General features: G+C 39.3%; 8 protein-coding genes, 1 long non-coding RNA gene and 1 other non-coding gene across 24 annotated transcripts; 5 read left to right on the top strand and 5 right to left on the bottom strand.

Moving 5' to 3' along the window:
• Positions 1-47,175: 47,175 nt before the first annotated feature.
• Positions 47,176-57,484, bottom strand: LOC134139804 (uncharacterized). Its single transcript, XR_009958267.1, has 4 exons — positions 56,687-57,484; positions 52,641-53,264; positions 48,225-49,700; positions 47,176-47,275 (listed from the first exon to the last, which is right to left on the bottom strand). It is a non-coding gene; the product is annotated as an uncharacterized LOC134139804 (long non-coding RNA).
• A 322-nt stretch (positions 57,485-57,806) lies between these two features.
• Positions 57,807-126,216, top strand: KIAA0232 (KIAA0232 ortholog). Of its 5 annotated transcripts, XM_062575308.1 has the most exons (10): positions 73,224-73,241; positions 73,331-73,415; positions 74,112-74,615; positions 90,706-90,843; positions 104,019-104,085; positions 106,276-106,357; positions 107,876-111,173; positions 122,378-122,489; positions 124,234-124,331; positions 125,329-126,216. In XM_062575308.1, the coding sequence occupies exons 3-10, from the start codon at positions 74,385-74,387 to the stop codon at positions 125,506-125,508; spliced, it is 4,206 nt and encodes a 1,401-aa protein (XP_062431292.1). In that variant the 5' UTR covers positions 73,224-73,241; positions 73,331-73,415; positions 74,112-74,384; the 3' UTR covers positions 125,509-126,216. The 5 variants fall into 5 exon arrangements, with proteins under 5 accessions (XP_062431291.1, XP_062431294.1, XP_062431293.1 ...); XM_062575307.1 differs by lacking the exons at positions 73,224-73,241; positions 73,331-73,415 and adding an exon at positions 57,807-57,931; XM_062575310.1 differs by lacking the exons at positions 73,224-73,241; positions 73,331-73,415 and adding an exon at positions 57,807-57,931 and having other exon boundaries at positions 125,316-125,434.
• Positions 126,217-137,969: 11,753 nt separating this feature from the next.
• TBC1D14 (TBC1 domain family member 14) lies at positions 137,970-204,180 on the top strand. Of its 3 annotated transcripts, XM_062575303.1 has the most exons (14): positions 137,970-138,079; positions 142,968-143,703; positions 157,087-157,207; positions 175,329-175,447; positions 178,044-178,126; positions 180,482-180,599; positions 182,175-182,281; positions 183,208-183,288; positions 184,240-184,334; positions 185,203-185,274; positions 186,645-186,773; positions 189,756-189,865; positions 197,836-198,094; positions 200,873-204,180. In XM_062575303.1, the coding sequence occupies exons 1-14, from the start codon at positions 138,037-138,039 to the stop codon at positions 200,936-200,938; spliced, it is 2,139 nt and encodes a 712-aa protein (XP_062431287.1). In that variant the 5' UTR covers positions 137,970-138,036; the 3' UTR covers positions 200,939-204,180. The 3 variants fall into 3 exon arrangements, with proteins under 3 accessions (XP_062431287.1, XP_062431288.1, XP_062431289.1); XM_062575304.1 differs by lacking the exons at positions 189,756-189,865; positions 197,836-198,094; positions 200,873-204,180 and adding an exon at positions 187,657-187,711; XM_062575305.1 differs by lacking the exons at positions 137,970-138,079; positions 142,968-143,703; positions 157,087-157,207 and adding an exon at positions 171,436-171,503.
• A 2,889-nt stretch (positions 204,181-207,069) lies between these two features.
• On the bottom strand, positions 207,070-208,700 carry CFAP184 (cilia and flagella associated protein 184). The gene is made up of 3 exons (XM_062574497.1): positions 207,954-208,700; positions 207,888-207,917; positions 207,070-207,653 (listed from the first exon to the last, which is right to left on the bottom strand). Exons 1-3 carry the CDS (start codon positions 208,698-208,700, stop codon positions 207,108-207,110), a joined length of 1,323 nt encoding a protein of 440 aa, XP_062430481.1. The 3' UTR covers positions 207,070-207,107.
• Positions 208,701-209,103: 403 nt separating this feature from the next.
• On the top strand, positions 209,104-213,199 carry TADA2B (transcriptional adaptor 2B). The gene is made up of 2 exons (XM_062575301.1): positions 209,104-209,373; positions 209,531-213,199. Exons 1-2 carry the CDS (start codon positions 209,104-209,106, stop codon positions 210,521-210,523), a joined length of 1,263 nt encoding a protein of 420 aa, XP_062431285.1. The 3' UTR covers positions 210,524-213,199.
• Positions 213,200-215,198: 1,999 nt separating this feature from the next.
• GRPEL1 (GrpE like 1, mitochondrial) lies at positions 215,199-221,841 on the bottom strand. Its single transcript, XM_062575302.1, has 4 exons — positions 221,760-221,841; positions 221,212-221,380; positions 219,571-219,652; positions 215,199-217,224 (listed from the first exon to the last, which is right to left on the bottom strand). Exons 1-4 carry the CDS (start codon positions 221,819-221,821, stop codon positions 216,878-216,880), a joined length of 660 nt encoding a protein of 219 aa, XP_062431286.1. The 5' UTR covers positions 221,822-221,841; the 3' UTR covers positions 215,199-216,877.
• A 49,746-nt stretch (positions 221,842-271,587) lies between these two features.
• SORCS2 (sortilin related VPS10 domain containing receptor 2) lies at positions 271,588-813,510 on the top strand. The gene is made up of 28 exons (XM_062575300.1): positions 271,588-271,652; positions 451,884-451,951; positions 583,311-583,410; positions 706,192-706,356; positions 709,813-709,886; positions 720,348-720,412; positions 722,402-722,520; positions 727,464-727,553; positions 739,437-739,616; positions 745,558-745,704; positions 747,098-747,200; positions 757,786-757,862; positions 763,966-764,057; positions 765,275-765,382; positions 776,891-777,011; positions 778,619-778,752; positions 779,351-779,479; positions 780,884-781,055; positions 784,491-784,677; positions 788,036-788,169; positions 789,312-789,435; positions 791,278-791,390; positions 793,062-793,187; positions 797,553-797,652; positions 799,859-799,961; positions 810,656-810,813; positions 813,015-813,094; positions 813,434-813,510. The coding sequence occupies exons 1-28, from the start codon at positions 271,623-271,625 to the stop codon at positions 813,455-813,457; spliced, it is 3,123 nt and encodes a 1,040-aa protein (XP_062431284.1). The 5' UTR covers positions 271,588-271,622; the 3' UTR covers positions 813,458-813,510.
• Positions 813,511-828,393: 14,883 nt separating this feature from the next.
• Positions 828,394-944,418, bottom strand: AFAP1 (actin filament associated protein 1). Of its 3 annotated transcripts, none has more exons than XM_062575296.1 (18): positions 944,342-944,418; positions 943,507-943,723; positions 893,056-893,184; positions 888,396-888,493; positions 875,580-875,688; positions 869,087-869,298; positions 865,964-866,143; positions 856,552-856,644; positions 854,816-854,900; positions 852,053-852,202; positions 848,815-849,026; positions 846,755-846,900; positions 843,119-843,236; positions 839,691-839,805; positions 837,721-837,885; positions 836,948-837,138; positions 836,261-836,422; positions 828,394-831,630 (listed from the first exon to the last, which is right to left on the bottom strand). In XM_062575296.1, exons 3-18 carry the CDS (start codon positions 893,180-893,182, stop codon positions 831,604-831,606), a joined length of 2,190 nt encoding a protein of 729 aa, XP_062431280.1. In that variant the 5' UTR covers positions 893,183-893,184; positions 943,507-943,723; positions 944,342-944,418; the 3' UTR covers positions 828,394-831,603. The 3 variants fall into 3 exon arrangements, with proteins under 3 accessions (XP_062431280.1, XP_062431282.1, XP_062431281.1); XM_062575298.1 differs by having other exon boundaries at positions 943,507-943,682; XM_062575297.1 differs by lacking the exon at positions 944,342-944,418 and having other exon boundaries at positions 943,507-943,759.
• Positions 944,419-954,659: 10,241 nt separating this feature from the next.
• ABLIM2 (actin binding LIM protein family member 2) lies at positions 954,660-1,095,439 on the bottom strand. 7 transcript variants are annotated; one of them, XM_062575291.1, is made up of 21 exons: positions 1,095,357-1,095,439; positions 1,054,799-1,054,942; positions 1,040,682-1,040,865; positions 1,032,961-1,033,076; positions 1,027,872-1,027,998; positions 1,025,881-1,025,974; positions 1,010,731-1,010,818; positions 1,007,447-1,007,505; positions 1,004,145-1,004,222; positions 999,363-999,509; positions 993,883-994,003; positions 992,069-992,167; positions 986,352-986,453; positions 985,079-985,132; positions 979,643-979,695; positions 978,924-979,071; positions 972,886-972,944; positions 971,267-971,321; positions 969,869-969,933; positions 969,617-969,697; positions 954,660-956,428 (listed from the first exon to the last, which is right to left on the bottom strand). In XM_062575291.1, the coding sequence occupies exons 1-21, from the start codon at positions 1,095,370-1,095,372 to the stop codon at positions 956,315-956,317; spliced, it is 2,004 nt and encodes a 667-aa protein (XP_062431275.1). In that variant the 5' UTR covers positions 1,095,373-1,095,439; the 3' UTR covers positions 954,660-956,314. The 7 variants fall into 7 exon arrangements, 6 of the variants coding, with proteins under 6 accessions (XP_062431275.1, XP_062431274.1, XP_062431276.1 ...); XM_062575290.1 differs by lacking the exon at positions 1,095,357-1,095,439 and adding an exon at positions 1,063,916-1,064,001; XM_062575292.1 differs by lacking the exons at positions 985,079-985,132; positions 1,095,357-1,095,439 and adding an exon at positions 1,063,916-1,064,001.
• Positions 1,071,808-1,071,878, top strand: TRNAI-UAU (transfer RNA isoleucine (anticodon UAU)). Its single transcript has one exon. It is a non-coding gene; the product is annotated as a tRNA-Ile (tRNA).
• Positions 1,095,440-1,097,262: the final 1,823 nt, after the last annotated feature.

Raw genomic sequence — 1,097,262 nt, 5'->3', positions numbered from 1 at the left:
ATAAAACTGAGGTGAAATATATGGATTTAAAAGAGAAAAATAAGTGCCTTATCAATTCACAAGTCCAGGTCTAGATTTGTATAAAAATGACATTTTATTGTAGTAATTGAATAGTGTGATAATTCAGCTACTCTGCAGTAATTTTTCCTATGTGGAGAACTATGCAAGAACAAATAAAAAGGGACTCTCCTAGAATAGCTGTTGTGAAACAGTTTTGCTGGGAGAACTACACTGGTCAATTTTTCCACGTAGACAGCTCGTGTATACTAACTGGTTACACCTCTTAATCTCCACAGAAACTGCCATTTTCACTTACTGAGTGAAGAAAGATTATTTCATGTTTTGCATTGGTTATTTTTTATCTGTAGTTGTAAATAATTAGTATTATACCCATCTACCCTGCCCTGGTGTATTGAAAGCTATTTCCTTGCAACATTAAGCTCATAAGGGAAGCATACAGCCCTGTAACTGGGACTGCTGCAGTAAAGCACAGTGAAAGCTATTTTTATTTTGTGCATGTGTCTGGAAAATGAAATGTGTTCGGCTGAGTCATGTTCCTTGCTTAAATGTCTCTTCTCATTCCCTGCCTGGATACAGCATCTTGTACAATGGATATACTGAGCAGGTTACACGGTGGTATAATTTCACTTTGTATTTCTCTGACCAAAGTGGTATTCACTAATATAAATGTTGGTAACAGTAAGTCATGCTGGTAGATTATAAAAATTGCTTCTGCATTTTTCAGTGGGCGAATTCCATGACCAACCCTGTTCGAGAAGTGCCTGCCCTGTGAGCAGTACAGTATGCCACAGCTGCTAACTCTGAGTACTGCTTTTGCAGATGTCAGGCTGATAGTTTTTGGTAGGCTATGTTAGATTGAATTCTGCAAAAACTTCCTGATTGCAGGATAATACAAGCAAGAATACCTCATTACCAGCTGGTTTATCTGATTGTGTGTGGTTTTGTTTATGTTATTTTTAACTTCAATTTACAGAGACTTTTTGATTTAAAACATATATAGGATGGAGTTATTTCAGTGCAGTTTGCCATTGGGGAATAATTTGCCAGTCAAATCTAATACTGCACCAGAGGCATCCAGGGAGGTGGTCTGTTAAAAGATGGCATTCCTGCTAGAAGATGATGTCATTGCACACTTGGGTTTGTTTATTTGTTTGTTTGTTTTTCCCTAGGAGATCTCAACCTAAGCAAATAGAAGCCTGCAGGCATTCAAATATCTGTAATTATCCTTTTTCATCCCCCATCTATATCAAGATAGGAGATATATTGCAGTGCTACATCAGAACTTTATAGATGTCGGGCCATTCTGTATCTAAGCACTACTTTGAACTGAGCATCTGGTAAGACAAAGGAGGGTGGGTGTGATGTTATAAGCTGAGGAAAAAGTCATGCATGCAAGCAGCCTATCTGTGTTATGGTAAATATATTTTGTTTTTAATTTTGGCTGAAGTTAAGGGGAATAGCAGTTGTAGACCAGAAGAGCTAGGAGGAGACAGCAGAGCGGTTGGGTGCTGAGGAAGGAGAGGATGTGAAGAGCAGTCAGGATGAAACTGCTATGGGAAGTCTGAAGTTCAGATTGCTCTGAAAACAGCTTATTTTATCCACAGCTCCTGACTGCAGAACATCCAAAATGCTTCTCTTCTGGGTCTGGCAGAAGATCAACTTATTTGGCCTGGGAAACTGAATTTATTCGTTTCTTCATTCTATGTAATTTTGAGGCACTGAATGGCCTCAAGAGCTGCAGAGGCCTAGCTGTGTTTGGGGATGAAGAGTGGCTCTCAGCCCTGTTTTACAGTCTCCTTTTCCAGTGCTCAGTGACACCTTTTGAATGTTTTCTGTGTTGGTGCTAAGTTCCGATAGCTTTAGTATTGCTCAGTATGTGATAGGGTTTGGACAGCACAAGCCCCAGTTACAAAGTAGAAGAGAGCTTCTTCCAAACGCTGGAGGGTTTTGCCCCTTTTCAGCAAATGTGCTTTTTCTCCCCATTGCCCTGTTCTATCTCAAAGACTTCTAATTATATCAACCTTGGTGAAATGTAGGTATTGGTTATTTGCACTCGCAAGAGAATTTTTTCTGTCAGTTTCTTGTTTTCTTGGAAAAGCTTGTTCATAACTTTATTTTTTGGAATGTGATACATTAAGCAATGCGCAGAGCTACTTTAAAGCTATAGAAAATAGTTTCAAGCTAGCATTTATCTTGAAAGTCCTGTTGGCAAATGTATTAATGCAAAAATACTGACTAATTGTTTTGTCTGTTACGTAAGAATTATGCATTAGTTGCTGTTTTGAAAGTAAATTTTCACAGATCATTTTTCTTTAATCACTAGATCAGGTAAAACAATTACTTTCACTCTAAAAATGCATTTGAAAATTAACTAGTATCCACATTTGTCACACTTGTTTTGTCAGTCCGTTTGCACTGTGGAGCTTTTTTTGATTATTTGTTATCAGATCAGATGTGTTTTGTATTTCAGTGCTAATAAATATATGTGCTAATAGGAGTCCTAGGACAATATCACATTAAGATTGTGGTTGTTTTGTTTGGGTCATAGCTGAACAAAATTCATAATGTATGTACCATACAAAGAAGTTGGGTATTGGATAAAAAGCCTAAGTGATAGTGTGTTTGAGCTGGAGGACAGGAGATTCATAAGTTAATCACAGTAAGTGAAATATCTCGTTTTCAAGTTAACTCTTTCGTTTAGTATATCTGCAATTTTCTGCAATATTTGTTATAATTTGAAAAAGATGTTGAAAAAGCAAATTTGAATTAAAAAACTTTTTTTTTAAAAAAACATCCAGTAAACTGTCTTTGACTTAGTACTTCAGTACTTTGAGTATGTGTCTGCTGCTGTTTCCTGAGTGTATGGAGAAAAGTTTTGGGAGATGGATTTGTGCAAAGTATCCAGAAGAGCCTCCCACTGCCTCTCCGAGGAGGGAGCCCCTCTGTGCTGAGCAGGGGCTCTGCAACCATATCTAATGCATAGGTGAGTGCAGGTGCAGGTTTACAGAATCCAGAAACATAGAATGACAGAATCATAGAGTGGTAAGGTTGGAAGGGACCTCTGGAGATCATCTAGTCCAGCCCTTAGCATGGCCCATACGGGGATTGAACCCGCCACCTTGGCATTAGCAGCACCACGCTGTAACCAGCTGAGCTAAGCCTGCCGTGATTGGTGCAATTTCAAAAGTTAATAAAGAATCACTGGAAGAAGCAGAAGAAAACCAAAGGGGAACTTTCATACAGTCATTATATGTGATATACATATAATTTATCTGGCAGCAAAGCCAGCTTAAGAAATTTTCACACTTTATTTTACAATATACTAAGATGAGAGTGTGTGGGGCTGTGCTATAAACCAGTGCAGTGAAGTAACCTAGGCTAAATATTTTTTGTGTCTATCATTTTGATGTTCTCCAATGGGGCAGGCTAGTGGGACAATTTTATCTGACCTGTTCCCTCTGCATTTGCCAGATCTTCAGCCAAGGGAATAAGACTGAGTAAGCTGGGAAAATGGAAGCAATGTTATGTCTTCCTTGTGCCTAGCCAGGCTAGGTAAGTAAATGGTTCTAGACTGGAGCCAAAAATCAGTACTGGAGAACATTAAGCAGCATACAGTTATCTATATTTGTATAAATCATTTTTAATAATTTGAGGCAAATGAGTTTCATCAAGTTGCCCCTTATACTTAATGATGTTATTCAGAATATTTGAATAGAACTTGAATATTTGGTTTAACCCATGTTTATAATCCTTCACAAACAAGCCTTAGTTAACAGGTTTTGCATTGGTATTGCAGGAGTGCAACTGCAGCAGTGATGCCAACAGTAGGATGCACCGCACGCCCAGCGTTCGGCCCGGGTTCTCTCCGAGCGGGTATTAGGTGATGCTGTGCGGGGTGTCGGTGTGGTATTCGACTCGGCCTTCCCGCGTTGCTCCTGCCAGTGGAGCCACGCCACCCTTCAGGCAACAGCAGGAAAGTTTTTCACAACAGGAAAGAACTCAGGCAAGATCTCAGGAAGGTGATAATGAAATGTGTAATGAAGATAGGTTGTGCTGATGTCAAGTATTACTCCTATGTACAATCGTTGTTTCTGGGGTTGGATAAAAATGTCAGCTTGGCTGGAAGGGGGATGCTTTACAGATAAGCATGTAAACAGAGTAGCTGAAGAAGTCTCATAAAATGCTTTTAGATGAAGGACTGAAAAAGTGCGTAGTATATTTTGAAATGAGCAGCAAAGTGTTGAAAAGCGTCTCTTTATATCGTATCAGATGAAAAAGGCTAGTTTGTTAGTATTAAAAAAAAAACGGTTAGACACAGCTAATAATATTTAAAGAAATAATGTGGGTTCTGAAACAGAAGCATCTATGATTACAGTCTTGAGTGTAGGAAAAAATTGGGGTAGCATTTAGCTTTCCAGTCACCATCACCACAAGACGGAAGAGGAAGTCAAGGTACAAATCTGACATACTTTCATTTGTTGTCTTGCTCGTCTTCAACAGAGACACCCTGATGCAAGCGCTAATCATCCTGCACGATGATCGCAATTGCACTGCAAGTTATTTTGATAATGTATTTTGACCCCTTCGGTGAGTCCTTTGGTAAGTTCTATTTATTTCCTTTGTTTTGTTTATAGCTCAGTCACCTGAAATGCTTGAGCTGGATTTAAAAAGAGGAGGGGAATGGATTTAGTATAGGTAGAACTAATTCTCAAAGTATACCTACCTCAAATAGACCTGTGCATGTGTGTGTCTGGGAGAATGTTAACTGCATTTTCACAGTACAGAGATCAAAACTAAACTATGTAGGGAAATCTAGTGCACTATGTGGTCAAGTAGAAGTTATTTTTAAAGTGTTTTTTCAAAGGGATTGCTGTAGAAAAAGTGTACAGGAACAAATCTTACTTAAAAACCCAAAATGGTGTTAGGTTTATCCAAGTGCCGTTTTGCTAGCCCCTCAAACATTTACTGTGACTAGTGCTGAATGTACAATTTTCAAATGTTGAAGAGGCTTTCTTCTACATCATGTAGATCTTTCTTCTAGGTCATAAAATACAAAGCAGATAAGGTTTTATGTTCCTTTAATACAAATTTCTTGAAAATAGTGAAGAGCATTCAGTGATGCAAAGGAAAATAGGTAATAGGAAAGATAGAGAAATTAGGTAAGGACAAAATAATATTTTTACATTTTGGTCCTTTTTCCTTGAAAGGAAGTAAAGCAGCAAAACAGAAGGGCAGCACAGCCTGTACCACAACTGTATTTTAAATGACAAAATAAAGTAACACAAAGACTGAAATTAATGATCAGTATTTTGTCACCTGATCATCTAATAACCCCATGCACCAGGACAGGCTGGGGACTGACCTGCTGGAGAGCAGCTCTGCAGAGAAGGACCTGGGAGTGCTGGTGGACAAAAAGTTGACCGTGAGCCAGCAATGTGCCCTTTTGGCCAAGAAGGCCAATGGTCTCCTGGGGTGCATTAGGAAGAGCGTTGCCAGCAGGTGGAGGGAGGTGATCCTGCCCCTCTCCTCAGCCCTGGCGAGGCCTCATCTCAAGTGCTGTGTCCATTCTGGGCTCCCCACCACAAGAGAGACATGGAGCTACTGGAGAGAGTCCAGCGCAGGGCTACAAGGATGATCCGAGGGCTGGAGCTCCTGCCCTGTGAGGAACGGCTGCGAGAGCTGGGCCTGTTCAGCCTGGGGAAGAGAAGACTGAGGGGGGATCTGATCAATGTGTACAAGTACCTGAAGGGAGGGTGTCAAGGGGATGGAGCCAGATTGTTTTCAGTGGTGCCCAGCGATAGGGCAAGAGGCAACAGGCACAAACTGAAACGCAGGCAGTTCCACCTGAATATGAGGAAAAACGTTTTTACTGTGAGAGTGACAGAGCAGTGGACCAGGTTGCCCAGAGAGGTGGTGGAGTCTCCTTCTCTGGAAATATTCAAAAGCTATCTGGACAAAAATCTGGGCAATGTGCTCTAGGTGACCCTGCTTGAGCAAGGGATTGGACTAGATGGTCTCCAGAGGTCCCTTCCAACCTCAACCATTCTTTTTAATTCTTCAATGCAACATGTGGAAGCCTCAGCAGTCAGATGGTAGATTTTATAGAAATAGCTCTTTTGTGACAGGAGTCAATGTCATTAGAATAATAAAAAAATAAAAATGTTGTGATTTGTACACAAGGTGATTACACTTCTCAAGAAAATGTTTTATACAGCATTGCACAGTATCTCATGTAGATCATCTTGCACGAGGACAGTGAGTGATGAGAAGATTCAAAACACAAAAGAGTAAAAACTTCTATTTCTTCTGATAATTGTCTGAGCAGCCTTAAATGAAAGCCAGGCAACAGACTTGATGAATCTACTTTGGTCTGAATAAAAAATTGTACACTAACTGAACTAATGAGATGAATTTCACACACCAGAAACCACTCCTTCAGCAACAACTTAAAAAGAAGCAAGTTTCAACAAAATATGAAAGAAACTCGCCTCCAAAATCTTGTACGTCTGTCACTCATTAGAAGCAGTAAGGTCAGGACAAGAACTCTAATATGGTGACAAATAACGTGGTGGGTCTTTCTTTCGTTTTGATAAATCATTCATCAATGACTCATCCCAAACGGTTCCTTTTGGAATCATTCCTTATCTGGCAGGTGCAATTCAATGTTTAATATGCTTTAAATTTAAGTCAAAATATATTCAAACTGTATTATAAAAGCTTTTTATTTTAAATAACTTTTTCTATGTAGTTATTGTTATACTTAATGTGTTACAAACAAATCATGATGAAAAGCTTTAAGGGGTCAGATTAGAAGTTTTCTTTTGCTACAAGCTAATTGCTGTTGCTTGAGGGAGAACTGTGTAATAACTAACCTTAGCAGTTGTCAGAATGATTTTTATAGTGTTAACGTTTTAAATACTGTGACTGTAGACGCTGTAGCGGTAATGTCATCTCATTGCTGTTTTCGCTTTAAAGCTACTTGTATTTCTCTACTAGCTACAGGTCCAAATACTTTAGCAGTCATCCAGACACCGACAAAAGTACACTTATCAATTGGAGACTCCACTGAAATTGCATGTATTTGGGAAAAAATCAGTTTGATTGAGAGGTACAGAGTAAGCTGGTATCTTGTCAATGAAGAGAACATCACAAAAACTGTAACATCAGACCTTGTCTACGTATCCAGTGTCACCCACAAAAACAAGGATGTGCTAGTGGTAGAAGCTGCCAGTGTAAATAACACTGGATTTTATTACTGTGAGATAATTGTTGAAATACCTTTCTGTGAAAGAGCATATGGAAACGGAACAACGCTGACCGTTGAGAAGAACGGTAAGTTAGCAACAGCACGTGCATGCCATTTAACTTGTCATCCTAATTTATATATTATATTTTATACATTTCCTCCCTCTCCCGCAGCCTTCCCTCAACACTGTAGATTTCAGGATGAGTGAGACAAGTGCAAAGAGGACCCGAATGACTCTGCAGCAATCCACTTATCCTCTCTGCCTTAATACCTCCATTGTAAAGTGTTCATTTCCATATATAAGGGTTTGCTGAGAGGAGTTATTAATGTTAGTATGTGCAAAATCTGTGTATCGGCTACGTATTTCACAGAAGACCCAAACGTCATTGCTTCCTGGAAGAGATTTAGTAGGCTAGATGTGAGGCGGTGAAGGAATCTCCTGTATATTAAGGAGTGATTAACACAATCGTATGGCCACTCTGTTTAGTAATGTGCACATCTTACTAGTCCGCGGGAAAAATTAAGGTCCCAATTCAGAACTTGGTATTAATAAGCATTAGTACAATGAGTTTGCAAACACAGCTGGTTTTAGGCAATAGGGATGACGTATGTTTCACCTGACTTTAGAGAAAGAATGTGTCATACCGAGGGGACAGTTTCCCTCACGTCCTCAACACAGCTCTCAAGATCCTGTGCATCACTTACTGAGGTTGATCATCAGTTGACCAGAGACCTAATTGGAAGAATCCCATGGGTTAAGGCCCTAGAAGGAAGGGGGGTCTGTGAGAGCTGATTCTAGTATTCAAACATCACTTCCCCCAAGCTCAAGAGCGGTGCATCCCTATGAGGAAGAAGTGCAGCAAAATGGGCAGGAGACCTGCATGGGTGAGCAAGGAGCACTCGGCCAAATTCAGACAGAGGAAGAAAGTACACAGAATGTGGAAGAGGGGACAGGCTACTTGGGAGAATTATAGGAATGCAGTCAGAGCATGTAGAGATGCTGCGAGGAAGGCTAAGGCCCAGTTGGAATTGAGTCTGGCAAGGGATGTCAAGGACAACAGGAAGGGCTTCTTCAAATACATCAGCAGCAAGAGGAGGACTAGGGAAAATGTGGGCCCACTACTGAATGGGGTGGGGGCCTGGTGACAAGGGATACAGAGAAGGCAGAGTTACTGAATGCCTTCTTTGCTTCAGTCTTCACTGCTAAGGGAGGCCCCTTTCTGCCCCAGGAATCCTGCAGCCTGGACGTGAGGGAGAAAGTCTGGAGAAGGGAAGGCTTTCCTTTGGTTGAGGAGGAAAGGATTAGAGACCTTCTGGGCAGGCTAGACATCCACAAATCCATGGGCCCGAGTGGGATGCACCCATGGGTACTGAGGGAGCTGGCGGATATTATTGCCAAGCCACTCTCCATCATCTTTGAAAGGTCCTGGAGATCTGGAGAGGTGCCTGAGGACTGGAAGAAAGCCAATCTCACTCCAGTCTTCAAGAAGGGCAAGAAGGAGGACCCAGGCAACTACAGGCCAGCCAGTCTCACATCCATCCCTGAAAAGGTGACAGAACAGCTCATTCTGGATGTCATATCCAGACATACAGAGGAGAAGAAGGTCATCAGGAGTAGCCAGCATGGATTCACCAAGGGGAAATCCTGCTTGAACAGCCTGATAGCCTTCTATGATGGAGTGACTGGCTGGGTAGATGAGGGGAGAGCAGTGGACGTTGTGTACCCTGACTTCAGCAAGGCTTTTGACATTCTCTCCCATAACAGCCTCCTAGAGAAGCTCTGGAAGTGTGGGGTAGATGAGTGGACAGTGAGGTGGACTGAGAACTGGCTGAAAGGCAGAGCTCAGAGGGTCGTCATCAGTGGCGTGGAGTCTAGTTGGAGGCCTGTGGCTAGTGGCATCCCCCAGGGCTCAGTCTTGGGTCCCATCCTGTTCAACTTCTTCATCAATGACCTGGATGAGGGGACGGAGTGCCTCCTCAGCAAGTTTGCTGATGCTACCAAGGTGGGAGGAGTGGCTGACACACCTAAGGGCTGTGCTGCCATTCAGAGAGACCTGGACAGGCTGGCTTGGGCAGAGAGGAACCTCCTGAGGTTCAACAAGGGCAAATGCAGGGACCTGCACCTAGGAAGAAATAACCCTAGGCACCAGTACAGGCTGGGGGCTGACCTTCTGGAGAGCAGCTCTGCAGAGAAAGACCTGGGAGATACTCAGGTACTCGGGTATAAGATTATCCAAAATAATGATCTGGCACTCCTGCCTTTAGAAGTCTGAGTGTAATCACTTGATAGGATATGACAGAAGCCCAAAATAGAGAAAAATACTACTTACTAGTCAAATTCTGTGAGTGGCTGATATACCTGAGGGCTGTGCTGCCATTCAGAGAGACCTGGACAGGCTGGAGAGATGAGCGGAGAGGAATCTCATGAGGTTCAACAAGGGCAAGTGCAGGGACCTGCACCTAAGGAGGAATAACCCCATGCACCAGGACAGGCTGGGGACTGACCTGCTGGAGAGCAGCTCTGCAGAGAAGGACCTGGGAGTGCTGGTGGACAAAAAGTTGACCGTGAGCCAGCAATGTGCCCTTTTGGCCAAGAAGGCCAATGGTCTCCTGGGCTGCATTAGGAAGAGTGTTGCCAACAGGTGGAGGGAGGTGATCCTGCCCCTCTCCTCAGCCCTGGGGAGGCCTCATCTCGAGTACTGTGTCCAGTTCTGGGCTCCCCACTACAAGAGAGACATGGAGCTACTGGAGAGAGTCCAGTGTAGGGCTACAAGGATGATCCAAGGGCTGGAGCACCTGCCCTATGAGGACCGGCTGCGAGAGCTGGGCCTGTTCAGCCTGGGGAAGAGAAGACTGAGGGGGGGATCTTGTCAGTGTGTACAAGCACCTGAAGGGAGGGTGTCAAGGGAACGGGGACAAATCTTTTCAGTTGCCCCGTGTGACAGGACAAGAGGCAAAGGGCACAGGACGTTCTGCCTGAACGTGACGGGGAATTTCTTCCCTGTGAGAGTGACGGAGCACTGGACCAGGTTCCAGGGAGGTGGTGGAGTCTCCTTCTCTGGAGATGTTCAAGGCCCGCCTGGATGCAACCCTGTCTAACATGCTCTAGGTGACCCTGCTGAGCAGGGAGGTAGGACTAGGTGATCTCTAGAGGTCCCTTGCAACCTTACTGATTCTATGATCTCGCTCTTCTTTTCTGTCTCTATGTCTGAGAAAGACAAAGTGACTAACTCTGACCAGAACTTTATCAAGTATTTCTCTGGTGTATAACCAAGTCAGGTGATGGGAAGTAACCTCTGTATTCATTCACTAAAGTCCAGTTTTGGACAATATTTTACACCGTTGACAACTTGTAATCCAAAAGGAGACACAAGAATGATCAAAGGCTTAGAAAACATCAGTGTCAAAGAATGAATGAAATGGTTTTGTTCCAAATGAGGGGAAATGGATGTAATAGGCTGTTAAAGAGTTAAAATGATCTGATCTCTCTCTTGATCAAGCAGTAATAGCCATAAAGTACAGTAGAAAAGATTTAGATTAGACATTGAGGGGGGAATCTAATTTCAGAAATAGTAAGCTCTAGGATGCATTGATTTTAGGGTTCATTCCTCATATCAGGTAGACATCCATAAGGAATAGCTAAAACATAGATAACCCTATACTTGGGTATGTGGATGGACTGATTGACTCCAGTTGCTTCTTGTTCTTTTTATGATGATGATGTTCTATTGTGTCCTTAAGTAGTACATTCTTTTACTTGAAAAATGTAATTGCAGAAGCTGATTCACAGGAAAAGAGAGAGATGGCAATTTTGGCCCTTATTCCTTTCTTAGTGGCAGTGGGAAGCTTGTATCTTTGCTACAAAAAGAAACAGGACTCAAAACTTTCTGGTGAGTGGCAATATTTCCGTTTACACAAACTCTCAAAATTAAACATTTGTTTTGGGATGGGTGAGGTGGTGTACTTAAAAGGCATCACTGAGAGGAGTTTCAAGATTAAACTTTTGCTCCCCTGCTCTTGATCTGCTAGGGGGACCTAGGATTGAGCCATTTGAGAGCAGCAGTTACAAGGTCGATGTGACCATTCTTGCAGCTCCTTGTTTGTATTATTTGCCTGTCTTTTAAGAGTGATCACTTTGAAGACTAAAGATCTTGGCCTAGCTAGAATATCAAAGGAGTATCAATTCTGGTAATTTCTTAACAGATTGAAAAAGTGAGGAGTCAAGACATAGCTTTGTGTAATGTTCTTGTTCCTGCTATCATCATTGACTGTTTAATATGAGACTTGGAAGAACTGGCTTTAGGGACTTTGTTGCAAGTTGTGGTTAAGCTGTAAATACTTTTTAATTAATTGTTAATTTTTGTTGCAAAGTCCTGAAATGAAGGACGTAAGTCATCACCAGAAAAAGGTGTGCTGCAGGTATGGTATAGGACAAGCGTAATACTGGGCATCTGCAGGTGGTGGGCCAGACCAGTAACACACAACCTATTATGAGAGTTGCAAAGTGAAGCTTATTCAGCTTGTGAGCTGCCAAGGATATAGAAGGGATGTGTGTGATATGAGATGCAATTCAACTTGCAAGTTTAAAAACAAAACAAAACCCCTGGGATTTAGACAAATAAAGTGCCTAAGTTCCTATTTTGGTCAATAGAGTTGATACAGACTTGGATCTTGAGGGCTACAAACTGACCAGTTGTAGTGTCTTCTGGAGGCTGAGCTGACCAGCTCTCTAGACCATTTTTTGTGGCTATAATTCTGTTGACCAGCTCCCCTCTCCTCTCACTGAAAGCAGTTGATTTCATCTGCAAGCTAAACAGCACCTGAGTACCTGTCATCGAGACTATAGCCAAACAAGGGCTCCACACTCTTCCTTGCGTTTCAGAGCTCTATAGAGCTCTTTACCAGTTTACTCGGGTAAAGGACCATTATGACTCTGGAAATGGACAATAAACAAGCGGTAACCATATCCTTTTTTTTTGACTAAGGTTCTGCCCAGCTTCCTATACCAGAAGAAAGACGTCAGGAGGAACAGATGCTTCAGATAGCTGAACCTCGTGGAAGAAGTGAATTCATCAATGAAGCAGCTGAAGAAAACTCATCATGTAATTCTGCTGAATGGGTGAGCGGCTTGTAAAATGACTCTCACTGTAAGAAACAGACTTCCAAAATGAGCACCTGGGGAGTACAAGCTGAACATAAAGCACGCAACAAGCTGTTGTTCCTAGATGGTATCCTACTACATGCTGAAAAGCTTTGAAGTAGAAAGAAATGTTTTATCACAAGAATCAACATATTAAATAAGAAAAAAAGATGTTTATATACTGGGAAACTATTGGATTCCATCGATATGTTTAGTGACACTCTAGAACTGCATGGAAAGGAGGGCAGAAAAGTGGACAACATCAATATAGAGACTGAATGAAAGGAGTAGAGAACACAACAGTAGCAATAATGCAGCTTTACATGTATTTGTATGCTTGTTGTCTTCAGCTGAGTTCAGCTCAAGTTCAGCAGGCAACACTGAGAATCACTGAGAACTGGTAGCAGACTTCAGGCTTTCATCTTTTAACTAGACTAAAAAGTAGAGTAGCCAAGGGAAAGAATCCCTAATTTAACTCTGGCAAGGATAGGTACAACTTCCATTGCAAACAATTATCTGAGTAGGCTGGGACGAGCCCCACATTTGCTCAGACAGGCAATGCAAAATACTAAGGCCATGGCAGTTGCCATGGTCAAAACTGGCGCTGAGCATAAAGATTCCCGAATTCTCCCGTCAGTGAATCTGCCTTGATTTGGCTGTATTGGTACTGAAATCACGGTGAGAAAGGATGCACGTAATAAAACAGTAGTACCTATCTTTCATCATTCAGTAGTCATAACTTGGTAAAAATATATAGTTGGGAAGATTTGTTCCCCATAATATATATATTACCATTGGAGCTGAGAAACATGTTTTTACAGGAAATATCTTTGTAGAAAAATTTTAAAGTAGTCCCTTGATATACAAAAACCTGAATAAAATGGTCTGGCCATACTAATAAAATATTATAATTACTAGCTACTTGTTAATATTTGATGAAAATGTGAGAGAAATGAGGCTGAGTATGAGAAAGCAAACATCAAAGGTGGTGCAGAGTGAAGAGTTCATTACTAGCCACTAACTGCTCTAGGTTTGTCTGGACAGCAGGAATCATGCAGAGGATGTGTGAATACAATTAGAAAAGGGTTTTTGTTGTTGCTTTGTAATTAAACAGATGTTAGCAGTGGTAATTTCTTGTGATGATATAGAATCAATGTTTTCTTTCATGTAACAGATATTTTTGCTATTTTAATTAAAGTAGAAAGAATGATTTTTGTAGTCTTATTTTAAATGTTAAAGCATACCTGGATCTCATAAATCATTCAAGAGATCCAATAGATTAGTTAAGACAACACATGCAATGTGCATATATGCTATATTCCAGCTGATTAAGCCAGTGGTGGCAAGCTGCATATACCGCACTTCAATTGCAGAACATGGTCATTTTAATGTTGCAGAACATGATCATTTTAATACAAATTGTGGTCTTTTCTGTTATTAGCTGTGGCTTTCAGTGTAAAAGTAAGTATCTGAAAAGTTTGCACCAGTTTTATAGGTTACTTCGGAATTTGCTGTACATTTCCAGGTAGATTTGGGCACCATTTCTGGAACAGTGAATGACAAGCTTCTATATGCTCTGCTAGGCTATTTGAAGTCTCTAATTTGTTTTTATAATATGAATGTTGTGCTACTCTCAGTGACAAACTTGATTTATTTAATTATTGTATGAAGTCTAGCTGTTTTCAATTCTTGAGGTTGAGAAGACAAACTTGTAGCACAGGACTTGAATCAAGGTGTGGATTTTATTTTGGTCTACTGCAACGCCCTAACAACCCTGATCAATTAGTTCAGATGACAGCACATAGATCCAAGTATCTAAATCAGCTTAACCTGAGGGTGAACATCCCCATAGCAACGCTGGCCCCTGTAATTGTGCACTTACTGTGTAATACTTGTCCCTTGTCTGGAGATTCATCCCATGGTTCCTGAGCTGAGATGCTCAAGGATTGTTTCCCAGACAGTTCTGCCGGTTGCAGGGGAATTTTCCCATAATCCTCTCAAGGAACAAAGTTGGTGGTTTTTATTGCAACGTTCTGCAAGTTCTAGCCCAAACCTAAGCACCACTGTAGCTTTAACCCAGACTTCCAGCCTCGTGGAAGCATACAAAAAGCACGCTCCTGAGGAAGGGGCTGTGGTTGCACAAAAGTATATGGAGGCATGATCCTGATTACTTAGCCATACCTACCAGCTTCCTTTCTGGCATTCAGTCAGTAGGTGCTCTGATCCTTGTTTATTAAAACAAAAATAGTAAACCACCGTAATAAATGAGTACTTTGCGTCTGGTACCTAACCAAATACAAGAACTGAATCCAAACAAAGGAAGGCTTTGCCTTTGGATCTTGCTGTTGAGACACTGTTTCCATCTAAAATGACTCCACGATTCTGTGATGAATCCAGAGTGTCTCTTCTGTTCAGGCAAGGCCTTCTGTTGTGTGTTAGGTAAAAGTTCATTTTAAATAGACTGTACTTGTAAAAGTTATTTTGACTGGAGTTTTCTTTGCTTTTTTTTTTAAGGCTGTGTCTACTCTGTATGAGTCATTTGATCTTTTTTGCAATGAACTAAAATAAAAGATGGCAAATCCGTTGTGACTACTGTATCCAGTGCAGCAGATGAGCAAATCTCATGAATGACGGCAGCTGAAGAGTAAAGAACAAAAGCGAGACAAGGATTTACTATCTGCTTTGACAATGAGAGCTAACGGATCACGTCATAAGTAACTGATATGAATGAAGAGCTATGAAACTGAGAACAAATTGCTGCTGAAATATGGATTACGTGAGTCTGCTGTCAGCAGCACATCAGTGGGACAATATGGCACAACAAACGTTGATTCAGAACAGTCTCTGGATGTTTTGTCCTTGACTTTATCATAAGGAGTCTGTGAATTTGGAGTGCTTGCAGTTTTAGAAGGCTATGTCTTCAACTCTACCCCCAATATCCAGAGTGATATATTGTCATACTTCAAAGATCTTCTAGACTGAACAGCATTTTTCAACAAAAGTGTTACTTCAGGTAGCCAGGCACTGGCTGCCTGAAATACAATAGCAATTATTCAACCAAATAGGTAGGTACTACATAGAGTATAATTCTGATCCCTGAAGCAATCATCAGTGCTGGCTACATCTTAGCACGGGTGATAGGCTGAAAGGCATTACTTTCCTGTAGAAAACGACTGTTGATGTTAGTTCGTTCACAACACTAAAAGCCCTCCAGAGAAAGTAGTCTGCTACGGACAATGAAATACTCAGTGTTAATGAAATTATATATAATAGAATTATCATTTAATTGTGGGGAGGCTTGGAGCAAATGGATGTTAACACTTACTTCACTTTTGCCCATTTTAAAACCTAGAGAATCACTGAAGAAATCACTCAAAACTAAAAACGCAAGTAAAACCTGACTTCTGAGGTCTGATCAGAGATAAGAAGAGTACTGACAACAAAGCTAATTGCAATTTTCCAACGATTACTGAATACTAACAACAGACATCTGAAATGTATATGTATTTTTGTAACCAGGATTGTTTTGTCTTCTGTTAAAGTTCTTCTGAGCCAAGCTGGAGATTAGAGCATCTCATTAGCTGTGACGGGAGAAACAACTTCATTGCTCTTAATTTTCTGTTATGACTCACATTTGGACAGTGCAGTAAACCCAGACTAGCTTCCTTAAAGCCCTTAAAAATAGCTTGTATATTTAAAATATGTGACTGGTTTGTTACTTAATAATTTGTAACGAAATCCATGGTTGTAAAGCATGGCTCTCGCTCTCTCCAGCTCGGTCTATGCCGTAGTGGCTACAGTTCACAAAGCTACGTCTTCGGTCACTGGAGCTCAGCTGTGACTCTCTGCTTGTGTGTCCAGTTTCCTGGGTTGTTCTGTAACCTCCCCTGAATGCCCTTCAGCAGTGAATGTGCTGTTATCCGTACGTACGCTGTAATTCACTGCATTGTGAATACACCTGGTACGAGAGAAACAAAACTTTCGATATTACATTTCTTAGAATGTATGTATAATTTGAATAAAACAAGAGGATTTTTGTCTTTTCTTCTTTTTGAATTTCAGTCATTTTAAAATCTTGGTGCTTTTGGTCCTGAAACTCATTATTACAAGTTTTACTTTGCTATATTGCGAAACAAGGTCATGCACCATCCTTAAATAAGATTCACAAATATGACTCAAGATTTCTACAAATGTGGTAGCTTTGTCCTAATAGTGTAAGAAGAACCCACACAGGAAAGTCCAAATCAGTAAAAGGGGAGGTGAACTTCATACCAGGTCCCTGATCAAAGAAGCCCTCTGTAAAACTTGCTTGCAGCAAGTTTTGGTCTTTGCATAATCTACTGGTTAATTCTGTATTTAAGCCTTGAGAGATGTATAGTATCTAGGGAACTGTTAAAATAAAAATACTAAAACAGAACAGAAAAATACTAACAGAGAATGAAGGTAGTCTACATTTAGTAGTCTGCAAATAATTTTTTTTATTACATAGCTGGTTCCCCCCAGCAAAAACTTCAGCCTCGTTAATAGCTGCCCACATTTTACATGTTAACATGGTCATTTCTAGGGTCTGCCTTTGAAGACTACGCCCAATTTATCATGACCTGTTTTCACCTATGGCTGAGAGTGGCTATGAGCCAGCCCACGATTGTCACAGCTCCCACTTTTTGCCCCTCTCAGCCAAGAATTTTGACGCATTCAACATTTTCCTCTCTGTTTCTGTAGCAGCTGGGAGTGGTGAGCCCCACAAGGCTTTCTGCTTTTTCTTCTTGGTGACTGTTTTGGTAGCTTTCTAGCAAAAAAGAGCTCTGTAGTTAACTCTTGCCACATTCTGGTGTCCAGCAGGACCTCAGTTTTGCCTGTCCGTTTAACTGCTTGGTATTTAACAAAGCCCATATGCCTTGTAGGGAAACTCGAGGAGATGCCTGCACTTCCACGTCAGCTGTTTGGGGGCTTCTTCCCTCTTGAACGGGCTGCTGTAAAATGGCTCCAACAGTTTAATTTGAGATTTGAAGTTAAGCACAGGCTAAAGCATGCTGATTTAGGAGCGAGACTGCCACAGTCTGTTCTAAAGCCTTGTATGTATTCTGCCGTGCTTTCAGAGTCTCTCCAGAGCAGTTTGCTTAGTCTCAGTCTTACAGATGAGGTTTTCTGTTCCTGTCACTCTCAAACCATGCTCTGCAGAGCTGTGTTTTTCAGTCTGTTCAGCCTGAGACCACGGCCCTGAACTGCCTCTATCTCCTCCTGCGTCATTGCACGATGATGCGGTAGAGTTGCAGCTTAACTAACCCACCTAGCACTTTGGCGAGCCAGTGGCGGTACGTAGGTACTGTTCGTTTCAGCCTCGCTTGAACCACGCTTACTTCCCAACCCTGGAATAGGACTCCTTCACCTCATACTGCCTGCAGGAGAGTGTGGAGCAGGTAGTCCTGTATCCATAATATCAGGGATCCTTGTGCAGGGGGGCGGGGGGATGATGAGTAGCCTCGACCAATATATTGACCAAGCAGTCATGTTTGTGTGTGACAGTATGACTAACATCCTTGTGCCTGATGTGGTGGTTTCAGAACAGTAGTGACGTCAATTCAGTTAACTAAAATTTGTTTGAAAAATGATTTTATCTAAAGTGCTGTCTCTGTCGCTGACACAGGAGCTACTACAAAACTGAATCAGTCTCATTCATGCCAGTATGCTCACAAACACAAGTGCTACAAGCCAGGCTTGAATGACTTAAGGATGTCTGCACATAGTTAAAGAACTCACTCAATTTAAAAACCTTCACTAATCAGGTGCAACTGTGGATTAGGCCTATCTGGAAAGTTTGGAAGCAGGAAGGCTTTTGTTTGAATTGTAATTTTTGTCAAGTTCTTAGCGTTGCATGGTAGATAACAGTTGAAATCAGTAATTTGTCTGAGCTAAAATGTTTTTGTTTTCTTCTGTATTAAAGACTATGATCTGAAGATAGATCATTTGGAATAGATCAGAATTAAAAGAAAAATACTACTCTGAAGTGAATCATCCAAGGAGAAATTGAAATGTGTCGTGGGGCCCACACGGTCCATGTTTCCACTGGCCTAAAGCGGTTGCGGTACTCTTTCTTTACTCTGCATTGATGAATTAGGTCGTGAAACCTAAAGGCATTTTTCTGTGCTGAATCTATTTCACTATCAGATTCCAAACCAGTGCAGACTGAGTGCAGTATTCATACTGGAAGAAAGCCTTACCCGAACTGGGGGCTGAGATCCTTTCCTTCTGCACCTCATCAGCCTGGTGGTGTCACGTGCCTTGGGCACGGGCAGCCAAGCAGACCAGGGCTAGGAGCATAAGGAGGGGTTTTGCCCCTCAGCACTGGCAAAGTATGGGTTTTTTACAGTGCTCATACTCCTCAGCAAGCTGGGTTTGCTCAAATATTATCCTGGGTCGGAGGAAAGGGGAGTATGTTTGTCACAGTACCTCCCGCCAGCGAGCAGGCTGGGCAGGGGCAGCAGTAGCACCACTTAGCACCAGAGCTGCCCTTGTCTGAGTTACGTTGTTATTTTGTCTCTGTAAGGGTCCAGCTCCATATAGGTAGAGGAGCACAGAAAGGGTCAGGGGAGATCAGAAGGGGAGTCAGTGCAGCACCTGTGTTCAGTGTTGTTAGCAAGTGCAAGGGGTAAATATGTACATTAAGCAGCATAAGACCTCAAAATGGGAACAAGGAATTGGGTCTGTGGTGTCCGACTGCTCTGAAACGCTCCGTGTTCCCTTGCCTGAAACCTGAGTTACGGGCAGCCTGCACGTCCACGTTGCATCATGTGGGCCACGATGCATAAGAGCATCGTGGTCCACGCTTAGTGCTTCTAAAACTGCTGTGAAAATAAATTAGGAAAGCCAGTAGTACATACTGCTCTCTTTTTTGACTTGAGAACATTTTAATTCCAGAAAGAGAAAAACCATAAATGTGTCTAGTGAGCACAGCAGGCAGAGGTCTGGCGGGAGGGCGACAGACGCTTCGGAAGTACCGCGGGGCTGGTGGGCTTGCTCAGGCAGAAGGCCACCGTCTTTCTCCGTTCAGCAGCTGTACCACATCAAATACACCTTGCTCTTGGGTATTTTCTTTTTAAACACGGACTAACCTCAACCTAAAAACTCTAAGTGGAAATTAAAGAGGGACTGTTATTGAGCAAGAAAGGAAATGGAAAAAGCAGCTGCCGTGTCATTCGAGCCCTGGAGGGAAAAATAAGCTGATGGCCTCCGAGTAGATAGAATAACAACTGGTTCCTTGTCCGGCCTTCAAACGTGCGGCGCGGTGAGAAAGCCATGAGAACAGCGAGCTGCGGGCAGGACGCCGCGCGGGAGGACGTTACGCGGACAGAGGCCGTTTCTGGGAGACCGTAACCTCCACTGGTTTTCTTCTGACGTCGGTTGTAGTTAGCGCCTGGCCCCAGCGCGACCGGGAGCAGTGAGGTCGTCCCTAACTACTGCTCTGAAAGCACCTCGACATTCAAAAGCAGAACTGGCATGCTGTATTTTGACTTACTAATTGATCCTGAATACTAAAAAAATATATCATTGGCTTGTTTGTAACTAAACATTTTACTAACTAACTGACTTTTACTTTTTTACCTTTTACTAACTATCATTTTTCAGACATTAACACCCTACAAGTAACAGAGATACGATAAAGTGCGTTTCAGTGGTGTGCTCTGTTTCATTTCCGTACTTAAAGCATTATGGATTGAAAACAGATTTCAAGGGAAGGCATGTAAAATAAGTTGCGCTGCCATCTTACAAAATCAGAACTTGCTTGACTTTTGGTAAAAAGCCTGAATAAAATGTTTATGGGCATCCCTTCTGCATTCGGTAACTGTCACACCAGCGGCTACCAGGAGGTAGCGTCCAGGCAGATTCAGACATACTTAAAAGGTAGATTTTAGCCAACACAACGAAACCCCGGTGCTTATTTCCATGGCCCTATTTCCTCAACACGCTCAAGCAGTCTCTGGTTTCCGATCAGATGGTTGGGATCCCTCTCCTCACCCTCCAACTCAGGGACTTTCACAGCTCTCTGCAGGTAGATTTTTATTTCCTTTTTGCTAATGGTCTTTTCTTTTTCTGATAAGCAAAACCTGAAGTTAAGCTTACTGCTACAAAAACATGCTTAATTTCCTATTTCCTACCCAACTTTGAATATTTCTGAGCCAGACGTACTCATTGCTGCCCGCTAACAACAGACTGGTACCAGCATTTGCCTGCTGCAAAAGTGCAGGTGCGCTACACCCCTGCATACAAACAAAAAATATTTCTGTGATATAATGCAAAGGTTTCCTGAGAAAATGCTTTTGTACAGTAAAGGGAAAGTAATATTGTTTAGTTCAGGAGAGCCAAACAGGGCCAAAATATTCCTCCTTGCATATGAAAGTCTCTTGAAAGCTTTTCTGCAGTGGGCTCACATCGTTCTTGCAGCTCTTCACCTCTCGCAGCGACCTGGCTGGAGGACCTGGCTGCAGGTTTCAGTCTGCTGTAAGGACTGCAAAACCATCATGCTCTCCTGCAGCTCATGTCATTTAGCTTTTGGTTTTCTGTCTGACCATGTCATGGAGCAACTTTTTAATATGCTGAGCACACTTCAGCATGGCATCTGAGTAGGGTTTTAGAAGCATTTAAGTAGTGCAAATCAAGATCAGGCTACATGTATGAGACTGGTGAAGGAAGCATGAGACTGAAAAATCACAACTGAAGTACTTCAGTAGGTGGCATCCAGGTAACTTCAGGGGGTGACCTCTCTTTCTGCCATTACAGTCAAAAACAGGAGTCGTCTCGGAAGCCTTAATGTTAAAGTTGTAGAAAACAGCACCTAGGAAATTATTCAATCAAGGAATGAAAAATTGATAAAATAAGTTATACTGTAAATATCAATATATTGGCTGTAATAAATTCATTGATTTTATAATCTCATAAATCTATGTCCAGTGCATTAATAAATACATTTAAGTAGACTCACTATTCAGTGGTAAATCAGGTTTCGCTCGGTACAGCTCTGGCAGACCACAGTGTTAGCACTCCAGCCCGGAAATCACAAATTCACACAGCTCGTTGATCTGAGTCTTCTTAATTTTACCCATCTCTAAACTTCATTTGAACAGTATGTGAGTTTATTACTTGGATTTACGAAATACATTGTAAGGCTATTTTGAGATGTAAACGATCTCAAAACAATGAAGATGTACCTATATTTGAGGAACCTTCAAAAGAATTAAGAGAACTGATGAAGTGTATCGCTGAATATCACAACATGATTATAAGAACTCTTTCCGTTTATACGTCATCACTGCCATGTTTATTTAACTTCTAGCTGAATTTTGCAAAACAATGTCATCATTTTATCATTTAATCACTAGATGTAAATAAATTTACCACAAACTGTGAAAATGAAATGATCTTTAAAAACTGCTAACCAAACTTAAAGGATGTTTTCAGAATCAGTGCAAAGGAAAACCTTGTCCTTTACTAAAGAAAGTATTTTGATACGCTAAATTCAACAAAAAAATCAGGATACTGGAAAAATTGGAGTTTTTGATAGTTTTGTCTGTGTGGGCCATGCATTGCTTATTTATACTTCAGAAGCTAGCTTCATGCTAAGATGTAAGTAAAGTGCTTTCAGTAGTGCTGCCAAGGTACAACTAAAGAAAATCAAGGAAATCAAAACTGCAAATTGTGTTTTGTTCCTTCCGTGCTTCTTACATTCATAACAGATCTGTGGGAATTGTCAAAAAGTCATTCTCATGGAAACTCCTTCAACTTTTGGAACAAGCTTCAAGTGATGATAAACTTTAATAGAAGGCCAATATTTCAGCTACCCAAGCATTGATTGCGACATAAATGCCTCCACAGAACTTCAAAGTGACGTTTTGTTTTCAGGGAAGTCAATTTTATTGCAACCTTCAGTGCTGCATGGGATCAATAACAAGTTATTTCATCACAGATCAAGATGGCTCTTGATACTGGCCCAGGATTCGGGGGGCAGATTTGTTGGTTCAGCTGAGCAAGTCCCTGCAGGCTCCCTTTATCATCACGGGAGAGGGGTTCGTTAACCAGACCTGGTTTGGACATCTGCGTTGGAGAGCTGAACTGGAAGCATCAGCTTCTCTCCACTCCCAGCACACGCCCAGGGCACTAACTCAGCCATCCGCATGGCAGATTTCTGCTTTTGATCAGGTGAATCCAACCCCGGTGTCTGTTTGGTGGCCCATCTACTCTGAGGTAGGTTCCCCCTCAGTGCAGAGAGGGAGTCCACGTCTGCCCCCAGCTCCGGGAAGGAGCGGCAATGACCGCTGCCGCCTTTGACAAGTGCGCAAGGACTCCGGGCAATACGCGGACCCTCACCAAGGCAGAACTAAAGACCCTCCTGGAAAAAGAGCCACCGAACTGCCTCCCGGTAAGGTAACAGCTCAACGGCACTTCTGTATGACAGCGAGAGCTACGTGCAGACCCAGCAGTAAGTACGCTGTAGAGGGAACTCCATCCAGAAAGCTACTGTGCTTTGCAGGAACTTTTAAGCATGTCATTTGACCAAGAAAAGGCTTTGAGCATAACGTGTAAAACTGACCATAATAGTCAGGGCCACCCCCAGCCTACCAAATTCATCGCTCAAGTCATAGGGACAATGGCTTTGAAATAGATTATTTTTCATTTTTAGAATGAAAATTTAGATTTTTCTAATTTTTTCCAGAAAAAAATCTAGAAAAATTAGATTTTTCCTCTGCTTCTGTTTATTCCTAGATTTATAATCTCAGGTGATGTCGCAACTGCTGTGAAGGTGGTTATGTTGCTGGCAATGAAGATCTTGACTGCAGATGGGGAAATCTCTCTAAATATTTATATACTTAGTCTCTCTAAGTATTTACATTACGTGCTCAGTATGCTCACCAAAATGATACATAAACAACAGCAGACTGTCTAGCAATTGTGATTAATCATAACAGAAAGACCTGTTTAATAGATTTATACGTAATTATCATGCACATTTAAATAATTTCAATATTTATACATAAATTTCTCCAGATGGGTATTAAAACCTCTTAATACATTATAGTAAAAGATAGTTACCTGGGAGACAAAATGCCTTTCATTTTCAAATGTTTTTTATTTGCTTCCCTTCACTAAAAATCTAGAAAATGGTTTAAGAGAGTCCTGTTCTTTCTACACAATGTAATGGATAGAGTAATGTTTATCTAGCTGTAAAATTATTCTCCTCAATTGCAAAAGTCCAGGACCAAATGTTCCAAATGCAGATACCACTTGTGTGTCCAGAATAACTGAATTGTCTATTTTAGAGCACTACAGCAAAGGCAGTTCATACAGTTTAGTATCTTTCCACGCAAGCATCAGAGCTCACTTGGATTTATGACTCACAAATGAAATGCAGATGCAATATTCAGAATAAGAATTTTGATGACTCTGTGTAGTTACATAAAAATGTCTCTGAAAATATTTTAGAAAATAGTGTTTGTGACTCAGAAGTGTCATGGAACGTGTCCTGCTCCTGGTCATGTTGTATGTACAGTACTTTCAATTAAAATCCAACCTCCTCTCCCTCTAAAAAAGCCCAACTAATTATGAGGATGCATAGAAACGTATGAGAAACTCTAGAAACTTCGGTCTTCTTTTTAGTCATTTGGTCTAAGAAAAATTGGGGAGCTGCTGCACAAGCCGGCTGCCAGACGGGATAACGCTCAGAGGTCGTTCCTGAACACGGTCACTGGTTGGGCACTGCTTCTGCATTTCCACGTACCTGATTTTATTGCTTCTATTTATTTCCTGAAATTGCTGGAAAGTATTGGAATTTTCCAGGGAGATAATTAGCTCAATGTCCTTTTATGTTCTCGTCTCTGCCTCCCTTTCCCATTCGACATATTCTAGAGAACAAATAACACTAAAAAACCTCTCATGTTGGTAGCTAAAATAAATTTCAAAGACCAACACCCTGTCTTGTAGGTCAATAACTACGTGCAGCAAGTAACTGAGAACACAAGTCTGACTTCAGAAAAAAACTATTTTACCTGCTTTATATGGACTTTTTTTTTTTTTTTTTTTGGCAAGAAAGTCCTGAGAAACAGGATCCTCTAAATGCTTATTTATTTATCTGTATATCTAGTCTTAGAAATAGTTATACCTGAAAAGGGCAGACTACCTGGAAGGTGCTTTATGAGCTTCAGTCAGAACCAGATTTTCCCAATTCAAGCAAGTGGAGAAATAAATCTCTCAAGAGGAGAAATAAATCCGTGCATTGGACTAAGTTACTGGAACAAGTCACAAAGTGGTTACACTAAATAATTCCCAGGTTACATTTCAGAAGCCATTCAGAAGCTAAAACTAATAAAAATAAGTGACTAAATGATTTAAAATAGGCACTTGCCACCTGAAAAGGAACAAAGCCTTTCAGCTGCATGCATCAGCCAAATCTTGGCAACTGCTTGACTTTTTAGTGCTTTTAAAGATGCATCTTTATTTATTTATTTATTTTTCCTTAAGTGAATGAAATCACAGCGCACCGAAATTTGGTTAATTAGACTGTGATCAAGCAGCGCCGTCAGATCTCCGTTCAGGCGGTCATCGCTTTAAATCCCGGGGATATTTCCCCAAATTCGTTCGATCCCTTCCCGCCGCCACAGGGTTGTTATTCCGCAGGCCCCTGCTGCCGCCCGCTGTTCCCTGGCGGAGCTGCGCTTCCCGAAACCCGCGGCGGCGGCTCCGGGGCGGCCGCCGCGGAGCCGCCGCCGCGGAGCCGCCGCCGCGGAGCCGGAGCCGCCGCCGGAGCCGGAGCCGGAGCCGCCGCCGCGGGGCTGCCCGCGCCGCGCCGCGCTCTCTCTGCCTTCGCCGCTTCTGGCACCCTGAGGTGCTGGCGAGCTGCCTCACGCTGGGCCGTGCGCTGCACCCACCTGATTTAAAGTCAGTGCAAAGCAACACACCCCAGAACGGCATCGCAGAAAACCGCGCGAGCGAGCCAAAGGGCAGCAGGGCTCGCGCCTCTGCGGTGGAGAGGCAGAGCAAATTCCTGCCTCCCTCCCTCTTTTCCTGCCTCCCTCTTTTCCTGCCTCCAGCTGTGGCCGCGCCGGGGGAGCCGGGCTGCAGGACTCTGCGTTTTGAAGCCCGTTCCAGGTGAGAAGGCCAGTGCAAAGCGCCACGCCGACTCCAGCTGCTTTGGCCGCAGCGCTCTGCCCTTTGGTGCTGCTTCCAGGCCATGCGGTGCGTCGCGAATCCCGGGAGGCGCGGGAGCGGGCGGCGCGGGAGAGCCCCAGCGCCCGCCCGTGCGGCCCAGCGACTGCCTCGCTTGTGGCGCCAGCTCTGCCTCGAGGCCACGGGAGGTCGCGCAGCAAAACAGCGACGAGCCCTCTGGAGCGGCAGAGCTGCGCTTTAGCTGCAAAAACATTTTTCTCTCCCTGCTGAGACCTGGTGTAATGAGCTAACTGCCCACCGCTGGGATCTGGAGCGGGACCAAAAACTCGGGTTTGCTGGGTTTAGTGAGTCTGAAGTTAAGTAACAAGTTTGACCCGTTCGTAACCATGTCCGTGTGTGTATCTGCATGTTTTTAAGTATTCATCGTTTTGGGAACAAGCTGAGAAACATTTGGGCCTGTAAGATTGTTTTGGATAGCGTTTGTAGGCTTGGACGCAGGGGCTGCACCTGCCTTGGCAATGGGGGTGTCCATCCCCACCACAACTTTATTATGGGGTAAAAATCTCTCCGTGTCCCATTCCCCGCTCGTGCTAACGCGCCGCAACGGTATCGATCCTCACAGGAAAAAGAAATACATTTTTTACCACTGTGTGGCACTAAACACAGCCTTTTTATTACCCACTGAGTCCGAAATTCTTGAAAAACAATTCAAAGAATTTATATTAAGATCCAAAACATTCTGGAAGTGTCCTTGACGCGGTGGCGACCTCCTCTCTGCGCAGACACCGTGTCCCGCCATCGCCGGCCCGCCTCCTCGCGGCTGCCTCCTCGCAGTTATCCAAGTCGAAACGTTCCCCCTCATTTCCGAATTGCAAATTCCTCCTAAAATTCTTGCGCAGCTCTAACCGCCATCGAGATCCCGTCTGAACGCTCCCTCGGAAGGGAGCAGCGGCGCGCGGCTCTCGCCCTGTTGGCGGTTCACCTTGCCTTGCTCCGTCCGACCCGTCGCTTTCCACGAAAGGCGCTGCGCCGCTCCGCGGGCTGCCGCCTCCTGGCGTTTCCCTCCCGCGAGAGGCTCTGGGCTCGGGGCCGAAGCGGCGCGCGGGCCCCGCCGTTGGACCCTCGCGCTTGGGCCCCAGCGCGCCACGTAGCCCGCGACAGCTTAAGAAACGGCGCAAGTCAACTTGAAAAGAGAGGAAAGGACAAGGCAAATAGCAGCTCAGGAAGCGCGAGTGAGCAGTGGTGGGCAGCGCGCGTTCGGCTTCGTTACAGTGGTAGAAAATAAAAGATACGGGAAGAGAGAGTAGCAAACGGGAAGCATCGTCCGCGAGGAGGTTTGCGCACGGCAAGGCTGTCCAAAGGCAGCGGAGCAGCAAATCAGCCGATAGACATTTTTGTTGTCTTATACAAAGTAATGTGACTCTGTATTAACAATCGATACCTTCTCAAGATTAAGGTACTCTAGTATTAAATTGTCTTAGTTCGAGCGATACAATTTTTCATTACTGATTTCTGGCGTTGAGCTCGTGCTCGTGGGGTGCTTTCCCTCTGCAAACAGCCTGAATGCTTTGAAACTCGGTCTCTGAACGCAGGTAAATTTTCTTCTCTACAGCAACCTACTCACGTTTTCTGGAGTAACAATCTGCGTTTTGAAAATGTAAACATTTGCGTTTATAGTCCTTCTCACTTTTACCAACCTAGTCATAAGCTTCATAGTTCCATATCCTTGTAACACACGTGCCCCCCATGTTGTACTCATTTTTGCACTAGTGTTTATTTATTCATTGTATTGTGTGCTGAAAATTTGAAGCAATTTTTTTTCCTACTACTGTAATTTCTCTGGAATAGATTCCCTTAGGTCCTTTAATTCTCACCTTGAGGCAAGGGTCAAACCTTTAAGGATGCTACCATCAAATTATGAAAAATATGCACAAAATGAAGCAGAAAAAAACTTTTTTCAGATCCAGGGAAGCTTATCAACTCCTACAGACATTATTGAATTGCGTTTTATTCCAAGGTTAAGTGATTTTCTTTTGGATAGGACTCTTATTTTGAAGTGTATCCGTTCTCATCTTTGAGAAATGTCTTCTCAGCATCTTGCCTATTTCTCTACTTGTCTGCTGACACCCTCTAAATTAGTTTGCACTTGATAAGTAAAAACTGAAAGTTCAATTTCAAATAAAACTAATTATTTTAGCAATTTCCCTTACTGTAGTGTCTGCCTGCTGTAATTGTCATTTTGAACATCTGGTGGGATACTGTCAAGGCTCTTCAGTTTTAAAAATAACCTACTGAACTTTCATTTCTAAACATATATGCAGGAAACAACAGGTATAATGCTGCCTAGCCCTGAAGACACCAGTGCTCCCGTACCTTGTGGTTTTACCGGACAAGCTTCTTTATTATTTTACTTTCAAGTTCATTTCTCTCCTCCAAGCATCCCGCCTAGCAAGGAGGGCTTGACCTGCACCACCAGGATGAAGCTCTTTCTTTGCAAAATCCATTTGTAGCTGCTTGTTGTCGTACAAAAGGTGGGCAGAGGAGCAGGTGAGGTACCTGGCTGTAAGGCAATGGTGTAACACCAGCCCGTGAGAGCTGGGAAACCGTGTTCAAACCTTCCCTCAGCAGCAGCCTGCAGGCCGCGGCTAGCTGCGCTGGCTGGGAGGCTCACGGCTTGCAGGAGGCTCGGGGCACTTGCCACCCGGTCCTCCCACGGCCTGGCAGGCAGGTAAAGCTGGCAGGGCCTGGAGACGAGGGGACGGGAAGTAGCGTGTCCCCATAGAGTATTTATCTGCCAGTGTAGGTCTCTGCGTCCCAGATGTGCTATAGGGGCACATTTTGGATTTTAATCAATAACTACTTAATGCAAAGCATGCGGGCAGCGTAACTGAAGTGATACTGTCTCTCCGAGGCAAGTCCCCAAACCACTGCGCTGTGGAGTTGCACTCACTTCTATATTCCTCTCTCCCTGGCCCACGATCTTTGCAACACAGTGACATGGTGTCAGCAGAGAAAGGGGAATCTCCTCCTCCTCCTCCTCCTCCTCCCCTTCCTCCTCCTCCTTCTCCTCCTCCTCCTCCTCCTCTTCCTCCTCCTCCGGAGCAGCCTGTTGCCCCAGTAAATCAGAAACCAGAGACAAGGATGCTCAGCCCAGCCCACCAAGGGCTGGGAACCCTCCCAGCTCTGCTGAGCAGCACCACCAGCTTTTCCTCCGTCAAGCTTTTACATGAAAAAAGTGGACTCCTGCTCAGAGATGTGGATGTGAGGATCCAGGCTGCTATTTTTCTGGAAGAGGCTTTGTGGCCACAGCACAGGCTCGGCTCGGCTCTGGCCAGGGTCCTGTGAGAGGCCACCGCTGCCCAAGGCAGACTCCGTGGCCAACGTCCTTTCTGGCTTAGGTCCCTTTCCGAGATGCCTTTCGCCTGTGCTGGGAGCAGAGCGCTGGTGCTCATAGGCGGGTTTCTGCACCCTGCTCTCAGAGCCACCCACCTGCAAATTAGTCGTCACAGCAGCTAATTGACTGTGCTTTTATACAGCTTTTTCAGGCCGTTTGCTTTCCTAGCAAACTTGTTCCATCTTTTTTTTTTTTTTTTTTTTTTTTTTTTTTTTCCCAATCAGCATTTTTTACTCCCTTACCAACAAGAAAGCCTTCGGGTCACAGCTCCATTCCAAAAGCCAGGCATTGTCTGAAGGGAAAGAAAACACTATTTTTTTTAAGGGCGCTGCTCTGCTACCCTCTGGCAGGTGATAAACGGGTGCATATATCATGCTGTGCTGCAGGACTAGGCAACAGAGTATTCTGCAAACACATTTGATTCTGTCTAGTGAACCTTTGCATTACATCCAAATAATTGCCTTGAATCTTTTCTTCATGATTTTATAGCCTTCTATTTAGATGCAATTGCCAATAACATTTTCTTTCATTTTATGACAGGAAAAAGTAGGTCTCTAAAGTGTCAGGTAGCTATTGCCTGTTACATTCAGAAAGAACAAAAGGTTCCTGAAAGAAATGGATGAGAAAGCTGAGCAGAGTGTGCTGAGACGGCCAGGAGCCTTCTCTCCAGGCTGCGAGCACAGGCGCAGGGGGACGGAAGCAACCTGCAGGTCACTGCCACAGTTTTAGCCTTTCCACAGAAAGGGGTTTAAATTGGTGAAACTTGAAATCCAAGGCTTGTGGGTTTGCTTCGGAAGTATTTTCATGTTCAAAATTTTATTTTCCTTTAGAGAATTATTTTCCTTGTAGTGACTCTAGTTCCCTTCCTTCTCCTTGTTTGCAGACCCTGGGATTTAAGTCCGTGATGCTTCGACCGCGCAGGACCGGACGCACGTGTTCTCGAAGCTTCGTTACGGCGCCGGCTCGCTGCTTCCTAACCCGCGCGGCCCTCGCTCGGCTTTCCCGTGCGCGCCGGGAGAGCTCGTATCCGCCGGCGTGTCTGCCGGCTCTAAAAGGCTGCGAAGCAAAACCGGCAGAAGCGGTAAAAGGCTCGAGGCTCGGGGCCTGCGCTGCTGCCTCTGCAAGCACCAGGAAATGGGTATTCAACCTGCCGCCACAAAACCCGCGTCTTCTCCCCCAGCCCGGGGTTCCCCAGGCGAAGGGGCGAGCGGGAGGCCGGGGTCGCGCCCCTGAAGCGTTCCAGATCTCGTAGAGTACCTAAGTTATTGTGAAGGTTTTCTAGAAGAGAGCAAAGCTGTCAAAAAATACCCTTCTCAGAAAGTCTGGATGACTGTTCTGTAACTATTTTGCTCCTGCCTGGAAGATGATCAGAGCCTAAAGGCAAAAATCCAAATTATTCAAGCACATTCAAGCACACAGGTGCTTGAAGGAGCATACAAGTTGGCTCTGGATTCATGGGGATATCACAGTCTCTTTTATTTGAGAACCAAATCCTTTCTGCACCAGCAATTTTAGTCATTCTCCTCCAAACCTGTTCACTTCTTCTTGACTGAAAGTAAAATCTGGTTTATTATCTTTCCTCCATGAAGTCCGGAGGAAACAGTGTGTGCTTCGCAAAATCGTGCTCAAGGCTGCAAGCCCCCAAAACAGGGAGGGGAGTCAAGCATCACCCCCCTATCTGGACAAGGGGCTGGACAGGACTATAGGAAGAAGAGGTAGCTGCACATAGGTTTCTGCTATTGCAAAACCTAATTTCAGCCACTTTAATACTTTGCCTCTCAGAGATGGAAAAATCCAATATACGTGGTTGGAAATGCTTTTTGTAGAAGGAATCACAACGATATCCTGTGCCCACTGTGGGTCTGGCACGAGGCTCGTCGCCGCTGCACGCTGTCCTGGCCACAAGCTTCTCTGTAACTCAAGAAAGTCGTCAATAAACCAAAGGTTTTGGTGGAGACACTTGCTGCTGGGCTGTGTAACTAGGGTTGTGACTGGTGCCATTTTTTAAATCTTCTTTGAAAAACTAATCTTCAAATAAATATAAAAGAAATCAAGCAATGATTAGTATATTTACTGTTCTATGGTTAGGCAGGGCTATTACTGTATTCCCTTTACATTTTTTAAGGGACTTGGGCTTCATATAGCATTGAAAAAAAAAAGCCAGAAAATTGGGGGGTTTCTACTGCCGGGGGAGGGCTAATAGGTCTAGATGCTTTGCAATAAGTACTCACTTCCCCTTGAAATTTTTCTTTTAATCTTTGAAAATGCACACAGCATTGATGCACAGCTAGAAAAGAGTATCAAAAGAAAGGAGAAAGTCCAAACCTGATAAGCATCAGGCTTTCTGACCACACGGTCTCTTCAGTCAGCACCAAATGCCAGTTATACTTGGGGATCAGAAGTGGGGGACCTCCTGCTCCCAGACTAGAGGAATGCTGATATACAGTCATCAAACAAGACACGGACCTTGGCGAACAGATATGGGGATTAAGATTCTTGCAAATTGCTTTGAAAAAGCCATAAAAACCGTTAGGGAAAAGTGCTGGCTCTCAGTTCTCGTTGATAGCAGGGAGTACTAAGCTTTATGGCCGGTCAACGATAGGGGATGACAGAGGAGGATTCATGGTAACACACAAAAGATCCATAGAGGCTTTGTTATAGGATATCATTTGTTCTGTGTTTTAATAACTCCTTTGTTTCAAAGTCCTAGTGAAGGATAACGGCAGTGAAACGGAAAGCAATAATTGACAATGAAAGCAAACAAGTCATCTGCCAGTGATCTCAAGTGAGAACAATATATTGGGCTTACGGAGCAAGAGAAGACATCAAGACAGCGGGAGAAGCAGCATATAGGAAAGAAAATACATCACTACTGCCATATTTGAAGTTGAAATTTTGAGTGCTAAGGAAATACCATTTTGCCGCATCACCTTGATGTAAGACAGAGACCACATTGAAATTCTTTTAGACCTTTTCTGCCCAGTTAGCTGGTGATGGTGCTCAGGCTGCAGTACCGCATTGCAATGGATACTCTAAGTTTTAAGTCACCTGCATGGTGTGTCTAAATTTCTTGATGTGCCTGACTTTCTGCAAAGCACTGCAGTACCCTCAGCAAAGTTCTTCTAGCTCTGCTTTTGTCTCCAAAATATCTGTCTTGCCCATGCCCTTTGCCCCCGCTCCTTCCCCAAAGAGGTTCTGCCTCACCCTTGTCACTAACTACCTGGGAGTTCGCCTGTACTGGAGAGGGCAGCGGACAGACTCAGCCAGGGCTCAGGGAGGGACAAGCGTTTCCTCGATGTCCTCCCAGGTCTGTCAGCCTGAGGAGGGTGGAGAAGTATGCCCCTACCCCAACCACCACGAGCACAGGGAGCTGAAGGTGCCCTCCCTCTGCAAGGCAAACTGCTACGCTTTGGGATCTCCTCCACTCTGACCTGCGGGCTGTCTAGGGCTCACCTGCCCTCTCCCCTGAAAAGGTCTGCAGCTGAAGCTGGGAATCACCATAGTCCACAAGCACCTGAGAAGACAGCACATTCCCAGCAGAAGGTGATGTGAAAGAAAGAACCCTTCTGGACAGTGTGGGGATGAGATGGGACTTGGGAAGATCTCCTCTCAGTCATTAAATCAAGGAGCAAACATACTTTCTGTACAGCAAAGATCAAATTACTGTTGTCCAAATAAAACCAAATTTCTTCATTTTCACAGGCCATAGGCCAAGAAGTGATAGGCATAGGCAGCAGTGAAGGCCAGAAGCCGGCAGTTTTAGTGTCCCACAGTCAACTTTGACCTGAGGCGCCAGCTAGAAGAGGTCTCTGTTTCCTAGTCCACCCTGGAAAACCCTGAAGACAAACACTGTGTGGAGTGGGACAGGGCCTGGGAGGAAGACTGAACTCCTGCAAAAGACAGGCAACGTTAACAGGTGCATTTCTGACTTTGGCCTTCCAAAAGCCCAGGAATTGAAATTATAATTAACAGTTATGTCAACAGGTTTTGGCTCTACTTAACAGAACCCCTGAAACAAAGCCTTGAACCTTCTCTTTCTTTCCATACTGATTTCTGTTGTAAGATCAAGGACTATTTGCTCCCACAGTCAGGCCACTGACCTATACAAAACAGCAAAGCTACATGCAACAAGGGCCAAAGCTGAATTTCCTTTTTTAAAAAATAATCTAAGTTTAGAAACAATTTAGATGCTGATGTAGTCATGTGATGGCAGGAGCTGTGGAGCCTAAAGCCAGCGGTTTAATCTGTACCTGACTCTTGGCAGAGCTTGTTCTACTGCTGATTTTGCATCTACAGATCTTCGTTTAAGACATTAATTGTTCTGAATGACAGAGGCATAGACAGAGACACAAGGAAATTTTATTTCTTAATATGTATCAGTCACCAAACACATGATAGTTTGCATTAATTTAAAAGAGGCCTGCCCTAATTCATGCATACTGTCCAGCCCAAAGGAGGATCAAATTCCTGATGTAGGCCTATAGATACTATGCCAAGATGAGTAAAAAATGTTAATGATATCTCTCATTATGCTTCTCTAGTTGCTTATGTGATTTTTAACAGATTTCATGACTGTGATTTTCAGAATTTCTCCATGCTGCCCTGAGTCTGACCTTGTTGCTTCCAGTGATTGAGGTATTCATTCAATATAGATCCCAATATGAATATATAATTTGGGATACAGAGATTTCTTTTTCCTAATCTAATGGAGTAAAATCTTGCTTATTAAAACACATTATCTCACTCTTATGCAAACCCTGAAATAATTTAACCTATTATATACTATACTCATCTTGCTATTATATACTATACTCATTCAGAGTGGTTTCTGTTTGAGGACCCAAGCATGTAGTCAATCTTCTGGTTTCTTAGTTTGTATCAGGAGAATTTAAAAGTGCAACTTATGTCATATTGAAGCAAAAATCCATTAAATGTGAGAAATTACTAGAGGTCCATTTTGTGATCAAATGCATGCAGCAAGATTAGTGATCATCTGTAGCTCAGCTGTTATTTTTACTGGGTTATCAAAGCCCTGGGAGGATTTTGTAAAGCTATTTAGCCTGAAGGAAGGGATTAAAGAGGTTTCTCCCAATGAAACATCTGTTGCAAATGTACTTTCTAATATTCAGAGCAGAATGTTAAAATTAATATGAAAGGGGAACAGTCTCTTTCCCTTTCAGCAGTCATATTCTCAAGGGTCAGTTGTCCTATGAGTCAGTTCACTGCTTTTTCCCTTGCCCAAATCAGAAACTTCCCCAAACAAAATACAAGAGGACTTGTTTGGATGCTGTGCACTTCAAAGTGTTGGTGGGATACTTCAGCTTTTCACAGAACCCTCAAAGATCTCTTCTTTTTCCTCAGTTATTGAGAAACTAGGACTTGAAGTGACTGTGTTAGAAAGCTCAACCATCCATGATCTCCTTTGCTCCTTTCCTTAATTCCTAGACATCTAGACTCATGGTTTTGTGGTAAATGCACATGCACACAGATTTTTTTTTCCAAGTAGTTGTCTGATGGAAGAGGTGCATAATCTTGACTACTTTGAGCAATCAAAAGCGTATTTTACCCCCAAATGGAACCCAAGTTGTCTATCTCCCCTGATCTGTGTGAGTTAAAAAAAATCTATGCCAAGTAAAAAAAAGACCAGAATACTGATAACCTTGGGTACTTGCAGGTCTGATGCTGTGGCTCAAGGTTTTTTGCTTGTAACCTTTTTCCACTCTCAGGGTGCTCTCTCAAGCCCAGTTATCCCGACCCCAGGATAAAGCTTGTGCCCCAAGGACAACGACAGCTTTCTCTAGTAGCAGGTAGGACTGGGTCATGCTGTACTTTTACAGCTTACAGCATTGCTTTCTAGAGTATTTGGGGGAAAAGGAGATAACTCTAATGAGAAAGCACATTCACTTCAGAGTAATACATGCTATGCAAGTCTGTGTGTTAAAAATGGATAAAAACATTCTCAGGTTATTGCCTTGGTTCACTCATAGATTTGCAGGGAAATTGAGAAGATCAGGCTTGATGCTTCTCTTTATTACTAGGTTTAACAAAATAGTCTGATTTTTTTTTAAGTAAAAGTAATTTAATTCTTTCCCATCTTATAAATCCTTATACATACACAGCTTATATATGCCAAGTTCACTAAACTGACGTTTCAGGAGCATGGGGGAATGCCTTCCTGGTAATATCTTAAAAAAGAGCCGTAAGTGGCACTGCTGCCGCTGTGTTTCTATCCTCAATTCCAGCACGGACAAGTCCTAAAATTCTTTAAAACACAACGTTATGGTCGTCGCTATTGACATGCTATCGAACGCAGGAGGAGGAGCGGCATGCTGCTGAATGCTTAGCAGGACACATCCGTCATCGTCCCTCCGTGCCCCAGCTCGGAGGCAGGGACAGGGGCGTCTTCTCTCCCCCGCGCCGCCTTGCAGCCTGATGGGAGGAATGGAGAAGTGAGGATGCTAAGGAGAAGCACTCCCAAAGCTGGATACTTGGAGAGCTGCCAGAAGGAGCCCTGGACGTACCCTCTACAGCCATCCAGGAATGGAGGAATTTTATTCTTGCAAATACAGTCGGTGATAGCAGAAATTAGAACAGAAAAAATTTTAAGAGTGTTTGCAGTAGATATATGGAAGAGCAGGAGATGCTACTTCTAGGGCTGAGTAAGATAAGCGCTGTAAAGGAGAGGCAGATAATAAAATAACAGTAAATGTTAGTTCCTACTAGTGTTAATTGCATCTCAAAGGGTAACTGGTATAGTTATATCAGCCAGGCTTTTCAACCTGTTGAGCTGCTTGAGATTGTACCAGAAATCCTGGTTAACAGGGCCTGAAACCTGAAAACGGATTTGGAGGCAAAATGACCAGGACTTCTTTCCGAGGGGATGAGGCGGGGGCCCCCAGCCTTCTCCCAGCGCTGGCACGCCAAGGCTGCCGGGAGCCGAGCCGGGACCCACCGCAGTGCCCGGGCACCCTCCCGCCGAGAGCAGCGGTGAGAGGCGTGAGCTCTCGCCTCCTGAAAACCAGAGGAAATCCAGAGTCCGTGCACGGAGGTCACAACGCCGCCTGTAAACAACGGCAGAAAACCCGGGCTGTGCTGAAGCCGGCGACACGTGGTTAAAGCAAGCGCCCGGCCCGGGGCCCGCAGGCGGGCGCCGCTGCCCCTCCTCGGCGGCGGCCCGCGGGAACCCTCCGAATCAGCAAGCGCTAAAAGCGTACCGACAACGCGCGCCCCGCGTCCCTCTCATGCAGGAAACCTGCTTTCGCGTGTAGAGCCCGTCCTGCTTGCGCTGGCAGGGTGCAGCGGGGGCACGGCCGGAGGGGGGGGGCCGCGCCGGCCACCAAAGCCCTCCCGCCGAGGGGAAAGCAGCGGCAGGACCGTCCCGCGTGCCGGGGCCGCGCGCGGGTCCCTCGTGGCCCGTCCCTAACAAGCGCCCGGCTACGGCTATTTGGACAGTGTCGTCTCTCGGGCTGGGGCTGGCGGCGGATGCAAGAAAGAAACCGAGACCATTTCCATATATGACGTACCCTGCTGCCGCTGGCCTTTGCGGGAGGACGTTCAGCTGGACCTTGAAAGGGGTAACCAGAAATAACTGTGGCCTTACGTGACATCCGCAGCACAGACTCAAACTTGGATGACAAGCATCTTGCCTCGAATGTAGTCTTGGGCGATGATTATAAAAATTAAAAAAAAAGTGAATAGGGGGGCCTGAGAGCTGTGTGGTGGCTGGTGGCCGCACAGCGCTGCCAAACGCAGCAGAGGCAGCATTTGCACAGGGAACGGTAGCTGCTTTTTTTGGTATAAGTGACAACTCCCTACATTCTTGCAAAATAACTCTGGGGAGGCATGCAGAGAAGCAAAGCCTCCAAAACTCATTTAATTAGATAAGTTGGATCTGCAGTGAGGAATTTGGACACTGTCCAGGTTGGGGATGGATAGTTCAGCGCTCTGGCTGGCCAGGAGCAGATTCTGCTGATTTGTGTGCGAATCAGCTGCCGCTTTTCTGGGTTTCCTCTTTCTCTGCTGCCCTGTAATCCATCTGACCACCCGTTCCCCCCTCGAAAGCCTCTGGGCTTTTCCACGGCGCAATGCCTCGCTTTTCCAGGCCGGGCTTGGCGGGGGCAGAGGCAGGCGGCGTGCACATCAGGCTGACCAGGGGCCGCGGCGAGCCTGGCCCCTGCTTCTCCGGGCCCCTGCTCCCACGGGAATGCTGCCCCGTCCCCTCCTCAGCACCTCTTGGAGGGGAGGAGCGGGCTGTGAACACCTCCTTGATTTTTATTTCCCTGGAAGCAGACAGGAAAAATGGAAGAGAAACCAAAGGGGCAGGACTAAAATGTGCAGGAGGGCTGAGGACTTCTCAACCTGCTTTTGGGGCCAACTACAGCCATCAAGATATTCTGAATTAGCAGCACTGTGGGGTCGTCCAAGAGCGTCCTGATGATGAAACACGGATTATGCTGAATGTTGGCAAAGTAAGATCAGGGACAAGCTTGAACAATAGGAGTCAAGGCACCCGTGGCCCTTGCGTCCATCAGGAAGAGTTGCACCCAAGCGGCTGCAGGCACCGGCCAAGGCTCTCTCTTCCCTGCTTTGAGTTCTTCAGTTCTCCATTACACCTGCGGTTTCACCTGGCTCTGTGCGGCGGGGCTCATTCTGCTCTGTCCTGCCTGAGTTTTCCAGACCTGTGGAAACAGAGTATCTTGGAGACATGTAACACTCAGTTCATTTTGGTTGAAAAGTTTGGGTTTGCAGTTTGAGCAAAACGTTCTGGGGGAGCTCCACTGCAGGAGGACATTAAAATACCTGAGGTCTGATGTCACTTCAATCAATCAGAGTTTCCAAAAGAGGGTATTTAACACATCAGATCGAAACAAATGTACAAATAATTCATGCTCATGTGACATACATTACCTATGCAACTCTAATATTGTTGAAGTTTCAGGGAATTTATTTCCTGGTACCTTGACCTGTTTGCTGAGAAAAAAATCTAATCAGGACTGAGTCTGATGTTCGTGACAGAGCAGGCAGCCTGAACTTGGTGCTTTACTATTTTTAAGAACAGAACAAGAAGTAACAGGGTTTTCTCTTTCCAGGGTTGTCCAAGCAAGTGTTTCACAAGCAAAATATTTTATTTTTAGCTCAAACGTATTGCTCTCTTGCTGGTTGCAAAGTGAAAGCCAAAGCGTCTCTGTCAACCTCATCCCGTCGAGCCGGAACGACCCCGCCGTGCCAAGGAGAGCGGACGGGCGACGAGCACCAGGCTTCCCGGCGCGGCGGGCGCGCGGCCCCCTCGCCCTCGCGCCCCGCCGGCCTCTCCTCCGCGGAGCCGTCGCTGCCCCGGCGGCGCGCGCGAGCCCCGGAGCGCGGCGGCCGCGACGCAGCCGGCCGAGCCGCGCGGCGCCGAGCGGAGGTGTCGCGGGGCGCCCAGAACAGCCGCGCGTGCGGTTAACAACCTCCTTCGCCAGGAGAGAGACAGTTGGGGGTTTTTTTGTGCACAGGTCCTGTCCCCACCTGGCTGCTTGCTGCGTTCGCGCGGCTCCTGGCCCCGCACATCGATTGCTACATCTGTCGCGAAAGTCAGCTGCACCGCGGACAGGAATACAGGGAGCCATGAAAACACTCGTGATCACCCACGCGGCTGCTTGGCGTGAAGAGGCGGCAGCTCGAGTGGATGCCCGGAGGTCTGAAATTCCACTGGAAAATATAAATTCCTGGAGAATCCTTGAGAAATGCTCACGTTTACTTAAAAACTATGACTCGCCTCTTTCCCTTCCTGGCTCTTGAGGAGGAAACTGAAACTGAAAAGATCATCAAAGAATCACAGAATCAGTAAGGTCGGAAGGGACCTCTGGAGATCATCTAGTCCAACCTCCCTGCTCAGCAGGGTCACCTACAGCATGGTAGACAGGGTTGCATCCAGGCAGGCCTTGAACATCTCCAGAGAAGGAGACTCCACCACCTCTCTGGGCAGCCTGGTCCAGTGCTCCGTCACTCTCACAGGGAAGAAATTCCCCCTCACGGTCAGGCGGAACTGCCTGTGCTTCAACTTCTGCCCATTGCCTGTCACACGGGAGAGCTGAAAAGAGTTTGTCCCTGTCCCCTTGACACCCTCCCTTCAGGTGCTTGTACACATTGATCAGATCCCCCCTCAGTCTCCTCTTCCCCAGGCTGAAGAGGCCCAGCTCTCGCAGCCGTTCCTCACAGGGCAGGTGCTCCAGCCCTCTGGTCATCTTCGTAGCCCTGCGCTGGACTCCCTGCAGATGAGTCTTCCAAGAGACAGTTCAAACGTGGTGACAGTCTTCAGATTTACTTTTAAAATAAATTACCTCATCCCAGGCTCGTAGTCACAAGACTCAGCACAGTGGCTGCAAAAAAGTAAACAGGCCACTGCAGGGAAGACACAGCCGTGCTCGGAAAAGAGTTAACACTTTACAAAGTCAGGAGAAAACATACTTTTCCCGTTACACCTGCAATAACCTGAACTACGGTGCCATAGCCATATTTTAGCATTACCTGGTCACCCAGGTTTAAATATACTGTTATTGCCTTAATTCTCCAAGAAGCAATTGTACAACTAAAGACATTATTTAAAAACAAAAAAGACTTTTCCTGACGAGTATAACCAGTCTAGCAGGGGGGAAACCAGTATGTGATATTATGCAGTAGCTTTGAGGTTTGCATAGAACTGAATTTCTGAAGAATTGCCTCTTTCATCTCCCCAAAAATTGACCCTGTAATTATATGATACCTCCTGACGCAGAATCAGGTTTTGTGTCATTGCTACGCGCTTCTCTATGTGCACATTAATGGGCCATTTCTTGTATTTTCAGAATTTGCGCGTCTAGATGAGTCATTCCGAGCAGAGGCAAAGGAATGTTGAAAACGGGCAAATTTTTCCCCCTCCTTTGCAGTTTTGCAGACGTGGGCTCGGCTGTGCGCACGTGCGCCTTCGCGCCGGGCCCTTTGCGGTCGAGGCGCCTGCAGAGGCGGCTCTCGGGCGGGCGCGGGAGGGGGATTCCTCGCCGCGGGGAGCCGCTCCATGGCGGCACTAACAGCGGAGCGCGTTTTCCTACCGGCTCCAGCAAAGCCCGTCCGCAGTTTGGAGTCTCTCTCGCCTCTAAGGTCTTCATGGTATTTAATTCTCCGTGGGATATTTAAACAGGGATCGGTGATTGTTGCTAGAAATTAAAGGTCTGGGCGGAAAAGAGGAAACATTTTCAAAGGAGTAGAGTACTTGGGATTTTGGCTATTCCAAAACCTGGTAAAAACAGAGGGAATTTTGGAAAAAGAAACAGAAAGTAAACGTTTTAACCTACGCCGCGTATTTTCCCACCAAACGAGGAGCGAAGCGGAGAGGCTTCTTTCAATTTCTGCGAATCTCCGGTTCAAGGCCGGACTCAAGCACCAGAGCGGCAGCTGCGGAGAGAAGCGTTCGGCTCTGGAGCGCCAGGTTTCTGCCGAGGGAAAGCGAAAGGAGAAGCTCGAGCGACGCTGGCGTCTCCGAGACGGCATCGGCACCGGCCTCGCTCCGTGCGCCTCCTTCCCCTCCTCCCGGCACGGCTCCCGGCTCGCGTCCTGCGTAGCTGCTCCGATACTTCAGGCTTTGGCCGGCGCCTTCCGGCGGTGCCCTGCCGCTGCAACGCGCAGGCAACGGGGAGCGGTGGCACGTCGCTTTCCGAGCTCTATTTTTCCAGAAATGGCAGTTTTATGTGCATTATCACATACCTGTATTTCCTGCTGCTTCGATGCCTTCTTTTTTGCTTATAAGTGACATTTTCCATTTTTCATGGCTTAAATCCTACTCACGTTTTTAGAGATTTTTGTCAACAGATTAAAAAAAATGCACGTAAGCACCTAAATGTTGACCAGCCCCTTAGGCCCCTCACCTGGGCCCACGGCGGCCAGCCGCACCAGGAGGGGTCTGGGTGACCAGCCAGCCACAGGCAGTGACCAGCTATCGCCAGCGCTGGCCCCCAGCGGGACACGTTTTTCTGGAGCCACTGATATTCCTGCCGGGGAGACCTGATTTCGGACTAGAGCCTTTAGGAGCCCCTGCAATGCACAGGATTAATTTGGCAGCAATAGTTAGAGCAGAGGAGCACACAGCTGTTAACTTTCACGGAGGATCTTTCTGCAAGCACCTCTGTGCATACAGAAATAAACTACGGTCACATTTCCTGGTTTTGGATGTTCAAAGCTGTGAGTACAAATGTTTTTGCATCTGTATAAAAATGCTCTAAAAATGCTCCTACTACGATATTAGCGAAACAGGTGCAAATATATAGCTGCATATAAAAATAGGAGAGAAATGGGTCTCTGCTGCTAGCAGTCCCAGCGCTTGCAGGGGGAGCATTTTCAAGCTCTCTCAGTTATTCGTTTCGAGTTATTTGTTTGCTGGACGAAGAGGAGGAGCGGCGGTGCGGGGCCGGTGCCGCGGCGCCCCGGGCGCCCCTGGAGCGTCGTCGTGCCCGGGATCAGCAGCGCCTGGGGAGGATGGAAAGCAGCACGCTGACTCGAGGGGTGCAGGGCGCGCTGCTCTGCAGGGCACCTTCCCCGGTAAGGTTTTGAAAACGGTGGTGATTCCCAAGCACAAGCGAACATCCGACTGCCACGCAGTCGGAATCGGTTCGTTTGCTCTCCGTTTTTGCACAGTAAATGCTCAGCCCGCGTTTTGATGAGCTGGCAGCGCTGCATTTCATGGCCCAAGGGTTTGGCTGCAAGCGACAAAACTATCAGGAAATTTCTAAGCCTTGGGAGAAGTGAATGCAAATGAAGTTTGCTAAACTTTGACAATAAACATGAGAGAAAAAAAGGAACTTGTTTTCAGTCAGAGACGGCCGTGTCATCCCCTTTTTCCCTTATAAGGAACGGCAGCGAAGCACTTCTGTTCTTGCTAAGCATGTTCTTTGCAGTTGTGAACACAGTTAGTTTCAAAAGTGTATTATTTTTTAAAAAAATCTTTAACTCCGGCTACATAACAAATTTTGATGATAAAAAGATCCTCTGGATCTGTTCTCAGTCAGATGAATTTCCAGCTCTGGCTTCATACTTTATTCCATTTCTTCCTAATGCTCATTCTGTCCTTACTAAGGGTACTGAATTAAGGGAAGTGAAACGTTTCTTTTGCTGCAAAGCCCTCTCCTTATTAAAGCACCAAAGCTCTTTTTCCCTCATCCTTAATTCTCTGGACACTTGGCACACTGAAGGGGATGCCGCACACCCAAGAGCTGTTTGCTAAAATTCACGTCTCGGATGTTCCCATTTACTCGGGATAATTTGTCTGCCCGTGAAAGAAAGTCATCCCCTCTCTGCTTGTAGCAGCATCTGAAGTCTCACGCACACTTAGGCACATAAGGTGGATGAGAACACGCACACAGTGAATTTCTCTATAGCATCTCAGCAGCTTTGGCCCTGGGCACTTCGGAAAGGCAATCCATCCTGCGGCTCATCTTTGGACTCCTGCTCTAACTGGTCCACACTGTCCACTGGACACTAGTAGATGTTATGTTCAGATGTTAAAAGTGCTAAGTAATGCAGCAGGACTGCTTGGTCTCTTTACATGCACAGTTCCTCTCCCTCGCTCCCCAGAAGCTGCTTGCTTTTGTGCAAACAGCTGTTGGTGACGCGTGTGTTTTTTTTTTCTCCAGTCTCCAAATTATTTTCTACTAAACTGCTGCTAGTAAGCAGTTGCCATTTGCAATTATACGTATATTTATTGGTGCTTAAATGCACCTCAGTTATGAAAAATGCCATGTGAAGTATTATCGAAGGCTTCATTAACCTCATCATATATAATACTAATAGCATCTCCTTATACTCTTATTTATGTGCATATAAAGTGAAGGGACTGGCAGCACATATTGATTGTGTTGAGGATTAGCTTTTGATGATTACAATTGGTAGAATAAATATATAATTAAGTTAATGTAATTCACCACTGCTGCAGGATAACTTTGCCTTCTTGGAAACATTTTCTGGAAAACTGGTTCTTTACAAAGTGATTCTGTTTTTAGTATCACTGCCAAAATATAAAATTGTGAGCCAAGTGCTGTACACCAACTACATTCTCATTCTGGAGGTCTCCAGACCTCTTACGGAGAGGTGGAGCTCAGGTATGGACAAGGCTATCATCCGCATTTGAATTTCTCATCTGTGGAGGCTGCTGTCAAGTGTCAGATGAATCTGAGGTGCACTGGCAGGTAGGATTTGGGGACGAGGGAAGATGAGAAGCAGGTGCAAAATTCACAGCAGCTCATTGGGACAGCAGAGACATGCTATTTATTTTCTTGGAGCTCGGTGGAGGTGGCTCCAGGAAAGGCAGCAGATGCCTTCAAAGGCATTTCCTCTTACCAGGCAGAGCATGTAAGCTTCATAGCTAAACTCCTTAATGATCTGTAAAGGTTTAAGCATGGGGGGGGTGGACATTAAGAGCCGAAGTCCTGTAGCTGACTTGTGATGGAGAGAGGCACTCAACAAACCACACCGATTTGGCTGTAACAGGCAAAACTTGGATCTAGTGCTGCATAAAGGGGTGTAGACAACAAAAGATGACGGCAAGGGGACAGTGCGGAAACAGAGAAGAAGAGCAGGCTGCATGTAAAGAGAAAGAAAGAAAACAAGGCAAAGGTTATTTGTGTCAACACTTTTTCCATAGAAGTCCTATTTTCTACAGGATTTTTCTCCATTCTGTCTTAGTTTTTGACATCAGTGAATGCTGTCTACTCATTCTAGCAGTAAATGTAACCCCTAGTTTCTAGATCACACTATATAACAAGATTTGAGAACTTTGTTACTTCATTATTGGTACAGTTCTGTTGATGTTTTTGGGTGTGTGACATTCTGACCACTACATCCATCATAAAGCGCCGTAACACACCTTGGAGTAAGCGTAACAGCGGGTTTTTGCTTGTCTGAGCTTTTTAAAAACTGAAACGCAATGCATTTTCAAGAGAGGCGCTAACCTGCCTGTGCAGAATCATGAGACCCGTGTAGCACCCTGCAGGCACGTTCGGAGAGAGCAGGGTTAACCACGCAGGCATGCTGACCGAGGCATCGATTCTGCAAACACTTTCTGCCCAGCACAACCCCTTTAAAACCAGGGACGCTATTCACAGCCACAGAAGCTGCACCTGGGAGGAAGCATTTGCCTCACTGAGCCCTGGAAAGAGACTGCAGACGGTACTTTTCTTCTGGATGACAGCGCTTACTTGTCTGCAGCCCACAACTATGAAATGACATATATGATAATTGCCAAAATTACCTCGAACTGGCCCTAATGACACTCCGCAGCTCGTAATGGGCTCCGCAGGGTGATCAGCAGCGCTTAGTCACTCTCTGGGAGGAACACAGGAAATGCCAAGGTGAACAACTGTAATTAGATACCTTTACCATTATTATTTATTAAAACATAACTAGTTACACTGGTTGTGCATATTCTGTAGGCAGAGCTTTTGGAAAACAGAGTCAACCTAACCACAGCTCTGAAATATGGGCCTTTTTTACAGTAGAAAGTTGTGCTGACCTTAATATACTACTATAGTTAAAGCTGTATAACATCTCCAGTTTAGATGGAGTTATGTCAGAATAGCTTATTTTCCTTACCAGAAGGAAAATCAGCAATACTAGTGTAAAACACCTTTGGACCAATAAAGCTGTTCATCAGTTTAAGCAGTACAAGCAAGTGGGTTGTAAAAATTCAGACAGCTCAGATAGCATTGGTACGTGACCTGCACAGATAACGTAATTAAATTGGTACATGATTTGTGGAGACCAGATTCTCTGTTTCAGAAATAAATGTTAAGGAATGAATCTTACCCCTAGTGCATGCAAGAAGAAGGAGGGGAAGGGAGAAGCGAAATGCATGGACCCTTGTTTAGGATAGAGCCTTTTATGTATGAGCATCTTATGACTTAACTAGCATTTGCAGTCAAATGCAATGTATTCATTTATCTGCTGCCTGCAAAAGTACTTGGATCAGTCTGAACTGATTCTCTGAACGTGAACAAAAAGGGAATCATTAAGGCTGGAGGGAGAGACGCTGAACATTTAAGAACACAGGAAAAGGTCACAGAGGGATAAACACTTCTGCCAAGCACTAATTTTACCGTAATGTTCCAGTTTCTCATTTCAAAAAATGAAGGATTTTTTTTTTTCAATCAGAGGAAGTAAGGGAATATGCAAGCGTATGTGGAAGGCGCACGGGGCATTGCAGTGGAAACTCGCTCCTACTCGCCGAAGGAGGCGATCGCGGCGGAGCCCCGTGGCGCTGGCGCACGGACCGCTGGAGCAGGCAGAAGAGACCAGGCTTCTGCTTGTAACCCTGCCTCTGGCCTGCGGTGAAACCTTTGCTAAATCACTTTATCTCCTTGTCTCACCATTTCTTCCTTCATAAAATGAGATAAGACCAATTTGTAAAGCGCTTTGAGGGTGCTTTCTATTAATCTTTTTCTTTTCTTGGACAATAGCCCCCATCAAAGGGAGGAATTTCAGGTCTGTATGCTTATTCGATCATTTACTAATTTTGTCTCCAAATCTGAGTTCGGATCTCAAATCAAGTTCAAAGCTCCAAATTCCTGAATGTGATACTACAGTTTGGGGTATTAATTTTTTTAAAATCCACATTAAAGAAAATGCAATTTTTTATACAGAATACATCAATAAAACGCATTTCAGTCCTATTTATATCTTGAATATCCAAATGGATCTGCTCAACAACATTACCTCTTTTCAAAGATTCCCCTCATTATGTATTTATATAGAAATTGCTACAAGTAATTCCATTACCAATTGCTACCAGTAATTCACTAGGCTGAATCACTGAGTAACCTTGTTTCTGACACTATAACTAGATTCATCAAATGAAACAGTGAACTGAATGCATTGTGCACTGGGTGGCTGCAATATACTGAAACTTAGGAAAAATAGTATGTAGACATGGGATCTAACCATCCGAGCCAGGATTTGAAGCCCATTGTATCTTGCTGTGCCTTCCTAGTAAATTTATTACAATTAAAGTGAAAAAAAGAATTAAAGTTTTGCTTTTCAGAAATATCTAGCACATGATGCATCCTTTATGTAAAGTGTCAAGCACAGAAATAAAATTGTTCACATGTGAAAATACTGTTCTGCCACAGAAAGATCATATTTGGTCTCTGTTATACTTCTTTAGATCTGTAATGTGTCAAATATGAGTAAACTGGAATGAAAGAAACAGAATTTAGTCCCAGGTATTTGTATATTAAGTGTGAGACATTAACTTCTCTTGCTTAATTAAAATCAGGATACAAATTAATCAAAGTGGGAATTGTCTCTATTTCTGTCTTACGGTTGTCTCTATTTTTGTATATTCTGGCTAAATTTATGCATATTAATTACATATTGTTTCATATTTGAGCTGTTTGTATTACCACATTTTTGTTGATACAGCATAGAAAAGAAACTAAAGGCTACATTTCAATAACGCTCTTCCCTGCTGAATTACTTAATTTCAAAATGGACTGCTCCTTTCTTTTTTCTGTATTTCCTACACCTTTTTCTCTTGTTAAATGTAAGAAAATCTTCTTACATAGCACCAAAACTTTGATTTGTAATAATACATTATTTTCTACAAGATAGAAACTTTTTAAGTCAAGAAACAGTTCCTTCTGCAAGTCCTGGTAACTCCTTCCAGTATTTAAAGGTCTCATTTGCTGTTTTACTGTGCTGTTTGCAGTATGCATGTCATGAAATATCTGGTTTTTTTTGTTTGTTTTATTATCATTTGGACATCGCCCCAGCATCTTCTGATCATTTCAGATCATGTTTGCTGAAGAGGTGGATTTGAATTAGTTCTCCAAATTCAATGACTTCTCAGTTCAAGGATGTTCAGATGCAGCCTCTGATGTACTCCCCTCTTTCTCTTAGAAATTCCCTTAATCTCAGGCTCTGCTGTTATCTGAAAACCCTTTGCAAATTACGAAGTATTTTTAGAAATCTCTAATTTTGCCCATATCTATATGAAAATGATATTGCCAATGTATATATGGTTCACAGGAGCGGACTGAGTTCTTAATGAGCAGTGTTCCTCCTGTTCAATTAGTTTCAAGTTTTGTATCTTTCTGGCCCTAATTCAGGAAGCAACTTTAACCTGTGATAAAATCCCAAGGGAATCAAGGAGATCTAAGCACACATTTAAAGCTTAATGTACATGTAAGTTTTTAAAAAGGAGCAGCTTAACAACATGCATTCCTGATGCGATATTTATTATGATAAACCCGTATTTCATAACAACTGGGACACAGCCTCCAGGGAATTCACAAAAAGAGATCTGCGAGGTCTTGAGACTCTGAAAAATGTATTAAATAACATTGAGACAACTTAAATATTCAACATTTGTGACACAGTAAGTTCAGTAGCTCCACCCTTTCCATACCCTGCAGATGACTCCGCATTATCTTAGTGCCCCACAACCCACACTCCCTTATCATTCAACTTCAAGAACTCGGGCAGCCTCCCAGAACACATGGAAATGGTGTCTGCTTACATGGAGAAATGCTGAAACCTGCCATCCGACACTCCTATCCAAAATACCAGTTTAATTTATAGACATCAATATATACCAACCCTCTCTGCAGAGCATCATCTCTGACACTTTACCACATCACTGAAAAAATGGCTATACTGTCATTATTCTGTGCGTTCTTGATGTCCACGAAAAAATGTTAAAATGCTGGAGACTGGAAGCTATTAAAACCTTATATGCATGTCCTCCTCGGTCAGAGTGGGGCAGAGCTCACATGGTCCTTCCCCCAGCACCCTTCTAGGCATTGGGCCTCACAGTGTATGTGTTCTTCAGGAAAAATAAATATAGAACATACTGTGTTTTGTCATCTTCAGAAGCAAGATTTTCAATACAATATAATTATTCTGCTATGACCTCTTGTGGACTCCCTCCTATTTTAGTGTACAAATGGCTTTTTGATAAGCTGATGTCACATGGAAAAAAGACTAAAACTGAAACAAGCCTTATGCAAGAAGAAAGGAGTATTCATAGTTGTGTGTGATAAAACTTTCCCAAATAGATATCTTAAATTATGAAACTTATTTCTTTGATTAGGTTCATCTCTTCCTGAGCAAACAGTAACTGATATTGTCTGCAAATATGATACACTACTGTGGGTGTTGTGCAAGCCAGATACAGCCCACAGGACAATTCCTCTCATACTATCATTAGCATCTTATACAATCTTGGACTGGAGATGAAAGGAAATGACTAACTCGGGAGGTGCACGAACCTCAGCAGAAGTTGCTGCTTCCATGTGAAGGAGCAGTTTGCCATCACTTGGCAATCGCACTGACGTATTTGGCCAGCAGCAGCTCCAGGGTGAAAATGCGGCGATTGCAGGTGTGTGAACCTCTGATGAACCTTCACACCTCCTTCTGAGAATGGGTGGCTGCTGCAGTAAGACTGTCTGGAGAGGGTTCTCCAGCTCTTGCATGCGAGTGCAGAAACACATCAATACAACCCTCTCTATTCAGCCCTGGGAAGTTAGTAAGATCCATGAAATGATGAGCTTCTACTTAATAAAGCAGTCCCATACTGTTCACTATGCCTGTGATGACATACTTTCCAGGTGATAAATCATGTTAACCTACCTACTTGCTTTTATGTTTCCGTTGCGATTGTATCTATGTATCTGTTTATTATGACGTTTTATCTTGCAGATTTTAACGATGATGAATTAAAACATAGTACAGTGTAATCCAAATGCAATGAGGCAAGTAACTGTGAAAGCCAAAATTAGAATACAGAGAACAATGTATCTCAAATTAAGTAGGAACAAGATTACTTGTTAGCTGAAAATAATGAGCACCTTCAGTGCTTTATGTGCATGCAAATGATAGGTGTGCCAAAGGAATATAATATCAGCTGATATTACAAAACCTACCACCATGGAAAATAAGAGAAATGCATTGGAGAACATAAGTATTACAGAATTAAAAAAAAAATCCCCCAACATTAACATCAGAAGCAAAGAAGTATACTGATTTAACCTGCCACTGCATAAACTGAAAACCTGGCTACCTGCCATGAGAGCTGCTTCAAATGAACCCTTGAAATGGGATGGTGAGCCAGAAAAATGTGTGCAGTTAAAATGACCTCTGCACCTAGGGATATAAAAAACTGCAAGAAATCACTGAAGCTTGTTATCAGCTCATGTAACTATAGCAAGCAGAATAGTTGACACAGAGTGTCATGCTCTCAAAATCTGCAAAAAATCACCAAAAAAAAAAGCACTTTTCACTCACTTTGGATGAGAACATTGATACCAGTAAAATTAGGCAGTTATTAAATTTCAGCTGAGCTATTGCTAAGGTTTTCTTTGTAAAACAAATGGGGCAGTGCTCTCAGAGTAGGAAGTACTTCTTTCTGCCATTAGTTCATACAACAGTTTTCAAATTTCTGTTGTCACAAGTAATGACAAGCAGCGATGAGTACATCCAAAGAAACTGCAGCTGAATGCCTTACTTTCACTGCACAATACATTAGCACACAGTTGGTGGTAAATCTATAAAACAAGTAACATGAAGACCAGTAAAATATAAATGGTCAACCTCATTTGCAGACAAAAAAGTAGCACATAAGCATGGAAAATCTATCAAGTATTTTCAGAAGTTGAATGCAAAATACGGGAATTTACTTCCTCATTCAGACGCTGAGTGACTATATGCAGGGAAGATGCCTTCTGTATTTTTCCAAATGCACAAACCTTTAACAAGAGAGAGCAAATAAGGCATTTCAGTTATAAAAACCTTCCTCTGCCCATTAGTCCTCCTGTCAGCTATAGTAGCTCCAGTCTGCACGATGACTAAAACTCAAGAGAGCTATTCAGGCCTGTCCCTGGAAGAGCTTAAAATTCACTAGAGTTCCTATGCTGGATTGCAAAATTTTCTACAAAGACTCCCACTTACATTTAAAAATATCCCAAACTGAACTCTTAAGGTTGTAATTGAGAAAGAAGTGCCTAAATTCATCCCTAGAGAACCCATTCCCACACCTATCATTCATGAATAGCACAGAATTTAGCCCCAAATTCATTTTAGCACTCCCCTTTGACATTAGCACTCTTATTCCACCTGTGGAGAGAGCTCTTCCAGAAGACTGCCCTAACCAACAGCCCTATAAAATAGCTTAGAATGAAGTTCGTATTTTCCCTCCTGCTAGCACTCAGTAACTCACTCATGAGATGATAGCATTTATATTTTGCATTAAAGAGTTGGATAAATCACACACACATAACTGGAAATGAGGCTGAACTCCAAGACTTTTCATTTCAAAGGACTTTTCATTTCAGCAACAAGATAGACACTTTGAGTTTGTTTTCTTTACATTCTTGTTAGTCCTCTCTTAGACCTGGTTGCAACAAGAAGGATGGAGAGCAGCCTCTCTCCTGGGATATTCTACCATTTGCTCATTCCCTTGGAAAATCAGAGTCAGTGGGTTCAACTTACGCAAGACTGCTAAGGTCCTAGAACAGATGTCTCTGCCTTCCAAGGCAAATACACTAATCAGCAGCTTACTGTGCAAAGTGCTGTCACAGCCACAGCCTCCACTGGTAGCTGCCGGTTCCAAAGACACACAATACTATTCTGAACTTGTCTACTGTGCTAAATAAAACAAGAGCAAGGTACGGACTGAACACGGGACTACACAGAACTTAACTATTTGCGCAGTCTTTGCCAGTAAATGCCACCTGGCATCGTTCGGGGACAGCACACGCCAAGAACCATCCCTGCTAGAAAGCCTGGATGCAGCCACATTGTCTTTTGGAAGTGAGGAGAGCAGAAAGTGTAGCCACACAGATGTGAAGAGTTCTGTGCCTCTGCCCCTCAGCGCCCCTATTTACTAGTAAAAAATACCTTGGTGGCCAGAGACGTTGTTGGCAAAGCAACTGTTCAGATGATTCTCAATAGTGTTTTCAGTGGGCTCGTTCTTCGTAGTTCGCCATTTCAGTATGTGGGAGCACTAAATCATCTGGCAAGCCTCAGTAGTTGGGACAGAGAAGTGGGTGCCTTACATTGGCACCCTGAATTACTTTTTAGGGAGGCTTACATCTTTCACTGACTGTGGAAGAAAGCTTGCCAAATAATATTTTGACATAAGAATGCTTCAATTTCAGATATGGAAACCCATTTTACGCATAACAGTGATGCAAGGAGTTTTCAGCTTGTTTTTTAAGGATTTCATTTCCCTCATGAAAAACTTTGCAATGCAGTACTGTTTCATGTACAGAAGCATGCACATTTGTAAAGGTGTGTTCCCAGTAATAAAAATCTGTAAAATCAAAACACTGCAACAAGCCAGAAAGCAATGCCCTTGTCTGCCAACTCTGATTCACCACTATGAATACTGACATCGACTTTTAGGAAAAAAACCTGCTTCTTTGTTCTGATAAATAAGCTATTCCCTTATTTAATGATATTGCAGTCATTATACCCCTTTAAAAAATAAAACCTAAGTGATCTGTCTTCTAGGATTATTTTTATCTGTGATATGCAGTTGTACCCCAATCTGACATCTAATATTCTTCTTTGGTACACATCTACCACATTATCTTGGTCTATGCCTCCTCCTAATGTTATCTGATCATGGTACGTTCATGATCTATCTGGGCCTACAATCAGTCTCAAAGAAAAAAAATGTTAGGGAGAAAGATCTCAGCTTTTGCTATACCTGGAAAGACTGGCTGGATCTAGACATTTAACTATTCCTTTATTTAATGACCTCTTCATCTGCAAAAACATGTGCTTTTTTAAAATATCAAGATAGCTATTTTCATTCGGCCAGCTAAAGCAAAAGCTATTCCTGTTTTTTTATCTCTTGGGATTTGATATTGAAGTAGTATCATACACAAAAAAAACACATCCATCTGTAATATAAAATCCTAATGAAATCAGAAAACAAGGAGTTTTCATCTCAACGGAGAGAGCTCTCATTAGGAAGCACCCTTATAATATAAATACAAAATCTAACTTGCCTTTGGAAAGTCAAATAATTTTGCTCTTTTCCAACAAGTTCCAGTGGGTAACTCTTGAAATTAGTACCTAAATATAATTCAGTTAGAATTACAAGGCAAACTATCACAAAAGACATTTTGGAGAGGGCATCAATGTAGTTGCAAAGTATGGAAATACTAGTTACTTCTTGACAGAAAAATATCCTTTCTTTCTCTCACGTTGCTCAGTTCTTTCTACTTCAGCATACCAGCCCTGCAGTCAATCACACAGGCTAGAAGACTCTCCTTAGTGTGGTTATAGTTTTGGAAATTCAAGTGTTAGATCTCAGCATGTAATTCAAAATGATTTTTTTCCAAGATCAAAACAATAATTTCTTTTGATGGGATTCAATACTGCTTTTCAAACACTGCTTTTGTCAAACTTAGCTTTTTTCCTATCCTACCTGAACCCTCTGTAAGGACTTCTGACATTAATGTTAATCAGTCACTCTTAATGGTTCTTCAACATCTATGAAATAAATTGTTATACTGACAGTCCTTCCTAAGGTACCAGTTCTATCAGAAAGCTGCAATGACCATTCTCCTTCCTGCTCCCACACCAATAAAACACAGTTGGTTCACACAAAAAATATACCAAAATATATAAACATCAGTTTATTACAGCCTACAAATCACACATAGAGATTCACTTACCTGCCACAGCTTTCAAGAAATGTATTTCATTTTTTTTAAAGTGAAAAGTCTGAAAACATGCATTATTTTTGTTTTGCAGTTCTTTAGCACAGGATCAGATAAAAAGCTTTTTGATCAGCCAAAACATAATGTCAGAATGCCAGTACAATAAGCCATTAAGATATAAAAGATCTTTTCTTTTACTACGGTCTGCAATAGGAACTCGTGTTAAGAAAATGCTGATGCATTAGATGAAAAGAATGATACTTTAAATGCAATTACTTTAAGAACTCAATACATTTTTGTTTGTGGGGTTTTTTTCAGTTTTGATTTCATATAAAACATTAATAAAGATGGAATTACTATCTCACTACAGTCATCCCAAAAGCTGTGGCCAGATCGTTAGCTAGTATAATGTGAAAAACTCCATTTTCAGTATTTTCACTGTCTGAGAGTAAGGCCAGTATCTCAAAAAATGTTTGGTGGAATTACTGTGGAAGAATAATTATATTTCTGACGAGTAAGGCAAGGATTGGATGCTGCTGCTGCAGGCTACTCAAGGATGGTTAATTGTATTCATGAACTATTTGTAATACAGCAAGCTGCCAAAACCTCAGATATTTCCAACATGGTAATTCTGGAATGCTGTAGTAAACAGAAAAAAAACCAGATGTCATAATGTGCTTCATCTCATTTAAAACTTAACATGTAATTAACTTAATGGCTTGACAATAGCTGATGTAGCAACAAATATAATGCAATTAAATTAGTTCCTCATTATGACATCACATTCTTCTACATATGCCTTACAAATAAAATGATAAGATTTTGAGACATCAGTACATTTTTCGGTAACTAATTATCCTTAAAATGCAATCAGAGGTTAACACTTGCTTTATATTTCATCACCTGTGGAAACCATTTCATTTTTATAACTTTGTACATTCTGTACTCTTTTTCATTGCATTACTAGTGAAAGCTGTTCCTTGGTTTATTGTTACAAATGTTTGTATTTACATATTTGGAGTTTTACATTCATTATGCAGTACAAAGCTTTCATTATCTTTTGTACTACTTGGCTGTTTGTCCAAAGTACTGTAAGTAATTATTAAAGTTCTTCCTATCTCCTATGAATATTTCTTAAGGTAGACTTCAGGTGGTTTAGTTTATATACCTAGCAGCATGTTGTGACACAGTCCTGTGCATGCATTATTTTGGACTTCCCAAAATAATCTCAGGGTATTATTATGGTTTCCCAATTGTTAATGCTGCAGGGCAGGGGGGGGGGAGTATATTTAAGCATATTAAATTAAAAAAAATTGTAGACTCCCAAAGAAATACATCACCAAAAACAGACATTTCTTATTACAGAACAGCACTGCCTAATCTGAAATTTTGTTCAAATAGAGCAAAAATACACACTTTGACGTTAAATTGATGAGGTCTTCTTGAATAGAAAAAAAAACCATTCCTTTGAATTACGTAACTGATTTTTTCAGGTGACCCTAGGTCTTCCAAACTCATCACAACAGTATGTTCCTATTAATGACTTTGAAACCTGTCCTAGCAAAGTCTGAAAGGAAAAAGGTCTAACTGTAGCCTGAAACAGATCCTACTAAAATTTAAAGTTACTTTCCATTCACTGCAGTAGATGTGGTCCTCCATGCTAACTACAAAGTGGCCCTCTGACACAGTGGGTATCTACAGTACAGCTGGCTTTTTCACTGAGCAGTGATATTATTAGGAAAGAGGGATCAGTAAAAAGGAATCTGAAACTTGATCTATTGCTGAGGAATGCCTTTTGAATGTGTCATTTGAACCTAGTTATTACTTCTGGGAGGTGTGAATGTTTTGCATGAGGCATAGCTCAAAACCTGAAATCCACTGTAAGAAGTAGTAAAAGGGTTATGCAAGCTTTCATGCAATGAAGCAAAGTAGTTTCAAAAAGATAATTACATACCTCTGAAACCATAAATCATGATGTCCAATAAAATATATTGTATATCAGTTGGATGTGCCACCTTATTACCTTAAGGACTTTTTCTGGATTTTAGAAATAACTATAAATTAATGTACATATTTGGATTTAGATTCTGCACACTTAGAAGATCTTTTCTGTTCTTAAAGCACATTTATTCCCTCATGAATGTTGCTCTATCTTCATTTCTAAAATGCTGAATGGGCAGATTGTTTCTATCAAGCATTTTATGTGAACAGTTTATGAAGTGTGAACAACAGCAGACTGTCTAATGATTGCTTAACATGAATTTCAAAATTAACTGATATAGAACCTCTGCTCAGAAAAAATCAGCTTTTTATTGCACATAGCAGGAAATTTTAGGGAATATTATAAACTGACCAATTTCAAGGAACTAAGATGTATAGCTGGCAGTAAAATGCTTACAAGCCATGAATATGTAATGCTGAACTGCTGTGCATGTTAGCCTTCCTCCTTTGGCATGTTTCTTAATAGAAAAAATATTATATGATAAAGATCACTTTATGACAAAATTCATTATTATGACAATGAATATGGAATTCATTTGAGACCCTTTCCAGCAGGGGTCAGAATGAAAAAGGGAGAAAGTGCCACTTGCTGAGGCTGACAACAGCTAAAACCACAAATCAACCAGTCACTAAAACTTGTTTTAGCATTCTTTACAATGCAGATCATTTGATCTTGATTTTCTAAATAAATGCAGCTACGTACAAAGCATGCCCACGTAGTTCCTCTCTCTGTGCGTAGATTGTCTCAGATGGACAATAAATAAAGATCCCTTAGAGAACTTCCATCTTTGGTAGCAGATAAAGAATTAAGAAAGGAAAAGTCAGGTTTGTAAGTTATCATGCTCTATCCCTATGGTTTTGGGGAGGAAAAGTTCATTAGCTGCTTCACATGCCAAGGGACCAGCTGTCCTTCAGCACGTGGAGCAGCTTTGATTGACCAGGAGGACAAATGGGAAATAAGCTCACAGCAGTGCCAGCATGGCATATGGTCCTGTACCAGCTGTTTCTGAAATTCTTGCCAGAGGAAACCTGGTTGGTTTTTAGGAAAACAAAAACAAACAAAAACAAGCAAACAAAAAAAATCCACTATCTGTATTCCTGAGATCTGACCAAGAAACTAGAACTTTTGATTTGAAATGTCACATAGCAGCTATGTGGATACTCATAAAAATCTGATTTGTCTGCATGCTCTGGCTTCCTCCATCAGGAGGCTTGGTATCTTCCCAAGCACCTGTCCCTTCACATGACTTCTGAAGCAAGCAGATCATATAAAGGGTTAAATAAAGACAAGTGGATTTGTGTTAGTGATATACATCACCTTGTGAAGACTGAATGGAAACTGATTTAAATGGGTGCCAGGTTTTATTAAAGATAAATCCCAAGTGCGCCACATTTTACTATATTTTATTTCTATCTTGAAAAGGGGAATTTAGGTTCGGAGCACGCGAACAAAGGGGGATTTGATCCTGATGGGCGCGAGTCGCGTTACAGCACTGGTGAAAGGCTTTCGATAAGCCAGCGGAATGACTCAGCAGAAAACAGCCTGCAGGATTTCTCCCCCAAGCTTTTCTGTTCATAGCAGGAAAGTAAAATAACTTAATCAGTAATTAAATAGCTCAGAGTACAACTCTGCCCTCCTATCACAGGTTTTAAAGCACTACTTTCCCTCTAGACCTTTCCCATAATACTCGTTCAAGGTTTTGGAGGAAGCCGAACAGATCAACTGCCTGTCCATATGACATCAATTACTGCCTAGGCAGCATTTAACAGACGATGTCGGTAGCTAACGTTGCTACAGAATCCTGCATACTGGAAAAAAGTGAGTTTATTTGGTTAGTCTAAATCAAATTTAGTACTAAATTAGGTGTACAATAAAAAGCATATTTAAAAAAGACAAACCCTAGCTAAAACAAAAAGGGAAATAGAGTAAGGCTATGCTTGTATCAAAAAATTAGCAGGTGGGAAGGGAGGCAGCGGTTACTATTCTGGCTCAGACTCATGTTTTAAGTTATTTTAATATACAGGCATAACTTGTTGAGGAAGCCTAAGAGGGACCATACCTTGGAGGAGGGGGGGGAACCATCTCTTCAGAGGTGAGCGTGGCTCCAGGATGGTGTTTGACCGAAGACTTGGCACAGAAGAAACCGAGCGAGCCAAGTGAGAGGCCGCACGGCGCCGCGGAACCCCCGAAACCACACACCTAGCTGCGGGCAGAGGGGAAAAACCCTTAGGACACGCACAGAGAGCACTAACTTTGGCATCTTACATAGTATTGACTGTCCTGACACCTATACGTGTTCACGTATCTGAGCAACGTGAGGAGTTAACATACACCCGAGAAAGACATTATTTTTCCCAATTAAGAAGCTTAATTAGTACTTTGGTGCCTTATTTCCAGTCTTAAGAGTGGCCTATTTTCGCACATGCACTAGGCTAAAAACGTTGCTCTCTCATTATTCCACGGTTGTGTAAACAGTTCTGACGACGCTGGCATTTAATCAATCGGAATAAAAGTTTCGCAGCTCCCGAGCAACTCGCCTACTTTATATATATATATATATATATATATATATATATAAAAGACTTTTAAGTGAATGAATCTTCTTTTAAAAGGAAACTTTTCCTTCTCTCCCCCTCCAGACGGGTTTTCATCGAGCGCCAATGCGCTTCGCTCGCCCCCCAGGCTGAGGGATTCCCAGCGCCCTCACGGCGGCGGCCCCGCGCCCGCCGCGCCGTTCCCCGCCCCGGCGGTGACTGCGCAGCGCCCGCCCTGTTCTCCTCAGGCGCCTGGCGCAGCCGCGCAACCGGGGCAAAGGGGCGCCCCCCGCCCTTCCTGCGCCGCGGCCCCGCCACGCCGCCGCCCGGGCCCAGCGGACGCGGCACGACGCGCCCGCGGGGAGCGCAGCGCCCGCCCGCCCGGCCGCCGCCAGCGCCCCCCGCCGCCAGCGCCCCCCGCCGCCAGCGCCCCCCGCCGCCAGCGCCCCCCGCCGCGGCCCCGCGCGCTCTGGCGGCGGGATCCGGGCCGCCCTCTGGCGGAAGGATACGGGGCGGAGCCTGCGGCGCGGTCCGCCGGGGCGCTGAGTCCTGTTGCCGGGTGACGGAGCGGCCGGCCCCCTCCCTCCCCCCCCCCCCCCCGCCGTGGCGCGGGAGCCGCCGCCGCCGCCGCCGGTTTACGTAACGCCTCCCAGGGCAGGTCCCGGCTCCGTCCCGCCCGCCTCACTCGGGGACGGCAGCAGCGGGACGGAGTCCGCCGCCTCCTCCGGCTGCCAGAGGCCCCGGGGCCCCGCTCCGCGCCGCCACGGCAGGTAAATGCCCGCCGCGGGCCCGGGCAGCGCTGCGGGCGGGGCGGCCGCCGCCTGCCCCGCGGCAAGGCGGGGAGGGAGCCGGGTGGCGGCGGCCGGCGCCGCGCTGCGCTCCCGGCGGGGCCGGGCGGGCCGGGCCCTCGGCGGCCCGCGAAGTGGCGGGGCCGGCGCCGGGAGGCCGGGGCGGCGTGCGCCGCCACGCCGCTCGGCCCGGCCCGGCCCGGCCTGCCGCAGCGCCGCGGGAGCGTGCCGGGGAGGCCGGCGCGGGGCGAGGGGAGGAAGCGCGGCGAGGGGCCGCGGAGGGGGCGGCCGGGAGCGCCGGGGGCCGGGCGGGGGGCCGGCGGGCGGCGAGGCAGGGCCGGGGGCGGGGCCGGGGGCCCGGCCGGGGCGCCCCGGTGCCAGCGGCGCCTGCGGGGGCCCGGCGCGGCCCTGCCCGCGGCACCGCGCGGCGCGGCGCGGCGCCGCCTGCGGGGGCTCGGCGGCAGGTGAGCGGCCGGCGGCGGGAGGCTGCGGGGCGCTGGGCGAGCGGGCAGAGCCGCGGGCTGCCGGCCCGGCCGCGCGCAGGCCCCCGCCCCCGTGACCTTCCGTCCTGCGCGGAGCGCGGGCGGCGGCGGCGGCTGCCGCGCGGCCGCAGCCCCGCGCCGGGGCCGCACTGGGGCTGCCGTGGGGGGCGCGTCGGGGGGGCCCGGCCCGGCCCGGCCCCCCGTCTGCCCCCGGGCAGCATTGTCCTTCGGGGGCCTGGGGAAGGCGGGAGGCGGCCGGAGCGCCTGGGGCCGCTGCCGGCGGGGGAGGAGCTCGGCTGACGGCGGAGTGACGGGAGCCGCGGCCTATGGCAGCGCGGCGCCGCCGGGGCGGGCCCGGGCGGGCCGCAGCCTCTCGGAGGCAGCGGGCGGGGGGGGACGGCAAGGTTTGGCGAAGGTTACAGCTGAATGCAGAAGTGACACGAGCTGGCGCTTCGTTCCAGCGAGCTCCTTTCCATCTTCCGCTCGCGCTGTTTCGATTAAAAGTGTGTGTATGTGTGAAGGCATGTTGTGAAACTTTGGGAAAAGTGAAACTGCGGTGCTCTTCTCTACGGTGTCTTTGTTTTAATTACTCATTGCAGTACCTGGTACTCCTCTGAAGGGTGAAAGCAGTACGATTGACTTGTCCTTATTAAGAAATACTCCTATAGTCCAATGTTTTTTGCATTATAGATGTCTCGGCTTTCAGTTTATAGATCCGGAGGTCAGGGGATACTGTGGTAGGGATCGTTGATTTTCCTCACGTAAACCCTTTCAGACATTTGCTCTTCTGTTGCACACTGCATATCCCTTCTGTTTTCTTGGGATGATGTGGGAATTGCAGATCAAAATTGGTTTCTTAGCTGTCAAAAGTGAGCTCATCATGATTCAGTAGATAATTATTTAAAACAAGCTATTTCGCTGCAGTGCTTAAAACCCAAGTATTGCAAGCTTCTGAAAAGCCATGGAAATCTGAAAATGAAATGGATCCTTTTTTTCATTTCTTTCTTTAAGACAAAAATATGCCTTATAAAAGTAAATTAAATGGAACTTGATTATATCTCTACAGATTTTATTTTGTACTAATCCTCCATCTGCTCTCTCTTGGCAGTATAGATATGCTAAAATGGTAGTGTACAACTGCTCCCTTCCAATCAATAAAGCATACTGTATATTTATTTTTAAAAGCTTTCATTTCAAACATTGAGGCACAACGAAGGGGTGCAGGTAAATGAAATTGCACTTTGTGCATTTATAATAGCCCGAATTTTCAGAGGCTAAGTATGATAGGGGAAATCGTGACTTGCACACTTCATTGAAAGCATCGGCAGTTTATATCTGCGCCATGTTCCGCTTAGCAGATATTCCCACACTAACGCTCACAGAACTTTATCGCAGTTCATTTGTTTTGTGCACCAGTGAAGGTAATGATTCTTTCAGACCCCATTCTGCAATTTTGCCTCTTGGTTGGATATACGACCTCTTTATAGCTTTTCTGCTCATTGGCAGGTGAATCAGAGAGCGAAAGGAAGGGGAAAAGGGATTTATGTGTAATTCAGGAGGAAAAATAGGAGGCCTTGAACTTCTCTTGTTATCTTAATACACTGATTTCATGGCCTGCGCTCCCTGCTGTGCTTGTTGTTGTTGCTATTCTTTATTCTTCCAAGGAGGAGAAATTCCGTAGGGGTGTAAAATGATGTCAGCATTTTCCTTTGCTAGTTTGCTGTGTATTCTAGCAGGATTAGAGACAGAGGAAGATCTAAATTCTGTTCCTAACTTAGTATCGACTTCTTACCTGTCCTGCCTCAGCATCTTGTTCCTGGGTGAATGAACGAAACCAAGAGATTGGCTTTTTTTATTACTATTTTATTATTAGCAGCACTGTTGAATTTTATGTGAAATTTTGTTGGGTTTTTGGAAGGATACTAGAGTCAGAATAGACTTTCTATCTGTTTATGTGGATGACTTAGCTAGGATCTATCATTTCAGATTCTTTTCTACTGACAGAAATAAACACATATAAAAACCATAATGATGAATGTTGAGAAGTACTCAGGTATTAAGTATTTCCTTTAAATCATCTAAATTTTAGAATTCCTCTAAATGTTAATAGGAACTAGTTAAAAATATTTTTACCATAAAGCATCTTGTCATACCTTCCCTAAAGCACCATTTATAATGGATTTGGAGAGGTTAAATGCACATTTTATCATGCCACATTTTTTTAATAGTTTGAAAATTCAATAGGGGTTATCATTTCACAAAATTCATATTACAAATATTTCTCTAGCTTTAGTGGAAGTTACCAAATATTTTTAATTTTTAATCTACAACTTCTTTCATCATTTTCACATACAAGTATCTGGATTTACCTGTTCACCAGTTTAAAACTATTCTTTTGTTACAGAGGATTTAAATGCTTTTCTACTGTTGTGATATTGCATGTAATAGGTAAATTGTAGCCTACTAAGTCTGTGCATAGTGTATGTTCTATAACTTTCTATAACTAGTTTCAATTTTAATGTAATTTGAGGAACGTTTAGGGTTCTCTTTTTTTACTGTGTTGAGGAGGAAGTTTCAAATATTCAGTGAATGCTAGTTTTACTCACATCTCTAGCTTTCTAAGCCCTCCTCTAGAGAGGATAGCATGAGAAAACTTGTACTGAGTTAAAAAAAAAAAAAAAGCTTGTTAATAAATGGAAATAAATAAATGTTGTAACAGGAGTAAGATCTGAATACTGTTTTTTTATGCTTTTTGTAACTTTTAAAAATCTGCTCCTAGTTATGAATAAATTTGGGTAAGAATACCAAGGGTGCATGATCTCCTTTGTAGGACACTGAACTGGAACTGAAGAGACCTGCATTTTACTATCAGCTGTCATTGAGTGAATTTGAGCGAGTTGTTTCATCTTACTGTGTCTGTCTTTTCTCTGCCTATAGACTGGAGATAATATCAGCTTCCTTTGAAAAATATTTGACGTATATAGATAAAAGACACTATGGAGAGGAGGAGCTGTTATGTCATCTGTATATTAATGGATTGCGGGTTTTGTTTAAGATTTGGTTAGAAGAGCTAGCTAGGTTGTTGAAGGATTCTGAAGGGAAGCATAGGTGCATTGCAGAAAAGGTTTTGTATGTGTAGACCGTGGAAGAATGTGTAGAGATAAAAGACTAGGGGTTAGCTGAAGATCAGGAAGGGAAAAAAAAAAAAAAAAGCCAAACCCAGGTTTCCATAAGATTGAACAGCTTTAACATCAACACAGCAGAGATGAGTTCTGAGATATACCCTACAAGGTTATTCCAGGTGGTGTTAGCTTAGTCAAGACTTAGATTGAGATAAATCTTTTAACTCTGAAGTGGCAAAGCACACTGAAACATGCATCAAATGTTTTTAAAAAATATTTTGGTAGGTTAGTGTTGTATATGCTTTTAAAGAAAATATGGTCTTTTATTAGTCTAAAGGAAAGAGGCAGCTTGAAGCATCAGTAATGAAGAAATCAGTAATGCATACTCCTGCCATTGAATGAGTAATTAATTCTCACTAAATCCTGGTGACACTATAATCTGTTATTACAAGCTTGAAACAAATTTGAAGACTGTGTCTGAGTGGGAGTATAACATTCAAACAGTACATTGAATTTGGGATATTGGAGTATCTTAAAGGAGTACAGCCAGTTTCTAGTCATTTCTGTAGCTTTATTTATGAATCTTTTCTTTGTTAACTTCACTTACGAATCTCAAGGTATAACTTTTACTTTTTCATGATATTTAAATCTGCTAGTTGAAGATCTTGAGCTAACCACTGTTACTAATTAGCTGAAGGTTGCTGTTGAGTGACTTCTGTTCCCCTGGGTTCTGTCTTCAGGGGTAGAAGTTCACTCTGCGGCTTTATTTGACCATTGCTCTCAACAGTGAAACAGGATTACATATAGGAGTTTTTAGATTTGTTTTTATTGAAGTTTCTCTAATTGCTTTTTTGGAAGTCATGTTGAATTACATGTGGGGTTGCTAGCACAAGAGTTTTAAAATGTTCCGCTAAGTCCAGATATTAGTTTCATTTTTATGTTTCTATTGAAATTTATTTTGCCAGCTTTTCTGAAACTTACCAGCTTGAGAGAAATCTCAGAGTTTCAGTTTTTAGTAACTTTATTCTTGAGAGGTGAAAGAAATACCTTGATTAGCAGTAAAGTAACTGCCTTGAAGAGAAGTAATATAACGCTAAGCTGCTATTTTGTAAGGGTTTTTCTGGCAGTGATAGTTAAATATTTCGCATTGTAATAAAATAAGATTTCCAGCTGTCATTTGAAGTAGAAAATGCCAAATTTATTATTTTAAAAGCAATATTAACCTGTCCTACCTGTTTAGTTTGTGAATTTTATTTTTCAAATAAGCAATAGCATTTTTGAGCCATATACTTGATCATAAAAATTGAGATCGACAACAAATGTCACAACTTTTTTTTTCTTTCTTTCTATAAAACTGAGATTTTCTTGAAGGTCTTATAGCCTAAACTGAACAACTGCAAACAGTTCATATGCAAAATGCACTTGAATGCTAAAGTATATAGTAATTCTTTCAAGTGATTTATTACTATGTTCAGCACTACAGATTTTCCTAGTTCTATACTCAGTTTCATAAATATGTGGGATATTATTTACTAACACTCTATATTAGAAAAATACAGGTTATAGAAGTGCAGAAGAAATGCATTTGGAATGGCTTCCTTTGTAGGGCTGCCATATTTTCTTTGCTTCAAAGTTAGTATCTTCTCTGCCAGTAAATTCATGGAGCTTGCAAATTCAAGTTTTCAGAACTATTTGATATTATCGAGCCTCTTATGGCTGACATATATTGTATATTTTTTACATAATTAATGAAAACAGTATCTGTGCATGGCTTTCAACTTAATTTATGATAAGTCACTTTATTTTGTTAAAGGAGCTGTTGAAAAGGCTGTGTAGTCAGGCAAGTATAATGTTTGTTTTTAAACCCTTTAGTAGACTATTTTTAAAATCTTTAAAAAAGATAACAACCCTTTGGATCACAGACCAAGTGTAGAAGAATTCAACCAAATATAGAAGAATTCAATACTAAACATTCAGAGAAGTCCCACATACAAATTAATGAAGTTAATATCAGAAAAACCTAATAAAGACCACACTATATATAAGTGTATACAGCTGGATTATTACCTTTTGAAGTATAAATAGCTGGGAAATGCCTTAGCCTTTATGTAGGAAACAGCTACTGGATCTCTGGAATTCATAATTTGTTCTCTTTTTCCTTCCCCAACTGAAAGATGCAAAGGGTGTCTTCATATTAATTGAATTAAATGACAAGTATCATATTAGAAGAGTGGCCACAGAGCTACTTAGTGCTGCATTAGGGTAATTTAAGTGAATACAGAGAAACACAAGTAATAGGAAGCGTACAGATTTTGCATGCTGAAAGTCCTGAAAATAAAGGCCCCAGTAAATTTGAAACACATGCATCCATTGTGATCTTAGTTATGTTTGTCTTTATGTTTTGTATTAACTCCAAGTATGTTTCCTTAAGCCATAGCTTGAGAAGGAGTTATTGAAGAATGATAATAGTAATCAACAGTGTGGAGTCTGTTGCTTTGGTGTATGTGTATAGTAAAAAGTACAGCTTCTGGTAAGAGGTTCCTTTGTGAAGATTTTAATGGTACTGAACAGAAAGACTGTAATTGTGTCTCCTCCTTGCAGTTACTGCTAGATAGATATTTCTCTCCAAGACCTATCAGGCTTTGCAGCATTTCATCCAGGTATTCCCTTTGTGAGATAGTCTGAGGCACGTGGGCAGGAGTGAGATGTTTGTCACTGGCAGTGCTCCTGCCTGCTGAGCGCTCCACTGTGCTGATAAGATCGGCAGTTTTAAACTGAAACACTTAAATCATACTGATACTTTCAGTGATAGAAAGAAATGAAAGAGAACAGTCTGAAACCTGATGCTCATGATACTGAAATGATGGTTGGGGAATACCATAAAGTGTAAGCTGAGGCAGTGTCTGCACTGTTTGAGGTGTACACATACCTTCTGCTGGATAGGATCCACTGTTTCTCTCAAGTCCTCTGCACTGGTGAGCTGTAATACGTTTCTCTCAAGTCCTCTGCACTGGTGAGCTTTAATACTCTAGGCTAGTTACAATGCAGTGCTCCTTCACTCCTACTAAAACTTGCAGCAGTCAATAAATTTGTTGTCATCTCTAGGCTATCGGTGCAATAGGGTTCTGCTTCTTTTAAGGCTGTCCTACAATCTGCTGAATTATCTGACAGATAAAGGACACAGTTTCACAGCAGACTAATGGGAATTTCTATGAATATGTTGAATGTATTGTCTCTACTGAAGTACCTGGACTAGATGCCACACTTAATATTCGAAAGAAAAAAAAGATGGTGCTCTGGACTTGCATCTAAATTATCTAAAATGCAGTTTCTGAACTCCACCTTCCTTCCTGGTGTTCAGGATACTGTTGTTGTTGTTGTTGTTCTTGAGTATATCTAGCTGTGGGCTGCTGCTGATGGAGGCAACCCTACTTCCTCTGTTACGCTAGATCTAGAGCTTTGTGGTGGCAGGATGAGTTGATCGGTTATTTGCATTTGTTGAAAACTGACCCACCAGAAATTAATTTCCTTCAGAATGAACTGATCCAATCCAGCGCTGCCACCACAGAGCATATATAGGCTTAGTGCAATGCTGGAAGGGTGAGAACAGCTGAAAGGGGCGGTGGGAGAAACGGTGGAACGTGCCCTTTTGGTGAGGGGAAACAATTGGGTTGCAGTTTGTGTTACACTGGTTAGCCTTTGAGTCAGCCGCAGATTTCTCAGTGAAGCTGCTTCTGGTGTCTTCCTTCTCTTGGAGGTCTGCCACTGCTGTACAAAAAACATTACTTCTAATTCTTAGCAACTGGTAACTGACTTGCCAGCAGTAGCACTAACTACTTCAGATGATGTCAGTTATATGCAGCATCATTTTAAGTTCACTTTTACTGTGGAAAATGAATACTGAGATTCCTTCTCAGTGCATGCCGATTTGTGTTTTTAAACTTACTAGAAGTTACCTTATTAAGTTAGGTCATACATGTACATCTATTTTCTTTTTTTAGTTTAGGTAGGATTTAAGAGCCCTATAGCTTTGTTTAAGCAAAGCAGTAAAACTATATTTAGTTCAAATACCAGTTTCTAAGCAAAACTGAAATTTAATTCAAAATCCAATCTGTACAAGATATTTGAGTGACAAACTAAGTTAGAAAAATAGTCACTCTTATGTAGCAGTTTGTTTTTCAGTTTTTGTTAATAGACTGGAGCCATTGAGATTGGTAGGTGGGTAACCTTGTTTGCACAAACTCTGGTGGAAATAATGTGAATGTCATTATTAATGATGGCTGAGTGTTAGAAATTAGTGAAGTTGTATCTCACTTCTTAGATTCAGACTGTTCATAAATATCTTTCAATTTATTATGTTCAATAGACATTTCAAGGTGTTTTTAACAACTGTAAGCCCTTTTTAAAATGAATACTGAAATCTTGTTGACAGTGGTTCAGGGAAGGAATACAAGTGTGCTGTACTTACACGTGCCGAGCGCAACTACACGGCAAAACTGGTACCAGAAGACGTGTTATTTGTTCAGATGCCTTTGTCGGGGTGCATGGTGTGTCGGTAGTGCTCTGAGCTCCCTGAAGTGTATGGAAATGGAGGTGGTGGCTGTGCGCTGCGTAATGATGCGCTTACTTCTGGTATTTTTTTTAATGCATCGTATTTCATAGTGAGTTTTGATCTTCTGAAAAAGTTTCCTGAGTGATGCTATGAAATCACAATATTTTGTCTGAGGATAAAATCTTCACGCTAAATTGTCAAGATACCTATTGAACCATGTTCTGCAAATCTTGCCAGTTGTTATGGCTTACTAATAAAAGTCCTCGTGCGTAGTGGAGAAACACTTCCTATGTCCTCACTATGGAGAGACGCTTCCTGTGTCTCCACTGTATGTAACAGAATCCTTTCCGAAAGAGTCTTTTTGTAGAGCAACTTTCAGGCTTTCTTGTAATTCTATAGGGTGGTGGACTTTCAACATATGGTGGATGTAGTATAATATGACTACTGTTTTTCACAGTGCTTGTAGATTTTGCTGCTAGACCCTGCTGCTGCTTCTTTCCATCTTGCTTTTTATTTCTAATTTATGGATTGTACATTTTCTGGCTTATATTGCACGCTTGTTTTGAGGAAGTGGAGAATACGCTTGGTGTACCAGAGTCTTGGGTCTACAGCTGAACCTCTTGTGCAGTGCCTGATTGTGGTCCATTAAGAGTTATTTCACACAGTTCTGGTCTTTGCTCTCTGACAGGATTTATGTTCTGACAACTGGTAGCAAAGTTTGTACATGTTAGTAACGTGCAGCCCTGTGAGCAGCTCAGCTAATTGAACTGCAGCTACTTTTTTGGAGTGTTGCACTACGCCGAACATGAATGTTTTATAGGAACAACTGTACTGGTTCAGACAAAGGCTTTGTCAAGTCTGGGGCTTGTCTGCAGCAGCATCCCTAAGTAAGCTCTTAGGGAAGAGAGAGAAAGGGAGAATATATGTGATACTTCTCCTCAATATTCCCTCACCCTGTCACTATTTTCAGCCTAGGGGATTCCCTGAGCTTGATGTGGTTTTTCTGGTTGGAAATTTTCAGAGTCTCTCTCTTGTTCAATGATTCTTGAAACCCATCTAATTTTTTTTTGTCCTTAGAATCTTTTGACAAGGAATTTTTAGTACCTATTGTGTTGTTTTGTACCTAGCTCTTATTAATTTGGTAATACTCTTTATGGAAAAATATATTGAACAGTAAATCTCTATACATGGTGAGTCATGTCATTCATGATTTTATAAATAATGTTATCTGTCTTATTTTCTCTTCTTTCCTTTCTGTCTCTTTTTTTTTTTCTTCAGACTGAAGAATATTAGCTCACTTGTGGTATAGAAGCTGTTTCATATCTTTGATCATCCTGGATATAGGTCTGTCTAGTTCCAATATATCATCTTTGCTATTACAGGACCAAAGTTATATAAAAGTGTACAATATGTGCAAAACATAGATTCATACAGTGACAGAAATATGACCAGTTTTGTTTTGTGATGTGCTCCTCTGACTGCTGTTGGGTATGGAGTTTATCATTTCATGAATTCTGTATCATACTACTCTGGAGCTAGATCCTGGGATTAACAGTAAGCTCAGAACTCATTGTTTCATGTAAGGAGTTTATTAATAGCATGAGGTTATTTTTCCTGAAGAGTCTTGCTACATGTTTTTCTGCACTGAACTTCATTTGCCTTTTCATTGCCCAGTCACTCAATTTTGTAAGATCCTTCTGCAGTTTTTCAGTTTATGTCATCTTCGCTATCCTTAATAGCTTGGTATCATTCGTGAGCATCTTACCTTGTTGCTCATCTATTTTCCAGTTCATTTGTGAAAAAGTATATAAATGAATATATACACAGGTGAATTCACAGGTCCCAGCACAGAATCCTACAGAATGGTGCTGATGACCTCCCTCCTTGTTTCATCTTAGTTATGTCTGTGCTTTTCTTAGTTAACCTAAGTAAATGAGGCTTATATGGTCGCTCTGACAGCATCAGCCATTAGCTCTTGAATTCTTTGAATAATTCCATTAAGCTTTTATACAGGATTAGAAGCTTTAGATTTTTTCATTTGGTAAGTGTTATGCAAGTAAGTTTGCAGATTTACAATAAAAAAAAAAAATCCTGTAGTTATGCCTGCATGCTGATTCTCTCCCCAGCGTGGGTTCTCTGGCTCAGCTGAGTTACATTAGAACTGCAGCAGGAGCCCAGCCTTGCTAGGCATCAGTCAACCATAAAACATACGTATACTAGACTATGTCACTCTTGCACTTCCTGGCAATACTTTATTTTTTTAAAAAAAGACTGTATTCTGTTTAGATCTAAAAGGTAACTCACAGAGCTACTTTCATGCTTTTGACCACTTTCAGTGTTCCTTGCTTTGATACGAGTCAGGTGTTTTACGCTGTCCATCATGATACATCAATGCTTTTGAAAATTTGTGGCAGAAATTGTCTGAATTGGGATGGAGGGAGAGGTTTGTTTATAGCATAGGCATTATCAGTTTTTGTTTTACAATAGTGTTTCAGTCATGAATCAAATCCTTGCTCTGCTGTGTGTTACACAGTAACATTGTGTACTATGATCACGTAAGAAAAGCTGTTCTTGCTCCGAAGACTGTATAGCCTGGTTTCTTAGATTATATGATTAAAAAAAAAAAACTTCTTTTACTTCTGGATTCGCATGTCTTGAATGCCATGTGAAATTTGTTAAGGACACAGATCCCATTGTTCTCTGGATTTTTAAATAGGCTTTGTTTGGGGCTGTGACAGGGTCCTCCCTGGCGTGGGACAGTTTGGGTTGTATTTTAAGGATTTGTAGAAATTTTTCACTAAAAGAAACAAAACAAATGATGGTATAATTGCCGATTCTTCCATAATGCGTAAGAAAAAAATTGGAGCTCTCTTAGTATCAGGTGATGTGCCTGTGCTTTTGCTCATCTTCTAGATGAGACTGAAATTTAGTTAAGCAAAGATGGGATTTTAATATGTTACTGACTCAACTTGATAAAATTTTTGTTTCTAATTTATACTAATTTGGATCTGCAGTTTTTTTTTTCCCCCTCTCTTCAACATGTAATTGTCAGGAGGAGGAGTTGTGTGCTTTTAATACAACCTTTCTGGGGAAAGTACTATTTTTAGTACTTGTTTGGTTTTCATGCATTGCGAGAACGTTATCAAAGAGCGCAGAGGAAAAAACTTCAAGACGTAAACTGTTATTTGTAGATTGTGCAATATATTAGTATATTTCATAGAACAATAGAAGGATTTTTGTATAAAAGTGTAGTTTGAAGTTTAACATTATTGTGAGAGAATGTTTGTTTTCATGTGTCAACAGTTGGACCAGGTTGACTGAAGCCTAGAAACACAGATGTGGTAGTTAATCCCTTTTGGGATGGAAAGAAAGGAAAAAGGTAGCTTTGTAGCTTTATTTAATAGACTGACTTCTCTATAAATATAAATAAATATATAGTAGTTTGTATAGAGTAACTTTTGAGGCTTGATAGATCTTACAGTTTAGGCAAAAAATACGTATTAGCTTTCAGTTTTCTTTAACGTATATATTCCCTACGTTTTTTTTTTCCATTGAGAGTGCAGACTCCTATATAGTGAATTTAACCCTGCAGACAATTTGATTCCTGAGTTTCCTTTTTATGATCTCAGAAATGGTCTGTGGACCTCTAATATATCTGGGGCCGAAGCAACAGATGTTTTTACTCTTTTATTCCAGTGTATTGTTGCTTTAAAATATGATAGTAGGCATATCTGTAAGAGTCTAAGCCTGTTAAAGCATGAAGTCTTTTTTTTCCTTCATTTAAAAGAAAATTTTTGTACAGAACCTTGCCTTATGGATGCATAATTTTCAGGGGCCTCTTGGTGCTAATAAAGTACAGATGAGGCTACCTTATAGTAATTCAATGGGTTTTGTGGTTTTCCTTTGTTTACCTTTTTCCAAGATTAGAAAAAATTGAAAACAGAACTTACTTTCTGTAAGCTCCTCAAAAGAACTTCTCTTTTTGTGTGAAAGGCAATTATGGAGAAAGTAGCTGGTGAAGACACAGAAATATCTTGCCTGGCTTGAGGTTTTTAGGCAATTTATTCTTCCTGTGGACAGTCTGATAAGAACAGTTATGTATGCTAGCACTTCTGAGGTAGGCCTGCATCATCAAATAAAGAGTGGATGAATTGCACCTCTTTCACTACACTTCTGATAACTTCAGGGTAATTTTATACTGTAGTGCTGTATGCTGTGGACATGACTGTCACAGGAAAAAGGAAGTATTTGTGTGGCTGTAGTTTAGTACCAGTACTAGTAGTACACTTGAGATTTTTTTTTTTTTTTTTTAGTTTTTAGTTTTAATGCATTTGTCATGGTGGTACCCTTAATGCATTTGTCATGATGGTACCCATACTCCGTTTCCCATACAGATAAGACAGGATGTGAAGACTAGTTTACCATGCAAAGACTCTGTTGTAGGGAACTTACCGAAATGTGCCAGCTTCAGTTTCCATATCATTCATCCTCCTTTGTGTTTCTTACTAAGCATACTAAAACTCAGTTATTGTCTTCTGCGTCTATTCTAGAGCAAAGAAAATGTAATATTTATCTCACAAACTAGGATTTTAAGGAAGAGTATCTAATCTAAGATACTCTGAATTGTAAAATCAGTGCGTTTGTTTATACAATATAATAGTCTCATTCCTTTGCAAAACATTTCATAAATTGGCTGTTGTGCCTGTAGTTGTTAAGTTCTTTAACTGTTAAGCTTGTTTGTTTGTTAGTATTCAAAGCCTGAAGGTTTGCTAAAAGGAAAAGTTGGACTAGGAAGCGGAATAAGAAAAAATTCTTTTGAAAGAATGGAATTATGTATTTTGGCTTTGTGATTTGTGAGTAATGTTTGTGAGAACTGTATAATAGATATGTGATAATTTTTATTTGGTAATTCTCATCATAAGGCATATCCCTCCATTGTACTTCGTAGTTGGAAACTGAGAATTCTTTCCGTCTTGGTAGTTAAAATAATTACTTAAGCTATATTGCAGTCTCCCTCTTCAGGTTAGCCATGACCGCTGTGATCTGGGGTGGGGAGTGGAGGAAGTTATTTTTAAAAAGGCTATGAGAAAAAGACAAACTTTACTTAAAAGGGGATAATAACTTATGTGTCAGAAATGGCATTTCTGAAGTTAAGCTTCACATCTGTTAGCAGAAATAGTTGCTCTTTGAGTGACTTGTTGTATTAATTTGATTTGGAAAACTTCTGTCTAGCATTGGGAGCAGTATTTCCTAATTTTGCAAGGAATTTCATTAGTTCTTCTCCAAAACATAAAAGAAACATACATTTAACATTTTCTGTAAAGCAAAGTAGTCAAGGCAATTGTAAAATGAGATGTCTCAAAAATATAAAACCTAGAAATTTGAATAAAATTCAAAGAAAATCATGTATATTTGGAAAATTGTAACAGAATAATTTTAAAATAGACAATTGAAATATCTTCGTAAAAGCTTCGCTGTCATGTTTCAACATCATGGGAATGTTGTTGTTGCTGTTATATCACTTCTTAATTCTTGTAGTTTGTTTCTCTTTAACTAGTTAGAGACACATTTTAACTAGTTAGCAAGGTCAATCAGATTTTACCTGCCCTCATCTCAGCTATGTGAAGTTCTGAAATACTTCCTGAAAATAATTGTCAGATAGAAAGGTGAGAGCATGTTAACGTGTCATTCAGGGAAAAGCTAAAACATAAATTCATTTCTTAGTAGATAAGTCTTTAATGTTATATGTTGCATAGGAGATAATATTTCATTACTCTGTGGGTCACAGTTGATTCCCTTTTAAATAATTTTTAATTGAAGTAACTCATTTTGCAGAAACCTTTTGCTTTAGTATAGATACTCAAAACAGTCTTTGAAATATGTGATTGACTTAACTCCCTGCCCCATCCCTCCCCCTGCGCTGCTATTCATAGTATCTAGAGCTGAGCCCCTGCAATCAAAGACTACCTGGAACATGGGCCTTTTGTCCCTCCCCATTTGCTGCAGTCTCTGAGAAAGAAAAGATTTTGGGTTGATGAGAGACCACCAAGATTGCAGTAAATTAATTTCTGGTTTTGTTATTTTATTACTTTTTAGGGGCTTGTTGGTTGGTTGGTTTTTTTGGTCCTCCCTTCATAATTCCACTTCCCAGCTGAACTTTATCAGCTCCTTCAAAGTTGTTGAGTTCCTGAACGTTCAGTTAGTTCTGCTCCGTGACTCAAAAAGCCCGTGCAAAAGTGTCAGCTTTCCCAGCACTCCCAAACGTGGGGCTTGGGGAATCAGTTGCGTTGTGGTGTTGACTTAGGGAGAGGATTCATGACATGCTCTGATGTGGAGTAATTGGGGTAGAAGGAAACTGGGGTAGAAGGAAATGAGATACCTGAGTGAAATTCTGTTCTTCAAGCTCTTAATTCTGAGTACACGGTACTGGACTTCTGGCATACTTTCTATTCTGTAAATACCTGATGTAACAGTAACCACCTAGCCTTTTGTAAGAAGTTTCTATGTACTGTTACTTGGACTTGGTTATGAGATTCTGTCCAGTACAAACTTGTTAACTGACAAAGATTTAATACTATTGCATCAGTCTTTCTGTCAAAATGAACCTTGCCATTGGAGCTGTATGGCTGGTGGGGTATTGACAGCTGTCCAGCGTCTGATAGCTTCCTTTCTGATGATATTGTAATTGACTCAGCAAAGATTTGGAATATACAGTAGTATCTGTGAAGTGATGCAAAGAAAGCTCCTGAAAAACCTACAATCCTCTGTTGCGAGGACTTTGGTATCAACTGTGAGGGCATCCATTCATTTAGTTTGGGCACAAAATATATGCTGCCCACATGAGATGCTACATACAGTATATTGTTTAGACACTCGTATTAGGTGATGCCTGTTTTGAGCAGGTTGGTCTCAATTATGTTGTAGTGAGGTTTAAAAAAATGGGTTTGTGCTATTTTGCTTTAATTCTTTACCCTTTGTATCCTTTCAGCGAAGATACGTTTTGTGCTAGGATTTGATCTTTGTTTTTTCTTGCTGAGAATTTTAGGGCCGAGGAGGAGGAAGAAAGCCTACATAAATACCAAATTTGGCCTTTTTTTGACCTGACTTCTGGGGTTAGAGGGCAGAAATGCCTGCATGTGTGTTGCTTGCTCCTTCTGCCAGTTACTTACCAAGACTGATTCGGGATTGCAGATGTTCTAAGTCTAGGCTTATTTGTCTGATTTAGGATATGGTTTACAGTGTGAGCTCTTCCAAGCAAGATTAAAGTATGCTTTCCATAAAGAAGATTAAATGATAATTCAGACATGGAGGTATCAACACATTTCTTAAGTTATTCCTTTTTTTTTTTTTTTTTTTTTTTTTTTTTTTTTTTTTTTATGAGGACAGATTTTGGATGATGAAATGCTTTGTTGGCCTATGGCAAGGAAATAGTGAACCTACAAAAAAATCCCAACACCTAGAATGGCAACTATTTAATGGTTGGATTTGGGGAACGGTTTTATGAATGTGCAAAAACTGTCCAAATAAATTTCATGAATTCAGTGTTTTATAAATGACCTTTTTCCTATACCATAAATAGAAATCACTGCAAAATAGTAAGACTAAACTGTCTTCCAGTGATGCAAAACATACAGTCAGTCTTTATGCTAGCTTGAATAGATTGGGGTTTTTTGATCATAGTGTCTTTTTCAGCTAATAATGAAAGTAATAAAATCTCATCTTTCCCGTAGAGCTAGGTCAAGCAAAAATATTTCAATCAGTGAATTTGCTGTGAAGTGTCTGATTGGAGAGTCTCTTTGTATTAAAAAGTGCCTACCTGAAAAGTCACCTATAAACTTGGAATAGTTCCTTTATTTTTCCAATTGACACCCAATAGGTATACAGTATGTGTGGAATAGGCACTATGTAAAGGACTGCATTCTACTTTGCTTTTTTTTTTTCACTGTTTAATATTATTCTTGTATGGATGCATATTATCACAACTTACCATTTTTTCCTCTTTATAGGTCCTGCTGGGGACTTGCATCTGGCCTCAATGTGAAATTAAGGTAGAAAAACACATCTACATATGTGTTTGCTATTAGGATTTAGTTTATTCACTGGTCATGCCTGAAGAGTGATGTTCGTCTCTAGACGGCTAACTGCCAGAAAATATAAATGATTGTCCTAGAAGTCAAGCCTCCCTCCTATTTACTGGAGTGAAAATCACCTCCAGATATCGACGGAATATCAACTACAGAAAATGCTTCACGTTATAAGGATGTCAACCACCTAGATTCATGCGCCCTATCTGTACAGTTGTTGTGGATGGTTTGCCATCTGAAAGCTCCTCAAGCTCTTATCCAGGCCCTGTATCTGTTTCTGAAATGTCTCTGCTACATGCTTTGGGCCCAGTGCAGACCTGGCTGGGACAAGAGCTAGAGAAGTGTGGCATTGATGCCATGATTTATACTCGGTATGTCCTCAGTCTTCTGCTGCATGATAGCTATGACTACGACCTGCAGGAACAGGTATTTACACGTTTTAGATGTTGTCCAGTGAAATTGAGTTCTTATGTATCACTTAACGCTTTGTGTATTATACGTGGGTACAGCTCAGATAGGGTGTGTCTGTATGTGTGTGTGTGCGGGGGGGGGGTGTCTTTCATTTTGGGGGTAGAAGGGGGATATAAACCACAGTGAGATCAAATCTGGTTGCTAAACTAAGTGTCTGCAGTATAAGTATTTATTAAATAAAATTTTAGCATTGCTACATTTTGATACCAGATTTATTAGCACTGGGGTGCCATATATCATGATGTGATACAGTACTGATGGTTTAAAAACAAATTTAATTCTGAAACATTAGTAAACTGATGTAATCCTTGCAAGCTGTTTGTCAGATTTGTCTGGTTTACAGTAGTTTATCACTTTTCCTGATGGATTTCATCTTGTGCTATGTTCAATAGAGAATAAGAACATATTCCTTTTTAGTATTTAGATATTTAAAATACATTACTGCACATATCTTACTGATGTATTTTGAAAGAATGTTAATGCTGAATCTTGCTAAAAGGCATGAAAAAGTTGTGGGCAGTGAGTTGTTGTACATGGCTGTAATTCACCAAAGCAAGGAAAGGAGAAGTGAGGCTGTATAATATAGACATGAATCTATTACTATTCCCATGTGTCTTTATTGCTAAAGATTTTGTATGATTCTGGAACATTTCCTTCCTCCTTCGCTGCTAATTTCACCTTTAAATTTCTTCGTTGCTTAATCTCTGCATTCTCAGACTATCTCAAAATGCTGTTAATAGTGGAGTATTTTTGGATATACTCAGGAAGTATAAGACTGTGGTATTTCCAAGGAATGGTGAGGCTGTTGATCGTAGACTTCGTTTTATAAGGTAGTTATTAGGGTACAACAGACGGGAGGAAAGCAAATATATATATGTGATGGCTTAGTTATTAGCTCTTTTTTGTTGCTATTGTTATAGTGATACTTTGTGTATTGCAACCTAACTAGATCAGAAATTTTTCTTTTTTTTCTTTCCCCCTCTTTTTTGTTTTTGAGGTTATTTATTTGTTTACCTTTTTAAAAATCCAGCAGGAGCAGGGCAGGGTGTTGTAGAATAGATGTAAACGCAACTGAAGCAGAAGAAAACTGTGCGCCAGATACTGCTGTTTGTGAACTGTTAGGTATTGTTAATGTGCATAAAAATGTTCATACTTCCAATGTGCAAAAGTAACTTTTTTGCTAAAGTTTATCTGTTTACCAGTTGAAGTGGCCAGGAAAAATCTCATGACCAAGTTTTTTTTAAAACAACAACAACAACAAACAACAACACCCCCCCATTCCTGAATTTTAGAAGGGGCCAGAATAAAGTTCCAAGATCTACTTAATGTGGAGGAAGGGCAGAAAAGAGAAAGCAAATGAAATCACACCAGAATTTGACAAATTTTAAATATAGCTCTGTGGCCTTGGGGAAAAATGAAGACTTGTTTCCTCTCAATCCGTTTTAGAGCATATTCATAAGTATAAAGTCACCACTGTGGTCGTTTAAAAAGACCAAAGTGCCAAAATGAGTTTTCTTATTATCAAGCTTTGCAAGAAGCAGGATAACTATATTACAAAAAATTCAGTTTATTTCTCATTTTGATATCATAACAGGATGTTTTCTGGCTTGATAGAGTATAAAGGAATGTGTTCTTTTTCCAAATTGATTATCTGAACCTACTGAGTCGAACAGAGGATACCCCACTCTGGCAGGATAGCCACAACCTGTGTTACTGAGTGGTACTGCAGTACAAAAATGCAAGGTGTCTTTTAAATGACATCTAGATCTCAAGAAATTGAAAGTTTCTTTTCCACCTCCTCCAATATAATTCCTGCTTGTAAAAAGTCCTTCTTATGTTTCCTCTCTCAAATAACTGTTTTCTAAGTTATAAGATCTAATATTAATTAGATTTTGGAATGATATTCTGTAATAATGATTGGATACAAATATTGTGAAAATATTTTGCTAATTTCTTTCTCAAGTGGCTTAGTCTTAAAAACTGCAAATATAAATTTATTCTGCAGAGAATTGGGGAAACCTTGAAACACGCATGTTTGATCATAGAAGCATAGAGTCATAGAATCAGTAAGATTGGAAGGGACCTCTGGAGATCATCTAGTCCAACCTCCCCGCTCAGCAGGGTTACCTAGAGCATGGTAGACAGGGTTGCATCCAGGCGGGCCTTGCAGATCTCCAGAGAAGGAGACTCCACCACCTCTCTGGGCAACCTGCTCCAGTGCTCTGTCACTCTCACAGGGAAGAAATTCCCCCTCATGGTCAGGCAGAACTGCCTGTGCTTCGGTTTCTGCCCATGGCCTCTTGTCCTGTCACACGGGGCAACTGAAAAGAGTTTGTCCCCGTCCCCTTGACACCCTCGCTTCAGGTACCTGTACACATTGATAAGATCCCCCCTCAGACTTCTCTTCCCCAGGCTGAAGAGGCCCAGCTCTCGCAGCTGTTCCTCGTAGGGCAGGTGCTCCAGCCCTCTGATCATCCTCGTAGCCCTCCGCTGGACTCTCTCCAGTAGCTCCACATCTCTCTTCGACTGGGGGGCCCAGAACTGGACACAGTATTCCAGACGAGGCCTCCCCAGGGCTGAGGAGAGGGGCAGGATCACCTCCCTCCACCTGCTGGCAACACTCTTCCCAATGCACCCCAGGAGACCATTGGCCTTCTTGGCCACAAGGGCACATTGCTGGCTCATGGTCAATCTATCATCCACCAGCACTGCCAGGTCCTTCTCTGCAGAGCTTCTCTCCAGAAGGTCAGCCCCCAGCTTGTACTGGTGCCTAGGGTTATTCCTCCCTAGGTGCAGGACCCTGCATTTGCCCTTGTTGAACCTCAAGAGGTTCCTCTCCGCTCATCTCTCCAGCCTGTCCAGGTCTCTCTGAATGGCAGTACGGCCCTCGGGTGTGTCAGCCACTCCTCCCACCTTGGTAGCATCAGCAAACTTGCTGAGGAGGCACTCTGCCCCCTCCTCCAGGTCATTGACGAAGAAGCTGAACAGGATGGGACCCAGTACTGAGCCCTGGGGGATGCCACTAGCCAGAGGCCTCCAACTAGACTCCACGCCACTGATGATGACCCTCTGAGATCTGCCTTTCAGCCAGTTCTCAGTCCACCTCACTGTCCACTCATCTACCCCACACTTCCTGAGCTTCTCTAGGAGGCTGTTATGGGAGAGAATGTCAAAAGCCTTGCTGAAGTCAGGGTACACAACGTCCACTGCTCTCCCCTCATCTACGCAGCCAGTCATTCCACCAGAGAAGGCTATCAGATTGGTTAAGCAGGATTTCCCCTTGGTGAATCCATGTTGGCTACTCCTGATGACCTTCTTTTCCTCCATATGTCTGGATATGACATCCAGAATGAGCTGTTCTGTCACCTTTTCAGGGATGGATGTGAGGCTGGCTGGCCTGTAGTTGCCTGGGTCCTCCTTCTTGCCCTTCTTGAAGACTTGATCTTTTTTGTGTGTGTGTTTTACTTATCTACTGGTTTGTTGTGTGAACTGAACAGAACTTCACTTTAAAAAGCAAGATAAATTAAGTCATTCAGAAACATTAGAATCTCTAATCTGAAGCATATATTTATATTTAAACAGTTTTAATCAAATTTTGAAGATGGGTACAGCATTAAGACAAATGAGGAAAATATCAACATTTTTTACTAATAGACTTCAAAGAAGAGTGCAGCCATTAAATATCTAAAAGAGGTAGAAATATGTTAGGAATAAAATATTGAGAGAAACTGAGCTTCTTTAATTCCCCTTGATTCCATGGAGTAGTTGGATCTTGGCAGCTCAGAAGTCATTTCTCCTGTATGATTCCTTTGATTTTTTGAGAAGGGCAACAAAATTTTCAGGGAAGAAATGTTCTGAATTTTTAATTAATTTTAGTGATGCCTCTTTGCTTTTAGAACTCTGTTTCTGTGCAGAATGATTACCATCACTTCATTCCCCAAAACGTGGCAATGACTTTTGTATTGAGCAGGGTAAAAGGGAATATATGATGTCTACCAACCAAAAACTGCAAATGCGAGCAATCCATTCCAGTGCTTTTTTGGAGGGTTGGTAGGGGTGAACTGTTCAGAATCTTCACCTTAAGGATAGCTGCATAAATCATCTTTATCAGAAAAATCTTAAGCTGAAGTTATGATATTTGCCTCTGAATGTTGCTGACATCATTAGCGCTGTTTCAGTCACTTCAGGGAGTCTCCTTGCATGCTGCCTTTGTAGTGTTCTGGTGTCAGCAACTGTAGCAGGGAAGCAGAATGCAGACCTGGACTGAGGTTCTGGCGGGTGAGAAAGGCTTAAACCAAAATGAACAAAAAAACCTCCCAGACTAGACCACACCGCTATATGAGATACCAGTGTTCTTGGGTTATGTCACCTTGTTTATTTTTAAAATAGATATTTCAAAAGGCTAGGCATTCCTAATTGACCAATCTTCAGGTTTTAGTCTTGAGAATAAGCAAGGTTTTCCATTTTGCTCTGTTAATAAAATATCGTATGTGGATTCTGCTCGTGATTCTGCTGCAGACATCTATGATTTTGCCACATTGCTTTTCCTCCATTTCTCCCCTTGCTCATTTCTTCCAATACTGTTCTGCTCTATGCAGTGAGATAGTTTGATATGTGGGTAGAGAATAGGATATATTTAAGAATTCGATGTGTGTTAGTTTGTTTTTAATGATCACTGTTAAATCTATGACACGTCCGTATAGAATGACTTTTGTTAGGTATCCTTATATGTTTGCAGGTTTGATATTGCAGGATATAGCTCCATTTAAGTTGCAAGTTTTCAGAGAGTTGCTATCAGTTTTTTCAAAGTGCAGGAATGTAGTGAGAGGCACTATACAAAAAACAAAATTAAGTGAAGGTAAAACAGTAAGTATATTGCAACCAGATTTTATTGGAAGATTTGCCATTTTTATTCTGACTCATTGGCTTGAACGGAAATATTGTCAAGTTTCCATAAGACTCTTGGGAGAATTGAAAGATAAGCAAGAATGTTTTGCCCAACTGCATTTCAAAGGCCAGGTAGTGTGGGAATCTTTTTTTTTTTTTTTTTTATGTTGAACAGCATTGCAATTTCAAAATGCTCTGAGCTACTATGGTTACACATGAGTATATCAAAAATTACAATAACACTTGCTAAATATAGACACTCTAAAATTAAGAAAAACTTAATTTATATTAAGAAAAGTATTCAAGTACTGAAGTTAATCATCATAGACATTTACACTGTAGTTCGTATTCAAGCCAGTTGCGTCTGTGGATACTTGCTACTCTTGGAAATGAGTCCAAAAGCTGAAGATTTAGAAGTTCTTAAGCACTTATTTATTGTATGAGGCAATAATATTGCTGGTGGGGAGTTTAGGATGGAGGAAGGGAGAGAATTTGGGGGCTTTTTTCCATAGCGTTAGCTCATGGAAGAGAGAATATTAAAAAAACAAAACAAAAAGAACATGATGTGGATTTACATGTTTTCCTTGGTCACTGTTGCTCAGGAAGATGTTCACAGAAACAGTTTTAAGTGGCTTGTTAAAGTCTCCCATATCAGAGGATAGGTAGGGACTTTAGTGGTATATATTTTTTTTTTTCCTAGAAACTGATGTGTTTCTTGCTTGTGGACTTTCCAGAGAAGATGATTCTCAAATTGAATCACGTAATTCACGTAAACACAATTCACGTAAAGTAGATGTCTACATGGTCAAAATCCGTAGTAGAAACTGTTGAGCCATGTTATATCATCAAATATATACATTGTTTATTTATTTATTTTTAAGATTTCAAGCTTTCAATGGTCTCTTGGTTAAAAATGTTTGGAAAACTCTGGTAAATTATTTATTTATTTTTTCTTCTCTTTTCCTTCATACTTTTGATCAGTTAGGGAAAACTTAATAAAAATTGGTCTGGACTTAAGGCGTAGACTATGGGATGTTTCTGAAGCAGAATGTTTCTGTTAAGTATATGTGCTTTGATCATTTGTATTTTCTTGATGATTTTTCTTTTGGAATAAAGGATTAATTGTGGAGAGAAAGGACAAATTAAGGAAAAGTAACATGTGTATTACTGAGAGACTTTAACTTCTGGAGATCCACAGAAATACTGTTGGAGGAGGGCGTTCTGAAGCAGCCTTTTGACTTCAAGTCAGATTGACTTTCAATCAGAATATCTTACTCGTAGTGTTTCCTAATGTTAAACTACCTAGGTGTTTTTAAAGGTTTTAACTTGATTATGCTATTTAGATGTGAAATAAAAGTATATTTGCAGGTAGATATATGTCTTCTCAAATCAGCTTATGATGCTGTACATATTGCATTCATGTACTATACTTTGTGAAGCAGTGAGCATTGCATTAAAATAGTATGTTTTGTGTGAAAAATTATTCTACTGATCTTTATGCAATATTGAAATCTGTGCTCTGTGGTTATATCTTTTATGTAGTATTTGTAAGCAAAGCTGTTTCCAAATACGACAGGTTCATGGTTTTTGCTTGCAGAATATTCTCCCTTCTGACAGGGTGGAGCCGTTACGAAAAGCAACGCCGAAAGGCAGAGACGTTCTGAAAGACGAAGGCGTCATTTGGTCGTGCGGCATGAAGGTGTAAATGCATATGTTGAATATGCTTTTCATATTATGTTTCTTCTGTTGCTTTTTAATCTACTTCTTTTAATTCATTTATTTAGGAAGCTGACATATTTTTCTGATTCTAATAAGCAGAAACCCCCCCCCAAAAAAAATTTTTTTAAAGATAATGCTTTCCTAACTCTCAGAATTCAGTAGCTGTTGGACTACAAACTATACTCCTATGTGACTGACATGAAATTATGTGTAGAGGATTTTTTTTTTCATGAAAAATACCTAGTACTGGAATGATTTGAAATAGTTTAGTTTAAGTAATAGTTTACTATATTATTGCTGTTTAGCTGAATAACTATTGTACTTCTGCTGACTGATTGTGGATTTTATTCTTGCTTTTTTGTCTTTGTACATATATAAATATATATTTTAAGCCCAAAATGTAGGATGAGTTTTTTTTTTTTGTTGTTGTTGTTTTCTTGTTTAAGGTAAAAGGAAGAATAGGGTGGTGGAAAGGGGAATTGCATGACCAAGCTGTCAGCCCACATGTAGTGATAAATCAGAAGTCCATGTTCAGTGGTCTTATCCCTGTAAAGGCTTTTGGCTCTTCATTCTGAGCAGGAATGGGGGAGCAGAGGGAAGGTCGTTGCCAGCTATTCTGCGTTTGGCTAGCGTGTGCCGCTGACGTGAGACGCTCCTTGCTGACGGCGCTTGCGAGGCCCCACTAGGTTCCAAGATCCAGTCGTATGTGGGGCATAGGTTCTCCCTGCCATCATACATTAACCCAGTAGAGGGACCTGATGCCTAGATTTATATTCCAACAACAGATAGTTAGTGTGTGTGAGGGGGGAGGTTGTTTGTTTTTAGGGGGATGGAGTTTTGTTTTGTTTGTTTTGAAGTGAAAATTTCGCTCATAACATGAAAGTATGAGGAGAAATGAGGACTTTATCCTTTCTGCTAAAATAAGCCTATATTAAAGGTTAATCTGGTTGGTATGCCAGTTTAACAGGAGATGACAATGCACGTTGCAGTATAGTTGTAACTGCTCTTTTATCATCCCTGAGAAATAATGGTAGCTCATTCAGAAACTAGTTTGTTAATGAATTAAAACATGCAGAAGATAGTTTGGTTATAGTATGGTAATGCTACATGGCAGTTTTAGGCAAGTGTTATAAACTTCACACTTCACCAGCAATATGTTAATTTCTTGGATGCAAAACATTTTCATTTACTCTGTGTTTGTGATACTGTTTATTAAACTGTGTAGCATTAACTTTTTAATTCTCTGTCCATAGCTTTTTAATCACTATCCTAAAATTTCCACAGCTTGAATTTCACATTGTCATTATAAGAAGAGAAGAATACTTAGGTAGGAAATCAAACTGTGAAACCAAGACTTCCTCCTGTGTGTTTTTATATGATTATTTTGAAGTCCTTAGAGTATTCAAGTGTGTATGTTTGCAAGGACCAAAAAGACTTTCCTATATACAAACATGTAAACTGAAACTGAAGAAAGACAGCAGATTTATCATGCTTAGCAAACAGTCCTATATCCTTAAAGTTAATAGGCCCATAAGGTTGTTAATTAGTAGAGAATAATTTAACTCTTTTAAAAGCTCAGATAAGAAATTCTTACAGGAAAATTTAGCTATACATACCCCCCCCCCTTTCAAGGGTGACCAGCTGAGGATGATATTACATAAATGTGACAACATTGTCATATTTAATCTTAGGGAAATAAGTCTTTTACATATAATTAACTTAGTGAGAAAGATTTGGGGGATGTGGATATTTCTTCAACAGATAATTAAGCTGTGGAAGACAACTGAAATATTTTTACTCTAAATATATGTGCCTCAGAAAACTCACAGTTATTCTCTTTGAACTGCTACATGTGCAGCTGGGTAGGACCTCCTGTTTTCAGTTTTAGAATAGTCTTATAATTGCCCTAGCTCAAGGGACTTTGTCCTGTGCAAGCCTCTGTAGATCAATTTGTAAAGAACTGCTGTACCAATAGTTGTTTTGCAGGTCCTCAAATTGTTTTATTTGGGTTTCTTTGAGATTGCTGTCAGCACTAGAGCTTCCAGCAGAAGCTTCCTTAACAGTACTGATCAATGGAGCCAAAATTTTCACTGGTGCAGTGCCTCTAAGGGACTTAGCTTTTTTGATTCCTTTTTAGTTGATGTTTGTTTTGTTAATGATTGCTATCTGTTCTGTAATTCTGTCTTGATAACCACAACATATGCAGTAGAGTTGGTTTATCACGGACCATGCAGTTGTCACCTTTGTTTTGTTTCAGGGACGGGAATTGCAGTTGCAGGGGTGGGAGCTCAGCAGTGGGCTGTCAGTCTTACTGTGTTTGTGCAAACTGTACTGGTTTCAGAGTAGTGTGCTTCAGCTGAGGGTAGTTCAGGAGAATACTGGAAGGCATTGTTCTCAAGAACTGTGGTTATCAAAGCAATTTTTCTTTGAAGCTGACTTCTGACTCTGCCTCACACTGATGGGTGAGATCATATTGAAATAATGCTTTTGCCAACGTGTTTGTTCCATTGTGTGGATATCGTCCATCTCAGAACATCATACCTCCCTTAGCTCTGTGGCACCTATCTTATGTGCTGTCCCATTGGAGTAGGTGCATCCATGTGATATGATTAGAATGTTATCATTAGCTTCTGCTCCAAATGATCAAAGCTGCCTTTGGAGTAGGTGCTATATTACCTCTTTCTGGCCTATGCAATAACTGAGTGTGGGATACTGCTGAGAATCTCTTGAAAAACATGCAAAAGAATAATAGAGTCACTTTTTTGTTACAATAGTTACACTACTGAGATACTCTCACAAAGGTTTCTGGCATGCAAAACAGAGGTGCTAGTGCAAGTGCCGGGTTGGTTAGCCTTCCAAAGAGTCAGGATTTATTAGCAGTTCCCTCCATGCTGATGTGATTATGCTGCTTCTGATTCTGGGGCCAACCTAGATACCTTCCTTAGCGTTTCTTGTACTGCACGCAGTTGCATGGTGGTACCTTCCGGACGTGTCTGCAAACATAGGGGTATGCTGCCTTTTATTCTCTGAAATCAGATGACTGTCTGCAGTGACTGCCCTGCAACTTTTTTCCTAAGTCCAAGAGAGCAGCCATGAGATGCTTTGTAAAATAACTTCTGCAGTCACAACATACCCTTATCGCACCTTCATACTCTGTAGCGAAAGTTCCTGTTGAATTCTTGACTGTCTTTTCTGCCTTGCAAGTAAGACATCCAAGTGGAATGATCTCCTTATTGCTACGTTTTCTTCTTCTCTGCGTTAACTTTAATGGGAGAACTCTATAGGCAGCCTTCTCAACAAACACAGGATTTCAACATACGCAGCAATTGCATGTTCTCTTGCTCTTGGGAGTGGGTGTGATCAAATTTCTTTCTGTTTGGTTTCAGCCTAGAATAACCCCTAATTAGTGAACCACACATAGGCGGCCCTTCCAAGTTAGTAGGATTGTAGGTAAGGGTTTATAATTGACAGAAACTCAAATTGCAGTATATAATAAACAGTACTATCAGCTGTTCTATTACAATCCAACTAAGTAGAAATAGTAATATTGCACTTGCTCTGGTAACAGCAATCAGGAAGGAGATTTCTGTAGTGGCTAGGTGCTTTAACATACTAAGCTTGTAACATAATTCTGTTTCACAAAAAGGCATTTTTTTCTATTAAGAACTGGATTTTGAATAACTATTTAACAATTAAGAATATTATTTCAGGTGTTCTCCGTTCTGTGGCTAGCATGGCTTCTGACATGGTGAAAACTTGTGGTGCTGCCTCTCTGAGAGTGTACTTCTCTGCTATTTTTCTGCTGGACTTCCTTGCATGTCTTAGAGTGTATAAACTGAGCTTGTGCCACAGCTTTCAAGCATGTCCTGGGAATTGTCTTCTGTGTGTAGTATCTTATCTCTGTCTCAGACTGAGTCAACCTGTCAGGAATATCTGAGTCAGTCCTGGCCCATCAGACCTTTCTGTTTCATTCTAATTAGATGTGATGTGTCTTAACTCTTCAACAAAAGCCACTATGAAAAAGTGCACATCTGTGTGGCTGTCAGCAATCTGTGAAAGTTCGTCCTGAATCTTAGTCTCATGGAAGTATTTTTTTTCAGGGAAGATCACTTTATCTATCTATGGAGTCTGCTTCCTGAGTAACTGTAAAGGTGAAATACATCTGGGGTATGTTGCAGTCTTCGTCTCAAACTGAAATCCTTCTAGAGGTAGTGAAGATCTTGTTCCGTTTTGAACATCATTTGTGGCTATTTTCTTCCATTGCCTGTCTGTCTAAACATCTCAGAGTTTATTTTTGCTGTTCTTTGAGTATGTTTTTTGGAAAAGTTTTCCTGCAGTGCACAGTGGTTCATAGCTGTCTACTGAATCCTTGGATATAGTTAAGTATCAGTGCTTTAGAAACTGGTGTTGCCAGAAGAGACCAGGACTACTGGATTACTTAGCTTGTCATTATGTCAGATTGTAGTCTAGGATTCTTTTTTTTTTTTTTTTCCATCTGTTTACTATAAGCTCAGATAGCTGTTACTGCCTTAAAATGGAATGATGGTTGAAGCTTCATGGGCTGCATGTTGATACTCAGGAATTATTTGGAATGTGTTTATGGAGTAAGTATATGAGTGTCTTTGGAGAAAGCTGTTGACCTGAATTTGGAGTATTCAGTCTCATAGGCAGAATAAATATTTGCAAATTCTGTAGATCTTTTATTGAAATATTTTAGGATTTGGGATGTCTTATAAAATTGTTGACCTAGATACAGCAATTATTTTGGGTGACCTCTCTGTCTTTTCCCTCTTCTCATTCTTGTTTCTAAGGAAATAAGGCTTACACATCCAGTCTGTCCATATGTGCGTTTGTTCCTTTCCTTCTCTTTGTCCTATCCCGTGATTTGTTCTATTTGATCTACTTTAATTCCATTTGAAAGTCTTTACAAGTTTTAAAGGAAGGTTTATCCCACAGCTTAGTAGAGGAGAGTCCAGAGTAGGGCACAAGTCTGGGACCAGCACACAAAACTTAATCATTACATATTACGTTTGGCAGGAACTGGCCAGCTATTAAGTAGACATATGCCTTCAAACAGTTCATGGTGAAAGTATCAGTCGTCTTATTGATTCTTTGGCAAATGCCCGTTTCTCTAAATAACTATGCATGATTTCTTCTCCCTTCCTGGGAGACATCTCTTAATCTGTTAACTAGTTAAGAATTATAAGAAGAAAAAGTTGTTCCCGTATCTTACTCAATCTTACAGGACTCTACTTGCATACCTTAAAAGCCTTGGGAATTCTTTTTCACATTAGAAGTTAGATGACTGGCTGGTTAGTTGTCTGACTGTCTGCGTAACTTATTTTAAGTGTAGTTCTTTTTTTCTTTTCGTTGGAATCTTGAAAGGGGAGACTTTGTGTGTGTATTTATATTTGAGAAGTTATGACACAGAATACTTCCTATTTTTTGTATTAACTTGTTACTAGTGAATGCTTGTTGAAGCAGCATGTTTTGGCTGGCCAGCAACAACCTTTAGGGAACAAAGAATAACAGGTCAGGAATATGCTTGAATCGCACACAGTTTGTGCTGAAATTAAAATGCTCAAAAAAGAGGAGCTCTTTAAAATGTTGTCTAAGTCAGATTTTTTTTTAAACCGAGGGTTTTCTTTTCCCTTTTAAGAGAATTGAAAATTTTGCCCTAAAATGTTCCATGAACATAAAATGTTCCATGAACAATTCAAAACAGGATTCTTGAGTGAATAGATAACCGTGATTACTCAACTCATTACCGGAAAAATTGATAAACATTATATTTGTTCATCATCTTACTGTATATCTAATTCAATAAGGAGTGCATTTTTGGGGAGAGAATCTCAGGGAATCATGTTTTTCTGAAATTATTTTAAAAAAATATTAAAATGTCTTAAATGTGTTTTTTGTTGATTTGATTTCCCCACTGGGGAAACATGTTGATCAAGTTATTAAATCTGATTACTTTCCTGTGTGTTCTGCTGATGAGGCAAAACTTTAGCTTGTTCCATTTACCTAAGTAGAAAAAGGATCCATGAGCCCTTTAGTGTTTCTACCTCACTGAAATTGAATCCAGCTTTTATAAAATATAGTAATTCCTCCAAGATTCCTGGGATAAGTTTTTGTTTGTTTTAAATCTCTAAATTTCCTATTATGGAGACTCTGAGCTTCAAAACAATTTTCTTCGTATCACAAGGTGTTACGTTTGTTCCCTTCCTGAGAGCAGAAATTTCTCTTTAGTCTCCAAAACAAAGGAGCTGGAAGAGAACCACTGCAAAGGTGCTTGGGTCTTGCTTCCCCAAATTCTTGGCATTGTGGGGAAATGTGGGGAGATTGCTGCTTTTGCATAATAGATTTCTGAACCGGTTCTCCCAGTCAGTTTCTAAAATTTGCATCTGTGTATTAATTCAGGACTGAATTAACTATTTCAGATATTGTTGTTGTTGACTTTTTTTTTAAAGGTGATATTAACATAAAGAATATAGGTATTTCACCAAAATTCCTTTAGCCACGTTTATAAATTCTTCTCTAATTTTCATAACAAAATTGTCGACTTTCAGTATCTTTCCAAATTCAAATGTTTTTTCCAATATTCAGATTGTCTCTGTTTCCTGTTGATACTTATTTAATATTGGATGGCTACCCTCCAAAATTCAAGTAATATTTTCCAATCTAAGGAGTAAACCTCTTTACGGACTTCTTGGCATTGAAAAAGTGGAAGAGATTAGTTACAGACATTTGAAAATACTGGATTATCTTTTTATCACTTTAGTCATAAAAAAGCAGAGGGCTGTTTAGTTTCTATTTCACTTGCATCTCAAGTTCTAAAACCTCAGTCTTTATAGGGTATGTGAAACTGTCTTAGCCTTACTGTAATGTCTTTTTTAATTGATTCAGAATAGTTCAGATGTATTACAACAGAAGAGTTCTATATAAGATTTTTTTTGTTGTTTTGTAGTATTTTATGGATGTGGTGTTTGAATTATGTGCAGAAAATGCAAGTTCTTTGCTAACCTTTGGCTATGTGTACTGATAAATATTGTAATTTACCTGGGAATTTTAAACTTCAAAATTTTATTTGAAATAGATGTAATGTGTAGTGTTTACTGATGTTGTAGAATGTGAAGCTAAGAATTAATGAGCTTGTCCAGAAAAAGAAAGAAAAGAATGAAAACTCAAGTTTTCAACAGTAGTGCTATGAAAATTGAAATGGTAGTGTGAAGCCATGGCAGTCAGATGTAATTGAAAACTGTATGGTCAGAAACAAACTTGCTATGTGATTTCTAAAGTGGTAGAGAGGAGGTCAGGATTCTCCAGGAGCTCTGTCCTCAATCACTGCATCTTACAAGATGAGTCATGTTGTTCCCAAAACAGACAAAGAAAGCACTTGCTCTGCTAGGAGGGATAGGATGGTGATGGACAGATTAAAAACAGCTCAGTGTTGGATATTTGAAAGAATAGTTAAGTCTCGTCTCCTTTCTCCCATTAAAAGTGAATATTTTTATTGCAGAGATTAAATACTTAAAAATTGGAACATGCCAAAGCTAACAGGCAAGTGTTAGTGCCACATATTATTTTATTTATTTTATTTACAAGTGGGTATTTAATTTTGTTTTCTTTGTAATTGTGCCTGCATGTGGAGCAATGGGAGAGGCCTTGGAAGCTGGTGGGGACTAGGTGGATCTCAGCAAGTCAGATACTGATTCAGTACCATAACTTTTCTCAATATTCACCTGAAAGTAAAATTTATGTTGCATCTTACATGCAAAGCAGAGATTGTCTCTTCTTGTGTATGAAGAAATACATAAACCAAAGTTTTGCAAAATGTTATATAAAGGTATATGTGTATAGTTTATTAAACCTATTTTCTGAGAACTTTCTGACTTTTTTTCTATTTGTAAGTATCTTTTTATTACTGTTCTTAGTAACAGAACAGCAGACTATTTGGATTTCTTGCTTTAAATGGCCTATTGAAATCATGCACATAAACAAGAAAAAAGTGACTGGTAACTTTGACTTTTTTTTTCAGCAAATTGCTCTACTCTTTCTTGAAGGACTCAGTCATATTAAAAAATAAGTAATTAAAAACCCAAAACACCCAGCCGGCAACAGCAGCCAAGTAAAGTGTTTTTTCCAAGATGATTTCCATTACAACCTCCCTTCTTCCCCCCCGACTTTCATTCTATTTTCTGATTACACACTAGCAACTAGCTGCACTAACAACTTGATTTTACTTCATTTTGAAACCATAGGCAATTGGCAGCTGTTTGAAATGAGGCTAGACATTAGCATTGATTTTATTAGGAGCTGTAATAGATTATAGGAACATTGAAAGGCATCAGGTTTTTGTGATTCTCTCTGAAGGAGATGATTTAGACTAGCATGCATTAAATGAGTTAAAGATTATTTTCCTGGTAATCAAAATTCTCGTTTGATCGGATGAACACAGGAAATCATGTGTATATATGTGAATGGACAGTGATGAATAAGCAAGTCTCAGTGTATTTCAGGAAAGAGAAGAGTATTTAGCAGACTATGGGGACATGAATAGGGGAGGCAGGCAACTTTGCAGAGGAGTTGGAAAAAATTATACGTATTTTTGGGGGGCAGTTTTTTTTTGTGCGTGTGCATGTGTTTTGGGGTGTGTGTTTTGCCAGTTTGATTTGACTTCTCCAGTATGGTATAAAATACTCGGTGTATGCTGCACTGATCAATGTTAGGAGGTAAATTTTGAAAAATGCAAACCTGTAATGTGATGTAAACCAGATGCTACCTATCTTCTCATGATTATATATAATACAATAACATTCTTTTTTTATTTTGTTGTTCTTAATTAAATGTTCTTATATATATGGGAATTTTCCTTCCCCAGAAGCATCTTAACTTGTTTTAAAAAAAATCAGTTTATGTCCTTTGGAAGGTAAGTACTACCGTTTCTAGTCATAGTGGAGCTCACTGTGAAAGAGAGTTGAAGAGTTTGGGATCTAACATGGCATTTTCTTCTTTGATCTATTTAGCTTTTTCTTATGTTTGATCCTAACTCTTTGAACTTCTTGCATTTATCATTATTATTTCAGAGTTCAGTGAAATTCTCCAAGTTATGGTTGAATATGTTACTGTAACTTATACAAAATAAGTTGACCATAAAATGATCTTGAGGGATATGTCTTGCAACTGGAAAATACTGGAAAGTGTGAGTAGCCTCCATGTCCTGTGAAAAGTATGTGCACTTTTCTGAAAAGTGCAATAGTTTTTTGCAATCATTGGTTTTAATCAAACTAATTTTTAATTTGGCAAATAGCAATTTTTAGTAGATTGGATGATGTCACTCTTGTTTTAACAGTATGTTGGTTTGTAGTCCCATTCTGTTGTATTACTGAGATATTCATGTGCTTTAATATTAATGTAGTTTTCTTTCCTTTGATTTCAGGAAAATGACATCTTCCTGGGCTGGGAAAAGGGAGCTTACAAAAAATGGGGAAAGAGTAAGAAAAAGTGCTCTGATCTAACACTAGAGGAAATGAAAAAACAGGCTGCTGTCCAGTGTCTTCGCTCTGCTTCTGATGAAGTAAGCTTGGATTATTTAATAGATAAGAAGAATTTACGCCATTCTTTTTAAGTTAGTTATATTTAGCTTATGATGCTTAATCTTTTAATCTGTACCTTCTTAAAATGCAAGTTCCCCAAGAGTTCTCTGAGAGTTCTTTTTCTTCTTCTTTAGGAAATTATGAAACCTGTATATGGCAGCAGGATTTCACAAAAGTTTTTGCACTATGTAGTGTAATGCTTTCTTTCTGCAAGCCTTCACCTACTCTTGTCAAGGACAATTGCAATACACCGGTTTCTGTTGAAATTACCACAAAGCTTTGCATAAGGACATTTATTAAAATTTCAATTTACTTTATGTTGAAGTGTGCATGAGTAGCAGAGAATGGAATATTTGGGTAGAAAGCCATCATGTTTTGTGCATACTGGATGTGTAATACAGAATTGTTAAATAAAATGCAGTACTGTAGCAAGCATTTATTTTTTAGATTACATAATTAAGTGGGAGCTGAGCTAATGCACACTGTTTGGAGAAAGGGAGGAGAGGTGAAAGCAACAGGTTGAAGGAGGATACCAGAAGCAGTAGGTAACTTGTAGCTCTATTTTTTATAATTGTGTTTTATTTTTTAAGTGTAGCCTATCTTTTAGTTGACAGAAATAATTACTAATATACAAGTACTTTGATCTATCACTACTGCAAGAAGAAACTTTCTCTGCCTCCGCAGCCTGGTTGCCTGTTCTTGCTCCATATAACTTCCTGGTCACAGATGTGCTTGCACAAGTATTTGTGTGGTTGTGCAGTGATGAACTGGATTGGGAAACTGAATCAGTTTCCTGAAATTAACCTGGCTGGGGTAGAGGAAGTCTTAAACCAGAGGTTTCCTAGTCAGATTTGTAGCAGAGACACATGTACCAGCTGGAGCAGGGAAGGCATGTGGCCAAGAATAATAAAGGAAGCAGAATTGATATATATTTCTTTTCCCCACTCCTTGCCCCCATTCGCACTCTTCAGCAGAACCAAAGCTACCTTGTGCTGGCTTATTGTTTATGAAGCTGCTAGAGCATTAGTTCAGTTATTAAAGTGTTAATTGGCTAATTGGGAACTTACCTGAACTCCTATTTGCCCATTACTTGTGATACTAGCAAAGTGAGGCAAAGTATAATTTTGCTGGCAAGTTGCTCTGCTCTCATATAGTAGAGCACTGATGGCAGCACTCTGACTACTCTTTGAGTTAATGCAGATACAACGAAATAATTGCAAGAAATAATTTCTGAGGTATGATGCCTTTCATTGCTCATAAAAAGAGTTTAGAAAAATAGTAGTCTTGTACATAGACCACAGCAATACTGGCGATCTATTTTTGGCTTTAGAAATAACTTTCTAGCTGTATCTTCACATAACTGAAGATCAAGGAAGCATTGGTTAGAGCTAAATTTATATCAAATAGAGAAAAACAGTTGAAAAGGAAAAGGGAGAAGATGAATTTGTTAGTAATCTCAAGACTGACTCCACTTGAAAGTTTGTATAATCTAGAGTAGAGTGAGGCGGGGAAAAGAAACCTTTCAGTGGAGTCTTGAAAGAGTGAAAAGATGTGTGATCTGGAAGTTTGAATAAGTAACTTCCTCTTCTGACACCTGCAACCTCATTAAACTTTATTGTTCAACAAGCTCTTGTATTATTTTGAGACTATTTTAACTCCTGTATTGTGTGTTCAGACAGTTAAGCTGACACATTTATCTTTAAAGAAATTGTAGGTTACAGAGTTTTTTTTCTGTTTTCAAATAGAAAACCTTTAAATCTGCTCTTTATCTGTTTCGAAGTCATTTCTTAAAGCTTGTTTGTAGATAATATACATTGTATAAAAGAGAGGAATTAATTTTATACCCTGGAGTTGGTTGGAAGGGAACTGGTCCAATATTAGTGATATTTTAAAGTAACTTAGAGGTATGTTTTTTTTTCTGTTCTCACACAGATTTACTTTGTTAGCTGGCTTCTATACTAAATTTGTGTGCTAATCTCATAGGAATAATCAGTAGTTCTCATACTTCAAAACTTAACATTGTGGTGCTGTTTCTGCTGAGGCATTCAAGCTGCTCCATGCAATGTCTGTAACTTCACTCTGCAAGAAGATAAAAATACCCTGGTAACAGTAGCCAAATTTGATGATTAGTGGTGTATGATTGAGAAGTGCTTAAATATACCGTTAAAATACAAATAGACTTCTTTCTTTTCAATGCTACTTGAAATTTTTTTTAACTTTTTTTTTGAATCATGTGAAAATGTTTACCTGTAAAGGTGATTTATTAAGTTGTTCCACCCCCCCCCCCCCCCCAAAAAAAAAAAAAAAAAAAAAAAGCAAAAGAAAATCTCTGATAGGAAGAGTTTGGATGTGTGTGTTAGGAACTTCATAAATGTGATAACTAACAACTCTCAAAGTTCTGTCTTAGAGTAGGCTAGACTTGGTATTCTCAGTCAGGTAACACGTTAAAATTGCCATTTATTGCGAATTGCATTTATGACAAATGTATATGCACACACATAAAACAAAAATGAGTAAGCATTATTTTGTTGGTCTTTTATTTAATGTTTGAAATATTTTGAAAACTTTTTGTGGATTTTCACTTTCATAAAATTAATTCTGTGGAATGCTTTATTTGTTTGAATTCTGCTAGTAATAAAACTAAATAAAAACTAAACTTATTAAAAAGAGTAGTGTAAAATTTTAGTGTGAGACAGGAACCCAATATTCTAGTTATCATTTTGTGCTGCAGGAAACAAAGGTTTGACCTCAAAAAGCTGATAGCTTGGTATTTATTTCTAAAACTCTTACAAAGTTGCAGAATGTGACAAATCTAGGTAGGCTAAAGTCTTCTGACCATTCTGCATCTCTGTATCTTGCTGTGGCTAAGCATGTTGCAAATTTAGCATCTGTCAAAATCAGATCTCCTCTCAAAAAGTATGTCTAAGAATGTGTGTCTAAGAATGCAAACCATTTACATAAGTATGTTCTGAGAACAGTATATATGTGTGCCAAACATTTTGATGTCTCAAGCTGTCCATATTCATGTGAATATTTGACTGCAGATGCTCATGATGCAGTCGGAAGTAGAGAAAATCCAAATACGTTGCTACATACCTGAAAAAGGAGACAGAATGATGGTGAGAAGAACTTCTAGGACAAGTGCTTAAATGTAATATTCAATTGCTATTATTTATAGTGCGACTCTAAAGTTTATCTTTTCAAATATTTGAATATAAATAGTTGTTCAAAGAGATGTGCTGAAGAATTGTTCACATTAAACTCATAATTATTGACCTTGAGTAGAGATCTAATATTTATTATCCTGCTGAAATGTAGAAGAAATCTGAAAATTTGGGTTTGCAATTAGATGACAAAATAGAGTTAATCATTTTAGTGAAATGTTGGGGGAAGAAAGCTGTTTAGGAGTATGAATTGTTCCTGTAAATATCCTCTAGGGAAAATAACCAAGAGGAGACTTACCTGTCTGGTACACTGGAAGAATAGTCAGTCAGTTCACATACAGTTTGAGATGCCTTTCTTAGGACTCCTAATTCTGAAAGTCTGTAAATTATTTTGGATTATAATAATGAAACTTAACAGGACAGAAAGCAATATCATTGAGACTCAGAAGCTTAGCATAAAAAGTAAGAATTAAGAAATAGATCTGTACACATTTTGCAAGGTGGATACTATCTGAGCAGGACTGAATTATAGGTTACTTGTTGAAACTGATACATTTAAGACTTTTAGTTCAGTCAGGATCGATGTGTGTACTTTTCCTACTAATAATATTGAAATTTGTCTTGATGTCTGACCATTGGTGGTAAAATCCAAACTTCACTAGGGAATGTTTTATTTGTTAAGTTATGTTTTAGCTAGTTTTCTGCGAAGGGTTGTTTTGGTCAACAGAGTGAGCAGGTTTGCAGTTGTGCTGGTGCAGTTCCTATACTGCTTGTTCAATGAACACTTGGAGTACTGCTTGTGAAATTCCACCCCAAGATGGTGCTAGAGTTTCAATTAAAGCAATCGATGTATCTTTATTCTGCTAAAATCTTTGAGGGCACTTCAAGAATGAGCAAAGGAGACTACTTCAGATATATCTTATTTTCTACACTGATGAAACCTAATCTGTCAGACTCTTTCCTTTGCTCCCAGTAAGTGGCCACTTAACTTAAGCTGTTCCGTTGCACATACTAGGAGATTGTGCTAGTGTCTGACCAATGTTGCTGATCACTCAAGACTTATCCTAATGGAGTTCAGGCAATGTGGCCCGTGGTTATTCTGAAATAACCGGGTTCTCAACATTTGCTAACAGAGACAAGGAATTGTCTGTAAGCAGTTAAAGAATTAGTCTTGGTTAATAGGAGATGGTGAAGAACCCTTTGAAAGAGCACAGCTCTGTTGTATTTGACAAATGCAAAGAGTGTCTTTACTTCATAGCAGTAATTTGTTTGAAACGTAGTGAAGTGTGGGCATGCTGTTAGTTGACGCATTGGCTTTTGCTAGCTTTGAGTTACGAGGGAGGAATATGACCATCCTGCCGTCTGTATTCTCCTGTGGGAGGCACAAGCATGACCCTAGTGAACAGTGTCAAATATATCTTGCTTTCAGAGTATGAATTTGAGATGTGATTAAAACACAGTTCTATTAAAAATATCTTAGCATTTATTAACTTTCCGTTGTAGTCTCAGTGCAGAATCATCAAACTTTCCATGAAGCTACTAGTTTTGGCCGTGAAACTGATTTTGCAGCCATGGGCTCCTAATCAGGCCAAATTAGTAGAATCTATCAAATTCTTTTTTTTTTTTAATTGAACACCTAAGACTTTTCTTGGCTAATCCATTTCCACTATTCTTTACTTCTCTAAGGTAATATGAATTAGATCACATGTTTTGACTGCTATGCTGTGCCAGTGAACTGTACCAGTGAATCAGCTAGTAAATGTCAGATGGTTTAAGTGATTTCACTTCAAATCTTCCTGCAACTAGAAGTGACACGAGCAGGAGATATGTGAAGAAAGTGCCCAATATTCCTTTGATCCTTTTTTTAAAAAGAAACAAAAGCTGTAGTTGAAAAGCCCTCAAAAGAGGGAGACGCAGTGCTCAGATGAACACTATTAATGTAAAGATAAAAGATAGTATAAGAATGAAGCAAGTCTCTTAAAAGCTGTCTTAACGAATCAGAAAAATGAAATGCTGAAGTTGTAATTCAAGATTCCAGAATTACTAAAGCAAAAACCCAGAGTTAAGATTCCCAAACAACCTTAATGTTTCTTGAAGTATTATCATCTAATCATCCAAATAACCAATTTTGATGTTGGGGGGGAAATGGGGTCAGACTACTTTTTTATTTTTTTTAATTTAAATTATGTTACGTTATTTTCCACCATCCTTTCTGTAAGTTCTCTGCTGGACAAAATTATATCTATTTGGCTCTTTCTGTCTTCACTTATTTGAGTTTATTAACTCTGAATATTCTTTATTTTTAAAAACTTGATATTTGGGAAGCTTTTTTCTAAATCCATTTTCCTGATCTATCTCGACTAGCTCAGTAGTAAACATTTCTATGTGTCTGACAAGGATGGTTGATTTGGGAACACTTTTTTTTTTTTTTTTTTTTTTTTTTCCCCAGGGAATCCCAAAGTACTTCACAAAATCAGTGAATGTAAGCTTCCTTCTGACATGTATCTAGCTGGCCTTCTGGAAAGGAATATACTATGTGTCTTTAAAATAAACAGCAGGAAAGGATTTTGAAACTAGTCAAAATGCTAGTAAGAATTTGGAAGGGATATATGTATTAAAAAATAAAATTGAGTTAGACCTGGTATCACTGAGCTTTTTCTATGAGAAAGCACCATAGGTTTTTATTATCTCCCAGCAGTTGCTATTCTTTCACTATAATTTAATTAATATTGACTTAAGAGAATTGGCTCTGTATTATCAAATCCATTGGTTTCAAATGTTTCCTTTTTTTCCCTCCATTCATATACTAAGCTGTATTGTGTTTGACAGACTTTTACTATATATTTATAACTCTAGATACCACATGGAAAATTGCAGTGAATTTGTCTTGCCAAGATAACAATCATAGAATAAAATAATTACAATAATAATTGACTTCCATTTTCCTTAAGATTTTTGCATTGAAATAGATATTCATGGTACCATATATTTTCAAGTTACTAAGGCATGGTAAAAGTTTTGATTATTCCAATTCTTATGTTAGTTCCCTTGATACTGAATGAGTAGTTACCATTAATCAATACAAAAATTGTTTCATAATATTTGTTCGGGCACAAAAACTTTCTCTGTTTTTATCAAACCAGCAAAAGTAAACAGATGCTTTATATCTTGTGTCCCTTGTATTTAAATATCCCACATAGTATAGATCACTTTGCCTTGAAGGCTGAAGTTAGGCCTATTCTGTTTCTTTGAAAGTTATTTTATCTTGTGTGTGCGCCCAAGAATAGTGCGAGCTAAACTGTTACTTTCTGGGGGGAAGAGAATTTTTCTTTTGACAGCAACTTTTCTGGTGAGTCTCAGCACAGAAAGGAAGTTTGCATATATACATGTACATGGGGAGGGAAGTTAGTCTTTCAGGTGCACACCTGTGGTCAAGAGTGCCAGAGAAGTCACTTAGTGAGCTGAATTGTCACTTGTGTTTCATCACAGAAGGATACTGTTAGACAGTAATTTTCCTTGATGTGGAACATTTTTTTTTCATAAAAAGTGAATTGTATCCCTCTACACTTCATACTCGGCAGAGAATAATTTTTGCATGGTTGGTGAAAATAATTTCTTACAGCTCTCTTCCTTTTCATTGATAAAGAAAACATTTTCAGATCTGCCAGCTGATAGAGTGAATCTCACAGCAGCATTTCTTGCAAGGATAAGTCTGTTCTGGCTTTGAAGTCAGCATGTTTGTTTATAAGGGATTAATAATCATCAGAAAGAATAGTTTCCAAAGAGGAATTACCCTTTCTTGAGGGGAATAACTTCTTATCTCACTGTTGACCTCTATGGGAAGGAGCTCCTAAAGTTAAGTTTTAAATACAGAAGTCAAATTAGATACTGTAGTAACCTACGTTTAGGGATAGCTTGTTCATTTTGTTACTTTAAACTGATGACCTGTTCCATCTGGACTTGGCAAATAACACTTGCTGTGGTCTATGTCTGTTAAAATCTGGTGTGAGAAGTGATGAATGACAGCTCTGAAATCTGAGTCTGATCTTAGATGTGAGTTTTACCTTTTCTAGTGCTCTTTTAGTGCGAAAGACAGGACTAAGAGTAGCAAGGATGTATTTCTTATGTTCTCTTTGCTGGAGAGCTATTGCTCTCCGATGGTTTGATGTTGGATATTTTTTTTTAATATTGTATCTGTCTGCTAAAGGATATCTATTATTCCAAGGTCACACTTCTATTGGAATTTATTATTTGGATGAGCTATTCATGAGCCCCAAAAAGAAGCTAATAAACACAACTTATTTTTCTGAATGATCCAGTGGCTTTATTATAAATAATAACATATTCAGGTGAACAGGTAAAGATACAGTGTTCATACTAGAACACTAAAAAAAGACTTTTACAAATGTATGCTCTAAATGCTTTCTTAGTGTCATTCACCTCATTATAATTGAGGAAAATCATTAAACACAAACTGAAACATTGTGTTACTCCTTAAAACTCTACAGAAATTGAGCCACCCAGGAAAGCCACATTGTTTTGATTGTGGTGGCTTTATTTGTGGCAGGGTTGCAGGGTTTAATTTTTTTTATTTAGTCCTTTCTACCTGTTGCGTATGTCTCTTGACAGTTACTCAGCACTGAAGATTCTTGAATTTATTTTGAAATTGGACACTTTCTCTAACAGATTAAGTATTATACCTGTTAATTCTCTATGCAAGCTCAAATAATAATTTTCATGTTGAGCCTTAAAACCTGGTCCAGGTAACAGTGACCGTCTTGGGCTGAGTGATCATGCGCTTGTGCTTCCAGGCAGCACTAAATTGGCCAGATTCATTTTTCTCTTACTACTCACTAACTTGGGGGAGATGCTTGGTGCTTGTTCATTACTTGTTTGGGGTTTTGATTTTGCAAAACAACTCTCCATGCTTTATAGTGCTCAGCTCATTCTGAGTGCCTGTATTCAGAGGATTATTCTGCTTCTCAGTACAGGTACATTGCTGTGAAGATTGACTGAAGCTGATGCATGACATTGTCACACGAAAAGAAAAAAAAAATCTAAATTTACTTGAAAATCTTATGTCTTGAGTGATAGGCTTGAACGTATGTCTTACAGTGAAGGCAAGTGGGAGATTCAGAATACAGATTAATACTACATCCAAGAATTGGAGTTTGATTGGAAATTCCTCTAGTTAGCAAGGGAAACAGACAGTAACTTCTCATTCCAAGTGTATGTAGTAATATTTGTAACTTCAAGAAAGCTTTGCAATAACTGGCAGTTACTGGAAATAAATACCTGGAAGTTGGGAGGCAGTGGGGATATATTTGTTCCCTCTCTCTTCCCCATCCTCTTGGTTAGCGATAGTTGAGTTTCAATCCGCTCTCACCCAGCAAGTACACTGGGGTGCTTACTGAAGCTCTTCTGAGTGTCTGTCAATTTAAGAAAGGAAAATTGGTGACTTTTTCCCCAAACCTCTGAAAAATTAAAAAATCCAAGACACTTGTACTTGTTACCACATAAATTACACTATGTCAGAATTTTAGAAACTGAAAACACAGACTTTTTATCTAGTTCCCTTCATTCTAAAAATACAGAAATAGATGTGTGATTGCAATGAATCACTCTTTGTGCCTTGTTCAGTTCACACGGCTTAACAGCTGATTCGAATAGAACAGCTCCCTAATCCTTCTCTTGGTGACAGGCAACTTGCCAAGAAAACAGCCTGGTGCACTGCAGTTAGAGCACCGTCTCTGTCTGGAGCGTCCTGCAAGCTGTTAAATGGATGCTATAAACCTATGAATATATTGATTGACCTTAATTTCTAGATTGTTCAAAGTTGCATTCTGTGAAAGTGAAATGACGATTTGCTTTAGAGGTGTAAGCTAGAATGTTCTCAAAATTCAAAAAGGAAATAATTGCTTATTTTAAACATTAAACTAAAGTGTAATAGTTCAGTCTTTTGAGAAAGCTTGAAGAGGAACAAGGAAACTTCCCCATACCTTATCAGCTTCAAGTAAAAAGCCTTATTTAACAAATAATATGCAGGATGTGGTTCAAAGCATCTGGAAAAAGACATTAAGTTATGTCAGGCTAGAAGCAAAAAAACCAAACATAAGTACTTTTCAGTTGTCTAATGTGATGGAATTTTTCCAATTCTGCAGATATGATCTGTCAGATTTGGAAAGCTGAGTCCAAAAACCGGCTACTACAGCTCTGTTTCTTCCTTTTCTTGACATGTTTTCTTTTTCTTTTTTTTTTTTTTTTTTTTTTTTTTGGTCAAGAATTTTTGCCTGTTGCATATGTGCAGGTAGGCTCTGCAGAACCATATACATATTTACTTGGCATTTTTGGATGGAAGTGTGAGAGCTGTAACTCTAGCTCACTGGGGGAGGGGAGGAGTTGAAAATCAGTGAAAATGAACAATTTTCCTGATCTGTGCTATCTTCAGCTCCACATAATAACTTTGTGAAAAGACAGTAATGTAAAATTACGATTTTACTAAAATTTCAGAAGTAGCTAACTTTATAGATTTAGAATTTTCTGAGAAAATTTTCTGAAACTGCAAGGATTTGAACGCATGATCGAAAGCAATTGGGTTGCTGTGAGCTAATGTTACCGTCTGTCAGTTCCCAGACAGCAGCGCATGTTAAAAAGGTCCTTGATTTAAGCTTTGACTTATTTTATATCTGTGTATGTTGTGCATGTGCCCACATGCAGACGTGCGCACATGCACACACATGCACTAGTGTGACCTTCGCCTTTTTCATGCTCTCATTTTTTGTTACGTAAAAGTATGATAATTCAGTTCTGAATAAAGTCATGCTGGTCAGTGAGCAAGACAGTGGCTATTAGAGACAGTCCTATAACTCTACAGTCAGACTGACTTTTCTTTCATGTTGGATGAGTTCAGAAGCTTAATTTATCTATTAGCATAGTCATCCCCATGCCAGTAACGTGACACCTATCCTTTATATAATCCCTTCCTTGCTTCAGCCAGCTGATCAAAAGCCAAAAAGAACAACTTTTAATGGAACTGGGTGTAAGTTAAAGCAGGGGAAGGAAATATAAGCATATTGGAAGCATTAGAGAGAATAAAATGTTTGGTATGGAGAAAGGTGTAAAATACAATATGAAAATATGAATTAAAGTGATGTGCTGCCCTGTGTAGTCTGAATGAGAGAAAAGGAATAATAGAAATCTGGGTCAATAGTTAAATAATCTTGTAGATGATCTTGAATTTTAAACCTTTTTTGTTGGACTTAGCAGTTAATCTTGATGGCTTTTATAAGAATTTTATGCTAAAAAAAAAAAAAAACACTTTGTGGGTACTCCAGTACTCATACTGTTTTGTAACTTTTTGTAAATCCTAATATCAGGAAAGCACTTCAGACAGATCATCCTTTTTTTTTTTTTTTTTTTTTTTTTTTTTTTTTTTTAATTCATTTTTGTCTTATTTAGCCAAGCCAATACCTGGAATGCCCTGCTTTCTGGATGTGGCGATGTTGTAACTACAGTGTGTTAATTTAAACAATGAAAATTTACTGTAAATATATTGCACATTCAGAAAAGAACACTGTCATATATAGAGCAGTTGCTGAGAAATTCATTACATTAAGTCTGCAGCCTGTTTCTGCATGCTGCAGGAAGAGGTTGAGTAAGTGGTCTCTAGAGACTTGGCATTCTGCACAGTGGCTTTTTTTTTTTTTTTTTTTTTTTTTTTTTTTTTTTTTTTTTCCCCAACTAGTGCTAGCTTCATAGGAGTGCTGTGCAGGACAGCATGCAGTGTGTCAGCTGACTCAAGTATTAGTTTCATGGTACAAGAGGAAATGAAGTGTTTGATTCCAAAAGTTTTCACTTCTCCGGTATAATGGTGAGCATATTGATCATATTGCTGTTGCTCTTGCTTGCTATTTTTTTAATATATTTTCTGTACATGATGTTATAATTAAGGAAGTGAACATGGCTTAGATTTTGAGTATTTGTAGACAGCTGTCTACTGAATTAGCCAGTTCAGAGAGCTGAGCAAAAACAATGCCAGCTCCTCCTCTTTTGCCCATTTGTGGGGACAGAGGGGGAAAAAGTCATAAGTAGGATGTGCATAAACTGCTAATTAGTACAGCTACATGGAATTGTCCGTATTACTGTGCTGCTTAGTTCTTTCTAAACAACTTACATTAGTAAATTTACTAGTGTACAAACTCCTCCTAACATTTAATACTGCTAAGTCATCCTCAGTTGACTGTGGCATAAAGTTTTATATTTAGCACTTCAGCAGTGCAGCAATGCAGTTAGGAATAGAAAATTGTTTTTTCACTTGACTGCAAATAATTAAAATTTAGAGGTTAGCATATAAATCAATTGTTCCAGTGTATGACTTTCCAAATGCATGTTTCTGACAGAATTAACAAGCTAGTTTCACTATATAATTTAGTATTTCCTTTTTGTATAAATTTTACTTATGCTTTAACATGTTGTATCTGCATTTCTCAGCAATTTCTGGCTAGCAAGCAGGAGAGAGGAGAAACTCTTGCATCTTGGAAAAAACAAAATCTTTATGCTACCATAGTGACACAGCAAATCTTGCACTTTTTTTGTATGTGTTTTTTTTCTGTAACATCTTGATTTGTGATCTGTTACCTTTAGAGAAAATGCATATTCCATGATTGTATACAAACAAGATTATGTCAAATTCAGAAAGTAAGATAATTTTATAGGAAGTTTGTATCAGTCTCAAAATCTGCAAGTATGATGGAGACAAGATTTTGGAGTTGTCATTGGGGAAGCTATAGAAAAGATATAAGAGGCTGCAAAATTCTTACATAGTTACTGTTCTTATGCTTATAGTAATGTGAAGGGGGTGTCTTGCGTCCTTCTTGGTCGTGTCAGGTTGCTTCTTTATACTGATTCCTGCCTTCTGTTTCCAGTTATGGAACAGTGTCATCTCTAAATCTGACTACAGAGTATCCAAATAATTAAAACCTACTTAATACCTTGCCTATTTTTGTTTTCAAAAGGAATGGGCCTTTCAGGTTGTAGGTTGATGTTTATTTTATTGGCTGACACACAAGTTCTATCGCATTAGAATAACACAGTATTTTCCACTATGGGACAGTTGGTAATCCGTTGTTGCACTTGATGTGTGTGTTGTCTTTTAGCATTTTGCTGTTTTGGTAGTGATGTTTTTATCTAGGACTATTTGCAATTCTGGGCAGATAGGAAAAGCAGAAAAAACAGTGTTCAAGGATAGCATAGAAAATGTACTGAAAAGGAAGCTAGAGTTGTGATGGGGAGGAAATACTGGCATAAAGAGGAGATGAAACTGTCTGCTTTTCTCTCTACTCTCCTCAGCATTCAACGTAAAGTTTAAAATGAAAAAAAAATGGGCTTTGTAAGTAGCAGAACTGGGATAGGTTTTGCACGAAGACACTTTGAAAACTTTCCTCTCCCTCCTTTCTTCCCGCACATACATCTCTTCATACTGTTCTCCTTCTCTCCTCCCCTCCTGAATCTTCTGTGTCCTGGAACAGTTCCCTTTGCAAAATCGGAATTATGCAAGAAAAAGGTTCAGGCTTACCTTCTTAAAATTCATCTTAGAGATTAGTTAGTATTTGAACTTTTAGCCTGAGACATTCAAAAAAATCCTAAGTGATACAGTACATTAAATGTGATAATGCATAATTTCCAAAATCTTTGGCATACAGTAATAATGTATGTGACTTTATGATTTGAAATCTTAATGTGAATGTATTTAGTTATTTTATGTAATCATTTTGGCATCTGATTTAAGTTATTTATGGAAATGGATTTATACCTAGTAAAAAATTTTGTTGTGTTCTAATGGTTGCCATGCAAAAAGAAAATACATGGCTACTGAGATATTTTTACTGTAGTAATGTCATTGTATAAATGTAAAAAATGAATATTCTTTTTATTAAATTGCATTTTGTGGGTTTTTTCCCCATTTTGTTTTCTTTTGTAATATTGCTGTACAGAGCTCTGGGATTGAAACTTTAGTGGAGGAGCTTTGCTCCAGATTGAAAGACCTTCAGAGTAAGCAAGGTAAGTTACAATACTTTATTCTTTTGAGATTGTATATTTATCAAGTACATACTGTTCTGAGATGGGGGAAGGGCTATTAATTCAGTAGCTTTTCATGTAGGCAATGCAAGATACACTTGAATAGTTTCGTTCAAATAGTTTGAACAGTTATTTAACAGTATGTGTTGTTTACCTAAGAAAGAGTCATTCACAAATGGGATTTTCCATATGAAAAGATAAAATTATTCATGTCCAGCTATGCATACTTTTTTTAGTAAATATTTTCTATTCAATATTCCTGTAAAAAGTAGGTTTGATTCTATTCCTTTTGTATATAGATATTTGAAAAGAACAGATGTCCTCAAAACCGGTGTGTATTAGCTATTTCTGTGAAAATTATCTATGAGTAGCAGTCACACAGAAAGGCATGGTTAAAATTTGCAGGCTTTAGGGAGAACTGTGATGGAGGCTTCGTATTCTTAAACTTAGGGCAGGGAGCCTAATACAGAATTGTGGCGTCCTCAATGAAAGTTCACTACATAGGAATGTTTATTCAGGCACATAACAGCAGCTTTTGACACAATATAAACAAATTAATATACTTATGGTGTTGTATAAATAGCAATAAATAAAAGGTAAATAAAATTTCTTTCTTTTCTGAGGTGTTGGCTAACCCCTGAAAATAGGAATAAAACAAATCAGGAAACCTTGACTAAACAGCTTTGATGTTGAGTACCATTCCCCTCGCCTCCAAAAAAGCTCATTTTCTTTTTTTTTTTTTTCTTTTTTTTTTTTAAGAGTTAAAAAAATTGAAATAGACTGACTAAATGTACTTCTCTTCTGTGCATAAATGTGCAACTTCTAACTTTTGCTTCTTTTTCAGAATAAATATTTACCTGCTTAAAGTCTTTTAAATAGCAGAAGTATCATTAACCAGCTCTAAGTGTATTATATCGTTTAGCAGTGACACCTTCTCACTGAGCAATAGCAATGCTGACTGTTTATTTTGAAAAAAAGTGAACTTGGTGTGTATCTTGCTACTTTTGCCTAGTCCCCTGCCATCTTACAGATTTTAATAAAAAGATTTAAAAGTCTTTAAAGTCAGCTCTTGCTCAGGAAATTTGCCTTATTATGTATTCACCCAGAAGACGGCAACTACTGCAAGGATACTTTCTTTTACTGCAATACATGAGAAATTAGATGCTACCATATGATTAAAAATGAAATGTTTAACTAAACGTTTTTGTTTAACAATGTAAGAATGAGATAAGGATTTTATAGAATCACAGAATCAGTAAGGTTGGAAGGGACCTCTGGAGATCATCTAGTCCAACCTCCCCACTCAGCAGGGTCACCTAGAGCATGGCAGACACGGTTGTATCCAGGTGAGCCTTGAACATCTCCACAAAAGGAGATTCCACAACCTCCCTGGGCAACCTGCTCCAGTGCTCTGTCACTCTCACAGGGAAGAAATTCCCCCTCACAGTCAGGCAGAACTTCCTGTGCTTCAATTTCTGCCCATGGCCTCTTGTCCTGTCACATGGGACAACTGAAAAGAGTTTGTCCCCATCCCCTTGACACTCTCCCTTCAAGTACTTATACACATTGGTAAGATTCCCCCCCCCCAGTCTTCTCTTCCCCAGGCTGAAGAGGCCCAGCTCTCACAGCCGTTCCTCAGAGGGCAGGTGCTCCAGCCCTCGGATCATCTTCATGGCCCTGCACTGGACTCTCTCCAGTAGCTCCATGTCCCTCTTGGACTGGGGGGCCCAGAACTGGACACAGTACTCCAGATGAGGCCTCGCCAGGGCGGAGTAGAGGGGCAGGATCACCTCCCTCGGCCTGCTGGCAACACTCTGCCCAATGCACCCCAGAATATATTTGGATATGAAATAACTAAAAGCTCAATAAGAAGCCTCATAGTGAGGGCACTGTTAACCCCAGTATGGCCTGCAGTTGCTGGCTGGTCATATTTGGTGAAATTTGTGGGCTTTAACAAGACAACTGTAGAAAATTTGGATCTTGAGTGATACTTTGTTTTTTTAATGCATAATAATAGACTATAAGTGGTTTGTTCAGTTATTTGCAATAATATATGGAAATATATTACTACTTATAGGTGTAAACCCTGGTGCATTTTTCTGAAATATTGTTACAAAATACATCGGCTTCTTGAATTTTCTCTTAAACATTTGCAATTTTTTTCCAAAACAGAGGAGAAGATTCACAAAAAGTTAGAAGGCTCGTTGTCTCCTGAGACTGATTTATCTCCCACAGCAAAGGATCAAGTAGAAATGTATTGGTTTTTTTTATTATTTGAGACTGTTTTCTATTTTCTGTCTTTACTCCCGTATTTTAAAATAGTGAAGTTAACTTAATGTAAAATCTAGAATTCTGTGAATGCTGGGAAGTAAAATCTTTTTTTCCTGCCATCTTCTTTTGCATGTCCTAAATATTTAAATAGGGCCAATTGATACCACAGGCTGATTTAACTTATGGAAAAGTCCTGACTGTTTTCCTTTGACTATATGCAGACCTGAATTCTAAGTACTGTGTTTTAGCTTTCTTAAGACTAAGTCAGCTAGGCAAATTAAAAGCCCTTAAAATAGCATTAATTGACCCATGGCAGACATGGTTTCCTGCCTTCAGAGCTCTTTGTCTTCTGTTGCAGAAATGGGAAACTGAAGCTGTTGATAAACAGAGGGGTCTTATACTAACTGAGCTGGGTGTCACTGAAGTACCAAGAAGTTTTGTCTTTGACTGCAGTTGGAGAGATGACTGTTGCTGGTTTATTTGGTTGTTGTTCGTGGTGTTTTTAGTAATGGCCATTATTATTAGCAGCAGCACTCTAGTAGAAGCATTGCTAAATGGATAACAAATCTTCTAAAAACAAGTGAGAGAGCTGGTTGTCTTGCTGTGCATTTAAGTGAGCAAAATGTCATTCAAATCAACATACTAGTGACTCTAGTATCGCTCAAAACAACACTCTTAAAATTATAACAAGGAAACTGTCATAAATCTACACACTGGTAATAGTTACTTACTTACCTGACTTTGAGTGTTTTTTAGTAGGTTTTCACTGAAATACATGTATTTAGTATAAAATTCTTGACTATCAATTCTGTTACTTTGAACATCACAGGAAACCATATTTTAGCCTTGTTCTTATCGGTTAAAGTTCCGACTGCATCTTAAGCTGTTGTAGAAATTAACAACCTTCTTCCATGCCCCCAATAACATAAGGCATCTTTAAAAATTGGAGCTTGGTGAGTCTCTTTGGAAACCTTGTCGATGATGATGTTTCATTCTTGCATTAAAAAAAAAAAAAAAAGGAAGAACAAACTATGTAGAGGCTAACAAAATGTCTCACTTCACAAAGAAGAATCAACAACTGATAAACTGCAGTTCAGGACTTCATTATTGATACCTTAAATCAAACATGATTAAGTAAGAAATCCTGAGTGACTTGCTACATTATGTGATAAACTAGGGGTCAGATCTTCACTATTATAAGCATCCACAATTTCTGTCTAAAACAGGAGAAAGTTTAGTACTCCCTGAAAATCAGAGTGTTTATTTTGAAGTCTGTTTTTAAACATGCATTAATATAAGCATTAATATAAACACAAAGTTTTTCCTCATCTCCTCTTTGTTAAGATTCAAATAGAGCTATGAGCGGCATGTGGATATGTAGAACAAACTAGATTTCTTGGTATTAGGGATAGCAAAATTGTGGGTTTTAGTAATGCTTTCTCATTCTAATGCCTATCTGAAGTTCTAAGATCTGAATGTCTCCTTTTTGTTTTGTTTTCAGGTACTATGAAGCATTTCCTCCTCTTTCTGAAAAGCCAGTTTGCCTGCAGGAAATCATGACTGTATGGAATAAATCCAAAGTATGCTCTTACTCTAGCTCCTCATCTTCATCCACTGCTCCACCAACTAGCACAGATACATCTTCTCCAAAGGACTGCAATAGTGAAAGTGAAGTAACTAAAGAGAGAAGTAATAAAGTATCTGCCACTGTACATGAAAGAACTCAGCAGAAGAAAAGCAAAAATGAAAAAGAAAACAAGTTTAGTAACAACAGTGTTGAAGATAAGCCTGTTTTATACAAAAAGCAAGTCCGACATAAATCTGAGGGAAAGATGCGTCCTCGCTCCTGGTCATCTGGTTCCAGTGAGGCTGGTTCAAGTTCTAGTGGTAATCAAGGTGAATACAAGGCATCAATGAAATGTATTAAAGTAAGACACAAAACAAGAGAGGTTCGAAATAAAAAAGGGCGTAATGGGCAAAACAGGCTTTCAGTGAAGTCTGGTGAAAAGGTTGATAGAAAAATCCACAGTGGAAGCAGTAGCAGCAGCAGTAGTGGGTCCATCAAACAGCTGTGTAAAAGAGGTAAAAGGCCATTAAAAGAAATTGGAAGAAAAGAAGCAGGCGGTAATGATGGAAAAGATCTGTATTTAGACAGCAGAAATGAAAAGGAGTACAAAGAAGAACCCTTGTGGTATACTGAGCCGATTACAGAGTACTTTGTTCCTCTAAGCAGAAAGAGCAAGCTTGAGACTACATACCGCAACAGAGAAGATATATGTGGTGTGACATCAGAGGCTGTAGAAGAATTATCTGAATCAGTGCATGGTCTTTGTATTAGCAACAATAATATTCATAAAACATACCTCGCAGCAGGTACTTTCATCGATGGTCACTTTGTAGAAATGTCTGCAGTTCTAAATGAGGATATTGACCTCGCTGGGACCTCAATATGTTCTCAACCAGAGGACGACAAATATTTAGATGATGTTCATCTGTCAGAATTAACGCACTTCTATGAAGTGGATATTGATCAATCCATGTTGGATCCTGGTGCCTCAGATACGATGCAAGGGGAGAGTCGGATTTTAAATATGATTCGACAAAAGAGTAAAGAAAAAAATGATTTTGAGGCAGAATGTTGCATAGTGTTAGATGGAATGGAGTTGCAAGGGGAAAGTGCAATATGGACAGATTCAACCAGCTCTGTTGGTGCTGAAGGGTGGTTCTTGCAAGACCTTAGTAATTTAGCTCAATTTTGGGAGTGCTGTTCATCTTCTAGTTCTGGTGATGCAGATGGGGAAAGTTTTGGAGGGGATTCTCCTATTAGATTCTCCCCCATCTTAGACAGCACAGTGCTTAATTCACACATGCTTGCTGGCAATCAAGAGCTCTTTTCAGATATTAATGAAGGGTCTGGTATAAACTCTTGTTTTTCAGTGTTTGAAGTGCAATGCAGTAACTCTGTTTTACCATTTTCTTTTGAAACACTCAATTTGGGAAATGAAAACGCAGATTCTAGTAGCACTGCTAATATTCTTGGGAAAACACAGTCTAGATTACTAATATGGACCAAAAATAGTGCCTTTGATGAAAATGAACACTGTTCCAATCTTTCAACAAGAACCTGTAGTCCATGGTCACACTCGGAAGAAACACGTTCAGACAATGAGACTATAAATATTCCATATGAAGAATCCACACAATTTAATGCAGAAGACATGAATTATGTAGTTCCTAGAGTGTCTTCAAGTTATGTAGATGAAGAAATTCTAGATTTTTTGCCAGAAGAAGCCTGCCAGCAACAAGCTAGAACTTTAGGAGAAATGCCCACTTTAATTTTCAAAAAAAAATCTAAACTAGAATCTGTCTGTGGTATTCAGCTAGAACAAAAAGCAGAAAGTAAAGACTATGAAACTACACAGGGGTGTAGTGAAAACAGTCCACATGGAGAAGGCTACAGCTCAGGGGTTATTAAAGATATCTGGACAAATATGACGGACAGAAATTCTGCAGCAATGGTAGAAATAGAAGGAATAGAAGATGAATTGTTTTCAACTGATGTAAATAACTATTGCCGCTGTTTGGATACAGAAGCGAAAGGTGAAACCCTCCAGGAGCCCAATAAAGCAGTGCAAAGATCAGAATATCACCTTTGGGAAGGTCAAAAGGAGAATTTAGAGAAGAGAGCATTTGTTTCAAATGATTTGTCAAAAGTAGATGGTGGTGACTATACTACACCATCAAAACCTTGGGATGTAAACCAGGAAAAGGAAAACTCATTTATACTTGGTGGTGTGTATGGGGAGCTCAAATCATTTAACAGTGATGGAGAATGGGCAGTGGTGCCACCTAGTCACTCAAAAGGGAGCTTATTACAATGTGCAGCTTCTGATGTAGTGACAATAGCTGGTACAGATGTCTTTATGACTCCAGGTAACAGCTTTGCCCCTGGTCACAGGCAGTTATGGAGGCCATTTGTGTCATTTGAACAGAATGAGCAATCAAAGAGTGGAGATAATGGATTAAATAAAGGTTTTTCTTTTATCTTCCATGAAGACTTACTGGGAGCTTGTGGTAACTTTCAAGTTGAAGAACCAGGGCTTGAATACTCATTCTCTTCTTTTGACCTGAACAATCCATTTTCACAAGTTCTTCATGTAGAGTGTTCATTTGAGCCAGAAGGAATTGCATCTTTCAGCCCTAGTTTTAAACCTAAGTCAATTCTGTGCTCTGATTCAGACAGTGAGGTTTTACACCCCAGAATATGTGGTGTTGATCGAACGCAGTACAGGGCTATACGAATTTCTCCAAGGACTCACTTTCGCCCAATTTCTGCATCTGAACTTTCCCCAGGTGGTGGAAGTGAGTCAGAATTTGAGTCAGAAAAAGATGAGGGAAATATTGCTGTCCCTTCTCAAGTAGATGTGTTTGAGGATCCACAAGCAGATCTCAAACCTCTGGAAGAAGATGCAGAAAAGGAAGGGCATTATTATGGAAAATCAGAGCTTGAATCCGGAAAATTCCTTCCCAGATTAAAAAAGTCTGGAATGGAGAAGAGCGCGCAGACGTCATTGGATTCCCAGGAAGAATCGGCTGGGATGTTGCCAGTAGGAAACCAAGATCCATGTTTAGAGTGTAGTATGAAAGAATCTCTAGATGGGAGGGCAATGGAGAGCTCTAAAGTAAACTGCAGAATAGTGGAGCCACTTGAGGAAACTAACAAGTTTTGCGGTTGTAAAGCAGGGTGCCACTTCCCTACATACGAGGATACTCCTGTCTCTTCAGGAGAACTTGAACAGGTATGTAGATATGTAAAAGTATAGAGTTTGCAGTTAGCAGCTGATTATCAATAGTTCAAGTCATATGGCAGTTTAGAAATATATGACATTTATAGTGTATGCTCACATGGCTCTAAAACCTGTCTACCTTAGGTTTTTAGCTTACCTGATTGATATATAATATGTTAAAGTGCACATAATTTTTGAGTGAATTTTGATTCAAGCCTTTATTTAAAAATTAGAAGAGGAAAATCTGAAATCAGTCTTCTCCATATGAATTCCAACTTGAACTATTATTACATCCAAATAGAAGAGTATAGGCTTGAATTATTGGATATAAACTTCATCAATGAAAGGTCTGTAGAAAGGCTTTATGTTATGGAAATTAATTTTTTTTTTGTCAGGGAAAATATGAATACAAAAAGAAATAAAATATGGGTACAAAATGTACTCCACAATAGTGTAAGGAGGCCTCAGTATAACTAAGAATTAAACTCAGTTGTTTTTTTTCCAGGTAATTATTACAGTAAATTAAGTCATAATCAAGAGTAAGAAGTCCTTCCAGCCAAAAATATTCAAGTACTTATTTATAAGGTTGCATTTCTTTATTGCCATCAACTCCCTCTGCTCTTGAGGAAAAATGTTTGACTAGCAAAATCATTTCAAGTTGTGCACCCAACTTAAAGAAATTATCTGGATAGTTAATTTGCATTTTATGTTTACTTTTCCTCTTCAGTCTCACCTTCCATGTACTCAGCAGTTGTAGCATCTTCATTGGGAGGCAATTTTCTGCCTTTTCAACTGAAGAATTGCAACCAGCTTGTGTTGTACTGATTGTATACTCCTGAATTGTAACTTTGAAAAAGTAGTTCACTTATGGGAAAGCTAACATTTTTCTTGCTAAAACTAACGTTAAACTTTCTGTTGAACAAAATCAAAATCTTTACTTTTTTCTTCCTAATCTATTTTTACTCTCATGCTCCTTCAAATTACGTACTGTTGTTGCTACTCCTTGGCCATGCTGGTCAGCTGATGTCTGCTGCTTGTACAAGAGAATCAAATCTGTTGGTTTTCCAGGCTGTTTCTAGAGATCTTTCCTGCTGCTCTGCTAAATTTTTAGAGGTGAAGTGTCTCCAAAAATTTTTTTTGGAGTGTTAGAAATTGCTGTGTTTGTCCTAGGCCTTGCAAAAAGAGTAACTGGAATTTTAATAAACTTAAGCTGTAGGTCAGAGGAGATTCTGGAATTACATTTTACCAAGAATAAAGTGGAATCTTCATTGTACAACAGGACAAAATAAATGAACCGATGGTATCATACAGGTGTCTATGATAGTGAGAGACTAGGTTCCTTCGAATCTCTTTCCAGAGCTTTCTGGATCCGAAGTGTTCCATGAGGATGCTTATCTAAATTTATCTAGAGATAAAGAGAAATGAGGTTTAATTTGAGTAGAGGTTGTAGAATTAATTGATTCATTGTATAGACCAATATTTTTCTAATTTTTTTAATGAAACCTCTATGCTTTATTTTATTGATTATAGACAAAATTTAAGCATATTATGTTACCTTACTGTTGGATCAACATTAGTATTCTAGTCATGTTATGTGATACGGGCACCTCCAACGTTTTTACATAAATAATGAACTTGAAAATAATACTGTATAATTGGAAATAATTCTCTTTTGTATCACGTAAACTCTAATTAATATGCAGACTGTACAAACATATCTGTGAAACACCTCCTATTTATAACAATGTAAGAGAATATGTTTCAATTCCTTCCCTTTTCGTCTTCCTCATTAGTGCACTCCCTTTAGAATTATAATATATTTTGGGTATGAATCTGACAATAGCTCCTGCAGGAGCTCTTCAAAATTGAACAGATATTTACATATCTAACCTTAAGTCTTTAGAAAAGTTTTTTTAAAAAATAATTACTGTAGATCAGTTTTTTCCTTTCAAGTAAATGCTCCTTTTACCACTTGGCTGTGGAGTTGTGGGTAAACATGCATGAACTTTCTGGTCTGGTTAATGGTCATTGAATATACTATTGCTGAAATATCAACAGATCTGTAGTATATAGACTCTGATCTAGTGGATGTGCTCTAAAAATTCTTATACTATTGAGTTGTTGACACAAATAAATGAATATCTAACTTGTGGGTTCTGTTGGGACTGTTACCAAACTTCTCAGATCTGAACACACCTGGAGCAATGCCTCTGGGGACTAGGGAATTTGCCTGGCAAAACATAAATATTTACGGATCTCGTGACTTATCTGAGTTATTAGATTTGATGAGGTACTTCACCTGACTGGAAGAATACGTTGCAAGTATATAGCTTGTATAGGAAGACTGGCAAGAGGGGAAGGGAACGGGGTGCCTTACACATGAAAGCTATATACAGTGGTTCTGAGGTCCATAATCCAGGAAATAACTTGCTGTAAACCCCTTGGCTAGTAATAAGAGGGAGACAAAATGCAAAAGGTCTACTTTAGGTCATAAAACCAGGAGAATAAAGTGGAAAAAACATTTAAGGTCACTTAGCAGAACTAGCCACATACAAAGCAAAGGTCTTTGTGGTAAAAAGGATGAAGGCTGCTGGGACATCTAAGAAAGATTTGATCCAGGTTGTTCTTGATACATGTGGCACGTGACAGACCATGAAAGCAGCTACAAAACTCTCAGCTCTAACTTCCTAATAGATAAGATGTAATTTGCTGAGATGTTTGAAAGCTTTCTGTGTAAGAAGGACTTTAAAATAATGGAGCATTACGACAGCATAAAAATTGAGGGGGAAAAAACAAGGTATAAAGCAAGACAATAAGATAAATATTTGGTATAACTAGAAGTCCTAGAAGTAAATCAGAAACAGAAAGAAGGCTAAAGAAGAATTTTCAGGGAGACAGAATGAGCAAGCATGGGAAACTCTGAAAAGATAAGTCAAGATGTTATTTTAAGCATTTTTTCAATTTTTCAATTCTTGTTGAAAAGACAGCTAACTGAACAAGGGAAAAGTACAGATAAATTATACAGCTCGTTACAGGAATATTCAACTGATTATCATTCTATGATTCTGCGAGGAGCAGCTGATTTGAACTCAACCTAGGAGAATACTTTATTGAAAACACACAGAAAACAACCTTTAAAAAAGGAAAACATACTCTTTTAGAAGAGGAAAAGGGAAGCAGGGTATTATCTCTCTCAAACTTTCTGAACAAGTATTTTCACTTGGATATACCAGAAAGTGAAAAAGTTACTAAGTTTTGGGTTGAGAAGATGAAATTGCATACTCAAAAGTGCTGATGGCTTTCTGTCAAAATGGAAGTATTACTGGAGAGCAAGGGAGATCATTGATTATCTGGTCTGGGAAGTAAAAGGGGAAAGGTGGCGGGGAAAAAAAAGCATATTAGTAAAAATTCATGATGATACCAAACTGGGGAAGTCTGCAGTGACACTGAAAGACAGAGTTAGCATCAAAAATTTCTTAAGCTAGAAAAATGGTCTGAAAAATAAAATGTAATTCAGCAAGGACAAATACAAACTCCTAAAGAAAAATAATTCTCTACACAAACACAGTTTAAGGAGTGACTGGCTAGGAAATCACGTGAAACAGAAAAGCATCTTCATGTAGATCATAAGCTGAGCATAAATCCGCAATGACACACATTACAGAAGAAGGCAACATTGTGATATGTAAATAAGAATGCCGTTCTGGAAGAAGGGAAGTAATTGCTCCTCTGTGCTTGGAACTGGTAAGCCCTCTGCTGAAGTACCCTGTTCGATTTTGATTATCTTGTTTCAAGAAAGATGTCCTGAAGAGAACAACCCAAGGACTGGGCATCATTGCTTTTGAAAAGAGATGGAAGGAACTGAGGTTGTTGTATATCAAAAAGAAGAAACTGAAGAAGAAACCAGTAGTATTGCAGAAGCCACTTAAAAAGTTATAGGAGATAAGCAAGAGGCTGTCTCATTCTGTAAGCTCTGTTATGTGCAATGGGTGTGGATGTGATGACTCTAAACCGCAGTGAGGAAGAAAGTTCTAACAATAAAATCAATTTACTCTAAGACTTAATTATTTTTAGGGAAGCAGTGGAAATTCTGTCTTGGGAGACATTCAATGTGAGGAGGCGTCTGTTAAGAATGAAGCTTTATAGTTGATTCTGTCTTAGTGCAAGAGTAGACTAGATGGCCTCCCAGAGACCCTTACATGTGTGTTTTCAGTGAAATTCCACAATTAGATGACTGCCAAATGAGTTTTTAAAATAGAGTTTTGACTTTGCTTCCTGTGCTTGTCTGTGACTAGCTTTTTGAGCTAGATGGATCTTCCTTGAATAACTGCTGAACTAAAATTTGGATCTGTTCTTTTGGAATGGAACTCACTGAAGCTTACTGCTGCTTTGACTTCCAAATTATGCATGTGCATCTTTACATTCTTACAGATAGTAAAGGACTTGCAGAGCAGGTTCAAGAAAACTTTTTTACTTAGAGATTAATATGACTTTTACTTTTCCAGTGATTGGTTAAGAAACTGACAGTCATAATGCTTCAAATAATATTCAGATCATAATGCGACCTTAGTGCTTTTTCTGTTCAGATTGTGCAAAGCTCTTGTCATTGCCTTGATATTTGTCAATACGCAGTCTGAAAGTAGAGATACTTAATGCTGATGTTTTTGAATTAGTGGCTGAAGCTCAAGTAGTCTATCCTGAAAGGCCCATCAGTCTACATGGGAAATATATTTTCTTTATTTTTCTGACATAGGAGAGCTCCAAAAAGTGAACTGGGATTGTAGTGCTCATGACGTATGAAGAGGGAGGGGGAGAGAAGAGGAATCAATAGGAGTCTTGAGGTGCTTATGAGAGCTGGAAAGAAGAGAATTTTACTCTTCAGTAGCAGAGTTTTGCCCAAAAACCTTAGCAAGAACAGTGGAAAAGCTCATGCTTCTGTATACTGTGTTTTTAGTTAGTTGTCAGATGATTATTGAAGCAAGCTAAATAATCTCAGTTGTCTTATTTTGACACTTAACATGGGAGCCAAGTCTAAGGTCTGCTCTTTCACAGTCAGTCCAGTGTTAGTGTATCAGTTTTGGGTACAAATCATAAATACTTTTCTATATAGTGAACTGCCTTTTATATATATATATATATGTGTATTAAAGCTACTGAAAAGCTAACTTTCCTCAAGCCTCTGTTCTCATCTGTGTAGCATTTGTGCTTTTAAAATAATGCAAGTATTACAAATGGTGACATAACGTAGACTGTAAGATGTAGGTTTAAGAAAAATAATGTCAAGTGGCTTGAGGGGTTTTATAATCTTATAGCAAGAGGTTGGGGACTGGAAGACAAAGTGTTATGTGAATCGGCTGCAGAGTAAGTATTGTTACATGGTCTGCTCCTTGGCAACGTGAGATAGAGGATATCTTGAAGGTGCAAAATCTTTAAATATTTTTGCAAGGTATTCCTTCCATGAAAATGCACCAAAGTTTTGTCGATTTTTTTTCATTAATATTAGAAAAGCCACAGATATCTTACAGAACTTTTTAGAAATCTCAGTCTGCTAGCTAACTTTGGTTTCAGAATCTGTTCCTTTAACAGATTGTGTATGTTTTTATAAATCAATATATGTGTTTACATGTATTAAAAAAATTCCGTGAACACAGGACAGTTCATAGGTTTGGACTTTGCAAACCTCAGTTTACTAAAAGTCTTGAGGGTGGGTAGGCCGAGAATGGGAGGAATTTCCAGAGTTACGGTTTTGCATGGATGAATGCATGCGATGAATTTATAAAGAGTAGATGGATTAAATCACAGAAGAGAGAAGGATGCAAAAGGAGAGCTCATAAAGGCATGCAGTATTGATGCTTATATTTGTGACAGCAGAATAAATAATATGTAAGTGTACTTCGACACCTGTATTTATGTAAAAGGAAAAATCTGACTAGAAGAGTCTAGCTAGCAATCCTTTTCCTCCTTCCTTCATAGCAGTTTTTAAAAAGAATTTGAGTTCATTAGCAGTAAGGTTTCTGCATTAGGCAGGAGATTTATGTGGCATCAAACACTATTGAAGTACTGTTAGAATTGCTCTTTTATTAACTTGAAACTTTTACAGCCCCTACCCAGAAATACAGAAATAATTAGCAGAACTTAAATGTAATCAGCTCAGAAAGGGTGAAGACCAACAAAAAAAATCATCAAGTATATTCTCTCCTGTCTTGGTTGCAGTCTTGCTATTTGGTTTGGAAAGACCCTTTGTGTTGTTTCTTCCATCTATAAATAGAGGAAGCAACTATGCAGGGGTTTGGCACTATAGGAGAAATATCTGTTGAAGTATAGGAGAGGGGATTTTAGTATTTGTTTAAGGTTGCATGAAATAGATTTTTCAGTCTCTTCTATATTTTGTGTAGAGAATCAGCCTAGTAAAGTAGGCAAAACAATTTAGCAAAGCTTTCTCTTTTAAGAAGCACTGAAGCTTTAAAATGTCATTGAACAGTAAAACAGGGTAGCTAGCTTTTATTTTTCTCTAATTCCTTGAGCCAGATGGCCTTTAAAACTCTTTAAATTTGTAAACCCCAGCTCTGAGAAGATGTCCTTTGTTCTGTACGCAAAAAAGGAAAAGCTGGAAGAGCGGGACAGTGAAGAGATTGACAGAAAGGCAGGTGTGGATGGGCAGAGCAATTGTTATTTGATGCTTCGCATAAGTTTTGCTTTAAGAAGAGTGTTCTGTCCAATATAACTATTCTAGCTAGCAAAAAGCAGTCTGCCATATGGCCTCATAGTTCTTGCTGGGGAGATCTATCTGTAACTGTAGGAAAAAGGTTATGTTGGAAGCAAGGAGATCAACAGAAAATACGGATGCCTCATACAAAATTAAGTGTTCAGGAGCAGAAAAAAATATTTCTGCTCATGCAGGCTGTAGATGAAAACATATAAGTTGAAAAACAAATCCTAAATCAGTTGTTGGGGGAAAAATATATTTCATAGTCTTAAATGGTCTCTTTAACAAATTTCTCTGAGTATGCAAATAAAACTTCCTATCTTAATTTTTTGTTCCTGGCAGAAGATAACACAGTAAATTATTACTAGATTATCTGTATGAGCAAGCAAACTCGTACTTGAGGGGAAATATTTTACAAGAAGATTGTGGGGGGGGTTGGGTTTTTTGGGTTTTTTTTTTTTTTGTTTGTTTTTTTTTAATTTTCAGTATGCACTTCTGTTTTAGTACTTCTGTATAAATAACCAAATAGAGGAGAAAGAGGAAGGAGAAGATAAATTAACCCCCCCTCCTCGACCCCAAGTTTCTCCTGCCCTTCTTCCTGGTCTTTTCCATCTACATGTTCAAATCTAGTATTTCAGAGGTGACAGTACCAGGTTTATTGATGGAACATCAATAGGTCTCTTTTCTGGAACTCCACTTCTGTGCTTTTAGACCTAGTCTTTCTCAATTTTGTTAGTTGTTGTTCTCTCATCTGCCTAAATGTCCCCGTCAAAGATGTTTTCTACAAGTTGGCTTAGTATCGTATCATACAGAAATTGCAGTTAGATTTCCTGTATGCCTGCAAACCAATGGTACTACTCACATGTGCTGTTTATCAGGGTGCCAGTTGGTCAGAGCTGAAAAATGTTGAGTTGGATACATTCCTTACTGTAGTCAGTATGGAACGTTTTATGCAAGCAAAAATGGTAAAAGACTAAAATGTTCCTCCCAGATGGTAATCCTGGTAGGTCCAGCTCTACAATTTGAAGCGTTAACCATAGCTGAACAGCTTTTCCTTTCCCTAGATCAATCTAATACAATATTCTGCTATATACTTGCACTACAGTTTGATCAGCTAATGAATTATTTACTGCTCTCTGTAGCAGTCGTGCAAACAAAGCAGCAATATGATAAAACTGTGTAGAACAGTAATCTTCCTTGGTTGTCTTCAAACGTGTGTGTGAGTGGGAGAGGTGAGGAAAAATCTCGTCTGTTACAGGAAATGGCACTGATATTGAAGGAAACAGTCTTTCTTTTCCCTGCCTATTTTTCCTTGTGTTTCCTTGTTTCTGGCTGATGCCAGAAGTGCCAGAACTTTCCTGTTAGCCCCTTTGTTTCAGCTAGATTCCAGAGCTCTTTTACTGTAATTTGATTTCTGAAACTGCAGTAGAATTTCTAGTTGAAGAAACAACTGTTTGCTTGTGTTCCTTTAAAAAGTGTTTGTACTGATGTTTCCAAAGAATGATTGCTCTCCAGTACACCACAGGTTCCATCTGAAGCTTTGGATCAAAGATCCAGATGGACAAGCCCTGTTGTCCTACGAGGTTCTTACGAGTTTGTTTGAGAAACAAGACACAGAATGATACTGGAAGGAACAAAAGTCATCTAGATGCCAACAAAAGGCGCATAACTGCTATTTAAAGTTTCAAAACTATTTCACTCTACTTTCAAATTTATACACACACACTGCCAAATATAAAACAGTTTTCTCTGCTTTGGCTTAACTAAGAGGTATGGAGAGGTGAATGAGGGACAGAAACAGTAATACAGGTGAAAAAAGAACTGAAGTTTTTGTTTCTGCATATAACTGCACAGCTCTAGCCCTAATCCACTGAAAATTACTAAAGAATTACGATTGAAGTCAGCCAGGATTTGAGGGTAGGAGAATCTTGCATAACTACAAAATTATACCAGTTTTTGTGTTTCTGAATGCTGAGATTCTCAAGTAATTCTAGAGCCTCCAGTTAAAGATAGGTAAGAAAAGCTTTGATTATCGTATGTCTAGCTGTAAAACACAAGAAAGGAAACTTTCAGTATTCTCTCTGGCATGCAGCAAGACTGGGAGGGGAACCATTATAGCAATTGCTCTTGTCTTGTCTTTGAGCTCTACTTTAGAGGAAAATACAGTTTTGGAGAGGAAAGACTTGCTCTTGCAATTTCTAATACCAGTAGAATTGAGAATTGCAATTTAGATGGGTAGATGAAAAAAATAATAAAGCTTCTCATAAACCACTGGAAGTGTGTGTGTGAGAGAGAGAAGAGGAAATATAAATAGAAAATACAGTTTTAAAAGGGAAAGAGTTGGTATTCCATATTTATTGGTTAAGGATAGTTCTTTAATTCAGATTTTCTTCATGATGACAGACTGTGCAATTGTAGTAAACATCTAAGCAGCCATAGGAAAAGATGTTTTTATTCAATGAGTGTTTAAAATGGATTTCAGTTCCCTCACAAACACCATCCTCTCCCTCCCCTTCATTTTCAAAGTGAATTGAAACTGCCACACACTCTTGGAATAAAAACTTTGTGTAAAACTACTTGAGAGTGTTTCTCTGTTAGTCATTTAGTTTGGATTAGAAGCGCAATTTTGAAGCAGATCTCCTAATTCAGCTATTCAGTGTACTTCAGCTCTCATTTTTGGACCAGTTTTATACTGGAATTTATAACTGGATTCTTTTTGGAAGAAAATAACCCTAAGAAATGCTGCTTGTGGGTGTACAATCCACAGTTGGATTTGACTGATGCTGGTCCAAAGTATGAACTTTCAAAATGCATTTAGTATGGGTAACAGGTCATCTGCATCAATCACTGCTTTACAGATCTGCTCTGAATCTAGTTTAGACGTGGCATTAGTTGTTCCATGCGAACCAGTGTGGGTCCAGAAGGGCCCAAAGCCCTGCTGTGCTGCTTCTGCAGGCAGCCACCTGAGTGTCTCTGACCTCTGTACAACTGCTGCTTTTGAGGCAGCGATGGAGGGACACCTGAGCTGAGTCAGGCTGAAGCCAGCGTGTCAGTTCAATCACCAGGCCACCCTGAAGCAGACGTACAGGTTCTGATTGCAGCTCGGGGCAGGAAGCAACGCAGCTGTAGCTCGTAGGCCCTGCCGGACCCAAGCTGGCTCTGCGTGGAACCTGCCAGCCCGGAAACCCTGGTTCATCCAGCAGATCACGTGTGCAGACAGGAGTGCAGGTGTGACAGCAGCTTTGTGAGAAATCTTGGAAGTTAATAAAGCAAATTGTCTGTGGAGTTAGATGCCCTTACATATAGCCAGCAGCTGAGCAAGTCTTCCATGATTTAATTTATATGCAAATACCAAGATTTAATGCCAGTGCCAAGTCGTGCTGTAAGAACACTGGGGCTTTGTTGTTGCTAATACAGTTTTAATTCTCCTTTTTCTGGAGTTAGAGTTTGGGCTTTTAGAGGGCAGTTTTGAAGAGGTTGTCCTTTGGTGTCGGAGGAATATTACAATAGGAAACCAACATAGATAATTTCAATACTCATTATAGCAGAATTTTTTTTGGGGGGAGGGGGGGAATTGAATATGGTAGATGCTTCTGAGTACAGCACTCAAGAATTGCTCATTTGATTTGGATATAAACTCGGTGTTGAAATTTCTTTGTTAATGCTTTATAATAGCTAGTTGCAACATAGTTTGTATATGAATCATTCTGGTTGTATCTACAGAGGATGTTACAAGACTACGTATTTTGAAGATCAATGGGGTTGTCACAGACACAGTCATAAAACTAGGCACATACCTGTCTTGACAAACTCAGTATTTTAGTCACGTCCATTAATTTCACAAGAACAAGGTTGTGGTAAACTTAAATTAGCATTAAAATATGAAAGTATTGAGGCATTTTTAGTGAGTGGATTATTTTTTGCATAAACTCTTAATTGACTTTATAACGACTTTTTTCCTTGCTTTGATGCATCAATTCTCTAAATTTTTACTATAATGTCAAATTAGTGTTGCTATTACTAAGTTACTCTTCCAGAATTTAAACATTAAATTTTGTTGTTGTTTGTTTGCTGCCATTTTTTTTTTGTTGCTGTTGTTTTACACTGACTGTTTATCATGTTGACTAACTCTGCTTCACTGTTTCTGTGTATTTTTCATCTCCTGGGTAGCTTGTTTTCTCTTGTGAAAAAAAGATTAGATTACTCAGATTATAAAGTATAATCTCTGTAATATTAGATTATAATCTAAAGTGCTGGAATTTGTCTTTACACTGCATTTGTACTATACAGCATGAGTAAAGCATGAGCCAAGTAGGGTTCGAACTGGTTGTAGTAAATAGCTCAAGTAATGAGTGTTCCACTGTAGTTTGGCAGTCCTTTCCCATTAGTATTAAAAATTGAACAGTGTGACTTCTGGGACCTAGCAAATTGGTTATATTCCCAGACTTTCCTCCTTAACATGTAAGTATATTATTTATGGTATAATGAAGTGTGATTATTGTCTAAACAGTTTCGTACATTGAATACTGCTGATCTGCAGAGAATGAGTGGCAGCCAGGAAAAACAAAGCTGGTGGGAAAAGGCACTCTATTCCCCCCTCTTCCCCACATCACAGTGTGAAGGTAAGAAGCTATGCGTGTCTGAACTAACTTGCTGTTGTGCTCCAGTAGAATTAAGCACATTTTATTACGGGTTTGAATTGTTACAGGTGAATTAGAATTAGCATCTTATTTTAAAGCAGTAAACTTCTGTAAGGTTTTTTTGTTTGTTTGTTTGTTTAATCCAAGAGAGACCTGAGATGGGTAAGCTACAAATGTAATAAATCTCTAGCATGATTCTAAATAGTTTTTAAATGAACATACTTTTAAAAATAGTCTGTTTATGCAAATTTCCTTATGCCAGAGCTTTGCTTTACAAAGGGAATATGAACGTCTGATTCTGGAAATATTTTATTAACTTTGGGAATATTTTTCAATGTGAATAATAATTATTAGGTAGCTAATTTTGTAAGAACGCAGAAATTGCTTTTTATGTGTTTGCATAAACAACATGCAATGATTCAGTGAACATGTGGAAGTTCCTCAGGTTGGGAAGCAGAGGGCCCTGCCTCTCAGCTGCTCCTGCCCAGTGACAGCCTGCAAAAATTTCAGTCTGTTCAGTTAGAGATCTGTTTCCCTAATAACCCAGAAGCAGGTTAGCAACCAACTAGTAATTATTACTGTTTTTTGAGTGCGTCTTAAACAGCAAACATTTAGACTGTGTTCCTGGTACCTAAATATTCCTCCTTCAGTGGTTAGGACAATTCAGGTTACTTTCAAGGACATCTTTGCTTATTTTACTCACAGCTATAGAAATATGCTTGCACTATGTAACGGACAAATCTCTGTTTACAGGACTTTGATCTGCACCGTTCTCCAGGACAGGTTGCATAGCCTCCTGTAGAACAATCCACAATATTTACCGAATAAAAATGTTTAGTATCCCCTTGTAAAGTGCCATTCCCCCCTCCCCTTGATAATAGCAGCAGTGTTGTTAGTGTAATAGCAAATACTCCGACTGGGCAATCTTGAATATGTATTTTACACAGAATAATCCTTTAATTCCTGTGAGTCAGTTGTGTAATCTTTTTACTGACATCTGCTGGTGAGCTCACATAACTATCTGTGTTTCACCATCTCCCTTTATCAGAGGAAGATACAGAATGTACAGTACAAAATAGCATGAGATCCAGAACTTAGTACAATGGCAAAACTTGTGTTGAGTAGCTCCAGAATTTCAGCTATCTTTGACTAGATTTAACAAAACCAGAATTTTTTCCTCAGAGCTAATGTTATTCTTTCACAAATCTTTAATTGTATCCAGTTTTCTTTATGGATACTGATATGTGTGATCCATACTTATATATGGATATGATATTACTATATACTGAAGGTTTATTCTGGTAGAAGCAGAAACCATAGCAGTTCACATTATTGTTTTGCACTTCAGTCAGGATCAGGCTGCTGTTGCAGTAGATTTTAGATAAGTATAGAAATGTGAGTGATCTAAAACAGCATGTGGTATCCGAATTAAAAAATTTACTGAGCTCCTTCTAATAAAAAAGGTAAATCTTGCTCTTGCTTTTTTCTGGTCATCCAGGTAAGATTGATGATATTTTAGTAAGATACTTACTATGCTTAGTTTTTTAAAAATGTAAAACTTGAATGTCTAATGAGCAGAGAGTTTATGTGACTTAGAATGTGAATTTTAAGACTGCTGTTCTAGGTTTTGTTTTGGTTTGGTTTTTTTGCTAAACATAAATGATGATGTTTCTGAATTCTTTTTTTTCTCTTCCTCCTCTGAAACAATCAAACAAAAAACACTAAGAGTGTTATACAAATGCCAAGGGAGAGAATGGTGTAGGAGAATTTGCAGATGTAAAGGAAACACCCAATGGTGATGAACATCTTTTAGATTTTAATATGGTAAGTTTGTCATTGGTTTGGGGTAGGAGTTTTGTGTTTATTTTATAAGGGAACGCCACCACATCTTTCATCACAATTTTCAGTATTAAAAAAAGAAATGAAAATGGCCTTAAATTAAATCCCTAACAAAAATCCTTCAAAACTTTTCTCTCATCGCTTTTTTTAATCTCTTCTTTGTCTTGGATATTCTTCTGAAAACTCCTCACAGCACTCAGGTTTGTACTTTTAGTAGTTATGCAAATTCAGTTCCTTTGGGAATACTTGTTTTTTGCTTGCAAAGCATGTTAAAAATATTTATCTTATTTTCCTCAGTTTCTAACTTCACTAAATTCAGGGTGTGTGCTGATGGGCACTGTAGAAGGCAGAAGGGGCCAGTAACCAAAAGGAGCGAACATAATGTATGCTCACTTCTCTCCTGTCAAGCAAAAAGCTGATGTACCTAGTGGGGTGGATTTTTGGTGTTTTGTTTTGTTTTGCTGAAGGGAAAATATTCATGCGCACGTGCAGTTACTGATAATGCTTTTAAACTTTATACTGATGACAAGACTTAAGTCTTACACTGTGACATGCTTTCTGTAACTTTACTGATTCAGTTGACAGTGTACTGGTTTTGCCAGAAGTTCAGGCAGATTTAGTGATGCATTTCCATAATATTTATTCCCAAAATTTGGAGATAATTTCAGGAATAATTTTCTAAATTATCAATGATGATATTGCATTCTAATTTAGTTCACCCTTGTTTCTCTTGCTGTTTTGTGCAAACCCTATAATTAAGGAATAGGGGGAGAAAATACTCTTATTTTATTTTTTTTTTCTTGCTGTTCTCTAGTCCTTTATACATAATGGACTAAGTCAGAGAAGAGAAAAGCTTGCACTGTGACTGTGCCATCTCTTCTGAACATGTGTAAAAATGCTGTAATACGTACCAGCCCAGAAGCAAACAAACAGGTTGAGTTTTTTATTGTTCCCAATCAACACTATCAGTTTACATCCTTAGGTTTCTTCTGTTTATGAAGCAAGATGTGCAGATGATATAAATTCTGAGGCAAAACCAAATGGCTTCAGGAAGAACATCTACTCCAGTGATAGCTCCAGCTCTGAAGACACAGCTTCAGAAGGTGGAAGTGAATGGGCTGATCCTTGTGAGGAGGAGCTTTTTTCTCGAACTCAACTATAAAAACTGCAGAGTAGAACAGATGATTTAAAAGTAACATGAGATGGAAAACTATTCTTGAGGGTCTGTAGCTCTAAAACAACAACTTGAGTTTCCTCTTCAGTTAATGGATTCAGATGTGTATTTATCTTTCTCTTCTTGCTTATTTTATAGATGAGGACACAGCTGTCCTGTTGAAGATTTTTTTCCCCCCAAAACTGTTAAATTCTTGGCTATTTGAACTAGACTAGATTGTGTTGTCAAATCAAGAACGGATGTGCATGTGCTTGTCTTAGTAGTACCACTGCTTTTTTGCATCTTAATTGCAGTTATTTTCATTCGTAACTGTAGCCATACCACTATTACTATCTTAGCATCGCAGTGTCTACTTCTGCTATTCAGAGACTTTAGCTTTTGGCACATTACGCTTTGCTCTTTAAGAACTGGGAGATAAATACTTAACACTGTAATCTATCAGTGCCTTTCTGAATGCAGGAGAAAAGCATGAATGACTTGTCCAGTCTTCATTCAGTAAATCTCATAACTTTGAAGTAGGAACAACAGGGTTGTGCTTTAGAGACTTACAGAAACTGTGTTTTCTATCCTATGATTCCCCCTCTCCCCTTCCTGCAAACCAACACTGAGGATACCATGGTTTGTATTTTTGCTAACTGGAGAAGCCAAGGATTTTTTTGTAGGTATGGAGGCAATGTGGTTTTTTTTTTTTTTTTTTTTTTTTTTTTTTTTTTTTTTTTTTGTCCTTTTTAGCAAGTTGCCGATACAGGGCAGAAGTTTAAAAAGAAGGAGCACCAAAAAGTAATAAACCACTGGGGTGATGTGTGGATTGTTGTGAATTTTGTAACAAGTAATGAGAATGTTGTCTTGTTGCAAATGATGGCATTCATGTAACCTGCAAAAGCATCCTATACTGAATTTGAGCCTGAATGACTGAAACTGTCTAAAATGCTCAGAGTGTTCAATGTTTTATATGCAAAGGGTCAGTGCTTCACTTGAAAGAAATCCTGTGGCTGCTGCAGTTAGCTGCTGTTGTGGCTGTAATTTAGTATATCTCGTAGTTCATTTTGTGTTTCTGAGAGAATGTGTGGGGCAAGTTACGTGTGTGGTGGGTGGGGGTAGGGAAAGTGATGACTTACAACATACATGTGTGATTGCAGTAGTGATTGTTGCTTTATGTGACTTGCTTTTTAAATTTTATTTTGTTAACTTAGAAAGTCAATACATTGTCAAGTTGCATCTGTACAAGACTATCAACTCCTTGTGCTTTTAACACATTATGCAAAATGTATAAGCCAGGAGGAGCAATATTTGCAAAACTAAACATTCTAAGTTTTTACCGACTCATAGTTTAAAGAACAACAACAAACTAACTAATCTATACAATAGCAGCATGTTTATAACATCAGGAAGTGCAGAAAGTCCAATACTGACTTGAAAAGCTTAACCATTAATTTTGACAGGCAATAAACCTCATGAGAGCTAGTTGTTTGAAATGTGAGCTGAACTGGCTTTGAAATATCTTCTATGCTAGGAAGGTTTTCATAATAACTGGGTTTTGTTGCCGTTATTCAATTGATAGTATAAGAATTGAAATACGTGGTTTAAAAAACCATGCCATTCTTTGTGCAACACTTCTATTGAAATCCTTACTTAAAATTGGCTTGGTTTGTCCTTACCCAGGGACTTTTTTTTTTTTTTCGTCCTCCTATTAAACTGTATGTTTTAAGGTTTGTATTCATACAAAAAATCTTTTGACACTTTACAGGTTTTTTTCTTAATTTATTTGCAGACTTTGGATAGATTTTTATATATTTTACTTTCTTCTGGAGCTTCCTTGAGAGGTTGTTTAGCACCTGCACTGAGAACTATTTAACTGTAAACATGAAAGTAAAAAAAAAAAGAACTTTACACACAAATTCTTCTAATCACTACAGTGAAGAATGGAATAGAACTTCATTCTAGAATAAGAAATGACCAAATGGATATATTTCAAACACAAACTTCAGCTCAGTTTATTTTGGAGAGAGCTGCTTCTTTGGCAAGAAAGGGCTCAAAAATAGCAAAGGTGTTGCTTATAGTTACATTATGGCATGTAATATTCCAGCACCTTTGGGGAAAATAAAATGGTATATTGAGCTTGGGCAATAACAAATTGTCTTTACTTGTTTTCATAGTTTAATGGCTAAAGCTCTAAGGCTTTCAGTGAGAGTTGAAGTGTGGTTTTTAGTTTTTCTGTACGGATAGAGACACACACAACAACAACAACAAAAGCATTAAAGGTTGGCAAACGCTGAACCGCACTGTGGTATGAAGCGCATTGCATATCCATAGCACTGAAGTATCAGTTTTCCATTCCTGGGCTGAAATTTGTTTCTACTTTTTGCTTCAAGTGGTTGTATTGTTCTGATCTCACGTACACCAGAGTAACTGATTTTGTTTTCTTGTGGAGTTACTTAACACCAAATAAAAATATAAAAGGACAATTGGATGGTGTGTGAGTGTGTGTTTTTTTTAGCTAAATTACATAATTTTGATAGAAAACAGTAATTAAGAAATAAACATTCTTAAGTAAGAGCTACTATGAGACTTCCAATTTGGGAGTCTTTTTCCTAACTATAAACTCTTAGCATCTACTTCTATGCTTTTTCCATACAAGACAAAAAACAATTAAGTACACTGCATGTGTCCTTAAAAAAAGGGGGGGAGAGAGGGGAAGAGACAACCAAAACAAGTGTTAACAAGCTGAATCCCCACTTTATTTATATTTATAAAAAATGTGATGATCTCAGTCCTAAAATTATAATATCATCATGTTTAGAGAACACATTAATTCTTTTTCCAAAATACAAAAAGAATTAGAAAACAAATAAACTCAGACCCTCTGACATGGCTGTATAAGGGTTTGTTTGTTTGTTTTTGTTTTTTTAACCTACTAGTGGATCTGAAGTAGTAGCAGATCTTGTTTCTGCTTTCAGCCTGTGCTTGGCCATTACACAGGCAATGGCTGATTTCTGCTTTTTTTGGAAGAGCTATTGCACATATGACAGCAAAATGCAGCTGCTACCAAATCCAAAATCCATAGCTAGGCACCTTCAAACAAACAAAGATTCATTTTCTCAACAGCTCACATTCAGTTTAGTGTAAACATTCATTATGTGGGTGTAAGGTTGCAACCATAATGAATGAAATATAATGAAAAGTAGGACTTGGGCTTCAATGTGGAATGATTCTGACTCCTTTGAATTAGAACTGCAATAGAAACAGTACATAAATACATAGTTGGAACCCTCTATGCTCCATGAGGAAATAATAGAAAATATTTATTCTGTAAGGTCTTTGGGTCAGTACTTTTGTTCATGAGTAGCTAGCAACCTTTCCTGTGTTTAAAACTTCCAAACTCATTCAAGTACCCTAAGGCATAAATGATTTCAAAGTATTCTTTTATTATGTAGCATAATTAAAGGAGTGCATTTTCATTGTTAATAAAAGATGTTAATAAGAGATTTGATCAACCATGCCTTTCAATTGTGTCTCAATAGAAACTAATTCTTTAGGATATCTGGAATTAGTATTAGACACAAACACTGCTTTTATCATGTGAAAACAGAAGCAATTACTGCCCAAAGGTACTCACTGTCAGTGGCAGGGCAGGCTTTAAATGCATGTCAAAATATGACTTCAGGAGACTTCCAGGATTGCTTCACAGTTAGTAACTCATTCTCTTCATGGCACTTCCTGCATATTTAAATATTACTCCAATGAATTCATCATCTACTTGCCACACACAGTATTTGATAATACTTGTCATATACGATATATATATGATAATACTTGTCAACATTTGTCAACTGTAAAGACTCTGTAAAGAGCAACAAGACTCCAAAGATTTGGGGCATGTGAAACCTAATTAATGCATTAAACTTTCTTCAGTAGGATCCTTTTTTCCTATGTTTGAATTGTTCTTAAAATACAGTTTTAACATGTGAGTGTGTATAAATATAATGAGTTACCTATATGCCTAATATGGTAATAACAGGGCTTCTGAGAAGCTTAAATCTGGCAGATCTGCCATGGGTCTGATGATAGACTTCCAGGTATAGTGGCTTTTGCTACCTAACAGCCTTCCCGTAGGGCAAGTGCTTCTGTAAAAACTACATCTGTTACTGCAATGTACTGGCTGTTGTGCAACAAAACTACACCTCGGTCATGGGGAGGTACAAAAGCAATAAAAAATTTTCCCCAGTCACTGAAGTTAAAAATACAGTCACTCTTTTTGATAATAATAGTAGCTATATAATATTGTTGAGGGTGACTCCCTGCTGGAGAGCAGAAAGGCATCTATCTGCCCACTTGACCTCTTGTCTAGAGAGGTTTGCTGGCTGCCAGGGGCTCAAATACAAGATGTCATGGAAAAACTAGGCTTGTTGACATGTCAGACTATTACCCTCTGCTGCTCTTCCATGTGGGCACTAATGATACCAAGAGCAAATCAGAAACCATCCAACAGGACCATCCAAGGGACAGACTTTCCCTTGGTCGAGGAGAATCGGGTTAGAGAACATTTAGGCAAACCTGACACCCACAAATCCATGGGCCCCGATGGGATCCATCCACAAGTGCTGAGGAAGCTGGTGGATGTTACTGCTGGGCCACTCTCCATCATCTTTGAAAGGCCATGGAGAACAGGAGGTACCTGAGGACTGAAAGAAAGTCAATGTTACTCCAGTTTTCAAAAAGGGCAAGGAGGACGACCCAGAAAACTACAGGTCAGCCAGCCTCACTTCCATCCCTGGGAAGGTGATGGAACAGCTTGTCCCGGATGTCATCTCTAAGCACATGGAAAAGAAGGTGATCAGGAGTAGTCAGCATGGATTCACCAAGGGGAAATCGTGCCTAACCACTCTGATCATCTTCTATGATGGAATGACTGGCTGGATAGATAATGGGGGAGCAGTGGATGAGAAAGGTAGCAAGAGCTACCTTGACTTTAGCAAGGTTTTTGACAGTCTCCCATAACACCCTCATAGGCAAGCTGAGGAAGAGAGGGTTAGTACTCGGTCTAGCCTTGTTCAACTTCATCAATGACCTGGATAAGGACACAGAGTCCCTCCTCAGCAAGTTTGCAGATGATACCAAGCTGGGAAGCGTGGCTGATACACCTGAGGGCTGTGCTGCCATTCAGGGAGACCTGGACAGGCTGGAGAGCTGGGCAGAGGGGAACCTCCTGAGGTTCAACAAGGGCAAGCACACAGTCCTGCGCTTATGGAGGAATAACCCCATGCACGAGGACAGGCTGGGGGCTGACCTGCTGGAAAGCAGCTCTGCCAAGAAGGACCTGAGAGTGCTGGTGGACACCAAGTTAACTATGAGCCAGCAATGTGCCCTTGTGGCCAAGAAGGCCAATGGTCTCCTGGGGTGCATTGGGCAGAGTGTTGCCAGCAGGTGGAGGGAGGTGATCCTGCCCCTCTACTCCGCCCTGGTGAGGCCACACCTGGAGTACTGTATGCAATACTGGGCTCCCCAGTACAACAGACATGACGCTACTGGAGAGAGTCCAGCATAGAGCTACGAAGACGATTAGTGGGCTGGAACATCTCTCTTACGAGGAAAGGCTGCAAGAGTTGGGCCTGTTTAGCCTTGAGAAGACTGAGATGGGATCTTACCAATGTTTTACAGGGGGGTTGTCAAGAGGATGGGGCCAGACCCTTCTCAGTGATAGGACAAGTAGCAACAGGCACAAACTGAAACACAGGAAGTTCCGCCTGAATATGAGGAAAAATTTCTTTATTGTGAGCATTACCGAGCACTGGACCAGGTTGCCCAGAGAGGTAGTGGAATCTCTTTCTCTGGAGATACTCAAAACCTGCCTGAACATGACCCTGTGCAACATGCTCTAGGTGACCCTGCTTTAGCAGTGGGGTGGACTAGATGATCTCCAGACATCCCTGCCAACATCAACCATTCTGTGATTCTGTAATACTGCCACAATTGCCTTTTATATAAGGATCTTAGAAATCTTTACCATTATCATAAGGAAAGCTTAACTGCCCATCATCTCTGTGCAGACCTTATTTCCTGCAATACAAGAAAACAGAGACATGGTGAGATTTAGCAAGTTTCCTTATATCACAGATTAGTCTCAAATTCTTGAATTTCTTTCTTCTAAAATCAATCTGGACAATCAAATTTGTTTTCAAAAAAAGTATTTTTATAATCATTTTAATGCTTTTTGTGCTAATAGCCAAAGGAAATGGTTAGTAAATTAGAGAATACCACAGCTGAAAATAGTGCTAAAGTAGTATAGTAAAAGAAATTGGACTAGAATGGGACTACTGAAGGTAAGCTGTCTAAAATAGTGATGTCATCTCCACCATTAGAGATGTTTTAGGAACAAATCAGAAGAAATAATGTTGGTATATTTGATCCTACCTTGGGGAAAGAGGATGAACTCAGTGATCTCCGGATCACTTCATATCCTGTTTTCCATTATTCATAATACAGGAAGAGCTTATTGATTTATACAGTTTAAAGAAAAAATGAACCATTAGGTTGCCCGTAGGCCATTAAATCTTTTACAATTTTTCCTTTCTGGATCCCAGTAGCTGGTCTTAGAAAAAAATACAACTTGTGTTTGGTTAAAGATCATCTTCCAAAGAATAATTTGTCTTACCATCCTTATCTGCTATTGTATGCAACCCTAGTCCCTTCCATATACAAGATAGAAATAGGTATTGAACATTTATTTTTTCGATTGTTATTCAAGCAATAGTGAATTTTAAAGATTATTAGTATTCTTTTTGTAATACCCTTTCAAAAAGATTTTTCCCTTTTTCCTCTTACATTTTTTCTATATAACTTCTCATTTTTATATTGATCTTTTTAAAATTGTCTTCACATTGTGATGGATTTTTAGCCCATATTTTATTGACTGTGAAACTTTCTTCAAGAAGTCTGTTTTCATTCATGCTTTTAAAAATTTTCCCCTCCATTTTTTCCTATAATTTTCTTCAAAGTGGAAATACTAACTCCTTTGAAGTGCTATGGATATATACAGAGAAATATCAATTACTTGTGTTCTCTGCCCAAATTTAATGTTACTGGGTTTCATCCATTCACCATCACAAATCCTACAAAAAAACAATCTAGTACTCATTCTTTTCTTCCTTAGAAAGCTCCAATAGAAGTTGCCAGATCTTGGGTGAAGTATTTTTTGTGTTACAGAAGTAATATATTTGTTTTTAGAAACATAATCTAAATTCTGCCTGCTTAACAGCACAGATCTCCTATAACATCCCAATTTTTCATTATACAGATGTACGTAAGTAGGTAGTTTCCTTCTCTGGTGGGATTTAGCAAAGAGTTAAGGTCTGAGAAAGAACTACCACAGAGATGTTGATAGCAATCATTCATGTGCACTTAAGATTCCATAATGCAATATTAATACCAATATTTGTAGTATGTACATTATTCCTTCACATCTTTTTTACTCATTTTGTCTTTTCTAAATAGGTTGTAGACAGTAATATAAACATTCCAAACACATGCATCAGGTTTCAGTAATATCAATTTAAATGTGCTGGCAAGTCTTCCTTTACCATTTCCCATTCTTCATTTTCTTGCAGCCCATATGAGGGAAAACATCGAAGCTTCCTTAAGCCATTTAAGTCAATTTTTATCCCATGATAACAGAAGTTAGCAGTAATTATAGTTATCAACCTGATTTCACTTTCCTCATCTTTTTGTGTTTATCAGGATTAAGTTTTGGCTGACCTTCTGTATTCTACTGAATAAGGCAGCCTTTTGGGAGAATGAAATGAAATGTTATTTTCTCCAGCCATTCCTGATTCATCCCAAACCTATTAAAATGGTCTGGTGCACAGACTTTCCACTGCTAGTAGGTAAGCCTGTGCTAATGATGACTGTGCAGGAAACATCTGTCCAAAAAACAGACAAACACTAGTTTTGAAAACAAAGTTACTGGTCATGAAATGAAGTAGGCAAGCATAACTATTCTCCATTTGTCAAAAACACCTCCTTTTGCTTGACAGGTATTGATATTTTTTCATCAAATCATGATTTTGCTCATTGTTACAAATTAGTAGCACTCCCTTCCTCTGTACCAATGGGCACTAGTTACTTTCTCATAAGTAATTCTGTAAAGCAAGTAGGAAAATATCAATGTCTGATCTCTAACACTTAGCTTCAAGAGTAAACTTTTCTGTCTCTCAGCATGATGGACTGGAACACAGATTATCCATCTTTTGTTATATTCAGCACACTCAGTCCCCTGCCTGCCTGAGCTAAAACTACTTTTAAATGTCAGTTATAGGAAATCCAGACAGGAGATACTGATAGGCTAGTTATAGTATTCAGTGATGTGTGACTACTGTCTGTTCATAATATGCAAATATTCACTTATCTATATAAAAAGATATTATACTTAAGTGTCTTCTAGTTTATGACAGAGAATTACTGATCTAAAGGTAAACAGGGAACTGTAAAGCTGATTCAAATCAAGCTCAGTCTGGCTGTCTCTGAAAGCTGCCTGCATCATACTTGTTTTGTGATAAATAAAAATTCAATCTAGATGTTTTCATCCAGCCCTTAAAAAAATTAAAACGCCACCTGCAAAACTGTTGTAGCTTAAAAAGAAGTAAAGGACTAAGCAGAAAATGGATTTCACACATTTAGACACAAGAAGCATGAAGGAAGCTTGCATTTCTGTTCCTGAACTCCTGTTTTTCCTATAGCAAAAAAATAAGGACTGTCATTTCATGTACTTTTTTCATATGCATGCATATTTTGCAAAAATGAGTGAGACAGAACAGAGCATATCAAACTCTTCAAGCATTCCTAGAAAGAGTAACCATAAAACTGGTGTCTTGAATTCTACTAGCACGAATATGAGTTTGTATGATAAAAAGACATTGAAAAATACATTTTGGGGAAATCAAATTCTCTAGCATTGATCTATTATTAGATCACTTAGACTTTTTTACCCAGCAGGTGAGCTTCACCTGCCACGTTCAGACAGCTGTATGTACTGATTCATTTCTGCAGAACAGCCATGGGCAAGACACTCTTGAAGACATCAAGATTTAGCCCCAGAAGTTTTTTAAAAATTTGCTACTTATTTTACAGGTTTACCTGACTCTAAATCAGCAGCAGAGCACTAATGATAACTGCACCGAGTAAGCATTACTATAAATGTTTCTCAGGGATTTTTTATTTCATTTTTGTCCATTTTGCAAACTGCACTGCTCCAGATTAAGGTGACTGCTGAATAACATTTTGTGTTTATTTTTCATATCATCTTTCACTGTTTAAGAAGCATTTAGCAGATTCTAAAGAACTCAGAAGAGAAAGGATATATCTCACGTGGTACCAAAGAAGCTCAAGTATTGCAAATTTTTTTTTCCCCTGTAAATATTCTGTAAACATTTACTCTTCATGCTAAGGAAAAAATATGACACAAACCCAACCTTTTAATCATATCTTTGAAGATTTGCTGATTTGTATAGGCAGTATGTCATAACAGGAATGCTTGATTTTTCAGCATGCCCTTCTGTATCAACAACTCCTTTAAATTTTGCACAGCTGGGAAACAAATGCTCTAAAAGCACCCCTGTGCATTTAGTTATATATTTATACTTCCCATAGCTGTTATATTTTCTTTTTATTTAGCAATTAGGAGATTCCACACTTTCACAAGGATAAAAATGTGAAGCTGTATTTAGTTATATAATTTCAGCCCCTCAGTATTTATCAATACAGAGGAATGATAACAAATATTCAATTTTTATAGATAGACTCTATGTTATCTCTGATGGAGGTGCCTTTAACAGAACTAATGCTAGTTACTGCTGCAAAAAGTCAACTTTTGCTAATAGCAGAAGTAGTATTACTCTTTTCAACTACATACACTGTCATTCACATGCAACTAAGAGTGTATTTTGTATTGACTAAGCCATGATTTTCTGTAAACATTTGAGGCTGACGCTGGTATTTGTACACTACCTAGCACTGTGGCATCCTAGTTGTTCTTATGTTTCCTCAGTAGGAAGAATAGTAGGAATTTTGCTGTGAGCTAGCATCAAAGAGCTTAACTGCAGAATAGGAAGGGTCATCTGTGGATTGGAAATGGAAAACAAACTACTTAGGATGGGATCCCAAAGGCAGTATGAGTATTAGGCATAAATCTATCCCTAAATAACTACTGTCCGAAAGGTGTTTAAGTGCCCTTGGTTGATTTGAAACTTTTAGCTGTACTCTGCACCCTGCTGAATGATTTCCCATGGCAGATTTTTCTAATAGTTTCTTCACACTAAGTAAAATTACAAAGATAGGAGCATCACTGTTTTCTTTGGGGAAGCTCTACAGAATCACAAAATTCATTCACTATGTATTTTCATCCTGTTATTTATCATAGGAACCTAACAACTCTGACATAAGCTTGATGATACCATGACAATGATACAAGGTTCTAGTTGCTCCAACAGAGGAATTAATTCCTACTCTCAAAAGCCAAAGGAAAATGTTAATACTGAAAAAATAAATTACAGTGAATGCTCGAAAATAGCATTTGTCTCTTGCATATGAGCAAGCTTATAATGTTTTAGAGCTGCTGTGCTTTTATTCACCCTCTTTTAATAATAATATGCCAGCTGTCTAACAGAGTAGAAGTGACTTGAAAAGAATTTGCTGAATAGAAAAAAAAATGGGGAAATTTGTGCCAGCCTTAATTATTTTATGTTCTTTTTGATACCCACCATTTAAATTCATTGAGACAGAAGCTTAAACTTATGTCTCTGAACCAGAGAGAAAATCTGCAGAGGTGTAATTTTTGGTTGACAGTAGATTTGCCATGTCTATTTTTAACTAAACTAGTAATATTACAACTCCGTATATGGATTTAATTATATCATATAAACATTTATCAATATAGACCAGTGTGCTGAACTACCAAGAGGAAGTAAAAATTGTATTTATGTTGTATGGTGATATTTCAGTCAGCATCTTTAAACCAACAAATTTAGAGCCAATGAAAAAAAACTTTTAGATGAGATGTTTGTGACCCCGTAACCTATAAATATACACGAGTGGTGTGATTACTACATGAATAGATATATTTAATTCTTACATTGCTAACAGGGAAACAGTATTAATGAGGTCATGGTGGCATGTACTTCATTTAAGTTTACCCCAGCCTCTTCCAATTTGTGTAATTTGCCCATATCAAAGCATGGCTTTGCTCTTTTTGATATCAGAAAGTATATTACTACACGCTTTGATATTCCAAGATTTGCTACACTCACACTCCCACCTTCCAGGCAAAGGCAACTTGCATGAAATTGCAACAAGCAGTAACTACTTACACACTCATCAAGTTTGGAAAGCAGTTTCATTTTTATACCTCAGTATATTCTAGAGACATGATCACTAGGCTTGGGAAGCAAAACATTTTTATCTTTAAAGAAAAAGCAAGGATGAATTTCAAAGGTGAGAGCTCTGCTCCGGTGATGGGCTGACTCCTTAGATTTCAATGTGAGCGTGGACAGAAGGGATGTGCCTATGCTGAGGAGGGAAAAAATCAAGAGAGAACATTTCTGAAGAGATAAAAGTAGGCAAAGATAAGAGAATGGAAAGGTAAAAATCGAGAAGAGAGAAGAGGCACACCAGAAGAGCACTGATCCTTCTAGAGCCTCTACTATGGGCATTAATGTTCTAACCAATGGGGTAGAAGTCCATGAAAATATGGATACATCTTCAGCTGATGCCCCAGACTGAGACCTCGCACAGCCTGAACATGCTTAAAATTCTGTATTTTTCAACATAAAATAAAACCATCCCGGGGACTGGGCAAGGGCCCGCTCTGCCAGGGGCCGCCGGCCCGGCACGCTGGGGCCTCCGAGGGGTCGGGGGGAGGTGCAGCCGCCCCATAACGGGGGCCAAGTACCGCCCGGCGAGACGCCCCGCTCCAGCCCGCAGCCCCGTCACCGACGCCCCCTCAGCGCGGCTCCGCGCCGCAACCGGGCAAGCGCAGCCCACCCCACCCGCCGCCCACGGTGCGCGCTGAGGCGATCCAAAATGGCGGCCGGCGCCCAACGGCCGCCTCCGCCGCGCGCCACCCCGCCCCCCGCCGCGCAGGCGTTTCTTCCGCGGCAGGCGGGGCTTCCGACGGCCGCGCCGCGGACGGGGAGCGGCGGCGGCGGCGGCGCTGGGAAGCAGGGAGCGAGGCGAGGCACGGCGAGGCGGCCGAGCAGCGGGCACCGGAGCGTGGCGAGGCGAGCTCGGCACCTGCGCCGCCGGCAGAGCCCGCCGGCAGGTGTGCGGCGCGCCTGCGGCGGGGGCGGGCGCCATGGGAGGCCCTGCGCGGCGCGGGGAGGGCGCCCGGCGGGCGGGGGCTGCGCCGCCTCACCTCCGCTGAACCCGCGGCCTCGCCGCTCCTCCCCGGGCACCTGAGCGCGACATGGACCGCCCGCCGCCCGCCGCCGCGTAGCGCCGCGGGAGCAGCCGCCGCGGGGAGCGTTGGGCATGGCCCAGCACGAGGAGAGCCGCGGAGGGCAGCGCTGCCCCGGTGAGGCGTCCGGGTTCCTGTTGGGCTCTTTCGTCCCCCCACTCCGTGCCGGGGGCGGTCGGAGCCCCGCTGGGGCGGCGGGGGCGGGCGGCGGGGGGACGGCAGCTGCCCCCGGCGCCTCGGCCGCTCCTGCTCAGACCTGCCGCGACCATCTTAAAAAAGTTAGAAGAGCCGCTCGGCCCCGCTGGGGTGTTGCGGAGACCGCAGGCGAGCGTGAGCGCTGCTTCCTGATCGGCCTTCTGAGGAGGCACTGGTCGGTTTTTGCCTTTGTTAAATAATATTTTTCGTTTTTTATAATTAAGGCTACCAGGTAAGCTTGGTTGAACATTGTGAAGGCTTCCTGCCTACAGCCTGCGTGAAGGAAACAACTTTCATCCCTCTCGCAGTCTCTCTTCTTAATCCACATCCTTTTAGGTGATTCCCAAAGACTGAATAAAACTTCAGCGGAAACTTCATGAAAATAGCATGAATTCAGTTTCTTATGATACTGCACCCAGTTTGACGTGATCTCGCATTTTTCTGAGCCCTTGGTAGGGGAAAAAGAAGCTCTTTAAACTGCTTCCAGAACAGAGGCTTAGCAGAACACTGTGACTCATTTATACTGCCTGACATAGCAAAAAAGTGGAAAACCCGTGAATAGTTCACTTATGATCACTTTCCAAATTTTCTGCTCGACAGCTAGGTTTGTAAAGCAAATGCTTTATGAAGACAGCTGGTTAGGAGTTAGATAGACGATTTCTTAATGAAAAAATCCCAAGTATTTCTTGTTTGCTAATAAGGTTTTGGCTGTGATCACATACATAGTGTTAATCACAGTATCTCGTGCTTTGCTTTCTAACCTAGGGAAATTTTCTTTGTTGAAAATGCTGTGACTGTTAGCATGTGACCTGTAAACAATTTGAAATAAGAACTGCTTTAATAAATTGAACTGTTTTTGATGCATGCTCATGTATGCCGAGGTCACCTGCAGTTGCACTTGGTAGTAGTATTGTACTCAGTTTCTTGCCACATGCAATAAAAAATACTGTTAAGTGCATGAGGAGTTTAAACCCTTCACTTTCTTCTTCAATGCATATTTTCTTCTTGATGAGAAAAAAATCTTAAAACATCGTAATTAAGAAATTCCTTGTTCTAAAAATCATAAATTATTTTTCTGCAAGCAGAAATAGCAGTGTCGAAGAGACAAGATGATAAAAATTCTGCCTGTAAATAATCATCTAAACCTTCCTTCTAAATAAGTCACTTGCCTAAGTTGCAATGCAAGCCACAGTAAATTTAGAAGAATGTGACTTTTGTTGACTTCTTCCTGATCTTTGTTCTAATAGTTTTAAATTTACAGTAAAATGTGTATTTTTTTAAAAAAGTCACTTTATTCTTTATATTAGAAACTATGATTGTGTATCACTTCTTCCTTCTGCATGGTTGGGTCACATAAAAAGTCCAAATCTGTCTTAGCTGCTCTGGTATTGTCGGGACATGCCTTCGTACAAGCCATGATCAGGCCCTCAGGAATGCAAAACTCTATGGGCAGCTGTACTGGATGAGACCAAAATTCCTCCTTACAGACAAGAAGGAGATGCTTAAAATCAGAAATAATGTATATTCTTATTTCCCTGAGGCTCTAACATTTGCAGTTCTGGGACTTCCTGAGTTATATGTGGTTTTTTTGCACTTGAAAATACTCGGTGAATTTTCCTTCTGTGAACTTAAGATCATGTAAACTTCTGGTATCCACCATGTACTGTGGCAAGGAGTTCCACAGCTTGACTGCCGTTGTGTGAATAACTATATCCTGACGTTAGTTCTGAACCTGGCTACAACTACCTTTATATGGTGCCCCTTAGCTCTTATGTTGGAAGAGATAATGAGTAAATGATCCCATCTCCTTGGCTTTGATGACCTCTGTTTTATTCTTATATCTCCTTTCCTATTGCCATCTTCCCCCCCCCCCCCAGTAGTTCTTATCAGATAATGGTTCTAATAAGACATAGGATATTCTGGATGATATTACAAATCTCATTTAAATATATTCCCATTTAAACAGGTTGTGGGGATTATGAATGCTGTGCAGACCAAATTGCTTATTTTTGCTCAATAGTTTGTTATGCTAATGTGTCTGTAATGATGTTACAACAGTATTATGCTAATAAATGATTTATGGAAAGAAGTTAGTATTACAGTATGTTAACACTTAAGTAGACTTCAGAATTATGTCAAATATCAGTGAGGCAGCTAAAATAAGTCCAGGAAGATAAGTAACACTTTTCTGTCTTTAAAGAACAATCCTACAACAGCCTCATGCAAAATGAATGAAGTAGTTTAAAGAATGTTTTTGGCAGCTGATGACTTCTCGAGCTTTCATTTAAAGCTCTTGATGGTATACTTCAAAGTATACCCATGATTTCGCTAAACTGTGTAAAATCTCTGTAGTTTGTTATTGCACAATTTATTCCAACAGACTATAGCTGTTACATACTTCTGCCTTTGCTGACTGCCCATTTAAAAGAACTCTTCCTGTTAAATTTCCTGCTTAAAAAATTACCAAGCCAAGTCCAAAGTTTCACAGCACTGCATGGGAATTTATTTTTATTTCTCTGAGCTCTCTTGTTTACAGAATTGTTTGACATTTTGAGCTACTGTATCTGCTCGCTCTTCCCAAGGCCACTTGAATGCTTAGAATTTGTAAGCTTAGGCAAGAAGAGCCATGTGATTAAGCTAAGGACTGGCTACTGCTTAGGAAAATCATTGACCAGAAATGAAGGCAGCCAATAAAGCAACTGATTATGTCTGTGCTGTTTACTGAAACACCATCGAAGTTGTTCTTGGCTTTTTAAATCTATGAATTTGATTTTCTGGACTGTATTTTCTAGATATGTTAGTAAGTGTGAATTGTGGTCAAGCAAACACCTGCACTCATGTTTTAAAATTCTGTAGGCTGTGTATATGCTTTAGAGAAACATTGGAGCTGGATGGGCTGTTCATTTAAAGTGCAATGTAATGTGTATGAAAGGGTGGAGAAGAGAGCAGTCAGACTTTATAGAAAAATAAGGAAATCCAAAGAGGAAGGTCAAAGAGCAAGAGATGCAAATGTTTGCAACAATAAGTATATTTCATGCTTCCTGTTACATCATATTTATACACTTTAACTCTCATAATCAGTTTGATGAAGTAGAATAATTTGTTGCTTGTGTTCCAGAAGTGTTATGTAGTTTTTTCTGTTTGTTTTTTGCTGACCGTTGTAGTTTTAATGCACTGAACAAAGAGGTTGCTAATATATGAAATCTGTATGATAACTATCTAAAGAAATCATTCTTTATATTACAGAGCACGTAAGCTTTTCAAACCATGGTAATGCGGAAAAAAAAAGTTGCTATAGCAACTCTATAAGAAAAGTGTGCATATTCACAAATGTTTTAGTGAAAAGAGAATACATTTAAAACCTTGTTTATCCAAAGGACTAGACGATTGATGCAGTAATTGATTTGTGTGGGTAATACCTAGTTAGCCCTTAAAGTTCTTAATTGACTAAAAGATGAAATAACTTGAGGTGTTTTTACTTTTTCCTAAACTTAAAGTGGATTGAACTGGCATGATTGATCAAATAGGCCTGCTTTATGTAGTAAGCCAATGAGTTGGCATAGCATATGAAGTCCGTTTGGATTTGTGACCTTCTCATATGACTAGAAGCTTATCAAAAAAATTTTTAAGATTCACACAAATAGAACATGTTTGAAATGTGTCTTCTGTGTCTTAGCTCCTGCCTGTGTTACAGTTCCAAAATATATTGGCTCTGGACTGAGAATGGATAGTGTGTGAACCTCCTAGTGGAGAACTGGCACCTTTTAATTAAGTGTTGTACTTTAGTGAGAATAGGAGACCAGAAAGCTGGCCTCAAGAGTTGGAAGTAAATGTTTAGAAAGAAAGCCATTTGCAAGAAGGGAAGAGTATTTTTCATTCCTTCATACTTAGCACAGGAAGTGTTTCAGAATGAAGAAAACGAACCAGTATGTGTGTATTTCTTCTGCCAACTGCAATAATTTCATTGAAAACTTCAGCTGAGTAGAAGGTAATTTAACCATTTTGTTTGTATGAAGCTGTATGGAAAGAGCGATGTATGTAGTGTCATAATAATAATCATTTACTGTCTTAAAGGGTCAGTAGCAGTTGTGGGAGCCAGGGCAGCAGTCCCAGTGATAATCCAGTTTTATGTCAGGTGGAAGTTTACTCAGCAGGACAGTGCATTTAATGTGCAGCTCTTTGAAGGTCACTCAGATGTAGGCTAGAAGGGGGACATTGCTTGGGTTAACTGTCCCGTTGGCAGCTCTTGAAGGGAGGATGTAAATGTGTATTGCGTATGAGCATAAAGTATGGCATATTTTTAAGTGTCAGTTTTAACCTTGCATGCACTGATCAAGTGCATCGTGTGTATTGTCAAAAAGTTGGCTGTATGAATTTAATTGCTGTTTGAATGAATCCTTTTAAATTTTAGCCTAAATTTAAAGTATGTAGAGACAAGCTTTATGGTCTCCCCAATGTCACTATGTATGCATTCAAAGTTATATAAAAAATCAACTTCAAATCTTTATCTTAATATTGGCATGTAACACTAAAATACAGCAGTTTTAAGTAATTTTGCCTTCGAGAGAGGCTTATGAAACAAACGAACGGCTTAAGAAAAGACTTTCCATGCTTGCCATTTTCTGGAAGCTGAAATTAAGTTGCCATTGTTCTGTGTGCTGAAAGCGAGAGAAAGGCTCTTCAATTAAAACTATTAATCTTATCTTGCAGATGATTTCTAATTTATGATACAACTGAGTGTGTGTGCATAAAATATTTTAAAAAGTCTCCTCACAAGCTCATAATACTGTCTGTTCTTTCTTTTAACCAGTTACTACTTGGTCCAAGACAGCTGATGTAAATTTATCCAACTCTTTAAATGGTTTGAGCTTGATGGGAATTCTGGATGCAAGAGTGGGCAGCAGTATCCAGAGTCTTCAAAACTTCAATTCAAGGGCCCCAAGATCTCTCTCGTTGCCTGAGTATGGGCCTAGCCAACACTGCAGTACTTCAGAAGATTGTCATAGCCTTAAATCTGTGGATTCTGGTATTCCAACTCTAGAAATAGGAAATCCAGAGCCTGTTCATTGCAGTGTGTTAAATGTGAAGAGAAAGCAGTCAGAACCTGAAATTGTGCCTGACAGAGCTTTTCAGAGTGCATGCACACTGCCATCTTACGTGCCTCCACATTCTTTGACTTCTGAACATGACCATCCTGTGCGAAAATCCTCAACTTTTCCTAGAACGGGGTATGACAGCGTCAAACTTTATAGTCCAACTACCAAAGCTCTGAATCGAAGTGATGATATCTCGGTCTGCAGTGTTTCTAGTCTTAGCACAGAATTGTCAACAACTTTATCGGTTAGCAACGAGGACATTTTGGACTTTGTGGTCACAAGCAGTTCAAGTGCAATTGTGAATCTCGAGACTGATGAAGCGCACTTCTCAGATGTAACCCTGAATTCCACTAAAGAGACCAATGATCAAAGCCAGCAGGAGTGTTGTCAGGAGACAGATGTGGACAATAAACTAAAAATATTGGGACCTTTTACTAACTTCTTTGCCAGGTAATGTTTCTATAAAATATATTTTAACAATGAGAGTAAAACCATAGGAGAAAGATGTGGTGTGATATTTCACTCTGGAAGAGATAATAGCTTATCGTAATTTGAGCGGGTATTAACACAATTTGTTCCAAGTAAGTAGGCAAATATTGCTAGAGACTAAGGCTTTGAATGCTGCACTGTATTATCTTTAGGATATATGGAAACTTCTTAAAACTTTTCTTCTATATTAGCATAGAAGGAATCCTGGACAAGGGTTTTCTTCCTGACTTCTTGAGTGGTGCTTTTTGTCATTTTGGCCAAGATCCTTAATCTTATGTGTTGTAAATAGGTAAATATAGGTAGAATACATACTGAAGAGTTTTGACACGTAAAAATTAAGAAGTGTTCTAGTGGTGCTGGAATATTTTATTAATTAATACAAACATATTATTTCTGTAATACAAATGCTTGGCAAACACTTACCTGACTACTGTGATTTTTCCAGATCTCAGTGATAATTTTGTTAATACTTTGCTGCTTTGATTTTTGTGTGGTATTAGAACATAGAATTTTATCACTCTGAAATGAAAACATTTACCACTCAAAGCAGTTACGTGACTTCTCTAAACATAGCTTTTGATAATGTGTTTTAGATGCAGATACCAATTAGATAAATGTAAGTTGTAAATGAGGAACAGAATTAATCTATTTTCTTCATTTAAGGCCTTGCTAATGCCTCTTATTTTTAGGGTATAATGTCTAAGGTATCATAGAGTTAGAAAAGAATATAGAATATATTTCTGTAGTATAGAAAAGGATCTAGGAATAAACTAAAACATCAAGTGGCATTGGCTATAGCTAACCTGTTCTGTGCATGTAATTACTTCAGCTAAGCTCTTCTTTCGATTGCAAAATCTTCTTTGCATGAGGTGAACAGACTGATTAAAAATACCTAGGGAAGTGGCAAACACTATTCTTTGAAATGCAGTGCTAATTGCAAAGCTGCAGAGAAACTGCTGCTTTAAATATTCTAAACTGGCTGAAGCCTTTATTTTTCTTTTTTTCTTTTCTTTTTTTTTATGATTTCTTATTCTTAGGTTCAAGTTGCAGTAGAGAATACTGCGCAGTGGACTTAATTCATCAGTCATGTTTGAGCTGTTAAAGCTTTTGTGGCCCTCTGTCTGTTTGTTGTCATGGAACCAGACTTAATTCTGAAGCAGGAGGCTTCTTAGCACTTCAAAGCCTGCAGAACGTGAACTTTTGTTTCCTACTTTGCTAGCACAAATGGTAACTCAGGCAGATGCTGTCCTGCAGTCTGGGGACAGCACAGTAGAACAGACATGTTAAGACCCCACTCAGAGTAGAATAATTAACCACTCCTCAACTTTTCCCATTTAACAAAATAAAACCATCTGTCCAAGTTCTGTTCTAGCATAGTCACTGGGTGTTTTGCTGATGTTACAGAAACTGAGGTACTTATTAGATGGAGCTTTTTAACCTGAATATTTGCAGATACTCTGCATTCAGTTCAAACTAGGTTGTCAGCTTTAAAGTTTGAACTGCTCTCTCTATAACCTGGCCTTTACCATCCTTCCCTTTAACTTCCACTTTCTGATCTCTGTTTTGGAAACAATGGAGCTACTCACTTTTTGTCTGTACCCACATTCTATACATCCATTCTCTTATCTCATATAAACTGGGTGTGAGTTTCACAAGAATTAAACAAGCAGAGAACTCCTGAATTTCTTTCTGTTCCATGGGGAATACTGTGTACTACTTAATCTGTGGATGTTTCGAGGATCAAAACACACAGTTGCCTGTCTGGTTGATATTTGAAATCTGTTCTTCATGCCGTTGTTTGCTTCCTCTGTTGTTCCTATATAGTCCCTTTTCTGTTGAGTTCCTCTGGCTTTATGGTGCTCCTCAGATTCCCAGGGCTAAATGAATAGTTCAGAAATGAACTTGGGCCCTGCAGTGTTTTTTTTTTTTTTTTTTTTGAAAGTTACTGACTTCTAAGGGCCTTCCCACCCATCTGGACCTGACTTGAGTGTTCAGGTTTTGTGTACAGTGCTGGAAGAGAACAAGGTATTTAGAATAGTGTCTTTGAAAGCTGGGGAGTTTCTTAAAGTAGCTTGTGGTGACAGATGAAAACAGAATACCAGGAGGGAGCATGTTTTTAGCACTTTGTGCAGAAGAGTTTCCGTTGAGATTCATGGATGTGCTGGTTAAATGTGTAAACCTTCCCTTTCAGAAGCTAAGGATGAAGTCAATCCTTTCATCAGAACTATGGCAGAAGAAATTAATGGTACCAAATTAGTAGGTTGTTGGCTGGAATGATTGTGTACACCCTGAAAGTGCCAGCATCTGAGGGATTTGGATGCAATCTTGCCACCCTCTGTCAGTCTGATGGTTGTGTGGCAAGGCTGCAATGCAGGTGGTCTTAGCCTTGATCTGCAGGCTCAACTCTGTGGGGTTTCTTCAAGTAAAGGGATGCACTTTGAGCTTAGATGAATCTGCTCAGTTCTTGCTTCAGCTGTGGATACTTGGTACAAGGAGAAACCTTGTTCTTGATCTGATGTCTGGGCTGGTATTGAACCCCATCCATCATCAGAGAATTTGTTAGTTTCTCTGAACTTGTCAAGACTAGGCTTGTTCTGCATTGTCAGTTAAGAATTGTTGCTGCCCGTGGATGTAATACTGCTAAAAATCAGATGCTTGCAGTGGTTGGTAAGAATTAGGGAGAAATCTGGAGTATCACAGGGACACTTAGATAATAGTTAAGACTGAATCTTTCATAATGTTAAGAAAATGCTTAGAGAAGTCTTTGTTTTGGAATGTAAAATGATTTCTTAGCACTTCGTAGATTTATTTTTCCTTGTGAGAGAGTGTGCATGCACAGCCAATGCATATGGTGTTTTGTGTTCTGTGTCAGTTATAGTTACGTTTGTAACTTGTTACAAAATGTTTGTGTGTTTGAGGCTGCAGCTGAAAATTGAATTAAGTAGAGATTGAAGAAAGAACTCTGTTAGTTGCCCATCAGTCTCTGACACCTTCAGGGGTGCTTAGGAATGCAGTGTTCCTGCCCTACCTTCTCAGACACTATGATGAAGTTTTCCTGGACTACTTTTCTGACTCAGTTGCTGTCTGTTCAGCAGCTTGAGACTTTGAAAGGTTTGGTTGTTCCCTCAGGTTGTTTCATGCCTCTTTGGGTGTGGCAGGAAGATTCAAAGTGAAAAAAAGAGGCTGCTCCTGCTTGTTTACATGTAGCTTTCTCCTTGAAGAGCTTAAGACATCACATGTACCAGCTAGGTGTAGTATTTGTGTTTTATCGTTAGGCTCCAAGTTAATACATGAAAAAGGAATATTGCTTCTGAAAGCAGCCAAAGTGCTGACAAAGCTAACTGACTACTTGGTAGTTTATATGTCAAGTGTACCTGAATCAGCTTTAAAAGGCCAGATTTTTTCCACCTGGAGTGTGAGTTTGAATTAATTTTCTTCTTTATGTATAAGTAGGAGCTTGGTTTGAGGGGAAAAAAAAGCATTAAGAAGTTATTGGCTTGGAGACTGAAGAATCAATGGCTTTTCTCTCTCTTTATGCTAGTGATCCACAGTGGCGTGGGTTAATGAATTCTAGCTTTGGACTTTGCTTCTGGGCATTACTGCTGAAACATAAACTTTTAAAATGCCCACCTCCCCTTTTTTTAAACAACTTTGCTGAGTCAGGAGCATTATGAGCTTACTAAGTTGTGTGTTTTACTGTTTCAGAAAGTGAAGGTGATGCTTCTTATAGCCCCACAGATTTTGTAGGACTGTGTTTGATTAAATAGTAAGCAGTGTAGTTGTACAGTTTTCCTTTTTAATGGAAAACAAGAATCTGAAGTCTTTACTTAGTCCATTGGTGTAGGTATGATTTGTTCAGGAATCTAGATCTTTGTCTTTCCAAACTACTCCTAAAACTTTTAATCCAGATGTTCTAAATAGTAGCACCTTAAGAAATTTTGCAGAGAGTGAGACTATACATTATAGAAACGACTTTAAGAGGGATGGTATGTTTTACTCTTTAAAAAGAACCTTTATATTTCTGAAGGAAAACTTCTGACACAGGATTGGCATCCCATACATTAAAAAAAAAAAAAAAAAAAAAAACACTACTATACTCCAACCTAGTGAAGGCTGTGGCCCAGGGATTAAAGTTTAAAATTAATATTCACTGGTTTCAGTGCTAAGTCTGAAATCATGTGATATATACATGTGTGTTTTGAGGTAAGTGTTCACATAACGTGGAGTTCTGAACTTAATTCCTTAAGTTCCCTGTGTTAATGAGTGGAAACTATTCATAATGTCCTTTATCTCTTTTAATGAGAGAACAGCATATTTTTATTCTCTTAATTTTGATGTTAAAAAGAAGGCAGAATAACCAAGAATATTATAGTGTTGATTTACCATTTTCATCTCTCTAGAAAGGGAATTCAGTTACTATGAAAGGAAAGATAAAGTCTGCAAATAGTTATGATTGAGAGTTTCATGATTTTAAACTGCTTATGTATGATGTCTCTTCTATGCATGTTTTATGTTAAATGAAGTATAGACTGGGGAGGAGGCAATCTGAGGACAGGACTGAAGTGTGTAGGAGGAAGGACAGAAAGAGCTGGATACAGTGCGGGGGACAATATTTGTACACTGTTTTCTAAACACAAATGAACAAAAAATAGCTGAACTGCAGATGGAGCTATCAAAAATTTGAAAGAAGGAACTCGGGAAATCCAACCTCTCAATGAGGAAAACTATAAAGCTACCTTGGGCTGCTTCACTGACCTGCAGGAGGGCTAGGGCTGACTCTACAGTGTTACTTACTGACTGCAGTTGCATCCAGAGCTTTCCTCTTTCTCTCTCCTGTCAGAGGGATTAGAGGAATTGAGTTGCAGTTCTCCTCCTGCCCCTTAACATGCGTACATACATGTTTCTGGGTGTCTTTTGAGCTGTCTATTGTCAGTAATGAGGATTTAAAACATTTGCAAAGAGGTTAGGGGGAGAGAGGAAAGCAAATAAGCTTATGTTTCTGTGGTACAGGGAGCATAAATAGGCCATGAAGATCCACGTTAGCAGATCATGCTGGGAACAAAATTTCAGCAGCTGATGGGGTGCTCAGGTATACTCATCTGACAAGTGTTTCAGTCCTTACAATCAGGTTTTGGTGACGGCTTACTTAGAAGCCGTCTTCCGTCTGCTGTTAACAATAAGACTAGTGCTCCACTGTGGCCTGTGCTTGTAATTGTATGTCTGTGTAGAACAAAAGTTATGGAAAAGTCCCAGATTGAGGGAGTCAGTGAGATTTTTATTGCAGGTGGATGTTGCGTATTGCTTGAAACATTCAGCTATAATGAGTGTGTTTTTACTCATTTTACATTACATCTTCTCTACCTTCTGTGTGAGGCTGAAAACTTGCAGGATTTCAGTTCTAAGCGTTCTACATCTTGGGTTTGGAATAGAAAGAATAAAGATTGTATACATTTTAACAGATGTCTACAAGACTTCAGGAACTAATTCAGATGAATGAAATTAAGGCTGTCTTCATTTTGATTCATTGTCTATATGAATGTGCAATGAATGAGTGGATTAGTTGGACTTCATATCTTCTGTTAATTCATATGAACTCTCCTGATGTTTCCTTGCATTACAAAGAAGCTGTGAGCAGAAGTGGGTGGGAGTTGGGGAAGAGGAAGAATAACACTATCAGTGCAATCACTGCTATGTGACAGTTTCTAGATAATCAAAATGCCATTTAATCTTCAGCTGACTCTCTCCTGTGTCAGTAATGTCAACTGTTGTAAGTTATTGCAAATACAGAAATCATAAAAAGAGCATTATTCTGACCTTTAAGAGTACTTAATTCAGAGTAGAAATTGTGAAAGAATGTTATGTACACTTAGTGATTCTGGAAAATGGTGTGAACAAGCTGAAGTGATACAGAACAGATTCCTATTGGATTTTCATCTCAAAATTAGTAGTTATACAACTCTGACTCATCTTGATTCTTGAGTGCTACCTTCCTTCCATTACCTCTCTTATGTAATCTGTGGGGAAGTTGAAGTCAAAATTAGCTCCTATTTTTTAAATGTCTTTATAAAGGCTGAAATGAGGAATAGTCTGTTAATAAAATTCTATACCATGAGAATATGGGGAATAGATAAGACTTACTTGATAGTACGTGGAGACTGTAGGTTTTCTGAGGAATAAATATATATCTTTTTATACCTTACTTTAGATATTCTGCATGCTTTTAAATGTTGAGTTTGTGGGCATGGCAAACAAAGAAAAAAATATGAATACTTCTTTATGAGCTATTAATCTCAATTTGGATATTAATTGTATTGCTGTTTTAAGAAGATATCCATATTAAGTATCTCTGCAGGAAGAGAATAGCAAAAGTTTTCAAAGCATATAATAAGAATAATTAAAAAAATTTTAAGAACCCATTCACTCAACATTCACAACTGACAGGATACATACAAGAACATGGTAACAAATGTGAGGTGAGACGAGGTATTTGCTTAGTGCTTAGACTCCCGTTTGTGAGCCATAGTGTTTCCTAAGTATAGAATCACAGAATAACTTAGGTTGGAAAGGACTTCTGGAGCCATCTGGTGCACTGTCCTTCTTACTCAAAGCAGGGCTGACTTCAGCATTAGATTGTGTTACTCCGGGCCTCATCCAGTCAGATGCGAGTGTATCCAAAGATTGTCACAACCCCTCTAGGCATATGTGGTCGGGGATTTAGCCTCTACCACTGTGGGGTTTTTTGTTTGTTTGGGATTTTTTTGCTTTTGTCCAGTTGACATTAACCTTGCAGCAATTTGTTGCTTTCCTCTTGTTCTTCCCACATGCATTCCTGAGAATGGTCTAGCTCTGTTTTCTGTATAGTGCTGTAGTGCTTCTCTTCCCCCCCCCCCTTTTTTTAAACTGTCCGTTATCCAGGCTTAACAAAACCAGCTCTCTCAGCCCCTCTTTGTATGTCCTAGATTTCAGCACCCAGCCATCTTAGCAGCCATCTGCTGGACTGCATCTGATTTTTTTGGTATCTCCCTCCAGAGACTCAAAGTTGGACACAGATATAGTCTCACAGGTACCATGTTGAGCTTGTAATCATTTTCCTTTGTCCTGCTGGCTATACTGTTCCTAATAAATAACAACATAGTTTGTGTGTAGTCTTTGTTGCTGCAATGTCTTACTGCTGACTGAGATTCATCTTTTTGTTCATGGTGAGATTCCGTCTATTTGTTCTGTTTTTGATTTGTGTGATTGTAGCACTTCAGATCAAGGAATAAATCTGCTTTTGGTCTTTGGACTAGAATTTATGGTTATTCTGGTAACACTGGCTACTACTGGGAATTTTGCTGACTAGAAAAGGACTATGATGTGTGGTTTATTCTAATACTTTGCACTTGAAATGTTGCTTCTATATGGAGTCCTAATTTGCAGAAACTCTGAGGATGGCAAAGTGGCACTGTGTATCATCTATATGCAAAATAGTTCTTGATTTGCTGTGACCAGTCTTAACTGCTAAATATGCAGGCTGTCTTCAAGTCTTTGACACTTCAGCATAGACAACTCCACCTTGCTCTTTTCTGAACTGAAGGGCTCCTGTAAGAAAAAGGATGAACATTTTTTGATAATGAATATGTGAAACCCTGCCTTTTTCCCCCTGAAACTGAAAGAGAGAATTCCAAGTTAGCTAATTGTAAGCTTTCAGGTATCCTGCACTACAAAGGATTTATTGAATTGTATTGTTGTGCCCCTCAACTACTGTGGCAATCTATTTTTGGGCTCACAAGCTGTTGCATTGTGAGAAGTGAAGTGTTGTTATCCTCGGTTCTTACCGAATGTACTGAGTGTGCTGAAATGCATGTTGTTGGAAAACTTCAGTTATAAAATGTGATAGGGATTTATGTAATGTGATTTGTCATTAGTTACTTCTTCCATAGGCAGGTCTACTTCAGCTAAGCCTGGCTCTACTTCTGTTGGCTTTTTTTAATCCATAAACCAGTCATTGTTCATTCTTTACTTTGATGCTTGGCAATCTTCTTGAGATAAAAATCTGCAAGTCTTGCTTTTGGCTTTGTTTTGTATGTGGCTTTGGAATCTTATTCAAAGCCTAGTTTTTAGTGTTTGCTGAAGCCGAATATCTGGACTTCTTGGTGTTCTGTTTTATTTTATTTTATTTTATTTTTTCTGTTATTGTGTGCTTTTCACCCCGGCTTCCATTTGACTGAAGGGGCAAAGGGAACATTTTTTTCTTAAAAATGTCTGCTCCTCTAGTTAAGTCTCTGAGGAGAATGTGTGGGACAGTCAAAATATAAAATTTGTGTGCCTGTAGATGTAGCCTTCTCTGCATGTTCATAATTACTTAAAGCAACCAAAACATGAGCAGGACATGGTGGGGACATAGAATTTCTACTCTCCTTTGTGTTTAAGTTGGATTAAAGTGGCTGTAGAAGTTTGTTTGTTTGTTTCTTTTTCTTTAGTAGGTGTCTTTCTAACAGTAGGGAACTCATTTAAATTCCAGTATATTTGCAAAAATAATCTAGTGTTAAATTAGTCTGCCACAGTGTAGGTTGTACCATCTCTTTTCTTTAGTTCATAACTACCATTCCATACTGCATGCCAGTAGTTCATGTGGAGTGGTCTGTAGAGTGCTGTCTAAGGAGCTTTTTATTTTTTTTAATTTTTTTTATTTTTTTAAAGAATAGGATTTCCAACCTGAATTTGGAACTCTAATCATGAAACCTTGAATGTTGGTAGTTATTGCTAATGAAAACAATGAATGTCATCCTATGATCTCTGGGGTTTTTTTGCATGTTTTTCCTGACTTGTAAAAGTTCTCAATGTACCACTACCTTCAGTAGTTAAGTTTATAAATAGCCAAAGAAATTATAAATATTGTTGGGTGGGTATTTCCCCAAATGAAACATGGTTCCAAATTTCATGACTAATTCCACTTCCTGTGTTGGAGAAGGCAGCTGTCAGAAGAAGATAAGCTAGCGGGGAGATAAAATAAGAATGGTTATAGGCAGGAGTTTGCCTATCTGGTACACTTCCATTAATACAGTAGGCAGTGGTGTGACGGCAGCAATTAAGACGAGAAGGAACCTGCCAAGTCTGAAGTTGCCATGTCCTTTATCGCAGGCAAACAATTTGTCTTGGGAATTCTGAAAGGAATACTGTGCATGTGCCTGGAAGGCCACGCGCAGGGCGCGAGTGCGCCCCAACGGGTTCCAGTGGCTGTGTGCCTGCCTCTGTTGACTCCACCTTCTGACAGCTGCTGTGCTGGAGCCCATCCTTTTTCCTGTTGTGTGAGTGACATTTGGCAGAGAAACAGTTCCTCGACTCTGGTGGCACTGAGCTTCAGAGGTGTCTGAAGGGCCACAGTACCGAAGGGGTCTGTCTGGCTACCTTTGTGGTTTTGACTTAGAAGATCTTGAGACTTTTCAAGGAGGTTTACAGCTGACTTCAAGATCTGGACTAAACTGGCAATAGAGCCCATGGCAGCACTGTGTATGCTCCTTTCAGTGGATAGGTTTGTATACAAAACTTGGATGGACAGGAAGGAGGTAATTTCACATAACTGGTTAACCTTGCTTTAAGATAAGCTACAACTGAAATGTGGAAAAATTGGGTACCTTAAATCTTTTGGAACAGCAACATAAACTCTTCAAGTGGCAGTGTTGCTGGCAGTTTTGTTACAGGCTTCCTGTCTTTACAGAAGGAGAATTGAACAGAACTAAATAAACTTTCTGCTTTGATGGTGGAGATTGTTTAAAAATGTTAAGCTTGAGAAAGATACAATGTGCATAGATTTGACTTGGTTACTTCTTGTTGATCTGGCTCGAGTATTTTTGTTTTTTTTAATCTGATTGAAGCTTCAGCATGACCATGAGAGCACACAGGGCTACATAAATACTGCAAATATATGAACATGTAGCATGTGTATATTGCAGCTGTTCAGTAACTTAACTTTTTATCTTAACTTTGCTTATGGAACCAAAATGAAGGGGTTCTTAAATTTCATTCAGAAATAAGATTTTCCTGACACTACCAAGCTTAGATGTTGGTGATACCTTCCCCACAAATGGGGAAGTTGGGCAGATTGGCATACAGTAATGGTGCAGCATCAAGTGAAAGACTATTTGTTGTGTCTCTTATATACTGTTTGTGTGTATGTAAACATTAACTCTGGCATTAGACTTAAATTCTAATCATGTAGGTAATTTCTCTCCACAGCTTCATTAAAATAATACAGTTAAATGGCCCTTTGGTACCAAATCTTGTTTTTAGGGGACTGTGCAAAATCACCATTTGAAGTGCGATCTCAACTTAACTTTTGTGCTTCGTTTTCCTAAAATAAGCAGCTGGAGGTAGTTAGCATAAAATATTTCACACATTTAATAGGAATGTAAATGAAACCCAAGACACTTTAATGGTTCCGCACTAATGATACAGCAGACATGATGTATCATGTCAGATATTCCTGTTAATCTCTGTATTGTAATCAGGATGATATGCTGTAATGGTTTGAAAAAGATGAGACTGAGGTAATGATTAGCATGTGATTTTCGCTTTCCAGGTGTGTCAGCCTTTTTTATATTTGAGAACTCTGTTTCTGTATCTTAAAACTGTTGTAGTTAAACTTTAAGATTTTTTTTTCTAGGATTTCTGAGCTGGACTTTGCAAAAATATAGATTTTTTCACTCTAAACAGACAATTTTTGTTCCTTGCATCAGCTAAGATCTCCTTAAACAAATTACCTTTTGAAACGATTTTTTTTTCGGTGTGCATTGTTTGCTCAGAAGTAAGGGTGCTTAGTACTGTTTTTGAAAACCGTAGGGAGCTGTCTAAACATGGAGGAGGAATTTTGTTTTATTTTTTTAGTGGTAGTTTTTTTGTTTCCATATTACAGTTTTAGTATCCTGTGGTGCTGGGGAAAGACCTTGGAAACCTTTCATTTACAAAACAAAATTTGAATGTGCACAGATTTTAGATGTGTTTTAAGACATGTGTAAAACCTATACAGCTTAAATCAATTGAACATAAAAATAACATCTAGTGTTTGTCTGTCTTTAATTTCCTGGATAGCTGTTTCAGTCCTGTAAATTGATGATCTCATCTATACATATGTTATCTTCTTACCCCCACACCCCAAGTCTATATTCACATGCATATGCCCTTCAGAATATTAAAATCTCAGATAAAATAGATTCTTTATATTAAACATTGCCTAGCTGAAGAAATTACTGGTGAAAAGAAAACAAATCCAACTGAAATAATGTTATTGGAAGTTTTTAATATTTATTTAAATTTTATTTAATATTCCAATAACAATAATGTTATTGGAAGGCCTTTTGTAGTAGTAACAGTTGTAGCAGTGTAGTCAAATTTGTTGATTAATACTCTGGCTTGTGAATCTTTAAGTAGTTTTTATAGCTGTAACAATGAACTATTGGAGAGTTTCCTGTTGGTGAAACTGAATATGTTTTTTGTAGAGACAGAGCAAACCTTTTTGGTGTTGATCTGATTGTTTCCATGTGGAATGTATGATCTCATACTTTGAAAAAGAAACAGTGGAAATAAGGGGAAAATGGCAGTAGATTTCTACATTTTCTTTGCTGTTTTTCTTTAGTGCTATCCCTACAATTATTTCTCCCACTCCTTTATCTTACATTTTTATGCTGGGAGTTGGGGATGTGTGTACTGAAATGGGTTTGTAGAAGTATACTTACTCTCTTTCTTACTCCTTAGCCTGAGCATGAGCTGTTTTTTACTTTACTGATTTCTGTACTTTACTGATTTCTGTACTTCAACTCATTGATCTTATCTCTTAATATGATAATCTGGTTTTGGTTTCAAGGTAACTGTGCCCTTGTGATATTGAAGTATGTAATCTTTTGTGTAAATATATGCCTTTTTTAAGGGTGGCAGTTTACCCTGTCAACTTCAAAATACATTCCAGTGCACTCTGAGGTTTCTGTCCTGGTTGTTTTCCTCGTATTAAACATTTCTACTGCATTCCAATATTAATATCATCTCTGCTGATTTTGTGTGTGTGTGTGTGTGTATATATATATATATATATATAAAAAATGTATGTATGTATAATATTGTTCATGTTAGTTGATTTAAAGCATGTGCATGTCTGTCTTGTTGAAGGTAGGTATTCAGACCATTTAGAACATGAAGTTCAATATAGTTTTACTTTCCAAATCACCACACTTCATAAGTAAGAAACAGTCTATACTTGATGAGGTAATTCCTTTGGGTGTTAAGGTAGTAATTGTAAGTAAGATAAAACAGTAGTACTAGACTGGAAGCATCTGCAGTATGAATGTGCTATAGGTGATTGCAGATTGAAGTAGTGAAAAAGCTTTTGTGTCAGTGAAACTGGTTTTTTCCCTTTAAATGAGGGAATGAAATTGCGTATTCAAGTTGTCAAATGGCTACCAGAAGATATGGGAGTAAATTATCTAATGTGGATATATCTGAATAGTCTCTGAACTAGTTAGCAGGACAAAGGAAAATCTGCTATTTTAATGATCCAGACGTGCTGTAGATGTAGGGTGTCTATTGTGCTCTAGGAGGAGCTGAGTAATACCAAGAGCTAAACTTTGGTCTGTACCATATGTCCAGTTTTGGAAAAACACAGTTGTTTGAAGATAGAAGTTTGGCACATTGCTTTATGATTTAAAAACTAGCAACTTGAGTATAATTAAGTTGATTTTTTTCAGTGGCTTGCAGTTTTATTTTATCTAAAATCTAGCCATGTCTACTTTGCTAGGACCTCAGCAGCTCATACTGTGTAGTTGCTTAAGAAAGTTGTTTTAAGACTGTTACTACAGTGTATAAGTGGGTTAATTTGAGACATTTAAGAAAGACTTCAAAATTCATGCATCTTAACAGCTGCTTTAAAGGTTATTCAGGAAAAACAATTTTTTATATGAGCAGATCAAATATATGAAAAAATGCTATGTCTGCAGTAGCTATTTTTTCTTTTTTTTTTTGGTAGTGTTCTTGTCACAGCAAGACAAGCAGAAAATGTTTACACAGTAAGTGATTTAGTTCAACAGTCATTTCTGTAAGAGGTTGAATGATCAAGAGAGAAGAAATAGAAGGTTACTTTTGAGAAGTTACAAATATTTTTTTTTTTTTATCTGCTAGAAATTCTTGTTTCTCTGTTGCCTGTTGGTGGTAACACTGCATAATACATCTTCTGAGGATGGAAATCAGTTCCTGCCAGCACACTGCAAAAGCAACTGGAATATGTGGCTGGAAGGATGGGTTGGCAAACTGTCTGTCCTTCTCTTTTAGAACTAAGTAAATCTTTTTCTTATTATATAATTGTTATTTTATTTGTAGGAACTTGTTTACCAGAAAGCCAAATGCAAGATTTGAAAAACAAAATGATGTGGGATGGAAGTTGTTTGGAAAAGTACCCCTCAGAGAAAACTCACAGAAAGATCCAAAGAGGATGCAAAAGGTATTTACTGAAGTCTGTTTTAAGATTAATGGTAAATACAGAATCTAGTTAAATTTATGATCTGTGTATTTGACTGCAAAGCCCATTTGTTTGAGGATTTTTGCACATTTTCTCAGACAGTATCAAAGATGGGTTTTGTTAATTTTTTCTGCTTCCTTTGCGATATAGAGTGCCATTCAAAAGTATGTATTCTACAAAATCATAGAATACTTCACAAAAAGACATACTACCTGGGTATAAAGCATTTGATGTGAAGATTCAAAGTATATGAATGCATGTTTATTTTTTATAGTCAAACTTGGTATCTATTTTGAATATCTTTCAATTTTCTTTGTTTCTATCTTATTCTAGTATAATAATAGTTTATAGCCATTGAATCATATGCCCATATATTGCATACTGTTTGAAGGGGAATTGTGTTCTGCTGCTGGGCCTTACATAGTAATTTAAAATATGCAGAATCAGTGTAGCTTCAATGTGATAAAGTGCCAGAGATTTCTGCTGTTAACGTCTGGTTTCAGATATTCTATGCTTTCTGGAGTGTTTGCTGTTTGGGGTTGAAATTTTTCTTGTGTAGGCCACAAGTTTGGTTGCTGACTTGAAATGTTGAATTAATGTAATATATTTCAGGGGAGAATAAGTGGGATAGGTTTTTCTTTTTTCCTGGAAAAGCGTATTTTAAAAGAGGGTATATATTGAAATTGTTTATTAAAGTGGTTTCCTGAATAGGAAAAAACTTTAAGGAGCATCAGAACCCCTCCCCCCTACATTTAGATTTCTCCTTTTCTTTGTTGCAGGTTAACTAGGTTTGGTGCTGATTTGTATGTGTGCATGATACTTATGTTTGCCAGTAGTGAGTTTCTTAAATCCATGATTTGTTCTGTTTTAAATAGGCTGCTTATTCTGGTAGGAGTACACAGAATCTTTTCAGGCTTTTCTTTAGTTGGTTGTAAGCAAATAAAAATAAAGTGAAATCCCTTTTTCTCTGCATATAACTTCTAAAGCTATAGAATTATAATGTTATTGAAAATATAACAAAATGTTATGTAAATGTTAGCTCTATTCCAGACAAACCCAAGTACCTATCCAGTGAATGAAATTGTCTTCCCAATGAGGAAGAAAATTGTGACATCAAAGTATGTGATCAATAGCGTGTAAGCTATTCTTCTGTACGAAGAAAACATCCTCTCTCCAGCTATGTCACTTTATCTGGAATATTTGGATTATATGTTGGCTCATACTTTGTGTTTGGAGTTTTGTTGTATTTCATTCAGTTCTTAGGAGTATTTTAAGCTTAATGTTCTCCCTTTGTTCAGACCACTGTAGGAATAAGCAGGTTTACAGGGAGAGAGACCATGTAGGTAGAACTTTAAAAACAGCTGCTATTTGTGAAATCAGAATTCTTATTTGAAAGGCACTGCTGCTTAATTTGGAGTGAAGTGCTCTGGAAATCCAAGTGGCTCATGTGACTGTTCTTAACTGTAGCTGGGCTGTTAATTTAAATTAAGAATAGCACCTTTATTAAGTTTTCTTTATGATTAACTGTTAAGACCCTTATCTATAGTTTGTCTTGAGACAACAAACAGTTCTGAAGTGTTCACCAGAGATCTTTTGATGACAAATTTGAAGAGGCTTGATAACTGCAGTGCTTTGACACTAAACAATGTGTCTCGTGGTAGTGACCTTTTCTTTGAAGAGTTGATGGTTATTAAGTTGTTAATGTTTTGTGGTAGTTTCTGTTACTGTGGGTATTTTTCCAGTAGGATCTGAACTATCTTACATTTTGGGTATATAGTGTTCCTAAAACATTGGGGGGAAGGGAAGTGGTTATTAAAGAATTATGTGCTATGGCATTCAACCATTAGTGAGTTTTTGGCAAGATTGTAAGTATTAAACAATTCTTCTAATCCCTCTTGGATTATGATAGCCCGTCCGTTGCGGCTTTCCTGAAGCTGTTTTTGAAATGTAAAACTTTTTAGATTTGAATAATGCTGTAAATGACTGAATCAATCTCACCGACACCCAAAACGACATCCCAGCTTAGGCTACCCCATATAAGTCACTCTGGCAATCACAAAATGGCACCGAAGCTGCAGAGGTTTTTGCCCACCTGGAGGCATGCTTTTTGCCCTATGCTTTGATCTCTTTTGAGCACAGGACTTGGACCCGAAGAACTCGAGTGGAGAAAATGAGTGTGTGTGTGTGGCTATTAGGATGTCACACAAGGGCTGTAAGTGATTCTGGTGTATGCAGTTGCCACACAGTTCCTATGGGGCATGAAACAAGATGCCTAAGTTGCATTTTTTTTTTATAGGGCACTATTAATTGTTGGTGCTGTGTGCTTTACTTGAAACTGAACTTGATTTTTGGAGATGCTGGGGCTCCCTTGCAGCTGAATGCAATGAGAGTTATACTTGGACTGTATGAAATCTTCTATATGCCAGGTGTCCTGAGAACTGGATCCTTTGTGGATGCAAAGTTGTCAGCTGTTTTGAAGGCTGAGGCTCGATACCTTCATCACATGGTTCATCACTTGACTGCCGTGCTGTCATAGGAGGTGTTAGGGTAAACATCTGTGGAACACTTGCAAAAACTTGTGAGAGCTGGGGCTGTGTGCTGTGCTGTCAGTGAGTTATAAGGCTATGGACAGTGACAACATCGTCATAACTGTTACTTGAACGCTGTCAATTCTGTGTATTGAGTGAAGTATAGTCCATGTGGAAAATAGCACCTAGACATTCATTGGCATGTTTGTGGTTCCATCTTTTTGATACACTTACTATATGGCTTTTCTTTTTTTTTGAAAATTAGAAAACTAGATGAACTATGGTGAACTGCAGATGTAAACAGTCTTTTGAAAGAGGATGATGATTGTGCACACTTGTATACAAGGAATATTGTTTTTAAAAACATTATTGTACATAGTTCTGATATTCTCTCCATAATAATCTCATTTAGGACTAAAAAAACCTTACACGAATGAGCGTGATTGAGAGAAGTATTTGTTTTGCAATATGAGAGAGGAAAAAGAAGTAGCTGAACTGTGAAGTGGTTAAAATTGTTTTTAGAATTAACGGGTCTTCCTGCCTGCCTTGCTCTGATAAATAGCTAACCCTTGGTTCCCTCAAACTTTAGTTGCAGTTCACAAGTTGAATGCTATTCAATATACTGCAGCTAAAGATGATTGTACATCTACAAGTAAGTTGGGCACAATTTGTGAGGAGAAGCAGCTTTTCTTTTTTCTCTGACCTCAACTGGGAAAAAGAATGGTCAGACAGGTTATGAGCATTTAAACCCTTTCTCAAGTCCTATAAAATACTGTTTTAACATCGCTCGTTCAACTTGTGTGTGTAAGACTTGGCAGCATACTGCGTTTTTAACAATGTGGGAATTAAATGCTGCAGCTGGGTTGGCGTACAGCCAACTTTTGAATAACAGAAGTCCTTCTAGGATTCTTGCTGACAATACACAGAGATAGGACTCCTGATAGAGTCAATATTCCTGTAGGCTAGAGTTGGCTGCTCTGCTTAATCACCAAGAGATTGTGTACAGTGTGTATCCAGCTAAGTGTTTTAAAGCTTAAAACTCTCCAGAACAAGTAATACTGTCTGAGAAGTTGTCAGTGCATTCAAAAAGTAGACCTTGGTGATTATATATATATATATATATATATATAATATATATATATATATATATATATGTATATGTATATATTTGTTGGGGGGAAGGATAACAATTACCTTCAGGAATCTTGCTTGAGCAGAACTGGTTATGCTAGTTGCTTTTGTAATTGATGTGTCAAAATGCACTAAAAGTCAGATGACAGTACTTAACTGAGAATAATAATAAAAGTAAAATCCTCTTGCCCTCTAAATAGACTATAAAACCAGAAATAGGCTTTATGGTCAGTATTTATTTCAGGAGCTCCTCAGGACTGATGAGAATGGTAAATGTAAATACCACATATTCACAGGTTTTTTTGAGTGATTTGGCTAATGAATACTCTTGGCAAAAATAAATACCTTTAAAATTTCAAGATGAGATAACACTCTGTATCATTTAGTTGTCTCACAAGGTCAGTCTTCAGAGAATCTCTTTAACTAGCCAGATGAGCTCTTAAGTATAATAATAATAAAAAATAATAAAAGGTAGCTAGGACTTTTAGCCCAGGGACTATAATCTTTCCAAACCTAGAAGGGTTTCTATTTTGAAAGCCATAGTATTTGTGTGTGCTGTGTTGTGTGCTTTAAATATGTATGTATTTATAATTTTAATAGAGGAGGGATTGCATTAGATGAATTTTGCTGGGGGGTTGTTTTCTTACTGTGAAGCTACTAATGATAAAAAGCAGTCGGTCCACTTCAGATGCAGTGGAAAACTACAGCAGCTTATGTATGAGTGTGAACAACAAGTCTGTTCGTGCAAGGAGCATATTGCAGGTATACTGTAGGTACAGTGATAACATAAGGGCGATAGCCAGGCTTTTCAGTTCACCTTGTTTGTTTTACCTTTACTGGTGCCGCAGTCATTTGAATCAGTGTGTTCAGCCATGCTAAACATGTCAGTACCATATTGCTTTTGCCATACAAGCTTCAAGCAGAGTGTTCCCACCTCCTAACAAACTTTTATTTTCCTCATTGCTGTATTTGTTTCTTTCAAAACATCTGGTTCGTTTTTGGCATTGATGATAAAATGTTCCATCTGGGCTGTTTCTAGAAGTGATACAGTAAAAGAAGATAAATCATCATGATTTATCAAGTACATTTTTCTGTACTAATTAGATCATGTTCTTAAGTAAGATCAACATTCCTTTCAATTAAAATCAGTCGTGCAAAATAGGTTTCTTCTACATGCAGCATATGATAATGTGAAAATGACCTCTTGAAACAGCTGAACACAGTGCTTGGCTTGTAGGTGATGCTTCTCTATGAGATGAATAGTTTATAAACACTACTTGAGGAAAAAATGTTAAAATGTTTGGGTCCATTAGTTTCAAGTCAGTCTTGATTTAATTTGATCCCCTTAAAAAATATAATCCTTGTTAATAATCACTTAAATGTTATTTTTGGCTTGAATATAAGAGTTGTAGAAAAGAGTGGCAGAACACCACCAACCAGCAGGAATTATTCGAAGAGGTTACTATAACCCATGCTCTTGGCAGCCAGTGACAGGAGCTCCTGTTGAGACTGGTGTGTTTTATTTAGAAAGAACCCGAGAAAACTCCACAGAGTGGTCTGAATTCTGATCTGTTGAGGTTCTCATGGTGCTCTTGCAGTTATTTAAAAATATTTAGCTTTTTCTAAAGGTTTGTCTTAAACATGCTTTACTCTGTATTTAGATACTCCATTCAGTGCCTGTGGAAAAGGAAGTGGTTAGTTCAGGTTGGCTGCTAACTCCTGCAGGGGCAAGTTCTACAGTTTTGGATGAAAGCCTTGTCCTCTGCTCATACTGTTTATCTTCCATAGATCTTTGGGTAGATCATTGTGTCTGATGGCTAAAGCTGTTGATGGGTTTTTTTGTGTGTTTAGACTTCATTTGCATTTGAAAGTGTCCTAGGCGTTAAACTAGGCATTTTTTTTCCTGTTCCACAGTAGAAGTCAGAGGGTGTAAATGAGTCATTTCCTGTGTTCTCCTCTGAGTGCATTTCTATTTGTTGTACTTCAAGAAGCAGGAGTTAGATCTGTGACTGAAGGGGTGTGTGTGTGTGTTGGGGGGGGGTGCAATTGCAGTGCCTAGGCATAGCTGTCTTAATCTAAAACTAACCTATGCTCACTCCTGTTGCAATATGTGAAAATAAAGGCGTAACTCTTAGTTAAGAATCAAACCCCAAAACTTGAAATAGCAGTGCACTGATACACTTACGTGTGTCTTTCCTTTTAATTCTGTTCAAAATATTTGTATTTTATTTGTAATAGTACTTGAAGGGAATCTAGTATTTCTTGTGTTTTGGGGAGGGGGAGAGAAGTAAGTAAAATGGGAGAAAAGAAATCCATAAAAAAACTTTAGGTCCTAAAAAATAAAAATAAATAAATAAAAATAACCCCCCCCAGTTCCACTAGAAGCATGTAAAAATGTGCTAAAAGGATCATTCAGAGTTTCCAGTAGACTGTATTACTCTACAAAGAGTGTGTTGCCCTTGTCCTGACTTAAGAATTACCTGCCTCAAACAAATCTACGATCTTATTTAAACAGAAAATGCAAGACTAACAGTTTCTGTCCACACTAAATGAAAGGGTAATGTAATACAATAGCAGAAGGATTGTTACTGTATATTTTAGTAATAAAAGAATTTAATATGACCCACCCAGATATCATAATCTAGCAAACAGTAGCTGCCGAAGCAGTGCTTTTGATGTCCTTTTCTTATTCACAGAATTTCTTGCTGTATGGTATGAACACTTGGAAGGACAGAGCACATATTGAGAATATTTGGCTAATAGAAAATAATATGTTTTGTATATTAGTTTTAACAGTTCTGACAAGCTATGAAGTATTTTGAAAGAAAGCTTTTTTCCATTTTTCATTTTTAAAGTTTTTATTTTATTTGTACTGCTCTCTAAAATTCTTCAATAATTATCTTGGTTAAAAGCTCTGGAAGCTTGAGGAACCAAACAAGAGTAAGAGATGGTGTGTGAAGATAGGTTTTTAGCTTTCTGGAAGAAATAATACTGAATAGTTGTATGAGCTGTGTTTAATACTAGTGATAAATCTTTAGGGAAATGCACTGTGTTTAAAATTGTCTGGTGAGGTTATAGAGTTTGTTTGCATTAACAGAAACAAGCACTTTACAACCTAAGCTGATGCTTAGCATTGATAGAATATAAATTCACACTGCACAAGATCATCTTTAAATACAGAAAAGTACAAACTCATGGAAAAATGACTGACTTTAAAAGAGGAATTACATAACACTTCTTACTTCTAAGATTTTAAGACAGGGAAGACAACTTTCCAGAAAACCTGATCTGTGTGCATAAATTTGCATTTGTTGTTAAAGTCCAGTGTAGGGCTTCAAAGATGATCCGAGGGCTGGAACGGCTGCGAGAGCTGGGCCTCTTCAGCCTGGGGAAGAGAAGACTGAGAGTCTATATGTAATATAGACTATATATTTATATATCTGTAAGTGTCTGAAGGAAGGGTGTCAAGGGGATGGGGCTGAACTCTTTTCAGTTGCCCTGTGTGACAGGACAAGAGGCAACAGGCACAGACTGAACCACAGGAAGTTCTGCCTGAATATGAGGAACAACTTCTTCCCTGTGAGAGTGGCAGAGCACTGGAGCAGGTTGCCCAGAGAGGTGGTGGAGTCTCCTTCTCTGGAGATACTCAAAACCCTCCTGGACATGATCCTGTGTAACATGCTGTAGGTGACCCTGCTGCAGCAGGAGGATTGGACTAGATGATCTCCAGAGGTCCCTTCCAGCCTCAACCATTCTGTTTTTCTGTAAATGAGAATCCAGCATGTAGTTGGCATTTGTGTGTGTCTAGTATTTTTTACAGAAAGATGTAGGTGTTTGTGTATCTATCTATAGCCTGTGTTTTCTGCAGTGTAGTAATCTTCCACCATGCCTGCTGGTAAGCAAGACACAGGAACCTGCCCCTCGCACCACGCCATGGGCTTTAGAATGAAAATAAAAATGTGTAAAGAGCTTAGAAATAGTGACACGTGTATTTGAATGTTGCATTGTACACCTACATTTGGCAAAACTTACCTTGAAGCAGCATAGGAGATAAAATTCTAAAAGCAGGTGTGTCAACTTGTAAATATTGTGGGAGAAGTGCTTATCCTAGCAGAAGACTAGAACTTGCATTGTTAAAAAAAACAATATTAATTGGGAAAGCTTTGCTGGGACTTCCGCATGTTATTTCTGTATTAACTGATGCAAGCTCCCAAGAAACCTGATCCAAAGCTTTTCTTTGTTTGTCTTCCACATTATACATCTCAAACGTCATCTAAAATTAAAGAATGGGGGGGGGGGGAGGTGAAGGTTTTGAAAGGCTGACTCTTACCATGCTCACCATCAGCGGAAAATAAAAAAAAAAAAAAACCCACCTGATGTTCTCTACAAAATGAATAGCGTTACTGTGTGTGTGTTACTGGAAACCCCAAGGATACAGATATAAAGATTTTTTTTAACCTCAATTTTTTTCCTTAATTGTCTTTCTGAAGAAAGACTATGAAAATAATTCTTTGAGTTTTAAGTTCTCTCATGTTTAGAACAAAGAAATATTTATATATATATGCACACCAGCAACCAGAGGACACCTGACCCGTTTTTCTACATGGAAATTTACACAATTTTTCTCCCCGTTAGTAATTTCTGCATTAGAAAAAATGTTTTGTTGTATTGTGAAGTTCTCTCTGACATGAAAAAGTTCATTGGAAACTAGTTCAAGAGTATTGAAGCCTGGAAGAAATGGTCACCACTTGAAGTTAGGCCATGAAGGTATGCTGCCTTCATTTATGTTTTATTTATATTTATGTGTGTATCTTTTAAAAGGCATGATTTCATATTTAGACTGAAGTTTAAGTTATACAGATGACTATTCAGGAAGATTTTAACTTTACATAAAGCTGTATCAACATGTAAATGTGGAATATGCAGGATCCTGTAGTCTGAACAGTTGATGAGGTGCATTAGGGGTGGATTAGGAAGAGTGTTGCCAGCAGGCCGAGGGAGGTGATCCTGCCCCTCTACTCAGCTCTGGGGAGGCCTCATCTCGAGTGCTGTGTCCAGTTCTGGGCTCCCCTGTCCAAGAGGGACGTGGAGCTACTGGAGAGAGTCCAGCGTAGGGCTACGAGGATGATCAGAGGGCTGGAGCATCTGCCCTGTGAGGAATGGCTGCAAGAGCTGGGCCTCTTCAGCCTGGGGAAGAGAAGACTGAGGGGGGATCTGATCAATGTGTATAAAAGTAGCTGAAGGGAGGGTGTCAAGGGGACGGGGTCAAACTTTTCAGTTGTCCCATGTGACAGGACAAGAGGCAACGGGCAGAAATTGAAGCACAGGAAGTTCCGCCTGACCATGAGGGGGAATTCCTTCCCTGGGAGAGTGAGTGACGGAGCACTGGAGCAGGTTGCCCAGGGAGGTGGTGGAGTCTCCTTCTCTGGAGATCTTCAAGGCCTGCCTGGATGCAACCCTGTCTAATATGCTCTAGGTGACCCTGCTGAGCGGGGAGGTTGGACTAAATGTTCTCCAGAGGTCCCTTCCAACCTTACTGAATCTGTGATGAGGGAGAATGTGGACTGCGCCATCTGTAGGAGAATTATAGAAATTGTATAAATATAGACATATGAAAGTGGCACTGGTTACAGTTAAAGGATAATCTCAGGAATCAGAGCATCAAGTATAAATGTAATAAACCACTTGAAACTTTAGTGCAGTAGATCTATTGCCTTGCTTTTTTATCATTGCTAAGGGCAGACCCAAGCGTAAAGCTTGAAAAGGTCAGAGATCCACATCAGTATTCAGTTACTATTTTTGTTTGCCATTAGATGTCTATATGTGGGCTTGTATTTGACTTCAGCATATATACCAAATTAGTGTGAGAAAAAAGTAATTTGCTTGATACTCTTACTGTATTCCACTTTTTTCCTCTTAAAATCTGCTTGCTAATTTCTATTCTGCTTCCTCATTGAAGTGTGCCTATCTGAGCAGTATGATATTTGAGTTGCTGTGATTTGCAAAGTAGATGGCATTCCTTGGTGGCTTTTATGCTATTTTTAAGATTACAAGTGTTCAAGGCCGTATTTGCAACTGATTAGAGATCTGCAAGATAAAAAGTCATATTCTTGTGATTCCTTTTCTATAGCCTAGAGTTACAGTGGTGCATTGGCTGTTTCAGAACTGCGTCAGCATGAAACATGGAAGAATATGTATGTTTATGTCTTGCTCAGATTGAAGGGGGCAGTTTATAAGTAGCCAGGCTGAAGAGCATGTTATTTGAGATTAGATAGTGAAGATGAGTTTTCTTATTAGGTATGTGCTTTGCAGGAAGCCTTTCCTGTAGATGTTTCCGCTTGTGTGATATTGCAATGTATCAGACGGTATCAGTGCATAGTGAAACTGTGCGGGTTTGTATACTGCAGATTAAATTACATCCTTTTCATTATTCTAAGTACTAGGTGTTTTTTTGGTTCCTGCGACTCTCATTGGAGTTGCTTCTACGAGCGTGCTGCACAATCTGGTTAGTTATGTTTGACAATAAAAAAAACCTGTTCTTCAACCACATGGTTCATTGTCACTTTTGTCATGTATATTAAATATACAGACCTGCTGTAGCTTCTCTGCCTTTTTTTATGAAGCATGTCTGATGCTATATGACCCCCAAAAGCGCTTTAATTATTTACATGTAGTGCAAAGGGAAAGATGAACCCTGAGGGTAAGAACCATCTGCCGCACATCACGTGATTAGATGAGAGAGATTCCAGAACATCAAACTGTTGTTTGTTCTTGAAAGAACTAAATAGGTCTTATCTAGGCTTAACTTCTAAATGTTATTTAACTCTATTCCTCTGTTTAAAATACAATACTATAAAACACATAAATGTAGAAGTTGTTAAAGTGGAGCACAGGGGCTGCAAAGTATAGTATTTGGCTTCTTGTAGCCTCTTTACTGTTAACTTTTTATGCATGCTACTTCCATCTAACTTAAGTGTGATTTAATGAGATGGAATTTGCAAGCTGAAGGTTCCCAAAACTTTATAAAGAGCTCTGTCAATTTCTCTCTCACACGCACTCACTTTTAATATTAAAACTTTTCAAACAACTCACTGAATTCAGTAATTTGTGCTATCTTTTTTTGTGAGCTTTTGGAAGATATTCTCCTAATTAATTTTTAGTCTGCAGTGTTAGTCTCCCTAAACTTCTTCTATTTCATTATATTCTCCTCTAAGAGCAGTTAGGTTGGAGCATCACCTACAGTAGCTTCCTGTCTGAACTGCTTTCTAAAGTAGGTGTCCCAAAATGCCCCTGGACATCAATTGTTAAGTAAATAATTAAAATAACATCACTAGAAATAAAATAATTTGATTTTTTTTTATTGAAATCAGTCCTTCCTCCTTATTGATACTGTAGCAGCATTTCTGTCTGTGTGATTTTTTTCTAACATCTTCTTAATCACTAAATTTTGACACAAACTTGTACTCAAAAGCTTGCAAACCCAGATTGTTCTTTAAATTATCAGAAAGAATTTTGCACTAATGACTGGCTAGTAAGTCTTATTTGACACCCTTTAGAAAGAGGCAAAATCAACCTGTTTGAAACCTTAACATAAAAATTCTGCATCTTAAGGAAAAATGTAAAAATACTGAAAGTATATTAAAAGCTTTCTGCAGCGCATCTGTGCTTAGATTTTTATATTGCACTAAACTACGAGTGCTTGAGTTTGCCATCTTAATTCTGACTGTGAAGATATTAAGAATCTGAAAGTTTATGAAGGTTTGTATATGTATCTGAACCTGTTCCTGAATCACTTAGAGCAATAATACCACCCTGCTCAGACTCTGAGTTGTATTGAGAAGTGTTTTAGAATTGTGTTTTGTTCTGTTACAATGCATCTTTTCAAAAAAGCGGGGTGGCTGTACTGTAACTTTTTGGTTGGACAATTAATGTGTTTTTATTTCCAGTGGCTGAAGGTTTTTCTGTTGTTGATAATGTATCTTCAACATTTCCTGTGATAGTGAAGACACACAATGATCTTTTTTCCATTCACTCTGATTGCTGTGGTGATATTATATACATAAGAGCATCCATTGCAATTTTTTTTTTAAGTATCTTGTTTAGAATCAGATCTCAGTTTGCTAACCTAAAAACTACCATCATAGTTTCATAATCAGCTGACTTCAACTGGTCTACTGCAATAAATAGTCCTGTTGCTTGCTTCTTTTCCTATGTAGTCTTTTCTTTTGTATCAGCACATGTATTCATATTGCCTCACAGCAAACCAGTTTCAGGAATTATCAGAGTTGAAACTAATACAACAAAAGGGAAAATTCATTTTTCAGCAGGATCACTTTCCCCAATTTAGTTAATCATACAGTCGCACAACTACTTATTGTGGTACAAGGGAATGGTGCCAAGGGCCGGAAGTAAGGGTGGGGAGACTGCATGGAGAACAGTTAAATGCTGGATGTGTGTCAGCTTAAATTTTTCTGATAAATGAAAGATGAGAGATTGCAAATGGATATATAGTAGAAAGCTGTGAAGCAACATTTAAGTTACAGCCAGACTCAAAAGCCAGGAAATGATAATTTTCAGTTTACTTGTGCAATCCTAGTCTGGTTCCTATCGTGTGTGCTGAATGGGGCAGTAATTCTAGTGAAGAAAAAAATGACACAATTAAAGCTAGTGCATAACTTGTTTGAGTAGCCTCAAGTGCTCTTATAATTGAAGGCAACTTAAAAATAGAGACAACTAATAAGTGTCTCTGTAACTTTGTAGAGATTGTGTAGTTTGAAGTACAAAATGCAACTTGCTTTCTTTTTAATCCAGAGAAGTATTTTCTAGTTTCACCAGCTCTCGGTTTCTCCTCGCAAAATTCTTGCAGATTGCATAGTTGTCTGAGTTCCTCTTTTTTTGTGAACTAATGAAGGACTGCTTCCTGTATCTGGAAGATGTGCAGTGTTGCTCTGCTTTCCTTATGTGAAACCACAAAGGTTACCACAGGAATACTACTGTCCACATAATGTTACTTGCTCTTGTGATCTGAAGTTTTATTTTCTCTGTTAATAGCTGTAACTTAACATGTATTATTTGACATGTGTGATAACTTACTGCTTCGGTTATGAAAAAATGTTTGCATTTGAGACTGGTGCTTTTCATGAGCAACACTGATACACCGTGGCAAATTGTGGCAAATACTAGTGCTCTGCTACTAGATGCTTGGATGGCGGATGGGTGTGCAATTAATTGGTGGTAGGATTTTTTTTTTTTATGAGCGGTTGCTAGTGAATTAGATAAAAGTAATATGTTAAAATATTAGTTGATATAGCAGCTAACAACTTTGAGACAAATAACTTACCTCAGCTTTTGCAAAGCCATCTCAGGGGAATAGAATACCTAGATGACTTCCGTTGTAGTCAGGTCAGTCCTTGCTGTTCACTTTGTGATTTGGGATATGGCCTTGGTAAGGCCATGAGCTGTACAGCCTGGCAGCAGCAGACCTTAGTCAGTCAGATTAGTCATACAACATACTGAGGAAAGGACAACTAAAGGTTGCAGATGAATAGATAATCAGATAAAATGTGGGTCTGCCAAAGATGGTGCCAGATCAATGTGAGTATCTCCCCAGAGTAAGACAGTGGGATTTTTGGACAGAAGAAAAAGGGTAAACTTAATTTGTCTGGGTTTAAGTGAAATATTTAATGAGATGTAATTTGGAAGCTGTCTGAACTGCAGAAGATGGAGATCTAGTTCTTTTAGAGCGGCCGGAAGAGGATAGAATAGTGAGCTGTATTGAAAAGATAATGGTGCTGGAAGAAGTATTTCTGCATAATACTTGTGCTGTTTCTCCAGGACTGATTTAAGGACTGAATTTTAGCTGCTCTTGCACTGCGCTATTGAAATGGACTGTCCCAAGCGTGGGGGGCCATCTCAGTGAGGCAGAGTGTGTGCACTCCCCGCAGACAGAGCGGTGTGACTCGAAGCCGGGGAAGTGGGATGGAAACGAAGAGGCAGCGCAGGGTAGTGAGCGTACTGTCAGAAATCTCCTTGTAAACTGGGAGCTGAAAACTAGTGAGGAGAGAGGCTGGTGTACTCTTAACCGAAAACGTGGCGAGGCTGTGGGAGGGCGTGTGCGGTTCTGGGCAGTGTTGGGCAGAGGTAAGGGGAATGATTGGTGCTGTTGTGGAAGGTTTCAGGCGTCCGTATGTAACAAATCCTCGGTTACACCCGAAGCGGACTCGGAGGGGCGCCTGGGCAGCCGCCGGGCAGCGGGAGACCTGGGCGAGGAGGGACGAGGACGGCGGGCACGTGCTGGGCGCGCGGGGCCGGGCGGCGGCGGCGGCGGGCGCGCGCGGCGGCGCGGAGGATGCTCGCGGCGGCGGCGGGCGCGGCGCGGGGCCGAGGGCGGCGGCGGCGGCGGGCGCGCCGATTGGCCGCCGCGCCTCTGCAGCTGACCGCGGGGGCGGGCCGGCGGCGCGGCGCGGCGCCCGCGGGGGCCGGCCCGGCGGGCGGGCGGGCGCGCGCGCGCGGGCGGCCCGCGGGCCCGGGCGGCGCCGCAGCGGCGAGCGAGGCCCGCGGTGCGCGGCGGCGGGCATGGGGCTGCGGGGCCGCCGGCCGTGAACAGCGCAGCTTTCATGGTGAGCGGGGCCGCTGCGGCGCGGGGCGGTGGGAGCGAGGGAAGCGGCGCCGCGGCCGCGCCGCGGAGCGCGCCGACGAACGCAGCCTCTGCCGCCGGCGGAGCTGCCGCTGGAGTAAGATGGAGAACCAACTTCGCGGGAAGAGCGCGTCCCTTTGTGTGGAGCGCGGCGGCTCGTGGCGGCGAAATGCTGATGCGGGTGGAACGGAACGGCTTGCGCTTCTGAGCTGAGCCCAGCTGCTGCCTTTATTTGCTATAAACGCTATTATGCTAAGAGCTTACGCGTGTGTTTACTGTGAATAATTTCAGCTCTGATGCATGCTTAAAAGGCTGCTGGTGGTGGAAAAAGATGTTGAGCAATCTTATTTTTTTGTCGTTGCCACATCATCTGGCATTAATATTTTATGTTCAGCCTCATTTGGGGGTGGTTACCTTTAAACAAATGGAACAAGACGCAGATGACCTTGATATAACAGTTTGTGTATTGCTGACTCAGTTGTGTTGTACTACTGGTCCCCAGGAGGGCTCGGTGTGTGTGAGAAGTCACCGAGCCCTCTCCGGGTTACTGTAACTGCTCTTTTGGCACTCGCCCTGTGTTCTGGAGGGTTATCTGTGTTTCTCCTTAGAGATAGTCTAGGATCCCCTTGCAAGTTAGCTTATCATCCTTGAAGAACTGCAGGGAGTGATTGAAGGAGCACCCAAATTTGAGCTATTTTGTGTCCCTACTGCAAAGCTTTCCAGTTCCACCTGGAGTTCAATCTACAGCCCCCTCTCTCAGAATGTCTTCAAGTCCTCGTTCAGCTCTTGTGGCTGGTGGTGGAAAAGGTTAAGGCAAAGCCTGGAACAGCATAAGTGATCTCGGTGATAAGGATATAGTCTAAATCATAAACGATCATTTCATCTTAAGTTGTTTTGGAACCACAGTAGGTTAGTACGCCTTAACTGCAAAATAACATTTAAATAGGTGATTATTTGTCACTTTTATGTGAGTCTAGTTAAAAAAAAAAAAAAAAAAACTTGAGCTATCATGTGGTTCAGTCTATTGCAGTATGCCTATGTGTGTTAAGGACTACTATTTGTTCACTCAGCAGATATTCTTAACATGAGTTTGTGGAGGCTTCAGTCTACTTCACTTCTGTATTGTATATTATGCTTTGTTCAAAGCTGCAGTCTCTTCGTCTTGGAGTAAAATGTTATTTTAAAGAGCTTTTGTCTCCTATTTTTTTAATTAACTCAAAAACAATCCTGTAGATAAGGCCTGTCAGCAACTGGCTTTTTCTTTTTGGCTACCACTGAAATGGATGAATTTACTACAAAGGACTCATACATCTAATCTCATAAAACGTGCCACTCACATTTTACTCAGCATTATCCCACAGCAAAGAAGCCAGAGCAGCAAGCAAAATGGATCAGTGATCACTTTCTGAAATGCAGGGTGAGCTTTTGCACTTTTAAAGGTTAGAATAGCTGTCCTTACATGCCAACACTGTAACTAACTACTCCTATTCTGAAGTATATCAAAATAAGACCCTTTTCATCAAGAAATTCATGGAATAATGCTATGCTTTTAGTGCTGGACTGTAGAACTTTGGGTTTTACTGTGTTCTTACATGCGGTTTATTATCAGGTTCTTTGATGCTTTAGGGTGTTTTCTGTGTATTAGTAGTTCCTTGTGGATGTCAGCAGGTTTTCTTCCCTTTTCCCACAAGTTGTATCTCAAAGGAGTAAAACCATTAAATTTAGGGACAAGGTTCACCTTGTCTGTGAAAGCAATAATATGGGTTAATATTTGACTGTGTTAATTTGTAAAAATAGCTAGAGAAGTGTCCCAAAAGAAATTGGGAGAAGGAATAACCACTGACTTCATTGCTCGAAGGACAAGGTAATACACCCCGCAGTTCGTGGTGCAACTGAAGCATATTACAGTGGTACACTCTTAGGCTGCTCACTGTCAGCTGCTTTCAAGGAGTTGCTAATGTAAGAATATCAGCTTAGCTTTTACTGTATTTCTTTGCATGATTTTCTCTGGATGCATTTTTTTCCCCCTATTTAAATTAAGAGCTTTGTCAGTATGAGCTTTTTCCTTTCAATAGTTGGAGTTAGGTGCTGTTCAGTAGTTTAAATAAGCTTCCCTCAGTTCTTCTGGTTGTTTTCAAACTGGTATTGGGTTTAAGTGTTGACTGATGTTGATGAGCTTGACTTTCCAAATTCATGACAGTGTTTCCCATCACAGATGCAGGCATCATAGAATTGATCTCTGAGCCAGTGCCCAGTTAATAAACCAGGAAAAAATTCTCTCTCCGAAGAGCTTAGCGTAATTGCTTCTGTTCCAGAAACTGGCTTGAACTGGAAACAAATTGGGCTACATAGTGTAAAAAAGTAGCACTGTCATGTTACTCTGCATTCCTCTGTGTGTTTTTTTTTTTCCCTCCCTCCCCACTGTATTTCCTTTTTTTTTTTTTTTTAAGTTGGAGATGAAGGGAAGTACCTTTCTGTAAATGATAGGGATCTTGTTTTAGTTTCTAGGTGATCCAGGCTATTTTGATTGTTTTAGAGGTTCAGCTCTACTGATTACTTCATAGTGGTCATCTATAATGCTTAGCTTTTACTTATATGTGTATATATATATATATATATATATATATATATGTATATCAGAAGTGGTATAAACAAGCAATGCATAAGAACAGGTGTTCTTTGAAAGTGGCAAAATTCATGATAAAGTGGAATATGAAAATATCTGTAACATGGATTTTATATTCCAGTAGGGTCATTTGACTATGCTTTTTGTTTGTATATAGCTGGTACTTTGAGTATCAAATGCTCTGTCCAGTATTTCACATCTGTGTGTAGATCAGAGTTGTGTATAGATTGTTTTACCCCATTAGGTTGTGTTTAGTGTTTCCTACAAACATTGTTTTGGAAGAAAATACACAGAAATTGTATGGTGTCTGTTATACTTTGTCCTCAAATTTAACATTAATCATAGAGTATTTCAAGATGGAAAGATCTCTGAGAGTCCAACACCCCTCTCAGAGCAGGGCCTACTTAAATCAGATCCTCAGAACCCTGTGCACTTCAAGGCTGGGGATGCCACAATGTCTCAAGCAACTTACTCCATTTTTTTTTTTTTTGGCGGTTGTTTACCTGATAATAAAATTTCCCTTGTGGCAATTTTTGTCCATTTTTGTCTTATTTTTTGCATGTGCACCTCAGAGAAGACAAAGCTTGGGCTTTACTACCCTGTTACTACTCTCTATATCTACCCCACATCCCTCCAAACCTGGCTGCTCTTATGGCTGAGCAAGGTTCTTGCAGCGTCTGTACACCATGTGCTCCGGTGCCTTGTTGTCTTGGTGGCTCTTTACTGGGCTTGTTCCAGTGTGTTTACATTATAAAAGCAAGATAATATGTTATACTCCATTATGATGTAGTACTGTCACAGTTCAAGACCTCTTAAGAAGCATGGGGTTTCTGTCTAACCATGATTTTTTTTGCCCTTCATTGAATTTTATTGTATCTACGAGTGTCTTGAGTAGGAGAAATCTTACAATGAGATTTTAAGATGAGAGGCCTGTGGTAGTTTTTGGTTTCAGTTACAAAGCTATGTAAATCAAAAACCAAAACCCCAAAACTCTGTAATTAGTCTTATTTTATACCTCAGATAGTATCTTCTGTTTCAAAGCTCATTCTTAGCAATATTTTGCGAGAAGCACACTTACAGCCAGAATAATTTTATCTATTTCTACAATAGGGTTAATGTGAAAAACAATCTAAGCTTGACGTTCTCCATTGATGTAACCAGTCCTATCTTTTCCTTGAATAGGAATGTGAAGAAAAAACTGGACGAGCTCACAGGCCACTTTCTCCCAAACAGAATGTGAGGAAGAATCTTGATTTTGAACCGCTTTCCACTACAGCACTTATTTTAGAGGACAGACCAGCGTAAGTTCTGGGAAGTACCCCAGTAAGGGTCTCTTTAAACTTTGACTAGCAGATCTTTTCTTAATATGTGCCTTTGATCACTCTAACTTAATTAAACAGATGACTTAAAATGTAAAATATTTTTTCAGACTACTGAATATGCAAGTGAGATGATTATGAGGAAAATTATTTTAAAAGATAGCCATTGCTTTTATTATAAAATTAGCTTATGTACAAAAGGAGATAATTAGGAGAGCAGAACTCTGGTTGTGAGTAAATCTAGCTTGTAAGTATGAGCAAGTGATTTTTGTCACCTGAGAGAATGCAGGGATAAAAAGCTGGCATATGCCTAAGAGATTGAGAAGCAAGGATACTGTGTCCTGCTTACACAGAGAAAGTCCAAACTGCCATAAATAGTGAAACACTGCAATGATTGATCTGTAGTGGGTTCAGTATCACCTTGTCAAAGTTGTAAAGCACTTGATTAGTTGTTTCATTCCCCTGTCACTGCAGGCAGATTCTTGCATGTACAGGCTAACCCCAGAGAGATTCACTGGCAGCTTTACCATGGTTTACTCCTGAACTTCACAAATTCGGTCATGCTTAAGCAATTTACGATTGGTACCCAGTTTTACAGGCATGGACAGAAAACACTGTTTTGATATAGCTGTGTACAAGAAGCTGGCATAATGTAGGTGTGTGTTTTCACTAGTGAAGCTGTATGAAGAATGCTCATATCAAGTTGATTTAGTTGCAGGGTCACTTAAGATGCTTTTTCGTTGACTTTTTTTTTTAAGTGACAAGATTTCCCAGAATATATGGAGCACCAAACTATAACTACTTGCAATAGCAGTTACTTGTGTACAGCTAGAAACAATGTATGTTCGCTTATCTGTTGTATTTCAAACCTATCCGTTAAAAGTAATCTTTTATTGTAAGATACTCTGAAAAATAGAGCACTTAGATTGAATTGATGATACACCACAGGATAACATTCATTTTTTTCCCTAATATTGACAGACTAAAGAACTCCTAGCAAAAACTGGATATTTTTAATATTCTAGACAATTGAATTATTATTTTGTCTAATGGAGGAAACTGTTCTGAAGAACAGTGTTGTCATCAAATGAATGTCTCTAAAAGATTTTAAAAATATATTATTTACTTTGAGTTTACAGGGTTTTTTTTCTCATGATTTAAGAAATGACTTCCATTATCAGAAAGACTTAAGACTTTGTAAAAATCTAGAGAGATGTTTTCAAAATGACTGCTTTTGATTTTTGCACTCACTTGCTGGGCTTATGTAAAACTTTTTCTAGAAAAAAGTTCTGTAGTTTTTTTTTTAGCTTTAGCTGGAAAAGGTGTTAGTTAAATCTTAATAGATACTAAATGTCATCTCAAGTATATGATGATATCATTAAGAGATAGGACAAATCATTTAAGTAGTGGAACTTAAGAGAATGTTTCATCTAGTTTTTCCATTCTAAACTTTCCACAGTTTATGCCATTTCTGACAATCCTGGTTTTACAAAAAGAAGAATCTAGTTAACTTACATAAAAAATGAAAGAGTAGATTATTCTCTGTGGTTAAAGATGACATTAATATGAAAATCCATTCTCCTCATTCTTGTAACAGCCTTGATTTTTAAAAATATTCATAGGCATATCATAGGGCTATCAGTGCTTTGCAGATAATATGATTATGTAAATAGTAAAGCATACCTACTGTTAATGATGACTGTGCTGACAACTAGGAGCTGCCTCGTGTGAGGCCTTACAGGAATGTGGTTAATAATAATAATAAAAAAAAAATGCAAAGCTTCACTTGCAAAGATCTAAGGTGTTTTAGAACACCTTAGGTGTTTTAGAGACAACTCTTAGTTGCTTTCCATTTTGGTAATCCTACAGTTGTGTGAGATGTGTAGTGGTTATGTTAATAACAGACTTGCTGTGGTCTGATGTATGAGCATGTTTATTTGTATGGTAGAGGTGTGGCTGGTCCAGGCTTTAATCCCCCATCTCAAACCAAAAGGGTTGTATTTGGCTTGGTAAATGGAGAATACAGAAGATGACTGCAGAGCTGCTTGTTGCTGTAGAAGTGAGTGGAAGGAGTTAAGCCCTCTAAATTGGGAACAGAGTCTTGAAGTGCAGGAAGGAAAAGGAAGCTGGTGTAGTGAGTCATTACTGCCTGAGTAAAGACAGTTGTAGGTACAATTCATTTTGGGGTGCACAGCAAGAGAGCTCTTGTATTCTTAGCTGTAGAAGGTAGTCTAAATCAAAACTACCAACTTGGTATGTACCACTGTATTCAGATTATTTATAAAGGTTAGTATGTGGGTTCAGTTGGTTTCATTAAAATAAAAATGCTGAAATTACCAAACAAAAGGAAATTACTCAGCATATTCTGTGTATAAAAGTAGGCATAGCTGGTCAGTGTTTTTTCCTTCTTGTCTGCTGACACTGGCAAAAAAAATCTTTCCAAGAATCTGTTGCACCATGCTTTGATCAAACATTTTGACAAGAAGCAATATTATGTTTTTCTTTTAGAAGTGTCTAGAATTTTCTTTACACAAATACGCCAAACTTTAAATACAATTTTTTTTTCTTTTGATTTAAGGAACCTCCCTGCAAAACCAGCAGAAGAAGCTCAGAAACATAGACAGCAGTACGAAGAAATGGTGGTTCAAGCGAAAAAAAGAGGTGATGGAATTTCTTGTTTTCAGAGGAAAGTCAAGTTACGGCGTATTTTTGAGCCTCTAATGTGCTTGTAAATTTTTTGCCCTGTTACATGAGAGGCTTGTACTGCCCTTCACAGGGTCAATCCAGGAAGAAGAGGAGGACAAAGGTAGTTCTATTAAAAAAAAAATAAAAAAGTCCCTATATTTTATTTATTTACTTATATATTAATGGTTCTCAAAATAATTAAGTGGTATATGTCTGTGGGTTTAGAAGCTTGCTGATGTATTGAAGTAGATGTGAGTCCAATTAGTTAAGACTTTTTTTTGATAACTGCAGGATATTTGATAGTTTTATTTCAGGCATGACCTCCTGAGGCTGTAATTCCAGGGAGGAAAATGTATGTAATTACACTCATATGATGATCTGTCTTCCCCTTACAATTTACAGCTTTCCTAAGACTTTGCTAGTGATTTATTGTCTGACGTTGTTCACAGAACTGTTTCAGTAACACTGCTATGCACATCAGGTGGAGCTGGCAGTAAGTAGTGGATTCCTTCTGCAGATGTTTTTGACCATCTGGATTTTCTAATGAAAACAGGCGTTGTAGTAAGAGGAAATTTGGACTCATGAAAGTTTTGTGTCCAGTGAGAGCTTCCGGAAATAAATGTTTTTCCAGCTGGCCAGACCCCTGAGCCATATAAGATGGTGAAAAGGTGATATGAACAGAGGATTTGCTTTCTTTCTGTAGCTAATGTTTTAATAAAAGTATCATATTGTGGTTTTGAACATGATATGCCTACTGGTAAAGTTTATTGTCCCGCTTCATGTGATTCCCCTCTCAGTACACCCATGTAACAGGCAGTAGTTCAAAGGAGATTCTCTGTTCTCCCCTTGCCTGTAGGATAGATAGTTTGAGAGAAATGGAATGATGCTCAGGTTTAGGCAGTGGGCCAAGATTTTGTTCTGACTCCACTGTATTGGAATATGTCATTCTCTCCAGATAAATACTCTGACAAATCCATTTCCCCTAAAGCCACTCCAGATGAACTATTTTGCAGAGTGATGTATTGTGCAGAGGGCAGGAAAGCAGGGAGTGTAAACATTTCTTTTGTTTAGAGAAAAATGCAAAGCATATGTTTAGGCAGGCTCACAAAGAGCTGGTGTCAAAGCTGACAAATGCTAGGAGGCAGCTGGTATGATTCTGCTCAGGCATAGCTTCTGTAGGGCTTTAAAGTGGAACCATCAGGTTGTACGTGTTTGTTCCGAAGACCTCGTTCATGGTTCTGCTGTCTTTCCAGCCATTTTCTCTGCCACGTTGTTGTCTTTCTGCGTCGTAGAGTGTGTGATTGTCCTTCACTTTCTCTGTGCTGCTGTAAGGAGTGTCTGCCTATGTTTGTTAAATTGCGTAGTAACATGTTTAACAAATTTACCTGTGGAAAAAATAGTAGTTGAGGATGTGAGAGGACATACAGAAACGTAATGTAAAAACTTAAATCATATTTAAACTAAATATATTATGAAAAGGTATATAACTCTTTTAGTGAAATGAAAGTTTCCAGTATATGTTTTCTTGATGTTTGGCATGTTTATATTAACAATATGCTAAGTTTAGCATCAAAACCATGATTCTTGTGATTTTCTTGACAATATGCATAAATGATAATTTACAAAGACATATGTAAAAACGGGAAGCAAAATTTGTGTTGTTTTAGTCTGTATTTTTGAGATCCTCTTGAAAAAGGCCTGGGGAATTACTGGGGAGTACTGTCACCTGCTCTACTAGGTCACTGATTTGTTCTGTATTGGCTTTCAGATAGACAATAATTGAAAGTTACTACTATGGTTAGATTCAAAGGGTAAAAGGAGCCACATATTATTAACTCCTCTTTTGTCCTGTCCCATCCAAAATGAGCATAATGCATAGTTCCACTTTGTTTTTTGTTCGCATTTGGCATCAGTGCTGAGCTTGTTGTATATTATTTAAACGTCTGGAGAAGTTTTAGCATTTGGACAGGCCACTGTAAATGTAGGTGTGTATAATGTGATTTTTATCATAGAATCATAGAATCATAGAATCAGTAAGGCTGGAAGGGACCTCTGGAGATCATCTAGTCCAACCCCTGTGCTCAGCAGGGTCACCTACAGCATGGTAGACAGGGTTGCATCCAGGTGGGCCTTGAAGATCTCCAGAGAAGGAGACTCCACCACCTCTCTGGGCAACCTGTTCCAGTGCTCCGTCACTCTCACAGGGAAGAAATTCCCCCTCACGGTCAGGCGGAACTTCCTGTGGTTATATGGCTATGTAGTCATAAATAGCTTGCTCTGAAGCACTTGATTTCTGGCTTTATCAACTTAAAGGAAATTATTTTTCTGCAGAGCTTAAAGAAGCCCAGAAGAGAAAGAAACAACTGGAAGAACGCTGTAAAGTGGAAGACAATATTGGCAATGCTGTTTTAACTTGGAACAATGAAATCTTGCCCAACTGGGAAACTATGTAAGACAGTATGTTATACTGTGTTTTAATTGAAAATGCAGAGTCTATAACCTACAGAAAAGTTACAAAGTTATGAAGTGTTATTTTAAGGAGAAACTTGCAGTTGAAAATCAACTTTAGACGCGATAAAGGAAATAGCCTCCTTGCAGAAAGAAGGAAGCTTATACTGCTCAAAGTGATGCAGTTTTATTTTTTTTTTTTTTTGTTTGTCTTTAATGGGAGTTCAGGATACTTGGACACTATTAAACATCAAAAAGTGGTCTGTGGTAGAAAACTTAAAAACAGAAAGTGTAGTGCTCAAATACCATATGTTTATCCAAAATCAACTTTTTTGACTATTTGAGCTGTTGATAATATAATATCAGATGTAGATTGAGGTACATGCCTGCTATTTTTAAGCCTCTCTAATTATAGAGTGGTATGTTACCTGCTGGGATAATCAAATGATGGAAAATAAAAGTAGAGAAGGAGAGGTTTTTCTTAAAAAGAAAATCTTGAATTCTAAAAGACTTCCTGTGAAGATATAGCACAGGTGATTAGTAAGATACCTTCACTGTCCAGTTTTTCATGGACATTGCTAGTCATCTTAAAGAAAACAAAAAGGCCCCCTAAATCCAAAGCAAATAATACCACCACTAAAAAGCTTGTCAGCACTCGAAACTGCATTTTTCTTAATGATGAAATTCAGTTTTCCTGAGGATATATGTTAAAAATGTGGACAGAATTTGTTGGAAAATGCATATCTGGAAAATTGAAAGTTTTTTTTTTTATAAAAAGTAATTTGTAGTTCTACATGTCTGGTTTTAGTATTTGAAGATGCATCTGTTACATCTGTTATAAAAATAAGCGTGTTTTTTCCTTTGTAAGTCTATAAATTCAGAAATTCTCCACTATATTCAATATTACATTTTTGGTTCAGAATCTGCTTTTAGATACACAGATTACTGCCTTTTTTTGTCACTGCCACAAGCTTTCATTGGTGGTCAGGTGCTATCTTACTCCTTCCTTTGGAGCTCTCAGATTGATAAACATCAACCTAAGCTATTTCAGGATCTGTATTGTGTTAGTAACTTTCATACTCCCACTGAAAATTGTACTAATCTTGCAGCTTCATGCATTTTGCTTGAGAGATAGAACTGCAAAGCTGAGCAGGAAACTGCATGTCTCATTTGCACAGAAGGGTGTTGAGTGAGAGGAGAGAATAGACTTTTCTAACCTGTTCCAGTATTTTATTTGGAGTATTGAGTCTGTCCAGCTGTTAGCTTATGCAGTGGTGTAGACATGGATCTCTTTCACTCGTTTATTTCTGTCCCCCACGATTCCTTCTGATGGTGTGTGGTGGCAGCTTATGGTTGCTGTGACTGCAGTGCTCCCGTTCAAGTCATTAACTGTGGAAAGAAGGCAACTTTGCTCTACAGTTAAAAGCAAAATAGTACTAAAGAATGGATATGTGCAAGCCTTCTGTGACCTCTTGACTGCATTTGGGTCTGAATCCCTTCAGCTCTGTAGGAAGGAAGGTTGGCAATTCAGTTGGCAATAAAATATTTCTTAGAAGAGCGTCTCTTATTTAAACAGGTGGTGTTCCCGGAAAGTTCGAGAGTTATGGTGGCAAGGCATTCCCCCAAGTGTGAGAGGCAAAGTCTGGAGCTTGGCGATTGGCAATGAGTTAAACATCACCCATGGTGAGAGGACTTTCATTTTGGTTATAGCATGTTACAAAAAGTAGTAATAAGGGGAGAGTCTTGTATTTGTTATGGGATCTCAGAACCTGGGATGTGAGTGGGAAGAGATGGTATCTGGTTACGTTTTCTTTGTAGTGTTTTTGTGTTCAAAAATATTTAATATCTTTTAATCTTGTAGATGTTCTAGGACTGGTGCTTTATATTGTTAATGATTCTGTATCTTTGTGTCTTGCTTTTGATGTTAAATGGAGATTGTCAGAATTAATAATTTAAATAAGACGATATAAGTTTTTTTTTTTGCTTAGAATTACTGTTAATTTTTTAATGCTTATGGGTATGTACATGTTATTTTCCTTTATTTTAAGTGAGGTGTTTGTTTTGTGAGAGACTAAAAGACTCCTGGGAAAACTTGTCCTTTTGCTTGTATGTATGCTAGTGAAAATAGAAATAGTGTACTACTTCAGACTGCAGAAAAATACAACTCTGAAAGAGTACTGTGATGTGTAACTAATTTCAAAGTGGAAATTGAATAGATTGCCTGTACTCCTGCTGTATTGTGCTGCTTTTGTGTGCTTATTTTAGTTACTTTAGGTGTAGTGCTTCCATGCAGTTTGATAGACTTACCCAGTTCTCCATTCAGAAAATATTTTTGAATGCAAGTGTTATGTAAGAAAAATAAATACTTGATTGTGCTGTGTTAACTTGTGCCTAGATTGCCGTTCCTTTTCATCCCATCTTAAGTTAGAGTTCAGTGCAGCAGGTTTTTCAGAACCATAACCTACTTAAAGTTCAACTGGTATCTCTAAGATCCAGTTGTTTGTAATGATTGGAGCAGCATTGCTGGTGTGGTACGTAGATAGTAACTGACAATGGGCTTGTGCATATGCAAATTATGGACTTTCTCTGTTTTTCTTTTCTTTTTCCAGAACTCTATGATATTTGCCTGGCTCGTGCCAAAGAGAAATGGCGATCACTTAGCACGGGAGGGACTGAAATAGAGTGTGAAGGTATGCTTCTAATGAATGAATTATGCTGTGTTACAAAATTAGAGAATTTGGAAAGTTGTCCCTCAAAATGTAAAGATCAGTTCAGTTAAAAAAAAAAAAAATCCTGGGAAGCAGGAAATAATTGTCCTCTTATTTTGTGATGAAACTACAATCTATTGTACACCACACTTCTTAATTTTTCTTAAGAACTGTACACAGATAGTCTATAAATTTGATGCTAATTTATAGGAAAATTAGTATAGTTTGGGGGATTATAGTTTGAGTTGTAACACTAAGATATTTTGCTCTATCTGTAGTTCTGGAATTAAAACTCTCAAATCTTAGCAGTTAATTGTGCTTCAGTGCTGCTTTGAATCTATCTCTGTAGTGTGTCTCAGCAGCAGTTTATTGTTGCAGACAAAGCAGTTCATTATTTTTTATTTGATTGGAAGAGTTGTCTCAGATATAACACTACATATAGATGCTTGCATTTGCCTTTGGTAAGTAATTATGCTTTGCAGAAAAGGGGGAACATATATACTGGCATTTATCAACAAAGAAAAATGATTTTGATTGGAAAACCAGTACTTTGTTCTCTTAAGATTCTCTGCATCTTAAATGAGATGCAACTTCTGATATGTTTTTACATTCCCCTTTTACTTTCTTTTCTAGAGTGTGTATCCTTATGTGATTGGTATAAGCATCTGCTAATGACAACTCTTGTCGCTCTTTCCCTCTCACTGCATAATCTGTGGAGGGGCAGTGTGCACTGCAGGACTGCTGTGGGCGAGAACACAGTTGCTTCTTACCCTGTGTGCTGAATTCAGGGAATTGTTGCACTCCCTAGCATTTGCTTGGAAATAAGTGAACTGTGCAAAAGCTAACACTCATTTCATTTTCTGTCCCTCCCCCTCCCCCTTTTTAATTCGTGTTTGATCCTTTTAGTAAATGTAGTAACTTTGACTTTTGTAGATGCTGGGTTTTCTGCAGCTGACAGAGAAGCAAGTTTAGAGTTGATAAAACTGGATATCTCAAGAACGTTCCCTAATCTCTGTATTTTCCAGCAGGTAAGCAATGTTAACTTTGTCTTAAATTCTTAGCGAAATTAGGTTTACTTTATCTCGTCTGTCTCTTGGTTGAAACAGCCTGTTAAGTTCAAATCTGAAGGAAGTAGATGTCTTCCGAAAGTTCCTAAAATTTCTGGAAAATTGTAAATCAGCTAGAAAATAGAGACCCCAAGGTACTAGACATGTGGTAGAGGCAGAAGACAGTCTTTTGGCAGATCAGCACGAGCTGATCCATCTAGCTTAGTTCTTGCTGGTTTTTGTCTGAGGAAGCGATACAGGGCAGTGTTTCGAAGTCAATGAATCAGTGTTGGTGAGCAGCAAGTACGCTGTAAGTGAAAGAGAATGCGGCCCAAGTAAGCACTGCTGACCTCTTTTTGGTTCCGTGCAAGACCAACTTAACTTGTATATCTTTGTTATGCTTTAATAACATTCTCATTTTACTTGTTTTAATCCAACATTTTGTCCTCCTATACATAGAGTTTGGCATGCCTGTAAAAAGTTTAGATTGTGATGAATCAGCGTTTCTAGGTGAAAACCTTTTCCCTTTGGAAGTTCTCAACCAGTTGTAGTACTCGCTGTAAGATAAGACATCTTTTAACAGTCAACAGTGTGAATTCTTTTTAGCTGTGTAGATACATTTGATGTGTGTGTATGTATGTGTTGACATTTTCTTATAATTTCATATTTTCTTCATGACTGAATTTGTTTTTTTTCATGCTTTTTAAGCTATTTTTAAGAATTGGAGGTGTTCAAAGCTGTGCAGGGAAATAACATGTTTTGTTAACGCTGCAGACCATATCTGTTACTTCTGAAGGGGGTTTTGTGTGTTATGCTCAAATACATTGTCTTGTTTTTTGTTCAATTGTAGGGTGGTCCTTATCATGACATGCTGCACAGTATTTTAGGAGCCTATACTTGTTACAGACCTGATGTAGGCTATGTAAGTCAAGAGTTTTTTTCTGAGAGTGGGAGGGGAGAAAGAGGAGGGTGGAAGATTATGTTAATCTGTCCTTTGTAGACCAGTATAAAATGATTTAGTGAATACTTGCGGGTTTTTAGGTGGGTTTCTTCTATCCCAGTACATGCTTCAGAGGTGTATCCAATTATGTATTCTATTGCTAGATTTAAGCTTTTTAACAGGTTAAGATTTTGGACAACTCTAAAGCATACATTTGTTCTGCCTGAAAATTGGAATTGAAGAGAAAATGTTATTAAATTGGTGAAGCATGCACTGTTCTTGATGGTAGTCTTACTGAAACTGTACTATTAAATTGAGTATCTTCTTCCTCTTGATAAGCATGTCTGTGCCTTAGCAGTCTGAACTTTGGAACTGTAAAATAATGTCCATTAAGGCTATGCAAGGTCCCTCAAAGTAGTAATGTGAAAGGACTGAGTGGGTTCTGGATGCTTTTAGTCTTTCTACTGTTGCAGGCATGTATAGAGGACCTTGTTTTTTGTTTTGGAGCAGTTACTAGAAAAATACTATTTAATACTAAAAATACTGCTCACTATTCTGAAGTGATGTTTGATGCTTGGCAAAAACTTCTGAATGTGACTGCCAAGAAAGCAGGGAAATGGCAGATCAGATGGTGTGCTCGACTGTGGCATGGAGACCCTTGTGTTATGGCAGTGTGTGTTCTTCAGGCCATGGGAAGAACTGTCACAGCTTAGTCTGCATGACTAGGGGATGGCAGCCCTACATGCTTTGAACATGCTTGGTCTTGCCAAGATTCAGTGTCAAATCCATGGCCTGCTGTGTGGAAAAAGATGTATCAATACATTGGGCTTATGGTAAATGAAGCATGAGCTTCATTATCTTAAACAGTTACGGCTTGTCGTATGAGTCATTGCAGTTGTTTATAACTGCCAGGTAAGTGATTGGAAGAGGAGGGAACAGGCCTTGTCTCTAGTGTCCTGGTTCAGCTTTCCACAAACAAGGGTGCATGAGCCATATTTAGGAAGAGGGAGATTACTTGTTTGCAAATAACTACTTATTTATATAGTTTGTTTTTAAAAGAAAAAAAAGGAAAGCTCTATTCTGAATATTGGAAAGTGCTGTCATCCTGGCCTTTCCTAGGAGTTCTAATGTAAGCCTTTGAAAGGAGTTAACATGCGGATTGTTAGCCTCCATGTTCTGAATATTCAGTGTCGAAAGGTCATGTGGTTTAAAAAAATCACACCTTTCTGAAAGATTCACAAAATTTGGCAGCACCAGTGAGTAGTTTAAACACTAGTTATTACAGAGACAAAATGAAGTGGTGCTCTTGGAGTACAGTTCTTGCTGAAAGGTAACACCACTTCTTTCTTCAGGTGCAAGGCATGTCATTCATAGCAGCAGTATTGATCTTGAACTTGGATACTGCAGATGCCTTCATCGCTTTTTCTAACCTTTTAAATAAACCCTGCCAGCTGGCATTTTTCCGTGTGGACCATGGCCTTGTAAGTATGCAAGAAAACTATAATTTATATATTGTAGATTGGTGTACTTAAAGTTTAAAAAATTTCATGGGCTCAGTAGCCTGGAAAATAAGTCAGAATTTATTTTAAAGCATCACTTTTTTTTTTTTTTTTAAAAGCTCCCAACACCAAACTCACAAGTCTTTTTGAACACGCAGATGAACAAAATTGTTCAGCTGCTGAGTGTTTTATGATGCTCAGAGAAGTTACAAGAATATTTATTGTGTAGTTCAAAGGTTTAAACAGCTTAATAGTCACTTAAAAAGTGATTTGAAGGCACTTTTTGTCCCAAACTGTTTAGTTGCTAAAAATAGACTGTTGCAGGAAGAACCAAGTTTTCCATCTCTTACTGTAGCATCTGTGTTTTAAAGGAGGGTGGGAATTAAGGGGGTGGGGGGATGAGATGAGCAGACCAGTGGGAGCTGGGTACCTGATTCTCTCTGGATTCTCTGAAATGCCTTGTTGGCACGGTCAGTGAACTACTTGTTTGTCATTGCAAAATAAGTCATCTCCTGAAATATGTTTTAATTTATTTTTAATTGTTACAACTTAGTTTTATTTTTACTTACACATTTATATAAATACATATATGTATGTAATTATTATATAATATACATATTATAATTTAATTTATAATTAAGAAAATATTTTTAAAATTAAAATGCCTAGCATTCTCTATTTATTTTTCTTATACTTACCTTATAGCACTAGGAAAATAACTGTTTTTTCAAGAGTTCAAATGGGAGAAATAAAGCAGAGGAATAGATAATATCAGCAATGATTACTTGTGTTGCTTAAACAGTAGGGTATTAGGGATCCTATCAGTATTCCTGATGGAAAACCAGTATGTAATTCCTCATTGCAGTCCTTGAAAACTCATCAGTGGTGAAAGCTGAGGGGGAGTACCACAGCTCTGGCAGCATTGCTAGAAGCAGAATCAGTCATCTCTGCTATTGAGCTTGGAAAAAGAGCACTGCTCATGCATTCAGAGTGTAAATACTGTTCCTGCGAGGATGGTTTCGGAATTAATGAATACTTACAAAGAATAGAAGTGATATATGAAGGAGTATGAACATTACAGAGTTGTGATTCTCATCACAAGGAAAACTTTGTGCCTAGTATTTCAGATAGAATTTTCTCACTTTGTCTCACCACTCTTAAGTTTTCATGATTTATAAAACTGATCTACTGTGTACGCTGTTCTTTTTTTGTGTCAGTTTTACAGCTTATAATCAGATACTGATTTGCTGTAAGGCAAAGTAGATAATCCAAAAGGTAAAAGCAATAGAAGAGTTGCTGAAATGATAGTAATATATACTGATTTCTCTTGATTTCTTTTGTTGGTCACATTATTAGGCTAGAAAAAATTGTAATTACTACTAAATAAATGCCTTTTTGAATGTTGATCAAAATAAATATCTGAAGCGCTCTTGCGTTTTTAATAGAGCTGCCTGCATCACTTTTAACAGATGTGACTGGAGCAGAGTGATATGTAAAATTCCTTCTCTAAAGTAGCTTTGAAAAGCTTTAGTAGAAATTTCTTACTGTGGTATTAGCATCCAAACATTGAGTTTATGTAGAAAATAGGACTATCTTTTGCATTACCTGCTTCCTTTATCCTTACAGATCTCATATGGTGCTGGATTTCATGTATTTAAAAATATGTACTAAGAAGTTTTCAGTTGTACAGTTCTCTAAAGCGAGTTTCTAGGTTTCTGGATTTGTTTGTTATGAAGCTGTTTCTCAGTAACTGACAGTTCAGAAATTTTATATAACTTTGATTATTTCTATAGCATAGACCCATCTGGTTGGCTTCTAAGTCTTCTACTCATACAGACTACTATTTTATTATTATTTTTATTTATTTGCTGTTGTTTATGAAGATAGTCTACCACCTGTCACTTCATTTGGACGAAATAGGGAAAAGCCCTTTAAGGACATAGGAAAAAGCAAAGGAGACAAATGTCGTCTATTAGAAAGACTTCAAGCAAAACTGATTTTCCTTCCAGCCTGCTCTTCTCCCTTTGTTCTCCTGGAGTTTTGGGGAGAAGCATACTGATAAAACTCCTACTTGGAGAAAATCACTACCATTCTTTATTGCCTTAATCAGGGTATTGTAATTAAAAATACTGAGTCATTCAAGGATTTTGCTGAACTTTCCTCCCTTTAGGGAGGACTGGGAGGAAAAAGCCAAAAAGCCTTTTGTTCTTAACTCTCAAAAAAATTCTGCTCTTAGTTGGATAGGATGATTTCTTTTCCTGTCTACCTTCTATTCCGGAATTTGACCTAAACACTCTGATTTTAAAATAACTTGAAGGTCTTCATGCTAAAAACAGTCTGCTTCAGGGGTTAAGGTATCAGATTGGAGTCAGCATCTATTTGTCTCGCATAGTTGATTTGTCCCAATCTTTGGCTTTTCTGCGTGCACTTTGTCTCTCTTTGCAATAGAAAAGACTGTTACCTCTTTGTCAGACTTTTTGTGTAATAGAAGCTTCATCATTTGAATATGATTTATGATCAGTAACTAAGTAACAACTCAGCACTTCTCTTGCTGTGGACTGTAAAATTATTTTCACTTCAAATTTCATTTTATAATCCTTTGAGTCTTGGATTTTATTCAGCATAGTATTAGGTTACTGCCGCAAACATAAAGCACCATTTTGTTATTATAATTATCTTGAGTAATCAGCAAAGACCTTCTCTCCTACTGATATTTTTTTCTTTCCAGAGGAAGCTGCCCAAGACCCAAAACAATTATTCTATTGTTTAATATGAGAAGGATATAATAAAGTGAATCTTAAACACTTGTGTGCATGCAGATGCTGTCCTTTATATAAACATTTAGTTCTGTATTGTATCATATAATTCATATGTTCCTATTTTTGAAGAACATTAATCCAACAACAAATAATATTTTAAGCCTATTAATAGAGCTGACTGCTTTTTCCTATTGTATTTTCACAGATGTTGACTTACTTTGCCGCATTTGAGGTATTCTTTGAAGAAAATCTGCCAAAGTTATTTGCTCACTTCAAAAAAAATAACCTAACTCCAGACATCTACCTTATTGATTGGTAAGACTTTCAGAGTGTAATTACCAAGGCATGTACTGGCTTATAGCCCCGTGTTCATATTCATAACATAAGTTAGAGTGCTATTAGCTGTTTTAGTATTATTCTAAGAAAGTGTTTGTCTTCTGCTCAGTAATTGTGGTTTTTATGTCAATCCAAATAATCCCTACAGCAGTACTTTTGTGATCTGTTTAACATTTACCTAACCTTGCATTTGAAGCTGCTTTTGAAACATAGCTGTATATCAGTTCATTCCATATTTACTATGTATTTAAATTGATCTGAGAATCTGTTAGCTTATCTACTGTTACCTTCTAGTGCAGGTGTGTACCAGGACATGTATTCAAACAATAATGCTAGACTTGCATTAAATACATATCGTATATCCTTCTGCAGAAGGAGTAGTTAAAACATAGTGTTTCTGTCCACACACAAAAAAAGAAAGCCTCATACTTGCAGAAGGGCAAACATCTAGGCTTTTGGCAGGATGAATTAAAATTCTTGGCTAGTGTCTTACTCATATTTGATAAGGTCTCAGTTCCTATTTAGAAGATCTCAGCACAGGCTTTTGAGAAACTATCTTGACACAATTCATTGCAGCAGCAAAAGGGTGTTAAGTGGTTTTGAATAACTGTGGCTGCTCCATGTAGAGGGCAGGTTAATTTTATTTTTTTAACTTACAAAGCTTCCTTCTTTTTCAAATTCTAATGACAGTGGAACCTCTTTCGTTAGAGAGGAGAAAATAGCTAAGGATCTCATTTGCAGCTTTGTCAAATTTCAGTAAGATATAAAGCACTCCAAATCAAATAACTGCGTTTATGCCTATCAGGTCTTGATTTGATGGCAGCTAAAATGTCTATCCTCAGCAAGCAAGACTTCAACAGTTCATGTCTATCAGTTTTTAGGGGATCATACAGTGTCTTTTTTTGTAAAAACTGATTTACCTTTAAACTGGAAAAAATGTTTAGTTTTACGTATCTGACTGCCTCCAGTAAAAACTAGAATTTTCAATAGTGACAGCATTTTTTTCTGAAATTCATAAGCTACTATTTTTGAAAACACACTGTTCATGCAGTCCTATCTGAACCAACCTCTCAATACCTGGTGACTTTTAAGAAGAGTATTTTTAGTTGTTAGCACTGAGGGTGTGCTGATCTGCTACATGGAATTCTGTTTAATAGTCATTCAGTCTGATCCAGCATCTAGAAATCTGAATGCATGAGTTTGCATAACATCATAGAATGGCTGAAGTTGTAAGGGACCTCTGGAGATTGTCTAGTCTAACTCCCCTGTTCAAATCAGAGTCAACTAGAGTAGGTTGCTCTAGACCATGTTCAGTTTGGTTTTTAACATCTCCAAGGGTGGAGTGTCCACAATGTTTCTGGGCAACCTCTTCCAGTATTCGATCACCCTCAGAGTAAAAAATAGTCATTTCTTACGCTTAAGAAATGGAATTTTCTGTGTTTAAGCTTATACCCATTGATCTTGTCCTGTCACTAGATACATGCTTCCTAATGCAGGCCAGGATGCTGTTGGCCTTCTCTGCCACAAGGACATAGTGCTGACTCATGTTTAACTTGTCCGTTAGGACCCCCACATCCTTTTCTCCAGAGCTGCTTTCCAGCTGGTTGGCCTCCAACCTGTACCAGTGCATGGAATTATTACTACTCAGATGCAGGACTTTCCACTTCCCCTTTATTAAGCTTCATGAGATTCCTTTGGCTCATTTCTCCAGCCTGTCAAGGTCCCTTTGAATCACCTAGCTGTTTGGTGCATCAGCCACTCCTCCTGGTTTTGTATCATCTGCAGCCTTGCTGAGGCTGCATTCTATCCCATCATCCAGACCTTTAAGGAGGATGTTAACGCAGCACTGGTCCTAGTAGGGACTCCACTAGTGCCTGGCCTCCAGCACAACTCTGTGCCACTGATGACAAGGTGTGCCTTTGAGCTCACCAGTTCAGCCAGTTTTCAATTCATCTCATTTATCTAATCCTTACTTCATCAGTTTGTGAGAATGTTATGGGAGGTGGTGTTAAAAGCCTCATTAAAACTGAGGTAAACAGTATCTACTGCTCTCTGTTCATTCACCAAACCAGCCTTCTCATTGTAGAAGGCTGTCAGGTTGGTCAGGAAAGATGTCCCCTTCATAAATCCATAACTACTCCCAATCACATTGTCCTTCATTTGTCTGAAAATAGTTTCCAGGAGGATTTGCTCCATCGACTTCCTAGGGAAGAGAGTGAGTCTGTAGTTCGCCAGATCTTTCCTAAACCTGGCCCTTCATGCTAAACAGTATTTCTATATTCCTTCTAGTCATCTGGTCCTACTTTTACCTCTTGTGTGCTGCTTTTCTGTATTTGAGTTCTGTCAGAAGCTGCTTGTTTATTCATGCAGGCCTCTTGCAGGCTTTGCTTAATGACTTTGATTGTCTTCTGTTCAAGACACCCGTGAAAATGTAACACAGATTTTGTTTGACTTTGCTTTTACACTCTGGATTAAATTTTAATGTGATATGAGTAGAGATATGAGGGGAAGTGTGATGGATAGACTCATTACTCCCAACATTCATTTTTTTTTTTTTTAAAAAAAGACTGAATGCTGAGAAAATTAAGATAAACTAGATCTCTATAATGCACAGACCAGGAATATACTGGAAAAATACTGGAATGGGATAGGAGCGAAGGAAGAGGGTGAGAGGCTGGTGTATCTAGTGATAAGAGGAAAGATGTTGAAGTTGTATTAAGCCTCAGTGTTGCTAATAGCCTCTGTATGAAGCAAACACTTGAATTAAAGGGATATCGGAATAAGAAGACTGTAAACGTGCAGGAGAATAACCGATGAGACAACATTAAAATCACTAGGTCGTTTTCTGCCTTAATGGATTACTAGCTATTGCAAATAAAGTGATTTTTAACATAGGTTAGACTGAAAACGTGCGACTTCATGGTGGAGGAGGAGTTGATATCACTCTAAGTTTGAGCTTTGCATTTGAAACGAGATCGTGAAGAGAACAGCAGAAATTGGGGGTTTGGAAAAACAAAGTCTTGCGGAAATAATGAAGACTTGCATTTCCTCAGGATTTTTGCTTTGATAGACTAGTCTTTGTTACTTGAATGAAATTTTATTTGATCAGTTGTTCTTTCTGACCACATTTGTAGCTAGAAGAAAAAATAGACTTATTTAGGAGCAAAGAACTGAAATGCTAAAGTCTGAGTTGTGGGACACAATGGACCTCCTTCTCTTTTGTTGCTTCTTCGGGTGGTGTTAAGAATACTTGAAAAACTTCTGTCAGAAGTGATTGTGGATGGTGATTTTCAAGCTTTTTGAATCAATGGACCAGCAACCCTCAGCATTTCTTGCTAACTACTTGCATTAGAAGAGTGTATTTTAGTCCCAGGGACTACTGCCTGTTTTCCCTCCTACCCCCATAGTATCACAACACTAAGATGATTTTGCTCAGAAATGTAGACTAGCTGAGGTAGGTCTCCAGCTCCTATCCAGTCCTTATTATTAAGGACTTTTTATACTGCTTATTAGAGCAATATTAAACTTTTTTATGCTTGTCTGTGCTAGACAGCTTGTCCCATTCTGTCTTTAATTTTGCTAGCTGGTGGGGTTGGTATTTAGCTGCATGATATTTAGGTTCAATATCTAGATATAGATACTTTTTCCTTTCAAATTCTTTAATCCCATAGAAGACAAATTTAGAATGGCTTTCTTGTGGCCACGAGTACCTGAAAAAGAATTGAAGTTTATATGCCTGCTCTCCTACGTTACAATTAGTAGGAAACTGGAGAAAAAACAATGTAGAAAAGATGCAAAGAAAAAGTCAGGTGGATCTGTGTTCTTAGAAATGACTAACTGTTAAGGCAAAGCAGTTCTGAAAATTTTGTTTGAGGTAGCCTGTGGTTCATGAGTGGCAGCCATTTAAGTTTGAGACTGAGTTTACTGTAGTAAAAGTATCACTCCATGAAAAACAGCCATTCTGGAAAGATGCAAATGAGATTTCCTTATTTTTTAAAGTTAGTGAAGAAGACTGCGCAGTATTGCATGTACAACTTTGCACCCAGTGAATTCTGAGTAGACAAGCCTTTTTTTGCTTGTAGATAAAAATCTCTGTGAAGCAGCCTTGCTCTAACATCACTTTTTTTAAAAAAATGCTTATTTGTTCTGAGCTCCAAAGGGGGGACGCCTGCTGCTATTCTGGTGGCTGGCATGGTTACTGTGCAAGCATGTATGCAGTAAATCTCAGTTGGTGCCAGCTCTGGAAGGGTTCCAGTAGCCAGTGTTGCACAGACCAGTTGCTGGGAAACCTTCCTGCTCCTGCTGCAATTACAGTTGAATTAACTAGTTTCTCCTCTGTGCTGCTCTGTGCAACTTCAGTGCCACAGGGAATAGTGATAAAATTGTTGTGCTGAATTCATTTGCTGAAGAGATATGTTCCAGGAAAAAGGAAGGCCGGGCGTATAGAGGGATCCAGATATGCAAATGGTGCAACACTGCTTGCACTCTCTATGTTTGGTAGAGGTTTTAGGAACTCTCCTGTCAGCCAGTTTCCATTACTTTGTTCTGTGATAGGAAGACTTAAAGGATTTAAGAATTTAATTAAAAGGTACAGTGTAATGATTTTCAGTGGATACCTGCCAGGAATAAGGCATCTCTTTTTGTAAAGCGTGTGTTTGCTTCAAGCCAGAATTCTGAGTGTTAAACCTCATAGTAAAAATTCAAAGGTCAGACAGGTTTTTACTTCTTGGGGGAGTATAAAGTGAATCAAACAGGAGAGGGCTGTAAAAAGCAATGTGCAGTCAGGTTCACAAAGAACAGAGGGGAAATACTGTGTCTGAATAGCCTGTTCTTGGCCATCTCAAGTAGAATCCTGTGAAGAAGCAAACTTGGCTCTGTCAGCTGATTTATCACAAGCTCTTTTGGTTGGATTTGGGAAGGACACGTGGCCTGCTGCTGCTATACAAATCTCTTTATCTCCCTACTCAAAAATGGTTTTGGCAGTAATGATAGCCAAAGGCTTTGTTTGTGCTGATTGGTTTATCAGTGGTTCTTTAATATTGCATTGACTGCGATTATGCTCTGTAAACACGGACTTTCTGTTGACACAACGTGCTTGTTACGATAAAACTCCAAGCCACTTTGTTTATGTGGATGTTTGTAGTGGGCGCCTCTTTGGAAGTGTTTATAATCTTGCTATGTGTTACAGTAAGAAAAACTTAGTCCATGACGTTGTAGTAATACTATACCCCCCTTAGACCCCTTCCCTTCCCCCACTGACACTTAAAATGATAGTTTAAATGCATGTCTCCCTCTCAAAGGAAAAATTAAGTAGAAACATAGACTGTAAATCTATCCAGGATTTTGGTGACATTCTCCTTTTTGTAAATCAGAGTTGATACTGCACTTTCTTGACAAAATTAGGGTCTTCAGCCCAATTTACACTGTGCTGATGAATAATTACTCCCGTAGTTATGATGGAATCAATTGAAACACTGTGTTATTATATAGTAGTACTATACTGAGAACAGGGCTTGTTGGGTACTTACGATTTGATGAAAGTTTTTGATTAAAAGAAAGTACAACATTTGTTATTAGTAGATTTTTAGAATGCAGTCAGAGTTTTACTGAATGATTAAAAAGTTGCTCTGTTGCAGTCAGTACTGTATAGTACATAATTAAGTTTTTCTTTCCCCTCCACCAGTTGTAGTGAGTTGGCTAAAACTATGAAAAGAAAACGGTTACCAAAATGCTCATTCCAGTACCACTAAAGTTGCTAATGAGAAAAGAGATGTCACTATACACTAAAGTAATGCACGAACACTTAAAGATGCAATCTTTTTCCCAAAGCAGATGTAATTGATACAAAATATAAGTGAGAACTAGTACCAGGATGAAGGAGAGGCGATCTGGGAAATAAGATCCTAAGCTGAACTAGTTCAGCAGCTCACACAACTGAACTCAGCTGTAGAAATATTTCTGTGCTGTTGAAGACATGGCAAAAGAATGTGTAGTGCAAGAATATTTGAGATCAGATCTGCATCAGAGTTGGTGTGTATGAGCTGCTGGTCCACAATCTGGCGTAACTGTTTTCAGCTCTGCTGCTAATGATGTCTTATGAAGATGCTTTGATTTAAAAATAAACAAACAAACCTCAAAAAGCTGCCAGAGTGCAGGTGATTATCATGGTAGGAGTGCTGTCTTTGTAAGATTCTGGTCATACACTTTTCCTATTAGTGCTGAACCAGCCAGGACTTCATGCCTCTAGCTCAAAGCGTGCTTTCCTCGTAAGCAGGCCGGGGAAGAGCAGGAGCATCTGATACTTGTTTCCTTATCTGAACAGATGTCAGCCAGTAACCTGCATTTATGCTACTTCAGTACTGGACATCTCTGTACTAGTTAACTTTTGTCCGTACCTGGGACTCTTAATGAGCTGCAAGAGAATTGCAGCTCACTCCTGCAGGAAAGTTAAAGCAGACTATGTGCAAGTAGTGTGCTAGGAGTGCAGCTGTTTTTATTACTTGTAATAGTCGTCAGCTGGGGTTCTGTATAGTAGCTCAGATGTGTAATAAAAATATCTTTCAGCAGAAAATACTTTAAAGGAGCATGTGCTGCATCTCTTCTTACCACCAATGATTCTTACTGTTTCATTCCTTATTCTGGGGGACACAGTCTCCATTCCTAGGGCTTGATGCATTTAATTCCACACTAGTATTAATGGAAATTAATTGCCTTGCAAATTCCTTGCAAATTACACTTCCTTGGAAATTATAAAAAGATCAATTTAAAGTGACAGGGTTTTTGATGTGAATAAATCTCTTCCTACAAAGAAGAGTAGAGTAGAACTCTAATAAATTGCACTTCCTTGGAAATTATAAAAAGATCAATTGAAGTGACAGGGCTTTTGATATGAATAAATCTTTTCCTACAAAGGAGAATAGAACTCTAATAAATAATGTCAATGTTTCTTCTGACAGTTTATTTTCTGTATAGTTGCAGGTTTAATACACATGGGTTATTCAGGTTAGGTCTGAATCATCCCCTCAAAAAAGTTTTTGTAAATAAAAGCAGATTTTTTTTTTTTTAAAAAATGTTACTCGTCTTCAACCAGGATTAGTCTCATGAGTAAAACACCCTGTTACCTGGTGACTAGGAAAGGACTTGGTTGAATTGCTTCCTATTACATTGTTCTGTTGAAATAGAAAACCTGTTATTGCTTCCTGTGTGCGTGTATGTAGTCAACAAGTCTTAATTCTGCTGTGTTAGTGTTCTATAGCAAAGCATTTTTGTATGGAATGTGACTATACAAAAAAGCTGAAAGTGTAAATATTAAAAAAGTAAAATAACAGAAGTTCCTAAACCTGTGATTTTTTTGTCATCTGATTTTGTGCAAATAGTTTAATCTCACATTGTGACTTGTAAAATGAGGATAATATTTTTCTCATATTTTAAGGTATGTTGATTTACCAAAAAGCCTGATGCATGATGACACATCATTCAAATAATCTTATATAGTAAACAGCAGATACTGCATAAGACCTTTGGTTAATAGAACTTGGTGTGAAAATACAGGTGTAGAATATGGAGTGGGGAATATGTATGTGCATATACAAAAATATTCTGATGTTTCATTGTAATTTTTTTGTGTTAAGCCCAGTTTCCTAAATCAGGAATTCTTCAGGGGGAAGAGACGGCAAGGGAAGAAAAATCTTAAACACAAGAGAACAACTGTTACGTTCAGCGTACTTTAAAACACATTTACGTGTTAAAGATGTGAGAAAATTTTATTTATGATAGAGGTTTTGCTGACCTCTGCTGGAGCAAGAATTATTTGCAGGTTTTCATAGGGCCAGAAAATGTTTCTCTATACGTTGTAGCTGTGGGAATGTTGTATCTTTAACTTCTAAAGTATTGTGGTTATTAAACAAATTTACTTATGCAATAACTCTGAAGTTTTTACTGTTTTTCAGGATATTCACATTGTACAGCAAATCTTTGCCACTAGACTTGGCATGTCGTGTCTGGGATGTGTTTTGCCGTGATGGAGAAGAGTTCTTATTCCGTACAGCTTTGGGAATATTAAAACTTTTTGAAGATATTTTGACCAAAATGGACTTCATTCATATAGCCCAGTTTCTAACAAAGCTACCAGAAGATTTGCCTTCAGAAGAATTCTTCACATCTATTGCTGCCATTCAGATGCAAAGTAGAAACAAAAAATGGGCTCAGGTAAAAAGGGTGTGGGCAAATATTTGACAAAGTGATTGTTGTAGTATACTCAAGAAAATGGAGTTTAGCAACACCTGGAAGAATATTTTAGCAAAGCTAGAGTTTGATTTTGCTGTTGGGTAGGACTGTGTAGCTTGCTCCGTGCTTTTAGTACACATTCAAGAGGATTGCCTGAGTTTTTCTCTCTGGAAAGGGAGAGCTCAGCCACTATTCTAAATGGAAATGTTGGAATGAGCTGATGAAGTATCATACAGTTTTTTAATTTATTAATTACAAAGAATGCTGGTAGCGGTAAAACTTGATATTTAAAAGCAGAAACGGTGACAATTTGTCAAGGCAGATCACCAGATACAAAGTCATTATCTTAATATTCTTGGGGACATAGTTTGCGTAACTAAAGAAAAAATGCTGCTGAACTGTGGTGCAAAGAGATCTCGAGCTGAAGCAGCTTGCTGTAGGGTTAGTACTGCCTGAGATCTCACAAACCTTGCCGATTTCTGCACCAACTGTCTTTTGTCATCGTAGTTGCATTATTGAAGGAGTTCCCATCAGGAAAGCCTTTTCTTACCCTTCAACCTGCTGTTTTTTTTTCCAAGCCAGAACTAGTTAAGGGCTAAGGATTTACTTGCCAGCTGTATGCACTAGTATTTCTCAGTTGCTGAGACACCGCTACTGAACCAGCTTAGAAACAACGAGAAGACAAAGAGCGTATGAGAATTTTTCTTTTCTAAGATGCTGATAGTATTGGCCTCGTTCTTTTCAGTCTTCAAAGTTCACCAGGATGAACTTTGAATGAGGAGTCTGAACTTTGTCTTCCAGGATGGACAGGCTTTAGGCAGTGTGCGACATGATTGCTCAGGTGGACTCATAGCAGTAGGGTGGGGGAAGTAGTATCTGGCAGTGCTGGGGCCTGTGGCAGAAGGCACCCACACATACGAGAAGCATAGCTGCAGTTGGTGTGCTTCCTAGCCATGTAAGTAGTTCTGACACTGACTGTTGCTCTAGAATTCAGATGTTGTGTTGTAGTATCTGCCTGTTCTCCTTAGGGAAATACCTCTTTGTGTTACCAAAATCAAGGTCAAGCATGATGGGTGTACTGCTTTTAAGGTAAACTCTGAGGTGGACTGACTGCCCAGAGGCACTAGTTCCCAGAGAAATAAAATGCTTCTTGAGTATAGAAGAGTGGGCTTTGTGTTCCCATCTCTGGCATCATCTTGTTCAGTTGCAGTGACTGTACCCCATAAACAAGCAGCCATATTTTGGGATGATGCTGTCTAGAGATAATATATGCAGGACCTTATTTAAAATGGTTTGGACTGCTTATGAATTGAAATACAGTTCCCAAAATCCTGATTCCCTCTTCAGACAGGCTGATGTATACTTTCCTTCTCACTGCATTTTCCCTTGTTCACTCTGATAATTTGATAGGGAAGACTGAGAGGAGTCCTGGTAAATTATGGCCACAGTGCTTCTAGTAGCAAGGGCTTCAGTGATCAACAGGAAGTCTGCAGGCTCTGGTCTTCTGCTGAAGTTATCAACAAAGAACTCCATGGTCTTGTACCAACACAATCTTAGGTTGAGATGTGAATGGCTGTTGTCATATCCACTGCTTCCTCTTCACATTCATTGAGAAATACAGATGGTAAAACAGATAACGCTCTTGGCTTAGCATTTCTATGATCTGTATGCTTCAAATCTTAGCTCCAATAAGTTTTACAGATAACTGAGGAATGTGAGCTTTCTCTTAGCTTGCTTAAGGTCTATATCTTATGCTTTCCTAGATGGGTATTTCGATGACATTCGAAAGCTCTTGAAAATGCTTTTTTTTCCATTCAAGAACATTGTCACTACAGCACTTAAAATGTTCATGAACTCGTTTGATTGAGTAGCCATTGATTTACTCTGAGCCTTTTTGAAGAGTGTCAGGGTGAAAAATCTCTTGAATTCTAGAAATTGAATGGCCAGCGGCTGCAGCTCTGTTCATACCTTCATTGAACTCTTGTTGCAGCAGCTGTGGGTGTTTTTGCAGTAGGATAGGCAGTAGCTGCGTGATTGCTCTATGGATGATTTAGGCCCACCTCCTGTTCATTCTGATGGTGCAGAAGTTTGAAGTTGCCCATAATGTAAATGTAAACTAGACTGTTGATCAGAGAAAGGAAAGAAGGTTGCTTACCTGTAACTGCAGTTCTCTGAGATGAAATGTCTGTAAATACATTCAATTCCAGGCTGATTCTTGGTGATGCTGCTGTACCTTTTCAGTGGAAGAGTAACCAGATAGCCGGGAACGCGTTCCACTTAACATAAGAAACTGAGTGTCAACGTGCTCTCTAATAGGTCATGAGGGCTAAGGAAACGAAGTTATGCATCTGATAATAGGGAACACAGATTTCAAATCTGAATGTAAACGAATCTTTTTGATTACGTAAAGCTTACATAAAGAGATCTGAAACAAAATGATGTGATCCGGACAAGCACCAATCAGTGCTACGGTAATTCTGTCCTGAACTCTTGGATAGTGTTATACTGTTTAGGCTGCTCGGTTGCTCTGTGTTTGGACAGTTTGTTTACCCTGATAATTATCAAACTTCTCTTCAGGCAGCTTCTTTTAATAGTGATAGACTTCCGGGTAGGAAATTAAGGCGACTTTCTAAATTTATTTATTTTTAATAGTTAAAATGGTATTGTTTATAGGCAATTAAATACATTCTTCAAACAGTGATTTGTTGAGTCACTTTTTAAATCTTTTTTTTTCTCTCTCTCACTGCCTGAAACGTATAGGTATTGGCTGCTCTGCAGAAAGATAACCGGGAAATGGAAAAAGGAAGTCCTTCGCTCAAACGTTAAAGCTATGGTTGCATCAAGTGAATCACTGGAAAAAGATCTGAAATGGGAAAAGTATTGAGTATAATTTGACATACATGAGCCTGCAAATCAAAGTGTTATTTCAGAGTTTTGTTTAGCAGTAGGTTAGCCTTAAAAGGGAGAGAGGGAGGAAAAAGGAAACCTAGGCTTAGCCTTAAACTTCTAGTAGAATGAGCATTTGCAGTGGACAGCATCCTGTTCTGTACTTCTGATGAGTACAGTGAAACAAAACAATATTTTTTTTTTTTTTAGTTTTCTATCGTATTTTAAAATACTGGGCATTCAGCAATGTTGATTGCTTTGAAAGCTGTTTCCCAGTTTAATTTTTAGGCAGCATATGCTTCCCATACACATAGCAGTAGCTGGATCTGGATTTTAAATAACTGGTGCTGGAGTTTATAGTTAAATGATGTTAAGGACCATTTATTTAGAAAAGCTTCTTGTGTGCTTTGTTTCTTATAGGCTGTAGGTCCCATTTACCAAAGAAAACAAATGCACACAGTACTACATTCCATTCTTTAACAAAACAAAAAATAGAAAATAAGCTTGGAAGAGAAATCACACTAGCATTTCAAAGCTTTTTTTTTTTTTTCTCCAAGCTGCATCTGTGTTTTCAATCTGGATGCATATGAAAAATGTTCTATTAATCCAATTAGATTCAAACATGCCAGGAGGGTTTCTAGTATTAAGCTGCCACTATTTCCCAGTTATACTCTTGCTTTCCTCTATGTAAAAATAGGTCATATACTACTAAACGTATACTTCCATCTATCTCTCTTCTGGGGCAGTGCCGTTTCAGGGTGCCTTGGCCTACCAGCTACTTATATGCCATCTCTCAATTACGCTAATAAATTTTTTTGTGGGCTGAACAAACATCTGAAAACGATTGAACACAACTTTTATAGTAGCTTTTAACCCAGCTGTGGTCTGGCAAAACTGAGGAGGCTGGTATGTGGGAGAACTTGCATGACCAGCTTTGCTGCTGTTGCCACGGTAGAAGTGGGTATGTGGAGCTGAACTCTGCGGTGACAAGTGAGAGAAGTTTATCAAGGAATGTGCCAGACAAATTCTAGCAGGATAAGTAAAAGCTGTCATTTCCTAGTTCCTTTTTAGGATTGTTTTACCCAACTGATAATATGTGTGAGCATGTTACAGAGACGGCAAACTGCAGTTGCATATTTGTTACACAGCTTAAATTCTCTCTGCATTCAGCTGAATGTCTGAGTGTAAATCATGAGTGCCTGTGATTTACAAGAATGTTTATCACATAATGTATAGCGTAAAATCTATTTTATAAATAATGACTGTCACTGAAAAGGGAAACTAACTGAAGCAATATGTGTATTTAGCTGTAAACAGGAATTACTAAATCTTCTTGCTCTACAATCTTAGATTTCCCATTGCCCTTCAGTCTGTTTTGTGCTGTTTTTAGTATTGTCTGAAATGTAAATGTACAAAAATTGAATAACTTAAAATGGGAATAATAGTTGCAAATTGCTCAACTCCAAATACAAAACAAAAAAAAATATAAAAACTGTGGGACATATGCAAAATACTGTCGTTTAGTACAAGAACATAATATCTGCAAATGATACTTGGACTGTAATATCAAAAAGACTGAAATGCAAAAAATCCTTCAAGTGTTGGAGGATACCTAATCACTTTGAAAGATCTGTAATGCAAATGCAGCTTGCAAGTCTGTTACCTCATTGGCCTCTTTTCATGTCTACTTTGTGTACTGAGTGTAATGGGTTTTTTTGTGTTAGCTATCTTAATTTCTCCAGAAGACTTTTTTTAGGCCTCACTTACTGAAAAGAGACTTCAAAATGTTGCTGTGAATACATCTTAATTCTAGAATTTGCATAGCTCTCGTTCTTCAGTGACTAGTACTTGTATGCTACATGCTTTGAAGTTCAATAGAAAGCTGGAAGGTCAGTAGATGTTTTGTTTTTTTAGTTTATTTTTAATACTACATTTTCTATTACTACAGCAAACATGCCTTTTTGTGAAGGGTGTGAGAGGCCTAACATCTGAAACATTTGCACTATACTTTTAAATGGTTTGTTAAGCATAGAGACAGCTTTTTCCTCAGTGTACATTTGTTAGGTGGTACTGAAACTGGCTTTGTAATTTAAGTCTTCATTGCAGCTAGATGTGTGTTTCCTTTTAAACCAAGTCTCCAACAAGTGTGGCTCACTTGTCTTGCTAAAATGCATTCTTTAGCCACTATGTATTTTTGCAGCTGTCTCCAGCCAGTTCTCCTTTTTCTCTACTCAACAAAATGCTGAATGTAACACTGAAAATGGGCTTAATTGTGGAAAAAGGCCTGCTGCAGCACTTGTGCACTGTTGTTACTTGCAAATTTGATTATTTTTGTTCCGTGATTTGATCTTTCTGTTCCTAGAAGATGTATATATTTTCTAAATGATTTCTTTGTGTATATAAGGTATGTTCTTTAATGAAGAAAAGCAATGCAATAAGGAGCTTTGCACATTTTTTTTTCAAATGCATTTTGTTTGAAAACAAATTCACCTGCCTAAAGGTGCAATTGTTTCGACTTCAGTAACTTGATTTGAAGATAAGCTGGAATTTTGATAAGAACAGAGATGCGTAGTAATGGCATAGAATTACTTGCCACTAAGCTTTTTAAGTTTCTCACAGCGTACCAAATCTATTAATTAGCTATTAAAAGTTTCTGTGACAAATTCAGGGATTGCATAAAAGATTTTGACAATTTTATTGTTCAGGTGCTTGAGAGTATCTGTAACATGATGCATGAGATTTTCCCTCATTTAGCAAGTGTCTCCATCAAGCAAATTTTTATTATGGATTTAAAGAAAAATAAAAATGCTGCAATACATCAGAAATCTGCAACTATTACTGCACATGCAGCAGATCAGAGAAACCAGAAAACTTCAACCAGGTTTGGAATTCTGTGCAACTTGCACTTTATAATAAAGCTGTTCTGCAACTTCAGTCAGTAATCAATCATTAAAATGTCATTTCGTAAAGAATTTCATTTTAAAAGGTACTTTATAACAGCTTATTTTTGAATGTTTTAAAAACTAGAATGACGTGTAGAGAACTGTTGTACATCCCCTGTACATCATGTTTAAATTGTTTTTATGTAGTTATTGATTTGTTTTGTTTAGATATGTGTATCAAACTGGAACTTTTTTCAACTGTAAATATATGGGTTTATTAAATAAAGTCATGTAAAGTTATCTTAATTGTCTGTTATCAGTGTAATTCAAAAATTAAAACTTTAAGTAAATCAGTGTGTCTATTCACAGGCTTCTTAATTTTTGTCTGCCCAAAGTCCTGGGCTTTCAAGGCATTGATACGTTGTAAATGAGAGGATTTTCTTTTGGTGACACTTCCCAGTAAAACACATTTTATCATGTATAAAGGTGATACTTAGAAAATTTGCCCATTATTGAGCCCATGGTCTAATCCATTTCATGTGCCTTTCTCTGGACTAGGTTTGAATCTTAGTGATAAGATTATGAAAAAATAATTCAAATATAATAATAATACACACTACTGTGTATTGAGTAGTTGTGACACGCTCATAACTTTTGAATAGCAGAATACCTTTTGTTTCCAGGAAGAAATCTTTGTTTATACTAGGTCTCATAATTACAAGGTATTGTTGTGCTCACTCTCTAAGGCAATATTAATTGTTATGTAGGTGTACAACTCCAGAGATTAAATGGATAAGCTTCCTGCCTTTTAATTAACTGAAGAGGGGTTAAAATATAAAATAGAAATGGAAACTAGATACACTGCTGCTGTCTCCTTGTCCCCAGCTTTTAACAGAACTGCGTGGGGAAAGCAGTCGAAGGCATGTCTGATACTGTTCTAGTTCCTGCAGTAAACACTATCTCACTTCCTTGTACTGAAGTGTCTGTTTGATTTGCTTGGTTAGAACATAAAATCAGAATTGCTTTATATAAGGCTATACCAACTTCATTGATATTTATATTGCATATATTACAGAAGTTGCATAAATTGTCTAAAACTAGGTTTACTTTTCTGTATCTATTGTCTCTGTACTAATTCCAGTCTGCTTGAAGACAAGTGAGGTATTTTCCTGCAGTGCTAGTGGATGAGGTTGGTAAATAGAAGGACATTTATCCTTACTTCCTGATGAAATGTCTTCCTATATTTATAGGTAGAAAATGGAGAAATCTGTGATCCTTCCATCTATGGGAAGTTTTTGAGGGCCAGAATAACAACAGGTTGTCTCAGCAGCTCGCTTCTGGGAAAAGTAGTCTGGAAGCAGTGTATTGAGTAAACAAATTCCTCCGTAGTATTTGTTTCAGTAGCAATATTTGGGTCAGGGACAGGGAAACAGAAATCGGCAACTGGAAGTCTTACCTTTTCCAGATGTCAAAAATGCAGCACTGAAAAGCATCTAAGATTTACTTTGCCTGCTTCTCACTCCCTTTACCCTTTAGCATTTGTTGCTTAATAATGTTTAAGAAGTTGAGGCAAGATTTCTGTACCTTAACCCAAAAGCAGCAGGAAATGTAAAGAAAATATCCCTGGTAGGAATTTATAGTAGAAGTCAAAGTAGATAAATAGATAAGAGTAAATGATTATATATACATATACATATATATATATATATATATATATATATATATATATATTTTTTAAGGGAGATGACTGCTAGTCATCCTTAATTATTATCAAAGCAGCAGAATGGCAAGAGACTGCTCAACTTGCACCCTAGCTGCTCTTAGGAGAAAAGCTCACATTTGGTAACTAGGCTTAAAGTGAAAGATACTGCTTTATAATGTTCTCAGGTAAAACAGTTTGCAGTTGTACTTCTGGCAGAGAAAACCAAAAGATTTAAATTTCTGCTCTTGCCAGTGGGACCTGTGTACATGGGCTATTTTCCTGCAAAATTTGTAACACTTAAGTATGGGTCCTCAGTATTTAACTACCAAAAATGAGGCTAAAAATTCACAGTCTGTCTAAAGTAAGTAGTGGTATATTTTTGTTAGAAAATCACAGAAACCAACAATTAACTAGGTAGGATTTATTCAATAATTTAGCATGTCAGCTAGTGGCAGCCTGTAAGAAGCCTAGTAAGACTGAATTTCCCTCGGTAATGAGAACATACTTAAATCAGAGTGCCAACAGCTGCTGGCTTTTCTAAGGTACCAAGAGCTGCAGGGCGCAGAGCAGCCCTGCGGTCGTTGTCTGCCACGAGCCACGGGGGATCTGGTGGTCGAGGAACAGTTACGCTGTTTTGGAAGGGGAGCTGTGCCCTGGAACTGAAGTTGCGTGAGCGGCAGTCAGCAACGCGTTTGCTTTTGCTGCCTCTTCAGCCTTGCTTCTGGAATTGCGATACGCTGCGCTTGGGGAGTGCTGAAAGAGCTTACGCCACTTTGTACGTCTTCACACATGGGAACGAGGAGGACAGGGCCGACCACTCCCTAAAGCTGCAGAATTTGAGAGACAAACCTAGTTTTGAGTGATAAAAATATATGTCTATATGTATGTATTTGGCCTAAAGAATAGCAATTCTGAAGGTAACAACTTTGTGTACCAACAGTTTTTTCAGCCAGTTATTTTTAACAAATGGGTATGTAACTTAGTGCTTTAGTTTATTAGCTCTATGCAAATCATGTTAAGTTTTAATAATAAACTTATCTCCAGTTCTAAGCCACATCCATAAAATCTAAACCTTACAATGTGCGTAGAAGGCAAATATGTTTATTTTACAGACAGAGTTGATACTGAATTCTTAAAGCCAGATAGAGGTTGCCAGAATGAAGATTTGAACTAGAGTATGATTGGTAAATGTTCTGCTTAGACAATATTTCCAGGGGTTTAGAGGACTGAATGCTAAAAATGTATTGTTAGAAGTGTAAGCTTTTGAATGTGTGTGTGTTTTTTTTTTAATGACTTTAGCAAGGTAAAAGTATATGGGGTTTTATTCAAAATGAGTAACTCCACTGAAATCTCTGCTGCATGCATAATGCTAACACAGAATTTAGGAAAGGCTTTCTGGGAGTACATGTAACATCTTCCCCAAGACTGTTCTTTTTTTTTTTTTTTTTTTTTTTTTTTTTTTTTTTTAAAAAAAAGAAAAACTCCCTGGTTTCTCTCTTTCATGCTTTGTTTTCCTCAGTCAGTCTCAGCAAGGTAAAAAGGACTTTGCTTCCTTTATTTTTTTCTTAATCCCCTTGCAGGTAAGGATCAGACCAGCATGGTGACGTTTCAGGATTTCTAATCGTTGACTTAAGAACTTTGCAGCGTCCACCTTCTCCTCAAAGTCCCGAAGCAAAGTCTCATTTCCGAGCAGCCCACACTTCTGCTGCAGCTCCAAGTTGTTTAGCCGCAGCCTGTCTCTGGTCTGCTTCGTTTTGGTCAGGATGTCTCTCTTCTGGGACAGGATGGCCTCGATGTCCATCAGTTCAGCCTTTCTCGCTTGGTTCTCTGCTTCCACAAACTGCAGCTTCTCCTTGAACTGGCTGAGAATTTGCACTGTGTTCGAGATCTTCTTTTGCAGCTTCAGCAGTTCCTCACTGAGGTCGTCAATCTTATCGCTGTATTTCTGGTTCTCCTTCTTCAGCTGCTCGAAGTCTATGAAACGCACTCCCTCTGCCCCCTCGCCCCGGGCTTTCAGGACCGCTTCCAGCTTCTCGATTTCGTGCTTCAGCTTGATGTTTTCCACGCGGGCCTAGAGGACCAGGGAGAAAAGTGAAGACCGTTTGTTTTACCCCCCCCGCCAAGGAACGCGGTGAAGTAAGTAACGACAATAGAAAAGCCTCAAAGGGAGGAAGGTATCGGGCATCTTCTGCTGTTTCTTCGGGCTCGAGTACGGGTACCGGTATAACGCACAGCGGCACCCACCCGCCTCCGCGCGCGGGGCCGGCTCTGCCCGCGGCGCCGGCTCTGCCCGCGGCGCGCTCACCTCGCTCACTTCCTCCTCCTTGCGGCGCCCCCGCGCCGCCGCGCGCTCCACCGCCTCCCGCGCCGCCGCGCGCCCGCCGCCGCGCCGCCCCAGCGCGCGCGCGGCCGCCTCGCGCTCGCGGGCCTGCAGCGCCGCCCAGGCGGCCGCCGCGCGGGCGCGCCGCTCGCCGCAGCCGCGCCGCCGCGCCGACAGCCGCCGCTGGCAGCCCGCGGCCGCCTCCCGCTGCCGCTCCCGCAGCGCCCGCAGCTCCCGCAGCCGCTCGGCGTAGCGCTGCTCGCCGCCCGCCGCCGCCGCCCGCCGCGGCTCCTCGCCCTTCCGCAGCCGCAGCAGCTGGCCCAGCCGCAGCTGCAGGCGGCAGCTGGCCTGCCGCAGCCGCTCCCGCTCGCTCGCCAGCCCGCGCTGCTCCTCCAGCAGCGCCGCCCGCTCCTCCGGGTCCTCCTCGTCCTCCGCCTCGTCCTCGTCCTCCTCGTCCTCCGCCTCCTCCTCCTCGCTGCCCCCCGCCGGCTCCACGGGCGCCGCCTCCGGCCCCACGTCCTCCGCTCCCGCCGGCCGCGGCTCCTCGGGCCCCGCCGGCTCCCCCGGGGGCTCCGGCCGCGGCTCCCCCGGGGGCTCCGGCCGTGGCTCCCCCGTTCCCGGCGGCTCCGGCCGCGGCTCCTCCGGCTGCGGCTCCCCCGTTCCCGGCGGCTCCGGCCGCGGCTCCTCCGGCTGCGGCTCCCCCGTTCCCGGCGGCTCCTCCGGGGGCTCCGGCCGCGGCTCCTCGGGCCCCGCCGGCTCCCCCGGGGGCGCGGCCCGCTGCCCGCCGCTCGCCGCCATGCCGCCGCCGCCGCCGCCCGCCCGCTGTTTACCCGCGTTCCCCGTTGCCCGGGCAACAAGACTCGGCTCCGCCGGTCGGCCCCGCCCCGCCCCCGCGCCGCTCTGCCACGCCCCCCGCCTTGGGCGGCCACTCCGCGGCGGGGTCACTCGGGGCCGCTCTCCCGATTGGCCGCAGGAAAGGATGACGGATTCCTCTCGGCCAATCCCCGCCGCTCCACCTTTTTGATACCCCCCGCGCCCAGGAACACGAGTCCCATTGGCCAGCGGGTTGAGGGGCGGGCTGAGCCCGCCAGCGCTATTGGCCGCCGGGCGCGCGGCACCGCCCTCCGGGCGCGCCGCATTGGCGACGGCGGGGCGGGGGCGGGGCGGCGCGTGCGCGCGGCGGGGCGGCGGGCGGGGTAAGATGGCGGAACTGGGGAAGAAGTACTGCGTGTACTGCCTGGCCGAGGTGAGCTCGCTGCGCTTCCGCTGCACGGAGTGCGCCGACATCGAGCTCTGCCCCGACTGCTTCTCGGCGGGCGCCGAGATCGGGCCGCACCGCCGATGGCACGGCTACCAGCTCGTCGACGGCGGCCGCTTCACGCTGTGGGGCGCCGAGGCCGAGGGCGGCTGGAGCAGCCGCGAGGAGCAGCTGCTGCTGGACGCCATCGAGCAGTTCGGCTTCGGCAACTGGGTAAGGGCGGCCGCGGGCCGGGCCGCGCCGCGCCGCGCCGCGCCGCCGGCGGCTCCGCGCAGCCCCGCAGGGTGGGCGGGAGCCGCGCTGCCGCCTGCGCGCAGCCTGCCCGGGGCCGCCGCGGGAGTCACTCTCGCTCCTCCTTGTTTCCCTTCAGGAGGACATGGCCGCTCACGTGGGCGCCTCGCGCACGCCGCAGGAGGTGATGGAGCACTACGTGAGCATGTACATCCACGGCAACCTCGGCAAAGCCTGCATCCCCGACGCCATCCCCAACAGAGTAACGGACCACACGTGCCCGAGCGGCGGGCCCCTCTCTCCCAGCCTGACCACGCCGCTGCCCCCGCTGGACATATCGGTGGCGGAACAGCAGCAGCTGGGGTACATGCCGCTGCGGGATGACTATGAGATTGAGTACGATCAGGACGCTGAGACGCTGATCAGTGGCCTTTCGGTGAACTACGACGACGACGACGTGGAAATAGAGTTAAAAAGAGCTCACGTAGACATGTACGTAAGAAAACTCAAGGAGAGGCAGCGGCGGAAGAACATTGCCCGTGATTATAACTTGGTGCCTGCCTTTCTGGGAAAGGATAAAAAGGACAAGGAGAAAGCTCCCAAACGAAAGATCACAAAAGAAGAGAAGGAGCTGAGGCTAAAGTTGAGGCCTCTCTATCAGTTCATGTCTTGTAAGGAGTTTGAAGACTTCTTTGAGAACATGCACAAAGAGAGGATACTCCGAGCAAAGATTCGGGAACTGCAGCGGTATCGTCGAAATGGGATCACCAAAATGGAAGAGTCTGCAGAGTACGAGGCAGCGAGACATAAGCGGGAAAAGAGAAAGGAAAACAAAAACATAGCTAGCTCCAAGAGAGGGAAGGAGGATGGTAAAGAGGGTGAATTTGCTGCCATTGAAAACCTTCCTGGCTTTGAACTCTTATCGGACAGAGAAAAGGTGCTCTGCAGCTCTCTAAATCTGAGTCCTGCACGTTATGTAACTGTGAAAACTATAATCATTAAAGACCATCTCCAAAAAAGACAAGGAATTCCTTCAAAGAGTCGCCTTCCCAGTTACTTAGATAAGGTACTGAAGAAAAGGATTTTAAACTTTCTAACAGAAAGTGGTTGGATATCTAGGGATGCTTCATGAAATTCAGCTGATCTGAAAAAACACATCAAAGGCGCATTTTGGCCTCAAGGACTCTGTTATTTTTTTTCCTTCCCTCCCCAAAGATTCAGAAATCCTCCTGCTTAAAACAAAAAAGGCAAAACAAACCCACAGTATTCATGATCCGTGGTTCAAATGGATTCTTCATTTGGATTACGGCAAATACTGAACAATACTTATTCATTGGTTTTCATTGGTTTTGGTACATTATTATAACAGATCTCTTCCTCATGGAAACTTACTCAAGGCCAGTAGGCCAAGGGTAGTTACTTTAGTCCTGTTGGACAAATGAATATCCATGTAATCCTTGATTTTTTTTTTGAAGGTGGGCGACAGTTTTCAGCAAGCAAAACTTTAATCTCCTTTTGTTTTGTTCTTGACATAATACTGGTGGCAAAGTAAAGCTCACAAAAATCCTGCGCACTCGAGCAATAAGAAGCAGGGATTTTTGAGAGCATTGCTAAGCATTCAGAACACTTTCCGTAGTAACTACAGCCAAGGCGTTCGCAGAACGGTGTGAGAGGCTCTGTAGAGCGTGCAGCAGGGATGAGCCGTGACAGGGAGTGGAAGCCAACAAATGTGGTGGATCAGATGCCCTCAGGTACTGATGCTGTGGAAAGGCTCTTAGAGAGCTACCTTCACACCCAGCTGATCCTGAGGTAGCTTTGACTCGAGTTTTTCCTGATACAGGCCCCCACTGGAAGTTTCAGTGTTAACTAAGTAGTAGCAAGTTGCAGAAGCGCAAAGCAACTGTGGTGCTCTGTTTTGGAGGTGGGATTTTTAGGGGGTCAGTACTACTATAAAGTGGGTAATTCTGGCCAGACATGGGGTTTGGGCAAGGATGCAATGAGCTGTTTGCAGCAGCTGGGAGCCTTAGGCAGCAAAGTCACTGTCTCCTGTTATTACCTCTGGTTGAGGGGAGTCTTTTCCTCCTCCTTTCCTATCTGTAACTTCTGAGCTCAGATGGTGCAAGGAGGTGTAGCTGCCACCTTCTGAGTTTGTTTGGGAGGGACAGAGAAATTAAGCTAGATTCTCAAACTGATAGTGATCAGTAAGATTTTTTTTTTTTAAAAAAAATGGGTTAAAACAGCTGTTAAAGTACAGAACTATTAATGAAACCATTACAGGGTTTTAATTGCACATACCTTGTTTAAATATTTGAAACTGAGATGGTAGCAAAACTGTGAACTAAAAGTCCTCTATGGTGTGCATTGTGCACCTTGACAGATAACTCTGTCAGAGGACTACAGACTGAATTAGATTTTTTTTACAGACTGAATTAGCCTGCAGCAGACAAACTTTTAAGTGGAGCAGATAATAAAATGCCTGATCTATACATCCTTTTGGTAATATCTACTGATTAAGAGAATGAAGCTGAAGAGGTAGAAATAATTTACATTCATTTCATTCTTCAATTCCTATGCTGGAATTGAACCAAAAGAATTAAAAAAAAAAAAAAAAACAAAAAAAAAAAACCACACCACAAATAAATGCATGTGGCAGAGGGCACAGGGTTATTTATAACATTTTTTGGGGGGGGGGGGTCTAAGACCGCCCCCCCCACAGTTTCTTCTGGAGCAGGCAAGTTGGTGGCTACTTGGGTGGGTTTTCTGTAGGACAGATATGCTGAAATATGGAACTTGACTGATTTGAATGAATGCAAGCAATGGAAATGTAATCCTGTTTTGATGCTTTGGACTGCAGTCAGTGAGGAACCCACCAAATCTTAAAACAGTATTAATTCTGCAACTTGACAAGAGGTATACTGATGAGAGCTGAATAGTTTTTTTTTAGTTAATATACATCAAGCATTACCAAAATAGTGTTACCAGTGAGTTTAGCATAAAAAGAGTACAATTATAAAGCCAGCATTTCTGAGGAAAAAAACTCTAGTGCCTTTTTCTTTTGAGCTTGTGTTATTACATCCCGTCAAAAAAAAAAAAAAAAAAAAAAAAAAAAAAAAAAAAAAGGAAAGGGCAATGGCCTCTCTTATGTGACATGTTGTTTGGCTTACTTGTAAGTAAGTAAGTGGCTTGTTGTGGAATACCTGAAACAAAACTCTCTCGCCTTGGCAGCAATGTAACTAACTGCAACATGCTGAGCTGCTTAAAGAACCACTTCCATCCTGTGTGCATGTACAAGGCGCACAAAGGCAAGTCCCTAAGATACAAACCAGTGACTTCCCCCCCCCCCACTCTGCCCTGCTCTGGTGGAAAGGAATTTCAGCCTTTCTTTTTTTCCAGTATTGTGGTTAAGCAATTTGGTTCTTTCTATAACCTGTTATTCAACTGCCATAAACATAGCATTGCTGAGAGTGTTCTGAAGCCTCAACTATGCGTGTACCTGAGAGTTTAAAAGAATTGTGGGTGTCTTTTTTTTTTCTCCCTCCCCCCCCAAATCTGTGATTTTTATATTTCTATGATGCTTTGGCACACTGAAGTCTAACTGAAGCAATAGTCTAAAGCCCATTGAAACAATAACTTAAAAATCCTAGGCACCAATAAGTCAGTCAGTCATTTAAATGCTGTAGAAATGAATTCTGCATTACACTTTGTAGTTTCTTAATTCCTCAGCCCCTCCAAGATGTTTCCTTGGTGCTAGACGTAACTTATTGAACATCAAAATGAATGTAAAATAAAGTATTTTTAATGTATGAAATATGGATATCAATATTTATTTAATCCTTGCAAACAAATTCAAGGTAGTAAATGTTTGCTTTAGCAAATACTAATCCCTTGGAAAGGGCTTCCCTAGAAGCAATGTCTCATTGTCAGCTGTGCTTTTAACTTTAAAGATGACTTGCACTAGAGGATGCTGTTGTTCCATATTTTCTGATGGAACTGATTTAGTCCAAGCATTCCTTTGAGTGAGCTGCTGATTATTATTATTATTATTATTTTAAACTGAGATGCAGTTATCTTAATTCTGCAGTTTACTACAGCTGTACTGCTTCTCATCTGTGGTGAAAGGGCTGAAAATAACATGGCAAAAGAGTTCTTCAAATTCTATCTTGTGTTTTTCAGGAAGTGCTTCCTGTACTGTACAAATACCATAGCCTTCATGTTGCTAATGAACAGGTGTTTTATGTGCTTAATGCTCTTGGCTCTTTTTTCTAATTAAAGATCTTACTAATGATAGTGTCAGCATTGATGTAAACCTAAGAAATGTGATGCTCTATCAGCTGTTCAAAATACCAAGCTTCTGCTACTGATTGAGGCGCAGTAAATCTGCTTTAAGGGTGCAAATTTACTTCAATCAGTCCAGTCTCAGAGAAGCGTTGCAGTAATTCTTGCTCACTAGGTAACAAGGGCACGTTGGTCTGCACTCTGTGCATGCTACCCACTGCAGGAGAGCGGGTTACGGGCTCTCCGGGATGCAGCCCCTCCTGCCTGTTGTTCTGCTGCAGCTCCAGCGAGCAGTCAGAGCAGTGTAAGGGGGTCTGCATGAGCCTTTGACCATAAGCTGCCTTGTAAATCACATGAAGCAAGTGCTCTGTCATGATTCTCTTGTGCAGTGGCTGCAACAAACTTCTTTGCAACTGTAACTGACTTCATTAGTTTTTTGTTTTTTTTTTTTTTTTGGTTTAATAACTTTTCTTGCAAAGTGTTTTTGCATGTGCGCCTGTTGCTCTTAAGCTATGACAAATTAAATACTGTGAAGGAAGTGACCTGGTGAGCATGTTAAGTTCATCAGCTTCTTCCTTAAAGGGAATGTTGCACTCATTTGAAATGTACTGGTATAGCTGTGCCAGACACACAGATGCCTGTGCTGAATCATGTAAAATCTAACTAATAATGATGTGCACACTCAGCATTTTGCTGGGGTTTTTTTGCATTGTATATTGATAAATAAACTTGCATTAAAGTTTCTTTCCATAATTGATTAATTGGTAATATAGCTTATGTAATGAGGAAAATGACTAAAGCCTTTGCAAAACAAAAGGCAATTAATTTTAGCTAAATTATGACTGATAGAGCTTTTAATGAGAATAGCTAAACCAGAGGTATTAGTGGTAGCTTTGTTGGCTGCTCTTAAGCTTAAAACTTCACCACCATCTTCCTTTAATTTCCTCTATGCTTCTTGCTTTTAGGTATGGCAGAATATACAGGTGTTTTGAGCTCTCAGTAAAGGCTAAAGCACTCCATGCTGGAAGACTTTCTGAACAGGCAAGCCTAGGAGAAGGAACTGAAATGAGGCATTCAGTTACCTGCTCAATTTTAAAGATAATAGTTTGAGTCTTGCGCTGAAGCAGTAACTTGAAAGAAGGGCAATTTCTACAAAAGAAAGGTCTGATTAGTAGCATCTGGCAGTGTTTAGCTACATTCTGAATGAACTAATACAATCTAAAAAAGATAACTCAGGTAAGGCACTGGGAAGCTAAGAACAAATCTTGATCTGTTGTGGCTGAAGCTGGCCATTATTCCCAATTGCCCTGCAGGAAAAAAATCAGTACTAATGGAGTTGTTAGTGAGTTTAGTTTAAATCAGATTTTTTTAAAGGGGCATTTTTTACAAGGCAAAGGTCTATTAATGATATAGCATAACATTAAAGCAGTGGTCCCAACAAAAACAAAAACATATGCTCAGTCCTATTTCACACACCCACAGCATGCTGTAATACAGACAGGAAGAAGTTGCTTCCAAATTCAACTTACAGATTAAGTGGAATCCTTTTCCTCTAGCTTTATTTATACCAGTCTTTGCATTTTCTTCATCTCTGTACTTGATAAACCACTTCTTATTTTGCAAGAAGGTAACATTGCTGAGTTGTCATCACACAGATTTCAAGACTATTCTCCCTCCTCTGCCTAGTCCTAGTCAAAGCATTGATTTTGCTGCTTAGAGTTGAGAAAGAATAAAACCTCAAAATACATTAAGCCCCAAAAGAGAAAGCAGTAAGCGCTTACTTAACTTGTTCTTAACTGATTGATTGCCAGGGGGCAAACCAACATGAAAAAAGGCTTAAAGAACAAGTAATCACTTCCCATCACGAGTGGGTACTGGTAATTTTGCACATGGTTTTTCAAAAGCAATACTCAAGCTTAAAGAAGTACCTTAATCCAAGACAATCAGGAAATGGTGGGCAGATGGAAATTCAGATGTACTTCACTATTAGTTTACCAGGTCCTAATAACATGCAGAAGTTTGAAGTTCCTATCCTGTCTTAAATGGATGAGCTTTGAAGATGTAGGACAGGTGCTATGTCAGTTGTATGATTTGCCAAGCTCCATCGTCTCCTACCACGGTGACCGCACAAATGTAGTGTAATACATTCAACTAATAAAGTATTTGTATTTTAGCCTGATTCTGTAGAAGCGGGAACAGCAGATAGAATTAAACATGGCAAAAGCTGCATCTAGGAAAAGTTATGTTGAAACTTAAGATCCTAGAAGAGTAAACCCATGAAATAGAGACGAAATTGAGTTCACACTTTCATTTGAGCCACTTACTTACTTAAAATTATTTATGTAGTTCCAGAAGATAATAGGTACCAAACACTCAGCTATTCATTTGCTCGTCTATTCTGATTTTCAGCAGGGCTGTAACTACAGTTTGCATAACAAACTGATTGTAAAGCTTGGAAGTTACAAGACTACCAAAATTGTTTAAACCAATTTATACAGTATTAAATTAAAAATCCAGAGATAGGATAAGTTGTGTAGATTCTTCAATGCCATACAAGTATTAGATGGTTTTCTCAAGACAACTTTAATATAGAACAAGAAGGACTGAACAATTACAAAGAGATGTCTACTCCCCATTGCCTTTTTCCTACAGGTCAGAATTCACAAAGGTTGCAATTTCAGTTGTTGAGAGAGGGTCTACTTCTAGATAGACATATTACTAAAACAAAAACAACAAAGGCAATTATCACATCAGCAAATGAAAGCTGGTGGACACTTGCAGAGAACTGGTTATTTGTACTACTTCACCCACTTCTGCAATACTAGATCCTACAAAACAAAAGGAAGCGTTTGAACAACTGTTTGGATTTTCACTCTGGATAGTGACAAACACAAGATGTAAAAATTCTCATGAAGATTTTGTTCCTCTCAATTTAATGCACCTTCAGCTGCAATGACTCTGTTAAATGTAATCCAAAGCATCAGAGGGCTTAATGGCTTCTTTTATTTCACACTTAATAACAGAGCTTATAGAACACTCATGTTGAAGGCCACTAAGCAGCACAAATTCATTGTTTGCTTCATTTTCATTGGAAAGATCTCAACTGGGGATATCGCTCAGGGGCTAGAGGAAGGAAGAAAGCATGATGCAAGAGAAAAACCATCCAGCTGTTAAATAGTTGTATGGCATTTTATATTCTCTAATTAAGCAGCTAAGCGTCTTTTACAACACCCACCAAGGCAGGCCGCAGTGTACGCCCGTGCAGCTTATAGCCAATCTTTGATACTAATGCAATAGTGCCAGGCTCCTTTCCTTCCATGGGAGCATGGAACAACGCTTCGTGTTCGTAGGGATCAAATTTGGCTCCGACAGGATTCAGTCTGAGCAGGCCATGTTTTTTGAACACTTTTTGAATCTGTAATTCTGTCATGACAAGACCTTCATATAAGCTCTTCAGATGAGGATTTTCATCCTTAATTTCTTCCTTTGGAACACTTTCTGTTGCTTTCTCCAAAATGTCAGCAACTTCTAATAAGTCCTTACAGAAGCTCTGAATTCCTGTAAAGAAATAAAAGACAGAATGGGATCCATCCAGTGAAGAAAACAAATGTTCAAAAAAAAAAAAAAAAAGCTTCAATAATCTGCATATGTTTAGATTTTAAATAAAAAAAAGCTTCAATAATCTGCATATGTTTAGATTTTAAATAAGGTATGATATTATTTAGACAGCTGAGGTAAAATGTCCTTCCGGATTTTACTTATTATATTTGACTTTACTATTACAGATTCCTTACAGGCCACATCCCTCCCCATAGTCTATGGGAAAAAAAAAATCAACTTATTACTCAGAAGAGCTGAAGCTGTGCTGGTGAGCTCACCTTAACAGTTATATTTATAACCCAAAGTTAACAAAACCTTCAGATGGCTTAATGTCATTCCCTCATGTTAAGGAATATGTTTTCCGTCTTTTCTCATCCTGGGATTTTCCCAAAATCCAAAGCATTATGTTGCCCTATTCCTACATTTTCATCTGATGCGCTTAAAAAAATGTAGAAGAAAAAGCACATAATCAGACTAATGAGGACTCTAAAGTTGAATAGAGATTCTTTCCTAATGAAAGGAAGTCACAACTCTTCCCCTCCCACTACAAGGAGTTTTACAGAGCTGGATTCTGAAGCCACACTTTGTAGGAACTGAGTAATTCCTAAACTAGGTCTGTGTTCTTTCAGTATGAGCTAGAGGACAGCTTCAGAATATGGATTAATCTCATTCAAGGCAAACTGTTTCTAGAAATAATGAAATGCTAAAAATATGTAAGAATAACACATTTCTACATGGAGGTAAGCCAGTGACAAGGTACACCGCATTTTGGTTAGCTTTACTCATTCCTTTTAGCCACAGTCATCCTTTTTCATTCCAGCTCACATTTTAAATGTATTTTTCCTAGCAAGAAGTGATATGAGGGTTACCAAAGGACATAAGTTTTCTTTTGTGTAAACTGAAGGTAAGGGAACTAAACTGCAAGATTTATAAGGACCAACAAGTTCTCAGAAAAAAGAGTCACTTCAACATTTCTTAGAGGCTCAAGCTCTTCATAAAACAGTAACTGACAGTGCCCAAGTAGTTCTAAAAACGTTAACTAATTAATCAGACTTTTAAATTAAACCTAAAACCACGGTTAGGACTCAAGCATCTCTGCCGGCCACAGATTAACCAGTTATCATCTGAATCAAACCAAATAGCCAAATTCTTCAGATAACTTAAGCAGAAAAAACAAACAAACAAAAAAAAAAAAAAAAAAAAGAGAAAAAAAAAGAAAAAAGCTATCTCTGCAGACTTTGCATCTCTGTGGATCTATGGAAGTCTGAGAATTCAGTTTCTCTTCCTTTATAGGAAAAACCTGTCACATATGAATGATGAAATTTACAGTCATGATGATGATCTGAGATGTAGTTCCATAAGAAATGTATTTATTTCTATTGTAGCCTCTCTGACCTAGACATGGCTCAAAGCTCTTCTGTGCTAAGCATCACATTATTAAAAAAAAAAAAGGTCATTGAAAATGAACTTCAAGATGAAGCATTGAAACATCCATGAAAACTGTGTTAGAATATTATGCATCTGAGAAAAGCTTTTTCCTCACAGTAGACAATAACTGATGACTTTGTATTAAGAAATTGAACTCCTGTATTCAGAATTAAACTATGTAACTGTTTGTAGTGTGTAGCCAAAGAGGCCAATTCATTTTTCAAGTCAGTGTGACAGTCAAACACTGAGATGATACAGCACTCTCTCTGCTACAAAATTTACATACAATGTTTTACACCTTCATGGCTGAACCATAAAAAAAAGCTACCTCAGATGTTTAAATTGGTGGCCTGGCTCTTGAAGAAAGATGTACTTTCAGCACTCCTCAAAGCCTATCACTGAAAAAATCCAGCCACTTAGATGTATTACCTCTGAAAGTTACAGCCTTCAACAGAACAGAAAAGTCATTAAGATGTAGAAGGCGTATAAGGGAAAGAAAGGGGGTGGGGTAGGCAGAAGAAAAGCTCAAAATTTGAGACAGACTGTGTGAAAAAGGCAAACTTCAGGCTAAAAATCTTACTGAAAAATTCACTAGTGTGGTAGATATTATAAGAAATTAAATACCAAATTCAATCAAAATTTCAAGTTGTTGACTTCAACAGACCAAGTATCTCCCTTGTCTAGTGAGATGATTATAATCCTGAGACAAAATCAGTTTAAACAAACAAGGCGCTTCTTAAAGCCTTCTGCCTCAATTTTTAATCAAGTAACCATGATATCCAGAAAGTTAAAGCTGTGGGCTAGTCAGCTCAGTTTCCATGCTTTGCATTCCATACTAGTATTCCCAGCTCTTAAGAGTACACACACTCCACTGACCATATAACTTTGCCTCTTCTACCAGTTTCTGGCTTCTTTGCCTCACGTTTTCTGCATCTGCCAAGGCTCGTTTGTACTTGTCCTTAAGAAGAAAAAAGAATTACAGAAGTGACTTCATTACAGGTGTTAGGGTACTCGTCAATAATTTAAACAAGCACATTCAGTATAAAACAGTATTTTATACAACAATATGGCCTAAATCTACAGTCTAAAGATTAATTTGAAGACCACATGCCAAATGTCACAGCATCATTGCTACACAGGCAAATCTTGGCTTCATTTCAGTATGCAGATAAGCAAAGGAAAGGAAGCAAGATAGGTTTCCAAACTCTCAGTATTTGGCAACAAATTAGCCTGGCAGGAATTTTCAGCACTAGAGATTCATAAAACCTTATGTATCAAGGATTTTTGTTTTTTCTGATGTGTGTTTAGAGAAAGCCTTTGTAAATCATTAGATATTCTGAAATTGTGTCAAACAAGATTCAATCCAACTACTCCTTTCAAGCCATCTCTCTCCTCTCTATACCAGTGTTCTCCATTTTTTTCAAGTCTTCTGAACTATGAAGTTTAACTCTTCTGTTAATCAAGTTAAGTTTATGTGTGTTTCCAGCAAGATGGCTATAAAGCAGCATATATACAAAGGCCTAAATCCAGTAAAGTTAAGCACTTTGAGTGTTTCACGACCTAACCCAGAACTCTATGTTGGACTTCCACATTCAGTATGCTTCACTTCCACAAGCTAATGACCTCAGAATTTAATTAAAATGGTCATAAATTGTCTAAAAAGCCAACAGAAAATCCCATCCATAGAAACGTTAAACAACACTTGAGTTTTTTGTCCATCAGTGCTTTGGTAAGGACATCAGAAGGGAATCTCAATCCACTTTTGATCCATAGGCACCGATTCTAGAAAAGATTCTGGGTTACTTCTCTATGTCTTAAGCGCTCTAAAAGGACATTCTGCATAGTGTACTCATCCAGAAAATCAATACCTTTAGTTTAATCCACACCTTCCATTTCTTAGGGCATTCTTCACCCTCTGCTGAACTCACGCATGGGAGAGAATGCAACATTCATTAGGGCAGAAGGAGGGAGCATGACTTTAGTCTTGTGTTTAAAGGACTCTCCAACAAAAAAAGAGTTGAAACTCCCACTTTCTAAGCACTTTAATAAATACTCTATCACATAGAAGCTAAGCATCATTAACCTCAACCTTTGGAAAAGTCAGCAGCTATGCTTTCAGAAACCTTATTCTCAGTGCACACAAACACATACCCAAAGATGCACTCAAGTCTTTCAAAAGCCTTCCAAAAAATATTTCTCCAGTGAGCAAAAAACTGAGGTGAACTGAAGTCAGTGAAGCTAAATTAACAAACTTGCAGGCTGGAGGAAGTTGAATTCCATCCAAAAATCCAAATGAAACTAACTGAGTAAAAATATTCTCTATTCATTTTGGATACATCACAGGTACTGCAGTACATTTAGTCTTAAGCTTAATGAAATTATCACATCCAAACTTTTTATTCATGAACTAAACAGCAGCCACACATCCCTACTCAGGCACACACAGAGAACTGTCATCAACACACTCAGACATGCAGGTGGTAAGGTATGCACACTGATTGACTGAAAGAAACTTACAGTGACTTCTTTCAGTTGTTCTTCCAGTTTTGCCTTTTCTTCAGCTAGCCTTTTCTCAGCAGAGCTCGGTTCAGCCTTCTGTTCATTTTGACTCTGACTCTGGTCCTCTTCCAAGTTCTGGCCGGTATTTTTCTGTTGTGTTGCTACACAAAGCAGTCGCGGCGAAGTCCTAAGGCCAGAAAGAAAAAAAAAAAGGGACTTTACCCAGTTGTTTACATTGGAGAATACCAGTATTTCTGGACATACTGATGCTGCAACGTCTACTCAACCCTCACATTAAAGAAGAGCTGATGCAGCAGTTCTAGGCCCGTGAACACTGCCCCAGAACCTGTGCTCCGGCGGCCACAGGGCGCCCCGCGGGCCTGAGCGCCGCCGGGACCCCTTCGGGGGCAGCGGCAGCAGCGGCCCCGGAGCGCGGCGGGGGCCGGGCCCGAGGCCTCCCCGCGGCTGCGGGGGGAAGGGGAGGCCTGAGGGGCAGCTCGCAGCGCGGGGAAGGTAGAGGGGGAGGATTGGGGCGGGGCGGGGCGGAGCGGCCGCGGGACCCTCACCTCAGCGAGAGGCTCAGCAGCGGGTAGCGCGAGCGCAGCACGCGCTGGGCCACGGCCGCCATGCTTCCTCCCCGCCCGGGCCGCCGCAACCGACGGCCGCGCGCCCCGCCCGCCAATCGGCGAGCGGCCGCGCTGCGAGCGGCGGGGCAGACGGCCAATGACCGGGGCAGGAGCGAGCGCGCGGGGGCAGGGCGGAGGGCGGGACTTGCAGCTCTTCCGGAGCCCTGCCGCAAGCTTGGGTGAGGGGAAGTGCTCGCCCCCCTGGCGGAAGGGGCCGGCGGGGGCGGGGCCGCGCCGCGCCGTCGCTTCGCCGTCGCTTCGCCGTCGCTTCGCGCTGGCGGCCATTTTGTCCCGTGCGGGGAGCGCGCGGTCGGGGGTTGTGAGGGTCGGGTATAATGTGGGAACTGGCAGTCTGCGAGAGATTTCATTTTTTTTCCCTGTTGGCACAAGCAGAAGCAGTTTGGCAGCTGCTAGTGTTTCAATCTAAGCATCTGTATCTTTCTTCTGGGAGTCCTGACGGGAACAGTTCTGAGTTGGAAAGCGTGGCTCACTCTTTAAAAAACTTACGAGTAAGCTTGTTATAAAGAATACTTGCTTAGGAGGTTAAGCTGTGGGAGATGTCTTTCCCCGTTGTCAGCACTGGGTATGGTTCGTCATAGGCCTCTGCATGAAGGTTTTCATCATGGACAGTTACATGGCTATATGTGCTGACTAACTACTGAATACATCACTCTGGAGATTCCTGTGCAAAAGACTTAAGCTTTTATAAAAAAGGATAAAATTCCTAACCCAATGGTTCCAAACGTGGCCTTCCGTTGGAGTGTGCGTCCTACGTGAGTGTAGGCTGCAGGAATCCTGCTCAGTGACACTTCATTGCCTTTCTAACTTTGTCAGTACTGTCAATTACTTTGTCATTATCATTTTAAAAGGAAAAAATGAAGGTCACACAGGATACAGGACTCTGTTCTACAGTCCCAGAGTGATTTTTTTTTCCACAGATGTCTAAACACCAGTTGTTACTGGATTTTTGTGTGCACTTGTGGTCTTTCCAAATGGAAATCTGAAGAATTGTGAAGATGTAGATTCAACAATGCAAATTGAGTAAACTGTGTTATTTTCAAGTGCACAATTAAGTTATTTTAACAACAAAAAGAATGAAGTTGCAGAAGAAATACCTAGCTTCCCACATGAGAATCCTGCAAAATCTAGGACCTTGCTAATTGAAATGAAACTTGTGCAGAGTGCATGTAGTTTTCAGCATGGCCTTTATTTGGCAGGGTTTGTCTATGATGTGTCTCTTCACACAGGATAAATACTGTAATGGGCCAGTGGCCTCATAGCATGTCAACTGTTACATTCCAGGGAATCACCCTGTCACTTCCCAGTTACGTGGATATGGATTTCTCCGTTTAGCTTGTGAGAAGATCTAGAAGAACCAGAACTGTACCAGTATACACTATTGGGTTACAACAGGCAATACCTTTAAGATCAGAATGAGCAAATGTTTTTGCAGTTTGTGGGTTTTTTCATGTCACCGATCATTGCTTGGTGGTACAACACTGATACTGGCAAAGTGCTTGCCTGTGCAGCACAAAGCAAACAAAAAGAGTAAATGCCACATGATAGTGTGGCTATACTGTTCTCATTATCCACCTGCTGCTTTCTGGCAAGTAGGTAAGCCAGAATTTCCAAGCTTGTCCTTATAATACTTTTAAAAAAACCCAACAACAACAAGAAGCCCTGTGCAGAATCCGTTAAAGATGCAGATAATATTGTGGCAGAATCAGAGAGAACAAGGAGAAAAATGAGGAAAGTCATAAAGGCAAAGCCCAGCAGAAGCCACGAAGAAATGAGACAGAGAAGGAAAACAGGTCTTCACATATGATGTTTTTAAAATGTTTCCTGGGGGAGATTATTATTTCCTTACAAAACAGAGCCGGGCAGTCTGTCTGTCATTTTTTTTTCTTTTTTTTTTCCTTTGCCTGACACCCTTTGCATGGAGGTTTTCTTCACTCCCTCCTGCTGCCATCTCTGGAAGTTGTGCTTGATTAATGACTGATAACAGAAGGCTGAGAAGAACCCATTGCCACTAAGTTTGACTAATGATTGAATAAAATATATTGGACTCATAACTTGTGAAACACATGCATTCCTGTGCCCATTTACCCCAAATGAGAGCTGAGGAGCTTTTTGCATGCAAATTTTCAAGTCACTCCATCCTGAAAGTGACTTTTGGTGTGATTTTCTCAACTTCAACAGCTGTCAGGAAAAACCTGCAGTTGGCACAGGTACTGATGGATCAAGACTAAAAAAGCAGATGCAGCAAGAGAAAAAAAGGGCATGCAAGATTACATGCAGCTTTGTTGCTTCATGGCTGGTGGTGTCTGTAAGTACCTTCCCACCCTCACAGGCGTCATCATTGTATTAAGGCAGTACTGAGAGGTCTGGGAGCTGAAAGCCCCATATCGCTGGGCATTGCACAGTGCAAGTGAGGCAAATCCACCCTCCAGTAGTTTACATTTGCGCTTAAAATACAAAACTGCCTGACTTAAGAGGGCTGTCAGCTTGGTCCCGATTTTTGCAGCCTGTTTTGCTTTACTTGTAGTGCCACCTAGTGGGTTGATCTTTTTATACTTAACTACTGAGCATTCAGTGTCTGTTGCCCGACCTGGTTCGCAGTCCCAGGTGTTGGTAATGAGCGTAGTTGTGTTCTTGAATAGTCCTCTCACTATCAAGTGGTCTTTTGCTCTTCATGTAATTGCCAGATTTGAGTAATACTTGACAATAAGTAATATTCATCCTAAATCCTAACATGTAAACCAGGTGCTGCTTTTCAACTTGATGTTGTTAAAAATGACTCTAACTTCTAATTAGTATGATAGAGTCAAGAATTCTGGATATAAGTTCCTGTTCCTCCAGTGATTCCCTCTGTGGCCTTATGCAATTACTTAACCTCGTTTTCACGTTTCTACAACTACAAATAAGGGTAGCAGTCTTTCAGTACTTTACAAGGAAGTTGTTTAGAGAGCACAAGGGAATTTCTGTGATATTTTGAAAATTCAAAATGTCAGATGAATAATAAGTCTCTTTTTATTATTAATATTGCACTTGTAGTAAAGAAACTTGTACTCCTTTGAGGTAAAAAATGCCATATGTGCAAGATTTGTGCTTGAAAAGTTTAAATGAAAATTTAAGATATTTCCATTTCTCTGGTAGAAACACTAGTTCTGTCTCCTAATGCTACAATATAGTCCATTGATACTCAACCAGCAAACAGAATGCCATTACATTTGTGTTTCAAACATGAACTGCAACAGTATTATTAATGTTTTGAGGGTTAAAGCAAAAGCGTACCATATCTTCTCTCATTGGATATGTTATATGTCATTTTAATCAAAACCAAATATTGAACTATAGTGGGTGCAAGTGGAAAGATAAATACCAGAATATCTTTGTAAATATTCTGGCTGTGACCTTTCAAGTGATCAGGAAATAACCAAATCAAATTAAAAAATGTTAATTTAGCAGCAAGAATGTTACTGAACTGTTCAGCAATGAAGAGGAACTTACTATGCACACTTGTGCCCTTTAGAAAAAATCTCAGATAAGACTGCTTACCTTTAATATGCTATAGTCTGTTGCAGGAGAATGTCTGTTGTAAAATTAGGGACTGATCCTTGTGTATAGAAAAATAAAAATTATTTCCTCTAGAAGGATTATTGAGACTGAGAGCCAGCTACACCCTGGATCCACTGTAGACTGAAGACAAAAAAGACTGTAAATAATGACTTGAATCCAGAAATGTTAAATCCCATCTAGTGAAATGTAAGGGTGCAGGGGGAGGGTGGAGTGGCACACAGATTCTTACTTTCCTTTAATTTAATCACTACTAAGACGGTGAATCTGTACATTCAGAATTTTAGTGCAAACTTCTTAAGAAATATCTTCCAAGAGAGAATTTGTAGTGTCTGCTTTCTGCCTAGTTTATCCATAAATCTGGCAGAAAATCAGAATGCAAAATATGATTCAGTATTATAAAGAGGACTATCTGATTCTCATAGCTTTTTGCTAACTAATTTGGAAGATACGTTTTGTAACCATTTTGTGGCCCGAAGTATATTGTCTCTGTGTTGGAAATGTAATAGTTATAGCCACAGGGCTCTGAAGAGAGCTAATTAGAACAATTTAGAATAACAAACGCTCTGTTCCTAGGAGGACACGGAAGAGATCCTGCAGCATGCCACAATTTCAGAGAAAATTTATTATAATGTTCTTTTATAAGTCATCTGATGTCCCAAGTATTTACAAATCTGGCTGTCTATTATGATTTGCTCTCTTAGTCCTTGTGTTATCAGAGGTACTCATGAATGTACTGTAACATTCCTGGGGATATAAAGATGGAAAAAATTATGTCAGTCAAGCATCTTCTATCTTATCTTAAGGGAAGCTACTCGTTCCCAGTCAGAAGCAAGTTGTTCAAGGCACAGAAACAATCTTCTGTTGTGCTAATGTGGCTTTGTGCCTCGAGACAGTGTTACTGACCCTGGAGGGAGGGGTTTTCAAATCAACTGTGATTCTCATGAACTCTTAGTATGGCGCCATTGAATTCTTAATATTTTTCTTAAAAATAATTTATCGTCTTTCAGTTTACCAGAACGACTTTGTTGGAATTGGATGTCGGCTGTATTGGCTGGGTCTCCTCCCTCTCCTCTTCGTCGCATTTACCAGGAAGACAGCAGTTGTTCCTGTCCTCCATTTTGTACAAAGGCTAGCAATGGAAGTACTATTATAGGAATGATATTATGACATTCAGGGCTACATTTTTCTTTCTTTCCTAATTTTCTTTAGAATTTGATGAATTAGTAGCTGTGGGTCCATTCCTGCTGCTGTTGTGCACAAGCAATTCCTATTAGTCGAAGGGAGTGTTGTATGGTGAAAGACTGCAGGCCAGGTGCTAGGCAAATGGGCTGCCAGTAGCACTGTAAAAGCCTGAGGCCTGGCTATTTATTGTTCAAGTGTGACTTGTGCAAATGTTTTTCCCTTGCTTTTTACATATTTCTTCTGATGACTTGACAGGATGTTGAGCTGCACGGTTGGTTGGGCTGATCCACAGAACTCTGTTTAGGCAGGATGTTTTAGTGCTCTAATTCATAGTTCAGCTTTATAAGCGTGCTGTTCTTTGTGCACTAAATGGTCTAGCAAAGGGGGGGATGTTCACACAGCTGATTTTATGCAAGGATATTGAAAAGTTATGAATACAAGAAGCATAAAGCAAAATTTAAAACGGTTAGCTTCTGCTTTTATTTAGCTCCCATAGAAACCACACTGGGGCTTTTAACTGTGCTTCTGTGCTTTCTTAAATGAGTGGGTGAACATTCCTCTGGGACCCTTGCTGTGCTCCATTCCATCCTAATCTAGCTAGATGGGACCAGTTTTGTGGGTCTGGCCAAAATGGAGACAAAGAGTCCAGCTAAGTAGAGCTGGAATGGGAGAGAATGAATGGCTTCCAAAAACCTAGTTGCCGCTTAGATAAAATCTACCTAATGTCCTTTTGGTGCTTTAGGTAGAAGTCACAGTCCCTGAAACAGAACTTAAACCTGTCCTTAAATGAGTGCTTCACACTTTATTCCCTTGCTACAAATTTCTGTGAGGTCCTGACTTCAACCCTCTGATAAGAGCTTGTATCATCCTTAAAGTTAGACGGGAAACCTGGAGGGTTTCAGATTTTCCTCAAAATTGATTGAGTTCTGCCAGTGATAGTTGTGTTATATCCCCAGGTTTTGGAGTTTATCTGAATGCAAAACCTGTGCCAGACATGTACAGACAGATCTGAATGAAAACCATTGTTTTACATCCACAGTTCTTGATAATGATATAATTATTGTTAGATTTATTGCAAATTTCAGTGATCTAATGAGGCTGCATCTCAGAAACACAAGTGTTCTATTTTTCTTCACTAGCAGCAAATTATGTAAGTTCACAATAGCGATGTGTGCCCTCATCATCTACTTCATGACTGTCATTATCTGGCAGGTCATCTTCACTGCTTGCAGCTTTTTTTGGAAAGTAAGAGCATGGCTGCTCTAAGCTTGCAGTACTAATCACTCAAAATATTTTCTCTGCTGTTTAAAAAGTCATCTCAGATTTATGAATCACCTCAAATTGATGTATTGTTAATCATTCCAAAACTGTTGAGTATTGTTGGTTCAGTACTGTGAATGCTCTGGTGCTAGATGTTTAGAAATTGAAGTATGAGGAAGGGATTCAGTACTTCCATGCTATCTGCTAAGTAGGAATGTTGTTCCTTAAACTATATTATCTTTCCACTGATTCCAGCTCCCACTGCCATTCTCTGCATTGTCTTGCTCTGATCTGTCTGGACAAGCTACTTCTCATTACCCTGAGAACCCACTTTTGGTCTTTTGAATTTGCCTAGGCTTATGCTATCCCTTCTTCCTCTATTTTCTGCTCTGCACTGTCTATCATCATGTCTGCTCCTGTCTGGAGTGGAATAGCCTCTTTAGTGCATTTTTTCAATCTCTGTTTACTTAGACTCTCAGGTTTTGCTCAAGCTATCCTTGGTTAGACCTTATCGTTCTTTGTGATCAAGGACATCTTTACCTTTTTGATATTAAACCCTCCTTCAAGGGCACTGTATACATTTCTGGAGATGCATATGCTCATGATAATAATGACAGTGGATAATTATGCATGAGCTGGAGTGAAATACTAAGGTGGAGAACTGGCCCTTCGTGGCTTCTTTTTCAATTCATCTGTATCACTGAACCAAGCAGATACTTACATTTCAAAGAGCTGATAGTTTTTGTCTGACAGGTACTATTCTGTAGTTTATTAGGCCTGCTTTCTTTGCTTGCTTAATTTGTATTTTAAAATGTTTTTAAAATGGCATTTCCATTTTGTCTCTTTAAATACATGTTTATTACTTTTGTATGGCTCTTCAGGTGCCCTCTCTGGCAAAGTCTTAATAAATAAAATTATTGTCATGCTATAGCTGTTAAAATCCACTCCTGGCTGGAGAATGAAGCTTGCAAGTTTGAAAGAGCTGAGGAATATGAAAATAATAGTTATCCTGGAGTAATTTTAAGGGAAATGGAATAAAGACATAGATTTTTTTTATTTAAGATTCTGTTGCAATTATAAGCTGTTAATGTTTTAATCTTTCAAATTATGTAATGTTAAATGTGTAAACAAGGGCTATATCTCTACTATTGTTATGATAACGTTTGCTTTGTTGGACTGATCTACTCTAGTTGACTTTGAAAAAGTTGGACGCTGATATTAGTGTGGAAGCAGCCAAGAATTCTGAGTATGCTATAAACCCTGCTTGAGTGTCATGGTAAATTAACTAATTACTAATTAGTAAAATTACTAAATTAACTAATGCTAATTACCTCTGAGCTGTTTGTGGTTCTGGAAAGCAACTAGTATCTGAGGCAGCATATACCTCATGCAGCTCTGTACTGCTCTGCAGACGCTAACATGATTGTTATTGATTCTACAACTTTTCTGTTACTTTGAAAGGAAGGAATTATTCTGGACTGTTGACTGTTGTCTTTTGATAGCAATTGTAAAAACATTTGTACAATACCAGATGCATAAAAGATGTACAAATGAGAACCTGAGACTTCAGAGCTCACTTTGAGAGCCGAAAAGTAGATGCTGTACTTTCTGACAGGGGAGCATTTAACAAGACTCCTAAGGCTCTGTTCTCATGCTTCTCATGCTGCTTCATGTTACAAATAACTTTCAGAGACAGCATTTCTGTAAACACTGACTAAACTAGGTAGTCTTGCAAGCAATTGGCCAGCACAGCTTCAAGCAATGTTAAGCAAGAGTACAGCACAGGAATTAGCTACATGTTAATGGCAAAATCCATGTTATTCCTCCTGGTTTCTAAGGAACACATTCCTAATTGAGAGCAATTCTTAAGCAGCAAACAAATATACTCAAGTTTTTATTTTTCAGATACTGCTTGCCTTTGTTAAGGGCTCTGTAGATCATTAAGTAAGAGCAAAGTACTGATAAACTTAGGTGATGACTTAATGCAGTCTCAGCTTTTCAGGCAGAGTGACTAAAGGTGAGGAGAGGAAGAATGCATCATCCTCTGTCCATTGGCACAATGCTAGATAAGCTCTACATTGGGTTAAATGCTCTGCAAACTGTAAATCCACTCTGACTGCATTTGCATCTTCTCTTCATCATTTTCTCCATTTCATGTTATAGTATACACACTATTGACGTAGAGAAACACCAGTATTTTAAGCTCTAAATAGATGTTATGAAAGTCATGAGCAAAAATTTTCATATGGAGTAGTTGAAATTGTGAATCTAATCTGTATTTATGCACATAAATGTTTTGGTCTTGAGACACGCTGTTCACTTGCAGTTTCAGAAAATCTGTAGCTGTCTGATCACTACATTTCACAAGGGGGTTTTGTATTCATCATTTTTTGCTTGATGTATTTCATTTTTTGTTTAGATGAAATTCTGTAGATACCAATTAAATCTGTAGATAAATCTGTAACCTAGATAAATCTAAACCTCTGGTTTAGATAAGCTTGTTTCTGCAGAATTGGCTAAGTGCAGAGGCTGTCAGCATTATGTGTTCTAGAAAATTTGGTGCCCCACTGTGAAATTCCACTCTGTTTAGGGACTTTCTGGAGCATCATTTCTAGCATTTCTGTTTGCCTTGTAAGTGCTCCTACTTTATTTGAAGCCCTGTTTTATGTGCAATTTATTGTATTTCTTTCTGGAAGAGAAATGATTTGGAGTAGAGGAGTTGAAATGGCATGCAATTTGAGACAGAAGTAGCATTAGTCTGGAAACAGCAATATCATGTTAAAATTAAATGGTATTTTAATTTACAAAATGTCAAGAGACAAGTTGAGTGTCAGGCTTCATTTTGTTCAGCCAGTGATGCCACTGTGGAATTTCTGTATATGCTGTTTGGGATCTCAGTGGTGGGTTTTTTGTTTTTTTGGTTTTTTTTGCATAAAGTGAGCTATTCAGATACTAAACATATGTAGCCCATTTGTAGACACCTTGCATAACCCACTTGGCCTCCACCAGCTGCTCCAGAAGAACATAGATCTTACCTGTTTTGCATGGTTTCCACCAGTCCCATGCTGATGTCTTATTTAAAATGCTTTAGATATCTATTTTTAGGCACCTGAATCACTTGTAAAACATCAATTCTAGGAAATATTTCTCCAAAAATGCTGGAAACCACAGTTTCACACCATGTACTTCGGCTATACCACTGCAACTCCTCTGAATATGTCAGAAGAGCCTTCAGTAGTAGCTAGGACACAGAAAGTAGCTCTCTATTCTGCAGTCAGTATCCAGTTCTACATCATTGGACCTTGTCTGCTTGTGCAGACAGTGTCTGTGTGTCCGCTCTTGGCAAAATTGCTTATGCCCTTTCCAGTGTACCTTCCAGACTCATCATGAGGCCTTTGGCTCACTGTCCTGGTTTTCAGTCTGTTTTCCCTGACTGCTTTCATCTGCTTCGCTCAGCATTTGTGACGATGATTCTTGCCTGCAGTTTAACCTGCTGTTTCTGGAGATATCCTGTCTTCTGACCCTTCTGTTTTGTGCTCTATCTTCTGAGCTGGGTAGAAATTTGAGAGCCACATAAGCTTTATTTTGGTCATTTGAGTGCATCCTTGTAGTCCCCGTTGAATTTCTGTTGACTGGAATGATGTTCTTGCTCTGAACCCAAAGAAAACATCAGAAACAGGATTGCTCAGTCTAAGAAGATTTGGGATGCTTCTTAAGGGTCTCCTTGTATAGCTTGTTTGGACAACCAGTTACTTATAAGTGGATAAGAAGTAAAGTAGACTATTTGGGATGAGTGGAAAGGAAGAAGTCCTCAGCGAAGACTCACTTAGCAGAAGTTCAGTGTGGCTATTCCCAGATCAGCTATTCCTTCTCCAGCAAGATTTGTGATCTGCCAAATGCTTATTGCTTATCCTTGATATTTCTTGGGCTCTCTAATGTACATTGGTGACCTAGATGAAAGTATATGGTACCCACACAAATGCTTATAATAGTCATGTTAACCCACTGTCAGGATACTAGCATATCTGTTTAACTTGCATATCAGAGTGCGTGACAGTCTGAACTGAACACTTAAAATATATTTCATTATTTATAAAGCACATAGTACTAGAAATGGCATTACAAAGATCTAGTATTATCCCCATATTATAGTTTATATCTCTTTTCAGTCACGTGAAGATTTGTGTGTTTGTTCTCACTTGTTAAAAAAAAGCTAATGTTGTTTTATATAATTAAACTGTAAATGCTCACCAGGTGCTTTGACACACTGGAAATAAAACTCATTGTATTTGACAGTCAGTGTTACCTTATGCCATATAGAAGTGGCAGAGAGTGAACAGCAGATAGGAGAGATCTGTTATTTTTCTAAAGACCTACGGTGAAAGGAACTTACTTGTGAAAATATTTGAGTAATATATTCCTCTTATACTCTAGCTTGTGTTCTGTAACTGCCCTTGAAAATCAGTAAAAACAAATTGTATGTTATATATTCTGTTCTTTTTGGGAAGAGGCTTGCCATCCTAGCAATTTATTCATGTTGGGAAAAAAAGTCATTGCTGATAAAGAGTCGTATATAAAACATAACTCATGACGTTTTGAAAACTTTCTTCTCTAATTAAAGAAGAGCAGGAAATATAGGAATGATTGTTTTTTACTGCTCTGAGAATATTTCTATTTTTTGTCACTAACTGGCATCAAGAGTAATATATATAAATGTGTATACGCACATATATATTAATAAGTGTGTGTGTATATATATATACACCATACTGAATATTCCTCCTCTGGTGTTTTATTTTTATTCACAGGAGGTAGACTACAAGTGAAATTGTTTAACTGCAATGAAGTTCTCATTTTTATTGTACAGAGCTAAATTTATCCTTGCTGTAATTTTCCTGAAATCAGCAATGCTAGGCATGAGAGTGTTCTGCTTCTGATTACATTGCTGTTCTAGGAGAAACTACATTCAGAGTTTCTTTCTTTCGAGCTGAATACACGCGCGCGCACACACACACGCACTCCTTGAATGATCAGATAAAACTGCCCTTCTGTGACCCATTATCTCCGAAACATTAACAGTTTATGGCATTGTGCTAGAGGTAACTGCTTGTGGTATGTGGCAGAGGGTTATAGTAATGATCTTTTTATGTACAGCTAGATAGCAACAGTGAGCGTTTCCTCTTGATGAACTAATTAGTAGGGAGCATTGGTAGAGAGATGTTGGTCCAAACCACTCTGATTTTATGTGCTAGTGGGAAGCTTCAGGAGGAGAAAACATTTCTCGCATGGTATCACAGAATGGTTGGAGTTGGAGGGCACCTCTGGAGATCATCTAGTCCAACTCCCCTGCTCAAACAGGGTCACCTGCATGTTGCCCAGGATTGCATCCAGGTGGGTTTTGAAGATCTCCAGAGAAGGAGACTCCACAACCTCTCTGAGCAACCTGTTCCAGTGCTCTGTCACCCTCACAGTAAAGAAGTTTTTCCTCATGTACAGGAAGAGCTCCTTATATTTTGGTTTGTGCCTGTTGCCTCTTGTCCCATCACTTCGCACCACTGAAAAGAGCCCGGCCCCATCCTCTTGACACTCTGTTAAGGTATTTGTAGACATTGATAAGATCATTGATAAGAGCAATATTGGATAGAGAAGCAAAATAATTTGAATCTCAGGCTTTTAGGTGGCCGAGATAAGCTTAAGTGTAAATCTTGCTTCAGAGGAAGATTTCTGGGTACCTATGAGATGTAAAAGTTTGGTATCTCCTAGAGAGGGTCCAGGAATCACAGGGTTCTTTGTTTTTTACTAAGTTCTATTACTGTATCAAAATATTTCTGTAGTTATAAAAAAAACCCAGTGGTACAAAATAAAATTGGCTGATGGAAGTTTTTCCAAAGTTTCTATTGTAATGAAATAGGATTGTCAGAAAGAAGCATAGGAAGATAAGGTTTACAGAGAAATAGGACCAAATGGAAATTCGACACACAGCTTATATTTTGATGATTATCTGTTTTCTCCCTGTTAGGTTGTGTAGCTCCAGATTAAGTCCTCTGTCTGCTGATTATTCATATTTCATATTTATGTTCAAACCTACCTTGTATTGGCATGCAAATCTGGATTTTTAATAAGCTGATTCTTTTTTTTTTTCTCTTTCCTTGGAAATGTCTTATGTCCAGAAATGTGTATGCTTTATTTTTGTATCTAGTTTTTATTTATTTTTAATGGATGCTCTCATCAGTAGCATATGTGTGATACAGGTTGCCATGGTAAGTATGAATTTTTTATTAACATTGTAAATATTAATTTAAAACATGGGAAGCTGGTAGCTGAGATGCTAACATTGCTTGGGAGATTTTCCTGCTCCTAAGGTGATAGAAATTATATAGAGGGCATAAAAGTGTGAGAAGCAACTTACTTTGGAAAGAAGGAACTGTAGAGATAATTCAGCAGCCTAAGGACATTGAAATGGAGGGTACTGGGACTACGAAGCAAAGGCAATAGAAGGTCAGACATAAGCTGCTGAAAGTTAGTACTAGAGATGACATTAATCCAAAGTTCAAATTTTAAACTCTTTAAATTTCAGAACCTTTTGCAGTCAATATTTTAGATTAGAGTATGACCAATTTGCTCAGCTGAATCCAATATGAAAAAGAGAGTGTAAAGAGACATTTATCAGCTTCGGGATGGGGAGGGTACTTTTATTCCTAAGGCACAGGGCTGGGCCCCCAAAGTTTTATTTATGACTTTAAAATCATGAGTTTATGATACAACTTACTGTGCTAATGAAAATAAGTCATTTTAGGCAGATTTTTGAAAACCGGAGTCCCCAACTTATCACTGAGCTCAATGGAAGTTACCTGCCTGGAAGCTCTTCAAAACATGCCTCTTTAGACATCTAATATTGCTAAAATTCTTGACTTTCAGTCTTTCTTAGTTTGTTTGTAAAATGAAATGGATGCTTCTTTCTTTCTTTGGGGATGAAGAAAAAAGTATTTTTGGATTGGGGGTGGTCGGCTGAGTTTTGTCAAACTGGTTATTTTCCTACTGTTGAGTTGCACATGTATTGTTAATGGAGCTTTTGGCACCCAAAGGCAGAATTACTGAACTGTATGAATCTCTGGCATATTTTCAGGACTTAATTATGAGTAACTTTGTATCTCCAAAGTATTTCAGAAGCATGAATTATGTTATTTCCTCATGTCTTGCAGTGAGAGCTAAAAATAATCCTTCAGTGGCTTTGATCCTACATTCATATGAAACTTCAGCAACCCTAAAGTATGTTTGGACGAAACTAACTGTTCTGCTAGCAGGCTCATATATGTATTGGTTTTAAGTGCATTAGTCACCAGAACTACAGCCTTGTAGCCAAAGTTTGAGGTGAGTTATTTCAAATACCACTAGAGAGCATATGTGTAAAAGCAATTCAAATCATAATTTAAACTGGGATACCTGTTGATAAACTGTACAGAAAAAGTGCACTTCTCCTTCTCTCCCTTCACTCTCCTCTGCAAGTTGCTTATTTAGCAGTATTTATATGCAGGTCATATAGTCCAGTAAATATCATGAGACTGGGCAGCAGAAAAGGTGGTTCTCAAAGTCAAGCTGTTTTAGCTTGAGTATTCCCTGTTGTATCAGAGTCATGCAGCACAACATGCATTCTCCAAGAAAGCATGCTCCTTAGTATGGAGAGAAACAAGTTTTCTGTTTTGTCCCAGGAAGAGAACTTGGGAGAGTGAAGTAGGATGTAGGATAGAGCATAGAAGAGAGAAAAGCTCTGTTTAAGCAAGTGAGCAAGCCTAAAGCCTGCTTTGAAATGGCTTAAATATGCCAAACCCTAGGACTTGCATTATCCACATTGCTGTTAGTTCATCTATATTATAGCTTGAGCAAAATTTCTCTATACTGTGCTTAAGAACAGCCAAGGCTCAGATATTTGCGCAAAGCTGAGTCAGCCCTATCAGTATCTGATCTGACCAGAGCACATAAACATCACTCTGCCCAATGAGACGTGGATCTTCCATGTCACAGTGCTCTCGTGCCTTTTCAGCTTGGATGTGTATTAATGTGTCAAAAATATATATGCTAAGTGAATCTGTTTTTGAGAAGAGCCTTAGTTAGACTGCTGGTGGTGTTTAATTATCCCCATGTAAGATTCTTGAATGGGTCACATTTCCTTGAAGAGCCCTAGAAGCTAGAAATGCATGGAAGATCTGCTTTCTCCTGAATTTACATCAGTGTTGTGCTGCCTTTTATCTGTGGAAAGCCAAACACAAACAGGTGAGTTTTAGAAATACCTCTCTTCTGTTGGAGATTTAGGATGATGGTTTGTAAGAAGCAATCAAAGCAACGAAATGGGACTGGAACAGTCTTTTAACTCCTTCAACCCTGTCCTACACTTTGGAGGTGCCTTTAGATGAGGGTCTGTAGTATGAAGAACTTTGGGTTTAATCTCGGTAATACTTGCAGACTAGTTTTGAAAATTTCTAAATAGGAGGACCCTTTAGTAAGGGTCCTTGGCATAAGTCCGTATATGTACATTATACTGTATTTCATTACTCTTAAAGCATTGGAAGGAAATTCAGGCAGTGACTCTGTTTACCTGATTTGTTTGCTTAAACAACCTGTAAGTAAAGTTAACCCACTTGAAGAGTTTTCTCTGCATAACCTGTAATTTTTGATGAGTTTCTGTTCTTTCATGAAGTCCATGGTGTTACCACAGGGCATTAGTTGTCACTATGGATTCACTTTTGGAGCAGAAAGTTATGAGGTTGTTTGTAGTCTTGACCTAGGACTTTGACTCGTATTTGATGCTGTCACTGAAGAGTGATTTTAAAAGAAGTTACTTGATGAGAGGTACTATCATTCAGCTGATATGTTAAATTGAGGTCAAATCTGTCAATGGCCCTCTTAGAAATCACTTCCGTGTCTTGTCAAATGTTCCATTTCCCAGTGAAATTAATTCTAAAAATCAAGGACTGTGTCTGAAATATTGCCAAGAGCATAATGGTGGCTCTGTTTGCCCCATATTCATTGAACTACTGGTATTTCACTTGCTATTTTTGTCAGGGCTTATATTATAAAACTCAATTTTACTCCGTTCTGTATCACAAAGCAGCATATGTCATGCTAACTCCACTGAGCAGAGTAAGATTACTACATGAAATCGTGTAGCATCTTGTGATATATGTACACACAAGATTACTCAGAAAATAACTTGTCACCACTGTAGACACTTCATGGTTGCTGGAAAAAGCACTCCACTGAAGGTCACATGTATATATACACCGTTTTAACAGCTCTATTCACCCTTTGCTAGAACAGTGCTCCTAGAAAAATGACAGGAGACTACTAATGTTTCATGCTTTGAAGGAAAGCTTTCTGATCCCTTCTGTTTAAAGGACTGAAGTTCCTCATATTAGAAGGAAATAGAGCTTTGTTACTACAGTATTTCATTAAAATAAAAGCACTTCTCAGCTCCTTTTGTTCTCTGACACTAGTAAGGCTCTGAATGTGTCACAAGTGTTGCAATATAGCACACCTTAGTCATTGCAGCATTGTATTTGACACTTTCAGATTCTTAATTCTTTGGTTTAAATCCTGTTGGGGATATTTTAATAGAGATAAACAGTTTAAGTAGTTCAATGTCTCTGAGTCTTTCAGCTGAGATTTTTAAAAAGCAGTTTGTTTGTCTAGACTGAAGATTTTATAACACAACAAGACTTAGGAAAGCTGGTTTTGAGTGCATTTCACTCCTTCATTGTGCCACATGCCACAGGTATCTGCTTTTGTCGTTGAGAAGAGATGCATTTCATAGCGATTTCTGAGGGAAGAAGGTTTTCTTTCTGATATTCTAATGAAAATCCACTTAGATTTTTCTGAGTTATAATCTTTTGAAATATAACCTTTACTGTTAGTGTCCTGTGCACTTGTGCTTATGTCTGATAGCCCAGGTCTTTTTGTTGATTCTCTGCATTTAGAACTAAAATGGTTAAAGTTGCAGACTTCTTCCCCACCCCTCTTTTGTGTTTTCTGACTCACTCTATATCTAGAATTAAAGTTTGTTTTGGCTGTGTAGGGCTGGTTGATTTCTTGTCTTAAAAAGTTTCACAAAGCCATTAGGTGTCTTATCTCTATAAGATGTATTTAATAAGCTACAACATTGTACTCTTCTACTGACAGTACACAAAAATTATGTCATAAGTGAATTAACATCTAAGAGAGCCGCATTCAGCATTTCACAAGATTCTATTCTGACTTTGTGTTAATTGATTTCTTTAATAGTTCCAGCAATATCCTAGCATATAAAAATGTTATACAGGACTCAGTTGTGCTGTCCTGTTTGTAGTCCACAGATCAATAAATGGTCTTAAACAAACTATGCTTGAACAACATTATAGATACAGGAGAAGGTCACTCTCTCTATCAAATTCTTCTCCCTATCCTATTTCTAAATGAAAAAAACAAACAACAACAACAACAACAAAAAAAAACACAGCAGCATAGAATTTGTGAGGTCTAGTGACAGTGGTTTGCCTAAAAGGGCAGTATTGAAGCAATGTCTTTGAATCAGTGGTAAAGGACGTACAGACTGACAGAATATGGATAGGCGTGCTGTTCAGAAGGTGGGTTAAGTGAGAGAAGCTTTTTGGCTGGAGGTTAGCATGCCTGCTGCAGGGCATCATATTGTGCTGTTAACCGATGTAGTACAAAATCAGCCAGTGAAGCTGCAGCCACCACTGACGTGGTTTAGGCGAGCTTTGACTTTGCCCTGAAGCAGATCAGGAAGAGTCACACATTTTGGTTGTTGGCCCTGATGCAGGGGTAGTAACTTTCAGTCAAGAGATGGCAACAAGCGGCTTTAGGGCAGTTACACCTTAAGCTGCTCCAGACAACTGATAAACATCTAGTTTTATGTGTTAGTTTTGTACCATTAAATATAGATATAAAGTCAAATAAGCAGATGCAAAATACACAGATCTAAGCCAGATTAGATATAAAGGAAGAATGTCATAATACTGATGCATAATACTTCAAAATACCATTTATTAAGCCCATGCAAGGCACAGAGAGACTAGTGGGGAAGGAAAGGGTTCTATGTTAGAAAAATGACTAAGTTCCACATTCTAAGTCATCTTAGGCATTGTAAAAAATAAATACCATGGAAAGTCAATAAGACTTGGCTCCTGGAGAACCCATATATTTTTAAGTATCATGCTCTGTCCTAGATAGTGACTCATCTTGTGCATATTACTGAATCTTCTTGTGAAATGATCTAGATTAAACTAACACCTGTGAAAGGAGCAGTCACTTACTATATAGGCCATCAATTTCTGTTTTTTTTTTTTTTTTTTTTATTCTTTAGATATAGATACCCTGAAGAAGTGACTAAGATAATAAAGTATAACAAACTAAAGGTGACCAGAATGCCTAGTAAAGACCTATGCCAAAGAAACTAAGGGTGTCAAATGCCATATGGATATTGAGAGAGGAATGTTACATACAGAGACCAACACCCCTGCAGCTCTTAAGTGCAGTGGATTCTGAAAGAGTTCACTAAACTTCACTAAAGTTGTATTTATGTTAAAATAACATCTTGTTTAATTCATTGGGCTGAATAGTATAGTGTTTTCCAATTTTTCTCCTCTCTGCAAACTCTACTTAACTGTCCTTGAAGTAACACAGATGGTTTTGGTTGTCAAATTTTTAGTTGTTAACTGTGAATTCCAGGATGTTTTCTAGAGGAAAGTTGGTTTTATGATTCTATCAGAAGTAATAACATCAGATTGTAATGGTAATTTTGTATTTGCTGATAAATTTGTATTTGCAGACAGCTGTATTTGCTGTCTTCCTTCATTTTACTCCTGTACTGAGTACAACCAATGGCTCAGTGTGACACATATTGAAAGCCATAGGAGGTACTCTATACTCTATTGGCAGATAGGAATTGGAGTTCTTGGAGTTCTCAAAAAATAACCCCAAAACATAAAACAGCCTTTGTCTGAGGTCAGAATCGGTGTCTAGTTTCCTTCTACCATTTTAAATATCTTTCTTGGCTTTCTTTGTGAACATGAGAAATATTTTAGAGAGAACCATCCTTCAGTCTACAACAGGAGGTAGAGAGCAGAAATAGTTTTTCCTGTTTCTGTTCTAACCAGAAAAATGCTTGATTATTGTATTCTTTTATGTGGTGCCATATAAAAGATCTGGCACTTAATAACCCATTTTCCAAAGCTATATACTTTGGCTGTAAATAGCATTCCAGGCTGAAAATTGGCATAGGCAGTGTCAGCTCAGGATACTCTGAATTCTTCCTTTCTCTACTGCTGAATAAAGTAAAAGAAACATTTTAAGGATTTTGTGGTTTCATGTGCCACTAGGCTTTTTTTTTTATTATTTTATTTTTTTTATTTTGTTATTCTCATTTTCTCTTCCATTCAGCCTTCTGCAAGTTTCTTAAATAATGGATGTCTACAAAAATGCAGAAAGGAGGACTCAGTGAGCTACAAGCTGGGCAGCATTGTCTCAATACCTGAGGGAGATTATGGAGTGAGTCCTGCTGAAAGCTGCTTTCCAGGCATATGAAGAGGAAAAGGTAACTGGAAACAGTCAGCATGGGTTTACCAGGACAATTTACTCCTGGCTAGTTCATTGCGTTCTAGAATGAAATGACTGGCTTTGTGGACATAGCTTCCCATACTATCCTTGTAGCTAAATTGAGGAGATAGGGACTGGATAGTGGATCAGACACTGGACTGTCGGACTCAAAGTGTAGCGCTCAATGGTTTGACATAAAATTGGCAGTCAGCTACAAGTGATGTTCCTTGAGGTCAGTAGTGGGGCTGATATTGTTGAATATCTTCATCAGGATGGAAGAGCAACATGCACCCTCAGCAAGTTCATGGATGACACCAAACTGAGGAGCTAGAGGAGAAGCAGTTGATATGTTGGATTGGAACAAAGCTTGCATTTCAGAGGAACCTCAGGAAGTGGGAGGAATTGGCTGGCAGAAGCCGCATGATGTTCAGTGAGACAAATGCAATGTTCTGCAAGGAGAATAGTACAGACTAGGGACCAACTGGCTAGAAAGCAGCTCTGCAGAAAGACCTGGGCTCCTGGTGGACAGCAAAGCGAACGTGAGTCAGCAGGAACACCTGTAGAGCAATGGAAGCCAACTGTGTGCTGGGCTGCCTTATCACGGCTGTAGCCAGCAGGTCAAGGGAAGTGGTTATTCCCCTCTTTTCAGCACTTGTGAGACCTGGTTTGGAATAGTGTGTCTAATTTTGACATTCTGTGCAAGAGAGAGATGAATAAACTGAAGCAAATCCAACAGAGTTAGATAGTTAGGGAGCTGTAGTACAGGATGTACAAGGAAAAGCTGAGAGCTGTGTTTGTTCACACCAGACAAGTAAAGGCTAAGGGAGGATCTGTTTGCAATCTTCCAGTACCTAAAGGAGGTATATAGAGAGGATGGAGCCAGGCTTTTCTCGGTAGTGCACGTCAAAAAGATAAGATGCAGTGAATACAGGTTGCTGCATAGGAAATTCCAAGGAATCAGGAAAATTTAATAGCTATATACATACATACATACATACTATATATATATATATATATATATTCTTTTCAGTGAGAGAGGTTAAGAAGTGGAACAGATTTCCCAGAGAACTTATGGAGTATTCTTGCAGATACTGAAACTTATTAAGTCCCTGGGCAACCTGATTTTACTTTGGAACTGACCATGCTTGGAAGAGGGGTTGGACTTGATGGCCTCCAGAGGTCTCTTTCAATCTAAATTGTTCTGTAATTTTCACAGTCTGTAATATGCCTTTACCTGTGGACATCACATCCATCTGAGGAGTAGGAGAGATGTAGAGAGATCGGAGGGGAGCATGCGGTCTGGAAGTTATTCTACAAACCTTCGCAAAACATTCCTTAGATCTTAGGTGAGTACATAAGTCATCTCTCCTCCTGATTTCCACGAGTGTATCAATCCTTAGAAGTATCACAGAGCTCAGTTAATGTCTCAAGAGCAGCATAGTCCAGTATATGGGACTCTGAACTGCCCTCTAAACTGGCTTCTGGACTTAATCATGCTCTTAACTTGCTAATCTACATGTCGCTGTAGCTTGTTTTCTCCTCTCATCCCTTCCCTAATCAGACTGTAAATTTTTTGGATCAGGAAGTGGCTTTTTACTGATTGTTTAGCATCCAGCATGCCTGGACCTCATATTGGCTAAGCCTTTAAGTACTATATTTTGTAATGCACCATCTGAGATGACCAACGCTGTAGAAATGTGCAAGTGTTAACAGAGTTTCTCAGACAATAATAGCTGTGTAATACTTAGAGAAAATGAATACTTCAATTTCTCAAAGCTGTACTGCTTCCAGTAAGAGACTTAAATAAACTGGTATTATAAATTGAAGTTTAGCAATGGTGGCTGAAGACTGGGACGGAACTAGAGTAATTTGGTGGGAGGGAGTCTGAGGAGACTTACTGCAGTTAATATAGTGAGATGAGGGAGAAGAGTCTGGATTTGCATGTGAGACTGATTCTCTCCTGTCTCCCTTCCCCCTCCCGCTGAGAAAAATAAACTGAAAAGGTGTATTTGGGGCTGAAATCCTTCTACAGCTTGGTGCAAGACTTCGTGTTGATTCTGTAGTGTTAATTCCTATAGGGTACTGTGAACCACTGATGTAAAGTGCTGTCAGGATTTACGTGCTAGAATTAAAAACAAAACAAAACCAATAAACTATGATGTAGACTGCTGCCACAGGCTCTTGAGATTTTCTTTTAACCAACTTTGCTGCCACCAGAATTGTTTCTGACAAAGTACTGCAGCTTGCTTTTTTCTGTTTTCCAAAGTGGAAGGAAATGTCTGATCGCATTGTGCGCATGTATCTTCTGCAACTTGTTACAGAGGCAACTCGGGTAAATGTTGGACTTAACAGTTCAGAGACCCAGCAACTAGTTCTCATTACATTGCTACCCTTGATGCAATAGAAAAGCAACCATAAAACTCACTCCATGGCTAGGAGTGGCTTCTTCACTTGTGGAAGAGAATCCCCAGGTGCCACACACGTGATTTGGTAACTCTGTGCTATTGTTTCTTCTGGTGCCATGTAGGTAGGACATGATACAGGTGCTTCAGCAAACCTCAGTGCCTGAATAGCCCGCTTTGCATGGGTTTGCTCTCACACACAGTAGGAGCCAAGCTAATTTCTGACCGTTGGTTGGATAAGGGAACTGTGAACCATGTTTGCTGATTTCTTTTTCCTTCCCAAACTGCACAAAGCCTAGATCTGAGAAAGCCCAGGGTAGGGCTGAGATTGTTTTGAACATACGCATTTGTTCTTAGCAATTATTTCTCAGAATTGTCCCTTTCTTAAGAAAAAAGAAGTGTCCTTACCTAGTGAGGGTATAAAACTGATCTAAACCACTCTCTAAGGGGTATTTATAAAGGAAACATTAGTCTTAGGTTTGTATCAACTTGTCCTTTGCTCATCTTCTCCTCTGAAGTGCCACTCTGGTAGGGATACTATGAATATACAGCAGGTGACTCAGAAAGCTTTGTTACTGCCTCTGCTTGCCTGATTATTCCTCACAAAATTCCAAGATGTAATCCATAAGTGATTTGTAATAACATGTACTTAGAAAGGTGAATGCTAGTCTTGATGCTGATCTTATAGATAAAACACACGACTTGATGGCAAGAGATGTAGATTTTCTTTGCCTCATTTACTCTGTGGCCTGCAGATCTCAAAGCACCAATCTGCTCAAGTGGGCTCAGAAGACCCATGAAATACAGCAGGGACTCAAACATTTGTACAGATTTTGCGAATTTTTAATAGACTGCTGTGTGGAAATTCATTATATGATTTTTTAAATCTCAGACAACTCTAGAGCTCATCCATGGAGCCAATTTCTGCTGAAAACAGTGTTGCTGTTATTTCTGTGATGTGTAAACTGGATCAAGGTGCTTGCAGGAGAGAGAAAACAGCAGCAATGCCTGAAGTCTATTAAGAGATACTGCATAATGCAGCTTCTGACTATGTGCTGTGGCAACTTTGTTATTTATAGCAAAATACTGAATGAATGTAAAGTAATTGATCGGGAGAGAAATAAAGAAAATGCTGGAATGTTCTCAAGATGTGAACTGTTTTTATGATGGTCAGTATTATGGTGTGATTTCAGAAGGGGAACTTAAGTCCTTTTGAAATTAACGGGTTATCATTTTAGTACCTTGAATGAATACATAAAAAGGTCTCTTTCAATAGCAAAATTTCAGATGGATAATTCTTGACCAGTAATAGCCTGGGGAAAACTGATGTACAGCTTAATCCTGCATGGAAAATAGATTCATAGATTTTTGTGGCCAGAAGTAACTTGACCTCTTTATCAAAGAAAACAATCCTATTGATTAACCATTTTTTTGGTTGGTTTAGTCTATTTTGGAATATGTGACCTGTTCTGCAAAGTGACAAATGGAAAACTGTTAAGCAAGGAGAGACTTATATATAACATAATCTGTGGAATTTCCTCTTTTATTGAAGCACTCTAGTGGTAATATAGGTTATTGTTATGTTGACTGAAAAAGAAATAGCTATGCACAATAATACACTTCTATAACATTTAGCTAGAATTTTATGAGTAGTATTTTGTGTGATAAAGAGAGGGAGTTCGCATATGTGTGTTCTGCCCCAGGACTTGTGAGCTAGTTTTTCCCATGGAAGGCACATTTCAGTGAAACACACAGAGGAAAATTTTGAGGGAAATGCTCTGAAATCTTCCTCCTTTTCTGCAAGTTATTCTGCAACAGTAGTGATCCAGAACACTGTAACTCTGTGCCAGTGTGATAGCAATGTAAGCTGGAAAGATCAGCCTGAGCTCCAGCTATCTCAAACATATACTGGCATGACAGTTCCATTTAACTGTAGTATAGAGAATTCTGAGTCCTGAACACTTTTTTTTTTTATTTTGGTATGATGATTTTTAAACAAGACTGTAAAGTTTATGCATTTTTAAGGATTTTTTTATAAATATAAGGGTTTAGGGTTAATGAATTGACCTGTCGCGTAAAAACATGGAGTAAAAATATTTTTTTTAAGTTTATGGTTCAGGTTCCTTCAGATGTCTGTCCTTCTAGTTCATTGAAATTTGTGTTGATAAAAGTTGGATTTGAAAACAGATGTTGACTCCAGTGTTGTCAACACACTCATGCTCTGCGAGGATAACTTCTTACCCCTCATTTTCACAAGTGAGCTAATTTCAGTGTGACATTACACAAGACTGAAGACTTTTGATGGATTTACGAGCTTTGAGATTGATTCTAAACTACTGCACTTGACTTAACTTCCTCATGCAGTTTTACATGAATCCAGTCCTTTGTAGGACTGTAACTTTGATATAGAATAGCATAGCTTTGTCCTGTTAATCAGCTGCCGAGTCCCACTCCATTTGTTTGCTTATGATTTCTGTGCATCCTTTAATTGTTTGACTAAGTAACGGGAGGTGTTATTGGTGTTTGTAAAGTGGTTTGAAATCCACACATGAATGGTATAAGAAAAGAGAAAAACTGTGAAAAGGAAAAACAGGCACTGAACTTTGAGGGTGGCCTATGGAGTTATCCTCAGTGGCTCCCTTATCATTAATCAGCTTTATAAAAAAATAAATAAAATAATGGGGTATGACTGGACTCATTAAAAACATATTTTGTTATTAAGCATCATATAAAGAACATACTGTAATATCAATTACTAGCTTCAGTGGTTTTGGGAAATGGGAGCTTCAGAATACATGAAAGCTAATGTGCACGAGTGGTATAGTCATTGATTTTCATAAGACTATAGGAATCAAAGATGGAAATTGATATTGCAGTGATGTGCTGGGTAATTGACCGTTTAAGTGCTTCAGTAGTATTCCTAAAGGTAAGAGAAGAGGTACCTCTCTTTGGTGGCTTTTCCATGTTAATGGGTTTAGTACTTCCTCCTTTATGCTTTTTTCTTGTATAGTAGAGCTCTAAGTACCTGATCTTGGCTTGAGAGTACTTGGCATCTTGCAGGATCAGGAGTTGTGCCTGCCCAGGCTTGCTGCATTTAATTTAATTTTATCATTTTCTTCACTATTACTCACTCCATGTATCTCAAGGGGAACATAGTGAAAGGAAAAGAGAAGAGAGAGAGTGCCAGTAGACTATAATAGCAGAGAAGAGGAACTAATTTAAACTGCTTTGAAACATGCTTTCTGTAAGCAATCCTTTCCTCCCAAGTGGCAAAGAGCTTAACTATTGAAAAGAACTGCAATAAGCTTAGGTTTTCTTGCAGCTGTGTAACGTGTATTGATAATGCACAGTTCAAGTACTGTCTAAAATGGATTTTGTAACCTAGGGAAATTGTCAAGTGGATAGGGCCCAAAAACCAGAATGCCTTATTACCATTGGAATTTATAGTGAAGGCCATACATAGGGTTAATAAAGTAGTTAATAGCTATTTGAGTAAAGGCAAATCAGGTATTACAGTCTAATAGGTTGCTTATAATCATTGCCTTTTAACTATCCATTAAACCCTCTAATGATATCATCAGCTGTAATATGTAAGTCTTATGACTATACCATTCTTCTAACATGATATAGTCATTGAACCTTTATAAAATATTTATAAATGGAACTTTATTGTAAGTGTAGCCCATATTTTGTGCCTTTGGTTCCTATGATGCAGTGTGCTGCCTTTTGGGCAGATCTCTATTATCTTACTGTTTTCATATATTGCCCCATCTACCTGTATGTGGGAAAACAGGATTTTCTTTAGATCAATATGCCTCCATGCTAAAGTGGAATTGTGAAAATGTATTTAATTTTGTAAAAATTATATACATACATATATATATATATATATATATATATATATGAAGTTTATCAATTTGTTGTCAATATTTTCAAGCAGCAAATCACTAAACTTATGGAAGTCACTGTGTGTGTATCTGAATCTCTAGATTACTGATGCTCTAGGATTTGGCAACTTCTGCAAGCGCAAATATTTCCTTTATTTAGGCTTTTACAAATAGTTCAGTTCAATGATTATTTAACTATGAGCTGAGAAACTGATTTGTACCAAAAAAGTATAACAGCTTACTTTTCTCTTCCAAGCTATTTGTGGAAGGATGAGATCTACCAATTAAAATTTGGAGACAATGGCTTTAAGAAGTAGTCAGTTTAATTTGCTAATTTTAGATTAGTAAATTTTAAACAGAAAATGTGATTTGCTAAAAATATTTCTTCCGTTATACAGTAGATTTAAGATTTTTATTTTACTTATAAATTAGCTTCAAATGCTATGTTATGCAGGTAAAATTATGATTTTTATTCTAATTCAATTTAACATAAATTCCAAAAAATTAGTCATTTAATAAGCAGGAAAGATGTTATTCACAAGGAGCCTGATTCTAAGAGTCTGAAGAATGAAAGTAATTGTATGTTGACCAAATAAGTTCTTTATTTTGGTTAGCAAAGAGAAAATAACAATGTATACCACCAAGGAAAACAAACTAATTAAAGAATACAAATGCAGAACAAAAGTAATAATTATTTAAATTAATGTTTTTGACTTGGTAATTCAAATTATTATCAAAATCTGTCATTACCAGCATAGCTGCTAAAGGTGAAAAAAAGATTTTCAGTCATTCAAAGCCAGTGGCCTGTCTTTGTTTACTTCTTGGACAATCTCTGTGTTCCAGGACAGACATTTCTGTGGCTGGAGAGGAAACAGAAGGAAGATTTTGAAGGAGGAGACTAACGATCATGCTTTTAGTAATTTTTTGGTAATATAAGGCTGATTCAACAGTTAAAGCTGAATTTAAATGTTCTTACGTATACTGAAGTGCTAACTTTGCAGGAGATCAAATTTATTTCAGCATCTTGTGCAATAATGTAATGTTTAGTCTGTCTACGACTACAGATGGTCTTTTGCCTATCTAGTTTCTTCCTTCTTAATACTGATATATTTTTCTCCATATTTATAACTATGAGTAGATAAAATGACCACCCTAAAGAAATTGAGTCCACAAAAGCAGTTTACTTTTGGATATGAGCTTAATGCAGAAATAGCAACAACCAGAACTCTCAGAAGACAATTAATTTATACTGAAAAGGCAGAGCTGTGTTATAGTTGCAACACTTCTAAATCCTGTGTTATTACTTCAGGTTATTCTCAATGGACTTAAATGGTATGTGATAAATAAAATATTGATTGGTGGTTTCAGATGACAGATAACTTCAATCTGAACAAACATAACTAATATGAAATTCAGATTATGATCAAACAAAAAATTAATATGAATTTCTTATTTTGTTGCTTTTAATAAGCACAGATGTCTTGCCACTGGCTCTGACTCTGTCAAGCATCACTGCACCATTTTTTATGGACTCAGACATAAAGCTATAGAGTTATTTCTATATATGTGTTTTGCATGCACGATCAAACATTGAGATTAGGCATCACTGATGTTGATTTTCTTGAATGGCAGTTGTTCTAATGTTAAAAACTTTGAGCTCTTTGCTTTGCTAGTACAATATGCATTTGATAATTTAGGACCAGAAGGGACTTCTAGCTCACCAGTGAATCATGCCCCCTGCTACTGCAGGCAATTTAATTATAGAATCCCCTTCACAGATTGATTCAGCTCTGTACCTCCTACTGCTTTACAGTGGATAAAAAAGAAAATTGCTGATACTGTAGGTTATCTTCTACCATGTTACTGAAGATAAATAATGACCTAACCTAAATGAAGAATCAGCTAGGAAGCAATGAAATGTATGAATACAAGAATTGCAATGTAAGTCAAAATATTGTTTATCTAGTCCAGTATCCTGGTTTTGACAATGTCCCATTCTAGAGTAAGGTTCAAGAAACTTTTGTGGATCATGTCACAGTGACCTTTCTGTAGGGGAGTCAGTTTTGTAATGGCTGCCAGTGAGTAGTCTACCCAAGCATGAGGTTTAATGTCTTTCCTAAAGTCTTTTTTACTCTGGGCATATAATTTGTGAGTTGTCCTTGTCTATAAACATTCAGTCTTTGCTCCCAGTGCCTTATAGTGATGAATTTTGGGAGTTAGGCTTTGCTCTCAGTGCTTTATAGTGATGTTTCTGCTTTTTACTTTCACTGTTTTAATCAGCAAAGATTCACTATAATCCTGACTGACTGTGGCTGTCCCATTGATTATTTTATATGTCTCCATCATAGTTCTTCTTGTTGGCATTGTGCTGAAATGCTTAGTTTCCTCCATTATCTTTGAAAATAGGATGTCCAAAACTAAATGCTGTTATTTTGGCTGAAGGGATGCTAATGACTGGAATAAAATGGCATTCTAATGTCATTTTTATTCTTTTCTGTATTACTGCAGCATAGAAAATAAGTCCAATGTGAATCTTGAGAAATAATCTTTTCCTCTCCTTCTCCCATAATCCTAACATGCTGTTTGCGTCTTTATTTGCAGCTGTATGCTGATCAGAAGCTACATATTTGATCTATTTACATTAATACTCCTTTCTCTTTTCTGAATGGTTCTAATTTAGAATTTATCAGTGTATATAATTAATTCATACTGAATTATCATATAGTGAACTCTAGATTAAAATCATTGTATATTGGACTGGTGAAAGCATGTAATGCCTTTCAAGGCTAGAGTGGTCATTTGACACAGTAGTCACCAAAACTGTCACCAACATGGAGGAGGTTTGTGGTGGTATCATCTTGGTTCCCGTTAGAACAAAAAAGACCATTTTTTCCTTAAGTGCCTGTTTTTAGGAAACCTTCACTGAGAGACCAAGGCTGGCATGAAGTACAGCCTGTTCAGGTGTCTGAGTGGTGGGACAGGGTGAAGAAGCTGACACTGCTGCTCACTCTGCATTATTTACTCTAAATAACCCCTAGGGAAGAGGGGGGAAGAGTAGTTTTGGTTGTATGTCAATCAGGGACTTAAGTGATATTTCTCCTCTCCCCAAAGTCATTTCCTGAGTGTTTTTTGCTCCTTGGGTCAATGAGTTACACAACCATGTTATATCATTCCTTTAATAACCTAACCAAACTCAGTCTAAGGATGTGCTAGTAACTGTGATATTAGCCAAAGAATCCAACATTAATAATACATTCTGATTAGGAAGCACCTATGCCTGAGGGTGGTTGCTTCATTAACTACAATTAGCATGAGTAAGCAACAACTTGAAATGTGCACAAGATGAGAATCTGAGAATGCACATGAGAATGTGCACTTTCAGAATGTGAATATTTAATACAGTCTTCTTCCAGGAGATGGAACGATATCGATCCTGTTTTCTTAATCTTTACAATTTTATCATTTATCTGAGTGCATTTGGAAGTTACCCTTTGTGGCTTTTAGAGTTCCCTTTCTATTTATAATGTGTGATCTGACTAAACTCCAGATCACTCGCACAGTGATTTACATAACTCAGTTTCTCAGCCTCTTTCTAACTAGTCATTGAAACAATGTATAGTTTGCTGTATTATTTAAACACACTGCTCTCCATAACTTATTGTTCAGTCTTTCAACAAGTAAGTTAACGTTTTAAATGTGAAGGGGAAAATTCCAAACTTCAGAGTAGTTAAAATTTTTACAAGAAAGGAGATGTTTTCCAGAACATTTAATAAGGAATAGTCATTAAATAGAGTAAAATCAAAATTTCCAATACTTTTCCTGTGTTGAAGTTGTGAATTATGATAGTAAAAGCTTCAGTAATGAAGCTCAGCTGAATGAAGTCATATGCAGACCTTAAGTAACAGAGCATTCACCACCGTTCAAATGAGAGGGCCCTGTGATTTTAGTAAACTGTGCCTTCTTTCTATTAAATGAATTATACATGTTTTTGATGTTTTAGATCTATGATTTTTTAACTACTACTGGCTACGCATTGTTTCCTTTCAGGTGGGTATTAATTATATAGTAGAAACCATGATTTCTGATAGTATCAGTTGATGACAATACTTCTCCCAGATGAATTTTTGTCAGACTTTGCACCTTATTGTAAAGCAAAGAAGTGGGTAGGGGCCATATGATGTTTTTAGAATGGTAGGCAATGTATGGAAGATCTGTGTTTAAGAAAAAATCTAAAACTGGAGCTGCCACCTGCATGGCGCTATAACAGATTATTTAGAAAGTTAATAGTTTTCAGGTCCTTTTTCCTGGTGAACATTACTAGAAGTTTATCAGTTACCAGTATGTACTAGTAAGAGTGTGATACATTTTAGCCCAAAATCGTTGCTGAAAATGTTGAGTAAGACTAACAGTAATCTATCTAACAGAGAGACTTTCCTCTTGCAGTTCCATTTATGCCGTTCTGTCTTTCATCCTCGCTCCAGTCCATTCTCACAGTTTTCAGAGACCCTGAGTCATTTAATTTCACTGAATTCCACCTTAAAATCTCCGATTGCCCTTAGCTTATGTTTGTCACATGCTGCTAGTGGCAAAGATATAGTCTAAGAGTAAGTATTATTATATTGTACATTGAGCTGCTATTCTGTGTTCTTCACATCATAGATTGTGAATTCTTTCAACTGAATAATCTTGCTCCTTCTGTTTCCCTCACTGAAGTAACTTATGCATTAAGGAGGAGACTACAACTAAGCTTGATACATCTGCCTTTCATACTATAATTTCTAGAGACTCAGATACTCATGTGGCTGACTTGTTTAATGTCTTGCAGAAGCAGATTCTATTTTGTGAAGTTCATGGTAACAGGACATTATTCTGGTAGTTGTTTGGCTGGTTTGAAATGCCATCTGAAAGTAATAGAAAATGACATGTAAATAATTTAATTTCACATGCCTGTGTTGTTATTTTGTTAGTATTGTTCCATTTCTGAATATAACTTTGTAGAGACAGAAAAGTGTGCTTGCTGCTGCTATCTCCTTTTATAATTAAGCTACTTTTTAAATGAAAAGTTAAAAAGGTAATACAAACAGAGCAAGAAGATATAAATAGAGTACTCCGTCTCAATAGCCAGTAACAGATGCTTAGGGAAAAATAAAAGAAACAGAGCAAGTAAAGAATATTCTTTTCTGGTACCATCTGACCTTTCTGTAAATGGCAGTTTAGGGACTTGGATACCTGGATATTGCATCTATACTGTGATGTTCAAAAGCTTCAATGCACTATTACCTCTCTCTAATTTCTCTCTATGCTTCTGGCTTCCACCACATCTCATGTGGAATTTAATTATGTTAATAGGTGTTTCATTTTCTGTGTTTCAGAACTGCTGCATGCTGAATCCATCAGCTACTCTCTTATCAAAAACTGTCCATATTTACTTTGTCCGTACCGATTATTTCATACAACTATACTGTACTTCATATATACTTTACATATATATGTATATGTATATGTAAATGTCATCCTTTTTCCAAGCCCAAGAGTCTTAACTAGTGTCTTCTCATACAGATGTTGGTCAGTCATACTTCTGATCATCATTGTTGCCCTTTTCCGTCTTACAGTTATTCCGTCTTTCTGAGATGAGAGGATCAGTTCTTCACACAGCATTTAATGTTTAGATTCATGATAGATTTGTACAATATCACCATGGATTTGTACAATAGCAAAAACTGTCTTTTGTTTTTCTCAGTTTCTGTTCTAATCATTCTACCATTCTGAGGGAGAGAGTTTATTTTATCCAACCTTATCATGCCATTTACAAGGTCAAAAGCCCTTCTGCAATGTCTTTATCAGCTGTGCAGTACATCCAGAAAGATGACACCTTATCCTTTTGGTCTCTTCTAATGCAGTCTTTATTCAGCTTAAAGAGTTTCCATGCTCCATTTAGATACTCTTCACAGGATATGACTGGCTTTACTCTGGGGCAGGTTTTTCTTTGACCAGTACTTTCTCTAGCCCTTTCACTTCAATGTGTCACAAACACCTAGTGCTCTCTGCATGCTTGGTGGAAGTGCTGCTCCCCATATTTGGTATGCAGATGTGCTTCCCAGCCTATACGTGCCTGTAGGTTCTCCTTCTCCACTGCTGTGTTTGTCAGGCTCCTCCTACTTTCTTCGCATTCAGGGAGTGCCATGCTCTTCCTTCACTTCCTACTCTCTTTCTGGGTCTTCCGTTCCCAAATTACTTTACCATTATTTTCCCCTCCACTTCTTTCTAGAAATCGGTGGTAAAATGTTTAATGCAATGGGAGACTGGGAGAAAAGGAAGCTTGTAAGAGCTTACTATATAAGTTAAAGGTAATGGGGGCCCTATGGCAAGAGAAATGGAGTAGAACTGTGAATTGTAAAAAGTGGTTGCAGTCACAACGACATTAAAAGTAGAGAGAAGTCTGAGTCTAAGCCTAAGACCTAAAGTACTGAAATGTGGTATGGAAGAAAAAGTCCCTATGTTTATAATAGGTAGAATCAAACCTTTGATTTGGATACCACTGAGAGCAATGTTTAAGTGAAGATGTTAAAAAAAAAGTTTGATTACAGCTGCAGCATAAAAAAACTAAATACATTCTAACATTTATAACAAGCACTCCTTATCATAATGTTGCATTCATGTTTTATTGTGCAGGAAGTCTTATCTGTGACATAGTAAAAAGTTATAAATGATAACTGAATCAGCTGCTTAAAAAAAAAAGCTACAAAATATTCCACCATCACCAAACTTTTACCTTTCTCCTCATAATTTTTTATAGTGTTGTAACATACGGCGTTATCTTTGATTTGTATGTACAACATGTAAAGGCTTCAGAGAATAATTTGGAGAGAAAGTAGCTATAGAAATAATACAAGAATACTTAAGAATGTCTTTTAAATGGTTCAGTGAAGTAGATACTGGAACAGTAGTCTGAATTCTATCAGACAGGGTAATGGAGGGTAAAGAAACCGGCAAGCAGAGTGACTGAAAAACTAAGTGATTATGTAAGACTAAAAGATAGAAGAACTTTGAAAAAAACCTGTGCAAGTGGAGCAGGAAATAATAATGTATACATGAAGGACTGTAACTTGAAATGAGTAAATGGACTATGTGGTTGAAAAAGGGTCATGGAAGAGCTGAGCCAAATGTTGTACTAAGTGCTTTTGCTCTGGATGTGTGGCATCTAGGTAGCTAAGGACCCATTTGTTGTTTTGATTTAAAATAAGGCCAATAGCCATACAAAATAGGGCTAGTGAGGGTCATCTGTTACATTCTATGGCTACAAACCAGAATCAGCTGTACCTAAACCATTCTTGACAAAGCAGTGTTCAGCTAGTCCCAAAAAACCTGCATGTGGATCTGCACTCAGCAGAGCTACTCTGTTCCAAATGGTGGCTATTCTGGTTAGAAAACATTTTCTGATGCCTCAGCTTAATATTTTTTTCTGTACTTCGGATTCTTTATTTGCTTCCTATCCTCAATTGACATAAATGAGATCTTGCTGTCATATCAGCTTAAATCTCAAGCTTCCCTTTTCTGCTCCCACAATCATCCCTAATGTCTATATGACTCACCATTGGGCTTTAGTCTGGACTGACCTGCTTACCTCTGCAGAGAGGGAACTCAGGTCAGCCACAAACTAGGGACTGCCTCACACTTGAGCTCTGTACCCGTAGCTCCTTCAATCAGGTGATACAGCCTCCTTGCCTTGCTTTGCAAACTTGACATGGGGTACAGCACAAAATGAATTTAAGGCTGTTATGAGGCATCAGATTTGCTATACAAGTGTTAAATCTAAATTCATTAATAAACATCATAGACTGTGTTCTAGAACTCCATTGAAATTACTTTAGATACTAATTTTGCCATGGAGAAAACAGATATTGTCAATGTTTGCATGTAAAAAACTGTGTCTGAATGAATGCCTCTGCAGAAGGATACATATGAGAAGCTCATGTATGGGCAGTTTTCTCAACTCCACAGGGCAGAACTGAAGGCATGAAAGAGAAGCTGGAGGAAACTACAGTGGAAACAAGAGTAGAACTTGTAGGCAGATTTTCCAAAGTCTGGAGGAATTGAAACATACAGGTGCCATATTTCTGTCCAGGGTTTCTTACACAGAACTATTTGTGTGTTGGGCTTTCTATACAGTGGTATCTTGGATATCCAGAAACCAGTCACAAATGTATGAATCTTCCATATTAAGCCTAGAAGAAAATCCCTGGCTTGAAAAAGAGAACACATCCTAGATTAATTTGCACATGCTTTACCTAATGATACAGATGAGAAGAGTGCCATTCTCAAAGCCATCCCGTTGTTTCCAATGACAGCATTGTTTTTGATCTGACCTATTTAAATGGTTTTGTAAATGTTACCAAAATAGCATGAAAACCTGAGCCAAAATTTTTTGATATGATGAGGAAGGAGTTGTTTCAAGAAATAAATCTGATTCATAACTGCAAATCCAGCTAAAATCCCTGCAAGAACCTATCCTACTGGTCCATGCTCACATGCTCTCCTCCAAACTCTTTGTATCCAATCAATTCAAAATCTGGTTGCCCAAAATTGTTTCCCCATCCCAGTTAAATTTACATTATTTCCTTTCTCATATTCTAGATTTTACCTTTGTCTTTTGTAATGATTGCAGTGGAGTTGTCAGGGTTCTGCAAGATTGCATCTGATCATGCATCTCAAACATTGAGAGTTGTCAACAGAGCAGGGGAGGAGGAGGGAAGAGCATTGTGGGGAAGGTGGAGAAAGCTGGGAAGGGGAGGAAGAGGGTGGGAGTTGAGGGTGGTGATGGGGATTGGCAAGTGTTAAGAATACTGCCAAGATTATGAACTTAACTTGTCTATTGGGAAGAACAAACTGAACATGGATTGTGAATGTGAAAATAAGAAGGCCTGGTTTTGGACAAGGTTGACACTGTAGACAATTAATCAGTGACAGTAAATCAGAGTAAGTCTAGAAAGGTTGAGTTGGGAGCAAAACCAGAGATTTTTGGTTTGTGAAATGGAGATTCTGCTCTTTGTTATGGAAATGCAGCCCTGCTGATAACAATTGCATTGCATAAATGCAAATGTGGGAATACAACTTGGAGGAGGAACATTCGTTGTTGGTGAATTCTAGTTTGAATGTGTTTAGTGTAAGGTGTTCTGACAATGGAGTGCTTGCTGTTAGTTATTTCAGAGTTATGTGATAAAAATAGCAGAGAGGCAATTTCAGTTCTTATCGGGAACAATTGCCAGGAAAGCTGTTTTTCTAGAACTGGACAGGTAATCATGGGTTTCTTTACCAATAAAAAATGCTCTAAAAAGAAAGCTTAACACTACAATCTAGCCATATGAGAAAGTATCCTGGGTGCATCAGTACATCCCATGCATACTACCAGAGACTCTTGCAGGATTTATTTTAGATTTTATATGTATTGATGAACTGGGTGCTATGTCAAAATTTGACTTGAGGAAAAGTTTTTAAGTATCTCATTCAACATTGTTCCTTGAAGATCTGGAAGGAAGGATGTTCAGACAACGTGGTAGATGAATGCCTTTTCTATGCTCATCAGTGTTACAGCTGTGCTTGATCTATAAGCAGGCATGAGCTCCTCAACACATGTGGTATTTGGAATAAGTAACTATTGACTTCAAAAGGGATATGAAATTTGGTGTGATCTGCTATATTTTTAGACAGTTGGAAGTACCACATATTATTTAGTTTTGATTAGCTCAAATAATGCACAGAGCTAGTAAATGTTAAACATTAATATTAATCATACAGTAGTGCCGCTTAAAGGCCCTCTGCTTTCTGATCTTCAGCCAGAAGTGCAGGTGTGCTAATGAGGAATATTTTGGCAGTAAAAGCTAAGCTTTTCTTCCTCTCACACCTGCATATATTTGGAAAATAAATATATACAGCAAAAGCTCTTCAAAAATATGTTGTCCAAGTATTCCCTGAGCAAACACTTGAGAGACATGCACAAGTACATAAAAGAAGCAGTTACTATTTTGAGAAGTTTTGGTATTGCACAGGAGTTGATGTGATCTATTCATGCTCATCAGAACATAAACTCATAGGAGGTTTTTGATAACCTACAGAATTTGGCCCTTGCTCAATGGACTGTTGGTGTATGATTATCTACAAAACCTCATCTAGCCCCACTAAAGTCCATGACAGTGTTCTCATCTCATCTTTTATGGGCCTCTTGGCAACATTTCATTAGATTGTGATTCACGGATATGAATTTCCAATTCAAATCTTTGCAAATATCTGGGGATTTTATTGTTTTTTTAAGAGAGACATTCAAATATTTAGTTCCATCTATCTTCTGCAAGCAGTTTTCTTGTTATTTTATTGTGTGTTGGTAGTTTTTTAACACTCAAAATTATGGGGTCAGAGTATTACAGGAGTAAGTTATATCTCACTCTGTTTATTTCAGTGAGGTTATAATTGCATAGTTTATAATCTACATGGCCTTGTGTCTTCAAATGCAAAATCTGGCATTAATAATCTCAGTTTTTCTGGGAATCCCTACTTTGTTGCAGTATATCCTTGAAGATATTAGTCTAGAATGAAACAAGAATTTGAGAAATGTATGTGTGAAAAGAATCAAGTCACACAGGGTATAACATTCTTTGAAAGTTGCACAGAGCCTGCTGGAAGCTCTGCTGTTGAAAAGGAAGAGGCTCTTGTATCGTAGGATACGCTGGATACAATATGTCTCTTCAGGAGGCCAGGAGGAGACAAGAGGATCAGAAGTGGCTCAGAACATTCCCAGGACAGCCATAGTCAATAAACCTTTTAGAAAGAGAGGCTGAATCTTGACTTGTCCCCCAGGAGCTCCTCAGGATAAAGCAAGTGTGGGCATGCATCTTTTCCTGGTGCCTGGTGAGCCAAGTGATGCAGGAAGGAGTTGCTGTAGTTACCAATAGAGTTTCAGCTGTGTAAATCAAAATGAGCAGAGCACCTTGGTAACATAACTGGGCAAGGCATGACTGAGCTTGTTTAGAGCTAGAGTGGTTTTCTCTTTTAATGGTAGGAGTGAATCTGTTTTAATGTGTAAAGCTTGGTGAAACCACAAATACAGGATGATGATGGGGAATATTTGCAGCAGTATTTAAAAGGAATAATCAAGAAGGGAAAGAATTAAACTGCTCAGAGGGATTGCAGTATTTTCCATTTGAAAATAATGGAACTGAGTTGAAAACTACCTATTAGGAAACATTGTCATTTGCATTGTGACTCTAATGGAATCATATCTTTCACATTATAACTAGAGAACTTAAGCTGATTTAAGGCATACATCTGTCTGAAAAAGATCACTCTAAGCTTGGTTTGCCTACATTTTTAGTAAGTCTATCCAGTGTTCAGAAACAGCCATTTATAATAGGAGAAAATAGGTGACTGGCAGTAGCTGTTAGGGTATGATCAAATTTGGTGTATGTCAGAGGTGGTTAACTTCTGAATGCCTAGAAGCTACTTTTATTCTTCACGAGGTGTTTGGTGACCAGAACTAACAGCTGTATTTCTGTGGCACTGCATGACCTGTGGCAGTGCTAGATTAGCATCCTCTATATAACCTATACACAGCAGTGCCCTTTAATTTGGCTTCTCTGTTGACCTGGTGGTATCCTGGAATCCACATAGTGTCAGGGTTTCAGCCCTGCAAGCTGCCCATTTTAACAGTGCTGCAACTGGACTTCCAAGCGAGGTTAGGGTTATAGCATAGATAAACCTTTATGGTAAGCTGGAAGTAAAAAGTCCAAATGACAAATAGGACTGCCTTCACTGGGGCATCAGGAGGAAAAACTGTTATGGAGTCAATTCTTCTCCTTTGAATTGCTAATACTCAGTGAATGCAAAGGACATGAAGTCAGCATGTTCATCATATTTGACCCTTTTAAATACACAAAAGTGTTTTGTTTCAGTGGATGCAAACGAAGCTTCCTAATGAAATCAGTGAATCTACTTGCATGCTTTAAGTTAAATGTATGCTCAAGAGCTCTGCTGAATTGTGAGCCTTGGCACAGGACCTTCCTGTATTTCTCTTTCTTGTCATTGCAAAGTCAGTAATGTATTCAACATATTTTCCATAATTTATAACCCAGCTGTGACAAGCACTGTATCAAATGCTGCTGTAGTGACTAGTGATTGATTGAGCTAATGAAGTCCAGAGGCCATGTGCCATATACACAGACTTGCACAGAATTTGACAGTGTGTTTTCAGAGATCAGAGGGTGACTAAGTTAACCAGTTTAAAAAAATCAAGTATACCCAATTCACAGTAATACTTACACCTGAAGGAATAGCCATTATTCCTTCCAAGGTGGAGAACCTAGAAAATGAAGGTGCTTTAAAGATGGAGTGGTAGGAATAAACTGAGGACAAGAAAATTCTGCATCAAGCCAGCTGCAACTGAATATCTTCCGTAATATTTTTCTGCTGACAACAGAGACCCCTTGAGAAGTATTTTTTTTCCCTCCCAAAACAGAAGATTTGTGTCCTGTGATGCGGTTCCATGCAGGCTGAAACTATAAGAGCACTGCTGGAAAATTGCAGGAACAATGATTTATTCCTAGGTTGAAAGCTGAACAAGGGAAAACACATAAACACTGCACTATAGGCACAAAGGGTGATTATTTTTGCCACATGAAACAGCTTTAAAATTCATGGGAAAAAAAGTAATTTTTGACAGTATGGTGCAGGTATTCTAGGTTTTATAAAAATAGCCATGGAAAGGATGTTTGTTTGTCAACGACTGCTATCTTTGCTGTGTCATTCAGGCTTCTTTTATAGCTTTTCTTGAAAAAGAGTGGTTATGTTTACTGATGGATGAATTTATATTATTATAGTGGACTGAAATTGCAGAATGTTTACAATAGCTGAAACAAATCTATGACCTACTGTACTTTCTTAAACAAGTTGTCTGGGGAAAAAGATCTGCTGATTTATTGTTTCATTTATTTGATTGGATGTTTTTTTAACCAGTTGTATTTATTTTAAATATTTTGGAGTATAACTCCAACACTGCTTTTCTGGGTGCTAGACTCTGAATTTTTTATGCAATTAAAAGGAAGAGTGAGATTCAAGCAATAGCTTTCCCACTAAAATATATAAAAGTAATCTTCCATTTCTTTGACACTTTTTACAATTTAGATGATGCAAATTCAGATTCTTCATGCTCTTTCACAAGCTCTAAGCAGTCTTGTTTTGTTAGGGTTTTCTAATATCCATCTCTCCAGATTTTTGCTTACATCTTCTGTAGATCAGGGTGCAGACTTACCACTTAAACATGAAAAAAAATCTCAGTTCAAGGTCTCTTCATGCTCTTTTCTTAAAAATTATCTCTGAACTGACAAATAAAAACCAGAGGAAATCAACTCAGATCCTATAGTGTTATAACTACCAGGAGGTTTTCAACTTTAGGTGGTGACACGCTGCAGAGCACGTTCCCCGATAGCTGTTGGAGTCGCTGCAGCAGCTGTGTCAGAGGCTTCGACCCAGACAGACCCTCTGGCAGCAGATGCAGCTCTGCAGGTCTCGGGCGCAGTGCTGGGGCCTCTCCGTGAGGCCTGGGCTCCCAGGCAGCTCTCCTGCGGAAGGTGTGCTCTTGTTGACGGGTTGTTGGTCAGGTAAAGGAGGTATGGGAGGAACTCCTTTACAGCTGCGTAGCATCCGCAAAAAGGAGCGGGAGACAGACAGGGTATTCTCGGACACCAGAGAGCTCCAGGAGTCCCAACCCCGCACAGCAGCGGGCTCTGTGCCGAGCGAAACGGCACCTCCTAACACTGCAGAAGGCGGCTGGAAGCCGGTCACTTCTCACGGGAGGAGAAAGGCCCTTACTCCTCCTGAAGACCTGCACTTGAGGAACAGGTTTAGGACCCTCCAGGCTGAGGAGGCGCTGGGCATGGCTTCGAGGGAAGCAGCTGGGCTGACAGAGCCTGTGCCTTGCAGGAACAGCCACAAGAAGCGGCAGGTGATTGTCGAGGGTGACTCCATGCTGCAGGGGACGGAGGCGCCTATCTGCCGACCTGGCCTCTCGTCTAGAGCGGCTTGCTGCCTGCCCGGGGCTCAAATACGAGACGTCGTGGAAAGATGGGCAAGGCTTGTCCACACGTTGGACTGTTACCCTCTGCAGCTCTTCCGTGTGGGCACTAAAGGCACCAGGGGCAAAGCGGACACCATCCAACAGGATTTCAGAGCTCTGGGGATGGTGCTCAAGGATCTGGGAGCCGAGGTGATTTCCTCCTCAATCCTGTCAGTGAGGGGAAGGATGGGAGGAGGGTAGACAGATTTTCCAAGTTAACAGCTGGCTGCACTGCTGGTGTTGGCAACAGGGTTCTGGTTCCTACGACCATGGGACCTTGTTTGAAGGTCCACAACCGATGGGGAGAGACGGGATCCACCTCACCAAGCAGGCCACACGCCTGTCTGTGCCCACAGGTTGGCCAGCCTGGTAAAGAGGGCTTTAAACTAGGACAGATGGGGGAAGGGGGGAGTTATACAGACTGGGTAGTCACCAAAACGCAGCTCAAGTCGCGATGCCTCCGGGGGGTGCACACAGCCAGGGAAGAGCGCACGGGACCGGACTATGGGGGATCCTCTTGCACCCCTCCTGGGAAACCTGCATGCTCGATTCCCTCTCTGAATGCTTCTGCGCCAATACACGCAGCATGGGGAATAAACAGGAAGAATTGGAGATCCGTGTGCAGTTACAGGGCCGTGATCTCATTGCAACTACAGAGACACGGTGGGAGAGCTCGCGTGACTGGAACGCTCTCATGGATGGCTACGTGCTTTTAGGGAAAGACGGGCCAGGAAGGCGAGTTGCTGGAATTGCTCTTTCTGTGAGAGAGCAACTGGAATGTATCGAGCTGTGCCTAGGGGTGGATGAAGAGCAAGTGGAGAGCTTATGGGTAAGGATTAAAGGTCAGGCTAAGATGGGTGCCACTGTTGTGGGTGTTTACTACAGGCCACCTGATGAGGAAGTCTCTGAGGCCTTCTACAGACAGCTGGAAGTAGCCTCACGATCCCAGGCCCTGGTTCTAACCGGAGACTTCAACCACCCTGACATCTGCTGGAAAGACAACGCAGCTAGGCACAGCCAGTTCAGGAGGCTCCTGCAATGCACTGATGATAACTTTTTGACACAGGTGGTGGAGGAGCCAAGGAGGAGAGGTGCTATTGGAGCTTCTATTAAGCAACAAAGAGATGGTGGAGTTCAGGATCCTGCGAGGAAGAAATAGGGCAATAAGTAGGATCGCAACTCTGGAGTTCAGGAGAGCCAACTTTGGCCTCTCCAGGGACCTACCTGTAGGAATCGCATGAGTTGAGGCCCTAGAAGGAAGGGGGTATCCAAGAGAGCTGGTTAATCTCCAAGCATCATTTCCTCCAAGCTCATAAGCAGTGCATCCCTATGAGTAAGAAGTCCAGCATAGGAGGCGGGAGACCTGCATGGATGAGCAAGGAGCTCCTGGCAAAACTCGAACAGAAAAAGAAAGTGTACACAGAATGTGGGGAAAGGACAGACCGCTTGGGAGGAATATCGGAACATTGTTAGTGTCTGCAGGGATGCAATGAGGAAGGGTAAGGCTCATTTGGAACTAAATCTGTCAAGGGATGTCAAGGACAACAAGAAGGGCTTCTTCCAATACATCAGTTGCAAAAGGGAGACTAGAGAAAATGTGGGCCTGCTGCTGAATGGGGTGGGTGCCCTGGTAACAAAGCATACAGAGAAGGTAAAGTTACTAAATGCCACCTTTGCTTCAGTCTTTACTGCTAAGGTCAGCCCTCAGGAATCCCATACCCTAGAGACAACAGGGAAAATCTGGAAAAAGGAAGGCTTTCCTGTGGTCAAGGAGGATCGAGTTAGAGAACATTTAGGGAAACCTGACACCCACAAATCCATGGGCCCCGATGGGATCCATTCACAAGTGCTGAGGGAGCTGGTAGATGTTTTTAGGCTGCTCTCCATCATCTTTGAAAGGTCGTGGAGAACAGGAGAGGTATCTGAAGAATGGAAGAAAGTCAGTGTTACTCCAGTCTTCAAAAAGGGCAAAGAGGAGGACCCAGAAAACTACAGGCCAGTCAGCCTCACTTCCATCCCTGGGAAGGTGATGGAACAGCTCATTCTGGATGTCATCTCCAGACATATGGAGGAAAAGAAGGTGATCAGGAGTAGTAAGCATGGATTCACCAAGGGGAAATCCTGCTTAACCAACCTGATAGCCTTCTATGATGGAATGACTGGTTGGGTAGATGAGGGGAGAGCAGTGGATGTTGTCTACTTTGGCTTCAGCAAGGCTTTTGATGCTGTCTCCCATAACCCTCATAAGTAATCTCAGGAAGTGTGGGTTAGCTGAGTGGACAGTGAGGTAGATTGAGAACTGGCTGAATGGTAGAGTTCAGAGGGTTGTGATCAGCGACACAGAGTCTAGTTGGAAGCCTGTAGCTAGCAGTGTCCCCCAGGGGTCTGTACTGGGTCCAGACTTGTTCAACTTCTTCATCAGTGACCTGGATGAAGGGACAGAGTGCCTCCTCAGCAGGTTTGCTGATGCTACCAAGGTGGGAGGAGTGGCTGACACACCCGAGGGCTGTGCTGCCATTCAGAGAGACCTGGATAGGCTGGACGGTTGGGCGGAGGGGAACCTCCTGAGGTTCAACAAGGGCAAGTGCAGGGTCCTGCACCTAGGGAGGTATAACCCCATGCACGAGGACAGGCTGGAGATGACCTGCTGGAAAGCAGTTCTGCAGAGAAGGACCTGGTAGTGCTGGTGGATGCCAAGTTAACCATGAGCCAGCAATGTGCCTTGTGGCCAAGAAGGTCAGTGGTCTCCTGGGGTGCATTGGGAAGAGTGTTGCCAGCAGGTCAAGTGGGGTGATCCTACCCCTCTATTCAGCCCTAGTGAGGCCACATCTTGAGTACTGTATGTAATACTGGGCTCCCCAGTACAAGAGAGCCATGGAGCTACTGGAGAGAGTCCAGCATAGGACTACGAAGATGATTAGAGGACCAGAGCATTTCTTATGAGGAAAGGCTCCAAGAGCCTGGAGAAGAGAAGACTGAAGAGATTTTATCGATGTCTACAAATACTGTAAGAGAGGGTGTCAAGAGGTTGGGGCCATACTCTTTTCAGTGGTGCCCAGTGACAGGACAAGAAGCAACAGGCACAAATTGAACCACAGGAATTTCCATCTGAATATGAGGAAAAACCTCTTCACTGTGAGAGTGACAGAGCACTGGAACAGGTTGCCGAGAGAGGTCATGGACTCTCTTCTCTGGAGATACTTGAAACCCGCCTGGATGTGATCCTGTCTAACATACTGTAGGTATTGAGCAGGAGGGTTGCACTAGATACCTCCAGAGGTCTCTTCCAATCCCAGGCATTCTGTGATTCTATAAAACAAAATTTAGCAAAGCCACTGGAAAACTTGTAGCAAAATCCTTCCTTACTCCTTTAAACATGCACACAAGATCACAGTTAGTACCCAGTCCCACACCAACCTAAACTTGATTATTTGAAATATAAAATATTTGCTCTATTAGTGAAAACTTGTTAATCTTATGATTGCAGGTTAATTGCAGCCCATTCACATTTGCATTCCTAGCTAAGCCCTGTATTTGAAGAGCTCAAGAGGATGGAGGTAGCTGTGAACATGTCATACCCATCTTCCTATAAATGTTCAACAGCTTGGAAGATCTCTTATTAGCAAAATAGTATCTTCAGGGATCCTTTGTGAACAACCAAACGCCGATTTAGAATGACTTGCTTCTAATTGAGCTTAATATTTATTTATCTTTTGAATATAATTTTGTCAGAAATGCAACCATATTAGAAAACTGATTAATAAAGAGAGACTGATTAAAAATACTGTCAATCAGAATGTATGTCATTGGTAAGAGATTAACAATATTTTAGAAATAAAAGGAACTGCCCACTAAGGAACCAGTTATATGAAGCAGAATAGCAACCCGAGATTGACATCCTTCACGCCACATTTTACTTACCTAAATACCCAGATCTGCTCCCATGTTCCATATTTTCTGAAATCGGCCTCATGAAATTGTAGGGTTGAAAAAGCACAATGAGTGCAAAGCTCTTCTACGAAAAACGAGCTCCCACAGTCTAGCTAGCCCCGTGAAAGAAAGGGCACCTCTTGTTCTGTTGTGGGCTCCCTAGGTGTAGACAGCTAATCCAACTCTCTCATGTTTTTAGAATCTCCTCATTAATCGTTAGTGAGCAATTATGAAGGCTGCAGACAGATGATCTTATAATAGCTACCACAATATTATGTTTCATTTTATGTTTTCTGTTCCAGACTAAACCACTGCTTTAGGCTCTGTGGCATAACTAATTTATACTGGTTAGTTGTGGTTTTGTTTTTTGAACTGATGGAAGATACAATTTAAGAGGCTCTAGGCAGCTTGTATTTATTGTCAGCCTGTTTTGTAAGTGACAATAGTTTTGCTACCTCTTTTTTCTTTTAGTTTATGAGCTAGAACTGGAGAAAATTGTAGTGTATATTTACTTATTTGCTAATAAAACCTGTGAAGTGCTGAGTTGTTCATATTAAGTACCAGTTACTTTTACTGAATTAGATGAGAGCTGAAGATGCTCAAAGAATTAGGTTTTAGCCTGCCTAAGTGACTCCTTGTTTATGGGCTGCTGCCTTTATGGAGGTGGGGTTGTATCAGTTTTTCTGCATACGTGCAATTTACTGGCTTGATACTGATAAAATTATAATCTGTTCAGTTTTCCCTCAAATCATTTACAGCTCATAGGTGTACACTCATACCTGAACACAATGCTCAGTGATAATCAGTGATAATACAATATCTGTGATAACACAATATACTGAAAACTGCTGTATTTGTTTATTGTTCAGATCTGAATAGGACAGTTGAAAGTGTACTTTAGTCAGTCCTTCGTAGAACACACGCAGCCACTCACTTCTTTGACTTCAGAACTACCTACAGAAGTCAAGTTTTGTTTTCCTAGTGACAAGTGTTTCTCCCCTTTAATTAGGCTTTCTTCTGTGGGTATCAGAGATAGCTGCTGTCACTGACATATCAGTCAACTAATGAAGAACAAATCAATCTAACACCTGCTTGAATTTACTACTGTGTCAAATGAAACAGCTATTGAGAAAAGTGTTAAGGCAACTAGATTTGTTGACTACAAAAAGTTTTTTTTTGGTAATTGTATTAATACAGATAGAAATTATTTCGGATCCTGAGAGGCTTAGCTAAATAGCAACTTTGCTGCTTGGCATAATGGAAATCAGGGTATGATATTATGTATAATAATTTACATTTAACACTGAAGAAAGCATTTGTTTTTTGTTAATTAGGTAATAAGGCAATAAAGCTTTGCCATTTATTAATTTGTTAGCTTGAAATGTGGTCAGAGTGAGTAATAAGGCTGTTTTAGAGCAAGGCATTTTGATAAGACCTTTGTGAGATTAAGCTGGTTTCATGCATAAGCATTTTATCAAAAACCCTGCAGGTCCCTATGCTCTTAATGATGTTGCTAATATAAGCACAATAAAAATGGAAATTATTTTGTATATCTAACACATAGAACAAGATATCCTAAATGCATCTTGATACTTTTTTTTTTAAATCAAAGTTTAAAAAGATCTATGGGAGACCGACTTGAAAGTTATTTTTTTGTGATATTTTGCAGTGTTTTGCATTTGTAGCCATCTTGTTCTGTCAAGCTAGGAAGGCTATGAGTATAAAACATAGAGAAATCTGTTACCAGTGTTTGTAGTGGGAAAAGTACTTTAATTCCAGTAAAAAAGGAATATTGACATTGTCTTCTGATTTCTGCTTGAGCAGATTTGCAACTTTCTGTAATACATTAACAGATCAGAAACAAAACCGGTAAAAGTAAAGTGGTTAATTGAAGCCTATCTAATCTTAATCTAATTTGACAGTCAATAAAAATGTGGATAGACTTTATTGGTATAGCACTAATAATTTTGCCATTAACAGGAAGAAAGTCATCTTGGAGTTACAAGGCACTAACTCCTTTTCAGGCTTTTTCTATGCTCGTTCTGGGACTTGAGCTCAGATACTAGGTCTGATACTAGGTTATTTGTCTTTCTGTGTGTATGTATTTACTGAGACAGAGTTTATAGGCAAGATGATACAAATTTAGGAAAACTTCTTTGTTTTAGGAATCCTTAAACTCAGTCTAAGCTAGTTTTTGGGCAATCCTTAAGAAGTCCCAATCACACAGCTTTAACACCAGGAAAACTGTTGGCCTGTCAGAGTTGGTCTCATATCTTGCTTAGCTTGCTTGGGCTTTTGAGACAAAATGGTACGCACTGGTCTGTTAACTAGCTTCCTTCCTTTGCCAACATACTTCATTTTAACCAACCTGAAAAGCATCAGTAGCAATCTGTTCTCTTCTACCATTTGAGTTTCAGCTGGAATAACCACAATAACAAAACCTGTAATTAAATTGTCTGGTCATGTTTGAACTAATAGTACGATATTTTGATTATCCGTTGTATACTGGACATTTCTGTGAAGCTAGGTCAGCCTTCCTTTTCTTCTTTTGTACAGTACGGCTTCATCCTGATCTGTGATGTGCTCTCCTGAGTTTGAACAAAACAAAAATATGGTAAGAGGTGATTAGCTATAGGACTTTGAATGAAATTTATGGGAATTAGATGATGAAATTTTCTTTCTAATTTTGCAAACCTCAGCCTTCTTTTCCAATTTAATTGATATCCATATTTTTAAACTATACTGTCATTAGACATACAGAGTAGCTGTATAATGCAATACAAGTATTGTTGCTATCCGATTTCTAGTGTATAGTTACAACATTTTATTATTGTGAATTGCTGATATATTAAGTATACATTATTTTTTTAGCTTAGAAGGTTCCATAAGTGCGTGTTAATGTGACTGCTGTAAAAATAGTTTGAACAGACCCTGGAGAAAGGGCACAGCTGGCCGCTTTCATCTAATGGTAAAAGTTCTCCCTATTTGCCCTAGTCCTAGTATCTTTTGCATGGACAGAGATCATGCAGATATTCTCATAACATGGCCCACACATCTATCTCGGTTATAAATTACAGAAATAGAAAAGTTACATTCATTTCCATTTAATCTTTGGCCTTTGAAAAGCCTGGGACTAAGGGATTCAATTAGTGACAAGTGAAATGGTAGGTTTAGTGCAGCTCCATGTGCTCAAAGCTCACAAATGACACAGAGAGGTAAGAATTACTTTTATTTCACTCTGCTTTAGCGTCCTTCAGGTGAGAATTTTTAAATTTACTTTCTTAAAGATATAAGGCCTGTGCAATTACTCTTTGTCAGTGAGCCATCTGTTGGTCAGTCTGTCTGTCCCTCTTGGCATTTTTTGAACCATTAAGACAATTTCAACTAAATTGGCAAACAGAGGAGGTCACAAAAATAAATATCAAGTCATGTGATTGGGCAGATAGGGAAGATCTTATTAGTGGATTTGTTAGGTTCCTCTGAGGATACATGGGAAAGATACTCCAACAGTGGGAAAAGATTCAAGCAGATGTTGCAGCTGACCATAAGACACAAAGCTGGAGGAGACCAGGCTTCATTAGTTCTAGTACTCCTGGCTCTTTTTTTTTTCAGTTTCATTGTGGGAATTGTCAGTTATTGACAGATTTAAAGAGCTTGACTTTGGGGAATTTGGATGTTATCATCTCTTCTCTTATCTGCTGCTCACTGAGAACCCTGGTACTCACGTCTGTACCACTGCATTACTCTAGTATGCCTGTCAAACACAGGAGTGGATACAAAATGGGTAAGCAGGCCAAAGGTCTAACTGGGTTAATTTAGGTGAAGTATTAGTTTTTGTGCACCATTTTAATCTGTAGAGACTCAGGCTTTTCCATCTGTTCTGAGTATTTTTAGGTTGTTAAACAAATGTTGAGTACATCGTCACGATTTCATGGGATATAGGCCATGATTTCAGAATCAAAATTATTCACTTCCTAATAACTGACAGATAACCCTTCATACTGGTTGATAGGATTGTGGCAGAGCAGGGTTTTCTTAACAATTCAGCATTACATTTTTTCCTTTGTTCCCTTTTGCACAGAGGCACAAAAGATGAAAGGTAACAAGCACAAGATGCAAGTGTTTCCCAGGCAGGGAACTGTGTCACTCTGTTTTCTGTGAGCAGTTGAATCTCTGCCTAATTTCTGCACTGCTGAAGAACAAGTCCAAACAGTAATGATTCAAATAAGCATTTTTAACACCATGTGTCACTGATACCAGTTTGCAAGAGTCAAGGGGTTTTGTCTGGAAAAATAACTTTCTGCCCACAGAAAACCAGGTGTTTTTTCTCTTATAAGGCTAGTGTTTCAGAGGGATAAAACACAGTATGTGAGGAAAGTAACTGCATGCAAAGATCATTCTCTTAAACTTGGGTTTTAACTTCTTTAGACAGCTTCTTACAGCTTCTCCTAGATCTTTTAAACTTTGAATTTTGTCTCCAGAAATCAAGATTTGAAAAACAAAAATCTATCTTTTTTTATACGCATGTATAGTACTTTGGGAATGAGTTTAATATGCAGCCCCTTAAAGAGCCGCAGTGGCATCTTCAAGTGATCTGAGCCAGGCGGTGCTGCTTTCTTGTCTTCCTGCTGACTGCCGTGGGTCCCGTTGGCAGGTTTTTCTGGGCAGAAACTCCAAAAGTGACAGTCACTACCTGCAGTGAGTATTATTACTTCCCTCCTTGGTCTTTCAAACACTTGTTTTCTAACGTTCACTTCATGAGCAACCTTGTCTTATTCTGAAGCTGGATATAGCTTCAAAGTTGGCCCTGGTCTGTGTGGGGGCTCAGACCAGAAAACCTGCAGAGCTCCAAAGGTCCCTGCCAACCTAAACTATTCTCTGATTCTAACATGCTTCTTGTCACAGATCAAAACGTTTCACCAACACTATTTTATTCACAATTACACAGCACACTGCAGTGAGGCAGGAAGAGCATCCAATGATGCCTAAAGCTTCTTCCACCGCTTTCGCTGGCTATTGTGAGCATAAATACAGTCATTGCCCTTGCAGCTATGACTGCAGCTGCAGTTAGGATTTTTTGGTGCTTCCAAAAACTTCGTGACAGCTTGTCTTGATTTGGTGACAACTTACAAGTCACGCAGCCCCAAAGTGGGCCACACTGGATTAGCAACAGTCTGTGGAAAATTCAGGAGATGAGTTTGGTGCCTCATAGGAGTTGAGGGGCAGAAGGAAGGACAGTCTCCAGTTATTGATTGAAGCACTCCTTGTGTTAATCCCAAGAATCTTCTTTTCCTGTTTCATTTGCTCCTCAGCTTCCAGCTTCTGCAGCAAAGAAGGGCTGTGACAAACAGACTTCTCCACAGCAGCCCCCAGGGACTCGTGGCCAGAACAGGAGCATCTTCTGCGCTGAGGGAGCCAGGGTTTGCATGCTAGCTGAGCCTGCGACCAGCGATCATCTGTGCCTAACGCATCTGCACCAAGGGGCTGGATGAGTACTGCCCTGACTACTTGAAAACAGTCTTTTCCTGACCCTTGTGCTCAGTGTGAAACCGTACGACCAGCCCTTTAACGCAGGGGGTCTGCCCGTGCTCATCCCTGCTGCTTAGCAGTGTTATGTGCCCGGTGCTGCTGCTTCTGGAGCGATGGGCGCAAGAAAGCACCAAAGCCACCATGCCTGTGGGGCCGGGGCCCAGGCCTGTGCTGTGGGTTGGAGAGAAGAGAGCGGGAGCCCGCGATGCCCTGGCTGGCGGGGGCGCACCAGCCCGTGGCAGCGTGCCGAGCGCAAGTGCATGCGTGGAGGGGTGTGTGTGTGCCTGTGTGGCTGAGCGTGGCTGCGAGCCCGTGGCTCTACGTGTGTGACGGTGTCTGCGACCCCACGCGAGAGACCCAGTGTGAGAGCGTCCTGTGCGACTGCGTTTGCGACCCGGTGCGCGTGCAGGTGACCTGGCGCATGGCTGGCCGCGACCCTGCGGTGACTGTCTGCGCCCGTGCGGGTGCGTGCGTGGGACCTGGTGTGCGAGCACCTGTGCCTTGCGCAGCACTGCGTGAGTGCCGCTAGCCAGCCCAGAGTTTCGGTGCTCCGGCGTTTCGGCGCTCCGGCGTTTCGGTGCTCTGGCGTTTCGGCACCCGGTGTTTTGGCGCCCGGCGTTCAGCATTTTGGCGTTTTGGCGCCCGGCGTTTTGGCATTTTGGTGTTCTGGTGCCCAGTGTTTCGGAGTTCCGGCGTTTCAGCGCCCGGTGTTTTGGGCACCTGGCGTTTTGATGTCCGGTCTCTCGGCGTTTCGGCGCCCGCTGTTGCGGCGTTTGGGCGCCCCGGCGTTTCAGCCCCGGGCGTTTCGGCGCTGCGGCGCTGCGGCGCGGGCCAGCAGATGGCGGCGCCGCCCCGGCTGGGCGCGCAGCCCCGCGCCCGGCGCTGCCGCGCGCGCCCCGCTCCGGTTACAACCCTCCCCCGCCCCCGCCCCTCCGCGGCGGTGTCTCCCTCCCCGCCACATCCCCGCCTGTCACTACCACGCCGGAGAGCCACCATGGCGCACGGCGGGCCACGCGTGTCCCCCGCCGCCGCCGCCGCCGCTCCGCGCGGGGCCCCCCGCCTGCCGCCGCCGCTGCCGCCGCTGCTGCTGCTGCTGCTGCTGCTGCCGCCGCTGCTGGGCGCCGCGGCGGCGCTGCGCTGCGCGGAGCCCTGCGGCCGCCCGCGCCCCGGCGCCCTGACCCGCGGGGCGCGCAGCCCGCCGGAGCCGCGGCGCGGCGGGGCGGCGGCGGCGAGCCGCCCGCGGAGAGCATCCTCGGCGGCGGCGGCGGCGGCGGCGGGCCGGCAGCAGGTCTCGCTCGTCAGCACCTCCTTCGTGCTCAAGGGGGACGCGTCTCACAACCAGGCGATGGTGCACTGGACGGGCGAGAACAGCAGCGTGAGTGCCGGGGCCGCGGGGCGCGGGCGGCTCCCGCCGGGCGGCCGCCACCGCCGGGCCCGCGCCACTTCGCCCAACTTCGGAAAGTTTGGGAGCGCGCGGGGCGCGGCGCGGCGCGGCGCGGCGGGGCGCGGAGCGGGGCGGAGCGGGGCGGGCGGCGGCGGCGGCGGCGGGGCAGCGGCGGCGCGGCGCGGGCCGGGCTCCCGCAGCGCCTCTCACAGTCCCGCACGAGATCGCCGCGGCTTCACCCTGCGGCGGGGTCTCCGCGCAGCCTTCCCCGCGCCGCGCCGCGCCGCGCCGGGGGTGGCGGGGTGGGTGGGTGGGTAGGGGGGGCACGGGCGAACCGCGCTGTGCCGCGCCGGGGCCGGGCGCGGGGCTGGGCGCGGGCGCGGGGCGGACGAGCCCCCGCAGGCGGCCGGGGCAGCGGGGGCTCCCGGCGCGCTCGCTGCCCGGCCCGAGCGTGCGAGCGGGGCGGGCAGGTCGGCGGCTCCCCGCGGGTTTTCCCAGTGCCGTCCGTGTACAGAAACCGCTCGCGGGGACCCGTGTGCCTCCGGCAGCGCGTCGGTGTTGGCCGCTTCTTTTCTCCCCGTTCCAAGTGCGCCTTTCTTTTATTACCTAATGCTCGATTTTGGCCCGAAACTATCGCGGTGAGCCCCTAATCTATTTTAAACTCATTTTCAATTTCAGCTGGTCTTTATTTCCACATGTGTTGACCCACTGATAGTTGTGTATTTGCACAGATGGGATTTGCTGCTTCTGAATTTATCCTTCACTGAGACATTGTATCATAACAGTATGCATCGTAGGTAAATATTACACAGCACCTTGCCCTCTCTGTCTGACTTCGTAGACAGGGAAATAGCGTTATGAAAGCTCAAGATCAACTTTCTCCTGGAGGATTTTAGTGTTTCTGGAAAACTCTGTGTGATTTTACTGCAGTTCAATTAAGCTCCTACTCTGCTTGAACTTTGTGAATTTAGCATAAAGTTTGTTTAAACTTGGCTCAGTTCAGAGAGCTTATGTTGTACTTCTCATTCGTATATGAATCGTCATCCCCCTCTCTGCTTTCTTGAGCTCTGGTTTCTGCCTGTTTTGCCCGGGAGTCACCCAAGATGTGGAGCTCTTAAGGCTCCACTGGTGCGGATGCAAGTGATTCCCGTGAGCAGGCTGACTGTGGTAATGCTCTTGTATAATGAGATATTTTCACGTGTCAGAGCTGGAGTCGGCATCAGAAAGCTTGACACTTTCAAAGGCAGTGTCTGATTTGCTCAGGAAGCGAATGAAAGATGATGCCTGTTTTCTTTTCACAGAAAATGTTGCAAATCAGCAGTATCAGCTATTCTGATTCTGTCCTTTCTCCATTTCTCTGCCACTGTTTCTTTTCTGTGGACAGTGCTTGCAAACTGTTAGGGCTTCCTTGAAGAATCTGATGTTAAAAAGTTGGCGTAAGTTCAGTTTTTGACATAAAAGGCAAACAACAGCTTTCATGCAAAGCACTCTCTACTCTAAAATGAATATAGTTGAGCCTTGCTAATCCACATTTATGACTAGTGGTCTCTCCTCACCTCTCTGCAAAGATTTAATAACAGATGCTGCAGTGAGGGCTTGTATTGTTAAAATGTCATTATTTTTTGCAGTATGCTACAGTTCATTTACTAGTATACTATGAAATAGTCTTTTCAAAAGCAGAGATAAATGGGAACTGTCAAAATAAATGAAACTAGTACAGTGTTTGATGCAACTTATTTTTTTGTTTGCTCAGTTACTAATCTACTAATTTAGTATTGCAGGATGGCACTCCCATCATGAATGCCAGTAGATGTTCTTTACTGTATTTACACATTCAGTACAAATACTCTTGCTGAATTATTTAAAAAATATATTGCTTACCATCTCTACTATCAGATGATTGTTGTTGAGCAAGACTGGCTTTGAACTAGTGAACTGGTAATGAAAGGCTCTTTGCTTTAATCTGAGCAGCCAATCTTTTTGCATTGGATGATTTAAAGTATTATTGCCAGCATTTTTTGCTCCTTCTTTCCTTGTTGGCTTTTTTTTTTAATACATGCTTCCAGTATAAGAGTTGATTTTAACAAAGGCTTCCAGAGGGAGAAAAAAGATTTTTCAGAGATTTTAAAGAGAGTGTGTGTGCATATATATATGTGTGTGCGTGTATATATATATATATATATATATATATATATATATACATTTAAGTGAAATAAATGCATTAAGATCAATGGAAAGAGGATTAGCTCAAAGAGTTTGGAGAGTATTTTGCTGCCTATGTGTATGTGAGATTAAAACTGTTGAAAATAAGTACTTGATCCAAAACATATTGAAGAATAGTCTTGAATTTTTTGTAGTTATTTTTTTAGACTGGATTAAGTGTTTGGAAGTAGGAATACTGAGATGCAGTGGTTTTCACACCTGGTAACTTATCCTGCAGCCTTGAATTCTGTACCAAATCTCCTCTGGCCTCAGAAATGCAGGCCTGTGTCGTGAAGTGCTGCTCTGTCCCAAGCGCACTGCAGTCAGTGGAAGGACTGTCATTGATAACGGTGGGATTTGGGACCCGGCCCTGTGCGCTTCATGAGGCACTAAGCAACCTTAAAGTGTCACCAAAGACATTTGGCACCTCATTGGAGGTACTCAGCACTTTGTAAACCAAGGAACTAGGCTAGTTCCTTTACAGCTGCATGGTTGAAAATTTGACAGTGATGAGCTCCAGATGACCACATTTCCTCTTAAACACCTCACCTAGTAAAATAAATAAAGAAGAAATATGCAGTAGGATTATTCCTTTGAGTTCCCTGATGGAGATACAAATAACCATAAAAGATGAGGGGCAACTGCTTCTCTGAGAGATGTTCACTTGCATGAATGCAGTTCATTGAAAGCATCGCTGTGGAGCGGTGTGCATCAGAGGCGCATCTACGTATGGAACTTTAAAAAAATTATTTATATCTCATAAATCGTTGGTAATCAACTGTGTGATTTCTTGTTGCGTGAGGTGTCCTGACAGAAAAGTAAGAGGCTATAAACTAAATTGTTCCTCTCCCCGACACCGTTATTTTTCATACTTAAAAAGTCTGGTGTGTCTTTTATTATCTGCTTTTAATGCTGTTTTGCAAATTATGGAAATGGTGGAATTGGTAGCGCAAAGGAGAATATGGTTGCACTGGGTGTAAAGTGAGCTTGAATGACTAGGAAAATAGTTTCTTCATTTTATCAGTAGAGAGCTGTGCAGGGAGGCGTGTAAACTCCTTCCCGTTTTGTGTCCTGATTACTTTTATTTTGTATTCTGATAATTAATTATTTATAAATTCCATAAACAGTAAGGCTGTCCCTGACCTTTCCTGACAGTGGGCTGCATAGTTAAAACCACTGCTGGTGATGCAAGTTTTGCAGAGCTACTCCTTGTAACATTAACAGTGTATCTGGTTAGTGAATTCCTACAATTAGTATTTCTGCTCTCTGTCATGGAATCACAGAATCACGAAAGAGTTGAGGTTGGAAGGGACCTCTGGAGATCATCTGCTATCCCCTATGGCTCTGAGTGTCCACAGAAATGTATTGTGCACTATTACTTTCAAACAAAGGTTCATGCAAGTGGAAATAATTTCCTTTCCAGTCTTAAAATGTCCTAAACTGAAGACTTGACAGGTGGGTGGTGCAGCACAACATTTACTCTGGTAAAGGCTAGTGATTGACTTTTGCTTAACAAACAACATGGAGCTGTGCATCAGAATACGTGCAGATGGCATGCTTACAGTGTTGAGTTGTATGGGAACTTATGTATGTTCCCAGATTCAGTAAAAATATATTACCCTTTCTGATTTGGGAGAAGATAATTTATTAATGACAGTTTTAAGAACTCTAACTGTCTTTAGAAGAGGACACCTTGTAGTTACTTATAGTTTTTGTTCTAGGTAAGCAACATTTTTGGGAAAATCGTATTCCTTTTAAACCTCCTGGAGAATTCCCATTGTGCATTAATATTACCTGATTAAAAGAAAATCAAAGCCAAAATAGAAATATTGGAAATATAAGACTCGTAATCTCAGCTGACTTTAATTCATAATATGTTCTTTGTGCTGTATGCTTGTATTGTGTACAAGACTTCTGCCAACTAGTTCTTACTTCAGTTTCTTAGTTCAGAAACTAGTTCTGGTTCAGTTTCATAGTGCCAGTATTTCCCATTTTTTTTCCCCCTGTTTGTTGTCACAATATTAAGTCCATGAAGGCACTGATCTGTCCAGTAAGTTGATGTCATGATCTCTCATAAGTATGTAGCTCTGTGGTATGAGAAATAAAGGCAAACATGCACACAATCTTTACAAGACTCAGTATGAAGCCACAGCTTATCAGAAAGGAAGGTTTACTGCACATCTACAGAAATTGCTACACACATAAATTTATTCAGTTGGTCCAAACCTTTCTGTATTTGATATATAGATATTTTGTTTAATTTAAAAAATATTATTCTTTGTAATTCACTTCCACCATATATGATTTGCAGAATCCAGTGATGGCTAAATGTACTCTTCTGACAGATATTTTATTTAATTGGTTTCTGTTTTGTTCAGTTTACAATAAATTGTGCTGCAGGAATCTATAAAGAAGATTGGCTTCAGTACTGCTGTAGCAGTATCTATGGCAGTAAATGTAATTATTTATCCAAACTGGGCAGAAGTCCATTTGTGGTGAGGTTTTGGTGCTATTTCTCAAGAGTAGCTGGACTACTTTTTATGAAATGAAAAGGAGCATGAGGTCAAAAATCCTGATGTCTCAGACCTTTGATAAATGGCAGATATATTGCAGAGTGAAAGGCAGGTTTCCCATAGGGAAATTTTTTTAAAAAAAAATCCTTGAGATGATAGTGCAATAAAAAACAAACAGAAACCGAACCCAGTAATCATATTTGAATGGAACAGAAAAATCCCACACTGAAAGCAGAGTGATTTTAAACTGACTGAAATAACTGATGAGTTTAACATCTTTTTGTATTTTTCATTATATGAATTTTATGGTTTACTTCATGTACTCACTCTGCCAGCCTCGGCGTTGCCTCTCCCCCACAGCCTGCTAAGCATGTCCCCCTTGCTGATCTCTCCTGCCCCACATTTCTGCAAATTCCACCTGAAAAAGCCAGGAGAGAGCACCTTCAGGTCCCGGAGCAAGTAGCTGATTTAGTTAGCATGTGTTTGTCTTAAACATGCTCAAAGGTCCTCCTCCTTCATGCGCACTCGTGCACACCTGGAATCAGACCTGGTTTGACCTGGTTTGCTGGTTTAACTGGCATTACCTGGTTTGCTTAGGAGCAAGTTACTAGCAGCTGTAGTGTGAGAAGGAGCTGCTGTGGCAATGTGGGAAGGTGCCAAACGTGGCAGGGGGTTTTAAATGTGGGAGGGAAATTTAGCAGTGAACAGTAAAGACCAGCACAAGATTGAAACCATATCTTTGATATGCTGGTATATAATATGTGCATGATAAACCAAACCTGCCTTAATAACAATCGTTAGAAATGTGTTTAGGCCTTTGATAGCAGGGTCGCATCTCACAGTGGGAATTAGCAATTGCGTTCCCCCCAGGCTTGACAGTGTTAGAAATCTGCTGATAGAGATTTTTGGACAAAGAAATGAGGACAATCCTTTTGATTTTACTAAAACTCAATAGACGAGTAGATTGGTTGGGAAAAACAGATGGGGAATATTATGAAGTTTTCAGGAAAGCAATAATTGTTCTTCTAAAATGGGAAGTTCCATCAGATGTGTATCTATTTACGAAGTACAACACATGAAGCTGCCCAGAGTATGGAAGTTCTTTATGTCAAGCCCTTTGTCCAGATAAAATGTTTTATCATCATGTCAGTTAAGACTGAAGGATATTAGCATAAGGAAAGATAATCTGTGATATAACACAGATATAACACTGGTAGGATCCCTCTAGTTCCTTCAAGCAGAATTTCATTTAAGTAAAATATAAAAGCATGGGTCGCAGGTAGTCTGCAAGTAGTCTGGAATATATGACTGCTTGCAGTAGCTAGGATGAAACTTGATGACCTGCAGCATTCCTTCAGCATTTATGTTCCCATGATTTGACATTCTTTACCAAAAATCCCCACCCCCAACTCTCTGCCCCTGCAATAATAATTTAAAACCCTAATAAAACAGCAATGACAAAAACATTTTGGAAACAAATAACGGGTGGGATCCTTTGTCATGCCTAACTTCAGTCTTCAAGACTAAGCTTGGACTCTTGTGGTAGGAAGGGGACAGAGACGGTCTCTGGATTAATCTCTTCTCTGGCAGTCTTAACGTGCAGAAGAAAGGTTGGATGAGTTGTCTTCTGAAAACACAGGCTCTCTCCTTTTATTATAGGGGGAGACTAACTCAGACAGAACACATAATTTATTTAAAGTTATGTCCAACTCAAATATCTTGTATTTATAGCTAAGAGATGCAGTTATTTCCTTCCTTACTTATTGTATTACAGTTGTTGGAGTTTCACTTAGGGAGTGAGACTGTTGTGGTAGGTACTGCACAAGCTCGAAGCAAAAATACAGTTGCAGCTCTAAAGATTTTATGATTACAGTTAACCTATTTGTATCTATGAGAAGGAGAACTGTATGTATAAAGGATATACATGGACAGAGATTACACAGATGTCTAAGTTTCAGTCTAAGGGCTGCTCCAACAGCTGTTTAAGTTTTGTTTTTTTCTATTAACTTTGAATATTCATGCATAAACAGTCATTGGAGCAAGGCCTGAAATTTCCCTTCCGAACTGAGAGTTTAACCAGGAGTTTAGAGTCAGGAGTTCAGAGTCGTGCCCCCACTGTGTGCGTGTGTGTGTATGCGCGTGCGTGTGTGCATGCACACACGTGTATTCCTCTCTCGTGCACTTTTCCAGACCAGTCTATCCGTACTGCAGCTCTAAAAAGTGGAACAGCTTGAACAGGAGGGGTGGTGCGTCGGTAGCCCGGTATCCTCTGGGCCGGTGGGAGATGCGCCTTTGCACCCTCAGTGCAGAAGCAGGTGTTAAACCCTCCTCCTGGGCGGGTGCTCTGAGCAGCGGCCCTGCTGTGCGGCAGGATGCGGAGGGCAGTGCCCTGCTCCGTGAGAAGCTGCAGCGCGGAAGGGAGATGCCAGCGTGCACTGTGAAACGCTCGGGGCTGCAGGTGCGTGGTGACCCGTCTGCCGGGCTCACCGGACCACGTCGGCTCAGCGAAGTGCTGTGTCCGTGGATCGCATTGAACTGGGCGCACCTGGGAGCGGGTGCCGCGGAAGGAGAGGGGAGGCGCGGCGAGGCGGCCGTGTCGCAGGACCGAGAGCGCGCGCACCGCGCGTGGCGGAGGGGAGGCTGCTCTCGGCAGCCCCGTCGCCAGGTCCCTGCGCGCTCAGGCGCTGCTCCGATGGTCGTGGTCGTACAGCAGGGCAGACTGGAGCTTGGCCAGAGGCAGAACTTAAGGTTCCAGATGAGTGGCTTTTGGGTTAAATTGCAGCTGAATAGCAGTATTCAGCAGCTTTACCAATTGCTTTGCCAGTTTGCTTTGAAACACCATTTGTGGTTATTTTGTGCCTCAGTTTCCCAGCTGCAGTGTAAGAACAGTGGTACTTCCCTGTCTCGTAGGATTGTTGTTATTATAAATAACCAGGACACTTAGATATTAATGATTAGCATCTAAATACATAAAAGAGGCAGGACCATAGAAAACCTAATCTGTGGTTTCACTGTTCCTTTGACTGTTTCACAGGATGGTCTAGGCATTAGAGAAAAGACCCTCACAGGTCATGGAAACTTCCCTGGTTTTTTTGATGTTCGTGTGGATCAGGGCACCTTTTGCTGTGTATTCCAGTTCAGTTTAAATGCCTAGACTCATGTCGCTTGTGTTGGCAGACCCTTGAATAGTCTTAAGATTATATGACTAAAAACATTTTCACTGAAATTTAACCTACATTTGCCTTACTTTTTTTTCCCCTCTCATTTTCTGGTATACTGGCTAAAATAATTGTGCTTATTTCTCAGGCTTTGAACCTTTGCTATCCTTGCAGACTAGTTATTGTTTCTCTGAATAATATTTGTTTTTGCCCTTTTAATTTTCTTCTATAGCTCACTTTTGCTAGTTCTGTAATTGCACCATCTGGATGCAATGGTATCTTCATATAATAGTACCTACCTACAATGTATTTCATTGGAACATTTTTAGAAATGCACATACAGAGATTATTGTTCATTTCTGGCTTCCCTCTAATCTCTCTAATGTCCTCCTGATTATTACCTGAGTTCTCCAGAAAGAATACTGTAGAACAGTAAATAGAGTTTGTTTGTTTGTTTTTGTATGAGAAGTCATAAAAACACTAATAGAGTTTGGTCATTAGGTACAAAGCTAATTTCTGAGGTTTTGTGCAGTAAGATTGTTTCCTCTATAATGTAGCTATATTTAATATAGTAGATAGATTTAGTATTTACTATTTCCCAGCCACTCTATGAAGTTTGTCTCTATCATGGTGCTTGGAAACTTCTTGGGGGTAAAATTGTGAGAAAAGTGGCAAAGAAGTGTATTTCCAGACTCCAGCTACCAGTGGAGTGTCCTTGTTACTACTGAACTGTATGCCCATGTTTTCTGGCCAGCATGTTGCATTTTGGCAGATGGCAATTTACAGTCTATTAAAAAGTGCTTTTTATTTCTGCTGTAGTCTCTCCTCTGTTCCCCAGACTGCAAGTGTCACTGAGCAGTCCTCTTCCCCACCTCTGAGGTGTATGAACAGGTTGTGGACTGTGCTCTGGGTTGGTGGCCTTTTGCTTGGTAGTTTCTGTAATACTAACAAATAATAATGATGGTGACTGAGAATCGAGCTACCTGGAAGCCGTAGCTGTGGGTAGCCTCCATCTCCCTAGACTCTCTAACTAAGCTACTGCGGATAAAAGTTGTTTTTCTCAGGTACTGGAGAACAACCTGTTTATGGTTAATGCATTCCCACGCTTGCCTCCAACAGCAATTGTCACTGCAAGATAGGTGCCCAAGGGGATGGAGCTAGAGGCTAGGAGGAATGAATACATTGGAATCACCCTGAACTTCGGGCAGTGTTTCACAATGTTTAGTGTGACTGATTCTAAAGAAATAGTTGTTTCTTCCTTGAAATCCAATTGTATCAGGGGATGGTAGGTTACCATAAAATGCTCATGGGTCTAAGTTCAATAAAATATTTTTCCTGTGTAAGCTAACTGCAAATAGCTTATAACTTGCTCTTTTCAGTGGACTGGAACTGCCTGTGAGTCTGAGAGATCTAAATCTGCAACAGTACTAGTTAAATCTTGCCATTTATGGAAAACAGAATATTCTTCTCTCAGGTCTTCTTTTACGCTGTAAGGGATTGTGTTGGGCATTCAGCATACGTAGGCCCCCGTGTTAGCAGAGGCAGAGATAAGTGAATAACCTTGAGTGAACTTTTAAACCCCTTTTGCATATATTTTTTTAATGCATGGTTGTTGAGGGGCTAACTTCTGGATGAGGCATAGTAACAGCAATAAATCAAACAAAACCAATCATGTGCCAGCAACGGGGCAGTTACTTTCAGGGCATGTGGAGACAAGATCACAAATACTTATGGCCATAAGGTGCTTGGGACCCATCAGGACAAACTGCATGTATATAGTGCTCCATCATTCAGCCCATATGCTTAGATACATTCTTCTGTGTCTGAAGTTCCTGGCTGGTTTGTAGAGCAGTCTCACTCTGTTTATTCCGAGAGCTTTATGGGGCATGTTGAGGCTAGTTGGGCTAAAATTAGACATGGCTACTGCATACTGGTTTGTGGATATGCACGTGAATGTCATCCCTCCTGTCTTCTCTCATTTTAATCTTGTAAACAGCACAAGTTTAAATAAGATATATAGGGCTACAGTGTCTTGGGTATTGTAGTATTTCATGTGGTTAGAGGATAGAAGCAAGCAGACATAGGAATTAAGAGACTTCTCCCTGGCCCAGATGCACCACACAGGCACTGGGACTTATCAGAGTTACAGCTTTTGATTTAGAGGACTGTTTCCTTTGTTGTTAATTTATTTAGCTTTTAGCCAGTGGTTTCCCATGTTTCCCTGCCTGTTATCCAACTACATAATGGCAAGCATGGCAGGAGGTCTCAGCTCCCATGAGAGAGGCTTGAAGCATGCTCCTTGCCCAGAATGAGAAGTATAAAAGGACCAGAAACTACGCAAAACATCTGTGCTGGGAGCAGAGTGGCTTCAGGGTGGGACCTGTGTCCTGAGCACCAGTGACAGACTAGAGAGAGCTGGCAGTGGGCGCTCTAATTGCTGCTGGCTGTGCTGGTGCTGGAGGCAGAGACTTGGGAAGCTGTGTCTATTGCTGGTTCTGAGCTTTTCATTCCCCTGGGATGACGGGGGGCAGCTGAGACCTGATCTTGTTCTTTTTGAAGTCCTCCAAACTGATAGGAAAAAGAAATATAAAAGAACCCAGTGTTATTTTTTCCTCTCTTTGATGTGACAGCAACTGAGGTGCTACTGAGAACATGCAGGAGGGAGGAGGGTGTGTGGATGGAGCAAAGATGCCCATATTTTTGAAGCAAGCAGGCCACTATCAGTGTTTTGTATTTCTCTTGGGTTAAAACTATTATTGTTAAACTCTGATTGAAACTGCTGTAAAGAAGAGAAGCAGCAGCATATGTTGTGTGTCAGCTGTAGAGCACTTTTGTAGCTCTGTGAAATCCAGTTTGTGAATCACTGACTTAGCTGTTGGCTCTCACCAGCTCCTGCAAAGGAAGTTGCAGAAGGAATCCTTTCCTCCGCGTCTAGGATAAATCAGGCACTTCTCCTTAAAACTTGCTAGATGTAGCTCAGGGAACACATTTCCAGTTCATAATGAAATACATATGTTCTTCTTCATGTAGCATCTCTCCAGGGCTACTATGCAGAGCACTGAGGGCCACTAGCTAGATTCTCTTTTTCCTTCCTTCCTCCTCCTACAACTCTTTAAAACAGATGGTTTATTATGAAGTGGGCTGCATTTGGAGGGTTTTGAACCTTGGTGGGTTTTTTAATAATCTCATTGCTTCTGGAGAACATTAAGAGACATCTTTTTTTTTTTTTCATTAATTGTATAAGCACTTCATGTCCAGTGTTCCTTTTGTGCCAGACTCCCCCCTTGGGGGGCTGAGGAGAGGACTTACCAGCCATGGGAGATTGATGGTGCAGTATCAGGCTGCCATAGGTAGTCACTGTGTTCCTAACTGGAAAATTATCAATACAAAATGACTTTTTAGCTTAGTTCAGCTAACATCACAAAAGCCACTTCTTAAACTGGTACAAACTGGTACAACTTAAGGATTGAAGGAAATGTCAACTTCCTCGGCTGGTGGCAGTGGTTTATCTTGGTCAATCTGCAAGCATACAGGCATGTTTGAGCGGCTTTTGTGTATGTAAGAGAGGTTTTATGAACAGTAGAGCTGCATGAGAAGAAGACCCTCTACTTCTTGTTTGAATCCATGTCTATGAGGGATACATTTTGGCTGCAATGTTCCTGACTGAAGAGACTGTTCCTGAAGATGGAAATGTAGGATTAAAGAAGGAAATACTGTATTCTTTATCTTGTTAGCAGAAACTGCCAACTGGTCTGGTTATTGCACTGCAGTATTTTGTGAAGTATATCAAAGTTCCCTAAGGGAGCAGGATTCAGTCCACCGTGACGTTTCACATGGGTTGGTAGCTTGGAAGTCAGACCCACTGAGATGAGAGCGCTGCCATTCACATGTAGGCATAGCCTGTGTGCCAGAGAAAAATTTAAGAAGTTCATAGTCTTTGATCCACTGTCTGTTGTGTGTGGAAGGTTTGCACGAAATGTGCAAGCTTTTTATTTCTGTAGCAACTCAGCAGACTTGTATTTATTTACTGAACCTGACTGTCACAGTCACTGTCAGTCAGTGAGAAGCTCTGCTCCCCTTTAGGCTGCTGTTACGTCTGTCCTTCGTTGCTCATGCTTTTCCCTCTGGTGTTATACATTTCTTCTTCCTCTCTGAGAGAGTCTCCTTTGTTCTTCTCTCTTCATCGCCTTCTCTGTATGAAATCACCTTTTTCACCCCTGAGGGCTTAAATAGCGTCATCTTCCCTGTTCCATCTCGAAAAAAGATCTTCAAAGGCATAGCTAGTAATGACACGGATACGTCATCAGTAGATTTGGGAGTTGCCATTCCAGTGCATATACACTTGGTCACATGCTGTCTGCAGGCTTGGGCAGACGTAGCGGCGTAGCTTGAGGAAATCTTGTGTTTGTGATGGTATCTGTAGCTCTAGAGGCTAGCTACAGCAGATGTTTAAAAGAAGGTTGTCCCCCAGATATATCATCTAAATTGAAACTGTCCCAGGAGCAGTTTCACCTTGTGCCCCTGCCCTAAAGCTCTAAAGTGATCTCTTGAACTCACCTAGGTTAGTTTTAGGCTGGGGATGTGAATGAAATATATTGCTTCTGTGTCAAACTCCTAGGTAAGTTTATATAATCATAACTAGAAATGAAAGACTCAAAATCCCATTTCCAGTCATCCAATTCTGTAATCTGTGCATACTATCTAATAAGAATTTATATATTACCCATCACTGGAATTACTCTGCTGAAAAATAGTCATAGTCTATTCAGTGTTAGATTTAATGCATAACTGCAGTCTTGTGAGCAAAATACTTCTGAAATGTCTATTACAATGGATTTCGGTGTCCTTATTTAGTTCAGATATTAGTGGATGCTTACAATTTGAATGATCTCATTCTTATACATGACTTTGCCAAGTGCACCTCGTTATTACTTTTGCAACCTATATGCAATGAATTCTTTTTTCCTTTAAATGAAATAAAATATTTGCCAGCTGTTGCTTATTGAAGGAATTAAAATGAAGAACACATTATTTAAAAACAAATGCAAGCTGAGGAGAGTCAAGACAGCAAATGCATGTGAAGCTGTCATTGAAGGGAGACTCTGTGGCTTGTACATGCGAGCTCTGAGAGCTTTCTCTGAGTCTGGTAAAGATGAGAGTTAAAAGCCACAAAGTGCTACCGTCTTGGTTTCTAGCATAGCTTGTTTCACCAATAGCACTGTACTTGCTGTGCAGTCACTATAGTTCACAGACTGAAAGGAGATGAACAGATCTAGATTGCTTTTATCTGACATGAAATTGATATTGTCTTATGGGAATGACTTAAAAGAAGAACATAAGAATGGCATTAGTAGGTTAGACCTGTTGATACCTAGGGAAAAGCATCAGAATAGAATGAACATTTTGTTGTCTTCACTAAACAGGTCTCCTGGCCTACAGCAATTTGTCGCTCAGGACTAACTAAAAAACCTTTCTGGTGCAGAAAGCATATAGTTTGTTTTATAAATGTAAAATTCAAAGGGAAGATGAGCATATATACTTAAATGAGGCAGTTAACCGAAGTCGACAGTACTGAATTTCTCTTGATGATGTCATCCTTTCCTCATATTTAAATGGCTTGAAATTTTGGATTTTGGTTTCAGAGTAATATAAGTATTGTGGATCTGTGGATCTTTAAAATTTCAGAATTTGAAAATGATTGCTTACTATATTGATTTTAATATTAGTTCAGTTGCAGCAAGACATATAAAATAAGAAGTAGACCTGACAAGGTATTAATTACAAAGTACGTTAGCACTTACATGATTCTTTAATATAAGTTTCTCATCAATTTGGGAAATTAAAATGATATGATTGAATTTGAGTAAATATTCTCTCTGCAGTCTCTTTGGGTTGGAATTAATTTGTATTTGAGTCATTATTCTCTTGATACATAACCAATACAGTATATGTTCTTATCAAAAAGTGAGCCTCATTCTTAATTTATGAATGTTTACATGAGAGTATTCAAATATCTAACCCTTTCCAAGTATTAAAAAAGCCTTTGATGTCTTTGTGTTGACTTTAAACAATTGATCTTCTGGTGTGCTGTGTAAGAAAGTTGTTTTCACAGAATCACAGAATGGTTGAGGTTGGAAGGCATCTCTGGAGATAATCTGGTCCAACCCCTATGCTCCAGCAGGGTCACCTACAGCACATTGCACAAAATTGCATCCAGGCAGATGGCAAAACCTCTCCTCCTTGGCTCCTCCACCACCTGTGTCAAAAAGTTATCATCAGTGCATTGCAGGAGCCTCCTGAACTGGCTGTGCCTAGCTGCGTTGTCTTTCCAGCAGATGTCAGGGTGGTTGAAGTCTCCCGTTAGAACCAGGGCCTGGGATCGTGAGGCTACTTCCAGCTGTCTGTAGAAGGCCTCAGAGACTTCCTCATCAGGTGGCCTGTAGTAAACACCCACAACAGTGGCACCCATCTTAGCCTGACCTTTAATCCTTACCCATAAGCTCTCCACTTGCTCTTCATCCACCCCTAGGCAGAGCTCGATACATTCCAGTTGCTCTCTCACAGAAAGAGCAACTCCAGCAACTCGCCTTCCTGGCCCGTCTTTCCCTAAAAGCACGTAGCCATCCATGAGAGCGTTCCAGTCACGCGAGCTCTCCCACCGTGTCTCTGTAGTTGCAATGAGATCACGGCCCTGTAACTGCACACGGATCTCCAATTCTTCCTGTTTATTCCCCATGCTGCGTGTATTGGCGCAGAAGCATTCAGAGAGGGAATCGAGCATGCAGGTTTCCCAGGAGGGGTGCAAGAGGATCCCCCATAGTCCGGTCCCGTGCGCTCTTCCCTGGCTGTGTGCACCCCCCGGAGGCATCGCGACTTGAGCTGCGTTTTGGTGACTACCCAGTCTGTATAACTCCCCCCTTCCCCCATCTTTCCTAGTTTAAAGCCCTCTTTACCAGGCTGGCCAACCTGTGGGCACAGACAGGCGTGTGGCCTGCTTGGTGAGGTGGATCCCGTCTCTCCCCATCGGTTGTGGACCTTCAAACAAGGTCCCATGGTCGTAGGAACCAGAACCCTGTTGCCAACACCAGCGGTGCAGCCAGCTGTTAACTTGGAAAATCTGTCTACCCTCCTCCCATCCTTCCCCTCACTGACAGGATTGAGGAGGAAATCACCTCGGCTCCCAGATCCTTGAGCACCATCCCCAGAGCTCTGAAATCCTGTTGGATGGTGTCCGCTTTGCCCCTGGTGCCTTTAGTGCCCACACGGAAGAGCTGCAGAGGGTAACAGTCCAACGTGTGGACAAGCCTTGCCCATCTTTCCACGACGTCTCGTATTTGAGCCCCGGGCAGGCAGCAAGCCGCTCTAGACGAGAGGCCAGGTCGGCAGATAGGCGCCTCCGTCCCCTGCAGCATGGAGTCACCCTCGACAATCACCTGCCGCTTCTTGTGGCTGTTCCTGCAAGGCACAGGCTCTGTCAGCCCAGCTGCTTCCCTCGAAGCCATGCCCAGCGCCTCCTCAGCCTGGAGGGTCCTAAACCTGTTCCTCAAGTGCAGGTCTTCAGGAGGAGTAAGGGCCTTTCTCCTCCCGTGAGAAGTGACCGGCTTCCAGCCGCCTTCTGCAGTGTTAGGAGGTGCCGTTTCGCTCGGCACAGAGCCCGCTGCTGTGCGGGGTTGGGACTCCTGGAGCTCTCTGGTGTCCGAGAATACCCTGTCTGTCTCCCGCTCCTTTTTGCGGATGCTACGCAGCTGTAAAGGAGTTCCTCCCATACCTCCTTTACCTGACCAACAACCCGTCAACAAGAGCACACCTTCCGCAGGAGAGCTGCCTGGGAGCCCAGGCCTCACGGAGAGGCCCCAGCACTGCGCCCGAGACCTGCGGAGCTGCATCTGCTGCCAGAGGGTCTGTCTGGGTCGAAGCCTCTGACACAGCTGCTGCAGCGACTCCAACAGCTACCGGGGAACGTGCTCTGCAGCGTGTCATGACCATATCTGCAGAAGTGTGCACCGCCAGGCCTGGAAGGTGCCTGCTTGCGCCCTGCTGCACACACTGTTGTGCAAACTGCATGTCTGCTCGCTGGCTCTGTTAGCTGCGCTCCGTTTTGATATAGACTAGATTTGCTGCTTGTTAGTTCCCAGTTTGCACAGCATAATTTACCAAAGTTTTTATGCAGTAAAAATCTGTGGTTCTTTTAAAATAAAAATCAAACTTTATCTCTCTCAATTTCTTTTTTCTATTGAAGTTATAATGATTTAAAGGCCAGTTTTTAAAAAGGCATGATCTTATTTCTAGATTTTAGGAAATACTGAAGGTGAATGTTGTTGAGAATCTTGCTCATTCTTATTCACAAATTATTCATGGTTTTTTAATAGAGATGTATAGTGCTCTCTTTACCTTGTCAATATTAGATTGAAGGATATCAATAAAAACGTCCGATTAGAGTGAACTGTCTGTGGGCTGCCTGGGAACCCATGCCTTGTTCAGATTTCTAAAATAGTTTAAAGCAGTGTCATTCCATTAACTTAAATTTCATCCTCTATGGAATGATTCTTAACTTTGATTTATCTCATAGTTATCATTGTAATGGAAAAGAAAAGGTGTAGAAAGTGGGGAAAAAATAAGCAGAAACAAGGTAATATCTCCAGAATTGCATCATATGTATGAATTCTGCACTGTCCTTTTTCTCCTCCTATATTTTTCCTTTTCTTCAGTGTATTTTCTGTTAACATCTATACGTTATTGAATTTTTCTAGGAAGAACAAGCTTGTTAGCTCAAGCAGAGGTTGTTTTTTGTTTTCTTTCTTTGTGTTCTCACTCTCTTAGTTTTCTACCTTCCTTTCTGTGGATTGATTGATTTCTTTTTTTAGCTGCTTTTCTTCTGTATTGGTTTTGTTTAGCATCACTAAGGTCAGCATGTTACATATGGAAGGCACATGAGCTGAAGGAAACCAGTAGCTTGATCAACTTACCATCAGTGACTGCAGATAGAGAGAAACCAGCTGGCATGAGTGAATTGATTTCTGCATCAGTCTCCTTGCATAGGCAGTCAATTTAACAGTGAGAAACCAGACTTGAGTCTTCACTGATTTCCTGCTGTAAAAGGCTCCCTATATTGTAGTTTAATTCTTCAGAATTCACTGAGGCACTGTAATGTCACTTGTCTGGGAGAGCAATGGTACTTGGCCCTTTTAAAACCAAACCATGCAATATTACTGAACTCAAGGCCCATAAAGGTCAACAGCAGGCTTCAGTGTGTTTTGGATCAGATCCCTTGAATGGTACTTCAACTTTTTGACCATATACTAGTTCAGAGATATTTAAACCCCAGAAGCATTAACAGGAATCTGTCATTGCTAGCAGCATGAGGCTAATCTTGATGACAAAGCAGGATTGATTCTTTTTTGTTTGGTTGTTTTAATATATCCAGCCTCTTGCTGGAGTTTCTGTACCACATCTAAGTTAATATTTATTGAGAATGAAATACTGTTTTCTAAGTAGCCTTATTTTATTCAATGTGAGGAAAACTCATGATGTTTTCACTCTTCTCCATCACTCTTTTGGTGGAGGAACAAGTATGCAGCAAAGTAGGTCTGTTCTTTAATAAAAATTTTCAGGGCACAATACTGTGTAACTTAGGTAATGGTTTAAATATTCAAGCTAAAGAGGATATAATTAGTAGGCTAATTTGGATTCACTCTTCTCTATTACCGTTTAAAGAAGTCAGATGTAGAGCTCTGTTACTGCTTCATTTAGTTTTACTATTGCAATGACCTAACTCCTTGTGAATCAGACTGTTCTTGTTCTGATATGAAATAGGTTTTTTGTGTCACTGGATCAGAGCATGTAGTGCTTGAGGCTCTTCTGATACCGTAGATTTAGAAGCAAAATAAGCTGACATAGTAGCTCTCATAAGGGTTTAGACTTGCTCTGCTTTGGTCCCAAAGGTGTCATTGGTCCTATTTGCATTACACAGTCAAATACTTGTATGTTGTATCATTGGGGCTAACAAAAAGGTTGTCATAGGGCAGTGTTTATGCCACAGATTGTGGCGTTTACTTGTTGATGGGATAGTGTAATGTCAGCATGTCATGGTGCAAATGTCATTATTTTGTGATGTGACAAATTGTCCCCCAGGATAAACTTTTTAAAAGATCTTAACTGATGTTGGAAAAATGAATTGGTTTAGACTGATTTTATTTGTGTCATATTTAGGAACAATCAGAAGTTTAAAAAGCAAAAGCTTGAAGCAATATGTATTGCTTTTCATTCTTGAAGGGTCTTTGCCAGTGTCACAAACTTTAGTCATTATATCCATGATGCTTTGTTAGCAGACACATTTGTTGACTCATCATGCTCAAAGGCAGCTCCAGAGCTGACGATTCCTCAGTAGTTAATGTGCTTAATTGGAATGTTCTCCATCTGTGGCATAACTGGGTTTTCCTATTTCAACAACAAAATAGTAGGAAAATTTTGTACATTGCCAATCTGACAAAATTTAAATGAAATAGGAGGATGAGTAAGAATAACTTTGTTTGCATCTATTCTGTTTATTCAAAACTTATTAGAGGAAATTCTGAATCATACTAAGCAACATTTATTATGCCTTATGTACAGGGCAATTCAGCGATGATGGCTTTGCTTAGTTAGAATAACTAAACTGATGGAGAAGTGTGTTTGATATTCAAGTGTATTCCTAGGAAGTTCCAAGTGTATGCCTGCCTGAGACATACAGTACGTTCAGTATTCTCCAGATGTCTTTTGACATTTAAGACATTTTAAAGAAAATTAAGACATGTAACTTGCACTAAAATTAAAACTGTAAAGACAGTATTCCAGGGAGACCTGAAGGCAGCAAGTGTTGCTTAGGGCAACTCAATGGAAAATTTCTGTGTCCAATCACAGAATAATTAAATCATAGATTTACTCTTCAAGCAAAATGTTAATGGTGAAATTTGATCTTAGGGCTAGGTCTGGTCATACTTTTAGGTGGTGGCCACTTACAGGCTTTCTCTGTCAAAATTGGGTCAGAAAAGGAACATACAATAACATTAGTAAGTAGTATCCTATCCTGTATTACTGAATCTGTATATATTCATTCTAAGCTGAACCTTAGATTAGTGATTTTGTATGAAACTACTTTCCACTAGCTTTGGAAGAAGTTCTTCTGAAGTTTGGGCTTTCTAAGTCTGTGTTTTCTCAGCTTTGTGTTTACACCGAAATTCCATTTTGTATGGGTGCTCTCTGTGAAACTGCACATGCAGATGCCTTTGGTCGCTTACTCTGCATGCAGATTTTAGATTTGAAGCAAAAGCTTGGACTTCTGTTCTTTGAGAACACAAAGAGCTGAAGTTGTAACCTTAAAATACAGTGTGCTCTCTTGTAAAACGTTGCTTACTGTACTCAGCCAATTTGAGCTAATGCTTCATGATTACACCTGACTGTAATCTGCTGCTGTAACCCACTGCTGTGGAGGAGAGATTGATTGAAGAAAAACAATAGTATTGGATGGAAATGAGCAGACTTTTAACAGCTTCTTAGTCAGGATATTTGGACGTTGGATACTTTGTTCAAACCATTTTGTTCTGAACCTGATTCAAAACCAGTCTTTCTTCTCAGTGAATCCCTACAGTATAAAGCAGTATCATAAACCTCTATTTTTGTTGTTTTTTTGTCAAAGATAGACTTCAGGTGAGTTGTGCTTTTTCTGCAGAGAACTTGCAACATGATGACAATGTCTGCAGAAATGACAGAAAAGGAGGGTCCAGTCTCTGCACTCATTTGGGCTTCCGGAAAAACAGTTTCCTGTGAGGAGGACCAGTTCCTTGGTCTGCCAGAGGCTTTCTGTTTAACCTTGAGCAGGTAACTTGAACAGTTCTATAGCTAAATTCCACATACGCAAGTTTTGTTCTGCCCCTTTGGTGTACTATAAGGGCAACATCAAAGTTTATGAAGTGTTTGGATACTTCGGTAATTTTATGTGATCATGTTACTATAGATAAACAGAAGGGTGAAGAGAGGCAGTCTACACCAGAAAGTTATTTTTCTGATGTTAATCTTATATAAGGGAATCTCATTTTACAGTCTCTAATCTAGAGCTTTCATATGGCTTTACATCCTACATTATACCACTTCTTAACTGCCTATATCAGCAGTACAGCCTTATGAATGTTTTTTCATTTATAAGTATTTTTAATGGCTGGTAACTGCATCAGTGAAACATGCCTCCTTCTAAGCTACTTTCTATGTTGAAGTATGTGATTTTCTTTCATAATAACACCTATGTTAAAAATCAATAGGAGATTTTACCTTCCTTAAATAAAGTTCAGTACTAGTTCGGTACTTTTATTCTTTTTCTCAACTCTATATTTTTAACTTTATTTTGGTAAGAGTTATACGTTTCATATAAGAATCATTGTATATGTAATAATTTGAAATGTATCTGACATTAGTTCTGTAAAAACAATCTGGATGGTCTCTGATCTGGATCTACAGAGCCATAAAATATATAGGGCACTGTATTAAGTTTTATAATACTCATTACTTCAATGTTGTACCTGTTGGGTAGAAAATCATTGAAGCAGATGAAGGGTACTGCTCTTTGACAGCAGAATTATTAGAAGTGCTTTTACGTGGCCTCTTCTAGATACGTGTTTCACTGCAGGGTTCAGCAAAGAAATAATTACTATTTAAACTGCTTGCTAAGTAGTATGACTATTCTACCAAAGCGGAAGAATTACAAATCAATGAAGTGCAGAATTTTCCTTTGGGCTAAAAAATTTGCCATATGAGGTCTTCAGGATGTAATGAGGGATACCTGTGGTCTACTAAAGCAAGCTTAAAACTCAATATAGTAGACCTTTTTAAATTCATGGATCTTTCACATGACTGTCATTGTAATTTTGGGCAATGCTGTTTGTTCCCGTTTCAGCTGCTAGAGCTGTATTAGCAGCTTCCTCTGTGTGTCTTTAAGTCTCCCTTCATATTTAGCTACTTTTAGGGTCAATTCCTCAGCCACAAATTCACTTACGTGCTTTGTAATGGTTGTAATCAGCAGTCTGGAAGGCCTGAGGCTTCCGTGTGTGTGTGCAGCACTGGCCATTCTGCTGCAGCAGTGAGCTCTGAACAGTTAAATATTTAGATGGGTTAGTGTGAGGTAACCTGTTGTTTGTAACTATATACCTAATAAACCTCAATATTTATCTTGATACCTCTCTATTCTGTTGAAAGGGATTTTTATTTGTGATCTGTAGAGAATATGTTTATTTAATGAACTTCTCATTAACATTGCCAGTGTTCACAGTAATGCATTTAGTTTCAAAACATACCTGTTTGAAGTTTACTGCAGAACCGTGCATGTGCCACCATTTGCTCAAGAGTGTCCAGGAGAAACTCGTGGAAATGTTGTAGGTTTAGAGTATTTTACTGTACCATTCCATTTCCGTTACCAAAGTGCTAGTTGTTTGGTCTAAGTAGCAATGTACAGGGCGGGATGTGTATTTCTCAGAAACTGCTATTGAAAGTGTCCTGTAAATGTCAGGGTACAGAGCCATAAAAAAGCCCAGAAATCTTTGGTGGGTGTTTAATCGCCAGCTCTATTCTGCATGATGATAGTCTGTTGGCTTTGTTATGAACGTATACAACTTTTGGGTGTAAAAAGTGGTGTGCATGCCCCATTCACGGGAGTGACAGAAGTTCACTTGCCTATTTTGTGGGTTTAGATGTTTTGCAATACGTTGTTTTTACATTCTCCCAGGTTGTTGCCTCTTGAAACTAACGCTCCAAAGAGAGGGTTCAGGCTGGCTCGCTTCACACCACAACCGTCAGTGCTTCACCGCTGTCGCACGCCCCCTCACTTAGGCCCGTGGCAAACGGGGGAGACCAAGTAGCCAGAGGAGTAGGGAGGTGGGGACTCCGGAAAGTGGCTTCTCCGCTCAGTCAGCATGTTGGGAAACAGGTTGCTTAAAGCGTAGTTTGCTGCCTGTTTCTCTGAGCAGCTGTGCTCTTCAGAGCAGCCGCAGAGGATTCCCAGGCCCCTGCAAGCCCCCTCCGCCGGTGACAGGATAGTTGTTTGTGGCATTGGGCAGGGAACTGAGCTGAGGAACTGATCAGTGAAGAGAACCTGGACAGCGGGGTTATGCCTTGCTTCGGTTTACTCTTTCCCTATCCACTATGGATATAGAGAAAAGTTTATTCCCTATCTCTTCTCATCAAGCTTTAATATATATGAAAACCTTTATTATGCCTCTCCCCTGTCTTCTGTTCTTTCGATTTAATAACCTCAGCTTCTTCATGCCTGCTTTGTTACTCACTTAGTGTTGCTTTTCTAGACCTCTCATCATTTTTATTACATTCCTCCAGGCTCTCTCTAATTAATCTGTATTAGTTTGGTGATGCTCCAGCGTGAACACACTGTGCTAGCTGAGGTCTTCAGGCTGGAGTGGAAGTTCATTTACAGAGTCTTGCAGTCTGGATATGGATCTTGCAATCTTTTTATCCATTACCTTTTATTCATTACCATGATGTTGTGCTACCATGAAAAAGGCAAACATTATCTCATCATTCATTAGCAGTCGTACCTTTTCTTTTATCTTTGCTGTTGCTGTTCTTGCTATGTGCACTTCGGTATTTATGCCTGTTGATTATCATCGTTCTTGCTGAATGGCACGCAGTCATTCTCGTTCATTTTTCTGGTCTGTGAAGATCACTTTCAATTCTAATCCTGCTCCTCAGTCTACATGTTGCACCTTTCAGCTTGGTGTCATCCTCTGATTTTATAAGCATTGCCTCTTCATGCAGATATCAAATAATAGCAGACTATAGACATACTCCTTGCAAACCCATATCCAGGAGGATATCTGTTGTGTTTCTTTTATCTATAAGGGCTGTTACTCTACCCTATAATGAAATTAGACAATTTTAATAGTATTTGTCTTGAGACTTTCAAATTGGACTTTACTCATTGCTTACACCCAGTTTATTTAGAATGTTTCTGGGAATTGAAGCTACTCTGACTGTTTGCTGATTTCTAGACTCCTCTTTCCCCTCGACCTCTCTTCTTTTTATAAAGATAGGCCCAATGTCTGTCCTTTTCTGGTCAGCTGGTATGCATACCATTTTACATTAATTCTTTAAGAGCTGGGCAATTTTGAGAATCCAAGGATGACGTTCAGCTCCATTTTATCTAATAGAATGCTTCTGTTGTGTTGCTGTTAGTAAAAATATGACTTAAATCCTTCTTTCACTCTTCTCCATCCCCAGCCACTTATTCCTTTCCAAACGCGTTTCATTTAGTTTTGCTACCGCAGCTGTTTGTGGGACCTTGTGATAAGGCAGATCAATGAACAGATCTGGGTTAAGAGTAGCTCTATAGTCATTCTCTCCCCAAATTTTTCTCTTATTCATACTTCACATTAGCCCCCCCCTTGATACTGGGGTCTCATCTAGAGAAGTTGATACCCAGAAATGAGTAACAGAATGTTCTGTTAGAGGCTCTGTGCTGCTGCATATGTTTTTCCAAAATGCGCCTGGGTAGTTTACCTTATAGTAAAATGCCATGCTTTGAATTCTTCTTCTTCTTCCTTAAAACAGGTACAGATTCGGGACTGTCATAAATATGAGCTTTTATGTCTCTGTTGTTTTTACCTCACATGGCAAACACTGCTTTGAACTAGTGCATCTACTTCCAAGACCTGCATGGTGTCATCAGATTTTCCATGGTATTGCCTGGACGTTTTTTCACACTGGTATATGGACACACAGCATACCTCCTCCCCTCTCTATTTCGCTGTGCTTTCACTACTGGGCAGTCTCTTGTTCTTCCATAATTTCTTGTTTATTCCTTTTCTTTTTTTAAAAAAATTTCCTGACACTGCTGACTTTTTCTTTCTCTCTCCCTCTGCATCCTTAATTCTTCACCCTGCAGGAGCTCCATAATACATTTATGGATTTATGGATTATAGACATTTACAGGTAAATTTTTTATAAACAAAGCACGCAGCTGGTAAAAAAAAAAGTGTAGTTCTACTAAAGTCAGTGAAGTACCTGAATCTCCTCCTGTGTGTGTGTGTGTGTGTGTGTGTGTGTGTGTGTGTGTGTGTGTATACATACATATATATATCTCCCATAAAATGCTTGGTAATTAACCTCTCATTTCTCTTCTTCCAGAAAATCATTAAAATGTTTGAAAATAATGACTTCCCTTGCCTTGCTTGTTTGTTGTTTACTTTTCCCTGTCCTTTTGCCTGTGTGGCTGATGTGAAATTTGTGTTTCTAGAACAGTAGCTTATGTCACTTAGTATATTATGGATGTAGGGGTAGGGTGTATAGGTCCTACTGTAAAACAGTCAGCAGATGCTAATGCATTACACATAGCAGAAGTTTAGAGACAGGCATCTCACATTCATTATTATTATTACTGCATACTTGCAGCTTTCCAGTCAGATATCTGGAATTTATTGAATGGAGTAAATCCTTTCTAGGTGTTTACAGCAAGAAGTGACAAACATGATTTGATAACATTGACATTTACACAGTTCCCTTTCTGCTGGTGAATCCAAAACAACTTTTGAGAGCAAAAGAAAATTAAGTTATGATCATGCCCAACCAATGTGAGTTGCAATGAAACCAAGCCTTCGATTAGAATCTTAGAGCAGCAGAATTTCTTACAGAGCCATTTAGACGATGTAGGAGAAAGTCAAAATGTTAAAGAACTTTATGCCTAAAAGTATTAAACTGTTTTTTCGCATGAGCAGAAGTGTATAATTTGCCAAAGAAACCCTGCAGGTGCTCATAGCAAGCCCTCGCTACTGCCAGTATGACAAAGCAGTTGGAGAGAATGTTTTGAGCAGTAACCAGCAGTACAGCAGATGCCAGTGGCACGATGTGTTTGCTGTGCATGCTTAATGTTGTGGTAATCACACAACCCTGGATGACTGTTCCAGGGGCAGTTCATGTGTAACAAAATCCTTCCTGTCTCGCATGTTCTACACTGTGAGTTGAACAGTCTGAGTTTTATGGGCTAGTAATGGCATTCATATAGATAGCAGAGGACTGCAAATGGTTGGAACTTGGCACTAAGCATGAGGAAGGTATGAAACTATGCATTTGCACAGAGATCAGTGAAGCTTTAGAAAAAGGTGTGTACGCTGTCCTGGGGACCTATATTTTAATGAGGCATCAAGAGCTGTAATAGGAGAATTACTACAAGTAGAGTCCAGAGACTTTACCAGTTAAGGGCTGAGCAAAGCCCATGTTCTTCAAGAGTGCTGAATAAAGGCTTGACCTATTAGAATAGTGAGGGTCTGAGCTTTTAAAGACATCGTAAAATACTTGGCATTAGATAGTTTCACTCAATATTAAAGAGGGCTCTGAATTTGACATTGTTACTGCTTGAATTGCTTTTTAATACGTTCATTGAGTTTTTGAGTTTTTGGAGTTCATGCCTTTCCTTGCTGTAGATAGAGACAAAACTTGTATAAAAAGAAGGCTCTGAAATTTGTTTAGGAGACCTTTGAAAACAGAGAACAGAAGAGAGTGTGCCAGTTGGGATTGCTATTTTAAGTATAAATCTCTCACTGCTCTGAGAGCAAAGAAGTTGAGCCCTGAAATGGTAGCGGGTCATTTTGAAAGTGTGGGTATGTTTAGAAAGCTGGGAACATTTAGAAAGCTAGGGAATGGTCTGATAGGGAAAGATGGTCTTGTGTTATGACCATCAGACCCAAATTTTTCTTTGGCTTTATTAGAGCTAGATTTTGATTTTTGAACAGGTCGTGTAATTTCTGTCTTTCTTGACCTTGCTAATTCGCTTTTTATTTCTTTCTTGATACTTTTTGTCTATTTAGACAAACCTCAGGGGAAATGCAGTCTCCTACTGTGTGTTTTTGTATCACAAAGCCCAGTGCAACCCCAAATTTGAACAGAGATTTCCAGTTCTACAGAGAGAGGAGTTTACCAAAAGTAGAGTTGGTACAAATGATTTTATTGGCTATGTAGCTGTAGCAGATCTTTAGGAAAATTTTACAGAGAGAGTGTTGGCTCTACATTTCTGATAATCTATGCTTCGGTAGTTCATGATCTCATGTACCTCTGCTTCAGGCTAGATAACAGGTATTGCCAGTGGTTATCATTTTCTGTTTAAGAGCTTGTATCTAGGCTAGACTGGAGGATGATAAGCTTTTGTTCCATCTAAAAGGGTTGCTGTGCATCCTCCTGCCACTGTGTATACTGCTATTAAAGTGAACTAAACTGTCTCTGAACTTTGTTGCTCTGGCTCTTCTCTGACAGTGAGCCCAGGGTTCGAGAGAGTTGTTGGGTAGATGACACATTTCACTGGGGAATGAAGACTGTTAAGAGGAGGTGATGTTCTATCATGCTGCAGTATTTCTTAATCTTTAACTTGGGCAGACAGAACTTCCTGTCATCTAGGGAGCACATTTTAAAAGTCTAGGGTGGAAAAGATGCCTGTGCCTCTGCTTGCTGAATTAGAGCCATGTCATACACGGCAATGCAGCATATACAGAGCTCAGCAGGGCTGTTGAGCCGGGAGCCCATGCTGGTGTGCAGGACATCAACCTGGAGAGTTTCTGGTGGTTTGATGGTGATTTGCACGGAGCTTTTTTTAAGATGGAGCACTCTGCGTCTGGACAGCAGCGGTGGCTCTAGGGGGGCAGTTAGGGCTCCATGCTCCCAGTATCTGTGGGAGGAATATTTACTGTCACAGTGTCGTGTTGTGACTGACAAGAGTAGAGGGTACAAGTGGGGAGGAGAAGGCTTTCATAACCATTTTTAATTGTTAATACTCCTTCACTTTGTCTTTGTTCTATTCCTGAAAGACTGATTCTGAGGCAATGAGGAATAAACAGTGAGGAATAAGCAGAAGCTGTGAGTAAGATGTACAATACAACTGAGCCTCAAAATGTTTACAAGATCACACTTTGATGTTAAAACAATTTCTTAAACAAATAGTTTGTTGACAGAAAGACATTTCTTAGGTTTGAAAATGATTTAAGATTTGTACAGTAATTGAAGTGGCAGTTGCTTCATCACACTTAAGTTTATTGATCCCATTAGTACATTGACCTTCTTTCTGCTGAACCACCAGTTTGAATGTCTGTGCTGCTTGGGATAAACGAAAAGGAAAAGATGCCATTTTCCTAACTGTGCAGGTCTCAGTTTTCTGCAACAAATAAGTAAATGAAAGGAGACAAAATAGTAGAAAAAGAAAAATCGCATGAGAAATGATGCTTTGAATCTCTTTAGATTTTTGATGGATTTTTTAAAGCAACTTTGTGTTTATCAGAGGATTGCTTTTCTGCAGGTCACTGATGGATGCTGTGTTTGCTGGCCCAGTTAAAGTGGCAGCATCCATATTTCAGTAGTTTGAATAAGCAGAAATCCTCAAAGATATGCAAACTATCATATGAGTGGGAGAAGAAAGCCAGCTGGCAAGTGGTGTCTGTATGATTCGGTTTTGTCTATTTTACATTTTAAATATTAGTTTTGGTATTTATATTTTCCCCAAGAAAGATGGCTTGTAATTTGGCAATGCTCGAGGATGCAAAATAAAAAAGGTGAAGCATTGGCATATGAACTGAGTGGGAGCTGGGAATTGCTGCCTTGCAGAAAGACACAAATCTCGTCTGCTTATGTTCTGCTGGGCCAGCAGCTCCCTCCTCCTGCCTCTGGCCTCTTCAGAGCAAGCTGCCTTGTGCTACAGCAAGTTACTTCGCTCAGTGTTATCTCACCTTCATGTAAGATAGCGACTTCCAAGCCAAACAACGCTGGTGTGAGCAAGAGCTGCTGCCTTGCCAGGAGCAGGTGATCCTCTGTCTCGTTCTGCCCTTGCTCCGTTCCCAGCGCTGTTCAGCCCGCAGCAGCTCCCCTGGACAGAGTGGTGTATAAAAGCTGGTGGCCTGACATAACACGGAGCGCTCTTCCACTCGGAGTGTGGCAACACCGAGGAATGAGCACTTCAGCTTTTGCTGCCTCTCTGTCAGATTTGATAGTTTTTTGCTTTCTCCCCTTAATCTCTGACACAGCTCAGCCAGACTGAACGGACATGTTTTGCTCTTTGTAGCTGGGAAACAGAACAAAACAAAATAAAGATTTGGCCCTTGGGATAATTGAAGTGAGTATAACCCATCATTTGGTGGTTTTTGGAAGGACAGTTGGTATTTTTAGCATTGATAATATATGCTGGGCTAATGGATGTAAAGCATCAAAAGCACATGTGTGATATTCTGACCATTTTGTCATGTAATTCTGAGCACTCTGTTGAGATAAAGTACTTTGCTTATAACCAAGACTCAGTGTGACTGTATCAAGCTAATATTCAAGGTCCCATAGCAGTACTTGCATACTGGTAGAAGGGACATTTAGCTAAGTCGTCTCAGGAGTACCATATTTTTTAACAGCCTGATTTGTGCCTGGATTACTGCAGAGTGACTTTTGACAGGGTTCCAAGAGCACCTTTGCAAGGGATTTGGCCCAGGCATGCTGTACTTTCCCTGACGTCAGCCTAGACAAGTAGAGTGGGAGAAATAAAAATTAGGAACTGTCATGTTCTTTCCGAAAGGTTTTCCAAACAGATTTGTTTTCTTCCTATTGCAAGATGGAAATTTTTGGATGCAGAACCTGATTCAGAGACCAAAGGGATGAAATAGTCTGCATTTACTGAACTGTGATGTGAGTTGGGCCATATGGCAGAGAGGTGAAACAGAGGTATTACGAAGGTTTTTCTCCAGGGATGCAGCTCTCCTTCTGTGGCTTCATTTAAGTTACTACCATTTCATTGTGTCGAAATGCTCAGATGATATTTTGAGAAGTTCAGTGCAGTAATCTGAACTGAATTGAATTAAATTCAGTCTTCTGTATGAGAACAACTTCTAACTATATTACGAGGCTGGTCACTTGTCATCTTTTTTGATTGTGCTGCTCTAAATTTGGACCATCTGTGTGGGGTTATATTAGTGTTGTTGCTCAGACATTTACAAGCTTTCTAACAGCCAAGTGGAAAGGGCATTTCTCATCACTGTGCTGATGGCTGAGACACTAAATACATGTTGTTATGTTCACAGATGAGTATACAGATTTTTGGCAAAAACAAGGAGCCAGATTCATTCATTCAGATTAAGGTCTTGTTACAGTATGTCTAAGGGGGCTACATGCACCCACGTTGAACTCTTGGGTCTTTCATGTGAAATGAGGGTAGGTTTTTGATAAATGATGGCATTGTCATAATACTGTATCAGTCCTATTCTTTTTCTTTTTTTTTAATTGACTTGATTAGAGAAGAAAACAGAATCTGATTTAATTTCCATTCCTCCTCCCTAAAAAATCTGTTTTACTGGCAGATTACAGTGATGAGAATTTCTGAAAATTTTATCAAGCAAATACTTTCCATCTGACAAGACTGAAACTCCAAAGTTGCCAGGAAACTAGAAAGCTAGTGTGATGTTAGAGGAGATGGTCTGGCTCTTGCTTTTGCCATCTAACTCCATTCTGCTACCGTTACATCACTGCACAGAGAAAGCCCAGCAGTGATTCTGGATTCAATAGCCGGGTAATTGTCTTGTCTTTTATATTGCATAATATGAACAAAAAGGAGTTTATTTGCAGAAGTATGACGAAATCTTTGTCTGTGTTATATATGAAAATATAGTAAAATGTATAGACCTGTGGCCTGACCTTTGCTGGAAGTTAAGAGGAGGGATGGGGACCAAAAGAGTGTCCGAGCAGCTAGAAAGTGCAAGAGATACCAGGAACAAATTTCACTGTTATTATTTTATTAGCATGATGATCAGGAAGCAGTATGAATACTTTGAATACAGAGAGGGTTGTGCTTCCCACCTCCTGACTTAAGGAGATGCATAAAGATTAAAGTAAACATGCCTGTAATTTACTGTACAGGGTACATTCAGCGCTCTTGCTCTTTGACAAGTATCCAGCTTCTTTCAATGCCAGCTACTTCCTAATCAAGTAATAGAAAAGACTGAAAAGAGGCTGTTCACCATCCTCCAGTTGTGGTTTTGCTGCTGGGTAAAGAGGAATATAAGGTTTCAGGGGGCCAGATGCAGCAGAAGCCAGAGGAGGCAGGATGCTAGAGCAGCAGTGAGGGAGCTCATCTTGGAGGGTGGCAGAGTGCTTTTGGTGCTTCCTGTAGGAATTATTTATGCCTTTTTCGTTAAAGGTTCATTGGTTAGAATGCATAAACAGTGATTAAGGCAGTGGATTTAGAGTCCATAGCTGGGTATTGATACTTGTCTCAGGTGAAGTGATCTGCTATCTCCTTGGCTAGGACTTGCAGGATAGAGTTTTTAAAAGTGGTTGTTCCAGATACATCCGTGTTGAATGAGTTGCTGTCCTGAATATTAGTTAGCTTTTTGGTTGACTACTGCTGCAGTGGATTCCTGTCTTGTGTGGTCTGCTATCAAATAAACAAATCAGTCCAACATGAAAATAAGCATGAATATAAGCTCAAGCTTCTTTAGTCCTGGGGTCACATTGTCCTAGTGACCGCATTTATTGATCCACAGTGCGCAAGGTACATTGGCTTTCAGAGTATACATTGCAGTGGGTGTGCCAGGACCTCATCTTCTGCAGGAAGAATTAACCTGGATAGTAGGGATGAGTTTAACCATCCTGTGGAACCGCTGCACAACATTTCAAGTGTCGAGAGTGCCACAGACTGTATCCATTTTTTCCTTCTGTAATTACAGGAGGAAATTCTTATTTCTTGAGACACTTCACAGATGTTGATACTTTAGAGAATAAGAATTCTCATTTCTTGAAGGAATGAAGAAGGAATTCTCATTTCTTTAGAATTTTGGTTAGAAGCATGACTTGAATGGAATCCTTGAAGTCATCGTAATAACAATCCTCTGTACATCATGACAGCTACCATATTTTTAGGTCAACAGAACTCCAAATGGAAGTGGCTGGTTTCAGGGATATTGAGTTTCTGCTCTGTATCTGTAAAATAGGAATAATGATAGTTCTTTACCTTTGTATTGTTATGCTGAGAATTAATTCATTAACATTTAGCTACTGGTGGCTGGAGGCCTACAAATATATAGTGGGATTGTTAGTATCTAGTATGTTTTTCAGATTTGATTACATCGAATAGGTAGCAATATTTTTCAAATTTGTCAAGTTTGCTACTAGGAGATTTGGGCAAAAGTGGAATTTGATTTTTTTTTTCTTAAGACTGTCAGTTTGCATCACTCTTCCTTTGGAATCGGAAAACTTATTCTTTTCAATCCTGGTCCAGATTAAAACAAAAATTAATTAATTTCTTCCGTTATCTCCCAGTAGGCATCAGACACACAGAGCTACGTACCTATGCCTCGATTACACTGCGGAACGCATGTAATGTCAGTAGTTGTGGTTTGGGGCAGAGAGCCCTGCCCTGGGGTGGGCCTGCAGAGTTCTTGGCCCTAGCCGTGGATCAGAGCGTGCTGAGTGTTTCCCTTAGGACTATGCAATCATGCTGAAATACATTGCAGTGTTCAATATTTGTATTTTTGTTATATTTTTTTCTTTCCCTCTCTTTTCCTTTGTTAACTGTTCCCTTCCTATGGCTTGGGCGCTGAATATTCCCAGGTCCATGCCTCGCTGCAGGTTGGTAATGAAGTTTTCCACCACCTTTCTCCTTAGCATGCACTATTGTGAACTGCTTTGTGTAGGAGTAGTTTGAATTTGTGAAAATCCAGTGGGCCAATAGGTCTTCTCCGAGCCAAATTAATTTTTAATGGCGCATTGATTCAGTGTCTCTCAGCTTATATGTCATAGTATTTAAGACTTACCCTTTGTCCCATCCCTAATGTGTTTCCCTTTATCAGCCACTGTTCGTGTCTTTTTTTGATTTAGGGCTTTGAAATGCACTGCTGCTCCTTCATTAGGTTTTCTCTATGAATTGTTGGGTTTAGTAAGAATGGATCACGCTGGTGATCAGTTAAGTGTTGAGTGTTGACACTTCGGTGGAACAGAGTCCATCTTCGGTGGGCCATCACGTGCTCCTGATGCTGCTGTCTGCCTGCTGATTTACACAAAATCAGAAGCAGTTTGAAGAAAGTGCCATACCTAAATTAACTTTTAAATTTAGCGTGGAATAATTTAAAGCATCCTATTGATTGGAATGGGGGTGGGTGCGAGCACTCCTGGGTTCTGTTTTCAAGGCAGATTTATAAGACCTGTGGCGAAGGGATTTTGGGATTCTGCTGCTGGCTGTCCTGCTGATTTGTGGTTGCTCTTTCCTGTTTGGGTTACCATAGCATTTGGACATCTCAATCAGGTGTCCGAGCCTCATTGTGCTAAGTGCTGTACACACACACTGAGCACAAAAGAATAGTTTTGGGAACATTTGACAAACTTGTATGAATAAAACAAAGTTTCTAAAATTTATACTTGTGCATAAATGTGGCTGCTTTTTCCCAGAAGTGCCATGATGCTTTTTTGCTGTTATTAAGATCAAAGGCCTAGTAAATGAAGATACAAAAGAAAAGTTTTCAAAATGATTACTTATTATAATTTATTTCACCGTAGTTATTTAATTATTTCAAATATTTCAGGTTTTTGGATACCCACTTTGAGGATTGTTTTTGTTTGAAAAGACTGAGAGCACAGTACTTTCTGAAAATCAAGTCTAGTTAAGGTGGTCTAAAATGGCAGCAAGTAAGAGTCATTTAACTAGTCACTTTTGAAAATCTAGGCCTATTTAAATATTGAGTAAATATTGACCCTAATTTGTAGTCCTTATTTGGAAACACTAATGTTTTATGTTTTTCTTGCTTCATTTAATCTCTCTGTAAAAGGGCCCAGAAGATATATATCTCAACATCTCTTATCAGAGTTAATATTTTTAAAAGAGTCTGGATACGTTACACTTCTAAAATATTAATTAAGTTATTACTCTTGCCTGTGGTGAAGAAATACTTAGCCTTTCCATGTCTGCATCTCTCTAAAATGAGCATGTTATTATTATTTGGTATTAATCTAAATTCATCCTGTGGGGAATGTATACTGACAGATGGAGGCAGGAAATTCTGGTAGCTTTTGCAGGTTTTGTAGCTTAACATTTCCCTCTGCCCTAACTGGTAGAAACATCTCTGTCATGTAAAGCTGAAATTTTAAGCCGTGTCCTTCTCTTATTTTGATGCCTACTTCATAAAATATTCCTCTTAACATCACATTTGTGTCCTGCATTGTATCTGATGCTGTTGTGTAGTTGAGAGGTACTGGCGTTTCAGCCCAGAGCGAGTCTGTGCCTTGTATTCATATTCAAATCCCAGTATCATCTATCTATGAAATTATTCATCAGATTCATGTGTGAATGCTTTTAATGGTTTAATGTGTTCAGCTGATAACAAACTGCATGCTCAAACGTAATGTTGCTCTTTTTAGACTTGATTAGACGCTATCCTTGATTGTGATTTAATGGCTGTTCACAAGCTTGTTCGCTCTTGCTGTTGCATATTAAGTACCAAAGTATCCAGCCAGGTCTGCCAAAGTCTTTCAAGGGACCGTGGTTTCTCAAGGGAGATGAAAAGCCCTAAGTAGGCTAGCGTTTTGATTCAGGCCTTGGATTGTGTTTGATTGCTCTTGAGCACCAAGGATTGTGTCCGTAAATCCCTGCGGAAATGTTCAAGAGCTCAAAGACCTATCTCAGTACAGAATTTTACTCTCCTAAAATCTTATCTAAACAATCAAACAAAATCCTTTTTAAAGCAATTAGCGCAAGCAATAGCAGCCAAAACAGTTCCAAATGTAAGTTTTATTCACCCTCTCCTTTTGATTTCCCAGATGCCTATCATCTGAGCTACTTTGCTAGGAAAAGCAGTGTATGATTGGAAGCAGACTGTTTTTCATATGCCATGTAACATCTCATATTTGTCTGTCATGGGTACCTATGATAGATACGGCTAACCTACCCAGTTACCATAATCTCAACTTTTTAACATATGCTATGTTTTACTGTGACCTTACAGAAGTACTAATAGCCCCAATTCATGAACAGGAAGATGCAGGTGAAGCTAATGGGCCTATCGGGGATTTTCACAAGAAATCTGTAGAAAAAAAGGACTTGATCTGGAGCCCTAGGTGAATGCCATTACCGAAGAATCATTCCTTGCTTAAGTGTCTAGTTAGCTCTATTTTAATTGTGAGAGGATTAAAAAAAATGCAGTAGGGCTGCACTAATTGGAAGTTGTTTAAAGCTAAGCCAGATATTGCCCAGTTTACCAGGTGCCTGAACCGCACAGTGATAGATGAGATGTCCTCAGCAGTTTTCTTGACAAGGAGACAAGGAAAAGATGCATGCTGGCCAGTAGAAATACGGGACCAGAGAAGTACAGTGATGTCTTCTAGTGATGTGCTCCTCACCTTTGCCGAGTGTGTCTTTCATAAGCCCTATAGTGATCCCTAAGAAAATATTTGTAAAAATAAACTGACTTTACAAGTGTAAGTTGATTACACCTCATCCTCAGGTCATGTTGAAAATAGCACGTCAGGAATGGCATGTCAAAGTTTTACATCAGGGCTGATTTCCACAGCCTTACTAATGAAATGAGTAGTTTAAAGATTTGTAAGCCTTTTCTCAAGTCAGTTAATCTATATTGACTTCAGTGAAATTGTTTCTGGTGCACTCCTGGTAACTGAAGGGAGTCTTGTTGTTTGTGCCTCTCTTCTTTCCTTTCTCATGTCTCACCATGTCCACTGTAAGATAATCTTGCAACCTAAAATACTTAATTTTAGCTGAAATATGAATGTGAACTGGGTGCATTTGAATTGCATTTTTATATACTAAGTAAGATATGCTGATTATTTAAAAAAACAGAGCAAAAGAGACTTATTGCCAGTGCTTGGCAAAGATATGGAACTCACTAGCCTCTTGGTAGTTATCTAGAGATTAAATGCAGAAAGCTCTATATGAAGGAATGATTTTGCTATTATAAATAGCCTATTAAATACTCTGTAGCAGACGAAAGCCATAAACAAGACAAAATTTTGACTTCTGGTGAGGAGGTGCAGTTGACTTGTTTTGAAAGTAGTCATACAAGGAGACAGTTTCTTGTACCCTGCTTTAAAACACTTGCAAAGATTAAAACCTCCAACATGCCTATTCCAGTGGAAGTGGCTCCTTTGTGCTTGCGCTCAGTCCCATGCCTTCATCACTGCCTACTAGAAATCCTTCATGTTTCCATGGGGAAATAATCATCCAGCTGACGTGGATCGTGAAATACGTTTACATGGATCATACTCAACAACAAGTTTAATTACAACTGAAGTGGCAGATACACCCCTTGTGACACAACCTCCCTTTACTGGCACCAGGAGAAACATTTAGCAGTGGAGAAACTACTGAACTATCGGGAAAATATTCTGCTTTTCTACTGCTCTGAACAGGTGAACAGGTGACTGTTATGGTAGCCTAGCTGCACCTTTCATCTCCCTTTCAGGAGAAAAGGAATATATATCTTTTGTTTTTAATGAATATCCAGCACAAGGACCTTGCTTTTAAATTTGACAAAAAACTCTGCAAGCATTAATTGCATGGTAGCGTTTTATTAAGGCTGCAATTCTGAATTTTGTTAAGATCTAATGTAGGCATTTTTATTGATTATTAATCAGATCCCAGATATTGCTGGAACAAGATTTAGTTCCTATTTAATAATGCTGTAAATGCAAATATTGGAGCTCTTTTAAATAAGCCACATATTTTTTCACTTAAGCTTGATGAAACTAGTTAGAAATTACCTGCAGTAAGTGGGCGTTTTAGCTACAGTGTAGCCTATCTGTTTAATAAAATACATTATCACATCAAGGGAGTGTAGAGAGAAATACTGGAACATATTAAGGGTGAGATTTTCAGAAGCACTTTGCAGTGCATTAACTCTGCTCTGTGTTGTGAATTTTACCGTTCACTTCAAATGGAGCAAGGTGAGAGAAACACCCAGTGTCCATCTTGGATAAATGGTGCACAGAGAACGCAGAAGCATTTTTTTCTTTGTGTTCTCTCTAACATGTTGGTTCAATGTTGCTATGAAATCCTAGTTGTCCTGCTAAAATCAAAAGTCTTCTGCCAAAGGCAAGGACAGGTTAAAAGTAAGTGAGCTGAAAAACAGCTGTTAAACTTGCCGGCAGTACTTTATTGTCTATATCTTGTTAGCTTTTTGTTGGATTTGGCTCAGCTCCTTGAGAAACAGTCCTCTGTCTTGAAGAAATAAGCCTCACCTGAAAATAAAACAAAAAGTGCTTGGTTCTTCTTGCTACATTCCTCCCATCTTCTTCCCTCCTTAAACTGTGTTGTTTGGCCATTTCTTTTTTGGCCCCTTTTTGTACTGAACCCGATAGCTGGAATGCTTCTCATTGACTTATCCCCTAAAAACCCAAGTGTACCGTGATGCTCGCCAGAAGTCATTCAAGCAAAACATTGCTAGTTTATGAAATAATTAATATGCGTATACTTATAAGAAACAGGCCGTGTTAAAGTTTGTTCAGCCAAACTAAGCTTTGTGCTGTTGTTTTTACCCACAGATCTCCTCTCCTTCCTTTGCCTGAATCTCCATTAAATTGTAAAGCGAAGCTGCAAGTCCTGCCGAGCGCGGGGTGGGCTCGTGCAGTTTGCCGGCGGCTGGGCCCCACCCGGCCTTCTGGAGCCTGGGCAGGAACAGACTGCGCTGAGGAAGCAGCGTGGGTCTCGTTTGAAGTTAGAGCAGCCAGGAAGTTGTGTGGCGTATCAGAATCGCCTGGCTCTTCACGCGCTTTCTTGTGCTGGCTCTTGCTGGTATTGCTGAGAGCGCTGCGATGGAGTGTGTCGCGTCGCACGCGCTGCGTCGGCCAAGCCCCGGCGCGAGGGCCAGGCAGAGTTCTGGCCTCAAACTGGAATTTTCCATGGTTTTGTGATAGTCGGAGCGTGCCTCTGGGTTGGGGTTGATTCACAAGTGTGTATCTGGGTTGCTTGGAGGGGATGTGCCCTCGCAGCCCCTCGCAGCGCCTGCGTCCTGGGGAGCGGAACGGGGCCGCGAGCCAGCCGCGCTTTGCGAGCTTACGTCCACCAGCTGTTCAGTGTCTCCTCTCCTGGCCAGAGCACCCAGGCCACAGTGAATTAGTCGTTATTAGTTGTCTTTCTGGATTTTGATAAAATGCAGAGTGAAAAATATGCTGAATGTGCTATGGTATATTTTTTTGGAATTGAGCTGGAATTGGGAATGTCTCTTAATCTGAGAGCAACAAGTTGCAGGAGCTTAAGTGAGGAAAGTGTCTTCTGAAAATTCAGTACTAGAGAAGCTGAAAGCAATTGCTGTTGAGAAATGGCCATATTCATTTCAGGACCCTGCTTATTAAGCATCCTTATGGAAGGAGAGAGAGTTTTCCATGGATAATGTATTTCATACAGAACGAAAAATTTCTCTCCACAGCTATCTTTCTTTTCTAACTATTGATTCTGCGTTGGAGGGTCACCAAAAATTGTACATTTGCATGTTAGGAAGGCTTTGGTTAGGCAGAAGGACCATGAGCAAGGTTACCTGTTTTTTTGTGTCCAGTCCTTATCCAGGACTGTCCTTGCAACCTTAAAGGAATTCCTTGAGCCATTTTTTTTGAAGGTGGATGTCTGAAGTTAGACATCCAAATCTATAGTTAAACACGTAAGTAGGACTGATCTGATTTTTATAGACACTGACTCCCACGGTGTCTTTATGTGCTACCTCGTGTGGGGGTTTGCAGCAGTACTGAAAACTAAATGTGGATACAGGAACATAAGTTAAGGTATCCAAGTTTGAGAATGTCAGCCTTGACCTCCACAAGCTTTTTTTTTTTTGCTCCTCTGTCAAGCTAACATAATATTGCTTACCTGGCTCAGGAGGACATCAGGAGGACTGATGAACTGTGAGATTTCTCATTATGAAAGTATTATTTGATCAACCAGTAGCTGATGTTTTCCAGTTTATGAATAAAGAGTTATTGTTACACTATAAGGAGGGAGGTTACTTTGGACCCGTTGTCCAAACACAGTGCTGTTGTCTTGTGGAAATATAGCTATCTACTATATTTCTGAATGTCAGGACTGTGGTGCTAAACACGGCCTGGTTTGAGCCACCCTGCACCACAACAGATGAATCGCAGTTTCTCAAGAAGCAGTTAGATAGCTTCTTAGTGACATGTGCAATATCATACTGATGAGATAAGGGCTCCTTTGTGGTACTCTGGATTCATAAATATTCTGGCTGCATGGTCAGGGTTAGACAGTTTGAGCATTTTATTAAAAAAAACCCTACTGTTTTGGTAAACGTCTGGGCCAAATTCCAATCTCATTTTCATCATAAATGTGCATATTCCTGACAAAGAGAACAGAGGAGCTGAGTGTAGCTTATAGCTACATTGGTGACCAACTTCCTTTTGATTACGTGTGGACCAAAATGTAGAGCTCTGCATTGAAAATTTCTCTTGTCTGGATTTACAGTGAGAGAAGTGCGTCATTATCAGGGAGGTCGGGGACATACACTGAAGGACTGGATTTGATGATAGTAAGTGCAATTGCAGCAGCTTCCAGCTGTTACGGAGTTAAGCTCCAGAGTGTACATGTTGAAAGAGAGGTTCCCAGAGAATATAATACTATTTGCAGACAGAAATGTTTCAGATCTAGTATCCCTGTCCCTTCCATTTTGTGGGTGCTGTGCAAACATTGTCCCTTTTGGGGACTGACCAAAGTCTGCTGCAGCTTTAGGGAACTTGTCTCACAGCCTACTTTTGTCTTGCTGAATTCAATGGGAATTTTGTCTTTAAATGTAGTGGCAGCCCTGCTGGATTCCTGCTGTTACAGCTTACACTTTAAGGAGTTTATGTCCAGGAGTACTGAATGCCTGTTGTTTCCAATGACTTAAACATGAGCTGACTGCTTACCACCCTTGGAAGGTGTGGTTCTTCGTTGCAGAAGATTCCAGTTTAAACAGACAGACATAATTGTTCAGAAACAAATTTTCCCTTGGCTCCTGATGAGCCTGTCTTAAGTTAACTTTGGTTTGGTTGGGTATGCTTTGATAAAGAGGTGTGACAGTGCTTTTCACGTAATTGGGTTAACACTGAAAGCACTGTCTATTTTGATTAACATGGTGCAGCTTGTCTTTAACAGGTGGAGAACCACTGCTGACCCAGAATCGTTCTGACTACCAGAAGAACGTTCTTCAAGCAAATGAGTTTACCGTATACTTGATCAACCTTTCAAAATCCAGTTGTTGAGCAGAATCACTGTAAGCAATTGCACTCTCTGTATTTCTAAATAATTTATCCAAAAGGATAGTGTTTTTAAGATGCACGCTGCCTGTGTTGTTTTTTTTTACTCCCAAGTCGTGAGGCTGCTTTGCTTCAGTTTGGATTAGAGTGTCTCAGGCAGCATGGGCCTGTGTGTGGTACACAACTGCTGGAATTGTTTCTTTTTTTAACCAAGAGATTGGCAGCCACTTGGATGAGTCACACTCAGGAGCCTAATTTTAGCTGGTATGTATGTATTGGGAGAATCTACCAGAGAAAGTTGCATCTTAGAGGTTGAGAGAGGTGAATTGAATTTCATTTCTGGGCTTTTTAGAAGCCAGCATTTGTGCCTGAATTTGGTTTTTCCTCTTGTGGTTTTGTACATTCTGACTTATAATAAACACAGTATTTATGACCTTTCTGTCAGGATTAACTGAATTCTTTTGCCTTCGAAGAGCTTACCAGAAGGAGACAGTCTAGAATGACAGCATCAATACTTTGATTGATGTTTGTTTGGTATGTGTTTGACTTGTGTTCAGCTGTGTTTTGAACATAATGAAGTCCAAAGTTTAAACTATCTTTAGTGTCCCAGTTCATTTGTTAATTCATGCGTATGTGGCCTGTGCTAGTTTCCTCTAGTAAGCACAGGCGATGGTACCTGTGAAGATGTAGGTAGTGTGCAGTTTAAGAGGAGGCAGTAGATATAGTCAGAGCATTCCAGTCATTCTGGTCACATAATCTGGCCAGCACTTATGTCACTGTTTAGTGGCTGCTCCTGTTGTCTTCTTTATTGGCTTAAGTAGACACTCATATTCTACTAAGTGTCTTTCATTGGGCCATGTTGGTCTGCCCATAGCAAAGGGCCCAGCTTCTGCTGGAGGTGGCAATACTGTTTCTCGCATCCCAGTAGGAACCCAAATGACTAGGACAGTGGTGCCTGGCTCTAAATGCTTGGTTATATACAAGAGAAAGAAAAGGCACATGGCTTTTATGGCACTGTGCTGTTCCCTAATGCATTATCCCCGTTTCCTGTAAGGCAAAGGAGTCAGAGTGGGTTGTTCAAGCAAACGCAGTCCAAGTTGTCATTTACTGCCTGGGTTCAGAAAGCAGTTGTTACAGTACCCAAGTCTCTCTGCTTTGGGTTGTGATGCTTCTGCCCAGCCTTCATATGCACCTACGTAGTAAACTACCATATGTTGTTTGTAGAAAATGCAAAGGCAGTGTATCATTTTCCACTTAATCAGGATGTTCCTAATCGGGGAATTGCCCAGAGAACTAATTAAAGCCAAATGTACTCAATAACTACTGTTTAAGAGACACAATTATTCTGCTTAGCAGTAGCATCCTTTAGGTGATTTATGGGTACCTGGGCCACGTTCCATTTTCACGCTGAATGCGGTCTGGTTTTCTCCTAGGAGAGGAGTTATGAAGCAGAGGATGTTTGTACAAATGACTTTCTCACTGTCTGATCTGTATTGAAGCTGTGTCCTTTCTAGATCAGATATGCTGACTGCCCTGCCGGTCTTTGCTGTGGCTGGGGAGGGTAGCAGGCTCTGTTCCTACTCTGTGTAGAGCTGTAGAGCTGTTTCTTCCATTAGGAGTCCCAGGCCGTGCTTTGGCATTGGTGACAGTGCTGCTTAAGCCTTGCTTATGCTTAGCATAAACACCTCCTGGCTCTGGACACGTGTTCCTGATTTGTGTTGCTTCTTGTGTTGTCCTGGTAAACTGTTTGTTCAGCTGTGCAGCAGCTAAATCAGGATACTGATCTGGCTGGAAAATAACCCAGAGAAAGAAAGAAAAAAAAGAAAAGAAGAAGAAAAGAAGGATGTCTCATCCAAATCAGTTTTCAAGTCTAGTTCACCATGTGGCTGTACAAACAGCTGTGAAAGCACAGAGAAAGGAGTGGTGGGAATAAGTGGGTGAGGTCAGGGAGAAGGGAGGCTGTTTAAGCCAGCACTGCTGCCAAAATATTACTTGCCAAATTACTTCTCAGCCCTTCTGTTTTCTTGAACATTTCTTCACATCTGCTCTGTCACAGTAAACTCTTATGGATGTTACCACTTCTGCTTAATAACATAAGAACAGCTGTACTGCTTCAGACAAAGACTTCATCTAGCCCAATATCCTGTCTCCAGCAGTGGCCATAAGTAGACCCCAGGGAGTGTAAGAATAGGACAAGCAAGTATGGTACTTCCATGAGTGTTTCCTCAGCCTCAAACAATTTCCAGCTCTGGGGATTTCTTGAACCTGATATGGTTCATCTATTTAGTAACCAGCCCTCAGGGAATCTCTCAACTACTTGGCTAAGTCAAGTACTCCCCTAAAAGCCATGTAAAATCCTTATGTCCATAACATCCTTCGGCAAGCAGTCCCCCAGTTTTCCTACTTGAGATAATCAAGAACTACATAGAGGAGATTGCCTACTAACCAAAATGGGCACAGGGTGATGGCAGTGGGATTAGCCCACATCTGCATGGTCCCACCTGTATCAGACTCATGTACCTCCAAAGCACCAACTGGTCTTCCTCTTTCAAGTGGTTCCTGGTCCTGGCAGCATAGGCAAGTGAATACCAGCACTCAGGGATATTCCCTGCACCGTTTCATTCATGGATGCCTTCGGTGACATATATATGGATTACTATCTTTGGGATATTCATAGATCAACATTGTCTAACCTGAGGATTTCAGGAAGGTGATAATTTCCTGAGGGTGATGGTAATGCTTACTTAGTATGTTTAAATTGATAATTCCTTTGAGTCAGGTTTAATACCTAATTCAGTCATTCATGACCTATTGGCATTACTTTTGTGAACGCTTCTTTCTACATAATGCTGACTCACTTGTGCCAAAGGTAAGCGTACCGGAGAATACATTTCCTTAGAGGACTGGAGGTATCATAAAGTTGGTAACAGCTCTTAGTTACTGCTCAATTAAGATGAAATGTTTTGATTGTCTTAGTCCAGTAGGTGAAAGAAAGATGTCAGAGGACTCTTTCTAGAACCCAGTGAAGGGTGGTGGAGTTCCCTGTTGGTGTACTTGGCTGAGAAGCTGAGGAAGGAACAGTCAAGACCTGCAATGTATGTTCTTCTCTTTGGTCAGCAGGTTGGGTTCAGGTTTCACCACTCTACTGGCTCACCAGCCAGTAGAAAAACCTACTGTGGTTGGGTACAGCCTGTATCAGTTTAGAGGCTAAAGGAGAGCTTGCTTTTTTTTTTTTAATGTCCTAGTGCTTGTCTAATTCCATTGGGATTCATGCCAGATTATGAACTGGATAAATCTGCATAACATCTTTTCCAAGCACATTTGTGCTTTGTGACCAAGTCAGTGAATTGCACTGATGTTCGGGAAAACTGAATCCACTGAGACTAGGCCATGTTGACAAACTAGGGCAAAATTTAAATGTTTGTCTAGCAGTGTGTTTGATATAGATTGTAATTGTTGCTAGTATGTCTGTATCAGTTTACTGTGATGAGAGGGAAAATTCTCTGTCTCTTTTCACCTAATATATAAGTGTTTTTCATGGTAATCTATGCTTAGGCTTTGAGCCCTCCTGTTCAGTGTGACTCTGCCTGACCTACCAGAGTTGCTTTATCAATGAGGGACAAACATGTAGTCTCTTGGGCAGAGAATGAAATTACCTGGTATTTATTTATGTGCACATTAAAATCTTCTTATGAATAGGCTGTACATTCCTCTCCTGCACCCCCTTGGGATGTGATTTCCCCTTTGTAAGATATTCACAATTTATGTAAATGGTTGTGATTGCCAAAACTAATCAAACCAAGGACAAAAGCAATCACAGACTCTCATCTAGCATCTAGCTTCCTGACTCCACTTCAGCCTCCACATTACCTTCTACTTCATTAAAATATATATGACCCAATTCAAGAGCTAATTTGGGCAAAACCATTAGGCTTCTGTCCTCATCACCAGTAGAGGTTTGAAGTTCATTTTCACACACGAGTGAGCAGTTGCAGCTTTAACATGCATGAAGGTTATTGCTGTGTGTGTGCACGTGAAAGGGAGAGGGAGAGAGAAGGTGGCAGGCGGTGGTCTGTCGTGACCTGCTCTAATTACTTCTCTAACTGCTGCATTTTATAATGTCCTGTTTGGGCTCCACCTGTGGAGCGCTAGGCAGCCTGCGAACTGCATGAATCAGTTAAAACACGTGAAGGGATCCGGAGCCGTGGAGGACGGAGAGGGGGCGATGCTGGGGTTGCCTCCTGGCTGTTGGGTGGCTAATTGCTGGCTGTCAGTCAAGTCCCTAGTGGAAAATGTCTGGTCACATCTCCAACATCTCTTGTTTGGACCAAGCCCAGGGAATCTCTATTCAGCCTGCAGGGTTTCCTCTTCGTATCGGATGGTTGTTTTAACTGCCTTTGCTTCAAAAGAAGCTCTTAACTGGCAGAGTTTGCAGAAATACTCGGAGGATGTACAGATTCAGAATCTCAAGATATTTTTTAATCCTCCAAATCTGAGTAATTTCCCAGTGTTGGGAAAGATGCCATGACTAAATTGTGTCAGTAATATCTACCAGGATGCACAGCTGGCAGGGGTTTCTTCCCTGGAGCCACTGTCTGGGGTATCAAATTACTCTCCGGACTGACGGATGAGTCACTAGAATCTGTGTTTTGTTTGTGCGTTTTATCAGAGATCATCAGGCAGCCGTCAGTGTGATTGACTAACTCAGCGCGAAGTGTCAGGCAGAAGTAACTGAAGTGAAGTAACACGAGTGACAGCTAAAGAATAAGCAACAATCTGTCTTTTCAAATGAGTTGTTCTGCTGGCAATTTGACAAATTGCACGGTGTAACTGAAAGTTCTAGCTAATGTGTTATATTACTTTATTTCAAAATACTCTATTATGAATTGCTTAGATTTAAATCGTGCAGGATGGAATGCTTAATGATAGCAATACAAATACAATAAGATTGATATAAAGATGCTGAGACACTGCAGATCTTCTGAGATTTATTCCTAAATATATGTGCAAAATCCTGTTTCAACATTTTTAAAAATAATTTGACATTTTTGTTTTGAACAAAATAAAATGTAACAACAGGAGAGTTCTCAATATAAATGGACAAGAAGGAGAAAGGTTGGGACTGGAAGCAATTTGCTTGCCTGTAGCAAACCTCCTGCAAACTTTTCCTCAGTAAATTTTTTGGGGTAAAACACCATCTGATTGATCTAATTTTTCTGTCTTATTTAGTAATTCAAGTTTTTCCTGTCCTAAGAAAACTTGTCTTTTTTTTTTTCTTTATGAGTTTTCTCAGATTTACTTTGGTTCCATGATATTAGGATGACATTTTGAGGGGACATGTAAATGAGAAATATCTCCACTAATTCCAGTTTTGTTGCACAAATATGTGCCAGGAATGTTGGAAGAACTTTCTTCCAAATGGTTGTTTTTCCTGGCTGGTGTATGCCTTTGGAAGGAGCCAAGCTCATAGCTTTTGTGGTTGTTGGTATTTCCCCGTGTTTTTTGAAATGACTCTCGTTCTATAAGAAAATATCAATCATGGTTTCTTGAGCAGTGGCCATACTAATTTATTTTGACCATATTTCAAGGTGTTATGATTTGTTTCTTGCAGTCTGGCCAGTCAGTGTCCTGTATACAGCAAGCTAATGATAAAGCTTGTAAAAAGCTGTACTGGAAAAACTAACGGGTGATTTTAGACATTTGCAGTTTTGCTGGTATATATCCCTATGGAGACACTCTTATTCTTGAATGAGTGGATTTTTTTTCTTTTTTTTCCCAGACTGACAAATCAAATTTGTAACTAAATTGAAATATTCTGCTCCTATTCCAGAGTAAGTATATCCATATGAAGAGCTATTTGCAAGCAATCAAGCTGGCTCATTTTAAGAACTTGCTGTGTAGGTGCTTTAAATGTGCTTGTTGTATTTTGCATTGCGAAGGACTAGGAGTGTGTGCCATGCTTAACTGAGAGTGCTAAGTCAATCACATTTGCTCATTAAAAATATTCACTGTCCATTAGATCGCTAATACTGTATCTTGGGTTAAGATTGTTTTGATGATTGCAGCAGCTTACAGTATCTAAGTGCTTTAGTTTTCCTTTCATGCTCATTGGTCTGATACAGTGCGAAGACACAGTGTATTGTCAGGTACGCATTGCAGATTAGGTACAACAGCTACGACACTAAATCCTGTCTTCATCCCTGCTGCCGGTTACATAAGGGTGTAGATTTGTCCAGGAGTCTCACCGAGAATGAGAACAAAGATCAGGAACAGCTTTTCATAACTTTAATTTCTTTAAGGAGACCTTGCAAACATCGAAGGTGTTTTGCACGTGAAGTTCTTCAAGATTTAATCTTGTCCCTCTTGATGATGACTGCATGGTTATTAGGAAGAACGCAGAGGAGACTGCAGTTATCATCATCATGTTGAGGCTTGGGGCTGAAGTAGGGGGCACAGGAGATACAGAAAGCTGCTTGCTACTTGCCTTGCCGAAAGCAAGGCAGTGTCTTCTCAGTGTCCCGTTGGCTGTGCTGGTACTCTTCCTGCTTGCCACCAAGGCTCTCCCTCTTTTTTCAGTCTGATTTAAGCACTGTTGGCATAAAGATGTGACTTTTTCTCTTCTGGCATAGCTGATTTGACCGAGTTTCTTCCACCAAAAAGGTTGATGTTGGAGTTCAGATGAAGGCTAGCTGGTTATGGCCTAACACAGATGAGAAGAAGCAGACAATACTTACTAAAATAAGGAAGATCACCCGCAATTTATGGTGGAGGTTAGAGCCACTGCTTGCCCTGAAGATATTTATCTGTTCCTGAATAGCTGAATTTTCAATGACATCTTAGTGCCTGTGCCAAGTAGTGCTGTAACAACTTTTTCTTTCCGATAAAAGCTGTGTACCTTTTGGAAGGAGTGACCCAGCGCTAAGGGGAGCAGACCCGGCTGCAGCAGTGGTGCGGCTGGTCAGTGCCTGCGTCCTCTGACTTGCAGGAGCTACAGCACAGTCAGCAAGGAGATGTCAGAGGGGAAGGGAAGGGGGCTGCGATCTCTTCCCTCTCCCGTACACCCCCGTGGGCCCATCCTGTGGGGGTGCTGTGCCCACGATAACCTGTTGGTTTCCTGGAGAAGATATCCCTGCAGGCTGTGTTCCAGAAGGCATTTGGTACGATAGTGCTTTGCAGATCAGTGATGGAGAGCTGAAGGTGGGATCTGTTTGCAAGGGTTTTTTAAAAAAGGACAATTGCTAAAATCTTGTGTATTTTTCCCCAATTTAAAACAATTTGAGTGTTGGCATTTTTTCTTCCATTTTCAGAAGGATGAACACTAATCCAGTGGGGATGATATAACATTTATGGGTTTAGTTTTGCTATGTAGTGAGTGTAGTATTATCCTTTTATTCTGTGATTTACGGTTTAAAATAAAAATGCTGACAGTTCCAAGAATGTAGGAGAGGCATTTCTAACATATATATAGAAATAAAAAATAAAGAGAGGAAAGAAAATTTACATTCTTTGTTAGTGAATTTGTTTCTTGCAGGCTATTTTTTCCTAAGGCAAGTATTGAAATTATGATAGTTAGATTCAAACAACTATATTTAAAATATTTTACTACTTTACAGTTTTCTCACTTTCTTACTGTATAACCCCAGATTTTTGAAACTCACAGATGATCTTAAAGAATCCCACAGTAGCCTTAGACTGCAGATTAGTATCAGCTGTACATATTTTGCATTAAATAAATTAATTTATTAAGGAAGATAGAAATTGATTATTCAATTACAGTGGATCAGGCACCAAGCGGCCTGGTGTGTGTGATGAAGCATAAAGTAGATCAATAAAAATCTATTTCATAGCATTTCTTAGCAGTGAGTTGGCTGCTTAGAAACAAACCAAAGTACATACATACAAACTTATAGCTACTCTAAATGTTTTTCAGATGATGTGATTGAAACACAAATGTCTTGTGCATTAAGTTTTTGTATGATCAAGGAATTTGCATTATGTATGAAATGCAATTTGCATTTAATTCCTGGAAAAAGCTATGATATACATGTTTGTTTATATTAGGTATCTTTGAATGAGGTAGGATCCTCTGAATAAGAAACATGTCATAAAATTGATATACCAAAAAATTCTATGACTCTTACATTAAGGTTATGCTTTAACACTAGACCAGTCCTGAATCAAGACTGTCGTGGTTTGTATGCATCTCTGTGTTTCCTTCTTCTTAAAGATCCCTTAAGGCAAAAACCTTTGAATGCTACCCCAGCAATAAACTTCTGCTGTCCCAGCAGAACATCCTTCCTACCAGTATTTTTGATACTAAACATTTGGCAAGGTTTCCAGCAAAAAATTTTTTTTTATGAAATTGTATCATGTGCATTCAGATGACTGTAATATTGGATTTTTTTAAATTTTTTTGGCTATTTGATTTCTTACTGTACTGTGCTAAATGAAACTTAGAGTAGTGGAACAGAGGTAGAAGAGGGATCATAATAAGTGGAAGTCTGGTTCCTATGAACTAAGCAATAGCTTGCAGAATGAGAGACAAATTACTGTCTAAAAAGTTACTCAAAACCTATTGAAACTTAGGAGAGGCCTCCTCCAGTTCCAGTGGGTTTTGGATCAGGTGTGACAAATACCTTTTACTGAAATTTTCAAGCTTATTGTTCTCAAAATTTGGTATCTGTAGCTTAGTATAAACATTTTTCAAAGGCGATGAGCAGATCACGTCCTTTGACTCCAGTAGAAGCTGTCTGCTCAGCACTTTATGCAGGTGCTTAATTGCAGAGCTGGAAACTGTGTGCTTGAGAGCAGAATATCCCTGACAGTTTATAGAGGGTGCTGCCAAACTCTTTGTACTGTTGTTATGGATGTTTTAGAGCACAAGCAGAAGAGAACAAGTGTTTTCACTGGGAATTTGTGTGCAGAATGACTGCTGACCAATGTGCCCACATTTTTTTTCCAAATCTAAAAATGTTTCTATTGCAGGTGATAAAATAGATCAGACTCTGAAGTGTTTGACTTATCTCCTGAAAATATTGATTTACTATATGTTATATAGGAAGAACAAACATACGTCTATTTTGGGATATGAGCAATATGATATGACGATAATGTTGCATTAACATTAGCTTTCTTATTGTTGCTCCATTTGGATTCTAAATAGGAAATCATCAGGCTATTGCTTGCCATTATACCTGTCTACAAAATAATGATTGGACCAGGCAGCAGTGTAATTGTTGCGCTTTTGCTTGCATATTTGTTAAATAATCATGAATTTGTATTTTCCAGGCCTATCAAACAGTTCTATACCATCCTAGATAAGTATTGCACCTTCTGTCTTTGTCAAATAGGGAAGGTTGTTTGCACAGTATACTGTGACCAAGGAGATAAGTGTTTTCACTTTAGTGCCTTTGTGAAGATCCTTTCCATTTACAGCTGGATAAGTATGATCAGAAGCTGGTCACTCTTGTTTAGAGCCCTATTTTTCTTTTTGCTCTAATAAGAATCCATCTAATGATAGTCAGCTATTTGAAGAATTTTGACAGAGCTGGTGCAAGCATTGCTTGGTGGTTTGGGAGTCTTTCCTGTCTTTGAACAGTTTTGTTTTGAGAAAAAAAAATGTGTGTGCAAGCTAATTTTCATGCATTTTGCAAAACTCTGCTTATGATCTATGGTTTGTGTTCTCGGTACACGCTTTCAGCAGCAGATCCCTCCGCCACTCCTGGGACATGTCATAACAAGAGAGAAATCTTTATCCCTCTGTGAACCTATAAAGTGTTTCACTCTTCTGTGTAGATGGAGGAAGCAAAACAACTTAAACTCAAGGCAGATTTATGGCCCACTTCAGCCAAACACTTAAGCATGCTTCAACTACCGACATAGGTTTAATCCATTTTTAGTCAACAAGTCACTTCAGCGCGTGACTGAGGCCTGCTGCCGTACCATTAAAGGTGAGTGCGTGCGTACGTGCCTTGCTGCCGTGGAGCCTATTGCACCCGTCGTGCCAGAATCCCCTTGTGTCGTGTGTGCCCTGGTAGCTCAGCATAAAGCCACAGACCAAGGGTGAATCATCAGCATCACCACAGCAACAAATTTCTCCTTAATGCTCAAACCCTGTGTCTCCCGCGAGACAGACTCTCTTGCTGTATGACGCTGGGAGAGCAGGAGGAAGGTTTTTAAGTAGTGGCATGACCGGAGCGGTGGGACTCGGCCCCGCTGTCGTCGCCCCGCCGTCCCCCGGTGCTTGGCGCAGCAGACTGCGGGGGGCTGGAAGGGCTGCGGCCGCCGCGGCGCTCCCCCGCGCCCGTCCCCGCGCCGCTGCGCTTGCGGGCGCCCGGCCCGGCGCTCCGCAGCTCCCTGGCCCCCGCGGCCCCCCGAACGAGCAGCCTTTGTGCAGCCCACAGACGTTTGCGTATCAGCAGGAGCTGTATCTAACTACACCATGTGGGGCCATCCATGAAATTAAATTACTTGATACACCAGATTCTCAACTGGTGGGATTCGGTACCTGAATTAATCACAGTGATGTAAACGAGCCAAGGGGAGGACCGTCTTTTTGTATGTTTTCCATTCTGAGAGTTTGCTCACTGAAGCAGACGTTCAAAGCACTTTTTTTACAATAACATAAGATGATTAATTTGAGAGAATGCAAATGTTCATAATGAACTTTTTTTGGACCTATTTTGGGATTTGAGTTATTGTTCCAGAAACTGAAGCTGGTATCTCTTCCAAACTCCAGCAGGGCAAGGAACTTCCTAGAATGAATTTTGTGTTGTCTTGTTCTTCTCATTAGCATGGATGCAAATGTTTCTGTGAGGACTTTGAAAAGAGAAGATTCTTTTTGATTCTTTGCATAGTGGTTTCTACTCAGACTGAGATTCCTTATGGGATAGAGTTCGTCAAACACCTGTCAGTCATGTAATACTCGCTGCTTTGTTGAATTCTCAGAAAAGGCATAGGGCTCTGTTTTCAACTTGATGGTTTAAAATGATTTAATAACCACGATGGGTGGAATTTTTTATGAGGCTTTTTGGCTTGTGTAGGCTTTTCATGATATGGCTGAAGGCACTTCAAGCTGAACTTAGAGCAAGGGTCAGAAAAGAGGTTAAGATGAGACAACCATCATGGGAGTCTTTTTCCCCTGTGGTATTTATTTTGATAATAAAGCTCTTGATGACTGCAGAGAACAGATTTGCAGCTGCTTGCAAGAAGGGAGTCTCACAGGTGTGGCAGGGTTGGGTGCCCATATCGAACGCTTGACCAATATTTTTTTGATTGTTATGTCAATTAAGATTTGTACTTTTTTCTATTTCTGAAAAACAGCAGGAAGAAGATAAACTCAGTATTAAAACCTTCACTGAGAAAATGCTGCAGTGACAGCACCTCAGTTATTGGGTTTTACGACAAAACACCAAGTGTTGCTTTCCACCTCAAAATGTTTATTTTGCTCTAGAGATAGTAGAGACAATAAATTAAATTAACACAAAATATTGAGAGAAAGGATTTGTTCTTGAATTGAAGGAGAGGGAGGACAAATGTCTGGCCAGCTACACCTCTGTTCTTCCCTTTACAACACTCTTTGTCCTGGCAGTTATCTTGTGGATCTGACTAGGCTCATTCCCCCAAATTTATATGCATCTATAATCATAAGCTAACATCGTAGAGTAATTCCTGTTCTGATTTTGTGTGCTCTCTGATAATTAAGTTGCTTGAGCCAGTTTAGGCTGAATAAAGGCAGTGCTATCCAGAAGTCATAACGTTCTGCCTGCCTTGCAAGAAATAAGTGCCATTTCGTGGGTTCACTCATCAAGAATAAGATGTTTCCTTCCAGGACAGGTACCGTTCAGGTGAATGGTGTGTGTTTGCATCAGCTCTGAACATACTCAGGTGTTAAATTTAGATTTTGTGCCAGCTGATGCCAAGAAGCCTTTCCAAATGCTCTGCCCACTCTTTTAGCCACACACAGTCTTTAATATCATACAATCTATAGATTCTACTAGCTTAACAGGCACCCGCTGACTTTGGCCAATCTATACTTCTGCAGTATAAATGTTAAAACATACATCAGCTCTCTTCTCAGTTCCAGGAAAGAGATTGTATCCCACTTGCAAATTCTTCATATTTACTTGCTGGCTATATTTATAGCTGATATTTTGAATTTTTAAGTCTTGAATGTGTTACACAATATATTTGCACTCCATGACTAAATATTGGTAAAATTTGATATCTATCATAGCTATTCTTCAGTGAGTTAAAAAAGGAACACTTTCATTTCTGAAAATATTCTCTTCTGTGTTAATGGATGAGAAATAAAAGGTGAAAAAATCTTCAAGGTACAAATCTATTAATACAAAAAAGCACAGGAGAATTACAGAACATATAAGAGGATATTTTCCCCAGGTAGTATTGCCTGTAGCTTTGTTACTCTGCAAAACATATGATGTGTTATAGTTCAGCTCAAAAGAAACACCTCAGTTACAGTTTCTAATCATTTGAGCTAGTCAAGACCCTTGTGACTGCTGGGTCTTCAAGAAATGTATGCATTTTTTTGTCCTGAATTAATCATTAAATTTGTAGTTCAACAATATTTAAATACCATATAAACTCTCACAGCTTTAAAATTCTGTTTTGGTATAACATTTTAGTCATTTTTTGATGTTGAGTAGTCCTTTTCAGTCACAAAATAAGGATTGCTGAATATTTCACACTTAATTCCTGAAAAGTATATTTCTAGATGTATTCCTGGAGATGAGGCAAATGTAATATAGCATTATGATTTCCTTTTCAGTCTGAATGATTAATTTTTTTTCATGATATGGATAAAGATTTATCAGTTTCACTAGGTCAGGAATGACCTTCTCTCCAGACGTAATGTATCGATCTTGACAGACAGCAGCCTTTTAACTTTTCTCTTTACTAAATTATCGTTTACTTGGAGAAGACCAGTCTGTGGAATCAGTCAGATTCAGATGTTCCCGGGTCTTCAGTGTGCTAGACAGAAGGGTAAAATAAACTTCTAAATGTCTTCTGGGTCTAACCTGCTGAGGTGGGTTATTCGCTGTCTTCTCTAGTATATCGTAAGATATTTCTTGCTATCCAGAGGCTAACAGGTTGTACTGCGTGCTATCGGAAGAGTGTAAAAAAACACCTCAAGAATTCGATATCCTTTTGTATTGAGGGTATTATATGAGTTCTTTATTTATTGTGAGGATTCAGAAGTAATTGCATATTTAATGGTACTTAGTATTTTTTTTAATTACAGTCTCAGAGGCTGGAAAAGGGGGCCCTTTTGCTTATGCATAAAATAACAGCAAACAGAAGCTATTTGCAAAGATTTCAAATCCCAAGTAGGTCTAATGGTATGTCCCTAAATCAGTATAATCCAACTGGTAGTCTTTGGGATTTTTCTACTGCCTTCCTCTCAGAGGAGGTGGGAATTACTCCTCCTGTACATGGAAAGGCACTCAGATCTTTCTGTCACTCCCATGCCAGTGTAGCCCAAACCTGGATATGTAGTCTCCCTTGCTTCTGAGGTTTGATCACTCCCTCTTAAGTAACTAAGTGACCTGATTTATATCAGTGCTAAGCACCTGCAGCTTCTGATAACTTTTGTAAGCTTTATGGAGTTCATAACTTGGAAACAAGATACTGAGATAAATGTGGATTTAGTTCCCTGGCTTTATGGTAGAGCTTTCAAGATTTTAGCCTTTATTTCAATGGCTGTGGTTCATAGGCATCAGTGCAGTTTTCTGAAATACAGTCTTTTAGCACCATAATCTCTTCAACCCCTCTTACTTTCCCTCCCTCCTCTTGCTTTCCATCTCATCTACAGTCCCCTGAGCAGATACAGCTGCTGTTCGTGCACTCTTCTGAGCTGGCCATCCTGAATCTCGCAGGAGGACGATCCACTGTGATTTTGCACTGCCTCTGCAAGGTTCAGCTCTCTTAGCCGATCGGCGGCAGCCTGCATTCCTGCTGCGGCACGGGTGGCTGCGGCTCCCACAGCTCCGCACTCCGCCTGGGTTTGGAAGGCACAACTTTATATTCAAATAATGTTCATCTTTAGCCTTCATCAGGATACACTGATGTCTTGGTTGTTTACTTTTGCACCTTACAACATATATGACTTGCATTAATAACAGAACTTCTAATACCACAGGACGTTCTGTTTGCAAGGATGGATCTTTCCATCAAAAATCCAAAAGTTGCTCATTCTTTGAGGTGGAGAACGGAAGGTTTTTATATGTAAATGTCCTGATGCAAAATTAGTGTTGTACAGGTAATAATGTGCTGCTAGCCTGATGCATTGAAATAACATTTCATGTGCTCTTTGTGTGTTCTAATGCCAAATGCTGCCTACTTCTTTATCTTTTTATGTGTTGATTTGTAAGATGACACAAAGTAAGTGGAAAAAATTGAACTGACATAAAATATTAATTGTTTGTGCAAATAATTTAGAGGGCTCTTTCATGCTCTTTGCCAAAAAAGAACTATTTAAAACAGTCTTCAAATTCTGTAGGACCTTTGCAAAACAGTTGAATTTCTTTCTGTGAATGTTGATGGTTTTCTCTAACTTATACATTACAAAACAGATCCTTTCAATGAATCTGAACTGTAAAAGCCTCACTGGGAATTTGGTCCATTTATACAAGACCTTTTTAATTTACTAGGCAGCCTGGCATATTCTTAGAAGGAAGACTTAACTTTAAGGTGTCTATGAAGGATTTGATACGTATTGAATGAGTATGTGATTTGTTTACTGTAGAAAGATAGGAGCTGATTTATCTTGTGATCTTGCCCATACAAAAAAAATGGCAGTATGTTAACAAGACTGGGATATTGTTGCTAGCACATACTGGAGGACAGCCAAGCTCTGTTCATATTTGTCCTCAATTCTGGTAAGTCATTCTAGATTATTTTGGTTAAAACATTTGGTTTATGTAGTTCTGTAATGCCTTGGTAGCACAGAGGTTTATATTGAACACCTGCAATGACAGCTTCTCATCACAGTTAATGTTTGGGAGGAATGTGGCAGAAAATAGTAGAATTAAAAGTTATCAGTTCCACCATGTCTCACCTGGTAGGTGCACCAAGTTCCACACTGCACTCGTTCTCTTCCTAATACGTTCTTGTGTATGCATTTGAAGTGCCACCGCCCTCAAATTGACCTATTAATCCTTTGGCACAATAAATATTTCATTTCTACCATGATAGCTCTCAGGGACTTCTCATGTTCCCAGACCGCATGCTGGGGGTGCCGGCTGCACGCGAGGCAAGCCTGCCGCTGCTCGCCGCAGCGTTTCAGGTCTGTGGTTTGTGGTACTCGGGATCTGACACTATTTAAGGGCAAGGCATATGGGCCAGGATGAAGCAAGAATTAGGGTACCAGTTGCAGAGCCATTCCTTTTCCTTTTTCTTTGGTAACATGGAAGTCTCTTGGCAGTGCCTCTTTGTTCAAAATTACCCTTTTCTCCTTCAAGGAATAGAATTATGCAACTGCCGTAATGCTCCTGCTGGGTTTATTTTCAAGGCAATGGTGTATCTATGGGGGTTGCAGGTAGAAAGAAACGCATCTTCTTCACTGTCTTTAAAAATCAGAGAAAATTATTCTTCAGAGGAGATAGTGCATAGCTGGTCAGAATGGAGTTTTTGAAGGGAGAATTTTACAGTGAAATGCAGATCTTGAGGTAGATTCTGATGTGTTTCTGGCCGTCTCTACTAACTATTGGATTAATAGGGAACTAAGCAATCAAAAGGCTCCGCAGTTGCTTTCTAAGCTCAAGACTTTTTCATTATATTCAATATACTTAGATTGTTGGAATCTAAGTGTAAGGCAGCAATCGGGAAGATGATCAGTTTTCTGCAAGCAAAGGGAGCGGCGTGGTGTAGTAATAATCACTTCATGTGTTCTGTTGAAGTGATTAGAAAAATGACGGCATCAGCCTTTTGATTATAGCAGTTGGATTAGTTAGGGCTTTGGCTTGCAATATTATCTCAGAGACAGCAGATAGAACAGCTGTTAGGGAAGCTTTGCTTGTTCCTATTTACAAGGAGCTTGCACCTGTACTTGTTTATTTTTCAGTGGGTGGGGAGAGGTTGGGAAAGCAAAGCCACTAAGTGGCTAGAAATGATACTCATCCATTATAGTTTTCATGGTTCATATTTTTTTACTGTGCTATATAAATAGTTACTCTGAGGCACTCATAGGAACAAGCATAAAGCACACTGCCTCCCATGCCACAGTGGATGATACTGTTTGCCTTCATCTTTCCTGAATGCTTTACTTAGGTCCTAATTCCACAGCCTTGTCTCACATTAAATGCTGCTTGCTTGTGTATTATCCCAACTCAACAGGAACACTTTTGGAGGTGCTGCTTGGTGTGAGGAAAAAGTGCAGAATCAGGTTGCTATTCCTGTTTCAAATTCAAGCTGCATAGAAATCTACTGTTTGTTGACCAAAGGCAAAGCAAATAAATGTCCTCATGAGAAGATTAAATGATACAGACACCATGCGACTCTTGTATTGGGCATACCTGATTTTAAGGGTAGATTTGCAATTTCTTTTTTTTTTTTTTTTAATGTACGTTCCTAAATCCTCTCTGGGCTTTGAAATACATGTAGTTTCATTTTCAAAGGCACTGAATATTAGATTTCCTGACATCAGACACTTAGTACTTTCACAGATTTATAGATACAGATTTAGAAATCCAATTTCATTTCTGACTAGCTATGAAGCCTAAGATGTTTATTAAGTTTTATTAAAAAAAAAGTAAGAGAAGCAGTGTGCATTCCCATCAAGACTGTTATTTCTTTGCATTCACAAGCATACAAACGAAGCATTCCTCTTTTCACTTGTAGTGATGATTTTTATTGGTACTTCACCTAGATAAAGTTTCCACAAAATATAGTTGTGTTTGGAGTTAAACAGCAGGCTTTGGCAAGTTTCTTTTGACAAGGACTTTCATCGCTGGCATCCAGCCATTGAAAATACGCCGTCCTTGTTGCTTCTCTCAAAGCTGCATTGTTCCTCGAGAGCTGAGCTATCTTGCAGGATCATGGAAAATGAGGGGATTGTTGAGGCAGCTTGGTTAAAGGCTCAGTAAATTTAAGATAAGGCTTTGAAATATTTTTGAAATGAAAAAGCAGCATTCATGTGCTAATGAGAGGCATTTTTGTAGATTTCCAGTTTACCCTGCATGTCTTCATAGCCATACACCTTGTGCTAAAGGCAGGCAGATAGGGCTCTCTCTGATCAATACAGGAACAACAGTCCACTGCCAACTTTGCATTCAATAAAAATGTTTTGCTCCTGGCATTATTAATTAAAACTAGGAGGCTTTCCTTAACGGTTGTGTACTTAGAGGAAGGAAGGTAATCTTGAAAATAGCTTAGACCTAAACAGTATAAAGACTTTCATAGCTCAGCATCAACATCTTGAACTGTATTAGGGTTAACAGAACAGTCATATGGTCTCTGAAAAATTGTTAGGATGTGTTCTTTATAGATAGATGCTTTCCAATTGCTTGTAACTCTTAACAATGTTCCACAGCTGCTCCATGTAAAAATCAATAGAATAATCCAGTCTGGAGGTCCTAAGGTGTAGCACCAGTGCCAGTTATGCTTTGACAATAGACTTCTAAAGCGTGTGCTATAGCTTCATTACAGTGAATAACTTTAAATATGCTGCCAGTTTTCTGAGGCTCATCTGATCAGGGCCAAGCTGGAGAAGAGATCTTAAATCAAGGCAACTGTTGTATCTTAGCAGTCCAAGCAAATTAGTCTTAATGGTGGTGGCTAGTATGGTAGTGAAAATCTGTTACACCTATTGCTTGACATTGCAGAGCTTTGGATACCACAAAAGGTTGTTTTCAGAGATGGGGGATTAGGATTAGTTTAAGGTGGACAGAGCAGATGGTTAAAGAAAATTAGCCACTTTGTATTTCAAGGGAACAGCAGAGATTTCAGATTAATTTATGCTGCCTTTGTTGCTTTTTCATTGTAGGCATTTACAGAGATTACTTTGGATGTGTGAATGCCAATAAAGAAAATAGTGGTTTATGCAAACAAGGAATCTAGCTTGTACACATACCTGAGATAAAGAAGATAGTTAAGCTGTTAAGGAAATGAAAATACAGTGATAAAATAAGGCCATATAGGTATAGTATTATGATACTTGGTCTTCTGCCAGTTACAGCCCCTGGAGTTTTTGGAGTTTAGTATTTTGCTGCCTTTAATGTAGAGATATGGCTGCTGAGCGGTTGGTCCAAGTTGGAAGCTTTTTAAATCAGCATGAAGAATTGCGTGCTGTGACTTGCCGTCGTAGGGGTCTGTACCGTCGCTGATCGAATCAAGGTGGACGGCTGCGGTAGTTGGAGCTGTCGCCTCCCTGAGCCATGCTCCAGTGTGAAAGATCCTGGCAGTGGAGTGATGTGCCAGTTCAGCACTATTGCTTCTGCTGTCACCTGCAGGCTGCTCCCACCGTTGTGGCATTGCCTTCCTTTGGCCAGCGTCTTCCTGCCTCTTCCTTAAAGATTTTAAGAGAAAAGAATGTGCATTTTAGTCTCTGAAGAAAAAAAGTGTTTCCAGCTGTAAGTGCTAGGTAGGTAGGAGACCTTTTCTGCTGGAAGTAGGTTTTAGGTTCATATGGGAATCAAAAAGGTCAATCTCTAGCAAAGTGATTGACAACAAGAAAGTAAGTTGCTCAAACAGGTACCCCTCCAGTTCTCTAATGTGTACTCTATCAATCATTTTTCAGTCCTTTTCTTTTCTGACATGAGATGATAGCAAATTAATTGTGGATGTGTACATCAAACGTGTGTGTGCCCACGTGCTCTACAAAAACAGATTTCTAATGACTTGCAAATTACAATTCTAGCAAGCACACTCCTTCCCCCTTAAAACTTGGTGTCTTTATAAAGTCATGAGCAAGAATTTAACATGTTTTTAAAAATTAACATTTGTCAATAGAAAAGGATGGCTAGGCATCTCTGGAAAATACAACAAACAGACAAAAAAGACTTTGTCCGCATTAACCTCTTCATTACCAAGGTTTCCCTAGCAAGCTGCCCCTCTCAATCAGAAGAAGATCTATGTAAGTGATTCACTCAACGATATAGCAGGTGTGTCCAGACGGCATCAAAATTATGCTGCCACACCATACCATTCACACTTTGTGAAAGGGCAGGAGGCTTCTGTGATTCCCTGTGTACCTTCACGTAGGGCTGCTCCTGCTGCAGTGAATGCAGGTCTTGACTGCAGCTGCTGTTGGATTGACCTACAGTGGCCCATAACTGGGCATGGTTGTAGTCTTGCAACAAAGTGAGCCTTAAAAATCCTCCTCATTATTTGTTAAAATGATGAGAAGAGCAGCGTATTTTGTGGAGGTTTTTGTAAATCCATTTTGCTGAAGACAAGTTCCTAGGTCAGAAGCTAGAGTTGCTGTCAACCTGTTTTTTTCAAAACTATGACATGTTTGAAATCTCTTAATAAGTTGGAGTGCCATAAGAAATGCAGTGGAGTTCCGAAATAGTCGCTGAGTTTAACCTGAAAAACTTGACTTCCAGCAGGTTAACTGAGGCTTACCAGCTTGTGAGTTAGTTTTGACACAACTATCTTGAGAAAAATCTCAGAAAATACTCTCTTTATCCTCTTCACATGCCTTTTGAGCTCTTATCATTTACTTCCCTTCCTTCATTACGTTGCAAAATAGAGCTTAACTTTCTGTCATTTAGTAGCACAAGGTACCTGGCCATGTGGCCTCCTTCTACTGTTAATGAGGGTGTTGACTGTGGCGCTGCTGAAACAGGGGCATCCAGCAGAGCGGCAGACCGCTGGTAGCAAGGACGGGAGCAAAAGCAGCGAGGTCAGAAGCAACGTTAACATAGGGGAGCAGAGCCTCGAGGACAGTGGCTTTGCCTGGGGTTGTATGGAAGCAGGATGGAAAATGGCTTTTCCAGCAAAAACGTTGTCCTCCTTGAAAGGAACTGCTTTCCACAGAAGGAGTCTGTGGGAGTATGCATACTTTGACAATATATATTTTTGCTATGTATTTTTGCTGTCTTGAAGTTATGTTTGTTGTCTTGGATGTCACTCTAATAAACCGGCTGTCCCTACCGCTCTTCAGAAGACCTGTCATGCTGATACCGGAACACAAGTTCTAACTTGCATTTAGATGCTTTTTCTCTGGCTCCAAGAAAAGAAGATTTTTAAAGGGTGTGCAGACACTTAAATATTCAGATAAAGACCTTGTGAGATTTTTAAAAAGAACCTTCTGTTAGCCTGTTGTTCCTATCTGTATCTTTAGATACCTAAGTGCCTTTCAGATATGCCCTGTGGCCTCTCTACTCTCAATTTTCCTTCTGTAAAATGAAAATGAAAAGATAATCAGGATTAATTCACTAATGGAAAATGTGTGGCAGTTGGACAGTGCCCTGAGGATAAAAGTATCTCCTGTTCTGAATCCAAGAGCTATGCAATTCTCGTAATGCTTTTATAACACCAATGTGAAATACATAGAGCTGATGTGGTGGAGATGGTGGTGATGAAGAAGTGGTTGCTCCCTACACCTTCTGAAGAACTAACATCCCGTTTACTGGCAGAGCTCTAGGATCTTTCTTTGCAGGAAGCAAACTGACAAGTATTTGTAGGTTAAATGAAATGAATTAGCAAACAAGTAATTATATTTGCATGTAACCTTGTTAAGATAATATCCTGTCCATCTTAAACCTGTCATATTACATATTTAATCTTTGCGATGCATGGAGCAGTATATTATGTTTGACAGTTTCTAAAGGAAGAAGGACGAGGGGCTGTAGTTGAACTGCTGACGTTAGATAATAATGATGAGCGCTTCTCATCTTCGAAGGGTTTTCAACGTTGCGAGCTAAGGCACGCATCTGCTGCGTGAGGAAGGTAAGTTTTATCCGTGTTCTATAGACGGGGAAACTTAGATGGAGGAAGAATCACCGGCTTAAAACTTGAAGTTCTTACTTCCTCGTAGTGCTATGTAAAAACAAAATTAATTTCATGTATTTATTCTAAACAAAATAAGTGTAAGATTTAGATTAGATAGGTTACATACATCATTCTGGTATTTGACCCTTCAAATTTAAAGTCAGTTTCCTGCACTACTATTGTAACAAGTTCTTCAGTAATCATATTACTACTGTGTTCAATACTCTTTGCAAGTAAATTAAAACGTGAAGAGTTTCTGAATGTTCTCCCATAGGAATAAAGTTCTGATCCTGAAGCCTTTAGAGTATAGAACTTCTTTTGAAATTAGTGGAATTGCAAACTCAGAAAGCTGAGAGAATATGATCCGTTACATGGGCAGAACTCTCACTGGAGTGTGTGGCTGGACAGCACCATAGCTTTTCTTGCTGGATTGGCATGTTAAGGTAAATTGAGTTTATTGATAACTCAAATGGCAAAACGAAGCAGCTGCTGACGTGGACATCCTCCTCTCCCTTTCCTGTTCTCCCATTCTACCAGGAGTGATTGCTTGACTGTTAAATAGATACTGGGGGGTTAGAAATAACACTTTATTTTGATTTAAAATCTGTAAATTGTACTACTAAGCTAGGAAGTGTTTTTAAAAAATCAGTTTACCTTTTACTGTTCATACTTCATATTAGAATTTCTTTTATATTGACAGCAAAAGGTGGGTCAAGTGTTACTCATTATTCATGCCTCAGTGTGATGCTGGTGTCCCAAGGCTAGGGAGTTGCAAATCTATACCTTTATTAAAAGTCTGTTTTTCATGAATAAGTAAGTATTATACTCTTTTTCTCTTCTTCATAAATTTAGTAAGCTTCCCAATGTCGCCAAATTTTAATATACAGACCAGCTATAAACTGAATCATATTACAGTGTTGCATGAGAACCTAATGGATAAATAATTTGCAGATAGGCGAACAATCATGAAAATATTTTGATTGTTGGCTTTTTTTAGTTAGTATCAGGAAAATGTTTTATATATGCAAAAAAGACAAGCAAAAATCACTAAAATCTTATTAATAAAAGCAAGAAATATTTCCTTTTCATGTTCCCCTCCACTATGTTTATTCCCTTACTTCTTATTCCCTGCCCAATAATTTTTGGATTTTTTGTTTTCTTCATTGTATTTTCTGGGGAAGTTCCTACATGCGTTTATTAGTTCCCCAATAAAAGAAAACATTTCTGCTTAGTCTTTACCTGGGCTTTATTGGCTGAAATGACATGGCTGCTGAAAATCAATATGCAGAAAGCTAGATCATTTAGAGGTTTTCTCATGAACAGTTCATATAGACAGCAAGCTCAAGAAAGCAGCCTGAGTAAACTGCATCATGATTGATTTCAAGTACATCTGATGGAGTATAATTGTCTTCCCATTTGTTTCCTTTCATTCTGCTCTCTACATGCGTCGTCTTTTGGAATCAAATAATCACTAGCAATAGCATAAGCAGCAAGAATAAGAAAAAAATACACATAAATGAGATCCCCTTCTCTTTGATTTCAAAGAAAATAGCAGTAACTTTATGCTTTGTTTATGAATTCCTATATTCCGCTGGCATGACTAACATATCTGCAGAATCTTTGAGTAAGCCCTGACTCCACTTTATATTCATTTCATAAAAATATACAGTTTGGTTTATGTTAAGGGTTTTGCTATTACTGTCATTGAGACTGGATTTTCACCATGTCACAACATCATTATCAACATCTCCAAGTTGATTTCTTTTAAAATGTGACAAGAGACTCAATACTGCAACGTATTAGCGATGCTGTTAGGTCCAACATTTCTAGCATTTGTGGTACTCAAAAGGGAGACTCTCAGTTCTCAATTGAGAAGATGCCACTCTAACTGGAAGCAGAGCATTAATTGTGGATGGTGTTCTGATATCTTACTTGATATAAATACAGAATATTTAATTGATATTAATATTCTTATCTGAGATTCCTATCCAAAGAAAAGAAATTCAGCTTTTACTCATATTCTCTACCTTGTAAATTTACATTAAAACAAATATTCCAATAACTCTGCTTTTGCTATGCTGTATGAGAAGAAGTGGTTCTTACATGACTATCTGCCACAGGCCATAAATCTGTTTTGTAAAATCATATTCCACTTAAAATATTATTCTAAGAATAATTTAATACCTTGGAATTTTTGGTCTCAGGCACAAACTTGTATCTTAACATTACCTAAGCAAATGGTTTTTAAAGAATGTATATCGTAACACTGTCAGCTCACCTGTGTATAGTTACAGCATGCCTGCGAATTTTTGTTGCTGTGCTGAACATAAAGCCTGCATAGTTTTGGGTTTTTTAATGCAACTTTAAAGTAACTTGTGTCAAGAATGAGGATATTTTTTCGGTTTATCATATCCTCTATACTGTAACTACTTTTATACCATTGATATCACCAGAGCAATATGATTTCTTGTGAACGGTTGCTCTAACATGGTATTCTACTTTTGATGTTTTGTTTAGTTCTAAAGTTCTCTGTGAAATAATGTTTTTGTAAATATGTCCTAGCATTCGGCATTTATAATTTAATAAAAATAAATGTATTTTAAGTATCAAATTTTCTAGTGAAAAACTATGACCCCCCCAGCTCTATAAAGTCAATTTGAAATGTGATAATTAAGCTACAGTCTTGCCTTTTTTTCATAAATTATCTCCCAAAAGAGAGAAATTTCTTCAGGCAAAAAGGCTCATTGACTACCCTCAGAAAAAACCCTCTACTTTTTTTCAAATTGCGCCTTTAGTGACCTAAGCCACTGACAGTGATGAGAACGTGCTGGGAGAGCAAAGCCATGAGCGACGACAGCAATAACGTTTCGTTTTCTTCAGATACATCTCTGTAATGAGCACATGCCTTGGAAGAGAGGGCATCATTTGATACTGAAGTGCTTCAGAACAGAGAAGTAGTTTTGAGTATCTAAGAAGTCATGTCTGCTGTCATGTATGTAGGAAGATCGCTCTACACTTCCTAGCTACTCAGCTGCTCCCTTTGCAGTTGATTTCAGGTGTGTTAAATCCTTCCCTTCTTTCCTTTCTACTTTTCACCTAGTTAATCATCAGCTGTGTTCACGTTGCCTCCTCGTTCCTTGAGCATAACCCTCATAGATCCAGCTATCTTTGTTATTTCACCGTGGCGAGTCGCTGCCGCCCTGCTCCCGTTTTGTTGCTCTCTTGGGGCGCTCCCCCGTATCTCGCTCTCTTTCACATGACGGCCGCAGGGGATTAGCCACCCGGATCTGTGTTGGTATGGTCAAGAAAAGTGAGTTAAGTGTTCTCAGTTGTATCAGTATGTTTATACAGGTAAACTTTATTAGTAGTGTTTTGGGAAATACGTTTCTGTGTTGCACACACTTGTGCATATTCTCTTCCTGTTTGTTTCAGCTGTCTTGCCTCTGCCATTCCAGATGAATTTCTAAGTCCGTTCCAGAAAAGCACATGAGGATTTGTTGGTAGGGAGGGCCCAAGCCTGCATCTTTTAAACCGTTGGAAATTTTGGCATGGTCTTAGGTGGAATCAGGTCATTACAAATATATAATTACTGTGTGCTCCTCTTACGGAGGTCCTTCATAGGAATGCGTGTTACTTCATCATTTTTTAACGAGCAGTAAAGTAGATGAAAGATGCTTTGGAAATCATTTCTTAAAAAGTTTTGTCGACATGATCGCTGTGAAATGATTTTTTTTTTAAAAAAAATAGCAGGGTCACTTTAAAATGATGAAGTCCTGAGACAATGCTATGAAACAGATGATTCTTCTCTCTCTTCCTGGTGGTGTTACTGAAAGAACTGATTTGAATGTAGCGAGTGAGTCAGATGATAAAGATACACCGTCCTAACACGGAAACCTTCACAGACAGTCAAGTTTTATGGGAAATGATAATGATGCTGATTTCTGATGAGCATTATAACTGCATTAATTAATTACTTACTTACAGTAATCTTTAATAGAAAGTGATATTTCGGGTCCTTTATTTGACTTAAAATGTATTTTTGTTAATTAAGCAATATAGTATATGACATAATGCATAACTCAGTTCTGGTTTAAAATAAAGTAAAATATTTGAGTCTGATGCGTGAATTTGAGAGTCATGTCTACGCTGTCCTGGTATTTCCTCTGGTCTTTCAGGGAAGTTTGTTTGTTTTGGTGTTTTGGTTTAGTCCGTGAAACTGTAGAGCAAGGAAGAACTGTGGAATTTGACTCTGAATCCAGGACAGAATTCCAGACACCCTTCTTTCCCTATGCTTAACGATGTTGAGCTTATTTTTCCTTATATTTTGTTCATTATTACTACAGTGTTTCTACAAAGTAAGTCTCTTGGGATTAACCCTTCTTTTTAAGGTGTCAGTATGTCAGAAGTAAACCTTCTGGCATTGAGAAGAGGAGGCTTTGAGGTGTGGGTACTCAAAGTCGAGATTTTTGCCGATGATAAAATCCCTTTTAGTTACACTTCCATAATCAAATACCCAGTTGAACTCCCGGGAGAAAGACTCCTAGGACAGATGTAACAGCTGATGCTGCGTTATGTGTGCCTGACTCACAGGTCTGTTTCAGTTGCCCGGGAGAGCGCAGGAGGAGGTACTTTGGTGTTTTTCTGCTTCTAAGCACAAAATTACATATTGTTCCTCATTGCTAATGTGCTTTTAAAAATAGTACAGGGATGAAGAGAAATCCTGCCTAATGCTTATCTCGTATAATAATACCCTGGAGCATTAGATATACTACAAGTTTCTGATCTTGGTGTGAAAATAGTGAACAACTGGAAAATGCCTGTATAGCACAAAGCCAGTGAAGTCTTGCTGAATACTTGCATACATTCGCTCTTTGTTTTGATAGATCTGGGGCTACACCACTGTGTTTTAACTCCTATCCAACATCATACGTTAGTTTCTAATTATACTTTTTTAAGCCAGAGATGTATGCTTCTTGCTGTTTAGCCCAGTGTAGGTCTCCAGGCTGTTTTTAGACGTGATAGCATAACGTATCTACACAGAATATCAATTGCAAATGATGTTTGTTGCTGAAAATACATAATCCATGCTGTTCGTAGAAGGGAAAGACTACCTTATGCCTAAAGCACTGACGAGAAACTTGAGAGATTGGGACTCGGTTTCTTTCTCTTCCATAGATTATCTGTGCAGGTGTGGGCAAGTCTGTCAGGCTCATAAAAGGATTTGGGTCATAGTCCTTATTTCCTGTGCCATTTATACTCTTTTTCCCCTGTAATGATTTTTATTGTAAAATGCTTAAGTGGTCCTTTGCATAGGCACTGGAAGCGTTGGAGAGTACTCTGTTACTGACCTGATGGTTAGAAAACCCTCTGCAAAAGTGAGAGGTGCATGTTTGATCATAGGACCACTGTTTACTGGATGTTTTCATCTTTATATTGTTAATACAAAGAATTGTGAATAGATGAGACTAGTAATAGCAGTAGAAAATTTGAGAACAGTGAATATAAATACATAACTGAAAGCAGAATTAACTCCTCTGCTAGGAAGCTTTGTGTTTTCCTTGTTGCTTTCAGTTATTTAACTTTCCAGATGAAAATTGCTCCATACAACTTCTAGTGAAAAGATGAAGAGAAGCAGATTTGAATCTGAGCCTTTGCAAGTGTGATGGAAGGTTCTCCCTCGAGTGCTTGGGACAGTCCTTTCGGGGAATCTACCTAATGAGGGAGCCAGAGAGGAACTGTACCGGGGTCCTAATGACAGCAGGAATGGTAGAAGAGGTTGCAGGAAGGTAATGCAGAAGGACTGAAGTGTGATATACCACAGCTTTCTTACAGCCTGTCAGAAGAACTGTTCTCTTACTGCCACAATAATCATCTATATATACACCAGACAAAGAGATGAAAGATTAAAACTAACTGACCTGTGATAAAGACACAATGGCATAAATCTCGCAAAGACATGTCTGATATTTCTAAATTTGGATGCTAAAGCAATATTGTAGGAATGTGAGGGGAGGGGAAGCTCGGTATATGTGGTGATTGGTCTTAAGCTGCTGCGTAGTGACAGAGTAGAGATGTCTTTGGGTGGAAAGGACCTAGGAACTTTCCTGCTACCCAGAGTCCTGGATTTTAGGTTAGTTCCAGGGCAGTTGTGGTGCAGCTTGAGGTGCCATTCCCATTTAGTGGGTGCATGCGTGCACCCGCGCGTCCTGGGCTCCTCAGCTCTGAGCCACGCAGAGCTGTTGAAGAGCTGGGCAGGGAATGGGTAAGACCGATTTTTATTGAGGAGATAAATGTTTTGTACTTTGGAGACTATTGCTGTCAAAAATACCCTCAAAAAGGGGGCATCCGTACTACAAAGCTACCCTTGCCACTGGTTTTAAAGACACTGCTCAAACCCCCCAGATTTCCTCTTCAGTTCGCTTTCAGGTACTTTGTGGTTTTGCACTTCTCTGGCGAGATGGTTTATGTTTCATTGCTGTATGTTGCTTGTAGGATATTTAGTCTCCATAAAGGAGCAGAAAGAAGTCTAATAATGTGAGATGTTTGGTTATCTGTGGACATCTGTGGGATCCTTTGCTCTTATCTTGAAGAAGAGGACTGATGGGAGCACTGGGCTTTGGATTTCTCAGAGTCCACAGAATAGATTATCTGTTGCTTTTTAAGGAAGAAGTTACAGTAATTGTATTGATTGTTTTTCATTTGACTCTTGACTGAGAGAAATAAAAAGCTTCAGGATTATTGATTTAGTTTTGCAGTCAAGTATTTTACTTCTGTTTTTGCTTCCCATGGGACCTAATCTCAAGACCATTTAGACAGTTGTGCAAGGTCCTAATGCAGTAGAGATAATGCAGTTTTACTCTTTGGGAGCCTGATTCAGCAGAGAGCCTATGCATCTATCTCCATGCTCAGGCATTTATAATTCTGTCATCTGAGAATAATCCTAAAATGATTTAAGAGAATGCTAAACAAGTGGACTAGTTTATCCTGCTTTTTAGGAGACTCCTGAAATGCTATATTCTCTTATGTACCCAAATGACTTCTACATAGATCCTTGCTGTACCTATCCGTTACCTGACCCGGACCTTGAGCAAAGTGAGAGAGGCTATTTTGGCCTTAAACTTGCCCCAGGGGGATGAGAATTTAGGACTGAAGATATTCAGAAGTGGCAGGCATGCCCCTGATCTTCAGGTATTGAAATTTTGTATCTGCTTAAGTAGAAGTGGTCAGTGCTATGTGCTTTTGAACATCCCTGAGTAAGAGTTAGGCAATGTTGTGTGGTAGTCAGCACTTCAACTGTAGCATTTAAATTTGAGTGTCTTCTCCTTACACCCTGTTCTGCGTCCCCAAATAGAGTGGAGTTTGGATAACACAGATCCAACAACTTCTGAAAGAAAGGCTTGTGAACTTCCACGCTAACTGCAGGGGTGATGATGCCTAGTTCAGTGGTTGGAATTGGGAATCCCTTTTTCAGTCTATCTGTGCTGCAGTGTTCATGGCAAGTAGTCTTCTTTAAATGTGTTGAATCTTATGTTTAATACTGATTTCCCTGATTCCTTCACTGTACCAAATAAAGCTCCAAAAGGTAAATGAAATTCAGTTGAGCAGAAATATTTAGGTACAGAACATGGTAAAACAAACATACAATACCAGGTAGACAGAGAAACATGCCATTAAATAAACAAGGAAAATTTATTTTGTAGGTTAGGGGCTGTCAGATTTAAAGGCCTTGTGGTTCCAGGACCCCACAGAGAATCAAGAGAACTTCCATCTCCGGTGGCATAGGCACTGAGCATGTGTGTGTATTGCCAGTGGGTGTGGGAGGAAAGAAGGGTGGGGTGTGATTTGATTATTTGTATAACACAAATACCAATTCTCCTGAGCCTTCTGTACCATTATTAAAATCACATGGTTCTGTAATAATGTAAGTTTTGTTTTCCTTCATTTTCATTTCCAGATGTTTTTCTTCATTTTCAATTTTTTTTGACATAGTTACAATTTCACTATATCCCTCCGTCATCTAGTTTTCTTCCTGTTGCATGTAAGGCAAGTAAAAAGCAAGGAGATTCTTTGCGATTAAAAGGCATGTACATTTAAAATTATTTTACTGTGCTAAATGGAGTGCTTCTAGAAGTTACAACTTTCACACCCCTCTCCAATAGTGTCTTGCACACAGCGAGGTACAAATGATTCTAGGAAGGCAGTTAAACGCACGTAAGTCCGGGTTTGTTATTGTAGACAAGGTTGTTTTTCGGAGAATGGCTGGTAGCCAGGATGATCCTCTGGTGTTCCAGACCCGGTTTTGATTACTGAGTGACCTTAGCTAATCTTCTCTGTCTCTTGTTGTCCTCATTTGTATAAGAAAGATAAGGAGGCAGAGATCCATTGCACGATACCTTGACGTTTCTTGATGAAAAATGTTTTGCTATTTCTAAGTATTTGTAATTTTCGAAGAAGTAGGGCCTTCTGTATAGTGCTTTGTTGAGGAGCACAAAGCCTTTCTCAAACCCTTTCTCTGTTCCTCCCCCCCCCCCCCAAATGTTTTTGCCATACATCTAGGAACCTTCTAGCATTTTATAAAGATCAATGATAACATTATCTCTATTTTACAGATGCAGCAACTGAGAATGTGTGGAGTAAACCTTCTCAAAGGTTATACATCTTACGTGATGGCCCAGGTTGCTGTCTCCCGGTAGCTTTAATCGCTAGACAACCTTGCTACCCTGAGTAAGAGGGGCACTGATGAAAAAGCCATCTGCTCCTTGCGGTTGCTAGGTAATCGTACGCTGCCCTCAGGTTAGGCTGATCCACTCTCTCTCACATTTGCACTTGTTTGTAGCACAGCACTGTACCATACTGAGCCAAAGTTGATGCTATTTTTTTTTCCTCCCCCTCTCAGTAATATGGCAGCTGGACAGTTCAAGATTGTGTGAATTTAAATGTGTAGCCTCTTAATACAGGCGTGCAGAAAGGGAGAAAGCGCCGGTAGCTTTTGAAAAGCATTGCTCATCCGAAGCTTGCAACACGGACGAGGAAGAGAACTGCGTTTAGTGGAGAGCGCTCACACGCGAGACCCTACAGAGTGCTGCGCTTTACATAAGTCTTTTCATTATGGCTCTGCGGGGAGTTTCCAAATGTATTAGCATTTTTAGGTCCTCTTATCAGCACTTCAGAGATAAAGTGGTGCGAGATGAACGCTGCTCCCTTAGCACTCCGAGTTTCACATACACTCTGCACCCAAAATAGGTAGGGAAGTCTAAAAGGGGCTTTACAAGTGGGTGTTTAAAAATGCCATGAATGATTTACATATGATTTTTAATTATGATTTGTCAGATGGCTTCTCAGAGGAATGTACTTGCAAACCAGATAATTGCTGAAGACTTATGTTTTAAAAAAGGAAGAAAAGGCAGTCTGGGTAGTGCTTTCTGGAGGTGCTGTTTGTGGGGGCTCTGCATGTCTTGGGCACGTTTATCTCGCTGTTCGCTGTCGTCATGGAAGCTCCAAGCCAACTGGGAGATCCTGCTCAGCACAGGACTGGATTACTGACCCTAATGCATGGAAAATTGAATGTATTAAGCAGCAGCCGCATTTTCAACCCCGAGGACTTCACAAGGAATTTGAAACAAAAGGCCATAGCCCTCTGAGGAGATTTTCATCCCAGGGGGGAGTCTCATTTCTGAAAAACAAATTAGCATCACCATAGAGAAGCAGCTTCTAATGACCAAAAATTAGATTACAAAATGAGAGATTTTTAGTCCTGCTTGGTGCCGCTTTCCATCTTTTTTTTTGCCAATCTAAGGAGCGCTCTTGTCTTAGATGTAGCTGAGGTGAGCTAAGCTCTGACCTCAATGCATTTGGTCGTAATCGCACTGGAACTGGGAAAACTAGAGACATCTGAATGTCTTGCCAATCCATGGATGAAAGATAAAAGAGTGTCATTCTTTTATAGAGGGTTAACAGCAGCGGTCTCTTGATTTATACATATATAAATTCACTAAAGGTCCTTGAAAGGGGGAGTCTGCAGGAGTTAGTCTAACAGGACAGATAAGGGATTTTTTCTCCTTTTCTTCCTGGAGGCAAACAAAGCATCCTGGCCAAAATCCAGTTTGAGTAATATCTCAACCTAAATTTCCTATGTAGTTCTGGGGGAGTTGTCTTGTTCTCAAATCAAAAGTAGTAAATGCATTAAAAATGAGATATCTAAGCTACTTGGAATGCAGGTACAATGCAGGTAATGCTGCATTATATATTTTTATGTGCACGTATATCTAAATAGCTAAACGATTTGGGAACTGTGGGGTGAAAGTCTTTTTCTAATTTGCAAATATCTTGAAAGGCCTTATAAAGGACTTTGGAAGCTGCTGTCCTAAACAGGACACTGCTGCCTTTTACATCTCTGTCGATGCCAGCCTGGATCGCTGCGCAAGGACCTGCGTTCTGTGTTCCAAGTTCAGCCGACATCTTTTGAACTCCTCTGAGGACTTGTTTTAGCCTCATAGCAAACAGTAGCAGATTTATAAGCTAACAAGCTTGTACTGATGAGTTTTTTTTCTCCTTAAGCCCAGCTATCCAAACGTAATAATACTTTGCAGATTTTTCCCTGAAGGGTGTCTATGTAGTCTGTCGCTTTGGAGGATATGCAGTAGGACTGAAACAACACTTTATTATGAAGAATAAGCAGATTTTAATGATAGTTGTTGCCGTATGAGATATTGCAAGCGAAGCGTGCATTTTTTATTAAAATGCAGCAAAACAGACCCAACAGTACTGTCATTGCTTTTTTACTTTTTGCTGTAGAAAAATAATAAAAATATCTATAATTACATATTTTTGTCTGCAAAACACTTTACCAATTTTAGAAAATTAATCCTCACGAAATATCCATTCAAAAGCAAACCTGTCCTTTTATCTCTCCTCAGCTTTCAGGATATTTCTCAGCTCCTGTCATTCTAAAGTAATTCATGCTGATTAGGTTTTGGTGGTAAAGGACCTGATGAAAATTTAGGATAAGAATGAAATAGGTAGTTTATTACCTGCCTAATTTATTTAAAAGAATACATGCTACATCATATTTTTTAATGTATATGTGTCTATATGTGTATGTGTTTGTATAATTAATAATACTAGCATAGCAGTTTCACCAGGGGAAGCTGTATGGTTTTGGACTCCCTCTGTAGAATATAGTAGGAGGATTTTTTATTGTCAAGGTGGGGGCCAAATATGCTTTTTTGCCCTGTACCTTGAATACTTAAAGGTCATGTTCGTTGGTACCAGCAGCTTTATTTTTGCCGAGCGAGGGAAAGTTTTGGCCTGGGTTTTGCAGGAGAGTCCGAGCAGCGAGTTGTGGTGCTCACGATGCGACCCTGCCCGGTATGAACTCAGCGAGCCCCGTGTGGCGTACGCTGCAGCAGACAGTGCTTCAGGCTGAGGCGCAAGGCACTCTGGTGTGCTTTTGCTGAAGAAAGCTGCTGAATCACTGAATCTGCCCCGAAGAAATTCCCTCCAGAGGTTATACAACACAGTTAGTTCTGCTTTAAAAGCCAGTGACTTCTCAGTGGCCAAATCTGGTGCCTGCGGTCATAAGCGTACAGTAGTGGTGGCAAGCAGGATAGCCGAAACCCCACGTAGAGTATGAGAATGGTTGTAAATCATGACAGGAGAGAGAATGAAACAGAGATGCTTTCTCCTCCCTTGTCAAAACTACAGGGGAGCATACAGAAAAAATGAACGTTTTAACCAAGGCGATGAGGGGAGCGCTGCGATTAACACGGCCGAGCAGCGGGGATGCTAGCGGTGAGGACAGCTGGACCTGCGACAACCCCCCCCGCCCCACCAGACTTCTGCAGCTGGTTAGCAGCAGCCCAGACGAGCAGCCCCCGTGCCACTGAAATACTGTGGCACTGCAAGGAACTTAGAGCTGCCGAGGGCCCCCCGGTACCTCTCTCCTGTCCCTGCTGCGCCAGGCTCCTGCTCTTGGCCTGGTCGGTGAGCTTCTCTGTCTCTCTGCATGCATCCCGTTTATTTAGGTTCCCTTTAAATCAAAGCGGGGCTCGGTTCCTGCCAGCCTCTGTTTTATACAGCAGAGAGGTGTAGAGCAGCGGGCTTGTGGTCCTCTCGGAGCACAGCTGAGATCGGGGAGGGGCTGATCAGCTAAGTGGTACAAATGTTTGCTGAGCAGTGATCTTGACCTCAAAAACTTCTGGTATCTCCTTTTTTCTGGTTTGTACTCTCTGTCTCACCTTCCTTTTTCATGCTGTTTTTTTCCTCTGGCCTTTTATAGAAATCTTGTTAATATTTTGTTCAGCTATCAGCTAACAGTAAGGTTACAAATAATGGAAATACTTCTCCTGAAATAGACATATTCTTAAATATGTATACCTGTATCCTTAAAGTGGTGTATACATAAATTGGTATAACACGTGAAAGTTATATTTGCAAATCATTTAGTTCAAGCCATGGTGTGAAAGGTAATTCTAGTTGCCTGCTGGGAAATAGGAAGTGTAGCCTCTCATTTTCTGCTTTCAGTTCTGAACTACTCATGGAATTTGCAACTTTTATTTCTTTTGCATCTTTTATTTCTTTTGCATCTCCATTATTTTCCATTATTCCATTATTTCCAATGGAAAATATTTTCCATTATTTCCAATATTCTCTGAATATTTCCATTATTCTCTGTTTCTAAATCCAAACCAATACTCTGGATTTAAAATATTGCCTCCAGGAGCAGAAAGTCTGTTTTCCTGTAGGATGGATGTTTTGCTCTTGAGTCTATTAATTATGGCCCTTTCTTTCAACAGAAATAATTGTGTTATTAATAGTCTTTTCATGAACAGAAGAAAGGCCTCTTTGGAAGGAGAATGCTCTTGCTTCACAGAAGGTTTCTGATAGCCTTAAGGTGGATTTATCTGGTGGAGCCTTGGCTAACCTTCATATTAAACAGACAGAAGCAGTTTAGGGAATTTGGGGATGTGAAGCAAATTAGAAAATAAATTAAAAGCATTATAGCTCAATAGTATAAATTAATGCAGCTGCCGTACGCTTCATCCTGAGAGAGTTGTCAATATCTGCAAAGCTCGTGCTATGGGGAGGAAAATTAATGTATACTTTAACATTTGTGTTTCGCCCCACAAGAAGCAATTTCAAGGCGTCCCCTGTAGCTTTGATGGCTTTCCTTATGTTAACTCCTTGTGCACCAGTGCCCTGGTTGTCCTCTGGGGATGACGGAGGCAAGGGGGTAACCGCCCACCTCTGGCAGAGCGCGTCGCGAGCGAAAGCTGTGCAGAGCAGATGCTGATGACAGCTCTGATGCCCAGACTTCCTTCTGCAGCTGCTGCTCTGAGCTCCTGGCTGTCCCGGGTGTGGCAGACTTTTCTCAGCAGCTTCTCTCTCGCAGATGTGTGGTTTGGGGATGGAGGCGTCAGCTGAGCCTGTGTCCCTGGAACAAAAGTCTCTTCTGTTCGTCCAGGTTCTGTTGGTGCTAGTGGGAGAAGGGCGCTGACCTCTCCCCGCTGCAGCCGTGCTGTGGTGCCGTTCCTCCTGCTGCAGCTGATTGTGTCTGCTCTTAACAGCGGAGATTTTAGTGTTGTCTCCTTCCTCCCCTGATGTCTGGGTGGAAGCTGTATCAATCCTGTGGGAGATCAGGGAGGGCAATGGGATGTCCCTTTGTGCTTATGGAGCAAAGAGAGGAGTTCTGCCGCCCTAAAGAAGCCCAGAGAGCAAACTTCACAAAACAGGAAAGACTTGAGCACGGATTCAGTCATCAGCATGGACTGAGTCACGCAGAGTGGTTACACAAGGAGTTAGGGTAACAGAAAAAACACATTCCTTTGCAGATTCAAAAGAAGGCTCTGTATGCCATTTCTGCTTCTCTTGTGCTCTTAACATAAACAGGAATTGCAAACTACGCTGAACGGTCTCAGTCAAATCAGGTCCATGGTGTTCTGGGAACTGTGCAAACACATAATAAATGAGAAATTATGTTCAGAAAGTGTGTGGCCTTGATGAAGATAAGGTGTTTGAAAGGGTACGAAGGGAGGGGAAAGTAGGAGGGTAACCATGATGTGGCCCATGGGTGGGTAGGTAAATACCAGTCTTCACAAAGTTAATCAATAGTTGGTTTCTGGCCATAAGTAACTTAACCTCTGAGAAAACTAGATTTTAAAGAAGAATAATTTCTTCGTGTCCTCAGATGGCATTACAAGATTTAGACATGTCAGGGAGGCTGTTTGGGGTGCTAAATGACAAATGACCATTAAAGATTACCATTCCCGGTATATTGGAACATACAGGAGTGAGACCAGCAGTGAAAAGGTAGGTTGTACAGATGCTTAATGCAAAGGGGCAGGAGAATTTCTTTGAATGAGAGCCAGTGGAGATACTTTAGAGGATGAGCATGGTGAGTCACGGTTTTTGATGGTCCTCAGGAAGATGAGCTGGGTGTTATGAAGATGATGAATGCTGGGTAGTATGATGAGGGGGATGATAAAATCTGTGCAGAATATGGCAAAAAAAGATCTGGAAAAAAATTTATGATGTTTAACTAATTGGATGACATCTATGGAGAGATGTCATGGAGATGTAGTTTCATGATTCTGGACAAGAAAGGAGGTATTTTTCTAACTCCCAGTTTGCTAGCTGGTTTTACAGGAGATTGTCTGTCTTTGTTTCTAATAGAATCATAGAATCAGTAAGATTGGAAGGGACCTCTGGAGATCATCTAGTCCAACCTCCCCGCTCAGCAGGGTCACCTAGAGCATGTTAGACAGGGTTGTGTCCAGGCGGGCCTTGAAGATCTCCAGAGAAGGAGACTCCACAACCTCTCTGGGCAAGAGAAAGTTGCCCAGATGGGCAGAAAGTTGCCCGTCTTTCAATAGGAAGAGCTACTTGTGGTTTTAATACATGCTGCTGCTTTTCAAACATGAATTCTAATTCATGGGTTAAGGTTAGGACCCTGTGAAATAAATTACAGCACGCTTCTGGCTGAACATGACTTGCCTCCAGAACAAACAAGGAAACTCATGATCTTGAAACTTGAATGATAGCTTTGTGTTTGTGCTTTCTTTAAGGTATTCAGCAAACTTTAGGTGCCTTGTAATTGACTGCATAAGGAGAAGGGTACGGGCAAGAATGAGGGGGGAATGCATGTGTGTGGAGAAAGGTGGAATGAAGAAGCTGAAACAAAGTTGATAGCACGAAAAATTTTTATCAGATGAAAGCTTGCTTAGGTGAACGTCCCGCAGAACATGTGGAGCATACCGTATCTGGTGCGTGGCCTGAACTTCTTGCAGGCTTTGCTACAAGACTGAAGTAAAATTTTATCTGGGCAAATGTTTGAGCTCCAAACATTACAGATGGAGTGAAGACGCCTAACATGTGACGGGGGGTGCTGATATCTCCATTCTGCTGCACCTGAGACCCTGACATTCCCCTTCGAGCACTGCTGAAAATGCAGGTCAATTAGTAGGAGCAGAGTTCTCATTTTTTGATCCTGTATTTAATTCCCTGAAGCTATTATCGCCTTGAGGGAGTGGGGGAGGAAAGCGGAGAGGATAATTAGACTTGACCTTGTGCTATGGACTTGTGCAAACTGTTGGATTAGCAATGAACACTGTCAAGGCTTGGTTAGAAAGGAGGGGGGCATTGCAAAACATGCTGTTGAATATGCAAAAGACTGAAAACTGAAATTGAAGGGACAGGAGGGAAGCTGAAAACAAATATTGAAGCCAGCTCTGTAAGTGCAATGCTGTCAGGACTTAATGTCTTTTTTTTTTTTTTTTTTTTTTTTGGTGGTTGTTGTCAGAACAACATCAATGATAATCAGACTAAATGGTACTTACTGCAGAGGAATAATTAAGTTAGGCCTTCACAGCCTAAATGATTAAAAAGAAAAAAAACATTGGAATTAGACTAAGGGAGTATGTTATAATAAAGCTTGTGGTGGGTGAGCAGCGGCCGCACATCAAATAGATGGAGCAGAGCAACTGCTTCTGATCAGCTCTGCTTTATCTTTCCCGTTTCTCTCATTGAAGGATCTCTCGCATTATCCTACTATTAGCATTCCTGGCTTCCATTTTGGTATGGATTACAATGGCTTGGAAATGTCTTTTTTGGAAACCATCTGGCCTTAAACATCAAAGAACAGCTGTAGATGGAGCTGGCTTTTAATGTAGCTAAAGTTCACATGTCTGTGTAAAATGAAATGGAGCAGTGCACACATTGGTGCTGACATGGTGACACTGAGCCTTGGGGAATTCAGTTTCTCATTTTCAGTTTCATTGCTTTCAATCTCTCTCCTCACCAGGGATTCTGGGCCAAATCTTGTTCACCTTCCTCGTATGAAAACAGTTTTTGATATCAGTAGGACTCTTTGCTTGTATCTTTAGGCCATGCAAGCCCGTGCCTTAAACATAGGCTTTGTTAAACAAGTAGGGGTGAAAGGAAAAGAAGGTGAAACAAAACCCAAGATAATTTGAAATTTTGTTGTGATTTTAGTTTCAGTAAAGGCTTTCGCTGGTGTTTTTTGTTTGTTTAAGTAGGTTCTTGTGGCACTGGAAATCCAAAATCCAAAACAATTCAGCAAAATGAAACACGTAGAAAACGCTGGAAAGCGAGCCTGGGGGGCTTGGATTCTGCCCGTGCTTATAGCAGTGTAAGTGCAGAGTGACCTGGACGTCTTCCAGATTCCTGTAGCTGTCAGAAGGAACGGTACTGAACCTAGAAAAGGGATCTTAGCATTGTTTTCCAGACCGGGCTGAGTGGAGGAGAATTTCAAAGACTGACATGATTTATGAAAATGTATTCGTTTTCTGAATTCCTAGGACTTAGCAGTAGCATTATAGCCCAGCCGGAGCTGCAATGTGGAGTTGGAAAATTTCAAAGACGGCATTAACAACAGGCACGGTGATCCCCCAAACAGACACGAGGTAGCTGCGTTGCCTGTGTGTAGGTGCACAGAAAAGACAGCAGTGCAGCCGTCCTTGCCTTGCCTTTCGTTTCCCTGCTGCCCCGAGACGTTCAGCACCGGGGCAATACTGACCGGGCAGAGCTCCCCCGTGCAGAGCAGTGGAATGACGCAGTGGGGTGGTATCTGGAGAGATCTGTGATCTTCATACACTCTTCTTACTCTGGAGGGTCCGAGCAGAAGTGGGGTATAACCAGGCTTGTTGAGCATCCTTTTCGACAGCGGTGTCTGTAAGTAAAAGCACCTCACAGCACGCAGGGGCCACGTGAACCTGTGTTTGTGTTACTGCTTTAGTCGTAGGCTGTGCTGTCAAAACAGAGCGAATAGGGGGTGAGCAATGAGAGGGGCAACTAATCCCTTGTTTATACCGAATCGTCGTCCGTAGATTTCTCTGAGAGAAACAAAGAGGAAAGTAAAGGCAAGGGAAGAGTGTGCTGCAAAACTATGTTTCAGTTACTTTATGAAGAAATAACTGTAAATGTTCCTCTTCAAAATTTGCTAGGCTTCATTGATTTAACATTGCACTCAACAAGGGAATTTTCCTCCTGAGCAGTTAGGTTACATTACACCTGACCTCTTTCCTGCTCTTTCTTTTATTTTTCAAGAGCGACTTTTTAATGACAGCTTGCAAAACAAAATTAGATTTGCTTTTATAAATGCTGTCTCTCCTGTATTTTTTGACCGTTGGAGTAATTGGTGGTAGGACAAGTATGTTAATGTTGAGGAAGAATCTATAAATACAGTGTATCCAAATGCATGTCCTTATTCTGAGCAGATTTATTTTTAAGATAAAGTGCCCTTGCATACAGTCTCATGTTTAACAAAATCCTGTGACCCATAAATATTCCAGTGAATGTTAAATGAAACAGGTATTAGGCTAGATGAGTTTGGGTATTTTGAACTTCCTCCAGTGAGCTTCTGAAAGTTAATCCAGACCTGACCTCCCTTGGGCTGCCAAGGCACTGGGGAGTGAAAAAAATAATAATAATAAAAAAAGAAAAACACCTCCCCCCACAACAAACTGTAGAGCTGTAGAGTAAAAGATTAATATAGGAGGAAATGGAATACCAAAAAGAGAGGTTAAAACGACAGACCAGCTATGCTGGAGGTTTGTACTGGGATTATCTAGTGAAAGCTCAAGGACAGATATATATATATATATATGATGAATGTAAGTGTGATGTAAATGTAAATCATGTGATGACACCTTCTTCTACATCTGAAGAGATAAAAGTGCTTTAGAAAAATTAATTAAGCAGTATATGCAAGGTAGATATTTTTTATTATGAACATTGCATAGATGGTAATCTGAATCACAGGGAGGTTCAGTGACATGCTGTGGCTGCTGAGCCAGTTTCACAGCTGGGAATGACTTCCAGTAACCTCAAAGAACTGGACTACGGGATTGTGCTGCCTTAAGTAACAGAGCTAGGAATAGAGGGTCCATACACAAAACATTTATCAAGGTAAATGATCACATGCAGTGGGCTGGTCAATTGAAGTTGAAAACAATCTTCTTGCTGCTGAATATTTTTTCAATCTTTTCTTTTCAAATTGTTCCAGCACCTAACTGAAGTGTAGGTTGTCTGAAGAGGCAACGCTCTGGCCTCCTGAGTGTGAGTGACATCGGTGATACTGTGACATCTTTTCCAAGCAGAAGTCTTGCACTTGGCTGTCAGTGGCCCTGCATTTAGATAGCAGGCATCAAATGGCTTTAAAGGGGTATTCATGAGTTAACTTGATCCTGAAGAGGCCAGATTTCATAGTCATTGACCTCTTTTGGAAAGAAATAGGCTGTGGTTCTGAATTACCAGCTGGAGACTTAATTTGTCCATCAACCATAGATGGTTTCACAGTTAACTTGTCTCCCAAGGCTACCATTTGCCGTGTGAATGTCTCCCCAGGAGTCTCCTTTCCGAAAGTGTGGCAGGCACGGACACCTGCCCTAGCTAGTCAGGCTCTTTTGCTGATATTTAGCTGATGCCTAATCGGATGTGGGTGTCCTGGGAAGTGACTCGCATTTCTCTCACGCCGTGGTTCTGCAGAGTACTGAAGACTGGAAGCCAGCACAGGCAGCATTGCTCGATTGGTTATGGTACGTCTGCAGGGCCGCGGTGAGGCATGTCTACCTGGTCAGGAGTCTCAGGCCCCGAGTATGGGCTAATTGCTTCACAGAGATCCCGGTCAGATCTCAGCGAGTTAACGCACTGCATTAGCTTGCTATCTGCTCCCTTTTTCTTCCAATGATTTATTAGGACTACAAAGTCAGAAATATGCTTGAAATTTTAAGTCAGTTGCTGGTCCCGGAGAAACCTTGTCTTTTGTTCATCTCTGTTTTCAAAAAATATCAGAATGTATATTACTTGATAATTTGATCAATGCTGCAGCGACAAAGGTCAGCCAGTGCCTCATTGCCTGTTGTGCCCTCTGGTTTGAATAGCAACAGCACATTTTCCTGCTGAGTTTAGATGAATTGGCTCCTGCCTGTGTGTGCTGGGTAATGTCCTTTCATATTCTTGGCATTGGCAACGAATAGGATTTTGAACACAGCTTGCAGATGTTAAGGCTTATTGTAGGAAAAACCCTCACAAAAACTTTAAGCTTCTAATATGTGTCTAAAAGCCAAAGAGGGTATTGGAATTACTGTACTAATTTAGTTGCTGTAGGTTGCTTGCTAGGTCTCTAATTGCCTATACAAGCACTTAAATGTGTTTGGTGATAGGTGGCTTGACTTTGTAGTTCCCAGAATTTTTGCCTGTCTGTTTGTCACGCTGTAAGAGAAGTTTGGCAGCCCGATAGCTGTTAGACCTAAATTCTGCTATTAAATCCTGATTATCTTCTTTGATTTTATTGGTGTTTTTGCATCTTAATTAAGATCAAAGTTTGACCTGTTTTTTTTTTTTTTTTTTTTTTTTTTTTTTTTTTTTTTCCTAAATAGCAAAATAGCTTTTACTGATAGGGTGACTTACCATGGAAAATCTTAAAAAAAAAAAAAAAAAAAAAATGAAAGAAAGAAAAGAGCACTAGAGCACTGCTGAAATGTCTGGCATATGTAGGTCACTGTGTTTGGCACCCTGTGATTTACTATTTGTTTGCGCACCCAGAAACTAAAAAAACCTTTCCGATGTCAAAATTGTCAACTTATTTTGATGGAGTATTTGTGAATAGTAACACAAGTCATAAACAACTAACAAACAGCAAATCTCCTTTTCTGAGGAATTGCTGTGATTTGCAGATCTTACGTGATTTTACAGCAGAGAATAATGCTATTGAAAAGCCGGATTTAACATGGATAGTTAAGAGGGATTCTGTGGACTTTTTTTTTCTTTTTTTTTTTTTTCCCTGAGAGCAATGTTTATTTCAGCTGGGTTTTAATCCTTTCTTCAAAGAGAACAGAAGGATAAAGTGAATGCCAGGAAAGCACGGCAGGTTTCTACTGTACTTCTGCTCTTTCTTGCTGCAATGCTGAGCAAAATCCTGTTAATGTGGTGGTGCAGGTGAAAATGCTTGGACTTCATTAACAGTCCTGTTGATGATGTGTGAACTAGAATAAATCCAGCTCCTTCTTCATTAGCTGTGCTAAATTTGCAGGACTAGCAGAAGGAAGGTAGCTTGTGTTATTCCATTGAACAGATTTGGCTCGGCTTGTGCATGGGCAGTAGAGTAGAAAGAAAAAGAGCAGAAAAAATATGAAATCTTTATGCAGTCACACTTTTGAGTAAAACCAAACTTCTGAGACTTTCAAAGCAAGGCTTTGGAGAAGAACTACAATGAGTTATTTGTGTTGTAGCCAAATATGGAGAAAAATAACTGGAGAATGATCCATGTGAGCAAGGAAAGCATTAGGAAATGAATACATCATTTTACCTTGGAGTTTATGGAATTCAGCACAATGTCAGAGAGTGGAGCTGGACTTGGATGCGGTCACATGTGGTAGGACTGGTGCCTGGTTTGCTTCCTGCTTAACTCCAACATGCAGAAGAAAGATGGCCTTGTGGCCAAAGACCTGGTCTAGGTCTTATGAGAAAATCTGAATGAATATTAGTGATTTCTCCAATGTCTTCACTGAAACATATTAAAAAACTGGGGGTCCAATAAAATGTTTTAAACCAGGTTTAAAACCATGTATTTCTTCTGCCCTTTGCTCCCCAGCTTCTCCTGAGGGTGAATTCAGTGATGTTCAGGTACTGTTGCAGGAGAATTATATGAATAGATTGACAGTGACCACGCAGGCCCATTGGATTAAAAACAAACCAACTCTTGGAAGCGTTACAGTACACCCACACCCACACCTCTTTATTCTGCTTTTCATAAGCTCTTTGGTAGACCTCTTTTCTAAACAGCCTTTTACATCAACCAATTTAACTTGTAGTAAAAACAGTGCTTCAGCATCTTTTTTAAGAGATGGACAAATAAAACTGTTTTAAACAACAGGAAATGCTTCTAACACTTCACTGTTCCTAAGTACCACAACACACAGGAAAGTAGAAAACAGAAAAAAAAATCACAGTTAGATGAAGATGGTAACAGCAGAAGAGTCTTTAAAAGCCACGGTTTCTTGTTTCTTGGTCATACAATCAACATATTCTCTAAAAAGCTGTAAGGCAGTAAGAGTTTCTTTAAATAGTACTTTGAAATTTACTTTCATAGCAGAGCAGAGCAACATCAGATCAAGGGCCAGCGTTGTCAGACTTGCTTTGACTGATGAGAGAAAAGGGACTGCTGCCTGAGCCCAATCCTTCTTCTCGGGGAGATCTGACTAGCTGCAAATCGTTCCTGACTAAAATCAGATTCTGCACCATTACCACCTTCCGAGAGAAAGCTTTGCAGACATGAGCTACCACTTCTCCCCTTTTCTTAGGATGCCCTTACTGTTTCTTACTCAATATTACATTGAGTAAGAGTGCTGGATATTTTGCTTGATTTCCCAGGGCACTTCCCAGAATGGGCATGAAGCATAAAACTCAGGTCATGAAGCCTTATGGTAATTAAAGATCCCTGGTATGTATGTTCTAGGTTGTTAACTTGGGGATCTTGGCGTGGTTCCAGCTTGGGTAGTTAGATTCTCTCTGCTGAATTCCATCTGCAGTTTCAGCTGAATATGGTATTTTGTTCAAGTCTTTTGCTGAATTATTACATAATATTAGTTGCCTGGTCTGCTGGGCTTGGGATTCTAGGAGTAGGTCTCTGATTTATCTTCTGAAAAATAGAAAGGTTTAATTCCAAGAAAGCAGAACCTTTACCAGTCCTTCCAATGTCTTTTGTTATATTAGGCATTTGAAATCACCAATTTTTTTGTAAAGGTTTAAGCTTTCAGCAGAAAATAAACTCTGAGCCAGTTTGATTCACTGATAAATTTCTAGGATAAGAATAATTTTCCATTTGAACTTCAATGCATAAAAAAAAGAGTTCCCTTTTAGGCAAAAAAAAAAAAAAAAAAAAAAAAAACCACAAACCTCCCCCCCCCAAATGTGCTGAATTTGCCAGAAAATATATGCTTCTTTCTGTATAGGGTCAGAAAAGAATCAGAGCAGGACAGATAGCATAAACTGTAGTCCTCCTAGGTAAGACTGTATTAGAAAGAAATCAATTAGGAAAGATTTATGGTTGCTATTGTTTTAATGTATTCATATATTTGTAAATATTAACATGTTCTGCTACATTACCTGAGTTAATCTAAAGGTTTTCAGTATCCAAATCTTTAAATATGGTAACTGAGCCTACAGCAGAAGCCGTAGAGGAAAATGATTCTGCCCTTTATTCCGACTGATGCTTTGTGAGAACTGTATTTTGTTGTAGTCCAAAATCATGTGGTCTGTTGTGTGTTACTACTAATTACTGAATTCCTGAAGACATCAGAGGCATAGCTCTAATAGCATCTTAAACTACCCACCTAGAACAGAGGACTAAATTCAGCTCTGGTCATTTTTGTTTTAAAATTTGAATTTTATAGTAAGAACACATTCCAGTAAAGTATCCCAGGGGGCAACTGTGGTGAGTAATAATAATCTGCAATATAGAAGAGATTTATGTCTTGTAATATCACCTGCGGCAAACTATGTAGTCACAAAAACCATGCTGCCATTGGGGAAATAACCTCTTCAGGCATAATTTCTCTGGTTTCTTGAGTGACAGCAGTGGAACTTCAGATGAAAGTTTCTGAAAACATAGCCGTACATAGGATAGATGTTAATGGGATTAGAGGTAGATAACATGCTTCTGAGGAGAGGATACTTAGGAATAGCTTCTCCATTTGTAAAGCCGATGCTGGTATTGTTGACTGCTTACACAGACTTTGCTTTCTGGTGCCAGGAAGAATCACAGCAATTAATTTAATGAATTCTGAGATGCCAAGTAAACAGATTCCTTTCCCCTTTCTGCTTGTATTTTCTTCCATTAAAGAGGAAGGAGGAGAGAAAAAAAGGGAAGATACAGGTTGTCATTAGATTTGATCAAGAAACCTCTGTGCTCTCTAGGTGGGAATAGCATCAATTCAGGGACATTTTTGATCCTTTTCTGCACACAGAGGTATCAAAAATGCCATTCAAGGTCATGTCAGTGGTTTGTCAAGTCTCAGGCAATGGCAATAGGAGGCATTATTTAGGGAGAGCACTACCTACATTCTTCACTCTCATTCCCTTGTACTCCTCCAAAATCTACTATCATTAAATTAAGGGTGGTAGAGGTTCGTCCCTGCCTGTTCCTTCTGGTATTGCTAAATCCTTTTGAACTTCATGATACTATCTACCTTCAGACTTCATTGCTCTGCAAAGAAGTACCTCCTACCATATGTTTTAAACCCGTCTCCTGCTGATTTCTTTGGATGTTTCCCTCAGAACTAGTAGGAGCTGGTAAGTAACATTCATCTTACATGCTGCTTTTACATTGACAATCATATCTCCTTTTTGCCTTCTCCTTGCCAAATTAAAGAGTCCTAGAGTGTCTGGCCTGTTTTAGAAAGGCAAGAGGGATCTTAGCCAACAATGCTGAAGGGTATGCTAGACCAACTCTTGGGGCTTCGTCTGGATACAAGTTGCAACAAAGGAAAATCCAATTAGGTATCAGTAAAAATTTTTCACTGTGAAAAACATTGCTGCTTAGACACTAGAACAGGCATCCAGACAAGCTGTGGAATCCCCTGTCTTGGAGATAGTCAGAATTTGACTATCAAATTTGAGGTACATCCCTCAGAAGCCTGCTTTCATTTTGAATTTGATCATGCTTTGAGAAGGGTGTTGCACCAGATGACCTCCAAAGGTCCTTTCCATTTCACTGCGTGATTCTAAATATCTGCATCCAGATATTTGTAGACAACCTATGTAATTCCACCAGCCTCACTAAACTGTATCTAAAAGATCTGTCCCATTACAGGGAGAGCTGTTCAGTTTGACTTCAGCTGGAATTAGGACAAGTTCTAAGTCACTATAGACCTGTTCCAGTGCCCATTAAATCAGACCTTATGTAATCCATTTCTCTAATTTCTCTAATCTGTGACATCTGTAACAGCGTGCAGGAGTGAGTTCCACAATATCATTGTATGAAAAAAAATCCTTCTGTAGCCTAAAAGCTCAGGCTACTTTTTTATTTATATTCCTTCCCACTCCCTTTCCTCTGTGATTTGATAGAAGTTCATCAAACTTTTTATATGAAGCAGAACAGTGGGGAAACCAGTAAAAGATGTCTGGAATAAAAGAGCTTAGTACGTAATACTGTGCTGGGAACTGTCAACCATGGCAGAAGATGAAAACATTGTGATTTAAATAAATGTACTGGGGCAGCATATTCCTACCTCATTCTCAGTGTTAATATGTCTTGGTTGTGACAATAAGAAAATCCGCATGCAAAAGTTACTGCATCTTCTAAGAGTAGGACTCGTGTGAGAAGGGTTATATGTCAAAGATTGCTGACGAGCCTTCCAGCGATAGGAAGGCTGCTCCTCAGCTGGAGGAGGATAGCCTTTCACCCAGCTGAGGATCCTGCCCGGCAGTTTGGTGGTGAGGAGCCAGATCTGAGCTGGTGACCCAGAGGTGAAAAGCTTTGTATCCCATTACCTGTGCCCTAGGGACATCCAGTCTTTGCAGTTTTCACTGTTCACGTGCTTTTTCTGTGATGGTTGCGTTTGGCAGAAGTGAGTGAACAGTTCCTGAGAAAAGGCTGTTCCCTGTAACAGTTTCCTGGCCTCCTTCCCCCCTCCCCCTCCACTTACAGCTTGACTGTTTGGATAGCTAAGAAATAAGTTATTTACTAACATTTACAATAGTTGAGCAAAAAAATGTCATAGCATTTCTCTAGTACAATCTTTAGCTCCAAAGCATGCAAGGCACTGCTTTGAAATGGGAGGAAATACGCACAGCTCCGCAGCAAGCGGAAAATGGTAGCCAGCAACTTCACAATTAAGTCGAAGTGGCATAAACACACTGTATATGAATATTTCTTAACATTTTCACCTCTTCTTTGTGAAATAATGTCTCTGTTACATTCATGTAGGCCAAATTCTTCTTTCAGCTTTCTTGGTGTGAGGAAGAAAATTTGGCCACTTGCGTGTAACCTTTGCAGTTCTCAGTGTTTTCCAAACTCTAATTCTCTAACTCCTTCTATTACTGGAAGATGCTGCTGAGATTTGTAACTACAGAGGTTAGTGGGACTAAGTTCTGAAATGGCTGTAGCAGCGAGAACACTGATCAGTTAGAAGCTGGGTAATTACCTTTATCTTAGGATTTTCTGCGCTGAGACAATGGCTGTTTCCAGTGCTTTGCCAAAGGCATCCCAGAAGCTGCTCTTAAAACCCAGCTTGTAGGCAGTGCGAGCAGCAGGGCACGGGTCTCTTCAGAGCCCATCTCCTGGCACCTGCAGGCTGCACAGCCTGCACCGACTTGCCTGCAAGACAATTTGCAGGTGGGAATGGAGTGTATTTTGTTTTTAGCCGCTTCAGATAGTGCTCTTTAGAGCAGTATAGAGCTAGCCAGTGGTGTGAACTCTCATCGATGAGTCTATGCAGGAGACTATTTGTTTTAATAAAAATAGTGTTGGCTGTAGTAATTAAATAGTGGACTTTCCCATGAGACTAGTTCTTTTTTCCCAGAGGCTATGTAGTATGGGAAATTACTTTTATTCCAGGCTTTTGTGCTTTTAATGATGAGTGTGAATGGATGATTCTAATTCGGAGTGCATAAGATTAAAAAATGAACAGGAATATTGATAATTTCTTACATGTAACAGGTAAACCACATTGTGTTCAGGTGCTTCTGAGTGTGGCCATCTTCAGCAGCCTGTTGGAAGGAAACCAAGCAAGACATCTCTTACTAGGTGTGCAAAAAGTTGGAAAGGAGAGCCTGCAATGTGGGCATCTGACATGAAAAGCCACCAGTGGAGCCCCATCACACTCCTTGGGGAGCCTGGTAGGACGCCTCAGTGCAGTCCTGTCACCAGCTGTCTCTCTTCCTTGCACTGTAGCACAGTCCCTTTACATTCAATTTTAGTTGTGTTCTTTGATGAGTGTTTAATAACCATTTCCAAATTCCTGCACGGGTTGGGCAGTGACATTGTCAAAAACAGGTGCAGCCATCTGAAAATTTGTGGTAACACTTGTTGTAACAGTAGCGGGAAGAGGTTAAGCAGAAGGGTTTGATTTCCCTCAGGGCAGAATTGAATAAACTTAATTAAGATATCCTGAGATAAAATAATTATCCTTTTGGTTTTGGTCCATTTTCTGTTGTGAGAGAAACAAAATGGTGTTTTGGGCTGGGAATAAAAAGACATCTATTGTAATCCCAGTCTTGATATCAGCTCACCGTATGACCTTTGAGTCCCTTGGACAAAATTTTGAGTTTACTTGTACTACAATCAGATGTTTATGTAAGCCACCTCCTTTCTTGAGGTAGACTCCCAACTTGGTAATCTGTGCTGGATACCTAGCTTTCTCTAGCACTTTCTGTCTGGGTAACAATATATTGATGTATGCACTTGGGACTGAGCATTTCAACTTTATTTTTGCAGTGCTGAACTCTCTGGGTTGCAGGGAAAATTAGTGGAAACTAGAGGCATGCAGCCTCTTTTGAAATAATTTATTTCTTGATTTATCCTTGGTTAAATTGGAGGTAATAATTCTTATCTCATCAAGTTGTTTTGAGGCTTTTAATCAATTAGAGTTTGGTACTGCAAGATATTGAACATTGTCAGCTCGATGGATATTAATAGAAGAGCACACAGAGCACCTGGAGCAAGCAGGGATCTTAATATTTGTGATTGCTTTGAGGTCTTTGCTTTGAGATGCTATTAAATTGCTAAGGCTTATTAAGCTCTATCTTAATGTTAGCAACCTACAGCACTGTCAGTGGCAACTATGTGTTTGTGGCAATGTTCTTTTATTCATGATATATTTTACTGCATTTTCTCTGGTCTTTTCCATTAACTGCTTCATGTAAATATTTTGATGAACTCTTTTCTTTAAAGAGAATACTGTGGTCACTGAACGTTCAAAATTCTCCCTTTCTTTTGCAGATTTTTCACTATCCCTTTCTCTGTTTTCTTTTTCTGTTATTTCACCTTTTCCCTTTGCTGCTTCAGTGTGGCAAAATAGCAAACACAGCAATCTGTGTCCTTCAGAGCAAAAGGATTACAGGGGTCAGATGGTGTAAAAGTATATATTGAATGAATAATTCCCATTAGAAAATCAGTTTGTTGACTAAGGGAAAGTAGCTGGGGAGAAAGAGCAGAGAAGAAAAAGGTTTACTTAAAACTGTTGTTCTCATGGTTTCCCTTTGAATCTTTGTGCGAACAGCTGATATCTGTGGTAACTCTCTAACCTCCTTTCCTCAACCATGAACCTCCTCTTCATTTCTTAGCTCCCTTTTTTGCTAATAGAGGGGATAACTCAGTAGATGGCACTCTCTTTCCTCTGAGTCAGCGTAGGGAGGCAGCGAGCGGGAACCGCCGGGAGGTTCTGCAGATGCCCTCTTTTGGAGAAGATATAAAGCCCACACCACAGTCAACTGGGGTCGGTCAGGACTGCTGAACAGATTTCATGAAGGTAGATGTGTTCTGCCTGAGTAGGCTCTAACTCTCGTAATTACACGCCATTTTTCCAAGTTAACAGTTGCTATTTTTATTATACTGTAAAGTTGCAGGGAACAAGAGATCCACGTCTTGTTTCACTTAAGCAAGCTTTGCCTTACTGCTGATCAGTGGAGTTACTCTTCATCCACGTATGGAGGTGGAATGGAGATCAATCTCAACATTTTAACTTTAGTAGGATATTTGTCCACAATACAGTAAAAGGCTCAGGAAGGTAAGTAATATGGGTAAAACCCATAAGGCCAAATGAAATGAAGGTATGCCGCTCCTGAGTGCCGCTTCTCACACAGAAACTGAGTTCCTTGTAGAATAGAAATTTGCTTTTTGTTAGTCATTTGCATAGCAATAACCACAGCAAAAAACTGTGTTTTGTTTACTATAGTAATAAAAATAATTTACTTTGTGTTTTGTTATTCATTAATACAAAATTTAGTGTTTAATATTCAATTAAAATATTTAGGCAGAAATTAATTTTTAATGTACTGCCAGATTTTGTGTTACAGTATTGAACATTTTCAGTCTTAAATTCGTGAGTTGGGCTTAAAAATCAATCATGAGACTTGAAAAGAGCCCAGATTTTATTTGAAGTTGAGATTTTTTGCTTCCTGAGAGAGGTTCTTTGTGGTTTGATTTACTCGAAGAGAAATCAACGGTACTCGCTCATAAATGTGGCTCTTGGTTGTGTGCATGCTGTCTTGAGGAGGTAAGTCAACTTCCAGCCCCAGGCAACATCACGTGGAGACAAAAGCTCAATACTGCAGTTTCCAGTTGAGGGCAGCTGCGAAATAGTGGGCTCGATTTGAACATTAGAACTTCAATTCTTCTTCCTAGCGTATTCTTGGCAGCCCGTTCAGTGACCAGAACATTGAGGGGCTTGTGAGAGCGTGTATTTATTAATAATTGGACAGCTGCATATTACATCACCTGGAGTTTGCTCAGACTTCCATCCTTCAGTCCCATGCATGGTTCATTACTTCAGTCAACCTTGAAGGTCATATGAATGTGGATGACCACAACTTTTCTTCCATTAATGCAAAAGAACATATAGGTCTGAAAGGGTTACTTATATAAATTTACCCTAAAATGCCCTTTGTCTGTTACTGTTTTTGTCCTCCCAGCTAAAAATACATAATAGATTCAGCTACTAACAGCTCTAGGGTTGATGTCTCTGAATACATTTTTGTTAAGTATTTGGCACCCTGGATTTTGACATACTGTACACTGCCACAGCATACTACAACACCTGCTTCGAGTTCTTCTCTCTCCTACCTGTCAGTGCATCATTTCATGCTCCACTAAGTGGTGCAAAATAGCAAAACCATCTGTTCATTACTCATGTAGCCATTGTGTGAAATATGAATGAAACATCTCATGTCTGAAAGAGTCATTGTCAACTGAACCCAGCTGGTATGGCTGCATTGTGCTTGGCATCCAGAGTCCAGTTGCTTCCTTCAGTCATTGTGCTTAGTCTCAGTGCAGTATTTGTTCAAGTAAATGTCTAGTTTGTGATTTGAAATCTTCTATTTATTCACTTTTTCTCCCCCTTTATTTGTACTTCAGGATCGAGTTCCATTCTAGGATGTTAACTGTGGCACAAGGTCATTGTTTGACTTTATTTTTGTGGGCGCAGATAGATGAGTAATATATGCATGCATACCTACAAATGAGGGAGAGTAACTTATTATGTATTACAGGAAGTTAGTAAATATTTAAAAATATCATCATTTTTTTCCACTGCCCTTACTGAAGTAACTTTAATCAAAATTTTTCTCCTCCAGGACTAGATTCCATCTCCACCAAAGCTATTTGTATAGTTCTTTCTTTTGGCAGTGGGAATTGTTCCTTTGGAAGCCATCATTGTCAGCATTGCACAGATCAGATGGCAATGGCTTCTAAAATAGCAGGTTAATATCCCTGTCTGACAGGATTAAATGCTCAACAGTGATTCTTGCTTTTACAGCTATCAGGGTAAGTGATGCCATATGCAATGATAAAGATGTGACATTGTTCAGCTTGCATTTTGGAGAAAGATTAAATGACATGCTTAAATCCTTTGTGGCTTCACAAATTCAATGGTACTGAATGATTCAGTAGAACAGAAGAGCTATATCTTAAGTGAGGTGCAAAGGCTAACTTGTATCTGGAACTCAGTTTATACTTATTAGTTGCAGGCAAAACGAATAGCAAGCAATATTTTCATTTGTACCTAACAAACCAGATGTATTATAAAATCTCTCTCAGGTATAGACTTTCTCACTCCTCATGAATGCCCTCATTCCCTTGGGGTGGAAAAGTCAGAATGACGAATATATTCAGTAAAACCTACATCCTCTCTTTAGACTGGGGTTAAGATTCAGTTTGTAAATTTAAATATCTAAATAGTTGTCTGCTTGTGAAGCAGGAGTCTAAGCTTCTGATGGTCAGTAAAGATCTCATTAGTATGATCAATGGAGTCTAGAGCTGTTCAGCTAACCAAATATAAGTGCCTAATTTAGGATGAGCTGAGCAGTTATTTTAGACTACATTGACTGTAATGAGTGCTCGGATGCCTTCTTCACATGTGAACACCTGTGTGTGACAACTGCACTCGGATGTCCGTCTGTAAGCTGAATCTCAGCCTCTCTGTGCAATTTGCAGCAAGATGCTTATGCTGTCTCATGGTCTGTAAAGTGAACTGGACTATTCTAGCACAACAGATTAGAAAGATCTGGCTTATTGTGATAGGGCTTTGAGCATCTTACCAGCTCAGGGTCAAAGTTGGGTTGTTTTCAGACTTGTGCAGACTTCAATACTTGTCCACTTAAGGGGCTGAAGGAGAAATTGAGCTATAAGATTTTGAGGATGTTATAGAACAGAAATTATAGAACTATAGAACAGGAACTTTTTATTGCTACCTACAGCAATAAATGTAGGTAGTGAAACAGGTAAGTTGGTGTCTGAATACCTTTGAGAATTTGGGTCTTCATTATTGACATCATATTTAAAACAGCCTATGGAGAGCTCCATTTCTGGACCATTTGGTCCATTTCTGTATTTGTCTTGCTAGCTTAGAATTAAATAGTTGTGTTGTACAATATTAACTGTCCATACTGAATATTACTGAAGACATTGCTGGGAAAGAGCTCAAGTGCTGACACGGCCATCCTGACCCCCTGTCAGGATCAGCTGTACCAGTACATTTGGAGAAGGCCTTGGAAAGATGGAGCTTGACTGGAAGGTGCTTGATGGCCTGCTTATCTGTGTCCTGCAGATAGTCCACTGATCTGCTCTCTGTTACGGGGGGTTAGGGAGAATCTGTTTATGCATATGTTTTTCTTCAGTATGAAGGTGGTAAAAGAATGCTTACTTTCATTTTGTTGTGTCCAGTCTTACAGCTGATTATCTGTTGCCCCTTAACATTTTCCTTTGGAGTATCGTGTATTATTTCACATGCAGAAACAACATCTTTATCCACAAGTACCAGAAACATGAGTACTCTTAGACTAGATTTTAATATAACCTATATTTCTTTTAAAATTAAAAGTTGTAACCATCTGGCTGTAAAGAGCAAAGACAGTGACTAGTCTGCATGTTGTGTAGCTTTAAGAGCTCCTCAAAACTGGAAATTAACCCTTCTATCATCAGGCATCTAACCCTTTACAATCGGATAAAATACTAGCCTTAGGTTTATATTAAGTGCAGTTTCCAAGCTTGTGGCGTGTGAATAGGTCTGGGTCAGCTCTAACACTACAAAATGACTCAAAGTTCAGAAATCTAGAAAGCTGCCGGTGTTTGCTTTGCTTAATAAAGCAAACTGCAAGTCAAACATTTAATCACAGCATTCTGGTAACAGGGGGCCTGTTTTAATACAGCTCTTTTATTGGCCTCTTTGTAGTTCAGAAGTAATAAAGGCGATCCTGGTGGATAAGGTGTTTTCAATGCAGGTCTCATGTGGAAACTCTATTTTCATACACAGGCCTTGTATTACAATATGAATCACCAGCATGAGAGCTATTCTATCTACGGTGTTTTTTCCAGTAGGGAAATAACCTGCTGAGTTTATTAATGTTTGTCTAATTTACATCATTAAGGTCACTTTTTTTAAATAGCCTTGTCTGTTTTCTTTATTGCTTGAGTGAGTGAGGGATGCTAGAGCGCGAGCTGTCCATTTCTTGGAGGACGGGAGAGCTGAGCCCGTGTCCTCTGTGGTGGTCCCCGAGCCGGTGGGAGAAGCGTCTGGGCTTCAAGCACTCAAGGCACGTGCCTGCGCACGCTGCAGGTGTAGGGTTTTAGCGTGGCTTTTCTAGCTCCCCAGGAGACCTCTGAGAGGAGAGGACAGGAGCGGGGCGGGAGGAGGTGGAGCGGTGCCTGTGTGTTTGGCCGGGCGAGGACGTGACACCCCGTTTCGCAGGCGGCGAGGGGAGCCTATTCCAATGCCTCTCCTTACGGGTGTTCTGCCGGGCCGTTAGGGAAAGGCGATTTTTATGCTTTGATCGTTTGGCAGCGCCTGCAGACCTCACCAGACCCGTCTTTGCGTTGTCGCTGGGATGGGCAGGGCAGGCGCGCTGGAGGCTCTGACAGCGTGTTTTCACACAGCGATCCTGGTGGCGTGTCTCCGAAAGGCTCGTCTAGCTCCCCCGAGGCAGAGCGTCGGGAGGTTCTTTTTTTCTGTGCTATTGCAGGAGTCAGTCTCCTGCTGCCTTTATTAATAGTAACACAGTTGAGACTATTGAGATGAGGAGCGTGATCTGCAGATCAGACCAGAATTCCTTTGTTTTTCACCTTTCATTCTCAAAGGGAAATAAATAGAAGTGCAATATTACGATTTAAATCCTGCAGATCAAGTCTTTTTCCTCCTGTGAAAGTCTGAAACATCTCTTTAGTTTGCTAGTTATTCTACAGTTGTGATGAAAATGGAATCTAATCAAGCTGCTATAGTTTTTGTGGCCTGCATTTAGTTGGAGTGTGTGTGTGTGTGTGTGTGTGTGTGTGTGTGCACGTGTATGTGCGCCCACACATACACGATACGTAGACATGTGCATGCAAATTACACAAATTAAAATTAAACTTCGTTGCTTTAGTGGCAGAACTCATTCAGTCTCCTAGTTTCCACAACAAATTTTTTTTACATGCGTGAGAATACTCCAAGGACTTGTCCATGCTGTTGGGTGCCTGTCAAGGCTGCCGACAAGAGGAGCTGCTGTACTGGAGATGCTCTTCCCCCTAGTGCATCCAGCCAGGCAGGTAAAGCCGAGGTGGAGACCTGATCTTTACAATTTCTTAGTCTATGCCATGATTTCTGCCATTTAAACTTAACTCTCTCACTAGTAAAGCGTTATACAGATTCACTGAATGGCTGATTCTCTTTGTGGAAATACATTGCAGAATTCAAGTGTTTGAGGTTATTTGGCTTTTGGATAAAAACGTGCTCTGAAAGGGCTGTTTGCTGTGGGTATGCTGACTGTGGTTGCTCCTGGTTTAAACTATGAGGAAGAAATTAAAGGCAACATACTTTTTTTCTTTTTCCTGAGTAGGATTTTTTTTTCTCTTTGTGTGGACAGCTGCTCAGCTTCAGGTAAAAAATGTTATAGTTTATGGGACTGCCAGCTGGAGCCAATTAAAATCCAGTGGACCAGAGCTGGCATTAAAATATCTTTTTCTGCCCTAGCAGTGTAGAGTTTTTGTTCTGCTGCTTATGCAAGATTTAAAAAGTTTACTACGTTGTTAAGAAACAAATTTATTTACCATTTTTGCAAACCAAGACGTGTTTGAATTTAAAATCTGACACAGAAAAGGTACAGTTGGTTCCTTTAAAGAAGTTGTTGTTCCACTGAGTGCAAAGGGCTACGGCATAGGGATTTTCTCTGCCTGAACATGTTCCTCCCTGAATATATAAGACAGAAGCAGAGACCTGAATAACTTGCTTTGGTCTCACCAAGCATCTGCTGTATCACTAGGAAAAATATCAGGCCTTAAGACAGGTGATCTGTCTTTTGGTCCTGACTGCCAGAAGCCAAAAAACCTAGGACTAACCAAGGAGCCTGCCTTACCTTACTGGAGAGTGAAAAGCAGTATTAGTGAGAGTAAAATGTGCGAAGGCAGACTTGGATGAGATGTGCTAGAGGGATAGGACAAGAGTCCCTGTAGGGTAGGAGCTCAGCAAAAAGAATCGATGTATTTTCAAAATGAGTGCAGTTCATTTGAACTGAAATGAGTTGTTGTTTGTTCTTGAGAAGTGTCATTCATATTAGTCTTTATGCAAACTTAAAGGCTTAAAAAGCATTTTTGGCATTTCTGAAATGAACTATTTTAAAAGTTTGATTTGAGATATTTTGACTTTTTTAGAAGGTAAGGGAGAGAATTTCCAAAAAATACAAATTTCACCAACACTGTGTGAAACATGGCTGGTGTAAGAAATCTTTCTATTTCTTCACTTTGTGGTAGTTTAGGTGCATTTTACTTCGTGTTTTCAATGAGAACGTTTGATTACTTGCTGACTGAGGTTCATGTGATGAATGGGAAGGAACTCAACTGTTCGCCTGTCTGCATTCATAAGGATTGCTCCGGGCATACTGGTTACCCTGATAACAGGAACAAAGGTATTGCTGTAGATACATGAAGAAGAAAAGTCATAAAAAATTCTTAAGGCATAAGCCTGAAGCATATTATCCTGTGGTTTCCACAAACAAGCAGACTGCATTTGAAAGAGTGAGAAATGGGAAGGCTGTAAATGGTGGGCATTTGAAAATTATAAAATATGATAGAGCTAGCTGTTTTTAGGTATTTTGCCATTTATTCAGAGATTCGTGTATTCTAAGATTGTTCAAAGAGACTAATTTTAACCCTGAACTGACCACTTTTAACCTAGAAATGGGTTGATCCATACGTGTTACCATAGCTTTTGAGGGTGGTAGAGGTGTGTTAGAGGGCAGGAAGAAAAGAGAACTGGAAGAACAATAAACAAGCATGAAAAATAATTGAATTTAGAGGTATTTGTATGGACAAGATTATACAAAGTCTGAAAACTTTGTTTGGATGAGGTGCTTCATAGTTTAAAAGGAGGGTCACAAACTCTGGGGCACAACCAGTGTAACGACGACTGCAGACGGTTGATGTTTGTCCCGTTTTGACTTCCCGCAGCGTTCTCTGCATGATGGATCTGCGCGGGGATAGAGCACATTCCAGGACTGTCAGGAACTACATATTCACTTGGTGTCTTGACTGAGTGCTGGCCCCGGGTCTGTTTGTGCTGAGGAGGATTTACTGCAGACCGCGGTGATTTGAAGATGCGGGACTGCAAGAGAACTGTCTTGTGAGGAATGAGACTGAGGCCAGACCTTTTAAAATGGATTCTGCCCCAATTTTTATTTTTCTTTGATTTTCCTTTCTTAAAGCCCTCAGGAATCATTTCTGTCTGCTTTTTGTGAAAATAAACTAATCAAATTATCAGTAATTCCTTAGAGCTTAACGTAGTTGAAACTGTGTAGTTCTCCTTACAATATATTCAGCTCCCCTCAATGGTGAAACCAAGGATTAAAATAGAAATGGAGATCAGGCAGCCTCAGGGCGGTCCTCTGGCACAGGACTGAGATACGCTCTCAGGAAAACTCTCAGCAATGCTGCATAGGTGTTGTTCTTGCTATGCCTCTCTCACAGCCAGAGGACTTCCTTCTCTGAATTTGTCTATGTGTCTGTTCTAATAAGTATTACATTTAACGTTTGGAGAGGCATACAACTTCATAATATTAATAGCAGCTTCATAATGTTGAAGAGAAAGATATAACCTAATTGGAGAATGAATGTAGACTTTTCTGGCTACTGTTCAGGCAGGAGATTTCTTAGAAGCACTGTAGTACTCCTAATGCCTAATCAAAGTCCTTTCCCCAGTTTACAGCAAGTTTCTCCATTTGCCTTTCTCTCTGAGGAGAGGAGTGCTCTTGAAATGGGATCTTTTTTATGTACCCTTTTTAGAGAACGTTATGGAGGGAAAAGAAAACGAAACCAACCCAAAACAGAGTATGAATGATTCACGAAAGCCACCGCTGGTAAGAATTCTGACGAGCTGGCGTATCTCCTTCCACATCTATAAACCTGTCACTGGTGAAAGTTTTTTTCCTTCACAGTTGTACAATTTATGCTAGACCTTTTGTACTGGATATGTCGACTCATAGCTCATCCTCAAACAGTAGAAGATGAACTCTGACTAATAGATCTCAGTTGCTATCCTGCAATTTATGCAGGATTAGTATTTTAGAAGGGTAGTGTGCATGATTTAAGGAGGATTTTAGTACATAGCCGTGGTTTGTCCTTTGCTGTCAGCAAAGCCATCCTAAGTTCATTTCTTTAAAGAAGCTCCAGGCCAAATGTCAGGAAAAATTAAATCAAGCAGTGATGTAGTCCCGTAGGGAAAATGTATTTCAATTGTGAAGTATTCATGGATATAATATGCTATCCTGTAGTCTGTGGCTGTTGGGTGCACTTACAGGCAGTGCGACGCGGTGACTGCTACTTGTTCAGAAATGTGACTATGATGAAAATGGTCTGCCAGAGGAAGAGACAGTTTCGTTAATTTTATTTAAGAGACTTTCATGAAAATTAGAAGGATGTGTGTACTTGTCAGCAAATCCTCTGTGATATAGCATATGTAGTAGAAGAACATTATTTTTCTCTTCCAGCAAGGAGATACCAGAATCTTTTAGAGTTTTGGCTTTTGGAGTGTGAGAAACAAGTTGGATGAATCTAATTGGAAACTGGATTATTTCTTCTAGGAAATACAAGTGTGAATGACAGCTAACTATAGTAAACAAGGACAGAACAGTAAGAAGGTGCCCACTTAGCTTTTGAGGATCTTATGCAAAATTTCTGCTTTCTGAAAGAATTGGGTCTCTTGATTTGCTCAGCCAGTAATGTTTTGCTACCAAATTCTGCCTTCTCGAGGCAAATATAAGCAAGTTGTCCATCTTTCCAACAGAGCTGGACTTGTCAGATCTGCCTGGATCCAAACCTGGAAAAAATTAACTCCACCCTCTGTAGTTTTGTCTTCATCGAGTGTTTCTTTTTCTGGCATATTCCAAAAAAATAAATCCAGATCTTTAGAGTTCAGATTATTCATTATTAGGGATACCTGAGCCAGTAACAAGATCATGTTTAGAGGCCTAGCGTGCCTCGAGAGAGCTGCAAAGAGCCTTTCTGCGAGATCCTGCCCATTCTGCTATCTTGTTCTGTGCACTTTGCTTCAAGCACAGGTTTGGATGCAGTGTTTTTTTCTAGCTTTTAATTACACATGTGTTAAACTTGTGGTATCACTAGCATTAATGTGTATCGTTCAAATATCTGTGTCATACTCAGACGCATTATTTGATTGTTGCAAAATGTAACACTTGGAGCACAGGTGCAATTCGGGAAGGATGTCTCTTCACATGCAGACAATAGATGTTTAAATCCTTGTGCACATTTGATAGCATGATCCTTCCAGAATGAAAAGATTTATCACCAATTGAGTTTTTCCCCCAAAATATACTTGCTCCATCATCTGGTCAAACCCGCTGCGTAGCTTTGGATTTCAGTCACCCTATGGCATTGATGATCTAGCCCAGTATTGTTCCTATATCTGAGGATAAGAGCCACAGTGAAGCCACATTTTAAGGATTTATTTTGAGGATCTGAGAGACAGAAGGGGCTAGATTCTGCTTCATTTGTGCCACTGTGCATCCATAAAGAGTTGAATGAAAAATCCCAAGTAATTTTAAGAGGAATGCTTGTGTTATTCCACAGTAACATATCTCTAGCAGAAGCTTTAAACCAAGAGCAGGGAAAGACTGAATCTTCACAATTTCTGAAGAGTTTCAGTGTGCGCTCGCACAATTCTTGTAATGATCTGGGTAAGGAAATAGGTTGCACTGAGTTCTGAACAGGAGGAAAAAAGGTTTAATTTTTCTTGGTCCATATGCAAAATAGTTTTTGTAGGTCAGATTCAGATTTGTTTTTACTTTTTGTGTGGGTGTGTTGAATTAAAAGACCTCTTTTATGAAAAAGAGTTTTTCTTCTGCCCTTAGTATTTTTTCTTCGTGCTTATCTTAGCAGAATTGTGAAGTACTTGGGTGCTGTTAGGACTGAAGTACTTTGGGACACAGTTGAACAATAATTCTTCCCTAGAAAGGATGTTGGTTGAGAGATACAAATGTGTCTTTCCCGTAATACTGTGTAGAAGGTTTTACTGAGCTATTCGTATGACTGTAGAGAGCTGTCTCTTTTCCCGAGGAGTTGAATTTAATTTTGAATGAATTTGCTCTTTCCAAAGTGCATTTTTTACAGTGGCTTTCCTTTGTTATGCTGCTGAAATACTTTGTTTTTAACAGTTTTCCCCAATTCCTTACAGAGTCCCACCTAAATATTGTTGTGCAAAGAGCAGGGGTGCCCCTATTTGTTTTTTCCCCCAAGGTGAAATGTGAAGGCAAGAGTTGCAAAGTATTAACATCACTGGATGGTGACAGACTGTCAGCTCTGGCTGAGGCTGTGAGAGATGGGATCTCTCCTTGAAGATGTTAACAAAAGGTTATTTAAAAGAAAAAAAAAAGCATTCTGCAAACAGTAAAAAAAAAATAGTTACCTTTTCTGAAGAAGATGGAAGGCAGTACCGTTGTTAGAGTTTTGATTGCTATCCACTCTGCTTTGTCAAAGCAATTTATGCAGATGCTCTTAAATGGCATTCCAGGTACTCTGGCTTTCTCAGACTTGCAGAGCCATCAAAGTGTTGGCTGCCGCTGGCCCAGGTTGGCTTCTGGGGTGTGAGGAGGTCCCAGCCCAAAGCCAACGGGCTGCACCATGCAGGAGGCTCTTCCACTGCAGGTGGCAGTGGAAACCCAACCAGCTTCTCTCCCTTCCATGCGAACTAGCTGTTGAGGAGCGTGACTGTCTATTTATTCACATTCATCCTTTGAAAGGTGCAATTTAAATTTTCAGACTCATTTATGTAGTGTGGAGCCTGATGATAAACTAGGAGCAAATGTGACTTTTTTTGTGAAGCCATTTGAAGCACAATGGTTATGTTGCACGTCTATTTATAAGGATTTCAAAGATTCTTTCCGGGCCATATGACTCACAACTTTGAAGTCAGTGAGCAAAGGGTCAAGCCCTTCTTCACTCAATAGATGCTTTCAGCTCAGAGTGCTGCTAGTACATTCAAGGCTAAAATCTTGTCTATTGAAACAGCTGTAGCTTCAAAATGTCGTGAAGCTGCATTAACGCTTCATTTCCTGCACTGAATCATTTTGTCTGTGAAAGTATAAGAGCTAGGGACATTTCAAAAAAACAGAGAGTGAGAGAAATAGAAGGAAATAAAACCTCTGTACTCTAGAATGGATCTTTCTTTTCCTTTTTTTCTCTCCTCCCCCCCCCCCATTGGATAACTTTACCCCATCACAGCAGTAAAATGCAATGATACGGAATAATTATGTGTTCCTAAGCCTTTCCAATTGATATACTGTTGTGAAAATATATTCAGTGAATTCACCTGAGTGACTTTGGACAGCAAAAATGCAAGGACATTATGAATAAAAGAAGGACTCCTTCGTTGGGTATAATGGGGTGTTGTGACCACATTAACATCACTGTCAACCTTAGCTCAAGATTAAAGTGGGTTTGCTGTCAGAAAAATGGGTGTGTGGGCCTGAAGGTGACTGCAAAAATAACTTGCTGGACTTCTTATTTCTTATTCTTATTTATCTACTTTCTGATCTTGAAATTTATTTCTGGATTAGCAAATCAAGCTTTTTTCTTCCTGTTACACTTAGCAGGAAGAAGAATTTTTCTGACAAACTAAGTCACAGTTTCGGTAGCTGAGGAAACAGCAAAAATAAAGCCTAGCTTTATTTTCTTGTTTGGCTTTCCTGTATTGCCCATATTAAAAACATAATTTAGTTTAAACAATATTCAGATCTAAGGGAGCAGATACTTGGATAAAGAAGGTGCCATTACTAGCAAGTGATTTTCTCCTGTCTCTGGCTGCATTTTGAAGCAATGTTGTCTTCTGTGCACTGTATTAGCATTGTGAACAGTGAAAACAGAAAAATGTAATGTCGTAGATAAAATGTATATCCATTTTTTTTTTCTTGCATGTATTCATCTTTGCATCTGTCAAGCATACTTTAAAATGTAAGGTAAAAATTTTTCTAATGTTTTTGAAATGGGGATGTAGGAGTTAGAAAATCCGTACTGAGAAGTTACTGTGATATATGGGATAATATATATGGTATGCAATACACACAGTTTAATATTATTAAGACCATTATTGCAGAATTAACAGATTTCAAAAAGGCACTATGTAACATTCAACTAATATAATATATTGCAAATAAGATCCTCTTATTGTACATCTAGAAATAATAAATTTACACTGTTCATGCTTGGTTTTGTATATCCATTTAACCTTCTGTGGCATTTGAATTTTTTCCTTTGTATCTTAAAGCAGTAAAAGAACTTGCTGTAAAGATTCAGAAACAATCCAATAGAAAGAGGGAAAGTCCAAGGAAAGAGATGGCAAAGAGCATTGCAGAGGATGGATAACAGGAAAAATGCTCCTTCAAGAATATAATTTTGCGAGAGAGCAAACTGGGAGAATATGATCTGCCAAGATACACATCAAGTTACATCAGAATTGCCTAAACAAAGAGAAAAAGAACAGAAACTTTTTGCATTATCAGTTTCTGATTTTCTACGTTGAATTTTCCAAACAGTTTTAAATTTTGTGGTTCTTTTGAGTGTATTTGAATTTTTGAGATTTTTTTTTTCCATCTGGCTGACTCTCTCTTTTCCATTTAACTATTGAAAAATGAGAGTTTGTGGAAATATTTGGGAAAAAGGGAAAAAAAAACAGTGAAAAAATTGAGTCTTACGCATTTTGTTGAAATAATTGAACAAAATCGCCAAACCTCTCTTCCAAAATGTTGAGTTTTTTTCCCTATTTTTAATTCTGAAAATGCCTGACTTTCTGCAAACTAGAAATGTATAGACAAAGTTGACTGGTTTTACTTTTTAAATTATTATGATAGAACTGAGAACATCTAGCATGTTCTTGAATGGTGTGACAACTATAATTACCCACACAAGGAGTAATTTTTGAGAGTAGAGGACTCTTCAACCCAGGTGTCAAAGACATAGCAATCAGATGGCTAGAAATTGAAGCTAGATGAACTCAAACTGGAAGTAAAACTGCATTTATTTAACAGAGAAAAAGAAATTATCCATATGACCCCCTCAACAAGGGATGCAGATGCACCTCCATCACTTGGTATCTTATGTTGGTAGGAGGGCTTTCTAAAAGATTGGAAGTATTGGAAGGGATTGAAACATTTCTGGGATTTATACGCTTATTCTGTCAGATGAGAAGACAGATGAGGTATCACAGCAGTCCTTCTGGTCTTAAAGTGAGAATCTGTGAAACTCAGTTTTAGGAAGCTTTGTAAGATTCTCCACTATGGCTGAGAGATTGCTACACGCTGAGCGTGAGCAACCAGAGAGCATTATGGAGAAAAGGTTATCTGGTTATTTCAGGGAGACGGTTCAGACCACCTGCATGATCCAGTGTGGAATGTGGCATCGTCAGAATTGTCACATAATCTTGTGTGAGCCACTTGTTGGCTAGGACCACCAAGTAACTGTAACACCCCCATCAGTTCTCTGATGCATGTCTCTCCTCTCTGGTCTAATTCTCACCTCGCCTGTAACCAACTGGTAAACGCACAACAGTGAGTTGATGGTGGCCTGTCTCTGGCAGTGTATTCAAGAAGGACATCTGTGCACAAGGATTCTTCAGGGCTAGTTCTGCTAACTCTGAGGTCTCCAGTGTTCCCTCTGTTATATTGCTGCAGTCCATTTCTTGAAGAAACCTTCATTTGGGAAGATGATTTTCTGAGCCCAACAGTACCTACTGTCTTTTTAAGTGCTTTTTAAGAGGGATGCTGAGTGCTGAAACAAAGTGAGAAGGAGGAAGGTAATTTCTGTGAGGTGGGCAGGTCTCTACTGATGAGTAAAAGGTATCCTGCTGAGAGCAGAGGTGTGGTGGAGCAGGAGGTATGTTTTTCACCTAGTTTTAGTGTTATGTGAAGTTAGATGAGATGTTGCTAGCACTTCTGTCCCTACAGCAATGAGCTGTGCAGGTCACATCCTGCCATTTCAGACAGAAGCTGATGGAAGATTCAGACTTGGCTGCCACCATTAATTACTGGTTATAAGGAGCATGGAAATAAAGATGAGTAGAGAGTAAATATCTTCTCAGTGAAAGAGGCTGTTGTATGTGAACAAGAAAGTTTTACTTTAATCATGTGAAGATGACTGAAGATCTAAAAATGTTTTTTAGGGATGTGCAGGGCTAATATTCACAGTGGCAGAAGAAATGCAAGTGGGAGAAGGGTTTTACTCAGCTTTTTCTATCACTTTGAATGCAGGAACAGGAACCATGGTAATACTAAACATTTGAAGGGTAGGAGATGAAAGTCTATCCAATAAGTAATAACTTCGTACTGGTCAGGTGAAGAGAAGTAAGATTAGCCTCGCATTGCGAGGGGAGAAGCTGAAATGAACAACATTTAGCTGAGTTTTGCTCCATACGTTAGTTGACAGAGAGAGGAGCCTCTCCTACTCTAGGGTCAACTGCGTGTTGCTTTGGCTTCTGGTTCAGGAGCTCTGGTTTGCCTGGAGTTGTTTGTGAGTGATGGAGCAGCCAGGAACACATGGTCTGTCCTGGTGCAGAGCTCCCCAAGGTCGGGGGAGGGACGTGCGCAGAGCAGAGATGACACCTTTGCACCAGCGCAAGATTCTCTCCTACAGCAGAGCTTTTAGTGACTGAATTTTTGCTGTCCCACTGGGCAGGGGGAAGGTGGCAGCATGTTTAATTCCATGCTCCAAAATCATTCTTCAGTTAAATCTTGATGTTGAAAAAGAGGTTTTGTGTGGGATGAGTCAGCATTAACTCCAGGCCATTAGGGGTTAAATTATTTTTCCAGAATCTCAGAAGGAAGTGGAATGAGAGCCAAGATTTGAAGCCAGAATTTAAAGCCAGGTCCTGTGGTTGGACAATGAGGCTAGGCTCTCTTTTTACCGTGTATGGAGCAGCTGGATAGAAACATCTATTATTTGTGATATACGTATTCAGAGTATCTGCACAATAAATTGTAGCATAGCTACTTCAGCAGTTACATTTGAAACCTCCGTTGATGAAAAGATTCAGACCTTAGCAGATTTTGTTTCCTAAATTGAGTTTGTAATTGTGTTTTCAATATTTCGCTTTTTCCCTCTTAAGTACAGACACCCGATATACTTTCTCCATCTGTCTTTGTCCAAATTAGAATGGTTTAAGAGGTAAATTTAGTCTCGTTACTGCGTCACTAGATTGACCAGCTTGTCAGCATTTTCATTCTAAGCTATGTTGTGGAGGTCTTTATAACTCATCTGTATACTAGTGAAATTTGGGTTTAAATGACTTGAATATTAGTGGTTTCCCCCCTGTTGCTTATGGGTAATTAGAATAAATTGGTAAGGAATCCATTTTTAAGTTCAAGGAGGACTATATGTTTAGACAGGGAATTGTTCTGAAACTTGTTTTTTGCTCCTTACACTTAGAGAAAGTCTACATCATCAGTACAGTTCACAGTTATTGTTAATTGCTCCGTGCAAGCAATTTTTTTTGCTTAATTCTCTTCTAATTCTCACCTTTTTAAAAATGATATTGTTCTAGTGTTTTGAATAGAATTACGGTAGATTTGCACTTAATGACTGCCATGACATGCTGAATAATACTCTTCAAACCAAATGTGTTCCTTACTTGGTAAAATCTGAACTTGACTATCTTCAGTTGTATTGAATAGCATCTCAAGTCAAACGATAGAAGAGCTCATTCCTTATGAGTACATTAGGCACCTCTAATGTCTTCCAGATGTTTACTGCTGTAACCACTGTATACCCAGAGGGAGCAGATTTCCACAGCTCTGTGTCCTCTTACTTGCGATTCGTTTAAGCCATTGGCTGCACTAAGGAATAGTGAGGCAAAGCATTGACCCAGGAGCTTCTGGCTGAACTTTGTACTTGCACCTAACTTCTGATATCCTCATTTGGAATACTTTCCGACTTTTGCTAATACAAGGGGAATTGGATTCATGATTGACCTTATTTGTGCCATGTCGTTCCTCTTCTCAAATCTAGGTGTGCAAAGTGATTATGTTAAGGAAATTAAATCAGCTGTCCAGGTCTCAGCCTAGAAATTCTGTCTTATTTGTGTAGTTCCATGCATGTCCAAAGAGCCAGATATATGGTTAGTCAAGATGAGATTAATTCACCAGGCATGGGTAGGATATAGGTAAAGGTGCCGAAAACAAGCAAATATACATGGTCTCTTAACATGTTGTAGTGGTCAGGCTGATGCACAGTTACTCTAGATGTCACAGATGTATTTAATAATTTCTCAGCAAAATAAATTGCCACATGTGCTGGATCTGTGATGTGTTGAGATAGGCAGAGCCTTGGTACATTGGTGCAGATTGCACAGTGTCTTTTACTAGGACTCACATCCAAGTGGCAATTCATGACAATATGAGATTAAAAGTGAAGGTAAAACTTTGCATATGCATACATTAAAAATGTAGACATTAGAGAAGTAATAGGATGTCTCCCTGTATTTCCCCAAGGGATTTAAAGTGAGGATCGCATTAACAAGGGTTAAAAAAATTGAAACTTGCTGTACAGAAAATTGAAGCTGGCCTGTAATGTGAGCGCAGTTCTGCTGAAACCAATGTCTCTGTCCACTGCCTGGTGAGTGTCAGCAGTGTAGCTGCTGCCCGCTAGGAGTAAGGATTTTCAGTCTCTTTCCTTCTTCACCGTTTGCTAACAATCTGATGCAGCCCAGCTGAGATCCCTTGTAGCTGGCTGTAACTGTTGGTGAGTTGTAGCAGTGTGTATTCTCATTAATGCTCCTGCCAGTTTTCCTGGGCCACATGTCACTGAGAAGCGGCCTGTGTTACACTAGTGGGACAAGCAGGGCAGTCTGGGATCCCTTGTACAAGGTGCTGGATGATCAAGGGTGAAACAACTTCAGACTCGAGGGTCCTGCAGACGCAGGTGACAGCTTATCAGTAATCACATGCTGAATCTGTGTTTCTTTACTATTTGCTGTTCCTTCCTTTTGTTTATTTTACAAAATAAATCTTGCATATTCAGTGTCAGACAGATGAAATGCTTACTTACTTGAAATCATCTGAGGCCAGCATTTCACTTCAGGTCTTCCAAGCCTCATGCTTTCCTCTGCTCTGAAAATGCTCACGAATTGTTACTAGCCTCTGTAAAAGACCTCAAGATGAGTTCTCCCTTTCCACTCCAATTCCATGGTATTTTTATTCAGGAATAGTCATAATCTTATCATAAACACTTACTATATGTCCTTTTTGTCTTACTGAAGCATGAGTAATGCTCTGTTTGCTGCCATTAGGGGTCAGTTGTATGCACATAGCTTGTTCACGATATTCAAAGAAGAAAGAAGACTATCCAAAGTACTTCTGTCTTTTTAAGAATTTTAAGCTTTGTAAACTCACATACTTTCTGATAGAAGTCCAATGTGAAGAATCTTAACAGAAAATAACAATAATTACTACGTATCTACTCTCATTGTTTATGTGTTTGCTCATGATTAGTTTGACAGTAAGTAATATGCTGGGATTTATTATTTTTTATTTATTACCTCATACAGAATAATTGCAAAAGTACTCTTGACTTTTATGTCAATGGAGATCTTGCTGTTTTGGCAAGATGAGAAACTTTCCAAAATAAGAAACTCAAAATTTGTGTAGAATGAGACTACAGACCCAGTGTTCATCTTGCTTATATTGCTTTGCCCATTTTTCATGTCTTTCTTAAGCTTGTGCAAATCTACTGAATCAGTGAAGTTGCATTAGGCTACAGGGCTGGTGCATTGGTGTAGAAAAAAGGGGCGCTGACTTCAGTAGTGTTCTTGCAGGTTTGCAGAGGTAGATTTGATTGATAGTCCTATTGTCAGACTTAGTGGATTTACAGGTGATCATGCACCCAAACCTCAGGCTATCAAATATCAGCTTTGCTTTTGGCTCATTCTGTTTTATAGGGTAGTAAACAGATTGTGATTAAATTAAAACAATCAAATCCCTGAAGAGCCCTTTAGTAACTAATACCAAAATCAGTAAACTTGTAGTGCAAGCCTGCCCTATCACATGTACATATTTCATTACAATGAGCAGCATCTTAGCATGACATTTAAGAGGTAGACCATATGAGAGAAAATCCTGCCTTAAAGTATGAAGCAGAGATGCAGAAGATTATATTGGTGCTGTTGTCTCCATTCAGCTACAATTTCTCAATCCCTACAGATCTAAAATTATCAACATGTGACTTTCTGATGAGAGTGGTTATCATTAAAATAACTAATTTCAATAAGCCTCAAAACAAGCTAAAGAGTTTCTATGCAGAAGTGACACAGAGGGTACCTGCTGCTGGTGTAAGTATTTGCCACTTCATAGCTTTATTTTTTAGATCACAACAAATGCAACAGCTCTGATCACAAAATGTTCTACAAATAATTACACAAACTCTGTGCATATGACATAATAAAAGTGGCCAACATCTTGTATTTAAGTAAGAAAAGTACAGCTTGTATGCATATGGAACAAATTGGTGCCAAAGAAAACAAAGCTGCACAAGACATATCTTAATTTCTTACTTAAGGGTGCTTACCGCCCCCCCTTTTTTTTCTTGAAGATTGACATATTTTTATCATCAAAATCCCTGTAGTACCAAAATAATTCAGATAATAGGTCCAAGCTTGATTTTTGCAACTTAACCATGTGTACCTTTGGCTTTGCCACTTTGGGTGAACTGTGTCCTTTTAAATCAAAACTGCAGATAGGTTGAAAATCAATGCAATTAACTTGCCATTAATATTGTCTTTGCATATGGATAGCTGGAAGTGAGTTGACAGTCCCGGCTCCTGGTGCTATTCATGGAATATGAAACTCAAAACATTAGATGCTTAGGTTGGCTTAGCCAGGCTAGGTCAGAGGGGAGTACCATTTCTGGGGTCTGCTGGAAAATTGGGCTCCGTGCAGTGTCAGGGGGGTGAAAGGCATTATCATCAAAATCTTCATCATACACATAGGATAGGATTGAAAGAGTCCAGAGATTAACGCAGAGATTGACTTGGAAAAGGATTTATCAGTGGGGCAGTTTGGGGAATATTGTGCTTTCTCTGTATGCTTGTTAATTTGTCCCACTTCATAACCATATAAGGTTACATGTATTTTGCATTTGATATGATTGGGGAATACTTTTCAGCATTTTAAGTAAGACATTGTTCAGCTTTCTCTAGGCGTTTTACTTTATTACTAAATGTCTATTGTCTTTCCATTACAAACAGCAAGAATTGTCAGCCTATGGAGAGAGAGTTAGTAAGCAATGGGGGAGATAGGTAAAGAAGAAACAAGAGTTTGCCTTCAGTGTGGAGAAGATCAATAGCACCTTTGATCATACCATTTTTGTAAATGGCTTGACACAGATCGTTGGTGACTCGGGCATGCTAAAACCATGTTGTCACTTCCCACAGAAGATCAACAGATAAATCTAAGACAGACAAGAAAGGCAGAAATCACTCTTATTCTTGGCTGGTTTGTGCTAAGTGGAGTTATAGGTAGCTTTTATGGACTGATGGATGAATACAATTTTTGTGGTCTCGTATGTCAGAGCTTAAGCTACAATGATAAAAATCCAGTCTAATCATTTTTCTCCAGTGTAGTCTATGCATGGTATCAAGGTCAGCTTTACTAGCAAGTAACACCTGTAATATCACCAGGGCTGGGTAGACTTCTGTCTCATCAGTGGTGAGAGTTAGGAGGATAGATTGAGTTCACTCTTATCAGTGCTTTTTGACCCTCCCCATTAGGTTTCTCTTGCATGTAATGATCTGTGAATGCCCTCCTTGCCACTTGTCCTGTGTGCATGTATGGTTGAGTAGTGCTGAGAGGTGAGCTTTTTCCCCACATATGCACTTTCTTTTACCTCTCTTCTATTTTTAATCTAGTTTGCTTTTATTAATTCATCTATTTTGCTTTTATCAACTCTCCATTCATTGCTCTTTGATGCCAGAGAGTGGCAGTTACACTGAAAGCTTCCAGGAATTTGGATAAGGAGGTAGAGAGTCTGACATGATGAATATGTACACAGAATACCTTTCTGGCACACATTTGCTGGTGAGCCCAGTTCCTGAGCTTTTGTGTGTATCAGAAACCCAAACTCAGCTCTGACTTGGCAAAGAGCCCCTAGCTCTGGAATAGGGTGGCTCAAAATCTCAGGACAGAAAGCTTTCTGATTTTCGCTTACATAGGTTATGGATCTAGATTCCGAAACCTTTCCTCTCAGCTACAGGTTTGAAATGTGAATGGGTTATTACTGCTTTTATGCGTGGATGTGTGGATGTGCACATACACGCATACCTACTTCCCACCCTCCCCCAACCAAGTATGGTGAAATTCTGTTTTCCGGAATTCTTCTTTCCTCCGTTTCCATCCGAGGCCTTTCTGCCATTTCAAATGAGTACAAGATGTGATGGAGTTACGTGGAGTTAAGCCTGTTAGACCGTCAGTCTGCTGTGTGCCTGCTGCGTGGGCAGGCAGGCACACCATTTGAAGCTACTCTGGTTTGAGGAGGAAGCTAGCTTCAGAGGAAAGGCAGCGTTTGAGAGAGAAAGCTCAAGTTTTTAATGATTGGGGCAGAGGTTGGATGCCATTGGATTTTTTCTTAAGCTTATCTTTCTAAAATTACAAATTTTAGGTCAAAACCATGTTTCTTCCAGAAGCCCAGCTGCTTCAAAGTCATTCTGCCTGCAAAAGTTTCACAGTTTGTACTGAAGTTGCTGGTGTGATGCAAGCTGCTGGGGGCTTTGAGATCCTGTAGCCTGTTCTAGCCAAAAGGCACTTGTTCGTTAAATTGGAGAGTTAAAAGCAAGCCGGGGAAAAAGTGTGTATTTTTTTTCCTTTAATCTAACCATTTCTTACTTACTGAATTTTTTAAATTAGTGCATTTCATTGTGTTTTCATTATATTTAAAATTACATGTAGCATGCAGAAGAACCTATCTTACTATTTTTGTATTTAGTTATTTTTATGATTTGGTTATTTTTAGTATATTTTATGATGGGACATATATTTATGTCCCACTGGAGGTTAGTACCTAGTTCTGTTCTAAAAATGAAGTAAGAATCCATGCTGATCCCATAGGTTTGCAACCTAAAAAGATAAGACAAACGGAAGTGGGTAAAGGAGGTACTACTATCTCCCTTTTGCAAATGGGGATATAGGCAGGGGAATATTCAGTGATTTGAACTTCCTCATTCTGGGTCTGCTCAAAGCCTTGGTTTGCAGGAATAGAGCCCACATCTTGCAAAATCTCTCAAAATATAAATCTGTTCCATCCGATGGGTCTCCCATTTGAACAGGTCAGAATTATTTAAAAATATTCTGATAATAATGCCCAGTGTAGTCTCACAAAGTACCTGGCATGTAAGTTAATGAGAAGTATTTTAACACACATTTTACTGAAAGGAGAGCTGAAGTGCCAGAGTGAATCATGCTTTCTGTGCCGTTCCCAAACCTGACACCCCGAAGAGCGCTTTTAATGCTAGCATAGGAGTCTCTTGCTTTCATAGTAATTTTTTTCTCTTCTTCTTCTTACCTTCTCTACAGAGGCAAGATCAGAATCACTGTCCGCAACATCAAATGCCACTGCTTAGTTAGAAGGCAGGTGTGTGAAAGACGGCAAGCTGCAACGTGCTTACACATAATCGAAGCAGCTGTAAAATGTCACAACTGTGCTAAATAGAAATGAAGGTTTATTTATTTTGTTGAGTTTGTCCAGGTTCAGGCTGAAAGCAGTGGAGTTTGAGTCCTGCATAGCGTTAGAACTAAACTGTATGATGTTGTAGTCTGGTAAATGTTATATTTTCCTTTTCTAATTTATTTTTCTATTTAATTCTGTTTGTATTTATTTCTATCTATATACAGAACGTAATCCTTTATAAATGGTGACATCATCATTTGTTATTACTTTAATTACTCGCAAAGTCAGATTTTAATACAACAGCTTCTGCTTGTTAAAATTCCACTGAGCTGATTTTAAAGTGAATGAAATCTTCCTGTTTGAGAGCAATTTTCCTTTTCAGTTAATCATCTTTGAATATATAACAAGAATTGTCTGAATACCTCTCCAAGCTCTAAACATGTAGTTCATGTCCTTTCTTGTAATAAACCACTTTTTTTAACAGTATTGCTATTTATTTCAAGAGTAAAAAATACTCTGTATCATTATTAAAGTAACCACCCGGAGTGCTGTAAGTAATGTACACACATGGAACAGACCCCTGCTCTTTATTACGTATTTCTAAATGCAAAGTAGCTACATGTCAATTTAAAATAATCGTTGACTTCAGTAGAGTGGCTCAAGATTTATGCTTGTGTAATTGGAGCAAAATGTACCTTCATGTATACATCTTCTAATAATGCAGCAGTATTGCATGAGAAGTAAGTCTAAACTTTATTGCTGTCTAATAAATTATCTTGTAAGCACTGTAATTAAAGTACAAACCAGTTCATTAGATGCAAGTGGTATTACTAGATTGGTTCTAATGTAAGCTAGGTAGTTGCAGAACGCGAGTGGCTGATTGTGAATATTATTGCTGTGACAGCAACAATTAATTCAAATAATGATGGAACTTTAATGGATGAGGTTGTGTGGCAGAATTAGCAAAAGCAGATTTGCTGAATAATTGGTTCTTTCTTGGTACAGTAAGTCATTGATTTCCATTCTCTTCCTTCCCCTCCTTCCTCTCCAAGCTGTAGTCATCAATCTCATAGTGAATATTGTCTGCAGACTCTAACGCTACCTGTAGCAAAAGTTCAGTGCCGATCAGAACAAAGCAAGATTGGCAGATGAAATGCCAAATCAAACAGCTCACCAAGCCTGCGGGCGCATGGTGCAGGAGATGCGGGCTGTGACACAAAGCGAGGGAGCGCGTTCGTCTGAGAGCAGCAAGCCGCGGCACGGCGCTGGAGCGAGGCTCGGGCGGCGGGGGGCATGCCTCCAGCCTGCTGAGCCGCCCTGCCTGCTCCTGATCTTTTGGGGAAGTGAAGTTGCTGCCTAGTACAGGGCTTTCCAAGAGAAAAAGGACTGTGTGTCTGTATTGCACGTATTTTATAATTGTTCTTTTTCCATTCACTTTTCCGTGGCTTGATCTGCTGTTAAAAACCTTACCAGTCACACCATTTTTTCTTTGACACGCTTGCAGATCCTTTGCTCTTGCAGTGCAAACACTAGTACATTTGTATATACCTGAGCCATTGCAAAGTGTGTGCATGTGTGTGAGCTCATGAATGTATGTGTGTGTGAGAATGCACATAAATCTCATGCTACAGTGCGTTCAAAGCTATAATGTCATAGATTCTCAGCAAAGGCTCTCAGAGTTACGTAGCCTAATCTAATAGAGATAACTGTGTAATATATTTTTTAATAGCACCAGACAGTGTGGACTGTTCTGCCAGTTTCAAATTGATAGGGTGGTTGTAATATCCATTTTAAGGAGAAATGAAAGACTGAAGTAAAACACTGGAGACACATATTTAAAAGTTTGACTTGACAGGCAGGTGCCCAAAGATCACATGTGGCTCCTGTCTCTGTATTAGGATAAATCAATTTTGTTATATAGTAACATTTCTGAGAAGGCTTGGGGCTGGAGCTACATTTAGTACTCCAAGGGCCCTGCTTTGATTTTATTTTTGCATACTGAAAGCCTTGATTGGACCTGTGTTAACTTGCCATCACTTCAAGGAAGTGCTAGATTCATCAATACTCATTTTCGTGTGCCTTGACTACCTGACTTCTGCAGCAGATGAGGTGCGTAAGAGCTCCCTGCTGCTGGTGCCATTCCAGTCTCCGTACTGACACTCTTCCAATTTTATTTTTGATGCTATATAACCACATTTAAGAGTTCACTAATTTGAGATATGGCATTTAAGAGTTCAGTAATTTGGGATATCTACTTTGCAAACTCTCATAGTTAAGAAAAAAAGCTCCTGAATAAATTTTAAAGTTAACGTTTTTTGTAGGTCTGCAGACACTGGCGTGGCAGATGCGGACTGCGCGGGTGCAAAGGGAAGTGCTGCCTTTCCATGTGCTCTGGGTCACCCCCGTGCAGTTTCCTCCCTGCAGCAGCTGTGTTCAAATCCTGCCCGTTGTGTTTTGTGCATTGTACCGTTTTCGCAATAGATGAGTTTTTTTTGTGTGTGTGCTGTACCATTTTCACAATAGATTTTCATTGTGTCTCCTTTCATCTTTCCTTCGTCTCCGGTCCATGCCATCTTTCCTTTTGTCTGTGTGTTGCCAAGTTTAACACTGATGCTCTCACTTCTAATAGCAGAAGCGTGGTATGCTCTCTTGAGTCTCCTTGCTCTGTTTCTTGGTACGTACCTTTAAGCACCTTTTGCATGGGGCATCACCAATCACACTGGATTATTGCAATCAAGAACATTTTTACAAACCTATTTTTGTGTCTTAGTGTTTCCTCCGTGATTCAGCCTGGACTCCAGAATTCCTCAGAATTTGGAGAATTAACCTTTTTGGGTTCCAATTTAGGAGAGTAACGAAGTTCTGACCCAAACTGCGGAGTCAAATATCCGCAGAGCTTGGGAGTAGAGAGAAGTGGTTCAGATAATGTATGTGTTTTGGTTTCTGTTCTAGTTGCATGCAATTTTGTACTGGCTTCTGGAGAGCTGAGGAAGTCAGGCTCTTTCATTTGCAGTCTGTAGGATTCTTGCAGATTCTTTGCAAATAATTTTATATTCCAACAGCTCTGGACTGAGAGCTGAGAGACTGATCTGCCAAAATCCAGAAGACGATAGTCTGCTTTTTCTGATGAAGGTTCGAATGGTGCAGCAGGCAGTTTGCAGTAGCGTTATGAAATACGTGCTGCTCTGTTGCGATCTTCAGTGACTGGGTAACGTTCATAGTAAGGTCCAAGTGCTAAGACCAATTTCCTATTATAGTCCTTGCCTTACAGAGAGGCAAGATTAGGTGCTACAGGTGAACAGCTCAAAACTTGTTTAAATCTTCTGAAAAGCCTTACACTTCCGTTGTGCTGTGCGCAGATCTCGGTCACTCAAACTGCGGAGGTTAGCCAAATCCAGCGACGAATGCTTTCGGCTGACAAGGCTTTGTTGGTTCGTAATAGTCGGTAAAACGCATGCAACGATCAGATTTTTATCCTTATGAAGCGTTTGGGTGCTACTAGAGAAATTCAACTTGACTGTGGACATTTTTGCTGATAGAGCATCGGTTGCTGTTTATGCGAGTGCTAAATAAATAGCGGATGTTTCCTTTTCCAGCGTTCCCTAATGGAACTTTTCCTGCCACTGTTGAGGGCAATGTGAAGTCGACGAATGCTGCCAGGTGCCACTGGCACGGTGTTTTGATAGTTTACCTGGAAATGTTATAGAGTTCTTGGTTCCAAATTCTCTTCACATTTTCAGTTCTACAGCTGATAAAAGCAGTATAGAAAAGAACAGATGTTCCCCTCTCTTGCGAGAGTGACGGATTTGTCAACAGTTTCTCTACTTTTAGTCTTTACATTTGTTATCATTCCAGAAGGCAAATTCACTGACAAGGGGGTCTGACACCAAATCACTTTCTACTGAGCTGTCTGTATTTGTGGACCAAAAGTACTCAGGATCTTATAAAAAATGTAGCTTTCGTGGTTTGTTTGCAGTAAAATTGTAGGTTTACTACTTGTACTGTAGAAAATAGTGGAACAGAGCATTATATGGTCACATTATAGGAAATCACTAGCAGTCAGTTCCTGAGGGGTTTAGGTACAATTCAACATTTCGGGCATGGATTCGCTTTCAAAGGTCTCCTATCTTAGTGTAATGAAGATTGCCCTATAAAGTTTTATATAAAATAATACAATTTAAAGGTTAGCATGGATAATTGTTTTTGTACTCTCTAATAATTATGATAGTTGTTAATCGTTAAAGATCCAAGTAGATATATGAAATTAATTTGGTATTTTTAGAATTCTGCTATGTTCATCTAATAGTTTAAATACTGCTAAATTTAGTTTGAAATTTTCTCTCATTTAAGAATAGGTAAAAAAAAAAAAAAAAAAAAAGAGTGGTAACAGTCTGGTATATGGAACAAAGAATTATGAATTGGCTGTCCTAATTTTATTATCATGTTTCATAGTCTATTGCTTCTTCATCTCCAAAACAGGCATAATACTGAAGACTGTAGAAAGAGGACAACCTCTATTTTTCGCAGAGCTTTGTGCGTTCAAATTGCAATGTTTTAAGTAAAATTGATGTGGAAACTGATGGATTTAAATGGATACATATTCTTTCACTCACATCCATGTATTGTTTTAAAACCAGTTACATCAATTTAATTTATATTTGAATATTTACTGATGGAAATTAAATTTGTCTTTAGTCATTTATGTTTTGAGGACAATCATATTGAATCAATTAATGCAGTGTTAACTTAATGGTATGGACACAACTGAATATGGAATGACTCTAATTGTAAGGTAAAACAAATCAATGTAAGCCACCTGCACGAAGGCTTAATAAAAATACGCACACAGCACAGCTTGTAAGTGATAACTTCTTAAGTGGTAGTGACTCTGTGCCTTTCAATGAAGCGCCAATATTTTTAGGACAGCCTCAGGGCTCAGGTTTGTAATCAATTTATTGCTGCTTAATAAATTACTATGTATCATGTGAGGAACAGTAGTGAAAGCCCAGCAATGTAATCTAACTTAAATCTCTATGCAAGTGTTTTGTGTTACATGGGATTACCTGGCTGTGGGATAACAGTATGCGTAAGGAGAGCTGAGATGTGGAAATGTGAGTCTGGGGCTATGATGAATAGTGTGTGGGGGTAAGTGTCTCTGCATTTTTCCTAGTGTATTAAAAAAACCTGGTGGATTAAAACTATGAACTTTGTAAATGATGAATATATATAGTAGAATTCCTGTGGTATTTTCCAAAGACCATGAATTAATTAAATATGAAATTTTCTTTGCACATTTCATATTAAATCTTTAACTAGGAGTTGAAATTGTGTGCTTTGATGTTTTACAAATTGTTCGAACGTTCAAAAATGTTGAACTTCCTGGGAGTTCAAATCACTGTATTCAAATCATTGGAAGCTGCTGAAAGTTACACTTTTTTAAAACAACACTTTTAAAAAATGTGTTTTAAAACCACATTTAAAAAATGTGTTTAGGCTCTCAATAAAAAAATTGTGGGCCTATTTTTGCACCCTCAGGCTATGCTCCAAAATCTATTGCATTAATGGTATACCTTGCATTCATTTACCTTAAAGATACTATTTCAGTCAATAGCTGCAAATCAATAAAAACGTGTATTTTCAAACACTTGATACTGGAATGGAAGGGCTTCTAGAAAGATACTAAAGCAGAATGGTTGGCTGTGTGTCCATGAACAAAACAAAGCGTTGAAGCACATTAGAAAGGGTTATTCAGAGAATGATGTTCCTATGATACACATCAAAGGTGGAAATGGGAACTCTGCGTAATTGGTAGCATTTCTGTTATTTACAGATGCAGCATCTCATCCGAATTCCTCAAAAAGATAGAGATGTTCAATATTTTGATTCAGGTTCATCTCGTAGAGATGAAGCAGTGCTCTCCGCTCATGTAGTTTCCCAGCAACATCTCAAAGAGCAGTCTAAACTACATTCACCTAGTGCTTAGATTGAGAAAAGACAGCAGGAATTGAGGACTATGGGTGTATTCCCACTGACTTCAGTCCAGCCATTCTGGTTCGATACAGCCCAGCTTGCTTACAGAGCATTGTTGCTTGCCCAGCTGTCCAGGCGGTGTGAAGTAAGCATCAAGACCTTGGTGTAATTCTTCACACGCTTAGGTTACCGTTGGCCAGTTGAAGAGCATCCTAATGGTGAGCTGAGTCTCATGTCCATGTGTGTAGAGCACAGCACTTGGGCATGTCGAGCTTGCTATGTTGCTAACCCAAAGATGTCAGAATTCACACCTCTGTCATCTCGCTCCATCTGGTTCACTGTTTTCCTACCATCAATGTACATGGGGAAGCAAATAAGTAGAAATCTAGAGTATGCTTTTGAGATGTCAACAATTTAGGGCAATGTTCCTGTTCTCCACTTCCAATGTTAAATTTCTTTCTGAAGCAAAGTACCATGTGTTTAAAATTAAGATTATGTAAAACTAAGAGGAAGAAGTGAGGTGGAACTACATTGTTTGGAAAATTAACCATGATAGGATCTTTAATGTCATGTAATAGAATATTTTTTTTATTAATACATCCTGATTGTCAGGATCAGATACAATCATGCAGTTGATGAGATTGCATTTGATCTAAGTTCAATTGATTCTTACTAGCGCTGTGTTCGTAGGCTCTCTAACAAGGTCTGCAAGCCACGCTGGTTCAAAGAGCAGCTCTGCCTTGGGGTATATTAAAGGAGTTGATAGGGTCAGCAGATGTCTTGAAATAGGTCAGAATATGTATTTAATATTGAAAGATTGCTGTGCTACTGTAGTGATCTGAGGATATTAAGACTGAAACAGAAGTGAATTAAAACAACCCTCTGTCTTCTGAGCAGTAGTTTAAATAACAGTCCCAGCTTATGTAAAAGAGTTTTCTTTTTTCTCTAAATGCTCTTTATCTCAAGATTTCATTTGCTTCCACTAATTCTTAAGCAGAAATACCTCAGTGACCAAGATTTGTTAAACTTAAGGGGTGAATCCCATCTCAGGGAGAAAATACATAACCAATAGAACATGTTCTTCCTGAAAGGCTAACAAATAATGAAGAGGTGAAAAGGCATAAAACAGATGGTTTCTAATCAATCCTTTACTCGTTTTTTCTCTCTACACTTACAAAAATAACTTCAACTTGAAAAGCCTCCTTATGTATTTCATTTAGGGTCTTCTGTGGACATATTTTGTAAGACAATGTGCACGCGTTTTTATTTTGGCCTCATCTGTTTTATTCTTCTTGCAAGAGATACTTTTTATATTAGCCTTACAGTCTAGCGGAGAAAGGATGCAAGTCATTCTCCAAATGCATGGTTTTATGAGTGTGTGCTGCAAATGCCATTATGTGTTTCTGTTTTGTGGGGGACATACTCTTTGTGTTCTTTCCAAAAGGCAGATGGACATATTTTGGTACTCTTTGAAACCAAATTAAAGATAAAATAGGAAATGGGTGTTGGAATTAGAGGTATAGAAGAGCACTTTCGGGCCAGCATCTGTGAATACTGTGACAGCAATGTGAGGAGAAGAGGGGCTGCACCTCGCTACTTTTCCTTTCACTGCTCTTGTCTCGTGTTTTCACAGCAAGTTGGAGGCTGAAGCCTCTTGGTGGTGCTGGCCTGTGCTGGGGCTGGCTTGGCAGCCCTGTTCCAGGTCTTCCACATATGAGAAAACCTTTGAAACATTTATTAGATGTGGCTGAGAGTCACTCTTGCTGGTAATTCTTTCCATATTTTTATTTCGAAAGGGTGACAACAGTCTTTTTCCCAGAATCTGAAGTTTGAACTTGAGTAGCTTTCGTAGCTGTCTTTCATCATTTTACTAGGAGAGAGAGAGGTCAGGCCGCTTGAAAATGCTGAAAACTGAAGAATCACAGAAAGGATCAGAAACAGAATTTGCTTCATTCTCATAGAATTTTGTTAAATCTTGAAGAGCTGATTTTCACTCTTGAGTTCTACTCTGTAGGCAATATTTTCAGCTGACTATCAGGCAGCAGTGCGCAGGAACCGACTACTGTCAAGCTGATCAAAATCTTTTTTTAAAAAAAGCCCCAACACTTAATTGCTGATTATATAAATCTTTTCTTTTTCTCACCTATCATCACTGCATGAATAACTATCTTACATTTCCCATCTTCAGAGTTTTAATTTTCTTTTCAGTTCCCTTTAGTTACTTAGTTGCATAAAGAGACTTACTATTAGTCGAAGGAGGATTTATCATAAAACTCCAGTGCAGGGCTGTCCTACAGTATAGCACGTGTCCAGGCAGAGCTAATTTCAGGTAATGCAGCTATGTGAAGTATATGAAGTCTTTGCAGACAAGTTTGTCAACAGGCATTTCCTTTTCTGATACTGCAGCAAAAGGTGTAAATACAGAGTAGTGAGAGTGGCTGGCAAGGTGAGGGTCAGGTAGGCAGTGTGGAGCCTCCTGTTGCCAAATGCTTGGCCAAACCCTGTTTCCAGTGAATCTTCAAAGTTTCAAAAGGTTGCTGCCATATGGTACCTGAGCAGAGACCTGTATTATTGCTTAGTGTTTGCCTGACAAGTTACAGGCAGCATTTTGAAGCCAATGCCTTAAAAAGATATTCATATCCAAGGCAAGGTTAAGACATGTGGCTGCTCTGATGTGGAAGAGCTGGCATTGCTACTGCTCTTTCTGTACCAATTCCATGGCTATTAAGGCACTGTTGAACTCTGGTGCTGTTAATGTGTCATGTTTAATGAAAAAGTGACTTCTATTCTAGTTTAATGTCTTGACCCAGTTCTGACAATTTGAGCATCATCTGTCTCACAGGAGTTTCCCATCTCCTCCTGTAGGCACATTTGGCACCTTTGCTCCAGATGGAGTTGTGCTCTCATCTGGTGCAAATGTACAGCCACTTCCTAGATAGTATCTCTATCTCATTAAAAAAAAAAAAAAAAAAGAGAGAAAGAAAATATTTTACTTATTCCAGGAGTTCCTTTCCAAATTTAATTAGTGACTCTACAGTTTTGTACTGGTATGATTTTTCTTATCCATTTACTCCTAAAAAGCTCATAAACCAACAGTGTTGTTGGTATTGAGGGTGAACATATACGCAGATGAGCTGATGCCATTCCAGTGCGCTCGGAGTTCACAGTAGTGGCAGAGTGTTCTTGTTACAAAGGTTTGGTTGTTGCTGAAACCCAGTAAATGAAATTGGAGCTTTTGAACTAAATGTGGCTTCTGCCTAGAATAATTTAATCCTTTGCTTCCCCAATATGATAGTGGAAACAGTACAGAAGGCTCCCCCATCATGTTCATATTTGCTGGTTCATAATGAACAGCAGTGCAACACAGTTTAGGATTTGAACTGCGGGGGTAATTTTCCTGACTGCTGGTCATTATTATATCAGAGATTCTGTCTCAGTAGGAATATGGAAATTGTTTGTTAATCCTTCTATATATATGGTATGGATTTTCAAAAATGTGTAATACTGTCTGCTCCCATTGGGGCATTAAAGGTGTTTTGCCCCCTGACTTCGATGGGAATAGATTTGTGGGCAAACTCTGTGCTTTTAACATTATGGTCCTAGATTATATTAATATAAAATAATACTAGATTATTTTAAATCTGGATGCTCAGTTCCCTGACGAAGGCACTTAGCTTAATATAGTTCCCTGTGGACTTTGTCCTTGACCATATCCCTTGACTGGTAGGTATGTCCTTGATAGTAAGAAATACTAAAGTATTTAAATCAGAACTAACTTTCCAAGGCAATGCCTTTATACACCCGCTGTTACTTTTTGTTAACATTTTCCATTACTTGACCAAATACTGTTTTAAAACAATTCAAGTCTTAAAGGAAATTCGGCATTAAAAGAAATTTGGAAAAAAAAATCTTTTCAAACATCCCATTAACCAAGAATGCATAGAGGGAATAGTTGTGGTAACATGAGGCGTTGCATGAGAGTAACTGAATAGATGGTACTATTTTAATGGCAAGATTTATGCCAGATCAAAGACTTGGCTGAGTATCATCCTGCACTGAATAAACCAGTAGGTGAGATCATCATTTAGGAAGTCACAGAAATGGCTGGACGTGTCTGTCTGCCTCCTTGTTTCTCTCCCCTTCGTTCTCTTTCTTTTCTTGTAGGTCTTTCTATTTAAATTCACCATGCAGAACCGCTACCCTTAGCCAGCTCCTGCTGAGCCACGCTGATCCAAAAGGGCAGATTTTTGTTGCTTTTTTGTAATAGCTTGTGAGTGAATGTTGGACATAATGAACCCAGACTAAAAAAAAAAAAAAATCTTGTATTAAAAATAAGAAGAGCATGAGCACTTTTGGGGAGGGTGGAGGGTGTTCTGGGAAAAGTCGTGTGCTGCCCGGTCCATCTGTGCCGAGCGGTTATTAGTGCAGGACGGAGAGCATCACACCTGCAGGCCAGTCTCTGCGGGATCAGTAATTACGTGTTAATTAACAAGTCTGGAATGAGTGAGAGTTTGCATGTCAGCAGATAATCTGTATAGTGACTAATAAGCTGCAGAATGTTTTCAATTAGCAGGCTGGAAAAGGAAATCCCAGCGAGTGTTTGCTTGGTTGGTAAAGGGCAGGATGAATGCGCTCCGTTGTTAGGACTCTCAAAATGGGAAAGTGGCAAATTTAAGAACTACATTGTAAAGATTGAGATCTGCGAAACACCTGTATTTAAGTTGCTTGCTAAGTTGCTGCGCACTGATGAAATCATACAAAACAAGCTTCAGTAAATGATTAAGTATGAGAAAACATGGAGAAGTTCCACTTTTGCATAGATTTGTTAAGCTATTTTAGTAAGCTAAAATACACTTTTATTACGGGATTTTTAAGGACCAAAATAGGGACAAGTCAAGGATCTGCTCACTTGGAATCATTGCATTCTTTCTTTGACACAAATTCTGGAAATCACTGACTGTTTTCAACCTCTGCTCAGCTTTCACTGTGATCTCCACATATTAGATTACCTCCACTACATGTTTACATAGTAATGTAAGTAGAAAAGTTATTTCCCAGTGACCTGGCTCCTGGCTCGTCTGTTATGACTTCACTATATTTCTGTGCTGTCCATATTTGCACTCAAGGGCAACATTTGGAGATGTAAGTGTTAAGCAATTCCATCATTCCTTTTTTTTCCCCCCCTGAGATGGTATTACAGTGTCAGGCAATCTGGAATGACTTTTTTTTTTTTTTTTTTTTTTTAATTAAGTACAAGTAAGGAGGACTCATACAAGGGAAGAATAATTGCAATTTGTTTGGGATGTTACACTGTATTAAAGTGGGCTATAAAACTTTTGCATTAATTGGAATACCTAAGGGCTTCAAGATAAACAGTGTATTGCTTTGAATGTCTTTCAGGCACTAAAGATAGGTCAAAACTGGTCAAACCAACCTAGAGGCACAGTTTTCAAGTTAATTCAAGTACTCAAAATTGAGTTGGATAGAAGACAAACACAGTGATAGCCCTGGCAGACTGAGAATTGCCCGCATGGAGCTATGCTCAAAGTATGAGCCGTTTCCAGACTTAGGGAAATCCACAGCTCCCTAGCCTGCGCTCCACGCTGTGCAGTGTCTTCATATTGCTGCTGCTCTTACGATCTCCTCCTAGTGAGGAGGCTTTTGGAGAAGAAAGGCCGAGGCACGCCTGCTTCGCCCATTGCCCGGCTTGGCCCGGCGCTTCTCCGGTTCCTCCCGTGGAAGAGAGGAGCCACGGCTGGGCCGCGGGAGCGGTCAGACCCTTAACACCGGCACGGACAACCTCTTCCGTAGTGCTCTTGCCACGTCTTGGGTCTGTGGCTGTGGACGTACTGCAGCAAGGGGGGGTTCCTCACAATCTTGTTGCGAGCGCAGCTTGGGTATGAATGCTAGCAGGAAGCGTGGCTTTTCTTCTTAACAGGTGCTGGGCTTCGTGTTGGCAGTGAGCTATTGGCATGGCTCGATTGCAGAACACAGATTCCCTCCCTTTCCTGCAGGTGGTACCTCTTAGTGCGCAGAGACCACTTCGTTTTTGCCAATTACCTGTGATGTTTGGAGCTTGCGTTGCCTTCTCTGGGCAACTTCAGAGGCTGCTGTGTTGACTGTGTTGGGATGCTGGGTGCAAGAGATTTTGATACCGCCAAGACATCTCCTTTTTCATGACCTAAAACTTTCATCATCTTGGAATTAATTTGCAAGGTTCTCAGTGGTCCTTGTATGGAAATGGAATTGGATTTACAGAGGATATGCCAGGCTCTTTCTAAAGCAGGCAGGCATTCTGCCACGACAGATAAACTGTTATGCTTGACTTTAAACCTTTTTAATTCTCTTGGGTCTTATTATTGGTCACCTCTATCAATTGCACACAAGCAGGTTGCTTTTTAATTAAATTCATTTTTCATTAAATTCAAGATCTTCCCCTCCTCCCACCAATTTCTGAGGATACCTGAGCTTGCGTATATTGCTCAGATCAGCTCGCAGATTTTTTTAGCCCTCTGTCATGGTAAAAGTAGGATCGATCAGAGCCGAAGAAATGCAATAATTCTTCACTCTGAAGACAGCATGTATCCAGAATTGTGTCCTCACGAGTAATTGAAGTTGGCTGACCTCAGCAAGATTGAGTTTCCTTGTGGATTAGAATAAAGCTGTTTCCACTAGTGGGGCTGCTATACCAGCCACTACTTTTTACACTGACAGGGACAGACTGAATCTTCATATCCTTAGCTCATTGTTGAGAATGTTTATAAAGTGATGACAATTCATATTATTCCTCCCATTAAGTGCCTTGTTCCAGACTGAATTAATCTAATATAATTATTTGTTAAGTAGTTTTCCCTCCTACTTTTGGATACACATTGAAATAATTTAATTACTTGCAATTCCTCTTATGAAGTACAGAATACATTCCTGCCTCCCCAGCACTTTGGCATGTTATGCCATACAAAAATGCTAAAATAAAAATGCCAGTGAAACAACTGGAGCAGTTCCCAGCACCTAGTGTTTGACATTATGGTACACACAGTGTACTGTGGAGGACTTCTAAATTACTATAAAACAAAAACACAGGAAAGTGAAGGGTAGAGGTCTTGACTTAGACTTTCAGATGTTCAACCAACCTCTGGGAAGTCATTTAACTTCTCTGTACCTCTTTGTCTCCATTTGCCATCCTGTATGATATACAGTTCCTAGAAATTCCACTCGTGAATGTCTCTTAAATGCCGTTAAAGACCTGGATGCCAAAGAACTATAAATATTCGTAAATACTCTTCGCACAATGCTTAGAGTGTTAGCAGTGCTGTCTGAAATGGGATCACCTTCACAGCTTTAAAAACAGAGTCTCAAACTGTGATACCTCAAATGAGAAGTAGTTTTAAAAAAGCTCCTCTCTTCCAAAAGTTTCTAAAACCAGGTAATCCCCCCAAAAAGCTGATGTCCTTAATTCATCTTCCTGTAATTTCTGCTATGTCAATGCCTTTTGTCATGGTTATCAGTGTGGCTCCATAGCGAATCCACAGGTATAATTTTTACAGGGTCTGGTTGAAATGATACACGATTACTGAGTTGAGGTGGTTGGGCAAAACCCCATCTTGCACTCTGCTTCTCAAGAGTGAATTAGCCTAGGAATGGTGGTGTGGCATGGTAAACCTGGCGTTTTTTAGCTAGGCATTATGATTCGGACCCTTACTGTTAAAAGTCTGGAGTTTGGGGTTTTTAATTATTTATTAGCCATAAGAATTTGAGGTTTTGTGAACTATCTCTTTTGAGGAACACAGTGATTTCATAGCAGGGCTACTGTAGTAGCCAAGCACATTAGAAAAATATTCTTTCCTTTGAGATATCTGCTTAAATATATTCATCTGAAAACCACTTTGTCTTTTGTCTAGTTCTAAGCACCTCTTCTGTCAACATCAGATAGAATTGTAAAAAAAGCACCTATTCAGTGGATGCCTTTTTTGTGAAATGTGTCAGATAAGTAGACTAAAACTGACTATTTATTTTGCTTTTCATGTGCCCTGCAAACAGTAGAAGGGAGATAGAGTAGCAACAGTCTGATTAGGCTGGCTTTTTCCTTTTTACCTGCTTTCTGCTTACACTGCCTCTGAGTGAAAGCTGAGCTAGAGACCAAAAATCTTAAGTCATGTAGAAGATATCAGAGCTGCTGGGAATAAAAGAAGCAACTGGTGCAAAAAGAAGCAACTCCTTGATTACAAGATCTGTAGGTAAATGCTAACTTTCCATTAATTGCTGTTTCCCTTCCGTCCCCACCACCGTACATTCTGTACCAGTCGGTACTAACAGTGCCAAACAAACAATAACAGCAAAAATAAGGACTGTTTTTTACACTGGTTATTTTTTCTCTCCTTACTGAAAAGGACACATAATGGAATGAATCTGGCTTCCCATCTGTTGCTAGGTGCAATTCAAAGTGGCAGTTTTGACCTATAAAGATTTGACTGGTTTGCGTCACGCTTACCCTAGAGACAGACGCTCTCCTTTAATTTCTGTGTCTCCATTTTCCATCTGTGAAAAATCAGGATAACACTACTTTTCTACTTCACAGGGATATTGCAAGGACACATTTATTAACAGGCACATAGCATAGGCTCTGTATTAGACTTCACACAAATATCTGTGTGTAAAAGCTTGCTGCCACCCTCAGTCCTACAGGACCTGAGTCGGTTGACCTTCATAACACCCCAGAAGGTGATTCATTGTCCTGGGCTGTAGTATGGTTTGCCGGACCCTGATTCTGTAGGTTTTTAAACTTCATATTTGAAAGTTACCCAACTGAATTTTGTGTTTCCCGTTAAATTGAATGGGACAACTCATGAGCATGAAGTTATCAATGTATTTACCTGTTGCAGTTTTGGATCCCAAATAAAATAAGGGGCAATGAGAACCATGCACTCCTTTGTGTTAGCTGGGTTGGAGAAGGTGTTTGTGAGATACTTACTTGTTTGAGAATGGTTTTCTCAGAACACACAGATCTAGAGTTGTGGTTCCCTGGGGTGTTAGAAATAGAATAGTCCTACAGTTAACTTCACAAATCAGTAGTTCTCAAGTATATTTTTGCAGCTACATGGGGTTTGAGTTTAAGTAATTCAGCATGCCTATTTGAGAGAAAACCTCTCTAGGGCACATTAGGTGTCCGGGCAGTGTTTTGGAACTGTGCTATGTTATGGACTCAGCTCTACTAGAGGTCAGGGATGGGCAAAGGGCATTTGAAGTGGCCTTGGCTTTACCGCAGCAGCCCTTCAGTCTCAGTTTATGGTATTTCATCACCGTCCTTTTCCCTTCGTGACTGGTGGAACCACCAAGCTCAAGCTCTGCCATGGTAACAGCTCTGCACAGAATGGGGGACAAGGTGCTTGTGTTTCTTGTGGATGATTACAAGATACAGTCCATCAAGCTTGATGGATTGTCTTTTATCCTGGAAAAAATTGGGTCTTTCCCACTAGACCCTTTGTAAAATCTTTGAGTCTTATTTCCCTGCTGTGCTGAGTATGGCTGGCACATGTGCTACCACTGTGCTAGCCCTTGGTGGGGATTTTGCTGGCTATCCCCAGCTCACAGAAACAGGGGTGGGAGTGGGTGTTGGGAGTGAGGTGACTTGGGCCAAGTGGCCACGTAGCACATAGGAAAAATTTTTTTTTTTTTAAACATAATGTAAACTGCCCTTGTTTTGTATGATACTGTTCTCTTAAACCTCTATTGCATGTCATCTGTGTGCATATCCATATACACATATGTATGTACACCCCCCAACACATCTCCAAGATCTCTGTAAGGCACTCCACCAAAAAACAAATAAAGCTATCACTCCTTAACTGAGCAATGGCTGTGATCGTCTTCTCTTCTTTGTACTTAGCTAAGTGTAGGATTTTACCCTTTTCAGGCCTAGTTACCCTTTCTAATCTTGTTGAGAGGATTAAAAAAAAAATTAAATTGCAGCAGATCTTTTTTTCAACCTGCATTTAGGAACATGTAACAGACTGCAAATAAGTGGCAAATTAAAATTTAACTTGAAAACTGTATTCATTTTAGTTAATTAAAAAAAACACAAACCCCTTCATTTGAAAGTAAATGATGTGCTAGCTGCAATTTTGAGGTTTGGCAGCAATACAGGAAAGCTGCCAACTTCTGAGAACTAGAAATAAGAATATCAGGGAAAGGAGCAGACAGGGCCTCATCCTGCAAAGCTTTGCTCATTTGAAGAGCTTTTCTTATTTCTTAGGGCATATTTGCCTATGGCACTACTTTCCACTGGAAAGCCTCTTAATTTTGCTCAGAAAAACACTGCAGTAGAAGAGATTATACAGGGTCAGGAGAAGGTCCCTGCTTCCTATGTGTGAGTGAGCGCGTGATGGGACAGGTTGAGCTGAGTTGTCGGTCTCGGTGCTCAGCCTGCGGAGTGCAGCTTCCGGGTGACCATGGGAGCTATCTTAAGACACCTCATTAGCATAGGATGATAAGTTCTTGGGGGAACAAGTAATAAAAAAAAAGCTTCTTTTGGTTAAAAATGAGCTGTTTAATTTTAGTGTGATGACAGCCTGATACTGAGGATTAAGTTTGCATTAAAGCCATTTCTGTGTGTATGCAGGGAAGAGAAGAGGCCTATGGACATGCACACATAGAAAGCAGCCTTGGCAGGGGGGTAACTCAAAAGATAGAAAACCTCCTGTGACTTTATTTATTTATTTATTTATTTAAGCTTCTGAGAACTTCTGAGGTTTTAGCTCTCCTGTCAATTCAATGTGCATCTTTTAAGTAGGAATCCCCCCTATATGGAATTCCTATCTCTGCATCTCTTTTTTTGTGGTTGTAAGTAATCATCATTCGAAACTGTAGATAAGCAAAGTACCAAGGAAGAAGTTTTGTTTTTTTCTTTCTTTCTTTCTTTCTTTCTGGTAGTCATAAAGCAAACATTTCATGAATGTACTGCATAGTCCTGTATCCCTGTCATCATGGAAACTGTCAACAGAAAGTTTCCATCCTGTCTGTTCTGATGGAAAGTCTTAATGTGGAAAAATGCATCAAAAATAAAAAGATAGTGTAACACTAGTCTTTAAAAATCCATGTTCACCTTTCATGTGAACATCCCAAAGTGCTTTTCAGACAGGGAAACTAGGACACAGATTAATGACTTGGTATTTCTGCCTCTCTTTTATGATATATTTCCTCTTTCTTTCATATTGTGTCACGTAGGAAGACTAAGCTGGTTGAAATAAAGCTTGTCTTTTTCACTACGTTTGTACCATCTAGATGTGACCCCACCTTGCCCCATTCCTGAGGCTGCTAAATGCCACTGTAATATAAATAATGTGCAATAACAGCAAGTCACCTGGTGAGGCAGAGGGGAGCAGAACCCAGGCTCCGGGGCATTTTTTCCTGACCACTAGACTGTACTGCTTCCCTATTGTTGTTTTTCATTATTGACTTTATATTGATTTCCAGTGAAAATGCCACAAAGAAGCAACCATGCATTTGCTGAAACACAGGACCAACATGATAGTGTTATATTTAGAAGCATAGTGCATGCATATCTCGCTCCAAAAAGCATGTAATCATCTATGGTCGATCACAGGCTAATATGTCTGTCAGTAGATAACCACAGATATTCCCCAGGAAGAATAATATTTAAATTCTTAAATACTAAAATGACAGACTTCTACGTGACAAATCGGCATAAACTAATATATATGGGAAGGGATCTGACATAACCTCTTTATTAATTACTGCTTATTTTTTTTTTAATGATACCATCCAGTAGAGGGCACTGGTACATATCTGTATGATACAGAACTGTGCATTCAAATTCCACAAGTACCCAAATAAACCCAGGTAGCTTGGTGTGACCTGCTGCCAAGAGTGGGACACGTTTCTCTCCAAAGTGCTTTACCCACCAAGGTACTTGAGCTCCAGCAGGCAGATCTTGTCCTCCAGCACATGCTGTAGACCTCATGCTTTAGGTCAGGAGGTCTTAATCTAACTCCAGAGACAACCAGCATGATAGTTGCTGTGGTAGAGAATTTTCTATTGAAAGAGCAAATGATATTTGCAGTGAGTGCATTGGGATGTGCATGAGGATAATTAAAGATTAGAGCAGGAAGTGGGGGGGGGGGGAAAGTGTTCTGACAGTATATAGCTCAGCCACTCCGGCTGGAAGTGGACCTAACTGGAAATACTGTACTTCTGTCCTCTTTGATGCCATTTGTTAAGCACAACTATTATCTGTAACATCCCTACTTGTTTACATGGTGTCATGTACTGCTAACACAGAGATATCCTACCTGCAAAGGAGGAATTAATTAATCTGAACGGGGCAGTTTGGTGTGGTGTGCGTGTTAGCAAATTCATTGATCTGTTTGGACCCAGATTCTCATCTAAGACATTGAGGCCCTGGCCTATCCTCTGCTATCTGTTTATCTCCTATATTTTTGCATGATGGTTCTGCTCATGTCCTGTTCTTTGTAAAGCCACTGGCTCCTGGTGCCCTGGTGGAGAGCGGATCCCCTAGACAGTATCCGGGGTGAATAACAGTAGTGTCCTTTCTACCTTTAATGCCTGTGATGACCTCGGTGTACTCTTCTATGAAATACCTGTCTTTTAAAAGCAGCTGATTGTTACTACGCATAAAGAAAGCAGAGAGAACACTGTCTTGCTACTGAGAATGTTGAATCCTAGAGCAAACGGATCCGTTATGGCTGTTTGGGGGAGTTTTGGTGCCTCTGTGTTCTTCAAGTTAAAGTACTGTTTATTCTTAGTACTGTTGACCTGATTTTAATCCTAACTATGTTAATGCCTTACAGCCATTGACTAGATAATATTGAACAGAAAAAAATTTGGTCTTACGGAATGATGCTGTAAGTAAAGAGCAGTTTAAGCAAGACAAAGGTGGGATTTATTTTCTCAATGTTATTGGAACTTCTCTGTTAGAGTGTTTGGAAACTTGATATGCCTTGATAGCAAGTGAATATTCAAAGAAAGCTAGAGCCTCGTATTGGCAGTTCCTGAATACCTCACTGAGTAGCTTCTCCTTGGAAGTAAAACAATGAGAGTTATAAGGTGTTGAATATCCTCAGACATTTGAGGATGTAGCAGGGATCAGAACAGACCAGAATAGAATCTGTTCATGAATTAAGTCAACACAAATATTTTCAAGTCAGTGCTCAGTTTCTGCACATACTAGAATAATAAAGAATTGAGGGTGGCCGTAGCAAAGGTCATAAGGAAAATCCAAGTGTTTTAAATGATCGTGTGTCAGTCCTGGTCTTTTTGGAGTATGTGGAAAATAGCTGAAGAAATCATGCTGTGTGTCACAAATTACATGCGGTTTGGGAAGTCTACAGTGATGTTATCTGATTCTGAATATACACTATTCTTTCTTGTCAATCATCAAATTGGCATTCTTACTGAAGGATTACCAAGCTCTTGTAAAATGCACAGAACCCTCTCGACGAGATAAGGCTCTATCTAAGTGCAAGTCACAGTTACCTGCATCAAATATTTGTTAAACACTGCAAATTCATACCACTGTTTTCTTCTGATGATACTCAAGGACAGGTACATTTAACATACTGATCAATTGGCAGTTTGTAATTAAAATGGGAGTAATAGAGGGTCTAGAGGGCTTCATGTTTCAAACATGAAATTGTTCTATGAAACATAAGTCAGGTGTATGTAGATCATTCACTTGGTGAGTAAGATGTGCTGCATACTTACCTTGCCATTCTCTTGACTTCATACTGCCCATGTTGCTACTCCTGCAGAAGACATGAAGTGGCTTCCAAGTTGATAAGATACAATTTGTTAAAAAGATATTGGTGGTTATATTAATTTCTTGACAAGTGCTTTCAAATATACCAAAGCACCTGATTCACTTGTGGGTTTAAATAAAACGTTGGTGACTGCTGATAGGTACTTACCTTGCTTCAGAAACTTTAAAGAATGTAGGTTTAGTCTAATCTGACTGTGATTTCCATTGACTTTGTTGGATTAGGTCCAGAAAATGTCTCGTGATTTAGGTGAAAGGATACTTTCTCTTTTTTTTCAAAGCTTATGATACTCAAGTTGTTAGAAATAATTTTGCTTTTCACTTTTTCTCCTGTGTATTGTTTATCTTGTGTCATTTTCCCCCTCAAAGCAGATGGAGTTTTGGTTTTGTTCTCTGAAGAGTCTTCCTTCCTGTTCTTCAGGGTAGTGCTTTACTTTAAATATGATATTTTTCATTAAACTTCAAAAATAATTCAAAATATTTATACTAACTTTGAAAATACTTATTCTTTGTTTCTTAAATGCTATGTCTACTGTTCAGGTTTGTGACACCCACCACTTCTGAAAGTGGGATATTGAGATGAAGAAGACAGAGAAATGATTTGAAGTATTCATTCAGTTTCTATATCAGTGGATCAAGATGTTTCTAATTTAGGATATTTTGATATTCAATGAATAATTAAGAAGGGTCTGGATTACGATGAATACCTTTAATAAATGTTTTTAAAATTAAATAGGATTGAAATACTCCTTTTTTTTTCTGCTCAGCTCCAAGTTGCCCAGCAAGTAGTATTTTTTTTTGTTAGCTCCAGATTCTTCCCTGGTGTAAATTCATGGGGGATCATGGAAACTTTTTTGCCCAATGTCATTTTGGTAACTTTATTTATGCTTAATAGTGCAATGTAATTGCAAAGCGTAGTGAGGGTTAATGAGAAATGGTGTCAATGAACCGTTGCTAGCGCAATGACTCCATAAATGAAATGTTGTATCACAGCCTGCTAGTTCTGGCATCCGTTTTTCTTTTTGTTAAGTAAATAAAAGAGATAATATGAATAGATTTGGTGCTGAGCTCAGCCTGTGAAAAGGAATAATTTCCTGCATGCCACCTCTGGATTTCTTGCTCCTCATAGCATGTCACTGCACTGAGTGCAAGCAGACACTGTACAAACCTTCTCCGTGGCAGAGAGACCAGCTTCTCAGATGCATTACTGGTTCTTTCTTCGCTGTTTGGTATCTGCGGCATATGGATGGACTGTAATAATGGTGTAGCATTGGGTTATATAGAGTAATATAAGCTTGGCTATACTCTTAAGCCTGCTGCTTAAGAGTAGCATTTTTATAGTGTTGGGGGCTGGAGGGGAACTGTATGGAATAACTTGTGTGCCAGCATTTAGACCTCCAGACTAGGTTTTTTAAAACAAATATTGTAATTCAAGCTCTCTGGAGAATGATACTGCCAACAGGCATGGGGCTCCGTAAGAAACGGCCTTCATGCTTTTGTTAAAAATAACAAAACAAAATCTGTCATTGAGTGCTAATGAACAAGATTGTTGCTTTAATGCAGATAATGCAGAGAGGATGATTTTATTTTATATATATATATGTTTATATATATATGTGTGTATATATATATTGTGTGTGTGTGTGTGTGGACCATTTCAGATCCCTAAGGTAACGTTCCCCTGCAGCCATGGTACTGGTCTCAGGTACTGGTGTCATGTTCCTTTTCTGCAGCACTGAGTAGCTACTTTGTTTAATAGAGAATAAAGTTGATCAAAGTCAGCACTGGTCCTTTGCTGTTAGTGAAAGAGATGTGATGCAAAATAAATATTTTAAAATATTCACATGTAATGATAGTAAATAGTCATGTGACAAAAACAACAAGAATAATTCATACCTGCTCCATAGATTATCTGGAAACATACCTGTCAGTTAGGATGTAGATTTACAGCAGAGTTATATTTTCTTGTCTTTGGCTGGTAACAACATTCCTATTTAGTTCTCTGCGTTACACACAGATTTTGAGGTCTCTCTCAGGCTATTTCGTTAGATATTTGAGCTACATGAACTTAACCTGTGTAAATACTAGGGCAAGACTGGGGCAAGATTTTTATCTGTTTTCACGTGTCAAACACCTGAGTAACTCTGCCGAGGTGGGCTATCTGAGATTTGTGCTGTAATGAAGGTGAGTCTGGTCCGTAAAGGTAAACGGGAATCGTGGTCTCCCGTTCGATTCGGGTGCATCGCGCTCGTTATCCCTAATGGATGTTGCACACACATATTAGAAGAATAGACACTATTAGGAACTGTCTAAGAAGCCAAGTGAAAATGATAATCACTTTGTCTTGGATGAGGTATTGTATTTATTCTATGGGATTTTAAAGGCTATTTTAGTGTTTAAATTATCTGCTGCATTAGAGAATGGTTTAGATAGGCTTTGGTTGACTGACAGTGGTGGGTATATTTTAGAAAATTATTATACGCATTGGGACTTTAATTTTGCTGTGAATTACATTATTTTTGGAGATGTAAATTGCTGTTTCTCCCAGGAGACAGAAATAGTGCGCTGCTTGTTTGATTTGAGCAATAATTAAAATGCCGTGTTAGATTAGGCTCAGGTAGCGCCATGAAACGGGAGGGCCTCTCTGCTCGCGGTCCTTGCCAGAGCTGAGGACTTTGGCAGTAAAGTGGACGGGGTTCGCCGTGGCTCCCGTCCTGCGGGTCGGCCTGCGCCGCGTGGGCCGGCTCGACGGCGGCGAGGAGGCCAAGCGGCCTGGCGGCGGGGCCGGAGGAGCACGCGGTGGGCTGGGGGAGCACGTGGCAGGCCGGGGGTGCGCAGCGGGCCGGGGGAGCGCAGCGGGCCGGAGAGTGCACAGCGGGCCGGGGGGTGCGCAGCGGGCCGGGGGGAGCGCGCGGCGGGCTGGGGGAGCACGCAGCAGGCCAGGGAGTGCGTGAGCGGGCCGGGGGGGGAGCACGCAGCGGGCTGGGGGAGCACGCAGCGGGCCGGGGAGTGCGCGAGCGGGCCGGGGGAGCGTGCAGCGGGCCGGGGGGTGCGCAGCGGGCTGGGGGAGCGCACGGCGGGCCAGGGGGCGCGCGATGGGCCAGGGAGCGTGCAGCGGGCCGGGGAGCGTGCAGCGGGCCGGGGAGCGTGCAGCGGGCCAGGGGAGCGTGCGGCAGGCTGGGTGAGCACGTGGCGGGCCGGGGGAGCGTGCGGCAGGCCAGGGGAGCGTGCGGCAGGCTGGGTGAGCGCGCGGCGGGCCGGGGGAGCGCGCGGCAGGCTGGGTGAGCGCGCGGCGGGCCGGGGGAGCGTGCGGCAGGCCAGGGTAGCGTGCAGCAGGCTGGGTGAGCGTGCGGCGGGCCGGGGAGCACGTGAGCGGGCTCCGGCCGCTGCCTGCAGCGCTCCACGCGAAGGCGGGCGGCGGCAGCGGTGGTGAATGGAATTAGTTTTGAATGCTGCGGATCCTCTCTTCTCGATCTGCCGCCGCTCGAAGCGGACGGGGCTGCGACAGAAGAAGCGAGGAGCGCAGAAGGGGTTTTTAAGGGCGAGCTGTCAGCTGTGTCGCGCGGAGAGCTGCGGTTTACAGCTTTTACTTTTCAGATCAGCAGGCTTCGTGGAAGGGCTATGGCAGGGAATAAGGTTAAAAAGAAAGATCACTGAGTCTCTCTGTTGTTTGGACTTCATGGCTTCCTACGAGCAGTCTCAATTTAGTTAGGGTTGTTGTTTTCTTCCCTAGAGAAGAGAAATCACAAGAAAAATAAAGTGACATTTGTTACAGCTGACGGGAATCAAATCGAGTGCAGCGGAGTGGGTGATGGGCAGGGAGCGCGAGGCGGCAGCGTCGCACGCCACCCTCCGCGCTGAGCGCGGCGCCTGCGGAGTTCCTCGTCCCGCCCTGCCGTCGCCGGAGCCGCTCCGGCGGACGAGGAGGCAGAGCGGTCTCCTACGGCGGTCACGGAGGAGCGGCGGCGTTAACCTGGTCGCCTCCGAGGCACAGCAAGGGAAGTTGTATCGGTCAGGCAGCTGCCGGCGTGGCGCCGAGGAAGGAGAAGGCTGAGTGTGGGTTCTGCCAGGCTGGAGTAACTTGTTTCTAAATACGGATGGGGTTGTTTGTGCCTGCACCTCCTTAAGTGCTTTATTAACAAGCATTTGCCCAAAGCAACGAGTTGGGATTTGGAATAGCGCTCAAATTTTGCTCATAAAGTCCAACAATGATGGTAAAAATGAAAGGGCTTTACAGTTTAGCCATGCTGCTCGTCACTGAGATCTTCTGGTGACCACTTAGTGTCCAAGCACTGGAAGGAGTGTCAAGAATGGATCCCTAGCATAGATTTTTCCATTTTTTAACTACAATAGACTTGTATTGAACTAATTTGATTACAAATGATTTATGTATTTTTTAATCCTTTTAGTTACAATGTGTAATCTTAGTTTAGAATGCTGCAGTTCAACTGTGCTGGAAATTACAATCTCGGGCTCCTCAGATTATAATTTACTTGGGACAGGGACCCTCATTTTAATATACTTACACCTCTCTGTATAGCAGGGAACTGGAATGACTTCCAAATACTTTCATAGGATCAAAGAAATAATATCGGAAGAGATAATAATTGTAGAGCAATATGTTTACCATAAAGCTCCGTATTGTGAGAGTGTACAAAAATTTAGCATATTCTGGGGAACCAGACACTACCTGTCTAGGCAAAACTCTGAGCCTGACTGTAAACAGAATGCTGGCGTAGAGAACACAAAACTTGCAATGCTGCATCAAACCAACTATCTAGTTACTATAGGCTCTATTGCCAACGGTGGGTAGCACTTGATTTTTCAAAAGCAGGGATAGAAAATGGCCCATAATGGGTCACTGCCAAATAAGCATAAATTTCAACATTATTGAGGCTTACCATATAAAAACTGGAAGAAAATACATTAGCTGGTATTTTGACTTGATATTCCCTCAACTAATATTTTTACTGACTTCACATTTTTAACTGTTCATCATAGTATTTATTCTTTTCCTTAATCCTTTTGTTTTTTATATTTTGAATGAAGATGTCCTTTCATCCCAGTAACAACAGGACATGATCATTTTCCCACTCATGAAAACTGAAAGAGCCTGAGAAATTTCCCCAAACCTTCCACATTCTCAATTTGCATTTTTCTTTTATCCTTCCCCCAGCTCTTGTGCCTGCATCTCGATTCCCTGTGACATCAAAAAGTCTCTTTGCTCTTGGAGAATCTCCTCATCTCAGCTTCTGTTTTTTTTTGGAACAGCTTCTTCACATCTCTGCCTTGTCAGCTTACTTACTGTCCGTTGTGCTTCACGTTTCATCTAGGAACATACCTTTCTCCCTTGTCTCTGTGTGTATCTCTTAATGTCTTTCTCCTCCTGCTCCATCTTGACACTATAACCATAAATTGTATAATTTGTAACTATGAAACAGTGGGGACACACTTTGAAAAACTCCATGTGAGATGAAGTTGTACAGTCTTTGCTTGATTATGTTAATTTTTCCAGCTGCACATCTCTGTGCAGCAATGAGATCCGCTGTCTGGAAGCCTTCCATATCACCTCCAATCTCTGCGTTGCAAAACTGCACAATCAGGTCGGCTTAGCTGTGTTGGTTATATGCTTGGGTGTGTGGAGGGGGAGGGGGAGCAGGATTAATTTCCTACTGCTTCTGTTAAAGCAAATGAGAATCATTTGTTATCAAAAACATTTGGAAGTATAATGCTGCCACCCACATTTGCTATCGAGCACTTGTAAGGAAAAGTCATCACAGAAAAATGCTTTGATAAGGAAATACCGATAAAAATTTTTCAGCAGCTGAAACTGGTATCTCTTACCACAACAGTGCTGTTGACTCCAGTTTCACTTCTGTTCATTCAAAGTCATTGGAAATACTCTCAGAATTGAATCTGGGTGGCATGAATTTCAGTGCGTATTGTGATTATTGTCTGTTTCCCCAATACAGAATAATAAAGCATGTGAACAGTGAGTATGACCCAGTGGATAGGACTTTTATGTCCACTTTGGACAACCTGTGACCATCTACAGTGCATCCACAGGCTATGTCTTGATGACAAAGTGATACTGTGAGGAGGTATGATGTGAAACTGCTGTGGTTGTGCAGTACCGACAGTTATACTGAGCTTATGCCAGAAGAACCAATGCAGTGTTGAGGGGAAGCTTGAGCTGGAATAAGCTCTGCTGACAAAAAACCCATGGACTGGTCCCTGTGAACTATGTCTTCCCTGTGAGCAATTTTCTGCCGTAATATAGCAGTAGAGCATAGGTGGTGAAACCTTCCCTGTACAGATGTGGCCAAAGAGGCCAGAGACGATGGCAAACCTGCATAAGCTTGCTAGGGTCTGCAAACCCTTCTGTAAACAAGAGTGTTGCTTTTCTGTCGTGTGATGTAGTTCCATGTTAAGGAATGGTGCTGTCACGTGGGCTTTTCCAGACAGTATCTTGGCACAGAGAGGCTGTCCGGTCTCTGAGAGTGATGTTTTCTTCTGCTTTGGAGTGTATCATGTTTTCCACAAATGAATTTCCTAGTCTGAATGTGATGCCATGGTGCATGGATCAGTACTGTTCCTCTGTGGCAAGGTGGACTGAATGCCAAATGTATTTGGCAGTCTGTTATTACAAGACAACTTAAGCACGGCCAAGAAGCCTGCAACCACCACTTTCATTAACGGTAATTATCCTTGAGCAGCTGTGATAGGAGCAGGAGCTTGAATGGTAATTAGCTCCAATTGCTATGAGATGCATTTTCAGGTTCCTGTACCGTTTTTCTCTCTCTTTAAAGAACAGACTGAAGGAACTGTGATAAATCCTGAGTCCTTGCTGTTACAGAACAGCTAGCTGCCTGCTGATCTGTTCAAATTAGGATGTTCTTCACATGTCCATGTGGTCTTGCTGCAGTCAGAGACCATTCTGCATTTACATGGTTTGGAGTCTTTGCAGCAACATTAACATTTTACTATCCATTTTCTCAACAGATGTGTTGTTCTGTTGTTTAGTTTTATGTTACAATAAATTAAAGGGACAGCTCCTGTAGACCTGCTTCAGGTCAGTTTTGCTATATTGTTAGAGATCTGTATGTATGCCACTAATGAACAGAATTACCAGACTGGTAGAAGTATAGAAGTACCACAGATACAACCTTGTCACAGATAAAATTCATATGTTTGTATCAGTCAAGTAATACACATTTTCAGTAGAAATTGTGCTAGATTTAAATGAAAGAATAACTTTTCTATTTTTCTAACATTTTATTTTTATAGAATATTGTGATCTAATGTTTTGGTCTCAATATATAGCATCTGAAGAGCCTACCAAGTGTTACCTCATTGCTGCATCATCTTTTTGGGAAGTGAAACTGAGATTGATAGAATTAGTAAAATTCTTGTCATGCAACACAAACCCACTAGGCACTTGATCACCCCTGCTCTGTCCTTGGATAATAACAGTCATTCTTATCTGGTACTGTTCATCTTCAAAACTTTGTACAAGCATTAGTCAATGAACTCTTGGAGTGCTATTTGACCACTAGAGGTGCAAGATGGAAAAGATGTTAAGCAGTGCACATTTTTTTTTCTATTTGGTACTTCTATCTAGGAAACAGTTGTTATTTTGAAAGAATAAATAAAGATTTGATACTTGCTCCTGTGCTTTGCTAAGAACCCTTGAGAGATTACCTCAGTGACAACTGAGGGCATTCAGCGTTCCTGTGTTAGATACTGGGCCCTAGTAGGATTTGTCCTGGATGTGCAGTTGTCTTTTCTGGTTTCTAAATCATATTTTCCATGTCTGGCATTTATTGTGCACTATGTAGAGTGATTATTGACTTCTTTCCAAATTCCATGAGAGTATGATAAAAATGTCTGTATAGCAAGCATAAATTTCATAAAACAGATTTGGCTGTAGAATACATCACATCCTTAAAAATGCCTTTGTTCTTCTAGTTAAAGCCTTTTTTCCTGCCAGTTAAGGTTTTTCCACTTAAAAAAAAAATCTAAATAAAAAGTTTCAACCCCTCTTCCAGTTCTAGCATGATTTCGACATATATTATTTATGAAAGTACCAAGAGAAGCATTGAGGCTTTGCATAGATGGGCGAGGAGACAACTCCAGCAGAGGGTCAAGTGTTTGAGGAGCCAAGTGCAGGTTTAATTTGCATTAATGCATACATTTCTTTGACACCTTTCCCTGGGTTGCTCCAAGTACAGCAGTTTATGTCATGCTGTAGGTGGGTTTTGGCTGTCTGCTTCTTTATATAGAGAAGAGCCTGTAAGAAAGCAAAGTGCAGCAAAGCCTGACAGAGGAGAGCTCAGAGGATGGAGTAGAGATGTCCTGAGCTTAATGTAATCATTCATTTATAAATAACCAAATCCATACAAATTCTTTTCTTCACAACAACTATTTTCCCTGCCCTCTTCCTTTTCGGGCTCATCTTCCTGTCCAGCAGCTGTTTGCGTATAGGCTGTTAAGTTATGAGTTAATAAGCGAAAGCCCCTTCTTCCTTGGCTACATATAGGTCCCTGGTGTCTTGTTAAGTGTTCTCTTACTAGTGAATGTTCTTAATTATTTTTTGGAAGACATTGTTCCAGTCACAAGTCATTTACTCGAGGTTTGGGCCCAGCAGGTAAACCTTTCGAATCAGTTTAGGTTGCTGAACAGAAACTGCTTAGTTCTCTTGAATGCTGATAACTTGCACTTCCTATTAAATTCAGTGGGAGAAGATATTATTCACTACATTTTGAAATGAAGCTGACTTGGCTAAATAACAAGACAGGATTTTGGTAGTCTCCTGGATTGGTATATGTAGACTGTAATTCCCCAAGTGTACGTACTTAGCGTGATCTTGAATCATTGCAGCATCCTTTCACAGTGGGCAAAGCAAGGATAATGACTATATGTAGGGGGAGCTTCTGTCTATAGAGTATCTGGCATGCCCTTTTAGAAGGGACACGAGGCACATGCCAATGAAAACCATGGACTATAAATTACTAGCAAGAACATCTGACTGTAAATGCCTAAACATGAAGATTTATTGTTCTCTATAATCTTGCCAGCTTTACATGAGGTAAAACAGTTAAAGCTGTCCAAGAATCTCCATTATTCCCATGTGCCTACAGTTATTTATTATAGCAAATACTCTAAATATGGTAGATATTGAAGGTGTCCAAAGCTGAATAATTACTCTTTTAATTAAGGTAACAACTGTGGTTTTGTGGGCCTTCACCTCATGTAAACCTTTTTTTTCTCCCCTCATCAAAAGTGAGAGAATATTAATTTCTTTCCTGTCATTATCATCATCTTTGTCCCTGTGCCCTTATTAATAAATGACAGTCATTAAAAACCCAGGGCCTTCAAAATTCATGTTTACCAGAGCTGCATGTACTGGAGCAGAGGCAACAGTGAGGACAGGGCTCATGGCTTTCTTGGGGAGGATCCCAGAACTTCCCATGGGCCGTTTACGTTGTGCACTGGCTGCGCTGCGGATGGACCCAAACCTTTGCTACACCAGATTTATTTGTCAACAGTCAAGATTTATCGGGGAAAGTGTCCCATTCGCCCTCCCCTCTCCTGTATCCAGTTGCAAATAAATAAATAAATAAATGAAGCTAGAAAACAAGCAAACCAAAAAAACCTCTACACAGATATAAATCTCCTTGAGCCTGGCCTAAATGAGACTCTTAACCTTTGGTGAGGACAGCGTGCCCGCTTCCCGCTCACTGGCAACTAATAGGAGGTGGTGAGTTTGCCAGAAACACGTCCTCCGTTTCTAGTGCAAACGCTCATGTTTGTGATCATAAACGAATTTCCAGAATCTTCAAATTCAGCAGCGTCTGTTGGCACAAACATAGCCAGTATCAGAAATGGTTATGGCGCCTGTAGCAAACTTTAACGTAGGCATGTGTTTGTGTAGCTGGAACTGGGGACTCCTGCTATTTTATCTTGAAGTGCGTATGGTTGTTCTGCTTCGTATTCCCTTGGTAACCTGCCTACCTTTGGGAAAGCACATTAGCTGTTTTAATCTGAGCCTATTAGTTGTGAATATTGATACTTTTTAGTGCTGTACTTTGGTTTTCATCTGTGATTTTGTTAGTATAGAACTTCTGACTTCAGCACAGCTGTCTTTATTACAGAAATCATGGAGCTTGCAGAGAAACTCTGTCAACAGTAGGATTTTATAAATAGATATAATTCTGTGCCTGTTAAGATTTCATCAGACAGAAATCACTTCAACATACATTCACACCCACCCACAAATGAAAAGTTGACTTTGCAGCTAGGTGAAGTAAGAAAAAAAATACTGTCAAAAATTATACAGGTTGTTCTGGCACAGTTTATGAGGTTAAATCTATCTAGTCATAAGTTGAATTTACATTAAAAATCCAGCCTTTCATAATGAATTTTACTTAAATACTATCCATGTAGGGGAGAGATTAGATTTATTGGGCACTATAAAAGCATACAAAAAGCCACAACCTGTGAGCGTGACTTAGAGTCACCAGGAGCTGCATAGTGCTAACAGTGGATATTTGATGCTATTTGTGAATACTGAGGTCATACAGGTTCCTTAGGTATTTGGCAACTGGGTGTTCATGGCAAATGATGGGCTCCTTTTGAATGAATACCTAAATAATGGTCTCAGAAGCTGCTGACATTGTGGATGTAGTAGTTGAAGCAGTTACCAAAGTAGAAACTACGCCTGTTCTGTCTTAGTCTGTAAGAGAGTTTTTAATATCTGAAATACCATCTTCAATTTCATTCCTGTATTTAAAAATAGAGATGATACTTGTCTCAGTCAGATTCTTCTCCCGTTCCCCAAGTTCAATATAGATCTAGATTTACTTCTGCTTTCCCAGCTGCTGCTGAAATCTGGTTTGTAAATAGTTCTTGAGTCTTTCCCCTGGCATCTAATATTTCATTTGCTTCTGGATGACCATAATGCAGCTACATCCCTGGTGCCAGATGATTTTCTCTTTTTCTCTCTCTCTTTTTTCTTTTTTTTATTTCCATAGAGTTTCCACTCCTTCTCCTAACTTGACTGGAAGTTGAGGATGTAACTCTGAGTTTCCTAAGCAACCCGGATCAAAAGGGAGGGAGCTGACAAGAGTTACGGTAGTTTCCTGTTCAGGCTATTCATCATAGTTGCCTGTTGATCTCCACATGCTTTCCATTTTGGTCTCGTAATACAAACCTCTTTGGCCAGTCATTTTAGTCACTTCAATTGGAATGTGTTTCCCATAATATACATACATACATATCAAAGGATTTATTGGAATTCAGGAATTCAGCTGCTATGTATACCTGCCCACTGCAGTATTGGGAAGAATAACAGAAACGTGATTAGGCAATGGAGAGGCTTTTCGAAGGCTTCAGTGAACTGAGCTTCTGGGTTTATTCTGCCACATCATCTTCAGCACTCAGTAACCCACTGCTGGGTATTGAAGCATGCTCCAGTGTTAGGATGCTTTTTCTTCCTTAATCCTATGAGATGGTGGATCTCTTCAGTCCTTATCTTCTTCTTCCTTTCAGAGAATCCAGATACAATTTCTGATGTAGGAACAATCCAGTTTTTTTAGTCACCAAGAATAATCCAACTAGTTTCTTAATAACTTCATGAAAGCTTTCTCCATCCTCACCTCTCAAGGAGTACATGTTTTATTTTCCTGGTTAGTTGCAGTCTTCTGCAGTTGCAGGGCCCCCTTTTCTCCCTGGTAAAGTATGCATTTTCTCCTTTTCCCTAACATCCCTATTTTTTTTACGTTCAGGACTGCTGTCCTTAAATCATAAAGCACCGTTATATTATTCACCTGTAACCACAAGGGATCTTGACTGCTTTTGCTGCCTAAGTAGTTAGATCACAGCAGAAAAATGCATTTGTAGAGGTCAAAAATAATCTATGAGGTAGAGGGGCAGATTGTGCTTTGCTGGCTGGCGTTTGGAAGAGATGACAACAGTCTTTATTTTAACATCCTATCGATATTCTTCACACTCGAAGCATGGGATAAATGCATTATGATCTCTGAGCCCAAACCACATGCACTAAGGGCAGTTCTAGTCCTAACACTGCTTGTTTGATGGGCACTCCCTGGGTAGGAGTCTGAATTCCTCTTCATTTATTGTCTGAAACTTAATGGCCCAGTCTTAAGTATTACATGCTTCAGTGCTGTATCCGTAGCTGTTTCAGTCCATTTATTCTTCTGTGGCCGTCCACTGCATACTTGGAGAAGATAGCAGGCCTTTCAGACCAGTTTGTATGAACTGATAGGATTTCAGAAAACTTACCTCCCTTAGAGAAATCCTTTCTCTTGGCAACCATGTGCAGCTATCTGCAGATACAGAGATCTGCTCTAAATATCTGCATGTCACCCTCCTGAACCAAAAACCTCCAACATGTTATGGAGACTTTCTGGCGCTGCTTTGGGTGACCTTCCTGAGCATGCAGTCCTGTGCAGCTTGCATACAGAAGCAAATCGTTACTAAAACAGGAGACTAAACTGGTCTTGAACTGCTCCAATCTTAATTTCCTTCAGTGAGGTGAGCTAACCCTAGTTCTTTAAGCTGATCATGCTTCATGTTGCCAGAAGACCAATGTCATGCTTTTTCATTCCTTTCAGATGGCTGAGGGAATCCCAAACTACATTTTTCTTTCCAGATTAGCAGTGCACTGAACAACGTGTACTCAGCTAGTTTCTGTCACTGTCTTAGTGTTTTGATCCCCCCTCCATACCTCTACCTGCTGCTCACTTGCGCTGTTTTACCTTTCCCAGCCTTTTTGTTTGCCCAGCTAGCATCAAGAATTGGTATAAACAGCAGTCTCAACTGGAGATTTTTAGCTTAAAAACACTCTTTCATATTCACTGCAAATATATCATTAGGCATGTTACGATATGGTGACCTGATTGCACTACTGAGCTTGTCTGAGTCACCAAAAAGAGCAGTCGAACACTTGGTAAGCATGGCAAAAAGTCCTGAGAATGAGAGAGGACAGCTTTCCAGGGAATCGCCTTCCTCTCAGCTCTAAGTGTTTTGGTTTTTTGTTCTTGTTTTTCTCTGTAAATACACTAGGAATTCTTGCAGTGCTCTCATTAAGGGGTGGACAATATCCAGCCCCTTTTGGTACAACAGCATTAAAAGTATTGATTCTTAAACGCAGTGTGCAGAGTCTTCTCATTCCCCTGGAACCAAATCTCTCCTGCTTACTTCTGAGGCTGGTGATCAGTTTTTGCTAATTTACTCTTGGAAAAGTAGAAGAAAACATTCTGCTTTCATTACTAGTTTGGGACTTTTTACCCCATGAGTGAGACCTGCTTCGGAGCCTCGTCTCTGAGCACGCAGTGGTTCTGCAGCCCTTGCTGTCTCCCTTGTTTAATAGCAGGCGTCTGGGTGACTCTTCACGCAGGCTGCTCGATTAATTGCTGCTGGTTACGCGACCACGTCAGCGACTTCTCGATTCCCTGGTGTGATCTGCAGTTCGATCTCCAGTGGTCTTTGACTTCACGTTATCTGTAAATATCAGCTAGTTGGGAACTTGCTTTGGAGATGCTCTCTCTCGTCTGATCCCCAGGATACCAGCGAACAGCTTGCACGTGGACCTTTTCCAATTTTTTAATGCGCTTCCCTAGCAATCATTTCCTGAATTGTTGCATCTGGTGTGAGGTAGTTGCCCTGGGGCTGAGAATTGTAGCCAGTATCTTTAAGAAAATGTCAGTTTATGCTCCCGCTTTGTAACTCTGTGTATAACCTCGTCCATAGGTTTATGCATTAGTATGTTTGCGTTGTTCACCGGTGCGCTGGGAAGGTCCCTTCCTAAGTGTTGGCCAGCCGTCTTTGCGCAGACGGTCTCTCCTGTCTCACACCCGGGCACAGAGCTCGCTCTGGGTTGCCCTCGCCAGATCTGGCGCAGCTGGCTTTGCTTCAGCTGAGCTGTCTCGTTAGGAGACTGGCACGAGGAAAACTGCCTGGACGTATCCGCAGTGCCTACGGACGGGCATACCGGCTCGCTCCTCCGTGGGGCCTTCTGGCTTGCCGTTCCTGTCTGCGTTTTGGGCAGCTCATCCATCCCGCCGCCTCCCCCTGCTTGCGGGCGCTGTAAGTTTGCGAAGCTGCCGCCTAAGACCCACACTGAGAAACTGCCAGCAAAAGGTTTTGGTGTCGCTATTGAAAAGTCTCACGCATACAGTACAGCTTTTGCCTTAGTATGTGGAAAGCAGTAATGCCGAATCTGCTGTGGTCTGATCTGCATCATTGGTACAGTTAACCTCAAGTAGAAATTACTGAAACTGTTGCACCCATAATTATTATTAAGAAAAAGCAGAATTTTGGAATACAAAAATCTACAACATCAGCAGATACAGGCAGGGCTTTTGAGCCCTTCTTCCTATTCCGCTTTAACAGGTAGGGTAGCCTGGGAAAATCACGTCCCTTTTAGGCTGCCAGAGCTTAGTGCATGCACAAGGAAGGGACTTGGTCGTGTCATGAGATGCTGGAGCCCGGGACTGTGTCTGAGCAGCCCCTGCTTGCTCATGGAGCTGAGCAGCTGATCGGTTTTTTCTCCTCCCATGCTGCAAGTCCTAATTATATTTTATTCATTAAAACAACATACTTAAACACATTTCTTAATAGTGTATTGCCTGGAGCTGTTAGATGCTATTACTGAGTAATTAGGTAGTTCAGACACTGTTAAAGCATGTGTAGAATTTGGAAGACTTTTTTTCTTGTTGGGCTTTTAAAATTTTTTTATGCTACTGAAGGAAAAAATCCCAGAAAACAAAAATGAAATTTCACTAAGGAGCAGAAACCAAGATTAAGCAATAGTGAAGAGTCTGGCTTGCATTCAAAAATTCAAGGAAGTTCAGAGTTAAAGCTGAAAATCCATGTTGACAGTTAGCCCTGATGAACATCGCTGTGCTGTGTGGGTGGTTCCCCCCACCCCCCCTTTTTTTAAATATAATGAGAGCGGAGGGTAGAGTGTCAGTCTGGATTTTCAGCTTTGGCTCAGAATCCAACTCCAAATCAGCTACTTAATACCATAAAAACTTTCAGGTTCTTGTAGATTAATTTTTATTTTAATAATGCTGCATACTCTTTCTATAGGAAGGAGAAAATCTTAAAGGAAGCTGTTCTTCCAGGTAAGGACACCTGGAGCTTGGCATGTTGAAATGCAAGCCTGAGTGTGGTCTCCCAGCAGCAGAAAACAGTCGTAGGGAGTACAGCAGATCAGCCTGTAGGTAGAGGAGAAGTAACCTGAAAGCAAAGAGATTGCAGTATTCTGCAATCTCTTGCAGAACTGTAGGGGGTCAAAATCGTGATACTAAACTCATTTGGGAATCAGTAGGCATCTTTCTGAGTGTACACATATGCGTATATATTCTTTCTGCAGGTATGATCAGTGTGTATATATATATATATATAGTCAATGTAAATATAAACATATAATCAGTATATATGATACATATTTATATCAGTGCTTACTTCCTTGCCCTTGAACGGCTAGAGTTTACTTGCTGAACTTTTTTCAGCTTTCCACTTAAATGCTGTAGCACAACTGACTGGAATTTTAAAAAACAAATTAAGAGCAACTAAACCATTTTCTGTAATAACAAATTAAGTGCAGTAAAATATTAGATAAGAAACTATTGAGGCTGTTTCCTTTGGATTTGCAAAGGTTGTTTAAAACTTTTCTCTGATTTGCATTTCACTGATGTGGAGCTGTAATATTTACAGGAGCTTAAGTGATGCAGGAAATGGGAGGCAGAGAGGAAAAAGCTCACATATTCTGCTAACTTGCTTTCCTCTGTCTTGCTGCTTGGCTGGGCAGTATTTTCTGCTGATGCAATGAGTCTTCCTCCTGTTGTTTTGTTTTATTTAGACACTGAGTACAGGTCTATGAGAGGGATAAAAGTCTCAAACCCTTTGAATGAAGAGCACTTGAAATGATCACAAAGCAGCTGGTGCGTGCTGACCTCTCATCCCATCCCAAGTGCCCAGGATCAAACCCCTACTCCCAGGAGAGACAACAATTCCTAGCATACCCTGGTGCTTCCATTTGATTTGCAAAATAAAAGGTTTGTGCTCTGATGGGAACACCTTTAACACAAGTTCCTCTCCAGTCCTCATTGACTGCAGTCAAGGTTATTGGCATCCCGTGCCTTTGAGATGGAAAATAACCCTCGCAATCTGCAAGTCGGACTATTCCAAGTTCCTTGGAATTCCCTTGAGAGCACTAGTTCCCATTTTGAATTAGAAGACAAAACTTTAAAAAGAGGATTTCATTAGGCCTTGTGTTGGTTGCGTGAAGTAGTAAGAGCAAGCTTTGTATTCCTGTGATTTTGAAAGAAATGCGAAATGCTTGGAATGGGCATAAACTTGCGTAGTGATTCATTTGAAGTATGTTAAACATCTTTACATCTTTTAGGAAAATGTTGCTGACATGCTTTTTTCTTTCTTTCTTTTTTTTTTTAAATGTACACATCCCTCTAAAGAAAGAATATGCTATAATAAGAAGAAAAGAAGATACTAGATATATCACTGAGTGAGCTATAACCTGTTGCAGGCTTCTTCCAATCGCTATATAAAACCATAGAGCTTTCATATTTGGAGCCTATCTCAGGAAATTGCCAAGCAGTTCAGAGTAATTTCAGGACGTTTGGCTTTTAAATTCACTATATGATCCAGCATGTTTTTTTTTGACAAACAATGTTAATATGTTTCATTGGGAGAGAAATGTCAGAAACGTCGGTGTTTCTGTTGACGTTAACATCCCTGTGTGATGGTATCAAAAAACCGATACCCGGGTTTTTGTTGTTAGACTGAGTTCTCTGAAATAAAGCTGCTCCGGCAGCTCGTGCTTTACAGCCCGTCAGAGGTGATGCTCTGTATGTCTGCCTAGCTGCAGAGAGCTGGGTTCAGGCAAGCTGGATTTGTGGCCACAAACATGCTCAGATTTTATTGTTTTATTTATTATTTTTAATGTAGAAGGCTAACTTCTTTTGAGGATTTTTGTGGGGGGAAAGAAAAAGCTCAGCTGCTGGAAAATGAAGGATGGTTGTGCCAAGGACAAACCAAAGTAGTTTTGTCATCTTACGGCATGGAGCTTTTTATCTGCAGAGGAAAATGCTGTACTGTGGTTTTGGTTAGTCTAGATCTGCGGGTTGGAAGGATCTCTTGAACTTCTCGGAGTCCTGCTGTGAATAAATACCCTGCTCGCTTTTTTCCTAATTCTCCGTTTGAATGCAGTTGTAGCAAATTCTTACTTTGGAGCTGGCAGTCTTTCTGGCAAACTTGTTGTATAGGCGGTGAACTTTCTGCTGTAAAATTTTGAGCATTGCGCACAAAATACTAAGCTATTTTCCCCTCATTTCTTTCCTCCCCCGTAAGAGAGCATGAACGGCTTTCCTTACCGCATCTCTAATGGCAGCGTCTGCACCCCTCCAACACAGCCTAAGCTTTCACTACTGATTTTACTTTAACAACAAATATCTATATTTCAGAGACAAAGAGATTCCTAAATTTACTTGAAGTCCTTAGCAGCTTTAAGTAGTCTAAGACATACTGCCTCCCACATAGGGAGTATATCCTTATTCCCTGACCATATATCAGCAGAATATATTCAAATATTATGAAGAAGTGTAGATTTGAATGAGGGTTTGGCCTGTATGTAATCCCTAATAAAGTGTCATTACAATTGATGTTAGTCATTGCAATTAGTAACAATACTAATCAGACAGAAACAAAATAGCAACCTTCTTACAATTCTCATTTCAGTAGTGTGATGTGATTCAGACATTTGGAGTAAAAGGGGATGCACGTTCATTAAATCTGAAAAATTATTTGTAGGCATCTTTTTTTTCAAAACCTCCTTATATCTTGATTTGTCAGTAAGGTACAGAATTACTTTTAGTGGAAATGCAGAGTTCATTTTAAATAAATGGAGATGAGGGAAGGAACAGCTGGAAGGTCTAGTCTTCTAGCAGACTCCTACTGGAGCAGCATTGGTTATAATTTATCGCTTTATCGTTGGGGTTGCGTGTCTTGCAATTTAAATATCATGTTGCATAAACTAAACCCATTGGTGATTTAGGAATATGTACGGTAACTGCAGAATGTGTGATGATACTATCAAACGTTGTATTCATAGCATCAGGAGCAGTAAATATGTAGTTATTGAAACACTGAGTTTTCAGGTACTTCCCTACTTTTCTAATCAAAACAGCATTGTAAAATGGAAGCACTTAACTTGCTATTGATGATATTATCTTTCTGCTACCTCAAAGAGTAAAGCAGTAAAGATACCCTTCAGCCCAACTCGCCCAAGAAAAGCACATTTGAAAATGGGTTCTTAGTAGTTTCTGCAGCGTTCTGTATTCTCCTGCCAGAAATTCTCTGTTCTGCTGCTGATCGTTTTCAAGTCGCAGTCACGTGAGCCATAATGGCAATGAAAGATACTCGGTACTCTAGGAAATATTATAATCCAGAGACCAGAAACCAGTTTCAGTGCTGTCCTGAGCTTTGCAAGCTTAACGACGGGAACAGTCTCATGGCTGAAATATTTGCAAAAACACTTTGTCTCACAGATTCTTTTCTAGCTTTTTATCTTAAAGAGTCTCTCTTCCCCCTTTCCCTTCCCTTGCTCCCTTCTCTTCCTTTCCCTTCCCTTGCTCCCTTCCTTCCCTCCCGTTTCAGACCTCCTTAATTACTGCAAGTCCTACAGCACAAGTCTTGTCTGAACGGATCATCCAGAATCTTGCTGGCTATAGCAAAAATGTCTGTCTTGTTTAAGGAAAAACAAAACAAAACAAAACAAAACCCCCACCCCTCCTCATGTTATTAAGGGCTCTTTTCCATTTTTATCTTAGGACTCGAGTACAGAGAAATTAGTCAGCTTCTGTCTGTCAGTTGTAAATCTCTTTTTTCTGTTACGTAAAGCGTATTTTTTTGTAGCAGAGAATGCTGCAGATGCCTCTTTCTGTCGGCTGTCTTCCTTTGGTGGGCATGGAGGAGTACAACTGCAAAATTCTAGGTGAAATGGGATTTTTAAGCCATGGCCATAGGTTGTTTTGTGCCAGGAATTTCCATTGCCCCTCGCTTTCCCCTCCAGCTCCCCGTTCGGGTGCTTATGGTGCTCAGTTTTAGAGGCTTTTGCTTTTTTTCTCTGCAGTTATGCACCCTCTTTGGCTAGTCAGACCTCATTATTAACATTATTAAATGTGCTGTACATGTGGTTTAGGTAGCGTTACGCAGACTTGCGAGTTCTTTGGGGCAGGGCCGTTGTGCTGGGTCTGTGTTTGTGCAGCACCTAGCACAGTGAGCAGTGCCCTCTAATTAGGGACTGAATGTGCATTGATTACACTGAAATGATTTGTCAAAAGGCAGAATGACTTGTTAAGTGAAAAAAAAGGGGGGGAGAGATCTTTTTTGTTACCCACCTTGTAGCTAACTTTGGAAGGTTCCCTGTCTTCTCATAAAATCTTGGTGTTTAAACAGATCCAGATAAATCAAAAACAGAAAAGAGGAGACAAGGGGCTCCATACTATTCACCAGACTAACCGTCCTCCCTGTCATTCCTGTTTATTTTCACATGCTTCCACATCTGTTTCATCCCTCCCGCTCAATTTGAAACTCAGTTATTTCCATCTTTTCTTCAGAACGCTTCTGAACTCCCACCCTGTTGTGTTAGGTCCATCATTGCTTTCCTGGTTTTAGAACAGTTTTTCTTGCCCTAATTGGACTTTCATCACTAACTTGGAATTTGACTGGCAGGAGAAACTGTAAAAATGACTAGACCTGAAATGTTGTCAAATCTGAAAGTTAAAAAAGATAGAGGAAATGAGGATGGAGGTAGTTGAAAGGCTAAAGAAACTGTGTATTTCTTTTCCAGTGGTCTTTGGTATTTTTCATAACAATAGACCAAGAATGTTTCAGTTGGAAACACCATCTTTAAGGGCCAAATTATGATCCATCACTTTCTTGCCTCTTTGCCAGTGGTTTGGAAGAGAAATTTTCAGCCCATTGCCTAAGGTTGATTCCCATTGGACCCTCATGTTGTTGGCCCATATAAATTTAGTCAGATTATTACAAGCTTTCATTCCCTAGTCACTTCTGCAACTTCTTCCTTCATGGAAGATGTTTTGATACCTTTATTTACATCTGGATATTGTACATGAAGATTTACCAAAGTAAGATGCTGCATGATTAAAAATAGTCTTTTTGTATTCCAGTTGAAGAATCCACCATCTGGGATGTTAGTAATTAGACTTCGCACTAATTAGGTATAACAAAGCAGCATAATGCCAACGGTTTGATGGAATATTTATTAAAAATATGATGTAATATATAGCTGATTATTTTTCGTTGCTTAACTGTAAATAAAATGTTTCTCGTGTCCTGGGCATCTATGATTTCCTACCCCTGTAGGTTTAAACAAAAATCCTTCTCAGTCATTCATGATACTGCTTTGGTTGCTATAGTGATACCAATTTCCTGTTTTAAATTATTGTACTTCAGAGGTACAGGCGGCTTTTTAATCTTTTTTTTTCTCTTTCCATTTCAGTCTTTGATTTTACAGATGCTGCTGCTGCACTCCAGCACTGGAATTCCTATATCTTTGGTCTATTTAGTTCGTTATCTGATGGGAAACAGAATACCTGCATACCTTTCCCCCTCCCAGGATTAATGAAGATTCCTGCTGCTTTATTGTTACCCTCCCTGAATGTTGCTGCACGATATCAAAGCCTTGCAAAACTTGCGTTTAGTTTGTCACGTGTCACTTTGCTGGAGAAGCACAGACTGTTCACCTTGACCAAATCACGAGCAGCTGCACCCAGCAAACAGAATTTACGTACATATGGAAAGCAGCTTGTCCGTCGTGACAGACGTTAGGTTGGGTGAGATGGTACTAAAATCCAGTGCTACAAGTCCAGTTGGACTAAGCCTCTATAACACAACGTAGTGGTGATTGAATCCAGACTGGAAGAGCTCGGTTTCTGTGATGTGCACTGCAGAAGAGTATTAGCAGATCAATTTTCCTCTTGTTTCTGTACGTGTGACAAAGTCCATGTGGTATTTCACTTTGCTGCAAGGATCGAGCTCTTTCCATGGAGATGTCACTGCGCTCTGCTTCTCTGCACTGCGCCCTGCTCATTTTTACCTCCCTTCGAATGCTGCTCTGATTGGATATTTGTGTGTTTGGCAAGTTCGTCTTCTGATGTAATATTGCCGTTGATTTGTATGGTACAACTCACTCTGCATTTTGTTCTCCTTCTCCTAGTACAGCATTGCTGTGATTACCTTCATCATCAGCGTATGTGGAATTTAGTATGTTATGTAACATATATAGCCCTAAGCAGCCTCAGTTCAAAGGTTTGTGTTGCTAATGCCTTCCTATTGAGAAATCTTTCATACAGATGCTCTGTAAACTGTTTTTAATATACATCACATCCTGAAAACAGTGTGGATTCAGATACATTGCTAGAGTTTCTAAGCAATAGAAAAAGCTCCTTGCTAAATATAAGTAAGGTAAAAAGAAAAAATTCCAGGTGGTATTACAGAATTTCTGTATGGGCAGCAAATGCACAGAAGAAGGCACATGCAGAAGCTCAAAAAGAAAGGGATTAGTGTGGCAGGAAACAAGTAACGTGTGTAAAACTGAAGGAGAAATGGGAACTGAAGAAGAGAGATTTGTGTAGGTCCTGGAATGAATTCGTATCTCATGGAGTTATGCAAGGAATTAAGCAGGGTGCCAATACTCTCTTGTGTAACTGAGAAGGAACTGAGAATTAATGTCATTCTCATCTATACATAATATTCTGCCTTATTTTCTTTTCAGTTTAGGCTCTTTCCTGATTTTTTCCCCCTTGATTGACTGTCTAGCATGGTGGATTTTATGCTGTTAGTTCAACAACATTCCTGCTTTTCTGAATCCTGCCCCACATCTGTTTAGCATAATCTTCATTTGCGCTTTCACTTGCTGGCTGCTTGTTTAGCTTTTCCTCTTGGGCCATTAGTTCAGTTGTATTTTCTTGTGGGAAAGAATTTCTTCTTGCTATAAAAGTAATTAAGTTTCCTGTGCTAAAAGCTGGGTTCTCAAGGTTCCTCCAGTTTTACTCTATTATCATTCCCTTGAAATCCATATTTAATGCTGTGGATTGGTAGTAAGGAAAAAATGGGAATCTCATGCTCCTTTTTTGGACAAGTAAAGTTTCTATGCTGAAGTGGTTGGCAGCAGTTAGGTCCCAAAGAACTACCTGCAGTACTTCCTCTCTGCCAGAAGCCTACCCTATGGTGTTGTCTTTGTATTTGTACTACTGTTTTTGGGTAGCAGTTGCTCACTTAGCTGTGTGTTTTTTAGATGCCTGTGTGTGGGCATAAAACGCAGGCGAGAATCACTCTGCTGTGGTTATAATAGTAGAAAATAGGTATATTTTTGTGTCTCACTTGATTCTTCAGATCTTTTCAAAGAGAACTGAACTGTGATTGTGCTGGGTGAAAAGGGTCTCGTGCTTTTTAACTTTTATATGATAACACAAGGGACAACTTCATTTCTTTCTTCTTCTTCAATTGCTTTCATTGACGCTGCGAATTCAAGCCTTGCCTCGCTCAGGGGATTCCACGGGATTTATCCTGTTTCTCGCTTTCTTTTGTACTTATTTGGCTTCATGCTGATGACTGACTGATTTTTATTAGCTTTTTAACTCAAGTTGAGTTGTGGTGCTTTCTCTCTACTTCAGCTGCCAGCGTGTGCAGTAGCCACCTCTCCCCAAGGATTATTTTAGACCAACCTAGGAAGACCAGGTCAGCCAGTCTCTGCCTATTTCTAAACTTTAAATTTTTCTTGTGTTTTAAATTTGATTTAGGAACAGGAAACGTAAAAGACAATGTATAATTAATATTTTTCTAGTTGCAGAATATATAGCATTCTCAGGCAATAATAATTTAGTTCAGATATGAGCCATTCCATTATGCAAGAAGACTAGAAATTCCTTGAGAAGGCCTGCTTGGCTTAATTAAAGGGGGAGGGGGAGATGGAAGCAAGGACAGGCAATGGAGTAGCATAAAAGCCTTACTTGGGTACTGAGAGACAAAGTAAGGAAGTCCAAAGCACAGCTGAAGTTAAGAAAGCCAAGGAAATTAAGAGTAAAGAGGAGCAGAAGGGATTCTACAATTATACTAGTTACTGGAGGACATTCAGGAAAACTGTAGGTCTATTGATGAACGAGGGAGATATCCCTGATCAGTGATAAAAAGCAAGAGGGAAGCTCTGAGTAATGACAGGCTGGTCTCCCTTACCTTGATTCATGGGAAAACCATGGAGAATGTGTCCTCTTAAAATCCATTTTCAAGCACATTTGTTTAAAATGTTGCAAAGCACTCACCAAGATGAACTGTATCGATGGCCAGTCAATTCTAAACACCCAAGCTGGGCAACCACAGTAGGACTGTGTCCCATTGACAGTCCAACAGTTATCAGACAACGTAACCAGTCAAGTCCAAGGTCAATTCAGGAAATACCCACATTTCAGGGACATTGGGGAACCAGAGTGGGAACACATTTGACAGCTCAGCCAGGACTCCCAGGCCTGAGCCTGAAGGGAGCTCCTGAGCAGAAGGTGTGCAAGGTGGGGTTCCAGGTGAGGCTGGTCAAGGCAATTAAGGCAATTGGTGCGCTCAGTGCCCTGACAAATTCAACTTTCTGAAGGCTTTTGCTGAGAGAATCTTATATTCAAAGTGGCTGTGACAAATTAAAAGTCCACAAGGGCTTAAAGGTAGGATGATGCTGACTCTGTTAAGAATGAGTCTGAGGAGCTGAGAATAGGTGAATACTGGCTTTCAAATGGACTAATTATGAGAAAAGATGAGGAGGAAGTAATATCATTGCAACAGTTGGGCTGGATGAAGAAACTGGCAGTGACCTATGATACAAGCTGGTGATCTCTTTTAGCAAGACCCTCCTACATTAGAGAAGCAGAGCCTGGTAAGAGGAAAAGACAAGTGTAGTTCTTAGGAAAAGTAAAAACGATCATAACTGTAACTGAATTACTCTGGAAAATAATCAAATGACTTATATTACACTTTCTACAAAAGCCTGATGTTCCAAAATCTGGGCCTTCACTTCTGCTTTTGATCTGTGAAAGTAACTGCAGGTGAAATTCAGGTCATACTTACGTCAGAGTACCCAATTTCAGACACAAATCAAGTGCTTAAAATATAAGCAATTGAATTGCTGGTATAGTCATTTCCATAAAAGATACAGACACAAAAGAGAACAACAGTTAAGACTCAAGGTCAAAAATCAGATTCTTAGTACAAACTGACTATTACTAAAAATATTTAGTTTCCTGAAAGTCATTTTTTTTTCCAAGTAGAAGACTCTTGTGGTAAGGGTATTTTTCACCCAATGCGCTTGGCCTTCTGCCAACAGATGAGAGCTCCAGACTGATACTAATGAAAGAAATATTAATGCACCGTAGCATGTCAATTATCTTGAAAAGGTCTCCAGCAGCCATTTATCACTTAAATTTCACATCTTATAGCTGGGGACCAAATTGTGTTACATGTTAGAATAGTTCTGCCAAATTTGATCCATCATTAACTTTCATTTGTTGATAATTTGGACATGAATTTTTATTTAAGTTATGCATCTTTGTCAATTCGATGAAAACATCCTGAATTGTCATGTTGTAATAGATGAGTGATGATGTTCTCTAGTTGAGACTGAACTGTATTCTGAAATAACTACAAGGATATGTTCCCTAGGAAAAGAATCCCAAGGCCAGGGACTTCATTTGTTTCATTACAAAAAAATAAGGAATCTTGTGACCTAAACTAGACTCTCTACTGCTGAATCATGCAGAAGAACTACTTAGCTGGGTTTCTTTTCCGCTCATAGTACCTTTCATTCCTAGGGTAACGAGGCTTCCAAGCAAAGCAGAGATATGAAGGGGAAAGGTAACACAGTACAATTTTCTTTACATGTTAGAGTGATTTGGGTAATTTATCTTAAGTCTAAAAAACCATGTGTCTATTGTAGATGCCGTAATGCAGTCACAGGTTTCAGCATGGAGGAAAGCTCATTAGCTCAGACTTCAGATAAAAGCAACCTCCAGCAAGGTTTGCCAAGGAAGGTCAACAAAGAAGCATCCACCATCATAAGATTGAGGGAAATCCTTTGGCCAGAGGAGTTAGTTGGACTTTGGAGTGCAGAATGTGATGGCTATGCTGTTGACCAGTAAGGGGAACAGGTGGTACATTGTGGAAATGTGTGGTACAAAAATCCCATGTTGGCTCAAACAAAAGGTACTTAAGTAGCCAGGAGATAATTTGACAGGCTTGGGTGGCTCCCTCAGGTGATATTAATTAAAACTGGAAGAAAAAAAATAAGTATGGTAATTATGGATTGTAGCTATGTCTTGCTATTGGGAAGACAAATTTGTTTTCTTTTGGACTACTTGTGCTACGTCGGATTAGTAGTCTCATCTAGGCTTACGTGGACAGTGTAAGTAAATTTTTCATGCAAAGGGCAGGATTTTGATATATACAGTTTCATTGCCTGTATTTGATTTAATAGCATTTTCTGAGGACCTCTGTCAGTACAGAGTACACATAAAGGCCTTAAATACCCTTTCTCATCACTTAGTCTACTGATTAGATCCTAACATTATAAGCCAAGAGATGATAGTTGCAGTCATCTCTCCATTATCCAGAGTATTGGAAGGTTGGTGCAGACTTTGGATAATGTACCTAATACAGGATATACTTGGAGTGCAGTTTAAAGACACTTGAGCCACTGAGCTCCTCAGGTTTCTGGAAAAGACTGATTAGCTCAGGTTGTGAACATGAAATACCTCTGATCTGCTTCTGGACAAAAGCTGGGGAAGAAGAAGCAAAGATGAGCTGTTGCTGCACCAGAACTAATAAACTTTAGCGTACTCTTCACTGTGCTAGATCTGTAATCTGGTACAGTTAATTGGTGGCTTGAATAATCTGGCCATGTCTGGGTATAATTTTCAGTGTTTCCAGTGTTTTGCTCCTCTGTCGCATTCTCCACGGCTTTCAGTGACCAGTAGTTAGTTATCTCTTATAAATCTCCTTATAAATTGTTCTGACCTCACTGAAATTGTTCTCGTGCTTCAGGTTATTTGTTGCCGCAGTGTTTTAAGTCCTGGTGTCTGTGTAAGGCTCTGGTTGTGCTGGGTACAGCGTGGAGCCAGTTAAGTTTCTCGAGTACCACGGTGAACCAAGATCTGTGCGTTTGTCTCTTGATAGTGGTATCTCTTTAGAGAACCCATGTACTTCAAGAGGGGAGTTCTTTATTCCTTCCTCAGTTTCTAAAACAGAGGCGCAGTGGTATTATGGCAGGCTGCTTTTCGAGAGAGCGCTGCTCAGACGTTGACGCACTTACGGTGCTGTCACGAACACAGTAAGGTCAGCTTGCCTGCAGTACCTGGTATAAACACCCATGGACACTTAGGCATCTGTTCCTAATTTTACATTACGTTAAAAACACCCTGAATCATTAGGCATACATGGAGAAAACCACAGCAAGAAATACGTTAATTTGCTTGTTTTGCCACAACTTGTGTAATGCTCTGACAGCGAACGTAAGGATGACTCTCCTTATCTAACAGTGCTATGAAGAATTCTGGTGTGTACGTCTCTCAATAGATAATATGAAAAACTTTCAATTTTTCCTAATAGTGTGCAGTTTCCTGAGCTGTGTCCAAATGATTCTAGAGCCTATCTTCGGTTTTGTTTTGTATTTTGTACCTCTTTGTGGATCTCTTGATATTCTAAAGTTTATTAGTTTTTATTTTAGTATCTCATCTATCTAATTACAGTTTGAAATAGCGTTTAGATTTGTGTTTTGTGATGCTGTGAGTCAGAGAAATAAATGTACACATCATAAAAAAATGGTAAAAAAAACATTTTTCCCTTTTTGCATGAATTAAGAAATATAAACATCAGACTGTGTATGTGTATTGCAGGGCTTTGTAATACACAGTGGATGGCTCAGGGCACTGTTCAGGGGTTGCATTGAGGATGGAGAGGTTCTTCATTTCATGTGTGTCTTTGAAACAGGGATGATTAAAAACAACAGCCACTATTTCAGGAAAAATTGCAGGATTTTTTCTAACGATGATGCTTGTATTTCATTTAAAGTAGCCACAGAAGGTTTTGGTGAAGCTTAATTACTTAGTGGCAAAAAAAATCATGCAATACTAACTAAAATTCCATAATAGGAGTAAGATTATTTTAATAAGCCACTTGCGTGGCTGATTAACAGATTGACTGATGTGACTCAGTCACCTTCATTTTTGCTGTATCATGAAAAACAACTGTGTGTAGAAACTTGTGTTTCTGAGGACAAGTCACAGTCCATCACCTTAGTGAGCAGTAAGGTTTCAGGAAAACACTCTGCAGTTGGTTTTACTCAAAATATTCCATAAAAAAAAAAAAAACAGCTGTTAGGAACTTTTTGCTTATTTGTAAAATATAAAATGAATTTTGTAAAGGAAGTGGTGCTCAGGGAAAACAGTGAGTTACACCAAACCTAGTTACCCTAGGCACGTGTTTGGGCTGCTGTGCCGTTAGGCGCTGAAAGAAAGCGAGCGGCCGGGTCCCCGGGGCTGCCTTGAGACCTTACCCCGTGCAAGGGGTGTTTGGGCTGCGTGAGCACCGGAGGTCTTCTGAGCTGCCGCCGGACTCGGCCCTTCCTCGTCTGGGAACACCTGAGCGCCCGGGAGCGACGGGCACGTGGGGCTCCGCTCGGCACAGCCTTCAGGACCCTGTTTCTCTTCCTTAGCGTTAAAACTTCTAAAGGAAATTTAGCTATTATCCCTGTAAGTATGTTTATTTTTTCTTTTCCACCACGAGAGAGGGAGGTTGAACGCCTTTTTCCCTTCGTGTTACCAGCAACACCACTTTAAGGGCTGTGTTTGTACACCTGTCAGTTCTCAGATGTGTTTATAAGTGGAAAACAATGCTTGGAAATACGGCTTTCCACAAGAGCAAAAGAAAACTAAGCAGCGATATGTGTTGTACTGAATTCTATGAGAAAAACCGATTGTAAATTGCTGCAAATAATACTCTATCTTTAGAGCTTTTTAATACTTTGTAGTTAGCTAATACTTTATGGAAATTTCAAATCCCAATCAGCTGCAAGGAAGCATCGTGTGAACAGATTATAATTTTACAGTCTACAGGAGAGGTTGATAGAAGGTCATCCCTGCCATTCAAGCCACCAATGCTTTCCTTTTCAAATGAAATGATCTGGTTTAGGAAAGGAGATGCAGCTTTGACAGGATTTACTTCAGACCAGCTAATTTTGGTTTTATGAGAAGTTTATCCTATCTGCAGCTGCCAGTCTTATTCTTGTACACTGAGACATTCTTAAAAGAAGAAGTTCACTGGAATAAGGAACATATAGTCAGCCTTCTGTGGGAGAAAATGCGAAGCTGAAGTATAGTGCCTGCTTTTTTTAAAAAAAACTTGTACCATGCCCATGACACTTCTGATGTTTACAGAAGTGTGACGGAAACAGTGTTGCAGCTTATCCAATTTTTTTTAATACTATAAATCAATCTTAAATAATCAGCCCTTTGAAAGTGTTGCAAGAATTTAGAAGATAATTTGCAAAAAACTCGTGTTACAAAAGAAATCTTGGTTCAGCATCAATTAAATGTCACTCTTTCCTATTACATTAACATTCACTCACGTTTGAATAACGTGCAGTAGGAGTACCAGAGAGAAAAGGCAGACTGATCAGAAAAAACATTGTTGAAATGCTTTCTTAAATTTGATTCTAAATTGCAGGTGATCGGCGGTGTTCGCTAGCCCGTGGTGTATACGCAGCAAAGGTTGGTTTGGGACTGGCTGCTGCTCTCTGGGCTAGCACCGCCGACGGGGCCTGCCTGCGCGGCCGTGCCTGAGCGCGTTGCTGAGTCGTGGCGGTGCGTTGGCCGTGCGGGGCTGGCTCCTGCCACGGGCTCCTGCCGGCATCTTTACGGTGTTGCCTGTTCCTGGGAATCCTGCATACTCAAACTGAGCTTTTTTTTTTTTTTTTCAATTTTTTATTTTATTTATTGAGGGAACGTGTTGTGCAGTGGAGAACTATGTGAACTTGCCTGACCTGTGCCTTTGGCACAACTAATACATTAAGCCCCTTTTGTTCAATAGAAGCCTGTGTCTCTGCGCTTCCTAAAGGTCACGATTCCCTTCCGAGCACCCTGTGCAATATGGATGGGAAGGGTCATTTTAAGTTTATGGTGAGAATTTGAAAAAGTCAGCATTCAGCCTTGGAAAATGTCACTGACACTGATGAACAGGTCTGTGCTTGTTGCAGTGAGCTGTGGCCACTGGCTGCAGCAGCGTGGCTGGGTTTTTTCCCCTTAAGCTGTGGTCCTTTTGCTTTGAAAGGCCTGGAGGTCTTCTGTGTGTTTGTGTGCACTTTAACAATAAAAATGTTTGTCCGTGGCCTTTTGTTTTTTTGATTAGCCGTGTTGATTGAGACAGTGATTCATGATTTTTTTTTGCCTTTGGCCTCTACTGTGGTTTTAACAAAGCGCCCTTATTTGCCCCCTTCCCCTCAGCGGGCGGCTGTCCCAGCTCCAGGCAGTTCTGCGCAGCAGCGGCATGGATTTAATGGGGAGATGGCTCTTAGGTGGGAGAAAAGTGACTCATCTCCTCTTGCTCACCCAATCATATGCACATCGTAATAAAAATATTTGCTTTATCATTTTATTAAGAGACAAATCTAGGTGGCATTATCTGAATGCAGGGTATAGAATCCATCCTCTCTTTGCACTCTGTTAAATTTTTTTCTTAAGCTAATGTAATCAAAAGAGTTAACATTATTTTAGAGGTGAGTGAGAGCTCCAAGCGCATACCTACCGCTCAGTCACACATTTGTTTACTCACCCTATTGTAGCTCTGCTGCCTGCTCTGGCTGCTCCATCTCATTGCGGCAGGAGGTGTGAAATATTCTTTGCAGGTGTAGCTCCTGGTCTCTGGAAAACCAGGCACGCTATCTAAAAGTAGTCTCTTCTGAGTTAGTAGCTTTGCTCATGAGCACACAGCCATAAGGACTTGGATAGTAAGAGATTCCTTATGGTAAGCTGAAAACAGTGGTATCTGGGGAGAGAAGACAGGAGGAGGAGAGATACGACCATGACCTGGTGGTTTTAGTTGTGGCAGTACTTGTCTGTTGAGTGCTCGATGTTGCGTCCTTTAATTTTCTAGCAACTGTGTAGTGCCTTAAGGCCTCAGTCAAGGTCAGAATTTCATTCCACTACGTGCTGAACACATGCGCCAGAGAGAGCTTCTCTGATCAGTTTTAGCAAGCCAAAGACTGTGTCAGGAAAAGCAAGAATTACTGTATCCTTGCTCTGCACATAGCGAGCTAAGGTGAAAAAGAGGACTTAGCTTAAGAGGATGAAAATTTACAGTCAAACAGAGGAATTTGATCTGAGTTTTCTGACTTCCAGACCACTTCCCTTCTTTGTGTCCCCTCTGACCTGGCCTCTTGCCTCACCCTCTGCAAAGCTGTGTGTAATCCTGCTTCCCTTAACTTGTGCAACTGAACTGAACTAATCCTGCTGCCAAGGGAAATTCCTCAGCTGTGGGGTGAAGCTGTACTCTTAAGTGTTTTATTCTCTGGTGGAACAAGCTCATTTTGTCAGCTATGGAAGATTCCCAGCCAGATCATCTGTGTTACAAAGAAGAGAATAAAGATGAAGTTGAGAAAGGCAATAGATACAGGCTTAAGTGGTCAGAATTTAAATCTTAAATTGCCAATTGCGTGGCTGACTAGAAGAAGAAAATGTGGAAAGAAAAAGGAGGCAGTAAACATGATGATTAAGTGGATCTTACTCAGAGTAAATTATAGCATTCCTGAATGAAAGTCTTCTCTTTAACAGAGAAATCATTAAATGTTAAACTCACACTATTATTTGCGTTTCATTGGGTAGACTTGCATGTGCAGAAATATCCATTTTAATTAGTGTTGAAAAGAAGTCTCGTGTACAGAGCACTGCCTGGTAGGTATTTTTATACTCTCTCGCTGTGAACTCATTTTATATGATGATGATTTCCTCTAATTTTTAATTAACATCTCTAAGTTAGAGCTGGGGAAAATGATCAGTGTTTCATTAACTGTCTCCACTTGGAGATCTGTGCAATCCTAACTGATATGGTTGCTATAGGGTACTTTGTCAAAATGAGCCACCCTGCCACTACCTTCCTTTCCTTACTTTTCATTCGTATGAATCTCAGTGAAAGACACACTACAACAGCATATAGTTTTTCCTCTCAAATGACAGCATATTGTATGGTATTATGTTTCAAAGCAGTATTTCATCCTGAATATTGCAATTTATAAATTACACGTTGGAAGGTCATTTGTTTATCACTGGTGTAGAGTGGTCACCCAATGCAAAGAATAAGCACAACAGTGCTTAGGAAAAGAAATGAGAATATTTCTTGCTGCTTCTCTGGATAAAATTAATGGCTCAATTCTAAGCAATACAATTAAAAATATATTTGCTAGTCTGTAACAAATACCCCTAAATTCATAATGTTTAAGATCACAAATGGCTAGAGACCTAATATTCATATTTGTTTATTTAATCATATGTGGAAATGAATTATAGTATCTTCCTGAGGAAAGTGATTCAGAAATATGAAGGCAGAACAGTCTAGTGGTGAAGGTGCTGTACTCATGAGATCTCGGCTCTAGCCCCAGCTCTGCCACTAACCTGCTCAATGACTGTGGCCAAATCACAGGGTAAAACTATTGATCTACTGACAAAAGGTATTTTCTGAGAGGAAGGAACTATTACTAATTATATTCACTAGTAAATGAATATATTCATACTACATGTTTTTCAAGAGGTCTAATTGAAGCTATGGTTGTTGTACCTATAGGGTTTCTGTTGGCATACTGTGATAATGAGAAAGGATATGAAAACAGTAAATTTAAAAAGAGATCTGAAACCTTGAAATATACCCTGTACTCTGCCCATGAATTATGTCATGAAACTGAATTTGAGATTGTTAAGGTTGAGTATAAATGCTGTTCTCAGAACTTGCTAAAGCACAGGAAAAACAAGGCCTTTACTGTTCTCTTATCATACTGGAAAAGCTGACTGCAATGGCAGTAGTAGAGTTGATATAAATTATTCAATTATATTTTTATGAAACCATTCTTAAAGGATAATAAAAGCTTTACTTTCTTTACAAAGTAGTGAAAACAGTTGTGTTAATAAAATATACTTGGTTTCCTCCAAAGTTTTGGACTTAGCATCTTGATCAAGAAATCCGGTGTGCTACAATTTGAAATTCATATGAGACATTAGGGCTCATGAGATTAATTTAAAAGCAGTTCATGGATACACAGAATTAAAGAGTCATGGAAAAAATGAAGTTGGAAGGGACTTCTGGAGGTCATCTAGCCCAGCATCCAAGTAGGGCTTGCTTCAGAAATTGTACCTTGTGCAGGCAGATTTTGAGAGCTCCAAGGATAGATATTTAACAGCTTTGCTGGATGACCTGTCCTAGACCTTAACGACTCTCAAGATGAAAACTTTCTTCCCTTATGTCCCACTGGAATTTCCATTTCTTCAGCTTGTGACTTTTTTTTTTTTCATTCTTTTGCTGTGTAGCTCTGAGATGAGAAGAGTCTGTCTCTCTCTGCTCCTTAGGTAGTGGAAGATACCTCCTTAGGCTTCCACTGGGCAAATGGGGCTCCTTTATGTTTTCTTACCTGTCATATGTTCCAGCTCTCTAGTAATAGTCTTCCCTAGACCTACGTCGGTCTGTCAGTCATCCTGTTCTGGTAGAGTCCCTAAAGTGGGCACAGTATTCCAGATTTTATATGGAGATGTTAAAGGATAAATATCAATTGTGAGAGTCCCCGAAACTACCAAGAGGTGAGGGGACTTACTATATGTGGCAAATTGGTCATCTAATATGAGAAGCTGAATGCTAGAACTGTAAGTTTCATAAAACTTTGCCCTTGCGCCTTGTATTCCAGTTCCGAGAAAAATCAGATGGGAGAAAAGCCCAGTGCCAGAGAAGAGAGGAGGGTAGGGATGGGTTAGCAATAATAATAGTGCTCAGTATAGGTTCTGAAGCTTCATTTTCCTGGAGAGGTGACAAGGAAGCAAGTTAGAGAGAGATGAGCGAGAGAATATCTTCTGCTTGGGGCAAGTACATTGCAAGCCCTCAAGCTGGGTGAAATACTGGAGCCACTTGAGTGTTAAGTGTGATTTACTGCAGTGAGCATTTTCTTTAACTGTTTCCAGTTCTGTAATTAGGAAGGTAACCCCTTGCTTTATGAGAATAAAATTTATTGTTCATGGTAGGCTTTTTAGTGTTGGGTAAATATGACAGTCAAAACACATGTTGTTTTCTTAAAAGCTGTGAATTCAAATGATGGGTTGGTGTTGAAAAAAAAATCTTGAATGTTTCCAATCCAAGGCAGGTCTGTCAGCTGCAGAAGTAGGAACATGTTTTGCACCAATCTTGAAGAGTCAATTTGGGGAAAGTGCCAGAAATAAACCTCCTTGGGGAAGGCAGTGAGGCATAATTTACAATTTTGAGAGAACTCGCTACCTTTGTTCTGAGGCTTTGGTGCTGGATCTGGTACATGTCAGTATTTCAGTATTTTCAGTAAGGACACTGGAATGAATCTTTGCTTTTAAGTTTGTAGATGCACAGAGATTGCTGAAATAATGAAGATCTTCGTGAGGATAGTCTGAAATGGCTGATTAGACGATGAAGTTCCAGCAAAATTGATTTTAATATAGCCAGATGCAGAGCAGTACATCAGGAAATAATAAAAAAAGGAGATAAGACACCCAGGATGGAAGGCTGCTTTGGAAGCAGCAACGCAGAAGTGGACATAACGTTAGTGTGAATAACTTGCACAGCATTTATTTTAATGGAATTATTATGGCAAAGAGTGTTCAGGAAGTTTCTTGTTGCCAAAATGATTCTTATCTGTACTTGTGAATGGACCTTGCAAGATTATTCTGCCTTTCCTTTTATCTTTTTTTTTCCTTGTCTCTGGCTACAGACTTTCTCTGACAAAATTTCTTCTGCAGAAAGTCAGTTGAATTCTTCTGGCAATTAGCCCAGGGAAGCAGAGGCTAATTAGAATGATTATTGCTACAGGCTTAGGTGGCGATCTATAAAGCCTAAGGCTAAATGAGAGGAGATAGATTAGAGACAGCTCTTTGGTGTTTGAGAGGTGAATAATGTCTGGGTTTGGAACACCCTTGGATGCTGGGAAAACCTGGTGGTATTGTGGATAAAAAAATGCTGATTATTTTTATACATATCTGCATTTACTTATTTCCCCACTCCATGTAGACCAACTTTATGGGACATATTTGCTAAGTGATCCTTCCTTATTAGGAGAGAAAAACAAGATGTTTAACATAGCCCTACAAACAAAGCATTATGATGGATTATCCCAGAATAACTACTTGCAGAAGCCTGTAATGAGGCTAATGTAAGCTGTTTGTGGGCCATCAGAAAAGGATATGGCATGTACAAGTGAAAAAATGGACTTCCTCTGCCTCTAACTTTGGTAGCTCTAGAGGCGTCCTCACTTTTAGGGGGACATACCCTAAAGACAAGGAGTTGGGGGGAGAAGGAGCCACAAAAAAGGTGAATTTTAAGGTCAGTCATTAATTTTATCAAAGAAAAAAACTTGAGAGGTGATATGATTGCTGTATGTAAGTACTTATACATGGAGAGTATGTTTGTTAGCGGAGGGCTTTTAATCTTATAGACACAGACACAAGAGCTAATAGCCGAAGACTGTAGTTAGACTAATTTAGTGTAGAGGTAAGTCATCATTACCTGGCTGTCAACAGAAATAAATGCTGGAACTGTTTACTAGAGGAAGAAGTAGGTGCTGTATGGCTTGGGGTTTCCGAAGTGTAGGTAGTTGTATTTCGAGTGATGTGCTTTAAGCATGTTTCTAAGAGTGTATATGTCTAGGTTTGGGTTGGGGGGTACAGGAAGGACCTGGTGACCTAAAGGAGCGAGTCTAATGAAACCAAGGCAATGATTAAAGGATTGCAATGTCTCTGCTATGAGGAGAGGCTGAGAGAGCTGGGACTCTTCAACCTGAAGAAGAGAAGGCTTAGGGGGACTTTTATCCATAGCTGAGGGGAGGGTGTCAAGAGCATGGGGCCAGACTCTTCTCAGTAGTGCCCAGTGACAGGACAAGAAGCAACAGGTACAAACTGAAACCTGGCCAATTCCACCTGAACATAAGAAAAAAATTCTTCATTGTGAGAGTGGTTGAGCACTGGAATAGGTTGCCAAGAGGGGTTGTCCCTGTCTTTGAAGACACTCAAAACCAAACTGGACGTGGTCCTGGGCAACCTCCTCTACTGACCCTGCTTGAGCAGGGGATTGGACAAGATGATCACCAGAGTTGCCTTCCAACTCCAACTATTCTGCAATCCTTTCTAGTTTGGACTTTGTCTTCAGTTTATTCCTTTCATATGAGAGCCATTTGAGTGTTGCTGTTTGAGTGTTCATAAAGCTTGAAATTCTCAAGCAAGATGATACTTATCAAATCTGACACCTCAGAGCATCAAGCTGTAGGTGGTCAGGAGAGATCTCTGTTTCTTATGGATGTGTTCCAGCTGTAGTTGCACTTCCATCATTGCTTGTGCACCATCCACAAGCATATGTTCCTTGAGAACATCATGGACAACCACAGCCTGAAGTGAGAAAGGACCTGAGATAATGAGTGCAAAGAACATAGATCTTCAGCTTGCCACCTCTTCAGAAACAGAGCCTTACTAGGAGAGATGGTTGTGTTTTGTGCCTCTCTTGGGCCATTTCCTCTTCCCAGAATTTTTGCTGCCTCATTGCTCCTTTGAGAGGCCATCTTCTCATTATCCCTCTCAGCTTGCACATAGATTTGTAAGCCAGAACTAGTTTTCATCCAAACTTCTTGCATCATGCTACTTTAAGGATACTGGAGGCCCCTTTTGTGTGTGGTGACTTGGAGAGCCTAAGGACACTGAACTTGCTGTGCGCTTGTTGCAAAGCCCGTGTTGTACAGGCCTAGCTTATCTGTCACCAGCCCAACTACTCTGACCATAGCCATAGGGACCTTTTCCAGTGAGGGGCTTTTCCTTGTACGCCTATCACTGAAGATGGAACTGGCTCAGCTGTGTCTTCTCCAGTTTACTCATTATGCTCAATTCTAGGGTTGTGGTGTGGAGATGTCCTTAAGAAGCCAACCCTGTTCTAATAGAGGCTATCACATTACTGCTTCCCAGATAAATAAAAGGACGTTTCCTCACTGCTTAATAGTTTCTTGAAGAGGATTTATTTTTCTCCTTCTTTTGGTTTATAAAAATCAACCAACTTGTTTTTTTAAAAAATATCAGCCCTTATGTGATTCAGAAGCGAGTCTTTCAGTGGCTCTTGGCCCTTAAAAAAGTTCTCCCTGTTAGATCTTACTCAACTTTCTCTGGAGGAGCCCGGTTCTCCTCTTCCTCTGAATGGGACCTTCCTGGCTTGGGCACAGATGGTTTCCTGATTTCACATAATCTCCCTGTAGTAAATTGTTTTGTCTCTAGATATGCTTTAGTCTAGACTGAATTTCTTTGCTTGGTCAACTTCATTGATTAGGGAATGCTTGATACAGGGAGTAAAATGAGATGCTCTGATGGTATTTTTCTAGCTTGATTTTTTTTCTTCAAACGTAAGAATAAAATACCAAATTAAAGATTTAGAGTAAGTTAGAATATCATACATTTTTTTTTCCTTGAAGCCTAAACCTTCAGGAACAATCATAGAGCTCTCATACAAAATAAAACTAATGCTAGGTAAGTTAGGCTGCAAGTATATATATTAGGAATAAGAGCTTACGTTATTGTGAAGTGTCTTTCATCCAAAAGCTAGACTCTAAAGTGCATTACAAGCTGTCTGAGATGCCTACATACAGAAATCAGTAACTTCACCCTAAAATGGAGCCACTGCTGGGAAACAAAATGTTATGTTTCTGAAAGAACAGGTATTCTTCCTTCATGCTTTCAGTGTTCTTCAATTTTCTTTTTAGTTCAGGAGAGAATTACCTTGTCTACATCCCTAGTAAACATTTATCTCATAGCCTTTATCACTTGGGTTCATGGTGAATTTAGGCAGAAAAACATTTAACTGTTGCAATTATTATTTGCCATTATCTGCTGTAAGGACTTTCATACTTCACTATGTTGCGCATTGCTAGAATTAAGATTTTAGTTGCAATACTATTAAAAGTATATAACTAAAATATCTTATTTCCGTGGGTTTGCAGCTCAATTCTAAACAATCTGGAAAAGAAGCATTTAGCTACAGGCAGTAATTTAATTTTTTATTTCTGTCCTTTTCTTTGGTGCTGAAAATACAATTTTAAACAGCATAATCTTCTGAACCTACAAAATAAAAAGACTGTCTTGGAGACTTACAGATTCCCTTCCTCCTCTTTTTACTTCTCTCTTCTTCTCCCATGCCCCCCATGCCCTTCCTAGCAGAAGTGAGATGGACCCTTCTCTTTAGTTTGTCAGTGTGAAATAACTGTGAGAGTCTCTGCAAAGCCTAATGGTACTTAATAAATAGATTCAGAGGAATGTATCTATAATACATTGATTTGTCCAGGGAGGAGTGTGTAAGTTGCTTTAAAACAAACAAACAAATAAAACAAGCTCAGCAGCTATTCTCGACTTCAGATGCAACCACTTTTTGCCTATAGACAAAGCTTCTTATTAATCATAAAACTATCTCTAGATACAATGAATCAGATGCTCAGTTTGCAGATCTGACAGTTAATATTAGCTGGTAATGCACAACCATAGACCCTTGGTAGTATTTGCTATGAGAGAATGAAAAAGGGGAAGGACAAAATGCATATCCTAGGTACCAGGAGATCAAAAACAAAACCAAGATCTGCCTAATCAATGATCAGAGACAGAAGATAGGTTGTTTTTTTTTTCCTCCTCTAAACTATTTTTCTTAAGGCACTGAGGAATGAATGTTTTTGAGAAACCGACTGTTCTGCGAATAGCTGATCCCACTGAGGAGACGAACAGTACTTGAGTTGGAGAGGACCCAAGGAACTGAACTGGCTTGTTTGAGCACCTATTTTGCCTTTCCTGGTCGATGCATTTCACTGCTAGTACACATACTGCCTTTTTATTTTATTCATGAGGAATTCCCATTATTTCCAGATATCTGATGATACCCTTTTTATCACTCAGTCCTCTGACCTCCTTGACATCCTTACTCTGTACCTCTTTTTTTTTTTTCTTAATCCAAAAGTTATTTGATCCTCTCACTGCTGTACCTTTGTTAATTAGTGCAAGTGATTATGGGTGGTATGTGTTATATCTCCTCCTGGAGGAAAAACACTGCAGGCTGCCCACATCATGATTTGGGGAGGGGAAAGGGAAGCCACAAAAGAAAATCACTCCAGGAATTGATGTCTGTAGGTTGTTGCAGATATTAGAGGAAGCTTTCACCTGCTGTGGACCAATGAATACAAACGTGACTTGATTTCTTTCTCTGGTGATAGAGAATCAACGTCTTTTAAATTGCGTAGATTTCTGCAAGTAAATCTCTGAACTGAGTAGTTTGTAAATATAGATGAGAAATCTATGGACTGAGTTATTGCCGTTACCAATGTTTTTTCAATTAAATCTCCCTCCCCCCCAGCATTGAACTTAAAACATTTAAAGATCTTTTTTCATATAAGCATCACAGCTTTACTATATTAATTAATTAGTATTGTTATATACAGTCTTTGCTCGTTTTAAGTATTTGAAAGAAAACCTAAGCTGTTTTGATAAGTATTTTTCCCATATTGGCCACAGAGGAGGCTTTTTTTGGGGGGGATACTATCCACATGTTTGACTCCTGAAGGTAAAATTGTAGCTCAACTGAACAACATTGCATTTTTCATGGAATTCTTGGTGAAGAAAGAGTTTGATGACAAATTGGCAGAGAAAATTGGGAATATAGAATGAGTGTGTGTGTGTGTATGTATTTAACCTTTATTAGCTTTTGACATACTTACATCTTCAGGAGGTGGCCGAATAATGGATATTTTACTCATGATGTCTCCAAAATAAGCTTCTCCATGCTACTCCATTGGCTGGACAGAAAGTATCTTTCTTTGTTTTTGCTTTTGAAAAACTGAGGCCTACTACCCCATTGGAGAAGAAAATAACATTGGGAGAGGTCTTAATACTCTTCCTGTGCTGAGGAAAAGATGTTTAGTATTCTGAAGTGGGGAAATTAAGTCAAACGTAGTTGTAGATGTGTGGGCGGTATATTTTTTCTGTGTCATTTAATCTAGAAAAGTCTTTTTTCACAAATATAGCTAGATAATCATGGACTAACATAGTAGATCTGAGATGGTTTCCAGTAGTCTACCTCTGCCCACTTTCTGTGATAAATTGTAACTGAACTTTTACTTTGATTTACGAATGCCTTTTGAGAGAGCTCTTCGGACAGGAGTGTAAGTTCCCTCTGCAGGATAAAACTGCTTGCACTGCTAAGTGTAACCTTCCCTGTTCTTTTTGAGTAGTCTTATCTCCCTTATTTGATACAGAAACTCAAAAATTTGTGAAGCCGTATGCATTTGTGGTTGCTTTTTCTTCATGGAGGATGTATGAGACTTTTGCAAGGATTGTTTTTATCAAAATTGGAAATGTGCTTTTCATGAAAGAACCCTCAGGATCAGACTTATTTTTAGTCTATTTGGAATGGACTTAACCTAGATTCCCATTAGTTTAAATAGACTTTGGTCGGACTCGGAATAAATATATGGGTGGAAGGTTAAGGAGGAGGGAGGAAAAACACCCAAATGGTAACAATATCAAGCTGAAAATTTGCTGTTGGGTTTAGGGTATATCCTTTGCACTCTCACACTCTCAGCTCTAGTTCCTGTTTGTCAGGACATCAATTAAACTCTAAACTAAAGAAATACAACTTGCAAGAATTTGAAGGTTCTTTTTTTTTTTTCTCTCTCTGTATTTTGGGATAAGGTAATTATTTTGATTTAAAAAAAGACTTGAATTGTAAACAACAGAGGCTATACTATAAAATATTAATAGAAACAGGCATTTATAATAGAAATATAGAAAAAGTTTGTTAGATAAGAGATTGGAAAATAAATGGCAGTTGCAGAGAGATATTTACTTAATGAAGAACAACAGTAAATGTCATGTACACTGTGTAGACGATTTAAGTGTTTAATGTTAATATATGTAATATATAATATATATAATGTTAAGATATATAAAATATATAATAATACTGTTAAGTCCAGAAACAGGGAGCTTGATATGAAAATATATGTTACATAGCCATTTTGAAGAATTGAAATGTGTCTGTGACAGTTACAAAATACAGGTGATTTCTGCCATTTCTGAGATGAAATATAGTTGCTTAGGTTTCTTTTAATGCTTCCGTCCAGTTTCCAGTTTTTCACTGACTGCCAGGTGAGGGAGGGGAAAAGGATTTTGCCCGTATTGAAAAACCTGCCTTTTTGCCCTGTTCGTATCACGTACCGGTTAGGAGGTCTGTGATACAGAAGCAGCTAACTGTGCTTCAGACCTCCGAACTCTGCCGAGCGCGCTAGGGGAGAAGATCCTTGGTTTAGCGGGACAGCGGGTTTCTGTGCTGCCTGGCGCTCGGGTTCCTCCGTTTGCCCTCCTCTTGCATGTCGCCTTGTGCTCTGCCCCGGCTGCTGCCACGCTACGCAGCCTGAAGCTATTGCATTACTGCAGAAAAGAGCCACGAGAAGGGAAAAGTGCTACAGATACTCAGTTCCTGAGAAGTGTTTTAGGGGTGAGTTTAAAAATGTTTGCCTTCTGTGTCTTGTGGTATTACTGTTGTACCTCTCCGTGTATCTGTGAAGACAGAAAAGTGAAGCTCTCATAACATGAAAAAAAAAATCTCTTTAACATATATTTCTAAAGCAGCCTGCGAACACGGAGGGAGAGACCAAGCATGAACATATCAGTCTCCAAGGGGAAAATTTCCATTAAGCCATTTTATTGAAGCTGCTTTGCAACTGTAACTATAGCCTGCTTCAACACAGAAAAACTGCCTCCAAAGAATCTGTTGAATACCTAATTCTTTGCTGAAGTCAAATAAAAACACGTAGATCTCATTTATCAGGGCCTACAATCTTTTCCTGCTCGTATCTGGTCGATCTGGAGGCCATTTAAAGTGCGTTAGAGCTGTAAGGTTGGAACGTGAGGCTGGGCTGGATCTCGGCTCTGAGACGACCGGTGGAGTTGACAGCGGCTGTCGGAGCGGCGGGACGGGGTCCGCCGGGGAGCCAGCACGGCACGGCGCTCCCTGCTGAAATTGCGCTTTCTTTCCTCGGATAATGCCGTATAATTCCACTTAGCCCCTGTGATGCCCCCGGGCTTGTAAAGTAATGAACCCCTAAGACTGAGCTGGGTGAGGAGAAGTGTGAGGAAGTACAGCGAGCTGGCAAAAACTCGGCGCTCGCAGGCTGGAAACCTTCTGCCTTGGCTTTGGCCTGAACGCGGAGACGTCTGCAGCACTCCCCAGCCCCCTCCAGTATTTTCGCTGACATATTTGGCCTCTGACCAGTTTTCCCAACTGCTCCCCAGCCCCTTGTTGTAGTCTCCTAATCCAGTTGGATGTTCCCTCGGCTCCTCTGCGCTCTTTCCATTGGCACGGATATGAAGTTCTGCTGCTTCAGGAGTACAGCCTAAGACACACGTACTTGCGTCCTTCTTCCCCTCAAAGGGGGACGTCCCCACATCTTGCAGTAGCTGAATTCTATTAATTTCATTTGGGTTGGTTTGAATGTGGCCACAGAGATACAGACACTTGGAATCTGAGTGGTAATGGTCCCTTTTCAGCCTGTACTGGGGGCAGCATATTGGTACCTCTGCTAAAATTAATTATTCTCATCTGGAGAGTATGAATGATGATACAGTTAAAATGAAAGGCAAAGCGACGCCTAGTAAAAGGCAGAACAACGAGGTGATGCTGGGCCTGTCCCTATGAGAAACCACAGATCAAGTGGTTCCTGTTCCGAGTGGCATCAGGGCATGGATATTTTTCATTTATTTATTTATTTACTTATTTATTTTTAATATTCAGCACTTGAAGCAACTGGCCCAGATGCGTTTTGTGTTATTCTTGTTTTCCCAGAGAGCTCCCGACTTTGTTTTCCGTTCTGGTTCTGTGTCAGTGGCCAGGCCTGATGTTATCTTTCGAGTAAGGGATGCTTTAACAGCCCAGCCAGTCCGTGCAGCACGCACGCCGCACAGTGCAGGAGGAGCCTTGCGTCTGCCTCCGCTCCCTCTCAGGTCTTCTGACTCAAATACTAATGAGCATCGCGGTATCGCTGTAACATCGCTGCGGCGGTCGTTAGCACGTCTGTCCTTGCAGTGCACCTTCCGGGTGGGAAGGTGCTGTTCTCCCCTTCTACATCCTATGCAACCGTGATTAGCCTTCTGATTTATAAAGAACAAATTCAGGTGCCTACAAGATCCAGGAAATATAAGGTTCAGGCATCACGGATGATTTGAAGGTTTTTAAGTGTTGTGACTCTTTTGGCTCATCTTGATACGACATCAAAGTCCTTGCTCCCATATGCAATCCTGTAAATCCAGTTTATGATAGGCAATTAGGTTTTGTTTGAACACCACCATAAGTCGTTCTCAGAAATAATTTAATGTAATTTTGAGGTCTGTAGGTGGATGCAGCCTATGATAAATATGATGTTATCAGGTCACAATGATATTTAATCTTGTGGCCCTGGTGAAGACAGCAGCTGTGAGGGAGAGTTACCAATATGAACATACCTGCCAACATCTCTGAGTCAAACAAGCATTCTTCCCAGCTTGTGGTAACTTCCACAGATGTTTCCATATGTCCTGCATAATATTTTCTTTTTCTGAAATTAAGAGCATTGTTGTAGTTATATGATAATGTAAAAAAACTAGCTCTGGCTTCAAAAAAGAATTCAGTGATGCAGACTGGAAGCTCAATTTTACATTTTATATTTTATGATTGGACAGTAATACTGCATGACAGACTGAGAATATTTGATAAATAGCACTTAAGATTTGATCTTTCTTCTCTGGTAGTGAGTAACTATATAACATTGATGACCTGCGTGAATTGCCTGTCCATAATATTGGATTCCTGAAATGTCCGGAAGAAAGAAAAGATATTTTTACATGTCTCCTCACTGGATGTCAATTTTGCTTCCTCTTGAATTTTCATGGGAACGAAAAAAAGTATTCAGTCAGTTTGCTTCCACAGAGCGGACTGTTAATCCATTCTAGAATACATTATTAGAGGAGAAAAGTAAAGCTAGTCTGTATTTCAAAAAATGTTGCAATTAGGAGTCAAGCCAAACTCTTAAAAACTAGAAAAAATATTCTTGCTTCATGCCTTGGAAATTTATTCTCTTGGCATGTTCGTAGATGTGGTTTTAGGAACTTATAAAATGCTATGTTAAATATTTAAACCTACACACACACCTTCCACAGTTTTTTGGAAAAAGGCAGTGGTAAAGAGTAGGATATTTTTGTGGCAGAGGTGACATTGTTTGCAACTCTTTGAAGAAAAGAGGGTGAAATAGAACAAGTAGTTGAAATGTTAGGCACCGTCTTCTGAGTATTTGGCCTTCAGAAGGCATTCCCATTTGCTTGAGTGAGCTCTGCGTCTCCAGCTTGCAGAGCAGTCTTGAACTGTGTCTGATGATTATACAAATGAGCAGTGACATTATTAGAGTAGCAACAGTCAAGATTGGTCACTACCATTTTGAATTTACATCTATGCCTTGATTTTTGAGAGCTAAACAAGAAAAAGGTAGAACCACAATATTCTCTTTTGTTAGATCAGGCAGTAACTTCCAAAAGCTTGTGCTTGACCAGGCAACCAACTGATAAAAACTGAAGTAACAACCTAACTGCCTGAGGCGCAAATTGCTGAAGGCTGGAAAAAATACTTGGAAAGTATCTTTATATGCTTCCGCTATTCTTATGGGGATATTCCCTATTTAATATTTGCCGTTGCTGGAGACAGGATGCTAATCTAGATAGTCCTGTGGGACGAACCAGTATGGCCATCTGAAGCTCTTGAATCTGAGGGGTCTCCTTTTCCATTTAAAGATGATGATTCTCCAGATTACGTATTTAAATGTGAAGATGTGAAGGCATCCTCTTTTTTTTAAGTTTGGACCGTAAGCTTGTGCAAGCAGTACCTTGTCTTTTTTTTCTATGTTTGTATAGTGCTAACACAATATAATCCTATTCTCTGCTAGATACTGGATTAAATGCATGAGATGTCTTTAAGTTATTCTTTTTATAAATGTTTGCAGGGTCAATGTGTGAAGTGCTCTATTTAATATGGTTTTGAATGCAGAAGTAATCACAACCATCACTTTCAAGAATATGCACTTATTGAGCTCTTGTGGATAGAAATACCTCTTAGAGAATAGGAATTGAGTCATTATTGTGTCTTGCCTTGAATTATGAATAAATTCACTGTACAATATTATTAGTAATGCTTAAGACAAATGCACTGGTCCAGTCAGTGACTTCACACACAGCAAGTTCTGTCTTCTCCCAATACAATTTAGCTAAAAGAACTATAAATCTAATCTTCTTTAAGTCCTTCATGTTAAATTATCTGTTGCTTTTATGAACTTTATTACCAGAGAGGAGTAGAAGCTTATGCAGTGAAATCTTAACAGCTTTAATGATGGCCTGAATATCTCCTTTTTTTTACCTTTCATTGCACCACTGCACAAGTAAACTATAATGCTCTCTTCAATTTGTAATTCTTCCAGCTCAGTCAAATTACTATGAAATTATTAATAGTATTATGGCAATTGGTCCATATAGTAGACTTGTAATAATATATTTTGTGTTATTAATCTCTTGTTTTTTACTTTTCTTGTGTCTACATTTTAAGTAATGAATGTAAAGACTCATGTTAGACCTTAGCCTGATGATCAAAGAGTCTGCCTGCTGCAGAACTGGGAATGGCTTGAGGGGTGGGAGCAATAGGCAGTTACCTATAATTTGTTATGGCATTTTTTTTATCCTCAGTTGTCAAGAAAGTTCTTAGAGTACAAGAAGTGTTGCTGAGGAATTAATAGGTTGTGCTTGATCTCCCTGAAGTAGTTACACATGCTAAAAAAGGTGAGTTAGGCCATATTCTCAGGCAGCAGCTTATGTTCCAGTCATGCAGAATATCAAGTGCCTGCTTAACTAGACTCTCATATGCTCTTCTGTTGATTTCAGGAGGTTCATTCACATAAATTAAATTATTCAGAAGCTAAAAGGTTTGCAGGAGCTTGAGTCTTTCTGAGCAGTATATTTTTCTGGAAGTACTGGGTGCTCAGGTATATTTACAGTGGGCTCTCATCTTCTAATGAACTTATAAAAACATGAAAAATTCGTACTTGCAATTATATATATGAAAATATGAATGTTTATGTATTAAGCCTCTGAATGGATTCCATAAAAAAGAACACTACTTCAAATAAAAAGTGGCAGGGGTCAAATTTAGCTCAGTTGGTTAGAGCGTGGTGCTGCTAATGCCAAGGTCATGGGTTCAATCCCCATATGGGGCTATGCTGAGGGTTGGATTAGATGATCTCCGAGGTCCCTTCCAACCTTACCATTCTATGATTCTATGAAATAAAGCTTATTCCATAAAAATTTCCATGTAGATAGAAAAGAGATATACCTGGTAAGAATGGTCCATGAAGGGAAGCATCATGGGGAGAACATGGAAAATACATATTTTTTTCTGTAAGCCTATGTTTGTCAAAAAGGGTAGGATCTTAGCAAATACTTCACAGAAAAGAAAAAAAAAAAGAAAGGTAATATATAAACAAACACTATGGAAAATGATTGATCTAGAATGCCTCCCTTTTTCCTTTCTCTCCCTCTGAGGTTGCATCATGATGAAAAGAGGGGATTAAAATCAGCCTCTTTAAATCCAAAAAATGATTAGGAGATGATTAAAAGCACATTATATCCCTTAAAGAGAATATTTCCTCCTTCTGAAAGGATTTTCAGGAGAGAACAGGAGGAAAGGAGAGAAGAAAGGAGATAATTCTAATTTTAGTTATGTGTAGATAGTAGTATCTGTGGAATTTTCCATTTGTTCTCCCTGTCTATCTTGCATTGATGACTCAGTGCAGTCATGAAGATGGGTCTATTTCTAGTAAGGATTTTGGGGACAGAAGCAGCTATGACTCTTTTGATTGGAGAACAGTTATAGGTACTATGAACAGTGAGAGTCAATCTAGACAGTTGTAAGAAAGTAGTGAAAGCAGGGGAATGTCACTGGAGCAAATCAAAAGTCTTTCTGTCTCTCTGTCGCTTTTTTTTTATCCTCCGAAAAAAGGAAGGAGGAAAAAGTCGAGGTGGAGTAATTTCTAAAGCTGAAGTTCTCCCAGCCTGCACAAATTGACCAGTTTTACTTGTATTGAAAGCTTATTTCCAGTGCACTCTCATATGACTTCAGGAATCTTAAGGAACTGATCCTTCACGCCTTGGCCAATATGAATAAATACTGGACAACTATAGGTGTATGGATGGGGTCAAGGGCTCTTGTGAAGAGGGAGGTAAAAGTGCTGTTTTTGTGACATGGCATATAGCTTCAAAATAAAACTGAATTTCCTAGAAAAGAAGGGGTGCAAACATAGTCACTTGAATTCCATGCAAGGAACCTGACAGGAAACTGGAGAGGCTTCATTCTTGCTTCTGCTTTTCTAACTGTTCTTGAAAGGGAGAGAAACTGCCGTGATCTGCCACATTGCTGTAAAGTAGCAGAAAGCGCTAAGAGTAGTGCAAGAGTAGAAATGTAGTCAGAAAGCTATAAAATGCAGCAAGCACTGTTACTAAAAGTTGTCTGCAGCCCACAAATACTGTGCAAGAAATGAGATCTGTACCAGAGATCCATGGCTTTATTTTGGATCTATCTATCTATCTATCTATCTATTTATTATCTATATTTTTACTTGCATTTGCCTAAACCCCTCAAACAACTGAATTTCCAATTCTAGAGTTCCATTAAAATCTTTCTTTTTTAGGTATTGCAGAGTACGATGGCCATGGTGTTAGTATTGATAACAACCACTTTCTGAGGAATCTGGGAAGTCAGTGAAGAAAGAATGCTCGGGGATGTTTGTGTCAGGGCAATGAAAGTGAATGACATACATTTCTTAGGTATATTTGACCAGCACCGTTATCAGATGTTCATAAATTTCTAGCACACCACTGTGAAGTACTTTTGCCATCTCCATTGACATATTTTGGGGACTAGCTCAAGGTACTGTGGGAGAATTTAAGATGAAATAGATTAAAATGACTAAAACAGTAGGAGGATGGACTAGGACATCTATAGGTGGCTCTATAAATCTGTCTTTAAATAGAAAAATCTGGTGAATCTAATTCACTTCCATTGCCATTTAACTACGTTTGGTGTCCCTGACCAACAGTGTGAGCTGTGCAAGAATCAGACCCTTGATCTTTTCTCTATTGCTGTTGTGCTTCAAGCATCTCTTCATTTATAGGCAACCTGAGCACTTTCACTAGGGCAGCACCATGTATGAACTATTGGCTACTGTCCAACCTGTAAAACACTTGTTAATTATGGAGTCCCATTGAAATGAAATGTCTGCTCGGTGAAACAGAGCTCTGCTCTTATAAACGTTGCACAGAGTAGAGAGACCCAAAACCAGCTTTTAATTTTCTGTGGAATGATTCCTCTAGTTCTTTTGATCAGTTCATTAATGGTGATGAGATGAAGTACAGTTCTGGTTAGCAGGATTGCTATTTAGTTTGAAAAGATCTTGTAAACCATAGGACAGTGCTGTAGAATCTGTAAAATAAATAGCTGACCTATATTTTTTCAGATACTGAGTTAAAATTCACTGGTATAATTGAAATAGTCATCAGCCCTGCTGGCAGCTTTCTTAGATTGCAATACGAATCTGCTAATACTGTTTAAGAATTCAAACATGGCTGATTATGGCTTTGTTTTGCCTACTAAGCCATTTTCTGAAATGCAAAATAGGGTATTTAAATTAATTTAGCACTCAGATTGGAGAAGAGAATATTCAAATCTGTTTCTCAGAGCTATAACTCAGAGTAAGAGACCAATCCTGCAGTGTAATTGAGGTATCTTGCTACATATGACTGATACCCAATGCAGTTTGCAATTACCTGACAGCTATTCATTTGAGGTATGCTGGATAAAAAGTAGCTTTTGGATTTGGTGGCTGCATGCCCTAGATGAACTACTACTAGCAAACAGTATTGTGAGTGCACTCTTCATTTCTTAAAAGTCTTTAACATTGAGGACAGATGATGAGGAACAGATATAGCTTATTTGGAAGGTGCTTCGTAGATCCTTCAGTAGAGATTAAGTTCAAAGCTGGGCGGTTGAGAGTAACTCAAAATGATATTTATTACAATAACTGGTTTTAAATCAAGAATGAAACATCTGGCATCTCCCCTGGCAGAGAGTGGCTCCGATGGACATCACTGAAAATCATTTGAATTAAAAATGGTGGAGTTAGAGGATGTACAGGGATGAGAAATGTCGACTTAATAAATTCAGGATTCATTCCTAGGTACTGCATGGATTTACGGAAATAGCAAATAATATAGGAGTATTATCCTTTGATATTTTATTTTTCAGTTTGATGGGCCAAATATTCATTCTTGTGTCTCAAAAGAAAACTGCTTGGTTCAATTTTGTGGCCTAAGAATTTCTGTTGCTTCAAAAACCACTGGCCGAAATTTTTTCCCTAATAATTGAAGCCAATAGAGGCTTGCTCCCAGGAGTGAAGTTTCTTTCTTTTTCCTCTCTAATTGCAAGCACCAACAAAAAAATGTAGTAGGACACTAACAATAGAATAAATAGCTGACCTGATGGAGCATGCTTGGGCTGCAGCCAGGAATCTCATCAGCAGAGAACTCTCTCCTTTGGGAAATGGTTCTTTCTCTTGCCTTTGTAGTCCTGTAGTAATCTATTTAAAAGTAAGAGATTTCATTAGTTTTTTCTGTGTTTTAAACCAAGCCTTAGTTTTTATAGCATTTTCTCATCAAACTCCAACAAAGTGCAATAAGGAAGAGTGGCCTGGTAGGTTATGGCTCTTTTGAGAACAGGAGAGAGTAATACTATTTATGAATTATGGATTATTATTTATGTGACTCATTGGTTTTGCTTTTTCTTATATCAGTATAAATCCAGGAACGAATGTCATGAATTTATTTGGCTTAGATCACTCTTGTGAGACTGATATCATAGCTCACTTTTGCAAAAAGTGTTATATCTCAGACAGCGTGTAGAGAACACACATGGCCAGGAATTTGGTGCTTGCATGATCTCCAGGGTACAAAGATCCAAACTCTGAACTATTACTTTAATGTAGAATCAGCAGATTAATTATCTGGATAATCAAAGTGAATGCCTACAACTGCTGTTTGCTAAGGATTTCATCTGGTGGTCAGGAGCAGAGGAAGTGCTAGCTAAATAAAAGCAGGCTCCAAACTGTTGGAGACTGATGTTGACCCTGCCTTAAAGAAAGCTAACAGCTGTGCAAGGAACCAGAGGTTCTTCCAAGGACAGCCCTCCCTAGGGCTCCTATGGTGACTGGGGTACAGGAGGGACTAATGTGGACTGGCAGAAAGTGAAGGAAGTCTGTTTCAAGTGATCTAAATATAAAACACGGTAGTAAGCTCAGTACACAAGTTGTGGACTAAAGCTTTACATCAGATAACCACTGAATTTGTCAGATGTTGAACTTAGAGCATGTGTTTCTTACTGACTCTTCTGTTAGATTAAAGATGTTTGGTGGATTAAATTTAGTTATGTGTATTTTGTTGCTTTTCGGTACCTAGATGAATAACTTGCACAGCACAGGGCTGATTCTTGAAGAAAAAAATGTGGTGTTTCTAGGAATGAAATATGACAGACGTTGAAGTTGCTTTTCTGATCTTGCAGAGAAGGTCACAGCTCCTTTTCTGTCTGGAATTGCTATTTGGGTAATGACATTCACTTGTCATGGTTTAACACTTTGGATTAAAAAAAAAAAAAGAAAAATTTGTGTCAGTAGATGTCAGATTCCTAAATTTAAATTGGGAAACTGGCTTCTTCTGCTGAGGAAGTCATTCAAACGGCTTGGGGGCTGTCATTTGGTAGGTGGCTTTACGTAACTGTTCCAACTCCAGAGTTCCTGTGAAGCAGGCAAGCTTTTACATAGTCACCAGGTTTACAGAAAACTTTGAGTGCTGTAACCACTGTCTTCAGAAAAAGGGGAAAAAAGAGAATCAGTCTAAAAATAAATAAAAGTTTTCTGCTAAGAAGTGAAAATGATTTGGAATGCATTTCCTCAGATGTTCACAAAAGTCACATCTGCAGTCACCAGAATAGTGCTGCCCATGAGCTACTTCTATTTCTTATATTAGTTTATGTGTATAAATATATTTATTGTCATTGTCTTTTTAGGTGATCCTGATCCTTACCAAGTATTATCATACCGACATGGGAAAAGTGCTGGAAAGCTCATTGTGGAGGTAGGTTCTCTGCTTTTTCTTATGTCTTGCTTTTTTAGTGTCCCTGTTGCCTGAATGGATCTGTTTCTTTTCCCTTTTGAGACTGCTCCTGAGCTGAGCTGATAGCTTATTGGTGCTAATGTAGCAAGGTTAGCCTGATTCTCATCAGTTCTTGCTCTTTTTCTTCCTTAGATGAGCTACAGTTGAATAAGAAAGATCTTGAAAAGAGATTTAATGTTTTATGCTGTAGAAACAAACAGTAATAGAGCACGAAGTATCTTTCTGATCCCACGTTACAGGAAGCTGTTTCCTTTCTTGGAATTTTTTCATTGAAAGTTACTTAAAGACTTTGAAATATTAACTGTGTTGGGCTGTGTCTGTTGGGAGTTTTTGCTGCTGTTGTGTTCTATATTGAAGTTAGTAAATAATCCTGATCTGGAAGGAGTCGTGATTTTCTGGATGAAATACAATGCCAGTGCAGGTTATATTTTGTCTTATGATAACTGGGAACATGCAGTAATTCAAATCAGATTTTGAAATTGTTTTTCATTTCCTCAGGATTCATGAATAAGGATATCAATATGCTATGGCCTGTGTGTATACAAATTGCATGCTTAGATGTCTATCAGCACAAAAACAGAGCTGATGTAAGCCTATGTTATACTGGTTCAGTGTCATGGATCAGGATGAATGTTTTCCCATCACATTCTTTTTCTACACAAATATACATATTTTAAGCTTGTCAATAGGAGACATATTACTATAATTACTATCTGCTGTTGGCCTGTTGAGAATGTCATGTTTTTCAAGGTAAATGATTAAAAGACACCTAGTTTGCAAAGATGTCTGTGCTTGAATGCATACAGAATTATATATGTGAACCTATTTGAAGTTGTTTTAAGTGCTTCAGTATTGAATGACAGTTTGTAAATCAGACACCTAAAATCTTTGTCCTTTGATGTGTTCATTTTGTTTTGCTAGATAGACTTTGTGTGCTCTAATTTTCTGTATATCTGTATAAATCTTCCTCCACAACTTTTGCTAGACCTAGTATGTACGCTTTAAACGTGAAAATATTTCATGAATATCAGTGCTGTTGCTCTGATGTTCGTTATGCCAGTTTTACTTGGTTATCTGTAGCAGTAGAAGTATTCTTGAAACGTTCTGCCTCAGCATCTAAATAGTCAGCACCTAAATTTAATGAGTCTGTGTAAATTTATTATGTAGCACATAAGCTTCGGGTCTAGAAACAAATGGGTTGTATGATGTCTCGTGGCCTAGATACTTGTGACCTCCATAGTTTCCCAAAAGCTTATAAGGGGATCCAGCCTTCAGCTGTACATGCCAGAACTTACGCAGAGACCGCCCGAGAGAAGGGGCGGGTGGCAGAACAGGGAGTGAGAGATGGCTGTGCCCGGGACGCGCTGCACAGCTGCCTGGTTCCTTGCGTTGCCTTGGGCTTGTTGGGCTTCGCATAGCACCAGCGTATCTTTGCAGTACCTTGTGCTGCTGTAGCAACTTGTGGTTGCTACAGCCTAGCCAAGTAGAGCGCTTCATGCAGCTCAAGGATATTTTTGAATAAAAAACGTTGAGTCATAAAAAGGGGTTGTGTGTAAGAGAGACCAGCATCAAATACAGTGCTTAGTACTGGTTCAGATCGGCCTTTAGGGCTATGACAGTTCGTTTGTAATTTTCCTTTAAACTTACAGGATGGGAAAATAATTGCACATTTGTTTCTACTTTAAGTTTTGCCCAACATCTTGTGCAAAGAAGACAACCAAATGGAAATTTGGATACTCTCATAATTGCGGAAGCACACATTGCCTTCCTGTTATATGCTCCTGGCCTGTACAGCATATGCAATGTGTTACAAGTTTTGCTAACCACACTTCAATGTAATCCCTCATAGAAATGTTTTAAGCTTACGCAGTTGGACTCTGTTCTTTCAAAATGAACATAAAACAGGCTTTGGATAATACTGCTTTCTTTTGAGAACGTAAACACTTTAAGCAAGGTCATTCAGACCTTGCTGACAGCTGGTGTGAATAAGCACTAATGTGAACTGCATTTGAATAAAATTGGTGCTAGTGTGTGTGCATAGGAAAACAAGGCTCTTTTACCCACAGATAATAGATTTACCAGGTGCTTTGGCTGTTTAGAAAATGAGGATGAAAAACTTGGAAAAAAACCCCAAATGCTTAAAAGCACTTGGACCAGGGGTTGTTCTTGCTCCATGCCGAGATATCTTCTGCTTCCTCCGTCTTCCTCCATTCCTAATTAAAAGCTGCACGTGCAGTTGTTGAATTGGAGGAGGCCTCTCTCTGCATGGTAGTTAGAAGGATTGGTGGTGAGCAGGTAGGGAAGCTGCATGGGTCTGGGTAAAATAATTCGGTGTAATTTGGTGAAGATGCACCAAAAGATGCATTTGTTATGAAGCCATGTTGTTTTGCTCACGTTGGCAGCACACCCGGAAGATAAAATGCATATTTTATTTTTTCTGACTTATTCTTTCTTTTTTGCATTCCTCATTTGCATCGGAACGAATACACAATAAAACAGATGCGGAAAATTTTATGGGAGAGTTTGTCAGCAGATGAAAGGCATGAATCTCTGCGAGGTTTCTGTGCCCTGACGGGAATGGATGCTGTCCTGCTACTTCCTGAATGAGTCCAATGTTTTCCTCTTCCTCGCTTGCCTGCTCTCTAAATGAGCATAAACATGCTTTATAACCCAATCTGTGTCCACCAGGTTAATTTTTCGGTGTTGTTATTCTCCTGCTTTTATTTTGCCAATCAAGAAGTATTACCACAGCGTGGCACTTATTTATATATTTATTTATTTATAAGCTTTTGCTTCTTGAAAAGCCATCTTTCCTTTCTTCCTCTGAAATGTTTCCTCTTCATCTTTCTCTCTCTTTTTCTCCCATCACTCAAATTAGTTACTTTTCCCTTGCCTTTCCTGGCTTAGTGGAGCAGGGGATGAGAAGGGAGAGGTGGCTCGCTGGTCGGACGATGGCTAGTTGTGCTGCAGGGCCTTGGAGTTGCAGCCCTGCCTTAGAGAGTGTTGGGGTGGAGCGGGGCAGAAAAACTGCAGTTTGTGGTAAAGTTACAGCACTGGAATGGGGGTTCATACAAAGCCAGATTTTACAGATAGATCTAGGTGATGATCTGTGCCTTTATAGAGCTTTTTAAATTTATGTAAGTAATTTAAGCCTGCCCACATGGGCGAGGGTACAGAGTTGGGAAACCTAAGTTTTAATTACCTTGGAATCTTACCATTGTCTAATAAACACCGAAAATGGTGCGAGATAGTGACCGTGTTAGCAACCTTTTACTAGTAGCAGTCATTTCTGGTTCCACTGAAGAGTTGGAGGTATAAGTGAAAGTGTGCAAGTAGTTAGGAAATGCCAATGTGTGTTTGTGTAGTGAGCTCCTTCTGATACTTTGTTAATGTAGTTAACAAATTAGTTAAGGAATTGTTAAGGTAAGGGTAAAAAAAGTGCCTGTTCGCATACATTTTATGGACCAGTTTGTGCATAAATAGTTGCACGTATTTTACATTGTATACATGCATACATTGTGTGCATGCAGGTTTAGATAAATGTATATGAACCTTAGAATCAAATATTCTAGCTCTGAATTGGTAGCTTCTAAGAAATTAATACTAATACTTGTCTGCAGATCTGTGTTAATTAATCATAATAATATGTCTTGGAAATAGGTAAATATTATTATCACCATCTTATAAATGGGATAAATGAGATGTTAAATGATTGCTGAATCCAATAACTCGGTACTGTACAGCCATGGAAATGACTTCCAGCCCTGTGCTTGCGCTGGCTGAGAGTCCTGTTTCTGACATGAATGTAGCCTTTCCCTTCTTAACTTGATCTAGGCAATAAATAATAGATGCTGCTGCTGATTGCTAATAAAGTTTTGATTGCCTATTATCAAGTTGTAATGATAGGGTAGTGCTGACGCCACTTGCTGTGTAATTGCCGTTGTTCCCGATGGCATCCCCGTGTTGCTGCAGCTTTGCCACAGCAAAACAAGCTGCATTATTTTCTGTTAACTCCTCTCAGCACTGCATGCCGAGCCCTAGGTAGGCCAGTTTCCGGAGATGTTGGGATACTCTCCTATATCCCGCATGCTGTCAATGAGTAACGGCTGAATGAAGGAACAGACTGCTTGGCCTACTTGAATGTGGTTGAATATACTACCTGAATATAGTGAGACTCCTTATTCCAAAGGCAGCCCAGAGAGGCAGGGAAATCGCCATGCTGGGCTGGGAACCTGGGAGATCCGAGGACAGTGCTGGGCAGCTCGAGGTGAGAGCGCGCGTGTGTGTCTCACTGCCAGCGTGGGACGTGGCAGATCTCGGTGAGTCAGAAAACTCCCTTGCTTTGGAGGCACAGCTGCTTGTATTTGCATCCACAAAAAGCCACGGATTCTGGGCAGGACCCAGTTGTGTCAACCCCTTGACTGTCAGTAGTGATCAATGCACAGTGACTGCGGTGGTGCTTTGGACGTTTACAGAAAGGTGTATGCCTACACTAAGGTTGAAATTCAGACCGTAAAGAGCAGAAGATTCTTAAAGTTGTGCAATGAATGAAATAATGCTCAGGAAAGCAAGATTTCCAACTGCACCTGCCCCGTGTGACTCACAGCGAGTGAAAAAAAGTATGGGCATTTGCTTCCAAAGTGTTTGAGTTTATGGGTGAAAATTAATTTGGAAAGCAAAGCAAAAAGACTAATATAGTCTGGTGCCCAGTGAAATACTTTCTGACGGTGAAGTGCTTCCTAATAAGCGAGCAGCAGTATTTTGCAAGGTCCTGCACTTCCAGATGGTCTTACATTGTGGTTCTGCTTTGAAAAGTGACTTTGTAGAAATGGCCCCAAGGGATCAAGTTACTGAGTCTGTGATTTCCATATCAAATTTGCTCTTTTTCCAAGTAAAAACAAAAAGAAGTGGCTTTCTAATTAGTAGCCCAGCAAACTCAGCTTGGGAGCTAATGTCTAACTGTGCTGTGTCTGGCTAATGCATCATTCCCAGTAATACGGATTCTGCAATCAAAATACTGCCCACCTGTGCAATGCTTTTGTCATCCTGTTATAGTCTTGTTTACACGTGTTCCACTGTGAAATGGGTTTGGGCGATAGAGTTAAAAAGGCAGTCCTACAATTACAATATTTTTTTTTATTATTGAACAACAGATCTTTATGAACTCTTTGATCATATTTCCATATTCATCTAATAGCATTAAAAAGACTGTCATTATCTTTGCTGCAATTTCTGTCTTGCTAATGCTCTACAGTTTGTCATTATGTATCAAATAGTGCAGGAGAGCTACTATTTTAAATTTATTTGGGGTATTCAAAATTGGGTTGTGAAGCTCCTGTTAGAAACCAAATGTAGTAGATTTCCATCTACAGGTAATATTTTATTATGGTTGTTTGGTTAAAAAAAGTACATTAAAGCCTAAAGAGGAGAAGAGAACGTATCTTGACTGCCTTTGAATGTGCAAGATATTAGAGAAATGATTATTGATGCCTTTAGTAGGCAGCTGTATTGATCTGGAGCTGCAAAGGGTGCTCATGGCTCTGTTACAATGTTCTTCTGTGGTGGGTACTCTACTGGACATGTGACCCATTTCTTCCCATGGCAAAGACGTAGAAATGCCTACTGTCCATAGACCCCTCTGAACAAGGTAGCCTTTAAAGGGCTGTCCATGGGGGCCTGGGCTCTCTGCATAAGGAGACCCTTTCAAATCTTGCGTTACCAGAATGTGCACAGCTCTGAACTGAAATAAAAACGTCCCATAAACAGCTTAAAGCTACCAAAGAAATCTGTCCAAAATTCTTTACCAAACAATTATCATTCATAGATGAGAGTGTTATTTCGTAACCGCTCTTCCCAGTCATTGACAGCTTGGAGCAGTGATGATGGTGGCAGCTATGTCCAATGTTTACTTGTTTCTACACTGCAGTTTGTGAATGCACAAAGAGCGGATGACATACAGATTGAGATCCATTTGGAAAGCTATGATTTATATGTTAGGAAAAGGCTCTTGCTTGCAGTGTACTTGTGCTTACACTTGTGCTCCTGCTGGTTGCAGCACTGCTGCTGAGCGTGTTAAATGGATCTTGCCACATACGGTTGTTATTCCTTTACAGGGTGAATTTTTTGTTTTTGTTTTTGTTTCCTCCCCTTTGCTTCTGGAGAAGATGTTAAATCATTGTGAGACTTCATTGTTGAGTCAGTGTCTTAAGAAAGTACTCGCATGTTTAAACTGCTGTGTGACTCCTGCTGCATTGGTCGAGCCCTTTGAACCTAAGAATTTCAGTTTGCTTTAATTAGAGCTGATACCTTAAAAAAATTGCATAGGCCCTGGGCTGTGTGGGAATTGGCCCATGGTGCCAGCAGGCAGGTGCTTGCTTTGAGTGGATTCCACATGGCTGGGACAGATGATAATAGGCTGTGTGATCTTTCTGCCCCAAAGCTGGTCCAGGTCAGCAGTGACGGTAAGTTCAGAAAAGCCACTTTGCTGCCTTTTCCTCAGCTGTATTGTAGAACGGTATCTTATTTCACAAGCCTCCCTGTAAGAAATTATCATCTTTTTCGCTAGCCTCAGCAGACAAGTTTAAGATGAGGAGCAGAGAAAAAATGTCCTTCTATGCATTAAGGATCTATGAGGTTTGTGAATTTTGTGTGGGGGGGTGTTTTCTCTCCCTACCAGTGTTCTCAAAATAAGACTGGGAAGCTTGCACTGGCACTGTCCACAGTCCAACTCCTGTATGGTCAAACTGACAACAGCAATCTTAGGGCTCTCACTGTGGCATGATTCCTCTAGACTAAATTCGTGTAAGAAATAGCTGAGCTATCATTTGTTAGCAAATCGGAAGTTCTTTGCTGCACTGGCATCCATTAACTCCCACTGTCCGCAGGCCAGCTCGGCAGGGGGGTGTTGGGCCCGTAACCTAGGGGCGGGTGGACTGACACTATATATATAAAGCAATGGGGTTTTTTTCCCCCACTCTACAAAACAGAGTAAAGAAGAAACCACAGACGAAAGCAGCTAGTTTCATTGCTTTCACATTTTTGTGGTGATGATGAACTATAAAAACCTGAACAGACTATATTTTAACAAGCTGATAAAGGGCAGAGGCCTTGTCATAGGGGAGCATCTAGGCAGGTGGATAGGAGACTGTGATCAGAAACTAGCGATGTTGCTGGCTCCACCTTCAGCTGACTGCAGGACCTTGCTTGCAGAACCTGCTCTTTCCCTGCTGGCGTCCTTGCGGTCTTTGCTTGGCATGTGCATTGCAAGAGAAATCATTGGGAGAAGTGATTGTACAAGAGCAACAGGACGCCAGCCGGCGCTGGGGCCGTAGCGCTGCTATAACGCAGAGCGTGAAGGAGCTGTGAAGCTTAGGGACATCTTGTGCTTTGTCTCCTTAGAGCTCTTGGCTTGAGCCTGAGGAAGAAAGTCCATCAGAGAGCACTGACACAGTGAGACCCACCTGAAAACACTTACTGTAGTCTCACTGCGGGGCAGCTGGTGACTGTGCAGAGGGCAGCAACGTGCCTTTTCTCAGCTGCTGTTTGAAAATGCTGTTTTGCAAACCCCCATTGCTCCTCTTAGTGTTGGGCACCTTGTGTCCTTCCTGTGGTACGTGGCAGGCGAGCGGCTTTGCTTACCTCTGTAGGACGTGCAGTCCACTCTACTGTATCCCTTGCTAGCTGACGGCAAATTAATGTGGTTGTTGGAGCTGAATGAGTGAACAGCTACATAGGTAATTATGCAGAATGGTATAGAAAAATGTACTGTTAATGTTTTATTCACTTATTATCCCTGCAGTACAGAATGTATTTTTCAACATGAAAATAACTAAAGTGATATTTCCCACATAACTTGTTTATTAGAGACTTTGTAACATCAGACAGCTTTTTCTGCTTTAATTTTGATAGGAATTGGAAAAATTAAAGCTACGTACAGGCCAGTTTTTAACAAGTAAATATAATCCTATGTGCAAAAGAGTTTGCAGAGGGATATACACTGATTAAACATATCTTACAGCAAGATTTAAATGTCTTGATACTTTTTGATGTTCCTTGATATGGAAGTTTAGTCAAGACAAAGTTTTTTCTTTCCTTTCTCTGCCCTCTCGTGTTGACAAGATGAGTGGTTGGTCAACTGGCACTCTGTTCCAAACACTTTTTTTCTTTTTTGTTTTTATTCATACGTATTTTTTTTTATCCCCTCCGTTTTTCTTCTGGTCCCCTTCTTTCCACTTTAGCATCATTTCCTTCTATCCCATATTGAGCAGGGGTAGTAACTGATTTTGCTTTAGCAAATAGCAATTCTTGAGCTAAATCTCAAAAAGACATTCCAGACTGTCACCAGACCTCCCTCCTACTGACCTTTTCTCGCAAGTTCTTGTCCTGCCTCTTCCATGGGGCTTTCTGGCTCATGCGGTCTTGATTTTTCCAGTCAAGACTGAAGAAGCTGCTCATGGGTGAGGTGTAAGTGCTTACAAAACCTTTCTGTATTTTTGCCTAACCTGTCAGCTGCAGCTGTGTCAGGTTGTCTCGTGGAGATGTTCCAGGGCCGATGTCCTTCCGATGACGGCGCTCCTCCCTGTCCAGTGCTTTGGCAGACTGAAGGTTGTTCTGCTGCCTATGAGCAGGTTTAATCCCAATTTTGTGCCATAGGATCAGAAATTATGACTGCAGTTTGAGAAAAAGCCCTTGATACTGACTGTTTGTTGAAAAGCATGCTAGCATTAGTGTTTTTTTTTTTTTTTTTTTTTTTTTTCCCCAAATCTGGCGTGTATTTTCTTTGCCAAGTGGATATTGTTTTCCTTGAAGAAGGTGTGTGCAGGTCAAATGACACCCTGTGATAAAAAGACATTGCCTCACCAGTGACATACAGCTTACCTCTGGGCAAAAGCTGGGGGAACAAACAGAGCAGATCTACAATGAAACGTGCTTTCTTAATGTCAAAAGGACTAACAGTTCAGTCAGCCTCTCTCAAAAAGAGTCTACATAGTTAAACGTTTTGATAGCAAGTCTTTCAAGCTCTCCCTTCTGGCAGGCAGAGGAAGTATAGTCGTGCTTTCCGTAGGATTCAGATAGTATCCTGTAACACCGATCCATGGGATTGCTGTGCTGAACGCTTCGACCTAAAATGTTAACACGTGGGAGAGAAAATGGTTTTAAATTCTACTCTCTTCCCAGAATTTTGGAGACTTATCACTGTTTTATCTTAATTCTTACCATATGTGGTCCATGAATTAATTTCATAATGTCTCCATGGGATACAGTATATATTGGAAAATGTGATTAAAAAATGAAATTGTACTGTAGTGAAGTAAATTGTCTAGTCTGAGGTTTTTCTACCTTGCCTTTACCCCTAGGCAGTGTCTATGCTAAATACTGGTCTTGTATTGCAGTATTTTTTTAATTTGCTTCTTCTTCAACCTGCCTTATAAAAGCAGAATAACAGTAATATTTTACTTTCTATCCATATTTAAAAATAATAAAAAGCAAAATATACAGTTGGTGAGGTTTTTTTGTGTGTGATGATTTCGGGTGTGTAACATTTAAACTCTCGGTGCCATTTTGGTGCATTTTGCAGCTCAGCTCAGACCACAGCTCGCTGTGTGCCCTGCTCGCTGCTGGTGGGAGGCACACGCTGGCAAAATACGCGTCTGCACTGTGAGAGGGCAGCGCTTCCTGGCAAAGGGCAGAAGCCTACAGTGAAAAATCTCAAGCCTTGGCTATCTATAGGGCCTCAGGTGAATTTGTAAATTTGTCTGTGTTCCAGAGAGTAAAGCATCCCAGAAGCACATTTAAATAAAATAAAAGAAGGAATGAAAGTTAATCAGTTAAAGATCAGAAAAGTGTGTTGCAAGCGTGTTGTATAAAGCACGCTTCCTTTGTTCCTGTCCCAGTGTTTCCTTAGTAGGTCACAATTAGAGAAGACCTTGACTGCTTGCGTCAATGTGCTTCTGGTACGCCGTCTCTTGCTGTGCACTGACATGGGAAACACCGAGCCGAGTTTCCAAAAACTTTACAGTGATTGTTGGACTGAGCATCTCAAAAGGCACGTTAACATTTGTAAAATACTTTAATAAGTATGTTTGAGTAAATCTTTTTTCCTCCTGGTTTCTGTGTTATGTGGAAGTCTTCACTTTGGTACTTCCAGATGCTTAAGCTTTAATGAAGATTTTAACATTCCATCTTGGGAATGAATACAAATTGATATTATTGTAATAATCATTATTATTTCTTTTTTCTGTAGCATATTTGGTAGGGCTGTGAATAGGGGACACATGCATAGATTCAGGGAATAATTTAGGTTGTAAGAAAGTTTTGGAGGTCATCTAGCCCATCCTCCTGCTCAAGCAGGGCTCCAGCTTCAGAAGACCATCAAGTTTTAAAAATCTCTGAGGCTGGAAATCCCACAGATTTGCTGGGTGACCTGTGCTCATGCTTCTCCACTCTTTGTGCAGGGTTATGTCAACTGGAATACTCCATCCTGCAACGTGTGCCTGTTGTCTTTTCATCATGTGCCCTGAGATGAACCTGGTCCTGCCTTATTTATAAATCCCCTTTAGGAACTGGAGGACTGAAATTAGATCTCCCAGTAGCCCCCCTTCCCTGGGAAAGCCAACTAACCAAAGCCAGCTCTTTCAACCTTTCCTGGCATGTCCGTTGCTTCAGATGCTTCACCAGGCTAGTGACCCTCCATTGGACTTGCTCCTGGTTGCTGATCTCTCTCTTCTACTACGTGACACAAAATGGGGCACACTTAGTCTACCCCATTTGTGGAAGTGGGGTAATGCATGTGGAGTTCTCTCCCTCTCCCCCCCTTAAAATAGACTGTGCCTGCATATAGGTACCTAGATAATCTGAATATGCAGATAAGTGTGAAAAATCCCTTAATGTCCATATTATTGACACAGGAGATTTAGTTCTGTCAAAATTACTTTGGAAGCTAAGGCACTTCCTTACCTCTGGAAGAAGATAACATTGGTCTTGTTTGCATTGAACCTCTAAGCATAAGGGCAGTGGGGACGCCAGCATTAACTGTTTGTCCTCACTTCTGTTATGCAATATAAATTCTTGATGGCTTTTGATTTAGTTGCTTGTGCATTATTTATGACATCTCTTGGCTGCAACTACTGTAATCCACGAAGCAAAGCCAAGCCTATTGTTCCTACTCATAGAACTGTAGTTTGTCATGGAGCAGCTCCCAGGAAATCAGACACTATGTGCTGGAATTGGTTGTAAGATGGGCTTTTCCAAGTAAAGTGTTAGACTGAATGACAGGTTTAAATATGTTTTTTTTTTCCTTCTGAAGACTTGTCTACCACAGATACACATTATTGTGTCCACAAATGTTAGGAAGATTAATTTTGCCAAGAAAGAAAGGAAAAAGATATGCTTTTCACGGTCCTTCATTTAGAAGAGAGTTCTTTTAAGTCAGAATATTGAAATATGCAAAGCAGACTTTTTAGAAGAAGATTTCATGTAGTAATCCCAGGATACAGGTAAGCTACAGTCTTATTCTGGGAATGGACTTCATACAGCAGTTTTCACGACTATTGGATTTGCAGAGTTTTGGACAATTTGGGATCATCTTTAACTTTACTCCAGAAAAAATTGCTGATTGCTTTAATAAATACTCGATTATGCAAGAAGAGGTGCAGCATTAATTTGGTGAATTTCTTACCTGTTAGTATCTTCCTGTCGAGGCTGGACTCTTTGTGGAATACTTGACAGATACAAGTTAACTGGGAACAATGCAAAGGAAATGGGATGAAATTCAGCATTGCGTTGGAAGTTGTAGTATACAATAGCTACCCCCAAATCTATGGATTTACCGCGAGAGCGCTCTTCTCGCTGGGACATTGTACGACTAGAGATGGGAAAGAAGATTGATTTGTTCCATCAAAGATTGTTCCCTGAAACATGTTACTTTGCCTTAGTGTTTTAGTAAGAGAAAAGTTAAAGAATGAAGATTCAAACCTTTTATCTCTTACGGCTTTGTTCTGTTTTAAATCTGTATGTTCTCTTTGACTGGCTAATTTGGAGGGGTGATTATTAGGAGACTCTAGTCTACTGTCTTTTGCAGGTGGAAAAGCAAAGTGAATTACTATGTATTACACATTTAAAAAGTAGGTGTCTGGATGATACTAAAGCAGATCCGAGACCAGACAAGGGTTCTTCTGATTTTTGTTCTGCTCTATGAATTGCTTCACATTCAATATTTAATTTTCCTTTGCACTCTCTCTGTAAAATTCATATGAAAATTTACATGAAAAGTGCCAGCTGTTCTTGCTGTCTTTTTCATACTGAGGAAGATTTCCCAGTCAGCAAATCATTAAATGTTTTCACTACAACAGTTGCTCCAAAGGAAGCAACTGCACATTGTCACCCCTGGGGATGTGCTAACCTACTTGGCCCTTGACACGATTTCCTTAAAAAAAACCCAGAACTTGGAGGCACAAAACAACATTTTACTGGGGAAGGGAGCAATAAATTAGGTTTATTGGTGTAAACAGACTTTGCTTTTGGAAGCAATGGAGCAGTAATGATTCATACAGATTACAAGTCAGTTCTTACAACTTAACGATAGACTGCAACTGCAGTTTTTCTCAATTGTGGATTTTTTTAGGACAAACATTTGTAGAATACAATGCTATTTGTTATGAAAGTGGTAATTATCTCTTCCCACGCTTTTTTCACTCTGATGGTAGCCTTTAATTTTTAGCAAGCACTCCTTTGATTACTGGAGTAGCTGTTCCACCAGAGAAGCCCTGCAGCAGAGAAGGGGTTAAGCTTTTGCTCAACGTCAGACATTTTTTTCTCTTGACATTTTGCAAAGCATTTTCTTTGTGCATCACAAAGCATGTTTATCCAGGCAGAAACTGGCTGATCTTACTTCAGGTTGGAGGGTGGGAGGAAAGGGATGTTGACTGTGTACTGGTTAAATTGTTTTGAGTACAAAACTTGGAGGTTTGAAAGGTCTTGAAAGGCTTTTCTCTATGCCTCTGAGGGTGATTGTTTAAATTAAGACAATAAAGTGGAGAGAATTGATATATTAGAATTAAGCACTGCATCCATTTGTTCTCAGCTTTCTAACCTATTCTTTACTCTTTCACAAGCTAGGATCTTCACTTAGCCTCGTTCCTTTTCAGTCAGTATTTTTGTCACTTAGTGTAGTGGGCAGAAGATTTCAGCAAGGCACACTGGAGGGCAAAGTGACTCTGGAGTAGATTCCTGGCTGCTGATTTCCTTTTGCATTTGATGGCAAATGGCAATAATCCCAGTGTTAAACTGAGTCCTTCCCCCCGTCCAGACTTAGTCCTACCCAGGACAGCTGAATGACAGTAAGACTCTTGGTTGCATGAAGGCAATAGTTATATCTGCCACAGTTTGCCCACAGCACCCAGCGTGGTTCTGTACTGAGAACAAGCAAATGGGTCAGTCCCACCTCTGTGTAAGTACACAATTGTTAAAATGTAAGCTTAAGAGATCTCGTTATCTGCAGCTATTTGATGACACTGCTCAGAATTTGGTCTGTTCTAGAGTGCACGCTGGCATAGCATTGGGCTCTCTTATTTTGTTTTAAAATTGGCACATGACTTACTGGAACTAAGGAGCTGTTGAAGTAAGACTGTACTGTTAAGGTCTCATGTAAGGCTCACTGAAACTTGTATCGATACTCCCTTTGAGGTATACCTGCCCTGAACTGGTCACTCTGCTTGTGTCACTCTATTTGTTCACACGCTAAACATATTAACCCTGTATTTCCACAAACGGCAAGTACTTACAGTTAACCAGTCTGATTTTCAGAGGGTAGATGTTTGGTACTTTGCAGTTATCCGGTACCCTTTAAAGTTCTTGAAGCTGAATTGTCCAGAATAAAGATTTTTCAAAATTATCATCGTCTTTAAAACTGTAGATCTGAATGGGCATTATATATAGCCGTAAAGAAAAACTAACATTGACAAGCTTGGGAACTACTGGAGGAGATGATCTATTTTGTGAATGTCCTACTGCAGAATCGAGTACCAGAGCCTAGCTGGAATGCCCTTCCATAATGCATAACCTCTTGCAAGGAGAGAAGGTCCATGGTTAAGAGACCACGGTGAATTACACAAACAAAAATGGATTGTTCACCAAATTGTGTATTTTAGATATTGAGCACCCTTGGCTTCTGGTAAAGGTGACAACTGTTCTGTTTATGCAGTAGAACAGGAAGCATCACAAAAAAGAAAAATAAAAGGTCATGAGGCTCAACAAGTTGAATTGGTTTGGTTGATTGTTGCCTCTTATTTCCACATCTTTATCAGAATTCGACTTAAGCTTTTTTTTTTTTTTTTTTTTTTTTTTTTTTTTAGAAATTATTTGGGGAGTTTTTGAATTTATATACTCTTCTTAACTGATTCTTTTCTGTATAATTTTCTGTGAGTTTACTATCTTTTTACATTGAAATTTCATGGCATTCATTCTCTATTTGATAAAAATAGTGCTATGAAATATCAATAAGGCACAGGTTAAATATATTAAAAGCTGGTGAGTTCACAGATTTTTAAATTTAATTAATTAGCATTGAGTGAGTAGTCATACTTTCCTGGAGTTTAGGAGAAATCAGTAGCAGCCTATACAACATTTTAACCACTTGGCAGTAAATGCAAGTTACTGATGATGACGTCTATGGGAGAAGAAAAAGAATTTGCAAAATTCTGGGGACTGAACTTTCAGAAAAGCTTTAAGTTGCTCCATTAAAATCAAGTTCAGCCTAATGGAATGGTACTTACCTGGGAGCAAGAAATGTGGGATCTAGTATACAAAATACGGTGGTGTATGGTAGAAAGATGTGCCTGTAACAAGGATGAGGAGATCAGAGTAGTAACCTTCACGGCTATATCATGGGTGAACTGGCGCTTACGGACTTCATGGAAATCGCAGTAGTGGGGAGGGGGAAGAGCAGTAACTTGCTTTCTGCGCGTGTCCCTGGGAGGGTAATGCTGCAATGCCTTGTCTAGGCCTCCTGTCCACACATTTAAAAGCGTATCGAAAGAAGAGTGAGTAAAACGAGTCACGAAAAGCATTTGAGAGCTGGTGAAAGTGGCATGCTGTGAGCGGTGTAGAGTTCAGTCTTTTCGCTTATCACAAGGAAGTAAATGGCTTTTTAATCTAACAGTTTAGTTTAGAAGAGGCTTGAAGGAGGGCTTGAAGTTCGGTGTGCTCTATTCCAGGTGACTGCTGTACCAGAAGGCTGCTGGGAAATTAAGGCAATTTTTATTCATGTGTTTTTTATTTCCAATGTTCTCCATCTTGTCTGTCTTGACCAAAAGTACCTTTTCTGCCTCTTGGCTCCCTAGCTAAACAGATTTTGATGTAAACTATTTTTTAATAGTTTTCATTACAAAATGATAGTTTTCATTAAAAAGGAAACTAATTAGCTCTATTTAATGCTAGTTTGAACAATTCATGATGGATCTAGTTACTTGTTTACAAGCATTCATTCGTCTATTTTGTATGACTCTGCAGAGTGTTAACGCTTTACAAATCATGCCAGATTTTTCCAGGTGGGGAGGAAGAAAATTGATGAGCTTTGCTGATCAATTCCTGCAAGCCAGGAGTCTGTTCTGGAAGGCCAGGTGGGTCAGGGAAGGTGCAGATGCTTTAGTCTGGGGGCTTTATCAACCTTCTGAATGACACTGATGTCGCTGAATGAGTTAACTTTGTTCCTTAGCAGTAGCAATTCATGGGTTTTGCAAGGACAGTGATCACTGTTGACTGTTTTTTTTTTAACAGCTGGTAAGCACTGTCTCATAACCAAGGCTACAAATGAGTTGGGAGCAGAAGTCACTTCCCATGACCTATTAATGTACATAAATACGAAGTGTTTTTACAGAGAAGTTATATGTTATACAGAGAGGCTGTGAACAGGGACCCTGACATTGACTCAAGCTTCTTTCCACTTGGAAAGCTACCAGCGATAACTGTTTCATCTCTCTGTTCAGTTAGTTCCAGAATGCAGGAGGACTCATCTTCCAGCCTAACTCTTTGTATTTTGTTTGCAATTTATAACCTTTAATTCCTAAGTCTTCTAATTTGTTCTTGAATCAAAAATATTTCTGTGGATCTAAGCTCTCTGTTGTTCTCTGTGTATCCGTTAGCAATAAATCCCTTAAGCATACTGTCCCTTTCATATACTCTTAATCAAATGCTTGCTTTCTGGATATTCTATCTGTCATAATATAAATGATGTAAATCTTCTGACATTACCTGAGGATTATTATTGATACAATGGCATTTTTATTCTTGTGAAGTCCTTCAAATTCATACTGAGAATTCTTTGTATCCAGAATTTATAAAATTCTTAGCATCTTCTGGTGTCCTGTCTTTGAGAAAATTGCTGAAAAAATTAAGTCTAGAAAACCTAAAACTTTTTGCTGCATTCCTTCAGCTAAAAAGGACTAATACCTGCTTCTGATTCACTTTTTTTTCTTGCTTAATTCATGAATTTGCATGGGTTTGCACAATCTGCTTTGCATGAAGGCAGGGAAAGGTCTAGGTGGTAATTTTTCTGTTGCATGAGTATGTTTATTATCTGATTGGTCTTTATGCAGCGGGTAGGTAAAAGGAAGAGTTAAAGCATAGTAAGAGAGAAGAAAGAAATTAGTGGAAAAGGTCATTATTGTACTTGAAAAAAGACTTTAAAATTTTGATAAAAATGCTTTTTAAACAAGGTTAACTTAGTTTATAAATTTAATTCCATTTAAAAATTAACAGTACATACCATCAAATGTGTGTTGAAAGAGTTAGTAATATCAGTCTGATTGCTCATAGCAAAGTTGTTAAAATAATTAGAAGGCCCACCACAGTCGGTGCTAGTATATCTTTCTTCAGGCAGTTTCAACAGAAGGGCCAGGGAACTATTATGAATATAGTGGTGAAATACGGTTGATCATTTTGGATGTGAACAATTCAGGTCAGAGCTTAGGCCGTTAGCAGGGTGATCAGTTTAAGAGAAACTTGTGTTGAAATTAGCTGCCAATGGAGAATTTTATTTTCATAGAGTCATAGAATTGGTAAGGCTGGAAGGGACCTCTGGAGATCATCTAGTCCAACCCTCAAACGAGCGGCCCTTACAGGAGTTGAACCCACGACCTTGGCATTATTAGCACCACACTCTAACCAGCTGAGCTAAACCTAACCCCTCACATCTGTTTAATTTCACTAATGTTTGGTTTTAAACTTTTTAGTTGGTCCTTCTAAGAGTATATGAAGTAAGAAAGTATGATCTCTTCTATGCAGTAGAGGGACAGCAAGAAATCCGGACTCAAGCATGGGCAATGCTGATTTGCTTCCTAATTTTAACCAGCACTCTCTTGAGAAAACATTGCCATTTGAAGTGAGAGGATAAGGATACATGGATAAGTAGTAAACACAACAGGAATAATATCCTTGCTTCGGACTGTTCTCAGAGCCAAATCCTGAAGTTTCAGAGGTTAGTAGGCACTCAAAAGGCATAAAGAAGTGGCCTGTACCTGCTGCGCTTTGTTTTAGCACCTGACCTTACCTACTTAGGCTCCCAGGAAGCAAATATTTCAAACTGAAAGGTTATCAGTGAATGTTTATATGCATAAAAACATTACATGAATGAAGACATGAATCTTCCTCATGTCTCCTGTGTCACAGCTGCTTATAGAAGAATCCTAGTAAAGGGATGAAGCACCCAATGGCTTAGATGTGCAGCAAGTAACAATTTGAAATAGTCTTAACTATCCGAGGACATAATAAGAGAACAAGTTGGTGCTGGAAGGAGAGCAGATGTCACTACTAAACTAATAAATGTGGATTTTGTTTAGATTTAAATAGAGATATTATAAAGTTACAGTGGACAGCTTTGATTTATTGGGCTTCTCTGTGTGGTGAGCGCATGTGTTCAGTACACTTTAATCATTTTCAGTAACACCATAACTGTGCTGTTTAAGCAGTTTATAACGTATTTCTCTAATTCAAAAAATTACTCAGGTTTTGTTCTGAACTGCATTGTTGCTGCACTGCTAAATTATTATAATTTAAAATACATGTACTGGAAGGAAAAAAATAAGATGAATTATGTATCAGAGGATATGATTTTGAAAACTCCAGCTATAAATACCCTTCTAAACAGGCAGAAAGAACAGGCAGAGAGAACATTTTGGGAGGTTACTCTTTTAGGAAAATATTTCTTTAGAATTTTCCCTTTCTTGCAATTCATTTTTTCCTTTCTCCTTCTAGACAAGGAGAGAGGGAGGGTGAAAATAAAGGTACTGGGTAAGGTGAGAGTCAGAATGCCATAGAGCAAAGCAGTCTTAGAGACCCTCTCAATTACATGTACATCATTTTCAGTGCCTGTATTCCTAGGATCAGGACAAGGAGGCACTGGATCTTTATGGATTTGCTTTGAGCAACTCCTTTTTAGGAGTCTTCCATTTAGGAGGAAAAGGAGGAAAAATAGATTCTTTGAATAATACAAGCTTTATTTAAATCCTCTGGAAGTTTTATGAAAAGGAGAATCACTTCTTGGAAAGCTTTTGCAATTTGAGAATTGAATTTAAGAGGCTAAGCCTTCTGTGATAATAATTGCACAGCTAAGGATGATGCAAATTTAATGACTCTAATCAAATGAGATGAAAGAAAGCAAACATTAAGTTTATGCTTTGATTTTTGATTTGCTCTGCAGTTGATTTGGTGCAGGAAGAAATGTGTTGGGTAGGATTTTTTTTAATGTAAAAGGTTTTGGAAAATATTAATCAAATTGAATGCTCTGCATTGAAGTAATTAATTCCTGCTAAAATGATACATTTTATAGCATTTAAATTAAAATAGTTTACTGTAAATAATTCTTTAGAAAATAAGAATAACTACACCAAAGGGCTGTGCAGCTTGATGTTGTATCTCTGCCCAGAAGGCAATTCTATAAGGATGGTCCACAGAATCACAGAATTGTTGAGGTTGAAGTGGGCCTGTGGAGATGGCCTCGGCAAACCTCCCTGCTCAAGCAGGGTCACCTAGAGCAAGTTGCTCAGGGCTGTGCCCAGTTGGTTTTTAAATATCCCCAAAGATGGAGCCTCCACTACCTCTCTGGGCAAACCGTTCCACTGTTTGATCATGCTCACCTTAAAGAAGTTTTTCCTATGTTTAAATGGTATTTCTTGCATATCACTTAGTGCCTATTGCCTCCTGTCTTGTCACTGGGTATCGCTAAGGAGAGCGTGGGTGAGTTTTCTTTACTGTCCCCATGAGGTATTTATACCCATTGATAGGATCTCCCTCAGTCTTCTCTTTTCCAGGCTGAACAGTCCCAGCCCTCTCAGGCTTTCCTGCTATGTCAGATGCTCCAAGCCTTTACTCATGTTTGTGGCCCTTCACTGGACCTGCTCCAGTGTATCCCATCTCACTGTTTTATTGGGGGAGCCCAGAATTGGACACAGTCCTTCAAATGTGTCTCACTAGTGCTAAGTAAGGAGGAAGGATCACCTCCCTCAACCTACTGGAGATATTAATGCAGCTCGGGATGCTGTTTTTCTTTGCGATCAGGGCACACTGCTGGCTCATATTCAACTTGTTGTCCTGTAGGACCCCCATGTCTTTTTCTGCAAAGCTGCTTTCCAGTCTGTTAGCACCTGACATGTACTCGTGCCTCCCCATGTGCAGGATTTTGCATTTCTCCTTGTTGAACTTCATGGCGTTCCTGTTTGCCCCTTTCTCCAGTCTGTTGAGGTCCTTCTGTATGTCAGTACAACTATTTGGTGTATCAGCCACTCCTCCCCTTTTGTACCATTTGCAAGATGATGCAAGAGATGATGGAGATAATCTGCTATGGATACATTTGGTCCCATCATGCAGGTCACTAATGAAGATGTTAAGCAGTATTGGCCTGATTTTTTGATCCCTAGGGTAGGCAGCTAGTGAATGGCCTCCAGCTGGACTTCATACAACTTATTACAATCCTCTGAGTCTGGCAGTTCAGTCAGTTTTCACTGCTTCACTATCCACTTACTTAGTGTGTACTTCAACAACATGTCTATGAGGATGTTGTAGGAGACAGTGTTGAAAGCATTACTAAAGTTGAGATAACATCCACTGCTCTGGCCTCATCTCCACTGAGTTAATTTTTCTCATCACAGAAGGCTTTTCAGGTTGATTAAGCAAAATTTCCCCTTCGTAAATCCATGCTGAATACTCCCAAACACCTCCTTGTCCTTCATATGTTTTGGAAAGACTTCCAGGATTTTTTGCTCCATCACCTTCCAGGGATGGAGCTGAGGCGAAGCAGCCTGCAGTTCCTCACACCTCCTTCTTCTTCTTCTTGAAGACAGGAGTGACATTTCCTGTTTTTTTGCATGAATATTTTCTCAGTGTGAAAACAGTTTGTGACTCAGGGACTTCCTGAGCCAGAGGTGCAGTTTCTGTATTTAATATTTCGTGATAGATTTTCCCCCCCTTTTATTTGTCTGGGATTTCTATTTTGGGGGATTTGGACACATTTTTAATTACAGTTGCAGGCTGTAATAAAACAAATCTTTCTCTTTATCCTGAATTCTTCTGATTTTGTGGACAACATAAATCAGTTGTCCTTGAACAGAAATAATTTGTTTGCTTACCCTTATTTTCTGGGTATTTCCTGTGGTTGCGTTGTATCCTGTCTGAGATAGGTAGAGTAGTACCACACTCCATGGTAAAGATGAGGGCACCATAAATTGGCTAATACAGTGCCTCTTTTATCCTCTGTTACCTGCCTACAAAATTTCTCACTTGATTTTTTTTAATGCTGTTGAATGGTAGATTGACATTTTTTGTGCATCATACCATTCAGATACCTCTACTATATGATAGTAGTTTGTTCGTAACTCTTCATTTTGCTTGTAATATTAGAACCATTTTCCCATGAACATCCCTTTACATTTATCTACACTGAATTTCTTTTGTCATTTTAATGACAAGTCAGTCAGTATCATAGGGTTCTTCTGTAACTTTTCAAATTTGGACTTTGTTTTATTACTTTGAATAGGATAGTGTTAGCAGCAGACCTCTGTCACAGTTTGCCCCCATTTCTGGAATTATGTTAAGCAGCACTGACCATAGCACATGGTCCCTTCTGGGACTGCCCTGATGACTTTTCTTCAATAGCAAAAATGAATCAAACCTGTATTTCTTTCTTGTTTTTAGAGCAGTTATTCCACCATATGGACACCTGTCCTATTCTCCAGTAGCAGTTTAGTTTCTTGAGAACATTTCATTGGAGATCTTGTCTACAGACTTGTAGAGTAGGCTATTCACTATGATTTTCCTTTTCATGTGTTCATTGATTCTGTCAAAAAACTAGTAGATTAATGAGTCATGAATTTCTTCTGCAAAAGTCATGTGGACTCTTGCAACAGAAAGAATTAGAGTAGTTTTTACTAGTTTGCATAGTGCCTATCAGACTTTTTGCCCTGTAGCTCTCTAAATTGCTCTTGGACTCCTTTAAAAAAAATTGATATCCATGTTTGCAATGTCCATTGCTCTAATACAAATGTTATTTTAAGTGAGAAGCTATTTGCTGCAATTAATGGCGTAATGATTTCATCCTTGAGTTCCTTTAGAACATTTGGATGACTACCATCTGGTTTGGGCAGATGAGTAGTGTTGAATTGTGTAAAACATCTTTTACTGACACTTTAATATAAGACATATCCTAATGCAGCCCTTGTAAAGAAGAGTTGTGACGTGGGAACCTTTCAAAGCAGTTCCAGAGTGAATAAGGATGCAAAACATCCCTTTGGCTTCTCTGGCCTCATCTTCTCTAGATGCTCTTTTCTGACCTTGCTCATACATTGGCTCCACAGACTTCTGTAACAGGCTTCCCATTTTTTGGTAGGCTTGACAGAATATTCATTATTACAGTGTAAACTTTTTCAAGCTGTTTTTCAAGAGTTTTTATTTTGGCCTACTTTCTACTTTACCCTTCTAAGGATTTTTTTTTTTCATCCTGTTTTCTTCAGCTGGACAAAAATTCAGCTTTCTAAAGTTTTCCTTCTATTTTCCGATGGCCTTTCTTTTTAATCATGCTCATTTTTTGCTCTTTTTTTGGTCTACATTAGGTAGTATGCACTTGCACTGAATTTTCAGTATCTTGTCCTTAAAGATCTGTTGGACATTTTACCTGTTTCATAGCTGCTTTTTTTAGGTTTCGTTTTTAAACAAGCATCCTTATTTTTATGCAAGAATCCTGTTGAATCCACCTCTGTTGTGGATATTTTGGCTTCCTTGCCTATGCACAGATGTTGAACCTACGTGCGCGGTGATCACTATTACAGCGTGACTCATTGACAGCCCTGCTGAGACCCAGTGAAGAGTTGCTTCCCCTCCAAGTTTCCTGGCTAGCTGCTCATGAAGCAGTGTCTGAAAATTTAGTCTTGGCATCATGCCCTGATACAACATTTAAGCAACCTACATGGGGTCATCGAAGTCTCCCATTGTGAGCATGTTTCCTGATCTTTCAGCCTTTGAGTTCACGGAGGAAATCGCAGTCACTGTTCCCATCCAGACCGGCCAGTTCCCATCTGACCTGGTGGTATGCTAAATACTGTACTTGCCCTATGTAGGACTGAAATTCCAGTCCACAGAGATTATATGTTTCTTGATACAGTTACCTTATTTATCAGATTTAATTTTAAGCTTTTCTGGATGGATGGCACCCTTGGAAGTTGCTCTGTTCTTTCTATATTTTTTCCCTTGGTATTACAGCAGCCCCCTCATTCCTTAGATATCTAGCACTTATAGAGAAGCACATTTGTTTACTTTATCCTCTGGTCTAGTTTTCTATTTTATTCATGCTTGTTTAAAGAGAACTTTTTTTTATGTGACTGCTTTTAATCATTTCCTATTTCAAATTTGCCGACTTTTCTCTTGCTCTTTGCTTGAGACTCCAGAGTTAGACTCCTGTCTTAAAAAGATGTCTTGTCCCAAACTGCATGCCCTTCTCTATTTTGAATGTTCCTTTTCTATATGAGTTTTCTTAATTTGCGTTCTAATCACGTGGCTATTAACGTTACTGACTTCAAATCAACTGTTAAATAGAATGATGAGAATGAGCAGATTGCATTATTTTTTTCTTTGTTTAAAAAAAAGTGAGTGCTAATTATTGTCACATACATTACATTATTTTACTATCAGTATATTTGTTTTTTTTAATTTTTTTCCTCTTTTTGCTCTGATTGTGAGTTTACACATTGAAGATGTCAGCAATGAGGTAGCCCTACAGCTCTGTGAGGGGAAGACGCTGCCTGACTCGAGAGCATTCCTTTCTCCCTCTCTCCAGCATCTTCCCTGGGAAAATTCTCACTAAGAGTGAGGAACTCTTTGTAAAGGACTTGGCCATGTGTTTTCTGTACATTTGTCATCTGGCCTTTTTCTTTCCTTTTTTTCCTGTTAGTTATACATATTTGGTATAAAAGCATGTTGACACTAACCAGAATTCAGTGGCTTTGACTTCTCTGGTGACTAAAACCGAAGATAGCGCACATCACTGAAACGGCCTGCGGCAGCTTCCCGCCCTCCCTCCGTGTAGCAGCGGCTCAGTTAGAGCTCTGGGCCCGCCGATGTGCTTGCAACATTTAGAATTGCACCACTGTTCAGTCTCTCACATACATTAACTCCAGAACATTATTAGTTGTTAATTTTTAAGGCTATCAGCAATTTAGTCGTCCGGATTGTAGCTTATGTCACTACCACTTGGGTTTATAATAGCATCCCTGCCATCTTCCACTACATACAGCTGTCTGCGATTTGTGCAGCAACGTCTCTGCTAGTCATCTCATCTGCATCTGTGCCTCTGTGGCATCTGCCTTCCCTTTATAAGAAGATACTTCTTATCTTCTTTCACCTGAGAAGACATCTCTCTGCATACGCCCTCCATGCTTTTCTTCAGGCTGTTTTACAATATAAGCAGAAATATTAATAACAAAAATCAACATTTCTAGGAATAAATACACATAGTTGTTTCTAAGGGGGACTTGCACACCACATTTCCTACAAATTTCAGAAAGTTTTCATGCATTTCCAAACAAGTGTTGTTAAGAAAGGAGGTTTTGTTTGGTTTTGTAGTCAAACTCTGTGACCTTCCTGTACAGCAGAAGTTATTTTTTTTCTCTTCCTAATGAGTCTATTACAAGGACAGATCTGTGTATTGGACCTGTCATTAAAAAAAAAAAAAAAAAAAAAAAGCGTAAGTCTTGTCCCCTCATACCTGCATATTTTTCCTGAAATATCTTCTATATCTAAAGAAGAAGGGAGGATGGTAAGAGGGAGAAACCGCTGAATAAATGAGAGGTGGGAGGAATTCCTAGGAGACTTATTTCGTACTTTCTGCAGAAAATACCAATGCACAAAAAATAAATAAATACTGCATGTCAACTAAACCCCATATCAACGTTTCCGTAATCATTAGCTTGTTAGCTTGTCTGTGTCGGCTCAGCTGTGTGCGTCTTGTGGTGTACGGCTGCACGAGCAGGGAGTGCTTTATAAGCCGGGGCTGATTGTCCTTCCTCTGGGATTTCCCAGTATTCCTCAGGATCAGGACCAAACGAGGCCCAAGCACTGAGGAGTGCTGTTTAATTGGCTTTTACTGCCAACATCAGCAGTTTGTGATGGGGCTTCAGGAAGTGTCAGGTATATACAATCAATGAAGTTGTCTGCTGTGAGGTGCGAATCTGTCCTGTCATCCAGCAGTGCAGCTGGGATCACTTCAAGCTGGGATCTTGTCAGCACGTGAGCAGGGGCCGACCAGGCTGATACTGCTATTTCCAATGCTTAGCTGCAGCCCAGGAGGAAGAAGAGATGGCCACCACGTAGCTTATGTTGCTCTTCTGCGTGAAGAAAATTGATGCCATTGCTGTCTCTTTGATAAGTTGCTAGATGGAATTATTGTCTTTAGCTACAAGCAACTTTGTCTTTATACAAGGAGAGTACTAAGCCTGTTACCCTAGGTACGCTTAAGCTGTGACATACTCATTTTTCAGATCTGTAGAGGTGCTGATCACCGGTAGTGGCGATCGGATACTCTGTGTATGTTCGTGTGCGTGCATGTTTGTATTCACGGACACATGTGTTTCATTTGGAAGAAAGTCACTGTGCGCTCACAGCGAGGAGGTGCTGAGCACTGAGCAGCTCTGTGCTAACAGAAACAGGCATGAACAGAAGCAATGGCCGTGAACTGAAGCAAAACAAATTTAAATTAGAAATCAGGCACACATTTTTAATTGGAAGCATAATTACATACTGAAACAAACCAACCAACGTAAGTGATAGATTCTTCTAGTGAAGGCTGAGTGGCTTTTGGAGAGACCTGCATTGGTCAGGTATGATTTGCTATGCTCTGGTACAGCTGCACTTGAGCAAAATGCTTTGACCAGTATTTGCAGCAGGTCAGATTAGATAATCTAATGATTCTTTCCAGGTTAAAACTTAAGTGAATCTAAATGCTAACATTATTGCTATGAGACAGATGTATCTAAGACTGGAAAACAGCAACCTTGTTAAAAGGTAAAGGGGCAGATGTTGAAGGAAGGCTCATTTATCAGTCTTTGTGAGCTTAAATTCCTGGTCTGTAACTAGCTTGCTAGTGTGATTTTTTTTTTCCTCTCCCTCTCCCCATGGACATGCTTTTGTACCTGTGTTGGCAAAGAATTTAAATGCGGATGAGCCTTACAGTGGGGGATCTAAGTGGACGGAATACTGTACTTTGTCATTTGTTGGGCTGGGGAATACTAAGATCATACTACTTCCACTTTTCTAGGTGTGAAGAGCAGAGAACAGCAATTCCAAATAGAATTTCTTTTCCTACTTTTTTTTTTTTTTTTGGCAGGTTTGACTCTCTTCTAACACAGGCACATGAATCTTTTTCTTGGTGCTTTATCTACTGCATTCTAAGGGCTGTATCCTCTGATCTGTAATTATTTCACTGCTAAGGGCAGCCCCCGGGAATCCTGTAGCCTGGACATGAGGGAGAAAGTCTGGAGAAGGGAAGACTTTGGTTCCAACTTTGGTTGAGGAAGATAGAATTAGAGACCTTCTGGGCAGGCTAGACACGCACAAATCCTTGGGCCCAGATGGGATGCACCCACGGGTACTGAGGGAGCTGGCAGATGTTGTTGCCAGGCCACTCTCCATCATCTTTGAAAGGTCCTGGAGATCTGGAGAGGTGCCTGAGGACTGGAAGAAAGCCAGTGTCACTCAATGTCACTTCAAGAAGGGCAGGAACGAAGACCCAGGCAACTGTAGGCCAGTCAGCCTCACCTCCATCCCTGGAAAGGTGATGGAACAGCTCATTCTGGATGTCATCTCCAGACAGATGGAGGAAAAGAAGGTGATCAGGAGTAGCCAGCATGGATTCACCAAGGGGAAATCCTGCTTGACCAACCTGATAGCCTTCTCTGGTGGAATGACTGGCTGCATAGATGAAGGGAGAGCAGTGGATGTTGTGTACCCTGACTTCAGCAAGGCTTTTGACACTGTCTCCCAGAACATCCTCCTAGAGAAGGTCAGGAAGTGTGGGTTAGCTGAGTGGACAGTGAGGTGGACTGAGAACTGGCTGAAAGGCAGAGCTCAGAGGGTCGTCATCAGTGGCGTGGAGTCCAGTTGGAGGCCTCTGGCTAGTGGCATCTCCCAGGGCTCAGTCCTGGGTCCCATCCTGTTTAACTTCTTTGTCAATGACCTGGATGAGGGGGCAGAGTACCTCCTCAGCAAGTTTGCTGATGCTACCAAGGTGGAAGGAGTGGCTGACAGACCTGAGGGCTGTGCTGCCATTCAGAGAGACCTGGACAGGCTGGAGAGCTGGGCGGAGAGGAACCTCTTGAGGTTCAACAAGGGCAAGTGCAGAGTCCTGCACCTAGGGAGGAATAACCCCACGCACCAGTACAAGCTGGGGGCTGACCTGCTGGAGAGCAGCTCTGCAGAGAAGGACCCGGGAGTGCTGGTGGATGACAGATTGACCATGAGCCAGCAATGTGCCCTTGTGGCCAAGAAGGCCAATGGTCTCCTGGGGTGCATTGGGCAGAGTGTTGCCAGCAGGTGGAGGGAGGTGATCCTGCCCCTCTCCTCAGCCCTGGGGAGGCCTCATCTGGAGTGCTGTGTCCAGTTCTGTGCTCCCCAGTACAAGAGACACATGGAGCTACTGGAGAGAGAGAATCCAGCGTAGGACTATGAGGATGATCCAAGGGCTGGAGCACCTGCCCTACGAGGAACGGCTGTGAGAGCTGGGCCTGTTCAGCCTGGGGAAGAGAAGACTGAGGGGGGATCTTATCAATGTGTAGACGTACCTGATGGGAGGGTGTCAGGGGGCCGGGGCCAAACTCTTTTCAGTTGTCCCATGTGACAGGACAAGAGGCCATGGGCAGAAATTGAAGCACATGAAGTTCTGCCTGACCGTGAAGGGGAATTTCTTCCCTGTGAGAGTGACAGAGCAGTGGACCAGGTTGCCCAGAGAGGTGGTGGAGTCTCCTTCTCTGGAGATCTCCAAGGTCCACCTGGATGCAACCCTGTCTACCATGCTGTAGGTGACCCTGCTGAGCGGGGAGGTTGGACTAGATGATCTCCAGAGGTCCCTTCCAACCTTGCTGATTCTGTGATTCTATTTTGGTGGCTTTTACATCATCCAAAATCTTGGAGTAGAAAATGGCCTTACACTGGAGAAGGCAACTTCTCTATTTCCTACGCTGGCTGCTTCACCTCCCATAACGTGAGGAGGAAGAGGCAATGTGCCAGCAAAGCTGGGATGGAGGTTGCTGGAAGACCTGAAGTATGGTGCTGTGCAGGAAACTAATGATCGTCATCATGTTCCAGTGAACTCGAACACACCGAGAGTCAGCCTCTCCCATGCTGTCTGTGTGTCTTTGGGGAAGGAAGGGAAATAAAGTTTCAACAGACGGTTTAACTGTGTTTCTCTTGCTTCTCATATCACTCAGCGTGCTGCCTGACAGCATTTTGGCAGCCAGGGACTGCTGGCACCCCCTGGAGAGGGGAAAGGAGTCTTCCCTTGAGATACATGGACGCGATCAAATTTCAGTGGTTGTAGGATGTCAGGCATCCAAAACTGCTGGTGCCATCCATCTTTGTTTCAATAATTTGTGAATATGCATATCTTTAAAACATATCACAGCAAGACGTTCTATAGCTGTTAGTAGAAGAGTGTGTACTCTTGGTACTCTGGGAGACTGTGAAATGTGTAGGATCTCTTGGGAGGTATCTGTTTCTCTTTTTTTTGTCTTTTTTTTTTTTGTGTGTGTCTGTGTGTGTGATATGCAGATTACACAGGAAGTAAAAATCTCTTTCCAGTTATTTCCCCAAATTTTATATAGATTTAGAAGCTTCTTTGGAGTCATCAGTCACCAAGTTACTGTACATAAATATATTCCTAAATGTAACAGGTTTCAGATTTCTGGATAAATTCCTCTTTGCGTGTGTCAGAGAAGCCCACAAACTATAGACAGCTGGAGCTAAACAGAAATAATCATTCTGTAAAAATGCCTTTACAGCATATGGCAAATGGATCCCAGTTATTTCATTGCTTTTTAGCTGTGTATATCTGCATTTTTGTGAAGACTGTGCACAATATTAATTGCCCGTTTTGCTACTTTTCTTACAGTCGAAGAGTAATTTGGATTTGGGGAATTTATTAGTAGATGCTTGAATACATTTTTTATGCCCAGCAGTAAATATTTAAAATATGTCATAATGTTACAAGAAACAAAGAAGAAAGCAAGGGAAGTAAAGATACTAAATCTTTAATGAACAAGAGCATTAACAAACTTCATTTCCATATTATCCTATCCGTATAGATTTTTATTTTTTAAAGGAAGAGCTTTTCTGTAAATATATCAAGTGACTCTGAGGCCTAGACATTTCTGTGCCTAAATTAGCTATGTAGTTGCCTGAGGTTACATATATAGCTAATGGAGATAAGCAGAGGCCTCTGGAGGATGACTGTGAATGAAGAGGTGCTGAGCTGACTGCTGGCATTGCTGTTCTGGGTCCAGCACCTCCTGCAAGGCGCATACTAAGTGGGATGAATCTGGGTCATGAGAGTCCCACTGGGAAAGGAGGAGTCAGTAGGTACCAGCTCTCCTGCTCTGTTGTTTTAGAATCAGAGTTGAAAATCTAAGATAAATGTCGGTAACATGAGGAAAAAAAAGTAATACAGGGAAATACGATGAGTAAAGATAAGCTTAGTGCCCTCTTAGGTGAGGAGAAGGGGTGAAGGGGGTGGGAGGAATGTGATAGATGGGAGAAAGACTTGGTCCCAGCAGGAGAGAGCCATAGCAGGGCTGAACACCTCTTGGATAACATTTGTGTCTGTTCACTGCCTTTGCCTGGTTCGATTAGTAGAACATTTCTGGGTCAGGGAAAGATGTACTGACTGTAGATTATATACTCAGAGGTCTGGCTATATGGTAGACGATAACCACAGTCATGGTGCTTTTTGATGTAACAGGGATGTTGCTGCCATCACTTCCTGCTTTGTTGAGTAAGTTGCCAGATTTATCATCCCAAGAAGAAATATCCCGAAGAAATGGACACTGTAGTCCTGCCCCAACAAATTTCTGGTTATCTGGGTAGGGCAGCTTCCTTTTCCATAAAGGCAGGAAACAGCTTAGTGTGCCATCTTCATCCTCTGGCTGAGCAAATTAGCAACCTAAGAGTCTGGACTGACTTCAGAAGAAAAAGGATCAACAATTAGGAAAACGTTCCTCTCTTAGCTGTAATTAGGAACATAGAAAACATAATACAAACTTTATCACTTACTGAAAAATAGAATGTATTCTGAAAGCGAGAACAGTTGAGTTAATTAGACATAAAATAATATTTTATATATATCCCCCAGATGTTAAGAATAAGTCTTTCCTCTGGATGATTTAAATGATCTTTAATGATCATTTCATGTTAGGGGTATAATTACAAATTGCTAGATTAATTACATAAGATATTACTGTGGAATATAACTTCACTGATATATGTATATGAGAGTATTCATCCTACTGAAAATGTGGTAAAATAAGCACTCTATTTGGAGTAGGTATAATAATTTGTTTTTAAAATTCAGCCATGTGTAAAGCAATTACATCAATTGTATATTTTACAAGATCTGTGCTTTTAGTTTCTGACAATATATTTGATAATTTCATTGTTATCCTTATGGATGTAAAATTACTTAATTGCTAAGGAAAATGCTCAGCCCACCTGAAAAAATTTATTACCTAAGTATGCATGTCAAATAATTCCTGTTTTGTACAGAACAGAGGAAGTTCTCATTTTTAAACTGGTTCTCACTGAAGTTTTCACTGACTGTTGCTATGCTTCATCATTCAAAATATGTTTAAAGACTTGTGAAACATATTTCCTTTTCAGAGTTTAAATAAAAGAACCATCTGAGTGGCATGCTGATAACCTTCAGGGCAAAGGGATTTCTTCTGTGCTGGACTAATGGAGATGTGCATTTAGGGCTTTCCTGGAGCAAACTAGAAACTTTAAAAAGGAGAGGTGAACCCTACCAGCTGGCAAGCTTGCTTGGCAGGTTGACTTCATTGACATAGTATATTAGTCAAGTTTTGACCTGTAACTTGGATTTTGATCATGGCAAGATGCATATTTATGTATTTCTGAATTTTTATAACTGTGTGCATGTATTGCAAGTATGTTCCTGAGGTGTAGCATTTGAGTAGTTGGCGTAACATATTGGTGTAGTTTCCCTAGTGATGTTTGTAGTTTATGTTTAAAGCAAAAATAGATGGAGCTTCTATAAGCACCATCCTTTCCTTATCTTCAGAAGATGTGATTACCTTAATATTGATATCTGTCCCTGTATTCAAATGGTATGTGTGTGTTTGTGGGTATGTGTACGTGGAGAGTAGAGAGAAGCATTAATTTCTCAGCTGCACATTTCAGTGAAAAGAAAACTGAAGTGATATAAGAGCAATTACTGCCATCTAACTTCTAACTTTTCTATCTTAGGTCATAGTTTGCATTTGGATATCATAGTGACTTTTTGATGAAAAAAGAGTGTGGCTTCATCTTTACTGAATCTATTGATTTCCAAACAGTAGGAAAGCAGCTGGTTCCAAGAACAGGCAATGTATATAAACCATACAGTTGAGGACAGAATTAATACAATTCTATTCTTTTTTAACTAGAAGATTTTTTTTCTTTCCTTAAGAGGTGGTTATTTTTAGGAAAGTTCTTCTGTCTGATCTTTGCCAATTCGTATGCTCTGGCAAGAATGTACTTCCAATATCAAAAGGAATTGCACCTTTCATGAAGTCTCATAGAGGTGGTTGTCTGATACAAATCCTTTCATCTCATTTGCGTTTCCTCCTGCAAGAGAAAGAGTTTCAACTTCATGACAAACATAGTCTCTCAGTCTTAAGCGCACATTTCACTGAAAACCATTTTTTAAGAGTCTGTCTTACAAAAATTCAGCCCAAGGGAGTTTGAATAGCCTGCAGCAGCTGACAGCATTTCCATTTAACCTTATTAGCATATGCAGTGTGTACCCTGGTACTGCAAGCAACAGAATAGTGCATAAGGGTGTACTGAAGAGTAATAGGAGTCAGCCCTTTCATATAGCAGTTGATTATAGATTCCCCAATAACATATCACTGCTAAGAACATCAAAAACTGTTATTTGTTACTAACTGGGTTGGTTGAAAATTTTTAAACATTTTGATAAAGCCTGTGAGCGTTACTTGGAAGGCTGGGTCAATGGGGCCGTTAGTGGGGCATTGTGCTAGCTCCCACTTCAGAAGAATTCACTGGTATTCAACCTTGCCTACAGGAAACTTAATTAAAAATGATAGCTTGTTTTATTCCTTCAAGATCTCAAATCCAAAGAGAAGAAAATACACTCAAAGGGATCTGAAGGGATATGCTGCTATGCCTGTCACAGAAATGTCTGGTTTTGATGTCTTCCCTGGAATGTGAAATTCATTCCTGCACTACCCTCCGGCTTCTGAACTCTTAAACCGTTCTTCAGCCCTCAGATTACTTGAACAAATGACCCATATCTCTCTAGCGAGTCCTTCCTACGAGGTTGATATAGCACTGAATATTTTTTTTCCTTTATCTTGTGTTTATTTCATGTGCGAATACAGATTGCTGATGATGTTTAAAAAAATATTTCAGATTTAAAGGAGAGTGCTTTTTGTTAAGTCCTTTGGAGAGGATAGTCTTACATGGAAGACTGCCTACTCGAAATCAGATTGCAGCTGGAGTTGCCCAGTTGCTTGATACCTGGAGTAGCCTTGGATCGGCAAGCCGAGGGCAGGGCTCCTGCTGTTTGAATAGGGACTGGAGTCAAACTTCAGCTCTGGGAATGAGAAGTCACCACGGGATGACTCTGCTACCCGGCTTAATTGTGGAGTTGTCATAAATAAAAGGATGAAAGGAAGGGAAAGGAGAGTTCCCAAGTCTCCTGCGCACTGTGTGCTGCTGACTTTCTTCCTCCATGACAGAACAATGCTGAGATTGCTCTTTCTGTTGCTGTCACCCCCTGGAAAAAGTATGTTTAAAGCTGTTGTCATTATACCTATAGCCGGTGAGTCTTGGGGACCTAGGTCTTCTACCACGTGAGAGAGGCTTCTGTATCCACATGCTACAGAGCACATTGAAAAACATGGGGTGTCAAGATGAGGCCGGGTTAAAGGCAGGCATATCCAAACTTCCCCTGGTCTAGCAATACTGGTTTAAGGCGCAACAACATGGCACAGGTATGGTGAAAGTAGCCTTTTGATGGAAGATGAAGATGAATTCCCTCTGTAGGGAGCAGAGGTGGATTTGTTGGGCTGTGTTCTTACCTCTGGAGCTTCATTAACCACTGCTGAAAGCTCACAGTAAGGTGTAAGTGTGCTATAAAAGCGAGATTATAGCAGCACAGACATATTGACTGGAAGTGACTTTGGAAGGCTGTGTAGTCTAAGCTCCTGAGAGCTATCCACTGGGCATGTCACCATTGGCAGCTCTGCAAACTGAGGTGAGGTATTATTGCCGGAGTATTTGTGGGGCTGGATATTTAACTTATTCATACACATATATTTTAGTGCTTTCTTAATTCAGTAGTGTTGCTTTTCCTTGTAATATATCTATTGTTTTAACTAGGGCTTGTGAGAGAGAACGAACATCCTACTGGATATGGTCAAATAATAAATTTTTTCCCAAGTGAGGAAAGTGAGGGAATTTATGTGAGGGATCAAGCTATTGATGTGTATTTATGTAAGAAAGAGCCCTGGGATGTTTGTGTCCTTCCCCTTTTGTTGCTTATAACATTGCTCTGTGCAAGAATTGGACTTAGCTCCAAACATTTAACTTTGAAGGAAACTGGATTTTTTGGATTGTTTTTTAAGTAGGGTCAATAGCAATATTCAGCCAAATGTTGTGAAGACAGACTAGTTATAGTCAGTCCATGTAAACAACAGAAGTACGTATCTGAAGTGATATGTCAGATTATGTGGAAGTGGAGAATATATACTTGCTAGGCACTCCAGGATTTATTAGGTATTATGTGTTTATCCCTTAATGTTTTTCTGAAGATAGGCAATAGCTGAGAACTCCCTCTTGTCCTATTTCCTAAATACCTGAAATATTTCCCCTTCAGCTATCTTTAGAAAAACCTAACTATTTTGAAATATGATAGAGTCATAGTGCTGGGAAATGAAGATCTCCTTTTATCTACAAAATTGGTTCAGCCAAGGGTCGTGGTAGAGACCGTGCCTCAGCTCAGCACAGTTTGGAAAGACCACCTCTGGCCCCAGGAGGGTGCTGCCTCCACGGCCCATCGACCCGCCGACATCCAGCGTGAGATTGCAGAGGGCTGTCAGTCAGTCCTAATTGTGTTGGTAGTTTTTTTTTTGTGAGTCTAATTACTTTAAAAATCCATTCATAGTGCTTTCCTTGCCGTTGTTAGTTTATTTAATGTTACCCAGCGTCTGTGTGAAGATGGTTGTGCTTATGTTGCGTTGGTATTCATCTTTCTGTACATGCCAACATCGGGGACTAGGGCTGAGAATTTTAGGAATATGGAAGTGAGATCTCTGGGGGCAAAGCGTGTTAGTGTCCGGGTTGAATCACAGCTTCTTTATATAGTTCAAGGTTTTTCTTGGTTATTGGAGGGATTACCACTTGGACAGGAGTGCTCCGCTGAATGCTCTGGTGTATTGCCAATTACTAACCTTCTGAGTCTAATCTGCAAAGTAATATCAATTTTTCAAATAAATGTTTAAAGGCTTCAGGGTATTCCCACATGCTTTGCTATGTTTTATCCAGAAGAAATCCCTGAGGTCACCTATTTCCTCTTGTTCCTAATTCAGATGGGGAGATCATTTCTACCTCTTTCTTTTAATACTATTTTTTTTCAATAGTGCTTGTTGTCCCAAGCCACACAGTAACCTAAGATTGCAGCACTGCAAGTCACAAGCACAGTAAAATATTTTCCACCTTTTATTTGGCTATAAGATATTTTGATGGTAAAAAGAAAAAAGTTACTGTGCTTTAGGAAGCAGGGAACCTTTGTGCTCTGTAGATTAACTGGCTGTATATTCAGAACTTGATATGGTCTGGCTCTCTATCCTTTATAGAATCAAATAAAAATTCTTGTTCCATAGAAAGTTGTTACAGTGAGAGTCAAAAAGCCTGTCTGTTAAACTGGTCCTTGAGAAAAGGTATCATAGAAATACAAATATCCATGTGGAGTTTTTACCTGTATACAATTCAAAAGTGAATAAAAGAATGAGATAACATAAAGTTATGTGGTTAAATATATTTTTTATATGAACTAAAAGTTCCTGTTTAATTTGTTCTTTCTAAGTAGTGATCAATTCTAGATGAAAAATTTAACCCTGGATCCAAATGCAGATTTTAAATATCATTTCTTACTGCAAAAACCCTCTGGGCTTCCCTCTGAGTCATTACCATTAGTGAGTAAGGGCCAGGGGCAATTCAGAATCCAGGCTTGAGTCTGGAGATCTATTTTTCGTTAACCAGAGTTCAGAACCCTGAAAACTGTTGGGGTTTCGCCTTGGCCTCAGCAGTTCTTTCATTCCTTAGGTTTATTTTGTGGAAATGTGTCAGCTGGATAAATTTTCTTTGTTTTTTTTTTTTCCTTTTATGAATACTCTTTTTACTGTCAGGGCACAAGAGGGTTTCTTTTAAGAAAATTTATTGCTGAAATAAAGGAAGAAAATGAAATTCTGCTGGCTGCTGCTTAAGACTTATGGACAAAGAACACCCGGACAATAATTACTTTTAAAGCCTCACTGGAAAATAGAAAATCTATTGTTATTAACTAAAGTGCCTTTAAAACTATAGGCTCATGGAAGGCCTGTGCAATTATTTTGTGTGTGTCTATGCCTATGTCTTCACCGCTTTTTCATTTCATGTCTACGTTTGCCATACGTTTGTTCATATAATAGTTCTCTTTTTCTTTTTTCTTTCCTTTCACTCCTTAAGAGAAGTTCCAGTGCTTGGTTAGATCCCCTCCCGGACACCACAGTGATGCTGCGCTGGCTTGTTTGCCTGTGTGCGCTTTCAGACTTCCACTACTAAGTTAGTTTAGTTTTTCATTCGTTTATTATGTTTTACTATAATATTGCATAGAGATCTTTGATAGCTATATAGGTATATATTTACCTGTGTGTACGTATATGTATATATACATAACATACACGTGTATATATACATGTATGTATGTATGTGTGTGTGTGTGTGTGTGTGCATTGATCTGATTCATTTACCCCTGAACCCTGTGACTTTTCCAATATAATCATTCCTTTGCAATGGCTTTTCTGGCAGATTGCAGTTTTCCTGCACTTTTTCCAGTAATATTTTCCAGAGGTGGGGTTTAAGGAGGGAAATGGAGCAAATCTAGAATCAGAATTTTGGGGGTTTTGGACTTTCTCTCTCTAGAGGGTCAGAACAAATCCTTGAATGTAATGACACATTTGAAGATAATGAATATATAGGTATCAGTCATCACTGGTAACTTGGGTTCTGTCCTCATTAAACAGCGAATTTTGGTGGGTGCTGCACATTCACTTATGAGATACTGCTATTTCTACAAAGCTGGTAGACACCAAGCAACATCAGAGCATAATGCACATTTCCATTGAGGTAGAGCACTGCATATTGCGTTACTTTTCATTGAAACCTCAGATTCCACTTACATGGATGTAACTTTAATATCATAAATATGCAAAACTGTACTTTAAAATATATAAACCTGGATTCTCATCTCTTTCCTTAGTGAAAGTCTGGACTATTTAAAAAGACCAGCTGCTATAGTGTTCATGTGAATTAAATTGAAAAACAAATTTCAAGAGTGAAGAATAATAATTCAAGTGGCATTAGAAGTAAGTGGCGCATGAAATATTTCCTGACTTACTGGTGAAATACGTCTTTTTTTGAATGACATACATGTATACAAAGATGCAAGATGAACCTAAATTTTGGGGGTCATACAGGACCCTCAGCAGTGTTGTCTTTCCTGTGCATTCAAAAGTCATGAACAAGCTTGACTTAATCAACTGTGAATCCTTTTTGTTTGTCTTCTGCCGTTTGTGCCTTTAGGAGGCATATTTTGAAGTTTTTCCTCCATTTACAAAGAAGAAAAATTTCCTTTTGCAATATTGATGTTAAAATATATACAAATACATACATACATACATACATATATATATATATATATATATTTACACACATATATACGGGCTTCTTGTGTCTGCTGCCTTTGTATCTGCTGCAGAGCTCTCCCATGCACAGAGAGAGTAAAAACACGGGATTTTCCAATGGCGAGGGTTGCGCGTTGGCTCTGTCGCTGATTATTTCTGCAGAAGTACAGTACAAGGGTGATGGCTGTGCGTGGAAGTCCGGCTCTTCTGTATTTCGTGTGGGCACATGGCATTCCTTCGGAGTTACTGTTTGGTTTGTGCCACAGGAAGCAACTGAGTGACTGAAAAATCGTTCAGGATCCACGTGTTGTATCACAAGGGAAAACCTAGGGATTTTTCTGGATAATCAATAAAGGGCAGTTAGGAGCAAAGCAAATATCAGAGCAAGTTTAAATTGTCTCTTTTCAAACTGCTTTTAACTTGAGATAGCAATATCTAGGCCAGTCTGTAATGATGTAACTGCAGCTGTGTAACATTTGAAAATATTGATTGCTGGAGATAAACTGCTTTTCAGAATGCAAGTGTTAAATTAAAAATGCCTACATTTTTAAACATGCAGAAAACTAGACTAGGATCAAGCAATTGGATTCATGCTGTTGGATTCCCTGTAAATTTTGCTAACTATCATAAGGAAAGGCTTTTGTCCAGATTGAGCTAATAGTTGAATCTGGGCCTAAATTTTATTTTCCTTCATTCATCTGGCAGATCTGAAGTTCCAGGTTCATGATACTACAGCTCCCTGCAATACGAACACATTGGGAATCACGTTCACATAAAGCTTGGAATCCCAAACCCAGAACTCAGATGTAAAAGGAGAATATTTTTAGATGCATCCCCCTATTTATATGTGTACATCTATGTGTTTGTAGACACAGGTATTTCCAAATATGAACAAAACAGAAAAATACATATCCTTTTTATTATGTAATCTTTGTCTGCCAATGTTCTTTTAAAACAGCTTAAAAACATGTACTTTATATAATAGGCATGTTCTTTTCCCTTTAGAGGACAAAATCAAGTTTAAAACTAATTAGTTTTTAAAGACATGACATTTATTTTACATTGTACATGAAAGCACTGTGTATTAATACATTGTTTGTTAGATAATAAAATGGAAGTGTATGAAGAAGATTGTAAGTTGCTTCTCTTTGCTTTTTAATGATCTTATACAGCAGTATTTGAGTATACTTGCATCTGAATGCTGAATGGGAAGTGATAAAGGAATACTTTTGATTCACTGATAGCATTTTCTAATTAGTTATGTCCTTTGTTTCTTTAAATAAAAAGAAGCAATGTTTGTACTGGAAGTACTAGCTGCATTTTTATGTTTGTGCTACATGCTGAGCAGCCCTCCTTCCAAGACTGGACTAAGCATAGGAAACTGTCTATGGACTCTTATATTAATCAACTTAGTGTTAGATTTTATATAATCTGTTTTTATAGAGATTACAGTTGGAACAATTTATTGACAATATCCCTCTAAATCTCTTCTCTTCTGTAGTTTCATACTAATCTGTGTGATTTACAGTAAATCAGTATCTGCAATTGCTTGCTCGGTTTGGATTCCTTCCTACATGCCATCCTCTGGTTTGTTTTATATGCACTAGGGATTTGGGGAGATGGTGGCATTATTTATTCTGATATTATAAAAACACGGTTTACTTGTGTACATCAGCAAATGTATGTTCCATTGGTATAAAAGGAAGAGAATAAAACCTCCCTTGGCTGAGTTGATTTAGTTGACTCTAGTTTTTAAGAAAAAGAGTAAACCAATTTGTCCATAATTTACTAACAATTAAAGGTGGTTATTTGCGTGTCCTTTCTGTACCATGATGGATGACTGGTTTGAATTTCGTGAGTAAATGAATTTCAGAGCAATGGTTTGTTCCATTCTGGCTTTAAAGCTTAATGAGAGTGTAATGTATCCAGTCTGAGGTTCCCGTTTGATCTCACGGTAGTAGGCAACAGGCAAGCAGATTGCACTAAGCATTAGCAATTGTTAATGCATTTGTTTCTCTCTATTCTGCCTGAGAATGACTGTCTAACGCCTGCTTTGGAGCAGGGCACATGGTGGAGCCAGAAGGGTTATATTATCTTACTTATGTAATATCACAGGCAAAAATACGTAGCTGATTAGAGAAGGTTGGCTGTATTTCAGACCTTGCTTTTTAGGGGCTGGTGATGGAAGGGTCAGTGCTGTTTAGCAGGATGTTTTCATTGGGAATCTCCTCCTGCGAGCTGCTCTGCAGCCGTCACAGAGCTGATCCTGCAGGCACCGAAGGAAGCAGGATCCTTCCCATTGACTTCCAGGATCTTTCAGTCCTGCTCCATGTGAATTAATAAACCAGACCATTTTCTCTGAGCTGATAGGTTTTTTCTCTGTGGATCATTTTGTGAAAGTAAGAGATCACCTTTAATGTAGTCGATCTCTCTTCTGTGCTGTCTGAATTCATTCCTGAACCTGAGCCCTTTAGTTCTGTTGGAGGTGTTGGAATGAATTATCTGTCCTGCCAGAACAGGCTGAAATGAATATGCCTCTTTTAGAAAAACTGCAAAATTAAACTAAACTTTAAAGAAACCACAGCATCCCTTCTGAATTTTTAACTTAAACCTTGCCCCCCCCACGCCTTCTCTTGGTCTGATGTTGGATAGAATCAAAATTGAAGAGTGGAAGCAAGGCAGTATGGCAGCTAGGAGCTAGAATTTGCTTTTTGGGATTGTGGCCAGTCCTGGGAGGCAGCCAAACTGGAGAATGTGCAGAAATGCTAAAGGCCCAGTCTCTGAGCTAGATCTCAGCTAGAAAAACCTGCAGATCCGAAACGGTAACAGAGTGTCTCCTAAAACGTCAAGACAAGGACGCAACAGATGTGGTGAAATAGGAAGCAGTGTTGGACTTCTAAAAACATCTGGATGTTCTGGGGTGTCTTTGTTGTTTTTTCAGTTAAGTAGGACTTAAAAAATCTGCTGCATGTGGGAGTTGCGGATTCCCACCATGTGTTGTTGCTAGGTGTAAGGATGTATGGTTTGTGCAGCAAGTGTTACTGTTTTTAAAGTGTCCTTGTGATTTAGTGGCTTGCTTTGATTTGTTTCTGTTTCCCCCCAGTGAGGCAAGTCTGTTGTCTTGAGGACAGATAGATCACGAGATCTGCTACAGATGATATCGTGGTGATCTGGAGGTGGCAGCAGATCCCTTAAGAAACAGGCACTGGGATCCTGAAGCTTCCCATGTACTTTCAGTGTCCAGCTCACTTTCCACAGACCCTGTCAGCAACACTTAACTATAACAGAGACGAGCACTATTAAAGTGTCTTGGATGTAGTCTAGAGCCAAATCACGATGGCCTTGTGCTGGGATCATGGGAATATGCATTCCCTTAGACTGACAGTAATCTTTGCTGCACCAACATTTGACCGTAAGCTACATAGACACTTCCCTGTAACAACACAACCAAATTTATTCACTTTTGGGAGGCTTTGCTGTTTGAGTTCATGCTCCATCCCTGCCCTTCTCCACCCTATTTTATTTTGAGAACAGGGCTAGATAAGGCACACTGGTTTTTGCAAGAAACCTTTTGTGATAAAATGGATGAGTCAACTGACTTTTCCCAGCATACAAACGTTTATCGACTGGAAGTCAATATGTCAGAAGAATCCAAACATTTACAGAGAGAAGAATGTCTCTGGCAGCTGCACGGTATTATATAGGACAAAATCACTCTGGATCTTTTTTTTATACCTAAGGAAATTATTTAACTAAAAAGAAAGGACATTTTCCAGTGTATTTGAGTGAACTCACATGAATGGTACACTTATATTTCAGTGCAACAATTTCAGCAAGTTGAAGAGCTGGGATTGTTTTTCTTGTGCTGTGAATTTTCCTGGGATCACATAGGGCAGAGCCTCATCTTGCAGACAAGGTGTAGCACGTTCTCTGGGCTCGTTACAGCTAGTAAAGATAGTCTTATCATTATTTTTTCTCTTCCTATTTCTATCAGTGTGTACTCTTTTAATGCAATACTTGTCTTCTTTTAAGAGAGTTTAAGATTAGGTGATCTGATTGTTGGCTGTGAATGCTTAGCAATAGATTAGCTCCTTTCTTGGAAACCTTGTGGATATTTGAAACACTGGGGTAATTTCATGCCTTCAAAGTGTGTGATGTGCATCTTGGCTGTGTGGTTAAATAGTAAAAGGCACCAGATGGGGGATACGATATTGTAGGCAGCCCACACGGATGATAAGTAAGGATTGTGGAGGTCTAGCCGTAACGGAGTCCTTTAATAACAGATGCTGTATAATTTTCTTGTGCAAAGGCAAGAAAAAGTATGTCCGTGTAACCTGGAGTGTTAGCATCCTGCTACATAGGATAGTTTTCAAGGGATTTTCAAAGTTATCAAAGATTTCAGAGTTTTTAAAGGATTTTGAAAACCACCGGATGAAGACATTAACTGCCTGTTGTATATACTACTCTTTGCAAGTAATATTGGTTTATAAGCAGCAAGGCACACATTTTCTCTTTGTTGTTTCTTTTGAAAGACATTTTTGTGAGTGATGACTAATGTTTTCTTTGCTTGAAGATTCCGTTGAGCATGCTTTTTTGAACTACTTTTAAAGATACTAAAGGTTACTAACTAGCCTGCAAAAACAGCGTGCTAGGAGATGTTTTGCAGGAGTATGTACAAAATTCACAGTCTATCTTTGCCTTGAATTTTGGTAAATAAAATAGGTAGATAATCTTCTAATTGAGACAAAAGTCTTGTGTATGGCTCTACTATAACATAGTACTCTTGGAAGTTATTTGAAAAGCTTTCCCGAAGCACTCACAAAGAATCTCAGTGGCCAATTTTGTGTATTTTAGGAAACACAAGTCTTCAAGGTCAGTCATGGCCATGGATAAGTGGTTCTCTGGTCTGGGCAAACAGCTCTCATCAATGGCAGCTTGACTGATACACAAACATTGCATTTCTCTCATATTGTGCAGCTTTTTTTAACAGCCTTATCTTTCTGGACACTACTCTTCTCTGTTTATAATTGTAGTAGCCTCAGTATCCTTACAGACCCCACCTAGGGCTACTCAGAACATTTTCCCCATCTTTCATAGGATATTTTTGACCTGGTGAAACTTGATGCGAAACCCACATAATAACCAGATTTGCTAGAAAAACTTGTTACAGAGATATAAACTACTTCACAGGGTTTCAGGAGCAAAGGAACCACTACAGGATCTAATTCTAATTTTTTTAGTAGAACATTTTGTTAAGCCCAACTATTTATTTTTTCAGACTAAGACAATTTTTGTCTTCTGGAGGTTGTTTGTGCCAGAGAATAGGAGAGATCAAGAAACCTCCAATACTTGATACCCTTGGAATGGCAGAGAATTTATTAGATCTGATTATGTGATCGCACATAATCAGATCTAATAAATAAATAATCTCAAAAAAGAGTTTGTAGCACCATTTTTCTGCTTTCATCCTTTACTTGTGCTTAATCTCTGATGCTGTAGAAGAAGATAAATACAGTTCCTTCCTCTTGTGCCTTAAGAGTAAGTCTAGATAGCAGTACAGGAGGGAGAAGGTGTTGTTTCTGACCCCAGTGGGTGATTTTGGAAGCCCTGAAAGATGAGATTTCATTAAAATGATTTTCTTAATGGAGAACAGAAGTCATTCTGACTCTTCTGGGGGAGAGGCAAGAAACAGTGTTTTCCTGTGACCTGTGAAGGAAAAGAGATGAGCAGGCAGCTCAATCTGGTTGTTTCATAGTACCCCTGCCCCTGAAAGTCAAATTACTTTCTTGCCCACACCAGTGACATATGTTGACTGTAAAGAGTAGCTCCAAGAATCTACAGGGAAAAGTATGGAAAAAGAAGATCTATTTTCTAGAAGAATAGCATCCTTTTCCTTTAAAGACTTTGAGCAGTGCTTAGTCCCCTGGTAAGATATTTCAATTTGATTTTCCCAGCTGTGAAGGTAATCAAAAGCTTCTTTCAAGGTTTAACTTGCTAATGAGATCGAGTGGCTGGAAGTTAGTTATGCCATTGTCTACATGATTAACTATTTCCATCCTATTATCAGATAACTTTTATGTGTGAAAACACCTGTATGTGATGATGAAGTCAGCCCTTAACTTTCTCTTTGATGATCTGAATATGTTGAGCTGCTTAAGGCTCACATCATAAATATTGTTTTCTAGGCTTGAGTCATTTTTGTGGCCCTCCTTTGAATGCTTTCTAGTATTTCCACATGTTTCTTAAATTTTGGACACACTAAAGGTGTGTCGAGCACACAGATAGTATACAAAAATGAGGTGCTGTCCATTTGCCTAACCTCTGTTCAGTTTTTATCTGAGAATGTCACAGATGCTTTTCACTAAGAAATTCTATGGAGAGTTCATCCGGAAGTCCTCCTCCTCCTGCTCTTTTTCCCCATCCTCTCTTTTTCCATCACTTCCACTGATGTCCTTCCCTGAGTTTCCAAGGTGGGTGGCTATGAGGGCAGTGACCAAATCATGGCCCTCAGGCATCCAGCTCTGGATTACATATTTGATTTTCCCTAGTTCTGTAGGAAATTTAAGTTCTTACTTTTAAAGCTTTGTCATCTAAACTAAATTCCTTAAGTGGATGATTCAAGTACCATCCTAAAGTTCCCACTAGACACACAAAACCGCCATTCTTAATTGCTCTTATGTTACTTTGTGTTTGGCTCTATTAAAATGAATTTTGTTAGCTTGTCTCCTTCTAACCAGCAATTCAGATCTCAAACATTAGATTTGTTGTTTTAGTTATCCAGACCTCGCTAACCTCTGAAGTGCATGTCTCACCTACCCCTATTACCTGAGGAGATTTTGCGTCTTTGATAAAAATATCTTTAGACCAAGAATCAATTCCTAATGGTTCCACTAAATGAGGAGTTGTCAGTGTCAAGTACATTTTGGGAACTGTGAGCATACTGCAATTTAATCCATCTGCAGTGCATGGTGTTAATTCCACATCATCATTTGCTAATTGAGATGTCATGTTGTACTAAGCTAAATGCCATGGAGAAATCAAGTATACTATAGCATACAATTGCCTTTGTCAACCAGGCCTGTTATCTCTTCAAAAAAAGACAACAGGTTTGTTTTACAAGACTAACCTTCCATTAAACTGGCTGATTGACATTAATTAGATTTTTAGCCTCTAATTCTTTGTTGATGAAATTCCAAATTAATCACTCCATTAACAGAACACGGAATAACAGGGGTCTGTGGCCCATCCCTTTTATCCTTATTTAAATACTGGATCTCCTTTGGCAGTCCTCTATTCCTTTGGAATTTCCCCAGTTTTCAAAGGTTTGTTTAAAAATGAGTATTAGCAATTCAGGGAAGCTCCTCAGCATGCCCTTTTAACACTGAGGGTATATGTTATCCAGGCTGCGAATTTGAACACTGTTTAATTTTAGCAGATGTTGCCTAACATCCTTCTTTATCGCATATAGCAAACTTTCTGTTCTGTCCACAACTTTGCATGAGGTAATTCATCCTCTTACTTCATTCTGAATACAGAACAGAAAAATCCGTCTGAGCATTTCTTCAAACATCACCCTTTACAGTTTTACCCCTTGCCTTCTGCAGAACACCTGTATCTTTTCTTCCCACGATTCTTTTACACCGCCATTCATTTGCCTTTCTTCAGCCTTATACATCCACATACTCACTGTCTTTCTTCCTGTCTGTTTTATATATACATATATATATGGCTTTGTCACTAATTTTGTGCTTTATTTTAACCAAGTTACTTTCTTGGCCTTTTTTTTTGCACATCTGGGTAATGATGACTTCTTGTGAGTTTAGAAGTATACTTACAAGACACCTTCAGTTTTTGTTAAAACTTACAATCTAAATGTATTTTGTTGCTATTTAGTCTTTATGCTAACTATTGCTTTAAACTTTGAGGAAATAATCCTCCAGAATTTTCAGTTTGCCTGTAGAACGTGTGTTTATGTTTTTAGATGACATTATATGTTTGCACTTAAAAAAATTATTTTTTATATATTGCTAAATAAAAGTGTGTTGCCTGTGGTAAGCACAGAGAGGTCACGATCCTGTGTATCATAGCCTGACGGGGATTGTATATTTTTTAAACTACGTTTTGCATTCAGATGTCTGAAGCAGGTTGTCATTGATGGACCTGGAGTTTTAGGGGTTTCGATATGTTGCTGGAATTTTAGGGGTTTCGACATGTTGATTTTGGCTGTGGCTGAAAGGAAATATTAGTCTCTGCTAGCATTTGCTTTACTTTTCTCGGCGGAGCTAAGCAAGTGAACTCGTGCGGAGCCTGCGGAGGGTTGTGCTGGGCGGCCAGCTTGGCGGCTCGGTGCCATCAACGAATGCCAGCAGCTGGTAGCTGCAAATACGACCTGCCTCTAACGATGCTCGGCGGTACGCACACGCCGTTTCAGGGCGAAAGCGTTCATTCGGGCCCTCTCGCGCGTGAGCCGTTGAAGGACCGTGCCGCATCTCCTGCTTGACGTCCTGGCCGTGTTACAGCTGCGCGCCACCGCGTTAATAACACCAGCGCAGCACCTGAGGAGGTGTATTGCTGAGGCTTACTATGCTGTATTGCCTCCCCTGGCATCTTCTGCACCATCTCTGGAGCCCATTGCAAATGCAGGATCTTCCTGGAGCTGTCACTGGCTTGCTTTGAGAGCTGAGTGACGGGTGCTTATTTCTGCTGCCTATTTTGTGGAGAAGTGGCTCAGGTGTCTCCAAGTCCTCCAAGCCTGAAGAGCAAGGCTGGGGACTCAGCCCAGAATTTGGAAGACATATGAACCGGAAACTGAGGGGCAGCGCAGGGCAGACTTGATGTCCTACATGTTAACCGTCTCCATCAAAATTGGAGGCATTTATCAGAATGTTTTCCACGTGTCCCTCCACCTCTTCTGATTCCTGCCGGAGTCCTCTGCTTCCCTCCCTGTCTCATTAGTATTCCTGCAGATATCCGTGCATCCTGTGCTGCTCTGAGTGCTGTAGTAAAGATGACTTTATTATGAATACAACTACAAATGTTCTTTATGGTTTGTTTGACCCTTTTTTTAATCACTTCCCTTCCACGAGCTGTTGCCTGCTGACAGACGGACTTTGTTTTCTATCTGTCACCGAAAGTGTGGAGACTAAATAACCTTGTGCTTCGACCACATGTCCAATGCTTATGTCTTTAATAGCAAATTGATTGATCAACTAATTGATGAAATCAGACTAAAACTTTATTAAAATGCCTGTGGGCACCAAACAGATGAGGGAAAAAATGGAAAACCTATTTATTTTAATTTACTCAGTAAAAACAAATCTAGGAAACGATGCCAGCCACATGGTGTGGAAGCCTACAGAAAGAGGCAAAATATCTTGATTACCATATTCCTCATTTTTTTTAAGAAGGAGCTTGTGATTTGTCAAAGGGGCTCATTTTGTAGAGCATTTTTGCTGTACAAGTCTTTGTTCTTGCACTGTTTCCTGCTAGAGTAAAAATTATCAGAACAAATAAGGCAGAAAAAGAAAATTTAAAAGTAGGAATCCTGGCAGCTTCAGCGTATGCTCACCGCAGAGATCTCTTCTGCAGCCCTAAGGAAACTTCCCGTCGCCGCCGCCGGCGCCTGCTCCGCTGGCTGAGCTGGGCCTAACGAAACCGGCTCCAGCTCTTCCTTCTTCACTGAAAGGTTCCATCTTTAAAAGTGTAAACTAGCAAATCCTTGCCTGCCTGGCTGTAGGAATGGTCTTTAAGGGGTGTAAACGTTTATTTTGCTGAGATGTCAACCTTTAAAAAATTATTGAATGGTGCTGCTGTGAGTAGTGGCTCTTTCAGGTTTAGCTAATTATTTCATTGCCTAGATTAGGCAGTCAAATCATTAGTTAAATAGCATGCTTGTCTTCCAAACTCCAACTGCTTCCTCAGGTATCAAAATCGCACAGTATTTCCTCTCCGGCTGTCAAATTTCTGCTCTCTTGATATCCTTTCCTGACAGGTTTTATAAAGTTCATGTGTATTTTCAGTGCAAAACTTCCTCTGTGTTGCCAGTTAAATCTTCAAAGCTGCCGCAGTTAATCATTTGTAATGTAAAATTAAATACAGGGGTAAATACTGACCTGATTATTTAATATTTAACCTACTAAGAAATGTTCAGAGTGCTACCGAATTTTCCTTGCGTTGCAGAAAATACTAGATTCTTCTGGTAGAGTTTAGGTATTTCCACACCGTGCCGGGCTTGCTTGTAGCGAGATCGTCCGCCGCGCGGGGTTGTGATGGCGGCGGTGGGAACTCACCCCCCGGCTCTGTGATCGCCTCTAGCCCTCCGCGGGGTTATCGCGCTCTTACTTCGCAGTCGTTGGATGTGCTGCTCTGCCCTCCTGTATCTTTGAGGGGCAAAGCTCTATTACAAGTATGCAAATGGACAATTTTTAGTGTAGAAAGATTCCCTTTCACAGAGGTTGTTTAGTTATGCTTCTGGGTACCATGAACCATGTATTGTCAGTCTGAAGTAACTCACAAGTTCAGTTCAGAGTGACTTAGCTCAAATTGCCAGAAACTTAATAGTTCTGGTTCAAGGATCTTATAAGCTCCTCTAATCTGACTCTTCTAGCTCAGGATATTTACGACTTTTGCTAGGGAAGACCAGGCTAGTTTGTTTGTTCTGCAAGAGCAGCTTTAAACCTCTTTTCTTGTTTTCCGTGTATTTCTTAATTTATTTGCTTGTTTGTTCTAAGTTTTTCTGCTCCTGAGCACTTATAATACTGTTAAATAGGGCCGTCACACACTCTTGATATATGTTAACTAAGGTTGCAAAAGAACATGCACAAATGTCAAGAAGCTGAAACTAAAGCTTGAGCAGTCAACCCTAATTCAGCCCATGTATCTGCATTAAGATGATGCATCTTCTTGTAGCACTGCCTATTTGCCATGCAATAAGATTGATCATATAATAAAAAGTTAAAATGGTCAGACATATCGTACACATTTATCACAGGCATTGAAGGCAATGTGAAATTTCATTTATAAACAAAAGAAAACTAGTCAATGTGTTTATTAAATTTTTACATGATTTAAAGTGGAATGCGTGCTTGAGAACCCTGTAGACTAAAGGCCTTTGAAACATAATATTTAAAATAGTATTTATTTTTATAGTTAAAATGTTATATGAATAGTATATGAAGCAATAGTTAATGTTCGAAATGCATTAGCAGTTGCTAATTATTTTAATGTAAACACTGAAAGCGATGTTTGGGTTAGCTTTTGAGGATAGGTACGAGGTGCCGGGCTCGGGCGCAGGAGGACGCGGGAGGGTCGGCTCTGCGAGGCTGCAGAACAGCACAGCACGTCCGTGCAAGCGGGGCTCCGGGGCGCTGACGGCAGGGCACGCGGGCACGCGGGTGGCGCGGGAAACTTCTTCCTCAAACATCGTCCTTTTCTACCATGCGTGCTTGGCTCCCACATGGCTCTGGTTTCCTGGGAAAAATCTGGCTTTTCCATTTAAACAGAGTCTTGTTTGAGTTTTCTATCTCGTTTCATTTGCCTGAGATTTCCGCCCCCCTTTTTTTTTTTGATGCTTACCCTGCTTATGCTGAGGAAGAGCTTAATATTCATTTATTTTCCGTGCATGGGGTCACAGATAATTACCATTAACAGGTAATGTACCTGTTTCTGCAGCTTGTGTACTTAAGGCAGCAACAATGGTAAAAAAAAGAAATGATCTTCTACATTTATAATTTTGGTCTAAGCAAATTCTTGCCATAAGTATGCCTTTCACAGCTCAGCATTTTTTGTCTTTACTTGTTAAGGCATTATTGTATAACAGTATTTGCCTATTTCTATGTAATTAAGTCTGCTGATTAAAACAACATAAATTTTCTCTCATTAGTTTTTTGATACTGCCTTCCTTCCTTTCTACCTTCATCTGTTAATAAAATGAAAATCATGTTCTCAGAATTCAGACCTTAAAGGTGAAGATAATATCATACCCTTGCACATTATCATTATGTATATCCAGATATAGATATAGATACACTTAGATATAGATACAATTTTTTACTGTGGATATGTCCTTCTGATGTTCCAGAATCATCAGTGAGACCTTTTGGTTAAAAAGGAAATACAAGTAAAGATGAAAATAGGAAGACAAAATTGGACTTTGTCCTTGGATATTTTACAAATGTGAGGTTTATATCTGGAAAATCACAGCCTGCTAAGGCCTCCTACTGTTTCAACTAATCTTTTTAAATTGATGCTTTACTCACTTTGCTCAAATCCAGGAATAAACTGTGTTCTAAAGACGACCTGCGAGTTACTTCTGTTTTTTTCTGCTTTTTCAGCTGTTTTTTTTCTCCACCTCCTCCCTTCACATGAAGCCTACTTATACTGGAAACAAAATGGCCAACAGGCTATACACATACAGTTTAAAAAAATGCAACCCTATGAAGATAAATTCACTTTGACTAACATATTGTTAAATTCTGGTAATTTTCTATTAGCTCTATATCAACATCTTATATGCAGGCTCCTTATCTAGCTGGTTCAGGCACTAATTTTTTTGATCTTAGGTTTGGAAAGATGTGGAAGATATAGTATATAAATGTATGAACCATATTGAAATGTGAATTGGACACAGAATAAGTACGAATTTGTGAATTTGAACTGAGCAGAATTCTCAAGTGCACACACTTGTGGGCAATCACGGGCTCTGAACTGTATTTCTGAGTCACTTTGATTTCTTGGAAGTCTAATAATAGGATTTCAAATGCTTTAGTTGACAAAGAAGAAAAATAGTTGCTATATAATTCAATTGATGAAGGGATCAGTATTATTCTTTCAGTAAGTATCTTAGTAAATAGACTTTACAAAGATTAAAAATACCCTCCGGTATACTGCACAATCTGCATGTAAGTGGTGGTGAATGATTCCCTTTTACTGGGTTATCTAAAGTCTAACCAAACTTATACTGAAGTAAGCCAAACATTTAATGGAAAATACTGAGTGTTAAGATACAGCTAAGACATAAAGGACATTTTATACTTCATAAATTTAACACATCCCATTGTCCAAATGTTGTCTGGATGCAAATAATGATATCCATGGAGCAAATAGTTCCTATGCTGCAGCAATCCCTCTTACCTCTCAAAAAACCATGATTCTCCAGGAGTAAGAAATTTCATACTCGGGAGATGAATCTGTCTCAAATAGAGTCACTTAGCTGTATATATGGTGTTACTTTTGTAGAAGGTAATGTTGAATACCTTTCATTGTGATTGCACCCCTCTCACTTTTGACATTGAAAGGTGACTTCAGTTCTTCTCAGCTGTTTTTCCTGACTGTGCTGTTGTCCAATATAACAACACTGCTGTCCTCATGACATGTTCCATAAATGGTCCTGATAACTAAATGGGATTATATTGCAGAAATTGAGATGGGTGCACTTTAATGTCAACAGTGTGTGAGATAATTACAATCTTTGCATCATATCCAGTTTTTGTAAGAAGTTCATAGGGAAATTTTACAGAAGATCTTCAGAACTAAGATAATGCAATTGTAAGTGATTTAAGAAACCTAAATCCTTGCAATAACTGTAAAATGTTCAGAGTGTTTTTGAAGCCCAGTGTCCTCCCCGTGACCACCATAGATGCTTAGTATCAATATAAAAACAAGCCTCGATTATGCCTTTATTGAGAGAGCTGCCTCTGCTGGCAGTCAGCATTTTAGAGTCACTGAATGAGGGTTTGCATCAGGATTATTACAGCCTCTGGTAGGGTCATGAATCTTCCTTTCCTGCTGCGATGCAAAAGAAAAGGCCAGGGAAGGAGTTGATAAAGTCGAAGTCTGTCCTGTGCGCTGTGTACCATAGACATAGAAGTCTGCTGCTTCTCCTGTTACCATGTTGCCTTTTGGAAAGCTGTCCACCTTCTTCTGTCACCTGCTTTGTTATCAGGTCTCTTTTGCGCACATGGATTAACCTATGCTACCTCTATAAAACCTCATCTTACAAACCATATTTTTCGAGAGGAAATACCTTTTCTTTAAAGAAGACTTTTTCTTAAAAGTCTGACTTGTGCACTGCTTGTCCCAAATGCTTCATTCCCAACTCTGCTAATAATTTACTATGTTGTTTTGGACAAGACTGTTTATCCACTTTGTGAAGCAGGTATAATATTATTTTCTTATAGATGAGTTTAAAGTTTATTAATGTTTGAAGGTACTGTACTACTAGGGGCACATTATATCATAGCATCTTATTTGTGGACTGGACAGTGAGTAAAGCATATAGTGCAGTGTGAACATGAGAAACTCTTTGGGAGCCAGCTTACATTTACTTACTGGTGAAAATTTGATGTACAGTTGAATAGCCCTATCCAGCATATCACAAAAGTACATCTGAAATAGATTGGACTCTTTCTTTAAACACTTCATTATGGATAACTTTTTAGTAGATGTAATTTCTGTTGTTTAGATCATATCTGTGCTTACAAAGAACATGGTTCCTATGGAATAATGGTTAAATAGGCTCTAAATTTTCTTATGAGGTATTAAACCCATTTTATTTCAGGCTTCACTCCCATTTGTGAAATGTAAAAAGCCCTTTGGTTCTGCCAGTTTGCAGAGTCCCTATTTGGCAGTTTACCTAATCTGACATGCCTAAGTCTGTGTGCTGCTTCCAGCTCTTTCTAGAAACCATAGAAAGAGCCAAGCTGTATTTTTTCCTTTGTAACACATCAGAGAAATAGTGATTTATTGCACTTATTTCCAACTGGAAGTACTGTGCAAGAGCCTGGTTCTCATCATGTTTTCTTCTGGTCTAAAGCACACACTGAAATGGGTGTGGGCTTGCTACCTGCAGAGGAAATCATTCCCATTAACTGGCACAAGTGGCTACTTGTAAGAGAGTGATGCAGAGCAAACACTTCTAAAATTAAATACTGAAATGTAATAAGAATGAAAATCTCTTTCGTGCTAGAAGGTTCGCATAGAAATCTAATACTCCCTGGATTAAAATGTGGAAAGGATGTTACCTGCTTATAGATTCTGTTGCTTCCTCCTCCTATCTCACTGACTGGGAACATTTTTAGAAGTTCAAGAAAAAAATAAAACATTACATCAGAAAGAAATATCATTGATTTGGCTATTTTTAAATTGATTTTTTTCCCCCGTAGTGGTATAAATTAACTGAAAAACAGCTGTACTAAAAATAAATGAACAATTGTTTTAAATGAGTCAAATCTGTATGTCCTCTTATTCATTGCATTGTTCTAACTGATGCATCCTGTCCTGTCCTGCCCTGTCCTTTCCTATCCTATCCTGTCTTTTGGAGTGACACCAAATTCCTTAAATGATAATTATTGAGTTTAAATGCAGCAAACAATGTAGCTGAGAATTGCGCGAAGATGCTGCTGTGCCATTTTCTCTGTGCCAGTTCTCAAGTTCTCCGTGAACAAAATGAGAAATAGGTCAAATAGACAAGATTTAACTTTTGGCATTCAGAGTATAAAAGCTGGTACATTAACTTACAATGTCCCTGACTATACTCTGCTACTTGATTCATGGAGCCAGAAGTATAGATAATAACAAGCTGATGTTCTGTAATAGCAATTTATTATAATAACTAGTCATGACTCTTTGATGGTACCTTTTCTCCTCTTTTTTCTTTCCCTCCTGCAATACCATCTCATGTACTGTACCTTTTCCTCATCTCCAAGGACCTCTTTATTACTGTCTGTCTAATGCAAGGAAAATGGATTTTTAATCCTTTTTAAGATAATGAAAGAATTTTGTATGAACCAGGACAAAACCCAGATATTCATAATAACATACTTGCAATTCTTCTCTCGGTCAAGTTCAATAGGAAAAGCAACATATTTACTGGAGACTTAATTTTAAAAGTTGCTTTATATCTTCAGCCTAGTGCAAATGCTGTTTCGCTCGTAACTGAATAAAAGAGCAGTCTGCAGGCTGGCGCGTGTTTGTGCTGAACGGCGTGTCCAGAGCGGAGCTGGCGACCAGACGTACGCCAGAAGTCGTGGTTAGGGCTTATGGATACACTTGTTCGGAAATGGTGCAAAACTGTAAGGCCGCCGTCAGCTGCCTGCTTCTGTCCAGCTGTGATAAAGCTTTAAAGCTGGGAAGAAAAACAGTTTTGTGTTGCTGAGAGGAGCTTTGCAGTTTCTCTGTTGCTTGATCTCTTCCTTTCCTGGGTCCAGTAAGCAGCGTGGCCGCTCGCTAAAGATAGGCTGGTTCTGCTGCTGGCCTTACTCTGATCAGCGCTGCTCCTCATAAAAAAAAGGAGAAAGAAAACCCTAACATCCCAACAGCCAGCCCTTAAGCTGGCAACGGCTCCTTTGGTCAGCGATGTTAACATTTAAAACTGGAACTGCATGTAGACCATCTCTTACCATGCTAAAGGATCCCAATTTCGAGCAGTAAGTCCAAATTTGGGGCATATCATCCGATAGGCAAATTGCCTGTACCACTCTTTCTCCTTTTCTCTTCTTCCTTTTTTGCATCTTTGCTCCTGCCTTGATCTTGGTAGGCTGAGCAGCAGGGAAGACTTCTGAATGCTTTACAAAACCTCAGTAAATTAGGTGGTAAGTTACATCAAAGTAACATTTGATCTCATTATTTAGAAAAAGCATGTCGTGCTGCAGAATTTAATGGTGATTGCTGAATTGGGTGATTTTTTTGCCGGTGCTGGTTACTATAATTTCTGATGATATGGGTGGATAAGCAGTTATGCAACTGGACATGAAGTTAATGGAGAAGTACGGTAAATAGTTCAAGCCAGGACAGAAAAGCGCTGAACACGTTAGAAAAGAAAGCTATTGTCCGATAGATATTTGTTCTTGACGCAGTTAATCGTTCTCATAATACACACAGTAATAAGTGGATCTGACAGGTTTTATTCTACAGTTACAATGCTTAAAGAGGCGAATGCCTAGTTCATTTAAGTATGAATGATCCGAATTCTCACCCACAGGAAATAGGGATGCTTGTGTCTGGTAAAAGCTAAAACCTTGAAGACAAATGCTGTGACAGGGAGTGACTGTAGCTGACTAAGCCACAGGAGGGAACTACTAAAATTGTTTGATTTTATCATCTCTATTAATTCTTGAGTATTTCCAACAAATGATCGCACTATGTTTTTAAGTCATTTTTTTTCCAGTGTGGAGGAGTGTTTCCTTGTTTGCATTTGAAGTCAAGGCAGGAGGATCACTTATTACAATAGAGATTTTCAATTGACTAATTATCAATTGTTACGAAAAATGCAAATAATTCTTCCCTTCATTTCCTTTCTTTTATGGGAAAAGATAAGGCAAAAAGCTTCTTTAGCCCTGATAGACTGGGAGTGGATTTTTAAAGTAATTTAAGGAAAAGGTGGTAAAATACATGTGTTTTCCCAGAAAACATGTCTTTCTGTATGCTTAATTTTTAGGCAGAATTTGACATGTGACCTTGGTAACTGGACATCAGCGTGTAGTGATAGATTGAAGCAGAACTTAATCCAGATACTAAAGAAAGCATTAGCCCGTGAGTTGCTCGATTGTTTTTATTCTGTAGTTACTCATCAGATTTCTCTGAAGCTCTGCAGTGAAGCGAATGAAAGCAGAATTTGTTGGTGAACTATGACCGTATGTGACTTCCTGCGTGCCCAGGGTTGAGGTCAGCCTGTAGCACTCCTAATGAATATACTGTACCCCCAGAGGGTGGTAAAGGTCTCTGTAGACATACCCTTGCCCATCCCCTGGAACGGCTCTGCAGAAATCTCACCAACAGTACAGCAGTATATGGGTTGTATTTCTCGTGCTGTATGTAGCATGATTCTGAATTAATTTATCATGGGCCTGTATGATTTGTTAGGCTTCTTGCTATCGTGCCAGGTACTGAGGGACTCTGATAGGCCTTCAAGATCAGTTATTTTCCAGATTCCACATCAGTATCAGCTTTCAAGCCATGCAGTGCACTGACTGAACCGCCTGCGGAAGAGCTCAGTTTTCCATGCATTACTGAAAGCAAAGATAACGTTTTAGTGCAGGTGCGCTACCTACTAAATCCCTTGATGGAAGAGTTAAAATAATTATGCCTAGAACAGAGCAGAAACTTCTAATAATGGTTGCAAAGCATTTATATTCTGATTCCCCCGTTTAGCTTTCCAAGACTTACTCTACAAAGGCTGTAATTGTCCGTGCTTGGTCTCTGCCCAAGAACAAGAGCTTTGTTTGTATGCGTGTTTTTTGTCTGCTTTGTTTTTAAATTCAAGCTGAAATGGTTTAGTCATTATGTGGAGACATGAGAAAACTAAATAAAACTATTGTCTCTGCTGTCATTATACAGAATTAGAAAAATTCGAAAAGCCTAAATAAGAAGTGATAGAAAGCTGAAATTTGGAATGGAAAAAATCTTCTCTGAGAAGGACAGTGAGGTGTTTTGATTAGATTTAACAGTCAGAAAATGTTGATTTTTCTGTTGACTAATACACAATGACATACTAATGACTCTTTGGACCCTCACATGCGATGTATGAAATGTGGCTGAAGTATGCAGGCTGCAGCATCACTCTCTGTGAGTCGTGAAGCGTGCATGGAAGCCCGCCTGTTTTGTCTTGTACTTACCATTAGTCATTTTGTTTGTTACACCTCTAGAGGGTTTTTTTTTCTCAGACAGGGACAGAAAAAATTAAAACTTCTGCGTGCTTCTTTGCCTGAGTGCTGGGCATTCTGCGCAGCTGGTGGTGTATTCTCCATCCGTACCTTTTGCTCTGGATCCAGTTGCATTTCTACTTCCTCCATCCTTCAAAATGTTCCTGGGGCACACTCACAGGGCTGCTATCGCTGAGCGACTCCCAGGACATGGGGCCATGGACCAGCCCATCCTGAGAACCATGCTGGCCACAGGAGTTGGCCATGCGTAGGAGGACAGGAGGATATTATGACTGAGAAGGATGGATGAAGCATTGTGGCTCTGGTCTGACAGATTTTCTAGATGTTTTTCTTAAGCTTTACAAAACTTCCCAAGCATGGTGGTTTCATGGTGGTAGGTTAAACCCTACTGCTCTCCATAGCAATTTGCTCGTCAGATGATATGCCCCAAAGAAGCGCAAAAGAGAAGGATGCTTTGCCCTGGCCTAATATGTGTCTTCACAGTATAGAGCTTCAGTTTTGGTTGGCACTGGGGGAGGGGATGCTGACTGTTTTCATTCTGTGTACTTGGTTTGAAAACAGTATAAATTATTGACAAATTATTTAAGACAGTTTAGTCTTAAAGCAACCTAAGAAGCCAAGTGATCATAAAGAACTGTTGCCTAGCTTCTTAAATAAAGCTATTCACAAAGCTCTTTTAAAGATGTAATTTGCATCTTCATGGTATTATACTTATTAGTTCTCAAAATAATAATAATTTGCATTTATAATACTACTGTGCAATCCTTATACTGTAACACTATGCTTTGGGTAATATTTATTCAATGTTTTTAATTGGAAGAACTTAAAGCATTTCACAAGCCATTAATAATCCTTGCAGTTGCCCTCTTAAAGGCAGTATTAATAGCCCCAGTTTACATATAAAAGAAGACGTGGAGACATTGAGTTGTTTGTCCTAGGTTACAGAACAAGCCAGTGGCAGAGAAAAAACACAACCTGTGGGTCCTGGTCTCTGAAAGACAGAATAAATCTTCTAACATAGTCAAATATTTTTGACTGCTTTAATGCTGCTTGGAATTCTTTTATATGAACAGGGGGCATAGGATAGACTAACAGTTTGATGAGTAAATGCTTATGAAATTATGTGCTAATTTTCTCAAACTAAATTGCATACTTTTTTTTAGTTATTTTTGAAAGACTGACCAGAAATAAAATTTGCTAACAGGCCTATATGCGAATAGTCTTCATCTGTATTGGTTTTTTTCACTACGGTATTACAAATAATAAAAGTACATGCAGTGCTTTTGTGTGGATTTGAATTGTAGATTAGTACTTAGCTGTTCAACTGCAATGATATCAAGCAGCGCCAACCAGGGTTGACACAAGTGATATGGAAATACAGAACAATGCAATTTTTGCATCTCTAAGGAGATTCAAATCATTAGCCTGTGTGGAATAAAGTATATTTGAACAGATATCAGCCATATGAGAATAGACACTTTTAATTGAGTCAAGCTTAGACCTTGAATATAAAAGTGCTTTGCTTCCATAAGCAAAATTATACTACTGTGACACTTTTTTTTTCCTTTTTTTTTCTGTGTCGGGGGATTTTTCTCTGTTTAGGGCTATAACATGTAAAAGTTCAAGTTAGTGTTATGATTTTAATCATTCCCATTCTGCTGCAAATTAAGTGTATAGATGTTCGGTGTTTTTATATCAGTTTCTCGAGAAGTATAGTAACTTAAAAAATAAGCTCAATATCTCAAAAAGCAATGCCGTATTTAATAGAAATACCTCTCTGATGATAAGATGATGTATCTGAATCCAGTTTCCCTTCCTCATTTAGCTCAGTGCATTTTATCTCAGTTTCTACGCAACAAAGGGAGGCGATTCCTGCACTGCCCATGGTCTGTACATTACTGGTGGTATTTGCATTTAGGAAGATAAGAAAGATGTAACCTGACTGCACTTACCACCTTCTGCCTTTACTGTTGAAGAGAAGGTTCATGGTGCTGCAGAGGTTTCCCACGTAAATCTTGCACAAGTTCCTTGCATTGTACTGCGGTGGTCACACAGCAGGCCCTGAAGACTATTTTATAGCCCCCGAGGAGAAAATAGCCTAGTAGTGCACTTTATTTCTAGGGTCCTCCAACCTGTGTAACACTAATCTTGTTTCTGCTGTTAGTGATTTGGGGAAAATGCTATTACTTGGCCATGCCTAGTGTGATGTTTCATAAAAGTAAAAATACCGAGCTTTAAAAGTATATTCAGTGATGGTTTTGGTGATTTTCAGAGGGGCTGGGCATCTGACTCAAAAGAACCTCTCTTTCTCTGAAACACAGAAAATAACTGGTTCTTTGCTGACTCTGGTTATGAGGAATTAGTTGTTGCTATTCAGATTGTCAAAATCAGTGTTCAGCTGCAGTTCTATCACACTGCAGATAGAAAAGACTAAGGCTAGAGCTATCAGATCCACTTCAGGAGAAATAATTAATGCTAGTTTTAAGGCACGACAATGTCAGGACAAAATGCAAATTTTAAGTTGAATATACTGGTCTAGTGACCACTGATCTTTTCAACCATTTCATCTGGCACTTCTTGGGGACTAAATTTTGTGCTTTCAGCCTGTGTCCAAATACCAGTTACTCTTCTTCAGTCAAAAGAGCAAAACATCAAAAAACATTTCCTTTTTAGATATATACCCTGGGAAAAAAACTAAGTGCTTAGGAGTGACAGAAAAGAAAAGGAGGATAGACATAAGAAGAGAAAGGGAGGAAAAGGAGAACCTTACAACAGTGGAAGTCCCAGTTGCAGATGCCCTCGCTACTTCCTCTGCGTTACTGATACAAGAAAACGCGGGTGTGTAAACGTCACGTTTTCTAGGTGATGAATGATCCAGCCAGTTCACTATATAACGTCTGAGACCAACCAGCGCTAGATGCCTAAGGAAAAGTGCAGAACGTGTTAGAGGCTTCTTTGGTGTTTAAACTGGATAACTCCCCCGAAGAATTAGATTTAGTAAGGTTTCCCAAATGCGCGGGAGCGCGTGACGACGACTCGAAGGATGGTTGCTTCTCTGCGTGGCGCGCCGTGCTCTCAGCATCGCTCCTCGTCCTTCTCCGCGCGGCTTCTCTGCTGCGTGCGGTGGCACCCGCGAGTCTCGGCGTGGCAGAGGCTGGGCTGCGTCCCCGGGTTTGCGGCGGTGGCGTCCGTGTTTCGCTGCGTGGAAACTGCAGGGGCGGCTTGGCCCCGGTGGCCGGTGCTTTTGTTACCCAGCACGCTTATCGTTTTCCTTCAAGTTTTATCTTTGCGGAATGAACTACTTCAGGCTTTTAAATCACCCTTTTTGAACGACTACTGCTATCACTCTGCAATTAATCTTATAACCCCCCCCCCTTTGGCTCTTCATTCAAAGGACTTGGTGATTTGTATTAAGCATAAAGCACGCTAATTCTGCAGCTAGAAAGAGGTTTAAGCTTGGGCTTTAATGTTTCGCTGAGCCTTGGCCTAAATGAATACATTGGCTGAAACATAAGTGTTTCTTAGTTAATATGCAGACAGTGGTGAATGAATTTTGTTAATTTTTTATTAGTTATTTTTGGATTTAGTCAACTAAAGAACTGAACATATCATAAAGGATGGTATTTTATAATACTTTCCCCTTCTGCGCTCCCATTTAAGTATGTTACTTTTTTTCAGATTTAAGTTTTCTTTTGTTTCTTAGTGGCTCAGCACCACATTTTAGAAACAAGCTGAGTTTATGTATGTCTTAAATCACACACTGCTAAATGCTGGTGTATAAAGAGTATGAGAAAATAAATCTTCCATTTATCAAGGGTTATAAATGAAACCTTGACTGACCTTTAACTCTAATGTTATAATGATGACTATATAATGTAAAACACCATATAGGATTTCAGCTGAAATAATTTATTTTAAAGCAGTTTAAGACATTGGAACAAATCTGTTCCCTTTGGTTCCAACAAGCCTTGTGCTGTAATAGCCTTGTTAATCTTCCAGTACATGTAAGGCACACCGCGTTTGAAATCTTTGCAAGGGATAGGTACGCGTACACAAACAATAAAATGATTGTATGAATTATGTGAAAAAAAGTTTTATAATGTGGATTTGTTAGGATTACCTGCTTCCAAGGGCTGAGCCGTTTGCGAAGGGGGAGCGCGGGGGCGAAACGCAATACGCTGCGGCTGGTGCCTCTGCTTCTCTCCCCCCTCTCCTCCCCTCTGCTCCTCAGTTCCCAGCCCGAAACCTGAAGCTCTCCCAAAGCCGCTCGCAGTCCGCAGGGGCAGGTTTGGGGTAGTCAGTTAGGCTCGAGTCAAATGTGCCTGTTCTGACATCTGTGCCCGTGACCTTCCTATGAACTTGCCAAGTCTCGTGCAGTTTTTCTGCATTTCATTCGATGTATGTGGCAAAGATTCGCTAATTAAATTTGCTGCGCTGTGCTACCTTAAAACATTGCTGCTACAGTGTTCTTGCTCCTCATCCACTACTTTTCCCTGTTTTCTGCAGGGTCTGGAGAGTATCAAACTGATAGTTGCAAGCTGCGTATGGGCTTTTGAAGTCCAGACACTTGGAATATTGCTTGGCTTTAATGGTGAGAATAAGTATGTTATCGAGCGATATTAAAGACAACTGGAGTTCTAATGACGTCAGGCCTGAAAAAATGATTATTCTATCAGCGGAACATTTAATTTCCAAAAATTAAATTATGCATAATTTCCAGACTTGTAATAAAATAATTACTGTCTGCACTTTCTCATTACCAACTGGTTTGCTCCGATTTCTGTATATGAAAGGAGCTCTGTTGTTCAGTGAGGAGTCATATTGTAGTCAAGTTTTACACATTTTATTGTCTCAACTTCAGCTCTGAGAATTACCCGTCTACTCGGGAAACGAATTCACAGGACCACAGAGCCTGGCAAGCTTCCAGATTTTAATTGCTTACCAGGGAGGTTCAGGACAGACTGTTCTTCCTAGGATGGGAAAACTGAAAAGAAACAACCCCCAGCTGTGCTAAATAGAAGGAAAAACACCTTCTTGAAAAGAGTATTCCGTGGTACGTGGAACAACTGCAATACAGTTAGCATTGCACGTTGGGCTCTGTGGCTGAATTAACACTGGGGAAGTAAGCGAAGTAGAAGCTGTGGGGTATCAGCCCGGTCTTCCAGCTCTGGCAAGGGGAGAATGGAGTTAAGATCAAAATGCATGAAAAAAATTGAGAGGAAGGGTAGGCTAAAAAGCTCAGAAGTAACAAAACAGAATAGCCCAAAACACATCAACTGCAACGTAAAGGTACCATGCAGGGAGGTTGAGTGATGAGCTGCTGTCACTGAAAGCCAAGAACTGTCGATTTCTGGCTCTGGCTCCACAAGAGGTTCCTCTCAGGACCTGCCGGGCCTTGTTTCTGGTATTCACTATCTGCAAATAGGGAATGCTTTTTTCCCACCTTTTGCCTGAAGGTCTCTCTCTCTTGCTCTCTCTCTCTCTCTCTCTTTTTTTTTTTTAAAGCAGTATTTGCCTTTTTGTAACTTCACAGTATTGCTTCTGTGTCTCCATCTTGTGCACAGCTATCCTGATGCTAAAAAAGCTGTGAGAATAAGAGAGAATAAAGGACTGCTGAAGGGTAAAGATCTGAAGTGAAGTAGTAACTGCTGGTATAGGAACTTCTCTGCAATTTATTGCAATCAGGCAGTCTAGAAGACATGTTATTTAGTCAATGCAGCTTTTCAAAAGGGATCACTAGTGTTTCAGGAAGGAGAAGGACCTTATGTTTCACCTGCTGGACAGGACAAAAAGGAGGGAGGGCACAATGTGCTGTAGAGGATTGAGTCTGGGCTCTTCTACACAGCGTGACACAGCAAAGTTAGGTGGTTAATAGATGGTAACAAAGGGAATTTGTGTTTGTTACAAAAGGGAGTGGACAACTAGCAGAGCTCCACTAGGAAGGACCAGTACCGTCCCCTGTTTAACTGCAACATAACATGCTTAAATTTAGAGTTAACCGGGTGGGAGGTTGGGGAGGAGGTGAGATGCGGTAATCAGCCACTGTGGGTGAGTTTGGCAGCCAGAGGGTGGTCAGATTGATGCTGGGGTCTCCACTCCAAGACATCTTTACTTGGAGCGTGGCGTGACAGCTGGTTGTCTGCCAGCGCAAGGTGGATTCTCAGCTGCGTTGCTCTCTTGAGCTTTGCTTTCACACCTGTTAATCAGCTTGTGCTAACATTTGAGCAGCCGCAGTGATTTTAGTGTTCTCATTGCCGCTGTGGTGAATGACAGGGAACAGAGCAGTTATGGCTTAGCCAGGGCAAAATATTTCGGTGGAGTGCAACACGGGCACTAAAATACATTCACCAACCAACAGGAAACATAGTGGCTTATGTTCTCCTTATCTGTTAACAATTACATGCTCCAATAGGTGCTGTTTAATCTCAAGACAGTAATAATACACATGCTAAAAAGGACTCTAGTTAGATTTGTCAGATCCAAAACTTCCTAAGCCTTGCTATTCAGTCACGGGTCTTCACACTCACTAACGTTCATGCTCGTTAAATGTAACACTCATTAAAAATATATAATCCATATTCATCATTTTACTTATCCATCGCTAAATCAGATTAATAGATCACCATACATTTTTACATTCTTTTTACAGCTTAATGGAAATGCTACATTATTCAAATACTGAGCATTGCCCATGTGCGCACTTTTTTTTTCCCCAGTAGTCTCCCATTAATGAATGACAAAAAAGAATAATGCTGAAAAATGTATTTGGAGATCTTCAAGACATGGTTGCCAAGACCCCTCATGGGCCTTGGTCAGCCTTCTGCATCATTATTCTGTGCTTTTGGCTTCTTGTGCATCCCCAGATGGGGTAATCCTGTTTTGGCAGTGCCTCTGAAGGACTGGATTTCTATAGCTGGATTAATGGCTTCTCTTATTATATCTGATGGCTTTTCATATTTCCCATTTTAATCCCTTTTTTGTTGTTGTTGAAAAGGCCTCATGTGTTAGTAGCCTCTTTGCAATGAGAGGAGGTCTGTTTTGATTAAAACATTTTATTATTGAGAATTTTTAGTAAATACACTTTTTGCCAATACTGCTACCATACAAATACCGTATAGCATTCTGTCATGTATTTTAAAATGACATGTGTCTGATATAGGCAGGGCATCAGTATGTATGCCTAGTCCAGCTGGTGGTTTCAAAGCACAGTAAGATATCATGATTAACTTCTATACAAAGCAAAACAATAAATAAGTATAAGCATATCCCTCACTGATTTCTTTCATCCAGTTTAGCTCAAGAAAAGCCTTCAGTCTAGCAGATTTCTCCCTTAGGATTTCCCTACCTGTCTCTGTTATTCATTCAAATTGTTTTTATCTTCAACAGTGTCTCCAGCAGAGATGGTTGCTGGAAACCCTTGAGCAGCAGTTGGTCCTTGAAGGATTGGCTCTTCCCTGCCTCACTCCGCAGACCTGTCACCATGGCGGCTCAGGAACCTGCTCGGAAACCTGGAAGTTTCAGCAGGCTCTCAGCCACTATAGATGCTGAAAGATGCAATTATAAGAAAAATCTTCACAAGCTGTTCTCATATTCATACTCGGTAGTGAACTAGCAGATGTACAGGGTGCTTATGCTACTGGTCTCTCTGTGTCATTTGGTGCACAGGGATGCAAAATGCTCTCCCAATCTAAGCATTTCACAAGAGATGCTGAGGGAGAGGGGGGAAAAGAGCACAAGAGAGGTAGGCCTGGGTCTGCTCGTTGCAAATAAGAGCTGTTAGCACCAGGGAAGGCTCACACAACTCATGAGGAATTCCCTCAGTCTGTATGCGTGCGTGTGTATATTTTTAAAAGTACCTTTTAGTAAATCCAACATGTTCCCTCTTACTCTTTTGTCCTCCTTAACCTTTCATTTTGCCCCTGCACTTCATCCTAATTAGACTTCCCAAAGATGTATTAGTCAGGGCTGATGCTGGCCAGGTGAGGTGATGCTGGGCCAGCAGCGGCAGCTGTTGCTCCTGCACGTTCCTGCGCTCAGCAAGCGCCCGGGAATGCTCCCGGAGGTAACTGCGGGATGCAGCGCCGTGCCCCTTCGCACCCGCTGCCCGTTGGGTCGACAGGCTCCGCTGGCTGCGCACCGAGCCAGGTCTGCAGGGTTTTGAACCTGCTTTTGTCCTCCCGATTTTCCTTTTTGTTTTTACCTTGTTTCTGTCTTTCGCTTTCGCTCACGAGATGCCGCCGAGCGCTGCCGGCGGAGGGTAGGCGCTGGCTCGCTCGCTGTGGAAGGTTTGCTCGGTCACAGAGGGGCCGTGTAGGAGGCTGAAAGGTGAGAATTTTCTGTTTCCTCAGTAAACGCTTGAAAAAAGCATCTTTGACAATGAAACAAACCTTCAGAAGTGATCCTCGAAATAAAAATGAAAATTCTCCACAGTGCAGAAAATGTATTTTAATTGCAGTTATAGGAAAACAAACACAGAAACCCCTGAAGTCCCACGGTATTAAGATTCAGTAATAGCAGCTGTGTGAATTGCTCAGAAAGAAGTGTTTCCTTGCTGGGAAATCATCACATTCCCCCATGCTTGCCCTATATCTGTAGGGCAAAAACAAATCCACTTTATGTATTTATCTAAGGCTCAGTCTCCACTCCTGTAAGCTTCACCGTAGCGCAGGAGTGGAACTGATTTATCTGTCACTCAGAAGTAAGATACCTTAATAACAACAACAACAACAACAACAACAAGGCAGTAGATCCCATATCAGTATTTTAAAAACTAAGCAAGCCGGTGGTGCTTTATTTGATACACCATCAGGCAGTGGTTTCCTAGTGATGTGTTTAATGGCAGAGTTATTCCACACAGCCCTGTTTGCACACTCCGTTGGGCTTGTTCACATGTTGTACAACTCTGGTTTCATCTGCAAGTTTCCAGCTCAGGAAAGGTGATCCAGTAACCTGTACAGACAGGCTATGAGCTTTGTCCTGTATCCTATCCAAAACATGATGAACCAATGCGTATTGACCTTTCGAAGTGTTTGGACAAGCTATTAAATTGCAAATAGCTCATTTTGACTTGCAGTGGTTTGTTAATATTGCTGTTTGCATTTCGTATTCTTTTCCCTGCCTGATCTCCCTTCACACTTCCTTCCCAAACTTATTATCTTTCTTGTATGTGCCTTTGCATCATTTTCTATAGCTTTTGCCCCCCATCATTTCTGATTTGAATTGTTTTGTTCTCCTTTAGCACCAAGTAACCTCTCCTGCATCCTTCCCCTGGCTCTATAAAGTCTTTCAGAAGCAATCCTCCTCCAGGAGTCCCTAAAGTCAGAAATGAGACAAAGCAACAGAAGAAAAAGGCCAACTCGATGACAGATACATCCTTTGGAGTTCAGTGTTCAGCCGTCATTGTTTTGGTGGGGTTGTGCACTATGCGTGCCGAGGACCGAGACACTTGGAGAATTTGCAGGCTGGGAGGTGCCAGTGGAGGAAGTTGTCAGTCACAGAGGGTGGCCAGTATGTTGCATGGAAAATACCCCACTAGTGAGGAATGATTTCTTATGGCTTAAATGTCAGTAGCAAGTCCTTAAGAGGGATGGGAACCATGAGGAATCTGTAGAGGAACCATTTGCTGAGGAGACCGTCTCATGTGTGAGGGGCACTGGAGGGCAGGGGAGGCAGGGGCCAAAGTCCAAGCGTGAACCCACCCCAGGGAGGTTTCGCAACTGTTTCTATTCAAAGTTCACTGGAGCTTCCAACTGGAACCAAGCGTTTGGAATGACAGTCTGGCCTTTTTGAAGGATTAAGGGGTTTCTTTTCTCCTTCGATTTTTAAAGAACACAGAGTGCTGTGAAAAGATGAACACATTGAACCAGGCAATTAAAAGAGAGCAGATTCTGTTGAGCTCATATTTTTTAGGACGTATCAGAGGGCTAAAAGAGCAGGCTGGTCCAAGTGGTTAGTATGCACGAGACACCAGGCAGTAATTGTTTAAGCAAATGTGTGTCATAAAAAAGTGGACATTGCAGGAAAAAAGTCTGTGTTCCCAAATTGCTGCTGAGACCTGAGTGCCCCTGTGCATGTTTGCATTAGAAATACATGCACTTGCCTGGCAGTGTGTGATACACCTTTGTACTACTGAATTTAGAAGCATTCCAGCATAATTCTGTTCGGATAAAATGATTTCATTTAGCTTGTGCCCATTCTGTTGTCAAGAATTGATGAGAGACCCAGGATTTATTGCATGCTGTGGGTTTTCAAAACTCACAATTTTTTTTCAGAGCCAAAAGACCACTTCACAGGAGTTAATCATAAGATTTATGGGTCATCATCAACCCCCACCCTGGCCAACACGAGGATTTTTGTCCTGCATTAAGAGATTTTTGAAATAGCTAGTAGTACCTGCAGTGTGCTTCAGAGAAGCATAAATGGGAAAGGCATAGGTCATTCAGCAGTGGATATTCACAGTTGAAAGAAGTCTAGAAAAATAATTGGCTTCAGAAAACTTTTGATTTGTGGTTAATTATTCACAGCACAATTTTGCTAGCCCATCTTGGTCTTACACTTTAATCTCTTCAATTTGTCTAGCCGTCGTTGGTTTTATTTGTAAGTTCATTAAAATTAATCTTTTTGAAAAAGAAGTCTGACTTTGAATATAATCTTGCTTGTGTGATGAATGTGGACATTTTGCTTTGTTATGTGCATATATATCTGGGGGAGCTGCCTATGAAAGACTAGTCATGTGGATTAGATGAATGTGCAATCAATCAGTTATCTCCGAGTGTAGTATGTTACAGGGCTTCCCTTTTGCAAGAAAAGGGAGCATCCGTGTAGGCATGATCCACACAGCAGTTGTAAATTAAAAAAAAAAAAAAAAAAAAAAAAAAGAGAGAGAGACAGAGAAAAGCACTTCTATGAGTAACTTCAAATTATTTTTAAATACTGTGCAAGTGCAAAGCTGGGTTATGCTTTAGGTACTTTATCTGGTTTCATAGTACTCCTGCATCCTGCGTGCTTTCTGCTGGCTTTAGCCTCTGTGGTTGCACAGGCCATTTAGTGGTCAGCAGTTCCTGCGGCGCAGGAAGAGGGCAGCTCCTTTCTCGCGCCTTCCCCGGCTCCCGGCCACGCGTCCCGGCATCGCCCGCTGTGCCAGTGCTTGGCGGCGTGCAGCCGTGCGGGGAGCAGGACGCTGCACTGCGCCGGCTTTGGCGAGGGGGTTGGTTTGCAGCCAGGTAGTTTCTTGCTCTGGCTCACTTGCCTTGCAGCTAGCGTTGGTTCAAAGGAGGGAGCAGCGGCTCGTGGCGGGAGAGCGCAGCCGAGGCAGCCTGCTTCTCCGCTTCCGAAGTGTCAGCAAGCACTGCTTTATTTACAGAACTGGGTTAGCCTTGTGGTTCATCAAGGGTAGCTGAGAGGATTGGTCGGATAGGATGTTTAGGACAGTATTAGCACTGGCAAAGTTAGGTACTAATCAAGGCTGACGCATGGTTTGATGGAGTGGTATTTTAATAAATATGTTGGTTTATTGATGGAAATAATTAAAATATTATTTTGGCAATTTATATTCTTCTTTCTCTATCTCCTCCTGTGTATGTGAGCGGATAGTGGAGTAAGATTCCTGATTTGCAGTTTACCAGGTGCTCTTTTATATAGGTCTTTGTTTGAGTTTAATGCACTTTCTTTTGATCTCTTTAGAAATATTTCTGTACCTATCTGCAAATACATTCCTGATCAGATCTCAGTGTTTCATCTGAGCGTTTTTGGAAATTAAAATTAAGATGATGCCCTGCCAGTTAATATTCCAGGAGGAGTAAGTACCACCTTGTTTTAGTTAATCTGTAGTTGTTACTTTGTTTTCTTCCCCTGTATAGATTTTATGTGCTTTATGACTCAATTCAATAAAGCTGAATTTGCATATTCCTATTTGTGCACAAAGTAGTAAACCTGAATTAGGATTTCTTAATTAGTAATTGCTAGTCTTTGCTAGTAGAAGTCACTTTGAGAGTGAATTCAACCAAGGTTGCTCTAGTGCCAGAAGTACTCATTAGATGTTTCTGTAGGTAAGACTGTTCCAGCTGTACCCCAAGTTTTAGTGCTGCTACCTGAAATAACTGACAGTGGATATGAGAGAAGTTTGGTGCTTCAGTCCTCAAAACAATTTTGCAGTTGGCCACTAAGGAGCAGGAGCAAGAGAAAACAGGGTGGCAGTTTGGAGCCAGTAAGAAGGCAGAGACGCCCCCCTCATGGTCGAGTTTAGCTCCCCGTTCACAGCAGTCCTGAGTCAGTTTGTATTCTCCTGCTGCTTCCAGACCGCATTTTGCACGAAGGAAGCAGGGGGACCGCAGCGCTTCCAGGGCCTGGCTGGAGAGCGCCCTGCTTTCCATCCCTCGCGCGTCCCAGGGAAGTGTTTCCCAGGTGCACGCGGACGGTCTCTTCGTCTCAGGTGCTAAAGTCTGAAGGGGCTGGTCAAAGCCCTGCCCCTCGGAGGTGAGGAAATGTAAAATGTGTGTATAAAAGGAAGTGGGTGTAAGCACCTGGTCATATGATTACATCTTTGGAGCCTTCGATGATCTTATACCTTCTGTCTTCATGAGATGCAGGTGCTACCTGGCAAGAGTTTGAAATAGTGACTTTTCTTGTCAGGGATAAGTGCCGTAGAAATCTGAGCTAAAATCGAGATCTCTTCCCAGAGGAACTGTTCATTAATTTTGGCTAGTAAATAACATTCTGATGTTTTATTTATAGTATGTAGCACGTACTTCGCTCTTCTTCCTGATGTTAATATTTTTAAGAACTGAGGAGGAGGGAAACTCTAAACCCTCTTGAATTAGTCCAGTATATATCTCAATATTCATCTCTTAGGAGTTACCACTATCTCCATGATGATATGGGACCACAGGTTAATCCTAAACATCTGAATTTTGGAGTTTAATAAGATTCAGTACCCAGTATATTGATACCTAAGTGGCTCTTAGTGTATTCTGTTCTGACATGGTTTTTACACATTTATAACCAATTACTTGATGAAGAATGTTTGAACAGATACGGAGCACCTAATTGACTTGTTGTTTCAGCTTAATGAGAGCTGATCTGATTTGGCATGTGCTGTTCTCACATTGCAGATTTTGAAACATGGCGTTAGCGACAGGAAATGCCAAATCTGCTGCTCAGTTCGGATACGTTTCATTGAGAATTAATTTCATCGTCACTTGAATATTCATTCTTAGGTAATCAGGTGGAACTTGTTTTCAGATTAAGTTTCCAGAAGGTACAGTCTGCACCCAAAAATAGGCTAGTGGAGATTACTATGATAGAGTAGCAGGTTTGCGGAATATAAAGTTGAGAACTGCTTTTAGTTTGAAGGCTAACTGTGCAAAATTCTCTAAAAAGTATATGAGTATTTGATTTTTGATGTATTTTCAGGGAGATGTATGGATATAGAACTAATACAACTAATTAGGGATTTTTAAAGAAGGGATCTCAGGAATACTCACCTTAATGGATGATGCTAAGTCAGTTTATTTCCTTCTAAATTCCTGAACAGATGAGATTGTGAAAATGCGTTTTTGATTTGATTGGATTCCTAATGCTCTGAATGACCTGTTGTCATTTCTGGCCAAGCCTGTATATAACCCACAGAAGCTATGTGGAATTATAATTAAAATGCTATTCAATATGGAATTTGAGCTCTCTGGGTATTTCTGATTATGGGTTTTAAAACCAAAGGTTTTACACTATTCATGACAGAATTACTCATTCTGTTTAATTGAATTGATTCAAATACTTCTCGCATGTTAGTTTTCATGTAGGTTTTAGCTGAAGTCATTGCTGAACCTTTCCTAAACCTACAATCTTCTGGTTTCATACCAACCATAATGAAATCAGAAATAAAAGCAAACACATCTTGTTATAGTCTGCTTTTCTCAAAGCATTTTTGTCAAAGGGAAAGTTGAATACAGTAGAAAATTCAGAACATGCTTGCTCCTTTGGTGAACTCCAGGATCAGTATAGTGGCTCGCCTTGTTCACTGCAGTGATCTTAGATTGCTCTGTATTTTCATTACTTCATTGCCAATCTACTCCAGTTTGTCCTAGTACACTGAATATAGCTGGAATACTGGCAGATTATTCCCATTAGTGATTCTACTCTAATGGGAATAGAATTCAATTTTTCAGAAGCTTTTCTTAACCCTTAATTTTCTACCTTCAAAAAGCTGTGCTGAACTTGAGATTTGGCGAGGAGGCACAATATTATCAGGCAACCCTAATGAATTGTTTTGTTACAGAATATTATTTTCAGCTCAGCAATTTACATATTACCAGTATAGAGTTACCAAATAATTAATTGTAAGTGTATTTGCCTTTACAAATAACAGGAAAAAATTTTCAGGAGGTGTATTCAGAGTTTCCTAAATTTAAAGACTGACTAACAGCCAGTTGAAGAGGGTTTTAACTTTTGTGTTGCTTGCACAAATATATTTCAGGCTTGTAGAGACTGAAGGTTGCATTTAACAACCTTCAGGAGCCTCTGCCTAGAGAGATAAATCTGCTTTGTTTGTGAAGAAGTTATCAGAAATCTTTATCATAATATGATGTATTTGAAAAAACTTTACCTTGGTAGTCTTGAATAGCCATGGATTAATATTCTTTGCGCAGTGTCCGAATGCCGCTTTGGCCTTCAGCGAATATGTGGCAGAAGGTTGGAGATTGTTATTATCCCTGTCTATGGCTTCATCTTTATTCACTGAATTTCTCTCACCACAGACACAGCACATGTGAATTCCTACTTGCTGTTTGTCCCAACTGATCTAGCCAATATTGTCTCCTTTCTCCAAATGCACTCAAATTGGGCAGTCAAATGGAAACTGGAACACTAAACTCCTCTTCACAGTTTTCAGTGAAAAACATAATGAAATGCTCCATTAATCATTTAGCTTGACCTTCATTCCCAGTGTAATGAAGACTGAGAGACAGCATTAGCCCGTCTGAAAGGTTTAGGCATGTGGGATTGGTCTTGAATAGGATAAGGCCATCAGTGATATGATAAAAAATTACTAAAAGCTTGCATAAATAACTCATGTCTTATTACTGTGTTGACATAGTAAACAGTGTATGCTCAACAGAAGAGCTTGACAGAGAACATGCTTGAGGAAAATACAAGATCTTCTAAAATTTATTCATTTTCTCTCCACTGATTTCTAGTTCTTCCTTCTAGTCTTAATCTTCAATCTCACATTTGGAAAAAAGCAAATAGAAGTGAAGAGTTCATTATGGTATAAGAAAGCACATATAGTTTTATATATTTGATCTATTGCACTTCTAGGTATCATATTAAAAAATCGTTATTGAAATGCCATTAATTACTGGGAGTTTTGTCCATTTGCTGCAAAATTTGGGAAGGCTGCTTGCTTCGACAGCCCAATGTTTTGTTGCACTGCTAATAATGCTGTGAACGTTAACAATATTAAGTGAGACAAGAATTTCTTTTTAAAAAACTGTAAAACAAAAATACTGCTGCTTTGTGCAGCGTTTCATTAGTCAGTGTCAGCAGCATTCTTGTCTTTGGGCCAGATGATCTCGGATGCATATTTGAGTCTCGGAGACCTGGACACAGTCTATCAATGGTTACAACATCTCACCATGGTGTCTGATGTCTCGGGTGACATGTAGAACCACCTACATGCTTGAAGTGTGAATTCTGAAATTTCAGGCACAATGGATGAAGAAACATAAAGGCATTTACCAAGCAGTATAATTTATATTTTTCTTTTGTATCATTTACCTCACAACCTTTATTATCACGACAGAGCCTCTATGGAAGCAAGCATTGGTATTCAAAGTGCTTTCCTTTTTAAGTGTTTCCGTTAAGTAAATAGATATACGAGTCATAGCAAAGCAATTTGTTATTTAGCTGTAGAAAACAGCAGTGATTTGTGCTTATTGAATTTTAAAATAACGAGCAAAAAAGTTAGAACAGAATTTAGGAAATCACTATGCAGTTCTTGTTCACTGCTACAAAAGTTGAGTGATGCATACAAATAGCACTAATTAATTTTTCAGTAGGGAACCAACACATCATGCATACTGATTCTTCCAAGACTTGCATGAAATTATTTACACTGTTGCTATATGTAGAAAATTATAATGTGTTCAGAAAGGTGTTATGTAATCAGTGGTATTCGAATCTACAGGCTCCTTGATGAAAAAGCATTAAAAATGGAAAAATGTGTCATTCTCCTTTTGCCTGTTAGTTGCTTTGAAAATGTGGGAAATTGAAATGAAATTTCAGGATTTTTACTTTAGGCAAATTAAACTATGATCAGTCTGTAACAAATGCTTATTGTAGTGCTTGAATCAGGGTAAACAGCAAACTATAGGCAAGGATAGACTTTAAATGGGATGAACTTGTTGCTTGTCAAACCATGTTTATCAGCAGAGCAAGTTTAATACTAGATTTTCATTCACTTTGTGGTTCTGTAAAGTTCCATTCAGAGATCTGTAAAGTTCTTTCCTCCCAGTTAATGAATAATGGCTCAAAAGACTTTTTAAAATTTATTTTATTTTATCAGATCAAAGTATTCACCATAGTAAGACTTTAAAAAAACCCCTGGGAGGTAGGTAAGAGCCGCACCTGACAATGCATTGATTGCTCCTTGCATTCTATTTTTTTCAAATGCAGTGGAAAACTGAAAAGTAATGAACTTTCTGCACAGCGGGAAACTGAGCTGGTCTTTCTGACAAATGGAGAGTAAATTTTCTGTAATGTTTTTACAATGTTCGAGAATAATTAAAGTGTCGTGATAGTTAAAACTTAAGATCACTGAAGCAATGTCTTTCTGCGCCCACTGTATCTTTAGCCCATTAGGTACTTTCTACCTTTGCATGAGAAAGCATGGAAAAGTGCAAAAGCACCATTGCATCTAGAGGAAGGATATAAAAATAGGAGTACAAGAGTTCTCACAGCCCCTGTCACTTCACACTCTTCTTTGAAATAGTTCTGCATACTTTTTCTGGGGTAAAAGTTCAGATGCTACCAAATTAAGAGTTGACATCTTTTAAATACTGGTCTCCAAATAAAACCTTTGTATAGCTCTTGTGTTGAAATAACTTGGAACTAATTTAGAGCAACTGTGTTTGTGGCTTTATGAACTGACCAAACTGTGTTTATATCTTTGAAAAATGTCTAAATTATGGTCCATGACTTGACTGCAGCCTCAGGAATGATTTGTGCAGTCTCTGAATGATTTGAAAGTCATTCCTTTTCCCTGGACCGTGTCAAAGTGCTCATGTTGCAAGCTGCTACTGTAATCTTGTGTTTACCGAGAATGAGGGACTGGCTATTGATACATGCCAAAGTAGACCTATGGCTCAAAGATCTGAGGAGGTAGGACAGCCCAGCCACAGAACATAACTATAAAGCACAGCATGTCAGCAGATTAGAAAAATAATTACTGTTGATTTCATTGGATGTCAACATGTAGAGCATGATACAAATTTCAGTGTTAGCCGCATCTTCTAAGAGCAGAATGATTTCTCCCTCATTCACAGCTTTTCACTGGGCCTTCTTCAGAAAGTTCCTCTGTTACTTAATTTGCAATATTTGGAACATTTCTGAAATTTCTTTCCTAATTTCTCTCTGGCAACAGCAATTCATCCTGCCAGTTGAAGTGCTCAAACAGTTTTCACTGAGCTGATGTACCAGGACTGTATTAAGTCCCAGCATATGGTGCTGCTGTGCCAAGCTGGAGGCACCTCAGAGAACTGCATTTCACAACCCTCGTGTCCTAGTGCATAGCCACGGCCTTCCTAACAGGCCACAACCTTTCCCCAACTGGGAAATTTGAACCAAACTGAGGACGAGCTAAGTGTTTCTAATGACTTTTCTGTCTGTTTTTGTAACAAAACACCCAGTGGAGCAGACCTGCCGTGTAAGATCCGTTTCTCTGTGTGTGCTGTTGACTTCTGGGTGCGCTAGAACGAGACGTTGGTGCTTGCACTTCTCGCGGTGCGTCCTGCTCCGTAGCGCGGTGCAGGATCTCCCCTGGTGCAACTTAGCTGCGTGCGAAGAACAGGATTCAAATCCAGCCCTTTGCACAGACAGCCGACCATCGCTGTTGCGTTTCAGTTGGGCTGTATCGATACTAGAGTGATACAAGCTCGGGATAGAGCAACTTCTGTGTGAAGGAGGGAAAGGAAGTCTCTGGCCACCCCAAATAAAAACTGGCTGCGAGATGGTAAGCGTGGGGTAAGGGGACATTGCTGAAAGCGGTATGTAAAGACACTAGTAAAGCACTGGTAAAGACACTGCGCTTACGCACAAGGAGCGGTTATCTGAAGATTTCAAATGGGTTTATATATAGAATCTGAATAGCATCCCGGTACTTCAGATGAAGATAATTCGCAGTCAGTGTGGGGTGCCAAGGCTGTTAATGCAGAGGCGCTGCCGTTACCGCTGGAGGAGAGGCGGCGCGGCCGCGTCGTTCCCTGCTCCGTTCGCTGCCGTGCCGCCTGCAAAAGTGCACGGAGCGAAGGTTCACGGAAGAGGCGGATCTGCAGCTTGGCAAAGTTTGCTCCCTCCCCCACTTAGTGTTGAGCTATTACCACAGTATCCTTTCTCTGGTGCTGTATTTTAAACCCCTGTATGAGATGTGATAGCTGCCTGACAGTCTCTTCTATATACCGCATAGACAAATCTTTGTGTGGAATGAGTCTCCCTCAATTCCTTTGCGGCAAGGTTTTTCCCCACTTTGAGACAGTCTCCCCTTACTGAGTGTGACACTGAATCAAACTGTTTGAGCTGTTTCTTTCAGAATTTTGTCTTTCTGTAGATTTTTCTTTTCAATATATTGTGGCAGATTATTACTAAGGTTATATTCTTTTCCAAGTCTTTTTTTTAAATTTTAATCTAATCTCTATAATTTACATATCTCTGTAGAATATTGTTTGAACAACTTGTCTGTTCATCTCTGTATGTTTCTAAGTCATTAAAAATTTTATTACTGCTTCTTTTTGTATTAACTATAGGTTTATATTATCAGTAAATTTTGTTATCTGTTACTGAACTACTTCTGGGTCTTTGCTCTTTAGTGGAACTAGAATCAGTTTTAATGTAGATTGCTTTTAGATTCAAGTGATTACTCTTTTCTGTGTTCTCTTCTACCGTTGTAAATAATCCCTTACAGGAAGGGATTACTCTTAAGTGGTGTACTGCCCCCTTTTCTGCAGGCATACACAAAGCATTTTCATTCCCTCTCCTCTGGGTTGTATCTTTACAACCTTTTCACTGTTTTGCTTGCCGCCTTTAGGTCGTCTCTAACTTATTAATGTCTTTTTTGTAATAAGTGTCCAAAATGGCATATAGTTCTTTTCAAGTACGTGTGATAAATAATTTATTTTGTCATGAATAATTCAGTACAAATTCTGTTAATAAACTGATCCTGTCCCAGAAAAGCATCTATTATTCTTAAGTGTATGCCAAATAGTTTATACAAAGAAACTTCAGGTGAAGTGGTCTAGTTCAGCTAATTGCGGTTTTGGCAGTATATGCCTATTAGAACAAGGTCTTGTCTTATCACAGACTTATTAAGTTAAATTAGTGCAAAGAACTTGCGTCTTAATAGGACTTTGGCATGCTATTGAATTTTGATATTGTTACAAGTACTGCTCACCCCCTCACCTTTGGCAGTTGTATCCATGCTCTTAGTCCATCACAAATGTGAGGTGTGATTTTGCCTGCCTTTCGGATAAACAGGTTTAACCTAAGACCCTGAATATAGATATTACTGCTCGTTACCTGAGCTCAACACATCTGTATTCTTGGTTTTGTGTATAAAACCTAATTAGCAGAGTGACATGCAGTGAAAACAAGCCAAGTCAGGGCTGCAGCAACCAGCAAGCAGGGGAGCTAGTCCCAGCGCCCTTCATTCATTCCAACAGCCGTAATCTGCATCCTGGTCTGAGAATTAGCGTGGAAGAAATACAACATCTAATAGCATAAGCACTGTCAAAGTGCACCCTTCCGTTCGCTGAAGTGTCAGGAATAAAATTTGTAGTGGTTTCGTTCATAATTATATCATTTTTAAAATATAAGATTTTAAAAAGCATGACATCATTTGTCAGCTAATCAGGAGAGGAAAATGTTTTACATTTTCTACTGTGTTATTAATCTACTTGCCATAGTGTGTGGGACCAGAGACATTGAATCCTGACAGGGATACTGAATGTTATAACAAGGTGTTAAAGAATGTTCTAAGAGAAGTATCACTTAAAATTATTGAACAAGCAATTTATATCTTCACTTCATATTCCATGGCACGATTACCTAGACTGTGAGAACGTTGTCTCAAGGCCATCTTTCTGTTCAGTGTTTTGCTGTCTGTCTCGGGTTGGGCAATACAGCTGGTGTAGCCATACTGATAATGTACTAATACTGAAATTCTGAATTAGTTTACTCCTATTGACCAAGTTTGCAGGGGTTTTTTTGTTGTTGTTGTTCAGCCAATGTAAATAGTCAGAGGCTGCTTCCTCTTCGAGATATCAAACCACAGGCTCAAAACAGTCTTACAGCATGTATATCTGAATTTAGAGATAAAATAATATTGTATTTTGAGGTGAGAGTTTGACAGACTTTGGTCCTGAACATTAGATCTCAACTAGGCAAATTAGTTCTAATTCCTCTTCCCTTTCTGCTGTTTATCTATAAAGAAAATGGGAAAGCGAAAAGCGTTTTGGATCTTGGTTGCTACCCCTGATTTTAGGATTTCTCAAGAAAGGCAGCCATTTTATAATGTATTTCAAAAATATGAGAAAAATTCTATCCCATCCCTACATCTTACCAGCGGTACTGAGGATGGTATTTCTTTGGCTGATCGGCTGATTTTGACTCCTAGTGAAAGAATGAGTCGTAGCCGTAACTATGAAACTATTTCCAATTCCCGTAAGTGTTCTTTTATTGTATATTAAGGACTGCATATCTGAAAGAGGGTATAGTAGGGAAGCCTGTAATTCAAAATTAATAGACTATCCAGATTTAAATCAATGTATTTGGTTGGCCAGTATGCAGCATATTACTTCTTTGAATCCATTTAAAACACACTGCTTCAAAACAGCCGTAAGTCCATCACTTTTTTTTTTTTTTTTTTTTTTTTTTTTTTTAACAGCAATAAAATCAGTACAGGTCATTTCCATGGAATTGATTGTTAGCAAAGTTTAAATGTCCCAAGAAGCAAGTTGTACCTCAGTCATCGTGGCTGAAAAAAGTGTGAACAGCTTAAAGCTTAGGAAACCATTGGCAAATACATAAAAGTCTGTTCTAAGGCATAAAGGTGAGAATATTAAAAGGAAGATATGAGATGGAGTAAAAAGAGATACTTGCATCAGGACAAAGGGGAATAAAACAACTGAGAAGTCTACACTACAATTTTCCTAAGAAACTTTACTTCATTGTAATTAAAGCCAAGCATTTCACCCTGAATTTTAGTACAAATGTGTAGCTTAACTTTATTAACTTTATTATGATTTGACAAATAGAGAAAAAGCAAATAACATTACAGGAGAAAAAAAAAAGTGGAACTTGAAAGTAATCAGAAATGGCAAAAGTTAAACAGAGTAACACTTGGATCCTTGTATAAAATTATCTGAGCTTAAAAAACCCACCAAACCTCCGAGATTTGTTTAAAAAATATCTGTGGTGGTATGCAGTTCCCAGCACATTGAACTCAGCCCGTTGGAATTCCTTGGGTTTTATGGTAAGAAACATGTTCACTGTTAATGCATAGATATGTGAGCGAGATTCTTCTGCGGGTTGGTACAAGGAGGCGGCGGGAGGTCGGCTGAGGTACTTCTGGCAAAGACGTTTTCCGCTTTCTGCCCACAGGGGCGGTTCCGTATTCCCTGCAAGGCATTACGAATTCAGCGTCATTTGGAGAGTCTTCTAATAACAATTAAACACTGAATTTCAAATCGAGAAGGGCAATTATGCAGGGCTCCCCCTAATTAAAGAGAATATTTGGTTAATACCCCATGATCATCTTTTAAGGACGCCTGGTGTTACGTGGGTTATGTTCACAACAAAGTCTTCAAAATGTTGTGGTAGGTATGTCAGAAATGGAAAATTATAAGCAGTACATCTTTTAGAGGAAAACACATTCCATCATTTCTAAAATATAATAATTTAATATAAAGACCAAACAAATTGAACCCCCTGGACTGGCTGTAGGGGAGCCCGAGCACCATCAGTTTTCAGGGGTTTTAAAAACAAGATCAAAACAGCAGAAAAAGCCATTTAGTTCTGGAGAAAATAGCAAACCCGGAGAGGCCGCTGTTAGGAGAGGAAAGCAAATGGTTAAGCCGTTTGGTGAAGATAGCCAGCACTTTGGTAGTGACTATTTAAGCTAATTTATACCAGAAGAAAGTTACTGCGTGCTGTCTAATCTAGATAAATATTAATGCATTCTCAGCCGTGTGCATGGAGATTTGGATAGGTGAACATGCAAAGAGCGATGCACCGACCTGCAGGCATCTCCCGTGCGTTACTTGTTTTTGCTCTTTGGCCTTGGGTTGCCGTTAAAACAAGCGCAGGAAATTCTGCGTCCAGGAGGCCGGCAGCCGGCGTGCCGTGGCCACGGAGCTGAGGAGCATCTTGGTGGCGGCTTCTCAGGCTTCTCCTTGCTGCTGTCCCTGCGCTGGCGCTGCCCTGCAGAGGAGGGTTGTTGTTGTTTCTGTAACGGGGTTGTGTCCAGCTCGACGGCTGCCCCGTCCTGTTTGCCGGCGGCACAAGCGCCTGCTGGAGCGCGGGGCCGTGAGCGGCGGGAGGGCGGCAGCAAGCGGCCGGCGCTGAGGTGGTGGTTGCTGCAGGCGCCGCGAGCCCTCCGCACCGCGTGGGCGTCCTTGCAGCCTCGCGGCCGTGGACTTGCGGCCTCTGTCGCTCGTGCTCACGGAAACCTGAATGCTGCGTGTGACCCAGCGTATTTGATCTGACTGTGAGGCGTTTTCTGACCGAAATACTTAGCTCTTGCAACCGCTGCTTAGCTCCTCAGTCTTTGCATGACCTCCAGCGGAGGCAACGGCTCGTTTGCTCTCGAGTGGGAAGACTGAGATGTGCCTGTGGTTACTGGCCCGCTCAAGCATCGTGGAGGATGCGAGCTGCTGTGAACAGCTGCCATCGCTGAGCACTTCCCCTGCGAGTGAAACCACTTGCAGTCGCTTGTCACGACCTCCTCTCCCTCTCCCACCTTGAAAGAACATTTTTTTCAGACTCCTTCTGCTTAACAATTCTCAATCATCTTTAAGCTTTTTGCCCTCTGCCCAGACGAGCCAAGGTTCACAGTGTAAGACCGTCTTCATATCCGTAAGATAAATGAATGAGAAGTCTAACTTCAAGTGGAATTGAGTGGTATGCATTTTGGAAGAAGGAAAAAAAATGCTTTCAAAACGTTTAATCACCTTACGAGCTTTGTCGTAATAAAAGAATACGTAAAGGAATATATGTCCTTCATTGACCTGCAGACTGTGTTACTTGCTCCTAGTGTTAAGTCATCCTGACGCTTTCATTGGGGCTATTTGAGACAGTAGGACATGAGTCCGTTTAAGGTTGTTAGAATCTGGCTGTAAGGAGTGTTTGAAATTATGCTTTCAAAGTGTTTTCCTTTTCATCTTACTTGGGCTGCCTTACAATCATTTTTTTTTAAGTTGGAGATCGCTATTAATATGGTTTCCTCAACCAGCTATGGAAGCTTATCATGGTTGTGTGAACCAGAAGTAGGCTGGAGACTGCAATCTGGGAGCCTATGGCTTATGATCAGGATGATATTCCTAAGAGTTTGAAAATAGCTTTTCGCGATATGTTCTGAAATTTATGCTATGAATAGATTACATAGTCTAGATAACAGTATTTTGATTTGCTTTATGATCAGAGCCAGTTAAGAAGCAATATGGCAGTTTTATGAACCAAAGATAGAATGTATTTATAATCTAGAATGTATATATAAAATATATAGAATTTATCCAATAGAATGTATTTAAACCAGTTCAGAATTTGTATTTCTTAATCTCTGGAATGTTCCCCCTCAGTCTCACCCCAGGGTGCTAGCTTATATCAGCAAGTGCCAATTAGCTCTCGACTTCTGCTAGTTCAATGTACTTTGTGTTCAAGGTGAATAATGCTCTGATTCTTCTCTCCCAAACTATTTTGTTAATTGTAAAATCAGATGGAAAAAAAAACTTTGTCCAGAGATGTCTGGACTAAGGCATCCATGCAGTTTGTCCAGTTTGTATTATAAGATCTTTCATTATAGTTTATATCACTGAGATACATCATCTGTCAAGCCTTATGTTTTGATCTCTTTTAAATCTACAGTTACACTTCTGAATATAGCATGTGGAGTTTGTTATGAGCCTAATCTAACTGTGATGCCTCCTTGTTGGCTAGTGCAAGAGATAATAATGGAAAATTCACACTTTCCTCTGAGCTTTGGGCCAAGGTCTTCAACCATAATGCTTAAGGACTGGGCACAGAGAGAGACATGCAATCCTTGCTGACCAGTGGTTAAATGAGCCCTATAAAAGTTGATAAAGAATCTTTCCAAAAATTCTGTAAGGGTTTGGACTCAATCCTAAAAAAGCTTTAAAACTTTTGAAAGGAACGTAATCCCAAGATGTATGTTATATTTATGAGCTATGGGTTTTCACATGGTGGTACTGGATTAGGAATGGGTTCTGATGAGTGAAAACAGCAGGAGTTTGACCGGCACTGCTAAGAAACATGTTTATTGCATATAAGCAAATAGAGATGTGACTAACGTGTGTTTTAGTGACCACATACTGTCATTCCGTTTGAAAGATTAATTTATTGATACTGAAATGTTTCATGCCTCCTGTACATTTTAGTACTTCAAATGGAGATATGTTGTATTTGCTTTACTTGTGATCTAGACACTAGCTCTGCTGAAGTTAGCACATATATTTTGCAGTTTTGAGAGGACAAAATGTGTGTGCAGAGAAAACATATTGCTTCACTGTAGTAGAGAGATAGCTGAATTCTTTAACTTTCATTTCTAGAGGAAATATATTAGGGGGTTTACAGCTGAAAACTAGTCTCAACTGTTACTGTGGAGTGATGGTTGCTCTATAATAAACTTATGATGCTATCATAAGATGGAATATATAGTTATAGGCACACACTTGAGTTATAAATATTTGATTCTGTTTTTTTTCAGACTCACAGCTTGAGTCATGGGCTTTTTTTGGTTTCCTTAATAGATTTTATGAGAGTAAGTTGATTCTCTATTGTACAAAAATATCTTTGGAGAAGAAGAGAAAGATATTAAATACCAAGCACGTAGAGGTTTGTAAAAAAACAGTAAAAGGTAGACAAGCAGGAAAAAAGAAAAATTAAGATACAGAGCTTGTGAGAGTCACTCCATCAAGCAGCAAAATAGAATTTTCTCCTTCCTTCAATGTGCCATGCTTCGCCGACACTGTTTCAGGCTGCTGCCTACTGTAGTCTGTCATCCTTCCCTGGTCTTTGGCTCATCTCGTGTTGTTGTTCACAGCAGAGGAAGGCTTCTCAAGAGGACTGTAATGATAAATGAATAGAAACCAGGACATCCATCTTAGTTACAGTTATGACCTTGCAACTTTTAAGGAGGGCTTTCTTGCACAGAAATTCTCTAGAACCTGCTCACTCATCATAACGGTGTTCCCAATGAAACTGGCAGTGAACCTTGAACCTTTCTTAAGACGAGGTCACTGAATCACCTAATGCTAGGTAACCGTAGAAAAAGGTATTTTTTTGATACAGATACTGTTAGCATTGTAATAGTATATATTTTCAAGCATGGCATTGACTATCCATTTTCCTCTGTGAATTATTATATATGTTAGAGAAAACATGCATGAAAAACAAATCTTGCATCTAATTCATTTTCATGTCTTCAGATTAGTCACGGGGAACAGGGTAGGTCAGCGTACCTGGAACCTCAGTCAGCTGTTCAGTTTTGGAAGACAGTACATCCTTCAGTAGTGCCTATGGCTGCATAAAATTTTTGCCTTAAAGTATGTGGTATCACTTCTACAGCAGGAAGCATTTGTACATGCGGATTGCGTCTTGTCTGCTGCACGAGAGCAGCCTCAAGGCCAGACCGGAGGCTAGATTCACTCCCTATAGGCTTTGCTTTCCAGAAACGTGCCGGGTTGCCTCTGAGGCAACTGACTGAGGTTTCGGGGACCTCCTAGGTTTCAGCACCCGCTCAAGCACATATTTAATTGTATGCAGCCTGGCAGCCTCGAGTGGCACTGGCACATGTGTAACAGGCACTCATGCAGTGCTTCCTAAATAACCATAAAGTTCTCTGCAAAAAAGGTAGATAGATTTTTTGTAGGTAACAGGAGTTCAGGCTGCCCACAAATAAAATGTGGACAGACAGTGGAAGTCTAAAGTGGCCTGCACGTGGCCAGGGCACCTGTAGGGGGACCACACTCTTTAGCCCTTTATTTCTGATGAAATAGAAACAGCAGTAATAAAGTAGGAACGGGGGCTGGGAGGCTGTGGGCCAGCTAGGCCTTGGGGTATAGAAAGGAATACAAAAAGGCTCAAGCTAGGCTATTGCTTCTTACTCCTCATCTCTCTTTTTTTTTTTTTTTTATTTTCAATATGGTATCTCCTGTGGATTTCCACGTCCACCATCTCTCTGCCTTTGTAGAGCCTCCCCAGGGATATTCTCTCCAATATTTTTGATCTGTAGGCTCTCCCATAGCTTTCCTTGCTGCTTTTATTATTTGAGCTACATCTGGGCAAATATATCAGTTCAGATATGGGAATTACTTCATGCCTCAAGAAACCCTAAAATAGTAATAAAAAAGGAGTACTGGAGAGGGAAATCAATCTTTGTTTTCCCTTAATCATATCTGTTACTCTTCTCCCAACTCTTTGGTCTTTAGGCACAGCCCTGCATTGGAGTTACTATCAACACGAAAAAAAATCCATAAAATTCCTAAAATTAAAAAAAAAAAAACACCTCTTATGATAAAATTGCCTCTAAATAAATGACACGTGTCTGCCTAAGCAGTACAGTATAAATAGCAGCACAAGAGTAACACAGCAAAATGTTGCAGCAGCAGTATCTTTCACCGAAGCAGCCAAGGGTCGCGTTACGTTCCCTGCAACGGTATGGTAGCAGGAGGACTGGCTTGGTTAGTCAGGCAGCCGTCCCTAAGTATGAGAAATGAGACAAGGCGACAGAGAGGAAAACAGCATGAGAAGAAAACACATTTCTTAATTGAGCTGGGACTGAAAGTGAGGGTGCCTTTAGGAGAACACCTTTTATTGGCTCTGTCTGCATCCAGGTACAGGAAGTGACCTGGAACAGTTCGTGTTAGAAATATTTTTCACTGTTAGCATAAGCATAGCAAACAACATAGCACAGCGGTAAAGATGCTAATATGCATTGACAGTATACGCATATGCTCTAAAAAGAAATTTTCATCTAATATATATTCTAGTATAGATGCAGCTGGAATTGAAAAGAATGGCATGTCTGAGTTGTTTAGTTGTTTCCAGAAAAAGCAGAAAGTGCCAAGCATAAGAACCAGATAGTATATAGTCTTTTTTACATGGGACCATTTAAAAATTGTTTTTATATATTATTGTGTTCTAGAAGGTGCTTTACAGCTGAAGAGACTTTGTCTCTTCTCTGAAGAATTGCCTTGCTAAATGAAGTTCTGTTTATTTGGGGTTTTATCATATTTCTGCTAGCAAATAGGAAGCTCCTTTTGTGGCTACTTGGAAGTGTATTCTCCGAGAAAAGGTGTCTATTACTCAGGCTAGTTGTCCTGATTCCAGTACTGTCCTTTTAATCTGAGAACAAGTCTTGAATTTGCAGGCCAGAAAAAAGGGAGGAGGATTGATGTAACTCAAGCTAGACAAGAAGAAATTAAAGCTTGACTGCTTTGAAAGATGGATGCCTCCCAGCAGGAGCTCAGAGAAGAACTGCATGTAAGAATAGAAAGTGGGGACAGGTTGCTGGGAAACGGATTAATGAGCTGGAAGATAAATTGAGAGGAAAAATTAAACAGCAGATAGACCCTGCCTTTAGTGTCACAAAGACTGATGTCCATTCCCCTGTAAGTGAAGAAGCTGTGAGTAAAACTTCCATTTTAAATCCTCCTGCTCCTGATTTTCAGCCCAAAGTGTGTTCCATGATCACATCTGGTGGCAGGCCATCGGTTGGTGTACTTCACATTGAGCACACATGATCCTGTGTGCTCAGGGTTGTACCAAAAGGTACCATAGTGCATGGCTAATGGCGCACTGGTGATATTGCACAGAAGAAAGGCAGAACTGGGCCCCATACTTACCAGACTAGCAACCAATAATATACTATGGTACAGCATATACCTTATGTACCTTATATACCTTAGTTGAATTAAGTGGATGGCAAACTGTAATGTTTTCTGACATGATTTCGGGAAAAAAATTCGTAATTGATTGCAAAGTTTATCTCTAAAGAGGAATGTAATACTTAAGAGATTGTTTTAGAAAACAGACTATTAAGATGCCATACATGATGTACATGCATTGGATCAAAACCAATTTACAAACTCTACAGATTTGAGAGTAAGGTTATGTCAGCCTTGTATCACTAGGGAAACCTTTGACTGTCACCTAAGTCCTTCCGTTTGTTGGAATAATGGTGCTAGTGCACCGCTGCAAGTGAGACAGTGATGAAACTTGTAAGCAAGAGGACCATTTTGGATCTACATGTGGGACCTACTGCAGATTCCAAGGGTAAAGGAGAACATATTGATCCTTTCCTCTTCCATTCTCCCTTTGGAGATACAGCTGTGGAAAAGGCAGATTATGGAAATGTGTCATGCTTACAGCAATATGTAGTGCCTGAGGAAGTATCGAAAGCGGTCCTAGTGTTGGAAATGTAATGCCATGGTTATAGATGGATCAGCACCACTCATCCATTAAAGTGGAAAGCAAATACATCACTTTCATGAACGAGAGAAGACACATGCAACAAGAAGTGAAGAGTTACGTAGTGTGCAAAGATCTTGTGCAGTAAGGCCTTGACCATATATATCTAGGCCACAGGGGCCTAGAGAAGGAAACGTGAAAGGTTTAGGCAAAGCTAGGTGGCAGAGCAGTTAGGTGGGAAACCATTTAGGCCATATGGATCTAGTAGGAACAGAAGGAAGAAAAATAGAAGGATATTTGGGGAGGAACACGTAAAGAACAGTAGTTTAAAACAGGTTTTGATTGTTTTATTACTCTGTTTGCTCACTGTCCAGATGGGAGAATGAGGGAAGATATGGGGAGTTTTTTGGTTTAAACATTCTACTTGCAAAGGTGACTTGATTATTTTTAGTTCTCATGCCATTTTGCACTTGTCAAAATATGCAAATGTGCCTCTTGCTGATAACTGAAATAGTACACAATTGCAGCCGGAGTTGGAAGAAGCTAAAGAGGTCGATTTTAAGAATACAAACAAGCTCTTCACTGTATTGTCTCCTATAGTCTAGGTCTAACTTTTACTGGCTGCTCTCAGATTTCTGCTTTCTTTTATTATCTGTTAACTTATGAACAATCGTGTGCCTAGTGAAGCACCTAGTTAATCTTTAATTCTATAGTGAATAAATTCTCCTGCCTCCAGCACTGATGTGAAATAATGGGCCTGACCTTTAATTTCAGACCCTAGTCTTGTGGGATAAAATGAAGCATAATGCTTTTTTCCCTGCTCCAGGAGGTTCTCTTCTTAATATTGGCAAACGTGCAATAGGATCTCGTGTCTCATTATCACGGGGCAGTTTTAGGGATTTCATTAGAAGTATTTAGAACAATAACAAGAGATGCCCTTTGTAGAAGCTCATATGTAGCACCCTGATGAAGTTGTCAACAGAGACTTACTAAGCAACATCTCAAGGCCTACTATTGAGAAGACAACTGTGTCTTGCAAGGGAGTTGCACCACTTTGTCCTCATTCTGTGACACGTAAAGTTTCTAAGAACCATTCCTGTCCTTCTACTGATTTTTTTCAATTTCTTTATCCAATATATATTTCTATGATTAATAAGATATTCCCCTTGAACGTTACAAAAAAACAAAAGCTAAAGTGAAGTAAAGTTTCCAGGCATATTTCACAGTTTTGAATTTTCTGATCTCTGATTATGAAAATGAAATTCTCCCAGTGCAGACAGTTGGAAATGTATTATTAAGAATAACTTTAATGTATTATTAAGAATAACTTTACTGGAAGAATATTAGTGAAATGCTAAAATGAAGTACCATTATTTTAGGATATTGTGAGAAACATTATCAAATGACCAGAAACATGCATCAGTAGTTTGCTTTTGAACTCACAGTTATCCTAACAAGCTTCAGAAATGTGGGGTGGTTAGAGAGTACTTTGAAAAATGGTCTTGAAATTGAAATTGCAGAGGATTTAGTTATGAAATCATTGTGTTTTCATGGTATTGTTAAGCAGAAATTTTCCAGGCCCACTAATCAGGACAAAAAGCTTTCTGATTTTCTCTTCGCACTGATTTGTTTATGCTTCACATTTGTATTAATGTATACTTTATTACCTGTAGAAAAACAGATACCTCCCTTACTGGGACAGTAAATCTCACCTGTGTAATCTGATGTAGAGGGGATGCATCTTAATCTTCAGGTCTCTGCTGTTAAGAAGTCACATTATAATTATGTCAGTGCCTAATAATGCTTCTGAAGGTTCCTTTTTCTTGTGAAATACATTATCAGGCATCAAATTAAACCATATATGACAGCATACAGCCATGAAGGCTTTGCATTCAGCATTCTAAATATGGTGATTGTGGAAGACAACCAGTTCTTTCTTGTAATTTTTAAGGATAACTTCACTTATTTTTGTCTTCAACCCTTCAACCAGTTTAAATTTTACTTGGCATTGTCAGTTATATTTTATTTAGATATATGTCAGACTAAGACATATAGTTCCTTTTCTGTTTTGCTTGGATTTGGATTTTGCTGTGGAAGGTGATATCATTGCAAAAGCTCCTATTGTTTTCAGAGAGGCCAGAATTTCCAATGTTTATGGAAACTTATTGAGGCCAACAGAGAAAGTCATCATAAAATAATTTTCTCCCTTTTTTCAAATTTGAATGACTGTTTAATAGAAATTTCCAGTTTCAACTTAAAAAAAAAAATTAAAAAAAGGGAAAAAAAGGTAAGAGGAGTGAAAATCTGAGAAGAAAATAAACTAGTGCACACATTCCTGCAAACCAGTTCTAGTGTCTTGAATCCACCGGCCTGGGCAGGGAAGTGTGTGGCTCTTGATCACAGTCCCCAGGAATTCCCATCAGGAGAGAAAGTTTCAAAGATGCGACTATTATAATTTAGTAAGAAACATTAGTTAATGGGAAATGTCAACAAAATTTGAATTGAAGTTCAAAAGAGAGCAAGTTTCCATTAGCTGGTGTATTGCTGAGACATTGATAATTGATTAATTTGTTTCCAGTTAGAATAGTTCTCCTTTATGGGTGTTTCCACTTATTTTACTGCCAGAAATGTGGTGAGATTTAATTTGTTTCTAAAATGCCATGAAGGACGTCTGTCGTCTAAGGCTGAGAGTGGAGACATTCATCAATAATTTTGATGAATAGGGACTGGATCGAAGCAAAAAATATTTGGCTTTAGAGCTTATTTCCACATTCTTTTAATCTGCATGTAATGTGGGTTGCACACTTCTTTTCCATACTTTTCACTTGCTAAAAAATAAGTTATTGGAAGAGAGAAACTTCAAGCATTGTATGGCTGGGGGAGAGGAACTCTGCTTTCCACCTCTTAATAAGAATTTATTTCTCTCTAAGGAGTTTCATTTGTCACCTATAAAGACATTTCAACTTTGTCTTGGTCAACAGTTGCAATTAATATTGTCCATTCTGATTAATCTTTATTTCTTTTGAAGTAAGAAAAGATAACAGTGGGATTTCTAGAACTGAGAAGGAAAACAAAGAATTGTGAAGACAAATGGAGAGGATTAGGGAGGAGTTATCATTTGGGTCCTTTTTAAAATTATTAAACAGAGTACTGACTTCTGCCATTTACAGTTGTGCTCTACAGGAGTTGGCTTGCTTAATCTACACGATAGCTCAATTAGTCACAACACTCGTTTAAAATTAACCCATAAATTGAACTGAAATCATATCTAGCTTTTAAATAATTAAAGTTGAAATTACATTTGCTGTCTTGGAGAGAAGGGAGAAGTCCATGAAATGTGCGTGGTCCAAAGTCTTCGCAACAACTGAGAGCTCTGACTTATACAGGGGTCGTGGTCTTAGGGGATAAATGTTTACAGTCCCAAATGGGAGAAGGGCTTAGGAAATAATTCTACAGTCACGAGATTGTTGCTCAGAGAAGAGTTAGCTGCTTTTGAACATACCTTCAGTTGTAATTTGGTTAAACCAAGTATGTGTATGGATTCTGGTAGTAATTTAATACCTTCCTTCTGTTCTGTCTTATTGTGCTGAAGGAGGGCTTTAATTCTTCCGTGAACCCTGTGTTTCTATGTTTTTCCACTTCCATTGGTTCTTCCAGATGTCCATAATAGATGAAATGGGATTCAGCTGCATGAAAATTTTACTGCAGTTGAAATTTCCAAAGTGAAGAACTACATTGTAGGTAAAAGCCAGATACTGATGTGATTCTGGATGACCTTTATAAAGTAAATTCTTGACAGAATTTCCTTGCTTTACTACAACCAATTAATCATATACCGTCAGTTGCTATATTCTATACCTAGACTCCATCTTACTTTTTCTTAAAACCAATAAATTCCTCACTTGAGGCATCTCAAGTCAGTCAGTGGTACATTTTCATCCTTTGTTTTAAAATTCAAGTGAAATCACTATCCTGTCAGCTACATAAAATTCTCTCCACCATTATTAATGAACATCAGCCTGGCTTTGTATTGGGCAGGTTGGCTTTTTCTAATCTAAGCTGACTGTTCAATATCTTTTTCTAGCCCTAGGATTCTAATCAGAAGGCTGTATTCACATTTTAGGCTTTAAGATACCTTTCATTCATGGTACACAGAATACCTCTTTCCCATAATTAAGAAAATAGGGCTTTGGGCTTGGATTCATATACGCAGCCCGTGGGTAACTGTCAAAACCAATCTGTAGCTTTTGTAATCCTTTCCCTTTGGGAAGAGAAAAAAAGTTTAAAATATTCCCGTTCAGGTCTTCTGTTCATCACTTCAATAGTTCCTTTAGTCTCAGTGCTTAATGGTGGTACCAAAGGGAAGGCATAGACCTGGACCAGGACATGTTAATAATTTGAGTTTGCATTAACCTTGAGATATCAGAAAACATATTTTATAAAACTACTCTATACTGGAAATATGAATATAAATGGCTTCATAATTTGAGATTTTTTTTTCCATTTCTAGCTCATATGATGCCGTAGCACGTACTGGTCATTTTCTCTAGCTCCCTTTTATGGCTGGAACATTTGTTTGCACTTTCTAACAGTAAGCTGGAATAGAACTTGGTATCAAATTCTCTTGGCCTTAAGTCTGCTTTCTTTGGAATTACCTTTACCTAAGATCTAGAAATATCAATAAAACTGCAAGACTGCTAGCACAGGCATTGTCAGGTTCCTCCTTCCCGTTATAGTGAGTCTGAGCTTTAACAGCCTCTAACTAGCCTTTCTCTCCAAAATGTGTTATCTTTTTTTGCTTGGGATCTGCTGTTTCTGTTCTGGAAAGAACATTGAAAGTGCCATTCTGGTCAAATGAAAGGTCCGTCCAGTCCAGTTTCCTTTTCCGGGAAATACCAATAACAGATACTTAGGGAGGAATAGAAAAATTGTTGAATTTATTTTAGTCATTGATCCAAACAATATAATTTTACTTTACTGAATAGCACTCATATACCAAAGAGTGTTTTGCATAGCAGCCTTACACAGTACTTGCTTCCATTTTATGCTAAATTATAATAGGATCTTACTAATTCTCTCTAGACTCATACAAAATCCTATCAGAAATATAAATTGACAGATGCAAATATGGCACATGCATACTTCTCTGGTTATGGTAGAAAATTTTTAACATATTAAGTCCATGTAGAATAAATCTGTTTGTGCTAGTATTTGCTACATACTGAAGCTGTTCTCCAACCGTTGAAAAAAAAAAGTATAGAGAATGTTGGAGAAAGCAGAAGCTGAGATGGATTAAGTGACCTTTTAATATAAAGGGAAAATGATTATGAATTAAGGTTTCAACTACCCAACATAATAAATCAGTATTTGCAGATAAGACATCTGTTGTATAAATAAATGCTAAGGGGAAGCTAGTAATCCTACAAACGAGAAGACTTTCTTTTAAAGTTTTCTTCTTTGAGTCTGTTGGATTTTTTTTCTTTTCTTTTTTTTTACATTTTTCCACTGTGATGTCTTGTATTGGAGTTCTGTCTCTGTTTCTACAGAACTAGACTCCCCTCCTTATCTGTATTTTTATTGATTTATATTGGTCTCTCTCCATTCTCATTCTTCTCCCTTCCCTTACAAGTGCTCACTTCGTTTTTCCCTGGCTCTCGCCAGGCTTAGCTCTTGCTAGCAGCACTGACATAATCCATTTATATTCTGCTCTCTGCCTCTCTTTACATTTCTGATTTTCTGATTTTCTATTTACACAGCATGCTCTTCCTACTGAATCATCTCTTTCTGTTTTCTTTTTCCACTCCGAAATTTGATTTCTTATTTACACTTGAAAGTGTAAATAAGAATTTTCCCCATTCACTGGGGAAATACGTTCTCTTCATTGCTACCCTTTCAGAGAACTTTTGTCTCCTGTGTATGCTGATACAGATATGTCATGCAAATTATTTTGGGTATTCTTAAAATGATTTACATATTGAGATAAAGTCATCATCAGCTCTGGAAGGTCTTTGTGTCTGTTTTGTATTGTTCACCTCACCTGAGTTTTGCCTCCGTGGGACAGGGCTCCTGTCTTCATTTCTTTTGTTGGCAGCACTGAGCATGCGATCATCACTGAACAAATAGTGCTATTATTGAGCAATATGTGGAGTATTTTGGTGCTTTTATTCTTAACTTGAAGTTGAGGGAAAGGTGATTCACATTTTAGCTATTTAAAATTTATCTCACTGCTATTTTTATTCTTGGCTTAACATAAACAAATAAGGTGTTTTATCATCAGAGGCATTCTCGGCAAAATGTACTATTAGGATGACTTCTGAATCATGATTTAGAAGATTTAGAAAGAGTCATTTAGAATGATTTCTAAATGAAATGCAGTGAATGATATGTTGTGTTCCATTCAGAGAACGACTGTCTTGTAATCAAGAATTTCTTCACAGTTACATAGTTATTACTTTTAATTCCAATATGAAATTCAAGCCACCACTATCTATTTGATTAACAAGTTAATAAAACTTATGACATTAAAGAAGGTTAAATGTTGATAAAGATAGCATTTGCCTAGGAAGCTGAAAATACATTGCAAATATAGATGAAGAGTTATGAAGTCTGGCTTGCTGAAAATGTTAGCGTGATTTTTAATATTACAGCTTTAAATAATGCTTGTCATCTGAATGTGCAGTTCTCTGTTCCATAACCTTAACTGTGAAATCTTAATCTATACAAGGGTAAAGAACTTTGTTATATAAACTAATTGGTTGTGAAGAAAGGAAAAGGGCATAAAACTGATACAAGAATAAACACAAATGCCACTCTCTTTGAAATCCACTGATTAAAATAGTTCTGAAAAAGTTAGGTCTGTGATCTGAATATGCAGAAAAACATATTGGCCTTTTAAATTTCAACATTTCATTTTCTTTTTGTGTACAATATGTAATATTTTGTATTATATTTGACTGTTGTGGTAGAACAAAATACCATCCATTTGTAAGCAAACACAGTTTCCTGTATGGCTAAAATAAGGCAATTACAAACAGAGACAGCAACACTCGATACAAAGAATAGTTTAATATGCATGCTATTCCAAGAAATGAAAGTCTTTCAACTGTGCAGATGATACACAGAAAAGGAAAGAAGATTTAGGAGGAGATTAATGCTAAAGGGTAGGTGAAAATAGGGTATGTAAGAAGAAAGGGAGAACTGTACCCTTCAATATCTTTTAGGTTTAGGCATTTGCCTTTTTCTAGAGATGGAGCTAATAGTACCAGTGGAGAGCCCTCCTTGGTCATACAGTCTTTCCATTGTTCTTCTTTTCTGTAAATATTCTCTTAAATATTCTATGAGTGTCCTCTTTAAATACAGCCTCTCTTCCTTCCTCGACAGATCTTTCTGTCTATCATTACATTGTAGCCATCCAAAGTAGCGTACTTTCATAGATAAGGAAAAGCAGTACTGGAGGTAAGGGAAAATCCATCACCAAAGTACATCCTCATCAGTATTATTCCTACCTTTCCTGCAGCTCTGTGAAGACTGAGAGGGGATCTTATCAATGTCTACAAATACCTTAAGGGAGGGTGTCAAGAAGATGGGGCTAGATTCTTTTCAGTGGTGCCAAGCGACAGGACAAGAGGCAACGGGCACAAGCTGAAACCCAGGAAGTTACACCTGAATGTAAGAAAAAACTTCTTTACTATGAGAATGACCCAGCACTGGAACAGGTTGCCCAGAGAGGTTGTGGAGTCTCCTTCTCTGGAGATATTCAAAATCTGCCTGGTGCGATCCTGTCTACCATGGTCTAGGTGACCCTGCTGAGCAGGGGGTTGGACTAGATGATCTCCAGAGGTCCCTTCCAACCTCGACCATTCTGTGAGACTGTGCGAGTCTGTGATTCTGTTCCAGAGTTATAAGCCTTGGATTGATCTTGTCCAGGAAGTGCATGCTACAGAGCTCTTTATGTTCATAACATGAAGTACGTCAACTTTCAGGAAACTACATCATCCTCAGCCTCATTTCTGCAGTGGCTTGATTAATCTAAAGTTGTCTTTAATGTAAGCTGGGCACTCCTTTGTGTTCTTAATTACTCTCGGTTTAACAAAAATAGGCTTATTGTTTCTGTGTTCATGTAAATTCTTTATGGAAAACAATGAGCCTCAGATGGCCAAAATGCATGTTTTAATGTCAGTTTTCTCTAAATCAATTGACATTTTTTAAAGATTTAAATAGTTATAGCCCTACCATCAGTGAAGGGTATGAGCAAGCCCAATGGGATTCATGACTATATTTGAATAATAAGATATTGCAAAGAATGAATAAGAGTAGCAAATGCCAGCCCTGTGCTGTTTCTAAAATGTTGAGGCACAAAGGCATATAAAGTTATAACTGAAAAGCAGGCTCTGAAATGAAAATATAATATAGACAATATGCATGAAGTTTTACAAATGCAGAGATTACGTGAAAGTATAATAGATCTAAAGTACATCCTGCAGAATGAAAATTGCATCCCTTTCCTCCCCACAGATATTTTGTTCATGTGCTTTTAAAAAACAAGTTAAATGACAAGCTAATGTTTTACACCAATTAACATTTTCTCTATGGTAGTCTTCAAATTTTCTGCATTCCTGAAAAAAATTTACCTGCATGGTAATATATTAAAATACAATTGTTTAAATTCTGTCATCTCATGCTTGTAACAAACAAGAATCCATTTGCCTCTGTATTTTCACTCATTTTATTGAGTGGTTGCTACAATGTTGACTTTAGGTTTCCATGCCCAGAAGACCAGAGGGCTTTGATACGACTTTTGAATATGCACTGGTACTGTCAGGCCGTAAAACCAAAATATTTTTAAACTTCGATGTACAGATGTTACATTGGTGTCACTGAATTTTTACCTCTTCTGTACAAATACAATCCAGAGACCCGTGGAGTGGATTTCCATCCTTTTGGTTCTGTATAAGAATTTCTCTTAAACTACTGAATATACTATCTGGCTCAGATCAAAACCCATTCTTCAGAAAAATTGTCAGTGTGCTAGCACTGAATTGGCTGATCCCATCTGTATGTGGATTCTCACATGCTGTATGTGCTTATGCCCTGAAATATGAAAGTTTTCTTTATTATGTAGATAAAATCAGGAGGAGAGATATGTGGAATTATATTGCTTTTCTTGGCATTTAGTATTCAAGTGTAATGATTTTATTTTTTGGTTTGTAATCACTGGTTACTGGTATGGTGAACTCAAAAATAAAGTAGTGCATTAAAATGTTTTAATGTTGTAGTGCATCAGGATTTGCTATTGTATTTTTATATCTAAATGATACCTTCATATTTTTGTCAATAGTGTACATTTTTATGTCTAGATGAAGCATTTTTATGGGTGAGAGGCTTTTTTATTTTCTAAGCAAATGATGAATGCAGCTTTGTACATGAAATTTAATGTAACAGATGCATTCACTTATAATAGACCCTCAAATATTCTTTGAGAGCAAATGAAAATATATTATTTTGTCATTAAAGGAATTGTGAATTTGTACTAACTTAGATAAATTCAACAAAGTATACTTTTGATGTCTCATTAGTTAAGTTGATTCCAACAGAGTTGTACATTGGTGAATATTATAAAACATAACACTAGACCTTTGACAGTAAGAGATAACTGGAAAATACAGTGCCAAGCAAACTGGAATTGATTTAAGATATTTTTTGCTGCAGTTGTATGTTTTATGTAGGGTCAACATGATTGTGTGTGAATTAACTTAAAATCTTACATAGTTCATTACACAAATATGATTTTAGCTCAAAGGTTTTTCTTTTAAGTGCAAATACGACTGTGAGATCTAAATACAAAGGTTTGTGTTTTAGTCTTTTAGTGAGAAATGGAGATTCACACCGAGACCGGAACGTAAGGAGACAGTGTGTAACTGGCACAAATCGTTCTCATTAGCTGGTGGTCACGCTCAACCTGCAGTGACCACGTCACCAAGCCAGCAGACAGCCACCAAGTGCACAGTAACATTTAAGATTTTCTAAGAGTATTTTTAGCACCAAGGTATCTGTCCTATTTCATGTTCCTGCCTCCTTTTGGTTCATCTGTGCTCCTTACTTTTTGGTCTTGCTGGATTTTGTTTTCCATTGAGCATATCCCAACACTGATCTTTCTTTAGTTTTTCTTTTTCTTTTTCTTTCTTCTTTTTTTTTTTTTTTTTTTTTTTTTCCCCAGAAATTGTATTTTCTGTTTGAATTCATTAGGATCCCAAACTTACATGTGAGGTCTGATCTTATACCTCTTATATCGTCCCTTGAGCTAGTGAGCATATGACTTCTCTGTTTTTGATATTGGTTTCCCATGCCTTCTGACTTAACTATAACACATCATAATTAAAAAATATCGGGAACAAAAATATAACAAACGATACTAGCGTGTCATTCTTTAAAATGTCCTTGCAGAAAACTCAGGGGAAGAAGAATGATAAAGTGAATTAACTGTACATATTGTGCAGTGAGCTGTTATAATTGGCATTAGATTCTAGCTGTCTCTGCTTCAAGGTTATAACACTGAGCCTGAGAACCAGGAATCCTGAATATTGATTATAAGGAGGTGGTATTGTAACTAGGTGGTAACAGTAGTAAAATTTTGTCTGATAGCCAAAAAATATTAATACACGCAGACAGGTAACTTTCAGCTAGAAGGAAGGCTAATAGGAACAGCATGAACCCCAAAACCCTATTTATTCACTTATTTCGTTTTTGAACCTACTACATTGACCAATATTTTTAACCTTCACCCACTGTTACGTTTTGGAGACTACTTTACATGGCTGCATATGCTTTTTGACTTGCATCCTTTGATAGCAGTGTCCAGTCAGCCCTCTGTAGAACAGGTAGATTCATCATAAGGACCTAAGAAAAGCTTAGAAATTTCAAGGTTTCTTGAAAAAGATGTGCGTTGTTTATTTTGAAACTAGGTCAGTTTCTGTTGATAAACAAGGAGAGCTACAATTTTAACTTGTTTGGGAACATCCAAACACACTGAAAATTGTTGTTATATATTGCTATTGATATTTTACATGATGATAAGCCTTATGGATTGCATAAAAATATGATATTTAACATAAAGATAAGCCTTATGGCTTATCTTGCTAAGGCAAATTGGGAATAGGTCCAGACTGGACCTGACTCAAGTTAGCAAAATATTGTTTGTGCTAATGAAAATATTCTGTTGACCACCTGATGACTGGACATGCCTAGATTTTTCCATGCTGCTTTCTGGTTGTGCAGCAGAAGAAGAGACTGGCCATCATTATTCATTTGTCTTCAGTAATTAATAATTGCTGGCAATGTGGTCCCCCAAACATCTTTTTCTTCGTTCATTAAATAGAGGTAGTTAGGGAAAAGGTACATATTTACGCTCTTTCGCATGTGGCCCGTACAACCGGGATGACTGAACATACTGCTGTCTGAAAGCCAGCGATCTGTTTGGCAGTCGGTGCAAACTCATGGGAACTCGCTTGCCATAGGTGTTGGAGAACAGGTTCATTTTGAGCATCTACAAACTCACAGTGTAGAGAGTCTTTCAAAGGCAATAAAGTTTAAATGGTTATTGGTGCTGGTAGTTATTCTCTTTTGTCATATTTTCCTTTTCAACCTTGAAAGGTGGGGAACAGGGCTCAAGGAAGATTTTGTTGTGTGTATGTTCAGAGACATCCCGTGTTTGCTGCTGTTAAGAGTATCTGGGGGGCATCATTACAAAATGTAGTGCTGTGACATTATGTGACAATATTCAGTGTTTCCAGTGCAGAGAGGATTGAATGGTGCTTCAGGTATGTTGCTAAGTCTTTCCATGGTAATCTTATCTGTTCTTTAGACGGAAGAAGATGGAAAAGGTACAGAATTACTGAAATGTTCATTGCTGAACATAAAGCATCGCTCGGGGTGAAATATTCTTTGCTGAACATAAAGCATCGGTCAGGGGCTTAGATAAAATGCAGATCAGTGCAAACTACACAAAAAATGTTAATTTGTTTTTAGCTTTTGCTGTGGTCCCACAGTGGTGTTAATAATGTGTACAGGAGCTTCAGTGTAGCTCCCTATAATATGATTTAATTATTACCTAGAGCAGTTTTATCATTTCTGTATCTACATGTTTCTACAAACAGGTGAGAAATCAAGACATTAAAAATGGTTTTGTCAAAAAACTGAGGAACAGGTGTTGGCTGAAAGAAAGGAAGAAATTTAAAAAGATAGAGATGCACAGTGTGTTCACAATGCTGCAGAAAGACAGAGTGGACAGCATTATAGGAGGGACCAGTTTATGGCAAGAGAAGTAATGAGCAGGAAATGAGGCAGCATAATGATAAGCTAAAAAGAGTAGGTATAAAAAGAATGATGCAAAAAAGTAAGAATGCTGTTTGGAGAGAGAGAAATTACATGATGATCTATGAAATTACAGAGGAAAGATATATGATGAAGTGAAATTGGATTTAATGATGTAGAAGAAAGGTGATTAGGGACAGAAGAAAAATAGAATTTAGTGATGAGAAAATCCTATTAAATTGTGCAATAAATCTTCTTGCCACTTCAGATTTCCTTTCTTTCTCCTCCTCCTTCCCAGGATATTTTCCAGTGTAGTGGTCTCATTATTTAACCATACAGGAACCCCAATTTCCTTACAAAGCACTTCCCCATCTCTCAGAGGGACTAGGAAAATGATAGAAGGATTTTGAACTCCTGATGCAGGGTTATGGCCTTCAGACCTGCAGTCTATAAAATGTGATAAGACTATGTTTAAAAAACTGAGGTGATTTTTTCTTTTAGGGCTTTTTTTTGGTCCTGCAACGAGGTAGTTATATTGGCTATTCCGTATGAAACAACTGTCTTTCCAAATTTCCAGTAATCTCCACTGCTTAAGTAAAATCTCTGGACTTTGTACAGTTTACTTGCTTTTAACATTATTTAGTTTCATATTACACCTTTTATAAATCCAAGCAAAGTAGATAGACGTAGTAATATAGCAAGCGTAGCAGATGGCATTCCATTAGGAAATGATCATTTTAGCCTGCTGTATTTTTGTCTGCATTATACTAAAAAAGGCAAAGTGTGCACATAGTATTTGTGCTGCCATTCCTACCTCTTCACTATTTTTTTTTTTTTTTTTTTTTGATGGACTGGTCAGAGAATACAGCTCTTTATGCCTTGACAAAACTATTCATAAGACAGTTTATCAAAACAACAATTACAGTGCAGCTGCTATCGTGCTCTTGATAGCGGCCTTAGTGTCACATTATTGAGACCTAATTTGGCAAGAATTTGCCTTTCAGTTAAAATGTGATTTGTCTGGACCATAGGATGGACATGCCGACAGAATTACGTGTTGGAACTCCCTCTGATTTTCTCCAGAAACTGATATAGCAAAACAAGTCTGGAAAAACTTCAGGACATTTAAGTGGTTTGAAACAGGGTGTTCTCACAGCGAGTTAGACAACAGAGGTGGAAGAGTGCCCCCAAAAAGCAGTACAAGTAAACTGTCCCGAAAAAGCAGTGCGAGTAAACTGCGAAGTTTCGCTGTAGTTTAAATTGCATTTGGAGAGCTTTCCTTGCAGCAGAGCTGATTTATCACCTGATGCCGCGGTCTTTAAGCGGTGTGTTGTGCAGCATGGAAGGCAGCTAGTGACCTGCCACTGTTTCTGGAGCTCTCCTGATGTTTTAGTTCTGACTAGTTACCATTTTTGTAGCTTTTTTTCTTTGACAGTGGTTTAAAATCTTCCCAAAGCCTTTAGCATTTTGCAGGAAAGAAGAAATCCAGGACTTAAGTTTTTGTGATTCTCATGAGAGGAAATATATTGGTTCAGTGAAATCAGAATTTTTTGGAATATACTGTTACACTTATCCTACAAACTGGGAATACCGAACAGCAGTGTGTGTATCCTAACGAGGTCTTCCACCTCTGTGTCCTTCATGGAAAAACGCTTTGAGAGTTGCAGTTCCACAAGTCTATTAGATCAGCTTGAAGCACATTTCAAAACTGTTTTGGTCAATTAGATAAGCAGAATCCTTGAATTACTCTACCAGGAGAATAAAGCCTATATCTCAAGATTTTTCAAAATACAAAGGAAGTGCCTTCATAATGACTGTGAAAAAGAAAAAAATGCTGAAGTAATATTGCTATTAGAGAGGAGAAATAAACATACACTTTTAGGTGTATGATATATCTGTTGAACACTTGGTATTTAAATTAAAGACTCTGCATTTTATTCCTAAAAACCTGTCTCCACTAAGAAGATGATGTACACAGAGCCTGTCATGCCAGCTGTTTTTCCAGGAATATGAGTATAATCTATGTTATTAGTGATTGATCAAACTCTCATTATTTTATCTGGGCTTCTTGCTTCAGGTTCCGGGCAGGTTCCAACTGTGTGTATGTATCAAGGAGTCAAATTGTATGTGAAGTGAAGTTTGAAAAGAAGACAGCAAGAAAGAATTTTTTGAAGAATGTAAAATAAAACATAATAGCAGTAGAAAGTTAAAGGAAGCTTGAAGTGGCAAGAAGAGAGGAAGTATTCTAAATTTATAATGAAAATTAATTATGCATTCATTGCATCTGAAGAGGTCAGACATGATGAATTTAAATAATACATGAGAATGAAGACCATCTTTTACATTAAAGGCATTACAACAGGGTGATGTGAGGAGAGGCAGAGAAATAAAGGAAGCAACGCAGGGAAATTGCAATATTGAGGCAATAAGTAACAAGAACATTAAATCGAACAGATCTGCTTTGTGACTAAATTGATTCATGATTTTCAGGCAATTCAAAATAATGACAATTTATTAGCCATAAAAATTACATTGTGAAATGTTTAAAGCTTCTGAGGAAGTTAATAACAGAAGGAATTTCATAGTGGATTCTCCCTGGCTTACAGCAATAGAGAAACCATTAGAAGTCTTGTACAGTGTAAAAACTCCTTAAAATTTTATTCCTTTCTTACATAGAGTTCCTATATGTTACTTGCTTTTATGGGGAAAAATGCTGGGTGTTTTCCTTTCCCCCCCATGATCTCTTGTCAAATCTGTCCTGTCTCTACTACCCCATTTCATTTGTGAATATAATGTATGAGCAAAAAAGATTAAACACAAGCCCGTGGAAATGTTGTGTGTGACATCTAAATATAGAGCTAAAATAGAGTATCTTGCTCTAATTTCTGGAATACTGGAGCTCAGAGCTATTATGTTGATAGGGGTAGACTCTGCTGAGTGACGCCAGTGAAAATACAGCCTGGCCTCTCTCCTTAACACTGTGTTAACCTCTGTCGACTGGGAAGGATGAAGATACCGTGTTGCTCAGGTCCTTTGGAGACAGGAACTCTGTACTGTCCATGTGGAGTTGCGCAGTACTTACTGCAATGTCTCAACTCTGCTGTCAGACCCAATAGCTTGTTCTGATTTCCATATTGCTAAGGAATTTAAGGAGACGCAAGGAACAGGAGGGTGAGCAGAAAGTCAGAAACTCCCAGTGACTTTCCTAGCAAAGGCATACATTTAATTATGGAAATTCCAGCGTGGAGGGAGCCCTTCAAGAATATCATTTCTGTGACCCTGAGCTAAGTATTGTCAACAGAAAACTGAAATAGAGAGGCTTAGTGGTTAAGAAGGGAAATAAAATGTGTAACAGCAAATAGCAAATTGTTACCTCAGGCTTTTACAAAATAGCACATGAGCGAAACAAAGAGTTTTTTTCCCTGAGGGGTGGTTTCCAGTACCAAGTTGTCCATGGGGTGCAAGGCCATGAGAACAAGCTGCTGTACCAGATAATTCCCCTATGGCAGCTGTTATGATTCACTGGGTTTAATATTATCCCCAGCTTCACTTGAGGGAATTCTTCAGGCAAGCTTCTAAAGTGTAGCATGTAACCTAATAGTGTTTTGTTTTTATTTTTTTATCACAGACAATGTTCTTTATTTACTTAGGATCAATCTCTGCAGTGAAAACAGCACTGTAATTCCCATAGCTGCAATCAGACAACCACAGTTAGATTGAATCGATACCCATTTTTTTGTGGAGAATATTATACTGAAATTATGGAGCATGGATCTCCTCCTTGTCCTGACAAATACAATTAGCATTGGAAACCTGGTCCAAAGTCCACCTAATTAGTTATTTGCTAATTAAATAGGACATTCATAATGGATACACTGCTAATAAATAATACATTTATGCTGCCCTCTCCTCTTAGAGTGGAAGTGTTCAGCATGGCTTTCTGTCTATGGCCAGTTATTGCGCTGTGTTTGATGAAAGTCCCGGCAGGTTTAACAGCTGAGAAGGGGTCATTGGGTGTTAAATTACATCAGGTACATGGGATTTTGGCACCTGATAAGGAGGAGAGGCTCAGACCTTGGACAACCTGCAGCAGTGATTCTAGCATTTCAGACAGTCATTTCAACCCTGATTTACGTGTTTTCACCATTGGAAAGTTTTCCTTCACATGACGCTTCGGCACAGCGACGTGTTAGCCTCCTAAAACCTCTTTAGGCTCCTAATTTACCACTGCTTTCACAGAGCCTAATCTGTCGCCGTTACTGCGCACACCTTTGCAGTCCAGTTCAGTTACGTTAGCGGCTTTGCGACATCGGAGGCAGGTCCGTCAGCTTTTGGCTTGCCCCATAAGCGAAGTCCCATGCGTGGGGTGACAAGGCTCTCCATCCTCCCAAAAGCTTCAGCGAGGGATGGCAGGCACGGTGCATCTCCCCAGCTGCGGCTTCTCCGTGGTGGCTCCAACGTGCCACAGGCCATCCAACGGCCCCGGTGCTGTCTTGCACGTGGGCGGGTGTGCGGGGACACTGCTGTGCCAGGAGCCGCTGCGCCGGTGGTGGTGTGGGCCAGTGGAGCGGGGCTCCAGCAAGGCTGCGTGTTGGGTAGCCCTGCGAAGAGGTTATGGCTGCCGCAAGGGGGAGAGAAATTTGTTTCTTGGAGAGGCAGTGTGCAAACTGGGACAATAAACTCCTTTTTTTCTCTCTCTGTTTGACTTGGCATTTTAACACAGAGCGTGTGATTTAATTTAAATTACCACTTGAATTGACTTAAGCTTGACTCTTAAATTAAAATCCTATCCTTTTTCAATTGTTTTGCTTTTAAAAATGCTTTAAAATTGTTTTCTGTCATTTCAGTGCCTCTGCCTTCAACTATATGTATATGTTTTTCTTTTAAAAAGGCACAACAGGCAAAATCTTTCCCTGCTAGGACCCAATCAAATTTTGCTCATCAGTCAGGCTGACAGTAGGTTTAACATATTTATTAATTATGAGTGCAACTTGTTCAAACAAACAAGATCCCCAAACTTTAGGAGGTCTGGCCTGCTTATAAATAAATAAAAAACCTTGAAAAATGCTGCAGGGCAAGCACTCAGCAAAGAACAGAAGGAAATCTTCTTTGAGATTGTGCCACTAAATGTGGGGAGAACCTTTCTCTTCACTTCTTGAAGAACTGGGTGGGGTATGATAACAATACAGAAATAGTGTACACATATAGACATAGCTTTTTCGGTTGCTGGAGCATCAGAGCAAAAGGTCTTATGAACTTGTGTTTGAATCTTCTTGTAAGCATCTTTTGCCTTCAAGACTGGCAGTAGCTCTGCCCCTTTTATTACGTGTCATATATTTCCAGCCTTGGGGCACTGTCTGTGTCGTTCGCTGGATGAATTTCTGCAGCAGCGGTGGTGGTACTGGAAAGTTGGTTCTGGATTGCTGCAGGTCTTTCTTCTTTTCTGGGGGAATGCATGCTCCCTGGGCCCATACAGGGACCTCTGGAGGACATCTAACTGGTCACCCCTCAGCTTAAAAAGTTTAACTATCTTCTCCAAAATTATCATCCCATGCTAATGCAAAGCAGGAGGTTCACTTGAAGATGTTGTCTTTCATGTTGCGTGTGTTACCTAACAGTATGCATTTTGAACAGAACCAAAATACTGATGCTGGGGACATCGGTTGTCATGAATAACTATAGAACTGCTTTTTGTGTGCCAACAAATGTAAGAAGTTTGAGTGCTAATCACATGGCATGGTCAACTGCTATATTTAGAGAACCTTAACTATTCCATGTTACAGGCAGAGATTGTGGCCATTTAGTTGGACTGCAGTAAGATTATTGATTTCAGATCTTGAGAGGCTTGTTAAATGTATCATTAAGGCCAGTATTCATTTGTTTATTTTTTGCTATGAAAGGTATTTACACTGAGACTATGAAAGTGAAATGTGCAGTGGTGGTATGGGGAAACTTTATGTCAATATGTTCAGAGAAAGCAAATACCTGTAAAAGGTATCTTAAAATTTTAAAATTTCAAAACAAATACAACCATATGTCCTACAGACCTGCTCTGTGTCTCCATATTCACAAACTTTTATGATTTCTATTTTTATATACTTTACTCTGTAACAATATGCCTTTCTGTGCTGTAGCTCTTCCTTCATTAGAATCATAGAAACAGTAAGATTGGAAGGGACCTCTGGAGATCATCTAGTCCAACCTCCCTGCTCAGCAGGGTCACCTACAGCATGGTAGACAGGGTTGCGTCCAGGCAGGCCTTGAACATCTCCAGAGAAGGAGACTCCACTGCCTCTCTGGGCAACCTGTCCCTGTGCTCCGTCACTCTCACAGGGAAGAAATTCCCCCTCACGGTCAAGCAGAACTTCCTGTGCTTCAATTTCTGCCCATTGCCTCTTGTCCTGTCACACGGGACAGCTGAAAAGAGTTTGGCTCCGTCACCCTGACACCCTCCCATCAGGTACTTGTACACATTGATCAGATCCCCCCTCAGTCTTCTCTTCCCCAGGCTGAAGAGGCCCAGCTCTCACAGCCGTTCCTCGTAGGGCAGGTGCTCCAGCCCTCGGATCATCTTTGTAGCCCTCTGCTGGACTCTCTCCAGTAGCTCCATGTCTCTCTTGTAGTGGGGAGCCCAGAACTGGACACAGGACTCCAGATGAGGCCTCCCCAGGGCTGAGGAGAGGGGCGGGATCACCTCCCTCCACCTGCTGGCAACACTCTTCCCAGTGCACCCCAGGAAACCATTGGCCTTCCTGGCCACAAGGGCACATTGCTGGCTCATGGTCAACCTGTTATCCACCAGCACTCCCAGGTCCTTCTCTGCAGAGCTGCTCTCCAGGAGGTCAGCCCCCAGCTTGTACTGGTGCCTAGGGTTATTCCTCCCTAGGTGCAGGACTCTGCACTTGCCCTTGTTGAACCTCATGAGGTTCCTCTCCGCCCAACTCTCCAGCTTTTGGTGATACAAAACCAGTATGAACAGTTGTGTCTTGTCTTAATGTCTCAGGATTAGCATATCTGTGTTTTTTGGTATTGCAGGGTTTTTGCACCCAGTAGTTGCCACACCTCTATCCTTTTGCCGTACCTTCTACTGTGGAAAGCAGAGAACGTGCATGCAACTGAATAACCTGCTCATCGCTTACAGTAAAACTTCAGAAATAAGAATACTGTTTTCCATGGCTTACCTAAATAGTCCTTTCTGAAGGAAATTTCAGAGCATGTGTACAATGAATTAGATTCACCTCTTTGTTACACAGATGTTAATAGGGACTCTGTGGTTGCATTTCTGGGGCAGTCCCAAACTTCAGGTTTTGGACAGTAAATATCTGAACTGTTCCTCTTTGCCTATATCTGAACTTACTACCTTGGCCCAAAAGTCTGTGAGATCAGTTGAAAGGCTGATATTTGTTTCCATGGTTTTGAAAAAGTCCTAAATGCTCTGTGCACCACATGATTTTTAGTAAGATATATTCTCTTTTTGGATGTTTATATTGAGGTTCCTGAAACACCAGATGATGGTGGTCTCCTGCATGATTCATTCAATGACTGACCTTCCAGGTCACGATGGACTTTATCGTTTGTGTTTTCAGTACTGTTATTTTTAGCTGTAAATGTTTTTGACCTTATTAAGGAAGAAGAGTTTAAATATGCTTCAGATTTGTAGTCTACATTGTTCTTGAGAAATTTAAGACATGAAGTAGATATCATATAGTGAGCATAGACATAAACCTAATTGCTGGTACTTGAAAAACTCTTCTCTAAATAGGCTGAGGTTGGAAGTGAACTGTTAGCTATTTTAAATACATATCTTTAATTTTCAAGTATTCAGAAAGCTGTCCTGTTGCATTAGGTATTCTAGAGATTGTGTTGTATTATATAGTATTGAGTCTATATATGAGATATATTCTGAAGATAACTGTGTTATGATGACAAGCATCCAATGAAAGAGAAGGTCTTCAGAAAGTTGGATCTTTATCCCAAAACTTTGCAGTCTGCCTCATATTTATCCTATGGAATCCTCTTCCTTTGTAGACCTTTCTTTTCGCTGTCCTAGGTCACGCTGTCCTCCTCTAGCTTTCCCCAGTTGTCTCTTTTTCTCCTCAACGCTGATAAAGCTTGAGTTGGGGGGGAGACTTTTCTGCATTTGGATCCTTACTTGGTGATGCTTCTCTGTTGCAGATCATTCATCCCTCTTCCCCCTCTGCCATCGGCCACATGCATGTAGCCTGTGCTGCAGGACAACTCTTCAGTTCTGTACTGAGAACTGATCTGTGTCATTATCTGGGTGGCTCTTGTTTACCTTGAAGCCAGAAAGCCATCATCTCAGACAGCTGCCAGTTCCCGTGGTTCAGGCAATACAGGACCAGGAAGTCTTTACAGGACGGTTTGTGGACAGCTGTGTTGAATAATACTCCTTTGTGAAATTTGGAAGGTACTGTAGATAAATGATGATAATTCAATCTTTACAAATGTTTTTGTGAGCATTTCAGAGCCATGCCCAAGCCATTCTCCATGTTTTGTGCACAGAAGGCAAGATGATTTCAAAGAAAACATTTTATGCCTTTCTTGGTGACATCCTGCTGCTTCCCAACCATTTTTTGTTTGTTTTTTTTTCTCCATCATATATTAATTCTGTCTCTTCCTCCTTCAGAGACAGATGGTGAGCTGGTGCTACTAATGAGCTCCCTGCTGCGCAGAGGAGGCAGCCTGGAATGGGTTGTGCTCTGAGAACTAACAGCCTGAGCACCCTCACCAAGGGTGTAGCAGGCGATGAAAGGTTCGATGCACAAATACTGCAACAGACTTTCTTCCCATGCTCCTATGAGCCATTTTCCCCAAGGGAACAACTCCCTGAAACAGTCTAGCTATTAGTTCAATCCTTACTGTGTTTTGGGGGAGACTGCTACAAATACAGCAGTCTCTCCCTTTTTTTGGAGATGGAGAGAGCATTAGGTTGTGGACACATGGTGATTGAATGCCCTGCTTCTCTGGCATTAGCACAGTGAGAAATAAAAACAAAGAGTACCTGCTGTTCCTCAGAATCATTCTTTGAACATTATAAGCACTTTTTTGGGCAGAACGCCATTCTTCCCAGTTTCTGGACTAACTTTAAAAGAATGCAATTAATTATAAGAACCACAGACTTCTAAGGTAACAAAATGCCATTACTCAGTTATATCTTGTTCAAAATATAATAGGATTGTCAAAGCTGACTTGTATAAAGTATGCTATTAAAGGTGGGTCCAGTTGGCCTGGAAGTCTAGCAGTTGCAATTTTGTGGCCAGTTCAAGGCTGACTGTGAATTTTCCATATGGTGGTACTTATGTGGATTCAGTATGATCATGAGGAATTTTTCAAAACCTAATTTGTTGGTTATAATTTTGAGAACTTTCTCAGTAGATTCATTAAATGTTCTTTTGAGTCTCCAGCAGAGACCACAAAGAGAAATGTATCCATTTCCCCCAGTCAGCAGAAAAACTGCAGTGACACAAGATTTCTAGTTGAGTGAATGCAAACCATCAATTTATTGTGTTTAAAAACAAATAAATAGTAGTATCAGAATAACTGTCCTTTAAAATGAGGTCTCTTGCTCAAAATACAGCATTTTGCCGCTGGAATGGAGATCATTAAAAAAACCCCAAACATTTGCTTTCAGTTATCACACAGAGATACATCACATCAGTTTAGGGGATGGGGAGTAAATCTAACTCTAACTTGAGTAACTGTTGCAGCTGATATAGAGGTGTCAGTCCCTTATGAAAGCAGATGCTTTGATATCTGTACTCAGTGCACATTTACGTTAATTACTGTATACGAGGGAGTAACAGATGTGCTGCAGATGGTTAGCGTGACTAAAATAAAAAACTTCACCAAGAAGATTTTACAGTTTTGGAAGCTAACAATAAATAAAAGGGTTAAAGAGCACTATTAAAAAAAAACTCAAATATTTTAGTAATTGAACTAATCACATATTTATTTGCTTATTATCAGTCAGTTTCTGTGATTAGGTTCTAAAAAAATAATGAGTCACTTAAACAGAGATGTTTTGTCCTATTTGAATTTACTAGTGTTATGCCAATAGTTATTTTGGAAAAATGTGCATATACTCTCTTCTTTGTCTGTGCTTTCACTAGCTTTCAGTAAGAACATAAAATGAGGATCAGTATAAATGTGGCTGACAGTTTTTTTTTTAATGTACAGGCCTTTTATAGAGATGTACTGGTTTCACTAAAAATGCTTTTAAAAGCATTTTTTGGAAATTAATTATTGAAAGCAGAGTGAGTGAGACATACAGACAAGCAAGCAGCTATCTCAGAAAAGACAGTGTTGTCCTGTAGGCAATGTAAGACCTGGAAGCTGAACCAGACATTCCCACAGGTTGAATATCTTCACTGTAATGATGTAAGGATGTTATTCCTTCTCCTTTTTCTTTTCTTTTTTTTTTTTTTTTTTTTTTTTTTTTGTGTGTGTGTGTGAAAAAACCTTGCAGGTCTTATTTTCATCCTAACTTAAACCATGGTGATTAATGGAGTCTCAAAACTTCCATCTAAGAAGAAAGTGGTTTCCTGGCTAGGTCTAAGAGGCATCACTGTAAGGTTAGAAAGAAGATTATGAAAGGCTAGTAAAGGAAATGATACAATCTCAATAATTTAATCATGTACTGATAGGCTGACCCAGTTTCCAAACTAGTAATAAAAATGTAGACCACCTTGCCATGAAATCTGGTCAAGAAGAACCACTTAAATAAATATATGGTGTGACACTGATTTACCCTAAAGAAGCTTAGTTTATACTGTACTAGGTAACAGGTACAGAAGGCTTGTCATACTTTGGGACATTGGATGCAAAAGGCAAATTAATTTTTTAGAAATTGTTCTTAAGTAAGGTTTTGTTTGTTTTTTCTGCGTGAGATTGCTAACGGTGCTTAATCAGCAAAATAGCATTTGGCTGTTTGTGGTTTAAGAAGGTATTTTTAATGTTAGGTGAAATACTACTTTTTGAAGGACAGATTATTAAACACAGGTGAATTGCTTACTTCTGGCTTTTGCTGTAGCTATTTTTGCAACTAATTCTTAAGGAGGAGATCATCAACAAAGAAGAAAACAAAAGTACTCAGGTCGGTTGTTGTAGACTGATCTGTGTAAACAGAACGCCTGATCACCCTCATCCAAGGTCAGGGCCCTTTTCTTGTAGTCACTGTACAGAAAGGCCATGGAAATGTGCTTCTTATTCCAATAAACCTCTGTGCTGTGCGGGTCGTTTACACCGTATTCATGTAAAAGCTGTGGTGGTAGAGTTATGGGACACCTGGCTTAGGGATTTTTCTTCTTTGTCACCCTATCCACTGTGATAACATTGACTTTCTTGTTACGCTCCCCAGACCTATCTCTTTGACTCCTGCTCTGCCCTGTTGGTCATCTACATATCTTTTTTTGCAAGGGCGAGAGACAGTCCTAGCTGGGGCCACTGGAGCTATGGGACAGCTGGTCGGCTACCTGGCTGCAGCGTGCCGGACCTCCAAACACCAGTTCCACTTGGCTCCCCCTCAGCGGAGGTGCTAAATGTGGCTGCATCTTTTGTCCAGCTATTGCTATTCCTAGAACTTGTTGGAATTTAGGGTTTTGGAGGGGAAAAGGAACTGAAAGAGAAACCGAATGGTCACGTAAGTCTTGTTTCCTTAGGAAGCCAGACTAAAAATACACACTAAGACCTGTCTCACACATTATGTATCAAGCAGAATGCATCCTCCGGTGGCACTGCTGTCGTGGGGAAGCTTAATTACAGGCATGATCAAAAACTGAAAAAATCCACTAAAGACACAGTGCCTCAATTGCCTAGTGACAGCTCTGGGATTGTATTATTTCACAAATGAGATTGTCATTTATTCACTGTATATCACCACCCTGACTTTACAGCATTATGTTTTTCCTTTAACGTATGTTCTAGATAGTTATTGTCTGTTTCCAAACATTTCTGCTCAGATCACAGCCAGAGATGACATAATTACATACATTAAAATATATATAAATTTTGTTTGCCAAAAATTTTGTATTTTGCAATGGTCTGTCCTACAAGAAGGTAAGACACTAGGTATGCTACAGAAATATTTCATGGCTTTGCAGTATTCTTGCATTCTTTTAGTTTGCTTTCGTTAATGGTTTCTGTTAGTTCGTATTTCTGGATATAGTGGAATGTTATAACTTGTAACTCAGTTGTGATTAGTTCTAGGTTTACCTCATCACGGACACCACCTTAAAGAATTAGAGAGCAAGGAAAAGAGGAACATTACCTTTTTTCTGAATTTAGATCATGAAGTACCTTCTTAGAAATAATTTTGAATTTCCCTCATATCACACAAAAAAGTACTTCCCTTTCCTTTAGTTGTAAGAAAAATATCCCCCCCTCAAGTTGTTGAGAATTATGTAGTCTGAAGAAGTATTTAAAAGTGTTCAAGCTTTCCAGTTCAGACATATGCTGTGGATACCGGGGAAATTGTGTCCCAGTAAAAATAGAGTGAGCAAAGATGCCTTTTCAGTGCTGAATGCATTGCTTCTGGTTTAGATATGGAGAAACTTTGGTATTTTGGATTTAATGAGGCCTAAATATGTCAACATTGGAGGCTGTTTGGTTCTATTAAATAGCTGGTGCTATTTATACGCTGTGAGCTGGCATTGCTGTATTCACTCAGCCAACTCATTGTTTGCTAAGCTTTATGGATTTAGTTCTTTGGGCCTGGTCTTAATTTGAGGGTTTTTTTTTTTTTTTTTTTTTTTTTTTTTTTGTAGTTTTTAGTTTTAGGATGAACTACATCCTCTCTGGTTTTTTCCAAATGTCTTGCTATTTTTTCTGTTATGCATACCACAAGCATAGAGATGAATAAATATAAATAATTATTCTGAACAAAGCCAGCACAAGGAAAGGTAGGTGATACATTTGAAATGTTAGCTTGGAGGTCTAGCTCCTGTAGCTGTTCTCATGTAGCCTTCATATTCAAAAGTGGTTTCTGAATGTCCAAAGACTTTAAAACTCTTCTGGCCAGTGGCACAACTCCCTCTTGCCTCTGGAGCTGGATTGATTGCAGTCCAGAAGTCTGAAATCACATCAGCTTTCACTTTAAGTAATTATAGGACATTAAGAACTTTAAAGGACATGTTAAAAATGACAAGTCTAATCTCATACCAGATTTCAGTACCAAAAATAATTCTAGTCACTAGGCTTGCTTAGGTTAATGTCTAGAAGTCATTGCTTATCTGCTGTTGCTACAGTTTTTTCTTTTTCTCCCTTTAGTAAGTGTGGAAGGGACTGTAATAAATGTGTAATGCTGCAGCACTGAAGTCAGTGGAAGGTTGGTGTATTATGAAATAGGACAATGGGATTATCAGTACACGTTCAGTAGAAGACATGCAAATTTTGTTTTTTGCACAGTCATTTTCCATGAAGTAGTTTTGGAGTATCCGATTCTTTATTGTTGTCTAAAGATTTTGATGGTCTCCTTAAAAAAAAAGAAAAAAAAAACTAAGGAATGATAATCAAGTGAAACTACTACAGAGGGGGTATACAGCTGTTCTGAAAACTTTCTCAGAAATCTCATTACTCATTCACTGTAAAAATAGAAGGTTGAATGGATAAGATTCTGTATAGATCAGTTTAGACTGGAGGCTGTTAATTTTTGCTATTAGTGACCTGGTTGATGGAATAGACAGTCTGTTTATTAAATCTGTAGATGTCGTGGAGCCTGGAGAAGTTTTAGCAACGTCGAAGGTCAAGGTCAGAATTCAAAATGATCTTGATAAATTGGGGAAATGGTCTGGAAAAAGAAAGGGGATTAATTAATAGTGCTAAGTGCAAAATAGTGCATTTGAACAGAAATTGCCAGCTTCACAAATACTGAAATAGAATTTGAGCATTAAAGCAGATCACAAGTTGAATTGTTGTCTGCGTCTTAGTGGGGCAGAAAAGGCAAACTTCAAAGCACAATATGTATCTGAGTTTACCTAAAAAGATGTGAAATAATCCTTTTGGTCTATTAAACTTTGTAAGACATCAGACAAGGGTTTCTTTCTTAGTTTTTGAGAACTGTGGACCAAACTGAGAGAGCTTAGAGAAGAGCATCAGGGATGAAGAAAGATCTAAAATATAATTTATGACAAAGACTGGAAGAATGTGAGTCATTCATTTTAGAAAAGAGTAGTCAATGGGAGATAAGGCAACAGTTTTCAAATACCTAAAAAAGAAAGAGTATCAGCAGAGAGGATAGTGTCTCCAAATGCACAGTGCTAGAATATGAAAAACAGGTGTAAGTTTTAGCAACAGGTTAGAAATTAGGCAAGACTTTATAAAATGTTATACCACTGCAATTGTTTGCCTGAGGAGGTTATAAAATTTCCATTACCGGAAATTAGCAGATAAATAAATAAACATTTGTTAGGAATGGCAGAGGTATATTTCACTAGATTTGGCAACAGAGGGAAATGGAGTAATTGGGCTTTTCAAGAGACTTACAGCCCTGGTTTTTGTTTCCTATGTGAGTTTCTTTGTTTATTTATTTTTATAATTCTACTGATAAATTGATATTATCAGAAAATAAAGTTTGATAGTTAGGACTACTTACTGTTTTACATACTTAACCAAACTTGAAAATTTTCACACCGATAGGTAGTACTGTTGATGTTTAAGTGATAGGAACATTTCTTAAATTAGGCAGATCGGTATTGGTACACTGATTCATAATTATTTAATATATCTGCACTAGATTAAAGTCAGATATTATTATGTTTCAGTATACGGTCACTTGTATCTTTCCTCTGGAGGTTCTCCTTTTATGCCTAAAATAAACACTTTTTATTTGCTCTGACATCTTGATGGTAAATAAAATATATTGTTAGCATTACAGAGCTTTTTTTTTTAAGTGTCAGATTTATTCTGATTACTACTGTGACCTCCTAAAAGCAGTAATTTGAAAAACGCGGTGAGAATGCTAACAGGCTCCACAGGCACATTAGCCTATGTGGCACCAGGCTTTATCTCTGACTTCAGTGGAAGTGCTCATAATAGAGCAGAATTTTGCTCTCTGTCTTCAGTCTCTTTCATACTGACGTGCTGTTTATGTGGCATGGCATTTATGTGTCAACTAGCGTAAACCAAGTGAGGAAACTGAAGTAACATCCTTATCCCGTTGGGTTTCTTCTGCTGTCGCACCTGCCTCACCGTCGTGGAGACAGGCAGACCAGCGCGGGTGGAGCTCCCTTGTTTAACTTGGGACACCTGAATTAAGCCTTGTAGAGCTGAGGGGTTCACCACTAATCCCACAAATTGGCAGCCATCCCACCTGTGTCCAATACCTTTCGTGTTGATGAGCTTTTAGAGAAAAACTGTACGTAATTTTAAGTAAAGGTAGGTGTACATAGAATAGCATCAGCCCTGGGGAGCAGACTTAGTCAAAATTGATGCCATATGGCCAACGGGGAATAAATTCCTGAAACATGGTTGAATACCATATTTCCAGGGGAAGTGAATTGTACCTAGGAAGTGAGCACAAGTCTTTTTCTGCATCCGTGTATCGGTAAGCACACAGGAAAAAGCAAGTGCAGCTGAACAGAGATGCTAGTTCATTGCAAAAGAAAGCAAAATTTTGTCCCTGTGAAGTGCCTCCTTCATTGTGGATTGCACGTATGTGGTAGCTGTGTGTTTTGGAGCCTAAAATAGATCTACAATTCACTAACAGAAGGATTAAGCACTAAAAAACTTACACTGAGAAGAGTTATGTTAGTTGTATACGAGAAAAATATTTATAGGCATTAGAATCCTGACTGCTAACAGCAATTTATACTTGCACCAAAGATCTTCTTTTACATTTTCCATGTTTTGTAGATGTTTGTTTTTCTGTCCTAATGAATTTTCATCTTCTTGTTACCTTAAATATCCTGTATCTTTTAGATTTAGAAGAATGGGTGATTTTCACTTTTTGTATTTAGTTAAGTTATAACTTCATGGTTTTATCATGCTGATTAACAGTAAAATGCTTAGATAGCTTAGATCACTGAGGAAAGTTACAAGTGAATTTCGTATTGGTATCATTTTTAAAAAAGAAAAGCTATCAGTGGCTTAGTAGTAGCAGTAGCAATTGCTCAGTTATGGATGGCAGTACTTGCAGGATGGGACCTGGAATTTGGCTTATGTGACTCTTATATTGTACTGTTATTACCACCTGAAAACAAAACATTTTCAAACAAATATGAACACTCTCCAAACGTATGTGAAAAAGAGGAGCTAAGAAGCAGTCCTGATTGATTGCATTTACAATCTTTGTAATGACATCAAAGCTTTACGAAAGCTGGCGTATTCCAAAATAGATTAGAACGAGAAATTCTGAGGTTAAGATGGAATTCAGGGCATTTCCAAGTGGCAAAACATTGCTGAAAAGGCACAAGTGTGCATCAGAGGAGCAAGCAATTATTTTATAATTATGATTCTTAGGACAGGTGCTGTGACAGTTTTGCATGTCTGATAAATGCAGCACAAATCACTTGTGTGTCTTCTAGTTCTGCTCAATCATTTTATGTCTTATATTTATGTTCAGTCGTTACTAGTTTCAGACAGAGTAGTGTCTTTGGGGAGTACCTGTTCAGTAGAAGGGCATATGTTATTTAGTGCATATGGAGTGCACAAAGATTAATTGAGAGTTCTGGTTAAGAAAAGAAAGCTCTGCTGGAAGTGGTTCATCAGGTGAACTAAGAAATGTTTTGAACTGCTTTCCCAGCCCTCTTCTGTTGAGTTTGACTCAAATTGTTAGGTAGAAGAAACAAATAGGCTATGAATTTTAGAAATGTGCTTTGGTTGGGAATATATTCTCAATTGGAATGATTCTTAATTACTTGGATATACAGATTTTGGCATGAAATATATAATTATAAATATTGCTATATATTTAATGATAGGAGAAGAAGGTTTACTAGATGTATTTTTTTGAAGTACTCTTTAGAGAAACAGTTTTTAGGTCAAAAGTGCTGTTTCATTTCAGCAGGGGTAGTAGTAACTGGTAATGGAAATGGAAGGGTGAATCTGGGATGTTTCCTTGGCTCTGAGGGACTGAGGGGCTTTGCTCTGGAGCACAGAGTGACAAGTGGCTCTGGCTCATGGCATAAACTTCTGGATTCAGAAGAGCTGCTGTCAATAGACCTTTTGCAAATTCTTCCATTTCCTATATATATTTAGGATTGTGTAACATTTACCAGAACTCATCTTGCCACTAGTGGTTACTAGATACTCTATGGCATGTAGTGCAAATTCTGTTTTTCATATCACTCATTTTTGACACTCTGAAGAATCTGTTTACTATGAGCAGATTGGACCAAATGTTGATGCTCTGCTTTTGTTTGCAGGTGCTTATTTGGAGAGTACGAGCTAGTGTCATTCTGTTCTGTGGATGCTATGGTTTGATGGACAGTGTTCCTTGCGACCCAGAACACATTAGCCAGAGAAGGCAGTATTCTTCTCACATTGAGGTTTAAACAAAAAGCCAAATAATGCCACTGTGGAGGCAGTGAGGGTGAAAGCCAGAGGAGTGACTGCGACCATTAATTTTCCCTTGGAATTTCTTCCTATATTTCAGTGTGTTTGAGCTTGCAGTTGAATGTGGTTGCAGACAGAAAGCATATGGCAGTAGGCTGGGGAGCCTGACTTCGCTGAGCTACAGAACACACAAAAGGAACTGCATGAGTAATTGAATCACTTGTTCTGGTTGAGTAGAGCAGCAGAGTATTGCGAGGTTTTTCTGAATATTAACTTGTATTAGGGAATTAATTTATTTCTGTTCTGTCTAGACACCTCTTTTATGTTCATTTTTCTCAAGCAGACTTCAGCAAATGGCAGGATTTGCCAAATCAATATGCTTTAAGTATACATTACAGAATACTCGAGGATAGCAATTGGAATTTATAGTGATCAAGGCTCAAGACAGAAGCCTGATTCTAGAAGTCATAGGTGATCAGGCAAAGACTAATTTCACATGTAAGCTTACGTCCAGTCGGAGCACAGCTGTTGTCAGCAAACATAGCCAGCGAGCCTCAGATGAAGAATGACTCTATGAACAATGTCACACAAGTACTGTTGATTTTTCAGATAATTTACAAGTAGAAGAGACACTGTTTGAAAAATATGATAATGCAGCATTCTCTAATATTCTCCTGTACAGAGATGGATTTAGCACTGATATGCGTAGGAAGCACAGGGTTTGATTCCAAGTGATTTACCTAGGTACCTTTTCGTTAGGGCTGTAGAGGATGGATCGTTCCCCGCCTCTCAGCACCTGTCCCTTCCCTGCGTACATCTTTTTAGAATATGTATCATATTTGGGAAATGCAGTTTGGCTGGTGGTTCTCAGAACACCACCTTTTCTCTATTACGGTAGAAACTAGGGTAGTGATAATGTCAAGTGCATACAGAGAGAATAGGCTAAATGCAGAGTAAGTAAGTGGAGATGATGCAGTAAAATAAGCAGACTACTACTTAGATGAGCAATTTTCCAACCATGTGTCATATTTTTCTCTCCAGAATTGATGGCAGGGTATCAAAAGCTGTTGAATACTTAGTGATAGCTGTTAAAGGTTATCTTCAGGCTGCCTATATAGTGCTTCACAAATAGTGAGTGTAGCTCACTGGTGATCTGCGAGTTCGTGGGGAATACTTCACAGCCCATCTGTGGAAGTATGTTGCAGGTATGTTGTTTTCAGTTGAAAGTGTAATGTGTAGTGATACTTGAAATATTCTGACAGTGATCCACTTACCTAAAATTTTTGGAACTACTACCTAAAGATATGCCCAATGTTTAAGACATTTGTTTCCTGTCTCTGAGATGAGAAAGTAAATTGATACCAAACATCAGTATGCTCTAAGAGGACAAAACAGACCATTCTCAAGCAAATTTATAGTATATTTGTATATGCTTTCTCTTCTGTGTGCCAAGGATACTTGACTTTGCTATAGGTACTGCTAGTGACACTCTACCTGCAATTTAGATGAAATTGGTGCCTCGCACCAATTATTTCAAAATAAGGAACAACACATTTCTTTTTCCTTGCTGGTGTTAAATGCAGACTCTTGTGTAATCACTGCCAAAAGATAAGCATGAAATGAGGGTTGAAAAAAAAAGCCCCCTCAAGAAGAAACAATGCTGTTCTGATGGGGAAAAGGAGAAAAAAAGATAGGTAGAAAGGAGAGATTTTATGTACCATTGATACTGTGATACGAATTTGAAATGCCATTACTAAAGGTCAGCAGTCTCCAAAGGCAAACTTTGCTCTCTTGCTGGTAGTTTTGGAAGAAGGTGGAGAACAGAGGGGACAGAAAGCAGGAGGTTCCAACAAAGTAACAAGTAGGAATGGGATAGGCAGCAGAGTATGTGGTATGAAATCGCAACTAGTTATGCAGTGGAACTAATTCCTTCCCACATTATCCTATGGCATTTGGCACATTTACTGATAAAGGACAATTATATTTTTTCTTTAAAATCTGTATCTGAAAACATGAAGAGGCAATTTTAAAGCATAAATTGAAGCCTGAAGATTTATCTCCAATATGCATAGTGAAAATTATGTTTTAGGATACTTCATTGAAAATATGTCATAAATGTTCTTCTTTTGTTTCCTCTTGTTCAGTACAGTAGGTCCATGAAGATCTCAGAGTCTGAATGTGGTGTTACTTATTGTAATTGTTGTTATTTAGTAAAGCCACAGAGCTGAAATTATAAGTAACCCAAGACTCATAATAATAAGTAGGCATGACTCATGGGTTGCTCATAAAGTATTTTCTCCATTAATCCGACTCTATCATGTGGTTAGAAAGTAATTACGTTTTGAATATCAGTGTGAATAACTTAATGGTTTGGAATCACTTGAAATTTCTTATCAATCCATCAGCTAATATCCCTTACTTATAATTTGCACTCTTAACAGAATAAGTGACTCAAAGGTACTTGTTATTTTATTTCTTTTTAAAATGATCTACAACTTCCTATTATCATATGGTAATAACCTTCAGTTTTACATTCTTCAATATCTCAAAAGCAACAAGTATCAACTGTATTAAATTTTTATGCTTCTGGTTTTTGAAACCAAAATTTTCTCTGACTTCATACAGTGAGGAATCTGAAGCTCAGTTGTGCTGAATGTTGATTTAGTCCTCTGTGTAAAATATGTGAAGTGTTAGAAGAACCTAAGACAGACGCAGGAAGTAAAACTGAAAAAATATTTACAAGCTTTCAAAATGCTTTCAAAAGTGCTGATCAAAATGCTGTCCACACTTAGCTGCTGAATAGGCCATATGTGGCTAATGCAAGTACAGGTGTGACGTGCCTATTCGCTGTTCTGTTAAATCAGTCCATTCCTGAAAATATAACATTAATGTTAGAAGACAATCTCTCTGGGATTTGATGGGTCACCTGATTATCATGTATTGTATTATTCTTACTAATATCATACTGTAGAGTAGATGAAATTTTGAAAAGCTTAATAAGAGAGTCCAACTGTATTGGAAACGGATGGGACAAAAGATCACTGTTCCTCCTGAGACATGGCTACGCAGCAAAACAAGGGGTCTTCTACAAACATAAGAGAAAATTATTGCTGTATGTGATTTTTTTATGTAGTATTGGTTATGAAGGAGCAAAATTATTACCACTGAGAACGACATCTTCCCCCTGATCCCCCTCCCCAAATCTGGATGGTTTACTTTCATGAGTGTGAAGCACAGGAATGCAGACTCCATGTTAGTGACAGAGAAACAAATAGCCTCCTTTTTTTTTACATGGTATATGATGATAAAAGAGTGAAGTGAGACAGGGTGCTTCTCAAACTTAATGAAACTTATTCAGATAAAAATTGACACAACTTTTTAGGTTTTTTTAGCTGTTTCAGGAATAAATGTTGCGCCTGTTAAGTCATTTATTTGACAGTATAGGTAGGGGATTTTTTTTCTCTTGCTCACATAACGTGGTCTATATAGGCCTCAAAAATACAGAATATTCTCCAATAAAAAACTCCAAAGAATAAAAAACGGTTTAAGAATTGTCATACTTGTCCTTAATCATAAGGTAGAATAATGAAGTTTGTCTCTCTCACTTAAAGTGCATTGCAGAATGACCCTACTGTCCAAACTCATTTACTATTATTAGATCTTTCCCAACCTGAAAAGTGCTGACAACCTGTCATTAATACTCTTGTAAATTCTGAAGTAAACAGATTTCAAAGACACTTGACTGTTAGTGTGAAGGCAAGGTCAAAGAGTTGAATGACAAGTCCTCCTGGTACAATAAGACCACCCATCAATCAGGTTTAATAGCAACATCTTAAAAAAAGAAAAGAGAACAGAACATGACAAAATAGTAGCTTGAAAAATGTATGTGCATGATGTTTATTTTGCTATCTTTGGACAAGTAGTTCATAGCAAACAGCTACTGTCTATGGTCTGGAAATATGGTAGTCTTTTGCAGAAGAACCTCTTTTGCAATTTAAAGTTGCTCAAAGGGATTTTGTCCTTGTTTGAGTCTTAAAGTGAAGTTCAGAAATTGGAAAAATCTGTTATACCAGAGCTTTCTTTTCTGTTTTATTGCTACCAGAAGAAGGTGAATTAAAGTAACTAAAATAAGATGAGTGAATTTCATCTGAAAGTTATGAAGTTTTCGTGATGATGACTCAATGGTGATCATCTATAGCCTTTAAAAACAAGTTACTAAGTCTTCTTCAGTATAAGTGTGCAAGTTTCACTGTCACTAAGTTTGGCAAATCCATAGTTCACAAGCCAGCTCATTTTCATCCAACTTTTTACTGAAAGTTTTTGGAACTTCATAGGCTGCCCTGTGGTGCCTCTCCATTTAATTTCCTTGAATCTTCTATGGCATTTATTCTGCTGAGTTAGATGTTAGAGATAAGGTAATCAGTGATAATGTTGAATACAACCAGTCTGTAATAAATTAAATATAGTTTAATAATAGGACAAAGACTGAATTTAGACAGATGGCTCTAGAAGAAGGAATTTCCTTTATCAGCTAAATTAATGTATAGGAATAGCTAACATTTATTAGCATATGATATTAAAAACAGTGAAAAATGTAGTACCTACGTTTGGAAGGACTTCAGAAGCATAGACAAGATTTTACATGTATTTTTAAGCTATTTTGTAAGGCTTGTCCCCTTCACTGTTATCTCAGTGCTGATAATATGAGTTTGCCTCAGTAAATGCAAAAGTGATGTGTGTCTGGAGATCAGTCTAATTCAGTGTAGTCAGAAGAAGAGAAAAAATTTGCCCCCTTGAAAATAAGCACTGGAAGAAATCTTCAGAAGACATGGGCTCAATGCTGTGTGTATGCCACAAATTTCCTGCATGACCTTATTAAATTTTTCTGATATTAAACACTATTCTGCTTCCCTACCCTTACCTCCAGCTACTTTACAGAATTTAACTTTTGTCAGATTATTTCTTGGGCTTCTCAAGGTATAGCTTAGTCCTTTCCATATCTGTGCAGGGTCTACCAACAGAGAACCTGTAGTAAGTTTAAACTTACAGGAATCCTAGACAGTGATTTTTTTATTTCTTATTAAAACAAAATTGAAATATTTGCTCTCTGAAAGGGAGAAATGAATATATAAGGCTGATGCAGAAAGACAGTTTTTTTCCAGTTTCATTTTCATATTCTGTAGCTTTGCAGTTTTGGTTCTGATGTACATGTAGGCCAATGCCTGTCTTCCTCGCTACCCACCTTTCATGTCTTTTAATTAACTGGAAGGCTCAATGGATGAAGCATACTTTTAATTAGCTCAAGAGCTGATGTTTCACTTAGTGCCTCGAAAAACCATGAAGAGTGGGAACGGACATGTGAACAGATTAATTGCACAAGTTAAAATGCTTCTCAGGCGTTTTCCTCACATAAAAGATTGAGTGGAGTAATTGTCATGAAGACGTGGTGGGTGCTTTTGGAAAGAACTGTAGAATCTGGATGGGAAAGATGTCTCTTGTTTCCACGAACTGACATCTGCTGAAATTTTCATATTGGTAAACTGAATTGGTGAGGCAGATTTGTTTTAATAATAGATTGCAAGTCAAAAAAGAGAACTGCATTTTTTTTCTGTGCATAATGCTCATAGCATTTCTCTTATCTCAAAAAAAGTAAAGGAAAATGCTTCAGTCCAGAGGGAGTTCTCACCTAAGTATCTGTTTTATTTCCTGTAGGGCTTCAATAACATTCACTACAAGTGTTACATAGATCTACAAAGCTGTCAAAGCATGGGCCAGAATATTTTTGAGGGCCAGTCTTCATCTTTCTTCAGTCTTTGAATGACTCTCTGATTTCCCTCTGTGACAGCTTCCAAACACAGTTCCATAAGTGAAAATCTGAGACTTTGGTAGAAAGTTTTATCTAATTTGCACTACAGTATCACAGGCTACTTACAAATAATGTTAATGGTAATGTTGCTCACTTATACTGTGTCAAGACCCAAGCTGCTGCTTCCTTTGCAGACACAAACATACAGTCTTTGCCTGAGGTCTTCTGCTCTGAAGTGGGAGGTTGATTCTCTTGCTAGAAAAGGAATTCAGCAAATTCGATGGATCTCCAAGCAGAACGAAAGACATTTCCTCCATTAAAATGGAAGAGTTGGTTCCCAACATTATTTAAGATGAGATAAATTTGGATGTAAATATACATTTATATTATGAAGCTGACTGAAGGAGGACAGTCTGCTGACTTCCATGGGATTATGCCCAATAGGGCACAGTGGGCACAGTATCCCGTGATTCCTCCTCACTATCCACCTTTTGCTTTTTCCCAGTGAGATAACTGGGACTCAAATTTCTTTTGAAAAAATTGCCTTGGAGTGGATGTGATTTGGAAGCAAGAACAGCAGATGTATCTTAATCTCCCTGAATATTGTCATGCTGGTTTTCATTTTACTGGTATAAGAGTGAGTGAGCCTGTTTCCGAGTCATGTATCAGAAGTACTTAATAAAATATGCCTGTTGAGACTAGTGGCTAACGTACAGGATCTGTGCATTTATTTGTAGAATAGCGATATTGTACTGTGCTTTCACTGTGAACCTGAGGTTTGACCGCGTACACCAAAAGGTTTTGCCAAAGCTTCTGTAGGTTAAATTCCTTGGAGTGGTGGTTTTGAGTGGAATCAAAAACAGCAGCCAAAAAAAAAAAAAAAAAAAAAAAAAGAAAGAAAGAAAGAAAGTCTTTTAAGTCCTGACTGCTTTGGGCATTTGAACACAACTTTGTATGACTGCAAAAAGAAGAAATGTAGACATAATGCTTTTATGCTGCCTTTCACACTGCAAATGTGTAGTTTGGGATGGGACTCTGATTTCAGATTCAGATTACTTCCTCGTTGGTGTGCATGCACATGGAGTGGGCTCCCTTCTGCTCTGTTTTGTGGATTACAAAGTCTCATTTCATCCACACACGCTTTTCTTGCCAACCTGGTCCACCATTTCCTTATGTCATTGTGGATAGTCATCTCCCCCCTTGTCATTCCTGGAGTAAAGCTTTCTGCACCAGGTGGGCCAGCCTGTGGGCATAGATGCTCTGATCCATTTCGTTAGGTGGATGCTGTCTTGCCTGAAGGATCCAAAGAGGATCCCATGGTTCTAAAAAAAACCTGTTGCCTACACCGGCTGTGCAGCCAGGCATAGACCTGCGGGATCTGTCCGCTCTTCCTCAAGCCCTTTCCCCTCACCAGCAGGATTGAGGAGACACCACCTGAGCTCCCATGCCCTCGTCCCCTGCCACTGAGGCACTCTTGATACACTCCAGGTCTCCACTGGCAGTATCGTTGGTGCCTGCGTGGAAGAGCACCAGTGGGTAACAGCCCAAGGGCTGGAAACAACTTGGCAGTCTCTCAGCAGCGTCCTGGATCTGAGGCCCTGGCAAGCAGCAAGGCTCCCTAGACAGCAGGCCAGGTTGGCAGCCAGGGGCCTCCATCCCCGCAGCTGAGAGGCTCCCACTGTGGACACTCGCCGCTTCGGCTCGGTGCTTCCTTGGCCGGAGGTCCCCTCCTCTGCTGCCAGGCCACTGAGCTTGCCCTGCAGCTGCAGCTCTGCGGGGGGCAGCAGGAGCTGTCTTTCCAGTGCCAGAAGTCACCAGCTTCCTACAACAAGAATTCCTCCTTTTGTGAAGCTGGTTGCTTTTTCTCTTCCTAGTTTCCCTTGACGGTAGACAGGAGTGTGACTGAAGCTTTCAGTTCCTTGAGTGCTTTGTGTTGTTACGAACGTAGTGAGCTAACCTGAGTCTGTGGGGGTTGTTTCCACTCATGTTTGAAGCTACACGGCAACAATTTCTGGTGGACTGAGCTTCAGTAAGAGCAGTTAGTCATCATCAAGTGAACAAATGTATTAGTGTGTCACCCGGGCATATATCAACCCTCTCTCCTTTAAAGCACAGTGTCAGCTGTGAATGTGCGCTTCATGTGATTTTCCTTTCACAGAATAGATCCAGCATGGCAGGTATTCAGAAATACTTCTTCTGCCAAGGATCGTCTCTCTTCTGTTTAATTTTTAGAACATTCATTCCCATGGTGCGGAAGTACTGCAGATCCCTGTGAAAGTGTTAATGGCCATAAAATAGCCCATTTCCTGTACTTGTTGCTATGAAATATAATGTTCTCAGTTTGGAAACGCCCACGTAAATGCATGTATTTGTCTTTGGATTCTGTTTCCTAGCAAACTGGAATGCAGTGCGAAATGTATAGCGTTTGCTGTGGCTAGCCCCTGTAGTCTGCCTGCATAATTTATAGGAGCACTTCACTGCACCTTCTGCTGCTAATGGGCTATCTGAGTCCTGCAGAAAAGGTTCGTTCTGCCTTCTAATTTTAAGAGCTGTGGTGTGGCACTGTTTGTCTCTTTCTGGATCTCTTTTGAATTTATGTCTGGCCAAGGGTTTGGTAGAGCTGCTATAAAGGCAGAAACATCTGCTGGGGTTTTATGTGCTGCTCACTTGCCAAGTTCAACAGCAGGCCACACTACAGCTGATGGGCTCTGCCTTCCCCAGGTGTCACTGCAGTTACTGGGAATGACTGCAGGGGAAATTTGGCTGCAGAAAGTTCTAAGCAAAACACATTAAAAAAAAAAAAAAAAAAAAAAAAAAAAAAAAAAAAAAGCTCCAGCAATTGTGGATTGTTAACAAATAACAGAAACAAATTCTGCTGAAGAGGTTCTGAGCTATTTGAATTCCCCCAGTCGCCTCAACTACTTCAGCTTCCTACCTTATGCCTCCTCCCATCATTAACCACACACTTAACCACTGTGTTTTGCAAAGTGTCAGTTCAGGTGGCCCAGAAGCACTGTGATTTTTATGGCTGTTAAGAAAATCTGATCTTGTTGAACTCTGAACATTGCCATGACCTCAGATATGGCATGGCAGCCTGGTTCATGGATAGACACGTAGGAGGTAGGTGGGGTTGTACAACACAGCTAACGAGCTGGTGGTGCGGGAGAGGAATTCAGAATGATGCCTATAAAGGTCTGGTGACTGAAGCAGTTGCGATAATTTTGCATAATCACTTCTTTAATGCTGGGAGCGTAGGAACTGGTGTGCTGGATGAGCTTGAGCTCCACTGGGGCACTGCCCAGCCCTGACCCATGAAGTATACTAGCAGTTTCAGAGAGTGACTCCAGAAAACCCAAAACAGACTGCTGTGGGAGAGCTGGTAGGTCTCTAATACATTCAGCACAAAGCTTTTATACCTTCCAATGCCTATTTCTTTGTGCTTACTTACTGTTTGGGGATATTTTCATTCTTTATAAAAGTGTCCAGCTAGTGTCCCTTAGTTCTAGCAAGTGTTTGGCTTCAGTGGCAGAGTACCACAGTCAAATTACTGACAAAACATTGACTTCATTTACCATTTTTATAAAGTGCTACAACCTGGCCATATAATTTTCTCCCCTTCCCTGGTCCTCCCAGAGCAATCATAAAATTGAGGTCAGCACTTCTCTGGTAAAAGCAAAAATATCCACAAATTGAGTAAAAGAAGAGCTCCATTTATTGAGGAGTAAGTAGGTGACTATTACAGTTAGCAGAGCCAATTACTAGAGGTATACATAATCATATGTGAATGTGCACATATAATTTATTAAAAGATTATCAGTTCTTTTTTAATTTCCTAAGAGTTCTTGTTGCAGCCAGATCTATTCAGCAATCACAGGAGACCGCGCTGCTCTGTTCAGAGAGCCCAGGGCCAATTCTCTCTTCTCATGCATCTCAGCATCCTTACTGCCTTCCAAGGAGCTGCCTGACTCTTAATAGGAGAACACAGTTGTTTTAGAAATATTTCAGCTGTGCATAGTGGCTTAAGTAAAAAGGCAATGGGAAATAGTTAGCATTTTTCCGTGGTGAAGAATTTTACTGCTCCTTGCAAGCCTCAAGAAAATGCTCTTAAACCATCCCCCTTCCCCAAAGAAGGGGCAGCACGTTGGATGAGAAGTTTTCCTCTGTTAATTGCTTATTTCCAGTTACAGCACCCACAAAAAAGGAAACATACTGGAAGTGATACAAGGATGTTTCCACTTTAGGCAACCTGATTAATAAATGTAATTTGGAAAAATCACATTTTAGCCCCAGAGGCTTGCTTTCTTTTTCTTTTCCCTGAATTTTTAGCAAATAATACTTTTCTCAAAATTGAAGGTAGGTATTTTATAAAGAAAGTGAAGTGTTCATTTCTTTCATAGTTAGTGATTAAATAGTTAAGAGAATAAGTTAAATATTAAATAGTTAAGAGAAGCCACCTTTTTGTTTTCAAAACTGTGTTTTCAGAAATAATAAAGCTCTGCTTCACAAGGTCAATTTTCTATTAAAAATGTACACCTAACAGTCAAATTCTTCCTATACTATTTAATCCAGCTAGCATTTTTATGGTACCAAAGAAAACAAATTAATATTAATCATTTTTGCAGCAGTGTATGAGTTATCAGGAGTGGTGTTTTATTTATGCCTCTAATATGCCGGAGCTGTCTCTCAGTAACACTGCGTTATGTACTCCCTTCCTTATTGAGACTTACTAATGCAATGCTGGATTTGCAGCTACTGAAACTAAATCTGGACAGGATTGTTTCTCAGGATAAATGCTTGTACACTAAGGCAATAGTTACATGCTATACTCAATTAATTCAGTGAAGAAGGTGGTGTAAGAAACTCCTCTTTCCCTATTTTTCACCATTGTATTCTGGTTTTCTACACATTTATTTAGGGCATTACAGCTGTTGATATGACTAAGTTTTAAGCAGGATTACTGAAATAATCAATGTTAAAAAATAAGTCCTCAGAAATAGTATTTTGACCATGGATCATTTCAGTTGTTTTGTTTTTAACTGGGACAAGTAGTTGAGGGGAGTTTTCAGGTGGCCTCCCAGGCACAGCCAGGTGTCCTACAGCCCCGGGGACAGCACGGTCCACAGCCTGCCGCCGTCCGGTGAGGCTTGCCAATGCGACACGTAAGAAGTAACGTGGAGCTTGAACTTCTGTGATAACGTATCCCCATCTTTCTGTGCCCTGTCTCCTGTGTCACTGAGACACTGCTACCCTATGGCTGAGAGGATTCATCGCAAATATTAAGCATGGCTACAGTCTGTGCCCTCTGCTGCGTGCCATCGCCATCAACGAGTTCTGTGTACTGATGATTGAATTAATACTCCAAGGCAGTTGTTTCCAAATAGACGTCCTACCTAAACTAACAATTTCTGGGAGAAGGTGATAATTATAGCTAACAGAAGCTACAGCAACGCTTTACAGGCAGCTAGAATATGAAGTCAAATGATCGGAGCTGTGCAGGAAAGTAATGAGGAGCTTGATAATTTAACTGATAAGCAGCTCGATAATGGGCTAATGAGCAGGATATTTGCAGTATATTGAAGGACTAATGAAGGACTGTGCAAGGTAACTGTGGAACTGTGCAATGAGACTACGCAGAGTAGGAATGTGTGAATATAGGATTGGAAGATATGTGGCATATACTGAATATGTGGTGCTGCTAACTGTTGAAATTTAAGTGTGTGAATGTGTGGTCATTGTACAAATAAAGTAATTAACCAAAAAACTGCATGATAAATTCATGACAGAAGATAACCAGTAAGAGAATGTGTGATACAGTATGTGAGATACATATTATGTAAAAAGAGCCAGATTTGAGCCAAATAACTCACACATACACAGAGCTATATTTGCCACCCTCTATTTGTCCTTATAAGGAAACATAAATTATTCCAGTTCTGTGCTAAGCTTTGTGTCTGGGCAAATCTGAGTGTGGGTAGATCCTGCACAAGATTTGTTAGAAACTTTTTCTAGAGAGGTAACGTGGATAAAAAGTTGTAGTCTGGCATGCCAGTAGTGGGTCCGACCAGGCACTATGGAGAATCAGAATTCAGAACATGTTGATCCTCTTTGAGTTCTTACAGGATACAAATGCAGCTGTTCAGTGGGTTTTTTTGTTTTGTTTTTGTTTTGTTTCTTTCCTGTGGGTATTTGGAGTCAGTATTTCACACTCAAATGTGAATATATATTTATAGGTGACAGAAGTGCTGCTAGGAATGGCAGCTTGTCCTTCCTTCACTGGGCTTCCAGGAAGAGATGGAAACTGCAAACTCTACATGTACTCTCTACAATATCTGCTGTAATGGGATGAAATCTTTAGAATCGTATAAATGCAGAGCTGTTCCATGTTTTGTGCTCATCAGAGCATTACAGAGCAGTTCACTTTAACCAAAAAGGCTGTTTTGATAGACTAATCTAACAGTTCTTAAAAATACAGATAATGTTATGAGTAATGGGTTGGTAAACAAAAACAGGATAAATTCACCTTCTTGGTGCGTATGAGAAAAAAGATGAACTCTGTATTACTTAAACTTGAAGTTGGTAAACTGTTTAGCTGTTAGATCTTGCCTACACTATTGACTATTTACAGTAAAACAGGAAGGAAACAAGCAGGAAGCATTTCTATAATATTTCTATTTTTGAAAGCAAAAATATCACTGACATTGAAAAAGGTTCAACTTTTCTGGAAAGCAGAGGGAGGTATTTTTAGAAAGAACTTCAGCAGAGCTGATAGCTGATAGGTAATGAGCTAATTGGATTGCTAGGTGTCATACATTTCTACAGCTACCGAAGAAACATTCATCTGCACAAATTCCGAAACTGAGCATCAGGTACTGCAATGCAGCCATCACAGTGTGTTTCTGCTCTGAAGAAAGGCTTTGGATTTGGGGGGATTTTTGTTGGTGGTGGTGTTTAAAAAGGTTTTGTAAGGCTAACCAATGTCTTTGCAATTTCCATGTTGTACATACAAGGATCTTTGAAGTCCTCTGTGCTCGTTGAGTGATGAAGATACATTAGTGTACAGTTTTTTAAATGATAGTCCTCAGGTTACTTCCTTTGCAGTAGGTTTGTAGTTGGAACTTTGTGATATATCTATTTTAGATATCTCATCAGTCAATCCTTCATTATCCTTCATATACTGTCTTATAGATACCTATGTGTTTTCCTTGTAACAGAATATTTTGCGATGTTGGAGGTAGTATTTTCTCTGCTTTTTTTGTAGAAGAGAGACCAGAAAGCAGAGGAAACCCATCTTAGACATGAATTTGTGATGTAGTGAGAACTTGGCTTCATTTCTTCTGCACTTTAAGGTTAATGATGTAGCTATTGGATTAATCTTCTGACAAAAAGATGGAGGAGGAGAGAAGAAAATATTTACAATACAATATAAATAAGATTTAGATGGGAAGAAGTCCAAATGTTGTGCATAGATCCATGCTTCTTCAATACTGTAATGTGCATCTCAGTTGAATCATTAATTCTTTTCACTAATCCGAAACAGCAGATCACCTCTGTCTCTTTTCCAAGTGCCTTTCTTTGGCTAATTAAGTAATCCTTGTGTCATCTGAAACCTCTTCATTGTTGTCTTCAGGATTTTTGGTTAATTGGAGAAAATGTACAGTAGCGCTTATGTTGCTAGCATGGAGATTGAGTTAGTCTTCAAGGCCAAAAAAAATCTAATCACCATATATGTATTTAAATGTCCCAACCATTGTCTTTCTAGTCAGTCTCTTCAATTAACTGAGAATTAATGAAAATAAAAAGGGAAGCATTTGCAGTTGACGTTTTGTTTTCTTATTAAATTTGAGATGGGAATGCAATGTCGATCTCTTTCAAAAAATATCCATAAAATCTTACTATCTACATTTTAATATGTTTGTTTGATATACATTTTAATTTATATTTGTAAATGTCATCTTGGAAAGCACCTGACTGAGCCATATTGAATTATAGGTGTGAGTCTTCAGTGGAGAGCAATATAATGATACTGAAGTTTAGATAGGTAAACATTTGGTTAATGTTTCTTTCAGTACATCTTAAATTTCTTTTCTTTCTCAACATTTCTGTTGAAAGACTCAAGAGTTTAGGTACAGTTCCAAATTATATTAGGCATAATTTTATTTTAGCTCAAATATAATAAAAGTAACATTTTAAAGGGACAGATCCACCTTTCCCCAGAGTTTAGGGGTTTTTTAAAGCTTTGATTTCATCAGGGTACATCTCTGTGCCACTTGGATGTTTTCCCAAGTATAATTTGAGCTCACAGTATTAAAACAAATAAGAAATACACAATTCTGTCCTTACTGTAGTTATAATCGTACATTGGACAATTTTGGCAATTGTTTTTCAACATACTATTATTGCAGTGACAGGTGATTTTTCCGTAAAGAAAAAAAATTGAAGAATTACAGTTCATCTTTCAGCAGATATACATACTTTCAAAGAAGCTATTACTTAACAGGAAGGCCTGTCAGAAACGGGTTGTGCGGCGTCTGCATCCGCACATGAGTAATCACGTAGCCCTAGCATCGACGGCTCGACCTGTCCTGAACGGCTCATCGCTTGAATACTGAAAGGTTTATTCCTTTGAGTCCTCCACTTTGCTGAGCTTTGCTATGCTAAGAAACATCCATACGTGCTATAGCCTTTAGTACAGATGGATGAGCAGCAGCAAGTAACAACGTGTGCAGAGCTTGCTGCATCCACGAGGATGTCTCACAGAGGGCAAAAAGCGTACCTAACTGCAGGCCCTTCAGAAGTGCGTGTCAGGCTCATCTTTGAGAAATCAATCTTTACACTTCACCCTTTGGTTTACAGAGTACCAGGACTGTGCTTCTACTACAAATAAACCATGCTCTCTGAGGCCCCTTCTAAAGGCCCCTTCTGCTCTTCCTATCACCTCCCTGTTGCAGCCTCTTTCCATTTTTACCTTGAAATGCTTTTTCATGAATTTTTAGGAAGGAAGAAGAATGTATTTATCCTACTAAACACAACTGTTGGGGGTTTTTTGGTTTTGTTTTTTTCCTCTCCTTAGGGCTTTTGACACAGTACAAGCATGGTTTTCAACACAGGAAAAAACACCCTTTTGTTACCGGAGCAGCCTAAGTGCTGCTTCTTAGCCTATTCCTGAAGTAGCACACTCCCCCGGGGATGGCAGAATTCCTAGCTCTTCCTCCCCAGCCCTGTAACCCCATAGTGTTGTTACAGGACATGGAATACTGTCCTAGCCGCGTGCCACCGCAGGGTCACTCTGTGCGTATGCAGAGTCACCGAGGAGCTCGCATCTCTAGCAGAAAAGTTGTCGTGACTTGTCTCTGGCTTATAGCACGTTTTGAAAATCAATTGTTTTGGACACCTTTTCCCTTGAACAATTACTTGAACTCTGCCCTCTTGCATATATATGTCTCAAAGAGCAGCTCGCATTGCTGGATTTTCTGGGTTTTAGTAACACAGATTTTAGAGTCTGAAGAAATTTCTCCAGAGATCCACAGATGTCCTGCCAGGTCCTTCCTGCTTGGGTGTAGTGCACCATTATGCACATGCATTAGCATGTGGTGTCAAGTTGGAATTGAATTTCTTCTTTTTTTCTCCAACTTTTCTTTTGTTGAGATAACTAGTATGTGCCAGAAACTAAAAGATGTTGGCCATATAAATTTTCTACATTTTGTTTGCAAATACCTCAGTTGCCCTAGCATACTCTTTTTTTGTTACAATTTTATTCTGGCCTTTTAATACTTTTTGTAAGTCATGAAGGTTAGAGCAGGAACTTTTAGAGTGGAACTTTCTGTATTATTTTATTCTCTTTGGGCTTATTGTCTGTACTCTTTTCTTAGCTTGACACAGTTGCCATCACCGTTACTCCTGTGGAGTTTCTCTCTAGTGAACCCATTGTATTAATCCTGTAACTGCCTTTTCAAAGTAAATTGGATCATCTTTAAGATTCAGAGAATTATTTCAGGATTTTATTACTGGGCAAGCCACTGGCCTGATATTTATTTTCTTACAGAGACTGTACTAGGTTCTTGTTTCTAACGTACTTACTTGTTCTGCATGATTTCAGTACATCTGGCTGGTCAGTATTTTAGTGTTTGCTTTAATTTCTTCTCTGTCAAGCCCTTCCAGCAAATTAGCTTTAGCACTGTCCATCATTTCCCCCCTTTGAAAATTAATCAGCTTCTTACTGATGACCCAATGTAGTGGAATTGCATATATTTGATTTCTGCGTAATTATTTGTCAAAACTGAATTGCTATGATTGCATTAATTTTTGTAATGCATTGTATATCTGCAGGCCAGGCAACATTATGGGGGGAAAAAATGATCAAACCTGCTCAGATGTCACTATAATATAGACAACCTTGCAGCCTTAGACTCAAGTGACGTCTGTGGCAGGACTTGGCGATGGTGAGGCTGGGAGCAGGGTGCAGGGTAGACGGCAGGCCGTGCTCGGGGCAGCTCATCCCCTAGAGGTCCAGTGTCACTCCAGCGGAAGACAAGGATGTAGTTTAGTGTCATGTAAAAGAAGTTCACCCACAACTATCTGTTCTAGAGAGGGCTTCATGGTGATGAAGGGACAGATGCTTTCAGTGTGTCTCAGTCCCCTTCCAAATAAGAGGGGAAAACTTGTTTTTATGGAGAGACCATCTGGTGCATTTAGATCCTGTATAACACGAATAAGGTTTCATCCAAAGTGATTTAAGTTCAGATTTGACTTGCTTTGAGTTTCGCTGAACCTTAACTAACATCTTACCTGTGCATTCTTCTTGTGCTACGTATTTCCGATACAGATGCCTAAAAAAAATGCTGTTTTATACTGCAGGTTTTTCAGATAAATAAAGCTATATTTCTACATAGTGCCCACAATTACAGTATTCATAGGTTTGTGTGTAATGCACGGTGATAGTCTGGTGCTTTCTTTGCTTTTATTTATTCACAGCTATAGTGATCATCTGAAAAAGAGCTGGAGGAGGCTGATACTTTTATCATGTACAGATTCTTGTAGAGGTCCATTGCGACTCTTCCAGATCTCAGGCCAAATTGTTCTCTTATGCAGCCCTAGACTCTGCATAGATAAGTAGGTGTTGTTAGTACTCAGACACAAGCCTTTGCTGTGATTAGCTCTTTTTTTCACGACTCATGGGTAATGATGGGAAGGTATACATTTTGTGATTCTTTCACTGCAGTATAGTGTCGTCATGAAAACTAACACTTCATAAAATTCTCAAACCTGCAAAAATACGCTTAAGAGTGGCACGTTTCTTTTAGTTGCGTATGAGCAAGGAAAAGAACAAAAGAATGGCAGAGAAGCATTGAGAATGGATAGTTAGTGTTACAACGTGTTTTTCTGCTGAGGCCTTTAGAAGAAAGCACTTACAGATGTTTGATTTCTTTCAGGTCATCAGATTTTGGGACTTTGTACACAAAGCTGAATCTACAGCCTGGGATTGCCACTGTTATTGACAATTTCTACATTTGCCCCACCAACAAGAAAAAGGTATGTGACAAAAAAATGGCTTCTTACAGTGCAATCAAGACTCTACTACTGTGTTTAAAAACTGTGTTGTTTTAAAGGTTTTTTATAATAGAGAGAAGTGTTTTTCATGGAGTTGCTAGTCACTACAGGTACAATTGTGACATATAGAAAAGTGGGTTATTTATTCTTGTTGAGCAGTACAGTAGGGGAAAAATGCCTTGCTGAACTTCTGAGGATGCTGACTCTTGGAAATTGTAGGTTTTCACAGATCCATGCAAATTCTGAGATTAATATTCAACCTCCTTATCTGTTATACAGAAGTTCAAAGTCCTTTGGAGGTTGCTTGGTATAAAGTGTAGGAATTGGACAATCTATCTTTGAGAATGATTTTTACTCTGTTTAAAACCTTAATTAAAAAAAATCAAAAGACCCTCTCCTTGAAACTCTTTCTTAAAAAATGTTACTGCATTGTTACTGAACCAAAAAGCCTTTCACGGAGTCCAGGAAGATTAAGTGAACTTTAAAAGTGAGAGTGAAATCAACCCATTGAATGTATTTACAGTGGATGTTATATTAGAAGCAAGCAAGAAGAGTGATTATGAGAGAAAACAATAACAACCCTTTTATGTCTGCAAAATGTCCATGATCCAAACTGCAGGAATTGTGAAATATATTGTGAACATATTACTGTGGGTAATACAAGCACAGTAGGCCTTTCATGAAGTAAGAATTTTCTCTTGATAGAGACCTTTTTTAACTGCAGTGTAATGCAGAAGAATTGATTTCATGTAGAGGCTGCTGATTGAGAGAATAATGCTGGTTGTGTTGGTCTGTCTGTTCTGCCTAAACAAAAATCAGGATAACTCGGAGAGCCTCGTGGATGATTAACTACATTTTTTATGTCTCTTGCAATTGTGACTGGAGTTTTTGTGACTGAGCTATGCTATGCCTGAATTAGATAATACATTTTTAATCTGCTGTGAAGTCAGTAATGATTTTTCATTTCTTGAAGTGGGACTACCACCAAGTGCAGAATTTCTGAGCACTCTGTATCTCAGAGCTAAGATTTCAAGCACAAAAAGGATCCCCCCAAAAATCTTTACTCATGTCAGTTTGTGGCATGAAGGCTAGATGGAGGAGAAATCTAGGGAGAGCTTTGCCCAGCTCCTCCAGCTGCAATTTAAAAACCTCCAAAAGCATGTGGGGGTCAGTGATAGTGTAAATATGCCTATTGTCTGGCAAAATAAACAGTGGTAAGATCACTGCTGAATTTCAAGACTGAAGGACACTCTGATGTTTACAAAAACATCATTTTAACCGAATCTCAGAAAACTGTAATTTCTCCTTAAGGCAACTTGAAGTCCGTAGACATACAAACCGTGCTTAATAAACTAACGTCATGTTGGAATTCACTTGTTAAATTTTGGTAGTCATTAAATATGCTATTTTTATGCTCAGTTTTGCTTTCAACAAGATGTTCTATAATATAAAAACAACAAAAAAGAAAAAAAAAACAGAAGAGCAAAAAGGATTTCTAGGGCTTGTAAATGAAGCCAGATGGAGATATATTTATACATATGAAGGTGCATACATACACACACATGGTACAGGAATGGTGAGAGCAGTGCAGTTAAATTGTTTAGCCAGTGTTTTCAGATCTGCCTTGAGGGTATTGCAATCACACATGGGGGTGAGGGAGAAGTTCCCATGTCACAAGATCCGGTAAGAACATTGTCAGTCGTAATGGCAACTTTTCTGATGTTGGACATTTATTAAGGCACTAAGATGACCTGATGATTTCACAAAAGCTACTTTAAAAGATGGAAAATGTCTCCTATCTGTCCATTTCAGCATGGTTGTGCTGGGATGGAAGAGATGATGAGAGCTCTGACTCCCTTTTGAGCTGAGCAAACGTCTCAGGGTTTCACTCTTTCTATTTACTCAGCGTAGACATCATCTACAGAAGAATTCTTCCTGCAGATACAATTCATTTCCACCTCAATGTCACAGAGAATTGACTTTGCTTGATTTTAGGTATGTAGAGTTTAGGTGTCTACTCTAAGCTTGCTCTCTCGCCCGCTGAAGTCAGTGGAGAAACTTGGGCATCTCCACAGACACTTCATCCTATCAAAATCGTAGGTAATCCTATTTATAAGAGTAAGATGGAATGATTTGGCCGAGTTTGCTGTAAGTGACTTTATGACTGTGGGTCTGAACAGAGTCTAACTGCAGCTGCCTACAGAGGCGTATAAAGAGTTGGGAAGTGGCTTTCATTTTGCAATGCAGTTAGATAAAATTTTTGTTAGAAGGCTCCAGTCTAGCTCTTGAATTGAGATTATTTTCTCAGTTTATCTCTACCAATATACCAGCTCCTGGAGTGAATTAAGAGTTTTACTGAATATACCTGTAATCTGTGAGTTGTAATTGTACCATGTAAACCAATGGACTTAAAAGTATGGTTTATAGTGCAAATCTGAAATTATACTGAAAATGTTCACTCCCTGTGGATTCCTCTAGTTTGCACTTTCTTAAGAAGACCAGCTAAAAAGAAAATGTTGATCCTTCTTATCTTTCCTACCCTCTTGTTAAAGACATTAAAATTCCACAGAATTATGCTTTTTATTATGAACTGCATTAGCAAATGCAGAGGTTAAAACCGTATCATTTTCACCTAGTTCTCCATGGAAAAGGATTATATATGAAAGAATCAATTACAAGGTTAACTGTAGGAATGCTGGGGACTTTGAACTAGCTGGTGGAAGGAGATTAATCCATTCATAAACCCCACTGAATCCATGCAAAGAAGTGACACATTCTTTTTCTATCTTACCGTTCTATGAACAAGTTGTGATGATTGTTCCTGGAGACCTATGAACAGCAATCAGAAAGGAGTTATATCAAGGTCATGTCTCCATAATCTTTTGTAGATTGAGATAAATTCACTATGCCTCGGTCTTGCGCCAGCTGAATGTAACAAAACTCTGATATAAAAATTGTGTTGCTGCAGTAACCATGGGACTCAAGCTAACAAACCCAGTTGTGACAAGAAATGATGGCAGAGCTCAGAGGGTAAAGCTTTAGAGCCCTTTGTGTGTTGCTCTGACCGACCTTTCTGATGAAATCATGGTGTGAGCTATGACTGTATTGTTTCTGATTCAGAGCTGAACTGCAGTCAGGCAGCAGCAAAAGTAGAAGACATTTGCACCTAGCTGCAAAAGACCATGTAGGTCCTTTCATAGCATTATCCTAAATGCTATGAAACAAGAGAGTAATGGAAGATATAACAGTGTAATTAGGATTCAACATTTCCTGAAAATTCATTAGTGTTTGCTGTGCATTATGGCTCTTTCAGTGCAGCATAAACCAGCATCCAAAGACAGCAAAACAATTAATCACGTTGCTCTGACATGGGTTGGGAAAGTTGTAGGGTAATGAGGGTGAGTTCTCCTATGCAACATCTCTGATATTTTCCATTGATCCATGACATAACACGGTCGTACTCTATACCACAGGCCATGTTGCAGTCCTTGAAGTGTCATGCACCAATAAGGAATATTCTTACACTATAAAAAACAGAACTTAATCTCCTTTTCAGTAATGACTCTGTACTAGTATTATCAGTAGTGTCAAACTGTTGCAGGCATCCTAGAATGGATCATAGGGGAAAAATAATTTGATCTGGGTCCTCTGTTTTCCAAAGCCACATTGCAGTTGTGATTTGGAAGTGGTGCATGCTCATGGAATAAGGAATTGTGCTTTCCACAGTCTGTATCTGGAGCTAGCCAAAGTAAATCCTTTCTACGGAGGACAAAAGTTATCAAATTCAGTTTCACTAAGATAAATTATCAATGAAATGTATAACATATGGAATATATGCTATGCTGTTTGATGTATATATTAAATATTTATTTTATTACTGCTTGTATAATGTTGCTGGGAAGCAGTTGAGTGAAAACTGTTTTTGTTCTATGTTCAGCAAATATTTTAATCTTCATTGGCGCAAATGCAAATGAAGCATACATCCTTCGGTTTATCCTTTCCTGCAAAAGAGGCAGCTTAGCAGTATACATTCAAAGTTTTTGTATTAATAGAAAATAGATGTCGATTGTGCGTATGCTGACTTATTAGTTAAATGAGTTGAAGATTTATGCTTCCCAGCTGTCACAATAACCAATAGCTGCATGTTTTTCCAAACTAAGTGGAAAGATAACAAGTATGCGTTCTTGCTTGACAAGCCATGCAGTACACTTATGTGTAAGATAATCATAAAGAAATAAGCAATCCTGTATAGTATTTAAATGCCTGGTACTTTAAGAATAGTAACAGTATGAATTGCACATGATAGCAAAAGGGTGTTTGCCATGGATCTAAAAGCCTTTCCCAAGAAGCAACTGGGTTGAGCAGTGTTTATCAACACTTACAGTTAAATACATACCTATTGCATGTTATTTGTCTTTCAGAGCAAAACAATTAGTGGTGGAGCTTGTAAATGGCACTTCCTTTTCCTTAAGTATCATTTTTCCTTAGACGTTACCTCTATCTTCAAACATACCGAGTAGAATTGTCTTCCAATCTTTGTAGTAGAAATTGTCAATTTAGGAATAATTCCTTTCCGTAACTTGAGTACTTGAGTAGTTAGTTACTTCAGGAAGGTTTCCCAATGAAAGTGCAGAATACAAGTCTGTATGTATGCGCCCATCATCCTTCTATAACGATGTGTTCTTTCTGCATAAACAGTGTCACTGTTCGATAATACTCTAGTGATGCAGCTTCCAAGTACTGGTGTAACCTGACTGCATCATGTTGCTTAAGACTTCTAGGACTGTTCAGCTCATCTTCACATTTTCCTGAGGCCTCCAGAAGTAGGCCCAGTAGTCAAGAATTTACTTCTCCCACAGTATGCTGCTTAAGTGGATCATTATCAGAGGCAGTGCTGTGCAGAAGCCCACACGTTATTCACACGTGGCTGATGAACTGGTGCCTAATTGTTAGCGTATCTGGACAAGAACTGGTGTCTCTGAAATGCTAGGAAGTTCTGTGCTCTCTGCTCTGGTATCTGCGTTTGTAAAATACTTACGCAGAGTTGGGAGACGTTGGAATGAAAATCACTGTAAAGTGCAAAATCTTACTGTGCCAACATCAGAACAAATGAAGACCAAAACCACTCATGGTCTATCTGTTGTCTTTTATTGACAGCCAATCTAGGGAGCTATTAAACACAAATGGAAATGAATATGTTAAAACAGTCAGAGTCTCCACTGAGATATCACCAGCCACTGTACAGGTTTATGCAGCACCTCTGAAACCAACCCTTATGGCAAGATTTGATGGGGTGGGAATATGTATGACATTTGATGGGGTGGGAATATGTATGACATACATATATGTATGACAAAGCTTAGAGAAAGCAGAGAGTTGAAGAGTTACAAATTAAAAAAAATATATATAAGGAACAGTCACTAGGAATTTGGCTATTAGAAAAGTATTTGAGCTAAGTGCTAGCTAAACCAAGGCTGGGAAATGCTACTTTCTCCCTCTGACTGATTCCTACTACTTTTAAGAAAGTAGGGTTTTTTCACACTTCATAGGTAAACAGGACTGATTTTCACATCCTAACTCGTCACACCTTCTGAATGAGTCAAAGGGAATAGCAGTATTATGGTGTTATTTAAATAAGCCGTCTTTCTTAAACTGTAAACTCTGAATGCATTTTTTCTATATAGTGTGATGGAGAAAAGTGTTTTTTTTTTTTTTTTTTTTTTTTTTTTTTTTTATAAAGATTAATTTACACACATTTTCTGTGCATTTCTCCATCCCAGTCTTCTACATAGTGAGCTTGAAAAGAATCCACTGCTCTGGTTGTTCAGATGCATTATTGTCTTTGAATAATTTTCTCCATGCATTTCTACCAGAACACCAAACCATGCAGTTTAAAGCTGTCTTCAAACTTTCTTATTTATTTTTTACTCCCTTTGACATCTTAATGTTTTATAGTCCAGCACGTGCAGAAGATGATGGTCAAAGGCTGTACCTAATTAAAAAATACAAATCTGGCTGACACTATGAACAGCAGATTGTCGTGACTGGTGTCTACGATTTCCCATAGCATGTAGGATAATTACTCCTTAAGTCAGAGGGTGTGTGGGCTAAATGGATTAATGCTTGAACAGACATTCTGTGTTATTATTGTATCCTGTGATTTGTTTCACATTTAATGTAGAGATCTCAGCTGAAGTTTTTGAGGTTGACCTTTCACTGTGATTTTTGTAATCAAATGTGTAACTTTTCTTTTTTAATTTGTAATCAGATCTAGTGTATAACTTTTGCATTTTCCTATGCTCATTCATGCAATTTTTTAAGCAAGAGTAGTCTTGTCATAACTGCATGCTTGTTATAGATTCGTTTTATTTTTATGAGTTTCCTGTCTAAATCTCATTAATCACAAATGCAGACTAACAACAACAAAAAGCCCTAATGGTAAATTAAGCTTACTGTAGTGAAGCCAAAAGTAAAAAGACTAGTTTGTGGGAGTACAACATAAAAAAGATTTATGTGAAAATGGAAAAGACCTGCGAGCAAGTGTTAAGAGACCATTGTACACATGATTCTGCACTGGAGAGACATCCATTTTCCTCCTGGTAATTCTGGGAGGAGAAGGAATCCAAACATCATGTTTTCAGCAAAGTTTTATTTCCTATTAGGGTGAGCACAGGGTTGTTGCTCTGAGGAATAGAAATAGTCAGGAACATAGAGCAGAAAGCATGTCTGGAGCTACCCTCTGCATCTATGGTAATTGTGCTGCTGCGGGGTATCTGGCCAGAGGCAAGCCCTGAACTGGAAAGCATAGCGATCCATACCAGAGGGGTTCTAAGGTCTGGGAGTATGATTTTGATATGCCCTAAAAATAAGGGCAATTTTACAAAATTTGACCAGGCTGTCATTTCCAAGCTTTTTATTTTAAAATGTGGATTTTTAGTTCTAGGCTCAAGTCTAAATCTAAGCAGTACGCCAAAGACAAATCTAAGACTATGCAAGCAGTGTATTTCTGTTGTCTTGGCTGTCAGTTAACCAACTGACCTGAACAGACTTCTTAATTCCATCACTGCTTGAGAGAGGAGCTGGGAGGGGACCCAAAATCAGCTAACCAGTCAAAACTGTGAAGGGTAGTAGTTCATGGCTATGAGGGACCTCTAGTCTGGAGGGAGATCTCAGCTTTTCTCTGGCACACAGGTCAGAGACTTTCTGGTGTCGTAGCTGGGGCTGTAACTGCGGTCTTCTGCTCAGGAACTATTGAAGTTCATGCACTTTTTTTTTGAAGGTTATACATTCCTGTGAGAATATGGTCTTGGTGGATTTTCTCATGCAGTGTGGAGTTAGCAGAATTAAATATAGCAAAGAGGCAAGAGGCAAATCATAATATGTAGCAGAGCATAGGACTGTATCCAAAAGAGAAGGTGAAGACTGTGTAGAGTTACTGATTCAGGTTTGCTATATATATATATATGTATATTTATATATATATATAAATATAAATATATAAATATAAATTTATATATTTATATAAATATATTAAAAAAAAAAGGAAGAAGCTCTTATATCAACAATGATGAATCTTTGCAAAGGGAAAGAAGAAAAGAGAGAGAACCTAACTGTAATGAGGAAATGGTAAAGAATTAGTAACAAGCATTTTACAATACAGTATATTTAACTGATTGTTCAGTGTGGTAGCTTGAAATGGGTACAGTTAGGTCCATAAACAGTCAGATTTCCACTAAAACTCCTGGCAAGTGCAAGATAAGGTTTTTCTATGATGAATTTAGACTATCTATATTTATTGAACTTAAAATGTGTGTTTAGATGACTTTCATCTAATTATTTACTGAGCATCACAACATGCCCAGGTGCATGTATCAAGATTCCCACTTTACAGGAGGTAGGAAATTGGGAGCTCTTTCATCTTAACTCAGAGTCTAACCGCAAAGATGACTAACGACCAGGATAATGTTAAGGAGGGGTATGTGAGAACTTCTAAACAGTATTTGAAAAAAGATGATAAATACTGTTCAGGAGGTCTGCAAGGACAATATAGAGTATGCATATTCCCCAGACAGACAGAAAATAGCTTAGTAGTGTGTTTAAAAGATTCATCGTGCTTGCTCGTAGGTCTCCTGCGTCTCCAGGAGACCTGTGTCTTTCCTCCTCATTTCCCTGGTGATCGAACGGCCGCACGCATCACAAGTTCCCATGCTTCATGCCCTGCTAGCATTTTCCAATCTACTGATGTGTCAAATTCTGCTTCTCTTGACTGCAGCTGTTCAACTTTCCTCTGCTCGCGCTGACCACACAAACTCACTCCTCTTGCTCTCTCGGGAGCATGGGTGCAGCAGGATGTTTTCCCCAGGGGCTAGCAAGGGAGCACAGTGGAAATGAGCAGGGTTTAAGTTGCTGACGCTAACGTTTTTGCAGGGCTGGTGGCATGCTCGTCCCGCTGAGAATCCTCCTAAAACGGAGCAGGACTCCTAAAGCACTGTGAATCTCACAGTGAAATATTCCAGTGATTTTGTATATTCCAACCTCTGCAACCATGCTCTGAGGCGCTAGCTATAAGGCATGAACATAGCTTTTGGTCTGCCAGTTTCTAGTTCTGAAATTAGCCCTGATTCCTGGTAGCAGTCACTCTGTAGCAGCAAACTCCTACGGAAAAGACAAGACAAGTGTGAAAAATACATTTTAATCATGTCTTTCTCAAACAGCCTTTTCCATTTATTTGAATATGGTCATCAAAAATTCATGCAAACATAAAACAAGTTTTTTTTTTTTGTTTTGTTTTGTTTTTCTTTTTCATTTCACACTGTATGCCCCTGTCAGGCAGAGAAAGATTCTTGCTCATGGAACCTGAAATCTCGTAATTTTAAGTAAGCCATCTCTGAAGCCTTCATGACGGTGGTCTCTTTCACAGTCTAGCAGTAGGGACAGATTTTTTCCATTTGTTACAGTAAAACACTAAGTTGCTATAGTTCCTTCATACCAGAAGATTACTATCAAATGAATGGTGGATTCTTCATAGTTTCTAATTTGTTTTTGAACTGGGATCTTCTACAAGCTTTTTTTGTTTTATGTCTAACCAGTATTTCCCTCTCCCTATTCTTAATGACTTTCTGCAGTCTTTCATTGCCTCTTTCTGTCCATCCATCTCTTAATCTCTTTCCAGCTCTTTTTTGCTTTCCTCCTGTTCTTTGTTCCATTTCTAAGCATTACTGCTTTCTTTATACTTCCCAAGCAGTCTCTGGAGCAAATTAAACCTTTTTATTTCACAGTTACAATTATTAATAAAACCTATTATTTAGAAAAATGTAATTAATGTTCTATCTTTCTGTTCAAAATCATAATTTTATTGGAAGAATAATAAAACTGCTGAGACCTCCCTAACTATAATTCAGAAAATGAATCTCTTCAGTAGGGATGGAATGGTGATTAGATCAGGGAGATGTTAGTCAAGAGACCTGACTTCCAATTTCTATGACCTTCAGCAAGCCTGAACCTCTCTGAAGCGCAACTTCTCATTGCTTTGTACCTTGTAATATCATTTGCCTTGTGCAAAAACACTATGACATGATGTGATTTGACAGTCTACCTTGAAGAACAGTTTTGCTGAAAGTGCAGGATTAGTCCCTTTTATTTTTCTTATTCATAAAGTTAAAAGAATGATACTTGAGTTTGCAAAGCACCTGTGGTCCTTAAATTAACGGTGTGTATTTTTGTGATTCCATTCTGAGAGGTATGCATATTTATAATGTATTTCTTCATGCCACTTTCCTGCATTGCTGTGGGATTTACAACACACTGAAAATAATTGTTAAAAGTATGATCTCATGTTTTGCAAGACTGATTAGCATTTTTCTGGCATGGCCATTTCAGGACATAGCTAATACTTTGCATATGAGGGTAGCATTTCTCTTCTCATTTAAATGGGGAAATTTAAACAACTTTCTCCAAATGGAACAGAATTAATTTCAGTAACAGCTGCTGGAATTAGAACTCATGGGCTTACAGTCCTATTCTGAGTCCCCTAAACAGCATTGCCACTCTGGACATTGAAATGGCATTCAGACTGGACATAACGCTCTCCTTTTGCAGAAGACACTAAGCCTCTGCTAGAGGAGACGGTGGAGCGGTCTGGCAGGAGCGGTGCCTCAGGTAGCACTGAGGGATCCTGGAGTGTTTATCTTGTAAAGCTCACTGCCAAAACCTGACGATTGCTAGTTGCATAAAAAGCTGTGCTTTCAGCGTAGCTATGACTACAGGAATCGGACCTGCATCTTTGGGAATAAGCAAACATCTCATGTCAATTTAAGATGTCAAATGCACTGGATTTCTTTTTCTCTATTGCTAACGTGTGTGCTGTTTATTTAATTCAGTCATACCTGGAAACTAATTTTTTTCCACATTGAATCACTTCATGTGACTTTTGGGGGGTTAAAACACTTTAATAGTTTGTGATGCAGTACAGACAGGAATAAATTCGTGTACTTTGGCTAAAAGGTAGAGTCTGTCCCTGAGACCAACATTGTGCAGCCCCTTGTTCTTTCTGTGGGTTCCACTGGAGACAAACGTATTGCAGCTGCACAGACAAATGATTTCCTTTCCGGCATTGCAAGATGCTGTAAAGCTGGAGCAGGAGATCTGGGCCTCCATTAGAGTCCGGGAATTTGAGGGTTTCTGCTCTTCTTTGCAATTGCAAAGCAGAAAGGCTCCTCTGATACTCTCCCATACTGGATGTTATTGCAAGGTCCAGGCATAATTTTTCAGTTGACGTAGGCAGACACAGTCTATAAAACTGTCATTTCTGGAATAAAATGCCATTCAGAAGGTACTAGCATTCCAGTCTAATATTGTTTGGTATACTGTAAGACTATATTAAAACCGCTTGTGAGTTGTACTCTATCACAAGCTCTCAGAACTTTATATGCATGTAGATGATTTTGTGCCTCCTGTTAATAGCTCTGGGAATTCTGGAGATTGGATTTCTGCAGATGTGGAAACACAAAGATGTAAATGACTTGCTTGGGAAATAAATGAGAGAGGTTTAATAATATGCCAGGTGTCTGTGCCAGCCTCTGTGCTTCAAGCACGAGACTACCCTTTTGCCCCTCTCAGAATAATAGGTAAATTAATCTGAATGCATCTCAACCAGTTCAAAGGAGAGGCTTGTGGAAGCACTATTGACACCATAAATATTGCCAGCAGCCAAATATATGAAAGCTTGTTTTCCAAATAATAAGGAAAAGCTAATATTTTTAGAATGTAGGACTGCAGTATGAGAAGTATTTTTCAATGGTAAAATCATAAACAGCCTTAAACAAGGAGACTAGTTAGGGCTTTTTTTTTTTGTTATTCTGGAAGACTGAATAGATAAATATATAGAATTTGATAAATTATTCAGTAATATCTCTTTCAAGACTGAAGATGTGACTCTTGAGCCAAATTTCTTATATAGAAAGCTTGTTCTTGATATGGGTGAAATGGAAGTTAGAAGAGCTTTTCTAAATGATTAGAGGCAATTAGAACTGCACCTTTAAAAGTTACATTGAGGAACAGAGAAAGAAGCTTATTACATGTAGGAGCCCGTGTTTGAAAGCATTGGTCCTGTGGCTCTGCACAGTTTGTAGAATTCACTCTTAATATTTATCTACTATAAATCAATTACCCTGTAAAACACGACTAGGTTGGGATACGGCCACAAATCTTTTTCAATCCCTTGAAATTTTCCAAAAACATTTATATACTGATTTATAGATGAAAATAAAAATATTGGAAAAGAGTTGATGGATTCAAGATAAGGAAAAGTAGTTTAGATTAGCTGAAATATTTTATTTCAACTGTGATCTTTTTCAATGCAGTGTATTAAAGGTATTTTGTTGGAAAACACTGACTTTGCCAGTCCAGCATTTTCTACCCAAATTTATTTTTTCTGAAAATTCCCTTTTGAACATTTTGATAGCACATTATTTGGGGAAGGTTCTCTTTTTTGGTAAAACATTTGTTTGGGGTGGATCCCCCCCCCCTTGTCTGCCTCCTCCAGAGAAGTTAATGCAGCTTTTAAGTGTCTGAGGGTGTATGCTTTGCTGTTCCTTAATACAGCTGTGTTACCTGCCCCTGCGTTTAAACCGTGTTCACAAATATAAGCTAAATATTACCCAGTTATATCCCAGAAAGAAGCTGGATCTCTAAGTGGTCATGATTGCAGATAAGTTTATTTAAAAAGCACCACGTGATGCAGTGGTGGAACCCAAGAGTCCTCCTTTTTGCCTTCTTTGCAGATTAATCTATATGCTTCAGCTACCAAATATCCACAGTGAACGCCAAGATTGTAAACTGGCAACAACGCCTACCTTGGGAGGGGGCAATGGGCAGTGTTCAGAAATCTTAAAAAAGACCCCAGCTATTAAGGCTATTCTCAAGACTTTAACCATTTTTACTAGTTCATAGAAGGGTGAAGGATAACATAAGAATGCACAATGTATTTTCAGTCCACTTTTTAATCCAATAATTATATGTTGATAGCTGGACTATAAGATACCGTTGTGCTTTTTCCCTGCAGGGTTTGAGTTTCCAGCTTACTTTGATTTCTTAGGAAACTACAGCGATCAACAGAAGACCTCCAATTTAGGCTTGCAGAGCTCCATTATGCTATGTGGTATGGTAATCAGGGCCACTCCAGATTGATGACCTTTCATCTAGGGCTGTTGTTTAACAGCGTACAGTGCTGCAATCTGGGCTTTCATGTGGTTTGAGTATTGATTTTCTAGATGGAGAGAACTGCAGTAATAACCTGGGGAGGCCTGGCATCGCTGCGACCTGCTTTGCTTGTGTTCCTGTCAGCTCTAGGCAAAGCAAGTGGTTCCCTGGGACCACAGCTAGCTGGGGACAGCAGGTCTGTCCCTGCTTTGCCTGTGTGCACACCCTCAAAGGTTGTCCAGTTTCTCCAGCATAACTGGCCCTCCCTCCAGCTCTTCATTCCACTGTTCTTCCCTTCCCCTTCTCTTTTTCTGCTCCCTCCTTTCCCGCTGCAGATCAGCCTGGCCCGGGCTCTTCCCAGCGCCCTTGTCCTCAGAGCAGCAGTGTTCACCCCAGCCGGTATCGCAGGGAAGCCTTGTGCTGGCACTGCGAATGCGGCCAGCCAAAGCTGGGAGAATATTCCTGTTAGACGCAATTTTGGTCACGAATCACCTCAAAGCAGTACTCTGCTTTGATAATATCTTTTGCTTTCCTTCAGACAAAGAATAGTCTTATTCAAAACTCTATGTAAATTTGCTTCTTCTCTTTCTAAAGCTAGGGTATGAATCCCCTTTACACTAGGATACCATGGTGATGAGTGACTTAGAAATACCAAAGACAGGGAGTGTGATGATGGTTGCTGTGGTATTCTTAATCCCCTCCTGATCCTCTTTATATGAGACTAATTCTAAGTGAAGAAGCTGTAGTCCAACCTAAATTCTCTCCCAGCTAGAAGAATGATAACTGGGGAGCAGTGCTGCCTCGTGGGGTTGAGCTCGTGACTGATGTCAGTGCTTGGGGTTTCCATCCGTTATGTCACCAGATGTTTTTGAAATCTTTGATACGTTTACTTGATCTAAAGGACTCTTCTGTAAATGGAGTTCTCTCACGTGAATGAGGTTGCTTACAGATTGCTTCAGGATATTGTCGATATTTGTGCATCACAAGTAATGGCAGATATGTAATATTTATAGACTCTTTCCATAAAGATTTCCACTGGGAAAAGTGGGATCACAAACAATTGCTACAGCTGCATCTTATAAAAGCCAGCTCAGTTACCATGCCTAGGCTGGAATGATCTATCCCTATATTACCCAATAAATACACTGCAGTTGATACCTATTTGAAGAGACCTCACTCATTTCACAGTCTCTGGAGACAAAGTAAGCTGTGTGGCTGAAGCGTTGAACAAAAGAGAAGCAGTCCACAATCTGCAGGAATAGGACAGCATATGTTTCGCTGCAGTGTGACTGGCAGTCTAGAGGCTTGAAAAATATGTTCTTGTCTTCAGGGGAGCATAGATATCAACTTCCAACATCTCAAGAGGCGTCAAAAGAACATCTGATGAGTCAAATTGCAATCAAATTAGCCTTGCTGGGGAAAAGCAAGCAACGTTCGAAATTTTGGCAATTGCCATTTTACCTTTGCCTTTCTTAATTATAAAAAATCCACTGCGATTTCTCGCAAATTTTCTTGAGCTTTACAAGAAAGCAAGCTGCTCTGAGCTATTACCCCTCTGTCTCATGCAGCCATCTGGAAATTTTAACCTTAGAAGTGAAAATAAAGTAAAAAATTAAAAGACAGTTTTTATTTCTGCTTCTGTTCTCATACCTGTTAAAAATTACTGAGTTTGTCACTTAAGATTTACTGGGTTAGTCACCAGAGGGGAGAGCTATGGGATTTGTATTTATTCTGGAAAGAATGAATTGACAGTTCTTATTTTTTATCATTTCGGATAATGCTTTGACTGCCAAAGAAATACTCTGAATACCCAGTTCTGCAAATGTATTTAGTCCTAAGTTTGTCACGTCTGTGTTCAGATATCCATGCCATCTGTCTTCACGACTTTAAGAAATCTGTTACTTGTAACATTGGGGTAGTTTAGAATTTGTATTTTGTGGTAGAAGATATCCAGGATATCTGGTCCTTGAGGACCTTGAGGACCCTCACAACCCTCACTGGCAGAGAATAGGAGGTGCTTTGGAGTCCAGCAGCTTGCAAACACTGGGGGGGTTAAACAGTCCTTGTACAAGATAAAGACAGAAGGTGTTTGAAATGGTTTTCAAAGTCCGTATGCTTTTTATAAAGTGGAGCCGCTTCATCACCAGGACTAGGCAAAGATGAGGGACTTTAGTTCACTGATGATCAAAACATCCCATTCAGAAGAGGTGTTAGCCTTGTATGAAGAAGGGTTATTTGTTTGGCTGGATCTGTAATTCCATTATGCTGCTGAGTAAAAGATGTGTCTTAAAGGAGTTTTACAGCAGAGTCTGAACCACCAATTCTTCTCTTGCAGTCCAAAGAACTGAAACCATATTCTGCCCAAACAGCTGCTGAGGTTGAAAGCAGAGGTTGGTTACATGACACCTAACTGTAGCTGATTCCCTGGAAGAGGCTTAGCTGGTGCTGTGATACATCCATTAATGGAGAAATCCATAACCATTGTAATATCAAATAGGCAGACTGTTCCAATTTCTGGAGTAGCTTCATTGCTTGAATGTGTCCACCTCTCAGTTTTGTGGACCAATGAGTCGTTTCATTACCCCATCCCTTATATTGATTCATCAGTACTAGTGCTAGACAAATAGAGATGCCTTAGATGTGAGGTTCTCATTTCTGATAATTTTTCACTTCAGAATTCCTTTTTCCTCATGGAAGTCATGTTTGTTATAGAAATTTAAAAGGAATTAAAAACCCCTTTCATCTTCTGTTGTCTTGCTGGGTTGAGAAATTATCACCAAAATGGAAAACTGACCATTCCAGAAAGATGAAACTAATTCAGAAATAATACAGAAAATTAAAAAAATCAATGTAGATTCTTTCAGTACATGTTGGACAGAATTGATTAGTTGTTCCATGACTATTACATCATGGCGGAATTGTTACACTGGGATGGCTAATAAATGACTCAAGAGGTGATCCCATATTTTATGGCATACCTCATGCTGTTGCATGTTGATTGCAGTTATTGAGATAGCTGAGTGGTTTGCACACGTGACATTGCCTTCTTTTGACATCTTTGGAACAATACTTTCTCACGTTCTCAAGAATAGTGATCCCCAGCTGATCCTGGGTGACAGTCCTGAGTAGGAGGGAGAGCACAGAAAACTCTTCTCAATAGTTTTTTCTTTTTCGACATTTCCATGGCTGTGAACAACATGGAAGAGCATCATAGGCAATATATTGTTTCCAGTACTACTTTAAGAGCTAACCTGAAGACCAGTAATAAGTTGAATACTGAAAAAAAATTAAGATGCAAATTAGATGGATTTACTCTTCAGGATCTAAGCGAAGAGGCATTTAGGAAAATATTGTACAAAACTTTTACTGTTTTTACTTATCTCACTATCACTTCATTCACACTTCATCACCCATCCTGCAGTCTACAGCCTTGTGTCTGCCACAGCTTGAGTGTTGAAAATAGATTCTTAATTTTTGTATGTACTCTGAATAACTTTTATTATCAGATTATATCCCTATGGTACAGAGTATAGCTTAAGATCTATATAGCATGCTATCTAAATATGATAAGAAGTGTCACTAGAGCTCATCCTTGATTAAGAATTTATTTCATTGTCCTCTTAACAAGGATTGACTGGATCACAGGCCATTTCATTTAGAAGCCTGTATGTGAGAGCTTTGTTGATTTTTAATTTTCTTCCATTGATTTTCAGCATCCAGAGAGCACTTGTTCTCTAATGGCTCTCTGTGTTGGTGTTTGCTTCCAAACTGAAGTAAAAGATAAATGGCTTTCAGGATAATACCTCTCCAAGGGCTCTCAGTTGAGGGCTGGTGACTGTTAGCAGAGCTGCAGAGTGTTTAGAAAAGTTCTGTGCTCAAACAAAAGCATTCCTGAGCCTCTAAACAGGACAGAATTGGTTTATTCCTTGGTCTGGCATCACAACAATCTCCAGTCAACTGGGAATTCTTTGCAGGGAATAGCCCAATTTGTCCCCATTTTTCTGTAAAAGTGAAATGCTCTGCAATTTTCCTAATAGAGATTCAGACATTTTTCTCATACATGTCATGTTGCTTTTCCTCAACAAGTAATTGATGTTTCAGTAAAAGCAGGGAGGAAGAGCTGCTAGTATTTGGTTAGTTGTGAACAAGTATTTGTACTAAGATGCAGTATGCTTGTGCTGAGACTGAGAAGTTTTATCCTATCTATTGGAAAACATTTTTTTTGGAACTGGCTACAAATTCAATTGTCAAACGCTCTGCTAGCTTATGAATCCGAAGCTCATATGTAAATATGAACTCAGTGGGCATTTGGGTATTTCAGGCCTGCTTGTGCACTGTGGCTGTGATACATCACTGCGATGGGTGATCGCGTCCTGTTGTGCAGCCCCTGCCGCTGAAAGGGGCCTCTCCAGTGCTCCTTATTCACTACCTACTCAGGCCAGGCTTCACAGTTTGAAAAAGATGTGTTCATTCTCATTCAAGGCTTGCAATAGGAAACCATGGGAAAGGGGAGTGAGGCTCTCCAAGCTCCAGGGAGCAGGTCCCGTAGATAGGAAGCCTCATCTTGCATCTGCTCCCGGGGGCTCCTCTGGAAATGGTTGCTGTTCATTACCCCAGTAAATCCTATTTGTGTTTCACATATTTTATATGGCACATATATGCAGACTGCGTGATATATTTTCATACATTTGAATTCCAAAATCGGGCTAGTATAAATTTTTAAGAGAGTTCAGTTATTAAACATATATAGCATCCATTTATGTCTTTTCTTAATTTTGTTTTCAGTTTTTCAAGTGTCCTGTAAAAGAACATGTGGTACATTCTGGTTACTCTGCGTTTCCTGATCCTCTTACATCCAGGGTAACTCAAGCAGCCTCAGCAAAGGGCTGGGGCAAGACATGCACTCAGATGTCTGCATCGGTAGTGAGGTTAACAAACTACTTCATTATCATATAGGTCTAAGAAGTTAAAGACTCAGTATAAACTGAAGAGAAGCTACGAACCCTGGGCTCCTTTCTCAGGAGCCGCTGCATCATTTTCCGTCCCTCAGATGGATATTCAGGACAGCAGAGGACAGACACACTGTATTCTGTTACAAAACAGCGACTTTATTTCCTTCACTGTAGATAGATAGTTCTCATTTATAAATTGAGATATGGAGAGGTTATGCCCAGCTAGTAAGCACTGATTTTTGTGCCTTCCATTTTATTGCCAGGTTCCCAAACGCAGCTGTGCAAGTGCTTAACCTCATGCATGGAACTGAAGTCCATGGCGCCATCCATGCCCCTCACACCAAACACAAACGGTTCAAACTTTTTGCAGAACCAGAACACAGAAAACAACCTGACATGAGTTGGTAGAATGCCTCAGAGATGCCAGGTATCTCTGCTCTTCAATTTTTGCATCAAATTGCTACAGATGGGCACTGCACAATTAGAGGACTCTAAATTTACCCAGGTGGTGGATTTATATGAGGGCTTAAAGAAACTGTTCTCAGAAAAGCAGAAGAGAAAGATCCAGCCCCAAAATGACCAAAGGGAAAAGCTGTTGATCCGAAGGAAGTTCAGCAGCGTGAGTTCTGTTATTGCTTCTGCTTTTGGTTCAAATTAAAGGCTGGTCCAGCAGCTTGCAAGCTGGGCAAGCGATGGTGGCGTTGGTGGCTTGCATGGTGGAGCTGAGGCTAGCTGTGGTGCGTGAGCTCGCCAGACATCTAGCACTGTCTGTGAAGCGAGAGCGTAGGTGGTGGGTGTTCGGCTTCACATAGCTGTGAAAGACTAAATTGGAAATAAGGGAGTAGAGAAGGGAAATCTTCATCTTCTGTGGAAGTGGCAAATAATTGCTTGTTTTGTGAAGGTAACTTTTTGTTTATTTTCATTGCAGTAGAGGGTAGGAGATTTTGTAAGCAAAAAATAATAAACTGAAAATTATAAATTATACCATTTCACAGCCCATACGTCATTCTTTGAAATTAGGAGGGAGAGAGGGATTGTGTTTGTTTGCAATGCATTAGGACTATTTCCTGGAAAACAAGCAGGACTTATACAGGGAATAGTCTTGCAATAAGACCTAGATGGACGAAACAGTGAACGTTTTCCATAATAATTCTTTTTAATAAGATGCATAACAAAGGAGTTGAGGGAGGACATTGGAATGGTTTGAAGCTGCAAATCGAGTGTTTTTATGGAAAGCTGCTTGTTATAGAAGTGTAACTATTTTTTTATCAGCATGATGTTCATGCAATAATTGAAATATGGTTCTTAAAAAGAAAGGTATGCCGTCAGTTTTGTAATTTATAAATGCCATTTATAAGTGGGCTAGATACATGGGCCCAGAAAGCCTGAAACACATCATGCCTGCTTTGTGCTAGTTTGGTAACCAACCCACAAAATAAAAGTTTATTTTATGAACTTTGGGCAAATTACTAATATGAATCAGTAAATGGAGATGCGGGTCTGCACCACATCATTTATTTTGTGATGTTGATGAACCAGTCTCAAGCTGCTTTGAGTTCTTTATATTACTCAAAAGACCTTATGTGAACTAATGACTTATTTTACAATATACCTTTAAAATTATTTTAAAGAAATAATTCAATTTCAGGCTCTTCTAGATCTTAATCAACAGATCTTGCCATTGCCTTTGCCCACAGAGTTGGAGAAGTCAGTTGATTACTCACTGCGGTTACACCACCATCTTTTTCACCCTCGTAATAATATTTAAATCTCACAGTGTACTGCTGAGTTCCTATTTGCACAGCACAAGGTGACCGAGGGAACTCTCAGAAATTTACTGCAATTTTTGTGTTCGGTGCCTGGGCGCAGCGAGAGCCAGCTGCTCCCTGCGGGATGGGGAGCTGGGAGCCCAGGGGAACCCAGGGCCGGCTGTGTGCCCCAGCACCCAAACTCCCAGAGGGAGGTGGAGGCTCTCCAGGCCATTACTTTCACCTTTCACTCCAAATTTTCAGAAATATTTTGAACCTGAATTAGCTAATCTTTTTAGTTAATCGGATGAGTTAATTGCTGACCTGGTTTGCTTGAGGAGGAGGCGACTGGAGATCTGCTGTGATCCTGTGGTTATTGAATAATGACTAAACACATTCACAGTTCAGTTTCAGCTGTTTGTGCCTATCTTTTGTATTGTGGTTCTTCCAGTCAGAGGTCATGATTTATTTCATATGGTTTTTATTTTAGATGTCTATTTGTTTAACTTAAATTCAAATCTGCTAAGGATTCTTTTTTGCAAATAAGACAAGCTTTATGAATTGTGCCATTTATGTATACCATCTGGTTATAAATTGCAGAGTTAAAATACTGTGAGAAGGGAAAATGTTATGAAGCATACAGGATAAATCCTTGAAATATATCCGCTGAGTTTTGAAGTCTCCTTTTGCTCACTGCTCACAGTATGAAAATATGTTGGTTCAATCCTCCAGTTGGCCCACAGACCCTATTTTAAACATTTATTTCCCATTCATTTGCTTGATATCCATTCCCCTTTGTAAGTAGCTCAACTAGAGTTTTGCAGGAGTGTAGCAGTTCCTGCCTCCCCCTTTCTCCTGCCATGGCCCCAATGCCCGAGCCAGACAAGAATTGGTGTCTTGTTAGACTGAGAGCATCCGCAGTTCTCAGGGCATGCAAACTTGGGCTGTTGTAAGTCAGATGACCCAGGTTCACTTGGTTTTGTTGCATTATGTATGTTGATATTGGTTCTTTTGTCACTTGGCTGACTTGTCACTTAACAACCTCCCTGTTTTGAAGTCTAAGTGTCACGCTGAAGACCAGTGGAACCAGAGAGGTGCTGGTGGTCCATTGTGAGGGAGCTAAAGATGTATGAAGCTGTGGCTGGAAATCAGTGAATGCTGCTCAGTTCTTGTGGCAGATACCATTAGTTATGGTTTTCCTCCAAGCAAAAGGTTTGCAAATTCCTTTGTAGTTTTTTTGTTGGTAAAATGAAAGCTGTTTTGTGGGATTGGAGCATTCATTGTATTCCAGAGCAGTATACTCTTCTGTTTTCTTTTTCTATTCATGGCATATTTTACTGTTTATTGGCAGAATTGTTTCACCTTCTCCCCATAATTTTTTGTTCAGAATACGGACAGCTGGCTAAATTGGATCATACTTTTCTCTTTAGGATGTGCATCCCAACAGCTCCAAGGGTACTGCAGATTTGTGTCTAGTCCTTGGCAAGACTACAGGTGAGGTGCTGGGATGCAGTTTTCCGTGGGAAAGGAGACAGTAAGGTCGAGTGCGTGGAGGCAGGTGGTGCAACAAGTGCACGGCAGGAGCAGGGCCAGGCTGCAGGTGCGGACCGCGTTCCTGTGAACAGTGTGAGGCTGCCACCACTCACTGTGGAGACACGTGCTTGCCTGTGCAGTGTTCGAGCTGCTGGGTCCTGGGCTGCTCACACAGGGAAGGTAGGCTTAGGACTTTCTTTTTTCTTCCCCTGAAGTCTTTTTTAAAAAGGCAAGCTGTGAGAGTCTGGAAGGTACCTATGGGCGAAGCACATTCTGTGCAGCGCATTTGGTGACCTCTTTCAGCTCTACTGGTAAACAGCGGAGCACGGATTGATGGACTTTGTTTCATGTTGGCACTTCCATCGGATTTCTGAAGAGGCAACGCTGCTGTCCAGATCAATAAAACTCAGTTAGATTTAGTGATTACACAGTTCTCTTTTCCCAAGACAGACAGCAAGTTAATAATTGCATGGTGTACTATATTTTCTACCAGCTCCATCCAACCACACCTGTCAGTTTGCATGTGCTATAAGACTGGATTCAGGTTGCTTCAGATCTCTTTCTTCTCTTCCATTGCTGTGTGTTGGTGGGCTTTCCGTGGTGGAGAAGGAGAAATGCGCTTTTCACAGTCTGAGCCTGTCACTGCAGAGTCTTCAGAGCAATGACTGTATTTTGAAACAAATGTTTTGAGATTTAAAAAGAGTAGACTGTGACAGCTCAGTATCCACCCTTAAAAAAGAGAGATGCTATAATATGTTTAATTAACCTAAACTGTCAATGATTTCATTTTTGAATACAAACATAATTTTGATAGTTTTCAGGAATATGCAAGGAACTTTGAAGTGCATTGCCTGTTGTTAGTGCAATGGTATACCTGCTCCCTCTTGTACGCTGACAGACGTATCAGCCCTAAGTGTTGGAAGTCTTCAGTAAACAGGAAAACTCTGGGCTGTGTATAAAAGTTGGGCCTTCTGTGCAAACTAAGTGCCAGTCAAGAAGAACTGATAGTTAAAGGCTTTGAGCTGAGAGTAATTAATGCATTTAATCAGGCCTATCTGGATGTCTGCAAACCACTGTGCTACATGTTAATGGCAAGTCTCTCAGACTTTCTCTCCCAGGGTTTGGTAAAGCAGGCGCTGCTCCTCTTTGAAAATGCAGGTCATGTATGACTTTGGATGAAAATATATGCTAAATAGTAACAAATAGTAAGATGTTTCCATTTCTATAATCACATTTTTCCTGGAATTGCTCTTTCTTTTTAATAATCTGTTTACTGGACTAAAGTAAACTTACTGAAGTACTTTGTAAGTAGTTCTGTTTGAGGTATGTCCCTTTTTAATTGGATTGCGTAGTAGGGAATTACAGTTTCCTCCCTACTTCCTCCTTCTGGAGCACCAAGTCTCTGCTGCCACGAGCAGAGGGAGCCGTGCCGGAGGCAGCAGCAGGTTTTGAGCCCTGCCTTTGCTGCACTCTTCCCACACTTCAGTTGTTACTGCTGCAAGACGCTCATCTCATCAGCTTGCATTAATTTATCTTGGTAGATGGCAATTTACCCTCCCTATTGCATGTGTGCACAAACCTCATCTCCAAAACCCAGGGAAGAAGAGGGGAAGGATTTGGTGAGGCTGAAGGGCTGGCAGTGCCCTCCCCCAGGGCTTATGGCTTGGGAAGCGGGAATGAGGCAAGGGTGCGGTGGGATACAGCGAGAGAGGCACTTCTGTTTCTCTCGGTTGAAAATAGATATAAAAAGATTTTTCATACTCCTGGGGTTTGTTTCTCCACTGTCCTTAAACCTATTTAGTGGCTTCTAAAACTGGGAGATTATGTTTCAAACACACGCTTTTTTCCTCACAACTTGGTGACAGTACCAAACAGAGGCAGCAGAGGAACGGGGCTGTTCTTACGTTGCAGACAGAAAGGAGTTGACTGTCTTAATACAAGGGTTAATACATGTTCTCAAGGATAAAAACAGACAAAGTTCCCTAATGGGTATTTTACTGCATTTCAGGCCATCATTTCACCAAAATTACAATCTTTGCTTTCTTTGAAAGAGAGTGACCCGCAGCTGAACTGCGCTAAGGCACAGTTTTAACAGAATTATTCTAGCTGTTAATAGTGAATTTGAAAAAAAACATGTCCTAGATTTGCAGCTGGTATAAATTGATGCAATTGCAGAGTGTTCAGGGCAGCTCTGCTCATTACAGAAACCTGAAGTGGTGGGATTTTGGCTTCTGCCAGGCTGAGCTGTAGCACGTGGTCAGCTGCTCCACTTAGTATGCCATGGGGGCAATAGCCAATACTGCAGTCTTAGGAGCATCTTCTCGTGGATTTTGAAATCTTTTGAATTTGACCTTTTGGGGCAGTGTAACACTTAGCAGCTCTCAAGTGTGCGCTACGCTAGCCCTTGCCAACCAGTGGAGAGTAAAACAGCCCATCACAGATACCGAACCTCCCTGAGGGTCCTGCAACTACTCCGGATTTGTATTTGCACTCAAAAGGAAGTCCTATGCTTGAGGAGGAGCTGTGCTGTAACGGGCAGAAGGTATTTGCATGTGAGCATTAGCTTGGTGTCTGCATGATGGCCTTAGTGGGTTTGCAGGTAGGTGGAAATAATGGTAAGGGAATTGGAAGCTCATCTTCTCCCATTAACTGCTGCCTAAGAAACTATACATGTGGCTTTCTCCTTGAGAAAAATTCTTCTTTTTTAGGAATTAGTTCAGTTCTGTTTTAATATCAGATAGATATTGTTAATGAATAATTTAAGCACTTCTACGAGAAAATTACAAAATTACCTGTGCCCTTAAATTATAAAATTCCTAGGAGATGGGTTCTATAGAAAAGAGTCACTACCCAAGTCTAGGTGGAATGGAAGAAGTGCCAGGCTACTTCTGTCCAGTACTCTATTTCGGTATTTACCTATGATACTGTAACATCTGTAACAGAAGTTGGGTTTTTTTCTTTCTTGCAGTGAGACTGTGAAATAGCAGCTGTATGTCATAGGCATTGTTTTTTAGTAGCTCTTACTTACTCCTCCATGTAGAACTAAACTCTTCAAAAGAGAAGTGAATAAATATATGCTAAAGACATTTTGAACATCTCTGTTTTTTTGGACACTTAAACTGAAACTAATCCCCCCCCCCCCCCCCGATGATTGCTGCTTACGGTTTCCTAAAGTAGTACTATTGTCTCCCAGTGGGTATACTGGAATGAGATTTTAAGTAGGCAGCTAAAATTTTATATTTGCTCCTTAGGCTGTCCCTTACAGCTAGGGGGAAAGGCAACCAAATGTTCAGTAATCTGTCTCAGGCCATAGATTGGTTTCAGAGACAGGATTAAAATACAGGAAAAGACAGTACTCTTCCTTGGACTGATCCCTTTCAGCAAAAAAATTCTTGGATTTGTTTTTATTGTTATTATTGCAATGGTTTTATATATTTTAGGTTTTTTTTTCTATGTGTGTACCTCCTTTAAATTTATTGCCTAAGTTACTTCTCTCTCCCAATCCATAGCATGCCTTGTGATCAATTGCAGCAACAGCCTATGTATAAGATAAGAGTATATTTATTTCTAGCCTATTTTAGTACAGCTTAGCAGGTGAGACAGGGAGCAGAATTAACTTCAGGTGGTCAGGTAGCCATCTGTGTGACACCGGGAGGTGAACTGCTGGCCTCTAGTGGTAAATGGGAAGTAATTTGGGAGTTACGGCTGTTCATCACAGTAACCGAGTTTGTTTTGCTCAGGGACTGTGTCTTATGATGTTTCTTCATGTAAGTTATGCTAAAAATCGAAGTATGAGTGAGACTATGGCTGTGATTTTGCTTCAGTTTTATGAATTATTTTCAGTATAATTCAGACAATCTTAAAATGAAACACTACATTTTTTCCCCTGCTCTAAATAAAGCTCAGGTTGTACGTGAGCACTGGACGAATGGGATTCCTCTAGTGAAAGCCAAGTGTAGAATTATTTTAAGGTAATAGGCAAACAGCATTTTATAAGCTCTGTAAAGAGGAGAAACCTCTATAAGGCTGCTTCTGAGAGAGAAATAGGTGTCATTGTAACATGTAATTCTCTAAAAACCCTTACGTTCTTTTTTTTTTCCAAGTGGATCTATCAGGAGAGGTGGTTCTCCCTGGGCTTAGCACTATATGGGCAGCTCCCTCACTGTAAAGTTAGTGAGGAAAATAATGTACAGGTCAGTCTGGTGGCCTGCAGTAGGTGCTGTGTGTCTGGGACTAGCTGTCTGAGCCCTGGACAGGTATGTGTGTGGGGGGGGAAGCTCCTTCATTAACTCCAGGAGAAATTAGCATGTGAAGCAAAAAATGAGTTATTCTTACACTTTTAATTTGCATATCCTCAGATGTTTCTTACATTGCTTTAATTTACTTTGATAAACTCAATTGAGTTAAAACTTACCTGTTGTCTGACCTGTAGTAGTATCCAAGTATACTTACTTTCAGTTTAGTTTAGTGCTTTCTAAGAGGACAGAAATAAGGGTCCTGACTCCTGCTCACTGTGGTGACATGAAGGTAACTATACGAGATCCAAAGGATTTGCACTGAGGTGAAATCAAAATGCAGTCAGATTTGGTTGCTTGGGCTTGAGCCAGTTGAATTAGGAGTTCGACTGCCTTTGAGCTCCGTCTAGTTGCCATTCCTGCAAGAAGCCTTCCCCCTTCTGTAAGACCTACTTCATCTCCTTTTTCCTCCCTCTCCTTAGTCTTTGGAGTGGCAGAAAGAATCTGCTTACGCTTTTGTGCACCTCAATAACAGTACTTGCCAAACAATCTTTGGCAGGACATTCTGTGGTGAGTGAAAGTTTCTCTTTTTGTATCAATTTACTCCCCTTTTTTGTATGTTTGAGGACATCTAGGATATCTGCTGGGTTTTTGGATGCTTTTTATCCAGCAGAAGAGGGCATAATGTGCTGAGAAATCTCAAATGCAATTTACTTCTCTTAATAAAAGATAATTTTCAGCCCAGACATTTCCCCCTGCAGACCAGGAGCCAAATTCTGCAGCCTTGGATTCTTCCAGCCCACTCAGCCGTGGGCAGCTGGAGAGGAATTGTTAAGCTCTGAAGGTAGAAAATGGCAAAAGCAAACTAAAAAGCCAAAAATTGCAAACTGTTGTTTACCTAGTATAGTTTCTGTGAGTCCATTTATCACTGTAGAAGTTTTAATGTAAGCTTCCTTCATTTCAGCAGTTTCCAAGTCTTTTAAAGTTTTTCCCGGGGTGTCCCTGCATTTGAGGTGTGGGTGGCTTTCCCGGGGCTGTTGGCAAGCAGGCTTTGTGCTTGCTTCTTAGTGCTGCTCCCCTCATTCATAAGGAGCAGTGGCTTGGAAGAAAGGACTGATGCCCCTCCTGGCATGCATAATAGGATTTCCTTCCATTTATAGGCCCTTAACAGGACTTACTCAGCTGTACAGGGGTTGATGTCATTTGAATGGCTGGCTGAGTCATTTTTTGAGTTATTTAACATGTTGAGAACAAGCCTGCAGCTGTCAAACAAGTAACGTCTACATAGGCATTTTTTCCTACCTCCAGCTATTCTTAATTTCTGTGCTATATTAAAGCTAAGCTAATAATAGTACTTTGGGTGATACTTTGATGTGAAGCTTTGTTTTTGCATTTGTGAGGACTAAAGAGGTCAGTTAATTCACTAGTCGAAATGTTAGAGTGGCAGTGATGCCAGCCTGGAGATTGAATGAATAGATGGAGCAGCTAGTTCTTCTTGCTAAAGAAGATAAAATATCTGTATATATGTCTTTTTCAACATATCTGGTGAATGGGCACAATAGCTGCATTGTCTTAGCTGGTTTCGTTTTCTCTTTTCTTTAACAATTTCCTAGCTTTTTCAAGTAGAAACTGGATTGAAAGTGGGACTGATTTTGAGAATATGGCTAAAGATGCACAGTTCCTTATTATATATAATTGGTCATTCCAAGACTGGCTTTTTTTTTTTTTTTTTTTTTTCTTCTTTTTTCCCAGAAAAAAACCTAAGGTTTAGCCCAATTTAAGCAGAAAGAGGGGTGGTGGCACATCTGTTTTGAGGTGCTGGCAGATAGTACACAAGCAGCACTCACAGCTGGGCTACCTTGCAGCAAAATAAAGTAGTGCCACCTCTGAGCTGTTTTGGTAACATGAGATGCTTAAGAGAAGAATGAAGGGCAGTCTGAGGAGACCAGGTGAGGCGGGTGAGCATGGGGAAGCATAATAAAGAGCTCGATAAGGCCTCTGTGGCAGCAGAGCTGTCTGTCAAGTACTTCTACTTTTTGGAGAACCAGATCCCTTTCTGCATTAATGGAGTTAGTGGAGCTGTGGTGACTTCCCACATCTAAGAATTTGTCTCCAGTGATCTGTTGCTTTAAGACTTTTGGTTCACGGATATGGACTGTCTGACATGGATCACTAACTGATGTGTGAGATAACTCATGATTAGGAAAATAGGACTGGGGAGTCTAATCTGTATGATTTAGACTTTGCAAAGCTGATTCATCCCAAGCAAATAAGCCCAGGAGTCCCTGTGAGACTCTAATCCTGGAGAGACCGTATTCGTTGGCTTAAAATTAGCTACAGTTAGATATTATTCAGTCATTAAAGGGAAACTTAGAGGTGCATGCTTTCTTAAAATGACTAATTCTAGTCATTTTAAGTCTATTAATATCAATAAGCTGCTGATGGATTTTATATGGTATGTGCTGACTTCTGTTGCAGTCCTTTTGTGTGTGGAAAGAATTGCAGGGTCAGATCTAAACATATCTTAAAATATCCCCTGGCATGATACTACATTTGTTTTCTTGCTTTTTCTTGTCCTTTGGTCTCCCTCTATGGAAAAGTGCCACTGTTCTACATAAAAATTGTATTTCTTACATAAAATTGTACAGATAAACTTGAAAAATAGTTTGGAAACAAAACTCCTCTACTCGCATGTGCATGCTACAGGCAACAATCTGGGGATTAGATTTTATTTCCCTTACTTAGATTGAATAGAGATTGAATTATTATGTATTATGGTATTGTTTAGTATGTTTGAGTGATTTCCTCAGCTAAAACTGTGAAAGCATCAAAGGCAACACAAAGAAAGGCCAAGCTAAGAGTGAAAGAATTAAATGCTTTGGACCACGGAAAAAGATGATAAAAATGAAAAAAAATATATCAGTGGAAAGACACTAAGCTTAGGCCTTTTACTGCCTCCTCCATAGACCTCAGCAAAGGGCAAAGGGTTGAGTTAGCATTTGAAGTCGTGTCAGCATACCTGATGCATATCTACTTGTTATTGAACACCATCAACTTGTCTGTAGCAATTTTTATCTGAGCATTTTGGTACAATTTCCAAGCGCTGTGTGAGTTGATCAAGGGTGTCTCCATTTTTTTTTTTTCCTTCTAATATATTGAAATTTTAGCCAAGACATGTTAAGTGACTTTTCTAGAGCTTACCAGGGATATGAGACAGGTGTATATAACCCAGCCTTTGCAAAGCCTGCTTCTCTCTTAAACCACATGCTTCGGTGTGCCGAATTTGTTGAGGAAACTGAGCGGGTTTTTTTGCTTTGTTTTGTTTTCTCCTGTGATTTGCTTATATTCTTTAGATTATAGACTACTGGTCAGTGTAGAGTTGTGTATCCTTTAAGTTGCTTCTGCACAAGAGGCGTTGCACAAGAGGCGTTGCACCACAGCATGTGTTACCCAGCCGGAGATACTGTCTATAATCAACAGCGTGCGAAGGGAGGGTGGGCAGATCTCCCCCCTCTCTCCCCCAACAGTGGCGATTCTTTCTGTAGATTTATCCCTTTTTGGTGCGAGGAAGCTGATGGGGTCAATGCCCTGGATTCTGTGCACCCCCCCCCCCTTTGCTCTGCTTACGCAGTTTGCTCACAGAGCGTGTAAAAGGATCAGCTCCTCATAGACTCCTCCTTGTTTCCTTGTGTTTTGCTTCTTTATTTCTATCTGTGCATGAGCCAAGCAGTAAACTCTGAAACCAAATGTGCAAGAGTACACAGGCTGTCCACTTTTTGTATCCCTTAAAGGCAATACAGACTTTGAAATGTTTTTAGTTCTTCTGGCCAAAAATGTCAAAATGGTCAGTGACTGGAAAGCTACTGCTTTGTATTAAAGGAAAATGTTGACACAATTTTTATGAGCATCAAGGCTTTTAACTGTCAGGGAACAGAGGACCTTAAGATAAGTAATTTTATCGTTCTTTGGGGTTATGCTGTCAGCTATAGTCTTCCTTTTCTGAAAAGCAGAACAATGTTTTTATGATAGTTAGAAATATAAGATGCACTGAGGACTAAGATTCTCCTTCCACACCTAAAACGTGGGGTTTCCAATCATTTGGAAAAATTGAACAACCGTTTCTGCTGCTGCGTGGAGAGCAGACTCGCAGATGTGATGCAGGACCATTAATGAGTCGATGGTGGCTCCGTATCACCTACAGTGACAGCGTTGGGGTCTGCAGATGATGCCACCGTACCTCTTGTGGCGATTTCTCAAGCTAGAATAGCTGTAGTCTTTTGTCCAGTGTAGTCAGTCTTCCAGTGGCAGTGAAATGGGGACATTTTTAGCAGATAAATCAGTGCATAATGGGAATTAAGGGATAGAGCCTCACTTCTTTGAAGGATTTAAGGATGTGAAGCACATTAAAACCAATGGTAGTAACGCTTTCAAATTTCTGTAGCCTTCAAATGCAGAAATAGGCAAGTGGATCCAAAATTAGTATCTTTTTTTTGGCCAGGGTTGCTTGACACTGCTGGTCGAGACTTGACTAAGATGTTTTTCATTTTTATGAAGAAACTAGACAGATAAGGGATGATGCAAATTTAGTGAAGCTTGTGACTGGGGCGTGTGCAGTGTGTAGCCGTGGTGCTTTGCGCTTCCCCTGCCATTTGGTAGGGGATCTCTGCAGGGTATGGTGTGTGTGGGGGGGGTTGTTTAAGCAAGCTATGTGTGAGAATTGGTTTAATATTATTGGAGCCCAATCAGAAGAGAACTCCGAAGATAAAAAATTTAGTAACTGAACTAAGTTAAAGATGTCCTTATTTCGCTGGGGGGGGGGGAGGGGGGGGATTGTCCTGTCTATTTAGCAGTAATATTTATAGATTAGTCTAGAAGCAGTTTTCTGTGTTGCAACTAGTGCTAATAATATTTTTAGCAACATGTAGAAAAAATCTAGCATGTCATGAGACTGAATTAAAAAAAAATTACTTTTTTGTCTATTTTCAAAGTGATATTTCATACTTAATTTCCTGATTACATAATGATTTTAAAGAACTGTCAGCTTGAGAAAGGTTTAGAAATTGTATCTGCCTGTACATACTTAGAATATTTAGATTTTTTTCTGTTAAAGTTTTTGCATTTATTTTATTTTGTCTTTATATTATTGCTAATGGCCTAATTCTAATTACTTGTTTTTTATTGGAGCTTCACCTCTGGAAATTAGATCAGATTCAGACCTCAGAGCAGTAATAAGGACTGACTTGTTTGCCACTGAATTCATCGGTTGTACGTCCTCATCTCTCAAAAGGTCGCGTGTTCTGGCTGTCCCTCAGGTTTTGAAAGAAATGAGATCCTTTAGATGTATTTTGTATTTCAACCTAACAAATAACATTTGGTTATGTACTTAATGAAAAAGATTGCTTGTGGATGCTCTTGCTCTACTTTCAGGTGCTATCTGTGCTCACTGATCCATGAGAGCAGTTTAAAAATGAATATCTATGGATTTAGAAAGAAATAAATCTTCTAAATCTGTATAATATACTTCACTGGAACAAACTAGTTATCGCCCTTCCAAAGACTACCTTTAAGGAAGGTTTCAATGGAGATATAACGTGCCGTGTGCCTGCATCGTTCAGCACTTGCGTTTAACTCATCTGCCACTAATGTTAAAATAGAGAGTGGGGACAAGGAGTTGGTTTGTAGATGAGAGTTTGTAGGCTTCAGGCAGCCTGTCTTTATGTGATATCTCAAGTTTCTATCACTTTGATTTGCCATGGATTTATTTTAGATGCACTTAAAGCATGAGAATTAGCTATGAAAGGGTAGAAAATGGGCTTTACTGTTACCCTCATAACGTACCAAAAAGAGTTATTGACAGAGCTTATCGCTGTCTCTTAGCTACCTATTTGGCGACATTTTGGTTGAGTGGAGAATGAAGACTTCATTCTGTTTTGCTGGAAGGGAGTGAATTCTCGTGGCCTTTCTTGATGCAATGTGTTGTTCAGCCATGGGAATCACCAGCTGCGTTTTCCAAACTGTGGAATTCAAGACATTTACTTGTATGTGTGCGAGGCAGAAGGGTAATTGATGTTTAGGTCAGTACCTTGAATGGTTGCTCAGAATAATATAGTAATAGCGTGATCAGATTGCTGCTAATCTCATTTCCTGGTCTAGAAAATGTTTGAGCTATTTGGCTGCGTTTTCTGGCAGTCTGTTGAAATTGCTGGGTGAAAATACAGTAATTTGGAACAACTTGCATTTCTTTTAACTCCTTTTTGTAAGTGAATTTCTCAAGAGGTTTGATAAAGCCTTTAATTACAGAGTAGCAGTGGAATAAGTATCCACAGGACAATGCAGATACCATTTAAAGCTGGACTACATCACCTTTATGGCGACCATGCTTAATGTCAGCAAATGAGTGCGCTGCTCAGGAGAGAGTAGCAATTGGCAGGATAATGCAGCCATTGCTGTGACTATAAACCATCACCGGCTTTTTAAGTTTTCAGTGAGCAAACACCTACTTAAATGGACAGGAACTATGACCAGAACAGTGACTGATGTTTCAGCCATTATCAGTGTAAAGTCACTTGGATATCTATATACAAGGTTCACCTGTCTCTTCATAAAACAAATTCTATTGACAGTAATCAAACTTTTTTTTTTTTTTTTTTTTTTTTTTTTAAGATGATTTTTGGCCCACTCTCTAAATGTTAGGATGTTTACTTTTGAAGCGGTAATTGAAGTGATCCTGACGTCAGGCAGGAGCTGGGTTGCAGAGCCAGGAATTATAACTTGGGTCTCATGGTGTCAGTTTGATGTCTTGTCACTGGACTGTGCTGTCTTCATTGCTTAGTCTTAACTGTCCATAATGTATATCCAATGTCTTCAGCTTGATCTCAATTTTGTGTTTTACAGCCAAAATAATGAGTGTTGCTCATCTTGTTCTTTTCCTCTTAGACCATTTATTGTATTCAAATCTGTTTGCTATGTTCTACTCAAGTTCAACCTGAGAGTTAGTGCATTACAGTTTAGTGTTTCTGGCTCATATAACTTTACCATATTTAAATGCAGTTTTTGATACTCCTCTGAACTTCATTTTTTTTAATCACTGAAAGGATTCAGTGGGCCTGTCTGATCAAGCATATCAGACAGAGAAGTAGGATACAAAATACTAAAGAAAAGATGAACCAGAAGGAGGAAAAATTGCTAGTAAAAGCACACTTCTAGTTTCCCCATAACTTAGGATCTGAAAAAATTCTTAAACTGTATAAGATTGTTTTAAATAATCGCATTTTCCTTATAATTCTTTGATTCAGTGACTTGTGTAAAATGGAAAAAATAAAAATATTGCTATTATAGTTCTGTAATCTTGTAGACAGTAGGCTAGATCCAGAAGATAAACATTAAATAGTATATAAACATTATATATTGTATTATATCTATTTATTATATGAATATATAAAAATATATCATAAACATGATATAAACATTAGTATTAACTACATGCTGGTAATCTAGGAAAGCAGGGGGATTCACTTCCCTCAACCGTAAGCTAACTTCAAAGATTTGCATGCTTATCTTGGAAGGACTCTATTAAAGTACAGTCTGTTACTTTTATCAACACCGCAGGGGTGGTATTATTAAGAAGGTATTCCTGCAGATATGGCAAATTGAAGACAGTAACTGTTTTGTCTGATGTTAACCAGATAAAGATGTTAAAAATGAATAGGGAGTAGGTCTCTTGACATCTTTGTAACTGCGTATTTGTAGATCCATAACACTTGCAGATCATTGTAAGCTAGGTAGAATTTGCAGGGGGGCTTGTTTTAATACACAGTAAGCAGTATGTGGTCTGAGAAAGGTGGTAGTTCTTATAAGAAACTACAGTCAATAAGATATGATTGAAGTGATTAACTTCCTTTAGAATTAACTTTCAATGGAAACCTCAAAATGTTTAATGACGAAAGGAGTTCCTTCACAAATGGTATATATTAATACTATTAACACAGATGTACCGAAAAATAGCTCGATATATTGTGGAACTAGTATATATAATGGATAGTAATGCATAGTTTCTGAATCACATCATTGGATTAGTTTAGTGTGGTGCACAGCAGATTTGGCAGCAGGTGTGATCATCATCTTTCAGAAGCAAGACAGTTGTTAGCTAGTAAATTCAACACAAAAGCGTCTTCCACTGAAGGTGGAACACCTTGGTGCCACCTGCTAGATAGCAGTATTTAGATACCATAGCTCCTCTTAACAAAGATGAAGGATTTTTTGTTTGTTTGTTTTGTGTCATTAAGACCTGCTGAGGTCTGCAATTGTTAGACACATTTTTAGCTGTCAGCTATCTCTTGCAGAAACTGTAGCTTTCATTGATACTTCACATAACTTTGAAGTCTTTCAGGGTGAACAGAACTGCTGGGCAAAGTACTACTTTAAAAAAAAGTGTAAATACAAAGATTCATTATTCAGGGAAATTCAAATCTACAGAATGTGCAGGTCTGCCCTGTGCTGCAAACTTTTGTGAGGAACAGCAGAAATAAGAGATTTGGGTACTGAGATGAGCAGTGTTTGGCTTTTGACTCCTCAAAGTGTCACAGATGGCAGGGAGGCAAATTAGCAGTTCTTTGAGAAAACAGTTGTGTGTGCTACCAGGCTTTTGACAGATGGGTTTCTGCAATAAAGCCTGCAAGCCATAGTTTCCGCTGCTGTTGTTGACTTATGAATTCAGGGGAGTTAGCACTGGATCAATAGGGATTTCAGAGGCTTCCAGGCTTATATTGGGAGGTGAGTGAGTGATATCCTTGGACATTCAAGAGGTTACTCAGTAATAAATCAGATAAAGATATGAATTTATACCATAACAATGATATTAAAAAGAGATCTGTGTAGTTTGAAAGACATTAATTTTCCTCTAACAAACGCATATATGACTGAGATTCAGTTAACTCAGCTTGGTAATTGTATCAGCAGTTTCCGTGGGAAGACTTGACTGCTGGTAGTACTGACAGATCAGTGTTTCTGTTATTGTTCCTCTTAAGAGTTGAAAGGCTCCTTTCAGTCCTGCATGCTGTTAGTGCCATTTTCAGGGAGGCGACAGAGCCGAAGGGAGCTCTCTAATGTGCCTCTGGTTGTGTGGGATACCCTATAGTGTATGAGCCACATTTTGGACCACTGATGTTCCTACTGAGAAAAGGAGAAAAGGCTATAAGAAGAAGATGGGTACCCCAAATTGCTATTGACTGATCACAAAAGAATTTGGAAAGGATCTAAATCTTTTTCTAAGACTTGATAAAAACTAGAGAGGAACCAGGATAGGGTCTTAGCTGTATGCATGGGCTCATATTGCAAGAAGGAGGTGGCAAGGGGGAAGAGAAGACAAGCGTTCTCATTCTGATGCTCTGTTTCCCAAAACAGTCATGTATTTGACAAAGTACTGGATTAAACTGATGTCAGATCTGTTACAGCAAGTTGTATCCAGCGTGGAGGGAAAGAACCTGTTATGAGAATTGTGAGTTGGACTAGATGATCTCCAGAGATGCCTTCTAACCTCAACCCCTCTAACCCCTGTGATTCAACCATTCTGTGAGCGTCTGTCTGAATGGTTGCAGAATTGTTTGCATATGCGCAGAAATGAAGGAGCAGGAAGCAAGAAAAAAGTCAAATGTGTGCAAGAGAACCAGCATCTATTGGTGTCAGAAAAGTCATTAAAAGGCTAGTGCAACTTCAGGAGGAGTTGGGAGTGTTTTGTGGTGGGGTATTTGGTGGGCATCTCCTTTTGCATTAAAAATTGGATATGGAATACAAGCTAACCTACTGAAGTTCCTACCCACAGAAAAACATCCTTTTGCTGAGCCAAAAGGAGCATTTGAGGGTAGAGCAGACCACATCATGTACCTCTCTTGCCACAGTCTGTGGTCTAGGGCAGCTTTCCATGCTACCTGGAAGTGGCTGGAACATCTCAAGAAAGATGGACACATCTCTAGTGTGTCCCTTGTTCAGAAAATGTGACTCGCACTTCTGCAGATATTAGAAGGGAAAGCAAATCTATGGGAAAGTAGTAATTTTGTACATTAATGCATGCAGCAGTTACATTCAGTGGTCCCAAATGTCGAATTTTTACCGAATGCCTACCAGAAGGGAAAACTGATTGCATCTGGGCTGCTGTGTACTAAAATATAAATTTATAAATTGCAATTCTAATAAAAGCAGCAACACTACTGATGACATTAACACCTTTACAGGAAACTTTAAAAGTTTACTGGAGATTTTTTAGGTAATTCCATTGCTGAACATTTGTAACTCTTGCGCTGTGTCATTCGGGAGAACATCCAATGCCAGGATGGGAATAGTTCATGCTGACAGTGTAAAGGGGGAAGGGAAATTGAAAGTCATCACTGAAATTAGAAATGAGACTATTTATTTGCTGTTGGTATTTTAGGAAATGTTACAAACAACCTGTCAGGTGCATTGGTGAGAACATCTGGGTATGCTGGTAGACCAGGCTAATAAAGCCAGGGCTAAGGAACTGGAAGCGAGTGCTTGGTGGAAAGCCATAGGCAAAATGTTCAGCTCAGGATTTAGAAATGAATAAAACTGCAATGGAAAGGAGGTAGAAAAAACTGAGCTAGATGGTAGGAGAGGTAACAGAGCAGTGATGCTTGTAGCAGAGGGAGCACAGCGCTGCATGTCACATGGAGTCCCGTCATGACTGACTCTTGTTCCAGAGAGCTCGAGACCAGAAGAGGGACAATGAGATGTGTCAGACTGGCTGTTAAATTTTACTGGGTACTGTTGGACTGAGCCCAAGACACTTGCTGAAGCCAGTTCTACCCCACAGCACTGCATACTGCAAACAAATGGGGAACGTTCGGGCATAGTCAGTGCCAGAAGCCTCAGCAAGGGCAGAAAATGGCATCTTCTCCTAGTCGGCACTGCACGCCATGGCTGAAAAGGCACTTGTCTGCCAGCATTGGGTGGCAGTCCTAAATATAATTCAAACAAGTAGAAGATGAAACTGAACTTTTCTTTTAAGTTCATTTGCACTGCCAGGACATTGTGTCATGTTATTTTTGCTTTCAGCTATCACATTCTGATGTACATGTATTGGCAAAACCGAGCATTTCTCTTCTATTACAATCCTTTTCCCTGTGTGAGTACTAACAGTGAGCTCTTGACCTTTTTCTTTTGAAAGATGAACAGATTTTGCTCTGGAAGCCTTACATTGTAAGGCTGACTTTCCAGCCCTTTGAGCAGTTCTGTGGCAGGTTTTTTCGTGGTTTTATTGTTGTTGTTTGGTGGGTTTTTTAAGTTCCTGTGGTATTTCCAAGTTTTCATTTGACTGCATAGATTGTTGGCCCAATCTAGCAGTACCCTGCCCTCCTGATTATTTAATATTCTACCTGTCCTCCTGTGTCACCTACAAGCTGTACTAGCAAAGAACCTATATGGTCATTGATGATGACTGGTTAGCAGGAGAAAAACATCTCTGAATGCTCCTTAACTGTCTATACTGTAACTAGGGCAGCAGAGTATTTCCCAAGCTCATTACAAAATATGTTATTGTGAGTTTGGATTTTTCAAAGGCTTTCTTTGCTGGCCAACTTCTGCTCCTACTGGAGACCGTAGTAAAATTCTTTTCTGCTCCAGTGGGAACAAAGTTAGACAGGCAATGAGAGCTTTGGAAAATCCCACCCTACAATTATGACCAAAAATAATTTTATAGAAAATGATTGTCTTTGGTTTCTTTTTTTTAAAGCTGAGCCACCCACTGGGAGTTTGATTCTATAGGACTGTGAAGATGATTTAAGAGGAGAAAAAAAAATCTAAGAATAACTTAGAGGAGGTCTTTTATGCCTCAACGAAGGCACAGTTACAGGCCTGTCACTTACTTCTCAGTCCTGGAGGTCCAGTAATGGAGGATGCTGTTGGAGAGAATCCGTGTGCATGTGTATGCACACATGCCTGTGTGCTGTGGATATATGCACAGAAACGTTGTCAATTTTTGACGTAGTTGGGATGAATTAGGAATATTTATTCAAAAATCTGGATTATTCTCTTCTTCAGTATCCTTACATTTGTTACGGGGAGTACCCAAAGGATGGTAACACTGCATTAAGACTCGATTATCAGCTAAGCTGTGGGAAATATTTTAGGTGTGGTTTATCTAATAGTGAGGCTGTTGCTATAGGGGTGTCAGTCATTGTCAGCTGAACTGCAGAAAAACTAGATTTTCATTTTTTTTTTTCCTATTTTGTAAGTAGAACAGTAGGCATCCAAGGGGACTGAGGAAAATGTCACTTGGGAGAGAAGTGGCTGAGTTCCTGGGCATAAAAAGCATCTACCTTTTTCTCCTCCTAGGAGACCGAGCATGTCACCTCTTGGTTGCGTTCAGTTTTCAGAGCCGATCTGGCAGGTGGACAGGGAAGTTTTTCCTCTTGTGTATTTGATTTGGAAGACTTGGGAATACAGTCTTTCAGCTTTTCAAGATGGATATCGTTTGGTCTTGCAATGCAAATGCATGAGGATTGATACAGTTGATACTGCTTGGATTCTGTAGTTTTTCTGCAAAGAATGAATATTCTTCCATTTGTTTTAATGTGAATTTATTTATTTATTTTTATTGCATTTATTTTACTTTGGGGCTCCAGTAACACGCATTAGCCTGATAAATGAAGTGTTTGCGATCAGATGCTACTCAGGGAGAATTAAGGGTGAAAATATTGCTGCTAGCTTCATAAAGAAGCATATTAATCTCACTCTACCAGGCCTTTGTAAACCTTTGCAGGGGATAAATGATATTACAATTCTTCAAGCATGAGGAGAAGGGAAAGCTGGTTACTTGACTTGTGCTGTCAGCTATCATTGGCAACATAAAGTCTGTATTCCTACAGCTGCTGACAGTTTGTAGAAGTCATGAATATAAATACGCATTTTTAGTCAAATTGTGCTGCCTAACCCCAGTGCGCTGCTAGCGTGATATCCTATTTCTGGGTGGAATATAATAGATTGAATAATTCTGTCTTGAGTTTAGTACTTTGTCTTTCTGCCTATATTCTCAAGGCTATAAATATTTTGTAAGGTAATGTCAAAATGATCACGTGAATAAGAAGCTCTGATAATTCTTGAATAAGACAATAAGAATTCATTTTCAATTTGGATCAAACATTAAATGTATACCTACATATATTTATTATTATGTAATATAATGTTTTTGTCACTATATTCCAAAACCTTATAATTGCACTGATGAGACTGTGATTAATTTCCATAAAAATTCTTTGAGGTAATGAAGTGTTGCCTGGTGATTAGACAAGGTAGATGGCAAAAAGGATTCCATTCTTGCTTTGTGCTGGCCATAAATAAAATCATAAATATACCACAATAATATGAATTCTAATTGTCATGTAATTGGAGAAAATGTGGATGGTTATTTGTCCCCTGTAATTTGTTGGCTATATTTCTTGTAAATGCCAGCTGTACCATTTTTATATATATTTTCATTTCCTTAGCTGAAGGAAAATGTCATTTCCCAATAGACCAAACCCTCTGTAAATAAAGTAAAAACGAAATGTAAAATGTCACCAACTGTTTCATTTTAAAGAAGGCCATGTTTGTGTGTGTGCACTCAGTGCATAGGAAAAGGGAGTTGCTTTTCTCCCCCTCCATTATTGCTGATAAGGATGGTATTTCAAGCAGCATTTTTAATTTATTCTTCTCCAGGGGTTGACTGGTATAAGGTAGTGATAATGAATTATTAACAATTTTAACAGAGATGCTGCCAATTTACAGCGTGCCTTTAATCTGTAGTTGGGTCCTGTCCTCCTCAGAGGTGTAGTACTTTATTGTGTAAAATCAGTGGGTTTTAGGCTATGGTCAGCTGATCCTTTCGAAACAGCTGTGGGATCTGAGGTGTCGTCAGCCCCACGGAGTGTGATCCCGGGACGAGCTGGGAAACAGTTCCGCTGGCAGAACAAATTATCTAAGTGCTGTTCAACTGCTTTGACGCAAAACCAGCTATCTTTATTTAATCAGGTCTCGCTGGTAATCTAAATTAAACCGTCTGACCTTTGGCTGAAGAAGAGGAGATGTTTATTCAGTTAGGTCCTCAATGAACGGTAGCAGGAGTAGCCTGCAGCTGCGGAGAGTTAGTGAAGGGCTTAGGCCAGGGAAGATCTGACCCCTTGTAGAAACACGCGGCTCGTTGTAAATCTCAGGACCTGATGCCATCTTATGCACACAGGTTAAGTTACCTTATTGCCTACCATGTCGGGGGATGAATTTGGTGTTAAGAGCACAAACATCCTATCAAGGTATTGTGCTAAGAAGTTTCCTCCGACAAAGTCCCAGGAGTCGTGTTTAACCACCTCTCATTGTGTTTTGAGGTGTAGAGCATTAATTTGCAGTTGTTATTGTGGAGGAGGAGGAGGAGTGTCTTTCTTTCCAGCTATTGAGCTTTATCAGTGTTTTGTGCGTTAAGAAACCAAGAATTGCATTAATAGAGCTGATGTAAAGCCTGTGTAGTCTGGTATCCTAACTCCAAGAGAAATTTGTTTAAGGGGAAAACATAAACATCTTGTGACAAGGAATGGTGAGGAGAGAGCTGCGTGCGTATGTGTGTGGTTTTCCCTTTTTTCTTTTTTCCTTTTCCCCAATATGCCACTACTCAGTTTCACTGAATGACTCCCACTCTTGTGTTAGGAGACAAACGAATATGACTCATTATTTTAAATGCATTAATTACGCATCGTCTTGTTTATTTCCCTTCTGGGATAAACGCTGTCAATATTTTCAAATCCTACTTCAAAGGAAGAAAGCTCTATCTGTAAAGAATTCCTGGAAATATGGTTAATCTTGAAAGTATGTTTCAGGCACAAACTTTCCTTAATAAATGTAAAATTTTTGTTACATCAAAGCATTGTGGAAAAAGATGGACGTGAGAAATAATGACCTATTTGTTCATGAGTCTGGTGCTGCAACACTTAGACTGAGGATAACTGATATTAGGGTGAGCAAATGTATCTTGTTATGTTTTGGAGGATAGGGAAAGAGTAACATATTTCTCATAAAACCCACCATTACTGATTCAGTTTTTGAGTGAAATTGCTGAACTGCCCTGTTCCTCAGCAATGTACTAGAATCAGTAACACAGAAGTATAAACCAGGCAACACAGTCACTGGAGAAACACAGAAAATATACATATTTATGAGAATAAACAAGGACAACATTTAGTCTGCTTCTCTTTGCTGTCTCAGTTACTTCTTCCAATTATAGTTTCCCTATTTTATCTTTTTCTCCTTTTTCTTAATTAATATTGCTAAAGTCATCCTTTTTAATACTTAACCTTTTCAATGTTTCTATATTTACGCTGTCTGGTGGCAGTAACATACTCTGCCTTGACAGAGTGTGAATCATGGTGCCAGCATACCCTATCTTGACAGGGTGTGAATCATGACCAAGAGAGAGGGTATGAATACCCCTAGTAGTGTTCTGTTTTAGGCTACTTTTATGGTATATTTAGCACCGTTAAACTAGGTATGAATCAGAGCACTGGAGTTACAGCCCACATGCTCTATATAATTAGAGGTGAGATGTATGTGACTTTGAGGGCAGGTGAGGGTATATATATATATGTATCAGGGACTTAAAGAGAAAAGTGGCTCCTCTGTGAAAACAGACTTTTTTCATATCTCAGAACTTTAATATTTCAATTAGAAGTTTCTGATCCCAGTGCTCGTCTTTTAGATATGGTTCTTTACCTGAGCACTGATGCTCAGCTGATTATGGATCAGAAAGGGTGTATATATAGAAGAGCGTTAGAATGCATAGCAGGATGTGCTTCAAATTACAAGATTTGTTTGGTTTGCTGTTGCTCAGGCACAATGATGTCCTGAAAGGACCAAGATAGTAGAGTCACTTTAAATTAGGTTTTTAAAGCTCAATATATTTCTTGCATAATGATAGATGGCTGGGTTTACAATACAAATAAAGTCACTAGAATTAATTATGGGGGATAAAATTAAACATGAACTCGCTGAGTCCTTGCGGAATTGTGATCTAACAGTTATTACATCCTGAAAAGTTATTAGGTTTAAGTATATCTCAGAACATGGCTTTCAGTCTGGAAGATAGATCTGAGCTGTCTGAGTATTTGAAACATGTTTTACATGAAAACTGAGAAAACAAGTTTTATGCGCGCAATTGATTCCATATATCAGTGTCCACTTTTGAAAAATTGCTTCTGATTGTCAAATTCTGTGCAACTGAATCTTAGTCAAAACCTGGTAACTGTTATGAAAAGGTAGGTCAGAAAGAGGCATCTCATGTGATGGGCCCAAGGGCAAGTCTAAAGTTGTTGGAACATCTGCCTATATACTGCTTTTTCCTATTTGTCAAGGAATTGGAAGATGCCACAAGGGCAGTATCTTTTGTAACTAGTATCTGTGCTGGCTAACTGTGAATGCACACAACACGGACTGTACATTGCTTCAACCATATAAAGACTCCTTAAACAAGAAGGCAAAGAGGGACTTAATCTTTAGTAATTATGTCTTAGAGCATACATTCTCATCTTAATCTTGTATGGATTGTTGTTACTGCCGTTCTACAGCAGTGACGGCTGCTTGGATTTTGTATGAAGTCGGGGAGTCAGGTAAAATGGCTGCAAATTAGAGGATGTTCAGATCCATGTTCTATAAACATTATTTAATCCTGCAGTATGCATTTGTGTAAACTTCTCAGCATGGTTGTATTAATCAGTCTTACTTAGCTGCAGGAAAATAGCTCTTGAAGTATAGTTAGATGCTTTTTCTGTTTGTCAGTGAAAATAAAAACTTAGCCAAAGTTAATTTGATGAGAAGATGCAAAATGGGTCTATTCCATTTTGTATAGAAAGACTGCATAAATTTTTGGTTTTTTTCTGTCATTAATTTAATGTAAGCAAGATTCTTTAACTAAATCTTGCTCTTTGTTGCTTGTTGATATTAAATAAAACACCTGTTTTGTTCAGTCTGCATACCTGAACGCATGAATTAATAATCCCTGATCATAGTGCAGCAACTGTCCTTTATTTGGAAAAGAAATCGGGTCAGTCAGCTTCAGTATTAGTCCATGTATTTGGGCATAGGACCTAGGATAAAGTAGCTGGCATCTGACTACCTTAGAGACTGATGGATGAGGGTTTTTCCACTAGCTAATGATTTGAGTCTTAATTAAAGTCCCCAACAATGATACTGGTGCCTCTCATGGGCCCTATTGCCTTTTATTGTTGCAAGAGTCATTGCAACTTCAAATGTTTCCCCAGATAGTCTGAGATTTTGAATGGTTCTAGCAATTGTTAAGTTACTTAATGATTTAAAAGATGCATGGAAATGCACAAGGAGTTTCGTAACACTGATAGTGGGATGGATTTTTAGTAGTTTTTTTTTTAAATAGAGGTAAATCGGTGTTGCAGTTGTTTTCTTATAAGTAATTGAAATATCTAAGAAAATAGTTCTCAGATACTCTTTTTTAAAATCTATCTAGCTATCTATCTATATACACTCCTCAACTGCTAGCTAGCAGCTGCAGGAATTGATTTTCAGCAATAAAGTTTGAGACAATAGAAAGAAAAACTTCCCTCCCCCCAACAGGCAACAGCAATTAATGAAGTTGGGACACTTTTCTCTATAGCTGGGTAATTTTAAAGTGACTAAATCCGTTCCACTTGGCAGAGGTCAAACCAGGCGAGATTTGATGGTGAGGTTAGTATAGTATGAGAAGCAAAGGTCCAAAATCAGAGTTTAAAGTGAAGAGTATTTCCCAACTGCAACAAGCTACTTTTGTTGCAGCAGTGTTGCTCATATAATCATTCCACTAATATATCATTTATATGAAGTATTGATTTCTTTGTCAAGAATCTCTCAAAGAAGACCAAATATACTTAAATCAGTGTTGATAAAAAATGAGGATTTGCCTTTCCTCCTTCTGTTCTTTTTGTAATTCCTTTTTCGTGCCATAGACATATGCTTCTGATGATCAAACTGATTCACTTGAAGGCTCCCCTGCTGCTGAACGTAGATAACAAGCTATTCATGACTGCAGCAGATGTTTGTGCTGTTTGAGTCAACAGCATTTTTCTGAGCGTGTTTTGCTCTTTATTCTACTCCAGAAGTAAACGTTGGTAAGGACCCTCTGAAGTCACCGTTTGGCAACAAGGGCAACTTCCAGGACCAACTTCTTGGGTTCTGAACGGAGATGGCCTTCCAGCCATCTCCTTGCTGATGGCTGAGGCAGACTTTTGCGGTAAATAGCTCTGTCTGTTATGACGAGTCCTTGATTGAGGGCTGCTTTTTAAATCTAGAAACTTGAATGGGCCGTGTGGTGCCTTGCACTTTCACATATCTAAAGGTGTTATATTACAAACTGTAAATCTGACCGTTCGCTGTACATCACAATTATGTCCTATAAGTGCAGCTGGAAGAACATTTGTCTGTCATTAAACCAAACAGCTCAACTGCTTAAGACAGCAGCACACATACAACAGTTTCAGATCATTCATCCATCTAGACTTTGATCTACTGTGAAAAGCAATGCCAAGATTTATGTACTCAGTCACATTGCTGACAGATTCCTCAGGATGTTTTGAAGGAATCTGACAGCTCCAATTTAAATTTACTAATGTGATAAAGAGCTTTTTTTTCTTCTTTTTTTAAGAGAATAAATGTTTTACTTGTGGAACAGCAGTCTTGTCATGAAAAGTGTTTGGTTTTACAAAAACACATAAAGTAAACAACCTTCCCAGCCCGTAAAATAACAGGGCTTTACAGTAGTATTAATAGAGAAATTTAGATAGTTAAATTTGCAGAAAGCTTGCTGAAGAAACTAAAAGATTCTGTAGGCCATTGGAATCCTGGGGGGAAAATTCTGAAAATTCAGAAGTATTCTAATAAAAGTTAAACTATTTGATTTCAAAAAAAAACTTTTTAGTTTTTCAAAGTTTTTTTTTTTTAATTAACTATGATATATTGGCCTAAGTGTGATTCTTTATAGAAATAGCTTTACAGATGTCAAATCTAGATATTTGATATTTTTAGACGGTGCTTATTGTTTTCAAGGGCTGATACGAAATTTTGTATTTAAACCGTCAAATCTAATGTCTAATCCAAACAAAACTACCTGATTTGGGACCGTCTCCAGGCTTACATCAGAGCTTTAAGGTCTTTTGTCAAACACTTTGAATATATGGAAACAGAGTAAGAGTGCAGTTAGTGTAATTGCTTTTATCCAAATATACACAGCAAATACACTGTTCAGGAGAGAGAGCTGCTACCACACATCTATGGACATTGTAGTATCTCTTATATTTCCTGACAACAAGGAGTAAGAAAACTGATCTTCTCCCCTCACATTGCCATTGGACCAATTTCCTTAGTGGTTTTACTGTAAGATGGGTGAAGAGGGGATTTTAACCTGAGCTTTTGGAAGGACTTGATTAGTATTCAGGATATTTCTGCTGTACTGCATGTATTACAATACATGATGTTCTTTTTGCAGTAAAATAGCTTGTTTCATCTCTAGAAAATGCTTAATACCAATTACTTTGGTGTTAAATTATAAACACCTATGGGAAGATTAAAGAAAAGAAAAAACATGTTATTTCCCCTGTCACAGATGCACAGTGAAAATAATCAAGTGGTTTGGCTGGGTCGGCTGTGGCAGGGTCAGCTTTGAAGCTTCCCCGATGAGAGGGAAGGGGTCCTTCTGCCAGCACCCTTTTTCACAGGGGCATCTAAGGGGATCCGTCTGAAACAGAAGCGTCAAAAAAGAAGTTGTAATATAAGTTGCTAGGATCTGATAGTATTCACCCAGGAGGTGAAAGGAACTTAAGGATAAAATAGCTAAATTAACTGTGCCTTGCAACCTGTTGCTTAAGTTTGCTATGTAATATGGACCTTTTATCTGCTCCATTGTGGGGTTAGGTTTAGCTCTGTTGGTTAGAGTGTGGTGCTAATAATGCCAAGTTCTGGGTTCGATTCCCATATGGGCTGCTCATTTGAGGGTTGCACTAGATGATCTCCAGAGGTCCCTTCCAACCTTACCAAGTCTATGATTCTAAGTCTTAAATATTTGAAGATCATAAGACTGTAAAAATTCCTGTGTAGCATCTTCATCTTTTAATAGCCAGTGCCCACTGTAGTTGTATTGTTTTTATTTAAAATAATAATAAAAATATCTGTAAGTCAAGTGCAATAGTTGATCTTTGAATAGATTAAGAGATTGATACTCTAAAATATAATTGAAAATGTTTATTTAATTTAAAACTGTTCCAGTAGCATAAAAGATAGATCACACACTATGTGATTGTTCAGAAGCATTTGCTAAAAGATAGATTGGATCTTATAAATGTGAAATGGCTCAGCATATTCTTTCTTGTCATTCTGTATGGAATTCCCTGATAGCTTTACCATGTGATACTTTTGTATATTATCTTTGTTAAATGATGGATACACTGGATGAACATGATATCAAGTGTTCAGCTTTCTCAGAGCTTTCTAAATCTTCTCATTTCTTTTAGGCGCTAGATATGGATACAGTCTTCTGTGCAAATATGAGCACACAGGTGTCCCCAGTTATTTATGTCTTTGCTTCTTATACCACATGTCTTTCTCTTAAGCCTCACTCAAAATTTAGCATCTAAATACAATTTAGGTGGAATTGAGGTGCAGGAGGATAATCCAGAGCATAGTCACTGGGTGAGTTACAATCCCTGGAAGTTCAACTTTCTGCACTAATGGATTTATTTAGACTTTCAGTGCTGTGCATACCTAGAGGTGCCTCCGTCATCCTGGTGGAGCTGAATGTTTTGGCACCTTGCTCATGCTGGAGGCAGCACGCAAGTCGCAAAGCAGCATCTCATTGCTTAATGAGCAAACTAGCAGGGATGTTTAGAACATGTTTTACTTGCACTGAAAGCCTTGCACGGCCAAGCTATGGCCACTGTAATTGCTGCAAGCAGTGGTTGTATGCTGGTAGCTTTGTGGTACAGGAATCTGTCCAAGGAGTGGAAAACTTGGATGCTAGGACTTCTTTAGCTAGGTTGAATTCAAGCCAGAGCTTGTATTTTTTTTCCAGAAGTGTTCCCTAAGTACCAGTCCTCCTAGGAGAGGTTCTGTGTTTTGTATTAAGTGATCAGTGAATAAAATATACTCTTGTGAGCAAGGGCCAGATCCCAGAGACTGCCTTCCCAGATGATTCTCCAGGAATCAGGATCCCTTTTCTGCTCCCTCTTGCGGGCACAGTGGCAGAGCGCTAAGAGGTGAGCTGGGCCGTGCCCTTGTCCCAGCTGGCTGAGAGCTTGGCAGTGGCGTGCTTCTAGAGCGAGGCTGTTAATTCTCCTGTGGCAGCTTTGCCCTCCTTGTGCACATGACCAAAGGACCATGTTAGATACCTATGTTGTATAACTCATCACATTTTTCATCTACTTCTGTATTTTTTAAATATTTCTGTGTGTTTCCCGTGAGGGAAGTGACTAAAGCTGTAGAAATTTTATAAGTAATTTTGTTGAAAATGCCACACAGTACAAGGCAAATTTGAAGATCTGGTTCAATATTTTGTTCTGAATAGATGTGTAATTAATTACATGTGGGGCTGCTTTGCTTCCACAGTCCCGAATGGGTCAGAAGCAGGAGAATGACAGTATGAGTGGGAGTATTGATTATATGTAACTAGACTATTAAATGAAGGCAAAAAATGCATCACTCAGTAATACCACTAAGGATGATCTCACGTTTGTCTGTCACTGTGGAATGAAAAGAAATTTTAGAATAAAACCTCAGTTTCTGATATAGATTTTTATGGATTTTTTTTCTCTTTTATAGTTGGATTGGAATTGTTGCACTTGTAACCTTTTTAGTAACTACTTACTCAAGTATTGACAGTTGTGTGTGTTTTATTAGCATCACCCTTGTTATGTGAGAATCTGGGCTACAAACAAATGGGTGTCTGGATCCCTAGAAATGTCTCTCAATGACCAAATATTTCAAGAAAGCATATAATTTATTATAATATTGATTTCTTTTTGATGTTTTCCCTTTACTTGAATTTAGCAACATCTATTCAGATTGACAGTGTGCGCTGTTAAAAAATCATCCGTTCAGCTTCAGATGCAACTAGAGCTCACGCAGTCTCCCTGTAAGCTTCATAAATCACTTCAGCCCCTCTGAAAGGTCTCCCCTGCCTGTTCGGTAGAGTTGGGAGGCATTGTGTTGCCTATAACGGTTGTGTTCAGTGGAAAATGCAAAACTGTACTGGATAAAACTACCCTTTGAATTTGTGTTGAATTAATAGCTTTATTAATTTTAAACACAGAACATTGAAAAATGTGATTATGATATTGTGACATACTGATTTATGTTTTTAAATAGTTGCATTTTTAATGTATTTTTTTGAGTTGGGACAATTAAATGTAGGTGATTAGATTATAAACTGACTTTTAATCCTTTTTGACTTTAAGTATCTGGGAATAAAGTAAATGTGCCTTAGAAGCATTTTTTTTCATAGCAGTTTCTAAATCTCTCTAAGATAGGGAGTTAGAAATTCATGGGCAGGAAATAGGAGTTAATAGCATCACATAGGCAAATCCCAGACACATTAGAATTGGAAAGCAGACACATTATCATATTTTGTATGGAAATGTAATGACAAAGTATACCTAAATGGAAGCTCAGAGTGCCAGTATGTATTTGAGTTGGTGAAGAATTACTTCTCAAAAGCAAGTGTGTATGTTTTATCCAAAATGAAGACAGGTATCACAGTAGTGCTGGTCCAATGAGGGCCTGTGATCTCATTGTGTAATTTATTATGTATATGCAAGGTGAAATGTTCTGAATTTGTTTATGTCCAAAAGAGCCATGTCGTTGTTCTGTATTATTGCATCCTGAGGCATGATGTTTAATGGACCTTAGTCCTGCTGTCACTGCTTGGAGCTTCATAGAAGACGATTCAACTCCTTCCTAAAACAGAGAAATAGGTGGTTTCCAAAAAGAGTGTATGAAGGCCTCATGCTTAACTCGACTCACCTGATTTGTCTCAAGTAGGAATATTTGTATAGAAAAGTGTAATAACAATAATTTCCAGTTCACTTTTTCCTAAATATAGACATCAGGAGTTAGATTATGAGAAACACCTACGATATGAAAGCGTTGAACTAAAGAACAATTTTTACATTTCTTTTAAATAAAACTTTACACATTCCTCCCAACTGTATTTTTCTGTAGGTTTTTCTGAAAACACCTGAGCTCAGCTGGGCAAACCATACCCACCTAAATAGTCCTATTAATACCAGGGGTGGTGGCTAGGTATGGTGTAACCAAACAGTGGGACAGGCGAAGCGAGAAGAGCCTCATGTTGTCATGGGGTTTCTTTCAGAGATAGCAAGTTTTCTACCTCTGCCAGTATGTAAGCGTTTTCTCTATCAGCCTGTAAGCTTTGAATCTACATTCGCTTTAATGTAGCTGGTAAGTTTTTATGCACGTGAGTAATTTTTTTGTATTCAGTGGGGACCTCCTGTGAGTTTAAGACTTTGCACATCATCTTTCGAGGACAGTAGTTTCTTTGGGGCAGGATTTCTTCTCATCTTTTGCAGTGCAGAGCACACTGTCGGGACTGTAAGCTAATAAGTAGATAATAACTGTAATAAAATATCAGGCTTAGATTTATCAGTATGCAAAAAAGTAAAGAATTTTTTTTAAGAAAACTGCATTCTCCCTTGTGCTTGAATAATGCAAAACTGGCAACATGATCTTGTATTAACCTTTCCAGAATATTTTCTTTTGGAACCAAGATGAGGCATCCTAGATGTATGCTTTCTGAGGAGGTAGTCAAGATGGAAAAGACCCAGTTAGAAGTGAAAAATACTATCTCAAATTGACCTTTAGCATCCATCCCCTGATGATGATGCTCTGTGAATAGCTTCAGTGATTTTTTCACTCTGGGCACTTTTATTTAAAAGAAACTGTTTAAACTAATGCCTCATACGCCAGTGCCTCCACAATCTGGGTCTCAGTCTCTCTGGTACATCTCTGATAATTCAGGCTTAGGTGAGGAACGTACTCACAGAGGCTGTGTTGGTGAAGGTGATGATCTTTCTTTGTGCTGATGAGAGCTGGGTAGTGGTTGTCCTACACCTGGGGAACATGGATGAGGTGTGGCCATAGTCTCCTCCCCACCCTGCTTTTCTTCTTATACGTTGCAAGCATCTATTAGCACAAACAATCTGCTTTTGATTCAGTCAAAGGTTATTTCTATCTCTAGAGTACTCACAATTTTTATAACTTAGAAATGCTATTTTAAACAAGTCGGGCAGGAAGCAGTTAATTTCTGGATCATTATGCATTATCTTCCCTGCCCTCTCCTCTTTGCAGTTTGCTTAATCAGCTACAACATAGCATTGTGAACTTGCAGCTATTACTTTGGGACCTTGCTGTTAGGAACTAGCTTGTATTTTGTAGCATATGGTAAGAGTGGCAACAAGCACCACCAGGATGACCTTTCCTTCCCTTCTGGTGGCATTTGTTAACCACATAGAGCAGCAGGCTTGGCAGCATCCTCTGAAGCATCTCAGGCTAATAATCTGGGTCACTAAAGATTTTTTTTTTTTAATCTTTCCAGTAAATTTATTTTCAAATTACGGAAGGTTGCAGCAGGAGGAGAATGTGGGGTTCAATCAGAACAGTACCAAATGCTGCCTAATATAAAAGGCAGTTGGGGGTGACTTTGAGGACACTAAATATGGATAAAGAGAGAAATAAGCTACAAGTCCATTTTTAAAAGCTTTGAAGCCATAATCCATCTCTGTTTTAGGATCTTGTTTTGTTTAGAAATGCATATGAGAGAACTTATTCAGCTTCAGGTACTGGTGGTGGCATAAAATAAAATCAAAAAAGAAATGGTGTGAAGTTGTAGTAACTCTTAATATCAGAAAAAGCAGAAGCCACAGGGGTGAACAACAGCTGATATGTCAAAGTGTGAAGTATGTTTTTCCTTGGTTCTCAGTCCTTTTGTAAGATGTTAATGGTTTATTTGAAATGCAAATGAGAGAGGACTGAATTTTATTACAAAACCATATTCCGCATCTGAAATCAAACTTTCAAGTTTGATTATACAGAAGGAATGTCAAAATTTTTTCTGTAATTTTAAAATCAGCTCAACATATTCTTAAAGGGCCTATGTTTAAGATAAAAGACCTGATAAGCAAACAGCAGCTGTTTTAAGCGCAATTTCCTTTTTTTCCAAAGCATCAAGCAGAATAATCATTAAATCTCCTTTGTTTAATTCAAGTGGAAAAAGAGAATAGGAGGAAGGGTAAAGTCATTTTCCTTACAGAGACTATTTTATACAGCCCCTTTGTACCACCTGACTGTAGATCAATACTGCTTTATTGGAAAACAAACAAGCAGAATGGAAACCCAAGAAGGCTCATGAGCCCAGCTGCCTGCATTGCCCCTGGGAAAGGAGACCCTCCTCCAGCTTCCTGCGTTTGCACAAAAGTGAGGCACTGCTGTTGGGCTTTACGTTATATTTGACTTCTTTTTAGGACCTCTCTAATACCTTTTTCTACAAAAAACGTATCTTTCTATTTTTTTGGCATATAGACCACATACTGCAATGTGCTGTACAAAACAGTGATTTCTCCTTGAAAGGGTTTAACTTTTTTTAAAATTCAACTCTACATGCTGATTCCTTCTCCCCTTTTGCCCACTTCCTTACAAAAGTGCAAATGACAACCAAACTGTTAACTGAGTGGAGAAATGCTCTTAAATGATATGGCCTAGAAAAACTCTTGCTCTCTTTGGTTTGGTCTTGGGGTCTCTTATCTGTATAAGAAAGTAAAAGAGGGAGAAGAAAACTGTGAAATTCAAACTGAAAATTGCCAAAATGAAATGGAAACTTTTTGTTAAGTCAAATGAAGAATTGTTTGAACACAGAACACAGTTTTTTTCTTTTTTTTCTTTATTGGAAAAAAATGTCAAGAAGTCACAAATTTGTGATTTTTTTTTTTTTTTTAACATTAAAGTAAAGACTGCTGGCCCATTCAGACAATCCTCTTTTTTGCTTTTGTAATCACCTCTTCGCAAAGCCATGGCTTGAGCCTAGGGGGAAACCCCCCCAAAAAAATTATTAATTTTTGTCTTTTGCTTACTATTTTTTTTTTTTTTTTGAAATAGTAATGGTTGGAATTGCAAAAATAGGGGTAGGATTCCACTGACCTAATATAGATGTCAACATCCAAGTTAGTTATAAACACCTTCAGCTGGTGGAAGGAATTGCACTTCTCAGATGCAATTCTGTTCATTGAATGGCTATCTGAATTTGTACCCTAAAAGTTCCTACATCTCTTCATTTTTTAGAGAAGCTTGAATAACTAACTCAGTTCTATGTCTTTATGTAAATAGCTAAATTTAGAAGCTAATTTTATGATCTGAATTGACAGTGTCCAGTCAAAAATAGACCTTGGCATCAGTGTAGATAGAGGAAATCAGACTTCAGTTTAATATGCAACAGCAACCAAAGAATAAACAAATGTTGAAATGTTAAAGGAGGGAGAAAACTGCCGAAAACTCTGCTGCTACTATTTTATTTTTAAAAAAATTGCTATGCCCTCACCTAGGATATTGTGATTGGTTCTGATTGATGTATCAGAAAGACATACTGGAGAAATAGAGTAGCTGAGAGAGATGAGAATAGTAGGAATATGGAGAGAATGTGCTCATATGAAAAGAGATTGAAAAGACTTGGACTATTTAGGGAGAGATAAATAAGAGGGAAAAAGTGGAACTACCCAAAGGAATAATTACAGTAAAGAAAAGCAGGATGGGAACTTGTATTATATTTTTAAAGCATGAACAAGGAAACACTGATTGGAACTGGAAGGGGAAAATTGAAAACTGATGAAAGAAAAGACTTTATTCACACACTGTGTAATTAACCCATGGCATTCATTTCCCCAGGATAGCACTGAGGCCAGTGTTTTAGCAGCCTTTGAAAGAGGACTGGAAATAGATATGGGAACAAGCTGAACATCTAAAGCAATGATAAGATGCGATATCCCCACTCAGACAGAGGAGAGGAGCTTGAATGTTTTCAAAGTGCTTCAGTGTTCCTTGAATAGTTTGACTTTGGGATGATTTTCAGCTTTCTCTACTTCTGAACCAAGTAGAAAGCAAATAGCTTTGAGGAAATCTTTTTCAGTGGTGAATTTGTTTATGTAAAATAAATGTACTCTTTGAAACCATCAGATCCGGTATTGCTTGGTTATCATCTGTTCTCATTTATTTAACTTTATGCAAATTCATTGTGGCCCTCTATCAGTATGAATGCATATTTTTGTTCATGATATATTAAGGGCAAAATAGCAGCAATATTTCAGAAAGAGTGGGCTATATCAGTTTCGGTACATTGTCTGGCTAGGAGATGAGCTCAAAGCAATTTAAGCAGGTTGCAGCCTTCAAATGCTAATTGGGTTTGTGTGCAATGCTGTTGATAGGGCCTCTATGGAAGAGAATAAGAATTCATTATTCCTCATATGAATAACTGAAGGGAGAGGAAGTGAATTAAAAGGAGGTGTGCTTTTTCTTTCTAAAGTCCAGATTTATCAAACTGTCTTCATTCATTTGACTCCTGTATCTAGCACTCACTGTGATGTTTTGTATTTTGTTCTTTTTGAAGGTTGCTACGTATCTGTTGCAAGTATTGGTATTTTTTGACTTAAACAGTTAGCAAAAATGTGGTCTACCTGTTGATCGTTCCAGTTGGGATTAAAAATGGCAGTGCAGTCCATTTTCATTTTCTCTTCAATCTGTTCCACAAGGTGAAGATGAAATTCTGTTTCTTTGAGTTGAGACACCAAGACTGGACAACATTTTCCAGAAAGCCTAAAGATTGTTTCAGCCGGGAGCTGCTACCAAGGGCCTCTTTGAATCCCCTCTTATAGTCCCCATGTCTTATTTGGGCAAGGAGATCAGGAGCTTCTGTCCTCATCCCTTACCGCCTGCTCCCCTACACGCTCTTGTGTTGTGCTGGGCAATTCCCTGGTTCTCCAGCTGTAGCTGGCAGAGCTGTGAGAAGCCTGTGGCTGGCTCTGGCGCTGTAGAGGATCGGCATGAGATGGCACACAGCAGCATCTCACGTTATTCTGTGGTCCACGGGGAAAAAAATAAAAGGGACACTGCTTGCTGAAGGGTATGACAGATATGTATGAAGTAGCACATTGGCTGGAGATGGTAGGAAGTAACAAGAGGGGAGCTGCCTGATACGCAGTGCGTTTTGCTTGCTAAGGTACAATCGTGTTCTTGCTGTGTGCGCTTCTCTCCCTTTTCTCTCGCAGTACACTTTGCTGTGGTCTAACCCTAACGCTTTTCTTAACCACAGATTTCTAGTAAGCTGCTGCTATGAGGTTAGAACTGGGTTAGAACATAGCTTTGAATGAGCAAGAATTGAGTAAGGAGCTTCAAACTGGGAGCAATGGGTTATATTCCTTAGTGCATACCAACGGTTCTGTTTTGATGTAATTGATATGGAAACATGATCAAACCAGGAGCTTAAACTAGCTTTATGGCTATTTTATGTTACTTACGAAGGGGTTGCTGTACTGCACTGGTGAATCTGTCCCTATAATCTTGAGACTGGCTTGGAGGAAGATGGCTGTTGATCTTTTAGGCTTATTTTGTTAAAACCAGGGAAAATGGATGTCATTGCATTATTATTTTTCATGGATTTTTAATGAGAAGTAGTGCCTGTGAAGATTGTGCTGGATACTGTACATGCACACTGTAGGTAGCCCTGCCCCAAACATTTTAAGATCATTTTCTGAAAGTGTTTTTTTTTCTATTTCAGTGATCATGTCTTTATTCACTTCTTTTTTCATTTATATATGAAAGAGATTTAAAACAAAGAGCTTGCAAGCTCTGATATTTACTGACAGAGTGTTAATTTCTTTTTAGCATTCTTTTTAGTTATGGCAATGACTAGTACAACAGTATAATCATGCTGTTTTAAATCAACCCTAAGAGCATTTCTGTGTGGCTGGGCAAAAGTTAGTGCGCTTCTCCATATAACTGTGGACCAGAGCTCAAATACATTTCTTGGCATTCTCTCAATCTTAAATGTAAAACAGAAGAACACCAACATAAGTTGTGGTAATACAGAATTTGGCCTGAATTTATTCTGGGTTTTTTTCTCCTTGTAAAAGCAGCTCTAAGTGGCTATTACGATGAATCTCCAGCCACTCTGACTGTATTTCTTTCTCATGTGTCTTCATACAGTTGGTATTAAAATAATGACACCTCTTGAGGCAAAATGATTCACCAAAATAGCTCTTTGTATTTATGCATCATGAACCTGTCTTGGGGCATTACATTAAATCTCTTAAATCCCTTTTGCGGTGTAGGGGACAGTTTTAAATAATGCCCAGATTTTGCAAAGGTCCTGAAGAGATCTTGTTTCTTATGACTTCTGTGGGACATAATGCTTGTTATTTCTCCTGAAAATCAGTCTGGATATTTTAAAGCCTTAATGTAAATGTGTTAGACTTGATGGAAGACTCTGCTTGAAGTTTTTTTTTTTTTTTTTTTTTTTTTTTTTAACCTTTTTGCTGCCAAATGTGTCACTTCTAAAACGAAAATATTAATTTTCTTATGAACTTTTTCATTCTCATGGAAAATGTTACTTAATAATGGAGCATAGTAGACAAAAGCCCAGTAAGTATATTTATGTCATTATTAAGTGAATAATAATAATAATGTAAGTATAAAAAGTGCAAAAATTGTAAGTTCTCCTGTGTTCAGGACATAAATGGTGGAGATTTAAATAAAACCACCACCTAGGATATTGCATTTACTTGGTAGCAGCCAAACAAAAGAAGAGTGGATACATATTCAGATTTAACTTGTTTCGAATTCTGCAAGCACTTAATACAGATAGCTAAATTCACTGCAGCTCTTTATGTTACAGTTCTTGAGGAGAAAGTGTGTTTAAATGAAGGGGGGGATTTTGTAGAGTTATAACTCTCAGCGTGAAATTTGAACTGTTAAGCTAATGAGGATACTTGTCAAAGTTTTTCCAGTTATAATTTATTATATGCATATATTAGTCATAACAAAAAAAGTACTGCCTAACAAACAACCAGAAACTCTTTAAAATTGGTATATGTGTGTGTGTGTGCGCGTGTATTAAGCTTTAAAATCTGTAGCAAAAAGAAATGTTTTAGAACACAGATTTAGAAAATATGCATTTGAAGAGGAGAGTGGAGTTAGAGGAATGCAAGACTGATGTGCGTAATACCCTGTGCTGGGCACCCACGTGGAGACTGAGAGACAAGAATGTCATGTCAAGTGTTAAGTATGAGCAGATGATGAGCAGAATGGTTATCTCTAATCATTAGCGCTCCCTCAGCATTTCATAGATGACTGGTGGGCCACAGAGCACTTCCAGTTGGTCTGTTGAGCCAGGGAAGCATCTGTCTGTCTTTTAAAAGGATGCTTGTTGCTAATTGCAGCTGCAAAAAACCCTAGCGTAAAATTTTCAGAGGTCCACAGAGTGGTTTGATCCACTTAAAATAATTTGGAAGTTTTTTGGTATCAGCTGTATGGCTGCTTCTTGACTCTGTCAAGTAGTTGTCAAGTAGTATTTTAGTGCCAGTTCAGCTATGGTCAGATTTGGAGAGTACCCAGAAACTGATCCAAGCCATGGGGGGGGGGGGGGGGGAATGTCAGTTTGACTCAAAGTAAAAGTTTAAGCAATAAAAATATGTAACTAGTGGGGAATGAAAACCAAATAGCTGGACTGACAGCACTGAAGTTGATTTAACTCTGTTTAAATTTTTTTGCATTGCTGTCAAATGGGAACTATATTAGTGTAAAATTGACAAGGAAGCAGAATAATGCTTTATCCTCTTAATGTGTGGTATGCTCCAATGGTGCAAAACAAATGGAAGTTTGTTGTAAAGTGTGTTTAAAGTAGAATGAATCCTATCCCTATGCCATTGGTATCACTAGCAGTGTACCAGTGAGTATAGTCCCAAACCTGTATTCATTTCCTAAAAAGATTTTAGGATTGGGCTTTGGAAAGGAGGTATCATCAATAAATTTGATTTCTTAAATGAGCAGTCTTAAGAACCAGGGGAAATAGGGCAGGCTTGGAAGGCGGGAGTGAAATTCATCCTTTACATGAGAGATCAGTGCGATGTGTGGAGTTCTGCTTGGGATGGGTGTTTAAAAATAAATAAATAAATAAATACAAGATGGGGTATGAGGTAGACAGGTGGAGAGAAAACTGGCTGAGCTGCTGGGCTCAGGGGGCTGTGACCAGCAGCACAAAGCCTCGCTGAAGGTCAGGCACTAGTGGTGTGCCCTAGGGGTTGATATTCAGGCTGATATTGTTTAGCATCTTCATTAATGAATCTGTCCCATCGGACAGAGTGGAACCTCAGCAAGTTTACAGATGATACAAAACTGGGAGGAGGGGCTGATAAATGGTAATGAAACCATCTGATGTATTTTGCTACCTTGACAGGCTAGAGAAATGGGCAGAGAGGAACATTATGAAGTTCAACAAAGGGAAGTGCAAGGTCCTGAACCTGGGGAGAAATAACCCCATGCACTCAGACATGACTGGCTGGAGAGCAGCTTTACAGAGAGGGACCTGGGAGTTCTGGTGAACAACAGGTTGACCAAGAACCAGCAGCATGCCCTTGTGGCAAAGAAAACATCCTCGGCTGCATTAGGAAGCATGTTGTCAGGAGACTGAGGCAGGTGATCTTTCCCCTCTACTCAACATTGGTGAGACACATGTGGAGTGTCGTGTCCAGCTCTGGGCTCTGCAGTGTAAGACAGAGACAGACATCCTGGAGCAAGTCTAGCAAAGGGTCACAGTGATGATGAAGGAACTGGAGCATCTGCCATGAAAGGAAAGGCTGAAAGAGCTGGGTCTGTTCTGCTTGGAGCAGAGAAGGCTCAGGGGGGATTTTAACAATGTTTGTAAGTGTCTTATGGGAGGATGTAAAGAAGATTGCAGATTGCATGAGGCTGTCTCCAGAGGTGGCCAGTGACAGGGTGAAAGGCAAAGGGCACAAACTGAAACCCAAGCAGTTCCATCTGAACATAAGAAAAAACTCTTTTACTGTGAGCATAGTCAATATTGGAACAGGTTGCCCAGAGAGGTGATGGCATTTCCATCCTTGGAGATAATCATACCGTAACTGGACATGTTCTTGGGCAATGTACTGTAAATGACAGCTGAGCTGGGGGTTGTTGATCTCCAGAGATCCCTTCTACCCTCAACGATTCTATGAAATAATTGGTCATAAATGCACTAATTTGTTTTTCTGCATAATCTTGGTGACACTAATGAAAGTTTCAAAATTATTGTCTACTTCTTTTGAAATGCTGCCCAGAGTTTTTCTTGAATACCTTTGTCTTTGCCTGCAAGTGTGATGATTTTCTTTCATTGCTTTTTCAAAGGGAGCAACTAGGCAGCCAGCAAACAGGCAGCATTAGGAGAAAGGTTCATTAAATGAAAATACAATAGTGGTTCAAGGTATTTTAATATTAGCATTACATCCGTAGAGAGGCTGTCTGCTTTCCATTATGAACCATATACAGCAATTAATTGGTCTGCCTTTGAGAATTTTTGAAGCCATCTGGATACCTACAGAAATGAAGGTAGAGCATTATCTCTTCAGATGTAGAAAAAAGCACCGCGAAAGTGTAGCCTTAACTACTGTCATTCATGTCAATTCAAGCTTTAACATCTATTAATAGAATTAATAGCCCATACACATCAGAATTCTCAACAACAAAAGTTTAGAGGCTGGAGAATGTCTGACTTAACCTTAGAAGTCTAAACATTATGCATCTGGCCTGAGCTAAAGACCTAGCATTTCTTTCTGGTCAATGGATAGAAGTGGAGGCTGATTTGTTCTGTCCTAAAATAGATGTTCAAGATGATTACCATGAGTCACATTTTCAAGGTGTCTACCACTCTGCCATGACTTTAGAGATTAGATGTTTATCCTTTTAGATGTCTAGGGTAAATCAGAGTCATTACTACCTAAGAACCAAACGGCAGTTAAAGAAAAAAAAAAAAGTGTAAAGTGGTGATGGATGTGATGTAGCAGCTGTAAATTAAGTGGCACATTGGGAATCTTTTAAATCACTCTGGCTTTGAAAATAGTGGTATGTGGTGGTGAGGAGACTAGTTGAAAGTAGTTAAATAAGACATGCTATTGTAGCTGGGATACAATTTTTTTCTTCCCTTACTCCGCTTGGATCAGAACCCCCAAACAGGACAGTGCATTCTGCACTGTAAATGTAATTACCATTTTCCACCTTAACAGAACTTTTTCTAGAGAAATTAGAGCTCTCCTATCTCTGTGTTTCTTTCTCAGTGATTTAGCATATCCCCAGTGTATTTGAATTGTTCATTAACCAGATGCTACCTACGTTAGAAAGAAAAAAGTAACCTACCATGCAGCATGACCCAATACTCACTAAAAAAAAATGAACTAAATTCATTCCAAACGATAGCAAATAACATGGGTTTGTCTCTTGGGCTTTCTACTTAAAATTTCTGCAGAGCTTATAAATGTCATGTCTATGTGCCTGTGTTCATATGCAATTTTTACACATGTCATTTTGTATAATGAGGTGACTTGTCAGTTTTGGGCAGGGCTGGAATGGTGTTGTAGGGACAAACCACAAGCCTTTAGTTTTTCTTATTTTTTTTGTCTCTCGCTCTCACTTTTTTTTTTCTTTTTTTTTCTTTTTTTTTTTTTTTTTTTTTACCATCTAGAGAGAATCAAATAAACAGTAAAATAAAAGCAAAAAATAACCATACTTCTCTTTTGAATTATATTTATAAAAGCTTCTGGTGAAGTTAGTGGAAGCACAGTTCCGGATCCTAGAATTAGATCTGTCTCCGTTTTGCCTAGATCTCTTGGTTTGTTTAGGACTTTGTGAAATTGTAAGGTCATATGAATGGAACTAGAAACTCTAGTCAAGGTTCATAAAGAGACTGAGGGACCCCTGGAAATCAGACTGGCTTCTTGGAGAATTTACATAAATGTCTAAACAATTTTGTGATTAAAAACAAAGTGTAGCTAAATCATTGTGCATGCTATTGTAGATTATTCTAAGCACATATTTATATCTGAGTGCCTTAAATATCTTCATAAACCTGATTACAAGAGCTATACCCTCCAATAAATTTATACTCTTAGGTTTTCTTCTTCCCATTTACAGTCCACAGCTGCATGTTGATCACTGGAAATCTTCAGAAAATACTGAGTGCTAGAGGAGCATTTCTTTCCGCATTTCAACTTGTATTAGAGTTTTAATTTCTTAAAGTACTAGCCATGCCTTTAAACTTTATGCCACACGAGACACAGGAAAAAGAACAGTGTCCTTAGCTGAGGAATTTATAGCTGTGGCACAGAATTTTCAAAAGCTATCTATCTGATTTGTTTTTCCTCCTCAAAACTAACTGAGAATCATCTGATCTTCTTCTTCCTTCCTTCCCATGGCCTGAATGCCTTATCCCACTGACTCCTATTTAAAGCTGGTAGGTGTTTAGTATGTCTGAAAATCAGAAATGAGGGCAAACCACAAATTAGAAGGTGCTTGTGAAAAGTGTACATTTGAGCGGGAGGCAACAATAAAATGAAATATATTGGAAAATGCAAGTTTAGTATAATTAGGATAGCTTTTGTATTATGACAATATAGTATCATAATATAGACCCAGGATAGCCTCCTCATCTACTTACTATTATAAGAAAGTGTATAGTTTGCTGGTTTACTTTACTGGTAACCTACCTAGAAGAATGGCATTTAACTCCCTTTTTTTTTATGTTAACTTTTCTTTCCTATCCGGTTTTACTCTTTAATTTTTCAGATATTTCCTTTCCTCTTTCCTCCTTTCTCTTGAAGAGCAGGTAAATGCTGTGCTATTCAAGATCAATTCATGATGATAGAGTTCAAATTTGGTGAATTTGCTCATTTTAGATAATGATAAAACTGGTAGCTGTGATTTTTAAAACTGTTTCAATGATGCTACATTATATATTGGAAAAACTGAATTACTCCTTGTTCTTATGAATGTTAGGCATTAAAAAGCAGTGCTTTTCTTCTTCATATAGTTCTAATGTCAGCTCTCTGTGACAATGGTTTAAGTGTACATTTTTTTCTGTAGCCAGTCTAACAAACGTGTATATGTCCAATCTTTTTTGTCCAGCTTTCTAAAGCACCTTTGGCCTGCAAGCTCATTAGAGTTGAGCTAAACCAATGTGAATGACAGTGCTTTTATTCACAGAGGTGTTCAATAATTCATATGTTACTTTGCATCCAATTCGAAAACTCCTCAATGATCAAATTAAAGCTTAAGAAGGCTGCTGGGTTTGTGGAACAGAGTTCTGTTCAGCATTGCAATTCTTTTATCTTTAGCCTCTCTGATTCTTCAGTCTGTACTTACTCATGCTTCTTCTCTTTTGTGTTGCATGCATACCTTCCAACTATTAGCTATTGTTCTCCACTATTCATCTTTTTTTCTGTCTACAGAATTGGCATTTCTATAAAATGACCCTATTTTATTTTATTTTTTAAATATTTATGTGACTTCAGGCTCTCTTCTTTTCTTCCATCCCTCCTTTTCCATAGCATTCCTTGACTGGAACGAAGAGTATCTGGAAATTGGCATTCACTGTAATTGTATTCAGGGTAGGAATAACAACTAAAGGTTAAGGAATGCAGCAAAATCAGTGGCACTGTTCTTCAGCTAAAGAAAAACTGTGATGTAGTAAAAAAAATTTTTTTCTAATCATTGCATCTAATTTCAAAGGAGAGTTAAATCATTAACAAGCTCTCTGAGATGCGAACCACAAGGAGTGATGTAGGAAGCAGCCATGTGGACACCTTAATGTCATAGTTTGAGGCTCAAAGGATAGCTTTTGAACCCACCGCGCTGGAGGGAGGTAGAAGTATAATCCCTGATCTCTGCTTAACATACTGGGAAATACTCCCTCTTTAAAAGATCTTGATCCATCCACTTAGTTGGATGTTCGGCCTTGTATTCTCTTTTTAAAGACTGTTTCTTTTCTGCTCGTGGCTTCAATCAAAGCTCTTTAACCCTACTTGCATGAATCTACAAATGAAATAGTTCTATTAGAATAAAAAAGGTAAATGATTGATTAATTTTTGTATTATTTATTTTCTCTCCATTTGATAAATCGACTCGTTGGAGTTCATAATTAAGAAATAAGCATCATAGAAAGCTCTGACTTCAGAATTAATGAAGTAAAGACCATAGGGTTTATTGGAGATAATCGCATGTCAGTGAACAAGCAAGTTGTGAAATATGCCTGGTCTGAGGACAGTGAAAATATCTGAAAAGCATCTAAGGAAAATTCAGTACTGTAATTTCTTTCTCAAAGCAATGAAATGGTGTACTGCAATAGTCTGTAGCAATGTCCACTGCATTTAGTGCATGTACTTTTTCTCCCAGCTACAATACATGAAAGAAAGAAGGGGAAGTCATCCTTACTACAGACAATATTTCACTATGTTGAAGTATTAATAAATATAATTTACTTCTAGTTAAACTGTGAAAGTTGGGAAGATTCTGTTCATGGATGATTTCATGCTAAAATGTATGAGCTTACTAATGCTAATCTTCTTTTAAATGCGTTAAATACATGTGAGACACTCCACTATATCTCAAAGCTGTTGGAGATAATTTCAATAAGGTCCCATTGAAATTCTGTCAAGTTTTACTAGTAATCAATAGCAAAGGTTGGCAGCAATGTCAATTATGTTAGCAGACTGTTTTGCTTTGCGTTTCAGCACCAGATATATTGAGAACACAGGTAATTCAAACTTTGATCTAAAATCCAAAAACCTGAAATTGTTGACAGCTCCTGAGCATTCTTATGACTAGCAATAAAATAATCAAGGTAAGTCTTGTCAGATTAGTATTACCAGTTAAAATCCTTTTCAGATGGTTACAGTGATTTGATTTACAAAGACATTTACAAGTGAGGTTAAGCTAATTGGAACTGGGAGTACACGTCTTGGCAGTCATTGAATGGTCAAAGGTAAGGTAAAGGTTTGAAAAGAAAAGTCTTGAAAGCGAAGATAGGGATGCCGTATTTGATAAGTACAGGGAAAAAAAGCCAGAGAGAAGGAAAGAGGATGATAAGAAAGATGTTTGGATGAGTATCAGCGGGACAAGATTGCATTTGTCAAGGCTAGGAAAAATGAATTTGCAGTAATGGTTTGACAATGTAATATATTGAATAAGACTGGATAATTTGAAAGCAAAAGTTGTATCTTAGAGTTGATACATACAGTGCCTGAAAAATGTAGATGCATGAAAAAAGATGCCTGAGTAGAGAAGTCTGGATCTGGACTTGGATAAAACTGTGTCATCTCCTAACTTAAAAGCTCTTAAATTGGCTGAACTGAAGCATGTTTTGCTTAATAAAACATATGTTTTACCAAATAAGCCTAACTCTTATTTAAAAGTGGGTTTTGCTGGTTTGGGAATGTGTACAATAGAGATTTATAACAGATTAATAAGATCAATTTAAAATCAATTTAAGTTAAACCACTTGAATTTCTCATGACGATTAAATTACAGAGGAGGCAACTACTGGAGCAAGAGATTAGGGCAAAGTTTTTTCCATAAGGAGAATTTCTAGATAGCTGGCCGTTAGGAAGATCAAACTTCTTAGTGAGTGGCTAAATCAAACGTAGGAACTTAACGCCGATTGCTTTTCTTCCCTCGCCCTTAGTGACGGGCCCAGGGTCACTTGGCGAGTCAATGGCAGAGCTGGAAACACAACCGAAGAATTATTACTCGCGCACACAGGCACTAACCGCAAGACGATCTTTCACCTCATTTCCCTTTTAATGGGCTACACTTGCATTTAGCTTTCCACCTCAGTCAACAGGGTAAAATTATTGGCTGCGGTTAGTGAGAAGTACTAAAGAGTACCCCAGAGTTTATGGATGGAAACAGATGTAAAAATGCTCAGTTTTATTATTATTATTTATTGTTTGCAAACATGGAAGTTCAATAAAAGTTTACAGATAAAGGAGGCCCCAACACAGGACTTAAGTTTCCCATTATTTCTTTTCTGTTCCAAAGCAATATGCGTTACTTAAAATATTTAGCTGAAAGCAGAAGTTGACACTTTTTTGGTATTTATTCATGGAAAAAGACATTAAAATATGAAGAATTCATTACGAAAAATTCTTTTAAATTATCCTGCTTCGATTCTTACTGTCTCTTCTTCCCCTAGTAACTGTTGTACAGCTCTTTTGCAACTAACATAAAGCAGTATCTATTAGTGATATCAAGAGCGTCTAGAGTCTGGAGGAATTTATGAAGGATTTTCTTTCATTGTCAGATCTTTTTCACTTATCTGAATGTCAGCTCAGTTCTCTACACTGCGGTCAGTCTCCAATTCTTTTTTAGTTCATTTGTCTTCCTGTTGTTGCCTATCAATATGAGTGAACGGCAGGAATGAGTTGTATTGTCAAGTACCATTAATGTACTCACTCATGTGAGCAACCCATATAAATTAAGGCCTATATTTTTCATTTGGGAATTCTGTTAAATTAAATGTGAGCCTTCTTTGACAGCAAACATTTACACCATGAATTAAAATAGAGTGGAGATGAAAAGCTAAGTTTGGAAGGTTGTGAAGCTTCAGACATTCTGGCTGCACACATTTGGCAAAAACATCAGAGCATGACCAGTAATGGATAAGACACAAGATAAAGACGTTGTCTTTTGGGAAACCTTTTATTCCCAAAATAAAGCAAATAAATCTGCATATCTGGCAGACCAGTCAGTGGCTGTAGGGCTGCCGGAGCATCAACAGGGAACTGCTCCCAGGGCAGTGAGCAGTGTTTGCATGGGATGTCAGCTGCCAATGAGTTGTGCAGTGCAGCTCCTTGTAGAGAGGTGAGAGTAACCTTCAGGACATCGCAGGGAAAACCTTCAGGACATGCAGGTGTGAGGCCTGAGGGTAGCATTCCATCATGTTTAAGACCTGCAAATTATTTACCTGGCCAGAAGACCGATCCCTATGCAGTCAGTCTACTAGAGGGCATTATCTAGTCACAGGGCAAGACGTGGTGGCACAGGGGTATCATAGAATCAGTAAGGTTGGAAGGGACCTCTGGAGAACATTTAGTCCAACCTCCCCGCTCAGCAGGGTCACCTGGAGCATATTAGACAGGGTTGCATCCAGGCAGGCCTTGAAGATCTCCAGAGAAGGAGACTCCACCACCTCCCTGGGCAACCTGTTACAGTGCTCCGTCACTCTCACAGGGAAGAAGTTTTTCCTTATGTTCAGGCGGAACTTCCTGTAGTTCAATTTCTGCCCATTGCCTTTTGTCCTGTCACATGCGACAACTGAAAAGAGTTTGTCCCCGTCCCCCTGACACCCTCCCTTCAGGGACTCATACACATTGGTAAGATCCCCCCTCAGTCTTCTCTTCCCCAGGCTGAACAGGCCCAGCTCTCGCAGCCGTTCCTCATAGGGCAGGTGCTCCAGCCCTCGGATCATCCTCGTCGCCCTACACTGGACTCTCTCCAGTAGCTCCATGTCTCTCTGGTACTGGGGAGCCCAGAACTGGACACAGGACTCCAGACGAGGCCTCCCCAGGGCTGAGGAGAGGGGCAGGATCACCTCCCTCCACCTGCTGGCAACACTCTGCCCAATGCACCCCAGGAGACCATTGGCCTTCTTGGCTATGAGGGCACATTGCTGGCCCATGGTCAATCTGTCATCCACCAGCACTCCCAGGTCCTTCTTGGCAGAGCTGCTCTCCAGGAGGTCAGCCCCCAGCTTGTACTGGTGCCTAGGGTTATTTCTCCCTAGATGCAGGACCCTGTGCTTCCCTTGTTGAACCTCAGGAGTTTCCTCTCCACCCAACTCTCCAGCCTGTCCAGGTCTCTGAATGGCAGCACAGCCATCGGGGGTGTCAGCCACTCCTCCCACCTTGGTATCACCAGCAGACACGCTGAGAAGGCACCTCGTCCCCTCATCCAGGTCATTGACGAAGAAGTTGAACAGGTTTGGACCCAGGACTGAGCCCTGGGGGACGCCAGTAGCCACAGGCCTCCAACTAGACTACACGCCACTGATGACGACCCTCTGAGCTCTGCCTTTCAGCCAGTTCTCAATCCACCTGACTGTCCACTCAGCTGACCCACACTTCCTGACCTTCTCTAGGAGGATGTTCTGGGAGACAGTGTCAAAAGCCTTGCTGAAGTCAGGGTACACAACGTCCACTGCTCTCCGCTCATCTACCCAGCCAGTCATTCCACCAGAGAAGGCTATCAGATTGGTTAAGCAGGATTTCCCCTTGGTGAATCTGTGCTGGCTATTCCTGATCACCTTTTCCTCCATCTGTCTGGAGATGACATCCAGAATGAGCTGTTCCATCACCTTTCCAGGGATGGAGGTGAGGCTGACTGGCCTACAGTTGCCTGGGTCCTCCTTCTTGCCCCTTTTCAAGACTGGAGTGACATTGGCTTTCTTCCAGTCCTCAGGCACCTCTCCAGTTCTCCAGGACCTTTCAAAGATGATGGAGAGTGGCCTGGCACAACATCCACCAGCTCCCTCAGTACCCGTGGGTGCATCCCATCTGGGCCCAAGGATTTGTGCGTGTCTAGCCTGCCCAGAAGGTCTCTAATCCTTTCCTCCTCAACCGAAGGAAAGTCTTCCCTTCTCCAGACTTTCTCCCTCACGTCCTGGTTCCGGGATTCTTGGGGGCTGCCCTTAGCAGTGGAGACTGAAGCAAAGATGGCATTCTGTAATTCAGTGTTTGTTTCTGATGCTTCCAAGGGCCACCAAGGCCCTGGAGTTACTGGTCATATGTTTTTGAATTTGGAGTCACCAATACCTTATGGGCATGGAATAAGCATATGTGAAAGAGCGACATGGCTCACAAAGGGAATTAGTGCTGATACTGCTAAGAAAGGGTAAATAAATGAGCATGTAGTCTAGCAACCAGATAACTGTGGTTGAGCGAGTAGTCCAGTAGTGCCACTGCAAAAAATGAGACAGGTACTTTTGTATAATACTTGGCAAGTGAAGTCATATACAGAAGCATAAAATATGCAGGGCTGATATTGCTGGCTATACTGTTATGTTTACCTTGAAAAATGTGACAAAAAGTTAGTTTTGTGAGGAATTGTGGACAAATGTCTTTTTGTGCCTGGTACTTCTTTGCTGTTCATCATATCTACCCTGTGCTTGTTTGTTCTTAGTATCTTATTGGGCTTTGCCTTTACCAAAGGATTAGGAGTAAAATCAACTTCGGTTGACCGAGGAACAGCAATCTTATAGCTTCCTCCTCCCTTGTCATTTGTGTAGTTCGTGTATTTAAACTTTTTTTTTATTATATGGTACTAAACCCTAACAGGGAGGGGCTGGCAAAAAAAAAAGGAAGAAAGCCTCAAAACTAAACACAACCCACAGTAAACAAGTAGCAGAAACTAACAGCAAATTTCAAGCTTCTCTTGACTGCAAAATTAATTCTGCATTCTAACTTTGCTTTTTGGTTCATTAAGATTCCAGTTTCTTCTGTATTTTCTTAGGACTGCATTTAAGCCTAAAATGTCCCAGTTTGCTTTTGCATAACTTCATTTCAACATGACATTCCAGTGGTGGGCACCATGCTCAGAGAAATGTGTCTTTTTCTTTTACTTAACTCCTTAACGTTTTTCTCATAAAAGAAGTTTTGCCATCAGCTTCAGTAAGGCAAGACTGCAGCCTGTTTCCATTAAGAATGATGAGGAAGCACATGCCAGTACATTGGTACAATATCTTTCCCTTTTCCCTTGTCTTCATTTAAATCTTTCCAAGCTCTTTTAAAACTCATTAACATTATTGTGGTGTTCTCCAGTCTCAGTATAGAGACTTAACCTCTTACATAAACTCAGGAGGGACTCCACATCAGCAGCAATACTAGACTCATTTGCAAGATTCTTCCTGTGCCCACCTCCAAATTTCATTTGTAACTAGTAATCTAAAAATAACATGAACAATTTCTTAAATTCAAAAATGAATATAATTAAATTTAGTGAATGTGAAACCACCATATATTCTAGTTAAGATAAAGTAAAAATGACATAAGTTGTCAAGCATTGGTTTTACAAGCTGATCAGCTTCAATAAAAGAAATCTCCTGATTCCCAGGTGCATGAGGTTTCATGCATTCCTCTGAAACATTAGACCACAGCTGGAAACCGATGAGGATGATCTGTGGCACTTAGTGTAACAATTCCCAGAAAAATATGCATTAACAGTTGGAGCCATGAAATGAGTATGCTTTCTTAATGTTTTTCTGTTTTTTCCTTGGGCAAGTGATATTCCAAAAATGAAACATTTGGCAAACTACTATACAAAGTGTGAGACAGAGATTTGTTTCTTTATCCTATAATCTAATGCAAGAGCTGGAGTATAATTGTTTCACTCTGTTCTGATTCATGCATTGCAGTCACTAATACTTAATAGAACTGTGGTGCAACTATATCATCTTTGCAGGCTGCTCCATATTTTAATGTTCGGAGGTTTAGACTGAGTACTGAGCTCTTCTGCTGGGATTAGGTATGTTTTTCATGCAGTGGCTGTGTAAGGTACTGTGCATAAACAGCCCAGTTTCTCCCCTTTCTCACTGAGTACCCTGAGTATGGAGCCGTAGGTGCAGATCTCCCTCTGTCTCTAGGTGTCTTCATGGCTGTGTACAGGAGGAGTGAGATGCACCTTCCACCAGGCTCTCCTGTAGCATGGTGGACAGGCACTCTGACTTGTGTTCCTCCTACCAAATTTCAGACACTTAATAAAATGTTAAAGGGAGCCCAGACTCTTACCTCAATAGTGAATGGAAAACAAAAAGTAGTTTTTTCCGTGGATCATATTTATAGTCAAATTGTTCTTGGGATGCACTTCTTCTCTGTTGGCCATAGAGATCCAGCATCATTTTTTTCCAAATTTAGGTAAGCACCTAAAGTTAGGTAGATGTAGTCATGCCACTGAGATGCACAATGGGTAGATTTGATTTTCTTCTATCAATGGGAAAGCACAGAAGTCACCTCTTCCATTCGTGGTTACATATGGAAAGCTATATGACACTATGCAAGCAATTAATTGTCAGGCGCTATTGGACATGGTTTTAGGTGTGAGTCCTACCTGCTGATGTGGAAACTGGGCCTCAGGTGGAGGCATCGCTCAGCCTGTTCTCAGATGCCTTTGCTTCAGAATGTGGTGGGAATTTGGACACCATGCTTTGGTCCCATTGCAAGATCTATTTTGCCGTGAAAAGGAATATGTGTTCTTCTAATGTTCTTAGTCTGGGACACACAGTTTAGTTATGAGTTGGGATATTTCTATTAGAACTATAATCTCTTGTCTCTAACTTTGCGCTGAAGATAGTCACTTTTTATTTGTGGTTGTGTTACTATTTCATATGCTTAAGTCATGGTTGACTGAAAACTTGTCAAATTTCTGTATACATAAAGAAGTTACTTAGGTGAACTAATATTTCAGTAAAATACAGTTGGAAATATGTAGCTATGCCATTTTAATATGATTAAAACTTGCCATTTTTAGTAAACAATTTAACTAGTACAAGTTCTCACGCATTTTATTTATTTATTTATTTATTCACCTAGAGAAGTAACAGAGGACATAACAGTAACCATAACAGCAACATGAAGGGCCTTGCTGTAAAATATAGGATGTGTTTAAGTTCCACTCTTAAGTATATGCCCTGTTGAGCATACAGTTCAAAAACTCGCTGAACGAGGGAGTCCTGAAGGAGGAATGAAAATTTGTTTGTTCCTTCTAGTGATGCATTTAGTTACTTACTAGTTAATAGGAATATTTCAGAATAACAAAATTCTTCTATCATCTTAGTAACATGGATTTTTATAGATCATATAAATAAGGTGAGGTGAACATAGTCTTTCTCACAAAAGGTTAGTGGTTACAACTGACAAGAGTATTGCCTGAACTACATATTGCTCAAAGCCACTGTGTGGTAACAGCTCTTTGGTCTGCAGTCTTTAGAAATAGTACTGTCAAAGGCCATCTTGAGTTTAATAAAAATCGTAATAATTTAGAGCTCAATAAAATTACACCATTAAAAAGTTCAATAGAAAACTGACTACTGCTTACTGAAACTCATGTTGCTGAAAATATTTTTTTCTTGAGTTGCATTTCAAGGGTTATGTTTTTATTATTATTAAACGTATGAAATATGTGAATAATGTTACAACTTCTTTCATATGGGGGAGGAAAAAAAACAATGGTTGATGGGATTGAGAAGCCCAATTTGGGTTGCACATAGATTGAATTGGGTAAACATTTAAAAACATTCTTCACTTTAAATTTATGGCTATTATTTCCATTTTACCAAGGACTTTAACATTTCATTGAGATTTATTACATACATGTCTTAAATTCCCGGAAAAATACTGGAGGAAGCCACTAAAAGTATCTATAAGTACCTAGAAAAGTAAAGGAGTTGAGGGATGGTAAACATACATTTTCCAAGAACAAAATGTGTCAAAGCGATTTAATTTTCATCTCTCTCAGAGTAGCAGGCCTTATGGGTAAAGGACAGGCAGTAGATGTCATATATTTTCACTTCAGTGGAAGAAATTCTTGTAGGTGGATAGAACACTGTTCAAAAAGCTATAATAGGAGAGCATTATTAATGTTTCATTGTCAAAAGGAAACATGCATCAAGAATATGCGTAAAAAAAACTGTGGATAGCACGAATCTGAGAAATACTGTAAGTACTTGGGGAAAAAAGTGAAGAGAAAGATCAGGGAAAAATGTTATAGTGAAATTAAATAGGGAGAGGTGCATAGAAAATGTAAAGATGTAACAGTAAGACAGAAAATACCACCATTTTGTTGAAGTTTAAAATAAATTGAGGCTGACTAAAAAGCATGACAGATCATTAAGTTTGCAACTTAAGTTTTTTTTTTTTTTTTTTTTTGAGGAATGCATTTAAAAAAAGACCTGATCTGTATCCATTTTAGCAGTGGTAAGATGTGGTATTTCTGTTTAATCATTTGGGTGAAAGAGTCCATTCAAATAGAAAGGGAAATAATGCCTATTTGTAAAAAGTTACATAAAGTTTGCAAAGCTTTCACATAAAACTTTAAAGTCGTTTTAAATCACTATTGACTAAATCCTGTACTTTCAGCATTGCAACTGAGTTCCACTTGGCTGTGAGCTTTTCTCGTATTAAGTGATGTTTTTCATTTAAGTGAGGAAAGTACATGACTTGATCATTTGAAAATAACAGAATAGAAGTTCTGTAACGAAGCAATTTTCATCTCTATGTAACAATGAGAAAGCAAATATTCTTGTTAAAAATAGTTTGGCATTATACTTGAATGTTGTTCTTAAGAAGATATTATCTACTTTTTCTTTTTTGTCTTTATACCATAGATTGCTTCTGATAGAAATGTATTAACATCGCTGTATTTGTGTATATAATTATAGCCTAGGGCCTCACAGCTTGCCAAAGTCTATCCTCAAACCCTTCTTTATGAAGCTATTGTTATTTTAAGAAAATTATTTACTTACATTCATGCAAGAAATATGAAAGGACTGGAATTTAATCCTAGTTGCCTTAGTAACATTATATTAACTTCATTAAAGAAATTCTGTTAAGTCTAGGAACACTGTGGGGTTAAGTCAAATATTGATGAACAGTTCCTTTCACTGTATTTCAAAAATTTTTTTTACTTTGATGCAACTACGAAGAGTGCTTTTTACATAAACTTACTGTTTAGTCACTGTGTTAACATTTAGTTTGTATTTCTAGTCAATGCATTTTAATATTAATCCCGTTAATATCTGTTTTACCATATTTTGGTAAAATAATGTAAAACATTTATCTTCACTGAAATCATTATATTTTCTTTAATACGATGAACATTGAATGTGCTCTTGCCATGAATTAATTTTTAATAAAACATAAGTCAGTTCTCTGTGGATTTCTTTCCCCTAAAAATCAAGCCTCTTCCACCAAGGACTTTTTGATAGATCCCAGCATTTGAATCTATTGAATTTATTTCAACTTTATTCATAACAATAAGAGAGGAAACATTTTTGCTTAATCACACTGTGAGTGATATTTTTTCCTTTGATACATGTACAAGACAGTGTAAAACCTGTATTGTTAGGTAAAGCGATTCTTTAAAGTATGGTGAAGTCTGGGTTATTGTGCCTTGTATTCTAATTTCCTTGCAGGGAAAAATAGCTACAAATTAACCTTGTTTATCCACCTGTCAGAATGCATGTTTTGTACTTGACTTTTTTTTGCATGCATATTGTTTTTCATAAACTGGTTCACTATTCAGCTGATTGATGAACTACATTGATAGTTTTTGTTGGTTAAGAGATCTAAGCCAGGTAATAATACCTGGACCAAAACTACCATGGCCCAGGTGTGGAAAGAAGAATACTTAGAACATAACACCTTAGCTTGGTAGCCCTTGTAAACTTACAGATTCAGCCTAGGGAGGGCATAGAACAACTGGCAGGCTTCTGTTTGTTCTGTTTAAGACTTATGATGGAGGTAATAGGACTATATTGGTGGTTGATTAAATAACTTGAGTGATCAGCCTTCAAAATGGTAAGTTAAACGTGCACTGAGTTTACAAACTAACCCATGAAATAGCTGTGCTTTCCCGTTCTCACTGAGGTGTGTAGGTGCTTGATGAAAAGTGTATCTGAGGGTAGTTTTTGTTGGTCTGACTATAGAGCTGGAAGAAGTAGACAACCTTTTGGGCCTTTCTGTCTCAAACAGAAGCGGCAAATTCAAAGGGGAGTGTGGTTGCTCAGAAGTTAACTAGGCTGATACCAATTAGACCATATGGTGGAGAAGGTAGTTCAGTACCTGTGAGTTCAAATGAAAGAGAAGTTTTCTCCACAGTGAGAAGGAGATCAAGGCCACAACAATTTAAACCAACCTTTTAAAAGAAAAGAACTGCTATGCTAATTGTTCTGGGCAAGTTTAGGAAAATCTGAGAGTGGGTTATAGCTGCTCACGGAGCTGGAATTAGGACTGTATTACCTCTTGTACCTGACCTCTTGTGAGTAGCTTTTCTGTTAGATAAGAGTGTAAGGTCCTCTAGTGGAAAGCTTCTCTGGTATCATTGTGTGTATCTGCAGTTTTGTTTGAATATAAAGTGGTTGTAGATCTTGCAGATGTTTGCTTAAAACTTACAGAAAAATTCGATTGCTCTGCTCTTTCGGATGCTTTTATATCAAAGACTATAGTGAGAGAATTGGTTACCAAACCACTTGGTGAGGATTTACTCTTATACTTTAAGACAGGCAAGAGCTACTTTTGCAACATGATTTATTTTAATGGCATTTGGAGAGACTAAGGCCCAAGTCCAGCAATAGCACCTAATCATCAGCTCAACGTCAACTTTGTTAGCAGTTCCCTTGGGTTGAATGGGACTTCTCCCATCCTTTCCACTGGGGCACTCAGTGTGCTGTGTGGCGCTGAATAAGACATACATTATGATTTGCTGGCTTTACTGATTGATGAGACCTAAGCTTGTCCAAGATTTTTTTCCAAAGAACTGTGCTTTATTAATGAAAAATATTATTAACTTCAGCATTTTCAAGGAGCTATGGCAAAGCAAAGGATAGAACACGCCTATATTAGAGTATAGGCATTGCTGTTTCCTGCAGAGTAGATGTGGTACTTTCCTCCATGGAGACGACTTTGAGCTTACTTTGGGGATTTTCTCCCTACACTGAGAAGTGTTTGCTTTTGTGTGGTATTTAAAGGAAAACACACTTTTGTGATGTTGCTCACTTTGGTTATGTGTTGAGGATGTTTACAATTGGAGCCATTAATTTAAGAGGAAACTTGTATTTATTTTGATTAACTTGAAACTAAAGGTTTTTAGAGTAGACTTCAAAGAGAAATAGATAAAACAGCCTGAAGAACTTATATTTAGCTATGTAGTTTCTAAATCCAGGCCAATGATATCTCATGTATGTGGCTACTTCTGAGCAGCCTGTCAGCTTCTTGCTTCAAAGGTGCTGACAATTTCTACTGTGGTACAGTTTGAATAAGCATGCAAACGTACAGCAAGTATAAACCAAGATAACCTTTCATTAACACTAACAGCCAACTGATTAGGTTGAGTGACAGGGAAGGCCGTGCAGGGCTAAACTAAAGTCTGAAGGGAATGCTTATTACTTTCTTCGTATTCATTTTCATTGCTTTTAAATCACAGCAGTATATGAAGTGGATCACCCATAGGTATTTCCTCATAATATGATTTTGTGACCATCTGTATTACTGATCACTGATGTTTTTTGTAAGCATCTTTGGTAACTAATTATTGATGCTTTGTAAATCATGATATACAAATTTTATTTTTTTTTAATATGCAGGCTATGCTTGTTGAATGCGAACATGTGAACACTTCTTTGTGTTTATGAGTGTATTGAATCAGATATTTTCAAGTATGTATGTAAAACCCATTAGGAAAATAATATAGTTTTTTTTTTTCCTGAGGTTTATCTAAGGAATGAGTAAGCATTCTTGCAACAGTATTTTTAGGCACATAGGGTAAATTTTATTTTATTAAAAAAAAGTCAACTATAATCTAATAATATCAAAGGACCACACAGCATGTGTGTGAAACTATCAAATACCTACTCTGGCTCTAAGTACCTGATCTCCATAACTGTAAATGAATGACCTGTCATTAACTGGGAAATCATAGCAGGATTGTTAAGAAATTAAGCAAGCTACCATATCTTGCAGTATTTATATGTATTGAATTCAGTATACTATAATGTATATAGTATACTATAATAACTAGTTAACTAGATACATGAGGCTTTCTTTTTCCCCTCCTTGAAGAAACACTTCTGTAGTTGTTGTAGCAGCCTTCTAAGTGGCAATAGGGCCAGGCCTAGAAAGGATGAGATGGAAAAGAGAAAGGTGGTGAGAGAAAACACAAGAATGGTTTGAATCCATGTAACTCTGCTTCTATGCCAAACAAAGGCTTTTTAATATAAAATGCAAGAGCGGTTGGAAGCAGGAATGCAAGGCTTTGGAAGCTCTGTTACGTGAGAGCTATAACTGCGGGGCTGCGGAGTCCCTTCAGGCTCTGGGTCTGTGCCTGGCCAAAGGGAACTTGGCTTCGTTCCTGGTAAGCCTGGCGGATGAAGTGGGAGACACGGGGAGCCTTCCTCCCTACTCCGTCCCTCTCCGAAGGCAATCTGACAGTTACAGCTATTTCTAGACCATACAAGAATTTGAACCCTTTGAGATAGAGGAAGAAGCTGAACTTTGATGTCCTACTCCATTGCAGCTGCAGTTTGTTTAGTTTGTAACACAGAGTGGTATGTGTTAGATGTACTTTGAGAACATCTACCAGACTGAGGCTACTAGGGCACATAGACTGAAAACATATTTTTTTGGAAAGTGGTTGGCCTTAGTTGCCAAGCTAGCAAAGCTTGGCAAAGGTTTATTCAGCAAAGCCTGAGTGGAAGGGGCAAACATAATACCATCTTTAAACAAGAGAAGGATCCTAGTGTTACAAGACTGCATATTTAAGTCATTTTTCAGAAAAGCTTTGAAACAAATAATAAAAAAATTCTTTGTAAGCAGCCAGAAAATGACAAGGCTCCATAACAAATGTAATCAAGAAATCAGGATTAATCAAGAAACTGTCATGATAGTTTAATTCTCTATTCTGACAGTTTATCAGTTCTGGTAGATAGAGGAGAAGTAGTAGATGTCTCTATACATATACATTAGAAAATCTGTCAAAGTGGACAGATACTGCAAATGACACTCCTCAGGAGGCTGACCTCAGTCCAGTTATTCTGTATTTTCTTTAAATACTTTGGATGCAGGATAGGAACTATGCTTTTTCAATTTTCAGGTGACAACTTGGGAACATGTATGAGGATCTTTGGAAGAGAAGGTTAAATCTTGTGACTATAAAGTCATTCTGGTCATTCTATTTCTAAAAACCATGATAAAAATGAAATGAACTCAACAGGGTGCTGTTTAGAAAGGTCAGATTTAACATTCTCTATGTAGATAGGAGTAATTAACTGTACAAACACAGGATGGGTAATTACTTGTTCGACATAAGCAATACAGGAAAAAATGTGGGTTAATAGTCAATCTCAGCTTGAACTTGGGTAAACAATATCATATCAGTGATGTCAAAGACCATCTGGAGTGTATGAAAGGAACATTGTATTATATATTAGGAGAAATTCTGCAGTCTCTTTGAGTCTAGTAAGGTCTCAACCAGAGTAGTATGTCCATTTTGGGGTGATTAATCTTGAAAGGGATATGCACCAATTAAGGAGAGTTCAGAGAAGAGTGATGAGAATGCTTGGAGTCTGTAAAACATGACTGACAAGAAAAGGTTGAAAGAACTGAAGTATTTGAGTACAGCAAAAATAAGACTAAGGCAAGTCATGATAACAGCTTTCAAATACATAAAGGCTATTGCAAAGAGGTAGAGAATAAATTAATGGTCTTTCATAGGGAGAGCAAGGAGAAGCAGGCTTAAATTACAGCAAGGAAGATTTAGGTTATATAGCTGAAAAAAACCTTCCAACAGTAAGGATGGAGGTGTTTTTGAACATGTAGCCAAGGGAGAATGCGAAGTTTCTGTTTTTTGAGGTATAAGAACAAGTATCTGAACTTGGTATTGGGGGAATTCAGCAGGCACATGGGGAGCTCTGACCTAATGTAATGAATGCACAAGAATCTCATGCTTAACATCAAGTAAAGCAATCTACTGCCTTTTTGTTGGATTCTTGGAGACAGCACGTTCATAACTGTATGTTTGCTGTATGAATCAGCTATCTGAAAAGCCCAGTTAAATGTATATTGAATCTAATAGAGAAGCTTAACTTGTTCCCTTGCTCTTTCATTCTACTGTGCAAGGGGATTTCTATCATCTGTTAGTCTTTTAAAGGTGAAGCTGGAATCAGTCTGAACTGCTGTCCTTGCATGTTGTTCAGCACTTGGGCTCCTCAGCAGCCGTTTGCACTGGAGAGCTGTTGTCCCAAGCTGGCCCATCTCCATGGCCCACAGGGCCAGATGCTTCCTGGCTAGCGCTTTGATTTTGCAAAACCTGACAGTGGAGGTCTTGCAAATTCCAGCCGTGCTGCATATTTGTTTTTGTGCCTTGTAGCTTCTTTAGTGGGCCCTGATCTGCTTTTTCTTCTCTGGTTTGTGTAATTCTAGTAGGGATCATGTCAAAAGATGCTCTGAAATATTGGATCCAAAGCCATTTCTCTTCTTGGGCCTGCTTTTGTTGGGAAAACAGATCCCTTTTGGTTTTGTTTTTAAACAGCAAAGGGCTTCACTTCAGGTCAGACTGTTTATCTGAGAGGCACTTCAGCGATAAAAAGAAGAATGCAGTATTTATCTTGCAGTCACAGCAACAGCCGGCAAATAATGCAGCCGTCTCCCTGGGCTCCGGTGTCTGAGAGACAAACTAACTGGCTGCAGAGAGCAGTTCTTGTTGCTATAGACTCTCAATTTAAGCACTGAATATTAGAGGGTATCTACATGGCCTATTTTTCCTTGTTTTCCTCCCTTAGGAGGAAAACAAACTCAGCTCTTCTGTGGTCACAAAGGTTCTCGTTCCCCCCGGGTGGAAGAGCCTTCATCTTTCTCTTCCTTCAGAGGGAAAAAGGATTTTCAGCACTTGCGATTGGGAGCAAAAAACAATATTTCCTATGTTGTTAAAGCAGTTCAAAACAGAAGCTTCAGTATATTTGTAAAACAGCCTAGCACTGTGAATATAAACAAAGCATCATAACAGGAAAACCTCACTAATTCCAATATTTACCAGAATATTCACTATTAGCTTATTTAAATAAATAAAAATTTAAATAAAAGTTTTGATGCCTTTTCAGTCCAGCACAGGATTAAGTTTTAAACCAAGAATGTATTTCTCACACTTCTTATCTTCTAAATACTTACTTTTCTCAAAATTCAATTTGTCACTAGCTTAGCTAATGCTGTGTGTGTTGTAAGTTATGACAGGTAAGAATTGTTTGTGCAAGCTGGACTGTTCAGAAATGCCACCAAGGCAAGAAGCCTGATGGGGGCCGCTTCACTGAGTTTCTGATTTCGATCTGATCTGCACTATGTTGCTGAACCTCTTGTGCTGTATCATCCAGTGGTGACATGTAAGAATACCAGAAATAGTCTAGGATAAACACGTCCAGTCTTTTGATGTATATAAGCTTTCTTTGTTCAGGGAGGGTTGGATGATGAGTGGAAAAAATGTTCTGTAATTAACATTGACTTTTTCACTTAACTTGGCCTGTGAGTTTTCAGAATATATGGCACACTTCAATTCCTGATGTTGGTATTCATCTAGCGACCGTCAGTGACTTGCTTTAGTTTTTCTAAATTCAGAAATAAATACTGCTTTTAAAGATCCCTTCAACATATAGTCTTAATGCTTAGGATTTTTCATCTCTATACAAAACTCTGTTTAATTCTGAAAGCTCCCATTCATTTAATAATGAGATCTGGGATTATGCCATACTGGGTCAATAGCCTTTAACGCAAATGTATTTCACGTGTCATTTAGGATAAAGCTTATTTTTAAAGTGAAGTTGGAATGTAGGTAATCTGTGAGAGACTGAGATCGAAGTTCTTTGTCCGCCAACAGAACTGAAATGTGAATCCTGAGCTGCCATATGGCAGGTGAGTGCCTTAATCTCTGTGTCCTGGGTGTTGTGTCTTGGTGTGGCTTTTACTTTGGGGAAGATCTTGGGTAGGCAGGTATGTAATGAAAAGCATCGTGCCTAGCACTAATTCAGTGTCATATCTCGGTAGTGATGAACTTTACATTTTTACTATATTTTACTACAGTTCATGCAACTTTGTAATGTTTCTGCTTATATGTCAGTCAGATTATTTACTGACTTGAATAGGCAGATGGCACCTATGAAAATCCATTCAAAGCAGTTGGTTTGACATGTCAATTAAGACAAGGTTGAGTACTGTATTTAACTAAGTATAATAGGCATTATTAAACATACGAAGCTGTGTTTGTGGAGACGACAAACTTCTAAGCAATTCAGCTTGACTTTGAGATCCCAGACTGAGTTTGGAGTAGAGGAGAAGTACAAAGATGTGCAACTCTTTGAAAGAGAATATATTCTGTTATGAAATTTTGCAATCATATTTATAAGGAGAATTTCAGTAAATACCTCTAGTTCGTGACAAGTGCATGACAAGTGGAAAATGTTCTTCTCTTGTTCAGATAGGCTTATCCTACATTAAGGGCAAATCTCTTTATCCTATCACAGATTTTCTTCTGTGGTAGCAAGGTGTTACCAATCACCTATGTGATACAGTGACATCAGATTTTTTTTTTTTTTTTTTTTCTGGAGAAGCAATACCTTTGCTGTAGGAAATCCATTTTGTGTATTGTCTTCAAAGTTAAGCCTTGAGATATCCTCCTCTTAATGAGAAAACTTGTTGATTTGTTAGATCTCATCATTGCTTAGGTTCTGAGGAAGTTGTGTTAAAATTCGGTTGTGTTAATAAAGGTGAATCTCTAAAATGGTATCTTTTTTGGTTCTGACTTTAAAGGATTAAAGGTGACTTAGGGCGTTCTTAGAAGTGTATTTCACTGAAAGCTTTGAAGAAAATTCTGGACTAGTATTCAAAGAAGATACAAAGCTGTAATTCTTTCTTTGATGAAGTCCACCACTGTGAGATTTGACACTTGAGTCTCCATTGTATTCTGTACACGCATGATGGATTTCTGATAAAAGTATGTGCTGCTTTCTCATCTGGCTTTGTGTGTGTTTGTGTGGCTATTTTGGAAGGTGTGTAACATCTCTATCCTCTCTTGCTGTCTACCCGGTTCTCAGGATAGATAATAGAAAATCTTCTAAAAGTCTTATTGTATAAATCCAATTGCACATAAAGCAGAGCTTAGCAGCTCATTACTACTGAAGAAAATATTTCTTTTTAATTGTCAATAGCATTGAGAAATATATATGGCTATGTTTTTGGAGAATTTTATGAAGTTGTGCAGTGTTTAATGTAGTGTTTCCTCTTTTTTAAAATAATTTCTAATAAAGATGAGAATTCAGCTTTAAGTACTTGGTATGTGCCAGTTAAACATAACAATTATCTAAGTCTAACTTGATAGGATTTTTGATAAGAACACTTAGGAAAATTTTCTGTGGATTGGAGAGCAACAGATTATCAGTACTCTTATCCCGAGTTTGCTCTACATGCCTGAAATAACTGATGAGAAGATATAACCTCTCCAACCTGCAATACTTCTACTAAGACTTGTGCTGCTTCTTCTTTTTAAAAAATGAGTATCAAAATAAAAAAGGCAGAGTTCTGAAAAGAGCATATCTGGTATGATCCTATATGATATGTGGTCAACAAAAATGCCAGGGTGTAGTCTTGTGCTTCTGGTTTGTTTTGACATTTTCTTCTGTCAAACATATTGGCAGGTATTTTATTTCTTTAACAACTATTTGCTCCTGACCCAGGATAGAGGTTGTTCGAAGGGGTATGTTTGAGAGGAATCAAAGCAGCGGCGATTCCTTGCGGCCAAGAGAGTGTCACCACTTGAATGACATCACGTTTGCAGAATGTGGGATTTGGGGGACCTGAGTGCGTGATGACGGACTTAGAACTTAAGCTGGATTCAAGGCACATGACACTGAACGTTGGTCGTCTTGAGAGCTGGCTGCCGAGCAGGGTTTAGTGCTGCTGCTGGGTGGGTATTTTCCACCCAGCTGGTGGGTTTTCTGCTGGGCGTTTGGCAAGGCAGAATCGCAGAGAGGTGATAGAGGAGGCAGATGGGGACTGCAGGAGGCTCCTAACCCTGAGCACAGCCAACTCGCTTGCCTAATACGAAGGGATTAGGCAGGTGGGCAGTGCAGCTGGACGTGATGACGGTGGTAGGGAGGGGCGGTGCGCCTGCTCGCGGCGTCCGGCCGCAGTCCTGCCAGGTTAACACCGAACGTGCAGTGTTTGTCCTCAGGTGGGGCTGTGTGTCCTTATCTGGGTCTCTAGGTGTCCGTCCTCGCGCTGTCTCTCGTGGTGGCCGTTATTCATCCTAGTGATGACTTCTCAGGCTTTCAAGTAATGGCAGTGTATTGAAACTTTGTTGACGTTTAGTCTTGGTGATTAAATAAGAGGCAGTACCCCGGTATTTCCTCCTACTCTACACTGACTGAACTCATTCCCTTTTCCTGTGCGTTGGAGAAAGATTGCACCTCTTTGTTTTATCAGTGGCCTAGTTCAGAAAAATCACTAGAAACCTCCATTACTATTCAGTGGACATAGGAATTAGAGTTCAGTTACCTATGGTTTTCCTTTGCAGTTCATGAGTTCATGCAGAGCTGGAATGTTTCGCAGCGTTATGTAGATAGTTACAAACTAGGTGACTTTTTCTGCTAGAAAGCTGCATGTTTGGAGGCGGAGTTGACTTTTAAAACACTTATTTTTTCAAATACTGCAGGCTCATTAGTTTATCAAAAGGACTATCAAGACATGACATGATAGTGATTTACGAGTCTGATAATGGCAGGCAGTTTTCAAGAAACTTAAGCCAGACTATTTAAACTGCATACTGTATGCAAATCTAACTGTGGCTCTACCGCCTGAGATTTCTGGCTTGAAACTGGTGCATTTTTTTGTAACACTAAATGTGCTGTAAGAAAATACCGATTGAATTTGAGATGAATAAGGAGCATTCCTCAGACATTACTGCATTGATTTCGAACTAGATGTTCTAATGATCCCTTCTGACTTAGGAATCTATGAATCTGTGATTCTCAAGTACCAAAAAGAAAGGAAGAAAAAAAACAACTCTGGCAAAGCTAAACCCAACTTGACCTCTCAAATGCTTATTAAAAATAAATAGGCAAAGTTGGTCAAAAAAATGGAAACTAAGTTTCATTTGCATACTGAAAACTTTTCTTTAGTAGATCTGGAAAAATGTGCGAATCAAAAATGTGGGAATCCCTTTTCATGAGATCTTGGCAGTTGCATCTGGCTTGTCCATGCTGCTATTTCCCAAATGAAATGGGCCATTGCCGCATAATCTTTGTTACAGTAAATGGAGCAGCCTGTGTTACCACTGATGAACTCTATTCCAAGCTTTGCCGAGTTATTTTAGAGCCGACTGAACATTTAATTTTTGATTTTAAAGGTGAGCTATCCCTTATCTCTCATTTGTTTTGGACTGGACTTGACCAGTTCTTACTCAAACAGATGGATGCAGATTTGCCAAGGTTCTCTCCTCTGGAAATGTTATTCTTCTGAATCTTTTCTCATAGTGTTAAGGCTTGATCCTTTAATGGCATGGCTGTCACTGTCATCACTAGAAGTTGGAAGTGTGTTATTCCGTAGAGGTTTAATGCTTTTCCTTTCTTATTCATGCAAAGATGTTACCAACTTTTGGGGGGCGATACTGCATGAGTTGCAGCTGCTAGAACATACCTGATGATCTGTCATGTTTTGAGTAGTTTCTGACATTCATTGGTGTTTCGTAGTATCGACTACTCTAAACAGAAATATTTCTCCTGCTAACTGGTTTGTTGCAATTATGCCGTTATTCATTAGTAACCTGCTAATTCGTGAGTAATATTGAACATACTGAAAACCAATCATCTGTCCTGTAATGCCCATCTCCTGCTCTTCATGCAGTTGGCAGAATTTTGTGGATCTGCAGAGGTTAGGGAAAGTGCTATCAAGTGAATGGTTAGAGCAGAATATCCCAGGAGATAACAGACACAAAGACTATTTCATAAGAAGATGATCATACATTACAGAAAAAGCCGTCCAGAAAAATCCAAGAAATGAAATGAGGGAACTGCAGTGCAATGAGGACGTCAAAAGAATGAGAATGGAGTTTGCCATTCTCATGGTGTCCATCAAAAACCAATGAAGTATTATTTGGTGTAATATGCAAGTCAGTGTAGCAAACCATTATATCTATATTTCCAAACTTAAAAAATATCGGCAGACTTGTTATATGTCAAAATTCTTACTTGTTTCCTATCTAGATTTGGTGGATTCAACAGGGCTGTCTTTAGGCATGACAAAAAATATGCCCTCGGGTCTGGAAACAGCTAAAGGACTTTACTTGTGACCTTCTCCTGTGCCAGAACCAACCCTCTTTTTGCCGTGGGGGCTCAGGACACATGGGACAGTTTGTGCCATCAAGTAGCAGCAGCAACTCGGGAAGGATCTTCTCCATGTTCTCCCTTCATTTTTGCTTCTTTTTTAGAGGTTCTTTTCAACCACTAAATTTTTAGCTGCTTTTTAACCCCTATGTTTTTAACCACTAAAATTCATTAAGTTACCTGGCCAAACCTGGACCTTGTGAGGGTAGAATGGAGCTAGGTCAAAAAAAAAAAAAAAAAAAAAAAAAAAAAAAAAAAAGAGAGAGAGAGAGAGAGAGAGAGAGAGAGAGAGAGACCTGAAATAGTCTATGTGGCTTTTCAAGGGAGATGTATAGATTCATTGATCTTAGGCCTGAATTTGTTTGACATTTTTGCATAATGCAGATTGGAGAATGTCACCAGGCTACTTGTGTAAAGAGCTGAATACCTTGTATTTGACTGAAGTCTGTAGGGAAAGCAGTTTGTTCCAGAGATGCCTTGATTATTATTAAAATACTATATTATTCAATCAGAAAACTTACTAAAATGTCATGATTTATGAGGCCTGTAATAACAAAATGCAGAAGTATGTTGGATAATATACATAAAGATTATAAAATGTCTGCTATGCAGTGAAACAATAATAATTGCTATTCTTCAGGAAGGGAGATTTGCTGCTTGTTGCAGCCATTTGCTTAGGCTTTAAAATAACTTATTTTTATATTTAAATCTAATTTTATTACAGAGTTTCCTGTAACTCAGAACATCCGTAATTTCAATAGGAGGGAAAAAAAAAAAAAAAAAACTCAGTAATAATCAAAACAGAAAGTTCTCATAAAAGTGATTTCCTGGTGCTGCCAGGATATTATATCTGGAAATCATCTGTTTTAAGAATCTAGCACTGAACGATACAGCTGTATAAAGATATTTTCTTTTGTGTTTTGTTTGTTTACTTTTTTAAAAATTTATATTGAATCACTGCAGCTCACTCAGGTCCCTGGCAACTTCTTGATCTTTCTTTTTTCCCTTCATCATTTGCAGAGTGACATGTTCACTCCCATTTTGAGCAAAGGGATTCAGTCTGATCTTTTATCAGAAAGCTTTCTTTCCAACTGCTTGTCATTCTCGACAAGGCTGAGTCTGTTCTTAGCTGACTTCAGATGCTTTTGTCAATGAGCTCCATCATTTTTATGCAGCAGTAGAACCCAGAATTCCTTCACGTTGTATTTTCTTTTTCTTTGTAAATTAAGGCAAACAGATGAACTGTGAAGCTTCAATGCTGTGTACTTATAGTGAGATATTCTAAAATACAATATCAAAATATTCCTTTTGCAACTGTGTTGTGCTTCAAGGGTAAATAATTTTACAGGAAACACTGTAAATCAGTTTGCTGAAGTATGTCATCCATGATTCCTAAATTCCTCGTTCTCAGCTGGGAACAGGATTTTATTAATCATGACTCACTTGGGAGGTTAACAATAATCTGTTGTTGTCTCTCTTCTCCCCACCTGTCCTGTCTGACCCTGTTCTCCTGCTAATCAGTGACTGAGATGCTTTTATTTCCTTGAGTTTTATCATCTTGATGACTCCTCTGGAGGTAGTGCTGAGTTCAGAAAATCCATTTCAACTTAGAGCTTCAGACAAGTGCAGAGGAAGACAGCAGGGAGTGATAGAAAATGGCATTTGGAGGAATGCAGCAGAAGCAATAAATTTTTAAAACCCAAGTGGTGTTGAAGTAGGGTAACACAGGGAAAGAAATAGCAAGAAAAGTATTTCCAGAAATAGGACATCTTTCAAGTCATAGTGTGGAAACAGTGGGTCATGTTATGATGTCCTAAATCCTTCCTGGATTTTTTAAAAGATGCTACACACATTGCTTGAAAGCAAACCACTTTTATGTTAGCTGAGTAAATTCTTCATTGGATTGATTTCTCTGTGATAGGCACCTACATCCACTGCTACAGCATTATTTGTGTTTCTTTGGCAAGTTCACAAATTTATTACATCAAGATTGTGAACTAGACGGATGTTTACTTGTGCTTGGCTTTTTGGTGCACCATAGATTCCACTAATTGAAATTCTGCCTGTGATTTCCAAATTCAGAATATATGTTTAAAGAAACAGTGATTTAGTAAGTTGGCACTGCTGACTTGTATCTTCTTGTGTTTAACGGCACCCATAATTTAAAAGCCCAGGCATGTGCTCAGCCCCACAATAGGATGGCACTGGAAGATGAGCACAGCTGTGAAGTCTGTCACCTCCAATTTTCTGCAAGGCCTGAGAGTTTTTACCCATTTCCCCCGCATCCCCTCCCCCATATAAAGTGGATGAATCACAAGGAAAAGTTGTCTAAAGTCATCCAGCGAAATTTGTGGATCAATGCCTAATTTTCCCCAGGTGTTTTAACCTCTGATTTATGTGCCAGATTACGTGGTCTCGTTAAAAATGAACTGGAAGCAGGAACATCTCCATTCAAAAACAATTGCTGCAATTTGGAAAGTTATGCTAGACAAATGGTATGCCTTAATGTTGATCAGTGATACAGTGCTTACCAGTACTTTTGTTTCAGGATAATGTAGTCGATTAGTCAAAAAATGAGTCAGTACTGGAAACTGTTAAAAGCATGATGTAGATGAGCATCTTTAAAGCAGTGATTTAGCACAGAGTAGATGAAGTAAGTTTGCTCTGCCTCCCCTTTTTGATTACCATTAGAGCACTGCCTTAAAGAAAACAAAAGCGTAGTATGGTGTTTGATCTTCATCTGAAGAAGTTATTTATTTGGTAATATTTATTTAGTAATAGAAGTTACTTATTTAGTAATAGAGCGTATTAATGATGCCTCATATGTAAATACCATGAATCCTTTCAACTGTGAGGGCTATCGGTTGCATTTGTACTCAAGCCTTAAAGAAGGCATGAATATAACTATGCATGAAGGATACCTTTTAGTAATAACAGTGGTAGGACTGCTTTGATATCTTCTATGTACTGACAACAGCAACTGTGCAGAAAAGGCAAAAAATCATCAAGGGAGTTTTGAATCTGAACCAGTCAGCCTTTGAGGAGAATGGACTTTGAAAAACCTGGAAATGGCTGGTTTGTTGCTCAGTTGCTTCTTGTGAGTCAATAATCTAGATTATCAAATAGTAAATTCTGCTAATATGCAAATGATTATCAATGTCTTCTTTTTAAATGTTCAATAGTTGTATGTTTTTGATTGTTACATGTATTTGTGAAGTAATGAAAGCACTAAAATTCTTTCCATTCAGTTTTGTTTTGGCACTGAAAGCGAGCCAAACCCTTTGTTGTGGTTGTTATTCTAGTTTGCTCTGAAGAGCAAAAATGGATGAAAAAAGGCCGGATCCCTCCACTGTTGAGGCCAATAGTAAATAGTCTGCTCAGTGTAACTGTTGTTACTGCATTGGCCTCTGAGTTTTGGACCAGCTCTATGAGAATGGGAGCAGGTCCCTAGCAGAAGAAAAGCAGAAAGGGCAGAAAAGCAATTTTCATATCAACTTAAACAAATTAGAATAAAGGTCTTGAACTCTTGCATCCCTTAAAGTGACAGTGAGGCAACATCACCTTCATTCCCTGACAGCATCTCATATCAGCCAGGAGGTCTGCAAACCCAGACCTTGAAAGAACTTACCTATTGCTGACATATGTTGCTGAACATCATCACAGTTGTCTTTCAAATGTCCTCATAAGCCCATTTTTCAGCACCTGTCTTTTATAAAATATGTGAGGAGAGTCAAATGTTCAAGTATATGAACTATGCAGGTAAGCTAGTTCAAAGTTGTGGATAGTGGCCTGGGGCTGCAGTAGGTAACACAAACATGTTGGTTCAGCTGCAACTGTAGATGGAGCAACTGTAGCATGAGGAAATGAGGGGAAAGAGGGAGATCTCAGAAGAGAGATGGTCTGGGGGAAGAGAAAGAGAGGCATCTGCACCCATTTGCTACTTGAAGAGCTATGGCCTTGGCCCCTCAAGCCCTATCACCTGAAACCTTGCCAATCCCAGTACAGTATTCTTCCTGCCTCCCCCCTCAACCTTGCCCATGCAAGCCACACCAGCTCCTTCTAACCCTCTAGCCCTTGAAATCCCAATGACTGCTTCTGGCCCTTCTGCAATCTGTGGACTTGCTTTGCTGCTGCTGCTGCAAAACAGGGTTTTGCTAACGAGACTGAAGCCGTAAGTGAGCTGTGAGACGTTCAACGCGGAAAGGGAACGAAAGGCGCTGGTCAGAAGGTGGTCTGTGGCCTGGCTGGTGTGTGTTGATGCAGGGCTTCATTGCTTCAGATTCCTGAAACAAGTTACCTAATTCCAAAGCTTATGGTCTTCTAAATTTGTTAGGTTGGAAAGAGAGAGGCTTCTGCTGTTTGTGTAGCAGCAAAAAGCTGGGAGCCAGGTGACATTGCCGCCAGTGTTGGTCTCTCTGTCCATGCAAGTGCCCAGGAGAGCGGACCAGCCGCCCTGCTGGGACAAGGGCACCAGGCAGCGAGGGAACCACAGCTTTCCGCTTCTGTTCTGATGTGGCCTCTGCCTTTTATATTGTCACTTGTCAATGAAAAATTAATAGATAGTCCTTGGTGCCCAGGTCTCTCATTTCCTGAGCAGGGAATATATCCTCTATGCTATCAGGAAGATGTTAGCACAGCTGCCACCTTCCCTTCTTCCTTTTCCTCCTCTCTGAACTCGGTGCTGTCCATGTGCACAGGCATGCTCTGGGTGCATCTGCCAGATTAAGAGACACAGATTTTAGGCCCACAGATGCCTGAATTTCTGAATCTCAGCTGTGACTTCCCTGAGTTTCATAGGTGAGTAAAAGCTGCAAATGCAAAATAACAAACTCTAAATACCTAAGTATTTTTTCTGGAGAAAAATTAGTTCTTAGGGAGTTTTAGGTACTGAAGGTGTTAGGTTCAAAATTATTTTGTAGATCTCTCTCTCTCTGAACAACATGCCTAAATCTTGCCTGAGTTGCATTTTGGATGGCTGAGTGCTTTTTTGGACCTTGTCCTAAATATGGGCAGATAAGTATGACTTAGATAAAATTGAGACACACATAAATAGTACATTTACATTGCTATAAAGTGCTTTATGTTAGAAATTGGTTTTCAAATCTGCAGATGGATTTTTTTATAACTCTGCTTTTCATTAGACATGTATTAGAATCCGATACACGTTAATGATCTAAAGATGTAATGAGTACTGAAGTTTGCAAATTGGTGAATACTCATTCACAGGTGTTTAAAGGAAGAAAATATAATGCATCTCAAAATGTGTTTTATTCATTCGTTTGACAAACATAGATTAATTTTGAATTAAAGACTTCCTAGAATGCTAGTAAGTATTGTTTGATAGATTTCAGTAAAGCTTGGGAATTCTTACTGTAATGTACAGTAAATTGCAAATCTTATTATGTCAGTCCTTGGGAATCCTGTGGCTGCGTCGCCCTCCGGTCCCTCTGCGCTCGAGGCGCAAAGTCCCCAGCGCCTCACCGCTGTTTCCTGCTGCCTTCTGCGTTTGTCATCATGGCCAGCAATACGTGAATGACTGAAATGTTCATTTGTAGCTGCTTATTTTGTAAAATATTCCCTGTCCCTTTACACAGGACAGAGTAACTCAACCAGAAGACCACGGAAATAAGAAGGAACTGGGTGGACAGTTACTATTATCAGTAACTTTGGCAGTAATATGAACAGTCACATTGCTGATACCATCCAGGCAGGGCATCTCCATCCCTTGAGAAGAGAGCTGGTCTGATCTGCATGGGGACAAGGAGATGAAGAGTGACAGAGGTGGTATCTCTGTGTGGAAAACCGCACGAACGACATAGTCATTCTGCCCCTGCACAGTTTCAGCCGCGAATTCGAGTTCGGCATTTGGAAGCCAAATGATGAAACAACTTCAGAGGGCAGGCCCTGGGCTGCTGCTTTGTGTGGGAAATGTAGGTGCCATGGTGTAGTAATGCTTTTGGTCAGCTAAACCAGGATTTAAAAATTTGTGATAATCTGTCTAGCAGTAATTTTATTTCCAAGTGCTTTCAGAGTTCCCTTGGGGTGACAGCAGATGTCCAGCAGAAAATGAGCTATAGATGTACATTCCTGTGATGCCAGGGAGTGACTTTGAATGCACTGACCCTTCTCAGTAAGTTTTGACCCGAAGCTCCGCATGCCCTTAGTAAGGTATTTACACTGCAGAGTTGTACATAAAGGCCAGAAAAGTGCATTTGTTTACAAAAGGACAGGGACATTGGCTGTTAAGTAGGTGGCTGGACTGCTGCCCTCTTTGGCAAATCTACTGCAATAGCAAGTCCCTGCGAGAAAACCACCTCCGTGTGTAAGGGGGCAATTTGCGGAGGAGGGATGCGGAGCGGGATTTGTCCCCTCTGGGCATGCCTGGTGTTAGCAGACTGGAAGATCAGCCTCATCAATCCTAATCGCTTCCCTTTCTCCAGCCATTGCAGGGGAAAAATCCTACTCCAAGCACCTCACTCTTCTTCACTACCTGCTGCAGGGGATAATTGCTTGGGCTCAGTCAAAGTTTAATTACAGTGTTATTGATAATCTGCCTGCAAAGCAACAGTTGCTCACATTTGTTAATGTGAGGTCTAATCATGTCACTTCTTACCCAAATAAGCTGAAACTTTAACAGAAAATAACTAAGATTTACCTCAGTCTTTTTGCTTTACTGTGAAGTGTTGGTCAGTGGTTTTTTGTACTGTTAGTTTCTATATGCAGGGGAGATTGGGGAAAGAAGCAAAAAGTGTAGGATGACATGCAAGGACATCCAAGGATGGCATGCAACAAAGATGCATATATGGAGATAGCGGTTTGCAGCAAGATAACATATCAATTGCCTAACAACTACTGCTGAGCAAAACTTAGTGATTTTATTTCTTCTGCTTAACACTTCCTTCTCCTTTTTCGATCTGCAGGGTCATAATATGCAATTTTTGTTTCATGTTTTGGTTGGGAAAAAAATGTAAATCTGTATAGCAAAATTCAAAACTACTTAGTCTTACCTGAATTCACACAGAAACACATATTTAAAAGTGATTTTAAAGAAAGGCCACTGAGACTAGCCACACTCAGGTTACTCCAGAAATAAAGATTAAAAAAAAATCTTGCTGTGCTTGTAACAAGTTTGATCTTCTGTTTTGAAATTGTAATGTGTAGGAATAATTGAAAAATGCTCTTTCAATTTCATTTGATTTGCTCAAAATAATAAATAAATTGTCTGATTGCAAATGAGGTAAATTTTGTATAATTTCAGATTTGCTTGCAGTATTAAACATTTTAATAACACAAGTGCTTACATATTTTTAAATTTATAGTGAGTTTCTAGATGCATGTAATAAGTCAACTTTTATGCAGCTGTTATGGCCTTACAGGTCTGTTTTAGTTTCAGCAAGTGGCCCTGCGTGGCACTAACATCAGGAGGTATTCCTTAGCTTCGCACGTGACTAAAAGAACATAAAGAAATTACTGAATTGTATATGCCATTAAATACTACTGACATCTTGTCTGTATATGAATCTCAGAAAGTTGTTGGAGTCGTAGAAGAAATCCGTTAATCTCCAAGAGTGGTCAGACGTTTGGCTGAGAAATCCTGGAATTTTGGTCCCTGGTAAACCACTTCAGGGAGCATCCCCATTAGATATGTACCTTAAGGGAATATTCCTTGGTGGAAAGATAATGGAAAAAATATCTGTGGAAAGATGCTAATGAAGGACAAGATTTTTGTATTCAATATTATTATTGTATATACTTGTTTTGATTTCTGGATAAAAACATCCTTTGAAGAAAACCTATTATATTAACATATAATATGACCTTTGCTGAATCTTTCAATAAATGTATGATCAGCTACCTTAGCTGACTGTAGTTTGGTAAACCGTGACTTATTCTAGTCAGTATTTCCTGGTCTGGCTTTCAGAATGCAGCCTGAACGTGTTTTGGGCATCGTCTCCATTTGCCTTTTCAGTGGTTTTGAGCATTGTAGCTACTTCGTGAATTTCGGTGTTGATTTTGGATTTTTATTCCAGGGCCAAAAACTGATTTGTACCCTTAAACAACTAGGTAACAACAGTAGTTTAATTATGCATTTGGTGGAGCTAATGAATTTAAGTACAATCTGACTAGGAACCGGTAGGCACTTATGGTGCAGGAGAATATTTTATAGCACTATGTTAAGTTTCTTCCAATATATGCGCATAAAGGAGTGATTTGGTTAACCACAGTTTTCCAAGTACACCCTATATTATTATGTGTGTAATTTGTGGCAAAGAGGGAACAGGTGTGTTAACTTCAAATGAATTTTATTCAGAAACACGTAAGAGCTTTCAAAAGCAGAGCAGTTGTGTCCCGGAGAAGAAGCCAGAAGCACTTGCTTCCTTGTGGTCTGGGACACCGTTACTGCTGTATTTCATGCCAGCTGTGATCACTTGTGCTTGTGGTGATTATAGAAGGGCAGGGTTTTAATTTGTAAAGTGATTTTCCTCTTTGGCCTTCGTCTTCAAATCAAAGTCTAAATGTTCTGATTGCCTCCATGATTGAGGCAAATCTCTGTGGAAAGAGATTTATTTTGGCATTTATCTAGCAGATAAAGTAGGGATTTTCTTTGCTATTGTACATGTATTATGCAAGTGTAGGCGTGAAGTGATTCTCATTATTGCTGGATATAGGAAGGCCAGTTTCTTCTCCATCAGTAATTAACACAAAATGTTGCTCCATATTCTACTACGCTTTTGTGATCTCTTTTTCATTATTGGCACAACCAAAATACTCTTTGCCCATAAATGGTGCTCCACATTTTCAGAGTATTGTACAAATCATTAACAGTCCTTGGCAAGCCCTCTTCGTCTGGCAATGAGATAGGTATTATCCTCATATTCTTTACCCAGAATCAGAGTATGCTTGAGGTTGGAAGGGACCTCTGGAGATCATCTAGCCCAACCTCCCTGCTCAGCAGGGTAACCAAGAGCACATTGCACAGGATCGCATCCAGGCAGTTTTTTAATATCTCCCAAGGAGACTCCACTACCTCTCTGGGCAACCTGTTCCAGTGCTCTGTCACCCAATACAATAAAGAAGTTTTTCCTCATATTCAGTTGGAACTTCCTGTTTTTCAGTTTGTGTCTGTTGCCTCTTGTCCTCCACCTGCTTAGAGAAGACATCCAGGATGAGCTGTTCCATCACCTTTCCAGGGATGGAAGTGAGGCTGACTGGCCTGTGGTTTCCTGGGTCCTCCTTCTTGCCCTTCTTGAACACTGGAGTGACGCTGGCTTTCTTCTAGAGAAGAACAGATGGTGAGAATAACAGGGAAGTGAAGAGGCTTTTATCATAATTCACTAGTGGAAAGTCAGTCCCAGATAATGAAAATACCAGGATGAGAATGGGATCATCAGGAAGGTGCAATTCTAACTGTAGAACCATGTTGCCTTTTTGAGAGGAGAGGTAAGAAAGGATTTAATAAGAAGTGTCATGTGTCTGGAAGCTGCTGCAAAGGGGAGTAAGATGATATTTATTGAAATGTGCACATAGCTGTTGTATTTCTATGCCAGGGAAGTGTGAGCATAAATATTCAGCCATGTTTGTAATTATTCTTACCTTATTGTGAGGACTGGGCAATTTATCTGTTTGGTGCTGTATCTCTGTAAATAGATTGACAATTTTTAGTTGCAAGACTGTTCCCCTTCTCATATTCTGTTGTCTTATACAGGGTATATGTCAAGCAGAGCTGCCAAATATCTTTAATTCTATGTCAGTTTATTTCTAGTATTTATTTTTCTGCTTGGAATCCACCAGTAGGTGACTAGTTTCCAGTTAGCTTGATTGGAAGTTATTTTGTTTCAGTTGTAGTGTGATTCACTTTTTAAGTAAAACATCTGGTTGTGCCCCAAAAAGTATTTGTGCAGAGACTCCAGTGAAGCCCAAGCTGAAGAGGTTGCTTCCAGTTCACAGCAGCCTTCAGACTGTTGTGTGTGGTACAGGAAGTATTTTCTCACTGATCTCTGAAGAAATAAAGAGCTGAAGACTAATGATACATGGAAATTGAGCAGTAAAAGAGGTTTAAAAGTAAATATTTCGTCTCATCCTGTCTTCTGCATCCTAGATATAGCACAGTCTGTTTTTTTCCATTGATGTGTGTGTAAGGGAGAGATAGGCAAAGAAAGGTAAAATGTGACTTCAGATATTGTGCAGTTGTGGATTTTGGACTATTAAAGTATGGAATTTGTTTTTCTCAAAATGTGGATAATGACTTGGAATAATTTCCCTCTACTGTCTGCAGATCTTCTGTGTAAATCTTCACTCTGGTCATTCTCAATAATTAATCTCACCTCATCCAGCTACAGACATAAATAACTTTTATTGTCTCAGTAATAGAAAACAATTGTTTCTGGCCACAAGGAGAACTGTACCAACTTCTCCTTCACTTCTGCTTCTGCCTTAGTAGCTCATGTTCATTTACTGTCTTGACTGTTTTCAGACTTGTCCCTTAAGCCCAGCTACCCAATTTACAGAAGTTTTTCCTCAGTTCTATTCTCTGAATTCTTTAGCACTTGAAACATGAAGGACATGTATTGTGCTTTGGACTCAGCCAGTAGAGTTTGTGTTTCTTTGTGGTTTCATATTTCTAACTAAAACCAGATCAGGAAAAAACTCAGTGATATGAGCAGAAGTAGTAGTCCAGCATCAAATCAGAATACAGAACGAATGTCATGTTTGCAGTCTAAAAACAAATCAGGTTCAGCTCAGTTGGTTAGAGCGTGGTGCTGCTAATGCCAAGGTTGTGGATTCAATCCCTATACGGGGCTGAGGGTTGGACTAGATGATCTCCAGAGGTCCCTTCCAACCTTACCACTCTATGATTCTATGAAATCAAGCCCAGAATATGAAAAAATTGACTTTTCTCATGGGATCTTTTTGCATTTCCAAACATTTAATGCTACAGTGACAAAAGCATCATAAATAATAATATAGAGTGTCAGATGCTGGCAATCTTTCAATTTTTTTCTTTGTAAATACAGTTTAATTAATGGCAAATACAGTTGTTCTGCCATTAATGTGGGATCTCATTTTGTGTAAACTATACTCCTTATACTATAAAGACAAACTATGCTATGTATAATGATAGCTTAGTATAAATGCTTCCCATCTAGCCTATTACTTTGAGATCCTGTATTATTAGTGTCTGACATATTTATGTCCCATCGTAATTTGGTCAGTATTGCTTGCAAGTAACAGCAAATTCCTAGAAGCTGCATAATGTACTTGTTTGTTAAAGATAAACTTCTCAAGTGAGCACATATTAAAAAAGAAAAGCTGAAGAGTAACATAAAGTTGTGCATAGTGTTTCAGTTTCCTCTACTAGAAAGTCCTAAAGACTTTATATGGTGAAATTTTATCATAAAAATCATCTGGCTGAATCTCTTCCCAGTCCCCAAATGCCATTTATCTTTAGTTGTCAGATAATACAGCATCCAACTAGTCCAGTCCTTGAAAAACTTGGATGTGTGTGATAATCAAGCAATGAAATAAAATAGATGATAAGCCCTAGGAGGTTCCAGGGCTTATCTGAGTTCAGCAGTCTGAAGTCAAAACAGAATTGCCTAAAATTGTGACCATGGATTTGTCCCAGGATAGCATCTCCTGCGGTAGCGTAGGATCATCCACTCTGCCAAATTTCTGTTACATTCTCGTGAATAATTTGATGACCTAATTGAAAGAATAATATCTGAAACCAGGATCTGTATACACCAAGATGTCTATTAATGAACTGATCATATTTGTTTTATCAGCTGCTCAGGACCAGAACTTGCCTTTATCTGTGTTTGTGATTCAGTGTTTATCTTGTAGATGATACAGAGAGATTTTACTGTAAGAAAAACTCCTATAATGCTATATATTCAGCCTTGTGTTCTTGTTCTAATACACTGGGAATCAGAAATACAGGTCCTCAGTCAGAAAAATATTTATAGCAGTGTTTTTCTGGCAGAACCACTTAACTATTGTACAACTGTCTACTGAAAAGAATTTCAAACTTTACTGAAATAATTATCACTGAAAGGGAAGGGAGTGAAAACTGTTTATAATAGTAGGGACTTGTGGAGACAGCATGCAAAAGCAGCTGAGCTCTTCTGCTCTTCTTCTAAAGGTGCTTTATTTTCCACCAAATGTTTGTTTCCTTTTCAAATCTGGCCTCTGTTTGAAAGTTTGCTTTACATAATTGATTTTTTGGCAGGTAAACCTAAGATGACATGTCTAATGTATATCGCAGGCATCTGTTCCTTTCTGATACTAGGTCCTGCTAGAACATTTTAAAGCCTTTCAACTACCAGATGGCTATAGGTGTGTTCAAGAGAGCTTTTTCATTTTAAACCTGGGCTCAGGTAATCTTAGTCCATTCATGAATTCTAAGCAAAGCATTAGGGAAAAAATTGAATATAGTGCTACTTAGTTTAATGATATGTTCCCATCAGAGTTTTCCTTTTTCTATGCACTAATGTTTGTGCACTAACATTTGAAGTGGTCCATTGGACTGGTATTCTTTAATACAGTATAATTTTGGGGGAGGGTGATGGCAATTGTTTGGTCATTGGACAGCTGAATACTGAATTTTCATATTGAACCTGAAGAATTTAACTGTATAGGGCACAAAGTAATAACCCTTATAGAGCAGAATCAGTATGTCTCTTTGTGTCTTTTAAGATAAGGAAGCAGTAACTGAGTTTTTAATTTAGCCACATGCCTCTTAGTTTAAGGATTCCTACTGGTGATTGTTTGCAAAAAAGACAGAAAGGAAAAAGTGAGAAAAGGGCTTTGCACTGGGACTTAATTGCTTTAAATATTAGTTTCTCTTTCAGTTTTTAAAAATTTTATTAAATAATCACAGTAGATATGTCACTGAGTCACCTTGTTTGATTTTTTTTTGTTCATCCAAATTAACCATATCAAGGATAAGTTTAAAAAATGACTAAATGACTTACAGAAACATACACTAGTGAAAATGATGTACTTAGCTATCTTTGAAAATGTTGTGTCCTGTGTTTACTGTTAACTATCATGACAATGAACTTTACAAATACACATCAAAAAAAATGCTGTAATAAAGTCAAACACTGATGTATTCATCAATGATTTTGATAAAATATTAATTTTCATAGCATGGGCCCTGTTTTAAAAATATTACAGATAAAATGGGTTGATGGAACTACAAGTAGCCTTGAACTTTTGTCCTTTCTATGAGACTTGATAAAACTCCATGTCGATTGTAAGTAAACCCAGAAATGTTTAAAACAGGAATGTTTTAAATAGCCAGAGGAGTTGGAACATCCGTAAATAATCTGGTGAATGGAACTGACCTTGACTGCAAGTTTGGTTTGCTGTCTTGTCTTAAGTAAAACGGAATCCTGTGTTTGACTTTGTTGCATGAACGCCTGGTTCAAAGCCTCTCGAAGGCTGTAGGAATCTTCCCATAGCCTCCACTGGGTTTTGCATAGGCTTCAGAATGCAAAAGCTCATTTTCCACAGTTATTATGAAGGCTAATAAGTTAATGTTTGTGCAGTCATAGAAAATGTAAGGTAATCCACCAGCCAGTGAATATGTTGAGTATAGAAGCAGCTGTAGCCCCGGTGTAGATGAAGAGAAAGGACAGTGAAGGGTTGAGGCAAGCTACATCTCACTGCGACTGTGACCACAGCATGTGAGTCAGGAACACATACCACCTTGTGTCCAGTGGTAACAGCAGAGCTATAGCCGCTTTGATCTTCCTTATCTAATAAACCTACCTTATCTGAGATAAAAATTTCATGAACAGCACTCTGCAAGAAGACAACCAATTCTCCCTGTCCACCCATGAGTGTGGTCTTACTATTCTTTGATAAGAATTAGCAGGGTTTTTTTTGAAAAAAAATGACTCTGAGTAAACATGTAGATACAATCTTGCTTGACTGTGCTAAATATTATGGATTCTAGGTGAAGGTATCCGTTTTGGGGCTCTATCATCTGTATCTAGCCTAACTAGTGATGCGAGGACATAGAGGTTTTTTTACTAAGTTATTCCAGACAGGCAGAAGAGTTGCTTATTTGCAGGTGTGTCTTAAGACCAGCTATGACTAATGTGGGTGGCCTAATGGAGTGACATACTAGTAGACTAGCTCTTGCAAAAGACAGTTTTTTGCACAAGTAAGTACAGCCCTGTTCTGTTTGGGTTCCTGGTATTAATATGCCAGCTTTGAATCTGCAGGCTCCCCCTTGGAGGAGGGAGCCGGAAAGGTCAGATGATGAACATGAGAGGGCCGGTCTTTGGGACCGCTCAGAGGAAACCTGTGCTTTCACGGGGTGATGTCCTATGTGGAACAGTGCAAGCAGTTAGCGCTACTCTGGGCTTGTAGAGCAATCCCTATGGGCATGTTAAGAGAGCAAAAAGTGACACATTAATTTTCAGTTACTGTTGAGCAGCTTTAGAGGTGGTTGACTTCCTGCTCTCTCTGCCTCTTCCATGCACAGATTTGCTTAAGAGCCTGTAGGGTCAGACAAATTTGTTGTTTCAACAATATTAAGATACGCTTTTGCTTGGAAGCAAAAGTATTATTTAGCAGCACACTAAGCCATGAAGCACTTCTTTTTTTTTGTTGTCCTTTTTTTAAACAAAAATTTGTTGCCAGAAGGCTGTTCACTTATTTTGTTTTCCAGCATTTATTTGTCTCACTTGGTCAGTAAAGTGCAACTGAGATCAAGGAGGATGGTGAACTTCTGAGGTAAAAAATCAGGGACAGCTGCAAGGTATGTTTTGCAGCCAGAGAGAATTGCTTATTGTCTGCGTTACTAAGAGCAGGGGGTTGCTTCTGCCTCTGTACACATCTTTGTAGAACAATTTAAAGATAACCAAAGATGCTGAGAAGCATTCTTTTAATCCTGGCTCTTACACCAGAAATGCCTGAGAAGTGAACTGAGACGTGGAGAGAACACACTGAAGTGCTGTAATAAATAAACATATTTGGCTGTGGATAAAAAAGGTTGAACACAGCTCCCTCCGGAGATGAATAATGCAGTCCTGCGTGGCAGCCAGAGGGGCCAGTTCAGAGCGATACGAGCTGCTTGCTGTCCCTGGGAGATATTAACAATTGCATTTAATGCTTACGTAGCGCTTTCCCAAATGTTGAACTGAATGACTGGAGGCTTTTAACTTAAAGGCTTCTGGTGACTTAAAACAGAATAGCTGAAATCCACAAAAACCTCAGTCTCGCTTGTCTGTACCTCCAACTCTGCAGTAAGAGAGAACAAATACAATCACTGGGCAGAAACATCCCCCTCCTCCCTTACCGAAATACCTTAGGACAGCAGAACCAAAGTAGAAACAAAATAAGACCTGAATCTTCTCAAACTTGAGCTTTGCCAAATGTAACTTGTTACACACACAGCGTGCAGCAGGTCACACACAGAACAGCCAAACAAGAAGCAGAGCTGGTATCATACAGGTAACAACAGCAGATAAAGGTATTTTCAACATGATGGTAATAGACTGAACTGGAATTCTTGCAAGCCAAAATGTGATTTGGCGCTACCATTTTTTTATAAAAGGAGTACCTGAAAATAAGGTTGAGATGAAACTGATCTGTGTGACAGCAGAAATGTGGTGCAGTCTGTAAAGTGAGGAAGAGCAGATTAAAACTTATTATTTCCTTAAAGCAAGGGAAGAAGTTGGTAGAAGGTTCTGGTGGTCTGAAGCAGGATTTCTTGGTTCCTGCTGAGGCAATGGTGCTAAGATTTGGTTCTTGGACAAACATGACCTTAAACAAATCTCCCACTAATATCAGGTACAAACTAGATAGTAAGGGTTTGAAAGCAAATCATACCATATGTATTTCATTGTCATTCTTAGCTATGCGTTATTGCCAGTGGCTACCCTGGCATTAGAAAATAAAATGTGCAGATACCAAAAACGTGGGAATGCACTGTGTGTTTGTCATCAAGGAAGCATTCCAAGTGTTTATAGTTGTCATTAAAGTTGCCTAGTATTTCCTAATATAAGACTGAGTTTTTAGTTGTTTATATATATATATGCTTTGTCTGGCTTTAGTTTGGCAAAATTTATACTGAAATTTTGTATCACATGTCCTCTACATGATTGTTTTAATTTAGTATGCAAGTTCTAGCAACCTTTTTACTATCTTCCTTGAGACTTTTCCCTGAGCTTAAGAGTACAAGCACTTAAGTCTTTCTGTGCTGAACTCAAGTGTTGGAAGCAGGCCTGTCTTTGAATAACCAAGAGTTGCTTTTAAATTTTCTCTTCGTGGAAAAGGTGCAGAAAGGTAACTGCCAAGCCATAAACAAACTGAACGTAAGAAAGCTAGAACAAAGCTGAATATAAGTAAGCTAAAATCTACTTTTAAAAAAATTTCTTTAAAATAAGAGGTATTTTTAAAAAGTATTAAAATAACCAATATTGTATCAGCACATTTCTTCCCCAAAACATTTTTGCCTTTAACAGGTCAACAAGCTCCAAGGTTAGCATTTTCCTTTATTTTCTGGGCAAAGTAATTTGGCCCAAACATTGCATTAAGATATCTAAATAATGTAACAAGAAGCTCCTAATATATCTTAATGTTCAAGATGTGAATCATACTATACGTTCAAGACAATAACATTCTTTTTATATTAAAAGGTCTCTACTGAACACAGTGTACTGTGTTCAGTGTTAAATAGGTTATCATATTGAAAATGTTTATAAGTTTCATTTTATTTTAGCTGAGTTGCACAGATATTTTTAGTTGACTGCAGATTTTTTTCCTTCAGTAGTTTTCCAGTCCTCTTGCTCATGAGTTTGCTGAAGCATTTTGAACATCTTGCCCAGTCTAATCTGTTACTCCAAACCAATTATTATACAAATCCTATATGTGAGGTTTGCTGTCTGCAAGGTTTTTGAATTAGTACTATTTCTCAATTTTTTTGGTGTCAAATACTTAGATGTAATTGATGGCAATCTTTGCAAGAAATTGAATCATAGAATCAGTAAGGTTGGAAGGGACCTCTGGAGATCATCTAGACCAACTTCCCTGCTCAGCAGGGTCATCTAGAGCATATTAGACAGGGTTGGAGCCGGGCGGGCCTTGAATATCTCCAGAGAAGGAGACTCCACCACCTCTCTGGGCAACCTGTTCCAGTGCTCCGTCACTCTCACAAGGAAGAAATTCCCCCTCATGGTCAGGCAGAACTTCCTGTGCTTCAATTTCTGCCCGTTACCTCCTGTCTTGTCACATGGGACAACTGAAAAGAGTTTGGCCCCATCCCCTTGACACCCTCCCTTCAGATACTTATACACATTGATCAGATCCCCCCTCAGTCTTCTCTTCCCCAGGCTGAAGAGGCCCAGCTCTCACGGCTGTTCTTCATAGGGCAGGTGCTCCAGCCCTCTGATCATCCTCGTAGCCCTACACTGGACTCTCTCCAGTAGTTCCATGTCTCTCTTGTAGTGGGGAGCCCAGAACTGGACACAGGACTCGAGATGAGGCCTCCCCAGGGCTGAGGAGAGGGGCAGGATCACCTCCCTTGACCTGCTGGCAACACTCTTCCCAGTGCACCCCAGGAAACCATTGGCCTTCCTGGCCACAAGGGCACATTGCTGGCTCATGGTCAACCTGTTATCCACCAGCACTCCCAGGTCCTTCTTGGCAGAGCTGCTCTCCAGGAGGTCAGCCCCCAGCCTGTACTGGTGCCTAGGGTTATTTCTCCCTAGATGCAGGACCCTGCACTTGCCCTTGTTGAACCTCAGGAGGTTCCTCTCCACCCAGTTCTCCAGCCTGTCCAGGTCTCTCTGAATGGCAGCACAGCCCTCTGGTGTGTCAGCCACTCCTCCCACCTTGGTATCACCAGCAAACTTGCTGAGGAGGCACTTCATCCCCTCATCCAGGTCACTGATGAAGAAGCTGAACAGGATGGGACCCACGACTGAGCCCTGGGGGACGCTACTAGCCACAGGCCTCCAACTAGACTCCACGCCACTGATGATGACCCTCTGAGCTCTGCCTTTCAGCCAGTTCTCAATCCACCTCACTGTCCACTCAGCTAACCCACACTTCCTGACCTGCTCTAGGAGGATGTTCTGGGAGACAGTGTCAAAAGCCTTGCTGAAGTCAAGGTACACAACGTCCACTGCTCTCCCCTCGTCTACGCAGCCAGTCATTCCACCAGAGAAGGCTGGTTAGGTGATTGGTTAAGCAGGATAATAATTCTTACAGCAGAATTAGAAATGAAAGAGAGCAACAAAAATTATACCAGCCCCCAGTAACTTGGCAGAGGATGTGCCAAAGTTTATACCTTTCATGAGTTTTTTGTTTTTTTTTTTTTTTTTTTTTTTTTTTTTGAAGGTTTTTCTGTTTGAAGGTGGATCCTGACCAGGGTAATGTAATCTGATCTCATAGCAGACCTCACTGTGCAGAGTACTTTGTGTATTAATTTTCATCGTTCACTCATGTCGTTCATAGGCTTCCATGAGTCTGAGGGGACAATGAAAGTAAGTCCTGCCCATTGCCATTTTTTTCCCTTGGCATTTTAAAATAGTGTCAGAATTGATGTATACTTAGTGGACTGCTGATTGATGTGCATACTATCTATCTATTAAACAGCAATTTTGTTTTGAAATTTTTTGAGAAAAGTTTGGTTTTAAAGGCTTTAAATCTATTCCAAAAACACACGTAAAGCAAACTTCACACTTATTTCACCTCTTCCTTTTATGAACACCTGCTGAGACTGAATGTTATTTTTATTTCTTCGGTATTTTTTTTCTGTGATATTGATTAAAAATGAGAAATGGCAATGAATTCTTCTCTCAGGATATAGCTGCACAATATTTGGTAGTAATCATGTAATCTGTCTGATTACATAGGCTGATTACAAAAGCAGGTGTTCAGACCGATTACATAAAACCGCTCCCCCTTTGCAAATGACTGTCATTAAGGGGCGAATTGTGCTCTTATGCTAGTTCAGTTCCAAAGTCGCTCCTTAAAATTAATGGAAATTCTCTGGATTTCAACCAAGATATGGTGTTTGGTGTTTAGTGAGCAATACAGATGGCAGAATGACAGCCATACATATCTGGCATCTTTCTGTAAGAGTTTGTTTGCCAGGTCTTTTTCTACAGTTGGACTGTTTGGGGATGTTCATCTGGAGGTCTTTAGCTGAGATCAGATTAAAGAATGGAACTATGTAAGTGGAATATTTTTGTATTCTTGTTTAGATGAGTGGCAAATTCAGGTCGGGGTAATCTACACGAAGTAGTTCATTCTGTTAGTGTCATTAATGGGACTGAAAAATCACTTGGAAATAGACCCCAGGCAAAAAATATAGCATACTTTAGAGCACCATTTATTTCTCACAGCTATCGCTGCAATTCCTAATGTAGCTAACGCTCTTCCTTGAAAGCTGTAGACCTTTTATCAGTTGAAATATGATTCCATTAATGTAGGGATGCACTGAGGTTACTTGGATACTAATTGTGTGCCAGTATGTCCTGATAAGACCTAAACTATTGCTATGTGGAGCTTCAAGGCCACAGAGGATTCATTTGTGGTGATATTGAATAGGATGGTGTTAGTATGACTTGTGGTAACCCTTTGATCCTTAAATCATTCTCCTTCATCAGTTGAAATAAACTCTTACAATAAAATGATTCATTGGACTCTAATCTAGGAAATAAAATTGCATCATTTTGAGATCTTACTGTACATGATGATGTTTTTATGTAACAATTACAGGCAGCATAACATTAAATAGATAAAAAGTAGAGAGATGAAGAAATTCTAGCAAGTTAGCAAAATTATGCTAATAAAAAAGACATTAGAAATCTACAGTGCTATCATATGCAGTCTCATCAGTGTTACAGTCATAAAATAGACTGCAGTGGCCCATTTTGTCCTTAAAATTTATGAAGATATGAGTTTTTTATAGTTAGCAAAATTACTCCATTTTTATGGTAAATTAGTGCTTCTGAAAATTTTTTGGTGTCAGTAATTTAATTCGTAAGTGAATCAGTTGTATACATATGGGTTGCAGTCTGCCTTTTAGATTTGTTCCCTCAACAAATGGATGCCTCAGTAGACATATTTAAGCATCATCTATTTTTTCTCAGTTTTAATATTAAGGCACACAAGAAAACATTTTATGTTTTTTCTTATAAGGCTTCATTATCTTTAATATATCACAGAAGCAGAGATAACTGTTTAATCCTTCATTTTTTTCACTCAACTTTTTCAAGTATGCCCTGCATTTGAACAGGAACATTGCTTAATACCATGGTGTTGTAATCCAAGTTTGTTGCACTGAAAGCAGCATTGTCATTATTTGAGCACTTCTGGGTTGATTCTGTTGTCTAATCTGTAAATTCACAACCTGCTGTACAAGTGAAAGCTTATCAAAACTTGGTGAAGTGGTAGAAGCTGGGGAGACAGGATAGCAATATCAAATGCTAAACCTTTTGAAATCTTACCTAAAACCATGGCAGTGGAGAGCAGGAGGTTGCTATCACAGAGGCTTGAGCAGGTCCATTAAAGGGTGGTGGTGCACATCTATGTCAGCTATATATCAGCAGCAATCTCGCTCTCTCAATTATACTCATCTCTGAAGTGTCACGGGTACATACTGCTGTCATTAAGTATGCTAGAAAAGAATATTCTGTGCGCAGAGCTCAATAAAAAGTTGTGTCTTGTACAGATGCTGAGCTGGAAAGTTGCTGAAGGAGGATCTGTGGGGGCGAAGTTCAAAAGAGAAAAACACTTTAATAAATCCCAACTCTTGACTCTAATGAATGTTGATTGACTGTGTAACTTTTAGGTAGGTTTGAATTGAAATAAATGTCAAATACAATTCAGTTCACAGTGTGGCGTGAAAAGAACTGTTACTTCCCTCAGAGAAAACCTGACAGCCCAACTTTCTTAAAGGGCTTTTCTGACTTGTTCATTCTCTCTTTTTAATGAAGCTTTTCACAATTGACACTTCCCCAGCAAAAGGTAACACAGGTCATTCTGTTAAACAGAATATTCTTCCATCCGTGACAGCACAGCTGATCAGAAACTGTTATTTCTGTTTCATCTGAGGGGAAAAAATAGATTGTTATCCATAATAATGCTCTGATGTCCTAAAGCCGTATCACCAGACTGCTAGCAATCGGTATTAATAGCACAGGTGGAGAACAGGTAGCAGATTTGTAATTGCCATTAACTAGTAAATATATGAAACTAAGAAATGTGTGGTATTCAGTTCTTGACTGACAGTGAAAATGCTCTGCATTAGTTCCCAGCTCTGTAACAGACTTGACATCTACGCAGTCCTTTGGGTAGCAGAATTGGGGGATAATGGGGGAGGAGAGAAAGGATCTGAATTGCTTAGCACCTATGATTAGGATCAGATTTTCAAGAGATGAGAGCACTGGCTCCTGACATAATCAGAAGGTTTCTGCTTGGGGTCACAACAGGAGATGCTGTATACCCAGCGTTTTTGAGAACCAGATCTTCATTTGCCTGCTCCAGTAGAAGCTAAGATATTTTGAAACTACAGCCACAGTTTTTCTCCACTGACTCACCAGATGGAGAGCAATCGTAATGTTTTTCCTTTTTATTTTATCTATTTTCTTGATATACAGTGTAAGTGAAGGGCAGGACCTGTCTCTCTTCCTCTGTGCTCACATTTCTGTTCTGCTGTGGTTGATACCAAGTCCTGTAAGTATCCAGAAGTCCTTCAGATCCACCAGTTGTTTTTTTAATCTTTTGAGACAGGATCACGTTGCCTTTTATTGTCAGGGATTTCTGAGAGCAAGGCCAATATGCGTGTGTAGGCTGAGTTAAGAGGAGCAGAGTGTCACATTCACTCCTAACAGGTGAGGATCTAAACCAGGACAGGGTGAAAAAGAAGGAATTGCTCCAAGGCAGTCAGGAGCACTGCAGTAGCTGGGAGAGAAGGGAAGCAGTAGCAGAAAGCTGTAGGTCCTGGAGATGTTTTTTGAAGAGTGGTTCAGGAAGCAGCTGTCATATCAGCAGTCAATTCCACCCAATCACACTGAGCCACCTACAGTAGCTCCCCTTTTGCATGTCCACATCAGTGCTTATTTCCGCATGTGAAAGACATAAAGAAATAGTTGTGTCTGAGTAGTAGGCAGTTGGATAGAACTGGTAAGAGCAATTAATGAAAAGAGTAAAAAGATGTGTTTGTGAAAAAGGTAACATGTTCTGTTCTGGACATAAGGAAGGAAGACTGACAGTAAGGAGAAGATGAAGGAGGAAAAAGCATTGACAGAGTGGTTCTCAGGATAAAACTTATATCTGTATTTGGTACAGAAAAGCAAGGCAATTAGAAATCCAGTTTAGTGATACTGTTCTGTTTCTTTGTGAAGAAATGCGATTTTCAGAAATCACTGTGCTTAGAAAGGGAAGGACAATCCGTCCATCCCACATGAGGAGTCTGTCTTTGCATAAACCTTGGCAGGTTTAAGGATTCAGTTATTGAGGTTTAGGAGATAGAGAGAGGGAGTGGATGTTTCTTAATATCTCTTTCTTGCCCATAATGAATTGGGAGTTACAGCTTTTAGTTTGATGGAGTTACCTTTGGCAGGGTGGAATTACTTATGTACACAGAAGTAATTGTAAAGAAAGATTATTTTCTATTATTGGTATTTTTTTAAATTTCTCTTGAGGTGATTGAAGAAATCATTTTGATAGTCCAGTCTGAAGATAAGTTTTGACACTTTTCAATCATTCCTTAAACAGTTTTTTATGACTTAGGAGACTCCAGCTATATAGTATAGATAATGATGATATCTCTGTGTAAGGCTGTACTTGTAAGGCAGCAGGACTTGTAAGGCTGTACTGAGATTTTTGCCCAGATAAATTGCATAAAACCCACTCTGGGTTATTGTATTTCTCAAGCAGCAAAAAAATATTGAAGGTTGTTGAAATGACTCTAGTAAATATATTCGCTCTGCCAGTAAAAGCAAAATAACCTAAGTCTTAGAATGATTTGCACCCCCATATTTGTCTGCCATGTTTTGCTGCCATAGTATGTATTTCCACTTGCATTAGAACACACCAATACTGCTGGAAAATAAGACTCATACTTGATTTTACCTCATTTTAGCCACTTGTCTGTTTTTTGCAAGATTACCATTTTAGAGTGAAAGGCTATGGTACACACTTAATTCTTTCCAAGTTGCTATTCAGTCCAAACTTAATGAAATATAAATTTCATTCTTATAACAGCCCACTGGAGTTGCCTTCCAGGTCATTTATGAGAGAAAAATCTCAGATTTGGACATTCATGACAGTGTGATTGCAACAGGACCTGCTCCGGTTTATCCTCTCCAGTCAGCCTCCTTTGCACTTTCAGAAACTGGTTATTTAGCCTCGTTGGCTAATTGATAGGAGGCAACTAAGTCTCAGGCTATTGTGACCTTAGTGGATATGTTTCATTACTGTCCAGTGGATTTGGGTTGTTTTGCCTCTGGCATATGCAGGAATTATCCTCTACTCTGAAATTTAGCAGTAGGATCAGCTGGGATCTCAGAAATTGTGTCATTTGAGAGCTATGAGAACAGGAGGAAATGTATGCTTTTTCTAAAGGAATGTGTAGAAAACAGTGATGATGCATGAAGATAGAAATCAGGGAATGAAAGAGACAAAGTAAATAGTTTGATAATTCAATGCATATGTCTATTTATTTATTTGCGATGGGCATCAATGGATATAAATTTGGATTCAGGTCTTGTATTATCATATTACTTCCTAGCCCCATGGGTGAAGATTGTCTTTGCAGAAGACCAGAACTTTCTCAGGATTTGCTCTGCGGGCAGGCCTGTCTTCTGCTCCGTCTGCAAGGTGCCTTCTCAGTCTTCTATTCTGCAGCACTATGTATATTCATGAGTAGATCATATTTTAGTAAGAGTGATAGAAACTGTGTGCAAGTGCCTCCTTGAAAAGTATTTTCTCATCTCATTGTGATCAGAATGCATTTTTCCATTAACTCAAATAAGCTGATACAGAACTCAGCATCCAAAACCACTGGTAGATTCACAACTCTAATTGAAGGGACATTCTTTTCTGAAGCAAAGAATGATTTACACTGATTTGTGCTCAGCATGATGTGATGTGATGTGACTGTGATTCCTTTTTACAGAGTATTCCAAATACAGTCCTTTCAGAATTTGTAGCGTAGTGGGGAATGCTTTTGCTTTTTTCCTCAGAGTGATGAGACTTCTAATGGTAATTACTAGATCTAAAAATAGATACATTAACTAACTTTCAGATCAGATATAAGGATAAAGTTATTATGCACTGATAATGTAATTATTAACTCTTCATGTTGTATTGAGCACCTCTTTACTATATGAAAGTCATGAAAATGAAGCTGAAGACAATCTTGCAAATACTGGTGTGCTATAGAGGATAAAAGAGCTCCAAGACCTGCACTCTTACTCCTCTGAAAACCAAGACACAGTTACCACAAAGTGTTTTACTTCAGCAAATGGTCAAAACAAATCTGGTTCTTCACCCTTCTCTTATGTAACAAAGGATTTCTTATTTCAGAAAACATCTTATATATTAAAATGAAGCAGGACTGTATAGACCCCTACCTCCCGTGTCTTATCAACCTTTTTTTTTGTAGTTCTACCTGCAATTTTTACATTTTCAGATGTGACTGAACCAAATTTTATAGCAAGAGATTTTATTACTCAGGGTAAAGATGTGTTAGACTGAACTTCAGGTGAATTTAATGGTGTTTACATTTGGCTCTGTTGCATCTAGAACAGAGTGTGAGATTGAGTGGGTGAAGACTACACTTATTGTGTGGAAAATCTGCCTTTGAGATGCTGTAATGACAGGACAGAAATTATTTATTTCTCTTCACCATACTGTTTGTTTTCTTGCACATTTACTATTACGTTGATCTGTTATGTGCATTACAACAATAGTTTTATATTAAGTAGTCAAAAGGTGGACATGGAAGATGAGAAAAGCACACTGAACACAGCCTATGTACTCCTATTGAGATATGTATGTAGTGGATTTTTTAAAAAAAATACTTGGAGAAAGGGCAGTTCTAAGAATAAGTCATATTTTAGTACCATCATCTTAAACTTGCAATGCACATACATCTTATCTCCATTGTGTTAATGGGTATCATAAAGCACAGAGAGGTAATAGGGACATGACTCCAGGTCCCATAGTGAATTGCTGGGGAAATCTCAGATCTAGCTTGGAGTCCTGACTCTTTAGCACCTGTTTTTGCTGCCTGTCCATCACAGCTACATCCGTGTTAAGATCCAACAGCCATTTTGCATCCAGGGAATCTTGTTTAAGCGATCAATATGATGGCTTTGCCATACTACCCTGGTCTGTGCCTGGCATTCTTGCCATTCCTTTTCCAGAGTGTAACCTTCAACAGAGAGGTAGAAAACTGAGTGGATTTACTATAGCTTTAAGATCTTGTGTTGAGGGGGAAGGCATTGTGAGTGTGTAATTTCATTATAAATGTTCTGTTTAGAAAAGGCGGTGTGCTTTTCGTAACCATGGTCTGCATTTGTGTGGTGCAGTGTGCTTTGAGAAACAGTTCCTGTACCTTGGCAACTTGCTTTATGCTACGCCGTTCACAGCCGATTGTTCAGTTACCATCTCTCTCTTGAAAAGATATTTCTTCAGTGAATTAAACCTCATGAAGCTTTCTTTTCTTTTTCTTACGCTTAACAAAGGGATTAGGAATTAATAAAGATCGCAGCTGATTATTTGATCTAAAGATACGATTGCTGGATTTAGGCAAAAGATACAAATGTTGTAATGCATTCCTAAATTATAAAGTTAAGCATAGACAGAGTATTGATGTAAAAACAAACGATTTTTCATTAAATGAGAATTCAGAATATCACATTATCATGTCATTGTGTTACAAAATGTGAACTATGGAACATCAAGTGCTTTCCTGACAGGCCCAGATCTGATAGAGCACAGACATTATTTTGATTGCAACTTTTGATGGACATACTTGTATGAATGTTACTTGTTTAAATTGCCTATAACCTACAGTCCTTTTTCTCCTTCCCCTTCAGTGATAGTTTTTCAACTTGTAGTTTCACTGCAAGTGCATGAATAATGCAGACAACTGAAAAGATGTACTGTTGGATTGAAAGAAAGAAAAGACATAAATCCCCAACATGAGCGTGATAAATATTGAGTACTAATGACAATACAAAGTTGAAATGCTCTTTGTGAGATGATCTGCATCCCATGAATGTTTCCAATGCCTTGCAGACACATACAGACTTACTACATTTTCATTTTACTGGTAAAATGCAGTAGTGCCTGGTTAATGGCTTATTGCGTGAACATGTGGCTAGGCTGTAAAATTTAGCAGGGTATTTCGTGTATTTCTGAGAAATGTCTCAATATGAGACAATCATATTTCAGTGAGGTTAAGGAATTATATTGCCATAAAATTGGTTTTAGCTGGAAGTCAAATCTGCACTATATTGAGCCATATGGCCACAGTTCAGTGAAAGATGCTTCGTCTATTGTGGATGTAGATTCCACTTTCCATAATAAACTTAATCCTGTGTTCACAGATATTCCCACTAACCAGAGATGAAACATATTCACTGATTTTAAATCCGAGTGTGGAAAAGAAAGATGTCAGCAACTGTTTTGTATTAGAAAAATGTTGATGTCTTGCTACAGCTGCCCTTTCTGGTCAGGTTTTTGTAAGTCTGACTGGGCTGATGACCTATGCTGTGTTCCCTAGAGGAACCTGTGAGCATCCCTGTCATCTGGCATCTGCAGAGCTGGGTGTCAGCTCTGGACAACACTGTGTCCCGTTGGTCTGTATGGAGGAAAGGTAGTTCTCCAGAGCTTGTTGTAGGCTAGAGAAGCACCAGTACTGTAACTTGAAGTTTGGATACTGGGCTATATTTTACTTCTGCTGAGTCTGCAATTGCTAGCTGCGGCCTGAGGCAGGGTGGGGAGGGGGTGCTTCTTGATGGCCATCTGGAGCCATAGCCCAAAGGTGCTGTGCTGCAAATGCAGGAGACACTGGGATCAAGGAGAGAGAGCACGAGATGGGAACCAGATGAGTGGGTCTTGTGTGAGACTTGGCAGGTTGGGTATGTTATTGTTCGGAGTTTGTAGTGATTTACCATTTCCCCAAATTGATGTGGGTCACTCTGAGAGAAAAAAAAAAAAAAAAGAGAGAGAGAGAAGAAGAGGAGGAGCTTCAAGTTCTTGCTTCATCCTGTTAGAACTAGCTGTGGCCAATCTGACATTTCTGATCTTGTTTCCAGGTGAACAGTTCAGCTTCTCAATGTCTTGCCATGATTATTGTCAGTTAGCATGGTGCCGTGACAGGTTTTTCAGGTGTGAACCTGCATTTTTTCTGTTTTACTTTATCTCTCTCTGGCTACAGCAGTTTTGACAACCTGAATCATGTCTAACCGCTCATTCATACCCACTGGCTCCTCACAAAACAAGTCCACGTTTGTTTGCAAAGTCACATCCATAGCTCCAGGATACTGAAAACTCTTGCCTGGTGCTAAACTTTGGAAAAGATGCTCAAAACATGGCCTTTAGCAGGCTCAGGCAGCTCACTAGTGTAGGTTTAGCATCTCTGGAAACTGCAGAAAGCACGAAGGAAGGTGATGCAAGTGGGAACCTCCGGTGCTGAGCTGACACGTCAAACCCCTGGCATGTCGGCTGCAATGGGTGAAAGCAAGGGAGCTGCTTCCTGCGTATGGCAGTGGAAATGAGGGCAGTGCGTAGCTCATTTTAAGTAATTTGCCATAAATGTTTAAGGTCACCGTCTTCAAATATGGCCAAGTTCTCATTTAGAAGTTAAAAAAAAAAAAAAAGGCTTTGAGTTCTAAAAATGCTCGGCACTTCACTGTAATCCCCATGGCTAGTCTGTTTTTTACAGCTATATTTACTTATATCATGGCTGTACCTACAGGCAAATGTACTGCTGTGCAATGTGAAAGAGAGAGACAGTCTTGCCCTGGGCAACTTGTAATCAGATTGACAGAGAAACAGATTTTAAAATGTGCTGGTTCCTTTTGAAAATTGAGCTGAGACGATAGGTGTGCTGGCTGCGTTTTAGACAACATGAGCCCATTGCTGCTGTTTATGAATCCCAGCTGCAGTATTAATTCTGCATTCCTAGACCTTGACTTACACAGCTAAAACTGTCACAAATTTTGGTTACTACCTTTTGAAACATTTTGATATAGGTTCCTTTAGTTCTGTATAAACATGCATTGTTTTAATGATCAAATAAAAATTATTAAACAAGAATATTCTATAAACAACAAAGTCTGTTTGGAGGCAGTTTGAAAAGACTAAGCACCTACCTCTCCTTGAAGAAGATTTTTTTTTTTTTTGATACATGTAGCGTATGTGATATCTTTGTATGGCCAATAGGCCCTTTTGTTTTCAGTAGCAATAATTTAGTTATAGCCTATTCCTTTATGAAAGTTTTACTGGCTGCTTATTAATTCTCTCAAAGAAATGTCTCAGAGCAAGCTGATGAAGGAAGGTAGATGTGAATGTGAGACATTTGTCAGGGAGGAGAGTAAATAACTTTCTCTCTCTCTTTTTTTTTTTCCCTGCCTGTCACCAGACTATTCAACTTGCAATAAGTTATCAAGAACTGTAGTAAATTAGTATGCCACCTAGGACAGGCTGTTGATTATTGTGTGATTTCTATTTACTTTTCTGGAATGGGCTGCAGTCTCAGACGAGTGCTTCTTTCAGGAAACTCCTATAAATGACAAAAGGCCCCCCTTTTCCCCAGATATAGATTATACTGATGGCTTTTAATTAACTTTTAATTATGTGAAAGAGGCTCTTCATAACTCCTAATATTTCTGGGTTTATGGTTCATCCCTCCTGGCAAACTCGCACCGTCCAGCCTCTGCACAATAGGTGGAGGTGTAGTACAGTGAGTATGATGGTGCTCACAGGTCTTTAGGCACAGTGCCTCCTATGCAGTTGATAGGAAAGACTGTAAATATTCCTGTGGTTTTAATCAGTGGCTAACTGTAGTCCAGAACTGCAGTGGATTAAAATGTAAGAGGAAGAGGACAAGCTGTCCCAGAAAGATGCACTGGAAAGGAATTTATAAACATACGAAGATACACTTTGTTGTTTGCAGGGCTAATGCTGACAGAAAAAACAAAAAGGACAAAAAGTAAATTTTGGAACAAATCTGAAAAGCAGAAAACTCATTTGAAAGTGTTTTAAAATAAAAATGAGCAAATAACCATTCCTAATTATTATAATCGGTGCTAGAAAATTTAGAGTGGGATCTAGTCTTTTTAATTGAGGAGTTTGACAGAGATCTTGCTTCATCAAAATGTTAGGTGCTTGGCCTACCTAGGGGCAGTCAACCTAACTCTACCCAGACATCTAGCTTTCTCCAACAAGATGGACAGAAACCTCTGAAAACTCTCCTTGGCTCTAGTCTCCCAACTAGTCTAAGAATCTTCCCTTTCTCTGTTGACTGCACAGGGAACATGTTTGTGAGGGAACATCAAGTACTACTGTTGCTGAGATAACAGTAATTGTTAGGTGCCTCCATCTGTGTAGCATTTTTTCAGGGTGGTACTGAAAAATAGTAAGGATACCGTGGCATTATATGGGCTGCATTGCTGTTTGTGACTTAAGTGGGTTTTGGGTGCACCAATAGGCAAAAATTGGAGCCTGCCCTAACCTCAGAGGGATAATTATTGGCCCTGGGCTCAGGATGTGATTGAAAAATGGTGCCAAGCTTGTTGCTGTAGTGAGCATTATGGCCCTGATCACTCAGGGGAAGGTTGAAAGAAATGCTGATTTTATGCTGATAGCATTAAGTGACAAGAAGCTTCAAATACTTTGTAGGGAATTTAACTCCTTGTCTTTCTTTTGATGCCTTGCTTGTAACCTGGGGATGATGGTATATCTCTCGCTGTTGTGATGGTTCTCAGAAAGTGAACTAAGAGGAACACGCAGGTATGACATATGTAGATGATACCTATAAGTTAATGCTTTCTCTGCACAGAATGAATTTTGATATTCCTCTTTCAGAATGACGTTCACTGCTCAGGATGGAGAAATAGGCTGATAGGAACTTTGTGAAGTTCAGGAAAGGGAAATGCAAAGTCAAAAAGGCCAACTGCATACTTAATAAGCATGTAACAAGCAGGTCCAGGGAAGTGATCCTTCCCCTCTCTTTGGCAGTTTTGAGATTGACTCTGGAGTACTGCAAAAAGACACTATCATACTGGAGAAAATCCAGTGGAGGACTATCCAGATTCTGGGCTGCAGAATCAGATGCACACAGAGATTCTTAGGGAGCTTGGGTTATTCAGACATAAGAAGGGCCAAGGGAGATCTTACTGCTGTCTAAAAGCATCTAATGGGGAGATGAAGGTGGAGCCAGACTTGTCTCAGAGACACAGAGGAGGAAGGACGAGAGGCAGCAGGCACAGGCTGGAACATGGGAAATTCCAACCAGATACAAAGACACCAATTTGCATAATAAGAATGGTCAAACACTGGAACAGGCTGTCCAGAGAGTCTGTGGGACCTCCATCCTTGGAAATATGCAGAAATCAAGTGGATATGGTCCTGAGCATTGTGCTTTAACTGAGCATGCCTTGAGGAGAGGATTGGACCAGATGACCTCTGGAGGTTCCTTCCTACCTCACGTTTTTAATATTCCATACTCATAGGCATTCTAGGAATTAAACCTGGTAAATAATTCCCAGTAGCCTATCTGCTAGCACAGCAGATTATCTGAGGAGAACAGGTCAATAAGAGGGAAAAGCAGTCAGATGAACTTAAGTTTTGACCTAGAATAAGATTATGTTCATCTGGCAGGAGAGAAAGATATGGAGAGACTGTAAAAACATGCACCTTTCCAGTCAAGGAGCTAAATTCTAATGCAGCACCTGGACAGTATCCATCACTGTCTATCAAACACTAGGACTGTGTCTGCCAGACCAATAGCTGATTAGGTGAGATGAATTATTTTTATCCTTTATGACTAATTCAGGTTACTTAAGACTGTCTGTTCAGATCTGAAGGCATGCAACTCTGTATTTCTTTGTTTGCTATGTATATATATGCCAGGTGACCAGCAGATCTAGTCAGAAACATACACATCTGCATAGCTGAGATTAGAAATCAGCTCTGGAACAATGAGGCATTTTTTTTTCCTTCATAGACGTTAACTCTAAGAGACTGAGACCACTCAAAACATCAGTACAGCATCGGTTTAACATAAAGTAACTGGATGAAATGTAATGTTCGGTCGCTGGAAGTGGATGGCCATTTAACTCAAAAATTTAAGTTACATTGCAATAGGTAATTTTTCATAAAGAACAACTAAGAGTATTAGTATGAATGTTTTTCATGATTAATAATTAATAGCAGTATTTGCACATATTTATTTATTTACTATATGTATTTAATTTTGTTAAAATAGGGCTACTTCCTACTAGGGACAATCAGATGGCTCATATAGTGTTGGGTGCTTCTGGTACATCTGGAACAGATGCTATTGAACTCAAAAAATATCCAACGTGGAGATTTTGAGGAGAATAGCAGAGAGGTTTTTCATCCTTTCTTTGCCAGAATGTGGTTGCTCTTGCCAATGTATCTTCTTCAAATTTTGCTCCTCCATTCTTGAATTTTTCTTTCTGTGGTTCCTCCATTTCTCTCTTATAACACTACAGTAAGCACATACATGTTTTTTTTTATTCCCATCCTGTGATATTAGTGAAAAACACAGAGAAAATGGGATATATGTAAAGTCACATTTGAAATTCATGTTACAGTCTCAAGAACTAATACAAATTCTGAGTGCCAACCCAGTGGTAGGGCGAATGTTTCTTTCTGATTTTGCTCTAGCTGGGGTCAATTCCAGTGTCTGGGGAATGGTCAGTTTGCAAAGTTCCTGCTGACTTGAGAACAGAATTGATACCCCAAGACTAACTTTAGTGTGATATTTTTAGATCCCAGTGCATCTGCCTTTACTAAAAACAAAAAGCCAGAAAACCTCGACTATATACCTTTTCAGCTATATGATTTTTAAGCCATACCTTGTAGCTGAGTCTCTTTAGCAATATTCTTGTCAAGACAGAAAGCCCCTGAAATCTTCCTAGCTACCTTATTTGTCTGTAAGCACACTGCCAGGAATAGAGCTCTCCAACTTCTCACTTCCTTTTTTTTTTTTAAAAAAAAAAAAAAAAAAAAAGGATTACAAACTTTTCAAAAAATAAAGTATTATTAAAAATGGTACAAGGGGGATTAGTAGAAGTGTTTGTTTCCTCTCTTTCCTAGTCACTTTTAACTTTTCATTAAAATGTGATAAATAGAGCCAAAATAGCATGCTTGGACACAAGCAGAAAAATAGTAACTTTTGCAGGGGCATTTTGAAAATACAGTAAGTAGACTAAAGAACATTCATTCAGCCCTTTCTCCCTCATATATATGAAAACATCTACTGAATTGCCAAAGGTTTAGTAATCATATCACTCAACTGGAAAGACACCAGGGTTCATGTTCCTGCAGTGGCACATGTGAGTGCTCTAACAGCTGATCTACAGTCAGGGTCTCCGTCCCAAAGAATATTTTCTGTGCATGTATATAAGGTGGAACAACCCCAGTGGGAATGCTGTCCCCCCTGCTTCCCTCATGGACCTCAGGAATCATGCTGGTAAATCTGCTTTTTGCTGATTTTCAGCAAAACATTTCAGTTATGGCAAAGCAGTGGAAAAAATGTTTTATCCATCATCTTTCCATGAGCCCCAATCAACACCCATTCCAAGTGAACCTGGAGAAAACCAGCACAATGAGTGCCAGATATATGCATAAAAACCTACCTGAATATAAAATGGATACTTTACAACTGCAAAAATCTAAACCCTGATGGCGCGAAGTTTATTATCTGTAGTGCTGCTAGAATCAGGCACAGCAGTACTATAAGCTTCTGAATATAAAAGCTCTATTCTTCAGAGAAGTCCTTTTTCTATTAATGAGATTCAGCCTAATGGGACCAAAAATTACTTTAAAAGACATTTCCTTTCTGTTTTTCAAGGGCTTTTTTTCCAGTCCATTTGGACTGGGTATCAAAGATAAGGGAAAATACTTCAATAGCAAGAGCTTTTATAATTAAGCTTTGTAGCCTACATAATGGAGATATAGCCAAATTCAAATGAAAAATAATTACTGTTTTTTCAGGGCTTGCTTCCGCTACTCTGCCTCCCTTTCTTCTCCCGCTTCCATTTTCCCCTTCAAAACCACACAAGGAGTTGTACCTTACACATGCAAGACTAGCTTGATGCAGCTCCTGGGATTGTGTTTTCCCTGTGTTTTAGAAGGGAAGAGCTGTTCAATCTTTAACTATACCCAGACCTCCATAAAGGAGAGTACCTACTGCTCTTGAAAGGAAGCAAGTGCTTGCTGAAGGATAACCTCTTTCTTTAGTAACTCACTTCGTAGTGCCAGCTACCCCTTCAGATATGGGAAGAAACAATGATGTGGGACGCCTCTGAGAGACTTTGTAGATGATGCTAAGATGGGCATGGCATTTATCTTTTTCCTGTCTTTAGGAACCTCTCCCAATCCCTATGGCATTTTTAAAGGTCTTGGTGATTTCAACCAGCTTCTTCAGCCCACTTGAATGTATCCCATCTGGTTGCAGAACCTGTGTGTGTACAAATATATATATATATATATATATATATATATAATATATATATATATGTATGTATACATTTTTTCAACATGCTACAAATTCTTAAAAAGTTGTAACATAGCAATATAGAATCAGGAGAGAAAGGAATAGAAAACACTTGAAGTTGATGTCTTAGTTGTAGTTAGTGGTATCTTGGGAACATAAGGGGATGGCCTTTGGCTGTGAAAGCACTAGGGATCTGTTGAGAATTTAGGATAATAGGACTGGAGGAGACAATTTCCGTAAAGTCAGGTTCCCCATGGTAATGTCTGAAAAGCTGACTTCTCCAGTGTTCCCAGAAAATTCTCCTGGAGCCTTATGAGAGTTGAGGGCTATAATAAAAGGCCAAAGGCACACTTATAGCATTCTTAGTGTGCAAAACAGAAAAGATCAAGAGCAATACTAAAGAGTTTTACTTATTGCACAAGATGATGATCAGTCCAATATGATTCATATTTTAATCATAACAACTATCTTTCTTTCTTTCATATTTTTTCTCCATCCACTAATTACCATCCCTGTAATTTCTGTTCAAGCTTAGTGCAGTTTTTGCTGCCAGCAAATTAATGGCTGGAGACTAGGAACTGCTTGACCTATCTCTTCATTAGTTTGCATCAACACACATATTCAGTCATTTGCTGTGCATCCATTCCCCTGTTTGGTAAACACTTTTTTTTTTTTTTTAACTTATTTATTTTTTGCTCTGTGATGTCTTCAGGCAGAATATATTTACAGGTTTGTTGAAGGTCTGCAAAGTAACTTCTTGTATTTTATTAGCCTCCTAACGCTCAAGCTGAAAAGATCAGTGTGTGCCTATTCTGTCTGAAAAATAATAAGGCTTGTGGAGATACTGATGAGAAAGAAAGTAAATTGCCCATTTCTGCTGGGAAGTCCAACTTTTTTTTTTTTTTTTTTTTTTTCCCTAAGTCACGCAGAATTTCCTTATTTTATGGACACTGGTTATAGAACACTGCCCTGCTGTTGCCGGAGCTGGCAGTATGCCTCCCCCAGTGCGCTCCCCCAGTCAAACTGCTGACTTAGAGCATACTGGGAAAGGCCATCTCGTTTAGTTTCATACCACAATACATCATTGTAGATTAAACCATTTGAATATATGATAATATTAATATAAAATCATCTTACAAAACACCTAAAAACAAGTTTTTACTCTTTTTAGATTTAGAAGCTACAAACAGTACATTAAATGATCATGTCTGCTTAAGAACTAGCAATAGCCAGGCTAACATTAGACCTTGTAGGAAGATCAAAGGACTCTTCTGTTTTAACATTAGTCTTTTTTACTGAACAGTACTTTGCTGAAAAGTAGCGTGATGTGGAGACAGACAAACAAAATAGTAATATCCATAAAAAATAGAATTAGGTTTCTTAATCTTTGGTAAGGTCCACAATAAAGCTTCTGTTCTTCCTTCAACAATTCAGTTGCACACACAAGCTATGTTTCTAGCTCTTCTTAATTTGCAGTGATTCGTACAGATTCAGTAATAACTTTAACATTTCTGAGGAGTCGTTTGGGGGTAACTTTAAAGGAAAAATCTGCAAGGTTAAGTTCGTATTAGGAAGGCATTTCATTTTACTTTCTGCTTAGAATTACCCTAGGTTGATTCTTTAGTTATTGTTTTTACAAGTATGAGAGTAGAAGAACTATATTTCACTCTGCAGCTTTGTCATTCTTGAGGTATCAAGTCTTTCATATCATCCAAGAAAAAAATCATAATCCTTGGCAGTCCATTTTGTGTATTTTATGAATGCCATCTGAGAAACAACATCTCATTTACAACTGAGATCAAGAGCTGGAGTAATTTCTGTACCAGTCAAACACATCTAATAACACATAAATAATGTAAATAGTAAAAACAAGAAAAATAGATGAGTTAATTACTTAGTCTGAAAAATGTTGACATGTGATGGTAGTGCAGTTGAGCTATAAACTCTGCCCTATGATCAGCGGTGTTGCTACGAAGATTTAGGTTCAAAACTCAGTTGAAACAGTATGTAGATGTGCAGTTTTACGTGATGGTATCAGTGAGAGTTTTGATGCTGCCCTATACCCAGCAGCCTGATCTCCAGTTCAGCTCAGCACCTTCACCTAAGCCCTCTTTGAGATGTTCTTAATGGAAATTAATTGATCTTTGTGGGTATGGCTCATAGTTTAAAATTAGTTCTGTCATTAAAGTTTTTGCTCGAATGGTCCAGAGAGCTCGCCGCTCTAGGACTGAGTCCCTGTATGCAAATCATCTGTGTCCGGTGGGAGGTGACCTTTGAGGCCCAGGTTCCTCCTGCACTTTGCAACTCAATGCACAGGCTGCTGTGTGCTTAAATGAAAAGTTTCTGTATTTTGATTTCATATTCAGCCAAAAGTGAGTTTCTTCTTTCAGGTTCAGTTTAGAGTACTGTGGAATACCAGATGTTTTGATTTCAAACCACACACAAGATTATATAATTATAAAATGGTGGTTATCATCTTTCCCTCTGCTTACTGCAGAAAACTCCCATGGCAGGTCTGACACTATGAGTCTAGATATGTCTTCATAATGCAAATTTGGGAGATTTTTTTCTTTTTTTAATACTAGAGAAAAGGAAATGAGTATGAAAGCAAGAATTAAAGTTGAGAACAGCTTCTGAAGCTAAAAGAGAAGGCACAATTGGAATACGGAAAGTTAGAAGATTGCCTTGTGTTAGAGAAAGTGCTGATTAAGATCAAATTTATCTTGAGTTTAGATTGTGATTGGACCTAAACTGAGGGGAGGAGATTTATATCTCAAACACAGTGCAAGTGATGCATGGTAATATCCTGTGTTTATTGCCACTTGAATTACAGTATAGTTTTGAATTGCTGCCAAATCTACAGTTAAGATTTCCCAGTAATCACTATGATTATTCCAAGTCTTCATGGCAATAGTGGAGAAAAGGAAGTATGATAGTCAAGATACTGCAGCTTAAATTGTCAGACTCATTTTATCCTTTGGGACTCAGATTGACTGTGGTTCCACACAGCAGAAGGAATAGTTAGGCATATACATTTACGAGTCAGTCTTGAAAGCTTTCAGAATTATTTGTCTTCTGTATTTCTTCCTATTTCATCAGCTTTTCCTTTCTCCATAGCTTTTCTTTCTTTCTTTCTTTTCTTTTCTTTTTTTTAATTTCTGGAATGCTTTACTTCATATATATGCGTGGTATAGTATTTTTAATTTCTACTAGAAATCATTTTTGCTCACTTCCCATTGATCTATACTATATCCTATTTGTTCTTATTTCCTTGACAATCCATAGCATAGATTCTTGAAACATTCTTTTACCTCCATGTAACTATTACAAGTTATGTATCTGCATCTGATCTGAATATACACATGTATGTTATTGTGGTCATGGGAGATTAAGAAGTGAAGTTGGGGATAAACTGCATAATGCAAAGTTACAGTTTTTCTAAAAAGATTTTTAGAAAATCTGACAGGAGGGAGGAATGTTAAATAAAGTTGTTTAGAAGTTTGGGTGAAGTTTAGATGTGATGTATTCTGTTTTTTGGAGCCAAAAGTAGTTATTTATTTTGAATTTAAACCCTCAGCAATTTCTGTTAGTCAGCTCCTCTGTTAGTATGTCCCAGTTACATCTCTGCATCAGTCACAAGCTCCCTTGTTGGTGAGAAGCCTTGCTACTTGTTCTACTTCCAAAGTAAATAAAGCTTGTTATAGAAAGCTTTTAACTTTAACGTGGATACAATATTTACTCTGGAGTATTTTCTTCCATAAGTAGTGTTTGCCAGCGGGCAAATCTGAGCACCCAGTGTGTTGGCTGTGGGAAGCAAATCTGTATGCTTGGTACGTAATGATCAATTTAAACTACTGAAATATAAATCAGAACACTGAGGGAAATTCAAAAACATTTCATTAAATGATTTATGATTCTTGTGTGGATAAGAGTATAGTTGGGGACTCTGCCCTGTATGCTTCAATGTCCACAGTCTTTAGGCTAACTTTCTTCTCAGAGATTAAACTCTGAAAGGTGCATAGCTCATTTTTTTAACTGCAGCATTAGCAAATCTCAGTATGTTTGCATTCATTATATTTGGCATTTTGCTTATGACTTCAGTTTCTAGAATGATGTTATTGAATGAGTCCTACCTTTCATTTATTTCTGCTTTCTGGAAGCTGTTTTTGAATCTACATAGCACAGGAGAAATTTAGACCTACACTCAGGGATCATTAACAATGAAAAACATTCCCAGATTTATAAATTTAATTCCTTCATTATATTGAAGCCAATTGTATTGAAGCATAAGATCCATTAAGCAAGACGATGACACTGTAGTCCGGAGATTACCGTTCCACTCACGTGCTGTCTATGCATTTTCCAAAGAATACACCACACTGATTTGTTCTCCTAGCTGTATACGTTTTTAAAGATGTTAACAGGAGAGAATCAAGATAGTGACATTGACAGAAAGGGCTGTTTGGACTAGAAAGCAGAATCCAAAGGTAATAAACTTTCCATCTGGATTTAGTGGCATGCTGGTTCCAGTGCCAAGGCTTGGAAGGAAGGGTATCACTGCAAGCTGAGCATGAATCTCATGACCAGCCTTGGGCCCCATCCACGCATTCACATGCAAGGATGTGCCTAGACACAAGCTTTGGTATGAAATGTGGGGCTCACGCTGCAGCTGTATTGTGGAGGCTGCTTGGCCCCTTAGCCCTGGACCAGATCCTTCTTCTTGTGATCTGAGCTGGTCAGGAACCAACAGGGTTGAGCATTAGGTAGCTCAGTCAGCAAGCATTTTGAATTAATTTATTTCCAAGAAAAATGCTGGTGTTTTGAGTCTAAGTTGCAGCTGCTAGGGTGGCAAGAAAAGTACAAGGCTTTGCGCTGGACACTCCTTTCCACCCTGCGGTGCAAGCAATGGCACAGGGAAGCCATTCAGCTACACTGAATTTGAGGGTAGTGTTGTGCCCTTTGAAGAAAACTGATTTCTGCATGAGCATGTTACAGGAATCTTTGGATGCTGTATCTGGGCCGTGAGCAACGTACTTGGGCTACATATACTAATAAACAGATGCAGTTTGAAGAGTTCAGAAAAGGGAAAAGGAAGCCATTAGTTGCAATGGAAATAACAGATTACATTTAAGAAGGTGTCGTTTATACAGACTTTCCAATAAAAATGACAAATTTCATACTCTTGGGTAAAGAATATAATTTAAAATGTGGAAAATTTTAGACAAGTTATGGGCTTTTATTTTGCTCTCACACCACTATAAGAAGTAGATTTGGCATAATGTGTGGTTTAGTGCATGGTTTTATAGGTGGACCATGAATTCTGAAGTATATGTGAAACGCTCTTGTTCAGCAAAGTATTTCAATATGTGTTCCATGTTAAATATCTGAAAATTTTACAGAAATTAGTAGAACTGTGTATGCACTTCAAGTACATGCTTAAATAACCTGTCAAGTTAGAGCTTGTACAAATGTTGTATTTACAGCTTTTTCCCAAGAGTAATAGCACAAAAAACTCAATCCAGCTGTCATCTCTACATAATTCATTAGAACTTCCAATTTTTTTAAACTTCAACTCTACTTCAAAAAAGTAACTACATAAAAAAATGTACTGTTTTGTCTAATGTATTTGCTTGTATGTGTTTATATTATTGCAATTCTTTTTACATAACTGGCTGCCATTTATGTCTGTTAGCACTTAACTCTCACTGTATAGAAAAGTGATTGGGATTCTGTGGTTTCTTCTGCATCATTTGTTGAATAACATCGTTTTATTGTTGAAGTGTGAGCCAAATAGAGCCCAGCTGGCCTTTGAAAATCCATGTAGTGTTTGTATGCTAGCTGCTTGCAATCTAGTCCTGAAAAGATGATAAAAATGGATCCTCACAGTGGCATTTTTAGAACCACACTATAAGGCACTGGCAAACTGCAAAGGCTGAAAAAGTTGAAAAAAGTGTGACTGATTAAACTATATTAGAAGAATTTCTTTGTTATTGAAAGCCTGCCATTAAGTCCACACAAGGAGACAGCTGGAACTCTTACTTTGTCTGAGTCAAGGTATTAAATGAAAAGGAAACACAAATAAATGATTAACGCGTTTTTCTGCATCAAAACAAATTGCCATCTTATCCAAAATGTGTCAGCAGGAGAAGAGTGGTGTAGCAACCACTTCTTCTTCTTGAGTGATTCTTTTAATTTCACTATATTACTTCACTTAATTCACTTATATTCACTTAATTTCACTATAGCAGTGATTATTTGTAGATTTAATATTTACAGCCTCACATGAAGTGATTTATTTATATGGACATAAAAAATGAGTCTTTGTCAATTCTTCTTTGTTAGTCTTGAGATTTTTGCACATGGCTTCAAGAACCTTGGTCAGTTTGGGGTGATTTGAAATAGAAGTTACAGAGTTTAACATTCCCAGATTTGGTGAGGAAATATCAGTAGGACCTGGATGTGCTTTTCTCTTAGATACTTTGGAGTCTCTTATCCACAGAATTCTCATAAATAAGGTATGTACAAAATCAGACATTTACAGAAGAAAAATAAGTCTATGTTGTCTATTATATAAAAAATAGGCTTCTAAATATAAGGATTTTTTTTTCTCTTTTAGATAATTCTTGTAAGTTCTTCCCATAACGACCGTGACCAAAGTCTTTTCATAAGTATGGATGAAGGAGCCACTTTCCAAAAACAGCCCATTAGTTTCTTTGTGGAAACTCTCCTTTTTCACCCAAAAGAAGAAGACAAAGTACTTGCTTACACCAAGGAAGGCAAGGTAAAGCTCACAAATACTGTATTTTTTAAAAAATATAGGAATTATTCCATTAAGATGATATAAAACAGTTGTCATATGCTAATTACTGTTGAGTTTTATGAGTTATATATATTTTGTGAAATATCATTTGTCCATTAGGGAACCATATTCAGTTTTTTAGAGGCTTATCTGAATATTTATTGTATGCATCTCCAATCTCTTTGTTTTTCAGTAATTTCAATCCTAACATTTGCAGTTGACATGGATATTGCTAATATAGTTAACTACTGCCTCTGAAATGTGCTGCTCCTTATAAAGTGACCATTAGCAATTGTTCTTTAATTTACAGTGTAGTAGAAAGTTTATGAAGCTGAAATGCTGCCTTCAAAAACTGTTCTAGAGATGTAAAATAATATAAAATAAAATATACTTCTGTTTAGTTGTACAGCAGAAGAGGAGCTTAGGACTCACTGAATCTGTAAAAATACTGAATAATTCTTTCCCACACCAAGTATTTATACCAAATTCAGATTCCAAAGTTGTATCATGTTGTTGTAGATTCTGAATCTCTTTCAGTTTGCTTCAAATTAAATTATAAAGAGCAATGTCAATTTTCTGCATATGTTAGGCTAATCATGGGATGACTGAGCACATAATCCTGTAACAGTGTAGTTCAACTCCTTCTTAAAATGCCAAAACTGAAGCTGTGAAGTCACTGGGATTGAGGGCCCAGTAGTGATCTTGACTCACTTCTGTGTGTACTCCTGTTTTAAGCTGCAATTAAGTAGGCTGTAGGGGAGAAATAATAGAATGAAAATCATTAAAAATCAAATTAATTCACAAATTGTATGGACTGTATTGCTTTTTTACTTACTGGCTTTGATTATTAAATCCTAACACAGTTAACTGGTATGAATGTGACAAATACATGTTATGTGAACAAAAGACTTGAGGAAAGCTTATCTTATGAAAAGGTCTGTTTTCAGTTAGGCTTTTGTTTCTGGTGATAGATAGAGTTCCTGAACTGGGTATAGTCAAGACAATCAAATGACTCAGAAAAGGTAATTTGGGTGTAATGGAGTATGGTGGTATTTGGGTGAGAAGTGTATGCGGAAGCTGACCAACCACAGTAAGTGAGTAAAAATCTGGCTGAGAAAGAAAAGCGGGCAGGAGCTCAAGGTGAAGCATTTGTATAGTGCTTTGCTGAGTTATGCAAGATAGGGAGATTTTCAGGCATTTTGTGCTTGGATAATCTTCCAGAGGGAGTGATACTATTACTTGCCATACTTAAAATGTGACTGGACAAAAAACTACAAATTACTGAATAAAGAATATTCTGCATCAGTAGTAGAAAGGATTAGGTGATCTGACAGGCTTTCTCAGTCTATCAGTTTGACAGTTAAAGGAGATAATCATGAAGATTTACTGGACAAGTCCTACAATCTTTGTTTAAGTTGTATAGGAAAATAGGATAACTTTGACTATAACTGGATGAGTCACTTGCTTAAATTTTGTGTGAGAGCTGAAGTACTTGGCCTAGCAGAGAGAGGGAAATGAAGTGATACAGGCAAAGAAGGCATTGAAAATCAGACTGGCAACTCGGCATCAAAAGAGGTCACTGTATCAAAGTCAATGGTCTTGAGAGATAACGTTGATCTGAGTTTGGCCAAGGGCCAAACTCTGGATTTTCTAACTTTACCTTGACTTAAAGAAAGTAGTATCAGAAAGTAACATGATGTAAGTCTCAGCAGAAGCCATTACCTCCTATTACTCAAATAATTTCTTACAAAAGCACTCTTGAGAGTACAGCCAATGCAGGATAGAGTCCTTAATAAACAGCAGTCACTGAGGCTTCTCTGTCTGCTGGAGCATCATGGCCTTTCACACGTACGATTTGATTTAGTGCTCACTTTATATTGCAAAATCTGCAATGTTCTTTCATTCAGAACCATAGATTTTATTTAAATAAAGCTGTAGCCTCTAGCTGACATTCTAAATTAATGCAAATCCAGTCAATGTAGTTAGATTAATCCATTTACTATCTCAAATCTATACTTTCGTTTTCTAGCTACCACAATAATAATGAATAACAATCACTTGTTCACTGAGTCTATATACATGCTTTTTGATTTTTAAAACTTGACAAGGACACAGTAGATTTTAATTGTTTGTTTGGAAGCTCTAGGGATGAAAAAATGGCCCAACTAAGTAATGCATTTTCTGTTTTTTTAATAGAGTGACATTTATTGCACGGGTGGCGCTTAACAGAATTAAAACAATTAAACTATTAAAATTAAAAACAACTATTTGCTGACAAGTGGATGTTGAGAAAGTTACCTCAGTCTTTATCTTTACCTGTTAAATATTGCTGCTTGTCTGTAGCAAAATGGAATACGTAATAGTTTTTTTCATTTGTCGATAAACCTGTGCAGTTAAGAAAATATATTTCTTCCAGTTCTTGTAAGACTCTGCCCCACCAAACAATCAGTGACTGAATAGGTGAATTATTATCACATGACAGTGGAATAGTTTTACTGGTATTCTTTTTTCTTTTAGAGATGTTAAGGGAAAACCCATCATGTGTAAATTGTATCAAATAAACAATGCATGTAGATATTAGCATGTATTAAATCTGCCCTTTAAAAATTCTGGTAGATATTGCTGTTTTAAATGGAGGAAAGATGTTATGAGGGCAGACACTGGAGGAGGGAGGTTTCGGAGCAGCAGTTTATGTCTTGCTTTATTATGCAAGATATTTATTATGAAAACAACTTTCATCTGCACTGTTGATATCGATCCTTGTCATTCTCATTCTGCTTTTACTGTGGATGAAGCGCTCAGAGGCAAGGTGGAACCATCGTCTTCCCCTTCCTCCCGGCCGGCTTCTGCCTCTCTGCTGAGTGACCGTTTCTCAGGGGACACAAACTGGTATCTATAAAGCAAGCACTTAAGAATCTCTCTCCTCATCAGATCTCTTAAGCATTTTTGTATATTTTAGCTCCTACTTGAGCAGCATATTAAATTCCATTGGCTTATTGACTTAAAGTATATTTGACTGAATAAGGGTTTAAGCATATGGAGAGCATTTGTGCTTGTTTGGTCACTGAATGGGAAGAAGGTGAAGAAAAGCGTCTTTGTACACTCCCTCTAACCATGCCAGGATCAAAAAAATGTGATTCAAAATGAATTGTGAATTGTTTTCACGGTAAACAAGAAGACGCTGAGTTTTGTTCTTTATAGATTATTTTTCAAAAGATTTTCTCTGTGTTTCTGTTGATTAAAAAGATGTAAAGGTATTACTCTGAAAATCTGAAAATATTGTAGAAAATTCCTGGAAATGATTTTCTTGTATTTGTGTGCAGTCTGTAATTTTAATAGTGACATAGGCCCTGTTTTTTAAGAAGTACGTTATGAACAGTTTCCCATCATCTGATTTCTCTCTCTCTCTCTCTCTGTGTATGTTTTTTTCCTTTGTAGGTTTATGTGTCAGTTGACTTGGGGAAAAAATGGATCCTTCTGCAGGAGCGAGTTTCAAAAGATCATATTTTTTGGTAAGAAGCAGTTATTCTCCCAGCAAAAATGAAGAGCAGAAGTATTTGATTCTAATCAATCACAATTTTTTTGGAAGTACTAATACTGTAAGAGCCTTAGCAACGCTTGCAGTTCTAGTATGTCAACATTCCTACATCCACTACTGCAAATTCATACATGTCAGTGCTCATACTTAGTGTCAATGCATAAAGGATTTACAGGTCTGGATGTACGTTCCCCAAGATTTAGAGAGAACTTCAAATGTTCAGTGAAATTGCTCTCATTTTACTCGCAAAATTGATTGTTAGAAAGGAGAGCATTTTTTTGCAAAAAAAAATCGGTAAAATATTATTTGAGAAAGATTGAATCAGACGTATTAAATACAGTCATATATAAACTTACACTATTAGGGAAACAAATGCAAAATACGACTTTACTGAGTATACAAACATCAAGTGATCTTATTTTCATTTCAAATATCTTGCAATCTCTCAAAATGTTTAGAAAGTGGTCTTTGCAATTTGAAAAAGTATTTGAAGAATAAAATGCTTTTTTATATACTAATGAAATCAATTTGCAAAATGTGTAACTTCTTTGACATTCAAATGAACATTTTTCTTTTGCCAGTGATTTTAATTGATTTTATTTTTAAAAGTAGTCAATTTGCCCACTCAACACTTATTTCTATTGAAAAAGCCAGAGAATTCTACCTTTCACATTTTGACTTCAGCACATAACTATAGATTGTGCATATCTGATGACTGTAACATCACCAATAACTGGGGCTTTTTTGTGACAGAATTAGCTGTAACTTGCTAGACACTTTCCTTTCCTAAGTGACTTTTGATCTGGGTCTTAATTCCAGAGGCACTCTAATCTGTGTTAATTGCAGGAAGTATAATTATCTGTGTGTTTGTGGAGTGGTAGCTGGCTTTCAGCAATACTTAGTGGTTTGCTAGTGGTATTGCCAGTCCTGAAATGGATTTACCTGATTTCAGCTGCCAGATCTGCTACGTGTTTGGCATTCATGTTGTTCTCCTTCCTCAAGCAGTTGCTCTCTGCTTGCATTGAAATGGATACTCATTCTGGCAAAAGGCAAAGAAAAAAAACACAAAAAACAGAACAACAAAACAAGCTTCTGATGTAGAGGTTGCATTTTATAAAGTGTACAGAACTGTCACAATACCTGCAGATACCATGGCCTAAAATGCAGCTTGGCAACCAGTCCAAATATGCAGTGGCATGGTGCTGCTGGGGAAGCTGGGCAGGACGGCGGCTGCGGCACATGAACAGGTTGAGCTGTGCCAGGCTCTCCTGTTGCACAGAGCAGTGAGCACTACGACCTGCCCTGCCCTGCTCACCATTGGCGTAATTGTCCCCTGGACATACTGAAGCCATTTTTTTCATAATTCCAAATGGTTTTTTTTCCCAATATGCAGCCTGCTTCCAGTTCATTCTGTCAGAACAACCCATGCTTTGACTGTAGTAACAGCCATCTGATTTACTCCAGTTTATGTCAGCCTTTTCTGCTGAAGTTCTGGAGTCAGCCTAATCCTTTCTGCTTTCTTGCTCCTGCAAAATGCAGCCTTGCCCAAGAGCTTGCCTCCACACAGCAACTGAAGCTTCATAAGCAATACCCATCTCTTAGCTACCATGCCAGGGGTATAATGATTTGGAAGTGACACAGTGGGTCAGAAGCATCACATTTGCCTTACAGAGCAGTTTTCTTAGGGCAGATATGCAGGGTGTTAAGTCAGGAGGGGATTTGGCTCTCTCTCTTTAATTAAAAAGCATTTTAAATGTATGCAGTACAAAACCCATCAAACTCAGTAAGAGTTAAGAAAACAATTGGAATCCTCTCTCCTGCGGAGCTGTTTAATGACGGTTTGCTTTTCTAAGTGTAGTTAGTGCACTTAAATTTTGAAAACCTTAACATAGCATTGAAATAAATAACAGTTTTGCTCTAACTAAAATAATAAGTCAATGTTTCTTGTACGTAAGAATGAAAATAAGTGGATGTTTAATATTAAGCATAATATTAAACAGCATATTTGGCTGTGTTTCAGAATACCTTTCCTTAAATCATTCCAACACAATGGGAGTGAATGCTGAAACTTTGATAAAAATACTTTCAGTTTTATTTCAAAGTCATATTTGTTCATAAATGTCACATTCCTCTCAAATAAGAGTAAGAAATTGCAAGAATATTTATGTTTTTAATAGAAATAGTTTCTATGTTTTTGTTCCTTCATTTTCTTTGGTTTCTCTCAAGAACTGTATCAACTAGCAACATCAAGAATTTTGGGGTAGAAATTTTAGTGCCTCATTAATGCCAAATGATCGTAAACTTCTTAAAAGCCTAAGAAATAAAGATTAAAAATATGTTTTGCTTCTATTATCATGTGAAACATCACAATATATATTTTGCAGAATTTGCTTTGAGTAAAGGGTTGGACCTTTGCTCCAGTGGAAGTTACTGTATGATTATGTGAATCTTTCTACTTTCCTATGGCCTTCACCTCTCAAGTTATCTGAGTGCTAGATAGAAAAAAAGTATTTGTGCAATTTTCAATGGGCTTTTTCATACCTTAACTATTAGGATACTTTCTGCTTAGTCCAGCATTATTTTCTTGACAGTGTGCAATATCTGATGCTTTAAAGATAGGTGAAATTAATCCAAATTAATTGCCCATTTCTTTATCAGTGGAGGAGTGTGTCTTGCTGCTATTCGTGAGAAGTATTACATTTCACTGGGCAGATGTTTATTCTTTGATACCAGTGGAGCTTTGCCATTGTATACTAGTTGATGATAAAGCCTCAGATTTTTATTTTAGCCTGGTAAATATAAATATTATCCATCGTAATATTTTCCAGGGCTTTTTTAAAAACAATTTCCTCCTGTGCTTCCAGCCGCAGCCAGATCTTCATGCGCATCCCTTTTCTGTTCCTTACTGAAAATACAAAAGCAATTAATTTAATGGAATACCTTTTGTATTTATATTATGGGGAGATCAGTAGGGCCTTAGTAGTTTAAAATATTTATGTTCAGATCTCCACTGTATGTTTATAAGCAATATATTCAAATATTCTTCCAGACTGTATCTGCTTTTCAAGGATTCTGGACCATCCCTGAAGTATTTCTGCAGATTTAACATGTTGCGTTCAGTCTTTCAAGGCAGTGGAACTAACTGAAAGGTTATTGATATCAGTGGAATGATCTATATTTTAGGAGCGAAGAATATTCTCTTCCCCTCTCTCATTTAGAGTAGCATCTTCTTCTGTCTCTCCCAACTTTATCACAATTTCTTTATTTATTCTTTTGCAAAGAAAACTCAACAAATCCTTCCTAGCAGTTTTTATTCTCTAGCAGCTTAAGAGGCGGGGTCAATGGGGCTGTAAGGCTGCAGATAGATGTAAAGATGGTTGGAAAATGTCCATATCATACAAATTCCTTTCTTTTGTTTCATTTGCTTTCTCACTCAAGTTGAAATGAAAAATCAAAATATAGAAAAAAAGTGTGTTCAGAAAACTTTTGTATGGAAGTACTGAAAATAAAAGCTCTGACATTTTTCATTGAAAAGCTTTTAAAAAATTAAAAACAAAATCCTGAAATGTGGATTTGAAATTTATTGCAGAAAATCAAATATTAAGTAACAGTATCATTCAAAATGGAACTTTTAATTTTGTATCAACATTTAGAAAATAAATCTTCTATTTCTTTATAAATATTATCAGGGAAGTTTCAAATCTTTTTTTGTTTGTGTGAAACATTTCAATTTTGAGCAAATTCTTATGCTTTAAATTTAAGAAACTCTGACAAGTGGTGCACACAAACTGCAATGAACCATACAGTACTGCCTCTAAAGCAGTGATTTCTATAGAAGTGATGTTATAGAATCTAACCTTTATAAGCGTTTATTTTCTGCAGTTCCTAACGTGTTTGTAGGAAGGAATGAAAAGAGATTGCTTTAGAAAGAGTTGCTGAAATATCTCTGCCAAACATTAAGCACCCACACTTCACATAGTATGTAATTGCTTGCTTTTATATATCAAGCCCCCCCTCCTTAAAAAAAAAAAAAAAAAAAAAAAAAAAGGAGTAGTATATTACATGGTAATAGTTCAGAGTAAAAAAGAATTCTGTAATTTGGGATTCTTCTGGCTCTGCAGCTATTCTTTTCTATCCCCAAGGCTTATGCATCCATTAAATTCCTTTTGATTTCTCAAAATAGAGCTTAGTAATACATAAGTGAAGAATAGATTGTGAATCAGCTGTCTACACTAGTGCAAATATACTCCAGGACAGCAAGGCATGAATCAGTAATTACTAGAGAATTAGGCTGAGCACATTTTCTTTATGACTGTGTCCAGAGCCTTAGAAATATTTTATCCTCAATTCACTAGAATATGTGGATCTTGTGCTATAGATATCTCTTATTTTTAGATATAGGCTCTCCATCTTCATGAGGGATGAAAAAATAAAAATAAAAAATGATGAGTTTATTTGGGTACAGCATTTGTACTCGGGAGACCAAAGTTCTGTTCTCATCATGAAATGCCGTATGAGTAATCAATCTCAGCTCTAGCCATTAATGTCAAGTGTAGTGAGTTCCTGGCTATTCAAGTGTCAGGTGAAAGAGTGAGTTTCAGAGATGTTATGCCCTGAAGGGAGGAGAAATGGAAAAAAGATTTCATTGAGCCTTTAACAGTGAATTTTCTGTGAAAGGCGCTTGTGTGGGAAGCCAAGAATCTGTGTGGGCAGTCATTCTTACGTTTGACTTAATCACTCAGGATGATATTTGTTTCTACTTCTGTGCGGTGATCAATATCACAAAGCACTCCAGCTCTGCTGTTTGGATCAGGGTGCCTGGAAGAATGCTTTTATTAAAAAGCATTTAAGAATAAGGAGTAAATAAGGAACAGCACACGTTGGCTGTGCGCGGCATGGACTATATTGTCAAAGGTATGTCTTTCAAAGCAGCTATGAGGAAGGCAAGGCCTGAAACATAAATCAGTCGTAACTCAGACATATCTTGCATAAATCAAATTACAGTTTTGTTTCCCTGAGTAACCAGATTGCCAGCAGTCAAATATCATTTTAAGTTAGTGAGAGGAAACATTTGCAATACAGGATTAAAAAAATACTGATATTCTTTTATGCAATAATGTGAAAGTACCTTTTGGTCAAGCGCTTCTATAGCAAGCCAAGAACATGGTTTTGACTTGCTTTCTAAGCAATAATGTGAATTACTGGAAATCAGTGTTCAGTCTAAACTGGACACTTGTTACCTTTTGAATAACCTTCACACAAAGAGATTATAGGAGGGCCTATACAGAGCAGACCTGCTAGTTTTCAGATGGCCTTTGACTGGAAGCTACTGCACACCAGAGAGTGATTTGTTTTGATTTTTTTTTTTTTCTTTTTTGCTGTTTCAGATGGCATGTTTGAGGGTATGTTTTTATCAGCATGTATCCCAGTGAGCTGGATCAAATATTTAACAATGAAGGGACCTATTTAAAGGAGAATACATACTTAATCTGTAGCAGACTCTACTTTATAGGTGCTTGTGGGCAATGACTGCCCTGCAAAATGAGCCCAGAGTCCTGGAAACACAAAAGTGTTTTCTGTGGGAAATAAAATATAAAATCATAACTTATATAAAAGATTGATGCTTGTGATTCACATTTTGAGACTGTAGTGTTATACATCAGTGGTGATTTTTGTTCATATATACTACGTAAGTATCAAATTTTACATGAGCATTAGCATGTTTCTAATACTGCATGTGACTGAAGAAAATAGTGGGCAGTTTATGAAGGAGAAGGGCAACTGGATAAAAGCAAAATCATTGCCAATTTATTCCAAAGGTATGATAACTAGAATTCTCATAGAGGAACACTTAGAATTGTACCATTCTTAATTAAAAGTATAAAATGCATAATGTTCATTTCATAGAGTGTATATTTGTACACAGACCAAGGCATGCACAGCCCACTGCATTGCACTCTCTTTATGCTGATTTAACTGCTGAAATCAGTGAAAAATTAGGTCATATGATGTATGATCTTTCAGGAGGACTTCTCTAAAAGTCTAAAAATATATATATAAGAGAGAGCTCCAGTGTCCCTCAGGACAAATTCAGGCCTCCACTGTGTGTATGTGGGAACAAAGTTGTCCTGATTTGCCACTGTCTTGCGTCATGTTTTATTGGATGCATTCTAGAGACATAAGTAGGGTGAAACATGCTCAAAGAGTGCAACATAGCTGAGCCAATTTAAGGTTCGTGAACCACCAAAAGACCTATCTTGCTGCTTTTCTTCAACAGGATTGGTGTGTAACTACCTGCATGATTAGATGATATAAGAAATAGGAAACTAATCCTTCCAAAAAGTTCCTAAATTATGTTCTTTTGGATAAGTTTTCCAACTAATTAGTTTAAAGTCAGGCTGAATTTTCAGTAGAAATTTTAAGGATTTAATTTTAAAATGTAGAAAAAATCTGAACCAGAAAACCCATAATTTAGTGGTCAACCCTCCTTCAGTCATGTAAGACAAACAAAAAAGATTGTCCCAAATTGCTGAGATTTGAAAATTTTAGTTGAAAAACACTGTAAGGAGAAAAGAAAAAAAAAAAAAAAAAGAGAGAGAATTGTCACAAAGGAACACCAAAAACCATGCTGCAGTTGAGAAAAATAACTCCTGGGGAAGTACATGTTCTACTGAAAGCCTGAGTTTTTGTTTGAAAAAAAAGTGTTGGTGGTGAAATATCAACTAAAAAGAAGGAAGCTCCTGTCCATTGTGTCTGTGCCTTATAAGCTGAAAGAGGTCCTGTTAGCTCAGAAGCAATAAACTGGGCTTTTAAGATTGTTCTCTGTCATTTTCATGTTTATTCTTTCTCCTGAAATAAGGGATGAGCTTTTGAGTGGATGTGTGGACAGGATCATAACATTGGTGCAATATATTTCTTTTGTATTAGTAGTAACTTTGTATATGCAAATGCAAATAAATTGTCCTAGATTTGTCCCTCAGTCTGAAAAACTCATTGCTAAGCATTCCATTTAAGTGTTTCATGTACAGTTTGTGTTTCTGTATGTGCTTTTTTTTTTTGCTCATCATTTTAAGAAAGCTGTGCCTCATGGGAGGAGGGACCTAGATTGTGTTAATCCTTCATAGTGTGCTACTACTTTTCCTTTGATTCATGCTCTAAATACAAATGAAATAACAGTATGGCTATTTAAAGTACTGTTGCCATAGGAGTCCTCTGAAATGAATGGATTAGTTTATTCTTCAGGGATATTGCTTCAAATTCTCTGCACACTCAGGCAGAGTATTAGTTATACTCTCTTCTGAAGATTTTTTTAGCAACCACAATAGATGAGATCTTTTTTCAATAAAAAAAGGACTATTCCAAAGCCTTTGTAATGCTGGGGAAAAGCACTTCAAAGTTTGGAAAGTCTGCTCTATAGTTCACATTCAAAAGTTGACTTTAAGGGTTTAATGTCTTCAGTGAGTGCACAGAGAGCCTCTGTGGTTGTGTCTTGTCCGTAGAATTAGGGTAGTATAAAACACAGCGTATTTCTGAAATATGAATATTTTTTCCTCATTTTGCTTACCTAACTTTAGCATTTCAAAATAGATAAACTGTGCACTTGCAGAGTTCATCTCACCTGTCAGACATATCTAAAGTTAGATATCTGCAAGTATAACTTAATGAGTATTTCTTCTGGCAGCTTTGAGGCTTCTCTTTTTGTATGGTTACCCTTGTAGGGTTACCTTAGATCAGTTACTAGTGCTGTTACCTGGCAAGTTCGGTGGGACATCTGAGGCAGTGTGGGAGAGGCAAGAGTGGTGACACAGAGTGGGGTGGCTTAATGTGGCACAGCAATGAGAAGTGCTTGTCAAACTGCAGCCTGACATTGTCATCCTAATCCAGGATGAATCCAGGGATTCTTTTAGGAGGTGATCCAGCTGGTTGAGGAAGAGATGACTTGCTCTCTGGAAGTAGCTGTTCCCTGTTAAAGAAAGGATGGTTTTAAATGAGGGATAGGGAAAATGTCTGAGCTTTAGGGGAAAAAAAATTATTAGTTTTTCCGTGCTAACCTGAGGAAACCTTCCTTGTGGTTCATTCACATCTAATTAAATAAAAATATAAAGGGGGAACGGAGTCTGAGTTGGGAACTTTTCGGCATACATGCAGTCTTGTTAAAGCTCTTGCATTAAAGGGTTACACTAGGAAATGGTATTAGATGCTACCTGTGCCGATGCCCCTGTTTCAAGGAACACAGCAGAGATGAGACCATTGTCATTTCTGACCTACTGAAAGAAATATGAAAAGGTATTGTATTGACAAATACAAGTATTGACAAATATCTCAAACTGTGCTTATGGAATCATATTGATAAATTATAGATACAAGAGGTTATTTTGAAAGTATAAAATTTCCATCTTTGCATTATTGATTCTGATTAATATGTCAGATTTTCAATTAGAAGATTTCAATCCTGAAGTTTCTGTTAGATTGTGGTTCAAATGCATGAGGTCCCTCAAAAAAAGTAAAATATTCAACCAAACCTAGTTTTTCTTCCTTCAGAAAACTGACTGCAGAGTTGATAGCAGATTTGATTTGGCATGTTATGAATACCTAGAAAAACAGATACAGTCTGCACTGTGAAAAAGTTCACAGATCCTTCTCTCTGTTCAAATGTATTCTTACCAGGCCTTCAGTAAGTAGATCTTGTCTGACTTGATGTGTTGCCTCCCAAAATGCTAAAATAATTTATGTTTCAGAGACTAATTTTGTAATAAATGCAGGATTTTTCATTCTATTTATAAGGAAAAAAATTACCAAGTAGCAGTTTACTTCACATCTCTTGGCTTTACCTCCTTTTTAAAAAAATAATTACTGCAAATGTAATGTTCTTCCCTCTGATATTCTCTGTGCCTTAAGAATTAAATTGGTTTTGCCACGAGCCCTGATTTGAGATACCAAATAGCTTTTATGATTTAATTTCCCTTTTTTTCCCACTTGGCCCAATTTGTCATTGCATGTTTTGGCACATGCCAATGTTAGCTGCCAGCCAGTAATATGGTCCTAATTCTACTTTTTCCTTATCAGGAATCATATTTAAGCCCTGATTGCACTGAGCTGCAGACTGATGTCAAATATAGATTTGATATCAGTCCTTCATAGACCTGGATTTCAAGTTACTCTTACCACTCTCCCCCTATATTCTCCCCCTCCTTGACTGATCATTTATCTTATTGCAGAAAAATAGCATATATTTCTGGTTGTTCTGCAGCAGGAACTGATCCAGTCTCTTCTCACTGGTCTGCATTCCCAAGGAGCCCCAATTACTGAGTCTGAGTTTAGCCATTCCTCCTAAATCAGTCCCTTTGAAATCATTAAACAATTATGTCATTTCATTCTAAAGTATACCTTTATTGCATTTTATTATTAATAATTGCATCCAACCCATCATTTTCTCTAAGTACTGAGTGGGTTTTCGTAGTATCTGCATTCAGCTGCACTTTATCACTCAATACATCTCCGTCATGTGTCTTCAGTCCACATCTGCTGCATCTGTGGGCTCTTCCATGTTTGCCAGCCATGTGAAGAGTAGTGTTGCTACGGGAGTGTGGCCTGATTCTGTTTCATTTTGTGACAGCACAGCTGTCAGCTCAAAGCTTTCTGTGCAGACTTTGCCTCACTAATGATGCTGTAAGGGCCAGGATAAAACATAGCTGTGTCTGCCATTCCGAGGTTGGGATGGAAGCCCTGAGGGGTTGAAATCTCATCTTTTGCCTGAGCATATTTGACATGGGAGATATTAAGAGAAAATCAGTCTGTATTCCCATTACAGCTTTTCAAAGTTAAACTGCAGCTTGATCAATTCTGACTGAATTTCCATCTCTGAATTTCATTCTGAAAATTATTCTGCATTTTCTTCCTTTGTCAAAGCAGCATCTACTGTTCTGTGGAATATACTTACCAAAGATGTGTCAATTACTTATGAAAGGCATGCATCGAGTCAAAGAAATATCTAATAAGGATGAAATCTAGGTCTTTTTTTAGCACTAAATGTGCTCTAGAGTTTCAAATGTCAAAGCTAATTGTAAAAAGATATGCTAACATTTAGCAGTGCATGTGAGTGTATGTGTATGTATATTTATATCAATGTATGCTTATGACATGTTTTTTCAGTTTCATACCTATTTCTGTTTTCTGCAATTGATGTTAGAATCCTGTTCGTGTGCATGTCCCAATAGAAGAGATTCTAAAAATATTTAAGAAGAAAAACATAATGCCAAGAACAGAAATAATATTTTCCATCTAAATGATAGTAATATAGCATTATAAATGTGGTTTATTTTAATTGCCTAGCTAGGTTGTTGAAGCTGGTTATTATGAAATCCTCTCTTTTTTTATCCACATAATTACTATTCTGTAGATGGCTCTGCATAACTTGATTATATTATGTTCTCAGGGCCGTTGCTGGAGTTGATGGAGACCCTGATTTAGTTCATATGGAAATCCAGGACCCCAGTGGAGGTATGCAAATGAAAATGTTATCAATTGATACCCTAGTGGATAGACATTTTTTTTTGTTTTAGAGAGTACTTTTGAATTTGTTTTTAAAACCAGCCAGAAGAAGAATTGTGCATGTCAGAGTCTTGTTCTGTGTATCTGTAGTCAGCAAAGCTGTCCTGTTATGTAAAAATACAGTATAATTTAAAATTTGTTTTCCATTCTGAGACAAATTGACGTCAAGACGCTATGCTCCATTGAAAAAGTCCATTAATAGAGCAATTTGTTCTAGCAGTTAAGCATTGAACATTTTTTCCTGATTTGCAAATAAAATTGGCAATGTAGTATTAGTACCACGTCTATCAAAGTGAATTATGGTATAGGTCAGTTCCACTGAACTGAGCAACTTCTCCCTGAATTTCTGAGATTTTAAATAAAAACAAACAAACAAAACAAAACAAAAAAACCCCACAAGACTAGCAGTCAGAATGTGGTAAATAATCACCAAGATTCCTCTATTCATGTAATTCTTATTACCTCTTGCACCCTTGAAAGATAATTTAATTCCTTGATCAACTTAGTTCCTATTCAGTCTTAATTAGTTGTAAAAGATGAATAATTTGTTATTCCACGATTCAGTAGCATTTCTTCCTTTCAGCCCTATAAAAAACCATCAAGGTTACCATGTTAAAATTTAGATGACAAAATTCTTAAATCTTTAAGCAGTGAGAGGCCTTGGTGAGCGCTCCGTAGCCCAGTGAAGTGCTCTATTTGGAGGCAGTATAAAAATTTAGAGAAAAATTTAGAACTTGGATGGAAAGTTTTGTATTTAATAGAAAAAGCAACAAAACTTTCATGAAATATTTATTTCCTGGCTGAGTCCTATACACATGGCTTTGTGCAGTTAAGGGCAGTATGAGCATTGCCATTGATTTTAGTGGAAACAGTGTCCTTCTACTATGTGTCTAGCAAAGGACTGTAGTGCTTGTCCTGTGAATTATGAATAGCTGCAAGGCATTTCGATGGCCTATTGCTGTGCTTGCTCAAATATCCTTGTGATGATGATTTGGAAGGAAGTGAAAGAACTTGGATTGACCTGTTCCCTCTCAAACAGGTCCAGATTTTAAACCAAGTATTTGGATCTAGCATGTCGGTTTGGCCTTTTCTAATAAAACATCATAAACGATGGAATGCATTCCCCATCATACTGCAAAAGTAATGAAAGACATGCATAGCAGTGTATTATTTGCTCTTTCATACTGTTTCTGGAGGGTGCTGAGCATTAATGGTCGGTGCACAGGATCACATATATAAGAATTTTCCCACTTTCCTCCCCCCATTTTGCGAAAGTGACTCAGACACTTTGTACTCAAAACCTTGGGAGGAAGAGCATTAATCTAGGAGAAGGTCCATGTGCCATAGCTGGTGTAAGGCCTGAATATTGATTTTGCTCCCTCTGTTTGGTAAGAGCAGGTTGTACCAAAGCTGCAGCAATTCTTCCCTAACAGCCTATGCAGAGAAAGTAACCGGAGAGGAAGAGAGGCTGTAGCATTCTCTGATATAAATCAGTCCAGGCATTTTCAGCAAGCTATGAACACATAGTGGAATTCCTCTCCCAACAGAGAAGTTCCAGTAGTGCATGGTAACCTTTCTGCAGATCTTTCAAAATAGGCTTTAAAATTCTATACATTGAGTCTGATTCTTTTCTCACCCCCCTTCACAGTTTTTTACTGGGGCTGCTCTGTTGATCTCAGTTATGTTGTGTCACACTGCCACTTCCCCAAATGAGTAGTTAGGTTCTGTGTGTAGGTTAAGTGAGAGAAGAGTCTCCTGCTGTTGTCCCTGCTCCTGAACATCTCATTCCCTAATCCTCAGTCTCTCTGGATGAGCAATAATTTTATAACTAACTTGACTGGCAAAAGCAGTGGTTTCCCTACGTGAATAACATTTTATACTGCTTGCTTCTTTTTCCCTTCAAAGCCCTGTCATACATTTCTGTCTCTCTTTCCTCAGGTTATCGTTACATCACTTGCCAGATTCAAAATTGTTCTGATAAGACAATGACAGTCCAGTTTGCTGGTGGCACTGATCGGGATTCCCTGACTGTGCAGGATGACTACGTATTTCTTCAGGTATATGCCACTTTCTGGAGAGAGCAAATTTCAATTTACAATTAAAAAAAGTAAACAGCAGCAACACTGTAATTTAACAGGTTCATGAATTTTTACATGGATCAAAGCATTCCTTTATTAGTCAAAAGAAGATGCAGCTTTAATCTGTACAACCAGTTGCTTTTTTATCCTGTTGATTTTAATTAATCTCTGACCTAGTTTTACCTAGAGTGACTAAATTTTCAAGTGGCTCATTGGGCTCAAAATTACCTTTTATACTCTTGTATGTTAGGCAGAATGCAGCCCTTTTGTTTTTATGCATAACATCCTTTTCTGCATCCTTTCCAACACCTCTATACACAAAAAGATTCCTGAGAACAGTATCCTGGAAGATCCACTGACAGAGTAGTGGCTCGGCTTCTTCATACGGATAAGCCTGTGAAGAGGTTTTGTTGTGAAAGAATTACACAACTGTCCTCAGCAAGTGAAAGGGTGGAATCACCATAGCTGAGGAGCTTAGAGCAGCTTGAGCTGGTCCAAATTACATTGGGGCTATTTCATTTCCAAACTACAAGACCTGGGTGTAAAAGCAGGGGTTGGAACTCTATCAACCTTCTGACACCAAGTACAGCTTAGTCACATTTGAAAATTTGTTATTATGAACTTGGGACTAGATGTGGTTTTGAATCTTGTCAGAGCTGCAAACTTCTCAGAGAAAGACTATTATTTCCTTTGTTTTTAAGATTTTTCCTCAAGAAGTTCCTTTTCTCAGTGATTGGCTATAATTCTTCCCTTACTTTGATACCGCTTGCTTGTTGCAAGGCTTGTCCACTTACTGACTCTTGCAAGAAAGGAATATTGAAACAGTGGACATCAGATTTTTTAAAAAACTTTTTCACCTTATCATTGTTTCTTCCAAAAGGTTCTGTAAATTGATGCAGAGACAAAGTATCTGTCCTCTGCTTGTTGAGTGCAGCAATGTTAAGGACTTCTGTGACTTGGAACACTTATGACTACAAAGAAAGAGCAAAATTGATTTGGAAAAGTATTTTTGAATAAAGTAGGCATTTCTCAGCTCAAGTCTAGCACTCTTGGCAACCATTTGCTGAAAGGTAATACTGTCTGTAGCTCCCACAAGGCACATTCTAAAATCCATTTCACTGTTAGAAGATGGTGAGAACTGCTGCTCACTGTGTGGCCTTCCATATTGCTGTGCTCAGCAAAACACATGTTGCTTCATCTTCAGGCATCTGTGTTTTGCTGGACATCTTGTATAATTGCATCAGGTGCTGTTATTCTATCTAATGCCAAACATTGGTAGATACAAAATGGAAGTGCAACCTGGAAACACACACATAAAGTGATGGATGAGCACTACCAGCAAACTTATGCCATTGATAATGTAGTCTTGTCTCTGGAAATTTGAGACGTATTATAATGTTAGTAGAAGATATTTGCACATTTTCCACATAAAGGGGAAATATCTTTAGTCTTCTTCTTTCAGACATAGCTGCAGTAAATCACAGTAATTTAATATAAATCTCATTTATTGCTATATGGGTTTACAGTTAGGCATGTCCGTATTAGTGGAGGATAGAAGAGATCTCTGGGATTGCCTTGTCATTGCTGAAGTGCAGCCACCTCAGAGGTGTGATGTGGGACACCATTCATCTGTTTCAATAAACCAACACAGCAGCTGCACATCTGAGAAACAGCATATTTTTGAAAACACATTGAAATTTTCTTAGTATTCAGCTAAAATATAGCTACATGAATCAGGATCAGATCAGGCATTGCTCTTAATATCATAGTAATATCTATCAGAAATAAGATGGGACAGAATCATCTGTGCAAAAAAAGAGGAGAGTTTGAGACTCCTAGCATCACTCACATACCCTAAACTGTGCGCTCATGAATCAGAGCATTGCAGGTCTGTAGCAGTAATCCTGTCCCCACTCTCCCTTGGCCTCCACGTGCCCAACCTCTGCTCTTCCCCTGCCCTGAAGGAGTTCTGGGGTACCCTGAGCACGGAGGTGGGTGTGCTCTGAACACGAGAGCAAGAAGATAGCACTGCTGACACATAGCTGGCTGCAGTTCTGTGAGAAGTAGTTCTGTGTGTGTGTAAGCAGACTTGTATCTGCCCTAATTTCTTTTTATGCCATTTTCCGTTGCGTAAAAGGACAGTAGCACAACATGGACTTAGGCCTACTATCCTCAATGGTTTGATGAGTACCCACTTGCAGTGCTGCTTTAGCCATACTTCCTAGCACTGCTTTTGGTACAGATAGTACTTAGCAGCTGGACAAGAGGAGGTGAAATAAAATCAGACTTTTACCATCTTAGAAGATTTCAACCCCATTTCTTTAGTATGTCTATATCCACGAGGATCGGGAACCTTCTAATATTGATTCATTTTCCTCAATTTACACTGGCTGTCAGATAGTTTCAGAGGTGATTTTAGGAGAAAGATTAAAGTTTTGGCACTGTTTTAAGCACCGACCAGCCTTTGATGTCAATGGGGCATGACACGGCTAGCTAGTTCAACTCTGATTCTCTGCTGCCTTGCATAATCTTTATCCATCTTACCATAGCATGACTGAAGATGAGTGACATAAAATAAGTGCATCATGAACATGAAGGCTATGGTAAGATGGGTAAGACTGATATTTAACATTAATTCAATAAATAGTGAACTTTTTGCTTCAATCTGTCATTTAACAAATCACATTACTAAAAGGCATCATGTTTTCTCTACCACACAAAAGGAAATTGGTTCAAAGGAAGAGTGAAAATGATTACAGTGTTAAATACTTTGATATCTTTAAAATATTCAGACTGGTAGATCTGCTGTCATGCATCAACTCTATTTTAACCAAGCAAAGTCGAGTCTGAATGCTCAGCACAGGTTGTTTTTCAGATCAAGTTCCTTTTTTAAAACAGATACTTCTTTAAGTGTGTGATGGCCTACAGCCAAGTATTGTTTATTGTGGCAAACAAAATTTGATTTAATCAGGAGCTTTACCTAGCAATTAACTGCAAAACTTTGACTTTATATTCCTTTTAGTAATATGGAAACCACAGGGAATCTGTGTTTGATGAGTCTTCCCTGAATGAGATTCATTTTTTAAGGCTTTCTTTTATAAATGACATTGAGTTGCTGACTTTCATTTCACCATCAGTTTGCTGTGTTTGCTTGCTTCCTTTGCTCTGACGTGACTTATATACGAAGTTGAGGTAGAGAAAACTGAATATGGAAGAGTTTATGGTAACCTTCCCCTTCTGCTTGAAAGAGCTCCTTCTATTTTAGTAAAATTTCGTTTGACTGCTAGAACTAGACAGGATCCATATTTGTAAAGGAAGCAGAAAACTGCTATAAAAATATTTTTTCCTTTCACAATGGCATTGTCATTGTCAGATGGGTCATTTTATTTTTTCCAGTTCAGCAGAATAAGCTCTGAGAAGAGACAGAAAAGAAACTCTGAATAATTATTCAATACATGTGGTTGTGATTAATAAAAAGTCTGAGCCTTCCATAGATGAATCATTCCTCCTTTGGCAGTTCAGGAAAAAAGCAGTGAGACTGGGATAGGAGTCTAAATAAATTTTCTAAGTCAAAGTAAGGAGATTAGTCTGTTTGTGCTTCTGTTCCAAAAACTGATTCGTCATGGTAACAACCACAGAAGAAATTGTGTGCATTTTTTTTTCCATTTTCTTTTTTGATCAGGCCATTCCTGTAAAGCAGCCATCTTTTATCAACCTAGTGAAAATGGCTAAATAGCTGATACCTAGCAGATCTCCCAGAAAAGAAAAGATGTTTGAAAGAGATGTGAAATATTATTAATTAAAGCTTAAAACTAATTTTACTTGATGGTACTCCAGAGGCCTAGTTGGAGATGTGCCAAGTTATACCAGCACGTATTTTGGCGTTTTGTCTGTGACTAGAAAAACCTAGGGAGACCATCACTGGAGCATTTTCATCAGTCCGTATTTGGAATCTTCCTTTTGCTACTTTGGAACAGTATTTGCATTGATTTTTTAGTGACTAAGATACAAGTCTTTAAGTTACCAGTGTATCTGCTGTAACACAGGGAGAAAGGTGCTAATGGGTAATATCTCCGCTGCTGTTCCTTTAATGCATGTTTCTGTTTGGCTTTCTTTGGAAAATGAAAATCTTCAGAGAACTCCAGGTATTTTACATAAGGCCTAATCTTATCTTTGGTTGCACACACAAGAAAGCAGATGAAATATATTTTTTAACCCTCTATATCAGCATGGAATTGTCTTCAGGACATATAATTAATTTTCAAACTAGCTGTTTGACTAATGGCGTTAGAATTGCATCATCTTCTTTCATGCTATATGCCAAGGACTTTCACTGGGAAATGTTTTATTCTGTGTAGACAATATTAGCCAAATGGTGATTCATAATGCAGTGCATAAATCTTAGCGTGACTTACTCAGCCTTTTACGTTTGGCTTTGAACAGCGCTGTTGGATACCACTTGCTCTTGAAGTACCTAGTATTTGCTGCTGGCATGTACTCTTTCTACCCCTTCCTACCTATGGGGCACTTCGGCCCAGGTTTCCGTGAAACGGCAGAAATGTGAGAGGCTGCTCGGGGCGAGTGTACAGAGATAGCAAGAGGGGCTGAGATGGCGAGATGCTAATGTCTCAGGTATCATCCAAGACTGCCAAAATGGAAAAGGAAGAAGATAAATTCCTTTTTCTTCTTAAGCGGAGGAGAACAAAGGAGTTTGAATCTATTTGGAGTCTATTTTCTCACAACTTTCTGTTTATTCTCTTAAGAGTAAACGGTAAATTAATAGCATGCAATAGAAGCAATAGATGTGTGTTTAAACTGCAATTTCAAAAAAAAAAAAAAAAAAAAAAAAAAAGATTTCTGCCGTTACAGACTCCTTAGGTTTGACATAAACTATCACAGGGTTCTGTTTTTCCTTTCTATAGACAACAACAGCAAATCGGACCAAGTATTATGTATCTTACCGTCGAAACGGCTTTGTGCAGATGAAGTTACCGAAATACGCACTGCCAAAAGTAAGTACGCGCAATACATTTTTCCGTATATTTTTATTATTCAGCTTCTTACCTAAGTCAGATTTTTTCTTTGCCTTTTTAAAGCCTCATTATTCTGAGATCATGATTTTATAAAGATTTCTGAGTTTCACTTGGGGTATGTCCTCACACTCTTGTTTCAAGCCTTGCTTCCACGAAATGGCACTGCAATGGCAATGTGACAATATTGAGCGAGTTTTCTTTCAAGAGTCAATTACTTTTTAATTAATTTTAATTAATACGGCGCTTTCTGATACAACCACGAAAGGCATGTAAGCAAATTCTGCGGGTTGATGGTGCTCAGTTTCCTTGACGAATCCGTTCCATCACTTTACGTATAGCTGGGAGGCTGCTGCAGTCCTTAGGAGCAGAGACTTGGGGTGCCAAAGACAGACCTGCTGTAAGCCCACGGAACCGGTGCGACCCTGCACTGAGACCTCCTGAGGTCCCCGCGACCGCGTTTCCTGCCGTCCTGCGACTCTGGCTTGCAGAAGTGCCTGAGACCTTTTGTCTGCGCATGTTTTAACTGCGCTGGTTTAAGTCACTGTTTTGCTAATGAAGGGCAGCTGAGTACGTCCTTGTTTTCTTGTTATAAAGCAAAGAACGTGTTTAATGTTGTTTTTTCACCTTTGTTGTTTCTTTTATCTAAATGGTAGTCTGAGATCTTCTATTTTTAAGAATCTAAAAAAAAAAAACTGAAATCAAATCCTCAGATACTATATAGCACATTAAAAAAAAAAAAAAAAAAACTTGAAGTCAAATCCTGAGATACTATTTGAACAAGAATCTGAAATATCTGTATGTTCCCAGAAGCATTATGCAAATAGCTACATATTTATTTATTTGCTTGTTTTGCCCAGAAATATTTAACCAAGGACAAGCAAATGTATTAACCCATCCACGTAATTATTTCAGTGTTTATAAGCCCTTCAAAGCAGCCTTTATGGTCTCTTGAGGGAATTTGTAGCTAGAAAAATCACAAGAGAATATAAAACCCTAAACGTGAAAATAAAGGGGATCTGTATCATATGCAGATACATATGGGTTTATTCATTAATTTCCCGGGAACGGAGTAGGAATTAGGGAGTCGGTGCTTTTGTGCTGGGCACGAGCGGCAGGGCTGCAGCAGCAGCGGCTCCCAGGGGCCCCGAGCGGGAGGAGGCCGTGAACCGCTCCGGCCGGCCGCAGCCGGCTCCGGCCAGTTCCAGCCGGCTCCGGAACGGCGGGAAATGGCCGGCGGCGCGCCAGGACCCCCTGCTCAAACATGCTGAAGAAAGAGCAGCAGCCTCAGCAAGGAAGGGAAGGAGATGTGTGAGAAGGCTACTGGAGATGTGCTTTTGGAAGGAGGCACCCTCGGGGGGCTGCCGCCCAGGGCAACCCGCGCCGGGGCAGAAGAAGAGTAAAGGAGCAGCACACAGGAACCATTACACAGACCACCCCAACTTCCTGCACCGCCTGTCACCTCACTGCAGGAGCTGGAGGGATCGAGTTAACGCACAGCAAAAGCAAGGGAGTTGCAACTAGGAAGGGCAGAGGAGAGGTGTTTTGTTGAAGCTGAGCCTGGGGAGGAGAGAAGAAAGGTGTTTCCCAAGTATTTAATTATTTATTTTCTTTCTTTCACAATACCCAAATCAGTATTTCAGTGGGCGTTTCTTCCTTTCACTTCTGGATGGCCTGTGCAAGAATCTGTACCTTTCCATTGCAGTTTCAGTCTCATTCACATCGATCTGCTGCATTTGGCCTGGGTGGTGGTGGTAGTCCCTAGCATAAAGTGTTGTGATTAGAAGATAGATATTAGTTAATATTGCGTATGTGGATGAGTGCTTCAGGCATTCAGGAAAGTGAATTATTTATAGGAAATAGGATGTATGCTACCTCCTTAAACACACAGACCACTCTGATTTAAATATTGATTACACAGTAGCACTATATTAATAAAAGATGTTATTTGGGTTGAGATGTAGCTATCTGACACATCACAATAAATGGAGGCCTTTGGAGCTCAGAACTAAAGATTGCTCTCCAGTTCTTGTAGGCATCCATATTTAAAATAGATAAACTTGCATCAGTTGTGAAGAACAGGAGCAAGCATCATTTGAGGACTGGAGACAAGGCAAACAGTATAGGACTTAGAGATCTATCCCATGTAACTTTTCTTGGCCACAAAACAAATTTAAGAAATTGGTTGCTGTCATTCTTTTCTACCACTCTTTTACAATTTCCTATGACCTCTGTTGTGCTTGTGGAACAACACTATAAACCAGATCAGGGCAGCAATCTAAGTGAAAAATAATTCTGCAAAAAAGTATAATTTGTTTTTCGAAAAGAAAGATCAGGAGGCAACTTGACTGTAGTAAAGAAGCCTCCCTGTGCAGATAGAATACTAGTTCTTAAAAAACCTTCAGCTGAGAAAGACAGACCCATAGCTGGGAGCTGAATCCAGACACATTCAAATCAGAAACTCAGCATAACTTCTTGTTGATTAAGCATTCAAAAAAGTGCCAAGGAAAGTGATAGATACTCTACTTTTTGAAGCTTACAAATCATAACTGAGTCCCTTTCTGAAAGATTTGCTATAATCATACATACATTATTTGCTCATCCTACATCTTATAATAAGGCAGAAATAATTGTTGGGAATTCACTGGATAGAAAGATACCAGAGAGCAAAATACTGGACATCTACTAATCTTCTAGCTTTAAAATCCATTAATCTACAAGTGGTGCTCAGTTTATTGGGTATATGATCTTACTGAGTGCATGTTAATACAACATTTCTGACATATTCAAAAAGTATGTGGCGTAACTCACATATTTCTGTCATATGTAGTCTGGATTATTTGAAATAATGCTGCATGCTAAATTCTTTGTCTTGGAAAATACAGTTTTTGTTTATTTGTCTTTTTTCCCTGCTAAGCAGATTAACTCCAGGCTTGACTGAATAAATAAATTAGAAGTTAATGGTTTCATTTTGGAGAGAGTCAATAGCTAGCTAGGAACAGGATGACTGTGTAATTTGGAAAAGGATGTTTTTGTGTTGATTCTAGTTCAGGCAGTACCCAGTAAGTGGAACGAAACAAACTGCATCTCCTTAGCATTTTGATGATGCCTCCAAGAAAAGTTTCTTTGGTATCTGCACACAACAGAGCTGAAAATTTCACTAAGAGGGCCTGGAAGCCTGACATTCATTAGAACAGTAGTGAATATGAGAGATTTTAACCTTTCTGTAAAAGATATATTCTTAAAAGTGATTTGCTACCCTTTACATTATATTTTAGATACTGAATATGAAATAAATAAGAGCATAGCTCTGTGAAATTTTTTGATCCCACCATATTTCAATGAGACTCATCACAGTGCCATAAAAATGCATATTCCAATCCAATTTGAACAGAAGGGAAAGATTAATATGAGCAAATTACTGATGAAATTTTGCAAAGAAATGGAATATCAGCAAAGGCACTGGCATATCAACAGTGCTTTGAGGACACATGACATTGAGTTGCTACATGTATGGTGGTAGGAGATAAACATAATGAAAGAATTTACAAGGAATTTTCTTAAAGTTTTTTTTTTTAAACAAAATTACAAGCTTTTTGAAATAACTAACTGAGTTTCAGTTTTTGTAAATAGTCAATTCTGCCTAACCAGGAGATTAAGCAGGTCTAAAATAGGCTTTATTTCTTTTTCTCAAGAGAATGGAATGAGGCCTGAAAAAATCTCTTTCCAAGTGGTCTCTGCAAAATGTTGCGTGTCACGGGCCAGAGTTTGTACAGGCAATGGATAACAGTGGACAAGGCAGAAAATACTACAGGCTGGTCAAAGATCTCTCTAATAACATTAGGAGAGGTATGCTGGATCACCAAGCCCTAGCCTGAGGAAACAATACTGGGCACTTCAGGTATTATTCTTTCTCAGTACAGCTGTGTTTCACTCCGATTTTATTAATGAAGATGGAATAAACATTTTAAAAATGAGTAATTAAAAAAGTTATTTGATGTTTTTCTTCAGCCACAGAGAAGCTAAAAAGCTACAGAAAATTATTCAATTTTTTAAATATTGTTTATGTTTGTGTTTGGGTTTTGATTTGAATTTGTCCAAATACACCCCAAAGCAAAATCCTAGAGAAGGATATATGTTTGTATATATGTATTTGGAATATTTCAGGGCCTCCTTGCTTGTGAATAAAAAACTGACTGCATAGCTAAAAGCAGCTTCTAGCCAAACTTTACTTTTACTGAGTGTCATTTTGTTCATCATGTCTTTTAGGCTCCAGCTCCATGGTGCCACGTAGATCACCTTTTTGTAGCACATTGGAGCTACATATTCATATACAGAGAACAGAGCTGGTGGTGGCCATCTAATGAGTAGAAATCAGATTTTTCTTTTAGGTCTTTTCCCTGCTATGTAGAGATCTTTCTTTAGCATGTTTGTTTACTGACAGTCCTTTGAATTTGAATCACAGAGCTCATATGCTGACTGCTGCCAGTCAGAGTAGTAACAGAGGTTGGTAAGGTCAGTGTTAGAGGTTGGCAGTATGCTCTCCCTAAAAGTACAGTAAATTTGGAGCTATTGTTTTAAGCTAAGTTGGATATTATGCAGAACCTATATTCTATTTTATAGAAATTGCTTGTTCTCTGATGCTAAAGCTAGAACAGAGGTGAATAATTTCTAGGAAATTAATACCAAATCCTTCTCATAGCCGAGAGCAACAGGATTACGTTTGTGTTGTGAGGTGGCTGACTAGTGACGCAGGTGTGGTCCAGGGAAATCCAGAGATGTTGGCCTCCACAGGCCCTGCTGGGTCATTTTCAACTCAGAACAGGGGCTTCAGCGTCAGCTTCTCTGGGGGACAGTTGTACTGAGGGTTGTGAGTTGTAGCCCCATCAGGAGAGTTGTCGCATATCTTTGCATACAAGTTCCTTGCAGCTCAGATTCACCTCTCTTAGAGAAGTATGGTTTGGAGAAGGATTACATTAGGTTTTACTCCTTATTAGAGATTTTAAATCTTACTATAATGTGACTGATTATAAAACTGGGAACTAGCTCATTCTGATAGGTTAAGCACCATGTGCTGCTAACAACACATTAACAAAAGATGTTGACCAAACCAAAAATATCCTAGATATGCATCACTTTTAACCGTAAGTTTTCTTCCACACTTACCTGCATCATTCAGTAATAGGTATGACACTGCTAAAATTATTTTTTTTAACAGTTTTACTCCTTTTCCCTAAATAATCATCAATCTTTTGAAGAATATATTTTCTTCTCTGTCAAGCTCCCTCTGACTGTAACTTTTTCAAGGACTCCTTAAATAGGTCCATTCATTAACAGTAGAAATGACAGGAAAGATTCATGTAGCCTTTTTTTTCATCACACCATATTTTCTTGAAGCCTTGGCTGTATGATGGTTTGATTACTAATTAGTGAGAATACAAAAACTCATTTAGCTAGGCTCTTAATCTCCCAAGAATTGTTTCTCTGCATGGGTAGTCACTTCACCACCTCTGCCACCCATCACTCAATGGATGCTTAGGCTGAGTTTGTTAGTCTATGTTAGGCAGAAGAGCAGTTTGCAGCTGAAGTAGGACTACTACGTCATCCTTCTAAAGGCCATTGGAGTGCCTACTGAAAATGGAGTAAAGAGAAGTAAAATATAAATATAAATAGTAGTATATTTGATGCAGTAGAAGTATTCCTTCCCTGGGAAGTGTCACAGAAATACCAAGTGAGCCAATGTAGCAGCTGCCTGTCTGAATGGCTCCCCAGTCTTACAAATCCATTTGAGGTGGGTTCAGGGAGTTGTTCTTTTCTTCACGGTGTAACTTGTTATTGATTTCTCCCTTTGCACCATTTTACTCAGCCAGGCAAAGAAGATTAGGGAGATTATCTTTGGGATATATGCCATCCAGTTACCTTGCTTGTACTTAAGAGATTATAGGGGTATAAATGTGGTGCATCTGGAGGTCAAGGCTGATACTGCACAATTCTGAGTGCTTACATATGTTGAACTTGTGATACATTTACTCCTGGTAATTCTCTGTTTAACTTATCACTTGCTTCAGGTTAACACATTGCCAAACCTAAGCATTAAAAGATTGAAAGCGGGAAAAGTTATGACATTGGTTTGAATATTGTACAATTTAAAAAGCAGGAATTTGAGTTTCTTTTGTATTTGTCTTTTTTTCTAAAGCTCCACGGTTCTGCCTGTGTAACATTACACAGACTATCATGGATCCTATTTTTATTTGATGGCATTTTCTAGTTCATCAGCACGTTTTGCCTGCACAAGGGATCATTGGCTTGCTATGTGATCCTTGTCATCTTTCATATTCTTATGTCTTCTGGGTATAATCCTATGTTTGTGTTATAGGGTTTCTTATCACAGTTAGTAATATAGCAAACCAGATTGCGTGTTTCTTGAATATAAAATTCTAAAAGGTATTAACAGGTTTATAGGCATCTGAGTTACTATGTGTAGATGACATGGGATGGTATAAGGTGGAAACAATAAGGTTCTCTTTCCTTCCTCACAGCAAACATCACCTCCAAAAATGAAAACTTTCTCAACTGTTTATGCTCTTGGACTTCTTGGCAGATTTTGACTTTGGATCTGGTGTTCATTCAGACTTCTGTGAAAACAGATTTACCTTCATTAAAAGCACATAATTTTGGGAAAATGTTAGAGTGATCATGTTAGTACCTCACTGTTGAAAGTCAACAAATAATTCTGGGGCAGTATGGATATTGTTAGGAAAATCTGATCCTTACTCTCCACATGCTGGAGGAGTTTCTTGGATGCTTGCTCTCCATTTCATGGTCGACTGTGCACAGTTCTTTCAGCATCATATGCGTGCTGTCATGGGTGAGTGATGCACTTCACTCATAAGAGAGAAGCAGCAATATGTTTTATTGAGATAAGATAGTGATTTAACAAAGTTCTATGGTAAGAAAGTTTAACAAGATTCAATGACAAGGTATACTTGGTTATTTACTGCTTGGAGGGAAGGGTTGACAAAATTGTCAAGGAGACCTGCCCATTGAATTGTGAGGTTCAGAGGGGACCCCTTTGTTTCCCAAACTCCTCCTCAGAGGAGTTGGGTGCGGCTGGATCCAATCTTAGTCCCAGACTTGGTCAACGGCTTATGTCTAAAGGATTATGAGCACGGTCAATCAGAGATGCAATTTAGCAAAGTCTGTATGCTATTAGTCGCTTACCAAGGATCTGTCACAGGTAAGGGATCTCTCAACCTCTACAGGTAACCTTGAGAGGTGTTCTTGCTCAAGGGGAGATCCTGCTGTGCAGCCTGCTACTGTGCGGGAGAGCTCAATGGGCTCTGGGCTGCCTTCTATTAATGGAGTAAGATGTTTAACTCATGGTCATATTTGCATACTAGCCACATTTGCATGGGTGCATGCTTGGTTAGCTCTTGGCTATGTGCTGTTTATGGAGAGGTCAGGTTGCAAGGTGGAAGAAGACATCAGGTTTGGTGGGGAGGAAGGAGCACACTGTAACACAGGCACTTCAGACTCATTTGTATTGTTTAGTATACCAGTCTATCCATGTGATGAGTGTCACTTCAACGAAATTCCTATCTTTTGGCAGGATTTTACCCAACTATTTCTGGTATTGCTTTGAAGCTGTCTTAGTGTTTGTTTGAATTATTATGTTCTCTGCTATTGATGTCAGATATGAATTAGCTTAGAAGTCACTGAGAGAACAGAAGTGGTATGACCTGTCATTAGATGCCTTGTTTAATATCGGTTTTTAATATGCAGTCTTTGATCACTTGCAGGATTGTTTAGCATTTTGTATAGAAGGAATTCTGATTCAAAACCTTAATTCTGGTTGCTGTTAATTCTAATTCTATGATCAATTTAAATTTGTATTTGTCTAGAAATTTCATACTTTCTGTAGTATAGTTAAGAAGTTACAGCTTTTACATTTTAAAAAATACTGTTATTTTTAGTGACATTCCCAGATACACCTGCAAAATTTCAAGAAAGCTCATTAAGCAGTGCTTTTATTTTTCCCCATTTTTACAGGATCATAGACAATAGTCAAGGAATGGATCTTGAGATGTCCTTTTCCAAAGTATGGTCATCTGCCTTAAACCAGTCCTCACGGATGTTTGTCTAACATACTCTTAACAGCTCCCAAGGATAAAGATTATTTTACCTCCCAAAGCAATTTATCCTCGATGTTTATGACCAGCCCTTACCGTAGAAGGATTTTCTGATGTCTGACCTAGATCTTCTTAGCTGTGATTCACACAGAGTATTAAATTCCCAATAGACATAGAAGACAGTTTATTCCCTTTGCCTTGGGCAGCTCATTACATATTTGAAAACTGTTTTGTGTCTTCTGTCATACATCCATAGACAAACAGGCCTATGGACTTGTTTACATTGTGGATTTTAGAGCACTTCACAGACTTCTGTGTTGCTCTGTAGGCCTGTCCCTGGTCCTGGGTTGAAAGCCACTGATCTGGACCTATGAATAGCTCCATAGATTTTTAGTGATGATCGTACAGAATCTGTGCTTGGTGTAACAACAGCCAGTATAGAGAGGAGAGCGAAGGCAACGTTATGACAAAGGAATTTACAGAACATAGTGCTTAAGAAGCATTGTAGGAAACAGAACTGAGAAGTTTCACAGAGTCTTAGAAGTAAAGAAAAGGAGCTTTGGACAATACAACTAGCAGTACGTGTAGTATTCTCAGAACTGTACAAGACCTTGCAACCTAAAAAGATGAGACAAAGCAAAGAGAAAATTGGCTGGCTGACCTTAGGGATTGTATTGGGGAATGATGGTTTGTTTCTGATATAGGTTGCTGTTAGTGAGCTTCACAAACAAATTACAAAAAGGAGAGAGAGAAGTGAAAATGGCAAGAGATTGGATGTATGGATGTTTGGGTTAGCAAGACATAGGGTGTCAGAAGGAACACGGCAGAATGGACAGAACAAAGCTAAAGTGGTAGAGATGAGAGAAAGGATGTCCATGGAGAAATTTCATTAGATGAAATGGCATGGTTGATGTGGCAAACCTGGAGGAAGATTCTGCCTTAGGGCACCTGAAAGTGCAGGAACTCTCTCATTTGAACATAGAAAGGAAAGAAAAGGCTATGTACACAAATATTGTGTGAACATAAAAAGGCATCCTGGACATAAACAAAAATCTAATTAGTGATGATAAGGAATTTTCCAAATCCCGAGGAGCTCTAAAATTAGCCAAGCAGATGCTTGTCAATGAATTTGAGAAAATAGTATGTGAATAGCCAGCTTACTGGAAGAAGTAAGTGATCAGCAGGGCTTTGAACATCCTGCAGAATGTGGAGAGAGTAAACAGGAGGTCCAGCGTGAAGGTGATTATGATAATCCAAGGGTGAAATAATCAAGGAATGAATACTTTGCCTAAGGAATCTGCAGAGATTAGAGCCTAAGGAAGTATCTGTGACCATGAATTAGATAAAGCAATAAAAAATCGCATTCCCTGAATCAAGATATTTCTTCTCTCTCGGGTGTTTTACTTACTAGTTAACTCTTTAGTGACTTTAAGTTTTGTCTAGCAGTTTTCGTTGGCATTGTGTCTTCCTCAGTTGGTTATCAGCTGTTGAGCTGGGCTTCTGTATTGGATAACTGGACTTCTGTATTGGTTGATCAGTTTCTTCTTCTTTTTAATTACAATTTGCCAGCATAGGAATGGTAAGAGAGTGGCATGCAAGTGAAAGGGTTTTAGTATAGCTTTGTTTTAGCTGAATTTAAACAGACTGTATCATTCGGAAGTTTAAAGAATGTTTAAGAATTGGGCATGAAATTTACAGCTTTCCTTACTTCATCAGTTAATTTTCTCAGAGGATTTTGTCACGACTGTGGGCAGAAAGGGTTCTGCAGGATTACTGCAAGGCAGTCTAACTAAAGGACCTTTGCTTCTTTAGGGAAACAAAAAAGAGAATCACTGTTAAAAGTGACAGTGATAAGACTGAACTGGAAGTCTGAAAGTATAAACTCTGAATGAAAGAAAGTTCAAGGAAACTGGAAGGCAATTTTAATTGCTAAAATCAGGATCTGTGAGGTTCTTGCCTCAAAAAAAAAAAAAAAAATAGGGTGTCAAACACTTGTACACTTAGTAACAATTAGATCCAAGAGAGAAATAAGCTCTCACTTGTTACAGATAACTTCTGCAGTCTAACCCATCCTCCTTTCACCTATTCCCTCTAGTCTGTCCGAATTTCTTCCTGCTCTTCTGCACCACACAGTTTGGCTTTTCTTCATTGCTTCCACACTGTCCCGTAGGAATGCTCTGCATCTGCCTCCCATCACACCCTGAGGAATGAGAACTGTGTCTGCTCCTGGCCTATCTCTGCCTGTGCCAAAGTGCCACCTCATATAGCCACTGCAGCCTGACCCCACTGTTTATCCTTCTCTTGATAAATGTTAGATTCTTTTCTCTTTACACCAAAGTAATCCAAAATAACTCTATAGAAGGCAGCAGAGTTACGTTAGTGAAGACTCAGTTTTGTGGCTTTATTCCCGCAAACTCTTTTGTCTTACAGCAGTCTTGCTGCTTGTCTTACCTTTCCTTCTTTACAATTGTTCGTTGAAACGTCCTTTTATATTATCAGTTGCCTCTCTTCTTTGCAGGTCTATCCTATGAGTCATTTTGCATTCGCTCTTTAAGTCTTGTTTAGATTCTAAATACTTGGGAAAGTGCAAGAAAGCTTTGCATTTTTTATAGCACCATGTAAGTGTTTTATTTTAATAACAGCTGATAATTTTGCTGAAAGCTTGCTAACAGCTCTAGCAACACAGGAGAGTAAGGATTTTCTACAGCTTTTCCACTTTGAAAAAAAGAAAAATGTACTGTTTACCCTTCTTTACTTCTTCATTTGACTCTCGCACTTCCATCTCTGTTTATTGGATAATTTATTGGATAAACTATTTTAAGGATGTAACAGAAAAGGCAACCTCAGTGCTCAGTGTGGTATAATATGAATTGCCTAGTCACATATCAACTTGATTTAAGGCAGCAGATGAAAAATTCTGTACATTTAATAATCTTTTTACAGAACCTACTGGGATCAACTGTAGTGTTTTGCTGGCATTCCTGTTCCAAAACAGTCACTATTTAACAATTAGATTGAAAGAATCAAACTTCTTTTAATGTAGACCTAATATTCACCTTTCTGTTGCCCTGTGCTATTGCAAATTCATATCCTATTTTCTGTTTACTAAGATACTTCCTGTTCTATTTCTTCTGTTTAATATTAGTGTTAAATTGTTTTCCTCAGTTGTGCATTTTTTCTCTAAATAGTTTGGTGTGACGGATCTGGGAAAACTAAAAGAACTCTGGCCAAAGTAGTTCTTATTTCTTTTGGTACTTGTAGATTATTTTTATATTGTTTTCTTTGTTTATCATGTTTCAGAACATACAGATTTTTCCTTGACTCTCATCTAGATCTTGGAAAATAATTTACTATATATTTTTTTCCTTTTCACTCTTATCCTCTTATGAAATTGCCAAAATTGACAGCAGCTTTTTATGTTGAAACCCACTAACTGTGAATTTCCTTCAATAACTTGACTCTCAGAAAAGCCAAAGGAGAACAGTCTTCACACGTTTCATGATTTTTGATCTTCATTATTCTAGTTTGCATTCCCTATGATAATCTGTAGCCAGAAGCCAGTGACTGGCCATTTTGGAGTGGTGAGATACAGTGTGTTTGTTAGTATTAGGTTGAGAGATTACTGTCACTGAACTTTCAAGTAGATAATTTTTTCCTCTGGTACTCCTGGCCAGGTTATTGTTGCAAAAGAGAGGTGATGGGAAAATGAGTCATTTTGTATCTTATTTTTCTACAGGATTTACAGATAATCAGTACAGATGAAAACCAGGTATTTGTGGCTGTTCAAGAGTGGTACCAGACAGACACATACAACCTGTACCAGTCGGATCCACAAGGTGTTTACTACTCCCTCCTGCTAGAGAATGTCCGGAGCACAAAACAACCAGAAGAGAATGTCATGATAGATATTCTTGAGGTAGGATGCTGTTCAGAAGCCCTCTTCCCTTTTTATCTGTTCCAGTGTGCAATATGTGTGGATTTTTATATTAGCAATTTTTTACAGTTATCTTTAATATAAAAAGACAAGACTCTCTTCTTCATAGTTTTCATTACTATTTATAATTTTCTTTCTTTTCATACTAATGCGCTGTGGGTTTTGAGAACTAAATTTGTGGTATAGCGTTCCAAGGATGTGCAAAAACAGGGTTGGTGGAGGGGGTTTTGTTTGATTTGGGTTTTTTAGGTATTGAAAAATGAAGTTGACAGCACAACGTGTTACAGATGAAGTAAGAAGTTAGGCAACTGCCTATGCACAGCTTTTTGCTTGTAGGTGACTCACTAATGCACTTCCTGACTTAGATTAGGTCATTTCTAGCCAGTAGGATCATAAATAAAAATCCTGTGAGCCTCGTGCTGGATTGTGTGTGTCAGCTTTGACAAGTGAAAAACCAACAAAATTAGATTTTTATTGGACAGCAGGTCCACTTGCTTTCAGTAAGTGTTTTATGCCACTAGTATTTGCTACGAGACTCTTTCTCCTATAATCAGTTCTGTCTTGGGTTGTAAACTTAATGCATTTGTCAAAATAAGACATTAAAGAACAGAGCATTTTTGAAGGATGACACAAACAGTCATCAGTTCCGTTCCTGTTGATGATGACATTTAAATGTAATTGGGTGGATATTTGTCCTGTTTTTGTTCTTTCTAGTACTGGCCATTATCACAGACAGGACATTAAACTGTGTGGACTGATCTAACTTGGCCATTTTTACACTCCAATATAAATGCTATTAGTTGAAAAAAAAATCTATTTGCAACAGACTTCTTTGGAAAATATTCATAGTAATTCTAGATATAAGTCATACTTAGAGATGAGAATGTGTTGGTGTTTTTTTCCCCCTTGTGTTATCCATCTTTATTTAGGTTTTTCTTTTTGAATAGGCTGTAGTAAAGGAGACAAGTGTATCATTACCAGTGCATGCACAGATCATTATCTAGATTTTCTTTATTTAGAAATGAGACAGCTTCTTAATGAGCAAACCTATACAGGGTGATTTAAAAGAGAGCTTCATTTTGCTGCTTTTGCTCCTAGTCACACCTGCAGGATGCAGAGCTAAAAGAATCAGCTGCAAATGTCTTCTCCATGCATCACTTGGAGCATGTCTCAATTAGGTTGTGCAGAGATGCCACCCCAGCTGTTCTTTTATCAACAGAGTTAAATACTTAATTCAGTTTCATTAATTATTTAAGAATTTCAAAATGTTACTGAGGGCAGATTTGATAATGAAAGAGAGGGGGAGATCCTAGATTATTGTGTATGGGCATACATTGAATTAATTTGTAGGGCTGCATTAAAAAGACAATGTGCATATAATAAAGAGTAATAGAAAGACAGTAGACATGGAGCCACACAATTCCATTTCTTCGGAGCTGGTTTTTGGAATAGATTTACACTGTAAGTGGACAATTTTATTTGTTTATATTGAGAAGCCTATAGCTTTCAGATAGCTTGTAGGGTAAATAATTATTGTCCATCTTCCTGACTGGAATGTGATCACGTATTCGTATCTAGAAGTAAGGTATGATTTATTTACACTGTACAAAATAGCTAATAAAGATAAGACATGTTACAGCCCTTGGAGATAGCATTTTTTTTGGTCTAGTCTGGGATTTCTCTCTGGGTAATGCAAGTATCTCATATTTGGAAGACGAATCTTCAACACAACACAGAGAAAATCCTCAATGGATTTGAGAATTTCTCTTTCAATCAATGCAGAGTTCTGCTTAGTTTGCACTGTTGGTCTTCATTATCTTTTGCTGACCTCATTTCATCTTTTACTGAAGCATTTGTTATAAAATCTTTTGTAGGCTTCCACCTGTCTGCATTCATTCACTTTTATATGCTTTATCTCTTTTGCACTGTATTTCTTTTCTGATCTTGCTGCGTATGTGAATGGGGAATAATTCTCAAAAGGTGTGCTTTAAAGAAGGAAAGAAAAAGAAAACTAAGGTATTAAATGACAGTCCAAAAGGAGCATAGTCTTGAAATCTGTATCAAGCGCTGCTGGTATTAACCGGTCACAAATCTGATTCACATGTTTTCAAAATGAACATATCAGTTCTATATCTGATCCTGTTATGATTCCCTATGTGGGTAAGAGCTACACAAGTTACAGTACTTATTTTTCATCCTTACTTTTTTCCCCCAAACCACAGATCTTACATGTTTAAGTCATAATTGCAAACTCATATTGTATAGCTGATTTTTTTCTGTATTTCCGAGGGGCCATCTGAACACTACCACTTTGCATCAACCAGGACAAAATGTTACTCAACAGTTACTAAGAACAAACTGAACAATGCAGTAATTAATGAGCTACAGAATACATAGTAGAAAAATAGAAAACCTATTTAGAAAGTAGGTGTATAGGGTACTAAGTTTTTTTTTTTTTTTAATATTGGGGAACAACTAACCACTGAATTATTTTAAAAAATAAGCGTTTCAAGAGCTAATCCAAAAATCCAAAGAAAGTCATACAGAAAACCCTTTTGAATTTTTTCATGTTCATCTGTCTTAGGTAACTACTGGACTACTCAAAGTAGATGAACACTCCACAGTGTTTAAAAGTGTTCTCTTGCACATCAGTCTATTTGCTATGTGAATCTTCTCCCTTCTTTGCAGGAAGGTACTAATAACAGAATTTTATCATAATGACTTGAGTCAGATTTGGTGCATTGGCATCACAACAGAATCCAAAAAGCAACTTTGACGTGTAGGCGTTACGATATTTACAGAAAAAGCCAGATGTGAATTCGCATAGATCATAGGACCGTTGAACTAGAAAATGCTGCACAGGGTTGGGTGTTTTAAAGCTTCCACTCTTTAAACTTTTTATATTAGTTATTTTTTATGATTGAATTAGCCAAATGCACCATTCCAAGCATCATAGTTCTGAAATTTATCTAAAGATAACTGCCTACAAACTTATTTCTATCAGGAGTTAGGCCATTCATTTAAAATACAGCTACTGAAGGCAGTACTGGCCAGCTTTTGTCTTTTAAAGCAGCAGGAGTGTAGTTAACTGGGACATCGGAAGAAATTTTTTTTGTGGCCTTTCTGTGCGTGATGGGATTGAAATTCATACCTCCCATATTCTGGAGATGAGAGGTTACCCTAGAAGTTGGTTAGGATAGGGATGGGAGTGGGAGAGGAGAACATTCTAAGCCTGTCTCCAATTGAATGATTAAATATTCATTAAACAAGAATGAGAGAGAGGGAGAGAGAGAGAGGAGATACAAATACTCATGATGCATCACTGAGTGTTTAGGCCATCCACAAATGAAGATGGAAACTTCAGTTACAGTTCCTGATCTAATTATTTTTTAAATATTTAATGTTGTGTTCACTGCAAAAAAATATTTACACAGAAAGTGAAGCTCAAGTCTACTGTTCCAAGTAAGTGTTTGAACTGTTAGGCATTTAAGTCATATTCATTGTTGTGCTATCTGTGGAAGGTAGTATATGTAATAATTCCCCAGCAAGATGAAATTGCTTCAAAACAGATGCACACAGCTTCCTCATTTCTTTCCTCCCCTTCCTTTTTCTATCCTGCACTGCAAAGTAGTTTATTGCTGCAAGTACTTTTGACTTGGAGATGATTCTGAGCTTCCATCATCCCGGACAAGTAAGCTTGCCACATGTATAAGACGTTTAAGGAAGAAGGGCTGTATGTCAGAACTGGGTAGTGGAAAGTCTTCACAAAATTGTCTTGCAAACAAAGTGGGTGGAGGAGAGTACCAGCTCTGAGTTTTTCTGTGCATGAGCCTGCTTATGAATGTCAAGAATGAGCTGGATATGCTCAGAATCAAGTCTTTAGACACATAGGAAACTTTAATAGCAAGAATACTTTGCTAGCTGAGTTCACAGGTAACAGTTTTTGACTGGCACAAGACGGAAGAATTGAGTACAACTAAGGTATTTACATCCTCCTACAGACTCTGTACAGAGGGTTTTTTAGCGTAGATATTACACTGACCAGCCTGTAATAAAGTACATGTTATCCTCAAGGACAGCTATTTTATTGATTTTGCCTCTGCAGTAGCACTAACGGTAATGGAAGGTATAGAATGCAAAATCAGCCATTGGGAAAAGCATGAAGCTGATTCTGTTTTATCCTCTGGAACAAAACTGGCGTAAGCCTGGTGTAATTCGTCTGTAGACTCAGAGTGCTCACAAACAAGTTTTAAGATATTCCAGTATTCCTTTACACCATATTGGGAGTCATCAGATGAAAGAATACCAGAAAGATTCAAATGGTTTTTTTTCTTTTTTTGCAGTTCAGTTTCCTGTTTATTTGTATTAAACAAAAAGAGAAATTCCTCGAATACCGTTCAGTTTAAATACTGAGGTTGACAGCAGGATTGATGTTAGAGCTAGAACTAAACATACTAAGGTGCAATTACTGCCGTGATGCTTCTGAAGTGGTCCATATTAACTTTGACACTCTGAGTTATAATAGTTTTCTAATAAGGATCATTTTGAAAACAACTAAATGCACCCAAGAGAAGAGAGGACCTGTAAACTTTCTTTCAGAGGTTAAGCAGGTGGAGGGAGGCTAGATGTGGAAGCATTTTAAATGCCTAGGAGCATTTAAACCTCAGTCATTCTTCCTGAGGTGAGCTCTCTGCATTTACTACAAAAGCCAACCCTGCTTTCTAATTCAGTGTTCTTTTGTCAGATATTAGATTATATTACAAACTCTTTCCTGGTATCCCATGTGACAGGACAAGAGGCAATGGGCAGAATTTGAAGCACAGGAAGTCGAGCTTGACCGTGAGGGGGGATTTCTTCCCTGTGAGAGTGTCGGAGCACTGGACCAGGTTGCTCAGAGAGGTTGTGGAGTCTCCTTCTCTGGAGATCTTCAAGGCCCGCCTGGATGCAACCGTGTCTACCATGCTGTAGGTGACCCTGCTGAGCAGGGAGGTTGGACTAGATGATCTCCAGAGGTCCCTTCCAACCTTACTGATTCTATGATTCTACCATATTACATGATTTTAATATATTTGGGTACTATTTATATGCAGGCCACATAAATTATAATCCTCCAAAAAGTATGTTGAATAAATATCTACATTTAAAAAATATATCAAAGTGGACGAACGTTGGTCTGTAGAGTTTTATACTGGTTAAGGCTCTTGCCCCTGATACAAGGAAAGCAAACATAAATAAAATAAATGCTAAAGTACTAAATCCATAGAGCAAAACTAAAAACTGACAGTCAAATTGAAATTGCTAATGATAATAAGCAATATATCAAGTAGTGTTTATAGGTTCAGAAAAAAAATAGAGATATTCTGTTTACCTTTAAATACTGAAGCACACTTTGTACGCTACCCTTGACACATGGGAGGTATATTAACATTAGTGATAAAAGGCCCGATCCTGTGTAGACTTGTGTGCGTATAAATGTGTTCACATGTGTAGAAGTCAAGTTACAGTTATACATTGCTTAACTAATTTGCAGTATAACATTTTAAAGATGCGAATATTAAAAAAATGCAGAAATATATTAGCAATTTTAACAGTAGTGTACTATCAGGCAATGCTAACATAATCTTTTGCATTTAGTTCTATGAACAACATGCAATTTGCTTGGATTTCTACTATTGAGGTAACTATATATCCTTTTAAATACACTTAGTAATAAAAAGCAGTTAATAATCATTCTCCCCTTCCCCTTTTCTCTCTTTCTTGTTCTTTTCCCTTTCCTTCTTTTTTTCAGTATCGTTCACTTTTCTGCTGGAGAAACTACCTGAAGTATACTGTTCAGAGCCACAAAAGAACAGCTAATAAAGAATAATCCTGCTGAAAATATGTGTGTGCACTAATCACTAACAATCTCTCACTTACACTTTAGGTCAGAGGTGTAAAAGGAGTCTTTTTGGCCAACCAGAAGATTGATGGGAAAGTTACAACTCTAATAACCTACAACAAAGGCCGTGACTGGGATTTTTTAAATCCTCCAGACATTGATATGAATGGTAAACCAACAAACTGCAAACCTGTAAGTGGTTCTTTTAACCTATCCTCTGTCTAAAGTGCACAATAATTATTTCTATGCTAGGATGTGCAGTAGTTTAGGCAGCCTAAGAGCTTTGTGCTGAGTTTACCTGCTAAGCTGAGAGACAAGTTTAGTTGCACTAGAAGAACAGTGGTTTCACAAGCTGTTAGTCCAGTTATCTTTTAGAATGAGTCATCATGACTGTCTATAGCACCGCATTCTTTATTTTAGAGTCTGATGTTACACAAAGAAGACATTTTTTGCTTGTGTGTCAGCCTCAAAACACAGTTCAGAGTAATTGTAATAGTCATTTCTGTCTGGATAGAAGGGGCACTTCATCAAACAAGTACAGCTTACCAATACCTTTTCTGTTTCCATCTTTCATATTTTTGTTCATCTTAAACCAAGATAACCCTGTTAAAGGGAATTCTTGACAGTTGCTTGGGAATAAACACCGCATGGTTAATTCCATCAAAATGTCTGTTGTTTTTGTCATGATGTTATTTCAGTTAGTTTACATGTCCCAGCTACCCATTATATTTTCTTATATGTCAGGCTGTACTGAAAACCCTGTATTTTTCTCATTGGCTCTCTGCTCCTGTGGTCTTTGAACTCTGCATTGCTCAGCAAAGTAAATTCCCTTATTCCTGTCACTGCCAGATATTTTATCCCTCCCTACACAGCAGAATGGAAGGCTGGAGGTGGGGTGCGGTTGAGTTCAAGACTGCAGTACATGGTTCAAGCCTGCAGGGCTTGATCCAAAGCTCTCTGAAGCTAGTGGAAAGACTTATGCTAACTATGATAGAACCAGCTCCCAGTCATTCTTGACAGCCTGCTTCTGGTGAATTTAATGGCCAGATTACTGTAAATGTCGGTCGGAGCGATAATGACTTTTAGGTGACACTGTACAAATAGCAGGAAGCAGGAAATGATTAGCAAGGAGAGATGATCAAATGTATCTGAAAGTTATTACATTATTTTGCATATGACTCTGTTTTCCAACAAAGGAATTTCAGTACAAATAGTTTTTTTAATCATCATTTTAGCTAGTAACTTGGGACAAGGAGACATGCAATACTTGTTGCTGTTACTCAGAATTTCTAAGCACATGTGCTGTCACAGGAATTTTTTCTTCTGTAATTTCATGCTAACCTCTTTGAGTCTGCAGACATTTTTGCTGAAACCACAGCTGACTAAAGAGACAGTACCAGAGACTCTTGTTAGCTCAGTTAGATTACTGTTTCAATCTGGACTTTTGCTGCATGGGAAAAAGCCATTCTCTTTCTCTAAAAAGACATGCATCACTGAAGCTACTCTCTAATTGTGCTTTCATTGGCATAAAAGTGTAATTGTTACCATTTTTTTAAAAAAACCTGTCTTCTTCTTACCCCACAAGCCTGATTGCTATCTTCACCTCCATCTCCGCTGGGCAGACAATCCATATGTGTCAGGAACAGTCCATACAAAGGATACTGCACCGGGTCTCATAATGGGGGCAGGTAAATGTATGATAGTATTTTTTAAGACCTGAAATGTGGATGATGTTCTTTGTAGAACTAGTCTTTTGAACAATAACATTGACCATGCTCTAAACATTGCCAAAATGTGGCTTTCCCTATAGAATATTGCTTTAGGGGATCACTTGATCAAATGATCTCAGAAGAGGTAACTGAAGTCAGAGAGTTGCTTCTCCTAACACAGCAGATCTGTTACGGTTGCCTGGATACATTGTGCATTGCAGCTGCATATATAGGTGCTTTCTCCATTAGTGTGGCGTGAAGGAGTAGCAGTGGCTGAATGACTTCTTTTTCTCAGAAGTAAAGTGAAATTTCTTAATGAAGAAATTCCATTGCAGTGCTGACCACTCATTATGAAAAATATTCACACAAGTCTGTTTTACTTTCTATACTTCTAATTCATCTATTTGTTTTTTTTTTTAATTTTGTTTTCCTTCTTTCCAAAACTACTGAGATTTTGTGTCTTAACTGTTCTAAGAGCTTTTTCAATATACTTAAATTGCATCATTTTATTCTGATATTATAGATCTTGTTATGGTGAAATAACCCATGCACTGCTTCTCTTTTCCTAAATATACATTTATTTTTATTTTTAATCATTAAGGTGTCCTGCCTTCTCCTGTTATGGTGAAATACACCCATGCACTTCCTCTCTTTTCCTGAATATACATTAATTTTTATTTTTAATCATTAAGGTGTCCTGCCTTCTCTTACACTAGTGTCTTATAAAAAACATTCTTATTTGAAAATTTACTGAAAAAATCAAGGCAAGCGTATCTGGTGTTGGAAGAGAATGACATCTACCATTACTTGCAGCATGACTGGATTTGAAGTCTTTCTCTAGTGTGAATGGAGTTTAAAATACTTTACTGGAGGTAATGCTACTTAGTGAAATGCTACTACATTTTTGTTGACAAGAGTGAGACTAAGAATTTGTTAAAAATTTATAAAGTAGCTTTGTCAGTACATTTCTATGAAGTATGTGTTTAATTCGTATTTTGTGTATTTCAATGTTTAAGAAAATAACTTCCACTGCAAAGGATGTTCTTATTCCACAACAATACTCCAAAGCTATGCTATTCTAATTTAAATTCTTTTTTTTTTCCCCTTCATATGATATTTGATTGCCTTTTGGTAGCAAATTAACCAATCTAGTCTAATTTATGAATCTGTTAATTCTATTTCATTTTTTCCTGTCCTTACAGACAGAATTCTGATGTGGTGAATTGATGTTTTTTGAGATTGTTTGTTTGTTTATTTGTTTTTTGATTGAGAGGGTTTTGTGAGTACACTATCCTCTGAGATCATGTTAGAGATGGCAGATAGTAGAAAAGTCGAGAGAGTTTTTATCCTTGTGGCATTGTCTCATCATGCCTTCTGGGTAAACTTGTCAACAGCTTTCCTCAACATGAACATTAGGCAGCCTTTTTGATGATATTCAGATATCTTTAAGATCTGGACTGATATATTTGATTTGACTTGATTGTGAGTCAACCTATAATGGAATTGAAATGGTAGAGAGGCACAATCACTTGTAACCTCATGAAATTCAACAAAGGCAAGTGCAGGGTCTTGTACCTAGGGAGGAATAGCATCATGCACCAGTAGAGGCCAGAGGTTGACTACTGGGGAGCAGCTCTGTGGAGAAGGACCTGGGAGTCCTGGTACACAGCAAATTAACTGTGAGCCAGCAATATGCTCTTGTGGCCAAGAAGGCCAGTGGTGTACCAGAGTGCATTAGGAAGAGTGTTGCCAGCAGGTCGAGGGAGGTGATCCTCCTCCTCTGCTGAGCCCTGTGAAGACTACATCTGGAGTACTGTGTCCATTTCTGGGATCCCCAGTACAAGAGAGACATAGAGCTACTGGAGAGAGTCCGGCGTAGATGGATACATGATTAGGGGGCTGAAGAATCTCTCTTATGAGGAAAGGTTGCAAGAGCTGGACCTGTTTAGCCTGGGGAAGAGAAGACTGAGAGGGGATCTTATCAACGTCTACAAATACCTTAAGAGAGGGTGTCAAGAGGATGGGGCCAGACTTTTCAGTGATGCCTAGTGACAGGACAAGAGGCAACAGGTAAAAATGAAACACAGGAAGTTCCGCTTGAATATGTGGAACAACTTCTTTACTGTGAGAGTGACAGAGCACTGGAAGAGGTTACCCAGAGAGGTTGTGGAGTCTCCTTCTCTGGTGATATTCAAAACCTACCTGGACACAAACCTGTGCAGCATGCTTTAGGTGACCCTGCTTGAGCAGGGGGGTTGGACTAGATGATCTCCAGAGGTCCCTTCCAACCTCAACCAGTCTGTGATTCTATGTGATTCTGTAGTATATCTAACTAGGTTAAAAAGCCCAAAATGCTGTACATCCTTCTTCTGGTAGAAGGTCATGTATATGCAACTAGAGCATTAGGGTCTTATTTTGGAGTCTTCCTAAAAATTCTAAGGAGCAGCTGCATGCCCCTTTCAAATAGAAGAATTGAATCAAGTTCAATTTTAACTGGCATTTATATTATTCAGATGCTCAGGTCATTCAGTGCACGTATTCAGTCTTATCTGGCAAAACTCATATCCTTATGAACTTGTATTTCTTATAAGGAATACTTTATAAGAGCTTGAATTTCTTTTGGCCTGATTCTCAAAGTTGATGATCATATGCAAATTAACAGAAGTACTGCAGAAATAAGATCATGTCTCACACTATTGGAATTTTACTGTTATGATTTAGTAAGAGCACATCATCTGCAGTGACAGAAGATGATAAAAATCTGTGTATGACAGTTTATCACCATGTGACTATGAACAACCAGTGCATTATACTCTGAAAAGGGGAAATGTAATCTAAGGGTGAGGTAGGTAACTAATTGCCAGCGGAGAGAGCAAAATATTAATATTCTGGAAAAAGAGTATAGAGAAACCTTATTAGTAACAATATGTACAATTCCAGTCGTCAGTTTTCAAGCACAAGGAACAGTTTTGGAATAGAGATTCTATTTACAAGAGGAACCTTGGGAACTGAAAAAAACAAATGTCAATAAAAAATACCACTTTTTTTTCCCTGAAAGTACAACCACGAGGTGGAAACAAATGGAGTAAAAAGATGTTTAACTAAGGTATAGTATAAGCAAGAAAAGAACTGGAAATTGGAGAACAATTTCTAACTGTAATGGCAACAAGGTTCATCCTCTTACTGAAAGAAGTGTGGTTATTAAGCAAACAAATAAAAAATCTCTTTAACATGGAGGTTAGCCACCTTGTAAAGAGATTATATAATACAGTTGTTTGTGATAGTAGAGTACCTATCTCGTGACTTAGATTTTTTTGGTAATATGCTTGCAAATCAGAGCACTGAGAATATTGAAATTTGTTTTAATTTAAAAGAATAATTGAAAGGAGAATAGCATTAATGCCTAGAGCATTTGGAAAGATGCAATGATAAGATTTTAAAATTACATCTTTTTAAACTCACATTTAGGAATGAAAATTCCACTCTATTAAAACTGCATAAATAGTTCTGAAGAATGCATATTTTTAGCTTATAAATATATATAAATTGTGCAGACAGAATATTAAATTTTATACTTGCACATTAAAATGTTCTTTGAAATAACTAATTCATTCCCTTTAAGGAATATTACAGTATTTTGCATTTACATTTCGTTCTAATCTTGGCAACAGCTTCTTTTTTTCACTGCATAAGCTATGAAATGTGTGTCAGTTGATATGTAAATTTTTACTATAAACTTGTGAAGGGCTTATCTATGAAAAATGTTAAAAAAGTGTGGATTTTTCAGGTGTTAGTTTACTGTGATTCTCTGCTTAGCCTCTAGTCCAGATGGCAAATCAAGCAAGCAGTGAATGTTGCATGCTGGCATGAATTGAGGAAGGAGTTCAGTTTACTCAGTTTACTGTTCGTCATATCTGACCCAAATATGTTGTATACATTGTGATTAATTTCTGTCTTCTTTCACAAAAGTAGTGTGCCATGATGCCACTACAAGAAAGGATGAAGGAACAGGGAGCTGATAGAACATTTCTAGTGCACTTTGGAGTGAAGATACCATTCTCTAAGATTTTTCTCATGTCGCCATGTTCCCAGATTCTTACAGTGTGAGTCTCTCCCTCAGTCTACAGCTAAACTCATCTTCAGTTTACTGAGCAAAAGTTGTTTTGCTGGGATGTTTAAACACAAATTCTTTGTATAATTGTTCTACACTGTGGCTTTTAGTTTATGAACCACAGTTTTTTAGCTTATTATTCATTGCCTGGAAAGATGGTATGTTAATAACAGTGATCTAGCAAGTTATATATCTCTTTTGGGGGTTGATAACTTGCTTGTGTGCTAAATTTAACTGACCAGAAAAGAATCCATGTTTGAAGGATTATCAAAATGTTACATGTGGGGAGTATTTCCTCTCACAGTAAATACGTCTGAAATCACATATAAAAATATTAGAAAATGCAGTGAGCAAGTAGTTAAAATGTGTAAATGAGTAGTAAATTGTAAATGAAAGTAATTTGCCATATTTGTGTCACGTGGTAGGAACCTGCCATAGTACCTGAGCAATGGCAAACTTTAAATTAGCTAAGATGTTCCAGCCTCTTCTGATATCTGGGAGATCTTTAAGTGTTTTACACAGCCATACCACTTTTCCAGAAAGCTTAGCAGGCCATTAATCATCCTTAAATACATGACTTTTTTTCAAATCCCTATGTCGTCGACTTCTGAGCTGGTACATGCAGACTTGGGAATAGCCTGGAAAAATATGTTGAAGACTAGTTATTGTTCCTGTATTGTAGTTTTCAGGAGAGTATGTCGTCCGCCTTCCTCCTCCCTCCCCAGATAGAATACTGTGATTTTTACCCTGTTACCCTTAACTCAAGAGAAGTAAAATGAAAGCAAAAGAGAGAGTGTCCCGAAAGCAAAAAAGATAATACCTTGTACCCCAAAACACAGTTCGAAAAGGCTTATAAAAACTCAGGTAGCAGAAAAGAAAGAAAACTATGCTTAATCCTCTGTCTGAAATTAAATCCAAAGTGTTTCCTTTTGTTTCCTAAATTTAACTCACAAGGTGTCAGTAAACCTCCCATAATAAGGTAACAACATAAGAAGGACTCGTACTGGTTCGGATCAAGAGTCCATCTAGTGCAGTGTCCTGGCTCTGATGATGGTCAAAGCTTTTTGGGGAAGCATTTAAGAACAGTACAAGTGTGTATTATATCTCTGATTATGGTTTGGGAGCAAGCACACACATAGAACTGTTTCTGGTAAGTAGTGTGGACAAGGCTGCATCACAGGTCTCTTAACCTACACAGTTCAATGAAACTATTCCAGCAGGCTTTGTATCCTCAGGCAGATCCTTTACGACTTGGGGCATGTCACACACATCCTCAGTTTGATGCTATGCAAACACCATTTTAATGGCCTGCAAAATAACCTTCATTATATTTTAGGTAATTTGAATTGGAAAACTCTCGTAAAAATACAGCTTGTGGCAACGGCAGCACCACTTGTGGGCCAGAGGGCTATGAGCTATGTAGTGTGAACATGGTCAGGACTTTCCTATTGGCCTCAGGGCTGGAGGACAGTCTCTAGTCTTCCCTTATTTATTGTGTGCATGTAGTTTCCGTATATTATTAGAGACAAAAGATGACTCTTGTGATGCCTTGAACAGAATCTCTTATGATGCCTTGAGCAATATATTTAAAATTGGATGAGAAAAGCAGAACACAAAGCCGAATAAACACTCTCACAGTAATTGAAGGGTCTTCTTTCCTGTTCCTGTAGCTTGTCACTTAGATACAAAAAAAGATACAAATTATATAAGCTAAATTTGAGAAGCTTCTGTACTATAGACAAAACTTTTTCAAACTACGAAGTAAAAGGCTCATTGTCACATATGAGAAGAGATTTCAGGCCCTTTAGAGCTAAAAGTTTTGTTAAAATTATATCATTTATAGCTCCAGCTCATGTATTCTACAACTGATTACCTATTCTAGATGCAGTAACTTTTTCAATATAAACCTGAATCACCTTCAGTACATTATATTTCTTGTTACTTGTTGTTAGAGACAGATTTGAAGTCTCATGCGCACTTGCTAAAATGATTAGAAAGGCTCCATGTGCTAGTGGTGCACCTGAGGAGTCACTTAAGACTTTATAGCTTTAACAAAGAGAGTGGATTTTGGTGTGGCTCACCAAACAACTTTCTGTAATTTGTGCGGATTTGCATTTCAGTCAGAACACTTTGGTATGTGATGAGTAGTACTTGAATGGGTAGTGTGGAATGGTGCTTAGAAACTGCACCTCTACGGTTAGTGTTATAAGACACCATGAAACAAGACAGAAAGAAGAGAACAGAAGCAAAGTAACGAAGTTCTGAGAGAGTAAGTTTGTCTAAGTGCATAAGGTAGGTAGAAAGAAGAAATATTGCAATATAAGACAGGGAACACTGTAGAAGGTTTTAAAGATGGGACAGCAACAAACAAGGGACGGAAAGGAGTAGTAGGGTGTGAGTAAAGTAAACTTTGCAGTAGCGTTTGGATAGCTGCAAGATAGACCTTCAGATTGTGTTTCAACATTTTTTTTAACAGAACATTTCTGGTTATAGTTCTTCCGTATTTTCTCAGTCCCACTGTTGAGATATTTAATGTCTTTGACATAAGTGTTGGCTTTTTGTCTTGGGGCTATTTCTCACCTTCTGTGTCTTTTGATTGAAATGTCAGTTTTGCATGTGTGACTGGTATCCTTTGACTGCCACGCTTCCTGTGAGTAACATTCATGATGATAGTAGTTCCACATAGATACAGCATGGAAACTTTCAAAATGTTTTGACTTGTACTTACTGAATGCTTATGTGATTTTGCAGGTTTTTATTTGCAATTTTGTTAATCAGGATTTTTGACAGTTCATTTACAAACTGGTTGATATGGTGCTATTACATATGCTTTTGCCTAGTTAGCCGGCTTAATCCAGTAACACATATGACACAATATGAGGAAAATAGAGCCTTCAAGTAAAATTGTGCACTTTATTTCAAAGTAGACATGTCAAAAACAATGGAATATTCCAAATAGTTGAAGTTACATTTTATTAGAATATAAAAAATAAAGCTAAAACAATGTAAATCTTGACATGGGGAAAACTCACAACTCTTGTGTGACTTAAGTTAAATAGAAAGGTTGGAAAACAAATTTGTGGTGAGCCCGTAAGTCATTTGAAGGACTTCTTAATTTTATTTCAGCTTTACTTTTCCATGTTAAAAGCTTTCAGAGATACTTTAGGATTAACAAAATCAGCATATTCATCCTTATGTGTCCCTAAGGAAATTTCCTTCTCTCTGTCACCTCTGAGACTTGGCTGCTTCCCACAGCAAGTAAGACATTTATCCAAGAGCAGAACTAACAATGTATTCATTAAAAGTCCCTCTGCAAAGAAACACATAGACGAGCAAAAAAAGGTTACATCCCAGCAAGAAAATAGGTTTTATCATCCCCAGCTATCCCCCAAAAAAGGTTCTATCAGTAATTGTAGAAGCATGAGACTATATCACATAACAGTGAAAACTGTTCAAATAGCAAGGAAAGTAAGACTATAAGAGGAACAAGAAAAAACCCGACAAAGTTGTATACGCAACAAAACACACTTACTAAAGAGAACTATGGTTGTCCATAGCAAAACTATAAAGGAAGGCATGTGTCAATGAGAGTGATTAGTGTAATGTAAAGGAGAAATTGGAATTTAAGAGTATATGATTATGATGCAAAACTCTGGATTTAGAAGAAGCAAGCAAGAAAAGACAAGATCTTCTAAATTAGGTGCCCAAATGTGCAAATGTGTTTTTATCTGACTAAACTGCAGTTCAGATATTGTTATTTGTAATTGATTTTATGCATCTTTTGCATTTTTTTTTCACATTGTATATGTTTCTTTTGATCATAATGTTGTACTTTTTTTTTCTTTTTTGTGTTGTACTGAGTAAGTTTGTATGTAGAAGTTACCCAAAAAGAGAAAAAATGCCTGTGCTTTAATTTTCTAATGGGAATTGTAAATTCTTGCTATTTCTTTAAATTTTTTAGGTTTTACTCTCATTTCTAGTAAGATTTTTTTGAAATTTTCCAAATGAATGGCTTTTTTTGGAAAATACTGCTTTTGTAAAGTAATATGCTTCAGGAGAGTATACTAGGGAAATACTGACTGATGGGAAGCTGCTGAGGTAACGTGCCTCCCTGGGTAAGCACCCAACAGTCCTGCTGTTGACCTTGCCTGCCTGTTTTGAAGAAGGTGATGTTTTCATTCCACAATTACATGTTTCTCTTGCCTTCCCATTTGGCACAATGATGTCGCATCCAATATTAATGATTTGAGTTATCCCTGCACTTTGAGCCCAGGCTGGTGTTGGCACATATTTTATTACAGGTCTTACATATACTTCATCCATACAAGCCTGAGTCTTAGGTATGTGTGTAGTGGATATCATATTACTTCGTTCATAATGTTTTGGCTAATCAAATCTCATCATTGCCTACAGGAATATGGGCTCATTTTCAAAATGACATCGCCAATTAAATCTGTGCTGCTCATGCTTACTTGAGAAAGCGTGGAAAGATGGAAAATAATGAGGCATCTTGCGCAGTGTTACATGCATTTGTATAATATTAACTAATTCCTATAAATTCTCTGATTAAAATATTATAATCTTGTCCAGGCTGTATTTAGAGTTAAATAATTTAAAGTCATACCACTAAACAGTGAAGTACACACAATCTTGATGGTCCAAATAGAGCATGTGATTTGGGCAGCGCATGCAATCATTCCTCTCAAGAACCTTTCAGGACTAATGAGTGCCCTGCATTTGCATAAACAGATCTATTTCAGTGATAAAACCAGCTATTTATGTAACACACAAGTGAAATTTCCTACCATTCTCCTAATCTCTAGTGTTTTCTTTCCTCGTCTATTCTACTTAAGAGGATCTGATCATTTTTATCTTTTTATTCTAAAAACTTACAAACCATATATTTCAGGCAAAATCCCCTGAAGGATATCATTTAGAAGGAATATTGTGCTATGATTGCTTCTTCACAAAAAACTCTAAACTTACTGGCAGTGTAATACTTTGCTGTTTGAAATACAGCTTGTTAAAAGATAGAGATCTCGGCATTTGAAACTACTTCTGCTAAGATCTGATTCCACAATTTTCTTCCAAAACTTCTGTTTGCTTTGCAGCAATCTGAAAGGCAATTCTTCTTTGGACAATTTTTCAATCTTAAATTTTTTTCTGAATTCCAAGTTTTTCTACTACCTCATAAAATCTTGCGGATAAAACATCTTTTATATTGACAATTCATTTTTATATTAACAATTAATGTTCAGATGAATAATAATAAGATTTACATCTTAAATCTCTTTTATCATTTTTTACATGGAGGAACAAAGCTAAAATATTCTTTAATGCCTGTGGACACTTTTGAATAGTGACACTGTACGTTTTTAAGCCAAATAACAATGCACATAGTGAAAAATAGTGATTCCTGTCTTTACTTCAAAACACAACTTTATTTGTCATTCTTAGATGTTTGCTCTAGCTGTTCTCAAAGGCTTGCAGTCACAAGGCTATTAGCAAACTATTCCAGGGCATTGCTTACGTTGCCATTAGAAAGTGAAATGAGTTTAGGGCTTATTGTACAGATCATAATGAAGTCAATTCTATTTAATGATGTTCCCTGGTTTCTTTGAGGCTACCTTTGAACTTTTATGTGATATCACGTGATATTTTATAACTTCTTTCTTTTACATGTTTATGCAGTGCCTAGTGAAAATGAGTCCCTGATAGCTGGTTAAGGGCTGTGGACTGTGGCACACATTGTAATACTAATTTATAGATTATTTAATCCTCGGTGTATGGTAGTCCTGTGATAGTCCCTTAAGTTTAAGTAACAAGAACTAGACATTTCTCACAAGTTAAATTAGATTGTGAGTATGTGTAAGAGCAAAGGAGGTTCATGGGCAGCGAGAGAAGATCCTGGAGCAACCTTTCTCTTGACAGGCTGACCATCTCGTCAGATGCTTTGTCGTTATTGGAAAAGCAGGTTCATCCATTGCTTTCTGGGCTGAAGAGGCAGGGTCAAGGATGGTGTCTAAAGTAAAGGTTCAAGATGGAGGGAACAAAATATTGTGACAGTAACAGGAACAAGGGAAATAGACCTGGTCTGGGCTTTTTACAGACCATTCTGTTTCTTCTTTAGGGCTTCATTTGGCCTCTGCATTTTAGCATTATAATGAAGCCTCATTGCTCCCACCTTTAGACAACTAAGTAAATGTTAAAATAGAAAAAAGAAACCGGTTACATATATGTTTTTAAAAAGATACAGCTGGTGCTACCAGAAATGCCTGGTGATCATTCAAATTTAGTTCTTGCTCTGACCTGAAAACTTCTCAGTCGGACTGGTATGAGTGCTAGATCCAATCTGTTTTGGCCTGACAGACATTTTTTCTTGCACTTTTGGACAGAGGAGAGGGTGATTCCACTGTCTAAATGCAAACCTTGTATCCTTCTGTTTTGTGACAGGTAACCTTGGGTCTCAACTGGTTGAATATAAAGAAGAGATGTACATAACATCTGACTGTGGGAACACGTGGCGTCAGGTAGGAAGCAGAAGTAATCAAAGGCACCTGGAAGTAATTTTAATATATCCAATGTAATGAATATTAAAATACTTAACTAATCTTTATGTGCCCACTTTTTTGAGGCAGTTGGCTATTACTATCCTTATTTTGCTTGGAAGCTGCAAGAGATTAGGAGATTTGGAAAGCCTGAAATGGGCTGTTCTGCCAGGCTCCACTGCTACTCAAAAAGATAATATCTTTAAAGATCTTGTCATAGGTATCTTGCATAAGAAATGGAATTCCTGTAGATTTAAATAACTTAAATGATCATCCTATGCTAATGATGAAATGAGTACGGGCTAGTTTTTACAGCACTAATACTCCAATCTGAAAGACATAGTTTAGGTAAAAAGGAAGAAATTCTGCTGCTTTTTAATTTGAAAACTTATGTTTAAGCTTAAACTAAACTCTGTTCTTGCTTGAAACTGAGGAAACAAAGATTGAAAAACCCACAAACCTCTGAATGTGTTTTAGTATGATTTAATGAATTCTGAGACTACAAATATCAAAGTATTTAAAAAACAGTCTTGCAATAATTGTAATATCATTTGAATTTTGAACATCTTCTGCTCACAGTGCTTACTGTTGGTTTAAGCACTGTACCTTTTTTTAGGTATTTTTATCCTAAATTACTCTGTCCCAGCTATGTTTAATCATAGGGATATTTTCTTTTTGAGAGTTAAATTACAGCTTCAGTAATGATCATAAAATATAAGTTCTGGAATCTATTTATAATGTATATCAAGGGGGAAAAAAACTCCTCAAGTCGCAGAAGTGTGTCATAAAATTATTTAGTTGCAGTTAAAATATTTTTTAATGTTCAACTGAAACAAAATTCAGTTGTGTTATTATCTGAGAATAGGTAAGTGTGAAGATGCTCTCACTAATGTTTCTGAGCCCAGAGAGAGTGTGAAAAGAGTAATGTAGATGTTTTCTTATATTGCTATTGTAACATGCCATTTATACTCCACAAAAGGGCTTTATAAAAGAAATATGTTAATTTTTGTCATGATAATGTCCTTTGAGTTTTTTGACAATTTTTTTCTCGAGTACTAGCAAAGGATGTTTAAATGCAAAAACCTTAAAGGTTTTGCAGTGTATTCTGTGTTACATAATACTTAACAAAAGCTTCTCTGATGATTTGTTGTCACCATTTATCAGAGTTCCATATTTTTCCATGGAGTAAAAAGTAAGAAGGAAAGAATGAAGGGGCTCAAATTTATATTCTTACTGCTTTTATTTGTGAAATACTCAGGCAAATGAGATGTGATGAAAATCGACCTTAAGATGACTATTCAGGCTGTAAAATCAGTCACAAACTGATCCTCATTATGACAGTCAAAATGAAAAACACTGTTGCTTTCTTTATTTTAATTAAAACTGTTATGAAGCTTTTGAAATCACTTACTCAATCTTAATATTTGTGATCAGAATGAAAATACAGATTCTTTTATCTATTTTATAGCCTCGCTATTCATGATCAAACAGTTCTTCCTGAGAACAGCTGTATGTTTCCTTTCTCGGTTAAAGTTCATGAAACAGAAGACAAGATTTCAGTGAGATAATGTGGAAATTATTTAGACCTCTCCCCTGAGCAGACGAAAGAAGAGCAAATCTCATGTTTTCTGACAATTCTTGGGGTGTGTTTAAGTCACTGACTTGGAAACTGCAGTTGAGATTACTGAGTACCTGTCACCTTTCTCGCATCCCATACATGCTGCTGCAGGGCTGTCTACAAACTCTGCTAGAGGAAAAGCACTCTGCGCTTGTGTAGAGATAGCAGTACAGAAAAGTAAATACAAAGGACTTAGGGAGAAAAGCCAGTTCAAAGAATTAAAGGGTAATGAGAGTGATAAATAAAAGCTATTCTGAAATAATAGCAATATTGGCACTAAGACTCTTAGGAATACAGGACTGAGAGGAAAATCAAAGATCATGTAGTCCAACCATCTGTTCTGAGGCAGCATCAAATATAAATGCAGCATCTCTGTAGATGTTTGCCTGACCTGTTCATTGATCCTTCACTGATCTCCAGATACTCTAGGCTTCCTATGTAGTCCTTCTCCATTTGTCATAGATTTTTCTGAATACTTAACATAAGATGTCCTTGCTTTTTGCTATTGTTATTGCAGTTAAGTTAAGCTGATTTATTTTGGTCTTTGGAGAGCAGTGGTTTCCTGTCACCTTAGAAAAGCCTGTTAGATATTAAAAGATCTTTGTCATGTCTATCCATAGTTAGAAAAAAGCAAACTCAAATTCACCAACTTTTCTTATGAGTCAAATTTCTAAAGCTCTTCTCCCTCTTTTTGCTCATCTTGTGGACTCCTTAATCTGTCATCCCTCTCCTGGAGCATGATAAAACTGAATGCAGTATTACAAATATTATCAGTACTAAATATAATGAGATGATTTCCTGTGATGATGTCTTGATATTACAGGCAACTTAAATCAGAAGATTTCTGTATTATGCAGTAGCATAATGTTGTTGACTGAGATTTAGTTTGTGAACTATGTTTTGGACTAATCTCTGGGACACTGAATTTGTGATAAGTTCTCAACAAGAAACCATTGCTCAGTTTCCTTCAATAATATCTCAGCCGTTTGTATACACTTCTTATAATGATTTCAACTAATCCTATATTTACATAGTTTGCCTATGGTAATGTCACATGGGAGAGTCCATGAAGACTTACAGCAGTAGGATATATAGCTAGTGTTGATAAGCAGAAATAAAAATGCCCAAACAAGAAACCACTGTGAAGTTAAATTCTTCTGATAAATGGAACAGTAAAACAAAGTTTCTGATTAGAAGTAGCCAGAATACAACTTGCACTAGCTTCAGTTTTAAACCTACCTCTCTGTTATATAATGCCTGAGCTGCTTATTAATGTCTCTTGAAAATACTGCTTTACATTGCTTTTAATATTTTAAGACAAACCTAAATTCCTGACTTTGTACTGTACAACATTACACAGTAAAGAGCAGTAGTCTAGGAGCTGATTGACAAGCAGCTTAAATGTCCATGCAGCAACAGTGAGCTAGATGCAGGAGAAGGGAATCTAATCTTGACATTATCATAAACTATGTGGGCTTAGATCATTTTACGTGAACCTTGAAGATACTGCCTAAGGTGAACTTGTGGGACAGATATGTCTATTTGGAAGATCTCTTTACACCAGGAAAATGATATCATAAAATGAGTTAATGAACATGATATTGAATCAGATAGATAAATAAATACTGCCTCCTGGGGGAAATGACCTACCACTGAACACAGTTTTAGACTATCCAGGTTTTACACATTTTTTCCCTGTGGGGCCTGTTTTTTCAGTCTTGATTTTTAAGATGTTAGAATAGGCTGTTAAATGATGAGCATGACCCTATATAGACATCTGAGTGTGTTGGGCTTTTTTTTAAGAACTGATTTCTGTTCATATTTATTGTTGCCATTGCTGTTTCAACAGCATTTGTTGCAACACCATGCTTGAAGTGGAGCAGAGTAAGACAAAGATCCGACTTTCAAAAGAAATGGCTTAAATAAAAGCAAAAAACAGTAACAGAACTTTCGTATTTGATATATTAGAAAAGTAGCCAGTCAAGACACAGGATGGAAAATTAATCTACCAAGATTATACAGAAAAGTCTGTTGTATGTCTAGGAACTGAATCTAGATCTCTGGAGTTCCAGCCCAGTGCTTTGTTTGTAGAAATATTTTTTCTCTATGTCAAGTCCTTTTGCATCAAAACAATTTGAAAAATCTCTTTTAAACAAAGGTACCTTTCTTCTGCAGACGTCAAAGGTATGGATGGTAGCACCTTTAAACACTACAACACCTTTACTGTTGTAAAGGCTAGAATTCCAGCCTCTCACCAATAAGGATGTACAACTGGCTAGTGCTACTGTACGAAAAGTTATACTTCCAGATTTCAATTTGGAAATGGATGTCACTTTGTGAGAGAAGAACGTGACTTAGGGTATTTTTGTTTATTTTTGAAATTTACATATCTGAGAGTGAAGTTGCAAGGAATACATTAATCTGGGACTATTTAAACATGGTTTCAGTGGCTTCACAGAACTCGCTTAATTGTTCCCAACAGATAATCTGCCTAAAGTATCTGCTGAAATTGTTACAATAGAACAGGAACAAACAGAAGAATGAGAGAGGGAGAGAAAAAAAAGTTGATACTATTATTATAAAGCACATAACATTCTCAAAGAACTAAAAAAACATGGAAATATGTTATAATAATTTAGTTCCATACTGGCTAACTACTAGTAGCGATCATAATAAATTTGCTAAATTCGTGGCTGACAGTAGACATACATATCACTTGTTCCTGGGTGCTAACTTAAGCTGACACCAGGACTGCCTTTGCATAGATTCGTTACAAACTGTATGTCTTGGTTTTGTTTCCAGAAAATAGAGACAAATACTTATTTTTGCACTCAACTTTATAGGGGTGAATTCTTTTCAATGTACTGAAGACAAAAATTTGCTTTCATAAGGAACTTAATGTACTGTGGATTTAAAGTATCTGAAGTGTGTGCAAGAAGAGGATGACAGGAAGATCTAATTAATATGCCTAGAAAATGTCCAGCATGCCTTATAGTATGCCACAGTTCAAGTGGAAGTAGGATAAAGCTGGGGTACTGAAATGATGCAAAAGGAGGTGCCTTGGTAATCTTCTAAGAGTAAGAGGGATAAACTTAATTTTGTTAAAATGATAGAGGTGCTGGGTTCTATTGTCTTTGATATGAGAGTGACGCTTTCAGAAACTTCATGTCCCAGCATATACTATTTCATTTTGATTTGAGCAGAAGTTCAGAGTTTGAAGAAAAATCAAAACCTTACTTGCTTATCTGACTCCAAGTGATCTCAAGCTTTTAAGATACATCTAAAATTAATGACTGTCCTCTACACAATTCCCTTCTGAAATATGCAGCTGTGTGGAATAAGTAGATAGGACTCCAAGTGCCTCATATGTAGGTTTTGCCTGTAAACTGGCAACACTGAAAAGCCGATCAGGCACTTGAAGCTGTAGGAGTCCCATAAAATGCTATTAGATGAGAGAGAGACTGAATTTTGAACCCAAATGAAATGCTTACTATTTTTGGTGTAATTGTGAATGTTCTGTAAGATAAAGAATTTTTTCTCCTCTGGTTCGATCTTTTACTGGTAAATCCTCTAAATGTATAAAAAGAAGTGTTTAGTACTGTCAATATTTTCACATTCATGAGGCAAAGTAAAGCTAACCTTTACAGTTTTCACCTTTACTGGGTAAAAGTGTTTGGGAGGCAGTATATTTGTCTATTAATTGCTAAGTGTGTATGGTAACTCTCGCTGTATCACCTGCTTTTATGTTAAATGAACCTTCACAGATTAGTAACATGAGTAAACTCTGTCTTGCAACAAATTTCAGAAGATGTTTATTTGTTCATTCTTTTTAGTGCTTCTGATGACCTCTAGAAAGTGATTTATGAAATTCTGAATCCTTTGTATCATTGAATCACCACTATATGTATTTTGATTACAAACTCAGAGTAGCCTCACTGTGAGATCACAAAAAGTTTCAATTTAAATAAGTCATTAACAATGGAAATACAGAAAATATGCTTGCATCAATTCTTTCAAGTTTTGTAGAGTCTGGAGAACATGTAAGAGAGTCATAGGTAATGACAGCTTTCCTAATTTTTTTTTTAGAATTGAACTACAAAGCATTTCATTTTGCAAGATACACAGAACATAGCAAATACCAAAATAAGGTGATAGATCCCTTGGTGATATGTAATCAGAAAGAACGCAGAATGCACACTGTGAAAAATATAAACTTGGGCTAGGATCACTGTAGACAGTTAAATCTGGCTGTGATTTGAACTTGAAAGTTTTCTGATTCATCTGTTTAACTTTCTTTTCTTTTACAACAGGGATAAATATAAGAATTAAACAGAATTTTTTGTCCCTTTTAATTTGAAGTGCGGACATTATAAAAGATAAAAGATCTTTTAGCTCTGGTTTGCTCATACACTTTATTTTTGCTCTGTTGTGTATTTGTTTGGCTGACCTTTTTTGTCTGGCTTGCAGGTCTTTGAAGAAGAACATCACATCTTGTACTTGGACCATGGTGGAGTTATTGTGGCCATCAAAGACACTTCGATCCCTCTGAAAATACTCAAGTAATGCTGCAGTCAGTTAGAGCAGAGCTATTGTGTATTCAAGATCAAGTTCAGAGTTTAAGATGAGCATTTCAGTGTAATCATGTTAGAAATTCAGGTGGAGGCAGCTTAATTTAACATTCATTAAGTCAACAAAATGCAGGTTGATGTTTACTTCATGATACTGTTGGTACCATGATGTGCTACATTATCCATAATAAATTGATCTAACATCAGTGTAAATATTTTTGCATAAAATTTTTGCATTTTTGCATGCTTTGTAATACAGTTATGCAAGAAGCCCAGTGCTTCTGTGAAATGCATGCACAAATTAACTGTACTGTACAGTGTAGGTCCTGTCATATAATGGGAAGGCAGCATTTGGCTTTTGCAGGTTGTTTGGAAGGAAAAGTTTGGTGCTGCAATGCATTTTGTTAAAAAATGCCGAGTTCTAAACTGCATGATAATTAGACAAAATATGGTAACCTTATATAATAGCATACAAAGTTACCATCTTTAGCCCTATGAAAAGAGGAAGGGACCTTTTAGCCTTTGCAACTAGACTCATTAGTGCATAATACTCTTTACACTAATAGGAACTTAGCTGTGTTTTTGGTTAGCTAGAATAAAAGTTTTCCTTAACCTGAGTATCCAGAAGATTCTGAGGTACACAAGAAAGCAGACTTTTCAGTCAGAATGTTTGGGTGTAGTAGAGTTGCACAGAGTATTTGAAACACATTTTGCTGATTCTTTTTGAAAATGAGATCATCTTTTGAAAATGTTTAGGTGGATAGTAACAGCTCTGAAGGGCCATCCTCTAGGTGCTTGCAGTTATCACACCTTCCACCTGTTCTGGCAATTTAGCTGTTTTGCCTACTTATGTTTCACTGACCTTTGCTTAGCAGGTTTCTAGCTCAGAGACTGCTAGAGAGAATGAAGTGTAAATTAACTGACTCGTGAACCCATAAGGTAGCAGAATGGTTTGTTCACAGATTTCAGTGTTTACTTGTTTAAGAATAGCCATTGTTGTTGGAAGTTTAATACACATCTTCTAATAAAGGTAGGAGCCCCTGGATATGTTGCTGAGAAAAAGATCACGTTAATGAAATATACTAACCAGGCAAACTGTATTTTGGTGACCATAAATCTTGGGATTTAATAATTATGAATTCTTTTGAACTGAATTCTGATTTATTTAAGACTTGCTGTAACTGGAAATCATTTCCGCTTTTTTACAGGTTCAGCGTAGATGAAGGTCAGACCTGGAGTACACATAATTTTACCAGCACTTCAGTCTTTGTAGATGGACTGCTTAGTGAACCTGGAGATGAGACACTAGTCATGACGTAAGTTTTCATTTTCTTCTGTTTTTTCAGAGCTCTCTCTGATACTGCATTTGAACATATTTTTAATTGTGGATGTTTGAGTTAGTCTTTGAGTTAGTAGCTTTTGTTGCTTGCATTCACATAGGCTTTTATACTGATTGTGTCTGAACAGCACTAGTGTGCAGCCTGTCTTTGAAATTATCTGAGTGCAATATTGCAAATTGTAAAGATGAAATGTTATGCTTATATGAGGTCTTCCATAATCATGACTAGAGAGAATAGAATAATAAGACTGCAAAAATAAATTTGAGAAATATAGATAAAAATAACCACTTGATGCATTTTTCCTTTTTTCTAGAGATTCTTAGGCAGAATTCAAAAAAGCATTAAGTATCTATTATTTCTTCTTGTGAAAATTGTCTTCACAATATAAACATCTATATTGTTGTCCTAGTAACTAGCACTGCAGTAGTTTATACAATGAAACTGTGGAATAAACAGGTTTTACTTTTGTGCAGTGATGTGGCAGTTTCTGCGAATAGAGTTAAAAATAACCAAATACTGCAGTTCAGGCCCATGTTTATCTGTCTTTTCCCCAAAGGCCATGGACATCTGGATCTGAGCTGCAGATTTTGTTCTGTCTCTAGGATAAATACTAATATTTTAGAAGTGTTTGAGACTAAAAAACAGCTGTCTAATTTGAGACAAAGCTACATGCTGACTGCAGTAGTAAAGGGAATGCAAAAAAAAAAAAAAAAAAGCATATCTGCAGTCAAATGTGCAAAATGTTACATTTGCTCATATCGCCTGAAACAGTTTGTGCGACCCTTTCTATATCAGTGTGTTCATGACAAGCTTTTAGGAGGTGTGTGAAGGATCTGCAGCAAAAAAGAAATTCAACCCAGTGTACTTAAAAGCATTGTTAAAAGCCATATTCATAATATTGTACTCCACAGGGGTGAATTTGGCCTACTATTCATTCTTTCTTGCTCCACTGTCTTATTTCTCTTGTGTTATGTATGTATATATATATTTCTCCTCCGTTATATATGTATATTTCTCTTTTATATATATTTCTCCTCTGTTTTATATATATCATATATATATATATGATCTGAGAAGAACAAACTTTATTATTCTACCATGCTCCTCTTCTCTTAAGCATAGGTTTATATGATATAATATATATCACACAAAGATACTTAGGATTTATCTGAATGAAAATTTTCCGTTGATTTCAGTGGCAGTGCAGGGAAGGTAAAAGGATGTGTGATGACAGTATGCTCCATTTTTTTTCTAATTCGTTTAAAAAAAAGCTTGAGATTTTGTGAAAATGTATTTAAATGTGTCTGTGTCTGTCTGTGTAGGCCAAAGAGATCATGCAAAACTTGATATAATTTTAAAGTAATCCATCAGAAATATATCAAATTGTAGGTGGGTTTAATATGTGAGCATAGACTGACAAAAAAGCATCATATGGTTTGTATGTTTCTAAGGCTGGAGAAAGAGAATCTCTTTCCAGCCAGTCTTAAATCCACGGTCAGTCTAGTAGGATCTTTACACTAGTTCCACTGAACATGGAGGAGGTAGACTACTTAGCACCACAGGGCAGCCCTAAAAAGACCTGCTGCTTTCTTTCCTGTCTCTAAACATAATGAGAAGAATAAACCTGCAGTATGTGTTTTTCTGTTGCCATTTTGTCAGCTTCCTTACCTCTCCTACTGGCTTCTGACTGGATTTTGCCTTCAGGGTGACATTGTCCACCTACTACTGTTTGTTCTGTCTGACTATGTCACTGTTAATTTCCTTTTAAAACTTTGCACTTGTAGTGATTCACTGGGCATGACTGAGTCTGTGATAATTTGCTGCCTTTAAGAAATGTCATCCAGTGATACATACTCTCTGTTTAAAAAAAAAAATCCACAAATATGACAGTTTTTCCATTTTATTAGAAGGAAGTGACTTTTTGGGGGAGGAGGGGAGAACACTAATTTGTATATGCTAAGATGAACTTCTGCATAGTAAAGGAAATAACTTAATAGAGTCTCTTTCATCCTGAAGAATCCACAAATCCATTACTAAGGATCTCATCTGATATTTTTAACTTGTGCAGGATTCTCATTTTCTCCCTTTGGTAGGAGCTTTGTTTGAATAAAGAGTTTGAACAAAGAATTCAATGTCAAAATCCACATATATTAACAGAGATAAAAAAATTCTGATGTGGGAGGATAGTAACTGAAAGAGTGTGCAGTACAGTGGAACAGAGAGATTTACTCATTTAAAGCTGCTAGTGCAAACTCACAAAAAAGTCAAAAAATGTTTTACTTGTACAGAAAGCAGCTGTTACTGGAAGGTAAAATCCCGGTTCCACTGAAGTTGGTGCCAATGGGCAGGAATTTCCTTCTAGGTGTTCAGGAATTCTTGTTAAAAAGAAAAATTGACAAAAAAAAATGCCTGGGTAAAGACATAAAGGGGTCTGGTAAAACTGCATGTAAGACAGACATTTTATTTTTCCAGCACAGTGACTAGGGCACTAGCTTGGCAAGTAAGGAACTTTCATTTGGATTCCTTTTCTATCCTAACAAATCCAAAATGAAGTGATCTGAAAAGCTTTACTGAAGAAACGTGAACGTGAGGAATGTGAACCTCAAGTCTTCATTTCAGTGTGTTGTGTTTTTTTCAAAACAGAGGAAAACCAGCTGTTGAGTTCTCAAAACTTTTCTGAAAAAAGTAAATTGTCATCTGCCAGCCAACGTTAATCAAAATCATTTATCCCACTGTTGTACAGTATTGAAAATGTGTACTCCCAAATGCAGAGAATATTCATTTTATTCCATTTTGCTCTGCAGTAGATCTAGTTAGGAGTTTTAGGTGTTTTGAGCAACAAATTATTCATAAAGTTTAGGAAACACAGTCTGTATAAAATCTCTAAATGAAGAGCTAAAATCTACCATTTATTGTTAAATGAATAAGGAATATTTGCAAAGAATTTTCTCAACTAACTGATATATATTAAATTCATCAAAACCACGCATGTTCTAATAAGCTTCATTTTGTCCTCAATCCTTTAAGAGTGAAATTTACTGCAATGTTGTACTTTATGATATATTACATTTGGGGAAAAAAATTACTTAATAATACTAGATTAAGTAACCGCCCCAGTTAGTGGAAAAAGGGAAAAATTTGTGTGTCTGAAATATCAATGCCCCTCTTAAAAGGCGGCATTGATAATCCAGACATCCAGATACCAGTTTAGTGGCAAGTCTTCGCTAATTCTGTTGCTGTCATCTCAGTGAACACACACATTGCCATATCAAGTCTGTACGTAGTGGTGTCACTGCCCACCTGTGGTCTTTGTTCCAAGAATATCGGACTGCCCCTATGCTATGCTTCTCCCTCTGCTCTAAAGAACTCAAGTATGTAATGCTTTATTTTTCCCTTTTTCTTGAAGCTGGCCTTTACATCCATTGGCATAACCTATTCAGAAGCGTGGAAACCCCACACTTCCAGTGCCTTGCTACAGCCTGTATTTAGCACATTTTGAGGGCAGACTTGGAAATATATTTGAATAAAAAGAATTGAAAGATTAGGAATCCAGGTCCTGTAAGAATCCTCATTCACCTGCCCATGTTTAAAGACTTGGATGGAGAGTAAGAGGATGACACAGTGACTCTTGTGTTTGGATAGTCTCTGACATTTTGGGGGCCCTATTACTAAGTGTGTGCCTGCAGCTTTGGTACTCTTAACCTCTCTTTCAGAGAGAACATTCTCTTTTAATTTTTAGTTCTAATTAGTGGTGTGATGAGCTAAACAGTTGAAACTTTGGCCTACAGTAAAATTGTTTAAACACTTTACTTAAATTTGGGTGGTCTTCTCAAAATGAAGTAGCCACAATTTGGGTGAGCATACATCATTTACTTCAGGTCTGCAAGGTGAAGTCTGAATGAAAAATTTCTTCCTTGTGGCAAGAGATCTGCCTGTTAAATATGTGAGTAGAAGAAGAATAGAATTTGTTAGCTAAAGAAGTAGTTAGAACATTTTATGCATATCCCAGATAAATCTGATCTTTAAAATGACAGCAGACAGCTAAATGATGTAAAGGTATCCTTTATAATGTCAAGTTTCTCCTTAATGGAAGGAGAACTGTTCTTGAACAGAATTTTAGCAAATAGATAGGAAAAAAAAAAGGTTAAAGGTAATTCACAAACATTGTGGAGTCACTAAGCTAGATAAAATGGGAGCACCCTCTTACTGCTCTTCTCCAGTAGTTCTCAGAACCTAAGCATTCATTCCCATTCTTTTTTTCCCAGCAGACCCAAAACAAAGATGTTTTGGCATAAAAGAATGATTGGCATTTTTTCTGACAGGAAACAATGGAAAAGCGTTTTTTGATTCAATTTTAGCTAAATTATTTCCTCCTCTCATTTTTCACTTTGGCAGCCAAACTAAAAAAAAAAAAAAAAAAAAAAGAAAAGAAAAAGAAAAAGAAAAGAAAAAAATACATTAAGTATATGCATGTGTTCGTAGTTTAAGGCACTTAAAACATAAGTGTCTCAGTGTATTTGGAAATAATACGTTGTGTACACAAGCACTGTTTATCTGAAGTTATTTTATGTAGGCAGGTGTCTGCTTATGCACATGGAAGCATTCATCATTTCTCTAGCTGGAATTTCAGAAGGCCGCTGAAAGTGACCTCTGTTATGTTCTTTGGGGGAATTAAAAAAATATGCTGAATTACACTCTTGATATATAGCAGACTGAAGCTTGAATCTTACTTACTTTCTTCCATTTTATTTGTGTGAACTCTTTGACTTATTTAGTTTTTGTTTATTTTACAATAGTGTAAAGAAAGCAAAGACAATTGTTAAAAATGGAAGCATATCTGTAAAGATTCCTCTGGTTGTTTCTCTTTGGAAAATGGTAGACTTCAAGTAACACTGTACTCATAGTCATGACTAACTCACTCTTCTAACATGTACTCTCTTGAAAATTTTTCTGTAATAATTTCACCTCTTCTGTGAGGTATGTGGAACGCTGCCTGTTGACATTGGTTGCATCCTCCTAGTACCCCTGCCTAATTGCTTTACTCCTTCAGCTTGATCATTTCTTTACAGACCATAGCATGGAGAGGGCATACATCTTACTATGTGTTTTAAGGCATGATAATAATACAATTAGAACAAGGAACAACGAAGAAAGATTGTCACATTTATTTGCTTTTTTGGTTATATTGTCATCGTTTGTAGTAAAGATAGAAATGCAGCGTCACAGTATGCTAAATTCACTTACATTTGTGATCCCTTGTAAATATGATTTATTACATAAAAAGAAGCCTTATATTGGGGAACACAACCCAAATATCACTTTTCAGTGTCTCTGTGACTACTTCCATTTAGATGAAGACTTTTCAGAAGATAGACAGGGTTGTTTAAATGGTTAACTAGCAGTTGTTTAAATGGTTAACTAACTATTTTGAGGTTTAGATCCAGAGAGGGTGTTAGGTACATGTCTTTTTGTTCATGTTTGGACATCTTTGCTTAGGTGCTTCCTAGAAAAGTTGATTAAACCTGTTACACAAGATTAGAACTATTGTGATGACACCAGATATAAGTGATGTGGGCGTTGAATTGACCCTAATTCGAATCTTAAGATTTTATTCTGTCAACAGTTTGGTATATACTTGAGGAATCCCCCAAAGCAAGAGAAGTCCTGTTCAAGCTCCATGTGGCACGTTAAGCTAGGAGAGCATGTCAACAGTGTGGTTCTGGACTGTGCAAACAAATTCTACTACCTTGGCAGGCAGCATCCTGTTTCAGAACATCTTGGTTGATGAGAAGTCATAGAGAGGAGAGCAAACACCAATGCAGCACTTGAGAGATTAATGCAGCTTGGCTAGAATGAAAAAGTCATCATCAGATTTCAAACAAAAGTAGCTATACATCACACTGTTGTCATCACTACCCTTTAATACAAAGGTTAGTGGCAATTTAAGTTGCCACGTTAAACATCTGAATAAATTCCACATATGCTGTTTTCATGATCTACATGGTGCAGTATACCAGGACCACTTCCTCAACTTTGAGATCTTTGAATGTTCTCAGCTATTCACTAGTAAAGTAAAACAGTCTCAGGGGTCAACTGTGCTGCTCTGAGTAGCTGGTGGGTATGTTAGACATCAGGCTGCTCAAAGCTATTTTCTGCTGTCAGAGTGATAAAATATGGCTAACAGCTTGGAGCTAAAACAGTGAAACCAATATTACAAAAAGTTGCTCAAGAAACATCTTAATTTATATGGCGTTAGATCCTTGATATGGGATACTATAGCTAAAATATGTCTGCTCTGGCACAGACTTGTTTTGATGCTGTGAAAGTTCATGAAAAAAGTCCTGAAAAAACATAACAGAAAAGTACTTATGAGGAAGGTAACTGCAGTGAATATAAAAAGCTATGCCTGTGATATCTGAGAGTGGCAGTGTATTGTAAAAATCAGCTAACTTCTTATGAATGAAGCCATGGAAACTGAATCTTTACCTGATAAGTTTTTGGGAGACTCCAGCATCATCACCATCATAGCTTCAGTCAGGTGGTTTGCAAGTGACACTGACAGCAAGTGACACAGTTTTTACTGTTTATGTGAACTAAGAGCTACTATTGAATAGAAACATGAATTTCCTGTAAAAGATTACTATTGCACATAATTTCTGTTAAAATTCGTGCACTGATTATGAACCTTATCAGGGACAGAAATAGCCAGAATTCTTCCAGCAAGTAGTTCAAATGAATTGGCTTTAAAAACTGCATTAAAGTGTCTTACCTTTTAAATGATGCAATCAAATTAAAAATGTTTTGTTCATAAATGAAGTGAAGTTAAAATTATGGATCCCAAATTCTTGCAAATAAAAGTAAATGAATTTCCAAAATAATTGGAATTCCTTTCAAAAACTATTTAGCATTGTCTTTCATAGTTAAAGTAGTATTGATTTGATGGCTTTCTAATGACATATAATTAAGAAGAATATTGTACTAGCTAATGAATTGCCATCATCTTGATATATATCTTAAAATCATCAATTACACTTGCTACACCATTCCATTTTTTCCATTCATTATTTTATCAGACATAGATATTTTGCATATTAGCAATTAGAATATGATTGCTGCCATGTAATGCCCTATTAGAGTTTGTATGTTTGGTTTATCCATTGAATCCTTTTTAGAAAATGTCTTTCTTATTTTGAAACAATAGTTTAATTCTGGTGATATTTGGCTATACGTTTGAAATCTTCTGATGCATCTTCAAACTCCTGATCTCAATAAGGCTACAACTGTTGTTGTAACAGCAACATTAATAAACATGAGGTCAGGTTTTCAAACAATTTGTTAAGCTGGATGCATATAAAGTACTTGATTCTTTTGAAAATCTGTTGAAAGAATCCCAAAGTTGTGTGATTACATGCAGTCTGTGGCTGTGTCAGTGAGGCACTGTTCTTCAAATCTCACTAATTTTACTTAACTTGGAGAATGGTTGGATTGCTGGTATAGTTCCTGTGCTCTGTCAAAACATCATCATAGGTATGTAGAATCAGTAAAGCCATAATGGAAATTAGTATTTTGTCTACCAGAGGCTGAACTGCCAGGCAGAAGTGGTATTTCTGTTGCTGAAAGTCTGCAGAGGACAGACTTATAGTTCATCCATTGAAGGAATAAGACCAATGTCTTTACTGTATTCACATATTTATTGCCTGTAGCTTCTGTATTTTTCTATTAGTATTTTCAAAATTTTCTACAGCAATTTCTGTAATTTTTATAAAATTATAGGATATGCAGCTGGAGATATCTTAAAATGTTGCCAAATCCCTAGCTCTAATCCAGATATTTCTCTAATTCCTTCATCCAGTGAGGGAGAGTAGACAACCTTAGTAGCTCATTCCATTACTATTACAGAATTCTCTAGCTGTATCTTTTAAGCTTACTGATTCTTGTCCTTCCACTTTCAGGCCTTTCCTGTCTCTTTGAAGACAACCTTTCAATCTATAGCAAGATCCATTGAAGACATTTTACTTTACTTCTCTGCTTTATCTTTTCCACCGGAAAACCCAGTTCTTTCCATTTTTATTCACTAGTTGTATATTCTAAACAGTTTATGAGTCATTTTCCCCTCTCCTCTAATCCATGTTCAATGAGTCTGTAAATGTGTATGTAACATCCAAAATTAGACACCATACTCTTTCAGAGGGTCCATCAATGCCAAGTTTATCAAAATAATTACCTCCATGTCTTATATGTGACAGTTCTGAATAAAACCTAGAATTAGTTTTTCTTCTTTTGTGGCAATGTTGTGTTCTTGATATAATTCACCATAATTCCCCAAACTTTCCCTTCGGGAAAGCACCGTTTCTTCCATCAGTCAGTGTAATTTGAATTCTGATTACTTCCTTCTACATTATTCACAAACATTGTGTATGTTTATTCTTTGACAACACTATTGTTAATTAAAAACTTTGACTGTGAACCCATCATCTTTAAGACAATATCAGCTGGAGTTGCATAACAAGTTTAACAAAGGTCAAATTATGCCTCATTTACCACTCTCCTTTTATCCACTAGGCCAGTTATCCCGTTAAAGAAAAAAATTACATCGGTTTGACATGATTTGCTTTGTACAAATCCATAGTGGCTTTTTATCATCTTAATTATCTCCAAAGTGCTTATAAGTGGATACTCTAGTCATTTGGTATCTTTGTGGACATCAGAGTGCATTCTGTAATTCCCTGGACTCTCCTTTTTCTCTTCTTGTATGTAGACAGAATGTTGCCTACTCAGTCCTCTGGAATCACCCTAATCCTCCACGAGGTCTCAAAGATGATTATTAATACTTCAGAGTTTTTTTTTATACTTTCAGGAGAATTTGATGATTCTCTGCTGCCTCACACAACTTCTCTAAATGTTCCTTAGCTTTTATTTGCCTAATGCAGCTTTTGTTTAAAAATTTAATTTTACTCTTATTGTACTAGTGTTACAGTAAATGGTGTGTTACAATAGAATATTTTTGGAATGCTGTAATTGAAAGCTAAAAAGAAGGCTCTTCCTCTCACAGTATAACAGAAAGTCCTTTACTGCAAAGCCTGGATCAGTTCTCCATATGTAAATTGTGTGTGAATTATATCAGGGCTGAATTAGTAGTGCAACCTCCTAGTCATGGTAGGCTTCTGCTCTGAGTTGTCCTACAGTCTGAAAGCTCGCCCAGATGTGCTCGTGCACATTACCTGTCCTTACCACAGCTCCCATACCAGAGTCCTGTGGCTACTGTTAAGTTGGTGCTAATGTTAAAATATAAATACAGGCATTCATGAATCCCTGATCTAAAAAGGAAAATGAGTTGCCTGGAAATGTAGACTCTTTCATGTCACTGGAAGATGCATTCTGTGATGACTGGTACTAACAAAGGACTAATATCTTAAAACTATCTCCTTCCTTCTCTCTTCCTGACTAATCTGCCTGAGATACCTAGTATGAATGGAAAAAAAAATCATTTGTTCTGTAGAAAATAATCTTCTGTAGTCAGGTGTGAGGCTTTGATACAGCTTGCTCCTTGCACTTAAATATATTTGTTGGTATGTGAGCTAATAAAAGATATGCAATGAGTCTGAAATGTTTTGTGGTCTCTAAAGAAGCTTTCACTATAGTAGCTAGCTGCCTAAGCACATGATGAAGTCTGCCTTCCTTTAGATTCTTGTATGGAGAAAAAAAAAGAAAAAGGGGAACAGGCATTTAGTATGCAAAAGATGCTCATACCTGTCAGCAAAGCAAGTAATATTGAAGAAGGCATTGTGTAAAAACCATGAGACCACCTAAGTAGTCACTTTATAGCATGTGTAACTACATGTGAATAAGAGCATATGGTGACAGCAGCTCTCAGGATGTAGTTGAACCAGAAAAAGGAACTGATCCTGTAGTTCTCAATGCAAGACAGTCCTGCAGCTGGGAGAAATGGGACCACACACCTGTGTGTTCATACAGCTGGTTGACCAAACTACATTTTTCAGTTTTTGTGTGTTTTGTTTCTACTGCTGAACCATGGGTAGATTTAAAAAGAAAGAAGGTAGGTCGTCCAAGTCCTTTAATCTTAGAGCCTTACTTAGAAAAGAGTAAGAAATACAATATAAAGAAATGCATCATTCTGTATAATTAAGTGCACTTACGATGATGAAGTTTTCTGTAAGTATAAATTGTTCAGTCATTATAAGGTGAGCAGTATGGGCAGCCATCTATAGCTAGTATCTACATCTCTCTACTAAGATTGAGTAGGAGAGACACTAGAAAGGAAAAGGGGAAATAACTATGCCTCTTTAGTCTCTACAGTTCTCAGCCTCTGTGGTAGATTTTGGAATTCCTTGTCCGTCTACTGGGAAAAAGTTTTAGTGCAATATTGCTTCTGTATTTTGCAGAGAATCCACTATATCATCACTTCTGATCTACCCTAGTTCTGCTTTGAACTTGGTATTCAGGACAAGTGAATAAGCGACTGTGTGCAGCAGAGTGCTTTTAGAAAATCTGTACTATTCCTGTTGTGTCTGGATTTGAACAAAACTGAAGAAAATGTGAATTAGTTTGGAAAATGCTTGGAATATGAATTCTGTGCAGCATGAACTGCACATAAGTTGCTGGCTTCAGAATCGCCCTTAAATTCTTTGGCAAATAAGCCGTATAAGCCTGAAAAAACCACAACGCAAACCGCAAATATATTTGACTTTTGCCCAAATAGAGTCTTTATGCATTGTAATTTTTTGGTGGATGTCTTTCTTTCTTATTTTGTTTTGGAAATAAATTTGACTTTGAAAATGTTGACTGCTGTGAAAGTGAAGCCTAATTTTTAAATCAGGAAGTTTTTCATTTCTTTTTTCAAAAAGGAATTTACAGGAAAAAAAGAGGAGAGTCAGCGTTCTCTAGCACAAAAAATGTGTACATTCACAGTATTCCTTGGAAATGAATGTGATTTCATGATTCTGCTATGAGTTTGATCACTAGTAATATCGCCATTTGAAGGCTGTGAAAGTCAAGTCACAAAAAACAGAAGCAGTTAGTCTGTAATCATAAGAAATGAATGACAGCGCTCAAAATCAAGTCTAGAATGCTTAGGTTCAGCTCTTTGAAATGACTTTGATACTTCTGGTTAAAATCTGAGATCTCTGTATGTTTCATATGACAAGATAGTAGACAAAGGTATTGGGTTACCAATTGGAAAAGGTTATTTCCATTAAATTCCTAGATAGTTTGGTGGGGGGAAAAATATCTAATCAATGAGTTTTATCTTTTCACTGTAGAATTCCATGGACAACTGACAAATGTTTTCTAAATAGACACATTATATTAAAAAATAAATAAAAAGAGAAGGAGAAGAACAGCAAATGCCAGGGACTTTTTAGTAAGGAATCATGCCAAAGGAAATCAGGAGAGAAAACTGGAAATTGAAATTTCAATTTATGGTATTTCTTTCTTGTAAGGTCTTATTTTTGATATTCTGTTCAGAGTCTTTGGACATATTAGTTACCGTTCTGACTGGGAGCTGGTGAAGGTGGACTTCAGGCCATCTTTCTCCAGGGAGTGCACTGAGGATGACTATGAATCTTGGGACCTCACAAATCTACAGGTATTCACAAGCTTATATTAAAAGGCCATAACATTTCAGGGGCTTTCAGATTTATGTAGAACTGCGTGCTGTGAACATGCTTTCTAATAGAACTGACATGCCACCTCCCTGGCTTTCATCTCCTTAGGTTGGTATTTGCTGATTTCAGAACAGTTTAAAATGGGCAAAGATTTTGTGTTCCCTTTATTAGTGTGAAATGTAGCCTGGGAAAGACAGAAGTGTATTTGGTGGTTTGCTGTAAAAATAGGTAGTCTTGCTGGATTATCAAGCATATATTGATATTGAAGCAATTTGAACGTGCAGTTATGTGTTCTGTCAACGTCCTGACCACATACTGTACTCATGTATAAATTGCCATAAGTAAGCCCCATTCCAGAAGTAATTTAGAGTCCCAGTGGAGTAGTCATGTAGTGGAGTCCGGTTGTTTTGGGCATTTCTGCAATAGCAGATTAAGACTGCGCTGATCCTGGTGCTCTAGCCAAATTCAATTTTGGGCAGCTACAGTCTCTTTACAATGCATTGTTTAAAGAGCCCAGTGTGAGTTTTTTACATTAAGTGTGATATGTCATATTTGTTCATAATTGTTGTGATTATTATGTTTGCAATTCTTCCAGTACATTTGTTTTCTCTCTCTGCAGGTTTCTTTTTTTTGCATGCTATTCAATATTATTCCAGTTCCCCAACTCTCATTTGCTAGTTCCCATACCTAATTTTGTACTTTCCATTTGGGAATGCTGTGTATTCACCAAGAATGTTATGCATATCTGAACCTAAACAATAAAAGTATTTTGGGATACTGCCACTGATGTGTCTTTCAGAAATTAGAAACTACCAAAATGATTTTGATAGAGTCCTTGCAGCTGCTCAGTTATCAGTGGAATGTTAGATTCAGTCTGAATTGTATCTGTGCCCATGTGCCTGGTGTTTCTTCTTGACTGGCTACCGCATGCATGGTGATTTAGATAGAACTTAGCCATCTGAAGCAATTTTTGAGTATTTAAACAGCCTGTTGTAGAATTGTGCCTGCATTGTACACGTGTGAAACGTGGGTTTAATTGCACATGAATTTCCATGCACATCTTTGAATTTGTGCCCTGAAATATATTTCACTGAGAAATAATTTCATAGATGGGGCATATTCTGCAGCCCTGCAATGTCTCATTAGTGGATAGAAGTGGATATAAGAGCTCTATAGGCAAGTGCAGCTTACACAGAATGATGAGGGTAGGAAAGGGAGAAGGTTGAATTACATGTGCTTCATTCACTTAAGTCGAAGAAGAATGTATGCCAAGGGTCACAAAGGAAAGTCTGACTGTCTCGTGAATAGCAGACTCTGCTGGGAGAATTTTGAATATATATTTTTTCTTTTTTGATGCGTCTGTTTTCCTACAGTCTATCTCAAGTTCCAAATCCATTGATCATCATCTTAAAGCGTTGTCATAGGCAACTTGCTGTAGAGTGCTCGATATTGATGATTAAGTAGAGACTTGATAAAATTTTACAGATTCTTGGCAACAAAACCAGCCTTTCTCATGACAGCATAAGACCATGTCTGTGTGGTGTAGGTTATGGCATGCAATAAATCCAGTGCTTTGATTGATGTTCAGGGTGATCGTTGCATCATGGGTCAACAAAGGAGCTTTCGGAAGAGGAAGATTTCATCGTGGTGCATTAAAGGAAGGAGTTTCACATCAGCTCTCACATCCAAAGTCTGTGAATGTGTGAACTCTGACTTCTTATGGTGAGTCTGCCTGTGGACTTTTAGATTTATCAACAGTAAAATGTTACTTTGAGATGTTTTTATTTACCTCCTTTTGTCCCTCTTCCTGCACAACCAACCAAGAAACAATGCAATGGATTTGAATAACAGGGTGCTTTTGTATTTGCTTTTCTTAAAAACATTGCCATTTTTAAAATGTTTTTTTTTCACCTGATTGAACAAATCCTGATGTTTTTCTCTATTGATTAAGGCTTGAAAAATGACCACTGGATTAGATTTATAGAGCAAACAAAATCTTTTTATTTGCAAATGAAGCAAAAGACAGAAGAAATGTGTTGGTTTGAGTGGCAAGGGAAACCTTTTAAAAATCTAAGCTACCAAGAGAGTTAATTTTGCAGAATTGAAAAAGTACTTATGAACAGTTTCCCCACAGGTGTACACAACTCCCATTGAAATTACCCTTAGAACATCACTGGCTTCATCAAGTTGTATGTTCAGCTAGTAACAGATAATTTTACAAAAACTCTTGTTTATTCATAAGGAAGTTGTCTCATCCACCCCAAATTGCGCTCAGTAATAAAGCAGGGATAGTAACATACTCAATGCTGATGTTTTTCAGTGATTATGGGTTTGAGCGTTCTGCACCTCTGAAATCAGACTCTAGTAAATGCTTTGCTGACTTCTGGTTTAACCCAGAAGAACCTCCTGAAGACTGTGTGCTGGGGCAGGCATATACAAGCAGCACTGGGTAAGTTGATTTTATGTTCTACTGGCTTGCAGAGATTTCCAGAGTTGGGGAAAACATTCTAACCAAAGGTCACAAAGTGATCTTTAGAAAATTTAAATAGGGCAAATGGTAAAAAATGGTAAATGAAGTAAGCTATTCTGAGTCTGACTTAGATCATGTGCAGAAACAACGAAAGAGAGGAATGTTACTTTACATATTCACAGCGGTTCAAAAACTAACCATTTGAAAAGAAGGAAGATGTTCTTGTTCCTAGTAGTTTTCTGACAGTAATGTCCATTTAAATCCTTTTATTTTGGTTTAGACCAATTTCCAATATGAATCCAATGAATTACAGTAAGGAATAAGTAACATCTCAAAGAACATCCCACTGTCTCTCACTTCCACAGGAATAAAGAGTTCTATAAAGAACAGATTCTTTTCCTAACCATATTGGACAATCTGAATCAAAGGAAAATTTTGGAGAACCATGAACAATAGCACATTGAATATAGACTACAGTGTAGTCTGACGTCAGTACTGAGAATAACTTGCAGCTGGCATCTATCCTAGCTTATCATAACTTCATCTCTGTCAGTTCTGGAGATGAGAACCAAATGATGAAATGTCAAATCTGGCAATAGAACCACGGACTCTGTGTATATTTGGCTTACAAAGGAAAATGATGCCTTTTGGGTTGTGGCTGACAGCTGTGATATACAAAGTTTGAATCCAGAATAAGATCTGACTCAGATTTTAAAAGGATGCTTAGAAATAACATACCTGAGTGAAAGTGATCTGTAAATAATTCTTTATTAGCTCTTGAAAAATGCTAGACTTTTTGCTCTTTTAGACAGTTGTGTAAAATAAATGCTTTAAATGTTTTAATAAATGCATAGATTTGAGAGCAGCAGATAAGTAATTAGTTTTAGGGAAATGCAGAAGTTGCTTGGTCTAATTTCTCCTGATCTTTGGAATTTGAGCCAACGATGTGTAATGTATGTAATGCACCAGTAGAATAGAATAGCAGACCTAAGTCTGCTAATAAATAGGGGCAGCAAAATCCAGGAGCTAAGACCTCTGGAGCATTGAAAAGTGTTGAAAGATAAGAAAGAGTATGGCAGAGAAGATGGTGGAATAGCGAGTTCCTGATGGACCGATCAGACGTGTTTCTAAATTTGAAAGGACAGACCCTTCCAAAGCATGGCAGCAAAATCCTCATCATGCTCCACATCTGCTTCCTTCAACAGATTTGACTCCATCCTCAACATTTTTGCATTATGAGGTGTTTTCAATCGTCCGCAATCTTATCTGTTGCTGAACCCAAGTATTATTCATTAGCAACTGTCACACCAGCATTCAGTGTCTCTTGAAGCATTCGTCTGCTCATCTCCAATTCACTGTGCTTGCTGCTTACTGTTTTTGCAGGTACAGGAAAGTTGTTTCTAATGTGTGTGAAGGTGGTATAGACCTGCAGCAGAACTTAGCACCACATATGTGTCCATTGATTGCTCCCAAGGGACTTCAGATCAGCATCAAAGGAGAAAGCCTGGCTGTTAAGCCTGGGGAAGACATCACCTTCGTTGTCAGACAAGAGCAGGTAGTAATGAACACTTTATGAAAGTTTCTTCAATGTGTTTAAGGGTTCACTGCAGATTCCAATTTCTCTCCTATCTGCTTTGCTGCTGCATGAGATTGATTAATGCTTGAGAGAAAGATGAATGAGTCTCTAAGTATTTAAACTTCTGCTCTGTCCTGATAATCCAGTGAACTCAGCAAACTGTGGAGTTCTGTCCACAGGATAGGATTTGTCTCCTTTGCTGCATGTCTAGTCATTGTTCCCTAGCTTCTTGGAAAATCCCCATTCAAAGTCTCTTTGGAGTGAAAATTTTACTTGTATCAGAACAACAATATAGAAATGAACGTCAGATTGTGGTTTAAGTGCTTTCTAAAATCTACCTTTCAAAGGGGAATTAGGCACAGCTTAACAGAAATCAGCAAATAGCACAGCATAAGAACATATATTATGTATTAGTTATATAGCGAAATACGTATTTTTTTTCTGTTTATTAAAAGAGACAATGCCCCAAGGCCCTGACCAAAGGCAGTATGTAGCTTTCAGGTGTATTGCTTGCCCTGGGTAGATCCCTTAATGCTTGATTTTTAGATACTAAATTCTAACTGTTGTGCTCAGGCAATAGAAGTATTGTACAGTGGCTGACACCACCGATGTGCAAGAACTTGAAGTAAATTCACACATTTTGGCAAGCCTGTGTGATGTAAGTCAGGGACTTGGAAATTATTTCTGTAGTAGAATCAATAAAATAGGGCTATGTGCAGAACACGGTACAGCATAACACATAGCAGGTTCTGGATCTAAATACTTGCAGTGCACCGTCAGTTGCATGACAAGTTATACTTATTTGTTTTGAAATTTGTTTGCTGTAATAGTAGAACATTTGATTGGAATCTAACGATTTTGATCAGCAGTTGGGCATTTTTTCCTACTGTATAGATTCTGAAGCTTTCGTGAATCTCTGTGGCAATATGTAAAACATTTATAACTATTCAAAAGTCAGGAGTCTAAAAGGAAATCCCATGCTTGCTTTTCTGGTAATATCTTTACTCAGTACATAGAACTGGATGGAGATTTACAAGAAATGTAACAGTTTGCTGCCCCCTACGGCTAAGAATCAATATTTATACTCAAATGTCCTGAGCATGGTTTAAGATTTAATATATATATAGCAGTCTCATGAGAATTCATAACAATTAGTAAGTTTAAGAAGCAAGTCCACAAAGATAAACCAAAATGTGGTACTGTCTCTATCTGAAGAACAGTATTAAATTACTAGTTTATATGAATGCTTATTACTAAGTGCAGGAATGCCAGGCATTGGCGAGTAAAGAAAGTAGATGTCACTTCTTTTTGAGATCTTCTTTGTGAAAGTGACTTCAGAAATAGTAAGAATAAAATTATTTCTTCCATGTTATAATGTCTGGATGTATGCATAACAAATGCCTTGAAAATAACTATTTTCAGTGAAACTGGAGGGAAGTCTCAATTCCTGTTAGAATTAGTTAGAATTTTTCCTATGTGACTCTTTTATCTGTTCATTATTATCTTTCTTCCTAGGCCAGGGAAACAGAAGGGGGCTTCATGTTTTGAACACTGCACTCTCATCTTTACATTAGGAAAGGAATTAGAATAAAACATAAAGAGAAACTTGCATCTGCTGGCTCTCAACACTGTGTATTGTTCCTCTCTCACCTGGAGAAAATATGAATGTACACTTGCCGGCATAGGAAACAGGAGGCAAGACCTATCTGCAAACTAATGTCATCTAAAGAGATTGCACTTACTGGCACATTGCTGGCGAGAAGACATCTCTTGTGCTTTAAACTAATAGTATATTGTCTCATCTGCTAAATTCTACCCATCTGTTGTCAAAAGAAAGATTATTTTTGGAAAAAAGATCCTCACAGTGAAAGCACTTTCAAGGTCTTTTCTATACTTGAAATATAGGGTTTAGATATTTGGTAACTGTGCAGGTTCCTTATTATGAGTATTCCCTTAAACTACAAGTATTGCTTTTTTGTATGGAAGAAAATCAATGAAACTGCAAAACAATAAAAGGAGAAAAAAAACTCCAAACAGGTATTCTTTCCTTGTATGATACAAAAATTTGAAAATTCTAGGCTTTATTGCCTACTGTGATTTTACATTAGTGCTGCCTTTGGGGATGAAGTTCTGATGTGGACCTGTTTCAGACAGCAGCTCACGTGGAATGAAGTGGTTTTTGAATACTTTGGTGGGTTGCAATCCTTCTCTAGTCTGATTGCCATTCAGGTCACCTGACAAGTGTGTGAATGTTTGAGTTCTTTTCCTGAAGGCAATGAAGATTGTTAAACCAACACTGTGTTTTCACGATACAGAAGATTTTCTGCCAAGTCTGGCCCCACAACTAGTTTTAGTTGCAGAACTGTGCTGGCAATTTACTGTTGCATAAAGAGTAGGAACATACACAGACAGCAGAGGAAGAAGGGAAACATGTTAAACCAGTAATGCCACTGGAGCCATGGTATTAAGAAAGCATTGCTTTTGACAGCTGAAATTAATATTCCTTTGGCTCCATCCACATGGTCAGTCCACACAGCACAGGCCTGACTTTACTCCACAGCAGCCACACTGTAACAACATGAGTGATAGTGCCTCTGACAACGTATCAGTCATTGCAGTATTTTAGGCTCGGCTTTTGGAAGACGGTGTCATTTATAAGAACATTTAAGGGTACAATGAATTCTAAAGCACATGAGTTGCTTAAAGTAACAGAAATACTTGATTGGATTTTTAAACTCTTTTCCAAACTCAGCTCAGTTCTTTGCTTCATTAAGCATGTATCTAATTTTGCAATAGAACATATTAGTTCTGAATGTGCTAGTAGCTCTGTATAATGTAGTACATCTCTGTGCAGGCATACTAGGTTAAGTCTTAAAGGCCATGTAGTTGACACTCAGAGGCTGTAATTACAAGGTGCTGTGAAGATGATCGAAAGCAATTAATTCTACTTTATATTTGCGTAGGTTAGAAGTTCGCAGCTGGTCAGTTAACACGGGGCACTGGATGAGTGGTAATTTGCTAAACAACAATACTCAGTTATTTGCAGTCATATAAGCATAACCCTAGAACTTGGGGTTGCTTTACATCATTGCGCTGGTTAATGTCCAGACATATGAGGCAAAGGCGCTTTCTGTGTTGTGGAATGTTTACAGCCTTGATAGTAGCCTGGAGTATTTTATTTAGGACAATGCCTTATTGAGGATGATTAGTATTATCCTTATTAACACACACAACATCTGTTGCTCTAAAATCTTTGTAATGAGTTTCATGGTTTTACTGCAACTATTGCAAGTGAGTTAAAAGATCTAGCTGGTGCTGGAAATGCTGATGTTATTCAAGAAATGGTGATAATAATGCATCCTTTCTATTGAAGTTCTGGTCATTTAAAACATTGTTAATATATTCTCCTTTTAGGGTGATATATTGAATACCAAATACCAGGTAGATCTTGGAGATGGCTTTAAGGCAATATATGTGAACCTTACAATGACTGGAGAACCGATTCGTCACCGTTACGAGAACCCGGGGATTTATCGTGTCTCAGTTAAGGCCGAGAATGTTGCCGGACATGATGAGGCCGTGGTGTTTGTCCAAGTTAATTGTAAGTAAGCTCTTTGATTTTCTTGCTTTTAAAGATTCATAAAAAGCTTATGACAAATATGGGGCAAAAACATTACTAGTAACAATTAGAAAAGAATGTATTTTTTTTTCAATGATCTCGTACAGATTAATAACATTGTCGTATGTTATTAATGCAGAGGCTTCTCAACCTAATGTATTAGGAGGCCAGAGTTAGTTTTCTTTAGATTTGAGTCTTTGAACAGCATTAAATAGCACACACGGCTCAGTTCAAATCTCAGGGTCAACCCTTGTCCTGACTCAAGACCCCATGGATAGTCTTAGCAGCTAAAATATAACACTTCAGGCTATACACTGTGTGAAGGAAGTGAACAGACTGAAAAATATATATCTGATTGTGCATCATTTTCTAGAAGTATGTACTGGTGGAAGAATCAATGTCTCAAGATTTCTGAAACTCAGGTTACTTATTGAAGTACTTGAATCTAGATTTAGATGGTTAACTTTATGCTCACAAAATTTTAATATTTTACTTGAATTTAACTGTATGTTGGCAGATAGTATTACTTGACAAAGAACTCTACCCCTCCCTTCTTAATTAAGACTCAAACAAAAATCATCAAGTAGATTTAAAAGAAAAGAACTGCACAGCATCAGGAATATCATGCACCATTAAAAGCTTAATGTACCTCAGTCATCTCATAATTGAAATTAAGAAGGAAACTCCTAACTGGAACTAAATTTTCCTTCAAGATTCAAGACAGCTATGGCTTTGCCTCTTTTCAGATTTGTCAAAAACTCAGAAACAAGTAACATCAAAAGAAAAGATACTCATCTTTTGTTCTCCAGGTATCGGTTTCCTACTGTTGTAAGTGGTATCACTAATCTCAAAACAGTAGAAAGCTTTGAAACCACATAGAAAGCTGTGCACAAATCTGTGTGTTTTATGCTAGCCTGTCTAGTAACTGCTGATATTTCTGTATTTTACTATTCAGTGTCCCTGAATCCAGAGTTTTGGTTGTGTTATATGTTTCTTTATTGTTTGTTGTGTTGTGTTTTGTTTTTTAAATCTAGCGATGCCATTTTACAGCTCCAAAGTTAGAGAATTTACTTAAGGCTTTACTTTTACTTTTTAGGAACTTCTAGGTGCTGAGAGGGAGATTAAGCACAGAAGTAGCTGATAGATCTGTACAAGCAATGAACAGCAAAAACTCTGTGTAACATTCTCCAGGGAGAATTTCTTCTTATTGTTCAGAGAATGACAGGCAGTAACAAGACCTGACGGAAAGCTGAACAATTGCTTTCTTAAAATGTGCTTCTGAGTTGGCCTTTATGCAGTGGATTTACAAATTGCAGAGCCTGGAGTAGTTTTCAAGAATAAAATGACCACTGCCTTAAAGGACTTTGGTGTTGAAATGCAGGATGGACAACTAAGAGAAGATTTGTTGGTTAATTTCTGAGCACATCTTAAGCTTGCCCTTGGATATAGCATATGATATAGAAGGATCATGATAGATTATACACAGGGTCTTAAATAAGTGTTTGATATCTGATTTACACAGTTTAATTTCCTAAATAAATTACAATATGTGAGGACATTAATTATCACTAATTAAACTGATATTTCAACATTCCAGAGAAACATTGGTTCAAGGTAGTTTTTCATTGTGGAATATCATGAAAGCTGAATTATCAATAAATTCTTAATTTTTCACTCTTTACTTCTGGGGTATTCCCAGTAGATTTCATGAGGGACAAATGAGGAAGACATTGGTTTTGGCTCCTGTCAAGTTCTGTCGGTATGGAATGTCCTGTACTGAAGAACAATTAAATAAACTTTGGTCTGATCCAGATAACACTTCCTGATGCAGAGCACAAAATCTACAGCATAAAATCTACAACTTTATAAAAAAACACAAGAGAAACTAGAGCAGATTTGATAGTATAAATGTGAGTAGATAACCCAGAATAAAAAAACCCTGAAGAATAGGCATACGTTTTCTTTCTTGTGTGATTGAAACCATGATCCCTGCAGTGAGTGAGTGTAAAAGGCTGAGGTTGTAGAAAATGATATGGAGAATCAGGAAGCTTTGAAAAAGGTACTGAAATTGTGGGTTGTTTAAACAGAAATCATATAAATCAATTTAAATCCTATTATACATTACAGAGTGCTATCATAATTTTTATACAAAGAAGCCTGTTCAAATATATTCTGGAATTGTGTAACTCAGACAAATGGAAGGATTCACAATAATTATTATTATATCTTTACTGTATAGAAATGACAAACTGTAAAATCAGGCATGATTCAAGTGCCAAACATCTGACCATGTAAAAATTTGAAAAATAAACTGAACTTCAGGATCAAAACCATGTCTCAAAATGAAATTTCCTCTTAGAAGATGTAAATATATTGCAAAATCAAAACACTGATTCACATTCCTTCCAGGCTTCTTTAATCTGTATTATCAGAAATAAAACTTATTTTGAAGAGTAACATTTAATGGAGTTCATATAGTTTCTGAATTTTCCCCAAGAAGTTAAGAAATTCTAGTTATCACTTTATAATATTATAAATCTTTTACTTTTGGCCATTCTGAAAAAGATATAATCAGAGAATTCTGAGACAGAGGTTTTCTTTCAATAAAATCACTGTACTGTGAAGCAAAATACATATACAACATTAAGGAGCACACAAAAACATTTTAGTGATGAATTTCTTTTATATGTTTTATATAAATACTTATAATAATGTTTTCAGCCTTCATAGGCAAAAGTTCAGAAAGGAATAAATTTATTCTAAAAGCCCATTTTAGTGTACAGAGATTATCATTTTTGATTAGCAAAGAAATGCTCCCACTATACATATTTATTTTAAAGGATGCATTAATGAGAGATTATGTATGATATGAGCCAAACAGCTGATATTTTGTAATAAAAATGAATAGTCAGCAACTTTTTTCAGTTTTCAGCTTTTCCCTCGGTAGTTTGAGAGGTTTGTTAGATTTCTGTTCATTTGATCTTTCAAAAATAATAAATAAATTAAATAAAAAAGCTGAGATTGCCTTTTCCCCTTTTTAACTGGGGTATATTTGATTTTGGTCTCTAGAACTGGACTTGCATGCAGAAAAATATGTTGTAAAAGTACATTCATCTGTCATGTTACTATAGGATTTTGTTTGTGATTTTTTTAAAAAAAATTGATTGAAATGCAGTCCTTCCAAACATACCTTTCCACACAGATATAGAAGGAGAAGGGAAAGCTCAGGACCTAATGAGGTCCTTGTGCAGGCCATTATGCAGGTGAGAAGTTTTTTTTGAAAGAGGCATTGGTAAACTGAGGGATTCTTGTTCAACGATATCTTGGGGACTTTTTCCAGCTCCATTGCAGGCTTTAAATTTGGAAGTGGTTCCAGTCATTGGCAGAAACCAGGAGGTGAATCTGACAGCCATTGTATTGCCCAAGAACCCTAATTTGACAGTCTTCTACTGGTGGATAGGAAACAATCTTCAGGTACATGTGTGGTTTTGACCAAGATTATTTTCAACCTCCTTCCAGTAAAGATTGAGTGACACTTTCTACTGTAACAAAAATACTCTCACATTACATGACTTCGTGTAGACCATCTTTTGTTCCACGTAGCTGGTTATATCCTCTGACAAACATTCCTGAATCCCATTCTTAATTGCGTATTTTAGGCTGTTCATTTCCCTTAATTGCTACTTATGTGGAAATGGAAATTTCCCTCTAGAATTGATTTAAATTTCCGGGCCATTTCCTGTCTAAAAGGTATCTGTCTAAAAGATACCAAAAATGTAAGAGCATTCAAACAAGATAATGATATTTATTTGAGGTTAGAAAGTCTAGATACAAACGATCTCAAACAATACAAGTATTTCTATTGGCAATATTTCTTGTCTAGCTGAGTTAATTCTTTTCAAGAATTTTTTAAATAGTAGATAAGTAAAATATATTCTTCATGTGAGAGAGTAAGAGCAGTGTCTGAGACAGAATACTTTCAGATAGGCACAATGAACTTCTTGTAAATGTGCTACCTACCATAGTCCTGGCCTGACTCTTCAGTATTATTAACTTGGCCATGGTTAGAACAGGCACTGCAGGTGAATGCAGTGTTGTGGAGGGTTTTGTAATACAGATATGGTCAGGAAACAGAGTATGTCAGCTTCACCTTGAAGTTGCAGTAGGCTGATGAACTTCCATGGGTCATGCTGTAAGTTGCCAGAAGTAATCCATTTGATCTTAACTGCAGCTCACATTTTTTGAGACAAATAGCTCATTGAATACAATCTTGTAAAGCTTCGTGAGGCTGATTCAAAATCCATTTTTTCAGAGGAATTTGAATTAAAGCCTAGTGTTCTGCCAGTTATTCTAAAAGAATATTTCTAAAAGAATATGCTAAAAGAAATATTTGTCCAATCTGACAGCTATTCTATATATAGAGAATCCATTAAGAGAAAGGCACTTCCTATGTCAAAAACTGTAATTGAGCCATTTAGTAAAATATTGAGTAGTGTTCTAGAAAATAATTCATGTGAAATCTTCTTTGTTTAAAATTTTTGATGACTGTCACTTTAGACGCTGTTCTCATAGTTCTTGCTAAAAATCTACTTTAAACTTTTTCTTGTTTTTTAAAGCCGCTTCTTACACTGGACAGTTTTTTGGTAGCAAGATTTACGGAGACAGGTGAAGTTAGAGTTACAGTGCAAGTTTCCTGTGGAAACTCCATGCTTCAGGATTCAAAGGTTGTCCACGTTTTTGGTAAGACACTTTGTTTTTGATGAGTATTTTTGTTTGTTGCACATACTTACACTGTAGACCTCTTAAACTAGTGCTTAGCAAGTGGAACCTATGGTAAAATTATTTCTAATGCTGTATTTAATTTTTAAATTTAAAGGACTGTACTCTTCTTTAGGTAACCTTGGGAAGTTGAATAATGTGATTGTATGTAATGGTTTCCTGTGAAAACCTTTGTTTCCTTTGCTTATGGAAAATGTTACTGTAGTTCCCACACCCTATATGGAACAATAGCACTGAAGTAGCATTTTGGCTTATGACTAGAAAATCTGTTAGAATCGCTAAATACAATAGTTTTAATACCTCTGAAAAGAGAAAATTTAGTTTTGTATATACTCTCAGCAATAAAAGCAATGTAAAGTAATTGCCTTTTATCACAATGAGGCAACCTGCCCTTTGAATGTTTATCTGAGAATCTGGATCAAATATAGCTCTCCTGTAAATATTATGTTACCCTTCAGCTCTTGTTTTGTGTTACGTTGTGGTCTGTTTTGCTGTGTCATATAATGGGGTGACAAGGCACGATATACCATGAAAAATGTAGTGCTGAGGAATTATTTGTATTTGTATTAGTGCAGTAACATATAGCAATTGTGATATCTAAAGAAGTTTCTTTTTATGCAGAGCTAAAAGCCTTCCTATATCCTAGAGATACACAAAGTGAAACATCTCTGTTGTCTGAACAGTGAAAGAAGATTATGTTATTTTTTGCTTTTAGTAATATAAACGTAAAATAATGGTAAAGCTACACTCATACTAAACAGAGCTTTTAAGAACCCTCTCCTTTTCTAGGATAAATGGATTTAATATTTATGCTATCACTTGTAAGTGCATCCATTTTTTAGAAAACTTTAAATATACAACTTTATTAGTGTGACTAGTTCCATGACTTTGGCTTTCCAATGCTGCTTCTACTGTTAGCATTGGCAAATCCATATACCAAGAGCAGGAAAGTACTAGTCATGAGAGAAATAAAAAAGAATCCTTCAAAAAAAGCCCATTAAAATACGAATCTGTCTAAACTGTTCAGGAAGTCAGGTTTAAATCATTCATATTTTCCAAAGGATCGCTTTTATCTGCTTTGCATTAAGTTCTTCAGGTGTTCTTCCAATGAGCTTATAAGGAGAAATGGAAGATTTTTAGAGGCCTGTTTACTGAGGAATAGCCCATTTCTAGCATTTCAGATATTTTGGACAAAATCAACAAAAGTGTTGTGAGTGTATCTTATTTTTATTCTTTCAAAGAGGGCAGTAGTTAGCCTTTGCCTTATCATTTCTGTTCTTATTTTCATAGCTAGCTTATGGAACATATAAAGTATTCATATTGCATGAAAAGCAGGAACATGAAATGAGCAAAAACCAGATGTTTATGATTCAGAGAGAATAGAATCTGTTGGCACATTCCCATTAAAAATAAAAGAAACCAACCATGTTTGTGTGGTGTATTTTCTTAAGGAAAAATTATTGGGAAGCATGAACGTAATTTTTTTTTTCTTACTTACTTTTTATCTTCAGGCACAAATTTGATGTTGAGACAAATACAGAAAGAAATTGACTGACTGACAGGAGTGTAATCTTGCTTCATGCTGTTTAGACTGTAGGCTCCTGGGGGAAGGGTTTGTCCTTTTTTTTTTTTTTTTTTTTTTTTTTTTTTTTTTTTGAACAACACATAACAATAGGTTTCCTAGGTACTACAACACTGCACATAAAATAATACTGAAAATATATTTTCAGCTTTTATTTCTACAAAACTGTTTTTGCAATCCTGTTTGTTAATTCCTCAAAAATGTTTCTTTTGCCATTCCAGATCATTTTCATGTTCTTTCTCTGAAGTTTACGAAGTACCTGGACATGTACAACCCCAACATACCAGAATGGAGGGAAGATATCGGGCGAGTAGTAACACGACTTCTTGCAAAGGTGCACTCTAAAATTGCTCATAAAATGTTCCCTCTCCAGTCATAAAGCTCGAAGGTTGAGTTAGTACCTTCTCATTTAGAAAAATGTAGTCAGTGCAAAACAATAAAATGAACCCCATGAGCCACATTTCAAACAAGTTTGAACCCAGTGTCACTTTTACATGCAGTCTGTGGATGATGATACTGTAGTACAGAAAGCTTAATTCTAACACAGCCTAATTGGCAATTAATACTAAATATTGGTCTCTAGGATTTGGGATAGCTGTATTGGCAAATAGTGCTGACTCCAAAACAGGAAGAGTAGCTTAAATGTGATATACCTAGGGGCTAAATAAAAGGTACTGTGTAATATGAAAGACTTTATCTCATTGTAAAAAGCAGAAAAAAACAAAAAGAACATAAAATGTCATATGTGTAACTTTGAAAAATGCATAAAATGCATGAGCGCGTTTGCCACAGCTGTGCTTTTAGATCATGTTTGCAAGTGAAATATGGATTGCGAACAGTTGAATCCTGTAGGTGAAATATAAGTACAAAGTCATGCAGTGGTTCTGTGGCATAAGTAAAGAGCACTCCATAAAAACAGAGCTCTAGAACTGTATTCTTCAGATACGTACACTGCCAACCATGCAGTATGCACATACTGACTTCTCTTGAGGGGAATATCACTGAATTGTGGGTTGACAATGTTTTTTAAATGGTTTTCATGCGAAGAAAGATTCAGCCTTACTGTGCAGGTTTTGGTGGTGAAGTCATTTGACTTTTTCTGGGTTTGTAGTAGTGCATGTGGGAATTCAGGATCTGGAATTTTGACTTCATACCATTTCCTGCTTTTTTAGGTTCATATACTAAATGTCAAATCAAAATAAATTCCCACCTCTATCAGCTTAAACCCATTGCATAACCAGGGTCAGTCAAACAAATAATTAGCTCCATTATAGAAATGCCTGTGCATTTGAATAACCATTAAATCATCTGCAAAAGAGTATGAACAATATAATAGAATTTCTGAGAAATGCCAAGGGTGTTGTCATTTTGACAGCAGTTTTGACACTGTCTTATATAATACAGGGAGGAATATGGAACTAAAAATAAAATTTGCAGATGTTTATTTGGAAAGGGATGCATTTGACTTTCAGTGAGGGTTGGTGGGGTGCAGGTTTTCATAAAGAACAGTTTCAGGAAGTGAACTGAGGTACTTTAAATCGCTCTGTGGAAGACTTCTCTCCACCAATTAAACACACATGGAAAAGTAGCCTCCCTAAGCTAAAGTTAGGTATAATGAATATTTCAAGTCTACTAAGCATCTCAATGGCCCATAAAGGATCCTGACTCACTTAGGATTTTTTTTAGTTACCCTAAAAATATGCAACTATTAGAGTTTTACTAATACCGCTTTGTTTTGCCTTTGTTCATAATGCCACTAAAACTCTCTGATGGGTTAACAATGTGTAGCAATTCAAATCCGCGAAGAGCTACTCACATTTTAGTTAGTTAGTATTGGGCTTCATTCATAATCTAGCTTCATATATAATCCACTCTAAAAATCAAGGATCTGAACACCAGAGACTTGGAGACCTGTGTGGAATTACTTACATATTTTATGTAATATTAGAAGTGAAAAATTAAAGCACAGCGTCTTGTAATTTACCACATACGTTTGTCTGCACAGGAAACTAAGATACCTGAAGAAACACTTGTGACAGTTGTGAAACCTGGTCTGCCCACAACTGCTGACTTGCATGTGCTACTACCAGCAAACCATCCAAAGAGGAAGAGGAGTGTAACTAGTGATAAGGTAATTGGAGAAATGCATGTCTAGTTAGGACAATCTTCATCCTACTTTGAAATCAGTGGCTGTACTGTAATTGTTTTACTGGAATTAAGAGGTGCTTCCTAACTACATGAAGATCTCACTCCCATCTGAAGAAACACGTAAATGCTAGGAACACTTAAGACACTTGTATTTGACAGTGTATGGTGCACCTTCTGTACTCAGGGGTAAATCCTACCCCATGAGAAGAGGGAGATGAAGCAATTATCCATCATCTCACTCAGTGCCAGCCTATAATAGATTGAGCATCAGTCACTCTTGATGCCTTTGCAGACATGCAGTACTTTTGCAACAGTACATGTTCTTCTCCCCAGCATAAACTAGTGCTTACTGTTAACAGTGTGTTTCTCAAAAATAATTAATACAGATATGTTTTTTTTAAACAGAAACAACAGTGATGGCTTGCCAGTCTGTGAGCAAAAAGTGTATTTTGAATATTGGTGTTTCTAAAGAGGGAAGAATCATCTTCTCACTGTCTTAAAGAAAATTAGATTTCAAATACAATTGAAATAGAACTTTAATAGTTGGCCTATTTTGTACAAGGCATCAAGCAAGTAGTTGCTGCCTTTATGAGCAAATATCCTTTTCAATTAGCAAGAAACCAATGCAGTGAACACAGGAGTGAAAATCAGGCACAAGATTCTCCCTCTCTGTTCCCAACCATATCTCCTCTGTAATAAAAGTCTATAGGCCAGTAGAAAATCAGGTGACTCTGATTTTTTTAATTTATGATACTTGTCCTTGTGCTGTGATAGAGAAGGAGCAGATTCCAACTCTGTACTTGTATCTTGCAATTCAAATCTTGCAAGTTACAGAGAATAACAGTGTAAGGTATCATTAATTTTAAAGGACATTTTACCACTTTTTGAAATCAGATCACAGTATCCAAAGAGCTGGGAAATAAGGTAAGACAAAGCTTTTCAGATTACCATCATATTTGTAGATTGTTTGTGGAATTGATGTGGTACACTTGAGAAGGTCCAAAGGGGTATTTTGTTCTTGTTCAAGTAAATAAACAGGTGTTTTATTGCAAAATATGCAGAGAATGGTGCGAATGCACAGAATTTTCCCCTGCAGTGCAACTCCAAAACCTTGCATTCCCTGTGCAATCATAGTCAGAATTTCTGGGAGTCTGGAATCATAATTATATTGTAGAAATGGTTGATTTTAGGTAATCACTTTGGCCCATCATGAACTGTGTGTATATTACAACTTGAAAATTCTTTGAGTCTTTCCACTTGAGAAGCAAGGTGCAGCTTTAAAAGGAAATTGTTTGCCTTTATTACAAGTGTATATGGAATGGATGCCTTTAATAATTTAAAAAAGAACAGATGATGATAGACCCTTGGGTTCTGCTCACTTTTTCTTTTAGTGCAGAATATTATGCGTATTAGTTCCCTTTATATCTCAACTGTTATTAGTACTGTGCTTCAAGGCAGCTTGAAGTATATCATCAATTATATTCAATTATATTCTATTTTTTTTCATTTTTATATAGAACATATCCTATTAGTTATTTTAAAGAGTAAAGAAGAACCATCACATGTTGCAAATGGTTTGGGAGAACTTCTGTTCAGTGGGGCTGTGAGGAAGAGTACTTTAGCAGGGCGCAATTTCTGTCCTCTCTTAAGACCTGACTTTACCCAGGGTTTCTGGAACTATAGAAGCACTGAGAGGTGAGAGTAATTGTAATCTGGAGAACAGCTGTACATTTCTGACACTGTTAAGCTGGACCAGGTCACACCAGTGGTAATTGGAGATTACACGTACAGAAAGTAGAAGCAAATGAAGGAACAAAGGAAGCAAATATAGCAGTGTACGCTGTGTAATGAAAAAGTCAATTGTGCTAGTCGAAGTCCCAACATTTCGATTTTTTTAAAGAGTGCGGACTGTGGAGCCAGACTTCTGAGCAAGCTGCCTAAATTTCTATTTTTCTATTATTGCTAAGGGACACTGCTTTAATTGTTGACATGTGCATATAAATTTGTAGATTTATAATTGAATGGCAGAAGTTTCAATAAAATATGTGTTGTATCAGAATCTGTTGTGACTATATAAAAGTGTATAAAAATCAGTACTGATAAAAATTGCCAGCATTACAAAGACTGTTAATAAGCTGAAAGTATAGTAGTAAAGAGGAGCCCTTTGCATAATTCTGTAATATTTTTTTATTTAGACGAAAGCCCACTTTCTTTCAAACGTAAGTTTATGCATCTAGAAATAAAGGCTGAGAATGTTCTTACCTGATTTTAACAACATAGCAATTTCAGGATTATTTTCTTCATATCATTGACTACAGAGGAAGATTGGTCTCTTAATTTAAACACTTTCATTACATGTCTAATATCAAGTGGGATGAATCCATTTGAAAGAGTAAATTAAAGTGCATTAAAACTGTAGGAAAGCAATGGCTCTGAAGAAGATTTAGGGATCTATCTAGACAAGCTACTAAATGAAAATTCCAACGAGTTACTTTGGCAGAATGAGCAAGTAAGATTCTTGGATGCATAAGCAGGTGGGTAAGAGTTTGAATAGTGAAGGGAGTTTTTTGTTTGTTTGTTTAGTTTGGGGTTTTTTTCTTCATTCTGATACCACAGTACAGGAGCTGTTGTGGTTACGTTCTCAAATTTTATCATTGGAAAGCATACACAAATAAAGATAGAAAAATAAAATGCCAGCGTAAGTACCTTAACTTAGAGACTCTAGAGAACTCAGAACACTGGGTTTGTTTTTAAAAAAGTTGGAGAGATGGCATTGCTATGTTCAATGAATACCTCATGGCATAAAAATCCCAAAGAATACTGAAACATTCATCAGTCTTAGAGTAAAATACACAAGCCAAAATCTTTGACTGGATTCACGGTTAAAAATGAGAAATTAGATTCAAATCTTTGACCTCTGGAAGTGTAATTCAAACAGGTCTGGGTGAGAACACAGGGGTAAGAGAGAAATAATGAACAATTTTTCCTTAAAAAAAAGCCAAAGCAAATGCTGGGATTCCTCAAATACCTGCCAGGGAAATATGATCTATCCAAAGATAAGTTACAGGGCTCAGTAATTGCATTTAGTGCCTGAAAGTTAGATTAGCCTAAAGTAGTGGTCCCTTTTGCTTTGCATCCTACGAATGAGTGAACGAACATGGACAGAGACTGAGTAACTCTATTTCAGCAGTGTCAGCATCGCTTTAAAGTCTGCTAATCAATGTAGTTGTGATAGGTATTCTCTTTTCAGACTTTGGACAAAAAGATAAATACTTAAGAACTATCTGGAGTAAATTTCTTGTAAAATAAATGAGGCTATGCTTGTATCACCATTATGTTGAATAATTACCCCACAAAAAATGTAATAAAGTCAGTTCAGAAGATAGATATTCCTCAATATGAGTGAGGATATTCGAATTTGAACTTTTGTGAAGTCTCTGTCCATAATGTGAGGGAGAATGTGGGGATTTCTATCTATTATACTGCAAAGGCTTGTCAGAAATGAATACCATAATTGATAATATCATAAAAGAGGTTGCTCTTGAAGGTTTTGTGGATATAAAGTATACTTCTAATTTGGCGTCCTGTGGGAAGTCATATCCTGAATTATAAGGCACAGACTATAAAACTGGCTTTGATCTTTTAGAAAATTACCCATGTTGAAGATGCAAGCAAGTGAAAGGGAAAATTCAGATGATTTGTCATCTGGCCTTAGGATGTGATGGTATATTTAATGATTCTGTCCCATAAAAATGTGAGAGCCTGTATTTTAGTATGCTCTGTCTGCTGGAGAAAAATAAGAGGAATCCTAATTTTTTCCACATGGATAAAAGTATGTCTTTGTACAAAGTATTGTCAGAAATTGGATATAAATGAAATCCATCCCATTATAGCTAAGGAAGTGAATTAAAATATGACTTACAGTTCACTATCAAAGAGTTACTTTTCATAGCTATAAATCTAAAATGATATTGCAACTTGTCTGCTGATATGATTAGAGAAGTGGATAGAGTTTCTAGTATGGATTATGCATTGTGTGAGTTATGATTGAGGTAAACCCAACAGTGCATGTAAATGAGATCCTGTCTGTCACATATTGGGTAAATGCAAATGGTTTGGTAAGCAGAAAGAAAGATTGGACTATAAAGATTTGACATTTTCAACATTTACAGTTTGCCATGTTTTGCATGATTTTTAATTACAGATTTTTTTTTAATTTCAATTCATTGTTAAATGTTTTGTGAGTTTCTCACCGTATAATGAACCAGAGATTTTCCTTTTCAGAACACTGAGTTTCTCAAAGTAGAACCAAATGGAAGACGTCTGACGTTCTCTCTTATATTTTCAGAGGATAGCAGCTATAAAGCAGGCCTTGAATGCACACAACATCAGTTTCTTTCTGAGGGGAGGATACTGGGTCTTAGTGACTTTAGCTGACTCTGATTCAGGTAAATATGTAAACAAAGCTCCCAACAAACTAACCTGTGAATGTCTGTTAAAGTTCTGATAAGTTAAGGAGAAAATCTCCATATCTATATCTACATCTATATTTATATATGTATGTGTATGTGCGTGTCTATAGAAACATAGAGTCATAGAATCAGTAAGGTTGGAAGGGACCTCCGGAGATCATCTAGTCCAACCTTCCTGCTCAGCAGGGTCACCTAGAGCATGGTAGACAGGGTTGCATCCAGGCGGGCCTTGAAGATCTCCAGAGAAGGAGACTCCTCAGCCTCTCTGGGCAACCTGTTCCAGTGCTCCGTCACTCTCACAGGGAAGAAATTCCCCCTCACGGTCAGGCAGAACTTCCTACATACAGATATATATGTGTATATATATACACTCATACACATACATACATGCATATACGCACACTTGGTATTTGTTAACAATCACCATCAAATAAATCTTTCTTACATATTTTCATTTCATCATACCTTATGGTTTGTATCAGAAACTTCTCCCCCTATTTCACTCTTTCTCTTTTCTCTATAACCATGGCATTAAGTAAATGATTACACTGAACAAAGCACTATCATGAAGGAAGAGCCAACCTGGCTTCAAAAAGAGCCACTTGGCGAATTTAAAGGCACTTTGGCTGCATTAGCTGCCAAGAAAGCAGAGCTTCCTTACATCAGCTGTCAATAACTCTGCTAATAAAACTCCATGAATCTGGAACAGAGCCTTGTATCTCTGCGTGATACCAAGCTGTGTCCCACAGACAGATCAACTGATCTGAAACTTGCTGTAAGATGTCCACACAGCACTGCACTACATTGCCAATCCTGTCCTGAGATATATGAGCTACCTTCTCCTGTTTAAAATGACTGGAAACAGGGTTTGCCAGCATGTATTTTCTGCACCTCTGGATTCACTCTGTATTTAGAAACTGATGGAAGAGAGTTCATGCATGTGTGTGTATTTTGAACAGATATGTTGAAGTGATGCTTTAACCAGAAAGTTCAGCTTTAACTAGAACCTTCTGTGAGAATGTCCTGTAATCTTTGTGTATCATCTCCCCTAACATGTTCTTGTCTGTTACTCAGATGTGTTGTGGCAGAACACCTTAGCTGATCACAATCAATTTATGTGAATACTAAGTGACATTTTATTTGTCAGTTCCCTGTAAAAGACAAAGATAAGTTTTTATCTTGTCTCTTTAATGTAGTATCGTACTACAGTTCTGCTACAGCAACTAGTCTGGTCACTGTAGAAATCACTCACTTAAAGAGAAAACATTCATTAGCCAGCACAAAAAGCTAGAATTAAAAGAATCCCATGTTCCTTCCAGCCTTTCCCTTTCATTTTGAGAGCTGTAGTTTTCTCCACCTGTGAAATTAGTACAGCCCTGTTTTTGCATCATGTATAGTTAGGGTATGTGATCATTTCACAGAATCACAGAATCGGTAATGTTGGAAGGACAACCTCCCTGCTCAAGTAGGGTCACCTAGAGCACGTTGGACAGGGTTGCATCCAGGTTTTGAATATCTCCAGAGAAGGAGACTCCACCACCTCTCTGGGCAACCTGCTCCAGTGCTCCGTTACTCTCACAGGGAAGAAATTCCCCCTCATGGTCAGGTGGAACTTCCTGTGCTTCAATTTCTGCCTGTTGCCTCTTGTCCTGTCACATGAGACAACTGAAAAGAGTTTGGCCCTGTCCCCTTGACACCCTCCCTTCAGGTACTTGATAAGATCCGCCCCCCCCCAGTCTTCTCTTCCCCAGGCTGAAGAGGCCCAGCTCTCACAACCGTTCCTCATAGGGCAGGTGCTCCAGCTCTCTGATCATCTTTGTAGCCCTATGCTGGACTCTCTCCAGTAGCTCCATGTCTCTCTGGTACTGGGGAGCCCAGAACAATGTATATCATATCATTTCCTAGGATAACTTGAATATCATTTCCTATGATAACTTGAGATTCCTAGAAAAAACAGCAGTGTGTGTGCAAATAATTAAATCTTTGGGAATTCTTTTTGAAATTGGTCCTCTTTCCTTCAGTAAGAGGAGGCTATTTTAAGAGGCTACAGATGGAGTAAAGAGAAGAGATTACACAAATAGCAACAAATGTTTTTTATGTAGCAATTCAAAAGAAAGCCCAAGAATATGTCTGGTCTGCAAGAGGATGTGCTAAGCTGCTTTTTATTTCTTTCTTATTTCAGACTCTGAAAGGATTGGAGGAGGCAGCGGATACTGGGCTATTGTGGTTCTCTTTGTCATCTGTCTAGTCATAGTTGCGGCTTTCATCCTCTACAAGTTTAAAAGGCAAGTAAACCTTAATCAGCAGTACATGTATTTTTAAGAATTGGATTTATCCACACATCAGTAAAATGCAGTTTGCTATATGTAAAGGAGATTTTCTTGAGGGACTACAAAAAGACCACCACTTTGAAAGCTGTATTTTTCAAACTTCTCAGGTACTTTCCTGATGCTTGCTTTCCTTTGGTATGCTCCAAGATAAATAGCAGCAATATGGGAACTATGGCAAGTTTGTTCAGCTTGACTAAATAATATCATCAAAAAAGAGAGCTGAACTAAAATATTATTACTGATTAGTTCTTGTGCTGTTTGTCTTAGCAGTTTTGAATGAACTAGAGCCAGCAGGACAATGAGTAGATCTGCAATGCTAATTTGTTTAAAAAGTAGTTTTATCAAAATATGTAATTGTGTGGAGTTTCTCTTTGTGCACATGGGGTTCTGATTACTGGGACAGAGCCACTTCAAATAAGATAAATCACAAGTGATGGAAATAGATCAGTTTTAATTTGACAGTAGAGTGTGTAAGGGGAAGAAATAATTCTGGAAATGGCCTGTATGTACAATATATCCTCAAAATTGACCATAGGTACCACATCAGCCTTTAACAGTTCTTCTAGATCTTTAGTCTGCAACTGATAGTAGTCATTACTACTAGTATGATGTGTAACTTGAGGAACTTTGTTTCTGTTCATGTGTTTGTTTTATCATTGGCTGTGCTCCTGATATTTTTGTCTTGGGCATTTGGAAGCTTTGAGTTTGATCAAACTGGCAAAAACCTGTGTTACCATCAAATCCTGATGTCCTCACTCAGTGAACACTCCTATTGATTTGTTTCATTATTTCAAGATTGATTTTTCTTCAAAATAAATGTAAGTTTACAGAAATGGTTATAGCACTGAGTTGCAAGAGTAGATAGCTTTTAAGTGGGTGATTCTTTAGCTAAGAGTTTTAGGCAGCAGAGAAAACCTCTCTCTGCTAAGAATCTTCATTTTCTCACTGTAGGATCTAAGTCTCAGAGCTTGTACTGACTGATTACTGTCAAGGACAAAGCACAGAATTCTGTATCAGACTCTCTCTACAACTGAATAAAAATCCAGCTTGCTATTATGGGTGCCTGCAGCAAAAAAAGAACCATAAAAATGGTTGATGATGTGATGTAATTTTATTATTTCAGTAGCAATACATGGAGGATTTGCTGTTTGTAGTGTTGGATCATAAAAATTACTTGTGATATCTTTTGAAGGCTGTATGATTTATGCCTTTTAACTGGCTCTTAAATGAGAGCAATTAAATAACAGATGCAATTACTGCATGGCAGAAGAAGTATAAAATATTTAAGAAAGGAAGAAAAAATATTTTTGAGTCCTTTCTAAAACACCCGGTGAACCATTTTTTATAAATATAGCATTTATTAAGGATAAAATTATAGTGTCCTTTGCAAATTGTGAGCCTTAATGCCTCACATGCTGCCATGTATAATTCATGAAAATCACTTGCATTGATGAATGACCCTACAGTTGTATTCAATTTTAGTCTATATCATGTCTGTTTTTGAGATATGTGACAGAATTATTTTTAAATATTAGTGTTAAGATTTTCTGAGATGACAGGTTTTTTCAGTTGCATCCTTTTTATGCAATACGATTTTCAAAAAATACTGAGCACTAATCAGTTCTTTGAAAAATCGGTTTTGCCCAAGTGCTCACTGTGAACTCTTCTCCCACCCAAATCACTAATCACATTAAAAAAAAAAAAAAAAAAAAAAGCCTTTTCTGTGTTTGTAAGGACTGATAATAAATTGCTGAATTCTCCTGGAGTACTTACTTACAAGTATAGTCCCTTTAAAGTCAGTACAGTGAATGTATTTAAGTTTACAAACTGGCTCCTAGAGACTGAGGCTATGAAATTGAAGAGTCCTTTATTAGACACAAAGCAATCTGTAATGCCCAGAGAAGGCTCGGCAATATTATGTGCTTGTATATTAATAATTAATTTGTTGAAAGTGTGCAATATGCAATAAAAATTTTAGGAGATAATTTCAACGTAATAACCATATGTTAATTCAGATACCACAGGCAAATGTAAGAGTGAATTATTTTCATATAGAAATTAGAGAAGTGTATAAGGTATTGAAGTTTTAATACTGTCCATAATTTTTATGTATCATTCACAAAGTTAAGGAGAAGATAGATGACACTTGATTATGCTTTCATTTTTCACTTATGTGAGTTGATAGTCAGATACTCCATTCAGTTAAGATTTAAGATTCTTTTCTTCCCTGAGTCAGAGAAAGGTTTATGGATCTTGGTTTAATCACTACACTGACTGGGTCTACAAGACTACCTGTTGGCACTGGGGCAAGATAGGTTGTCTGCAAAAGACTGTGTGAACATGTCTTGAATTATTCTCTCTCTCATTCGCTTTGCCAGCCCAAAGACAGTTCCTTACGTTAGGTTTTATATCTGCAAAGATGAGAAAGACAAAAATACTGGCCTGCAGATAAGGCTTAAAAATGAGGATTGGATTGACTAGGTGGTTAGATCTTCATACATGTGAACATTTCATACATTTTTCCAAGAACAGAGGAATTATTCAGGGTTTAGGATGAAATGCATAAAGAAATAGTGGAAAGTTTCATTTCTTAATTGTGAATTTCAGTGTAGACCATAGAACAGCCTCCACAGAAAATGGAAAAATCTGGCCCAAACTGCCTGATTGGCTCCTTTTGCTCAAGTACTGCATACATGTGAGTGTGTTTGAGTATGTAGGTATATACATATACTCACTGCACTCCCTGCCCAGCTTATGTCTGAAAGTGAGATTTGTTCATGTCATAAGCTAATTTACACTTGTTTTTGTCAGTCAAAATTGCAAGATAGAAGATGGCATTGATAAGAAATCAGGGACTCCTCTATCACCTTTTCTGCAAATCTTTTGGGGCAGTCAGGAGAGCAGTGATGAAACTGGCTGTTTGATCTATTTTTTAAAAAAAAAAACTTCAATACATAGAGCTTAAAACTGGTGTCCTTCACAAGAAGTAAATCTCATGAAATTAGTTTGAGGGAGGGACAGAATCTAAAAAGAACAGACCTGCACAAGATGCCTTTTATACAGGCAGATGCCTTATATACAAAAACTGGAGAATTACCTAATCAGAGAGCAGGGTGGGGGCAAGATGTAGAGACAGAAACATTTAGAGGGTATGGGATTTGGGCTGATTAGTTGTATGATTAACAAAAAATTATATTGCCTCCTTGCTGCAGAAGGAATGCATATTAAAATGAAAAGATTAAAATATATAATTTACTATGGTTCTAATTAAAACTAAAATTGTATGGTCAGGTTGCATAATCAGAGCTGTCGTGACTGTCTAGTTAGTGATTAGATTATTGTGAACATTGTTACATTGTTTCAGATAAACCATAATCCAAAATACTTAAACAATGAGTAGGAAGACTGTTGCCTTCTGTTGTTATCTACAGCAAAATTGTAAGCATTTATCCGTTTTTCTATCCTTCACGTCCCCATGCTCCACACATACACAGACTTTATCTAATGGTCTATTTGTGCATGCATTCTGAATATGTGCTTTAAAAACTGTGATATTAGAACCCATGGAGCCTGGGACTTGTAAGCATCCCAAGGCTTACAGTTAGTTGCTTTAGGCAAAAAGGCCAAAGCGCAAAGAGTCTGAGAAGTGCAGGGTTTTGATCCTCTGTAGTCTGAGTAAGTAAACAATTCAGATAAGGGCTATTTTTGTACCGTAAACAAAAAATAAATTTTAAATGATGTTTATAGTTTTTAAAGATCAATTTTAGTCCTTCCTATACTAGTCTACTAGTGAAGAAAGATTATTTTAGACTTTTTTTTTTTTTTTTTCCAGTAGTGGTGTATGGCAGTAGTAAGAAAGAGGTAATCTCCCAGTTGCCAGATGTCACTGTGGCTGTGAAGCAAGAGGTTGTGCAGATAACAAACACAGATATCGGGCATGCCAAGAATAATTTTCCTTTTCTTTGCTCTTACTTTCTGAGTAAAGAAATCAAGTCTCATGCATCATGCTAACAATAGTATGGTTCAGTTGTTTCACCATCCAGGTAAAATGGACTACAGCTGCTTCCTTTGACTAGAACAATATAAAGCATCTGGAAAATATTTTTGAAATATCTGTCCCATTTTTTAACACAGATCTGGGATCTGCATATATTTTTCTAGATCATACCGTCTTAACTAAATTTGGTTCAATAAAAGAACACTTATTCATTTCCGTTTGAAACAATATTTGTTTTTGTTGTGGATTTAAAATAACCATCCAAAAAAGATTTCTTCCTCCATTCAGAGCAAGCCTTCACAATGTGAGGTCCTGGGCAATCATACAGACAAGTAGCTCTGTCTCCTCTAAGCAAAGTGGAGGAAAAGAGAATTATATATTAGCCACATCAAAGCTGCTATATATTCATTATGTTACTATCAGAAGAGAGGAAATCATCCTTTTCTTATTCTTTTTCTTCTATACAACCTCAGGATTTTAAGATTTGCCAAACCAGAGCAGATGGGTTTTCTCTGCTTAGGTTTTTATACCTAGCAATGTACAAAAATCTTCATATTTTAATTTGCATGCAGACTACTGCCCATGTCCTTAAAGTTGTATACATTGTTTTCAGAAATCTCTGTGGATCTATTTCAACCAAATTCATATTATTTTTTATATACTTCTTTTTTTCCCTGGTACTATCAAGTGCCACTTCTGGAAATGAGACACCTCCTGGGTAATTTCCACAATCTGGAGCAGGACTGTGTTATCTTTCTGCCTCATTGACTTACCATCTCATTTTCAGTCTCTGAAGAAAACCTATCTTTTTTCCCCACCTTGCTTTATACTACTTTTATGTTCCATGAGAGCAAGTTTAGTCCCAATCCATGTCATTTAGTTATAAAAAAACAGGCACTAATTTAATGATCCATAATATTTCATAAAAACTTCCTCTCAAATCAAAGTAATAGCAGGTAGAAAAAAATTCTAAAATGAAAGAGGCAAGAAAATCATGAGTGCCTTAAAGCACAAAGAAGTCATTCATCTGAACATTAATCCAAACACTACAATAAAATACTCTATTTAATGGATTATTATTGTTGTTGGTTTTATTTAAGTTCCAACACTATGCTACGTTATTCCATATCCTTTTCCATGTGAATGTGTTCCTATTTTTTATACTAAACAGAACCTTAATCAAGCCTCTGGAAAATGAACGAAGCCAGTGAATAAAGGCCAATGAATATTGGCTGCACAAGGCTGGAATGGAAAGGCAAATAAATGAGAGAGTTTAAATGAGTAGGAATGAATATATCGCCCGTCTCCTGCTGTTTAAGTGCAAACAGTCTCTGGTGTGAACTGATTAGAGTTTATAAATATGAGGGAAAAAAAATTGCTTGCTGGAGCATCTGTAAAGGTGCAGGACCTGGAGAGCTCAATTAGGGTGGCATGTGCTGTGACATTCATTAGTAGTTCTGTGCGAAGTCTCCTGTTCATATTCTTATGGTACTTAAAGCAGGAATGACTATTTTTTTTTCCTCCTGATTGAAATAAAATGTTACAGAGAAAACAAAAGGAACTAAAAATGTAAACTATGGAGTGCTCAACAGAGGTAATTGTCTAGAGTGGTGGATGCAAAGTACATGCATTTTGCAGCTCAAGAGTAAACCTTAAAAGAAAGTGTATTTATGTAATTTTTTTCTCTGTTCTTATAAATATGCTTTCAATTTGAATATTGCTGATATAAAGCTCCTGGATCAAATTTCATGTCTTGTCATGTTTGCACAGTAGTCTTTTATGTAGACCCAAGCATCTCAGCTCTTCCTACTTCAAAGAGTTACGTTGTCCTCCACATAAATTGCTTCCTTAAGAAGAGGAAAGGACATCAGGGTATACAAAATTTTTTCCAGTATAATTAGGGGTAACAGCTTCCTTCCTACATGTTAGAGCAGTGTGGAACAACTGGAAAATTGCCAGAATCAGGCCCATCTTTAGCAAAGCTCCAATATCCACATCCTGTTTCATCCCATAGTGTGGTTGTTCCTCATAAATAGAACATCTGGCACATGTTAAAAATGCCTCTTGAAAAGACTTGGACTCTTGGTTTTTTGAGTCTAGTTGAATTTTTTCCTTGTAAAACTAAGTCAGTATGAAACAGAGAGATCTCTGATGTATAGAAGGTCAAATGCCTATAATATATGCCTTCTTGAGCGCAGCAAACAGAGGCAGTGAACAGATGCAGCAGTTTGCGTAGCATTGTCTCAGCTCTGTCTTGAATTTCTGGGGCCCATGTTGGCCATTATGGTCTGCTGACCCTTGTGGAACGAGGGGACTAGAGAGTGACTCTGCTAACAGGTAAGGGGAGCTGCACAAGGGCAACTGCAGGGAGCCTTAAGCTCTCCTGGAACAAGCCCCAGCATTTATCACCCACTGTAGCTGGGTGTAGCTACTGCTAAGGAGCAGTCTCCCTTGCCCCTGAATAGAGGGAGTTAGGGCTTTTGACACTGGTAGCCCTTGTTTAGGGTGGATCAAGTCCTCATCCTGAGGACTGGAAGAAAGCCAATGTCACTCCAGTCTTCAAGAAGGGCAAGAAGGAGGACCCAGGCAACTATAGGCTGGTCAGCCTCACCTCCATCCCTGGAAAGGTGATGGAACAGCTCAGTCTGGATGTCATCTCCAGACAGATGGAGGAAAAGAAGGTGATCAGGAGCAGTCAGCATGGATTCACCAAGGGGAAATCCTGCTTGACCAACCTGATAGCCTTCTCTGATGGAATGACTGGCTGGGTAGATGAGGGGAGAGCAGTGGACGTTGTGTACCCTGACTTCAGCAAGGCTTTTGACACTGTCTCCCAGAACATCCTCCTAGAGAAGGTCAGGAAGTGTGGGTTAGCTGAGTGGACAGTGAGGTGGATTGAGAACTGGCTGAAAGGCAGAGCTCAGAGGGTCGTCATCAGTGGCGTGGAGTCTAGTTGGAGGCCTGTGGCTAGTGGCGTCCCCCAGGGCTCAGTACTGGGTCCCATCCTGTTCAACTTCTTCATCAGTGGCCTGGATGAGGGGACAGAGTGCCTCCTCAGCAAGTTTGCTGGTGATACCAAGGTGGGAGGAGTGGCTGATACACCTGAGGGCTGTGCTGCCATTCAGAGAGACCTGGACAGGCTGGAGAGATGAGTGGAGAGGAACCTCCTGCGGTTCAACAAGGGCAAGCGCAGGGTCCTGCACCTAGGGAGGAATAACCCTAGGCACCAGTACAAGGTGGGGGCTGACCTTCTGGAGAGCAGCTCTGCCAAGAAGTACCTGGGAATGCTGGTGGATGACAGATTGACCATGAGCCAGCAATGTGCCCTTGTGGCCAAGAAGGCAAATGGTCTCCTGGGGTGCATTGGGCAGAGTGTTGCCAGCACCTCTCCTCAGCCCTGGGGAGGCCTCATCTGGAGTACTGTGTCCAGTTCTGGGCTCCCCAGTACCAGAGAGACATGGAGCTACTGGAGAGAGTCCAGTGTAGGGCTACAAAGATGATCAGAGAGCTGGAGCACCTGCCCTACGAGGAACGGCTGTGAGAGCTGGGCCTCTTCAGCCTGGGGAAGAGAAGACTGAGGGGGGATCTTATCAATGTGTGTAAGTCTCTGAAGGGAGGGTGTCAAGGGGCTGGGGCCAAATTCTTTTCAGTTGTCCCATGTGACAAGACAGGAGGTAACGGGCAGAAATTGAAGCACAGGAAGTTCCGCCTGACCATGAGGGGGAATTTCTTCCCTGTGAGAGTGACAGAGTGACAGAGCACTGGAGCAGGTTGCCCAGAGAGGTGGTGGAGTCTCCTTCTCTGGAGATATTCAAAACCTGGATGCAACCGTGTCTACCGTGCTGTAGGTGACCCTGCTGAGCAGGGAGTTTGGACTAGATGATCTCCAGAGGTCCCTTCTGACCTTACTGATTCTATGATTCTTAAGATCTGTAATATTCTCCCTTCTTCCATTCATACAATCTAAGATCACAAATACTGTGCTCTATAAGAGCAAAGGAAAGTATTGAAGAGTCGCTGAGTACCTCAAATTTGTACCTTCCAGAAACTGCCTTCCTGTACTTACAGGATTGGGCTCATGATGTTTAGGTGAATGAGAAACAACAGTTTACCCCTTTCTGCTTTCATCTTTGCTCCATAAAGAATTGCTGTAAAGAACAATACGTTGAACGGTTACTTGTGAATTCGTAAGATTTCTTCATTCAGGTATCCTTAGTATATTTAATAGTGTGTATTGTCATCATGATGATCTCTAACTACTAAGTCTCATCAGAGACATGAATTTGAAGCCTAAGGATTTATACTGAAGGGCAGAACTTGTGGCCTGGTTTCAAATAAGTCCTTCAGCATGGGGAAAACACCAGCAGACAACAGTTAAATTGGCAGATCTACTTAACCTTGACTTAACCACAAAGGCATGATGTTTTGAGATGGATAATATATTAATTATGTTAAAAATATTTTGGTAATGTCATTGATGCTTCCAAAATCTGTCAGAATACAGGTTTGAGGAGATCTCTCAATTCTTTTAGCAGCATATGTGCAAATTCCACGGTTGTGAAAAAATGCAAAGATGGTCTTTTGGGGTTTGTTTCCTTCAGATATTAGGAGGTTTAATAAAAGAGTGAGGGATATGACAGGTTTGCTGCAAGTCTGACTGAGAGTGATAGTTTTCCACATGACCAGTTTCATAAGCAGACACATTATAAACTGTTTGGAGTTTACTGGCCCTAGAGAAAAAAAATCAAAATTAATTACCTAATATATTTTGGTTTGATAATGAGGAATGTCCTTAATCTCTGCTAATGTGGCTTTTTTTCCCTTAATGGGAGCAGGATGATGTATGTATGTATGTTTTTGCTGGAAGAGCCCTCAGATCTGTTGAAGAAGCCATAATAGCAGAAGTCTGTGCCATCAGACCCTCTTTCTTTCATTGTCCTTTGCATTTAATTAGTGCATGTGGTTTATTTACTCTGTGTGTGCAGAGGTGCAGAAAAGAATCAGACTTTCTTTGTGATGCTTATAAATAATGGGATAAAATAGCTGTTTTCTATATATATGATTTTGTATGTGTGTGTATATGTATACGTACCTATATATGAACATGTATATGTATACAAATATCATCTCATGGGTAGTTCAAATTAAAGGGAGAGGATCCTCTTCTGTTATATTTCATTGTTTAGCAGTTTCTATTTTTGTAATTATCTGGTGATGCAATGAAAGGTTCTGTTCAAAATAGTTTACTGCAAGAACTTCTAATCTCAAACTAAAATGGTGCCACTTGGTGAACTTTTCTTCCAAAATAATGTTTAAACACAAGACATTTCAGAAAAGCCTAGAGAAAACAGAGCAACCCATGTATTTATCGAAGTTTAATGCTACTGTCGGAATACAGAAAAGAAGATGGTCATTTTTAGATGCTTAAAAAGTCATGTCAGCTTTTCTGTCCATATTCTCATTGTAGCTAGGAGGAGCTCAGCAGAAACACTATAGTTTAGTCCCATTTTCCCTTTTTTCTTATTGTCTGCTCACTGCAATGATCTGTGGTTTGAGTACAAACTTCGACAGCCATAATCAGCTGTCACACTAATGAAGCTGTCAAACTGCATTTTGCAGTGTGGGAGATGGAGTTTGCAACGTGCAAACCGTGATCAGAAGTGTCTGCTTGGTGAACAGCATAGGATGTCCCTTATATGCCCAAGCAGATTTCAGATTAATGCGGCTGCAGCAGAGGGTATGGCTCTCTAGGAATGTAGATCTTGTATTCTGTTGGAAAGTTAGGTCTCCTTGACTATACAAAGTCTAACTTAACGTAGTTAAGAACTCCTTGTTAATATTTATGCTAAAGTTTCCTGGCACTGGTGTTAATTGTCAGTTAAAACTGATAAAGCCTTTTATTGGCATCCTTTTAATTTTTCTAGTTTCAAATCAAAATGAATGAATTAAATGCTGTCTCCTATAGAAAATTTAGTCTCATGCAGTTCCTAGTAGTATTGGGACACGCTTTACTCTGTCTCCTTTAATGTTGCCTGCTTGTCTCTGCCAAGCATGCTGTTCACAGAACACTCATCTTCTTATCAATGCCTGTTCACCATCCCATTCTTTAGCTCTTGTTTCTGGGCTCCGGGTTCTTCACTCTGTGGTCCCTTTCCATTCCCTGTATCCTGGATTTCTCTTACTTCTTCCTCCTGAAGGAGAGAATGAGTACCATTCTGTGCTACTGATCACCCTCAGTGTTAGTCCAGCTCACCAGGGAGATGCACTTACTGGGCTGTGACTCAGCATAGTGTTTGCTAACATACTTGGAATCAGGCATGCCTGTGGGCCTTTTTATTGTTTTACTATCTTAAAAATAACTGCTATGTTTTTAGTAATGTTCTAGTATTATTCATTGTCTGGCAATCTTAGTCAGGAAATTGATGCTTAATTATTAAGTTAGTAGCTCCACTATTATAAGGCATTTACATACAATTGTGACAAAATAAGGAGTTGATAACTTTTAGTTGTGAATACAAAGTTAAGGGAGGGTGTAACTGGTACTGTTCTGTGATTCTGGTTTTACTTCATTCTGCTGGAGCTCTCCTCTGATTCCAATATATGTGTGACGAGATGGAATTCCATCACAGACTTTCTTCCCTGTCCAATTTAGGAAACTGCCAGGCAGAAATGTCTACGCCCAGATGCACAATGAAAAGGAGCAGGAGATGACAAGCCCTGTTAATCACAGTGAGGACACCCAGAACATCATCCAGGGTGAGGAGTTTATTGATGATGATCTGGATTCTCAAACACTAGGTAACGCAAGAGGTAACTTCAATTTTAGTTTATAAATTTTTGTTAGTGATTGATTTTTAAATGCTGTTAATTTTCATTCTAGCATTTTTCATTTTCTACTCAGATTCAAGAAGAAAGAAGTACCACTAACAGAGGATTATCTCAATTTTCTTCTTTTTGCTTGTAATTCAGCCTAATATATTGGTGACATGCCATACAGACCAGACAGTATAGAAGATAGGTTTAATGTTGGGAAACTTAGGCAATTTAAGAATGAGATTACATTTGGTATAGAACAGAGTATAATTGCTAAGGTTTAGATTACCTCAAGAATATCCCCAAATTGTGGAAAATGGAGTTTAGGTGAGGAGGAGTGGTTTGTAGAGTGATGTTACCATAATTTCAGATGAATTGTAGCTAGATCCATTGTTTTACTTGCCATACTATCCCAGTAGAATGTAAAGTTTACATAATTAGAAACATTAAATATCTGCCTAGGTACAAAATATAATGGACCTCTCCTATTTTAACTAGTAGTTTACCTGTATTAATGGGTGGTCATAAGCAACTCACGAGGGAAACTTTCTGTGACTCTCTCTTAGTGCAAATGATGTTTGTGTTGGATAGAAGTGTGTATCATGTCACTCTAATGCTATTGAAGATAGCATTAGAGTGCTGATCTATACAGTTCATTTCCTCTAAAGTTTACCATTTTGTTCAGATTGCATTCAGGTCACAGTCTGAGAAGTGTAGCACAATGCAGAAAGCTCTCCAGTTCCATTTCTACAAATTTTGTGAAAATGAAACAGATAACCCAAAGTCTTTGGGATTTGTGACAGTAGCTGCCATGGTGGCAACTATAATGTTTTCATGAACTCCCAGAAGAAGCTCTGTTTTAGCTGTAGCAGGGATAGCCAGAGGTAGTACAGAAACCTGTCACAAAAGAAATTTCTCTATCTTGTGTTTCTCCTTTAACTGTCTTTTATTGTAGATGTCCTCATTTTCATTTGCTGGATCGTGTGTTCTTTCTGAGTTCTTGGAGATACTAGCTTTCAGTAAAAGTGAAAAATCCAGCCTTTAACTTTACTTCAAGCTTTGTGTATTGCCATATTTTCTTTAACAAACTTTGTATACAAGTATTTCTGTTTTCATTCAGAGTTTTCATTCAGATTCTGCAAGAAGTACCTTGATTGTACTCCTAATTCTACTGGAATTAATTCCAAAGACAACTCTGGAATAACAAAGCCTGAGTTGAAATTGTTTGATTAACTCACCTCCAGGGTCTTTAGAGCAGAATACTGAATGCAGACAAAGTGCATGCAGACATGCCTATTGAAGTGGAGCATTCAAAAACCTCTAATAATGCACAGAAGCCTAGCTTCTTTCACAGGTAGAAAGTCCTCCTGGCCTATTTATATGAAGCAGTTTGGGATTATGGAATGAAGAAATGCCACCTTGATTTGTAACACATTCAAAAATAATCTCCTTACTTCCTTACTGTTGGCTACATGGGCCTGATCCTGCAGTCCTTGCTGAGAGAAAACTTATTTTGCCTCTGGATAGAGCATTGTTAGGGTTAAAGAATGCAAGATCATGATATTTTGATTTGAAACTTTAGACAGTTAGCAAATGCAGATCTCAAGGTGATCTGTGCTTCTGCCAAGTTGTCAACAACAGCAGCATTCCCAGTGGAGCATGAAGAGTTCATTTCTGTGGGTCATAATCATCTATATTCATCAACTACTGTATAGCTTTTAGACAAAAGACTTTATTTAAGACATAAAACTAAACTTCTGCTCTCTGCACTGTTTTGTTACAATACTTTTCACTAGCTCCGGTATCACTCAATACTGCCAAGAAAATATTCTTGTTTATGATACTCTTCTATTTTATCTGGCTAGTGTTTGAAACGTATTATAATCCCTGCTTTATATTAAATTCTGTATTATGACATTATTTACAGAGGTTCTTATGCTATGGAGATTCCTGCTAATTCTGATGAATTCTTTCCCTCCCTGTTAGGGAGATCACTGTAACAGCCTCCACTTTGCTGTAACAGCACGCTTTTACAGGCCTAGGTTTCTGTTTGTTCTCTCTCTTCTCATAACTTTTGAATTTCCACAGTACAGTATTTCCAGACTCACCCATCCACTTTTTTTGTTTTCTATATATTTTATGTTGCCTACTTTATCGCAACCCCCACGTTGGGACTCCTCAACACCATTACCTTGCAGTGACTCCTTCTGGGAGAAGTGGCAACTTGAGCAGCTACAGAGTTCCCCTATTGCTGATGCCGGTCAGTGTCCAGTCCCAGGTCAGTGGCATGTTGAATGGAAGCCTCAGGTTCCATTCTCCTCCCTTACCTGCACCCCTCAAGACAACTACACCTTTTTAAGCCACAAAGAGAACCAACTTACGCTGTCACAGGGATAGAAACCCTAGGACTTCACCACAAGTTCACCATCATGAGCAAAAGCTTTAAGCAAAAGTATGCTGTAGGTACACGGAGCTGTTGCACCAACCTTCACCTGTTCTGTTCTTTGATAAAAACACTCTCTTTATGTGATTGACTTGTCCCTGAACTAAAAGAGGAATTTATTGTGAAGCACCCACATTATACTAATATCAGCCTTTTGTTTTTATATTTTCATAGGCAATCACTCAGGCGTGGTTTTGAGCATCAACTCCAGAGAGATGCACAGTTACCTGGTTAGCTGATACAGCTGAACACAAAAACCGAAAGACACTTCTCTGTATCATTTTATTTTTCCCTGGTGATATAACAAAATTTCAAATATGGCTGTAAATGCTGATGGAAAGGAGGTTCCTTAACAGTCCTGTGGAAAAAAAGCATCCATCATCAATTACTGGGGAGAAGGATAATACATCTTGTGTTCACTCTGTGGCCTGGAAACTTGTTACAATTCAAACTCAAACTAAGGTAGCAAATTTGTAGCCCTAGGCACATTTGATGCCACATACATTCTTTTTCTGTGTATGTTCTAGTTTCTTTTTGTTTATTTTTAGAAGGATTGACTGTAACTTTTTAATTATATTTTTAATTGCTGTAATCAGTGAAGGCTGGGATTCTTCAGCTTGAAAAATTGATTTGTAAACAAGTGACTAGACCAGAACAGATGGCTGGTTGAACACTATGATATTTTTTCAGAAGTCTGTAATTCAGAAATGGTTCTGTGCCAAGAGAGGTCTTAGCAAGGAGACAAATGCACTCCTAGTGAATTCAAGTTCTTAACTTAAAAATGTGTAAGACAATCTAATGAACTTAGGCTTAGGCCCTTCTATGGATTAAAGGAAGTGTTAGCTAGCATATTCTAAAATTATAGGATAATGCTCTTGTAAGTGTAGCAAGTCCTGACAAACCATCAGCACCAGTATTTCTCCCAATCTGATCCTGTGCGAAAGATAAAACACCAGCTTGATGCTTTTTCAAGACCGGGTGCCTTCACTTGCAGAAAGTCATTTCAGTTGCTCTCATCTTCTAACCAAGCACCTCTAGATTGATGGCAGCTGCCAGATCAGTTGTCATGTAAAAAACTGTTCTGACAGCTTGTCTCTTTTTAAATTTCCAGAGTGTGTAAATACCTCCTTTAAGTAGCTTTCTTTGTATGATTATTTTTTAAAAACTTCCTATTCTTAGGGCAGAGGTGCCAGGTATATCAGAGTTCTCCTCCGAACAGGATAGATTAGTGTACCAGAATCCCCTTGCTACTTGGATTTTCCCTTGGTGTTCCTTGGTGTTTGTCCTTCCAAGCAGGGGTGGGAAAACTCTTACCTGAACTTTGCCACTTGGATGTGTTTGACAATCCAGAGGGCCTTGAGGAGGATCTATGGAGGTGTAGGGGGATGTATTTCCTTTCTCTCACCACAGGGTGTCACTCAGTCCCTCTCAGGCACTGGCCTCTATTTCTACAGAAAGGGCAGTGGACATATCTAAAGAGCCACCTGCAGAAAGGCATGTGAGTCAGTTCAGAGTTTCCTTATCTCAAGCTCTGTATCCCTAGGGAATGGAAATCCAGTGAATCCATACCTTGCTGGTCATTTTTATGTGTTTTTGGAGCTGTGTGAAAAATGGACTGTGGTGTGAGGAATTTAAACATTTGGCATCCCGTGTTATCACAACTGCCTCAAATTAGGACACTTCCATCAGAAACATATGAAATCTCTTCACCTTTTGCCTTCAATAGAGACTAAATAGCTCTTTGCTCAGTGAATGTTGTACCAGTGCTGGTAGCAAATTACTACACCAGCTTACTTAAAGAGGATACAGATAGCTGAATACATCCTTGTGAATAAACAAACACAAATAATGACTGCTGATAAGACAGAATAGAACTATCTTACAATTATCCTATGCATTGGAGTCATTCTTCCATGTAGCTGTGGATGTCCTAGAGCATATTTTCATCAAATGCAACAGCCTTGGATATAATAATTCAATGTAGTACTGTAGACTCTCACAAACCCTGCAGGATCTATGTGTAAAGCACAAGAAATTCTAGTGTAAAATCTAAATGCATGAAACTAGGTGGAAAAGTTAAAGATTCTGACAAGTGCTTGCAAACCGCTCAGGAAAATTATTTCAAAAAATCTTTCTAAAATTTCCACCTATGTAGTTCTGGACTGTCATGCAAACATAATTTACAGAGAAGCAACGTTCTAGTTGATTGTTGTGTGTAAGACTTTGTATAAATTTGAGATGTTCTATGCTTCTGAGTCTAGATTTCGTGAAGAGAAATGCAAATACAAAATGCACTGAGCTTTGGAAACTCTCAGGACTGTTGTGTCAGAGGCTTGTCCTTCTCACCAGCTCATTACCTTTACAGTAGTAGAAATGAACAGAAAGTAGAATAGTATTGCAAACAGCTCACTGTTTCCTGAGAAATAAGTTCGAAGTGGGTTATTTAGTTAAGGCAGTTGAGTTGTGGATTAGCCGCATGGAGAAGGAATAGGATGAGAATTGTAGCTTGGAGTGTTTCTCCCATTGATTATGTGATTGGCTTATGTGTAGGAACAAAGTCGCACATACTAATATATGCTTTAACAACTACCTTTATATATTTTAAACTGTGTGATTTGTGTCTCTGGTGGCAGGAGTCCTTTGGAATACAGTAGAATAACTACTAGGTACTCTAATTAATACTTGGCACACATATAGTGCCTGTAACATATTTCTCTGATAATAATTAACTTAGTTCATGCAACACTCCTGTGAAGTTGGTTTGTCATGTCTTAAAAACACTGTGTTTTCTAAAGAGAAGTCACTATTGCTGTATCTATATTAATAATACCAGCAGATAATAAAGGAGTTCTTTGATTCTGTGGCAAGAATAACTTTAAAATTAATTATTTTAAAACTGAGAAAATGCCCTTCCATTCAAGGCCATTTAGTTTATCTGTAAATAACAGTTATCACTAGTGGTAAGTTTTGAATCTCTTGAACTACATCTATGACACCTTTGTATTTTAAAGGGCATATATTCCTACCATTCTTTATATTCAAAACCCTGCTATATGTGTATACAGAAACAGAGTTTATATGCACAAACACTAGGCACTCATGCATGCAGATACACATGCAGCATTTAGACATACCCCAGTTGAGTTGGCTAATGAGGAAGGGTGATTTGACAGCTAAGAAACAGAAGATGGCTATCAGGTGATCTGGATTCTATCCCCAGATTTCAGGCAAGTTATTTAACCTATATGTGCCTCGGTTTCCCCACCTGTAAAATGGGGCTGATAATTGCCTACCTCACAGTGGTATTGTGAGGCTAAATTAATTCTTGTTTGTTCAGGATCTTCAGAGTGAAATAACTATGTGAGTATAAATTATTAATAGTCTTGCTTTCTTTGTTTTACGTGTTTTTATTTCTGTTACTAACGGCAGCATAGAGAAACTAGCCACAATTACATGTAAGTGTAAAAATACATAATCTGAAAAGTTACAGAGCTGTTAAAGAGAAAAAAATGTAATTTGATTTAAAACTTGTATTGGGATGCAATGTTACATGATGGTATTGCAACATCAGTTATGATTTTGTTAATTTGTCTTAAATGTATCGGTTTTCCACAGTTATTGGGTTAAAAACCTTATAATAATGGTTAAAATGATTTAGCCTACATTGATATCTATCATCACTGGTACTGAACTATGCTAAAATCATTAACAGCAACACTGGCAGTGTGTTGGCCTCATTTGTATCTTGTGACTTAAATTGTTACATATTTGCAACTTTAAAAAGAAAACTCTTTTCAGAACACTCCAAGAAATATTGATATGAGGCATTCTAATGTAATCAGCAAAATTTACAGTTGCTATCTTTGGTTTCCCTTTTTACGTTAAAAAAGGAAGATATTCTTGTTTGAAATGGTTTCATTTTAGCAGTAAAATGCTCCATCCGTACAATGAACTCGGAAATGCTCAGGAGACATTTAGGAAGTCCCACGTACAGTGGAGTAAATTGTTTCTTCACATGAAGTAGATGTTTTGGCTGCCTTTGCCAGTTCATGGTACAAAGCAGATTTCGTCTGACATCACTGTGACGATAGGATTAGAGACCTTCTGGACAGGCTAGATAACCACAAATCCTTGGGCCCTGATGGGATGCACCTATGGGTACTGAGGGAGCTGGCAGATGTTGTTCCCAGGCCACTCTCCATCATCTTTGAAAGGTCCTGGAGAACTGGAGAGGTGCCGGAGAACTGGAAGACAAGCCAGTGTCACTCCAGTCTTCAAGAAGGGCAAGAAGGAGGACCCAGGCAACTATAGGCCGCTCAGCCTCACCTCCATCCCTGGAAAGGTGATGGAACAGCTCAGTCTGGATGTCATCTCCAGACAGATGGAGGAAAAGAAGGTGATCAGGAGTAGCCAGAGTGGATTCACCAAGGGGAAATCCTGCTTGACCAACCTGATAGCCTTCTCTGGTGGAATGACTGGCTGCATAGATGAAGGGAGAGCAGTGGACGTTGTGTACCCTGACTTCAGCAAGGCTTTTGACACTGTCTCCCAGAACATCCTCCTAGAGAAGGTCAGGAAGTGTGGGTTAGCTGAGTGGACAGTGAGGTGGATTGAGAACTGGCTGAAAGGCAGAGCTCAGAGGGTCGTTATCAGTGGCGTGGAGTCTAGTTGGAGGCCTGTGGCTAGTGGCATCCAGGGCATCAGTGACCTGGATGAGGGGACAGAGTGCCTCCTCAGCAAGTTTGCTGGTGATACCAAGGTGGGAGGAGTGGCTGACACCCGCGAGGGCTGTGCTGCCATTCAGAGAGACCTGGACAGGCTGGAGAGCTGGGCGGAGAGGAACCTCTTGAGGTTCAACAAGGGCAAGTGCAGAGTCCTGCACCTAGGGAGGAATAACCCTAGGCACCAGTACAAGGTGGGGGCTGACCTTCTGGAGAGCAGCTCTGCCGAGAAGTACCTGGGAATGCTGGTGGATGACAGATTGACCATGAGCCAGCAATGTGCCCTTGTGGCCAAGAAGGCCAATGGTCTCCTGGGGTGCATTGGGCAGAGTGTTGCCAGCAGGTGGAGAGAGGTGATCCTGCCCCTCTCCTCAGCCCTGGGGAGGCCTCATCTGGAGTACTGTGTCCAGTTCTGGGCTCCCCAGTACCAGAGAGACATGGAGCTACTGGAGAGAGTCCAGTGTAGGGCTACAAAGATGATCAGAGAGCTGGAGCACCTGCCCTACGAGGAACGGCTGTGAGAGCTGGGCCTGTTCAGCCTGGGGAAGAGAAGACTGAGGGGGGGACCATGCTGCAGGTGACCCTGCTGAGCAGGGAGTTTGGACTAGATGATCTCCAGAGGTCCCTTCTGTCCTTACTGATTCTATGATTCTATGACTGATTGATAGCTGTATTTTAGGACCATTGAGAAATTCCTTTAATGGGGATATTCTATTACTACATGATATGTCTTAAATAGAGGTTAGTACAGTGGAACTACTTTGATTTCCATCCGTGTAAAATTAACATGAATGCATGCTTTGTTTGTTTCATTGTTAAAAAGTATGAAATACATGAATTTGTTTGCAATATTGTTTTGATGATGAACCAATGGTTCTGATTTGCCTGGAATTTTTAGCATTATTTAAAGTCCAATACAATGGCAATTTCAATAACGGGTTATTCCTATTTTCACAATGTTATATAATTATTTTTAAACTAGTCTTTTGTGGAAAAAAACCTACAGTTTTAATTTCATTGCAGAATCATTGACAGTTGGAGTTGCTTTGCATTTGTTGATACTGCTCTGTTGTTGCCATCTTCACTTGTATTTGAGAGTTTTTGGTGAAAATAAGCATACGTTTCTCTCCAAAGGTTGACGTTTTGGTAGAAAGAAATTTGTAAGCACTTACCTTTTGAAATATGGATTTTTGAGATTCAAAGTTTTGTTGGATCTTCTAGTCCATCAAAGAATAAATTGTTTCCTGGCTCATTTTCTGCATTCTAGTCTCAGTTGACTATTACTTCTATGACTATCTTTGTGAGACCATATGAGGCGTATAGCCTAATCTTACTGGTCCAAGGAATTCCTTCTGAAACTTTCATTAGAACACCATTTAAGTGCCTAGAAATAGCTATAGTATCTACTTGGAGAGTTTTCATAATATTAAGTCTATATTTTCATGATATATTATTTCCATTCAGTATTTCTAGCGTTGGCCTTCTCAGTACCATTTAAAGTGTTTATTCCTGCAGTGGTTATGGATACAATGTTTTTCACTTATTTTCAGACTAATAAAACTAAGAATGACATTTTCCGAAGACTGCAGGACCAGGCTTTTAAGTGCTAAAGCTAATTGTAGATCTGAGTTCTTTCGACATTTGTCACTTACATGGTTTTAATCTTTCCTCGTAAGTCCTTTTATGTTGTTGGATCACTGCTGTAGCTTTTCTTTGAATTCATTTTGTTACCTCAAGTTGGTGGGAATACACAATGGTACTCGAACAACTCATTTCCCAAATTTGAACATGAGTGTTTTACTGACTAAATTTTTATTTTTCTTTTCTTTTTAAATCTTTTGTATAGGGCACAGGGAACAGTATCACCAGGGAAATTAAGATCTATAATGTACATATATGATGCTTCGGAATGGTGTGAAGGCTAAAGAATATTTCTCACATAAATGCCATATTTTTCTGAAATTGATACATAGAACAATTTAATGCCACGTTTTTTAATATCGAAGATCTTATTTGTCTAAGTCCTTGGTCCCTGCCTTTTCTCTTCTGTTAAACGGAATAACAAATTGCTCAAAATATGAATTGTGGAGCTGTGTAGGTCTGAGTGAAGGATTTTCATTGTTTTTTCCCCCCTTTTTCATATGTTATGCTTGTCAGGACTTCAAGATTCAGCTAGTCTATGTGCTGGTAACTAACTGTAACAGTCTTCAGGAAGAGAATATTTAAGACATGAAATACAGGAAGGCTTAGAAGTTTGTATTCTGAAGAGCAATGATACAGCCATGTAGACAGTGCTAGGCTATGAACAGTGCTGGGCAAAACAAAATCCTTATTAAAGAGCTGTTATAGTTTGAATCTAAATATTCTTTTTTATATAATATCTCTTAAAGTACGTGTTCTTAATTGTGTTCCCTTTCTCTCTTCTTCTAAATTGATTTCCTTTTTAGAGATGACATTTATTAGCCTTGAAAAAAGTGGAAACTTGCTTTCACACACGTAATTCTATTTAAAATTATTTTCTTGCAACACTTAAGCTCAAATGTAGGCAATACTTTTATACAGATTGTATTTTATTTCTGAATTCCTGTAGAATTCACATCTTTATAATAGTGTGTTGCAATATGGTGCACGTAAAGCCTTGCCAAGCAGCAGTAATGCATATAGCAGTGTATGGTACTACTTAAATAATATGCCTCTTGTGTTTATTCTTAGTGCTGTCATGAGGATTTTATTCACCAGTAAGTCCAGGATTCCAAGTAACTTTTTAAGCATATTTTATATTTCTATTTTATTTAGTGCTAATTTTAGTCAGCTTTTGATACTTATATCCAGCTCCTACTATATTCTCTTGCAGATCAAAAGGCAAGAACTGATTTATTCTGTTTAAAAAAACAAAAAGGATTGATTCACAGCTCCTATTTGGTTAAAACAGTTTAGAAATTATCTTCTTAAAAACAGTGAGAGAGATGCTTTGTAATGAAAACAGCTCATATAGGAAAACAACAGACTTGTATCCACATGGTTTTGAGACAATCTGGTTATGTATTGTAAACATGAAGGTCTATGCAGAAAGAGAAATGTACAGCCCAAACATCAGTAACATGCAGACAGGCAATTTGCGAGCTATAAAACTAGTCTAAAGAACTTTGCTAATACACCATTTATATGACCCAGATATTGTTATCACAAAGATAGGAAGATGCCCAAATTACCAGTTGCATTTGCTGTTTACTCTCTTCTGTCTGGTTGTAGTTTATCTTTTGTGATGCTGAAATCTTCAGGGAAATGATGTGTGTGAGTGTTGTACTCCCTTTAAAAATGATAAATCTGTAACTAGCATTTTCCTTTCTCATCCACGTATCTATTTACCTTGCTGTGTCTCTTCAGTGGAAAATATGTATTTAATTGACAGACAGCTATACCCATCATCTTCCAAATGCTCCTTCTGTCCCCTTCCATGTTATGGGGATGAGATACAGTGTTTGCATGAATTTATTGGAGCACAGTAAGGATTGGCTTACTTTGACTCTCCTTCAAACTGACCGGTTCAGAATAGCAGCAGGAGTGGGTAGGGGCATCTTGCCAAACAGTTGGTCTGCATATGTATTTCAGTGTGGATCGCTGAGGACTAAGCTAGAACATAGCCTTTTAGATTGTTACAATTTTACAAACCAAAACTGAAGAGTAGTCAAGATAGAGGGTCCATTGCTAAGGGGGGAGGCTGGTCCAAGGATCCTTTCTCATGGGAGCAGTTTGACTGTCAGTTGAAAGTCTGTATGTGACTTTTCCTAGAGATGGAATTAAGTGGTTATCTTTCAAATCCTTAAAATACAGAGTTAACCAGAACTGTTGGAGGAGCATGGAGAGGATGTGGCAAGAAAATTGGAAAATTCAGAAAATTCAGAGATATCTTTGTAGGGTAGAGCCTGTTTGAAGGGGAGGGTATGTGAGATAGATGCGGGAGGGAGGAGGGCAGACAAGATTGAACAAAACGGGAAAAATGAGAAGATAGTGCTGTCAGTGTCTATGATTTTGCAATGAGTTGTTCATTTTACATTTTTCTCAAGGTTCTGGGCAGTGGAGCTTATTTTAATAAGCTGTGATCTTTAATGGCAAATATTTTTCATTTTAATGGTTGCATAGAGGAAACTTAAACCATAAGCCTAAACTGCTGCACCACCAAGAACGTGGCAGTGCTGAATTATTTGCAACTTCTACTTTGATGTGGGTGGATCTGGTTCACAGCACTGTAACACTTGCGGTACAATGGAAAGGTTGCTTCATTGGAGCCAGAGTGCATGCATGTGGGCTTCAGAGGTGTAGCTGGAAGGTGAACTGCCAGAGGACCTTTGCTTTTGAGATGACTGTAGACCAGGTTATCATCTGGTGGTGGTGCTGCCCCTTAGCACAGCACTGGGCTAGGAGGCAAGTGAGAAGAGTTATTTTGTGGGGTCTGTGTCTTGGATTTATGATACCTGAAGTATAATTTGCTAGAATCTCTCTGCGTCCTGTAGCTTTGTAATTTTTGGAGAGAATAAAGTGATTTGTTGAGTACCAGTAGTATTCCAGAGAGTAAATGCTAGCCACTGGAATTTACTGAACATGTGACTGGAAGTTGCTGGAATTTAATTTTAGCAATAGAGGGCTCCTCTGTTTCTCATACACACCAAACGTTTTGAGTGTAGTTCCTGTTTTTATTTGTCACTGACAGGTTATGATTTATTATCTCATGGGTGTATCTCATGAGCTGCACTTGCTGCAGGGCAGCATACTCTGGAAGGAAAACCTAATCAAATGGAGAATTCTCCTCTCTTGATCCCAGTCTCTTCTGAGTAGCTTTTCTCTGGGCTGATGGCAAAAGAGGATTAACTCATTTTTATCTTCTTTTGTGACTGAAAAATACGAGAAAAATTTTGTAAAGGAATAGCAGATTGGTTGAGGTAGAGAACTTATCATCTGGCAGGGCTCTTTGGGAAGCTTTGACTGTCTGTGCTTTACCTTACCACTTCTTTTATAAATGTCAAAAGCTACTCTGCTTTTCCTTTCCATTACTTATAGTATTCTAGTGCTTATACACATTTCTTTGCAAAAAGGAAGATGGTTCTAAAGAATATCACAAATGCCTGCATTGCAAGGGTGGTTTTGACAGACATCAGCAATCACCCTTTCCTTGCCTAAATAAACGTATGGATAGTATCAATATTTGTATTTATGAAGCTGAACTAGAAACATGACTTCAGCATGGATTAAGTGTTGGAGAAAGATTTGGAGAGATCTGGAATGTAAGAATTTTGTATTTTAAAAGTGAAAGTTGAATGCCACGTTTACAGTACATTTTGGGCTATTTCAACACATGTGGACCCAAAATCTTTCGTTCTATACTCTCATAAACAGATAGATTGCCAGATAGATAGATAAAGATTTTGCTGGCATTGCCTGTGTAAATAAAGGAGAAAAATCTGGCAATTGGACCAAGCCAAAATCAGACTTCCGACTACTTAGAGCTACAGCCCTTGGTAAGAATATGAAAGCCAATAAAATAAGAACTAGACTTGACATACAACTTGTGAAGATTCCTGAGCATTTCTTGTGATCCCGTTGTTAATATGGAGCATTATTCATTTGTTGTTACTAGGCCAAATTCTCCCTTAATTTATGACCATGCAATTCCACTGTCTAATGCACTGTAAATTTGACATGTAGGTGTGGGCTAAAATCAGTCTCTTTCTTGCCCTGTCTGTACTCACACAGGTAATTGGCTGATTTTGACCTGTAATGCTTGCTGCTGTGGTTAGCATGAGAGTACTTTGTACAGATGTAAAAGAATTACAACAAAAAGATAGTTTTCTTAGCTTTTTTTTAACACAGCCACTTTTTCTGAATATGATCAGCAGATGCTTAACACTCTGTTTATAACTGGATTTCTGACAAGGGGCCACTGTACTCCACATAAAGGCTTTTAGCGGTAATCGATGTACTGTAGTATGTACCTTTAACATACGTGAGTATGCAGTCCTTCCTTTTGCCTTTGCACATTTGAATACTTGTGAAAACAGTACATGCCCTTTCCTATTTTTGTTTCAAGAGACCTTGAGTTTGTTGAGGCTTCTTTGTATGCAGGACTCAAGGGAAGAATTAAATTAATCCATAATTTGTGCATTGTCATAAATGAGGAAAAGTGTTATTTGTATATTTTTTGTAAATATGTAACATTTAATGGCAGTTTTGTAGTGATGTGCTGTTTTTGAGAAAAGAATCAAATATATGTTTGAATATGCTTAATGTAACAATTAACTGTGATTCAATTGCACAATTAATAGCTTAATCAAAAGTCTTGTGCAATACGTAGTGCACACACATAACCAAGTTATCAGTTAGTGATCCACAACCAAGTTTTTGGCAACTTCTAATGATGCTGATGATAAACTGTGCAATATAGTTTATCAGAGTCTTTTTCAGCTTCCAAACATGTAGCAGGCAAACTACTGTATACGTACCTGTGTACTCCACTGCATCCAAAGGTATGCATTTGTCTTGAGAACCTGCACTACAGGTTTTTTCTTTAATAAAATTTGGTTCTAAGCTATTTGTTGCTTTGTTCTTTTTGTGAAACAACTCACGGGGTTTGTGGAGGGGAAAAGGTTTAACAGTCCCCAGAGTTCTTGTATGTTTTTATTCATCAGTCACTAGCAGCAAACTTACCAACTTCAGCAACACTGAAATTGAAGGCTGCAGCAAACCTTCATCCTCTGTGTTAGAACAGGACTCGTCCTTCTTCCTTTTTCCCTAGGCACAGAGTTCAGCTGCAGTATAATTGGCTGAGGGTGACACTCTGTGGTGAGGTTGAAGCCATGCAATTATTGTAAAAGAAAAAAAAAAGTGTTGTACATTCGTCTAAGAAGGCTAACTGAATCAAAGGCTTAGTATTTCTATTTGGCTAAAGAAAGCCATAAATAGAATAAAATTTTGTGTGTCGTTTTGCCCTTTCTGTGCCTTTATTGTACACTACTTGCTCCTTATTTAATCTTTTTTCCTTTATCGTCTTTCTTTTATTCTACTCGTTTGTGACAAGTTGCACATACTATATGGGATGTGCATTTTTCTTGCAAAATTGAAGGCTCTGCAAATCAAAACCTGGGCCCCAGCTCTCGCAGTGTTCTTCTGCAACTGATCCCTGCAGGTGCCATTTCTTTGCTAAGATTAGGGGATTCTAATACGCTCTGCATTGCTTTGGTTTGGAAATTCTTGGCTGATTCGAAGTTTTGGGGTAAGCTGCTGCTGACTTAGTTCAGAATTAACTGTTGGAATGTGCTCCATGATTTGCAGAGAGGTGGTTGCTTCTGTACAGACTGGTCTTCCCACTGAAATCTTTATACACTAATGAGATTTTAATGGGCCAAAGAATAGAATTATTTATTCACGGAGTGGGTATATTTTGAGGATCAGAAGGTGGGCAATGGGAAGGAAAAAGTACCTGAAATGTTAAGTTTAAACCTAATTTTCTTAGACTGAATGCTCTGCCCTAGTTCAGGGCTTTCCCAAAGACACTGCTGAAAGACTTAGTTACTAAAGGAACAGGGCAGGAGGAGGCAGAGGTCCTACGCAGTGGCACGCCACGACAAATGTAAGACTGGGTTCAGAAAGTGAACTTGAGGCTTTCCCTACTTGTGCAATTCCACTTGAAAACATTTTGATGATGATTGTCACCTTAGTTTCACTAATTCTGTATTGTGGCTAGCTGAAACTTTAAACTGCAATTTATCACTAAAAAAGCAGCCTGTTGAATCTCAAGTGACTACATTCTGCTTTCCAAATTCAGTGTTTTGTGATAAAAAGAATAAAAACAAAACCAAAAGAAACTCTAGTCTCTTTTAATGATGTTCCAACAGATCTTTCAGGGAAAAACTCCCAAGTTGGAAGAGTGGGAGGAAGTACAGACACAGACAAGCAGTTGCCTTAAATGAGACACGTAATCAAACGCCAATGTTGCCCTGTACTTCAGAAACCAATTTCCATGGAAAAAGAATAAGATAATCAGTTTTCTTCACTTCTGTTTTCTTTGCTGTCCTCCTCAAAACCATATTAATTGCTATGTTGTTTCAAAGCCTAACCAGTTTCAAGATTGTCATAAATTATATCTTGATAATAAAACTTCTGAGTCATAAACATCAGTCAGTAGTTTTTTCCTGTTTTCCATTAAGCCACTGCTTGCTTTCTCATTTATGTGTGATTTATGTCTTGAAAGATACTTTGCTTTCTTATGAATCCAGCTGCTGTGGTGAAAATGTTACTGTACTTTGACCCTTATGGGTTTCAAAAGCTGAAGTAAGATTCTAAAAAAGACCTGCCCAGTACATTTTTAATATGATTAAAAACAATAAAAGGATATAGTCTTACATTACATGCCACAAGTTCATCTTCCAAAAAAACCAAAGCAGTACATGCTAAAAAACGGGTTTTAAAAGTATTAATTTCAAGAAATAATACAGTAACAGTAATTATCAGTCTATTTACAAATGAATAATGAAGCCAGAAATGAAGCTTTCTGCATCTTAAGTTCAATTTGGGACCATGTAGGTATAATTCTACTGAGGGAAGCAAAGTTTAATTGGAAAAAGCACTTTGTCATCAGGAGAGGTTATTGAAGGGAGTATCCTCGATGTAATTTAATTTTTTCAATTACCTAGTCTATTCTGAAAGAATGACACTGCACTGTCATGGTAAGACAGATGCATGTCAAATTGAAAAGGAAGAACATGGTATTTTATAAGAAAATGTTTTTGTAACTGTTGGAGGAAAAAACAGTCTTTTATGAAAGAATCTAGCTTCATTTGTCAGTAAGAAAAATGGGAAAGAAATTCAACGTAAACAATTTTAGATAGCTGAAATAAAAGAAATATTGCCCCCCACAAATTAGCTTGATATAGATCATAAGCTCAGTTACACTGTTCATATCAAACGAATTTTTATAGTATCTAAGAGTAGATCCTTGGGGAAGAGCCTAGGAAAGCGGAAGCGTGTGAGGCTACTCCCAGTAAGTGCTTCCAGCCTCCACCAGGATCTGTATCTGGCACTTTCTGCTCCGGAGCTGGTAGCTTTGTGTTTGGTAGCACTTGATTCTTTTTTCTTCCATTAATTTATTTCCTTTATTGTTTTTTTTTCACCTGTGTAAACTTTTAGCATCCATAACATTTTGTGGCAATGAATGAGTTCTGTCACAGAAATACACAGTAGGTAAAAGGACCTCTGTGTAGTTCTTCTGAACTCGCCCCATTAATTTAATACACTGGATGCCCAGACCTTTTTTTTTTTTTTTTTTTTTTTTAGGGTCCTGAAGCAGATGATGTAGGTATCATAGCTGGTAGGAAGGTGCCTTTTATTTTTTTTTTTCCATCATGTTTGTGCAAGTTCTTGTGCAGAGCAGTTGTCTTTAATTTTATCTTTACCATGAAGGCATTTGGTGCACTGGATGATGTGTTATTACAGTCCAGGAAGTTCTGTTGTAGAAGGCATATATTGCATTGGTTTGGTCAGCAAGAGCCTAGAGCTGTTTGCTGAATTTCAGACCCCAGGGTATTTGCAACTTTTTCTTTCTTTCTTACTATACAGTATATCTACGGTTTCTTGGATCTAGCTTTTAAAATGCCATGATGTTGTTTGGATATCGTCAGAGCTACGTTAGTGCTCATAATAGACCATGCAAAGCTAAATTGTAAATTGTAAGGAGGGTAAAGAAGGGCTCTTTTTATAATTATTTATTTCCCTTACATGCAGCTCTTTCTTTCTTTACGTTTACCTTCATCAGATTTCTTCTGACATATTAAATCACTGGCGAAGATCTGTAAGACATTGCTGCCAGTCTTTGTAGTTGGCTTCTAGTGTGGGACTCCAGAACCGAATGACCGCCACTGCAACAAAAGTAGTGTTTTTGCCCCTTTTCACTTGTTTACCAACTTTAAAGTGGTTGTTTATCCTTATGAGGTCTTTTCCACTTCCCGGGGAGCTGAGCACTCCAGGAGTAGATAGCGCCAGCGAACTCCATTTCTCCTCTGGTGCCAGGAGAAGCCGGGGGGGCCGTGTTTCTAGGTAAGGATGTTTGCCCCTGTCAATCAGAGCAGCCTCCTGTGAACTGCGGAGGAGCAACGCTGCAGCAGAGGGGCCTTCGGCTACGAGCGCCGAAGGCCCTGCATTTCCACGTGCCCTTGCTGGCATGCCTTGCCCACAGATACTCACGTTGCAGGAAGCCACTGCGCACGTAAAGGCGGGGGGGTCAGACCCGGTACGCAGAAACGCTAACGCTGACCGAGCCGGGCTGCGCGGCACGGGGGCATCGTCCTCGCTCAGGAGGCTCTCGCAGACGGCCTGCCTGAGTCTTACGCGACAAACACCACGGAAGGGCACTGCAAATAATACTTCTGGTTTTGACAGGTAACTTTATTAATAATGATCTTGAATCTGTCGCACCTACCAGGTGCCAGTCTTTTTTCCACACTCTGCAAGACTTTCTGGAGAATAAACTAGAAGGCAGAAGGTTAGTTGAAGCTACTAAGACACACATTTGTAGGTGGATCTATATTTTTTTTAACAGAAGTTTCCATGAATGTGTGTCAAAAAACTTAAATACATTGAGAAATACAGTAGAAAGACTCTATTTACAGTCAATTATAATGGGCACTGCCAACATATCCAATAACAAAAATAAAACAAAAACTTTTTTTCATGTTTCTTTCATGCTTTTTTCACAGAGATTTTTAAATATGATTTTGTTTTTTAAAAAATACAATAAGGAAATAATTACATTCTTAATATGAGAACATTATCTTACAACATACATCCTGGGCCAATTAATTTGAAAGTGACTTAAATGAAAATTGGTACTAAAGTATTCTCCATTTGAAAAATCAAATTGCCACAATCATCTCATAAAAAAAAACAACTTTTCATCCCCCCAAATTATGATGTTTTTTAAAAAAGCATCACCCATAACAAAAACAATATAAAAAGCACCTAGTACAGTAATAGGAGTTTGCTGAGGAAGCGCAAGTGTAACATTATCTCAAAAGACATAGAAATGCAATGGTTTAAAATACAAGAATTTTTTTTTTAAAAAAGAAAAGTCATACTGCTCTATTGCCGACTTTGCCTAGTGATTCTGAAATCTAAAAACATTGAAAATACAAGCTCTGCTGTTTGTTTTGTGTAAAAAAAAATTGTACAGCAATAGTACTATTCAACAAAACAGCGTGTATTTCACAGCACTGAATGTGGTCTGCAGCGAGGTTATTTCTGGGCGTTGGTTGCTTTCTTCCTTACCAAAACCCGGGCCATCGCAGGGACCGAAATAATTTGGCTTTTGATGGGTCTGCGGTATTTGATGTGGGACCACTTGTAAATGGCAACACCAGTTACATCATTGCAAATGTTGACTAGATGCCTAATTTGCATCATAAATATGTACAGATATAAATTAAATATTTATTGAAATATACAAATAAATAACAATTTGAAATAAAAAGCCTAAATGAACTTACTTTTGCTTCAAATTTGCTTCTGCTAATATTTATGGGATACTTGATACTGTTTAGTCCATAGTCATACAGTGTAGAGTGTGCCCTCCACTTAAGAAGCATTAATAAGTAAGCAGATGACCTAGAATAAAATAAAAATCCTGTTTTCAATGAAAACCATGCTGATGCTTGCTTCCTTACTGCACTGGCGTTCCTGAGGTGCGCTGCACAAAGCAGACACCCAGGAAGCAAAGAGCCTATCCTAATTTTGCACCTCATTTCTGCTCTGTTCAGGTCCGTGGGATCCCTGGCACTAATTTCACCTGGAAATAGGGCAAAGCCCTTGCGGGCGGACCATTATGGACCTGCTTTTCAAAAGCCCTCAGCATTCACTGTGGCCTGATTCTGGGGAGCTGCTGAGAGCTGCGTCTTTCTGATAACTCTGCACCACGGTCCCAGGCCTGCTCATACCACCAGCTCCTGTAGGATGTCCTCCAGCATCCGTGCAACTTTGGAATAGCGGCGAGCACTCAGTTAGATTTGTTTCTTCTTAGAGGTAACAGGCAACCTAGGCCTGCACAATAGCATTTGATCCTTGGTAACTACTGTGTAGCCAACCTCTGTGATTTTTAAGTGTGAGTCTTGACTAGTTATCAAGATTCTGGCCCTAATGTCTTGTGATTATCTCAAACTATGAGTAGTTTTTAACATTTTTTTAATTAAAGTAATTTTCTAGTCCTTACAGTTGAGGAGAAAAATCTTAAGAATGTGATTGAAGGCTCTCTGAAGGCTTAAAACCCCCCACAGAGGATAGACTAAAAGAATCCCAACTCATTATTTGGTCTCTCTCCTGATTTTTTTTAAGTTAATCTTGAGATTTTGAAGGACTTCCTGTCTCTATCCATGTCACTCCTGAGGCTACATGCAGTAAATTGCCAAAGATGAACAGATTTCTGTAATTTTACAGGCTAAAATGCAAGGCACAGTTTCCTAGTAAACAGAAATAGAGTCTTGTCTGAAAAGTTCCCGAATTGTTTCTAAAATCATTTATAAAAAGAGGCTGGAAATTATCATCCTTTCAGTCTGTCTTCCTCACAAAATAATAGCTGAGGTCAGGAAAGGCTAAGGAAACCAAGTACAGCAGTGGTCTATAACTCAAGTTTAACAATACTGCTTTATAAAAAACGAACCAAGACTGCATAAGCTATTCTGAGTTGCCATTAGCTGTTCAGGATTAATTCTTTTTCTTTCTTTTCTTTTTTCTTTCTTTCTTTTTTTTTTTTTTTTTAAGTACAGAAATGATGTAATATCTGGCTTTTAAAAAAATCAGGAACAAATCATTCTTAGACAACGTGACCTTTGAAAATTACTGGTGCTTCAAAATAGTAATAAAAAAGAATGTATTAAAATGCATTTTTAAAAGTATGGCAGCTTTTTGTGTCAAAATGACAAAAGCATCTGTCTAAGTAGTATCAAAAAATGCTTCACAGCTGAGTTGTGTCACTCCATGGTCTCTAATCGCCACAGAGGACAGTGGCACTCAAGAGTCCTGACTTCCCAGTCACGCCATTTCTGTGAATACATTTCTTCGTTTTCCTTTTACCCTGTGAACAGCTAACTGCAAATGAGCAAGTCTTCTGTGAGCGACTGCTCTAGCAGAATCCTGAAAGTCGGTATTACCTGTAAGAGTGCATCCGATCTGAAATTATTTCAGATTGGTCTTAAATAATGCACCAGTCTTCAGTGCTGCTCAGGCCATCTGATGCAGCATCATTAACATTGCTGGTCTAAACCGTTCCCGCAAAGTAAACGTTCGATGGCAACTATATGTTCCTTTCTACTTACTCTCATTGTTTTGGCTTTTGATTTTCATTTTCTGTACAAATGAAGTTGGAAATAAGGAGTTACAGGTAACAAAAAGGGGCACACGTAGTTACACAGCAATACAGTAGAGAGAATACAGACAAATGAGGGCCAAGCAGCCATTAACTTAACAGAATTATAAAACCTCCTATGTTGTGTCACTCGATACCACTTTACAGATGAGTCTTTTGCAGCCTGTGTCTTGGTCCATAATAAGTAAGGCCTTCACGGAAAGTGAGTGGTTTTGCTATACTTATGTTCCATTTTTCATCTCCCATTCCTGGAAGGGGGGAAAAAAAGATATGGAAAATGTGAGACAAATCAGAGTATTTCACTGATGTCATTAGCTCTGCTAAGCCAAAGCCAGCTGAGGTCAGTAACAGTTTTTCCATTGATTTTACTGGATGCAGCCTTCTGCCCACAAATTAGTTAGGGAATGCTAACAAATGGGTCCTGATACAGAACTCACGCACAGCTTCCCTCCCCTGGAGCTATATATGGCAACTTTTTCCCAGTGCTTTGCAAACAAGCTGTGTTGGTTTGCTCCCCACTTGGGCAGTTGGGGAGAAAACGTGCACGCTGCTGTTGGGCTAAAGCACTCGGCTGGAGCTGAGTAAGAGCGAGGCAGATTTGGAATACAGGAGTTAAAAGAGAAAGAAACGATATCCCTAATAAAGAGCTATCACTGAATGATTGTTACAGTCCTCACTCTTTATTATAAAAATCACAGCGGACGCCCATTTCTACAGCTAGAAGGTGAGACTTACTGGGGTAGAGAGACTTACAGGGCAGGGCAAAGAACTGGAACTGAAAAAAAAGCAGGTCAAGTAACTGCACATTTTTTTTCTCCATATACATAATCCGAGTTGAGCTGTTGCTGGAAGTTAAAAATGTCACTTTGCTGTTCCAGGCCTCAGTTTGCCCACCAGGCAGGCGAGGACAGGAGCAGCAGTATGAAGAGGGGTAGGCGCAGCCTAGGATAGTCATGCCGTACGTGTTCGCCGAGTTATGCCCTTACAGCCAGGAGGAAACGCTGATTATACAAAGCACTTAGCCTCTAGCCTGATGTAATCTCTGCGGTGCAATTGCAGAGCTGCTCCCTGGCCAGGACTCAGGGTCTCCAAACGCTTCTCCCACCCATCGCTCGGCAGAGGTGCTCTGCAGGCAGCCGGCTTCTTGGCTCTCCATCTGAATTCCTGAATTTAACACTCATTCCACAATGTTTAAGAGCTCTAGCTGAAAACTGTTACTTATACAAGCAAGTATCTGTTTCTGCCTCTGAACGCAGTAATGGCATTAGTTTGGCTCAACAGCTGCAGGACCATGACTGCTTTTCAACCATGGTAAAGCAACAGGAAAGGTCATAGTTGGCGGCTTGAGGGCTAGAAGAAAAAATTCTGGCTTTAAAGCAGGTAGATAACAGTTTAAATTATTTTTTTTAATTCCTATTTTAAAATTTAAATGGTACTGAAAGTTTAATTAAAAGTAAAATATAATGCATTTTAAAAGTCATTAAAATTATTTTTACATCTCAAATTATGACAAACCTAAATTTTAAATTCTATATTGGTGATTATTTGGATAGATTACTTTAAAAAGAATATTAAATCTATACTCCCCATATACAAGCTGCCAAAGCTCTCAAGGAAGTCATTAGCTAAGCAACTGGGAACACAGTTTCTTAAAGTGTTAAGTAAGCCTTGAAAGCAGTAGCTTCTTTCATAGGTGCAGGAGGAACGTTTTCTTTGTTTCCCCTTCTCCAGCTAATTCAAGCCCAAGAAAGAATGTTTAAGTCAACACTGACTGGGAGCTGGAAAACTACAAGAGCTTGTTTTCTCCTCCAGACCCTAGACATAAGCAAAATGGAAGCTGCTGACATTCAGTGCAGGAAACTGCACTGCTCATTCCGTAACAATTTGGTTTTAGCAGCTGATTTTAAATACGAAGCATGTTTACAGTATTGGTTTTCTTATTAGCAAGGGTATTTTAAAGTATTTTACTTCATTAGCACTGCCAATGAAAATTGTTATTTTGCATATTTTAATACTGTTCCAATTTCCAGCCAAAGAGATGAACAAAATCACAAAATGAAAAACTATTTCTGGCTATGTATTTTTTTTTAAGAAAATTCTTTTTTTTTTTTTAGAATGTTGCATATTTTTTAGTTAAAAATCCAAATAAATGTATAAGTACAGTGTTTGCCCTAAAAACTCACCCCCCATACACTACTGATAATTCCTAAATTTAACACCAAGTCTGACCTTTTTAAAAAAAATGTTATCAAACCCTGTGAATTTATGAAAAAGGTGGAGCTGGACGGTAAGACTCAGTGTTTGATCCATGCTGTGCTGCTCCAGCCACATCCCCACGTCTCTGTTCCCCCTTTGTGCCGACGCACTGAGCAGCGCGAGCTGTCTGGTGCAGCAGCACTTCCAAACTCTGCCTTTCGAGAGAGCTGCCCCGTTGGAGCTTCTCGCTGCTCTTCTGCAGGCCGACCCTGTGACACACCACTGACGAGCTCGGCTGCACGTTTTAAAGCAGCCGCTGCCCTGGCAGGGATGCGGCAGTGCTACGGGCTCATCGGCACGGCAGTGACACGAGGCCGGTGGCAAACAAGGGGTGGGTGGACAGCAAAAGCCACGTACTGGGGCTGGCGAGCAAGGAGAGGTGCGCAAGGAGGAGCAGGAAGGGAGGCGTTCAGTGGTTAGCAATACACACTGGAGAGAGCAGAAAAAGAAAAAGCCAACATTTTCAAGGGTTATACAACTCTTCATAACATCGGGAGATTTGCCAGCTGCTGAAGACACAAGCGTTAGCACGGACATGAAATCAGCCTCACTCCCACATACTGCACTTTCACGCGCCCAGCGCCAAGTTCTGCTCTCGGGATGCTCATGCGTGACCCCCCCTTGCTCGGCCGCATCCAGGAGGCCTGGGCTCGCTCGGAACTGCAGCAGGCCAAAAAACTGAGCGCCAAATCCCACCCTCGCATACGTACGCTAGCTCCCGTGGGAAGCGGAGCGTGCTGCAGATGCATATCTGATGGCAGAACTTGGCCGCAGCGCAGGGCGAATGGGCGCAGTACAGCTTGGGCTGCATTAGCCAAGCCTGCAAAATTTCACTGGTAACATTTAGTGCATGAGGATTTAGGAAAAAGCTGTTAAGGCTGAACAGGACACTTTGAGTTATTTTTCCCATGATGAGAACCGTTCCAAGTAGCTCCGTATCCTTTCTGATTAGCCTCATCTTATGTCCGAGATTCCTCTACAGAAGAACTTGACCAACCTACTGCATCCTCTAAAGGACGATCAGTGAAGGCAAGCAAGACTTCTTCCTGTATGGTTTATGTTGAGCACAGAAACGAAGTTACAACTGTAAGGTATTCTTTACCCCCCCCAAATTTTTAGGTTTTAGTGTGTCCTGGTTTCTCTTTAATCTCTGTAACGATTAAATGGCTGGCTTTAACGTGCCTGTCTAGCGCATAGCAAGTTGCGAACCCAATCCACTCTCCTCTTCGCTCAGGCTGTGCTCTAAGGGACCTCATTCCCTTAGTAATGCTGTGCTAATGCACAAATCTAAGAAAAGGGTATAGTAAGAGATGCTAGCTTTTATGAGATAAATTATGACATAACTGGAATCCATAGGTAAGTTTTAGAGTACACAAATCCTTCTGCAGATTTGAAACAGAAACAGCAAGCTTCGGAGTTAAACAGAGCTGAAACCAATTATGCAATGTTTAATTATTCTGAGTTAAATGAAAATGAATCAGGCCAACGGAAGAGGAAAGGCCACCGGCCCCCGCGGAAAAGCAGGAGGGCTCAGTGGCTGCGGGAGGGTGCAAGGGTGTCACAGACCATACGGCAAGGGAAGCAACCCGTGGGCTGGGGAAGCAGGAAGGTTAGTGGAGGCGAGTAGGAAGGCAGGGAGGGAGGAGAACATGCCATAAAAGCAAATCATTTGTTGACTTGATGATTTCTTAGTGTCTAGCAGATTTAGGCACCACAGTGCTCAAACTCTGTAAATGTATATAATCAATGAAATCAATGTAGCTGCTCTTTACAAAAAGTACTTTAAAACAATCCCTACCTTACAGAAAATGTCATGTCAAAATAATGGAGTGCATTATGGAAGGCAGATGTCTGTGATTGTTATTGATTATAATTACAATTAGCAGTGAAAAACTAAAACAACAAAAGCTTGGGCCAGTGCTGTTCCTATCTCCTTTGCTTACATGCTACCTAACATGCTAGTCAGGAACATTTTTATGTTGCTAGCCAATTTAGCCCCTATGAACTGTCATGCAAATCTTATTTCACAGAAAGCATATTTAAAACCATTTTAAAATTGTAACAATGCTATAGCAACACAAACTTCAGTCTGGTACTTGTCAGGCTAACTTAAATTAATTCAATTTCTACTTTAAATGTATATTGAAGGTTGACACTTGCACAACACCTTTTCAGTTGCTATGCTTACAACTATTCTGTTCTTGCATCAGCTGATTATACACAATATTATCTTGTTTTGGGAAAACTTACCGTAACAATACCCTTAACCACTTATCAGCTACAAAGCTAGTGCACCATGGACTGACTACAGTCCAGGCCACTAACCTTGCAAGGGAAATTTATAAGGGACTAGAGAGAAAACCAGGGAGAGGGAGAAATACAGCCAAATCCTTTTCCCAAAGTATTTTTCAGTTCTTCTGCAAATGGTTCCCAAAAGTCACTCCTGACTGGAGGATGAGCATGTGGTACTTTTATAGTAATGTGAATAATTTAGACATGGCACAGACTCTTCTTGAAGCTAAATTTCACCTACAGAAATTTAAGCAGCAGCAATCTCTCCTTCTCTTCCTCTCCACAAGCAAAAATATTTTTAAAAAAGAAAACTTGCATAAGGCTTCTCACCTTTGCTTTTCGGAGTACATGGCCTCGACATGGAGAATTATTTGACGAGGGAGGTCGCTTCAGAGCTGCCGCGCTGTTCACAGGTATGGAGCATTCAGTATCACTAGTGTCACAGCTGGAGATGGGCGAGTTTTCCAAAGTTCGGTGCTTGAAAATTGGGGACTAATAAAGAGTGAAAACCCTACACTGAGTTTCCCAATAGTCACATGGGCAATATTATCTACTTATACTTAGAAATGCAGGGGGCTTTTTTGACAAAAAGACTACACACGTTAAAACAAAAAGTTGTAATAGGGATGGAAAAAACAAAAAAGAAGTTGAAACAAAATAAAATAAACCAAAGCACATTTTCTGTGATGACACTTGAAGTTCATTCTCTATGATTAAATAACAGTGGATCATATGGAGGGATCAACACTGCTCATTGACCCTGCTATAATATCATAATGCAAATAATAATTATATACATACTGCCTCCGATTCGCCTGTCTACCCAATCCTCGTTGCTGTAGAAATTACACCTGATGCAGGCGAAGAACGCAAATAACGCAGTAAGGGATTTAGTTCCGCTCTTCCTTCCTGGGCTTAACGAGCCTTCTCAAAACTCTCAATTCCCACTCTTTTTATCGGACACAGAGCACTCCCAGCCACGGTCATCGGATTTGAGAGTATAATGGCTGCGCATACCTGCGGGCTTGATGTTCCTGATTTGGGCTCAATAGCCAAGCCCAGAGTGATGCCGCCCGCCAAGGCTTTCTTCAGGCTCTCCTTCACCTCCGTCAGCTCCAGCTCCAGGTTTACGCGCTCAGCTTCCTTCTGCTTACATTCCTCCTCCAGCTTCTTCAACTTATCTTCAAGAATCACTTGAGTCTTCCTGCCTGTCACCCAGAGCAATGTTATTATTTCAACGAGAAGCTTAAATTAATGCTTACAAAACTTATTTTCTGTACGAAAGAAAACAAGGAACGAGCCCTCTAAAAATCACTGACTTCACAAAAAACCACACACTTTGCAAAAAACCTTTTTTTTTTCAGGGAATATGTTTAGCAGAAAGAAAACCCAAATGCTTTCTTTGAGGTGCCTTCCCTAGGTTTCTATCTGGTTTCACACCAGTAGTTGTTTTGGCGTTTTCCCATGCCACAGAAGTATAATTAGCCAGTCGCAATACAACTGGTCCCACAGACTGCTTATGAATTAGCAGCTTCAGTCCCCACCGCTGTCATTTCTAGCTAACACAGATGCATCTAGTTAATCTCCATGTGCGTACACATAAGTATGATTACATACATGTACACACACACACATACAGGTGCATTAAAAAATTAAATACAGCCATTACAGAGTACAGTTTAACTGCAAAACCAAACTCATGCAGTGGCACATCTCCAGCCTAGGAGGTAAATCCCTTTGGGTCAGTAAAGCGACCACGCGTAGCCGTCAGCCCAGAGAGCCCCCCGTACCAGCGTTGACTTCAATGGCAGCTCGGAGATCCTTTCTTTCCTTTCGGAGCTGGGCCAACCGGTTCCGGAGCGCTTCCTTCCTCTTTAGCAATTCCTCCTCTTTGCTTTGTAACCGCTTCGCATCTGCCTCCACGCGGTTCTTGCCGTACTTGTACTGCTCGGCATCTGCACGCGTTACGTTGCCGTTACTTATTTGATCCAGTTGTTCCCTGCCCGCTCGCTTTCACGGGAACTTACCGCAGTTTGGGACAGGAGAAAGAACGATCGCAAATACACAAACTCTGAATTTATTCTCAACTTAACTTTGGCTCAGTCAGGTTTTTGCAGCGTGTGGGGACGCACGTGCACACGGGCCTCCTTCAGCAGCTCGTGGCCTCAGCGCCTTGGGTAAACTGCCAGAAAAACCCTAACCTACCCCCTGAAACGCAAAAATCACATAAACCGGTTCGTGGTTTGAGAAACCGGTTCAGCGTTTCTGTTCCACCAGCTTTTCCTCACGTTTTGTGGTTCTCACCGAGTTCTGAAGCACAGCTGCTAATGATATGAGAGGGATTTTTTTTTCTCTAGATTCATATGGGGAAAAAAGGAGAAATATCAGTTATCTTATAGTACTTTGGTTTTAAAAATGGCCTTGTCTTCCTCTGTAGTTCAGAGGATGGAAACAAGGCTCCTCTTTATCTCTGAACCCTTGATTTTTAATTGGAAGGGGTCAGTGGAAAAACTACCTGTTTGCCTTTTTACCTCGTTCCCATTTCTACTTCAAGAGATGGCTTGAACACTTCAAGCACACACCTTTCCTTGCCTGATGTAAGAGAACAAGATATGCTCACTTTTTTGATACTTAAGATCCTTTTTCTTAAATTTCCCATAGAAATGCTTTCATGGTTCATATTTCATCATATCTGTGTTCCAATTTACATCACAGTCACTTCTATATGTATTCCACTAGCAGACCTGAAAATAGCTGATCTAACAGGTCACTGGCCACGTATCTTAAGACCGAGTCAATAGTACCTAAATCACTCCTGATAAATAGCTGTCAAACCTGTTTTAGTCAGTGAGACTCCTTTACCTGCCACAATCATCTATTCCAATGCCAATCCACCTCTATAGTCAAAAAAATGTATACTTTTTTTCCTAATGTGTAACCCGAATCTCTCTTATTCACATTAAATGCATGACTTCTTAAAAATCCACCTTGGGCTCAAAAACCACATTCTTTCTCTAGCAGAAGTCTTTGCCATGTTTTAAGAACACTATTATATCTCTTTTCCATCTTATCTTCTTTAAACAAATAATTCCTGTCAGGATTGTTTTTAATTACCCAAAATTCTTTTTCTAGGACTAGAAATCATACAAATCTCTTCCCAGATCTTCCCTTCTTAGTATAAAATTCCTTTAATGAGCCTTTATTTCAGAAAGGAAGCACTCAAATTAACTACAGGCAATCCACCTGTCAAGGAGAGTCCTCCTTCTCCATTTGCCCCTTACAAGATGAAATCTCAATCTCATCCAGGAAACTTTTGAGCTGTAATAGTCTTCATTATTTTGTTATACCATTTTGTATTAGGGATAAGAGTAATTCTGCTTATGAGCGACATAAAATCCTTCAAGTGTCTTTCCTAGCTTCTGACCCCTCTGCCCCAACAGTAATATAGAATTACTCTTTGCCCCAAAAGGAAGAATAGTTACTGGATTCTTTCCTTCTTTGCTCATGTTTTTTTTTTCCAGTCATATTTCATATTTATTGTCCTGTGTATGACATCCTTTTACCCTTGGGAATGTCTGGCGGGATGAAGAATTGTCAGTTCTCACAGGATCTCCTATTCCAAGTGCTGGTGGCATCTCCAGCCAGCCTCCCAGCCACAGAAGACCCACTGTGGCCTTTACCTTGTTTGCCAGGAAGAAAGCTATTTTGGGTACCCTCATGACTGTTTTCACAAACGGCAGCTGCGAGGAGATATACTTACTGGATGCTGTGCGCTTTACGCATGACACTGATTCAGATTTCTTTGGTTGGTTATTTAAAGTTCTCCCTTTTCCTGTGATGCCATTAGCAGTTGCAGGAGGTTTCTTGCCTTTAAACTGTTTGAAAACAAAGTACAAATAGGATCCGGTTATTACTGTACCGCTGGCATTACAGTCTCCCTTTCATCAAGGGCAAAGCTTGACAGCAGGACATAAAGCTGCCTACTTAGAGGATCCTTTTAATAGACTTAATTGATTCAGCTGGAGACAGCACTTCCTCCAGAGAGCTCGTCATTGAGCCCTGCCACTGCTATTCAGCAAGCTCCAAAAGCAGTAACCACCAGGAACCGTTTCCTATTTGCTATATGACCTTTACATGGATCTTTGTTCAAAATAATACAATTATTACACATTATTTAAATATTAGGCACTAATATACCAATTTGCTTTTACACAAACTTTAGTTAATAACTATTATTATTTTTTTAACTTAAGAAGGGCACACACTCACAATGGCCAGACAAGCTCACAAGATTACCAGAAACGGCCCGTTTCATATGCAATTAGGGTGCACCCCTGCCATGAACGGAGCCCAGGGCAGAGGAACAGTGCCCTGACTAATCTTAAGAGTTTCCATCTGCAAAGTATTAGCCATGCACAGGACATATGTGTGGCAAATTATGTTTACCTGCTTCTAAGAGCTTTTTGAAATGTCACAACAATAAAGCACAAACTGACAGCGCAATGAAGTGCTAGCTATTGCAGACTAAAAATCCAGGAAATACATTGCTCAGATCCATCCCCACTTCTGCTACTTCCAATTCTAATATTCTGATATAAAGTTTTGTAGAGATTAAGTAAACACATAATATGACAGGTACATTATACATGTGAAGTACTTAGCTAACTGCTCTGTTTCAGATTAGACTGAAACTCTTAGGTCTTCGTGATACATTCACAGGTTCCCGCCTGTGTTTCCCCAGCACTTATGCCATCCTTCAGCTTTGAGGACATGGCCACAGCCATGGAGATGGTCCCCATGAGCAGAGGACACCCTCACGCCTCCCTGCTGCAGTGAGCCTGTCTCTGGGGCTCGGCTGCCTACTAGATCTGAGCACAGAGGATTTCACGTGCTCTCTGCACTTCCATTTCGTCTCAGGTCCACAAGCCTGAGGCCACCCTCAGAAAACAGCACAGACACAACCTTAGATTTTTTTCAGGGGAAGAAAATAGCAGGCAGTTATTTAAATATGGTACATACACAGTATATATGATAGAATACAATATACGTGTGTGTATATACATATATACAAATATATGTAGCTATAAGATTCATAATATACAACTAGACATTCTAGAGATGCTTTGGAGATACATTTGGAAAGTCAGATGCGTTCTTTTGTTATTTTCTACACTACGTAAATCACCACGAATCTGTGGGGAAGGCCCTGACAGGTACCATGAGGACACAATACTTCCACATCAGGATTTACAGCTTAGCAAAGTCATTCCATTTGCAATGGCTCGTGACCAAACTCCAAGCACGACACTGGTCAGACTGACTGCCTGAAACAGTCTAAGGTCCTAAGCATAACAATGAATACACAGAACAGCCAAAAATAAGCAGCTTTGTTATAGAATCGAACAGTACAGTACCTGCGAGACAGATCCCCTCCCCACAGCAGAGGTATTAGTGACAGACTGAGCAGAAGACAGATTGGAGGAGACAGGGTGTTTGTAATGGTTAGAGGATAGTTTGTCAGCAGATAACCTATTGGCTTTTCTGTCCGCTGATGGATAGCGCGCAAAGATTTTTGGAGACGGCAAGTTATCGTACAGGCCTGCGTTATCATAAAGCATTTCTTCTCCAATGTTCCTGCTACGAGAAGTAGGAAAGCCATCTTCTGGTTCCCACTGCAACACACATACTTATGCAGTTAGTAAACAATACACCATGCAGAACCTAAGTGAAATTAAAACATTAGTGTAAGTGCTTTGACCATAGAAAGCCCTCTACGTTTAGCCAGCATAGCCTTATCCCTTAAACTTGAGTCAGACTACCAGGAAAAGTGCAGGGGGGTACAGTGTGGAAAGGAAGCTCTGTATTACGTGTCTCATAACCTCAGTCCTTTGCATCTTCTGTTAAACGAGCAAGCCCCTTCCTATTTCATAGGCTGCATTTTCAATTGCTAACTCTAACACTGAAGAAGCACAAGGAGAAATGTTAAACTACTCCTTTAAGTAGAATAAGTTGGCAACGGGATTCTTGTGGGTTACACAGATGAACCTGCAGGATTATATCTGGTACACAATTTGTTAAAAGTAATATAGTCTAACAGCAAAAGTCAAGTGTGTTTTTTTCTTGTTTGGATTGTTTTTCTTCAGGCTAGATGTCTTTCCAGTGAATACCAGCTGCTGGTATGCTAGTATTACATTTTATTTGCTGGAAAATTATTATTCTTTGCTAACTATCTAAAATAGCTACAGGTCATTTCCTCTCCCCCCACCCCCCCCCCCAAAAAAAAAAAAAAAAAAAAAAGAAAAGAAAAAGGAAAGCTCAACAATACCCTAGTGATTCATTCAATTAATCTTAAAAGAAACCATGAGCCTGGCTGCCAAATATCCTTTCTTAATCCATCCTGGCTGTGGCAGCATACTTCTCATATGAAGGCTTAAGCACATCCAAGTACTGCAGATCCAGACTACTCACCACACATGCTGTTGTATGTTGTTCCCCAGAGAGGTTTTTCTACCATCTTTCTGACATTATTATGACATGATTGAGGACTGTATTTGCAGTCTGCTTAATGCTTCGAATTTCTGTGAGTTCAGCCTTCGCAAGGGCCTTTAGGAAGCAGCCCAAACTGAGAGCTGACATGAGCCATAGCTCCTCTCTAAATCCTCTTAGGGACCACATACTACTACGGGTTAAAATCAATTATGTGTTAAACCTTATTATACATCTGCCTAAGATCAGCTCTCCAAATCATGAAGATGGAAGTGACCCTTGTGGTCCTCCTTTGGGTAAAGCAGTACGTGCTGTCAAAAGTCACACAGCCCAGGGACAGAAAGTCTTTCTTTCAATGGACACCAGCAAGTGTCTGGGGTAACTCCGTCTTTAACTTTGCCAGGTCTGGCGTGATAAAAAAAAATACCCCTTCAAGTCAGTATTATATTCAAGGACTTGGCAACAAACCATCAGTAGGCAGCTGCTTTCGAAACACATGTTGGCTCATGTGCGGGTTAATGTACACAATATATCCCCCACCCTTAATACCCCGTAGGTGTGAGAGAAGTTTGCAGTTCCCAATCAAAATAATAAGAGTTCATTTGGAAACTGCCCAGTGGTGCCTTTTAGATAATATAATTTTCAGATGTCCATGCATTCAACACATGCAAACCATTTGTCCCGTGCAAATTAAATTCTTACCGATCCATTTATGCAGGGAACATCATCATAATGAAGTGCCATTCCACTAGGACATGCGTAGCCATTGGCAGTGCTTCCCCGATACGGATTTGTAGATATAACTCGCCTGTTCATAAAACTGCATAAAGCAAAATAAAAAGTAATAAAAACCAGCACTTGAATCTAAGTCTAAATGATGATTCAATGGTTTGTTCTCTGGCTCTGATTATGTAGCTTGGAATCACAGATCCTCTCACTTTCTGCAGGAAAGCTGAGGATAGTTTTCTTTTTCCTTCCTTTGCTACTCACATGTTGCTGCTAGCAGCACCATATACCATCACAACATTTGTTTCTGTATTGTATTTTAACAGTAGGGATAAGTCTGCGAGAAAGCCAGGATGGCAACAGCTGTAACTACTCTGTGGCATGTTTACAGGGGAACCTGCTGACCTAAGTTATAAGCTTGCATATCAGTGTCCCATAAAAGTCTCGTTACTGTCTGTATCAGGGAGAAGCAGGTGTTTCTCAGTGCATGCATGTTCAGGGGGGATGTGCACTTAGGAATCTGCAGAAACAATAATCAAATCCTGCAAAGGTTTGAGGAAAGTAGAACTTAAATGAAATTAAATTAACATGTCCATCAAAATTTGCACAGTACTTTATTCCCCACATTCTGTGGATTTTTCAGGTTCATACCAGAACTGTTGGCTGGGTAAAGTTTGAACAATGGTGCAAATCCGATTCCCAGGTTGGTTTCCTGCAATTACTTTATATGCACATTCTTAAGCACAGTGGATCTGAGCCCTCTGAAAACTTCAGAAGGGATATATATATTTTATTATTTCTTTTTTTTCCCCTCTCCCCCAAATCAGGATTGTAGCTTGTTTTACTGGAATTCTGCGGAACATATGCAAAATGTCACCAACTACAGCAGGCTTTATATTGGGAGCAACGCTCTAGTAACTGCAGAATCAGGCCCAGCAGCAATAAGTACATTAAGGGTGAGTTTTCCTTTGAAGCAGCCTCTGAAATGGAAGGAGATACGCAGTGAGAGCCCCCAAAATTCCTACAGGTGCAGGTATACAAGAATGGGAAAACAAAGACTTCCACCCCAAACAATGGAACTACTCAGGCTGTGTGCTGACACTCACAGACACGATAAAGCCCTCCCGGAGCAGAGTGGTTGGTTGTAGTGCTGGCCAGAAGTCTAGAACTCTGTGGTTTTGACACTACCTTTCTTTTGGCGTTGGAATAATATCGAATCCATTGAATTTCTTGCACAGAGGGAGACAGACCTCATCCAGCTGTTGCTCACCTGAGCCGTGGGCCCAAAAGAGGGATGAACCTGCCCAGGTCAGTGTGAGCCTTTTTTGTCTGACACATCCCAGATGGATGCACTGGACTAAGGGGGTGGAATAATCATTAGACAGAAGGTTTTTTTACCCTCTTAAAACAGACAAACAAACAACAAAAAGCCTAAGCTAGATAAAAACGTTTTTTACTTTATCATATCTTGTACTTTATTATACATTATTAAAGGACTGCTCCTCCTGAAGGACACTAAAGTGTTTCTGATTAGTCTGAAGGACTTCATTTGAAGCTGTTATTATGTATTTTTTATTTAAGTAGCTTCATCGAGACTGATGTGTGATAAATGTCTGAAAGCTGTGACGGTCATTAATAACCTCTGATGCACCTGCAGTAACTATTTCTACCTCCAAAAGAAGCGAACATCTATCATTTCACTAAGGCTCATTAGCCTTGTTTGCAGATGCATCTACGTAAGCTAATTATATTCTAAACCTGCTAGATGAGAAAGCAAATAGAAAAAAAAAACCTGTTTGGAAACAATTTTTCTTCAGTATTTCCTAGATACCTAATGATTTACATAAACAAAATTAATGGGCTTATTAATGGACAGCCAATCATTTGGCAAAGCATTATTCTCAGTAAAAGAATAACCAATAAACCTGATGTGATTTAATGATAATCAAATCTTTAATGACAACTGCAGTCAATTTAAAATACTGCTATTATTTCTATAAAGGACTGACAGTAGTATTTTATTAACAGTTCAGTATCACTGTAATGTCTCCTAATATTCTATGAGTAGCAAAAAGTCAGAAGACTGATACTTTAGTTGCTTATTGACAAACTGTTACAGTCTTTTTAAAGACATATAGTGAATCTGAACAACTTCTTAACAGGGGAATTTTACTATTTTGCAAGTTAAGCTTGACATTCCTTCCTAATATGTGGTCTGGTTGCATGTGTTTTTTCACTTGGCTCCAATTAGTATCACATTTGTTCAGAAAAGGAAAGCCAAGTTGTATTTGGGGAAAAAAGGTTTCCACTCTATTTCTTCCTTAAATGTGGTCAATGTTAGATGCTGACTGAAGCAAAAATACATGTCAACACAGGATGCCCTTCTCGGGTCCTATTAACTTCGCAACAAATACAACAGAAGTCTATAAGCTAAATGCATTTTGATTCTCTCAGAATTACTTGCCTTTCACAAAACTGCGATCGTGTAACACTGAGTCACTTTGATTTCTATCAAGTCATTCAACCTAGATCCTGAATGAAGCCGCACACTTTCCCACGCTAAATCTCTCTGAACACTCAGCTAAGAGAAGAGCTTTGGGAAAACCCCAAGGCTTGCTGCCTTCTCGGTGCTTGCAGCCTGTTTAAATTTACAATGGGCAGATAGGGTGGGATTCTCCGACATACTAAGTCGGATGAATAACCGAGTTATGCGGAGAGCCTCGTTGCAGGAGCACGGAGCGAGCCTGCCTCCTCATGGGAGGACGTCGCAGCAAACCGCCTCGCCAGGCAACCCGCGCCCGACCCTGCGAAACCACCTGGTGCGACTGCAGCAGGAGATCCCCGATGTCCCGAGTATTCACGCACAATCCAGCGTAGCCAAGGAGGAATGGCGGTCCCTTCCCACCAAATGCTGATTTAATGCCTGAATTGATTGAAACACTGAAATCACTGCATAGATGCTAAGTATGCTTTGCTTTTCTTACTACGTGGCATAGGATCTGTGATGAGGGATTTACTGTACTGATCTGCATTCAAACAGGTTTCCATGTTGTGCCTAGATTCCCTCTCAAATTCCGCCTCCTAAATTAAAATTCAAAAATAAATTGGACTGGTGTGAACTTGATGAATTTTTTAATTAATCAAATTGGAATTTCAGATGAAAACACTGAGAATGTGGCTATCCAAGCCTTAAATTTGCTACATATTTTTAGTGGTTCTGTTCAGATATAAATATAAACACAACCAGTAGGTAAATTAACATGATCTAGGTAGCTACAAATTTATTTAAATTTCGGCATATTTTTCTTTTTCCACTGACTGTTCTAAGGCTTCAGGCAAAACAGAGGAATAAAATATAGCACTGAATAAGTAGCCTTACCGAAAAAGAGTAAGGATTGGAATAAAGTTGGCTATCATCTGCATCTTTTACAGAACTTAGCAGGATGCCAACAAGATAATCTTAAACACATCTGAGATGCTGAGACACTTCAGGAGTTCACTATCTGGCAAAGGGGGGGGGAATTTTGATAAGCTGTCATGGCACGAGAGTTAACATAAGGATATAAATTCCCACAGTGCTGAAAACAGCCCGGCTCGTTTAACGTGCCTTACCAGAAGGTCTGTTTTGCAGCCTGGATGACACTTGCAGTCATTTCCACGTCGATGTAGTCGTAGTGCAGGGCTCCGGGGTCTGTGGAAGACCCAGTTTCAGCCAGCAAAATCCCAATCCATCTACCCATGTCTTCAGACGATGATGCCTGTAAGGAGAGGGAAGGAGCGTACGTAGTCTGCAATCTGCCACTGAACTGAAAGTGTTTTTAAAGTTATTTCAGAACTACACATTTTTCTTGGCTGACAAAATGCTACTCTATTGCATGAGCAGCTCTGGTTTCTCTCTGTCAAAGTCCTGAAAAAAAAAACAGGCTTTTCATTAAATTTGCTTTGTGATAAGGAGTGCACTTAGAGTAAGCTATGTGCTCATCAGTTATGATGTAATACGAAGCGGGCAATCTCGAGAAATGAAGAAAAATAACAACAGAGGCTAATGGACTTAGATTTGTATCTTAGATCTGAGAAAACTGAAAGCTACGACAGCATTATTTTCTTATGCTAGGCTAGGGGATTTTAGTTAGGATGACACGTGACAAGAAAATGTTATGCTAAATAGGAATCAGAAAAGAAAAGAATGAAATACTAGAAGAAATATTAGGTTTTATTTTAAAAGAACGAAATACTAGAAGAAATACTAGGTTTTATTTTAATTTCAGTATATGTGTCTGCTTGATGGTATTTATTTTCCTAATGGCACAAGTACATACACGATTATTCTTACAAATAATTTTTGAAATCCCATATTTTATCTCAACTCACCAATTGCAAAGTAACAAACACTAACAAAATAAATAATGGAAAAAACTGTTTTTTCAGAAGGAAAAAGGTAGGTGTTTGGTTTCTATAGGAATTGCTTTTTTTTTTGAGTTTTCTTTTTTAATATTTCATAGTGCCTTGAACTGCCATCTGGTCTTTCAAATTCTCTGAAGCGCTTACATGTCATAAGCCTTGTTCCAAGAAGAGACTAACATGACCTGAACTTGGAAAGACAGCATGTTCAAAGTGTCTGTCCCGCCACTGAAAATGAAAGGCTGCCTCTTCCTAGAGTTTCATTGTACTTGGCTTTTGAGAGTCTTCTCATTTCAGCTTGCCAAATAAAATGAATGGGGGTGAAAAAAAAAGTCATCGATGACTTTTTGTAGTCCGAGTTTAACAAGGTCTGGAAAGGAATACATTTTTTCCCCCAGTATTTTAGTTTCATTTTGACTTTTCAGTTACATCATGTCCTTGAATTTGCTTGCAGAAAAAATAAATGCAATATTTAGACATGGACAGAGTAACTGAATGCAGTTTTCTAGATCAGACTGTTTTTATATACCAGCTTGCCTGTCACCAGCAGCTGCCAACAGCTCTTTGAACTGGGAGCCCATCAAAGTTTTGAGTATTTCCCCAGCTTAGGTTATGAGTTGTCTGAGCTGCATTGGACTATAACTGTCCTCTTCTCTGTTTCTATTCCTCCAGCTACAGAGTTACTGTGCACGTAATGCAGATGATGGTATGACCTTGGCAGAGGTAAGAGTTTGTCCATGTATATGGACAACTCTTTACCAATGTGGCATGTGAAGAGATTCATCAGTTGGCTAGCATACCACTTTCTTTTTACCTTAATACAGATATGGAATGAGAATCCTAGAAGTGACTCATATAGGTAGCAGACATAAATTAGACTTAAGAGCCCAAAGAGTTTCCATCAACTGTGATTCATTAATTAATTGCTGCTAAGATATTTACTTAAGTAGTTATATTATCCCTGGTATGAGAGTGTGCCTAGAGAAGGAGCACAGGTATTTCTGTAATAGGTCAAAGGAAGGTCAGAATAGAGAGCCATGGTGGAAACACCTCACTGAAGAAGCTTTCCGAACTGCAGTATGCAACTTGCCCCTAAATCTCCGTTCTTTCTTTGCCCGCAAATCTTAATTTGTTTTCCCCCCAGTATTTATTACACAGCTCTGCAATAATATTATTCCAAAGCTTTTTTGAAAGGTCAGGTTGTATAAAAGCACTCCTCTAAATTAGCTGGCAGGTGTCTAGAGGAGGCATAGTGTTAACAGCCACTGCACCTCGAGCACGGCGACCTCCTGCCCGTTTCGAAGCAGCCGGAAGGTCAAGGGATGTTTGGAGTCCAGCCCTGGAATCACCTCACAGCCACGGAGAGGGATGGAAACTATGTGGGTCTTCAGATCTGTCCTGTCCTTGTGGAAAATGAGCTTATTGTCTTTCACTCTGCACCAGCGCTCACGCCAGCGGTTATTTGAGAGCACGTTGAGATATCCTGCAGTGAAAAGAAACAGGAAATATGTGGTTTTGAGTAACTGTGACTGCCCAAAATTTTCTGGGGGAAATCACAGCTGTTGGTATATGACTTGGTGATGAGCTAGTTTCTGTTAATATCCAAAAATCAGTTTCTTAAAGACATAATAAACTTCACATATGCAATGCCAATCCATTCTGCTTTGCTAGGAGGAACAGATTGGCACAGCCAGTTTCCCATGTTGATTATCTCTTTCTAAATGAAATTTAGAAAGAAGAATGCACTTTGCACTTGCAATTTTCAGGAACATTTTTAAAGCAGAATTTAAGAGATCCCTATTGACATCAATGAAAATAAAACCAATATTGTTTTTTAAAAAAATCAAGACAAGTACATATGAACTTTAGCTAAACTTTAGAACAAAAGCTTTAATCAAGATTTTTTCTCCTCAGCAATAATACTCTACCCTCATAACAAATCAAAATTTATTGAATAAAAAACCTCTTCTCATGTTCACAAATACAGTGTCTAGGCAAACAATGTCAGTAAATGGGTAATGTTTTTCTCCTCTGTCCCACAGCAACCATCATCCCAGACTCAAACTTTAAAATCAAGACAACACACATTTTTGTTGCCTCATTTAGTTTGGAAATAAAAAAATAGATGGTTTAATTTTCATTCCCCATTACAAATGGTACGTGAATTCAGCATGTTGATATGACATAATATCTTGCATAGGCCAGAATTTATATAAAATATTTATCTTCCTTCTCATATCTGATTTTTATTTAAGTACTTAATCATGTTGGACAGATATATCTTTGGTTTTCATTAAAACTATGACTTGTCACCTAATTTTTCTAGGTTTCTCTTCCAACATTATGGTTCCAATGTCAAAGCTTGATCCAACAGGATATGGCAGATCAGAACTGTGCACATCCTAGAAGGTGCCATAAAAAAAGGAGGAGGATGTGCATAATCCTGCAATTTTGGCTCCTAGTGATGATCAAATTCTCCAGCTTTCCTCCCTCCTCCTGTAACAAAACCTGCAGAGCTGTGCAATATAACATAATCCCGAGAAACAGAAAGGCCTTCATGTGCAAGCCAGCTGGCTTGTTTGGAGGGATAGATACTTTTTTTTTCCCCGGCAATATTTTTTTTTACTTCTTCTCCCATTGCACCTCTCAGAGAAGCTCTTTTAGGCCCTTACATATCATCTGAATTAAGCAGGACCCCATGCTTTTCCTCCCAAGTATCTCTATCTAAACTTTCAATAGCTGACATGCCTGACACATCTTGGGTATGTTCCTAGTAGGAGTGTTTGCAGCTCAGCTTAGCCCAGGTGGTCAGAGAGAAATGCTGCTGTAGGGAAGGGTCTTCACTGAGACTCAGTGCACAGGTGGGTTTCCATTTCCACTCTCGCTATGCATCTCCTGCAGCCCCCACTTTGTTCTTGGGAGGCAGAGCATTAAGTGAAAAAGCCCTTAACTATGCAGTAACCTCCAGGGCATTGCACTGAGCCAATTTTCTGGTCTTGAGAAACTCCTTCAGCAAAGACTTCCTGCAACGACCAAAGCCTAGACACTTACATTATATATTTTCCTATAAAATCTGCAAGTGGTGTTGAGTAGAGCCAAACGCAGACCACAGTAATGGCTGTACTTATGCCCAGATCCTAGACAATGACAGAAGTACTATGAATTGGGTTGTACAGCTGAGGTTAACATCTCACATAATACAGAATAATCAACAGACTATGAGACCCAGGAAGTTTGAGCTTTTATGGAAGCCAGATGCTTCAGAAGATACACTTGGCTGGACACAGCTTTTCCCAGCTGTTCTTTTGGTTGATAAATCACATCTGTACTTAGCTGATGTATAGACATGTATATGTACTCTTATTTAATCAAAGCTTGCTTATGTGAATGATTCCCAAACTATGGCTTGAGAGCCACCTGTGATCTGTGAAGTTCTTGCTGGTGTTCCACAGATTTGCTCTTCTCACGCAGGCAAGCATCTATCGTGCTTCACGCAACCAAGAGTTCTGCCAGCTACTGCCTAATCACAACTTTCTAGGTTTCCCAAAGTTTTCCCAATCAATTAAAGGGGAAAAAGTAATCCCTGACTTTATTTAGAATCCTGTGCAACTGCTTCATAGCTTTCTTTCTACAGGATTTTTTTGGCCGTGGATGGGTTGGCAGAAGGGTGGGTTCCACCTTGTTCACATATGGAAGTGTCAGTTAATACTGGAGCACCAGAAGGAGTATCAGGGAATGTAACTACATTGCACTATCTGAAAACACCAGAGCTGTGACAACACCTGCTATAGGCATTACCCAAAGTCCTGAGCAAACATTAACAGCTAAGACGCAAAATGTAAGCAAGAAAGTCATCATATTTTCTGTGTGCCTTTAATTATATGTTCTTGCTGTTACCAAGCACTATGGTTGTCTTAAGCCTTATTTAACACTAGTAGTTAAAACAGTCTACAAGAAATTGGTTTTGTGCAATACACACAAAAAATTCTGGGTTAGGAACCCAGAATTAATGGGATCACTTTGGCTGAGGCTGGTCCACTGCTGTCATGATTGCCACCACATATAACCTCAGGAAGATCCATCATCTGTTAACAAAACCTCCTTTCTATTTTCAACCTACATTTATTTTATAATCTAGTCTATATTCATTTTATATTCATTTTTTTGAAAATTATCCTTGTGCTTAAGTAGCTCTTATTTCTTTCTGTTGCTGGTCCACATTTCTCCTCCCCCTCATGTTCTCTGCCTTCCCTTCATCTTCTCTGCAGACACGAGTGATATTCATTCTTAGACTATGCTATCATTTTATTAAACAATTCAAACTCTTTAAGTCCTTTCTCAAATGATAGACTCTTGATCACTCTGCACCTCTTTCCACCTGACTGCATCTTTCTGATGTTGGGGTAAGAATCAAGGCAGTTAAACAAGTTTATATGCATTTCTAGGCTACAATTTTTTAAAGTTTTAGTTGCAAAGTACATTTAACATTCAAGGAGAAAAATCTTTTACCACAAGTAGGAACATCTTCTTCAGCTGAAGAGGTCTGTTCATCTGTTGATGGCTTTTTCTTTCCTAAACCGATGATCTTCGTTATTTTTTTCCCTGTTACTTTGGTCACTGTGCCCTTGGCCTCTGACTTTGAACTTTTTTTCCTTTTCACTATCAAGAAAGCAAACGTGTGCATTTTAGTGTGTTTGAATAAACTGGTGAATAAGGAGAACATGAATTAAAGTAATAATTCAAATAAAAAATCCTCTGCAAAATGTACAGACAAAAGTTGTAGTCTGCAATGAGATATACATGTATATGCCCTCATTAATACTGATACCTATAAATATCTTTCACCTATTAAAATCATGGCATATGAAAGGATAACAAAAATTTAGGCTTGTATTTTATCTGATCTACTCAATCTGAAAGTCTCTTTCCACAGCAGTCATCATCTAATATATCAATATGACTGAGCTACCAGCATGTAAATTTACCTCATATACATAAGAATAAAAATCCAACTGGGTGATCATTCATTGGTCCTAAACATTTATCTCAAAATACTTCAACATTTAAGTATTTAACAAACACAGACTATGGCTGCCCACAAAAATGCCCCTCTCATTTACACTAGGTTAAGGTACCTTATCACAACAGGTCTTTTGTAAAGACAAGTGGTATTAATTAGCTATTAACAATTAAATTAGTGGCATCAGGACAATTATTAGAAGTTGGCACTTTTTATGATCATGTAGACTTAAAAGGAAAAGCTTTGAAGAAAGAAGAGATTTTGCTAACATCAAGTCCCAGTTTTCATAAACTTACTATGTTACTTGCAATATTATGGCTCTATGCATTGAGGTATATTGAACTATTGAAGGTAATAGGTCCAAGACTAGGGATAAAATTTTCGCAAGTGACTACCTGACTAAAATCCTAACTAACTAATTGAAAAATAGGAAGAAAAAAATTGCTATGATTAAACAGAATCAGAAAGAAACTTATTTGCAAAACAGAATAAATGAAATGAACTTCATTTCATTAATAAAATTCAGATAACTGGTTTGGATTTCATCAATAGAGCTAAAGTATGTCTGTTAACTGACTAAACTGTGAATTTATCCATGAATTTACCCTGAGTTACGATTTTGATGAAAAATACGATTAGACTGGTTACTGCGACTGAGCTGCTGTAAGTTTTGCCCTGACAAAACAACTCTTTTTGCGTTTTCCCCAAATAGAATATTTAGTTGTTGGTTTAGTTACTTGAGTAAAGTGAGAAAAAAAAGGACAAAATGTTTACATGAAAAATGAGTATGTGAATTGATGAACTGGGATGAAGAATGCTCTGAAAACAGGAACAGTTTGGAAGTCCTAATGGCATAATTTATCATATTTAGTTTAATTGTTAGCAAACTTGGAAAATCGCTAGAAATTGAGTCTGCAGCCAAGACTGGATAAATTTGTCATCTGTCACGCGCAGTTCTGAGGGGAGGAAAGGCTGATTTTCAGGTGTGGATTGCAATTTATCAGCCAATACCAATACAGTGGTTAGTGTGTGCAAGCAAAGGTCACATTTTCTCCTTCCTAGAAGATGGTTGCTTACACCTTACGTTGTGCTTTCCAGACATGCAAGGATCCCCCAGGCTCTGGGGAGGAAGGACAGCCCAGTGCTCCTCACCCTCAACCTGAGGGAGCCCCTGAAGGCAGCACGTGGCTGGATGCAGGTTTCTGGCCCGCTCAGTCGCAGCCTAGGGACATCCACAGTTGTGCCACGGGGAAGAGCAGAAAAGCACCTACGCCACTGTGGTCTGGGACCAAATTCCCATGCTCCCTTTGCCCCAAAGAGGGCTGGTCCTTCTAAGTGGGACCGACGACCAAGGGAGGCTTTTTGCACAGCCAGGGGAATAAGCCCGTTCTTCTATGTCCTGTTGTCCTTCCGTATGTTTTTTTTCTATTCTGCTGTAGAAGAGAAAGTCAGCAGAAATGAGGCCTTCATGCCTTAATTTTTGGGAGTCTAGGGAATACACCGATTGCCTGATTGGAAGAGATTTTTGTCACAAAACCTTCTTCTTTTTTCCTTCCCCTCAGCAAAACAAGAAGCTGGTTAAGAGCAGAGCAAAGACCACCCTGAAGGTAAAGCACAGAGATTGATGCTCTGTGCAGTGTCTCTTCCCGTGTACAGCTAAGTGAGCTTTCATAAGCGTTTCCTTTCCATTGTTTAAAACCAATTCAAAATATTATTACTCATCCAGAACCACTTAAAGCAATGCCAGGCATATTTTAATCTCCTTGTAGTCAATAATGCCTGTTATTACTATTACCATAGAGTTGAAGGTCAAGGTTTTCATTGGCAATTGGTATTTTTAATTACCCTACTTGAGACATCTTAAGCTGTGCTAGTTCTCCAACAGCATAAGCTCCTTTAAAATGCCTCTGGCTGGGCACCTGAGTCACCTGGCACTTTTGGAGATCCTGGAGCACAGAGGTTCAGCTTTTGTTTCACAGATGTGCTCAGCAGGTTTCAGAGCTAAAAACTACTGCAATTTGTTTCTGAAAGCTTAGGGGAAGATTTTAGAGTGAGAAAACTAACCATATACTGCAATGTCTAGAAATCACAATTGACCATGTTGCATGCTATTGGGTATGCCACAGACATCTGAGTATTCAGGAAATAATTATCTCTTTCTTTAAAATATAAACACCAAACCTATTTTACTCCCTATCTTTCTCTCTCTGCACATATTATTTACATTAAGCACCTCGGCCTCTGAGCTGTACCTTGTTCTTTGCCATTGCACACTGTAGTGATGCCATTTTCTACAGCACCTTCCCCATCTGAACTTGGCCTCTCAGAAGACAGCTTCTGCACGGACAAAAAGATTAGGTGATTTATCATGTGGTCACCTGAGCCAAAAGCAGTGTCATGAGCCCATTTAAAATTATGCTTACTGTGAAATAACACATTTCAAGCGCTCATCTACTTGGAAGACAAACAGAAGATATTCAGTTCAGTTCAGAGGAGTTTTTTTATACTATAATATAAGCTTTAGAAAAGCACAGTGAGAGTCTAATCACAAATTAGGTCTTTGATAATATAATCAAAACATTTTAAGTTAGATAATTGTAATTCAATAGGTGCTATTACATATAAAGTATTTGCAATGCATTTCTAGACCCTGCAATGTTGCTGTTTCTTAATCCGCCGAAGAATGATAAACAATTACACAGATCAGATTAAACAAACTTTAAAACTATTTCTTTAAAAAATACTTCAGAACTGCATATATAATTACAACATATCAGAAAACAACGCATTCCTACATGGTGTAGGAATCAGTAACTGCAAAGAAGATATTTGTGAAAGAAATTTTTAGCATCAATTGTTCTGTAATGGTTGGGTAAGAAATATGGGATGATGTGGTATAAAGTTTATGCTGGCACAGTTGTGGTAACCACATTACTCATGAGTGGTGAAGCCATGAAGAAGATATGCAGATTATCCCCCAAAAACCAATGAGAAGTTTTGTTACACAACATCACTTTTTATGGCATGCATTTCAGAAAGTAACTACTTTATGACATTTTTAGTTATTTGGTTAATAATGTGCAGATGTACAGAAACAAACAAACACAACAGCTTTTGGCTTGTGAAATCAGAATATCTGAGCTATCACGAAACATATTTTGCTTTTAGTTTCCTGAGTATAATGCAATGTAATATCACTAACAGCAATGTCCTTACATCAGAAGGGTAGAAAAAAAACTTTTATCAGTGGGACTTTTAAATCGGGCTTTCAGTAAGCTCTGCTCACATGGATGCCTTTGCAGAGTAGGGGCTTAAATAGGTGCCAGAAACGTACTGTTCATTCACTGCAAAGATGCTGTCCTTTCTCATTCTTGCTCTAATATCTTGCTGAGTCAAGGGAGCTAAGACAATCATATCTGAATGGCCAAGTTCCTCTGTGTTATGGCACAGATGCTTGGAAGAGTCTGCCAAAACAGTGACCTCAGCATGCCCAGGGAACTCTTTTAAGAACTAAATTCTCAACAAAAAAGGGAAAGACTTTCGCTTAAAACTTCCTCACAATCTCCAGCCATTCTTCTGTGAGCATCACATCCATGCTGGTTCTCTGCACTTGACAGAAGGCCATCTCCATGCAACACTTAGTGCGTACGAATTTAAAAAGATGCTAATGGGTATAAGCCAGGCTGCTCTTTTCTCTTAACCAAATCAGTAGAAGATGGCAAAAATTTTACATTTGTAGGATCTGTGCAGAAAGCCATAACAAATGAAAAGGACAAAAAAGCTAAGCAGTACCACAAGTCAGCAGATATTTGCTGAGAATATCCCCCAGAGAATGGTGTAGCAAGACAAACTTAGTGCACCAAATCCAGAAACTAAATTTAATTTCAACTTTGTGATCTGAACAGCCCCTAAACCATATGGTGTTCAGTAGTGCCCCATAATAAATAGTCATAAGGAATTTTGCATTAAACATTCTTGATAACTTCACCTTTTCCAGTTCTGTCTTGTGCACCGGAGAACTAGACAACGGCCCATCAGAGTCCACAGCTCCAGTGCAGTTGCTGCACACATCTTTTATAACCTTAAGAGACAAGGCAAAACTTATTAATTAGTCAACAAATGTAAACCAGAGAAATTATATATGAATGTTCAGGAGAACTGGGAAGGGGAATAATACAAATATTTACTAGCCCAAAAGCTAAAAAAAGCAGCAACATGAACATTTCCATGTTCACAGGCAACATGCTCAGCAGGCTGCCACTGCCTGAGCCTCTCCACATTGCCTCCCACAGGCATTTCATGCATGACCTGGAGGAGGTGGGATGTCTACAGGTGGAAGGTTTCAGTTCCTAGACAAGCTAAGCTCCAGGCATCTCTTGAGTAAAGAAACCAACAGCACTGCTGATTTCTATGGAGTAGTTTTGCAACATGAACTCAGCTCACACCACCAAATTAATTTCATTATGATGACAAAAAAGTGGGATCAGATCCAAGGTCCCGCAAGTTAAAGGACAATAGCTTTGCATAATATACTACCAGCTGCTTTTTTTTTTTTTTTTTTTTTTTTTTTTTTTTTTTTTTTTTGCTGTTGAAGAAATAATGAAGTGCTGAGCGACTCACAGTTCATACTAAGCCGTGGTATTTTGTGGTATTTTCTTATTATGCTTGCACATTGACATAAAGATACAGGTCAAAGTAATCGTAAATGTATTCTCGAAAGTGGGAATAGCATTATGTCTGCTTTTAAAAAGTTCAATAAAAATTCAGAACCTGGAATTCACTGAGATTTTGACAGAATTTAAGAGAGTTTTCAACTGAAACTACATAAAACAGAAGAACCCATGATAAGCAAAGACATTCACTTTTGCTGATTCTCAATGGACATCACTAAGTTTGTTTCTTTAATGAGGTTACCACCTTCCAATTATCAGCCCAAAATTGCTCATACGGATGTGAACAGGGCTTGACTCTCAAAGCAGACTCACGCTGCGCATGAGCTCGGCTTCATGCCACGACTGAGGGCCTCACTAGACCAGGCCGCTGAAGAAAGGCATCTTCTGCCGGAAGCATTGCAACTCCATGTACAAACTTTTCGCTTTACATGTTTATATGTTCCTGCTCATGTTTACTTATGCAGATTTTCCCTTTACACTATTTATCTCAGGTGCGGTAGTGGAAAGGAGAACTCTCAATCCTGGGGAAAACAGTAGTTTTCCAAGTATCAAAATTGCTGATTTCCTGATTGCTTTAAATGGCAAGGAAAAGCAAAGCAACAAACATTTTTAAACTGAACCAATTTGATGTGGAAAAGACTACAGACCTAAAGGTGACATCAAACATGATTTAGTTAGTTCCTTTCACAGCACTGAATTTCCCTTTAAGAATAAAACTAAACAAATCAAATATTTATGAGCTTATAAAGACCCTATTGCTACAATTCACGAGCACATCATCAGTTAAAAGCATTATATTCCATATGGTAAGATAGAGCAGCAGCCCCTTTATACAGATGAAGAACTCAGGAACAAAAATAAGATTAAATCACACACCCAATGTCCCATAAGAAATCTATAGCAACCACAAAAATGAGCCTACATTTTTAGCCTTGAGCTAGTACCTTAAAACACTTCAGTATCCTTTCTTGACTGTCTGAACTTCCCTGTATCTTGTCTCAGAAACACAAACACATGAAAACATTATTGAATTCATGGCTCTTGGCATGCTTCGTAGAGAAAATCGAGATATATCTGTTGGAGCATTTTACTGCAGAGAAGCATGTATCTGCATCTCAGAATTAAACTTAGCCCTACATCTCCCCAAATGCACAAGAACGCATTTCTGAATATTTTTCTTCCTTCAGTTGCTGCTCTTCAGTTTGGTGGAAGCACACTGCTGTTTTCTTCCTACAGAAATGCGCCCGTACAGCTTCTGGGAACATTCATTTCTGTCTCCTGCATGACCCTGATACAACGGCTCATGTTTTCAGCATCTGCTCACAACATAGAGTTAGTTAATTTTGGCAGAGACAGATAGTAATGGGAGTTACAGACAGAACAGAGGGAAATGATTTGGCAGCAATAACTGAGTAGTATGTGCAAAGTCATGCACTCAAGTAAATACGGTTCTTATCATACCTCACATATTTAAGGAAAAGTTTTCCTGAAGAGTTTAATTGGGATGTAATTAAATTTTGATTCGAAAAATGACACAGTATCAAATGGAAGCTCATGGCCAGATCTTGAGTAAATGCATATTCAAGGATTCAGCACTTCATTTGGTTCAAGGGATTCACTGGCAGACTTGTGCATCACTTTCTCTGTGCAATGTAATTGTGTTTGATAAATAGCATAAAACTCAGATTTTCAGAGCTCTGCAGGATGAAATGGCTTTAATATATAATGGTTGCCTGGATGCACCCTCTATAATTACATTTGCAGACAGCTGCCATTATAAATGTGGTTTTCACATGCTTATAGCTTTAACTCAAAACTTTAAGGATAAAACATTCCACCAGTGCTGCCAACTTGCATAATTTTAATCACAAGACTCATAGTTCTTGTCATTTTTCCTATGCTTCATCTTCTGGAGTTATATGAATAAAAAATAGCATTATTTTCATAAAAAAAGTTGTGAGTGAGAGTGGGGAAAGGAGGTGAGTAAACTTTTATCCATTGGAATGAAATATATGAAAATATGAATTAACATATCTCGACAGTTCTACAACTAGAAAGAAAATAAATGTGTGTTATATTTCAGTGTGCTATATTTCAATAAGATGGCAAAAACTGGAAGGTTGTGCTGAGTATATTAATATTAGTTATCTGTATGTTTCCAAACCTCAAGAAAAATGACCAATATCATTATTAGTTTGCATTTTCACACATGTAAGAAAAAGAAAATCATTCTTTTTTTTCTCACCACAAATACATTCATACATGATACACACAAACACACAGGGCTCTGTCAGGAAGATCAACTGAGATTGCAGACAGACTATATATTAACCTATCTAAATACATGAGCAAACATAATCAGAAACTGAAAGTCTTTCATTTATTTGGACTGATTCAAAGCTAAATACATTTAAAATAAAATTCTGTTATTCCATCAAAAGAATTTTAAATATAATTACCATTACAATATTGCAACTATTAGACTTCAAAACTGCCTCTTCTGAATGCAAACTTGGAAAATATTTGTGCAGCCTGACCTATACTATTTTTTCATATTTCATATTATAGAAAGACCTTGAATCCCCAGATGGATCAGAATATATAAAAGTATATTGCATTGACTTCAGCAGCATAAGGAATAGAGGGGAAATATTTGCAGTTATAAGGCTGGAAAGATTTTCTGCCCTAGGCAGTTGACAAGAATGGGTGAAGTCAGTGGAATTTTTGCCATGTGGTATGTCTGGAATAGTTCTCTTTAAAAATACCTTACTACAGAATCACTAACTTTTACTATAAAAAGCATACCTGCACTCATCTACAAATTTCTGTAGCTATTGTATTCTATTTTAAACGACACAGCATGACTGGAGGCAAAATACCTGCTGCACTTTTATTTCTTTTACGTGTAAAGTCGTAACGATCAAATCGTGAGGATTTTCTAGCTACCTTCAAAGGCTCCAGGTTAAAGTACTAGCTCTGCAATAAAATCAGAAAGGCAGCTCCTTGCTATCCTGAACCTGCCACAAAGGAACCCAAGAAATTCTGAGCAGAAGACCTCAATTCCGGCTGGTTCCTTGTGGTTGAACTCTCTGGTGCCTAATAAGGAATAAGAGTGGCTGAAACTCTTCCTGCATTTGAGGAATGTATAAATCTCTCTCCTGGTGGATACCATGGGATGAGTTCAGGCTACAGACTTGTGCACCATAGGGACGTGATTATAGTGTCCTCTCCTCTACCCAGTGCCTGTTTTCATGAAACTCATAGGAATTTAACACCTGTGAGCCTGCCACTGTCTTTTAAATCAGGCAAGGAAAGGATTAAGTTAAAAATGATAGAGTTAAAAAGTGATTAGGGAGAACACTAATGGTTTGACTGTACAGTTGCTTCATTTCTTTATAAACCTGGGCTAAAAATCCAAATAACAAACCAACGCTTCCCATATACCCATGTATTTCACAGAATACAGAAATTGCTTCTAGTGGGATGAACTGAAGTCCTTGTCGCTTGTCTCTTCTTAACTCTGAAGATAAGGAATATGGCAAAGCTGAAATCTGCTTATGCACAATAAAGCAGATGGAAAAAGATTGGCTTCAGAGTATTTTTCATTCCCGTAACACTCCTAGCTGAGTGGCCAAGAAGCAATGACTTTCTTGGACTCCTCACCATTCCTGCACGATCATAGTCTCATCTTCTCTCTCTTCTGGACCCCTTGCATAATATTTAACTATGCCACATACAACCTTCTTCTTAACGGAGCATCAAAACTCAACTAGTACTTTACAGAAAAGCAGAGGACATGCCCCATGGAGTTCATTGTCAATCAATCTACATTAATTAGAGGAAAAGCAGACATTACCCACATAACCTATGCTTTGGATCCTAAAAAGAAATTCCCTTTAACTTGTGTACTGGAAAATATCATTCTCAAGAATACCCTGGCCTGAAAAGATTCAACTACTACCTTACTGCTGTCTAACTGAGCAAAGTGGGGCGAGATTCTGGCAACCAGCAGATCTATCCGTACTGCCTGGATTTCCCCTTAAAAAGGCCTATCTTTAGCATCTGTATATCCTCTTAAAAATTCTTTTCTGACATACTCAACCAACACAAGCCTTGCATCCTCTCTCCTGCATTATTCCCAAGAAGTCTATTGCCACACACAGCCGTATACAACCCAAGTCGCACAGAGGGAGGTGCTGCGGAGCTCAGCTGTAGGCACTGCTGCCACAAAGGGAGAGGTGCCCTTTGCAGGGGAACCGGCTCCCCAGCCCTGGCAGTAGCACTTTAGGCTGCAAACTTGAACCGGGCACAATTTAAATACCTTTTTACACATAGCTGCAAGTAGAAGAGAGAAAGCAGTTCAGGCCATGAGCTCAGAAAGAAGGGAAACAGCAGCAGGAAAGCAATAACTATCTGATGGTTAAAACAGGGGACCAAGTGCCAGCCCTACTCAGGTCTGTGCTGAGATCTGCTGCAGCCTGTATTTATGATTTCAGCCAGGAGCTTAAAGGAAAATTCATCCCTGAGCAAATGTGCAAATAGGATGTTTGCGGTTCTGCATGCACCGCTTTTTTGATTTACGTACTGCATCTGCTCTTTTCAAGTAATGCATTGTTTTCCATAGTGCCAGTTGCACAAACATGCACGGCAGAGCTGGGGTCTTTCCACGCTGTCAGACCGCGCTGGCGAGGACTCTGTGGCAGGATGGTCAAAGCTCTTGCACACAATTCAGTCCTTTGTGTCTCCACGTTATACCTCGAGCAGCTCTTAGGCAAACATACTGACCTCTCAATGTCTTGAAATGATGTAACTAAAAACATATCATTAGAAAAATGGGGGCGTAAGTCCTGGGAGGTTCAACATGCTTTGCAAAGGCTTTACTGCTGGTGATGATGTGCGGTACAGAAAGAACTCAGCCTGACTGTCTTGGGACACAGTGTGTTACTGAAGTTACTTAAAAACTAACAAAACTAACAAATGCTGTATGGAAATCAGTTACTCAGAGTATACATCCCCAGATGCATTTTTTTTTCCAGGCAGTTTTAAGGCATGATCATTCAGCACTTGACTTCATTCCGCTACAAAATAGAGATAATAACCTCTTTGGGGAATATTATTTAATTTAAAGATCTCTAGCTGAAAATTCCAATAGAAAGTAAAACTAACCACATAATGTTTACAGTTACAAAGTCATTTTTGTGCTAATTTAAACTGGTAAGCTAATAGCTCTGTCAAGAGTTTATTCCTCGGTAAAACCCAGTCCACATAAAGAGTGAAGCCCAGAAGCTACATAACTCCACTTACTAAGCTCAGGGCAGTGAAAAAAAGACATTTCCAAAGACTTTTACTCAAGGCAATATGCAATTATCAGAGATGAAAACTGAGTAGGATAATTGTATTAACAGTCTTATGACGAATGTTGCTAGGTCCTTAAAACACTGAATGCACTCACAATCCTAATTTTTTCTTTTTTTTTTTTTCAGGGAAAAAAACTCTTCTATCCCAGCAAGCCCAGAATTAACTCAACATTACCAAAATGATCCAGATAGACCTACTGGAATATTCTCTGTTCAGTTGCAGATTCTAGCCACTTGGCCTACTGAGGACACTGCAGCAAACTATGGCTTCATGCAGTCAAATAAAGAGAAGTTAACAAAGGGAGGATAATGTTAGGAAAAAATGAAGTTCAGTATTTCAAAACGATAGATTTCCTTATCACATGAAAAGATGGCAAAATATCAGAAATACCTGTATGCAGGAGGCAATGCTAGGAGGAGGGGAAGGCCTCAGGGATGGACACTGCGGCTGTTTCATTCCTCTACTGGTCTTCTACAAGAAGCTACTTTAAGATTTCATTTCTCTGGCATCCTCTGATTTTTAATTTCAAGTGCAGTTTTTTGTGGTCTAGTTTGAAGGTACTGCACACAGAACACATTCAGCTGTATGAACGAAGCCACTATATAAGCATCTTCTTGTAATGTCATGTTCTTAGTAGTTCTTTTATTTTTAAAGCAGTATTTCTCAGAGATGCTGACAAAGAAGTACCTAGTTTCAGTGTTGGATGTGCTGAGACAAACAGGCAGACTTTAATACCTTACTTGACCGCAAAGGCACAAAAGTGCACACAGATGCACATATATTCAAGCATCCATGGAAAGAGCTCGTGTTTGGGTCAGCGTATAACTGCATATATTTTTTCATGTACATTTTTGTGGGTACATTTTAGGACTCACGTCTGGAAATTTCCACTGCTTTATGTTGCACAATGTATTACTGCTATGATCTCAACTGTAGCCTGGAATTTGCACTGGTTACGCCTGATGCTCTGCAATCTTTTTGGTGACATCAGCTATCTCTTTTTCATCAAGCATTTGTTCCCTGGTAAACCTGAAACTCCCCTTGTGGTTTGCAGTCTAGACTTCAATTTACACTAGGTTTATCAGCTGTTTTTTGTTGTCATCTTTACAAAAAAAATCTATAATACTGTGCATTTATTTCAGCTTTACTTGTTTTAATATCACTTGTATTCCAATTGATATTTTAAAATTGTCTGCCAAAGCAAATATCTTTTATACTGACTACATCTTACCATTTTAAAAAAATCTTCTGGTTTAGATCCCGTGGGAAAATCTCATGAGTGGCTCTGGCTTTCGCAGCCATTTTGAGCTTCTCAGGCTCGAGAGGAAAGCCTTGACCTGACACTTACGCATGCGGTTCTTCATGAGAACCTGTTGTGCCTGCCTGACAACCTGGCTCCACTATCTTTGATGGAAAAGGTATGTTATGATTAAAAAAGATGGCTGCAGAGACCTTCCTCTATCACCAGAGGCTGTAAATCTGCACATTTTATTATCAACAGCAATCATATGCTGCTGACAGAGAGCTTGGGTGGGAGCACGCCTCGGACAGACAGGCAGGAAAAGCTCAAATCACTTCTCCCAAGATAATGCAGTGTGGTAACTTCCTACATAAATCCACACAAGATTTCCAGAGCTCACTGGAAGTGAGGGCTGATTGAGCAAAAAATAATTATTTTCAAAGCAAAAAAAGTCTTGAACTCTGATGTATTTTTAAAAATGCAACCCCATTGCCTTTTATTGAAAAGCCATGCTTTCTGAAAACCTTGGAGCTGTTGCAAGAACTGCATAAACCATTTTAGGTCTGTTGTTGGGAAGGTAATTTGTGCTGTACAGAACAGAGGTGTTCCAGCAGCATCGAGGAGTTGGATGTTGAGTGCACAGTTGCATTGCCATGTACCTGAAAGAGCTCTACCAACAGAGCTTTGCCATGTGAAGGAACTAAGTAAATTGTAATGAAAGAAAGTCTGCTTAGTGCCAATGTATTCAGCATTGCCAAATCCAAGTTTAAAACAATGCAGGAAATAATGGGGCAGTTATGATGACCTAATTGCATTGGAATTCCTTGGAAAAGCGTATGATCTGCGGATGTCATTCCAATCAGTATTTTTGAAACACGAGGTGAGTTAATAGAATACTTGGATGGTGTTAGGAGATAAAACAAGATAACGATATTAGAAAATGCCTATAAAATTCATGACTATCTTCATTTTCTATTAAAAAGACAACATTGTATTTTCTAAGATACAAACTCCCAGTCAAAAACAACAGACATGCACAAACCTAGCAAAATCCCAAAAGGTATATTCAAACATTGCAAAAAAGGAAATTACAGATTAATTTTCCATTTGTTGAATTAGCCTTCAATAGATCTCATACCTCTTAAGCTGCATTTTACTTCTCACTCTTCTGCAGAAAAATTATCTGTCATCAGGAAATTCCTATGTATTTAATTCAATTGTGTTTAGAAAAACACAATTTATTCTTAGCAAAATAAGCACCATATAAGGTTTGATCAGAGCACAGCACGGAGAATGCCTGATGAGTCTTATGTATTCAGATTTTTACATGCATTTAAAGGGCTAGAATTAAAGGCCTTAAAACAAGCCACTGCAACTGCAGTGGTAGTTTCCCACACTACTTTACTGACCTCCACATCTGAGACTGGCAAAATCCAACATAAATACTAGTAATCTGTTTAGGATCTATAACTGCAGCACTTGTGCTGGGATTTTCCACATTTTTAGACACTGAACAGAAAGGACTGGAAATGACAAAATCCCATTTCTCAGAAGCCTACATTCCCAAACAAACTATAATAGATACGATATGCCGCTAAATTAGGATTAGTAGCCTCTACTTAGCAACCAGAAGCTGAAGGATTTTTCTCTATTTAGAGTCATTCAAGTAAGTATCTCCTCATCTTTTTAAAAAGATGACAATGGTGGTGCTATGCCCAATTTCTTCATAGTAGCCTTGGTGGCCACCTGTACATGCCTATCCAACAGCAACCTGAGCTTGCAGCTCACTGAGCGTGTACCCTAACCAGCAAAGCCTTCTGCAAAATGAGATGGAGTTGTGTGAGGAGGGGAACTTACACCTCTTGGTGCCAGCTTATTGTGCAACCAGGAGTGAAAAACATCTGCACCAGCAGCATGAACTGCTGGTTGCCAAGGAGCTGCTTACAGTATTCTAGGTTCCTCAAGGTGTAAACATTAAGTCTGGATTTCTGCAGCCCCAGTTTAGATGAGATGTAAGTGGTCTGGAACTGGTTGAAAATTACTGTCTGAATCTCACTTTTCAACAGGACTTGACCAGGCAAAAGGACACTTGTTAGTGGAAAAGCTTTGGGTCAGCAACCCTACCTTACCTTTAGCCACTGTTCCGCCTGCTCTTTGCTCTGTACTGCTAGAACCAGTGCATCTGCTCCTTGGTGAGTGATTTTCAACTCATGCTTCTTCTTTTTGCTGTCTTTGGGAATGTATGTGATACTGCAATCATTCAACAGTAGCTCCATCTGAGGTTGCTGGTCCTTGGAACTTTTGTAACACTAAATAAATACAAGGAACACAAGTTAAATCTCACCTTTCTGAACTTTTTGGGAAAGATGTTGTTATATAGAAATGATATTTTTAATTTTTAATATTTTCCATGCATCCCTTTGTGACATACCACAAAGTTTAGTCAACACTAACTTCCATTTCTCTTTGTCATCCCCTTTGCAGAGCAAAATTCCTTCCAGACTGATAGTAATAGAGGCTTTTTATTGCACAACAGGTACAACATATGGAGGACATTAAGCTTCTCTATGTTATCCATATGACTCAATCTTGAGCTTGATCGGATAGGCAGAGAATGGTTTAGGATAGCTGCTCTCACGTGGTGGCAGAATATGCTGGCACAGTTAAGGACTTTAAAGCCCAGGAACTCACTCTGCCCTCTTGACTGTGGGCTGAGCAACTTGGAGATCATTTCTGGCAGTGACAGTCTGGTACAACCAGGTGAACCTACACCAGTGCCTACACACTGCAGAGGAGCAGACATGGACTTACTCAGCTCTTATCTACGTTGAGCTAACAAAATTTGCAGAGTGCCGAGAGGGGGCAAAGTCACAGGATGGAAAATTTTCCAGCTAATTCAATTTAATCTGTCACTGCACAGCCCAGCCTCTGTGTTGGTTTAGTCTTTAGGGTCTTGGCTAAAACCATATGCACTGCCAGCTGTTTTTCCCTCGATAGCCAAGTACTGCCAGTGAACAGCCCTTTCATGTTGGTTTCCTGATGACCTGCTCTATATTTGAATAGGTGATCTAAACGTGAAGGGTTTCACATAGCATTAACCTGTCCTACAGACCTAGTCCCTATTCTCAGCTACTACCTCAGCATAGTTCAGCTCCCTAAAGCTGTCACTGAGTGCCAGACTGCAGAACACTGTTTAATTGTGCAGGTGAATATCCAGTTACTTTATATGTGCGAATAGACTTTTGCCCAGACAAGTAAGTATGAAGGCTAAAAGGGTATCATGATATTCAAGAGGACTGATTAGTAGGTGCATACATATAAGACTGAGCATAAATGTGAGCAGAGAAAAGCACACACTCTGGAGTGCCTGCTGGCAGTGTCCACTTCATGATGCAACAGTCAGAAACACAGTAGCTGCTAAAAGTGTATTATTCAGGCTGAACAAATACAGCCACTCTCAACCAGTCTTTGCAAATCTTCATCATCCTTCCTCCCTCTCCAAGGCTCATTAACTCAAAATTCCTCTAGTTTAGTCACAAATTTAAAGACGTTTGTAATAATTAAAAGTTAAGTATTCAAGCTATGAAACCTTGTAAAAATACATCATTATTTAAGAACCACTACAGAGCATATGATTCCCTTTACATTAAGTTAAAGATTTTACTTATAATTATACACTACTAAAACTCGAGTATTAATATTTTAAACAACTTTATGTGAAAAGTAATTCTCTATTAAAAACTATTTCTAATAGCTAATTCTAATCAAAATAGTTTGGTCCTATGATCAAAGCTGTATTTATAACATAGGCAATTACTAATCCTTAGGAACATATATTTGTTTTACTTGCATATCTCATAAGTTACATCTGTAAGTCCTCCTTCAAACAATAAACTGATCTTATGTAACTTTGTCATTTGACTCCTATTGTGATTTTTATTTTCTTAATCCCTATTACAGAATTACTGAAAAACAATCCCTGAAAGGAAAAAAAAAAAAGAAAAAAAAGCTTTTAAGACCACACACATGGTTAAAGAAAAGGAAAATGGAAAAAATAACATTTTAATATAGAACAACAAACATAATTCTAGAAGAAATACTGCGTGACTTCTGAGAAAATCTCCTTCCCTCCTTCTTTACTTCAAACTGTTATCACAAGCTCCTGAAATCTGATGTGATTCTGATTTATGGTAATACTAACGTGAACTAAGGATAACAGCATCACAACAATACAATGCAAACCAAATCAGAATCAATATTCTAAAAATCCTCAGAAACCATGGAGAACTGGCAAACAAATTCCAATTATATTTCAGAAATCTCTTCTCCAGTTATCTCTATTTCAAATGCTAGTATTTCCTACAAAGGCGTAAGCATAAATGCACTTGGAAAGTGAACACAGAAAAACTTGGATCAGTGTAATAATGATGTTCTGCAGAAAATGGTCTATCACCTTTTAATCAGCTTTTAACACCTGGGATATTGCAATAATTATTAGTTACATAATTAGTTACAACAGCTCTAACCAACAGCTTAGAAGATAAGGAGTGTCTAAGTGTCATCCCCCAACTGATCTATTATTTTAAGCCTTAGGTGGCTTACACTGATACAGAAATGAATGTCAATTAGGCTCTCTTTTCAAAAAACAAAACCACATCTATGGGCAGATAATTTACTAACTTACGGAATCTTCTACTGGCGCCTCCGATCAGAAAAAAAACGTAAGAGATTTACTAAAGGAACAAATACATCCACTTGTTTCTTTCCCTTCTATAATGCAGCTGTGCATCATGTGAATACTGCATCTGTAATTACTGCCGAACAGATGGCGAGGTTCAGTTTAAAGTGTATACATTACAGCGGCATATGCTGCCAAGTGAATTCTCAGTGTAACAAGGGACTTTTCTTTCTAACAGTCTGATCCAACAGTTCACACACAAAGCTCCCCTATGAGACTTTTGCCTCCACAGGGAATGAAAGATTGGATTTACAGTTTCAGCAATTTTTTTTTCAAATGAAATATGTTAGAAGCGTATAGGGCAGACTTTCTTTCATATGTCAGGCAATTGCCTGAATTTAAGTTTAAGTGCAATAAAAATCAAAGTCCTATGTGGCTAAATGATACAGTTACCATTTCAGTGGTTGTCTGCTTCTTGGATACTTGCAATATATTACGAAAAAGCTTCCTGTACAAATAAATACATCATCTAAAAGACATAATGAAAATACAGCTAGATAAAAATAAAAATTACCAGTAGTTTGTTTTCTTTGATAACACACAGTAGTTTTGTCCATTGCCCAAATCGTTTCTTTCTAAGGAGGAAGGCACAGATTTTGGCATCCTTCACTAGATCCATAGAGGCCTCCTCAGATGGCCACTGATGTCTCATTTTTTTCCCTTTTCCATCCTCCTCCTCTTCATCATAGGATTCATAAGAGCTGCTCATAGCATCTGAATCATAATCTTTAAGGAAAGCATAAAGTGTCAAGTTACAACATTTAGCCATGAAAAAAACTGAAATAACAATCTCAACATGTTTCATTTTAAGTAAAGGCTTTTAAAGGTCAGACACAAACAAACAACTGTTTCTGCATTTAGCAATATCAAAACACGTTTTGTTGAATAAGAGATGATAGAAGATGAAAGCTGTTCGTTATGAAATGTTATAAAAGACCCATACTGACACCTTGGGAATTTTAATTAAAACAGAGAACAGAAAATAAATACAGAGAATTTTAGCCAGTGTTTTGTCATCCTCAAAGTATTATTTGGCAGGTACTTTCATCTTTTGTGTTTCTTTTACAGAATAGAAGTTGTAATCCTGCCCTGTTGCTTAATGCAAAATACACTTAGGCACAGAAATATAAATATTAGTACAGTGTATTAAGAAACAAGCACTGAATATGACAGAGGTCACAAGAGTAAAGCACAGCGCATAAGATTTCATACAACTCTAAAATACAACACATGCAGTGATTAATGCTGAATAGATGATGCTCTTTCTTGACATACAGACTCTGCTTGACTTAAAAGCATTCTGCAAAAAAAAAAAAAAATCTCCTGTTATGTGCTCAGCCTACACAGTTTAATTCTGCTCCAGGTTTAGTAATGTAATAACAAGATTCCTTTCTAATTAAATGGTCTTTGGTCAGGCCTTTCATTTTCAATAAAGTAATCAGTTCTGAAGCAGTGACCTTGATTACAAAATGGATTTGTCATTATCACAGAATCTCTCTTCTCCCATACATACACATTTCTATGTATATACAGATACATACATACATATACATGTATATAAATCCCATCAGATAATAACACTTGAAGGCACCCTTGTCACTCAGTGCATGCAAAACATCCTGAGATCACATACTCCCATGGAGGAGATATGATATTTTTAATATTTTCAACAGGAAATTGAAAATAGAAAATTTTCAGTAGAAAAAAATTTCAAAAGTTGACATTTTGTTTGAACATTACAAGGAGACTTTGATATATTTTTAGGCCAGAAAACCTCTTGTTTCCTTTAGCTTAGGCACTTAGGGCACAGTCCAGGATATGGAAGAGAGATCTGAGGAAACTGGGAAGAGGACAAGAAGGTGGATGGCTGCAGAGCTCATTCTAAGGCTAGCACCTAGCCACAAGGAGGTCGGAACACAGTACACCCAAACCTCAACATCCCGGAACCAAGACTAGACCTAGTCTGTGTTTTTACAGACAAGTTTTACAAATTTTTATCTTCATTACAAAGGGAAATGCAAATAAAATTTCAAGCTCTTGAGGTTTTTTCATGAAATGGAAGTGCTGTCTTCTGATCAGTTCAACTATGCAGTGTTTGGCTCAGGGGCAGCTCCATGCAGGCTAGTGGAAAAAGCCACAAATGATTATCAATAAAGGAAATTTGGAGCATTTTTTTCATTCATTCTATGAAAAACAAGAAAAAAGATGGAAAAAATTTAGGGCAGATGAATAATCTGACAGATAGTTACTCTGTAGGGTTTTTTTGTTTTATTTTTCCATGTTTGTTCCAAAGAAAATGCAAAATCTAGCAGAACTTGCCATTTCATCTGTCTCTTCTGACTTCCTCCTGATGAAGCAGGAAAAAAAGCAAAAATAAAAAACCACCAAAACCAGAATCAAAACACAACAACTTCCTCCTGCTCCCCTTCTGTTGTAAACGCTATTCAGAACCTTTCACACAGAGATATCTGGAGAAGTTGGGAGTTCACCGACCAATATCTAATGTACGGTAGCACACCAACTTGTTTGAAGTGGAGGCAGAATGATTAATGTGGTCAAGTTACCAAACACGAAAATGCAAGATCCAGTCATTAAATCAGCCTCTTCAAGAAGCCCATCTCCCAGAGACACAGGCTAAGGCAAAAACTGTCATAACCTAAAGTTGCTGTCTCTTTGGCAACCAGTGGTCTTTCATGTAAAGCATTTAATCTTTAACTCCACCCTCTCCCCTTTCAAAAAAGCAGTATTTTGGTGTCTGTAACATATCTCCCACACCCCTTCTGCAAATTTAATAGTACTCTTTACTGCAGCTAAGCCATTGCCACAATGGTCACTTAAACGTTCATTCTTTTTGTACAATCTTTCACACCATTTGTGATTTTGCTGCAGTATTGGCAATAAGATTATTCTGAAACTTAAAAAATTCTGGAGAACTAGTAAGAAGCAGAAAAGGAGATGAGAAATCACTACTCAAACAGGGAGATACGGCAATACTATTCTGATAGCGGTTTTCCATTTAATTACCAATAAAATTTTTCCTCTAAAATTAAGAAACCAACTTTTCAGTGTAAGAATCTCTGGTGCTATTTTCACAGAATCATAGAATCGGTAAGGTTGGAAGGGACCTCCGGAGATCATCTAGTCCAAACTCCCTGCTCAAGCAGGGTCACCTAGAGCATGTTAGACAGAGTTGCATCCAGGTGGGCCTTGAAGATCTCCAGAGAAGGAGACTCCACCACCTCTCTGGGCAACCTGTTCCAGTGCTCCGTCACTCTCACAGGGAAGAAATTCCCCCTCACGGTCAGGTGGAACTTCCTGTAGTTCAGTTTGTGCCCATTTTCAGTAGACCAACTTGAAACAAGAGTGTAAAGAAAGGACACTCCTCATACATAGTCTCCATTAAGATTGTTGTGAGTTGAGTCATTATTCTGTATTATAAGCATCCACTGAAGAAGGGTTGTCTCCATAGCAGAATCAAAGACTTTTTTCTGTCTGAAGATGCCTTCTCCACCTGCATTTTAAGTGCATCTGTCCAAAGGATGTAAAAGGCAATACTGGATCTGTTTTTATTATTTTTGCAGATGATTTTTCTTTCCTCTTTAGAACATGTTTTAACTTTCTCATATTGCAGGAAAAAAAAGGTTTCACCTTGAATATAATTAGCAATCATCTCTACCACATAACAGAGCTGCTTTCTTCTTACCTGAAACTCCATGCAACAATCTCACTTTCTTTTCAGCAAGGTTACTGGGTTGAACCATTGTTTTTTTTTCACAGCATTCTACCATATAATTTTATTTATTTATTATATTTTTTTTTTACTTTAAGTTTTATCAGTTTCACAAGTAGTTCAAGGGCAGATTTCACACTGGGGATAAATTGTATGAGCAGCAATGGGACTCTGCTGACATAGCATTGCAAGATTATTCAAATCTCTGTTTATAGAAGAAGGAAAGCCAATAGGAGCTTCTGAGACTGACACTTCTGGACTCCCACACTAGCACAGTTAAGGAGATCTTTGCGGAGTCACTGCCATCTCCTGCCTACAAATCTCTGAGGTCTTTAGGCTCTGAAACAGAAACCAGCTTCTGTTCATTTTGTGAAGTGACTAGTATATTTAACATAATGACTATAGGCATTCTACTATTCATACATAACTGATGTGTATCAGATGTTGAGAAAGATATCCTGAGAAATTCTGTATGGAAGTATAATTTCCAAGGTTTCTGAAGCAGTATTACTTTCTCACTAAAAGCAGTAAATTGCCTATTAGAAAATGTTAAATTGTGGAAAGCTAAACAGTAAAAAGGTAAGTCATGTAAAGGCTACTAATGACTAAATCCTGTCATCTAACATAGTCTCCTCACAACGGGTAATGAAATAGGCTGAATGTGAAATCATAGGTAAGTTGTGAAAACATCGTGTGCATACTTTCAAATCAACACACTCTTTGGGTCTTGGGGAGGGGAGGAGAGGGGAGAGAGGGATAACAGAGCATTCACACTGATCATGATTTGGAGGGGGAAAAAAAGATTCTTACAGCGTCTCTCCAAAAGAAAGAGGTTTTATTAGGTCTACTTAAGTCTCAGTGACTTAGGATGCACTGATACATGTCGCAGTGCTGCTGTATGTATCTACTTCTTCTTCTGTATCTTCTGCATTTTTCGGTTATTTGAGCTTCTGACAACAGCTTTTTATGATTATCTGAATGAAAATTTCCTAATGTTAAAGGGTAAGTACCACAGTAGCCTTTCAAATTATTTGTAATGGTGTATTCCAAAGACTAGCCTATAACAATTTAGACATATTGTACAGATCAGTACTTTAATAAACAAGGAAGAGAATTATCAATCAAGCCATATACAGTTTTGCTTTCACTTTCATTCAAATAGAAATTACAAATAGAACACAGGAACATTGAGAGGTTGTAGATATTTCATTTCCACAAACTATATTCCTCTGTAATTCTCTTGCATTTCCATCCCCCTTAATAGGTAAGACATATGGGATGTGCACCTGATAGCTATTAATCACATTAGAAAAATATTCTGTAGGAATAGACAATGGATTCAAGACAATTATATCTATCTCAACAGTTATTTAACAGTTTACTATTGCAGGTCCCACACTTTAAGCACTTCTTTTTTTTTGACCTTCTCAGTCTCAATTAGTCTGAAAAATTGTAGGTTCCATCCTTAATACAGTGCTTTGATGGTTTATTTTAATTGCCTATATTTGTATTGTTCACAACCCCACAGAAAAACACACTGGATTTAGTGGATGTTTTATTTGTGTGGTGAATGAATATTCAGTATCATGAATAGTATATTGAATTTTAAAGCAACTTTATTACAGATGAGGAGTGGATGACTTTTATTACGTAGTAAAAGAGTACAGGACATAAAATATAGCAAAATCATGGCAAGACAGATTATGAGTTACACTAAAATGTTGTATATGTATATGTGTATATATATATATATAAATTATGGAATTATTAATGAACACTTCAAGTCTGATCTTCTAAATATTTTCTTGGTTTTGGATAGCTAAGCAAAATAAAAGATCACTTTCTTATTTTGTTATGTATTTTGTTCCTAGGTAATCCTTTAGCAGTACTATTAATATTTTCCTGCCTAAGCATGGCTCTTGTTTAATGACCAAACACAAATCAGCAGTTCACCAGATTACAGGGTGTAGCAGGACCACCCTGCAGCAACTCAAGGGAGGAAATAAAGACAGGAATGATTGTGCTGCTTTGCAAAACTGTGTGTTCCTTCATTTATTTTACATTATACAAAACACTTTCTTACCTTGAATTTGCTAGGTAAATTAAGAGCTGCCAGATACCTAAATCTGGTTTTTATTTTTAGAGCTAATGCAGAATGATAAACAATTTTCCCTGACATACAATGTACAAATTTAAAATTTAATGTTCTAAAGTGTCTTTTATGTATGTATTTTAAGAACAGAGATTTTATTTTATTCTTTCATTCTAGTTCAAATAATAGAAGTGTCTATAAAAAGCAAGCAGATATTCCTTTCATCTTTGGGTCACAAAAAATAACTACCAGTGATAAATGAAATAAGTAATAAATTACCTCAGCCAATAAAAAAAAGAGTAGCAAAAAGGAAAATGTTTGCAATTTTTAGAACATAAATTCCTACTCACTGACCCCATGTAAACACTCACAGCAGTCACTTCATCGTTCCATCAGTGTGCTCTCATCCTATCACCACTTAAGTACAGTCAGTCTCTGCCTGAGTAGTTGGATACAATAAAAAGCATTCGCGTGCTGCAGCAAGAAGTTTTGGTGATCAGTTAGTAGGTAGCCCCCTGCCTTTTGCACTAAATGAGTAGTCAAAACAGTAGTCATGTGTATCAAACACAGCTTTCAGGATTGAGTATGAATGATCAATCCCTGTCTATAATATGTCATCAGAAATGCTGCAAATCACATCTTTTTTATTCTTCGCTTTAGAAAAGGTCCTGTCTTTTTTCTTTAGATGTTTATCTGTCTACTGTAATGATTAATTTGGCGCAATAGGAAGTTATCAGTAGATCTGCAGATCAACACCAAATTTTGAGGCCTCTACATTTACACTATCTGGAGTTTGAAGAAGGTTGTGTTAGACTGTACTTAGCTCTGGAGCCCTGGTCTAAATATCCCCCACCATCTTCACCGTTCAAAGCTGTCCAGATGCCCAGAAGCTGATTTGGACTCTCCGTCCCCAGTGGGGGTGGTGCAGCAGGTTTGATATGCATGGTGGAGCTCCGGGTTTAGTTTCCTCAAAAAGGAACCTAGTTTGCGCACACAGAAACATCTCTACAAACTAAACCAATGTATGGCCAGTGAGGACAATCGCAAATGGCCAAAAATGGTCGAAATCATGCTTACTGCACATCACCAAAGCACAAATAGAGCTGCAGCCTTTGAATGCTATACATACTGAAGGACACTGGAATTAGCAGCTGCTCGAAACAGACCCAGACATATACTACTCACTGGAAGTGATATACTCAGGAGCCTTTCCAGGACTAAGTGGCACTGCCTCTTCATAGTAGCCTTCTGGAAGGGATGATGTTGGTAATGGTGGAGGCCCATTATCTGGTGGCTAAATGAAGAAAAAAAGAAAGAAAATAAAAAGGTGATTAAAGACCAACAAGGTGCTAAAGTAAACTTGCTGACAATATCTGTTCATGATCAGTGCTGATATTACCAGCCTTATAACCTTAATGGCTTCTCTGGTGACTATTTCTTATGTTAACTATATCTAAAGGTAAGGCTCTTGAGGGATGAGTTGGTCCCTTAAGTAAGAAATATTCCGCAGGACAGTAGCTTTTAGAAGGGAAACAAGTCTAAATCTCAAGCTTCTCATCCATTGCGATAATTAAACAACACCAAGTAGATGTTGAGACTGCAAAGCAATGAAGTGATTTAATTATGCTTTATACCATAATCACACATCTTGAAACGCACTGTTATTGTCAAGTCTTTTCCCTCCACCGATGATAATGAAGCAGAATCATACTGTGTGTACTCAAACTGAGTCCTTCGGGGATGTATGAACAGGCAAATCATAGCTGCCATTGCTAAAGATGGCAAGATCAAGACAGCAATTACATTAAAAGAAGTCCTTTCTAAAATAACATTAAGTGGTAAAAATGTTGGAAAGATAAAATTCTCTATTTAAGAACTAGCAACTTGAAAGACCTATGTAGGAAAGAGATTTCTACAGATAGATCATTTTACATTATTGAGGCTTTATTTATTAGTATTTATGTATAAAATAATTTCTATTACAGTAGTAAACAAGTATGAACTCTGAACAAAAATCAGACAGCCTGAGCTGGCATAGATTAAGGATAGATAACATAGTCCATGTTTTTGTGATGCATTCTGCTTTCCAATGGCAGATCAATTCTTAATATCAACATTATTTTTTAAAAAGCTAACTTTACGTAGTGAAATCCGAGCTACTACTAACAAATAGTTCAGAACATCACAAAACTATTATACGATAAAATAAATATTTCAAATACCAGGTCAAATTTTAAAATGCTTCTTTTCAAACATAAACCTGTTTTAAATTTAAAACTGACTGACTGCTGGTATGTTGATATAGCAACAAAGTAAATTTAGTACTGTATGACTTCCACGATATGCCTTTACTATTCTATTTCCTTAACAAGTACCAAAACAACTGTATTTTATAGAACTCATTCATATTTGCCACAAGGTTTTCGTTCCATATTTTCATACTGAAGGAAATACTTAAGCCTTTTTCCAACACCAGCAGTTTATCGTATGACGACAAAAATACAACATGCAACGAGAGTCTCATTTTGCAGCAACAGTTTTCAACACATCTTTCTCTTTTTCATAACGGGAGGTAAATGTAGTAAGTATATGTCTCCATTGGATTCACGCAGTCTAAATTCAGGAAATGAATAGAGGCATTTAAGGAATAAACTAGTCAAGGAGGGCTTTGCTCATGGTCAGATACAGGCTCTTCTGGAGCACCAGATCCCAGCTGGGCTCAGTAGCCTAGTAGAGGCATAAAGCCTTTCCCACAGAATACAGATGAAGCTGGAGTGACTAGTTTCCTTAGCCAGCCTCTTTTTTATAGTGTACGACATCAGAGGACATCAGGTGGTTTGCATTAACTTCCACGGGCACTTTTAGGCCTGAATTTGTCTTTGCATACTTCTGAGCTAGACATCCTCAAATCTCATTGCTGCTTGCCAATCTTCACTGGACTCCCCGTTCTTAACAGCTCTGTGAAAAGAAACCCATCCTTAGCGCGCTCTGAAGTTACCTTTATATAAAATAGGTTTTCCTACCTTGAAGTGTTTGTATAATGTATATTATGGACATGTGCAGAAAGGTAGGTGGCTAGTGAAAATATCAGCCCTCCAGCCCTAAGAGATCTCCTCGTAACACCAGCAACTTCCTCAAGAGCAATGAACTGAATTGGGACCGAACATCAAAACTTTGGTCAGATTGAGATTTACACTAACATTACTTTGACATCAAGTGATGTAGCCAACTTAATATTAGTCACACTCAAAGAGATGGCAATTACTGTTATCTCCAACGTGAACCGAAAGAGTTTTCCTCACAGAGCAGTTTTGCTACAGAAATTATCTATCAAAGAACCAAAATAACGAAAAAAATAAAGCTTTCAGCACAGCTTCCCTATGATTCAGCTGAAAAAGGCAAACCGCAAACCTGCGCATCGTCACAAAATAAATGAATCCTTCGCGTTCATCTGCCGCGGCGCAACAGGCGCAAGGGACACTAAAAAACGCCAGGCGCCCGTTCATATTGGAAAACTGTCAGCGCGCTGTGACTCTTGCCCCACACACCTGCGCTCAAGCGGTAGCCCCGTGCGGCAGAACCGGGAGAGATGCCGCGTCCTTCCGCTCCGGCGGGCAGAGCCGTACCCAAGCGGGGCAGGGTCAGCGTTTGCTCCCCGCTTCGCGCCGGCGGCAGCGTGGATTCCCACCAGCCCCTTCGTAACGCAGATATAACAACGTCGCTGGCTAGCCTCCAACTGCTTTCCCCGTCAGGTGCACATCAGATATATGAAATTCCTATCATTATTAAACCTAATTCACCCAGGAAATATCCGTCCGGAGAGTCATTCCCATTTCAACCTGACACAGTAACGAGGTTTCAAAGCCATCTTCTATCCAGAAACAAGTAAGAGATTCCAATAAAGATCCGGATCGAGGGGGGTGGTTAGGGGGAATGCTTGTTTTTAGACAAAATGTTATTCCGGAAGAAAGAAAAAAGGAAATGAAACACAAATGGTGCTTGTCTGAATTCGACCCTGCCGGAGCAGCGGTTCCTGCGTGCAGCTGGGGCGGGCAGGGCTGCGCGGCCAACGTCAACACAGATGGAAACCATTGCTGCGCTCGCCGGCCCTCGCTTCCCAAACGCGTTCTGCAGCGCTTGCCATAACAAAGTGGAAAACAATTATAAAATAGCTTTATTCCTCCTTTTTTTTAAAAAAAAAAGAATGATGATTAGTAGAAACATCCAACTGATAAATACAAAATAAAAATGCCACACTCAAATCTGTACCACAAACAACAACATCTTTCGGGAGCTATGGAATATGTAATCCTCCAGGCATCAAAAAATCTAATATGCAAACGTGAGCATGTTGATATTGCTTATTAATATCTACAGTATTTAAATTTCTTTACTATTGCTAGTTGTATATTTTAATGCTTTCAACTTGGCAATTTTTCAATAGATGAATTTTGATGAAGTTACAAAGTACAAACTGAAATAAATCCTGATTCAGTAACTTCTCATTAGCTTATCTGAAAATAAAAAAGGCCATAAATAAAGCACAAAACTATTTATATACTATTTTAAAAGATTAAATCTTAAAAAATAGAATGGAACATGTGTAGTTTGAGTGGTATCACACAGAAAGACACGGCAAACTGCAAAGAAAGCACTGACACAAATTTCTACCTCTATTTTTTCAGAATAGGCCATAAGGAAGAAAATTAGGGAATGCTGCCTTTCAAGACAAATAACCTTGCTCAATCACAGGCGTAAGAACTGAGTTAGACAAAAGTTATCACTATCTGATTGCACTGGAGGAAAAAGGACAGAGATGAGCGACATACTGGTGCCCCAAGTAATATCAGTAATACTGAGACAACTGATGAAGGTGTTTGACAGCTGCTGGGTTTAAGGACAAAATGTGAGATGCACTTTTTGAATCCAAGAAGCAGAGGGGTGCTAATTACCCTGCAGAACTGAGCACTCAGAGGACATTAGAGACCGGATGGTTTATGAGATGCCCAATTCCAATTTACAGGAGGGATTGCTGAGAGAAACAAATATCTGCAAATAATAAACAATACTTACCTGGAAATTAAAACTCCTGTTTCCACTGGAAACTAAAAAACAGACTTGGTGGAGAGAATACTTTGCGGGCACATTATGGTCTTTCTCTCCACTAGCCCATCTGTGTTCCCTGGAGCACAAATAAACTCCTTCTCTCTTCATCCTAGGAGATAACTTTACTTCACCCTTCCCTCAGAAGGTACCTAGGGTACCTACAAAGATAGGCAGCAACTATCCTGTTTTTGGGGGTTGGTCTTGCTCATACTTGATGAGGATGTGATAGTATATAGTGTAGAAAGCAATATGAAAAGCAGAAGAAAATAAAGATCATCCTAAAGATCATCCTCCTAAAGATCATTTTATATCTCTGAGGATATTAAATTTTTTTACATTACGGTGAAGTGTTACACCTTGTAGGAAACAAAAAGAAACATCTCAGTTTATGCAGTCATTCAGCACGTGGAGATTTCCAGTGAAAACGTGTGACTTTAAGAGAGGTAAAGTCTGCCAACGCACACGTGCTGCCGCTGAAGACTGCCAGCAATTCAAGTGCCATTCTCGCAAGGGTGTTATTAGATCAACCACCGACTCAGTCCCTGCCGGACTGTGGAGCCAGCTGCCTTGTAACCCCACATCACCCAAAAGCAGCAACCTGACACTGGAAAAGTGGCCAAATGCTGGCTTTCAAGAAGAACCCTTGCCACCTTCACTTGCCATCCTCTTGGGAGCACAGCGGACCTCAGCACAACCCTGCCATACCCTTGGCCCAAGAGATCAAAGACTGCTCTCGCATTTATAATCCTAGTACATAGTATATGGGCATTACTGACTGCACTATTCAACTCAGCTTTGCCATGCCACTGTAAAGACTGTAAATTGGGCATCAGTACTTGCGGCACACTCAAAGTTGATACGAAAGTTATCAGTAAACTCAACATCACTACAATGCTAAAAAGAAATCTCTTTTTCTGCCAACAGTTGAGGACTTTCTATATGGATTTATTCAGGACAAAAGTGCTGACTGCATGGGACATTAAGAGTGATCTCTGGCATATTGAGCTGTGCAGGAGTGAAAAATTAGCCTGAGTGCTGACAAGCAGAAACTGAATTCTTCAACTGGCCATTATTAATTTATCAGATTGTTAGCTGGACCCTAAGAAACTGAGAGGTAAATAACATGAAAGAAGTCTAGCATATTCTCTTTCCAGGTTCTGAACACATCCGACTAAAGACAGGGAACCAGCCAGCCAGGTAGTAAATGATCATTGCTCAGAGGAATGGTTAGAGGCTCTCATAAATATCTCCAATATGTGAGAAGAAGGTTGAGTAGTGCTGCAGAACTATTAATCACTGGCACTCTGGGGTCTGGTTTTAGCAGATACAGAAAAGGGACTGATAAACACAGATAGAAAAGTGATCAGGTACAGGATTCTGCCAGCCCATTCTGCTCCAGTCCTTTTGCTTAGCACTTATTTGAGAGACATTGACTGAACTTTTTAGAACAGAATAATCCTGTCTGTCCCTAGCTGTGGCTGCAAGGTGGGCAACACAGTTGCACAACGGAGTGCTGGCACAGCCCCACACAACTACCACTAAGTAAATCAATGCAATTACAACACATGCTTCTGAAGTTCTTCTTCCCCACAAGCTAAGCTTTTGCTTCGAGTGATCTTGATTCAAGACTAACAATAAAACCAGTACGCACTTTACACACTTTACTATAGGGAATGAAGATACATTCAACATGGCCAAGAGTCTGTGTGTGTACCCAGGAGTAACTGCCTAATTAACAGTATCTATGGAAAAGTGTTTGGTATGTAGAGTATCATGACTAAAAAGAAAATGCAGGCTCAGACAAAAAAAAAATCTGAACAGATTTGTTCACTGTTATTACACTCTACACTTTGCTGTGAAGACTATCTGGAGAAAGGACCTCATCAGCGACAGAACTGCCACTTCCTCAAATAAAGAATTTCTTCTGCTTAGCTGGTCCTTTAAACAATAGAAGAGAAAATGGCAGTGGAGAGGGCCAAATGAAAATAAGAACCCAGCACCTATATATCAACTGAGCTCAGAATCAGATATATAAAATAAAAGTGACAAGCCTTGAGCATCACTAAAGTAACAGCTATCTGGAGGGAGTGACACCCAGGCTCTGTGGAAGACAGAACTGGAAGTAAACTCTAAATTCCATGGAGGGTACAGGAGATCTGAGGAAAGAATTCAGAAGTAAAAAAGAACGAGCCAGAAACAAAAATACAATTATTTCTGTCTCATTCAGATTTTACAGTAAAAGATTATGTCACAGCCATCTAGAAGCACTACTCAGAGACGAACAATAAAATAGAGTCATACCAAGCAAAGGGTCTGGGGGCAGCAAGAAGACAAATGGGTTTTAACTAATGCTGGGAAAATCTGTCATACATATTACATGAGAAAGATGAATCTGAAATTTTAAGCAGCATGGGCATTTCAGGGGAAGTTACTCTAGCTCTGTTTAAGGAAGTGTCTGTATTCTCCAGTATAGTCAAATTAATATTCCTATTCCAGGAGTTCATGTATTCATGTACCTGACATGACAGTGGGGACAGGACACAGCAGCAGGGCAAGAAAAGCGCAGACAACGCTATCTACAAACCATATTCTCTACGCTCCAGAACATTAAAACAAGAGAATACTTTGGTACTTACAAAAGTAGCAAACACTTACCGGCCTAACTCCTTTCTCATGTGTTTGTAAACAGCATCTTAATCAACACGCTTGGAAAAACAAATAGGCTGGTTCCTCATTAGCAGCACAGGGGTATTTCTTTATGGACAGGAAGTTTTACGGACAGTGTTTTATGGAAACAAGATACCGAAAAACCTGAGACCATAAATATGCACATGATAAGAATGATGATAGGACAATATCCTGTGAAATCTGTGGCATTAGTAACCTAATAATCTAGTAATCTAACTTTCTGCTATGAATGTCAAAGAGCATCAAGATGTAGTAAAGATAGGAAAGAGAGCAAACACCTTCACTTTCTATAATCATAGAGAGAACCGGTAAAGCAGTTCAATCCTACTGCAAGCCCAAACTGAAGTTCATCCAGTTTAAATGCAAACTGCAGTTAAAGGCAGTCCAGGACAGTTCCCTTCGGCAGCCTGGACATAAAAAAAAGCTTTGATATATGTTGGTGCACATTGTTATAAAGGTGTTTTATAAATTAATTGATAAGGATATTAATTAATAAGTTTTCTATTGTACCATTTGCAAATATGAAAAAAGAAACTGTAACGCACCCTCTATAAAAAAATGGGGACAACTACAGTGTTCTGCAAGACATGATCAACACAGAAAGAGATTGTAAACATTTTATTGTCCTTATTATTTATGCAATCATATATGATAACTGAAACAATTCCACAACCAAACCATGTCCAGAAGGCTCTCTGCCATTTTGGTCACTCACGATCAATCTGGAACATGCAACTAGAGCAGGTGCTTAGGAGAAATACTGCTAGCAAAAGTGAATTAGCTCAACAGAAAAAAAAATATAGTTCAAAAGGAAATTGATAGAGTCTGTCTTAATTTAACAGAGTGAAACGAAGACCGAGAAAAACATGATTGCTATTTCAAAGGAAATCTGAGGCATAGGCTCAAATGAGGAAAAATAACTACTTAAATATAAGAATAATAGCTGATATTGAACAGTGAGATGGTGGAACAGCCTTCCAAACTGAAATAGCAGCTTAGAGAAACCCATATGGTAGTAAATTGATTTTGGTAAGTTTTCTGAAAGGGTTAATGTTTTATAATTTCCAGTTGTAGTAAGGACTGGACTCAGTGATCAAAAGGACCCTTTGGTCCTTCTTTCATTATGGAAGAACATGCTGAGATTTGTTCAAATTGAAGTCATTGGCCAGCTATGACTGAAACAAATGTATTTTCGTAGAATTTATTTTTGTTGCTTTTAAACATTTTACACAAGGGAAACCTTCCAAGGCCAATACTACCTTAAGTTAATCTTTTAGGAAGAGCAAGGAGTAGTGACTGATTTTCAACGTTAGCAGAAAAATCCAGATGAAATAAAAACTCCTAAGTAGCTACCTCGCACACAGCACCCTTGCTTTTGTTCTATCACAAGGCTAACTGCACAGTTTAGAACCTCTAAGGCTGGTTGTTTCCTCCTGTTGTCCCCCCCTCAAGAATGATTAATGGGAATTGCTAATACATCACCTTAAGAATTTCTCTGATTTCAGAAATGATTTTTTTCTTCTCCAAGGACATTGTTTCCTTTCCACATTTTCTAATAAATATCTGAGAATATACCTGACAAGCAGCCAGATAAAAGGAGGCTGTCAAGTCACTTTTCCACAATAGGAAACCCATTTATATGAAACACTCCTACAGAGTGACTGTGTATGTATGCAGGAAAGGGTTGGAGGAAGATGACCTATTCTTTTGATTTATATCTACAGGGGTTCCGGCATATTGCTGCACACTTGTGGTTAAATCATTAGGAGATTGTCTTCCAGGAAAAACAAAACATATATCCAGTTTTATTGTGAAAATCATGCAAAATAGCCAAATGTGCTGTTTGCATTTCATTTTGTTGGACTGCACAGTGCAATGTCTCTGAAATCACTGTCAGATGTAATACGACAACCAAATGCTTGAAGGTGGGAAGTGCATTGTCATTGTCATGCTGTGGATAATTCATGCTGGTGTTCCTCAAGCACATCTGAGCCACAGGATATACTGGATGTTATTCTGTTGCCTCAGTGTAAAATGTACTTTACGGCAACTTGGTGATACTGCAGTGATGGGATCCCTGGCATTAAAATGCCAGCAGCTGAGGTACACACAGAGCACTGGCTCTGTGGTTCTTCCAGGCCCATCTTCTATAGCACTGCTTCTTGCCTGTCCTTTCAGTTTGTGGAAATACCACAGAAGTAGGTGCAGATTGAGAGATGTGAAAGCAGGCTAAAATACACAAGTCCTTGCAGTAAACAGGTTCAAGAGGGGGCAACCAATGTAACTATTTCAAATACAAAAGCTACACAACTCTGACCCCCTCTGCTCCCACCCCAGGCAAAGGCTCATTAGCGGCTAGCCTTGCAGTCACGCTGGCAAACACATTTCTGCTTTCTGGTAAATGGAGCTGCACTTCTGCAGCAGGTCTCGGAGCAGCCCTTACCTCCTTCTTCTGCAGCTTTTACTTTGCTGGCTATCTGGAAGAGCACAGGGTTTAAAGCAAGCGAGGACTTGCGGTTCCTAAGAGCGACAGAAGTCTGCTAGACCAGATGTAGGCAAGGGGATGCACACAGACACAGAGAGTAACACTGAGACGGTGTGATTAGTGATTTGCTTCATTCAATGATGTGCAAGGTCCGCCTTTGTCCCTGGATTTTAAGACCTGGTCCAAACCCCACTGAGTCTAGGGAAGCTCTCTGGACTTTAATGGGTTTTAATAATTGAAGATTTAATTTAAAATATTAACAATATGCCTCTAAATAAAAGGAATTCTATCATCTTTGCTCATTTCCTAAGGAACAGCAAAATGATACAGAATCTGGCATGAGCAAATATGCAGGTATATTTACAGATTTGCAAAGGATGCCTTGCACAGGACCTGCCTACACATAATTCTGGCTCCTGGCACTACTTTAAGGACTATCAAATTCCTTCCCACCCACACATCTTTACATAAGTAAAAGCTTAAACATCAGTTCAGACTAAACATTTTTGAATGCAGAATCCCTTGAGTGCCACACAAAGAAGCAGCAATGTAAATGAAACTTTAATTTCCATCATGTTCAATAACTGATGTGCTAAAAATTTAGATTTTAAAACACTGCATAGTTTATTTAAAGTTATCGATTCCTACTTTGAGGTATTTCATGTGTTCCAGCAGCACACTGTGACTCCAGTGGAGGTTGGGACCACCAATAGATGTTATTCAACAAGTGGAAAAACTTGGTCTCTGTCCTGAACAACTGGCAAGAAGAGCTGCCAAATATTACTGACTTTCAGCTTGTTATGTGAAGGAAGACATCCTGGAGCAGAACTTCCTGTCCTCTCGAGGGTCCAGTGGATTTCTTACACTGGACTATGAAAGTGAGGTCTAAGAAAAGTGATTAAGAAAGGCAGCACATTTATGTTATTCAGCAATGTAGTTATCTACAGTTCCTACAGAGAGCTGCACCATCATCTAGAAGTTTTAGGAATCAATTGATTAAGTGCAGACTGAAAATCACAGTGGAAAAATCGGAGGGAAAATTGATCTTAATCACTGTTGTTGATATTCAGCTTTGCATAATAAGGGAGAAAATATAACAGTCTCTGATCATATTTAATGATAATGAGGGTCTAAAAGAAAAGTTGTCCCTCTGACAGGGAAAAGTTTCTAAAAAACAAATAATGATAAATACCATTATTCAAGGTGATTGCAGGGGAAATTTTTAAACTGTCAGACTGGGGTTTGAGCTGGCGCCAGTATTCAAAGGTCAGAAAGCTGATGGTTTATCCTTCCCTTCTGACTCCACCTGGGCTTTTGCAGGACAGCAGCAGTCTGTCATCTTTGTCACAAATTATGATGTGCTAGCATCTTAAAATAACACCACTGGTAACTCGTACTTGGATAGCGCAGGACCACGACAGGCCTGGAACGGCTCCTGGCTGGTCTCAAAGGGGCACTGAAAGCACAAAGCGAGGCGCAAACCACTGCTGTCCGTCACCATCAGCGGAAAGGAGGAAAAACTGGCAAAAATCAGCTTCCACTCTGATGGAAAAAACAGCTCAGCTTTGCAGCTTGACGGAGAGGCAAGTGTCAGCAGTATTACCGGCAGATCAGGGAGGAGAGCGGCATTCAAATCCGCTTTGCCAGACTTGTCCCAGCAAGAATAAGCTCCAGACTGACCAGCACTAACTACATTAGCATCCAAGGCACTTCTTGCTGTGTCTTAGAGAAGTGTTATTCTTACTCCAGAATCCAACCTGAACATAGCTACTGCAGAACAGGGGTGACCTGCTGGGCCCAATTCACACTTCACGGCATTTCACTCCATGCAGTTGCGCCAGCTTTGAGGGAACTGACACATTCATTCGTATATGAGAGAGGAAGAGCAGCTCTGTTTTTTCCCCTTTTTTTTTTAAAAAAAAAAAACAACTTGCATCTTCCAAACCAATTTATCAGACTGAGCCTACATAAATAGGAAAGAATGACGAACTCAATTGGCTTGAGTTTATGAAGCTAGCACCTGAAGTCTACATTTCAAAGGCATGTGCATTTGTTTAATTTCCTTGTCTCTTTTCAGCATTTTCCTGTAATTCATGCTATAAGCATCTTGAATTAAAGAAAAAAAAAATCATTTTCAGACACTATAAACCAAGAGATGATTCTCCAAGTTTCACTGCATATTAAAATGATCATTTTTTGTGTTCACTCAAATCTATTGCATTATTATTTTATAGTATGCACTTTAACTGAATATTGCCACTGTATATATACTGACTCTGGATATGGATGTTTCTAGCATAAACATTTCATTTCTATAATGATTTGAGAATAATTAGTGACATTATAAAGAATTAAAATAAAAAGAAATCCTGTTTTGGGTCATAAACCAAAAGCTGGCAATGTTTAGGGAGAAAATATGGTTAAGCTTTTTTAAGTAATTTAATTTTCTTTTTTTTTTCCTACTTTGTTCTGCAGCTTGTAGTTCTATTCACCATTCAAAAAAGTTTATTAGAAAAGCCTAACCAAGAGTTTAAATTGATAAATTAGCTCTTATGTTCATAGGATGCTACTGCCTTGAAAACCAAGTATGCTTGTCTCCTAAAACAGGGCATACATCAAATAACAAATAACATATTAAAGTGCAGAAAGATGTTGGTCATCCAGTTGTTCTCCGCAAGCCATGAAAATACAGACTGCTGCCTTGTACACCATATTTGTACTTCATGCTTCATGCCAACGAACACAGGTCTCCTCTGTAGGGACTTAGGTTATTTGTCTCACCATATACAACATTTACCACAAATGAGCAATAGGATGGACAATTTGTCAATATTAGGGCTAAGACTGTGTTCACCTTCAAACAGGCTAAACCATGATTTGCTTATGCTTCTCTCGAAAAATGCTGAAAATGTTTTTTTTCAAATCTACTGTAAAGTCAGTAAAAGGGAAGAATTGTTACTTGTTTATAGCTTCTTCTTCAACAAGACAGCTGTTCCCAACTGGAAGAACTGAATTGCAGATCTCAGTTAATAACTCTTTTATAAACATCTCTGAGAACTTAAACATAGACTTGTTCTGCAGAGAATTTCTTACCAGAGAGTGAACACAGAAGGGCACTAAAGCCTGTAAAAACAACAAAAAAGAAGTGTTCTTCCTTCATTTCAGATCTCTAGGCTTGGGAGTTTGTTAGAAAGAGGCAGTCTTTTTGGAAGATTTGCTGCAAGGAAAGTTGTTCCTAAGAACCATAAGATGGTTTAAGCTGGGAAGGACCTCGGCGTCAGGCTGGCCGACCACTGAAGTTCGAGAAGGTGGCTCGGCCCTTCACCAGTCGACTTCTGACATCCTCCAAAGGTGGCAATGGCACAGCCTTTGCCAGCAACCTGCTCCAGTGCATAACCCCTTTACCCGATAAGGAATATTTTTCCTCCTCTTCTGCAAGCGGAAGGAACGCTGCTCCCTCGGCCTCTCCTTGTGCGTGATGTGCTCCAGCACGCTGACTGCCTTTGTGGTCCCTTCCCGGACGCCTTCCAGTTTGTCTCCACCCCTGTGGCACTGGGCAGGGAGCAGGACAAAACTGGACATGGCGTTGCAGATGCGGCCCCCAAGTTGGAGTCAACAGGAATAACCATTTCCCTCGACCTGCTGGCTCCTTCTTCTGCAAACCCGTTCTCTTGGTGGTTATCATGAAAATACCCCATTCGTATACTTAAATTAGCACTCACCAGCCACTGCTGAGGTATTTCTGGTAGAGGCATTTGAGGCGGCGCAGGCAAACTGTTGGCAACTTCCTGTTTCTGGGCATGTTCTTTCATTTCAAAACCTGCGGGAGAGGGACACACACCACTTAACGCGTCAGGTCCCACCAGGGTCGAATGGGGCGCTGCTCCGCCGCACGTATGCCACGTCCGGCGGTCGCACACCCAGCGCCGGCACGCGGCCCTTCCCGAGAGCCGCCCCCAGCTCCCGGGTTACCTCCAGAGTCCTGCTGCTTCGGGGAAACAGGAACCACCTGGAGCAATGCTGGGAATTAGGAATTTAATCACGCAGAACAAGCACATACTTACGATAGGGGCTGAAAGCTGCTTAGATCAACCAACACCAGGCAGAGAAAAAATTTACAGGAAATCATTCCAAACTGGCTGCTAATCTGCACTGCAAGATCTACGGAGCTAAAGCTGAAAATGCCTTATTGCACAGATAAAACCGTTTATGGGGGGAAGATCCTGAACTTGCGAAGTCCTCAACGGCACCGCATGGCACAGAAAACACCGGGGGCCGACGAGGGGCTCGAGGTGCCGCCCGGCGCCCCCAGCCCGGACCCCGCGGCCGCGACGCCCGCCGACCTTTCCATCCTCCTCTCGTTTTCGAAACAAGCGCGGTGGTTTCCCAAGCGAGCTGGAGGGAGAAGCAGCTACGCATAAAAAGCCGCTTTGAGGCTCCTTCCTAGCACTATCCTGTATCGCTCCCCGGGGAAGAGGAATGGGCCATCAGTCCCGAGTTTTTGGCACAGCAATTTAAATTCCTGTCAAACTCACTTCACCAGAACACGATGCTGTTTATTTTTCTAAATATCCAAAGGGAGATTAGGGTGCATCTCCTCCATGTTTTGGCAAAAATTCAGTGAATGGGATGCACCCTGCTTACCCCTAGACTGAATTCAGCTCCTAGTGCGTACTTTAGTTTTTTAAATATATATTTACATACTCAAATGGATGTCTTTTGGTTAAGATCATTTAATTCTCAAAAATGTAATCAATGATGAAATGTTTCTTGTCATAATAACCCAGTCCCACTGGCTGTGAAGTCATGGTTTGAAAAACAAGGCTGATAAAATAAACTGTCTCTAAGGGCCACAGTTACTTCTTTTCTCCTACAAATTGGGGGGGGTGTTATTCTTGGGAATCATTCCAATTTGTTTTAAAGTATACCTTCCACTTGTTCCTCTTCATATAGGACGAATTCGTACTATGGCTGCTGCTCATGTCACAGCCTCCTGCACTTTCCATAACAATCAGAAGTTAAATGTAAGGGGTCTTTTATTAGAAAAAAGTATTCAAAGCAAATGCTATTGACCCTGTAAAAGCAGGTTTTCCCTGAAGTTTGAAACAATGTGCGTTTAAGCAAGAAACTGCTCTCATATTGATTTTCTTCTACCAAATTACATAGCAAAGTCAGCATTATGGACTTATGACATTACAGTCTCTTTAAGGAAACCTTGGCAATGTTGACAGTCAAATTAAATGAATTCACTAAAGGTTCTTACTCCAAAATAAACTGTTTGTGTCCTTGTTTTCCAGAAGTCTAAGTTTCAGAAGGAAATGTTAAGTGTTTTGTTCAGCTCTCAAATCCAATGGGCATGCCAAGATTCAGGAAGAAAAATAAAGTTTATAGTTCTGCCAGCTAACCAGACTAACTACTGCTTTGGATGTGGGGCAGGTTGAGGCCAGACAACTACAACCTGAAGAACACATCTGACTGGCCCAATTCTGTCTGTGTGATGGATGTTAAATGAAGAAAATGGTGTGCATTTAGTAGGCACAACAAAACATGGCAAGAGATTTCTAAAGAATTCCCCAACTAAGGACTTGCAGAGAAAAAAGTTAAAGTCTGACTTAAATCCAACCAGCCCATTATAATAATTTCCACACCTTTAAAAAGCAAAACATAATTGTTCAGTTCCAGATGTTATAAAGAATCCAGCCAGTTCCCAGTTGCACAGATCCTTCATTATTTTTCCCTGTTTTTCTTATATGGTTTGCTTCAGCATTAGAAATACGCTAGTGGATTCACACAGTTGATTTTTACAAATGCCTATAAAGAGCTTGAACTCAGCATAATCCTCAGGCCTGTTAAACTATGCCAGCATTCCCAAAGTTCATCTCATGCATGTTACGTGGGTGGAGTAAAATAACATTTTAAAAAACAGATGCAGAATGACAGTTCAATTTAGTTACAGCATATTGTAAGTTTATACATTTTCTTTTTGCTTTTAATTTTAATGAAGAGATGAATAGTTTCAAAGGGTTGGGAGTACTGGATGTTATAGCAGATCAAAAAAGCAGCAGGGTCATCTCCGTTAAAGTACTTGACTCCTTCTGTAGTTTCACATGCACTTCCAGCTGCCGTGAGATGGCATAGCTCCCGCACAAGCCGCTCCGCTCTTCCCTGCCCTGTTCCCATCCCGGCACCAACCTCTCCTTCGGGCCAGCAAAAGTACATGTGTGGCCTCATGCTGAACCAGAGCAGGAAGCTGACACAGGTTAGGACTAACCTAGCAAAAAAACAAATAACGCTTGAGCTAGCAGAAAGCAGGATGCAGAACATGAGCAGGAATGAGCAGCCCAGGGAGAGGGACAGCAGTGGTTTTTTTTAGAGACCTCGCTGGCTTGTACTCTAAATATTTAAACTACAGTTCTGTGACCTGGAGTTTTTAGATTATCATAAATTATAGTCCAAAGAGATGTCTACTACCATCTTTAATGACCTCCTGCTTAACTCAACTATAGAACTTCCTTGAATTAATTCATTTGAACTAGAGCATATCTTTTAGCATAATATTCCATCTTGATAAAATGCCAGCAATGGCATGCAGACTGTAGTAAGTTCTTCCATTAGTTAATATTTTCAATGCTCAAAACATGTGCCTATTTCCACTCTGAAATAAACATTCAGCCATTGGATATTGTTGTACTTTTGTTGCGCAAGTTCAAGACCTCATTCTCAGTCATCCCTTTTCTATATTTAGATTAATTATGATCCCTCATCTAGTTTAATTCAAAGAGTATTACTGCATCCCGTAATCGTTGTTTTGACTCTTCTTTGAAATGTCTAAACTTTGTCTCCTGAACGCAGGAGCCAGAAGTGGGTACAATCTTCCGCAATCAACTGCATTGAACCAAATCCAGACATATAATAGGGGATCTTGTATGGATCTTGTTAATCCTATAATGGGATATTATGGATCTTGCAGTAAGCATCAAAAGCTAAAAGGTAGGTGCTGAAAGGTGGACAGCTATGTTCCTTGAGTCCTTTGACCCTTGGCCACATCTATAGCGGGAAGGTTCCCATGCCTGGGAAGGTTCTCTGGTACTGAGAAACCCATATCGATTTTGTTAAAATCTCCTGCCCCTAAAAAACAGGGTGGAGGAGGAGGACTTTTGAACTGTCTGTTGGAAACAGCTCTTTGCCCATGCTAACTCCCAAATCATGCCTAAGAACTGATGGGAGAGACAAGTCAGCTTAGGCCAAAACCATGTCAAGGACCACTCCAAAAATTCAGCAGTGTAAATGGTTGAGCTCCAGGGCCCAGAAACATACCCAGTACTCTTTGATTTATGAGTACAGCTGTAGCTTTTCTGTGCTGAAACACCAACCACAAGCCAGAAAGTAACAGGAGAGATGGATCTTCAAGAAAATCAAAACTGAGAGCAGGATGATCATCCTTTTCAAGTGAGCTCCCTGAATCCTGTGGCAAACAAGGTTTCTTTACTGGAGGGAGAGGTCCAAATTATTTTTAGCACTGGAGAAGAAACAAGTCATGCGAAATGCAGCTGCTCACATTGTGACATTTTTCTATTATATTTCAGAGTCTAAACACTAGGGGTTTTCACTGATGGTACATCTGTCAAATGACAGATCTTATAGCCTAGAGGCTTCCTTAATACAGAAAGGGGCTGTACAGAAATAAAGGACTATTATTGGGAAAAACAGTGAGGAATATTCTTCGCAAAAGCTCTGCAGAAGATCACTGTTTACAGTCCATCAATTGCATACAGTTACATAGTCTCGACAGAGACAAAAGTGATTGTGCAATTAAAACAATTTTAGATAGGAAGAGAAGGGGAAAGTGAGCTTTACTCTAATTACAAAAGCAAAACCAAACATTCTGACTGTCATGTCCTGGCTCTGGCTGGGCACTTCTGTGTCAGCCATGTATCAGGGTCTGCATCTAAATTATATCTTTTAATGAATTCAGGTCATATGAGAAGACATGCAGCATGCAGCCTTCATGCTGCCAGGAAAGGTGCAGTGGCCAGTGCTTCCAGATGGAGTATTGCTTTTCCTTCAGAACTAATAAATAGCATTGCTGCCACAAATAAAAAGACGTAACTACTGTATCAACAAAGTGAAAACATTCTATTTAGTGCATATTTTGTGGTTAGGTTCACCCATATGCAGTAAGTTATTACTTCCAGTAAGTCTTTTGCTATATTTTATTGCTGAGCAATGTGGAAAGCACTTAGAAAAGTTACACTGAGGCTTCACCCTGTCTTGCTGTGTTGCTTCAATTTAGGGTTTGCCTGTACCCCTTAAAGGTATTTCATTAAGCATAGACTTATTCTGTGCATTCTGCAAGCAAGAAAACACAGCCTTGACACTGACCTTTTGAGGCCTGTATCCTCAGGAGGATGTTAGTTATTACCGCCTTCTTCTCCCTGACAGTAGAAGTTAGATATTCATGGTCCAGAAGTTCAAGAAACAGACGCAGCTCAACTATTAACTCTTCCATGGCTGAAAAATAATCAGAGAAAGACATTTTCTAAACATGCAAATTCCCACTGAAACAAAGACAGAGTTAATTCTCATTTATTCTTTATCATTTCTCAAAAATGTATGTTCCTCCCTGCTGGAAACACAGCACATTCATTTGTCAAACCAAGAAACTAGCACATTACCGAGCACTATTGGCATTTGTAGCAGTCACCACAAAATCGATGCAGAAAAAACACAATTCTTTTCATATAGCAAATCACTGAGTCAGTGCTAGATAAAAGTAAGTGCTGGAGTACTAGTCATCTTTTCTAGCAGTGCCACTCCTGTTCCTCTCCCTTTAACAAACAATTCTTAACTGCAAAACAAAATTATAGTTTGATACAAATTTCTAAATGCACTGCTACTTTCTAAAATCCTTAGGGAAATCACTCCCCCTCATTTTATTTCTGTTTCCAGTGGAAAAAAAGAGCAGGTGTTCCTTTTCTACTGTGATTCCTATTTGTTATAATTTCCAAAGACAAGCTCCCAACTTAACCGTGTAATTTCTTATAACTCTCCAGATTCCTGATCTTGCACTTCATCATATTTCTACTATTCCAGATGTCAAGGCTTTCCAATTCTTTCTATAAAAATCATTTTCCTTCTTTGGATTCATAGTGCTTCACAATTTTATGTCATAAGGAATTTTTGTAACACATTTCCACTTTTTTTTCTTTTCAAATTAGCTCTGAAGACTGACATTCTCTTGATAACTGCAGTGGCCCAACCCATACAGTAAAATGCATTTGTTCCAGCCTAATCTTATGATCTGCTCAGCAGATTTATGAGACAGCCGTAGTATTGAACCTCATTTCCGTGCTTCAGTTCACTCATGGTTCTGAGATTCTCTTGTCCTTTCACTCATGTGGGCTCTCTGTTTTTAGTTTAGCTTTCAACTTGCATGGAATAGTTTATGCTTTCACACTTTCCTGTATCTGCTGACATTATCCTCATCAAAAGATGAAGAGAAACATTCATCTCATGTCAGGGCCACACCTAAAATTAATCTCAATTCTATCCTCATTCTAAAAGGTCTCTGCTTAAGTTTCGTTCTCTCTCTCACTCTTTATACATATGTGTGTGTATATTTATATATATGTATATATGTATATGTATTTTTTTGGGTAGTCTTTTCAAGGTCTAACAGGTCGACCTCTACTAAGTTTTAAAATCTCTAAAAAGTACCTTCTTTGCTGCTGACTCCCCTACCAGCTCTTCACTTCTCCCCAAACCATTGGTAATATGGTTGTTCACCCAATTGAAACTGCAATCCCTTTTCCATTTGTGAGAACATGCCCAGATATTTAAATGGTTTTTGATCTGGATGTGTTTGTTTTATTTGACACTTGAAGTCAGTTATGTGCTGGGCAACCTGCAGATGCCAGCAACACTCCTGCAAGCAGCTGGTGGCCTTTTCTCGTCTCCAATGGTTGCAGATTGTACCATTTATTTGCAGACTGTAGCTGTAAGTATGCTCTGGCTATCCTGGCAAAATTGACCTACTCTTACCAAGCAATGGAAAACATGGCAGTTGGCAATACTAAGGCATGACCAAGTCTTTATGAAGAAATTGATCCTAAGTACACATGGGCAAATCTTTTCTGAAAGACTATATATATCCATCCTGTACAAATTTTTCTCTTGGTGAATCTGTTCTTTTACTTAACTGAGTAGTATTACTGCCATTATATAAACTATCCACATTTTCACGAAATATGTTCCACCAAGATTTTTACAAAGCTGTTTATACACAGGCAGAAGGAAGGGATGCAAGATGACAGTAAATCTGCCTACATCACTTCACAATGTAGTCCACAAAATCCTGCAAATAGCTACCGATCATTTGGTCTGTCAGAAATCCAAAAGTATTTCAAGACAACCATATTGCTTCCAGTGTGGCTCACGTTCTGGAGGAACGTGCAACTTTGTGAAGCAAAAAGGTGTAGTTCCAGAGTGATGATTTAAGCCTGATTTGCAAAGTGGTAAGAGACCATAAGATATAAGACTTAAGAAAAAAAAAGGACCATCTACAACCTAAAAAGTAACAAAATAATGCCTAAATTATCAACCATGGGTTATTTTTAAAATGATATACTTTAGAAATAAGACTTAGATTCTGTTATGTGTATATAATACACAAATTCTGATTACAGTGGTCTGTTGCTTTTAGGTTTGCTTTAAATATAAGTTTTTTACTATTGTAGTAAAGAGTATTGTAGCTCTGTCTTGAGCTCTATTTTAAGAAATTATGGAATATATGCATCTTAATAGTTACTTATTATATTACGAACATTTCAAAAGCAATCATTACTGTAGAATCCAGGCAGTCATAGTGAAATCTAATCAGGACATAGTGCTAGGAATGTGTCTTTTTCAATTACTTCCACAGCCATATCAATTACTGCCAGGACTTATCGGCACATATGCACTTAAAAGTGAAATCAACATATAAAATGTGCATAATTTCTATTGGCATTTATTACCACACTACCATTTCTGTGAACTGGCATGTTTTCTGGATTGTCTGAAGCAAGAGACCACAGAAAAAGCTGAAAGGGAGTCGTCCTTGTCCTCTTCACCAATTAATGTAACATGCAACAGTACTTCCTTTTCCTTCACTAGGACCTGAATTTCTGCAGAACTGAATGAAAGCAAAAGATATCATTGATGTGCATAATGTGCCAAGCATTTTTCAGCTATTAAAAAGGATAAGATCCTTGCACTCAGGAGCTTATAATCTAATACAGACAGACAGTAAAATGAGAAATGAAAACCAATCGTGAGGGACTTATGAGGCAAAGAAACCCAGGGAAGCAATAGAAAATAAGAGGAAATGGGAAACCACTACCGGAGAGACTACTAGGAGCTGGCACTGGTCCAGCTCTCTCCTGTGGCCTCTCCACATAAGCCCATGGACCTCTCCTCCTCACGTCTTCGTAGTAAATCTGCATTGCAGTCACCGATGACCACAGTTCATGGATCTGCAACGGTCAAGCTAGCTAAGTTACTGGATGCTTCTTAACTGCACCCAGCAGAGGATCTAGCAAAAGACCTTAGGACTAACAGAGGAGGGAAAGCAAAAGATGGCAACAGTGATGTAGTGCCTAAAAAATTCTAGAAGCCACTGCCTTAGATAACACATTCACCATAACTGCGTCTATATTTGGCCTAGTGTCCAGCAATATGGTTCAAATATATCAAATAATGTATCATAAAGGAATAGAGAATGTGAGAAGACCTGTTCTTCCTGTCTTTATACACTTACAGATATACTCTGCTGAGCTTAAATAAGCAATAGTAAAAACTATTCTAAGATTTTAATATGAAAAGAGAATAAAAATAATAGCAGCTGTTATAAATTGCTAAGCATAAATGTTTTGACATTTCTTCTTTTTCTATCAGGATTAAATTGGTGTATTTTCTTTTGCAAAATTAAGAGCATCACAAACATCAGAGCTTTTGTCTTTACACTTTGAATTTCACTTCAGATATATATGCAGTGATGCAAAACATTCAAACAGAATAAAAGGGAAACAGTGTTCACGGCTAATAAGAAACACTCTTTCCATGTATTTTAAAAATGCATTTACTTCCTTTTTAATAATTTTGCTGCTTAAGTGTGGAATAGAAAATACTGACATAACGTGTCTTAGAAGTAACTAAAATAAGTAACTGTGAACTCTTTTCTTTAAGAGAGTAACAAACAAACTTACACGTAATGAGGAAAAACTCAACTTGCTCAGTTTTCAAATTTGGCTTATTTTCTGGATTAAAGAATCTATGCCTGTCCTCCCTAGAAAAGCAATGATGTGCTCACAGAAAGTAATGGAACTGAATAATAGAAAATCCACATAATACATACTTTCAGTACGCAATCATTACTTCTGAAATGGAGACCAAAAATGAGAGGGTGATGCAAGTCCAAAGAAAAACATACTCCTCTAGTGAGAGATGACCCTCAGAAATCTGACATCACCACAAAATAAGCATAATAATCAGAAAGCTCTCAAAAAGGGGCCAATTTATTTGACAGTTTTGGCTGCATTCTTATTGCCAAAGGAATTACTTATAAGTGGCAGGTGGTGAAAGGCAGGGTGGAGCCCAGGGACAGTAATCACGACAGTAAGCAGAATTTAGCTAAACTGAGGAGCAAAATCACATTCCTTATTAAATGATGAGAAGTCCACTCTCTACTCAATAGGAATTATAGGCCCCTAATGTGCTGCTGCAATTGCCATGCACCAATAAAAAACAACGATACATCCAGAAGTGTTTCCAGCTTTGGATCTCTAGGGTTTTAAAGTTTTTCAAATGACAGCACATAAAAACTAAATGCACAAGCCAGCCAAAGAATACACCAAGGTAAAAATAATCAGAGAAAGACAATTACATCACATTGCAGTGTTTGTTCCAAACCAAAACTAAAACCAACTGGAATTGGAACAGTATAATGATGCAGTAATTCCAAATCTACATTTATGAGTCCATAACCATTTTTTAAGAATATAAAGTTTGCATTTCAAATTGATTTAAAAATTCTTAGGAGTAGTGCCATATCACACACATGATTTCCAATTTGCTCAAACCAGAAGCAAAAACACAAGAATGAACTCATGAAAAGAATGTTCAGATTGTGTTTTGTTCACTCACAGGAATTACAATATCCCTTAACCCTGCTGCACCACACATATGACCTGAAAGTGCTTCCTTAACTAATATCAAATAATATTCTGAAGATCTTTTAAACAAAAAAGAAAGGCTAGTCCAAAAAGGATGGCACAAAGCATTGTTATTTTTTGTCTTATACCATACAATACGAGCCCTCACAAGGTAAGTGCACTTCCATGCTTCTATTCCTATTCTTGATGCATGTATACAAACCTCAAGTATACAAATCTACAACAGAAATATGAATTAAAATTGAGCTTCTCTGGTCTTAAATTTTCCATTCTCAGTTTTAGTTTGTAATTTACAGATATTCCTAGCTCTTAAAATTTAAGCCTTCATATTCTGTTAGCAGCAAGGTACTTTGGGACAACAACTTCTTTGGAATAAGGTAAGAGCTGGAGATGGCTGGCTGACTGATTAAAAACTATTCCTTGCCTTTCTGATAGGGAAAAATCAGATTAAAACCAACTAAAATCCAACATCTGACAAGTCCCCAAAGCCTACAGACATCTCTTCCCTCCCTGCCAAAAAATTCACTGGCATTTGGGTCTCCAAGTGATAATGAAGAAACCAGACATGTAATCCAGTTCTGAATCAAAAACAGTGCAAGAAGGTGGTGTTTATACTCAATTCCATTGAAAGAGCTTCATCATCTTAACTGTTACATGCCTTTAGCTTTTGACCCTTTCATTTTAATATTTTATTTAGAAAGCCTGAATTAGAGTATCTCTGGAGAAAGCATGTTTGCATTTTAAGAAGATACTCGTTTGTTAGACAAAAATCTTAGAACTATCAAGAAATGTACAAAATCACTGTGACTTGCTTCCACTCAATCTTGCAATTCAGTTACAAAACCCTAGTAGTTAATGAAAAAGTTCCTTTTATGACTACATTTTGATTTGAGAGGAAAAGAATTTCACACAGAAATACACAAAATCTAGAAGCAGGTAGCAACAGTGCATTTGGGGAGAGAAGGAATTTTTACTTTCTTTAGTATACTACAAGCAATTACATGATACCCACCAACAAATAAAAAAGCATGCTGTTTGAAATCGTGGTGATATTACTTGCTTTCCCTTCTTCAAATAATAAAGAAATCTTTTAAATGCTCTTTGACTTATCTACAGAGATGTCTTCATACATTTGGATACATTTTTTCAGATATCGTAAATAATGCAGATGAATTTAATATTTTCATTAGTGATCTGGATGATGGCATGCAGGCATTCTCATCAAAGTCATAGCCAACCCCAAATGGCAAGAACAGTTGATATATGCCAAGGTAGGGCTGCCATACACAGGAATCTCAATAGCCTAAAAAAATATCAGAAATCTCTTGTAATTGACACTAGGGATGGAACAACCCCAAGCAACAGTACTGGCAAGAGGAGAACTGGCTAGAGAGCAGCTCTGTAGAAATGGACCTGGTGCTTCTGGTACACAAGCTGAGTGCAGGTCAGCAGTTCTCCGATGAAGCAATGAACCACACACGGGGCTGCATTAGCAAGAATACAGCTAGCAGATGGACAGAAGTGATTATTTCCCTTTGCTCAGAACTAGTGAGATCATATCTGGAGTAGCAGGTCCTCTTCTGGCCTCCTCAGTGCAAAAAAGACATTGATAAAGTTGTGCAAGTTGAGTGAATGGCCACTGAGATCACTGGGAGACTGGAGCACGTGATAAAAATGAGCAGAGACTGAACAAGCTGTGTTTGTTTAGCGTGGAGAAAAGAAGACTAAGAGGGAATCTAGTTGTGGTCTTCCATTACCAAAAGGGGGATGATCAAGAAAGCAGAGCCATATTCTTCTCAGAGATGCCCAAAGAAAGCACAAGAGATGATAGACAGCAGCTGCAGAAATTCTGATTAGATACAAAGAAAAAATTCTTCACAGTAAGAGTGGCAAAATGAACCATCTGTCTAGGCGACTAATCTCCATCCTTTAAGAAATTCACAATTCAGCTGGACAAAATCCTGAGCAACCTGACCTGACTTCAAAGTTAGCCTGTATTTGAGCAAGGCATTGGACCAGATGACCTCCACATGTCCATTCCAACCTAAATTATTCTGTGATTCTCTAAATAATATTAGGAATATTTTTCTAGGAGAGTAAAAATAATTCCCATTACTTTACAGATGAATAACAGAGGTTACATGATTACACGACATCAGCCAAAATCACAGAAGATGCCTGGATGACATAGAAAATAGATCTTAATCCTTGAGGCTCGTTCTTGTATCCTATCCACAAGACTATTCTTCCTTGAAAAGAAATGATAACTACAGACAGACAGCAGATTCTTAGGTTACAGACAATGAATACAGATGTTACGAAAAGTGCATTTTGGTTTCCTATACTCTGTAGTCACTGTATAATTTGAGTGACTGCAAAATTTGCAGAGAGAGCTGATCAGTTTTAAAGCATCTAACTTTTTCATTGCATTGTTATCAAAGGGAAAAAGTAACCAATTAAATTCAACTAGGATGCTCTTAAACCATAGGATAAACACTATGATGCTTGGTCTGCCTGGAGACTTTTCACTAGGAAAGATCTTTTAAAGTTGCATTTCCCTTTTTGCTGCCCTACTGAGGGCAGTATATGAAATGTGATGCATTCACAGGTTATATGAAAAGGCAATGACCAACTCACTCTATCAGTTAAGTATACTAAAAACCTGTTCTGTAAAGTAGGGATGATCATCCTTTGGGGTGTATTGTATTATTGGAAAGTATGGGAAAAGTACACGAAAAAGCAGCAAACCCTAAATAGCAGACGAAGCCTTAAAGATGAAGGATCAAGCAAGGATCAAGTAAAACATATAGATGGTTTGTCATCAGGGTGCTTTAACATAAAAATAATTATATCTGAGCCTCTCTAAAAAAATAAAACAATGATCTTTTGTTTAAAATCTGGAGCTCTCCAAACTGTCAGAAACTCTCTTTCCAGACAGCCTGGGGCAACAGAGGCGAAACACAGCTACTAAAAACTCCTCCTGTCTCATACATATGTATGATCAACCTCAATGAGTGTCAAGGGATCATTTCAGCCACAACCCACATATATTCCCCCTTTTCTTATTTCTTCTTTTGCTCCAGTTTTCAAGGAATGAGCTTTACAAAACCAGCTTTCCAAAAAAGCTATCAGAGCACAAAATGCTGCTATTGCAGTATGTAGTGATAAAACAAGAGGTGGGAAAGCATTAAAATATGTTTGGACAAGAAATAAGCTGCCAAAAATCCTACTCAATCAGCTACAGCCATGCACTGAGTGACAGCAATGCGGCAGTGTAATCCATCAGCATGAGGCAGATGGATAAAGAGTTTATTTTTTTAAAGTACAGAGCAGTGTTTAAGCACTGCCACAGATTTTGGTGAGGAATGCCTAATTTTAAGTAGGTTCACATACTCATAAAAAAAAAGTATTTAATATTATAAGCATTTATTTTTATTTAAGCAATAATTATCTACTCTGAACTCATTAAAACAATATGGTTAGCCAAAAAAAGAAAAATGGCAATAACCAGCTACAGAAACTTAGAGCGGACTCTACTGAGTTGCTGAAGGTTTTCTCTAAAAGTGTATTTCCCATATGGGGTTTTGTTCCCAAAATAAATATAACCTACCTTGTAAAGCCAAAGAACATGGATTTCACTCCATCTGCAGCCCCTGCTGCCTGGGAGAGGGTCTAACCCTCACAGTCTGCACTCCCTATGGGCATTCTGTTTCAGTTTCCTTTTCAGACTCCCACTACCCTACTAGGGCAGAAAATGAAAATTTTTTGCATTTACCCATCTTCAAATGTATCAGCTGACATCATCTTGTCGGGACAAGACATTCCAGGTCTTGCTTCCTGGCTCCTGCATTCGCTCAACTCCTCCATTACTCCAAACCGCAAAAGATAAGCAGCCACTACAGAATTCATAAATGGGCTCAGATTCCACCAAAAAAAAAAAAAAAAAAAAAAAAAAAAAAAAAAAAAAAGAGCAGTCTTTTTCTGATGCAATAAAGAGACAGACAGTCTGTGAGAGGAGGGGAAGCCTGCCCCAGACTCAAGGTCTCGGGAGCAGATGGGGCTCAGTTAAGACTGAAAGCACAGAAACAGATAATCTCCATTAGTAAAAGCAACACAAAGCCCTACAATACACCTTGGAGTTCACTTTCACCAGGTCCTCAGCTGCACACAGAGCTGCTCTTAGGTTAGGATTTCTTTCAAAGCTAGGAACTAATTATGTATCCGGCAGAAATGTGAGATAGTAAATTAACTCACTCAATGGAACAGAAAAACCAAATAGTAAAATGATGACAAAGAAATACAAATAAGGCAATGGTGGAAACTGTACAGTAGTGTTCAGTATTTTTGTATGCAGCAATACAGTTTTTTATTACACATGCCAAGTTATGCAAAGTTAAAAATTGCTCAGTTTTCAATTGTTCATCATATGATCGTTTTGGCCATATCTACTGCACAGTCCAAGAATTGCTTGCACTTGTAAATATAGTGTTATATAACCTTCCAATAAGCAGCTAATTTAAAGGCAGTGTAAGATAATATTACATTTTATCAGAACAGATGCAGAAGTCCTCCTGTTTGTATGTAAAGATGGGAAAAAGCCAATTTTTGAATCTACACTTCCTTATATCACATTTCTCACTGCAGTGTCTACAATGCAATGAGTAACTTCCACCATGTATTACTTATTATCTTATCTTCTCAAGGAGAGAAGTATATTCTGCTTTTTCTGTCAGGCTTTTAAAAATTCCTTTAAACAGATATATAGAGTGTTACAGATTTATGTAAAGAAAATAAGATCAAAGAAATATACGTTACATTAACAGAGGTTTGAATGGTGAGAGTTGAGGTATCTCTTCTTGTGGAGAAGACATTGACCCCCACCTTACACCAATGACCCAAGACACTTCTGTCTCCTTTGGAGAACTTCACTGTGTGAGAGCTATGCTGTAGTCAACAGGAAAAAAAAAATCTGAGAGCTTTAGGTAGCTGTGAAATTCAAGCCCCATAGGTAAAGCATCATTAACATAAAAATAGAAATCTTAATTTTAAAAAAATTCTGGGGAGACAGCTCTCTGAGCAGCGATGCGCTGTGTTAACGGTGCTCTGCTGAGCGCGCTCTACAGGTGTGTGGTCTCCTGGGAGCTGCAAACTGACTCTGTCAGTGGGCTCCACTCCTGGTCCTTCAGGAAAGACTAAGCCACAGCTCGTATCCAGAATGCTCAGCAAATTAAATACGCGGAAAAAGCAAAACAAAGAGCCTAGCATGCAAAAGTCCATAAGCCCTTTTTATTTTCAATATCGTATCTCCTCTCACCCCTCACAAACACTGAGTTATCACAGCTGTCCAAACGTGGCAGGAACTCCAAACCGAACCTGTACTGCTGAGCATAACAGTTCTCCACAAAGCTTCAATGAAGCCTTCATAGCTAGAAATGTTTGAACCCTGTGAATACCACGGATATATACAGCATTCCTCCTACGAGCAGTTATTTCTCATCTTGTGCATTCTGCTCCTTGTGCACAGGCTTATCCAGCGGCTCTGGGTCTTCGTGACTTCACACTTAAGCGTTGCTTGGACTGCAGAGGTATGAGCTTCCTCATGAGCTTTTCCATGTCTTTCACCCTTTAAGTATCCAAATAATTCACAAATCAAGCTAGCTACAAAGCACCATTGCACACGCAGGATCACCTCATTCTAGATAAGGAACTAAGATAAGGGAAGACCAGAGACAGAAGGGGCTGCTGATCCTGAATCCTCAGTTTGATGTAATTGATTTTTCAAAGTACTTGGGATGATGCAGAGCTTTACTCATCCAAACACAGCTCTACTAGATATTAACTGATTCAAGAGTGCTCTACTCTTCGGTAAAATAGGTCACAGGATTTTGATTTGTGTGCATAGGGAATGCTGAAGACCTAGACACTGCCTGCCTCTGAAAAGTCACATCTAAAATGCTTGGCTCATTTAATGAGAACTCTGGAAACACGGAGGATCCAGTGCTTTACAGTAGTGTTGAAACTGCCAGAAAAATGAGAGTATCCTTTCTCTGCTGCAATCCTTTGCTTCATTCAAAAATCTGCAGGGTTCCCTAAAGCCAACACCACCTCTGAGCTGAATAAGGAAGGCATAAACACAACAGAAGCTCAATACAATCCCACCATGATAATGATAAATATCACCATGAAATATCTCAGCTAACTAGTCTGCACCCCTTCCCAGTTTTTCCAGGCCAAAAACCAGGTGAGCTCTACTGTATCCTCAACATAGGCTTTTAGAGACCAAAGGGAGGAAACAGTTCTCAATGTATGGGACCTTAAGGGAGAATACGTTGCAGGAAGCATCTTCCTTCATTATGCTGGACCTCCAAGCATCCATCCAAACTGTATTTTTACAGCTTTTGACAGGGTGAGATGCTCAAAGAGGAACAACATCTTTGACATGCTACCCTGGGACATTTGCAGTTTTATGGAGAGAGGAAAATTAACATCTCAAAACCAGTTCACAAACTAAGATAAATTCATTCGGATTAAAAACAAATGAACTGTTCACAAAGAAACACCTAAAATGTAACAAATAACCACTAAGTTCTGCATCCACTGAAGTTTCCAGATGGATCCGATACACAGCACCTTGCATGGGAATTATCTGATACCCACGGAGCACCTTTTTTGTAACAAAACCAATACTGGTCTGCAGTGGGAGATAGAAAGCAGGACTGGAGGCCCCAGGCAGACAGTAAAAGGGAAAACTCACTGCTTGATGATGCACAGGTGGGTTGGTGGCAGACCTATCTGCTAAGTAAATCAACCCATCCATGAATCAACCCCCCAAATCAAGCCATGAACGGATGACAGGAGCAGCTCTTCTCCCATGTTACGCCTTGCTATGTTTTTTTTTTGGTTTGTTTTTTCCAGCTCGCACAACTTGCACCACTTTGCAGAACTTCCTCAATGTGCAGGAACAATTTTCATGAATGGATTTAGACCCTGTCAATCTGATGTAAGAAGCTAGTGCAACACTACCCTGACACCAAAAGCCATCCAACAAACTATATGCAAGAAATTAATTGTAAATCTATATGCTTTCCATAACCTGAGCACCATGTTTGTCTCCAGCACTGATCAGACAGAAAACAATACACTAGATTTCAAAAGACATTAGTAGTTTGTGGCATAAAACACAAACCATGAATTCCTCCTTTAAAAGTCATGAAGTGGTACGTTGCTTTATTTACTGACTCTACTGTAGCTCTTTTTAAGATGGACAGAACCACTGAAATTAGTAAAGTTTTTCTTCATGGAAGACAGTCAAATACTTGTACGTTACAGAGATCTAATTTTAGTAGATGTGCTTTGAATTTATCACGAAAACACAAACCATATGTTTAACAAATGCTTATAAATTGCTGCCAACACCTTTTTCTCCTGCCATTTTTTCCCCTCTTCTGCCCGAACATGCTCACTGCGCTCGCACCTCTTTGCGATACAGAATTTGTTTTTTGACTTATTCGCAGGATCTTAGGAACAGTTCACCTCCATGGCTTTCACTCTCCTTGGCCCCCTTCTGTTTTCTGCACATTATCCATTGCTTTTGTATCTGATTACGCTGCCCCATATGTTTGGAGCAGGCTCTCTCTTCCCTGCCAAGCAACCTCGCTCTCTCCCGTGAAATCCCTCATACTTTCAGCAGCCCCTTCAACAGTAATCCTCAAAATCGCCTGTGCCTAGCAGTTGTGCTGCATCTGCTCTTGCAGCTAGTTTTATTATCTAGATCTTCAGACCAGACCTTGCAAACTCTTTTCCCGTGATAAAAAGTCCTGCTTCTTCCGATGGGTTTCACTAACTGGAACAGTAAGTGGGTTCAGAGAAAAATCCATGTTTAAAACGGAGCAATTTCACTTGTGTGCAAGAGGAGCCAAATACACACACAGTTGGACATCTGTTTGTCCTGCCCAGAGCAGAGGACGTAGTAATGCACCTGACAGAACCGGTCAGCGGTCAGGGAGCGGGGACCTCAGCTCTAACCCACAGCAGTCTGCTGCAGGGAGCACGGAAGCTGCCTTAACCACGTGTGCCTGCTCCTTCTCTACTTACAGCCAGCCCCTTCCAACGTGTAAGTCACATTTAAAAGATTTATTCTCCGGTGGCACAACAGAATTTCAAAACTCTGAGGACGTATGTCCAACACGTTAACTTTCCCAGACTCGTAACACTGCTCTCTACGTAGTATTATGGCTAAAGAAACTGCGACAGCAAAGTGCAGGGTGCAATTCAGCCCAAGAGGACTGCGACAGGTACCACCCTGCACACTTGCTCCCCATGATTCTCAATGCATTTTTTTTTAAGTCCAGCTTGCCTGAGTTGCTTTAACGTTTGTAAATTTAACACTTGTAAAACGTGCCAGCACAGAATGAGGACAGCATATGCAATAGCAGCTTCTCCCCTTTGCAGTATCTAAAACTTCCTATCTGACCATACTTACGAGAGAGAAAAAATGCACTTTACAAACTGATCTGATCCTCAGCATATTCTCATGATTGCTAGCTTGTATCAAATGCGCTGATGGACACCATGAAGATAAAAATTGACCACTGGAACCAGAACAAAACCCTTTACACCTACAATATGGACACCACCGACCACTTACCATGCAGATACTACTGACCATGCTTCAGCAGTATCACCCAGGCAGGGAAGCGATGCTTTATGACCGGGAGGATCACTCGTAATTCTGTTTGCACACATCAGGTTGCTCTCTGCAAGGCAGAGGGAATATCACGAGCAACACGAGCTCCAGTGAGGCTTGCGTGTACCATCAGTCTCATGCATTATATCACTGGATAATTTCCTGAATGGCTTGGTCAACAGTATTTGTCAAAAGGTGCTTCCCAGTTCCTCTTGTATTCCTAAGTAACAAGGAAGATGCACTGCCAAAGAGCCTCCCACTGATATCTCGAAGGCCAAAAAAAATACACTCAAAAACAAAATGACCAAAAAAAACAGTTTATAGCAAGTTAGCTTATTTTCTGGGGTTCATATGCTTAGTTTTTCACAGACCATAGCCTAACCAGGAAACCACAGATAGCTGAGGTTGTCGGGCTCGGTATTATCAAAAAAAATGTGCTGACCCTATGTAAAAGTTATCCCATCGCATCGTAACACAACCAGGACGTGCCAGGCCTGCAGCCACGCAGCAAGGGGCACGCGGGCTCCCTGCCCGCAGCCTGGAAAGGACCCAGCTGGTGGGGCCGGGGCTGCAAGCAGCCCCCCCCGGCGCAGCCCAGCCGCAGCCACCTGTATTGCACGAAGGTAAAAGCTATCGATGGCCAACATTTGAATGCTTCCCTCATCTCACCATCTGCTGCTGCTCTCTTGGAAATTAATACGGCTGTTGCTTGAATCAGAAGCTAATGCTACATCTGTCTTGCTTAAAATTACAGATAATTACGAGACTGCGCACACAACCGGTTTTGCAGCTCAAAGAGAGCAACACTGGCCTCTAATCTGCCAAGAACCCTCCTTGGAAAGGGGAGACTCAACTGCTCCGTTTGCTATTACAGATCCTGAAACAAAGTGGGCTGAATCTTCCTCCTGAGATTTTGCTCCCTTTTCTTTCCCTCCTTCTTCCCATAAACACTGAAAAGCAAAAAAGTAAATTCATAAAGTAAAAATCTCTTTCAAAGGACATAAAAAGGTCTTTTGCAAGCAAATATAAAGAAAACTCAGAACTGATCTTGTTTGTATAAATAGTATCTCCTAGTCCAATTTCTAGAGGCTGTTTGCCAATCTTGGACATTAAGGAAACACTTGAAATTGCATTTTATCCTCCTGAGTATTTATTCCTAATACTTTCCTATTTGCATCTGTTTAATGCAGCGCTTAAAAGAAAGGGGGAAATATGAGAAGAACCAACTAAATACTGAGTCATAAAAGGCCTTGGGGATAGCATTCTCATACAGAAACCTAATTCTGTGGCCTTTAATCCAGAGGAATTCTCAAAGAGGTATTCCCTGCACAAAAACTGCAACCTAATGGTTTCATAGAACTAATTTCACAGACTTCAGGGGAAAAACTCTGAGATAAGAATCTTTATCTTCCTTCCCATGTAAGTCACATTTGAAACTTCTTATAGGAGCATCATCAGATGAAATATTTTTTAAAGTCTTTTGGTAGAAACATTTCTATCCTACAACTTCTGCTTTTTGCCATTTATGGCTTCTTTTTATGAGTTAGAAATTATTTACAGTAAAGAAGAAAGTAGTCAAATCCACTTTTAGAGGAATTCTAGACAAATGTATATGTCCAAACAAAACAAAAAGAACCCTCCTGCTCAAAGCTCTTTGAAAATGCAATGAAGAAATCTCTGCTAAGAAACAAGTGCGCTATCTTTTTTTCCGCAAGTCATACTTCGAGCTCCGCAGTTATAGTAAATAAGAGACTAAAACTAACAACTGGTAAAGGATAAAATGCTCCATTATGTCCTAGTTCTTTCCAGTTCTGACTCAATGTTTGCAAAGGCTCGTGGGGTACATGTACCTTAGCAGTCAAATACTGCAAAATGATCTCTGTCACACCCTATCAGCAAAAAAATGACAGACATCTGACAAAAGGCAGTAAAGGCCAGTGGAAAAATGGAAATTAATTAAATAAGTCTTTGCTTTGGAACATTTGACAATAGTAGAAAGGTGCTTTAAAAAGGCCAGACTGTTACATGAATGAGGACTTAAGGAAGAAAAAGAGGGCAAAGATGGGTCATTTGGAGTACATAAACCTCAACAGTACTACTCAAAAAAAAAAAAAAAAAAAAAAAAAAAAGTTTTCTCTGAAAAAGAAAACCATTTTCTCTAAAATGGTTTGTTTTTAGGAAAGATGCAAGCACGCACTTGCACTAAGAAGTTTTTTCTGGATTTTCTGTCCTTTACTGCTTTAATCTGTTTTCCCATGATCATGGTTTTTTTTGCCCCTACTTTTTTTCTAAAGAGACGTAGAAAGAAAAGACAAAGGAGCTCGTGCTTTCCTTTCACTCCAGATGCCAAATTGATGACAACTCACTAATAGCCAAATCAAGAGATGAATGATGATGAAGACATTGATTCTAAAAAAAGCCTTCACAACATTTCAAGTTAGAGAAGTAGGCCAGCAAATATTCATCATGTAACTTCCAGAAGTAATTTACAGCCAAAAAGCACTGTAGAACCATTAACTATTTCAGTTTCCTAGCATCATTTTGAGTTAGCGAACAGGATTCTCCAGTTTACAGCTGGGAAAGGTGAGGCTGGCTTCATCCTGCTCCTGGGCAGGATATGGCAATTTGTGGCTAAACTAATGCTCTGTGGAGCCTCATGGTACCGTAGTCCCTGACTTCTATAGTCCCAGGCTGTCTAGAAATCCTTTTTTTCCTGGTATCAAGCAACAGTGAGGCACCTCTGTATGAAAGGTGGTCTTCCCTGTCCTATCTCCTGCCATATCATGAGAGCAGAGAGGACATGCACAGAGCTGGTGTCCCATCCACACGGCACGCAGAGGTAGTCTTGTGCACAGCCTAAAGCAGAAACACATGAAAGTGTGAAGTTTTCCTCCTGGGAACATCAGCAAAGCAATGTGGGAATTACACATTCTGCAGTTCTCCAAATCTGCAAATTTGGTCTCAACACTGTTTCTACCCTGTCGGATCTAATCAGCCACTCAGACCAAATGTATCCACGCTGGATGTACAACACTGGATGTTTGAGGCAAAATTTCAATCATCATTTGTCTAACAATTCCTATTAATGGCAAAGTCTGCTCAATGCCGGCAGCTGTTGAGATAATCTGACCCTTGACACATCTGAAAATCCAAATCACATTGTGGCTGTCTCAAGAAATCTGTCTAATTTAGCTATTTTTGACAGTTCTATCTATTTTTGCCTCTGGCTATTGTAGTTAAAATGTTGGTCTAAGTCACGTGAACTGGGCACAGGGGAAAGTCCTTAAGGATTTTGCTGAAAAGTGATAAGCTTTCTTCAAACCTTAAGAAAAACCCAAGCCCCTATACAATTTCATAAATGGTCAGGGGTGTATATTAGAGAATTAGATAAAACAGTTTAAAGCATATAGAAGTAGATTTTGTTAATAACTGTGGTAAAATGAGTATTTTAGTCACAAAGTTCTACATCACTTTGCAACTCTAACTGATGTTGCAGGACTTTTCCAGGCTGCATCCAGGAGAAGGGGGGCAGAGCACCCTGGCAGGACCCTGTCTCCCCGCATGCTGCACCATGGCTTGACCAGACGTGCAGCTACCAATAAATAATACTAATATCAATGCTGCTGATGGCAGAACCACGTAAGCGTGCACAGTTTTCTGGTTTCCAGCCAATCTATACCTCCAAACCACATCCTCTTGCTGGTGTGAAGTCGGAGGCTGACAGTGCTCCTGGCAGCGCTCTCGCCCCCGGCCCCTCGCCGAATTAGCCCAACGCAGAGCAGAGCGCTGCTGTCCGCTGCCAAACGGGTAGTGAGATGCCCCGTTTCAGCCTATGATGCTCCGGATCGCATCCAGGAAGTCCAGTCTGGGTGGGCAATCTGGTGGCCACGTGTGGCCCCCAGAGGCACCTCCCTGGGTGGCATTAGCTTGCTTGACAAGCTGCTTACCTACGCCCCGGAGGAGCGAGGAAGAGCACTGCGCTTCAAGCCAAGCCAGTGACCATTTGTGGCATGGACTAATTAAAATGGCTTGGATTTCACTTTTTACATTGCGCATGGAGAAAGAATGAACGTTTCAGAATAAAAATGTTATGCAATCCCAATACATTAGATGAACTGAAGCAAGTTGTATTTCTTTTAATCCCTTTGGTTTGTGCCATAGTCTACAACGTTTTCTGAACCACACATAGGAAGGCAATGTAAGATTTCCGGCATACACTACCTAATAGTTTAATGACTTCCCAGCTATACTCAGCTGAAATCATGAAAATCAGAAAAAGTGCTGTAAACACAGTTAAACAGAGCAAGACCCCGAAGGCCTGCCAGGGAGCAGCCAAACATACCCGTCGTATTTATTCAGTCATTTCTAACTTTCCCAGCATTAGAAGAAAAGAAATTGCTATTTACCTCCATTTACAGTATATTTCTTTGGAGTATATGACACAGAAAAGGTCAAGGATGCTTATGGCAGGGTTTAATCTCCTAAGTGACCTAAGAAACACTGAAGTTTTTCAAAGTACGTATGTGTCTTCAAGCCTTTCCCATTTAAACAAAACAGAGCTGATGAATCTAAGAACTTTAAGAACAGTAAAGGCAAATAAAAGAAAAAAAAAAAACTGAGGCAATACAGATGGTAGAAATCCTAAAAATGTTAAATCTGTGAAGGGAAAATGAAGTTTACAGAGGGAGCAGCCGGGAGAGGAGAGGTACAGCAACGCAGGCAGGGCAGCAGCATTCGCTTCCCAGGGCGCACCAAGATACCTTGGCACCTTCCCGGCCCCTCAGCTTTCTGCCCCTTCCACCTTCGTTCCTCACGCTATCCCCAGCAACGTCTACTCCATTACAGAAGAACATGTAATGTAAATAACAGAAAAGAAAAACCACCAAGTCCTATAATGCCACACGCTGTTCACAGAATCCAGATACAGGTGATTAAAATGTTTAAAAGAATGGGTAGATTAGCTTCAGAGAGAAAGAAGAAACATGGACTAATTGTTTTAGGAAAGGCAAAAGTGTAATGATAACGGTGTAAACACGACAGTGGGATACTCCTACATACTCCTCTTTTAACAGCAAGGAAATAGTCAAACTGAAAGATCTTGAACGGATAAGAGGAATCTTTTTTGAAAGCAATATAATTTCATCTTGTGAAACGAATACAAAATATCACAAGAATGCAGAGAATAACATTTTTGCTAATATTTCTGGATCACTGGATAAAGGCCAAATAGGAATATTGTTTTCTCAGAGGTTAAGAAGAAACTTCCTGGAAGTGCAGGTTATGCCAAGGTCACAGACAGATGGAGGCAACCTTGTTTCATGAATTTGTTAGACGAGGTGGCTCTCTGGCAATAGTGCACTCTGACCAGCGCAGATATGAGCAGAGCTCTGCATTTACCCTGGAAGCATCTTAACAATATCAAAAATATTTGAATCCATGAACTCTAATCTTCCCTATTTCTGCCTTAATCTTCTTGGGCCCCTACACGTACAGCAAGCTTTGGTGCCACTGAATCAGCAGAGAAAACACGGGGGAAGTCAAGCGCATGCAGCTATCTGGGCCACAGGTTATTTCTTTGTTTGTTTGCTTGTTTATTACTTTGTCTTTCAGAGAATTCTGAAAACCATGAAATCCTTTTCTAATTTGTGCATGTTTTTCGAGTGCATTGCATCTTTGTGCTTTCTTATGTCTTTTGCACATCTTAACAAGACTCTGCTGCCTGCCTGCTTTGGAGGGGCTGCAGCCTTATCTCTCTTTGCAAAACCTGATTTATGGTGGAGCACTGATAGGGAGGTCAGCCCCCTCACAATCCAGGCGTGGAGACGCTCCAAAGCCCTGCAGAGCATACAATCCAAACATTCACTCAGCAGAAAATCCTCTTCCTAGCTCCGTTTCACCCCTTTCTCCTACCCTCTATTTATTTTGGCATTGTGGAAGAGTATGCTGTGCTCATGAAAACACAAGTCTCTTCTGTAGCAAGATTTTGGAGTATTAAAGCAGGTAAAGTATAATTTTGGCAAACGTTTATGCAGTAGCATGGTGTGAGCGTACCTGCTCAGCTACGCTCTTGCCTGGAAGGAGACACTGCACCGCATGTTATGGCCACCAACAACACAGCAGCAAGAGGGCTAACAGAAAAGGATCTGAACACCAGAAGTGCAATGTTGTCCAGTTTGTCAAATGTCACCTCCGCAACCTAAGCAGTTGTGAGACCTTTCAGTGTAAGAGAGCTGTATCTAAACACATACTTATTAAACAGCTCAAAGCCAAAGTCAGGATCAGTCAGTGAATTTGGCCCCATGTCCCACTTTGATGGAGGCAGGTCCTTATAGTTGCCCACTGGAGGCAGGGAGCTCCATGCGGTCAGATGACCATCTTCTTGGCAGGAGCTGCGTGCCTCAGCGAGGAGCAGCCTTTTATCTGCCAGAAACCAGAAGGCCCCACCAACCTGAGCCAGAGCAATGAGTCCACCAACTCCAGTTCCAGAGTTATTTCTTCTGGCCTTCATGGCACAAGAACAATTTATTCTACCTCAGAACGATACAGTATTAAAGATTAGAAAAAGATGCTCCTGAAACTTACTATATACATTACCAGCAAGTATCTGCCTCTTGACAGTCGCTTTTGTATCTAGAGAGGTCTTTTTTTTTTTTTTTTTTTTTTTTTTTGATTTTTTTCACTAAATAAACATATGCACATTATTACTCATATCCAGAAGGAAGTGTGACTTTTTAGGAAAAGTGAACTTTCTGCTCAGGCATTCTCCAGTAAGACCCCAGAAGAATGAGCATGCTAAAAGTCATACTCATCAGAAGCAAACTAAAAGCATCTGTTACAAGATAAACTCCATGTTTTGCCCTTAAAACTTTTGTTCTGAAGCAGAAATTAATTTCAATTGTACTTCAAAATAAAATAAATAAAACTTTTTTTTTTTTTTTAATTGCACTACCTCCCTAATTTTAGTGTTTATACTGAATAGAAATTATTTATTTTTGGAGAGTAAAAGAACGAAAGTTCTGGTATTATTTTTGGCTGTTTTGTGCCTTTTCAACAGCAACACATTTTGCTCTTTTCAAAGACCTATTAATTTTTGGCATCATACTGCCTTTATGAAGCAGATAACAATTTTATGAACAGAAAGATATATATCTTTTTAAAATGAATCTCGTTGATTCATTTTGAAATTCCAAAATTGATTGAAGTTCTCAGCACTTTTAAGAACTGGCCCCTAATATCAGTTGATATATCATTATGTATCAACATGTTTGGAAACCAGAACCTATCCACTTAATCATAAACACTACAGCTAAGTCTGACCCAAGCAATCTGCCAAATGCTGTGCAGGACCTGGTGCCAGTTAGGAAGATAATCTAATTCTCTCTGTTCCCAGAGCTGGGCTTTATTCAGGGGACAAACTTTTCTTTGGGTTATATTTTTTATAAGCTAATTCGGGGCATTTTGCCTTTGGCTTGGAACATTTTCTAAATAACAGAAAAACATTAATTTGAGCATAGTATTAGCGCCAATACCATAAAGTCCTATTTTTATGTGGTTTAAGATTGAAAAAAATCCCCATTATATCACAGAGATAATTACTATAAAAGATACAGGCTTAAAGAGCCTCCTCTTTCTTTCAGACGTGGGAAATGTTGCTCTGAACAGATCTGCAGAACCTACAGCAAACCAGCACGTTAACCTGAATCATCCTTCCAGGAAATCTATCTAAATTTAGACACAATTTCTCGTTGTGCCGGCTCCAGGCTAACTGGGGGCTGCCGGGAACGGAGTGGGGGGAGCTGCTCTGCCCCCCACTTCTTGCTGTGCGCTTCTGGCTTTCTCCCTGCATCAAGACCTGGATTGCTCAGCTGCAGGGTGGCTTGATTCAGCTCGCCAGGAAGTTACTGGAGGGGTTTGGGAGGATCCGTTTTCCTTGAGTAAGAACCGGCTCACCCTGCAGCTGCACAATTGCGAGGTTTGACGCATCCGTGACAAATCTAACAAAAGCCCGTGGCAAAGCAATCCAGTCAGGTGCTGTACGCTCCCGGACTGCTCGCTTTGACATTTCAGTGACTCCGCACCTACTCCATCCCCGGCTTCGTCCCGTTCTGCCCGCCAGCGCCGCGCTCGGGAGTCAAGAATGCAACCTTCCGTGGTCAGCTTTAATCTCAGCGAGCACTTGCATCTGAAAGGACGTTCCTTCAATATTTGTTCAACTGCACTGCCCTGGATTTCATGAGAGAGCTTACAACAGAGGGCATATTTATATTTTGCGCCAGAAGTAGTTCAGCAGGTCATTGTTATTTTACGAGAATGTTTTCTTAACACAGAGAAAATTATGAACTGTCTTCATGGAACTGATTCCTAAAATTTTTATTAAATATTTCCTGCTAGCAGGTTTACATTCGGTCACTATGTGTTGGAAACTACAGCACTGATCCTGGTACAAGCCTCTGGAGGCACAAATCACCTCCCATCAGAGGCTGTGCCTCTGCCCTCCAGACCTCTCTGCCTGCTCGGTGCACGTGTGGACATATCCCTGCATAAAGCTCCGCTTTAAAACCAGCCTTGTTGCTGCAGGGCCAGAGCTTGCTTTTTTTTATAGTAGAGAAGTAATAAAGGAAATAAAAAAGATAACTGAAAATGGAAAACACGGCTTCAAACTAGAAAAGGAATGAGACCTGAAATGTTTCAGGGAAGAACTGCTGGTGGTGGCAACACAGCTTGGGAACCTTCTCAGTCTCTGCTAAGGTTTGCTCCCACAGCGTACTGAGCAAAGGATACAGGACACATGCACAAACATAGCACTAGCCATTTGTTCAGGTTCAGCACATGCCCAAATGCTCTTTTGGACTCGTTGAAGATTCAATCCCTATTGCCCAGGATCTTCTTAGAGCTGTGACCTGCAGCACTGCCTAAGAATAATCGCATTGGACTGCACGGACCCCATACGCTCATGCTCCAGGAGAAGGGTGAAGCAGGGTAGCGGGAACCTTTTTGCACCATCCAAGCATTATTCCCATCCCGTGAAGCCAGGAGGCAGCACTAGATGCTGCAGATCTCCTCCATCTCCTCTGGCCTGGCTGGTAGAAAACAGCTGCAAGACTCTCTTGGGTGGTTCAGCCTTCACCCCCACTGCCACAGGCTGCCCACGGACCTAACGTGCTGTTTCTACAGCACTTCTATTAGCCTCTACCTCTATATAGAAATTTCTGTCAGTTAACCGAAAGGCATATTCAATTTGTAAATTCCTCTCCCCCTCTACCATCTGTGGCTGTAAAAGATCATGTCCTGTTAATTGGTCTAAATCTTCAAAAGATTTTTCATTCTACCTTTCTGCAACATTTTGGCAATGGCAAATGCATTTTTCACTTCAGTCTGCTTAAATTCATTCAACTCAGTGCCAGTGCCTGGACTGTGAATTAACGCACACAGAGATCTTCTTGCAGAAAGCCCATGCCCTCGGGACAAGCCAGGCGAGGAACTGCCACAGTCCTCAGTACTATTTACTGCTGCAGTGTGTTGACAAAGTTTTTATTATCTTCACTATGACAGTTCCCCCAAAATTTCAAAATGGACCAAGATTTTAACTAATTAACTAAGATTTTAATGTCTCTAACGAAATGTTGCCAATACTTGCAGGGTTGAATGATTTCAGATGCTCAGGTTGGTTTCTCCACATACAGTCTCATTTGCCTGTCATAATAACCTTAATGCTGGGAAAGATTCAGTAACTTTTCTTATATTCTTTCCAGTCTGGATCAACATTACATGCATCTCAGTATAGGTGTTTATTTAGAGTCATTCAGGCATGGATGCAGTAATTAAAATGAGGGTTAGCTTACTGCTTCCCCAGTTCTGAAAACTGAAGTCTTCTGTTTATAAGCCCAGCAAGCACAGCATGATAAAGCAATGGAAAACTGCAGAGGATGTTCCACTAACAGAGCTCAAACATCTGCAGAAAATATTTTTCTAGGTCAGAAATGTTTTCACATTCTCAGAAATGGCATTATTTTACAATTTATGTATTTAATTATACTCACTAGAAATATATTTTCTGCACTACTTGTAACAATACAAGTATTTTGTTATAGATGTCTATCAATAATTGGATGAGACTTTCAGCACATTTCACACTAGATACAAGCAGCCTCAGTCATGTTAAGGGCTTTGATGTTGGCTGGATTTCAGTTAATAACCTAAAAGTGAGTAATCCTATGGATCCAAGTACTAATTGAGTCCCTTCAGATGAGCATTAATTAGATACGTATGTTTTTATTCAGAAAGAAAAAAAAGAAAACTTCTCAGCTGAGCTGGCAGAAACCATTTATTTGGTAACTGTCTGACCTAGCAGTAGATCTATTAGTTTAAAGAATATTTTAAAAATCAGAATAATTTCCATGAAGTCAAACACACATAAAAATTTAATCTTATTCCAAATTTCTGACTATAATCTTTCAAATGACATGCCCGACTCAATTTGCAAGTCTTAAAATTTCAGGGAAGGTTTGATGTTCAATCAATCCAAAAAATATTCAGCAAGAGCAAGTTATAATGCATAATAACAACAACAACAACAACAATAATCATAATAATAATAGTTCCAAGTGGTGGTTCTATGGTCCAACTTTCCTGTCTCATTCTTGGCTTCTACTGAAAAAGTACATAGACTATTTCATATTCTCTTTTGACATAAATAGATCAATTTATCACAGAATCACAGACTGGTTGAGGTTGGAAGGGACCTCTGGAGATTATCTAGTCCAACTCCCCTGCTCAAGCAGGGCCACCTAGAGCATGTTGCAGAGGATTGTGTCCAGGTGAGTTTTGAATATCTCCAGAGAAGGAGACTCCACAACCTCTCCTTTTCTAGGAAAAAGGCTACTACTCTTTCCAGTCTCCATGTCTCTCTTGTTCTGGGGAGCCCAGAACTGGACACAGTACTCAGCCACTCGAGATGTGGCCTCCCCAGGGCTGAGTAGAGGGGCAGGATCACCTCCCTCGACCTGCTGGCAACACTCTTCCTAATGCACCCCAGGATACTGTTGGCTTTCTTGGCTTGTACCAAACTGGCCTCCCAGTTTGGTATCATCAGCAACTTGCTGAGAAGGCACTCTGTCCCTTCATCCAGGTCACTGATGAGTAAGTCGAGTAAGTTTATAAGTAAACCCAAAACTGTTTTAACAGAAAAAAATGGTAAATCTGAATTGCAAGAATGAAACACCTGTAAACTGCTTATGATGCAAGTCCTAGTTAAAATTACTTCAGATTATATGGCACAAAAAAAAAGAGTAATCAAAGCTAAAAATACAAGACAAAGAGAAAACTGCCTGATGATCTACTATTATATATTTTAAATGATAGGTTTTGAAGTAAATATAGCTCTCTTTACACTCTAAAGTTTAGTCTAAGTCTGCTCTTTCTTCTGTTTTCTCCAACTTCTTTGTTTCAAATTTATGAAAGTCAATTGCTATTACTGGACCTATTCCCTTCTTAATGATCCAGTGATAAGGTGCCTAGTATCCTGCAAACAAACATGCTCGTAGAAATGAACAACCAATGAAGTATAAAAAAAAATTTTTAATAGATCATCTGGAGAAAGTATGTGATAAAATAATCACATATTACTCTAACTGGAATAAAGGAGGTAGCAATTAATGACAAAATATGAATATGCTGGATACATTCATTTTCCCCAAAGTTCTGTTAACTCTAAGAAACATGAGGGAGAAACCACACATCCTTTGCAAATAGCTGCAGTTCTGCACGTTTGTTGCTTATGAACTGCAGCTCCTCGCCTGGTGGCTGTTCCAGGCCAGCTGGAAGCCTGTTCTGCACACTGCAAGGCCACCAGGTTATTTTAATGATGGTAGCACAGCTATAAGGCAGGGTATAAAAAACCTGGGGCAGATCTGACACATATTCCCATGGCCTACATATCAGACAGGTACCATATAACAAGGAGGTCAAAATCTCAAGGCAGAGCAGGGATTTTTGTTGAGTCTGAAGGTCTAACACAGTCAAATAAGGGCCGTTTCTCTACTGTCAACTGAAAAAAAAAAACCTCAGGGGCTGGTATGAGACAAACATTCAGTATAATTCCAGCTCCACTTACACTGATGTAAAAAGGGACTAACTCTGCTGAGTTCCTGGTGTTTTTCAAGTTTTATCCTTTACAATGAGGAACCAGTGGTTTCAATGGTCAGATAAGGGTGGCTGGAAATTTCAATTGCTGCATTTTAATCTCAGGTTCTTCATGATCTGAGAGTATTGCCAATATTTACATTAACTAACTTCTCTGAAAATATTAACACATTGCTACTTTCTTTTCACAGTGCTGCAGTACGTTGAGGTCCTCTGATTAAAGCGATAAAAGTGCTCAGGCTGCCAGCACGCCCCTTCTAACCACCATCTATCAAGCACGTAGCGTTTAAAACAGTTTGGCTCTCAGAAGGGACAGCAGAGCCAACTTACGGATAACATAGCTTACGTAAGCATGAAATTATGCAACAGCTCCTGTACAAATGGACCTTAAGCTACCAAATTAGCCGATATGCTGCATCATGGAGTAAATAACCCAACTCTTTTTATACACTGATTTTAAACACCTAGGATTTTGCTAACATTGATGGATTTACCCCTCGCTAATATCTGAGAGAAGGTCCAGCTATATTCCTAAAATCCTAAGCACTACACAGTGGCATCAAGAAAGCAGTTACTTGTCCTGCTGCCAGTGCATGTTCTCTCACTTCTCGTCTCGGCACTTCTAGAAAAGTGCAGAATCAGGGATGGCTTCTGTCTGACACAAATTTGTAAAACTTACAGCCAAAAGACACACATACCAAAAAAAGCCAAGGAGCAAATTTAATAGAAAAAGTGCAGTGTTATTTATGCCAAAAATCACGTAGGCCACATTAAACGTTTGGACTTGGCTGTTCCCATTCACATTTAAACATTTAAGGAAGAGTGGTGAGATTTCTCTGAAGTTATTACGCTCCCACAACTTCCAGGGAGTCAAGAAGCACTTTGTACCTTCTTGACTCTGATATTAAACATAAAAACTCTACCCTCTTCCACCTCTCAGTTACTTCCTCTAAACACTAAGTACAGGCTTAGAAAAGCAGCATAAAGCTATCATTATTTATACTAATTTTTACAAGGATACCACAAACTTTTGTATTTTTAAATGAACTTTGCTACACAAAGATATGAAGAAACTGTTCAGATAGTCTGTAATCAAATCATCCATCTCCACCTAAATGTAACAAAAATTAAGAAATCTCCACAAGGACTCCTCTAGCATGACCTCTACAGAGCATCTATCATTTGAAAGGGAAGGAGAAATTACATGAATCTCCTTGAGAGTGAATAAGGTCTAAATATTCAACTAAAAATTAGAAAGAATCTTCTTTTTGCAACACAGTAAGATTTATCACTGTTACCTCATTATTACTAAGCCGTTAGGACAGATTTTGCCCAACATTCCCGTGGCCTTCCAAACTTTGAAACATGCCGAGTTCTTTGACTCAGTTGCCATAAAACTTTTCTAAATTGCTGGAACCAGACTCAAATTTTGTTTTATAAAAGTAAAAAAAGGATATGAGTAAAAACTGTGGGTTGATTCACTGTGGATGTAACATATGTTAAAGAGTTTCCTGGTCCTGTTACTCATTATGGGAGAACTGCAATCCAGATATGCAGATATATTATGGTGGCTCCACAGATTTAGACTCATCCTATTGTTTTGGTAGTTTTCCCTTTCATCTAACCATCTACATCTGGATTTTCCCTAAGTAAATCCATCTCTTCCAAAACCAAGTAAACTAAAGCAGTGCCATCGTTAGAAGTGCGCACTTTCTCTACTAGTATTAAACTCACATTTGCACCTTAGGCAGGAGAGCAAATTCGATCACAGAGCAAACAACTCTTTGGACTACTCAACTATTCAACTACATTACTAGGAAATCTGCAGCATTTTTATTCTTAAAGAAAATGATAATGTAATTTATATCTTAATTTATACTTAGGTTGTACAGACAGCTAGAAAAGTTTCTGAAAGGTTTTTTTTTCCCTTTTTTAATTTTTACTGAGAATGTTTCAATGAAGTTCTTTGTTGGGTTTTGTATTTCAAACAATTTTTAGAGATTGTTCAATTTTTAATATTTACAATATAATAAACCAAATAGGGCATAATCATCATAAAACTTATACCTAAGTATCTGCTAAAACATATCCTTCGCTGCAAAAATTTCTGATTTATTGCTAGATGGACCAAAAGGTTCAGGTGCATGCAGGGTCCCTATCCAGGTGTGCTTTGCAGAGGCTTCTGGGAGCATATCTCCACAGGTCCAGCATGTCCTTTTAAGCAAATATAGCAACCTATGGGGACATACAAAAAGAATAACTACTCTTCTACGGCCTAGCTTCCATCCTCACTGGGAAGTGGTAAGATTACAGCTGTAATTAAAAACTCACTTAACCATTAGCTTATTCATTAGCTCCTAATCAACCAGCTTGCCTACACTGAGAGCAGCACCAAACTCTGCACTGCAGTTCAGAGGTTTTAAAGTGTGCACGGGAAGTGAATTAGACAAGTTCACAGCTGTGTAAATTGTAGGATTTAAGTCTACAGAATAAGAATCAGCTAATTCATGTCTATCAGTGCTCCCTGGAGTTGGAGTAATTCCAGAGCTGCAGCTCAGTGTGAGGTAGCACAACGCTTAATATTAGTTTGTCACAGTTATTTTTTCTGGTCTAAACCAAAGGCTGGAATTATAAAGACAGACACAAAGCATGTGATATTCTTATTCCTGCTTGTTATGCTCATGCAGTGTGCCATTGAGTTTTCTGAATTTCAGGAAGCTTCTTTTAGCAAGTTCAAGGTTGGGCAGTGCTAGGGGAGTGATGACTCTGTTCTGAGCTCATTTATAAGGAAAAAGACATTTCCTGCTTTTAGCATCAGTTTTCAAAAAGCAGAGCTTGGGTGTTTTATTCCTTTTGTAGTAATTATTTAAACTTTCAGACAAAGAGTGAAATGACTCATTAATTTGGAATATTGTGTGGAAGAGGTGTTTTTAACAAACATCGCAAGATCCTTCTTAAAAATAATAAGCTGTAATGTCTTCTCTCCCATCATTTTTGTTTCTTTGCCTGCACACTGATTTATTATTTTTAGTTGCTGTTTTTCTTATTTCACTCATACTATAAACCAAATATTTACTGTCAAACATCACTATAAGGGACATGTATGCTTTGAAGGTTTTGTTCATACATCATGTACCTTCCCAATCATTTTTTCTTTTTCATACTCACCACTCATATCACACTTAGTCTAGACAGTAGCACAGGGAACTTCAGGATTTGATTTAATATTCAGCATACTTATCCCTAAAGAGTGATGGTGTCATATTTATTTTTGCTTCACACTTCCTGTTGTCATGCACCTCTATCTTATTCAAGACACAATTCTGTGATCTGTTTCTGTGGGATTTATAGCAGTAGAAATGCATTTTTAGCAAAAACAAAGAGGAAAAGGATGACAGTAGGGATAGAGAGCTAAAGAACAAAGAGGGAGAAATACTTGTGAGCAGTGTATGATTGCCACTCTAAATCATTATTTTCAGCCCAGAATGTTTATTAAAAAAATGGAATTTTGATCTTAGTTGTTATCTCTTTTTTCTTTTTGTAGCTAAGTGATTATATTTAACACAGCTTGAAGTCAGTTATGTTTATACAAGTGCGTGGGTCTAACTTGGAGAACTGAAGTCTGCCAAAAGTAATTGAACCATAAAAGTCACTGAAAGTTTTCATGTCGCACCAAAGGGGGGAAAACACAGATACTGTTGCATTCTAACAAGACAGCCAGAAGAACATAAGATTTGCATTTTCTTAGAAATGATATTTCCACAACACTGCAAATAAAACCTTTTTTTGGACTGAAGCCACTTTAGTGATACCTCTGAAGGGGCACCAGTCTAAGGAAGCAGGATGAGAAAACAAAGCAAAGGGGGAAGAAGAAGCCACCAAAAAAAAAGATTGAGATATTCCCTCAGTCAGAGCCTCTCAATGTCCATTCCTTTAAATTGCTGCTTTGCTATTTTCGTCCTTAAATGCAAGGCATCAATAGTCAAAGACTTCTAACCTAGTCGCAGTGGAGTGTCTTTTGCAAATAATATCCCTCAGAGACTGCCAAAGGAGTCCTCAGCATCTCACCACGAGCAGCTATCCTCATCAGGGAGTGGAAAGCGCCATCCACTAAAAATTGAAGGAAGTTGACAGTCACCATGTCCCAGTAGGCGACTAAGTTTGCCTTCAGCCTGACAGTTGCTTTGTTATCGACAGTTTTGTCAAGCTTCCACCTTTTTTTGAGGGAAATGGGAGGGAGTGGAAGGGAAGCTATTGCTGTAGAGAAGAGATGAGAAAAAGAACTAATCCTGTAGCTGTTACCAAAGCTGAGAAATCTGTATCAGCTTTACTAAAAACTACAGAATTCCATTTCAATATAATAAGAAAGAAAGAAAGAAAGAAAGAAAGAAAGAAAGAAAGAAAGAAAGAAAGAAAGAAAGAAAGAAAGAAAGAAAGAAAGAAAGAAAGAAAAAGAACAGAGTAATTCCAAATATAAAGTTACACAGAAAAACTTTGAGTGAATATGTTACTGTGGTCTGAGAGGGCAGAAGTAAAGCCATGAGAGTGAAACAATGGTGTTTGGCAGTTAAAGCTTCTTCTGAGATGTCAAAGGCATTTTGCATTAGTTACCATCATCCTCTTTTCAAGACTGAGAAATAGAAGCTGACAGCTCACTGTCTGAAGAGAGTAGGCAGGGACTCCTACCAACCCTCACGAAACACATTCTTCACTGTGTTTAACCTAACTTTTTAAAGAAGTATTAGCCTGAGGAAAGCCATTACTGAAAGACAGAAGATTGAAAAAACAAACAAACAAACAAACAAACAAAAAAACCCCACTCTTTTGGGTGGAAGAGGGCTAAAAAAGTATGAACAAGAATTATTTGTGTGTTGTGTTCTCAGTCAAAGAATAAAGCTGAAAGAAACATTGAGGATGAAAATATAGTTCTTCATTCTTCTCCAAGGTGAGATCAGCTATACTCATACCATTCCTAGTGGATGACTGTCCAACCTTTGACCTTCCCTGGCACTCTGTTCCAATACTCAACCACTGTTAACATTAGAAACAGTATTTTTAATGTGTAACATCAATCTCCTTTGCTGCAGTTTAAGTCTGTTTTTTTCTGAACTTATCCACAGAGGACATGGAGGACATATTACTTCCATTTGCTTTGTAGCAGCCTTTGCATGTTTGATGACTATTATAATGTTTCTCAGTTTTCTCTAAGCTTAACAACTGAAATACCATCAGTCTTACACTGGTCATATCTTCCAGCCCTCCTGCTGCTTTCCTCTGGAAGCTCTCCAATGGTCCATGCTACTCCTAAAGTACAGTGCCCCACATCATGTACTACTGCAGTTGATGCGTTCTCCAGGTGATTTGGGGTAGTGGGATTACTTCACATTGCTTCCAGACAACACTCCCAGCAAAATGTTTATCTTTGTGGCAACAGTATGACATCAGTCCTTCAGACTTGTCCAAGATGTGGCTGTCACACATGCATCTTACAGTGCATAATGCTGTTTATTCTTGCTATAGGTAACACAACAAAATGAATGATGCTACTTATTTTTACCTCAAATTATTTCCATTGCTTAAAAAATAGGAGGGAGGGGCAGGGAAAACTTTTTGCACTGATACTGGTCTTCGGTCCCTGTGGAAGCAACATCGTAAACAAATCTGCAAGGTTTCATCACCAACTTCTTCATACTGAGGAAGAAACAAGAGTGGGGGGAAAAAAACCCACACTAACTGCCTGGGAGTATTATTTTGGAAGAATAGATTTCTTTGTCATCTAGGCAAGAGACAAGATGACAAAATAGCTGTAAACTTTTCAGCTGGTTGGTGTCTGAAGAAACTGCTTTGTTCCACATTAAGAGACCCCTTCCCACACGCCCAGATTTTGGGGAAGATCTGCTTTACTCCTTCTCTATGTCACAAATGTCAGTTTTACAAGATGCAGAATGATGGAAAGAAGCAGGATGGCATGGTCAAATGGACGAAACAAACGGGGTGCCTAGGACTACAGAACAGCCTTCAGCCAGGGCTTTTGTTGAAGATCCTTGCTATTTTGCTGCTTAAACAATGGGTCAATGACAGTGTAAGCAATGGGGAAAAGAGCATTACATAATCCATCACTCCCAGCATTGCTGCACATCATTTTAATTGGAGGAACAGTTTGTGTCTGCCTAAAGTGTTAACAGCAGCAATACCTACATAGCCCAGTTGAACTTATCCTTTCATGATGGAAGACGTTCTTATGAGGAAACACCGCTCTACTAAAATGACAAACTAACTAGGTTTCAAAGAAGTGGGCATGCAACCAAGAGAGTTTAATTATGGAATGAAGAGAATGGGCTACTTTCAGTCTGTCCAAGCAGTCACAAAAGGTCAGGCAGAAGAAAGAGACAGAATATTTATGGGACATGATGCTATTCAAAATCAACTAAGCTCAAAGAATAAGATGGATCTCTTAGGGCTCTGACATACCTCCGCATGGTTGCAGAAATACTGCAGCCTCTTCCCCATGCATGGACAGCTGCACTGGTCTTAAATCAGCTGATGAGCCACTGCAGCTGGAAGGGTCATGCTAATGCACAAGATCCTAATTTTGGTTAGTATTTAAACACCACAGCAGATCAGCAGCTGATTCACAATTCAACTCTCCACACACACATAGCTCTAACTCTATCTGCCCATAGCGGGTATGCCAAAGCTCTTAATCAGGTAGGGCTTGAAAGGATTACCAGTAACGAGGAAGGCACAGAGCCTCAAGTAACATCTGTTTCTATGACCCTCCTTGGTTTTGTTGCCAGCTTTATGGCATGATATCATTTTCAAAGGAAATAAGTGTTTCTCATTATGCAGAGCACCGTTTAAGTAGGCAGAAATCAAGCTCTTCAGGAATCTCATCTTGCAAGGATGCTTGTCAAAGAGGCAGAAGTTATTTAGAAGTTAGCTGTAACACATCATCCAATTAATACACCCAGAAAAGGACAATTCTGATATTGTTAAGAATTTAAATTTAAAAGGATATGATAAACCTGCTTCTCTTTAGACTGATATCAGATAAATAACATACTCTGTGAGAGGATAACATGCAACTGAATGTGAACAAACAGACAAACTCCTGTTGATGCACTCTTGCCTTCCCTCCCACAACTCTGGCACTGAGATGGCTGAGGTCTTCCATGATCTCTCATTTTTATTCCTTCCTTCAGGCCACATTAGCATTTTTGGGGCATTGGGTGACCCAAACAAGGGCACAGATTCAGCTTACCACATGTTTACAGGAGCCCTAGTTTCAGATGTAGGCATCACAGAACGGTTAAGGTTGGAAGGGACCTCCGAATTTCATATAAATATAGGTGCATATATATGTATATTCATATATATTTCATGTGTGTACATATACGTATACATGAATTTCCTTCTGTTCTATAGGTGAAAGCACAACTTGGCTATTGGGAGGCAAGTGGTGGGACAGGACATCTCCCAGCTGACAAGTTGAGCATCCTAGAGTTTGGCGGGAAGAATGCAGCCTATCCTAAGATTATCAGACAAGCCCTAGGCATGCCAGGTTCATATTCCAGTGGGGTTTTATTTATGTTTAGGACTCAGTAGCTACATGCAAAGAAGAATGGGGATAGTTTTACTATTTTTCTGCTGCTGCAAAACAAGTCTACTCAGCTTCTTGGAGCAGGCATGACTTGAACTTAGAAATTTTGTGCTGGATAGACCATTTTGTAACAAAATACCTGAAGATAAAAAGAACCTCTGGTACTTATTGAATACATATGCAAAATATTTGTGTGTATATTTTTATATATGAAACATATTCAGGCACTAAAATGCTAAAGTTACCGGAGATAATGTCACCAATAGCCTAAATGTTATAACTATTTTCAAATGGAAGGAATAACTGAAAGGAAGATTACATTTAGCTTGCTTTTCCCTAGGGCAATACATTCCAGCTACCTGTGTTATCCTGCATCTCTGTGGAATGTACTAACTGCTCTGACAACAATGTACCTCTTATTTTTAAAAGACTACAAAGCAACCATGCAAAGAGAAGTAAAGCTCATTCCTAATATCTCTATCAGAATTAAACAGCTCAGTACTATTTCATGCTTTAGACTATCTTTCCCTTCTGAAATTTGTTTGAAGGTTAATAAATAAAACATCAATAGAGAATTGTTTTTTCTTCATTTTTAAACAAATTAATGAAGCAACAAGCTACCACACCTTCCGTTTACTTTACAAGAGGTTCTAGTTGATAATTAGGCAGAAGAGAATGCAAGTGGATAAGCAGATAGTTTAACAGTAGAATGTGCAGTAATTCATTTCACAGGGACCTATTTAAGTTTTCGATGTATTTTAACTCTCTAGACAATGTTCTCCAGATGAAATGGGTACAATACAGTTCTAAACTCTTTTTTTCCAAATACATATGGCTTGACCATATTATTCAAGTCTCATGGAAGCAGGAATAACATAGGCAGTAAATACATATTCTTCAGTAAGATGAACTGAATAAAACTACTTATTGCAAAAAAAAAGCTGACAAGCATTTTGATTTGTGCTGACATATAACAACAAGGACAAGTCAGCAATTTTTAAACTACCTCCTGGCAAGGTTTTCGAATCCACATTCACCATGGAAAATACAGGCAGTAAATAAATAAATAAATATATATATACATATATATATGTATATAAAGAACAAAACCAAAAGTCCAGACTCTTTAAAAACTGAGTTATGAGGGAAAGTTCTCCAGTATATGAGAAAACGGAAATGCAACTTAAATAATAGGAAGAATTCCCTGGTATCTATGATATTGTATTTCTAGCAGCCCATCTGTGGATATCTATTATGCAGTATAAACGTACGCAGAAGTTAATGCAAGAGACCACACACTCATGCATTTGTATACAAGACTAACAACTGTATTGTTCACAGCACAATTTAAATTACCATGTCTTATCCCACAGCTCAAGCTAAAACAATGCATCAGCTGGGAGCATTATCGAGCTCTGCTTAGGGCTCCTGTTTGTCAAGCAAAACCCCACAGCTCCACCATGACTCCTGAAAACTGGGCAATTTGCCTAAATTAACAGGGAATAATCAGATCACTGTAAAGATCCATGGGACATATGTTACTCAGGAATCTCATTCCAGAGATGAGGTAGTACCATGCAAGGCGAGACATGGTGGTGAGCACCATTCCATAGTAGGGCTTCTCAGCCAGCCTCAACTAACTACAGAGGAGCCCCTGAAATACAGTTAAGTTAAAACAGTTCTTCAGTAAAGAGATAGGAGGAGGATATGTACAAAACCTAAAATAGGTAGACACTGATCCCTGCTGTGGATTTACATGATAAAAGCAGCGATGGAATGAAATAATGAGAATAAAGAGAGTTTCAATAGGCTCACACACTTGACCAAGCCAACAATGATATCAAAGGGTATGACCCACAATGACTCTCTCCACATGTATACAGAATATATGTATGTATTCTGCAGGATACTGATGTTGAAATAGCAATATTAGGGGGAGAAGTGATGGGCACTAGCTAGTCATCTAAGAGGGAGACGTGGCCAACTTTTCCCATTCTCATGGGTAGCAAACGAGGCTTCTTGAAGATGCTCCCATCCTTTCACAACAGAGAGCCCGTGCTGTCTTGATGTCAGCCTGTTGAATTTCATTTGCAATACACTTTAGCTAGACTTCTAGGTCTAATTTCATGCGTTCTCAGAGGAGAAGGTTCCTTACAAATTAGTTTTAATAAGCAGTTTTCATTAATATCCTTATGCGGTTAATCAGTATGAACACCTACATGTACACTGTACGGTTCTATTTACAAACTAGTGTCTTCCAAATCAGGGCTGTATCTTTCTATTCCGTCAACAGCAAAAGGAAGGCACCTTCTTTGCTGCATCTAAGCTTTCATCTCTAAGAGATAATTGCAGTTCTGGTCAGATACAAGCATAATGAGAGCTGCGTAAATATCTAGAGTAGATCAATTCCTATCTCTATCTGTAGCAACTTGTGGTGTTTCGATAAGGATCTGGATATAGTTTCAGGGGCAGTATAAAAATACCTGCTATGGTTTGATGCCTTCATTTAGCTCTACTTTGTCTTTGTGGTTAATGCATAATGTTAACAAACTCCAGCTGCTCAGCAGATCCTAAGGCCTTGTAAAGGACATGTAAATGCACACTTGCCTGAACTAAACAGTAACTTTGTGGTGGTCTGCAGTCAATGTGATGTGATCATGAATGCTGCACCTCTCCAGTTCCTAAAAATATTTAACTTTTTTTTTCCTTCAGTAAAAACGATTAAGTTATGATGATTCATCAATCATCATGTTTCAAACAATAATGGTCAAGCAATCTTTCTGGGAAGTCACCCACAACAGGCAATATAAGCAGTATGTTACCAGAGAGTAGTTATTATCCAGCCTGAAATAAAGTGATGAAGCATTACATTCTTCAGAAAAATGGCTTAAACTCTTTTTAAGACTTTGAACCATTTTAAAGACTTTAGCAACAACAAACATCAGACAAAGGCTGATACCAGTAAACAAAAGTCAACAGGAAAAGAAATACATAACATGGGGTTCATGGAGCCCACCTCAGGGGTGGCGTTAACCCCAGGACAAAGCAGCTTCACAGCTCTCTGCATCTTCTAGCCCTGCTGTTTCACTTGACCTTCCGGTGCATTAACAGACATATTCAAGTATCTGAATCTTCCCATTGCTTAAAATGAAACAAAGACACATGCGTAAAGAATTTTGCTGGATAAGGTCTCATGGGCAAAAAAACTATATTTATAGGTGTTCATTTAAAATTGGGGTCATTTGAGTGCTCTTGCATGTTTACAATTAGGAGAGAGAAACAGAGATTCAACCGCCTTTATGTAAATCTCCTCAATAAATCCTGTGGAATTTCTTTCTTAAGAAATTACTGTTTTACTAAAGAACCTGAGAATGAGACAGGTTTTATATATAATCAAAAAAACAAAACAAAAAATAGAAATCTGGTTAAAAAAACAGCCTTCATGGAGATCAGTTTACAATATAATATTTTACACATGGATTTCTGCTGAAGAAAGTCACATTTCTCAATTATCTATATCTATTCATGTGCTTCCTTTCCAAAACTGAAGTATACTTGATAAGAAAAAAAATCCTTGGTAACAAACTCAAGCCACTGATTCTCCTTAGACTTCCTTTCGAATTCACAATCCTTGGTATTACTGAGATGTAGGATTCATGTTTAAACCGATTAATACATTATTGGTTAAACCCAGACGCTACCCCTTCCCAGAAGTTATTGGTTGTAATGCGCAACTTTTCTAAGGACACAAGCAACAGAAATATCCCAAATTTTCACTACATAGCTCCCCATCTACCTCTAAGTGATGACTTGCAAGGCCACTTTGCAGTCAATTTTTAAAATTTTTCTTTAATCTTCAGTATGTATTTGTCTGTATTTTAAGGACAAGGCTTTATCTTTCCACACATTTTGGTGAGTTTTAAACAGTACTGATAATCATAGAATGGATAAGGTTGGAAGGGACCTCTGGAGACCATCTAGTCCAACCTCCCTGCTCAGCAGGGTCACCTAGAGCATGTTAGACAGGGTTGCATGCAGGCGGGCCTTGAATATCTCCAGAGAAGGAGACTCCACCAACTCTCTGGGCAACCTGGTCCAGTGCTCCGTCACTCTCACAGGGAAGAAATTCCCCCTCACGGTCAGGCAGAACTTCCTGTGCTTCAATTTCTGCCCGTTGCCTCTTGTCCTGTCACAAGGGACAACTGGAAAGAGTTTGTCCCCGTCCCCTTGACACCCTCCCTTCAGGTGCTTGTACACGTTGATCAGATCCCCCCTCAGTCTTCTCTTCCCCAGGCTGAAGAGGCCCAGCTCTCGCAGCCGTTCCTCGTAGGGCAGGTGCTCCAGCCCTCTGATCATCTTTGTAGCCCTGCGCTGGCCTCATTATTAAAACTCATTATTTTTGGTTTTTTTAATCTTAATAACTTCAGCTACCAAATGCAAGATATTTTAATTAGCAAGGCACTGAGCTCAACAGCTAAATAGAAATCTCACAGCTGAATGAACCAGCATTTGGTAAACAGATACCATATAAGACCAATAAGGCAAACTTCTGCCAAAACAGAGAAATAACATTATACAGCAACTCTCAGAAATACACAGCTAAGAATTTCAGTAACAAAACCCATTTTCCAAGAATCTGTCTTTGTCATCATTCCTGGATTTCAAGTCTCTTCTTCAAGGTTGTTTTCATTTAGTCCTGTAAGTCTTCATTTAAGTAGCCATCCAAGTGTGTCATGACAGACTTCTTTGTAAGCACCGAGTAAACCTAAATTAGGAATATAAATACTCTGCTTATCTATGCGAATCCAAAGAACGATCATCTTGTTTTAAGCCTCCTAAATAGATTCTTTCACTTAAGAATTACTCATTTTATATGGTGGAAAGTACCAAAGAATGCCATTTTAGTTTTAGAGGTGACATTCCCATGACTGAACACCAATGCTTACAATGTAGTCATCTATACCCAAGCTAGTTGCCCTAGGCTCCCTGCCCAATCAATGCAGAAATGCAGGAAAAGACAGCTAGCACAGATCAGATTAATTACATCCTAGAGAAGCACATTTCTGTCCATCACTGTAAAAGAAGTCTAGAGGGAACAAGCTCAGCTACATACCCGCTCTGTTGTCTACGTCTGAAGTCTGGCAGGATGTATCCCACTGTAAGTGCATATCAGTTTCAAGTGCATTTAATTTGAAAATCTGATCCCATGTTTACTGTAGGGGAACTGAAAAATAGCTTTACTGTAATGAGAAAGCTGTTTAAACGTAACAAGAAAAATGTTTAAATATAGTCACATCTTAACTCACACTCATACATTTAATAGTGGTAAAATTACATAGCATGTATAGACCATCCTTTATCTGTGCTCAACCAGTTTTCCAGAGAATAGAAACAAGGCACAGAAACATCAAGATTTAAGTTTTCCAAAGTACACATTAACCAAAGCCACTGGGAGCCCTTCTGTGTTGCACTGAGAATCTGAAAATCACGGCGCAGCTCATGCCGCCTCCTCGGTCTCTGACTCGCTCTTCCATTCACTTGGCTTGCACACGAGCCTGCGGTCAGACGCACCAGGGAAAAGCAGCAGTTGGAAATACATGGTGACACTTCATATTCCACATTTTTTCAACACTGATGGTCTGAATGAGTGGCCTTGCAGGCACAAGTAGGTGAGTTCTCTGTAGAAGCTGATAGGCTGAAACAAACTGCATGTTTCCTCAGCTAGAAAGTAGATTTCCAAACACTGATCTTCAAGACTGGCACATGTAACATTACTTCATAGAAATATGAAATACTTCACTCTGATTTCAGCTACCATTCCATCCTCCTGTCATGGCCTCATCAAGCACCTTTTTCTTCCAATCTCAAAACTTAAGTGTGAAAAACATAACAGATTTGGTGTACAAAGGTAAGGTTTCAGGCTACTCTCCCATGTGAAGGGAAGAGGAGGGAAAGCAAGCATTTTGGGACCGAGGCTGTCAACTGAGCATCAGGAACAGCTAACGTGATAATAGGCCACCACACATCAGGAAAACCCATTTTAACAAATGGTAGACCTATTTCTTCAAGTCCAGCTGACAGGCAGGGCGAGGGTCTTTACTGCACTGGGTTTCTCTGCTTCTCCAAACCCAGCAACACGAGCTCAGCTGTGTGCAGACTCAGCTTCAGCTCCCGCAGCAGTGACTGACACAGTTACATACCCCCATTGCTAACTCTTCCACACCTGACGTAGAAAAACCATCGCAGCTCATTTATTTCACGGATGTCCCTCATTGTTACTATTTGAAATTATTCTGCTCTTTTATCAGTATCCGAGTTGGCTGCCCTCTGTTTCACTTTGCCTTTGGTTGCAAATCTGGCACCTGTCAAGTTGTACGCTGCCCTTGAAGCACAATGATTGAAAATAATCTGAAAAGAAATCCCCCTATGTAATTTGTACCCATCATCGTCTGGTAAAGGAATCAGAGCCGAACGAATTCCCCTGGCGCAACTCTGTACTGTGGGACCGCAGATCACCACGCTTGAGCACCTCAGTCTCGTTTCTTACGACAGACGACTTTCTCACCATTTGTCTTCAAAAGCAATTTGGCAGAATACTCACTCCACAAACTCCTCTTACATGCAAGTCCACAACAGATGCAGGCACTCAATCAAATACAGAGTAAGGCAAGGCAGAAAAAAGAGGATGGCAGGCAATTACATAGAGGACAAGGCTAAGTCAAGTGAGATACCACGCAGTCCTGAGTGCACACTGACTCTAAGAATCAACAAAATGGGACAGGTTTTTACTTAAAACAAGCATAAACATAAAATATAAAGACATATTTTGGGGTAGGATATTCACAAGCCCAGCGATTTCCCAATGGAGCTGAATCAGCTGAACCAGAATTTTTCAAAATCCAGTGGTCGTTCTACCATCTTTGGACAATGCAACGAGCCTGAACTCTTCTTTACACTGTGAAGCACCCTGCTTGCCAGAAGCCAACAGATGATTGTTTGCAAAAGCAGCCACCAGTCACAGTCCATACACTACTTTAAATTTTGCCTTCAGTAGTTCATATTTCAACCTGGAAACTGAGAGTAATCTGACACTAACAGGTAACGTAATAAAAATTAGAAAATAATAAGGCATCAAAAGAGTGGTGACAGATCATGTATTACTTTTCCTACATTTTTCTTTGAAAGATTCTGAAAATTGGTGCATGCATGAAGAAGGCAGAAAAAAAACTATGGGAAGATAAGGAAGCTAGGGCAATACAAAATGACTCAAATGCGTTAATAGACATATTACGGTTGTCTGGCTAGCTTAATAATGTCACTTCTTAGCCCTCACTCTTGGAACAGATGGTATGTAGCCCTCTCATCCTTAATTTAAAGGACATGCAACTTTATGCTGATGAAGTTTTTACTCATCCAGGACATACATCTACCAGTCAGAATTTTAATTCAGTGACACAATTCCTTGGTGTGATCAGATAAAGGAAAATAACAGCATTCTCAAAAGCACAGCTTCTAGTAATCTTCACTACTAGAAGCAAGCCAGCAGACAAGCTGCACATTAAACGAGATAATTATAGCAGACAATAAAAATTCTTACTCAAAGGGCTCTCTGCTGGAGTTCAGGGATTTTCCAGCAGTCCTATTATTAGGGTCCAAAGTCACTGGCATTGATCTTTGTCTTACTAGTCAATGACAAAAATTCATTTGCCTGAAGTTAGAGGAAGAATCATTTTGGTATAAAGGCTATTCCTTAAACACAGCACAATAGAGTCCCCACTCGGATTAAAACACTTTAATTAAAGACTGAATAAATTATTTAATGCTGTATTCGGTTTACTACAGTATAAGTAACCACTTAAAATTCTGTAAGAAAATGCAATTTAAATGAGAAACCAGCCACCACAGTACATTTATTTTTGCAAGTAGCTTTTATCATTTGTCTATAACAATTTGAAATAACATTTTTTCCTACTGATTTGGGCAACTTCCATTGGTGAATGGAGGGTACCTGATTTTCAAGTTTGATGAAATTTTTAGTGAGATTTTTCTCACTAGGAAGAAATGCTCAGTTTAATGAAGAAATAATGACAGAAGGAATTAAATGATTTCCTAAGTAGGAGGCTCAGTCTACTTTACATCATATATATACAGATAGATAGACAGATACACACACATAGATAGATAGATACACACACACACGTCTATATATATAAACATAATAAGTGAACTGGCCTGGGATGGTCATGACCCCCTAAGCCAACTCTAGCAAGGGTAACCATAGGAAAGAAGTACACGTACGTGTTGAGTCTCAGCAAGTCTGACTCCAATGAGATAGGTAACTTACAGGGCTCTTCTTGACTGAGAAGAGTCCTTCTCATGAGAGAGGAGTGCAGTCTGTGATTTTAATAGCAAACCATGCAGTGTTAGCTGACAACGCTCACGTAAGGGGTGCAGGGCTGTCAAACACCAGGGGAGATGTTTGCTCCACAAACTGCCTGCTAAAAGCACCAGGTGAGGTAGCCCCTACTAAGTACAGATCAAAAGCAGTGTGGCAGGCAGTGTTACAGATATATTGACTAGCATTACTCAAAAAATTAAGTTTCCCAAATGAAGTAGATAAAGTAGATAAATGCCTGTATAACCCAATTTTTACAAGTCCTGAACTCATCATTAAGATCATTTGAAATACAGCAGTTAACATGCTCCTAACATGCACTGAGGCATTAGCAGGCCTGATGAGAGATACGACCAGTGTAGCAAAACCCTCACAACTTTATTGTGTGTTGGCTTTAAGCTTAAGGACACTAACTTGCTTCTCTCCTGCCCTCTACTCCCTGTACATCTGCCCTTTCCAGTTCCTACTCCCTCTCCCATCTCATGAAGTCATTAATATTTTATAAGTTGTTAACATGTAAAGAGCTGCTCTAGGGTACCAAGTACTCAGCGTGAGTCACTGCTGGTGGCTTACCAGAAAGGCACGTGCTTCTTTGGCAGTAAAGCCCAAGCAGGGTTTATAGCAAGGGCTTTCCAGCTGTGCTATCTCAGGGCAATGCTTGGCCATGCCACTGGACCAGCTAGCTGATGCCTCCTGGCCAAGACCAGCTCCTCAGTCACATCAAGGAAAGGTATATACCTCCATTTCACATATCCTTACTTTCAGATGTTTACATTTTGATCTTGCTCTGGGTTGTTCAGATTCTGACTCACTAAAAAGCAGCCCTTCCCTACAGTACAAGGACAGAGCCAGACTCTGTAATAAGTACTGCTTTCCAAGTCACATCCCTAAAGGGCAAGAACATCCCAGTCTCTGCATCCACGCTGGCCGTGACTACTTAAAGCATGCTCAATCAAGCTAAGGTTTGATCTTTTTTTGGCAGAGTATTTTTTTGTTTTGTTGTTTTTCTTTAAAACTGGCAGAATGACAACTGAAGAACAGCTGCCTTTTTTTTTTTTTTTTTTTTTTTTAAGGGCTGACATGTCAGGAAACCCATCTCAAATGACCCCAAGTCTCAAAGACTGATTTTATCCTTTGCTCTCACAAAGTACAACAAACTTCGGGGCAATCTGAGTTTGCATTTTGCTCTTGGAGCCCTTAGATGATCTGTCCCTAAACCAGAGAGGAACCCTCAAGTTCAAGTACAGTAGAGCTAATCCCATTATACTTAAAAAGCTATTATAGTGGTAGGAAAAGGGAGAAGGGCTGAGGAAATCAATCTAAAATTCCCAAACATCATACTACTTGAAGATCACCTGACAGCTTTTGCTCTCCTTGCAATAACTGAAATGTTGATTATATCTCCTTTGCGGGAGACAGCAACAAGAGCCTTGTATACATACCTGCAATTTTCTTTAGGTTGTTCAAAAAGTTACTGTTCACAGGGAAGCCACCAGTGTAACTTGCTTTCACACTCACAACACTTTCAAAAATTCCACAGCTGAATTATAAAACAGTGAGAGGAAAGAAAAAGGTGAGAGATTCGAAGAAGATGAAGTCAAAGGGGTGGCACCTCCTACTGAGCTTCTTCACATACGCAAAACCCAGACTCCAAGTTTTATAAACAATAATAAAGGAGAACGTCCAAAGGGACGCAGTCCTTGTCACTGCAGACAGACGGACAGACTGGAACAGCAGCTATCAAGACATTAACTGGAACCTGAGTCAGGTTAAAATTAACTGATGGTTTTCTTTCATATGTTGGATATGGTTCAATGCAGGTTGGCTCTGAGACCAGGCTTATGAGGGGGCTGTCAAAAGGACAACGGCGTCTTGGGTCTGGCTGCAAGCAGGCAGCCGTGGAGGAAGTGGCAGGGCTGGTTTATGGCAAGGTAGCATACCTCAGACCTACCGACCCACTCTTGGTCGCTGAGGCTCCTATTCAACAGAGCTACACAAACGTGTGCTCAACTTAAAGCACTAACCTCACTGACATCAAATAAAGTGACTCTTTACTTGCAGCGGAGCATTTCCTTAAGCACTTTTCTGAACTTCAAGGGGGAAATGGTGCAGGAGAGCCTGAGAAGTTGTACAAAGAGAACCAAAGAAAGCAGAAAGTCCGAGAGAAAACGAAAAGCCCCATGAAGAGACAAACTGTCCCAGCGAGGGAACAGCTTTTTGTTTCCCCAGAGAACACTTGTTTTGTTTATCTGAGGGTTTGGGTGCACATTTTCATTAATTCCTGAAGTGGGGAACTTTTTTTTTAAGCCTCCACAACTGGATGTTTTCTTTTAAATTAGACCTTACTTAATATCATTTTTTTCAACAGTAATAACTAACTAACCCTGGAAATATGATTGTTTATGTAACCAGGTGGGGGCCCACCCAACTGAACTCAGCATTATTCACCCCTGGCCCCAGTCCAACATTTTCCCCAAGACACTGCAGGGTGGATTTCATTCCTGTTAAGCTCAAAACAAAACGCTGTGGCCTGACCTAGCCTCGCTCTCCTTTTAGCAGTCTTAGTCCCTCCCGGAGGACCCACTGTGCACCTATCATCCCTGACCAGGGAGACTTGCAACTCTTTATGCTCCTAATTGCAAACACATGATGTTGATAGAGGGATAATAACCAGATTATTTTTTTTCTCCAAAGCAGCAGACCTTTTCATTTTCAAAAGAGTAAGTTTGATAACACTGTATTTAAATAGAGAGTTGAAAATCAATTATCTCCAAACATTTAAGATACTTTTTCTTCTTCTATCTGTGTCTCCTGTAGCCAGTTACAACCTCCAGGAATTGTTTAACTCCATTCCCTAGCACAGACTTTGTTTGCAAGAACAAACTCCACTTTCCACATAGGCCATTTCTTTTCATTTGATCCATGCTAAGCTCTGCTGGCAGAACCATATTAAAGACTGTGGCTCCTCTGCAGCTGAACTGCTGGCCAGCCTCCTCCAGATGACATTTATAGCCCTGCTTCTCTTTATGAAACAACTTACCTCTTACATTATTTATCTTATTTTCAGCTCCTGCCATTTTATTCTTCCCTCGTTCCTGTCCATCCTGTTCATACGGCTGAAGCACTGTCTTTTTGCTTAGTCCCAGCTGCTTTGGTGTGCACACGTGAAGCAGAAGCACAAGAAGGACTTTACAGGACTTGACCCTTGGGGAGGACTTCTCCTCCCACTGAAGCTGGCTCACTTGGGGCTATCTATGAACTCTTAAATAAAAACTTCAATACAGCTGCATTTTAGCCTTCTCCCCTCTTCATGCCCCACTTGGGCCATGCACCAGGAGAGAAGAGGAGCAGCTGATGCCTCCTTACGTGTTGTCAGCTGCGCCACCAGGCCACCAATCTGTGGCAGGGACGAGGCAGGCAGCTGGTGACAGTGACCTCCGAAACCACTCAAAGATGTCTGTCAAAACCCTCCATTCAGCTGCCAAAAGCCTCAGGGGCAGTCTCAACATTTGAAAAACGATGAAGCTCAGCCAGGTTTTGGGCTGTCTCCTTTCGCTCATATTTGCTTAGCTCTCAGGGCAGTGAAGCCTGTCAAACATGTCACACGCAGAAGAACCCTCAAAGTCATTCTTTCCATAGGCAACTAGATAATTTCATGATTTTTTCTGACACATTTTGCTAAAAATATTTGACATTTGTTGAGTGTCTGCCTCGCACCTGTTATTGCATGTTTTTCACAGAATTCCTAGCCTCTTTGCCCAAACCTGGTGCACAGGTAGCTTCTGCCAAGAATTTGGCAGTTAAAAAGCACAGAAATTATAGGTCATATCGTCTCCTGGCCATCAACACTACCAGTTATCATTTCATAGCCTAAACCTTTTATTTTCTAGGAATCAATTGTAAAAATACATTAGCAATTTGCCACAGAAAACCTGTGTGCCAATAGTGGCTCCAATATATATCACCTATACTTACACACACTTTCTCTCTATCTACAGATATAGATATCTGTGTATGCACACAGACACACACTCACAAAGGAAGCTACAATCACACTCTAGCAATTTAGCCTGTCCTAATTGCTTCTTATTTTCCATCTAACTGCTAGCTACAATTTTACCTTCAAGGAAGGAAAGCATTAAATGACAACCTGTCAGCTAGAAAGGAAGGCAAGAAAGTGGCACTTAGTGCAGGTGGCAGGACAAGGATAGGAAAGGAATTTGAAAAGGCAGTGTCATGGTCTGAGTGACAGCAAAAAAAAAAAAAAAAAAAAGAGTAAAATTGGTTTAAACTTAAGTAAAACCCTAAAATCAGACCAAGGCCAGTAGGAAAAAAAAAACAACCAACAAAAAACAACAAACAAAAATAATACACGGTGTTAATAAAGTTTTGCATGCTGAAAGGTGGACACCACATTATCAACTTGCTTGCAAAAGAAAGCCTCAGAAAAGCCTGTGAGGGTACACATATTCCTACAAAAAAATAGCAGACTGAGAAGGCTTTCATTTAAGCGCCTGAGAAGTCTGAAAACTGCTTCATTATTCTGCAATACTTACATGTGCAGAAACTACCTGAAAAAACCTAACTGTATTAACTCTTTCTTCATGAAAATAATGCTCAGGATTAGAACAAGCCTGGAGAGTATCAGCTGCTAAAGGCTGAAGATGCAATGGTTTGTGAATAATTTGTTAATGATATTGAGATTAGTGCAAGTCTCTCTCACTGCTTTACAACCATCATATTTTATTAATCAGACCAACAGCACCCTGTAAAAATCAGAATCTGTCTACAAAGCTAGCACACACAGGAAAAGCTCTCTCGTGTTTGTTTTATTTTAAACAAAACCTACAGTAGCTCCCATTGTTTGTTTGTTTTTTCCCCAGACTAGACAGCATGTGGCTTATGAGCCCCATTGATAGACGTGATAAAGCTTATGCCAGATCTGATTGATGACTGCACTGGGAAATGCTACGAAGGTCACTCCTTAATGCTCTGTTTGCAGCTGGTCCTGGTAAGCAGTGCTAGAGCAAAATAAAATCTGGATCTGCTAATTGCTAATAACAATGGAAATTACATCCATATCTTTCATTACCTTGTGTTCCATTTTTGCTAAAACTGTAAGGCCATAAGAGGATGTAACCGATGAGAAACCAGATAAGCTTTAAAGTGATCCTTAAAAATTAAAGGTACTTTAATGGACCAAAAAAAAAAAATCCACCCAGAACAACTGGCCAAATAACGAGCTGTGTACAGACAGACCAAAGTAGTTTAGCAAGAGAGCAGCATAATAAATAGCTTTTGCCATCCACCTCTCTGCAAAACTGAGATAACATATACTCTGTGAAAGACTAGTGCTGTCCTAAGAATGTGAATACACAAATTAAGCTACCTTCCCAAAGTCAGTTTATTTTAGATGAATCAAGGAAGCATGTTTATTAAAAGTGGCTAGCAGCACAGGGTAAGTTCAGCAGGCCAGAACATCAGTCAGTCGCGTAGAAGGACATCAAAATCTTGTTTTCTACAATGTTTAGATATGATTGGGAAAGTGATAGAGACTTTGGGGAATTCACAACACAATATAATGGCAATCCCCTAATGAATAATACATACTTAGTGCAACTCATAGCAATTACCCCACATACACAAAATGCTGTATTTGTTGGGCAGAGGGGAGGAAGAAGAGAATACTGTTATCTGTGAGACATCAGCCAAATTACAGATTAAGATCGAAATCACATGTGCACTATTTTCCAGCACTTATTATTAATGGATGAAAATACCAAAAATATTTCAGCTTTTTGTACTCAAAGTTTTCAGCACAATAAAGACATCACTGACATCTGTCCTAGAGAAAGACAGCAGTCACCACTCAGCTCAAAAACACATGATGGCAGAGACCTGCAGGTAGCAGAAATGCTCAGATATAAACATATCCCACCACTATTTCATCTGTCCTCAGGACAGGGGTAATGCACTGATTTTTTTAAAAAAAAATGTGTATTTCTTTTTTTAGTTTAGACACGAGATTTAAAGAAGGCAGTCCCACAGTTTTACTGACAAACATGTATTATCAACTCTGAACATATCACTACGTCTAAGAGCGGTACCTTTACAGAAACAACACTGTAAGAAAATTCTCTTAGGAATTTCTTTCCTAGATTTCTTGATGGACAGTGGTAAAACATACAAGAGGTATCAATTTGTCCCCTTCACAGGTACTCTACGAGCGCTGATCACCGCTGGCTCGTTTTGGCAGTACTGCGTATTAAGGGTGCTCAGCAGGAAGAACACTCCAACCTTTCCGCCTGCTGCGCAACTCGAGCACGTACGGGTGGCACAGGAGTAACAGAAGGCAGACAAGTTATTTTTCGGCCATTTAATGACTTTGTTTCTTAAAATCTCTCTGAAAAAGGGCTCCTGTCCCCAAAAGTTTGTTTGTTATCCAGGATGAGGTATTCCCCCCCCCCACACACAAATCACACATTTTTTTAAATTATGTTCTGCAACCCTATGAATGAGCCTTACTAGTGCCAGCACACGTTTTATGATCTGGAGAGAGTCAACAATTAACTTCCTAATCAGAGAATAAGAGCTACGAAATCTTAAAAATCTACCTGCAGTGTTTTACAGTACCACTGCAGACGCAGTACAAATGCAAGAGCTCAGTGTATACATACACATGTGCACATGCAGGTGCAGTGCGACAGTCCCGCATACCTAGACCAGTGTCACTGTTGAGTGATTACAGCTATGTGTTTTCCTATGAGCTCATGGCATGGGCAGAGGTGACAGACAACTCTCTTCATTGCTCTATGCAGACACTTCCCCAGAAGACACCCAGTATGATATCAAAGAGTTGCCTCTGCGGTGGGGCCAGCTCAGGACACTGCATACAGAAAAGTTAATTCTTCTTAAATCTGAATGGATAACCTGAACAAATCTAGACCAGGAACATGTTCAAGACCTAGCTTTTTAAGTCCTAGTTGAAAGTTCACAGTGACTCTGTAGTACTTTGGTTGAGTTTGAATCTTTGGGTTCAGCTGGAAGCCTAACAGTTGTAACCAGGAATACTATCTACCGGGTGTGTAAAACGCTCATCTACCTAGCCCAAACAGAGAGGTCCTTTCCCAGCTGAAACACTGCATTTGCAGATAAAACACTGAATCAGCGCAAAGCCAGGACTACCCCAACAGCTAGGTGTCATTCACACCTAATGCAAGTTGAACCATGCGACTGGAAGTGATGCACGGATCCGTTGAGAAGTTGACCACAGGAAGCTTTAGGGCGACTGAAAGCACAATATAAAGTTAACTAAAAGGTATGGTAGTTTGGAAGCAGAAATCCTCGCACTCAACCCTCCTTGCTCCCGCAAGGCAGCGAATCCCTTCCAAACGTGTATAAAGGCGACTCGTTCTTCCTCCTCGCCCGCATCCATGCGGCACAAAGGGCGCAACTCTGAACAACGCGGCCACCCAAGCACGCTCGTGGGTGACCAGGCTCCCGCTGACCGACCTATCACATACGAAACCTTTGAAAAGGGCCAGAAATTAAATCGGTAGAATCTGGAGCGCGTAAACCCGTGCTGAGCTGCTGGCTTTTTGTCCTGGGACAATGTCTGCAGCGAGCAGCGGGGCAAGACAATTCCTGCCCGGCCTTCCCTTCCCGCAGGTTTTCTTTGTGCCGCTGAAGGGAACAGCACAATTAGTCGCGTGTGCATCACGCGGAGCCTGGCTCTGCTGTGATTTCTGTGACACTCATATACTAGTATCTTGAAGAATCTTAAATTCTTAAATGAGAATCTTAAATGAGAGCTTGAGGTGACACAAATGGAAAACCTCCTCACTAAGCTTAAAAGATTTTAAACTAGTCTGCACAGGCTTATCTATTGAGGTGTTTTTGCATTTTACCCATCCTTGCTGCTACCACTCCCAGAAACACAGCAATTTTGATCCCAAAGAGCTTAGAGCTTTGAAATCTACCTGAGAAGCAGTAACACCACATAGCACTTCCACATTTGCTGTGCTACTTCCTGCAAACGCCAAACAGCGTGGTGCACAACCAGAGGCACCGCACGCCTGCCCCTTGTTTTACGCACCGGGCTGCCACTAAGATCACTGAGTATTTTGGCACACAAAGACAACTGTAGGTGCTTTTTTTCACAATCCATTTCAAATTCTTCTTAGATCCATCTGGTGAGCACAGCCCTAGAAAGCCCAGGCTGCTCCCACTCGCTCTGTCATGCGACATTAGCTCCTTTTCCACCTCAGTTTGGAAGGGAAAAAGCAATTGTCCTAAAGCAGAAAGGAATTGTGCAGCTCCTCATATGGAAACCACCAGGAGGCACAAGGGATGACTAACAGGCACCAAGCGCCCGTACAGGACTGCACTGATGGATGGATCCATCTGGCCGCCAAGCCCTTCCCTTGGCCCCGTACACCACCCTTTCCCAGGCAAACAGAGAAAAAGAATTGCATCGTGCTGGCAGTTTCATCAAAGAAAACGTGGCTCCCTAACAGGCTGAGCAAACAGCAGCAGAGCACCTGTGAGAGCAGGATGCTACATTTATGGAAAATACCCCTGAGAACAGAACCAATCCCTGTTGTGACATTTTTTTCCTATGGAACAAAACAAAGAACCGCACAAAGAGGAGCAAAATCTGTACGCTCAGGAAGCTCTGGACTGCAGTACAATATTTAATTAGACCTTTCTCATTTTGAGGTTTATTTCATTATATTACAGTCTGACCTCAGCTGAAAAGATCAATCACCGGGAAGGTATGATAAATAAAACAGATACAAACCTATCAAGTGTTTGCTGCATCAAATTGATTATGCAGGAGCCGGAGGGGAGATCAGCTAACTGCTTCTGGGTTCCTCACATCTGCCTCGTCTTGCCTTCAGCAGCGTATACTCATCCGCGTTGCCCTCCTCGGCAGGTGAATCCCTTGGTTTCCCGAGGCGCAGGGGTGCCTTTCGACTGCAACCAGAGAGGATACTCAACGTCTGCGGCTCCAGGACCTGCAATTTATAAAGCAGAGTCTGCTCTGGGCTGCTTATCTAGCTCTCTCTTCTGCCTGCCTTTTTTTTTTTTTTTTTCCTACTGGCTAAATCTTTGGCAAGTTTCCTCTCCTCCCGCCCCCCCTCCCTTCCACCCAGAACCAACGAAGTTAAAAATGAGTTACCCAAAAAAAAAAAAAAAAAAAAATCTCAGTGGAAGAAATCAAAATACGTCGCTGCGAACTGAACCGCCTCCTACCAATCACACGCTGCTTTTCAGCTTTAACCTCTCTGTTCAACAGGAAATAAAAAGGAGGGAGCCACCCGGCGAGGCCGAGCTGACAGACCCGCAGGAGGGCTCCGCTCGCCGCGCCCCTGCCCTCGCCGCGCCCAGGCCGCCGCCGGCCTCGCCGCCCGCAGCGAGCGGGCGCCGGCGGCGGCGGCTGCGCCGAGACCGGCCCCTCCGCGCCGCTCCGGCCGCGCAAAGCCGCTGCGCGCCGCGGCCGCCCGCCGGCTCTCACGCGGGAAGGGAGCTGGCGCGCCCGCGGGCGGCTCCGCTCCCAGCCCCTCTGCCCGCGCCGCGTCCCCGCCCGCCCTTCCCCGCGGGCCGAGCGAGAGCCGCGGGCCGGCGCCTCCTACCTCGCGGGCCGGCTCCCGGCACGAGGCGGGCTGCGCGCAGCCGAGCCGAGCCGAGCGCAGCGCAGCGCAGCGCAGGCAGCACCGGGGCCGCGCGGCGCCGCGCCGGGGGCGGGGACAGCAGCGCGCCCCGCCCGCAGCGGCCGGGGCGGGGCCAGGCCGAACAAAGGCGGCGGCGCCGGCGGCGGCCGCCGGGGGGCGCCGCGGTGCGCGGGGCGCCGCGCTGCGCCTGCGGCCGAAGCGTCCCCGCGCGCGAGGGACGTGCCACGCCACGCGCGGAGCCTGCGCGGGTTTCAACTGTGCTCTGTCATGTTCCCGCCCAGCGCCCCCCTGATTTGCCTCGGGCGCGCACGGTGAGCTTGTTCACACGGATTAAACTTCACGTGGGTTAAAAGTGCCCGTAGAGAGCTTAAAGCCCGCCTCAGTTCTCGGCAAGCCTGCAGGCTGAGCCAGCGCAAACTTGCGCACGGACAAGGTGGATAAACACGTCCCGGCTGTGCCGAGTCCGCATATTCATTTTCTTCACTTTCCAATACGGAACTTGGAGAACTGAGGTCACAGGAGAACGTTACTAAAGGAAAGAACGGCAATGAAGACCTTCTGCCGCTGTAGTTCGGCTGGGTGTTACAGTATCATTCTATTTTGACTATAATAGATACACAAATGTTCGCCTGTAAGAAGTATTTGTGGAGCACATTAAATGCAAGGTCATCAGTTTGTACAAGCTTGTAGCTTGTGGCATTGTGCATCTTGCAGCATCCAATTTCATGTGTGCATTAAGAGTCTTTAATTTGGTGAATAAAGTTTGGTTTGATCTGGCCAAGTTAAACATGGCCTTCTTTCCTGTTTTATCACCCTCATTCAAATAGGCTGGCACCCAAAGTGACAGGTTCAACTATGAGAAAATTTTGTTTCTTCAGCATTTACACTCTGCGGCTGGCTGTGGTATGCACAAAATCTCCGCAGCCCAGAGCAGGAGTGCTGGATTCAGAGCCCAGCCTTGCATGGACAACTAAATCAGTCTAAAACTCACTTCCAGTCACTTTCTTTCTTACCTGCCCTTGGGTATGGGCAGGGAAAGAGCTGCAGCCTGGAAGAGCTCTCTTGACAGCAGTAGCCTGCTCCTACCTGCCCTTTTTCATGACACTTGTTGGGAGCTGGTGGGAAAGGAAGGTTGGAGTAGTTGGACATAGAGATCCTCCTGGCAATATTAAAAGGCTTGCTGGGCCTTGAAAAATTAAACCACAGCTCCTCTTCACCACAGTCTTATTGCTTTCGGCTGCTGCTGTTTCAGTACTGCTTGATTAGGACCATGAAACATGATAGCTAGAGAGAACCACCCAAAATGGATTGCTGGTGTCAGAACAGCTCTCAGCTGCTGTGGCACCTACTGCATAATCCGCACAGAGTACCGTTATTTGCATGGTTGCAACAAACACTTCTAGGACGTGTTGGCTTTACTGTCCATAGTTTGATAAGATTTACTGCACATATTTCATTAGCTCTAGTAACACTTCAATGTATAACCTCTGTTTAACCTAGGAAGTTGAGTAGCCTGTTTGGAAAATGATGGACCTTGTAGTCCAAGATGAGCCTAGTGTGAGCAAGATGCCTGGTTCTGTTAACATTGCTGAGTATTTCTTCCAAAGGCATTTTTTGAAGGTATATGTTATGTCAGGAAGCAAAAAAATATTTTGGGGTGGAAGCAACCATGAGATTTCATTATTAATTTGTGTCTGAGGTCTTTCAAATGAAACTAAACAAAACAGACTTCTAAAGATAATTTCTGTAGCTCTTCCAGAATAGAGTCAGAGATGTATAAGCTCTGCTACAATACAAACAAGAAATAATAATCTCAAGAAAGGCAGGAAACAAGCATTTTATGCCCTACGCCAGAAGAGAAAATGAGGTAACGAGGTGTTTGTCATCAGGCTGTTGCAGAGATTGGTTGAGCTTGTCTTCTTCTGGTGATAACTCCATGTGGACTAAAGAAGGAGACATCTATCATGGAGACAAACATGGCAAACCATGAACAGTTCCTCTGGAACACAAACTGTGCCTTAAGCCGAAAGGCTCAAAAGAACTTTTTTCATATTCAAATTCTCAATTTCTACATATACGATGTTTTAAAATATAGTATAAAAATGGTTCATTATCCAAGGCTTGCTTTATTTTTTCTGATTTTGGCTATATGCATACTGTCAGCTACTTCAGCTGCAAAACAGACCTTGGCGATTCAGCAAATTTCTTTCCCATGAGTCTTTAATGACATGATTTAAATATAAAATCAATTTTATAGGATTAAAAGGCACCGCATATAACTCACCTGGAACACAATATGAGCAAAGAAAATCAATTGATTAGTAGGGACTTTCTTCCATGGAAACTGAAGTCACTTTATTTATAGGAAGTCTGTGGTTCACAGTAACTGAACATCATTCATGCATCCAATAAACTTCTTAAACTAATCATCTTGTAACAGAAAGCAGTAGGTGCTAAATTTGTATAAATTCCATATTTGAAACATACATCCTCCATATTTGAAAAAAGTATCTTCTAGCTTTAAGCTACAAAACTCTGGAACAAGCATCCCTGTGATGTTCCAAATGCTGTCTTTGTTCTCAATAATTCACAATAAATTTCCACTACAGCGAGGCTAACTTCATGGCCGTAGGAATAGTCTTCACAAGCCTCAGGCATGCCTTGATCAAGCCTACTCACAGGGATGCCTTTATCTTCCTGTAATCTTCTTAGCACTGGTTATCACAAAAAAGAAAATAATCAGAGCAAAGAAAATAATCAGACTGCTCCCTGAAGTAAGGTATCTAAGCATAGTTGTTTACAGGATCGAGACCTTAACCATCAGATAATCCCTAGTATGTTGAAGGAAAAAAAATAAAAATGACAGGCCATATTTATTATCTTTAGGATGTCATTAGGAGAGCTATTATGCACATTTTAAGATTTTTTTTCCCCTTGGAAAATCAACATTGGACGAAATCTGAGAAACACAGGCCTGAGAAAAGAATCTCCAACTGTTTGTTGAGATTTATGTCTTGTAAGAAACTCCAAGCAATTTGGATTTGGCTCAGTTTTACAATGTAAAAAGGCAGGAAAAAGTACTTTAAGCATTTTAAAGTATGGATCAGTTCTTAAAGGCACACGCAGCTCCATTTTAAATCTGTCTTGGACTGAGTCCATAGTCAGACAACGTACCAGTTTAAGAGGCCCTAAAACCTCAGCAACGTCCTAGTAAGAAAACAAGTTTAAGAAAAGCTATTGGAGGATTTGACTGATGATCGGTGTCCCCTGAAAGTCTGTTTCAAACTTTTCAGCAAGACCTTTCAAGAAGCCTCAACAAGAATTTCAGAACAGAAACAAGAAATAATAACAGAAAACCCCTGCAACTGGTGCAGTTGGGCTTCATGTCCGGGAGAGACCCAGCCCCATTTAGAAGGGATTCAGGGCAGTGGCGCTGCCTGAAGCCCCCCGTCCTCCGCCTCCCAAATTCTGCCTCCTCGTCTTTATCCCCCTCCCCGGGACCGACCCGCACGCCTCCCACTCAGAGCGTCAGGTCTCGCCTCTCGGGAACGGCTGGTCTCGGGGAAGACTGAAAAGCAGGAGAAACCGCTGTGCAATCTGGGCTGTCAAAAGCTGCAGTGAAATTACATTGATTCTCGCTCTCATCAATAAACTTTGGGGATGGCAGGATTTCATGAAGGTACCTGCTCCAAAGGGGAAGCAGTAGGAAGCACGTTATGTTCTTTAAGACAAAATTCATTTCTGTTACCTTGAAACTGTGATTTACTTTAACAAAAATATGTTTCTATGGCTTTCTCAGATACCTGAGACATGTACAAAGTAGAAATAAATGTCTTTTAACCACAGCAGAAAGCTCTTGATACAGTGTTTTTTTTTTTTCTCTCTTATACTTTGATCCAGTTATTGCCGACTCTGTGGTTTTGTAATACTAAAATACTCTGCATCTTTTTTTTTTTTTTTTTTTTTTTTTTTTTTAGTATTAAATCTCTTCAAGGAGTTTTTTTCTGGGTTCTATATACTTTCCAGGTTTGTTTTTCTCAGTACAATTACAAAAAGCTGATGCAGTAAATTTTCTAATCCGTATTTGTGGCTTGTATTGTCTCACTGCAAAAAAAGTATAGCTCATGCTTAGCAGAGTTCAAATGAATTTTGAATCTCTGATGGCCACAAAACAAATTTTGATACTTTCATTTTTCAAACAACAGCAACTAATAGCACGTTTGTTCAGGCATTCCCCCTCTGTGAAGAATAAGCATCAAAATGTTTGAAAGCCAAGGGGTCTCTTTTAATTCAATCAGCTATGCAGCCATTCTGTAAAATCAGCTTTCCAAAAACCCACACATCTGCTTAAGGTTTTAGCTACTCAGTCGGACAACTAAGACGTTTTATTACTTTTTGTTCAAGTTATGAGGCCGAGCCAACGCAGCTCTGAACGCCTGGTGTCTTACCTGCACAAGTGCTTGCTGCAGCTGAGTGGAGCTGAGCTGTGCTGGACTGATGCATCTGTGGGTATATTTTTGTCTGCACAGATCCCCTTTGTTAGTGATGCTGCACCGGAAAAAGTCTAGGTTGACTTTTGGATCCAGCTTTGAGTTGACTTTTAGTTCACACACACGCACAAAAACCCTATGTTCCTAAATAAAAACTCATGCAGCTCTTGTGGAGCCACTGAATACAAGAGACTCAGAAGTACATTAAACTCTATTGAGAAAAGTCTTACGATTACACAAAACTGTAATATGCATCAAGATACGATTGTACTCAACATAGAGGAGAGATCCTTAAGAGATGTGGACTATCTGCACCTCGTTAATTAAACTTGTCATGATACACAGTGCGTCCCTCTGTATCCACTCCATCAAATGAGTTTGCAAGCTATTCAAGTGCATATGTACAATTTCAGCACAGAAGAACAGTACCTATGGCAATGATAACAGAAATATAATTTTTGATTTTTTCATACACTTTTAAAATTTGTTTCAGGAGCCTCACTTAGTGCTGACTGTATCTGTTCCCCAGAATCCCCACAAGGATTTCTTACACAGATAAAATTACTATTATGGAAATGGCATTCACATTTCTGAAGAAATGAAATTTAAAAAAATGTGCACCATATAAACTTCAAGAACAGGGATTATGTAGCTTTTAAATAATGCCTGTGCCTCTCCTTATTCTCTGCACCCATATAACTTAACCTAAGTAATGAAATTATTTGCACCTATCTCCTTCTTCAGGGAAGTGAAAATCTTAAATTAGATTCTTCAATCCACTGTCAACTGTGAAGCACAGTGAGTGAAGGAATAGGTACAAAACGGTGATGTACACTTTACAGACTCTTTATGTGTAGCTAAAAATGGCTACTCTGAGCTCAACACAAACTATCACAAACTATGCCTCCTCCTTCTGAGTTGAGCTTTGCAGCAAGCTCTATGTACCCTGACAGGTCCTGTTCAGAGAAAAACCTTCACTGACTTCAGTGGGTTTAGCATTCAGCGTTTGCCATTTTCAAAGTGCTATGCTAACATCTTTCTAGCATTTGCCTGTTAAACTCCTAGCATCATGGAAAAGTAGCTCTACCTTTGCACATTACAGACTTTATAAATGCATTTAAAATCCTAGGGTCATTATTTTTATTTTTATTCTAAGGTTGAATACACTCGCATTAGGTTTCCTGTAATCTCCTTGACTCTACTTTCTTGCAGCTCTAGCAGGATTGAGCCAAAAATGGAATTTCAGCCCTTTCCTACCTCTTTTTCCCCCCACATTGATCAATAACACATGAAACTTGATAACTTTGTTTTTCTTTTATTATCAAGATCAGGGAAGAGCCAGTTGTTAAGCTTTTCATCTTTCAAAGCAACATCTGTGTAATTCTGTTGAAATTCTCAGTTTTTCAGATAAACTTACTGAGCATTGTAATCTGTCTTATTTTGTGATACTTGTACTTAGCAATCTTTCCTATTGAAATTTATGTAAGCATCTGCTTAGAGTTACTCGTATTTATACCTGATTTACTCTTTATTTAACTCTTTCTGAGTTGATCTGTCTCTCTTTTTTTTAACTTTCATTTATACTTTCCTGTTCCGTCAAGAAAGTTTGGCCAATCTTGCATTTAATTACGCTTTCTAAAGTAACAAAGCCACACCATTTCTTTTTTTCTGCTCCCAAAACATTTCCAGTTGTTCCAGTTGATGAATTATAAGGATTTTGAAAGAAATAGATTTTATTAATAGATGGATACTTCTACTTCAATGCTTGCTTTTCATACAGTGTTTGGAAATCAAGGCCTGATAAACATAATGTAGCGTAAGTATCTTTCTAAGGTTTGAGTTACAAGTAGTACACCAGTTCATATCTTAGTGAAATGAGTGATGTTTTGCCATAATTTTTTTAGTAAGCAGGATCACATTAAAGAAAACTTTCATAAATACATCTAATTTCAGAATGTGAAGTAAATGTGAAAACACATAATCATATAATCTTCATGACATGCAATACCAAAAATATTATGACTTGAACAATTAGATGCTATTTATGTCTTATGCAGTGCCTCTCAAAGTCCTGCATGTATTGCCACCTATCAAAATTTATCTAGGAGATGAAAAGCCTCCAGTACATATTAGCCAAGCCTGGGGTGCCAAGATTGTACGTATGAGCTCCCATATGTGTTATCTGGGATTTTTTTTTTTTTAAGGGTTGAATTGTCAGGTGTCATCAAACTTATTTAAGTGGTTCCCAGCTAAATTATTCTGGGCCAGAGAACTGTAAGGAAATGCAATGTCTTTATTGTGAGGCAGACCACCTCCTGAACGCAAGGTACACCAGACCTTAAAGAGGACTGAGAGAAGGTCACAGAAGAACGATCAAGGGTGCAGGAAGATTTTTCTCTCTCTCAAAAAAAAAATTTTTTTGAAAAGGCTGTGATTGTTCTCAGGGAGATGAGTAAGAGGATGTAATAAATGAGTTCTCCATAGCAAGTGGAGAAAATGGATCAGGAACTTTTGAATCACAGTGCTAATGCATCAATGTCTATGTTAAAAAGTAGCTGAATAAAAAAAGGATGTTGTGTTCAACATGGGATTATATTGCAAAACTCCATGCAACAGCAAATCATTGAGGACACAAATTTAACAATATTCTGAAAAAGATATCAAGGATATCCAGATTTCTTCTAACAGATGGTAAATTCTTCAGAGCTGAGACAGTGAGCCTGCTACTTAAAACCTGGAATACATTTATATGATACCTATATAAACACATTTTTTCTTTTAAGGGCTGATTAGTAGAATTGTCAAGTGACCTCAAGTTTATGTGGAATAATGGTTGCTTTTGCCTGTTGTTGGTTTCCTGCAGATCATCCTGGAGCTGCTGATGCTGGCCAGGCTGGACAGACAAAACAGCATTTTCCTGCAGATCTGCGAAAAGACTTGTAAAATTAATGGCCTGGCTTGATCATGCTTGGGAAAGTTTAAATAGGTGGTTCCTCATCAAAATGAGGCATATACGACAAGATATCTCTCTTGGCTTGAGCTGTATTGTTTTGGTTCATGTAAAACAATCTTCATCTCAAAGGATTATCAGATTCCAGGTAGCTTCTCAAAACTATGTATTTTCTTGTTTCTGCAATTACAGACTTCAGAGTTCTCCACTGAACCACAAGGAAAAGAAATACCGGAAGGTCAGAGAGAAAATGTCCAGCCTTCTCAGACAGCTATAATGGTAATTTGGCATGCCTGATTTCCGATCTGGACTTGTTGGCCAGATAGGATCAGCATTAGTAAGTCAACCACAAAAATCCATGTGTTCCTTTGTCTCAAAGACTATGATGATGAAATCAGTTGGCTTTCTCATTGCTGTGACTGAGACATGCCTTCTTTAAAGTACATGAGGTGAGAATTAAGTCATACATCAGGGTTGTCCTGAACAGCTGAGATATACAAATCAGAGCCAAGTATGAAAATGAAATCTCTGACAGCATTCCCTTGCTTCCTGAATACAGATCTAAATTGATTCCTTGATGAATTACATAGATACTTACAAGCTGCATAGCCATACCCATATAAAAATGATGAAAGACAGCATTTCCTTGAAAAAAACACTATAGAACATTATCCTATTAAAGGTAAACTTGTAAAAAATGGCTGATATTTTGGTGAGACTCTCAGTTTGTAACTGCCAATGCTGGACCACACTACTAGATGGAAAATTTTGGCAAAAAGTTATGTAATTACTCCAAAATGCATTTTCCTTTTCCTGATGCTACTTAAGATTAACATACAGACTCTAGAAATAAACCAGAACATTGATTATGCGCATGTAAGTCTATTCACATTTAATAAGATACTCTAGATTACTGAAAACAGACTAAATAACTAAAATTACAATTTGCATTTTATAGTGGGAAAAATACAATAAATTTTAGAAACAGAACTGCTGTAGTCTCCGTTACGCTATGTCTGGTTTATAGAGGTTAGGTGATCTGCAGAAGACTTTTAGCTGTGGAGTAAATTACAACATTGCTCACTTTACGGGCCTTTTATGCTGTCTAGTTGGTACCAAATCTAGCATACAATCTCATATTGCAAATGAGAAGTTACACTGGAAAGGTCTGTACACCATGTGACAACAGATGCTTTAAATATAGTGATACATTGACATGTATCATCTGAAAAACAGAACAGTTTACTGAGTTATGCCACCTATGCACAGAGCAGACATCTACAGACCACTTCAAGCTTTCAGGAAAATGAAGTAAGCAGGATACACAAGAATGTTTGTTTGTCTCGAGGCAGCAAAGGTTTTGTGTATGGAAGCCAAAATTCCTTTTTGGTTTGGCTGGTAGTAGGAACGTAAGTTGATAAACTAACTGTTTTATAAAACATCTTTGCATGTTTGGCATTTAATGTGTGCTTGCTTGTGGATAGTGCAATGAGCACAAAAAATTACCACGTTAAGGCCTTTTATTAGATCTGTGCAATTCAGACAACCAGCCTGATGCCTTGAAAGTCATTTGGAAACATGATATAGGAATTAACCATGGTCATGAGACTGGTATTCAACCCCTCGAGTGAGATCACAGGCTTATGACTGTCACTTGTAGACAGGAGGCATAGCCTTTATTCCATCTAAGATCAGGTAGTTTGCAGTGTAGACATCTGCAGTCAGGTAGGCTTTCTTTATATTCAGTGGCAGAAACAAAATAGGTTCAATCTGTACAACTCATTTTGAACATTAGGATGTGGTGAAAGTGCTTTTTTCTCTTTGCTGACCATAAAGGGAAGCCCAGAATGAAGAATTAATTTGTAACCAAACACAGATAGAAGATGGAGTACAATTTCAGGTGCAGTTGTACATTGTCATAAGAACTGATGTTCATCAGCTAAAACATCTACATAGGGGATATCTAAAACAAGAGCTACATCTGACATAGCTCAGATTAGGCAATGACCTTCAGCATACACTTGAACTGTTGACATCCTAACTAACTGGCTCGGAAGAGCACAGATAGATAAAACAGAGCTCACACGCTAACTCTCCTCACTTGTAATCTGCCATGCAACTATGGAATATGATGCAAGAACACAGCTGTTATCATCCACGTTGCTTACTAATGCACACTTTCCTAGCAATGTAGGATAAATCCTACGTCGGTAAAATAGCCGCTGTGGTTAAGTAATTTTCAAACCATTTACGAAGATCCATGCCAAACCTGATCTGCACCTCTGTATGAATTTCTTCAATCCACCTGCAGTTTTTTCTCATTGAGAAAATACCTGTAACCAATTTGATGTCCCAAGAATGTATGAGAACAGTGGTCTTCATCAATGTCAGACAAACATGTTCATCATCATTCTCCAACCACTTGCTCCCTTATATTTGGATTTTCGTGGTATCAGTGGACCTTGTTGATCATATTTTGGACTGGCCACGTTCAGCGAGCAGCCAATTTAGGCAAAACATACAGGCAAAACATAACTATACTGAGGTTAAGGAGCGTTACAGATACTGTATGCTGGTGATCAGGAGCTCCCAGTCAAGACTGGTACACTGAACATCGCCAGTGAAGCAGCTTTTGATTGGTGAGGTGTGCATTTGCTAGATGTATTGTTTAAATCAGAACCAACTTTGCAGTACTCAACATTCAGATGTACGTTGAACAATAAAGAAGTATTTTTTCTTCTCACTGGGCAAATCTAATGCAAATTACATATCTATATTACAGGAAGAACTTATCCAGAGCAGCAATACAATCTAAAAATTATACACATTAGCACAGTCATTGTGTTACATCTTTGTTTTAATGATCTTTTTAAACATTGTATTATCAGACAAAACATTTACGTCAAGAGAAAATATTTATTTCCAACAGCATGGATTTTGAAAGTTAGTTGGAAGAAGGCATGTTTAATGCTATATTTCCAATGCTGGGTCAGTTGAACCAGTGTGTAGTAGTGCATATATTAACCAGTTACTTTAAGGAAATGCAAAAAGACATAGTGAAGTAGGAAGTGAGTACAAACATTCAAGGCAGTAAAAATGCAGAATACTGACACATGGCTGAAAAATGTACTTTTCTGTAATACTCTTTTAGTATCACACAAAACTAGCAACTCACTTTAAAACATTCTTTGTCAGCAACAATACTTCTGACCATATGAAATTATTAATTTTAATACAGTCTTTCAGCTGGAAGAGATATTAAGGTCTAATGCTCATATCAAATGCATGGATTTTTTCAGCTTTGCTTGTTTTTTAATGTAAAGTTTCAAGGTACTGCACTGGTATCACATAGGTCTTTTTTATGATTGATTTTTACAGAAACATGCAAATATTAATGCATGAGCGATTTATAATACTTATGTTGGATTATAATTTGATATATTATTGATAGAGCACATCAAGCTTTTTTGTTACATTTTATGCTGAACTGTTCCATTTCAATTCGTACCAATTGCCATCATAGTTCTCATGGCTTAGGATGTAAAGCCAAAAAGTGGAGAAAGTAAGAATGCCTTTATTTAGAACATATATTAATGAAAATAATTATTTTATAGATAGATATATCTATCTACATATAGTTAAGATTACATGATATTTTTATCAGCATGAAATGTAAAAAAAATTTTTCCAAACACCCCAAAGTATTAGGAAAACACAGTTTACTGGCGCCAGACACTCTTAAACCAGTTTTCTATAAGGCTTTAGTTTTCCTGATGAATGGGACTAAATTTTTAAGTAGGTTTCTATACATTTTAGTTATTATAAGTGTATAAGTGTCACAATATATTTTTAATAAAATAAAAACTCTTGTGTTGTAATTAAAGATAGCTAGTTACCATTTAGACAAATATGACCTTTAAGAGAGTAGCTTGTGTCTAAAGTACATGAACTAGATTTAAGGTGCTTCCATAGTTTTGCTTTTATTCTTAAAAAGTACCACGCTTAAAATAGTTGCAGTAATTGCTTGCTGACATGCTTTTCTTTGGCTTTTACCACATTTTTAATAGCATGTGATCTCCCTTTGGAGAATTTTATATTCATTACTTGCTTGATTTTGTAAAAATTAAATCTCTGTTGTAAGACTTAATAAAACAAAATGTTAGATGAATTTCCTTTGTCACAGCTACACCTTTTGCTCTTCTTTTCTAAGTATCCTGTTTTATCAAGCAAAAACTGCAAGCAACAATAAATTTAAAGCTAGATATCTGCATGTTGTAAACTGGGTAGGACCAGGAGTTACTGACAAAATCAGCTGGTCATGCAAAATTAGCAAATTCTCTGTATTCCAATGCTTTGCCATCTAATCTGTCCTTTATTTCCCCCGACACATAATAACACAATGAAGCTGGACAATGGTTCAACAGCAAGTGCATGTGATAGTTCTGGCAAGACTATTTTCTGCTTTGATTAAGCACATGTTTTATCTGGGAGGGGCTAGAAAAGCAGGGCCTTTTTCTTCAGGTCGTTTCGCTTCCAAAGTGCCAGACGATCAAACTCTTCAATGCTCATTTTGAAGACTTCCTGGAACTCTTCAGGGGACAAATGCCTCTTGAAAATGAAAATACAAAGGTATCATTAAACTCTCATGCATAGGAGTACTTCTCCTCTTCCTAAGACTTAAAATTCAGTACAAAATAATGCATTAGGATTTGCATTTCAATTCCCATATTGGTCTGGAAAAGCAAACACATGAATCAAATGAACTCAGAGCAGCTGGGAAATGAAATTTTTGATAGTAGTTGCTCACTTCTGAAAAAAAAATCTTTTCAATAAAGTTCCAGCTAAACAGAAGCCACAGTCTTTGGGGAAGAGATGCATTTATACATGGGGCTTCACAGCAGAGCACACTGAGACAAATTTAAGCTATTCCAGGACTTTAAAGAGATTGATAACAATGTAATTTCAGAGTTGGATTTGTTTTGCTTTGATCTTTAAAGAGAGTGATCGACACCACACTGATTCACTAACAGCAGCCCACTGCTGACGTCTTAACTCCAAAACGTGCTTATCCATGGGGACAGGCTCATAGCAGAACTCCGAGGTGGATAAAGCTTTTTTGAAATGACAAGAACCTTGCTTCTATCTGATGTTTTAATATGATTCAATATAAAAAATTGAGATGTGGAGAAAAAGGTGAGAATAGCAACATAAAGAATTGGGAAGTGGGAAGTGGGAAGATAAGGAAGGCATATAATCTTTGCCTCACAATTACTTGTACACTCACAAAGATGGCTGCAAAAATATAAATACGTGAATTATAAATGATCAGCATATACGATTCTTCTGATAATTGTGGGCTCTTTTTCAAGCATTTTGGAAGTATCAGTTACAGTTCTGCATGTGTTAAGCATTCAACAGCTGGAAGGGATGGATTCAGTGAAATCAGAAGAACTATGGCTTGCAGCTTTCAAACACAGCCTCTCCTTCTCCGAAAGGACCACTGGTGCCACCAGTGGCAGCCCAAGGGCTGAGCACCTTGGATAGGTAAGTTGGTTGAGCTGCTGCACGCAAGTGTGTGCAAAATCAGAGCCCTGTTTTGTGGAAATGCTGTCTTAAATACCTCTTCAGCCTCATACAGAGCCTCATCTAATGTATTCCAGTCCTCTGCATTATCAAATAGCCTACACTGCTTAGTGTAGTATGTGTCAGAAAAATCAAAGACAAAATAAAAGCAGCTTTACCCTGTGAAAATACATGGTCTGACTCACACACTAGAAACCTAGGCCAAATCTGCAGTCTAGCCCCCTCCACCTCAACCGGGTTTTTGCCTTGCAGTTGCCCCGGGGCCGTTCTCCTCCCAGGGTCGCCTGGGCAGCCCCAGCCTGAGCACTTCAGTGCCTGCCGAAGCAGATTTTGGATGCAGAAATGAGGTCCCGCTGGCTGCTCAGTGGAGGGCACGCTTGGACATGCCTCACACAGCACAGCAGGACTCAGCACAAGCTACACATCGGCCTCCTTTTCACAGAGGGGATGTTGGCACCTTCCTTTTGCCTAACTGCCCCTTGGCTGCAGGGCTTCCCAAGAGGTGAGAAACCTGGGTTCAGTGTCCTCACGGCTCAAAAATGCACCTAAGCTACATCTCTCACTCTCCAGAAGCATGCCAACAAGCTGGCCTCGAGGGGGATTTAGGGACGACATCATTCTCACAAATGCGAATAACGCTAGGGCTGAACGTCAGAGGCACATGACGGACGGAGAGAGGAACACGGCGTTTCTGGGGCCGCAGAGACAAGGTCTAACGTGCAGCCTGATGATACGTCCGCTCGCTACAAGAAGGAGAATCACTGAGTCCTTTGGACTGCGTTTGTGCTGCTCATTAAAACGGCCTGAGGTTGTCCCTCCCTTGAATCGGGCCTCGGCATCGTCTGGAAGAGCGCTTGCTGCCATGGGCCAAGACTGTGTCAGGAACGTGCTAACGCACCGTGATAGTCCCACGATGGCTTAATTGACTAGGACTGATGTATCCTTACCGGTCCTATCTTACCAAGCTCTTTTCTGACAAAATTGAAAGCAGAATTTTATTTTCCATTTACTAACATTGAGTTTATCTTTGCAATGTACATTATATATGGAAAATTAATGAAACTGTCTATGAGAAATCACTACCTTTAATTACCTGGAATGGTCATTGTTGGCCCTTGTGGTTTCTTTAAGAAAAACCAGCCTTTCTTTCCCTCTTGATTCCACATATTCAGAGCAACAGTGACTAAGAGTTTGGAACTCAGCCTTCATTTTTTATTTGACCAATGATAGCAACCCGACATAAGCACGATGCATAACATGGAACAAATACCCCATGCACATTTGGCAAAGGAGTTCAAGTTTCCCGGGGAAATGAGCTACATCTGACAATATATTTTAGAAACAATCTTTCATTGTCAGAATTTAATTCTACTGGGTTTGGAAAGAAAAACTAACTTCTTTCTGCACTCACTATTATTTTTTTAATCTTTCTCTGGTAATATTAGGGAAAAAATCTAGCAAGCTTAATTTCACCAATTTATCAAAGTAAGGAACATGTTTGCAAGCTGCGAGATTGAGAAAGAAGCCCAAATGAGCAAGGTGTACTACATTTTGTTTTAGTTTGCTTTTTAGGTTGTAGATAAGACTTGAGATGTTGCCTTGCTCATGAGAAAGCAGCGGCAAATTCTGTAGTCCACGCTCAACGAGAAAATCAGAAAGTCTATACCCTGCAGGTAAATCCACTTTCCCAGTCAACCAAAACTACAGAAAATATAAAACTTTAGAAGGAATATTTCACCATTTTTTCTTGATGTATACTACAAAATGTCTTTCTATAAATTGCTATAGTCACATCAGAGCTATTTTGATTTTTATTTCAAGTCATTGGAGGGATTCTCAGATCAGGCTCAGAGGCCTCTTTGGCAGGGTGCTAAATGCTTTCTACATTTCGTTTCCCAAAGAAGCTTGCCACCAATCTCAGCACAAACTCTGTAACTTCCCCTTTCTTCTCCAAGGCAGAATTCACCATTTATCATTTTTCTCTGCCCTCAAGCTTAACAAGCTTTCAGTCCAAATCTATCCAAGCGAATACGAATATGCTGTCTGTTTCTCTGTTAACATCCAGATATGATATCACCTTCATTTCTTGAATGCATTAATTTTCTAATCCTACTAAAGTTACGTTTTATATCAGCATCAACTTTTTTCCCCCCTCCTCACAATCTTTCCCAGCTGAGGCATCCACGTCCAAAGCAGTTCAGAGCTGTGTTTCCACTCCAGAGATACTAGGAAGTAGGAGAGGTTGAGATGGGCAAAACATGAGCTCACTTATATCCACCTCCCATTCCACTAATTTAGGCAGTTCCTTGCTTTTAATTCTCCTACACATACTACCCCTGAAAAGTCTCAAGCACTGAGCTACCAGACTGGAATATTAGCAAAACTTCTTACTCCATCAATGCTGTCCCCATATTCAGCATTAATCGTAGAAGAAAGAAACATCTCCCCTTTGGTTTGAACCCTCTCTGAGGACACTGGCCTGCGCCCAGCACACTGTAATTCCCACTATATCTCTTTCATCTCTGAAACCTTCACCATCCAGGAATGTAAAGCCCTTTCTTCAAGGAGAATGGGCTCATAGCTTTTTTGACTGACCCTAGAAGTAGCAGCAATTACAAGTTCTGGAATAATTGTTGATCCCAGAAAGATGTCATCAAATTGGCAAAACTTCAGCTAGATGTAACAAAAGTAATCGTGGGCTGCACAGTTTGATTTATGAGGAAAGACTAAAAGGCCTAAGTATGCATGAGCGTGGCCAACTGATGACTAAGAGAAAATATGGTAAATGTCTACAAATATTTGAAGGGTCTAAACACCATGGGAATAGGCCAGTGTGGGAATTTTATGTTCATATTTTTCTTTGTATGTCTGATGTTAATTTTTGCCGGTACTATTGCTGAACCTCCTTAAACCTTACAGCTTTAAGACCTAGAAGTCTTCCCAAATGAAAGTAGAGAAAACAGACTATATGAAATCTAAGATTGATTAATCTTTCTTCTAAACTATTTAAATGTTAATTAGTCTTAGCTGAAATGCTCTCATGCAGAAATGTTATTTTATCTCATTAGTTAAACAAAAGAAGGGAAATTGAAAATCATGAAATCATGCATATGGAACAGGGCAGAATATTCATGAGAGAAAATGTATGCATAAAGCTTTACTTTACAAGGCCAAGAATATGTTTGGTTTTGTTTTTTTGGGGGGATTGGATCAGTGGAATGCAGCTTAAAATATCCAGCTATGTTAATACTGTACCATTGTGCCATTAAAGGAATGGCCTGACTTATTAGCAAAAGTAACATACATTCCTTTTCTTTACTGGGGCTGGCCTTGTTTACGTAGGAAGTCTGGGTGTTTTACAATGTGCTAGTAAGCAATTCTTGACTTCCTTTGTGACAATTTGGCCATATGCAGACAGCTTAAATTTCATCTAATTCTCTGCTCTGCATCAGTGGCAAAGCTAGGCACATTAGAAGCTGAGGAGAGGTTCAGAGGACCAAAATAAGGTGGCTGAAAAAGGAGGAATAAATCTGCTAGAACTAGCTTCTAGCAAAAGAAACACCAGATACAAAGGCGCCGATGTATAGAAAGCTTTCTGAGTTAGGTATGTGTTGGCTGGGGAACTGCATGCTACTGCCGTAATTCCTCACTTGAATGTTATCTAAAATACGGTGTAGTGCTGTATAAGAAGGGTCATCACACCTTGCTGTACTATTGTAATTAGCTTTTGTAAAATGCACACATACACACAATGGAAGAATTAAAACACAAATGTTTCATGTTAAAACATATAGGACTAAGGGCTGAGCTAAATCTCTCTATTGCAATGCAACCACTATAAAGCAAAATCTTCCTGTTCTAAGAAACATGGTCATTAAATGAGTGGTACAGATATGTGCTCACTGTAGAGTCTCTCAGAAGAAAAGTAATTAATTGCATATTCAAATAGTTACCATACAATGTTAACTCAGAAAATGGTGATGCTTTTTTTCTGTAAATTAATGAAGCTTGTCTCAATTTTTCTGTGGCCTGCTAAAAGGCCACTAACCCTCTAACTGGAGTTATACTGTTTATTCAAATCAATGAGATTTGTTTTCCTTGAGAATAATTGTGCTTTTAATGAAATTCACTGATCTTTAAAACTACTTCTTAGGAACACAACATTAGTGTGAATAAGTCACTGTACGGGATAATTGCAATTAACTTAGAGCTACACTGCAGTAAGCTGTGACCAGGTCATGCTGCACAAGCTTAGCATGTGTCTATAATTGGATGGGAGACCTCAAGTGAAAAGCTCCTGATGTAGGAAATTCATAAAATATACTTCCTCACAAGTTCATATTGAATCAACAAGCCAACAGAGTGGATGTCAGGAAGAGATGAGCATAAGGTGTGAAAAGTCAAGGTCCTAATTTCTGATGGTGATTTAAAATCTCAGGTTTGTTTCTCTTTACGTTTTGTTAACTTATGTTCAGAGGAAATGACAGCTGAGCCTTGTATTACCTTTGCTTGATTCTCCATTGAATCCTTCAGCTAGTCACACTTTTTCTGGAGCACTGACGTGCACTCTATTTTGCAGAGTATAATTTTAAAAAGTTGTTCATTTCAATTCATTTTTATTCAGAATCTTTGTAGCACTTCCAAAATCTGGAAGTAAGAGCTGCAGAATTCAAAATCCTGAGTATTCCAAATACAAAATACTCAAAATAATCTAGGATTTACTGGGGAAGATTTACCCATATGAAAGCAAGCATTCATGTAAATAACCAAACTTCATCTCTTTAGGGTAGCGCAGAGGCTTTGCTGATGGGCTCTAGTCTCACCTCCTGTGTTAGAATTTAAAATGTTAGAAATGTCTCAGCCAAATGAATCTGCAATAAAAATAACTTTCTGCCTTTTCCATTTTTTCCCTCTCCCCCCATCACCTTCTAATGTGCCTCTCAAATTTAGCCCAAATATAACTTTAAGGTGCCCACTTGCAATTTTATGGGCAATTTGATCTACTGACTTCTGAATCCTTGTCTTGCTTCCACGGTTGCTTGCACTCTTGTTTTCGGTTCCATTGCTGGGCCTCAGCAGGCTTCTTGGATATGTCTTTTCTAAGCCTACTGCATGCTTAATTATAAAACTGTAATTAGCCATGTGCCATGCTCCCATGGGAATACTGAATGTTATTCTCATCTATGGAGTAATTAAGCTTCATGCTCAATAAATATTTCAAACTATTAAGTAATCATTTTATAGAAGGAGGGAAACTTAAGAAATGGCACATGAGTTGCCACCTAATGAACTTTAAAAGGCATCACAAGATATCTAGAGAAACTCCATTTATCAGGGGATAAGGCAGTAGATGCTACTGCTGTGAGTGTGCTAGACTACAGCACTCAGCTACAACCTTGGATAGATGTGGGGGTCCTGGGCTCGAGCTTTCCCCGAGAACAGCCTGTTCCCTCAGCATGTGTGGCTCATCCACAGCTTGCCCAGTCGGCAGCAGGCATAGATCACCCTCTCTGCTCTGCTTCCACAGGGTAATGAGGGCCCCAAAACAGCACCCAGGAAAAGCACTGAGGAAGGGAATCTGAAATATTTCTCCCTGATGACATAAGCCCAAATATACGCAAAGGCTACTGGAACTACGTATGCATCTTCCTCAGTACCTCAAAGATATCATGCAACTTCACTGAGAAGCTGCATTCCAGAACTACTGGAATAGAAGCAGAACTACTGTAGGGTACTTAAAATCCTACCTCTTATGAAGTGTCACTAAAATAAAAATATGAACCCACAGCCAACTATGAAAATGTCTAGAGGGTCTTGAGTTTCAAAAATGTAGGTCCTGTAAGTGCAGCTTTATCTTAAAAGAGGTAGACTACTATTAAGTTGGAGTATCTAATGGAATTGTTTGTTGCGAGTTCATGGATGTTAGTGCTAGCGCTTGTTTGGGTATTTGTCCCAGACTCACAGCTGGGGCTCAGAGACTTGGCTTCAGGTAATATGTCTATGTTCTTTGGGCCTGACCCAAAAAAGTGTACTGAATTCAACACGAAACTTTCTGCACACATTTGCATTAAATACAAAATACCTTGTTCTTAAAGCAGATTTTCCAGTTTCCCTTAGTTTGGGCTTTACTGTATCCACAATATGAATGCTCCTATCTAAACCTGTTCACTCCCACACAGTTTTCACCCAGATAGGAATTAACTTTCATACATATCATGTCATTTGTAATGCATATTTTCATTTTACAATGGCTCCTTTCATAAGTGCTTTGAAAATTGATACAGGCAGACATCCGACACTGATCACAACACAAGCATATGCTTAGAATAAGGAACATGACACAAATGTTTTGCAAGTTAAACAGTGTGAAGTTCCATTAGAGTCAGTGAACGGCACTTTCCCATGCCAAGTTATGAATTTCATTACAAAGTGAGCCCTTAACTGCCTCAAATTCAGCCCCAAACTGCAAACTGCACTTCTCTGTCTCAAAACACACAGCGTGCCAGCACTGTCCTGATTTTCCCCATCTGAGCTCTAGAGAAGGTGGGACACAGATCATAACTTGTATGAATGACATCTCCTAGCTGGAGCTGTTATAAATTCAGGCCAAATTACTGGAAACCATTCCTAAAATGGTTGCAGCCCAAATGGCTACAACCCAAGGCGATTGTTGAATAAAAGCTAGTGGAAAAAATGTCATCCTTAAAACAGATCCAGACATGTAGTGTTAGGAGGAAAACCGTGTTTGAATTAATATGAGTACTTTGTTCAAACAAGACCGCACCCATGTTTAAATCTCTGATTTCTGTTTACAAGAGAAAAAGGTGGCAGATGAAGGTTTGCTACTTGACATTCCAGAATATTTTTTTCCTGAGCAATTGTTTCAGTATATCCTTCTGAAATAGAGAGTCAACAGGCTCAAACAAAAGTGGAATAAGTTACTTTCAACTGTATTTGATAGCTCTGAATGAATAATATTTCTTTTTTAACTCTTTGATATTCAAAAGGAAAAGGAACTAAAGGCTAAAGGAACTAACAGTTAAAGACAAGAAAATCAACTGAAAAAAAAACTAAAAGGGTTTCAAAATGGAATATTCTAACCATGCTTGCTTTCAAAACTACCCAGTTACGACCATGTAAGAAATCTTACATTCTATGATAAAATCAACTTTAAGTGAGAAAAAAAGTTTATGCAGCTGTGCACATGCCATCAATTTAGAAGTATAAGCACTGAACCAACTCACATCGCTGTGACTGAACAACAGGAAAGGAAAATCTGATATAAGATAAAGATAATAAGCGTACACTTTAGAAACCCAAAGCATAAATCATCAAAGCTATTTAAGTGCTAAGAGCGGTCATCAAGATTTTCAAATGTGTCTGTAGTAAGACTTGCACCTTTTGGAAAAGGAATAGACCATGCAGAACACCGTGGGGAAAATAATGGTTAAAGAATGTGATAATTTATACCATCCAAAGGTGATGTTTTAGTCCCTGGAAACTCATGATTGCAAGTTATCCAAAACAGGGCACATTTGCCCCCAAACACACATATTTAACTCTTTTCATAATAAAATCATCCTGTTGATAAAATGTTCCAAGACGGACCCAAATATGCATTTCTTCAAATGCTACCGCAAAAAAAGCATTTCAGAATCATATTTTGCAATTTTATTGCATTAAGGCTGTGTGTTCACAGAAGAAATACAGCAGCCTAAACAAAGTAGGGACCTATGGAGCTTATTAAAGCAAGGCCAACTTTAAAATTAGACCAGAGTGCTCAGGACCTTCTCCAGTTGAGTTCTGAATACTTCCAGGGATAGACACAGGCTCTGTGGGCAACCTGCTCCAGCTCTTCACTTTTCCGGCTAAGATTTTTTTCCTGATATCCTGCAACGTGTGACTGTTGCCTTCTGTCTTTTCACTGCATACTTCAGAGAAGAGTATGTTTTCTCTCACCCCTTTTCTCCAACCCCTTTTGGATAGTGGAAGTCAGCAGTTAGCCCATACCTTAGCTTTCCCTCCTCCAGGCTACACAAAGTCATCTCTCTCAGGCCCTCTTTGCCCATCAAGTGCTCCAGCATTGCAAGCATCCTACGTGTCCTCTATTGAACTCTTCCAGTTTGCCATGGTCTTGTACTGGAGAGCTCAAAACTGGACACCATACTTCTCATGTGGCCTCACCAGTACTCAACTGGAGAGAACAATCACTTCCTTCACCCTGTCAGCTACACTTTTGCTAATGCAGCCTAGTATGTGCTTAGCCTTCATTGTTGCAAAGGTGCACTGCCAACCCATGTTCAACTTGTTTTTTATCACAACCCTCAGGTCCTTTTCTGCAGAGCAGCTCCCTACCCAGTCAGACCCTATCCTGTGTTGCTGAATGGGATAATTCTGTCCCAAGTGCAGGAATTTGGATTTACTTTTTCACACTTCATGAGGTCCCTGTTGATGCACTCCTGTAGCTTGTCTAGGTCCTTCTGAATGGAGGCTCTGCTCCCCCCAGTTTGATGTAATCTGAAAACTTTGTGAGGATGCATTTGACCTCTTCATCCAAATTATATAATCCAATCATGTTTTATTACTTCACTGTATTGAAACATTACCTAAATTAATTGGTTCTTAATCATTTCCCTTTAGACTCACTCATGAGATCACTACTCCATTTAGTAGCCTAGTAAAGAGAAACTTCTCAAAAATTTCTGGGTCAAATTCTTATCTGCTATAAATTCCTCACAGTTCTAATCAGTTTATACTAAATGAAGATCAGGCTATTCACTGAAAAGTTAGAGCGCCTGTAATGTATCTAAAAATCAGCAGGTCATTTATTATAAGTGGTACTAAATGTTGCATATATTAGTTCAATGCTGGCATAAACATCTCTTCCAGGAGAACAAAGAACTGAGCTACTTCTGTCTTACTGCTGAGTTAGAACAAGCAAACAAAAATGAGTGTTTCTGTGTTTGGATATATGTGGTTTTGAGGAAAGAATTTCTGTTATTTTAATGCATGTATTGCCAGTGGAGAGTTTCTAATCTCCAGATACCTCTCAGGCTTAGAAAAATATGCATTTTTTACAAAAAGATATTATTTCTAAGCCTGAAAATAGATTTCTTACACAGCAGAGTGGTAATCTAAAAAATACTCACAAAGGGAGCAAAGTTAGGAAAACCTCACCCTCCTGCAATCCTTCGTTTTGACCATCAGCAGAAGCCTTCACTGCAGCTTCCCTTAATTTGACCCAAGGAGCGAATATTTTCTACTGGAGTTCACTTTTCAAGACAGGAACATTCACTATAGGAGACTTCCCTTGTAATAAGGAATCAGAGATGAACGGCAGTGCCTTTTCCATAACATCTATGCCAGATCATTCACTGTTTATAGAAAACTCCATTTCACAAATAGAAAATCACCTCAAGTCAATTTGCAAGAGGGCTGCAAAATAAATCTAGCTTATGCAAATTTATTCACTTTATAGCTATTAAGTAGATCAGGAAATCAGAAGCATTGTGCATAGGAGCTTCTAATCATACTGGACAAGGTAAGATCACTTTCAACTCTGACAACAGAAAACAATTTTCAACTCTGACAATAGAAAACAATGATTTTAGGTTTCCTTTCACCTATACCACATTCACCCTTCCTTCTGCAGCAGGAAGAAGGAGGTAAGATTTGACCTATAAAACTGATTGCAATAAGGCTGAAATATGAGAATGCTGATTTTGTATTAAAAGCTTTTCTGAGACAAACCACTGTAGAGTGTGGATAATAATATAGCAGCTTTAGATAATACAGTGCCATCACCTTCCCCATTTCTTCAGGCAAAATACTGTCCTTTCAACAGTGAAATTGGCTGTGCAGGATCAAAATAGATCAGCCAGCAAACCATTCTGCTCAAAGAGAGAAAATGCCTCCTGGAGATCTGTGAGAATCAAATCACACACTATAGCTAACATGAAACGTAGCTCAAGAAAAGGCAAAATCTAACCTTTACTACCTGCTTTAGCGTTCTCCGTGTTGCCCTCCAAAAGCTCAAAGATACTAAAAAGTGCTAAGTGGATCCTCTCCTAGCAGGCAGAGTGTGTGAGGGTAATCCTAGCCTGTTCCTGTGAAAATCCACAAAGCCATGTAGTTCTGAATCTTGAGTTGAATGCACAGGCCAGCAACTGAGTTACAATCTTCTTCTGCCACGAGACGAAATAATGATAAACTGCCTTTCTGTGCAAAGCTACTTATTTCCAGCAATTCTCTAATGCAAAAGAAAGGGACAAGGGAGGAGGGGAAGAGGTTGGCCGGGAAGGCAACAGCTTGTTCCTGCCACTCAACTGTGCATATGTTTTGAATGTGTAGATCTGCTACTGCCCCTGCAGTTATAATCCTACTAAAATACTAATTTGATTGTTTAAAAACTACCAATCTCTAATAAATGTAAGACGGTCTACAAAGGAGTCCTTTTTGCAGATGCACATGCACAGTGCAACAATCAGCAGGATCGGTCTGGTCCTCTTATCGCTTTTCTACTGCAGGTTTGAAGCAGATCTTGTTTATTGTTCTTTTAGAAATCTCTATGAGATCTTTGAAGTGGTTGGGCTTCTCGAGACATTAGGCACAGACCTGCACCTGGACTGAAGCAGACTGAGCAACTCTAATGTTAAACAAACAGCAATCCCAGCTGAGGACAATGTATGAGTTATTGATAATGGCAGCCAGGACATGCGTGATCCATCCAAAGCAAACTATAGGTTGTCTTAAAAACGCAATTTGCCATTCAGACCAGCCCAATGTGTTTAAACAAAGACTCTATTCTTTAATATACACAGACGTATATATGTATATATAAAAGAATCCTTTATAGGATATGTCCAGATGAGTATCCCTCCAACTCCCTGCTCCTTTTTCTGGACTCATGCTTTTTATTATGGATCTCATGCCTTGCTATACCCCAGGCTTAAAAAAGCACAGGTTTGAGACTTTCTTTTTCTTACGATCAAATCAATCCTACTTGCTAGGTAATCAAGCGAGAAACACACAGAAGTATTTAAGGAACATACACCATTCCAAAATATACTATACAAATATGAACTTGGTATATGAATTTTTCAAAAAACCCCTTGATCTTTAAAAAGGAACTTGTTGCTAGTTGATAGTTTTTCTTCTTTTCTGCTTTAAGATTAAAGTTTCTTTCTTCTTTTCTTGGTAAATATTATCAAGGCAAAAATACTATTATTTTATTTGAATATAAATCTTCCTAAAGTACTAATGTTGTTAATTATTTAATTTTTATTGAACTAGCTCTTGTTCTTAATATTAGTTGGCACAAATATACACAAATTTAATAACTCAGGTGAGTCTTTCTTCAGTCCTGTAATTATTCAGACAAAAAAATCAGCTTTCCTTTAGGATAAATCGTATCTGAATTTCTCCAGCACTTACACACTAAACTTTGAGAGAGGTGGATGCTACAATATTAGTACATCAGCTACAGCCCTAGTACATTCGTAATGGATCACAGACCACACAACCAAATGGCATCATGCTGAATGAACTAAATAGTTGAGCTTTACGTACAAAATGCACATGACCTGGTTTCGTCATACTGCTTCTACCCAGTTTCCCATGATTTTGAAGGAGAACAAATTCACAATTCATACAGTCAGATCATTGCATGGATCAGGAACACAGATCCATATATTTGCAGGATAAACGGAGCGTTTTGTAATACCCAGATTATTCCAGATGGGTCTTTTTTATAGGAACTCAAAACTCAAGGTTCTATCCACTCCGTGTAGACCTTCAACATCCTACAAAATCATTCAAAAGTAATGAATTTCATCGGTATCTTGGTAAAACATCACACTATCACACATTTTCAAGGTTCTGGGGTATTCTGTTTCAATTAAATTGTCTACACGCTCATGTTTTGAAATAAAATATAATGGTACTCCCTGTCATTGGAGAGGGAGAGAGAAGGTCATCTTATTTTGAAAAGCCAATCTGCCTTAAATATCTGTGAGCTATAAACTTTCAAAAGTCACCTAAACTTTCTGGTCTAGATCAACTGAAGTCAACAGAGCTATGTCAGGTTTTATCTGCTGATATTTCTGCCTAAACTATTCTTTCATTGCTATTACTTAACTTGGGCATAAGAATAGCTAAGATCATAAATAAGCAGGGCAAAAGACTTGAAAGCCATCAAACAAATACCATTCCTACCTCCAGTCTGGTCCTGTCCACATCCTTAGGCAACTTCACACGAACTCGGTTTGTTACAATAAGTGTTTCATACGGATATATCTGTTAAAGAGACAAGAGCATATGAACTCCAGACAAATCTGATTCCAATGTATGGAAACGAGTGTGTGGGCAACTTACTGATTTAAATGGTACATATTTGTATCCTTATTTGACAAAATAATTCACTGGGACAAAATTAACAATATAAAATAAAAAAGGAACACATTTAACCTTGCTAGGATGTGCTGAATCTGATTGTTCTTCCAGAGCTGGAAAAGCACTTCTTACCTTGTATTCTGTAAGAAAATGAGAACAAGTTCACAGTTTAGAATTTTTAGGCTTTTCTTGGAGGCTCTGCAAGGCACATTTAGTTACATTAGTTATTTATTACGTTACTCTGTATTTGCCATATTTCTCTTAGCATTTTCAATAATTTTTGGATAACTGCATGTGTAGTAAGCATTTGACCTTAATGGTCTGAATGCCTTAACATGACCTGTAACATTACTGGAGAAACAGTCCTAGAAATCAAAGGCTTATAACAGAAAATTCATCTCCTGATGCCCCTGAGTTAAACAGTGAGCATGTCTGGCAAAACTGGGAATTTTTCTTTATAACAAGCTTTTGTGTGGAGTTAAGTCAGTCTGTCATCCAAAAGTCCTACCCTTATTGTTTTTTACTGAAAATAATTAATTTGTATGGATTATTACAGACATTTCATTACAAGAACATCTGAAAATCATCAAGTTAATAGAATATTCCAAAATGACAACACCCTGCCCTTGGAATGCAAATACTGGGTATAAACTAGCACAAGAATATTCTACTTTGCTCAGTATTGGTATATGTAACTACTACATGGTCATTTGTGCTCACACACATTGGTGATTAAAGGCAATCAGGATAGCCAGTATATTTTCATAGACTTTTTTATGGTCTCAAATGAAATCAGAAATAAATCTGCTTTTCAAAGTCTATATAAATCTAGCTATTCAAATATGACGACAAAGATTTGTATCAAAACATGAAATGAAGTATTACAGTAAGATTTTTAAAATAGATTAAGTGGCTGGGAAACAAAACTCCACCCTTCCTTGTAAGATGATGCACATTCCTAAATTGCTCAGGTTTTTTGGAAATTCGAGCCTAAGTTCCACATGAAGTTCATAGTCCACTTAAACTGTAAATAAAATAAATTAATGCAAAGATATGCTGCTTTTTGAATCCTGTGGATTTTAATCCCACTATAACACAAACATTAAGCACAAGGAATTTGTTTTGTTATTAGTCTGGAAGAACTGATTAGCTTAAATTTCTTTCGTTTTATACAAGATCTCTACCAGCTAAGCAAGGAGAACCATGAAGCTGCTGCCACATATACAGGCTATTGGGACTGACTCAACATCATTACACCAACTTGTGATGTAGGACTTCCATCAGGCCTTTATTTTCAGTCAGATAGAAAGAAGAGTCTTGGTGATAAACATGATACTCAACTGTGTAACGATCTAGTCATAATCATGTGAATCACTGGAAGATCTCAGAAGAGAAACCTTTACAGCAAGATGCTAACAAGCATCCTCCAAGGAAGAAAACATGAAGTGGGATGAAAATGATATTGCAATGTACCTTTCATCCCCCAACTGGCATCCTGGTCTGGTTCATATTGGCCCATATTTTCAGGCTAAAAGAGAAAGAAACAAGCAATGTAACACCAAAATATGCCACAAAACAAAACCTAGCACTTTGCACCCTGTTGAGGGGGAAAAAAAAGAAAACAGTGTACTGCATAATAAAAGCACAGATCCTTGCAAGAGAGAAAGAGAATAAAGTTTCACTAGAATTTGACATAATTGCTCAAAGCAGGCATCCAAAGCAGTCACAAAATCCATCAATCTACAAATGGAGAGACCTATCTCTACCGATAGAAAAAGATGCAGTGTCAGACGAAGGCTCATCACCCTTGGAGGCACACTCTTCAGGGGTTTGCTCATGCAGTGGACTTCTACAGCCCAGGGGAACCTGGGGCTTGGATGGCACCAAGGGAGGCAATCGCACAACCATACCAACCCTTCTCGCTGCTATGCCCCTTCAAATTTTTTAAGACCTGATGCCTAACAGCTTTTGATAAGGTAGAAAGGTGTCAGAAAGCCATCAGCTAACCCCCATTTGAAGATCTAACATAAAGTTAAGATGGGAAATTTCACATGCTTTTGCCTGTGATTCAGATGTCCTACTGCAATAGTCACAGGAGAGTAGATCACCTATGCTCCACTAAAAATTTTTGTCTCATTCTGCTTTCTACTTCACAATTGCTGATACCACTAAACCCAGGGAACTGTGCATCTGTGTCTTAGCTTTGCTTGTCCCACTGTCTCTTTTCTTTGCTAGCAAATGGTGTGATGATGACAGACATCACAGTAGACCAGAAATGCAGTACTTTTTTTCTCTGTCTCATTTTTGCCTGTTAGGGTATGAACCATGTGCATAGCTATGCTCACTATAACCTGCAAAGATCATTACTGTTTGTTTGTTTTATTTTTATTTTATTAAGTAGCACTGAGATGACTGATTAAAAATAACAAACCACAAAAATTGGTATGAATCTGCTTTCCAATTTCTATTCTGAGAAGAATACAATAATTTTGGCCTAAATGATTTGACCATGAACAACCCTTTCAACTTCCGTAGTTTTCATGGGTGATGCTGGACCCTTTAGCTGGGATAAATACTGCCATCTGCTGCTGCAACGTTGTGTTACATTGCATAAGTCTGTGAAGCACAGCAAACATCTGCTTTCTAGACTGTTGCCTGTCATTCTCTCTGTATTGCTTCTTCTCTCCTGCCTTAAAAATATGATGACAATATACATGTGATAACTGCAAAAAGCAGAAGAGATGGTTCAAGAAATGCAATGGAGTTGGGGCTGCTCCACCTTTGCTCTTTATTAATATGCGCAGCCTGTAGATTTTTTTGCCTTTCTGTTTGTTTTGGGAGAAGAACCCAGACTCCTAAAGCTCATGCCACACACCTCATGAGGCATCTCAATGAGGAGACACCTCATTCTGTCTTAGTTTTGCAGACAGACAAAGTAGAACCCCTTAGTGTATGAATCTGTTATACAGGGCTGGTAGCCAAAAAGCCTCTAAAGTGCTCTATGTTTTTATTATTTGGATTTTTAACTGGTTACTAAGCTGCCTATTTACGATACAGTATTATCTGGAGAATGCATTTAAATGTATACCTACCTGATGTAAGCCGTTCTTCCCATAGCCAGGCAGAGAAGCAGACTTAGCATATGGAAATCCTGTAAGAGACAGGATATAGAGCTGTATTATTTTGTAATGTCTTTTATAACCTATTCAAACACAGAACTTGAGAAAACCATGAGACACAGCAATTGCTAGGTCACCATGTATATTCTATTTGCTGGAGAAATATAACTGAGTACAGCTCATCCTTGTTCCCTATTTAATGTATATAGATATGCATAACAACATCTAAATCATATCACACCGCGATGGAATCATCTTAGCGAGCGTGACAGGAACAGAGTTGTGGAATTCATATGTGTTATGGAAACCTTATACAGTTTGGTAATGTAAAGCAGATTTGAGAGCTTATGAAACCTCTCCCTCTAACTCAGTGTTAAACCATGACATGAAAATGGGATTAAAAGTACCATCATTTCAGAGTTACACCCACTTTTTTCATGATGTATGTGGTCTGTTTTTGGCTTTGTTTCTTAAAAGGAAGGGTGGATGTCCTATTTAAAAAAATATTCTGCTCTCTTCAAAACTTCTGCTGCTTCAAATAAAAAAGTATAAATGAAGATATGGATAAAGGAAATAAATGAGTTAAAGCATAAACAGTGAAGAGGCAGAAAGCTTTAAGATTGACAAAACTGGCAAAATGACACTACTATGAACAAACCAGGTCTAATATAGCAATGACATTGTCTGTGGTCAGTGCAAAACAATTGAAAAGCTTTAGTTTTAACACTGAGAGTTTAACAAGAAAGTTTGGATATTTCCACTGTGATTGAATTGACAAAAAATGTTTGAGACTAGTTTTTGTTTAATAAAAATTAACACTATATAGAAGCGATGACTTCAGAAAATAACCCTGAACTAGGTGATCAACAAGTTAAATCAGTTTAAATTAAATAGAAGATGAATAAACATGTATCTACAGCAAACATTCTTGATCTCACTAGAACACACTTCAATAAATTGAGGCAAAGAGCTCAAAGAACTGAATGTACTTATGTCAAAAGTGTTGACAATCTGTGCCCAAAGGGGAACACAGAAAGGGAATCCAGACCCCACTGGATTAATAAGTAGCCTAGGGAGATTATTAGGAATAAGCATACAGAATGAAAAACAAAGGATGGACCAGCAAAGAACTCAAGAAGTGCTGAGATAAAGTGAGAACTGCCAAAAGTCAAGCTGAGTTAAACAATGAAAAAGATATTAAAACAAATAGCAAGAGGTTTTCCAGCTATATAAATAAAAAGAGAGCAAGGAAAGAAGAAATGGCATCAGTGAGGAGTTATTCAGTGTCATTCCACAGCACATATGAAAGGTAACCTAGGTAGGGCTCCAATACTAAATGAATGCTTCAACTCAGCTTTTAGGAATAGATAGCACACAAGGACAGAAAAAGCTTAGGGAATAAAGATTTGCAAAGGAATTACAGTCAGGAGGGAAACATAATTCAAGGCACTTAATGTACTTTTAAACAGGGCGCTGATAATCTCAACGAACTCATGTAAAATCCAAAGACTTCTTCGCTGGAGAACAGCAACAATGTTTTTTTTATATTTAAGAAGTGAAAAAATGGTCTGGACCTATCTTATTTGCTTCCAATAGAAATCTTAAGGAGAGACTAAACAAAAAGATAGAGGTAAACAGAAAATCAATTGCATTCACATAGATTTTAACTGGTTTAACAAGTTAAAGAAACAGTGCCAGACTAATTTTGTAGCTTTCTTTGTTGGAACAAACAACTTCTGCATGAAATAAATTGTGAATCTCATTTAATGAGATATCATTAGGGTGTTTGGTATGTTGTCACATGCAAAATTAAAAGCAAAACTGGAGAAGATGGAGTTTACCAGAGGAATTATATGGTAGGTAGGGAAATAATGAAATGTGAGAAAGGGGTTGTGAGAACTGAGGAGTGCTGAACAAGAAAAGTGTCTGTGTGGACTGGTGTTGAGTTGAAATTGCTTAATGCCTTCACTAATAATCTGGACACCAAAAATAGTAATGTGCTAATAAAATCTGCTGCCTACACAAAGCTACAAAGCAATGCCAATATACAAGGGGATTGGGATATCATCAAAAACCGGGACAAAACACTGCAGTAATAGGAATGGTATGAAACTTAATACATGTGAAAGGTCATGCACCTGGGGACTATTAAGAACCCCCAAACTTCTACTATTTAAGATGAGAGCTCATCAGTTTGAAATGATGGTGGAGGAGACAGGATTAGATTCCCTGGTTAAACACCATGATTAAGATGACCATGGGTGCTAGTATGATACAGGTGTGTAAGAAGACAAAGGTTGGAAACATCTGTCCTGACACATTTGAGATATGGAACTAAGTGCACTATTTTCAGGCAGTAACATGGTGCCATCAAGGAATCCTCTGTATTGTTCTTGTTCATCAGTGTTCAAGTGGGTTAAATTAATTCCAGTGAAACAGTTATAGAGAAAGCGTGCACGATAATCATGGCAATGAAAGCTCATCAGAGGAAAGAAGGCTTGAAGAGTTTGACTTACTTAATCTAGCAAAATGAAGATGAAATATATAAAAATAACAAAACAGACAGTTGCTTTAGAAGCATAAGCAATGGCCATCTGAGTGGTGGTACAGATTATGAACAGACCCTCTGTCCTTGACCATGTATCCCTGATACAGAGATGGAGTTAGTGCTGAATACTGAATTAGATGGATCTCTTACCCGTTCCAGTTTGGAAACTGGAAACCTCCTATTGCTTGTTATCTGAATTATAATGGCACTAAAAGACCAGGACTGTAAAAGGCAGTGAATAAGTCTGCAAAAAAATTATGATCTCTGGAGAAAGATATTGGTGTTGAACGTTAGCGTAGTGTTCAATTTCTTGGCCTCTTGCCTACAGGGGAATATAGTTCTATCTCAAATACTTTACTCAGTTTACTCAGTTTTACATGATGAGGCTGACTGATGCAATGTTATGGTGTAAAATCTGATGTTGAAACCACTGAGGAGTGCAGGAACTGGGTTTTCCGAGAAAGGTGGAGGAAGGAAGGATCAATTTTTCTCTTCCCTTGGTAGCCAGAGGGTGCAAAAGCCCTGTCATCCTGCTAAGGAATGGTGGTCCTCCGTGCAGACCAGGCAAAAATGCATGAAGGCAAAGAACACAGTCTGAAAACAACTGAAATTTACTTTAATACCTGCTAGCCCAGGACTTTTCTCCCAGGCTAACAGGACTAAGGCTTTATTCTGAGCCACATCCAAAGACACAAGCGACATCTTGTGGCCATTTGGAAAAAATCCAAGAGGTGAACAAAGCCGAAATAACACAAATAAAACCAGCAAGAAAAGATCCACTGACTCCAATGACAACAGCATTTCACTTTGCTTCTGTTTCCCATTAACTTATTTGTAAAGTTAAACACATTATATTTTGCTTCTTCCTGTTTTTTTAATATAAAAGAAAAACATAATACCAAAAGCCAACAACCACATACTCTCATTATCACGCTCAACTGCAGCTGTGTCTTTACAGTAAATTTTCTGGTGTAACTGGCCAAGATAAAGCAATTTTTCTTTCTCAGAGATTGTATGAACATCAGCTACTCTCTGCATGGTTATGGCTCCCACGTTTTCCAATATGGCATTCACCCTAACCTGCATACTCAGAGGTATGCCAGGTACACAAAAATAGCAAAGGTTACACACGATACTAGGTGTCTGTTTTCCTAAGCATGTCACACTTAAAATTGTGAATTATGATAAACAATAGCTATTAAACATCTACACGTAGAGATACAGCGAGCTTTTGTGTGATGGCCAAAACAAGTAAGACTAAATATTATACATAAAGGTTGGAGGTGAGGTTGCAGGGAAGGGAGGATGCTCTTGCCTAGTGGTTTTCTGTCTTTCCTGATTTATCGATGCACACATCTTCCACCACAGTGGGGAACCCTATACGTTTAAGTCTGCTGATAACAAACCTGCTTAGCTCCTTTTCACGGGTCCTTAAAAGTACCCCAGTGAGACAGTTCAGAGCGAGTTGAGGGAAAGCAGGTGCATAGTTATGCAGCTGGACGTAAGGAGATGCAGGCCCTGTTGCTTAGTCCTCGATGCGGCTAGACATTAGCAAGCTCCGCTCCAGGTGCCTGCTAATTACACAAGCCTCATGCTCTGTCCAAGCTGAGGTTCTTTGCTGCTAGATATATTCTCGTGGGCATATAGCTGGAATAACACAGCTAAATATCTCCTACAGTGGAGTCACTCATCTCTGGTTTGCTTAGAGATTCACTATCCAATGCCTACTAACCCTTTTATTCTATATGTAATTATTTTGCACCAAATCCACACATGAAAAGTTTTCCTCTGATACTCACTGACTATGCCGCACAGATTGGGTTGAATGACAGAATTATCGATCTATCTCCTCCTCACCCGTAAGCGCAGGAGAGAGAGAAGCTACTGTCTTCATGACCGACATAGCATGTGACAGACTAAATATTCAAACTCAAATAGGGAAACATTGAGTAAGGAAGGAATTATTTTGGTCATCCATGGTTAGGAAACCATATATATGGTTAAATAAAATCAGAAGAAAAGAAGAAGAGAAGTGTGAATGTCAGGAAAATAAAACTTCCCCGAAGTCATAGCGCTGCAGCTGTTAAATGGACAAGAGTGCTAACTTTCAGGAGGGACAGAGACACTGAACAAAAACCATGGAAAACAAACTACACAATTAGTATTGCCATGACAAATATGGCATACTGGCACCGACAGAAACATTTCCATTTCTAGCTTTTACATTTTTTCCCACATTCTCAATATAATAAAAAAATAAAAGAAATGATGGTGTAGAAGAGTAGTGACAGATACAGCAATATTCTCATGAAAAAACCCTGATACTGTATGTTGTTCCTATGTAACCCAGTTGTTTGTGTGCTACATACCTTTCCATGTTTAAAAACTGCACACAAGATCTACTCTCTCACAACACACATTGAAAAGCATCAGATCACCACTAGAAAGCTTGCAAACATACCAAATACGTGCATGACAATGGAAACTTCAGGGGTTCATTTCTGCAGAATGACTTCTGAATGTCAGGTGTTTGAAGTGATCAGAGGCAGTTCTGCCTGCAAAACACCCTGTGCACATGTATGAAGTGTCTGGTGATGATTAAGAAATCAAAATCCTTTCAGGTTATCCCTTTGGGTTAGACCAGTAAGACTGATAATCCAAAATAACTTTTCTATCTTCTTCTGCCCTTGTGACAGACTTTGCTGTATCTGGTTTTCCTCTTCCTTGCATAACTAAGGCATAATTTCCTTAATATAAGCTGATGGAGCCAGTTCTCACATTACCAAGATGCCCACAAGTCTAACTTGGCTGCCAGACATGCCTGGCCTTGGATACATTCTTTTGGAAAACTGTTTCCCCAGCTTGCTTACCCCAGATGACCTACTACTGGTGTGTGAGGAAAAGTGGAGGAGGTAGGGAGAAGCTCAGTTACCTGCTAAAAGTCCTTTAATCAATTTTTTGGCATTTCTGTAACCAAAAACTAAAATTCAGACTCCCCTTCTGATGACTATTTCCTACATTTCCTGACTTGCTGAAATGCTAAATGAGAAAGATGTAGAAAATGCTTTTGATACTGAAAGGTAGCATGTACATGTGGTCTTGAGATAAGCATTTACTAACAAATTTACCCAGTTATTCCAACTGGTTACACAGTGGCTCCAGGGAGCTGCTACGCCTTCCTTATAAAATCACGGTTTCTTCTTTCACCCACATGGCTGGTGGCAAAGCTTCCTCTCTGGTGTTTTGAATAGTTTCAATAAGTGAAGTCTGAACATTTACAGGCCCTGGCTAAACAAATTTACCAATATGTATGATTATGAACCAATATGTATAATTATGATAGAGAATAGGGGCTCAAAGCAAAACAGAAACTATGTGCAAAAGCCTATGGCAGGGCTATCTTCCCACATTACCATTCGACAGCTACAACCGGCCACGCGACACGGCACGGCACAACACTCACGTGAATACGTGGTGGTAGCGCTCTCCTGCATCCTCTGGAAGTTTTCTCTGTCTGCTCCAGCAGTAAGAGAGAGTGACCGGGTGTCCGAATCCGGTGAGTTAGTTCTGGTGTCCGCATCCCCTTTCAGAATAAGCCAACTGGTCTTTAACTGAAGGGAATAAAATCCTGTTAAATGGGATTTAACATCTGAGTGCAATTCATCTACTTCACCAGTCCAGGAGTCCTTTATACTTGATTTTATGTTTATGCTGTACCAACCATCTACTAAAGTATAAAAGTACATGATATTATCTCCTGTTAGATATTACAGCTATCAAAAAATTTAACTTTCAGCTGCACTGAGGATGACCGCTCTGCCCCACTTTAAAAGATGCACTGTTTCATTTTTATTTAATATTCAATAACATTTATCTTTTATGTAGACAAACACTCTCAACAAAAGTCCAAAAGCCTTAGCTGAATCACCAAGGTACATATTTATACTGAGTGAAATTCCATGAACTTACTATTGAAAATCTTAATATCTCTATTTCTTTCTTTACTGCAAAATGTAGATTCTAAGCCCTCTGAGCAAGAGGTTATGCTTTTATCTTTGAAAGACCTAAAATCAACATGATTATTTCCGTTATAAAAAGATGTATCTTTAAATATAAACCCATTTCAAAGGACAGTTTCCTCAAAAACCATCAGTACCTCCTTTTGTTCTTTCTAGTCATTACCTTCTTACTGTCCTGATCCAAATTTCCATCCTCCCCTTCTGATCGTCTTGCTGCTATAACATAAAGTTAATGATAAAATTAATGACAAAAATTAAAGCAGACATACATCTTTTTTTGATGGTGATTATGTTCCATATATTCTCAAAAGTGAAAAAACATCCAAAAAGAAATTTTGGATGGAAGAAAATTGGATGAGTAAAGCTATGGTGTCACAGAATTATTTTAAATCATTTTGAAATAATTACAGTTAATACTCATGTTGTGAGTACACAGTGAATGTAGAAATCTACTTTTTTTTAAGAGGAAGCTGCTTTTGGGTAATGATTGGGGGAAAAATCCCACATCATAACTTAGAGGCAGATTTAAATGATCATGGCACAAAGAAGCAAGTTATTTCTCTGTTCTTTTGTGGTGCTGTGATCATGAAAACAGACATGGTTATTTAGCTATAACGAGGTCTGCACATCTGGTCCCCGCATGTTCCCAAAGGATTTGCAAGCATGGTAAAAAAGACAGGAAGAAATCTGGTATTACCTCTTTATTATAGCTGCAAGAGAATCGGAGTCAGTACAAAGGGTGTGAAGGTACGTGAGAGAGCTGACCCTCTTATGCATTTATCATTTCATTAGCAGGAACAAAAGAAGACTAACTCTAAATTTCACAGTTCCTCAACCATCCATTTTTCTAATTAATTTCTGTTTCTCAAAACAAAATGTTGCTGACATTTACCTGTTGCTTTATTCTCTCTTAAGCTTCCAACTTCCCAAGCAAAAGAAAACCCAAACTGAAAATGTAAAAGCTATTAATTAGACAGTTCCCAACCATCAGATGTGTATTTTATGGTCTTATATGGCCTCAGAGATAATTTTACAGAAAGAATTTGTGCCAAATTTCACCTTACTTCAGATATTTTCCCCAAACCTGAGTCCTACTTCCTTTCATATCACTCTGTGTTGTTTTGGGAAGAGTTTTAATTGCATAACATTTGAGTAATATAACCATCTGGCAAAATTTTAAGCCCAGGAGAGGTTATCATAACAGTGGGATGGTCTGCAACGCTGAGTACAAGGGTGGTGCGAGAGCCCCATGCAACACAGCGCAGCCAGAAAAACAGGTATATTAATAATAAAATAAAGAGGAGACTATGAAAGTTAAGGATCACATTAGACTGCTCAGAGACAGATGTTAGGAGGAGCACAAGTTGCACCTTTAAAAGTTCCTGTCACCATCGCAGCTAGCTGGGGACAACTCTTCCCTCTCCACTTCCCTACCAGCATGTTGGCAGAGGATCTGTCCTGCATCTAAACAATATGGGCAAAAGGCCACCTACCATTACCACGCCAGTGCTGCTCTACTGCATTTTCTGGTGCCATCACACAGCTAATGTCTCAAGCACTACTGGTTTTGTTGAGGGGGTGATATATTAAAAGTGACAAATTGCAGTAAGGGAAAAGTCTATGGGTTAGAGGTGAAAATCTGTAACTGCAGTGTTCCTTCTCAGTTTAATGTGGCAAAACAAAGCTGGGTCAGAAAATAAAAACAGTATTCTGAAAAATTCATGGTTTTCACTTCTAGCTCATGGCCTCATGACCAGGGCATTTTCCTAGGATGGTAAGCTGTTACTCCGAAAAAGAAATAGCAGATCCTTGAACCTGGCTTGCCTACCTTTCAGTGAAATCTTCTAATCAGTGTTTAATCAGTAACAAGATGTGAAAAATAGAAAATAAAGTCCCTATGGCCCTTGATGGCAGTCAACAAGTTGTTCCAGGTTATACATACAGATCTGTTCAGTAAATCAGAAATTCTTAAAGAGACACTGATGTATTTCTGCAATTTTTTTCCCAAGAGGTCGATGTTTTCAAAAAAAAAGGCCCATCCAAAGTTCCTGGGTGCTTTATGCAACTCACTGTGGGCAGACAAATCTGAGCAGCTTTTCATCAGCCCTGAGCTTCCCTGGCACAAGGGACACGCAGTCACTCTGAGAAACCAGGTGTGAACTGTACCTTTCCCACGGATGGATCAGTGCTGAACATGAAACCTCTTCAATCTTTTTATCTTCGAACTACATTTTCCGGAAAATGAATGCACACAAAAAAATGACCACCCAGGCTCCCGCACTCTTTACGTCCCTGTGCCAACTCACAGTCTGATTGCTCATATGTGACATTTTTCCATCACCTTTTTTCACTCTAGAGTTAGGTGTTTATAATAGAAACACAGAAGCTCTGGCAGCAACAAACCTGCTGGGCACTGCTGCAATTGAAACCTTTTAAAGCCAAATGTTTTGGATGAGTTTCTTGTATTTTTGTTTTAAAGAACATTTTTGTGCTTGTTTGTTCAAACTTGGTTTCTTCAGTGAAGGAATGTTCCCTGGCTCCTTTTCAGGATGTTTACTGTCCCTTTAGCTTGAGGAACTGAATCACCAGTTGTGTGTGTGTGTTCATGCTCTAGCAAAAAGATTTGTACAACCTCTTCTGCGAATTCCTCCAGAACAAAAGGTAAATTCTGTTTGTCTTCCTATTGGAAGGAAAGTTCATTGCTCTATTTTTTCTTGATTTAGATCAAAATACAATTTGGATACTAGATTTTTTGATTTAGAGTGAATTATGATATGTTCTTTAGTAGAGGCACAACAAGTATGTATTTTAACACACCCTTTCAGAACATTTATAATATATATATAAAAAGTTTAAAATACATGCACTTGTTGTGCTATCGAGAGTATTGACTCCATAATTCGATTCTCTACTACAGTGATTACGAGGAATAACTCCACTGATGTTAGTGGAGATACAGTAGTGTAAAATTGACACAATCCAGTGTCTGACTGCATATCAGACTCACTGAAAACTGATATAAAGATGAATGGCCTGGAAGGAAAAAAGCTGCTGTTTAGAATCCTTTTTGCAAAACAAAAATACCTATAACATCAAATGACATAGTCATGATACAGGATATTAGATATCATCAGCTTGTATAAAAGAATGAAGCTATTCTGACTTATATCAAATGAGATTTTGAAGCTTATTTAGTAACTTTGCATTTGCTCATGATCTTTCCAAACACCACGACAATTTTCAGCCTTTTCCTTTGTCAGTAGCTTTTTTTTTTTGTTCAGTTTGAATACGTATCGCAAATGATTTGTATATCTGAACAAAAGAACGAATTAAAAGAGCTTTGGCAGACTGTGATGTTTGCTGATAACATTAAATCAAGCAGTAAAAACCAAACCAAAACAAAAAAACCTGTCTTTTTGCCATAAAGATCACATTGGCCCAAGATCAGGATATTATGAGCTGAAAATGTCTACCAAAGACCGATGACTGTGCAGTTACTCAATGTGAAATAGGGAAGGCTTCTTTTCTAGGGAACACCGACTCCCTCTGCTCGGTTCACAGGCATCACTTGTCCATTTACTTTCTATTAACACTGTATCAGATCCAAATGAGAACTTTATCCAAAAGTAACTACCATTTTTCCATAAAAGGTAGTATAAAAATGATAACTACACAAAAAAATCATGCTTTAGACCGAATATATTAAATAAAAATCTTTTATCAGATAAAGTAACAATTTTTGTTTGTTCTGACCACGGACTCAGTGATAGATCTGCTGAATTTCCTGACTGTTCACTCCAAGAAAGCTACCAGTTATCAGGCAAAATCAAAGCACGTCTGCTCCAGCAGCAGTAGAAGAGAGGCTTCGCTGCTCTCACACCCAGGCTGGGAGTCACCTCTTTGCTGGAAGCTCGGGGAAGGCCGCAGGATGGGAAGAGCTGCGACTGCCGTCCAGGCTCCTGAGGACATGCTGCTCAGAGGTGCAGACTGGACCTTGCCTGGCCATGAAGAGTGCCAGAACCTCGTGCTCTTCTCTACGTTGCTTTCATCACCAAAGCGCCTTAGGCACGGCTTACAGACAGGTTTACTTTATTCTCTCATTCTGTGTGGACAGGGGAGTAACCAGTAGCACAGTGGAGTTCTTGCAGTAGGACAGGCTTGTATCACGGGTTTTATTTTTTGGCCTCCGCTTCTGAACTCAGAAGTATGCGAGCAGTGATGCCTTTAATCAGAAATGTCAGAAATGTAGTTACGCGCTTTTCAGGCACCCAGTGGCTACAGGACCCGGGTGGTTGATGCAGCGGTGGTTCCTGCCACTTCTCATCATGTAGAAATCTTCAGATGCTGCATAACTGTCTGGGGAGTGACAGGCCCAGAGAGGTGGTAAGGGAGCTGGGGGGTTAACTAGAATAGCAAAGGAGCAGGGAATCCAAGGTCTTCCAAACAAGAAACCCCCTACACACTTGCTTTGAAAGACTAATAATGGAATTTAGTTTAGAAAAAAGTATTCTGTGTTACTAACTCTGTATCGTGAGCCAAGATCATTGTCAAATGTCCCCAATAAAACAGCAGACGCTGACACCAACATGGAAATTGCAGTGCCGTTAATTAGCGACAAACACAACAGAAATACGAATAGAAGAATACAAACTTGACATTTCTAATAACTTAAAAAGAAATACTGGTTTTGGTGTTAAATATTAATTAACTTTTCACCACACAATATTCATTTCGCTATATACTGAGATACTGGATTCTTATTTGTAAGCCAGAAAATAGCATAACTATAAAATCTAAATTTTCAGAAGCTGCTGGTTGACTTTTGAAGCAAGAGTAGCTGACATGAGAATTTATATCTGAAATCAAATAATGGATTGTATCGCTAGAAATTTTTCAGTAAGTTCTTTGATAACATTTGGAATGTTTCTACTTTATTGTGTTCAAAGCACATTTCTTTACTAGAGTCTTAAGTCAGACTCTCAGTCACATAAAACATCACATGTTTGTATCTGTTGTTTAAAAACTTAGACATCAATTTTGAAGCTGGGTTGACCAAAGCTTTTCCAACTGTATCTTGCTGATGATATCAGCTATTGAAAAAAAAAATGTTCTTAACAGATGTGGTGTGATTATATTTGCTCTTGATATTAGACAGCTTGAAGATTTTGAAGAGGAAAAGTAGATATTCTATATACAGCACCTATAAATGAACTTTTTTTTCTAGCAGTGTGAGAATTATTTTCAAACAGTAGATACTCCAAAGCATAATCTGAAAACATGACAGTAGTGTCATATATTTACATGTTTTTTATCACTCCAAAAATAAGCAAAATGTTTTAAACTTAGCATTAGGTTTGAATTATCAAGGCAAGGCAAAATATCATTATCTCAGTTACAGAGAACTTACTGAATCCTTGGACATCATGTTATACAAAGTGGTATTTAATTTTCTTGTTACTTCTTTTCCTTTTCTAATTCAGATTACAGGGATTCTAGCATAATGAAATGCAAATACTCTAGCAAACCAGTTCAGCAGTAAATATACATTTCTTTACAAAGATGTGTAGCAAAAACTGCAACAGAGAAAAACAGACTGTACCATGCTGCTTGTAGATAGGAGGTTTCCTATAGATGTTATCTTTTACGCCAGTGTCTGAGAAAGAGGGAAGGAAAGAACAAAAGAGTAAGCAAGCAGTTTAGATCATGTTGCTCCTGTGTCCTCTCAACAACACTAAAATGCAAACTCGTGCAAAGACCACCTATTCATTCACTGGTTTGCTATTCACTGGTAATTGTAAGAGAATTCAGTATTGCTCATCATCGATATATATTTAAAACATTGGCTATGCCTACCTAGACAGCCTAGTCTATCTAAATAAGTCCCTCAAAATGCTTCAAGACACCTCAAGTGACATCCATTTGCTGGTATGTAGATGGCCTATCTGAGCTACCAATTCATAGTCAACACAGAGAAACTGGCTACACTTCTCCATCATTGCAGCAAAGTTGTCTGTAATAGTCAGACTTGAAAAGGGACTACTTCTCCATTCATTATCAGAGACTGCACATGTTCAGATGTAGACATTTTTACCAGAAATGCCTAATGTTCTCAAACAAAGTTGTATTGCTTCTCTACAGCTTGAGCTGTAGAACTGACTCAGCCTTCCAGGTATTTTTGGTAAGCCCTCAAGGTCACACTCCAGGATTCCCATAGCATGCTGTATGGATGTCAAAATTAGGTCTACAGACCTGAGCAGATAAAATTCGTCATTATGGTGCATTCATAGAAAAGTCAGCCTCAGAAGCCAAACATAAATAAACTATTCCACTAAGTAGGTAGATGGGCTTAGCCCTGAAAAAGCTGAAGAGCGTAGACATAAATCTAGCGTGCTTGTAAATTGAAAGTGAGCTTGAAAATGGATGTATGCAAGGACACAACTACTGTGGGCTTCATGGTGACCCAAAGCTTTTCATCTGTCTTAAAGTATATATTAATGTGACTCTGTAAGTCAGAGAGTAGATAGATAAGTGAAAAACAAATATAGAAACAAAAAACTTTCAGTCTTCCCTCCTTCACAGCAATCAACAGACTATGCAGTTGTGGCACTAAAAGTAGCTGCATCCTTGTAGTTTAATAACATCTGTCATTGTGTGCCTCCCTTAATGCAAACTTTTTTTATACATAAGCAACCAGTACTGTAACTCTTTTATTTCTGAGACCAAGTTTAACAGATAATGGACTCTTACTCATTAAAAGTTTTCTTGCATTGAAGTTCTAAGTTCACAAATCAATGTAAAAATAAAAATACAATTAGAAGAGAATAAATAGGTGCCAGCAATTGAAGATCAAAAGCAAAGCAGTGAATGCCTACCTGGAATATGGAAATGCCTAGGAGCCTGCTGATAGACAGAAGGTGAAGATTTGCTGTCTGAGTACATGGATAAACTTGGAGTGCTCCGACCACTTTCACTGCCTCCAAGGGGAAGAGCAAAGAAAGCAGATAAAAGAAAAAAAATGGAAAGCAAAGTAGAGTATTTCAAGCATAAAAGCTTGTTCAGAATGACTTGTTAATCCAACTTTTTAAAATAAATCGGTTGTGTAAAGCCTATTATTTTTCAGCACAGTATATTTGCTCAATCTCCAAACAGAATGATGAATTTTAGTTTTCAACTATCTCATCAATAATAAATGCTTAATAGATAATATCAGATTAAACTGCAATCTTGCATCCCTGCTGCAGTCTTGCATCCCCACTTCTCTTTTGGAAATATTTTAATGTAGAAAACAAAAGGACAAAAACACCCATAATCCTATAATATGTTTTGCATAGCCTTAAGTGAATAATCTATTAGTTGAGTTTTTGAGAAGTTTAATGCTATGGCTTATAGCATTATAGCCTGCCTTTAAAACCATCAATAAAATCATTCAGTATTGTTTAAATTGTCTAAAACCAATATTTGGCCAATGTTTCGGTTAAGTCAAATATTCCTGCATATATCAATGACAAAAACAGACGTTGAAATTTGGTATTCCCTTCAACTTTCCCCACAGGTAACATGCCACAGCATTTTATTTTTATGCAAATAGGGTTGGATTATCAAGTCATGGATCTATAATGCCATAGCTACTTGGTAAAAAATTAAGGTATACATGGTATTGAGCTACATAAATTTTTCCTCTTATTTTGTCAAGTACTCATTGTGTACTATTTATTTCCTCTCCATTTATTTCTCCAGAGCAAACTCTATGGCATTATAGTGCTGCTTGGCAAACAAAAAAGTAAAGCTCTACTTTTTTGGGACTTGTAAAATCCAATTATAGCACTGTTAAGCAACTGGAAGCCAAACATGACATTTATTTTAACATAAAACGGTTGGTTATTTGCTGTTATTGTTTTAGTGTGGATGGAGCACAAACTTAATGGATATTAATGATGTAATTATAGCAAGTTCTTTTGAGGAAAGAAAATAGAACCGCTCAGAGCATTCGATCTGTCACTGAATGCTGATTTGAGTAAAGGGAAGCTCTATCGCTATAAAAATACTGGATTACTGTAGCAAACTAGGCCATGCCCATGGCGGGAATATCTGCTAAAAACCTGCAGCGCCGCTGTTGACAACCAGTCTGCTCGTGGGTCTGTCACTGCAAACAGAGCCCAGCGGCACTGCGTCAACAAGGTGTTGCCACTGAGTGACAGCAGGGGCAGAAGCAGCCCATACAAGATCAGAAAGATCTTGTGATATTTATCTCATGACGACTAACTGATCGGTTTTAAAAGCTGTGTTCGTTATTTCCACAGTTGGTGCAAAATTAAAACTCCAAAATTATTCAGTCTTTGCCACTGTGTACTCAATAACAATGGCTTCCAATCGAAAAAAAAAAAAATCAGAATAGCTTAGAAATTGAAATTACAATATCACATGGTATTAGACCACCACTCTTCCACAAAGAATTACAGAATTACTGGAAATCTGCAGCAGCACCAATCTGCAGTCAAGCTGTCCTCGGACAAGGAACCAGACAGTTATTCAGGTTGTTGACTCCTGTTTTGCTCTTGGGAGGAAACCATTGGTGGCAGTTTTTGCCTATGTATTTATTATTTCTTTTTTTCTTTGCTGCTTGCTCCTCAGATGCTAGGCTTCAACCTTATCAAATGAGAGGAAGCCTCAATTTCACTCTAAGTTTGACAGCAGAACAGTGTTAGTTACTTATTTAAGTAAGGTCCCTTACAATTCCAATAATTTTAAAAATCTTGCAATGTCACTCATTCCAAAGTGATGTTTCTGTTGGAAAGTTTTAATTAAAAACAAAGAAAAAATTCAACTGTTTTTCACAGTGTAACTATTCTTCATTTACTTAAAAATTAGCATGTTAATAAAAACCTTTATTCATATGTGACTTTCATGAATAATCATTTTTTCACCCTGAGATGAAGGTGTTGTACATATACAAACAGTCATTCTTTAGAGTTGGGTTGTCAGTAGCATTTTCAGGTAATTAGGAGAATGCATTGATTAGGAGGAATAAACTTGCAAGAAAACAGGATGCCAGCACAAATAACAGAGGGCAGCAAATCTGCAAACTGCTCTATGCGAGTACCACCTACGCGAAGCAGTTTGCAGAGTCATCACACAAAACTTGCTCAAAAGGGAAGAATAAAGGTTGGAATGAGGAAAAAAGTTCTTCTCGAAGCCCACTCTTACAAGCTGATGCATAGTTAGATTTTATTTAAAATTCTGCCACTTATTTCGTCAAACACAAATGAGTAGCTGTATTTCACATTTTGCATACGAATTATTTAATAATAAAGCAATCTGCAGGCCCATGTTGAAAGTCCATGTGTAGAAAGTTCAGACAGTCATTTAATCCACCCTATAATAAAAATCTCTAAAATTAGACTTCTCCACAAATTTGTCTTTTTCAAGGTTTGCCTGGCAGACACTGAGGAAGAGCTTCAAATAAGGTCTTAGAGAAAATAAAACTACTGGAGAGAGCAACTTTTCAAAGTTCTGGTTTGGTCTTCCGCCACAAGCAGCTGTAGGCTGTGATCTGATCTGCTACTCAGCGTAGGGCAGAAAACCAGAATCATGAACTCTTCCCGGGATTTTGTTTTGTTTAATTTGGAAAGGATCTGGAAAGGCTTACTTTGAACTTAAGCATCAACCGCAGAAACCCTCTGGTGTCCCTTGGCTCTTGAGAAGACAGGCTGCCCTTTTACCCCTGTGTGCATGCAGCAACCTCTCCAGACCTCCAAACACATTCCCTTTTCATACTGCTCAGGGGGTTGCCAGGGAAAAGTATAATGTTGTTTATATCTCCCTCCTTATCAGCTTTTATCTTATCTGGGAAGAAGGGAAATTTGATAATATTTTTGCAAATTCATTAAATAGCTAGAAAGTTACTGTAAGAGTTGTGCAAGTTCCCTGACTGGGGACTGAACAAGACAAATACACCATTGGCCTAAAAAGGGAGATGCCAGAGGTTATTTCCCAAACTGCATCATTCAGGATCTTGGTATGTGCATGCTGCACGAAGCTAGACAAGGATATCTGAAGACTAATATTTTCTTTCAAGCTTTCAACACTAAATAAATGGACTCTGGAAGCTTTGCTCATACACTAGAAAGGCAAGGCACTTTCTACCTCATTTTAAGTAAGTTTTTCTTCCGTAGGACTCAGGGCTGGCTTTATACTCACTGATGCCATCACTTCAACCAGAACAGCTACATGAAACCTGAGCGCTTTAACTATGTATCATACCCTGTCATTCTGAAGACCACGGACTGTGATGCTTTCTTGATGCAAGGCTGTCACAGATTTTAGTTATTTTCTCATTTTGAAGTCAAAATTCTTTAAAAAAACACCACTGCTAAATAAGGAATAGCTGAACCTATTGTTCTTTATGAGAGCTAGACTAAAGTGTATAGAAGAAGGAGCAGAAACTCAGCCACTCTTATAAGAAAAATGGCAAACGATGTCATTCTCGGGAACAGTACAACGCAAACTTTGTGAAGTCAATAGGGAGATTCTGACTGCTTTAATTTCATCAGGGTAATGAAATTTCTCTCTCTTGGAAGTTTAAAGAAAGATTTTGTATGATGTTTGTGAAGAGCTGCCTTTACAAGGATTACCCGTATTATTAATCAGTGTATTATTTTTACATTTATTTGTTTTCTTAAAAGAGCATGATTTCACTTTTTAGCAACAGAAGTCACAACATTAACCTTGGTCTGGATACAAAGCCACTGTTCTTACGATTCCACTCTTCCCACACTAACCACTTGGAAGACAAAAAAAAATAGCACACCAACGCCCTCAAAATGCTTATGAAGGTAAGGAAAGAAGACCACCTTCAACTCAGAGCAAAGAATTCGGAGAATGGAAACAGGATGGGGGCAAATCTTCACACTCCTTTCGGGCCGAGACGTTAGCTCAGGGTAAAGCAATGGGTAATTTGTATAACCGCTGCAGGGCTCGGCCTTACCTATACGGAAAAATGATAAACACACTCACCTACCTCACAGGAGCGCTGCGAGGCCCTGTAAGTTACTGCTTGCAAAATGTTTTTAGCTCATTGATAAAAAGTGCTGCAGAAACACAAAATACTATAATTTTGATCACTCTGCTAATAACTGTTTGGGCACTAGCAGCTGCCACTTGAGGATCTGTTCTTCCAGACAACAGCAGTAAGTAACTGCTGCTGCTCTGAGCAACAGCAGGTAGCACTGCATGGAAACCGATTTTAGCACAAGTGCTGCTAGGCAACTGCAGACAGGATTTGGCATAAGAGTGCCTCATACAGGGAAATCATGCAGTGCAGCACATCCGAAAGGTTTCCTTACTCAGGACATCACCTTGGATAACACGGCTTAAATTTAGAGTATGCATACTAACCCTGTTCAAGCAGCGCCTCGGAAAACACCAGGATGTGGGTCAGTCTTCCCAAAAATGTACGCGCACGCGAGCGTTTGTGGGTGTTTGCAGGTAAGGTTTAAAAGGGCAGCAATGGGGCTGATCTCATCAGCTTTTCCCCCAAATTTTTGTCTTGGTGGTCACATTTGGAAGACTTAACGCCTGATTCTGTTCTATTTATGCCAGTGAAATTCAGCTGACTGTGAACAGAATTGTTTCTGGATACATCAGGGCCTAATCAAGATGCATTAGCTGTTTTTCCAAAGGCAACGAGCATCTGCTACTCATTTGAGTTTGTATGTCAGACCTGCTCATAAGTCTGGTTCCTGCAGAGGGTCACTTCCTTTCCTGTAAGGGTTATGATGGCAAGAAGAATAGTTTTGCTTTATTAATTCAAATCGGACATGAGAGATAGGGAACGGTCATTGGAAATGTTTGCTGTTCACATCTCCTCCCCACTCTGACTGTTACTAGAGAGGACAGGCTCGGGGAGGACAACACAGTGGCTGAATGTCTTTGCTTTCTCATATTTGATTAACTGGCCAAACAAAAGCAGATTTTTCCTAAAAGGTTCATGGTATTTCCCCGTTACAGGCTCCTGTCTGCAAAATGCAGCTCACTAACAGTTAATATCCACTGCAAAACATTTTAATGGTGGCAAGACATAGTTGTGCTTTTTTTAATAAACAGCACAGATACCTTGCTACTCATTGCTGCTACAATGATTTAACTGGTACACCTAGCATAATTTCTGTTAATACCACAAATGATAAAAATAATCTCTAAATGTAGGTTTGAAGGTTAGATAATTGATTATCCAATGTTGGAGCCAATGTTATAACATCTATTTAGCTTTACCAAAATAGGGAAAAGGTAAACACTCTACACTATCATGAACAGAATTTAAAATTTTTTCCATTTCTCATTTTCATTAGAAAAAATAATTCTTTCCCTCCACCCCTTTGAGAAACACTTAACGCTTACTGAAAAAAGCAAAAATAAGACAACCTATACTCACTCAGTTCTTAAAACTTACATGGTACATCAAGAAAGCACTTGCACAAAATTAAGACAAATCTTATCCAAGTAGAAGCCATGCTTGCACAAACATAAAAGTGAAACACATCTGAATAAATCTACAGTTACCACAGCACGGTTTTGCATTCCTGAACCTTACCTTTGAAGAAAGGGATGTAATGATGTCTGAATGTAGATGTAGGGCTTGGGTGTTGGGGCAGGGAGATGCAGCTACTGGTACCAAGAGTCTGAGTACCAGCTGGGGGCAACAGAGAGTAAGTGAAAATAGACTATTTAGTTCACTTACTGAAAGCCATAAATTACAATGCCATTCTCTTTTTCAGGAACATTTTCCTCCTGATGCTTGGAAAGCATATAATTTATATTTAAGTTTTTATCTTTCTCCGGTTACTCCTAAAATCATCACAGTGGTCGTTTTATGTGGTTGGCCAAAGGATACAGACAGACAGAAAGAGAGAATCATATAAAATGCTGATAATGTAATGCATCAGAAAATATTCCAGAAAAGGCACCACAAAAAGCATAGCTGCACTCAGGGGATAATCTGCATATTCAAAAGCTGCAAGAGTGAATGATATACGCTTATAATGGATCTAATGAAATGAAATGGGCAGAGCCTGTTCTTTCATGAGAACTGAGCTACAAGTGGGTCCAGTTCTCACTGGCCTCAGTGCGTACTGCAGGGATTTAGTCCACAGTGCACCAGAGCACTCAAGTGCATGGCTAACTTTAAGCATTTGAAGGAACGTCTCGAAGTTATTTGAGCTCTGAAAAGTTAGACGTGTGATTAAGTACTTTGAAAAACTTTCTCAAAAGTGATCCTTATTTGTTTTCCTGATTGTGGTAACATCCTGATAACACATATCTTGGAGGACTAACATTATAAAAATGACCATCCTCTAAATTTTCATTAAAGCATTAGAATTAATCTGGAATTTATTTCCTCTTTTCCCCTTGCTTTAATAGTGTGCAGCTAAGCTTCAACAGGACACAACTGCCAGATCTTCAGCAGAGACTAATCTTCCCTTTCTTCAACAGATCTTTGATACTCAATCTCATTTCCAGTTCTTCAAAAACTTTATATAGTACAAATATTCATTTCCTGTAAAAACTGTTTCTGTTACCCACATAATTTGGAAAGATGAAGAACTCCCAATTTTCCAAACTCATTTATAATTCTAATGTATCCCAAATGAAATTAAAAGACACTGAGAAAATAATAGAAATTTTCTGTATTTTCAGCCCAGATGATGGAGTGAAGAAAAATTGGAATGAATTCTGAGCAATTTAGTTGGTTATTTCTAAGGACCAAATTCTTCATAAAGTCCAAATATGAACTGGCCTTTGTATGGGGCACCCATGCCAAGATCAAAAGGGGACAATTTCTCCTCCTGTGCAACAGGAACACCAAAATGGCTGCTACTACAGCCCAAAGCTGTAATAAACATTGCAGTAAGGTTCTCAACTAAAGGATTCTGGCCTTCAAAAACCAGTCAGTGAGTGGATTCACTAGCCATTCCTCCAGCTCTTGCCCTATGGTGCAGAAAGCCACCACGGACTATAACCCTGGCACAAGGGTTATACAAGGAATAGGAAGTCACCTAAGTACTCTCATGGCTTTGGACACTTGCTGCTACAACGCTGCATGGTGTAAGAGCTGTGTTTTGACTGTGTAGTTTCAGGAAGGATGGGATCAAGATTAAGTCTCTTTTAGTCTATTACATTTTTTTTCGTTTTCAGATACATCAAATTAAGTTTTCTAGATGCCTGGGATTTCTTTCCTAGATGGTCACACCTGAAGTACTTGTCACCTTTGTTCCCATGTTACATTAAACATAATGCTGTAATGAACCACTACTCCACCTAAACAGTTTGTCAGTGCCTTCTCTACTTACAACATAAGAACAAATAGGAGGAAAATCTAGAGAATAAATAAAACTGCTTCTCAATTACCTGGTCTGCTGTAATGCTGAGGAGAATGGGATGTTGGAGTGTAGCGACCATAACCCAGAGAGCCAGCAGAACTAGGACTTGATGTCCTATACTGTTTGAAAGATCTATCATCTTGGTCACCCTGAGAACAACAGAGAAAAATATAAGTCATTATGAAAGAGAAATCACTTTCAAAACAGGCAAGATATGCCTGTTTCGGTGTCTTGTAGAAAGAACTCGATTCTGCTGTAACAATCCATGCAATCCCAATGAAATGAGGGCAGCTTTCAGCTGTAAGCACCTCCACTGAAGTAAGACTCCAGGAGTTCTGGAACTGCCAAATATCAGAAAAGGTCATCTTAATTGGAAAGTCAACAAATAAATGAATTTTAAATAACAATATTATTTAAAAAGAACAGGTCATCGTAAAAATATTGTTTCAGCACCATGCAACTTCCCACTCTGCAACATTCTATAATGTTTTAACAAAAGTTGGTAGAAGATGAGATCAGGTAGCATGATATAGCTATGGTCACTTTGTGCGAATGGCTGCATAATAAGAGTATAATGATTACAGACAATACAAAATCAGCACTCTTTGGCTTGATTACATCACAAAATCTACTTTGCCTGCTGTATAAATTGTTTAACATACCATACTATGAGTAAAACATTGTTATTATTAGTGAAGCAACTGATTTAAACACTGATAAACAGCATTAAAAATATTGCTGCAGCATTGTGCAATGCAAGTCATATAATCTACTTCCACTAGAAACTTGACTTCAGCTACTTAAAACTAGGAAAACCATTAATGAATGAATTAGATGTGGAAATGATTTTATGGAAACTGGGTACAAATTCAAAGTCAATTATCTTGTTTCTTTTTATACAACTCAGAAATGGCTCGAGTGAAGTCCAAACTAGAACAAACCAGTGCAGCCTACAGAGGCTTCCGACAGAAAGTCGTATTCCAAAGAAGGTTCCCCCCACTCTTTCAGTAGGAGTGAGTGAAGAACATGCTATCCCAGAGCAGGTGTTAGGAGCTTGTCATGACTCCTGGGACATCTTCAGGCGTCTGTGTGACTCCCACTGGATCGTTCATCATTTATACACATGGGAGATCCTACTTGGCTACATCATCACCTTCCAGATTCCAATCAGGGCAACTTAATTATATCCATCCACTCATCTTTAGAGTCTTCCTGCCTGAAGTTTCCCACTAGGCTCTGGGATTATCCTTGAACCTTCAGAGATGTACCATGTTCTCCCATTACAGCCATCAGCTCCTTTCCTCTGGCTCATGTGTGCTCTATCTCCTTCATCTCACCCCAGACTTACTTAACTATGTAAAAAAAAATGGAAAAATAGTTTTATATAGTGAAAAGTGACATTATTATTTAAATATCCATTTCAGAAACAAAAAATTGTCCAAAAGAGGGAGAACAGCCGATGTCTTCCTAAGCATGTAGCGTTGTGTAGGCATTCTGTCACCATCTCCTCCAACCCCTGTGTGAGATACTTCTGTCCTTAAGTAGTCACATTATTTAGTAGCTATTCTAACTTCTGTAAAGAGTTACATGCAGCACAGCAATGCTCTGGAAAACCTTGTAATGTTACTTAAATACTGTAATAGCGTCAGCTTATAAGAGTGATTTATAACATGTCCAATTGTATGATACAGTGAAATTTTCTTCTAATAAAATCCATGCAACGAAACTGTTGACACAAATTTGCAGAAGCTTGAGAACCTGACCATAGACTTGTTAGAGAAAGGCATGAAACATGGAAAAGCTGAATAACCTGGGAGAATTCATACGATGTGAATCACAGCTGCATCACGCTCCAGACCAATGTCACTTCTGGAATTTAATACTATGACAGTTACCTAACAGATAGCTAATTCAAATCAAATTATTATACTTCTGAAACACCAAGACTTCACATTGATAATTTCAGACCATACCTTTTGTTTCTGTAAGGAACAATCAAGTTCATGAAATCTAATTTTAAATACAGCATGCTTTTAGTTTTAAACTATCAAATAAATCACATTTCTATTAGGTGACTTCTCTTTTTACTCAGTGCTGACAGTGCCAATTGGTGATTTATAATCCTTAATGGAAACTCCCAAGTTGTTGTTAGACCTTATTCTCCAGTATTACTATAATTTTAAAACACATTTCTGCTAAAATAAAACTAGGGTAATGAGCCAGACCTCTAACATTCAATTGAGTTTCTGTCTGGGAAGGAAATTCTTTCACTGCTTCTAAAGTGATACTGTTTGGAGTAGAATTGACTGTTTTTGACCGTTTATGTCCATCAAAAATATACAAACATAAAAATTTAGATATATGCAACTGATTTAACAGTATGTGCGTCCAAACAGTACAAATAGTTTTAACTATTTGTGAAATTAAAAGAAATAATAAAAAAAAGGTTATGCCAAGCATCAAAGTCAACTCATGCTGATAGCTTTAAATGTAAAAACAAAGTATGTTTCCCAATGTAGTTTATTCAGTAGAGCTTGAAGAAGTGATCACAAGACAACCTCCCTTTCAGGAAGCGTGGATGGCAGCAGCGACAGATGCATACAGATGACGATCCAGAAGCAGAGCACGTATTCAGCACAAGTAACACGATTTAAAACAGAAATGGCGAAACCCCATGCACTGTAGAGGCAAGAGGCAAGCCACCCGTGTTGGACTCTGCTGCTCATCACTATGACCGAGTTTAATGCATCACGAAACGGGTCAGAAGAGGAGAACACAGGCACTGGGGATTACCTCAGTAGGTGTTGGAGAGAGCAACTGAGGTGACTGCAAACAGCAACACACAAAGTCACAAATTAGTGGTTAAAATTCATGCATGATGTTACTTGTGAGAGCAACTGCTCTTAAAATATCAATATCCATGTATAACCCAATACTGTTAAGAATAATACCTGTCAATTAAGCTAGGGATATTTTCCTTTTTCTTTGCTTTTTAAACAAAATGATGAAGAACAAGTTGTAAGTCCCTTCATACACAGCTTTTGCTGATTTTATTGCTATGAAACCCTGTGGTCACATCTGGCAAGTACTGTACCACAGAGAGTGCTGCTATCAGGAAAACTCGCATTTAAAACAACTACCTTAAAGACACAAGCCCTAGTTGAATCTGCCTTGAAGTTTCTCCAAAAACTGGATTAGAATTTTGTTGTTTGGGGCTGGATGTGTTTTAAGGAAAACAAAAATAACTTTACTATTTAATTTTTAATTAAACATTACATAATCTGACAATTTGCTGTGCACTCATTTTCCTTTCAAAATTGAATGGTAAATTTTGTTATTTGAGCCTAAATCTACAGTAGTATCACTCACACCGCTGGAGTTGCAGGTATAGCTGGGATGCTGAAATGTGGGAGAGGCTATGTCATTAGCTCTGCCAGGATCAAGGATACAAATGTTTGGAGCTCCATGAAAATCCATGTTGGACTGAGAGCCACGGCCCAGAATCCCTTCTTGGTTTAAGCACCTAGAAAAAGATGACTGACTCCCACTTTATTGCGTTTTGAGATAACACTGAGGTACGGCCAACACGAACGCCTACATTAGCAGACCTCCCTGAGCCAGCTTTGAACTAGCAGCACAACCTCCAGGGGCAGAGCAGATGTGGTACGACCCTGGCTGCGGGCTTCAAAATATGCTTAAGCGTGAAGGCAGAAAAACGGGTAGTCAGTCTGGTATCTTAATCATTGTTAACTTAGGTATCTAGCTTAAAGCTTGCTCAAATATATCTAAATGCTAACAGTCACGGCTGCAGTGGACATACATTTCTTCTTGGCCTTGCTTGGTTCTTTGGAAGAAATCAAGCAAAGAGCCGCCTTCAGGGAGAGCTCCAGGCTGCTGCTCTGAAGTGAGCAAAAGTATCATCTCCTGCAGCCCCACGGGAAAAAGGTCTGCTTTATGATGTGGCTTTTTTTATATTCTGTTATGGAATATATCTCCTGAAAAGGCCAATGACCCCAGTTCTCCCAATAAACTTCTGTAGCAAGCTAACCACTGAGCCACAGAGTAAAAGCAGGGGACAGGGGTAATATCCTCTTCACTGTAGGTTTTTTTTTGGTTGGTTGGTTGGTGTCTTCAAAGCTGAACTGCAGCTACCTTGTAACCTGTTCCTGAAAATGTGCTGCTGAGGTTTCCTAAGCTCACAGCCACGGTAGCCCAGCAGAAGCACGAGCTGCCACTGCACTTGGGTGGTTTTGGTGTGCCGCTGGGTGGTGGGACTTGCTGCTGCCCGGTGCCTTCCCAGGATTTCAGCAGAAGGCTGCTCAGTATATGCAGCTCTGTCAAGTTGAGATGCAGATGGGCAGGCAAGAGGGGGCAAAAATATTACCAGCACCCAGGAATTTCAGCGTAAAAAGGAAGTGCCAATGTTACATAGGCTCAGGGCTAGGTAGCCGCTAAGCAGAGGCTTTCAGTTTCATGAATTCATAAACCTAAATATCATTTAAATCCTTTACCAGATAAAATCTTAATTCTTTTACCGTTCATTGTAGCGAGCTACTTTGGTTCAGCACTGTACAGAGGAGATTTGGAAGCGAATCGGCAAGACGTGACCTATGTGTGGCCCTTCACATGAGAGAAGCTGCAGATTTTAGTGGAACTGATTACAGATAAAATGCCTGAGTGGCTGCAGGACTGATACTCTTATAAACAGTATGGCTGTTATTTAAATTATTAATTTCTAACCCATATTTACATCTGTAGAGAACAAAGTGGACTTACATTCTACATAGTGCATATCTTAATAATACATCTAATGTATCTGAGAGGTTTTAATTTGCAAAAAGTGCCCAGAATTACAAAAGAAATCAGAAATTGAAACAAAAGGTTAGGGAAGAAAGGCTAGCTTGTATAACGAGTTATATTCAAGCATGTTTCATATAAAACAGCATTAGTATTAAATAAGATTATGTTAAATTAGATTTCATTAGCACAAACTGCATAACATCAGCTCTGCACACGAAAAGGGCAAAATGCAGGCATGACACGAGGATGAACTTTAAAAAGGAACAGTTGAAAGAAACTTGTGCATAGAGAACTGATACTTTCATTGTATTTACCAAAATAACATAGTACACTTAAAAAAAAAAACATGAAAGACCTTTGGCTTGGTTTCTGATTTTTGCATTATAATTAGCAATGGTTCCTGTTTTTTACCGCATGCATGTACAACTCCTCTCATAGATAAATGTATTTTCATTACATGTCATCTACTTAAAAAATGATCACAGAAAGCAATGCATTAATTTCCATGAACTAGAAAGTGAAAGGTATACTGCACTTGTTTGCTGAAAGGCTAAAATGCCTTGTGAATGAATGGATGACATGACTCAATTCAGTGAATTTGTGAAAGATTTTTTTAAAATTATGCACATTTAAGAGTGTTCAGCAGCATGTTTAATGATCATAAAATTTCAAATTCACAGTAAAAAAAATATACCCATGTTTCAGTACCTCCCCATAACTATGCCTGTCATCTGAAGAGTAACTGATATATGGAGAATAGGAGATCATATCTGGGCGATCAATGTTATAGATGGCTTTATTTTTAGGAAGAGCAGCCAAATCCCTGTAGTCAAGAATTTCATCTCCAAGCTTTGCCTAAGAAAAGGAGGAAACAAAGTAGTGAGGATAAGAAAGAATATGATAAGGATGCAATCAGAAAAGGACAGATATATGCTGGTAGAAAAGTCAGTCATCATATTAATAAACCACCTCTTCTACTTGTGAGAATTTAAATATCTTGTGTTTACGACACAATCCAAAATATTACTGTTGTTTTCTTTTTATATACTGGTGTTTTCTACTTTGTCACTCACATTTAGCTAATACAAATAGCATAGTATTACTGCAGTTCCCTTGGTTACATCCTACTTACTGTTAGCTGTACAAAGAGACTCATGGGGCAAATACTGCAGTCTTTTTCAGGCTAAATGTCCTTCATTTTAAAATGGTTTTGGTATGCAGAGTTCCCCAACCACAGGCTGTAATGAATAATCAAAAATGTATTTCCAGCGTATACCCTCTAGATGCTGAAAAACATCATGCAGGTCTTTAATTCTTTCCATTCAGCAGAATCCCACAGCTTCACCTCCTTTTCTGACTATTTCTAAACAGCCCTTAATTGCTGGTCACAAAACCAGCAGATGATGGATATGTGCCGTGGTGCATTAGTTCAGAAGATCACAGATGCAATTTAATCCTTTCATGACAGTCACACAGCCAACAGAGGGAAGAGCTCTCTCCCTCACAGTTGTTTCCCTCCTCGTTCTTCTCGCTGCCCTTATTCCAAAAGACCAACTCTCAAACCACACATTTTCACAGTTATGATAATGATAACATGCACTAAAACTGTATCCAGCATAACTGGCCATGTAGATATCATGATGAATTGACTGGGGAGAAATGAGCAGCAGAATTGTCTTAATCCCAGTTCAGGTTTTGCAGAATAGTTCTTTCTTGGCAGCAAAAGAGTGAATAGAGAGTAGTGAATCTCACTATTAGCTGAGAATGTCAGTATTATCTGTTGTAAAACTGAAATGTTCTCCACATGCAAAAAAGAAAGTATCTGGGAATCAAGCAACATTTGTGCAGTGATTATATTCTTTTCACAATAAGAGATAAGTAATGTTCTACCGACTTTCCAGGGCAGTGATCTGATTTATTGAAATACACAGGAGAACTTTTCATTTTTCCCTTTTCCTAAAACAATGTATGAATCTGTGCAAAAGGAAGGCCAATTAGCAGCATGGGAAGGAGGACGATTCCTCCTAATCACTGAAATGGGAACAAAGCCGCCATAATCATCACACAATCTTGTCTTAAAAAAACTAATGATAAAATGTGTTTTTTTAATCAAATATGTGATTCTTTAAGATGACACAGTGATCTAAAAATCTCACCCTCCTTGCAGCTATTTTAACTAAAGAGCAATGAAATAGCTCCTTAGTGGAAATAGCTTCTTTCTAGCATAGGCACTGTGGCAGCAGCCACAAATGTCTTTTGAGAAGCCAGTTGCCACCTCTGATGCAGGGACAGGTCATTCAAAGATCAAGAGAATCTGTTGGGACTTTGGACAGTGTTGCATCCTACAAGGAAGGCCAAGGAGGTGTGACATTTTTAAAGGTATTTAAGGTTGTGCAGATTACTCTGGTTAACCCAAAGAAATTCAGAACTGAGCTTTTCTATGCAAGTGTGAATTATAGTCATTTTAGCCCCTATTTTACCATGTAGAAAAGCAACATCGAATCTTCTAACTACAGACTTCAGAACTGTCAGAGGCCCAAAGTTATTGATTTATATAATTCCTTTCAGTTTAAACATCCAAACATAGGCAAAATCAGATGAAGAAAACATCTTCATTTCTAAACACTCTATCTAGCCTATGTTATTTTTCTTTTTATTTGTTTTACCTACTTTCAAATAGATGAGTGGTATTTAAATACTCTGGAGAAGACTCCAATTACAGTAAAGAGGTTTAAAATCATTTTTTCAACAACCCAGTGTTTTGGGTTCTGTTAAAACCATCCTCTAAGTTTAGAATATCTGTTTCATTTGGAATATTTAATGTTACAATTGTATAATTGCAAATATGATCTTGTACAACAGTATAATGTGATTTCTATTCCTAGTATGAGAATGATCAACATAACCATGTAACCTAAAATAAACTTTCCAGTTAGATACCTCTCTGCAGAGAGCTCCTAATTCTCCCTTGGTAAAATCCAGCCAAGTATAAAGAAAGACTTTTATGTGAGCCTCATTTAATGGCATAATGTAGAAATTAACTGTTTTTAAAGTGGTATTTAGGGCCTCTGAGGGCATGTCTGCACTGGAGTAAATTCCAGGCTGGACATAATCCAGCCAGAAATGAAGCTAATGAAAAGATGTCCATTAACTTCAAAGTGCCTTGGCTTGAGCCCTCTTCCAGGGCAAGAAGTCACCGAAGTCTGATACGAGCAGAAGGAGAAAAAGAGAAGTATGTCTTCAGTAAATGGACCATGTGAACCACATTCAGGATTAGTCAAAAACATGCTTTCTTCAGCTTTCCGTAGCTGAGTGGTAAAGCACAACCCAGACACACATCTCCCATGAGACCACCACGTTGTTCCATATGTTTGTACTGCTCTGATTTGACACCTTTTAAACTGTGAGTACCACAAATTCATGGTTCCTGGGCTTTAGCCATTTTCTCTACGTTCTGTTTTGTCCAATATGATACTTTACAGAGCTCCCCAGTTGTTAAGGTACAGTTTCACTGCTGGCTGGCCAAATCCATGCTACTGCTGAAATGGCTGTCCTGTGTGCACCTTCCCTCTTCACTGTTCCCACCTCTAGTACTACACTGATGTTAAAGCCAGGTAGACAGCTGGATTTTTTTTGTATCTTTGGTTGATTGGAGGTTTTTTCCTGGATTATTTTCTAGTAGAATCTAGTCTCAAATCTGACTGATCATACTCTGTGTACCCACTAGCACTAGCCGTCTAGGAAGAGGCAAGAACACATGGCTGGGAGGGACAGGACCACATGTGGGCAGGGCTTTTCTTTCAGTGACAGCATGAATTTAGATTTGGTTAAACCAATCATGAAAGTGCACCTGAACTGAATCTGGAACATGTCTATATGTCTAACACTCCTATAATTGAAGATAAATGCAAAAGCCAAAGAATCATTTTCATAATACGTAAGTCCAATAACATGTTTTTAATTCTCTTTCCTTTCCCTTTCTTGAAAGTCGAAATGGGATTTAATCAAACTCACAGCTTACTGACAATTAAGCGGTCATAGGAGAGACAGATAGAGCAAGAAATCACACGCCTCTGGGGAGTCTTTTTTCCTAATTGACTCATATTTGCTAGAGAACTTTATTCTTTCACAGTCCCAGCTGCCTTTAAAGAAGTATATTACAATAACAAACATTAGAATTGTGTGCTAATTTGATGATATCCTTTGAAAAAACAGAAAAAAAGGAGGTTTGTCCTTGACTATGAACAGCCTGTGAAGCATATTTAAAGAAGTAATTACAAATGTCAAGAAAAACAGTACCATTAGATAAATGCCATATAAATCTTAGAAGAACACTCATGTTTATAAAAACAATAAAGCAGCACATGGCTGGAGAAATAGAGACCATGTGGCCAAAGAAAATGCTTACATGGTAATAATCTGTTAGCAGAGTGACTTGTCTCCATAGCAGTTGTAGCAATGACCTTTTTTTACTGGGCATATGCCCCTGCCACCCACCACCATGGACTTCTACTGGAGTACTTAGAAATACTAATGCACATTTATTTAAGAGGTAGTTCCTACAGTTCTAGCTCAGGCTTACTCAGATAAAGAGTATATTGAGTTTAAAAGAAATTTTATTTGAAGAAAGAAGACAAATTTGACTCCATGGCACTGTTCTGCTTGTCTCAGTGCAGTAAAAAAAAGCTCTCAATCTTAGTATAATAACTTCTCTGGCAGTCAGTTGCAGCTCCAGCAGCCTTCTCTGCATATGGTATTGACAAGACAACTTGCCTTCCAGAGGGATGTTGGGTATGACAAAGAGAATAGTCATGGCCACACTCAAGTGCTCAAAGAGACATTTGTATGGAGCATGCCGTATCTGTCAATATTTTTTACCTATTCAAGTTATGACCTTAAGAATTTACCCATGAACATTATCTGCAGCAAGTACTCTAAGATACACCTGGTATTGAAAAAATATTCAATGTCAGTTGTTCAGTTATTTGAAAGTCTCTCTCTGAGCTTTCCAGAGCTTGCACTTCTTAGATCAGAAACAAGGATCCTCAAGGTTAGGGGCTGAAATTTGTTAGGGTCTGAATCCTGTAATCACAGATATGAGTGTTTTCATAAGCAATCTGATGCAGACTCGGGGGCTAGGTTTAGACAAGGAGTGTTCAAATCTAAGCCTGTAATCTACCTGGGGGCTGTACTGTTTACTTAAACTTTTCTTTTTAGAAAGCATTGTAGTATTCGGCATGCTTTCGTATAAATTAGCTGTACTAGTAAGTAGTAAGTGCTAAGAATAGACCACAAAAAAATAAGGAGAAACGGCCAATATCCTATTATTAAATGCAGTATTCAAACATTTATAACATGAGATTCTATTTTAGAGGAATCCTCTCACAATGGTTTGGAGATGCTAAATTTCCATGTAACATGCTGAACTGTAGGAGGAAGTATGAGTTTTTCCCCCATCTCAGAGAATGAATTTCACAGTGGAATACTTACATAGATCACACGGCTTGGGGAACCTGATGTGCTTGAAGCAGGTACAGAAATAATACTCTCAGAGGAAGTCCTAGTTTCCTACAGCAGAAGAGAAGGGAAGAGAAACAGAAAAAACATGAGAAAAAATAGAAGAAGAAATGAGAAAGAAGAGGAAAAGAGAAAGAAGAAAAAGAAAAAAATGTATCTGTTGCACCAAAATTGTATAAAAGATGTTTCATTTAATTTAATGTTTACCTCTCAACAACAGCACCTTACAGTGAATGCAAAACATAAATACATGTCAAAGACTGTAGTCAATAAAATTCACATTTTGTTAATGGAAAAAAGATTTTATGCATTGCTTTCTTCTCCCTCCCCTGCAGAACGAAATGGGCTGGAGCATTACTGGGCTAACAGAACAGCCTTGGGGATTAGTAATGACCGTTTAAGTTGCAGCAGCTCTGAATCTGGGGTCGCAGGAGGACATGGTGGCAACATGTCTACTCTCTGGTTATGAAGTCAAACTTATCTACTTGCTTCTGGGATGTCTCTTGGCACTGTGACACTCACTTTAGCAAACAGCATGCAGAATATCCTCAATAAATCATAAAGATACAAAAGCGGTTAGCTTTTCCCTCTCTCATTGTAAAAGAACTGGATTAATCTTAATACTCAGCTATTTTTGCACTGTTTTCAATCATGCTGGCATTCAGAGAGACAGAATTTTATTGCTTTCTTTTTGGTAGACTCCTTTATGGTGAAAAATATAATTACTTTTAAATAGCAAAAATGGGCTGCAAGATAGCATAGTATAACCATGTGTGAACAGACCTGACATTTGTAATTGAAGTTTAAACAAATCTTCTTTTGAAATCATTTTTAATACTCTATTCAGCTATGCAAGCTCATCATAAAATATTCTTTTCCATCTATGGAAAAGTCTGTCCCTGGCTGGAAACAAGTGCATATTTTGCTGTGTTCACAGTCACAGAAACCGTTTACTGTCTCACTAAAGGCAGGCACTTCTGGGGGGCTGGAGAGGCTACAGTTGTTCAAATTCTTAAAAGGATTTTAGCATTACTAAGCTATCAGCTCAAGGTAGCATCTTGCCTGCTACCCCAGTCTTTACTTGAAATACTTGCTATGTATTAGAAACAGTATGTGAATATAGCTTATCTCAGAGGTTTCTGTGTGAGAGGCATTACATAATCTGAAAATTGGTGAAGAACTTTAAAATGAATATTTAACAGGGGAACCCTTCACCAAACAGTGACAGAATGGTAGCTTTATATTTTAGTATTTACAAAGACGGTCATTATGTTAGTAGTAATTGTTAAATGCTTTCACAGGGAATGGAAAACTTTAATTTAGAAATAGTGAAGAAGAATGTCTGAAAGTAAAAATTCTGCAAATCAGAGAAAAAATGATTACTCTTCATCACAGCACTGTAGTGTGTTAGCAGAAGGATCAAACTCAGTGATCACAGCAATCCTTTTACCGACCTTCATTAATACAAATAGTCCTACAGACTTCTGTGGGACAAGGATCCAATATGAGGCAACAGCTCAGTTTTCTTTCACTTCCCCCCCCCCCCCCCCCCCCCAGTCATTGTCTTATCACAATTTCTTTTCCCTTCCACTCCAACTCCAAAGGTTTGGCCTGTGCTGCTACTCACTCCTTCTGCCTTAATCACCTATTTCAGTCATGTGCTGTGCATTTATCTATATTTACAGATACAAAACTTTTGAAAACAATACTCTGCAAAAGGCTGACCAGAGAATTGCACAATCAGTAGATCTTATTTTCAAATTCACTAGATGATACACTGAAAAGTCAGCTACTACCTTCCTTCCTTCCTTGTTTCACTACTGAGAGGAAGGACCAAAAAAAGGAGAGGAAAACCCCAAAGAAAATTAAAAAAAAGGCTAGGGCTTGGAAAAATGCTTTGAACTCCATTCTGATTTTCTTACTCAGGCAAAGCTCCCCCCTGACTTTCAGATAAGATGTCTTCCTCTCTGCTTGAGAAGGGGCAAGACTCCCGGTGGCTCGGGAGCGATTTATCATAAATGAGTCAGCCTTTAAACAGCATCTTCCATGGATGCTTTCTGTGCTTTTGTGGGGAAAAGGCAGCCAGTATGAACCCAGCACAACAGCTCCTACTGTCCTTCTTTGAAGGAGAAACAAAAAAATTACTACATTTTCAATAAATTACATGGGGTTTTAGCCTTGCAATTTCAGTTACTCAATCAGAATAAAATCCTCAGGAAGCTTGAAATGCTGCATAATATTATTAGACTAAATCAACAGCACTTATTAAACCAAAGTTTTTTGACCAATTTAAATACACTTATTCTTTTTTATACTGAAACACCACTTATCTGATATTCAGAGCTTGGCATAATGAGTATTAGAACAATCACTTCCCAAGCACATGGGTACAAAAATATAGCCAATGTCCTCCAGGGTAAAGCCTAGAACAAATTTTTTTTCCCAACACTGCAATTTAGTCAAAGTTGCACTTGCTAAGACACCAGATTTGTAAACACTCTTTTTATAGCTGCTGCCTGCTGTTCTGACTTGTCCCACGGGACTCGAGTGCAACCCTTGATAAATCAAACCAAAGCTTTTTCAAACAAGGATACCACTTGGAGCACCAGAAAAGAGCAGATCCGAAAAGCCCCACACTTGGCCTCTGTGTTAAATGAGATAGTCGTATCTCAGTCCCACCACTTCAGAGAGATCAGTTCCCCAGCTACAGATTAATTCTTCATTTCCTAGGGACAGCTTATTCATCCACTAACGTTGTAATTATTAAAGTTGCCAGAACTCCCTCCTCTCCCCTTGCACATAGACAGACACACAAATCATCCAATTTAAGGAAGTACTTAAAGTCTGAGATTAAATTAAGGTGGGGGTGGCTTGGCAATGTTTTAAAAACAGATAATAATAAAAAAAAAGAGTTCAGTAAAAAACAAATAAAGTGAAAGACCTCTGATCTTTTAAGAGCAGAGCCACATAAAAGGAGAAGAGGCTGTACACTGACCACATCATAATCAAACAGAAGTTAAAAATTAACTTTTTTTCCTCTGTGACAGCTTATTCATACAACTCTTGGACCAGGACTCTCCTTAAGTCATAGCTTTAATCACTAAGTAAAAGGCAGAACATAGTGTTCCATTATCTTGATAGACTTCAGTCATTTAGTATTTAAAATAATGTTAGTGAAACAATTTCAAAACCTTTCCTCCACAGCCCTCCACAAAAAAGGGATAGAGAATAATAAGAGAATGGAAAAAAATGGATAAAAATAAGGTATTTTTTACCTTGTTTTTTTCTTCAGCTTTGGCAGCCTGTCTACAAACTGGATGCCAGATGGATGTACCTGAAAATTAAATTCAGAGTTCTGGTTAATTCACTGCCCTAATAAGTGGCTTTTATAGGATGCAACACACTGACTGATTTCACTGAAGTCAGGATTTCATGGATCCTCTCCAAGTTAAAAATGACAATTTCTCAACATCAGTAAGCCGGCATTTTAAAGGCTAGGTGCACATCAGACAACTAAAAGAGACTTCAATATGTGAAATAAATCTCAAAACCTTAGTCCTGGGAAATGCTAGAAGGGACCTCTGCAGGTCCTTGAATAGAACTCCCTTGCTCAGAGGAGGTCCTATCAGAGCAGGTGACCATGTCCTGGTAGTCCAAGTATCTCCAAGGATGGACATCCCACAACCTCTCTGGGCAACCAGCTTCAACATTTGAGCATCCTCCTGGTAAAGTTTGTTTTTCCTCATATGTAGTCAGAATTTCCTGTGCTCTCATTCTCCCTATTCTTGTAATGTTTTGGTCCAGGTCATCCTAGCTAGGATGCTGCGATGAAATAAATGACAGTTAAGTCATTTAATGCTAGCTGAAAATCCAATCTTTTTTTCTGAATCATTCACTGTGCAGATCTTGCACTTTCTACCTGCTTGTCTAATACAAATTAAATATTTAAGAACTGTATTACTTCAAGGAAAGACATACCCTAGAGGAAACAGGAAATATATACAAAATGAACCAAGTTTATGTTGCAGATATGTATAGAATAGAGGTTTCTGGTAAAGTAAATGTGATTTCGACTCCAGAGATATAAGTAAAGGCAAATGTGAGAAACTTAATAGTTTTGTACCAGTCACAACGAAAAAAAATCCTTTAGAAGCTGAACACAATGTTCAATACTCAGATGGAACTGGAATGTGTGTAAATACAAAAAATGAAGAACTATCTGTACGTTTTAATAGTAAAAGAAAACTTTACCCCAGTCTGATCTGGGACAAAACATGAGCTCAAGCATTTCTCCACATAGTTGAACAGTTTCAGTGCAGAGCAACTTCTGCATGAGTAAATGGGAAGTTGAGAACATTTGTGTTATGAATATTTAATTCATACAAGTTGGAGAGCACCAAGAAGATTTATAGGAAATGCTTTGTTTTCACAGCAGCTTGATAGTTTTCTTCACCAGTGGATTTTGGAAAGGAGATAGAAACAGAAAGTCTATTTACCAGAAGACAGATGGAGATCATTAGATTTTATTTCACAAAAATAACCCAGATGAACCCAGACTCAAGCAGTAAAAGATAATCGGTAAGTACAGACTGGACAAATTATGTCTACTAGATTACTGAATTTTTTAGGGGAGTAAACTAGCAAAAAATTGCTTTACAGCACCTTTCAATTCAGTGCTAATTTATGTTCAGATTATGAGTGGGTCTGAGCTCTCCCACTGAAAGAGTTTGAACCAACTGCCACGTAAGCTGATGTAAAGCATCCCACTGGTTTTAAATAGTATTTAATCAGCTTTTTTGAATGACTACTTACTTCTATATGTAGTCATGCAGAACTGTCTGAAAAAAGTGTCATTGCACCCAACTGTCACCTGCTATATGACCACTGCAGGCTTGTTTTCTAGTAATGAACATGCAATACGTAAAGGTACTATGCATTTACTATGCATTAGTTTACTAAGAAGTGGAAGAACAATAGGTTATAAAACCCTGAAATTTGACATTTTTAATTATCCAAAATGTCTGGTCAGACAGTCCAAACACCTAACCACCGATCTTTCAAGAAGTCAGCACTGGTTTCTGATGGCAGTTGTTCTTCATGTGAAGACAAAAAAAAGTATGACAGTAAGTTGGTATGAATGCTTCCCTGCATCAGAAAGTAAAGTGAATAAGTGGATCCAAAATTAACGGATCTGAGCATACTTTATGACTCTTTGAACTAATAATCAGCCCAAAACCTAACAAATATCCATCTTTATAATGAATTGAACTTAAATATAAGATTCACTGCAACCTAGTTTTGGAAGTTTAAAAATCTAGAAACAAATTTGTATTTTGATATCTTTTTTTAAAGCACTGATTTTCTGTGGGATTTCAGTACTGCTAAATTACTTGGCAATTAGAAAAACCACAACATTTCCTGGCTCCTCAGGGAGAATCTATGAACAGAGACATGGATCATTATGTCCTTTAATAAGATAGTTCTTGCTGTAAACCAAACTGACAATAAAATTGTCATTTTAAATAATACACAAAATTATAATTAGATCTTAGTGAGACCACTGTTGTGTTTTAAATAAAGCCTAACTTTTTCTGCTTAAAGAATGAATTCAATGTACTATTTTAGAAAACCGTGGACAATTGCAAAAGTTATGTTATGGATCTGGGCAAACATCTGATTTTAGGATAGTATCCCAACCTTGTAGAGAGACTCCTATCGAGTCTCTCTACTGTTTTTCTTTGAAAACATATCGCCAGTCAAAGAGGGAGCAAAAGTATTCATTTTCTCTGGTGACTGACCCTATAATTAACTGTGTATACATCTTTTACTTTGATCAATTTAGTACAGCTAAAATTTGCTATATAAGAAATACATATTTTAGCTCATATCTGCACTAAATAGTGTTTTTCTCTTCCAATGAATTACACAGTGAGTCCTTCTCTATAACCACTGAAATTCCCTGACAGGAAATACTTAATTTCTCCTGTGCAAGATTATGGCTGCATAACACATAGACAGACTGTCTGGTAAGGACTTCAGCTTCCTGACATCTTCTTCATCATCTGAGGGTCATTAGATATGACCGAGGGGAATTCAAGTAAGGTGCTGCAGATTTTCTCTTGGGACCCAGATGGAAAATGGGTCCAACAACGGTCTCAGAAGTACAACAGCTGCTACAGGAGACCTACTGTCCCACACATGTTAGTTTTCATCCAGACAATTTATCACTGCAGAAAACCACATTTTTCAGTAAATGGAAAATTTTATAATCTTCACTGTAAACTACTTTCACTGGAAGGAAATAACTTTAATCATTCATTCTTTCTTTCTGTGATTCATACTTGCTATTAGATTTAAACAGGGAGGGAATAACGAATTAGAAGCATCAAGGAGTTTAATTAGAAGCATCAAGGAGTTTTTTGGTTTTGCTTTTCCTTAGCTTACATATTCCTCCACCTTCTTTGTTATGAAATGAGAAAATGTCCAAAACAGCTCAGGCATGCTAGCAAGCATGAGCAAGAGGGTGATGCTGTCAAGTGTAGCTTGTTTGTTTTTTTACCTTGAAGATACATTTCTTCTCCTTCTGCAAACATCTGACTGCACCTGACACATCGTGCGCAAGTTGGGTGATAATGCTTTTCTCCTGCCTGTTTGAGAAAAAAAAATACAGATAATTAAGCTTAATGATCAATTTAGCAGATTTAGTATGAGAATTTTTTTCATTTTCTAGGATATGATTAATTATAATAAATTAGTTAATACCAATTAGTTCAATAACTGACTAAACCCAAAATGCTTATTTTGATTTCGGACACTTCACTTTTAAAAATGAAATTATGGCCTCACCTGCACAAAAATGTTAGTGACCAATAGGTAAATCTGTGAATTTACAGAGCAGAAACTATTTCATATACCAGGCACTGTTTTCCCAGTAAGCAATCATAATGTGCACCAAGTGCAAGGCAGCTTAGGACAGGGAAGTTGGGATATCATGACCTTGAGCATGGATTCACAACTCACTGCGTGTTCCTCAGCATCTGGTTACACAGACACTCTTAATGCATTGCAAGAACCAAGCGTCTTGTGCAAGGAATGAGCAATAAAATTACTGTGCAACACAGAAAAAAGTGAATTTGATTTTAAACTAGTATCAGGAAAAAAAAGTCAAGATTCTTGCAACAAGGGATTTATGCAGGAGTCAGGCAGTGACCTTTTCAGTAGCGTGGCCAAAATCCAATTCTGTGGCTAACTGTGGGCAAACTTGTTAGTTCTGGTTCCCACTGGCAAGGACAGCAGTACCACAAGTCAATGTTGGCTTGAACCAGACAAAAATAGCATCCAGGGACCTATGGAACAGCTGAATTTTGGCATGTCCTTCCTCCTCTTCGACCCCATATTTTTCTGCACCAGACAGAACAGCCTGGTTTTAGGCTCAAAGTCAATGCCACATCCATTATGAACAAAAGCCTGCAGACCAAGTATCCCTGAACCCAGCAGAAGTCAGCTGGAGTTAAAAATGAGCATATCTGTACCCAACAACCTGTCTACCCAGATGAAGCTGAAAGGGCTGTTAGGATTTGTGCAACTTTAACAAATTATTATCAAGTATTTCCACACTATCTTCAGCATCTAAACATGGTCTCACAACATTGCACTGTAAATCTAGCCTTCTCTTAACAGTCCGTGTGCCTCTGTCCTTAAAATCAAAAAATATGTGACTGGCAAGATGCTGTTAGAAATTTACCGCTGTTATTACAGGGATAACTTGCCTGATTATTTTTGACTGCCAGAGTACCAAAGCTTTCAAAAAGATTTACACTGAAGAATATAGGCTGGATCTGGGGGCTTTTTTGCCATCCACAATATTAAATACAGTAGTGTGATAAATTCAGGTTAAAGAAACTCTGAGTTTTACTTCACCAGTGTTAGATTGTTTCACCTCTGAAAATTTGTTGCTGTGTGAGTTATATCAGCAACAAGGATGAGCAACACACCACAAAAACATTTTGAAAACAGCTTTGTTCCAGTTCATTTGTTGTTTTATGGTATCATTGGTGCAGACAGCTGAGTCTTCTGCAACTTTAGAAAAGGAAGATCTCCACTACTCAGCATGAAGTATCAGACCTGAGGTTTAACACTGTTGCCTGAGTGCAGGTGCTTAAGCACATGTGAACATTTAACTCAGGAGACAGATCACAGAATCACGGAATCACAGAATCAGTAAGATATTACATTCTTGTAGACAGCTCAGTGAAAACCTCTGCTCAGACAAAGCTAAATGTGAAATACCAAGTGAAAAGAAGTACCATTTCCCTTGGAAGACTGGTATTACATGGGCATTGCTAACACAGTGCATAGCCTCAGTAATGCAATTGGTTTGGCCCAGCTTACCCAATTCCCAGGCTGAGAGTATCTAAGGGAATTCAATTATTCCTCTGCTAAAAGAAACTGTCAGAATGCATTCGGCGATAATGTGGATGCATCACAGAATAGAAGCTATTTCCCTAAATTTAACAGCACAACCAAACACATAATTTTAATTCACTAATCTGTGTAGTAACTAGTGTCTAATTACTAGATGTAAAATGACAACGAGAAATCTCTTTTAACAACTTAGATATACTTAGAACAGAAAAATCAGAGTAAAAAGGTGTAGTGATTCTTTTGCTCTACCACTCACCCCAAGATAACTTCAACAGATTTTTCAGGATGACCTCTGAATTAAAATGGGATATATTCAAATTTCTCAACTAACTCTAAGTGCCGATGGCGTATTTTGTTTCCTCCTTTTTCCAGTTTATATGGTAGCCTTCTAACTGAAGCAAGGGTGACAAGACATGGCAGCTACTTTAAGCCTTGAAGTATTTTAAACCAATTACGTTATCTTTCTAAATGAGAGGTGATAGCTGCATCTCAGGTTATGGATTTGATGCCAGAATTAACTAATATTATTCTCTAATATGGTTATACAATTTGATTAGATACTCATGAATTATATTTAAGCCATGGGACCTGGGAGTGTTAGATCTGAATGTGTACCATAACCTCATCTTGGTACAGATTAGGGTGGCCTTCACCTGTGCCTGCTTTTCCTCTCTTTTCAGGCTATCTCAGAAGCTTCACCTCAGAGATGAACAATCAGTTTCCAGCAGAACCCAGAAATTCTATAAGCTTAGGGCAGCAAGCGTTTAATGTTTTCAGTTTAGCTCTAATGATGGCCTTGCTATTTTTTCTTTTCTTAGTTATATTGACATGAGGGAGTTTAAGGCAGCAAACAAATTTCTAACCATATGGTTACTTCTTCTTTGCACAGTTTGAAAGCTTAGTTTGACAGATTGTTGTCTCAGTGTTCCTTGTTTAATAAAATATCAACACACATACAACATGGAAGAGGCAATATCCATCCCTGACAGATCTCCCGCTGCTCAGGGAGCAGACTGCAAGATCCCCTCTCAGTAGCCATTTGCTTTAGGACTGCATCTGGACTTTGTGCCTAGGTATCTTAATGTGATGACAATATTCTCATAAAGGTCAAATTGAAGACATATTTTCACCTGATGTTTCTTCAAATCTGAATAGCAGAGAGTGTCCTTGGTAACACAGTACACTACCAACACTTTAATTTCCCTTCAAATGACTGCACCAGCTTTCCATAATTGCTGAGTCAAAGTCTTGCAGTACGATTTCAAGATCGAGTCAAAAAGGTCCTTAAAACTCTGAGACAAACTGTTTTGAATCACTTCATTCCTTCAGCTAGGAAGGACTGCTTGTAGAGGTAACGCTCTTCTGTGCAGCAGGCAGGGCCTTCTGGGTCTGGTCAAGGTGTGGAACGGTCTCCCCCAGGAGCCAAGAACCACCGAAAACTGCAGCACTGTCTGCTCTGAGCCTGAGGTGCACTTCAGGGTTGCTATCTCTAACACAGCACTTAAGAAAGGATATCCACACTTACTAAAAAAAGGAACAAAAAGCTCTGCAGCAGTGTACATAAATACCCTTTTTTCTCTCATTTCCCACACTTTCAGGGTTGAAGTAGATAAAAGAAAGAATGAACCTGGCGTGACAAATGTTAATCACACCGCTTAATGCACAGTTTGAAGACAGTATGAGAGCCTGTAGGGAACACAACATTCAATGCTGGCCAAACCAGAATAATTCATACTCGAAGGAATAACTTGAACTACTTAAAGCTAGGTTCTGCATTAACTGTCAGTACTCAGGAGAAAGATATTATGTTCTTGCAGACAGCTCAGTGAAAATCTCTGCTCAGTCTCTAACAGTGGTCGAAACAACCAGTGAAGCAGTAGAATATATAGAAGATGATAGTTATAATAATTCTGAAGCCATTACTGTGACATTGATAGTCCAGCCTCTCACGCGGTTGCTAAGAGTGCAACTGATGCCACTTTTCACCGCAGCTGATGAGCGACAGGTGACAGAACCGGTGTGGTCTGGAGCTCAAAGCATGAGCTTAAACCCTGGGAAGAAGACTCAAGATTTCTCATGACAATCTGACCAGCAGATTATAAGTACATCATATCTCACTGCATTATCCACTTAGTAAAGTGGTTTGTAAAGGCAAGAGAGAAAGCATACACAGTCATTTAATGTGTTAAATAACTGATCTCATAACTCTTTGTTTGCTTTCCTGAGAACGAAGTTTTCAGTAAATTTTTTCCTTTAACAAAAATATAACTCAGTATCATTACAAAATGAACAGTGGTAACTGACATCTTTTACTGCTGGGAGTAGAGAGTTCATGGAAGTGCGAAAAAAAAATCCAAACTGCTGCAATGGTTCCATCATATCAAAGCATATTTTCCATTTTAATGGCTACAACATAACACAGGTTGCTGCAATAGTGTATTACTACTAGTGCATCTTGTCTATCGAGTCAGTCCAAATCCTGCTGTTCTCGTACTTTGAAATCTCCAAATGAAGTCCTATCCTGAATAAATATAAAGGAAGTTAGCCTACAAACACTTAAACTGCTGTTTTGTCAAGGCACAGTGCAGTTGTACAACCCAGAAACACAGCCAGGGAAAGACTGGTTTAAAGCATTCTTAACTAAAAGCTTTTGATAGGGAACAAATTTTCAAGAGAATTTGGTCATCACCAATCACCTCCTCAGTAAAAGTGAAACACAAAGAAAGCATAAAACGCCCAACACTTTGCATCAAGCAGCTTTTCACCCTGAAAATTAAGAAGGACCAAAGCTTCTACGAAGGTAGTAAGACTGTTGTTACGTCTCTAAGTGGAAGAAGTTGCTGTTTGTATGGAGCGGGGAGGAAATACTCAGGTACTGCAGAGATGGACAGAAGTTTAAAACTTTAATTAGACAATAAATTACTCTCTTTTCTTGACTTTGTTTCCATTTCCTTCATAATTTCCATTCATATGGACTGTATTTTTTTTTAATAGGGCACTGAAATTTCTCCAGGTGCACTAATTCAGCTAACAGTAGGAATATTAATCAGTTTAAAACCAGGGAGTGTACAAGTGTATCTCAGAATGATAGAATAATTCATGTTGGAAAGGACCACAGGAGGTCATCTAATCCCATCTGCTACTCAAAGCAAGATTAACAGTGAACTCAGACCAGGCTGTTCACGGCTTTGTCTAGCTGGGTTTTGAAAACCTCCAAGGACGGAAACTGCACAACCTCTTTGGGCAGCCTGCTGCAATGCTGAATTATCCTCACAGTGATTTTTTTTTTTTTCATTTTATCCTGTTAGAACAGTCCCTGTTTCAATTATGATAGCTGTCTCTTGTTCTCCCACCATGCACCTCAGCAAGGAGCCTATCTCCAGATTCTTGATGACCTCCTGGCAGGTAAGGGAAAGCTGCAGAAATGGTTCCCCTGAAGCTGTCTCGTCTCCAGGCTGAACAAGCCCAGCTCCCTCAGCCTCTCCTCACAGGACATGCACTCCATCCCCCAACCGTTTTGGTGGTCCTCTGCTGAACTTGCTGCAGTCGTGGATCTCTTTCTTGTGCTCCAGTACAAAACTGGATGCAATGTTTGGATGTGGTCTAACGAGCACTAAATAACCATTTCTATCAACTTATGGGCTGTTGAGACAGCCCTTTATCCAGCCTTCATTGCTGCCAGGGCATATTGTCCTCTCAGGTTTAGCTATAAACCAGGACCCCAGATATCCCACATCCAATTCCAAGCACTGATAAATGAACACAAGACACACTGAAATAAGTGAAGATGTGCCTGATATATGCCATATTAAAACATAATACCAAATCAAGATATAACTCCTTGGAAAATTAATCATCTACTGCTTTTCACCTACATCTATGGATTAATACGAGTGGAGCTGGGGAGACAAAGAGCACCTTAACCTGAGTAAGGAAAATTCATTATCTATCATTTTAAATTCAATATTGAGAAGCATGTACCTTAAATGGAAAATTTTATGGAATAAGCAAATCAAAAAACAGTAGAAAACCACTGAACTCCTTTAAATGATATTTAATTTGTCATGTTTTTACTTCATCATTCATTTCTAAAATGAGCGTTTTTACCAAGGTACTACATTATTATGTGAATGAACTGTTTTTTTTCCTTAGGTGGTTGAAATGTATAGCAAACAGATAAAGAAATTATCTGATAAAGAAATTAACAGATATTAAAAAAGGAACTTCAGATTTTTATTTTTATGATGTTCAATAAAGTTTTTGAATGAGATACAGCACTTGAGCACTTCAGCTTTTCGGATGCAATCAGGCAGTGCACTGATTTATGCAGATTTAACTCTGTAAGTAAATGCAGCCAAGTGACTTAGGCTGAGCTAGGGTTCTAGCTTCCGAGTTCTTCTTGCTTATTGCCCACCTGGTCATACAACTCTCCCATTCTCAGCCATAGCATCAACACGGGGTTGTGGGATGTGGGTTCAGTACTAAAGACCGAACAATATTACAGGCTCAGGTGTTTGCCTTTCTGGCAAATGCTCTAATCCCTGGAGCAGGACATAGAAGGCGCATAGTGCAGCACCATCAGGTGTTGTTAAACAGCCACATTTAAACTCTGCCATTGCATCGACACCACGACACATTATGTGGACTATGCTGGTTCCATGAACTAGACTCTACCCAGCATTTTCAAATAAGGCAGATGATGCCCAGAGAATCAGATGACTGTTGCTGCTTGGAGTAGAACACTCTGCTCAGTCACTAGCTTTAAGTGTAACTACATGCAGTCCTCATTCACATTTACAGTAAGGCCAGACCTCTGCATATGCTTCAGAAGAACTGGAAGGATTACTCAGGAACAGTTGTATACAGTAATGGTTAGTAAACAGCTGTCACGACATCTACTGGGTCTGAAGGGACAGGCAACATTATTGAGGCAGAGGTAGCCAGCAAAATACCTATTTACTATGTTATCTAAGAGTGCTGAGGAGAGAAAAGTTTACAGAGGAGACAGAGAATAATGTGAAGGATAGCTCTTATTAATTCTCTTAGTCACTGTAGGCCTGACTCACCACTGAGTCATTTCAGCAGTGTGCCAGGGCAAACGAACTGTTTTCAATGCGATTTACACCAGCATAAAAGTAGTGCAATGTTGTGAATCAATCCTCTCCTTGACTTTTTATTGGATTCATTTGAAATCCCACCAGATGCCAAGAAAGAGTCATTTGAAACATTCAACACATGCATGTGCAGCATTACTTACAGCTTTAGCTGTCTCACATGTACAGTTATTTCGTATTGTCTTCGTTCTGTCTCATCCCCCTTTACTTTGCAGAGCCTTGAGACTTCCCACCCACATCTGAGTCATTTTTACTGCCTCCCACACACTCTTTATTCTTCCAGGTATAAAGTGCAGAATCAAATGTACCAGCACGGACATTTATCTTAGAATGATAGTAACTTACTATATACTGGATTCTCAAAAAGAGAATTTTCTAATGCTTGGGAGAGAAATACAAAAGTAAGACAAGAATTCTAAAGGGAATAATTAAGAAAAAGAAATATTTGAAAAAATTGGGACTGTTATAACGCCAATCTCATTCTGTAACATATGCAAACAAGTTCTGACTCACAGGAGCAAATTCAGCCCTGCTGCACACAGGCACAAGCTGAGAAAGACCAATAGTACTTTTTCTGCTGAATCTAGTATATGGTCCTGTAAACCAAAATGGTCTGACATGCCTAAAGTCACTAATTTTGCACTCAGTTGTCTTTGTTACGTAATGAGTTAGCTGCTCCTTTCGTCTTCTACTCAGGTTTGCATTTTTTTTCTTGCCACCCACTGAGACTTAAGAGGCTTCTGTTTTCCATTTGCTAAACAATCTCCTTCATTTCTTTTCAACCTTTCTCTCCCACTCCTTAAAACCCACTTATAGGCCAACACAAGCTGCAGCTGGCTCTCACTTTTGCCATCCCTTGATCAGGGAGAGGGAGTGAAGAAGGAGAAAGATGGCTTGGCTTCAATTTTGCAGCTGTGGTTTTAGCCCACCCGCTTTAGACAGGAAGAATGAAATGGCAACCAACATTGTACAGTCCTGGAGAGATATTATTATCATACATATTATCAAATGGAAGTCAACACAGTCAGAAGTACAGCTAATCTGATGCGTCATTCAGGGCACTTTGCTTTTTCACTGCTCTTTTCATGTTGGTCGTAGTTTCCAGGCTGCAAACATCTGGGGGCAGAAGCTGTCTCTCATTATGTGTCTGAATAAAGGCTGGTATTTTGGAACTCCAAATTTTAGGTCCCAGACTAGGATCTGAAATGCTGCTACCAGGTGCTAGTTTCAGATTCCTCAACACATTTTAGGCTCAAAGTACAACTCAAAGGCTCTTACTTTGGGGTGAAAAAGAAATTTAAAGAAGCATAAGAAATGCTGAAGATTGGCAGAGGAAACATCTTCAAGATACAAGAAATGAGTCACACAGCCTGCTTTCCTGCAAATAACAGACACACACAACAATTTTCATGCAGGTTGGAATATATTGGAGATACTTTATCAGCAAAGCCAATTATGGTAAATGCGCTTAAGAGTGCTAGACAAAGCTAAATCCTATGCCACCGGAGAGAGCTAGAAAGGAGGCTGCTATGTTTTTGGCTAGATCGTGGTTGTGTTACAGGGCACTGCAGAGAACCAGCCTGGCTGCCTTCAGTGTGCTTGAGGCACAAATCAGAAGACCACCAAAAAAAAAAAAAAAAAACGCAAAGCTTAATGATGAGGAACCGAAAACCCAAAAGTGCAGAATTTCACATTGTCAATAGATTCAAATGCTGGCAAATAATAGTACACCATATGAGAAGTGAATGCATCGTCACAGCAACATGTTGCTTAGAAAGGCTCTCTGATGGGCACGCTGTATGCAGTTTGTATTTGAAGTTCAAATAGTACAAGGCGACTACTGAAATCACTGTTTTGATGCTAAACTATCTTAGTTGATTAATAATGTTACACTTTTGCATAATGAGAAGCAGTAGACATCAGTCTCCTGTCTTCTAGGCTCAAGAGTCTAACTATGTTCCAAGTCCCTCTAACACACACAAACCCACACAGACCCAAGTGCACAGCAATGTTATCAGAGACCTCTTCCATACATACAAGAGAAACCTTGACAGGAAAGAAAGCAGGAACTGGAAAGAAAAAGAATGCCCTAAAATGCTCATTCCTACTTCAATACCAACCAGTTTATTTCAAGTTTTAAACTTTTTTTTTCTGTTTTATTCAGAAATACGTTACAGAATCTCTTACTTTAGTAAAAAATGTACAGGTTAAGCTATCAACAAATTTGCTATTCAGAGCTCTTACTACATAATCCCCAAAACAGACTTACAAGAGTTCTTTTTAGTACATATTAGTTTTTCCTGACATGTCAACAGTTGTGAGTTTTTAACAGTTTAGATAATAAATACAGATAGGTAGAGCTCTGTATCTTTTTTTGGGGAGAAGAGGCTGTTGAAGGAGGGAAAGATGAGGGTGGGAGAAAGATAAGGCGAACAAATCCAAGATGTTAGAACTAGATTAACAGAAAAGTAAAGGCTGAAAGCTAAGGTCAAATGCATTTTCACTGCTATTTTTGTGCTTATTGATAATACCTTTAATTATGCCTGTATTCAAGCAAAAAGATACCATGATCTGTGTTTGTAATACTCAGTCTAATTCAACTGATTGCCACTTAACACTTACCCAGCCAAATTCAGACACGATGCAATGACGATTAACCTGCTTTTGCAAACAAGCAGCCCCAGATGAATGCAAGTGGCATCAAAACAGAAACTGTTCTCAAATTGCAAAATGTGTTACATCTCAGTAAACATTATTCATTGAAAATGCTAGTTAGTATTTCCTACCTTAGCTGGTTTCCTTTTGCAAGAGCTAAAGTTGATTTATGTAGATGTATCTTTCCCAACAATTTTCCTTTTCTTCTCTCGCGATGGGAGAAAACTGGCGTAGAAAGCAGTTTCTAACTGAGGATTAGTAGTGAGACTTAGATCCTTTTGCTGCTTTGACAGCCTTTTCAAGGTTGTCCATGCTATAGGAAACACTTTGTTCATGTAGAAGGAGCCCCTTTTATTGCCTGCTTCAATATTAATGCCTATATTATAAGCTGTTGAAGTACCTTTCACACATCACTGTGTTTTGTTGTTAGTGAAACAGCAGGATAACAGACATTTCAGAATGAACCATTATTCCACACTGCAGGCAGAAATTTGCACACCCTGCTGCAAGGAATTAGTCTCGTCTCTGTGCTACACTGAGACTTATGTAGGGGAAAAGCTATTGATTTACAAAGTAGATGTGGCTGCAAACAAGAACAGATCAACCTTAGGGCAAGCAAAAAAACAAACTACAAAACAAAGACTCATTTTTAATTAATAATTCACTGAGGTATAATTGGTATTTAATTGACATATCTAGTCTCTAGTCTTTAATTGACATTTCTAGTATCATCCCTGTCTAGTGCCTACTGCATTTGGTCCCTCATTTTAAAGCAACATACAGTTATGTTTAATAGATTTAAATAAATATTGATTATGCTTTCCTAGACATTTACACATAAATGTAAAACAGAAAAATGTTAACCCTTTCTTCCCCTGCATATATTGAGCACCAGGCTGCCTTGCAGGATGCCAGATACAGCAGCTGGACTCCATCTGCAGGTTTAAGCAAATGACAGGGCCATTTCCATCAGCTCCTGCAGGGCATATTTAAGTCTTAACCACGGAGAAGTCTAGTCTGGAGCGGAAAATATGCCATGGTGCTTAAAGAAGCAATCGGGTTACATACAAATCAGCCCCAAGAGACCTTTTGTAAAGCATATCCTCCAGCGTTGTACACTGCAAACTTTTATTCACATGAGATTCAAAACACCAACAAGCAGTGAAGGAAAATGGGCTTGTTTATCAGCGACTGTTATATTGAGCCACGGAGGGCAGGGACCAGGCAGCTCCACCTAGCAAGGGCTGTGTTTCAGTTCCCCGCCTAAGCAGTAGTACCTGGCCACCTCACAATCTGTAATGCATTTGCCCTTGAACCATTCCCACGAGGTAATCCTTGGGTATGAAGCGTTCCTCTAACAAACTCAGAAATCTTTAGCTGAAACAACAGATGAAGAGAAACACCCCCAAGCCACATCCTACTATGAGCTGTGACTGTAACACAGCCTCAGAAAAGACACACTCAACAAGAGATGTGCCAGGTAAGGTGCTTCCTTTAGAAGGACGGCTACTATCTTTGCACAAGGTAGTGGTGAGACATCACCTGGAGGAAAAGGCTGTCCATGCTGAGAGAAGTTGATCCCAGATGGGAACAGGCGCTGGGCAGGCCTACCAGCGTAGTCAGAAGAGCCTGGAGCTTATTTTATGAGCAGAGAACGGGAGAATTTGGTTTGCTCAGTTTAGACGAATAGAAGTTCAGAGGAACTAAGACTGTTCCCTATAAATTTTTTATAGAGTTCATCAAAAGAAAGGGAGAAGATCTAAAAAGCTGAAAATCAATCTGCATCAGAAGAGTTAGTAACTACACGCTGATCCCATACAAATACACCCTGGCTTTGATTTTGAGAAAAAGCTTCTACAAGTGGTTTTGACTTTTGGATCTTTTCTCAAACAGTAATTTACTAAACAAACAAAACAAATTTCTTTCTTAAGGTGGGTCACTTTCTGAAAGAGAGAGTCCAGGCCTGTCTACAATATCAAAGAGCCAGCCTACTTCTAGATTTCTATTACATATTCAAGTCTGACAATAAAACTGGAGCAAGCAATACACAAAAACAAAGCTTTGCATGGCTGTTCTCTGGGTTTTACAACTGAGTATTTCCACCAAAGATGAGGAAATAGCCAAGATTTGTATCTTGTCTGTCTTGATGGACCCTGATAAGAAGGACTGTTGTGAATCTCTGTCGTCTGAGACCTGACTGGCCACGGTGTTGCTTCTTCCTTCTGGCCTATTACTGCACACAGCAGCCCTGTATTTAGCGGCTGCTGTGATCCAAGTGATCCAAGCAGACACTGCTTTGACCCACAGACTTTTTAGATCACTCCTTTCAGGTTATCCCTAAAATGGCAAACCCACTAATACTTCCCCGTTCCTTGGAAGTATACCCTGCCCATCCGCACCATTGCTGTGGACCAAGAGGAGACTCAGCCTTCTAGTCCTTCGCAAAGCCCACGGTGTGGGGAGGACTGGCAGGTAGAGAATCTGCATATACCTCCTCTTGGAAAAACAAAACTAAAAGATTGATTAAAAATTTTGAAATAAATGGGAATTGTCTTCTGTGAGGTTTGTACAAGGCTCTGAATCATCATGTGGAATATAGTATATTTTTTTAGAAAGGCAGTTACATTTATTTTGCCTACCTTTATGACACGCTTATTAGCACAAGTTGAGATTTTAATTAATAAATAGATGTTTGTGATATAGAAAAAGAGAAAAATATATTTTTAGTGACAGATGCGGAGAAATAGACTACAGCATGACAAAAGGGAAATGGCTTGGTATACTAAGATATGTTTATTTTCTGCATCGTTTCACGTTAGTGATTTCTGAATTCGGAACGGAGTTACACCATAAGCAATAAACTTTTTTCTCCCCCTTCAAACAGTTCTTCAGTTGCACTGCTCTTTGTTTAAGTCAAACTATAAAGTATATCCCTGCTCAGCCCCTTTTGTAGATTTTTCAGTACAAGTTCCCAGGGAAGAGTGAACTGAGGAGGAAAAAAAGAATAAGAAAAGGGATAAACAGAACTGTCCTGTGTTTAAGTCCATTTACTTCATGAAATGGATCTGATCCTCAGCGAATGGGCTGAAGGAAGAATTTAAGTAACCAAATCATCATTTTATTTGGCTGGCAATCTACAAAAAACAGCTGTATTTTTACAAGATATCAGTAATTGACACTACTTGACTCTCCCTTCCTCCTCTGCTGAATAAACACTGAAAATGAACAAGTGTTGGAAAAGGAGGCAATGTTAAAAATCTGGGCACAGAATAATTGTGGAAGCAGCTGTCCTCCTGACATTATCACAGAAATCAGAGATGGAAAAAATCCTATTAGGTCATATAGCCCCTCCTTTTGTCATTGCAGGATTGTTCCCTAACGTAGATTTTCCAGTGCCTTGTCCAATCTAGTTTTAATATGATCTAAGTGATGGCTTGTAGCAGCTCCCTTGGGAGACTAGTCCACATCACCATCAAGTTTTTTCCCCTCTTAAACAGTAATTGCTGTATCTGCCCTATTCTTTCTGTGAATCTCCAGATTATTCCACGAAAATCCTCTAAAATGTATAGCAACGAGGGCTACTTTTTCTTTTTTCTGTCCTTCTGACCAGACGATACGTAAACAGACCAGCAACCTGACTGGTGACAAGTAAATACTGAGGTAGATATTAGAGAGACCAAAGAGATCATCCCTAATTCCAAGGCTTCAGAATAAGTCTGTCTGCTGCAAATGAACAACAAATGACTTAACAATGTTAGTTGTGGAAACAGGCTCTGTGTTCTTTCAAATCTGTTTGCTTAAGTCATGAATTTTAGTCTAGCCTCCTAACGAACTGAGGCGCACATGCTATTTGCTCATCTGACTGCTCTCCACTAGTAACTATGAAGCTCAGTAGCCATTTCAAGAGTTACCTTACAGGATACAGGACATTAATCCATATTTATACTTCATTAGTTTTATTGCACACACCAACCACTTCTATAGTATTTTATGGAAAGAAAGTTACAGACCATAAAGTTCCTCGATTGTTACAACAAAACTCCAACCACTGAAGATCAATGTGCATGCTCACTGCCTGCTTCATACTAACTTCATCCTATCTTGCTTATTTGCTAGAGACATTTTCTGACACTGCTGTGCTTTTACAAACTGCAAGAATCCTCTTTCTCCTACTTATCTGCTCTTCTTTTCATTTTCAGGATCTTATCCCTCTTGCATTGGTGTTTTTTTCCACTGTTTAACGTCACTGACTTCAATCATAGTTACTCCCAGCTTGCACCAGTATCAAAATGAGAAGACTGTCACGTTTTCATGAGGGCATCATTGGGAGAGAGGCAGAAGTGGGGACACAAGTGCACCCTAACCAAAATCATCACCTGGAATTACAAACAGGCAGAGGATATTCTCCTGCTTGTCTGGAAATGACATACATAACCGGTTATGGAGAAACTCCCACTGAATCTTTAAAGAATGATCTTTCCTCAAGTCTATTGTGGCCCATCTACATTAAAAACAAGGAATTCTGTCATGCTGCTCAATATGCTCTCTCCAAGCAACTAGAGGGAATAGATACAGATACACGTACCCCCAGATCCCACAAATCAAACTGAACACTGTCACTACGCACAACTTCTGTTTAACCTTTTTTCTTTTCTTCAGCCACAGAGCCAAACAAGGGCCTAGTTCTTAACGACTTCTTACCACATGCCATTTTTTAACCAACTGTTTAACCAAAAACTAGGAGTAAATTCTACCAAATAAAAAGATCTTTTCTGTACAGATTTTGCAAGACAATGAAGAACCAGGACAGAAAAACATGTATGCAGTACGAAGACAAGAGTGATCGGTGAAACTGGAAATTTTGTTCTTCTCCAATCTGCATATTCATCACTCCCTGTGACCTGCTATGAGTAAGCACACTCCAAATTTGACCTCGTCATTCTTTTCTTTGCATCCACCTGTCTTCTTCTTCATCACATCAAATGTGAGGCAACTGGCCTTGCTTCTAAAGCCACCCCCACATACTACTTTTTACTCAATGTCAAAAGGCTGATGTCTCCTCTGAAAATATACAGCAGCTTCCACTGGTCACCTCTTACGTTTTTGAAGACTCTGTATTTTGTCCTCATTTGTGTCTCTCGCTTGAGAGAGCCGCCTGTAAATAGCTAAAAAGGTGTCCTTATACTCTTTCAAATCCCTTCTTAGAAGTCTGCTTTCCTAAGATGTCTATAAAAATATTTGACGATGAAAAGCTCCCCATGCACTAATATTATGCTGCTCTGTGCCAGTGAGTATGGACTCACTGATTCCTTACGTTTGCTTCTCAATCTTTTATACAGCCCACCTCTGGAATAGTTAAAAGTCGGTGTATGACTAACAGCAGTTTGTTCTCTGGCAGAAAAATCAGCCTTCCTATGAGATGCCCCAAGCTGTCTGAACTCATGAACAGAAAAGATTGAACCAAGCTATCATCTTAACCCCCAAACCGGTAAGACCTAACAAAATAGTCTCCTTACCTCAAGCACTCTTCCTGTGATATACTTTTCACAATTGTCACATCTGATGCCAAACTTTGCATGATAGTCCGTTTCACAGTATGGAATGCCATCCCTAGGGAAAAATGACAGGCAACACGGAGATTAGGTTGTCTGGCTGATTATATGGCTGAAGCTTGTTAATGTTTCAACAGACAGTGCTTATGGACTTACCCCCTCCAAAATCCAGTATCTATTAATTTTTAAACAAACTGAACTGTTAACGAATAAGAAATACTTGTTTGCCCATATCTGACTCCCCCCTTCCAATTCCACCACAATCTCATGTTACTGCTTTGTCATCAAATTCAGTAATCTCTTCCCTCCCAGTCACAACACTAAACTGTATCTCAGACCCATGACCTGACACCATTTGCTTTGACAGTCTTACTCATCAACTTATTCCATGTTTCCCATTCCCTGGAAGAAATAACTATTTCTACATATTATTCTTTTCTTCTTTACCTGACATCTAACTGTACTTTCTGCTTGGTACAGTAATTTCTCAGTGGGCTATCCTGATTAATTTGATTAATATTTAAGTCTACTGAGGTTCCTGGCAGGGCATGGTTAAAGGTAGTAATGGCTTAAGTGTCTCGTTAACCTGCTCCATAGCATCCAGTAACGATTATGTGAATTCAACATAAACAGCAGAAACATGTTGCAGTATGTTCATGCATGAAGTATTTTACCACCACAAGTGATTTAAGACAGTGTATAATCTAAATATTCAAAGACTAAAAATGAGAATCTGAGCTTTTATTCTAAACAATTAGAACAAGAATGCTTGTGTTATTACTCTGAAATTAATCCATCTGTTAATTTGCTTCCTATTATGGGGCAAGTCAGATACACACCTCAGTGCTGTCATCTATTAAAGTATTTGCTACTTCAGAGACATACTAGGAGATTAACTTATGCATTTCTAAAAGGTTTATTCTAATTAGAAGAGGTAAAGAGAGATGTTTTAAGTAAAATCTATCAAAATTGTATATTTATCTCATTAGATCAATGAATGAAAAAAATTACTGTTGAAAAAATGGAGTTATTTCTTTCTGCAACTTAAAAATACAAATTAAACATAACTAAGTATGTTTAATGTATGAGTGCATAACATGCTGAAAGAGCCCACCATCAGACAGATTTATTAGCACATGCACAATTTGTGTGGACATTACCCTAGAGAAACATAAAAAATAATTTTATAGCATAAAAGTTGGATTGCTTAGAGACTAACCCATAAGTTATCACAATAATTAATTGAAATAATTGAAGCAGGGATGTTTCTTCTCTTGAGTTGTTTTGTTTGGCATTTAACTATTTTTCAAAGAGTTGAACTAACTAAATCTTTAAAATTTAGGGTGTTTTTTGTTGAATAACAAGCAACGCACTGTACTGAAAAACAACAGAATAGCATGGAATTTGAGATAATGCAAAACTTTATTTAATAACATCCTGCATTAAAGATTTTTTTAATCCAGTCCAGTGCAGGCTGTGAAATCAGATGTTATCCTTGTATTAATGTAAATCCAAAGACTTGTTGAATGTTGGTGGGATGACGGCTCTGAAACTCCATCATTACTAAATATAGGACATTGGTGACTGAGTTATTTTGTTGTTTAGGAAAATTTCATCACCAAACATACTTCTCTAAAGGCGAAGTGAATCCCTGTTGCCCTGGCCAGTGAAAGGTCTGTATCTCACTGGCCTGAGCTGAGTGCTGACACAGAGCTTGGTCCGTGTGTGCTTTATCCTGACTCCCACTGCTGTTGTTAAATTCAATCTGAATCTGACATCCTTCTAATGGAAAACATACAGAGAAAACACTTGAGATAACAATCTCTAATCTTTTATATAACCCCAAAGAGCAATAAATAAAAATTAAAGGATACGCAACACTGAACTAAACCCTTTGTTGCAAAAAACCTACTGAAAATGAGTGAAGATGCCCTGAGCTCCTCTGCTCAACTTACTTGCTGATGTACTCTGCATTCAGTAGCTTGCCGCATGTATTGCACTTAAAACAGCCCAAATGCCAGTGTTTGTCCAAAGCAACCAGTGATTGCCCGTTTTTTATTTCTGAACCACAGCCCCCACAATCTGCAAGAGAAAAATCCAGTATAAGCAAATCACATACTTCAAATGATCATGCAAAAACACGAATTACTGCAGTACAGGAGTCCCTTGGTGTCATAGTAACAGCTCATGCAGGCTCCAAAGCTCACTGCTGACTATTCACCGGTGGATGACAAGTGGTACAGGCCTAATGCTGCTGAAAGATGTAACTCATTCAAAGGAAAAGAAACAGCGACTTAGGTTTCCTACTGATTTAGGTTTTACTTTAACTCACTTACACTGCCTTTAAGAAATATGAAGTCTTGCTCATCAGATTTTCACATATCATACCCCAGCCCCAAAAAAGACCTAAAAGTCTTGAGATTAAGATGAATAATTGATTCTTCTTATTAGACTTTGATTCTAAGAGTTTAACTCACATTTCAAAATTATCTCAATTATAAGAATAAAAAAACAAGCTGAAATTCTGATGTGATCTTCTACAACCAGGCAAAATACACCAAAACTTGAAGTGCTTTACAAATTCCTGAGTAGTGGTGATACTGGGTGTGCAACATGTAAAAGGGATGGCTGACTATGTACTTATTATTTATATAAAATCACATACATAAAGCTCCAAATATTTCTAAGGAAAATTAAATGCAAAACAACACAGGCTAAACTATATTGATTAAGCAAGCTATACATGAGGTAGCTCTATACTCCCCAGAAAAAATAATTCAGAGTAAGATTTTTTCCCCCTTTTTTATTTTTTCAAACAATAAATGCTTTTGATTATGCAAGAAAAAGCCAAAAGCCAAATTCACTCTCAGGTGCCATGCCAATAATCCACACCTAGTGTCCTCTCTAGGCAAGCTACAGCCCTGCTTAGAAATCTTTTCATTATTCAGTTTAGACAAGGGATTTGAACCTTGTTCTCTATATCCAAAATGAACCCCTAACCCCCTGATTCATCTCTCATTCACTTGTTGCTCTTTGTAGACTTCTCTCAAAACATAATTTTCTTACAAAATGTTAAATTTCAGCATATGTGGAAAAAACAGTGACAAATGACGGTGATTCTAGCATCAGTATTTCAGTAATCTTTCTAACCTTCTATATGACCCTATAAGAAACCATCTATTTTGGAAGAATTCTTCGTGTATACCAACAATTTGCTAGAAAAAAGGCAAAACCTGGAAGATTCTTAATGAGTCATTTAGAGATGCTGGAGAAGAAAACAACCATCTCTTCCATGAAGATAGACACAAGCATAAAAAGATTTATCTAGTTATTAAAAAAAGACTCCAAATATAGCATCTCATTAAAGTGTTTTAACTAGTTCTCTTTAAAACTTTCTGATTCAAGATTCTACTTAATTGATTATGTGACCCCAGTGAGACACTACAGAAGTGCAATTGTAAATGTTAGTTTCTGAGCACACAACAATACAAGATAGCTCTTATTTTCCTTTGGTGGATTTGGAATGGATTAAGCGAGTAGCAATATGTCTCTCGGACATTACTCTGTAGAGCACCGATATGTGGAATCAAGCCTAGCCCAAAGGCATGTGCAGTACTGATCAGAAGGGTTGAGATTTGCTAATAGAAGAAAGAATTTGGGTGTGTGCCTGGATTTTTTCCCAGAAGACAATAAATACTTCAGTATCTATTCTTTAACTGCAATCAGAAATTTGTTTGTGATCCGTGCACCAGAGGTTTATCTAGTAATCTAGTTTCATCTAATCTCACTGGCTGAAGTTTTATTCTACAAGTTTAATACAACACTGTGCACTCAAACATCATTTTACCCTTCATCTTGTTTAATCTTGGGTGGGGAGAGATGCAGCATTTTGTGTGTTACTTTTTGTTCCTAACTGCTGTTTTCACCGTAAAGTTCCAGATAATTAAAAACAAATATCATGGTTGCTATGCCAACGGTGGTATTGATGTGGTGTTCTTGTCTTCCTGTTTGGATGTAGCATCCTTTAGTGACTCACTTAATTTCAACCAATAACTGCAGCATACATCAATTTGCTGCTACATACTGATATTCTTCCCTAAATACTCTTTCAATATCATCACCACCACAAAAGGTTTTCAAACCTACCATTTTATAAACTTAACAAAACAGGTAGGTAGGTATTTATACAATAACAAAAAATTCAAGGGCTCAGGCAAAAGGCAAATATTTGACATTCCTTGTTTCTTCCAAATGTTAATGCAGAAAAGAGGTCAAAACCACATGGAGAAGATGAAAATAGAAGGGCTGGTCAGAGGCGCAGTGATTTTGGGAGTTCAGTGAGTCCCAAGAGATCTCTTGAGAGCATTCTTGAGCTGAATTCAGAGCTGAATAGGCCAATGAATGACACTGTGCAGTGTGTGTCTTGAAATTACAAGCCAAGAGCTAAACCTAACATAACAGTGGGTCATCGTACTATTCGCTCCTTGACTCAGCTTGCTTGAAGACCAATGCTTTTGTGCACTACTTCTCTTTTACAAAAAGAGCTGTTCATTTAAAACATCAAGTTCTTTTTCAAGAAGACTGTTAAAACGAGGAGAAACAAAGGCCATTTATTGCCTCACATAGGGCACAGTATAACTACAGATAGCCATTTGGGGCTTTCAAATTTACAATTCAACCAAGATGCTTCTGACTCTGCTTGTTTATTCCTACCATTATTGAAACCATGATGTTACCCTAAGGATCAAAGTGCTTGGAAGTGCTTGGAAAAACAGCTGTTATTACATATCGCTACTCTCTTTGTTTTCTGAATGCTTTCTGAATTCTTTACTATATTTTTTGACATGGGCTCAAGTTTCTGCATATTCTCATTGGTCAAAATTTTACATATCCTGCTGCATATACCTGCATAGATGTCTGCACGGACACATGCACCTATGTGCATTTGTGACTACAGCGTTTCCCTTTAATGCTCCTGTGAACGGTCTGTTCCCCACACCAGGGATGGATCACACCAAGGCTACCTGGCTCCCTGAGCTCTGCAGGAGAAGCTGCAGCAGATGAGCTCGGCACCTTCTGGGTCAGCTGGCTGAAACTGGGGAAATGCAAGATATAAGGAATGGAAATAGTCTACTCAGGTAAGGAAGATATTTACCTGGGATTCTGGCAACATAACGGCACAATTTACTTGATACAGACCTCAGTTTGCTGTTGGAGAAGCCTTGGTATTTACCAGTTTGCTCCTACCACTTTAAGATCTTCTGGGAAGCAGAGCTGATCAGTCACAGGTGAAGACCAGATCAAATTCCTTTAGGAATCTAGCCTGAAGTGCAGCAGAAATTATCAAAGTTTTGAACAAAGATCTTTATCCAAGTTCTACTGAAGTCTGTAGAAAGATTGTCTCCATTTCTAATGAGATTTAAAGCTGGCCTCATTTGGGGTTTAAATACTTCCGTATGATAAAGTTTATTACATATCATTTGCCTGAAAAATAAACACAGACTTCAAAGGAAAGACAGCTGACTGTATTTTCATTCATGGCATTGCTGTATATGTAGGACCATGTCACTGTTCTGTGACAGTCAAGACCTGTACGATTATAGTAACTGTAGTTGATCTCTGCTGGGTGCTAGAACAAATTGGACATCTCACCTCTGAGCCCCATAGGGTCACACATGCGAAGCCCCTTGGATGCGGTGGTGGCTAGCTAAAAGACTACCTTTTTAGCAACTGTATCTTTAGGCAGACAGAGCTGTACACTGGGCAAAAGTAAGTACATTTAAAGGATTCTGCATCACAGACAACTGGATAACTAAATGAACTTCTGCCAGTATTCAAGCAGGCAAGTAACTTCCATTAAAGTTGAGGTTGATTTTCCCATGAGAAAAGATGATACACACATATGACAGGCTATTAAAGTACTGATCGGCAAATGCAGCCAGCCAAGATGGATTAGACTCGCGGCTGAGGATGACCCACCGGTGGAGTATTTGACAAGAGAAAGCACCTAAAAGAAAAGGCCATCACCTACTCAAAGAGAACAGCAAGAGAGGAATCTGTACAGTGCCTCTCACTGCATTCACACAGCAGCCTCTGCTGCTGCGATGGTGAAGATTTCCATAGAGAGGAAGGGGCGGCAGAAGGAAAAGAAAAAAAAAAAAAGGAGAGATATTTCTCCCTGGAGTGCGCTTTTTTCTTTATATATAAAGATAATGCAATTTATATGGTCCCTCCTCAGTCACACTGAATACAGCTTGATGTGGTATGATCATCATTAAAAATAAAAGGTTTGATTTCTGTCTTCGCCATTTAATTAAATTGCTGTTGCTGTTTATTTCCTCTGTCAAAATGGCAGAGGTTGAATGCTGTAGTGTGGCAGCTTCTCCTGAACAAATCAACATAGTACCAAATAACGAGAATTCAGAGGAACAGTACAACTCTATGAGACATCTGTTTTGCTGTAAAAAGTATAGTGTGAAAGGACTGCTCTCCAACTCTGTTAGGTTTGTATCTTCTGATATTACATCCTTACTACTGAGGTCAATGCAGAAACCCTCTGGGTCACTTTGCATGTATCAACCCACCATATAGTATTTAGATGCGTAACCATGTCACAGATGTCTTTGGAATCAATCCTGGAACACATATGAATGATAAAATCTTGTGTTGGATTTTATTTTAGCTGGAGCTGGGCCAAACCCTCAAAAATATTTACATCTGCATCACACCTTTTCTCCAAACATTTTGTTTTACACTAGTTTTAATCAAATGTTCTGCGTGTTTCTGTCGATTGTTAACGCTGTAATGGCACCACTTTGTTTTTTTTAATATCAGACTTATTGAAAAGCTGCCAAATATTTTTTCACTTGACTGTGTTGCGTTGACTTATTGACTGCATTTATGCAGTCTTTTTGATTTCCTGACTGTATTTACATAGTACAGTGGTAAAGGCTCTCGTTGCATATATTGATGCAAATTTTCCTCTTTAAACCCATGCAGGTTAAAAAGTAACAACAGAAAAGGATAAGAAAACCCCTTACTTACTTCGCAAGTTCTGTACTGGGAAAGGGCTGGTGCTACCAGAAGGGGGCAGGGAGCATTTCTGGCAGATGCACTCTTTGCCATTAAAAGTCACCCTGTCGCCTGCGGGAAAAGGCAACCTGCAACAGAGGAAACAAAAGCGTACATGTTACGCTCTCGTGTCTTTATTGAAATGAAATGTCTTCCCATAAAAGAATTGGTTATTATTTTGGTTTCTTTTTCTCTACTTGCTCAGTTCTCATTCACGATTTTTCAGCCACCTCAGAGGCTAAAGCATCAAAGGGACATATCAAACAGAGCATTGCAAATCTAGATTTAAAGTGACACAGGAAAATGATCTAAATATACAAAACCACACTAAATGCTCATGTCAAAATTTTTCTGTTTCTAAGAAATGTAGTGTCACTAATGGTTGATCATGAACAGGATCAACTAAACAATTACAGTGAAACTGAAATTACAGGGAATAATAAATATAGCAAATGTAATTGCTTTTACATTGTTAGAATGCTGCATGAATGCATGACTTCTCTTAATTAAAAAGCTTTTTGGAAATAAAACCATGATCAGGACTTGATCCTCCTAGCTGTGATCAAAGTCCTTCTCTTCATCTATTTGTGCAGAAAACAAATGTGTGTGAATGCTTGTAGGAGAAAATATATCTCAGTTACAAAAATGAAAGCATCTACATTAATTGCTTGTTCTACTCAACAGCTCTCCTTACATTTAATTAAATCCTTCCTTTTTATCAACTTCCCTAAAACAGAAGGGTTTTCCCTGGGAGCTTTGCTGTCCAGGCACAGCAACTGCTGAGGTTTTTTTCTCTTTCTGAAAAGACCAGATGGACAAATCACTTTATAACGCAGCAAAGGGTGGTGAGGATTTAGAAACACATTTCAGTCCACCCAAAGCTTGTGTCAAAATAAATCCCAAGCAAGCTATCAAAATGTGGCTTAAATGGGCATAAACATAATGCAGGCATTTTGCCTTGTTGTGAATTCTAGCTGACCAGATTAGCATTTCATTAAAACTGCATGACGTTCCCCCCAAAATTTTATCAAATCACGCTAAATAAGCGATTGTCTTTTATATAAAAACTGCATAGATACTTCTTGCTCAGCATATACATTATCTGGCTCCCTCAACCAGCTTTAGGGAGGCTTATTCCACATTCGTACTCTATCCCAAAACTTGCTACAGAAAATTTGTTAAACAGAGAACAGAAGTAATGTTGTTCATTGTTTTTCAATACTAGTACTAAAATTTATTTTATACCAGCTAAATAGTTTTAAAACACTTCAACAGTATTATCCATTTTTGGTCCACAGGCAATACTTTAAAAATTATGAGGACACGTGTAGTTCAAACATTATTTTGTCTTGAGAAATCTGATAATAAATTCTGCTTTTCACCATTTTTTTTTCATTACTAGTGACATAATACTTGTGAATACTTGTTTGCTGCTTACTTACCTAAATTTAAGCAAAGGAGAAAAAAATTCTTTGGAAATAGCCTTTAAAGTTGTCCTGCTCTTTGCCACAATTAAATGCTCCATGGGTGCTTCCAGCACAAAGAGGTCCCAAACTTTGCTATCACAGACCCAGGAGTCACGAAATTCACCCACTTTGCAGAGGATTTTCTAGCATGGATTTCACTGAATAACCTGATACTGAACCTGGCAGCGCTGCCTCTAGGGCAGCAGCTGGGATGCTACGGAGCCGCGCTGCTCTAGTGGGAACGCGTCTGTCCTGGCTTTCAGCAACCCAGCACAGCAACGGTATTGGGGGGGGGGGGGGGGGAGAAAAGCTCTTTCTAGGTGATAACTGTTACTCGCAATGGGTTTTTATGCTGCTTAAACTCATGGAGCCTACCAGTGTATGGAACAATAAACGCAAAATCAAGTCTAGAATTAAGCAGTATGGATCCATCTGGAAAAGCACAAGCCAAGTAATTTTAACACTTCCAGAACTGAGACAAGACCTTGTAACAGCGCTCCTACGTCTGTTTATGAAGATATCCCACCCTGATTTACAGATACTCACGGATTGATTATGAACCCTGATAATGCACTGCAAATCATACCCCCACAAAAACAGTCACCTACTCCACAGATACAACCATACAACTACACCACCATACCACTATTTTGAAACCTTTCGTTCCTATGTACGGTGACTTTCTATGGGCAGTTGAGAGTTTGCTATAATCTTTTGGGGACAAAGACTGGAAATCAGATAGCTAGTCCAGATGGACTCTCTCCTGAGAGGTATCAGTAAAATGACAGGTTTTTCTCAGTTAACAATCCCAGAAATAGTAAAATATTGGAAGCCATGAATAATTAATTGCTTTGAAATAGGACTGTGACTACTGAGCAATGTAGTATTTGTTATATTAGAATGAATAGTCAGAGAGAAAGTTAATATATTTTATTGACTCAATGATTTAGTTAAAAAATCCAAATTAATGTTGGATCACAGAAGTCCATCTGAACAAATGCAGCAAACATCAAGCTAAGCACAAGCAGGGACGGATTGCTTTGAATTAGCTCAACTATGCTATGCATTAGGTAATTTGAAAAAAAACACTTGTTAAAAGTAGCAGAAAAGAGGAATAAGATAATTTACCTCCTATGGCACAAATACAGAGAGAGGTAGATGACACCTACAAAATATGCACATGCTCACAGGCAGCATAACATCCACAGGACCTGATTTGGGGGTGAGTAAGCTGAGGCAGTGCTTTAATATCTCACAAACATATCTTATTTGGTTTATTTTCTGAAAGTTTAATGACCACTGTGTCCTTTCATTAAGGAAGGAGGGGGCAATAATATCACTTCCCTATTAAGTTTTCCATGTCTGCAAAACACGTCTCGCTCTAGAGAAACAGGGAACTCATCCTTGAAAGTTTTTCAGCAAGGACCAATCTTCAAAACTCATAATTAAGTCTTGGCACGTGCTTCACTGTCTCATCAATTAGGAATCTAAAATTCATACACAACATATTTGCCAGTATTTCTGCAACATTTGATTTCTCCCTTTCACAAGCAGCTGAGTTTATGGATTTTGAAGCCAGCAAGAGTGAATGCACAACAGAAGGTGGTAACAGTCAATTAACAAGGTTTCAGTTTCTGAGCTCTTTAGCTTGTGAGCATGATTATATATAGCATTTTAGGTTAAAAATCAGTATATTTGCCTTTGAATATAATGACATCTCACAACTAGCTACCCCCTAAACATTGCTAGATGCTACTCATACTTTTAAAAATATTCAGTGTGATCTTCACAGTCAGCTAATCTATTTTTAAGATGAATTTTAATAGTATGTTTAAAGCAGCTATCTGAAATAACTTGTAGGGTTTTAACACACCTTAATGATTTATTTACCCATGAATTTTGTTTTATATACCTTCCTGGAATATTTGTAAACCCAGCAACAACATAGGAGTTGACCAACAAAATTACATTGTAAAACATCAAATGACCGTCAGTCTAGTTCACTGTAACTGTGGGTTGACATGGAAAGGTCAAGTCCTGGCCTCATCCTTCTCTGAACCATGCCTCAGCTTATGCAGCTGTGGGTAGGTCATTCAAGCTTTCTGGGTCAAAAGATAACGTCGTTTTTTTCAGAGAAGAAGGATGGCCTTCTGTTCTTTAAATTGCTGAACAGCCTTTGTCACTGAACACAACTGGATATAAGAAAAATGAACAGAAAAATATAGTTAGGGATGTGGAGAGGGGAGAAGTATTCATTTCAGTGGCAGCCTGCAGCTACCTTGGGTCAAGTGTAACACCAACTATAACCTGAAGACCTCCAAGACCAAACTCTGATCTAATCTGTACATTGTACAATCAAATCCCTCAAGGCTGTTCCACAGGACAGAATTTGACCCAGGATGTTACACCTGACAAGACAAAGTAGCTGTTTCTTGCTACCTACTCTCCGCATAGAAGTTCAGCAAAGGCAAATGCGAAGCGCCACACCTGCGGAGGAAGAACCCGTGCTGCATTACAGCTTGGGGCTGACTGGCTAGAAGTAGCTTTGCAGAAAAAGATCCAGGGGTCCTAGTGGACAAGTTAAACATTGAGTCAGCAGCATGCCCTTGAGGCAGAGAAGGCCAAGCACATCCTGGTTTGTGTTGGCAGGAGTATAGCCAGCAGGTCCAAACAAGTGACCCTTCCCTCTACTGATCACCTGAGAGACTGCATCTGGAGTAGTGCAGTTTTTGTCTCCCAACTACAAGAACGATACTGCTGTGTTGGAGGGAGTCTAGTGGAGGGCTGCCCAGAGCTGGGGCTGGAGTGCTGAACGCACGTGGAGAGGCTGAGGGAGCTCGACTTAATCATAAGAAGGCTCAGAGGAGATGTTATTGCTGCATACAGCTATGTCTACAGTGGTATGCCTGTGTGCACATGAGTATGTGAGAAGATGGAGACAGACTCTTTGCAGAGGTACAAAGTGAAAGGACAAGAGGCAACAGATTCAAGCTGCAACATGGAAAATTCCTACTTGATATAAAGGAAAAAAAAAATACCATGAGGGTGCTCAAACACTGGAACAGGGTGTCCAGAGAGTCTGTGGCATCTCCATCCTTGGAGATGTTTGAAATTTGCCTGGGCAAGGCCCTCAGCAGTGTGCTCTAACTGGCCCTGCTTTGAGCAGGGTGTTGGATAACATGCCTTCCAGAGAGCTTTTCCATCCTACACAAGTCCACAATTATAGATATGCTCTGTGCTTAAACCTTGAAGAGCAAGATAGTAAGACCGCTTTGTTCAGAAAGCACCACATATTGATAAATGTATTTATTTTAAAGGCCAAAATGCCAAGAAGAACACCCAATCCAATTTCAAAATTTATGCCTCAACATCTGGATGAAGAAGCCTGCTTAATGAGATTCTTTAAGAAGTGTCCAGCACTGTTTAAGTGGGAGCCAAATCTTTTTGAAAGTCAGTAGAAAAGTGAGTAATTAAAAAGGTTTAGCATATAAGAAAAGTCTGACGTAACCACTGCTTTCCAGAAAAAAAAATGTATTTTAACTTCTGATTTCCTGTATTGTCCTAATTTCTTATGCATATATAAAAGCCTTCAAGTTTCTTTCTAGAAATATCAGGGTTACACATAGGGCTAAAACTATCATTTTTTTTTCACATTGTTTACAGTTTCTTGAGTTCATATATTCAACTGCTTAACTACCTTTTTGAAGATAAAAGAAATAAAAGTGGATTCAGAGAAGACTAAGGTCTGGATTCAGCACAAAAATTTTGGATGAATACATAAGTATGCCTCTTGCCAGACCACATACTAAACTTTATTCACCTCTACATGGCACATGTTTAATTTCTAGCAATGTGCTGCAAGAAAGAATTTCCTAAATTTAGATAACACATAGAACCTGGATTTCCAAATCCCGTAAGACAAACATGAAGTTGTTTAGTTCTTAACCTGGAACATATATGCTAATTTATTGCCCGGCTAATCAAGAACCAACTTATTTTTTTCTCTTCACTGTTGATGTAACATAATGCTCTACTTTTCCATTCTTTAATTATAAGAACATTGAAATGACAGAAAAAAATGATTACATACTATAATTGGGTGATTAAACAACTTCCCCACTCTTTACTAGTCATATTAACCCATAAAATCAAAAAACAGACTTTTGGTAACTTGTGCACACATAGCATGTCAATATCATTGAAATCCAAAGAAAACTAGAGTTTATGCTGTGTAGACTGTCTGGCCTAGACAAACCTCACATTATTGCTTAATACTTTTATGTAACTCTTATTATCATGTTAAGACTTCTCATGATACTGCCAAAAAAACCGAACAAAGTATTTTTATTGTCATAGGTATAATTTCACATTGCTTTTTGGAAGATTCTGTTTGCAGGCCTTTCATGCCAGCGTAAGTTATTTTTTGTGAGCCATACAGTCCCATCTCTGGTAGACATATAAGAATTATGTGAACAGATTTAGTAAAACTCAACTTCCATTGATACAGATAGCCTTACTTTTCTCCCTCTTTCCCTTTCACTTTTACAAACACCTGGACCTTTCAGAGGAAAGGTCTTGGAAGTCCTCTGTAGGACACAGGCCCTTCCAATTAATCAAAGTATAAGAAAAAGATTGCTTACCCATTTCCTGGAAATTCAAAGTAAGCAGTTCATCTGCAACATTGTTGAATATGTTTTGCTATTCTTATACTCATCCCTAGTTTTAGGCAACAGTCATACCAGGCTAGAAACAGCACTGGGAGAAGGAGGGCATAAGCCCTCAGTCTTTCTGTCAGCAGAGCAAGCATGCAAATAAAATCTAACTTTGTTTAATTAAGAACCAACCGGTCAATGCAACATAGAGAGACATAATCACACAGGATACACTGTTACACGGTAATTTTAGTTGTCAATCTTTCACATCTGAAATGAATACTACTTTATTTTTTTCACTCTTGGTAGTGCGGCAGCCCACGGCAATAGTATCCGAGCCCCAAGGTTATGCCTCAGGAAGAGCTGGGTTACAGGTCACGGACATGCCAGGTTTTTCACAGAGAAGGGCAGCAGCTTCTCAGCGCAGGGCCAAGGGGACCAGGGAGGACAGCTCCACTTTGCGCTATCGAGCCATGGGGCATTCAGAACGTAGTAACGACGCAGTAACATCGGCAGCCCCAGAAAAGGAACGTGGCCTGTGCTCCTGGCTTTTTCCTACTGTGCTAGCGAGCTGTATGCATATTAGAGTCTCTCACTGATTTTACCATCTGAACGAATATACACTTCCCACTAGTTTCTATTCAAATCTGATTTTCTCTGAAGATGCCTCCCTGCACAGCGACGCAGCCTGTGCGCTCCTTTCAAATGCACAGTTACTTTTCTTCTATTGGTAAGGCTTCAAGTTCAGAAAGATTATTGCAGCTTTTCCATTTACTTCAAACTGTTCCCATAACAGTATATTTCCTGAAGACTTGGTGTACTTAGAGGCTCCTCCTAAAGTCTTAAGCATCTTTGTTTGTTTGTTCATTCGTTCACTTCCACAGCAGAGGATAAAGATACAAAAGAACATCAAATGAACATCAACCATTTTTACTTCAGTCTGCAAATGTCACCAGCAACACTAGGTCTCAGCTTTGCACACACACATACACAAAAAAAAAATTCCACTGAACTCCATCAGGTTACTCAGAGGTAAAGGTTTTGTATGCTGTTTTTTACTTGTCACCTACACAGCATTTGTGAAATCCAACACATATATAAGTGTCTATGAGACCAGGATCTCTCTGTCCTTCAATTTATACGACTACTGCAGTTTCTGGAAAGCAGTACAGTGGTATTTCACATTAAGTCTATCTGTATGGTATCCACGCAGCCTGCTAAACACTCTGCCACTGGCATTTGCAGCCTTGTATTTTCAGTGGACAAAATAGAGAATAGCACAATAAGACAACATTCGCGTTTGGGGCGAAACTGACTGTGGAGGCAATGGCAGTTTCTCAAGTACCTTAACAACTAAAGCATAAGATACCACAAGACAGAGGAAAAAAATGAAATAACTGATGTACTGAGAATTTGCATTTTTTTTTTAATTTTTGGTAGTTTTTAAGGAATAGAAAATAGAAAACAGAAATATCATCTTTTTCATCTATGTGCTATGAGTTTGAATGCTTGGCATTGCTCTTTTCTTTTGAAATCTATTTTTCAAATGAAATAGAACTTCACATAAAAAACCTACCTGCAAACAGCACATACAAAACAGTCCGGGTGATAGGTTTTGCCGAGTGCTGAGACCACTTCTCCCTCAATGAATTCATCACAACTGAAGCACCGTGTGCCATAGAGTCTCTGATAGTCCAAAGTACAGATGTAGTCTCCCTGTCTCACAAAAAATCCTCCTTGAGCCAGGTCACATCCGCAAGCTGCAGGAAGAGAAAAGGCAGACTCAGAAGGCTGAAAAAAGGTAAATCTCTCTCCTATCTCTGTAACTGATTTTTTTCAGCTGCAAGTGGTACAGTTCTTAGCGTAATATTTAAGCACTTCAATTTAAGGGTTTATAATCACAGAATAGTTGCCTATCTGAAAAACACTGCTTTTACACTAAAATACATCAGTGATGAACTGTGTACAGTAATAGTCAAGATTCATTCCATACAAAATATAACCTCAGTGCAGAAGCTGTTAATACTGAATTAAGTCTTTAGAAATTGAGTGCAGAGCTAGTATATACAATACTCTCAGTTATATTTAACAGGTTAAAGGAAATGTATAAAGGATATAAACCTCCATAATCTAAAGCAGTAATCTTATAAAGAAATGTCTCCTATAGATTACTCTACAATTGCCTGATACTCCTCCTGGGCATGACAGTGGTTAAAATACTGCTCTATCTAAACACTAGTTCTGATGCGCAGGGGAACTGGTGTAAACTTCAGTGACAGTTTACACTTTTTTTTTTTTCTTCTTTTTAATAGATCCTATGCTTAGCTGGTTAACATAACACACCAAGCACAAATCAGAAGGATCTCCAGAACCATCTGCCCGTGGCAAAAGTCGAGTTTTCAATCCGATCTGTCACTTTATATTTTTAAGGTTACATCTACAGTATAGATAGAGTTAGAGTTAGGATTAAAGATGATTAACAAGGGGCTTGTGAGATGTATTTTCTCCACAGCACCAAGGATGGAACTAAGATGGTATTTTAAGACTATAAACTGGAGAAGGAAGCCAACAGTCTGGCTGAAGATATACAGAAGTAGACAGAGAGGCATATCATCCTTGTCTGTGTTGACCAGGATCTTTGAAAACACACTTGATCAGATTTACAAGAAGGACTGAAATTCAAAGTGGCGATTACGCTATAATGACTATTATTTTATTCTAAGTTGCATCATCATACTAGTCACTGTGTCCTTCTACTCCTGGACTTGCATGTGGGGAAGCATCTCCAGCAGCAAATAGTCAAACAAGTGGATGTTGTAAATGCTCCAGAAAGCTTTAACAGCCCATTATGTTCCCTCCGAGCAGCTCTGCTCCCCTTTCTCCTTGCCCCAGCTGCCGAAAGAGGCTTGCCAGGTGCCTGGGGTCAGGTGCTGACCCATGCTTACTCTTTTGGTGCCATGCAGAGGGCTTCGGGGCTCAGCTTCCAACACAGCAGAAGAGCAGAAGAGGATCATCTACCCATGAATTACCTTTCCACTCCTCTTGTCTCCTAAAATGCGCAGGAAATACAAGCAACTCAGCAGGTTTCTGCTGCTGATATGGATGGTAAAGCTGAACGTGAATCACGTCAGCTCTGCTGCTAACAACGCACCAGCACTGATGTCCTGAACAGATAAAGTCGGTGACAATTTGCCACTGCCTTGAAATGGGCCAGAATCTCAGAAACACCTGAAAGTCTTTTCCTTTCTCTTTACTGTCACAGTGGTTACAATTACTATTGCTTATTGTATATTACTCAAAAGTGGTTTGCGTATATGCACCTAATCTTGGCTTCTTCTTAGGAGACACCTCAGTAAAACTTTTCACCTAAAAAGAGGCAGATAAACAAGATTTTTAGCATTCGATGAAAAATGAATGCTCAGCTTCACAAAATCTATTCAGGTCCCTCTTCGCGTTGCCAACACCTCAGCTTCCCTGCCCATAAAGAACAGCCAGATTCAATACGGAGAATACGAATAACTGCTCCATAAAGCATTTGCAAACAGGAGCAGAGCATTTGAATAGCAGAATTAAGGTTAGGGCTTACGTTCTACACAAGCTGTGCTAATACCTGTTACTGTATTTTCAATTAAAATTAACTGATGCAGCCTGACAGTCCTAATAGGCACACTGCAAATGAACTGCATGCAAGAACATACAGGTTCTTACAGCCTGTTACACAGCACACAGTACACCAGGGCGATAATCATGCAAGAAATGAAGTGGACCATGAGAATGTGAAAAGCAAATTAACAACATATTTGCTCCACATTATAGTGTTAATGATTTTATTCCTGAAAAAAGCTATTACAAAATATCTCACTTTCTAGATAAACAAGACGTTGTAACTCTTATCTAGGCATAGTTCTAGAGCAATAAATATGATAATTAAGAAAAAATTCATCAGATAAGATTATAAATAGGAAAAATGGCCAAAGGAGAGATGACAATGGTTTCTGATGAAGGGGGAAGTACAGGCTCAAGGAAGGCACTAGTGCAGGACTAAGATAAACTCCAAATAGGAATAACACTCTTTGGCAGAATGAGGCCAAGGAAGCGTGTTATTGATCTGAAGTCCACAGGTATTATTGGTGCAGAGGCAGATCAGAAGAGCAAGGAGAGATGGATACCTCGAGAAGTGGAGAAAGGAGGTACCTAAAGACACAAGGTGAAAGGTCCAGCACATAGGCATGAACAATAAAAAATCCCATTCTGAGTGGCAGATAAGCATGAACAATAAAAAATGCCACTCTGAATGGCAGAAGCAAAGAAAGATTTGCAAATATTGGCTATCACAGAACATTGTAAGTCATCAATGTCTCAAAAGATGCACTGGGCAAATTAGCTCCTGCCGAGTCGGGCAGTAATGACAGTACACCTTGTGGGACCTCACTGAGCAGACAGTGGGTAACTTGTGCAGTCATTCTCGCAGATTAATTCAGGCCAGAGCAGGTGTAAAGGGCTGTCAGGATGACAGAAAGAATGAAAGCTGTTTTAAGAAACAAATAGACCGCAGCCTGCTTAGCCCAAGAGAAAAAGCTCTGGGGAACGGCCTGATCCCTTATGGTACATCAGAGGCTTAAACAGAGCTAGTTAAGGACAGGTAGAGCCAGCTAAACTCAGACAGAGCGCCCCTCACAACAACGAGCAAGAAAAACCTGCCCGTGAACAAATGAGGGCTGCAGATCATCGCAAGGCTTCTAACCATCACAGGAAAGAGTTTTTGAAACAACATCCCAGTAAGAACTAAAAAAGATGGAAAAAACACCCTTGGTTATAGGTTGCGAATGAAGTCTGAGCAATATCCAAAAGGGATTATGAGATACAGTTAAAATTTTGTCTTAAAAAGAGTCTATCTTTTAAAGGATAATGACAGAATTCTCACAGAACCATAAAAAAAGCTTCAAGCATGAGATAAGCTTGGATGCAATTAGAGCTAAAGCTTTTTTTTTTTTTTTTTTTGATTTCTGGGGATTTGATATCTTAAACCCAATATTGTTCATAAAACATAAGTATCAACATTTTAAAATACAATTCTTCTGTTCAGTGCTTCTGTTTAATTAAGTAGATGCTTCTGTCAGCCTTCGTAAAAACCACACTTAGTATACATTATGGTAATAAAGACGCACAAATATTTTAATTAAACTCTTCCCTGACAACACATGAACTTTCAAGTCCTTGAATTGTACAGTTAAAACTGAAAGTGCATGAGAAATAAGAAAGGAGGCTCTTTCTTTTTTCACTGACAATACTACTTTCTGTGTAATACAGCAGGAGAAATAAACTGACACATAAATGTGTATAGTACAAATTTATCTGGAACCAACTAGGTCTCTAACAAATTGATTTGTCACTGGTGGCCAGCATACTTATTCCTCTTATGAGATTTAATAACTTCTTCCGCTCAGTGAGATGATTAAATCTGATGTACACCACTGTGACTACTGATCTGGTTTAGTACAACATTTTTATGGCAGAAGATGATCATTCTTTTGAATATTTCTGTTATAAAGCCAGCTACAATCACAGCTTGCAAAGATTCAAGCTAAAGCAATTTTAAATGTGCCATATTAAAGAAAAAAAAATTTACTGCTTTTAAATGAAAACAAGTTTTTGACACAAAAACGTTAGGTACATTGTAGAATACTTCTTCTTTGACAAAAGCTGGGATGGTAACTTTTGGAACGGGCTTGGCCACCCACCACACAACAAGTTTTTATCTGGGGTAATGATCGCTGTTAATGCAGGTTTTAAGCATCTTAGTATTCCAATGCGTTTTAAAATCATTTGTATTAAATCTTGCTGCCACATTTGGCTCCTTAATCTTGTTAGTAGTAATTAGTTCTTCTAGAGTTTCCTCCAAACTGATAAGCCATAAACAAACTCCTAAGGAAGAGGTCCATTAATGTATTTTTTTGCCATAGAAATTGGAGCAGGGTAGGCTGTTGGCCTTTCCTCTGCATATCTCTATAATAGAGACCAGGTACGTGACTTTACTTGAGCTGTACCCTCTCCAAAGTCTTTATATTTATTCATGAATGAAGAAAAATCTAGCTCTTGAGCAGATCTGAGGCACAGGACGGAGTCTCCCTGGCTATTCCCTCCCCATTATCCACTGACTTTGCAATGTGGAGGGAATAACAGCTTTTCCTGTAATCCACGTTCTCCCCAATTTCCCGTACTCCCCAAATCCAGATACTTCTCCCCGGCTGCTCAGCACGGCGCTCTCCGAGCAGCTTCCCCGCCAGCCTGCTCCCCGCTCCCGCGTTCGGCCCTGGAGCTCCCCACCCCGGGACCCGTGAGCCCCCGCCTGCTCCTCCGCTCTTTGAACCGTTCGATACGACACTCGATACCGGCCGAGCAGAGGAGAACACGGGGCTTCCAGGCATGCTCTGCCTCGAATATTAAAAGAAGCCTGATGAAAAGCTGCGACGAGCAGCTCTGGGAACAGAGCCGCGAGCCGTCTCTCCCGAGAGACGCCGGCCTCGTTGCCCGCGGCTTCTGCGCACAGAGAGACCCTGCGCCGCCGGGGCGATCCTGCACCGCGGCCTCAGAGAAGGAAACAGGGGAACAAACCTGAAGGAACTTGAGGGAGCATGCGGGAAAGTAACTACCTGATACTACCCCTGTAGGGCAGGAAAAATCAGCATTATCTCACAGGTCCACTCCCACCCAACACTAAACGGGTATCTGGAGGAAGGAATATTTAAAACCTGGACGTTGCTTCCAACTATCGCTGAAGTTCCCTCAGTGAAACACCGAAAGCTTGCACAGTACTTAGCATAATAAAGAGGCAGGAACACCGAGCAGCTAAGCTGACAGTCTTGCTATCACCCTGTATACCAAAGCAACACCCCACGCTGAACTAGCTCTTAGGAATAATTTTGAAGCAGTGAATACACAAGTGTTGACTCCTGCTCCGGTTTTGGCAGCAAGCTATCCAGTGCTTGGAAGTGACACGGGACTTGAGATGGCAGGTATCTGCACCTTACCGCACGAGCCTCAGGGTGGCTTCTCTGATAACTCCATAGCTCCACTCACGAATATGTTTTTCAGTTACCTGACAGCACAGCATCTCATGTAGATCTGAGGAGCTCCTCTACCTGCTTAGAAAAAGCCATCTTTTTCTCCGAGGCTGGTAACTGTAACAGTACCTGGAGAACTCATTTGATGCTGTGTGATTTTACAGTCAACATAATTCTATAGTTCTTTATGTATAGTACCATCACATAAGGCCTACAACGTATAAAAATAACTAGTAGCAATAGCTACTTAAAAAATTAAGCTAAATTCAAAAACAAATGCATTTTAAGAATGTTTCTAGCCCCACTATTGCATTACATTAGTTTTTCATTTGCATTTACAAATACAAAATGCATCCGTATTTGCCTTGCTTGTATATGAGCCCAATGAAAATAGATTAATTTTATGTCTGGGTACTGGACCTGAAAATCAGCTGTGTCCCAAGAGGTTCAGCCTAGGATGTTACACTATGAGCAGCAGGCTGCAACAGTAAAGTGCAATAGTTTGCTTGTCATTCTTCCTTAAGCCTGCCAAACAGGCAAGCATTTTGCTTATCAACCTTCAACCACATGTATGAAATCAGCTTATTTTTTTCCATTTGTTGCTCAACGCAAGCAATCAGGCATGAATCCAACACAGGAGAGAGAAGCAGAGTCTCAGAAAATACAAAAAGTAATAAAGACCCATTCATAGCACAGTTAAGGAATAAACAGGCAACAAAATCCCCACTAAACAAAAGTTTTTCTCAGCACTCTGGCTTTCAGTCTGGTTTTAATATTTCCATCTATTTTGGAGATGGATCCATCTCAGTGGCTGACCAAGATCCCAAGAATGAAAGGCAGTACACTGCTGACATAATTCTCCTCTGGCAGCTAAACTGCATGTATACATATAATATTAATGCAGTTTGAGAACCCATTCTCCGAAAGCCCATTATTATTTCTGGAACATTTCTCCTGGTCACTTTGACTTTGGGAGCCAACAGAAATCATCTGGCAAACCACCGCAACTTCCTCTTGTTAACTTCACACTGATGTGCCATTACCTGGAAGCTATTTAAACCAGGCCTGACTGTATCTAAATCTTTCCAGGTAGATGTCTATGAAACCAAGAATAATCAAGCCTGTCAATCACTGGCCATATTTTAGCCTTAATAGCTGAAATATCAGCTATAATCTCTGCGAATGGGTCATTTTGTGACTCTCCATGGCAAATAAAACAAGGAATACGCAGCACCAGAGATGCCTTGGCAAGAAGTGCTGGCCCCTGCCAGGCCTCCCAACAGGAACGCAAGGGAAAGCAAACATGTTCTTTCAGAGGAACACAAGAACAACTTTCGGAAGTGGGCAAGATAGAGAGAACTATGGGACATATCTTATCCATCTCACAGCATTAAACCATGCTTCTGAGGCACTGATACAGGCTAAGTGATACAGTGCTGCACAGCTACATAGGCTTTCAAATAGACTGAGTAAAATATCCATAAATTAATTTGAAGGGTACACACTGCAGCACAGACTAACCCTTAGAGATTCAGGTATCTTCAGATATCACAGAAGATATCATAAGGTATCTTATGACTCAAAAAGCTTTTAAGATTCAGCTGCACTAATTAAAAAAAAAAAGGAGTGTTCAAGGAGTTCTCTGGATGGTTTGCCACTTAACTCCAATATTTTATGGGAACTATAAATCTAGTAATTTTTGCATTAGAAGTGCATTTCCATTTTGAATCTCCTTCTCAGAAAGCAGAACTTCCCAATAATTTAAAGATAGCATAACTGCCCTATAAAAGCTCCCCTGCAGTACTCTGGATGAGAGAGATAAGCACATATGGCACGATGAACCCAGTTTTTCCAGGCTACCAGAACAACTCCCAGGAAAACTGGAAATCTCGTGTTTTAAGAAATCAATCTGCTTATTAGTTTACAAGCAAGCAAAAGAGATTTAAGAAACAGAATAGTGTGCTTTCAACTGTTGTTCCCTAACATAGCACCATCTTCGGCCTTTCTGATAAAACACTGCTGTCATTTGCCAGACTAATTAAAACAATTTGCTTTTTCTGAAAAAAAAAAAACACGTAAAGCAAAAACATTAAATATTTTCTGATTTTTCATAATGACGCTTTGGGTGACAGTTACAGGTTTGCAAATTAAGCACTTGCTTTAACTAGGCACAACTATGGCAGATGGTCTTGTGTTAATGAGCCGCAGAAAGCGGGAGGTGCAGTAACACCACCGTGGCAGTGACGAATTCTGTTGAACAGTCCTTCAGGTCCCCATGCAGACTTGAGCAATTCAGAAGAACCACAGGCTCTTCACTGGGGTGACACTATCTAGCATGGGCTGAAATTACTTATGCTCAAAATTGCCTTATTTGAATAATACCTTTAGCACCCTCAAATTTATGTTTCCATCCAACACTTAACAAACATCAGGTGTAATTTTCAAATGCAATTTTGTTCCAGTTATACTTTGATTTAAAACAGCATGAATTTTACTACTCTTAATGTATTTATTGCACTTGGCTAAATTTATCAAGCCTTTTCAGCACAGTTAAGCATCTTTCCCAGCTAGCTGGAAACAGCACTCTGCAATGCAAGTATCTCCTGCACACAGTCATATCTGTAGCTTGCATCATCCCCCAGAAGTTTCAACAACAACTTTCTTGAAAATCCTATCCAGGTGTTTTACGAGCACTTAATTTCCTGGTATGAATGCTCCATCTTTGGACTAAAATGATATAGATAAGACTAAAAAGCAATGAAAAGAATAAGAAGATATATAGTAGTGTGTTGGTAAGAAGTAAAGCAGAGGTATTGCATAGTACCCTAGATACAGAGACTAGCATAAGCACCTATAGTTTTACTACGGCTAAAAACCTAAAAATCCAGAAGCCTTGTCTTTTTAAGTGAAATGAATCCAGTTAGAAATCAGAAAAAATAAATGTTTGGATTCCAGTGATGGACTTTATTGAAGTGTTAGGAAAATATTCCTTTACCAATAATCTGATTTGTAACTGTGCTACTTCCCCTGTCCCTTTCAGTACATTTTAGTAATACCATATAAACTCATGAAGGATACTTAAAAAAAAAAAAAAAAAAAGGGTATAGAAGATATAGACCTCAACATACTCTGGATGAAATATATAACTTGAAATAAAGCTTTATCTAAATTGCTCTTGTGACTAGTATATCATCAATACATGCAGGGCTGCAGAAGAGTTATTCATGAATCCAAAGAGATGTTGCAGCTAATAAGAGTATACACTTAAAACCATAGCAAAACTAACAATTACCCTATCATTGTGAGAGTCTACTAATTGATTAAAAAAATTCTTCATACTTAATAAATGCAAGCCTTAATTATTGAATTGTTTTTAGAAAGTTAGTCTTAAATTAATGATCCCAAAACCACAACGCAGAACCACTGGCCACTGTGTTCAATCGCTTTTGCACAGGCCTGACTGCACTGAAATAAAACGCAAAGCTAATGTGACAGCAGTAAATCAGCCTTAAACCTACCAGATTGCTTGGACTAGAGTCTGCGAGTGCTGTGTCCAAAGCTTAGTTTTTCTGGTTATACTGAGTTAATACGGTCTGGGATTGCAGGACCCGAAGGGAGTCTGAAGTGACGGGCACGCTGCCAAGAGCGCCTGATGCCCAGGAGCCCCGGCATTTCGTCTCCTGCGCCCCATTCCACACGTCGGGACTCGGAAGCCTCCCAGTTGTTTCCTGTAAATGACGCCCCTTCTGAAACTTGAACCCCCTTAGCGATGTTCAAATGCAAATCCCTCGCTTTACTCAGCGTACCTTTCAACACAGATATTTATATCCCAGCAGATGTTTGATCTAATAAACAAATCGCTGCCTGTTACCAAGTTACCTGACGTTTTTAACCTTTTCACTGAACATTCTGCCATTAACTATGTGGGCTCACAGCAATTGTTACAACTTCATGTTCTAATGAAAAAAAGCATGTGTGAAAAGGACTTTAATATTGGTATAAATGTAATCTAACCAGTCAAAGGCTCCTCTAAATTCCCAGGGAACTTTAATGCCAACAAGAACCAAAAGCATTCACTCACAGATACATTTTATCAGGTTATGCTAACAAGTAGATCAAAAGACTTGGGGGAAAAAATGTGTACTTGAAACTGATAGTCACGTTGCCATGGAAGGCTGCATATTCTGCATCCATAGCAAGCCAGAAATCCAAGGAATTTTGATTAGAGATCAAGTAATGTGACCTACAGACAGGCACACAGAGAAGCTGGTACAGCACAATGGTCACGTTTCTACAGCTGTGGCTCAGGTTGCAAGCTTACTTGGTTAAAATCAAAACCAAGTCAGTAAAGGACAAAGATAGAAGTTGCAATCCATATGACATTTGAGTAATCTTATATAAAAAAAACACTTCTGCAGGACTGCATGGATTCCCCTATATAATTAGGGTGCAGGCTGCAGCATTTTTGCACACAAATATTCTAAATTTGCAAGCACGCTATGGATTGTCCATTATTTGGCCTGCTGGAGTCACTATCTAACATAGCGTGGTATGTTTTCTTTTTTTATGCAAAGCTATAGTGATTAAATTATTCATACCTCCCAGAAACACTGGGATTTGATTCACACTTGCACTATTTCTGAAACACTGCAGCTGACACAGGTCAGTGCTCCTCTGGAAGTGCCAGGAATCTATAACATCCCAGAGAAAGAGACGCAAGAGAAATACTCCTAGGACAAGATAATTTCTGTGTTCATGAAGGACCAAACAAAGAGGCTATTCAGGATAACATAGTCGCAGCGCCTACATCTCGCCTACCTGCAGCTCAGTTTCATCTGGGCTTCCACTGGCCCACTCAAGCACGTTGCCATAAATGAGCTCCAAATGAGTATTTATCTAATTCCATGTGCTGTATGAGAAGCAGTCCTGACATGCACCTCAGAATGAACGACAGAACGCTCTTGGTTTGAACCTGATACAGTCTGAGTTGTCAATATTTTATCACCTCTGGTCTTCTTCGTCAGTGCTTTCATTACAGCAGAAGGAAGTAATACGAGAATTTGTAACCGTGGGAACCAAAGCCTTTGAAGTCTAATGAATATCGTGTTTGTCTTATATTTCAAAGGCTTTTACTTCTGCTATAATGGCACTTTTATTAAATCTGGTTAAAAAAGAAGGAATTTTAAAGCACAGACTGAGTAAAAATTTGAAATGTGCCCAACATGAATGACTAGATAACATGTCCCCTACAGCCTTTTACTGGCAGATTAGATTGGCATTTTTAGACAGACTGGCATTTTTACAAAGAATAATATATATAAACATTATAAATAATCTTTGTGCTCATATCTATTTATAGTTTATTTACTTCCCTATCTCTTAGCAATCTTTGCTATTGAGCAAACCTATAAAATGTTCACAATATTGTCAGAAAAAAATTTAACCTGGATAGGCATCTAACTATCTTGAATGAGAACAAGAATAGGAATAAATCAACAGTTGATTATTTGATTTTTAAAACTTTTCTGTCTTAGAATTCTTTAGAAGAATTATCCAGGGAATATAGGAACAACTGGATCGGAATGAGTGGCTTTATACTAGCTTGCCTTGTTTTTACATGGCTTCCTGATTTAGTTTAAATAAAAAATGCAACTATATGCTTGCTGTTACCATTCCGATCATTCCTGAAACTTGCAGTCCTGACAGCCAGCAATATGGCAACATCCTAAGCTACTTTTCTACCCTAAAAAAATGAACCAATTGAATGACCATGCACCCTCCAATGAAATCTCATACTTTAAACTCAAACCCTATCAAATTCAAAATTCAAACCCTATCAAATTCTAATTTCAAAACATATCAAATAAATGGTTTCACATTTCGCACAGATTCAGAGAAGTAAGTGCGACTTTATCCAGTACAATATCACCTGTCACTGATAAAGTTATTTAATGGATCTCAAGTATCTTTAGATGTCTCTCAGGGCACAGTCATTTGTACTCTTTCTGCCTGGGCTCTTTGTTAGTTCGAGGTCTTCATGGCAGGAGATCTGTAAACACCACCTGAGCACACCTTCGCAGCGCCACCCGTCCAGCCCACTCCCAGGGTCGCCTGTCCTGCGGGCGGGCGGCCGCTGTGCTGCCCGCTGGGTGCGTTGCCTTTTCTAGGGGCTACCTTTGGGCACCGAGGCGAGGGGCCAACTGCACCGCTGAGCGCGCACCGCAGAAGTGCATCGCAGGGAGGAGTCGACTGCAGTGCAAATTCCCAGGGAAGTCGCCCTGTCCACGCACAACAGCCCCGTGCTGCAGCAGAAACGGGGTGCAGGAGACCCAAGGCTGCTTGTGGCACGCACCTCTCCCCTGAGGCTGAGAGGAGGTAAGTGGTCAACTGAACGAGAAGCATGAGTACCACCTTTTTGCTAAATCCTAGCACATTAACTATGTGCCTCTCATTCACTGATCTGAGTATATAATTAAAAAAAAAATCTCATTTGGCTAACCTGATTTTCCTCCCATTAATTAGGGAAATATATATTGAGAGCTTTGTTCTGTTCTTAATCTCTTCTCACGCAACAAAGTGGTAACACCAGAAAGCAAGTTATACTTCCTCAATAAAAAAAAAATAAACTTCAGAAACAACAACAACAAAAATAGGAAGATGTCAGCAAAGTGGTGGAAACTCCTGAAGAGTAATAAAAGGGATTATAGCATTTAAATAATAAGGATAAATTTAAGAAATCTTAAATATACACAAACTTAGCAAAACGAGATTACTAAGGTGGAATATAAATATTCCAAGAGCATTAACACCAGGAAGTAGTTTAACTATGCATCTCCTGTGCCAGTCTAGAGTCTGATGCTACCATACTTCTTAGTTTTCAATACAGTGGTTTTCTTATTTTATCCAAGTTCTGCCTGAATGTGAACAAATTCCTTCTTTTCTCTATTAGATATGTAATGATAATAGACCTTCTACAGTACATTCATCATCTTTTCCATGGAAAAAAAGAGCATTAGCAATGTCTAGATTACTGATCAGTGAACAGTTACAGAATTAGCTTGCTGCATTTGCAGGTGACTTGCCAACTTGTAAATGGAGATGTCCCGTGAAATAAAACATGGATATGTAATAATTGTCTCTAGTTCTTTATATAGGACCTGTCAATTTATTCTCTCATAGTAGATCTATATAAAAGTAGGCTTAGCTTTCATTCAGGTAATTATAAGGAGCACATACCAGTTACTGAGACTTTATGCAGGAGTCAAAATTTCTGAATAACAAATTAGTTGCCCTCTTAATGAGTCAAGTCTGTAAAATAACTTGATCATAAAGTTTGTCATAGGATTGGGTGATTTTAAAAGCACTTGGAAAAATGATATATAGGTTGTTTTCCACTTCGAATACCATTCTGGTTCTGAATAGATGATTAAAATACCTTTGTTATTTAGGCTATCACATTATGCTTTTTTTTATTCCGTAATTTTACAAGTAATACAATCACTGAGTTGGTCACTTAATACTCTCTAACTCATTATGGACTGATGCAGGTATCAAATACTATATGCCTTGTCTCACCAGATTAAAATACCATTTTAGCTGATGGAGGAAAAAATCAAAGAAAAACTGTCATCATCTCATGTCTCCCTCAAGAGTCTTTTACTCCTATTTTAAGCAGCATTAAAATAACAACTGATATATTATTGAAATGCACATATTGGCACAGTGTAGGAACTGCTAAACCTTGATCTAGCAGTAACCATTCTGTTACCTTGGCAAGAACTTAAATCATTTTTTGCATGTTCCTCTAGATTGTACCTACTCTGCGGAGTCTGCAGTCTCTCGGAAATAGCCACACTAACATAGCCGGCACCAGAGCCACGTTCATATTTGCGCTACAAGTAATAAGAAATGCCATTTGGAATAAAAGTACAGAAAAATGCTTAGGGATGAATTAAGCAGGTTGTCCAAAAATTGTCAGTTAACATCTTACTCACTTGTACACTGAAAGCAAATTAGAATTTTGAAGCTTCCACATAATCATTCAAATAACCCAGTATCTACAAAATGGGTGCAGATATATTATCATATTGGTTAATTCCTCCTTCATTTGGAGGACTCTTGTCTTCCTCTCACTCGCAATGTGTCAATGTTCCAGGCTTTAATTTGGAGCAAGTTGAGTAGTTCCTTCACAAAACCGCTGAAGCACAGACGGTCACACCAGGGTTGAGGCGTCACAGCCTGACTCAAGGCAGCCTGCACAAACTTGGCCATGGCTTCCCCTGGGGCACGCACTATAAAGTCAGCACAGGGATAACCTCCGAGTTTCTTTGTAAATACTAAATCTCTCCTAACCCTATGCCATTTTTCATAACCAGTTCTTCCAACCTGGTCTTTGTCAGGGCGCAACTCTGCAGTGTACCCAACCCTGCAGGTTTATGTTGATTCAAAACATACTCCATTTTTAGGATATAGGATGTTTGCAGTCTTGCAGTAAGCAGTCATATGGTCTATAATAAATCTTTTCAGGCATGGACTGCATTGTAAAACGTTTATGAAGTCTCCAAGACCATGAAGCCTCATGTCCAGTGCTAATATACTACACACAGTAACAGTGGTCATAAACACTTACCTTTGCAAACAAAGCACTTAATATGGAAATACTTGTTCTGAACTCTCAAAACTTCTCCTTTGCATGGGTTTCCACAGTTATTGCAGAGAATTGCAGTACTTGACGGCTTCTCCAGTTGGCTATGTACAGCCTGTGGTTGTGAAACTGCAAAGAAAAACAAAAGATGAAGTATTTTAAATGCTGTGAGACAGATAACTGCTACAGAATTGTCTTCTGCAAGACCTACAAATAATGACAATTAATACCTGGGACAAAACAAGCCACATGGATCAAACAGTTTTAACTTCTGATATTGCTCAGCACAGGAGAAAGGCTCTGCTAAATGAGCTAAGACATGCTTCCCCCATTTCATAAAAGTTCACATTTGTAAACATTTCAAACATACATTAGAACTGCTTAGAGAAGACAGAATTCTCATGAAGATTAAGAGCCTCTCTCTATATTTCAGCGCAACACTTAGTGGCATCTCCCTTTCAAAACGTCAAAATATATAGATAAAAGTTATTATTTTCATGCAAAATACCTTTAATGGTATTTATTAACCATTACGTCATGATCTGGTCTTCTTTAGAGTTCAAAGTAATTGTCTTTCTAATTACTTTTAAGATAAATATACTTTTAAAATGTTTTGAGTTTGTATTGTTGAAAAATCTGTAACTACCTTAACCTTCTGTAACTACCATGCACATGTGTCATTAAATAAAGTTTGCTCTCATTTTGTAGGAAAACATTTGTGATTTTAACAAGAGATTAAGTTTATTCAGGCTAGAAAAATATTAAGTGAATTAAAAATTTGCTGCCATCTTGTGATGCAAAATAGAAATTGCATTTATTGGACTGAATATAAATTGACTTTGCAATGTTACATGTCCTTCTTCTTGTAATTCTGCTGCAGTACATGCATCAATTTTATATTGCAATGTCCTCACTCACTAAGTGAGTCTAGCGAGTGAATATCAAGTGAGCAAATTATAATACAGCTATAATAATCAAGAGTTGGCTTTTTCCTACATGAAGAACTAATAACAAGAAAATGTACCACACACTTTTAGTAAATTATATACTGAATGCCATACTTCTACTTCTCTAATGTGGCATGTTTATTCTAAAGTTGGATTCCTTACTTCAAAGTCACTACAGTCTGTTAAATGGTAGCTTCAACCTTACCTACCGAAACAGTCAAGATGCAGCCACCTCTCCTACGCCAATGCACTAAGTATGAAAAGAAATCATATGCGTTTCCCTTCAGGTTTTAGTCAAGGAATAGTGCCACTGCTGCCTAATTCCTCAAATTCCTCATTCCTTTCACCAATATTTCAAACAAATTGAGGTGTAACTTTGTCTATGAGACTTGAGCAGCATGACTGGTATGTTCATAAAAGTCTGTGTTAAACTCAGATTAGCTGAGATCATTAGTTTCTATTCCTATTCTAGTGTCAGAGTTGCTATTTGAGGAAAAGCTTCTGAAAGAAAAATGGACACAAAAAACCCACAGAATTGTTTTTAATTTAAAAACCAGTAATGTCTACCCCTTCACCATAGGGAGGGATGAAATGGAGAGATCATGACGGAATGGCTACTAATAAACATACATGGTATCAGGTGCTATGAGAATCTGTGAGTGTCGATACTAGCGTGGTACTGGGACATCCACAGCACTAGTCTTGCTGGATCCCAGACCCCATGCTGCCCTGGAGAGCCCAGGCCCGCTCTGCTCTCCAGCATCTCTCCTTGCTGCTCTTCCTCCTCTATTCACACCCTCATCCCCATCTCTCAGATTGGCTAGTGATACCTAAAAGGCCTCTTCTGGGCCACTGACCTTAAGAAGTCACTATTTCAAAGAGACATTGAACCTGTTGCCTAGTGCTCCAGGGGACTTTCTGCAAGCTGTGTCCAATCCTGCACACTCCACTCCTGTAAGCACAAGTGGTTTGGGGGTTTTTTCCCCAGGGAGGTCTGTGTGATCGAGTTGCCCGTAGTTTCCTTCACCACCCAGTTGCATTCTGCAATTGCCAGCTGCATTTCTGTGGTCTTGGCTTGCCAGAAAGTCCGGCTAAAAAGCAGCGTGAATTTTGGAACCGTTCCTGAAGTCCTGGCTAGAATTAAGTACATATCCAATACAAACAGCACTGAACAAGCAATTAGAAGTTTATAGAAATGCAGCTGCCCAAATTTATGAAGTGTAAACGGTGCACGTAGTTCAAGACCTTCTGCCAAAATAAAAATGGAGAGAACTCTAAACTTCACAACATTTAACTTTTGACAAGAAAATTTCCCTGTCTCATAAATAGCCCAACACTATCCACTTTGAAATTAATTGCAGAATCAACCTTTAAGCAATTTTCTTTTCTTTCTTTTTTTTTTTTTTTTTTTTTTTTTTTGGTGAACTGCTTAGTATAATAGTAGCTAGAAGTTTCTAATTCTTGGTAAAGAGGGTTTTCTCTCCCCCAAAACTGTTAACAAGTATCAGATTTGTAGCACTTAATTCATGGACTGAAAAACACTCCACTACACTCAGAATACTTTGGCCTGAAAAGTCACATTTGAAATAGAGAATCCTGATCAGGACGACGGACTCGTTTGAATTTCCGAGCCCGCGCACCCGGCGCGCCTGCCCCAGGCTCCAGGCTCCGTGCCCGGGCGACCTGCCCGGCGGGGCGCCCCCGCTCGCTGCAGCAGAAACGCTGGCCCGCTGCCAGGGAAAACTTCGGTTTTCTTCCTCAAGAAAATGGTGAAACATCTTGGCTCACATACATATGAATTTGTCCATTTTCAAAACACTTTCAAAAGGGTTTTGTTGTTGTTGTTCTGGGGAAGGTTTTTTTTCTTCCCTTGCTGAAAAGCAGTGGCAAGTGACAATTCTTGACTGACCCTATTTTCTACTTAACCGAAAAACCAGGAGACCTGCGGCAGGCCCCAGCTAGACCTGCTCGACTGGAGATACCCTGCCTGCACTGAGACACCGAGCCACCACTGCAAAGCGCTGGCAGCAGGAAGCAGCCTGTGCCCCCGCCAGCACAGCTCTGCGCGCGGTTCCCATCTCCCCCTGCCACCGGTGAGGACCCTCGTAAGTCCAACGCTCTGCTGGCCCATACTTCTGCCCCTGATGGATGTAAGGCAGGAAAGGGATGTACCAGAGAGTTCAAGGAGCCCTTGAATATTTTCCCTGCATCCTTCCTCCAAATACCTCACTAAGGAAATAAAATTCTGTGCAGAAAAGCCACGTGTATGCCAAAGACATTCTTAAAGTAAATGCAAGGTACTATTTCTGCTTAACAAAACCTTCCCAGAGAAAATATAGTCTACTGCTCTCTGACACCTCTCACACAAAAGACAGACATTACTGAAATCTTTCAGTATATGTACGTCTTCTGCTTTGAAATTATGACCATCCACATCTTCCCCTGCACATGGCTGGAGGTTATGGAGTTGCTCGACTCTGGCACTGAAGAAGGATAACGTCTGTTTGCTCCCTCGCTGCTCACCTGGAAGCTCAAGGCTGCGGTTACCGAGGAGCAATAGCGTAAGGTGGCTTTACCTGCCCTGGTGCCCTTGGTGCTTACTGACCGCCTCCTCCAGCAGGAAGACGAATCGCTGCTTGCTCCTCTGGAAGGCCACTGCTAACCCAGAGACCTGTCCTGGGGCCAAACTCTGACAGTGACTACGCTGCGCAGTATTTGTGAAGCCACCCCAGAACACCTTTTCTTACACTATGCTATCCAAATGAAAGAAATTTCACCCATTGGCACATCCTTTCTATTCTTTTGAATGCCCTGAGATTTTTTATTATGAGTAGTTTCTCATCAAGGGATAGAGTTGGAAAATAACAAAGAATTATCAATACATAACAAACTAAAAAATAATGTAGTATTTCTTTTAGAATTTCTTCATTAATTCTGAAAGAACACAAATCATATTTAAAATATGCATGTTACAGAGAAATAATTGTTTTGCTTTCCACTCAGTTCAGAACTAAGCTAATCAGTGTTTCATGCAAAAGCCTCCGTGAAACCAAGTGGGAATACAGTGCCTTTGGGCTCATTATAAAGCTGAGCTTTTGATGGTAGTTTTAAATACTAATTCTTTCTTCTGGCAGAACAAAATGATGTGATTAATGTTAGTCTAAATTTGAATAGTTTGTTTTAAAATATATTGTGCTTTATGTTGATAAATTTTTTAAAAATGGAAATGCTTTCAAACTAATTATCTTAGTTAATTTAAAATTTTAACATACGTGCATTTCAAGTCATTATTAAGTAAATCTGCTACACGGTAATTTTCAGCATTCTGTTTTTACGCCTTTAGGTATCAAAACTTGTCTTCAAAGCAGAAGATATGACCAACATATTTAGCTGGTAACATACTGTATTGCTTATGGAATGTAACTCATCTGATCATAACCCACTAAAGAGCTCATTAAAAATTAAATGATTACATTATTGCGTTCTAGTATGCAGAATTTAATGAAACTAGAAATTTCCATCTTGAGTGACTCTTGCTGAACAGAAATACAAAGGAAAGCCTGATTCTCCAAATTTGTCTTCCTCCTAGTTTGCCAGTATGCTGCTTTAGCAGAGGTATCTCCACAAATCCTTAAATCCTACAAAGGTTTTATTTTACTTCCTTTCTGACAAAGACAAATACAGGAAAGAAATGAGTCAGCATACACTTTCACAGCACTTCACTGGTATGCAAAAACTGTGTCCAATGTCCAGCGATCACAAATTTCTGATGGCAAAACTCAGGCTCAGCAATCAGGCTCACCTCTCTCCAACATGCTGGACAGTCCGTAACTCTCTAGTTCTGGATTCAGTAGGGATTACTGAATTAGCAGTGGTTTAAAAATTGTAAAATGCATTTCCACAAACAGATTTACTTCTGTATTGTTTGCTCTAGCCACATGCACTGGCTCTAAGTACGATGGGGGAAGAGAGGATTGCGGGATCGCTCATTATTAAAGCTGCATTGCAGGACAGTTCCAGTGGGCTTACAACCTTACCAAATTTCAACTGTTTATATCGACTCCCTTTAAGTTTGGTGTTCTCCCTGCTCATTTTGTTAGGGAAAACTTCAGACAAACTGTCTAAACTTTTAATAAAGATGAAAAAAAGAAAAAGGATAAAATACATTGTTTTTTCAATGTTAAAAAAAGTACAGCACCTTGTCTTCTCATACTGCGTGCTTTGGAGTAAAGCCTGAAATCTGACAGAGATGGACTTTGTGACAGGTCCCATGAAAATCCACAAAAGATGGGGTCAAAAAAAATCCCCCAAATCAAAAAAAAAAAAAAAAAAAAAAAAAAAACCAACACGCTAGACTAGCTTAGATATAACAGCAGCAGGAACTGGGACGAGGTGCCAGGGTAAGGAAGAGGTGTGCCTGGGACATGGCTTCTGTTGGAGTGGGATAAAATTAGCTGATGTTGGTGGCATCAGGGAGGAGGCTCTCGAGACCCTGGGCAGGTTCTCTCCAGAGCCCAGGAGGGAAGATGCCACCACTTCCGATGCCTTCAGCTTCCCTCTGCCATGAGCAAATGTCTGACAGAAATCCTGAGCAAAGGACCTCGCTGCCCACCCACGCCTGGCCCATGCAGAGGATGAGCAAACCCTCCTGTTATCGGGCTCTTGGCCAGCCATGTAACAGGTGGTCCTCCTGGTAGACCACAAACCTCACGAAGAAACGCATGGCTAGAGACTGCATCAGTAAGCAGAGTCCTAAGGCATTTTTTTCCAGTTTGTTCCCTTTTGTTTTAACTTAGCAATAAGGACACACAGAAGCCATTACTGAACTTAGAAACCAAGTACTGAAAAGTTAAAAAATGCCATGCTTAGGAAAACACATCCAACTTGAGATCAAACCTCTAATATGATGCTTAATAATAAAGATTCACTAGATGAGCACAAAGCGATGGGTCTTCCCCTTCCACTCATGCCTCGGTTAAGGCACAAAACAGAAGGTGTTTACGTAGCAGGAAGACGTGCAGTATGTTTTACCTGCTTTGTCCAATATACGAAAAAAAATAAGGTCACGTGTCCGATTCACTCCCCACTACTTAACCTCTTCTGAAAAACAGCATCTTACATTTCCTGCTCTTCATCATTACTGAGGCTTGAACTGATGAAGTGCGAAATTACATGACTTAATCATAGGTCTGACAAGTGTTTGCTCCTCCATGATACGTCATATAAACATTTTAAAGACTACTGTGAAATAAACAGTGAAGTGTAATGTGAATGAATAGACCATGTTTATGTGAATAAATATTTTACTCCTAAAGAACAAGTCTTCATAATCCTAACAATTAGCACTCAATTCAGGGGAGGTGTAAATATTTCACTGCAGATCTCTGATGGATAGTGTATGATCAGAACTTGAAGACAAACATAAAAGGAAAACAAAGAGATGGGAGGGATTTGTTGTGTGCTTTTTCCTCTCCATTCTTGCTTTTTTCTGGTCTTGTATTCTTGAGACTCACTTAAAAAAGAGCAAGCCTTCATTTCAGGCTCTAAATGCATATGCAGTATCATCTGCCTTTAATAGCAGCCCTCCACCAGAAGAAAAGCTAGATCAAGCCTTCTTTAGAAACTGTCAACACTACTGGCTCCTGTGTAAATTCACCAAGAACTTCCCTTTTTCATACCCCATTACATTCCTTTCAAGAGACTGAACCATTTTATATTTGAGCAAAAAAAAATCTATAAAGGAATTAATATCTAAAATTACCAATATCAGTTGTTCAGTTCATAAAAATGTTCCACTTTTGCAACAAAGACAAAGGCAACGTTCCAATTCTGGAACAAAAACGCTCAGCTCTGATGAGGAATACTATTCAGCATGACTGGATTAACAGAAAATTATCTCGGAAATGTTGACACTGAAACCTTTCATCTCTATGGCCTGAGTTGGTCACTACAATTCAAAATCAACAACTATGAGACCTGAATGCCATTTATTCACTAAGTATTTGAGAACAAAAATATTGATTGTTGAAGCCCTGTATGAAGCAATGGGAGAGGGAGTAGAAGTGCTTACAGCGGAATTAAATTTGCAATCTTCTCTGAGCAGGATTAAAAGAGAATCAAATGATCGTAGCACCGCATCAGAATTAAGAGATTTGAACTCAAATTCTTATTTTGCCAAACATTTCTGTTGTTTTCTGGTGTGCAATCACTTGGGGCTAGGTTTAAAAACACAGGATGAAAGCAAAGGAAGTTAGCATGTAAGTACCTGTAAATACTCCATTAAGCACTTGTTGCAGCTTTAGTGCCTAAATGTGACCCCAAGTCTCTCCTTGCCTTGTGCCCATCTGCAAAAACACAGTGACTAGGAGTGCTTCCAGCAGGTGCCTGGAGGCAAGGACAACATAATACACTAATAAATGAGTAAGAAGGAAATCAGTGAGGTGTTCAGAGAACTACATGGATGCGAGCTCTCAATATACTGACTGTAAGGGTTTGGGCGGGGAGTTTGTTTTGCTTCTAAGAACCTGCGATTTCTCATGAGTGCCTGAGACCTCTACGGTGAACCCCAGCCCCTGCTGCCGTTTCTGCGGAAAGGAAGAGGGAAAGGGGGATGCTAAAGTGGGGGATCCACCACCCTCCTCACTCCAGGGCTGGTGGTGGCCCCGGCTCGGCACAGCCTGCACCTGCGCCCCGCCGAGCATGGCAGGCCCCCCCAACGGGCACTGAACCAGCCCCCGTGGCAGACTGCTAGAAACCAATGTGCTGGAACAGCTCACGAGCCGCTCGTGGGAACCTGCCTTCACGTACTGCTCGATTGGCAGTTTGTACTGAAAGCCTTTTTCAAGATAATATGCCTGCATCCTGATTTGTGCTTTTTATTATTATGCAAAACCTTCTCCTTCCATATATATCGCAATGAAATAGAAAGTTTACAGGAAAAGAGAGTGAGCTAAAGTTTTGCTCTGTATTTCCACTTTACATATCCCCTCAAAAACTTCAGCTAATTACAAAGAGGGCTGAGCTGGAACCACTTGAGTGTTGTACACTAACTAGTTGACCTCCCAAATAGAGTTTTTATACAATTACCATGTACAACAGCTTCTGAAGAAATGCTTACTCTTTTTTCAAAGACTTCTTTTTGCTTCTAAAGCAAGCACTATACCTAGTTCTTTAATTAATATCCTGCATCATAGGCAATGCAGCAAATTCAATAAATTCTTATGTCAATAGATCCCTATTTAATTAATTTAGTCCAAAAAGATAAAATAACATAGTTAAAAATAATTGTGTTCATTTTTTAAACTATATACCTGCTTTTACTACTTATTATCAAGTTTTTACAATGCCTTTCCTTTGGCACAAAGAAACGGATTGGATACCTTTTCCAATACTTCCTCTGGATCATAATCAAAGTGGAAATCTATAGCTGATATAGGACAGCAGATAATTAATACTACTGAAAGACTGAAGCATCTTCTGCTTTTTCTGCTGGTTTATGGTATTGGAGACGGAGGAAAGGAGAAGTGTCACCCAGCAGAATGCAAAGTAATGCAAACATTCATCAGATAGGCAATATGGCACAAGCAGTCCGCAAACACGGGCTCCAAACGTTGCCGTATGCTCAGTGCAAAATCCATGTCACATAAACAAGCCTAGAAGAAGCTACCCTCCTGCAGTCATTATTACAATGAAATATTTACCAAGTCCAAGTTCAGTTAGTAGAAATCTGCTGAATTTTAGGAGCTGCTACTGCAGCAATATAATTGCTATTTTGGTATGTTTTTAGCAAGACTACGAGAAGAAGGGAGACAGGACCAGCATGCCAATACATCCGCATAAAGCAATAGGCATTTTTTCATTAGAATCTGCTATAAAATTTAAGATAATTTAAATTAAATGAGATCAAGGAATTTTTCAAATTGAGCTGTCAGCTAAGTGCTGCATCATCATAGTTTTCAAATCCCTTATATAATTAAAAGACTATGAAGCATAATTTAACAAAGATGTTTAGCCATCTTCTCCTCTGCAGCATTTTTATGTAAACAGTAAGTGAACATTCTGATGATAATATCAGCGAGTGAGTTAGAGCAATTCTAGATGAAAAACAAATTATTTCAGTCCTTACTCTCCAAAACGTGGAGTCATCACACCGTACCTGTATCTTCTGGCATTCCCGCATTAATTCAGTCCTGTGCAGACAGTGACATGGGAAATACCACCAGAAGTTATCGCTGCTCCAGTTTCCCAGGAGCTGCAAGGAGCACAGTGAGAAGGGCTGCTGAACGAGTGAGCGCGAGAAGTGCCGCAGCGGGCGAGTGGGAACTGCAGCAGCGTGCTGTCGCCGGAGCTGCCTCCGACAGAAATGTGGCAGGGGGTCAGATGACTTCTGCAGCGCCCACGCGCAGGCGGGAAGAGAGCCAAGACCTCGCTCCCATGCAAAAATAGCGTCCCAGAGAAGCCCGAATATTCTCACGTTCGCCGGGCAGGCGGTGGCGGGCCGCCCCCGGGCAGGACGGCGCGGGGACGAGCCGCGGTGGGGGCTCGCCGCTGCAGCTGCGCCCTCGGTGGGGTTGGCTCCTCTAGGTGCTACCAGGCAGAAAAGGCTGGAAGAAATCAAACACCCAGCGAGCCTGTAAATTCAGGAAAGACCAAGCTGAGTGGGAGGCTTACTGTGTTTGCAAACCACCTGGACGCAAATTAAAAATATGGGCCGAGGTAACCGGCAGCAATGGGAAAACCCCTCTAGCAGCGTCCCGCGGCCTCCCTCCAGCAGGCTTCCACGCTCCTGGCCCCCTGCACAGGGGAGCTGACAGCACCGATGTCTCAAGAAGATACGTAAGGTTTTTTTCTCTCCAGAAGGCATTCAGGGAACTATCTGGCAGCCAAAAATCTCTCGCCTGATTGTTCATACTGAGTTGGCCGTGTATCACTGTAGCAGCAGTGATGTGCAGAGCTATTTAAAGCAATACTTGTTTGCCCAGTTACGGTGTGAACAGTCCGTGAGGGTTAACATCTGAAGCCCTTGCTTGCTCTGGGCTAGCGTTGTGTGAAGGCAGTAAAGCGGCCAGTGCGTTGGAAGGTGGCTTGCTGCTCAGAGAGCAAACTTGCTAAACCTGGACTAAATCACGGGCCGAGGAATAGGGCTGCATTTTTCATGGGGGAGACTTTGTCCTTCTCTCCTGCTGGCTCAGAAGAAGCCAAAACACTCTCCATCCCCGTGGCTCACCACCCTTTATCCAGCCACGGCCTACTTGGTTACAAAGCAGCAAAGAAACAGCTTTTCCTTTCCTTCAGCAAACAGAAGCGAGGCAGAGATGTACAAGTGGAAACTGGTCTCCTCAGCTTCTGATATTGCCAAGGGAGGCATACGAAAGCAACACGGACTGGGTGTCACTGGGCACAAAAAGCAGACCTTACTGATTACATATGGCCAGCTACTTAGGAAGTTCATTTCATTACACAAGCCAAAGAATATTTTGCACTAAATCGTATTAACAATCTATTGAATTGACCCAAAGTGCATACGTGTTTAGGGCTCACTTTCCACTGCCTTCAGTGGTTGCTGAATCACATCGCAGAGAAAGGTCAATCTCTTCCAAGCTCCCACAAAGGAAACAAACTATTTTTGAAACTTGACATAACTTATTTTTTTCCAAAAAAGGGGGTTATTTGAGCAGAGGAAAGTGGAAGTTTTATGTAAAAAAGGCTTAGTGAGTACCTTTTATGCATTTTAAAGCTCTTACTAGCTCGCTGTGCGTTGTTATAAATGCTCTCGAAAGAGAGGGTGGAGGCTCTTTATTCTTTGCTTCAAAGCAAAAACCATCAATGCTTCAAAAGCATCTACATGTGATTACAAGCAAGATTTCTTGATGATAAGCCAGAAATGGTCGATTGTTGTTAGATGTTACAGAACTGCCCATCAGCTAAAGTGGAAATGTATAATTTCAACAAGTTTTCAAAATGTTTTCCTTTAACTCATTACTTATGGGAAATGTCTCTGTATTTCATAAGGGATACAAAATAAAACATGATTTTGTTTGTCCAGAACTGACTACCGAGGATGGAATAAGCATTTCTGTAATGGTAGATAGGGAGCTCTGACCAGAAATCCATATGGAGAGGACCTCACCGACTTGGGACATGACAGACATGGTGTCTGTAACTTGAAATAACTTTGGACTGATATGAAATGAGACCCAGAAAGCTGATCCCAAGATCTCAACTCCCAACTCCAAATTCTGCACCTTGAAACCACTTCGGCTTCTAAACAATTCAGCGAACAATTTGAAATTACCATAAACTCAGATGAACCATACCCTGCACACATGAACGCTCTGATATTTAAAAATGAAACAATGAATTATTCAAATTAAAAAAATACATACATGCACTCTCTTACAGCAACTGCCTTCTGACATTAAAACCTTATGGTAGTTTCTCTCTTCCCCCTCCCCCCCCAAATTTTAGTGCTATCTGTACTAGTCCAAATCCTTCCTTGCATTCTTTTGGACTCACCAACAGAGACCCTGGCTGAGCACTCCAGATATTTGCAGGATTTGGCCTACTTAGATTTTCCCAGAGGTTACCGCAGCTTGGCAGAGATGCGAAAGGCACTTTGCTAAATAGCAACACTCAGAAGGAACAGAAATTAACAGAAAAAGTGAAAGAGCTTTCACTCTTACACAGCCTTTCCCTCTACTGCCAGACTTGCTCCTTTGCAAGGTTAACCGCTGTGTAACCCACATTTTGACAGTATACCTTCATGATGAAGGCAAATAGTGCACTAATTTGTACTTACAATCCTACCTGTAATCTTTGAGCCTTCACTAGAGTCTCACAACTTGGCTACAGCAAAGGAAAAATCATACTTCAAAAGCTTAGAGGTTTTTGATAGTGTTTCGGTAAAACTTCAGCACCAGTCCTTGGCTTTGTAAGCACAAAATAAGAGACTTTTGCCCTTCATTAGTGTGATTTATTGATTCAGATGAGCATGACAGGGGACAACAGTGACAGCAGCACAAGCCAGACAGCTCTGATACAGACTGCTGACACTCCTGCTGTTAACCATCCATGAAGTATTACAGTTTTAACCTGATTTCTCAGAGCAACACAAGCCTACCACCTTTATTTCCCTATTCTAAAGGTGAGGGCAGTATACTGCCCTGCCATATAACAGATGCTATAGGAAAGGATGACACACACAGCTTCTTTTACAACTTACAGCCAAGCTCTGGTAACCACAGCAATGGCCACACTTGTAGCCTTTACCCATCTTTTCATTTCAGGTTTCATTTAACCAATGTTACATTACTGAGGTCAATGCCTTTACTGATGTTTTTGCAAACAGCAGCCAGACAGCTTAGCAATGAATTTAGGCCACGCTGAAATGGATTAGCTGGCTGCAAATTCCTTACAGCCAATGGTACCATTGGCCATAAGTGCTTTTTTTAAAAGCTTTTAGATACGTTCCTAATCAACTCATGTTTTTCCTATACTTGCTCTCCTCCTACCACTAAAACGCAAAGAGAAAGTCTATAGTAACTAAGCGAACTAAAGTTATAGTATACTTGTATGGCTGGCAGTAGTGCTGAATAATGAGATGATCCTTGCCCTCAAACACATTTGATCAAGTAAAGAGGACAAATATATGGTAGAAGTGAAAATGAAGAGTAAAATGGTAACGCTTTAACAAGATAGAGAAGGATCAACGGCATATCTACAACCAAACCCATATCCTCTGACTTTTTGCCTAGCCTTTCTTGAGGCAATCAAGCGAGGATTCAGTCCTGGTGGAAATGGCCTGAGTCATCATGGTTACCACATATGCCCTTCCAAAATTTAGTCTGCACTGAAGCAGATTAAAATAAGCAGAAAATTCTTTTCTGGCTATCAAACACTTCTGTCTTCAAATCAATGCACGAGAGAGCATTTCTCACCATCTGCACAAAAATGAAACATATACATGGACATCTTTAACTGAAACGCCTGTAACCAAGTAGAGAAAAAAAATGCAATCTGTGGCCTTTTTGTAGGACAAACCTTGAGCGTAAGACATGGAAACTGTGGCGTATTTATGAAGCAGAAAACCTTAAAATGTAAGATTAGCTTCAGAATTCACTCTGAGCTTTGCATAAAGGCGAACATGTTGCCGAGCTTCCTCCAGAGCTAATTGGGTCATGAGTCTTTTACTGCTTCTTGCTATCTCTAGAGAAGCAGCCTTCAGCCCTGAAATTCGTGATGACAACCCTTGTCTGGTGGCCAGTGAGCCAGATGAATGAAACCAAAAGCTTTACCAGTCCCAATTCTCTTTACTGTATTCCTTACAGAAGGAACCTCTGTAGCAGGACTGAAGAAATAGCATGTTAGGCTCTTTCTTCCTTGGCTAGAAAAAGAGCACCACCTAGTATTCTGAAGAATATTTTACTAATACACATGCAATGGTGAGTAGAAATCAAAGATACAACCTGCAAAGTCTTTAGAAGATGTAACATAATGGGAAAAGTACTGCATAAAATCAAGGCACAGAGTGCAACAAAATTCTTAAAGTATTGGAAAAAAAGGTGTCTCATAATGAGGTCACAGAGGAAGAGCACATCCAGAAGGTGGTTTGCTAAGTGACACAGGTCAGAAAGTAGATGGATGGAGTCTGCTGAGCAGCGAAGTGACAGTTAAAGCCGCAGAGATGGAACAGTGTATCACACGCTTTTAGAAACGAACCTGCAACACAGAGAGTTCGCTGCAGTTACGAAACTGATAGGGATGGTCAGGAGCAAATAGAGATGTGAAGTAAGAACAGAGCCGCTTAAATAGGCTATAGGCTGACAAGTGCCATTTAGTGCAAAAACCTGCCGTGTAATAAGGGTAAGGCAAACGATTAACAAAAGGGATTAGTTTCTGAAAGGTCAGGGTCTACAAGAGACTAAACAGAGAAACGATATGAGAGTTAGAAATTTAAACCGTCTGCTGAATATCTGGCAGTAAATTAGGGAAGCAGACAGGAGAATGGAATGTACTGTGTTAGGGGAAGGTATCCCAGAAGCAAAGGGGGGGAAGAAGCAGAACAAGCCAATATATGTGAGTTGGTGTGACCAAAATTTTACACAGCAACCATGGAAGTTGGAAATGCTAATTTATATCCTTTACTACAGAAGGAATTGAACTACAGAATTAATTTGGCATTGAAAGGCTCACAAATGGAGCAAGAAAGATGGTGGGCATTGCAGAGATGCTAAGACCATTTTAAGATATTTCTCTGGGAGTAATTAATGCATAGAAAAGATTTTTAAAGATGTAATTTTCTGCGTGGGTTGATGTTACACACACACACGCACACAGAGAAAGAGAGAGAGAGAGAGATCATTAAATGCTAATTTATCATTTTTTACATACAAAATTTCCATTTAAATTATTTGATTTTTTTAATCAATGGAAATTTTAGGTCCTTAAATGGAGAAAAAACTGAAGTATTAACTAATTATATAGACTTAAAGGATCTTTATTGCTTCCCTCTCTTCTGGAAAGTTTCGCAGAAATTACCATAATTCTGCAATCCTAAGCCACCTATCCTATAAGACTATCAAATGATAAAGTAGGTTGGATTCTACTTAGATGAAAGATTCAGCCTACTCTCTCATGTGTTTTTATAAGCACCTGGAAATATAACCTTAGAGGTGTCCTAAAAAAAAGAAAAAAACCACACACTGACGCACACAGAATACCCCAACAACAGCAAACAGAGGCACTTCCCTCTCCAGGTGCCCACCGACGAGGAGATCAAGCCAGCTCAGTGCATCTCTGCCCCACGGCCAAACGCGCACACATGCACACTCCTCATGAAACAGGGGCAGACAGAGTTTTCTTTCAAAGTAGACGCAGTGATGTGGATAGCGGCCACCCTTTAAACACAACCTTGACAGAAAGGTCCTCCATAAAGTGGAAGACCTTATGTTTACTGCTTCATCCAGGGGTTCCAAAACTGAACGTTGCCATTTACAGGATAAGACATATCAAATGCAAAGCCTATTTAACAAAATTAATTTTAGTTTATGAACACTGATATGGTTGTCAACAAAATAGACTGTCATTTTGAAAGTAAAGACATTGGAAATCTGACACTGGTGGACCTCACCCTGTTCCCCGTGATGCCACCTACTACTAATCTGGGTGAAGGACTTTCAAACAGCATCAGCTCCTGACCTTAGCTCTGCCAAGCTCTGTTCTTAGCACTTTACTCATCACTACCGGAAAGTTCAAACTGACCCCTATTTGGCTAAGGTTACAATCTCTCTTCAGCAACACATGAAATAAAGTTATGTCCTTGAGTGCACTTTAGTAACAAGAAACTAAGCAGAATCATCTGCTGTTTGAGTAATTTTGAATTAACTGGTATTCTTTATTGCTCAGTTCCAGATCAATTAGGCTTCAAAATTCCTCGCTCCCACTGTTTTAGGAATCAATTAAAAATCACTGGTCTCTGTCTACCACCGGTATGTCAGTGTGAACCTGAGATAATCAACACACTAGAGTATTACCCACTGATTTATCATAAAAGGAAGCCTACAGAAAGCTGTGAAACTCCTGACGATGTGGAACCTGGAAATAACTTCTCTGAGCCTGCTGTGGGAAGGGGTCGTGCTACAAGTGCCATGCGAAAGGCAGATGGTGCCTGACTGATGGATCCCCTTGATGTCGCGATGCAGGACGAGATGCAGCAGGGAACTGCCTGCATCCCGCGGGATGCCGGCGAGTAACCATGCTTTGTGCACTGCTGGCTACCTAGTACTCGCTTCCCCGACCTCCGCAGGTGCCTTGCAGCCATATTCTTGCCAGTCCCCTGAGCTTTAGGGCTCTAAACTATGGAGAGCCCTAGATCAGAAGGCGCCATTTAGTCAAAATTGTGCTAGCTTCCAGCTTCAGGTCTCTGGTACTGAGCAGGCTGTCCTCCTGCTCAGCAGCCTCTGCCTGGTTTTCATGGTGATCACATTTATTTGTTCCCATCTGTGTTGTCAAATGGAAGAAAGGAAAAAAAAAAAAAAAAAAAACATGTTCCCTGGCTAGGAAATGAGCAAATGTTTGGAAGCAGGAAAAAAACAATTTAGAAGGAATTTCCACGGTTCATTTTTCTTTCCATTCCCCAGCACAAACAGGGTAACAGTAACAATGCCTATGTGTTATAGCAACACCAAAAAGCAAAATCATAATGAATTAATTAAAAAAAAAAGTTCATGTTGCTAGCCAAGTTCCAATGAAACACTCCAATAGTTAATTAAAAAATGTATTACTAACTTTCCACTAACTCTGTATGAAATGGTGTTCCTAAAAACATTGCAAACAATAATTTAAGGACTTTCATCAAAAAGTTCTTTTTCTATGGCAGATAAAACTGTTTTGAATAATTGCTCTGCACTGCAACATAAATCTGAACTCCTCTTGGTTTTGTTATGCTTAATTTGGCATTAAAATAGTTATTAGCTACTGTTCTGCTGTGATAACACAGTTACTTAAAATACAGGTTGGTCTAGAGTTATGGAAATCACCCTACTTTAAACAGGTGCAAATTAGTGAACTTCAGTGAAGCTGACACAGCCTACAGGACTAAATTTCTCCTTAGATTCAATTACAAATGTATAAATCTAATTGTGTTGCATCCCTGTCAGATATATCAGCACATTGCTTCCATTTTCACATTCAGGCTACACAATTTCTGCAGTCAACAGTCTTTCATCACTGCATTTGCAGGAGAAATGTGTTACATTCACACAAACATAACCCTTGAACCAAGAGCCACCATGCTACTTTTTGCACAGCCTTGCAACCATCACTTTTATTTATCTACAGATATATTTTTGAACTGCCTATACAACACACTCTTTCAGCACATACGAATGAATTTTGGTTTGCTTATTTTGCAACCTTCCACCCTCTTAACATATTGAATAATTTTCATGTCAAACTGAATCATTTTGGTCAGAGTGCTACATTTTGCAGAAAGAGGAGGAAGAAATATCATCTAATAAAATGTGTATTACTTAAAGCAAAACGGGGTTAGGTTTAGCTCAGCTGGTTAGAGTGTGGTGCTTATAATGCCAAGGTCATGGGTTCGATTCCCGTATGGACCACTTATTTGAGGGTTGGACTAGGTGATCTCTAGAGGTCCCTTCCAACCTTACCAATTCTATGATTATATTGCACACCATTTTCTCCACAGGTAACACACAGATACGGAATTCATCAAAGAAAAGATCAAAATTCACAGTCAAATTCCACATCAGCATCATTTCCCTGATTTCTGTAGAGTTGTGGTGGGATAGGTGCAGTGGGATAGGATCAGGAGATATTAGAAACCACTGCAGTCCCCTCTCAGCACCTGTGCCTAAGTTGCTTTTGCATGGAAACCATAGCACAGCACAGGTAAGGGAAATGTAGTGGCCACAGTGTGATTCCAGTGCCAGGTCAAGGATGAGGCTGTGGTGAGCACAAAAACCTAGGAGCTCGTTGGGGCTCCTCGCTCCCACAGTCTGCACAGAGCGTGTATTTACTTAATCCAACTCATTGGCAAAGAAAGAAAAAGCGTAGCCCTGCGCGATGAAAAATGTGATTCAGAAATTCATTTCTGTTCACCAAGGTGGGGGGGGGACACACTATAAAATATGGTTGAAGGAAAGCACTGAAGACCACTTTTCAATTTAAAATAATATAAAATAAAACAGAAGAAGCTGCTCTATCTGAAGCAAGTTCTTAATCAAAATCGGCTTTTAGTTTTACTGTGACGGAATCTGGTAAGCCCTACCTTCCTCCATGAAAAAATACTGTGACTCCCAAGTAGTAGCCAAAGCTCTATAACTAACAGTCATCTTTAAGAGCATTAGAAAAACCTGCATTTTCCTGTGCCTCAGAAGAACCTTTTATTTTTATCCACAACACAGAAAAGCCTAGAGAGTTTCTGTTGAGCACAGGTTCTTACCCTAGCGGTACGCCTTGACAGAACGGGTTATACACTCATCGCGCCGGCAGATGTAGGTCATTAGTCCTTAGCATAACGGGAAGGAAGTGGGCAGTTGCGTGTGTCTGCAGTCTGTTCTGATCGCCAATAATCCTACAGATTCAATTCAAGATTGTAATAACGCTGTACTTAAGAAGACGATTACCTGTGACTGGGGAATGCGAGTAGATCTTCCTTGACCTATATCTGAGTAAAACAAGACTCCGTCTGTTTGGCTCTCAGTGACACAGCCGTCCTGGTTCAAGGACTCGGCTTGTGCCGCTGCCTGTCTGTTCTGCCGAATCCTCCCTTTGCTGTAAATACGGCTCAGAGCCTGTCCTTGCTCATGGCTGTTCCTCCTTAACCCTTTCACGTACTCTTCATCAACTTTCCTACGGAGATAACAGCTTCTGGTTTTGGTCTAAGTATAAACAACTGATGTCTGACCACTTGGTATTACGCAGAGCAGGGAAAAATTACAGATGACCAAATCTGGTGGACGGTGGGATACCGGATGCCTTTCCTGTGAGGCCATGGGACGCAAGGTGGTGGCTGCCCTACCTAGACGCGGCCAGAGATGAGGCTGAGTGCAATCCCCAAAACATATGGGCACACGCCGCAAATGTGGACACACCTGGATCGAAACACAGACCAAACAGTGCTTTTACACGCACCCACACAAGCACAAACAGCACCCGCAAAACCACAAACACATAGAAGGCCTCATCCTGCTCCTTGTCCCCAACTCCTCAGGCTTGATGCTGAGTGACTGACACGGACCATATGTCTGTCCATACCTAGTCTTGAGTGCTGACCTGGGATCTTTCCAGATGCTGGTCTCCTCCTGCTGACCAGCTAGTCTCAATTGATATTCACTAGTAGGTCTCACACACACACAGAGATTACATCAAAAGTACCTAGGAACAGAGTTCAACGAGCAGATGAACCACATGGATCAGGCACAGGGTTTGGCCAGACATGGATGCTGACCAGCAGCCATTTTCCTTGCAACCAGCCCCTTTTATCTCCGCCTTCTCTCATTTTCCCACATCTTCTCCTCCCAGATCTATCTTGATTTCTCCTTTCTCCACCTTCAACTCCTCCTCTGAATTCCCGCAATAAGCTTTGCACAGGCCCACAACCCCCCTCAAAAAACAGACGAAAAGTTTGCACTTTCCCGTGAAAATCATGGTAAACATGGATTTCTTCTCCCTCTCCGGTGCAAAATCCTGGCTTTGCACCTCTTCCAGGTGACCCTTGAGAGGTTGCTGCAACAGCGCATCAATTGGTGTCTCAGGGGTCCTGGTCTTTGCTACCATCTCTGTTCTCCACTGAGCATTTAATTTACTACTTCTCCAGTTTCTTGTCTTTGTTTCTTAAGCCGAACAGCTGCTAATCAGATATCCTTATGGACGAGCCAATCTGCTTTGTGTGTCCAGTAATGAAAAGGCAGAACGTCTCCCTTTTTCTCTCTCTGCAGTTGCATCATCAGTGCCCTAGTCACTGCATTGCAAGCAGCATGAAGCCATGTACTCCGGTGTAAGTCACCCAGACCCACACGCCTTACGGAGAGAAGCAGCTCTCCGCGAGCAGGCCACAGCTCTGCTCTCCTTCCAGCAAACTGGGGCTCACAGTGGGGTAGGAGGAAGCAATTCTGCCTTACTGTTTTGAAGGACTGTGAAACACTGGAGCTCTTTTAACTCTTGCCCACTGCAGACCATGTACCAAAGGATCATCAAGGCACAATCTGGCTTTGCTGTACTTTCAAAACGTTGCTCAAAAAAATATCGGTCTTAATAAGAGAGAAACTAAACTTTAATGTGATACACAAAAAGAGAAAGTGATTCACGCTACCACAGCACATTTCCACTGTTTATTTCCAAAAGGGAATATAAGCAAAGATAATTCTTCTCCCAGTCCAAATACTCAAAACGATGACTCAGATACTAAATACCTATTCTATGGCATACCATTTCTCTCATCATTTAGAGTGACAGTCTTGCTCTCACTGAATTTAAAAAATCAGTTTTGCTTTGTAATGAATGAAATCAAAATTCACTCTAGTATGGCTAATTTTTCTGCACTATGCTAAGCACTGTCAGTGTCTCTACTTCAAAACCTTTTGTTTCTATTAGTGCTTCTATAGGAACAGGCCTGAATTAAAAAAAAAAAAAAAAATTGTGCTTTTCAGAAATCCTTTAAAACATGAACATGAACCTACCCATAAGCAAGCTACCTAAAAAAATACATAGTCTAATAAAGTTAACAATCTGACCACACTGAAAAAAATGAATATCAATTTCATATTCAAAACATGACACACAGTTCCACGAAAAGACTGATGAGGTTCTCAGCATACGAAAAAATCATAGGATACAACTGAATTATCTCAGGAACACAGCTTCTTATATGAAAGCCAGAAAAATGCCTCAGTAAGGGCCAATATATTAAATAAGCAGAGAATTAGGCACAATTCCTTAATCCGTGGGATTCATAATAAAAAATTATCCACATTAGAGCTATCCACACTAGAAAACTCTACATTTCTAAAATTTTAGCTACAACTATCTTTGCAATTGTGCAGGATGAAACATCCTCTGCAAGAGCTTCTCTTTGCAGACTAACCAATTTACTTACATTGCTAATGGTTAGGGGACCAAAATCATAAACCCGTGTATTATCCATCCTGACTTGCAGAATCTTTGAATCTGATCTAACATTCAGACTTAACCATTTTAACATTTTTCATACTACCAGTCACAAATTAATCTCATCTCTTTAAGCTACTCTATTAGTAATGCTTTTCTGAATTACTAAGCATTGGAAATTCCTCTTTCAGTATCTCTTCTGAGTTGAAACCGAGTAGAAACGTGTTGTCTGAACTTCAGTTTGGAAGATGGGAATGACATGCTCTTATGCCATAACCCTGTATGACTCACATCAAGTTACAGGTGCATCAAGCATGACACCACACCAACAACTCAAGGCAGACAGGTTTTAATACCAGGCACTGCATAATGACCGAATGTTTAAAAATGACTGAATGTTTTAGAGTGCTTTGTATTTTCAATGCCCTATGATTGAGGAAGACTAACATGCTATTATTTCAAACTGCAGCTGTAATTGGCAATGGAATGAGTTTTCAGCTCTTTTATGAAAACATGAGTTTTGTACAAAAGATTACAAATCAGGTAAAGCTTTAGTTCTCCCTTATCTGCTAGGGTGGGACTCACCTCGCCTAACTTCAGTCATCTAAAATTAGGAAAGTACTTAAATATGTCCTCTGCTATCACCAATGCAAGGAGACAAAAACTTCCAAACAACCACCTTAGGACTGACACATCCTCTGAAAGTGTCTTTTTCTACTGAATATTTGATTACTTAGGCTAGGCACCTAATAAGATGTCTAAAATCAGCTGAGATAAATCCAAATCTGAGTGCATAACTGCTTACTGTATGTTTTCTGTTTGTTTAAAATGTTATTAGGATTGTGAGTTTCTCTCATAGATCTTGCTCTTACAAGCTCCCAACTCTACTGATTCCCACCATCAATGTTTTTTGACATCTCAGTATGGGAGCCTCGTAAATAAGTGAAAATGTTATTCTTCATTGGGGAAAAAAGAATGTAGCTTTTTAACTGTAAAGAATCATTTGAGAGCTGCATATAATCACTTTAAACACATATCATGGGTTTTGGAGGTTAGATTTTCTGACATTTTTAGACTGATACTACCTCTTTGAAGCAAGGACTGTAATTACTTTGTCTTCAGGATGCTTTGCTTTTGTTTGCTGAAATACTACTCTAAAAGCAGTACAAATTAAAGTACAAGACAGTTAAATAATACTTTTCAAGCAAAACCACTCAGCCAACCATTTGACATGAAACTCTGTGCAAAATATTTTATTCAGAACAAAATGTATTATATATGTTTAAGCACTATTCTTTGACAGAAATTTAAGATATTTAATGCTGTATGACAAAAAAAGAAACATCTTTAATCTCTTAGGTTTGAAACTAGGCAAGGGATGAAAAAACTCTAAGTAAGTATTTCCATGATGTTACGTATTTTCACTTAAGGACTTTGATTAGACAAGTTCAGGATATAATCAAACATAAAATGCAGGTGCAAACTGTCTTTAATGTAGACTTTACAGGGGAAATCAAAAAGAATGATTTTTCAATGAAAAAGAAACCCCTCTTTTTTAAAGTGAGGTTTATGAAACAAAGCCTCAACCTGCGAACATGTGGCGCAGTACACAGGTACTGCAGTGTGGAGTGGATTACAAGAGCACGTGGTTGTGGGAAGGCAGAGGGAAAAGGATAAAATAGAGGAAAGGCAAAAAACACTCATTACTCATCCCAAGGGAAAAGAAGTGCAACAGGTTTTTTTGAGCAGGGGATAAGCTAAGGCAGATATTTCTGAAGCAGCAGATTGCCTCCTGCTCTTCGGTCCTACTGTTTGCAACAAAAAAAGACTTTGTTCATGTTCTTCTTTTAGAAAATGACATTGTGCCCAAAGAATATCTGCATTTGTTATCAATTTTTCTTCCTAACCAAAAAAACACCAAAAAAGTCCCCCAAATACTGTCTAACTAATTGGGGAAAAAGGAGCAATAAAAAGGATTAACACTGTCATTCTGTAATTACTAGCTATTACTTAAAATTCTAACATTTTTCCATAAAATATTCTTAGTTTTCTGATAACATGATAATAATAGTCTTATTAGTAAACGGGCCACTAATAAAGTGCCACTCCGTACAGCATTCAAGTGGCAGTAGCGTAATCCCTGCGTATCTTATGCCAGGACACTGTCTGCTGTGCCTTACAAACGGCTCCTCTCAAGCCTTGCCTGCCCGTATTTCCAATTGCAGGCCAAACCACTCACCTAATTCACGCAGTAAGCCCAATTATTTACAGATTGCTAATACAGTTATACCCATACAGCTGTAACCAGCACTTATTTACAAACTGATTGGAGCAATTCCAGGCCTAATGAAGGGGAAGGGTAAAACAAAACGGTTCTAAATCATCTTTTTGTTCCCTCGACATCTATCTGCCCTACATTATACCACCATAAAAGCAGTCCCTCAAGGGTTCTCCAGCAAGCTGATGGACTGCAATGTGTTTCACAATTCCTGTGTTTGGTCTTTTACTAATTATTAGAAGCTGGCAAAAGAATCAATTAGAATCAACCCAAAACTACTAAAACAAAGTTTTTCTTGCATATTCTATATTACTCTTTAAACCAATGAGATTACACTTTCGTACTTTTTGGTTTTTTAAAATGGAAATTGGCCTAATCTTAAAAAGTTCCTTTTCTGTTATATCTCTTACAGTCATTTTACAGGCAGTTTTCTATTAATGAGATTTTTCCTCTCCTAGATATATATCAATGAGTTCACTATATATTTTATCGTCAGTCCACATGAAAATAATTCTCTCAAGATTCAACTTCAACATTGATTAAGATACACTATCTTAAAACTGGCTTACTTGTAGTAACGACACATCAAATTAAAAATTCAAAACTGGGTACTCTGCTTTGCAGAAAATCTACAAAATACTGGATATGTATTGGCTTTATTCTCAGGTCAGCTGTATAGCAGATTAGATCTTTTAATTATCTATTACAGAATAGGAAGTAGCAGTCTTAAATCTATTCTGTTCCATTTATGACCTGGAGAATTAAATTTGACCCTTTAGAAAGCTCATTTAAGCATCACGCAGCCAGAGAAATGGCTGTTTTTTTTTTTTTTAAAAAAAAAACTATCACATAACTTTCAGTTGAGATAACATTATACTACAGAGCCAAGAACTGAATTTCCATTGGAAGTACGCATCTTCTCTATATTTTCGGACGTGCTGCATACCAGTCCCAGAAGCATTGTCTTGCTCTCCTCTTCTAGCTTTAAATACAACTTTAATCACATTCAAGACAAGTTGAGCACTCCCACTCATATATGTAAAATCATAGAGTAATTTAGTGGGAAGCACCTCTGGAGGTCACCTAGTCAACCCATCCAGTTAAACCAAGTGGCTCAGTGCCTTGTCCAATTCAGGTCTGAAAACCTCCAAGGATGGAGCCCTCAACCTCTGGGCAACCTGTTCCAGTGCTTTACCGCCTTCCCCGTGAAATTTTTTCCTTATTTCTAATCAGAACTTGCCTCACTGCAAGTTGTAAGAGCTGACTCTTGTCCTTTTGCCATGTGTGTCTGAGAAGTCTTCTACAGCTCCCCAGCAGCAGGTAGTGGAAGACAGTGATAGCATCCCCCAGCTGCCTGTCCTCTGGGCTGCGGGTGCCCAGCTCCCGCCGCGTCTCCCTGTGCGCCCTGTCCTTCAGTCCCGTATTGGATGATATGCCATATACAGTAAAGAAAACTCTTCTCTTGCATCTGCTATAAGGAACTTAGGATCTCCAGGGGAGGGTCTACCTTTCTAATCTGAACTTGTAGTTTTAGACCACCAGATTTTAATAAAATCATCTAATTTAGAAAACCCTATGTGTAAATTTCAGGCTAAATGAATGACATTTCTTTTTGTTTTTTTCTTTTAGATACATACAAACATCAAAATAAATTTCTTGCCCCAGAGAGCTATCAACCAGCTACCAAACACATCCATTTCCATTTGTTTCAGATTGCAGCAGTCTGGCCCCAGGACAGGCCCAGAGAAGACAACACTGAAGCCTGGCTAGTAATGCTTCCAGAAGAAACTTTTTCTACAATTAAATTATTGTAGAATTTACAATTAAATTCTACAATTAAAATATTAGTCATAAAATGACCTTGAGGACGCCTCCCGCCCGCACCAAAAAGTCACAGCCTGACTGTGGGGAAGCAAGGCTGGATTTTTAAATCGAGGCGTATCCCCAACATACAAAGCAATTTGTGCTGGTTTTCAAGGTTCTGCGCTCGACATTGCGATTTGCAGGGTCAGGCCTTAGAGCAGCTGCAGCAAGTCCGTCGCGACAGTAAAGCGCAAGCCGCCCTCGGCACCGGTCCGGCGGGTCCCGCTGTCCCGCACAGGCATTACTGCCGAGCTCTCCGTTGCCTCGACACGCGGTGCAGCTCCCTCGCCATTTAAACAACAGGCAATATGATTAGCACTGCTAATCTGCGTGAATCGTGGAAACTGGCTGACTCTTCGGCATGGGAGCTCGGGGAGTTTTGACTGCAATATGAAACGCGTTATTAAGTCTTAGAATTTTATCATAGCCTTGATATAGTTGACGTTTGAAATACTGGGAGATAAGTGATTGTGCAGAAATCTGTTCCTGTTTTTTTGAATATGTTTCTAGCTGTCATGGTTGCAGGAAAAAAAGGAGGCTAAAATTTTGATCCATTTTTAAAACCTCCTCATCCCTTTCCTGAGTGCAAAACGTTAAAAAATCCGAACAGAAGAATACGAGTCAGAGCCATTTTTATTTTACAAAAAGAGATGATATTACTTGCGATTTCTCCTTTAATTTTCTTGTACATATACACTGCCTACTTTATAGTTAGACCTCTAGGGTCTTCACTTCCACTTGCATGCTATCGGGTAAACTGATGATATCACAGTAATTAAAAAAGCAGTAAAAGATCTTTCAAAGTCCTGTTTAACTAGAGATGCACTAATATATCCTTTTTTGGAGCAACAATGACAATCACAGAATTTTTTTGTGAAGGCACTTTTGCAGGGTGTCTACAAGAGCAGCCAAAAAGTATGCTGCAGACTTCCACTCACTGCGGTAGCCCCAAGCATAGGGAAAAATATTAGGGAAAAAAAAGAAATTTCCTCCCACGGCTAATTATGTTCCTCTCCATAGTCGCTAACGATCTCGAATGGCCCAGGCCATTCATACCAGATTTTACCATGATTTTACCGCAACGGTGGGCAAAGGAACAGGAGAGTCGTCGCGAAGCATCCGGAGCCCATGGCAGATCCCAGGGGCCACAACCAGCCTGCCAAGGCGACCAGCGTCGACCAGCGTCAGGAGACCCTACGCTGGCCCCAGGCCCCCGATATTCCGCCACCCAGAGCATTAAACCCGGAGCTTTTGCATCTGCCCTCGTGCATCTTTCGCTGCAATCCCTCGTTCCCCAGCTCGCAGGCAACTGATATAACAGATGTTGCTGAACCGACTTAACGCATTAAGCTGCTATTTGTTTAATCTTGATGTGGAAAATGTGTCGTACTCAAAATAGTTTAGTATGTTAATGTATCACTGCAGTAACCTAAAGCAGTCTTTATAACTATATTCTAAACCTATTTGCTTACAGATTTTAATCTAAGTAATAATCAAAACCTCCTGCTTTCCTGCTTCCTCTCTATGCTTTTTGAATGTAGTCCTAAATTCATCTTCAGTTTCCTCAAGCTGAATAAACAGGACTACTATCCGAAACAAACACCTAATATATTTAACCTGCTAGCATATTTTACGTACAATTCATTTGCATTAAATGACTCCAAACAGCTGCCAATTTCCAGAATAAGACACTCGGTTAATAATTTGCAGCACAATAGCTGATAGATGAGGGGATTTGGAGGGTTCAGTTTGAAGTAATAATATTCTGGTATCTATTTCTGTACCAGAAAGCTGACCAAAGCTATATTTAGAATAGGTCTGAGAGTAATGTGATCAATGCAAGTCTCTGAAATCTAAAATATTCCTATGTGAATCAACCTTTTCTTAAAAGGTTCTTGAAATTTTAAATTTTAAACAAGCATTTTAAAATAATTTAATTTGATTTGTAAATATTATTATTTATATTTTATATTTGTAAATTTATATTTGTACATTTTTCCTTCATAGGACTATGCATGATAAAAAACTTATTTAGACTTGAATTTGAAAATTACTCATCTCAAAAACATGAACGGAATCAATTCTAGAATTAATTTTAAAATATTATGATCAACACTTTAAATAAGGAAAGCTAAGCAGTGGACATGAACAAAGGCTTTTGTGGCACTCACAAACACACATCCATTTCAAAAGTAAGAAAGTATTATCATGCCTACTGAATTTAACTCACTTGCGGGCTTCCATCAGATGTTGTGGAGCCTTATTAACTACAAGAACTAGAAGCATGTATTAGTAGAATTAATCCTCTTGCATATAGCTGCACTCCTTTGATAAGTCAGCATCCTTCTCATCAGCACTTCTGGTTTCTTCACAGTCTCTGGACATGCATAGGATAAATTTAGCTGTCAGAGCCTTATTCTGATGTTCTGCCACAGAGCATTTTGACAGGCTTTCCCTGTGGGGGCTGAAGCCTGCAAGACCGGCTGCTCTTTCATCAGGGACTTCATGTGAACAGCTCGGAAAATAATCGTCAAGACTTTCATAAAATAAACTATAAATCTGAATAGATTCAAAATACAGATTTTTAAACTTACACTTTTCATCTTTGAAGCCCAGTTATCATTTAACACTGATACCCTTATTTGTGTGATATTGAGAATAGAAATGCTGGCCGGCATTTTCACTTACACCAGTTCTGTTCACAGTTTTATTATTTCTGATCAAATGCATCTCTGTTGATTTCAGTTGCTTTTTTCCCTGAATATACTCTTTGTAAGTCAGAGTGGAATCAAGCCAACTGCCTCCAAATTGCGCAGTCTTAATTATATAGATGGAAGTAGATTAGCTAGGCAAGTTAGCATGCACAATTTTTCTCTGAGCTGACAACATGCAGTTTCACCCTCTTCTAAAGTGTTTCAGACTCCTATCTAACCCTCCTCACAGGACTTCTGATTAATGAAAACAGACAATTCCATCTTATTCTTCATAGGCAAACAGAATAAATATTAAGACCCCAGATACTGCATCTCTTTCATTTCAGGTATTTGTATTGTTTTTAAAGTAAATTTTGGGGAAACCAGAGTATATTGTCACTAACAGAGATGTCAGTCTGTACCACTACTAAACTTGAGAATGACCAAGGTGAGCATAAAGTACTAAAAAGCCACCCCAGGGTTCCCATATCTGCAATTCTGCCTTCTGGGAAAGCATTCAGGTGAGTAGTCACCTCTAATCTACCTAACTTAAGATGCAGGACTGGGGCTGGGAGTAAAATAAAGCCAGCCAGTATTGCTATTCACAAGGAAAGCAGTTCAGTTAGTGGCTCAGTGACTAGAAAAAGGTTGATGCACTTTTTTCTGCTTACTTTCTAGGCAACACAAGCAATGCATACAAGTAGATCTGAAAGGGAACATACAGAAGAATCAGAATATGAAAGGCAGGTAGAAAAGATCAGCAAAGGCTCCCAAGCCTAGGATCTGTGTAAAATGAAGTATCATAAAACACTGACACCTCCTTGTTTCTAGCCGTATAAGACATTAAGATAAAGCTACAAATATACCAAATACTTTACCAATATTATTTTTTCAAGTATGCAACTCATACAGTTGCAAGAAGCTTGTGTATACGTCAAGGCTAGGGAGAATAATTACTACTAAAATAATTACTACTAACATGAGTAGGACATGGTCCATGCTATGGAAAGTTCAGGAACTCCAGTTATAGGAAAACCTGATGTAAAATGAAAAGCTGTATGACACGTATGAGGGCTGAGAAGGGAAGTCCTGGAGACTCCAATGCTGAGAATACTCCAATGTCTACAGCTATGAAAGAAAATATCACATCCACTTCAATTTCACGATATTCAAATGACTACATGCGTCATGTCTCCTTCAAATGGTTCTAGTTACTTGAGAGATGTTTCTTCCTCTACACTTCATACACTTCCTTTGCTGGAACCACGAAATGATCAAAAACTCACATGAAAATGGGAACCCATGAAGATGGGAACAGAGCTTTCATGGGTACTTGTGAAAAAGACTGAATTGCTATTACAGAAAATCCTTAAAAAGTCAATAATTCAACAGCATACCTAAAGCTTTTAATGGTTTGGACACGACTAACTCTTTTTGTAATGATGCGATATTTCCAAACTCGCAGCTCAACCAGGAGGTTTCTAGAATTAGTCTGGGGCACTTTCCACAGGAGACATACTACTGTAACATTTACCCCTTCCACTGCTGATCCACCAGCAACCTGAGCAACATTTATGCAAGCCTTCCTCCTGCTTCCATACTTATTTAGAAGGCATCAGGAGAGAGCCAAAGTCAAAGTCAAATTTTAGCCAGAGCTTTCTTAAATTGCGCTCAGTTGTTTCAATGTATTTCTAACCAAAGTATTACATGTGGCTTGGAATAGGTTCACTAGTCACATTTACCTAGTAAACAAGTCTGACTCAGCACACGCCCTCAGGACCAAAATAATCTTCACCCCAATAATCTTCACCCACTGCCAAACTTTCAGGCCACTGGGGCATACAAAAGCAGAGAGGCATTATCAGTCTGATCTGGAATGGATCAAAAATATTTTCCAAATTACCTACTGCATTAATGTGATCATGACTGATGACAGGTAGAGAGCCAATTTCTGTAACGTTTTGGTTGGACTACGAAGATCTTAAGCCATCTGACACCCTCCAGCAGAACCCTGGCTTCATTTCATTCTTAATGCTGATTTGGCTTGATATTTGCCGCCTGTTCCCATAGCTGCGCAAACCACTTCATCGGCCTCCATCCCCCCTTTCCTGCTCGGCTGGGAAACGGAGGTAGGAAGCACAGAGAAGGGCAGGGGCTTTTTCACTTTTCTGTACGCAATTATTACATTGGCTTTTGGCATTAGGGAAGCATTAATTTAACCCTGCCTCTAGAGGAAAAAGCTGCATCTTATCTCGCTGATGTGTTACGTCACCTTTAAACAGCTTTAAACAACTGCCAAGTGACAGTAGCAGCTGCCGGCAGGGACCTGGTGGGGCAGGCGTCACTGAGCTGCACAGATTCCTTGGTGGGGCTGCACAAGGCTGCTCGCACACGCAACCTTCTGATACCACATACAAATAAAAACATTGTCCAATTTTGTCCTCCTCTTTTAAAAACTTATTTATTTATTTATTACTATTTTACATGTGCAATCTTCTTTTCTGCCTGTGGACATTGGTTGCAATCCTGACTTCTTTTTTGGAACAAAATCTCCTCATGGATATGGTCCAGAAAGCAACAAAACTAGAGGAGGGGAATATCTAGGCTGTCCAGGGCATGGAGTTAACAGCAGGAAACTGGCTTGGTTACAATTGTTTTTTTGCAAGCAGAATTGCTCCCGCTCTCCCACCCTCTGCTCAAGCCTTTGGGCAAATTAAGGACCAGATTTTAGTTTTCAAAACTAAGTGGAAGATGACAAACAAATTAAGTTTGTTTTCCTTTCTTTCTTCTGTAGATGAAAGTCAGCTGTTCATACCAATTGTAAAGAGCAACCCAAAATGTACTGAGCTTTATACCTGTGGAGTCAGAGTGATCTGATGGATGCAACATTTAATTCAGAATCAGGTATTTCAGATTCTTTTCTTATTTGCTAATCCGGCCAAATACAAATCACAAACCTGTTTGTGGCTCCCCTGTGTATACAACTGAATTAACAGTTCACTTCTCGTGTGAGAGCTTTGCAGACAACTGATGAAAAGTATGATAAAAAGCCGAATATAATTATTAAAATATGCATCACGAACATCGCTGTAACAAAATTCTACCAAAAGGAAGCCCTGACATGAGAGAAAATAGATGTAAGAGTGATACATCCGAGCAAAAAAGGAAGGAATTCCTGCAAAGTATAGCACAAGTTTCCTAATAAAATGATGTTATCTTTCTGCTTGGAACTAAAAATAGTATTGCTGTTTATACAGTACACAGAGCTGGAGACAGCATCTTCTCCTTAAACTTTTAAGTTTACAAGCTAAGTAAACCGCAGTCAGATGAAATACAGGGAAAATTAATACAATCAGCAGTTATCTATTACTTACAGTATTTGTATTTAGAAGATTTTTCAATATTTTTATGGCACTAATAATTTCTTTTAGGAGGCTTACATGCAAGTATGCAACAAAAAGTCAACAATTTGGAAAAAAAAAAAAAAGGAACTTTAAACACCGACAGTAAGATACAATAGTCACTTCAGACCCAGGAATTTTGAAGAGACTGTAGCCTAGAGACAAAAAGGAGCGAAACCCATAGGGCTGGTAGTTTATGGTTTAGTACAACAGCTCTCTCCTGATACATCTAGCTTCTATGGCTACAGAAGTCCTTGCACCCAGCTTTTCAAGTGTTACGCATGGCTGTCTAGCTGAAATGTCAAATAGCCCGCCACCTATAACAGCTCTTCAGTAACGGGTAGTTCTTCATACTCCAGTAATGTCAACACAGTGATAATACTTGAAAATGAGGCTATACCTTCCCTAGGAAACACATAGGGGATTCCTGTGCTACGCCAGTCCTCAGCCTTTCAACACATCTTGAGCACAAAAGTCATCACCAGATGACATCTTCCAGAACCACAGCAAGGAGCAAGAGGCCTGGCTAAGAGAGAAAAGCTGGCTTTAACATTTCTTGGTTTGCTTTTTACTCACTACAAAAGTCTCTGTAAGTGACACTGGATGCACAAATTCTTAAAATATATAGTATCCATGGGTTCACTCACAGAAAATAGGTTTACTTCTAGAAAAAAGGAAATGAAATGCTTCTTCTAAAAATAAAGAGCAGTATAGTATTTTTAAGTATTAAGAGGACAGAAGTTAAGTACAGAAATGGACTATCAGGAGAAGTGATAGATTCACTACCTTTTGTTGTCTTTAGTGAGGAAAGTCCTGCTTTGTCAAACAACTCAGTATTGGAATAGGTGAATGAACCAAACCACCTATAGAGAGGAATAGTAGAAGATCAGAATGGATGATTTAATGATGGAATTTGACTAAAGCCTACAAAATGCCATAAAAATAATTAAATGAATCACTTGAATTAAGTAAAAAGATGGGTCCAAATCTTGGAATTTAAATGCATGATCTGTTTTATATCCATAGCTCAAACAGCTATACTGGAAACATTATCCTATTATATAGATCAGAACAGCATCTGACAGAATCATATATGAGATCAGAGTTATCAGAACTGAAGCTGGGATTCGCTCTTTTTAGCATTCCTAAATGTTTCCAAACATATTAACTGCCTTTGTATTTGGAAAGACTCTGAGAAGCTTCGTAACAGGACAGGTCAATCAAGCAAGTATCTGGCCAATATTTTAGCAGTTTCTGTCAACTTTAGCTTAACAGCTGGGCTGTTCATGCCAACTTAAATTTGCAGCAGGTGCTTTCTAAAAAGGCCATGACCATGCATGCTTCTTGCTCTACCCCCTTTCCCCCCAGATCATCTCAGGTGCTTCAGAGAGGAGATGGCAGAAACACAGCTGGGGTTGTCCTCGTGGCTGCCAAGGTCAGCCTAGCATCAGGTTAGGTCTCTCCCAGGACACAGGCCATGGTGTTCCTATAGACAATCAATCTCAACTTGGGAAAAGTCTCACAAATAAAAACTAAAATTTAGGAAAGGAATTTGAAACAGATGCTAATCTTTTTCACCATTTGCCTGAAAAGTAGCTTACTACTTCGGCCTGGAAAGATTATTTAACTTTGCTTTTGAAGTTTATGAGAATTACGGCTTCTCAGAACAATGCAGATTTCAGTCTTAGGTCAATTCTGATTAATAATATGGACAAAATCAAATCTGCAACAGTAGAACTAATTTTCTGGAGAGCTTTATCAAGATACAAATCTACACTGCAGTTTATTATTATGCTGAGCTCATGTTAATATTTTACAAGCATAACTTCTTAATTATACAATGAAATTTAGGTCCAACTATTGAAAAAAAGAGCTAAAATTGGGCATATTGGGCAAGGTGTCACTTTGTATTTAGCTTGGTTTCATGTTTTTTTTCCCAAAATGCTACTATTAGCTCCTGTTCTCCTTGATTCCCCTTTAGGGGATAATAGGTGCTGCTGGAAATAGGATACTGGATGAAAGAGATGTTTAATCTAAGCCAGTACAGGCATTCTTACAATCTTAAATAATGCAGATAAATACAGCATACAGCAAAATGAAATATTACTGTTTATTTCTAGAATTCTTAAGTTTAGTAAGGAATATTTTCTATTTAACTCTGCTTCTAGAGAAAAATCTCACATAGAAATGACTCTGCTCCAAAAAGAAATCTTAAACACAATTATTCAACACATTTTTCCAAGAAGGGGGACAATTCTGCTCCTATTAAAGTCAATGGCTAAAACTTTAGAGACATCAAGAAAAGCAAATCATGCCTGAAGATACAAGATGTTTCTTACAAATGAGCATTCTTCTGAGTAAGAGGAATGATACCTATCTGCTTTTTCTACTAGTAACAATATTTTTATTTTTGAGTGTACTTCAGGATGTTCCATATGAGGCACAAAGAACATCTGTAACCTCAGAACAGAAGCCTAAGAGAAGATCCTAGAAAAGCTTTGATTTTTCTTAAAGTAGAAAACACATTAAGAAAGTCTTCAAGATGTTTGTTATCTTTAGATGTTTATTAGAATAAAGGTTTTGAAATGTTTGCTTCTAATCCATATTTAGGCACAAATGAATGAGCTGTTTCTGTTACAAAACACTGCAGTTCACAGTGATTTCACCAACAGGTGACAGATGCTTCTGAAAGCCCAGGCGCCGATGGAGAAGCCAGATGTTCAGCACCAATCTCTTACAGTCTTGTTTAGGAGGGGCTGTGCAGCTGTCTGTCAGAAAGGTCTGTATCTTTTGGGCAACTGCTCAATATATACCCATTTTTTTTTCACAGGGCCTTACATACTTCCACACACAAAGTATAGCACTAGAGGAAGCAGTATTTCTCCAGTTTCCTGAGGTAAGAATGAGCCACTGAAGGACAGCTAGGAGGACTGGTTGGTAAACAAGTCACACAAGGCATTCCAGGTCCCATAGATCTCCTGGAGCTCAACAGGAGCTCTGCAGCTTTGCTACAGGACATCCAGAGGTCCAGCTCAGCACAGGGCTAACTTCAAAGTTAGGTCAGATTGCTCTTTTGCCAATTGAAGTTGAAAATCTCTAAGGCTGGAGAGCTCACATCCTCTCTGGCCAACCTCTTCCAGGGTTCTGGCACTCTCACTGTAACTTTTTCTGTTTCTTACTTGCCATTGGCATTTCCCTGACTAGAGGTTCAGAACTGCCTCTTGTCCTTTTTCTGTCCACCTTTGAGAAAAGTTTGGCTCCTCATATAACCACACATCAGGTAGTTGAAGACAGCAATCAGATTCCCCCTTAGCCTTCTCTTCTCCAGGTTGAATAAATCTAGATCTCTCCACCTCTCCCTGTATGTCATGTACTCTAGATGCCATCCCTTTCACTGCACTCACTCCAATAGTCTCTATAGGATTAGGAGACTGGACTCTGTGTTGACCAAGGTCAATAGTTGTGGGACACAAGTAGTGGGAACTTTGCACCTAGATGTTCACTATCAGTCAAAGATATGTTCAGGACGGTTCAAAATTATCACCATTATTTGTGTACAACCTGTGCTCAGACACAGTTCCAAAGATAAATGCAGAACATGCTATTTTCTGACCAGCTCTGCTTTATTTAGTCTAAGTAGCACAGGAACAGGTGAGCACCCTGCATCTCTGACCACAAGCACAAATCCTAATTTTGGCGCTTCCGAAGTAAATGTGTATTCTTTGAGCCTGACTTATAGCCAGGTTAACAGATAGCAGAATGGATAGCATATGTGCAAGTCACAGGGGTAAGGTGTTGAAGTCATTGCCAGACATTTGCTACAACTAGCAGCACAGACATATGAAGCCCCAGCTGTTCCAGGTTGCCTTGTATTCCATTTATGTGATCTGGCTGCAAATCCTTTTCCATTTCAGACTTCCTGTCTTCAAGGGTAATACTAGCAATACAGCCTGTTTCTGTGGTTTCTTTTGCTCTCTGTGCCCTACACAATCACACATACAACCATCAAGAGTCAATCATTTGTATCTGTGTTACATCTAAAATTGTTACAAAGTGATTGTTTTAATACTGCTATTATTTCCAAGCCAAAAGAAACACAAGAGCAAAGTGGACTCTACAAGACTACATCAAACTAAATTTATCCCCATCAAAAAACCTCACTGTTCTGTAGAAACTAAAGAACAAAACCCTAACTTGCAGATGCAAGCTAAGTCTGCAGCACTGAGATCATCAACAGGAAAAGAAAAGAGATTGTAAACAATCTGTAAACCGAACAAAATGAACAAAAAATAACTGAGATGAAAATCTAAGAATAATGTTTGTGACTTCTAGAACATTCACATCATTTTAAACTGCAATATTTGCAACAGTCTGGGATTTATAAATGTAACCCCAAGGAACTTTCCTGACAGAAGTATAAGTAAGTTAAGCAAAAGCTGAAATAGTCTCTAACGTAGAACTCTCTGAACTAATCTCTGCACAAAATAGTGCATAGTCACTTAGACCCATTCAATATCGCTTAGCAAAGAAGACCCCAATATGTCTTTAGACATCCAACAGTAAACTGCCTGATATATTAATTTTAAGATTCATGGCTATTGATGAATCCTTAAGTCACGTGCCTGTAGAGGACAGTGTGTATAATGACCTATGTCCTACACTGCCAAAAGCTTTTTTATGATAAACTCAAGCAGAAAAGAATCTCTGACTTCTTCTACATGTGATATGTATCAACCTTTAACTTCTACTAAAATACATCAAGGATTTTACCATATGAAGACTGTCACAGCCATTCAATTACCATGTTACTGGTAACCTCCAAAAAAGACTTGGAGGTATCGTATGATTACTGCCCCTTACCTGTATTTTGGTTTTTTCATTCCATAAATCTGTATGGGTCAGGGAAAAAAAAAATTTGCTCCTGAAGCTCAACTGAAACTGATACAAGGGAAGAGGAAGAACATGGGACAAGCATATTCTATCTTTTTCCGAAGCATCAGAGATTGATCTGGGCTAGGCATGAAAGTATAGAAGAGATATTTGAAAACTTCCAAGGAACTGGACACTGTATTTGCCAGCAGTTACTACATAATAATAATGAAGATACCACACTTGCTCCTCATATTTACCAAGTAGTAATTGTAGTATGTAGTCTGTTACTGCTCAACAAGAACAGTATTACTTACTTCTAAAAATAAAAGATCTTAAAAAGTCCCTACTATAGGAACATTAAAATGCTTTTAAAATGTAACTTTTTATGCCAGTAGAAGACTACTTGCTTTTACAAAGAAAGGGGGTAAATGGATCCTAAAACCGACAGAAATATTCACTGAACAGAGTTTATTTTCATCTCACATTCCTTTTCTAAAATAGAAAAATAAATACTGTGCTTTGTGCAAAACAATATACCATCTCGATTTCAGAGCACGAACACCAACTAATAAGCTGTGAAAACAACATTCTAACATTTCAGATGATAACAGTTAAGGGTTTGAGACACCACTAATAGATTCTGACACAGAGAATAATCTAAATTCGCAAAAATTTGCCCTAAGGATATATTTAAGGATGCAGACAGCGAGCCAACAAATTGCCCAAGAACCTCAAAGGCCTATCCGCTCCGCTCTGCCTCACCCCGCACTTCTGCGGAAGTGAATCAGGGAGCAAATACAGCTTTGCTGCTTGTGCCTACTCTCACCTAGGTAGTTACCACTGCTCCCCTTGGTTAAACCCCCAAGCAGCACGTTCCACTTCCCCACACAAATATGCTGCAGTTGTTATTGTGAATGCTTAGTCTGAAATCCCACAGTATGAAGGTGAGTTAATGGTACTAGCTGTCCCCTACAAGAAGGGCTGGAAAAATGCAGCTGCGAGCTTAAAGTTAACACTAGTCAAGAGGGCCACGTTTCCACAGCTGAAAACTCAGATTTGGAGGTTTGTATGGTGTAGAACGGGAATGATTGGTCAAACTAGGCAAAACTGGCCAGTCCTTTGGATAGAAGGTAAAAGAGGGAAAAGGTTACCTCAATACCTGTACTTCAGTTGATTTTTCTTCTTTTTTGGTCTCTTCTTTTTTAAATTCTTTATATGTCTTAGCCCTCTCTGGTTTTATGATGAAGTGCTGACATTGGGCACAACACACACAAATCACAGCTCTCCTGGGAAGCAAACCCAGAAGTATACTGGCTTTAACGCTGCACTGAACTGGCAGTGAGATGGGCCTGCAGTATCAGCTATGAAATATGCTCATTTCTGTTTTCTGCTGCAAACAAGCAAATTGGTAAGAAATACACCTTGCTCAGAAAGCCCCAAATGTCTGATTTATTTAAAACTCCTTTCCAAAAGACAGATAGCAGGCTCTCCAGAAGGGTATTCAGGCAGCACGTAAAGGCCTGGAAGCCCTGCCATCAGAAGTTACCAGGCGGCATAGCTATCACCTGATCATCTCTTCTGACCTAGTTCATCTTCTTGCAACAGTGCTCTACGCTCTTACAGGCTAAGAACATGATGCCATTAAACAGATGTCACACACTGAGCAAAAAATCTCTTCTGGGAAGACAAAATCTTCACTCAAAAACCTTAAAGAATCCTACAATATGGCTTCTATTCTATTACAATCCAACAAAAAAAAATGTATATTCCAGGCCATTCAATTTCATAGAAATAAATTACCATCATGAAATACGTGTCATTGCTTAATTTTTCAGATAAACTGTACCGTGGCTAAAGTGGCGAGGAAATGAAGTAATTTAATTCTGTTGAAGTACAGAACTTGGACGACCGTGCATTATAATCTTCACGCATTCATATTTAATTAGGCTGAGAAGAACTCTAAAACAAGATGACCTCGTGCTGCTTCTATCGGGTAATTGAATGCTCTCTTTTACTATGCTCAAAATGAAGGGCTGAAAGTATGGGGGGAAAAGTATATCTCACTGTAAAATATCTTACAGTCTAAAACAACCACAGTGTTGTTTCCAGAGACAATTTCTATCGCCATATTTGCATGACCTTTGACAAAGAATTCAGCACCTCATAAGCAGAGCAGGAACCTATGTAACCAACTGCGCAACCTCTTTTGTAACCAGTATCTCTATTTTTGTGCTCCACTTGGGCTGCGCCACTTCATTAGCTGTCCTCTGATCCATGCAGTCCAATTTTCCATCTAATATAATAGTTTAAAGACTAAATAGTCATTTGTGTCATGACATTTAATTTAATCTAAATTAAAATAATTTATCTAGCATGTAATTAGCTCTGTGATTCCTTTTTTTTTTTTTCACTTAAATAACAGACAACATGGTACCCTATTTCTGGAAATTGATAGGAACCTAATTTTCTCAGTCTCAAAGTTTTAACCCACTCTGTTCTTCTTGCTATGATTTCAAGAAGAAAAATACACTTGGAATCCTAAAAGCACATGCATGTCATGCGAAATCTCACAGGCATAAGAGCAGTGAATGAGCTTTCTTAGATGAATGAGCTTTCTTAGATACATTTTCAGCCAAGAGTTCAAGGGTTCACATCAATGCTAAATATATGGAATTTAGCTAATAAAAATCATATGTAGGATAATCTAATTATGAAACAAATAATAATGCATTTAAGCTGTATTTTACTATGTCACATGAACATGTTTTTTAGATTTAAAATTATACCATGACCTTGCAGTCTGTTACACAACATAATGTTTCAGAGCATGTACTATTGGGGCATTTTAAATGATATAATTTCTATCTGTATATTACAAAATAAAGCAGTCTATACAAAAAGGAAACTTGTTTATATTAAAACGCAATCTAATGGTTAAAGTGGCAGAACAGAGTCATAGGGTTCCGTGAGGCCCTCGTGGTTGGGATAGCTGAGGACGTATTACATCCGCACAGGAGGAGACATACACTCAGCAAGGAAGGTTTTGGCATTACAAGTACAGACCCACAACAGTTTACTCCTTTTCCAGAATAACAGGAAGACCAAAGAAAAATATTTCTCCTGGACTGCCCAACAGTGCAGTAACTCCCTGAATCTTGTATCAGGCAGATTTGATTCCACACTTCACCCTTGTTCTGTTTGGAACAGGAAACATCTTTAGGTTACAGCACCACTAAAAAGTGCCTTTCTGCAGTAATTTTGATTGAAATCTTTTGTGAACTCTAAGTTCACTCAAATTAACTGTAATATTAACGCTGCTGTACAATACTTGCCCATTGATGTAAATGGAAAGTTTCTACTGACTTTTCAGAGTAATTGTGGGCTCCTTGCATGTAATGTGTAATGGAAGTTGACTGTAAATTTATATAGTCCATGCAGACAGGCAAACACAAAATTCAGAAACATCAAAGCTAAACCGACACTTATAATGAAAGCAACAGTCCTAAAGTTGCCAGTTTTACTTTAAAATGAGATCTAAGGAATCTCATGGAGGTCTCCCCCCTATTTTTTTTCCCCAGGATACTATTTTTATCTCAGCACTGTCCATTTTTACTATTTTGTTTACACCATCTTTGGTGCAATTATTGAAATACAACTGTGCCAACTCTCATCTGCACCAGACTGCACTAACTTCTCCAGTGGGTGTCTAACTTACAAGTCTATTTAATTTGCCTTTTAAATAGTATACAGAAACAGCTTTGGAATTCAATATTCTATCAGCCTAGCTTGTACTGCTACAGAACTCAAACATTTCACAACGTTCTGAATTCTTCGATTCAGAATTACAGATGGTTAACTGAGAACAGGATTCTGTGCTTGAGTCCGATCATCTCCAATGCAGATGGAGACATCTGAGTTAACCATCTAGATTCCCTTTGCAGCCAAAAGGGCCAGGATTTCTAGCGCACGGTTCAGCTCTTCCTGAAACCCACGCTCCCTCGCTCTCATCTGCCCTCGTGGACACCGGCTTTGCCCCGCACGCTCCCCGGGGAGACGAGCTGCGTGCTTAAAGCGCGGATTTCTACCACTGTCTGCAAAGGCGTGTAGACAACCAGCTTGACAAGGAGGTATCTTTGCTTTCAGCAGTCACGAGGAAACAAACGCCAAAGTACATTTTTAGCAGGAGCAACACGCAGGTGTTTGACCCCCAGGTTTTGCACTGCTCTAGCAGCGCCTTCGGTTTCCTCTTTGTCCGGATTAGGCTCTCCCTGGCTCACGGCGAGGACGTGATATGATTAAGCATGTTGACATACACAGTCACCACATAACTGCAGCTATTCAGCATCTCCCTGTTGTTGTGGCAGAGGGTATATTTAGCATCCTCGGAAATAAAACACGCAGTCAGCTCTCAAAGCCGCCCCCTTTCCCTGCGCACGACCCTCCATTTGCCATGAAGACTGCAATATTTTGTGCTCTGAAGTAACCTCCCCCGGTGCCACACAGCACGGGCGAACGCCCGATCGCCGCAACACACGGTCCCAAGTCAGCTCTCAATTTCCCAGCCTACCACTGGATAATCCAGTTTCGGCTCCAGAGAACTCCCCCGCGTAACGACGCCCCCCCACACACATACATGCAGGTGTGCACGCGTGCATACAAACCCACGGGTGAGTTTCGGAGGGCAGAAACACGGGGGTCGCCCGGCCTGCCGCTCCTCCGCACCGCCCGGGGAGCAGCCGCACCGCAACGTGACGGCCCCGGGGCGGGGAGGGGGGCAGCGGCAGCGCCCCGGCCCACGCGAGGGCCCCTGTCCCGCGCGCGGGGTGCGGTGTGGGGGGCGGCAGAGCCGCGCCCGCCTACCTGTGCCGGTGCTCATGGCGCGGCAGGAGGAGCCGCTCCGCCGCCGCCGCCCGTCACCGCGCCGCCGCGGGCGGCACCATCCCCGCCCGCCGCCGCCGCCGCGCAGCCCGCAGCGGGCGGGCGGCGCCGCGCTCCGCCCCCCTCCGCGGGCAGGTGCGGCCGCGGGGCCGGCGGGCACCTCGGGAAGTGTAGGCGGCGGCGCGGACTACATCCCCCTCCGTGCCTTGCTGCGGCGCGGCGCCCCCGGCCCGCGGAGGTTCCGCGCGGCGGGCGGCTCCCACCCGCCGGCCGCGCTGGCTGGGGCGCGCAGCCTTGCCGCGCCCCGCGCTTCTCCGTGCGCCGCCTCTCCGCGGCGCACCCGCAGGTCTGGCCGTTAAGCGAGCGCCTCTGGCCCTGCAGACAGCGGTGAGGTCTTCCCCTGCGTCTTCATTTCCTTTCCGCGCTTGGTGTGCACGATGCCCAGGATCATACACAGGAAGACCCAAGATGCAAAGGAAATTAATGCACAGCTACTTGAACATAGTCATAAAAAGCCCAAGGAATAAAGGTGATGATGTTTGTATTGTTCAGCTCAGTCTTAACTCCAAGCTGTGCTGCACCTCAGAAGATTTTTGGCAGCAAGTCTAGTTATTAAGTAGGAAAAAATGGTACTTTCTGGAGCAGATGAGCTCTCACTAGTCCTTCATATTTAAAAGTATACTGATGTAGAATGCTTTATGAAAGCTGGCTTATTCAATATTTTAAAGCCTCATCAAAAAAAAAGGGGATATTTTTAAAAATAAAAGCAGCCGTATTAACAAATTCAGAAGGAGCCAAATATTGCTACATAAGCATGTTGCTTTACACAGCTCCTTTGATGCTGAGTTCAAATTGGATTCAGGGTAGCCTGATGCTATAGGAACAGTGTGAGGAAGCCGGAGTGAACAGAGGAGTCTTGCTCTGCAGTTATACCAAAGTGCTTATTCTGCTCTGTTCCATCAACCATTAGCTAAAAGAAATCATTCATCTAAAAAAGGAAACAGTGTCTAACTCATCAAACCCTCTACAGCTGTCAAAAGCTACCCAACTTTCCCATGCTAATCCAGTTACTCAAGTGCAAGGAGCTCTAACACTGGTTACATGTGAACCGATTTGAGACAAAACCGTGATGCTCGGTTCTGTGCGAGCACAGCAGCGCAGTATTGCTCTTGGGTTGTTCAAGTGATATGAATCCCAAGTTGAGAGCCCCTGGGGATCATCCCTGGCATTCAGAAGACTGTGGAGCTGCTGCTGTGTGCTGACAGTTGCCAGCAGTGGTTATCTGTCAAGGCGCATGAGAACAAAGTGGTTACATAGTGATGCTTCCTTTGCCTTTCAGCTTCCAGCAATTTCAGCCCAGGGACTTCCTGAGCCACGTGTGTTTACTTTGTATTGAAAAATCTTCCAGGGATTTTATTCTATTATCTTGTCCAGTTGTTCTTTGAACCCATACAAACTTCAGGCAGCTACAGCATCCTGTGGCAAGGAATTTCGCAGCTGAACTACATGCAGTGTGAAGAACCACCTCCCTTTGTTTTGAACCTGCTATTTCCCATCTTTATTTGATGCCCACTCATTTTTGCAGTAGAAGAGACAACAGACAAAACACTCCTTATTCAATTTTTCTGGGTCACTCATGAATTTATACATCTCTATCAGATTCCTCCCTTGCCTCCTATTCTACTTCATCATTCCTTAATGCTGATGACTTGTAGCTACAGTAATATCCTGCTGGCTGTCACTAGCCTGCCCTTTACTTTGGCACTCCCTCCCCGAGTGGTCAATACCATGTTTTGCTAAGTGCTTGTATTACCTCTTTTCCATCCTGCAACCTCCTCCCACCCACCTGCCACTGAAAACTTTCCTGAGCTGCGCAGTTTTACTGAAG

The sequence above is a fragment of the Rhea pennata genome, chromosome 4 (assembly GCF_028389875.1).
Source record: "Rhea pennata isolate bPtePen1 chromosome 4, bPtePen1.pri, whole genome shotgun sequence".
NCBI classification, from domain to species: Eukaryota; Metazoa; Chordata; class Aves; order Rheiformes; family Rheidae; genus Rhea; species Rhea pennata.
This window is presented reverse-complemented; position numbering and strand designations above follow the sequence as displayed.

Coding starts and splice junctions, on each gene's coding strand:
- GRPEL1 (XM_062575302.1), bottom strand. CDS start 221,821: ATGGCGGCCGTGGCCCAGCGCGTGCTGCGCTCGCGCTACCCGCTGCTG. Junction 221,381..221,759: donor CTGCTGAGCCTCTCGCTGAG/GTGAGGGTCCCG, acceptor TTCTGGCCTTAG/GACTTCGCCGCGACTGCTTT. Junction 217,225..219,570: donor AGAAGAGGCAAAGTTATATG/GTCAGTGGAGTG, acceptor ATTTCTTTACAG/GAATTCAGAGCTTCTGTAAG.
- TBC1D14 (XM_062575303.1), top strand. CDS start 138,037: ATGGCCCAGCACGAGGAGAGCCGCGGAGGGCAGCGCTGCCCCG. Junction 180,600..182,174: donor TTGCCCAACTGGGAAACTAT/GTAAGACAGTAT, acceptor TTATTTAAACAG/GTGGTGTTCCCGGAAAGTTC. Junction 189,866..197,835: donor GACATCTACCTTATTGATTG/GTAAGACTTTCA, acceptor ACTGTTTTTCAG/GATATTCACATTGTACAGCA.
- SORCS2 (XM_062575300.1), top strand. CDS start 271,623: ATGGTGCACTGGACGGGCGAGAACAGCAGC. Junction 791,391..793,061: donor TAACACGACTTCTTGCAAAG/GTGCACTCTAAA, acceptor TTGTCTGCACAG/GAAACTAAGATACCTGAAGA. Junction 799,962..810,655: donor ATCCTCTACAAGTTTAAAAG/GCAAGTAAACCT, acceptor TGTCCAATTTAG/GAAACTGCCAGGCAGAAATG.
- AFAP1 (XM_062575296.1), bottom strand. CDS start 893,182: ATGGAAGAGTTAATAGTTGAGCTGCGTCTGTTTCTTGAACTTCTGGAC. Junction 869,299..875,579: donor TCCTGAGTATATCACTTCCA/GTGAGTAGTATA, acceptor CTTTCCTTAAAG/ATTATGATTCAGATGCTATG. Junction 866,144..869,086: donor TCAAAGAAAACAAACTACTG/GTAATTTTTATT, acceptor GTATTTATTTAG/TGTTACAAAAGTTCCAAGGA.
- KIAA0232 (XM_062575307.1), top strand. CDS start 74,385: ATGCGCCCTATCTGTACAGTTGTTGTGGATGGTTTGCCATCTGAAAGC. Junction 90,844..104,018: donor TTCGCTCTGCTTCTGATGAA/GTAAGCTTGGAT, acceptor ATTGCTGTACAG/AGCTCTGGGATTGAAACTTT. Junction 124,332..125,328: donor ATCTTTTAGATTTTAATATG/GTAAGTTTGTCA, acceptor TTACATCCTTAG/GTTTCTTCTGTTTATGAAGC.
- ABLIM2 (XM_062575291.1), bottom strand. Junction 1,033,077..1,040,681: donor TTTGTATGTGCTGTTTGCAG/GTAGGTTTTTTA, acceptor CCTCTGTTGCAG/GTTGCCTTTTCCCGCAGGCG. Junction 956,429..969,616: donor TGGACAGGACCAGACTGGAG/GTAGGAATGGTA, acceptor TTCATTTTCAAG/AGGCATTTGTCCCCTGAAGA.
- CFAP184 (XM_062574497.1), bottom strand. CDS start 208,700: ATGGCGGCGAGCGGCGGGCAGCGGGCCGCGCCCCCGGGGGAGCCGGCG. Junction 207,918..207,953: donor GGCGCGGCGGCGGGCGCGCG/GCGGCGCGGGAG, acceptor GCGGCGGCGCGG/GGGCGCCGCAAGGAGGAGGA. Junction 207,654..207,887: donor AGGAGGAGGAAGTGAGCGAG/GTGAGCGCGCCG, acceptor CTGGTCCTCTAG/GCCCGCGTGGAAAACATCAA.
- TADA2B (XM_062575301.1), top strand. CDS start 209,104: ATGGCGGAACTGGGGAAGAAGTACTGCGTGTACTGCCTGGCCGAGGTG. Junction 209,374..209,530: donor AGTTCGGCTTCGGCAACTGG/GTAAGGGCGGCC, acceptor GTTTCCCTTCAG/GAGGACATGGCCGCTCACGT.